This window comes from Scyliorhinus torazame, chromosome 15, assembly GCF_047496885.1.
Source record: "Scyliorhinus torazame isolate Kashiwa2021f chromosome 15, sScyTor2.1, whole genome shotgun sequence".
Lineage (NCBI taxonomy): Eukaryota > Metazoa > Chordata > Chondrichthyes > Carcharhiniformes > Scyliorhinidae > Scyliorhinus > Scyliorhinus torazame.
This window is the reverse complement of record NC_092721.1, coordinates 18916821-19855947: the sequence shown is the minus strand read 5'-3', so window position 1 is coordinate 19855947 and position 939127 is coordinate 18916821. Positions and strand designations below refer to the sequence as shown.

General features: G+C 48.0%; 1 protein-coding gene, 2 long non-coding RNA genes and 1 other non-coding gene across 8 annotated transcripts; 2 read left to right on the top strand and 2 right to left on the bottom strand.

The window, feature by feature from the left end:
• Window positions 1–41819: 41819 nt before the first annotated feature.
• trnaa-cgc (transfer RNA alanine (anticodon CGC)) lies at window positions 41820–41893 on the bottom strand. The gene has a single exon. It is a non-coding gene; the product is annotated as a tRNA-Ala (tRNA).
• A 15092-nt stretch (window positions 41894–56985) lies between these two features.
• On the top strand, window positions 56986–722605 carry dachc (dachshund c). 5 transcript variants are annotated; one of them, XM_072476123.1, is made up of 13 exons: window positions 56988–58062; window positions 329841–329956; window positions 393965–394129; window positions 553367–553444; window positions 575739–575894; window positions 581720–581892; window positions 592419–592554; window positions 594443–594577; window positions 675453–675598; window positions 678430–678577; window positions 678675–678818; window positions 679133–679201; window positions 719331–722605. In XM_072476123.1, the coding sequence occupies exons 1-13, from the start codon at window positions 57518–57520 to the stop codon at window positions 719366–719368; spliced, it is 2049 nt and encodes a 682-aa protein (XP_072332224.1). In that variant the 5' UTR covers window positions 56988–57517; the 3' UTR covers window positions 719369–722605. The 5 variants fall into 5 exon arrangements, with proteins under 5 accessions (XP_072332226.1, XP_072332224.1, XP_072332228.1 ...); XM_072476125.1 differs by lacking the exon at window positions 594443–594577 and having other exon boundaries at window positions 56986–58062; XM_072476124.1 differs by lacking the exon at window positions 553367–553444 and having other exon boundaries at window positions 56990–58062.
• LOC140391539 (uncharacterized) lies at window positions 663388–665580 on the bottom strand. The gene is made up of 2 exons (XR_011935105.1): window positions 665526–665580; window positions 663388–664204 (listed from the first exon to the last, which is right to left on the bottom strand). It is a non-coding gene; the product is annotated as an uncharacterized lncRNA (long non-coding RNA).
• A 66600-nt stretch (window positions 722606–789205) lies between the features above and the next one.
• On the top strand, window positions 789206–793796 carry LOC140391368 (uncharacterized). Its single transcript, XR_011935012.1, has 2 exons — window positions 789206–789342; window positions 793134–793796. It is a non-coding gene; the product is annotated as an uncharacterized lncRNA (long non-coding RNA).
• The last annotated feature ends 145331 nt before the right edge of the window (window positions 793797–939127 follow it).

Here is a 939127-nt window from a genome sequence, read left to right as displayed (position 1 = left end):
CCAGTAACTCCTGAGAGGGCTTTCGGAACCAACTTTAACAGAATGTTAAAGTCTAAACAGCTCCCAGTGTTCCATATATAAATGTGTAAGCGTGTGTTTTATTGGTCGTTGGCAACCTTTCCTCTGATCTTCTGGGAACTGACAAGATTGACCACATCTCTGACCTAACGTGGAGAATATCTTTGTCGAGTGGTCCACTTTTCCATAGAGCAAAATGATTTTTTTTTAAAAAATCTTTTTATTCAACATTTTAATATGTTTACACCAACAGCACCCGACATCCATCACCCTCGCCCCCGCCCTACATTACCCTGCGGCTGCAACGAGGTCTCCAACATGTAAATTGAACAACCTGGAAACACTCATCCGCCCGCTCAGAGCAAACTCCACCTTTTCCAAGGACAGAAACGCTAACAGATCCTCCAGCCCTGCCGAGGCACTGGGGCGGGTGGGGGGGTGGGGGGAAGTGATGCTGACCTCCACCCTTACAAGTCCTGCCTGCGAGCAATCAACGAGATGAAGGCTAAAACGTCTGCCCCCAGTCCCGTCTGCAACTCTGGCAGGTCTCACACCCCGAATATGGCCTCTAAATGGCCTGGCTCCAATTGCGTATGCATTACCTCGGACACGGTGCTGAAGAATGACCCCCAATATTTCACCAACTTCAGTCAGGACCAGAACATACGGACATGGCTGGATGGGCCCCTCCCACACCGCTCGCAACTATCCTCCATCCCCTCAAACAGCCGGGTCATCCTTGCCCTCGGTAAGTGTGCCCTATACATCACTTTTAGTTGAATCAACCCTGGCCTCGTACACGTGGTCGAGGCATTGTCCCTTTGCAGCATTTCACACCATAATCCTTCTTCCAGACCCATCCCCAACTCTTCCTCCCACTTGGCCTTAATCCCTTCTGTAGAATCCTTGTCCTCCTCCATAATCCAACTATAGATCGCTGAGACGACCCCACCCTCCAAACCCCTCCCCCCTCCTCCCCATGGCAACAACACCTCCTCCAACAACAAGGAGGACGGTGCCACTGGAAAACATGGGAAAGTGTAGCCACCTAAAGTGGCCAACTCCCGATTTTAAATGGCGAACGGCAAAGGCTGATGGGAAAGTCAGCCAGCAAGACAGAAACCAGCGGCTGCAGGTTTGCTGTGTATTCACCTCTGCAAAAGCCAGACAACATCGATACCAGCGGCCATCAGCATAACAAAGTAGCAGCCATCTGCATACTGATGAGCAATCCCCGGGAACAATAAGTAACATTTTGGACACACAAAGCAAAGCCAGACTCCTCGGCGCCAGCAGGAGCCAACACAAAGGAGGTGAACGAGCACCTCAAGACTGTCCATCGATCAGGGAACCGTTCCAGTATTGGAGAAAATCAAACCAAGCGATTGGGACAAAGTCCAATCACTTGGGACCAGGTACAGGGTCCGCCCCGAAAGGCAGGAAGCCCCTGGGGACTATAAGAGTTAAGCTCCAAGTTCAAATCGCGCTCTTCAGTAGCTCTCTTCACCTCTCTTCTTCCTGCCCGGGTCACCCAGCAATACGAATAAACATTGACCGTGACCAGTGCAGTGACTCCAGTGATCATCAAAATCGTAAGTCTTAATTCAACGCTCGCTACGAGATAGGCGCTCCTAGCTACCAATCCGTACCAACTTCGAATCCCGCAGGCTCAGAACCCGAACGAAAGGCCATTTGTTCCCCTGACCTGGTGGGCCAGTCCAAAGTTAAGTATAGGCCTGTTAGTTGTAGAAGTAGCTTAGACGTAGAATTTGTGCATGAGTAGCGATTACTGTGTATAATAAATGTGCTTTGATTTAAATCTCACTAATCGGTGTATTGGGTTATTGATCATTACTCGGACTTGAACCTCGTGCCGATATCATAAAGATACCTGGCGACTCGAGAGCAAAGGTTATAAAACAGAGCAATTGAACCAAGGAGAAAATCAGCAACATTATTTGGCGACATCCTGACGGGACCCGATCTAGAAGTGGAAAACCACTCCGGGAGAACCCAGAATTTGAATTAGAGATCCAATTGGAAACAGAAAACCACAAGTGTTCAAGCAGTTCTGATCAATACTCATAATTCGGAAGTGTGTGTATGCATGCGTAACTAACAGGGCGATAAGATAAAACTGATAGATTTTTTGTTGCGACAAAACTGTCGGAAGTTTGTATATCGGGAAGTAGCGAAAGCCGTACCCGTATTTACAGTACCGCCTTAATACCCCTGTCCCAAATTTGAAGAGCAGCATTCGGATTAATACCCCTGTCCCAAATTCGGATAGGAAAGATGGCAATGCAGGCAATGCAGTGCCGAATGAACCCAGAGGAATTTGCGGTCGCAGCGACCAGCAGCAGCAGAGTGGGACAATGTGCTTTGATTATAATCTTACTAATCGGTGTATTGGGTTATTGATCATTACTCGGACTTGAACCTCGTGGCGGTATCATAAAGATACCTGGCGACTCGAGAGCAAAGGTCATAAAACAGAGCAATTGAACCAAGGAGAAAATCAGCAACAAAAGCTTTCATGCAAAATTCTGGTGCAAAGTGAATTTGATGAGTGGGAATCATGAAATCATAGAATGCTTACGGCGGAGAAGTTGGCATTCTGTCTGTCATGTCCATTCTGGCTCTCTGCAAGGTCAACTCAGCTCGTTCCACTCCTCTGCCTTTTCCCTGTAAGCCTGAAAATGTTTTCTCTTCAGAAAATTGTCCAGCTAGAGAGCCACTTTTGCTTCATCTTGTTCTCTATCTCTTTTGTTACCCAGGGAACTCTGGCTTTATTTTCCTACCTATCCACTTTGTGGGAATGTACCTCAGCTAGGTAAGGTGAAGGGCTACCTCAGCTATACCTTTAAAGACAACCCGTTGTTCCGTTACAGTTTTACGTGCCAATCTTTTTCAAAAAGTCGTACTTGCATGAATCAGGTTCACTCATGGAAATGTGAATTAACCTGTCCCTGCATCCATTTTAAAGTTTGAGGGACAGAAAGTCCTAAATTCTCTACATTGTGAAACATGCATTTTAACCACTTATTTTATTGGGGGTGCGCTGCTCCATTTTCCAAGAATGTTTTGCTAAACCACATTCACTTCAGTCTTTCCCCTGGTTTTGTCTATTATAATAACAATTATGCTTCAAGAAATACCGCATTGGCTGTAAAATGCTTTGGGATGAGGTTGTGCAAGATGATATATAAATACACATCTCTTCCCCCTTTCTTTCTTTCCTTGTCTTGTTTGGATTATCCAGGCCTGTCGTGGGGGATACGGCGGACTAGCCACAAGTCTGTCAACTTTCAGCGGGGACCAGAAGATCCCGGTGGAGGGCGTGGCCAAAATATCCCCGCCTCTCTTATCGGCGGCACGGTAGCAGAGTGGTTAGCACTGTTGCTTCACAGCACCAGGTTCCCAGGTTCGATTCCCGCTTGGGTCACTTTCTGTGTGGAGTCTGCACCGTGTCGGCGTGGGTTTCCTCCGGGTGCTCCGGTTTCCTCCCACAGTCCAAAGACGTGCAGGTTAGGTGGATTGGCCATGATAAAATTGCCCTCAACGTCCAGAAAAGTGGGGTTACTGGGTTACGGGAATAGGGTGGAGGTGTAAGCTTGGGTAGGGTGTCATTTCCAAGGGCCGGTGCAGACTCGATGGGCCGAATGGCCTCCTTCTGCACTGTAAATTCTATGATTGTCTCTTCTTCCTTTCTCAACAGTGACTTTCCTATCACTCACATTTCTTAGATTAACACTGGCTTCTGTGGAGAGTAACCTGGGAAGATGTCGACCACAAATGTATCTGAATGCTGAAGAGCAGTGTTTTTCAAATTTCCTGGAACCCACTTTTACCAACCGGCCGACCTTCGCGACTCATGCCGGCCAACTTTCACGACACATCAGCCTACCTTTAATGGGACAGGTGTTACATTCAATGTTACATTTCTGCAAAGGACTTCAGCTGATGATTTACTCCCATCCCCGGCACTCCCATCCCCAGCACTCCCATCCCCGGCACCCCCAGCACCGACATTCCCATCCCCGGCACCCCCACCCCCGGCACTCCCATCCCCGGCACACCCACCCCCAGCATCCCGATCCCCGGCACCCCCATCCACAGCACCCCCACCCGCGGCACTCCCATCCCCTGCACCCCCATCCCCGGCACCCCCATCCCCGGCACCCCCATCTCAGACACCGCCATCCCCGGCACCCCCATCGCCGGCACCCCTACTCCGGCACTCTCATCCCCGGCACTCCCATCCCCAGCACACCCATCCCAGGCACCACCATCCCCGGCACCCCCATCCCCGGCACCCCCATCCCCGGCACCCCTACCCTGGTACTCTCATCCCCGGCACCCCCATCCCCGGCACCCCCATCCCCGGCACCCCCACCCAGGCACACCTATCCCCGGCACTCCCATCCCAGGTATTCTCATCCCCGGCACTCCCATCCCCGGTACTCCCATCCCCGGTACTCCCATCCCCGGCACTCCCATCCCCGGTACTCCCATTCCCGGCACTCCCATCCACACACTCCCATCCCCAGCACTCCCATCCCAGGTACTCCCATCCCCGGCACCCCTATCCCCGGCACACCCATCCCAGGCACCACCATCCCCAGCACCCCCATCCCCGGCACCCCTACCCCGGCACTCTCATCCCCGGCACCCCCATCCCCGGCACCCCCATCCCCGGCACCCACAGCCCGGCACTCTCATCCCCGGCACCCCCGCCCCCGGCACTCCCATTGCCCGCACCCACACCCCCGGCACACCCATCCCCGGCACTCCCATCCCAGGTACTCTCATCCCCGGCACTCCCATCCCCGGTACTCCCATCCCCGGTACTCCCATCCCCAGCACTCCCATCCACAGCACTCCCATCCCCGGCACTCCCTTCCTCGGTACTCCCATTCCCGGCACTCCCATCCCCGGCAATCCCATTCCCGGCACTCCCATCCCCAGCACTCCCATCCCCTGCACTCCCATCCCAGGTATTCTCACCCCCCGGCACTCCCATCCCCGGCACTCCCATTCCCGGCACTCCCATCCCCAGCACTCACATCCCAGGCACCCCCACCCCTGGCACTCCCATCCCCGGCACTCCCATCCCCGGCACTCCAATCCCCGGCACTCCCAATCACCCGCACCCCCACCCCCGGCACACCCATCCCCGGCACTCCCATCCAAGGTACTCTCATCCCCGGCACTTCGATCCCTGGTACTCCCATTCCCGGCACTCCCATCCCCAGCACTCCCATCCCCAGCACTCCCATCCCCAGCACTCCCATCCCAGGTACTCTCATCCCCAGCACTCACAGCCCCGGCACTCCCATCCCAGGTACACTCATCCCCAGCACTCCCATCCCCGGCACTCCTATTCCCGGCACTCCCATCACCGGAACTCCCATCCTCGGTACTCCCATTCCCGGCACTCCCATCCCCGGCACTCCCATCCTCGGTACTCCCATTCCCGGCACTCCCATCCCCAGCACTCCCATCCCCGGCACTCCCATCCCCGGCACTCCCATTCCCGGCACACCCATCCCCAGCACTCCCATTACCGGCACCCCCACCACCGGCTCCCCCATCCCCAGTACTCCCATCCCCTGCACTCCCATCCCAGGTACTCTCACCCACCGGCACTCCCATCCACGGCACTCCCATCCCCGGCACCCACAGCCCGGCACTCTCATCCCCGGCACACCCACCCCCGGCACTCCCATCCCCCGCACCCCCACCCCCCGGCACACCCATCCCCGGCACTCCCATCCCAGGTACTCTCATCCCCGGCACTCCCATCCCCGGTACTCCCATCCCCAGCACTCCCATCCACAGCACTCACATCCCCGGCACTCCCTTCCTCGGTACTCCCATTCCCGGCACTCCCATCCCCAGCACTCCCATCCCCGGCACCCCCATCCCCGGCACCCCCATCCCCGGCACCCACAGCCCGGCACTCTCATCCCCGGCACCCCCACCCCCGGCACTCCCATCCCCCGCACCCCGAGATCCGGCACACCCATCCCCGGCACTCCCATCCCAGGTACTCTCATCCCCGGCACTCCCATCCCCGGTACTCCCATCCCCGGTACTCCCATCCCCAGCACTCCCATCCACAGCACTCCCATCCCCGGCTCTCCCTTCCTCGGTACTCCCATTCCCGGCACTCCCATCCCCAGCACTCCCATCCCCGGCACCCCCATCCCCGGCAATCCCATTCCCGGCACTCCCCTCCCCAGCACTCACATCCCAGGCACCCCCACCCCTGGCACCCCCATCCCCGGCACACCCATCCCCGGCACTCCCATCCAAGGTACTCTCATCCCCGGCACTCCGATCCCCGGTACTCCCATTCCCGGCACTGCCATCCCCAGCACTCCCATCCCCAGCACTCCCATCCCCAGCACCCCCATCCCCGGGACTCCCATTCCCCCGCACAACGACCCCCGGCACACCCATCCCCGGCACTCCCATCCAAGGTACTCTCATCCCCGGCACTCCGATCCCCGGTACTCCCATTCCCGGCACTCCCATCCCCAGCACTCCCATCCCCAGCACTCCCATCCCCAGCACTCCCATCCCAGGTACTCTCATCCCCAGCACTCCCATTCCCGGCACTCCCATACCAGGTACACTCATCCCCGGCACTCCCATCCCCGGCACTCCTATTCCCGGCACTCCCATCCCCAGCACTCCCATCACCGGCACCCCAACCCCCGGCTCTCCCATCCCCAGCACTCCAATCCCCTGCACTCCCATCCCAGGTACTCTCACCCCCTGGCACTCCCATCCCCGGCACCCCCATCCCTGGCACTCCCATCCGCGGCACCTCCGATCCCCAGCACTCCCATCCCCAGCACTCCCATCCACGGCACTCCCATCCACAGCACTTCCATCCCCAGCACTCTCATCCCCGGCACTCCCATCCCCGGCATTCCCCTCCCCGGCACACCCGATCCCATACCTGGCACTCCCATCCCAGGCATTCCCATCCCCGCCACCCCGATCCCCTACCCGGCACTCACATCCCCGGCATTCCCATCCCCGGCTCTCCCATCCCAGACAACTGCATCCCCAGCATTCCCAACCCCGGCACTCCCCTCCCCGGCACCGTCGATCCCCTACCCGGCACTCCATCCCTAGCATTCCCACCGCCGGCTCTCCCAACACCGGCACCCCCACCTCTGGCAAACCCATCCCCGGCACCCACATCCCCAGCACCCCCACCCCCGGCACTCCCATCCCCGGATCCCCCACCCCCGGCATTCTCATCCACGGCACCCCCACCCCCGGCACTCCTATCCGCGGCACCCCCACCCCAGGCACCCCCGTCCCCGGCACTCACATCCCAGGTACTCTCATCCCCGGCACTCCCATCCCCGGCACTCCTATTCCCAGCACTCCCATCCCTGCACTCCCATCCCCGGCACCCCCGTCCCCGGCACTCCAATCCCAGGTACTCCCATCCCCGGCACTCCCATTCCCGGCACTCCCATTCCCAGCACTCCCATCCCTGGCACTACCATCCCTGGCACTCCCATCCACGGCACCCTCATCCCAGGCATTCCCATCCCAGGCACCCCCGATCCGCCACCCGGCACTCCCATCCCCGGCATTCCCATCCACGGTGCTCTCATCCCAGGCAACCGCATCCCCGGCATTCACATGCCCGGCACTCCCCTCCCCGGCACCCCCGATCCCCTACCTGGCACTCCCATCCCCAGCATTCCCACCCCCGGCACCCCTATCCCCGGCATTCCCATCCTCGGCACTCCCAACCCCGGCATTCCCATCCCCAGCACTACCATCCCCGGCACCCCCACCGCCGGCACTCCCATCCCCGGCACCCGCACCCCCGTCACTCTCATCCCCGGAACCCCCACCCCCGGCACTCCCATTCCCGCCACCCCCACCCCGGGCACCCCCGTCCCTGGCACTCACATCCCAGGTACTCCCATCCCCGGCACTCCCATCCCCGGCACTCCCAACCCCGGCACTCCCATCCCCGGCACTCCGAACCCAGGTACTCTCATCCCCGGCAACGCCATCCCCGGCACTCCCATCCCCGGCACTCCAATCCCAGGTACTCTCATCCCCGGCACTCCCACCCCCGGCACCCCCATCCCCAGGACCTCCATTCCCGGCACCCATCCCCGACACTCCCATCCCCGGCACTCCCATCCCAGATACTCTCATCCCCGGCACCCCCACCCCCGGCACCACCATCCCCGGCACTCCCATCTGAGGTACTCTCATCCCCGGCACTCCCATTACCGGTTCTACCATCCCCAGCACTCCCATCCCCGGCACCCCCTCCCCCGGCACCCCCATCCCCAGCAGTCCCATCCACGGCACTCCCATCCCCGGCACTCCCATCCCCAGCTCCCCCAACCCCAGCACCCCCATCCCCTCTCCAGCACTCCCATCTCCAGCACTCCCATCCCTGCACTCCCATCCCCGGCACTCCCATCCCCGGCACACTCATCCCAGGTACTCTCATCCCCGGCACCCCCGCCCCCGGCACCCCCATCCCCAGCACTCCCATCCCCGGCACCCCCATCCCAGGTACTCTCATCCCCGGCACTCCCATCCACGCCATTCCCATTCCCGGCACTCCCATCCTCAGCACTCCCAGCCCCGGCAACCCCACCCCCGGTACTCCTAACCCCAGCACTCCCATTCCCAGCAGTCCCAACCACGGCACTCCCATCGCCGGCACTCCCATCCCCAGCACCCCCATCCCCAGCACCCCCATCCCCTCCCCAGCACTCCCATCCCCAGCACACCCATCCCGGCACTCCCATCCACGGCACTCCAATCCACTGCACCCCCATCCACGGCCTTCCCATCCACGGCAATCCCCTCCCCGGCACTCCCCTCCCCGGCACCCCCGATCCCCTAGCCGGCACTCCCATCCCCGGCATTCCCATCCCCGGCACTCACATTCTCGGCACTCCCATCCTCGGCACACCCATCCCCGGCACTCCCATCCCCGGCACTCCCATCCCCGGCACTCCCATCCCCAGCACTCCCATCCCCAGCACTCCCATCCCCAGCACTCACATCCCAGGCACCCCCACCCCTGGCACTCCCATCCCCGGCACTCCCATCCCCGGGCACTCCCATTCCCCCGCACCCCGACCCCCGGCACACCCATCCCCGGAACTCCCATCCAAGGTACTCTCATCCCAGGCACTCCGATCCCCGGTACTCCCATTCCCGGCACTCCCATCCCCAGCACTCCCATCCCCAGGACTCCCATCCCCAGCACTCCCATCCCAGGTACTCTCATCCCCAGCACTCCCATCCCCGGCACTCCCATCCCAGGTACACTCATCCCAGGCACTCCCATCCCCGGCACTCCTATTCCCAGCACTCCCACCCCGGAACTCCCATCCTTGCAACACCCATTCCCGGCACTCCCATCCCCGGCACTCCCATCCCCGGCACTCCCATTCCCGGCACTCCCACCCCCAGCACTCCCATTACCAGCACCTCCACCCCCGGCTCCCCCATCCCAAGCACTCTCATCCCCTGCACTCCCATCCCAGGTACTCTCACCCCGGGCACTCTGATCCCCCGCACTCCCATCCCCGGCACTCCCATTCCCGCCACTCCCATCCCCAGCACTCCCATTACCGGCACCCCCACCCCCGGCTCCCCCATCCCCAGCACTCCCATCCCCGGCATTCCCATCACCAGCACTCCCATCCCAGCACTCCCATCCCCGGAACCCCCATCCCCGGCACCCCCATCCCCGGCACCCACAGCCCGGCACTCTCATCCCCGGCACCCCCACCCCCGGCACTCCCATTGCCCGCACCCACACCCCCGGCACACCCATCCCCGGCACTCCCATCCCAGGTACTCTCATCCCCGGCACTCCCATCCCCGGTACTCCCATCCCCGGTACTCCCATCCCCAGCACTCCCATCTACAGCACTCCCATCCCCGGCACTCCCTTCCTCGGTACTCCCATTCCCGGCACTCCCATCCCCAGCTCTCCCATCCCCGGCACTCCCATCCCCGGCAATCCCATTCCCGGCACTCCCATCCCCAGCACTCCCATCCCCTGCACTCCCATCCCAGGTATTCTCACCCCCCAGCACTCCCATCCCCGGCAATCCCATTCCCGGCACTCCCATCCCCAGCATTCACATCCCAGGCACCCCCACCCCTGGCACTCCCATCCCCGGCACTCCCATCCCCGGCACTCCAATCCCCGGCACTCCCAATCCCCCGCACCCCCACCCCCGGCACACCCATCCCCGGCACTCCCATCCAAGGTACTCTCATCCCCGGCACTTCGATCCCTGGTACTCCCATTCCCGGCACTCCCATCCCCAGCACTCCCATCCCCAGCACTCCCATCCCAGGTACTCTCATCCCCAGCACTCACAGCCCCGGCACTCCCATCCCAGGTACACTCATCCCCAGCACTCCCATCCCCGGCACTCCTATTACCAGCACTCCCATCACCGGAACTCCCATCCTCGGTACTCCCATTCCCGGCACTCCCATCCCCGGCACTCCCATCCTCGGTACTCCCATTCCCGGCACTCCCATCCCCAGCACTCCCATTACCGGCACCCCCACCACCGGCTCCCCCATCCCCAGTACTCCCATCCCCTGCACTCCCATCCCAGGTACTCTCACCCACCGGCACTCCCATCCACGGCACACCCATCCCCGGAACCCACAGCCCGGCACTCTCATCCCCGGCACACCCACCCCCGGCACTCCAATCCCCCGCACCCCCACCCCCCGGCACACCCATCCCCGGCACTCCCATCCCAGGTACTCTCATCCCCGGCACTCCCATCACCGGTACTCCCATCCCCGGTACTCCCATCCCCAGCACTCCCATCCACAGCACTCACATCCCCGGCACTCCCTTCCTCGGTACTCCCATTCCCGGCACTCCCATCCCCAGCACTCCCATCCCCGGCACTCCCATCCCAGGTACTCTCATCCCCGGCACCCCCATCCCCGGCACCCACAGCCCGGCACTCTCATCCCCGGCACCCCCACCTCCGGCACTCCCATCCCCCGCACCCCCAGCCCCGGCACACCCATCCCCGGCACTCCCATCCCAGGTACTGTCATCCCCGGCACTCCCATCCCCGGTACTCCCATCCCCGGTACTCCCATCCCCAGTACTCCCTTCCACAGCACTCCCATCCCCGGCACTCCCTTCCTAGGTACTCCCATTCCTGGCACTCCCATCCCCAGCACTCCCATCCCCGGCACCCCCATCCCCGGCAATCCCATTCCCGGCACTCCCATCCCCAGCACTCACATCCCAGGCACCCCCACCCCTGGCACTCCCATCCCTGGCACTCCCATCCCCGGCACTCCCATCCCCGGCACTCCAAATCCCTCGCACCCCCATCCCCGGCACACCCATCCCCGGCACTCTCATCCAAGGTACTCTCATCCCCGGCACTCCGATCCTCGGTACTCCCATTCCCGGCACTGCCATCCCCAGCACTCCCATCCCCAGCACTCCCATCCCCAGCACTCCCATCCCCGGGACTCCCATTCCCCCGCACAACGACCCCCGGCACACCCATCCCCGGCACTCTCATCCAAGGTACTCTCATCCCCGGCACTCCGATCCCCGGTACTCCCATTCCCGGCACTCCCATCCCCAGCACTCCCATCCCCAACACTCCCATCCCCAGCACTCCCATCCCAGGTACTCTCATCCCCAGCACTCCCATCCCCGGCACTCCCATCCCAGGTACACTCATCCCCGGCACTCCCATCCCCGGCACTCCTATTCCCGGCACTCCCATCCCCAGCACTCCCATCACCGGCACCCCAACCCCCGGCTCTCCCATCCCCAGCACTCCCATCCCCTGCACTCCCATCCCAGGTACTCTCACCCCCTGGCACTCCCATCCCCGGCACCCCCATCCCTGGCACTCCCATCCGCGGCACCTCCGATCCCCAGCACTCCCATCCCCAGCACTCCCATCCACGGCACTCCCATCCACAGCACTCCCATCCCCAGCACTCCCATCCCCGGCACTCCCATCCCCGGCACTCTCATCCCCGGCACTCCCATCCCCAGCACCCCTGATCCCCTACCCGGCACTCCCATCCCCGGCACTCCCCTCCCCGGCACACCCGATCCCATACCTGGCACTCCCATCCCAGGCATTCCCATCCCCGCCACCCCGATCCCCTACCCGGCACTCACATCCCCGGCATTCCCATCCCCGGCTCTCCCATCCCAGACAACTGCATCCCCAGCATTCCCAACCCCGGCACTCCCCTCCCCGGCACCGTTGATCCCCTACCCGGCACTCCATCCCTAGCATTCCCACCGCCGGCTCTCCCAACACCAGCACCCCCACCTCCGGCACCCCCATCCCCGGCACCCACATCCCCAGCACCCCCACCCCCGGCACTCCCATCCCCGGATACCCCACCCCCGGCATTCTCATCCACGGCACCCCCACCCCCGGCACTCCTATCCGCGGCACCCCCACCCCAGGCACCCCCGTCCCCGGCACTCACATCCCAGGTACTCTCATCCCCGGCACTCCCATCCCCGGCACTCCTATTCCCAGCACTCCCATCCCTGCACTCCCATCCCCGGCACCCCCGTCCCCGGCACTCCAATCCCAGGTATTCCCATCCCCGGCACTCCCATTCCCGGCACTCCCATTCCCAGCACTCCCATCCCCAGCACTACCATCCCTGGCACTCCCATCCACGGCACCCTCATCCCAGGCATTCCCATCCCAGGCACCCCCGATCCGCCACCCGGCACTCCCATCCACGGCATTCCCATCCCCGGTGCTCTCATCCCAGGCAACCGCATCCCCGGCATTCACATGCCCGGCACTCCCCTCCCCGGCACCCCCGATCCCCTACCTGGCACTCCCATCCCCAGCATTCCCACCCCCGGCACCCCCATCCCCGGCATTCCCATCCTCGGCACTCCCAACCCCGGCATTCCCATCCCCAGCACTACCATCCCCGGCACCCCCACCGCCGGCACTCCCATCCCCGGCACCCCCACCCCCGTCACTCTCATCCCCGGAACCCCCACCCCCGGCACTCCCATTCCCGCCACCCCCACCCCGGGCACCACCGTCCCTGGCACTCACATCCCAGGTACTCCCATCCCCGGCACTCCCATCACCGGCACTCCCATCCCCGGCACTCCCATCCCCGGCACTCCGAACCCAGGTACTCTCATCCCCGGCAACGCCATCCCCGGCACTCCCATCCCCGGCACTCCAATCCCAGGTACTCTCATCCCCGGCACTCCCACCTCCGGCACCCCCATCCCCAGGACCTCCTTTCCCGGCACCCATCCCCGACACTCCCATCCCCGGCACTCCCATCCCAGATACTCTCATCCCCGGCACCCCCACCCCCGGCACCACCATCCCCGGCACTCCCATCTGAGGTACTCTCATCCCCGGCACTCCCATTACCGGTTCTACCATCCCCAGCACTCCCATCCCCGGCACCCCCTCCCCCGGCACCCCCATCCCCAGCAGTCCCATCCACGGCACTCCCATCCCCGGCACTCCCATCCCCAGCTCCCCCACCCCCAGCACCCCCATCCCCTCTCCAGCACTCCCATCTCCAGCACTCCCACCCCTGCACTCCCATCCCCGGCACTCCCATCCCTGGCACACCCATCCCAGGTACTCTCATCCCCGGCACCCCCGCCCCCGGCACCCCCATCCCCAGCACTCCCATCCCCGGCACCCCCATCCCAGGTACTCTCATCCCCGGCACTCCCATCCACGCCACTCCCATTCCCGGCACTCCCATCCCCAGCACTCCCAGCCCCGGCAACCCCACCCCCGGTACTCCTAACCCCAGCACTCCCATCCCCAGCAGTCCCAACCACGGCACTCCCATCGCCGGCACTCCCGTCCCCAGCACCCCCACCCCCAGCACCCCCATCCCCTCCCCAGCACTCCCATCCCCAGCACTCCCATCCCGGCACTCCCATCCACGGCACTCCAATCCCCTGCACCCCCATCCACGGCCTTCCCATCCACGGCAATCCCCTCCCCGGCACTCCCCTCCCCGGCACCCCCGATCCCCTAGCCGGCACTCCCATCCCCGGCATTCCCATCCCCGGCACTCACATTCTCGCCACTCCCATCCTCGGCACACCCATCCCCGGCACTCCAATCCCCGGCACTCCCATCCCCAGCACTCCCATCCCCAGCACTCCCATCCCCAGCACTCACATCCCAGGCACCCCCACCTCTGGCACTCCCATCCCCGGCACTCCCATCCCCGGGCACTCCCATTCCCCCGCACCCCAACCCCCGGCACACCCATCCCCGGCACTCCCATCCAAGGTACTCTCATCCCCGGCACTCCGATCCCCGGTACTCCCATTCCCGGCACTCCCATCCCCAGCACTCCCATCCCCAGGACTCCCATCCCCAGCACTCCCATCCCAGGTACTCTCATCCCCAGCACTCCCATCCCCGGCACTCCCATCCCAGGTACACTCATCCCCGGCACTCCCATCCCCGGCACTCCTATTCCCAGCACTCCCACCCCGGAACTCCCATCCTTGGAACACCCATTCCCGGCACTCCTATCCCCGGCACTCCCATCCCCGGCACTCCCATTCCCGGCACTCCCACCCCCAGCACTCCCATTACCAGCACCCCCACCCCCGGCTCCCCCATCCCCAGCAGTCTCATCCCCTGCACTCCCATCCCAGGTACTCTCACCCCGGGCACTCTCATCCCCGGCACTCCCATCCCCGGCACCCCGATCCCCTACCCGGCACTCCCATCCCCGGCACTCCCCTCCCCGGCACACCCGATCCCATACCTGGCACTCCCATCCCAGGCATTCCCATCCCCGCCATCCCGATCCCCTACCCGGCACTCCCATCCCCGGCATTCCCATTCCCAGCACTCCCATCCGCGGCACTCCCATCCCCGGAACTCCCATTCCCGGCACTCCCATCCCCAGCACTCCCATTACCGGCACCCCCACCCCCGGCTCCCCCATCCCCAGCACTCCCATCCCCGGCATTCCCATCACCAGCACTCCCATCCCAGCACTCCCATCCCCGGCACTCCCATTCCTGGCACTCCCATCCCCAGCACTCCCATTACCGGCACCTCCACCCCCGGCTCTCCCATCCCCAGCACTCCCATCCCCTGCACTCCCATTCCAGGTACTCTCACCCACCGGCACTCTCATCCCCGGCACTCCCATCCCCAGCACCCCTGATCCCCTACCCGGCACTCCCATCCCCGGCACTCCCCTCCCCGGCACACCCGATCCCATACCTGGCACTCCCATCCCAGGCATTCCCATCCCCGCCACCCCGATCCCCTACCCGGCACTCACATCCCCGGCATTCCCATCCCCGGCTCTCCCATCCCAGACAACTGCATCCCCAGCATTCCCAACCCCGGCACTCCCCTCCCCGGCACCGTTGATCCCCTACCCGGCACTCCATCCCTAGCATTCCCACCGCCGGCTCTCCCAACACCAGCACCCCCACCTCCGGCACCCCCATCCCCGGCACCCACATCCCCAGCACCCCCACCCCCGGCACTCCCATCCCCGGATACCCCACCCCCGGCATTCTCATCCACGGCACCCCCACCCCCGGCACTCCTATCCGCGGCACCCCCACCCCAGGCACCCCCGTCCCCGGCACTCACATCCCAGGTACTCTCATCCCCGGCACTCCCATCCCCGGCACTCCTATTCCCAGCACTCCCATCCCTGCACTCCCATCCCCGGCACCCCCGTCCCCGGCACTCCAATCCCAGGTATTCCCATCCCCGGCACTCCCATTCCCGGCACTCCCATTCCCAGCACTCCCATCCCCGGCACTACCATCCCTGGCACTCCCATCCACGGCACCCTCATCCCAGGCATTCCCATCCCAGGCACCCCCGATCCGCCACCCGGCACTCCCATCCACGGCATTCCCATCCCCGGTGCTCTCATCCCAGGCAACCGCATCCCCGGCATTCACATGCCCGGCACTCCCCTCCCCGGCACCCCCGATCCCCTACCTGGCACTCCCATCCCCAGCATTCCCACCCCCGGCACCCCCATCCCCGGCATTCCCATCCTCGGCACTCCCAACCCCGGCATTCCCATCCCCAGCACTACCATCCCCGGCACCCCCACCGCCGGCACTCCCATCCCCGGCACCCCCACCCCCGTCACTCTCATCCCCGGAACCCCCACCCCCGGCACTCCCATTCCCGCCACCCCCACCCCGGGCACCACCGTCCCTGGCACTCACATCCCAGGTACTCCCATCCCCGGCACTCCCATCACCGGCACTCCCATCCCCGGCACTCCCATCCCCGGCACTCCGAACCCAGGTACTCTCATCCCCGGCAACGCCATCCCCGGCACTCCCATCCCCGGCACTCCAATCCCAGGTACTCTCATCCCCGGCACTCCCACCTCCGGCACCCCCATCCCCAGGACCTCCTTTCCCGGCACCCATCCCCGACACTCCCATCCCCGGCACTCCCATCCCAGATACTCTCATCCCCGGCACCCCCACCCCCGGCACCACCATCCCCGGCACTCCCATCTGAGGTACTCTCATCCCCGGCACTCCCATTACCGGTTCTACCATCCCCAGCACTCCCATCCCCGGCACCCCCTCCCCCGGCACCCCCATCCCCAGCAGTCCCATCCACGGCACTCCCATCCCCGGCACTCCCATCCCCAGCTCCCCCACCCCCAGCACCCCCATCCCCTCTCCAGCACTCCCATCTCCAGCACTCCCACCCCTGCACTCCCATCCCCGGCACTCCCATCCCTGGCACACCCATCCCAGGTACTCTCATCCCCGGCACCCCCGCCCCCGGCACCCCCATCCCCAGCACTCCCATCCCCGGCACCCCCATCCCAGGTACTCTCATCCCCGGCACTCCCATCCACGCCACTCCCATTCCCGGCACTCCCATCCCCAGCACTCCCAGCCCCGGCAACCCCACCCCCGGTACTCCTAACCCCAGCACTCCCATCCCCAGCAGTCCCAACCACGGCACTCCCATCGCCGGCACTCCCGTCCCCAGCACCCCCACCCCCAGCACCCCCATCCCCTCCCCAGCACTCCCATCCCCAGCACTCCCATCCCGGCACTCCCATCCACGGCACTCCAATCCCCTGCACCCCCATCCACGGCCTTCCCATCCACGGCAATCCCCTCCCCGGCACTCCCCTCCCCGGCACCCCCGATCCCCTAGCCGGCACTCCCATCCCCGGCATTCCCATCCCCGGCACTCACATTCTCGCCACTCCCATCCTCGGCACACCCATCCCCGGCACTCCAATCCCCGGCACTCCCATCCCCAGCACTCCCATCCCCAGCACTCCCATCCCCAGCACTCACATCCCAGGCACCCCCACCTCTGGCACTCCCATCCCCGGCACTCCCATCCCCGGGCACTCCCATTCCCCCGCACCCCAACCCCCGGCACACCCATCCCCGGCACTCCCATCCAAGGTACTCTCATCCCCGGCACTCCGATCCCCGGTACTCCCATTCCCGGCACTCCCATCCCCAGCACTCCCATCCCCAGGACTCCCATCCCCAGCACTCCCATCCCAGGTACTCTCATCCCCAGCACTCCCATCCCCGGCACTCCCATCCCAGGTACACTCATCCCCGGCACTCCCATCCCCGGCACTCCTATTCCCAGCACTCCCACCCCGGAACTCCCATCCTTGGAACACCCATTCCCGGCACTCCCATCCCCGGCACTCCCATCCCCGGCACTCCCATTCCCGGCACTCCCACCCCCAGCACTCCCATTACCAGCACCCCCACCCCCGGCTCCCCCATCCCCAGCAGTCTCATCCCCTGCACTCCCATCCCAGGTACTCTCACCCCGGGCACTCTCATCCCCGGCACTCCCATCCCCGGCACCCCGATCCCCTACCCGGCACTCCCATCCCCGGCACTCCCCTCCCCGGCACACCCGATCCCATACCTGGCACTCCCATCCCAGGCATTCCCATCCCCGCCATCCCGATCCCCTACCCGGCACTCCCATCCCCGGCATTCCCATTCCCAGCACTCCCATCCGCGGCACTCCCATCCCCGGAACTCCCATTCCCGGCACTCCCATCCCCAGCACTCCCATTACCGGCACCCCCACCCCCGGCTCCCCCATCCCCAGCACTCCCATCCCCGGCATTCCCATCACCAGCACTCCCATCCCAGCACTCCCATCCCCGGCACTCCCATTCCTGGCACTCCCATCCCCAGCACTCCCATTACCGGCACCTCCACCCCCGGCTCTCCCATCCCCAGCACTCCCATCCCCTGCACTCCCATTCCAGGTACTCTAACCCACCGGCACACCCATTCCCGGCACTCCCATTCCCGGCACTCCCATTCCCAGCACTCACATCCCAGGCACCTCCACACCTGGCACTCCCATCCCTGGCACTCCCATCCCCGGCACTCCCATCCCAAGCAATCACATCCCAGGCACCCCCACCCCTGGCACTCCCATCCCCGGCACTCCCATCCCCAGCACTCCCATTCCCCCGCACCCCCACCCCCAGCACACCCATCCCCGGCACTCCCATCCAAGGTACTCTCATCCCCAGCACTCCGATCCCCGGTACTCCCATTCCCGGCACTCCCATCCCCAGCACTCCCATCCCCAGCACTCCCATCCCCAGCACTCCCATCCCAGGTCCTCTCATCCCCAGCACTCCCATCCCCGGCACTCCGATCCCAGGTACACTCATCCCCGGCACTCCCATCCCCGGCACTCCTATTCCCAGGCACTCCCATCCCCAGCACTCCCATCACCGGCAACCCCACCCCCGGCTCTCCCATCCCCAGCTCTCCCATCCCCTGCACTCCCATCCCAGGTACTCTCACCCCCTGGCACTCCCATCACCGGCACCCCCATCCCCGGCACTCCCATCCGCGGCACCTCCGATCCCCAGCACTCCCATCCCCGGCACTCCCATCCACGGCACTCCCATCCCCGGCACTCCCATCTCCGGCACTCTCATCCCCGGCACTCCCATCCCCGGCACCCCTGATCTCCTACCCGGCACTCCCATCCCCGGCACTCCCCTCCCCGGCACACCCGATCCCATACCTGGCACTCCCATCCCAGGCATTCCCATCCCCGCCATCCCGATCCCCTACCCGGCATTCCCATCCCTGGCATTCCCATCCCCGGCACTCCCATCCCCGGCATTCCCATCACCAGCACTCCCATCCCAGCACTCCCATCCCCGGCACTCCCATCCCCGGCACTCCCATCCCAGGTACTCTCATCCACGGCACCCCCGCTCCCAGCACCCCCATCCCCAGCACTCCCATTCCCAGCACTCCCATCCGCGGCACCCCCACCCCCGTCACTCTCATCCCCGGAACCCCCACCCCCGGCACTCCCATTCCCGCCACCCCCACCCCGGGCACCCCCGTCCCTGGCACTCACATCCCAGGTACTCCCATCCCCGGCACTCCCATCCCCGGCACTCCCATCCCCGGCACTCCCATCCCCGGCACTCCGAACCCAGGTACTCTCATCCCCGGCAACGCCATCCCCGGCACTCCCATCCCCGGCACTCCAATCCCAGTTACTCTCATCCCCGGCACTCCCACCCCCGGCACCCCCATCCCCAGGACCTCCATTCCCGGCACCCATCCCCGACACTCCCATCTCCGGCACTCCCATCCCAGATACTCTCATCCCCGGCACCCCCACCCCTGGGACCACCATCCCCGGCACTCCCATCTGAGGTACTCTCATCCCCGGCACTCCCATTACCGGTTCTACCATCCCCAGCACTCCCATCCCCGGCACCCCCTCCCCCGGCACCCCCATCCCCAGCAGTCCCATCCATGGCACTCCCATCCCCGGCACTCCCATCCCCAGCTCCCCCACCCCCAGCACCCCCATCCCCTCTCCAGCACTCCCATCTCCAGCACTCCCATCCCTGCACTCCCATCCCCGGCACTCCCGTCTCCGGCACACCCATCCCAGGTACTCTCATCCCCGGCACCCCCGCCCCCGGCACCCCCATCCCCAGCACTCCCATCCCCGGCACCCCCATCCCAGGTACTCTCATCCCCGGCACTCCCATCCACGCCACTCCCATTCCCGGCACTCCCATTCCCAGCACTCCCAGCCCCGGCAACCCCACCCCCGGTACTCCTAACCCCAGCACTCCCATCCCCAGCAGTCCCAACCACGGCACTCCCATCGCCGGCACTCCCATCCCCAGCACCCCCACCCCCAGCACCCCCATCCCCTCCCCAGCACTCCCATCCCCGGCACTCCCATCCCCGGCACTCCAATCCCCGGCACTCCCAATCCCCTGCACCCCCACCCCCGGCACACCCATCCCCGGCACTCCCATCCAAGGTACTCTCATCCCCGGCACTTCGATCCCTGGTACTCCCATTCCCGGCACTCCCATCCCCAGCACTCCCATCCCCAGCACTCCCATCCCAGGTACTCTCATCCCCAGCACTCACAGCCCCGGCACTCCCATCCCAGGTACACTCATCCCCAGCACTCCCATCCCCGGCACTCCTATTACCAGCACTCCCATCACCGGAACTCCCATCTTCGGTACTCCCATTCCCGGCACTCCCATCCCCGGCACTCCCATCCTCGGTACTCCCATTCCCGGCACTCCCATCCCCAGCACTCCCATCCCCGGCACTCCCATCCCCGGCACTCCCATTCCCGGCACTCCCATCCCCAGCACTCCCATTACCGGCACCCCCACCACCGGCTACCCCATCCCCAGTACTCCCATCCCCTGCACTCCCATCCCAGGTACTCTCACCCACCGGCACTCCCATCCACGGCACTCCCATCCCCGGCACCCACAGCCCGGCACTCTCATCCCCGGCACACCCACCCCCGGCACTCCAATCCACCGCACCCCCACCCCCCGGCACACCCATCCCCGGCACTCCCATCCCAGGTACTCTCATCCCCGGCACTCCCATCACCGGTACTCCCATCCCCGGTACTCCCATCCCCAGCACTCCCATCCACAGCACTCACATCCCCGGCACTCCCTTCCTCGGTACTCCCATTCCCGGCACTCCCATCCCTAGCACTCCCATCCCCGGCACTCCCATCCCAGGTACTCTCATCCCCGGCACCCCCATCCCCGGCACCCACAGCCCGGCACTCTCATCCCCGGCACCCCCACCTCCGGCACTCCCATCCCCCGCACCCCCAGCCCCGGCACACCCATCCCCGGCACTCCCATCCCAGGTACTGTCATCCCCGGCACTCCCATCCCCGGTACTCCCATCCCCGGTACTCCCATCCCCAGTACACCCTTCCACAGCACTCCCATCCCCGGCACTCCCTTCCTAGGTACTCCCATTCCTGGCACTCCCATCCCCAGCACTCCCATCTCCGGCACCCCCATCCCCGGCAATCCCATTCCCGGCACTCCCATCCCCAGCACTCACATCCCAGGCACCCCCACCCCTGGCACTCCCATCCCTGGCACTCCCATCCCCGGCACTCCCATCCCCGGCACTCCAAATCCCTCGCACCCCCATCCCCGGCACACCCATCCCCGGCACTCTCATCCAAGGTACTCTCATCCCCGGCACTCCGATCCTCGGTACTCCCATTCCCGGCACTGCCATCCCCAGCACTCCCATCCCCGGCACACCCATCCCCGGCACTCTCATCCAAGGTACTCTCATCCCCGGCACTCCGATCCTCGGTACTCCCATTCCCGGCACTGCCATCCCCAGCACTCCCATCCCCAGCACTCCCATCCCCGGGACTCCCATTCCCCCGCACTCCCATCCCCAGCACTCCCATCCCAGGTACTCTCATCCCCAGCACTCCCATCCCCGGCACTCCTATTCCCGGCACTCCCATCCCCAGCACTCCCATCACCGGCACCCCAACCCCCGGCTCTCCCATCCCCAGCACTCCCATCCCCTGCACTCCCATCCCAGGTACTCTCACCCCCTGGCACTCCCATCCCCGGCACCCCCATCCCTGGCACCCCCACCCCCGTCACTCTCATCCCCGGAACCCCCACCCCCGGCACTCCCATTCCCGCCACCCCCACCCCGGGCACCCCCGTCCCTGGCACTCACATCCCAGGTACTCCCATCCCCGGCACTCCCATCCCCGGCACTCCCATCCCCGGCACTCCCATCCCCGGCACTCCGAACCCAGGTACTCTCATCCCCGGCAACGCCATCCCCGGCACTCCCATCCCCGGCACTCCAATCCCAGTTACTCTCATCCCCGGCACTCCCACCCCCGGCACCCCCATCCCCAGGACCTCCATTCCCGGCACCCATCCCCGACACTCCCATCTCCGGCACTCCCATCCCAGATACTCTCATCCCCGGCACCCCCACCCCTGGGACCACCATCCCCGGCACTCCCATCTGAGGTACTCTCATCCCCGGCACTCCCATTACCGGTTCTACCATCCCCAGCACTCCCATCCCCGGCACCCCCTCCCCCGGCACCCCCATCCCCAGCAGTCCCATCCATGGCACTCCCATCCCCGGCACTCCCATCCCCAGCTCCCCCACCCCCAGCACCCCCATCCCCTCTCCAGCACTCCCATCTCCAGCACTCCCATCCCTGCACTCCCATCCCCGGCACTCCCGTCTCCGGCACACCCATCCCAGGTACTCTCATCCCCGGCACCCCCGCCCCCGGCACCCCCATCCCCAGCACTCCCATCCCCGGCACCCCCATCCCAGGTACTCTCATCCCCGGCACTCCCATCCACGCCACTCCCATTCCCGGCACTCCCATTCCCAGCACTCCCAGCCCCGGCAACCCCACCCCCGGTACTCCTAACCCCAGCACTCCCATCCCCAGCAGTCCCAACCACGGCACTCCCATCGCCGGCACTCCCATCCCCAGCACCCCCACCCCCAGCACCCCCATCCCCTCCCCAGCACTCCCATCCCCGGCACTCCCATCCCCGGCACTCCAATCCCCGGCACTCCCAATCCCCTGCACCCCCACCCCCGGCACACCCATCCCCGGCACTCCCATCCAAGGTACTCTCATCCCCGGCACTTCGATCCCTGGTACTCCCATTCCCGGCACTCCCATCCCCAGCACTCCCATCCCCAGCACTCCCATCCCAGGTACTCTCATCCCCAGCACTCACAGCCCCGGCACTCCCATCCCAGGTACACTCATCCCCAGCACTCCCATCCCCGGCACTCCTATTACCAGCACTCCCATCACCGGAACTCCCATCCTCGGTACTCCCATTCCCGGCACTCCCATCCCCGGCACTCCCATCCTCGGTACTCCCATTCCCGGCACTCCCATCCCCAGCACTCCCATCCCCGGCACTCCCATCCCCGGCACTCCCATTCCCGGCACTCCCATCCCCAGCACTCCCATTACCGGCACCCCCACCACCGGCTACCCCATCCCCAGTACTCCCATCCCCTGCACTCCCATCCCAGGTACTCTCACCCACCGGCACTCCCATCCACGGCACTCCCATCCCCGGCACCCACAGCCCGGCACTCTCATCCCCGGCACACCCACCCCCGGCACTCCAATCCACCGCACCCCCACCCCCCGGCACACCCATCCCCGGCACTCCCATCCCAGGTACTCTCATCCCCGGCACTCCCATCACCGGTACTCCCATCCCCGGTACTCCCATCCCCAGCACTCCCATCCACAGCACTCACATCCCCGGCACTCCCTTCCTCGGTACTCCCATTCCCGGCACTCCCATCCCTAGCACTCCCATCCCCGGCACTCCCATCCCAGGTACTCTCATCCCCGGCACCCCCATCCCCGGCACCCACAGCCCGGCACTCTCATCCCCGGCACCCCCACCTCCGGCACTCCCATCCCCCGCACCCCCAGCCCCGGCACACCCATCCCCGGCACTCCCATCCCAGGTACTGTCATCCCCGGCACTCCCATCCCCGGTACTCCCATCCCCGGTACTCCCATCCCCAGTACACCCTTCCACAGCACTCCCATCCCCGGCACTCCCTTCCTAGGTACTCCCATTCCTGGCACTCCCATCCCCAGCACTCCCATCTCCGGCACCCCCATCCCCGGCAATCCCATTCCCGGCACTCCCATCCCCAGCACTCACATCCCAGGCACCCCCACCCCTGGCACTCCCATCCCTGGCACTCCCATCCCCGGCACTCCCATCCCCGGCACTCCAAATCCCTCGCACCCCCATCCCCGGCACACCCATCCCCGGCACTCTCATCCAAGGTACTCTCATCCCCGGCACTCCGATCCTCGGTACTCCCATTCCCGGCACTGCCATCCCCAGCACTCCCATCCCCGGCACACCCATCCCCGGCACTCTCATCCAAGGTACTCTCATCCCCGGCACTCCGATCCTCGGTACTCCCATTCCCGGCACTGCCATCCCCAGCACTCCCATCCCCAGCACTCCCATCCCCGGGACTCCCATTCCCCCGCACTCCCATCCCCAGCACTCCCATCCCAGGTACTCTCATCCCCAGCACTCCCATCCCCGGCACTCCTATTCCCGGCACTCCCATCCCCAGCACTCCCATCACCGGCACCCCAACCCCCGGCTCTCCCATCCCCAGCACTCCCATCCCCTGCACTCCCATCCCAGGTACTCTCACCCCCTGGCACTCCCATCCCCGGCACCCCCATCCCTGGCACTCCCATCCGCGGCACCTCCGATCCCCAGCACTCCCATCCCCAGCACTCCCATCCACGGCACTCCCATCCACAGCACTCCCATCCCCAGCACTCCCTTCCCCGGCACTCCCATCCCCGGCACTCTCATCCCCGGCACTCCCATCCCCAGCACCCCTGATCCCCTACCCGGCACTCCCATCCCCGGCACTCCCCTCCCCGGCACACCCGATCCCATACCTGGCACTCCCATCCCAGGCATTCCCATCCCCGCCACCCCGATCCCCTACCCGGCACTCACATCCCCGGCATTCCCATCCCCGGCTCTCCCATCCCAGACAACTGCATCCCCAGCATTCCCAACCCCGGCACTCCCCTCCCCGGCACCGTCGATCCCCTACCCGGCACTCCATCCCTAGCATTCCCACCGCCGGCTCTCCCAACACCGGCACCCCCACCTCCGGCACCCCCATCCCCGGCACCCACATCCCCAGCACCCCCACCCCCGGCACTCCCATCCCCGGATACCCCACCCCCGGCATTCTCATCCACGGCACCCCCACCCCCGGCACTCCTATCCGCGGCACCCCCACCCCAGGCACCCCCGTCCCCGGCACTCACATCCCAGGTACTCTCATCCCCGGCACTCCCATCCCCGGCACTCCTATTCCCAGCACTCCCATCCCTGCACTCCCATCCCCGGCACCCCCGTCCCCGGCACTCCAATCCCAGGTACTCCCATCCCCGGCACTCCCATTCCCGGCACTCCCATTCCCAGCACTCCCATCCCCGGCACTACCATCCCTGGCACTCCCATCCACGGCACCCTCATCCCAGGCATTCCTATCCCAGGCACCCCCGATCCGCCACCCGGCACTCCCATCCACGGCATTCCCATCCCCGGTGCTCTCATCCCAGGCAACCGCATCCCCGGCATTCACATGCCCGGCACTCCCCTCCCCGGCACCCCCGATCCCCTACCTGGCACTCCCATCCCCAGCATTCCCACCCCCGGCACCCCCATCCCCGGCATTCCCATCCTCGGCACTCCCAACCCCGGCATTCCCATCCCCACCACTACCATCCCCGGCACCCCCACCGCCGGCACTCCCATCCCCGGCACCCCCACCCCCGTCACTCTCATCCCCGGAACCCCCACCCCCGGCACTCCCATTCCTGCCACCCCCACCCCGGGCACCCCCGTCCCTGGCACTCACATCCCAGGTACTCCCATCCCCGGCACTCCCATCACCGGCACTCCCATCCCCGGCACTCCCATCCCCGGCACTCCGAACCCAGGTACTCTCATCCCCGGCAACGCCATCCCCGGCACTCCCATCCCCGGCACTCCAATCCCAGGTACTCTCATCCCCGGCACTCCCACCTCCGGCACCCCCATCCCCAGGACCTCCTTTCCCGGCACCCATCCCCGACACTCCCATCCCCGGCACTCCCATCCCAGATACTCTCATCCCCGGCACCCCCACCCCCGGCACCACCATCCCCGGCATTCCCATCTGAGGTACTCTCATCCCCGGCACTCCCATTACCGGTTCTACCATCCCCAGCACTCCCATCCCCGGCACCCCCTCCCCCGGCACCCCCATCCCCAGCAGTCCCATCCACGGCACTCCCATCCCCGGCACTCCCATCCCCAGCTCCCCCACCCCCAGCACCCCCATCCCCTCTCCAGCACTCCCATCTCCAGCACTCCCACCCCGGCACTCTCATCCCCGGCACTCCCATCCCCGGCACCCCGATCCCCTACCCGGCACTCCCATCCCCGGCACTCCCCTCCCCGGCACACCCGATCCCATACCTGGCACTCCAATCCCAGGCATTCCCATCCCCGCCATCCCGATCCCCTACCCGGCACTCCCATCCCCGGCATTCCCATTCCCAGCACTCCCATCCGCGGCACTCCCATCCCCGGCACTCCCATTCCCGGCACTCCCATCCCCAGCACTCCCATTACCGGCACCCCCACCCCGGCTCCCCCATCCCCAGCACTCCCATCCCCGGCATTCCCATCACCAGCACTCCCATTCCAGGTACTCTCACCCACCGGCACACCCATTCCCGGCACTCCCATTCCCGGCACTCCCATTCCCAGCACTCACATCCCAGGCACCTCCACACCTGGCACTCCCATCCCTGGCACTCCCATCCCCGGCACTCCCATCCCAAGCAATCACATCCCAGGCACCCCCACCCCTGGCACTCCCATCCCCGGCACTCCCATCCCCGGCACTCCCATTCCCCCGCACCCCCACCCCCAGCACACCCATCCCCGGCACTCCCATCCAAGGTACTCTCATCCCCGGCACTCCGATCCCCGGTACTCCCATTCCCGGCACTCCCATCCCCAGCACTCCCATCCCCAGCACTCCCATCCCCAGCACTCCCATCCCAGGTCCTCTCATCCCCAGCACTCCCATCCCCGGCACTCCGATCCCAGGTACACTCATCCCCGGCACTCCCATCCCCGGCACTCCTATTCCCGGCACTCCCATCCCCAGCACTCCCATCACCGGCAACCCCACCCCCGGCTCTCCCATCCCCAGCACTCCCATCCCCTGCACTCCCATCCCAGGTACTCTCACCCCCTGGCACTCCCATCACCGGCACCCCTATCCCCGGCACTCCCATCCGCGGCACCTCCGATCCCCAGCACTCCCATCCCCGGCACTCCCATCCACGGCACTCCCATCCCCGGCACTCCCATCTCCGGCACTCTCATCCCCGGCACTCCCATCCCCGGCACCCCTGATCTCCTACCCGGCACTCCCATCCCCGGCACTCCCCTCCCCGGCACACCCGATCCCATACCTGGCACTCCCATCCCAGGCATTCCCATCCCCGCCATCCCGATCCCCTACCCGTCATTCCCATCCCTGGCATTCCCATCCCCGGCACTCCCATCCCCGGCATTCCCATCACCAGCACTCCCATCCCAGCACTCCCATCCCCGGCACTCCCATCCCCGGCACTCCCATCCCAGGTACTCTCATCCACGGCACCCCCGCTCCCAGCACCCCCATCCCCAGCACTCCCATTCCCAGCACTCCCATCCGCGGCACCCCCACCCCCGTTACTCTCATCCCCGGAACCCCCACCCCCGGCACTCCCATTCCCGCCACCCCCACCCCGGGCACCCCCGTCCCTGGCACTCACATCCCAGGTACTCCCATCCCCGGCACTCCCATCCCCGGCACTCCCATCCCCGGCACTCCCATCCCCGGCACTCCGAACCCAGGTACTCTCATCCCCGGCAACGCCATCCCCGGCACTCCCATCCCCGGCACTCCAATCCAAGTTACTCTCATCCCCGGCACTCCCACCCCCGGCACCCCCATCCCCAGGACCTCCATTCCCGGCACCCATCCCCGACACTCCCATCTCCGGCACTCCCATCCCAGATACTCTCATCCCCGGCACCCCCACCCCCGGGACCACCATCCCCGGCACTCCCATCTGAGGTACTCTCATCCCCGGCACTCCCATTACCGGTTCTACCATCCCCAGCACTCCCATCCCCGGCAGCCCTCCCCCGGCACCCCCATCCCCAGCAGTCCCATCCATGGCACTCCCATCCCCGGCACTCCCATCCCCAGCTCCCCCACCCCCAGCACCCCCATCCCCTCTCCAGCACTCCCATCTCCAGCACTCCCATCCCTGCACTCCAATCCCCGGCACTCCCATCTCCGGCACACCCATCCCAGGTACTCTCATCCCCGGCACCCCCGCCCCCGGCACCCCCATCCCCAGCACTCCCATCCCCGGCACCCCCATCCCAGGTACTCTCATCCCCGGCACTCCCATCCACGCCACTCCCATTCCCGGCACTCCCATTCCCAGCACTCCCAGCCCCGGCAACCCCACCCCCGGTACTCCTAACCCCAGCACTCCCATCCCCAGCAGTCCCAACCACGGCACTCCCATCGCCGGCACTCCCATCCCCAGCACCCCCACCCCCAGCACCCCCATCCCCTCCCCAGCACTCCCATCCCCAGCACTCCCATCCCGCACTCCCATCCACGGCACTCCAATCCCCTGCACCCCCATCCACGGCCTTCCCATCCACGGCAATCCCCTCCCCGGCACTCCCCTCCCCGGCACCCCCGATCCACTAGCCGGCACTCCCATCCCCAGCATTCCCATCCCCGGCACTCACATTCTCGGCACTCCCATCCTCGGCACACCCATCCCCGGCACTCCAATCCCCGGCACTCCCAGCCCCAGCACTCCCATCCCCAGCACTCCCATCCCCAGCACTCACATCCCAGGCACCCCCACCCCTGGCACTCCCATCCCCGGCACTCCCATCCCCGGGCACTCCCATTCCCCCGCACCCCGACCCCCGGCACACCCATCCCCGGCACTCCCATCCAAGGTACTCTCATCCCCGGCACTCCGATCCCCGGTACTCCCATTCCCGGCACTCCCATCCCCAGCACTCCCATCCCCAGGACTCCCATCCCCAGCACTCCCATCCCAGGTACTCTCATCCCCAGCACTCCCATCCCCGGCACTCCCATCCCAGGTACACTCATCCCCGGCACTCCCATCCCCGGCACTCCTATTCCCAGCACTCCCACCCCGGAACTCCCATCCTTGGAACACCCATTCCCGGCACTCCCATCCCCGGCACTCCCATCCCCGGCACTCCCATTCCCGGCACTCCCACCCCCAGCACTCCCATTACCAGCACCCCCACCCCCGGCTCCCCGATCCCCAGCACTCTCATCCCCTGCACTCCCATCCCAGGTACTCTCACCCCGGGCACTCTGATCCCCGGCACTCCCATCCCCGGCACCCCTGATCCCCTACCCGGCACTCCCATCCCCGGCACTCCCCTCCCCGGCACACCCGATCCCATACCTGGCACTCCCATCCCAGGCATTCCCATCCCCGCCATCCCGATCCCCTACCCGGCACTCCCATCCCCGGCATTCCCATTGCCAGCACTCCCATCTGCGGCACTCCCATCCCCGGCACTCCCATTCCCGGCACTCCCATCCCCAGCACTCCCATTACCGGCACCCCCACCCCCGGCTCCCCCATCCCCAGCACTCCCATCCCCGGCATTCCCATCACCAGCACTCCCATCCCCGGCACTCCCATTCCCGGCACTCCCATCCCCAGCACTCCCATTACCGGCACCTCCACCCCCGGCTCCCCCATCCCCAGCACTCCCATCCCCTGCACTCCCATCCCAGGTACTCTCACCCACCGGCACTCCCATTCCCGGCACTCCCATTCCCGGCACTCCCATCACCAGCACTCACATCCCAGGCACCCCCACACCTGGCACTCCCATCCCTGGCACTACCATCCCCGGCACTCCCATCCCAAGCACTCACATCCCAGGCACCCCCACCCCTGGCACTCCCATCCCCGGCACTCCCATCCCCGGCACTCCCATTCCCCCGCACCCCCACCCCCAGCACACCCATCCCCGGCACTCCCATCCAAGGTACTCTCATCCCCGGCACTCCGATCCCCGGTACTCCCATTCCCGGCACTCCCATCCCCAGCACTCCCATCCCCAGGACTCCCATCCCCAGCACTCCCATCCCAGGTCCTCTCATCCCCAGCACTCCCATCCCCGGTACTCCCATCCCAGGTACACTCATCCCGGGCACTCCCATCCCCGGCACTCCTATTCCCGGCACTCCCATCCCCAGCACTCCCATCACCGGCAACCCCACCCCCGGCTCTCCCATCCCCAGCACTCCCATCCCCTGCACTCCCATCCCAGGTACTCTGACCCCCTGGCACTCCCATCACCGGCACCCCCATCCCCGGCACTCCCATCCGCGGCACCTCCGATCCCCAGCACTCCCATCCACGGCACTCCCATCCACAGCACTCCCATCCCCAGCACTCCCATCCCCGGCACTCCCATCTCCGGCACTCTCATCCCCGGATCTCCCATCCCCGGCACCCCTGATCTCCTACCCGGCACTCCCATCCCCGGCACTCCCATCCCCGCCATCCCGATCCCCTACCCGGCATTCCCATCCCTGGCATTCCCATCCCCGGCACTCCCATCCCCGGCATTCCCATCACCAGCACTCCCATCCCAGCACTCCCATCCCCGGCACTCCCATCCCCGGCACTCCCATCCCAGGTACTCTCATCCACGGCACCCCCGCTCCCGACACCCCCATCCCCAGCACTCCCATTCCCAGCACTCCCATCCGCGGCACTCCCATCCCCGGCACTCCCATTCCCGGCACTCCCATCCCCAGCACTCACATCCCAGGCACCCCCACACCTGGCACTCCCATCCCCGGCACACCCATCCCCGGCACTCCCATCCAAGGCACTCTCATCCCCGGCACTCCGATCCCCGGTACTCCCATTCCCGGCACTCCCATCCCCAGCACTCCCATCCCCAGCACTCCCATCCCCAGCACTCCCATCCCAGGTCCTCTCATCCCCAGCACTCCCATCCCCAGTACTCCGATCCCAGGTACACTCATCCCCGGCACTCCCATCCCCGGCACTCCTATTCCCGGCACTCCCATCCCCAGCACTCCCATCACCGGCAACCCCACCCCCGGCTCTCCCATCCCCAGCACTCCCATCCCCTGCTCTCCCATCCCAGGTACTCTCACCCCCTGGCACTCCCATCACCGGCACCCCCATCCCCGGCACTCCCATCCGCGGCACTTCCGATCCCCAGCACTCCCATCCCCGGCACTCCCATCCACGGCACTCCCATCCACAGCACTCCCATCCCCAGCACTCCCATCCCCGGCACTCCCATCTCCGGCACTCTCATCCCCGGCACTCCCATCCCCGGCACCCCTGATCTCCTACCCGGCACTCCCATCCCCGGCACTCCCCTCCCCGGCACACCCGATCCCATACCTGGCACTCCCATCCCAGGCATTCCCATCCCCGCCATCCCGATCCCCTACCCGGCATTCCCATCCCTGGCATTCCCATCCCCGGCACTCCCATCCCCGGCATTCCCATCACCAGCACTCCCATCCCAGCACTCCCATCCCCGGCACTCCCATCCCCGGCACTCCCATCCCAGGTACTCTCATCCACGGCACACCCGCTCCCAGCACCCCCATCCCCAGCACTCCCATTCCCAGCACTCCCATCCGCGGCACCCCCACCCCCGTCACTCTCATCCCCGGAACCCCCACCCCCGGCACTCCCATTCCCGCCACCCCCACCCCGGGCACCCCCGTCCCTGGCACTCACATCCCAGGTACTCCCATCCCCGGCACTCCCATCCCCGGCACTCCCATCCCCGGTACTCCCATCCCTGGCACTCCGAACCCAGGTACTCTCATCCCCGGCAACGCCATCCCCGGCACTCCCATCCCCGGCACTCCAATCCCAGGTACTCTCATCCCCGGCACTCCCACCCCCGGCACCCCCATCCCCAGGACCTCCATTCCCGGCACCCATCCCCGACATTCCCATCTCCGGCACTCCCATCCCAGATACTCTCATCCCCGGCACCCCCACCCCCGGGACCACCATCCCCGGCACTCCCATCTGAGGTACTCTCATCCCCGGCTCTCCCATTACCGGTTCTACCATCCCAAGCACTCCCATCCCCGGCACCCACTCCCCCGGCCCCCCCATCCCCAGCAGTCCCATCCACGGCACTCCCATCCCCAGCACTCCCATCCCCAGCTCCCCCACCCCCAGCACCCCCATCCCCTCTCCAGCACTCCCATCCCCGGCACACCCATCCCAGGTACTCTCATCCCCGGCAGCCCCGCCCCCGGCACCCCCATCCCCAGCACTCCCATCCCCGGCACCCCCATCCCAGGTACTCTCATCCCCGGCACTCCCATCCACGCCACTCCCATTCCCGGCACTCCCATCCCCAGCACTCCCAGCCCCGGCAACCCCACCCCCGGTACTCCTAACCCCAGCACTCCCATCCCCAGCAGTCCCAACCACGGCACTCCCATCGCCGGCACTCCCATCCCCAGCACCCCCACCCCCAGCACCCCCATCCCCTCCCCAGCACTCCCATCCCCAGCACTCCCATCCCGGCACTCCCATCCACGGCACTCCAATCCCCTGCACCCCCATCCACGGCCTTCCCATCCACGGCAATCCCCTCCCCGGCACTCCCCTCCCCGGCACCCCTGATCCCCTAGCCGGCACTCCCATCCCCGGCATTCCCAGCCCCGGCACTCACATTCTCGGCACTCCCATCCTCGGCACACCCATCCCCGGCACTCCAATCCCCGGCACTCCCAGCCCCAGCACTCCCATCCCCAGCACTCCCATCCCCAGCACTCACATCCCAGGCACCCCCACCCCTGGCACTCCCATCCCCGGCACTCCCATCCCCGGGCACTCCCATTCCCCCGCACCCCGACCCCCGGCACACCCATCCCCGGCACTCCCATCCAAGGTACTCTCATCCCAGGCACTCCGATCCCCGGTACTCCCATTCCCGGCACTCCCATCCCCAGCACTCCCATCCCCAGGACTCCCATCCCCAGCACTCCCATCCCAGGTACTCTCATCCCCAGCACTCCCATCGCCGGCACTCCCATCCCAGGTACACTCATCCCCGGCACTCCCATCCCCGGCACTCCTATTCCCAGCACTCCCACCCCGGAACTCCCATCCTTGGAACACCCATTCCTGGCACTCCCATCCCCGGCACTCCCATCCCCGGCACTCCCATTCCCGGCACTCCCACCCCAGCACTCCCATTACCAGCACCCCCACCCCCGGCTCCCCCATCCCCAGCACTCTCATCCCCTGCACTCCCATCCCAGGTACTCTCACCCCGGGCACTCTGATCCCCGGCACTCCCATCCCCGGCACCCCTGATCCCCTACCCGGCACTCCCATCCCCGGCACTCCCCTCCCCGGCACACCCGATCCCATACCTGGCACTCCCATCCCAGGCATTCCCATCCCCGCCATCCCGATCCCCTACCCGGCACTCCCATCCCCAGCATTCCCATTCCCAGCACTCCCATCCGCGGCACTCCCATCCCCGGCACTCCCATTCCCGGAACTCCCATCCCCAGCACTCCCATTACCGGCACCCCCACCCCCGGCTCCCCCACCCCCAGCACCCCCATCCCCTCCCCAGCACTCCCATCCCCAGCACTCCCATCCCGGCACTCCCATCCACGGCACTCCAATCCCCTGCACCCCCATCCAAGGCCTTCCCATCCACGGCAATCCCCTCCCCGGCACTCCCCTCCCCGGCACCCCCGATCCCCTAGCCGGCACTCCCATCCCCGGCATTCCCATCCCCGGCACTCACATTCTCGGCACTCCCATCCTCGGCACACCCATCCCCGGCACTCCAATCCCCGGCACTCCCAGCCCCAGCACTCCCATCCCCAGCACTCCCATCCCCAGCACTCACATCCCAGGCACCCCCACCCCTGGCACTCCCATCCCCGGCACTCCCATCCCCGGGCACTCCCATTCCCCCGCACCCCGACCCGCGGCACACCCATCCCCGGCACTCCCATCCAAGGTACTCTAATCCCAGGCACTCCGATCCCCGGTACTCCCATTCCCGGCACTCCCATCCCCAGCACTCCCATCCCCAGGACTCCCATCCCCAGCACTCCCATCCCAGGTACTCTCATCCCCAGCACTCCCATCGCCGGCACTCCCATCCCAGGTACACTCATCCCCGGCACTCCCATCCCCGGCACTCCTATTCCCAGCACTCCCACCCCGGTACTCCCATCCTTGGAACACCCATTCCTGGCACTCCCATCCCCGGCACTCCCATCCCCGGCACTCCCATTCCCGGCACTCCCACCCCCAGCACTCCCATTACCAGCACCCCCACCCCCGGCTCCCCCATCCCCAGCACTCTCATCCCCTGCACTCCCATCCCAGGTACTCTCACCCCGGGCACTCTGATCCCCGGCACTCCCATCCCCGGCACCCCTGATCCCCTACCCGGCACTCCCATCCCCGGCACTCCCCTCCCCGGCACACCCGATCCCATACCTGGCACTCCCATCCCAGGCATTCCCATCCCCGCCATCCCGATCCCCTACCCGGCACTCCCATCCCCAGCATTCCCATTCCCAGCACTCCCATCCGCGGCACTCCCATCCCCGGCACTCCCATTCCCGGCACTCCCATCCCCAGCACTCCCATTACCGGCATTCCCATCACCAGCACTCCCATCCCAGCACTCCCATCCCCAGCACTCCCATTCCCGGCACTCCCATCCCCAGCACTCCCATTACCGGCACCTCCACCCCCGGCTCCCCCATCCCCAGCACTCCCATCCCCTGCACTCCCATCCCAGGTACTCTCACCCACCGGCACTCCCATCCCCGGCACTCCCATCCCCGGCACTCCCATTCCCCCGCACCCCCACCCCCAGCACACCCATCCCCGGCACTCCCATCCAAGGTACTCTCAACCCCGGCACTCCGATCCCCGGTACTCCCATTCCCGAAACTCCCATCCCCAGCACTCCCATCCCCAGCACTCCCATCCCCAGCACTCCCAGCCCAGGACCTCTCATCCCCAGCACTCCCATCCCCGGCACTCCCATCCCCGGCACTCCCATCCCCGGCTCTCCCATACCCCCGCACCCCCACCTTCGGCACACCCATCCCCGGCACTCCCATCCAAGGTACTCTCATCCCCGGCACTCCGATCCCCGGTGCTCCCATTCCCGGCACTCCCATCCCCAGCACTCCCATCCCCAGCACTCCCATCCCCAGAACTCCCATCCCAGGTACACTCATCCCCGGCACTCCCAACCCGGCACTCCTATTCTCGGCACTCCCATCCCCAGCACTCCCATCACCGGCACCCCCACCCCCGGCTCTCCCATCCCCGGCACTCCCATCCGCGGCACCTCCGATCCCCAGCACTCCCATCCCCGGCACTCCCATCCACGGCACTCCCATCCACAGCACTCCCATCCCCGGCACTCCCATCCCCGGCACTCCCATCCCCGGCACTCTCATCCCCGGCACTCCCATCCCCGGCACCCCTGATCCCCTACCCGGCACTCCCATCCCCGGCACTCCCCTCCCCGGCACACCCGATCCCATACCTGGCACTCCCATCCCAGGCATTCCCATCCCCACCATCCCGATCCCCTACCCGGCACTCCCATCCCCGGCATTTCCGTCCCCGGCACTCCCATCCCAGACAACCGCATCCCCAGCATTCCCATGCCCGGCACTCCCCTCCCCGGCACCGTCGATCCACTACCCGGTACTCCATCCCTAGCATTCCCACCCCCGGCACTCCCAACCCCGGCACCCCCACCTCCAGCACCCCCATCCCCGGCACCCACATCCCCACTACCCCCACCCCCCGGCACTCCCATCCCCGGATCCCCCACCCCCGGCATTCTCATCCCCGGCACCCCCACCCCCGGCACTCCTATCCCCGGCACCCCCACCCCAGGCACCCCCGTCCCCGGCACTCCCATCCCAGGTACTCTCATCCCCGGCACTCCCATCCCCGGCACTCCTATTCCCAGCACTCCCATCGTTGCACTCCCATCCCCGGCACCCCCGTCCCCGGCACTCCCATCCCAGGTACTCCCATCCCTGGCACTCCCATTCCCGGCACTCCCATCCCCAGCACTCCCATCCCCGGCACTACCATCCCTGGCACTCTCATCCACGGCACCCCCATCCCAGGCATTCCCATCTCAGGCACCCCCGATCCCCTACATGGCACTCCCATCCCCGGCATTCCCATCCCCGGTGCTCTCATCCCAGGGAACCGCATCCCCGGCATTCACATGCCCGGCACTCCCCTCCCCAGCACCCCCGATCCCTTACCTAGCACTCCCATCCCCAGCATTCCCACCCCCGGCACCCCCATCCCCGGCATTCCCATCCCCGGCACTCCCAACCCCGGCATTCCCATCCCCAGCACTACCATCCCCGGCACCCCCACCGCCGGCACTCCCAACGCCGGCACCCCCACCCCCGGCACCCCCATCGTCGGCACCCACATCCCCAGCAGCCCGACCCCGGCACTCCCATCCCCGGCACCCCCACCCCCGGCACTCTCGTCCACGGCACCCCCACCCCGGCACTCCCATCCCCGGCACCCCCACCCCCGGCACTCCCATTCCCGGCACCCGCACCCCGGGTACCCCCGTCCCCGACATTCACATCCCCGGTACTCTCATACCCGGCACTCCCATCCCCGGCACTCCCAACCCCGGCACTCCCATCCCCGGCACTCCCATCCCCGGCACTCCGATCCCAGGTACTCTCATCCCCGGCACTCCCACCCCCAGCACCCCCATCCCCAGCACTCCCATTCCCGGCACCCATCCCCGACACTCCCATCCCCGGCACTCCCATCCCAGATACTCTCATCCCCGGCACCCCACCACCGGCACCACCATCCCCGGCACTCCCATCTGAGATACTCTCATCCCCGGCACTCCCAGTCCCGGCACTCCCATCCCCAGCACTCCCATCCCCGGCACCCCCTCCCCGGTCACCCCCATCCCAGCAGTCCCATCCACGGCACTCCCATCCCCGGCACTCCCATCCCCAGCTCCCCCAACCCCAGCACCCCCATCCCCTCCCCAGCTCTCCCATCTCCAGCACTCCCATCCCTGCACTCCCATCCCCGGCACTCCCAACCCCGGCACTCCCATCCCAGGTACTCTCAACCCCGGCACCCCCGCTCCCGGCACCCCCATCCCCAGCACTCCCATTCCCGGCACTCCCAAACCCAGCACTCCCATCCCCGGCACCCCCTCCCCCGGCACCCCCATCCCCAGCACTCCCATCCCCAGCACTCCCATCCCAGGTACTCTCATCCCCGGCACTCCCATCCCCGCCACTCCCACTCCCGGCACTCCCATCCCCAGCACTCCCATCCCCGGCAAACCCCACCCCCGGTACTCCTAACCCCGGCACTCCCATCCCCAGCACCCCCACCCCCAGCACCCCCATCCCCTCCCCAGCACTCCCATCCCCAGAACTCCCATCCCGGCACTCCCATCCATGGCACTCCTATCCCCTGCACCCCCATCCACGGCATTCCCATCCACGGCAATCCCCTCCCCGGCACTCCCCTCCCCAGCACCCCGATCCCCTAGACGGCACTCCCATCCACGGCACTCCCATCCCCAGCACTCCCATCCCCAGCACAGCCACCCTCGGCACCCCCATCCCCAGCACTCCCATCCCCGGCACTCCCATCCACGGCTCTCCTATCCCCTGCACCCCCACCCCCGGCACCCCCATCCACGGCATTCCCATCCACGGCAATCCCCTCCACGGCACTCCCACCCCTGGCATCCGGACCCCCGGCACCCCCATCCCCAGCAATCCCCTCCCCGGCACTCCCATCCACGGCACTCCCATCCCTGGCACTCCTATCCCCTGCACCCCCATTCACGGCATTCCCATCCACGGCAATCCCCTCCCCGGCACTCCCCTCCCCAGCACCCCGATCCCCTATACGGCATTCCCATCCCCGGCATTCCCATCCCCGGCACCCACATTCACGTCACTCCCATCCTCGGCACTCCCATTCCCAGCACTCCCAGCCCAAGCACTACCACCCGGGGCACTCCCATCCCCGCCACTCCCATCCCCTGCACCCCCACCCCCGGCACCCGCATCCTCGGCATTCCCATCCACGGCAATCCCCTCCCCGGCACTCCCATCCCTGGCACTCCCATTCCCGGCACTCCCATCCCCAGCACTCCCATCCCCAGCACAGCCACCCTCGGCACCCCCATCCCCAGCACTCCCATCCCCGGCACTCCCATCCACGGCTCTCCTATCCCCTGCACCCCCACCCCCGGCACCCCCATCCACGGCATTCCCATCCACGGCAATCCCCTCCACGGCACTCCCACCCCTGGCATCCGGACCCCCGGCACCCCCATCCCCAGCAATCCCCTCCCCGGCACTCCCATCCACGGCACTCCCATCCCTGGCACTCCCATCCCCGGCACTCCCATCCCTGGCACTCCCATTCCCGGCACTCCCATCCCCGACACTCCCATCCCCAGCACTCCCATCCCCGGCACACCCACCCCCGGCACCCCCATCCCCAGCACTCCCATCCCAGGTACTCTCATCCCCGGCACTCCCATCCCCGGCACTCTCATTCCCGGCACTCCCATCCCCGGTACTCCCATCCCCAGCACTCCCATCCCCGGCACCCCCATCCCCGGCACTCCCATCCCAGGTACTCTCATCCCCGGCACTCCCATCCCCAGCACTCCCAACCCCGGCACCCCCATCCCCGGCACTCCCATCCCAGGTACTCTCATCCCCGGCACCCCCATCCCCGGCACTCCCATCCCAGGTACTCTCATCCCCGGCACTCCCATCCCCGGCACTCCCATCCCCGGCACTCCCATCCCCAGCACTCCCATCCCCAGCACTCCCATCCCCGGCACCCCCATCCCCGGCACTCCCATCCCAGGTACTCTCATCCCCGGCACTCCCATCCCCGGCACTCACATTCCCGGCACTCCCATCCCCGGCGCTCCCATCCCCAGAACTCCCATCCACGGCACTCCCATCCCCGGCACTCCCATCCCCAGCACTCCCATCCACCGCTCTCCCATCCACGGCACTCCCATCCCCAGCACCCCCACTCCCAGCACCCCCATCCCCTCCCCAGCACTCCCATGCCGGCACTCCCATCCACGGCACTCCCATTCCCGGTACTCCCATCCCCAGCACTCCCATCCCCAGCACCCCCACCCTCGGCACCCCCATCCCCAGCACTCCCATCCCCGGCACTCCCATCCCAGGTACACTCATCCCCGGCACTCCCACCCCCGGCCGTATCATTCCCAGCACTCCCATCCCCGGCACTCCCATCCCCAGAACTCCCATCCCCGGCACTCTCATTCCCGGCACTCCCATCCCGGCACTCCCATCCCCAGAACTCCCATCCACGGCACTCCCATCCCCGGCACTCCCATCCCCAGTACCCCCACTCCCAGCACCCCCATCCCCACCCCAGCACTCCCATCCCCAGCACTCCCATCCCTTGCACCCGCACCCCCGGCACCCCCATCCCCGGCAATCCCCTCCCCGGCACTCCCCTTCCCGGCACTCCCATCCCCGTCACTCCCATCCCTGGCACTCCCATCCCCGGCACTCCCACCCTCGGCACCCCAATCCCCTCCACGGCACTCCCACCCCCGGCACCCCCATCCCCTCCACGGCACTCCCATCCCCGGCACTCCCATCCCAGGCACTCCCATCCCCGTCACTCCCCTCCCCGTCACTCCCATCCCCGGCACTCCCATCCCCGGCACTCCCACCCCCCGCACCCCATCCCCTCCCTGGCATCCCCATCCACGGCACTCCCATCCCCGGAACACCCATCCCTGGCACCCACAGTCCACTCCCCAGCATCCCCATCCCCGGCACCCCTGATCCCCACCCCGGCACTCCCATCCCCGGCACCTCCATCCACGGCACGCCCATTTCCGGCACCACTAAACCCCTCCCCGGGACACCCATCCCCGGCACCCCATCCCCGGCACTCCCATCCCCGGAACTCCCATCCCCGCCCCCCTCCCCGGCACTCCCATTCCCAGCACCCCTGACCCCCTCCCCGGCACTCCCATCCCCGGCACTCCCATCCCGGCACGCCCATCCCTGGCACTCCCATCCAGGCACTCCCATCCCTGGTACCCCCGATCCCCTACCTGGTACTCCCACCTCCGGCACTCCCATCCCCGGCAGTCCCATCCGTGGCACTCCCATCCAGGCACTCCCATCCCTGGCACCCCCGATCCCCTACCTGGCACTCCCATCCCCGGCACTCCCATCCCCGGCATCCCCAATCCTCACCCCAATCCCAACACCCCCCACTCATGGCACCGACCTCGATCATCGGCACGCCCCCCGGCCCTGGGGAGCATCCTCCACCAGCACCCGCAACCTCCCCCCCCTCCGCAGCCATGGACTTGCCGTCTCCTCCCGGCGGCTGCCCACGCCGACCCCTAACTCCTCGCTTGCCGGTGTCAGGCAGCACGGCTTGTTGACGCCATTTAAAACCTACTTTGATTTATGCCAGCATGACCTGTGGTCACGTCGGCGGGACTTCGGCCCATCCTGTCAGAGATTTGCAGCAGCGCAGGTTTTAGACGTTTAGCTGCTGTTGTGTAGAGTCAAAGATACTGCTCCTTTTTACGAACACCTTTATTTCACTTTAACAGACACTGCACAAAACTCTATCTTCACATCACCTGACACAAAGGCCACCTGAAGTCATTTTACATATCAGTGTTAATTATTGGATACTTAACATAAATGAGACAACTAATTGGAATGTCTCTTAACCCATTTCTTAACACCGGGGACCATCACGTCACGCCGATTCTTGCCATTCTGCAAGGCGCGCGGCGCAATTCCCGTCGGCGGGCTTTTTCGCGGGCCGGAGAATACGGCAGCTGGCGTCGGAGCGGGGGGCGGGATTCGCGCCGCCCCCTGGGGATTCTCCGACCCAGTGGGGGGGTGGAGAATCCCGCCTCTGATGTTAGGAGGGAGCATATGGGATGTCCTGCCTTTTCCTAAGATTCAACTTCGATGTGCCTTTGGATTGGATTTGTTTATTGTCACGTGTACCGAGGTAGAGTGAAAAGTATTTTTCTGTGAGCAGCTCAACAGATCATTAAGTACATGGGAAGAAAAGGGAATAAAAGAAAATACATAATAGGGCAACACAACATATACAATGTATCTACATAAGCACTGGCATCGGATGAAGCATACAGGGTGTATTGTTAATGAGGTCAGTCCATAAGAGGGTCATTTAGGAGTCTGGTGACAGTGGGGAAGAAGCTGTTTTTGAGTCTGTTCGTGCGTGTTCTCAGACTTCTGTATCTCCTGCCCGATGGAAGAAGTTGGAAGAGTGAGTAAGCCAGGTGGGAGGGATCTTTGATTATGCTGCTCGCTTTCCCCAGGCAGCGGGAGGTGTAGATGGAGTCAATGGATGGGAGGCAGGTTCGTGTGATGGACTGGGTGGTGTTCACGACTCTCTGAGGTTTCTTGCGGTCCTGGGCCGAGCAGTTGCCATACCAGGCTGTGATGCAGCCCGATAGGATGCGTTCGATGGTGCATCTGTAAAAGTTGGTAAGGGTTAATGTGGACAGGTAAGGGTTAATGTGGACAGTAAGGGTTAATGTGGACAAATCTGTGGAGACGCCGGGGATTGAACCCGGGACCTCATCCATGCGAAGCATGCGCTCTACCACTGAGCTGCATCCCTCCTGTAAAGAAGGCTTGGAAAGCAATGCATTGGTTTTCGTTGGGGTGTTTCCTGTTACAATTAACAAATAGGGAGGCATGGTAGCACAGTGGTTAGCACAGTTGCTCCACAGCTCCAGGATCCCAGGTTCGATTCCCGGCTTGGGTCACTGTCTGTGTGGAGTCTGCACATTCTCCCCGTGTCTGCGTGGGTTTCGCCCGGGTGCCCCGGTTTCCTCCCACAATCCAAAGATGTGCACGTTAGGTGGATTGGCCCTGCTAAATTGCCCTTAGGTTAAGTGGGGTTACTGGGTTACAGGGATAGGGTGGAGGTGTGGGCTTAAATGAGGTGCTCTTTCCAAGAGCCGGTGCTCTTGGGCCGAATGTCCTCCTTCTGCACTGTAAATTCTATGAATTCTATGATCTACATTTCTTTGTTGCCGCAAAGAAAAGAGGTATGGAGGTACCCACGCTTTGGATTCTTGTACAACAGCATGAGAGGTTTATTAAGAATGTCCAAAGTCCACACAAACACTCTGCTGACGTCCCTACACGATCACGTGACGCAAGAATGTATTCCCAGTTTCATAATGCATCCTAAGGGCGTCCCTCCATCTACACAGTTTGAAACTCTCCTCGTACAAACCGTTCGGGATGTATCCATCAGAGGACGTTTGATATGAACTGTAAATGCACATCGTGAATATAAACCTGCGATTGTGAGTGTCTCAGAGTGTCATATACGGTACCAAAAGAAATTCTGCACTTTATGTAAGATTGAATTTGAACCGTTAAGTTATAAATTTGATGAATAAAGTATACTTTTTGAAATAATGAAAGTATAAGAAGTGCCCAAAGATCAAATGGAGTTGTATTGGGTTAACTGTTCATTCAGAATGGTGCAAAATAGCCCACTGATGTGTTTTCACACCACATGCCTTCAGCATGCTTGCCAGTCATAGTTGAACCTGATTCCAGGCTGACAGCACTGTTTACATAATGATGTGCAAACCAGCTGCTTTGCATTGACAAGAAATGATCAGTGTAATTTTGCATTCTGTAGTTCCGTAAAATAGTGATGTCCATCGAAGCGGTGTTTTGCTACCACCTGAACAAGAACAAATTGTCAAACTGACTGACTAAAACTTAGATGAAGAGATCAAAACATGTAACAATGGTATTTCTTACCATTTGTTTTGAGGTATAGTCCATCGTGGGTGTTTTGATAACACAACAGCTTCTCTTGGACATCATTTATTCATTTGTGCAGCCTGGGACTAATTGTCTACAGTCTGTAGAACTGCCTCAGTTAATGCACTGCAAAGAGTATATTTTAATAATGAGCCAGTATTATATTTTCTCAGTGACTTATAATTAAAAAATAGATTTTAAACTTTGCAACACAAGGAACTTAAGTGTAATTAATAGCTAGATGTTTCCCTGCTTACCAAGATTGAAAAATGAAAATATATATAACCTGAAATAGCAATTGACACAGTTTTTTAAATACTTTTGCATTGGCGCTACAAGTGATAAAAAAGTGATGACATAACTTTGAATGCTGAATGCTGGGGTGAGACCCAGAGAGAAAGGCTGAATTAAATTCATTTGGGCTTGAAACCATATAAAATTTAACTCGAGTTGCGAGACCAAACTAGATTTACCAAATTGTTTAGCTGTTCGGTTGTACCTCCTGGGCAATCTGTCAATTTAAGCAGGGTCTATTTTTGAATAATAAAGTTACTTGAAACCAAATTTTCCTGCTTGCACTCTCTATACTTTCTGGCTGGTGAATGGGAGCTTTGCACATTCCCACGTAAAGGTCTATTTTGATGGCCATGGGCGGGATTCTCCATTGCCCGACGGCAAAATCGGGAACGGCGGATTGGGCGGAGAATGGCTCCCGACGCTGAAATCGCGGCAGGCGGCGGTTTGACGCTGGGTAGTGATGCTCCAAATCAGTGTCATTGAGGCGCGCGATGCGCTCAGTCGCAACCCCATTGGAATGTCATTAGCGGGCCCACCCGCGATGCTCCGCCTCTGATGGGCTGAGTTCACGACGGCGCGGGCCACGTGTGGTCTCAGCGGCCGTGAGCCTGGCGCGGCAGCAGCAGAGAGAGAGCGTGCGGAAAGTGTCCCGCACCCCCACACTCGGCTGAGATCCATGCCGCTGGCCGGGGGGGGGGGGCTCCTACGAAGGCTGGGGGGAGTGGTGGAGGGTGGCCAGGAGGTGGGTTATGGGGTCGGGGTGGGCAGGTACGTGGTCCACCACAACCGACGTCACCTTTTCTGCCGCGATTGGTGCGTGTGTGGGGGGTGTAGGTGTACGCGTGGCTTCAGCTTGTCAGCCCTGCGCATGCCCAGCACGGACCCGCCGATTCGCCAACCATTTTCAGCATGTTCCGCAGGTGTTTCACATGGTGACAGTGCTAGCCACTCACCGGTAGCAGAATTGGTGTGGGTTTTGCGCCGATTTTCCCGACATGAAACCCCACGGATCCTCCGTTGACTTTGTCACTTAGCCTCAGAAACGGAGAATCCAACCATAGAGACCTAGTCATGAGTTGCCCTCTGTATAGAGGGACCTCTGAGTGGTCAGCTCAAGGTCAGCAACAAGGTGAAGAAGCTAGAAATGTTAACTTACTCTGAAAGAAGGTCTTAAACTGTAAGCTGTTGCCAGTAATTATTTTAACCGCAGCTGACATAATGTCAAGATGGACAAATGCCCTGTAAATGGTTCAACCACTTCAAGTGGAAAGTATTAATACAATTTCTGTGTTTACAATAGCCTACACAATGTTCGTACCTAAATAAGGTTGTCAGCGTAGCTCGGATGCATTTCTGGAGCCTCAAACTGCCCCGCACCCCTGAAATTGGTCCATCTACGAGGGAGCCTGCCTTCCCACACCAATTGGAAAGTAAACAGATTATTTGATATCTCACTGGCTTCTTCTTGACGGTCAATCAAACAGCCGTTTTGTACACCTCTACAATATTTTTACAATTAACCATTGAAATTGTTCAAAGAAAATGAGGGAAACACTTTTTTAAATGTCCTGATGATGTTTCCCCTGAATATGCTCACGATTGTGACGGAGAGATCATGTGAGCCCTACCAACACTTTTGAGGATGAAATGGGACTTTTTTTTTCATCAATGCCTGAAACCAAAGAAAAACATTTTAAGCCTTAGGCAAAGCACCTTCTGGAACGTTGTGGAAATGCTCTTAACAAAATTTAAGCTTCAAGGCTTACAATATTGGCAACAGATTTGGACCAGAAATTCAGGAACCTGGTCGTTGATTCACAAGGTATCAAACTTTGCAAATACTGATCTGGGTGTAAATGCTGCTGCCATGTTAACAACATATGCTGTCCTGATATAATATTTAAATCGCATTAAAAGAGTCCCTTGCTAAATGTCTTTTGTCAAAGTTCTGCTTGAGCCTCATTCGAATGAGGCTCTTTGGAGCAAAGTCAAACGAAGATCAGGAATTTACTGGGGATCACAAAAAAAAACACCAGACCATAAGACATGGGAGCAGAAGTCGGCCATTCAGCCCATTGAGTCTGCTCCACCTTTCAATGAGATCATGACTGATCTGATGTGATGATCCTCAACTCTTTCTTGTCTTATCCCCATAACCTTTGATTCCCTCACTGCTTAAAAGTCTGTCCATTTCAAACTTGAACATATTTAACGACCCAGCCTCTTTCGCCCTCTGCGGTAAAATAACATCTGAATATTAATTGACTGCTAAACTCTTTAAGGCAGGTGCAATGACTCATGCAATGACGCGTGTTGTGGCCTGTCTTGGTTTACACCAAGGGTTCTTTGAGGTTCGGACACAATGTAATTAAGAGAACAATGACAGACGTTCAGCGACTCTACTTTATTGATAAGAATAATAGGATATAAGAATATAATATAAAAAGAATAATATGAGATAAGAGTACAACACAAGAATCTCTCACCTATCAGATCGTCGGGGACCCCAGTGTCGACGGTGGCTTGGAGATTCGGCTCCTGGCACCTGCCGTGATTCAAGTCCGAGGTGAAGTCCAATGAACGAGCAGAAGGGTCTCCTAATTACACAGTGGAGTAAAAGAGTCTTCTAGATAAGATAAGCAGTTGGGAAAGTCAGCAATGTACATGAGAATGCCTGAGTCTGGACACCTGGCACTTTATTCCCAGTCAACATCCTGGCCCTGGAAGGCTGCCAAGTATCCTCAAAGTGGACAGAATTAACCCGTCCCTTACACAGTCACATCTGTTACTACCCAAGGAATGGCTGTAATGGACTCCTTCACATCTACCTGAACACTTCAGAGCAGATCCATTTGTGTCGCCTTGACTTCTTAAGAGGCACATTTGCAGCATCTACTGTACACTGATATTCAGGCAAAATCTCAATCCCTCCTGTACAATTGTGTATTAACGTCATCTCATCCTATGAAGTAAGGAAATGTGAATCACATCAGACAATCTGCAGCTCACACGTGCATTAATTAAATAACAACACTTTATTTGTGAGGGGTAGTTTTTTTCTTTTTTTTTTAGGAAGTAAGGCATAAGTTGGACAGACTCCCCAGATTTCACAGGGTTCTCTTCATTGAAAAGAGTCACATATGGTAGCCATGTGGGTATTGAGTCTCTTGATTTTAAATTCCAAAGTTGTCATGAACAGAAATATCTTGCAGTCAATTAATGTTCAGATGCTATCTGACCACAGAAATATAATTGTACACAGAAGTGGCCATTATCCTGGGACAACCATAATGATTCTTGTGCAGGGATGATAGATTGGGAAGAAGGGATTTGAGAAAGAAGTTGAATCAGAGGCAGCAATCTGGATATATAAAAGGTGTTAGATATAAAAGTCAGAACAGTGAGGGATAAAATCCAATGAGGACAAATGTTTATTTCTTCTTTCACAAGTTGTGGGCTTCGCTGGATAGGCCAACATTTATTACTCATCCCTAATTGCCCTTGAGAAGGTGGTGCCTACTTGAACCTCTGCAGTCCCTGTGGTGTAGGTACATCTACAGTGCTTTTAGGGAGGGAGTTCAGGATTTTGCCCCAATGATAGTGAGGGAACGGCTATATATTTCCAAGCCAGGATAGTGTGTGACTTGAAGGGGGACTTGCAGGCAGTGGTGTTGCCTTGTGTCTGCTGCCTTGTCCTTCGAAGTGGCAGAGTGGGTTTGGAAGATGCTGTTGAAAGAGCTTTGGTGAGTTGCTGCAGTGCGTCTTGTAGATGGTGCACCCTGCTTACACTGCAAGTGTAAAATATTAGACATTGGAAGGAAATAGCGTAATGAAACCGAGAGTATGGATAGTGAAGAAATAACTGAGAAATTAGAAATTGGTTGATTTTTTTTCGGAAGCGTCTAAGGCGGTCTACTGTTATGTTTGCAAATTATTCTCTAACCCTAATAAAGGGAAACAAACATTTGTGGGCGGGTACTCTAGCTGGGGAAATGTTGGAAATGATATTGCTAATCATGAAACTTCCAAAGCTCATATTAAAGCCATGTGCGTGTTCGTTCAAAGATGTAAATTATCTGGAAGAATTGATTCTGCGTTATCAACGAAGTTTGAAATTTAGTTTTCGTATTGGAGGAAAGTTGCTGAGATGCGTTGTTGCCACAGTCAACCTGCTGTCTTCTTTGGGACTACCTCTAAGGGGATACAATGAGTCATCAGTGTCAACTCAAAAAGGTAATTTATTAGCTTGCCTTGAATTTGATTAGCTTCTCAAAGAGCATTCGAAAAGTTATCAATACTGTGGCTCAGGAAAGGCCAACGTATTAATGCAGAGAACCTACGATGTCTTCATCACTATAATGGCAGAGCGACTCAGAAACCAATTCACTACTGAAGTGAAAGATGCCAAATACTATTCCATGATAGTTGATTCAACACCAGGTGGGAGTCATGTGGACCAATTAAAATTAATTTTAAGATTTGAGACCAGCGATGGTGAAGTTGTAGAGTGATTTATTTGCTTTGTCCAGTTACAATCCTACACTTCTGAGTGTCTGGAATCATTTGTTTTGGAAATCATTGAAAATTTAGGTTTGGGCATCAAAAATTGTCGTGGGCAGACATTCAATAATTCCACAAAGGTGGCAGGAAAATATTCAGGTCTACAGGCAAGACTGAACAATACAAATCCCTATGCATTATTCATCCCATGTTCCAGGCACTTTTTGAACTTAATCTGCAACGATAAGTTGAAAAGATAAATTTCCATCCTCCATGCTTCTTCCTCTATGCAAAGATTATCTTTAGTGTTTGTAAATTGGGTAAAAGCCTCATTCAGGAGCTTGTAATGTGAAGCTGAATCCTGTGAGGGATCTGTACATTTTTTTGACTTTGTTCAAAATGTGTACGCCTTTTTTTCAGTTTCCATGCATCAGTGGAATATGTTGCAATTGTGCATGGAGCAGGCAAATGGAAAACATTTGACAGTCAAAAGAATTTGTGGCACCAGGTGCTCTGCTCATGCAGATGCTGTTTTGGCTTTGAAAATTAAATTTGCTTTTTTAAAGGAAACCATATTAGACATAGCCACATCAATTTCAGTAAAAATGTGTGTAAAAACTGAAGCAAAATTCTTGGGAGAGAAGCTTGACAAGCACAATATTGCTGTTTTTACTCTTTTACGGAACCAATTACTTCAAAGAATTAATGCTGTCAACAAATCGATGTAAAATCTTGATACCAATATATTATATGCTGCCCAATTGTTAGCCTCAGTTAAAGGTTTTTTCATGGAAGTTTGAAATGACGGTAGCTTGGTGGAAGCAGAGGCACTAACATTAACAGTAAATATAGGTTCCTCTGGTATATCTGATGTGAAATGAACACGGTGCAGGAAGTTATTTTTTAATGAAACTAGGGACAATTAAATCAATTTTAAAGGGGAAGAGAAGATCATCATTCAGACTGTCAATGTTATTTGTGACAAAATAATAGTGCAATTGCAGAGTAGAAACGAATTTGTGAAGATCACTACTGATTCTTCTTGTGTGCTTTTTGGCAGGGCTACGGACAAAAATGCTAAAAGGCCACTGCAGTAAGAAATTAAGTGAATTCCACTGGGAGGTCATAGACATAAATCTTTTTGAAGATGAAGTGAAACTATTCATTCATGTTATTGATAGCGATAAGCTTTGTGCTTTGAGATCACCAGTTGATTTGTGCAGACTTATGCATGTTATTTTGCAGACAACTTTTACAAATGTGGAAAGCATTCTGAAAATATTTTAACTCTTTCTGTCACAAATGCTTCTGGTGAAAGTTAGTTCTCCGAATTGAAAAGAAAAGAGTTCAAAATTATTTGCGAAGTACGATGAGTCAGACACATTTGACAATTTCAGCAATATTGACGATTGAAAGTGCATTTTTGCAAGATGTTACCTACAATGATGTCATTGTTGATCTTGTACAAAGTACAGACAAAAAGCTATCCAACTTGCCATGCCAAGAGGGTTGAAGCAATAAAACCTTAAACATTTGTCCCTATTCCATATTCACTTGATGAAATGCAGTTTTTCATAATTGACCATTGCTGGTCTGATATAAGGTTAGCAGCTAGCCACGTGCTGGTAGTATTCCACCACCATCGCTCTCAAGACTGGAATTCAGAGAGTCCATCGGACAAAGAATGGAACCCTCAGACAGAGCCACTGACATTAGACTTGGACCCACTGGGCACAGCACTCATGTGTATTTATGACAATAACTTCTTAGGTTTTGTGAGAGAAAGTTAACTTTTATTATTGAAACTGAATGAGGCTCTGTGAAATATACTGAATGACAGCATATGCATCTTGTCGATTGGACTATTTGCTCCTGCATTGGCTCATGCTGAAGAAATCGTGATGCATGATACTTTTTAAATCAAGAGTTGCTGGGCAATGTTTTACAAGCTGTACAGTCCTCTGCTGCAATGATGCCAATGCTTGATTTTTCCATCTCGTTGCTCATCAGCAAGATCCATGTTTGCTCGTCTCAAGACTCACACGTCGCAATATTGACCATCTTTACCGTCATTCTGACAGGAGGTAAGCTTGGATTTCAGCAAGGCAATTATTCACACAGGCATGTTTTCACAAGTGAAAATGGAGTGGTCAATTTGTGTATTTTTGTGGCTTCTGTCTTTGCGTTCTGTGGAGGTGAGGGTGGGTAGGGGGTGCCCAGAAATGAAGCTGACCACATGACCCCACTAACCTTAAATCTGGTTCTGGCCTGCAGCGGTTCAAGAAGGCAGCTCACCATCACCTTCTCAACAAATGCTGGCCTCGGCATGCATAGATTTTTTCTTTAAATGAGCACCTTAAAGGAGATGGGAGAATTAGAAAGATGGAGATGCTTAGGGAGGGAATTTCAGAGCTGAGGGCCCAGGCAGCTGAAAGTCCTGTTACCAATAATAATCTTTATTGTCACAAATAGGCTAATATTAACACTGCAATGAAGTTACTGTGAAAAGCCACATTCCGCCGCCTGTTCGGGTACACTGAGGGAAAATTCAGAATGTCCAAATGACCAAACAGCAAGGCTTTCGGGACATGCGAGAGGAAACCGGATCATCCGGTTGAAACCCACGCAGATACGGGGAGAACGGGCAGACTCCGCACAGACAGTGACCCAATTCGGGAATTGAACCTGAGACCCTGGTGCTGTGAAGCAACAGTGCTAACCGCTGTGCTACCATGCCGCTCAATGGTGGAGGAAAGACAATTGGGGATGCCCAAGAGGCCATAATTGGATGAATAGGGAGTCAGATGAGGAAGTGGAGCTGATGAAGACCATTACAGGGTTGGGGGGTGAGGGGGCAGAGATCGGGGGAGGGGAGAGTCATGCACTGATTGAAAAGTAAAGATGAAAATGTAAAAACTGCTGCTTTGATAGTCTGTCAATCAAAGATTGACACAGTGGTTAGCACTGCTGCCTCACAGCGCCAGGGACCCGGGTTCAATTCCGGCCTTTGGTAACTGTCTGTGTGGAGTTCTCCCCGTGTCTGCTCCAGTTTCTTCTGGATGCTCCGGTTTCCTCCCGCAGTCCAAAGATGTGTAGGTTAGGTGGGTCGGCCATAATAAAATTGCCCTTAGTGTCCAAGTATGTGCTGGTTAGATGGGGTTACGGGGATAGGGCAGGGGAATGGGCCAAGGTAGGGTGCTCTTTCAGAGGGTCGGTGCAGACTCGATGGGCTGAATGGCCTCCTTCTGCACTGTCCAGATTCTATTAAAGAGCCCCACGGATGATGGGTGAACAGAATTTGGATTAGCAGTTACACACAGGTTAGTTGGGATCGAGATGATCAGAGGTCAGCTAACTCCAGGGTACTATATCAAGATAAAGTAGAAAAGGGGCAGCACGGTGGCGCAGTGGTTAGTGCGGCTGCCTCACGGCGCCGAGGTCCCAGGTTCGATCCCGGCCCTAGGTCACTGTCTGTGTGGAGTTTGCACATTCTCCCCGTATCTGCGTGGGTTTCACCCCCACAACCCAAATATGTGCAGGTTAGGTGGATTGGCCACGCTAAATTGCCCCTAAATTAGGAAAAATTAATTGGGTACTCTAAATTTATTTTTCAAAAAGATAAAGCAAAAAAAAAAGTTAAAATCGATTTATTTTTAGGCTAGGTCATTTTAGGGACTGTTTCTTTCCTCGCAGAGTCCTGTACTTTTGAGAAAGGTCTTTGTGGTTGGAGAGGGCAGATGAAAATCTTGGATTTAATTTTTACACGGGTTGATGAGGAATCTGTGCGGTTTTTCTTTTGTTGAACAAATAATCGAGTTTGCCCTGTGTGTGTGACATTTTAATCAAAATCTTAAACAGCCCTCTAAATTACAAGAGAATTCAAGTACACCGAGCGAGACTGTCGAGGAAAAAAAGGGTGCTATCAACCAAATCTATTTTAGGTAATTTTCTCTTTGGTGTTTTTTTTGCTAATTTAACTTGCATGAATTTTGACCAAATAAAACGGAATATTCCGGCCTTCTGAAAAGATTTGACTTTTTTAATAGGCGCAAAGGGAACAGTTATTAACTTTGTCCTATAGAGGTCGCTTTTATCTCATCATTTTGCTACAACCCCTCTTGCAGAAAATTACACCTTGTAAGATACATTGATACTCGTTCCAAAAGTATCATTGTTTGAACATTTTCTGTGAAAAGCAATGCGTGAAAAGGTAACAAAGGGGTAAAAAGAGGCAAAAAAGCAACGTTATCTTCCATTTAACAAGCAGCCCTTTTAATTAATTATCAACCCAGCAATTGAGGACACTAAAGTTTGACACCAACTGATTGCTTTCGTGTCAAAAATAATGTTTGAGATGCAGTAACGGGCAAATGTTCTTCAGCATACTTACCTGCTGACAAAGCGACAGTTTTGCCTGCTTTAAACTGGAAAGAGATGCATCAATTGTCTTAACAGAGAGTGGAAGGACTTTTCGAATAAATACCGGCTGGCGAACGGTGCAAATTCTTTAAAAATCGGGTTTGGGACGATGGGGAGGGAAGGGGTCCTGTCGAAAGACTGTGAAAGGTGATTTCTAATTCAGCAGCGCCTCCGTTTAGTGTGATTAATTCTCCAGAAAGGTCGCTTTGTTGCAAAGCGATAAAAGGGAAGCGAAATCGATAAATTCCCTCATGTTTGTTTACTGTTTTAATGCATTTGATGGTGTCTGTAAGCGTTTCACTTTTTCTTTCAAGGAGCTCTTTGAAGGCTGCGAAAGCGACACTCCCCCTACTAATGTGTGTGTGCACTTTTTAATTACTACAGCTTCACAGTGTCCATGTCACTTGCACAATTGTCCCTGCAAGTATGCACATTTTGCTCGTTGCACAAGGAACGAGTCAGCATTAATTCGCCTGCTCTCTGCTGTACAGCTTTATAACTCCCAGATATGCTGACCTTGATTTTTATTGCCTGGTGTTGGCCAATAAAGGAACAACTCAATAATGCGCTCACCAAAGGTCATTCCTATCCCATGCCACTTAAAATTAGACTGATTAGGAGGGGTTTCCAAAGCTAATTTCTTGCTGACTTGCAACCCGTAAAGCCCACGAATCATAAAATAAACACCTTGCATGGGAAGTGGTCGGTTTCAAATCGACGCATCGCCACCCTCGAATGTTCCCGCGAAAGGGGAAGCAATAAAACCCCCCCAAAATACACCCACTTTACTCTCAAAGAAATGTTTTGATTTTCAAACCGAAAACCTGCTTGGCTTGGAAAGTTCCGCACGATGGGCTCTAGTTAGCTGCCCCGTTTGTCAGCACCCCCCCCCCCACCCCTCCCCTCCAAACCCCACTGTTGGATCAGTCAGCGTCCAGGAAATTGATTCTTGAAACTGACTCTTGAAATTACATCGAAAGCGATGCCATCATGAGAGACACAAAGCAAACGGGAGGCACAATCACCCTGGACAATCAGCTCAAAACAGGCAATTGGAAATTGGAGGAAGGTTAAATAAAAAGGTAGAGGAAGAGGAAGCGTTGCCCCCCACCGGGGGGGGGGGGGGGGGGGTCCCTTATCAGCCTGTGTGTCAGGTATGAATGTTAGCCGTTCAGGGGAGTTGTGGTGAATGCTCTCAGCCGCTGCAAGCTGATGAAACGGACAAACAGCGACCCAAATCCCTTCGGGGGACACGCCGGGAGAAGATGGGACCAGTGCATCAAATGTATCGTTTCATCTATCTGCCTGCTGACAATTCCGGAGATGCAAAATGGACACGTTCTTTTCATAGCTTTGCAGAAAACACTTTTATTTTAAGAAATCATTATTATCTATCATGGATATTGGTTATCTGCAGCTTGCAGTGTTCCCGTGAATCAGTAATCAATTTGACAATATATATGTATTATTGCGTTTAACATACAGCCATTAACTCGCGGTGTGGCTGATTCATGTTGGTTGTCCCTTACATGCAAAATATCCTGATTGCTATGGTTACAAAGATTCTTAACAAACGTACTGGTCAACAGTTCGTCAATGTACTTTTGACTAAATGAATGATTAAAATATTTATTTGCGTGGCCAATAGATAACGGTGATTGCGTTAATGAATGAACAATGGAATATGCCGATTGACAGGAGATCCTGGCGGAGCTGGTCTGAAAGTGCTGAAGATTGAATAGGAAATGTGTTTCGCTGGTTTAAGAAAAAAAATGTCCTTTCCGCTTCAGGGATAAAAGTGCGATAGAACCTCCATTAGGAGGAGTTTGTCACTTAACGTTGCCCCAGTGTGAATCGGAGCTTGCCGAGTGAGCGTCAAGCCGGACCCGAGAATACTCTAGGTGTCAGTGGCCACTTCAGGAAGAGAGTGTCTAACCAACCATTTAACTTCCTTTCGCTGACTTGACCTCCTTCCTGAGTTCCTGTCACAGAGTCAGCGTTAAAACGCGCGCAGCCCAATGGTGCGTGGGGGTGTTTTTATTTTGGGTTCGGTGACGACCCAACCCAATAACTCTTGTTGAATTTGCGACCAGCTCATTACAGTGAGATAAGTGTGTGTGTGTGTGTGTGGGTGAGAGGTAGGGAGCGATAGACGATACAGTGGCACAAGGATGCGATGCACAATCTTGTCTGACTGGAGAAGTGTGTGTGTGTGTGTGTTGGCGGGATAACTTCAACACAAGTCTCATCCTTCAGTGTTGGGCTCTCTCGCAAAAGGCGGCGCATTTCCGATTTCTGCCTGCTGTTATTGTTCCATTTCTCTGCTGAACAATTTGCAATGGGAACCAGCCCGCGAATTGGGAAGGCAATGGTCTGCGCGGCTGAAGTGCAAAGCCTTGTCTGCGCCCTGCTTGTGCGCGGGGTGACCCATATTTCTTTGTCCCCCCCCCCCCCCCGCCCCCCACATTTACTCATTCTCCAGATGGTGGGATGCCGCCTCGTTTTGTCAAACCCACCTCGGTTCTCATCTGCATATCTGCGGTCAAAAGCAGCTTTTATTATATATATATAATATCCCTTCCGCATGAATTGAAATGCAAGTTCTTGGAAGTGCCCTGGCTTCAATTAAAAGCAAACACAATTACAGCAGGGCGTGCTCGGAATACGAGCTCGACACTTGCATCTATTAATCATGAGATCTTCCTGGACGCTATTTAAATGAACTTTCCAGTTTGACTGTCAGCTGCACTGGGAGCTTTGAGCCATGTTTATTCACAGCTCCTGATCTCACAATATGCAGGTCCTGTTGTCTAAACACAATCGCTTTGGCGGGAGGGCAAATATAAACACGCCGTCCCTCTCCCCTTTTCCAATCCAATAATATTGAAACAAAAAGAAAGCAGAAGGGACATTTGTGCAAAGGGTTGGGTGGACAGGAGGAAAGACTTGTTGGGGAAAAGAGGGGGACTGCGTGCATTTTCTGCCACAACGGTCAAATTAGAAGCATCAGACATGTGGTGGTGTCTAATTCTGGGAGTTTCGTTTACACCATTCGTTTACAAGACTGCCGCACTTAACCAACCCTTGCAGCAGTCTGAATACCCTACATTGTGAGGGTATTGCAAAAGAGCATAACCTCGGGGCGAGTGGGAACTACGCCCCCCCCCCCCCCCCCCCAAACCCACCACCCAAAAAAAATGCTGTTTGTGCAGAGCTGGCGTTTTTTTACGGGCTACCCCCATGGAGATTAGAAACTGTGATTAGACTTTGGGATTTGTAAAGGACAATCACAAAAGGACAAATTGATGCCGTTGTCTCGGAGTCTCTGAATTTTAAATGATCTTATTGATCTGTTTTGCATCACAATCCGCCGCTTCCGCACTTAAAAGGCTGGCAATTATTTATGTTGAAATGACATATGTGGCCACGTTTTTGTTATGGTGAAAAACATTAAAACGTTGGGGGTGTGGCGGGGGGTGGGGGGGGGGGGGGATAATCGTCTCTAATGTTGACTGCAAATTACATTTGACTTGACTTGTTTTTTCTTGCGGGAGGAAGGATCACCCCCCCCCCCCCCCCACACACACACATACACAAACCGCACAGTGAAAACCAGCACTTTGGGGGTCAGTTTTACCGTTTCATTTGAGAGAGAGAAAGACATAAAATGACAAGCAGGCCACTGCTGCCGATGTGGCCTTCAGCAAACAACCCGCCTTGCGTCCGTCTCAAACTTTCCCCTGAACTCCGTCTTTGGCCAGCAAGGTGGATTTCACACAATATTTGCATTCTTAATTACAGGTCACTGGGGGATCAAAGAACGGGTCTGCACAAGGGGATAGAAAAGAATGGTCCACATTCTATTGTGCTGATGCTGGCCGTATTAATGCCATTTGATTCCTGTTCTGTATAGAATATCTGCAGATTCGGCAATCGATCCTGTGCAGTTATTTGCTTGATTTGAGTGTGTGTGTGTTAATCGTTAATACAATCCCTTGGCTAAGGTATAATTTTCGCCCGAAAGGCTGACCTATTTGTTCTGTCCTGGTGTGTTTTTAATAACGTTGTTATTTATTTATAGAATGATGTGGGGGGGGGGGGGTCAATTGTTAATTTTCTAGATCTGAATGGAGATTGTTCCAACTGACGATGCACTTCATAGAATGGTCAAATCCCTACAGTGCAGAAGGGGGCCATTCAGCCCACCGAGTCTGCACCCACCCTGATCCGAGAGCACCCAGGCCCACTCCCCTGCCCTCCCACCCCCCCAACCCCACCTAACCAATAACCAATAAAGTTGTGTTCCCCTCTCTTATTATGGGAAACTTCGATATGCACCGGAATGAGGGCAAATGATCCGGTTGCTTTTATTGGTGATGTTAGAGCGAGTTGTCAGAATCGCTAAGATTTGGGTGAACACACATATAGCTACCCCCCCCCCCTCACTCACCTCCCCCAGCCCCGTTGCTGTGTGTGTGTGTGTGGGGGGGGGGGGGTGGGGTCACACTATGTAAGGAACCCAATGCAGCTAAGAAGTCGATTTGCTCGATTGTTGAAAAGAATGCTGTTATTGGAGAAAGGAACTGCTTGAATTTATTGGAGATTGGTGTGGGCGGGGGGCTGGAGGGGGGGGGGGGGCGGTCAGTCTGATTGGAGAATGCCTTTTTTCGGTGGGGTGAAGGTTAACATTTGGGAATCTGGGATCTCTTGTGATCATGTTAGGTCGGGGGAGTTCCTGATTCTCGAGCTGGGCAGATTGGTCTCTCTCTCTCTCTCTCTCTGCGTCCCCCGTTAGATTGCAGTTAACAGATGGGAAAAGCGATTTGTTGTAAACTTGCCCCGTTTGGGCTCTCTAACCCGCTGTTCCCTCCCTCCCTCTCTCTCTGTCTCGGTGTGAGTGGGAAGGGTGCTATTTGATATATTCCTGGCTGGAAAGTTAATCGCTCCGCCCCCGGAATACCGTGTGACATGTCATTTCTCCTTTTGATGTTTATGTGTGTGTTATGTGTGTGTTTGTCCCACAGTGTTACTCCTTCTCTCCGCTTGCCTGCAAGAAAATAACAATAATAACTTCGACTGCTCAGATCAGAGGGCAACTTTGACTGAACCACAGGACCACCTTGAACGTTATTTTTTTGTGTGTGTGCAAATGCACGGGGTGTTGATTTTGTAAAGAGGAGGAGGACACAGTGGGGGATTTCTCTCTCTCTCTCTTGTCAATTTCTCTATGTAGCAGCCAGCATGGCCGTTCCGGTTGCCCTGATCCCCCCAGCCCCGTTGAATCAGCCTCCAATCTCGGCCCCTGCGTCCTCCTCCTCCTCTTCCTCCTCCTCCTCATCTTCCTCTTCATCCTCCCCTGCCATCTCTTCCATCTCGGCTCCCGCAGGGGCGGCAGGAGCGGCGTTGTTCCGGGCGGAGGGCGGCGGCGGCAACAGCGGCAGCAACAAGCCGGTGTATTCCACCCCCTCGCCGGTGGAGAACACCCCGCAGAACAACGAGTGCAAGATGGTCGAGCTGCGAGGGGCCAAGGTGGCCTCGTTCACCGTGGACGGACACGAGCTGATCTGCCTGCCGCAGGCTTTCGACCTGTTCCTCAAGCACCTGGTCGGCGGGCTGCACACTGTCTACACAAAGTTGAAGAGGCTGGATATAACGCCCGTGGTTTGCAACGTGGAGCAGGTTCGCATCCTGAGGGGGCTGGGAGCCATCCAGCCCGGGGTCAACCGTTGCAAACTCATCTCCAGGAAGGACTTTGAGATCCTCTACAACGATTGCACCAACGCCAGGTAAGCGGGGCGGCAGAGCCCCGGGAGGGAGGGGGTTGCAGTAAGGACTAAGCAAGGATTGGGCATTCAGAGTAGAGAGAGAGGGGGGTAGAGCAGACTGGACATTGACTGGAAACAGTGGCATTAATCTACACTTTATCAACTCGCCCCTTTAGCTGCCTCCGCTGTCAACTATCCCACATTCCCACCGCAAACCAGCAGCAATATTAAAGTTCAGAAAGTTTTATTTGAAAAGCCTCTGATACGTTGAGGGTGCCCCCTCCTCTCTCTGTACTGCTTGAAATAACACAGCCTTGCTGTGTTGCCAATACCAACAATTGTGAGAATATTGTAGCATGAGAAGTTACAACGGTTGAAGTTTGGTGGCAGATAGCTTTCAACTCACTCCCTATCCCTCCCCCCCACCCCCTCTCTAAGGTTTTAGTCTGAAGGCGTGAGTTTGTTTCCAAAGGGGAGCTTTAAGTTCTCTCTCCCCCTGTGCCTGGCGATTTCACTGCTCTGGGTAAAATCTCTGGCAGCGAGCCCTGAAGGGTTCTCTCTGAAATGATTCAGACTGGCTCCGGGTTTGCACTAACTGTAACGCGCCTGTTCGGTGTACCCCCTGTCCCTCACTGAGCCCCCTCACCAGTAACCATTCCTGATCCCACTAACGTATCATTCCAGTTTTATATATGAGACGCGTTCCTGGGGTTTAGTTGCTCCAGCTTGTCGAGTACCTCCGCGGGAGGCTGCCGATCTCACCCACACCACCTGCTGATCGTATCAGGGAGCCCAAAATGAGGTGATGTTGCCAGTTCCACCAGGCAATAACCCCCCCCCCCCTCCCCCAGCTCTGATTTAAAAAAAGGGCGGCGTATTCTAGTCACCCAGTGACCTATTTTTAGATGGGATCCACCTGAGTGGCTTCACCGTGACCGAAAACTGCGGTGTTGAAAGATTAAAGTTTGCTCAGAGATATTCTTCCGACCCAGTTTGTTTAAACCCCCGCTGTTGCACGTGGGGCCAGCTCAGAATACTGTCCCGAAACCTTGCAATAGCCGAATGCTCTTTTTAAAGAAAAACTAATTTGTATCAAGTTTAAAGCAGAGTCAATCCTAAATGATAACTTTTGCCCCCGTGTGTGTGTGTTTGTGGGTGTATAAGTTTTGTCCTTCAAAGAAAACTTTCAGCTAAATTTGATGTATGGCTAAACAGGTGATCCTAACTTATTTTACTGAGCATTTCTAAATGATGCAGCTATTCGTCTGTAGCGCCGATTCATATTATCTCACACACATGTAACTTGGAACAAGAAAGTGTGCCATAAAATTCCTTGGAAGGGGCCTCTTCCTCCCACTTTTATTCAGGCAAGCCTAACTTTAATGTGAATACCTGTTACAAGAAATCCAGAATGGCATTCAGGATACATTCCATAGTAATACGCCTTGGAACCTTTCGCAGAATAATATTGTCTCTGCTCTTTTTCTGTCATCTCAATTCAGTCCTCCCAAGGTTTAATCTTAGGAAAGGGTTCAGGTTGCTACTTAGCCCTTGGGTAATTATTAGTCAAATCAGATTAACGAGGGATAAGGTGCAACTGACCAAAAACAAAAACCCTAGCTTTATTTTCTCTGCTGCTAAATAAGAAGTTGTCGTGAATAAATATTTAAACAAATCTAAAAAAGACATTGAGTGTACCCTCACATACGTAGTGTGTTCTAAAATAACAAGCTGTCCCAGATGGCTGCCAACAAATGTGCTTTTACACCACCCATTAATAGTTTCACTTTGATCTTTTTATGCTTTAGAATATATGGCACATCACTGAGTTCTTACATGTACATTGTACTGTGCTCTTTAATGATCCATATCAATTTGAAAGAGAGTCTTGCTGTATCACATGTTACAAGGGCAACATTCACAACACCCACATTGATATCTCATTCTTTGCCCTCATCAGGTTTCTGTTGATTTAAAGTAATCGAACCAGCTTCCGTGTTTTTTTTCTCTGTAAGCTAATTTTGCAATAACAGGTTGAATTCATATTTTAAAGGGATATTAGAGTTAAAATAATATTTTTATTTCGGTTACCTACTGTCACTTAACTTGATTTTTTTTGTTCATCTGAAGGATCCATTAGTGAATTAGAAGTGTTGGTATCTTCTCTCGCACAATGTAGTCCAGTATTCAGAAGCATGATCTCACCACAAGAAAGAGTTACTTTAAAATATGTTGCCTTGACAACACCCTTATTGAAAGCTATCATAGCTTTGTTATATGTAAGGTTAAATAAAATGATTTTCAACTTATCTTACTGAAAATTTCACAGTGATATGGAACTACTGTAATGTGGTTCGACTGGTTTCAAAATGAGGGTTCAAAGTAAGGTTCTTTGTTTTTGGAAATAAAATAAACACAATTTTATAAGCAATCAAATCATAAAAAGCTTTATATGCATCAGAAAAGGTTACAACACCCTGTTTAGCCACCTCTGTTGTTTAATGCTCATTGATGCATGACAAGTACAGAGTCAATTTACCCTTCAGATGGTCAAAATAGTTAAGGCAGTGGAATTATTAAAATGACTTTGTACTATGCAGTAGACCAGTGGCTGGCTGTTTTAAACATCACAACTTTACCCGACCTCCTGTTTGCAACAGTTTTTTGTCGTAAGCAAGTTTGTGGTTTATTTTGATCCCGTGATGGAGCATGAAATACTGAATGGATGGGGGAACTTTATACACCATGAGTGCCACATGCATTGCTTTACACAAGGATAGGCTTTCCCTCAATGCAGTAATATGGGATGTGACATACATGGTTAGGTGTCAGCATATACACAACTGAGTGCTGAAAGTCTGAAAATAGTTTTTTTCAACTTATTGCTGTAAATGTTTGTGAAAAGATTTGATTATCACTGACTGCAGTTTTATATCTCAATCATCATTACATCTTTGGCTCTGCAATTTTAAACTAGTGTTGTTACACATGGACCCTTACATGGAATTAGTCTGTTTAATATTTTAATACAGGCCATTGTTGGCTGATTCATTATTAAGGTACAAGAATCACATTTTAATCTGGGTTTATTTTTAACATCAGAGGTGTAACACTTAGCATGGAACATTCTTTACAATGATGAGAATATTGTTCTATAGCAAAACATTTTAGCCTTGTTCAGATCCAATATTCTGCACACATTACTTGAATAGATGAATGCATTATCAGAAATATTGATATTCTTGGATCATGTACGCAAGCTTGGACAGAATGCATCATATTGGTATTATATTGTTGAAGTGAGCTGTACATTACTTATTGATTGGACCCAGAAATTATACTTTCTTTAAAGTGAATACTGTATATACTGTGCAAGTTTCCTATCATTAGTAAATTGATTCCGTAGGTAATTATACATTTTGATATTAGTTCTTGACTTCAATACTGCACATTTCTATTAAAATATTTCATTGAGATCTATTTTTCTTTTTGTTTACAATTATACCTCTTATGTATGTAGTAAATTCAAAGGAAGCAAAATAATATCTTTTCCTAATTTCCACCCTGATACTGTCAGAATATTTTTAAGCCCTTCACATGGATTATTTGTATAATTTCACGTTTATGAAGATGACGTCCGAGACTCTGTAATGTCTCATATTACTGAGTAAATTAAGAATCAATGTGCAGATCAGTAGACACTTTTAATGTTCAGGAACTGTCCATATAGACTAACAAGTGAAAATGTGTTCCACATCATATTTTGCTATTAAGTAAATGTTACTGTTATCCATTATCGCATCCCACATTATCAGCAGAGGCATTCTATATCCCTTACGTGCAAACATTGTGTTGCACTATGATTTGAACAATGAGGTACAAATTCCGCTACTTATCAAAAGTGTATATTTTTGCTTCTTAAAATTAGTTTCCAATGGTCTATTTTGTTTAAAAGGAAGATGAATAATTTTAAGGAAAATCAAATTGGTTCAATCGCAACAACAAAACTTCCTGTTTGGAGACCATGAAGTCCAAGTAGGCACCAGAGCAGGAATTCCCCATTAAAGATTTTGATGGCGTGAGCTGAATTTCCACGAGAATTTCATTATATTAAGTGGCAGACTGAAAAGGGAAGAGTTTCCATACGTCTCTCGAATCATTTAGTGATCTTACTGTGTGTGATCTAGTGTGTTGTTTAGATTAGTATTTGTACAATGCAGAAGTATATTCTACCAACTGATACTTATAAATACGTCTTAAAGTGTGTAACTCTTTCAAGCCTGCTAACCACATAGAGTCTAGCTTATTATAAAGGTGAGTGATGCCAATAGACTAAAATAGGGAGTAATTATAAGATGCAACAATTGCTTTTGCTGATAATGTGACCACATGCTCTATAGGTTCCCTGCGCTCAATTCAGTGCCTCACAGTGAGATGAAGGATAAGAAGGACATCGTTGTGAGATCAATGGCAGCATGATTGAAATGAGATGCTATATTTTATGTTGTCATTTGAACGTGACACAAATTGACATATTATTGTAAAACAGATATTGGAAAAGGAGCTGAGTTTGTGAGTAAAGAAAACGCAACTGACACTGGGAAGCAATTAAGTCATAAGTTTGAGTTACTGCTTGATGCCACATGCTGGAGTCTTATCTGATTGACAGCAACACAGTTTGATGCAGGAACAAAGAATATTTTGAAGGGAAAATGAAAGTTTGGAAAATTTAGAACTTCTGAATTTAAAAAAAACATGCTGCCTCTCAACTCTGAATCAGTGGAGCACACTGAGCATATGAACAGCCCATGATTTGTTAATCAGGACGATGATGCTCTACTGATACAAAGCATGTCATGCCAACAAACCTTTGAGCAGATTGAAGGTCTGCCTTGCACAGTAAGATCCTCTTTTATAACGTTTACTGGAATCGGCCTGAACCTATTATCTGTGATTTCTGAAATAATCCACTTCAGTGTTCCGTTATTGTGTGCGAAGGAAGGAGTTGTTTCCAGAACGCGTAACAGAAACATACCTTATGTCAAAGGATTTGCTTCAGTCCTTTGGAACAACCAAAGGCATCACTACATTCTATTTCAATTAAATGAGCTCCATGATAACATGCTTTGAGAGCTATTGCGCCAAGTATAGGAAAAGTGCAATGAGGAGCAGTGAGAGTGAAGGGTTTCTCAGGCCCTGTCCAATAAGCTAAAGTGTCAGGAAGTTGTTACCTGATTTTTTACTGATGTTGAGTGAGAACTAAGTCCCCTAACAGTTAATTTCATGGTCTGATTTCAGATTGTAGAACAAACATTTGTCTTATACGCCCTAATAAAGGCTATCTGTTGTCACCAAAACAATGGAGTCTTAAGGGCTCAATTAGATTAGTTAAAAATAATAAGCATCCACAATTTTATATACATACTTCCAAAGTCTGATCATTTCAAAGTGAAGAACATTTAGATTAGAATCTGTGCTGGAACAATAATGAGGTATTGTGCAATAGGGAACTGTAATTCTGACTTAATACCAGCAATAAAACTCTGCCTGTGTGTATGTGGGGGTGGGACGGCCCATCTTTAAGGCAATGATACATGGGGGTTTAATGACAGTAAGGTGCTTGGTTAACACAGGAACACACAAGCCTATAATTACCTTACAAAGCACCTGGTAGCGGTTGGATCAGGTTGAAATCTATCACTTTTACAATCACTCTGACCTATTTCAGGAACCATTGCATCACTGCTCAAAATGCAGGCGGCCACATAATCGCAATTAAGGACTCCTTCAGTCAGACAGTGAATAGTTTTGGATCCTCGCACGTGCAACATCCTTTAGGTAGGCATTCCTCTTTCAGAGGGCTGTCCACTCATTTGTTGCATCAGAGATATGCCACTGTCATCTGGAAGTGCCATCAAAAGGTCATGGCTTTTAAGTGGCGTTTCAGACCAAATCCCTCTTTTTTTATTTTTAAAATTTTTTTTTAAATATAAATTTAGAGTACCCAATGCATTTTTTCCAATTAAGGGGCAATTTAGCGTGTTCAATCCACCTACCCAGCACATCTTTGGGTTGTGGGGGTGAAACCCACGCAAACATGGGGAAGAACGTGCAAGCTCCACACGGACAGTGACCCAGAGCAGGGATCGAACCTGGGACTTTGGCACCGTGAGACTGCAGTGCTAACCCACTGTGCCACCTTTCTGCCCTCAGACCAAATCACTCTTAAGATGAAAGGGACGACATCCCTTTTTCTGGTAATAAGGCGGTATTCCCAACGACCAACATCCAAACAGTGATGGCATTATCCTGTGTAAATTATCTCACGTAAGGATTCAAAGAGAAGTCATATTTCACTCCAAACATCAACTCTGTCCCTCTCCCTCCCGAGATGCTGCCAGGCCGCTGAGATTTTCCAGCATTTTATCTTGTTTTAATTTGGGATTTTTTCAATGCAGTCAGGGAAAATCAGAGAACTTACAAGACATGTGGCTTAAAATGTCCACACCCACATTTTGGAAACGGAGACTTCAAAACTTGGAAATGTTTTTTTAAAATATTTAAGAAGAAATAGATAGATTTCTGGACTCTAGTGATGTCAAGGGGAATGGGGAATATGGCGTTGAGATAGGGGAACCACCATCATCATGTTGAATAATTGATTAATAAGGGGATCGAGGGTTATGGGGAGAAGGCAGGAGAATGAGGATGAGAAAATATCAACCATGATTGAATGACGGGGTAGACTCGATGGGCCGATTGGCCTAATTCTGCTCCTATGTCTTATGGTCTTATGGAATGGTGCGAGAAGAGTCGAATGGCTGCATCCTAGTTTCTATGTTTCAGGGGCTTGCAATGTTAAATCCAGTAAATTATACTTAAATAAATAAAGAATGGTCCCATTGCTGTCCGTCAAGGCCACCCCATGACTAAATCGAGATTCTGCCCCCCACCACCCATCTATTAATGAAAATTCTGATAAATCGACTAGAATTAGGAATTTGTGTTCCCCGCCTGAATGTAGTTATACAAGCTCCGTGTTCACGAGCTTCACGTTGGCTGCCTTACTTTATGTGAAGCTGCAACTTTCCCTATTTGCGCTAATACTGCGGAGAGGTCGGTGTGCACAGAGGGAGGGGGTTCACGATTGTTTGAGACAAATAATGTATTTTGTGATCATTTGATGTCGTTGCATTGAACTGATTCTGTTCTTCCCGCAATCTAGCAACATGCGGGGTTTAATGAGGCTGCTGGTAGTCTGACAGGTACAGCGAGGTAGCTTCATGGAGAAGGCACTTGTGCGGTGTGTATGTCACATGGACAGTGCTGTGTGGCAGCGGGTGTCGGTGTGGGAGAAAGAACCACAAAGGGTACAAATTCAAAGATAACTCTCCCCCTCCCCTCTCCCCCCCCCACCCCACCCCTGCCTGATCCATGAAAATGTGTATTTTATGAAGGGGATGTGAGTGTGTCTGTTGTGTGAGTGTTTTGAGTGTGTTTGTCTATGGGGGTGTGTGTGTCTGTGTGTTTGATTGTGAGTGCTTGTGACTGTGCGTGTTTCAGTGTTATGCCTGTGTGTTTGATTGTGAATGTTTGCATCTGTGTGTTTTGTTTGGTTGTGGGTGTTTGTATCTGTCTGTGTTTGATTGTCTGTGTTTGTGTGTGAGTGTTGATTGTGGGTTGGATTGTGTGTGTTTGATTGTGAGTGTTTGATTGTGTGTGTTTGATTGTGGGTGTTTGATTGTGGGTGTTTGATTGTGTGTGTTTGATTGTGTGTGTTTGATTGTGTGTTTGATTGTGGGTGTTTGATTGTGTGTGTTTGATTGTGTGTGTTTGATTGTGTGTGTTTGATTGTGTGTTTGATTGTGGGTGTTTGATTGTGTGTTTTTGATTGTGTGTTTGATTGTGGGTGTTTGATTGTGTGTTTGATTGTGTGTGTTTGATTGTGTGTGTTTGATTGTGGGTGTTTGATTGTGTGTGTTTGATTGTGTGTGTTTGATTGTGTGTTTGATTGTGGGTGTTTGATTGTGTGTTTGATTGTGTGTGTTTGATTGTGTGTGTTTGATTGTGTGTGTTTGATTGTGGGTGTTTGATTGTGTGTGTTTGATTGTGGGTGTTTGATTGTGTGTGTTTGATTGTGTGTGTTTGATTGTGTGTTTGATTGTGGGTGTTTGATTGTGTGTTTGATTGTGTGTGTTTGATTGTGTGTGTTTGATTGTGTGTGTTTGATTGTGTGTTTGGTTGTGGGTGTTTGATTGTGGGTGTTAGATTGTGTGTTTGATTGTGTGTGTTTGATTGTGTGTTTGATTGTGTGTTTGATTGTGTGTGTTTGATTGTGTGTTTGATTGAGCGTGTTTGATTGTGTGTGTTTGATTGTGTGTGTTTGGCTGTGGGTGTTTGATTGTGGGTGTTTGATAATGAGTGTTTGATTGTGTGTGTTTGATTGTGGGTGTTTGATTGTGTGTGTTTGATTGTGGGTGTTAGATTGTGTGTGTTTGATTGTGGGTGTTTGATTGTGTGTGTTAGATTGTGTGTGTTTGATTGTGTGTGTTTGGTTGTGGGTGTTAGATTGTGTGTGTTTGATTGTGTGTTATGGTTGTGGGTGTTTGATTGTGGGTGTCTGATTGTGAGTGTGTGTGGCTGTGTATTTGTTTGATTGTGGGTGTTTGATTGTGTGTGTTTGATTGTGTGTGTTTGATTGTGTGTGTTTGATTGTGTGTGTTTGATTGTGGGTGTTTGATTGTGGGTGTTTGATTGTGTGTGTTAGATTGTGTGTGTTTGATTGTGGGTTATGGTTGTGGGTGTTTGATTGTGGGTGTCTGATTGTGGGTGTTAGATTGTGTGTGTTTGATTGTGGGTGTTTGATTGTGGGTGTTAGATTGTGAGTGTTTGATTGTGAGTGTTTGTGGATGTGTGTTTGATTGTGAGTGTTTGTGGCTGTGTGGTTGATTGTGCGTGTTTGATAGTGAGTGTTTGATTGTGTGTGTTTGATACTGAGTGTTTGATTGTGGGTTTGATTGAGAGTGTTTGATTGTGGGTTCGATTGTCTGTGTTTGATTGTGAGTGTTTGATTGAGTGTGTTTGATAGTGAGTGTTTGATTGTGTGTTTGACTGTGTGTGTTTGATTGTGAGTGTTTGTTGTGTGTGTTTGATTGTGAGTGTGTGTGGCTGTGTATTTGTTTGATTGTGTGTGTTTGATTGTGAGTGTGTGTGGCTGTGTACTTGTTTGATTGTGAGTGTTTGATTGTATGTGTATGATTATGTGTTTGTTTGATTGTGTGTGTTTGATTGTGAGTGTTTGTCTGTGTGTGTTTGATTGTAGGTGTTAGATTGTGTGTGTTTGATAGTGAGTGTTTGATCGTGCGTTTGATTGTGTGTGTTTGATAGTGAGTGTTTGATTGTGTGTGTTTGATCGTGAGTGTTTGATTGTGGGTTTGATTGTGGGTTTGATTGTGTGTGTTTGATTGTGAGTGTTTGATTGAGTGTGTTTGATTGAGTGTGTTTGATAGTGAGTGTTTGATTGTGTGTTTCATTGTGTGTGTTTGATTGTGAGTGTTTGTTGTGTGTGTTTGATTGGGTGTGTATGATTGTGTGTGTTTGATTGTGGGTGTTTTATTGTGTATGTTTGATTGGGAGTGTTTGATTGTGTGCGTATGATTGTGTTTGTTTGATTGTGTGTGTTTGATTGTGTGTGTTTGATTGTGAGTGTTTGATTGTGTGTGTTTGATTGTGTGTGTATGATTCGGTTTGTTTGATTGTGTGTGTTTGATTGTGTGTGTTTGATTGTGTGTGTTTGATTGTATGTGTTTGATTATGTCTTTGTTTGATTGCGTGCGTTTCATCGTGTGCATTTGATTGTGAGTGTTTGATTGTGCCTTTGTGTGTGATTGATTGTGTGTGTTTGATTGTGTGTGTGTGGCTGTGTATTTGTTTGTGGGTGTTTGATTGTGTGTTTGATTGTGTGTGTGTGTGTGGCTGTGTATTTGGTTGTGTGTGTTAATTGTGAATGTGTGTGGCTGTGTATTTGTTTGATTTTGGGTGTTTGATTGTGTGTGTTTTATGTGAGTGTGTGTGGCTGTGTATTTGTTTGATTGTGTGTGTTTGTGTGTTTTTGATTGTGTGTGTTTGATTGTGTTTGATTGTGTGTGTTTGTGTGTGTGTGGCTCTGTGTTTGTGAGTGTATGTCTGTATGTGTTTCTGTGTTTATGTTTGATTGTGAGTGTTTGTGGCTGTGTGTTTGTTTGTTTGTGTGTGTTTGTGTGTCTTTGATTGTGAGTGTTTGTGGCTGTGTGTGTGCTGGATTGTGGGTGTTTGTGTGGGGTTGATGGTGTGTGTGGGTTTGATTGTGTTTTTGATTCACCGCAGGGCAAGAGTTATAGCTGGGGGAAGGGCAATTTTGATGCCATTAGATGTGACTTGGGGGGGATAGGTTGGAGAAGTAGACTGCAAGTGTTGGGCACACTGGATAAGTGGAGCTTGTTCAAGGATCAGCTACTGCGTGTTCTTGATAAGTACGTACCGGTCAGTCAGGGAGGAAGGCTTAGAGCGAGGGAACCGTGGTTTACCAAAGAAGTGGAATCTCTTGTTAAGAGGAAGAAGGAAGCCTATGTGAAGATGAGGTGTGAAGTTTCAGTTGGGGCGATGGATAGTTACAAGGGAGCGAGGAAGGATCTAAAGAGAGAGCTAAGACGAGCAAGGAGGGGACATGAGAAGTATTTGGCAGGTAGGATCAAGGAAAACCCAAAAGCTTTCTATAGGTATGTCAGGAATAAGCGAATGACTAGGGTAAGAGTAGGACCAGTCAAGGACAGGGATGGGAAGTTGTGTGTAGAGTCTGAAGAGATAGGCGAGATACTAAATGAATATTTTTCGTCAGTATTCACTCAGGAAAAAGATAATGTTGTGGAGGAGAATGCTGAGACCCAGGCTATTAGACTAGATGGCATTGAGGTACGTAGGGAAGAGGTGTTGGCAATTCTGGACAGGCTGAAGATAGATAAGTCCCCGGGGCCTGATGGGATTTATCTTAGGATTCTCTGGGAAGCCAGGGAAGAGATTGCTGGACCTTTGGCTTTGATTTTTATGTCATCATTGGCTACAGGAATAGTGCCAGAGGACTGGAGGATAGCAAATGTGGTCCCGTTGTTCAAAAAGGGGAGCAGAGACAACCCCGGCAACTATAGACCGGTGAGCCTCACGTCTGTAGTGGGTAAAGTCTTGGAGGGGATTATAAGAGACAAGATTTATAATCATCTAGATAGGAATAATATGATCAGGGATAGTCAGCATGGCTTTGTAAAGGGTAGGTCATGCCTCACAAACCTTATCGAGTTATTTGAGAAGGTGACTGAACAGGTAGATGAGGGTAGAGCAGTTGATGTGGTGTATATGGATTTCAGTAAAGCGTTTGATAAGGTTCCCCACGGTAGGCTATTGCAGAAAATACGGAGGCTGGGGATTGAGGGTGATTTAGAGATATGGATCAGAAATTGGCGAGCTGAAAGAAGACAGAGGGTGGTGGTTGATGGGAAATGTTCAGAATGGAGTTCAGTTACAAGTGGCGTACCACAAGGATCTGTTCTGGGGCCGTTGCTGTTTGTCATTTTTATCAATGACCTAGAGGAAGGCGCAGAAGGGTGGGTGAGTAAATTTGCAGACGACACTAAAATTGGTGGTGTTGTCGACAGTGAGGAAGAATGTAGCAGGTTACAGAGGGACATAGATAAGCTGCAGAGCTGGGCTGAGAGGTGGCAAATGGAGTTTAATGTAGAGAAGTGTGAGGTGATTCACTTTGGAAGGAATAACAGGAATGCAGAATATTTGGCTAATGGTAAAGTTCTTGGAAGTGTGGATGAGCAGAGGAATCTAGGTGTCCATGTACATAGATCCCTGAAAGTTGCCACCCAGGTTGATAGGGTTGTGAAGAAGGCCTATGGAGTGTTGGCCTTTATTGGTAGAGGGATTGAGTTCCGGAGTCAGGAGGTCATGTTGCAGCTGTACAAAACTCTGGTACGGCCGCATTTGGAGTATTGCGTACAGTTCTAGTCACCGCATTATAGGAAGGATGTGGAGGCTTTGGAGCGGGTGCAGAGGAGATTTACCAGGATGTTGCCTGGCATGGAGGGAAAATCTTATGAGGAAAGGCTGTTGGACTTGAGGTTGTTTTCTTTGGAGAGAAGTTTAAGAGGAGACTTAATAGAGGCATACAAAATGATCAGGGGGTTAGATAAGGTGGACAGTGAGAGCCTTCTCCCCCGGATGGAAATGGCTGGCACGAGGGGACATAGCTTTAAACTGAGGGGTAACAGATATAGGACAGAGGTCAGAGGTAGGTTCTTTACGCAAATAGTGGTGAGGCCGTGGAATGCCCTACCGGCAACAGTAGTGAACTCGCCAACATTGAGGGCATTTAAAAGTTTATTGGATAAACATATGGATGATAATGGCATAGTGTAGGTTAGATGGCTTTTGTTTCGGTGCAACATCGAGGGCCGAAGGGCCTGTACTGCGCTGTATCGTTCTATGTTCTATGATTGTGAGTGTTTGTGAGTCTTTGATTGCGAGTGATTGACTGTGAGTGTTTGATTGTGTGCTTGATTATGAGTGTTTGATTGTGTGTTTGTTTGATTATGGGTGTTTGTGTGTGTTTGATTGTGTGGGTTTGTTTGTGAGTGTTTGTGACTGTGTGTGTGTTTGTGTGTTTGATTGTGTGTCTTTGTTTGTGTGTGTTTGATTGTGAGTGTTTTATTGTGAGTGTTTGACTGTGAGTGTTTGACTGTGAGTGTTTGATTGTGAGTGTTTGATTGTGAGTGTTTGATAGAGTGCGTTTGATAGTGAGTGTTTGATTGTGTGTATTTGATTGTGAGTGTTTGTTGTGTGTGTTTGATTGTGGGTGTTTGATTGTGTGTGTTTGATTGTGAGTGTTTGTGGCTGTGTATTTGTTTGATTGTGTGTGTATGATTGTGAGTGTGTGTGGCTGTGTACTTGTTTGATTGTGAGTGTTTGATTGTATGTGTTTGATTATCTGGTTGTTTGTCTGTGTGTTTGATTGTGGCGTGTTAGATTGTGTGTGACTGATTGTGTGTGTTTGATTGTGAGTGTTTGATTCTGTGTGTTTGATTGTGGGCTTGATTGTGAGTGTCTGATTGTGTGTGTTTGATTGTGAGTGTTTGAGGCCGTGTGTTTGATTGTGAGTGATTGATTGTGTATGTTTGATTGTGAGTGTTTGTGGCTGTGTGTTTGATTGTGTGTGTTTGAATGTGAGTGTTTGATTGTGTGTGTTTGATTGTGTGTGTTTGATTGTGAGTGTTTGTGGCTGTGTGTTTGATTGTGCGTGTTTGATTGTGAGTGTTTGATTGTGTGTGTTTGACAGTGAGTGTTTGATTGTGTGTGTTTGATTGTGAGTGTTTGATTGTGAGTGTTTGATTGTGAGTGTTTGTGGCTGTGTGTTTGATTGTGTGTATTTGATTGTGAGTGTTTGATTGTGTGTGTTTGATTGTGGGTTTGATTGTGTGTGTTTGACAGTGAGTGTTTGATTGTGTGTGTTTGATCGTGAGTGTTTGATTGTGGGTTTGATTGTGTGTGTTTGATAGTGAGTGTTTGTGGTTGTGTATTTGTTTGATTGTGTGTTTGATTGTGAGTGTGTGTGGCTGTGTACGTGTTTGATTGTATGTGTTTGATTATCTGTTTGTTTGTCTGTGTGTTAGATTGTGTGTGTTTGATTGTGTGTGATTGATTGTATGTGTTTGATTGTGAGTGTTTGATTCTGTGTGTTTGATTGTGTGTTTGATTGTGGGTTTGATGGTGGGTTTGATTGTGTGTGTTTGATTGTGTTTGTGGGTTTGATTGTGAGTGTTTGATTGTGGGTTTGATTGTGAGTGTCTGATTGTGTGTGTTTGATTGTGAGTGTTTGTGGCTGTGTGTTTGATTGTGAGTATTTGTGGCTGTGTGTTTGATTGTGAGTGATTGATTGTGTATGTTTGATTGTGAGTGTTTGTGGCTGTGTGTTTGATTGTGTGTGTTTGAATGTGAGTGTTTGATTGTGTGTGTTTGATTGTGTGTGTTTGATTGTGAGTGTTTGTGGCTGTGTGTTTGATTGTGAGTTTTTGATTGAGTGTGTTTGATAGTGCGTGTTTGATTGTGAGTGTTTGATTGTGGGTTTGATTGTGTGTGTTTGACAGTGAGTGTTTGATTGTGTGTGTTTGATTGTGAGTGTTTGTGGCTGTGTGTTTAATTGTGTGTATTTGATTGTGAGTGTTTGATTGTGGGTTTGATTGTGTGTGTTTGACAGTGAGTGTTTGATTGTGTGTGTTTGATCGTGAGTGTTTGATTGTGGGTTTGATTGTGTGTGTTTGATAGTGAATGTTTGTGGCTGTGTGTTTGATTGTGAGTTTTTGATTGAGTGTGTTTGATAGTGAGTGTTTGGTTGGGTGTGTATGATTGTGTGTGTTTGATTGTGGGTGTTTTATTGTGTGTGTTTTATTGTGTGTGTTAGATTGTGAGTGTTTGATTGTGTGTTTGATTGTGAGTGTTTGATTGTGTGTGTTTGGTTGGGTTTGTTTGATTGTGTGTGTTTGATTATGTCTTTGTTTGATTGTGTGTTTGATTGTGAGTGTTTGATTGTGTGTGTATGATTGGGTTTGTTTGATTGTGTGTGTTTGATTGTGTGTGTTTGATTGTATGTGTTTGATTGTGTGTGTTTGATTGTATGTGTTTGATTATGTCTTTGTTTGATTGTGTGCATTTGATTGTGTGCATTTGATTGTGAGTGTATGATTGTGTCTTTGTGTGTGATTGATTGTGTGTTTGATTGTGTGTGTGTGTGGCTGTGTCTTTGTTTGTGGGTGTTTGATGGTGTGTTTGATTGTGTGTTTGTGTGGCTGTGTATTTGTTTGATTGTGTGTGTTTGATTGTGTGTTTGATTGTGTGTTTTTGATTGTGTGTGTTTGATTGTGTTTGATTGTGTGTGTTTGATTGTGAGTGTTTGATTGTGTGTGGCTGTGTGTTTGTGAGTGTATGTTTGTATGTGTTTGTGCTGGATTGTGAGTGTTTGTGGCTGTGTGTGTTTGATTGTGAGTGTTTGTGGCTGTGTGTGTGGTGGATTGTGGGTGTTTGTGTGGGGTTGATTGTGTGTGTGGGTTTGATTGTGTTTTTGATTGTGGGTGTTTGTGTGTGTTTGATTGTGTGGGTTTGTTTGTGAGTGTTTGTGACTGTGTGTGTGTTTGATTGTGTGTTTGATTGTGAGTGTTCGACTGTGAGTGTTTGACTGTGAGTGTTTGATTGTGAGTGTTTGATTGTTTGTGTTTGATTGTGAGCGTTTGATTGTGTGTTTGCTTGTGTGTGTTTGATTGAGTGTTTATGGCTGTGTGTTTGATTGTGAGTGTTTGATTATGTGTGTTTTATTGTGTGTTTTATTGTGTGTGTTTGACTGTGTGTTTGATTGCATGTTAATTTGTGCATTTGATTGTGTGTATTTGATTGTGTGTGTTTGATTGTGAGTGTTTGTGGCTGTGTGTTTGATTGTGTGTGTTTGAATGTGAGTGTTTGATTGTGTGTGTTTGATTGTGAGTGTTTATGGCTGTGTGTTTGATTGTGCGTGTTTGATTGTGGGTGTTTGATTGTGGGTTTGATTGTGTGTGTTTGACAGTGAGTGTTTGTGGCTGTGTGTTTGATTGTGAGTGTTTGATTGTGTGTGTTTGAATGTGAGTGTTTGATTGTGTGTGTTTGATTGTGTGTATTTGATTGTGAGTGTTTGTGGCTGTGTGTTTGATTGTGTGTGTTTGATTGTGAGTGTTTGATTGTGGGTTTGATTGTGTGTGTTTGACAGTGAGTGTTTGATTGTGTGTGTTTGATTGTGAGTGTTTGATTGTGGGTTTGATTGTGGTTTTGATTATGTGTGTTTGATAGTGAGTGTTTATGGCTGTGTGTTTGATTGTGAGTTTTTGATTGTGTGTGTTTGATTGTGTGTATTTGATTGTGAGTGTTTGTGGCTGTGTGTTTGATTGTGTGTGTTTGATTGTATGTGTTTGATAGTGTTTGGTTGGGTGTGTTTGATTGTGGGTGTTTTATTGTGTGTGTTAGATTGTGAGTGATTGATTGTGTGTGTATGATTGGGTTTGTTTGATTGTGTGTGTTTAATTGTATGTGTTTGATTATGTCTTTGTTTGATTGTGTGCATTTGATTGTGTGCATTTGATTGTGAGTGTTTGATTGTGTCTTTGGGTGTGATTGATTGTGTGTGTTTGATTGTGTGTGTGTCTGGCTGTGTATTTGTTTGTGGGTGTTTGATTGTGTGTTTGATTGTGTGTGTGTGTGGCTGTATTTATTTGATTTTGGGCATTTGATTGTGTGTGTTTTATGTGAGTGTGTGTGGCTGTGTATTTGTTTGATTGTGTGTGTTTGATTGTGAGTGTTTGATTGTGGGTTTGATTGTGTGTGTTTGACAGTGAGTGTTTGATTGTGTGTGTTTGATCGTCAGTGTTTGATTGTTTGTTTGATTGAGGGCTTGATTGTGTGTGTTTGATAGTGAATGTTTGTGGCTGTGTGTTTGATTGTGAGTTTTTGGTTGGGTGTGTATGACTGTGTGTGTTTGATTGTGGGTGTTTTATTGTGTGTGTTAGATTGTGAGTGTTTGATTGTGTTTTTGATTGTGAGTGCTTGATTGTGTGTGTTTGATTGTGTGTGTTTGATTGTATGTGTTTGATTATGTCTTTGTTTGATTGTGTGCATTTGATTGTGTGCATTTGATTGTGAGTGTTTGATTGTGTCTTTGTGTGTGATTGATTGTGTGTGTTTGATTGTGTGTTTGATTGTGTGTGTGTGGCTGTGTATTTGTTTGTGGGTGTTCGATTGTGTGTGTGTGTGGCTGTGTATTTGTTTGTGTGTGTTAATTGTGAGTGTGTGTGGCTGTGTATTTGTTTGATTGTGTGTGTTTGATTGTGTGTGTTTGATTGTGTGTTTTTGATTGTGTGTGTTTGATTGTTTGTGTTTGAGTGTGTGTGTTTGATTGTGAGTGTTTGATTGTGTGTGGCTGTGTGTTTGTGAGTGTATGGCTGTATGTGTTTGTGCTTGATTGTGAGTGTTTGTGGCTGTGTGTGTTTGATTATGAGTGTTTGTGGCTGTGTGTGCTGGATTGTGGGTGTTTGTGTGGGGTTGATTGTGTGTGTGGGTTTGATTGTGTTTTTGATTGTGAGTGTTTGTGAGTGTTTGATTGTGAGTGTTTGATTGTGTGTTTGATTGTGTGTGCTTGATTGTGAGTGTTTGATTGTGGGTGTTTGTGTGTGTTTGATTGTGTGGGTTTGTTTGAGTGTTTGTGACTGTGTGTGTTTGTGTGTTTGATTGTGTGTGTTTGATTGTTTGTGTTTGATTGTGTGTGTTTGATTGTGAGTGTTTGATTGTGTGTGGCTGTGTGTTTGTGAGTGTATGGTTGTATGTGTTTGTGTTTGATTGTGAGTGTTTGTGGCTGTGTGTGTTTGATTGTGAGTGTTTGTGGCTGTGTGTGCTGGATTGTGGGTGTTTGTGTGGGGTTGATTGTGTGTGTGGGTTTGATTGTGTTTTTGATTGTGAGTGTTTGTGAGTGTTTGATTGTGTGTTTGATTGTGTGTGCTTGATTGTGAGTGTTTGATTGTGGGTGTTTGTGTGTGTTTGATTGTGTGGGTTTGTTTGAGTGTTTGTGACTGTGTGTGTGTTTGATTGTGTGTGTTTGATTGTGAGTGTTTGACTGTGAGTGTTTGATTGTGAGTGTTTGATTGTGAGCGTTTGATTGTGTGTTTGCTTGTGTGTGTTTGATTGAGTGTTTATGGCTGTGTGTTTGATTGTGAGTGTTTGATTATGTGTGTTTGATTGTGTGTTTTATTGTGTGTGTTTGATTGAGTGTTAATTTGTGTATTTGATTGTGTGTGTTTGATTGTGTATGTTTCATGTGGGTGTGTGTGGCTGCGTATTTGTTTGATTGTGTGTCTGATTGTGTGTTTGATGATGTGTTTTTGATTGTGTGTGTTTGATTGTTTGTGTTTGATTGTGGGTGTTTGTGTGAGTTTGATTTTGTGGGTTTGTTTGTGAGTGCTTGTGCGTGTTGTGTGCGTTTGTGTGTGTGTTTGATTGTGTGTGTTTGATTGTGTCTGTTTGATTGTGAGTGTTTGATTGTGTGTTTGATTGTGTGTGATTGTGTGTTTGACTGTTTGTTTGATTGTGAATGTTTGATTGTGAGTGTTTGTGTGTTTGGTTGTGTGTGTTTGATTGTGAGTGTTTGATTGTGTGTGTTTGATTGTGAGTGTTTTATTGTCAGTGATTGATTGTGTGTTTGATTGTGTGTGTTTGATTGTGTTTATGGCTGTGTTTGATTGTGAGTGTTTGATTGTGTGTGTTTGATTGTGTGTTTGATTGTGTGTGTTTGAGTGTTTATGGGTGTGTTTGATTGTGTGTTGGATTGTGTGTTTGATTGTGTGTTTGATTGTGTGTGTTTGATTGAGTGTTTATGGCTGTGTGTTTGATTGTGTGTGCTTGATTGTGTCTATTTGATTGTGTGTGTTTGATTGAGTGTTTATGGCTGTGTGTTGGATTGTGAGTGTTTGATTGTGTGTGTTTGATTGTGTACGTTTGTGAGTGTGACTGATTATCGGTGTTTGTGTGGGTTTGATTGTGTGTGTGGGTTTGATTGTGTGGGTTTGATTGTGAGTGTTTTGCTGTGTGTGTTAATGGGTTTGACTGTGTATTTGTGCCTGTGTGTGTGTTTGTATGTGTTTGAGTGTATGTCTATGTGTATCTAGGTGTGTTTCAGTGTGTATATGTGTGTGTGTTGGAGTGTATGTCTGTGAGTGTCTGAGTGTGTCTATGTGTGTGTGTGTCTGAGTGTGTGGCTATGTGTGTGTGTGTCTGAGTGTGTGGCTATGTGTGTGTGTGAGTGTGTCTATGTGTGTGTGTGTGTATATATCTGTTTGTGCCCATGTCGCCCATGGGAATGGTTGGATCAGGTTCAGATCATTTCGAGTGGAACTGGATGCTAAGATACCAGTCACCCAGCAACCGCATCCAAGCGGGCATTGGGATAATAATAACTTCAAAAAGGAACGGCAGAAGGCTGATCAGGGTGGGAACCAAACTGCAGGGAAAATGAGACAGTGCAAGTGTCCTTAATGCCAATTAAGGCAAAATGGCGCAGCCTGAGCCAGTAGAATATTTTTCAAAAAATAATGTCCTAGTTTTGAGCTGGACCTCTTAGCAGATGCACAAATCTCCGTGGAGCTTTTTAACACGCTCCCTTCTGTTCCTGTGCACGGCACGCGGACGTCTGCAGCTTTGGGAAATAAGAGGCGGACACCAGCGATCTCTGCAAACACAAGCTTTGCCTTTCTCAGGGCGTGAGTTCCAAAGTGGCTGGAACCGAAGCCGCTCCAGCGTGCAACTTTATTCTTTTCGAGTGCACCGCATTACTTGTTTTTTTTTTAAAGCGTCAAGCTGCGGCGCCCAATCCCAGGCGGCTGTTAAAGATGCGAATACTTACCTCCCTGGAGTTTACTGGCTCACTTCAACCCCCGTATCCCAAGTGAAACACAAAAAGATATTGGGCACCTTTAAAAGGGACAGGACACCCCAACCTCCTTGTCCCCCTTTCTTCCCAATCTGTTTTGGGTTCACGCCCACCCCAATACTCCAGACTGCAGCATCTTCTTATGCAACGACCTTCTCAGAATGTCCAAATGCACTGTCCTTTACCATTCAGTTGGCGTGAGCGGATGGGGAGGGGGGGGGGACTGCTAATTGCATTATAATTTTACTCTCATGTTTCCCCCCCCCCTCCTCTCTCAATGTATTACTGTTGGAGACTGAATTAGCGAATAATCAATTACAATGGCTGAAGGCACATTCTGCTGGTAGATCAAGGCTGTTGAGATGAGGAGGCACAATAAAATGTGTCCATATATGTAGAACAGATTGACAGTTGTGTCTCCCCTTGTCCACCACAACCCCAACCTACATGGTGCTCCCGATCACTCCTCTATCGGGAGTGCTTCCCCCTCCTGACACCGAAAAGACTTGAAGGAGGGAGAGGCTTCGGGTCTCGGGTAGACTTATGTTTAATATGATCACGTACGGAAATTGATTTTCTGCAGAAATTAATTAATTTTTCATATCGCCCTAAGCTGCAGTTAAAAAGAATGCACACTTGCCTGTTTTTTTTGTTGCAGAAATATTGCCTAATCATATTAATACGATTGCCCCCAAGGATGGGAAGATAATTGTACAAACGCATTTGGAAATATGTATCACTGAGTATTTATCATTAAATTATGCAAATCGCCCATCTCCCGTCCTTTCCAGCTCCGCATTCTCTAATTAGGATTGATATGCTGAGTGGATGTTGCACAATCTGGATACAAGCATGACCAAAAAGCATTAAATTGGAAACGACAGGGTTGGAATTTAAGAAAGTATCTCCCCCCCCCGCCCCCTGATCTTTGCAAACTTGACTGGTGTGCAGGCTAGCGACAAGCAGGAAGTCCCCACGACAGTGCTGCAGCCATTGTTAGCAGTGGGCCGTCAAGTCATTTACTAACTCCTGCTCCCCATCTGCGGTTTGATGAATTGCTGTGTTTAATACATTTAAGCTTTTGTATCGGCTGCCTTTTCTGGGGAGAATAGACAGGCTCCGTCACGAGTTACAGTGGCGATTACAGACGCAGCTCCTATCTCTGCCTCTATCACACACACACACGCATGTAACACGCCTGGCAAGATGCAACCTCGTCCCACGGCTGATTGGCGACGCCCCCTGGATGTTCAACCCCTTGGTGCTGGAAAGGGGATGGACCTTGTCAGCTCCAATACATGTGGTCACTTACATCGCCCATTGCTTCGACCTTACTGCCCTCCTCACCGCTCAATAAGGTCTCCTCCAACCGCAGTCCCTTTAGAAGTTTAAAAAAAAGGGGGGGGGGGGGAGTGCTGCACACAGATAAAACTTGGCTCATCTCGCTGACAGTATTCAAAACTCCCACTTATCCTATCACCAACTTTACTCGGGGATTGTCAAAGATAACACAAATTGCCAAATGTCTTAACTCCCCTCGCTTTGAACCCTGTTACATCCTTCTTTGCAGACCCCACTCCCCGTGTGTATGTGAGGGGAGGCTTCCTTCAAAGGCGCTACCTCTTCAGTTAGCACCCAGGAGCTTCGAAACTCTCTAAACTTCGCTCCACTCCAAGGCGAATGGCCCGACTATGAAAGGGAGACAGTGTCTGCTTGCACAGGGATTACTGGATTTTTGCAAACTACAATTCCATGGCCCCAATTCTGCGGATGATTATTGGGGTTCACTGTCACATTAACAGACAAATAGCCCTAGAGCCGGGCCTCAACTCTCTGAAACGCTGCCTCCTGTCTTCCCGCTCCACAGGAGCTGCCAGACCTACCGACAATGTGTCCAGCATTTTCTGTTTTTGTTTCAGATCTTCGGCACACGCAGTTTTTTCCCGCTTTTATTAAAATAATTGAATTGGAGATGTGATGTACTAATATTGACTCGTTTAAACACATGAAGGAAGCCGCTAGCTAATTGTCCGGCTGTTTTACTCGTGTACATTAGAATAGCTACCACGTTATCCATTACCAATTACTTGCTAATGAGCAGCCCTGCTTGTATAATAATGAGAATAGCACCAATAGATAATAGGTACATTTAACTGTAAAGAGAATGGACACTGCAGTCACTGCTCACAATCAGCTCCAAAACATTGTGGTGCATTTATTAATGAAGTCCTGGGTATTTGTGTATTAATGAAATCCTAAGCATTTGTGTATTGATGAAGTCCTGGTTATTTGTGTATTAACGAAGTCCTGGGTATTTGTGCATGAATGAAGCCCTGGATATTTGTGTATCAATGAAGTCCTGGGTATTTGTGTATTAATGAAGTCTTGGGTATTTGTGTATTAATGAAGTCCTGGGTATTGTGCAATAATGAAGCCCTGGGTGTTTGTGTATTAATGAAGTCCTGGGTATTTGTGTATTAATGAAGTCCTGGGTATTTGTGTATTAATGATGTCCTGGGTATTTGTGTATCGATGAAGTCCTGGGTATTTGTGTATCAATGAAGTCCTGGGTATTTGTGTATTAATGAAGTCCTGGGTATTTGTGTATCAATGAAGTCCTGGGAATGTGTGAATTAATGAAGTCCTGGGTATTTGTGTATGCATGAAGTCCTGGGTATTTGTGTATTAATGAAGACCAGGTTATTCGTGTATTGATGATGTCCTGGGTATTTGTGTATGAATGAAGACCTGGATATTTGTGCATTAATGAAGTCCTGGGTATGTGTGTATTGATGAAGTCCTGGGTATTTGTGTATTGATGAAGTCCAGGTATTTGTGTATTAACAAAGTCATGGGTATTTGTGTATTGATGAAGTCCTGGGTATTTGTGTATTAATGATGTCCTGGGTATGCGTGTATTGATGAAGTCCCGGGTATTTGTGTATTAATGAAGTCCCGGGTAACTATTAGTGAAGTCCCGGGTATTTGTGTATTAATGAAGGCCTAGGTATTGGCGTATTGGGGGGGGGGGGGGGGGGAGATCTAAAGGGTTTAGTTTGGTCCAGTTTTGAATGGGTATTTGTATATTAATGGAATCCTGGGTATTTGTGTATTTATGAAGTCCTGCGTATTGTACATTAATGAAGCCCTGGGTATTTGTGTATTGATTAATTCCTGGGTATTTGTGTATTAATGATGTCCTGGGTATTTGTATATTGATGAAGTCCTGGGTATTTGTGTATTAATGAAGTCCTGGGTATTTGTGCATTAATGAAGCACTGGGTATGTGTGTATTAATGAAGTCCTCGGTATTTGTGTATTAACAAAGTCCTGGATATTTGTGTATTAATGAAGTCCTGGGTATTTGTGTATTGATGAAGTCTTGGGTATTTGCGTATTAATGAAGTCCTGGGTATTTGTGTATTAATGAAGTCCTTGGTATTGTGCATTAATGAAGCCCTGGATATTTGTGTATTAATGAAGTCCTGGGTATTTGTGTATTAATGAAGTCCTGGGTATTTGTGTATTGATGAAGTCCTGTGTAGTTGTGTATTAATGAGGGCCTGGGTATTTGTATATTGATGAAGTCCTGGGTATTTGTGTATTGATGAAGTCCTGGGTATTTGTGTATTGATGAAGTCCTGGGTATTTGTGTATTAATGATGACCTGGGTATGTGTGTATTGATGAAGTCCCGGGTATTTGTGTATTAATGAAGTCCCGGGTAACTATTAATGAAGTCCCGGGTATTTGTGTATTAATGAAGTCCTAGGTATTTGCGTATTCGGGGGGGGGGGGGGCGGAGATCTAAATGGTTTAGTTTGGTCCAGTTTTGAATGGGTATTTGTATATTATTGAAATCCTGGGTATTTGTGTATTAATGAAGTCCTGGGTATTTGTGGATTGATGAAGTCCTGGGTATTTGTGTATTGATGAAGACCTGGGTATTTGTGTATTAATGAAGTCCTGGGTATGTATGTATTAATGAAGTCCTGGGTATTTGTGTATTAATAAAGTCCTGGGTATTTGTGTATTAACAAATTCCTGGGTATGTGTGTGTTAATGAAGTCCTGGGTATTTGTGTATTAACAAAGTCCTGGATATTTGATGTATTAATGAAGTCCTGGGTATTTGTGTATTGATGAAGTCTTGGGTATTTGTGTATTAATGAAGTCCTGGGTATTTGTGTATTAATGAAGTCCTTGGTATTGTGCATTAATGAAGCCCTGGATATTTGTGTATTAATGAAGTCCTGGGTATTTGTGTATTAATGAAGTCCTGGGTATTTGTGTGTCAATGAAGTCCTGGGTATTTGTGTATCAATGATGTCCTGGGTATTTGTGTATCAATGAAGTCCTGGGAATGAGTGAATTAATGAAGTCCTGGGTATTTGTGTATGAATGAAGTCCTGGGTATTTGTGTATTAATGAATCCTGGTTATTTGTGTATTGATGATGTCCTGGGTATTTGTGTATTAATGAAGTCCTGGATATTTGTGTATTAATGAAGTCCTGGGTATTTGTGTATTAATGAATTCTTGGGTATGTGTGTATAAATGAAGTCCTGGGTATCTGTGTATTGATGAAGTCCTGGGTATGTGTGTTTTGTTGAAGTCCTGGGTATTTGTGTATTGATGAAGTCCTGGATATTTGTGTATTGATGAAGTGCTTGGCATTTGTGTATTAATGAAGTCCTGGGTAACTGTATATTAATGAAGCCCTGGGTATTTATGTATTAATGAAGTCCTGGGTATTTGTGTATTAATAAAGTCCTGGATTTTTGTGTATTAACGAATTCATGGGTATTTGTGTATTAATGAAGTCCTGGGTATTTGTGTATTAATGAAGTCCTGGGTATGCGTGTATTAATGAAGTCCTGGGTATTTGTGTATTAATGAAGTCCTGGGTATTTGTGTATTAATGAAGTCCTGGGTATTTTTGTATTAATGAAGTCCTTGGTATGTGTGAATTAATGAAGTCCAGAGTATTTGTGTATGAATGAAGTCCTGGGTATTTGTGTATTAATGAAGTCCTGGGTATTTGTATATTAATGAAGTCCTGGGTATGTGTGTATTGATGACGTCCCGGGTATTTGTGTATTAATGAAGTCTTGGGTATTTGTATGCTGATGAAGTCCCGGGTATCTGTGTATTAATGAATTCCCGGGTATTTGTGTATTGGCGGGGTGGGATCTAAAGGGTTTAGTTTGGTCCAGTTTTGAATGGGTATTTGTATATTAATGAAATCCTGGGTATTTGTGTATTAACGAATTCATGGGTATTTGTGTATTAATGAAGTCCTGGGTATTTGTGTATTAATGATGTCCTGGGTATTTGTGTATTGATGAAGTCCTGGATATTTGTGTATCAATGATGTCCTGGGTCTTTGTGTATTGATGAAATCCTGGGTATTTGTGTATTAATGAAGTCCTGGATATTTGTGTATTAATGAAGTCCTGGGTATTTGCGTATTAATGAAGCCCTGGGTATGTGTGAATTAATGAAGTCCTGGGTATTTGTGTATGCATGAAGTCCTGGGTATTTGTGTATTAATGAAGTCCTGGATATTTGTGTATTAATGAAGTCCTGGGTATGTGTGTATTGATGAAGTCCCGGGTATTTGTGTATTAATGATGTCCTGGGTATTTGTGTATTAATGAAGTCTTGGGTATTTGTATACTGATGAAGTCCCGGGTATCTGTGTATTAATGAATTCCCGGGTATTTGTGTATTAATGAAGTCCTGGGTATTTGTGTATTGATGAAGTCCTGGGTATGTGTGTATTGATGAAGTCCTGGGTATGTGTGTATTAATGATGTCCTGGGTATTTGTGTATTGATGACGTCCTGGGTATTTGTGTATTAATGAAGTCCTGGGTATGTGTGTATTAATGAATTCCCGGGTGTTTGTGTATTGATGACGTCCTGGTATTTGTGTATTGATGAAGTCCTGGATATTTGTGTATTGATGACGTCCTGGGTATTTGTGTATTAATGATGTCCTGGGTATTAGTGAAGCTGGTGTGGTTAATCAATAGGTTTGCTGAAACTTGCAAACTTGTAATGATGACCTTGGGGGGGGGGGGGGGGGGGGGGTGGCGGAGGAGAAAGGCGATCTCATATTTTAACAACATTAATAATCGTAATGGGAGAAACAGGACGAGGTTGTTTAATGACATGACAGACGGCCCTGGACAGTTCTTTTTTTCTTTTTAAACACTCAGCAAAGTTAGAGGCCAAAACCTGACATCAAATCGTTTAATATGTCAAAAGGAATGTGAATCGAATAAAAAATGCTTAAGCAACCTTTTGGAAAGTTGCAAGTGGGAATAGCCAAAATAAAACATGATAAATTTAAAAAAACAAGGTCTCCGAGTCATTATTTCCCCAGCGCTCGAGGAAGAAGCTGCTTAGAGGGACTTTATTGCAAAGCTTTTATACTGTTTCATTGGAGATCTGAATACCGGCCTGGTAAACACAACGTGAAATCGCATGGCTGGGAAATCAACAGCAGAAGTTTTAAAAAGGTTCACATGATCTTTCAAGGCCAACATTTAGTCGAGTGATTTATCTCGTGTCGTCCGCGGATTGCACACCGCGGATTGGTTGTTCTGAATGGAGAGTGAATTAAATTGAGCTGACATGGTCTGCCAATAAGCATTGTTTCATTATTGAAGCGGAATTCATTTTTTGTTTTGGAGCCGAATGATTTATTGCATGATTTGCAATTATGAGCAGATGACCTAGTTCTTTACAGGAAAACACAAACCATTTTCATGTGGCTCCCAACGTTTTTTCTTTGGAGACCTTTTGAGACCTTTTCTTTGCCGGGGGGCGGGGAGGGAAGATCTAAAGGGTTTAGTTTGGTCCAGTTTTGAAGGGACACATTAGGATGGGGGTGAGGGGGCTGTGGGACCACATTAATTCCAACGGGGTCGTAAATGAAAGCATTGCATTGAAAGTTTAATATCATTATAGATTCGTAGAATTTACAGTGCAGAAGGAGGCCATTCGGCCCATTGAGCCTGCACCGGCCCTTGGAAAGAGCACCTTACCTCAGCCCGCACATCCACCCTGTCCCAGTAACCCCACCTAACTTTTTTGAACACATAAGAGCAATTTATCATGGCCAATCCGCCTAACCTGCACATCTTTGGACTGTCGGAGGAAGCCCCTGCAACATTGCTTCGCCAAATGTTCTACAAAACGACGATTGAATGAGAATGGAACATAGAAAAAAATGTAGACTCCCTGCATAGGCTGGTTTATTATGGGGAATCAGTTGTGGTGTGCGCACTTGAAGATATGAGGCAAGAGTAACCACCAGCGGCAGGGCATGGGCACCAAGGGATTTATTTAATGTCCCACTTTTATCATCGTCGGATGTCTTCATAGAATCATAGAATTTACAGGCCATTCGGCCCATCGAGTCTGCACTGACCCTTGGAAAGAGCACCCCACTTAAGCCCACATCTCCACCCTATCCCCGTAACCCAGTAACCCCACCTAACCTTTTTGGACACGAAAGGCAATTTATCATGGCCAATCCACCTAACCTGCACATCTTTGGACTGTGGGAGGAAACCGGAGCATCAGTGGAGTGGGCAGCACGGTAGCATGGTGGTTAGCACAATTGCTTCACAGCTCCAGGGTCCCAGGTTCGATTCCCGGCTTCGGTCTCTGTCTGTGCGGAGTCTGCACGTTCTCCCCGTGTGTGCGTGGGTTTCCTCCTGGTGCTCCGGTTTCCTCCCACAATCCAAAGATGTGCAGGCTAGGTGGATTGGCCAAGCTAAATTGCCCTTAGTGTCCAAAATTGCCCTTAGTGTTGGGTGGGGTTACTGGGTTATGGGGATAGGGTGGAGGTGTGGTCTTGGGTAGAGTGCTCTTTCAAAGAGCCGGTGCAGACTCGATGGGCCAAATGGCCTCCTTCTGCACTGTAAATTCTATGATCTGGAGGAACCACATGCAGACACAGGAACCCTGGAGTTGTGAAGCAACTGTGCTAACCACTGTGCTACCGTGATGCCCACACGTCTTAATGTGTGAAAGGTCGCCTTGGTGCTATGTCAGTCTCCACATCATAGGTTGTCAAGGTGAAAGTGTTGAAAAGCAATCCAATGAGGTCAGTTTCTGGATGTTGGGTTGAGCTCAAAAAGGCCATGGATCATCTTAACAGTTTTTCAGATTGTTCAGTCATAGAACTAAATAATAAAGATTATTATTATTATAAATATAACAGTCAGCCTGACATATGAAATTCTCTTGACAGGAAAACGCAGAATTCCGATCCTTTGTATCTATTTTAATGTTAATTTTTACAGTTTGGTGTTGAAGCAATTAAACAATCGTCACCAGCCTTCTAATTTTGATCTCGGAATTGGAAAGGAGGCCTCACTTTCTCAAAGGCCTCAAAAAGCTTTAGAGATCAAAGGGGACTTATTACAGAGTAAAGAGGATTTTGGAGTCAGGCTTAAAGAGAGTTGTCGGTCTTTCTTTGTTTTTGTGTCAGCTGAAGATAGTTTGTGGTATAAGGTTTCTCAAAATAGTACTTTAGATAGTGAAAGGAAGATTGAGATTGCAGAACACGTTTCAGAAGTTGCCATATAAGAAATGTGGCAACCAACTTTACGTACAGCAAGTTCCCACAAACAGTAATGTGTTAATTGACATGCGAGAGTGCCTTTAAGAACTGGATGTTTAAGCAATGTACCTTTAAGAAAACAATGATGTCTTAGAGTGGGTGGTGTTCAGCTTAGGTCAGCCATTTTGCAGGTTTTTAGTTGCAATTTTAAAAAGCAGTGTGTGTCTGTGTTTTTCCAGAGAGCTGCAAGTTTTGCAGTTTAGTTTTGCAGTTGGAGAAAGCAGGTTGTGTGTGTCTGTGTGTTCCCAGAGAGCTGCAGGAAAAAAACAAGGTGCTGGAGCTGAAATCAATCAAGCTAATATATCTCTGCCATTCTACAGAAAAAATATATATCCTTTAACCTGATGGGATACTGTTTAAAGGTGTTAAGTCTCTTGGAAGTTTGAAGGAACTTTTTAAGGAGTTATTTACTGTTGCAATATTTTCTGAGTTATATTTGAAGTAAGGGGTGTTAAGAGATCCAATGTTTATTTACGATGTTAAGTTGAGTTCATGGAATAAACAGTGTTTTGTGATTAAAAACCCACGTGTCCATAATTGTAATCCCACACGTAGGGAAAAAAGCCGTGTCCTCGGAAAAGCAACAAATCCACTAAAGGGAGAGGTTGGTTGAACTCCATGATACATTTTGGGGTTCTGAAAACGCCTCCCCATAACATAATGATCAGTTAATCTGTCTCCATGATAATGATAATAATAATCTTTCTTGGTGTCACAAGTAGGCTTACATTAACACTGCAATGAAGTTACTGAAAATCCCCCTAGTCGCCACACTCCGGCGCCTGTTCGGGTACACTGAGGGAGAATTCAGAATGCCCAATTCACCTAACAAGCACGTCTTTCGGGACTTGTGGAGCACCCGGAGGAAACTCACGCAGATACAGGGAGAACTCGGCACAGACAGTGACCCAAGCGGGAATTGAACCCGGGACCCTGGCGCTGTGAAGCAACAGTACTAACTAATTGAAGGGTAAATATTGGACCATGAATAACTCCCCAGCTTGGCTAGAAAACTGTGCCACATGGCCTGTCACACCCACCCAAGAGGGTAAAACAGGGCCTCAAACGTTGTCGTCTTATCTCAAAGAGGGCACCTACTAATAGTGCGGCACTCTCCTCAGTACAGAACTGGAGTGTCAGCTGATTTTTGTGCTCAAATCCTGGAGTGGGGCTTGAACACACAACCTCGTGACTCTCCGAGGCAAGAACGCGACCAATTAAACCAAAGCTGCCTATTGTGATCCCAGACCAGACCCCAATAGTGACTAGGACATTGGACCAAACCCCCAATATTTTAATTTATTTTGCAAGACTGTGCAGAATGAATGATTCGCTCCAGAAGTGATTGGATGAAAAACAGGGCTTTGGTATTTTAAAACGTTATTTTGAATACAATATTAAAATCTAACTTCACACCCAAAACGAACAGCTTACAATTACCCCTTAATACTACTAATCAATTCCCCATTAAATGACAAGAAAGGAAACATACAGCTCTCAATCCAGCTTAACACCAGAATGTCATAAAGTAATGCTTGCTTTACAGAACAGATTTGGGCCTCAGTTAGAACCCCTTCAGTCTCTGGCTGAATTTCTTCAAATAACTGCTTCAACTGGGTTGTTTAAGCCTCTTCCTAAACTTCAGACAAGACTGCTCTGCTTTAAAATATTATGACTATTTTTTTTAACTATCTTGCTGGGAGAGAATTGTCTTCACTTGTGGACAAACAAGGGTTGCCAGTTAAGACTTCAACTCTTCACTCCAAAAGCTTTTTCAAAATGCCACTCTCTCCCTTAACTCCACCCAGCACTGACATCATTAAATAAATTAACTTTCCAGGGACTGAAAGCATATTAACTCCCCAGAGACTGTCCCCAGTCATTAGCCCAGATTGAAAAACACATTCCTCTGGCAATTTCACGTTCTGGCTCCCTAAAAGCTCACAGGACCTGCAAAACAGAATCCTTTAAAAGAAAACAGGACCACTGCAGTCAATCGCACTCTAACCCTCGGTTTTTAACCCTTAAACTGCCCAATACATTTATAATCCAATTTTCCGAAAATCCTCCATTCGTCACATGGCACACATGATGGTTGAAATAAATTCTGCTGGAGCAGTCATTTCCCAAAGCCTCTCTTCCCCTTCAAAATTCTAAACTAACTTCTTCCCCAAGTTTTGAGTTAGCTCCACTACTCTGTTATAACTGCATGGTGTCTGGTCCATCATTGTAACTGCTTTGGGACACTTACTATGTTAAAGGCCATGGAATCCTTACAGTACAGAAGGAGGCCAGGTGGTCCATTGGGTCTGTACTGACCTCCAAAAGAGTACCTTACCTAGTACCACTCACCCGCCCTATCTCTAAAACACCATAACTCCACCTAACCTGCATATCTTTGGACACTAAGGGGCAATTTAACTTTGACAATCCACCTAACCGCACATCTTTGGACTGTGGAAGTAAACGGGAGCACCCGGAGGAAACCCACGCAGACACGCGGAGAATGTGCACAGGCAGTGACCCAAGTAAGGAATCAAATCCGGGTCCTTGGCACTGTGAAGCAACAGAGCTAACCACTGTGCTACCGTGCCGTCCATGGGAGTTTAAAAAAAAAATTTAGAGTACCCAATTCTTTTTTTCCAATTAGGGGCAATTTAGCGTGGCCAATTCAACTACCCTGCACATCTTCGGGTTTTGGGGGTGAGACCCAGGCAGACCTGGCGAGCATGTGCAAACTCCACTTGGCCAGTGACCCGGAGCCGGGATCGAACCTGGGTCCTCAGCACCGTGAGGCAGCAGTACTAACACTGCGCCAGCGTGCTGCCCTCCTATATTGTCCGTCGCAGACAGTATGCATGCCTGGTCAAAAATTCATTTCCATTTCTCTGCTTGTGTTATGAGGATGACCAAACAAATATGGCATTTGATTTCTGTTACATGCACTGCGCAACTTTTAATTGGCGTTCAAAAAACTTGAATATTACATCCTGTCAGGGCAAGTTTTGTATGAAATGAATTACCCAGTCTAAGACTATCTATAGATGAATGCTTGCTCAACAGGCATTACTAATTTCCCAAAACATTAACAACGTGTTACATTAAAAAAGAGTTGTTTAACTGCCCTTAAATGGAAATCCATAGCAGACAGTCATTCAAGGAATACACTTGTTTCCTTGTGACAGTATTGCTCATTTGACGTGGGAAGACTAGCAAATTAATTTCTGTTGGATGTGCGCATTAGAAAATGGAAAAAATGGAAAAGCAGTTACTTTTCATTATTCCTAAGAAACTGGCTGACTAATTGTACAGGCAGAGTGGAAACAAGCACAGCTCTGTCCCCCCCCGCCCCCCCTCCCCCGCCCCCCCCCCCCCCCGCACCCCCCGCACCCCCCCGACCCATCTCCAAAACAAAGTCATTTTAATTAACAGAATGGTACAAAGTTGGGCAGAGATTTTTCTCTGTTGGATGGTGCTAAGTACTTTGAGAAAACATCATCCATTGTTTGTACCCAATTATTTTTTTTTCCAATTAAGGGGCAATTGAGCGTGGCCAATCCATCTAACCAGCACATCTTTTGGGTTGTGGGGGTGAAACCCACGCAGACACGGGGAGAATGTGCAAACTCCACACGGACAGTGACCCAGGGCCGGGATTCGAACCCGGGTCCTCAGCGCCGCAATCCCAGAGCTACCCACTGCGCCACATAGACATAGAAGTTACAGTGCAGAAGAAGGCCATTCGGCCCATCGAGTCTGCACCGGCTCTTGGAAAGAGCACCCTACCAAAGCCCACACCTCCACCCTATCCCCATAAACCCATAACCCAGTAACCCCACCCAACACTAAGGGCAATTTTGGACACTAAGGGCAATTTCGCATGGCCAATCCACCTAACCTGCACATCTTTGGATTGTGGGAGGAAACCGGAGAACTGGGAGGAAATCCACGCAGACACGGGGAGAACATGCAGACTCCGCACAGACAGTGACTCCAGCCGGGAATCGAACCTGGGACCCTGGAGCTGTGAAGCAATTGTGCTAACCACTATGCTACCGTGCTGCCCTCATGCCGCCCTTAATGTCATCCATTGTTAACTGTAACCATTGAACGCTGGGAAAGTTTCAGAAGACTCCACAGAAATGCTCTAAAATCTCACAACGGGTACAGAATAATTTTGGTGGAGCAGGAGCAACGTCTGCTTAGGGAACATGACAATCTGAACCAAAGTGTGCTCTTGAATACTCTTAATATTGTTTGCCTTGTCAAACATCCACTCGCCGCTTTCTGGCTTCATTTCAGCTCCTCTCGCACAAACATTTTTTTTTGCAGTAGAAAATCTTTTCACCCGGCTTCTAAATTGCAATAATAATAGGCTTCGCTGTCTCATTGTAAGTTAGTACTAAGGCTGCCTACCGCAAGGATAAAGACAACTTCATAAATACTTAGACAGTGAACTAAGTGCATTAAGTGCCCTTGGCCTTTGCCAAGAGCAGGTCCTTTACTAACCCCAGAAGACATGCCCCATGAGTAGCTCGGACCGTGGAATGTGCACTCTGTCAATGAGTCTTCACTTCCCAAGTCACCTCAATGTTTGTTGGACAGTTTATGAATTTTCCACGTAGAACCGGGAGGTATGTAGTTGTGTGAAGAAGACCTTCACTTGAACCCCACGATTACTGTTTGTGCTGACATTTAAACCTCTTAATGCGGAGAGAACTCAGCTCTGCAACATACCTTGAAGACGGAGGGCAAGGGCTTCTAAGTGCTGCCATAAAATTATAGTTGCTGGAGTTGCTGAATATACTGCCAGCTGCTTTGAAAATTTGCCATCACTTAACCTTTCTTAATGGCTGGTTTCAGACACTCAGAGTGGGGTAGGGCTAAAATTACAGTGTATTTACTTGGATATTGGGTAAGTGTGCTTTTAAAGCTGCAGTGGAAGCTCACTGCTCCCTTTGACTCTGCGATAATTGCATTAATGCAAGTGATTGTAAATCTTCACACTTTTTTCGTCTACGAGTTCAAAGCCTCGCATTGCGTCGCATTTGGATAAGGGAACTAATCTTGATTCCATTTTTAGGTGGCCCAAGTACCTCAGACATTTACCCATGACATCTAATATCATTATTTTGGCATAGGAGCGAATGGTAAAGTGATATATTAAACACTTGCACCATCTTAAGAGGGAAAAGAAACACTTATTCACGCCTTTAGTCGCTAAGTCATACTCTTGTCTTTGAGCTAGCAAGTTGTGGCTTCAAGCCTGATCTCTGAGTTTGATCTTATAATCTCTCTGATACAGTAATGCAGTATCAAGAGTATGTTGCGTTATCAGAGGTGATGTGTTGTAGATGTTCTGTTGAATTGAGGTCACATCTGTCTCTTAGGGTGGTTCAGGAGGGCATTAAGCGTCTAAATCACTATTTTCTTTGCAAAAAAAAACAGGCCTGTAGGCCAATGTTTCTCCTGTGACTAGCATTCCCAAGAGGGAAAAAATATATGAATTCATTGGATTTTGAGGGATTTCAAGGTTCAGAATGGCTGCTGTGTTCATCCATACAATAGCACATCAAAAGGAATTAATTGCTTGAAGCGCTTTGAAAAGTTTGATCTGATGAGACCCTAAATAAAATCAAATATTGTTATTTTTTGCCTGGCGTGTTTTGACTGACCAGTTTTGAGTTTATTCAAAATTTCTTGGAATTGCAATGATCACTTCTATCTTATAGGCTAACCTAAATTTCTGTTTGATTTACTTAGCTTTCTGAAATGGATCACATCGGAATGGTTCCTACATATTAATCTCTAGATGATTATAAAAATCCATAAGGTTTTGAAACAGGTAAAGCATGTGATGTTTATTTTGGTAAAAAGGTGGCATGATCACATGACAATTTGACTAACTGATATGTTGTTGATAGCTCAGCTTAATGAACTGGCAGGTTTAATAAGACATGAGCTAGCCTGTTTTAAAAGGAAATACCCAAGGCACAACTGATCCAAATGTTTTAATTCCGAGGATATAAAGCTAGACTATTATTTCCAAGAAAGTGCATCATAGGTCCCATATTTCCAGTGCCAATGATTTGCAAAGAAGGACAAATTGAGAAAGTTTAATAGGCTGTTTAACGTAACACAATAAACAATGGCACATTTGTATTGACTTTGTTTCCATATTAGTATCCAATTCTTGATCAAAGGAGACAAGATTTAAAATTAGTCAGTGATTATAAGTATACAGAACTAGTTCTTGTTTTTCTCTTAACTTCCATTGCGTAAATACTTGATTGCCAAATCATGTAGTGGAGGAAACAATGTTAAATTAATTAACCCACATAAATGGAAAAGAGGTAGGGCATTGGGATAACAGACCTTTCTTAAAGCTTGCGTATAGTTATTGTCTGAAAGCAAAAGTGCATGATGAGCAAATTTATTGTCTTGCAGTTAATCTGAATCATGAACGTTTTGAAGAGTTAAAAAGTTTATCAAATCTTTCAACTCTCGTAATTGTGCAGCAGTTAACACAGACCCTTGCTTTAGGCGGGTCGAAGTGCCTACTATAGTGGTACAAGATTGGTGCTGTGCTAATTTACGGTTTCCCCTTTCCTCCTCTGCAGACTCAATGACATTGCCGCTTAGCTGTGAGGGCTGATGAACCTCACTAGATTATCTTCACTTACTTGTCTTATTTCACCAATGATAAAGCCACATGCGACTCGAGAGACAACATTTAGATTGATCTAAACTTGTGTGGGTTGGTTGAAATTTGCCATTGTAGCAAGCACTTTGCTGGGTTAGAACTCCTGACAATGTTCTGATTTATTTTTCAAGAATAAGATGAAAACCTGGATCTGTGCCAAGCTTTCACTTTGCCATTGAGTGAGGGAATATTAATTTAATGGTCTGATTTTGATTCAAATTGGGCATTATCCTGGAGAATGTCACTCAGTCTTCTGTGCCGGGTAATTCACTCATACTGATTTTGGACATAATAATAAGGAATAAGACAAAAAAACTCCCTTCCTGTTGGTTGAAGTTCCAAAGTGAAATGATTGCAGACATTAACAATCAATTTTCTGCTAGCTATGAATCCAGGCAGTATGGTAGTGCAATTGTTAATACTGTTGCCTCATGGCGCCAAGGACCCGGGTTTGATCCTGGCCTCGGGTCACTGTCCGTCACCCTGTGTCTGCGTGGGTCTCACCGTCACAACCCAAAGATGTGCAGGGCAGGTGAATTTGCCATGCTAAATTCCCCTTAATTGGAAACATTTCTAAAAATCAACCAATCTGATAGCTATGAATCCACAATAACACATACCAATGTATGATTCGACATTGATTCAATTGGGCACCTCCAGTTAGAGAAAAAGATTATGATAGATGGGGCGTGAAAATATTGCACCAGTGTGGTGTGGATATTTTTACGAGGTTGGGAGCTAAGGCATTTTTGGATGTGTTGCATCTGCATCTAGTGGCATTAGCTGATTGAAGAAGTGAAAATTGAAAATGTTTCAATTCCTGATGCTGTCATCTCTCACTTTAAATATCACTGAGCTAGAATATCACATTATCTTGAGAAGGGGAAGGGAACTGAAATAGTCATTTTGGTATGAGATAAATCAGCCATTTCCAGAATGTTGATTCTCAATAACTGCAGAACGAAAGTAAATTTCCACACAAGGGGTATTACCACAATGGATCATTTACCCTGCCAATGTTAATTTCTCTCAGCGTGGAGCCCATACGTATTTGGAGATGAACTTTGTAATCTTGCGTCCATCATAAATACTTTTTCCTCAAAGTCCAATCCATTTTAACGCTCCACTTTATTTTCGAAAACAATAGAATAAACTAGGATAGGCATTCTCTGAAATGACTGTTTATCAGCTCTGTTCTGCTTAGTTGTCATTTTCTGTTGGCTAATGGGAATCTCATATAATTGTCTTTCTATTTTCGTGTTGAGTTAAAATTCAGTTGGACTAACATAAGAGCAATTCATGTAGATAATGTGGTGTGTCAGAAATGCTTGTGTGATGACAGACATCCCACAGTGTTGTCACAGCAGGAAGGCATCAGTTAAAGTAACAGATATGGCCCTTATATAAAGTGTGGTCAGCAGCATGGACAGAGTTTCACGAGATTATAAATCACCCCAGGGTCGCTTCTTTCCCACAAGAAGGACTGGGCTGTTGTTTTATTATTGTAATCTAATAAGTGAAGCAAGCAGGGGACAAAACGAGCTCACTGCCCTGACCTTCATTTGGTTTTCTTTGGAAGTAAAGTGTATAGTTACCTTTCCTCTGATGTTGTGTGGGTTTATGTGCAAAGGGGATGCTTTGATGGCAATTGCTCTCGGTGTCAAAAGGAGGACTCCATAACCTTTCCATTTGTGGTATAAGGAGAGATGCTTGGGAAGAAAAAAGATAAATACTATCATACAATCCCACATGAGATTACAAACTTTCAGCCAAAATGGAAGCAGCTCCTTGGGCGCAACTTGGGAAAAATGGTATCGAGCAAGCTTGAACAAGAAGTGGAATGCACAGACGTAATGGTTACAGGAGATTTTTTAATGGATATGTTTTCTAAAATTGTTAACCTGGCATTAAAATATGTATGAATTTTGTTTCAAGAGCTCTGCTATCTAATGCTGTGGGCTGCAGTATAATTATAAGTGATTATGCAGGAAAAGTAATTGGTTGGAGGCTATGGATAAATATAGTCTTCAGCAATCTTTAATTGTATTGACCAAACAAAGTATTTTTTGCTTCAAAATATAAACTCAAGAACTACTTTACCACATGACGCTCCTTTGCGCATGGAAAGATTATGACAGAATCCTGTGTCCTTGCTTAGTATTCCCAGGATATTACATATTTAAAAATAATTTTAGTCAACAGTACAATTCCTCACAGAAAATATTTGTCCAAATAATAAGGCCCATAAACTCTTGACTCCAGTTTCAATCATGCAGAGTGACAGGGTAGACTATTTATTTTTTTCCCTGTGAAACGGCTTTTTGGAAAAAGCAAGGGGTTGAGTAAAATAATGGTCTGTCGTTAGTTTTTCTCAGCGTATTAAAATTTCAAGCCTTATCTGTTCAGCTTTGACTGTTATGTTGGGAGTAAAACTGACCCCTGCAGATAAACTCTGTCAGATATTAGGGTGATTTATTAAATTCAGATTTGTGCAAAGCACTTTAACGTTGAGAGAATGAAAATACATTGCAGGTGGCTGACAGCTCGAGGCAAAATTTGTGCTAAATTGCTAACTCCAAAGGCAAATGAGACAAAAAGCAAGGAAGAAAACACTGTTAGATTTCAGCACTTTGTTGTGGGATGGAGGTGAAAATCGCTTGATCTAAAAATTGGCACATTTCATGAACAGATTTTATAAAAATAGCATTCCCTCTATTTATTCAGAGCCCTTTAAAGAGGTGGCAGGTTTTTCTTTAACAGAATGTCGCTGTTTCTTTCCTTTTGATGTTACTATCTGTACACCTTTCCAACAATTCACAGGAGACTGGTTTAGCTTTATAAGAGCTTCAATGCTGACATCCAAACTCAACTGGCTTAGTTTTGCACACCTCTACTGGGCCACAAGATGGAGCAGCGCATGATAAAGGAGGGCTTCACCAAGCAAGGGAGAAGGACACACTCATTCTGGTCATGGGCCACAGGCCTACTCGCTCCAGTGAACGCCAAGAGTTGTTGAAGAGAGATATAGCACATAAATCAGCTTGTAGTTAACCGTGCGGGAAAGTTACTATGATGCTGAAAGTGCAGTCTTCAAAAAGTTACTGACGTAGCGATTACTCCTTGTTTCGGAGCCTGGTTTTGAATTCATAGCATGCTCGCCGGAATAATCCATTACGATGTCCAACATGTGGCGTTACATGACAGTGATGCTGAGATTTTTTATACAAAGCCATTTCATTATTAAATATATATATCGGGACAATATCTAAAAAATATTAAACCAAATGGGATATAAGGAAAGCGCCCTGAACATTTTCATCCATTAAAATTTTAGCCTATCTTTTATTAAAAGATGTAATATCTTTAATATTAATTTCCCTAAATTGGCTCTGTAGTCCCCAAGCTTGAGTTCCAATATTCTAGCTACGAGTTTCATATTATCTTAGCGAAGGAAGTTTTAAAGATGAGCACTGAACATCATGAATAGTTTTTTAAATGTTTTTTTTCAATTTAGTATACCCAATTACATTTTTTCCAATTAAGGGGCAATTTAGCCTGGCCAATCCACTTAGCCTGCACATCTTTGGGTTGTGGGGGCGAAACCCACGCAAACACTGGGAGAATGTGCAAACTCCACACGGACAGTGACCCAGAGCCGGGATCGAACCTGGGACCGCGGCGCCGTGAGGCTGCAGGGCTAACCCACTGTGCCACCGTGCTGCCCTGTTTTTTAAATGTTAGCATGTGAAAGCTGTTTAAATGTGCAGAAAAGTACAGGGAGGCACAAATATCCCAAAGAAGCATTTTCTCTGCACCCTCCATGGCTAAGTGACTTCATCCAGTGAGCAGCGGAACCATCTCGGGCAAGAAGACCTCAGATATGACCCCTGGGCAAGTGCGCTGTCTTGATGTGATAGACCAATCATCATCCAGCCACTGCACTGGTAAAATACTGGAGGGGTTGTGAGCTTGAATTGAAAGTGTGGTCATTACTTGAACTCCATTTTCTTTCAACAGGCTGGAGATGGAGCAGTAGCCAGGAGTGGAAGAAAAGTGATAAGGATGTGTTAAAAAAAAAAGGGAGTGGGATTAGGAGAGCAAGTGCTTACTTTTTGTTTTCTATCATTCTCTCCATTCCTGCAAGAGTTGATTCCTTTGCTGTGTATGGCTCCAGAAAGTCTTATCCAACAGGTGATTCTTTGTTTGCGAGGGTGGGTAGAAAGGGTTGGTAGATTTATTTTCATTTGTGCAGAGATTGGGTACTGACATCATGTCTGAGCCCGACCTTGACCCTTGCCAACATCCACAGATGTACCCTTCCAGGAACAGTTGCTGGATTCCAGTGCCCTCTCATGGACAGAAGAATTCCATAGCCAACCGGCATCCGTGTTACCATCATAACTGAGATTAGCTAATTCAGGGATCTAATTTGGGACTATCATGGCCTCGATGGTTGAGCTGTTCACTGGACAAGCTCACTGAGCCATTGAGGGAGCAGTGCGAAGGCTTCTTTCAGGATATTAATGACCTTGTTCTGTCATTGCCAAGAAAGAAACATTTCAATAGTTTCTCTAAAATAGAGCGCTGGAGAAGCATTCATTCAATATTTGCCAGGATGCAAAAAAGGGGCAATATTTACATTGAACTTCATCCTCATTTTGCATTGGAAGAATATGATAGCATGTTACTGGGCTAGTAAACAGCAAGCAGGGGCTAATAATTTGGAGATGAGAGTTGAAATTTCACCGTGGGAATTTACTGATCAGGAAGCTTGGGCCAGATTTTCGCTACTGTGTGGGGGGGGGGGGGTTAGCTTGAATTAGTAATTCTCCCGACTCAACAGACCCACCTTATTTAATGCACCCTGGTCCATGCACAATTTCTGCTCAGGTGGGGCTTGTGGGCAGAGAGGTTGGTTGCGGAATGGAGTGGGACCCGTTTACCCAGGAAGCAGATCCTTGGTGGTGATGGGGGCAGGTGGGTTCCATGGTCAGCTGGTTGGGGGGCCTGCCTCAGTTCTCAGGGGCTTCTTCCCAGATGTAATAAAACCAGGTAGGCCTACTGCCTCCCAACCATTACAACCCCTCACCCACTCACTATGGCCCCTCATCTCCTACGTGCCAACTCAATGCCAATACATCAATGCATACCCCTTCCATGACCATTCACCCAGTGTGCACTATGCACATGTCATGTGAGAGTACCTTTAAGAAATGAGTGTTTATAAAAATAGCTGTAGTGGATGTGCCTTTAAGAAATGGATGTTTATCAGTGATGTCAGAGTGTGGTTGGAGCTGAGCTGCCTGCCTGTTTTTACCTTCGCTTTAGGCTTTTTGCTACAGGGTGTGTTTAGTTTGGTTTTAGATTTGGAGAAGCTGCAGTCACAGCAGGATGTGTGTGAATCTCTGCAGGCTGGGGAATGTTCATTTGGTGATTTCAAAGTGGTAACTGCTCTCAGTAGAGAAGTTAAACCTGATGTATTTCTGTAAAAGGGGTTCTTTTTGTCTTATGGATGTTGCAAGGAAAAATTAAGAGTTACTTAGAGTACTGTATTCTTTGGGGATTTATTGGTGTTGATAGTTGTTAAGATGTTTACTGTGGGTTTATAAAGTGTTAACTGGTTTCATAAATAAACATTGTTTTAATTTAAAAGTACTGTGGATTTCTGTTGCATCACACCTGCAGAGTAAGCCCGTGTGTTCCCCATAACCACAATCTATTCAAAGTTGTGGATCAGGTGAACTCCATGATACACTTTGGGGTTCTCTAAACCCTGGCCCATAACACACACAACATAAGGACAATATAATAACAGCAGCGGGAGTGGACACACTGAGAGAAATGAAAAACTTCAATTCAGAGAAGCCTTTGGGAAAAAAACAACAAAAAGTGTCAATTAGACAAACCATTTACAATATCAATGACAGAGGCTTCCAACGAGTCACACCTTTTAATCTTGTCCAAATAAACATGGAGACATTTACAAAAGAGATCACGAAAAGAAGAACTCATTTTAACCACTTACAGATGTCAGTGAAGCTAAATCAACAATTCACTTCACTTGTCCAACCAGATTTGCTGCTGAGAAAATGGCACTTTTAGTCTAGGCTCTCAACCAAGCATGAATAATGAGGACACGAGGAGTGGGTGGGTCAGGTGTTAGCATTGAGCTGGCATGGAAGGTATGAGGGCCATGGAGTTGGCGCATGGCTGAGAGCATTTTAACTCAGCTATCAAAAGGTTCCTGAATTCAGACTACAGTTTGTTCACAAGCTTGAGTCATGGAGAAGCTGCCCCACTCCCTGAAAGTTGTGGTGGGCTGGGAGAAGCCTTCATCTGCAATGGAGCCGGTCAGGTCAGGGTGCAAAAATTCCAAGCTCTGGGAAAAGGAATCCCAGACTCTGGTCCCATCCGCCATTTTTAAATAGCTCTGGAGTCTTTTTTACTCCAGATATCCAGCCTTTAATACCAGTAATGGAGACCATAGAACTGTATGATTGTTGTAAAAAGCCAGGTTCTCTCATGGCATTCATGGAATGGAACATACTTTCCATACACAACCTGGCCTATATGTGCACCTCTGCCCACAGTAAAGTAGTTGACTTTAACTTTTTTTCCTTTATTCGTTCATGGGATGTGCGTGTTGCTGGCTGGGCCAGCATTTATTGTCCATCCCTGAGGGCATTTCAGAGTCAACCACATTGCTGTGGCTCTGGAGTCACATGTAGGCCAGACCCATGTAAGGACAGCAGATTTCCTTCCCTAAAGGACACTAGTGAACCAGATGGGCTTTGACGACAATCGACAATGGTTTCATGGTCATTATTAGACTTCTCCAGATTTTTATTGAATTCAAATTCCACCAATTTCCCTGGTGGGATTCGAATCTTAATAAATTAAGATTTATCTCTCTCACGCTGGTTACTGAAAATCCCCCTCATCACTGGGCCATTTACTAGGTCACAGTCGAAACCAAAGAATATCTAATTTGTGGGATGCTGTGACTCAACAGAGCTTACCCTGGGCCTCTGGATTACTAGTCCAGTGGACAATACCACTACGCCGCTGCTCTCCTGAATGGTCTTGCAAACGAGTAAGACAGCTCACTGTGAACATCTCAAGGGCAACTGGGTATTCATAATAAATGTTGGCCTTTTGGCTAAGGTCAAGCTTCAGATGAAACCCAAGATCAGGTGCAAAGACGTCTCTTGCCAGCTTGGATCTTCTCTCTTCTCTCATGGGGACCATGAATTTGGATTCAATTTGAGTTTGAATTGTTTTTTGGATCAAGCAAGGAGATGGATTAAGGGCTTGCCCTGTCCACTCTGTGCATTGTTTTTTTAAACTTAAAGAAACAAATAAAATTTTAATTTAATTTAAAAAAAGATCACAATAAATGTTGGCCTTTCCAGTGATGCTCACATTTCCTGAACAAGTAAATAGCCTGTAGCTGTCGAATGGAATTCTTATTGTCTTTGGCTGGTCATGAATACTTCAGGACTGCATTTGTATGTCTGTACTGCAGCAAAAACATAAACCCCTTTACTGAACGACATATTCAGGAATATCCTATGGCTCTCCAGTTTCCTCCTGCTTTGTAACTGGATTGGAAATGTAGAGGAAGTTATTTAGGATGTTATGACAGAAAACATCCCATGTGTTGAGAGCTGCCATTTGGGCATCCAGCACCCCAAGGATGACAAGACTGTTTCCCCCTCTCTCGCTGAGAAAAACCTCACAAGCGAATTCTTGCTGGTTGCTGTCTGTATCGGTGCCATTAGGTGAGACTGCTGTGTCCTTTGTAAGATTCCCCACATGCCATGATAGATCTCGTGAGGCAGATCTGTCTGCTCACCAAGTTCTCCGAAAGGATCTTGCATAGGTTTCGCTGCTCGACTCACATTCATATTGTCACGTTGAAGTGAATGTTCTGGATGATAAAACAATGTTTAGAGGTGAACAAGCTACTCATTTGCAAGGAATCACCAACACCCCATTTCATAAACATAATAATAACCTCCTCATAATAACATTGAAGAATTCACACCTGCTGTTTAACTTAGTCATGACTAGCAGCAGCATGATGCCTCAACGCAAGGAGAAAAGCCCAAAGTGACACCATTTGAACAATGAAATGAATTTGATACTGGCGATCATTTTAAACTGATTTAAATTGATCGGAATTAGATTTATCCACACAGTGCTGGACCCAGGGCAGATAGGGATTTAGATCAATCTGCTTTAAGCCTCAACTCAAAACCAGCTGTTACATGGAACTTGAATTGATCTTAAAAATGCTGATGTGCAGACACAGCACTGCAGAATATGATTACTGTATGAAGCTGAAGATCACCTCACAGCAGCTGAGGCCAGATACGGACCTGAGTATTGAGCAGTTTGCTTTTTTTTCCCTCCCAGCAAGACAATGGCAAGATTCGTGAATTCATACGGAAATTATTGCCGCGCTGGAGCTGAAATTGTCAGTTAGCAAAGAAAGCAAATCTGGCTCGCTCGTGGTGGTCAGGCATCAAAATTAAATAACACACCATTTTGAGCACGCAAAAAAAATAAGCACTTTTATTGCATGCAAATTTGTACCAGCCACACTGATAAATATTACATCAGTTCAAATGTAAGCCAAAAGCATTAAAGTTAAAATCAAATTGATACTAAATAAATGAACAACAGGTTGAATCTCATGCAAATAGTAATCTCTGTTCATGATATACCGGTTTGCTTTTTATCTGAAGCTAAACATTGGGTGGAATTTTACGATATCTTTTCGAAGAGGAAACCAGGGAGAATTCCGCTGCTGCCAATGGGCAGCACGGTAGCACAAGTGGCTAGCACTGTGGCGTCACAGCGCCAAGGTCCCAGGTTCGATTCCCCGCTGGGTCACTGTCTGTGCGGAGTCTGCACGTTCTCCCCGTGTCTGCGTGGGTTTCCTCCGGGATCTCCGGTTTCCTCCCACAGTCCAAAGATGTGCAGGTTAAGTGGATTGGCCATGATAAATTGCCCTTAGTGACCAACAAGGTCAGGAGGGGTTATTGAGTTATTGGGTTACGGGTGGATTGGCCATGATTAAATTGCCCTTAGTGCCCAAAAGGTTGGGAGGGGTTGTTGGTTATGGGGATCGGGTGGAAGTGAGGGCTTAAGTGGGTCGGTGCAGACTCGATGTTCTGTGCTGTATGTTCTATGTTCTAAATGACGGGAAAATTCCCCCTTTATTTAACAATTTTCTTTCCATGTGTTTCACACCCCACTCGTGGCGAGTTTCTTCTGATTCGCTCGCCCTAGGAAAACTTAATCTCTGCAATCAATGGGTTGCTCTTTTTAAATACCTCCCCCAGCACTTGTTCCAAATCCAGTTTCACAGCGGGCGCCTTCACCAAACATCTGGGTGGTGTCGAGCAGAGGCCTGACATCCTCTACCCGCGATCGGCCAGACGTCCAGCAAGTAAGGTCACCAGTCCTGCCTGGGAGGCTGTGGGCACGACTGTGAGTGCCAGCCCGCTGCACAAGAGGATGGGGACACAGTGCCGAAAGATGATGAATGGCCTTCTTTGTGCAGCCAGGGTAACTCTGCCTCATCATAGCTTCTGCTGGACTCCTTCACACTCCCATCACACCTCCACGGTGATCTCTCTCCCATCCATCTCACGGGGTCCAAACACTTGCCATGCCTCTTTCCTCTCCCCCTCATCCCCACCCCGCTCCCCATGCTCCCCCCAGGAGGTAATCTGCCCCTCACATCCCCGTTCCCACTCACGTCCCACGCATTCAGGACTTTGTCACTGTAGCGCACAAAGACTCCATGAGACGAAAAGAGTGAAGTCGATGAGGCTTTATTAAGCGTGTCTGTTCCCCAGCAGCCCGATAGTAAACTGGCCTGCGGGGGAAGGCACCGGCTTCTTATACTTCGCCTTCAGGGTGGAGTATGAGGTCAACGGCCAACCAGGACCCGGGATCTGTCAGCCAATGACATTAGGGCTTCCAGTCCCACATGACCCCCAATACATACTACCACATTCACCCCTTGTCAAAAATGAACCCGGCGGGGTGATGCTTCGTATGGTGGTAAGGGTTTACAGGGCTGGTCCTGGGAGGATAGAACAGTTACATGGTAGTACAGTATTGGACAGTATCGTCCTGTTACAACTATTTACAGAGGGTATAGGAAAAACAAAATGTTCATTGAACAGTCCATCTTTGCTTTACATCGACGCCACGAGTCGGTCGGGCGGTCTGGTCGTCCGTGTCGATCGCCTCGGCCCCGGCGGTGGTGGTGGTGCTTGTACCAGCGTTGTCGCCTCCGGGAGCCGCACGGTTTCAGCTGTCGGTGCAAAGGGGAGGGGGACTGATCCTCCTGGGAAGGGGGCGGTCGCGGGGTGCGGCGGCGGCAGGAAGGGGGGCGGTTGGGTTGATGGTGTCGGAGGGGTGTGCGTGGTGCCGGCGGGCGCCAGATCCCGCAGGGAGACCGTGTCTTGTCGGCCGTCGGGGTACTCCACGTAGGCGTACTGGGGGTTTGCGTGGAGGAGGTGAACCCTTTCGACCAACGGGTCCGCCTTATGTGCCCGCACATGCTTTCGGAGCAGGATGGGTCCTGGGGCCGCCAGCCAGGTTGGCAGTGACGTTCCAGAGGAGGACCTCCTAGGGAAGACAAGGAGACGCTCGTGCGGCGTTTGATTAGTGCTTGTACATAATAACGACCGGATGGAGTGGAGAGCGTCCGGGAGGACCTCCTGCCACCGTGAAACTGGGAGATCCCTGGACCGCAGGGCCAGTAGGACGGCCTTCCAGACCGTGCCGTTCTCCCTTTCTACTTGCCCGTTCCCCCGGGGGTTGTAGCTGGTCGTCCTGCTTGAGGCTATGCCCTTGCTGAGCAGGAACTGGCGCAGCTCGTCACTCATGAAAGAGGACCCCCTGTCGCTGTGGACGTATGCGGGGTAACCGAACAGCGTGAAGATGCTGTTCAGGGCTTTAATGACTGTGGCCGCGGTCATGTCGGAGCAGGGAATGGCAAAAGGGAAGCGGGAGTATTCGTCCACTACATGAAGGAAATATGCGTTGCGGTCGGTGGAGGGGAGGGGCCCTTTGAAATCCAGACTGAGGCGTTCAAAGGGGCGGGAAGCCTTTATCAGGTGCGCTCCATCTGGCCTGAAAAAATGCGGCTTGCATTCCGCGCAGATGTGGCAGTCCCTTGTGACTGTACGGACCTCTTCTAAAGAGTATGGGAGATTGCCGGACTTGATGAAGTGGTAAAACCGAGTGACCCCCGGGTGGCAGAGGTCCTCGTGGAGGGTTTGGAGGCGGTTAGTTTGTGCGTTGGCACATGTGCCGCGGGATAGGGCATCGGACGGCTCGTTCAGCTTTCCGGGCCGGTACAAGATCTCATAGTTAAAGGTGGAGAGCTCGATCCTCCACCTTAAGATCTTGTCATTTTTAATCTTGCCCCGCTGTGCATTATCGAACATGAAGGCTACCGACCATTGGTCAGTGAGGAGAGTGAATCTCCTGCCGGCCAGGTAATGCCTCCAATGTGGCACAGCTTCCACTATGGCTTGGGCTTCCTTTTCCACTGAGGAGTGGCGGATTTCTGAGGCGTGGAGGGTTCGGGAGAAAAAGGCCACGGGTCTGCCCGCTTGGTTGAGGGTGGCCGCTAGAGCTACGTCGGAGGCGTCGCTCTCGACCTGGAAGGGGAGGGACTTGTCGATGGCGCGCATCGTGGCCTTTGCGATGTCCGCTTTGATGCGGCTGAAGGCCTGGCAAGCCTCTGTCGACAGAGGGAAGGTCGTGGTCTGTATTAGGGGGCGGGCCTTGTCTGCGTACTGGGGGACCCACTGAGCGTAGTACGAAAAGAACCCCAGGCAGCGTTTCAGGGCTTTTGGGCAGTGCGGGAGGGGAAATTCCATGAGTACGCGCATACGTTCGGGGTCGGGGCCTATTATCCCATTGCGCACTATGTAGCCCAGAATGGCTAGCCGACCGGTGCTAAAAACGCACTTGTCCTCGTTGTACGTGAGGTTCAAGGCTTTGGCAGTCTGGAGGAATTTTTGGAGGTTGGCGCCGTGGTCCTGCTGATCGTGGCCGCAGATGGTTACATTGTCGAGGTAAGGGAACGTGGCCCGTAACCCATGTTGATCAACCATTCGGTCCATCTCCCGTTGGAAGACCGAGACCCCGTTTGTGACGCCAAAAGGGACCCGTAGGAAATGGTATAATCGCCCGTCTGCCTCGAAGTTTGTGTACTTGCGGTCACTTGGGCGGATGGGGAGCTGATGGTAGGCGGACTTGAGGTCCACGGTGGAGAAGACTTTATACTGGGCAATCCGATTGACCATGTCGGATATGCGGGGGAGAGGGTACGCGTCTAGTTGTGTGTACCTGTAGATGGTCTGGTTATAGTCAATGACCATCCTTTTTTTCTCCCCTGTCTTCACTACTACCACCTGCGCTCTCCAGGGACTATTGCTGGCCTGGATTATGCCCTCCCTTAGTAGCCGCTGGACTTCGGACCGAATGAAGGTCCCGTCCTGGGCGCTGTACCGTCTGCTCCTAGTGGCGACGGGTTTGCAATCCGGGGTGAGGTTCGCAAACAAGGACGGGGGTTGCACCTTGAGGGTAGCGAGGCCGCAGATAGTGAGTGGGGGTATGGGGCCGCCGAATTTAAACGTAAGGCTCTGTAGGTTACATTGGAAGTCTAAGCCCAGCAAGGTGGGGGCACAGAGTTGGGGAAGGACGTTAAGTTTGTAGTTTTTGAATTCCCTCCCCTGTACCGTTAGGGTGACTATGCAGAATCCCTGGATCTGTACGGAGTGGGATCCTGCAGCTAGGCAAATCTTTTGTGCGCTGGGGTAGGTAGTTAAGGAACAGCGTCTTACCGTGTCGGGGTGTATAAAACTTTCCGTGCTCCCGGAGTCGACTAGGCATGGCGTCTCCTGGCCGTTAATTAGGACCGTTGTCGTCGTCGTCTGGAGAGTCCGGGGCCGAGCCTGATCGAGCGTAACCGAAGCGAGCCGTGGTTGTAGTAGTGGGGTGTGGTCCGTTGTTGCCGTCCAAGATGGCGTCGGGGATGAACAAAATGGCCACCCCCATACATCATACGTGGCTGAGGGGTCACAAGATGGCGTCGGGGGTGGACAAAATGGCCGCCCCCATGCGTCGTACAGGTCGGGGGCGGTCCAAGATGGCGGCGCCCTTCCTCCCCTCGTGGTGGTTGGGACCCAAAATGGCGGCGTCTGCGGGTCGCACATGGTGTGCTGGGGGTCTGGGGAGCGCTAGGACCGCGCGGAGTTCCTTCACTGCGAGCGCCAGGGCCGCGGGCGCTAGGACCACGCGGAGCTCCCTCTCTGCGAGCGCCAGGGCCGTGGGCGCTAGGACCGCGCGGAGCTCCCTCTCCGCGAGCGCCAGGGCCGCGGGCGCTAGGACCGCGCGGAGCTCCCTCTCTGCGAGCGCCAGGGCCACGGGCGCTAGGACCGCGCGGAGCTCCCTCGCCGGGGACAGCGGTGGTCGGGGCCCAGGTAAGTTGCGCCGGCGGGTCAGGCGTGGGGCGCGGGACGGAGGTGAGGGCCCAGGTCGGCGGCGCCGGCGGGACAGGCGTGGGGCGCGGGACGGGGGTGAGGTCCCAGGTCGGCGGCGCCGGCGGGTCAGGCGTGGGGCGCGGGAGGGGGGTGAGGGCCCAGGTCGGCGGAGCCGGCGGGTCAGGCGTGGGGCGCGGGAGGGGGGTGAGGGTGGCGTTCGGGACGCGAAAGACCCATTCCTCTCCGTGGAGAGTGTTGGCCGGCACCCAAATCGGGAGCGCCGGCAGCGGGTCGTACATGGACTGCGGGGAGGGGGGTTGTGGAGCGTAGGCGGCGTGCAGGGCTCCCAGTTCTCCTGGGGCCGCGGTGGTCGGGACCCAGAGCGGCTGTGCCTGCCGGTCGCACATGGCGTGCTGGGGGGGTTGGGAGGCATAGACTGCCTGTAGGGCTCCCTGTGCTCCCGGGACGGCGGCGACCTCGCGGGATCGGCACACCACCGCATCGTGGCCCTTTTTCCCGCAGCTTTTGCAGATGGCTGCGTGGGCCGGACAGCGTTGTCGGGGGTGGTTCGCCTGGCCGCAGAAATAACAGCGGGCGCCCCCGGTGCGACTCGGCGTTTGGGCCGCGCAAGTTGTGGGGTGTCCGGGTGGGGGGGGGGTTTGCCGCGACGGGTACGTACGGGGCCCAATGGCCTGCCGCGCGGTCGGGGCCGTCCGCGCGGGTAGCGCGGCGTAGAACTCGTCCATCGATTCTTCGGGAGCTTGCCGTCTCGTCGCGAGCTGGTAGCGAGCGTAGATTTGGTTAACTGGGCGGACATAGAGACGTTTCAGTGCTGCGAACGCCGTCTGGATATCGTCAGTGTCTTCAATGAGGGTGAAAATCTCCGTGCTCACCCTCGAGTGCAGGACCTGCAGTTTTTGTTCGTCTGAGATCCGGCCAGTGGTCGGTCTGAGGTAGGCCTCGAAGCAAGTCTGCCAGTGTTTGAAGGCTGCTGCCGCATTCACTGCGTGGGGGCTGATCCTCAGGCATTCTGGAATGATCCTGAGCTCCATAGTCCTTTTTAGGCACGCTTAATAAATTGTAGCGCACAAAGACTCCATGAGACGAAAAGAGTGAAGTCGATGAGGCTTTATTAAGCGTGTCTGTTCCCCAGCAGCCCGATAGTAAACTGGCCTGCGGGGGAAGGCACCGGCTTCTTCTCCTTCGCCTTCAGGGCGGAGTATGAGGTCAACGGCCAACCAGGACCCGGGATCTGTCAGCCAATGACATTAGGGCTTCCAGTCCCACATGACCCCCAATACATACTACCACAGTCACCATCTGACCTGGCTGAAATATCACCGACACCCTCCACGCCTATTTCAATGCAGGACAAACTTAAGCACAATCGGCTTGAGTGGGCACAGCCTGTTGGAGTCACACCCGAGATGAGAACCCTAACTCCCTTTGAAGAGTGCGCCCTTCAACTGACCGGCAAAGAGCAGGAACCTCGCCGGCAGCATGCTAGCACAGCGGTTAGCACAGTTGCTTCACAGCTCCAGAGCCCCAGGTTCGATTCCCGGCTTGGGTCACTGGCTGTGCGGAGTCTGCACGTTCTCCCCTTGTCTGCGTGGGTTTCCTCCGGGTGCTCCGCTTTCCTCCCACAAGTCCAAAGATGTGCTGATTAGGTGGTTTTGGCCATGATAAATTGCCCTTCGTGTCCAAAAAGGTTAGGTGGGGTTACGGGGATAGGGTGGAGGTGTGGGCTTAAGTGTGGTGCTCTTTCCAAGGGCCGCTGCAGACTCGATGGGCCGAATGGCACTGTAAATTCTATGGTTCTATGACCCCACAAGGTGGGGGGCAAGAGACAAACGTGGGAGCCCTCGACACGCGCAGCCATGGTGCAAGCCTCACGTGAGTTAACTTCCTCCATCAGCCTGCCCCGTGATGCACTAATGGCATCTCCCTTCCCTTACTGAATCAGTTGCCCGAACTTTCCTCGTGCCCTCTGGAGATCACAGGCGCGAGCAACTCCAAGGGAGATATCTCAGAGTCAAGCATCGAGGAGGTGTCACAGCTATCACTTGCACCCTCCATCAGCGCAGATACTCACACCTCGATTAACTAGTAGCCAGACTTCAGGGTCACTCACTGGTGAGCACCTCACGCCTGAAGATGCACAACAGGTAGAGGCAGGGGCGTCACAGAGTGAATTCTAGAGATTCAGGCCAGGAAAATTGATGGGGCAAAGAAAATCCAGAGATGCTCAAAGAGGCCAGAATTAGAAGAGGTCAAGCTGTGAGACCTAAGAGGCTGTCTTTCCCTGGTTTTCCAGACCTGTATCTACCCTCCATGCATTCCACAACATAAACCTTGGAGGAACAAGACAAGGGTTAGAGCTGCTGATTGAGAGAGGAACTTGGAAGCTTTGATTTATAATCTCTGACATCAGCATGCTCCACGCTGCCCGCTCAGAAACAAAATTAAACTCATCTGCACCGAAGGACAATGATGTAAACATCAGTTTGATTATTAGCAACAAACCATTAAATTCTGATGCATGTCCCATTAAAACCGCAGGCTTCAATCACAGGGCTGCATTTTCAGAGGACAAATGTAGCTCGTGAGGTAACGGATGAACAGTTCGCAGATAGGTATCCCTGACAAGGTGTCATTGAAGAGACTGTTTGCTAGCTTATGCAGACAGTATTTCATAGTTATTAAAAATGAGACCTGAGGAGCACCCTCAAGTATGTACGTGTCTCTGGGCCGGTCTTAAAACTATTGCTCTTTTAAGAAGTTTATAGGGCTGTTGATTAATTATTCTCTGTTTACTTTATATCACCTTTTTCAAGAAATTGTTGGAGGCACACTTGCTTGCATGTGTGCATGTGCTCGTGTGCATCCATGTTTGTGCACGTGCCTGCGTACATAGCTTGTATGTCAGCGCACATGGCTTCTGCGTCTGCAAGCGGCACAGGTTAGCACTGCTGCTTTCCTGGCGGCAGGTACCCGGATTCTATTCTGGCCTTGGGTGACTCTCTGTGTGGAGTTTGCACTTTCTCCCCGTGTCTGCATGGGTTTCCTCTGGATGCTCCGGTTTCCTCCCACAGTCCAAAGGTGGTTCGGTGGATTGGCCATGACAAGTTGCCCCTTAGTGTCCAAAGATGCTCAGGTTCGGTGGGGTTACAGGGGTGGGGTGAGGGGAGTGGGTCTGGTTGGGGTTCTCTTTGGGGGCATCGGTACAGCCTCATTGGGCTGAATTGCCTCCTTCTGCACTGTAGGGATTCTATGAGTGTGTGCATGAGTAGGATTACATGTGCGTTTGTGTGTGCGGGTGAGTGTGTGTTCACATGCCTGCATGCATGTGAAGGAGCATGTATGTGTGTGTGTGCATTCGCGCATGCATGTGTGTGTGTATGTTTGCATATTATTGTCAGCGCATGAGGCTGAATTTCATTTTGCAAGCATTCAGTACTGTGAAGGTTATCCCAGCATATTCCAATACAGGGCTTTGTATCAACATTTTCTGGGAGAATTTCCAATGAAGAAAAAATGTCGAAGCCCAATTTACTGTGTACAAGCCAGCATGGGCCAAGAAAGAAAATGTGCTCACAACCAGAAATTACACATACACCTCACAGCAACTTACATCACATCGAAATTTCCCACCTTTGATTTTTGCATGGTGATAAATGTTCCATAAAATGTGCAGCACAGAAACAGGCCATTCGACCCATCTGGTCCATGCTTGTGCTTCACAAAAGCCTCTGTCCATCCATCTGCATCTAACCCTATCAGCGTAACCTTCTGATTTTTAACCAATTCATTTTGACCTGTTCATTCATGTATGGCAGTCCATCAGACCAGGGGCTGAGATCTACTGGTCACCATATTATTTTGTTCACGGGTTGCAAACTTAGATTCTTGATAATAATAGTAATCGCTTATTGTCACAAGTAGGCTTCATTGAAGTTACTGTGAAAAGCCCCTAGTCTCCACATTCCGGCGCCTGTTCGGGGAGGCTGGTACGGGAATTGAACCTGCGCTGCTGGCATTGTTCTGCATTACTAGCCAGCTGTTTAACCCACTATGCTAAACCCGCCCCTTATATATAAAAGAAGCCATCCCCATAATTGAGATTCCGGAGTCTGCAGCTTGTTCAAATTGGGTTAATGTCATAATGGGGCACCAGGTTAATTGGGAGGAGGTGGGGCGAGGCCATTGTGGGGTCGGGAGTGTGTGGATGGCAGAGGTAGGGATTCTCCTGGGACATTCCTGTTAAAAGTTTTAAGTATTCGAACTTGGAGAGTGTCAGGGCCCCGAATAGTGGTGTCAGCCACAATGGCTCTCGTCATAAGTTGCCAAAAATAAGAATCAACAGAAGGGATGTGCTTACACAAGTAGGTTTCAAAAGCATGAGAAGCCCTGAAGTGATTTTTCAAAATTAGTTTATGAAAATGCTGCCTCCTTCGCATTAACAGTTCCACGCTCTTTGATTAAAACACTTTGAGAAGATTAGTAAAATGAAAGGAAACGGTGGCACGTTTGATTTTCAAATGCTTTATTAGTGCGAAGGCTTGCAGGAGGAAGTTTCAATGATGGTTTGCAGGAAATTGCTGAAAGAAATCGTTTGATATTTTTAAGCTGACATAACAGTAGAAGTTGATTTCTTATGGACTTTTTACGCCCCTGCAATATTGCACTCAGATGATTCACAAAATCTGTTATTCAGGATACACTTGTAAAAGTTCCATGCATGATGTTATGATCCTTGGCCAGACCTCAAGGTTTTTGGTAAGATCTTGTTAGGGACCGATATCGTTTTGCCTAAAGTAGACAATGTTTGAGATTGAAGTCACATGGTCAGTGAAGAAAGCCACAAGATTCCACAGGTTTTGCTATACAAGCTCAGAAAGATAAAAACAATTTACAATGCCTGTCTTGTACTGTAACATTCATGGTCAATATGAGGTACACGTGAATTGATAGGCCACTTATGGTTGAGCACACCGTACTACACAAAAATGACAGATGCAACTAAGATAGAGTCCATGGATTTCTTTAAAAAAAAAAATTTAGAGTGCCCAATTCATTTTTTCCAATTAAGGGGCAATTTAGCGTGGCCAATCCATCTAGCCTGCACATTTTTGAGTTGTGCGGGCTGAACCCACGCAAACACGGGGAGAATGTGCAAACTCCACACGGACAGTGACCCAGAGCCGGGATCGAACCTGGGACCTCGGCGCCGTGAGGCCGCAGTGCTAACCCACTGCGCCACCGTGCTGCCCCCATCCATGGATTTCTTAACAACTCGTCTGGATATCAGCAACATTTGAGAGACTCAGTCAATCTCTCTGAAATTCTGTTTTTCTTACGAGTGATACCACTCTTCATCTTCCAAGTCCAAACCTGCAAATTCTCTCCAAACATCGCTCCAATTCAGACGGCATCAACGTTGGCCCACCTCACCGGGTTTCAATCTTGTCTCCCGGGATTCTGTACCCCTGGATTCCTCAGTCTACGGCCAAGCGACACATCACAAGCACAATTTCAGATCTTTAGCCAGGCCGAATAGAGCACCATTGCTCCAAAAGGGTACCTTTCCCCCAGTGGCCTGCAGCATGAAGTCACCAACCTTCAAATGTCTTCTTGGATCTTCAGGGCTTGTCCCGAGACCTCTTTACTTAAAGTCTGCTCCCTTCACCCCTTTCTCTAATTTGGAGCCTGTTTCTCTGCTCCTCTCTTTCTAACTGACTGTAACTGGGATCTTTCCCTGTCCCCTGCCTGTGACACCTGCTCCTGATGGCAATCCGCTCCTGGTCACCTGACCTGGTTTTCATGTGGTTTTCTTATGTGCAAACACACACTGGGCCGAAAAATAAGTAAAAATACTGATGTGCACATGTGCTGCCCTCCCCCAGTCTGTGCGATCTTGAAACTTCTGAGGCCCATCGGGAGTTGAAGTTCCCGATGCCTGCCCTCTCCAATGAGGTAAGTTTGGGTTTCATAATAACAGCTTGAATGCTTGGAATAAGCATGTATTTGAACAAAACATAAGAAATACGAGCTGGAGAAGGCCATTTTGCCCTTCGAGCCTGCTCCAACATTCAAGAAGATCATGCTTATTTTTTTTCCCTCAACTCCACCTACCCCTATTATACCTCAGTTTCATTAATCTCCTCATCACCCAAAAAATTTGTCATCCTCTGACCTGAAGTCACTCAATAACCGAGTATCCAAAGCTCCCTTGGGCTTTGGTAAAATTGGCGAGCAGGCCCCACTGTCGGTAAATGCGGACTTGGGCCTTGCATTTTTACTGCAATCACTGGGTCTGTGGTAAAATTCACACCACTTTAATCTTTGTCTCTCTCCGAAGATGCTGCATGGACTGCTGTGTAATTCTGGCATTATCTGTTTCTGATTCAGGTTTCCAGTATCTGCAATATTTTATTTGAGCAAATAATTTAATAGATGATGGATAGGTTCTGTACAGTTCTGATTTTTTAATCTCCTAAATGCATTCCTGATGATTAGTATTTTTTTCATAAACTTAAGAGTACCCAATTCATTTTTTCCAATTAAGGGGCAATTTAGCGTGGCCAATCCACCTACCTTGCACACCTTTGGGTTGTGGGGGTGAGACCCATGCAGGCACAAGGAGAATGTGCAAACTCCACATGGACAGTGACCCAGAATCGAATCCGGGTCCTCGGCACCGCGAGGCAGCAGTGCTAACCACTGCACCACCGTGCCGTGTGTGAGTTTTCCATTGTGTCGAAGGCTTATACATTGGAATTATATGACCTGGATATCTATTTTAATTGAAGGGACATTTTTGGTGTGCATTACAAAACAAAGGTAGAGTTTTAGTTGCTTTACATCTAGAAGCAAATTTAGGCCAAAATTAAATTGATCCTTTTGACACAAGACACTTCTCAAGATTGCAAAACTGAATGAATGATGATGGCAAGCAAATACTGACAGAGTTCACGTAACCGCGACACTCACTTCATTTGGCCTTAAGTCTACTGGGCATCTAAGGGCCCAGTAGGATTTGGATTAGGGATTTATCTGAGTTGTTGTGGCTTCTTGTATTCGTTTAGAACCTGAGCAGTGATAAGCATGATATGGACAGATTTGCCGTTGCTGATCTGGTTTTGTCCGTGCTCTTCGCCGGAGATGTCCGTCCAGTGTCTCATTTGACAGGAGCTTTTGCTGCTTGACTGGCCTTGTGAAACTGTATGGAGATTCTGAGATGTATCTTTGTGCAGGAAGGCTAAATAAAAGGAGATTAGGCTAATTAAACTGACGCCAGTCAAAAGGCTCTGACAGAAACTACTTTGGCTTGTGATCCATTTGATAGCTTGCATTGTTATATTCTGTTTCTAATAGCAGAAAAATAATTTATTTCAGTGATTTATTTATCGTCTTTAAGATATGCAAGACTGAGAGTTTCCACTTTGGATACAGTCGGTGAACTGGACACAAACTGAGCTCAAAATTGTGCTGGACTTTCAGGCTGAATTTTTGATCAAGTGTCTACTCAAATCCAGTGTTCTATCATCCACTGTTCAATTTTCCATGAATCAGCACAATCATGTGGCATTTTATAGAAATCTTTTTACGTTCGACAGCATTTCTTGATATTTGGTCCCGGGTTCAATTCCGGCCTCAGGGGACTGTCTGTGTGGAGTTTGCACGTTCTCTCCGAGTCTGCATGTGTTTCCTCCGGGTGCTCCGCTTTCCTCCCACCATCCAAAAATGTGCAGGTTAGGTAAATTGGCTATGGTAAATTGCCCCTTAATGTCCCGGGAAATGCATGTTTGGTTATGGGATTACGGGGATAGGTAGGTGTGGACACTTGTAAATGGGCACGGTGCTCAATCGAAGGGTGGGTGCAGACCCGATGGGTCGAATGGCCTCCTTCTGCATTGTAGGAATTCTATGGAGTTCCACAATAGTGAAGACCCCGTGTTGAAAATGGTTTATCGCCAAAGAACAACCATTTTAATCAGAATGTCAGTGAAACAATGAACCTATAAAACTGAAAATGAGTTAAAAATTCCAAATGAGCATTTACATAGGTGGACAGTAGTAAGTGTAAGGAGGTCTTGTGGCGCAGTGGGTAGCTTCCCTGCCTCAAAGCCAGAAGCACTGGGTTCGAGTCCCACTCCAGGACTTGCTGGCCAAGGAAGGTGCGTTCATAACGCGGCCAAACAGGTTGAGTGTGTTGATCTGCAAATCCTGCTGACACACCAATGGCTGGCGGTAAAAGTGGGAGAGACTCCTGGTCAGCCAGGCTTGACCTGGAGTGGCACCCCTCCAACTATTAGCTTCTTATGGACAAACTAGCAACCTGTTCTGGGAATTATTGACTATGGAAACAGACAAAAGTCTACCTCAGTGCATACTAGATATGGGAAGAGAACTGGAACAGTAATCAGTATCTAAGTAAATTAAAACAACATCAAATGTCAAAGCTTTCACAAGGTGCCTATTCAACCTGAAGATAAAGCTTAATTTTAGGAAACATTTCAAAGAGCCACAAGCGGACGTAAATAGTGGAAATTCACAATAGGGCCCCAGTTTGCGGATTGGGTCCGCGCACGGCTGGCGCTATGTTGCACAGCGCAGCCGCTGCAGGTCGTCAGTCGTGCGCATGGGTGGCCCAACCTGCCCACCATTTTTGGCGTGGGAGGCAGGGCTTTTGGACGTAGCCGGTGCTAGCTCCTCGCCGTTACCAGATTCGGTGAGGGGTTTGCACCGATTTCTTTACACGTAGACCTCCCGCAGATTTTTCGTTCGAGTCGGCACTTAGCCGCAGGAACGGAGAATCCCGCCCTGTATGTTTTCAAGAAGGAGTTAAATATAGTTCTTGGGGCTAAAGCGATCAAAGGATATGGGGGAAAGGGGAACGGGTTACTGAGTTGGATGATCAGCCATGAAAGGCGAAGAAGGCTCATAGGGCCTAATGCCCTCCTCCAGCTTCTATTTCCTATGTTTCCATAGCACTATGTCCAGGTCTGCCATTTAACTGTTTAAGTACAAAATCACCTTTGGAAAGAAAACTAGATTTCTTCTTACGTGATTATTCCAAACAAAAGTGGAGTCCAAAATGACTTGATGTCATGGGTAAAATTGCTCTATCAACAAAAAAAAAAAACAATTCTGCGGCAATCAGTGAGTTTTAAAATCTCAGGAGTTTGCAGCATTGAGATGTACAATCTCTGAGAATGTGACTGTTAACAGGCCACTAATTGTGACCAAGAAGAATTTCCCCTTTTTATTGTAAAGAGGAACCACAGTCTCCTGTCGAGTGGTGCATTCATAATGCAACCTATCTCACAAAGTGTTTCACTCTGTCTTGATTCATACAACTTAATTGCTCTTACAGGATGCAACTGCCTCTCATAGATTTTGCCTTTAGGGACAATCTTATTTGGTCAATAGCAAAGCAACTTCAGTGGTCACATTAATACCTGCAGCTCGAACTAGCTATGCTCCCTGCTGAACACATGCGAGTAGGAGTAAATGTAAAATCTTATGAAAGGGTTTGATAGGAAAGATGTTTGTGCACTTGTGAGGGAGACCAAAACTAGATGATATAAACTTAAAATAGTCATGAATAAATTGAATAGTGAATTCAGAAGAATTTAAAAAAAATGTTATTTGATGGTGTATTGGTGTGGCTGGCAGATGGGTATTTGTTACCCATCCCTAATTGCCCTTGAGAAAGTGGTGGAGAGTCGCCTTCTTGAACCTCAGCAGCCCATCTGGTGTGGGTGCACTCTCAAAGCTGCTCGGAAGGGATTTTGATCCAGTGACAGTGAAGGAGCGTCGATATACTTCCAAGTCAGGATGGCGTAGTGTTGGGAGGGAGACTTTGGAGGGAACACTTGGTGGTGTTCAGATATGCATCTGCCGCCTTTGTTCTGTCAGGTAGTAGAGATCGTGGGTTTGGAGGGTGGTGCTGAAGGAGACTTGTTGCGTTGCTGCAATCTATCTTGTATATGGTAAACACTGCAGCCCCTGTGCATCAGTGGTGGAGGGAGTGACTGTTTAGGTTGGTGGATTAAGTGCCGGTCAAGCAGGCTGCTTTGTCCTGGATGGTGGCGAGCTTCCACCATGCTTTTAAAGCGGCATTCATCCTGGCAAGTTGAGAGTATTCCACCATGCTCCTGGCTTATGGCTTGTAGATGGTGGACAGGCTTTGGAGAGTCAGGAGGAGAGTTGCTTGCTGACCTGCTCTTCGAACCACTGTACTTATATGGTTGGCTCAGCTCAGTTTCTGGTCAATAGTAACCCCTGTGTTTTATCCAGAGATGGGTTAGAATGTGGAAGTCACTACCACAAGGAATAGTTGCGGTGAATAATATTGATGCATTTAAGGGGAAGCTAGATAAACGCAGAATGGAGAAAGGACTAGTGGTTTTGCTGATAGGGTTTATGTGTTACAGTGGGAGATGAATTAGGTACAGCATAAACACTCGCTTAGATTTGTTAGGATGGATGGTCTTTTCCTGTGCTGTAAATGCCATGTAATTTTGTGTATTAAGCTCCAAAAGAAAATAAGTTGTATAGAATTATAAAAATGTTTTTAATATCTCTGAAAAAAGACATGTCGAAACCTCTGACTCACGGTCATCAGGACATACGTGAAAATAAACACATAGGGAACAACAATTTATATTTCACGAGAAAAGAGTGCTGATTGGCTGCCAAGTGGAATCTGATAGTTAGAGATGATGCCATGGAGAATGCATTGGTTAACTGAGTGACAGTTAACTGCCTAGCTTTGTTTAAATTCAAACCAGGCAGGTTCGCTTTGATCGGTCAAGGCAGTGCCCTTGGGGAATGAACCAGTGAATGGCTGTCACCTATTTTCTTGAGTTGAAACAAGTGCAATAATCAAACCAGGATGAAGGTAAACACTTTTTTAATTTTCAAAGTTCATCAGCAAGCTTGGCTAATTACCAAAGAACATTCTGACTATGTTTAAAATGTAAACTATTTAGCCCTTCATGCAGTTTGACATATTTGTTTACAAGCAGAATGAAAACACAGTGAAGTGAATCCAAGTGTTTTTAAAAAATCAGAACCAGGGTATAGTTCTGTCACTTTGATGTTCGTATGATTGACTGAAACCGGAGAGTTAGACAAACATCTAGAGCTACTGGTAGACTTTGGCTATTGAGCTGGGTAGCTCGAGTTGAAAAATTGAAAATCAATCCTACTCATCACACTCCCTGAAATATGGGTTTAAAAGTTGTTAGGTCCCCTAGTCCCCACCCTTCACACCCATTCACCTCTTCCCTCCCCCCATGACCCATCATACACTCCATGTCACCTCCATTGTCACTCACCCAGTATCCATGGGCAGGCCTCTGGAGACATTTGTAGAAGAGACAAGTAAACTTCGAACAATCTAATATATCTCTCACTCCCACACAATAGATAGTGGGGAAATAAATCTCCCATTCCAAAAACTCTTTCAAATTCTTTTAGATCTCCTCGAGTGGTTAATCTCTGGTGAAAACAAACAGGTGTCTCATGATAGTGAGCTAATCTTTTAATGACCCCTTTAAACTCTCAAACAAATTGTGAAGTCAGAACCCTCTGTTGCAATAATAAAAGTTTTTGAAATTCAGCCAATCATTCATTTATTTCATCAATCAAAACAATGGATCTGTCAGAAAAGGAGGTGGGACTTTCACATTTGAGTCATTTTCCCCTCAACCGTAAAGATATACCAAGTATTTTCAACGCTGCGAAAATCTGACATGCTTCTCTTATATGTATACGTACTTTACACATCATCATGTATAGGTTTATAAACATTTTAAGAAGATTAAGTTATGAAAGAATGCAATGGAGTAGATGGAAGCATGCTGTTCTCAGTAGTTTTGGGGTTTTGCAGGAAGAGACATGGATACAAGATCAGAACCAAGCAAAAGAAACATCATTGCATCGGTAATTGGTATAGATCTATCTTGGAAATTGAGAATTAGTGATTGTTTCGGCTTCAATATCACTATTCCAGCTTCGATTAGATAGGTAGATAAAAGGAATGGAGATCTAGGCACAAGGCAGGCAAGTATGGTTAGGACCACATGCATGCAGAATGAATGCCAACTTGGACATGTTGGGCTGAATGGTCTGTCTCCATGTTATAACTTCACAAAGTCACATAGAAAGACACAGATGTTCTACATCAATGACACCATTAATAGAATAGTGGGAAGGGAGCAGAGCTTGTAAATGTATCAGCCACTAATGTTTGCTTCCAGACTGCCTTTAGCTGGTATTCTGAAAGTATTAAGCAGGGTTACAAGACGTGACAGGGAGGCACCATGACAGCACATGAGCCATTTTAATAATTCTTCGGACTATGGCACAATTGGGTAGCCTGCGCTTCCCCTTTAACTGATAATAAAGTGATTGACAAGTTGTCTAAAAATAGCCATCTGTTTGGTCAGTATCAGATAAAGAGTTCTTCACAGATAAGCAGATTTTCTTTCTATCTCTTCCTTCGGTGGTGAAATGTGAATACAGAAAGTATTTTGGCTAGATTGTATTCAACTGGGCATTATGTGATAAATTTCTAAACAGTAGCACAGACACTTTATAAAAAGGGACAGGTTAGTAATTTAGTCACATATCCTTGAGGACACATACTTTTTAATCAGTATTTGCTGGACCTGAATGCTTAATGTGGGGAAAGTGATATTTGCATTGTACAAAAACTGCAGCGATGTCCTTATTAGATATGAGGAGCATTTTGAATTCCAGCACAACTGACACAGTGATGGCTTGTACCTGACAACATTGCTATGACAATGATGCACAACCCCGATGATTCATCCCCCCCTCTTTTAAAGATAATCACAAAGACTTTGCTTTGATATTACATTAACTGATAGCACAAAAGAAATTGAGCAGTGAAAAGCTCAGATAATCATTTGGGAAAGTAGGTGTGACCTTATTATTTCTGCCCTTCTGTTGCATCAAGAGTGATGATGAAATCACTTCTAATGAGATGTGATAATAAATAATATGAGCTATTAGGTGTAGTCTTACCCATTTTCGACTGTTTTATGATATTGGTTGGCCAATTGCAGCCTCGTTATTCTCGTGCCTAACTCATCGTTGTATCTTGCATTCGTGAAATACAGTACGATTACCACGGTCTAATCCTCCACCATCAACATTCTGGGGGTCGCCATTGACCAGGAATTTAACTGGGCCAGCCACTCAAATACTGTGGCAACAAATGCAGTTGGGAGGCTGGGATCTCTCTGGCTTGTGTGACTCGCCTCATGAGTCCCCTAAGCCTTTCCACCTTCTACAAGGCGCAAGTCAGGAGTGTGAAGCCTGAGTGAAATTCCAACAACAGTCAAGAAATGGGACGCCATCAAGGGTAAAGCTGAAGGTTTAATTGGTACCCCATCCACCGACTTCAAAATTCCTTCCTTCCACCACTGGCGTACAGTGGCTGCGGTATATAACATCTAAAAATGCAGCTGCGTCAACTTGTCAAGGCTTCTTCGACAAAGGAACCCGCAACCTCCACCACGTAGAAGGACAAGGGCAACGTGGAAACATCAGCATCTGTAAGCCCCCCTCCAAATCAAACACCACCCTGACTTGGAAATGTATATTCAATTATTCATCATCCTTGGATTAAAACCCTGGAACCAAGCTTTGACAGTGATGGTCACATCTTCTGGCACGGTAGCACAGTGGTTAGCACTGTTGCTTTACAGCGCCAGGGACCCGGGTTTGAGTCCTGGCTTGGATCACTGTCTGTGCGGAGTCTGCACATTCTCCCTGTGTCTGCGTGGGCTTCCTCCGGGTGCTCCGGTTTCCTTCCACAGGTCCCGAAAGACATGCTTGTTAAATGAATTGGACATTCTGAATTCTCCCTCAGTGCACCCGAACAGGCGCCAGAGTGTGGCGACTAGGGGATTTTCACAGTAACTTCATTGCAGTGTGAATGACCCTGCAATTTCTATCTACTTCCCTTTGGAAAGCCACAACTGAATCTGCCTCCACTACACTCAGGCCACGTCATCCAGACCCTAACCACTCACTGATGTAAAACAAAGCTTGTCCTCATGTCTCATTTGGTTCTTATTCGCCTTAAATCTGTGTCCTCTGATTCCTGACTCTTTCACAAATAGGAGCCGTTTTTCCCCATCTGCTCTGTCCAGGCCCCACGTGATTTTGAACACCTCGATCAAAGCTCCTCCCAACCTTCTCTTCTCAAACCCCCAGCTTCTTCTCCAATCCATTTGTGTAACTGAAATGCCTCGTCTTTGGAACCATTCTTGGTAATCGTTCCTGCGTGCTCTCTAAAGTCTTCACGCCCTTCACACCGCAGTGTGGTGCCCAGAATTTGGCACAATACTCCAGTGGAGGCTGAACTGATGTTTTCAAAAGGTTCACCATGACCACCTTGCTTTTGTGCTTGGTGCCTTTATTTAAAAGGTTCGAGATCCTGTCTGCCCGATTAACCAATTCCTCAAACTGCCCTGCCACCTCCAATGTGCATGCCCAGATTCCTCTGCTCTTTTTAGGATTGTATTGCCCCACTCATTCTTACCTCTGTCCATCACAGCATTAAATTTAATCAGCCACGTGTCCACCCATTCCTGCTGTGTGCCTATCCTGCCATAGTTTTCAATATCTCCTAGTTTTGTGTCAAGAGCAAATTTCAAAGTTGTGCCCTGTACAGCCAAGCCTTGAACATTAATAATAATCAAGAAAAGAGCACCGGCTCTCAGGGAATCCCACAGCATATCTGCCTCCGTTCCAAAATGCAACTGTTCACCACTACTCTCTCCTTATGCTCTTATGGTCTCTCAGTCTCCTGTCACTCAACCAACTTTGTACCCATGCTGCCATTATCCTATTTCTTCCATGGGCTTTGACTTTGCTAATGAGTCTGTTCATTAAGTTCTATCAAACTTTTTTTTGGAAGCCCATGGACATCACGTCAACTGAACGATAATTATCAACTCTTACTGTTATCTTTATTAAAAGGCTCTCTCTCTTAGACAGTCCTTCAGGATCGAGGGTGACATGCTTCCAATCTGGTTCGATGGGTCCTGAGATGGCTGCTAAGTCCAATGCCACACCGTAGAGCAGGTGGTGCAGTAAGAGTTGGGTAGGCAGGTTATTTGGAGGCTTGTGTGCCCCAATTCCTCAACCTCCTCTTTGCGTGTGCCCAAACGGGCCTTCTCCATTTTGGTTGGTCACAAGCCAGGGTCTCCCATGAGTCAGTGGGGAGCTTTGGCTCTTTGGGGAAACATTTGAGGACATCCTTAAAGCGTTTCCGGTGTCCTCCTGTGACCAAGTTCCAAGTAGAACAGTTGCTTTGGGAGCCCGGTGTCAGGCATACAAATGCCATGTCCTGCTCAGCGTAGCTGGTTGAGCACAGGGTCACCTAGGAGGAGACGTCCCTCCACAGGTCATTGGCAGGCCAGTCACGGTTTGCCTGGTGGCAAGGTCACATGGCATGCCTTCCACACCAGCACAGGTTGAGGCCCTTAGTTTGCTTCCAGCTGGGAAACTCATCCTCAACCCCTCCCACCCTGGACCACATTGGAGGTATTTGTCAACGTGATGGACTCTCCTCCCTTGCACCTTCTCACCCATTAAATGGCCTCCCAGACTTTTCTGGGAGTGAGGTGGGGGGTGCATTAAAAGGCATTAAATTCCGCTCAACATTTCCAAGACTGGCCTGTAGCTGCTGGGTTTCTCCTTGTACTCTTTTAATGAGCAAGGGTGTAACATTTGCAATTTATTAGTTCCTCTGACACAGTCGCTGTATCTAGGAGGGATTGGAAGATTATTCCTAGGGCTTCTGCAATTTCAACCTTTTCTTCCCTCTGTATTTTCTGATACAGTTCATCCAGTCCTGGGGACTTTCAACTTTTAAGTCCAGCCAGCCCTCCTGACACCTTCACCATTGTATCTCACGACAGCTTGGGCAGCTTCCCTTCCTTGGTAAATTAGTACCTTGGCAATGTCTTCCATGCACAAATTCCATTTTTGGTCCACAATTGACCCCATGTCTCCGTTAGTACCCTTTTACTTATTAAATGTTGATGGAAGACCTCAAACTGTCTCTTTGCATCCCTCACTTCCTCGCTGAACTTCCTCCATTCAGCCTGCTTCTCACTTCTATTATCTTCTTGTCAGACTGATCCTTTTTCTTTTGCTTTATTTTACTCTCCTTTCTCTTTTGTTATCGAGGGAACTCTGGCTTTGCTTGTCCCTCCCATTTCCTGTCTTGGGTAAGCACCGCCTCTTTAAAGAAAACCCATTGCTCCGTTACATATTTTAGTGCCAATCTTTGATTCAAGACAAAGGGACAAAAAAAGGAAAGTGTTTTTGGCCCGTACAATGTCCAAAAACATCTCAAATAAAAGCAAACTACTGCCGATGATCGAAATCCAAGAAAAAGCAGAAAATTCTGGGTAAACTCAGTAGGCCTGGCAGCATCCGTGGAGAGTTGAGGTTTTGAATCCGCCTGACTCTTCTATGGATGGCCAGAATTCTCTGGCCGTTTGCTGTTGGCAGGATTCTCTGTTCCCGCCGGCGGTGCACCGCCACCTGTGCGGATTTCCTGGCGGCGTGGGGCGACATCAATGGGAATTCCCATTGACCACGACGGCAGCAAAGAATCTCACCACCACCGAATGTCTTATCGCCGCCCGGCGTCGAGAAACACGCGGCTGGGAGGCCACAGAATCCCGCCCATGGACTCTAAACGCCAACTTTGTTTCTCTCTCCACAGATGCTGCCAGACCTGCCGAGTCTATCTGGCATTTTATGTCTTTAATCCAAAAATATCCAATGTCCCTGCAGTGATTTCCCATCTACGAAAAACAACTGCCTCTGTCCAACATCATTTGACTTGTGCGAGATGTCAACTTTGTACTCTCGCTGCTGATCTCCCTGTTGCTTCTGATCTCTCCACCTCAAGAACAAATGGTTTGACAAACCTTTTGTTCACTCGAGGCAGTGACCTTTTAATGGACTTTGAACTAGAAATGTCAAGGGGTATAATCACACATTTATAATACTTTGATTCGCCCCACCTCCATTGTTCACACCAATGTGAGATTATTCCTTTCTTCCCTATGGTGTCATCATCTAGTGCATGTCCTTGAAAAGCTGATATGTGAACATTCAGGAGTGGTGTTCTCTTTCCCTTTCTACTGCTCGCTGTGGAAACAGATTTGCATTGACCTACATTGAGGGATGGTGTAACTTAAGCTGTTCCTGCACCCTTGCGACCCAGGGCAATGCAAAAAACATGTTTATTAAAGAACCAAACAGGAGGCCTGCTCAGGCAGGCCTAATGTGCCCATCTTCCCGGATTCGCCTCCTGCTCGACCTCCTTTGTCTCCTCAACACGCCCCCCCCCCCCCCACCCCCAATTTCTTTTTGAGATTATTTTTCCCTCTTCAACATTCAGCATCTACAATCTGATTCTAAAAATACAAATGAGCAAAATGCTTTCGACTCTGGGGACTGCAGAGCTTCTTTCACATGCAAAATCGTGTTTTCATTTCCAATGGGACTACAAACAATTGAAATAATTCTAAATGACGGAATCAGTCCTTCTTCTACAATTAGAATAGCTCTTAACCTGGTACGGGCTAGGTGCCAAAGCCTACTACCATCCTACTGAAGATAGAGGCAAGGACTAGATTTAAAGGCAATTCAACACTCGCTCTGGTTGTGGCAAGAAGTATATCAAAGCTGCAGTTCACGTACCTGCTGCCTTTGTATAAATGATTTGGCTCAATTGACAGCATTTCCACCGCTGAGTTAAGTCCCATGATAGAGCGTCGAGCACAATATCAGTGTTGAAGGGCAGCATGATGGCGCAGTGGTTAGCACTGCTGCCTCACGGTGCCGAGGATCCGGGTTCGATCCCGGACCGGGATCACTCTCCGTTTAGAGTTTGCACATTCTCCCAGTATCTACGTGGGTCTCACCCCCACAACCCAAAAAGATGTGCAGGGTAGGTGAATTGGCCACGCTAAATTGCCCCTTAATTGCACTGAGTACTTAAATTTAAAAAAAACAATATTTGTGTTGACACCCAGTTGCAGTAAGGTAAGGTAAAATCGGGAAAGTCGCCATACTCCCAGATGACCACAGACTGCTTTCCACTTTGAGGGGCGGGAATGGTGGTGATTTAATCTGAGGATCACCACACCTCAGGCAAGCGACAAGCTTGAGAAGGTGGGGCCTTTATGAATAACAGTACTGGGGGAAGGCTGCACTTTATTTTCTATAAATATGGCAGCACGGTGGCTAGCACTGCTGCCTCACAGTGTTAGGGACCCCGGTTCAATTCCAACCTTGGCTGGCTGTCTGTGTGGAGTTTGTAGCCGTATCTGCATGGGTTTCCTGTGGGTGCTCCAGTTTCCTCCCACAGTCCAAAGATGTGCAGGTTAGTTGGGGTTATGGGGAGAGAGTGGAGGAGTGGGCCGAGATGGGGTGCACTTTCAGAGGGTCACTGCAGACTCGATGGGCTGAATAGCCTCCTTCCGCACTGTAGATATTCGGTCAGCATTTATCACCATTCCATGGTTGCCCTGGTGAGTGGCGTGGCTCGGTAAGGCATTTAAGATTCAACCACACTATTGGGCCTGGAGTCACATATAGGCCTCACCAGGATGGCAGCTTTCATTCCCTACAGGGCATTGCGTGAACCAGATGGGGTTTTACAACAATCTACAACAGTTCCAATGCCATCATTCGGCTTTTAATGAATTCAAATTTCACCATCTGCCATGGTGGGATTTGAGCCCAGAGTTGCCAGTGATAATGCCACTGTGCCACTCCCTCCCGGTGCTATATTCTGGATGTTGGGTAGGTGTAAAAGATCCCTTGGCACTGTTTTAAAAAAGAGAGCTCTTCCTGATCGTGGTTAATTCATTATCTGTTTATGGAATCTTGCTGTGCACAAATTGAGCCTTTCCTACATTGCAACAGTGACGACGCTTTGAAAATACTTCATTGGCTGCAAAGCATCTTGGGGCATTCGTCATGAAAGGGGCTACATGAATGAAAGTTTTTCTTGTTGTAGTTTTTTGCACCCTGTTCAATCTTCAAAACTGTGCCCATTTTCTTCGCTGGCTGTGATAGTGAAGACCTGGGATGACTGTTGAAGAGACAGCTCCCTTGGTGTTGGCCACAACCTACAAACAAGTATAAATCAAACCTGATCAATATTCACTTTTACTTTAACTGTCATAAAGTTTTAAAAAATAAATTTAGAGTACCCAAATCATTTTTTCCAATTAAGGGGCAATTTAGCGTAGCCAATCCGCCTACCCTGCACATCTTTGGGGGGCGAAACCCACGCAAGCATGGGGAGAATGAACTGTCATAAAGTTCAAGGCATTTTAATTATATCCAGTCGAGATGACAGTTGTACTGCTGAAATCAGCTCTCATCTTTATTTATAGTTCGATAAACATTATCATGTAGCAATCAAACTAATTTGCTTTTCAAAGTGCAATGCGGGCCTGAGCACTGGTGAGGGGGAGGGAGCAGAACATGGTACAATGCAAAAAAGGTTTAATCTTTAATAACGTATTTCGTCGAATCTCAAAAAGCTAGATGATCAGGAAACGGTCCTTTACATCGAAAGCTTGCTCCCTGGTGTTGTGGTCGATACAACGTCCACACGATGACGTACGTACCATGCAGTAACCTAACCCTGCGCTGTCACAAAACATCTCACTGTGAAGCTTTGCGTTACAGCACCCGCTTCTACATCCATCCCCATAAATTAATAATTAGCCTTACATACACTGGCACTTTTAACCAGCTGCATTGAGATGAATGTGAGGCATGTGACAGCTTACTTGTGGCAAAGCAGGACATCTGGCTTGTCAAAATAGTTTAAAAGGAATCTGTTTAAAAATAGAGATTGAACTAAAAACACTTTCTTATTTACAAATGAGAGGATAAGTTATTTTGAGTTCTGTGCCGGGAGAAGAGCAGAGAGGCAGAATATATTTACTTTAAAAAGCAGACAGTGCGAGGAGATTAAAAGGCTCTCTCATCAGATAGAAATGGCTTGGCCACTTGATTAGGGTTGATTTCCACCATCTGGTGATACTTAGGGAGGAGCTACCCTTGCTCATTGAACACAGTGGCTGTTTAATATGTGCAGTTCCTACATTTAAAGCTTTCTGCAAGCAAATTAACGGGGGGAGGGGTTTGGATAATAATGGACTGCTTCAGGTTTTGTTCGCACAGGCAGATGGATGGAGTGAGCTCATACTGAATTCAGCCTAATTGCATTGTGTCATTTAAAATGCTATCTGCGCTTGTGTGTTTTGTTTACAGGTTCTGCATCCAACATCCTTGGAAGTTTCAATGCAAAAGTGAGACAAAGCGCTCTGTAATTCTTTACGGCTAGGTACTCATTACCGTTGTTTGCCCCGAAGGGGAGAATGGTTGTGCGTGGAGCATTGCGCACGGAGACAGAATGCTCTCCACTCCACACCGTGTTGATTTAAATCAAATTAGCAGCTGGGAAAAGTGGTGGGGTGAGCTTAAAACCTGCTTGGTGGCACAGTTTTTGAAGAAGGTCGCTTGACAAAGCGATAGTATCCATTTTCACCATCTCTCTTTGGTTTCCAACTCCCCCCTCCCCCCCTCCCCTTCAAGACTACGCTTAACAAAAAGTAAAATAATTTTAGCTCATTTACCCAACTGAAATCAGTACGTACCGCATACCTCGCAAATTCAGAATGAGCCGCTGTGCAAAATTCTTTGCCCCCCCCCCCGTTGTTTCGAGGACAGATTGCACGCATGCCACAGAAATTTATTGCGCAGCTTCACCTTATTCCAGCAGCAGAGTGAGGTGCATGAAACTCCACCCCAAAACTCTTCATAATGCAGCGCACAATGCAACAAACCACAAAGATATGTTTGGCACCAACCCCACTTGTATATGCAATGTTGAAATGAAATTGCTTCACTTATACCAGGACTAATTAATACATTTTTTAAAAAATCAGACTGAACCTCATTGAGCAAAATGACACATATCCAGACTGATGTATTGACATTTTATAAAAGGGGCCACAAATATTTTGCCGAATTCCAGAAAGATCCATAGGATCTCTGCAGAAGGAGGCCATGCGGCCCATCGGCTTTTCATCGACCTTCCGAAAGAGCACTCTACCTAGGCCCACTCCCGTGCCCTATCCCCATCTAACCTGCACATCTTTGGACACGAAAAGGAAATTTATCATGGCCAATTGACCTAACCTGCACATCTTTGGACAGTGGGAGGAAACCCACGCAGACACGGCGCGAAGGTGCAAACTCTGCACAGTCACCCAATGCTGGGATCGAACCCGGGTCCCTGGTGCTCTGAGGCAACCGTGCTCACCACTGACGTCGTTCCGCCCCTGCACCTTCTAACTGACCCATGAAGCAGAAATCCGAAACACACGGCAAACACGGTAAAAAGGCAGCGCAAATAATAAAGCACCACCGTGCATGGGAAATGTTGATTTGTCGGACAGAAATGGTACATTATTGATAGGAATTAAAAAGTAATGTTCTGCAAATGAGACTGTAATCTGTGATTGAGTGAGCAGGTCGTGAGGTTCGTGAAAGCTCGCTGAGATTTATCATACGTCCCAGAGTACATTCTGGGCCTGCAGATTTGGATATGTTGTTAAAGATAGTGATAACGGGCTAAAGGTGCATTGTTTGAAGTGCTTTTACTTGACTTTTTTTTCTGGTGATGACAGAAAGCGAAGAACAGGCGTTGCTAAGGAGATTCAAACAACTAGGTTATTGATTTGTCATTTTCAAACGTTGAGTCCAGATGTCTTTTGCGTGACACAGTGCGATAAGCTGCCTTAAATTTGGGTAGCAACGTGTCAGAAAGCAATGCCATCTTCAAGAGTCTGTTTTGTTTCCTGTGTGATATGTTTGACAGGCCAACCTGCATGCAATGTCTTTACAAAACAGAAGAATTAACAGCAAGCCTTTCATTAAGCTGGTGCATTTGTTTCCTTGAAGGATTTCAGAGAGTGAAGCGATCAATTAACAGTGTACAAACAATCAGCAGAAACAAAACCTGAAACACAAGCCTGGCATTGCGGCTGATCTTTGTCTCCAGCTCCAAAGTCCCGGACAGGCAGCGTTTCATTAAAAACCCTAACTGCGAGCCTGCTTGTCTGCATTAATTAAAGACTGGACCAAAGTTACAGATATTCAGGGTCACGTGACCAGGGCACGCTGTAGCACTGGTCATGAAATAAGACATATTGGGTGGAATTCTACCAGAAAATGACGAAGGAGTGGATTCCCCATTCCCGACCCGGGTATTGGGATTCCCGATTGGACGGAGAATATCAAATCACCCGTAAAATGGGATTGACGCCAGGTGCCAAACCTGTTGCTATTCTCCCATCCTACCAGCGACGGCAGTGTGCTGTCCGCTCTGTGCCAGTGTGAACATGTAAATCAATGTTAAGCGTTGATATGCATGCGATTAATGTGTTTGAGGCCCGAAACTCATCCACCCCCCCCCCCCCACCCATCCCCCCAACTCCGCCATGATGCTCCTACACCCCCATCGGGAAATCCAACGGCGGGCTTTGATGCAAGGTTCGCCAAGCCCAGCCCTGACACGGAGGAGCCCAAGGGGTGTCAATACTGTCAGGGTGCTGATGATGTTCCCCTCTGCTGCTACCAGGCTGCAGGAGGGGGCCCCCAAGGGTCCTGGTGCTCACCTACCCAGGTGAGCGACACATCTTTATGGCATCACCAAATGCACCCCTCCCCCTCATGTTCCCCCTCCCCATTCCAGGCCACACCCCAGTTCAGGCCCCTCCTCTTTCAGGTGCCGCCCCTTTCCGGTTCCACCCCTTGGCATTGCCAACCTGGCACTTCCCTTGGCAGCTTGGTAGTACAAGCCTAGAAGTGGCAGGTTGGCATTGCCAGGGGGCAATGCCATGACACTGTCCTGCCATGTCCCTAACCACCCGGGGGCTCCAATGTCCTCAAAGCCCCCCAATGTGGTCACCACCTCTGGTCTCCAGTGGTGGAGGTCATAGCGCTTCCCGCCTGCTTCACGCAGTGCTGGTGGCAGGGAGAAAACCGGGAGCTGGGAGAACCCGGCTTTAAACTGTCCCGACATACTTAAATAATGATTTTAAATATGGTGATCTGGTTTACACTCAGCGAGGGCATGAAGCAGGTTACATCAGCTGTAGCGAGCCAGGAGCATCACTCACTGTTCGGTCATTGGAGGCTCTCCTGCTGTTCTGCTGATATAGCTGGAATTATGCCAGGTGCAAAGTGGACGGAGAATCTCCTCCATTTTTTTGTCATTGCAATGTGTACTTGGCAGCGATCCTTATTCCCAAAATTAGTTTCTGAGGGAAGAAGCAACATAAAAAATAAAACAATCCCGCATTAAGAGGCAGGAACATTTATTCGGGAGCAATACTTTGCACAGGGAGAGAGTGCAGAGGGAAGACAAGTGACATTCTTCTGTTGCAGGCAATTTCAGATGGACAAATTGCAGTCAGGAAAATTTCCTGACGCTGTAAAATGAGCAATGATGACATCTGTGGATGCAGGTCTGTTCATATCTTTGTGAAGCCTGTGGGGAAATAAATATCTCTGAACATTCGGTGAAATGAAGCTCGCTTAATAAATCAAACTGACACAATAACACTTCTGGCACATGACTCTCTCTCTACACCGCCCCCCCCCCCCCCCCCATCCCCCCAGCAGTGCCTACTGTCGCTATTCTCGCACCACCAAATTGTGCATCTCTACATGCGTCTGAATCAACAGAAATGTGGAGAGAAGCATTGAGAGCCGCTTCTCTGTTTGTGAGGGAGATCAGTTGTTAAACAGCCTGAGATTAAATTGACTTTTGACCCTTTAAGCACAGAGGAGGTTGATACTGGTCCTAGTCCCGGTTTGGTCAAGCGGTACTGCCACATCAGACTACTTTTTTAGGCAGTTTACTCTTCCACATGTTAAAGCAATAGTTTGAGGAAGTCAATTTTTGGCCTCCAACCAGCACATAACATTAACATGGACTATGGTTCTCCTGCATCTTCAGATCCACAAACACAGCAGAACAACAGTCTCCATTATGATATATTTTAATTGCTGGCATTTAATGAAGGTTGATGCATTTGTTTTTTTTCCAACCAAGTTCTGGACCTAATGGAAAACAATGGCATTGATATACAATGGTCGAACCTGTGAGCGGAACAGGCTTTGTGCAAACACTGCTTAACGTGTCTAATGTCATTATTGTTTCAGCCTCTTTAATAACTGACGTCCTCACGAAACAGAAATGGCTCTCAATGATTTCTCTCTGTGTTTCTGTGCTGATTCGATCCAGGCGCCTGCAGAGACACACATCCTAGCCGATTACACCCGGATGCTCCCAATATTTGTTTCTGTTTGCAGGGGAGCAAGGATGAGGTCTGGTTTGTGCTTTTCTCTGTGACTTAGTTAATGTGAGATACCCTGAAAACTGAGCTCTGCCGGGAGCCAAATTCTTGACTTTAATTTTGTTCTCTTAACCTTTTACTGGATTAGAAATCTTATATTCACTGGACGTTTCCCTAACCCTCCTCCATTTCCTTTAATACTGCTTTTGTAAATGGCAGCAAAGCTAGAAACATTAGAAACTAGCAGCGGGGGAGGGGGGGCTAGGCCATTCGGCCCTTCAAACCTGCCCCGCCATTCAATATGATCATGGCTGATCCTCTAGCTCAGTGACATACCCCTGCGCTCTCCCCATACCCCTTGACACCTTTAAGGTTTAGAAATCTTTCTATTTCATTCTTAAATACATACAGTGATTTGACCTCCACAGACTTCTGCGGGAGAGAATCCCACAGGTGCACCATCCTCTGAGTGAAGAAAGTTCTCCTCATCTCAGTTGAAGATGGCCGACCCTGCATCCTGAGACTATGACCACTTTGCACAGATGCAAATGGACTGCGGGCGGTTCACGAAGGCCTCTCGCCACCACCTTCTCAAGGGCAAATAGGGATGGGCAGCAAATGCTGGCCTTTCCATCGACAACCACGTGCAGTGAAAAAGTAAAAACAAACTGGGGATCGACTCTGCGGGTGGTGACTCTGGTCCCCTTTTCCATCCTGTCACCTCTGGGACCTAAGTTTGAGTGCCGAAAATGGTCACCGCACAAGGTACCCTCCCCAGAAAACACTGACATTGTAAAGCAAAGATCAACCAGGCTTTGGGATGTGTGCTTAAGCCACACTTTGCTTCTGCACTGGCACAGAATTTACTTGCACCTGTGCGGTTGTGAAAAGTCCAGCCACGTTATAATTGTGTTTGCTCAATTAATGTGTTTACAGTTCTAAGAAAGTAAGCAACTGTTGCTAAGAGTTCATGTTTAGTCAGATTTACAGCCCATTTACTCAGTCGAGGTTGGGGACATTTCTACATATTTGGTGCAGTCAGGCTGGCTATTTATCAGTGTTGGGAAAGGGGAGGGTTGTCAGTGATGACAAATGGAGCATTTTTGCATTATTCGGTACCTGGTATCAGTACTGAGCAGGTTAACTATAACAAGGGTTAGATCTAGATTCAGACAACCTCCCCTGTACCTTATTAATGGATGATCAATTGTTCCCATATTCCTCCAATACATCCTTGCAAAGAGCTTCAACAAAATAATTCATTTTCTAATCTTGTCATAGAAATTGGGAATTTTCGACGGCACCAATTTTAATCGTTCTAATACTGCTCTCAATCACGTGCATTTAAAGGACACACAATTAGTTGGTGCAAGGAACGGACGTTTTTTATAAACCGAAAAGTCTTTGAACTCCTTCGCTAAAATTGCATCCATCAAGTTAAGGGAATAAACTAACCATGTGATTTTGATAATGAGCCTGTGCGACAATTAGTTTATGATCTAAGAAAAAAATTGGTTTACGATGAAAATGTTGGCTTCTGTTGACCCACTGAACCATTGCGGTAGTTAATACATACATGAATCAATATTGAAAATTAGGTCAAAGTTAACTAAGTACGTTGTGGTATTGCTGGTAATCTGTAAATACATTAAAATAGATTTCCTTAAAGGGCCAATATAGTTTCACTGGGGAAACACAGTTCCTATGCTCTCAGACAGTGGTAATTACACCACATTGTCAATCAGGAACTTTCTCACAGTGGCAAGTAGTCCACTTGATGGAAAAATAAAAAAAATACTTGCATTTATACCGTGCCTTTCATGACATCAGGATATCCCCCAAAGCACTTTACCACAAATGAAGTACATTTGAAGTGTAGTCACTGTTGTAATGTGGGAAGCGAGGCAGCCAATATGCACACAGCAAGCTCCCACAAAGATCAATGTGGCAATAACTCAATAATCTATTCTTGTGTCTTTGGTTCAGGAATAATTTTTGGCCAAGGCATTGATGAAATCTCCCCTGCTGTCCTTCAGCACATCATAGAATCATACAGTGTAGAAGGATGCCATTCGTTCCATTGAGTCTGCACCGACCCTTGGAAAGAGCTCCCTATCCCCGTAACCCAGTAACCCTACGAAGGGGCAATTGATCATGGCCAATTCACATAACCTGCACATCTTTGGACTGTGGGAGGAATCCTGAGCGCCCGGAGGAAACCCACGCAGACACGGGGAGAACGTGCAAACTCCACACAGTGACCCGAGGCCAGAATTGAACCCGCGTCCCTGGAGCTGTGAGGCAGCAGTTCTAACCACTGTGACACCTTGCCACCCACGTGATTTTTGTATCTACCTGAGGAGGCAGAAAGGACTTCACTTTAATGTGTCATCTGAAAGGTGTCACCCTGGTGCTGCACTGGAGCGTCAACCTCGAATGTTTGTGCTCCGGAGCCTGAAGTGATACTTGAACACACAAAATAGGCAAGAGTGCTTCCAACTGAGACAAGGTCGACACAGATGCAATTATCAACTTCTTCAATATGGTTTTCACTTTGTTTAGTTTTAGTAAAAATACTTGGGCGGAATTCTCTGATAATGGGGCTATGTCCCCATGCCTGCGAGAAAACGGGCGCGAATCACTCTGGACTTTCCTGGAGAAAGTCCAGAGTGATTCTCCATTTTGAAGGTGGCTAGTAGGACCCGGGAGTAGTCCACCCAGCTCCGGCTGCCGATACGGGGCCCTGCACTTCCGGCCGCAGATCCGTGCATGCCCCCCAAGATCACGCACGCCCGCCGATCGGTGGCCCCCGATCGCGAGCCTGGCCGTCCTGGAGACCCCCCCCCCGATGGCAGCTGACACCCCCCCCCCCACCGGGCGGCCACGGAATGTGTCCGCAGCCACCACTCCGAGAGCCCGGCCGGGTGGAACCATGGGTGAATCACCCCGACGGGAACTCGGCCAGTTGTCGGCGGAGAATCGCTGTGGGGGCCTCTGTCAATGGCCCCCGACCGGCGCCGCGTCGACCGTGCACGCGCGATTGGCGGCGATTCTCCGGTCCCCAGAGATTCACGGGAAGGTGTTGGACCCGATCACGGGTCTGACGACCCATTCTCCGTCCCCGCGTGAGCGCGATTGCGGCGCGGAAGTTCGGAGAATCCAGGCCCTTGTTTCTCAACAAGCAGTTGTGATCCATGGCCTAATGTTTTGATGTGCAGTGAATTGTCACGTTGTCTTTTCCAATCCTTAGTGTTGGGTGGGGTTACTGGGTTATGGGAATAGGGTAGAGGTGTTTAAAAAAAATAAATGACCTTGGGTTGGGTGCTCTTTCCAAGAGCCGGTGCAGACTCGATGGGCCGAATGGCCTCCTTCTGCACTGTAAATTCTATGATAATCCTGCCACTATTTATTTACCGTATCTTTTAAGATAATTAGAGTGCAAGATTTATTTTTTTAAAAGGAGCCCTTGTCTTCAGAAAAAAGCACCATTTGGCAGATTTAAGTGGGAAGACGTGAATTGCGAATCATTTTTAGCACAATAGCCTAGCATGACAGTGTCACAAATGATGCCTTTCTGTGCAATTTACACCACTGTGTTGTGATGTTTTTCCTGGGCCGGTTTGCAACAGTGTGCAGGAGATTAATCTTTAATTCCTGGAGACTCCTGGACAATCATTAAGAGTTGGCAGCTTTACTGTGAACTAAAGGACTGTTGGCAGGGCATTGGGCAGCTCATCTTCAAATGGTGCCATGGGACCTCGAACGTTCACTTAAATCGCTGGAACCTAAGTTTAACATTCAGTCCAATGCACTTCTGACAACACAAGCATAGGAGTACCCTCGCAGTTTATTTGTCCAAGTCCTGGATGGGGGCTTCTACCTTTTCACTCAGAGGGGAAATTGCTCCCAGCTGAGAACAAATTATACTTTCAACTTTTCACTCATTTAGGCCTAGATAAAACAGGGAGCTAGAACAGTGCCAAGGATAATAAATCGTAATCCTTTCCGAATGAAAGAATGATGTGTTGCGGGTAACACAGGAAATGCTGTGATTCGTCTTTTGAGGTGCAGTAGAATTTGAGATTTAACAGAAACATCAATGGGTTAAATTTTCCAGCCATTCCTCCCGGCGTGATCGTCTGGTCCCGCCGATGATCCCCCATGGCGGGGTCCCCCGGCAATGGAGGGTGTGAGCTGTGCAAGATGTCATAGACATCGGCGGAACTGGAAGATCTCACCAGTGGCCGATGGCGGACCACTTCCTCCACCAGAAAAACACACTGCGGTGAGGGGGGGTTGGAAAATCCCACCCATTATTACCTATTTTCTCTACTTCTCATCATCTAGCACTATGTACATACTGGGCTGGATTCTCCATCTGCGGGATCTTCCGTTTCGCCGGCAGCGCACTCACGCCCGCGGATTTCCCGACGGTATCGGGGTGCCCTCAATGGGAAACCCCATTGGCCGGCTGCGGGACGTAGAATTCCACTGCCGGCGGTTATATGCCACACCCGAAATGGATACGGCGGGACGGAGAATCCGCCCACTATCTATATACGTAGCACATATACCATATGCCGTATAATTCACCCGCTGTCTGTGTTTAAATATTTTCATTATATGTATCCTCATGTATACATCGTATAAGACCATAAGACCATAAGACATAGGAGTGGAAGTAAGGCCATTCGGCCCATCGAGTCCACTCCACCATTCAATCATGGCTGATTTCAACTCCATTTACCCGCTCTCTCTCCATAGCCCTTAATTCCTCGAGAAATCAAGAATTTATCAACTTCTGTCTTAAAGACACTCAACGTCCCGGCCTCCACCGCCCTCTGTGGCAATGAATTCCACAGACCCACCACTCTCTGGCTGAAGAAATTTCTCCTCATCTCTGTTCTAAAGTGACTCCCTGTGGTAGTATGCATTAGGCGTGACTAAAGGACTATGGAGCTCAGGATCATCCCGGAATGCCTGAGGATCAGCCCCCACGCAGTGAACGCGGCAGCAGCTTTCAAGCACTGGCAGACTTGTTTCGAGGCCTACCTCAGAACGGCCACCGGCCGGGTCACAGAAGACCAAAAACTACAGGTCCTGCACTCGAGGTTAAGCACGGAGATTTTCTCTCTCATCGAAGACGCAGAGGATTTCCAGACCGCGTTCGCAGCACTAAAAAGTCTCTATGTCCACCCAGTAAACCAGATCTACGCTCGCTATCAACTCGCAATGAGACGGCAAAGTCCCGGAGAATCGATAGATGAATTCTATGCCGCGCTACTAATTTTGGGACGAGCCTGCAGCTGCCTGCCGGTGAACGCAAATGAACACACGGACATGTTAATGCGCGATGCTTTTGTGGCAGGTATGAACTCCTCCCAAATCCGCCAAAGACTTCTAGAAAAAGAGTCGCTAGGACTCTCAGAGGCACGGGCCCTAGCAGCCTCCCTAGACGTGGCCGCGCGAAATACCCGCGCCTACGACCCCGACCGCGCGGCAGCCCATTGGGCTCCGTACGCACCCGTCGCGACAAACCCACCCCCCCCCCCCCCGGATACCCCACAGGCTTGCGCGGTCCAAACGCCAAGTCGCACCGGGGGAGCCCGCTGCTATTTCTGCGGCCAGGCGAAACACCCCCGGCAGCGCTGCCTGGCCCGCGCAGCCATCTGTAAGAGCTGCAGGAAAAAGGGCCATTTCGCGGCTGTGTGCCGGTCCCGCGAGGTCGCCACTGTCCCGGGAGAACAGGGAGCCCTGCACGCCGCTTACGCTCCCCAACCCCCCCAGCACCCCATGTACGACCCGCAGGCGCAACCACTCTGGGTCCCGACCACCGCTCTCCCCGGAGAACAGGGAGCCCTGCACGCCGCTTACGCTCCCCAACCCCCCCAGCGCCCCATGTACGACCCGCAGGCGCAACCACTCTGGGTCCCGACCACCGCTCTCCCCGGAGAACAGGGAGCCCTGCACGCCGTTTACGCTCCCCACCCCCCCCCCCCCCCCCGCGCCCCATGTATGACCCGCCGGCGCTACCACTTTGGGTCCCGGCCACCGCTGTCCCCAGAGAAGAGGGAGTCCTGCGTGTTCCCAATGCTCCCCAACCCCCCCAGCGCCCCATGTGCGACCTGCAGGCGCCGCCATTTTGGGTCCCGGCCACCACGAGGGGAGGAAGGGCGCTGCCATCTTGGACCACCCCAGACCTGTGCGATGCGTGGGGGCGGCCATTTTGTCCACCCCCGATGCCATCTTGGACGGCAACAACGGACCCCAGTGTCGACGGCTCCACGGGGTTCGAAGAAGACACTCAACCACTACAACCACGTCTGGCTTCAATGACGCTGGACCAAGCTCGGCCCCGGACGCTTCAGACGACGACGACAACGGTGCTGATAAACGGGCACGAGACACCATGCCTAGTCGACTCCGGGAGCACGGAGAGCTTTATCCACCCCGACACGGTAAGACGCTGTTCCTTGACCATCCATCCCAGCGCACAAAAGATTTCCCTAGCTGCAGGATCCCACTCCGTACAGATCAAAGGCTTCTGCATAGTTACCCTAACGGTGCAAGGGAGGGAGTTCAAAAACTACAGGCTCTACGTCCTTCCCCAACTCTGCGCCCCCACATTACTGGGATTAGACTTCCAGTGCAATCTACAGAGCCTAACCTTCAAATTCGGCGGCCCAATACCCCCACTCACTATCTGCGGCCTCGCAACCCTCAAGGTGCAACCCCCATCCTTGTTTGCAAACCTCACCCCGGATTGCAAACCCGTCGCCACTAGGAGCAGACGGTACGGCGCCCAGGACCGGACCTTCATTCGGTCCGAAGTCCAGCGGCTACTAAAGGAAGGCATAATCCAGGCCAGCAATAGTCCCTGGAGAGCACAGGTGGTAGTAGTAAAGACAGGGGAGAAGCAAAGGATGGTCATAGACTATAGCCAGACCATCAACAGGTACACACAACTAGACGCGTACCCTCTCCCCCGCATATCCGACATGGTCAATCGGATTGCCCAATATAAGGTCTTCTCCACCGTGGACCTCAAGTCCGCCTACCATCAGCTCCCCATCCGCCCAAGTGACCGCAAGTACACAGCCTTCGAGGCAGACGGGCGATTATACCATTTCCTAAGGGTCCCATTTGGCGTCACAAACGGGGTCTCGGTCTTCCAACGAGAGATGGACCGAATGGTTGATCAACACGGGTTACGGGCCACGTTCCTGTATCTCGACAATGTGACCATCTGCGGCCACGATCAGCAGGACCACGACGCCAACCTCCAAAAATTCCTCCAGACCGCTAAAGCCTTGAACCTCACGTACAACAAGGACAAGTGCGTCTTTAGCACAAACCGGCTAGCCATCCTGGGCTACGTAGTGCGCAATGGGATAATAGGCCCCGACCCCAAACGTATGCGCGCCCTCATGGAATTTCCCCTCCAGCACTGCTCAAAAGCCCTAAAACGCTGCCTGGGGTTCTTTTCATACTACGCCCAGTGGGTCCCCCAGTACGCAGACAAGGCCCGCCCCCTAATACAGACCACGACCTTCCCTCTGTCAACAGAGGCTTGCCAGGCCTTCAGCCGCATCAAAGCGGATATCGCAAAGGCCACGATGCACGCCATCGACGAGTCCCTCCCCTTCCAGGTCGAGAGCGACGCCTCTGACGTAGCTCTAGCGGCCACCCTTAACCAAGCGGGCAGACCCGTGGCCTTTTTCTCCCGAACCCTCCACGCTTCAGAAATCCGCCACTCCTCAGTGGAAAAGGAAGCCCAAGCCATAGTGGAAGCTGTGCGACATTGGAGGCATTACCTGGCCGGCAAGAGATTCACTCTCCTCACGGACCAACGGTCGGTAGCCTTCATGTTCGATAATGCACAGCGGGGCAAAATAAAAAACGACAAGATCTTAAGGTGGAGGATCGAGCTCTCCACCTTCAACTACGAGATCGTGTATCGTCCCGGAAAGCTGAACGAGCCGTCCGATGCCCTATCCCGCGGCACATGTGCCAACGCACAAATTAACCGTCTCCAAACCCTCCACGAGGACCTCTGCCACCTGGGGGTCACTCGGTTCTACCACTTTATTAAGTCCCGCAACCTCCCATACTCTTTAGAGGAGGTCCGTATAGTCACAAGGGACTGCCACATCTGCGCAGAGTGCAAACCGCATTTTTTCAGGCCGGATGGTGCGCACCTGATTAAGGCTTCCCGCCCCTTTGAACGCCCTAGTCTGGATTTCAAAGGACCCCTCCCCTCCACCGACCGCAACATATACTTCCTTAATGTGGTGGACGAGTACTCCCGCTTCCCATTCGCCATCCCCTGCTCTGACATGACCGCGGCCACAGTCATTAAAGCCCTGAACACCATATTCACACTGTTCGGTTGCCCCGCATACGTCCACAGCGACAGGGGGTCCTCCTTCATGAGTGACGAGCTGCGCCAGTTCCTGCTCAGCAACGGTATAGCCTCGAGCAGGACGACCAGCTACAACCCCCGGGGGAACGGGCAAGTAGAGAGGGAGAACGGCACGGTCTAGAAGACCGTCCTACTGGCCCTACCGTCCAGGGACCTCCCAGTTTCACGGTGGCAGGAGGTCCTCCCGGACGCCCTCCACTCCATCCGGTCACTACTGTGCACTAGCACTTACCAAACGCCTCATGAGCGCCTCCTTGTCTTCCCCAGGAAGTCCTCCTCTGGAACGTCGCTGCCAACCTGGCTGGCGGCCACAGGACCCATCTTGCTCCGAAAACATGTGCGGGCGCACAAGTCGGACCCGTTGGTCGAAAGGGTTCACCTCCTTCACGCGAACCCGCAGTACGCTTACGTGGAGTACCCCGACGGCCGGCAACACACGGTCTCCCTGCATGAACTGGTGCCCGCCGGCAACACACACCCCCCCCCGACACCAATCACCCAACCCCCCCCCCCCTTCCTGCCACCGCCGCACCCCGCGACCGCCCCCTTCCCAGCAGGATCGGTCCTCCTCCCAGGCCCGACCAGGAATGAAGCCCAAGCTCAAACCGTAAGGCTCCCGGAGACGTCAACACCGGAACAAGTACCACCACCACCACCGGGGCCGAGGCGATCGACACGGACGACCAGACCGCCCGACTGACTCGTGGTGTCGATCTAACAGTACAATATGTGGACTTTTAATGAGAACAGTTTGTCTTTCCTGACGATTACTGTAAATAGTTTGAAACAAAAAAAAACCTTGTACATACTGTAATAACATGCGAAAGTTTTCCTCCCAGGACCAGCCTTGTAAACCCTTACCACCATGCGAAGCATCACCCCGCCGGGTTCATTTTTAACAAGGGGTGAATGTGGTAGTATGCATTAGGGGTCATGTGGGACTGTGAAGCCGTGATGTCATTGGCTGACAGATCCCGGGTCCTGGTTGGACGTTGACCTCTAGCTCCGCCCTGAAGGCGGAGTATAAGTACCTGGAGTCCTCCCCCGCAGGCAGTCTACTACTGAACTGCGGGGGAACAGTCACACTTAATAAAGCCTCATCGACTTCACTCTATTCGTCTCTCGGAGTCTTTGTGCGCTACACTCCCTTTTATTCTAAGGCTGTGCCCCCGGGTCCTAGTCTCCCCTGTTAATGGAAACAACTTCCCTACATCCACCCTATCTAAGCCATTCATTATCTTGTAAGTTTCTATTAGATCTCCCCTCAACCTCCTAAACTCCAATGAATATAATCCCAGGATCCTATGTTCTATGTTTTCATGTATGGAGCGATCTGCCTGGATTGTACACAGAACAATGCTTTTCGTGGTACCTCGGTACACGTGACATTAAATATAAATCTAATCAGGGCAGCACGGTGGTGCAGTGGTAGCACTGCAGTCTCACGGTGCCGAGGTCCCAGGTTCGATCCCGGCTCTGGGTCACTGTCCATGTGGAGTTTGCACATTCTCCCCGTGTTTGCGTGGGTTTTGCCCCCACAACCCAAAGATGTGCAAGGTAGGTGGATTGAACAAAATTGCCCTTTAATTGGAAAAAATGAATTGGGTACTCTAAAATATATATTTTTTAAAATATATAAATCTAATCACTCCTGAGTATGACCCCTCCGCCAGCTACCCCACTTACCCAAGTGGCCGGTATTTGTGTGGGAACGTTAACAGTGTGTTTGAGGTTGCCAACTGTCCAGGATTGGTCTGGAGACTCCAGGAACTGAAGATTTTTCTTCAGGATGCTGCTGTGAGCAAATCAAGTCATGTTTTTGTTTTCCATTTTTTGGGAACATTTATTAGTTTTATAAACACTGGAGATTGGGGAGGGCGGGGAATGCTGTTTGATCGGCCCTTTTCACTTTCCAATTGACTTGAGTAAGTGGTCTGGTGTGAGGGTGGGCATGGTGGACAATCGAGTATGCCGCTGGGGTGATCTGAGGCACAAGTCAATTGATGAGATTGCAGGAATATCGGCAACAAAGTTCAATCCCTGCTGTTTCAGTTATAGGATACAGAGGTACATATCCCGCATGACAGGAAGATACATTGTAGATTATATGGATAGATGCATAAAATTACCAAAGGATATTAATAGGTTCAGTGAATGGGCAAACATGTGGGAAAATGGAATTTATTGTGGGAAGTGAGCAGTTATCCACTTTGGATTGAAAAGAGTGGTGAAAAGTCAGAAACAATGCAGGTTCAAAGAGACTTGCAGCACCATGCAGAAGACATAGACCAATAGAATCTCTACAGTGCAGGTCGAGTGTGCACCGAATCTCCGAACGAACCTACCTAAGCCCACTGCTGCCCTCCCGCGCCACCCCATTGCCGCAACTATGGGGCAATTTAGCAAGGCCAATCATAAAATCCCTGCAGTACAGAAAGAGGCCATTCAGCCCATCAGGTCTGCACCAATCCTCTGAAAGAGCTTCCCCCGCCCTCTGCCCATAACCTCACCTATCCTTTAGGATACTAAGGGACAATTTAGTGTGGCCAATCCAGCTAACCTGCACATCTTTGGATGTGGGAGGAAACCGGAGTGTCCGGAGGAAACTCATGCAGACACGGGGAGAAAGTACAAACTCCTCACAGACAGTCGCTGAAGGCTGGAATTGAAGCGGGTCCCTGGCGCTGTGAGGCAGCAGTGCTAACCACTGTGCCACCATGTGGGCCCATAGACTGTTAGCATCTTGTCAATGTTATTGTTACTGTTTACTAATGTCATATCAATTATATCATTATGGTGTTGGGTATTAATTGACTTTGAGTATTAATTGTGAGCAATACACAAGGGGAAAGCTAGGACACTTGAGCAGAGGAGGAGAGCTGTGAGCCTGAACAAGTCAATAGATCTCTTGATAAAGAAAAGCTCTGCATCTTGGTTTTGGCTTCACCAATCAGCTTGGACCCTACTATCATAGACCTTTTAAAATGTCATGAACAGGTACAGAAAATAAACAAAAAGGCTAATAGCTTTCTAGCCTTTATATCTAGAAGACTAGAATACAAGAGAGTAAAAACTGTACAAAGCCCTGAATAAATCACACCGGAACAATGTGAACAGTTCAGGGCACCATTCTTCATGAAGTTGATATTGGCCTTGGAGTGAGCGCAGCAGTTATTTACTAGAATGATACATGGATTTTGAGGATGAAATTAAGGGGTGACGTTACACAAATTAGGGATGTTGTCTCTGGAATTTAGAAGGTTAGGGGGTGATTTGCTCAAGGTTTTCAAGATATTAAGGAGCATTGACAAGGTAGACAGCGAGGGAAGCTATTTCTGCTGTTTGGGGAGTCTTGAACTAGCTGGCATTGTCAAGGAATTAGAGCTGGATCCTTCAGGAGTGAAGTTAGGAAACGCTCCTATGCACAAAGGTTGACGGACGTTTGGAACTCTCTTCTGCAAATAAAAGTTGATGCTAGTTCAATTGTTAATTTTAATCTGAGTTCACTAGATTTTTGTTAAGCAAAGGTATTAAGGCGCATGCAACAATAGTCGATATGTGGGTAAGAACACATATCAGCCACGGCCTCACTGCATTGCGGAATAGGATACAAGGGCTGAATGGCCTCCTCCTGTTCCTAGATTCCAAAATTGTCCACATGGTTTCACTTGGAGTCTACTGGTAGCCAACAAATGGGAAGTCTGAGCTATCAGCCACCACTGTGTGTCGTTAATTGTGTGAAGTGTTGTGAGGTATTTCAACATCGTGATAAGGTTCTAGGGAAATGCATATGTCTTTTCTTCACTCTCTATCCAAGGAGACACAAATGGTCAAATGTCTACTCTCTCAATTTTGATGAAGTTGGAAATACAAAGTTCGTTGGAAAAGATACTCCATGTTGGGATGACTAATGGGGAGCTGGACTGCTAGCGCCAATCTCTCCCCCACCAACAACCCACACCCACCATGTGCTGACTTCGAATATTACTCCCACTGACCTGGATGAAATATTCCTGCCTTCTGTGGCTCAACTACTCACTGGTAAACTCAGTTTGTTGACCAGTTGCAGAGTGTCTTTTTGAGAAACAGTATATTGGGTCGGATTGTACTGGAAAAATAAACTACACATACTTTCAATAATACAGTAAGAAGTCTTACAACACCAGCTTAAAGTCCAACAGGTTTGTTTGGAATCACTAGCTTTCAGAGCGCATCTTCTTCATCAGGTGAGTGACTCATCTGTGAGCTGTGAATCTCCCGAACTTGCTGCTTGATTTACATTTTCCGTCCTTTGCCTCACACAATCTGCATCTTGCCCTCAACACACCTGTTATTTTTAAGAACTTGCTGAAATTATACATTAGTTGCTTGTTAAACACATTGCAGAAATCTGGCAATTATTAGCCTTTAACATGATAATTGTCAGTAACAATCAACATCACTGGCCCACAAAGTGAACAACTTAAATTGTGACATCTCGTTACTTCAGGTCGTAAATCGTGAATGGAGATTTTTTTTAAATGCCAAACTTAATTTTTTTTTTTCCTTTCTTTCTAATATCCATTCTTTCTTTCCCCCTTTTTTCTTTTTCTTTCTGTAACTAATTCAGCCATATTTCTTTCCCCTGTTTCTTTCTCAAACGACCAATCACCAGAATACTGCTGTGTGCAATTGTGGAGAAAAATCATTGGGACATTAAAAAATATTGTTTTGTTTTGTCATTTACTTGGAATGTTTCTCTTGAAAATGGGACAAAATGGTTGGCTGACAGTTAAGCAGCATCCACTTGCTTTCTAACTGGTGTAGGAAGGCAGTGCATCACAAAGATTGACTTGTTGCCCAACAAAGGGCGGGAGCATGGGGGATAGTCATGCGATGAAACGCCTAGGAAAATATTTATTAATTTTGAAAATAAATTTGGAGTATCCAGTTCATTTTTTTCCAATTAAAGGGCAATTTAGCGTGATAAAGCCACCTATCCTACACATCTGTGGGTTGTGGGGGTGAAACCCACGCAGGCACGGGGAGAATGTACAAACTCCACACGGGACAGTGACCCAGGGCCAGGATTCGAAACCGGGTCCTCAGTGCCGTAGGCAGCAATGCTAACCACTGTGCCACTGTCCTGCCCACAGTTGGCCACTCTTGGCCCAGATTTCTGCCCCTGGGTTAGGTGTGTGAAGACAAGAGAATTCCTAATTCTGTGAACCTGACTTGTAAAAATGATCAGCTGCAGGGCAGATTTTCATTCTGTGGGTGGGCTGGGGGGCACGGTTGGAAGTCAGGCCTGTCGTCCCTGGCACTAGTGCGGAAGCAACCGAGTGCAGGAAACGGCTGGGCACTGTGTTGAATTCAGTTTCGAAAACAAATAAAACAAGAAGCAGTCCAACACATTCCTGATGCCTCCTCTTGCGCCCGGCCAACCCTCTGGGCCCCTCATACCAAGCCAACCCATGCCCCTCTCTCCAATTATCATCCCCCATGACAACTGAGTGCCAATTCATTAAACCCATGCCACCCACTACCCTTTGCCCTTCCTCTTTCATGCCTACTCACCTAGTATTCTTTGACAGTTACTTGACAGTTTTATGATAGTTCCTCGACAACCGGCATACCGGAGGAGCAGGGAACTCAGATTGTAGTTTCCTGCTTTTTTTTTAACCTTTAACTGCATATGTGCAGTCACTGGACATTGCAGTGCGATTTTTGCACTTTAATGACGCTGAGTGGGAATAGGATGGGAATAGAGGGATACGGACCCAGGAAGTGTAGAAGATTGTAGTTTAGTCGGGCAGCACGGGCTTGGAGGGCCGAAGGGCCTGTTCCTGTGCTGTACATTTCTTTGTTCTTTGTTTGTTCTTTGAGTGCCGTTAGCCTCTCTGTTATTTTTAACCACAAATTCCAGGTCAATATAAATAAACCTAGCGGAGCGTGGACCTTCCTGGCAGTCTGGTGATTGGGAAACGACAAACAAAGTTACGGAAGACAAAGGGAAACGGGGAACAAACTGACAGACCCAATTGTCTGTGCTGCGTTTAGTAATTAGCTTTTAACAAGACACATGCAATCCTTGTTGCAGTTAATGAAGCACAGACGAGACACAGAATGTGAGCTACAGCTGGCATGATCAAACTTATTTGTTTTCCTGAGGTCCAGTGAAATTCCCATCTCAAAGCCTTGCGCACCATGCCCCTTAAGTCTGTTTGTTCGGTTGTTTGTGATGTTGCATACTGAAAGAATTTCAATCGCTTTTTCCACCATGAAATCATTTGTTACCCTTCATCAGCCGCATTTGCCTGCTGAATTGTGAAGTAGCCCAGCCTTATAGCCTCCACATGGAGTAGCTCATAAATTCTCTTAGATACGTCTGTTCAGTATGGAATAAATATATTGTTTGCCTTTTCTGCAAACATAGAAAGAAATGTCAAACTTTATGGCACCATAATTCCATACAGCGGCTGGTTTTTCGAGACTTTAGACTGTCAGACACCCTGAGAAACCCTTGCTTTTGGATCTCTTAATGGTTTTAAATAGGAGCTCAATAAAAAGAAAAGCCAGAGAATTTGATTGCATTGTTTATGTCTGTGCAATTGTCTAATTCAGTTGGAGTTTGTCGTGAGGAAGTACTATTTTCATGTTTCCCAGGCCTCTTGTGTAAGCAATAACTGATGTTCTTAACTCCACGTGGGGAAGAAGTTCAGGATCGGAAGTGAGAAGTGGTTGGGAGTCCACTGCTGTTTGATCTTGCACAACCGAAAAGGTTGCTAGTCCTTTCAAAAAATTGTGTGTGCTGTAAAGAAAACTAATTGAAAGAAAACTAATTGAAAACTAAATTAGTGAGGGCCGTGGGGTTTACTAACTGGGATTCCCGCCTCTGAATATTTGACATTTGGGAAGTAAATTTGAGGTTCTCTCTTTTGGTTTTGCGACCGTAGTTTATTTTTTAATACTGAGACCGTCAAGCGCCGAGGTTCCAGTTTCGATCCCGGCCCTGGGTCACTGTCTGTGTGGAGTTTGCACATTATCCCCATGTTTGCATGGGTTTCGCCCCCACAACCCAAAAGGTGTGCAGGATAGGTGGATTGGCCATGCTAAATTGCCCCTTAATTGGAAAAAATGAATTGGGTACTCTAAATTTATTACAAAATAAATACTGAGACCCTCATGCTGCTTGGGAACAGGAAAAGAAAATGCATTTCAACAGGTTACATGTACTGTTATGAACATGCAAAACTCACCATGGCAAGAGCATTGTGACAAAGATCTCTTCCTTCCCCAAAACCTAAATCCCACCCTCCCTCTCCGTCCTACCCCCATCCACCCTCCATCCCCAGCCTCCTCTCCGCTAAGCCTGCAACCTCCCTCTCTACCCTGTCCCTGCCTCCCTTTCCACCCTGATCCCTTTCCTCCCTCTCCACCAGCCCCCACCCTCCCTCTGCGCCCATCCTGCACTCACCCTCTCCACCTTGACCCCCAACCCACCCTCTCCGCCCTGACGCCCAGCCTCCCTCCGCCCTGACGCCCACCCTCCCTCTCCAACCTGCCCCTCATCTCACCTCGCAACCCCCATCCAACCTCTCCACCCCGCCTCCCTACGCTCCACCCTGCCCCGCACCCGCTCTCTCCATCTTGCCCCCTACCCATCCTCCCCAACCTGACCCGCAGCCACCCTCCTCACCCACGCTCTCCTTGAAATCTCATGGAAAGAGGCAAACAAAAAGAGAAATCTCAGGTCCAATTCGGGAAAACATGTGAAATTATTATTTTGAATTGTGCAACCTTTACTTTTTTTCTTTAATGAACAATGCAGAGGATATTTGCTGCATGCTGCAAAATACATATTTTCGTGGTCCAGCCCACGGGTGGCATTATTCTAACCGGGCAATAGTTATTTTCTTCAGGTACTGGCAGAGCAGTGCATACTGGGAGTTGCCCATTAAAACAAAGGGTGAACTGGGAGTTTGCAATTAAAGAAAGATATTGGCGGGATTCTCTGTCCCGCCAGACCCGTTTTCTGGCATGGCGCGCCCCCAACAGCAGTGGGATCCTCCGTCCCGGCAGCCGGACAATGGGGTTCCCATTGTGGCCACCCCTACGCTGTGGGGAAATCGGTGGGCGTAAGTGTACTGCCGGTGAAGTGGAGGAACCCGCCGACGGAGAATCCCGCCCATTACATTTACGTAGCACCCTTTTCGACTTCAGGGCACCACAAACCACTTGACAGCCAATTTAATCCTTTTGAATATATAGTCACTGTCGCAATATAGGGACAAGCGTCAATTAATGTAGGCGTTGCAACCGCCAATGAGATAAATGTTGGTTGAGGGACGAATGTTAGCTTGGAGATCTCCCATTCTCTTCTTTGGAAAATGCGATGGAGCCCTTTATGTCCATGTTGGTTCAATGTCGCAAATGCAACTTGGCACTTCCAACAGTACAGTGCCCCTTCAGTACCACCCTGAGGTTTCAAGCGATGATTATGTACTTCAAGTGGCGCTTGACCCCATGACCTCCTAACCCAAAGGCACAAGAGCTGTCACTGTCACATCAAACAATTCACACTTTGTACATAGCAGAGCAAAATATGCTCTTATGATACGATGAGCACTAAGCCTTTCAGTGAGGACATGTTAATTAGTGCGATTAGCGAGAAAATCAGAAGGGTCATATGTTGCTTGCAGCAACGACTGCCCACAGGTGAACAGAAGCTGATGTTGTTTTTGTTGCACAAGTGACATTGTCTAAAATGGCCCTGAATGGTTACATCTCGTGACGTAATCTTTCTGAGATGTTAGACAGACGTTAGTTTCACATTTACCAGCACAATTTGGTTTTCTGTCGATGCCTTGCCTTGTGGTATTCTGATATTTTTCTCTGCTAAGCCTTGCCTCGCTGCCTGACTTGCTTGTTGAAATGCTGTGGTCATAAATATTCTGAATCAATACTTTAAATGTTTTTCAAATATTGTTCCAGTGGATGTTGCTTAACTAAGCATGAAGTCATGCCATGTACTCAAATCTCAAATATTGCTTTTAAAATCATAAATTTTAAATCTTGCCTTTGATAGGAAGTTGCTTCCATTTAGTACGGATTACATAATCACTTCATTTGTAATTTTTCTCACTATGAAAATGTTTACAAAGAATTACAGAGAATGGCATAGAGGTGAGCCCCTTCCCACCCTTTTTCATCAAACACTGTCTTCCTTTACCTCTCATATGTTTACCTCGCTTCTCCTTAAAGCCATCGTACTTTTGCTTCAACCACTTTGGTTCCACAGTCTAAGCACCCTCTGGGCAAAGATGGCGTCGAAGACAGGGTACATTTTTATCCATCAATCTGATACACCCAACCTCCAGGTTACGATCCCCAATCCTTGAACTCACCCGGGAACTCTTCCATCACCTTTCTCCAGGGACCGGGCCCAGGGGTACACCCTACTCGGCCTCCTTCCCTCAAGCCCTTCAGGATGGACGACAAGCTGTGTAGCAGGGATCCCGACAGCACAAATTGGGCTCCCACCAGGGAAAGTGCACTTTCAACTACAAGAACCTCCGAGTGGGCTTCCATCACCTCCCTAAAAGTACCCCGCAACTCTTGGAAATGAACCCTGATGTCCTGCACCGCAGAGTTGAGATTTTCGGCAACGACAACAGGTGCAATCTAACCGAAATGTCAAGTATCATTTGTGGCGGGTGCTGTGTTGGGTGTTCTGGATCACAAACAGGTCACCAACACTGGAAGTGGTGCAACTCTATTTTATTATAAGGTTAACTATATTAACATACTTGAACTGTGGGTAAATGCAATACCAGCTTTAACTGTTGACACTTGCCTAGTCCTAACCAGGTGATGCACTCAGCATATGGTGAATGTCTGTGTTGCAGGCTGTGAGCTCTGGGCTCCGAGCTAGCTGCTACTAGAATGATCGGGAACTCTCGTGTCCCCTGTGTTTATAGTGCGTGTGCTCTCACTGGTGATTGGCTGCGGTGTTGTGTATGCTGATTGGTCCCACTGCATGTCCATCAGTGTGTGTGTGTGTGTCTGCACCATGATATACTGGTGTATATTATGACAGTGGGTTTTGCTGGGGGTTTCCCCCCGGCTCTGTCGGTGAGTTTCCCACCGCCACCTAATGACACTTAGTCACTTTTTGGGGCCCTGGGGAGTTTCTCACCAGTTTAGCCCACACTTCGAATTATTTTCATCACCGGGGAGCTGAACTCGCCGACCAGACCAGGTCCTCAGACATAGGGCCACCATTTGGAAATGTGCTTGACGGTCCCCCCACCCACCACTCATATGGGCACTACCCCACAGCACTCCAAGTGAGGACACACCGCAATAGAATTTTCATAGGATTTACAGTGCAGAAGGAGGCCATTCGGCCTATCGAGTCTGCACCGGCCCTTGGAAAGAACACCCTACCTAAGCCCACACCTCCACCCCATAACCAGTAACCTCACCTAACCTTTTTGGACATTAAGGGCAATTTCTCATGGCCAATCCATCTAGCATGCACATCTTTGGATTGTGGGAGGAACCCGGAGCACCCGGAGGAAACCCACCCAGACACGGGGAGAAAGTGCAAAACTCAGCACATCAGTGACCCAAGCCGGGAATCGAACCTGGGACCCTGGAGCTGTGAGGCAACTGTGCTAACCACTGTGCTACCATGCTATGAGATCCCTGAAGGCCCCCTCCCTTCATTCCCCCCCCCCCACACCTCCGTACAGACCCCCTCCCTTCAAGGACCCCCACCGTTCAGTCCCCCACCTCCTCCCAGAGGCCCATACTTATCTGCCCTGCACCACCCACCCTTCATACCCTCCCGCCACCCTCCCTTCATGGGCATGGCCCCCTCAGGTCCGGAGCCTTGGCACTGCCAACCTGGCAGTGCTCCTGGTGGCTTGGCAGTGCCACCTGGGCACATTGTCAGTGCCGGCATTTACCCATCGCACCACGCTCCTGTTCGAGCGCGATGCTGCCTGTAGAGCGCAACCAACATCTCCGTTGGCTGCTGTCATCCGAATGCACACAGCACCGCCAAGGCGGATGTCCGCGTAACAGCGGCTGTGTCGCTGGAAGCCGGGCCCCACCCCAGCACATTCCCGCCACCATGAACAAGCGACGATTTGAACGTTTTATCTCGGCTCTTTCCCGGGACATTGCACAAGCCATACAACCCATAAAAAGACAATAGTGAAATGTGCACTCGGATGAAAAGACGAATCAACAGATAAGCAGAGCCTGAGCTTGTGAAAAACAGCTTCACCCCACACTCACATCCCATCATGTGATCCCCCCCTTCCATAGCTTTCATTTCTGGTATTACCCTCATTAATCTTTTGGCACCTTTACTTATGTCCCTATATCCGTTTTACAATATAGAAACCCAAAACTATGCACAGTACTCCAAGTATGGTCGAACTAAGATTCTAGTTACTCTGCTTTTCAATTCTGTTCACCTTGAAAAAAAGACTGTGGAAATGGTGGTGTTAGTGGTAATGTGTCATTGGATCAGTAATCTAGAGGTTCAGGTTAATGCTTGAGGGAACATGGATTCAAATCCCACCAAGGCAGTTGTGGAACTTAAATTCAGTTAATAAAATTTGGAATTGAAAGCTAGTCTCAATGACAAGCGATCATTAATTGTTGCAAAACCCTATCTGGTTCACCATGTTCTTTAGGGAAGGAAATCTGCCATTCTTACGCAGTCTGGCCTACATGCGACTCCAGATCCACACTAATTTGGTAGGGTCTTAACTTCCCTCTGAAGTAGCCTAGTAAACTGGGCAGTTAGGGATGGGGCAATACATGCCAGACTGCCAATGTTGCCCATATCCCATGACAGAATAAGAAAAATGTTGCTTTGTTTTCTATTTAATGGCCTTGTCACTATATGGACTGCATTGCTATACGATTTGTGTATCTGTATCCCGAGAACCTCTGCTCCCCTGCACATTTAAATTCTTACGTTCAGAGGAGGATGCACTCTCCTTATTCTTCTTGCCAAAAAGACCCACCTTGCACTTATCTAAAATGAGGTTTACTTGCCAATTATGGTCTGGATTCTCCGCTTCGCGATACCAGAAATCCATTTTGCGCCTGACGCCAATTCCGATGCCATGCTCCGGCCCCTCGCTGGGGGTGATGTCGAGGTTTGCGCCCCACGCTGGTGTATTCATGCAAATCCATCATTTGCATGGTTTTAATCTCATTAATGGCTTGGATACTTCACGCTTCATCCCTCCACACCTCTTAGGCAGAGGTCTCGCTGGCACAAATTGGTGCAAGTATTCACAACTGGGGCCTCGGCTTTATGGCTGCGGAAGGGGAGCGGGCGGCCTGGGGCAGTAGCGGGGAACAACTTGGTTTCCAGGTTTGCGGACTCGAGATGTCCCCCTCGGGGTTGGGGTGGCCTGACTCAGACCATTATTGCTGCAGTATGTGTTTTAAACACACCCCTCTGGTGCTACATACGGGCTCCTGGTTGCTCACACTGCTGAGTGCTCCCTATGTCCTTTGAATGCTCAAAGAGCCTCAGGTCATCTGGGAGCCCACCCAAGCCGCCCTTCTGGACGCTCTCAGACCCCAGCTGTTTCATCTAGGTGATGGCCGTGGCCAAACTCAATCAGGAGGCTGCCAGGTGTTGGCACTCCTCTGAAGTGCTGCCCACTGCAGAGGAAGCAGGGGATTAGCAGAGCTCACCCCAACCAAAGGACACCTGCACTGTGGCCTTTGGAACCCTCGTCAGTGATCCCCACCCCTCAGGATCACCAGCTGTCTCCTCCTGGTGAGGCTGGCAGCAGTGACTGCTCCTGTTCAAAGGGCAAACTTGAGTCAGTGGCTCACCCGAGCAAAGAGGATATCTCCCCTCTCCTCACTGGCATGGAGCTGTGGGTCGACCTCGGACACCCGAACCCGGGGAGGGGGGGACAGGTCTTCTCTGAACTGTCTTCGTGGCTGCAGTAAGTAGAGCGTTGAAAAACAGCTCCAGCTGTCAGGCCTTTTGGCCTTAACTCCGGCCCCTGCGGGTACAATGCCCACTGGGCTGGGAATTGTTGCTGAGTGCGAACCTGATGATAGGCTCATTTAAATATTTCGACATGACATTCGCCCCCGGGAGTCAATGGCCGTGCCTGTGATGCCACAACTGGTGCTGATTAGCACTGATTTCCACAAACATTGACCAGGTGTGATGGCACCTCAGGAGGTCTTGGAAATCATTAGAGTCTCCCATGTGGTCGGTGGCAGGGCAGGGTAGTAAGCTGGCACTGCCCCAGCACTCGGGCATCTTATCAGTACTGACCTGACTCCCCTGGCCTTACCAACCTGGCACTGCCGGGGTGCCAAGCCGTCAATACCAAAGTGCCCAGGTGCCAGGTCGGAGCCTGGGGGGGGCCATGCCCATGAAAAGGAGGGAGGTTGAGGTGATTTGAGGGGGCTGCAGAAAATTTTTTTGGGGGTGGCGGCTGCTGGAGGGTTGGTCCTGAAAGGGGGAGTTGGGTGTAAAGATCGGGAACATATCTGTCAAAATGGCGTCCGACCTGCGAGGAGCCAATCCGGCTGGCGTGTTCAGTTCCCCAGTGCTGGAGACATTTCAAAGTGTGGCCTCGACTGTGAGAAACTCCCCCAGGCCCCCAAAAATGCTTTTGAATAGTGGTCTCAATCCCGGCGTGCAGCAGTTGCAAAAGAACATGCCAAACGCAGCCGAAACCGGGCTTTGGAATGTATCCGGTGTGTGGCTCCCTTCATCATCCAGAACAAATTAATCCCAGCCTGGATATCTAGGCCGGGATTCTCCGCCGCCGTGATTCTCCGTTATGCCGGCACCCGGGGGTTTCCCGACGGCGCAGGGCTGCCCCACAATGGGAAACCCTGTTGACCATCCGGCGTAACGGAGAATCCCGCCGGTCAGTCGGGGCAGAAATGTGGCGCAGCGGGGCGGAGAATCCCGCCCCTAATCTGCAACTTTATCAAATTTTCTTGTATCTTGCCAGAGTTCTCTTCTGCATTGACTTTAGGCCCAATTTGTCGTCATTTGCAACTTTTTGAAATAGCATTTCTGAATCCCGAGTCCAAGTAACTTATTCCAACAACAACTTGCATTTGCGGTGAATAATGGTGGTCCCAGAGCGAATCATTTTGGAACACCACGTCCCACCTTGATGGAGATTTTCGACTCCCATTTTAAGAAATACGTTCTACTAGAAACAGCATTTGCATAAAAAATTCAGAAGAAAGTGGGGGTGGGGTAAGGCTTGCGTATTAAGATCAGGTAGGATGCTATTGAGGGAAGGGAAGTGATACAGTGATAAATCAATGATAATATTGGGCGTGCGTTAGATATTCCCTAAGGTTGGTGTCAGTAGTTTCTCCCATAAATAGACCTGCATCGATTTGGCCAGGAGTTTTCTCTTCGTAAAATCAAGATGTACGATATAACCTGGGATTGTAACAATGAGACTTCCTTGTAATATCCTTTGCTAGGTAAACTGATGACAACTTACTGTGTTGCACTCTTAAATGAATCATTAGGCTGATTTACTTTATAGTCAGTAAAGGAACATATTGACTAATAATTGTAGGGACTTTTTTTACCATACTTCAGTTCCTCCTAAATAAGGGTCATTATTTAAACACTACGGCGTCAGAAAGAACTGTCTGAGAAACATTTTAGACAGCCGTATAACTGAATCAGATCGTCTTGCACTGAACCTTGGTGACTCCCTACTTTCTATACATTCATGTATATCTTGCGCATTCCTCTCCATAGGCTTTACCGATTGACCCTAAACGTGTGGGATTTTATTCCTTTTTGGCCTTTACCTTCGGAAATTTGGTAGTTTTATACCTGCCTCCCGCCAGGGGTTTGTGGCGTTATTTGTGTTGGTAAATTCAGGACGGCTGGCGTAGTGTTCACAAAGACCACAAAACAGCTTGAACTTGAACAAAGCTATACATTTATTAACACTACTAACTTGGATTCAACATGTACTCCTAAATAATACAGTTGATTATTAACATATAAACTACACTCATCTACAACTAATATCTAAACTGTTATAAACTATGATCTGCTCTTACTCACGATATCTTTACTTCAGTCTGTCTCTAGCTAACTCCTGCCCTACTCCCTCCCCACAAGGCTTAGCATCAATGCCTTATACACTTGTCACTGTAGCTCCCTCTAGTGGCTATTCTAGACATTTCATTTACCCTTGCAGGTCTTACATTTATGATAATACCACAGTAGTTAACCAACTAGGCTGCTATTTAGGTTGTATTCTGCCGCATAAAACTCAATATTAGACATTCCGATCCCTGAGGTGTGAGTATTTGCTGGGATGTCATTTTAAAACAAATCTCCATTGTATGAGGGCACCTGGGCAGACTCCTTGCCTGACCTCCGACCTACACCCCCAGCAGGCGGATCTGTTGCAACTCTAAAAGTTTGAGAACACATTTAATTATGAAGTACACTTTCTGTGCCAGAGTGGTTGAAAATTCCGGAATGTAACTTTTTTTGCCGCGGGAGGCAGGGGTAAGAAAGAGACCTTCAATTTGAGAAGAGGAAAAAAAATAAACAGCATGCAAGAGCCAAGCAGGATGTGCCAAATGACCTCCTTCTGTGTGGCGTGATTTCAAGCCAAGAGCTTTAAAAAAAAATCAGGGCTCTTCTTTCCCTCGGGGAAAACAATATTGTGGCATTCAGCACATCTCCCGTCTCCATAGTGTCATTGTCCTTTCAGAGATATTTCCTTTCATTTGCCAGACTCCAAGCTGACTTTTACGCGGGTCACAAAGGCAGCGCTGAGCACATCATCTATTCTTCGTCCCGTAACTGTACCTCTTTACATCAGCACCTACTGGGCCCACTCATTCACGTCGATAAAGCCACTGAAGGAGCAATGTGTGCTGTAAGTAGTAGCCTGTGTACTTTGCTGTTAACCCCAGCCGGGATGTAATGAACTGACGTCTCAATTCACCAAGTTGTTTCAAATGTTCAGTTCCTCCCACACGTGTGTGTTTACCTTTCCCTTCTGCTCAGGAACTTCACAATACATCATTTACGCTCTGCAAAATGCCAATATGGAATCTTTCATGAAATGATTTAAGTTGAGATGACATTTAGCAGGCCAGGGGGGGGTTGGTTGATTTAGACAGGTGCAGGTTTTCCCTGACTAGAATCATATGGGAATGTGGTAAGTGTCACCTTTGACAGAAATGAGCCTAATGGTAATTTGAAGGATAGCGAACCTGGTAGCAGCGATTGGTGTCAGCCGTGGCTCAGTTGGTAGCTCACTCACATCTGAATTGCGAGGGTCCAGGTTCAAATCCCACTCCAGGGCTTAAGCAGAATCAAGTACTGAGGGAGTGCTGCACTGCCAGAGGTGCTGTCTTTCATTTGAGACATTGAGCCAAGGCCCTGTGTGTCTCCTCGGGTAGATGTAAAAGGTCTCATGCCGCTAATTTGAAGAAAAGATGGGCAGCTATCCGTTGTGTCCGGGCCAATGTTTATTCCTCAGTCAATATCACGGAAGAACAGATCGTCTGGTCATTATCACACTGCTGTTTGTGGGAGTTTGTTGCGTACAAATTAGCTGCCGTGCTATAAACAATATACTTAAAAAACTAATGCATGGATTTCATAAAAACTTGGTACACAGATAGGGTTGTAGACCAAGGAAGAACTGGTTACAGCACTGACTACACTTCAAAAGTGATGATTGGATGCAAAGTGCATGGAGATGTCTGGTGGTTACGAAAAGTGTTATGTGAGTTTAAGTCTTTCTTTATTTTACCTGTCTTAAGTATCCCTGTGACTCATCATAGTCCAAGCTTGTGACATAATGGACCAGAAAAGTCCATTTCTGCTGTAACATGAGGAGGGAATTTATCTTCTGTTTGACAACACAGTTCCCACATTATCATTTACTAGGTGGCAACAGTATTGTGAAGAATATTTTATTTTCTTTCCTGCTGACAGATATCGGACGCGATTCAGCGGATTTGAAACTCTGTCAACTTTTGGGCATGTTTGCCGGGTGTTTCTGTTGCAGCGCCGAGATTCACCCCGCTATTCATCGGCACTTTGTGGGTGTTTTGGGCCTTGGGGAGTTTTGCCCCGCTGAGCGGACACTTTAGTTGATATCCTGCACTGGTGAGCGGAACATTCAGGTGCCCCCACCGCTTTCTGGGGCCCTTCCCTGCACCCCCCCCCCCCAACATTCCAGTGACCCCCGGGTCCATCCCTCATCCGCCCTTTAAATGGCAAGGCCCCCTCGAGCCCTACCCCTGACAGTGCCAACCTGGCACCCGGGCACCTTGGCACTGCCGACCTGGCACCCTGGCAGTGCCACCCAGGTGTATATTTGGCTGTTGATTATCGCCTGATCTAAAAATAGTGAATCTCGCATCATGTTACATTATCACACACAATGCTGAGTGGATTGATTGCTGAACATCCACCGTAACACCTTGAGTCAGAGAGGAAAGGAGTGAATACAATCCATTAAACAGTAATTTAACGTAGTCCTTTTGTGTTGTGCTGCATCTTTTGTGCCCTGAGGCCCCCCAATTCTCTTGACAGCAATGAGTTACTTTTGACGTGCAGTTACTGGCACAACAAATGAAACAAATAAAGAGAGCATTCAGTGGAGTGCATCCTTCCATCATGTTGTGATAGCTCAATCTTGTTGCATTTCCGCAGCTCCATTTGGAGACTTTTCCCTGCCTGGCTGATGCTCTGTAAATACAACACTGAAAAAAAGTACTTTTGTTCAGAGCTTCCACCTCACTGAGGCGGCTTCAGGCCAATCCACATCCAACAACCTGCTCTGAAAACGCTGCTCGCATTTTGACAGCTGTGACAAATTTTACGACAGCAGCTGAGACAAACAATAACATTCGAATTTGAACAACCATCAACATTCTTTTTAAAAAAAGAGTCAATTCACCTTGGGCGAAATTCTCCGTTATCGGCGGAAAGTCCGCCGATCGGCGCAAAACACGGCGCAAATCCCACTTGCGTCACGTCATAAAAATGGGACGATAGTCTCCGGCCCGAAATGGGCTAGCAGCGACGTAACGGGATCCGCGCTTGCGCAGTGGTTCACGCCGTGCAGCGTCATACGCGCTGCACAGCGTGACGGCTCATAAGGCCGCGCAGCTCCCCCCCACCCGACCGGAACAGCCGACCGCAACACCCGACTGGATGGCTGGCCGGCGCTCAGCCCCGAGGTTCGAGTCACGCGATGTGGAGGCGCTCCTGGACGCGGTGGAGCAGAGGAGGGACGCCCTGTATCCCGGGCACGGCCGCAGAGTTGCCCCACGCCACAGCCGGCGTCTGTGGAGGGAAGTGGCAGAGGCCGTCGTCGCTGTGGCCCTGACACCACGGACAGGCACCCAGTGCCACAAGAAGGTGAACGACCTCATCAGAGCAGGCAGGGTGAGCCTCCCCCATATCCCCCCTCCCACATATCCCCCATATCCCCCCCTCCCCCATATCCCCCCTCCCCCATATATCCCCCATATCCCCCCTCCCCCATATCTCCCCTCCCCCATATCCCCCCTCCCCCATATCCCCCCTCCCCATATCCCCCTCCCCCATATCCCCCATATCCCCCCTCCCCCATATCCCCCCTCCCCCAGTGGGGGGGAGCTGCGCGGCCTTATGAGCCGTCACGCTGTGCAGCGCATATGACCTCATCAGAGCAGGCAGGGTGAGCCTCCCCCATATCCCCCCTCCCACATATCCCCCATATCCCCCCTCCCCCATATCCCCCCTCCCCCATATCCCCCATATCCCCCCCTCCCCCATATCCCCCCTCCCCCATATCCCCCATATCCCCCCTCCCCCATATCTCCCCTCCCCCATATCCCCCCTCCCCATATCCCCCCTCCCCATATCCCCTCCCCCATATCCCCCATATCCCCCCTCCCCCATATCCCCCCCTCCCCCAGTGGGGGGAGCTGCGCGGCCTTATGAGCCGTCACGCTGTGCAGCGCGTATGACCTCATCAGAGCAGGCAGGGTGAGCCTCCCCATATCCCCCCTCCCACATATCCCCCCTCCCCCATATCCCCCCTCCCCCATATCCCCCCTCCCCCATATCTCCCCTCCCCCATATCCCCCCTCCCCCATATCCCCCCTCCCCATATCCCCCTCCCCCATATCCCCCCCTCCCCCATATCCCCCCCTCCCCCATATCCCCCATATCCCCCTCCCCCATATCCCCCTCCCCCATATCCCCCCTCCCCCATATCTCCCATATCCCCCATATCCCCCCTCCCCCATATCCCCCATATCCCCCCTCCCCCATATCCCCCCTCCCCCATATCCCCCCTCCCCCATATCCCCACTCCCCCATATCCCCCCTCCCCCATATCCCCCATATCCCCCCTCCCCCATATCCCCCATATCCCCCCTCCCCCATATCCCCCATATCCCCCCTCCCCCATATCCCCCATATCCCCAAGTGAATCCAGCCCTAACCTTAACCTCTGCAATGCACGCGCAACCGATGGCGTGCATTCATATACCTGCCTAACACTGTTGCCTTTTACCCCTGCCACCACCCCCCCCACAGGAGAAGCGCGCACACAACAATAGGGAGCATGTGAGGACTGGAGGAGGGCCCGCTGATGAGAGGCCACTGACCGTACACGAGGAAAGGGCCCTGGAACTGGCTGGCGGACCTGAGGACCGGGAGGTTGCTGATGCAGAGGTCGGGGGCCCACCAGCAAGTGAGCCACCGACAGCCCGTCCCCATATCCCCCCTCCCCTATATCCCCCTCCCCCGTATCACCTGATCACTGCCTGATGTCTAACCATGCATGCTTCATTGTGTATCGCAGGACCAAACGTCCAGGCACCCATCCCCGCAGATGCACACCGCCCGCAGGATGCCCCTCGGAGACCACGGGAGGCGGAGAGACCCGCACCCTCCAGCATGCGACGCCCGCAGGATGCCCCTCGCACACCACGGGAGACGGAGAGACCTGGAGCAACAGGGAGACGACACCCCCGTCACGTGCGGGAGCGACCCCCCAGCGATGAGGGGGGCAGCCACAGGCCCCCGTCACATCCGAGCCAGGACACCACTACCCAGGACACCACTACCCAGGACACCACTACCCAGGACACCCCTACCCGGGACAGCACTACCCAGGACATCCCTACCCGGGACAGCACTACCCAGGACACCCCTACCCGGGAGAGCACTACCCAGGACACCCCTACCCGGGAAGACGAAATACCGGACAGTGACTCAGAGTGGATGGGTGGAGACGAACCCCCACCCCAAAGTGCCATGGAGTCAGAGTGGGACGAAGGGCACGACACAACGCCACTGCTGTCACCAACACCCTCCACCATCGCAGAAACACTCACCACGGTTGGGCACTTTAGTGATGAGGCGTCTGGTACACTCACTGGTGCGCACAACACAGCCGTCCCGGTACAGCAGGTGGAGGTAGGAGCAGCAGAGGGACCAGGCGGTCGGAGGGCAGCCCAGGCCAAGCGAACATCTGCCACCCAGATGGATCCTGGGTTCCTGCAGTTACCACACCCACACATAGATCCGATGAAACCACCGACCCGGAGACGAGCGAAGAGGGTGACGGGCGGCTTGCGGCGGCTGCGGTCGCAGGTGGAGGAGTCCACCCGCGTCCAGGAGCTGGGAGTGGTCCCGGTCATGCGTGCCACCCAGGCTGACACCGCACGGGTGGCGTCCGCGGTGGAGGCAATGGTTGCGACGGTGTCAGACATGGGGAACGGTTTGCGAGGCCTGGTGCCTTCCTTGCAGGCGGCGTCTGTGGCCCAGGAAATGGCTGCCCTCTCACAGGAGGCCATGAGCCAGTGCCAGCGCCAGATGGCAGAGGCGCTCAACGCCATAGCCCAGTCTCTGCAGGCCATGGCCCAGTCTCAGCAGGCCATGGCCCAGTCTCTGCAGGCCATGGCCCAGTCTCAGCAGGCCATCGCTGAGGGCATCGGCGCCAGTGGCCATGTGCGAGCCGGCGTCGCACTGTCACAGACAGGGTTGGCCAACACCCTGGGCTCCATGGCTGCAAACCTGCAGACCCCTGTCGATACCAGCACGGGCCTCCAGGACTGGCAGCGCCAGATGTCGGGGGGGCGTCGGATGGCCAGTCCGTTCGCATCCCCCACCCATGTAGAGGCCTGGGGGCCATCGGGCACCCCGAGGGAGGAGGAGGTGGTGTGGTCCGTCCCGGCTCCCTCTGTAGGGGAGGTCCCGGTACACCGCGGACTCCCCCCCTTCCGTCCCAGGTGCATCGGGTGGGCAACGGGCAGGACAGGCTGGCAGCTCGCCATCTCAGTCGCCCGGGCCGCAGCCTGGCCCATCTAGGCCAGGATGCCCCAGGAAACGGCCGCCAAAGGGATCCAGTGTCAGAGGGCAGGAATCACAGGAGTCCACCTCCAGTTCTGCTGTACCGTCTGGGGAACCACGTAGACGTAGTCAAAGGGCCCGTAAGGCCAAACAATTAGACACTGAGTAAGTTGGCACGGGTGCAGGGCACAGATGAGTTTTAGGGGCCAGGGCATGTGCATGAACTCCTTTGGTTATTAAAGTCAATGTTACACCTACCGAAGCTGCCTTTGTGCTCTGTCCAAAGTGTGCGGGCGTGTCATGTACGTTGAGCGCAAGTGTGTGTGTGAGGGGTGGTCTTACCTCAGCCCCAGGTGAGTCTGCCCCCTTCCCCCTGGGCCGCCATCAACATCCCCCGGGCAGAGGACGGGACCGTGCGCTGCAGTGTCACAGCCGCATGCAGGGATGGTCCGGGTGGATGGTGGTACTGTGGCCATGGGTCAGACATAGTCCAACGATGTAGAGCCAGGAGCTCATCGCAGGGCGGGTTGTCATCATCCTCCATGGCCTGCGATAGACACGCGTCCACCCGCAACTGTGTGAGCCCGGCCCGTTGTGCCGCCGGTGGATCGGCAATGGGGGAGGGGGGTGGTGTGCATGCGGGTGGGGTGGGTGGGGTTGGGGAGGGGGGTGAGGGTGCTGGGTGGGTGGATGGGTGGGGGGTGTGGGTGGTCGGCTGTTGCCATGGTGTGCGGTCTGTGGCCATACTACCCGATTCCCACGCCCATCTAGTCAGTGAAGCGGGCGGCTATCAGTCTGTCCCGTGCCCGCTGGGCCAGCCGGTAACGGTGGACAGCCACCCGCCTGTGTCTACCCCGTCTGCCCTGACCATTGCCTCCATCCCCCTCATCTTGGGAGGACTGGGCCTCTTCCTGCTGCTCCTCCACTCCGCCCTCCTCTGCCTGCGGCACATCGCTCCTCTGCTGGGCTATGTTGTGCAGGACGCAGCACACCACAATGATGCGGCCGACCCTATCTGACCGATACTGGAGGGCGCCCCCAGAGAGGTCCAGGCACCTGAAACGCATCTTCAGCACGCCAAAGCACCTCTCGATCACTCCCCTTGTCGCTACATGGGCATCATTGTAGCGGTTCTCCGCCTCATTGCGTGGCCTCCGTATAGGCGTCATCAGCCACGATCGCAATGGGTAGCCCCTGTCGCCCAGCAACCAGCCCCTCAGCCGGGGATGGCGTCCCTCGTACATGCCGGGGATGGATGACCGCGACAACACGAATGAGTCGTGTACACTGCCTGGGTGACGGGCGCAGACGTGCAGGATCATCATGCGGTGGTCGCAGACCACCTGTACGTTCATCGAATAGGTCCCCTTCCTATTAGTGAACATGGCCCTGTTATCTGCAGGTGGCCGCACGGCGACGTGCATCCCATCGATCGTGCCCTGGACCATGGGGAACCCGGCCATGGCAGAGAAGCCCACGGCCCGGGCATCTTGGCTGGCCCGGTCCACGGGGAAGCGGATGTAGCAGTGCGCCCTGGCATAAAGGGCATCTGTCACTGCCCGGATGCACCGGTGCACCGATGTCTGCGATATGCCGGACAGGTCCCCACTCGGTGCCTGGAATGACCCCGTTGCATAAAAGATCAGGGCCACCGTAACCTTGACGGACACGGGGAGAGGGTGTCCCCCGCCAGTGCCACGCGGTGGCAGGTGTGCCAGCAGGTGGCAGATGTGTGCCACGGTTTCCCGGCTCATCCGGAGTCTCCTCCTGCATTCCCGGTCCGTGAGGTCCTGGTATGACTGCCGGGGCCGGTACACACAGGGCGCCCTTGGGTGCCTCCGTTGCCGTGGGGCCGCGACGTCCTCCTCCCCCTCCTCGTCCTGTCGGTCAGGTGTCCCTCCAGCCTGGGCGGCTGCCGCCTGCCCCTCTGCGGCAGCCTGCGCCGCCTGTCTGGCACGCTCCTCCTCCTCCTCCTCCTCCTCCTCCTCATCCAGGGCAACATAGACATGAGCGGCTGCCACCACGGCGGCCAACATCGCTGGATGATCTGAAAACATGACGGCCTGGTGGGGGGAGGGGAACGACGACATGTCATCATTGCCCATATCCCCTCCTCCCCCCAGCCAGGTGGCATGGACCGCATGGGTCCAACTGTTGGAGGCTGGCACCTGGCCAGGTGGACCAACTCATTTGCCCTCCCATCACCCTCCTCGGCACGGACCCCCTCCCCAACCTCCACCCCAGCACGGACCCCCCCCCCAACCCATAACCTCCACCCCAGCACGGACCCCCTCCCCAACCTCCACCCCAGCACGGACACCCCCCCAACCCCCAACCTCCACCCCGGCACGGACCCCCCCAACCCCCAACCTTCACCCCAGCACGGACCCCCTCCCCAACCTCCACCCCAGCACGGACCCCCTCCCCAACCTCCACCCCAGCACGGACCCCCTCCCCAACCTCCACCCCAGCACGGACCCCCTCCCCAAACTCCACCCCAACACGGACCCCCTCCCCAACCTCCACCCCAGCACGGACTCCCCCCAACCCCCAACCTCCACCCCAGCACGGACCCCCTCCCCAACCTCCACCCCAGCACGGACCCCCTCCCCAACCTCCACCCCAGCACGGACCCCCTCCCCAACCTCCACCCCAGCACGGACCCCCTCCCCAACCTCCACCCCAGCACGGACCCCCCCCAACCCCCAACCTCCACCCCAGCACGGACCCAACCCCCAACCTCCACCCCAGCACGGACCCCCCCCCAACCTCCACCCCGGCATGGACCCCCCCCAACCCCCAACCTCCACCCCAGCACGGACCCCCTCCCCAACCTCCACCCCAGCACGGACCCCCTCCCCAACCTCCACCCCAGCACGGACCCCCTCCCCAACCTCCACCCCAGCACGGACCCGCTCCCCAACCTCCACCCCAGCACGGACCCCCTCCCCAACCTCCACCCCAGCACGGACCCCCTCCCCAACCTCCACCCCAGCATGGACCCCCTCCCCAACCTCCACCCCGGCACGGACCCCCTCCCGGCACTCCCCCGGAGCCCAGCCTACTCTAACCACCCCCCCCCCCGCCCCCCCCCCCGCCGCACACACACACACACACAAGCCGAGACACACCTCTCCTCACGCAATCAGTCTGCGGCCACGCCATTTCCTGCCCAGAGCCAACCCCCCAGGCCGTCACTCACCTCCTCGCTGGTCGGCGTGAGCCTGGAGCACCGGGTCACGCCGATGAAAAGGAGGTTTGATTCACGTCGACGTGAACGGTCATCACGTCGACGGGACTTCGGCCCATCCGGGAGGGAGAATATCGGCAGGCCGAAAATCGGCTGCCTTGCGCAGACCCGTGATATTCTCCGCAGCAGCGGCGCCATTAACGCCCCGCCGACTTTTCTCCCTTCGGAGACTTCGGCGGGGGCGGGATTCACGGCGGCCAACGGCCATTCTCCGACCCTCTGGGGGGGCGGAGAATGACGCCCCTTATCTCCAAATATTAACAGATTATTAGAAAAAAATTCCAGGGTCTGGATCTGCAGCTTCGCCCAGAATTAACCAATTCTTTGTTGGTCAACAACCCTATCTGTGCACCAAGTTTTTATGAAATCCATCCATTAATTTTTTAAGTATATTGTTTATTGGCAAACAATTAATAAACAGCGGCAAAAACATTACCTCCCCCACATTGACTGACAAATGTAATGATGCAGCCAATGTTACACACAGCAAGATTCCAATGGGATAATGAGCAAATGGCATGATTCTGCTGATGGTGGAGGGAGAAACATTGGGCAAGGCAATGGGGGAGAACCAGACAATCTTCTTTGAAATGAAAACGTTTATGTCTACCTGCGAGCACAGTTGAGGCCTCGGTTTGAAGCCTCTAAAAGGTTGCATCTCTGACAGTGCTGCATTCTCGTTCCCCTGCACTGAAGTGTCGGCCTGGATTGCGTGCTCAGGTTTCCGGAATAAACCTTCAATTTTATGTCATGGAGTTGAGCGTGTTATCAACTGATTCATGGCTGACAGGTCAAAATGATGTTTAGAAACTGTTTGCTCCTGTGGCTGACATCGCTTGAATTCCTTGATGAGTTTTGCCGTGCAATCTATTATCCTCTGTGACAATAATGTGCCTGTTGACTATTGTTGAGTTGGCTCCCCCTGCAGTAATTGCTGCTTTGCCTCCACAACACTCAAACGGACCAAAGTTGATGTTTGTATTGATTCTGCTGGCGTGCAAAGATTCAGTTGTAATGATGTAGATTGTGGGGGGGAGGAAGAAAAATCATTCAATCTGTAAAGCTTGCACATGTCTCAGACCATACATAATCTGTCCGTTTAAGCATTCTGCTCAATCTGCCCAGCCTGCTTCTACAGATCAATGTCCATGAAGCCCGATGTAATTTGTTCCAACCCCTTACAAAGACAATTGAGAAAACTGCAGAATATTAATTCAATATATATTCGATATTCGGCAACCGATTGTACAAAATTAACTGGTTGCATTTGCATGGTTGTGGTGATTCAGGCATCACTGGATTTCAAAGTGGATTTGATCATCTTCATTTACCTTCAACTCGATTGTTCTTAATCCCATTTAAAAAAAATGCTTTTCATATTTTGTTTAAGCGGTTAATCAACGCCGTGTTAAACTTTTAACTTGGGGCTTCTTCCACGTAATTTTCAGGGAAGTCAATTTTAATCTCCACTTTCAATTCAAGTCCGTTATTGCTTTCGTGCCCTCTAGTTGTGCAATCGCACACTAAATTAGAAATCGTCACCTGGATTTTACGCACCATCACTGGGAACAAACTGGCAGGTGAGGGTTGATGAGAGGGGGATGAGTAAAGTCGGATCACAAGGGGTGTTGTGCCCTTCGCCTACTTGCTTTTCTGGTATTTTAGGAACAGGTGGCAGGTGACCCATTTTCTCTTGGACAAATTGAGGCCTTTACGTGGCCAATGTATTGCCATTTGAGGGCCTCTTCCCACCACTGCCGGTGTACCCTGAAGCCTGTTTACTAGCCCTGGAGAGCCTGCCCACGCACTTTAGCTTCAGGCCTTCAGCGCTGCTCCTGGTCTAGGGTCTGTCATGATATTCAGATAAACATCATGGTGCAAACACACATACACACTGATGGACAGATCAACGGACCAATCAACACGCACGCAACATCACAGCCAATCACAAGCAAGAGCACACGCACTATAAAACGGGGAACACCACAGTTCCCGCTCATTCCAGCAGGAGACAGCTCAGGGCACAGAGCTCACAGCAAGCCACTCAGACATACACCATGTGCTGAGTGCCTCTCCAAGATAGTGTAAGGGCTGGGTCCACAGGTTAAAGGGTAAAGAATGAACCACAGTCATAAGTTTACAGATGTTGTTATTGATAGTAATAAAACAGAGTTGTACCATCTGCAACCGTGTTGGTTCGTCTGTATAGCGGAACACCCAACACGACATAGTACCAGGTTTGGAACCTAGCAACTGATGGACCTACCTACACATCTTCAGGAATCCGCCATCCTGTGCCATGGACACCATCAGCCCGCCGCAGCCGCTCCAAATCACTGGAAACCTCGGCGCCGACTGGAAGCTGTTTAAACAGCGTGCCAGTTCTTCCTAGAAGCCACAGAAAGGGAGAATGCTTCGGACACCAAAGAAATCGCCCTCCTCCTCTCCACGGCAGGGAACACGGCATCGACATCTACAACTCCCTGGTGTTCGCAGACGGCGAGGACAAGACGAAGTACAAGACGGTCCTTCTTAAACTCGAGCAGCACTTCAGCGTCGAGGTGAACGAGAGCTTCGAGGGGTACCTCTTCCAGCAGCGCCTGCTGGGTGAGCCTTTTCAATTTTTCCTGACACACCTCCGTATCCTTGCGCAGTCTTGTGGTTATGAGGCCACCTCCGATACCATGATTCGGGACCAGATAGTTTTTGGGGTCACCTCGGGCACCCTACCCCAGCAGCTCCTCAAATTTAAGAGCCTCACCTTAGCCACAACCATTGAAGCCTGCATCCTCCATGAAAATGCGACCAGCCGGTACTCCCAATTCCAGGCAGCCGAATCGGCATGGCAGGGTTCCCACGAGGCTGAGCGGGTCCAGTCGATTGAGTTCCTCCCGGCCCGCGGCTCGGACGAGGGCGGCCATTTTGCGCGCTTTTCGCAGCCTCCCGCACTTGTACGCGCCAAAAGAGACATCGACGCAGAGGGATGCAACGTGCTCTACGCAGGACCAAACTGCGCATGCGCAATGGCGCAACGAACGGCATGACATCACGACGTGTGGCAACTGTGGATCCGCACATTTAAAGCGGCAATGTCCAGCAAAGAATCGACAATGCCTCCGCTGTGGCAAGATGGGCCACTACGCTGCCTGCTGTCGAGCAGTTCAACCTGCCAACGCTCCCCAATTCCGCCAGCTTCACAGGGACGTGCGGGCTATTCAGCCTCCATAGACCGAGTCATACGCTGACGATGTACAGACCAGTGATACCGATGACCGGGAAGCCTTCCGCGTCGCAGTCATTGACAGGAACCGGATGTCCCCAAGCAGGACCCACCAGCCGATGCCAGTGAACAGCATTAATCCGGGTGATGAATGGTGTGCCACCCTAACGGTCAACCCAAATTCGTTGCCCACCTACTAGGCTGGACTTATGAGCCTGTTTGAACATTGGACTCACTAAATTGTTATGCCACAATGTTAATATGTTTCTCTTTTTGTCGTTACAGGAGTTCGTTTTTGATGTTTGATGATTACACTTGTTTTGTTTATGGTACAACCTCATTGCTATGTTTAACCTGACACCTTTCTATGTATGTCGTTTAGCCTCATGTACATGTTGTAGATATTGCACACACACATTCAGCTGCACTCAGTACACATCTATATTTATTACCACATAGGCACATATTCTTGTAAAAAAAGGGGGGATGTCATGATAGTCAGATAAACATCATGGTGCAAACACACATACACACTGATGGACAGATCAACGGACCAATCAACACACACGCAACATCACAGCCAATCACAAGCAAGAGCACACGCACTATAAAATGGTGAACACCACAGTTCCCGCTCATTCCAGCAGGATACAGCTTAGGGCACAGAGCTCACAACAAGCCACTCAGACATTCACCATGTGCTGAGTGCCTCTCCAAGATAGTGTTAGGGCTGAGTCCACAGGTTAGAGGGTAAAGAATGAACCACAGTCATAAGTTACAGATGTTGTTATTGATAGTAATAAAACAGAGTTGTACCATCTGCAACCGTGTTGGTTCGTCTGTATAGCGGAACACCCAACACGACAGGGTCCACTGCAGTTTTAAAAAAAACATTTCTTCATGGAATGTGGGCATCACTGACTGGGCCGCGTTTGTTGCCTCTCCCTGAGGGAATTTTAACAGCCAACCACATTGCTGTGGGTCTGGAGTCACATGTAGACCAGACCAGGTAAGGACAACAGATTTCCTTCCCTGAGGGACATTAGTGAACCAGATTGGTTTTTACAATAATCGACAATTGTTTCATGGTCATCATTTGACTTTTAATTCCGTTTTCACCCTCTGTCATGGTGGGATCCGAACCCAGTGTGGTAAACACCACTGGTAACACATTATATGTATTACGGTACTGCCACTGCATTACAGGTACCACAGTAAATCCCAGCCTGCTGGCTCCTCCCAGCAGGCGGCGTATAAAAGTGTCTGCTCTCCTGCACTGCTCCCATTCTGGTTCCAGCTGCAGGAGGCTCAACATCTTGTGCAATAAAGCCTCAATTGTTTCACCATTCTCGTCTCGTGGTCATTGACGGTACATCAATTTATTGCTCAGAGATTACCGTGGGTCTCTGATTACTAGTCCAGCGACAATACCACTACACCACAGCCTCCACCAAGGGCCATCACTCCCGGGCCTGAAGCGCTGCTGGACATCTGACTGGCTGACAGCTCTGAGAGGTGGGATGTCTTGCTTCACAGGGGCAGAATCAATGACTTCAGGCAAATAATTGCTTGAGTCTCGTAAAATACAGCCAAGGTTTCCAGGCACCTAGCCGTGAGCGTATCCCTGACTTTCTAGCTGGTGAGCAGGACACCACCTGAATGTTAAACCCTAGTCCACATCTACAAATTCTGATTGCTTTTCTGGTTTGAATTATCCATCAACGGTTACAAGCAGTGATATGATAGGGGACTGGATTCTCCGGTCCCCCAGCCGCGTGTTTCTCAGGGAAGCCACCCCACGTGCCAGGAAACCCATGGGCGGGGGTGTGCTGCCAGTGGGACCAGAAAATTGCAACAGATGAAAATTCCGGCCAGGATCTGTCAATTCCTGGATAACTTAGAAATTCAGCATTTATTGAGCCTTTGTGGTTGAATATTATGCAGAATATCCTAACTATGGTTTTACCAATGAGTTACAAAAGACGGAAACATAATTGCTCTCAGATGGGAAGCAGCAGTGAGAGGCAAGGTCCATTTGAATGTCTGGGCCACATTAACATCAAACTGGTCAGCTAGCCGACTGAAAGGGATGTCCCGAGGTACAGCTGCTGGATCGAACGGCTTTGGAGCATCTCGGTGGGCAATCAGGTAAGTCGCAAGGAGGATGGGGTGGGCGCCTGGGATGATAGCATCCCACACTTTCTTGATGAGGTGTGGTGAAGCTATCCTGCGACTTTGGACCCCACAAAGACACGCTTTGTACTTGCCTTACTGGTGCCCAGCAGGCAGTTCAGTGGTTACATAGAATTCACAGCCCTTCAGCCCAACCAATTCACTGTTCATGCTCCAGACAAACGTCCGCCCACCGTACATTGTCTAACTGTTATGCACAGAACCTTCATTTTCTGTCTCCCTCATGTACTCCGGTTATCTTCTCCTTCAATGTATCTATACTATTGGTTTTGGCCACTCCATGCGATATGATCGGGCAAGATTTGATTATATCAAAGACGCTCTTGTCCAGGTCAGGCCGAAACCAAACTCGGTCCGGAAAACAATGTGTTAAAATAGCCAAGGAGTGAGAAATAAGTGGGAAGTTACATTTTAACTCGAGTTTCACCTGCTTTCTCCTGGGTGAAGTAAGCTAAAATTCCCCCTCAATAATGAAAATAAAGTTGTGCATCACAGTACATGGTTAATACTTTTGATTAAAACATCAAATTGAATGAGTAATCATAATGGCCATCGCATTACCTTTTTCCTTAAAATGTACAAGTTCTGGCTTTTAAAAATTTGTTTCACGGGATGTGGCCGTCGCTAGCTGGCCCAGCATTTGATGCCCATCCCTAATTGCTCTTGAACTGAGAGGTTTGCTGGGCCCATTTCAGAGATGGCAGCTAAGAGTCAACCACATTGCTGTGGGTCTGGAGTCACATGTAGGCCAGACCAGGCAAGGGTGGCAGATTTCCTTCCCTCAAGGGATACTAGTGAATCAGATGGGGTTTTACAGCAATCAGTGAATGTTGCCATGCTCCCCATTACTGAAACCAGCTTCACATTCCACATTTATTAATTGAATTTAAATTCCACCAGCTGCCTTGGTGAGATTTAAATCCACGTAGCACAGTGGTTAGCATTATTGCTTCGCAGCTCCAGGGTCGCAGGTTCGATTCCCGGCTTGGGGCACGGTGTGTGCGGAGACTGCACGTTCTCCCCGTGTCTGCGTGGGTTTCCTCCGGGTGCTCCGGTTTCCTCCCACCAGTCCCGAAAGACGTGCTGTTAGGTGAATTGGACATTCTGAATTCTCCCTCTGTGTGCCCGAACAGGCGCCGGAGTGTGGCGACTAGGGGCTTTTCACAGTAACTTCATTGCAGTGTTAATGTAAGCCTACTTGTGACAATAACGATTATTATAAAAGCCTGGGTCTCTGTACTACTCATCCACGAAAATAACTACTATGCTACATGTTTCCTTATTTAGGGCTTATAAGTTTATATTAAAAAAACATCTTCTAGAGGATTCAAAGGAATTTATTCAGAGTTTGGCTGAATCTGTAAGCACCTCCCCAAGCGTATGTTATTAATTAGCACACATCTCAGATGCAAGAACATTTCAAGTCAAATTCTCCCCTTGTTACTTTTAAAGATTTCCTTCTTTGTTTTAGACCTCCCACCTGCCTATCCGAAAGGTCAGGCATGACCTGGAATTAACTGCTGCATTGAGGAAATTGATCATTTTAAAAGAAGAAATGTCTGAAAGATCCGAATTTGCCTCCAGTTCATGTAGTCTGATAAATATTGGTACTTAGTGGATACGCAATAATAACGACTCACATCGGGATGGACCTTTGTATTTCTGAGCAAACATTGCCCATGTACTGGTTGACCCAGATCGGTTTCTAGTATGTCAGCACCTCAATTAAAATTCTCACCCCTGTTTTCAAATGCATCCATTGCCGCATCCCCCTCCCTGTCCGTGTAGCCTCCTCTAGCCCCACAATGCTCTGTATTCCTCCAATTCCCCATATTAATTGCCTGTGTTTTGGGCCTGATCCTCTGGCGTTTTTAACCACTCCACCTCTCTCTTCCCTTTTATTTTGCTCCATAAAGCCTGTCTCTTTTACAAGGTTTTGCTCAGACTCAGCTCGGTGGCACATTGGTTAGCACCGTTGCCTCACAGCGCCAGGGACCTGGGTTCAATTCTGGCCTTGATTGACTATCTGCGTGCAGTTTGCACGTTCTCCCCGTGTCTGGGTGTGTTTCCTCCGGGTGCTCCGGTTTCCTCCCACACTCCAAAGATGTGCGGGTTAGGTGGATTGCCCATGTTAAATTGCCCCTCAGTATCCAGGGATGTGCAGGTTAGGTGGGGTTATGGGGGTAGGCCGGGAGAGTAGGGTGTTCTTTCAAGGAAAAGAAAATTGGGCAGCACGGTGGCACTGCTGCCTCACAGCGCCAGGGACCCGGGTTCGATTCCGACCTCAGGTGACTGTCTGCGTGGAGTTTGCACGGTCTCCCCGCGTGTGCGTGGGTTTCCTCCGGGTGCTCCTGTTTCCTTCCACAGTCCAAAGATGTGCAGGTTAGGTGGACTGGCCACAATAACATATCTCTTAATGTCCAAACTCCCATGAAACTGTAAAGATGCTATGGAAATGCAAGTTGTTGTTGTTCCTTATAGCTGTTCAGATACTTTCCCACAGCTTTCCTCAACAATTGACAAAAACAAAATATTTCAGATCCTTGAAACCTGAATGGAAAGTAGAGAATGCTGGAAAGACTTGGCAGAGCGGACAATATCTGTGGAGATGAAGTTGACAGTGGGATTTAAAATCAACAACAACTTACATTCATTTCAATATTCAAAGCCATCCCATCGTGTTTCACAGAGGCGCAACTAGACAGAAAAGGGCACGACATGAAAGTCATGAGACATCTTTCAATTCGTGAATGATGTCTACTCAGGGTCATGGGTACTCGTGTGACTTAACGGTTCGATGACGTTGTCAACAGCTTCTCAACCATGAATCTACAGTGACAGCTGCAGACTATCCTCGACCATCGTTGGAAGGACTTCACCAAAATAGGAGGTATTAAGAGATGGGGTTGATGGAGCATCCTGAAGGTTCAGAGAGAGATGGAGAGGCAGAGAGGCGTGGGGAGAAAAGTCACAAAGCAACGGCCCAACTGGCTGAAGATTTGGACCCTTCATCGTAAACAGTCTATGAACCTACTCCACACTCGGGAACTTCTTCTCTAAACTCCTTCACCTCTCTCTCCCACCTTCTCACAATCCCGTCAAAACCAACAGTGCTTCTCCTAACTATTACGCAGCATCTGTTTTCTTTCAGTCTGAAGGGCCTGGCAATTTTAAAACTATAATTAGAAACAAAAGTTGTTTTCATTGCCCTAGCTTTCTAACTTCCTCCAGCCTTACTCGCCTTTGCGACCTCCGAAACTCCTCCAATTTGTGCACATCCACAATTTTAATCGCTCTGCCACTCACGGCTATGCCTTCAACCACCTAGATCCAAACCTCTGGAAAGCTTTCCCTGCACTCTCCTCCTTCTCTTCTCCCTCAAAATGCTTGTTAAAACCAACCCCTCTGACCTATTCTAACACCACTTTCTATGGATAATCATTCCTGTGAATTGCCTTGAATTGTTTTACTATACTATAAAGGTGAAATAAATGAAAGTTGATGCTAAAAATAATGCACACTTGGCTGACCTCGCCCCTCCCAAGTCTCGAAGCAAGGTGCTATGTTGGCGAACTAGTTAACAATAACTAATTTCTGTCTTAAATCTCCCCACTTGAAAGAGCAAGTTGGTGAGATTGCAGCAAAAGCAATTAACGAGCTATTCGACAATGTTTTCATTGGCCTCCTGAGAAAATGTGAATACTAAGATCCTAAAGTCAGCCATCCTTGACAAAAGAACTGTTGACACTTGAAACTAAGATATGTGATGTATATTTGTTTGAAAAAGGTAATCAAATGTATCACCAACACAAAGAACAAAATTGTCTTCCGATTGTCTTATTTCAGCCAACATTGTTGGCAAGTTCTCTGGAGTGAAATCACGTTAACTTGCTAAAGTTGTATCAGTTTGTGAAACTGAGTGGCGAGACTTTACGGCTGTCCATGCTGACCGGATCTTCAGGCCCCACCGACGGCGCACTCCCACCGCGCATTTCCCGGTGGCGTGCGATGGATTCAATGGGAAATTCAGAAGGCGGCTTTCCGCTGCCGGGAAAAACCACCGCGCCGGGGGGGGGGGGGGGGGGGGGGAGGTGGTCAGAGAATCTCGGCCCAGTTTTCTAACTTTTTACAGGTTTTTACGCGTTTATTTTAAGCAGGAATCTATGATGAGAAACATGCAGGAGTGTTTGTTTTTTCTTACAGGGGAAAAAGTGGAGTTTTTACGTCCAACCTTTGACAATGATGTTGTCTCTGTTAATGCGTTTGAACTTTAGAAACTGTTTTGAGCGCAGCCATGAGATGTGATGCGGATTTGATCATCCTCATTTTTGTGGATATAGTTTAAAGGGTTATGGGTCTAGCTTCATTTGAGGCCCCAGAAATCATTACTTCTTCTATTTGCACATGCTCCTTCTTCCATCTTTTGAACTTGTCGTATTTTGTTTATTTCTGCTTTTTTATTTACCTCATAACCCCATTCCTAACAAAGGCTGTGTCTGGATATTGAATCGTTGTACTTGTCTGGTCAGCATGTCAGCACTTCATGGAAATGGCCATTCTTCCTCCGTGAGGATCATGGCGACAACTACCTGACTGACCACACTGCACACCCACTAAACCTGAGTCCGTCTTCACTTTGTGTCCAAAACCGTGTCCAATCTGGAGGGCTAATCTGGAGCAAAACTGCTCTAATTTATCAACCCCTTAATCCACGGGGAGTGCAGTCAATTGTAGGACTCTTATCACCAGCACTGAGACAACCTACCGCAGCACTATCCAAGAACTGAACCATCGACCTTCTCTCTACTGCATAGTGGGAAACTATGTAGAAGGCTATTATCCACTCAACGTTTGAGGAGCTTTGTGGTTGAGATTTTTCTATTAATGTACTCCCTTTTCCTGCTACCTTCCTGGACTTTTTCATTCCTTGCTGGGGAAACCATTCCGAGGAAATCATTTGCCTTCTGTACTTTGTCTAAGTGGCCATTCTTTAAGTGTGATTCTAGACACGAACTGGATTTTCCGTCGGCGGGATCCTCTGCTTCGCTGGCAGCTCACTCATGCCCGCGGATTTCCCGACGTCGTGGGGTGCCCACAATGGGAAGACCCATTGACCGGCTGGCGGGATGGAGGATCCCGCTGCCGGCAGGGGCGCGCCGCACCAGAAAACGGGTGCAATGGGACGGAGAGTCCCGCCCTAAATATTTCACAGCTAAGAATGAACCGGCCCTCATGATCACAAACACACACATTCCAACAGGATTCACAGGATGGTGATCAGCTTAGGATCTGCCTCCTGTATTTCTTATTCCACCTTCCCAATTAGGACACAATGGACAGTGACCATACTGCTACCTTGCCTGTGATCCATTACCTCAACACAGAATTGTCTCCTGATCTCTATTTTTCACCTGAGCCATTTGGCCATTATATCTTAATTTGGGACTGGGAAGAGTTTGCTTTTAATATGGACAATTATTTGAAAATCCTCTTTGGTATTGCTTCATTGCTGTGCGGTCAATCAAGTAGACATATGCCTCCGCTCCTTGATATCCACAAGATTAATGCTTTTAATATAATCTCACCTCAACAACAACTTGCATTTAAACAGCAACTTCTTATATGGTAAAACATCCCAAGATCCCGCACAAGAAGCACTGACAAACAATGTTCGATCACAGAGCCACGTAAGGAAATATCAGGACAGAGGGCAAGTAGCAGAGGTAGGCATTGGGGAATGTTTTGAAAAGAAGAGAGGGAGGTAAAAAGACACGGATGTTTAGGAAGGGAATTAGGCTTAGCTTAGGTTCCGAGGACCTGACAGCGAAGGAATACGAAGAGGATCGGGAAACCCAAGAGTTCAGCTAGAATACGAGGTGTGCGGGAGTTCCTGGAGGTTTTGAGGGCTGGGGCTGATAACAGAGATAGGGAAGGGCCACCGATTCAATTTATGATCAATCTTGCTTTCGCAGGCAGGCTTATTAAGCTCCAACCCTTGCTGGTGGAAAGGCACAATTAGCAGGCTCTTCAGATTGAAGCATTTCCTTCATTCAGCATTATGGTCGACTGAAACTCTAAGTGTGTGTTGCTATTGCAGTGGTGGGCTCCCCTGCAGTTGGGGAAAATCTTTTAATCAGTCCCATGATTTTAATATTTAAAATGCTTTTGGGTGCGTACAATAACTGAGGAGCTTCCTCGCATATAAAACACTGCTCCCAACAGGAGAAAAAAAATCAGACATTTAAATCCTGCTGTGATGATAATGCTCACACTAACATTTAGGGCTTATAGACTCAATTATAGTAACATTGCTGGCCAAATACCTGTAATTAAATTCAAGAGTCTACACTTTCCTTCAGGAATACAGAAATGTAAGTCATCCTGAATTTCTTTCAATGGCTGGCTGAGTTAGTAGCATGCAAAGGATTAGATACAATATTATTTGAAGGGGAACTTTGGTGTAATAAAAATATTAACAAATGCCTACTGACTTGTGGCTGCTTTTGTTCCCTATATGTCGCTTTGGTTCCCATAGTGACGCAAAACAAAGTCCTTCAGATTTGTGAGTTTAATGACCTGTTGCAGCTGGTTTATTGTTACAATATAGTTCCTTATTTAATGTTTAATACATTGAAGTCCTCTTTTCTTTTACACCTCAAACTCAACTGAGGTCAGCATTAAAATGTGATCTTCCCTTCACTTCAACCTCTGTCAGTGCAGTATCATGTTGGGATACAGCCTGAATATAATGATTGTTCCCAATGTGGACCTTTGCTTGGTGGGAGAGGAAATCGAATCATCCAGGCACAGAGATCAACGTGGTTGATTTGCTATTTCCACTTGTCTTATTTTTTAAATACTCATACTCAGAAAATCAGAGGGTTGGCAAACTGGCTGTACTGGCCTTCACGTTTGATTGCTTCATCTGCCCTCTCAAGTTAATTCTTGTAATGCTAATTCATTAAATTCACCCTGTCATTTCATGACAGAAAGAGCACTCCAGTGCCCGATGCAAGTAGGTACATAGTTATGGGGCGCAATTCTCCCATCGGGAGACTAAGTCCCGACGCCAGAGTGAAAACCGGAGTGTTTCACTCCGGCGTCGGAGGCCGTTCCCAGCCCCCTATTCTCCCGCCCCCGGGGGACTAGGAGCGGCGCCGCGTCATTTACGCGCCTTGGCGCCGTGTAAAAGCGCCGCCGCGTAAATGAAGCGACCGGCGCAGCGTAAATGATGTCACACGCGCATTCGCGGATTGGCCGTCCTCCCCGCGGCCGCCCCGCAAGAAGATGGTGGATCGATCTTGCGGGGCAGCGGAGGAAAGGAGGTCCTCCTTCAGAGAGGCCGGCCCGCCGATCGGTGGGCACCGATCGTGGGCCAGACCATTTTTGAGCCCCCCCCCCGGTGCAGGAACCCCCCTTGCCCCATCGCAGGCCGCCCCCCCCAGCGTTCCCGCGCTGTTCCCGCCAGCAGCGACCAGGTGTGGATGGCGCCGGTGGGAACCTGTCGTGTTGGGCAGGCCGCTCGGCCCATCCGGGCCGGAGAATCGCCGCTCACCCATTACCAACGGCCAGCCGTGATTTGCGCCGCGTCGGTTTGGGGGGGGGGCGTGGGAGAATCGCGTGCGGGCGTTGGGACGGCGTGGCGGGACACGCGCGGCGCTCGGGCGATTCTCCCATCAGGCGTGGGCGGGAAGAATTCCGCACATGGTGTTGGTCGGGATTTTGATTTTGGGAGACATTGCAGAGAAACCCCACCTAGCTTATCTCACTTTGCATCCACTTTGTATCCACTTCAGCGTAAGGATAAAGTCGCCATAGTCCCAGGTGACCATTGACTGCTTTCCCCTTTGAGGGGGAGAGCTGACTGGCAGTTTAATCTGAGGTTCACCTCACCTCCGGCGAGAGGCAAGGTTGAGAAGTTGTACCTTGCATCTTAGGGCCAAAGTAACACCTGGGAAATAACCCCCTCCAGTCCGAGGACATAAGCATTGACTTCTGTAATTTGAATGGCTCATTAACTTCACACACACTGTCACGGCACCGAAGACCCGGGTTCGATTCCAGCTCTGGGTTCTGTCCATGTGAAGTTTGCACATTCTCCCCGTGCCTGCGTGGGGCTCATCCCCACAAGCCAAAGATGTACAGGGTAGGTGGATTGGCCACGCTAAACTTCCCCTTAATTTGAAATTTAAAAAAATCTCTTCATACTCTCCGAGCCAACCAGAAAGCAATTCTGCAGGGTTCTCGGTCGGCGGGATCCTCCGCTTCACCGGAAGCGTACCCATGCCCACGGGTTTCCCGACGGAGTGGGGGTGGCCACAATGGGAAATCCCATTGGCTGGCTGCGGGAAAGAGATTCCCGCTCCCGGCAGAGGCGCTCGGTGCCGGAAAATGGGGCTGGTGGGACGGAGAATCCCGCCCATTATTTTTGAGATAGCATTAAGAAATTAGGAAAATTTTGTAAAACCTTGTGTTGCAATGTGGGGGTTTTCATTCCCAGCTGAGCAGATCACAACCCACTCATTCCTGCATTTTTATAGATTCACAATGAAATAGAGCAAAGAGCATCTTCTGAAACCCAGCTCGTTAAAATGGTTGAACTTTTCAAAAAACTTAATTCAAGACAGAGTGGACATTGCCCAATGTCAGTGGGGAAAACATGGATCTGGAGGTGACAATGATGTGGATTAAGTGAGTGAGCAGCGTGTGTGTGGAGTCAGTTGCCGTTATAGAAGTGGAAGTAAGTGGGCTTTGTGCTTGAAAGATTTGCTTGTCCCAACAGAAAATATTTTGATTAATGCATCAGAAGAGAGATGGTAGCATGGGGCAGCATGGTAGCACAGTGGGTAGCATTGTTGCTTCACAGCTCCAGGGTCCCTGGTTTAATTCCCGGCTTGGGTCACTGTTTGTGTGGAGTCTGCACGTTCTCCCCTTGTCAGCCTGGGTTTCCTCCGCGTGCTCCGGTTTCCGCCCACTAGACCCGGAAGACGTGCTGTTAGATAATTTGGACATTCTGGATTCTCCCTCTGTGTATCCGAACAGGCACAGGAGTGTGGCGGCTAGGGGCTTTTCACAGTAACTTTATTGCAGTGTTAATGTAAGCCTACTTGTGTCAATAAAGATTATTATTATAGATTCCAGATTCCTCTTATTGAAGAAAGCACAACACTCTAACAAAATGATTCAAAATATGTTACAAGCAGGGCATCTAAGAATCTACCTCCAAGTCTCGTGTTGTGCTATCAGTCAGCCAATTGAATGTTTCATTTGCCTGCCTTAACATGGTCATACCCTTTTAATTGGGTAAAAGTGGCTCAATTGGAAGTCAGACTTCAGGCACCATTCACTTTTATTTGCATCTTTCATTTTATTTGCATCATCAATTTGATGCTGAGTACCTCATACCTCTGCGTGTTTGGCCACTCATTCAATATTTTTCATATTTGACCCTTCACCTCATAGTTTCCAATTCTCTCAATTTTTTCCAAACAGATCAAAAGTTTTCCAGTGGAAATTTTGTATTAATGCCACTGAAATACCGATGTATTTATGCATTTTCTATATTATGCACGTGTTTAAAATCTTCATCCATGCCCTTGTTGCCTCTAGACATGACTATTCCAGTGCACTCTTACTCGGTCTCCCCAGTCTAGCCTCCACAAACTTGAGGTCATTCAAAGCTGCTGTCCTCATCCCACATCTCACCAAGTCCCACTCAGCCATCTTCCCTGCTCGTTGACCTATATTACATTGTGTAACCAACACCTTAATTTTAAAATTTTTGGCCTTGTTTTCAAATCCCTTCATGTCTTCACCACTCCCTACCTCTGTAATCTCCTCAAGCCATATAGCTCCCCAAGATCCCTGGCCTCCTCCCCTCCCTAAATCTCTCTGCCTTTACCCCTCCTTTAAGATACTCTTCAAAACATATCAATTCGCCCAAACATTTGGCGAACTGACCTCATATATCCTCTTTTGGTTCCGTGTCAATTTTTTTTTGGCTAATGCTTTAAAACACCTTGGGACATTTTATTTTATTAAAGGTGCTATATCAACAGAAGGAGCGAGATCTTCCAGCTTTTCACGTCAGCCCCACTGATTGGTGGTGCACCCCCACCACCGGCCAATGGCAGGCTGCCTCCCGTCACGCCACAGGGAGGGAATAAAATCACACCCATAATTTGGGGAAGACAGAGGTCCAAGCTATTGCTGTGTAGACATAAGTTTGAATACCAGCATGATAACTGGTGGAATAAAAGTTCAATTAATTAAAAAATCTGGGATTGGAAGCTATTATTGATTGTTGTTAAAAACCCATCTGATTCACTAATGTCCTTTCGGGAAGGAAATCTGCCATTCTTTTTTTTAATATAAATTTAGAGTACCCAATTATTTTTTTTTAAATTAAGGGGCAATTTAGCGTGGCCAATCCACCAACACTGCACACCTTTGGGTTGTGGGAGTGAAACTCATGTAGACATGGGGAGAATGTGCAAACTCCACATGGACAGTGACCCAGGGCCGGGATTCGAACCCGGATCCTCAGCGCCGCAGTGCAAGTGCTAACCACTGCACCCCATGCCACAGTATGGTAGCACAGTGGCTACCACTATGGCTTCACAGCACCAGGGTCCCAGGTTCAATTCCCCCGCTGGGTCACTGGCTGTGCGGAGTCTGCACGTTCTCCCCGTGTCTGTGTGGGTTTCCTCCGGGTGCTCCGATTTCCTCCCACATTTGCAGGTTATGTGGATTGGCCATGCTAAATCGCCCTTAGTGTCCCAAAAGGTTAGGAGGGGTTATTGGGATTCAGGGATAGGGTGGGATAATGAGGGCTTAAGTGGGTCGGTGCAGACTCAATGGGCAGAATTATCTCCTTCTGCACTGTATGTTCTTTGCCAGCACGGAAATCTGCCATTCTTAACTTGTCTGGCCTACAAGTAACTCCAGATCCACAGCAATGGGGTTGACTCTTAACTGCCCTCTGAAATGGCCCAAGACACTTGGTTCCAGGGCAACTAGGGAATGGTAACAAACATGGGCCTTGTTGGCAATGCCCATACCCCAAGAAAAAATTAAAAAATGCAAATTGTTCTTTGCACTTACAATAAATAACCTTTAACTAAAATTTCCATTGTGTTTTTTCTGCATTAAAGAGGCCAACAGCATTGTCATTTTCCATGCGATACAATCATTATCCGTGTTATAGTTTGCATGTTTGGTTGACGTTTAAGGATAATTCTCCTATTCGCACATTAGCACTGCTGAGTTTGGCTGGAATAATGTCAACATGCTCACAGGGACTGCTCACTTGATCAGGGAAATGAAAAATTAGCATCTCATTGTTTTCTTATTCAGAGAGAGGTTGTCACCTAAACTGAAGAATTCTTTGGCAGACTATGTTCCAAGAAAAACCTGCAGTCTGTTATGTTGGCTGATGAGAAAGTTCATGCTGTGAAAAATAATGTATTAAATCGAAATGTGGATTATTTTCCACGGGCTTAGTCTTGGAATCTTTTCTTAAAATTAATCTATTTTAGTAGCGGTAAAATAAAATGCTGCATATGTTGGAGATCTGAAGTAAAAATAGAAAATGTTGGAAGCGCAAAGTATTTGTGCAGAGAGATAAAGAGCTAGCGGCTGGAAGAAGTATTTGGCCATCGAGGCTTCTTCATCGTTCTTGGTTGATCACCTGCCTCAGCTCTAATAATAATAATCGTTATTATTGCCGCAAGTAGGCTTGCATTAACACTGCAATGAAGTTACTGTGAAAATCCCCTACTCGCCACACTCTGGCGCTTGCTCGGGTACATGGAGGGAGAATTCAGAATGTCCAATTCACCTAACAAGCACGTCTTTCGGGACTTGTGGGAGGAAACCGGATCACCCGGAGGAAACCCACGCAGACATGGGGAGAACGTGCTGAGTCTGCACAGGCAGTGATCCAAGCGGAAATCGAACCTGGAACCCTGGCACTGTGAAGCAACAGTGCTAACCACTGTGCTACCGTGCTGCCCACACTGTCTTCCCACACTGTCCTTAAATTCCTTCAGTACCCAGAAATCCTATCGCCTTCTGCCTTGACTTCAGTGACTGAATATCCAGAGTTGTCTATGATTGTGTATCTTGAATTTCATGATGTTCTGTGAGATTTCTCCTCACCTCAGTCCTAAATGGCCAACCCACTATTCTGAAACTGTGACCCCCTGTTCTAGATTTCTTAGCCAGGGGAAGCCACCTCTCAGTGCCGAATGTGTCAAGTCCCTTAAGGACTTTATATGATTTAATTGTCCCATTCTTCTAAACTTGAGTGAATATGGACCTGGTCTTCTCATAGGCCAATCCTCCCGTACCACGAACCCGCCTTGTGACCCTCTTGTCACACTCTGTCTAAGACAAGTATGTCCTTCCTGAGGAAGGAAGACCAAAAGTGTGCACAATAATCCATGTGTGACCTCACCAATGTCCTGCATAGCTGAGTTAAGACTTTTTACTCTTGCACTCCAATTCCTCTGTAATAAAACGTTATCATACCATTTGCCTTCCTAATTGTTTGTTGTATCTGCAGGTTGTTTCTATGTGATTTATGCAAACCAGTACCCAGGTCTCTCTGAATATAAAACATTTCCCATTCTCTCACCAATCAAAAAGTATTATTTTATATTTTTCCTGCCAAAATGGAGAACCTCATACTTTGTTTACGTCTCTGCCCTTTACCTACTGCCCTTGACATCAAGGCAGCGTTTGACCGAGCATGGCATCAAGGAGCCCGAGCAAACCTGGAATCGAAGGGAATTGGGGGTAAACTCACTGCTAGTTGGAGTCACACGTGGCACAAAGGAAGATGGTGTGCTTGTTGGAGGATGGTCATCTCAGTCCTGGGACATTACTGTAGGTGTTCCTCAGGGTAGTGTCCTTGGCCCAACCAGCTTCAGCTGCTTCATCAATGACCCGCCTTCCATCATAATGTCAGAGTCTAATGATTGCAAAATGTTCAGCACTATTTGTGCCTCCTCAGATATTGAAGTAGTCCATGTCCAAATGCAGCAGGACCTGGACAATAATTCCGGGCTTAGACTTACAAGTAGCAAGTATCATTCATGCCACACATATTCCAGGCAATGACCAAGTCCAACAACAGAGAATCTAACCATCACTCCTTGACATTCAAGCGTATCACCATCACTGAATCCCCCACTATCAATATCCTGGGGATAACCATTGACCAGAAGCTGAACTGGGACTGTGGCTACAAGAGCAGGTCACTGAGGCTAGAAATCCTGTGACGAGTAACTCACCCCCTGACTCGCCAAAGCCTGTCCACAATTTACAAGACACAAGTCAGCAGCGTGATGGAATTTTCTCCACTTGCCTTGATGAGTGTCCAACAACACTCAGGCAGCTTTACACCATCCAGGAAAAAGCAGTCTGCTTGATTGGCACCCCATTTACAAACATTCACCCCCTCCATCACTGACACACAGCAGCAGCCGTGTGCACCATCTACACGATGCACTGCAGCAACTCACCAAGGCTCCTTTGACATCACCCTCCAAACCCATGACCACTATCATCTAGAAGGACGAGGGCAGCAGACGCATGGGAACACCACCGCCTGGAAGTTCCCCTCCAAGCCACACACCATCCTGACGTGGAAATATATTGCTGTTTCTTCACTGTCGCTGGGTCAAAATACTGGAACTCCCTCCCTAACAGCACTGTGGGTGTACCTACACCACATAAACCACGGCCATTCTTCTCAAGGACGATTAGGGATGGCCAACAAATACTGGTCGAGCCAGTGGATGCGCACATCCAGTAATGAAATTTTTAAAAATCTTTCAGTTATCTATTTATTTTAGTTCTCAAAATGGGTAAGAAGGGTTTGTGTCACCAATAGAGCCAACGGGCGTATATGATTGGGATTTACTGAAGCGGATCAGAAATGTTTTAACTCGTACGGTGCTCCTTGTCAGAGATTTGAGCTGAAAATGCAGTATGAAAGTCAATGACTCAAATTTGCTATCATTTCTGACCTGCAGACGGGCGAGGCCATGGGTGAGCTATCAGGCCCTGTGCTGATGGAAAAATTATACCATTTATCAAAACTATCATTTGCTAGCATTTGTTTGCAAAATCAATTCTGACAGCACCGTGCACAGCACGCAGGTATAGTTCCATCCTGTGTGTGTGTGGCTCAATAAAAATTGTCTCCCCCACAGATTAGATGCTATTGGGGAGGGCATTCTGTTTTCTATTTGTAGTGAGATTATCTTCCCATAGTTAATGAAACAGCGGGAGCCATCCCCCGTTGAGACTTCCAGGGACAATTGTTTTAGGCTGTGCTCCAAGTGGAAAGGGATGCTGGTCGGAGGGTGAGGTGGAAAAGTCAGTGAGGATTACCATACCACCAGGATTACCCTGGAGTGTCCGGGGGTCTAATTTCCTGGACACGGTGAGCAACACCTTGGAGAAAAATCAAAGTGGCAATTTCTTTTTATAAATTGCGTTCCGAAAAAGTAAATTTTATTTGAATACTGTTCACTGGTATTGGAATTGGAGAGAAAGGTTGTTTCACTGAAAATCAAGAACCATCTATTCGGGGAATGAAGTGTCTGTTTTGCTGTCCAATTAGTGGAAAGGCGGAGCATCACTAATATTGGATGGCCAATGGTAGGAGTGTGGAGGCGGGAAGGTCTGGGGGTAGGAGGATGCGTGATGACACCTCAAGGAATATAGTCCAATCAGAACTGGGAGCACAATAGTGCTCCTGATTCATGGCACTCATGTTTTGTCCAGTGACTTGATATGAATAATCTTCATTAATGTCACAAATAGGCTTACATTAACACAGCAGTGAAGTTACTGTGTAAAACCCCTAGTCGCCACACTCCGGCGCCTGTTCGGCTACACAGAGGGAGAATTCAGAATGTCCAGTTCACCTAACAAGCACTTCTTTCGGGACGAAACCGGGGCACTCGGAGGAAACCCACGCAGACACGAAGAGAACGTGCAGACTCCGCACAGACAGTGACCCAAGCTGGGAATCGAACTTGGGTCCCTGGTGCTGCGAATCAACAATGCTAACCACTGTGCTACCATGCCACCCAGGGTAAAGGCCGAAGTGATGACCACCCTGAATGTATGAAATTGGGATAATGCTCACCACAGCAGCGTCACATTTTGCCATTCCCAAACTGATTAGCACACTTGGAACCACCCAAGACTATAATGATACAACAGTGGTTCCAGGCTAGTGCTGAAGCAGTTGTGGCAGACACATTAAAATGGTAAAGAAAATAATACCGCACAAGGGGCTGGTTTAGCACGGCGGGCTAAATAGCTGGCTTGTAAAGCAGACCAAGGCCAGCAGCGTGGGTTCAATTCCTGTACCAGCCTCCCCGAACAGGCACCGGAATGTGGCGACTAGGGGCTTTTCACACTAACTTCATTTGAAGCCTGCTTGTGACAATAAGCGATTTTCATTTTTTCATTTCAGAAGCATATTGCACTTAAATCTGCATCAGGGTGATCTTTCTCCATTATAGTGCAGATTTTTATTTTCAATCTAGCACATTAGTAGCTTGATGATTTGGTAAATGTGGAGAATTATTAGTAAAATATATCCACGGTGCATTTTTCCCCCTGACATGAGGTATTCTCTCTTCATCGTCTTTCAATAATTACTTGGTCAGATAAACAAAGTATTTTTGTTTCATTTATCCATGAAGACAATAAATATATATTAGCACCGTCATAGCATGTTAAAATGTCTCCAAGTCTTTCACATGAGCAGTAGCAAACAAAACCTGAGAGCAGGCCAAGAAATTTAAGTACAAGTGACAAAAGACTTGGCCATGAGCTAGGTTATAAGGAGAGGGAAGTGGAGTGGGGGAGGAGTTTAGGGATGGAACTCCAGAGCTTGGGAACTAGGTAGCTGTAAGCATGGTTGTCAATGTTGGAGCGATGAAACTCTGGGATGTGCAAGAGGCCCCAATTGTGGGAACAGGGAGTTCCTGAAAGGATGTAGGGTGGAGGAGATTACCGAGATAGGGATCGACAAGGCCATGGAGGGAATTGGGAAATAAAAATGAGGATTTTAAAGTTGAAGCATTGTTGCCTCTGAGAGAAAATAGCTAGATAGGCGTGATAGATGAATAGGACCCACTGAGAAGCACGCGGCTGGGAGGCCGAGAATCCCGCCCAATATGTTGCAAAATATAACTAGAAAGTTTGGATAGAATCCAGCAACTGTTAACCTCATAGCGAGGGAAACAGAAATCACTTTCAAAAAGGGCAGCATGGTGGCACAGTGGTTAGCACATTTGCTTCACAGCGCCAGGGTCCCAGGTTCGATTCCCTGCTAGGTCACTGTCTGTGCGGAGTCTGCACTTCCTCCCTGTGTCTGCGTGGGTTTCCTCCGGGTGCTCCGGTTTCCTCCACAGTCCAAGGATGTGCAGGTTAGGTGGATTGGCCAAGCTAAATTGCCCTTCGTGTCCAAAAAAGTTGGGTGAGGTTACGGAGATAGGGTGGAGGGGTGGGCTTGGACAGGGTGCTCTTTCCAAGGATCGGTGCAAACTCGATGGGTCGAATGGCCTCCTTCTGCACTGTAAATTCTATGAAAAGGTCTTTACTATTGGAACAAATCAGTGACAACTGATGAGAGAAGATTTGTCAAACAGGTGGTATAAATGTCACAAGATGTGTCATTTTGACCTCTTCCTGTCTGTGAAAGCAACAATCCCAGTTAAACAGCCAACGGTTCATTTTTTTTTTCTATTCACCAAAAATAAGCGTTCACGAGATACCGGTGATAGGTAACCCGAATTGCTAAACTGTACTTGGTAACAGCAACATCAATCATTTCAATTGTAGCATCTCTTTAATGACACTTGCAACGAGCTAGCAGTCTCTCCCTCTTTGCCCTTACTGTTCGTCACAGCTACCTCAATTCAACAATCGATCATAGAACCAGACAGCACAGAAGGGGGCTCTTCGGCCCATCCTACGAATGTCAGGACCTTGACCTGCGGAAAGAGGACATATGAAGTCGGGGGTCAAATGAAAAATTGCACAATGTACCCAAGAAGCGTGGGATCTGGCTGGCTAGGCAACTCACTTTGGGATAGGCCAATGGGAGGTCAAAATACTGAATCAGATTTCCACCTAGTTTCTGAAAGTAATCTCCCAAGCTTGGGTATTTTATCTCCGCAGCCTGTTTATGTACAACATTTAATATTTACATTTGAGATAAGAGTTATTAAACAAGCTAGAGCTAAGTTTCCTTAAACCATGCCTTTTCCAATCTCTGCTGAGGTTACACTGCGAGCTCTACAGGCTGCCTAATCTTGCTGGCCAGAGCAACCTCTGGACAAACAGATGCGACAATCAATGGTGAAAATCGTCACTCGACCTATCTTGCTGCAAGCTTGACGTGCCTTTCATTTTCTCCTGTTTGCACTGCGTGAAAACACGAATGCATGTCATAAATTTGAATATTTTGACAAACAAGGTTTGAGCAGTTCCAGAAGTGACAATGCAATGGCTCCCCTCAACAAGCCCCCCCCCCCCCCCCCCCCCACATCCAGCCCTTTCTTCTTTTACACCCCTGTGGGAGCTTTAATTGCATTTGCTTTTTTTTCCTTCACAGTGACTGGCTAAGGGGTATCTTACCTCCCTGCTGATGCTTCAGTTTTTCAGCTGTATTAATCCGTGAAGGAGAATTCCACCCCACCCCCACCAACCCTCTCACCTCCCCTTTAGGGATCAGCACTCGCAATAAAAGAGCCGGAGTAAGTATTGTCTGTGACTACGCCTCACAGTCACAGTCAGAGCTTCGAGCGAGGAAATGCGTGACTAACTGCAAGACCAGTGACATGGCTTCAGCCAGCTCGCTGGAAGAGGTCACGCTGGTTAGTGTTATTTGTGGTGATCATGAATGGCGCAGGGGAAGGAAATCGAGCATATACCCTGTGACAGAAAGCAGGGGGGGGGGGAGGGGGGTATCAAAAAAGTTCTTAAGATTTAAAGATATAAATGTTTGATAAATACAAATAAATATTATACAGTTTTGTTAGCAAGAGTGTTATTTCCCTGTCACCTGAACATGTAGGCCCAAATTGATTTTTTTTTTGTTTAATTAAGTTTTTTTTTGATGTGTAGAATTTCTAATTATAATGCATAAATCTGACATGCAACTTATAGAATTAATCTCTCAGGTCCAGTGAAGCTGTTCAGAAATATTTTATATACTTAGTAGGCCGATAAAAGCCTAGTTACACCTTATTCAACAAGTTGCAACTTTTCAGAGGTTTTTACAGTGACATTAGAACTTAAGAGTAGGTGTTCTGGTCTGTTCAGTGATTTCTAATTGATTGCAGCTTGTGGGGGGTCCTCTGGGGAGGAGTATCGTCTCACTGACAGCAACTTCCCTATTTCCACATTCAAATTGTTCCTCGCAGAGTGCAGAAATTGCTGAGAGTTTCAAGGAGGACTGACAATGGATGCTGATGGCTTTACCATCATTACCACCATGAAATCAAGGCCAATATAATTTTGGACCGACTTCATAATATAAAGCTCCCTCGCTCGGAGTGACAGTGTTGGGACAATTCTCAGATTTAATGGTGGAATTATGGAACAATACAAACGGCAGTCAAACTAACTGGACATTTCTCAAAAGTTGCATGTTACTGAACTACACATCTGCATATATTTACTAGTATAATAGAAAATCTTATCACTGGGTGCACTTCTAGTAAGCATCACACGCACTTCCTGTAACACTTTCCTGATATACTTTGACACATCATTGCTATTGACATGAAGACGCACATACTCTATGTAGCAAATACTCTAAGTGAATTGAATACTGTGTTTCATCAGTGAATTAATGCATTGTGACATTGATCATAGTGAGTGGCTAAGCTATCGGGGAGGTGCAGTTGGTTTTCAGCTATTTAAGAGGTCAACGACAATAATTTAGGGAATGGCCAGTTGTTCAGGGTGTTGCTTAATTGGAGCCGAGGAGGGAACGGTGAAGGACTAGGAAGTCACAGTGAGCAGCAAAGGAGAGCAGTGTATGTTGTTCGCGGTCAGGAATTAGTGAAATTGGCACAACGCTTGAAATGCGCTAGTGTTGGACGGGAGAACTTGCTTGGTGGTTAGAGTGAGTAGGGAGGTGGCGAGGGAGTAGCAGCATTTAGGGTAAGAGCTCAATACGTGTGACAATGAATAATTCGAAGTGTGGAGACTGCTAGAAAGATGCTGAAACTAAGGCGCAGCAAAATGTCAGGAGCAAACAGGAAAACCTTGGAGACTCCAAAAAGATTCAAGAGACAATAGCATGACGTGGCGAAAGGCTGAAATGGCTCACAACAAACATCGAGTAAATATAAATTTGAATGAAAACAAATCGTTGCAATTAAAAAAATACATCGTAGCTGCACGGAAATTATTTATCAAAAAGGGTGGGTGGATATGCGTTCTCTCTCCGCAGTGGCATTAACGTTAAGAGACCTGGACATTCATATTGAAGATTCAAAGACTAGGGCTACTGAAAATTGGTAAACCATCTGCTCCAGGTGGAATTTATCCCAGGTTACTGAAAACTGCACAGGTAGAAATAGTGGAGAAATTGGCCAGAAGCTTCAAATTCTTATTGAATGCAGGAGCAGGGCTAGAGGATTGGAGATTCACTAACATTTAAAAAAAGGGAGGAGAGTAATACAGCAGGAATCTGCAGCCTAATATTGGTAATTGGGGATGTTCATGGAAACCCCTGATGGACAAAGCCCTGGGCAGCATGGTAGTACAGTGGTTAGCACTGTTGCTTCACAACGCCAGGGACCTGGGTTTGATTTCCGCTTGGGTCACTGTCTGCGCGGAGTCTGGACGTTCTCCCTGTGTCTGCGTGGGTTTGCTCCGGTTTCCTCCCACAAGTCCCGAAAGACGTGCTTGTCAGGTGATTTGGACATTCTGGATTCTCCCTCTGTGAACCCGAACAGGCGCCGGAGTGTGGCGACTAGTGGCTTTCCACAGTAACTTCATTGCAGTGTTAATGCAAGCCTACTTGTGACAGTAAAGATTTTTGAAAAAGGTATGTTGTAATCAAGGATTTAGGAAAGACAAACTGTTTGAATAAATTGATTCAGTTCTTTGAGGTGACAAAAAAGGATGATGGGCTAAATGGCTTCCTTTTTTGTACATTTGTATGAATCAGAGCACTTTCAGTGACTTGTTGCAGGAAGCGTCACAAGGTCAAGATGTTAACTTAACATTGGAAATCCTATTGGAGTGCCACCTACTGGCATTACAGGGAAAGACACAAGCATGACTCGTGGACATTTTTACACAGTTCTCTGCGGAAATATTTACGTAGGATTTTGCAAGGATCCATGCAGTTATATTTTTAAAAATAACATGATCACAAACATTTGCTTTTCCCCCCCTCACGTTAAAGACATGTATCGCCATGTTGCAGAGAGATCATTAAAGCATATTTGCACATATCGCACGCAGCAACTAATGCTTTCGTAGCACAATGGGTAGCACTATTGTTTCACAGCGCCATAGACCCGGGTTTGCGCCGTTGTGAAACGCGACGGTGCAAACAGGGCCCGGACACGACCTATTCTGACCCCCATAGGGGGCCAGCACGGCGCTGGAGCAGTTCACGCCGCTCCAGCATCCTTACGTGGCGCCAAATGGGAGCCGCGCCAACCCGCGCATGCGCAGTTGGGGCAGCCCAATTCTGCGCATGTGCAGTTGGGCTGCACCATCTTGCGGATGCACGGGGAACGTCTTACGCACGCCGGCCCTTCACCAACATGGAGCCGGTGTTCTGGGGCCATGCGCGGAAGGAGGTAGGCCCGGGGGGGGGGGGGGGGGGGGGGGGGGAGAGGCTGGCCCGCCGATCGGTGGGCCCCGATTGTGGGTCAGACCCCATCGGAGGCCACCCCGGTGAAGGAGCCCCCCCCCACAGGCCGCCCCCCCCCCCCCCCCCCCCCCAGTGTTCCCACCGGCAGCGACCAGGGGTGGATGGCGCCGTGTCGTAGCAGCCGCTCGGCCCATCCGGCCGGAGAATCGCCGCCCACCAGTTCTCCGAGCGGCCCGGTGCGAATCGCGCGCCGCTGGTTTCCGGGGGGGTGGGAGAATCACGTGCGGAGGTCGGGCGGCGTGGCACGAATCGCGCGGTGCCCCGGCGATTCTCCCACCCAGCGTGGGGGGGGGGGGGAGAATAGCGCCCAGTATGTTTAATACTATAATTCGAGGTCTCCAACGAAATTTCTGCCCTCCATGTTCGAATGAATAACGTTTTTGATGATTAAGCAACATAAATAACATTTTTTCAGGTGGATTATTAAGCACACTTAGACTCCACAAAAACAGTTTTGTCTCAAAGCTATCATAGCACGCTCTGGGAGGTTGTAGCCATTGGAGGAATCAGCCCTATTTGCACCATTGGTTGCTTCAGATTTGGGAATACCGTCTGCTGTTTAGGTAGCAGACCGGAACCCCCCATTTCTTTCTCTTGATTCTGTACAATCGAAGAAGCTGCGAGATTTTAGAAAGCTGACTCACTCCATGCTACAGTTCAATCTTCAGTGGGGTGCTGAAGAAATGCCTGACCAGAAAAGTAACAATCTCTTGATGAACAGAATTCTGCTCACTGTGTGCAAATTGACTGGTCCAGGCCTTACGTGACTGCTCTTCAGAAGCATTTAATTGGTTGTGTGCTGTGGAACCTCTTGAGGCCATGAGAGGCACTATATAAATGCAAGTTCTTTCTTTCTTTGTACCCCTGTACAATTTCCTCAAGTCTTTTTTAATTCTCAACACCTACCAGCTTCATTCGATGTGTGACTTATCCCTGATAGGGGCGTTTTGTAGGAGGCCTCTGGTTTCAGCGACAAAGAGGTTAAGAAGTCCCCCCTCCCTCTCTCCCCATACACACACACACCCTTGAATCCCATTTTAGCTCACCAACCCTGAGATTGGCAGGGACTTTTGTATCTGTCTTGTAACCTGTGACAAAGTGACACGCAGGAAGGACAGGGGAAAGATGTTTAAGTTTATTAAGAAATCGACTGGAGACACTGTGGCTGACAGGGGTGTGCTGATGGAGCTTTCACACAGGCTCCAACCCAGCTGAGAATCTGGCATCTGCATTGTGTGGAACAAAAGTGGCCAGGCAGCCCCAACCCCCGCCTCCCCGCTCCCCACCCCGTCTCGGCTTCATCACAGCTGCCTCTCCATTCACCCACCTCTGCCCTACAGATAACCTTTTTGATCCAGAGAAAGGAGCAGCTGAGCAGAGAAGCAGCAGTCATTCAGAGTGTGTGCAAAGTGTATCGGAAATCTCAGATGATTGTGGCTGGGTAAAAGTGCGCCTTACAGCGCTGGCATACATATATATTTATATATTGCGGGGGGATTTTATTTACATGTTTACAAAGAGATCATCTGCACAAAACTGTATTTCTCACATCTATTCCTTTTAAGAATAGCAAATATTTGATGGGAAACTGTTCCAGTACATGTCACTCCTTAACTGCCCAAATGAGAATCTCCAATAATGTTGCATTTCTCCGAAAGTGTCAATTCGGCAAGTCAACAATTTAAAAGGTTTTCCCATATTTTATTAAAATCGCATTTGTTTGCTCCCTTGGTGTCTCAATGAGCTGAAACTGTGTGTAAGCTGAGCTTAGTGTGACACAGTCTCTACGTCAGCCTACATTAGTTAGTCTGGATCAAGTAAGAATGTTATAGTTAACTCCACTTTGCTCCATCTCAGCTCATTTGCTGCTAAAGAGATGAGGGCAGCACGGTAGCACAGTGGTTCCACAGATCCAGGGTCCCAGGTTCGAGTCCCAACTTGGGTTACTGTCTCTGCGGAGCCTGCACGTTCTCCCCGTGTGTGCATGGGTTTCCTCCGGGTGCTCCGGTTTCCTCCCACAGTCCAAAGATGTGCAGGTTAGGTGGATTGGCCAGGCTAAATTGTCCTTAGTGACCAAAAAGGTTAGGAGGGGTTATTGGGTTACGGGGTAGGGTGGAAGTGAAGGCTTAAGTGGGTCGGTGCAGACTCGATGGGCCGAATGGCCTCCTTCTGCACTGTATGTTCTAAAAAAAAAGTTCTCATTCATGCGTTCGTTATTTCTAGACTTGACTATTCTAATCCTGGCTGGTCTCCTGCAGTAAACCTGAGGCCATTCACACGTCTGCTGCCTATTTCTTCAATCCTGCCCAGAGGCCAAGTGTGCATTTAACTGGCTAATTAAGGACCCCTCAGCAGTGGGTAGACCTCCGTCATGTTGGGAGACACCTTGTTCCATCTCAATATGTCCCCTCGCTCCCGTGGTGGCAACAACCACTCCCGTGCAGAAAACCCTCCCACCCACTGCTCTCAACACCCCCAGCAGCCCTCCATACTCCAGACCAGGGCTTACCTGACTTGCCCTGGTGACACCAGATCCCATTTACCGAGCTGCAAGGGCTTACTCCAATGCTGTGCCCTTTTGGTTGGGTGCAGATGGTGGAGCTACTCAGACTGAAGAGCCACGGGCTCTCTTTTAAAGGGACAGGAGGGCTGAGGGCAACTAATTAGAATCATGGAATCCCTACAGTACAGAAGGAGTTTGTTCAGCCCATAGAATCTGCACTGACCCTCTATTTCTTAAATCCTGCCCAGCAGTGGGTAGACCTCCGCCATGTTGGGAGACACCTTGTTCCATCTCAATGTGTCCCCTTGCTCCCGTGGCGGCAACAACCACTCCCGTGCAGAAAACCCTCCCACCCACTGACCCTCGGCACACCCTCCCTAAACCTGCAACCACATCCAACTTTACATCTTTGGACACTAAGGGGCAATTTAGCACGGTCAATCCACCTAACATGCACATCTTTGAACTGTGGAAGGAAACCGGAGCACCCGGAGGAAACCCACGCAGACACGGGGAGAAAGTGCAATCTCCACACAGACAGTCACCCGAGGCCAGAATTGAACCCCGGGTTCCTGGTGCTGTGAGGCAGCAGTGCTAACCATTGTGCCACCGTGCCAGATGAGCTTAAAATGTCCCCAGGGGATCGATATGGTAACATCAGTCATTGCTCCAAATTTAAGAAAATTCCAAACTCTTGTCTGGTTTCCAAATCCTAAATACAATTTTTTGTTATGGAATCTATTTAACATAAAAACTTCCCCATGTGGCTTTAAAGGCATCAGCATTCAGAAACAGATGTAGTTTGTGATTTTGCTTCGCTAATTGGTTTGTGACAGATTGATTTTGTTACATCTTTACCGGCAGTCAATGCTACGTTTCCTCTGTTTCCTGTCTTGTTATAACCTTTGATGGTGCTTTCGTGATTAAAATTAACACAGAAATGAATTTCATTTGGTCTTCAATTACTGTTCCAGTATATCTGAGGGAAACACTGAGATCCAGAGTTTTGGCAGCTTCAAAATTCAAACGTCCACTTTAAATGTGGATGAGAACTACCTACAGCTTCCTTGAATTATAATGCTCAGATGTGGTACTTAACAGCAAATGAAGTGCTTCAGAATTTCAGGTAACTTGGGCTTTCTGTCTTGTTGATTATCTCTCTTTTAAAAAAAATAAATTTAGAGGACCCAATTCATTTTTTCCAATTAAGGGGCAATTTTAGCGTGGCCAATCCACCTACCCTGCACATCTTTGGGTTGTGGGGCCGAAACCCACGCAAACATGGGGGGGAATGTGCAAACTTCACACGGACAGTGACCCAGAGCCGGGATAGAACCTGGGACCGCGGCGTTGTGAGGCAACAGTGCTCACTGCTGCGCCACCTTATTGGTTATGTCTTATTGATAAATCATACTTTTGCTTTCTCACTGCAGAGAGGCATTGCCGATACGTGCTCGTGAGTAGGGGGAGTCTGAAGTTCAGAGAAGGGGAAAACCATTGCCACTGGGGGATCTGAAGGGGGCCGTGAGGTGACTGGGCGTTTGCCCATGTTCAAGAGAATTTCAGACGTTTGATATAAGAGTATTCAGTCAGCGATTTTCCTTGTTGTTCACAATGGCGGGAAACACCTTGACACTTCCATTTGTACAACGCGGACACTGGAGTGAATTTGAATCAATTTGACCCCACAGATGAGCTCTCCATCAGTCTACTTGAAGTCGATTAATAGTAAATGCCTTCAGCTGGGGGCCAAATGTGGCGGGCTTTGTAAATCCCTTGTCTAGCTCTGAGCAACGTATTGCACACACTATTCCAATTTCGCCTGACTGGTTGGATGATGAGTTTCTTTTCTGGGGTTTAATTTACTCTGGCAGCTCACTGGTTAAGAACTTTGAGGAAAATTCCTTTGCGTGCTATTTTAACATCAAAGTAAACTATTTAATGGCTGCATTAAAATAGTGCACAAAGGAATTTAACATAGATGTGTTAACCGGAGCATAACATGCTACTGGAGGAAATTAAAACCGTCCCTGGTGTCTTCTGAGTTTAAACTGTAAACCTCATTCTGCTCACGGATTATTGCCAATGTTATTTTACATTGAAAACTATCCTGTAAAGACCGGATTTAATGTCGCAGTGAGACCAGGGCAGCGGAGAGCCTCATTGGCACACAGATGGAGACACTTGAACCATGCTGCAATTTTGACACTTGGCGCGCACAACGCTGGCCTTGTCAGAAACCGTGGGTGCCAACTGAGGAGCACACAGCTCAGAATTAGGCTGAGCAGGTGAATTATTTTAATTTCCTAAGGTTTCCCACGGCTTGGAAGAGAAACATTGTGCTCCTCCAACTCCTTGGATCTTTCCCCATCTGCCCCATCCCCAACCCCCCTGACCGTGATCACATCCATACCCTGACCTCCCCAAACCACTCGCCTGACAATCCAGTTGCCCCTGTTGGTAGCCACCACCCGTCGTGTTCACCCCACTCCTGCCCACTTGGTTTCATGACCGTTGGGTCTGTGCTACGGTGGTGGTGATGTTCTTGTCGGATGGCCTGATTTATATTACAAGAACACTTGTAGCTAGAGCTATAAACAATTTATTAACATTAACTGTGGGTCAACTATATACAAAACAACAGATGAATAACAGTATGAACATGCACAACTATCTCTCTCCCATCTCCCTAGTCAGTCTGAGGTCACCTGACTCTAACAGTCTATATGTACTAATGGGACTCCTAGTGGTCAGTCGGTGAATTACAACACAACAATGATATCACTACAGTAGTGAGGCCTAGGAGTTAAAATGACTCAGGCCTCACATATAGTCCTGGAGCTGGAGCTCGCTCATTTGTACGTTCTGAGAGACACACATTTCACCCCATTGTTGGTCACCATCGTTAGATATATATTTATTTGTTATGAGTTCAAACTGCTGTTCAACCTTACAAACCTCTGAATGTCCAACTGAACAAGCCCTTCAACACTTTACAGAACCCCTTCACTGGACTGATGGGCAGCCCAGAATGTTCAGTGAGGCACTGAATTCTAGTGACCATCGATTATGTTTCTTCCGGTCTCTCCATTAACCTGCTGGATATTATTTTCAAATTGTGGTAAATTTAGTCGAGCAGATTGTGAGAGGTTTACTCTATCCGCCCATAGTCTATCTGATTGTGCGATTGATCCCAGCCTTACAGGACAAAAACAAGGAAATATTTTACTCCTCCATCTGACAGCCTTTATCTGGTAATTTGGGAAGCAGAAAATTCCCTCGCACTCACAAGAGAGTAAGGATTGGATGCTAAAAACCGTTATGAAAACCTCCAGAAACAGCTGCAAATAAAAAAATGCAAGGCACCGAGAGCTCTAGACCTGGAACTATGCACTGCAAGAACTCAGCTGACTTATTCCTGGACCAATCGTGGTTTCGAGATAGACCATTCTGAGTTCATTTCCTTGCCAAGTAGTAAAGTAAAATAAATTGAATTCAGTTGCTTGAGCTCCCCAGTGTGTACAGAAACTGGTTCATTGTTGAGTGGAGTTATTTTAAACCGTTTGTTTCCTCCTGCCTTCGCTTGACTCGTTCTTAGGGAAATGCCATGTGTAACACCAACTCCAAGTGAGAGGAATGAGTTTGAGAAAGGTGGAATGGGTTCTTCTGTGCTAAGGGTAGGAAGGCCAGCAAAACAGCTTGAAAGGGGGATTGCTGCAGTTTCAGAAGAGTCAAAGGAGACTCAGATTGCTTGGTATCATTTTTTTGCTGCTTACCACACTCTAAAAAACAAATTCTGCTTTTTTTGTCAGTCACATCGTACAGTATTTATAGTTATCAAAATAACATGCATAGAATGATACAGTCATAGAGTTTTACAGCACCAAAAGAGGCCCCTCCGCCAACACCTCTATGCTGGCCGTCAAGCACCAACCTATTCTAATCCCATTTTCTAGCACTTGGTCCTTAGCCTTGCACGCTGCAGTGTTTCAAATGTTCATCTAAATCCTTCCTAAATGTTGTGAGAGTTCCTGCCTCTGCCACCCTTTCAGGCAGTGAGTTCCAGATGCACTTCAAATTTTTTTTTAGAGCATCCAATTGTTTTTTTTTCCAATTAAGGGGCAATTTAGCGTGGCCAATCCACCCACTCTGCACATCTTTGGGTTGTGGGGGTGAGACCCACGCAGACACAGGGGAAACGAGTAAACTCCACACGGACAGTGACCCAGGGCCAGGATCGAACCTGGGACCTGCTAACCACTGTGCCACCGTGCCACCCTGAGTTTCAGAGACTCACCACCCTCTGGGTGAAAAGGTTTATCCTCAAATCACCTCTAACTCCCCTGCCCCTTACATTAAATCTATGCACCCTGGTTACTGACCCCTCTACTAAGGGGAAAAGCTCCTTCCTATTTATACCCCTTATCATTTTGTACACCTCAACCAGGTCCCTGTTCTGCCATTTCTCTCTCAGAAGAACAACCTCAGCCTAACCAGCCTCCCTTCACAGCTGAAACGCTCCAGCCCAGGCACAATCCTGCTGAATCGCCACTGCACCCTTTCGAGGGCAATCACATCCATCCGATAGTGTGGTGACCAGAATTGTGTCGACCCCTTTATTGCCATTACCGTGTCTGCAGCTGGAGCACTCATGCACACACCACCGTGGCATGATTTTCGGGTTTTATTTCTATTTCAGCATTCAGAAAGTAGTTGAGCAGCCGTTGCTGTGTCACTGAAAACTTCAACGAGTTTACAGGCTTGCCATGTCTCCCAGCTTTCCATCATTCCTTCGTTGACTTAGCTGGATGACTATGAAATGCCACTTTAACGCTGCTCGTGAGGGAAAATGGGGAGCTGAAGAGTAACAAGGTCTTGCGTGAGTTGTAAAGGTTGTTCTTCAGTATGTGATTAAAAAAATGAGCTCTTGAAGATTCAATTCCGAGAACATAAAATCACAATTTTTATTTTTTTCCCGACTTTGTTACCAGCGATAAAACATCTCCAGACGTCCCCTGAAGGCATGTGACTAGTTTTTAAAAAGAAAATGTACAATTTCTTCACTGTCAAGATCTATTCTTTCTACGTGGTTTATGCAAAACCTTACTAGTGTTAAAAACTGAATTACCATATAATTTACATCAAGCTCTGTGCAAAGTAAAATAATAATCAACTATTAATTTCTGAGCCATCAATATGTACAGTCAGGGTACAAATTACACTGATATTCTTTTTTATTTATTTTTATGGGATGTGTTTGATGGCTGGCTCAGCATTTGTTGCCCATCTCTAATTGCCCTTGAGAAGGTGGTGGTGAGCTGCCTTCGTGATCCGTTGCAGTCCATGTGGTGGAGGTACATCCACTGTGCTAGTAGAGAGGGTGTTCCAGAATTGTGACCCAGCGACGGTGACGGAACGGCAATACATTTCCAAGTCAGGATGGTGAGTGACTTGGAGGAGAACTTCCAGTTTGTGTTGCCATTTATCTGCTGCTCTTGACCGTCTAGATGGTAGTGGTCGTGGGTTTGGAAGGTGCTGCCTAAGGAACCTTGGTGGGTTACTGCAGTGCATCTTGTAGAAGGTACACATGGCTGCCACTGTCCAGCGGTGGTGGAGGGACTGCATGTTTGTGGAAGGAAAAGCAATCAAGTGGGCTGCTTTGTCCTGGATGGTTTAAGCTTTTTGAATGTTGTTGGAGCTGCATTCATCCAGGCAAGTGGGGGACATTCCATCGCACTCCTGACTTTTGCCTTGTAGGTGGTGGACAGGCTTTGGGGAGTCAGGGGGTGAGTTACTTGCCACAGGATTCCTAGCCTCTGACCTGCTCTTGTCGCCACAGTTATTTATGTGGCAAGTCCAGTTCAGTTTCTGGTCAACAGTAACCCCCAGGATGTTAATAGTGGGGGATTCAGTGATGGCAATGCCATTGAAAGTCAGGGGTGATGGTTTGATTCTCTCTCATTGGAGATGGTCATTGTCTGGCACTTGCATGGCATGAATGTTATTTACCACTTGGTGGTAAATTGTCCAGGGCTTGCTGCATTTGCACGTGGACTGCTTCAGTGTCTGAGGAGTCGTGAATTGTGCTGAACATTGTGCAGTCATCAGCGAACATCCCCACTTCGCTTTTAAAAAAAAAAAGTTTGTGTACCCAATTAATTTTTTCCAAGTAAGGGCGAATTTAGTGTGGCCAATCCATCTAGCCTGCACATCTTTGGGTTGTAGGGGCGAAACCCACGCAAACACGGGGAGAATGTGCAAACTCCACACGGACAGTGACCCAGAGCCAGGATCGAATCTGGGACCTCGGCGCCGTGAGGCTGTAGGGCTAACCCACTGCACCACCGAGCTGCCCGAACATCCCCACTTCTGACTTTATGTTCGAACGAAGGTAATTGATGAAGCAGCTGAAGGTGGTTGGGCCTAGGGCACTACCCTGAGGAACTCCTGGAGTGATGTCGCGAGACTGAGATGACTGACTTCCAGCAAGCACAACCATCTTCCCATTGTGCCAGATATGACTTCAACCAGTGGAGAGTTTTCCCATTGACTCCAGTTTTGCTCGGGCTCCTGATATCCTGATGATAATAACAGCATCTTCTGTCTGCTGTAAAGGCACTGTTAAAGTAGGCTTACATTAACACTGCAATGAAGTTACTGTGAAAAGCCCCGAGTCGCCACATTCCGGCGCCTGTTCGGTTACACAGAGGGAAAATTCAGAATGTCCAGATTACCAAACAGCATGTCTTTCGAGTATCGGATATCGAGTATAAAAGCTTGAACATTATGTTACAGTTATATAGAATGTCAGTTAGGCCACATTTGGAATACCGTGTCCAATTCTGGTCACCGCACTACCAGAAAGACGTGATGGCTTTGGAGAGAGTAAATAAAAGGTTTACCAGGATGTTACCTGGTATGGGGGGGTATTAGCTGTGAGGAGAGTTTGAATAAACTGGGACTGCTCTCCCTAGAGAGACGGAGGCTGAGGGGCGACCTGATAGAAGTTTATGAAATTATTAGGGGTATAGATAGGGTGAACAGTTGGAGGCTTTTTCCCAGGGCGGAAATGACAATTACAAGAGGGGCAAAGTTCAAGGTGAGGGGGGAAAGGTTCAGTGGAGATGTGCGGGGGACGGTTTTTACACAAAGGGTGGTGGAGGCCTGGAAGGCACGGCCGAGTGAGGTGGTTGAGGCAGATACGTTAGCGACCTTTAAGACTTATTGGATAGGCACATGAGCAGACGGGGTATAGAAGGATACAGGCGGTTGGTCTAGATAGGACACATGATTGGCGCAGACATGGAGGGCCGAAGGGCCTGTTCCTATGCTGTATTGCCCTTTGTTCCTTGTTCTAACCTTGTAGCTAAAATCCCTCAACCGTGGAACCATTTTGGTAAATCTCCTTTGCACCCTATTAAAGGCCCTTACATCCTTCCTAAAGTATGGCGACAGGAGCTGAACGTAATACTCTAATGTAGCCTAAGCAGAGCTTTATAAAGATATAGTACAACTTCCATGCTTTTGCATTCAATACCTCTTATTATGTAGCTCAAGCTTCAATCTGCTTTGCTAACTGCTCCCCAATATGTCCTGTCACCTTCAAAGATCTTTGCACATGAACGCAGGTCCCTCTGCCCTTGCAAGCTGTTTAGAACTATGCCATTAGATACACATTACCTCTCCATTTGCCCTTCTGCATCACCTCTCACTTCTCTGTCTTGAACGTATTGCCTGTCCCTTGTCTGCCCATTCTGCCATCCTATCCGTGTCCTGTTGCAGTCAATTGCTATCATCCTCATGGTTTGCTGCATCCTCAAGTTTGATATCTTTGGCAAATGTTGACATTTTTCCTGATATTTCCAACATGCGTGTGACGTTCCCACATTCACATCAGTTTGAAGGCTTGACCTAAAAGAAGCATCTCCGCCAGTGCATAGGAATTTCAACCTAGATTTTATTTGCAAGTCCTTGGGTGAGACTTGAACCTGTGACCTTCTGCGTCCGAGGAAAAGGGTGGTATCAAGTGGGCTACAGGTGATACTGAGGAAGGAAAGAAGAGAAGGATGGAAAGAAAGCACCATTCACAACCTCAAGATGTCCCAAAGTGGTACACAGACAACGCTGTACACCCGAGACACCCGAGAGTAAAGGCCTGTCTGCTTGCATATCCTCCTATCTATCATTAATGCAGAGAAAGAAAATAAAGCACAGGACAGGAAGAAACATGGGAGTGCCTTTTTAATGAAGCACAGGAATATTTGTGAGTTACTGGCCTCAGGATTAATCCCAGGGTTCTCTCTGACACACTGAATAGGTTTATTTTTATATCATTTCAGATTAAGCAACAATCAAAGTGTTCCGTGAGTATGTGAAAGTTTGACATCTCTAAATAAGTGATGCTGATACTTGTTCGTGTGAATAGCTCCAGACGTAGACGCTGTCTTTGATTGATGCCCCGTCTCCTTTGCAACTTGGGAGTACTGTGATTCCCTCCGACTTTTTTACATGGAGTGAGGAGGACAGACAAACCAAATTAATGGATGCTTCCGACTCGGAGTTAACCCATACAAACTGCTGTTGTCCACACCGGAAAACGGTTGTGGAAACTGATTTGGTGTGCCTTGACACTTGGTATCAGTTCTTGTATATTTCTGTATTTACCTTGGTGTCGAATGATTTACTTTCCAAGTGTGACAATGGCGCATATATAAAGTGACAAAGGCTGAGAAAGTGATGGCGTCCGAACAATAACAAATCCTGAATCAGAACACATCAGTTAACTGAACTCTTGGCAACAAGCAATTTTTGAGGTGCGCGCAAAAATGAATGGCTTTATTTTATTTTATAGGACGATGGACTACTATCACTGAAATAGATTTCTGTTTTGACCTAACTGGTTTGGCAACTTGCTTGGTAAACAAGGAGGAGTAAATAAACCTTGAGTTATGGCCCCCGAAGCTAGGCCGCAAAACCTGCAAAAGATTTATTGTGAGCAATCTGAAGAATATACCTGGATTTTTCTCTGGCTCATTATAAAGAAAGCTGTTTGAAAGAGCGCTGGCATCATATCTGACTTCAGGCATTGAGCGTGCAGCCCCCAAAGTAATTTCAAACAGTACAGGCAGCCTTGCACTCGCTGCCAGTACCTCCTAAAATACAATGCCTGAACAGGCTCCCTCAAAGTACTCTCTCTGCCTTTCTCTCTCTGCTTGCAGCTACTCCTGCCAGGAGATTTGCCGCCAAGGTGTATCACTCTCACCTGTCTTGCGCCATGCTCACACATCTACTGTAACACATCTGCTACCGCTCTGTGATGTCCATCATCCAACTTCGCCTCGGTCGACCCCCTTTCCGTGGCCCTCCAATTTGTCCTTCAGGAGAGATCTATGTAGCTTTTGAGCTCTGATCAAATGGCCGAAATACTGATTTTTTTTTTCTGAAGGGCTCTTTATGGCGATCTTGTAGTTCTTGCAATTTCAAGCACCTCTTAATTTGCCTTGCTTTCCGTGTTTGGAATTTAACCACACCTCTTCGTATTTCCACTTCAAAGGCTCTATTTTCTTCCAGGTTGTTTACTTATTGTCCAAGTTTCTGAAGCATACGGGAAAATGGACAGAATATACCAGATAGGGGGTATAAGCATGGATAAAGGACTGGTTAGCTAACTGGAATAAATGGGCCCTCTTTTGGGTTAACAGGCTGTAACTAGTGGAGTGCCACAGGAATCAGTGCTGGAGCCTCAACTGTTTTCAATCTACATCAAGAACTTGGATGAAGGCACCAAACATCATGGGGTGGGATTTACTGGCCGCGTCTAGTGAGATCTTTCGAGACGTCGCGATCTGGATCCCACATGCAATGGGCGGGATCTAAACTTGCATAGTTAAGCGAGCTTAACAGTTCATTTAACTATGCCGATGCCTGATCTAACCGGCACCCGGGATCGACCGGCATCACCGAGGAGACCCTAGCAAGGTGCCGTTCAGCGCGGGTCCCCACAAACGGGGACCAGGCGGAACGGCGCCGGGGGGGGGCTGGTCTCCCAGCAATCCGAGGCCCCGAGTTGGTTGACCTCTGGGCAGAGTAGAACCCTGGCACTGCTGATGTCACCTGGGCACCATGGCTCAGAGAAGAGTCACTGAACTCATCCCTGAGAAGAAGGGCTTCTTTTATGAAGAAAACTTCAACAGGTTGGGCCTATGCTCATTGGTGTTCAGAGGACTGGGACATGATCTTATTGAAACATGCTGACTTGTTTGAATGGACATTGGGAGGATGTTTTCTCTTTTGCGGGAGACTAGAACTAGGGAGCAGAGTTGAAGAACAAGAGCTTTTCCTTTTGAGATGGAGGTGAGGATTTTCTTTCAGGGTTGTTAATCTGTGGAATTCTATTCCCAGAAAACAGTGGAGGCTGGATCATTGAATCTATTCAAGAACATAAGAACTAGGAGCAGGAGTAGGCCATCTGGCCCCTCGAGCCTGATCCGCCATTCAATGAGATCATGGCTAATCGTTTGTGGACTCAGCTCCACTTTCCGGCCTGAACACCATAACCCTTAATCCCTTTATTCTTCAAAAAACTATCTATCTTTATCTTAAAAGCATTTAATGAAGGAACCTCGACTGCTTCACTGGGCAAGGAATTCCATAGATTCACAACCCTTTGGGTGAAAACGTTCCTCCTACACTCAGTCCTAAATCTACTTCCCCTTATTTTGAGGCTATGCCCCCTAATTCTGCTTTCACCCGCCAGTGGAAACAACCTGCCCACATCTATCCTATCTATTCCCTTCATAATTTTATATGTTTCTATAAGATCCCCCCTCATCCTTCTAAATTCCAACATGTACAGACCCAGTCTACTCAACCTCTCCTCGTAATTCAACCCCTTCAGCTCTGGGATTAACCTAGTGAATCTCCTCTGCACACCCTCCAGTGCCAGTACGTTCTTTCTCAAGCAAGGAGACCAAAACTGAACACAATACTCCAGGTGTGGCCTCACTAACACCTTATACAATTGCAGCATAACCTCCCTAGTCTTAAACTCCATCCCTCTAGCAATGAAGGACAACATTTCATTCGCCTTCTTAATCACTTGTTGCACCTGTAAACCAACTTTTTGTGACTCATGCACTAGCACACCCAGATCTTTCTGCACAGCAGCATGTTTTAATATTTTATCATTTAAATAATAATCCCTTTTGCTGTTCTTCCTACCAAAATGGATAACCTCACATTTGTCAACATTGTATTCCATCTGCCAGACCCTAGCCCATTCACTTAGCCTATCCAAATCCCTCTGCAGACTTCCAGTATCCTCTGCACTTTTTGCTTTACCACTCATCTTAGTGTCGTCTGCAAACTTGGACACATTGCCCTTGGTCCCCAACTCCAAATCATCTATGTAAATTGTGAACAATTGTGGGCCCAACACTGATCCCTGAGGGACACCACTAGCTACTGATTGCCAACCAGAGAAACACCCATTAATCTCCACTCTTTGCTTTCTATTAATTAATCAATCCTCTATCCATGCTACTACTTTCCCCTTAATGCTATGCATCTTTATCTAATGCAGCAACCTTTTGTGTGGCACCTTGTCAAAGGCTTTCTGGAAATCCAGATATACCACATCCATTGGCTCCCCATTATCTACCGCACTGGTAATGTCCTCAAAAAATTCCACTAAATTAGTTAGGGACGACCTGCCCTTTATGAACCCATGTTGCGTCTGCCCAACGGGACAATTTCCATCCAGATGCCTCGCTATTTATTCCTTGATGATAGGTTCCAGCATCTTCCCTACTACCGAAGTTAAGCTCACTGGCCTATAATTACCCGCTTTCTGCCTACCTCCTTTTTTAAACAGTGGTGTCACGTTTGCTAATTTCCAATCCGCCGGGACCATCCCAGAGTCTAGTGAATTTTGGTAAATTATCACGAGTGCACTTGCAATTTCCCTAGCCATCTCTTTTAGCACTCTGGGATGCATTCCATCAGGGCCAGGAGACTTGTCTATCGTTAGCCCCATTAGCTTGCCCATCACTGCCTCCTTAGTGATAACAATCCTCTCAAGGTCTTCACCTGTCATAGCCTCATTTCCATCAGTCACTGGCATGTTATTTGTGTCTTCCACTGTGAAGACCGACCCAAAAAACCTGTTCAGTTCCTCAGCCATTTCCTCATCTCCCATTATTAAATCTCCCTTCTCATCCTCTAAAGGACCAATATTTACCTTAGCCACTCTTTTTTGTTTTATATATTTGTAGAAACTTTTACTATCTGTTTTTATATTCTGAGCAAGTTTACTCTCATAATCTATCTTACTCTTCTTTATAGCTTTTTTAGTAGCTTTCTGTTGCCCCCTAAAGATTTCCCAGTCCTCTAGTCTCTCACTAATGTTTGCCACTTTGTATGCGTTTTCCTTCAATTTGATACTCTCCCTTATTTCCTTAAGAGACCATTAGATAGGTTTTTGATTGACAAGGCAGTCAAGGGTTATGGGGGCAGAGACAGGGATGTGGGACTGAGACCACAAACAGATCAGCCTTGATCTTATTGAATGGCAGAACAGGCTCGAAGGACCAAATGAACTAATCCTGCTCCTAAATTAGATATTTCTACGTTCCTAATGCAGCACCTTGTGAGTTTTGTCCTTGTGACAAGCTTGCGTTTTCTTGTTGTTAACCCATCCTTCATCTTCACTAGATTACCTCTGGTTATCTCCACCCTTCTATCTTCTGCATCACATCTGCCATGGTCTGGATGTGTGTTATATATGCACAAATGTATGAATGTAGGTGGTCATGAAATATTTACTGTTTTTAACCAATGACTGAATTATTCTATGCGATATTGGAAGTGAAGTTAAAGACAAATCTCCGCTTTTTCATGGACATAAAGCTCTATTCTATTCTATCCGCTATTTTAATTTATCACTAATAGAAAAACCTATCGACTTGATCCTCAAAGTACAAGTGCAGGTAAATAAATTATAGAAAGGCCAACAGTAAAAAGTGAACTTTATAAATGGAGACACAGAGTATAAGCATTAAGAAGTAATAATGCACTGTACAAAGCTTTTGGGTGTAGCTGGTGTGATGTTTTGGGCACGACATTAGAAAAAGTGTATTGAAGCTGCAGAGTGCATTCAGCCAGAACTCACCAGTAGGCACCAGGGACCTGGGTTCAATCCCGGCCTTGGGTGACTCTCTGTGCGGAGTCTGCACGTTCTCCCCGTGTCTGCGTGGGTTTCCTCCGGGTGCTCCGGTTTCCTCCCACAGTCCAAAGATGTGCAGGTTAGGTGGATTGGCCATGCTAAATTGTCCCTTAGTGTCCTCAAGGTCAGGTGGGCTTATGGAGATGGGGTGGCGGGTTGGCCTCGATAGGGCACTCTTCCCAAGGGTCGTTGCAGACTCGATGGGCTGAATGGCCTCCTTCTGCACTGTAGGGATTCTATGATTCTAAGTAAGATGGCAGGGCTGGGAAACTATGGTCACAGGGAGAGATTTGAGGTATCAGAACCAGTTCTACTGATTCGGAGAGGGGTCAGAGATTTAATAGAGGTTATTTTAAATTATGAAGGGTTTGGATGGTGTGAATGTGGAAAGATTATTTTCTTTTGTTGGAGAGCCGCCAAACAGGGGTCACCAATCTGATATTGTCACTCAGAAGGCAGAGAGAGGTTAAGATGCGCTTCTTTATTCAATGGGGATGTTCGGGCATGGAGTCGCCGACCACAAAGATATTTAAGGCTCAGACTATTGTATGTGAGGAAATTAGACGTTTCTTTGCAGTAGGTGAAGATTGAGGGCTAGAGGGGCGAAAGCAGGCCATCGGGATTAAATCTGCATTTTCCTGATAAAGAGCCTTCGCAGAGGCACCATGAGCTTATTCGTCCTGTTCTGACTGTAAGGTCCTATTGGTCTGTGGAGAATGGGAGTTTTTGAGCCGGTCTTGCTCCTACTAGGGTATCTATATTTATAAATCGAAGGACTGGAGCCTCAGCTGATAACCAGTGACTCATGCAGTACAGTGGTTGGGCAGCACGGTAGCATGGTGGTTAGCACAATTGCTTCACAGCTCCAGGGTCCCAGGTTCGATTCCGGCTTGGGTCACTGTCTGTGCGGAGTCTGCACATCCTCCCTGTGTGTGCGTGGGTTTCCTCCGGGTGCTCCGGTTTCCTCCCACAGTCCAAAGATGTGCAGGTTAGGTGGATTGGCCATGATAAATTGCCCTTAGTGTCCAAAATTGCCCTTAGTGTTGGGTGGGGTTACTGGGTTATGGGGATAGGGTGGAGGTGTTGACCTTGGGTAGGGTGCTCTTTCCAAGAGCCGGTGTGGACTCGATGGGCCGAATGGCCTCCTTCTGCACTGTAAATTCTATGATAATCTATGAGTGCTTTGCAAAGTGTGAATATTATATCGAGCAGAGCAGATCCTGGCATCTGCAGGTACAGGACTAAGGTCCACAAGAAGTCTTGAAATTGACGTTAGTTTTTGAAGCGCTATCAGTACGACAAATGATGTCTCTGGCTCGTTAAAAGCTACAAATTTGTACATCCATAAATATTCTTGCACCGTGTGTGGAAACTTCATGGTGACAAAGTGTAAATAAATGCAAAGTTTGCGAGTCGCCGGGGTTCCTTTACAAAACCCATTCAGAAGAATGTAATTATTTTTGCTGTTCAAAGATGCTTCCAAAAAAGTTCTCAGAAACATCATTGAAATTGCACTCAAACCAAATTTATTTTTATTATAAATTTAGAGTACCCAATTATTTTTTCCGTTTAAGGGCAATTTAACGTGGCCAATCCACCTATCCTGCACATCTTTGGGTTGTGGAGGCGAAACCCACACAGACACGGGGAAAATGTGCAAACTCCTCGCGGGCACTATTCCAGAGCTGGGATTCGAACCTGGGTCCTCAGCGCCGTGAGGCTGCAGGGTTAACCCACTGCGCCACCGTGCTGCTCCACTCAAACCAAACTTGAGACTGCTTTTTAAAAAAAATTGCCTTGAAAGAAATTATGATCCAGGTAAAGGAATACTCTCACTTGAAGATCAGGGCAAAAGCATTTTGATTTCAAATGTTCAAAAGGCAGTAAGTAATGATTAAAATAGCAATGTGAAATACTGTGAGATTAAAGTGATGCTAATGATAACTGAAAGAAGAAAAGGGCAAGCTATATTTTAATCCCTAAGAGAATGGTTAATGACTTCTATTGCTTGAGATTAAACTAAACCTGTCTCATCAGCTCTTTCTACTGGCAAAAAAGCTTTCTGCACTTCAATGTATTAAAGACTGTTCTAAGGTTTGAAGTTAGACATAAATACCCTTAAGAGGCTACACAAAATACATTGGTCAGGTTTCTTGAGCGATGTGCTTCTTTTGTGTGCTAGAGGCCTGTTCCTGGTTTCATAAAGTATTTATCCAGCTAGCTAACAAAAATAATTAGAAATATGAATGATTAAAGCAAAAAGCCTTTTTCCAGTTTGGAACATTTTGCCTGCACAAAGGTATCAGTGAAGACGGAGAATCAATTAGATTTACTCACGTACCCTGAAGAGATTTTTTAAATTTAGAGTATCCAATTCTTTTTCTGAAATTAAGGAGCAATTTGGCATGGCCAATCCACCTACCCGCCTCATCATTTTGGGTTATGGGGGTGAGACCCACACAAACATGGGGAGAATGTGCAAACTCCATACGGACAGTGACCCAGGGCCGGGATTGAACCCGAATCCTCGGTGCCATGAGGCAGCAGTGCTAACCACTGCACCACCGTGCCGCACAGATTTGTTTTAAATATTAGAGGTGCCTGCACTATTTAAAGCAACTAGTTTGCATTTAATGCCTTACTTCCAGCTTCAGAACATCCCAATACTTGACTGTTGGTTAAACACACTTTCAGTTCCATTGAAAGGTTTTCCTTTGATCTCCATGGAAAATCTTTCATTTTACCCCCCAAATGCGTTAATAATTAAAACTGAAAAAGTATGTTAAGGTGCATTGCGGACCAATGGTAATGATAATTTCTGTGTGGTTTACCCTCATATGTTACTGCCGAGCAATGGAAAGTGACTAGGAAGAAAACGGCAGATATTCAAAGTATATATATATATTTAAAAACATGTGTTTGTTTTAAACATACGGCTACTACATTGAAATCTGACAGGACATTTACATTGCTTTATTTGGAGAAGAATGTTGATTTGTTATGTTGTAGGTGTAACAAAAGCGGCTTCCTTGTGGTGCACTTGACAAAGGAAGATTCAGATGTGGAGATAACTTCAACACGTTTATTAAACTATTTACACTTCTATTACTCGGGTTTGACACTACTGCTAATCCTACTATAGCTACCCAGACTGACTAACCAGTTGCTGCAATCCACGTGGTGGGAGTGATATTGAATCAACCCTGTGTCTGTACTCACTGACTGTCTCCACTGGAAAGAGGCAGATCATGTGTGTGGTGTCCTTTATATATGGGTAGGTGTAATGCCCCCTGTGGTCGTGTCACCTCCTTGTGTATCGTAAATATCTATTGGTCATGTCCTATCTACTTGATCTATTGGTTGAGTGTCTGTGTGTGATGTTTCTAGTGCTCCCTCTAGTGTCTAGCTAGCCTACATGCATTTACATTGATGCACATCACCACAAATGTTATGTTACAAAGTTGAGCACAGTGATTTGTCAATGTTGCAACGCACTTAATGCTCGCTGTCTCAGCAAACAAAAGCAATTGGCTGCATTAATTTGTTTGCTACTGAAAATTCAGTGAACAGTGTCATTTTTGCTGTCTGATATTTGGTAATAACACACAACATGAGGAGGGTGAAGGATATCTCGCTCTGCTTGTAAAGGTAAAAGAAAACTTAATTGGTGAGGCCATTATTAATTTAAAATGGCAATTCCTCTTCAGAGCAAGTCCCTGATCATTATGAAAATGCAACCCATGGTCAGCAGCATCCAATGGACTGAGCAACATGTTGAAGATTTCTGATGAGTTTTGAAAAGTTTGCTTTGCAATAGTGGGGGGAAGGATTCCTGAGCAGATTATCAGCCCATTGAACCACGCTGAATGTTCCTTCCGTGACCAACAAGCTCTGGCATTGGACTCGAAACTGGAGCTTCCCATCCAGCAGTAGGGACGCTACAACTGCGCCACAACACCTCCTAATAGATCACCCATCATTGTATTAAATGGCGGAGCAGGCTGGATGGACCATGTGACCTATTCCTGCTCCCAATTTGCATGTTCGTATGTATATATAAAATGATCAGAAATTAAAGTCGCATTCCTTTCAACACACTTCAAGTGAGGGGCGGCATGGTGGCGCAGTGGTTGGCACTGCTGCCTATAGCGCTGAGGACCCGGGTTAAATCCCAGCCTTGGGTCACTGTCCGTGTGGAGTTTGCACATTCTCTCTCTGTTTGCGTGGGTCTCACCCCCACAACCCAAAGATGTGCAGGGTAGATGTATTGGTCACGCTAAATTGCCCCTTAATTGGAAAATAATAATTGGGTACTCTAAATTTTATTGAACAAAAACACACTTCAAGTGATGTTTATTGTAATTTGCTTGCAAGCCTTTCAAACATGTCATTTTTCACAAGCTGCAGGCTAGCATGGTGCTGAAAAGTATCAGAAAACCTTTTCTTGAAAATCAAACGCCGGTGAAGAATTATTATAGACTATGCATGCTTTTGATCGATGGGAAAAGAGGGGGTCACAGTGCAGGTAGGAAAGTTCCTGAGTGGACTGAACATCGAACATACAGTGCAGAAGGAGGCCATTCGGCCCATCGAGTCTGCACCAACCCACTTAAGCCCTCACTTCCACCCTATCCCCATAACCAACAACCTTTTGGGCACTAAGGGCAATTTTATCATGGCCAATCCACCTAACCTGCACGTCTTTGGACTGTGGGAGGAAACCAGAGCACCCGGAGGAAACCCACGCAGACACGGGGAGAAAGTGCAGACTCCGCACAGACAGTGACCCAAGCCGGGAATCAAACCTGGGACCCTGGAGCTATGAAGCAATTGTGCTATCCACAATGCTACCGTGCTGCCCATGTCCTTACCTGGCTTGCACGTGGTGTGTCTGTATTTCTGCCTTGCCCTATGAAACGTTCTTCAGCTGGCAAGAAGATGGGCAAACGTTGGCTTTGTCAGTGATGCCGACATCCTGTGGAATGAATAAAGTTCATAAAAACACAGATGAATTGTGAACGAAGTAGGAACAAGATTAGGCCATGCCCCCTCTTGAGCCTGTCCTGTCCCTCGATAAGATCGTACATGATCTGTTTGTGCTTCAAGTTCCCCATACGTCAACTACCCCTGATAACCATTGATTCCCTGGCCTAACAAGAGTCTTAGCTTCAAAAGTATTCAGTGACCCCGCCTCCACTGCCTTCTGAGGCAGAGAGTTGCAAAGTCGCACAGCCCTCTCACCTCTCTCCTAAAAGGGTGAACCCTAATTTTAAAGCAGTACCCCCGCGGTCTGGACTCACCCACACGAGGAAACATCCTTTCCACATCCACCTTGTCAATACCGTTCAGGATCTTCTATACTTCGAATGCGTCACCCCTCACTCTTCTAAACTCCAGTGGAAACAAGCCCAGTCTGATTAGCGTTTCCCCATGAGACAACCTGTCCATTCCAGGTATCAATCGAGCTCACCACCTCTGAAAAGCCTCCAACATATTTATATCCTTCCTTAAATAAGGAGGGCCAAACTGCATACGATATTTGAGATGTGGTCTCGCCAATGCTCTGTATAAATGAAGCAAATCCTCCTCAGTTTTATCTTCAATTCCTCCCGAAATAAAGGATAACATTCAGTTAGCCTTCTTAATTACTTGTTGAACCCTAACTTTTTGTGACTGATACAGGAGGACACTTCGATCCCTCAGCGGCTCGGACTTCTGCAACCGTTCTTCATTTATAGTAATAATAATCACTTATTGTCACAAGTAGGCTTCAATGAAGTTACTGTGAAGAGCCCCTACTCGCGACATTCTGGCGCTTGTTCGGTGAGGCTGGTACAGGAATTGAACCTGCGCTGCTGACCTTGTTCGGCATTGCAAGCCAGCTGTTTAGCCCACTGTGCTAAACCAGCCCCTGCATTAAATAACACCCTGCGCTTCTATCCTGTTATATTCTTCCTGACTGGAGAAAAGAAAATTACTGACGACGCTAAAAGAACACTGAATGCAGACCCAATGCTTCACAGTGCCAATTCAGCTACATTTTGGTTGGGTTGTCACATAAGGTTCCAGGATTTTTATAAAAGCAAATTACTGTGAATGCTGGAATCTGAAACAAAACAGAAAATGCTGGAGAATCTCAGCAGGTCTGGCAGCATCTGAAGGGAGAGAAAAGAGCTAACGTTGCGAGTCCGATGACTCTTTGTCAAAGCTAACAGACAGAGAAAGTGGGAAATATTTATACTGTGGAGTGATAATGAAAGATGAGTCATAGCCACAGAAACTCAGGGAAACCGGGTGCTAACGGCCACAGAAACCAAAGAGTGCTAATGGCAGTCCCCAGAGAGAACAAACAATGTGAAAGGTCAAACAGCAGAGAAACTAACATCAGAGGATGAACTGTAGATGTGGGGGGAGGGGAAGGGGGAGCAAAGAGGAGAAAGGTGAAGGAAAGGTGGATAAGATTTGGAGGGGGGGGGGGAATTAAATATATATTAAGAAAGGAAGAAATGGGAAAAGACAGTTAAAATGAAATGAAAACAAATAGGTCGAGGTGGGGTAGAGCTGATCATCTGAAGTTGTTGAATTTGATGTTGAGACCGGAAGGCTGTAGCGTGCCTAACCGGAAGATGAGATGTTGTTCCTCCAGTTTGCGTTAAACTTCACTGGAACATTGCAGCAGGCCAAGAACAGACATGTGGGCATGGGAGCAGGGTCTTTTGTTAAAATGGCAAGCAACGGGAAGTTCAGGGTCCTGAATGCGCACAGACCGAAGATGCTCAGCAAAGCGATCACCCAGTCTGCGTTTGGTCTCTCCGCTATAGAGGAGACCACATTGAGAGCAGCGAATGCAACAGACCAGGGGCGAAATTCTCTGGAAACGGCGCGATGTCCGCCGACTGGCGCCCAAAACGGTGCAAATCAGTCGGGCATCGCGCCGCCCCAAAGGTGCGGAATGCTCCGCATCTTTGGGGGCCGAGCCCCAACCTTAAGGGGCTAGGCCCACGCCAGATGAATTTCCGCCCCGCCAGCTGGCGGAAAAGGCCTTTGGTGCCCCGCCAACTGATGCGGAAATGACATCTCCGGGCGGCGCATGCGCGGGAGCATTAGCGGCCACTGACGGCATTCCCGCGCATGCGCAGTGGAGTGAGTCTCTTCCGCCTTCGCCATGGTGGGGACCGTGGCGAAGGCGGAAGGGAAAGAGTGCCCCCATGGCACAGGCCCGCCCGCGGATCGGTGGGCCCCGATCGCGGGCCAGGCCACCGTGGGGGCACCCCCCGGGGCCAGATCTCCCCGCGCCCCCCCCAGGACCCCGGAACCCGCCCGCGCCGCCTTGTCCCGCCGGTAAGGTAGGTGGTTTAATCTACGCCGGCGGGACAGGCATTTTAGCGGCGGGATTTCAGCCCATCCGGGCCGGAGAATCGCGGGGGGGGGGGCGCCAACCAGCGCGGCGCGATTCCCACCCCTGCCGAATATCCGGTGGTGGAGAATTCGGCAACCAGCGGGGGCGGGATTCACGCCAGCCCCCGGCGATTCTCCGACCCGGCAGGGGGTCGGAGAATCTCGCCCCAGATTGGAAGAGATGCAAGTGAAACGCTGCTTAATCTGGAATGAGCATTTTGGGCCTGGGATGTTAAGCATGGAAGAGGTAAAGGGGCAGGTGTTACACCTTCTGCGATTGCATGGGAAGGTGCCATGGGTGATGGGAGAGGTACTGGGTGTAGTGGAGGAGTGGACTAGATTGTCTCGGAGGGAACGGTCTCTGCGGAATGCCGACAGAGGGAGTGAAGGGAAGATGTGTTTGGTGGTGGCATCACGCTGGAGTTGCCGAAAATGGCGGAGGATTATGCTTTGCAAACGGAGGCTGGTGGGATGAAATGTGAGAACCAGGGGGACTCTATCCTCGTTCTGGGAGGGAGTGGAGGGGGTGAGGGTAGTGGTGCGGGAGATGGACCGTACACTGTTGAGGGCCCTGTCCACAACTGTAGGTGGGAAATCACGGTTGAGGAAGAAGGAACACTTTTTCGAAGCACCATTTTGGAAATTGGCATCATCGGAACAAATGAGATGGAGGTGAAGGAGTTGAGAGAAAGGGATGGAGTCCTTACACGGTGTAGGGTGCGAAGAGCTGTAGTCCAGATAGCTGTGGGAGTCAGTGGGCTTGTAGTGGATATTAGTGGATAGTCTACTGCCGGAAATGGAGACAGAAAGATCAAGGAAGGGAAGGGAAGTGTCTGAGATGGACCAGGTGAAAGTGATGGAGGAGTGGAAACTGGAAGCGAAGTTGATTAATTTTTCCAGGTCCGGGCGAGAGCATGACGCGGCACCAAAATAGTCATCAATGTATCGGTAAAGGAGTTGTGGTAGGGGTCCCGGATAGGCCTGGAACAAGGAATATTCCACATACCCATAAAAAGGCAAGCGTAGCTAGGACCCTTGCGGGCATCCATTGCTACATCTTTGATTTGGAGAAAGTGAGATGAGTTAAAGGAGAAGTTGTTGAGAGATACAACGAGTTCAGCCAGGCAGAGGAGAGTGGTGGTGGATGGGAATTGTCCGGGCCTCTTTTCGAGAAGAAGCGAAGAGCTCTCAGGCCATCCTGGTGTGGGATGGAGGTGTAGAGGGATTGCACATCCATGGTGAATAGAATGCGGTTAGGGCCCGCGAACAGGAAGCTGGCAATATGACTCAGTGCATCAGAGGAATCCCGGATGTAGGTGGGGAGGGAATGGACCAGAGGAGGGAGGATGGAGTCAAGATAAGAGGAAATAAGTTCGGTAATAAAAGATATATTTTTTACAGTGAAGAATTTTGAAAAACTGGCGAGATGGTGCAATACTGAAAACTGTTTTTTGGAATTTGGTCCATTTCCAGTCTTTTGGAGCCTAGTGCTCCTTTGGTTTGGATGGCTTACAGATAACTACAATATCACAAAAAAAATTTGCTGCAAGTTATAAATAATTATATCATTAGAATTTAATGTTGTGTAAGCACGCCACAATATAACTCCACGTTTATGAAATATTGCTGATTAATGCAATAATATAGATTAATGGACTGTAGTTTACCTTCATTTGAAGCTATTGAAATAAATTTTTATATTTTTATTCCAATTTTCAGCATTTTACATTTTACAAAAAAACCCACACCCAACATATAAAAACCCAATATGAACCCACCCCTCCCCCGCTTAACAGTTGACGGTAACTAACTCTCCAAAACACAGAGTAAACAAACCCCAACTATTGTGAGAACCCATCATTCGCCCCCCCCCCCCCCCACCCCCCCCCCCCCCCCCCCCCCCCCCCACCCCCGCTTAGGACAAATTTCACCTTCTCCGGGCCGAAGAACATCAATAGGTCCGCCACACTGAGGCACAGGACGGAGAAGCTGACCTCCACCCCAACAGGACCGGCCTGCGAGCAATTCAGCGAGGTGAATGCTAAAACACTTGCCCCTGCAGCCGTCGCCAGCTTTGGCCAGGCTGACACCCCGAATATGGCCTCCAGGTGACTGGGTTCCTCATCTATGTACAAAACTGGCGAGATGGTGCTGAAAACTGACCTTTCCAACTTTGGGCAGGACCACAACATATGCAGGACCCCCCGCACACCACTCACAGATGTCCTCTACCACCTCAAACAGCTGGCTCATCCTTGACTTTGTCCGGTGTGCCCTATGCACCACCTCAGCTGCAGCATAGATATGTCAACTTTTCTTTTTAGCACAAGTAACGTTGTTATGAGACATTTTAATAATAATCTGCTTTCTTAGTTCCTTGTCTTGGAAGACGTCTCAAACCACTATACATCAAAGGATCAAAAGTATATTTACAGCCCCACTCGGGCAGTTAGTTGAGCTTATGATGTACTTGTGATGCATAACTGTTTCACCAAGATCAGCATGGGAGACTACAGAGGGCACAGCAGTGGAAATTTGCTCTATGGTTGACTGATGTAACCTCCAGACATGTGGACACCACCTAAAAAACAATAGAGATCATTGACATGCGTACAATTAGGTGAACAATTAAATGACAAGAAGTCAATGGAAGTGAAAAAATAAGAACAAAGGAAAATAGTAATTTGGCAGCATTGAACTTAAGAACTGCTGAAGAACCACATGTCGAAGCTTTATGCCTTACATTCATCAAGACTCACAAGAACATAAAATGTAAAGGGAACAACAATTTATACTTCACGAGGAGAGAGTGTTGATTGATAAGTGGACTATGATTGGTAGAGGTATTAGCATGGAGAATACACCAGTTGGATTGGATTGGTTTATTGTCACGTGTACCTAGGTACAGTGAAAAGTATTTTTCCGTGAGAAGCTCAACAGATCATTAAGTACATGAAAAGAAAGAAAATAAAAATAAAATACATAATAGGGCAACACAAGGTACACAATGTAACTACATAAACACCGGTATCGGGTGAAGCATACAGGGGTGTAGTGTTAATGAGGTCAGTCCATAAGAGGGTCATTTAGGAGTCTGGTGACAGTTGGGAAGAAGCTGTTTTTGAGTATCTTCATGCGTGTTCTCAGATTTTATGTATCTCCTGCCCGATGGAAGAAGTTGGAAGAGTGAGTAAGCCGGGTGGGAGGGATCTTTGATTATGCTGCCCGCTTTCCCCAGGCAGCGGGAGGTGTAGATGGAGCCAATGGATGGGAGGCACGTTCGTGTGATGGACTGGGCGGTGTTCACAACTCTCTGAAGTTTCTTGCGTTCTTGGGCCGAGCAGATGCCATACCAGGCTGTGATGCATCTGTAAAAGTTGGTAAGAGTGAATGTGTACATTCTGAATTTCCTAAGTTTCCTGAGGAAGATTTGGGGCTGCTGAGCTTTCTTGGTGGTAGCCTCGGCGTGGGTTGACCAGGACATATTGTTGAGGGTGTGTACCCCGAGGAATTTGAAGCTGCTAACCATCTCCACTTCGCCCAGTTAATGCAGTTAGGGGTGTGTACAGTACTTTGCAGTTAATGTGCTAGGAATTATGCTGACAACATATTTTGGATTATCAGTCAAGCTTACAGTATGGCAGACTTACACATGCTGGAAGCTGCATATATTTATACACGGAATCTTTTTCTTTGTAAGACCTAGGGCAATGCCGTGACCAATCAGAGTCAACCTGCCTGTTTGAACTTAAAAAAAGATTGACAGTTAACTGTCAATCATCAGCTGACTGATGCTTTCTCCATGCCAATACCTGTACCAATCAGACTCTACTTGCCCACCAATCAGCATTCTTTTCTCATGAAGTATAAATTATTGTTCCCTTTACATTTGGCATTCCTATGAATGCCCTGATGAGTGCAAGACAAAAAGCTTCAACAGCATGTCTTTTTTCTAGAAATGGAAATATTTTTTTTTTGTAATTATTTCTAACCATTCCAATTGTGAATAGAATTTTAATTCTGGGATACTTGTGAGACAGTATTGATTTAAAACTCACAAGGCACAGAGAAAATTGTTTGTCTCCCATTCAAACTGCAGGCAATGTTGATCGTGTCACATTCAAGTTACAGGCAGAGTTGCTCATCTCCCATTCCAACGACAGGTAAAGTTGTTGTTTCTCTCTCATCCCAGATTACAGGCAACATACCTTGTCTTCTACTTAAGCTGCTTCAACAGAATTGCAATTCATGGTGGCTTATACACAGGTATATACTGCCTTTAGTGCATCTATTTTGCTCTTGGCTCTTCTGATTAGCAGGAGGCCAGATGGATGTCAATGATGGCAATGGATGAAGCCTGAAATGCTCATCACAATGTCTGTTGTGAGATTGAGAATACCTTTGGAACAAAGGAAATTTAACAGATCCGTACTTCCTACATACACATTGGAGAATTGTGACTGAGACAACAGTGAGCTTCTGTAACTAAAAAGGATAACAAGTTGTAGTGAGGTATTCTTTCCTCTGTCTTGAATCGATGCCCATTAACACGGAGGATACAAAGTTTAAAGGATTTGCACTTTTTACATCTATTGTTAGCTATGAGCAATCCCAGGTCAGAGTTTATGCAGAGTAAAGCCCTTTATTCTAAAACAAAATTCCACAGATGCTGGAAATCTGAAATAAAAAGAGATACTGTAGGAAATGCCCAGCCGGTCAAGCAGCAGCTGGGGAGAGAGAAACATTTCAAGGCAATGGTCTTTCATCAGAACCGAAAATCTGAAATACTGCTCTTTCTCCACAGATGCTGCCAGACCGGCTTAGTATTTCCAGTATTTTTATTTCTCTCTTTAGGTTAAGTCAGGTTAGGTGGATTGGCCATGCTAAATTACCCCTTAATGGCCAAAGATGTGCAGGTTAGGTGGGGTTACGGGGTTACGGGAATAGGCCGGGGGAGTGGACATAGTTGCAGCGTTCTTTCGGAGGGTCAGTGCAAACTCCAATGAGGCTAACGGCCTCCTTCTGCACTGTAGGGATTCTATGGATTCAATGCATTTATTCAACGTTGATCACGAGGGACCATCGATAATCAGGGGATAAATTAGTTTATGATTTTTCACATATACCACATAACAAATTATCCTCCTCCATCCCTCTTCCTGTCCATCGTGTGCATCAATCCCAACCACCACCCCCCCCTCCTATTTTTCCCAATGAAACATTTATTTTTTGTAAACCAGCATGCAGGAAACCTCTTTGAGCTCAATTCAAATAAACCAAATTAATATGTATTTGTAGGTTGTCTTCTGCCATGCCCTCTACTGAGAACGTTACAGTATTTTGCAGCTCTTGTGAAACCTCACTTTAAATTGTTATGCTCAGTCCATTCTCTGACTAGGCCGGAAGAGTATGATAGAAAGATGACTTGACACTTTTTCGTACAGTGATTTTGCTTTATTTTTACATATTCTCAGTGCAAACTGTGAGTGTGTGGGCTAGTCCAGGAGTCCTGCGTGAGTGATGATCGCTGTTATTGAGGGTGGAATCCAGGACATTTTAGCGATGCTGTTTCATTATTCACTTTGTGCTGAGAGTAACAGAGACCTGGGTATACTGTCCTCTCGCCATTAAAGCCAACGAATCATGGCGCTGAGGACTCGGGTTCGACCCCGGCCCCGGGTCACCGTCCGTGTGGAGTTTGCACATTCTCCCTGTGTCTGCGTGGGTCTCACCCCCTCAACCCAAAGATGTGCAGGGTAGGTGGATTGGCCACGCTAAATTGTCCCTTAATTGGAAACTTTTTTTAAAAATTAAAAAAATTAAAACCAACGAAGAAGTTAGGGCAAGCAAAAAATGGGCAACCATGTCATTTTGTACTTGCATTGTCGGCCTCTTCTCTGTGGCCTGAGAAAACGGCATGTGCAGCCAGCAAATAGGCTCTCATCTGGCGAACTCTCTTGCTATCTGTCAGGCTAGTAATGACGTGAGTGTCTTCACTTCTTGATTCAAATTTAGACTTGCTCAAAACACTCTCCACACTCCAAGTACTTGCGTTGCAGGTGACAGAATTAGAATTGCAATGCAGGGGCAGCACGTGGCATAGTGGCTAGCACTGGGACTACGGCGCTGAGGACCCGGGTTCGAATCCCGGCTCTGGATCACTGTCTGTGTGGAGTTTACACATTCTCCCTGTGTCTGCGTGGGTTTCAACCCAAAGATGTACAGGGTCGGTGGATTGGCCACGCTAAATTGCCCCTTAAATGGAAAAAAAAAATTGGGTGCTCTAAAATTATTTTTAAAAATGAATTGCAATGCAGCTTGTACCTGGTGACAACACCTTGCATGAACATTGTGCCTCTAACGTCCCAAAGCACTTTGGGAGCAATGATGAAACAAACTTTGACACCGTGTCACGTGAAGAGATATTTGGGTGGGGGAACAATAACCCGGCCTAAAGGGCGGCACGGTGGTGCAGTGGTTAGCACTGCTGCCTACGGCGCTGAGGACCCTGGGCGAGATTCTCCGACCCCCCGCTGGCGTGAATCCCGCCCCCCCGGTTGCCGAATTCTCCGGCACCGGATATTCGGCGGGGGCGGGAATCGCGCCGCGCCAGTTGGCGGGCCCTCCCCGCGATTCTCCGGCCCGTTTGGGCCGAAGTCCCGCCGCCAAAATTCCTGTCCCGCCGGCGTAAATTAAACCACCTATCTTACCGGCGGGACAAGGTGGCGCGGTCGGGCTCCGGGGTCCTGGGGGGGGGGGGGGCGATCTGGCCCCGTGGGGTGCCCCCACGATGGCCTGGCCCGCGATCGGGGCCCACCGATCCGCGGGCAGGCCTGTGCCGTGGGGGCACTCTTTCCCTTCCGCCTTCGCCACGGTCTCCACCATGGCGGAGGCGGACGAGACTCCCTCCACTGCGCATGCGCGGGAATGCCGTCAGCGGCCTCTAATGCTCCTGCGCATGCGCCGCCCGGAGATGTCATTTCCACGCCAGCTGGCGGGGCACCAAAGGCCTTTTCCGCCAGCTGGCAGGGCGGAAATTCATCCGGCGCGGGCCTAGCCCCTTAAGGTTGGGGCTCGGCCCCCCCAAGATGCGGAGGATTCCGCACTTTTGGGGCGGCGCGATGCCCGACTGATTTGCGCCGTTTTGGGAGCCAGTCGGCGGACATCGCGCCGATACCGGAGAATTTCGCCCCTGGTTCGCTCCCGGTCCTGGGTCACTGTCCGTGTGAAGTTTGCACATTCTCCCCGTGTCTTCGTGGGTTTCACCCCCACAACCCAAAAATGTGCAGGTTAGGCGGATTGGCCACGTTAAATTGCCCCTTAATTAGAAAAACAATAATTGGGTACTCTAAATATATATTTAAAAAAATAACCCGGCCAAAGTGATAGGTTTTAAGCAGCGTTTTGAAATGGCAGTCCCGCAGCAGAGTTGAGGATGTAAACTCTCCAATGCACCAAGTCAAAATCTCCATTGAGCCAACAGCCGCATCCTACATGAACAGCCATATTAAGTATTTTAAGCATGACATTTGAGAAGAAACTTTTCAATATTTTATGTTACAAGGAGGCAGATCAGTTAATTCTGAATGAGTCCAGAATAATGCAAGAATTCCCATGTGTGAATTATGAACCCGCCTTCAATTGTTTAACGATTGGATGCACGGGGTCTCTTTAAGGAATTCATATCTTTAGTTTCTTTTTGCACCTTTATGTAGTTTTCGTTGTAATAATGGAGCAAACAGGTTGTGTGATGGTCACAATATTTTTGCTTGAGTGTGTCCCTGATTCAAGTATGTTGTGAAAGTTATGCTGCTGTGATAAACCACAGCCCTCCATTCACCGGCCTGTCAGAGTGGTGCGACTACTGGAAGGCGAGGAGCCTCCTGGGACATTGTGTTATTTTTGCATTGCTGACGCAAATGGCGTGTGCTGTGTAAATGAACGAATGCTACTTAACTGTTTTGTGAAGGTTGGCTGCCTGATGCCAGTGCAACTCTGTGATTCATAGCACAGTGGTTGGCACTGCTGCCTACAGCGCTGAGGTCCCGGGTTCAATCCCGTCCCCAGGTCACTGTCTTTGTGGAGTTTTCACCCTCTCCCCGTGTCTGCGTGGGTTCACCTCCACAACCCAAAGATGTGCTGGGTAGGTGGATTGGCCACGCTAAATTGACCCTTAATTGGAAAAAATATAATTGGGTGCACAAAATTTATTTTTAAAAAATTAAAATAAAGAATCATAGAATTTACAGTGCAGAAGAAGGCCATTCAGCCCATCAGCTGTGCACTGGCCCTTGTAAAGAGTACCCTACGCCTCCACTCTATCCCCATAACCCCACCTAACCTTTTGGAAACTAAGGGGACGTATAGAAAGGCCAATCCACCGAACCTGCACATCTTTTGGCTGTGAGAGGAAACCGGAGCACCCGGAGGAAACCCACGCAGACACGGGGAGATCATGCAGACTCCAGACAGCCAGTCACCCGAGGCCGGAATTGAACCTTGGACCCTGGAGCTGTGAGGCAGCAGTGCTAACCACTGTGCCACCTTGCCAAATCTGAATAATGTTGGACCCATTTGAGTGCAGAGCATGCTGGATGCTGAAGTCTGCCCTGTAATTTAGAATACACTCAAAATGATATATTCATTGAAACAGGTCTGTTTCTGTCCTACTGGGGAGTATCCTGGAAAAGCTCTGCGTTAAACCAGCCAGCTCACATGGAAGGCAGCATGCATTAAACATTCCCCAAATTAGCACTTTCACAAAAAAGTTAACACCTGGTCAGCAACTGAGGTGAGCAAACTCCTTTGTACCTAATAGGGACGGCACAGAGGCACAGTGACTAGCACTGCTGCCTCACTGCTCCAGTGACCTGGGTTCAATTCCGGCCTCAGGTGACTGTCTGAGTGGAGTTTGCACTTACTCCCTGTTTCTGCGTGGGTTTCCTCCGGGTGCTCTGGTTTGCTCCCACAGTCCAAAGATGTGCAGGTTAGGTGGATTGGTCGTGCTAAATCGCCCTTTAGTGACCAAAAGGTTAGGTGGAGTTACTGGGTTACGGGGATAATATTAATCTTTATTAGTGTCACAATTAACGCTGCAATGAAGTTACTGTGAAAACCCCCTGGTTGCCACACTACGGCGCCTGTTCAGGTACACTGAGGGAGAATTCAGAATATCGAATTCACCTAACAAGTACATCTTTCAGGTCTTGTGGGAGGAAACCGGAGAGCCCGGAGGATAGAGTGGATGCGTGGGCATAAGTAGGGTGCTCTTTCCAAGGGATGGTGCAGACTCGATGGATCGAATGGCCTCTTTCTATACTGTAAATTCTATGACTCTATGATAAATTGCACTGGGATTTCACCAGTTTAACTTGGGAGCAGGGTTTTGTAGAGAAGGTGCGTAGGATTCTCCGGTCGCTGCCTCCAAAATCACGTTCGGCGATCGGCATCTGTGCTGAAATCGGGGGCGACGCCACTTTTTCGATGCTCCGCCCCCTTGAAAACATGTACTTGAAGAGTACGCCCCATGCCGTCGGGATGGCCTCAGGACGTTACCTGAGACACTCCCCCGATGCCCCGCCCCCGATGGGCCGAGTTCCCGACGGCGTGGAACACAAATTCTTTTTGGTTTTCATGAACCCCGTGTGGCGGCTGTGGACTGGGTCCAGCGCCACCACAGTCGGGGGTGGGGGGGGGGGGTGGGGGGGGGTTGGCAGGGGATGGGGGCACTGGTGTGGGATGATCCGGGGTGGTGAGGGGGGCTACTGGGGGACAGTATGTGGCAGGTTGGGTGCGCGCGTGGCCGGCACGGCGCGGCCGCTGCAGGCCGCCGCCCTGCGCATGCCCGGCCACAGAACCGGCAATTCTCCGGCCTTATCCGCAGATACATCCGGAGGGCTTTACGCTGTGTAGCTGCGAGCCCCCCCAACAGACGGAGGATCAGTGCAGCTTTTGCGCCGTTTTTTGTGGCGTAAAACGCCACTCTTCCCACGCTGGCATCAGCACTTAGCCTTCAAATCGGCAAACCCAGCCCGGTGTGCCAGATGGCGGTGATTGGGGGGGGCGGGGGGGGCGGAATTGTAGCAGTAAAGCTATAAAGTAATTTGTGAGGGAGATTATCAGGAAGGGGAGGAGGAGATGGGGTCTGGGACAGTAGCACAGATAGTGCCAACCGTTGAGAAAAAAAATTGCCCATTAGAATAGGGACAGTAGTAGGAAGTATGCTTCCTAATCAGAAGCCAAAAGGATCACAGACTATTTTGCTGTTTACAACCACTGTACCATTTGGTTCAGGCTTCTAAAGCCAGTGATTGCAAACCTGGCAAAAGTAATCTCTCCGTTATGCTTTAATATATATCTTGATGACTTATATGTACAAGGGAGACCCTCAAGCTCTTCATTATTACCATCTCACCGGTGTGAACAGCAGGCATAAGCCCCATCTTTACTTTGTGGTCACATATGTTGCCCCTAAGCTTACGCAGTTAAGATGCATTTACAGGGGCTGTGGAGCCTGAAGTGCTTTGAGGTGCTGGCAGCGACATGATTGGTTAAGGTCGCCATAGAAACCGATTAGCTTTCATTTCTGTGACAGTGTCAAGTGTATTGTACTAGAGCCATAAATTGTACTTTAGGAAAGGTTCTGACAAAACAGTGCAATGGGGCCAGGGAGCCTTCGAAAGCTGAACAGAAGACGCCTTTGCAAACTGCAAAATATGAGATAACAAGCATCAATGTAAAACAGCCTCAATGGCAATTGTTTGAAGACAACAAATGATGCATCAATAACACTTGAAAGGTTAGCAGAGAACACATGGGGTCTTTTGACAATGTATGTTTGTCACTTTGTCACATGCAGAATGCAAAACAATATGTAATAATCGACAATGCGTCGCTAGGGCAACGATAACGCACGGCATAATTTTTCTCTTTGCAATGGAAGGGCCTGTCCTGATTTTAAAGGACAGTGCCAGACTTAATGGTCACAAATACCTGACACATAGACGCTAGTTGGTGCAATGTAGATAATGGAAACAGTAATGTCCAGATAATGAAGAATAGAAAACGTTTCCAAAGAATGCTGAACAGTGCAACCAACACAGGAAATAAACCTCCCCCAAGACAGCCCCACAGTGAGTGGTCCAAAAACGCACTAAAAATACCGGCAGTCGTTTAAGGCCACAATTTGATGTCCCAAACTATCTCCTGTTTGAAGGCCGTGATTTTGAACTTGGGAGTCAGACATGCCTGAGACCTCCCCCCTCCCCATGCACCTGAGAAAAAGAGGAGAAAATAGTTTGAGCTGCAGAGGAGAAAAGGATCTTTCACTCCGTACACAGTAGGCAAAGTGTTAAAAGGCCTAGAAAAACATTATTTTGTCATGTCTGTTCCATTAGAATTCACTTGGGTGGCTGAGAAAATGGTTTATGGATCCAAGAGGGGAATACAAGTTCAAACATTCCATGCTTTCATGTGTGATAAATTTCCCAAACTCATTTCTCACGTATCTGGGCTATAAATAACAAATATGTTTTTTTTATTTGGGCAGGGATGGGGGTGTTCAGAGATTATCATAGATTATCATTGAATTTACAGTGCGGAAGGAGGCCATTCGGCCCATCGGTGTTGTGAAGAAGCCATGCCACGGGTTTTGTCTGTGAACCACTTTTTTTGTACTGTGAACTACTTAAATGTTGACTATTATTTACACCTTGATGCTCGAGAGCATGTATTGAGCTCCACCTGAAAAGAGTGCCTTTTGCAAACGCAGTGTTGACAGCGTTGTAGACAGTTGGTTGAGATTAAATCAACCTTTTCTGTCAGTAAGCAACGAGGGAGGATGGAAATACAATACAAGGTAAAGGCACAGAAAGTGCGCTGCGCATCGATGCCCTGGCTCCTTAATCCTTGATGGGCACCATCAAAATGCTTTGTTCAATGAATAAGGCAGAGGCAGTGACGTAACGGTCTTGTCACTGGACCAGTAATCCAGGGACCCTGAAAATTGCTCTGGGGACCCATGTTCGAAACCCACCAAGGCAGATGGTAAATTCAACAAAATCTGGAAATAAAAGTCGAATGATGGCCACAAATCCCTTGTCGATTGTTGTAAAAACCCATCTGTTTCACTAATGCCCGAGAGGGAAGGAAATCGTCCATCCTTACCTGGTCTCGCCTACATGTAACTCCAGATCCACAGCAATGCGGTTGACTCTTAAATGGCCTTTGCTCAAGGGGCAGTTAAGGATGGACAATAAATACTGGCTCAGCTCGCGGTGCCCACATCCAATGAATAAAAAGAATAGAAATGTTTTATAATCTTGGCGCTGACTTGTGGAATAGCACTCTGTTATAACCCGCACGGGTCCCACGGAGTAGGGCTGATCCACTACCCGTGGAGCTGGCAGAATATTAGCTCCCCCGATAAGGGGGTGGCGAACCCTTAACGCAGTTCGAGTGCCTTTGGATAAACAGAGTTGGCCATTCAGGCACCAGCTAGAGGAGACCCAGTAGGGAACTACTGGAGCTGTACATAATAGTTAATGTGCTAAATGGAATAAACTTTGTTTTTCTCTATAACCCGATGTGGACTCCTTCCATTGCCCCAGACAAAAAACTTTAAAATGGACAGGATGTGTGACATGTATTTTAAAAGCATTAAAGAGCATTTGGCAATGTGCTCGAGATATTGGACAAATGCAGAGTGGTTCATTTTGGGTGTGATGCCGAACTCAGATTTGCGAGAGAGCACCTCTCCATTGGGTGAACGGATTGCAATCCTTCGGCAACCAAAATGGCACAGACCCTGATTTTTGTCCCCCCAGAGTGTTGCCACCTTTTCAGGATTGTTCTCTAGTCAGCCGGCATTAAAGGTAATCTTCAGGACATTGCTGTGAGTAATCAGGGAGGAAAATAGGAGGGTATTTCTTATTAAAACAAAGATCGTGTTTTTTTCATAATTTCCTTTGACCACTAAGAATTGTGGAGATGGGAGCAAAGGCAGGTTAACTAGGGGGCATGATTGACAGACCAAGGTTACATCCTGAAATCTCCAGGAACATGGTCACCCACAATTGATCAGCCTACCCCATGCCCACATGAACATGACTATTCTACTTGGAGTAGTATTCAAACTGAACTGTTTGGGATTAGCTAACACGCCCAGGGCTTTTCTTGTTCAAGTTTGGAGGAAAGGCCTGAGCTCGTGGAGCAGTTTACATAATCAGCCTATTTCATAGAATATACAGAATTTACAGCGCAGATGGAGGCCATTCAGCCCATCGAGTCTGCACCGGCCCTTGGAAAGAGCACCCCACTCAAGCAGACACCTCCTCCACCCCATCCCCTTAAACCAGTAACCCTAATTAACCTTTTTGGACACTAAGGGCAATTTAGCATAGCCAACCCACCTAACCCGCATATCTTTGGACTGCTGGAGGAAACCGGAGCACCCGGAGGAAACCCACGCACGCACGGGGAGAACGTGCAGTGACCCAAGCCGGAATCGAACCTGGGAGCCTGGAGCTGTGAAGCAACTGTGCTAACCAGCATGCTGCCCCCTGGTACTTCGAGCTGGAAGTGGCGTGGTTCCCTGGTGGATAAAGACATTGGTCTCCATAAACTGGAAAGAAAAAATGAAAGACTCGCATTTGCACAGCGCCTATCACAACTTTCTCAGATGCCTCAAAGCACTCCACCTGCATTGGATTACTATGCCAAAATCTCGATAAGTTAATAAGAATTATTTGTTCATGAACTTATGTTGTGACCTCGGGTTGAGGGGGGCTGGTATTGACCGCGCGCACGCTCAAGGGTGTCGGGACAGTACATCGAGGAACATGGCAAAGCAGTTGGTGATCTGCACCACGTTCAGGCTCATCAATGGAGTGAGATCACCCCTGCTCCATTGCCTTGTTCGCCGTCTGTTACTGGCAGTGAAGATCAGTACATGGGTGGGTATTAGTGCCAACTTTGTGTGAAGAAAACATTCTGCGAGGACTGGCAGCTACGAGTGGGGCCGTAAGAGGAAAAATTAAAGAATTGCATTACACTTTTAATAACTCCTGGACACATCTAAGTGCTGTACATCCAATGAAGTGCTTTTGGAGGTGTCGCGATTCTTGTATTATAAGAAATGCAGCAGCCAATTGGCTCTCAGCAAACTCCCACAAACAGAAACGTGATTGTGACCAGATCGTCCGGTTTTTTTTTGTGATGATGATTGATGAATGCATTTTATACAGGATAAAAACGCCCATCGGCTTCTCTGAAATAGTGCCAGGTGATCTTTTAGATCCAACAGGTCAGGCAGAAGGAACACCAGTTTACCACATCATGCAAAACAATACCGTACTTCGACAGTACAGTACTCTCTCAGTACCGCACTGGAATGTCAGGCTAGATTTTTGTGCTCAAACCCAGGGGCGGGACTTGAACCCAGAACCTTATAGTTCAGAGTTAAGTGTGGTACCAGCTGAGGCAAGGCTGACAAGCAGAATAGGGAGTTGGGGGGGGGAGGGCGTCAGGCAATGGTGAAGAAGCAACATGCAAAATGAAATGCTTAATTTTCTGTATTAATTTTCTGAAATAAAAACCCAGGGGCGGGATTTTCCAGCGGGGTGCGGCGTGATTCCCGCCCCGCCGCTCTGGCGCCGGTTTTCGGGCGGGGATCGCACCGCGCTGGTCGGGGGCCATTGGCAGTGCCGCCCCCCCCCGGAAATTCTCTGATGGGCTGAGCGGCCACCCGCTTTCTGCCAGTCCCGCCGGCATAAAATGGACATGGTCCATCCCGGCGGGACCAGGCTTGGAGGGCGGCTAGCGGGGTCCTCAGGGGGGCGCTGGGGGATCCGGCAGCCTGACCCGTGATCGGGGCTCACCAATCTGCGGGCGGGCTTGTGTCGTGGGGGCTCTCCTTCCGTCCGCACCGGCCTCTGTAGGGCTCCGCCATGGCCGGCGAGGAGAGGAAACCCCCTGCGCATGCGCAGGAGACACGACGGCGATTCTGCGCATGCGCCTGTTGGCGCGGCGCCAACCCTGCCGGCGCCGGCCTAGCCCCCGGACATGCGGAGGATTCCGCAACTTCCAGGCGGACCGACGCCAGAATGGTTTGCGCCGCTCTTGGCGCCGGCGTCGGGCCGTCCCACCAATTGTGGGAGAATCCCGGCCCAGAGATCAGGGGCGTCATTCTCCGACCCCCCGCCGGGTCGGAGAATGGCCGTTGGCCGCCGTGAATCCCGCCCCCGCCCCCGCCGAAGTCTCCGCTCCCGGAGATTGGGCGGGGGCAGGAATCCGGCCGCGCCGGTTGGCGGGACCCCCCGCTGGATTCTCCGGCCCGGATGGGCCGAAGTCCCGCCCAGGAATTGCCTGTCCCGCCGGCGTAAATCAAACCTGGTATTTACCGGCGGGACCAGGCGGCGTGGGCGGGCTCCGGGGTCCTGGGGGGGGGGCGCGGGGCGATCTGACCCTGGGGGGTGCCCCCGCAGTGGCCTGGCCCGCGATCGGGGCCCACCGATCCGCGGGCGGGCCTGTGCCGTGGGGGCACTCTTTCCCTTCCGCCTCCGCCACGGTCTCCACCATGGCGGAGGCGGAAGTGACTCTCCCCACTGCGCATGCGCGGGAAACTGACAGCGGCCGCTGACGCTCCCGCGCATGCGCTGGGAAACTGACAGCGGCCGCTGACGCTCCCGCGCATGCGCCGCATTTCCGCGCCAGCTGGCGGGGCAACAAACGCCATTTCCGCCAGCTGGCGGGGCGGAAATCCCTCCGGCGTCGGCCTAGCCCCTCAATGTTGGGGCTAGGCCGCCAAAGATGCGGAGACTTCCGCACCTTTTTGCCGGCGCGATGCCCGTCTGATTTGCGCCGGCTTTGGCGCCAGTCGGCGGGCATCCCGCCGTTGGGGGAGAATTTCGCCCCTGAGAAATGTTAAAAAGAAAGATCAATTAAAGCTCGGAATAAATTTGGGTGATATGTTTTGACTGAACTGGAGCTACATTGGTTTGTAGTTTTTAAATCAACATAATGTGAATATAGAGAAATAAACTGAGCAAGATTAGATTCCCAAAAGTGTCCAGGTAACCATATATGGGAGGCCATTCTAACTAAGAATGAGACCAAAAAGGTGTTTTTAAGGGAAGAGTATAAACGTTTCACACCCTTCTCTTTGAGGAACATCTCTCGTGAGTGCACACTTGTTTGTACCTCTTAATATCCCTCTTGCTTTATCTCATTGGTGTGAAAAGCACTCACCAACCCTTCTTGGAGAGTGCACGTGTGTGGACAAGGGGTAATTTTTCACAGTCCAACATATTGACACTTACATCATTCTTGTTAACTTCTGTCACCCTGCCTTTCATGTCGCATGTCTTCCAACACTATTGACTCAGGTGGATACTAAAGATCCCATAATACTATTGGAAGAATAATTTGGAATTCACCCAGAGTTCTGGACATCATTCCTTCACTAACTTGCACCTCCAAGAGCTGATTAACTGGATGTTGACCGCATTGCTTTTTGTAGGAGCTTGCTCTGTGCCTAATGGCTGCTGTGTGTGCCAGCCTGACACTTCCAAGGTGCCCAGGTGGTACTGCACACTGGCAGGGGCACTGCCAGGTTGGCACTACCCAGGTACCAAGCTGTTATTTTTCTTACAGTGTGGATCAAGCCCAGTGGTGCCCTTGTGGTTATGTGGGGGGGGGCAGTTACAGATAGGCCTGAGGACCCCTTTATGGGTGAGTTGGGACTTTGGTGGGGAGTTTAAGGTTTTAATCTCCTCAGTGTAGAAAATGGGACTAAGTCCGGCCATGTTGGGGCGTTTCCCCGCTGAGGCTCCTGTTGCTAATTGTGTTTCTCTTAATTTGGCTCTGAAGATGGCGGCCAATATGGTCGCCTTCCTTAATTCTAATTACGTTTGCTCGAGAGTCACCAGGTATCTTTCGATACCTCCACAAGGTTCAAAACCGAATACTGATCAAAGACTCGATACACCAGTTAGTAAGTTCGAACTCAATGCTCATTTATTTACACACAGTCAAATATACTCATGCATAAAACTCTACAAACTAAACTATCACTACTGCTAAAGCCTATACTTAGCTTCAGGCGCCCACTCAGTCAGAGAACAATGGCTGTTGTTCGGTTCTGAGACTGCTGGGGTGAATTGGTACAGAATAAAGCTAGGAGCGTCTGTCTGGTAGTGTGCGTTGACCTTGGATTTACTTGTTCTGATGTTGCTGTTGGGCAGGTCTCTCCTTGGTGAGAGCCGGGGCCGCAAGAGAACGATTCTCCCTTGGGGGATCCTTCTTATACCCAAAAGGGGCTTCGCGCGCCTTTGGGCGGGCCTTGAACTTAGCCCCAATTAATTGGGCCATTTCACAATTGTTCCTATCAATTTCCTCCAATAGAGATGTGGGTGCCCTGATGGCTGGGCGTGTCCTAGGTGGCCGTTGGCCTGCTTTGTTCTGGTCTCCTCTGGTGCCGGGGTGTCCGTCTTGGTATTGTTTACTTAAATGTTACTCTTTTGTCCCCGGGGATGGCTCATTAGTATGGTAATGGTTTTGCAGTATCAGTCTTGTCTGTGAGCTGCGGCTCCAATCAACAGACAAACCCTGCACCTGCTTGCTTTCTCAGTATTGTCCATTTTCCCTGCAATCTTTGCAAAGTGTCCATTTTGTAATCGGGAAGTGGCCATCGCAGATGGCTGCATTCCTTATCTACCTGAATGGGAGTTCAATAGTGTGGCACAGGTGGCATCTCCCCAGAAACTACATCGGCATGCAGGCTGCCAAATTTGGTGCCCGCCCCCCGTGTTATGGGGTAAGCTTGAGGTTAGACAGGAAGGTGGTGGGATGGGCATCCACCCCATTTTACGTGCTCCGCCACCCACGGGCAACATGCCCGCTGCGAGCATGTCAAATTCTGCTCATTAAACTCAGTTGCTCTCTCCACAGGTGCTCGCGGATTTTGCCGCAATTTCTGTTTTTATTTTTTCTTCACTTCAAACACAATAGTCGTTGTGGTCAAGTTCAGGAGAAAATGCAGCTGGGTAGAAATCACCTTGGAGGTCATGGTCTTTATTCTTTTCTCTTGTTGGTGAACAAATGAATCGAGGTGGCATCGCTGATGGTTGCCTGGTGAACAGTTGCCAGCTTAAAGGCTTCACATACCGCCTCTTGCACTGTGAGGCTCCTTCCTAATGTGGGAGTATTAGTTGGCTTGATTATGACAGCGACTAAACTGCTGACGACATGTTATGAAAAGGAAAATTGCAGAAGAAATTTATGGCCAGCGCAATGAGAAAGAGAGGAGGGGGGTGGGGGGGGGGGGGGGGGGGGGTGGTGGGGGGGGGGGGGGGGAGGGAGAGCACCAGAGATATAACTCCTGATTCAAATCTTCATTGCCTTTCCAAGTGGTGTGAGAAGCAAAGTGGGAGTTGACAGGATATGTAACATTTAATCCATCTGGCTGCACAGTCCCATTCTGAATAGAGTTAGGCTGAAAAGTAAGTAATGACCAGAATATATTTTCTGAATGGGTATGCTGTTGGATGCCTCCTCAATAGTCCAGTGCCATTTAAAAAGAAAACCATTGTGGCTAATAGCTTCCATTTTTTTGCTCAAACGCCAACAGTATCTTCTTACTGCATGGCAAAGCTCAGTCTTGTCTATGTGTTAAATCACTGCTGTATAATGAAAGGGATGCTGTGTTCCGACATCCTCTTTCAATCACGTCGATAACTCCTAAACCTAGCCACGCATTTTTAGGGAAATTGTGGAGCAGAGTTAACATACAATCCAATGCAGGACGAAGGAGGAAAATAAATCTGTCCTCGTAGCAAACAATCAAGAGATATCAGGAAAAGGTCATCTGTCCACTCTCAAGTCGTGAGGAAAGGGAGACCAATGAAATAAATACTTTAAAAAAGCATTGGGAGATCTGGGACGGGATTCTCCGACCCGCCGCCGGGTCGGAGAATCGCAGGGGGCTGGCGTGAATCCTGCCCCCGCCGGTTGCCGAATTCTCCGGCACCGGATATTCGGTGGGGGTGGGAATCGCACCGTGCCGGTTGGCGGCCCCCCCCCCCCCCCCGGCGATTCTCCGGCCCGTGATGGGCCGAAGTCCCGCTGCTGGAATGCCTGTCCCGCCGGCGAGAATCAAATCACGTCTCTTACCGGCGGCGCGGGCGGGCTCCAGGGTCCTGGGGGGGGGGGGGCGATCTGACTCCGGGGGGTGCCCCCATGGTGGCCTGGCCCGCGATCGGGGCCCACCGATCCGCGGGCGGGACTGTGCCGTGGGGGCACTCTTTTCCTTCCGCCTTCGCCATGGTCTCCACTATGGCGGAGGCGGAAGAGACCCCCTCCACTGCGCATGCGCGGGGATGCCGTGAGCGGCCGCTGATGCTCCCACGCATGCGCCGCACGGCAAAGTCATTTCCGCGCTAGCTGGCGGGGCACCAAAGGCCTTTCCCATCAGCTAGCAGGGCAGAAATCAGTCCGGCGCGGGCCTAGCCCCTCAAGGTGAGGGCTCGGCCCCTCAAAATGCGGAGAATTCCACAACTTTGGGACGGCGCGATGCCGGACTGATTCGCGCCGTTTTTGGCGCCGGTCGGCGGACATCGCGCCGGTTGCAGAGAATCTCGCCCCTGTTTTCTGTAAACCTCCAGCTGCGAGTTGTTCCAGCGTAGGTGGCACATTGGCACAGTGGTTAGCACTGTCGCTCCACAATGCCAGTGTCCCAGGTTCGATTCCCGGCTTGGGTCACTGTGCACAGTCTCCACGTTCTCCCCATGTCTGCGTGGGTTTCCGCCGGTGTACTCCCATAAGTCCCGAAAGAGGCGCTGTTTGGTAATTCGGACATTCTGAATTCTCCCTCAGTGTACCCGAACAGGCGCCGGAGTGTGGTGACTTGGGGCTTTTCACGGTAACTTCATTGCAGTGTTAATGTAAACCTACTTGTGACAATTAAGATTATTATTAATTATTATTATTTTTTTAAATAAGGACTTCATTAAATCAACCATTTGTGCCACGCCATGAGATTATACAGCAGTGCAAATCTTAGATTTGAATTTGCGATTTGTTTTCCAACAGATGCCCAAGTGCAATAGGTTTCTGGGTTTTTTTTTTGTTGCATTTGAGCACTGTGGAAAACCAGCCTAGTTTCTGTATTCTGCCACTTTCAATATGGACCTGGCACCTCCACTGGCATGTTTGTGCTCACTTCATTGCCCCTGGACTCTGCCATGTGGTGACCGGGCACAGATGCCCTGTCCCATCGCAAAGTGGCTTTGGGAAGTCGAGGGATGGAGGAGGGGGGGAAGGGGTGGTGGGAGGCGGTTGTTGGGAGAGGGGCAGAGGAGATAGGAGGGAGGGAGAAGGGAGCAAGGGGAGGAGGGAGAGAAGGAAAAATTGGAGGGCAAGTCAATAGGCGGGATCATACTCTTGTTCACCTCGAATTGAACAACTGCCTGTCTAGCCATGAGGTAATAATCCGCATCATTTGGTGTCCAAAGAATCAAGAAAAATGGAAACCAAATAGGAGCAGATTGAGCAACAATTGTACAGCTAGCGGAAGAAACATTCAGGAATAGAAATTTCAAGAACTGGAAACATTACACCCTAAACTATCGGTCTCTCTGAACAAAGTTAAGGATTATCCTTTGGGGGAGAAACAAAATGTTGAATATCCCCACCAAAAATGAAGCAGTTTGGACTTCACAGAACTTTACCTGTGCTCTTTAGAAAAAGGAAATAAGCAAAATTGTATCACCAGATTATCTCCTTTTAGTGTCTCTTTGTATCACCCACAGTCTGGGAAATGTATAATTCAGGCTAACTGTGCATAAAGCTGTTAATTTCACTCTTGATTAGGAATCTGTTGTGGCATCTCATGGGTTTAGCATATCTATAGCCTCTCCTTCCTTCTGTTTTTTATCCGCCCTTCTTGCTTTTTAAAGAAGTCGGCCACTTCCTCACACATTTCGCCCTTGACAAATGGGCGAAGGAGAGGAAATCTGAAGTGATTAATGGTCAAGGAACGCCGAGTGTCTTCTATCGTTTTTGCCCTCTTGCGTTTTATTTTAAGTTGATGACGCATTTTTAGCAAACCACTGTCGTACCTCTGGTTAATGAAGAAAACACAACACTGCCCACTTTCCTTTGCAAAGTCAAAGTTGAACGGCGACAAAAGATGACAGAGCTGTAATCTTTTTATTCCCCTTCCACTGGCCCCCTTCCCTAATCTTTAACTTTCTCTTCTACTCCCCCTTTAAACGCCCCCCCCCCCCCCCCCCCGACCCCCGCTTCATTAGGTCGGCAGTATGTTTATTTTAAATTGTGATGAAATATTTACTTTATATTGCAGTAAGGATTAGCAGAGATAATTGACTAAAGTCTGCTTCAAAATTTTGGTTATAATAGGGCCCCTCATGTTTGAATACAGGCTCAGTGTGGCGGGGCAGTGAGTGTGTATGTGTGTGCGTTATGTGCGTTTTCTGCCTGTCAGTTGCTCTCCACATGTTGCCTTCTCTTCTGGAGATAAGTGGGCCTAACGCTGAACAAATAGTGGAAATGAAAATCCACTGAGAATCATTCACTTCTCGTTTTCCCATGGCAGATTGATAGGCGCCCAGTCACAAACCAACTCCACCTCCCCCCACCCCCCCACCCCCACTCCACCCCACCCCACCCCCCACCCCAACCCCCTTTAGTAGAATTATTTTGTCACTGAGAGCAAATCTAATTGAACAGTCCCCCGGACGGTAAGGAACACCAGTTGTCACAATCAGCAAATGTAATGAAAGGGACCGAGAGGAATAAATTGGCATCAGGTGCAGCACTCTGTGTATGATAGGCTGCCGCATTGTGTCTGCCAGACATTCAGCGGTTTCAAATATAATGAGAGAAATTAATGCAAATGAGGGGACGGAATTGAAATGTATTTTAATGCAGATTCGCGGGGGCCTGGTGAATGCTTGATAACAACTTGCTCCAGGAAAAAGACTACATTGTGCCGGGTCATTTTTCCCCCCCCCCCATTTCTTGTCACTTATGCCTTATAAGGGCCCATTGTTCTCTTAAGTAAACTCTTTTAAACTATTGACATTACTCATTTGTTTGAATTTCGAATGGTTTTATTCCCCCCCCTCCCTCTCTTTTCTGCTGACACTGTTGCCACAGGAGATCTGGGAAAACATTAATAGCAGAACAGGGAGTCTGTCTGCAACATAAGATGAAATCATTAAGTGTAATGTTGCTGCTGTCTGTGCCTCATTATAGACCACATTCCAGGCAATAAACTGTACATTTTCACTCGTAGATTCCTGACTAAATGAATTACTCTGGGCCTGGGACAGTTCAATGCGACATGGTGCGTTATATTGACAGAGAAGAATGGACCCGTTACAAAAACGTCGTTCCATTTATCAGCACTTCATTAGTTGCCCACTCTTCATCCCTTAGCTTGCCTGACCTCTTGCTGTCCTGCGGTCTTTTCCTTTAATTTATTGTGAAGGGTTTGCACACACTGTCCTATCTTTGGGAGCAGAAAATTCTGACAAGCGCAGGGCTCAGTCCTTGCGACTGCGTCGTCACCGCTCGCGTGCTATTGTCATGTTGACGTGTGCCAGAGCACGCCTGTGTCATAGTGCCCATGTGTCATGGCTGCGAGATGGGTCAGTCTAAACTATCTGGCAAGTGGAAAATAAATTTTCCTTGAACCCTGCAATAAAGAATTATTTCTGACAATTTCATTCAAACAGAGGATGTGTACTGCATAATAAACAAGTGAGTCCATCTGCCTGTTGGGGTAAATATTGCATCTAGTGGGAATCTGGCAGCACATTTTCAACTCAAAACATAATAAAACAATGTCTTATAAACACTGGGCTTACTGACTCGTTGATTTGATGCATAATCAAGTCACAAAGTCTCAATTATTACAAGAAAACCTGGGCGGAATTCTGCCCCCCCACGCCGGGTGGGAGAATCGCTGGGGCGCCGTGCGAGTCGCGCCACACCGCCCCGGCACCCGCACGCGATTCTCCCACCCCCCCCAAACCGGCGCGGCGAGAATCACGGATGGCCGTTGGGAGAATCGCCACTCGCCGTTTCTAACGGGCGAGCGGCGATTCTCCGGCCCGGATGGGCCGAGCGGCCTGTCCAACACGACGGCTTCCCACCAGCGCCGTCCACATCTGGTCGCTGCTGGTGGGAACAGCGTGGGAACACTGGGGGCGGCCTGTGAGGGGGGGGGGGGTGGGGAAGGGGGATTCCTGCACCGGGGCGGCCTCAAAAGGGGTCTGGCCCGCGTTCGGTGCCCATCGATCGGCGGGCCGGCCTCTCTGAATGAGGACCTCCTTTCCTCCGCCGCCCCGCAAGATCCATCCAACATCATCCTGCGGGGCGGCGCGGGGAGGACGGCAACCGGGCATGCGCGGGTTAGCGCCGGCCAACCCACGCATGCGTGGTTGACGTCATTTACGCAGCGCGGGCGCGTCATTTACGCGGCGCCGCTTTTACGCGGCGCCAAGGCCCGGCGCGCATAAATGACGCGACGCTGCTACTAGCCCCCCGGGGGCGGGAGAATAGGGGGCTGGGAGCGGCCTCCGACGCCGGAGTGAAACACTCCGGTTTTCACTCCAGCGTCGGGACTTAGTCTCCCGATGGGAGAATTGCGCCCCCTATATCTACTGACCAAGAGTTGAAGGATGTCATCTATGTTCAGACGCAAATTTAATTTTTTGATGAAGAGCCTGCTTTTTTCATTTTGGCACACAATGGTAGGCATTTAGTTTTCTTCCTGGACAAACTATTGCACATTTGAATAGGCTGCCTGTTACAAATCAACCCTGGTTTCTATTTCCCCTGAAACCAATGGGTATGGAAATTGGGCAGTTTCTGTAGTGTGCTGTCGACCTGGACAGCAAGTTGAAAGCCCACCCCATAAACCCTTGTGGAGGTTGCAGAACAGCTTCATGTTGCACCTTCACTGTCCCTGGATCAGAGTTGAGGTAACCTCCCCTAGGCCTCTCCTAATGCCACGTGGCAATTGGAGGTACATGGGAATAATTTTGCCCTTCTCCCCACACCCCTCCATGCAATCTCGCCACAATGTGGCCAGTGTGACCTTCTGCCACAATCTTGCCACCTCCCTATTCTGACTACAAGGTGAGTATCGCTGTTGGCAGGTCATCCTTCAGCCTTCAGTGGCTCCTCAAAAGGCGACACTAGGATCGGGTACTCAATACTTGAGAAGTACAGTCACCAAGCATTGTGCTGTTACACCTTGGCACAGCGTGCCAGTGTGTTCTGCCAGCCATTACACTTTCATAGCAAACAGCTACGGTCGAGGAAAAAAATTGTGTGTTGAATGTAGAAATTGCTAAAAGTTATATTTCATATTTGTGGCAGGAATGTTGTAAAAAAACTGTGGTTTAAAATACACACAAGTAGTGTGCATCTACTAAAGATGTAATTAAAGAATCATAAAAGATGAGGTATTTATTGACTTTAACTATTTACCTGTTTATAGAGAGATGGCTAATGGAGCAATGGGCGAAATTCTCCCCCAACGGCGCGATGTCCGCCGACTGGCGCCAAAAACTGCGCCAATCAGACGGGCATCACGCCGGCCCAAAGGTGCGGAATGCTCCGCATCTTTGGGGGCCGAGCCCCAACATTGAGGGGCTAGGCCGGCGCTGGTGGGATTTCCGCCCCACCAGCTGGCGGAAATTGCGTTTGGTGCCCCGCCAGCTGGCACGGAAATGCGGCGCATGCGTGGGAGCGTCAGCGGCTGCCGACAGTTTCCTGCGCATGCGCAGTGGGGAGAGTCTCTTCCGCCTCCACCATGGTGGAGGCCGTGGCGGAGGCAGAAGGGAAAGAGTGCCCCCATGGCACAGGCCCGCCCGCGGATCGGTGGGCCCCGATCGCGGTCCAGGCCACCGTGGGGGCACCCCCCGGGGTCAGATCGCCCCGCGCCCCCCCCAGGACCCCGGAGCCCGCCCACGCCGCCTGGTCCCGCCGGTAAATACCCGCTTTGATTTACGCCGGCGGGACAGGCAATTTCTGGGCGGGACTTCGGCCCATCCGGGCCGGAGAATTGAGCGGGGGGTCCCGCCAACCGGCGCGGCCCGATTCCCACCCCCGCCCAATCTCCGGTACCGGAGACTTCGGCGGGGGCGGGATTCACGGCGGCCAACGGCCATTCTCCGACCCGGCGAGGGGTCGGAGAATGACGCCCCTCGTTTTAGTTGCAGGAGATTCCCTGGGGTGTAGATAATTTATGAGGGAGTGGTGTGTAGTCCTATCTAACCAGGTCATAGGACATCTTAGTGGGATACAGAAGGTGAAATTAATGGGAGGAGCCAGGTCTGTCAAGTAGTTTTCTAATCTGCTATACGATTTGAAATTGAATATCAGTTTGCCATAGGATTTGAGTCTGACAAGACAGAAGGATTTTCAGGTTGTTCCTGAAAAGAAACTCTCTCTCCAAAGGTCAGCACAGATAAGCAAGTAATGCTGATTGTTAACTTTATTTATGAGTTGCATTTAGAACTACATTGGGTTGCTTAATTGGAATATAGTGGCAGGTGTAAATAAGTAGAGAATAAGTTAAAGTTTTTCCTTTTTATTTAAGAATTGCTTAACTGTTAATTGTAAAGCTATTTCTTTGATGCTAATGTGGCTAATTCTCTGTTCAAATTAAAGCTTATTTAAACATAAAAGAAACCTATCGGTCAGAATCATCACTCCTTACATTTTAATAAATTGAAAATTGTTTGGGGTTTGTTGCCCAGCATCCTAACAAAAGCTGGGGTTTGCTCCGGTATCATAGAATCATAGAATTTACATGGCAGAAGGAGGCCATTCAGCCCATTGAGTCTACACTGACCCCTGAAAGAACACCCTACCTAAGCCCGTACCTCCACCCTACCCCCGTAACCCAGCAACCCCACCTAACGTTTAGACACTACGGAGCAATTTAGCGTGACCTATCCACCTTACCCGCACATCTTTGGACAGTGGGAGGAAACCGGAGCACCCAGAGGAAAACCCACGCAGACACGGGGAGAACGTGTAGACTCTGCACAGAAGTGACCCAAACCGGCAATCAAACCCGGGTCCCTGGTGCTGTAAAGCAACAGTGCTAACCACTGTGCTACCATATCCAAACAATAGTTATGATTTCAAAACGAATGTATGAGCATCGATCATTCAGCCCCTGGGGCCTGTTGCACCATTCAGTTACATCACTGATGCTGCCCAAACATGGTGGAATATCTTAAAACCTTTGTCAAATGCCCAGCACCTGGTTATGGCGCACCAGAGGAAAACAAGCGGTGGGTTCCGAACAGGCAGAATGTGACCCTACTACACTGTTGAGTTTCAGACCAAGCACCAGAGAGAAGGGGAAGGCCTGATTACCTGCACCTTTCAAATGAGGATGTTTTGTGTTACAGCAAAGGGTTTGGCAGTCTAAAGGTGAGGCAATGAGGCTGTGTAAATGGCAGAAGAACCCGTCAGTCAGTAAACCGACGGAAGCAAAGACAGGCACTCAAGTTGCTGAAGGAAGGGCTAGGCGTTGTCACGGGAATATTAACACCCATCGATTTGGCAAAGTAAAATGTTGGAATCGAGTGAACCAAAGCATCAGCTTCATCCAAAGTGATCGAATCAAAGACCAAAGGATGGCTGGATGTTGCTATTCTGCAGTCCAAAGCTTTGTGAGTTGGGATGTGCCAGAACTGGTGGTCCACATCGGTTGGTGCTACCCCTCAAACAAGCAGCTCAGTTTTACAGAGAGTGATTTTTCTGTTAAGTGAGTGATAGGAATGTGTGTGGACGTGATTCACGGCTGTGTTAACATAAACACAGCAGCCTGTTTGCCTTTACTCAAATCTTGGGCGTCATTCTCCGACCCCCCGCCGGGTCGGAGAATGGCCGTTGGCCGCCGTGAATCCCGCCCCCGCCGAAGTCTCCGGTACCGGAGATTGGGCGGGGGCGGGAATCGGGCCGCGCCGGTTGGCGGGACCCCCCGCTAAATTCTCCGGCCCGGATGGGCCGATGTCCCGCCCAGAAATTGCCTGTCCCGCCGGCGTAAATTAAACCTGGTATTTACCGGCGGGACCAGGCGGCGTGGGTGGGCTCCGGGGTCCTGGGGGGGGCGCGGGGCGGTCTGACCCCGGGGGGTGCCCCCACGGTGGCCTGGCCCGCAATCGGGGCCCACCGATCCGCGGGCGGGCCTGTGCCGTGGGGGCACTCTTTCCCTTCCGCCTCCGCCACGGCCTCCACCATGGCGGAGGAGGAAGAGACTCTCCCCACTGCGCATGTGCGGGAAACTGTCGGCGGCCGCTGACGCTCCCGCGCATGCGCCGCATTTCCGCGCCAGCTGTCGGGCCAACAAAAGCCATTTCCGCCAGCTGGCGGGGCGGAAATCCCTCCGGCGTCGGCCTAGCCCCTCAATATTGGGGCTCGGCCCCCACAGATGCGGAGCATTCCGCACCTTTGGGCCAGCGCGATGCCCGTCTGATTGGCGCCGTTTGTGGCGCCAGTCGGCGGACATCACGCCGTCGGGGGAGAATTTCGCCCCAGGTCTCTACATGCCTGTCATGGTTATCTTAAGAGTGAAAGTAAGTACGTTACAGGCTCTGCGTTTTGCCGGGGACGGTCCAGAGGGAAAATTGTACATTTTGCCAGAGTTGTGGAAAATAATCTGTAGAAAAGGGTAATAAAGTTGAAGCCAGTTCAAAGTGTTGGTAAACAGGGGACTTTGGTGCCCCGCTAGCTGGCACGGAAATTACATTGCCGGGCGGCCCATGCACGGGAGCGTCAGCGGCCGCTCACGGCATCCCCGCGCATGCACAGTGGAGGGGGTCTCTTCCGCCTCCGCGATGGTGGAGACCGTGGCGAAGGCGGAAGGAAAAGAGTGCCCCCATGGCACAGGCCTGCCCATGGATCGGTGGGCCCCGATCGCGGGCCAGGCCACCGTGGGGGCACCCCCGGGGCCAGATCGCCCCATGCCCCCTCCATCCAGGACCCCGGAGCCCGCCCGCGCCGCTTTGTCCCGCCGGTAAGAGAGGTGGTGTAACCCACGCCGGCGGGACAGGCATTCTAGCAGCGGGACTTCGGCCCATCCGGGACGGAGAATCACCGGGGGGGGGGGCCCGCCAACCGGCGCGGCGCGATTCCCGCCCCCGCCGAATATCCGGTGCCGGAGAATTCGGCAAACGGAGGGGGCGGGATTCACGCCAGCCCCCGGCGATTCTCCGACCCGGCGGGGGGGTCGGAGAATCCCGCCCAGGATTCTGGATGTTCGTAAACCCAGGACATTTGTGAAATCTGAGTTCTATCAATATGCATTGGAAATATACCCTTCTATCGAAATGAGTGGTTAAGCGGAATTCCTGTCTCTCCCCATCCGGGTGAATGTAAAGTAGCCCATTGCAGCTGCTTTTAATAAAAGCTGGGATGTTCTTCCTGGTGGCCTGGGGCCCAATAATTAACCCTCAACCAAAATCACAAAATACAGATTTAATGTTGAATGTTACATTGTGCTTTATGGGGGCTTCCTGTGTGCAAATTGCTGGCTGCTGCATTTCATACATCAGTGACTGGACTTCAAGGAGATATTGTGAAGCAGTTTGGGGGTGTTGTACAAATGCTTGTTCTTTCTTTGTTCTGAAAAGCCTCCAAACCTTCACCTTTCCCCATTCCTGAAATCAACCTCCACCCCTTCAAATTTCTGTGCTCCTCCAATTCTGGCCTTTTGCGCACCCCCCATTTTCTTTGCTCCACCATTGGTGACCATGTCTTCAGCTGACTGGGCTCGAAACTATGGAATTCCCCTTCCTTAACCCTCCTTTTCTCTGTTGTGCTCTCCTCTGTTGCTCCCTAAAATGTACCTTTGAGCAAGTTGAGCAGGTACGTTAAGCAGTTGGCAATGCAAAAGTCATGTTGGCACTCCGGTGAGTGATGAAGGAGCTGCGATCCGAAAGCTAGTGATTCCAAACAAACCTGTTGGACTTTAAACTGGTGTCGCAAGACTTCTTACTGTGCCCACCCCTGTCCATCGCCGGCATCTCCACATTAAGAAATGATCGGCATGCCATCGAGGGAGTGCAGCAAAGGTTCACCAGACTGATTCCTGGGATGGCAGGATTGTCGCATGAGGAGAGATTGGGTCAAATGGGCCTGTGTTCACTGGAGTTTAGAAGAATCATAGAATTTACAGTGCAGAAGGAGGCCATTCAGCCCATCGTGTCTGCACCGGCCCTTGGAAAGAGCACCCGTCTTAGGCCCCACGCCGCCACCCTATCCCCTTTATCCCGGTAATCCAGTAACCCCACCTAACCATTTTGGGCACTAAGGGGAATTTAGCGTGGCCAATCCACCTAACCTGCTCATCTTTGGACTGTGGGAGGAAACCGGAGCACCCGGAGGAAACACACGCACACACGGGGGGAATGTGCAGACTCCGCACAGACAGTGGCCCAAACCGGGAATCGAACCTGGGACCCTGGAGCTGGGATGATATTGGTGCTATGGAGGACAAGGTTAAATCAGTTTGGGTGGAAATCAGGAATAGTAAGGCGAAAAGGTCACTGATAGGAGTAGTCTATAGGCCACCAAATAGTAACAGGATGGTTCGGCAGGCAATAAGCAAAGAAATAACGGATGCATGTAGAAATGGTACGGCGGTTATCATGGGAGATTTTAATCTGCCTATCGATTGGTTTAACCAGGTTGGTAAAGGCAGCCTTGAGGAGGAGTTTATAGAATGTGCCCGGGATAATTTCCTGGAACAGTATGTAATGGAACCTACAAGGGAAAAAGCGGTCCTAGATCTGGTCCTGTGTAATGAGGCAGGATTGATTAATGATCTCATAGTTCGGGATCCTCTTGGAAGGAGCGACCACAATATGGTGGAATTTAAAATACAGTTGGAGGATGACAAGGTAAAATCAAACACTAGTGTTTTGTGCTTAAACAAAGGCGAATACAATGGGATGAGAGAAGAACTAGCTAAGGTAGACTGGGAGCAAAGACTTTATAGTGAAGCAGTTGAGGAACAGTGGAGAACCTTCCGAGCGATCTTTCACAGTGTTCAGGAAAGGTTCATACCGACAAAAAAGAAAGACGGTAGAAAGGGGAAAAATCGACCGTGGATATCTAAGGAGGTGAGGGAGAGTATCAAATTGAAGGAAAAAACATACAAAGTGGCAAAAATTAGTGGGAGACTAGAGGACTGGGAAGTCTTTAGGGCACAACAGAAAGCTACTAAAAAAGCCATAAAGAAGAGTAAGGTAGACTATGAAAGTAAACTGGCTCAGAACATAAAAGCAGATAGTAAAAGCTTCTACAAATATACAAGACAAAAAAGAGTGGTTAAGGTAAATATTGGTCCTTTGGAAGATGAGAAGGGAGATTTAATAATAGGAGACGGGGAAATGGCTGAGGAGCTGAACAGGTTTTTTGGGTCAGTCTTCACAGTGGAGGACACAAATAACATGCCAGTGACTGATGGAAATAAGGATATGATAGGTGAGGACCTTGAGATGATTGTAATCACTAAGGAGGCAGTATTGGGCAAGCTAATGGGGCTAAAGGTAGACAAGTCTCCTGGCCCTGATGGGATGCATCCCAGAGTGTTAAAAGAGATGGCTAGGGAAATTGTAAACGCACTAGTGATAATTTATCAAAATTCACTAGACTCTGGGGTGGTCCCAGAGGATTGGAAAGTAGCAAACGTGACACCACTGTTTAAAAAAGGAGGTCGGCAGAAAGCGGGTAATTATAGGCCGGTAAGCTTAACTTTGGTTGTAGGGAAAATGCTGGAATCTATCATTAAGGAGGAAATAGCGGGGCACTTGGAGGGAAATTGTCCCATTGGGCAGACGCAGCATGGGTTCACAAAGGGTAGGTCATGTCTGACTAATTTGGTAGAATTATTTGAGGACGTTACCAGTGCAGTAGATAACTTTTGACAAGGTGCCACACAAAAGGTTGCTGCATAAACTAAAGATGCATGGCATTGAGGGTAAAGTGGTAGCATGGGTAGAGGATTGGTTAACTAACAGAAAGCAGAGAGTGGGGTTAATGGGTGTTTCTCTGGTTGGCAATCTGTAACTAGTGGGGTCCCTCAAGGATCAGTGTTGGGCCCGCAGTTGTTCACAATTTACATAGACGATTTGGAGTTGGGGACCAAGTGCAATGTGTCAAAGTTTGCAGACGACACTAAGATGAGTGGTAAAGCAAAAAGTGCAGGGGATACCGGACGTCTGCAGAAGGATTTGGATAGGTTAGGTGAATGGGCTAGGGTCTGGCAGATGGAATTCAATGTTGCCAAGTGTGAGGCTATCCATTTTGGGAGGAATAACAGCAGAATGGATTATTATTTAAACGGTAAGATGTTAAAACATGCTGCTGTGCAGAGGGACCTGGGTGTGCTGGTGCACGAGTCGCAAAAAGTTGGTGTGCAGGTGCAACAGGTGATTAAGAAGGCTAATCGAGTTTTGCCTTTCATTGCTAGAGGGATGGAGTTCAAGACTAGTGAGGTTATGCTGCAATTGTATAGGGTGTTGGTGAGGCCGCATCTGGAGTATTGTGTTCAGTTTTGGTCTCCTTACCTGAGAAAGGACATATTGGCACTGGAGGGAGTGCAGAGGAGATTCACTAGGTTGATCCCAGAGTTGAGGGGATTAGATTATGACGAGAGGTTGAGTAGACTGGGACTGTACTCATTGGAGTTTAGAAGGATGCGGGTGGATCTTATTGAGACATATAAAATTATGAAGGGGATAGATAGGATAGATGCGGGCACGTTGTTTCCACTGGTCGGGGAAAGCAGAACTAGGGGGCATAGCCTCAAAATAAGGGGAGGTAGATTTAGGACGGAGTGTAGGAGGAACTTCTTCACCCAAAGGGTTGTGAATCTCTGGAATTCCTTGGCCAGTGAAACAGTTGAGGCTCCTTCTTTAAACGTTTTTAAGAAAAAGATAGATGCCTTTCTAAAGAATAAAGGGATTCGGGGATATGGTGTAAGGGCCGGAGAGTGGAGCTGAGTACACAAAGATCAGCCATGATCTCATTAAATGGCAGAGCAGGCTCGAGGGGCCAGATGGCCTACTCCTGTTCCTAGTTCTTATGTTCTTATGAAGCAACTGGGCTAACCACTGTGCTACCATGCTGACAAATGAAAAGGGGTCAAATTGAAACATATAAGGTTCTGACGGGGCTGGACAGACTGGATGCCGGGATGTTGTTTCCTCTGGCTGGGCGGGGTGTGGGTGGGGATACAGGGGACGGGGGCGATCAAGAACAATGGTCACAGTCTCAGGATACAGGGTTGGCCATTTAGGAAATGTCTTCACTCAGAGGGTGCTGAACCTGTGGAACTCTCTACGAAGGACGATTATGGAGGCCAAGTCACTGAATATTTTGAAGAAGGAAATCAATAGATTTCTAAAGGAGGTCTAAAGGTGCCAAGAGCTATGGGAAGAGTGCTGAAGTAACGTGTTGGGACAGAGGAACATCCATGATCATGTTAAATGGTGGAACAGACCCAAAGGGTTGAATGGCCTCCTCTTGCTCTTTTTAAAAAATGTTTTGTTACCTGTCAAAATATCTCCGGATGTGGTCCGCTTGAAAGAGTCCTTTCTGTCTATTTCCTTTGTTCCAAATATTGATCCGCGAATCAAATAATTGGGATGTGCCTTTAAGTAGAGAGAAGAAAGCAGAAGACTCAAAGTTTAAAACAACCTGCTTTCCAGGATACTGTATTCTCAGACTTTGTGATTGGGAGAAGGAGGAGCCAGACTCTGGCACCAAGTAGATGGGAGGAACCGGTTTTGGAGGGAATCAGTTTGATTGGTTAACTGGTAACTAATGCTTCCTGCGTCTGTGTGGGTCTCACCCCCACAACCCAAAGATGTGCAGGGTAGGTAGATTGGCCATGCTAAATTGCCCCTTAATTGAAAAAAAATGAATTGCGTACTCTAAATTTATTTATTTTTGAAACGGCAACTAATGCGTTGGCCAAGAACAGAGTTCTGCCTGGCAACAGTCAGTCATTGGTTCCTGATGGGTGATGTTTCTGAGAGAACCTTCTGGAAGTGATCAGAACTCAGAAGTGAAGGGAGCTGCTTTCTCTCTTTGCTGCCTGCTGTCTGTATGTGGAGGCTGAAGATCTTTTAAGTGTATCAAAACCAGCAGCTTGTTGTGCTTCAGGGGCTATTGTTTTGAAAGTAATGAGCGTCCGGCATATATTTTGCTGTGAACCAGAAATGATGACAAACCTGCTGGAAAAGATCACATCAAGCCTGGAAGAACATAGGAACATAGGAATTGGGAGTAGAAGCAGGCAATTAACCCCTTCGAGTCTGCTCCTCCATTCAATCAGATCATGGCTGATCTCTTCCTGGTCTCAAATCCACCCCCCCCCACCTGTTCCCCACACCCCTTTAACCCACTTTTAAAAATCAGAACCATTTAATCATTCAGATTCCACCGCACAATGGTGTTCCACAAATTCACCACCCTGTGCGAGAAGTAGTTCTTCCTTATCTCAGTTTTAAACCTACCCCCACTCAACCTATGGGTGCGATTTAACAGAAAGGTTTTAAACCATTTGTAGCGGGTTTTGCTGGGAATTTCCTACCTGCTCTGCTAGCGAGTTCCGCACCGCTATCTCACAACACTTAATCATTTCTTTGGGCCCTGGGGAGTTTCTTACTGCTTGAGCCCACATTTCGGGTGGGATTCATCGGCTGTTCACGCCAGCAGGATGTTCCGGTCCCACGCCAGCGTACGGGTTTCCCGCTGACGAAGGGTGCAGTCAACGGGAAGTCCTGTTAACAACGGTGGGACCGCTAGGTCCCGCTGCTGGGCGGCCTACGCTGCCAAAAAACAGACAGTGGTTTGGTGGGTAAATCCTGCCCATAAAATGTTTTTCATCACTGGGGAACTGAACTCAGGCCACCAATTTGAAAGGGTGGCCCGTCTTTAAGTGAGCTTGTAGGTCCCCCACCCAAGGGCAATGTCAACCAGCCACACACATGGCATTATCCCACACCATCCAAGTGAGGACACCCCATTATGAGGTCCCCGGGCCCCCCTCTTCAACTCCCCTGCACAGGCCTCCTCTTACTGGACCCCTACCTGTCACCCCCCAACCTCTCAGAGGCCCCCCCAGCTTACCTGACCTGCACTCCCTTCATATCCCCCTCCACCCTACTTTCATGGGCATGTTCTCCATAGCCCCTGATCCTTGGCAGTGCCACCCTGGCACCCAGGCAACCTTGCACTGCCACTCTGTCACCCTGGCAGTGTTCCTGTCAGCCTGGCAGTGCCACCCGTGCACCTTGGAAGTGCTATGCTGGCAGCGCCAAGGTTCCAGTGGGAGGGTCAGGGAGCCACCCTGGCCTCCCAGTGGCCGCCGATGGCTTGGGAGACCCCCCAGTTGCCATTCCACCTGGTCCACATTTGTGTGGAGCAGTATTGAAGGGTGCCCGGATGGTGACTCCCTAGGGAGGCCGCTAGGTGCCGGGAGGCCAGTTGAGACTGGGTAAGTAGGCCTTAAGTAGGTTTAAGGCCTATTTATGTGAGCGCAGCTTGGTCCTGCCCATAATGGGCTGGTTCCTCATCCTGATGCCTCGTGGGATGTGGGTAGATCCTGTGAGACAGCGTGGCTGTTGGGAAGCCTGCTGGAGGCTTCGCCCAGGATCTACCAGCCACACCGCGCTCCCACTGGACCGCGACAAGGCCGGTAGATTGCACCCTATATCTGTGACCTCTCGTTCTAGATTTTCCCACAAGGTAGAACATTTGGTGCGGGATTTAACTAAATGAGACCAAAGTCCCATAGCGAGCGCATTTAGCTGCGTGCTTCCCAGCGATGGCAGCGTTGAGTAACACAATGCTATAAAACGTAACCCCGGTTAGATAGGGGGCCTTAATGGGGAACGGGTAGCCGAGGCTGCACACGGCCCCGTTTTGTACGCTGAAGCGCTCTGCTTGCCAGAACTCCCCCGTGCAGCGTGAGATCAGCATGCAATTTGTAAATATCATCCCGATCTTTGGAGCCCCTAAGTGATCCCCGACCCCACCCAAACCCCACCCTACTATGGGAATGTAGGTAGCCAGCTACATTCTCTGCCTGTTTACAGAATCATAGAATCATAGAATTTACAGTGCAGAAGGAGGCCATTCGGCCCATCGACTCTGCACCGGCCCTTACAAAGAGCACCCTACTCAGGCCCACGTCTCTACCCTATCCCTGTAACCTAGTTACCCCCACTTAACCTTTTTGGACCCTAAGGGCAATTTAGCATGGCCAGTCCATCTAACCCGCACGTCTATGGACTGTGGGAGGAAACCGGAGCACCCGGAGGAAACCCACGCAGACACGGGGAGAACATGCCGACTCTGCACAGACAGTGACCGAAGCCGGGAATCGAACCTGGGACCCTGGAGCTGTGAAGCAACTGTGCTAACCACTTTGCTACCGTGCTGCCCCTCAAGATATTGTTCATAATAAAAAGTAACTTTGTGTTTTCACAAACCTGGTGACTCTGGTCCATTGGACTCAACCCAAGGTCTGAGGTGTTTCGATAAATTAACTTCACTGGCGTTGTGACTCCGGGTCAAGAGGGGCCGGAATTGTCTGCGCACTTGCCCAGGATGCTACAACACGCTTAGGACATTCGACGACCATCAAAGGTGCTGTACGAGTGCAAGTCATTGTTGTTGTAAGAGATATACACAGCGCCAGCGAAACCTATGAGGATCAAACACGTGGAAGCAGTCCTGAATGAGTGCATTCACAATATAGGCAAAGTGAATACAGATACACGGCTGAGCCAGTAGTTTCCGCGGCGGGGGGGGGGGGGGGGGGGGGGATACAGGCAGAAAGTGGGAGAAAAAAAGCTGTAACAGATTTGCTGTTGTCTGAAAGTTACAGACTGTTGATTAATGTGTGAGATAATGGACTTGGGAAATGAGCAGACACTCCTGTGCTCCCTGCTTTGTGCTTGAATGATTTGATGACAAGGGCAGAGCAAGGTGAGAATTTAGCAGGACTGCAGGAAAAGCAGGATTGGGTGAAGCATGACTGAGCAGAGCAACAACATTATCTGAGTGGGAAGCTTTAACTTAATAGAAGAAAAAGTGGAAGTTTTAGAACATGTATAATTAAAATAGCTCAGGGGAATGCATCGTGATTTCTCTTGTAAGTCTATGCAGATTTAATTTGGAGCTTTAAAGCATCTTGCAGACTACCCAGAATGATACCAGTTTAAAAGACTGTAGGGAACAATCTCAAGTTTCAATTACTTCATCGCACTTTTAGCAGTTCAAATATATTTTAGGTGTTTAATAGATAAGAGCCCATGCCAGTTTTTGTTTTAATTTACTCCTTTATGCCCTGTGGTACCCTCAATAACGACACTTAGAGTGCAAACAGTAAAGAAGGCTTTAATAAACTAAGAACTAGGCTAGAGCCGAGACGTGTGCTAACTGCTGCACTGCCCACAAGGCGGCCCCTTATATACGGCTCACAGATGGGCGGAGCCAGAGGCGGAGTTCCCCAAGGTTCAAAGCCCGGACTTAAAGGGGACATCACCTTACATGATGACAAGGGTACAGTGTTACAGTAACCGTTCATCACATGCCCGTTCAATGAATTGTAACCTGCTTAGGTACAGGAAGTGGGGATGCATTTGGAGTAATGTATAGGGCCTTGGTGAGACAGGAATATACACCTGGAACACTGTGTATACTTTTGGTCTCATTATCCAAGGAAGGATATACTGGCCAGAGAGAGAGTGCAATGGTGGTTCACCAGACTAATCCCTGGGATATGTCAGGATTGAGGAGAGTTTGAGGAAGCTGGGACTACATTCTTGCGAGTTTGGAAAAATGAGAAGTAATTTCATAATTGAATCTTACAAAATTCCTACAGGGCGTGACAACTCGAGTAGATGTTGGAAAGATGTTTCCCCGTGACTGGTGAGTCTTACAATAAGGCCACTTAAGGCTTGAGGAGACATTGCTTCACTCAGAGGGGGGGGTGAATTCTCTACCCCAGAGGGTTGTGGAAGCTCAATCATTGAGCATGTTCAAGGGAGAAATCGATAGATATTTGGATACTAACGATATCAAGGGGATAGTGAGGAAAGTAGCATTGAGGTAGATAATCAGACTGGTTTGAATGGTGGAGCAGGCTTGAATGGCCTACTCCTGTTCCTGTGTTCCTGTTCGTTCTTTCAGCCCCTTAAAGAATAAAACTTGAACATTTGGAAGGGCAATAAGAATGAGGTTAAGTGTACAGTCACTGTTGTGAGTTTTTGTGAAGTAAGTGTGAAGTTCTACCTCTTGGTACGTATTCAATGCAAATAGCTCCAGTGGGTCTTAGAAATGTGCCTTCAATTTACATATATAATGCCCTGTATATCCCAACATGCTTTACAATGGGAAACAATGAGCAGGATAAAGGCAAGCAAAGATAGATGTCTGAAGGCATGCTTGAAGAGATATATATATACAACCATTATATTACCTTGCTTCCTTCTGGATATTTACTTTTTTTAAAATCCCATTGTGTGGAACTCAGAGTCCTGGATTCAGAGAGCTTGTAAAGAAATCCACCGCATATATCTTTGGAAAAAGGGACGTTTTTTTCAATATGTCTGTGTGTGTGTTTTTTTAAATATTGCATGATTTCCATAATTAACCAAAATGTTGGCAGTGATTTACCCAGCACAGCCCATTATGTGAAGCTCTCCAGTTTCCTCATAGGTGCATTTCTGATTGCCTGCAAATTGCATCTCTTTTCGGCTCACTCATGGGAGTACGCACCAAGAAACTTTTCCCGACAACAAATGCAAATTAGCGCACTTTATCTGCCGGAGTATTTTGTGCTCACCAGTCTCTAATCAAACACCAGCAAGTTTGTCGCAGAAGGAAAAAGCAATTCTTTTAATAGCATTAAATGAACCACGAGGATTCACTCCTTAATGGCTTCTTTACCAGTTGCAGCTGTGCTTGCGTAGCTGTTGTGCTGAGGCGCACATATGTTTTCCGAGGAGATAGGCACAGATTCCAAATTCTTTGGCTATTTCTGTGATCCTTACATGCACTCAAGCTGAGGCTCAGAATGTAGTGAAGAAAATGGATTTCTTAGTTTGGCGCGTGTTTCCCAATGTACATCAATAAAATGTAGTGTCCTTCATACCCTCTCATTTAAATTTGTTTATTTTTATGAAGGACCATTAGTTGCATTTATCTGGCGATTGAACTGTGGGTTAAGCAATGCCCCATATTAAACGGGAACAAATTTGTTTTTGCAAACAGTACGCAATTTTTTCCGCTGTTGAATCCATCAAAATTTTGGTTAATCTTCATCTTTAAGTCTCACTGAGTCCCAAGGACAATAGTGTACATTTATACAGCACCTTTAATGTAAGGAAATATGCCAAGGCACCACACGTGGGTTTATCTTTGTTGCTTTCTTACTCTAGAAGAGATCTTGCGTGAGGCAATGGTCTTTTGTTTACATGTTAACTATTAACAAAGGTTAAATGTGACCAAGACAAAGATGGAGCTACTCTCTGAGATGCTTCGCACTCATCTCCTTTTAGTGAGTGATATCACTGTTTTGTAGACCACAAACGATGTGGACTGGGTAGATTTAAGAAAACTTTGTTGATTAACGCACACTAATATTTACAATATACACCAGATATGCACCGGGTCTGAACTGTCGGTACCATACCTGGCCAACTTTATACAAACTATGGATGATTTAGTGTTCCCCGCCCCTTTAGGGGAGGAGCTTGTATTTGGCGAGACTCATGGGGAGGTTAATTGCTCCAACCCGTAGGTTTCATGCGGGTTATACACACTGTGGCATAGCTCCTTTTGCACATATACTTTAAAAAAAAATGTTGAGTGTCCAATTAAATTTTTCCAATTAAGGGGCAATTTAGCGTGGCCCACCCACCTACCCTACACATCTTTGGGTTGTGGGGGCGAAACCCACGCAAACACGGGTAGAATGTGCAAACTCCACACGGACAGTGACCCAGAGCCGGGATCGAACCTGGGACCTTGGCGCTGTAAGGCAGCAATGCTAACCACTGTGCCACCGTGCTGCCCTGCACATACACAGTAGCTAGATGAGAGTTACCCCATCACTCTATACACGGGAGTTTTCCTTTTAAATTAAATAAGTCGCATAAGGAGATATTGGGACAGGTGATCAAGCATGGCCAAAGAGGTGGTATTAATGCAGTGTCTTAAAGGAAGAAAGTGAGTTGGAAAGACAGGGGAGTATGGGAGGGGCTTGAGGCCTAGGCAACTGAAGGCACAGCCACCAATGGCGGGGCGGTGACTAAGATCAGAATTTGCTGAGTGCTGATATTTCACAGGGCTGCGGGGCAGAAGGTGAATACCGAGATAGAGAGGGACAAGGCCGTAAGGGAGTTTGAAATCAGGGATTGACTTTGAAAACTGAGATCTTTCTTGACCTATTGCCAATGCAGATTAGTGAATACAGACAAAAGCACTTGGTGTGGTTGAGGACATGGGGAACAGAGTTTTGGATAACCTCAAATTTACAATGTAAGAGTGGGAGATGGGTTTCAGGGCAGTTGGAGTATGGGAGATGGGGACTTTTGTCAGAGCGAGGGATAGTAGGAGAGAGGGCATCTTCGACTGGAAGATAGGAGAATTGGATCTTCTAGGAAATTGGACCTTCTGGTTGGTTTCTTTGAGTGTATCCCATGGTGTTGCATGCTGTCACAGGCCAAACCAGTGTGCAGTTGTTATGATGGCTTTAGGTACCTCATTTGCATACCCAAAGAGCCCGGTGCCTGTTTTAGATGACGATAAATGATGTTCCTTATTTTTCCTTACCTAATCTGGCAGGCAGTAAGTACACTTCAGGCTATAGTTCAGGTTGTAATCTGATTTATTGAACAACTCTTTCCAAGAGGCCTTGTCACACTGGATGGACTTTGCACCGGATGCAATATAATATAAGCCTGAGGTGGCATCTTCAGTCTGCCAGACATTTACAATTGTGATTTCATAGAATCATAGACGGAGGCGGCAAAAGCAGGGAGAAGGCACAGAGGCGGCACAGTGAAGAAAAATGTTGATGGTGAGCAAAAGAACGTCCGTAAGGAAAACAGCTGAAGGTCCGTCGGGGAGTGGAAAGGTCACCGCGGGGTGACCAAGGAAAATGGAGGCTGGAGCACCAGGTGAGGCCGCATTGCTTACGGTTGAAGAAATAACTAAGGTGATGGCTGCGGAATTCGAAAGGCAGTTTACAAAATACATGGAGACAATGAGGAAGGAGAGGAGAGAGGTTTTGAGTGTGCTGGTGGAGGAGGCGATTTCCCCGGTGACGAAGGCGGTTGCGAGCGCAGTGGCGGAGGTGCGAGAGCAAAGGGAGGCGCTGAAGGAAGTGGAGGAGACGGTATTGCAGCACGGTGATCAACTTGCCTCGATGGGGAAGGAGATGCGGAAGGTGATGGACATTAACAAGGATCTGCGAGGAAAAATTGAAGACCTGGAAAACAGATCCAGGCGACAGAATTTGAGGATTGTGGGGCTGCCTGAAGGCGTTGAAGGACCGAGGCCAACTGAGTATTTTGCCGCGATGCTGGCGAAACTATTGGGGGAGGGGAGGATCCCTCCCAATATGAACTGGATTGGGCTCATCGGTCGTGGAGCCCTGTACCAAAGGTGAGTGAGCCGCCAAGGGCAGTGACTCTGTGCTTCCGTAGGTACAGTGTGAAGGAGAAGGTCCTGAGCTGGGCCAAGCAGAAGCGGGTGGTGCAGTGGGCTGGAGCTGGTATACGTGTATACCAGGACTTTACAGTGGAGCTGGCAAGGAGGCGGGCTGCCTTCAACCGGGTGAAGTGGGCACTGTACATTAGCAAGGTGCAGTGCGGCATTGTATATCCAGCAAAGCTGAGGGTGACTTACAAGCTCAGGGACTTTTATTTTGGAACGACGGAAGCAGCGGAGGAGTTTGCGAAGGCAGAAGGACTGTGGCAGAACTGACAAATTGAGGAATGGCCATGTGCCGATGTAACCTCATGACTGTATTTTCTTATTTTTTTGTTTCACTGCGTGCGGGTGTATGGGCTAAAGGAGCCAATGTTGTATATATTTGGACAAGGGAAGTGATGGGACTTGCACTCGAAATGAGGGCTCTTTGGGGTGTCGGTGGATATGCAGGGTTTGTGTGCTAAAAGGGGATTTCTGGGCTTTCCGAGGGCCGGGCAAGGGGGAAAGGGACCCGGGCGGGGGTCTCCACCGGCCAGTGAACGGGAGTGAGGTGGGGGGAGGGGCTGCGGCCATCGGAGCCTGGCAGAACAGGGTTCGTGTGGTCTAGCCGGGGTAGAAAGTTGGGGGGAAGGAACCGAGGTTGGGAGGAGGAGTTTTACAAGAGGCAGTGGACGGGAGGAGTTGGAGACTGGGGGGGGTGGGGGGGGGGGGGGGGGTGGGGGGGGGGGGGGTACAACTCTTGGGTTTCATGTACAGTACTCTTTCAGAGGTTGGACGGCGCTGAGTGTAGAGGGGGGAGGGGGAGTGGACTCTATAGGTCAATGATGACCATGGGCAGTCGTGGACTCCTTTCTCTTTTTCTCCTTCGTTTTTTTGTTGCCACCGTGTGAGGGTTTGTTTTATTGGACGCATATATTGACAGGTGGGCCGTTGTTTGGGGTGGTGTGAGGAGGGGATCATTGGTATTGTTAAGGGGATTGATTTTGTATTTGTTACCGTTTACTGTTTGTGGGCGGGGTGTAAATTCCGAAGGAAAATGTGAAAATGGAGAATAAAAACATATTTTACAAAAATGCAACGGCAAGTCCAGGAAGGAAGAAAGAAGGAACAAAATTATTTTTATATTCTGTTGCAGCACATCTCCCAAACATTATAAATCAGCTCACATACAATGTCACTGTTATGTTGGCAACACTGCCATTCATATTGTGCATAAGCGGAAGTCCATAAATAGAAATGAACTGAATGAACTGGTTTAAGCGTTTTTTAAGGAATGCTGGCCAAAACACTGCTAGAATTACCTGTCCCTTTCTGAAATAGAGGCATGAGAGCCGGTGTTTACTTCAGACGCAGGCAGTTTTTATTATTCTTTCAGGGCATGCGGATGTCACTGGCAAGAGTAACATTTGTCACCCCTCCCTAATTTCCCCTTTAGCTGACTGAATTTGCTGGGCCATTTCAGAGGGCAATTAAGAGTCATAGAACAGGGAACAGTGCAGAGGAGGCCATTCGGCCCATCGAGTCTGCACCGACTCGCCCAAGCCCTCACTTCCACCCTATAACCCCTCCGAACCTTTTTGGTCACTACGGGCAATTTATCATGGCCAATCCACCTAACTTGCACGTCTTTGGACTGTGGGAGGAAACCGGAGCACCCGGAGGAAACCCACGCAGACACGGGGAGAACGTGCAGACTCCGCACAGACAGTGACCCAGCGGGGAATCGAACCTGGGACCCTGGAGCTGTGAAGCCACAGTGCTAGCCACATGTGCTACCATGCTGCCCCACATTGCTGTGGGTCTGGAGTCACATGTAGACCAGACGAGGTAAGGACGGCCGATTTCCTTCTGTGAGGGACATTAGTGAACCAGATGGGTTTCTATTGCAATCAACAGTAATTCTGTGATCACCATTACTGAGACTAGGGATTTTTCGGTCATCGGGATTCACCTTTCCCACCGGCAGCCCACTCCCGCATGTGGGTTTCCCGGCGTCGTGGGGTGGCTCCAATGGGGAATACCATTGACAAGCGGCGGGAAGACAGAATCCCATCACCAGCGAACGGCACCAGGCCGAGAAACACGCACGGCAGGGGCACCGGAGAATCCAGGCCTAGCTTTAAATTCTAGATTTTAAAAATGTTGTATTTAAATTCCTCCAGCTGCCGAGGTGGGATTTGAACTCTTGTCCCCAGAGCATTAGCCTGGGCCCCTGGATTGCAAGTCCAGTGACATTCCCGTTCTGTCACTTTGCCGACTATGGCGGGAACTGCGGACTGGTTACTCAATACATCCGAACCTAATTTTCTATTCCATCGAAATCACTGGGAGGCAATTTTGGCCAGAGCACAGAGGGGGTCTGTCTAAAACCTACTTGTGCCGAAAGTTCAAATTGTCCGTCTTTGCATCTTTTATCTGTACAGTCAGTTTAGTGTCTCTTCAAAGACCCTCTTTCCTAATTGCTTGTATCAGATGCAAAAACTAATAAGTTGGCAATTATGGTTGCATGTGTACACTGGGTAATTAACGAGCAGGCAAGCCTAGATTTACCACAGCAGTAATTGTTCTCAATAAGCACAGCAGGACATTTGCAACACTGTGATAACCAGTCACAGCATTGATGTCAACTATTATCCAGTGTAGTACTTGTAAGTACAAAGCTAAACCACAATCGCACTCTGCCGCTAAGGACATAACGACCTGATACCCAAACCTTTTTCTTTTCCCATCTTTTCTCTGGCGGTAGCTTGATAGCTGGAACACTGAAACAGAAAATGCTGGGAATACTGGTCAGGTCAGGCAACGTCTGTGGAGAGAAAAACAAGAGTTGGCATTTCAGGACATTCCGTTGAACGACCATTGTTCCGAAATGTTGGGCGGAATTCTCCGAGCCCCCGGGCCGGAATCGCGCTTGGCGTGGGGGCGGAGAATGGGGCGTCAGACCCGCGATCGGGTCCAACACCTTCCCGCGATTCTCCACGGACCGGAGAATCCGCGTGGGGACACAGCTCCATTTTCAGGGAATTCCGTCTGTTAACTCTGACTTCTCTTTCCACCGATGCTGTCGGTCCTGTTGAGTATTTAGAGCATTTTCTGTTTCCCATCCCTTCTGAAGGTTATTTCTTTCACTAATTTTCACTGTGGGGTTTAATACAAGTCACAATATTCGTGAGTTTATTTAAATGCCTCATTATGGTGGGGGAAAAGAATGGTGGGCAGTAACCACACAGAAAAGTGATGCACGACACAGCATGGTGTTTCCATCTCTTCTACTTTCAATCCTACCTCATGCTGAGGAAGTCCAGTGAGTATTCTGCTGCCAGCCTGAGCTATTTGGGAAATTGTTCTCCCTAACACATCCACTGAGCATCCACTACAGCCATTTGAGCGCCCTATGTGTACAGAGGGTTTAATTTTGGCTTGCAGAGATCTTTTCAAGCAAGGCACCCTGCCCCAATTGTGCAAAGTTGCGTGCCTTCCCACAATGGTCATTCACCCTCATCTGAAGGAAATGAGGACGGCACGGTGGCACGGTGGTTAGCACTGCTGCCTCACGGCGCCGAGGTCCCCGGTTCGATCCCGGCTCCTGGTCACTGTCCGTGGGGAGTTTGCACATTCTCTCCGTGTCTGCATGGGTATCACCCCCACGACCCAAAGATGTGCAGGTTAGGTAGATTGGCCACGCTAAATTGCCCCTTAATTGGGGGGAAAAAAAAGAATTGGGTACTCTAAATTTATCTTTTAAAAATCTGAAGGAAATGAAAAGCCTTGTAGAATTATCAGACCTGCAGATGGTCAACAACATCAGTCCCATGACTGTGACAATCAGTGCACCTGAAAACATGACTGGAAACAATTGGTCTTTAAAATGAATTCCAAAGCAAAAAGAGGCGAGGGTGAAAAGCACAACAAGAATTGTTTTCCTTTTTAGCCTATTACCATTGTGGTGAAAAACAACATTTTACTTTTGTCCCCACACTCAGCTGAGAAAATGGGCAGGGGTCCTGCTGTTGGCTCCTTCGATTCTCCGTTGACTTGGAGATGGTAATTGAGAAAACTGTTGGCAGATTGAACCACCCTTTCCCCCACTTCAGCGTCTTTGTGAACCAGTGGCTGTGTTTTACTCTGCCACCTGTGTGACATAACCTTTGGCATGAGTCTGCCTCCAGGTATTGTTGGAACTGTACCCAGTTTGGCACTCTCACCCAAACCACATAACCCAAGCTGACTCTCCATTTCAGTACTGAGGGAGAGCTGCACTGTCGGAGTGCTGTTATCTTAAAAACAAGGCGGACGGTTAAACCAAGGTTCCGAATTCCCTGCTGGATGTATGACCTGCGTGGGATGTCAAGGACCGACAGATGCCCAGCCAACATTTATTCCACACCTCAGAACAATCAAACAAATTATCTGGTCATCTGCCCTTTGTGCAGATTCTGAGATGTTGCTGTGTGTTGCCTCATGACAACAGAGTCTATGGGCGGAATCTCCCAGTCTCACCAACAGCAGGGAGCTTGTTGGGTGGTGGGAGCTTAATTCGGCGTGATGCCAAAACTCAGTTTCCTGATGGCGGAATGAACTTTAGTAATTATCTTCTGGGGGCTTTAAAGGAGGATCCAGCTTCCCGACGCACAATGTCAGGAAGCCCTTTTGCATGCATTAGCAAACCATGCATGCTCATTGGACGGCCACCTCGACGGAATTAATTTTCCTTGCCAAATCGAGTGCCCGGCCTGACAAGAAATTAGAACATTCATATTTACGACTGTCCTTATGTGGTGTGCGCCTGACGAGGTCAACGTCTTCCATGGTTAACGATGAATTGCCGCTGGATTGTCCCCTTTGGGGAGTGTCTGTAAATGCCGGCCTGAGTTTGAGACCAAGTGGTGGCAGTGTAAGTTGTGTGGAGGATGACTAAGGAAGGGTTAGTATAATTTTTAAAAAAAGGAAGGGTTAGTGGTAAGGGTGGGGCAGTGGTCGGGCAAAGGTGAAAGGTAATTATAATCTTTATTAGTATCACAATTAGGCTTACGTTAACACTGCAATGAAGTTACTGTGAACAGCCCCTAGACGCCACACTCCGGCGCCTGTCCGGCACAGAGAGAGAATTCAGAATGTCCATTTCACCTAACAAGCACGTCTTTCAGGACTTGCGCAAAGAAACCGGAGCATCCAGAGGAAACCCACGCAGATATGAGGAGAACGTGCAGTCTCCGCACAGACAGTGACCCAACCTGGGATTTGAACCCGGGTCCCTGGCGCTGTGAAGCAATAGTGCTAACCACTGTGCTACCGCACCGCCCTCTCCGGGTGCCCGTTGAATATGGAGCCTGGACCTTTGACCCCGTGAGGTAATAGCCAGGACAGCAAATTCCTGCCCACCCCCGCAGCAACAATGGGTGAACTCCTTGCGGATGCATTTTTAATGAGTTGACCAACACTAGGTTGCTCTTGGTCAACAGTCTCCCTCCCCCCCGCCCCCCCCCCCTTCCCCGTCAAGCAGGAATCATTTCCACCTCTGCGCCCACTGCTAAACGTAGACACCAGAATGGGCGATACCGGCCTGTAGTTCAAAAGTAATTCTTTGGCTGGGAAAGGTCAAGTAATACATTATATGAATGCATATACTTCTTTTTCTGATTAAATGATAACTCCAATGATGGAGAGTTTAATTCTCCACTGTACCCCTCCCGTGCATTGTTGTGAATCTGTGCAAGAAACAATCTAATTAACATCGCAATCGGGAACAACACGATTGTGACAAAATGATTTAAGGGGTAGATTCGGAATTGTGACCCTTTGTGGTTTGCATTTTAACAAGAGACACATTTGTTGGCCTAATTTGAAAAGCGTGTTGTCAGCTGGAGGATTAAAGTAAACGAGAGATCGACCATTAGTCATTTGTAAGTTCCAGTAGCTCAGTAACAGGAGTTCAAAAATCTGAAAAATGGAAGGTCTTCGAGTGTAACTTGTGCGATTCTTCCAATAGTTTAACTCCTCATATTTGTTTTTACTTCATTCAAGGGAAAACAAAAGAGTAGCTTTGTCCCAACGAAACTCCCAAGTTGATGGAAACACCGGGCGGGATTCTCCACTCCCACGCCGAAGTGGCCGCGCCGTCGTGAACGCCGTCGAGGTTCACGACGGCGCAGAATGGCCCCGGTCCCGACCGATTCAGGCCCTGACAATGGGTCAGTATCGGGGCCGCGTCATCTACATGCGCCAGGCCTTGTCAGCCGCGTAAAAGCGGCGCCGCATAGATGACGTGGCTGGCGTCGCATAACGGACGTCATCCGCGCATGCGTGGTTGCCGTCCTCTCTAAATCCGCCCCGCAAGAAGATGGCGGACAGATCTTGCGGGGCCGCGGAAGGAAGGAGGTCCTCCTTCAGAGAGGACGGCCCGACGATCGGTGGGCACCGATCGCGGGCCACCCCACATTCCAGGTGAAGCCCGGTGCAGGATCCCCCCTTGCCCGCCCCCCCTCAGCGTTCACGCACCGCCCACGACTGCAGCGACCAGGTGTGGACGGCGCCGGGGGGAACCCGCTGTTTTGGCCTGGCCGCTCGGCCCATCCGGGCCTCAGAATAGCGGGGGTGCCGGAGAATCGCCATTTTCGGTGTCTCCGGCGATTCCCCGGCCTGCGGCCCTCGAAACCTGACCGGGCCGTTCCCGCCGCTTGGGAGAATCGCGAGAGGGCGTCGGACCGGCGTCCCCGGAAATTTTGGCGGCCCTGGCGATTCTCCCAACCGGCGCGGGAGTGGAGAATCGCGCCCACCATGTTACTTTGACCACTGTCACTTTGTAATGCTGCTCTCTATGATGATTGTGTACTTAATACGAAACAGGATCACAAGTGCTCTGGGGGATTGTTCTCGGACTTTTCTTTGAATTTTTTTTATTTTTTAAAAATTTAGAGTACCCAATCCATTTTCTTTCAATTAAGGGGCAATTTTAGCGTGGCCAATCCGGCTACCCTGCACATCTTTGGGTTGTGGGGGTGAAACCCATGCAGGATGTGCAGACTCCACACAGACAGTGAGCCAGAGCCGGGATCGAACCTGGGACCTTGGCGCCGTGAGGCAGCAATGCTAACCACTGCGCCACCGTGCTGCCCGATTGTCCTCTGACTTGATCAAGTCTTCTACCGCCGCAATGCCCCTGCAGCCACATCTGAATAATAATAATAAAGAAAATGTTGTAGTTTCTCATGAGCAGCACAACGCCATGGTGCTGTACCCCTGCCGATGGTGGTCTGCTCTCTGTCTGGCATTTACAAAATCCATTGCTCTTAAAGTAAAAACCCAAGTGCTCACCTTTTCTTATGTTTCACCCTTCAGGTTAAGTCCTTTTCCCCTCTCTGCAGAAACCATCTAAATGTTTTCCTCCATTTCCCTGGTGCGTAACAGAATTAAAAGCTTGTTGGTCAAGGGAAGAATACATTTGTCCTCATGCTTGTTCTTAGTTTTTCAGACTTTCCAACCGCACATGGGAAAACATTTACACCGACGATCGGAGACGTGCTTTGCTTAGAAATTCAATATTTCCTTTGCAGTGGGGCCACGTGTTCTCAATACAAATCTACAAATGGCCTCTTGGACTTAATGGTTCGACAGGTAATGCCCCCCCTCCCTTCCCCATCCCCCCCTTCCTCAAAGAATGTCAATTCATTCACAAATAAAGCTCTTGGTATGCATGACCTTAGCGATGACATCCTGACCGAAACTTGCCCCCTGGCAGTGCTGTTTTGCCCTTTACTGCAGGTTGCACCTTCAATCGCCAGCACCGCCCTGACCGTATTGCCAAATTGCACCCTCCTCTCCTTCCCCCAACTCTTTGGTACATTCTCCGCTCGTGAGCATCGCACCTTCTTCTATCCCATTGGCTCCCCGCCCCCACCTCCATTCCCCCCCCCCTCCCCACACACATATCCATACCCTCTCGACCACTCCATGCACAGCTTTTGAGTTTCTCCACCCCCCGACCTTTTTGCCGCTGAATTCCCGATCGGGGAAGGAGAAAAATGGCAGTGGAAACAAAATGGGGTATCCACAGTATCCAAGCTTGAGGACCCTGCCGTGGTGGTCTTTGTGAATCTTTTATCAGGATGGATGTCGTAGTGTTCACAAAGACCACAGAAGTTAAGTTCATTAACAAAGCTAACATTTATTTACACTACTTAAATTAAGCTCGACCACTGACTCATATAGTAAACAATAAATATAGTAATCTACACTCTACTTACACCAGACTCTACACTCTAACTCTAACTGTACGTTATCCTCTCTAGTTCTCTCCTATGCACTCTACTCCAGCCTTTACTCTCTCTCCCAGAAGTCTGAGAGTCAGTGCTTTATATAGTAGTGCATCTAGTGTCATGTGAATATCCCTTTAAGAAAGGTGTGCTTTATCAACTGGCTGCAGCGATGTCATTGTGTGGGTGGAGCTGAAAGCTGTTTTTGGCTCTGTTTTGCTTTCAGTTGGAGAGCTGCATTCAAACCGAGGAGGTGTGTGTATTGATCTCTCTCGCTGCAATCTAAAGAATGTCTCCAGATCAATTGATGATTTCAAAGTAGTACCTGTTTCTGTAAGGAATTCAAACCTACTGTCCTTGTTAAAAGGGTTTTCTGACTTATGGATGTTGTTTGGAAAGTTATTAAGGGTTATCTGTAGAGTACTGTATCTTTTGGGGGGGAGGGTTATCAGGTTTGGTAGTTGATGAGATGTTTACTGTGTGTTTATAAAATGAGCTTTGACAAAGAGTCATCGGACTCGAAACGTTAGCTCTTTTCTCTCCCTACAGATGCTGCCAGACTTGCTGAGATTTTCCAGCATTTTCTCTTTCGTTTATAAAATATTAACTGGATTCATAGAATAAACGTTGTTTTTGTTTAAAAATACTTTAGCTCTCTGTTGCATCACACTTGTAAAGTGGGCCCTTGTGCTCTCCATAACCAAAATCTATTAAAAGTTGTGGGTCAGGTGAAATCCATAATATACTTTGATGTTCTCTAAACACTGGCCCATTATAGGAGTCTGCACGTTCTCCCCGTGTCTGCGTGGGTTTCCTCCGCGTGCTCCGGTTTCTTCCCACAGCCCAAAGATGTGCAGTTTAGGTGGATTGTCCATGCTAAATTTCCCTTAGTGTCCAAAAAGGTTAGGTTTGGGTTACTGGGTTATGGCGAAAGTGTGAAGGTGTGGGCTTAAGAAGGGTGCCCTTTCCACGGGCCGGTGCAAACCCGATGGGCTCCTTCTGCACTGTAAATTCTATGATCTATGATCTAAGAGGTTGTGACGAGGTAGACGAGGAGAGGTTGTTTCCGCTGGCTGAAGAGTCTGGGTGAGATGTTTGGAATCTGAAGGAATCGGGTGATATAGCGATTGAACAGAAAAGTGGAGTTGAGTTTGATGATAAGCGGTGATGTTACTGAACGGCAGAACAGTCCCCAGGAGCCATGTGGCCAAAACTCCCTGCTCCTAGATCTTTCTTTCTTCTGCTGTACCATTGTCGCGGTGGGTCACCGGCTCATAGGTCCGCTCATCATTTCCTCACAGTATGGATCCTGCTCTTCCCACATCCGCAGGAAACTACAAAAGGTCGTGAATGTAGCCCAGTCCTTCACGCAAACCAGCCTCCCATCCATTGACTCTGTCTATAATTCCCACTGCCATGGAAAGGCAACCAGCATAATTAAGGACCCCACGCGCCCCGGACATACTCTCTTCCACCTTCTTCCGTCAGGAAAAAGATACCAAAGTTTGAGGTCAGGTACCAACCGACCCAAGAACAGCTTCTTCCCTACTGCCATCAGACTTTTGAATGGACCTACCTCGTATTAATTTGATCTTTTCTCTACACCTTGCTATAACTGTAACATTATATTCTGCAGTCTCTCCTTCCTTCCCTATGTACGGTGCATTGTTTGTACAGCATGCAAGAAACAATACTTTTCACTGTGTACTAATACATGTGACAATAATAAATCAAATCAAATCAAAACATTAACTACACCTTTAGAGGAAGATCCCAACGAGAAGCTGTAAGGAGAAGTATTTGGAGGGAATGTCACTAACTCCTTACAGGCAATTTTAGAGGAATGTTTGGTAGGATCATGCTGAAGTAAATTTTGCCTCAACCAGAAATTTCAAATCCCCTTTATTCATTTTATGTTCCCCTCTCAGATTTGCACGCCAGCAGAGTAAACAAATGTGTGCCTTTGTATACCAGGAAAGGCTTTGGGGAGAGTCGATCATTTGAGCAGACACGCCTGAAATATTAGACCCCCCAGGCTGCCACTTCCCAGGTTGTGAGCCAGCTTTGGATATTTTTATAATATCATCAAACAAAACCTCAATTACACGTTTCAGAATGTCTGTATTCTGAATGTTTTATTAAACCAGAAGCGGCCGTGTTCCTCTTGGCTAAGTTATCGATGCTGAGTTTGTTTATGATTACGAACTTGCTCCCAAGTTGATAAAAATGCATTCCTACAGCAGAGCAGTTAAAGCAAATTCATTTAATGAATCCAACCACTTCAGCTCTGAGTTACCATGGAAGGCTGATACCTATTGATTAGCACCAATCAATTTTATATTCACATTGTCTGAACAATAAATTTATCCACAGCAATGCGAACACATTACTTTCAATGCCATACAAATTAATGTGTTTTTTTCCCCCTCAAGATTACAGCCCTGAAATGTCGCCATGGGAACATGTTGACCCATTTATTTAAAGTGTGTTAGTACCTTTGTTAACATAATAGAGTTCATTTCAAATGGCCAGGTTAGACATTTGTTTGGAGACCCAATTTCAAGGCCGGTGTTGCATTTTCATACAAAGCAAAGGTAAAATGTTTTTTAAAAAATCCAGAGAAACATTTAAATGCAAATAAAGTTGCTTCTGAAAATACAGATCAAGTAGGCCCAGTGAAAATGAATTAATTGTTGAAATTGGCATCAACTGGCCATTAGAATGGTCTGATGCAGCAATCTGTGGTGACTATTTGGATTACAGTAATGTGTTTAATTTGAATAGAAAGGAAATTCTTGTTAAAATTAAAACGTACAACAACAATAACCAGTGGAAAATTTCAGGAAGGCAAAATCTGTTTGAGAGAAACCATTGATTAAAGTCTGGCTCATTAGGAAGACCTCACTGTGCCAACCTCATTAGAGCTGATCCATCACTGATATGCACTGGAAATAGATTGTTCGACACTGATGAGAAAGCTACCACATAACCATCAGAAACATTTTCTCAGCCCTCCATGCCAAAGGTAATCTTTGTGCTCCTAACATGGTGGCCATTGTCTGTTGCATGTTGGTTATTCCAATGTCAACAATCAATAATCCGGGAATATTATTGTCCGCATATTGATAACCACGCACAGACACTGTATTGCTCAATTACCAATGGTGTTGAAAAAGATGTGGGGTTAAACAATATTATCATGATGACGTAACAGGAACACAGGAGCATGGGCTGGCCATTTAGCCCATGTATCATAGAACCTTTACATTGCAGAAGGAGGCTATTCGGCTCATTGAGTCCGCACTGACCCTCAGAAAGAGCATCCTATTTAGGTCCATTCCCCCAGCCACAGTGCCCTATCCCCGTAACCTAACCTGCACATCCCTGGACACTAAGGGGCAATTTAACATGACCAATTCACCTAACTTGCAAATCTTTGGACTATGGGAGGAAACCAGAGCACCCGGAGGAAACCCACACAGACACGGGGAGAACATGTAAACTGCACACAGTCACCCAAGGTTGGATTCGAACCCAGCTGCCTGGCGCGGTGAGGCAGCAGTGCTAACCACTGTACCACCATGCTGCCCATGGGCCTGTTCCATCATTCAATTAAATTATGGCTGACCTGTAACCTCTCTCCATAAATCTACTTTTGACCCATATCTCTCAATACGTTGGGTTAACAGAAGTCTATCAAGATCAGATATAAATAATGAGCACTGAGCACCACTCTTTGTACGTGGATATATTTCCTAACTTCACACTGAATGGCCTCAATCTAACATTTAGGCTGTGCCCACTTGTCCCACACTCCCCAATCAGCAGTATTGAATTGAATTGAATAATTTAAGGAGAGGAATAGAGAAGGCCAAGCTAAATTATTACTTCAGTTCAGCATGAGTGGAGCACACCTCATTGGTAATGCACCACGCTGAGAAACCTTTATTTTTGATACTGTGGGGAAATATTGATCAACTAAAATTGTGCATATTGGAATTATCTATCGTGGCATCCAATACACTGTCATTTCTCTAGCATTTCTTAGTGCCCAGTATAGGCATAAAGATATCACAAATTTTAAAGTTAGATTTTAAAAAAATGTACAGCAAAAGCTGTTTCAGCGGGGTGTAGAATATTGTATGACTTGGTAGTGCTTGGTTTCAGACAGAGCTGAAACTCAAGTTAACTCAGAGCTGAAACCTACTTAAATGATGGACAATCACAGCCACTGGTGAACTTCACACATCCCTTTTGTTAAGGATGGACTATCAATGGGAAGGACCATTATAGACCAGCCGTCTTACCGTCCTGTTTCACCATGGACAGTAGAGACATCGAAACTCAACGGGTGTTAGACAAATATGAAATGGATCTCACCAACCTTTCATCATATTCTGAAGACACCTCATTCCAATGGCCTTAGCTGTCTAAAACTCTAGAAGTGTTAAAGGCCACAGATTTGGATGTTTACCAGCTAACACCACACCTTATTTGGAAAAGGACATTGGACTTGTAACAGGTCACATGGATACGTTTGGTACCTGCTTTTAAAAATAAAAGAGGATATTCTGGAACAGATACCATCAGTAAGATCAGCTAAAAAGCCGTCAAACCAGCTGCAGGACAAATACACAGCCAAGGCAATATACAGCCATAACTTGAAAGTGAGAGAAGGGCTCTCCTTTTCATTTTTTCATTTTTCCTCCCAACCACTTCCAACTTGAAGTTCACCTGAGAGCCAACTTCCTGGCAATTCAGCTACTGGAGGCTTCCTGGCTTACTGGGAATCCTCTGTTTTTACAAGACCTCCACTCTAACTAAATTTTCAATTCATCTAAGAAACTATTGGCCTGCTATAAAAAGAGACTAAAATAATTCCAGGCTGTAATCGTATTGTTTGCCCCTTCATCTGTATTCAATCTTTGAGTATATGATAATGCACATGACATGTCGCGTTTAAACCTTTGGGGCAAATGTATCATAATTAATCATTTTGTTTATTTTTTAATTCACAAAACCTTGCTGCTGGAATCATTCATATTGAGACTAACCACTTTGGAAGAAAACAGACTAACTTCATGCATTAAAGCACTTTGATAATGATAAAACACACAAATTCAGTCAGTGACACTGGAATGTGATGTGAAGGTGTGCATTACCATATGTTCAAATGCTTTAAACTTGCGATATTTTGTGGATTTGTTTCCTCAGAAAAGAAGTTGCACCAGTGCAATTAAAGATACTGAGATGGTTCAGCGTGGTGTGCAACTCAAATCTTGGAATGTACGGTTGTTTTTTGCAATTGCTGACATTGGTACAGTGGCTATTACTTATTGAGAGCCATTTCTAGTCATATAAAAATAAGTTACTGAAAAAATGATTCCTGCTGTTTTTCTGCTCATGTTGTGCTCCCTATTCCCTCCTGATTTCCACCAAATTTGCTGCACCCATACATTTCTTTGTAACCGATATGCTGTGACAGCGACATCCTCTCAGGATTGTGCCCATCTCGCTCTTTAAGTGGGCTCATTGGAAGTACATTAAACCAGCAAGGAGCTGGCTTTTTTTTCTCTGTTACTCCCCTCTGATCTGTGGTGATATGCTTCACCTTTTGAAAACGGGTCATTTCAGTGTCTAATGGATATACAGGACAGGACAAGAGGTCTGATGGATATACCTAGCAGCGCAAATTGGGTGCACTTGCTCATTCTTCACAGAGCAGAATGCTTCAGTGCAAAACTGGATTAGACAGAGGTGAGGTGTACCACCTGGCCAACTGAGTATAGGAATGAGATAGAGAATCTGGTGAAGTGGTGCGACGACAATAATCTCTCCCTCAGTGAAAACGAAACAAAGGAGATTATCATCGACTTCAGGAAGCGTAGTGGAGAACATGCCCCTGTCTACATCAATGGGAACGAAGTAGAAAGGGTCGAGAGCTTCATGTTTTTAGGTGTACAGATCACCAACAGCCTGTCCTGATCCCCCCATGCCGACACTATAGTTAGGAAAGCCCATTAACGACTCTACTTTCTCAGACGACTAAGGAAATTTGGCATGTCAGCTACGACCCTCACCAACTTCCTTCTGGTTGTATCACAGCTTGGTATGGAGCCTGCTCTGCCCAAGACCGCAGGAAACTACAAAAGGTCGTGAATGTAGCCCAGTCCATCACGCAAACCAGCCTCCCATCCATTGGCTCTATCTATAATTCCCGCTGCCTCAAAAAGGCAGCCAGCATAATTAAGGACCCCACGCACCCCGGACATACACTCTTCCACCTTCTTCCGTCAGGAAAAATATACCAAAGTTTCAGGTCACGTACCAACCGACTCAAGAACAGCTTCTTCCCTACTGCCATCAGACTTTTGAATGGACCTACCTCGTATTACTTTGATCTTTTCTCTACACCTTGCTATAACTGTAACATTATATTCTGCAGTCTCTCCTTCCTTCCCTATGTACGGTGCATTGTTTGTACAGCATGCAAGAAACAATACTTTTCACTGTATACTGATACATGTGACAATAATAAATCAAATCAAATCAAACCAAAACTATTGTGCTTCACAATTTAACCCCAAAGCTGCTGCTTCATAATTACCCCTTTCTTACAAGAAGAAAGGAACGATCCCAAGATTGCTTTTGCTGGTGGCTTTACACAGAGCTGAATCTTAGGACGTAGGACAGCAGAACCTGAGCAATCGGATGGACAATTAACCATAAAATATCACACAGTCGGATTGCAGAAACATTCATCAGGAGCATGTTCAGGGATTGAACTGGACTGACCTGATCGAGGGACGGCATGACAAGGTTGCTGAAGGTCGGAACGATTTTTACCAGGAAATAAATTCTTCCTTTACTCTTTATCTTAACAGATGACTGGGGAATAAAAAAGGCTCATTATAAGCAATGGCTTTCAATCCTTGTGGTCGAAATGGCTTCCTTTCAAGTCAAAATGAAGGGGAAACTTCTCTTCCTTTTGGAGAGCAGCTGATCGCTGAGAGCAGTTCAATTCTGATGAAGCGATGTGACTAATTTTGTCCCCTAAATGCATTTAGGTGCTGTCAGGCAGGCTGGGTTTTTTTTTGCAAGTGAAAATGCAACATGATGGTATTGTAGTAAACAGCACTTAAACACAGCTGGCAGAATTGATCAGGGCCACATTAGAGCGAATTTCAGCAGATGACTGGAGCAGCAGAAACAATAACTGAATATGCAAACAGTTTTCAACAGCAAATACTCGGGGGATCTGGCACCATTATTTCCGACTTTGAAGAGGGAAAAGAGTGCAAATTTTTAACCTTCTTCCATACAAAAAGGTTCTGGGTATTGTGTCGGTATCTGCCTGTGATTATACTGTCATAGTTAGAAATTCTAAACTGTTAACTCCATTGACTTTATTTACAATTCATTAATTATTAAAAAGGAAAGAATATAAACATGAGATAATTTTTGTTTATAAAGACATGCCTGAGAATCACAAGGCCTCAAACCAATCAATATTAATCAGAAAGGATTTCCTGTTGAACTTAAATGTAAAGGCTCCATTACTTGTCTCTATTTCGAAAATCTGTTTTCTTTCTATTTCCTGTGAGTGTTAGCTGATTACACGGTTGAACATAAAGAGATTTTTTTGCTTTAGTTAAAATAAGTCTGAAGGGGAACTGGAACAAATCTCAGTTTAAAATATAGTGATTTGGATCGTTTGAGTTCCTGATTATCCGACCTGATTGTAAATTAGTGCAAAGTATTCTTGCGCACTGAAAATATCATTTACGCTAATTGCATGCAATTGTGTGGTCAAAGCAAAGCCTGGGGGCACAGATTTGGCACTATGGGCCGGTGGGTCCCCCGCCCAATATTACGACTATTAAAGTTAATGAACAGAAATGTGTGGGGAACCTAAAACTCTTATGTGTGAGGAAAAGGTTGGTGGAAATTTTCGGTCCTTTCCATAGGTAGGATCCTCCAATGGTGACCCCCCACTTCCCCCTCCCCCCCTCCAGGACAGGATCGTCAGTGGTGGAGGATGCGAGTCACGCAAAACACCATAGACATCAGTGGGACTGGAAAGTCCCGCCCTTGGCCAATGGTGGAGCACCGCTGGAAAACATGTCCTCTTCAGTGAAGAATTTCCAATTTTTAAAAAAGAATTTACGGTATCAAATTCTTTTTTTTTTCAATTAAGGGGCAATTTAGCGTGGCCAATCCACCTACCCTGCACATCTTTGCGTTGTGGGGGTGAGACTCACGCAAACACGGGGAGAATGTGCAAACTCCACACAGACCGAATCAGCAAATTTGATTCAGTGACAAAACTGGATATACGTTTTGGATTGTGCTGTTGGTGGCATGCAAATATTTACGGTTAGGAATTCTTACGTTTGCAACTGAAATAGTGTTGATTTTAAATAAAGCCAATTTTGATGATAGGTCACAGATCTGAAACGTCAGTCTGTTTTTCTCTTAATAGATGCTGCCCGACCTGCTGAGTATTTTTGTTTCTTGTTTCAGCTTTTCAGCTTCTGTACGCTTCTGTATTAGTGTTGTTCAGATTTTGTATGAATTTTAATGTGTCATTTAATTTAATTCATATCATGGAAGCTTGATTTCTTACAGAAACATTGATGCGCTATAAATAGCTTAGGCGATCCTGCGAGAGAGAGACATGGGGCGGGATTCTCCTTTCCGGGGACTAAGTCCCCACGCCGGCAGGAGAACTGGCGCCAACCACTCCGACATCAACAGCCCCCGAAAGTTCGGGCTAGCAGTTTATATGTTAATAATCGACTGTGTATTCTTTAGGAGTACATGTCGAATCCAAGTTAGTAGTGTTAATAAATTTATAGCTTTGTTCAAGTTCAAGCTAGTTTGTGGTCTTTGTGAACACTATGCCAACCATCCTGAATATAGCAACACAAAGAACACCACAGCATGGTGATGCGGTGGTTAGCATTGCTGCCTCATGGCTGGTTCGATCCCAGCTCTGGTCACTGTCCATGTGGCATTTGCACATTCTCCCCGTGTCTGCGTGGGCCTCACCCTCATAACCCAAAGGTGTGCAGCGTAGGTGGATTGGTCACGCTACATTGCCCTTTTCATTGGAAAAAAAAGAATTGGGTACTTTAAATTGAAAAAAATATTTCTCATCTCTAATTGCCTCTGAGCTGAATGGCATGCTAGGCCATTTCAGAGGGCAGGTAAGATTGTATGAATCTAGACTTACGTGTCGGCCAGATTTCCTTCGCTAAAGGGCATTAGTGAACGAGATGGGCTTTCACAACATTCCATGATAGACTCACTTTTAATTCCAGATTTGTTTTTAAATGAACATCCATAGATCCATAGTATACCTGCAGTGCAGAAGGAGGCCATTCGGCTCATCGAGCCTGCACCGACCCTCTGAAAGGGAACCCTATCCAGGGTCACTCCACCACCTTATGTCCGCAGCCCCCACCTAACCTACTCATCTTTGAGCACTAAGGGGCAATTTTAGCAAGGCCAATCCACCTAACCTGTGCATCTTTGGGTACTAAAGGGCAGCACGGTGGCGCAGTGGTTAGCACTGCGGCCTCACGGCGCCGAGGTCCCTGGTTCGATCCCGGCTCTGGGTCACTGTCCGTGTGGAGTTTACACATTCTCCCCGTGTTTGCGAGAGTTTCGCCCCCACAACCCAAAGATGTGCAGGGTAGATGGATTGGCCACGCTAAACTGCCCCTTAATTGGAAAAAATTAATTGGGTACTCTAAATTAAAAAAAAAAAAATCTTTGGGCACTTAGGGGCAATTTTAGCAAGTCCAATCCACCTAACCTGGGCATCTTTGGTCACGTTGGGATTTAAATCCACGTTGCCAGAGCATTAGTCCGGGCGTCCGGATAACTACTCCACTGCATCACAATCTCCCCCAGTAGATGATTGCAACAATTTACACATCAGGAGAAAAGGATGCTGATTGGTTGACAAGTTGGGTCTGATTAGCCGATGGATTGCCAGTCAGATATTTGACATTCTTACATTTGTGCAGGATGAAAAACCTCAGCAAGGTGACTCTCATTTCCGGGCTTTTCAAGCTCTGTCCTACCAAGTAACAAACTAAGTAACGCTAAAGTTCATCGATAGAGACAGCACAAAATGTGACACAAATCAAAACCTTTATGTTCAGCCACAACATGAATGAAACTGAATTTTGGATGATGGGACGCAGTGTGTAACCAGTGGGATACCACATCAAAATCCCTCACTGCACGTTATGGAACAATGGTGAACAGTACTGTGTGGTTACGCCATCACTCATGCGATATTATTGGGCTTTGCGAAGTTCTTTATTTCAGCTTGTCATTGATATAATATGGAGAACACTTCTGCACACAGGCCTGGGCTTTCCAGCTGCTGCACTTTTCAACAAAACAGCTGGCAGCATGACACACAATGTCGATATGCATTCCTACCCTGATTAACTTTTCTGACCCAAACACTGAAATGCCATCCTTTGTTCAGCAGTCAAGTCTTGCCTCATGTTGGGGTTAATGTGGAGTTTTAGATGAAAAAAAAGTTCCTCATTCACTTTATACAGCAAGGGTGCTTGATGTTTTCACATACTTTCAGATGCACCCCCCGCCCCCAGCAGATTCCTTACCACATAAGCACTTCGAAATTCTTACACAAATCAGCAAAAGATCAGCAATGCAAATCCTCGTCCCTGACAGGTCAGGGGGAGATTTTTTTCAATAAATAAGTGCACCCTTTTGCAATTGAAGAACATCCCGGGGATTTGGACATGGATGCCAATGCTTGCCACACAATGTGCGGGATTTTCCTGACATTTCCGCCAGCGGGACTTCTGGCCCCATCAAAGATGCCCCCCCCCCCCACCGTGGCAGGTTCCCCGTCGGCGGAAAGGGCGAGCCACCGAAAACACCTTAGACATCCCGGCGGGACCAGAAGATCCACCTCCGCGAGTCACCTCCATTGCCGGAAAACACACCGTCGGGGGGGGGGGGGGGGGGGGGTGCGCGGTTTGTGTGCGTGTGTGTGAGGGAAAAGCCCACCCGGCTGACAGTTTGGAGACAATTGTGCAAGATGCAACTTGCCCCGTGCTTCAGAGGAAAGGAGGCTGAGGGGTTAACGTAACCTTAAAATTCTGTAAGGTCTTGAGAAAGCGGAGAGACGATTCTCACTTGTGGGGACGAGCTTAACTAGAGGTCACCGATGTGAGACAGTCACCATGAAATCCAGCAGCAAATTCCGAAGACTTTTCGTCACCAACGGAGTGGAGAGAATGTGCACCACACGGAGTGGCTGAAGCAAATGGTACAGATACAATTAAGAGCTAGGCAAGCGTATGAGGGAGAAGGGAACAATGGATTACGATGATAGATTTATGTGAGGAAAGATGGGAGGAGACTAGAATGGAGCATCAACACTGGCAGGGACTGGTTGGGCCAAATGACCTAATTCAGTGTCAATATCCTGTGTAAAAATTGGCAATATCCTTTCCCTTTGCACAATGGGGCAATATGGAGCACAGTGGTTAGCACTGTTGCTTCACAGCGCCAGGGTCCCAGGTTCGATTCCCGGCTTGGATCACTGTCTGTGCGGAGTCTGCAAGGTTCTCTCCGTGTCTGGGTTTCCTCCGGGTGCTCCAGTTTCCTCCCACAAGTCCCAAAAGACGTGCTGTTAGGTGAATTGGACATTTTGAATTCCCCCTCGGTGTACCCAAACAGGCGCTGGAATGAGGCGACTAGGGGCTTTCTACAGTAACTTCACTGCAGTGTTAATGTAAGCCTACTTGTGGTAATAAAGATTATTATTAATACCGTACATTAGGAATTTTGAGCCCAGGATTTTTCAAATTATATCCTACTTTTCTCTGCATAAAGTTTGCCAGGTTAGCTGGCCTCCACTAAGATTCGATCTTAATGACATTTTAAACTGGCGGTTGCCAGTCGGCCCAAGGCCGGTGCGTTTTGTAGCTCCAAAACTTGGCTCCAAACTTGGCGAAACCTTCATCTGAGTCAATGGTCTCCCCCAGTGCTGTTCCAGTGCAGTCAGTTTTTGTTAATCCTTTTCAATGTTGTAAGTTGAGGCCACCTATCGCTACCTCAGCTGAGCTGAGGTACTGTTCGGAAACAGTAATTTTGTACGTTTCGTCCTGTTGCGACCAAAGCTTTGGGTGATGACAGTAAGATTAAATGCATCGACGAGCATCATATCTGAAGCTGAGTTGTGCAATGGGCTACTGCTGTCTTTTTTCAGCCCCTTGAACATTGGGACATTTGCAGAAACTGCAATATCAAGAACCTCCCACCCCAATTTTATTGACCTCCAAGTGGTTTGGAGCAAACGCTGTGGTAGTTTGTCGCTATAACAGCTGCAGATTTATTTTCTTCCACTTGGATCTGGAGCGCTTATTTCTGCTAACTAGTAACAGATAATTAAAAGCCTCAGCTTTCAGGTCCAAAATACCCAAGCAGAAAACTGGATTTGTGATTCGGTTGAATAGATTGGATGGGTTGGTCCATCAGATGACCAATAATAAGTCAAGCTGTTTGTTTGATCGAGGTGTCGATTTATATATCACCTTTTGCAATCACAGGCAATCCCAATGTGCTTTTCAGCCAATGAAATACTGTTGTAAAGTCGGGCAAATGGCTTTTAATTTTCACACGACCAACTCCCACAAGCGGCAACGTGTTAAGGGCCAGTCAATCTGCTTTCTAATGATGTTGAGTGAGGGGTAATGATTGGCCGGGACACCCATGCTTTTCTTTCCAATGATCTGATGGAATCTTTCGCATCGACCTGAAAAGTCCGATGGACTTCGGGTTACCGTCCCATTTGAAAGCACGCCCTCAGTCCGGCCCTGGAACATCAGTTTTGTTTCTTTGCACCCGAGTCCTGGAGTGGAACTTGAACCCACAACCTTCTGCCTCCGAGAAGCCTTCTGCGAAAGGAACTTGCGCCAGTTTTAAGAAAATGGCCAAAATACAAGGGAATAAAAGGGATGTTCAGAAGTTGAAAATGACCCTTATTGCCTTGTTGAATCATTTATCTTACTTATCAGCAAACAAGCAATCCATGGAAAATACAGGCCGCAGAACAGTTGCCAATTAGCTCAGATTTTCTTGGCAGAAGAACCAATGACATTTGGACTGTGGGTAGCTGTGTTGGATAAACCTCCTTATTTCACCAGCTGTTGCTGTTCCCAAGCAGGGATCAGTCCTGTGCATCTTCTCGTTACAGGCAGCTCTCAGGCTCCACAGTCAGGGCGAATAAAGAACACTGCAGCTCGCTTTCAATCACTACTTTTCATCAAACGCTTCAGAATCGGCCCAGCATCTTGTTTCACCATTCTCAGGATCGTGCTGTTCAGGAGAACAGGTGGCACACATCGCTGGAAATAATGTGCCTTTTTTTTATGAGCAGGAAAATTCTTTTGCCATTGCAACGCCACTTGGGCACATTCTAATAGACAGCTCATGCTAGGAAGCATGACAACTAAAAATCTGCCCACGTGCAGAGGGGAAAGAAATGCTGAAAATAAGTTTCAGTAATCTTTTACGAACAAAACGCTCTGATTTATTGGAGGTTGTTAATGTCGAGTGAGGCACTGAGAGAGAGGAATTTTGCTTCTAGTTCGAAAGTTCCATTTAATAATGAGTATAAATGATTATATTGTTCTGGTTATATTTACAGCTGAAGGATTATAGGGTGGGATTCTCCGTGAATCTGAGCGATGGCCCGAACCCGGCACCAAAAACGGCGCGAATCACTCCGGCGTTGGGCCCCCCGAAACGTTGCAAATTCTCCAGCCAGGAATGTGCTAGTAGTGGTGTGCGCCATTCACAACAGTGACACCTGTCCCGGACGCGCGCATCGCCATTGACACCACGCGGCGTCACTGCACAAAAGATGCCCCACCCCCAGGAGACCCGGCAAAATGGCCACCTGCTGCACAGCGCCAAGTGAGACCCCCCACTGCCTGCCCCCCTTTCCCCCTTACCCCATCCCCCTTCCCTCATATCTCCCCTTACCCCAATTCCCCCTTCCCCCATATCCCCTTCCCCATATCTCCCCTTCCCACATATACCCCTTCCCTCATATCCCCCCTTCCCCATATCCCCCTTCCCCCATATCCTGCTTCCCCCATATCCCCTTCCCCCATATCCCCCCTTCCCCCATATTCCCCCTTCCCTCATATCCCCTTCCCCCATATACTCCCTTCCCCCATATCCCCCTTCCCCTATTTCCCCCATTCCCCCTTATCCCCCATATCCCCCCTTCCCCCATATTCCCCCATTCCTCCATATCACCACTTCCCCCGTATCCCCCCATATCCCCCTTCCCCCATATCCCCATCCCCCATATTGCCCCTTCCCCATATCCCCCCTTCTCCCATATCCCCCTTTCCCCCATATCCCCCCTTCCCCCATATCCCCCCTTCCCCCATATCCCCTTCCCCCTATCCCCCCTTCCCCCTTATCCTCCCTTCCCCCATATCCCCCTTCCCCTATATACCCCTTCCGCCATATCCCCCCATATGCAGGAGCAGGAGCAGGTAGTGGTGCTGGTCATGCGTGCCTCCCAGGCTGACACCGCACGGGTGGCGACGGTGCGATGGTGTCAGATATGGGTCGCAGTATGCAAGGTGCGGGGCTTTCCATGCAGGCAGCGTCCATGGCCCAGGACATGGCTGCCCTCTCACAGGCAGCCATGAGCCAGAGCCAGCAGCAGATCGCAGAGGCGTTCAACGCCGTGGCCCAGTCTCAGCAGGCAATGGCCCAGTCTCTGCAGGCCATCGCTGAGGGCATCGGCACTATTGCCCAGGTGCTGGCCGGCGTCGCCCAGACACAGACAGGGATGGCCAACTCCCTGTGCTCCATGGCTGCAAACTTGCAGACCCTTGTTGATACCAGGGCGTGCCTCCACGACTGGAGTGCCAGGTGTCGGGGGGGGCGTAGGGTGCTCGGTCCGTTCGCATCCCCGACCCATGTAGAGGCCCGGAAGCCATCGGGCACCCCGAGGGAGGAGAGGATGTTGGGGCCGGTTCCGGGTCCCCCTGTAAAGGACGTCCCGGCACACAGTGATTCCCCGGAACACCATGACACCCCAGACTCACCCCCCTTCCGTCCCAGGTGCATCTGGTGGGCAATGGGCAGAACATGCTGGCAGCTTGCCACCCCAGTCGCCCGAACCGCAGCCTGGCCCACCTTGGCCGAGCCGCCCCAGGAAACGGCCGCCAAAGGGGTCCCTAGTCACAGGGCAGGAATCAGAGGAGTCCACCTCCAGTTCTGCTGTACCGTCTGGGGAACCACCTAGATTTAGTCTTAGATACTGAGTAAGTTGGCACGGGTGCAGGGCACAGATTAGTTCTGGGGCTAGGGCACGTGTATGAACTGTTTATTATTAAAATCACTTTCACACCTACACAAGCTGCCTTTGTGCTCTGTCTGATGCGTGCGGGGGTGTGGTGTAAGGTGGGAGCCAGTGTGTGTGTGAGGGGTGATAGAACATCAGCCTCAGGTGAGTGTGCCCCCCCTCCCCCCGGGTCGCCCTCGCCATCCCCCCGGGCAGACGACGGGTCCGTGCGCTGCAGTGTCACGGCCGCATGCAGGGACGGTCCGGGTGGAGGGTGGTACTGTGGCCATGAGTCAGACATTGTCTAACGATGTAGAGCCTGGAGCAATTGCGTCACAGCTCCAGGGTCCCAGGTTCGATTCCCGGCTTGGGTCACTGTCTGTGCGGAGTCTGCATGTTCTCCCCGTGTGTGCGTGGGTTTCCTCCGGGTGCTCCGGTTTCCTCCCATAGTCCAAAGATGTGCAGGTTAGGTGGATTGGCCATGCTAAATTGCCCTTAGTGTCCAAAATTGCCCTTAGTGTTGGGTGGGGTTACTGGGTTATGGGGGTAGGGTGGAAGTGTGGACCTTGGATAGGGTGCTCTTTCCAAGAGCCGGTGCAGACTCGATGGGCCGAATGGCCTCCTTCTGCACTGTAAATTCCAAGATTCTATGAATTCTATGATTCATCGCAGAGCAGGTTGTCATCAACCTCCATGGCCTCCAATAGACACGCTTCCACCCGCAACTGTGTGAGCCCGGACCGTTATGCTGCAGGTGGATGTGCAATGGAGGGGTGGTGTGCTTGCGGGTGGGGTGAGGGTGGTTGGTGTTGAGTGGGTGGGGTGAGGGTGGTAGGTGGTAGTGTACAGTCTGTGCCCAGACTCGGCGATTCCCATGCCCCCCCTAGCCCATGAACCGGGCGGCTATCAGCCTGTCCCGTGCCCGCTGGCCCAGCCGGTAACGGTGGGCAGCCTCCCGTCCATGTCCAGCCCGTCTGTCCTGACCATTGCCCGCATCCTCCACATCTGGGGAGGCCTGCGCCTTGCCTTGCTGCTCCTCCCCTTCCCCCTCCTCTGCCCACAGCACATCGCCCCTCTGCTGGGATATGTTGTGCAGGACGCAGCAGACCACAACGATGTGGCCGACCCTATCTGACGCGTACTGGAGGGGCCCTCCAGAGCGGTCCAGGCACCTGAAGTGCATCTTCAGCAGCTCAAAGCACCTCTCTATCACATGCCTGGTCGCTGCATGGGCATCGTTGTAGCGGTTCTCCGCGTCAGTCTGTGATCCTTATAGGCCTCATCAGCCACGACTGCAATGGGTAACCCCTGTCGCCCAGCAACCAGCCCCTCAGCCGGGGTGGGTGAGGGGGGAGGGCGCGTCCCTCGAACATGGTGGGGATGAAAGATTGCGCCAATACGGATGAGTCATGTACACTGCTCGGGTACCGGGCGCAGACATGCAGGATCCTCAGGCGGTGGTCACAGATCACCTGCACGCTCCTGGAATAGGCCCCTTTCCTATTCGTGAACACGGCCCTGTTATCCACTAGTGGCCGCACAGTGACGTGCATCCCATCGATCGCCCCCTGGACCATGGGCATCCTGGCCACGGCAGCGAAGTCCGCTGCCTGGGCATCCTGGCTGGCCCGGTCCACAGGGAACTGGATGTAGCGGTCCGCGATGGTCCATCACTGCACAGATGCACCGGTGCACCAACGCTTGCGAGATGCTGGACAGGTCCCCACTCGGGGCCTGGAATGACCCCATGGCATAAAGGTTCAGGGTCACCGTAACCTTGATGGCCACGGGGAGAGGGTGTCCTCCCCCAGTGCCACGTGGTGCCAGGTGTGCCATCAGGTGGCAGATATGGGCGACGGTTTCCCGGCTCATCCGGAGTCCCCTCCTGCATGCCCGGTCCGTGAGGTACCGGTACGACGAGCGGGTCTGGTACACACGGGGCCTCATCGGGCGTCTCTGTTGCCGTGGCACCACCACCACCTCCTCCTCCTCCTCGTCCTGTCGTGCGGGGCGGCCCTCCAGCCTGGGCAGCTGCCACCTGCATCCCTGCGGCACGCTCCTCTGTGGCAGCCTCCGCCGCCTCCCTGGCACGCTCCTGCTCCAGCTCCCCCAGGGCAACATGTAGAAGTGCGGCTCCCGCTACGGCGGCCAACATCGCTGGGTTGTGACCAAACATAACGGCCTGCAGTGGGTGGGGTAGACAATATGTCATCATTGCCCATTCCCCCGACGCAGCCAGGTGCCATGGGCTGTATGGTCACGACTGTTGCCAGCTGGCACATGGCCAGGCGGACACCCACCCCCCTCCCCGGCACACACTCTCCCCAACCCCCAACCCCTCTCCTCCCCGGCATGTACCCTCTTCATCGTGCACCCTCCCCAAACCCCCCCCACACCTCCCCAGCCCCTCCTCCCAGCCCCTCCCCTCTCCCCCCAGCCCCTCCCCTCTCCCCCAGCCCCTACCCCCACCCCCAGCCCTTCCCCCCACCCCCAGCTCCTCCCCCCTCTCCCGCCGCCCCCGGTACGCACACTCCAATGGCTCCTGCGTCCCCCCCCACCACCTGCGGCCGTGCCGTCACCTCTCTGGTGGCCGCCCCACGCCGACCACTGCCTCCGTGCTGGCTGGCGTCAACCAGCACGACTGGTTGTCGCTGTTAAATAGGTGGTTTGATTTACGTCACGTCGGCGAGACTTCGGCCCATCAGGCCCGGAGAATCAGGGTTGCCGCGGGGCCCATTACGTCGCGCCGGTCCTCGACATTCTCCGAGGCGCGCGGCGCGATTCACTTCGATGGGATTTTTTGGGGGCCGGAGAATATCGCGGGGCGGCCGGGCAGGATTTACGTCGCCCCCCCCGGCGATTCTCTGACCCGCCGGGGGGTCGGAGAATCCCGCCCATTGTCTCCCAGAGCAGCATGCAGTGGTCATAACTTTGTATTTTTCTCCTGAATTGTTTTGTCCTGTTTGCTGCCACTGTGTGGATACTAGTACAACCTGTCCCCCATTCGCTGGCGATGATCACACCTACCAATGGAAAACAAGGGATGCTATTAATACGGAAGGAAGAATGAGTCTGATGAGCAGCAATATGTTAAACACTTGCCACAAAGATATCCTTTGCTTAATTCCAAGCAAAACCAGAAAGCTGTGCAAAATTAAGCGTTGTTCGACTTTGTAGGGTTATCAGTCGGGGGCAGATCAGCACAAAAATGTGTTTGTGATATTGATGCATTCAAGGCAGATAAACTGTTCCCCACGTAATGGTAACTAGCTCACTGCTGGGGGACGTCAGATTTATTCTAGACGATTTGCATTGGAATTCACCTGGAATTATTTTACTGCAGGGCACGGTCGTCGAGATGAAGCGTTTTGGATAGCTATTTGTTGATGGTCAGCAGTTGGCAACCACAGGTCTAACCCAAACTACTTGTGGCTAAGAACCAAGGTGCAGCTTTTTATTGCATGCGCCACCAACTAAAGCATGCACACAGCAGAGTCCTCTCCATGGTGTGCTGACGGCCTGTCATATTGAGTAAGAATTCCTCATGAAGAGTATTGTATGAAACTGAAGGATAGAAACTAATTGTGCACACCCCTCCTTTCCTAAGTTTCAAATTTAAATGTATTTGTAAAGTGTGCACTGAAATCCCTCTTCATTTCCTTTCTGTTCACAAGGACATCTTGGTTAACATTGACCAGAAACTGAACTAGACTGGCCATATAAATACTGTGGCGGGATTCACTGCAATCGGCGAATTGGCCCGACGCCGGTGCCAAGAACGGCCCGAACCATTCAGGCGTCGGGCCAACTGGAAGTTGTGGAATTCTCCGCACTTCCGGGGGCTAGGCCGGTGCCAGAGGGGTTGGTGGCGTGTCAACCGGCGCTGGAGGGACTGCGCGAGTTAGCGCATGAGCAGAACCGCCGCCATGGTTTAGCGCATGCGCAGACCGGTTGATGTATTCTGGCGCATGCGCAGGGGGGGGTGTCTTCATCATGTTGGCCATGGCGGAGCCCTACAGGGGCCAGCGCTGAAGGAAGGAGTGCCCCCACGGCACAGGCCCGCTCGCAGATCGGTGGGCCCCGATCATGGGCCAGGCCACCGTGGGGGCCCCCCGGGGCCGGATCCCCCCGCGACCCCCGAGGACCGCACCAGCCAGCCTACCAGCCAGGTCCCGCCGTGTGGGACCATGTCCAATCCACGGGATTGTCCAGAAACCGACGGCCGCTCGGCCCATCGGGGCCCGGAGAATTGCCAGGGGGGCTGCTGCCAACGGCCCGCGACCGCGTGGCGTGATCCCCGCCCCCGCCTGAAAACCGGCGCCGGAGAATACGGCAGCCGGCGTCGGAGCGCGGGGCGGGATTCGCGCCACCCCCGTGGATTCTCCAACACGGCGGGGGGTTGGAGAATCCCGCCTTGTGGCTTCCAGAGCAGGTCAAAAGGTAAGAATCCTGCGGCCAGTAACTCACCAAAGCCTGCCCACCATTTACAAGGCACATTGAACCTTGGATAACGAGAGATATTGTAGGCCTCGTCAAAAAGAAAAAGGAGGCATTTGTCAGGGCTAAAAGGCTGGGAACAGACGAAGCATGCGTGGAATATAAGGAAAGTAGGAAGGAACTTAAGCAAGGAGTCAGGAGGGCTAGAAGGGGTCACGAAAAGTCATTGGCAAATAGGGTTAAGGAAAATCCCAAGGCTTTTTACACGTACATAAAAAGCAAGAGGGTAGCCAGTGAAAGGGTTGGCCCACTGAAGGATAGGCAAGGGAATCTATGTGTGGAGCCAGAGGAAATGGGCGAGATACTAAATTACTACTTTGCATCAGTATTCACCAAAGAGAAGAAATTGGTGGATGTTGAGTCTGGAGAAGGGTGTGTAGATAGCCTGGGTCACATTGAGATCCAAAAAGATGAGGTGTTGGGTGTCTTAAAAAATATTAAGGTAGATAAGTCCCCAGGGCCTGATGGGATCTACCCCAGAATACTGAAGGAGGCTGGAGAGGAAATTGCTGAGGCCTTGACAGAAATCTTTGGAACCTCACTGTCTTCAGGGGATGTCCCAGAGGACTGGAGAATAGCCAGTGTTGTTCCTCTGTTTAAGAAGGGTAGCAAGGATAATCCAGGGAACTACAGGCCGGTGAGCCTTACTTCAGTGGTAGGGAAATTACTGGAGAGAATTCTTTGAGACAGGATCTACTCCCATTTGGAAGCAAATGGACGTATTAATGAGAGGCTGCATGGTTTTGTGAAGGGGAAGTCGTGTCTCACTAACTTGATAGAGTTTTTCGAGGAGGTCACTAAGATGATTGATGCAGGTAGGGCAGTGGATGTTGTCTGTATGGACTTCAGTAAGGCCTTTGACAAGGTCCCTCATGGTAGACTGGTACAAAAGGTGAAGTCACACGGGATCAGGGGTGAGCTGGCAAGGTGGATACAGAACTGGCTAGGTCATAGAAGGCAGAGAGTAGCAATGGAAGGATGCTTTTCTAATTGGAGGGCTGTGACCAGTGGTGTTCCACAGGGATCAGTGCTGGGACCTTTGCTCTTTGTAGTATATATAAATGATTTGGAGGAAAATGTAACTGGTCTGATTAGTAAGTTTGCAGACGACACAAAGGTTGGTGGAATTGCGGATAGCGATGAGGACTGTCAGAGGATACAGCAGGATTTAGATTGTTTGGAGACTTGGGCGGAGAGATGGCAGATGGAGTTTAATCCGGACAAATGTGAGGTCATGCATTTTGGAAGGTCTATTGCAGGTAGGGAATATACAGTGAATGGTAGAACCCTCAAGAGTATTGAAAGTCAAAGAGATCTAGGAGTACAGGTCCACAGGTCATTGAAAGGGGCAACACAGGTGGAGAAGGTAGTCAAGAAGGCATACGGCATGCTTGCCTTCATTGGCCGGGGCATTGAGTATAAGAATTGGCAAGTCATGTTGCAGCTGTAAAGAACCTTAGTTAGGCCACACTTGCAGTATAGTGTTCAATTCTGGTCGCCACACTACCAGAAGGATGTGGGGGCTTTAGAGAGGGTGCAGAAGAGATTTACCAGAATGTTGCCTGGTATGGAGGGCATTAGCTCTGAGGAGCGGTTGAATAAACTCGGTTTGTTCTCACTGGAACGAAGGAGGTTGAGGGGAGACCTGATAGAGGTCTACAAAATTATGAGGGGCATAGACAGAGTGGATAGTCAGAGGCTTTTCCCCAGGGTAGAGGGGTCAAAAACTAGAGGGCACAGGTTTAAGGTGAGAGGGGCAAGGTTTAGATTCGCTACCGGAGGAGGTGGTGGAAGCAGGGACGATAGTGACATTTAAGGGGCATCTTGACAAATACATGAATAGGATGGGAATAGAGGGATACGGACCCAGGAAGTGCAGAAGATTGTAGTTTAGTCGGGCAGCATGGTCGGCTCGGGCTTGGAGGGCCGAAGGGCCTGTTCCTGTGCTGTACATTTCTTTGTTCTTTGTTCTTTGTTAAGTCAGGAGTGTAATGGAATATTCTCCACTTGCCTGGATGACGGCAGCTCCATCAACACTCAAGAAGCTCATCACTATCCAGGACAAAGTAGCCAGCTTGATTGCTACCCCTTGCACAAATATTCACTCCTTCCACCACTGCCAAACAGTGGCAGCAGTGCATACCATCTACAAAATGCACTGCAGGAGCTCAGCAAGGTTCCTTCTGCACTACCTTCCAAACCAATGACCACTACCATCTAGAAGGACAAGGGTAGCATATACTTGGCAACATCACCACCCCCTGGAGGTTCCCCTCCAAGTCACTCACCATCCTGACTTGGAAATATATCGCCGTTCCTTCACTATCGCTGGATCAATATCCTGGTATCCCTTCCTAACAGCACAGTGGGTGTACCTATACCTCAGGGTCTGCAGCGGTTCAAGAAGGCAACCCAGCACCACCTTCTGAAGGGCACCTAGGGATGGGCAATAAATACTGGCGTAACCAGTGACGGCCACATCCCATAAACAGATTTAAAACACTATTAATTAAAAAATAACTTTTTGGCCTTATTCTATGTCAGTGGTAAGTTAGTCCTTGTAAAGAGGTGAGCAGATATTTTAAATCGTAAAAAAAAACACACATCCATTATTTAACATATGGAACATCATGAGCAGTGACTCTAATTCTTATCAGTTGTGAATATTGGTCCAAATGTCAAGCCAGAATTTGTGCTTTTAGGTAGACCTATTCCTGCACTGTTCAACGTGAATGTAATTTTTGCCATAACTGTCTGGAAGTACGAAATTATATTGGCACAGCAAAGGTATTTGGGACTTTGAATTAAGGGTTAACCAAAGCGATTTTATGATTGAGAAAAGAAAATAGAGTAATGACTGAGTTGTCATAGGATGATGAATTAGAGTTAAATCAGGTAAAGAAAGAGAAATAAAGTGAGGGAAAGAGAGACCGATTAAGAGACAAATGGAAAGCAAGAAAAAAAAGACTAAAATTAAACATTCCACATTTTTGAACTTGTAAATCTCTAAGAAAAATGTTCTGCATGTGGGAATGGGACGCAAAAGTTTAAACTGTTCATTTCCTGGCCAGAGAGATTAGTTGGCATTGCATTCAGAATTATCACACCACAAAAAAGGTACTTATTCTGTTACGTATGGGCCCTAACCTTCTACAGCGAGTTCAATGGGCAATTCATGTGCAAAGCCAACAAGCCCTTGAAAATAACTCTGAGTTTTTGCCTCGGCAATTTATCGGAGGATTTTGGAAGAGGATAATGTGTCCATGGAGGAGGTTAAGGTTAAGTGGGAGGAAGAGGAGGGAGCGGCATTGGAGCAGGGATTGTGGTGTGAGCTGCTGCGGAAGGGGAATGCCTCAACTTTGTGGGCGTGTCTGCAGCTGATCTAGCTGAAGGTGATGTATAGTGCACACCTGACAAAGTCAAAAATGAGCCGGTTGTTAGAGGGGGTGGAGGATGTTTGTGAGCGATGTGGGAGAGGTCCTCCGAATTATTTGCACATGTTTTGGTCCTACCCGAAGCTGGAAAGGTACTGGAGGGCGATTTTCTGCACCATCTCGGGGGTTTTGCATGTTGATGTGGAGCCCCCTGGAAACCATATTTGGGGTGTAGAACTGGCCGGGGCTGCAGACAGATGAGTGGGCAGATGTCTTAGCCTTTGCCTCGCTGATCGCTCGCTGGTGGGACTTGTTGGGGTGGAGGTCACCCTCTCCACCTTGTGCCTCGTGAGGCGGGGGGGGGGGACCTGCTGGCGTTCTTAGCCCTGGAGTAGGTGAAATTTGCTCTAAGTTGGCTAAGGGTGCGGTTGGGGGAGGGAGGCAAGGGGGACATGGCTGGGATGGCGTTTAATGTGTCGGGTGGGGGTCTATTATTGTTGTAAAATGTGAACAGTTGAAAATGTAGAATAAAAATACTTTAAAAAAACTAAGGACGAGATACCAATCTTGCTAAGTAAATCTACTACCAGCTCTGGGGATTTGCAACTCATTTTGTGTATTTTAATGCCTTGAATTTGCTGGCTGATTTTTACATTGTAGTCATGCAGTTGCTTTTTGCAGCAATATTTATCCAGTTGGATCGAAAGTGATTAAATGTGATATTCATCCTACTTTTAATGTCGCTGGTATACATTTATCTCCTCCTGATTGCTTTAATTTATGGAACAAACATCATATTCCATGACTTTTTACACAGAGCTGATATTATCTGAATGCAAAGGGTGGTGGAAGCACATTTAGTTATAACTTGGTAAAAGGAATTGTGTAGGTGCTTAAAAAGAGAGAAAAAAAATGCCTCCAAGTTCAGGGTTATGGCCTTGTCCAGTCGAAGCAGAGATCTTGAAAATATTGTTAATGAGCATGGAAGAACAGTGGGGAGTGGGTTTAATTAGAGAGTTCTTTCACGGAGCTGCCGCGAGCAGCATGGGCCGAATGGCCTCCTTCTGTGTCTTTTCATTCGATAATTCTCGAAACTTTCCATACGTTTTTTTCCGTGATGAGTGACCATTAAGATTATGTCATAACTGACTTAAAATATTCTGAAAGCTTTTGAGTTCCCAGGCTGAATTGTAATTATTGAGAGATGCATTATTGTCAAAGGGGGAGTTTAGTCTGCATTAGCAATTCAGAGAAGAATGTTATACGCGTGAGCTGTTTAACTATCCGCATCACTAGATATTTGCTGATTATTTTATTCGTGCTTGGATGCCACACAGTGGTTTCACTGGTTCGATTCAGTCTAAAAAGGAGACAGGTGCCCATGTACTGACAGATCCATTGCCATATGTACCAGGAATGAGGAAGAATCTGATTCCAAGATGGATTCGAGGCAGTCGCTGTTGAAGGGGGAGGTTTCACAATTGTGGTCCAGGCCATAAGTAATCTTGGACCACAGGCCCTGAACTTCATTGGGAGTTTCTGCTGTTGTAGCTTTGCTGGAAAGACAGTGGAGATATCATTCACACGCTTCTTCCATTAAATGTACTCAGATGCTCGTTTGGCAGAACTCTGAACAAGCAGGACCCCCCAAAAATGTTGATTTTCTTTGTGAGACACCATTTAATAATAATAATAATAATAATCTTTATTGTCACAAGTAGGCTTACATTTACACAGCAATGAAGTTACTGTGAAAAGCCCCTAGTCGCCACATTCCGGCACCTGTTCGGATATACAGAGGGAGAATTCAGAATGTCCAATTCACTTAACAAGCATGTCTTTGGGGACTTGTGGGAGGAAACCGGAGCACCTGGAGGAAACCCACGCAGACACGGGGCGAACGTGCAGACTCCGCACAGACAGTGACCCAAGCCGGGAATTGAACCTGGCACCCTGGCGCTGTGAAGCAACAGTGCTAACCACTCTGCTACCGTGCAGTGATCGACTGTCTTTAACTAAAACTGAGCTTTTGAACGGTGGGAGTGGAGTCAAGGTTGCTTCCGTCCATGCCCAAGATCCACGTCCATACATTTTCGAGAAAAAAAGAACCCTAAGGGTTTTTGCCTTCTTTAAGCCAGGGCAGTGGGGTCACTTGTAGAGATACTACCATGTTCCAGCTAAGATCAACTTAGTGGGCATTCACTGGGGATGATCAAACCTCTGGATATATGACTTATCAGAAAGTTTGTCTCACAACTGAGCAACGAAAGATTGTGCCTAAAATAATTTCGTCCACTTTAGGGAATTAGATGCAAAATATGCCATGCATTTTAGTGCATGTTCGAACAGGTAATGGATTTTGGTAAATTAGATTTCCATGTTTGGTTTTAAAATTCAGAGAGGACACCCAGTTATAATTAATGCAACATTTAAGATATATATCACATATTGCTCCAAAACTCCAAAGCAAGACTGCTGAGACGAAACATGGGAAGACGCTGTTACATTTTGATATGGAGAGCATACAGACCGAAGCTTAGAGCACTTTGCTTGTCAAAGGTTTGTAATGAAGGGATAAAGATTACAACGAGCTAACAGGAGACGTTCGGAGGAAAGTTTCTAAGAGCGTGTGACAGCCTATGCTCTCTCTCTCTCTCTCTTTCCCTCATTTCAAATGTTGGCAGAGCAGCAGTCAGCTCCAAGGGAAATGTGGTGCTTTCATACTTGAGTAATTGATGAATTGTATGCAATATGCAAATGAGAATACATAAATCTTATGAATGACAGCTTAATTTATGTGAGCCTTAATGAATGCAGGATTAGATTTTAATTAAATATCCTCAAAGGCACCCTGACTTGGAAGTTTTTTTTTCCTGGCCTTCTTTTTGAAGACTTGTTCCACATTTAATGGATTTTGTGAAAAGTAAAGGAGGAGATCAGTCAAAACAGGTTTTTCAGAATTGCTTTTTGCTTTAATGAGATTCAGTGTTGCCTGTTGTTTGAGTAGACAAGCATTTAATATCTATCAAAAATCAGATCTCCATAAAAGAAAGCACTTTCTTATTTTTCTGCCAGATTCCTGATGAACCTTGCTACATCAAAGAAACAGCATGTGAACATTATTGCAAAAGTACTATATTTCTTTCACTCCAGTAGGAGTCACATCTTGAACACAGTGCAAATGGATTTGCTTCCAAAGGCCGTAAAAGGCATATGGAATTGTGTGGGAATTTTGCCAATTAAGGTTATCTGTAGGGTATTTTTGCAAAGGAACAATCTGACCACGTTTTGCTTTTTGAATGTATGAGTTCACAAGTGCAATGTTTCATTCTCGTGGCTCCACTCTCAATATGCTGTCGGATATCAGTCTGTTTAATGTTGATTCACCCTGGTGTGACAGCGAGCCCAGTGGAATAGTCATCTGCTAGATTGCACACAAACACCTGAGCCCTATTTTAAAGGACCTCCATTCAGCGAGGATGGCATGCTAACCTACATCTGCAAAATGATACACATGCCTGCAAAAGGATGGAAACAATAATGACATGCAGGGAGAGGAATAGTGCAGGTTATTAGAGCACCAGGGGTAAACGGGGATACTTTTGACTTACATCTTGCTGCTATTGCTTGTTCCAGCTGAAACAGCTGAACGCTGGTGATGGGATTATGAATTATCGCTAAATTTAAAAAAAAAATTTAGAGTACCCAATTCATTTTTTCTAATTAAGGGGCAATTTTAGCGTGGCCAATCCACCTACCCTGTACATCTTTGGGTTGTGGGGCCGAAACCCACGCAAACATGGGGAGAATGTGCAAACTCCACACGGACTTTGACCCAGAGCAGGGATCGAACCTGGGACCTCAGCACCACGAGGCAGCTGTGCTAACCACTGCGCCGCCGTGCTGCCCCGAATTATCGCTGAACTTGATTGTGGCCAGAAGTAGGCGGCTTGGGGGCGGGCTTACTAGTTCCTCCCCCTCTCCCTCCCCTACCCCCCCTCCCTCCCCTACCCCCCCTACCCCCCCCTATCCCCCCTACCCCCCCCCCCCCCACCCCGCCCGTGTCTCTGTGTCTTTTGCAAGTGTTGCAAGTTAGCAGGAGACGGTGGCAGATCCACAGGCAATCCAGGTAGAAGCAGCTGTCTTTTTCCTGTTTTTAAAAAAGTTGAATATTTTTCAATTGATGTCTCCAGCTCCCCTTAAAAGAACAAATTCTCACTGCAAGGGGAAAAAAAAGGGAAATCTCTTTGAGCAGTGGTAAAGATCATTTCTTCAAACATAGGCCGATCTGATAATCCAGCCTTGATTCTGCGGATTTCCCTGCACCCTGACAGTTGTGAGAGATGGATGATTGATAATGTGTTCCTTTCTGCTGTACGTGAATCAACAGTTTGATAGGGCTGTCACAGCATGTGCCGATGAACACACACTACATTACATAACATCTTGCTCAAAGAGACAGTATTCCTTTAAACCTGCCCTGGCAGCGATAATAGTTCAGTTCATTCAAATCTGTAATCTACATAATATAACCTTTTAAAACACTTCATCCTTCTTTAAGAATTCAATGCATAGCCTTCTTGATTTCGAACCTAGTTTTACTGCTGTTTGTTAGACAGTAAATGAGCATAAACACAAGGTTATGTAGTAACCAGTCTTATTGCTGGTGTTTATTTCCAACCTATTGACATGCAATAGGATTGAATTCTGCATGTGATAGTTTTAAGTCTGTTCATGTTTTGATAATCATCAGTGCCTGAAATGGAACACTGCCTAATTTTATCTCCTATTGCCGTCACTTTTGTCGGCTGATCAAAACTGTACCTTGCACTAACTAGTGTAAAGTGATCTCTGGTGTCTAATATTAAATTCTTATCAGCTGCCTGAAGAGGGGTTTAAGTCTTTGGAATGATTATGTCGCCCTTTTCCAGTGGGAGTGCCGGCACAATTTGAGAACAAGACTGAGTGACTATGCTGGAGTGGACGCGAGCCCTTGAATGAATTGTCAAATCAGAGTAAGCGTCTCTTTTTCTGATGGCTTGTGCAGCAGCGGTCCTCGAATTAGATCCTGTAGATCTCTAGGGGTTTGCAAGAGACATTCCAAAGGGTCTGCAAGCTGTTGGGGAGATGCTTATTGAACAGGGCTGGTGTTAATGGTGGGGAACATGAGCAGCAAGAGGTGGGTTTGGTGTGAGCTGGGAGTGCAGCCGTCACGTGAAGGGGGAGTGCGTGAAGGAGCGTTGAGAGTGGCCTAAAGATCGGCATTACGTAGAATCATAGAATAATAGAATTTACAGTGCAGAAGGAGGCCATTCGGCCCATCAAATCTCCACGGGCTCTTTGGAAGAGCACCCTACTTAATCCAGAAGTAAATATCCACCATATTAAAAGCATTACTGAAACACTCCTACCGTGCCGAGTCACAATGTTCTGAAGCACAGAATGAGGCCGTTCGGCCCATCACGTCTGCACCAGCCATCAAGCATCTATCTATTCTTATCCCATTTTCCAGCACTTGGCCCGTAGCCTTGTCTGCTCCGGCATTTCAAGAGCTCATCTAAATGCTTCTTAAATGTTGTGGGGGTTCCCGCCTCTACCACCCTTTCAGGCAGCGAGTTCCAGATTCCCACCACCCTCAGGATGAAAAGATTTTTCCTCAAATCCCTTCTAAATCTCCTGATGTTACCTTAAATCTATCCCCCTGGTAATTGACTTCTCTACTAAGAGAAAAGCCCCTTCCAATCTACCCTATCTATGCCCTTCATCATTTTGTACACCTCAATCAGATCCCCCATCAGCCTTCTCTGTTCTAAGAGAAACAATCCCAGTCTAACCAGCCTTTTTCAGTACTTTCATATTGTGAGTATTATAATTTAGATGTGGGGGGGTGTTGTCGATGGGTCTGTGATTACCAGTCCATTTCAAAGGGGGTCCTTCGAGCAAAATACTTTGGTGTTCGCGGATTGAGTTTTTTATTTATTCTTTCATGGGATGAGGATTTTGCTGGTACGGTAAGCAGTTGTTGCCCGTCCCTTTTAAAAAAAATTTAGAGTGCCCAATTAATTTTTTTTCCAGTTAAGGGGCAATTTAGCATGCCCAATCCACCTACCCTGCACATCTTTTGCTTTGTGAGGGTGACACCCACAGGGAGAATGTGCAAACTCCACACGGACAGTGACCGAGGCTGGGACCGAACCCGGGTCCTCGGTGCCGTGAGGCAGCAGTGCTAACCACTGCGCCACCATGCCGCCTATGTTGTTGCCCATCCCTAGTTGCCCTTGTGAAGGTGGTGGTGAGTCACTTTCTTGAGCCGCTGCAGACAACCTGGTGGCAGCACTAATAGGAACTGGGCAACGGCATGCATAGCATCGCTGCAGGAAGGCAAGGAATGGAGGCTAGGCGTGAGATTTTTACTGACTCAAAATCCACCTACTCATACGGTGTTAAAATTGGACCCTGAGTGTTGCCCTGTAAGACCTTAAAGGTGGGCGAGTGACAACCGTGCTCCACCCCCCCCCGCCTCCTAGTGGCCAGTTTCAGAGAGATTTCCGTGGAGGGCCATGAACAGGGCCTCTGAACTGAGCTTCAGGCAACTCAAGGCGATGGTGAGGACAGAGGAGGAGGAGGGAACTCTCGGAGAAGTACACTCCGAGTGCTGTCTGAATTATTGCTGATGAGAAATTGCACAGAGGCATTGATGTCATTTTGAAGGCAAGGGTTGTACAAATTCCGCACTGCCAATCAAACACTAAAGTCTTTCGGTTTTAAGATATTCCCTATTCCTGCGTGAGAGCATAATCACGTACACGCATTGTGAGGACCGAGATTGATTCTGCAGTGCCTCTTCACTCAATCACAGAGGTGAGAGCTAGTTATAGATTTAATAACATATTTCACATGTGACCCCTCACTTTTACTGCTCCAGACACGAGCACATTATTTGTTTTGTAAATTTTAAACCATTTATTGCTCGCCTGACGAGGCCACTTTTGAAAACCATACCCCTGATTCCTCTAAAATTTCAGTTTGCACGAACCGATGTTGAATTGAGCAACCTAGATCGGAAAGATTGCCAATTCAGAGCCCCCATCTCTACTGAAACAGCTGGGGCGGGATTATGCGGTCCCCCATCCGTGTGGTTCTCAGTGGCACACCGTTTGCTAGCGGCGGGATTCTCTCTTTGCATCGCTTGTCTGTGGGATTTCCCACTGAAGCCATCCCATGGCGCCGGGGAACCCACGGGTTGGGGTGCGTTGCCAGTAAGGACAAAGAATCCCAACGGCCAGAGACATCCGGTCCTGATTTTGATAGGGCGGCAGCGAGCGCTTGACAATTGGTCTTCATGTTCCTTTGCCGCTGTCAAAACGCGTGTGGGCGGCAGGTGAGGCAGATCAGGATCAAGCTGAGCTGTGAGGGTCTCGGGCTGTGGCTGGGGTGAATATTCCGAGCCAGCGGGACCTTTGCTGCTTCACTGGTTAAGGCAGGTGGACCAGAAGAAATGGAATGCTTGTACAATTTTGGACTCTGGCGTCAGTTGCATTTGCAAAAGAAAAACAAAACGGACAAAAGTTTAATTAATATGGTCAGTTTGATGTTAATCTGCTCTTGTCAAACTTCAGAGTGTTGCACAAAACTTGCACCCTGCACTTATCCTGCCCATAAATAATCGGTGTCAAAGGTAATTCATGTGTGACTTTGCAAAAAGAAAATTCTTCAAGATGTAATGTTTGAAATTAGATTGCTGCAACCAAAATTATGGAGATGGATTTAGCATTTGTTGGAACTCAATCCAGGGTGTTTTTTTGGGGGTTGGGGAATGTCAGCCGAAGGTCAAATGAAGGGATACCAGGCACCTACACTTGCACCAGGTCCATGCACACTATTATCTTTGGCGCATGTCAATCCAGGCACTTAGAAACATAAACAGGAGGAGGCCATTTGGCCCTTCAAACCTGCTCCGCCATTCATTATGATCATGGCTGATCATCAAGTTCAATACCCTGATCCCGCCTTCCCCATATCCCTTGATCCCTTTAGCCCCAAGAGCTAAATCTTGAAATGACATGATGTTTTGGCATCAACTACTTTCTGTGGTGGCGAATTTCACAGATTCACCACTCTCTGGGTGAAGAGATTTCTCCTCACCTCAGTCCTAAAAGGTTTACCCCTTATCCTCAAACTATGACCCCTAGTTCTGGACTCCCCCACCATCAGGAACATTCTTTCTGAATCTACCCTGTCGAATCCTGTTAGAATTTTGTAAGTTTCTATGAGATCACCTCTCACTTAAACTTCAATGAATATAGTCTGAACCAATTTACTCTCTCCAAAAATATGACAGTCACGTCATCCTGGGAATCAGCCTGGTAAACCATCACTGAACTCCCTCCATAGCAAAAACATCCTTCCTCAAATAAGGACACCAAAACTGCACACAATACTTGAGATGTGGCCTCACCAACACCCTATACAATCGCAGTAAAATATCTCTATTCCTTAACGCAAATCCTCTCGCTATGAAGGCCAACATACCATTTGCCTTCTTTGCAACCTGCTGTACCTGCACGCTTACTTTCAGCGACTGATGCAGGAGGACACTAAGGTTTCACTGAGTATCCACCTCTCTCAATTTACACCCATTCAAATAATAATCTGCCTTCCTATTTTTGCGACTGAAGCAGATAACCTCACATTTAGCCACATTACACTGCATCTGCCATGCATGTGCCCACTCCCTCAGCCTGTCCAAATCCCACTGAAGCATCTCTGCATCCTCCTCATAGCTCACCCTCCCACCCAACTTTGTTCCATCTGCAAATTTGAAGGTAATACATTTAGTTCCCTCGTCCAAATCATGAATCATTAATATGAACAGTTGGGGTCCCTGTGGTACACCACTAGCCACTGCCTGCCAATCAGAAAAAGACCCATTTATTCCAACTTTTTGCTTCCTGCCTGCTAACCAGCTTTCTATCCATCTCAAGACACTATCCATAATCCCATGCACTTTAACTTTACATATTAATCTGCTACGTGAGACCTTGTTGAAAGCCTTCTGAAAGTCTAAATGGACGACATCTACAGATTCTCCTTGGCCAATTCTACTAGTTACATCTTCAAAGAATTCTAGTAGATTTTTCATGCATGGTTTTCCTTTCATAAATCCATTATAGCTAGTGTCTTCTTCAGAAAACTATCTTCAATATTGCTGAGAGTCATCTCCCCAAAACTGTCTTCGCAGGCTAAATGACGCACCAGGGAGGTGGTACAAAGTTACACCACCTGCTGAAGATGAATCTACAGGCCACCTTAACGATACAAATGGCACCAGCAATTGCTGTCCGTGTCACCGTTATCCTCATCTTTTTTTAATAATCTTCATTAGTGTCACAAGTAGGCTTACAGTATTGAGTCCTTCTAGACTAACACACAAGAGGTATCTGCAACATTAGTCAGATGGCAGTGCAGAGATGAACCTAGCAAGTGCTTTGTTTAGGAAGGCAAACATCCATATTACTTTTCCCGAGGAAAAAGCAACATCAGAATGGTTGGATTTTCCCCAAGTCCAAGACATTATTGATGGCACATAATAATAATCTTTTATTGTCACAAGTATGAAGTTACTGTGAAAAGCCCCTAGTCGCCACTGTTCAGGTAAGCTGGTAGGGGAATTGAACCTGCGCTGCTGGCCTTGTTCTGCATTACAAACCAGCTATATAGCCCACTGAGCTAAACCAGCCCTTATGTAGTCATCTGGAAGTTACATGTAATAGCGTGGCATTCATGAACTACCAGTGCTCTCAATGCGTAAGATGCCAGTGACTAGCTGCACAGACCATATGATTAATAGATAATTCCCAGGCAGTAGCCTAGATTAAAAAAAAAAATTGAAGCAGTCTTCTGCGACTGGATTGCTTGAAGAAGGCAAGACAGAAAACCACCAAGTGCCATCTTGTCTGAATCCCTGCGCTTTGCTGCTGAACAAGGGATACGAATAGGTCCTCTAACCAGCTGCTTCCTGCTCCTCTGCTGGCTCCATCTCATTCATGCGCCACTGTACGTGGCCTTCCCTCCTTCACTGTACTGTTTGGTGGTCATCTACACCTCGGACTAAGACCCTTGTGGGTGCGAGCCCCCACGACCGGGACTTAAGTACAAAATCTAAGCTGAATGTTCAGTGCAGTGCCGAATGAATGCTGCACTGTCAGAGGTCCCCTCTTTCAGATGCAACATTAAATCAGCATCTGTCTGTTCAGATTAAATGGAATGAAATGAAATGAAAATCACTTATTGTCACAAGTAGGCTTCAATGAAGTTACTGTGAAAAGCCCTTAGTCGCCACATTCCAGCGCCTGTTCAGGGAGGCTGTTACGGGAATTGAACTGTGTTGCTGGCCTGCCTTGGTCTGCTTTCAAAGCCAGCGATTTAGCCCTGTGCAATATCCCAGCAGAGAGATCGATTGATAAGTTGAAGCCGGAATTTGTGCCTTTATGCTGCATATTGACACAATAGTTAGTCAAAGGAGTGCAAAGTGGTCTGGATGCTTTACACACAGTGGCAATTATTTTGAAATAAGGTGTGAGGAAACAGGTGTCGCGGGCCTTTCCATTCTTGTCTGCTCTGAGATCGGAAATTCCCACCCGAGATCAACTGACCTCTGAATGATCCGTCAAATTGTCCCTCCCGCCCGCGATGAATGACCCCTGATGTCACGCAAACGTTACCCATCCTAATTTGGTGCCAGGTGACGGAGGCTGCACTAATGTGTTGTATCACTTCTGACCAGGTATTTGTGACCACTCCAAGGAGAGCCACTCCCTCTGCCTCCTGCATGTTTTAACAGCCGCTGCGTCCAAGGCCATGGTCAATAATAGAATGTAGAATTAAATATCAGAATTGTTTCCTCGCAGAGAAAGATCCTTCTCTTGACCAGGAGCTTTCAATAGCTGTATTGGCGCCACTGATCCTGGTCCTGGACCCATGTGTCCCGATGACAGGTGAACAACAGATTTAAACATTTTGCATCTCAAAAGATTTTTTAAGATTGGTCATTCACTTCCTGGCTACATATAAAGCCTGCACTGGCAACATTTTGTTCCACCCCAGACCATCTGAGACAAATCCATTTTTTTGCTGTGGAGGCACAAAGGAGAGCAGAGTACACCAGTTTCCAGAGGAGGAATGAAGAAAATTGTCATTTGTGCCACTAAGAAGGAAGGAACCATATCGCTATTAGTAGAAAATCGGTTCACCCGCATTGCTTCAGCAAAACATGTCCTTTCAGCCGTGCGCATGTTAACATAGCAGCTTTGCTCTTTACGTGTTGTAGGGTATTTCAACCTTCAAACCATTTCCAGAAGTTTATTTTGCTGTCTCAACTCACAATTGAAGTGACGGTCCTCAATTAGAGGAGAATCAAACTGAAGAATACATACGGAGGAATTAGTGTTAACCAAACCCGCTGGGCAGGATTCCCACAGGGCCAGGTTGATCATTGTGCCCAGCATCGCTGCTCTGATTTCAGTGGGAAATAAATGTGGGTGGGATGCACCCAATATCATTGATGCACGATCAAAAACCTCAGAGACGAGATTGGAGACAATTGAAGGCTTTAATACGCTAGATGTTTCCCCCAGCAGCGCAGGTGCAGAAGAAGGCTGCTGGGACGGCACGGGCTCTTATACCCCGCCTTGCAGGGCGGAGCTAACATACAAGCTTTTCCAATGGGAACAAGTACATTCTCCACCAATGGTATTCCGGCATTACGAGGTACCGTAATCCTCCAAACACAGACTACCACAATCATCCATTTTCGAGTGGGCGGTTGAAGTTAAAATTCCTTCAGCAGAAGCTGGCTATCTCTGCCATTGCGTAAGCAATGGGCTGAAGGCACTAGATAGAGCAAAGGATATAGACTCTGGGCTATTTCCCAATACTGAAGATTTGTGCTCCAAAACGAGCCACACCGCTAGCAGAGCTGTTCCAATACAGTTACAACATGGGCAACTGCCCAACAAAGTCAAACCCTTGTCCTGCTCACAAAAAGCAGGACAAATCTCATCTGCCCAATTATTGTCCCATCATCATCAAAGTGATAGGGATGTGTCGTCAACTGTGCGATAACAGGGCAGCATGGTGGGGCAGTGGTAAGCACTGCTGCCAACGGTGCTGAGGACCCGGTTCGATCCGGAGAGATTAAACTGCATAGCGTTTGAGGGTAAGTATCAGGGTAAGTGCCATGTATCTGCCCCAAGTCTCTGACCCTCAGTTTAAGGTTGTGGACATCTGCGGAGGGTTCCGGGGCAATGCAAATCATACCAGCAGGAGTTTAAATTGCCCTGGCAATTACAATGCTTGTGAGAGCTGCAGGACTTTCCTGGGTGGCCGATGCACAATACAGACCAGACATGGGATGCTCTGGACATGAATTAGGTGATCACTGTGGGCTAAACATCCACGTGCAATGCACATCCACTCTTTCTCCTTGTACACTTGTGCCATGAAGCAGTTACTGTTAATATACACATCGCCCATGGTTTGATATTGGGCCCATAACATGTATGGTGGAGGAGCATGGGCAGTTAGCTCAATTGGCTAGACAGCTAGCTTGTAGACCTGATTAACACCAATAGCATTGGATTTGATTCCTGTTCGAACTGCATGGTAGCACAATGGTTAGTGCTATGGCTTCACAGTGCCAGGCACCTGAGTTCAATTCCCAGCTTGGGTCACTGTCTGTGCGGAGTCTGCACGTTCTTCCCGTGTCTGCGTGGGTTTCCTCCGGGTGCTCCGGTTTCCTCCCACAAGTTCCGAAAGACGTGCTAATAGGTAATTTGGACATTCTGAATTCTCCCTCTGTATACCCGAACAGGCGCCGGAATGTGGAGACTAGGGGCTTTTCACAGTAACTTCATTGCAATGTTAATGTACGCCTACTTGTGACAATAAAGATTATTATTACAACTGAGGCAGTCTTGGGGCCTGTCTCCTTGCACTACCCATCTTAAAAAAATCACTGCACTTTGCTGTGGTTCGATGAATCATCGCCAAGGGCCTGCCTTCAGCCTGAGAACTCAAGAAGAAGAATATGTCGGCATAGATTTTCAAAGGCTACTTTCGAACTCAAATTGTTTAAGTTTCCCTCTGCGTGTGCTGTTTTCAATTTGTCATTGCTTTTCTTTTTCTCTCGTATGTCCTCATCTAACCTAAGTTGCTCATCTGTGACATCGTAATTTATCCACGGCGAAGCTTCGGGGTAAAAATGAAAAATTGAATTCAGTCTTTTCTGACAAAGTACAGCCAATTATTCTTAAACAATTTTGGTTGCTGACCTGCACAGTGTGGTTGATACCCATCCAAGAGGGTGCCTCAAGAGTTTACTATACCCTTATTGACCCTTTCGGCAAGGTGCAGGCATTCCTGAAAGAAGCATGAAGCATGAGGTGACAATAATCCGATTAGTGTCCAGTTCTGCTTCAGAACGTATTGTAGACTGACCACAGCACTTTGGATTGACAAAGAGTTTGTTTCGAACTTCTAAGATGTCCTTGAAGCACAGGACTCAGAAAGGAATCAGTTAATTTTTGAAACTACAGAATGCTAAATTTTTCTCTCAGTAAAATTCTAATTTGCCCACTCACGACCTCAATTTTGGATCTACATTTGAACCAAATGCCTTTAATCGTAGAATCATAGAATTTTCAGTGCAGAAGGAGGCCATTCAGCCCATCGAGTCTGCACCGGCCCTTGGAAAGAGCACCCTACTTAAGCCCACACCTCCACCCTATCCCCGTAGCCCAGTAACCCCACCTAACCTTTTTGGACACTAAGGGCAATTTAGCCTGGCCAATCCACCTAACCTGCATATCTTTCGATTGTGGGAGGAAACCGGAGCACCCGGAGGAAACCCACACAGACACGGGGAGAACGTGCAGACTCCACACAGACAGTGACCCAGCTGGGAATCGAACCTGGTACCCTGAAGCTGTGAAGCAACAGTGCGAACCACTGTGCTACCGTGTCGCCCCTCGCTGCTGAAAATGTAAGGAAAGTTGACGTATTTGGGGAAGGTGCATTTTGCTGTCTGATGATCTAGGTTTATATGTTGTTCCTCTCTTAATCCTACATGGAGATTTTCTTTGAAAGACAATTTGATTGAATTAAATGTGTTGAGGTCATTATGATCAATCAGCAACATCAGATCTCAAGGTATCTCTACATTGGAGTTTTACTGTACCACTCACTATTTTAGCTGTTCAGAAATAATGAAGATCATAGATCATAGTATCATACAGCACAGGACAAGGCCATTTAACCCGTCTTTAATTTTGCTGGCTCTTTGAAATTATTTTTGTTCTTCTCCAGTACCATCACTAAATATTGACCAACAGCATCAAAACTGGTTATTTATATCAGCTCTACCTGTTGACAAGTTGACTCTCATTTTTGCCGACATAGCCATTGTGTCTTGCCTTAAAAAGGAAACTCATTGCCGATGAAATACGTTGGCATATCGCAAGGATGTTGAAAGCACAATGTCAATAATTACATAATTCTATAATTTCTGAAGCAAATTCCATCCTTCGTACCTCCCAAATCGTGTTCTCTTGGAGTCTACTGCTTGCTGAGGGACCACTAAATTTGGCAGCACAGTGTTTTCTGTAAGATGTCTTCTGTGTTTACTGTTAAGATATTGAATTGCCTCTCCTCGGGTTCAGAGATGCCAGATGTCTAAATATAGATCAAGTGATGTGTGAAAGAAACAGTTACTTTGTTTTGATTCATAGAAAAGCTCTTCTTGAAACACAGGGAACCCTTGTAAGTGCAGAATGTTTAACTTGGTTATCACCTTGCAATTTTATCGGTTTAGGAATATTTTGCTGAAGTTCTCAACATATATTGGAGCCAGCAGGTTAACCCTTTGTTCTTATAGTTGTAGGGCAGTGATTTGTAAATGAACAGGGTTTCGAATTTCCTCGAGTTTCAAGTTAATAATAATCTTTATTGTCACAAGTAAGCTTGTGCAATAAAGTTGCACAATAAACACTGCAATGAAGTTACAGTGAAAAGTTCCTAGTCGCCACACTCAGGCGACTGTTCGGGTAAACTGAGGGAGGATTCAGAATGTCCAAATTACCTAACAGCACGTCTTTCGGGATTTTAGGGAGGAAACCGGAGCACCTGGAGGAAACCCACGCAGACACGGGGAGAACGTGCAGACTCCACACAGACAGTGACCCAGCGGGGAATGGAACCTAGGACCCTGGTGTTGTGAAGCAACAGTGCTAACCACTGTGTTACCGTGCCACCACGGGTTATGGGTTATTGCTTTATTCTTTAGAATATAATTCTACGCGTGAGATTCTGACTAAATCCAAATTCTGGGCTATTATTTTCAGCAGTGAGATAGCATATGGTGCCATTAGGTTTGTATTGCAGAGGTAAGAAGTTCAAATACTATCTTTGAATTCAGTAATTCTGGTAACTTGTGAGATAGCACCAGAAAAACCCATTCAAATCTGCTGCAGTAATTTGTTGCAGAAACTCAATTGCCCTCAATTGCACAATAAATACTGCTTTGCCAGTGTGCCCCATTGCCCAGTAACAAAGTCATTCTGTTTTAAACTTTCCGTTTACCTGTTTTAATCCACTTCCTCACACCTACAAGGCCCTCTCCATTTGGGAGGATGCAGGAGACCCAGCGTTTAAATAATGTTGTCGTCACTTCAGAGCAAATCACTGGGAGATGAGACTTTTCTTTTCAATTGACAAACTGAGGTGAAAGATCAAGGAAGAACGCAACCCCCAAATCAGAAAAGGCGGAAGAGAAAGCCGGGAAATTGTTTTTCGTGACATCTTAGATTTAAAATGTCCGATGGATAGAGGATGGCAAGACCCTACAGAATATAATTTGCCGAGACAGGCAAGTTGAGTGAGTGGGCAACAGGATGGAGTTCAATGTGGGGAATTGTGTGGTCATTCATTTTGATAGTAAGAAGGTTATCCTGCTGATAATTTTCACCTTGCACTTGTCACAACAGCCACAAGAATTTCAATCAACCGCAACAATTTATACTGTAGCTTTGGCTTGCCGACTAATCAGCCAATCAACACCCTTTTCTCCTGTGGTACAAATTGTTGTGATTGTTTAAAAATTGGCATTTTTTTTGTTTCTCCAGATAAATGCCAGAAAAAAAAAGCTTCAGCAATTTGTCTCTTTTAGCAAGATTCAAGTTCTGTACTACCATGCAACTGTTTAATAGAAGGAATAGAAAAGCAGAATATTTTTAAAAAGACTTCTAAATATCAATGTTCAGCGGGATTGTTTTGTATGTACTCATATGAAGAGCACAGGAAACGAGCACACAGGTACAGCAAGCGATTAGGAAAGCAAAGGGATCAGGGATTACGGGGAGAAGGCAGGAGAATGGGGATGAGAAACGTATCAGCCATGATTGAAAGGCGGAGCAGACTTGATGGGCTGAATGGCCTAATTCTGCTTCTATGTTTTATGGTCTTATAGTCAAATGAAATGCTGGCGATCATGCTGGGATTGGAGGACAAGAATAAGGAAGTCTTGCTGCTGTCATGTAGGGCTTTGGCGAGACCACATCTGGAGCATTTTTGGTCTCAGCTTTTTTGGTCTCCACACTTAATGAAGCATATACTTGCCTTGGAGGCTACACAGCAAGGGTCCACTAGTTTGGTTCTCAGAATGAGAGGGTTGTCCTGTGAGGAGAAGCTTAGTAAATTGGGGCTATACTCTCTGGGGTTTATCAGAATTAGGCAGGATCGCAGTGAAACAAAAAAGATTTGGGATTAGCTTGATGGGGTAGCACTGAGAAGTTGGTTTTTCTGGCTGAGGAACGTCGAACTTGAGGATGCATTCTCGGGGTAAGGGTTTGATCATTTAGAACTGAGATGGGGAGAAATTTCTTTCACTAAGAGGGCTGTGATTCTTTGGAATTGTCTACCCCAGAGAGTTGCTAATTCCCCATCGTTGAGTATTTTTAAGGCTGTGATAGACAAATTTTGATCTCTCAGGAAATCAAAGGATATGGGGGAGTGAGCGGAAAAGTGGAGGGCGCGATCTAACGGCCGCATCGAGCCCAACTCAGGATGTGACACGGCTGGTAAATCCCGTTAGAGGCCACTCGTGAGATTTACCCAGCTCGCAACGCCCACGTGATCTTGCAATCTGGATCCCACCCACAATGGACGGGACTTAAATTTGCTTATTTAAGTGTGCGGTTAGACGCACTTAAATATGTCTCCACCAGAGCTAACCAGCCTCTGGGGTTTAGTGGACTCGCCGAGGAGACCGCAGCTATTTAGCTCATAGGAACATAGGAATTAGGAGCAGAAGTTAGCAATTCAGCCCCTCGAGCCTGATCTGCCATTCAATCAGGTCATAGCTGATCACTTCCTGGTCTCAAATCCACCTCCCACCTGTTGCCCATATCCCTTTAACCCATTTTTAAAATCAGAAATCTATACATCTTCTTCTTGAAACAATTTAATACTCCGATTCCACCGTACTATTGGGCAGCGAGTTCCACAAATTCACCACGCTCTGCGTGAAGTAGTTCCTCCTCATCTCAGTTCTAATTCTACCATCTCGTAACCTATATCTGTGACCTCTCATTCTGGATTGCTGTGCAAGGGGGAACATTTAGTCTACATTTATTTTATCAATCCCTTATATTCCTCGTTCAGATCCCCTCTCATCCTCCTTGTCTCCACAAACAGGGACCAGGCAGAATAACACTGGGGGGGGAGGGTCTCCCAGGCGATCGGATATCCCTCGTGGTTGGCTTCTGGGCAGGGTGGCACTCTGGCATCTTGGCAGTACTACCCAGGCAACCTGGCAGTGCCAAATGGGTGCCAGCCAAGCTGACAGTGCCAAGGTGCCAAGGTGGCATTTTGCCCTTGCCAGGAATCGGGCCCGGGGGTGCCCTGTATTTATGTGGGTGGGGGGGGGGGTTGCAAGGGGCTCAAGGACACCCCCAACTGACAAGTTGGGGCATCGGGGTGCGGGGGGGGGGGGGGGGGGGGAAAGAGTCCGGAATCCAGGTGAAGGGATCGAGAGAGTTTGAACACATTGGAGGGAGATTTCCATTTGTTTCTGTTGGTTTTGCGTCCACATTCTAAGCCTATGTTTTTCGCTATCTTTCACGCTGGTAAAGATTCAATTCCTCTGAATCAGGCCTCACCCACAAAACTGACCACATGCCCATTCAAGGTTGTGTGAATGTGAGATTCCGCTGGTTGCCTGGTTACTTAAGGCTCTTCGAATTGCATTATGTTTCTTTCACGCAGAGCCATGCGTACAGCACATTTAAAAAGTTTTTAAAATATATATTAAGAAGTATTTAATTTACTAAGAAACAGACCAGCATACACCAAGAAGATTTAAATGGTTTAGTGCAATTTCTTTTTAAAAAGTCATTTACAGTGTTTTTAAAAATCAAGTTACCCAAAATGGATGATTGAGTCTTATTATAAATACTTATTTTTGCTGATAAACCCATTTTTTGCTGCATTAATAGAACTGAACCAAGGAATAAACATTTTAATGGGAAAACAATAATTCCGTTCTATTGACCTGCCCAATTGCGTGTTTCATGGCAGATTTTACATCTGTGATTTTGCAAATGGATTCTTGCAGAAATCTGAAGCTTGGCATAACCATCAGAATCTCAGATGCATTTTGGGTGCAAATTCCTGATTGTGCCCAAAGTGAAACTTTATCTCACTATTCCTATTTTCTCAGATTTCCCAAAGTTTGTTCTTTTCCCTGCGATGATCCGATTCTTCCCAAACAGTCGCTGATCCCCTGAACAGTTCACCGGCGGCCTTTGTTGGCTCCTTTTTAAGAAGGCTTCAACTTTATTGAAGAATGCCTTCCCAATTTAATTCTTGGATCCTTGTGTTAAAAGATAACTGATTTGAACTGTACCTTGGCATGGTTTAATCAAAACAAACTTGCCCTACATGACACAAGGCTGTCAGTATCCAAGGAACAGAATTCTGCACACACAATGCTTAATAGGTTTTATCGTGTGTGTATCTTTCTGTATGTGTATGAGTATGTGTGCATGTGTGAGTGTGTGTGTGCATCGGTGTGTCTGTGTGCGAGTATGTACATATATATATGTGTGTGTGCATGTGTGAGTGTGTGCATGTGTGTATGTATATATGCGTCTGTGTCTGTATGTGTGTTTGTGTTGTATATGTGTATGTGTACATGCGCGTGTGTGTCTATATGTGTGTGTTATATGTATGTATGTGGGTGTGTATGTATGTAACTGTGTGTGTTTGTAAATATGCGTGTGTGTCTATGTGTTTGTGTTGTTTATGTGTATATGCACATGCATGTCTGTGTACATGTATGAATCAGTGTATATGTACGTATCTGTGAGGGGCTGCACACAGCACAGTGGTTAGCACTAGGACTGTGGCGCTGAGCACCCCGGTTCGAATCCCGGCCCTGGGTCACTGTCCGTGTGGAGTTTGCACATTCTCCCCGTGTCTGCGTGGGTTTCACCCCCACAACCCAAAGATGTGCCGGGTCGGTGGATTGGCTACGCTAAATTGCCCCTCAATTGAAAAATAAAATTGGGTACTCTAAATTTATGAACATAAAAATGTATGTTTCTGTGTGTGTATGTGGATATGTGTGTGTCTGTTTATATGCATTTTTGTGTGTGTGCTTTTTCTCTGGGTTATGACAATAATTGGCTTCCATTTCTAATCAGATTTTCAACAAACTAATCAACAATGTATGAACTGTTATCTGTTGTAAAAGAGACGAAAAATAAACAGGAGATAATGCTTCAGCTGAAAGGTTATGCTGCATGACAAAAAGGTGGTTTGTAAATTTATTTGCTCACTGGTAGTGAGATAACAGAGAACAATGAGGGAATATTTGTGGAAGATTTGCCAAGGTAATGGTTAGTCCTGTTAGATGGGAACATTTCCTTTTGCAGCTGTGCGAATAATTCTGAGGAGAGTATTCACAACGTAAATACATTGAAGGTGAATGTAGCATTGTTTGGTGAGCCATTTTGAAACATGATAATAGTCTACCTTCTTGTTTGTGCCACCAAAATGGATAACCTCGCATTTATCAAATTATACTGCATCTGCCATTCATTTGCCCACTCGCTCAACTTGTCCAAATCACACTGAAGGACCTCTGCATGCTCCTCACAGCTCACCCTCCCACCCAACGTGGTGCCATCTGCAAATTTGGAGATATACATTTTGTTCCCTCATCTAAATCATTAATGTACATTGTTTATGTAACTGCCGACAATATTCTGCTCAAAGCAGCAACTCACTCCCAGTACAGTCCTCGATGGGATTGTACTGGGATTGCCTGATTGGGATTGAGTCCCGATCAGGCAACCCCGCTGGCTATTGCCAGGATTCCCGGCTCCACTGGGGGCCATTTTACCAACTAACCTCTTGATGTAGGATGAATGTCCTGCCACCAAGGCCCACCAGCCTACAACTGAGGGAATGTGAGAATGACAAGCTCTGCCTGAACTCCGCTGGGGCCAACTGGAAGGATAATTGCCGAAACAAGGTGAGTGGGGTGGGATTGCAGGGGCCAGTCAAGATGGCCTTGGAAAGGGAAAGAGGAAAAGTGGCTGTTGTCAGGGGCAGGGGATGATTTCCTGAGGTTACCATCATTGGGCTCATGGTGCCTGAGAAGGAGGGATCCTGTTCTGAGCGAGGTGTTTTCAGAACCCCAAAATGTATCATGGAGTTCAACCAACCTCTCCCTTTAATGGATTGTTGCTTTTGAAGCACACGGCTTGTGCCCCAGGTGTGATATTACAATTATGGACACATGGGGCGAGATTCTCTAAACCCCGCCGGGTCGGAGAATCGCCGGGGGCTGGCGTGAATCCCGCCCCCGCCGGTTGCCAAATTCTCCGGCACCGGATATTCGGCGGGGGTGGGAATCGAATGGGCCGAAGTCCCGCCGCTAAAATGCCTGTCCCGCCGGCGTAGATTAAACCACCTACCTTACCGGCGGGACAAGGCGGCATGCGCGGGCTCGGGGGTCCTGGGGGGGGGCGCGGGGCGATCTGGCCCCGGGGGGTGCCCCCACAGTGGCCTGGCCCGCGATCGGGGCCCACCGATCCGCGGGAGGGCCTGTGCTGTGGGGGCACTCTTTCCCTTCCGCCTTCGCCACGGTCTCCACCATGGCGGAGGCGGAAGAGACTCCCTCCAATGCGCATGCGCGGGAATGCCGCTAACACTCCCGCGCATGCGCCGCCCTAGATGTCATTTCCGCGCCAGCTGGCGGGGCACCAAAGGCCTTTCCCACCAGCTGGCGGGGCGGAAATTCGTCCGGCGCCGACCTAGCCCCTTAAGGTTGGGGCTCGGCCCCCAAAGATGCGGAGCATTCTGCACCTTTGGGGCGGCGCGATGCCCGACTGATTTGCGCCGTTTTGGGCGCCAGTCGGCGGACATCGCGCCGTTTCTGGAGAATTTCGCCCGTGGTTTTAACACAAAACAATGTTTGTTCCATGAATTCAACTTAACCTGTTAAATAAACATTGGATCCCTTAACACCCCTTACTTCAAAGATAACCCCGAAAATAATACAACACTAAATAATCCCTCAAAATGTTCCTTCAAACATCCAAAAGGCTTCAAACCTTCAAAACAGTAACACATAGGTTCACAGAATCTGTTTGATGGCAGAGATATATCAGCTTGGTTGACTTCAGCTCCAGCACCTTGCTTTTCTTCCTGCAGCTCTCTGGAAACACACAGACACACACAAGCTGCTTTTTAAAACTGAAACCAAAAGCAGAAGTGTGCTCAGCTCAGCTCCTCCACCCTCTGACATCACTTCAGCAATATGAGCAGCTCCATTTGTTAAAGGTACATTGCTTAAACATCCATTTCTTAAAGGTACTCTCACATGACACCTCCCCCCAAGAAAAAAAAATGAACCATCAACTTCAAGATGGTTTAATTTTTCACTTTTGCACCATCCACAAAGAAATGTACACAGTAAATATTCCATTTCGTTTTTTAAAAAAACCACACGCAAACAGTTGTCGTTGATTTTTTTATTACTGGATTGATCTTTTGTTTATTTTTAACCTGTCCAATTACCATCTCCTTTAGACTTGCACCCTTTTGTCATTTGATCTCTTCACACCCCTACTGTTTTGCTCTCACTTCCACTGCCTCTGTACTCGCTTAAAACACCTACAACCTCCTCCAGTTCTGACAAAACTCACAGGCGGCGTGAAACGTTCGCTCTGCTTCACTCGCCACAGATGCTGCCTTACCCGACGGGATATTTCCAGAATTTTCTGATTTTATTTCAGGTTTCCAGAATCCACAATCTTTGGCTTTTGTTTAAAAAATTTTTTTTTTTAAGAGTACCCAATTATATATATTTTTCCAATTAAGGGGCAATTTAGCATGGCCAATTCACCTACCCTGCACATCTTTGGGTTGTGGGGGTGAAACCCACGCAGACACGGGGATAATGTGCAAACTCCACACGGACAGTGACCGGGGGCCGGGATCGAATCCTCAGTGCCGTAGGCAGCAGTGCTAACAACTGCGCCGCCGTGCCGCCCATCTTTGGCTTCTCTAATTGAAAGTCAGACTTGGCTGCACTGATCAGCTCTTTGGGTGCATGCTTCAGGATCTTTCAAATCCACATGGATTTAGCGCTTTACTTTCAGCTCATGCAAAATGGCACGTGCTATAAGTTAGCACCAGGAAATAATCCTGCAATTTCGACAAAGTACTTACCATTCACACTGTCTGTTTATACATGCTAAACCTGAAGTAAATCCAGCTTTAGGCTTAGTTTAAATAGTGCACTTAAGACCAGCAGTGCAGAGTGACTAAATTAACTCTGTGCAAATAGGACCTTGAAGAATTCCACTATATTTCTTAATGAATGAAAGCTACATGGTGATAGAAATCCCTTCACAGGGATGTGATGCTTCTTGCGCAATTACACAGTTGTCTTGTTATATGAATATTAGGATGCCAATTTTCAAAGCTTTTTTTGTGAGGGAAACTGTACAGGGGTTGAAGCTTCTGTGACAGTTCCAAAGAGAGACTGGACGAGTTTGTAAGGGATGAGTGTTCCAGCGCATTTTACCTCAGGGATGTTGTTTTAAATATAACTAGGACACACAATATGAAGATATCATTTGAACACTTTAGACAGTGCTTTACTGATCTGGGAATTCTTAAGGCACTGTGGTAGGAGCTTTACCCTATATCTATCCTGTTCTATGTTTTGCTTGCAATAATGATGTGTGGAGAGAGTATTAATACATATTGACATAGTTACATTTGGTTTGACAGTGTGAGGGAAGCTCTGAATTGTACCTGATGTCTACTATCGTGAATCGGGTAGTATGTGATGGCCTGTGAGCTCAATGTTATATACTTGCTCAATAGTGAACATAAGAACATAAGAACTAAAAGCAGGAGTAGGCCATCTGGCCCTTTGAGCCTGCTCCGCCATTCAATGAGATCATGACTGATCTTTTGTGGTCTCAGCTCCACTTTCTGGCCTGAACATCATAACCCTTTATTCCTTTATTCTTCAAAAAACTATCTATCTTTATCTTGAAAATATTTAATGAAGGAGCCTCAACTGCTTCACTGGGCAGGGAATTCTATAGATTCACAATCCTTTGGGTAAAGAAGTTCCTCCTAAGCTCAGTCCTAAATCTACTTCCCCTTATTTTGAGGCTATGCCTCCCAGTCCTGCTTTCACCCACCAGTGGAAACAACCTCCCCGCGTCCTTCTAAATTCCAACGAGTACAGTCCCAGTCTACTCACCCTCTCCTCGTATTCCAACCTCCTCAACTCTGGGATTAACCGAGTGAATCTCCTCTGCACACCCTCCAGCGCCAGTACGTCCTTTCTCAGGTGTTAGTGAGGCCACACATGGAGTATTGTGTTCAGTTTTGATCGCAGGTAAGGAGACCAACACTGAACACAATACTGCAGGTGTGGCCTCACTAACACCTTATACAGATGTAGCATAACCTCCCTAGTCTTAAACTCTATCCCTCTAGCAATGAAGGACAAAACTCAAGAATATTGGACACAAGAATATTTGACAGAGAACAGAGTGAACTCCAAACCATATATAAGGTGAGGTACTTTGGACCTGGGAATGGTTGGCGAAAATGTCCAATTCTTTGGCAGTGCCAGTATTAATTTTGTGGGCACAAACTCTAGCCTGGAATACAGTTGAAAGTCAACCACAGTAAGATTGGATGTACTGCCTCTAATGGAAGAATGTGAGGCAGCAGGTAGACAGGAAGCAACAATTGTATTGCCGCATGGCTATTTTCACATCGGGATTGTTGGACCAACATGCCACCCTAGCATAGGGCTGGCATCACAGATCAGCAGTTATAGAAACCCGACTGTTTCCATTCCCAGAGGAATCAATGGAAATGAAACATGTGCTGTTTCTAGAATGGACGGCCCGTCTGAAATGCCAGCTTCACGTCTTAATGCCAAGGGAAATCCGACCCTCCTTGTTTCGAATGCTCCAAATGTCTCACGTTCACGCATAGTAGCAGAGGAGGGGCCATTTAAAGTGTATGATTCTATTTAAACTAAGGGGGAAATGTCTTGTCTTAACTCCCAGCAACTTTATCCACTTAACCTGTAGGTAAGGCAATTTAGTAGATCGACTGGTCTTGCTGGGAATTGTCAGCAGATTATTGAGTTGGCTTTGCTGGATGATCTGTCTTATGGTTAGCCTGGTTTACAGTTATTACATTTATGAAAAAAAAATCTCTCTTAATTATAATCCAAAGGAAAATAATTAACCCATACAGCGTCTTCCTCAATCTCATGATGTTCCAAGGCACTGGACCGTCAATGAAGTACTTTGGGAGTGGCACTGGATGGTCTGCCATCCCCTTCAATATAGTGCTGCGTGAGGGGCGGCAGGTGGCACAGTGGTTAGCACTGCTGCCTACGGCACTGAGGACCCGGGTTCGAATCCCGGCCCTGGGTCACTGTCCGTGTGGAGTTTGCACATTCTCCCCGTGTCTGCGTGGGTTTCACCCCCACAACACAAACATGTGCAGGTTGGGTGGATTGGCCACGCTAAAGTGCCCCTGAATTGGAAAACTAATAATTGGGTACTCTAAATTAAAAAAGAATTAGTGCTGTGTGATCTATTACATCCACGTGAGAGGGCAGATGAGATCCCAGTCCATCTTATCTGAAAGACAGCACTCCTGACAGTGTGGGGCTCCTTCAAACATCCCAGGAGTGCCAGTCTAGATGGGTGCAAGACTCCGGAGGGGAACTCAAACCCATAAATATTTTGACCTGGAGGTAAAAGTGCCACCAAGGATGCTGTTGACTCATCTCTTTTGGGAATGAAGGTTAGCAAGGGCTCTTCAGTGTTGGGGTGACACATGTCACAATGAAATACAACCCATGTTAAGTATTTGTGATAACTTGATTGGCCACCTAGTCCTGAAGTACTGATGTCCACTCTTCTTGATTAAAACTTGGTATTGAGGCTTGGATTCTTCCCACTCGACTGCTGACAACCCTGGGACCCTCACATTGGCCAATCCTAGCTAGGAAAGCAATGGGAGTCTTGTCATTGATCTGGATTCGTAAACTGTATTTCCAAGTTAAACACCTGCAGTACCCCCCTACTCTATACCTCAGTACCTCAACTCGCACTACATACCTGTCTAGAAAGAAGAGGTGATTTTCACTTTCATGGGTGCGAGAAAACTGGCTGTACTGGATCTATATTAAACCTTTAAAGTACCCTTTTGAAGTCATTGCAAAGTGAAAATTACCGACAGAGACTACACTTTGCAAATGACAAATTCTATAGGAGTGAATTTCTCAGTGGTTTAGTCTGGGGATTCTTAAGCATGGAGATGTGTTTCCTCCATACATGTCAGACAAGGCAACATTGTTCTAAAAGATTGATTGATTATTACCCCTGGGGCACATGAGTATATCATATTGGGTTATAACCTAGCTATAATTAGTCTCCATCAGCCTTTCCTGTATTTTAAGTTTTCGAAATGACCATAATAGGTCACAATAACTTCCTTGTTGGTAACACAGGCTGGATTTTCTATCACCTGATGGGGCGAGGTCAGGAGTGTACTCACATTGAAAATCATGCTCAGGTGGACCTCAGACCTTGAGACATATAGGATTGTCAGGGGGCTTCTCAGGGTAGAGGCCGAGAGGTTGCTTACCTTTGTAGGAGAGTCCAGGATCAGAGGGCATAGTCTCAGAATAAGGGGTCGCCCATTTAAGGCAGAGATGAAGAGGAATTTTTTCTCTCAGAGTGTAGTGAAACTGCAGAATTCTTTACCACATAGCACTGTAGAGGTTGGGTCGTTAGGTATTTTCCAGGTTGAGACAGCCAGATTAATAATCATTAAGGGAATCAAGGGAGTCAGGAGTCAGGAGGTCATGTTGCAGCTGTAAAAAACTCTGGTGCGGCCGCATTTGGAGTATTGCGTACAGTTCTGGTCACCGCATTATAGTAAGGACGTGGAGGCTTTGGAGCGGGTGCAGAGGAGATTTACCCAGGATGTTGCCTGGTATGGAGGGAAAATCTTATGAGGAAAGGCTGATGGACTTGAGGTTGTTTTCGTTGGAGAGAAGAAGGTTAAGAGGAGACTTTATAGAGGCATACAAAATGATCAGGGGGTTAGATAGGGTGGACAGTGAGAGCCTTCTCCCGCGGATGGAAATGGCTGGCACGAGGGGACATAGCTTTAAACTGAGGGCCATGATGTGGAGATGCCGGCGTTGGACTGGGGTGAGCACAGTACGAAGTCTTACAACACCAGGTTAAAGTCCAACAGGTTTGTTTCGATGTCACTAGCTTTCGGAGCGCTGCTCCTTCCTCAGGTGAAGCCTACCCTGAGAAGCCCCCTGACAATCCTATATGTCTCAAGGTCTGAGGTCCACCTGAGCATGATTTTCAATGTGAGTACACTCCTGACCTCGCCCCATCAGGTGATAGAAAATCCAGCCTGTGTTACCAACAAGGAAGTTATTGTGACCTATTATGGTCATTTCGGAAACTTAAAATACAGGAAAGGCTGATGGAGACTAATTATAGCTAGGTTATAACCCAATATGATATACTCATGTGCCCCAGAGGTAATACCTCTTCATTCACCTGAGGAAGGAGCAGCGCTCCGAAAGCTAGTGACATCGAAACAAACCTGTTGGACTTTAACCTGGTGTTGTAAGACTTCGTACTATTAAGCTGAGGGGTAATAGATATAGGACAGAGGTCAGAGGTAGGTTCTTTACGCAAAGAGTGGTGAGGCCGTGGAATGTCCTACCTGCAACAGTAGTGAACTCGCCAACATTGAGGGCATTTAAAAGGTTATTGGATAAGCATATGGATGATAATGGCATAGTGTATGTTAGATGGCTTTTGTTTCGGTGCAACATCGTGGGCCGAAGGGCCTGTACTGCGCTGTATCGTTCTATGTTCTATGTTCTATGATATGAGGAAAAGGCGGGAAAGTGGAGTTGAGGATTATCATTTCAGATCAGTCATGATCTCAATGAATGGTTGGGTAGACTCGACGGGACGAATGGCTTACTTCTGCTCCTATGTCTTATGGCTTCTGGTCATATGGCGTGTCAATCTTCTGACAGCTCTGTGACATGCTGGAATTTTCAAAGGCAAGTCGGGAGAGTCAATCTGCAGACATCCAATTAACCTAAGTTAAGCTAATTCATGAATTTGTTAACCAACCGGAGAGGGACAGAATCAAATTTTCAAAGTTAATAACAGGAAGTGCAAATGGTCTGGGACATGTTATGTGCAGTTGTCAGGTGCACAGCGCTGCTCCATTCCTCCAGCAATGACAAGCCTAGTAATGACCGACGTTTGCCTTTTAAAATCACCTTCCAAAACTAATCCATGTCTTTGCCCCATGTCTACCAACCCTAATTGGATGCTGATCTCACCTCCTTGCTAAGTAGGAACGTTGAACGAGACTGATGCTGAGGCGCAGCAGTGTCGAGCCTCGGAAATAGTCCAGATACCGGGTTCCCCATCCTGGACTGAGGATTTAGGCCCATGTATTGTTGGAAGAGCGGCCACAATTTTTCTTTTTGAAATAAAAAATAAATAAATTTAGAATACCCAATTCTTTTTTTTTCCAATTAAGGGGCAGTTTAGCGTGGCCAATAAACCTACCCTGCACATCCTTGGGTTGTGTGGGGGGAGCGATGAAACCCACGCAGACACAAGGAGAATGTGCAAACTTCACACGGACAGTGACCCGGGGCCGGGATTGAACCCGGGACCTCGGCGCCGCGAGGCAGCAGTGCTAACGACTGCGCCACCGTGCCATCGCCCACAAATTTTCTTCACGGTAAGGATTGGGATAGTCTGAGGCTGTAGCAGTATGATGAACTGACTGAATGCAATACCTTATTTTCTTTGTAGAGACAGAGAGGAAAGGAAATTGTGTGTTCCTCATTCCTGCACTTTCAGTAATGGTTGAATAATTTATCAACATGGAGAGTTCTAATTATGACTTTTTGCTGGTTCCTTTGGATGACATAATTATGATTTGAACCTACAGTATGTTCTGGTAGTTCAAAGCCTGTGTGCATAACTCTCTTTCATTGATCATTCCACCTAATTGTAGTGCCCTTTTAGAAAGAATTTCAAAAAAACACATTGCGAAAAAAATTGCGAGTGATTAATTGATGCAGTCTATCTTTCTCTAATGACAATGACTTTGTTGTGTTGAAATTAGGAATGTAATTGAGTGTTGTTGCTCTTTAATCTGATTGCTTTACCAGTAGTTTGTGTGATGGTATCAGGTTTTAGCCTGTATCGCTGGGTCAACATGGACCCAGTCCATTAAAGGAGCAAGGTTCAGCGAAAGTTCGCACTCTATTGTTTCACCATGGTTACAAAACAAGAAAGGAGGAATCATGAGTTTATAACATACTGTTGCAATGGGCCCTGGAGGTACCGAACCTTGTTATTGTTCAAAAATTAAAACCAGAAATGTAAACCTCACAGCTATCTTCTGAGTAAACAGAATAATATCACTCACTTGCTGTATAAGCAGTGTAGGATGTTCTGAGTTGAATCTAATGTCAATGAGCTAAATAATCTTAGCCACCTTTAATAATGTTTAAATGGTAGACAGCCTGGAAGGGCAGCACGGTAGCATAGTGGTTAGCACAGTTACTTCACAGCTCCAGGGTCCTAGGTTTGATTCCCAGCTGGGTCACTGTCTGTGTGGAGTCTGCACGTCCTCCCCGTGTGTACGTGGGTTTCCTCCGGGCGCTCCGGTTTCCTCCCACAGTCCAAAGCTGTGCGGGTTAGGTGGACTGGCCATGCCAAATTGCCCTTAGTGTCCAAAAAGGTTAAGTGTGGTGAGTGGGCTACAGGGATAGGGTGGAGGAGTGGGCTTGGGTAGGGTGCTTTTTCCAAGAGACAGTGCAGACTCGATGGGCCGAATGGCCTCCTTCTGCACTGTAAATTCTATAATTCTATGGTCAGTTGCAGGTTAGCATAACACCGTTTAATAACACTCCAATGTTTTCTTAAGTATACTTGTATAAAACTTCAATCAAGTTACTTGCAGGACCAAAACATTACAGTGGCTGGAATCTTCAAGCTCTTCTGCCGGTGGGATCGTCTGGTCTCATCGAAGGTGACTCCCTGCGTGGGTTCCCTGGCAACGGGACAGGCAAGCCATGGCAAATGGCATAGGGACTGGAAGACCAATGACGGGTCACATGCACCGCTGGAGATCACGTCGCCGTGGGGGAGCGGGGCAAAGGCAGTGTGAGGCAGAAAACCCCGTTCAATGTCTTTCGGCTGTTCTTGCAGGCAGTTTTTAATGCCATGCTACTTCATTGCAACATGCCGCAATATCTTTGATATTTCACAAATATACATCAACATCAATATTTCCACAGAGATCAATACACATATAAACCCGATGCATCACTTGCATGAAAGCTGATGGCAAGTATAGACCTCTTGCCTGAAGTTCTTGGGGCAGAAAGTTAAGTACAGACATAAGAAATAGGAGCACCTGTGGTCACAGGTGGCCTTTCAGCTCCTCGAGTCTGCTCGTCAGATCGTTTGATCGTGGCTGTCTTGATTGGCCTTAACTCCACTTTCCTGGCTGTTCCACATAACCCTTGACCCCCTTGTCAATCAAACATTTGTCAAACAAAATTTATACATTCAGCCAGAGACATTTAGACTTAGAACAGCACAAGCCTTTAAACATTGATCCTTTATTATTTCTTCTTCGCTGACTCTCTCAGCTGGTACCTATTTATGTGTATGATAGCCTCAAGTGGACTATGCAATTTTCACGTGTCGTCACAGTTTTATATTAGAATATTTGTAGGGTACTGTTCTAAAAGGCAGGGTTTTCTTTTGTGTTCTGGGATGGGAGCGTGGGGGAAATGTGTTGTCTTGGAAAGATGTTAACCCAGAGGTGTGCTCTGAGAACCAAAATCTTACTTCTCCGGCCTCCCTGCCGCGAGTTTCTTGGGTCTTCCCATTGCAGCCACCCATGCCGCCTGGACACCCGGCAAGCGAGAATACCGCCGTCAGCGAACGGCCAGAGAATTCCGGCTGTTGTCCCGTTGACGGGCCGGGCGGTGCTTTGAATGGACTGATGTACGTTTTTGAAAGAGTGAAAAGGCCCCCTCCAATGGAACAGTTGACAATTCTACAAGACAGTGAACAGCCCCTGTGTGGATTCTAACTATCTTAAAAAGGAGGAATTTATTTATGGACATCTTTCTCATACATGCAAAGGTCATAAAGGTCATTTCGATGTTTGAATCTACTAAAGCCACATTTTTGTGACTAGATTCCGTGACCAGGCAATATTTGTTGACTGAAGTAAATCTCAAAATAACCATTGATTGAATGATATAAACTGTATCATGTGATTGGCTTTCAGTGATGTCATGCTCTCCTGTGGTCAGTCGTTGGGTGAATTATTTTCCATGTAACAATTTCTCATGAATATACTCTTCACTTATCAGTGTCCTTTCCTGCACCGTAAATGCTCATGACAAGAAGGCTCAATATGTCAGCATTCATAGCGTGGGAACGTTCTAGATTAAAGTGGGGAAATAAGAAAAGGGGAAATTGTTGAAAAGAGAGACAGGTTGCCAAGGTTTTTATCATACACTCAAATGCAAGAATGCCAAATTTCATATGATCCCAATTTATACCACAGGAGGAAAGGGATGCTGATTGGCTGGCACGTTCACAGAATTCCGACAGTGCAGAAGGAGGCCATTCGGCCCATCCAGTCTGCACCTACCCTCTGAAAGAGTACCTTAACTCGCCCACTCCCCTACCCTATCTCTGAAACACAACCTAACCGTTGGGTACTAAGGGGTAAATAAGCATAGCCGATCCACCTAACCTGCACACCTTTGGACTGCGGGAGGAAGCCGGAGCACCCGGAGGAAACCAACACAGGCACTGGGAGAACGTGCAGACTCCACACCGACAGCCACCAAAAGTTGAAATTGAACCCGGGACCCTGGCGCTGCGAGGCAGCAGTGCTACGCAATGTGCCACCATGCAATTGTGATCCTGATTGGCTGAGGTTGTTGCCTTGGGAAAATGAAAATGGAAGGTGAGTCAACAGAGAAGTGGATTGTTTCATTGCAAAAAATATCTTGCCTTGCTTGCCTAGTGGTTGCAGTGTAACTTAGTTTGGTACCTTGAGATAAGGTCCCTCCAATTGCGTGCCCAGTTGATGCTGAGAGGCCTGCAGAAGTGCTGAATCACGAAAACAGTATGGATTTATGGTCAGACTGGATGAACAGTCAGACCAGATTGCAGTATTTTCTTTCCACATAGTAAATAAATTATGAAAAGTGGTTAACAATTCAAGACTTAGATATTTTGTAAGATGAAACCGAAAGCCTCTCCAACATCACCTTGAATTGGTATCGGGTTGGATCCTCCGTTTCGCCAGCCGCGTGTTTCTCAGTGGCGTGCCATTTGCTGGCGGCGGGATCTTATACTCCTAACCCTTGTCAATGGGATTTTCCATTGAAGCCACCCAACGCCTCCGGGAAACCTATGCGGGGGTGCATTGCCAGCGGGAAAAGAGAACCCCAACGGCCGGAGAACTTGACCATGAAGGGGATACCCAGTCAGGGAGAATATAATGATGGGCTTACAGAGGCTTCTTAGTGAACAACAAAGGAGTTCTTTATAAGGAGCTACAAGAGCAGCAGCATGTCTGCAGCTAGTTCTGGAATGCCTCTGCCCAAGAGAACTTTTCCCCCACTCTGAGTCCCGATTGGTCAGCCGGGCCAGATGACCCTTACTCTGCTGTGTTGCCCTTAAAGGAGCAATCACCACAGGGAGGTAGGTTTAAAGTGGGTGTCTTGAAGGAGGAGGGAGAGGCAGAGAGGTTTAGAGAAAGAATTCTAGGACCTCGACCGCTGAAGACTTAGTGGGTGAATAGATGGCTTTGAGTGGCATTAGTCATTTTGATCAAGAAAATGCTCATTGTGTCTGTTGACCTAAACTAAGGTGAGGATTGAGATTCTGGAATATGTCTCCGTGCCACTGAATTGAAGAGTGGAAGAAGAACAGGCAGACTTTCCATTCCCCATCCCCAGTTAATGATTCCTGCTGGAGCAAAGGTCATCATTATGTGAGGACATGCTCGGATATCTCTAGAGAAACCTCATGGTCACCATCCAGTGTCACACGTGAAGAATGGTTGGGATTTTGGAGGTTTTCCAATGCCTCTGCGGAATCACATTCCAGTGCTCTGACACTTATGGGGAAGGGAACGACCGGGAACGAGGAAATAGAGGCAACGTGGATTCAGCGGGACCTTGTTTTCACTTTTTCCTTTTGCTTCCTGTCCCAGAATGGCAGCCAGATTAACAGGACGACCGGTTGCCAGGCAGGAAGATCAACAATAAAGGCTGTAGTTGGAGAGTCCTTGGGGATGGCAGCCGGGACCCAGGAAAGAGAAGGGATGGGTGAGGTGCTATGTTCCAGCAATCGGAAGGGAGGAGAAACCGGGAGACATGACAGGTTGGTGGGAGTGGAGAGGGGCAGCTGGTTGATGTGTGGCAGGCAATTTGCATGAGGAGCTGGGTCGAGGCTGATGGGATGGGGGAGATTTTTATTCTCCTTTTTCACATTTTCTGTCAAATTTACACCCACCAACAACAAACAATAATCAGTCACAAATATGTCAATCCCCATATCAATAACAACGATCCCATCCTCCCACCAAACCCCAAACATTAACTTGCATGTCCACATAAACAAATGACAAAAAGGAATCAGGAATCACCCATAGTCACCATCAACACACGCCACCCCCCTCCACCCACCCCGCCCACAACTAATGTTCGATGAATAATGCCCATGAATTGTAGAACTCCTCCATCCTTCCCCTCAGTTCAAACTTAACCTTCTCAAGAGTTAAGAATTCCAGCAGGTCCCCCCGCCACGCCAGGGCACAGGGTGGAGAGGTTGCTCTCCATCCCATCAGGATCCGCCTTCGGGCGATCAACGAGGCGAAGGCTACAACATCTGCCTCCGCACCCGTTTCCAACTCCGGCTGGTCTGACACACCGAATATGGGGGCCCTGGTCCAGTTTCACGTGCACCACTTTAGAAATTACCCATAAAACCTCCTTCCAGTAATCCTCTAGCTTTGGACAGGACCAAAACATATGAACGTGATTAGCGTTCCCCCCCCCCCAGCCTCCCCCCCAAACGTTCACACACATCTTCTACTCCTTCAAAGAATCGGCTCATCCTCGCCTGGGGGAGATTTTATGGATTCTAAACACTCCTGCTCTTCTTGCCACGGAATGCTATAGAGACTGCTGCGTCCAGCTGCTCCCCACCTCCTTTCAGCTGTTGGGATTCACAAATCCTTGGAAAACAGGCCATCGAGGCTCATCTTCAAACAGCTGCCCCAAGATACCAGGAAGGGTGCCTCATTTACTATATAATGCAGCAGGGCCTGTCTCTCCAGAATAGGCTTTTCAGAAAGCAGCACATGTAAACTGGAAATTGGACCATTAGCACCAGACTGGGACCAGGAATCGGAAAATTGCCAATTTAATTGCCCCTCCTCCAAACCCACTCCCTCCCATCATCGGTGGATGGGGAGGGGGTGGGATTAAAATTGATCCCCCAGCAGTCTGTGCTGCCTAGAGTGAAGGGATAAACCCCATTTGGCAAAAGTAGGGTCACATTTTGAAAAACGCTTCAAAGTAGTAATTTTGCCAACAGGCATGCATTTCGGCAAGGACATGCACTGGCTACTTAGAGGCTAGATATTTCCATTGCTGAGTTTTTCTTGTGTCATCCAATAAGAAAATGGTGCCTTGTTTGTTTTGGCTTCTCCCTTTCGTCAGTCATTTGAAATGGTCAATCACTTCTGCAGGTGCTCGAAGAAAGGAAATGCGTGCGTTTTTATGACAATAACGATGGAAAATCAGTGCTCCGTGCATTATATCATCAGCAGAGAGGTCAGGTGCAGACATCAGAAGGGAACAAAGTGTATTGTTTGTCCATTACTGTCTGAGTATAATGGGAATTCCAACAATAGCCATTGTGTAAATTTTCACTGCCTACAGTTCCTTTAATCTTTAATTACCCTTACAATCAGACTACCTATGCAGCAGGACAATGCACAAGTTATAAATTACCTTAAATTTATGTTTTTCTGACATTTTATGGACCACTGTAGTTTAGCTGTAAAAATAAACTCTGACCGTGGAGCTTTCACAGCTGTATTGCTGAGCAATCCTCGACACTGGTGGCAAAATAAGCTGCATTTAAGAATTAAATTCGCCGATCTGCTTCTTTCCCTTGAAGACGTTGACTCCTACAGCCACTCACTGCATAAATCTACTGAATTATCAGGGGACATAGGGGTTGTGATTTAGTGATTCCTGCGAGTGTTTAACGCAACACAATCACACATTGTGGGCTGAGTTTTCTGGGGCGCCCTGGTCCCCAGACCCTCCCTCCCCCAGCTAAGTGTTGACTGTTGGCAGTGGGGGGGGGAAGGAGGGGGGGATGAGTGGAGGATGGGTGCAACCTGCCCAAAGTCCTGATTGCTGCCCCATAATTATCATAATACTGCGAGCAGCTAATTGCTTTAAAGTGAGACTTTCACTCTTTTCTCGGGAGTACGACCTACCTTACAGGGTTGCAAGCCAGTCAGATTGGTTGGCAACTCTGTAGTCCCAGCAGTGCCACTGGGAGCGGTGGCCACTTCTGATACTACAGGCAGTCGCACAATGCAGAGAAGGCCAGCTAAGTCCGAGGAGGGGGGAATCGCAGTGTGCAACATGATGGGGGAGGGGGACCAAGTTCAGGAGCCCTGTGGAGAATGACCTTGTGGGGTTGGATGCCATTGTTGGGCCTAAGAGACCCACAAAGGATGGCGTGGGGGTGGCCATAATGGGAAACACCATTGGTCACCTGCTGGGATGGAGGATCCCGCTGCTGGCGGGACACACCATGCCAGAAAACGGGTCTAGAGGGACAGATTCCCGCCCACCGTCTTTCAGAGAAGTCATTAAACCAAGGCCTGTCTTCCCATTTCAGTGAGGTGTGAAGAACTCCAGAGCACTGTTTTAAAGAAAAACAAGGAAGTTATCATCAGTGTCTTCGCCGATATTTATCCCTCAATCACCGTCAGAAAAATGGATTATGGGCAGCACGGTGGCGCAGTAGGTTAGCCCTGTTGCCTCATGGTGCTGAGGTCCCAGGTTCGATCCCGGTTCTGGGTCACTGTCCGTGTGGAGTTTGCACATTCTCCCTGTGTTTGCATGTGTTTCACCCCCACAGCCCAAAGATGTGCAGGCTAGGTGGATTGGCCACGCTAAATTGCCCCTTAATTGGAAAAAATTAATTGGGTACTCTAAATTTTTTTTTAATGGATTATCTGGTCATTATCACATTGTTTTTGATGGGAGATGCTGTGTAAAAACTGGTTGCCTGTTTCCTACATTACATCATTAAAACATTCCTTCATTGGCTATAAAGCACTTTAGTATGTCCAGTGTGAGAGGCACTACGTAAATGCAATTATTTCATAAAGTTGTGCACAGATGTTTTGTTACCAGTAGTATCCAAGAAGGATGTGCTAACAGCTATTTGATTAAGAAGTCTGGTTTTGTGCTTGCAACTAGGCGTTGTCTTGCCGTGAATAATAGTAAACTCTTCAGTGCAGGTGCAATGAATAGCATTGCTATTTAGGAACCACTTGGAGAGTCAGGGTTCGGCGGGGATTACTAAGGGGCATTAATTGGCTGGTGAATCAACCATTCTGATTGGCTGGCAGCTTTGTCATCCCAGTACCAACCGAGGCAGCAGTGGACAAGACTGGGACGACAAGCACTAACCCGATTTGAAGTCCTGGACCCCTGGATGGATAGGTGAGGGACGGGCTTCTTGGCGGGGACAGGAGGTAAGGCCTGTGGGGTGGGTGGGAGATGAGGTGAGGGCATGGGCATCTTGATGGAGAGACTGGAGAGGAGGGAGCACCTCATGGGGAGCAGACACTGGGTGGAGGCTCCCTATCTGGAAACGTGGGCCATAGTGTCCCACTTCAAACCCATGTCCAAGCAGGGTGACCTGCCAGGCTTCTTCCTGCCCCTGAACTGCTTCCATTAGCCTTGTATTGAGGCCAGGTAGGCAGTGGTACTTAGATGGTTACCCTGCGCGAAATTCTCCTGTATCGGCGCGATGTCCGCCGACCGGCGCCCAAAACGGCGCAAATCAGTCGGGCATTGCGCCGCCCCAAAGGTACGGAATGCTCCGCATCTTGGGGGGCTGAGCCCCAACCTTAAGGGGCTAGGCCCATGCCGAACTAATTTCCACCCCGCCAGCTGGCGGAAAAGGCCTTTGGTGCCCCGCCAGCTGGCGCGGAAATGACATCTCCGGGCGGCGCATGTGCGGGAGCGTTAGCCGCTGCTCACGGCATCCCGCGCATGCGCTGTTGAGGGAGTCTCTTTCGCCTCCGCCATGGTGGAGACCGTGGAGAAGGCGGAAGGAAAAGAGTGCCCCCATGGCACAGGCCCGCCTGCGGATCGGTGGGCCCCGATCGCGGGCCAGGCAACCGTGGGGGCACGACCAGGGGCCAGATCGCCCCGCGCCCCCCCCAGGACCCCGGAGCCCGCCCGCACCGCCTTGTCCCGCCGGTAAGGTAGGTGGTTTAATCTACGCCGGTGGGACAGGCATCCTAGCAGCAGGACTTCAGCCCATCCGGGCCGTAGAATCACGGGGGGGGGGGGCTGCCAACCGGCGCGGCGTGATTCCCGCCCCCACCGAATATCCGGTGCCATAGAATTCGGCAAACGGCGGGGGCGGGATTCACGCCAGCCCCCGGCGATTCTCCGACCCGACGGGGGGTCGGAGAATCTCGCCCCCTATGTCTCATCTGCCCCTCGTAAAATACCTTTCACATGAAATGTTTGAGGCTCCACGTCAACGCAAAAGCAAAATACTACGGGTTGCTGAAAATCTGAAATGAAAATTACTGGGCTGACAGCATCTGTGGAGAGGGAAACTAAGTTATGTTTCAGGTTGATAATTATTCATTAGAAGTGAAAAGGTGTAACAGGTTTTAAGCAAGTCCAGAGGCAGGGAAAGAGTGGAACAGGGAGGATCAAGAGGGAAGATCTGTGTGGAAAACAGGAAAGATTATAACAAACGGGATGATGGCGCAAAGCTAAAGAGGATATAATGAAACAAGTGAAGAAACATAATTGAGCATAGGCTGCTTTCCCCTTTAAGACTGACTGGCGGTGAGTTAACCTGAAGATCGCCGCATCTCAGGCGAGGGGCAGGGCTGAGAAGGGTGAACCAGTACAGGAATTGGACCCATGCTGCTGCGTGCAAATTGACTGCCACCCCTCCTACAACAGTGAATATGAACACACGCACAAACACACAAATTAGGTATAAGAGTAAACCACAGCACTTCAGAAAGTACATCGTTAACTGTAAAACGTTTCGGGCACCTTGAGGTCAAATGAGGTACTACAGGGGGCAGCACGGTGGCACAGTGGTTAGCACTGCTGCCCCACGGCTCCGAGGTCCCAGGTTCGACCCCGGCCCTGGGTCACTGTCCGTGTTTTTGCACATTCTCCCCGTGTTTGTGTGGGTCTCACCCCCACAACCCAAAGATGTGCAGGCTAGGTGGATTGGCTACGCCAAATTGTCCCTTAATTGGAAAAAATGAATTGGGTACTCTAAATTTTTTTTAAAAGTTCTTTAAATGAGGTACGACAGAAACACAGTTCTTTCTTTCATCTCGGATAATTAACTTTATTGTTTAATCTTTTCCTGAATAACAACTTGTTTGATCCTGAGCCTTGAGAGTGGCGAGGAGCTTTCCTCCGAGTTTGACTTGTCTAGAAATCTTAACTTTAAGTATGAAGAACTCGGTTGTGAGTTTGCTACATGCTGTGGCTTTAAAGGTTCCTCCATCATGATACTAAAAAGCTGAAGACTATGAGCGGCCATGATGGCAGCAACTGAAAAGAAAACAGCAACCAGGACAGGGTGGAAATCGATCATGGAAAGGTGGTCATCACAGAGTATATCAATCTTGATAATAAGTGGTTGCTGAAGGTTTGTTACAGGAGATGGCTCAATTGTCAAGGGCTTAAGGACCGTATCAACCACACTGAGAGAAACGTGGAACAGCTTTAACATGCTAGCGGATCATTATGCACTCTTAGACCAACCTGTTTACTTCTCTTGCGGCCTGAGATTTAAAAAAAAGAATGTTTCACATCAAAGCTGATGAAAATGTTAAATTAGTACTGAATATGCAAGTCTTTTCCTTGATAAGATAATCGTACTCCCCTGGGATTTGACAAGTTTTTTTCCCTACACAGGCAACGATCAGCAGGGCATTCTCTGTCCTCCTCTCAAACAATGCATCTTCTAAATGCATCATTAATCTTGCCCAGCCAGCTCCTTACCTTGCTACTTTTTGGGTGAATGGCCTCTGATGCCTGTGTGAAGTGAATGTGTGGAGTATAACACATGGCCCCCCCAACTCCACACCAAAAAGGTGTTCTGCTTCCGCTGTCGCGTGAGCCAGTCTCCAATTGATATCATGATTTATAATACACTTTAAATGCTGATCATCCACTGGAAGCCGTAGCACTTAGACTTACAATGGAAACGATACTATGAGCATATTCAGAAATGTGTAAAGTGATATTGCAGTGCTTCAGGTTGTGGCACATTTGGGTCAATAAAATATTCATAGTGCAAACTTGTCTTCATGACCTTTATTAGAATTACTGTAAAACAGGATACTTGCAGAGATGGACAGTTTTACTTTGTGTTGAGGCGTTTTTTGTTGTTTATTCAAGGCTGGAGGGTCAGGAAATCTCCGTAATTTTTTTCCATGCATTTATTCAATAACTGTGAATGACAACAAAAAATTTCAGGAACAAAAAAATATATTTGACTGGGAAGATAATGTGTGACTTCTCTGATTTAGCACAGGGCTAAAGAGCTGGCTTTTGAAGCAGACCAAGACAGGCCAGCAGCATGGTTCAATTCCCGAAACAGGCGCCGGAATGTGGCAACTAGGGGCTTTTCACAGTAACTTCATTTGAAGCCGACTTGTGACAATAAGCGATTTTCATTTCATTTAATTTCATTGTCATTTCTCTGTTTTACAAACTGACATTAAAGAATAGGCAATTGTAACTTGAATGATGTTGTTTTCAGTTGTTCGTCACAGTGCAGGTTTCTATCTGTTGTTTAAAAATAAATCAGGATAGAGGGACATTTGGAAAAATCTTCTGCGGGATTCTCTGTCGGCGGGATCCTCTGCCACACCGGTAGCGCACCCGCGCCCGCACGTTTCCTGACGTTGTGGGGTGGCCCACAATGGGAAACCCCATTGGCCGGCTGTGGGAACGGAGAATCCCGCTGCCGGCAAGGGTGTGCCGCACCGCGCTGGAAATCGGGGCTGGCGGGATGGAGAATCTCAGCCCTTAATTTTCTTCAAGTCAAACCTGCTAGCTTTGATTCATATCATAACATTGTGAAAAATCTGTCGCAGCTTTTAACTGATTTGCCTTCCACTGAAACATGGGAAATGTTTGATAATTCATGATGCATATTGGATGTTGATAATGACAGTCTGACAACTATGGCATTAATATGCCTTTGCGCTCTGGTCTGATCAGTCACAGCCTCAGGTCTGACACTGCTTTGGCTAAATGGATACAGAACTGACTAGATCATAGAAGGCAGAGAGTAGCAATGGAAGGGTGCTTTTCTGATTGGAGGGCTGTGACTAGTGGTGTTCCGCAGGGATCAGTGCTGGGACTTTTGCTGTTCATAGTATATATAAATGATTTGGAGGAAAATGTAACTGGTCTGATTAGTAAGTTTGCGGACGACACAAAGGTTTGTGAAATTGCGGAAAACGATGAGGACTGTCAGAGGATACAACAGGATTTAGACCATTTGGAGACTTGGGTGGAGAGATGGTAGATGGAGTTTAATCTGGACAAATGTGAGATAATGCATTTTGGAAGGTCTAATACAGGTAGGGAATATACAGTGAATGGTAGAACACTCAAGAGTATTGACAGTCAGAGAGATCTAGGTGTACAGGTCCACAGGTCACTGAAAGGGGCAACGCAGGTGGAGATGGTAGTCAAGAAGGCATACGGCATGCTTGCCTTCATTGGCCGGGGCATTGAGTATAAAAATTGGCAAGTCATGTTGCAGCTGTATAGAACCTTAGTTAGGTCACACCTGGAGTATAGTGTTCAATTCTGGTCGCCACACTACCAGAAGGATGTGGAGGCTTTAGAGAGGGTGCAGAAGAGATTTACCAGGATGTTGTCTGGTATGGAGGGTATTAGCTATGCTGAGAGGCTGAATAAACTTGGTTTGTTCTCACTGGAACGACGGAGGTTGAGGGGCGACCTGATAGAGGTCTACAAAATTATGAGGGGCATAGACAGAGTGGATAGTCAGAAGCTTTTCCCCAGGGTAGAGGGGTCAATTACGAGGGGGCATAGGTTTAAGGTGCGAGGGGCAAGGTTTAGAGGCGATGTCCGAAGCAAGTTTTTTACTCAGAGGGTAGTGGGTGCCTGAAACCCGCTGCCAGAGGAGGTGGTGGAAGCAGGGACGATAGTGACGTTTGAGGGGCATCTTGACAAATACATGAATAGGATGGGAATAGAGGGATACGGACCCCGGAAGTGTAGAAGATTTTAGTTTAGACAGGCAGCATGGTCGGTGCAGGCTTGGAGGGCCGAAGGGCCTGTTCCTGTGCTGTACTTTTCTTTGTTCTTTGTTCTAAATATTTTTTAAAAAAATTTATCTTGTCATCACTGGTTATAAGAGTATTTTTTCATGTGATGTGGGTATTGCTGGCAAAGCCAGCATTTGTCACCCATCCCTAATTGCCCTTGAATATCATTGCCATATCATTTAAGAGGCCAGTTAACAGTGAACCACATTGCTGTGCGCCGAGAGTCATATGTAGGCCAGGTAAGGATGGCAGATTTCCTTCTCTAAAGGGCGTTAGTGAACCAGATGAGTTTTTACAGAAATCAATGATAATTTTCACTGCCATAATTACTGAGATGAGCTTACATCGCAGATTTAATTATTGAATTTAGATTCCACTAGCAGTCTTGGCTGGATTTGAACCTGTGTTCACAGAGGATTAGCCTGGACCTCTGGATTACTAGTCCAAGACATTATCATACACCACCACCTACCCTATTTCTGTGATGCTCCCTCGAAGACATGACATTATTGTTTTCTCTTGACTCCTAAAATTGTGTTCATTGGAGTCGAGAGCTCCCAAGCAAAATTATTTTGGTAAAAACAAGAGTGGCCGGCCTAAGGTCAGGTCCTTTGCTCTTTTCTCCATTCCTCGTGGACCTGGACTTTCTCATGGGAGCCTCGCTTTGTCAATTTCAAGTTACCTGACGTTATCATTCTCTTTCTCCCTCTTGGTTACATCCCTTCAATCTTCCTTCCATCACCTCCTTCAGCCAGTTCTCATGCCTCAGATGATTGGCCATCTTCATGTTGTCTCTTCTTCATGATATTCATGAACAGTCTTTCCTCCTCCTCATCCTGAGAACTTGCCCATTGCCCTCATCTTCTCTCCAAATAGCCAGCTCCATCCTCCTCCAGTGTCATGTTTCACAACCTTCGAGTCTTTGGGTGGCCGCTTTTCTCAAGGTCCACTTTTCGGCCCTGTCGGACGAGACGCTCCAAAACAGACTTGGTAATTCTTTTCTCAAGGTCTCCTCTGTTATACTGAGCAATTCTTTACGTTTGAAGAGTGCATTCTTTGCCATTGCTATTCTAGCTCTGATTTTTTGTATGGCAATAATCATCTTCTGACAAGATGCTTCCCAGCTACTTAAACTGTGATACAACCAGAAAATGCTGGAAAGACTCAGCAGGGCAGGCAGCATCTGTGGAGAGAGAAACAAAGTTAACATTTTGAGTCCATATGACCCTTCTACAGAACTGAAGAGGGTTAGAAATGTACTGAATTATATAGTTGGAGAAGGTGGCAGATTAGAAGTTATGGATAAATTGGAGCAAAGGAGGGATTGACAAAGGCGTTATGGACATAAGACAATGGGAGGGGGGTATTAATGGTGCCATTAGGACTGAAGAATGCTAATAGTGGCAAAATGTAAGGTGGCGGAATGTGTTAATAGGTGAACAAAGTGCTCAGTGGGAGCAAAACAGAACAACAAGGAACAGGTGGCCATGTGCAGGAGGAATGAAGCTGTGTTGGGGCAAGGCAAACTTATATTATGATACCTGTTCTCGTTGTTGACCATATATCCACTTACCCACCGTTATTTCTTCCGATAGTCAAAGTAAAAGGTTAATTGGTGAAGGCAGAGAGATTTGCTGACAGCCAAGTCTTAGTGACTAGCGCCGCGTATTAATAGACAGAATGAATGAATTGGTAAAAGCTTCGGGAGTAAAAAGTTTATGTAAAAGGAATGATTACATTTGAGGACTAATGGTCGAGATTGGCGGCTAGAGTTTTAAAAAAAATGCGGCACAGGAGAAAACAACACTGTGACTGGCAGAGATTGTAAACATGTTCTACTTTTGTGTATTTATGATATTATTATGTAATTGTAGTTCTTCTGCGCTGTTTTATCTTTGGCCCAGGATTTGGTTATAATCTGGTTTCACCAGGGCAGTGAGTAGCGCCAGCCGGATGTCTGTCCGGTTATACACCCCGCCCGATTCCCTTCCTCCCTTTGAATCAATGTTTGTCGCCCAGCGAGAATGGTTTAAACCCGACCTCTTAAAAGATGACATCGGTACCATATTCCCAGGAAATGTTAATGTGTACCGATGCCAGCAAAATATACACACAAATATATTGAATTGCTTTCCACCCAAAAGCATTGCTTAATGATAGTGGCTTTTGGTCACTTACAACAATCCGTTACCATATGGTCAGCAGGCCAGAGGGTTTTAGCCAGGAGGGCAGCAATAACTGTTGGAAAAGCTGATCATGGCCAGTTGACACCACCTTCCATCCTCTCCTTCATTCATTTCCTTCCCCTGCCTCGCTAATTGTCGGATTAGAAAACGGGGACAAATCTCCTAGAGCTGACATTGCCTTTTAATTTCCCGCAGAATCCTAAAATAGCATTCATTTAAACTACTACACACATTTGGCTTTTAAAAATCCCATAAATCAATATCAAGCTAACTGCAGTAATTATTACAAGTTAGAGCATAATTTTCAAGCTGAAAGCTCCATGTCGAATTTTAGCATATGCAAACTAGGCAATTCTAACATGTATAGATATTAATATTGAGAATCAGGTAACGAGATACGAGGTATGAATAATGCATTAACAGTGGCTGATCTTTATGAAAGAAATGAATTCAGCATGTAATCTAATTAGTAAAGGCAGTCTATTACATCTAGCAAAAAAGCAATCGTCCTTGAAATAAGTTTATTTACAATCTCTCCCTGCACTTTCAACAACTTCAAAAATGTTGCAACTGATGTGGGATGCACACTGAATTGAGATGTGTTTTTTTTTTCAATTTTGCTCTTTTTCTCTCCAGTTCCAGGCCAGGAAGACCTCCCAAACGATCCCAGAGTGTCACATCGCCCGAGAACTCCCACATCGTGCCACACACTGTCCCTGGACTAATGTCTCCAGGAATGATCCCACCTACAGGTAACTGGATTGTCAAGAGAATAATCTTCGGCTTGGTTGCTTGGTTGCCTCAGATTGAGCGCGAGTGCTCGGATTAGAGAAGAAGAGTTTACCTGAGGTCGGCATGAAAATAAATAATGCAGATGTTCTCTTTTGTTGTGTCACATGGATACCTTCCATGACCCCTGTCAGTAATGATAAATAGAATTTCATTAATTGCTTACACTGTATGCTATCTTTCCCCTGCTAGCACGGGGCATTCTAAAAATAAATGCCTCCCCCCACCTCTGTTCCTCCCATTTGTTAAAATGTCCGATTGGAGATGCTTTTCTGAATTCTCAGTTTTGGAACTGAGGCAATAGAAACAGGAAAATCACAGGCCTGGGTCCAGTTTTATGACGGGTTAAATGGTCTCAGTCCAAGTAGCGCTATAACTCACTTCAGTGTTCCTGTGCTCCATGGGGAATGTGGCAATAAACTGCCTGGCTTCTTAGTCCTGATCAATGTCCCACTGGGCAGAAAGTGAAGTAACAGTTTGAGACTCAGCTGTGTATAATCTGACGACTCTGAATATCTCCATCCACACACATGAAGAATGATCAGCTGGGCAAGGCAATAGCAGTTGTATCAGCCGTGACTCAGCTGGCTGCATTCCTGTCTCTGTGTTGGAAGGTTATGAGTTCAAATATCACTCCAGGACCAAAGAGCAGGAAATCTAGGTGGACAGTCAAATGTGGTACTGAGAGAGTGCTAGGCTGTTGCAGATTGCAGCTGGGATTTTCCGTGCCTTCTCGCCTGCGGGATTTTCAACGGCAACACCCTGCTGCGGGATATGCAGTGGAGGGTGCGACCAATGGGAAACCCCCCCTGACAGTGGCGGAACTGGAAGATCCCGGCTAATGGAGGGCTGCCTTCGCCGCCACAATACATGCCACAGGCTGATGGAAAATCCTGCCCCCTGTCTTTTGGATGATGTGTTAAACTGAGGCTCCGTTTGTTCCCTCAAGTGGATGCGAAAGATCCCATGGCACAATTTTAAACAAGAGTGGGGGAGTTATTCCTGGTGCCGTGGCCAATAGTTACCTCTCAATCAGCATGGCAAAAACAAATTATCTTGTCACCTCACCTTGCCTGTTTGTGGGAGCTTGCTGTGCATAAATTGTCGCATTTCCTGCATTGCAACAGCACTTTAAATTGGGTGGACAGTGCTTTGAGACAGCTTTTAGCTATTATGGCTCGAGATCACTTGCAAGTTTGAATAGAGTAACTTATACTTCTCTTGCTGTGTTTATGAAATAATGTCCGATGTCGGTGCTGATTTCAATTGATTTTGGATTTGAAGAGTCAACCATATCATTGAATACGCTTGTGAAAAGCAATCATTAAACAGATTTTGAGTTTTACAGTGAGAAGAATGGGAAAGAAGGGGCAGACGTTGATGCCCCCCCCCCCCCCCCGAGGTGCATTTGGAAGCGAGGGGTCCATTTAATGAGGCACATGGGCCTGATGTGGGGACACTACTGCCTTCCCACCTCTGTCTGATTAAGTCTGGAGCAGAAAGGCTCATGAACAGTTTCCTGCCCAAATGCCAAATGCGGCTCTTTATTGGGTAATTAATGCCCAGTGAAGGGCCACACCCTCCCACCGTGTTCACCCAGCTGCGGGTGGGAGAGTCACCATCCAGGGAGCCTTAGCTCTGTCAGCCTTGCTTGAGGGCTCCCAGGAGGGTTTCCTCATTCAGCCCTGAGAGACTGTTTGAGGGAACCAGGTGTTAGGAAGTCACTGGAAGTCATCCCCTGCCCTTGCCTCCCCCATCCACCCGCAACACGAGTGGGTTCAAGGCCCAGAATTCATCCGGGTGTCAGGGTCCCACGACCATGTTGAAAATCCAGCCCCTGAGTTCAACCAAATATGGGTGGAGGGGGAAGGATGAGTTTATATTATCATAGAATTTACAGCGCAGAAGAAGGCCATTCGGCCCATCGAGTCTGCACCGGCTCTTGGAAAGTGCACCCTACCCAAGGTCAACACATCCACCCTATCCTCATAACCCAGTAACCCCACCCAACACTAAGGGTAATGTTGGACACTAAGGGCAATTTATCATGGCCAATCCACCTAACCTGCACATCTTTGGACTGTGGGAGGAAACCGGAGCACCCGGAGGAAACCCACGCACACACGGGGAGGATGAAAATTGCAGAGCCGTTGGCAATGATCTTTTCGTCCTCACTGTCAACAGGGGTGGTACCAGGGGATTGGAGAGTGGCGAATGTCGTGCCCCTGTTCAAAAAAGGGACTAGGGATAACCCTGGGAATTACAGGCCAGTTAGTCTTACTTCGGTGGTAGGTAAAGTAATGGAAAGGGTACTGAAGGATAGGATTTCTCAGCATCTGGAAAGACACTGCTTGATTAGGGATAGTCAGCACGGATTTGTGAGGGGTAGGTTTTGCCTTACAAGTCTTATTGAATTCTTTGAGGAGGTGACCAAGCATGTGGATGAAGGTAAAGCAGTGGATGTAGTGTACATGGATTTTAGTCAGGCATTTGATAAGGTTCCCCATGGTAGGCTTCTGCAGAAAGTAAGGAGGCATGGGATAGTGGGAAATTTGGCCAGTTGGATAACGAACTGGCTAACCGATAGAAGTCAGAGAGTGGTGGTGGATGGTAAATATTCAGCCTGGATCCCAGTTACCAGTGGCGTACCGCAGGGATCAGTTCCGGGTCCTCTGCTGTTTGTGATTTTCATTAATGACTTGGATGAGGGAGTTGAAGGGTGGGTCAGTAAATTTGCAGACGATACGAAGATTGGTGGAGTTGTGGATAGTAAGGAGGGCTGTTGTCGGCTGCAAAGAGACATAGATAGGATGCAGAGCTGGGCTGAGAAGTGGCAGATGGAGTTTAACCCTGAAAAGTGTGAGGTAGTCCATTTTGGAAGGACAAATATGAATGCGGAATACAGGGTTAACGGTAGAGTTCTTGGCAATGTGGAGGAACAGAGAGATCTTGGGGTCTATGTTCATACATCTTTGAAAGTTGCCACTCAAGTGGATAGAGCTGTGAAGAAGGCCTACGGTGTGCTCGCGTTCATTAACAGAGGGATTGAATTTAAGAGCCGTGAGGTGATGATGCAGCTGTACAAAACTTTGGTAAGGCCACATTTGGAGTACTGTGTACAGTTCTGGTCGCCTCATTTTAGGAAGGATGTGGAAGCTTTGGAAAAGGTGCAAAGAAGATTTACCAGGATGTTGCCTGGAATGGAGAGTAGGTCTTACGAGGAAAGGTTGAGGGTGCTAGGCCTTTTCTCATTAGAACGGAGAAGGATGAGCGGCGACTTGATCGAGGTTTATAAGATGATCAGGGGAGTAGATAGAGTAGACAGTCAGAGATTTTTTCCCCAGTGGAACAAACCATTACAAGGGGACATAAATTTAAGGTGAAAGGTGGAAGATATAGGAGGGATATCAAAGGTAGGTTCTTTACCCAGAGTGTAGTGGGGGCATGGAATGCACTGCCTGTGGAAGTAGTTGAGTCGGAAACATTAGGGACCTTCAAGCAGCTATTGGATAGGTACATGGATTACGGTAAAATGATATAGTGTAGATTTATTTGTTCTTAAGAGCAGCACGGTAGCATTGTGGATAGCACAATTGCTTCATATCTCCAGGGTCCCAGGTTCGATTCCGGCTTGGGTCACTGTCTGTGCGGTGTCTGCACGTCCTCCCCGTGTCTGCGTGGGTTTCCTCCGGGTGCTCCGGTTTCCTCCCACAGTCCAAAGATGTGCAGGTTGGGTGGATTGGCCATGATAAATTGCCCTTAGTGTCCAAAATTGTCCTTGGTGTTGGGTGGAGGTATTGAGTTTGGGTAGGGTGCTCTTTCCAAGAGCCGGTGCAGACTCAAAGGGCCGAATGGCCTCCTTCTGCACTGTAAATTCAATGATAATCTATGATTAATCTAGGACAAAGGTTTGGCACAACATCGTGGGCCGAAGGGCCTGTTCTGTGCTGTATTTTCTATGTTCTATGTTTTCTATGATGTGCAGACTCTGCACAGACAGTGACCCAGCCGGAATCGAACCTGGGATCCCGGAGCTGTGAAGCAATTGTGCTATCCACACGCTATGATAGATGTGGTGGCACAAGACATACACTGGAAGCTTTCAGTAATAAACAAACAAGTTTATGTTTGAAAGGCAAGGGCAGTTAGATAACAGGCACAGGACACTATGCAACGTGGGTGGGATTCTCTGATCGTCGACACCAAACTTGCGTTCGGCGATTGGCCAGCGAATACCCGATTTCGGCCAAATCGGGGGTTGCGCCGCCTTCGCGATGCTCCGCCCCCTCCAAAGCGGCGTACTCACTGTGAACATCAGGCGGCTGCTGAATGTAATAATGTCCCCCTCCAAGGAGAGAACACCAGAGGTGATTGTCTCCCTGAACGCAGAAAAGGCCTTCGACAGAGTGGAATGGAAGAACCTCATTGAGGTACTGGAACGGTTTGGGCTGGGAGCAGGATTCACCGCCTGGGTGAGACTTCCAAGGCGAGCTTTCAAACTAACACCACCAGCTCTGAATACTTCCAGCTACAAAGGTAGATTGGCCTCTTCTCCTATGTAGGCCACTGGAGTTTTGGCTGTTCCAAGGATCTTCAAAATCTCTCCGGTGTATGGCGAAAGCTTGACTGTAGTACTCTTTAAGATTATAGACTCTGTTCCTGCATGTAGATATTGAAGGTCTGATCGCTCACTATGGTGGGCTCTGGTGTTGACTTCTATTTTAAGGGATCCATCGTTTACCCGTAAATCAATTTCAGTCGGAGCCATCTTATTCAGTTGGGCTGCCCTCAGCTGATGCAGAAATTATCTTCTTCAGAGCTCTTCTCCACTATGTTCAGCGATGCTGCGGACAGCTGCTGCTGCTTCTTTCAGTAGTGCTTTGCCTCCTGTGGCAAGCGCGTGAATGTGCCTCCTTTAGCTGCAACGGAAGCACACAAACTCCCAAATATGGCATGTCTCCTGGAGGTGGACCCCCTGCAACAACAGCAGTCGACCTCGGATTCGGTTTGTTGCCCCAATTCCTTCCTGCTCCTTTTGTGGGGGGGCGGGTGGGGGGGGGGGGGGGGGGGGGGGCGTGGGATTCCGGTCCTGTCCCGAGTGACCATGCCTGACTCTGAGCCGTGACTTTTGATCCCACCGCAGACCTTGCAGCCGTCCCGCCCTATACTCGGTTAACCTCCCCTTCAGCCGCGCTTTGATACTCAGTGTGCCTTTTTCGGCGCACTCTCTCACCTGAGCTATCTCGATCACTTTTTCCAACGTAATTGTGGTCTCTGCGGACCCAAACGCACAGTGCTTAGCAAGCTGGCAGAGCCAGGCTATGAAGACTGAGACAGAGTCTTCATGGTCCCTCACTGCAGAGTTCAACTTGTAATGTTAGAGGATAATCAAGGGGCTGTAGTTTTCTTGTTCTTTAACCAATTTCACGATCTGGTCAAGGCTCTTTTTATCAGGTGCCTCGGGAGATGCGAAGTTCCTAATCAAACTTTAGGTCGGGGGGCCTGCAAACTGCCAGAATTATCACCTTCTGCTTGTCCTCGCCTGTGATCTCGTTCGGTGTAAAGAAGAACTGGAGGCTTTCCATGTACTGACTCCAGGTCTCAACTCCTTGGTCAAATGGGTCTAGTTTCACAATGATGGGCATTCTCACTCATGGTATAAATGATTTTGACTCTTGCTGGAGTTCCTCTACTTTCTGAACTGTTCCTTCCTTCCCCCCCTCAATTCACGTCGACGGTCAGCTGCGATCGAAAATGTTTATCTCGTCGCCAGTACAGTGGCTCAAGACAGCCACTGGAGGTTCCAGTCGCAAACAAAGGGGTTTATTGATGCAAGGCAAAGGCAATTAGATAACAGGCACAGAACACTACACAACACGTCTTTGCTCTTCAGCTCCCTGGTCCACACTGCCCGGGGTCCTGCCCCCAGGGCCCCACGCAAACTCCCCATTGGCCAGGGTGCACACACTCCCGCGTGGTTGGACCCTAGATGGTCACGTGGTCAGTGGAGCTCATCCCCTTAAAGGGGCCCAGCTACCACAGTAAAATAGCAATAATTTCTGCAATAACCTGTGTTTTAATAAGCCACCTAGCAAATTTACAAAACATTAAAATTACCAAATCCCGGGGAAGAAAAGAAGATGTGGCTCTGACAGCTAAATATGTTTGTCAGTGTGTAGAAGATGAAATAATTGGTTTAATTTCCAAATTATGAACTGAGGGAATAAAACATCAATCAATGTCCAAGGACAATATAATTTTAGGTGCTTTTTTTTGTGCAAAATGTTTTCGGAATTATTATTTTTATTCCCTCATGTTCCAAGGAGATGATGAAAGGCATTAGTCGAGACACACGTTTGAAAAAGAATACTCAGCCAGGATTCCATGATCACTGAGCTTTATGTGAGTGGAATGGCCAGCGGGAACCTGAGTGATAGATATACCAAGGCCGAGAGAGAGGGGAGGGAGGTTTCAAACCTGTGTGCCGTACCATTTGCTATTTTGAAAACTCGAGTACACCACAGAGACAATCTATTGAGTAGCCGATTCCCAAATAACACACTCACTAAAATCATGCGCTTGACTCCAGCAAATCGTTCATTCCTTTTCCCTTGAGCAATGTTACTACCTCGTTGAGAGACACCATTGATATTTGTTGCTCAATTGCTGCAAAATTTGTTTGTACATTACAATCAATTGTATGGCCCTGAGAAGGGCTTTTCCATAAACCCTTTCTTATAGAAATGCCGGGGGTTGGCGACGATCAATGTACAATCGCCCGTGGAGAAGGGATTTGATTTTGTAGACAATGGAAGTTGCACATGATGTCAAGGGCTGGGATTTCCCTGCCCGCTCCCCCACCCCCACTCCCTTGCATCGGACTGCGTGAGCCATTGGTCGCCTACGGGATCTTCCAGTCCTGCCAAACTCTTTGTTTTTACACGTTCGCCAGCCCCATTGCTGGTGAACCGGCTGCAGGGGGTCACCATCAGCGGAAGATCTCACCGGTGAAAAGGTCCGGAATGTCATGTCCAAGAAGGGGATTTTGCACCGATGTTCGTTGCGAGCGCAAATGGCGACGTGGGCGCAAAATACCGCGAGAATTTGAAAATTATGTTTTCCCCAAACCCCACCATTGACACAAAGAGGTTCCCACCCAGAGATGTCGGGACGTAATTTCAATAAATTAATATCTCCTGAAAGGGCTTCCACAAGATATGGTTCCCACAATAGAAATTCCCCGTGGCAAGGTTCATAAAAATGTGAACCAAAAAATAAAAAAAATAAAAACGTGAACCAGGCAAAGGAAACCCCCAGGAACGCACGGGTAAGTATAACCCCCAGGGAGGGAAGGACATGCATGGTAGTATCCTGGTACCGCTCCCTGGTATCCTGACACTCCGACACTGCCCCCCTCCCCAGCCCTGCCCTAATAGCGCGACGGCGTGGATCACCTTTTTTTGGGCCTCGACGAGGAACTCCCTGTCGAAGCCACTCTTTCAGTCATTCCTTGAACTGCGAGCTCAGCTTACCAGAGCAGGAAGACTTCTCGCAGATTAGGCGGCCATTTCTAAATGTGGCCCCGATCTTTCGATCGACCCTCAGCGCCCGCAGGGCAGCCTCAGGAACCTCCACTTCACCCCAGTTACCTCTTCACGGGTCCTGAAGTCCACACTCACTCCACGTCTTATGGGCAAGACCCCCTCCCCCCCACCCACACAGGCATGACCCCTGGCACTGGCAACCTGGCCAGGGTTAAATGACATTGGTTGGGGCATCGCTGGGGAGGTCGGTGAATTCTGGGTCCTAGGTGATTTGAGCGTGCACGTATTTTAATCAGCCGAATGGAATGGTTCATTTAAATATGCGTGCGGTGGGCGAGATCCACACCGCGAAATTCCATACAATATTGCGAGACGTTTCAAGCATCGTAAATCTCGTGAGAGACTCTCGCAAGATTCAACGGGCAAATCAATTTGAGCGTGACGGGACAGCTGAATCGCGCACCACGGCCAGGGTTCTCCGAGCCCGCGTCGGGGGGGCGCAAGAATCCCGTCACGCAGCTCCGACGCCGGCCCGCCGATTCTTCGGTGAATGGAGAATGGGCGGCAAATGCACTCACAGCCCCCGCGGCGGTTCTCCGCGCTCGACGGGCCGAGTGCCCGCCGAGTCCCGCTGGTGTGGTTCACATATGGTCCCACACGGCGGGACCTCAGCGTTCTGGCTGCGGGGGCTGTCCTGGTGGGGGGGCAGGGGGATCCAACTCCGGTGGGGGCCTACACGGTGGCCAGGCCCGCGATCGGGGGCTACCGATCGGTAGGCGCGCGCATTCCAGGAGGGGGGCTACGTTCCTCCACGCCGGGCCCCTGTAGTGCTCCGCCACATTGTGCGGGGGGCGGCGCAGAGACAGCAACCACGCGCATGCGCCTGCATGGAGACAGCCGTCTCACGCATGCGTGGACCAGCGCGGTCCGTTGCCCACAAGCGCGGACCCACGCGGGCCGTGCAGCGCCGGCTTTTGGCGTCGGAGCAGTGCACAGCACTCCAGCGCCGTTCTAGCCCCCTGAAATCCGGAGAATAACTGGGCCAGGAGGCTTGTTGACACCGGCGTACACCATCCCAGTGCTACCGCCGCCGTCAACAGTTGGCCGGGATTTCGGAGAATCCAGGCCCATATCTATGTTGGCATGAAATAAAGAGAAAATACTGGGAATATTTAGCAATCCACAAAGCTAACGAATGAAGACATTGACATTTTGGGCCAGACTCCAATAGAAATTTTAAAATTTTATCAACCAGAATTCCCCCGAAGCTTTGTCCACAACAGTGACATAAAGCAAAGATTTGTCATCCGGCATGATTTTCTGAGTCACAAGGTTCTGGGTTCAAGTCCGATCCCAGGGCCTGGGATTTCCATGTCCTGCCCTGATGGGTTACCCCATGACTGATGCCTTGAGCTATTCAAACGCCTGTCGTCTTCGCTGGGACCGGAGGTCCTGCCGGCGGGACGGGTCAGGAAAGGTCAAAACCGATACACCTTTCGGAAGAAAGGTTAAACTGAGGCCTCGTCTGCCTGTTCGGATGGCTGTAACAGATCCCATGGTAGTATTTCAGAGCAGGGGAATTATTCCCAGTGTCCTGGCCAATATTTATCCTTCAATCTACATCACAAAAGCAGATTAGCTGGCTATTATCAAATTGCTGCTTCTGGAAGTTTCCGGAGCGCAAATTGGCTGCCACGATTCGGACTGCGGGGAAGGTCGGGGATCATTCTGGGGGTCTCCGAGATCGGGATGTCATTTTTAAATGGCATCCCGATCTCTCGCTACACTGGGGAGTTCCGGCGAGCACAGCTCTCCACTGTACAAAACGGGGCTATGTGCGGCCTGGTCCGCGAGTTCCCCGTTTACACCCCTTAAACAACACGAGTCGCGTTGAATCGTCATGTATTTCTCAGTACTGCAAGCACCGGGAAACACGTGGCTAAACACGCTCGCTTGGGGACTTTGTTTTCTTTTGGGAGAATCGCGCCCTGGGTTCTGCAATTTTGCATATGCTCTCATGTGAAGCTCTCACAGCGACACTAATTTGTAAAATTCAGGTTCCAAAATGGTATTTTTTGCAGGAGGGCGGTTGGGGAAGTTTTAACCACACAGTGGGTGCGGTAGGTGTGGCAGTGGTTAAAATTCCCAAGGATACAATGCCTGACTCTATCCCATTCACTTCCATATTACCGTGGCTGAAATGGCAGGTAAATAACAGAACATACAGTGCAGAAGGAGGCCATTCGGCCTATCGAGTCTGCACCGACCCACTTAAGCCCTCACTTCCACCCTATCCCCGTAACCCAATAACCCCATCTAACCTTTTTGGTCACTAAGGGCAATTTGTCATGGCCAATTCACCTAACCTGCACGTCTTTGGACTGTGGGAGGAAACCGGAGAACCCGGAGGAAACCCACGCAGACACGGGGAGAATGTGCAGACTCCCACACAGACAGTGGCACAGGAGGGAATCAAACCTGGAACCCTGGCGCTGTGAAGCCACAGTGCTAACCACTGTGCTACCGTGCTGCCCAAAAAGTGGGTCCATATTAATTAAATGTTTTAGTGAGATTTGGTTGCCTCAGTTTTGACCAGAATTCCACTTTTAATGCCCGCACCTGTGTTTCACAAGGTTCAGGAAATGCATAAACTAAGGTAGGCAAGAACGGCTCGATTTATAGAGTAAGTTACTTTCCAGCAGTTCTTGTGGAAGAGCAGAAGGGGTGTTTTACCACAATCTGATCTCTCCAAAGTAATTTACTTCCCTCCCCACGACGGTGCAACCAAACTGACCCAAAATCTCCTCAAGGCTTATTGTGTCCAATTTCTGCCCTTTGGAGTAAGTGTCTCGGAACCCTGTAGAAAGGCTAATGGAACATAAAAAATAGCAGTGTTGCCGATTAGCTGCTGTCAGAGGGGATGGAGGAATTAAGGCACCTGATTATATGTTTTTGTTACATTTTGTGTCGGCTTAAATCTCATTTACGCTCAGAGACCCAGTTAATGACTATACATCGTTTCAGTGAAACTGCTCGTGGTATAAATGCAGCCGCATTGTGCAGGGAGTCCGGTGAACCATGCCCATATGTTTTGGGCATGCCCGGCGCTTAAAGGATTCTGGCAGGGGTTTGCGAGAGTTTTGGATGCTTGGTTGAAGGCGAGCCCAGCAGTAGCGATATTTGGGGTGGCGGAGGATCCGGGAGTGCAGGAAGTGAAAGAGGCCGAGGTACTGGCCTTTGCCTCCCTGGTAGCCTGGAGACGGATTTTGTTAATGTGGAGGGAATCGAAGCCCCCGGGTGTGGAGACCTGGGTTAGCGACATGGCGGGGTTCCTCAGCCTGGAGCGAATAAAGTTCGCCTTGAGAGGGTCCTTGATGGGGTTCTCCTGGCGGTGGCAAACTGTCCTTGACTTTCGAGGGGAGCAGTAAGTGTCAGCAGCAGCAGCATCCTGGGGGGGGGGGAGGGGGGAAGGGGGGGGGGGGAGAGGGGGGTTCAGGTGGGGGGGGGGGGGGGGTACTGTTGATATAATGTGAGTTGGGCATGGAGACAAAACCCACCTTGTTCTGTTTAAAAATTTTTTTTTCTGTTTTGTAATTAGTTTTATTGAAGCTTTGGGCTATGCTTATCGTCATTTTTTATTACCATCTGTATTTCTATTTTTGTTATGTAAAAATGATGATTGGAAAAACTTTAATAAAACATTTGTTAAAAAAAAAATGCAGCCGAATATATAATTGGCACTAGAAATGAGAGGCGGGATTCTCCGACCCCACGCTGGGTCGGAGAATCGCCGGGGGCTGGCGTGAATCCCGCCCCCGCCGTGTCCCGAAGTCTCCGCCACCAGAGATTCGGCGGGGGGCGGGAATCGCGCGTGCCAGTCGGCGGGGGCGGGAATCGCGCCGCGCCGGTCGGCGGGCCCACCCCCGCCGATTCTCCCGCCTGCGATGGGCTGAAGTCCCGCTGCTGGAATGCCTGTCCCGCCAGCGTGGATGAAACCACCTTTTGAACGGCGGGACAAGGCGGCGCGGGCAGGCTCCGGGGTCCTGGGGGGGGGCGCGGGGCGATCTGGCTCCGGGGGGGTGCCCCCACAGTGGCCTGGCCCGCGATCGGGGCCCACCGATCCGCGGGCGGGCCGGTGCCGTGGGGGCACTCTTTTTCTTCCGCCTTCGCCATGGTCTTCACTGTGGCAGAGGCGGAAGAGACCCCCTCCCCTGCGCATGCACGGGGATGACCTCAGCAGCCGCTGACGCTCCCGCTCATGCTTCGCCCGGCGAAGACCTTTCGGCCCCGGCTGGTGTGGCGCCAAAGGCCTTTCCTGCCAGGTGGCGGAGCGCAAACCACTCCCGCGCGGGCCTAGCCCCTCAAGGTGAGGGCTTGGCCCCTAAAGGTGCGGAGACGCCGGAGTGGTTCCCGACACTCCATTATGCCAGAACCCCCCGCCCCGCCAGGTAGGGGAGAATCCCGCCAAAGATTACTGTGGCTTTGAATAGCAAACAAATGTTTTGGCTTCTGCTTTCCCTTTCATGCCTTTAAAATTTTCGCACACTGAGGCTAACGTCACCGCAGCTGGAGGATCATCAACCCGGTGAAAGATGCTCTTTGGTCTGTCCGAAACCTGTTGGTCTTGCAGGGTGAACCATGACCCGAGTGCTGCGGACTGGCACATCTCAAGGTCCAGGGCGATTATGTGATGAGGGATTGACTAAAGCGGGGGGCACCCGCCACAGAGACGCAAAGGGGATCGGTCGCTGTCTAAGGCATTTCAGCCAAAGCGCACCTGGTGGCTGGAAATTGGATAGAAGCTCCCAGGCTGTATGATTCGCATTGAATGCATACAGTAAATATTGTGTGTGCATCAGAAATGTGTGGGAAAGGATACATATTACATGCTGTGAATGTATTAATGTGTATGTTGTAACCACAAACTAATAGGTGGTGATCCCACTCAGTGCCAACTAAATGGCTGATGTGGGAGAATATAATTTTCCTATTGGCATTGTAGGATGTACTTGCCTTGAAGTTTGGTTGACAAGCCTTGAGGGAAGTTTAACGTCGTATTTGCCTTGTGCTACGCCTGATACCACTCTGAGACATGGTAGCACTTTGTGAACTAAAAGGATTCCATTCCAACATTGACTATAATCGCATCAAATCTAGAAATAATTTCCATGCAAAAGGATTATCTGCTGTTGAAAATTAATTTGAAAGAGATCACTTGAGCATTATGTTGTGGGGAGAATTCACTATTGAAGGTGGTTATGCAGTTTGCTCTTGTTTGCATTCACAATGTTGGAACGGGAGAATTAATGGGAATGTTGCACCGGCTCGGGACATAACGCAGGAACAAACAAGGCCAAAGTTGCAGGTCACTCTGAACCTTTGTGCAGTTTGCAATGGGTCCACACCTCACGCCAAGACATTTGTTTGCGCATTTTATAGTCAGAACCTCCTTTACGTCTTTAATTGCCAGAATGATGCAACAGTCATTAAATTGTCTATAGAACATGATATACTTTAATTATAAAGAGGCTGCACGTAGAGTGCTAATCACAGTATTTGTCATGCTAATGTATAGAGCTTCAGTTTATTCAACAGACTGCAGAACTTGTCGACATTGGTTAATATAATCTGTCCAGGAAAATTTGAAAGTTCATCTATGATTTTTGTTTTTGCCTTACATTTTTTAATTGCTAACTCTTTGCTCTAAATATTGTCATCTTCTATTAAAGAGCTACATCACAAATTAGAGCAGCAAAATTACCCGAGGCACATTGCCGTCTTCATGCAACAATCACATGCCCAATCAAGCACTTCCTCTCAAGAAGCCTCAGAGCTGTCCAGCCGCAATTTGTACATAGAAAAAGAGTCTTCTCCCGAGTGGCTAATATTCCAGGGGTGAAGCACCCCTTGCAAATATTCAGGCCGCAAGTGCGCTTGTTTAATTTTGAAGAGAATCAGGGTCCAGGTCCGTTAAGATCATTCTATGAGAAGCAATATGCCACCTTATCTGTTCTGTGACCTTACTGTTCTCAGTTCTGTGGAGATAAAGTAGAATTTTGATAATGGAGGATTGAAAGTAATTTGTGCTGTTAATGTTTGAGATCCTATCGGGATTTGGGCATTGGCTAATTGTTTTGTAGAGCAGTAATTCCATTTGCAGTTGACAAAACAAACATTGTGACCGGTGCTTTGTGTCTTTGCAGCCTGTGCTTGTTGAATTTGGTTGACCGATAAACAAAATTTCCTTTGATCTCGTTTGCCAAATATGTCTGAGCTCCTTGAGCTATTGGTTCTATTGATATTCAAAAGAGGTCACTGGAAAAAGGCGACCTGAGGACGTTGTTCTCAAATGTCCAGTTTTGTGCCACGTTCTGAAGGTAATGGACATTCTTAAGATTGGGGGAAATCTCAGGCCTCCCCCGTGGCGGGTTTGGTGGCATGGAGGGGCATTGGTTATTGTTCGGCCAATAATTAGGCCTTAAGATTGACTTCCACAAATTCTAATTACATTCAATCCCCTGAAAGAACCATATAAATACCAGTTATTGTTATTGCTTTGTGCTTTCATGCTCAGAAAGCTAATTGTTTCTCAACCATACTGAATTGTACGGGTCTGATCTAGTTTTTATTGGGTTTGCCTTGCATGTTTTCCATGATTCAAAAGCCTGGGCAGCACGATGGCGCAGTGGGTTAGCCCTGCTGCCTCACGCCGCTGAGGTCCCAGGTTCGATCCCGGCTCTGGGTCACTGTCCGTGTGGGGTTTGCACATTCTCCCCGTGGCTTTCGCCCCCTCAACCCAAAGATGTGCAGGGTAGGCGGACTGGCCACGCTAAATTGCCCCTTAATTAGAAAAAATGAATTGGGTACACTAAATTTAAAAAGGAAAAAAAAAATGATTGAAAAGCCTACTGATGACAAGTATCCCACATAAAGATGACCCCTTGGCTGAGGTATTGAAAAGTGGTTCACATTTGTGGAAGTGCACAATGGTCCACTCCAGTCCGACAGATATTGTTGGATCTCCTTGAGTACCTAACTCATGATGTGGAGATGCCGGCGTTGGACTGGGGTGAGCACAGTACGAAGTCTTACAACACCAGGTTAAAGTCCAACAGGTTTGTTTCGATGTCACTAGCTTTCGGAGCGCTGCTCCTTCCTCAGGTGAATGAAGAGGTCTGTTCCAGAAACACATATATAGACAAATTCAAAGATGCCAAACAAGGCATCTTTATGCGAGCTAATGCGAGCATTAGCAGGTGATTAAATCTTTACAGATCCAGAGATGGGGTAACCCCAGGTTAAAGAGGTGTGAATTGTCTCAAGCCAGGACATGTAATGTAATGTGACATGAATCCCCCACATGAGTGCGGCCTCAACTGGGACCTGGGATTCATGTCACATTACATTCATCCCCCACCATCTGGCCTGCAAAATCCTACCAACTGTCCTGGCTTGAGACAATTCACACCTCTTTAACCTGGGGTTACCCCATCTCTGGATCTGTAAAGATTTAATCACCTGCTAATGCTCGCATTCCTAGCATTGTTTGGCATCTTTGAATTTGTCCGTACCTAACTCAGGCAGAGGACGAGGTGGGGATCATCGAGGTGAGAGCCCATCGTGTCTATGCTGTCCGTCGAACACCTCTCTATTCTAATCACATTTTTCAGCAATTGGTCCGTAACCTTGTATGCTCGTGGCGTTTCACATGCTCTTCTAAATGCTTCTTAAATGTTGTGAGGGTTTCCATCTCTCCCACCCTTCCAGGCAGAGTTCCCATCACCCTCTGGGTAAAAAGGTTTTCCTTCAAATCCCCTCTAAATTTCATGCCCGATACCTTAAATATATATCCCCTGGTTATTGACTTCTCAACTAAGGGGAAAAGTTTCTTCCGATCTTTGTCCTTCATGATTTTTTCTGTACACCTCAAACAGGCCTCACCTTAACCTTCTCCGCTCTCAGAACAACCTCAGCCTAACCAGCCTCTCGCCATAGCTGAAACGCTCCAGCCCAGGCAACACCCTGGTGAATCTCCTCTGTTCCCTTTCTGGTGCAATTGCATCCTTCCGAATGTGTGGCGACCAGAACTATACAATAACAATCTAGCTGTGGCCGAACAAGCGTTTTATACAGCTCCATCATAACCCTCTTGCTCTCATATTCTATGTCTGGGCTGATAAGGCAAGTATCTCATATGCATTCCAAGCCACCTTATCCACACGTTCTGCTGCCCTCAGGGATCTATAGACAAGCACCCAAGATCTCTCTGGTCCTTTGCACTTCCTTGCATCCAACCGTTCATTGTGTATTCCCTTAACTGGTGGTGATGTGACCTGAGGATCACCCCATCTCAGGCGAGGGGCAAGATTGAGAATTAATAACCTGAGTCGATACAGGGCTGTTGGCCCTGCTCTGCATCACAGTTGTCCAGCCATCTGAGCTAAACCGGCCCCCACATAGCTATCCACTATATTAAGGTAAATCTTTATTCTCTTATTTTGTATCTTACTTGTGGCAGTGATAGGTTGCAATTCTAGCAGCACTGTTCCCAATGAATGAACAGGAATTCCTTTGTAGTTGACACAATGAACATTGTGACCAGAGGTTGGTGGCTTTGTAGCATGTACTCTTTGAATTTGGTTGAGCTATAAAGCAAATTTGTTTTAATTCCATTTGCCAAATACATCCTTGCCACTAGAGTTATAGATTTCATTGACAATGAGCTGAGCAAAAAGCCAAAATTATCCTTATCTCAGACCACCACCAACCTTTGCAGAGTTGACAATGTGAGTTCAGTAAGACCCGAGACGGCTGGTTATTTAGGATACTCTCCTATTATGGGAATAGTTGATTGGAGATTCGGTCTGTGACTGTGTAAAACAGGGCGGTGAAGATATTGCGAATGGGAATGGACCGCACAAAAAAAGCAGTTCCTGACCAAGTGCCAAGATCAGATTGGCGCTAATGACCGGTGGCTATGCTGCTGCCATGGTCACCACTTGGGGAGCCAATGACATATTGGCATATGAAATTCTGCACCGCCGCCATATTAAGGTGGAACTGGTTTGATCCATGTCGCTGTGGGTTAATCTGTTGTTTCCTGTTTGGTTGAGCACTGGGGTCAAAAACAACAACCATAACCTTCTACATAGCACCAAAACGTCCCAAGGCACTTCAAAGGGAGGGTATTATACACAACTTGACGCAGCCCAAAAGAGCTTTGTGCCCAATGAACAGAATGAAGAAAGGAGATTGCGACTTGGAGTTATTAATTTTGGTGATTCTCAGTTTGGTTTAATATGGCTGCATTGAGGAGCAAGGTTTAAATTTGGTATCGAACTATAGTGGAGTTTCGCAGGGAGGGGTGAGTGTTCATGGAAGACCCATGCCGAGACCCGAGCCGGGTGCCAATTAGCATCGGTCCCCAAAAATGGGGACCAGGCAGACTGGCGTTTGGGAGAGGGTGGATGAGATCTCCCAGGTGATCAGATGCCCCTGGCGTTGTCGGCTTCTGATGAGACCGGCACCCTGAAACTGCTGATGCCACCCAGGCACCATGGCACTGTCGCCATTACACCCTGGCAATGCCACTTGGGTGCCAGCATAACCCTGCCAGGGTGCCCAGGTGGCACTGACAGGTTGGCAGTAGCATTGCCATGATGCCAAGCTGGCATTTTTCCCACGCTGAGGATCGGGCCTGGGGATGCCCTTCCGATATTCCGGATGGGATGTGGTGGTGGGCGGGGGAGCTTGAAGACGTCCCAACAGGTGAGTTGAGGTGTTGGGGGCAGTCCGGGAGTCACATCGGCGGGTGGTCGGAGGGGGGGGGGGGGGGGCGGTCGGAAGACCGGGGCGCCGTTTAAAAATGGCAGCCTGAACACTTCCTGCAATGCGGAGATCCACTCGTCGGAGTGCAGGATATGTGGCTAAGCGCAGCCTCGGCGGGGCGTTTCCCAGAGTCGGAAAAAAAACAGAGTAACACCGGGAACAATCCTTCGATTCCCACCCACAACAGACTCTGTTAGTTTTTAGTTAAATCATGCAGCAGGTGTTAAGGCATGTTGGAAAAGTAATGCAGTGTGGAGATTACAGGCTTATAGTTTGAGATGATAAGAATGTATTTGGATTTAATCGGAGTCACAGGACGCAATCTGCGTCCCTCCAGAATCCAGACGCTTCATGGCCGGCAGATCCCAGGAGAGGATCTTCCAGGATCTACCCAGGTTGCCACGCCTCGCGAGATCTTAGGGTCTGGATCCATGGGCGAAATTCTCCCCCGACGGCGCGATGTCCGCCGACTGGCGCCCAAAGCGGCGCCAATCAGACGGGTATCGCGCCGCCCCAAAGGTGCGGAATGCTCCGCATCTTTGGGGGCCGAGCCCCAACATTGAGGGGCTAGGCCGACGCCGGAGGGATTTCCGCCCCGCCAGCTGGTGAAAATGGCGTTTGTTGCCCCGCCAGCTGGCGCGGAAATGACATCCCCGGGCGGCGCATGCGCGGGAGCGTCAGCGGCCGCTGACAGTTTCCCGCGCATGCGCAGTGGGGAGAGTCACTTCCGTCTCCACCATGGTGGAGGCCGTTGCGGAGGCGGAAGGGAAAGAGTGCACGATCGCCCCGCGCCCCCCCCAGGACCCCGGAGCCCGCCCACGCCGCCTTGTCCCGCCGGTAAATACCTACTTTAATTTACGCCGGCGGGACAGGCAATTTCTTGGCGGGACTTCGGCACATCCGGGCCGGAGAATTGAGCGGGGGGGCCCGCCAACCGGCACGGCCCGATTCCCGCCCCCGCCGAATATCCGGTACTGGAGACTTCGGCGGGGGCGGGATTCACGGCGGCCAACGGCCATTCTCCGACCCGGCGGGGGGTTGGAGAATGACGCCCCATATTTGGGAAATCTGCATATTAAAGTTAGCAGCTAGTCCCACTTCAGTACGCAGTCGCCTGATCTACCCAAGCCGCTGGGATCAAATCCCTTTGCCTCGGAGACCCCAAGCGAGTGTCGGTTAGTACTGGTCTCCACAAATGTGGACCTGGTGTACCGGCATTAGGGGAGGGTCTCCCAAGGAATTGGGGGCACCCGGGTGGCCGGGCTGTAGACATGGTAATACCCTGGCACCACTGATGACACCTGGAAGCCCTGGCACTGCCAGCCTGGTACCTGGCAATGCCACCCTGTGTTACCCTGGCACTGCCAAGTTGTCCAGGTTGCACTGTCAGACTGGCAGGGGCACTGCCAGGGTGCCAGGCTGACAGTGCGAAGGTGCCTGGGTGGTATTTTGCCCATGCCAGGGATCGGGCCCACGGGTGAACTGCCCTTATGATTTGTGAAATGTGACAACTCAATGACCCCCTTATAGGTGAGTGGGGGGGAGGGGTCCAGGGGTCACATTGGGGGATGGCGTCCTGATAATTTACTGCATTGGTGAGCCAAGCTCCTCGGTGCAGGAAAGGAGACTAAGTGAGATCTTGGCGGTGCGTTCCCACCAAGGCCCCCAAATAATATAGAGCCCCGTTAGATAGCGGGGTCTTTCTCGCCGCTGCAAGCGCTGGGAAACATCCGGTTAAAAACACTCGACACGGGACTCTGTTTCGTTCCCGTTAAATCACTGCCAGAGATTCATAATGGCACAGAAGGAGGCCAATCAACCCAATGGGACCATGTCAGCTGCCTAGAGTAATATATATAAGGTGCCTTTCATGACCTCAGGACCAACCAAAGGTCTTTGAGGAGGCACAGCGGCCAATGTGTACAGTTTTTTAAATTTAGAGTACCCAATTATTTTTTTTTCGAATTAAGGGGCAATTTAGCGTGGCCAATCCATCTAACCTGCACATCTTTGGATTGTTGGCGTGAAACCCACGCAGACACGGGGAGAATGTGCAAACTCCACACGGACAGTGACCCAGGGCTGGGATTCGAATCCGGGTCCTCAGCGCCACAGTCACAGTGCTAACCACTGTGCCACATGCCGTCCATGGCCAATGTGTACATGACCAGGTCCCATAGACCTGGGTCAGACCAGATGATTGCGCAGTTAGAGCTGAGATGTGGGAAATGGAAAATAGGGAGATTACATGGATAGATTTAGAGAGAGAGAGAGAGAGAGAGAGAGACAGCATGGAATGGAAAAAACAAACAAATCCATTGAAGAGGTCTCTTAATAAACATGGTTCTCAGGGCATTGGTTTGCACACAATAGATTATTCCAAGTTTACTCGGTTTCAATGGGCACCTGCAAAGAAGTTGCCCTTTTGTAAAATGACATGATTTTGTAAAATGGTTTGACACGGATAATCTTTCTGTCTCAAAGTATTGCAATTTTGAGTATTCCCGGAATGATTTTAGATTGTTCAGTGAGCCAAATGATGTTTAAATTGTTCATTCTATATTACGGAAAATGCAATTGGCTTTTGTTTGCCCTATTTGAATAAGTAGAATGACTCTCTGGAGTTTGTATGATGCAAAAAATTCTTTGTGGTTTTGCCTGCAGGATTGAACTAATTGCTGTTATCTCTGCTGTGTTTGCTAAGAATCCAAAATGTATTCCACGATGTTAAAACAAAAGTACAATATTGTCGATACTTGACATTTGAAATAAAAACAGACAATACTGAAAATACTCAGCATGTTGGGCACTATTGCGAATATATTAAAGGCTAGATTTTCCTGTTTTGGATTGCGATCCTGACATCAGCCTCGATTCCGGGTCGGACCCCGGAGGTGGCCATGGCGGGATATTGCTTGCGAATCTCCCCGAGGCGGCCATTTGAGAAGCACTTCCAGAAGCTCAATCCAATTAAGGATGGTGGGTGGACTAGGAAAGCAGAAGGCCCAATCAAATGGCCCGTGGTGGTGTACCAAGAAAGGTGGTCACTGCCGAGGAAGGCAGGAGACTGCGAGGGTGCCTCAAGATCTGGAGGCAGCATTGCAAAAACTGATGCATGGCTACAATTCTCAGGCCGTTGTTGTGGAAACTCATAACCTGCAGCTGTGACTGTGGCCGATGCATCCCAACGTGTCCTTGGAGTGGTGATGGCGAGGCGATGGAGAGGTGACATCAATGGTCCCTGGGGGGTTGCAACCGGTTCAATCCCAGATGGGGGAGTTCGTCCAGCATCGGTAAAATCCTGTTGGTGACATCATCTTGCCTAATTTGCTCGTTAAGGAGCCGAATTGGTTACCTGTTGTTGACGGCTGGTAGCCTCTGCTACCTTAACCTTGCATTGCGTGGCCAGCCGAACGTGCTATACCCTCACGTTGCTTCTCACTTTGTCTTCTAACCTGCCTCAGTAAAATTCAAGCCAACGGTTAATGAGCTTTCACCATACCTGTATATAGCCATTGTGAAGAGTGCTTTAAATTGGCACACACAAAGAAATAAAAAGCAGAAGGAAAAAAGATTAATATTACCACAAACAAACTGAAATTGGCTCCTGATTGCTTTGCAGCTTGATGTTGTTGCCGAGCTCCATCGATCAGGCCAGTCCCCAGGTCTGCGTAGAATTAGTGCTGCATGACTGGCTTAATGACTGTGTACGGGCACCACAATTGACCAAAGAGTGCCTGGGTCAGAGAGGGGAAAGTGGGCCAGAGTTCCTACTCCTAATTGTGTGCATGCATCAATCTTGCCCTGCAGTTGAATGGTCCGCCAACACTTGGAGCCAAGGATTGCATGTGAATAATGGCCACCACTGGGTAAGGAGTGCCTCCAAAACTCCAAAGCAAGAACATGAGGAGGAGGAGGGGCAAACCAGTGAGGGGAAATGAATAATAATAATCTTCATTATTGTCACAAGTAGGCTGACATTAACATGCAATGAAGTTACTGTGAGAAGCCCCGAGTCGCCACACTCCCGCCGCCTGTTTGGTTACAGAGAGGGAGAATTCAGAACGTCCAATCCACGTAACAGCACGTCTTTCGGGACTTGTGGGAGGAAACCGGAACGCCCGGAGGAAACCCACGCACACGCGGGGAGAACGTGCAGGCTCCGCACAGACAGTGACCCAAGGCGGGAATCGAACCAGGAACCCCGGCGCTGTGAAGCAACAGTGCTAACCACTGTGCGACTGTGCCACCCTTCACTCACAACACTCCTCCCACGGCGGGGAGGTGGGGGTTGGGGGGGGGGGGAAGGGCGGTTGGACAGGATAAATCGTCAGGGGGAGATTAACCTTCTGAGCTCTTTCTCAATGTGCCTCGAGAGTAAAAGCTGAGCAGAGGGTTGCCTCATTATGTTCCGAGTCAGCTGGTACAGTGCACGGCAAAGTGAAGCAGGATGTGGAGGGGAAGGAATTAGGTTTCAGCTTCCCGCCATCTCGCTCCTCCAGGAAAACAAACGTGACCAACATGAGCACAGTCAAAATGCTGAACTACTTTGACAATTTTTCGCAGCAGTTGACAAAGGCCCGATTATTTCAGCACTCAACTGAACACCTTGGGCGCGATTCTCCCAGCCCCGCGCCGGGCCAGAGAATCGCCGCAACCGCGCCACGCCACCCCGACACCGGCACGCGATTCTCAGAGGTGCGGAGAATCGGTGCCATTTGCGCCGGCGCGTTTGGCGCAGCACCGGTCGCGGGCCACTGTAAGAGGCCGGGCCACCGATTCTCCGGCCCGGATGGGCCGAGCGGAAAAAGCAGAGTCCCGCCGGCGCGGTCCACACCTGGTCGCTGCCGGCGGGAACTCTGTGTGAAGGGTCGGGGGCAGCCTGTGGGGGTGGGGAGGGGGGCTCCGTCCCCGGGGGGGCCTCCGTTCGGGTCTAGCCTGCGATCTCCCCCCCCCGGGCCTACTTCGTCGCGCGTCTGGCCCCAGAACCCCCGCGCCATGTTGCGCCGGGAGCGGCACGTTCTGTAAAGCCACCGCGCATGTGCGGGTTGGCGCCGCCCCCAGTGCGCGCCAGAAAGTGAGGCAGGAGCGGCGTGAACCGCTCCAGCGCCGTGCTAGTCCCCTGTCTGGGCGAGAAACGCGAGTGCCCGCGCCCGTTTCGCGCCGTCGTGAAACGCGACGGCGGTCACGACGGTGCAGACACGCTGTCCCGCGATCGGAGAATCGCGCCCCTTGTTTCTGTGTGAACAAAGGATGCTCTGCCTGGCTGTTAGGATATAGTTTGCTTGATGGATAAATAACCCTTTTAATGTTATTTTCCGTTTTGAGTGGTCCTAGTTTTATTTAAGTGGCAGAAATATAATTTTGTGCTTACACCCACAGACCTATGCTCACAGCCGCACAGACATTGACACACTCCTGGCAACACTTCTTACTACACAGTTTAAGCAGGTGCATTAATCCTGTCCATTCTGTGGGATTTAACTCCACCCCATCAATCCATCCTGACAAGGCTTATTAAAACCACAAATTTTGCCTTTCTGTTACTCCTCAACTCCCCATAGTTTGTGGCAATGGATACCAACGATGTTAAACATTTGATGATGCTTCGGTTTGTAGGGAAATGCATTTCCCAAACTGAGACACAAACATTGGGAGTCTTTTGGGCCCATTTAACAGCTCCACGGTTCGTTCGATTTGCACCTTTTGTCCTCCGAGGTTTCCGCAATATTTGTTCACTGAATCCATCTTTCAGTGAAACATTCTGCAGGTAATTTAGTTCAGGGAGTTTTCTTGCTGGGGATTTCCAGGCCAAAGTGTCTGGTTTTGGCAATCGGTGTTAACGTTGGAATTTTTAGCTCGAGCTGCAAGTTTGGCCTTCAATGAATATTGTCAACATGTATTGTTGCTCAACAAGATGGAACTCATTTGAATAGAGTTTGCACTGACCACCAGGGCACTAAATTAATCAATATAATTACAGAGATTATAACAGATCATGTCAGGAGCTCCTGTTGTGATGTGCTAGAGGAGGCAAACAAGTAAAATGCGGCCTAAGCATCTGAGCTCCACAGAAGATAATCAAACAGTGAAAATTGATTGAAAAGTAGGGGATAATTCACCCAGTATGTGTATGAGCGTGGGTGTGGGTGTCATTTGCTGGCAGCTCTTGGGGTGCCGGGGGGTGGGGGTGGGGGGGCGGTGAGCGGGAAGGGAGGGTAGGGGAGTGGGAAGGTGGGATGGGAAGGGGGGAGGGATGAGTGTGAGGGGGGGGGGGTATTTCCGCACAGGCATACTAAAAGTTAAGTGGCGGAGAGGCACTTAAAGAGGCAATGCTGAGCTCTCTGGTGGCTGAGAATTCCGTTGCCCCCATTAAACTTTACCCTGAAATGATAAATTCAAGCAGGTTAGATGTCTGTTTTAAGGTGTTTTGCATTTCACCTACCGACAGGACCCCAGCTGACTGGATTTTGGGATGTAAATTTGAGCCCAAAGATTCCATTGCACTTCCACTGAACCTATGATGATGGAATGGGAGAAACTCGCAACAAAATTCATCATGCAGTTTCTGTCCTGCATTGAAAATGCCCTTCACTAAAAAACTATAATAGATTTCTACCTCAATCACTCCGTGTATAAACACACCAGAGGACTGCTGTCTGCAGAAAGAGATTTCTCCTAAGCCCTCTCCTCACTTTCTCAGTGTTTATTGTGCGTTGAGTCTCCTGGGCACTGCCTTCCAAAGCGAAGGAAATAGCGGAATGGTGGTCCTTGTGCTCTCATCAAAATGCTTCAGAATTATTAAATCCTCTATTAAACTTCTATGTTGTCTCTTCTGTTCCATTGAAAATGACCCTGGAAGTGTGTCTGAAGTGTGTCTTTATAGCTGTACGTTCCTGTCCCCGGCGTCGAGCTTTATAACCCACACTCCGTGCTCTGTCAACGTCTGTACACTGACAGCCTTTCTGTATCAGAGAAAAAGGTTTTCAGAGAATTTCCTCATGAGATTACATTTGTTCAATGAGATCGTCTGATGAGTCGAACTGCACAAGGCTTTTGGAAAGATTTGAGTTTGATAGGCCTAATACATTTTCCTGTTCTGTCTTATCCTTTCTTACTGTCTACCCCCATCAACGACAGTAATTATTGTGCTTCAGTCACAAAACAAGCTATACATAAATAAATATTATTTTGAAAAGCTTACACAAAAATGTCACTTTTGGCAAGGCACCTTGAAACAAGCGACAGGCACGCTTACCATATCCAAGATGTATTGCAGAAACTCTGGTTATTTCTACACCTCATCCAATTATCTGACTCCCTTTAAGTGTGACTTACGTTTCAAACTTAAAGCCTGCAAGGTTTGGCAGTGCTGTATAAATATGGAGCCGCAAGTGTAGCAACAAACTGACTCTGAATTCAAGGTTGAAAACACTCCATTTGGGAAGTGCATCTGACGCACAGCAATAAACCGCTTTATCAATTTGGTGACGAGAGAGGGAAAGGCTAGTGTTATACATTGTTGTATTATCTGGAAATAGCTGGCAACTACTTCGCGAGGAACTAATTTGTTTTGTGTAGATATTTCAGTGGGGCACATTTCACGCCTGCACTGGGGACTCATTGCGAATTATAATAGAATCGGTTCACCTGGCTCGTCTCCTGAATCAGCCAGCATGACAAAAAGTGCGATTTAACGGAAACATTTCTAAGTGTCATTTTGGGCATGATTGGCAGGGTGTTTCTTGACTGCCACATTGGCGAGATCGTGGCCCGTATTTAACGGCACTTACTGCCGGATATGAGCCCCCACAGGCTTCTCGCCATTACTGGCTGTCTCGCTGTCTGATTCGCCAGACTTGCGCCTCAGCGTCTAACCGCTAACAAGGGGGAGCTGCTTTTAACGCTCCCTCACCACTCACTTCCAGTCAACACGCAAACATGGCAGCCTGCAGACCTGCTCCTTGCTTTGGGGATGCCGACCTTGCCAGGCTTCGCGAAACCATTGATGCGAGACGGGACACCCTGTTCCCCAGAGGGAGTCAGAGGGCCAGCAGCAGCGTCACCAATACCACCTGGGAGGCTGTGACAGTGGCTGTCAGTGAGAGCAGCATGACCAGGGGGACCGCCGTCCAATGCAGGAAGAAGACCACCGATCTCCACTGAGCTGCAAGGGTAAGTTACCATCTCACTCCTGGCATCAGTTCCGCCTGCCACCCCTCAAATTCCACCCCCCCTTCAAAAATTATTGGTTGACTCTCGCACCCTCTCCACATCCGATCTTCGTGCTTCCTGCTCAGAACCCATTGGCATCCACCAGCACAACCCCTACATGTCCGGGGTGCTGTGCCCACACATGCCACCTTCTTTAGATCCCCCCCTCGACCCATCACGTGTGCAGCTCGCAATGCCCTATCTTAGGGCCCCGCAGGAGAAGATATCCCATAATAAGTGCGAAAGGGTCAAGATGGGGAGCGGAGTACCAGTGGTACGAGTCCTCACCCCCGATGAGGAATGGGCCCTAGGAATCACAGTGTTTTCTGGACTTGAACTTCGATTTGGCCTTTCCCGCAATTTAGTTGGCACGCCCAGATCTGCGCCGGGCGCAACGCGTGGTTAAATCACGGCCAAAGCGTTTCTGATTTTTCCCAGATTAAAGTGTGATTATTAACAACATCTGTGAACAAATGACCACAAGAAACATAGCATGGTGGCAGCGAGTGACTGAGTAAACCTACAGCATTTTAAAATTAATTTAGTGCTCTGCAATTGGGTCACACTGCTCCGCAGGATGCTCTGCTGAAGTCCCCTCTGTCTGCAATCAAGTAGAAATTGCTGAACTGACAAGAACCTGCCCCTTTTTTCCTCTTACTCTTACCGTAAAAACACTTGGAAAAGGTTACACCTCGTTGGGATGAGGTGTAACGTAGGGCAGGATTGTTGGGTCCCGTCAGTTGAGGGCATCATTGTGGCAGGAAGGGAAAATTTGGAGAGCGGCTGAAGGTCAACTGACGTTGAGGGCTCAAATGGGTCGGTGCAGACTCGATGGGCCGAATGGCCTCCTTCTGCACTGTATGTTCTATGTTTGGCCCATCTCCAAATTTTTCCGTCCCACCCACAATGAAGCTCACTGCTGGCGGGACCTGGCAATCCAAGTCAGGCTTTTAAAAAATAAATAAATTTAGAGTACCCAATTCATTTTCTCCAATTAAAGGGACAATTTAGCGTGTTCAATCCACCTACCTTGCACAACTTTGGGTTGTGGGGGCGAAACCCACGCAAAAACGGGGAGAATGTGCAAACTTCACACGGACAGTGCCCCAGAGCCGGGATCGAACCTGGGACCTCGCCGCCGTGAGACTGCAGTGCTAACCCACTGCGCCACCGTGCTGCCCCAAGTCAGACATTTTAATGACGCACTAATTTCATAATTATTGATGAACAACCTCTTTGGCCCTGAAACATTAAGTTCATATGTGTGGCGTGTCAAATTTCTCCATTATAATGAAGCAAATCATATCTTATTTAAAAATACTGTTCCATAAAAAAGGTTTCATTATGATTATTAAGTTTCTACTTGAAGTCCACGTGGTCTGCCATGGTCATTATTCTTGCGCTCATCAAGGTGAGGCCTATTTGCGCAAGGGTTGTTTCTCTTTTGACATATCCTCCATCAGCATCACAGACAGTACAGCCTAATACTCCCTCTGTGCTTTGCTGACAATATTGCTCGACCATGAACGGCAAAGGTGCGCCAGTGTGCCGATGTTTTCCAATCCGGTGAATGCGCTGATTGGGTATGCCAAATGAGGGAGCGATTCCATGTGGCTAGATCTATGTCCGTCAAAAACCATCAATTTGGACCAATCATGCACATGACGTTGTCCAATATGTGAATTAACACTGGTCACTGTCTGACAAGTGAAAAATCTGCAGGAATAAAATTTAATCTTGCAGATGGGAGGGTGGGGGGGGGGGGGGGCGGTGGGGGGGGGGGGGGGGTGGCAGGGAGGGGGGTGAGGGGGGGCGGGAGGCTGCTGGTGTAGAAGAGAAGAGAGGAGTCCAAAGTGGACTGACTGCCCACTGTGCAGTCTCTTTAAAGGCAACATTAAATAATATTGGGCAGGTGCATGGAGAAAGCATTTCAACCACCAATGCGCAAAGAGAGCCATTTCCACAGTTGAATTTAACCTGCTGCACTCGTATTCCTGAAAATTCCTGTATGAAATTACTTGCGACCCGGCCATGTATTTTTTGTATTCATTGATATTGAGTTTCATTTTTTGCTGTTACCTGCACGAACCTAAAAATAAGGCGGATGGAACCTGCATTTGATTTCCAGTGATATTGTTGATTTGCACCAGAGAGAACAAAACATGCCTTGATGTTCATTCAGTAAATGCCCAAAGCATCCTTCTTGAGCAGTTATATCCCGTCTGTCTGACTGCGACCCTCCTTAACATTGAGCAGGTGACTCAATTAAACATAAATCAGGCATAAAATGCCCTACATGGGACAGAGCATTAAATCAAGCAAATGATAAAATGGCAAAACTGATTTTGTGCTTTGGGGCAATGGGAACTGCCAGCACTTATACATCAAAACTTCACTCAGTGTAAGATTGATCTTATTTTGTTTTGTTTATTTTAATTCCCTACAGCAAGCTGCATTTATGAACTGAAAATCTGTCAGCATTGCTAGAGAACTTGGGAATGATTCCCCCTCCCCCCCCCCCCTGATGCGGAGGAAAATCGGGCGGCTGCACGACTAACGGCGAATGATCTGTTTTGCAACCCCCAGAGTCGTCACCCCAATCTCTCGCTTGAGAATCATGGGAGCGAATTTTGCAGTACCGGAGTGGGCACGTGACGGACTTGGGGCGGGATTCTCCGCAATCGGCGCGATGTCCGCCGACCGGCGCCAAAAACGGGGCGAATCAGTCCGGCATCGCACTGCCCCAAAGGTGCGGAATTCTCCGCATCTTGAGGGGCCGAGCCCTCACCTTGAGGGGCTAGGCCCGCGCCGGAGTGATTTCCCCCCCGCCGGATGGCGGGATAGGCCTTTGGCACCCCGCCAGCTGGCGGCGAAAGGATGTCAGTGGCCGCTCACGGCATCCCCACGCATGCGCAGTGGAGGGGGTCTCTTCTGCCTCCGCCATAGTGAAGACCATGGCGAAGGCGGAAGGAAAAGAGTGCCCCCACGGCACAGGCCCGCCCGCGGATTTGTGGGCCCCGATCGCGGGCCAGGCCACCGTGGGGGCACCCCCCGTGGCCAGATCACCCCGCGCCCCCCCCAGGACCCCGGAGCATGCCCGCGCCGCCTTGTCCCGCCGTTCGAAAGGTGGTTCAATCCACGCCGGCTGGCGTGGGGATGCCCTGAGGTAACAACAGTGTTTATCGTCTTGCACCGCGATGAAATTTGCTGGAGTGGCGGTCGGCATCGCCACCGGGGGTAGCAGCATGGTTGGGTGACCTGTACGACTTCCTGCGGTTATAGAAGTTAAGGGGCTCAGCAGGAGAGTTTGAGAAAAGGTGGGGGATGTTTGTGACCGTGTTTGAGGAGCTGTTCGTCGCAGGGGGGTGGGGGGGGGGGGGTGGGGGGGTGGGGGGTGGGGGGGGGTTGGGGGGGGGTGGAGGGTGATGGGAAGGGGGGGTGAAAAAGGAGAAAAATCTGTACAAACTGTATAGTTGATTGTTGGGAAGAATGTTTCCCGGGGTGTTTATTTGCTGTAACCTACTTTGATGCAAGTCTGAATAAAATGCATTAAAAAAAAAAGTAGTGTTTATCGCCTCCCTCTAATGCGCTATGGGGGTTAAGTGTGGAATTGGAGTTGTCCATGGCGTTTTCCGGCCTATCACTATAGACTCCACCAGCCTCTCAATCCTGCAAGATCACTGTGCTCCTCCGACTTTCACCTCTTGTCCAGCTGAATTTTAGTCACACCGCCATTGGCAGTTAGTCTTTCTCTGCTTCGCACAAGTGAGATTTTGAACTGTTTTGCATCTGTCTGCGTGATGGGATCATACCTCTTTCTTTGATGTAGCTTGTAACCTGACATTTAATTTAATTTCACAATTCAGCATGCATTGAAACTTCTTGCTGGATTTTCCTTACTGAGGTAATTCTAGTCAGGAAATTTCCCAACTCACCGGACCCTCCTCAGAAAAGGGTACCCCTGTACATGTCATTTTCATTCTGGGGATATGGGGGAGGGGGGCGGTTATTAGTGTATGTGAGGTGGGTGCAAGATGGAGTCATAGGATCATAAAATCATAGAATTTTCAGTGCAGAAGGAGGCCATTTGGCCCATCGAGTCTGCACCGGCCCTTGGAAAGAGCACCCTCCCCCTGTAACCCAGTAACCCCACCCAACTATTTGGACATTAAGGGCAATTTAGCATGGCCAATCGACCTAACCTGCAGTTATCTTTGAACTGTGGGAGGAAACCGGAGCACCCGGAGGAAACCCACGCAGTCACGGGGAGACCGTGCAGACTCCGCACGAACAGTAACCCAAGCAAGTAATCGAACCTGGGACCCTAGATCTGTGAAGCAACTGTGGTAACCACTGCGCTACCGTGCTGCCAAGGTTAGGCCACCAACCCCACAAGTGGAGCCTACGCAGCGCGTCATGAGGTGGACAAGTGCCAAAGTGGTTCGAAGGCCCATTTTGGTTCCTTGACATTTATACAGATCTACACTTCAAGAGCGTTTACATCTCCTGCATAAATTTGTGACTCTCACATTGCTGGTTGAGGCCTTTGCAACACCCAGAATAGAGTATGTTTCATCTCTGAACAAATTTTAAAATGAGCTGCCCAGATTCATGGTGATCCTGTGCGAATCACATTCCACACCTTTTGCTCTTCAGGCGAGAATGGTTTCGGCCAGAAACGGAGGAGGGACATCCAAATCTGAGATAAGTCTGTTTGCACAGTGCAAAATATTTACGCTCGGGGAAGACAAGACAATACTGAATAATTCGATTTGAGCTTTGCATTCAGGGGGGAGCCATATGATCTCTGCAGATGAAAGAATGAAGCAAAAGACAACATAGTTAAGTGTACTATTACTTGTGAATTACCGTTGATTGCATTGCAGCTGACTGCTGCACAGTGTTATGACTAATTAGTATTTTAAAGATGGCTCTTCTGTAAAAGTAGCAAATGGTTAGACTGCCTGGCAGTTTTTTACAACAATAAAAAAACATTTTAAAAATTCATTTAGAGTACCCAATTCAGTTTTTCCAATTAAGGGGCAATTTAGCGTGGCCATTCCACCTAGCCTGCACATCTTTTGGGTTGTGGGGGCGAAGCCTCTGCAAACACGGGGAGAAGGTGCAAACTCCATACAGACAGTGACCCAGAGCCGGGATCGAACCTGTGAGGCAACAGGGCTAACCCACTCTGCCACCGTGCTGCCCTTCTTTACAACAATAAATGGCAGAAGATGCAAGGAACAATAGTTGAACAAGATCAACGATATCATTCACTGTTCAGCCACCGGAGGAGAAAGACTTAAATCAGTAAGAAATTGCCATTGTTATAACACAGTGATTAAAATCCATAGATAGAGATGACGCTTAAATCTCCCAGCACCTGTTCCGTGGTATTGGATCACTGCCTCACTTATGCGTAGCATGTCAGAACACAAGGATGTATATGTATGCAAAAAAAATTATTTCTGTTCCAACAGCATACATAGCCCAGTAATCCTTAGGAAATGTGCATAGATGGCCTACTGGAAAATTATTGTCTAGCCCGTAAAAAGCCAGCAGGAAGATCCCTTTGGGACCAGCAGAAAGATGATTCAATACCATCACCATGAATTGTGGCACTTCTTGCAACCTGTAGATCAGTTTAGCTGTAGGGAAAAGGAACTGTCATTTTCCCATTCTTAATGTCACTAATATTCATTTCAGCATTCAGCTCGCAGGCCTCAATCCGGGAGTTTCGAATATCAGAGACTGGTTAGTTGTCGCCCGTCATTTGTGACAGTCAGTTGCCTGCAGATAAATGGAATAGCAGGAAAGGCTCAGAATTAGTAACAGTGCCTATTACGTCGCTGACTCTAGCTGGACATATTCTCGGCGGCTTTGTCACATGGCCTTCTGCCTGTCACCCCTGCAGTCTCGCCATTGGTTGCCAACATGTCCCCATCTCACGTTGTCCTGCCTTCCCACACTCGCCAGGAAGCAAATGGAGACTTTATACCTCAATTAGATGAATGTTGGGTGTCAGTCAAACAGCATTCCCCTCCCCTCCACCCCACGTCTGTTTTTCTTTTAATAACTAACCAACAGAAGCGCTCAAAGAAAATGTTAAAACACGCACAATTTTGTAATGGCACGATGACTTGTCTCCTCGTAGAAGTGTCCTCGAGATTGATCTTAAGTTCCTAGGGACTCCAAGGTACTGTTAGTCCAAGGCTGCAATAATATTGCACACATATATATATATATAAAATCATGTGTGTATATTCAGTACTCAATCCCAACACTTTATTGTTCATGCTGAAATTCTGAAACAGAATATATTTTACAGTTGAACATGAACAGACAATGTAAGCCAAGCAAAGGAAAACAACAAAGGAATTGCTCAAAGGAAGGCTTTGCTTGCCTGCTTAAAACAAGTGGATGCAAATGCAGTTTGGTTTCCCATTACAAATCAGTGCAATAAGCCTGAACAAATGGCTGTTGAAGGCAAGTGATTACTTAATCCTGGTTCCAGTTAAATCTTTGCAGGTGTTGAAACGTGCCTCTGGTAAGCCGTGCGCTGCCTCACAATGCACTTTAGAGCATTTTGTTGCTCTTTTAAGTATTTAGTCATTTTGCAAGTCCCTCCGCGGAAAAGGAGCAGGCTGTTATTTGATCATCATCCTGCAAAAACTCCTTGTCTCCTTTGATTTAATGGTGGAAGATCAGGGAAGTTTAATTTTAAATCAGTGTAGACGGCTTACTCTGGATTGACTGATGCAGCCAGTGGCGAGTGCACCTCCGTGGGTCTCAATAACAAGTTGCAGTTATGTGGTGCCTTCGATTGCGTAAAACATGCCAACAAAATTTCGCACCGAGACAGATGCTCGAATGCTTGGTCAATTTGGGGGATTGGCGGATTTGCGGCAAAAATGGAAAATGCTGGTCAATCTCAGCAGGCCCTACAACATCTGTGAAGGGAGAACGGAGCTAATGCTTCAAGTCTGGATGACTCTTTGTCAAAGTTCACACTCAGGCTTTGGCTCTGATAAAGAGTCATCCAGACTCGTAAGGTAAGCTCCCTTCTCGCTCCACAGATGCTGTCACACCTGCTGAGATTGTCCAGTATTTTCTGTTTATGTTTCAGATTCCAGCATCCGCAGTAATGGTAGATTTGAGTCTTAATGGGGGAGAGTGAGGCGGAGAGGCTTAGGGAGGGAATTCTCATAGAGTAGAACAGAATCGAATCACCACCGTGCAGGAGGCCATTCAGCCCAAGGAGTTTACACCGACCGTCCGAAAGAGCAGCCTAACCTTGGCCCACTCCCCCTGCCTCTGTCGAGCCTAGATATTTGAAAGCACAGATACCAATGACTAAACAGTGTGTGTGGTGTTGGGGCGGAAAAAGGTTGGTGCACAAGATGCCAGAATTGGAAAAACTCAAATATGTCACAGCAGGGCTGGAACCTACTGAGTTCTGCTGATAGGAAGGAAGTTGAAAAGAAGAATGGGAGTTTTAAAAGCAGGGCCTTGTTCAACTGGGCCCCGAATTAGATCAGAGAGCACAGGCATGATGAATGAACAGGATCTGGCATGAGTTAGGATGCGAGCAGCAAAGGTTTGGCTGATTTTGATGGACAGAGTATTTGATCTTTTTGTTCTCTCCAGTACATCAGTCAATAACAAACAATGGTTTTTGGTGCTTCAGAAGCAGCTTGTGCATGTCCTTGGCCTTTACATTTCTTGGCTAAAACTTTGATGCCAGAGTTTTCTTCCTTAAAAATAATGAGGTGGCTTTTATTCATTGAAGACAATCTGCATTTAAAATCCCAGGAGCTTCAATAGGTCTGATGCCATCAAAACAAGTGGAATGTTGTTCCTATTAGTCTGGGAGGCAGACTCCCACTGATTTTAATAAGACCAGACGAGACAGGGGAGAAGATTAGCTTTAAAAACAAATAATGCCCCAACAAAATTATTCTGATATTTGCAGAGCTGCACTTTAGAGTTAATGAATTATGATGCGTACAATAATGGATGCCAAGCAGTGATTACTGGAGGGTGATCTCATGAAAGGGTTTAACTGAGGTAATAAGCCCCAAAACACTGGGCAATTAGCCCAGCTATAATATTCTTAATTTTATGAGGAGGATTACTCAGTTTTGCTTTGTTATGTTGACCATTTTGTACCAGTGCTGAGTTCTCTCCACAAACCAAAACAACTGCCTGAACAAAGAAAAGGGTAAAGTTTAGGAAGAAAAAATTAAAATGTGGGAAATGCACAGCAAGACTTCCAGACTTAGCCAATTCTATGTTCTTTGACTGATGAAGGTCTTCAAGAGCATGACTGGAATTTAAGGGCGAGACATTTGCCCCGCCCCTCTTGGCTGTAAAGTCAGGGGTGTGCCCACCTTCGTGTGGCTTAGCATCCATGATTATACAGTCGTCAGGCCGTTAGTTGGCTCGGACTGAGATTTCCGTCTCCATCTGGGAGCTGCCAGAGTCGGAGGGTGCCACAATGGCTGTTCGCCAATCCCAGCAATGCCACCGAGGGTGGTGAGACAGCTGCCGGTCCCCAGTGGCAATTTTCGCAAAGTGACTGGGATGGGGTTTCCACTAGGCTAGTCGACAGGCCCTCAGTGAGGGGAATTTGGGGAACCATCATTGGGATGGTACGGGGGGTAGAAGTTTGCATGGGTGCGGACTGCTGTTGGGCACCTGCCGTGCAAAGACGAGTGCACCCCCATCCCACCTTCCGAGCATGGAGCCCTGGCCTCCTCCCATGGCATTACCACCCGCACAACCATTGGTAAAATACCATCAGCACTAGCCAGAGGCCCTTAATTGACCACATAGGGGCCTCAATCAGCCCACGGGTGGATACACTGCTCAAAGACGTCTTCTGTTGGTAAAATGCCAGTGGAGGTGTGGAGGTAATGGGCATCGCACCCTCACCATGTCCCTCTATTTTATGCCCCCTCCCTGCCTATGAACCCGATCCATGAAATAGTTTTATCGACTTGGAGAATATGTTTGCACTTGAGGGTGAGAGCAGAAGTTAGGGCGATAAATATAACATTAAACAGTAATAAATCAATTATAAAATTCAGGAAAACGTCTTTATCCAGAGATGATTAAATGTGACACTGGGTGTCCTGGTGCATGAGTCGCAAAAAGTTGGTTTACAGGTGCAACAGGTGATTAAGAAGGCAAATGGAGTTTTGTCTTTCGTTGCTAGAAGGATGGAGTTTAAGACTAGGGAGGTTATGGTGCAACACAATAAGGTGTTAGTGAGGCCACACCTGGAGTATTGTGTTCAGTTTTGGTCTCCTTACCTGAGAAAGGACGTACTGGCGCTGGAGAGTGTGCAGAGGAGATTCACTTGGTTAATCCCAGAGCTGAAGGGGTTGGATCACGAGGACAGGTTGAGTAGACTGGGACTGTACTTGTTGGAATTTAGAAGAATGCGGGTGGGGGGAATCTAATAGAAACATATAGAATTATGAAGGGAATAGATAGGATAAATGCGGGGAGCTTGTTTCCACTGGCGGGTGAAAGCAGAATTAGGGGGCATAGCCTCAAAATAAGGGGAAGAGATTTAGGACTGAGCTTAGAAGGAACTTCTTCACCAAAGGGTTGTAAATCTATGGAATTCCCTGCCCAATGAAGCAGTTGAGGCTCCTTAAATGTTTTCAAGATAAAGATAATAATAATATAAATAATTGTCACAAGTAGGCTTCAATGAGGTTACTGTGAAAAGCCCCTAGTTGCCACATTCCGGCGCCTATTCGGGGAGGCTGGTACGGGAATTGAACCCGCGCTGCTGCCATGTTCTGCATTCCAAGCCAGCTATTTAGCCCAGTGTGCTAAACCAGCCCAGATAGATAGTTTTGAAGAATAAAGGGATTAAGGGTTATGGTGTTCGGGCCGGAAAGTGGAGCTGAGTCCACAAAAGATCAGCCATGATCTCATTGAATGGTGGAGCAGGCTCGAGGGGCTAGATGACCTACTCCTGCTCCTAGTTCTTATGTTCTTATGTTTTTATTAATTGAGCTGGATGACAAATGGGATAAACACATAGGGGAAAAGGATTGGAAGGATATGTTGATGGGTTTGAAAGAGGAAGCTCGTATGGCGCACGAGAACAGTATGGATCTACTGGGTCAGGTGGCTCGTTCCTTTACTGTAAATACTTTGCAATATTCTGTAAGATCTCATTCCATAACTTTGTCACTGTGGACGGGGTCAGTCCAGGATAGGGATGGGTCAGACCGGAAGAGGAAGTTCTGTCCGGGAGAGGAAGAGGTCGGACTGGGGAGGGGGAAGAGTTCAGTCTAGGATGGGAACACAGTCTGAGAGGGGATGGGGGTTGGAAAGGTGGGATGGGGGTGGGAGGAAATCAGTCCGAGAAGGGGAGTTTGTCCAGTAGGGGAAAGGGGGTCGAATGGGAGGGGAGGGGGGTGCTCAGTCCGGGAGTGGTGGGGGGGAGGGCAGTCTGGGGGAAGTGGGAGTGTCAGTCTGTGAGATCGGGGAGGGGGGACAGTCCAGGAGGTGGCGTTGTCCATCTCCGAGGGTGGGGGGTGCATTCCAGGAAGAGTGGTTGCTAGTCCCGGGAGGGGGGTGGAGGGGAATGGAGGGGGTCAGTCTGCGAGGGGTGGGGCGTCAGTCCGGCAAGGGAAGTCAGTCCGGGACATCATTCATTTGAACCTACCAAAAATGTGGTACATAAACTGATGGCACATGTTTTAGTAGAATCGAACTGATCTGCATATGTTCACACTCTCTCTCTTGGAAGAATGGTGTGAAGTGTTGGGAGGCTGAACAACAGCCTGGTGAACTATCTCATGAACGTCCATTCCTTGGCCATCCAGCCCTAGAATGAGACTGGAATTTAGGCCTTCTCGCTCAGAGGCACCAGTGCTTCCAACTGAGCCACAAGGGCGCTCACATGACTGGGACCTGCTGATTCAGCACAAGCCATCAACTTGAACGTTTTAGGCTTTAAGACTTACTTTACAACTAATCCATCCACACCTGACTGAGGAACCACCTTTATATAAAAATATACCATTTAAAGTTGATTTAAAATGTTTTTTTCTGATTGAACATGGATTTAATTGCCCCTTTTCTTTCAACAGTTATTCTGTATTGAAGTCTGACAGGTGATTTGTGCAGGTGGTGAAATGAAATGGAAATGAAAATGAAATGAAAATCGCTTGTCACAAGTAGGCTTCAATGAAGTTACTGTGAAAAGCCCCTAGTCGCCACATTCCGGCGCCTGTTCGGGGAGGCTGTTACGGGAATTGAACCGTGCTGCTGGCCTGCTTTGGTCGGTATTCAAAGCCAGCGATTTAGCCCTGTGCTAAACAGCCCCAGTAAATTTTAAAATTAATTTATGCACACAGAATTGTTATCGCTCAGAACGAGGCCATTTGGCCCATTGTGAGCGGGATTCTCCGTTCTCCGACGCCAATTTCGTAATCGCTGATCGAGCGGAAAATCTCTTTTGCCGCAGAAGTCGGGGGCGGCACGTATTTGACGCAGGTTTCCCATGGGCTCTGCCCCCTTCGAAACGGCATCACCGCGGCGCACGCCGCAGGGGTGGCCTCAGCGCGTCACCTGAAGGCCCTTCCCCGATGCTCCAACCCGATGGGCTGAGTTCACGATGGCGCGGTTCATTTCTGATCCCAGCCGTGCGGGAACCCTGCGTGGCCCCTGCGGGCTGTGTCCAGCGCCGCCACAGTCGAGGGGGAGCTGTGCTGCTGGGCAGGGGGCTTCTGTGAGGGTTGGGGGGACTGGTGGGGGGCGGCAAGGGGGTGCCCAGGGGGGGGCACTATCTGGCAGGTCGGGTCCTCGCACGGCCGGCGCCATGTTTTATGGCGCGACCGCTGCAGGTCGGCGCCGTGCACATGCGCGGCCACAGACCCGGCCATTCTCCGGCCGTTTATTTAGTTGAATCCGGGAGTTTTATGCGGCACGGCTGCTGGTCCTTCACTGGTCGCAGCATCGGTGAGGGGGCGGCCCCGATTCTTTCCATGTAAAACGCCACAGATCCTCCGCACTTAACCTCAGAATCAGAGAATTTGGCCCCTTATCTCTGAATGACAAATTCACCCAGTGTCATTCCCCTGTCTTCTCCCAATAACCCTACATATTCTCCCCTTTCAGATTGCGGTCTTTTGAAGCTTCAATCGCACCTGCCTCCATCATGCTCTCAGACACTGCATTCCAAATCCCAACCACTCACGGAAGAAAAAGGCTTTCTCCTCATGTCACCTTTGCTTCTTCTTCCAATTGCTTCAAATCTGTTCCCTGTGGTTCTCGATCCTTTCACGAGTGGGAATAGTTTCTCCCTATCAAATCTTGCCAGAACCCCCTGGTTTTGAATACGTATATCAAATTGCCCCTCAAACTTTTCTTCCCCAGACAAAACAGTCGTAACTTCTGCAATAATAACAAGGGAAAGTGCTGGAAAAACCTCACGAGTCTGGCAGCATCTGTGGAGGGAGAAAGAGAGTTAATGTTTCGAGTCCAAGGGGACGCTGCTTCAGAACGGCAACTAACTTCTCCAAACAATTTGCACGTCTGAAGTTTCCCATCCCTGGAAGCATTCTCATGATTCCTTTCTTCAACTTGCAAGTAACGTGCGGCACTAAATTCGTGTTCAGGGGAGGCGAAGCTTGGGGACCTGATGCAATTGGGCGCGGAGGATAAACTGTGTTAAGAGCTTTGAACAAGTGCACCTAAAGAGTAGCAGGGCTTACAGCTGTCTTTTCACCCAGTTTGCCTGATCATGCCCCTGAATGAATCTGACAATGGATTACTGAAACTGGAGATCTGAGTGATTTACTGAGCGCAGCACACATCAAATGCTAACAGCAGAGCCACAATTCATTTGTACTGGCTGCTATACAAATGTGTGGGAAATCAAAGTACCACGACTTGGCAAAAGGATCTCACTTTTTCAATAAGTTTGATGTAGCTTGATTCAACCAACAGGTGTGGTGTCAAATAACAGTTCAGTTTCGCTCCTGCTATCTTTGCAGTGTTCATAGTTATTTGTGGTAATGGCATTGCAACTGTGAATATGGCACGGACATAATTGCATGCCATTTAGGCAGTGCATTTGTTGCTTAAGGGTATGCTTAGCTGGAAGCACTCTTCCCTCTGAGTCACAAGGTTCTGATTCAAGTCCCATTCTTGGACTTCAGCACAAAATATCCAGGCTGATACTCCTGTGCAGTACTGAGGTGGTGCTGCCCCGTGGAATATTTGGGTGGAACATTAAACGGAGACCCCAGAACGTCTGACCAGGTGAGTGTAAAAGATCCCGTGGCACTACTTAAAAAAAAGAAGCACAAAAGAAGAGGGGGCACATCCCAAACTGTTCACTTCCATCCCTTGGAGTTCCTGTACTCCCTTCTCTGCACTTTCTCTTGAAAGAGGAATTTCTATGTCCTTCTTAAGGTCTAACAGTGGCTCAGCCAGTAACTTCTGTTGGGTCTCCATACTGTTCATGCCACAAACCAATTAGTCCCGTAGCATCTCGGGAAGGGAAGGGCCATAATCACAAAATCCAGCTAGTTTCCTGAAGCGCATTCAGCTAGTTTCCTGAAGCGCATTAAGAACTCGGTAACTGTAAAGTCTCAGGCAAGCGACCACTTGGAACCGATGACTGTGGAAACGTTTAGATTTATTGTCCTTATAATTTACACCTCCTATTCTGCGTAGGTTCTCCCATGCCCGGCCGACACCCGGGCCAGGGTATTTATGTCCCATCAGTCCTAGGAAAGTGTGTGTGTGTGTGTGTGTGGGGGGGGGGGGGGGGTTGCCTCGCACCACTCAACTGAGTCAATTGTGGTCAGGTGAGGCTACTGGGGCTCTGAGATTGTTACTAGTGCTACAAGCTCCTAGAATGCCTTGGAGTCCAGGGCTGTGGGGCATGTGAGGGTTTTTATTACGCTGTGGGAGGAGGCTCTACAGGCAGTCAAAGGTATCACTGTCTGTCGCTCATCACCGCTAATAGCATAAACCCTGAAAAAGTAGCACGTACACTCTGCGTATTGACGTATTGCATCCGATCTTCCACGCTGGCATTCAACACATCGAGCCTCCCAAAGAGCGGCATTTTGAAAACAGTGCAAATCTCATTCTGGTAGTGCGATAGGACGATAGGAGGTGACTGTTCTTCTAACAGTTAACAGCGCCAACTGTTGTTCCACTTTTACTCTCGTCTCCAATTTAGTGGCCACGGAGGAATCCGAAACGAGAGGCGGAAAGAAACTTATTTTATTGCAAAGCAAACTATGTACACAGTACACTCCAGATCCCAGTCGGGACTACTCTGCTCTGCTCCCATCTGGGACGGCTTTTATGACGGAGTCCATTATTCCGCCTATGACACATCGCCCCTCAGCCGGGACGTTCGTATTCTACGAGGCTCACCATGAGGCAAATTGGTCAATCCCTGTAGGTCTCGTGCGAGATATAACACTGGCCCATTATTAATCCCTCCGGCAAATTCACAAAGGAACAAATTGTGTTTGTGGGAGTTTGCTGTGTACAACATGGCTGCTGTGTTTCTTACATTACAACAGTGACTACATTTGACAAGTAGTTCATTGGCTGTAAAGCACTTTGGGTGAGCAAACATACCCCATCAATTCAACGTTGTATCACATAAAGTGACTGAGTTCGTTATCAAACCACTGACTAGGAATCATTGGAAAATCTACCCATATTGTGGTAAATTATCAGTGACGACATTGGGCGCCATTCTCCGACCCCCCACCGGGTCGGAGAATCGCCGGTGGCTGGCGTGAATCCCGCTCCCGCCGTGTCCCGAATTCTCCGCCACCAGAGATTCGGCGGGGGCGGGAATCGCGCCACACCGGTCGGGGAGCCCACCCCCGGCGATTCTCCGGCCCGCGATGGGCCGAAGTCCCGTCGCTGTCAACCCTGTTCCACCGGCGTGGATTAAACCACCTTTTGAACGGCGGGACAAGGGGGCGCGGGCAATCTCCGTGTTCCTGGGGGGGGCGCGGGGCGATCTGGCCCCGGGGGGTGCCCCCACGGTGGCCTGGCCCGCGATCGGGGCCCACCGATCTGTGGGCGGGCCTGTGCCATGATGGCACTCTTTTTCTTCCGCCTTCGCCATGGTCTTCACTATGGCAGAGGCGGAAGAGACCCCCTCCCCTGCGCATGCGCAGGGATGACGCCAGCAGCCGTTGACGCTCCCGCGCATGTGTCGCCCGGCGAAGAACTTTTGGCGTCGGCTGGCGTGGCGCCAAAGACCTTTCCCGCCAACCGGTGGAGCGGAAACTACTCCGGCGTGGGCCTAGCCCCTCAAGGTGAGGGCTTCGCCCCTAAAGGGAGGTTCCTGCACCGTGGGCGGCCTCAAAAGTGGTCTGGCCCGCGATCGCTGCCCACCGATCGGCGGGCCGGCCTCTCTGAAGGAGGACCCCCTTGCCTTCGCCGCCACGCAAGATCCATCTGACATCTTCTTGCGGGGCACCCTTGGGAGGACGGCAACTGCGCATGCGCGGGTGACGTCATTTACATGGCGCCGCTTTTACGCGGCGCCAAGGCCCGGCGCGTTTAAATGACGCAACGCCGCTCCTAGCCTCCCGGGGACGGGAGAATAGGGGGCTGGGAGCGGCCTCCGACGCTGGAGTGAAATACTCCGGTTTTCACTCCGGTGTCGGGACTTAGTCTCCCGATGGGAGAATTGCGCCCCATCTTCCAATTTTGCTTTGCCACCTGTTTAACTCAAAAACTAAACAGAACAGAACAGTTTTACCAATTCCATGTTCTAGAATAAAGTTACAGGCATTCTGGGGTCTACTGTAATAATCTAATCGTGAAAACAGATAATGAATCTGAAGCATTTAACGTTTTAATTATTCATTCATGGGATGTGGGCATTCCTGGTTACACGATAATTTATTGCCCATCCCTAATTGCACTGGCGAAGATGCTGTCTTTAACCTCTGCAGTCCATGTGGTGTAGGTACTATGCTGTCAGGGAGGGAGTTCCAGGATTTTGATACAGTGACAGTGAAGGAACAGCAAAATATTTCCAAGTCAGGCTAGTGAGTGACTTGATAGTATCGGTCAGGGGTTTGGAAGGGGCTGTCAAAGGAGCCTTGGTGGGTTACTGCACTGCATCTTGTACATGGTATGCAGGGCTGCGATTGTGCGTTGGCAGTGGAGGGAGTGTATGTTTGTGGAAGGGGCGCCAATCAAGGGGACTGCTTTGTCCTAGATGAGTGTTGTTGGAGCTGTGCTCAGGCAATTGGAGAGTATTCCAACACACTCCTGACTTGTGCCTTGTAGATGGTGGGCAGGTTTTGGAGAGTCAGGAGGGGAGTTGGTTGCCACAGGATTCCTAGCCTCTGACCTGATCTTATAGCCAGGAGTGTAATTCAGGGGCTGCTGAGAATCACCTCGCTGTTCAACAGCACTTTGCCATTCTTTTTGGCCGATGGGAGGTCCACTGAGGACACATTTAGAGGGATTTCCTGCTGGACGTTCGCCAGCACTTCCTGCCTGCAACCTTGGCAGTGCCAGGCTGGCAAGGTGCCCGGATGTCAGGTAGAGAGTCACAGTACCACCCTGCCCTGTCCCTGATCACTGGGGGCTCTCCAATGGCCTGGGAGACCCCCCCACGACCCCCCCCCCCGACCCTCCCCCCCCCGAACCCCCCCCCCCCCCCCCCCCGACACCCCCCCCCCCCCCCCCCCCCCCCCCCGGTGCCGTTACGTCTGGTCCATGTTTGTGTGGACCAGAACTAAACAGCATCCTGGTCAGGTGTCCCAGGCATGGCCGTCGAGTCCCGGGCAGCGGTGAACCCGGTAAACATATATTTAAATGAGCCATAAATATACTGATTTGGATTGTGCCCAGTGAGGGCAAGATCCCGATCGTGACATTTCACGACATTCCGTTGAATCTCACGAGATGTTTCGAGCATCGCAAAAGATTCAATGGCCTCATCCTAACAAGTCGGATGGGAAGAAGCCGCTGACCTGTTTTTCTATGGCTAGTCCCGTTCAGTTTCTAGTCAATGGTAATCCACAGGATCGGGATAGTGGGGGAATTCATCGTTGGTAATGCCATTGAATGTCAAGGGGTGATGGCTAGATTCTTTCTTGTTGGAGATGGTCATTGTCTGGCACTTGTGTGGTGTGAACATTATTTGCCGCGGTCAGCCCAAGCCTGGATATTGTCCAGGTCTTGATGCATTTGTACATGGTGCGGTCAATATCTAGGGAGTTCCAATCGATGCTGAACATTGTCCAATCATCAATATGGATTTCCACTTCTCACCTTGTGATGAAAGGCAGGTCACTGAAGTACCTGACGATGGTTGGGCCTAGGACACTTCCCTGAGGAACTCTTGCAGCGATGTCCTGGAGCTGAGATGATTGGACTCTTTCTTTTGTGCCAGGTATGACTCCCGCTAGTGGAGAGTTTTCCCTTTGCTTCCCATTGAGTCCGCTTTTGCTTGGGTTCATTGATGCCATACCCGGTCAAATGCTGCCTTGATGTCCAAGGGCAGTCACTCTCACCTCACCTCTGGAATTCACCTCTCTTGTCCATGTTAGAACTGAGGCTTTATTTTATTTTATTTGATTTGATTTATTGTCACATGTACCGAAGTGCAGTGAAAAGTATTTTTCTGCGGCCGAGGGAACGTACACAGTACGTACATAGTAGACAAAAAGAATAATCAACAAAGTCCATTGATAAATGGTGCATCGACTAACAGTGCGGAACAAGGGGCCAAGCAAAGCAAATACATGAGGCTGTAATGAGATCAGGAGCTGAATGATCCTGGCGTAACCCAAACTGGGCTTCCGTGAGCAGGTTATTGCTGGGTAAATGCCGCTTGATTACGCTATTGTTGACTCCTACCATCACTTTACTCATGATCAAGAGAAGAGTGATGGAGCTGTAATTAGAACATAGAACATTACAGCACAGTACAGGCCCTTCGGCCCTCGATGTTGCGCCGACCTGTGAAACCACTCTAAAGCCCATCTACACTATTCCCTTATCATCCATATGTTTATCCAATGACAATTTAAATTTTCTTAATGTTGGCGAGTCCACTACTGTCGCAGGCAGGGCATTCCACGCCCTTACTACTCTCTGAGTAAAGAATCTACCTCTGACATCTGTCTTATATCTATCTCCCCTCAACTTAAAGCTATGTCCCCTCATGCTAGACATCACCATCCAAGGAAGAAGGCTCTCACTGTCCACCCTATCCAATCCTCTGATCATCTTGTATGCCTCAATTGAGTCACCCCTTAACCTTCTTCTCTCTAACGAAAACAGCCTCAAGTCCCTCAGCCTTTCCTCATAAGATCTTCCCTCCATACCAGGCAACATCCTGGTAAATCTCCTCTGCACCCTTTCCAATGCTTCCACATCCTTCCTATAATGCGGTGACCAGAACTGCACGCAATACTCCAAATGCGGCCGCACCCAGTAATTGGCTGGGTTGGATTTGTCCTGCTTTTTGTGTACAGGACACGCCTGAGCTTATGAACTCATCTGAGCAGCTTTTGCTGAATTTCTCTCTTGGAAATCTTCCTGGACATTCATTCAAATTCGCTGGCACAATGTCTAATGGAAAACTGGGCAAATTCTCTGATTCGTCCAATTTTCTGACGTTTGCTGCATCCGGTCGAATCCTGTATCCCCCCTCTCAATTTACCACTTTCAGGTAATTCGTAAAAACATGTCCAGCAAACGTGAAAAAATATTCAGGAATAACAACAGAAAACGGTGGAAATTCTCAGCAATCAGGTAGCAGCTTTATAGCTTTATAGAACATACAGTGCAGAAGGAGGCCATTCGGCCCATCGAGTCTGCACCGACCCTCCTAAGTCCTCTCTTCCACCCTATGGAGGGAGAAACAAGTGTGAAGGTTTCAAGTTGATGACCTTTGATCAGACCGGGGAAAAGTTAGAGAGGTTTTAGGGTTTGAGCAAGAGGTGGGTGGGACAAGGGTGAAAGGAAGCCCTGTGATAAGCTGGAAGGTAGAACAGGGACAAAGGGAATGGAGATTAGGGAAGAAAAGAGACAACAAAAAACTAAAGATGTGCCAGGAACAGGCGTGCTGCTGACTGAAAACGAAAATATGAGAAAAGACAAAAAATGCAAAGAAGAAAAAATAAAAAGGGGGATGGTGTTGTACCCTTTAAACCTCCGATATGTTTGACCAGTTTACTTACTCAAACGTTTCACCCGGGTGTCCTTATTTGTGAGATGAACTAAGGACAAAACAGGTTCACAGTTTAACGCAGTTCTATTCACAATTCTATTACTCAAGGAAATATGACTCTGACTCACAGTTGAGCTTTGGGTTTTACCCACACTTAGTAAAGGAGGCTGGCAGGCTTCAATCACTCGATGTGGATGTCTTCTCTGGGTTTGAAATTCAGGGTCCTTTCTTCTTGCGATGGTTGTTCCTGGGGAACTCCCAGGTTATCGCTCAAGATCTGTTCCATGTTCCTTTCTTTATACTGGGAAGCTTGGATTGAGTTATAGGTATACGCCCACCACTGGCCATTGTCCTAGCCAGACTCCAACTTGTTAGCGGGAAAGACAGGATACTCCTGTTTATCCATGGTGGTTCAATCAAGGCCCATTGCCCTCTGAAACTCCTCTTGTATGACCAGCCATCAGCTCATTATGAAGTCTTTTGTCTGTTCTTCGTCCTGCTGTAAAGTTGATCACCTGTGTATGGAGCTTTGTTATATTCATAGTTTTTGGAGTGGGTCATCGCAAAGTCCATATGGCAATATCAGGTTTATGCCTTGACTTGAGTGCATTTGCAGATGGCCAGCATCGTTGCCAGCCAGGGCCTCATGAGACAGTTGCTGTTCCTGGCCTATGTGTATCTTCTCAACCTGTTTTCAGTACCACACCCTTTATGGCCTGAACATTGGAGAGGCTGCAAAGTGCCGCATCGTGCTGTTCCTGAAGCTGATGTTGGGCTTCACTGGAGTGGAGAAGCTGACCAAGGACAGAGATGTCAGCGCGAGAGCAAGGTGGCAAATTAAAGTGAGAGGTCGCTGGAGGCGGAGTCATGGCTTGCAGACTGAATGGCGGTGTTCTGCAAAGTGGTCCACCTTTCTGTTTGTGGCCTAGCCAGTGTCGAGATCGCGTTGTGAGAAGTGCAGACAGTAGAATAAACTGTAAATCTTCTGATCAGTATGGCTTTTATCCCATACTAAGCTATTGAAAACTGCATTGCTTTCCATAATTTATGGAAGTATTCATCTTCAAACAAAGCCAAGTAGCTTTCATGCTTTCATTGCTTAAATAGGAAGTTTCTTTCAAACAAAACTGTCATGTAAACCTAATATATCAGAGATGGAGATGTCACATGTGCCAACTTCTTCCAACTCAGGGAAGCTGACAAACAGCTTCAAAATAGCTGACACAGCTCTTAAGAAGGTGACAGCTCAAAGATAAAACATGTGAGTGAAAAACAGCCCTGCCATGTCCAAGGTCATTGCTTCAAGGTGACTGAATAAGTCAAATTCCCCTTCATTTCATTGGGCTTCACTGATTTCAATCAGTGCTTTGGCATCACACTTCCACAGATCTGTTTCTTTTTCCGCGAAAACGATCTGAAGGAAAAGCGCAGCAGGCGCAAGGGAATACCACCACCGCAACATCGCCCTCCAAGACGGTCAGCTCCCTGGCCTTGTAATGTACCACCATTCCTTCACTGTGAGCGGGACGGTGGGTGAGGTGCATCATACCTGCTGAGTTGTACAGGTGTGCAGCCATGCAGTAGCCGGAAGGGACTGAACAAGCCATATTTCACGATTTAAAACACGTTTGTTTAAAGGAACAGGTGCCTGAAAAAAAATACAACAAATACATTTTGAAGGATACCTTTGATGGGCTGGTAAATGGGATGCTTGTTTACTATTACCAAAGCCTCATCTTAGCCCACATCCCATAACCTTCTGAAACGCTTTGAGCGTGATCTACCCGAATGGGGACAGAGTCCCGCAGCGCAATTAGCCAGGTATATCCCGGAACCTGGGGCGAAATTCTCCGGTATCGGCGCGATGTCCGCAGACCGGCGCCAAAAACGATGCAAATCAGTCGGGCATCGCGCCGCCCCAAAGGTGCGGAATCCTCCGCATCTTGGGTGGCTGAGCCCCAACCTTGAGGGGCTAGGCCCGCGCCGGACTAATTTCCGCCCGCCAGCTGGTGGGAAAGGCCTTTGGTGCAGCTGGCGCGGAAATGACATTGCCGGGCGGCGCATGCGCGGGAGCGTTAGCGGCCGCTCAAGGCATCCCCGCGCATGCGCTGTGGAGGGAGTCTCTTCCGCCTCCACCATGGTGGAGACCGTGGCGAAGGCGGAAGGAAAAGAGTGCCCCCACAGCACAGGCCCGCCCGCGGATCGGTGGGCCCCGATCGCGGTTCAGGCCACCGTGGGGGCATCCCCCAGGGCCAGATCGCCCCGCGCCCCCCCCAGGACCCCGGAGCCCGCCCGCACCGCCTTGTCCCGCCGGTCAGGTAGGTGGTTTAATCCACGCCGGCGGGACTGGCATTCTAGCAGCGGGACTTCGGCCCATCTGGGCAGGAGAATCACGGGGGGGGGGGGCCCGCCAACCAGCGCGGCGCGATTCCCGCCCCCCCGAATCTCCGGTGCCGGAGAATTCGGCAACTGGCGGGGGCGGGATTCACGCCAACCCCGCCGATTCTCCGACCCCCCCCCCCCTCCTCCCCCCCTCCCCCTCACCCAAACCCCAACTCACCTATAAGGAGATCCTCAGCCCTCCCTGCACCCGCCCCCTGCAACCATGCAGGGCAACCCCAGGCCCAATCCATGTCACCTGGAAAATGCCAGCTTGGCACTTTGGCAGTGCCAGCCTGGCAGCCTCCCTACTAGGGTGGCAGCCAGGTGGCAGTGCCAGAGGGCACCAGCCAGGGTGTCACCCATCCAAGAGAGCAAGCACCTTCTACAGCCTCCAATCCCCTGGGAGACACCCACGAGTGCCGTTTCCTCTAGTTCTGTTTGTGGATACCAGCACTGAACAGTGCTCTACAAGGCAGGGGATATAGATCCCATGTCTTGGTTAGATCTCTGGAATGTATATTAGAGTGAGACTAGCTGTCCCCCTCTAATATGCAGATTTGCCAGAAAGTGATCCCGCCCACAATGGACAGGATTTGCATCGCGAGATCACATTAGATCCCGCGAGGCATAGCGAGCTGGGTAAATCCTGGAAGATTGACCACCCCGCATCTACCGGCCGCGCTGTGCTGCTTTTTGGGTGCAATGCTGCCGGTAGATCTCGCTCTTAGATACAAAAGGAATCCTATAAGACAAGGTAGCACAGTTGCCTCACAGCTCCAGGGTCCCAGGTTCGATACCTGGCTTGGGGCACAGACTGCGTGGAATCTGCACGTTCTCCCCGTGTCTACGTGGGTTTCCTCCGGGGGCTCCGGTTTCCTCCCACATGTACCCAAAGACGTGCTGTGAGGTGAATTGGACACTCTGAATTCTCCCTCTGTGTACCCGAACAGGTGCCGGAATGTGACGACTAGGGGCTTTTCGCAGTAACTTCATTGTTAATGTAAGCCTACTTGTGACAATAAAGATTATTATTATTATTTCCATGTGTTACCCTGAAAGCCATAAACTTTCCAGGAAACTCGATGATCTGTAACTTTGCTGCCGAGGCAGATAGTTTGAGTGAAGAAATTTCCCCACATGGCAGACCCCATTATGACCAATTTTGGCTTTGGGGAGTCAGGGGATCGACTCTTGCCAGAAGGTCCCGGAAGTGGAGTGTAGGTGGCTCCCTAGTGTGGGCGAGTGCCAAGGCAAGCTGGTTAGAAGGGTTTTATGGAGAGGGTGTAAATGCTCTTGAAGGGTAGAATTAAGATGCATTTAAGTGTCATTTTCTGGAGCAACTTTAATCCCCAGCCCTCTAAAAATCAGTAAAAAGCAGGTTGCAGCTTTCAGAGTACAAAAGCAGGCACCCACTGCTTTGGGGTTAACTTTCAAAAATAGGGGAACCTGTCACCAGGATGGATTCTAAGTCCTGATCCCCCATCTGAACTGCGTCGTTTTAAGAAAGCTATTTTTTAATGGAAATGCCTTAATTGGGCAGGAGATGAGTTTTGCAATGAGAGATGCCTCCAGGAGCTGGAGCTGCCAGCCTGGTGCCAATGGCAGCCATGTTGGAGTCTGTTGCTGCCTTGCTGACTGGAGTAGGCTGCTTACTGGAAGCAGAGTAGCCACGGAAGCAAACTAAAGGTGCTGCGCTCGGCCCAGGTGACAGGTGGGCCACCAAATTTCAATTTCCCACAATTCCGGCCCCGCCCGCCGACGGGAATCGGCATGGGTGGGACGGAAAGTCTAATGGACCAACAAAAGTGCCGTTGGCTTCAGGCAGGAATTTTCGGTCGCGTGGCAGCCGGAAAAAGAACATCCCGCCCAAACCTTCTGATGTCCCTGCAATGAATACCGGAGTCGGGTACTAACTGGACGCTTTGTCCTTTGAAAATACTGCCTTCCCTCGCCGCCAACCAGCTCCTAAAGGAGCTTAAAGGACTGCTAATCGGTGGCGAGTGGGTTTCGTGTTCACTTCACCCGTCCCCCTGCTCCCGAGCTCACTTTGAAAATTGCAGAAGATCCTGGGGGCGTGTTGACCTCCAGGACTGTGATTTTGGAATCGCACCTGCACTGGGTCCCAGCTCCCCCAGCATTCGAAAATCCGACGCCTGGACTCAGATTATGCTGGCTTCACTGGGCGGAGGAGCCATCAATTGCAATGACACTGGGAATGACAATCACATTATCGGGCATCGATCTACCAATGATTAACGCAGGATCCTGTCAGTTTTAGGTGGGTCTTGTTTCTCCTGCTCTGGAGTCCAGGTAAAAATACAAGATTGCGGGACTGAAGTGGGACCTTACATCGGATCGGCCAGGGGTTGGAATTCCTCTGTGTATTTTATTGTTCCCATGGGTAAAATGAAATGGATTCATGTCTCTTCCTGTGTGCCATTGTAATTAACAGAGGACATTTTTCCCTTTGATGTACTCCCCCACCCAAACTGTCATTGTTTCTTTATTTCCTCTTATTGTGAGAGTTAGCAAAAACAGAGGAGTGAGGTGCAGACCGTGACTGAGATCCAAAGAGATAAAACGTGGTCTGTGTACTATTTGTCGAAAGCTGCTTCGTGCATTCGGGTAAAATTTCTGGGTGCCCGCCTTTGGTAGGAGCAATGCTGAAATTTCACCCAAGCGCGTTAAGCAAGGAAGACTTGCATTTTGTGCCACCTTATATGACCTCAGCGGATGTCAAAAGTGTTTTCAACCAATGAAGTACTTTTGAAGTGTCCCCAATTGGCTCACAAACAGCACTGATAATGACCGAGTAACCTGCCTAATTAGTTGAGGGATAAATGTTGGCTAGGACATCACCACTTGTCTTCTTCAGTGCCCATCTGATCGGGAAGACGGGACCTACTTTTAATGTATCATTTGAAACATGGCACCTCCAGATGTGCGGCACACCCTCGGTGCTGCGCCAGGCGTGTTAGCCTTAGATGTTGTGTTCACATCTCTGAGGTGGGGTTTAAATTCATAACTTCCTGGCTCCTTAAGATTGCAGCAGCTGGCAATTGAGTTAACGAGTGGCAGAGGCATGCTCTGTACATAGGGCACCAGGTGTATAAGCCAGTGTACCTTGACTCGGTATCCATTCTTGGCTGACTGGGGATGCTTTCCTAACTGCTCTTCATCATCTTAGAGCAAGTTGTTCTTGTGGGTGTGCTAACAGTAGGAAACAGGCCGCTTGTTGACATTTTATCGGGAAAAGGTGATTTGCAGTCTTATGGTATTGTACAAATATTTGATCGATATGAGCACAACTCAAATCACTGTGCAAGTTAAGGGGCAAATTTGACTACAGACGACACTGGGCAAGCTGTGAGCCGGATGTCCACATTGGGAGGACCAGTCTAACTGAAAAATATCTGTTCACCTGCTTGCAAACGAGTGGCCATGGACCTTTAGAAATAGTGAGTAGAATCCAATTTTTGGATTCCCACCCCAGTGACTGGCACCCCTAATTTTTATTCTTTGTTTATTAATTCATGGTGCTGCCAACCTGGCAGTCTGGCACCCTGACACTACCAATCTGGTACCCTGGCACTTGAAACGTAAATTAAGAAGATCTTACTAATGTCCCCATGCCAACCTCTGCTCCAGCCCCCCTCCCCCAATGGCCTCGCATACCCTCCACACAAATCTGTTTCCCCTCCACCAACCCTGAATGGCCACTTTTACTCTCCATGCCAATGTTTGCCCTTCGGTGCCCATTTACCCGGTATACACTCTGTTACTCCAGGGTTCATATGTGCTATTTAAAGTCATTCATTCATAACTTTAATACAAAAAACTACTTTTATTACGGTTCTCTAAAAGTGTCAATCAACCGGCCCTGTAAAGTATCAATAGCAGGAACTGCAAGCAATTGACACCTTTTTATCTTGTGTAATGGGCACTCAGCCAAGAATGTATAAGATCCAGTGTCTTCAGGTCATTAGTCCAGGCCTCTAAGTTACTAGTTCAGTAACATCACCATTAAGCTACCATTCCCATACTTGCAAACCAACATAGACGCTTAAATGTATCGAACGTTTTCACGGCAGACCCAAAAAAAAATGAAGCGTGTGATATCCAACATTGCATGCTGCAAATGGTTAGACTGATCATTTCTGCATGTGCATGCCTTTAATATTTCCAAGTAGGTGTAACTTATTGAATTTGGTGAGAAGATTGTTGCTCATAGATGTGAGAAATCGTTACCGAATCGAAAAGGACATTTGCACCTATTGAGTTTCTTTCCAACTGAATGACTATCCCCATGTTTAAGGTGGTCCCCCAATTGATCCAGGAGTCTGCATTGCTCCATACAAAATAAGGAACCAATCAATCTTTTGTCTTTTCCTTGCCTGGAGTTTGAGATGGAATGCAATTTCAGTTTTCAGAGTTGAAAAAGGGCGCCATTGAAGACTGCTTTTCTCAACAACAGTTGAAAGAAGCCTTCAGTGTAAGTGTATTAACTGGTCCAGAGCCTCCCTGAATAATAATGCATTTACCATCAGTCTCTTGGCTGTTTTCCTTCTCCCTTTGGGGCATAAGATGATCTTGTAAGGTAATAGTTACTGAAACAAAACCTTTGACCCCTTTCCGAGCTGGTGCTCCATTAATACGTTTGGTAAGACAATTGTGTGGCACTGTGCTTGACCTGAGGTTGGAAAGTAAGTGAATAATCCAGGTGGCTAGCTGCAGGTTTAAAGCAAACCATTGTTTCCCTGAGCATTTGAGAAAAACTGACTGAGTAATTTGGAAAAGAAAATAAACTGCACTTAAATGTATTAGTTCAGCGAGATGTAGTTAAATCATCAAATGGTGAACATTCATTCTGTACAGTTTTTAGCAAGGGCACCCACACACCTTTAATCTTCTCCGCGGATTTTGTGAAGGGTGCTTGTATCCTGCAATGACTTTTCCTACTCGTGCATGGACTGAAATCTAACACGAGTTATTACTATTTTTTGGGCTGCCTAACTATGCTTTGCCAGGTGGTTGGGATGGGTGTGTGTGTATGTGTGTGTGTGTGCACATGTGTGCATCTTTGTGTGTGCACACATGTGTACGTGCATCCTTGTGTGTTTCGGTGTGTGTGTGTGACATTTTTAAAATTCTAAAAGATTAACTGCCTGTAAAACAAGATGCTACAATCAGTGAGCTGAGCATTCTGCTCGTTTCCCATGAGACCTAAAGGGTGGAGGAATGTGCTTTGTCCTTTAACAATAGAGTCAAGGTATATGGATTGTTACTGTCTGCATGATTTAACTTTTAATCCCCTGAAATGTAAACCTTTTAGGATTGTAATAGTCAGACATGCTATATCTTCCACGTGGAACAAAACTGATCTCTGTTCTTTACACATTGCCTTGTGTTTACAATTTCCGACAATAAGCTGAATTTTTTTTTTTTTGAGGGCCTGTCATCCATGACCCAATTGGTTTTCTACCCCCAGCACCTCTACCCCCCCAACACTTCCTCTGCATTGATTCCTCCAGATCGAACACCTCCGACAGTTAAGACATTGAGTGCATGCAAAGCGCCTGGATTGTGAGCTAGATCCTGTATAGTCTGTCAACAGGCATCCAATGGTATTGTGATGATATAGCAACACCCTTTGCCCTCTGATCAAACCTCCACCAGCCTCCTCTCTCTTCCCTCCCCTCCTGGGCGAATATATCCTTCGAGCATTGGAGTAAGTGCACAGCAGGTTTGCTAGAATGATACCTGAACTCCAGGGGCTAAGCTACAAGGAGAGGTTATATGAACTAGAGTTTGGAAGGTTAGGGGGTGATTTGATCAAAACATTCAAGACATTCAAGAAACAGACAAGATAAATTGGGGGAAGCTATTTGTTAGCCAGGGAGTCTAGGGTTGGGGGCATAGTCTAAATATTAAAGCCAAACCTTTCAAGATAAATGAAATTAGGGAAAACGTCTTCACACAACAGGGGTTAGAAATTTGGGACTCTCTCCAGATCGATTTCTGTTATCAAAGGTATTCGGAATATCAGGATAAAGACAGGAATGTGGAGTTAGGTCACAGATCAGCCATGATCATATTTAATGGCAGGACAGGTTTGAGGGGCCAATGGCTTCCTCTTGTTCCTATGTTACACACACCCAATACTCACACTTACACAAACACACACACATGCACACACACAGGTGCATACATACACACATACACAAACACACACGCAATCATGCCCATCAGCAACTCACTACACTGAAACTTCTATTCCACCACCAGACAGTGGGGAGAGGGGTGCATTGTCAATGTTGCTCTGTCTGACACAAAGAAAGTCGTGGCCTGGAATTTCTTCAGATTTCACTGCTTTTTAGTTGATCCCTTAAAGAAATACACCAGTGGGTGTAACAAACAGGCTTCTTGGATCTGCTTATTTGCATTCCCCTTGGATCATGGTGGGTCGGTCAACCCCTCAGTTTTTATTTGCCATTGAATTAGATCACGGTTGACCTGTAACTTAAATCAAACTACCCGCGTAAGTTCAATAATGCTTGATACCTTTGCCCAACAACATTCTCAGTTCTGAAATTTTCAGTTGCCCCCCGCCCCAACCTCAGCAGAAATTCGGGGGGGAGTACGACAGGTTTTCACTTTGAGTGACGAGGTACCTCTTGGCATCAACCCTCAATGATCCGGTTCTAATTTGTTCTCGACCCCCAATCTGAGGAAATCATTTCTACTCATCTACCTGCCAATTCATGAAACGCCTCAATTATATCACCCCTTACTCATCCACACTTGAGGGATTGCAAGCCTACTCCATGTAACGTGGCCTCCTACTTTAACCTTTTCAGCCCAATTTATCATTCTGGCACACCTCCTCTGAGGCCCGAATCAGGGGCACTCCGATCAGTACTCCAGTCACTGGCTATCCAGAACTTTCTATATCTGCAGCATGATGTCCGTTCATCTGTATTCTGCTGGTGTAGGCATTACTGTCTACAATTGTTTCAATTGATGGAGTAAACAGCTGACCAACTCAGTGGGTCAGTTTCCTCAGGCCTTCTCCTCTTCTGGTTCCAAACCTTTGTTCATTTAAGGGCTGGATTAAGTCTATTGGAGGCCTGTTTACTGAATGTGTTTGTCGTTGAAGTTGGGTGTTTAGTGTTTCGGGCCTTTCATGTACATTGAACAATAGATGTATTGGGCGCGATCAACCGGCCGTGTCTCACCGGAATCGTGGCGGGATGTGAGCAGTAAATGCCGGGAGAGTCCTCCTCCAGGCTTCCTGACGGCCGTTATGCCTCGGGAGATCTGTTTGTGGCCTCCTCTGGCAAATCAGGTCTCATGCGATGTCCCGCCCTATGGGCGGGACCCAGTTTCGCACGGTTGAGTGGGTTTCACCATGCTGAAGCCGGATCTAACCAACCCCCGGCATCTTTCAGCCTCCCCAAGGAGATCCCAGATGGGCGCCGATTAGTACTGGTCGATGCAAATGTAGACCTGGTAGGGCGGCAACTTGGGATCTACCAGGCCATTGAAGGCCCCTGGGTGGTCAAGGGCAGGGCAGGGTGGTACTCTGGCTCTCCCCTAGCACCTTGGCACTGCCACTCTGTCACTGCCAAGGTGCCCGGATGCTGCTGGCAGGAGAACTGCCAGGGTGCCCGGGTGGCACTGCCAAGGGTCAGGGCCTGGGGGGGGGGGGGGCATGCTCATTAAAGGAGGGATGAAGAGGACATAAAGAGTGGGGGGAGTTGAAGGGCGGGTATGAAGGGGCCTCCAGAAGGTTGGGGGGGTGGTGTGGAGGTCCTGAAAGGGCGGGGGGTGCAAAATAAGGCATGGGAAGGCCTGAAAAAAGGGCCTTCAGTGACCCCAAAGCAGGGTGTCCTCACTTGGGGTGTTTGGGGTAATGCCCATGTGGGTGGTGGGGTGAGATCGGGGCCGGCTTCATCACAATAAATCTTCCCAACTTCAGTCCAGATTGATTAGCTGGTTGATGGGCGTGAGCAGGAATTTGCCAGAGGAGGCCACAAACAGTGACCCATAGGAAACACTCCTCCGCCATCTGACCCTTGAGGAGTCTAAAGAGAAGATAGATTTTAGCACTTACTTTGGACTCTTCTGGTCCACCCTGTCGCGTTTCTGATGCCAACTGAACGCAAACAGCACTATTGCCCCTGCACCTTAAATAAATCCACTTTTTAAAAATAAATATTTTTATTGAACTTTTAACATTTTATATAAATCACAGTAACACATGTAATAACAATAAAAAAACAAAGCAAGGAAGAACAATGCCCATCCCCCAACCCAACAGTGAACGATGGCCAGTTCCTTCCCGTGCAATGTGAACGGCCGTCATTTCCAATAGAACGTCTTAACTGCATGTAGCTTACTCACAGAAAACTAAAACTGCCACAGTGCATGCCTAGCATTGTGAGGAGTTCGGCGTTTTAGCGAGATACCAGTATTTTTATTCCAGGAGAAATTCTAATTTAATTTAATTTTTAAAATCTGTTTGTGAATTAGCTCATCAAAAGATTTGCAGACACTGGCTGATTTAAACCAGGCTGGTAGCAGCCGTTTTTGCTTCTCCCACAGTGCCCTGGGATTTCACCCTCGCCCACCAGTGGGTTTGAAGTTGCAGGGACACATTAAATCCACCAGGTGGCCTTCCCACTGCCTCCTCACCCGCCCTCAATATGTCTGAAATCTAGCTGGGCTGTGGGAAATGTCAGGTAGCCTAGTGAGGATGAATTAACGGTCATTGGAAAGGCCACAATCTGCCCCCGACGATATTTTACCTGCAGTGTTTGGAAGTTCATGCCATGTGAATTCGTATTGGGCAAGAGGGTGGGAGTCCTTTGAGGCCTCTGGACCATTGGAGGCTTTCCCCACCACACCCCACACCCCACCCCACTCTCCGACCAAGATCATCCCCGCTTTCTACCTTCCTCCCAGCCACCTGAACCTCACCCACTTTTCTGAGATGCTGAACCCCTGACTTACCTCGGCTCCTCAGCATGGTGGCACTGCCTATAATCCCAGCTGTGGACACTGCGCCCACCTGGCTCTGCTGGGGCGATAGAGCTGCTGGTCAATCCAATCGGGAGAAGTGTTAATTGCTTTAAATCGTTTGGCTGGCAGTTCTCGTCGGTGGGACTTAGATCTCAAGATAGTGGCGGACGTCTCGCCTTGAAGAAATTAACACTGTCCCCAGCACTAAATTGCTGCAGGATGGATGCCAGGATAGTGGGCGGGCTCCCCCCTTGACCTTTTAGCTGGGTGGGGGGGGTTAGGGTTAGGGTTAGGGTTAGGGGGGAGGAATGGTGGAGTGGGGAGGTGGTGACAGGGAAGTGTGCGGAATACAGCGACCCAGAAAATCCAACCCATGGCTTCATCATTTTTTTTTTTACAGATGCCAATGCCAGCTTCTTTTCACACTGTTGCAATGTGGAGCCTATTGTACTTTCAACTATATTTAAATCATTGTGGATGGCAGTGTCTAGGCTGACGGTGGAAAAGCATCACAGAAAGTTGTTTTTTTCCCTCACAGAATGGCTGAGCTAAATTGTAAATTACACAGGTGGTTATTGCTTTGCGAGCACAGCTGAAGTTGATGTTTAGTGCTGGCATAATGGCTATCAATTGATGATTTGAGAGGTTATTTTAGCGGCATGTCCTAATTCACACAGGTGATGGCAAAGAAATGGAGCAACATCCAACCTTAAACTCTCTGAATTACAGACCCTCCAGTCGGAAACAACACATTTCTGGTTTCTTTTCCACCAAAGCTGTGGCCAGGATTTAATAGCCCTACCTGCCGCAGGACAGGAAATTCCCGAACAAAGTCACGGCGGATTTTCCCGCCCATGCTCGCCATGGGCGGGATCAGAAAATCAGGCAGTAGATGAGGGTAGTGCTGTGGATGTTGTATATTTGGACTTTCAGAAAGCATTTGATACAGTGCCACATGGTAGGTTGGTTAGCAAATGAGAAAGTTTGGGATTGGTGGGTCCTTGGCAGCAGGAATTAGAGGTTGGCTAAGAGATAGGAAACAGTGGGTAGGTATAAATGGGCATTTCTCAGATTGGAGATGAGTTGACAGTGATGTTCCCCAGAGCTCAGTGCAGTGACCATTGCTTTTTATGATTTATATATAAATGACTTAGAGATGGGTGTTGAGGGCAAAATCTCTAAATTTGCAGATGATACTAAATTAGGGAGAATAGTGAATTGTGAGGATGACGCTGAGTCACTTTAGAGGGACATTGACAAGTTGGCCACATAAGCAGATGCCTGGCTGATGAACTTCAATGCAGTGAAATGTGAGGTAATACATTTTGGTAGAAGAAACATGGGGAGACAATACAGGCTCAATGGAACAACTTTCAGGGGAGTACAGGAGCATGGGGACCTCAAGGTTCAAGTGCATAATTCTCTGAAGGAGGCCGGGCAAGTTGAAACAGTTGTTAAAAAGGCTTAGAGCATCCTTGTGTTTATAAATAGAGGCATAGAGTATAAAAGCAAGGAAGTGATGCAACACCTCTACAAATCATTGGTCAGACCAGATTTGGAGTATAGTGTTAAATTCCAGGCACCATTTAAGGAAGGATTTTAAAGTCCTAGACAGAGTGCAAAGTAGGTTTATTAGAATGATATCTGGAATGAGGAATTTTAGATACAGGAAAAGATTGGAGCAATTGGGCTTGTTCTCCTTGGAGCAGAGAAGATTAAGAGACGGTCTTATTGAGGTGTTCAAAATTGTAACAATTTTGACAGGGTAAAGAAGGATAATCTGTTTCCACTAGTTGGTATGTGTGCCAGTGACTAGGGGTCATATTTTCAAGATGGTCAGCAGAGAGCTAGGAGTGAGATGAAGAGAAACTTCTTTACTCAGAGAGTCGTTGGGATATTGAATACATTTCCTGGGAGACTGGTGGAAGTGGATTCCATAGGAGGTTTCAAAAGAGAGCTGTATATATATTTGAAAGTGATGAATTTGGAGGGCTATGGAGATAGGGCTGGAGAATGGAACTAGCTGGGTAGCTCTTTCAGGAGCTGGTGCAGAAATGACGGGCCGAATGGCCTCCTTCTGTGCTGTAAAAGTCTATATGTCCCCCTGTCATTCGATGACAAGGTGGAACACTATATGAATGATGTTCTGCAACTGAGTAGTAATAATTTGTGTTTAAATGGTGTTTTAGGAGTGTTTTCAAGGATAGAGAGAGATGGGGAGTTCGAGAGATTTCAGAAGAGAATACCAAAATGAAGGGAATTGGGAACGTCAGAGAGTCCAGAATTGGAGGAGCATGAGAGATCTCAATGATCTGCAGAGACAGGGAGTGGAGAGCCAGGGAAGGTCAAGGAGCACTGGGATAATGGACTGGACTAATGGAAAGCTGGGATACAGACAGCAGAGTTTCGGATAAGCTCAAATTGAGGGAGGATACCACTGTGGAAAAGAAAAGACATCCATTTCCAGTGAACCTTTCATTAACTAAGCTACCGTAATTATAACGGTTGGGTCACATGCCTCTTAACTGTGTGGCTGCCCATGAAACTTAAGAGGACCGTGTTTGGCTCCCTGAGAGAGCGATGCCCCCATCCTCAGCACGATGGCTCCTGGAGAAGGTTAGGCTTCAATCAGAGACTCGGAACACAGGCGGGGTTGTGGGTGCGGGTGCCTAACATTAGAGCTGGGTTGTGCTTCAGGTTGAGTCTTGAAAAGCGTCTTCGCACAAGGACCAGGATTTTATGGGCCCCTCTCCCGCCTGATGGGATATTACGCCCCTGCCAAAGTAAACGCAAATTTAAGTGTCGCGCCACCTCTGCTGGTGGGGGTTGGGGAAGGGGGTGTTGTGGGGTGGTGGAGATCATAAAACCCTGGCCAAGGGATGGTGGAAATCGGCAAAAGTATGAAGGATACGAATTTGGGATCTCGATTTGGCTCGCAGATCCAGGACCAGTTCTGGTCCGTAGGCACGTCCGACTCCACAAGGCGGACCCATTGGTGGAGAGGGTGCAATTGCTCCATGCAAACCCCCAGTATGCCTACGTGGTGTACCCCGGTGGCCGCCAGGATGCTGTCTCCCTTAGGGGCCTGGAACCAGCAGGTTCCAAACACAAACACCCCTCTGGCCCGACACTCCACCCTCCCCTCCCCTCCCCCGGCGCTCCCAGCATCAACCTCACCAGGGCCATCCGTCCTTCCTGCCCATGCCCGAGGATGAAGAGGATTTTGACACGCTCCAGGAGTCACCGAACATCAGGCCAGCATCGACATCGCCGCCACCGTTACGTCGCTCCCAGCGGAACATCAAGGCCCCGGACCGGTTAAACCTCTAACTGGTCCACTGGACTTCAAAAGACACTTTTTTTGTTCTCAAATATTGTAAATATAAATTCATTGCTGTATATAGTTCTCCACCACCCCCGCCGGACTCAATTTTAACAGGGGGTAAATGTGGTAAACCACTGTTACACCTTTATTAGGTGATGTATGGTAGGACCTGTACTACAGGTTCGCCGGTAGTCCCTGCCTGCTGGCTCCGCTCAGTAGGCGGAGTATAAATATGTGTGTCCTCCATGCAGCAGCCATTTCGCCAGCTGCTGTGGGAGGCCACACATCTTAGAGCAATAAAGCCTCAGTTGTATCCAACTCTAGTCTTTGTTCAATTGATCGTGCATCAAACGGGAGTCAAAACGCCAGACGTTCTCCAATAAATAGTTTCTTAGAAGACCATTCTAGACTTTTGTCAGATGTCATTTGATAAGGGCAATCTGCCTCTCTGTCCTCATCCTTGCTCTCTTTTTTTACCTTGTTTGCACAGCCTGACATGCCTGAGACTCTGGGTTAGCTCATTTAAAGGCATAGAGCCCTGGAATTACCCCATAAATTCCACACGCACGCACCCTCACCTAAGTGTGTTTTGGAAATAAAAGTGTTTTGTTCACTTGTTTGCTAATCATTGGATTTCAAGATTGGTCAATTTACAGCACTGTCACATGATTACCACACAGGTGAGCTGAGAATTGGCACCAAGAACATTCAAGAAAATGAGTTCAACTGTAGCACAGAAACAGGCAACTCGGCCCATCTTGTCTATGCTGGTACTTATGCCCCACACAGGCATCTTTCCACCCCTTTTTTCCGAAACCCATCAGCATGACCATCTATTCTTTTCCTCCCCCTGTATTTACCTAACATCACTTGCTACATGCCTGTGACATGGCACTGAGTATCCTACTGATTACATCTGCAGTTATTGATCAAAGATAAACTTTTTTCCATGGATATCATATGCTAAAATTACCCATAAACAGTTTAAACTACACTCCTGTTCGAATTAATTTCCTCCCTAGCTCAATGTGCACAAGTGTTCAAAAAGGTGTACGATGAAGACTGAAATCTGATTGGACATACACCTTGAGGCATCATCACATGATGTCATGCATCCAAATGCCCCACCCCATAGGAACAGCTTCTTCCCCACAGCTACAAGATTCCTCAACGACTCCCCCTCAGACTGATCTGTTCCCTGTGAGAACACTATTCATGACACGCTATGCTGCTCTTGCTCATGTGTTGCTTGTTTGGCCCCTTGTTCCGCACTGTAACCAATCACTATTTGTTGATGTACCATTTGTCAATGTACTCTGTCGATTATTCTGTGTTTGTCTACTATATACGTACTGTGTACGTTCCCTTGGCCGCAGAAAAATACTTTTCATTGTACTTCGGTACATGTGACAATATCAATCAATCAATCAATCTACCCTATCATTGATTGACCACCATGTCTGTGCTCATGGCGGGAGGCCCTCCCAACCAATTGAAAAGTTCATCACCTGATTGATTGACTGACAGGTCAATAGTTCTCCAACCTGCTTTTTGTCTGCGACTGATATTTTCATAACCCATAAACAAAAGACATTTTTCTCAGAGCGGTGTCACTCATTTTTAATTCCTGGAGATTTCTGCGGGGCTGACGACCTTATAACGACCTGCCCCAGTTATGCTGGAGAACATTTTTGCACTTTTGTCCTTCGTTTAGCATCAGCCGTTGCAACAGCATTTACCATGCCCACCATGTTGTAACCTCTGCTTTGATAACCAAAGGACTGTGCCCTTAAGACACTGGCTCTACCCTTCAACCGTGACCTTTGGCCCCTCGATCACATTAGAGATCGCGGTGGAAAGGGAAAGTCCCAGGCCTTGAAACTTTAATTCTGTAAGTAGCCTTTTCATACTAAATTAAATATGTTCGAACCTGAACATTTTGTTGAAAGCCAAATGTGAAACTTGCATATTTTAGAAAAGGCTATCTCTGGTAGCTTGAGGACATTGCTAATAAGAAATGTTTGGAGGCATTCATATTAATTTCCATCCTTCATCAATGAATTTATTTATTTATGCAACGAGTGGTGACTAATGCTATCAGTTAAGTATTGTAGTAGTGGCGTATCGCAAATGCATTTGATTCGAGATTGGTGAGGTAGACTATTCATGGCTGCCAACACTCCAGGTTTGTCTTGGTCAATCTCAGGAGAAAAATCACTGAGGGGTTCAGAAGTGTTTTTTCCACTTTCTTATTTGTTAACGATAAAAATGTCAGAGATGAGGGTGAGGGAAATGGCTGTTCAACTGGGCAGCTGACAGTGCGAGTTTACGTGATAAAACTAGGAATGTGTCAACCCAAAGTTGACAACAGCTGAAGCAGATTGTGCTGTGTAGTTTACAAATTTTTACAGGCAGTAGTTGAGCTGTGGATTCCAGGGTGATCTCCAGGCTATCTAAACTGTGTTCATGGATCCCAGCCAGGATAGTGGTAATAAAGGAGCTACAATTAGGCCTCAAGATATAAACCTTGCTCCCGATCACCTGCTGGTGATCCTTTCTGGAAGTGTAACGTCAAAAGCTGACAAGACTGGTCTTGTTTTAGAGCCACTACAGTCTTCATCCACTCATCATAATGTTGAATGAGCTGCTGGAAATCTTTTTTCTTTGCAAAAATATACTTTATTCATAAAATATCTGAAACAGCATTACAAACATTTCAAAATGGCCATCACAGAGAGTGCAATAATATTCACCTTTTCTACTTAGATCAAGTTGCACTCTGAGGTGCTTCGATGACCTTCTGGAAATCATTCACAAGGCATAACATGTAAAGAAGGGCCAATTGGCACTGGAGATTGGGACCTTTAATCCAAAAAGGACTGCATAGCATCATGAGATTGGGGGAGTTTGAAAGGGGAAAACAAGTGCAAATGTCTGATTAACAGTGGTATTCGGAGTCATGTTCTATCCTATGTGGACATAGGGGATTAAATTTTGCTTGTGACACGATCATCCCTAAGGTGGTATCAGAGTTTGGAAATGTACTGTTAATAGTCCTGGTAAGTATAATGCAGCAAGATGTAAATTCAGATAGGCATTCTGGCTTGGGCATGACTTATGAACCATGCAGCAAGTAATTTTGCAGAATCTTTCCTCAGTAGATGATCTGGGAGGAAGGTGGATGATGCATCTTCTTCCGAAGAATCGTGAACCAAACGCCCCTGACTCATTACATTGTGATGATTAGCCCCAAGTCAGATAATGGAGGTGTACATATCACAGTTTCCACTGGTTCATCTTACCATCCCTGATGTTCGTGCTCAAATGAGATCCATTAATCGTTATATTATCACCAACAATATATTATTTAAGAAAGAAAAATATTGTGCACCTTTGTATGTTTCAGAGTTTTTATAAAGCTCTTGGTAGCTCGCATGGTTTGCTTATAGGGCAATCTTCTAATCGGGCATTCTTCTAACTTCTAATTTGGTTTAGCTCAGTTGGCTGGACAGCTGGTTTGTGATGCAGAGTGAGGCCAGGTTTGTTTGGAATCACTAGCTTTCGGAGCACAGCTCCTTCCTCAGCTGAGTGACTCACCTGATGAAGGAGCTAAGCTCCGAAAGCTAGTGATTCCAAACAAACCTGTTGGACTTTAACCTGGTGTTGTAAGACTTCTTACTGTGCCCACCCCAGTCCAACGCCGGCATCTCCACATCAGACCTAATCATAGTAGTAATACTCAGCTCTTGCACTACAAGGAGGTTCTCCATTGGCTGCCTGGTGCAGTCTTCGATTTACTTGGCAAGAGACGAATTGTATCTGTTGTTCAGCTTGATCTGAACTTCCAACTTCACAGCCAGGGTCAAGCAAATGAGACGGCCACAGAGTGGAGCATTCATATGTAAAACGCAGATAGACCAGTAAACTCCAAAAATATTTACTCCATATTTACACACATCCTTCAGTTCAGATACAGATTCGTGAGGAGCATCCAAGTAGGGCTTCACTGATGAAAGGATGTCCAATGTAAGCCCATTGATTGGTTGGGGTGGGATCCTGGGACAGATTTCTGATGCTCTTTTCTCCCCAAGCAGCTGAAGGCATGGCTGGATGGAGCAATTATTATCGGGCATTCTCCAGAGGCCAGAATTAGAGGAACTCAGAAATCTTGGAAAGTTCTGGGGTTGGAGGAAATTAGAGAGATATGGATGAGCAAAAGCCAAGGAGGAATTTGAAAACAAAGGTGAGAATGTTAAATCCGAGGCCTTGTGGGTCTAGGAGCCAACCTAGGTCTGAGAACACAGGGGTGATGAGTGAACAAGTTAGGGTACAGTTGGCAGATATTTGGATGAGCTGAAGTTTAGGAAGTTTACGCCGTCATAGTCTAACCTTAGACATGTTTGCCTATCTCACATCTCTCCTTGTCTCATCTTCTTTTATTCAGGTCTCACAGCAGCAGCGGCCGCCGCTGCAGCAGCTGCTACCAATGCCGCCATAGCAGAGGCCATGAAGGCAAAGAAGATCAAACTGGAGGCCATGAACAGTTTCCATGGTAACAGCAACCAGCACGGCACCGAGTCTGAAAATGGTGACATGAACTCCAGTATCGGTGAGCTTCCGCAAAAATTAAGCTTCAAATTAAGAGTCCCACATGTGTTAACGTCAGACATAAAATGTAATCAGACACAAAAAGAAATCAATCTAGATTTTTGTGAATATTGCGATGCTCCAATTTCACATAGGCCTTGCTGAACACTGTTTGAGTTGCCATTCGGCCCATCTGAAAGGACTGGTACGTTGTGCATGATGGCTCAGATTTCCTGGAAGTAAGTTCCTGCAGGTTTGAGAGTAACTAGGGCAACAGAGCAAAGTCGTTCCACTTTTCTTTCCCATGGAAATTTGCAGACAAATGTTTTACGTCGGTTCTCCGCCAGCTATGCACAATTACCTCAGTCATTTTGCTTTGTTGCCCAGTTTAATTCGCTGAAACTACACTTGGCTTATGAACAGCTCTGCTCACATGCAAAAGCTCAAGGTTGGGATTATCCAGTCCCGCCATTGGCTGTTACCATTAATTGACTTTTGGCTACTCTCCAAATCTTCTCGTCCCGTCGTGCCGACGGCAGGGCTGGGAAGTTCCAGCTGGAGATTGTGAGTTCCCTGCTCACATTCTGAACTTATGTAAATTGATGGCCAACTTTTTTGCTGATCATTAATGATGCTTTTTGGCAGTTTCTTTATTTCTCCTTACGCAGAGCCGTACTGAACTTTACATATCCTCAAATTATTTTTTTAAATTACATCAGTACGTATTCAGTTAAAAAGAGATAAGCTTGCAACTGCGTTTTCCTGAGCATTCTGCACTCGACGTGCATAAATGACAGTTTGGAATTGCTTCAAACTTTAACTTTCACAACCCGATTGCTTCTTTCTGTTGATTTTCGTTTGGCCTCAGCTTGTTTTTACATCTTGCCGAATGCTGATGCTGGTCAGGAAACCTGGGTGTAAGATTGCCGTTCGAAACCGTGTATTATTTCCATGTCAGCACATTCCAGGAAATTCCAGGTTAAATGTGGAATCGTTAACAAATGTAAGACTACCGAGATTCTTTAAGCTTGTCTTCTCATTCTCCATTAGCAATGCAAGGCTCACTGCTCAAACAGTGATTCCCACCTTCCTTTCTTTCTCTGCTATCTTATTCTAGCCCACTCAATGCCAGGCACTGGACTTCAAATCAGATAACTTTGAAGATTCTAGGCACTGTCATCCCGCAAAAAGATTATTGTCGGATGAGATGGGGAATACCTTTGTTAATGATTTTGATAACCCTATTGCCCAGTGTCAAAAATTGGCATTAATGGAGCCTTATAGGAAAGTTCACCAGCCCTGGTAATGGTTTTGCTGCTGTAAAACATGCTCATTACAGTATTATCTCGATGTCTTGGAGAATTGAGGGGATAAGGGAAGAGTTTTCTTTATATTTTTCTGTACAATTTTGTTTCTGCCCCCTCGATTTTGTGACGATGTTGACATTCAATTGCAAGTATATTAGCTTCCTTCTGGTACATCATCTAAGCAACCATTATCAAATGCCATTCTTCGTAAGATATTGCACGTGCAGGACCTCACATCTCAGCCCAGGTCAATTTAAGTATGTGTATTTCCAGCAGATGTCACTCTTAACAAGGGCTAGGGAAGGACTTGGATGGTCAAGAGAGTTGAGATGCTCTTCACCCACAAAAAATTCCATATGGTCAGTACTTCAGGCAGCCTCTCAGAATCCTGTTGCCTGGCTTCGCCTGTTGATCCCTGTGGAGAACTGTGGGCAGATGTGTGAAGGCAAGTGCCTGATGTCTCAAAACCAGGCAGCTCCAGGCAGGTAGGGTTCGTGCCCCTTGGTTTATAGCCAGTGGCGGATTTACCATTTGTGGAGCCCCGCGCTCACCTTCACTTCTGCCTCCCCACCTCAACATCAAGCCGCTCCCGATCCCACCCACCTTTGACACACAAAATGCAAAGGCGGAAGCCATAAAAATACACAAATTGCTCAATGCTTTTTAGCTTGTAAAAACACACCTGTATGAATAATTTCGGAATTAAAATCCAAGCTTACCTCTTGTCCCAATAATGGTAAAGATGGTCAATATTGCGATGTGTGAGGCTGGAAGTGAGCAAACATGGCCTTGCTGACGAGCCACGAGAGTGCAAAATGATCTGATGACATCACTGCAGTGCAGGCCAGCGCTGGAGCAAATATTCCAATCAACAGGATGCGTACGCTGCTATTTCGTATTTTACATAGAGTCTCACCCAGTTTCAGAAATAAAAATTAACTTCCTCATATCCTCTCACAAAATCAGAGTAGACGTTTGGAAGGCCAATATTGAAAGAGATGGTGACCAGCCCTTCTGCATGACCAGCAAAAGTCCATTTTCGAACACAGAATTTAAAAAACAGAATATGAAAAAGGGACACATTTGTCAAATTTTCTTGCTTCATCCCTGGTTGGCATGGTAATTTAGATAGCTTTTTTTCTACCCGTTTTCTTCACAAAATCATCAATTATATCATCATAGCTATAATTTTGTAAAGATGCACTTTCAATTGTCAAATTGATGAACGTGTCAAATGTTCCTGACTCATTGCACTTTGCAAATAATTTTTAACTCTTTTCAATACAGAAAAAGAATGTTCATCAGAAGCATTTGTGACAGGTAGTGTTAAAAATATTTTCTGAATGGTTTCCACATTTGGAAAGGTTGCCTGAAAGCCATCACATACAAGTCAGAACGAATCACCTGGTCAATGATGATCTTCCTTTTGTCTTTTAAAGTGGCTTAATTGTCTCTAGTTTAATCAAACAATAACTTCCTGTGTCTTGTACACTTCTCAACATCAGAGGGACTTATATTTTTTGTTAATGTTAGTGCCTCTGCTTCCACTGAGCAATAGTCATTTTAAACTCGCAGAACAAAACTTTTAACTGAACATAAGAATATAAGAACCAGGAGCAGGAGTAGGCCATCTGGCCCCTCGAGCCTGCTCCACCATTCAATGAGATCATGGCTGATCTTTTGGGGACTCAGCTCCACTTTCCGGCCTGAACACCATAACCCATAATCCCTTTATTTTTCAAAAAACTATCTATCTTTATCTTAAAAACATTTAATGAAGGAGCCTCTACTGCTTCTACTGAGCCTCTACTGAGGCTAACAATTGTGCAGCATTCAATAAAGTTGGATCAACATTTTGCAGCAATTTGCTGACAGCATAAATTCTTTGAAGTAAACTGTTCCACAAAAGAGTAAAAACAGCAACATTGTTCTTTTCAAACTTCTTTGCTCAGGATTGTGCTTCGGTTTTCAAATATGGGCTGGGGTTCTCCAATCCTGTGACCAAGTTCTGACGCCGGCGTGAAAAGCGACGCCAACCACACCGGCGTCAACGGTCCCCGACAATGAGGAATGCTCCCCTTCCGAAGGGGCTAGGTCGGCGCCGGAGTGGTCACCGCAGCCAGCGCGGAGCGGCTGGTGCGAGTTCGCGCATGCACGCTATGTGTGCCGTGATTCCGCGCATGTGCGGAATGGCCGCCATGATTCCGCGCACACACGTGGGTTCCCATCTTCCCGCCGGCCCCAGGGCAATACTGTGGAGCCCTACAGGGGCCCGGCGCGGAGGAACATAGGCCACCACGGAACCAGCCCGCCTGCCGATCGGTAGGCCCCGATCGCGGGCCAGGCCACCGTGGAGGCTCCCCTCAGGGTCGGATGGCCCCCCGCAGACACACCTCCCAGGTCCCGCCGTGTGGGAACTGAGTAACCCACGGCGACGGGACTCCGCTGAACTCGGCGGCCACTCGGCCCGTGGGCCCGGAGAATCGCCGGGGGGGGGGCGCTGTCAACGCCCCTGGCCGGCGTGGTGGCGATCCGCGGGCAACCGAGCATCGGCGCCGGAGAATCGGTAAGCCGGTGTCTGGGCAGTGGTGCCAGATTTTCGGGTTCCTCCCGGAATTCTTCGACCTGGCGCGGGGTCGGAGTATCCCAGACATGGTTTTTCTGAATTTGCTGCAGATACATTTAATAGGATTTCCATTATATCAGTAAAGTCCATTTTCACAGCCAGAACAGCATCTGCATGAGCGGACTACCTGGCCTTACAAATTATTTTGACTGTCAAATATCTTCAATTTGTCTGCTCCAAGCGTGATTGCAACATATTCAACTGATGCATGGAAACGGAAAAAGAGGCACACGCATTTTGAACAAATTCAAGAAAATGTACGGCTACCTCACAGGATTCAGCTGCAGCATTGCAGATTAAATTCAAGGAGTGACTGGAACATGGAAAGAATAATGCATCAGGGCTTGCATTGTTCGGTCTTGCTTGTAGACATGAATATTTTCCTTCGATATTTGTAGTATTATCGAAGCACTGTCCATGACAATTTTTGATGTCCAAACCTAAAGTTGTAATGATTTCCGAAACAGTTGTCTCCAGGCACTCCGAAGAGTGGGATTGTTGCTGGACAAAGCAAAGAAATCGCTCCATAACTTCACCATTGCTGGTCACGAATCTTAAAATTAATGTGAATTGGTCCACATGACTCGCATCTGGTGTTGAATCAACTATTACGGAATAGTATTTGCCACCTTTTACTTCATTAGTGTTTCTGAGTCGTTTTGTCTTCATAGTGATGAAGTCACCGTGTATAGAACATAGAACATAGGGCCCTCGATGTTGCGCCAACCTGTGAAACCACTCTAAAGCCCATCTACACTATTCCCTTATCGTCCATATGTCCATCCAATGACCATTTGAATGCCCTTAGTGTTGGCGAGTCCGCTAGTGTTGCATTCCACGCCCTTACTACTCTCTGAGTAAAGAACCTACCTCTGACATCTGTCTTATATCTATCTCCCCTCAATTTAAAGCTATGTCCCCTCGTTCTAGACATCACCATCCGAGGAAGAAGGCTCTCACTGTCCACCCTATCCAATCCTCTGATCATCTTGTATGCCTCAATTATGTCACCTCTTAACCTTCTTCTCTCTAATGAAAACAGCCTCAAGTCCCTCAGCCTTTCCTCATAAGATCTTCCCTCCATAACAGGCAACATTCTGGTAAATCTCCTCTGCACCCTTTCCAATGCTTCCACATCCTTCCTATAATGCGGCGACCAGAATTGCACGCAATACTCCAAATGCGGCCGCACCAGAGTTTTGTACAGCTGCAACATGACCTCATGGCTCCGAAACTCAATCCCTCTATCAATAAAAGCTAACACACCGTACGCCTTCTTAACAACCCTCTCAACCTGGGTGGCAACTTTCAGGGATCTATGTACATGGACACCGAGACCTCTCTGCTCATCCACACTGCCAAGAATCTTACCATTAGCCCAGTACTCTGTCTTCCTGTTATTCCTTCCAAAATGAATCACCTCACACTTTTCTGCATTAAACTCCATTTGCCACCTCTCAGCCCAGCGCTGCAGCTTATCTATGTCCCTCTGTAACTTGTAACATCCTTCCGCACTGTCCACAATTCCACCAACTTTAGTGTCATCTGCAAATTTTCTCACCCATCCTTCTACACCTTCCTCCAGGTAATTTATAAAAATAACAAACAGCAGTGGCCCCAAAACAGATCCTTGTGGTACACCACTAGTAACTGGACTCCAGTCGGAATATTTCCCACCAACCACCACCCTCTGTCTTCTTCCAGCTAGCCAATTTCTGATCCAAACTGCTAAATCACCTTGAATCCCATGCCTACGTATTTTCTGCAATAGCCTACCGTGGGGAACCTTATCAAACGCTTTACTGAAATCCATATACACCATATCAACTGCTTTACCCTCATCCACCTGTTTGGTCACCTTCTCAAAGAACTCAATAAGGTTTGTGAGGCATGACCTACCCTTCACAAAACCGTGTTGACTATCTCTAATCAAATTATTCCTTTCCTGATGATTATACATCCTATCTCTTATAAAACTTTCCAAGATTTTGCCTACAACAGAAGTAAAGCTCACTGGTCTATAGTAGGTTTAGTGCGTTAAATAGTTGGTCTTCCATGAGTCACAATATTGGTAACTTTTCAAATACTCTTTTTGAGAAGCTCATCAAGTTCACTGAGATATTCAAGGAAGGCTAATAAATTACCTCTTTGGTTTGACAACGTTGACTCATCATGTCCTCTCCGAGATACTCCCAAAAAAGACAGCAACACGCCCTCAACACTCTCCTTCAACAAGAAACAACAAGTGCCGTAGATTCCATGGTACTCTATAGGCAAATGGGGTTAGTTTAGATGGGCTTTTGGCTGGCATGGACCAGTTTGGGCCGAAGGGCCTGTCTCCATGCCGTAGATTCGATGATAAGAACGCACCTTTTCAAACTGAGCCGTTAACGCAGAATCAATTCTTCGAGACAATTTACATCTTTGAACAAACACACACACGGCTTTAATATGAGCTTTGGAAGTTTCATGATCAGCAATATCTCTTCCAACAATGGACGGTGTCCTGGAGTCAGCACTGCAGTGGAACAGTCTGAGAATAGTGTAAGTCAGAACGAGCATAATAAAGTGGCAAGTAATTACAATAGGCAATACGAGGATAAGTAGGTTGGTTGAATTAGAATAGGAGATTAATTTAAGGTAAGAGGAGTATCTTTTAAGACAATTTGTAATTTGAAAAGTGATGAAATAAGATAAATGAAATTTAAGTTTGAGACATGTCAGATGAGGACAGCTAAGTGGAATGTGTGGCCAGGCATATACGGGAAGTCATGGACCAGACCAGTATACCAGATGACCACATGTACAGGAAGTGCTCCCAACTGCAGGAACTTGAGCTCCGGGTTTCAGAGCTCAAACGGCTGCCGGATACACTGTGGCGCATCCCCGAGGCTGAGAGTTATGTGGATAGCACATTTAGAGAGATGGTCACACCGCAGCTCAAGGGACTCGCGGAAAGAAGGGCGACCACTAGGCAGTCCAAGAGAAACAGGCAGGTAGTGCAGAAGTCCCCTGGAGTCCCGCTCTCAAATTAGTTTTACATTGTGGAAGCTGATGAGGGTGTTGATTCCTCAAGGGAGTGCAGTCAGAGCCTAGCTTCTTGCACCACAAGTGGCTTGACTGTACAGGAGAGGAGGAAGAAGGAAGGAAGGGAGACAGATAACGATTGGAGATTCATCAGTTAGGGGAACAACCAGGTGTTTCTGTGCCTGTAGAGTGACTCCAGAATGGTGTGTTGCCTCTCTGGGGCCAATGTAAGGGGTATCACTGAATGGCTCCAGGGCATCCTAAAGCGAGAGGGTGATGAGTCAGAGGTTGTGGTACACGCGGGTACCAATGATATAGATAGAGTGAAGGCTGAGGTTTTGCATCAAGAATTCAGGGAGCGAGACAGCAGATTAAAAAGCAGGAATTCAAAGGTTGTAACCTCTAGGTTACTCCCAGTGCCACGTGCCAGCGAGTACAGAAACACGATAATAGGGCAGATGAATGCGTGGCTCAAGAGTTGATGCAGGAGGGAGGGTTTTACATTCCTGGGACCATTTCTGCAGAAGGTGGGACATGTACAAGAGGGACCGGGCACCTGAACCAGAATGGGATCAAGATCCTCACGGGTGGATTTGAGAGTGCTGTTGGGAAGAGTTCAAACCAGTTTGGCAGCGGGAGGGGACACAGAACATTCGTACAATAGGGACACAGCCTACAGTAAAGGAACCGAGACAGAGGGAGTTCAGCCATGTTGAGTTCCAATGGAGTAAGGTGAGGTTGAATGGTCTCTACTTTAATGCCAGGAGCATTTTAGGTAAAACTGATAAGTTAAGGGTGTGGATTGACACGTAGATTTGGGAAATTGTTGCCATCACAGAGATATGGCTGAGGGAGGAGCAGGACTGGCGACTCAACATCCCGCGGTATAGGATCTTCAGGAGAGACGGGGAGGGTGTAAACGAGGAGTTGGCATCGCATTATTAATTAAGGAGTCAGTTACTGCTGTAAGGAGGGACAATATCTTGGAAGGGTCTTCAATCAAGGCTTTTGGGGTACAGCTTAGGAATAACAAGGTGACATTCATATTGATGAGACCCCAAAATGTCAGGGGGTAACAATAGAGTAGATATGTAGACAATTCATTGAGGTGTTTAAAAATAATAATTGAGTAATTATAACAGGGAACTTCATCTTCCCCAACGTTAATTGGGATAGTCATAGTGTAAAGGGTTTAGAGTGGATGGATTTCTAGAAATGTATTCAGGAGAGCTTTTTATGTCAATATGTAGAAGGCCCAACAAGTGACGTGCAGTGCTGGATCTAATTCTGGGGAACGAAGCCAGACAGATGTTCATGGTGGCAGTGAGGGAGCATTTTAGTGATAGCGACCACAACACAGTACGATTTAAGTTTGTTATGGAGAAGGAAGAAAATGGTTTGCAAAATACGGTTTTGGATTGGGAGACGGCAGATTTCATTAGAATGAGGCAGGATCTCACCAACGTAGGTTGGGAATGGCTTCTTGTAGGGAAACCTACAGCAGAGCAGTGGTGGATGTTCAAAAAGGAAACGGGGAGGTAGAGGCCCAACATGTGCACTTTAGGGTGAAATGTAGGAGCAACAAGTCCACAGAATCCTGTCAAGAAATTTCCGGGACTGGATAAAAAAGAAAAGAGAGGCTTTTACCAGGTACAAAGGGGAGCAAATCAGCGGAGGCCTTAGTGGAGTAGAGAAAGTGCAGGGGGAACTTAAGAAAGCAGACTCAATGAGCCAAAGGGCTTCTTCTGTACCCTATTCTATCTCTATGACTATGACATTTCTCCAGTTCGAGTACCCGTCAATGAAGGCTTGTTTCGCTTTATGACGATCAGGGAATAATTTGCAAACATAACAGTAGATCGCCCTAGAGGTTTCCGAAAAAGTCAACCAATTCCTAATTTCCGTCATCTCATTTCTGTTCACCCTCAGAAAATGGGACTTTTGAGGATTTCTAACCTGTTTTCAGCCTCCAACTTCAAATTTTCTCAAATTTTCCATATTATCTACGATTTCTTGTTTATTTAGTACAAAATATTGTATCGCATCCAGTAGAATAGATTTTGGCCACAAGACAATGTCTTCAGGGTTAGTTTCTTCACTCACTGCAACATGCGTTTCAGCAATATCTTGTAGTTCCGTTGTCATTTCGGAGTCCACTTCTTGTTCCACCTTTTCAGACAACGTGACACCTCTGGAAATCGGCAAGTCTAACCCATTAGGAAATTCACCCATACTTTTGGATGAGGATGAATGTGCAGTTTGTACACTGTTCAATCCTTCAAATTTTAAGAAGTAAAATGGCAAACTGTCTTTTTGCCCAGCTTCGTCCTCTTGCCTCACCTTCGATTTTCTGCATTTTCGCCTGCCAGATTGATAGCGTTGCTTCATATTGCTAAAGAAACTGATCTTGATTTTAGACAGCTCATCAAGTGCCTGGAAGAGCAGGTGTTTTTTTACACCGTCGATCCCATGTTGTTATCAGGTTCAAGCTCTGCAAAAATTGGATTAATCTTTTAACTGTGATGATGGATTTCAAACAACACTCACTCCAGTCTTCTCCCGCCCAATCCCCTCACAAACTCATTCTCCCTCTGTAATGCAACGCAAGCCGCTCACACACTCTTCCCCACCCCAAAACCCTCACATTCTCCACCCCCCCAACTCGTCACACTCCCCCGTTTTCACAATATCACTCACCTCACTTGCCTCGGTCTTCAAGGCAGCCAACCTCACTTGTTGTGGACGCCGCGCCTTTCCCTCACCTCAGGGCGTAGTTGCGTGCCATTTGCTCGCCTGGACCCCCTGCTCGACAGCTGATCTCGTGGCTTGATTGAGCGGTCACCCCTCGCCCACCCTTTGCTGGCTGATGTGTTGGGTGTTATGGATCACAAGCAGGTCACCAACACTGGAAGTGGTGCAACTCTATTTTATTATATGGTTAACTATATTAACATACTGGAGCTGTGGGTAAATGCAATACCAGCTTTAACTGTTGACCCTTGCCTAGTCCTAACCAGGTGATGCACTCAGCACATGGTGAATGTCTGTGTGCAAGCTGTGAGCTCTGTGCTCCGAGCTGGCTGCTGCTAGAATGAGCGGGAACTCTCCTGTCCCCTGTCTTTATAGTGCTTGTGCTCTCACTGGTGATTGGCTGTGGTGTTGTGTATGCTGATTGGTCCCACTGCATGTCCATCAGTGTGTGTGTGTGTATCTGCACCATAATGTACTGGTGTATATTATGACACTGGCTATGGGCCCGCTAATGCCGACGCCCGGTGCGAACCTGCTCAGCTCCTCGTGGCTTGATTCGCAAACATCAGCAGTCTGTCCCTCGCCTCTCGGCATCGTCTCACGTGCCTCAAATTAACCATTCGTTACAAGTTCGCAGACTCACCAATCAAGAGTCTAATTTGGCTCCACATTTGCTGCTAGTAGGCTCAATGAGCCATTCATCATGGAATGCAGAGTAATCAGCCCGCAATTAGATGCCCAGTGTACCCGCGCGGGGCTCCCCGTTGGCCCTGTGCCTGCACACGATGTGTTTCATTGTAAATCCACATCTGTTGGCAGCCTTACCAATGAGAAAGAACACTTATTCTTATTTATTTATTTTTAAAATTTAAAGTGCACATTTCATTTATTTTTACAATTAAGGGCAATTTACAATTAAGGCCAATCCACCTACCCTGCACATCTCTGGGTTGTGGGGGTGAAAGCCACGCAAACACGGGGAGAATGTGCAAACTCCACACGGACAGTGACCCAGAGCCGGGATTCGAACCCGGGTCCTCGGCGCCGTGAGGCAGCACTGCTAATCAATGTGCCACCTTGCCGCCAGAAACTCTGATTTTAGACCCCTGGCTGTTGGTTGAAGCAGTCTTCATCAGCTGACAGCGCAGGAAAAGACAGACGGTGAAATGGATTGGGTGACACTGTGAAAGGGCAAGTGAAGCTCTCCGCCTTATTTAGCAGCTCATCCAGGAGCAGGTCAGCTCCAAACTTAAAACCTGCATTCTTTCAGCCGCTGCACTCATGACACGTGTCGCACCCGTGCAGCGTTAGTTGCCTCGGATGAGGGGGAGGTGCTCTGCAAAAAAAATAATAAATTCCACCCACTTGAGTACACATAACAGGCAGGTTGTTCAGCAAATCAAACCAACCAGCTCCCGGCTAGCAGAAATGAGAACCCTGACTGATTTCCCCTCCCTTATCCAGGCACTAAGAGCAATCCTGGTATCCTGATCGTATTGAGTCACCAACAAATCAAATGGCTGGATCTGTGGCCTACTGGGTCATCATGGTTCAACTGCTCATCAGTTAAAGTTGATGAACCATTGGGATTGATGATTCCGGCCAGACGAAAGGAAAAGATGACTATTTTTAAGATCTGGTTGACTGGTTTATCAATAACCTTTTTTAATAATCTTTATTGTCACAAGTAGGCTTACATTAACACTGCAATGAAGTTACTGTGAAAAGCCCCTCGTCGCCACACTCCGGCACCTGGTCGGGTACACGGAGGGAGAATTCAAAATGGCCAAATGACCTAACAGCACGTCTTTTGGGACTTGTGGGAGGAAACCGGAGCACCCAGAGGAAACCCACGCAGACACGGGGAGAACGTGCAGACTCCGCACAGACAGTGACCCAAGCCGGGAATCGAACCTGAGACCCAGGCACTGTGAAGCAACAGTGCTAACCACTGTGCTACCGTGCTGCCCAAAATGAGAGGAGATAGAATACTGAGTCACTGTTAGTCAAGATCAAGGGCAATCCAATGTCGGAAAGAGGTGCAAACACAACTCCTTTTAACTCAAAACACATTCTTCTTTCTTTATATCACAATGAACTTGGTGGCAGCAAGTTAATGAAATGCACTGCCCATGAAATTAATGCCATTTATTTTGGTAAGAATGTGATGCCGTTCACATAGTCTTATAAGCTTAGACCTGGTCAAGGAAGTCACTCTGTTTACATGTTTGATAAACATTGACAAGTAAGCCATGCCAGACACAATTTTGTGTTGTTTATTTTTTGTTTATTTGTTCGTGTGATGTGGGCTTCGCTGGCTAGGCCAACATTTACTGTCCATCCCTAATTGTCCTTGAGAAAGTGGTGATAAATCATCTTCTAGAACATCTTGGTAATTTGGACGTTCTGAATTCTCCCTCTGTGTACCCGAACAGGCGCCGGAATGTGGCAACTAGGGGCTTTTCATAGTAACTTCATTGCAGTGTTAATGCAAGCCGACTTATGACAATAAAGATTATTATTATTATTACAGCCCATATGGTGTAGGTACACGCACTGTACTGTAAGAAAGGGAGTTCCAGTATTTTAACCCAGCGACAGTGAAGGAATGACGGTATAGTTCCAAGTCAGGATGGTGAGTGCCTTGGTGGGGAACTTGCAGGTGGTGTTGTTCCCATGAATCTGCTGCCTTTGTCCCTCTACGTGGTAAAGTTCATGGATTCGGAAGGTGTGCTCCAAGGAGCCTTGCTGAGTGCATTGTGTAGATGGTTCTGACAGTCTTCCACCGACCCAATCATATTGGAGCCACAATGCCAGTCTAGGCGCTGACTGCTTCATTGCTCCTTGCACCTGTCACGTTTACCTATCAGTAAATGGTCTGCCCACCCTTGACCTAAAACAAAGAAAAATTGGGCAGGGTTTATGATGGGCTATTTATCTGCTTTCACCAGCATTTCCACCTACCTGAAGTTTAAATGTACCTGAAGATCTCTTGCAAACGCCCCTCTCACATTGCCTGTGAATCACAAGGTTCCAGGTTCAAGTCCCTGTCCAGGGCTCGAGTACAAAAACCGAGGCTGTCATTCCAGTGCAGTACTGAGGGAGCATTGCAATGTTGGGTGTTCTGTCTTTCAGATGAGATATCAAACTGAGGTCCCAGCTCCCTGCGCAGGTGATTGTCAAGGATCCCAGGGCCCTAATTCAAAGTAGAGAGGCGGGGGGAGGAGGTTATCCCAGGTGTCCTGGTCAATAGTTATCCCTCAATCAACATCACAAAAAAACAGACTACCCCGTCACTATCACATAGCTGTTGGTGGGAGTTCGCTCAGTGCAAATTAGGTGCTGTGTTTACTTCATTACAAAGAAGAAAGAAAAAATGCAGCACAGGAACAGGCCCTTTGGCCCTCCAAGCCTGCGCCGATCCAGATCCTCTATCTAAAACTGTCGCCTATTTTCTAAGGATCTGTATCCCTCTGCTCCCTGCCCATTCATGTATCTGTCTAGATACATCTTAAATGACACTATCGTGCCCGCCTCTACCACCTCCGCCAGCAATGCGTTCCAGGCACCCACCACCCTCTGCGTAAAGAACTTTCCATGCATATCTCCCTTAAACTTTTCCCCTCTCACCTTGAACTCGTGACCCCTAGTAATTGAGTCCCCCACCCTGGGAAAAAGCTTCTTGCTATCCACCCTATCTATACCTCTCATGATTTTGTACACCTCAATGAGGTCCCCCCTCAACTTCATGGTTAATCGGCTGTAAGGCACCTTGACACACCCAGTGACTGCCAAAAGTGCCATATAAATTCAAGTTTTCCTTTCACCCCGTTAGCTGTTCTGTCCTCTTGAAAGTAACCCCAACTGATCTTTTAAAAATATTTCTATTTTTCCACACCTGCAGAGGGAGATAGTTGAAGCCATCGGTTCAGTTTGCAACAGCAATAAAGAGATCAAACAGCCATCTTGGATTGTACAGGAAGATAAATAGAGCACTGCTGTCAACAAGTAATTTCAAAGCTTGTGAATCTGCCCCCGCCTGGACAACTGCGTACGATTCCGATCAGTATTTTAGGGGACAGATATCCAAACATTGACAAGGACACAGCAGTGGTAAACCACGTTGATAGCTAGGATTAGGCACTTGAGGTGTAAGGAGAGGCTGCAGGAACGTTTACACTGGAGGGGGAGAAGGATCAAGTCTGATTTTAAAATGAAGCATTTAAGATATTAAGGAATAAAGAGGAGATAAATATTTAACTTTTTCACACATTCTACAACAAAATTACACAGCCTCAATATTAGAAGTGAGGAGGCAAAAAGAACAATTTAGATTTAATTATTTTATGTCAAGGGTGAAGAAAAGGGGAATTGCTGACAAGGGACGAGAGATTGTACCAGCAACTGCTAAGAGAATTGAATTTATTGCCCAATGAAAAATATTGGATGTGGAGGTATGATAGGTGCTTTGGGATATAGTTCCAAGATACTGGAAGTTGTCTGACGGTTCTGTGCAGTCCTACATTTTTCTGTTCTCATCGTAGAAACATACGTTGCTCAATCTCCACCTAAAGACTTGTCAAGTCTCGCACTTGGTTGAACACCCCATTCAAACGTTGGCACCTCCAGCTGTGCAGCATTCCCTTGGTGTCGGCCTAGATTTTGTGTGCAAGTCTATGGTAGGGATTTGAACCCACAAACTTCTGACTTAAATGACGCTATCGTGCCCGCCTCTACCACCTCCTAGTGCCGCTAGCGAAAAATGGCGGTTGTTTGCTTATGGACCAAAAAGCCAAGCTTCGGCATTGTGTAAACTAACAAGGGCAATTAGGGATGGACAAGAAATGTTGGCCTAGCCAGGGAAGCCCACATCCCAGGAACAAATAAAACAGCCAACACATGAGTGGTGGTGAATGGCCTCCTCTTTGCAGTAATATTCCATTATCCTACGATGTAACTTCACTAATGACAGAACAGTCATTTTACATCCCATGTTCCTGAGTTTTTGATAGACCTCTCATGCATGAAAAGTTGAAAATTTGATGTCTGCCAAAACTTTCAGCGGCTGTGGAGGGGCTAGAACCGGTGCCATGTGGAACACATTTGCAATGAAAATTGGTGTGGGATTCACCGGGCCCGTGATTGACACTCGGGAGGCTGACAAGCTGCAGCCGCATACACACATTAAAATCCCTATACACACTCATCGCAGCCAACAATGTGGCACTGGTTGCGCTGGAGCGCACCCATCCGCTGATGGGTCGGCTGGGGCAAGAGGGTACATAGGGGGGTGCCCTGGGGGGGCACCCAAATAACCTGTGGCCCTAAGTTCACAAGGGGCAATCAGCGGCGTGTGCAGCTGCATGGCTGTCCGGCTGGCCTCGGCAATGGTGCTCCATGCTCGTCCACCCCATCCCCACAGCCCACCTCCTGGCCACCCCTCGCTACTTCCCCCAGCCCTGACAGAAGCTCCTTGGCCATCAGCACAACTGTCAGCAAACTATGGCGATGTTGGGGCACTTTCCATATCCCCTCTCCCTCATCGGCCAAGACACCGGATTCACGATTTTTAAAAGCACAAGTTAACTTCGGCGTAGGGAATCACGGAGGCTAATGATATGCCAATGGCGTTTACTGTACATGCATTCTGGAACGCATTGACGGCGCCGACGAGGCACCGGAGAATTGCGATTTGGTGTGAAATCGGCACCCGCGTGATTTTGCAGTTAGAACCAATTCAAGTCTCCGCCCAGTCGATTTCCCGAATCTGAGGTCGGCTGACGGAGAATCCTGCCCTATATATTACTTTCACATTTGTACAGAGTACGTTGAATAACAGGTGCTGAAAGTGGACAAATTGCATTTCTGAGACACATTATCCAATATTAAGTAATGGTAAGTGAGACGAATTGCACAGCTTTAGTGTTTGACACTATCTCTAGAGAGTATCCATATCAGGAAAATGCCATTGCTTAAACTGTAGTAGTTCCAGTCCATCCAGGCAGCATTGCTGTGGTATGTCACTGGGACAGTCGCGAGCTCCAGTTAGGTGCATTCTTGGAGTTTGATGGCATCAGCAGTGCGTCTGAAACTCCCTCCCTCTTCATAACCAGATTCCTGCCACCAGTCACCTGACATGTAGAACCATCGAAACCCGATAGTGCAGAAGGAGGCCATTCGGCCCATTGAGCCTGCACTAACCCTCTGAAAAAGCACCCTTTCTGGGCCCACCCGCTCATCCGATCCCTGTAACCCCATCTAACCTGCACATCTTTGAACTGTGGGAGGAAAACTGGGGCATCTGGAGGAAATCCATGTGGAAACGGCGAGAAAGTACAAACTGCAAAGGTCACTTTGTTCATTTCTTATACTCATGTGAAAAAAACTCCTTCTATATTCAAAACAGTTTCTGATTTTTAATCTCCCACTTATGGTAAACAGTAATTACTTATAAATGGAGGGCAGATGATCAGACAATGTTTAATAGATTGAATTGGCTGGGCTTCCCAACACAGAATCTTTTGCCCAGCATCTGTCGTTACAGTTTAATGGCCACAAATTCTGTTAACGTCCATTACAGGAATGTAATAAAGTGCATTGTTTTGGTTCGGGATTGCACCTTTATCGTGTGCAATGGTCAGACGTGCTTAGCTCTCAGTTCAGTGGTGATTCTTCGGCAGTTTGTCGGGAATGAAGGAATCGAGCAGACATTAGTCAGTTATCAAGTAAAGGCTGAAGAATCCATTGTCACATTCCTTGTTTTGACTCAAGCCTCAACATTCCTCTTTTCACTTCAGTGTCATTTGATTGAATGCCTACCTTCTATCTGATCTGGAACAGTGTGACTGGAGTGAGATGCAGGACAAGAGGCTTGTCACAAGGCCTCGTCTTTTTTCAACATTCAGATCGCTACGTTGGAATGCCTCACACCCGGACCACAGTATCACATAGAATTATGCTGAATTGACTGCACAGGAACAGACCATTTGGCCCAACAAGTCTATACTGGTGTTTAGACTTCACACAAACCTCCTCCAACCCTACATTCAATATGAATGAATGTGCGTGGCAAAGTCTGATAAATGGATATCTTCAATTCCCCAACTTAATGATTAACTCAGGAGAACAGAGTGGAAACGCCACCTTATGTTACAATTATATTCCTTTCTATATGAAAATGTAAAACACAATCGTCTGCATGTGTTGTCCTATATAGATGTGCTGGATGGCTGCAGATTAGTTGTATGTATTCTCTATACTGTGAGTGCATTTTGTTATCCAGATTGTCATGGTGCATCAAAATAATTGGACAATAAACGTTAGTTGGGCTTTTTTTGAATAATCTTTTTATTGTCACAAGTAGGCTTACATTAACACTGCAATGAAGTTATTGTGAAAAGCCCCTTGGGTTGAATAATCATGTTAAAATAGTTGCAGACTTCGAAAGGTTTTGCTAAAAAAGGTGGCTCATTAAATTCAAGGGATTAACCCACTGTCTTTCATCTTTAGTTAGATAGGTGGCAGTTAACCCTCACCAGTTAGTGGCTGTGATTTAAGCTCAAACCATTTACATGTGGGTTTGATTCCACTGTACAGGCCTATCCACTATTTTTCCTCACTCATTTATGGTATGTGCGCGTCGCTGGCTAGGTCAGCATTTATTGCCTATTGCCAATTGCCTTTGAGACGATGGTGCAGAGCCACCTTCTTGTACCGCTGTGGTCCACGGGGGGACGGCGAGGTGGCCTGGGGTCACAGGCTTGCTGGGTAATAGGGATTAATCTCTGATTGGGATAACGGAAGAAGTCTCCAGACCACCCGTGACTGCGCTGACACAAACTGGCTCAGAAGTGAAAAATAAAGCAGTATCAACTCGCTTCTCACTTACAAAGGAATTAATCTAGTGAGGGTTCCTTTCGTTGGCAGTGTTATACATGCAGTATGTAATAACAAGAATGGATCTCATCACTGTCGAAATGTGCCACGGGGGAGGGGGTTTGTCCCACACCATGAAGCGTTGTTTGATGGTGGTAAGAAGAGCCAACATCATCATTACTGCATCCCTCTCATGCATTAAGACACTGCTTAAAACCTTACCTCTTTTACAGAGCTTTTGGTCACCTATAGCTCTAAATCGGAGTTGGAAAAGCCACTATATCGATGCAATTGCCGTTTTGTTAGACTCTCACAGCACCTTAAAAATGTGAAACAAAATAACAGCTGTAGATTTCATAGATTGGCGGAGATAGCCAGTGGGCTACAGGGTGGCGACAGGGGCCAATTGTCAATTCCTTTACTGACACTAAAGACTGAAAATGGAAATAGCTTGCTGACATCTGTGTTTTTCGTTAATGCAATTTGAGTTTCAGCAGCCCCCTGAAACCTCCTAAAGTAATTATTCTTCATGTGATGCTGAGCAGGACTCAGTTTGCAGCACTTTTATATCTCGAGTCAGAGGGGTTATGGAATGAATTGCCACTCGGCACAGCAGTCCTGGCCGGCAATGGAAGGGAGCACTGAGCGAGTGCTGCACTTTTGGAGGTGCCATCTTTCAAATTAAACCGAGACCCCATTTGCCCTCTCGGGTGGGCGTGGTAGATCTCATGGCATTAGGATGGCAGAGTTCTCCCCAGTGTCTTATCAATATCAATGAAAAACAGATTCTCTGGTTGTTGTCACAACGCTGCTTGGGGAGAGTTTGCTGCGCAAACATTAGCTGCCACATTACTTACAACAGTGACTACGCTTCAAAAGCACTTCATTTGGTACTTTGCGATGTCCTGAGGGTTGTGAAGGTGGCTATATAAATGCACGTTTATCTTTCTCTGAACAGTCATACGGTCAGGATGTTTTTTTATTGTCAAGCCTTCACAGTCTGAAAACCTAACCCGACATCCATATACGAATGTAGGAGTAGTTAACTGGGATTCATTTCTGTTCCCCTATCCCAATTGAAGACAATTTTATCGGCCCTACTGCTCAGACTCAGCAAACCAGCACAGGATGTCAAGTCTGAAACATGCCTGCTTCGTTTGACTCAGTATTCCAATGGGAATGGTGGTGGAGAGGAGTTTTAATTGAAAACGCAAGAACTCCTGGCCAGCCTTGCCAGGAGTACCTGCATTCAATCCTCTAAAAACATCTGGGCTGGGATTCTCCCCTACCCGGCGGGGCAGGGGGTCCTGGCGGGATGAAGTGGCGGGAACCACTCTGGCGTCGGGCCACCCCAAAGGTGCGGATTTCTCCGCACTTTTAGGGGCCAAGCCCTCACCTTGAGGGGCTAGGCCCGCGCCGGAGTGGTTGGCGCGCCGCTGGCTGGCGGGAAAGGCCTTTGGCGCCACGCCAGCCGAGGCCGAATGGACTTTGCCGGCCGGTGGAAGTCCGCGCATGCGCGGGAGCGTCAGCGGCTGCTGACGTCATCCCCTCGCATGCATGGGGGGGGTCACTTCCGCATCGGCCATGGTGAAGGCTGTGGCCGAGGCGGAAGGAAAAGAGTGCCCCCACGGCACAGGCTAGCCCGTGGATCGGTGGGCCCCGATCGCGGGCCAGGCCACCTTGGGGGCACCCCGCGGGCTCAGATCGCCCCGCGCCGACCCCAGGACCCCGGAGCCCGCCCGGTCCGCCAGTCCCGCCAGTAAGGTAGGTGGTTTGATTCACGCCAGCGGGACTGGCATGACAGCAGCGGGACTTTGGCCCATCACGGGCTGGAGAATCGCCAGGGGGAGGGCCCGCCGACCGGCGCGATTCCCACCCCCGCATTCGGTGCCGGAGAATTTGGGGGCGGGATTCACGCCGCCACCCAGTGATTCTCCAACCCGGCGGGGGGGGTCGGAGTATCCCGCCCCAGGTCACCCTAAACTCTGTCCATGTCCTAATTCTGTTCACCCATCACCTTTGTTTTCACATGGGATTCCACTTAAATAGCGCCTCAATTTTCAAACTTCTCATTTCTTTCTTTGCAAGACTCTCCACGGACTAATCCCTCCCTATCTCTGTGATCCACTGCAGCCCCCATAGGTATCCGAGCTCTTTCACCTCTGGCCACATGGGCATTCCTAGTTTTAGTTGCTCTACCAGCCGTTTTCTGACAAGGCCCTGAATCCTGTAATGGCACCTTTCTTGTCCCCCTTTAAGACGTTCCTTAAAACCTCTCTGGCTAAACTTCTGATCATCTTCCCTGACATCTCTCTTGTGTGACTTGGTGCAAGATGCTATTTGGTAATGTAGGTAAGTGGCGCCTTGGATGTTGTGAGCTTTGACAGTAAATGTATTCCTCGAAAGCTGCAATTGCTCCCGGATGGATGCAGTTGTTGAGATGTAGTTATGTGGAAGGATTTCTACATTAGTCCTGGCGGTTTGTGGATCAGGTCGAAATTTCATTTGACATCATGGGCGAAATTCTCCGTTATCGGCGGAAACTCCGCCGATCGGCGCAAAAAACGGCGCAAATCCCACTTGCGTCACGTCATAAAAATGGGCCGATAGTCTGCGGCCCGAAATGGGCTAGCAGCGACGTAACGGGATCCGCGCTTGCGCAGTGGTTCACGCCGTGCAGCGTCATACGCGCTGCACGGCGTGACGGCTCATAAGGCCGCGCAGCTCCCCCCCCACCCGACCGGAACAGCCGACCGCAACACCCGACTTGATGGCTGGCCGTCGCTCAGCCCCGAGGTTCGAGTCACGCGATGTGGAGGCGCTCCTGGATGCGGTGGAGCAGAGGAGGGACGCCCTGTATCCCGGGCACGGCCGCAGAGTTGCCCCACGCCACAGCCGGCGTCTGTGGAGGGAGGTGGCAGAGGCCGTCACCGCTGTGGCCCTGACACCACGGACAGGCACCCAGTGCCACAAGAAGGTGAACGACCTCGTCAGAGCAGGCAGGGTGAGCGTCCCCCATATCCCCCATATCCCCTCTCCCCCAAATCCCCCCCTCCCCCATATCCCCCATATCCCCCCTCCCCCATATCCCCCATATTCCCCCCTCCCCCATATCCCCCCCTCCCCCATATCCCCCATATTCCCCCCTCCCCCATATCCCCATATCCCCCCTCCCCCATATCCCCCCTCCCCCATATCCCCCCCTCCCACATATCCCCCCTCCCCCATATCCCCCCTCCCCCATATCCCCCATATCCCCCCTCCCCCATATCCCCCATATCCCCCCTCCCCCATATCCCCCATATCCCCCCTCCCCCATATCCCCCCTCCCCCATATCCCCCATATCCCCAAGTGAATCCAGCCCTAACCTTAACCTCTGCAATGCACGCGCAACCGATGGCGTGCATTCATATACCTGCCTAACACTGTTGCCTTTTACCCCTGCCACCACCCCCCCCCCCCCCCCCCCCAGGAGAAGCGCGCACACAACAATAGGGAGCATGTGAGGACTGGAGGAGGGCCCGCTGATGAGAGGCCACTGACCGTACACGAGGAAAGGGCCCTGGAACTGGCTGGCGGACCTGACGACCGGGAGGTTGCTGATGCAGAGGTCGGGGCCCCACGAGCAAGTGAGCCACCAACAGCCCGTCCCCATATCCCCCCTCCCCTATATCCCCCTCTCCCGTATCACCTGATCACTGCCTGATGTCTAACCATGCATGCTTCATTGTGTATCGCAGGACCAAACGTCCAGGCACCCATCCCCGCAGATGCAGACCGCCCGCAGGATGCCCCTCGGAGACCACGGGAGACGGAGAGACCCGAACCCTCCAGCATGCGACGCCCGCAGGATGCCCCTCGGAGACCACGGGAGACGGAGAGACCCGAACCCTCCAGCATGCGACGCCCGCAGGATGCCCCTCGGAGACCACGGGAGACGGAGAGACCCGAACCCTCCAGCATGCGACGCCCGCAGGATGCCCCTCGGAGACCACGGGAGACGGAGAGACCTGGAGCAACAGGGAGACGACACCCCCGTCACGTGCGGGAGCGACCACCCAGCGATGAGGGGGGCAGCCACAGGCCCCCGTCACATCCGAGCCAGGACACCACTACCCAGGACACCACTATCCAGGACACCCCTACCCGGGACACCACTACCCAGGACACCCCTACCCGGGACAGCACTACCCGGGACAGCACTACCCAGGACACCCCTACCCGGGAAGACGAAATACCGGACAGTGACTCAGAGTGGATGGGTGGAGACGAACCCCCACCCCAAAGTGCCATGGACTCAGAGTGGGACGAAGAGCACGACACAACGCCACTGCTGTCACCAACACCCTCCACCATCGCAGAAACACTCACCACGGTTGGGCACTTTAGTGATGAGGCGTCTGGTACACTCACTGGTGCGCACAACACAGCCGTCCCGGTACAGCAGGTGGAGGTAGGAGCAGCAGAGGGACCGGGCGGTCGGAGGGCAGCCCAGGCCAAGCGAACATCTGCCGCCCAGATGGATCCCGGGTTCCTGCAGTTACCACACCCACACATAGATCCGATGCAACCACCGACACGGAGACGAGCGAATAGGGTGACGGGTGGCTTGCGGCGGCTGCGGTCGCAGGTGGAGGAGTCCACCCGCGTCCAGGAGCTGGGAGTGGTCCCGGTCATGCGTGCCACCCAGGCTGACACCGCACGGGTGGCGTCCGCGGTGGAGGCAATGGGTGCGACGGTGTCAGACATGGGGAACGGTTTGCGAGGCCTGGGGCCTTCCGTGCAGGCGGCGTCTGTGGCCCAGGAAATGGCTGCCCTCTCACAGGAGGCCATGAGCCAGTGCCAGCGCCAGATGGCAGAGGCGCTCAACGCCATAGCCCAGTCTCAGCAGGCCATGGCCCAGTCTCAGCAGGCCATAGCCCAGTCTCTGCAGGCCATGGCCCAGTCTCTGCAGGCCATGGCCCAGTCTCAGCAGGCCATCGCTGAGGGCATCGGCGCCAGTGGCCATGTGCGAGCTGGCGTCGCACTGTCGCAGACAGGGTTCGACAACCCCCTGGGCTCCATGGCTGCAAACCTGCAGACCCCTGTCGATACCAGCACGGGCCTCCAGGACTGGCAGCGCCAGATGTCGGGGGCGCGTCGGATGGCCAGTCCGTTCGCATCCCCCACCCATGTAGAGGCCTGGGGGCCATCGGGCACCCCGAGGGAGGAGGAGGTGGTGTGGTCCATCCCGGCTCCCTCTGTAGGGGAGGTCCCGGTACACCGCGACACCTCGGACTCCCCCCCTTCCGTCCCAGGTGCATCGGGTGGGCAACGGGCAGGACAGGCTGGCAGCTCGCCATCCCAGTCGCCCGGGCCGCAGCCTGGCCCATCTAGGCCAGGACGCCCCAGGAAACGGCCGCCAAAGGGATCCAGTGTCAGAGGGCAGGAATCACAGGAGTCCACCTCCAGTTCTGCTGTACCGTCTGGGGAACCACGTAGACGTAGTCAAAGGGCCCGTAAGGCCAAACAATTAGACACTGAGTAAGTTGGCACGGGTGCAGGGCACAGATGAGTTTTAGGCGCTAGGGCACGTGCATGAACTCCTTTGGTTATTAAAGTCAATGTTACACCTACCGAAGCTGCCTTTATGCTCTGTCCAAAGTGTGCGGGGGTGTCATGTACGTTGAGCGCAAGTGTGTGTGTGAGGGGTGGTCTTACCTCAGCCCCAGGTGAGTCTGCCCCCTTCCCCCTGGGCCGCCATCAACATCCCCCGGGCAGAGGACGGGACCGTGCGCTGCAGTATCACAGCCGCATGCAGGGATGGTCCGGGTGGATGGTGGTACTGTGGCCATGGGTCAGACATAGTCCAACGATGTAGAGCCAGGAGCTCATCGGAGGCGGGCTGTCATCATTCTCCATGGCCTGCGATAGACACGCGTCCACCCGCAACTGGGTGAGCCCGGCCCGTTGTGCCGCCGGTGGATCGGCAATTGGGAGTGGGGGGGTGGTGTGCATGCGGGTGGGGTGTGTGGGGTTGGGGAGGGGGGTGATGGTGCTGGGTGGATGGATGGGTGGGGGGTGTGGGTGGTCGGCTGTTGTCATGGTGTGCGGTCTGTGGCCATACTACCCGATTCCCACGCCCATCTAGTCAGTGAAGCGGGCGTCTATCAGTCTGTCCCGTGCCCGCTGGGCCAGCCGGTAACGGTGGACAGCCACCCGTCTGTGTCTACCCCGTCTGCCCTGACCATTGCCCCCATCCCCCTCATCTGGGGAGGACTGGGCCTCTTCCTGCTGCTCCTCCACTCCGCCCTCCTCTGCCTGCGGCACATCGCCCCTCTGCTGGGCTATGTTGTGCAGGACGCAGCACACCACAATGATGCGGCCGACCCTATCTGACCGATACTGGAGGGCGCCCCCAGAGAGGTCCAGGCACCTGAAACGCATCTTCAGCACGCCAAAGCACCTCTCGATCACTCCCCTTGTCGCTACATGGGCATCATTGTAGCGGTTCTCCGCCTCATTGCGTGGCCTCCGTATAGGCGTCATCAGCCACGATCGCAATGGGTAGCCCCTGTCGCCCAGCAACCAGCCCCTCAGCCGGGGATGGCGTCCCTCGTACATGCCGGGGATGGATGACCGCGACAACACGAATGAGTCGTGTACACTGCCTGGGTAACGGGCGCAGACGTGCAGGATCATCATGCGGTGGTCGCAGACCACCTGTACGTTCATCGAATAGGTCCCCTTCCTATTAGTGAACACGGCCCTGTTATCTGCAGGTGGCCGCACGGCGACGTGCATCCCATCGATCGCGCCCTGGACCATGGGGAACCCGGCAATGGCAGAGAAGCCCACGGCCCGGGCATCTTGGCTGGCCCGGTCCACGGGGAAGCGGATGTAGCGGTGCGCCATGGCATAAAGGGCATCTGTCACTGCCCGGATGCACCGATGCACCGATGTCTGCGATATGCCGGACAGGTCCCCACTCGGTGCCTGGAATGACCCCGTTGCATAAAAGTTCAGGGCCACCGTAACCTTGACGGACACGGGGAGAGGGTGTCCCCCGCCAGTGCCACGCGGTGACAGGTGTGCCAGCAGGTGGCAGATGTGTGCCACGGTTTCCCGGCTCATCCGGAGTCTCCTCCTGCATTCCCGGTCCGTGAGGTCCTGGTATGACTGCCGGGGCCGGTACACACGGGGCGCCCTCGGGTGCCTCCGTTGCCGTGGGGCCGCGACGTCCTCCTCCCCCTCCTCGTCCTGTCGGTCAGGTGTCCCTCCAGCCTGGGCGGCTGCCGCCTGCCCCTCTGCGGCAGCCTGCGCCGCCTCTCTGGCACGCTCCTCCTCCTCCTCCTCCTCCTCCTCCTCCTCATCCAGGGCAACATAGACATGAGCGGCTGCCACCACGGCGGCCAACATCGCTGGATGATCTGAAAACATGACGACCTGGTGGGGGGGAGGGGAACGACGACATGTCATCATTGCCCATATCCCCTCCTCCCCCCAGCCAGGTGGCATGGACCGCATGGGTCCAACTGTTGGAGGCTGGCACCTGGCCAGGTGGACCAACTCATTTGCCCTCCCATCACCCACCCCGGCACGGACCCCCCCCCGCCCCAACCTCCACCCCAGCACGGACCCCCCCCCAACCTCCACCCCGGCACGGACCCCCTCCCCAACCCCCAACCTCCACCCCAGCACGGACCCCCCCCCCCCAACCTCCACCCCGGCACGGACCCCCTCCACAACCCCCAACCTCCACCCCGGCACGGACCCCCTCCACAACCTCCACCCCGGCACGGACCCCCTCCACAACCCCCAACCTCCACCCCAGCACGGACCCCCCCCCCCCAACCTCCACCCCGGCACGGACCCCCTCCACAACCCCCAACCTCCACCCCGGCACGGACCCCCTCCACAACCCCCAACCTCCACCCCGGCACGGACCCCCTCCACAACCTCCACCCCGGCACGGACCCCCTCCACAACCCCCAACCTCCACCCCAGCACGGACCCCCCCCCCCCCAACCTCCACCCCGGCACGGACCCCCTCCACAACCCCCAACCTCCACCCCGGCACGGACCCCCTCCACAACCCCCAACCTCCACCCCGGCACGGACCCCCTCCACAACCCCCAACCTCCACCCCGGCACGGACCCCCTCCCCAACCCCCAACCTCCACCCCAGCACGGACCCCCCCCCCCCAACCTCCACCCCGGCACGGACCCCCTCCACAACCCCCAACCTCCACCCCGGCACGGACCCCCTCCACAACCTCCACCCCGGCACGGACCCCCTCCCGGCACTCCCCCGGAGCCCAGCCTACTCTAACCACCCCCCCCCCCCCCCCGCCGCACACACACACAAGCCGAGACACACCTCTTCTCAGGCAATCAGTCTGCGGCCACGCCATTTCCTGCCCAGAGCCAACCCCCCAGGCCGTCACTCACCTCCTCGCTGGTCGGCGTGAGCCTGGAGCACCGGGTCACGCCGATGAAAAGGAGGTTTGATTGACGTCGACGTGAACGGTCATCACGTCGACGGGACTTCGGCCCATCCGGAAGGGAGAATATCGGCAGGCCGAAAATCGGCTGCCTTGCGCAGGCCCGTGACATTCTCCGCGGCAGCGGCGCCATTAACGCCCCGCCGACTTTTCTCCCTTCGGAGACTTCGGCGGGGGCGGGGGCGGGATTCACGGCGGCCAACGGCCATTCTCCGACCCGGCGGGGGGTCGGAGAATGACGCCCATCATAAGTTGAACATCGTCAAGTCACCGAGAATTCGCTACAAAGTTTTCATTATTTGCCCAGTGAGCTCATCAATTTATAACTGTTATCCAGTAACTTGCATGTCAAACAATAAAAGCATCTTGCTCATCTGGGGAAAATGGAAGTGGACAGAAAGTTTAAGGTTGAGGCAAAATAACAAAAATAACACAGTACAAATGGGTGGGATGACAGCTCTGGAGAGGCCACAGTAGCGGCAGCACAGCATAGAATCGTAGAATTTACAGTGCAGAAGGAGGCCATTCGGCCCATCGAGTCTGCACCGGCCCGTGGAAATAGTCCACACCTTCACCCTATTCCTGTAACCCAGTAACCCTACTTAACCTTTTTGGACACGAAGGGCAATTTAGCATGGTGAATCCACTTAACCGGCACATCTTTGGACTGTGGGAGGAAACCGGAGCACCCGGAGGAAACCCGAGCACCCGGAGGAAACTCACGCCGACACGGGGAGAACATGCAGACTCCGCACAAGCAGTGACCCAAGCCGGGAATCGAACCTGGGACTCTGGAGCTGCGAAGTGATAGTGCTAACCACTGTGCTACCGTACCGCTCATAGAACAGTTCATAAGATATAGGAGCAGAATTAGGCCATTTGGCCCATCGAGTCTGCTCCACCGTTCGATCATAGCTGATCTCACACTGGCCTTAACTCTGCCGCCCCGCCTGTTCTCCAATCCCTTCAACCCATTACCAATTAAATATCTGTCTAGCTCCTCCTTAAATTTACTCACTGTCCCAGCATCCACCGCACGCTGAGGTAGCAAATTCCACAGATTCACGACCCTTTGTCTCAGCTCTGTTTTATATTTGCTACATCTTATCCTGGGACTATGCTGCCCACAAGACGAAGGATCCACTCCATGTCTACTTTATCCATCCCTTTTTATCATCTTGTACACCTCAATTTGATCTCACTGGTGGCCCAATGCCTGTAGATTGCGGAAATTAGAGTCGCAAAGCTGAGAGACTCCGTCACTGTCCCCGGGTCACAATCCTGGAACTCCCTCCCTGACAGCACTCTGGGTGTACCTACACCACATGGACTGCAGCGGTTCAAGAAGGCAGCTCACCACCAGCTTCTCAGGGGCAATTGAGGAGGGGCAACAAATGCTGGCCTAGCCAGCGATGCCCACCTCGTACGAATGGAGAAAAAAAGGGGAAAGGGGAAGAATCACCAGAAACGATAACAATGGAGAAAATGTGAATCGGTCCCCAGAGTGACACCTCACGATAGACTGGTGTTAGTCCAGCTTGTGTCCCAATGAACTGCCGCTAGTTTCTGTGAGTTCTGCTCAAACCATCACGTCTAATCTTTTTCAATTGAAATCTGGCACCGAGACCTTACTTGAGTTCCATTGTGACCAATATCGCACCACTCATAAGCCCTTGGGTGTGCTAGCAATTAAACAGAGCGATACGTGCAGCCTGGAAATATGCCTGGCGGAGGCTTTTGGTGGAAAATTTGTTAAGGAAATCTGGACAGAGAAGCTGTTACTGCAGATAAGCGAGCAGATAGGGTCAGACTAATCGGCTGAGCTGAGATCTGCTGATTAACAGAGTGCGGTCATGCCAATGAAGCTAATAGGAAACTGTTTTATCTCTTTCCCTTTCATGCCGTAACCTTGAGCCACTGTCTTCAAGCAGCATTATAATTCTAGTAAATGAGCCGCAGAAAGCACGGGGAGCGAGGCATTAGCACTTTAGGTAAAATATATGGCCGCGGCGCCTTCTCTCTTCCATCCACAATCAATTGGGCTATTCTACTTTAATATTTACTTGCTGGGATGAGATGCTCGTCTGCATGATGAAGAATGGTTTGCCTGTGGCGTTTGAAGGTGACCTGTCAGTCGGAATGGACAAATCTCCCGCTTCGTGAAATGTACAAAATAAATCAATAAAGCAGGCAGCTCGCGTGGTCCCGGATTTAAATCACCTCAGATTTATTATTGGAATTAATGCTTGCTTCGGCCATTGGAATGGAGGGTGAGAAAAATGATGCGGACTGGAGGGGCCTCAATACTTGAGCTGTCCTACCATTGATCACCAGCAATGTCTGGGTGATCTCTTGTTTATACCAAGGGCTGCCTTCCGACGGATTTGCTGATCTGAACTAATGACTTCCAGATAGATAAGGTGCAAGAGATGCATTCTGTGTCACGGTCGACTGGGCCTGACAGCAGTACAAAGGACATTGGAGTGTACACCTTAGAACTTTGAAAGCAGAATCTACAAGGTTCAGGACTTTTCAATGCGTTCACACCGCAAAGTCGATTTTGTTTTGTTTTTAAAAACAGCAACGCACTGAATCAACATCAAAAGGCAAACAGGTTCTGAGAAGATAAAATACAAAACAGAAGTGCTGTTCTATTTCACGGTGCCTCAACTGCCTAACCAAACATGAGGATATGTGCTAATGTAGCTGATCAATTTAGATCTCTCAGCCACAGTCCTCTTGAGGCAATAAGGAACAGGCTGTCTGACGCAGTGTTTCAGATGAAAGCTCGCCTCTGTGCTTTTACTCGCTGAACAGCCAACAAAGAAACACTTAGAAACCTTCCTTTAGGGTTTTTTTTCTGAGTTCTGTTGCCTTTACTAAGCATTTGATTAAACGGAGCTAGGACGACCCCGCGTAACAGCTGACGTTCGTGGTCTATTCTCAGGCAGGAAAAGTGGTCATTCAGGTGAGGTCTGGAAGATGTTATTATAAGGTTCGGAAAGGAGTCCACACGGAGCCGAATGGGTTGGATCAACAGGAAAAAGGTTTAATGCAACAGAACAAGTGTACAGAACAGTTCTTCTACTACAGGGAGCCACTCAGGTCATGGCCCTCCTGTTTTGGGGTCTGGTTTAGCACAGCGGGCTAAACAGCTGGCTTGTAATGCAGAACAACGCCAGCAGCGCGGGTTCAATTCCCGTACCGGCCTCCCCAAACAGGCGCCGGAATGTGGCGACTAGCAGCTTTTCACAGCAACTTCATTGAAGCCTAATTGTGACAAGCGATTATTATTATTGTTATACAGGATGTAGAAGGGGGCACCCCGCCCCTCAGTGGGGGAATGTGGGGGATATCAATCCCTCAGTCTCGTAAGTGTCCCATGAGTTGCTGACGGTTTCATTCGGGTCCCATGACCTGTTATGACAGGTGCGATTGCTGATCACCATTGGTGGCTGTTCCTTCAACTTTCTAGGCCCTACATTTCCTTCCTACACCTTTACGTCTCCCTACCCCTTGAGACACTCCTCAAAAATTACCTCTTTGACCAAGCTTTTGGTCATCTGGCTTAATATCTCCTTATGTGACTCAGTGCCAATTTGTTTTGATAATGCACCGTCCTGTTGTCTTTGAAGCTCCTTGGGATGATTTATTACAATAAAGGTGCAATATAAATGTAAGTTGCTGGGATTGGCAGTACTTCAAAGAGGAAACCAGAAAATCGTGGGTTTCCTTAACTGCACACTGCTTGTCCATTATCATTAATAGCACCAGTTTGGTCAACTATTATGTGGCTGGAGAGCTTTTGGTACTTGGGGATACAAGTGGCCAGGAACTGGGATGCCTTGCACAGGCTCAACTTAACCCGGCTCGTGGAGCAGATACAGGGAGAATTTAAAAGGTGGGATATGCTCCTGCTTTCCCTGGCGGGCGGGTGCAGATTGTGAAGATGACGGTTCTCCCCAGGTTCCTCTTCGTCTTTCAGTGCCTCCCCATTTTCATCCCCAAGTCCTTTTTTAAGCGGGTGACTAGGATTGTTGCGGGATTTGTGTGGGGGAATAAAACCCCGCGAGTTAAAAGGGCATTCTTGGAGTATAGCCGGGGGTGGGGTGGGGGAGGACTGGCTCTGCCGAACTTCTGCAGCTATTATTGGGCGGCCAATGTAGCCATGATTAGGAAGTGGATGATGGAGCTGGGGACAGCTGGAGGCGGCGTCATGCAAAGGCACCAGCCTCGGGGCACTAGACACGGCTCCGCTGCCGTTCTCACCGGCGCGATACACCACACGTCCGGTGGTGGCGGCGGCACTGAGGATTTGGGGGCAGTGGAGGAAATGAAAAGTTGAAAAAATGAAAATTGCTTATTGTCACAAGTAGGCTTCAAATGAAGTTATTGTGAAAAGCCCCGAGTCGCCACATTCCGGCACCTATTCGGGGAGGCTGGTACGGGAATTGAACCGTCCTGCTGGCCTGCCTTGGTCTGCTTTAAAAGCCAGCGATTTAGCCATATGCTAAACCAGCCCCACAAGGAGACACAGGCAGGAGGAGGCCCCACATAAGATTTAAGAATAACCATAGATTTGCTCCGGGTAGGATGGATGGGGGAGTTCCAAGGCTGGTATAGGGCAGGTATTAGGAGGATGGGGGACCTGTTTATAGACGGGACTTTGCCTAGCATGCAGGCGCTGGAGGAGAAGTTCGGCCTGCCCCCGGGGAATGCGTTCAGGTACCTCCAGGTTCGGGACTTTCTTAGAAAACAGGTGGGGACATTTCCGTTGCTGCCCCCGCGTAGGATAAAGGACAGGGTGGTGTCTGGTATCTGGGTAGGGGAGGGGAAGGTGTTGGACATTTATCAGGAGCTGCAGGAGGTGGAGGAAGCCTCAGTGGAGGAGTTGAAGGGCAAGTGGGAGGAGGAGCTGAGTGAGGAGCTGGATGAGGGCCTGTGAGCCGATGCCCTGGGCAGGGTGAACTCCTCCTCATCATGTGCCAGGCTCAACTTAATTCAGTTTAAGGTGGTGCATCGGGCGCACATAACGGCGGCAAGAATGAGTAAGTTATTTTGGGTGGAGGATAGGTGCCCGGATGTGCAGGGAGTCCGGCGAACCATGCCCATATGTTTTGGGCATGCCCGGCGCTTAAAGAATTCTGGCAGGGGTTTGCGAGGATGATGTCTAGGATTTTGGACACTCGGGTGAAGGCGAGTCTAACAGTAGCGATATTTGGGGTGTCGGAGGATCCGGGAGTGCAGGAAGCGAAAGAGGCCGAGGTCCTGGCCTTTGCCTCCCTGGTAGCCCGGAGATGGATTTTGTTAATGTGGAGGGACTCGAATCCCCCGGGTGTGGAGACCTGGGTTAGCAATATGGCGGGGTTCCTCAGCCTGGAGCGAATAAAGTTCGCCTTGAGAGGGTCCTTGATGGGGTTCTCCCGGCGGTGGCAACCTTTCCTTGACTTTCTAGGGGAGCAGTAAGTGTCAGCAGCAGCATCCTGGGGGGGCGGGGAAGGGGGGGGGGGGTAATGGGGGAGGGAACGGGGGGGGCGGGGGTACTGTTGATATAATGTAAGTTTTATATGAAGACAACACCCACCTTGTTTTGTTTAATAATTCTTGTTTATTTTTTATTATTTGTAATTCTATCTTTGTAAAAACGTTGGTTGGAAAAGCATTAATAAAACATTTATTAAAAAAAACTATTATGTGGCAATGTTACCTGCTTGAATTAAAGGGAGCTTTAAGGTCACGGAATAGGTCAAAGGGGCAGCACTGTAGCACAGTGGGTAGCACTGTTGCTTCACACTTTTTAAAAAGATATTTTTATACGAGGCATTTTCAGTTATGTACAGAAAAAGAGAAAAATGGCACTTTAATAATCAGCCTTCACAAACCGTATTCCAAGTACCCAGCCCCTTCCGTTCCCTCTGCCCTGTTTTCTAACTGTAGTAGCAGAAGAAGCCCCCCCAGAAGAACCCCCCATACAAACCCCCCTCGCTGATGTTTTCCCACTCTTTAAAGAAGTCGATGAACAGCCTCCACCTCGAGAAGAGCTCCTCACCTGCGCTTCTAATAGCAAACTTTGCCAAGTCATTCACTCACACCGTCGCTTTCGGTGGCTCCGGGCCCCAACGCCCTAACAGTATCCGCCTCCGGGCTGTCAGAGAGGCAAATGCCAACACGGTTCTTCCGAAACTCCATATACTGCCTCCCAGAGCCACCTTCACCCCCAGAACCTTTGGCATAGTTCCCGCAAAGACCTCCCCCCACTCCTCCAATGTGGAGCGTACCCAAAACATGTGGACATGATTCGGCGCACTGTGTCCGCCCATATCTATCCACTACTCTTGGAAAGAACCGACTTATCCTGGACACCGTCATGTGTGCCCTACGCTCCACTTTGAACTGGATGAGACTCTGTCTCACCCACGAGGAGGATAAGTTTACCCATCGCAGGGCCTCACTTCGTTTCCTGGCATCTAAGGTCCCCCCCACCCCGCCGCCGGCCCCCCCCCCAACTCCTCTTCCCATTTACGTTTTTTACCTCCACTGAAAACCTCTCCCTCTCCATCAACTCCCCATCTATGTCCAAGATCTTTCCCTCCCCTAGCTTGTCCTTGGACACAATCTTGCAGCTCCAGGGGTGGTAATTTCGGGGATGTAGCCAACTCCTTCCTGACAAAGTGTCTGGCTTGCAGATATCGAAACTCATTCCCCCTCGGAGTTGGAACTCCGCCTCTAGCACTCCCAACTTTCCAAACCCCTCCGGCCCCCGCCCTTCCCGGCGAACAGAACCATAAAGCACCGTATCCGTAGCCCCACCCACTTCCGCATCCCAAACGTGGAATCTAGACCTGCCAGAATAAACCTGTGATTGCCACAGATTGGCGCGCACAGTGACATACTTTCCATTTGAAAGTGCTGCCGGCGTTGATTCCACACCCTCAACGCTGATACCACTACTGGGCTTGTGGAGTACCTGGTCGATGAGGATGGAAGAGGTGCCCATAACAGTGCCCTCAAACTCCTCCCTCTACATGAGGCTTCCTCCATCTCACCCCACTCCTACCTCTCCTCCACTGCCCATTTCCTGACCTTCTCCACCTTCGTCGGTCAGTAATAATTCTGCAGGCTCGGCAGTGCCACTCCCCCCCCCCCCCCCTCCATCTGGCTCTCTCCAAAAACACCCTCCTAATCCGGGGTACCTTACCCGCCCATATAAACTCTGAGATGATCCTACTGACCCTACCAAAAAAGGATTTTGGCCAAAAAAATCCAGAGATTCTGGAAGACGAACAGAAACATCAGCAGCACCGTCATTTTAACTGTCTGGACCCTTGCAGTCAATGACAGAGGCAAAAAATCCCACCACCAGATTCGCCAAATTCAGCTTGTGCAACTCAGCCCAACTATATTCCACTTATACCCACGTACCGGAAACCCACCCCGATCAGCCGAAACGCTTCCCCTGCACCCGCGCATTGACCAGGAATACCTCGCTCTTCCCCATGTTGAGCTGATGCCCCGAGAACAAGCCAAACTCCACCAGTATCCTCGTGACACTATCAAAGCTCTCCGCCAAGTTTGTAACACACAAGAGGTTGTCTATATACAGGAAAACCCGATGCTCCAACGCCCTCCTCACAATGCCCCCCCACCCTGCCAAGGCCCTCAGTGCCATTGCCAGAGGCACGATTGCCAAGGCAAAAAGAAACGGAGACAGAGGACACCCCTGCCTCGTTCCCCGGTGCAGACCAAACTACCCCAAACTAACATTGTTCGTATGAACACTCGCCGTGGGGGCCAAACACAACAACCTAACCCAACCTACGAACCCCTGACCAAACCAAAACCATCCGAATACCTCAAACAAATACACCCACTCAACCCAGTCAAACGCTTTCTCTAGACACTATCACCTCCGGTTCCTGGCACTCCGGAGGCATCATGATCACATTCAACAGCCTTCTAATCTTAGCCCACACGTGCAGTTCTTTTATAAACCCTGTTTGTTCCTCACCAATCATCCCTGGCGCACAGTCCTCTGTATGCGTCGCGTATTAACAGCTTCGCGGCCACATTTGGCAGCGATATCAGGAGGTACGATCCACATTACTCTGGGTCCTTATTCTTCTTCAAAATGAGTGAATTTGAAGCCTGAGATAGTATGGGCAGGAGCTCCCCCTTACCGACCGACCGGCTCATTATACATCTCCACTAATAGGGATCCCAATTCCGTACCAAACATTTTGTAAAACTCTGCCACAAATGTAGGGCCATCCTGGATTGCATCAAATGTACGCACCCCATTACTTTTCTCAGCCCGATTGGGACACCCAACCCCTGCACCTTCCCCTTCTCAACCGCCGGGAAATCCAGTCAATCCAAAAACCATCTCATGCCTTCATCCCTCACCGGAGGCCCCGATCTGTACAGTCTGCGCTCAAGGACCTCAAATACCGCATTTACCTCAACCGCCGAAGTGAACACCTTACACCCCCCAAATCTTTTATCCGACTAATCTCCATCGTCTCTGCCGCCTGCCCAACCATCCCCCGCCCATCGCAAACAAACAAAACCATCTCAATCCAAACACTCCCAAACACCCCACTTCACTTCCGCCCAACAAAACGTCCTTCTGCCCCTCTGCCCCACCCAACCTTCGTGCCCTCCCAAACATCTTCATCTACCTCACGCTGCCCACCAATACACCCAGATTTTAATCTACATCCAACACTGCGCCCAACGCTGTGAGGATAAGAAGGTACAATTCGGCCTTAACACAGGTAACTAATTGAACGCAGTAGGTAATATAATCAAAGCCAATCATAATAACCCGGCACAAACATACACAGTTCCCCTCCCTGGGTACAGCAGCTCCAGTCCATTTTACAGGTGAACCCACCCAAGTTCTGTTGTTCTCAAAGTCCCCCAGTCCATGGTCTCTGAGGAACGTACTTGCCTCCTCCGGCGTATCAATACAGTGTTCCTGTCCCTCATACGTGACCCACAAATGACCAGGATACAGCACCCCAAACCTCACTTTATTCCTAAATGAAGCCACCTTGACCCTATTGAACCCGACCCACCGCTTGGCCAGCTCCGTTTCAAGTCCTGATAGATGCGAACCGCGTCCTCTTCCAAGGTACACTCTCTTGTCTCCTTCACCCACCATAGGATCTTCTCCTTATCCAGATAGCGATGTAGCAGGACAATGATCGCTCTCGGCAGCTCTACCGCTTTCGGCTTCCTCCTTGGCGAACTGTGCGCCCAATCCACTTCAGGAGGTTGGTCAAAGACCCCCACCCCCACCAACGTCTCCATCATCCTAGTCACATACTTCGTAGCCTGCGTTCCCTTGATCCATTTAGGCAGCCCTGAGATTTTGCCTCCTCGAGCGGTTCTCCAGGGTGTCCACCTTTTCCCTCAATGCCTTCTGGCCCTCCGCATCAACAGCATTTCTACCACCAACGAGGCCAACTGATTCTCATGGTTGGTCACTGACTCCTCCACCTTCTGGAGCAACGCATTCTGCGCCTCCAGCCTCTGTTCCACTCACTCTAGGGAGCCCGAATCGGCTCTGCCCCCTTAGCCAACTCTCCTGAGGCCGCCTTCCTCTGCTGCTGGAATTCAGCCATCAAAAACTCCACTAGTTGCTCCGTTCACTATTGTGTGGGCAACGACACCACAGATCTCCCCGCCATCTTTTCCTCTGTAGCACTTTGAGAGCCCTCCTGGTCTGACTGCTGCCCTTTGTTTGTTGCACTCCTCGTTTGGTTGGACTCAGACATTCCCCACTAAAGGAGAATCACTAATTCCCAATGTTCCCACCTGTTTTCTACCTGTGTAACGCCCCACAAATAAAGTTAAAAGGACCAAGGACTCCATGGCTGCCACCGGAAGTCCATTTTTGATAGTTCCAATAGGCTTGACAACGAATTAGTTTATGCAGTTTTTCTGCACATTCATGCCTACTTTTAAAGATCCCAAGGGGCACTTTACCTCTTCCAAATGGCACCTGATCTCCCCCAAAGATGTCCTGGGACCAAAAGGGTACCTCACCACTCAAAAAAACTCCACTAAGTTCAGTCCTGCTCCTACCAGGTGTAAACTCTGCATGTCACGTTTCAAACACCTGGGTCACAGAATTAGACATGAGTGGAAACATCTGCTGATTTATATGGGCAGCTGTTTCCGCCAAATGCACATTTGCATAATGTGACCCACCCCTGTTCGGGTTCGAGACTTTTGCCCTTGGGCCTCTTCTGCCATTTTCACACTGAGAGAGGCTCTCCGTCATTGCACAAATCTAGGCCTGAGTTGGTGGGAATTGCTAAACTGAGGTGACGGCGCTACCTCTGGCAGGAGGGTGTAATTACAGTGTGACAATTTGACACAGGCCTCCATTATTAAAAATGGTGATCTAAGGACTTCAAATCAAATAAGTCAATAGGAACCTCAAGATGCTTTACTAAACATGCTATATTGAAGTTTACTCAAGATATAGGAGTGCATTTTATGAATGAATGTTCCCACTGCAGATTTCCTTTGTGATGGGAAAAGGTATTGGCAATTCAATTGATATGGGTAAGAGACACTGCACAATTATCCGTCCTCTAAATTTAATGATTTGCAGTCCTTGCAGGACACACTGAACCCTGATATGAACTTCCACAGTGCAAATCTTTGTACTGGGAGTAGAATTTGGTAAAGTTGATCCCATAGAGATGTGTGAAAAATCGTAGAATCCCGACAGTGCAGAAGGAGGCTATTCAGCCCATCGGGTCTGCACCGGCCTATTGGAAGAGCCCCATACCTGGGCCCAATCCCCACCCTATCCCCGTAAACCCACTTGACCTTTAGATACTAAGGGGCAATTTAGCATGGCCAATCCACCTAACCTGCACATCTTTGGAAACCAGAGCACCCGGAGGAAACCCATCCAGTCACGGGGAGAATGCGCAAACTCCACACAGACAGTCACCCGAGGTTAGAATCGAACCTGGGTCCCTGGTGCTGTGAGAAACAGTGCTAAGCACTGTGCCACCGTGCTGCCCCCTGCCAATAAAATTATTGGCAGTGTATTTGAAAAATGTATTTTGTACATATATATTACATGCCATACTAATGGTTATAAATGGATGAGGGAATTACAATTGTTAGGCAATATTGAACTTGTTGAGATATTCTGCAATCCCGCGTATTTAATAATATTCAGAAAGAGGTATTTGCAGGACTTTTTCAGCTCATACACTACGTGGGAAAACACGCACTTGGAATGTTGCAAAGTCACTGGGGGTGGTTCTTCCCCTGTGTTGCACGTCGCTACTACCGGAGAAGAGTGAGGGAACCCCTAAACCGGGATCGCGCCGGACATGAGAGTCCGACCGCCAGCACACCCTCGCCGCAGGTTTCCCGACGGCAGGGAGTGGCTTTCAATGGGAATTTCCATTGACAGCGGTGGGACCCAAGAATCCTGCCACCAGCGAATGGCACGCTGTCTCCCGCTGCCGAAAAGCACGCGGCTGCGAGGCTGGAGAATCCCGCCCTTTATTTTGACCCGTGCCAAAAAATGCGATATCTCTACCGTAATTATCACAACTCTTTACTTTCCAGAAGAATCCCCTGGAATGCCTGCTCATTTACCTGTTGCACAAAATAATGCCTCAGCGTGCGATTTACTGACAGAAAGTGGAGAATTTTACGAGAGAATTTGGAGGAAATGTAGGTTTTTTTGCTGATCTTCATTAAAAGCAACTTGCATTTATATAGTGCTTCTTGTGTCCTCAGGAAATTCCAAAGAGCTTAACAGCCGATGAAGTATTCTCAAAGTGTAATCACTGTTAGAATGTAGGAAATTAATTATCAGGGAGACAGTGGTGCAGTGATAATATTACTAGTCCAGTAATCCGGAGGTTTAGATTAATGCTCTAAGGGCATGGGTTCACATCCCACCCCAGCAGCTCTTGGAATTTAAATTCAATTAATAAATCTGGAATGTAAAGCTATTCTCAGTAATGGTGGCCAGGAAACTGTCGTCAATGATTGTAGAACTCCATCGGGTTCCCTCCGCAGGGAGGGAAATCTGCCAACTTCAGCTGGTCTGGCACATTTTTGACTCCAGACCCAATTTGCTTGACTTTTAACCGCTCTCTGAAACGGCCGAGCAAGGGCAATTAGGGTTGGGCAACAAATACTGACCTTGCCATCCCACGAAAGAATTAAAGAAAAATCTTATTGACACTTCTTTCAATAAACCAAACATAATGGTTTGCATTCTGCTGGAGCAGAATCGCTCCTGGTCTCCGCGTATACCCAGAGAGGCGGCCAGCAGCGAATCCCTCTCCTTGTCCATGCAAATTTATGCATGGAAGCGAGCTGGCGGGAGGCCCAATATTGGGATCCCGCGGCTGGCCCCACTTTCCCCTAAAATTGTAAATCCTGCCCCCCATCGCTGAAAAGTAGGGGCATTCTCTCTCCCCCCTCTCCTCCCACCACCACCACACGAGTAACGGGTCACTCCCCACAGCACATACACATGAGGCTGACACAATCTCCCCATCAAAGGCCCATCAGAATCCACCATCAGACCCCCGAATAAGAGAATATCAATAGGGACCCCTCCATAAGAACCACCCCCCCCAGCACCCCGCATCAGTGACCCAGAGCCGGGATCGACCCTGGGACCTCAGCGCCGTGAGGCAGCAGTGCTAACCATTGGGCCGCTGTGCTCCCCTTCTTTAGCCTGTGATTGACAGTTTTATTATTCCAGAGATAGCTGCTTGGTGGATTGTTTATTGATCATTCTTTCACCCGTGAATGCATCTCCATTACCCTGCTTTGATGTTAACTCCAACATTTCTCAACACTTTTGCTTGATTGACTATCCTCACCACATCAAATGCAGCTAAGTGCTTCCTGCTGGAAAAAGAGGAAGTGAAATCACTTAGCTGCTTTTGATGTGCTGGCGGCTGTGTGTGTGTGTGTGGGGGGTTCTGATGGGGCGGTCTGATGAGAGTGGCTGGGGGTGGGGGTCTGATGGTGCATTCTGATGGGGGGGAATGTGGGTGGTTGGGAGGGCTGTAGGGCAGGGGGCAGATTTGCATTGTGTGGGGGAGGGGTGGCCTTCCCATGGAATTTAGGCGCACCTCCATTATACATTGACTTCCTTGACTCACTGCAGCGTCGCCAGCATCATAACCACGTTTGAAAATACCTGCACCAATCCACACCTGCGTTACGGAGCCTGGAGATTCGTGTTTCCAGTCTGGCGCGGGAGCGTGTTGCTCGTTGCCGCTGTCGGTGCGGCCCGGGCATAGGAACCGGACGCGGTTCCTGTTTCTAGGCCGATGCTCGAATCTCTTCCAGATCAGGAAAATCGCTAACGGCGGCAGGTGGCAGAGAATCCACCCTGATGTGTGGTGTGGAAAGTGCATTTGTGGTGACCTCAACAGAAAGCTATTGTCGAGCGTGGCCATTTTCTTTTTAACAACGCCTGACTGCCGTTTCTAAGAGAATTAACCTAATATTACAAGGGGGAGAAAAAATGGGCCTCCCAGAAAAAGAAGCAGCACAATTTCAGGCCATGGAACAAGATTTGGCACTTTCACACTTAATTCCCTGCCTCGCCGATGTTAATGAACCTCAAATCCTCACCGTAATTAGATGTGGGAATTGATTATATTTTCAAGCAGATGATGCTGCTATAATGAAGCGAGTGACAGGGAATTTAAGTCCGTCCACCGCACTCATTTAGTTTCTGTTATAAAGACCGATGAGAAGTTTTCGGAAATCGATTTGGCTTTCCGTAAAAGGAGCTCGGTTAAGCCCTGTGAGAGGAGGCAGCGAATGAGTAAGTGACACGTGTCACGCTACGTCGCAATTAGGAACTAACTGCATGCAGATGGAAGCCACAGAGGATGCTGGGAAATGATGGGGGGGGGGGGGGGCGGGATTGGTTGACGTCTTCGTTCTGCCTGCCCTGTTGCCTGCGAAGGCCAAGGCTCCAGAGAAGGATCCCGATTGAGTGCACAGCTGTAACTGCTGATGAGCTAATTGCTCCTGATCTCTCAGTCTCATTCATCTTCATTTTTTACCAATTACTGGGAATTATCAGTGTCCTCAGATGGATCTGAGAGTGAATCCTTTTGCCTTTTTGGTTCAACTCACAGTTTGCATCAACGGATTTCTTTAGCAGGCATATGGGGGTGAATAGACAGAGTGTAGCCCCACTTCATACACTTGCACAACTCAATATTATGGTTTGATCAGACCTTCCGCAGGCTTTACTTACTTAAAATTATTTACTTAATTTTTTTCTAAGAGTGTTCTACTCCTCCTTCCCCCGTCAAATGCTCATGTGAACTCTGTTTCTGTCTAATGGGTCTTTCAAGTGACAGCTGCTGAGACGATGCCCTGTCCATGAACGACACTGAAGCTGCTCTGCTTATCGTTGGGAGTCAGATGGGGGGGGGGTCACCTCCAGTTGGCTTTGCCAACTGCCCCGACCTTGCTGCCTCGTGGCACTCCATCTGGTGGTCTGTTTGAGAACTGACAGAACTCACCCACCTGAGGCAGGTGAATGATGAGCAGTGTGTCGGCCTTGGAGTTGACCGTCAAAAGTCAAGTCCTCGACCGAGCGAGTCAGAAGCCTGGCTGAGCTATTTATTTGTGGGGTTTGCATCATTCCCGTGAGTCAGTCCAGCTGCACCAAAGATTTATTTTTTAGAAAAATATTTTTATTGGAAACGTTCATTTATTCCAAATAGGACATCAATATTAATATCATCGTCGATGTTACACAGTGTAATGTAACGTCAAATGCACACAGAAAAAAACACGACTGATACAACTTGTCATATAATTGTTTCACTACACTACTAACTACCCCCCTTAACAGCTAATGATGACTAACTCATTAAAGCAGGAAATGAATGGCTGCTGCACAGGTAGAATCCCTCCTCCATCCTCTAACGGTGTACTTAACCTTTTCCAGATAGAGAAACTCCATAACGTCACCTGACCAGGTCAAGGCACTGAGTGGAATAGAGGATCTCCATCCCAGCTGAACTTACCTATGGGCTACCAGCAAGGCAAAGGCCGAAATGTCCGATTTCACCCTGGTCTATAGCCCCATCGAGTCCAACACCCCAAAAATAGCCATCAATGGACAAGGCTTCAGATCCATATTGAGAATCACTGGCGTGGTGTTAAAGAAGGCAACCCGAAAGCGTATCATCCTCGGGCATGGCCAGAACGTGTGGGTGCGGTGAGTGGGCCCTTGGGAGCAGCCCCCACATTTGTCATCTGCTCCCGCGAAGAACCCACTCTTCCTTGCCCAGGTTAGGTGAGCTCCATGCACCAGCTCGAGCTGAATAAGGCTAGGCCTCACACAGGAGGGAGTGGAGCTCACCCTGGGCCTCACCTCTTCATCCAAAGCTCTCAAGGCCCTCCCCCCTACAGGACTCAAATGTCACATCCAGACTCGGCGGCACAGACGAATGCTTGCCACAGATGGGGACCAATAGTGACATGGTGTTCAGTTTGTAGTGCTTCTTGAACTGCCTCCATATCCTTAAAGTAGAGATCACTATTGGGGTTCTTGGAATACGTCCCTGGGGAAAACGGGAGCGAGGTCATCACCAAAGCCCGCAAACCCAAGCCCCCCTTCCTCTATCTGACCCCATATGGAATTCGGTCCCCCAACCACACCAGCATCTTTTCAATAATGGCTGCCCAATAATAAAAGAGCAAGTTGGGTAATGCCAAACCCCTCCGACTGTCGGTCCTTCAGAAGAAACACCCTCCGGTTTCTTGGTGACATACCCGCCAAATAACATAGGTCAGTAACCCGTTAATCCTGGTAAAAAAGGTTTGGGGGGTAAACAGAGAGGCATTGAAATAAAAACTAAAGCCTTGGGATACTGTTCATCTTAACGGGCTGGATTCTGCCCGCCAGGAACGACGGAAGATTATCCCACTTTTGCAGATCTGACTTCACTCCACTCACCACACTTGTACAACTTAACCCACGAAGCGTAGGCCAATCATGGGCCACTCGAATACCCAGATAACAAAAGCTACCTCTTGGCAAGACGAAAAGGCAATACCCCAGATTGGCTCCCCTTCCCGGGGGATTAACCGGAAACTATTCACTCTTCTCCAGCTTCAGTTTGTATCCTAAAAAAAGACCCAAAGTCCCTTAGTAGCTTCATTTTCATTTTGTAGCGGAGACTGGGTCCGTACCATATGTCGTCAGCATACAAAGGCAGCATATGTTCCCTTCCCCCCTACCCCCACCATTCCCCTCCATTCCCCTGAAGACCTCCACGCAATGGCCGAGGATTCAATCACTAGTATAAACAGGAGTTGTGTACAATGGGTACCATTGCCTCATGCCTCTCTTCAAGAGAAAGTACCCCGAGCTCATCGTGTTAGTGCATACACTTGCCTTGGGTGATCTGTGCATTAGAGGAACCCATGAAATAAAGTTCTGCCCAAGTCCAAACCTACTATGCACCTCAAAGAGGTATTTCTCGCATCCACCGTATATTGGCAGATAATTGTCGTCCCTTGACAAAACTTGTCTGGTCAGCTGCAACACATCTCTGGGACACATGCCTCCAATCTCAGTGCCAGCACCTCCAACAGTAGCTTGCTGTCCACGTTCAAAAGGGAAATGGGCCTATATGATCCACGTTCCTTTGGGTCTTTATCCTTTTTTAAAATGAGGGAGATGGAGCCTGCAATAGTGCATCGGGTAATGTCCCCCCGAGCTAAAGAATCATTTAACATGTCTACTATCAGTGGTACAAGTTGACCCGCAAATGTCTTGTAAGATTGAATGGGAAACCCATCAGGACCAGGGGCTTTCCCTGACTGCATCAGCCCAATGTTCTTCAACGCCTCCTCAGAGTTTAGCTGAGCCTCCAATTTCTCCCTTCTTTCTCTCTCCGCCGCTGGGATGGACAACCCACCGAGGAACTGTGATATGCTCAACCCATTCCCTGAGGACTCTGTCCTGTAAAGATCCATATAAAATATCTCACATGCTGCATTGGTCTCTCTTGGGCTGGAGAACAAACTGGGGTGGAGAACAAACTGCCTCTCGAGTCTCTGATCTGAACAATCGCCCGGGAAGCCGCATGCCGCCTAGGCTGGTGAGCGGGAAGATGGCCTGCCTTCTCCCCCTGCTCATAAACTATTGCCCTTGCACGCCGCAGCTGGCCCACTGCCTTCCCTGTGGACACCAGTTCGAACCACTTTTGCAGCTGCTTCCTAGTCGCTAGCAACTCAGGGGTTGGGTTATCTGAATAATGGTGATTCACCTCCAAAATCACACCCACCAATCACTGCCGCTCTGTCCTCGCCGTTCTGTCCAGATGAGCCTTTGAGGAGATTATCTCCTCTTATATCACTGGCTTAAGGACTTCCCACAATGTCGAGGGAGAGATGGAGTCGTTCCTATTAAGCTTGATATACTCCTCAATAGTCATAGTCATCTGATTACAAAACCCCTTCTCCGCTAATAGCGCCTCACCTAACCTCCATGGCGGGGCTCAATGGGATCCATCTCCAAGACCAAATCCACAAAGTTGTAGAGCACGGTCAGTCAGAAATTATTATTGCCGAATATTCCGCTCTTTTTACCCAAGGGAGCAGGGACTTACCCATCAGAAAGAAATCCATTCTGGAGTATACTCATGTACATGTGAAAAGAACGAGAGCTCCTTCTCCCTTGGTTTCAGAAATCTCCATGGATCTGCCCCCTCTTCTGCTCTATAAAGTCCTGAAGCACCTTCGCCTCCCTCGACAGAGCCAATGATTTAGGTCTGGACTGGTCCATTTTAGGATCCAGTGCACAATTGAAGTCTCCTCCCAGAATCAATTGATGCTTATCCAAATCCGGGATGGTTCCCAACAGATCTTTTACAAATGCCACATCAACCCAATTCGGGGCATAGATACTCACCAGCACCACCAATGTCCCCATCGATCACCCACTGGCCACCTCATATCTCCCACTAGTGTCCACAATGATCGTAGTGACAAATAGAAGGACCCGTTTATTGATCAGAAGTGCAACTCCTCGAGCCCTTCCATCAAAGTCCGAGTGAGACACCTGGCTCGTGCATCCCCTCTGCAGTCTGGTCTGATCTCTGGCCCGCAGAAGTGAGTCTTCTGCAAGAGCACCACATCAGCATTTAGAATCTTCAAGTGAGCAAAAGCTCTCAACCTCTTCACTGGGCCACCCAATCCTCTTGTGTTCCAGGTGATCAAACGAACCGGGGGGGGGGGGCTCCGACCCCTTCCCCCCCCCACCTCCCCTCATCACGGAGCTAACCATTTCCACCTCAAGAGTCTACACAGTAAATAATTTAAAAAACACAGGCCAAGGGCCCACCCAAGATGGCCACCACGTACACCCTCAGAGTAAAACATAAACAGTTCTATAATCATCAACAGCAAACTAACCCCGCTCCTCCCATTACCCACCAACGCCCCACCCATATATACAAATTGAAACCAAACCCAAGATCCAAAGTCCCTTCCCCCCAAGCTCCAACTCAGTCTCTAAGCACGTCGACCAGTCAAAACTGGTTCAACGGCTGCATCTCCCCCCCCCCCCCCCCCCCCCCAATCTCACTCCCATTTACCAGCTTTATTTATTGCTGGGAGGGGGAGGGGGGAAGCCCATCTCGGGGGAAAAAGGAACAAAAATGACCATATTGCCCACCTCGAGGATAAAACATATTTCAGAATGCAGTCCCCTACCAGACTAAATTTCCAACAACGGGGGCTATATGTGCTCCAAATAAAAGTTGTTGAACTGAACCGTGAATGGCAGGTTTGCTGGGTACACTATCCCGAATCAGACTCTTTTCTTACAGGGAGCAGCCTGAACCTTATTGAAGGCCGCTCGCTTCCTCAGCACCTCGACTCCTACCATTTGATAAATCCTTACGAGGTTACCCTCCCTTTTCAACTCACGGTTTGCTTTCGCCCACTTCGGAACCCTCTGCTTCTTCTCCCCAAAGCTGTGAAAGTGAACAATGAATGATCGAGGTGGCTCGTTCGGTCGAGGACTGTGCTGTCGTGTTTGATGGGTCCTGTCCAGCTCCAGAGAGGACGCAGATCCGACCTCGCCCATCATCTTGCGAAACATGTGCGACAGGTATTCAGTGGGATTCGGGCACTGCACTCCCTCCGTCAACCCCACGATTCGAAGGTTCCGCCTCCTCTACCCAACTTTCTAGGTCGTCGTCCTTAGCCTTCAATTGTTTGCTTAGATAGGCCATCACCGCCATCTCAGCCTCCAGCAACGCGTGGTCAGAGCCTTCTCCACCCCCTCAAGCACCTCACTATGTTTCCTTACTACTTTGGCGGTTTTGCCAAGTTTCTTCTGAATGGGGCCCAGTGCCTCCTCAAACGATTGCAGCAGCATCTCTGACACCACCTTCCAATATCTTTCAAAGTGCTTCTCGAACTCCCTTTCTAACAACCCCAAAAGCATATTTGCCGTTATTGGGATGGCCGTCGTCAACGAAGCTGCCTCCACCATTTTGTTTGTCGATGGGCTGCATGAGGCCTCCGAGTCCGTCGACCATTGTATTCTGTGGTCTTTTTCCCTCCTTTTTTCTCCCTTTAATCTATGCTGGAATCCTATACCAACAATCAGAAGCGTTTTCTGGAAAATCGATCAAAAGGACATGGAAAAGTTTGGTTTCTGACCGGCACTACCTGGTGTGCGACCTCCTCTCACATGTCGCCAGAGACAGCTACATCAAAGATTTATTTCGCTCGAGAAAGGCCATTGTCCTCCATTTTATACAATGTCTCAATGAACTGGCTGGGAACTTTGAAAATTTTCGAGACTGGAGGTTCTGATTTTTGGGAAGTTAAGCTTAAATTTTACACGGTGAGAATCCAAATGGGAAAAGGGGCTGATTTGATTACATGGGAAGGAAAGGCAATCATTAGTAGTGTAGTAGCTTCATGTAATACATGAAGTACTGCAGCCATTGACTAAGAGCGTGACAGACTCTCCACTTACCTGGATGAGGGCAGGTCCAACAACAGTCAAGAAGCTTAAGACCACCGAGAACACAGTAGTTCACTTGATTGGCACTTCATCGACCACCTCCAACATTCACTCCATTCATCACTGTCACACAGTGGCAGCAGTGTGCATTCCATAAGATCATAAGACCATAAGACATGGGAGCAGAATTAGGCCACTCGGCCCATCGAGTCTGCTCCACCATTCAATCATGGCTGATATTTTCTCATCCCCATTCTCCTGCCTTCTCCCCATAACCCCGATCCCCCTTATTAATCAAGAACCTATCTAACTCTGTCTTAAAGACACTCAATGATTTGGCCTCCACAGCCTTCTGCAGTAAAGAGTTCCACAGATTCACCACCCTCTGGCTGAAGAAATTCCTCCTCATCTCAGTTTTAAACAATCGTCCCTCCTCTGCAAGATGCATCGCAGCAAATCACCAAGACTCCTTTCGAACCCGTGGCCTCAATCGTCCTGAAGGACAAGTGCAGCAGATACACGGGGAACACCACCACCTGAAAGTTCCCCTTCAAGCCACACGCCACCTTTACTCTGAACTATATCACAACTCCTTCACTGTCCCTGAGTAAAAAACCTGGACCCTCCATTCTAAAAGCACTGTGGGTGTACCCACACTAGACGGACTACAGCGGTTGAAGAAGGCGGCTCACTCCCAGCTTCTCAAGGACAATTAGGGATGAGCAACAAACATGGGCTTTGCCCGTATTGGCCACATCCTCACGATGAAATACTGAAAGAAAAAGGCGGGCAAGTCAGCGAGACTGAAAGATTTGCGTACATTAGTTATTCAGTAGCTCATTCCCTATGGTTTCTGGAGGATGTGGTACCATTTAGCTCACAATGATATAAAACAAGGCTGCCCTTCCTATCATTTGTTCCGACCTAAATTGAAACAGTGACTGTTTCCAATGATACTCATGCTCCGTCCCCCAGCCTATGAAGATTTGCAAATAAACGCTGCAGAATGAGTAATTGCAATCCCTATTAATTGTGAGTCTTGGTGTCAAACCATTACTACTGATGCTGAGTAAAATACTCAGGGAAACTGCTGATGGGAATTAATTGCAGAGATTAATCCTTTGACGCTGTTGGACTGGGATCTAAATGGTGAGCCCTTACAGCTTGAGTCCATTTAAAAATAGTAACTCAGTGAAACAATTGACTGCAGTTCCCACCAGCCCCACTTTAATTCCAGTTAGTATTCCAGAGGAGGAGTTGGAAACTTTGCACATTGCTGCACAAATAAATGGGACATTTTATCGAGGCATTTCCCTCTCCTTCCTGTCAGGAAGTGGCAGAAGCAAATATGATCATATAGCCTGCCTGCCTGCAAAATATACAATTTGATTGGCCGCCCCGCCTTGGTTGATCTGCAAGGGTCTTGCTATCGAGCAGGTCGGGGGTGGGGGGGTGGGTGGGGGGGGGGGGGGGGGTGTATGTCCGATCACCCTCCGCCTGGCCCCAAGTGGGCAACATTCATGTCTCCTCTGCGTCCCCAATATTTTCTTTCACTTTTTCTTCTGGTGCCACTTCCCATTCAGGCCGATGATTTAAAATTGTAGGAGAAAGATCATGCAGGTGCCGGAAGTCTGAAATAAAAGCAGAAAATGGGCGCAATAGTCAGCAGGTCAGGCAGCATCTGTGGAGAGAGAAACAGAGGCCAGGACCTTCCGGTACTGCCAATGCGGCGAGCAAGCCAGAAGTCCATCATCATCTTTGGGGCGCCCGGAAATCCCACCAGCAGGCGGGACTGAAAATGTTCTTTTAAAAAAATTTAGCGTATCCAATTCTTTTTTTTTCCAATTAAGGGGCAATTTAGCAAGGCCAATTCACCTACGCTGCACATCTTTTGGGTTGTGAGACCCACGCAGACACCGGGAGAATGTGAGAACTCCACACGGACAGTGACCCGGGTCCTCGGCGTCGTGAAGCAGCAGTATTAATAGCTTCAAATACCTTGAAACCATTATCTCTAATGATGGTTCACTTGATAATGAAATATCAGTTAGAATCAGCAAAGCAAACGAGCCGCCCAGAAGGCTTTGCACCAGAGTGGTAAATAACCACAGCACTGGACTGCCCACAAAGTACAACTCTCTCATTCCCTAGAAATTTCATAGAAGCCCGACAGTGCAGTCTCATCATTAATCCCTCCCTCAGTGACTGGCAGTCCTCGACTTGACAATGCAAACAGATAAGGCAGTTGGAACAATTTCACATGCATACTCTTCGCTCCATCCTCGGCATTTGTTGGTGAGACCGGATTATAAACTTCAAAAGAGCTCGAAGAAGTTTGGAGGTGATACTCCTGAGAGTCCAATTGCATTGGGTAGCATGTCATTAAAATGGAGGATCAGCGCCTTCCAAGACACATGTTGTATGGAGAGCTAGCGTCTGGCAAAGGAACCAAGATTGGCCGCGTAAGCACTTAGAAAGACATGCTTAAGGGAAATCTTAAATGGTGCGGCATCAACCTAATGAGCTGAAAGAATCAGCAGGAGAATGAACTGGCCGGGGAGGCCCTGACCCGTAGGTCTTCTGTCACTTTGTAAAAGGATCACCATCATTGTCTTATTATAGCCTGTGAACAACATCATTGAGGCGCGTTGTCCATGTCATGACATATGAGCTTCAATGCATCAATTGTTTCTGACTCTGGCTTTACAGACTGGGACTACATAATAACCATCTTTGTGTTTATTGTCAATGGGTCTGCACCTCCATTGTCTTCTTTGAACCCGAAGGAAAACCATTATCATCATCTGTAAACCGTTTATACTACATTTTCCATCAATTGCCAGAGACAGCTCCCAGTGCCTTTTAGGGCAAGTCAGTAACCTGGTTTATTTCAACTGCCTACTCATTTAGTTTTCACAGAGTGGGCAAGCTTACAGTCACACCCCAGGTTATTTATTAATACATTGCAAGAATACCTTAAACTGGCTTGTGAACGTTAGGCTCCCAGAGGAGGAACCAAGCTAACTTTAAAGCAACATAGATAGTGTAAATTGTTCGGTTAAGCGCATGACAATTTCTTTGAATCGAGTAATCAGTATTGAAAAACGAAAGCACGCCAAGTTGGTGAAAGCTCATTCTAAGCAGCTAGGTTCTGTTCATCAAGTTGAGTTATTGAAGATAATCAAATTGATTGGAACCTTCACAGGAAAAGTAAACTAATTAACATCCACAGCCAGAGAAGATAGATTGTGAGGGAGCAAAGAACTACATTTATAAAAAGTTCTCTGTAAAAGAAAGGCTCATTATTAGATTGTGACTCAATATTTTTGCTATTTGAGGAGTTAGTGAAGACCCTTTGTGGCAGCCCTTCAAGTTGAGGATTTTTCTTCACAGATGGTCGGGTTTAAGTGAAATATCAGTGTAGGCTGTGGCTTCGTGAATGGATTATCAACCCTACCTTAACCTAACAGACTTTCACACCGTGAAGAGATTAGTTGTTGACTGGAAGATGTGATGGCGAATTGTTGGCTCAAGCCTTCTCTTACAGTCTCTCGTGCCATTCTCTGTCAGTGGCTGCTATTGTTGGCTGGATGTTGTTGACATAATCTTTGATGAGAGATTGCCATTTTGGTCATGATTGGGCATCTGCATCTGGAATGTTGGTGTTAATAGAGACTTTGAGATTTTGTTTGAATGTTTCCTTCAGCTCCTGCGTGGCCGGGCACCCTGGTGTTGCTTTGCACATAGCACTCGTTTGGGTCGTTTTGAGTTGGGCAGTCTTGAGTTAGCTGATCTGTGCTATCCATCTCCCACAATGGGGCTGGTTTAGCACAGGGCTAAAGAGCTGGCTTTTAAAGCAGACCAAGGCAGGCCAGCAGGACGGTTCAATTCCCGTACCAGCCTCCCCGAACAGGTGCCGGAATGTGGCAACTCGGGGCTTTTCACAGTAACTTCATTTAGACAATAAGTGATTTTCATTTCATTTTTTTCATTTTCAACGTGAGATGATCACAGCCTCTATTCCAAAACATATCAAATCCAACAGAGATTCATGGTGAGGTTTTGGAAAATGTCCCTCGCTTCCCCAAAATGCTGACATTAATGAAAAGGTCAAATCCAATGTACTCTCACAACTAATGTTAAATTACGTATTTGAGTTGTCAAGAGTAGTGAGATCAGACCTGATACAAAATGTCAGCTTGGCACCTTGACACTTCCATCCTGGCACCCTGGCAGTTCCCCTAACAGCTGGCAGTGCCAGGCTGGGACCCAGGTGGCAGCGCCAGGGTGACACCCTGCCCAGAGGGCAAGCACCTTGGGGTCTCCAATCCCCTGGGGGACCCCCACGAATGCTATTCCATCTGGCCCCCATTTGTGGAGACCCGCATCGAACAGTGCTCGCCCGAGGTCGCCAAGGCGAAGGGGTTAGATCCCAATGCCTTAGTTAGATAACGGGAATGCATATTAGAGTGAGACTAGCTGTCTTGCTCCAAATTGCAGATTTGCTGAAAAGTGATCCGCCCACAATGGGCGGGATTCACATTCCGATATCTCGCGGGATCGAATCACATCTCGTGAGGCGTGGAGAGCCGGGTAGATCCCGGAAGAGGGATCTCCTGGCATCGAACAACCGCGCCACACTGCCTTTCGGGCATAACGCAACCAGTAGGTTGTGACCAAAGCCTATTGGCTAATTTTTTGTCCCACAATTCTCTACGGGACTGAAGCTTGGACAATTTATTGACATCGTATCAAAGCCCTAGTTCAACATCATCATTGCTGTCTTAGAAGAAACTTGTGAATCATGTGGCTGGATAAAAGAACAAATACGATCATCCTCCAAGCCACAGGTATGCCAAGCCTAAAGCCCATGGTAATCCCACTATAAATGTAAAAATCTATTATGTTACCAACTGGCCAGTCTTCAATGATTAATGGAGACATAAGATAGCCCAGTCCCAATGGTAATTTTTAAACAGGGCATGTTGTTTGTTTCCCATGAATTATTGAAAGCCTATCTCAAACTCAAACAAGGACAGATATTTTTGAACATAACATCTTTGGACTGAAAGTTGAGACTCCTGCATGAGAATGATCTAGGATTTAAGAGCCAAAAACCTCTTGAGTCATAACATTTAAATTTATCTAATCATATGACAGTGATCCTGCCAGACATGTCCCTGTCACTTTTCTTGCATTCAACCCACCTAAAGTTCTGAAATAATCCTTAGTTATAATTCTATCAGATATATTTATGTTTTAATAGTGTCAGATCTGATGTATATTTCTTGTCCACAAGCCTTTCAATTAAGCTTCTCTGTGCCCATTTGCAATGTAGAATGGAACTTGATAAAATAACTTAATAATAGGAGTTTCCTATGTCAACACTTGGCTGTCACAGTGTAGATGGCAGCTGTTTTCCATGACTCTGGTTGGCTCCTTCAGACAAGGCTCAATTTGAAACAAGCCTCAGGCCTTTGTTTTCAGGCATGCGCCACTGGTGCACTGTTCGGTTCACATTGGCGGTCGGCATGAGACCATTGTTCTGGAATGGGGGCATCACCGCCTGTAAAAGAGGTGGGAGATTGGTTACTGGTCAGATTTACAGGGCCCCAGCAGGCAAAGCAGAGATTGTTTTTACTCATATGTGCAATGATTCAGAAGATCCACAAGTCTTGTGAAAAAAATCATCAATCCTCAAGCCTCCTGACTGCATTGATATTTATTATAGGCCCCTTGGCGATGGTTTCAGAATCCTATACAAAGCTTTGGTATTTACGTGAGATATTAGACAAGAGGAGCTGGGGGTGTTCTCCTTAGAGCAGAGAAGGTTAAGGAGAGATTTAATTAGAAGTGTTCAAAATATTGAATGTTTTGATGGAGTAAATAAGGAATAACTGTTTCCACCGGCAGAAAGGTCAATAACTCGAGAATACAGATTTAAGGTATTTAACAAAAGAACCAGAAGCGACATGAGTAGAATCTCTTTTAATGCAGTGAATTGTTGGGATCTCAAAATGCACCGCCTGTAAGGGCATTAGAAGCAGATGCAATAACTTTCAATGGGGAATTGGATTAATACTTGAAGGTGACGGTTTTCTAGGGCTACGGGGAAAGGGGAGGGAATTGGGAGTAGACCCCCTCCCCATGAGCTAGCACAGTCACCATGGGCCGAATGCCACCTTCTGTCCTGTATCTTTCTACAGTGAGAGTTAATGTTACACCACGTTTACCAGCCACCAATCCCAGGTCCCATTAGGGATTCTGTCTCTTTAACAAAGGACGGGTCTGTCAGTTAATGGATCAGTGGCACTGTCGGGCGTTCAGTGCTGTTCGCTTTACTCCTGTGTCCTAGCACAATCAGCAAAGGCTACTGATTTTTTTTTAAAAAAGGATCCCTGCTGTTGAAAGGTAATGAGGTTATTAACAGTTTTATTGCCAGGCAAATAACATTCCTTTTAAATGTCTTTTCTGTTGAACCGAAAGATTGCAGATACAAAGAGAAAGACTTTCGTTATTTTTTAATCAATTCTCCTTCAGAAATTATACAGTATTATTTAATGCCTCTGCAGCAAGCCTGAAACAACATTATGAAGAATGGATTGAAAGTGAAGTGCTTCCTCCGTGCCGATATGGATCTGCTCGCTCACAGGCAGTAACAGCTGTCACCTTAGCCACACTGCTGTGATTTAATTAGGCTGTTTATGTCCTTTCTAATAATAATTCCGTCTCTGTAAAAGGGCAAATGTGTGGCAAGGATTTTATTTTCCCGTTGGTGTTGCATACTGAGAACCTGGCCTACATCTGATACACAGAGAGCAAGGCCATAATGCGGAGTGGAATCACTATTCCAGTCACTTCAAATGGCTGATGGATTATGTAGAGGTAGAGGGTGCTTAATTCCTCAGGGGTTATGCAGCGGCCAGGGTTTGTGATCTAGATTGGCTTGTAAGAAGGAGAAGTGCTAATACCTATGTTCTGTGAAACCTTTTTTTAAAAATGCTGTTAGACCGTCTTTATGCTGTTCACAAGCATTCAATAAAGTGAAGCTAGTTCAACTGGGTTTTTTGACATAAATATATCGGCTCATATCTTGCTGGAACAGTAATGGCGAGCTAATGGTACGGGCGGTTATTAACGTGTAAATCGACGCAAAGTTGCACTGTGAGTTGCCAATCCCGCTTGATTTGCATTGTTCCGTTGTTTGTTTTGCACAGACAATGGCGCGAGATTCTCTGGCCTCCCCACGGCGTGTTTCTCGCCGGCGGGAGCTGGCCCGCCATTGGCCGGTGGTGGGATCTTCTGGATTTCCCATTGAATCCACCCCGTGCCACCGGCGGGACTGGAAGATCCCATTGGCGGGAACAGCCGTAAGATCTCGCCCAATATCTCTTCCTGAGCACTCTGCTTCATTTTCAGAGCTTGTTGTGTTAAACTTGAACAAAAATGTCTGCAGAACAATACTTAACGGTGTAAGTAATTATTTTCACTGGTGACAGATGTCACTGTAATGCCAATCAACTTCTTTGCATCAGAAAGAGAGCAATTTAAACTTGTGTTGTATTCCTGACGGTGGTCAATTCTTAATTTATTTACAACATTTTTAACTTTTCTTTCTTTTCATTTTCTCTCTCCCTCTCTTAATCCAACCTTTCTTTCCATCTTTTTATTTATTTTTTCTCATAGAATCCCGACAATGCAGAAGGAGTCTGCACCGTCTCTTCAAAAGAGCTTTCCACCTAAGTCCACCCATCCCGCCTTATCCCTGTAACCCTATAATCTAACCTACACATTCCCGGACACTCAGGGGCAATTTAGCATGGCCAATCCACCGAATCTGCATATCCTTGGACTGTGGGAGGAAACTGGAGCACCCGGAGGAAACCCACGCAGTCACGGGAGAATGTGCAAACTACACACGGACAGTCACCCGAGGCCGGAATCGATCCTGAGTCCCTGGCGCTGTGAGGCCGCAGTGCTAACCACTGTACCACCTTGTCGCTTCTAGACCTGATTTTACCATCCCTTCCACCTTTTCCAAAATATTACATTTCTGGAAAGATGTTGGCCCACATTTTGTTTAAAAATACACCATCTTTACTTGATTATACTCATTTCTCACTCCTTAAATCTCCTTGGTTAAGGAGATAGAGTGTTGGTGTCTGTCATTCACTAAGATCCCCAATGCCCCATTATCAGCTTGCACTTCCAGTGAGTTACGGGGCAAAAGGATTAAGTAGAAGGGTGCAGGAATTTGTCTGGCAGTGTGGAGTTTGCACAGTGCCTCATTCTAGCATGATTTGGGCCAATTGTGATGTGTATATCTTACTATTTAAAATCTTGCGTTGTCTTTCCTGTAAGTGTTACATTTGTTCCCTTAGCAGTTTTGTCTTCACACTATTTCTATTTTTACTGTTCATTTTTCTTGCTTGTAAAGACTGCTGGTCACACTTAAAAACATAGCTATTTATCTGTCATTGGATCTTCAGAGCACCGTCCTCCAGAGGGGTAGCATTTTTAAAAATAAATTTTGAATACCTAATTTTTTCCCAATTAAGAGGCAATTTAGCGTGGCCAATCCACCTACCCTGCACGTCTTTGGGTTGTGGGGGGTGAGACCCACGCAGACATGGGGAGAATGTGCAAACTCCACACGGACAGTGACCCGGGGCCGGGATTGAACCCGGGTCCTCGTCGCTGTGAGACAGCTGTTTCTGACCACTGCGCCACTGTGCCGTCCCCAACAGGGATAGTATTGTTACCCACTGAACCATATTACATCATGCGGCCTCTGATTTGCCCGCTTTACCTTCCCACAGCCGCTTCTCAACCTACGCTGAGCACCAATACCTTGTCCCAGTATTGTACGCAGGCAGTCCCAAACTCAACTGTTGCTTCTTTTCCTCTTTGATTTCCGACTCTGTTTTTCTCTAGGCCTGTCTCAGCTGTGATTGCTTCCGCATCATTTATTTTATTCAGACATTCTGATCGGTGCTGTTTAAGGGAAGAGCTTGGTGAGAGTTTTATGTGCTAGAAAATCTATGTAGTGCTTCAGAAAAGAAAGACTTGCATTTACGTAGTGCCTTTCATCACCTCAGACATCAAAAGTGCCGTATAGCCAATGCAGTGTAGTCACTGTAATGGAGGAAACATCGCAGACGTTTTTGTGCACAGCATGCTCTCCCGTAACGTGGCTATCGATATGTCCTAATTTGACCTGGACTGAGGGATAAATATTGGCTCAAACTCTGAGGGAAAATCCCCTTCTCTTTACAAAAGCAGTGCTGAGAGATCTTTTGGGTCACCTCAGAGATAGGGACGCTCAGTTTAAACATTATCTGAAAGGCAGCACCTATGACAGTGTGGAATTCCTTCAGTCCTGCAGTAAAAATGTCCACCTAGAGTTTGCACTCAAGTCTCAGGGAGTGGGACTTGAAACAACAGCTTTCCGACGCAGACAAGAATACTGGCAAGTGAGCCACAGCTGACACTAATTTTGCTCACGGCCATTCTCATTAACTGAGAAAGATCAACTAACATTTGTGATGTTCCTTCCATTCTAAATAGGTGAAGGTTAAAATTGAGGCAGGAGTAAAGAAGCAACAGGAACAGTCATAGCATTTTGGGGTTTGGCATGTGCGGCCTGACCGGTGTTGTGTTCTGCTGCTTTGGATAACACAGGCTGCTACTTGATGCAGTCTTAACTAAAGGATGCTCCAGACTCTGAAATGGGTTCAACGTGTTTATTGAACTATTAACACAGTTCTCAAATGAGTTCGACTCTCTGCTAATCTAACTGTAGTAACTCAGTCAAACTGTATCAGCTTGCTCTAAGCCACGTGCTGGGGTGTGGTGCTGCTGATCAACCCTGTCTAACTCTCTCGATGTCTGTCTGTGGGAAGAGGCAGGGTGTGAGTGCCTCACCCCTTTTATAGTGTTTATGTCATGCCCCCTTGTGGTGATGCCACCTCTGAGTGTCCTGACTGCCCATTGGTTGTGTCCTATTCTGAGTGTCCATTGGTTGCATGTTTGCATATCATGACATCTCCACCTTTTTTTTTGTAGATGTATATACATGTGAATGTGTCTGTCAAATGTGGAATGAGGAATTCAGAACAGAACAAACAAACCAAATGCTCATAAGTCCAGTCTCTGAGGCTTGCGTCTGATCCTCGTCGACCGCCGGAGAGGTGGTGGAGGGGATGGCGGTGTCTTGACAGGCGAGTGGGAGGCACGACTGGTGGCCTCGTGGTTCGAGGTGTCTGGAGGTGGAAATTCGACATGTGGAAATGGAGGGGAAAGTGGTTGTGGGCAAGCAACCTTTCGCAGTGCCCTTCGATTCCTTCGCACAATGAAGCGTGGAATAGGTCAATGCCAAGCTTGGACCACGGAGAGGCCTCTAGGTCATGTGGTTGGAGCGTCTCCTTGCTGTGCGTTGGGTGGTACCTCTGGCAGGTTTCGCAGTTCAGGACCATGTCCGTGATGTCCTGGTTGATGCCGGGCCAGTAGACAGCTTGCCGGGCCCAGTGTCTGCACTTTTCTACGCCCAGGTGTCCCTCATGAATCTGTCGCAGCACCATGCTCTGGAGACGTAGCGGGATGACTATCCTGTCCAGCTTGAGCAGGATGTCGTCAATCAGCATCAGGTCATCCTTGACATTGTAGAATTGAGGGCATTGCCCTTTCTGACAGCCATTGCTGAGGTTGTGGATGACTCACTGCAACAGGGGGTCTTTGGCCATCTCTTCTTGGATGAGAATGATCTTCTCATCTGTTGCCAGGAGAGTGCTTGCACACATTGTACCTGCAATTCAATGTGCTGGATGATCTCCAGTGTTTCACTGGGTGAGTTGACGGAGTGGGACAATGCATTGGCGATGATGAGCTCCTTGCCAGGTGTGTACACCAAATTGAAATCATACCTCCTGTGTCTGAGCAGAATTCTCTGCAAACGAGGCGTCATGTCGTTCAAGTCCTTTTGGATGATGTGGACAAGAGGCCTATGATCCGTCTCAACAGTAAATGTCGGCAAGCCGTAGACATAATCATGAAATTTGAGGATGCGGGTGAGAAGACCTAAACACTCCTTCTCAATCTACGCATATCTGGTCTCAGTGGGTATCATTGTCCATGACGCGTATGCTACTGGTACCCAGGATGACGTGTCGTCTCTTTGAAGCAACACTGCCCCAATGCCATCGTGACTCGCATCTATGGCTATCTTGGTCTCTCGGTCTGGATCAAAGAATGCAAGGACGGGTGCAGTGGTGAGCTTGGCTTTCAGCTCCAGTCACTCTGTTCGGTGCTCCGCCTTCCACTCAAAGGCGGTTGATTTTTTCACCAGGTTGCATAAGGCCGTGGTGGGTGTGGCCAAATTCGGGATGAACTTGCCAAGGAAATTGACCATTCCCAGGAAGCGCAGTACTGCCTTCTTGTCCTCGGGGACTTTCATTGCCTCGATAGCTTGTATTTTGTCTGTGTCCGGGCACACACCGTGTTGCGAAATCTGATCACCCAGGAACTTCAATGTGGATGTCCCAAAACAGCATTTGGATCTGTTTAGCTTGAGTTGCGACACATGTTCCTCTGGGGTTGTGGACCAGATTATGATATCGTCAACGGAGACACAAACCCCTCCTATTCCCTCCGCATCCATGATGCGATGGAAAATCTCAGATGCCGAGATGATGCCAAATGACGTTCGGTTGTAGCAGAATCTGCCAAAAGGCGTGTTGAAGGTGCAGAGCCTTCTGCTGGATTCTTCAAGTTGGATTTGCCAAAATCCTTGGGCTGTGTCCAATTTTGTGAAGAAGCGCGCGCGTGCCATCACATTAGTGATTTCTTCCCTCTTTGGGATGGGGTAATGTTCCCGCATAATGTTTTTGTTAAGATCCTTGGGGCCAATGCAGATGCGTAGGTCCCCCGAAGGCTTCTTTATGCACACCATCGAGCTGACCCAGGCGGTTGGTTCAGTGATCTTGGAGATGATGCCTTTTTGTTGTAGACTCGAGAGCTCTGCCTTCAGGCGCTCTCTCAGTGGAGCAGGGACACGTCGTGGTGCGTGGACCACTGGCTTGGCATCAGGCCGCAGTAGAACCTTGTACTCGTACGGCAGCATGCCCATCCCGCTAAATATATCTGGGTACTGGGTTAGGATATCGTCGATGCTGACTTGAAGATCCGAATGGGACGGCGTTGTGGTGTAGACCCTTTGAGTGAGGTTCAGTTGCTTGCAGGCGTGCGCACCTAGCAGGGATGCCCTGTCTGGTTTAACAATCTCGAAGCGTAAGCTTGCTTGTGTGTGTCGGCTGGACACCTGCAGATGGCAGGACCCCTGTGCCTTGATTGCGTTTCCATTGTAGTCCAGGCGTTTTCAGGCAGCTGGAAGGATTGTGGGGGGGCTTCTTGATTCTCTTGAAGTCCACCTGCGAAATCAGGTTGGCGGAGGCACCTGTGTCCAGTTTGAACTGGATGGGGCAGTGATTGACCTTCATCACTGCATGCCATTCGTCCTCGGAATCCACGGCCAGGATTGATTGCACTCGCGATGTGTCCGGTGTGGCGTATTCGCACTTCGTAATAATGCCCACTCAGTAAGCGTTGTCCAGGTATTCATCATCTGGATCCGTCGCACTGCCTGGATCAGAGTCATGCATTCGGTGTTGCACACTTCTGTTGCTCCGCTGTTGGAATTGGGAGCGCTGGCTCCTGACTGGTGGTGCAGATCTGCAAAGGGCTGCATAGTGGTTTGGTTTCCCGCAGTTTCTGGGAAGCTAGAAAAGAGCCCTCCCACTAAGAGGTGAATTGAACAACTTACGTGGCTAATTAAGAGCCTTCTATCACTGCCACCAGTTTCTTAACAGTGATTGCTGAGTCCTCTGCCATATGGTCAGACTGCCCAATGATAGGTGGCTTCAAGTTGGAGAAGCCCCTCCCAAACTGAGGCACTTTGGGCCATGGAGGGGGTACCTTGGCTGAAAGGGCCCACCTCAAGGCAACACAACCCCCACCCTTCTCAGGGCATGCCTGACTGGCGCCCACAGATGTCACTCACCTGGCAAAAAAAGTGTCCAGGAAGAAATCTCACAGCACCAGGTTAAAGTCCAACAGGTTTGTTTCAAATCACTAGCTTTCGGAGCACTGCTCCTTCCTCAGGTGAATAAACTGAGGAAAGAGCAGTGCTCCGAAAGCTAGTGATTTGAAACAAACCTTTGGACTTTAACCTGGTGTTGTAAGACTTCTTACTGTGCTCACCCCAGCCCAACGCTAGAATTTCCACATCAACAAAAAGTCCAATGGTGACCATGATGAACCCATCTGGCTCACTAATGGTCCTTCAGGGAAGGGAATCTGCCATCTTCACCTGGTCTGGCCTACATGTGACTCCAGATCCACAGAAATGCGGTTGACTCTTAAATATCCTCTGACATGGCCTAGCCCAGTTCAAGGGCAATTAAGGATGGGCAACAAAAGCTGGTCCAGCAGCGATGCCCACACCCCATGGTCAAATAAATAAATATCCATTCCTGCTTTCTCCCACCTGGGCACAATGCCGGTAGTGACCCTGCGATTTCTTAAACTTTTCAAGTATATATCCATTTCCCTTTTGAAAGTTGCCAATGTATGTTTCCAGACAATATTCAGGCACCAAATCATAACCACTCTCTGTGTGAAATAAACATCATCGCTCCGCTGTTTCCTTTGCTAATTTGCTTCAACCTGTGCCCTCTGGTTACCGACCCAGCTGCCAGTGGGATTGTACCCTCTATGTACCTTGTCAATACCCTGCACACCAGCATTAAATCTCACCAATAAATTTAACATGATAAACCGACTCATTTGGGCGGCATGGTGGCACAGTGGTTAGCATTGCTGCTTCACAGCGCCAGAGACTTGGGTTAAATTCTGGCCTCGGGTGACTGTGTGGAGTTTGCATTTTATCCCCGTGTCTGCGTGGGTTTCCTCCGGGTGCTCCGGTTTCCTCCCACAGTCTGAAGATGAGCAGGTTTGGTGGATTGGCCATTCTGAAATTGATCTTTTGTGTCTAAAAGGTTAGGTAGCGTTACGGGGATAGGGTGGTTGTGTGGGCCGAGGTCGGGTGCTCTTTTGGAGGGTTGATGCAGACTTGATGGGCCGAATGGCCTCCTTCTGCACTGTCGTGATTCTATAATTCTATTCTATGCTTCTATGACTAAGCCAAGACTTAGAGAAGAGTATAAAACAAACCTAGAACTGTCTTCTTTCAGCTATAAAGGCAAGCAAAGAAGAGATCATGGTTTAGTTGGATTCAGTCCGAGTAAAGAGATTTGTTACTGTTTACATGCGTAATGTAGTTAAATCTAATCGAGAATGCATTCGATGAAAACGTTCAGTGCAGTTTCTGCCATCCGTGTTGGCATGAGATGCAGCACAAAGTACAAAACAGAGAGCTCAAGGACATTTCTGCTTCAGGTTCCCATGACACTTGCAGCTGTATTGTGAATGTTATCAGGAAGCACTTCATGTCCCGCGATACATATGGGAAAGCTGTAAACAGCTGTCAGAAAGCAGGCTTCTCTGCCATGTCCATTTAAAGCCAGAAATACCTCTAATCCAGCCCTAGTTATCATTCTTCCCTTAAATGCAGCAACGCGGTTGCAAACTAATGGGCTTCGCAAAGAATGGATCACTTTGCACCTGAACGGTAGGCGTTTGCTGCATTTGCACCAGATTAACAGAAATAAGAACCACGCACACATAAAGACTTGCAATTACTACTGGTAGAAGCATCCACCTTGTAGCATAGATACTTGCTTTTTCCAAGAGAAAATGCTAATACATTGAATCACTGCAGAGGCAAGTATGCAAATATCTAATAAATTGTTTATTCCAGATCAAATTTCCAACAGGCATCGTGTTATGTTAATTTCATCGGCAGAGGGCAAGAGCATTGTATTTTCAGAAAGGGTGGCGCTTGAATTGTTGCACGAATAAACAAAAGTTGTTCGGCAAGACTTTATATACCTACTCCAAGTACCTCAGAGAACAACCCTTCTAACCTAATGACCTATCTTTGTCCGATGAAACATTACAGAAATTGAACTCCCATCCAATTGTCTTCAAACTCTAATTCATCCTGATTTTGCATCTGCCAAGGGCATTCATCTTTGCATTACAAGGTAATATAATGTGTTGTGGTAAATTATGCCATTTTAAGTTTTAATTAGGTTGCTCATATTCAGAATAATGGCATGTTGTTGGTCCAAGATAACCAGGACACTGAATGTGATTAAGAAACATCCCAAGTTTAATTCTTCAATCTTCCTGACACATATTAATAAGAGTAGTATAAGATATATTATGATCAAGGTAAAAAGAAATGCATTTCGCACAAGTAATGCTATGTGAGTTAAAAGAGCTTCAGGTTAAAAAGGAATGGAAAAGTTACTCCCTACTTGACCGTAGGGCAGTGGACTTTGGATGTTGCACTTTTTCATTGGAATTTTCTCTGATTTTTTTCAGAAACGTTTCTGCAAGCATTCCTTTTTTTATAAATGTTTTTTATTGAGTTTTTGAACAAAGTATATTTGCCATTATGTACACAGGATATGATATATATATAGAAGAAGAGAAGGGCACACACACACAAATCACAAAGAGAAAGAAAACAAAAAGAAAAAAAGCTAACAACACGAGAGAAATACAAAATCAATTCTTACCACACATAAGTAGGCATCTGTTTGGGGGGAGGGGCGGAGATTGGGGAGTGGGTGGGGGAGTATATATACATTTGGGTGACGGAGAGACAATTCCGGAGGGCAATACTCGAATGGGTCTGGTGCTGGTGTTGTCCCTCGCTTCTCCCGGACGGATTTCGCTGCCAGGTAGAAAGCCCAAACTTCACACAGTCACCCGAGGCTGGAATTGGACCTGGGACCCTGGAGCTGTGAGGCAGCAGCACTAACCACTATGCCACCGTGCATCCCCTACTGTGCTGAGGTGCTGGGGAAGGGGTTGGGGTGGGTAGGGTGTTTCGGGGTTGGGGGAAGTAAGATGTAGTGATGTGATCATAAGAAACTGTTGGGACCTCTACCCTCACGTTTTCACGGCAAAAGTAAAATGATACATACAGTAATATGAATTTCCTGTCACCCTCTCAAGAAAGCAGCAGCTTTTATTAAAATACCCAGAAGATGATGGCTTCATACCTGTGATCCATGGATTTTTCTTTTTCATTAGACGCCTTTCACGTGAAACATTGACAACAACTTTTTATCATCCAGGTCAGCCTTGATAGGGACCATCAATCTTGAACAAGTCGAAAATTAAGTATTATAATGAAGTTTTAAAAAAAAAGACACCGCCACATACGAGGCAATAAATCAAAGGTTCATAAATGACTCAAACTTTGTTCATCAACATTATAAAGAATCATTCAGTACCTGCCTTACGTTTCATTCTGTGTGGTTATTATCATTCTGTATTGAAATAATGACACGTCATTGGGATACAACACAGGTTTTCAGATCGACATCCTCTGCAAATGGAACAGGTGACGCGTCGAGGCACTTTTATGAGATATGGTTGGTGCTTAAAATTTCCCATTCTAATGCTTTGCTAGCAAATAAGGACTTCAAATGACCAATGCAGAGAGTGAGATTACTCAATGTGTCAGATTAGTTTTCACACAACAGTGCGCAAAAAATGAAGTGGAAGCACAGCATTTTCTATTGCTCAACTTTATTTGCAACACTGCAAAGTCATACATCATTTTGCAGAGGTCTTCAGGTCAGCTATGGCCCTTCAATTTCTGACAGCACCTGGATGATAAATGTTCTGTCCGACTCTGCGGTGAAATAGACAATATCGCAATGACTGCAGGTATTGAAAATTCTTATTAGCTGTCCAATCTTATTCAGGGAAATTTCCTATTTATTTTGGAAAGAAGAACATGCATTCACACCTCAGTTCCCAAGACCTTGCACATAGGCAGCATTCTACCAAGTGGTTGTGGTGATTGCCCCTTTAAGGGCAATACAGCAGAGTAAAGATCACCTGACCTGAGTGACCAATCGGGACTCAGAGTGTGGAATCACCTCACGCCTAAGCTGAGGCATTTTGGGAGGCCGCTGTACAATTCTTATTAATAAATACCTTTTGTGCTCACTAATTTGTTGTCTGAAAGTGCATCATTACAGTGATCCAGAGGAATTTGAGTAAAATTGATGTCAATAATAATCAGTGGGAAGCTCTCCACTGGCTAGAGACGGTTCTGACATTAAACAAAACGATTATGGTTGTTGGAGGCCAGCCTCCGCTCCAGGACATTACTGCACAGGTTCCTCAGTCCCACGTCCTGAGCCCACCTGCCCTCATCCAATTCTGGCATCATAAGGCATGAAAAGCAACATTGAACTGTTGATTGCGCACTGTTCTCCATTCATAATTTGCCAGCAGTTTACAGCATCAAAATCAGGCTTAGGATGATCAATGTCAAGGAACAGTCACGCCACACAAGTTCCAGATAATGACCCTATCCACCAAGAGCCCATCCACCTCTGCATGACCTTCAATGACAGTGCCACCACTGAGTCATCAGAATGAACATTCTGGTGTCACCACTGACCAGAAACTCAGCTGTGTAAATTCTGTGACTAGGACAACTGATAAAAGGTCAAGTAATCTATTAGATTTAGATTTATTGTCACATGTACCGAGGTACAGTGAAACATTTTGTTCTGCATATAGTCCAGGCAGACTGTCCAGGCAATCCAGGTAGACTGCACACAGTCCAGGCATGTTGAACATCAAAGCCTTTCACAATCCATAGGTATGTCGGCAATGTGATGGAATTCTCTCTACTCACCTAGACTGGTGCAGCTGTAACACAACTCACGAAGCTCAGCGCAATCCAGAACCTAAAATATTTACATCTTCCACCAATCATGGCTGTACTGTGCACTATCATAGACTATGTTTGGAATCCATGGAAGAGACCAGTGGGTGGTATCTTCTTGAGTATGAGGCCTGGTGCACAGCAGATCCTGCACTGTGTTGGTGGGGCATTAACTGGTTTCAATGATCAGGCAAGACCTTATGATTGAGGACAATGCCCTACTGCAACATTTTGCCTGCCTTCACAGCCATCAATCAGCCAATCAACCAGGTTTTTGTTGTGGATGGACTTTGTGAATGGTGGCCCCTGTTCACCATGCCATTTATGATGGCGTTGAATAATTTAGAGGCACTACCCTCTAACTCACCTCACCTTACACACCTGATGTCAATGACTGCTTGTTCATCAAGATGGATCCTGCTTATCTTGCAGTCAGCCTCCCTATCTGGAGGTTGTCCTGGCTGTCCACCACTTGCCGATGCTGTTGGTATATCTGCTCACCCCAACATAGTTTATATGCAACCCAAAAACAGGTCATTCGATCCTCCTAACCCATGCTGCTCTAGTCAAGCTTGCAGGATGCACCACAGCAAGAATTCATGGGAAGCACCTTGAGAAGGAGCTGCCTTCAACATGTTTCCTCAGTTGAAGACTTTTCTGACACCGTCTGTGTCACTTGTAATCCCTTTAAAGTGGCTGAGCAATCTTGCCTTGAAATACTTCACCCATTGTGTATCTCTAATGTGATGAGAATTGAATACAAAGGTAGGGGAGTTATGCGTCGGTTGTACAGGGCATTGGTAAGACCACATCTGGAGTAATGTTTCATCTTGTTGGAGAATCTGGAACAAGGGCCACTGTTTAAAAATAAGGAGTCACCCATTTAGGACACAGGTTTGGGGGAGAAATTATTTCTCTGAGAGGGTAGTGAGTCTTTGGAACTCTTTTGCTGAAAAGGTGGTGGAAGTGACGAATGTGATATAAAATAGTTACTTTAGAGATATTAGTTAATGTAATGTAGAAATAAGCCACTTTGATTCTGGCAAGTAGAGACAAAGGATTTTAGACCGCATGGAAAAAAGCAGGAAGAGGTGTGTCTATGAGAGTGATGCTGAATTGATAGGGGCCGGAGAAAGGGATTGGAAGTGAGCCAATCAGAATAGATCAAACAAGTCAGGAGGGACATAGGATGACCTATGGGTGTCGAGTATGTGAAACTTGATGCCATTTGAATGTATCAGTACTGATCTCTTTGTCTGGGACATTCACTTAGTTCCCGGGGCTGCAGAGAGCAACATGTTATCTGTATCACTGTGGACTAGGTAGCTTGCAAGCTGAATAAAATAACTAATGTTATACTTGCAAATCCATCTCGACTTTTATTGAGGCCAGACTGACGGATAAAGAAATTTGGGATTCAACAGAAGCAGAGTCTCTGAATATTTTAGATCAATTCTTGATAAGCAACAGGGTGAAACATTATTCGGGGTAGGAGGGGATTTGGAGTTGCGGTTAAAATCAGATCAGCTGTGATCTTATTGATTGGTGGAGCAGGCTTGAAGGATCAAATGGCCTACTCCTGCTTTTAATTCATATGTTTGCATGTTTGTAAATATTGACCAGGGTTTTCCAGTCTTGCCCATGGCAGGTCCCATCGCAGGTGGGGCGGAAAATCTGGTGGTTCAGCAAAAAGTCCATTTGCCTTTGGCGGGCATTTCCTGTCCCATCCAGCCATGAAGTCTGCTTGGCAACTTTTCTTGATCCTTGGAGTCCAATTCATTTTGTGGCTTTGGCGTTTGAAACCGTTGATTCCATCAGACTATATTTAGAAGCATGTGCAAAACCTGCAGAATGCTTTCACTTTGAGCTAATGTACATATAGTCCTTAATTAGTATAAAAGAAGCTCAGTGGCATATTATATTGCTGTATCACCAAAAGGATAGGGCACAAAGTTATGGGATAAAGCTTGCAGCATTTTCTATCCGTAAAGCTCCTAATATTAACTGGAACAGTAATGGTAGGGGAATGCTAACGGACTGGACAAACGTATTTGGAAATCTGCAGCCTGCATATTTCACTGTGACTGACTCCAGAGCAGGTCTGGAGAAGGCTACCTAATCCCTCCATCTTCGATTGAGAGGGTGCAGTGGGCAGGGAGGTCTAAATACAGGAAATAAAGAAACTAAAATAAGGATTAAGCGAAAAGGAAGAAGGCTATCTGGGAGGAAGAAAGCTGCTTTTCTAGAGCTGAATTTAAATTCAGAGAGTTCAAGGGCTGTGTCTGGGATTAGTGTTGCAAACAGCTGTTTCCGTGGGGTATGTTCTGTGTGTGTGTGTGTCTTTTGTCTGGTATAACAATCCTTTTTTAAAAATTTGAATGCGCCGCTCATGATCAATTTTCAATGCTTTAGTGCAATGTAATCGCTGGCCGACCAGAATTTGTAAATTGATCACTTGGTTTTTGCTGCTTGTTCTCAGGTCTTGAAATCGTAAATCATCATGAGATCAATACCACAGAAGCCTTAGCCTATATTATTGTGCAAACATCATCCATAATGGAATTGGAAATTCTTACCATTAAAGATCGTTGCATTCTTCATTCCAAATACTTCAATCTGAGGTCTCTATGCAGGAGTTCTTGGAGAACCAGCGAACAGCTCGTACTCGCATAGCTCCCTGAACATAGAAAAGCGTCCCACAGCTGCTCCTCGCTTAGATGTTTGGAAGAGGAGGAGGGATTGTGCGATAAGACCAAAATCCTGGCCAAAGACTGGGGGGATTAAGTGGGATCTTGAAGGAGGCGAACAGGCAAACGGAGTGAATCCAGGAGAATAGGACAGGGGTGACAGAAGATACGGCCAGCACTGATGGGACAAATGTCAGGAGGGATGCACGTGCTCCAATCAGTGTGGATGAAGACACTGCAACGCTGGAGGCAGCTTCAGAGATAGTAAGGGCCGAGTCCATGAAAGGCCTTAAATGCCATGATCAGAATGATAACTGCTGGAGACTGAGAACAAAAGTATGTCAGGGAAGATGACAACAACGGCTAAACAGGACTAAGCATTGTACTCGTGGAGTTTGGAGGGATTGGGGTGTTGGAGATACGATGACAGAAAGTGAGCAAAGAGGAGTTCAAGCTTATTTACTGAGGAGGAGGCATGATGGTGGCCACCAAGGGCAAACAAATATGCCCGAGGAGAGGATGGGTAGGTTGGTAATCAAGACTTTAATGGGAATATGATTGAGTGATGAGGAGATGGGTCTCATGGGCAGGATTAGTTTAGCATGGAGTGAGGTGGGGCAGAAACTATAAAGAGACAAGTGTGGTTAGACTAAGAATGCTTGGTTTCCTGGGCAGAGGGAAGGGGGAAGCAGAAGAGGGAGTTGAATGGATGTTTTCTATCTTGAAGATGAAGACATCCATTAGCTCCATTCACTTTGCATAAATGAAGGTAAAGCGGGGAGGGTTTCTGGGGAGTCAATTGGTTGTAGTGAAAAAGGAGTCTGGCCTGACCTTTGCTCTCTGGAATGATGCGAGAATAGTGAGCTAGGTTTGGAGAGAGGGCGGAGAGTCCTGATAGAGGTTCATTTGGTCAAAGTAGATATGGCGATGGATGGTGAAGCTAATTGTGTGTCACGTTTGTGTCCCTTGGATTTGAGTGAACAAACATAGTCAGTCAGAGAAACATTTGGACCAAAACCTCTGACCCGAATGAAACTTTGACATACTCAATAGTTGTCATTTTACTTTGAGCAATGGGGATTATAGCTGAATTACATTTATTTATCTGGAATGTGTTATTTTTACAGGCAAGTGTGCTTCATCATGAGGTTATCGGGCTGAATTTGTCCCATAGTTGCAGTTGAGGAATAATTGTCTGGATCACCATTGACGAAAAGAGATACTGGTATTCATATAGTCTTTGTATGTTCTTCCAAGTGCAAAAAAAAAGCATGATAATGTTTGAAGCATTGTAACTATTACATAGGCAAACAAAGAGGCTATTCTGCACACGACATAGCAGTGAGCTGAATGATCTGTTGATCTGTTTTTGATTTGTATTGTTTGAGAGAAGAATGCTGACTAGAACATCAGGACAATTTCCTGCTGCTCTTCAAATAGTAATCTGTTTAACACTTAACGGGTCAACGGGATTGATGTGTTGGGTGTTCTGGATCACATACAGGTCACCAACACTTAAAATAGTGCAACATTATATTATTGAATCAGTAACTGTTGAAACATACTCAGACTGTGGGTGAATACGATACTAGCTTGAACTAAAGACCTTTGCCTTGTCCTAACCAGTCGATGCACTCAGCACATGGTGAATGTCTGTTGCAGGCTGTGAGCTCTGTGCTCCTAGCTAGCTGCTACTCGAATGAGCGGGAACTCTGATGCCCCCTGTCTTTATAGTGCATGTGCTCTCACTGGTGATTGGCTGCGGTGTTGTGTGTGTTGATTGGTCCCACTGTGTGTCCATCAGTGTGTGTCTGCACCATGATATACTGGTGTATATTATGACATCCCCCCTTTTATAAAAAATGTACCTGCGAGGCAATAAATAGTATATGGTGAATGTTCCTGACTACATGTGTGCAAAATATTTACAGGACTATGTACATGAAAACTAAGCTATTTACATGGAAAGGTGCCTGGTGCAGAAAAAGTGTGTCACAAGAATACCGAGATGAACACTATACACAAACCACTTGAACGATTAAATGGAAGAACAGAACAATTCAGAAAGTCTATAAGTCCACAAAGTTCACAAATTAAGTCTCTGAGGTGGGCGACGAATTCTGGTTGACCGCCTCAAGGGTGGGTCGGGAGCCGCCGGCTGAGGAGCGGGCTGGACGGCGTCAGAGTGAGGAGGATGCAGAGTGACGGGGATCTCTGCATAGTCCAGGTCAGGGACAACAGGAGGGCGTGGCAATGGTGGAGGATCACGTAGCGAGCGCGGAATGAGAAGAAGGGCACGTCGATTGCGGCGCAGAATGGAACCATCCGGTAGACGAACCAGGATCGAGCGGGGAGCCACCTGCCGAAGAACCACAGCGGTTGCAGACCAGCCACCATCCGGAAGATGGAGGCGGACAAAGAACAAAAGAACAAAGAAAAGTACAGCACAGGAACAGGCCCTTCGGCCCTCCAAGCCCGCGCCGACCATGCTTCCCGACTAAACTACAAACTTCTACACTTCCTGGGTCCGTATCCCTCTATTCCCATCCTATTCATGTATTTGTCAAGATGCCCCTTAAATGTCCCTATCGTCCCTGCTTCCACCACCTCCTCCGGTAACGAGTTCCAGGCACCCACTACCCTCTGTGTAAAAAACTTGCCTCGTACATCTCCTCTAAACCTTGCCCCTCGCACCTTAAACATATGCCCCCTAGTAATTGACCCCTCTACCCTGGGGAAAAGCCTCTGACTATCCACTCTGTCTATGTCCCTCATAATTTTGTAGCCCTCTATCAGGTCGCCCCTCAACCTCCGTCGTTCCAGTGAGAACAAACCGAGTTTATTCAACCGTTCCTCATAGCTAATGCCCTCCATACCAGGCAACATTCTGGTAAATCTCTTCTGCACCCTCTCTAAAGCCTCCACATCCTTCTGGTAGTGTGGCGACCAGAATTGAACACTATACTCCAAGTGTGGCCTAACTAAGATTCTGTACAGCTGCAGCATGACTTGCCAATTCTTATACTCAATGCCCCGGCCAATGAAGGCAAGCATGCCATATGCCTTCTTGACTACCTTCTCCACCTGTGTTGCCCCTTTCAGTGACCTGTGGACCTGTACACCTAGATCTCTCTGACTTTCAATACTCTTGAGGGTTCTACCATTCACTGTATATTCCTTACCTGCATTAGACCTTCCAAAATGCTTGACCTCACATTTGTCCGGATTAAACTCCATCTGCCATCTCTCCGCCCAAGTCTCCAAACAATCTAAATCCTGCTGTATCCTCTGACAGTCCTCATCGCTATCCGCAATTCCACCAACCTTTGTGTCGTCTGCAAACTTACTAATCAGACCAGTTACATTTTCCTTCAAATCATTTATAGATACTACAAACAGCAAAGGTCCCAGCACTGATCCCTGTGAAACACCACTAGTCACAGCCCTCCAATTAGAAAAGCATCCTTCTATTGCTACTCTCTGCCTTCTATGACCTAGCCAGTTCTGTATCCACCTTGCCAGCTCCCCCCTGATCCCGTGTGACTTCACCTTTTGTACTAGTCTACCATGAGGGACCTTGTCAAAGGCCTTACTGAAGTCCACATAGACAACATCCACTGCCCTACCTGCATCAATCATCTTTGTGACCTCCCCGAAAAACCCTATCAAGTTAGTGAGACACGACCTCCCCTTCACAAAACCATGCTGCCTCTCACTAGTACATCCATTTGCTTCCAAATGGGAGTAGATCCTGTCTCGAAGAATTCTCTCCAGTAATTTCTCTACCACTGACGTAAGGCTCACCTGCCTGTAGTTCCTTGGATTATCCTTGCTACCCTTCTTAAACAGAGGAACAACATTGGCTATTCTCCAGTCCTCCGGGACATCACCTGAAGACAGTGAGGATCCAAAGATTTCTGTCAAGGCCTCAGCAATTTCCTCTCTAGGCTCCTTCAGTATTCTGGGGTAGATCCCATCAGGCCCTGGGGACTTATCTACTGTAATATTTTTCAAGACGCCCAACACCTTGTCTTTTTGGATCTCAATGTGACCCAGGCTATTTACACACCCTTCTCCAGACTCAACATCTACCAATTCCTTCTCTTTGGTGAATACTGATGCAAAGTATTCATTTAGTACCTCGCCCATTTCCTCTGGCGCCACACATAGATTCCCTTGCCTATCCTTCAGTGGGCCAACCCTTTCCCTGGCTACCCTCTTGCTTTTTATGTACATGTAAAAAGCCTTGGGATTTTCCTTAACCCTATTTGCCAATGACTTTTCATGACCCCTTCTAGCCCTCCTGACTCCTTGCTTAAGTTCCTTCTTACTTTGCTATATTCCACACAGGCTTCGTCTGTTCCCAGCCTTTTAGCCCTGACAAATGCCTCCTTTTTCTTTTTGACGAGGCCTACAATATCTCTCGTTATCCAAGGTTCCCGAAAATTGCCGTATTTATCCTTCTTCCTCACAGGAACATGCCGGTCCTGAATTCCTTTCAACTGACACTTGAAAGCCTCCCACATGTCAGATGTTGATTTACCCTCAAACATCCGCCCCCAATCTAAGTTCTTCAGTTCCCGCCTAATATTGTTATAATTAGCCTTCCCCCAATTTAGCACATTCACCCTAGGACCACTCTTATCCTTGTCCACCAGCACTTTAAAACTTACTGAATTGTGGTCACTGTTCCCAAAATGCTCCCCTACTGCAACTTCTACCACCTGGCCGGGCTCATTCCCCAATATCAGGTCCAGTACAGCCCCTTCCCTAGTTGGACTGTCTACATATTGTTTTAAGAAGCCCTCCTGGATGCTCCTTACAAACTCTTCCCCGTCTAAGCCCCTGGCACTAAGTGAGTCCCAGTCAATGTTGGGGAAGTTGAAGTCTCCCATCACCACAACCCTGTTGTTTTTACTCTTTTCCAAAATCTGTCTACCTATCTGCTCCTCTATCTCCCGCTGGCTGTTGGGAGGCCTGTAGTAAACCCCCAACATTGTGACTGCACCCTTCTTATTCCTGATCTCTACCCATATAGCCTCACTGCCCTCTGAGGTGTCCTCCCGTAGTACAGCTGTGATATTCTCCCTATCCAGTAGCGCAGCTCCGCCACCCCTTTTACATCCCCCTCTATCCCACCTGAAACGTTTGAATCCTGGAACGTTTAGCTGCCAATCCTGCCCTTCCCTCAACCAGATCTCTGTAATGGCAACAACATCATAGTTCCAAGTACTAATCCAAGCTCTAGGTTCATCTGCCTTACCCGTAATACTTCTTGCATTAAAACATATGCACTTCATGCCACCAGACCCGCTGTGTTCAGCAACTTCACCCTGTCTGCTCTGCCTCAGAGCCATACTGTCCCTATTCCCTAGTTCTCCCTCGATGCTCTCACCTTCTGACCTATTGCTCCCATACCCAACCCTCTGCCATGCTAGTTTAAACCCTCCCGTGTGACACTAGCAAACCTCGCGGCCATCTGGAGCCAGAGCAGGGAGGTCAACTGCACGGGAGTCATGAGCTGCTTTGTGCTGTGCACGAGACAGCTGCATTCTTTGAAGGACCGGAACGTGGTCGAGGTCTGGGACATGAATGGATGGCACTGTCGTCCTCAGCGTGCGACCCATGAGCAGCTGGGCTGACAGGCCAGTGGACAGTGGGGCCGAGCAATAGGCCAGCAAGGCGAGGTAGAAATTGGACCCAGCATCGGCAGCCTTGCAGAGGAGCCGTTTGACTATGTGGACGCCCTTCTCCGCTTTGCCGTTGGACTGGGGGTACAAGGGACTGGATGTCACATGCACAAAGTTGTACCTCCTGGCAACGTTGGACCATTCCTGGCTTGCGAAACAGGGGCCATTGTCCGACATCACAGTGAGTGGGATGCCGTGTCGAGTAAAGGTGTCCTTACAGGCACGGATGACTGCAGATGATATGATGTCGTGTAAACGTACCACCTCCGGGTAGTTTGAAAAGTAGTCTACAATCAGGAAATAGTCCCTGCCCAGCGCGTGGAACAGGTCGATGCCCACCTTGGTCCAAGGGGACGTAACCAACTCATGGGGCTGTAGGGTCTCACGTGGTTGGGCCAGCAGGAAGCGCTGACAAGTGGGGCAGTTGAGCACTGTGTTGGCTATGTTGTCATTGATGCTGGGCCAGTACACTGCCTCTCGGGCCCGTCGGCAGCACTTTTCCATGCCATGATGGCCCTCGTGTAGCTGTTCCAAGACGAGCTGGCGCATGCTATGCGGGATGACAATGCGGTCCAGTTTCAGGAGAACACCATCTACTACCGCCAGATCATCTCTGACATTATAGAACTGCGGGCATTGGCCCTTGAACCACCCGTCTGTTAGGTGGCGCATGACACGTTGTAGCAAAGGGTCAGCCGCGGTGAATTTGGACGAGGCGTTCATCCGTGGCAGGTAGATTGGAGGCCACGAAGGCCACATGGGCGTCAACCTGGCAGACAAATCCTGCTGGGTTACACGGTGGGGCAGTGGTTAGCACTGCTGCCTGACGGCGATGAGGACCCGAGTAGATGAATTGGCCATGCTAAATTGCTCCTTCGTTGGAAAAAAAGGAATTGGGTAATCTAAATTTATTTTTTAAATAAATAAATAAAAAATAAGTAATGGGCCCTGCAACTGTATTCCATCTGGATACTTAAGGTCTTGCAACTGGATATCATTCTTGTGAGTCTACTTTGGGGCATACAAAGTCTACACATTACCCAGAACATGAGGAGACCAACTTTGGACAAGGCAATGGAAGTCAGGCCTAACAAAGTCTTGTGCAAGACCAACCTTGCCAAGGTAATGTTACGCACTCTAACCAAGCCTGGTGTTAAGGGTAAGATCCTGGCATGGATAGAGGATTGGCTGACTGACTCTACCAGGGGGTCGGTCTTATGGCTCCGAACGTGTTTTCGGAGGAGGACTGGACCCGGCGTCATCAGCCAGGGTGGAAGCGAGGCCCCTGAGGTAGCTCCCCTAGGAAAAGCAAACAAGCGGTCATGAGGAGTCTGGTTTGTGGCCATGCAAAGGAGGGACCTAATAGAGTGGAGCGCTTCGGGGAGAACCTCCTGCCACCGAGAAACTGGGAGATTCCTGGACCGTAGGGTCAGTAGGACGGTGTTCCAGACTGTCGCGTTCTCCCTCTCCACCTGCCCGTTTCCCCTGGGGTTATAACTGGCAGTCCTGCTCGAGGCGATGCCCTTACGGAGCAGGTACTGACGCAGTTCGTTGCTCATGAAGGACGAGCCCCTGTCGCTGTGGACATAACTGGGGAAACCAAACAGAGCGAAGACACTATGCAGAGCTTTAATGACAGTGGGGGTGGTCACATCGGGGCAGGGGATGGCAAACGGGAAGCGGGGGAACACGTCTATGATGTCAAGGAAGTACGTGTTGCGGTTATTGGAGGGGAGGGGCCCCTTGAAATCAATACTGAGGCATTCAAAGGGCCAGGATGCCTTTACCAGGTGGGCCTTATCTGGTCGATAGAAGTGCGGTTTACACTCCGCACAGATTTGGCAGTCTCTGGTTATAGCTCTGACCTCCTCGGTGGAGTAGGGCAGGTTGCGGACCTTGATGTAATGGGCGAGCCGGGTGACCCCCAGGTGGCAGAGGTCATTGTGGATCGCCCGTAGTCGGCCATCTTGCGTGCTGGCGCATGTGCCGCGGGACAGGGCATCTGGGGGCTTGTTGAGCTTCCCAGGACGATATACTATGTCGAAGTTATAGGTGGAGAGTTTGATCCTCCACCTCAAGATCTTATCATTCTTGATCTTGCCCCGCTGCGTATTGTCAAACATGAAGGCAACCGATCGTTGGTCGGTGACGAGGGTAAACCTCCTACCAGCGAGGTAGTGCCTCCAGTGCCGTACGGCTTCCACGATGGCTTGGGCTTCTTTTTCAACCGAGGAGTGTCGAATTTCAGAGGTGGTGAGGGTGCATGAAAAGAACCCTACCGGTCTGCCTGCTTGGTTGAGGGTGGCGGCGAGAACGACCTCTGAGGCGTCGCTCTACACCTGGAAGGGGACGGACTCGTCCACCACGCGCATCGCGGCTTTGGTGATGTCCGCCTTGATGCAGTTGAAGGCCAGGTGGGCCTCGGCTACCAGTGCAAAGAGGGTGGCCTTAAATTGTGGGCGGGCTTTGTCCGCATACTGGGGGAGACACTGGGCGTAATAGGAGAAAAATCCAAGGCACCTCTTCAGGGCCTTGGGACAGTGAGGGAGAGGGAGTTGTAGGAGGGGGCGCATACGGTCAGGGTCGGGCCCTAGGACCCCGTTTTCCACGACGTAGCCGAGGATGGCTAGCCTGGTTGTGCGGAAAACGCATTTCTCTTTGTTGTAGGTGAGGTTGAGTTTTTTGGGCGGTTTGGAGAAATCGGTGGAGGTTGGCGTCGTGGTCCTGCTGATCATGGCCGCAGATGGTGACATTGTCCAAGGACGGAAACGTCCTTGGACAATGTCACCATCTGCGGCCATGATCAGCAGGACCACGACGCCAACCTCCACCGATTTCTCCAAACCGCCCAAAAACTCAACCTCACCTACAACAAAGTTCTTAGACCTGGCCAGGCAGACCTTGGCGAAGTGTCCTTTTCGTCCGCAGCTGCTGCAGTTCACGTTGCGGGTTGGGCAGTGCTGTCGGGGGTGTTGGGACTGGCCGCAAAAATAGCAGGGTAGCCCCCCATGATGATGGGCGAGCGGCCGCGCGGCACAGACCTGGGGTAGCCTCTGGTCGGGGGCTCACGAGGGTGTTGCATGGTCGGTCAGGAACGCAGTAAGGCTCTGAAAAGCGACCTCCAGAGAGGTAGCCAGTTTTACCCGTGTCGTCCGGGCCCTGGGCCCCTTTTTGGAGCAGGCGCTGTCTCACATGGTTCGATCGGACCCCCACCACGTAAACGTCTTGGACGGCGAGCTCCATGTGCTGAGTGGCCGTAACGGCCTGGTAGTTACAGTTGCACGCGAGGGCTTTGAGGTCACGTAGGTAATCATCTAGCGACTCCCCGGGGCACTGGCGGCGAGTGGTCAAGACGTGTCGTGGTAGACCTCGTTCACAGGCTGCACGTAGAGGCATTCGAGTAGTGCGAGGGCCTCTGTATAGGAAGCGGCTTCGTCGAGCTGGACAGAAATGCGATGGCTCACCGGTGCGTGGAGGAGGCTCAGCTTCTGTTCATCAGTGACGGATGGCGTTGATGATGCGGCGAGATAGGCCTTGAAGCATCGAAGCCAATGTGAAAAAATGTCTTTCCCCTCCGTGGCCTGTGGATCGAGTTCCAGTCTGTCAGGTTTGAGGGCTGATTCCATAGTAGTATTTTAAGCTGATTAAATTGATGCGACCATCAATTCACTCGAAGACACGTGGAGAAGTAAACCGTGGTTTTAATCAGCTTAGAACTGTGCCTGCCTGCGACCGGTACAACACTGAAGGCGGCCCCGCAGGTCAGCTGCTCTTATACTTCCGCTAAAGGGGTGGAGCCATGGGTGGAGCCCGTACATGCCCCAACATATCCCCCTGTGGGTGAAGCCACACAATGGCCTATAGGTGGAGCCCACAGGGTTAATAACATAATATAACATAATACAGTGCACTGGTGAATTATCAGTAATTATACATTCACCACAATCACGTTTAATTTTTAAATTCCCAAAGCGTGCCAAACCTCTCTAAATGGTGTCCGGGCAATTATCTCACCGCTCCAAAGGGATACCTATCTATTCAAATGAATCCACCAAGTTCTCTCACCTGTTCTGATCAACCCTTTTTCACAACCCTGGCCCACCAAAATTCCATTTACTAGAGGCAGCTGGTCGTTTAAATGGCCAGCTGCGTCCGCTGAACATAAGGGGAATGCCAGGTGTGGAAGCGGGACTTATAACTGTTGGTCATTTTGGGGGTTTCCGCCACCATGGAGAGGCACTACGGAGTCTGCACGTTCTTCCCGTGTCTGCGTGGGTTTCCTCCGGGTGCTCTGGTTTCCTCCCACAGTCCAAAGATGTGCAGGTTAGGTGGATTGGCCATGATAAATTGTCCCTTCGTGTCCAAAAAGGTTAGGTGGGGTTACTGGGTTATGGGGCTGGGGTGGAGGCATGGGGCTTAAGTAGGGTGCTCTTTCCAAGGACCAGTGCAGTGCCGATGGGCCGAATGGCCTCCTTCTGCACTGTAAATTCAATTATTCTATGAATTAAGGTTCCTCAAAACCATTTCACTTACGGTCATTGTAGTTGTTTTCAAATCCACCCATGACCTTGCCCCTATGTGTGTAGAATCTCTTCCAGCCCCACAACCGTCCAGGATATTTCCAATCTTTCCAATTTGGGCCTCTTATGTATCCCTGATTTTCTTTGCTCCACCATTGGTAGCCGAGTACCTTAACCTTGGCCTAAACCTCTGGGATTCCCTTCCTAAACCTCTCTGCCTCTCTACCTCTCTCATTCTTTAAGACCTGTTCAAACCTACCTCTTTGACCATGCTTCTGTTTTACCTCCTTGTGTGTCTCGGGGTTAAACGTGATTTGATAATTGCTCCTAAGAAGTGCCTTGGTAAACTGGTAAACCAGAGACCCAGAGTAATGCTCTGGGGACCCGAGTTCGAATCCCGCTACCACAGATGGTGAAATTTGAATTCAATATAAATCTGGGACTAACATGAAAACATTGTTGATTGTCGTAGAAACCCATCTGGTCTTTTAGTGAAGAAAATCTACCACCTTTACCTGGTCTGGCCTACATGAGACCCCCGAACCATAGCAACATGGTTGACTCTTAAATGCCCCTCAAGGATGGGCAATAAATGCTGGCCCAGCCTGCGTCGGCCACGTCCAATGAACGAATTTTTAAAAAATTAGCAGTTTGCAGTTGTCAACTTAAATTGCCAAGATGTATTTCGTAACAATTCATCACAATTTTCAAAGGAAACTTTCCAGAAAACAGCTTCAACATGTTCAGAATTAGTCAGATCTAATTTCTGATAGAGCGCAGTCTGGTAATGTGATCAGTTACGGTATGAACTTATCTCATGACGATGTCTGATTAGCGGAGTGCAATTCTATCAGTTCAAATTAAATGCTTCCTGAGCAAAATAATTCGCCATTTAGGAATAATCTGTTTGTTATCATCAAAACTGACCCCATTAGATCAAAAGCATACAATAATTTTAGAATATAGCTAACAAGTGGCTGTTGGAACAAAGTACAATGCAAAGGCAGCATCAAAGGTTGTCTTTCTGCTTTACATCTGATAAGTACTCCACTTGAGCTGATGGTCAGTTTTTTAATTTGACAGTGGTCACAGGGTCATTGAGAGCCAGGATGTCAGAGACATGTAAGGACACGGCCGCTTTTGGACTCTCCCTTTAAAGATAATTGCAACTGGATTGTGAGCACCTGGACAGCTGCCTGGAAACGGCCTCAGCCAGGTGAGGGTAAAAGGGGCACTCCTGGAACAGTAGTGGAGATTTAGCTCAAAGAGGCTGGGAGCTGCACAACTGAAAGGCATACTGTGCATTTTCTTAGGCTAGGATTGGAGGCAGGTGGGAGCTAAAAGTATCTGCTGCTCTTAACGTACCTGTTTCTGAGTCCACCCTGCCTCTGGGAAATTTCTTTTGGCGGTGCGAAGGTCGGTCGGCCTCCTTTCCTACATGTGGTGATTAGCTGTCCCAGCTCATCAAGAGACTCACTGAGGATGCTGAAAAGATGTTGATTGTCGGTGGAGGGAGCCAGTTTAGGTGCCTGTTGGTAGCTACTCAGTGGCAAGCTGGGGCATCAGTACTCCAGGAAAGGCTAGAGGCCCACCTGGATAGAAGAGAAGTCATAGGCAGGCCCTGTAAAGGGTTGTTCCCCACCCTCCCATCCTTATCCACAAAATGGTGGCCTGGCTGCAAAATCCAGCCATTTTTTAAAAAGTTGGAGACGAGGTACCTCCATTTTGAAGAGGTTGCACTCTCTTACTTGCCTCCTTTGTGGCCTGCTGCTTCTATTAAGCTGCAAGGCCTCTGATTGACCTGCCAGCTCAAGAGCCTGTTCTCTTCAATTGGACGCTGAGCCCGTCTCCATGCCGCTGTAAAAATCCCAATGGGTGACCGTTTCCTGATGGGAAGATTCAGCACTTACAAACAGTCCCAACCTCTTTCAAACCCCCAGAGGAAAAACCTTGCCCAGAGGATCTGGTACGGGAAACAGTTATCTTTCAAATCACGCGACACCCTGTCAGAAGACAATCTTCTTTTCTTCACTCCAGTTGGAAGATGCAGGCCAGTAAGACTTTCTTGTCTGGAGCAGTAAAGTTCCCATTGATGGTTTCCCCTGACCTGAAAATATTTGTATGATTAAGAGCTGAAGGTTAAGGTACTAAAGCAACCGATGAATACAAACTGTATTTCGAAACACTCCAGTCATCTTTGTAAAAGCTGATCAGACTTTGCTGCAGTAGTGAATCAATCTGATCATTTGCAAAGGAGGATTCGAAGATTGCAGAATAATTTTCCCCTGGTTGACCTGTGACTTGAGCAATGATACACTGATCGAGCGGGCGCTCGCCCAACCTGGAAGCAGGTGAAATTGAGTGGGAAGACACCGGCCGTGCATACCTACATCATTGCCCTCGCATGCGAAGTTGTGGTCACCTGGTGTACGCAGAAGTCTGAAATGCACCCGCTGACAATGGAGAGGGCAATTAAGCCCATTAACTGGGCAATTTGTGGCCATATTGTGGGGCTCGTCCACATTTATGGTCGGTGGGCGGGCCAGGTAGCCTTCATATTTTTGCAACCAACAAATTTCGAGGCGGGATAAAACGTCCTCGATGCAATCGAACAAAAGAAGACATTTGAGGGCTGAGATCCTTTGTGGGCGACTGTCAGGTGCTTGAATTTGCAGTATTGACAGAGTTCGCGGCATTTCCTTGAGCCCATTCCATTTTTACACTGCGCACAGCTGCCTGGAACTTTGCTGGAAATACCCACCCTCGCTCTCACTTTGCTTGAAACCCGTTTCTTATCCCCCCCCCCACACCCCCTCTTCACCAGCAGCACTGCTGGTGCTGCTGGGACCCGCTAATGGTCGGAAGCGCAGGTCACTTGCGCCCGAAAAGCGCTAGATTCAGATCGTTGTCTTCAATGCCAAAAGCTCTGTACCCAGGCCCGTATTGCAGTGGGGAAACTATTCTGAAATTTTGTGTGTCTCTGGAGTGTCTCATTGAGTTACTCTCCATTTTTCTTTTCAAGTGGTTGCTATTTTGCCCATAAAGTGACAATTTTGAGCATTATTTCCTGGGGCTAGTTCCATTTCTTAAGGTAAAACAATTGGCTGCGAATATGGAATCTCGAGAATTAGCGTTGGTTGCAGCTGAATACACTGATTTAAACATTTACTGAGAACTGCCCTGCCAGCTTAGTGTATAGTTCAATAGTGCGATTGAAAAGCAGAATCTTCCAACTCACTTCAGCTCCAGCTCTAGCCCAGGTCTCCTGCATTGACCGATATCTGCCGGAGAGGTGCTAAGGATCTTAGGTTCTACCTGAAGGCGTACGTCATTGACCAAGCTTTTGGTCACCTGTCCTAATATCTTCTTGAGTGACTTTGGGGTCAAATTGAGCCTGAAAACACTGTTTGCTCTGTTGAAGGTGCCATTTTAATGTAAGTTCATAGATCATAGAATTTGCAGTGTAGAAGGAGGCCATTCGGCCCATCGAGTCTGCACCGGCTCTTGGAAAGAGCACTCTACCCAAGGTCCACACCACCACCCTATCCCCATAACTCAGTAACCCCACCCAACACTAAGGGCAATTTTGGACACTATGGACAATTTAGCATGACCAATCCACCTAACTTGCACATCTTTGGACTGTGGGAGGAAACCGGAGCACCCGGAGGAAACCCACGCACACACGGGGAGAATGTGCAGACTCCGCACAGACAGTGACCCAAGCTGGGAATCGAACCTGGGACCCTGGAGCTGTGAAGGAATTGTGCTATCCACAATGCTACCGTGCTGCCCTTGGGTTGTTGATGTTGATGTTGCTCGGGACAGAGGCTTCCAAATAAGAAAAATATATAGCCGTACAGTATTTAATGAAGATAATGACCTGGATTTTGTTTTAAAAGTATTGGTGAGGCTAACAGTGTTCCAAAGACTATGGTGTTACAGAACCTTGCCGTTAGATTTGGTACTGAAATACAAGCAACAGCCGGAATTGAGGGAATTACTAGTTGTCCATTAAATGCCTTCGAAATGTTTAGGCTTGGAATGGTGCATTGAGGAGCAAATTAATTTTTAATTGCCTGATAAGTGATTATTACTTCCAAACAACCACAAAGCCCTGAAATTTTAATTGTTCAGGTATAGAGTCACTCTCCTTCAGAGCTTAATTGTTGTTTGAGATTTTTTAACTTGCCAGCTTTTCTCTATCTCTTAATCCTATCTGTGCGTGATTTAAAACTAATTTATGCTGACTTCTTAAACTTTCCTTATTTAGACATGGCTCGGCTGACTGAGGATTCTTTTTATTTTATTATTTAAAAATGTTTTCAATGAAGGGGACAATTTAGCGTGGCCACTCCACCGACATTGCATATCTTTGGGTTGTGGGGGTGAGACCCACGCAGACACCGGGAGAATGTGCAAACTCCACACGGACAGTGACACAGGGCCGGGATCGAACCCGGGTCCTCGGCACCGTGACTGAATGAGGATTCAGGGACGAGATTCTCCGACCCCCCGCCGGGTCGGAGAATCGCCGGGGGCTGGCGTGAATCCCGCCCCCGCCGGTTGCCGAATTCTCCGGCACCGGATATTCGGCGGGGGAGGGAATCGCGCCGCGCCAGTTGGCGGGCCCCCCCCGCGATTCTCCGGCCCGGATGGGCCGAAGTCCCGCTGCTAAAATGCCTGTCCCGCTGGCGTAGATTAAACCACCTACCTTACCGGCGGGTCAAGGCGGCGCGGGCGGGCTCCAAGGTCCTGGGGGGGCGCAGGGTGATCTGGCTCCGGGGGGTGCCCCCACGGTGGCCTGGCCCCTGATCGGGGCCCACCGATCCGCAGGCGGGCCTGTGCCGTGGGGGCAATCTTTTACTTCCGCCTTCGCCACGGTCTCCACCATGGCGGAGGCGGAAGAGACTCCCTCCACTGCGCATGCGCGGGAATGCCGTCAGCGGCCGCTAACGCTCCCGCGCATGCGCCTCCCGGAGGTGTCATTTCCGCGCCAGCTGGCGGGGCACCAAAGGCCTTTTCCGCCAGCTAGCGGGGTGGAAATTGGTCCGGCGCGGGCCTAGCCCCTTAAGGTTGAGGCTTGGCCCCCCAAGATGGGGAGCATTCCGCACCTTTGGGGCGGCGCAATGCCCGACTGATTTGCACCATTTTGGGCGCCAGTCGGCGGACATCGCGCCGATACCGGAGAATTTAGCCCCTGTTTGAGGAGCCTCACTCTCTCGCATCCGTCTTACAGTTATCACATTGGATTAACCGCCAGGTTAGAGCAAGCACAAATCTTTGCCCAACGCCCCAAAAAACATTGCGGGCTGCATTGTGAGCTGAACGACGAGGGCTGTTTCTTCACTGCCAAACTCAAAACTGGTCTATTGTGTTTTTTGGCTGAATAAGGATGTTACTCTTTTGAACTTATATCTAAGCTAATTGAGCGATGCAACTGGTGATTTTGCTAGCTTTAATGTTATGTTTGCTGCTACAACAGATACACGAACGTAGGTTTTGTGGAACCCTGAATTGCCGACAGAGTCTGGCTCGTTGTGATCACGGATGGAGTGTTAGACTCTGACCTTTATGCTCAACTTGCAGGTCTTCCAATTTGCCAATTACTAACTATTGACTGGATGATTAGGTGCCCCACAAATTTGAAGAACTGGTCTTCAAGACTAATTATCCATTCCACGTGGATTTGTTCAAATTCACCCTGCAAATTAATTCTCTTGTGGTTTCCTTGTTTCTGACAGTGAGAAGCTGCAAGCAAATAGGGAGATTTTTGGAAACTTTCCCGCTGGGTCACTGTCTGTGCGGAGTCTGCACGTTCTCCCCGTGTCTGCGTGGGTTTCCTCCGGGTGCTCCAGTTTCCTCCCACAGTCCAAAGACATGCAGGTTAGGTGGATTGGCCATGATAAATTGCCCTTAGTGAACAAAAATGGTGAGGAGGGGTTATTGGTTACAGGGATAGGGTGGAAGTGAGGGCTTAAGTGGGTCGGTGCAGACTCGATGGGCCAGATGGCCTCCTTCTGCACTGTATGTTCTATGTACTTGCTTCAGCTTTTTGATTCCACAACATTTGTCATTCCTAAACTCTTCATTCGATCTGAAGTATCAGTCGACATAGAATTATGGAATCCATTACAGTGCAGAAAAGTCTGCACCGACCCTCTGAAAGAGCATTCTACTTAGGCCCCCCCCACCCTATCCCCGCAACCTCACCTACCCTTGGGCACGAAGAAATAATTTAGCATGGCCAATCCACCTAACCTGCACATCTTTGAACCATGGGAGGAAATTGGTGCACCCAGAGGAAGCCCATGCAGACATGGGAAGAACATGCAAACTCCACAGAGGCAGTCACCCAAGGCCGGAATCGAACCCAGGCTCGTTGCGCTGTGAGGCAGCAGTGCTAACCACCGTGCTGACATGTTGGCTGACGATCCTGTTAGTAAATTGTTGTAGGTCTGGTGGACTTTGCATTATCATGGCCATATTGTCAAACCTGAAGAATGAATAACTAACTTGTTTAATTCATTAATGACTGAATAATTGATAATAATTAGATTTTAAAAAGGCAAACAAATGGAATTTAACGCAATGCTGTTTATCGTTAGGTTTGCATCTTGGAATAGGCATGACCTCATTTGCAATGCAAAGAAGCAAATGTGATATCAAAGTGGAAACTCAGAGTTAATTTAACACCATATTAATTGATTAGTGTTGTGAACAAAAGCAACAAACTATTTTTAAAATGTTCTGGCACAACACTTCAGAGCCACAAAATAACAGTAAAGGCCTTGAGAGCATATTTATTTTTTAATAGATGTCCAATTCAGTGATGGTACTTTTTACAATTGGTCGAAGGGTATATTTTATGGTCCTCGTGCTGAGATGGTGGAACAGCAACACTCTAATCTTTCCTCTTGCAAGATTTAGGATGTGTTGCTCCAGCAGCCTCTGATCTTTCAAGGTCCGGTTTGGTCAGCCCTTAATACAATAGTCCTGCAAATGGGTTGCAAAGATTATCATAGAATATCATAGAATTTACAGTGCAGAAGGAGTCCATTCAGCCCATCGAGTCTGCACCGGCTCTTGGAAAGAGCTCCCTACCCAAGGTCAACACCTCCACCCTATCCCCATAACCCAGTAACTCCACCCCTAATGGCAATTATGGACACTAAGGGCAATTTATCATGGCCAATCCACCTAACCTGCACATCTTTGGACTGTGGGAGGAAACTGGAGCACCCGGAGGAAACCCACGCACACACGGGGAGGATGTGCAGACTCCGCACAGACAGTGACCCAAGCCGGAATCGAACCTGGGACCCTGGAGCTGTGAAGCAATTGTGCTATCCACAATGCTACCGTGCTGCCCACAAGATGGGCAAGTAATAGAGTGGAATTTAACCCCCCAAATTTCCAAGTATCATTTTGGGCGTGCTTGGCGGGACGTTTCTTGTCAGCTGTTGGGTGAGATTCCCATCGCTGTTCAACCACACTGAGGTTGCGATTTAATGGAATGAAACAGAGCCCCGTGTCGAGTGCGTTCAGACAGGTGCTTCCCGGCACTGGCAGCACCGAGAATGACCCCGCTATCAAACGGGACAACGCTTCATTTCATCGGACCCATTTTAACCAACGTTTGCAGATGTAGCTGTCTTCAGCTATTTTTAGAACTTCAGTCAGGACCTAGAGGTATTGTTGGGGGCTTAATGACGTCTGCTTTCATTCCCTATCTTGCTTTCTGTCATCTCGTACTTATTGTAGCCATAAAATATTGCATTTTGCGTGCTTTAAAGCAAACACGTTTTATTAATTTATAATTCACTTGGCAAACACCTTGACACATTGCAGATGACTTTCTGTTCCCAAAGCTCTTGTGACAGTCTATTTTATAGGAACCTCTTCTTGATTTTAGCTTTTTCCATTCCCACTGATATCATTGTAAACAGTTTTATTGGAGGTCACTTTGCAAATGCTCAGCTCTTTGTTAGCTTCAAATTAGTTCCAAAAATAATTCCTATATTTCATTTGAAAAAAAAAGAATAAATATTGAAACATGAAACAAAAATAAAGAACAAAACTCCGCACTAAATAGGTACTGAAAAAAAATTAATTAAGGAACTTTAAGGGCTCCAGGAGCTTCCTTTTATACCCATCCCAGATAGACATGGAGAGCAGATAATCCTGACCTAAATGGATTGGAAATCATCATCGTTAACGACTTGTAATTTGATGTATTGGACTATTGAATGTAAATATTGTGGCTACAAGAATAGGCTGGAAATTCTGCAGTGATTCACCTCCTCCCAAATCCTTTCTAATAATAATCATCTTTATTCGTGTCACAAGTAAGCTTACTGCAATGAATTTATTGCGAAAATCCCCTTGTTGCCTCACTCCAGCACCTGTTCGGGTGCACAGAGGATGAATTCAGAATATCCAATTCACCTGACAAGCACGTCTTTCGCGATTTGTGCGAGGAAGCCGGAGAACCCGGAGGAAAAGCCACGCAGACATGGGGAGAACGTGCAGACTCTGCACAGACGGTGACCCAAACCGGGAATCGAACCTGGGACCCTGGCGCTGTGAAGCAACAGTGCTAACCACTGTGCTACCGCTGTCATCTAAAAGGCAGCTCTAACAACATACAAGAAGCTTGACACCAGGGCAAAGTAGCCTGCATGATCAGCACCCCATTCATCACCTCTATATCCGGTCCCCTCACAGTTAGTATAAAATGACTGGTGTCTGTCCCACCAGCAAGATGCATTGCAGTAACTGGCCAAGGTTCCTTCGGCAGCGCCTTCCAAACATGCATATCTCGACCGTCTGGAAGGCCAAGGACTGCCGATGTATGGGAACACTACCACCTGCAAGCTCCCCACCATGCCATCCTGGATTGGAAATATATCAGCCGTTCCTTCACTGTCGCTGGGTCACAATCCTGGAACTCCCTCCCTGACAGCGCTGTGAGTGTGCCTCCACCACAGGGATGGCAGCTATTCAAGAAAGATGCTCACCACCACCTTCTCAAGGGCAACAACTGCTGACGGTGCTCGCATCCGGTGAAAGAATAAAAAATAAAATTGCCTCCCTTCAGAATCTCGAGCGAAGAGAAATTGAGGTGCTGTAAAGACGTTTACTCCTGTCTAAATTGATGGTTACAACCATTACCCCATTCAATCATGGAATAAATAACAGTTTTCTTTGTCATTCTGCCCCCAACATTATCAATAGTTACTGCTCGGATGTGGAAACAAATAACTGAGCAACGGGGCTTGTTAAGTAAATTGGTTTCTAACAATATTATTTTGAAATTGTGGAATAAATAAAAGACCTTTATACTGAACCTATAAATAAAGATGATGGCTGCTTCCTCCTGTGCTGCTGTTGATGAATTTGACTGATTTATTTACAATACCATGACCACTATGGCTAGACCTGGATCAGTGAAAGACAGTGATATATAGGGACCTTGATTCTTGCAGTATAAAAATTTGTATAGGTCAATGAAGAGGGAAATTGTCTTTTTAATCAATCAGACCAAACTGTAACTGTTGCGTTCCATTGATTGTTGAGTCTAGTAATTTGTTGTCTCTCGCTCTGTCAGCATGCCTTTTAAGGGGTACAGAGAGATGCAGGTGATGCACTTTGCACTCTGACCTTTCACTTGGGTCTAAGTTACCCTGGACAGTGGCCGCCGGGGATCTCCTGTTCTCCTCATCAAACACCTTACTGATCTTGAATTAGTTAAACGTGGCTCTTCTCATTTGTGAGGTGGGAAACAATGGGAGTCATTTTCATTTTGAGTGATTGACTCCCACGAACATGAACAGCGGGAGGGGTGTATACTGAACAGTCAGCCCAATTCTGCTTGCTTTGTACTAATAATGACTGACGTCGTGTGGCTTAATTGCCCCAAACGCGTTGCAATCTTTCTCTGGGAGGATGGAAGGATTGAGTGTTGAGAATGTGAATGCGATGAGTTAAAGGCAGGGGCAGTAGAGGAGGTGATTTATCCTGTATTTGACCTGTGTGATTCCCAGGTTCAATGGAAAAAATTGGCTGTATTTTTTTGTGGCCTATAAATTCCATTAAAATGGACTATTTTCTTCATCTCTGCAGAATCTACCTAATCCCAAGCTTTGAAATGAAATTTAAAAGCAAAAGAATTGCAAGAAGTGGGCTTTTGGAGATAAGATTACAAGTTTGAGCCAGGAATACTACACTGCAAATGATTGCTAAATAAAAACGGTTCCTTACCATGAGCTTTGCATGTTTATAGATGCTCAGTTATTGTGTTTTTCTTCATAAACTGCTAGAGGCTGTATTCAACGTAAGGTTTGAAGTTTATTACTTAATTATTTTACTTTATTGCTTCCTTGTTATATCTAATATATCTGGCTTTATTAGTGCAAGATGTATCATAGAAAGAATATTGAATTAAAATGTTACATGCATAAATACATTTTAAAAATGTTTTATATTCGACTGGATTAACCTGCATGAGGCCCGCATAGAAACAGCAGTCGGTCATTCAGCCCCTCCGTCCTATTCCTCTATTCAATTAGAGTGTGACGAATCTGTACCTGAACACAATTTGGTTCTGTAACCCTTAAGATGCTTGTCTAATGAAAGTCTATCCTTCTCAGTTGATCCACCCCCTCCCTCCACCTCACCATTTTTGGAGAGGGTTGCAGATTTCTTTTACCCACTTAAGGGTGAAGATGACTTGATAGATTTTTGCAGTCCGGTATTTTATATGTCGTTTGTTGATTCGCTGCAAATTTTGAATTAATATGAAGCCAAGCCGGTTGTGAACTGACGGAAAGTGGGTCAGTTTAATGCCTTGTGAAAGTGTGGATAGCTAATAAAAGTCCCAAATGCTTGCATTATCACCTCCTTGAGCCTTTGTAAAGGAAAATGTATGCTTATCTGATCCTTATTTGACAATGAATTTGGATGTGAACACCTCCAGGCTTATCACAGATTTCATAAAAATTCCCGTAAGAATTTGCTGACATTTTTGACTGATTTCTCATGCCTGGTAATAACCTGCCTCACTGCCTCAGTTCTATCACTGATAGAAAGTGGCTAATGCTAAGGCGACCATCTTCTCTCACCTTGACGATCAAGCAGCGTACCAAATGTGTCAGTGAAAAAACTTAGCTGTTGAATGCGGGTGTTAAGGGATTCATATTAAAGAAGGTAAGCTATCATTTGCTGCACAGTTAAACCTGTATTTAACCATCACTTTCAGGCTTCGAACAAGCTGACTAGATTCCAACAGTATGACAGCCTTTCAACATTACTCTTTTATTAATAAAGGCACTGTGAAGACTTCATCTTCAATACTGTCCCAAAATGATACTCCATACCCGTGCAACAACAACAGCTTGCATTTATGGAGCGCCTTCAGTGTTGTAAAGCACGCCAAGGAACTCCACAGGAGGGTTAGTCCTGCGTTAAAATGCTCTCTTTCCAATTTGACCATGAGAGCATTGCGAAGCACTGACTTTGACTATAAGCTGATTTCCAGTGGCGCAATGCAGGAGGAAGAGGTGACAAAGACACTCCTGTTTCGGTACTTACGTTTTGTCGTTTTCGATGAGTTTCAGGAGTTATTGTCTTTTGAAAACCCATATAATTAATCGGATGAGGATCTTATATTAGTGAAATGTCCAGAAAAGATCAGAATCCTCAGCACCTTCAAGGAATAGGCCCTGGAGGTTACGATGGTGGCCTAGTACACAGCGGCCACCAATGCGGAGGTCGGTGCATGGCGCAAAGGTGAGGATCCACCGGGCCCCACCCAGAGGGTCTGTCACACGTGAGTTTTTATTGCCATACTGAATGACCCATCCCTCCCACTGACCAGAGGCGGGATTCTCCCTTCTGGGGACTAAGCCCACACGCCGGCGGGAAAGCTGGCGCCAACCACTCTGCCGTCAACAGCCCCTGAAAGTGCGGAATTCTCCAAGTGTTCGGGGACTAGTTTGACGCCGGAGGGGTTGGCACCATTCCAGCCAGCGGTGAAGGGCCGGCACAGGTTCGCGCAGGCGTGGAACGGCTGTCGTGGTCTCGTGCATGTGCGGACCGGCCGGCTTATTTCCGCACAAGCGCAGACCGGCCGGTGTATTTCCACGCATGCGCGGGGGTTCTCTACTCCGCCCCGGCCCCCGGACAATATGACGGAGCCCTACAGGGACCCGACGCGGAGGCAAGAAGGCCCCCACGGAAACAGCCCGCCCGCAGAATCGGTAGGCCCCGATCGCGGGCCAGGCCACCGTGGGGGCACCCCCTCGGGGTTGGATCCCCCCACGCCCCCCCCCCCCCCCCCCCCCCAGGACCGTCTCCGCACACTTATCTGCTGGCGGCACACTTAATTAACGCTGGCGGGACTGGCCAAACTGGACGTCTACTCAGCCCATTGGGGCCCGGAGAATCGCCAGGGGGCCCGCTGTCAACGGCCCCTGACCGGCGGGGCAGGAATCCCGATGGCCCCCAAAAAACGGCGCCAGAGAATAGGGCAGCTGGCTTCGGGGCGGGATTCGCGCCTCCCCCGGGGATTCTCTGACCCGGCAGGGGGGTCGGAGAATCCCGGCCCACATGTCCATGCTCCCAGAAGACCTCCAGCTGTCAGCACTGGCCAATCCGGGGTTGTCCCCCACCGGCTCCCAGAAGAACACCTCAGATGAGAGCTTCGAGGATGACACCGTAGATGTGTTACACCTGTCATTCCCACCTTCCACCGGTGCGGAGACACGCATCTCAGTGGGAAACGTGAGTGGTCAGGCTTCTGGGGCACATTCTGGTGAGCACCACACACTTGCAGATGCACATCAAGTGGAGGCAGTAACACCTAGGTGACACAGCAGTCAGAGGGCCGCTGTATCCCTGGACCCAGCTGGGTCCCAGTCAGGTGTTGAGCCTCTTGAACAGGTTTATCCGGAGCTAATGCAGATGTTAGGGTGCAGCCATGACATTCAGAAGGGGATGTCAGCGACACCCCAGCAGGATAAAGCTGATTGGAGGAGTCCCAAAGGCTATAGGCATGGGAGATGGCGCTGGCAATGCGTGGCATCGAGGCAAACACTGCTCCCGCACTGGGAGCCTGGTACACGACATCAGCAGCATCAGTGGAGGTGTCCAAGGCATGGCGCAATCTGTGCACGGCCATAGCTGAGGGCGTCGGTAGAATGTCCGACTTGCTGGAGGCTGTGATCCAGTACCAGGCAGACTTTGATGAGGCACTACGGGACATGTCCCAATCTGACATGTGAATAGCTGAGGTGCTGCGGAGCCTGTCCCATCGCAGATGGAGGTTGGAGGGCAGCGTTGACGGACTAGGCCACATCCTATGTGAAGCGGGCGAGTCCCCTGGGCTTGCTGAGCCTCGCTGCTGCCACCTGTCCTGCAGCTCCCGGCTGGTCCTCCAGTTCCTGTCTGGGATCGTCCTCCAGCCCCTGCTAGTCCAGCACCTCCTCCTTGTCCTCCTCCTCCTCGGTGGCCACATGTTTCTTATCCTCCACCTCCAGCACATCACCTCCTGCTGTGCCAGGTTGTGGAGGACACAGCAGATGACCACAAAGCGGGCGACCATCCGAGGGATGTACTGCACCGCAGTGGTCAAGGCATCTGAACCGCATTTTGAGTCCAATGCCCCGCTCAATGACAGCCTGGGTTGTCATGTTCTGGTGCTACGGCCGATAAGAATGATGCACAATAGAACATCTAAATCTCGACTAGTTAAAGTATTTTATTATATCATAAATGCGTGGTAAAGATAAGAAATATATTACAAACTACTAGTATTGATAAATTATCCCAGAGCTGCTGCAAGTATGGCTATCCACTAACACGACTAATTCCCAACTCCTTGGGTTATAGAGTCACATGGTAGATTTATACTGCCACCTGCTGGTCGGAGGTCGTGTACATCATTATATCCATGATTGCTGATGCATATCATCACATGGGTGGCCACATGGGCCTCGTTGCATTGGATCGCCGCATCGGTCTCCGGCCTCTGTACTGGCATCATTAGCCAGGTCCTAAGTGGATACCCCGTACTCCCCAAGAGCCAGCCGGCTAACCTGGGGTGGTCCTCGAAGGCCGGGCCGGAGAATCCCCGCGACCGGGCCATGCCGCCCTGACGCTGGCACGCGATTCTCTGCAGAGCACCCCTGTATGCGAATGTCCTGCTTCTCTATATTGCGGACTCAGTTCCCTCTATGGATGAGCTGCTTAGGAGTTTCGGCTCCTTCTCTGGGTACTAGTTGAAAATAGACAAGAGTGATTGCTCCCCAGTCAATCCCCAGGGAGGAAAGCCAACTGGGGACGTTACCTTTCCGACTTGCCAAGACTAACCTTCATTATTTGGGGACCTGGGTGGCCCACACTTGGGCCTTGCTTCAAAAATGTAATTCCACTAATCTGGTTGACAGTGTCAAGTCAGACTTACAGAGGTGGGATAACCTCCCCTTGTCCTTGGCAGGCAGGGTTCAAATTATTAAAATAAACGTACTCCTGGGATATCTATTTCTTTACAACGTCTCTCCGTTTTTCTCCCCAAGTCCTTTTTTGTCAAAGTCATAAATTAATGTCCTACTTTATTTGGGCGGGTAAGACTCCAAGGATCCGCAGGGCTTTGCTCCAAAGAGATAGGCCGTCAGGGGGCTTGGCACTACCTAATTTACTATTGAGCAGCCAGTATTCAGAAGATATTGGGTGGGATTCTCTACGAACTGGCAGGGCGGGTCACTCCGGCGCCGAGGAGTGGCGTGAATCACTCCGGCATCGGGCCGCCCCGAAGGTGCGGAATCCTCCGCACCTTCAGGGGCTAGGCCGGTGCCGGAGTGTTTGGCACCGCGCCAGCCAGCCCAGAAGGGCTTGGCGCCACGCCAACCGGCGCTGAAGGGCCTCCACCGGCCGGCACGAATTGGCGCATGCACGGGAGCGCCAACGTGTGCTGGCGTCATCCCAGCCCATGCGCACGGGGGTTCTTCTCCGCACCGGCCATGGTGGAGGTTGATAGCGGAGGGAAAGAGTGCCCCCATGGCACAGGCCCGCCTGCGGATCGGTGGGTCCCGATCGCTGGGCAGGCCACAGTGGGGGCACCCCCCAGGGCCTGATCCCCCGCCCCCCCCCCCCCCCCCCCCCCCCCCCCCGAGGACTCTGCAGGCCGCCCGTGGAGCCAGGTCCCGCCGGTAAGGACCTGTGGTGATTTACAGCGGCGGGACCGGCCGCAAACAGGCAGCCACTCGGCCCATCGCGGGCCGGAGAATCGCTGGAGTGGGGGGGGGGGGCGCTGCCAATGGCCCCCGACCGGCACAACGCAGTTCCCTCCCCCGCCAAAACCCTGGCGCCGGAGAATTCGGCAGCCGGCGGGGCCGGGATTCACACCACCCCCTGGCGATTCTCCGACCCAGCGGGGGGGTCGGAAAATCCCACCCATTGTTGTTATTCAGTGATCCTGATTCCATATGGGAACAAATGGAAGCGTGCTCCTGCACGGTTTCTAGCCTTGGTGCAATAATAACTACATCCTTGCCATTCTCTTTGGTAAGGCTTTCCCCGAACATAATGGTGGTGTCCACCTTGAGAATTTGGAAGCAGTTCAGGCACCATTTTAACTCTGTTCCCTGTCTTCGCTAGCCCCCATCTGCAACAAGTACATTTTCCTGGTCACGGGTTTGGACTCGACGCTTAAGTCATTGGGAGGGGAAGGTTTTGGAGAGGTTTGGTGACCTGTGCATGGAAGGTTAGTTCTGCCAGTTTTAAGGAGTTGGCGGAGAGGTTCCAACTGCTTGGTTCCAGTCTTTTCAGGTATTTTCAGATTCGTGATTTTCCGCGCTATGTTTTACCATCCTTTTCCTTGGCTCTTCTCTGTTGTAGAGGATTCTATCTTTGGCCGGATCTGATTGGGGGTATTTTGGGCGTCTATGGCTTTATATTTCTCAGCGGAGTCGGCACCGTTGAGTGAGGTGAGGGCGAAATGGGAGGTTGAGCTGGGTCCCATTCTGGATGATGAGGTATGGAGTGAGGCCCTTCACAGGGTCAACTCCACATCTTCATGTGCTCAGCTAAGTTTGATCCAGTGCAAAGTGGTGCATAGGGCGCATCTGACTAAAACAAGAATGAGTGGATTTTTCACTGGGGTGGAGGACAAATGTGAACATTGCTCTCAGGGGCCGGCTAACCATACACATATATTCTGGCCTTGTCCCAAGTTGGTAAGCTTTTGGGCTTCTTTCTTGAACACCATGTCGGAGATACTCAATGTTAATTTGGATCCATGTCTGCTGAGGGCCATTTTGGGGGTATCAGCACCGCCCATGGTTCTGACGGGGGTGAAGGCAGATGTCCTTGCCTTCGCCTCGTTGATAGCCTGAAGACCTGGGTGGAGGTCTCCTACTCCACCCAGTGCCTCAGCTTGGTTGGGTGACCTCATGACTTTTTGAAATTTGGAGATGATTGAATCCACCATTAGAGGGTTGGTAGAAAGGTTCTACCTCAGGTGGCAGCCATTCATTTCCTTTTTTTGAGGAGCTAGTCACCGTCAGCTTTTAGGGAGTTGTGTTTGTTTTTTTGCGAGAAAGTTAATATGTGCTTTTGCTCAGAAAAATCTGAATAAAAATGTTCTAAAAAGACTTTGACGATGAGCTTATCATTTCATTCGGGCCTCGGTAGCACCAGTAGCTGGATAATTGGCAATAGCCCACGTTGGCAGACAGCTGCGTAATCTTGGTGCTAGTTATGTTTAATTGTGGGAGACATTCGTTCATTCAGAAGATAATTGGCTGCTTAATCAGGTTGACCACGAGGATCGGTCAAAGCTTCAATCATTACACCTTGATTGTTGAGTCAAACAAAGGCAATGTTTATCGTACATAAAGTTCCCCTGGAAGACATCAACAGGGACTTCAGCAACAGTTCACTATTCCACAGAAGTTGAGCAGCCATTATACTAGGCATGACAACTTTTTTATTTTTCCGCTGTGTGAAAAAGCCTTTCAATGTTTAACAGCTTCTTAATAATTAAAGCAATGTTATTTATGCATCCCTATTTATACTGTGTGTCAATATTTTCACCCGTTATATAAAAGGATACACAGTGGGTGTTCGTTGGAATGAAAGCATTTGCAGTCTGATTGTGAGTCACAGATTATAACATTTTGTTTAGCTTCCGAATAAATTGCTTCTCTCAGCGGTTTCCACTGTATGAATTGTATTTATGAGCCATAGCTGCAATGCCCTGAATTAATGTGCAGTATTATGCTGGGAAGTTTACTGGTGTTCTATAATTGATGTTGACAGCAGAGTTGTTAATATTGTGATTCTACTTCCAAACAATCTGACAATTAAAATGTATAATAATTTAGATCGTATTGCTTGTTGGTCTCTTGTGGCACAGTTCACAGACAAAATAAAATAAAACTTGTCTTTCCCTCATCCTGTAATGGCTTGCTTCATTCTCTCTGATTCATTGTCTGACTTTGTCCTGCTATTTGTCTTCTTTGGTCTCTGCTCCTTTCTCTCTCTCTCTCGCGTGTGTTGTATATTTTGTGATCTGTGTGGAGCTGGCACTGGCTTCTGTGTGTGACAGTTTTTATTCAGTGTTTTAAAATGTCTGTTCCATGCTGGCTTCCAGATCTTTCCACAGCTGTGTTTACTTTTCTCTGAGTAACACCCAGACTTAGCCAATCAAACACAGTTATAGTCAATAGTAGAGACTCACATGGTCAAACACAGAACAATTGAACACTGCACGATACTGTGGTAGCACTTTTGCTTCTGAGCCACTAGATACTGGTTTAAATTCCTACTCGGGGTCTTTCGCACAAAGATCAAGGCTGACACTCCACTGCAGTACCGAGGGAGTGCTGCACTGTTGGAGGTGCCCTCTCTTTGATGAACATTAAACTGAGGGCCTATCTGCCAGTGCACATGAGATATTAAGACAGGTGACAAAAAGCTTAGTTGAGGAGCATTTTTAAAGGAGGGGAGATAAATAGATGTTCTTTTGGTTTAAAAGTCATCAGAAGGTCATGATTTTCATTATGATCAGCCCATTCTACATTGGGAAATTAGTCTTAAAGGTGTGTTTATCGAGGAAAGCATTCTTTAAACAGAGGTTTTCATTTGAATTTAATTAAATGGTAGACGCAGTTAAAATTACCCTTCTGGAAGAAGTCAAAAATCACAACAATTTTAGCAGAAGGAACCCATTGAACCCCATGTCCCTCAGTTTGGTCTTGGGGCTGTTTAGCACAGGGCTAAATCGCTGGCTTTGAAAGCAGACCAAGGCAGGCCAGCAGCACGGTTCGATTCCCGTAACAGCCTCCCCGAACAGGCGCCGGAATGTGGCGACTAGGGGCTTTGCACAGTAACTTCATTTGAAGCCTACTTGTGACAATAAGCGATTTTCATTTCTTCAACTTGGTCTTCAACTCATGCTGTCAATTTGAACCCCAGTTCTCCTTCTCTCTTCCTGTATCCGTTTTTTAATATATTCATCCCTTTTCAAACAGTTACGCTTCTTCTTTAGTATTTCTTCATGTAGCCTCAACCTAGCAGGAAAAGCTATAAAAATCCAACAATTACATTGGATTATATGGCATTATCCAGTTAAATGTTAATTTTGACAAATCTGGATTTAAAAAAAATAGATATTTTGATTGGCAAGGGCATCAAAGTGCGGTGGGGGTGGGAAGGAAGCAGGAGGTGGGGAAGGAAGTGGGAGGTTAAGGCCTGTGATGAACGGTTACTGCCTTATCATCATGTAAGGTGATGTCCCCTTTAAGACCGGGCTTGGAACCCTGGGGACTCCGCCTCTGGCTCCGCCCATCTGGGAGCCATACATAAAGGGCTGCCTCATGGTCTGTAACAGTCAGCTCTCGTCTCTAGCTCTAGCATAGTTATTAGTCTAATAAAGCCTTCTTTACAGTTTAATCTCTAAGCGTCATTATTGAGGGTACCTCAATTTATTAGAATAAACTAGATTCAGGATGGACACAGGCCTAAAACCAGAGAAGCTCAATCTGGAAGCACGAACGCCGGAGGCGAAGGAAATTTTTAAATACTGGCTGCGGTGCTTCGAGGCCTACCTGGACTCCGCAGAGACTCCCATCCTGGGGCCACGCAAGCTGCGTCTACTCCACGCCCGGGTGAGTTACAGAATCTCTGCCACGCTCGAAAAGGCGACGACTTATGAGGAAGCGATCGAGTTACTCCGCAAGCGGTTTGTCAAACCCATCAATGAGGTGCATGCCCGTCATCTGCTCTCTACCTGCCGGCCGTGCCCGGGGGAATCGATCGACGAGTTTGTTGAAAAACCCACCGCGCTTGCCTGGGACTGTGACAATCAGGATGTGACAGGGGAAGTCCATATGAACCTGCACATCAGGGACGCTTTCGTGTTCGGCATCAGCTCGACATACATCCGGCAGCAGCTGCTCGAAAACGGGGCAAACGACCTCCAGGAGACGCTAACGCACGCCTCCTCGCTAGAGGTGGCCCGACATAACTTGGGTACGTACCCCGCGGACTCTGCCAGCTCCCCCCCGGACTTCCTCAGACTCAACCGTATTACAAGCCTGCGCCACGCGGCGACCCGCTCACCATGGGGGCACACCATGCTACTTCTGCGGGTAGGGCCAGCACCCACGCCCACGCTGCCCAGCCCGCTCCGCGATCTGCAGCGACTGCGGGAAGAAAGGGCACTTTGCGAGGGTCTGCCTGGCCAGACCCAGGGGCCAGAAAAACAAAGAACAGCCGGCCCGAAAATCAGGCTCTCGGGCCCGCAGGCCTCGCAATGCTGCTGCGCACTGACCCAACACGCCCTCTTCTGACGCTTCATCAGGCTCGTGTGAATCATGGGAGCGGCCATCTTGTCGGCGGCCAACTTCTCGACCCGACATGCGCAGCCGGCGGTGGCGGCCATTTTACGAGTCCGACTCGGCTGACGACTCTGACTTCCCGTGACTGGGTGCGATCACCCTCGATCAAACTCGGCCAAAACACCTGCAGAACTCCATGATGCAGGTCCAGGTCAACGGGCACGACACTGCATGCCTCTTCGACTCCGGGAGCACGGAGAGCTTTATCCACCCTGAAACGATAAGGCGCTGCTCCATACGCACCCATCCCGCATCCCAAACCATAGCCCTCGCACCTGGGTCCCACTCGGTACAAATCACAGGGTACTGTATTGTGGATCTCTCGATCCAGGGTGCCAAATACACCCGTTTCAAATTTTATATCCTCCCTCACCTCTGTGAGCTCGGACTGGATTTCCAGTGCAGCCACCGAAGCCTGACACTGAAGTTCGGCGGACCCTTGCCCCCCCCTCACGGTGTGCTGCCTTGCGACACTGAAAGTCGCACCCCCCTCGCTATTCGCTAACCTCACTCCTGACTGTAAGCCCGTCGCCACCAGGAGCTGGCGCTACAGTGCCCAAGATATGACTTTTATCAAGTCAGAGGTCCAGCGTTTACTGGGATAGGGGGTCATCGAGGCTAGCAACAGCCCTTGGAGAGCGCAAGTGGTGGTACTCCGGTCCGGGGAGAAGAAACGGATGGTCGTGGATTATAGCCAGACCATAAACCGATTCACGCAGCTTGATGCGTACCCCCTTCCTCGCATCGCGGAAATGGTAAATCGGATCGCCCAATACCGAGTCTTTTCCACGGTCGACCTCAAATCCGCCTACCACCAGCTCCCCATCCGACCAAAAGACCGCCCCTATACTGCCTTCGAAGCAGCCGGCCGGCTCTTCCACTTGCTCAGGGTCTGCTTTGGTGTCACAAATGGGGTCTCCGCCTTTCAAAGAGCGATGGACCAAATGGTGGACCAGTACGGTTTGCGGGCTACATACCTGTACTTGGACAATGTCACCATCTGCGGCCATGTTCAGCAGGACCATGACGCTAACCTCAAAAAGTTCCTCCAGACCGCCCGAGCCCTTAACCTGACCTATAACGAGGGCAAATGAGTTTTCCACACCACCCGGCTGGCCATCCTCGGCTATGTCGTGGAAGACGGGGTCCTAGGTCCCGACCCCGACCTCATGCGCCCCCTTAAGGAACTCCCTCTCTCCCGCAGCCTCAAGGCCCTCAAATGGTGCTTGGGGCTTTTCTCCTATTACGCCCAGTGTGTCCCCAAGTATGCGGACAAAGCCCGCCCACTCCTAAAGACCACCACTTTTCCCCTCTCGGCTGAGGCTCAATTGGCCTTCAACCGCATTAAGGCCGACATCATCAAGGCCGCTATGCACGCGGTGGACGAAACCATCCCTTTCCAGGTAGAGAGCAATGCATCAGACATCGTCCTGACTGCTAGCCTCAATCAAGGAGGCAGACCAGTAGCGTTCTTCTCCCGAACCCTCACCGCCTCCGGGGTTCGACACTCTGCAGTCGAAAAGGAGGCACAAGCCATTGTGGAGGCTGTACGGCGCTGGAGACACTACCTAGCCGGTAGGAGGTTTACCCTCGTCATCGACCCACGGTCAGTTGCCTATATGTTCGATAACACGCAACGGAGCAAAATAAAAAACGATAAAATTTTGAGGTGGAGGATCGAATTCTCCACCTACTCGTACGATACCAAGTATCGTCCAGGGGAGCTCAACGAGCCCCCAGATGCCCTGTCCCGCGGCACATGCGCCAACGCGCAGGAGGACCGCCTGCAAGCCATCCACAATGACCTCTGCCACCCGGGGGTTACCCGGCTCGTCCATTTTATCAAGTCCCGCAACCTACCTTACTCAACCAAGGAGGTCAAGGCCATGGTCAGGGCCTGCCAAGTCTGTGCGGAGTGCAAACCGCACTTCTACCGGCCAGACATGGTTCGGCTTGTGAAGGCCTCGGGCCCCTTTGAGCGACTGAGCGTGGACTTCAAGGGGCCCCTCCCGTCCACCAACCGTTATGCCTATTTCCTCACCGTGATCGATGAGTTCTCCCGTTTCCCATTCGCCATTCCCTGCCCCGACATGACCTCAGCCACGGTGATTAAGGCACTGCACGGCATCTTCACCCAGTTCGGTTTCCCCGCTTATATCCACAGCGACCGGGGTACATCATTCATGAGCGATGAACTGCGTCAGTATCTGCTCAGCAAAGGCATCGCCTCGAGCAGAACGACCAGTTATAACCCGCGGGGAAACGGGCAGGTGGAGAGGGAGAACGCGATAGTGTGGAAGGCTGTCCTTCTGGCCCTGCGGTCGAGAAATCTCCCAACCACCCGCTGGCAGGAGGTCCTACCCGATGCCCTACACTCCATTAGGTCACTCCTCTGCACGGCCACGAATGAGACCCCTCACAACCGATTGTTTGTCTTCCCCAGGACGTCTACCTCCGGGGTCTCGCTTCCACCTTGGCTTATGGCTCCAGGACCTGTTCTTCTCCGGAGGCACGCGAGGAGCCATAAAACGGACCCCCTAGTTGAAAAGGTCCGACTGCTCCACGCCAACCCCAGTTACGCGTACGTGGAGTACTCCGACGGCAGGCAAGATATGGTTTCCCTCCGGGATCTGGCACCCGCTGGATCCTCCACCACAGACGCCCCTTCCCGTGCCGCTCCCCTGCAGGACCCGTCGCCCCCTACAACACCCCCCCTTCCGGCCCTACCACCCGTTGGTGAGCCCCTACCGTGCGTGGGCCCCCCTTTACACACCCCGCCGGCGGCGGCGGCTCCGCTACCTCCGGCCCTGCCTAGTTCCCCTGCCCCGACCCGGACCAAAGCTCCGACCGCTGTGCTCCGGTTTGTGCCCTCAACTGGGACGTCCGTGCCCACCGCACCACCGCCCGAATTGAGGAGGTCGAGGAGGACGATCCGGCCACAGAGACGGATGGACCTATGATGGCACTTCACCCCCGCCGCACTCCTTTTTAAACAGGGGGTGAATATGATGACCGGTTACTGCCTTATCATCATGTAAGGTGATGTCCCCTTTAAGACCGGGCTTGGAACCCTGGGGACTCTGCCTCTGGCTCCGCCCATCTGGGAGCCATACATAAAGGGCTGCCTCATGGTCTGTAACAGTCAGCTCTCGTCTCTAACTCTAGCATAGTTATTAGTCTAATAAAGCCTTCTTTACAGTTTAATCTCTAAGCGTCATTATTGAGGATACCTCAAGGCCACAATCAGATGACCCATGATCTTATTGAATGTCAGAACAGGCTTAATGGGCGGAATGGCCTACTTTAGCTCCTAGGTCTTCTGATTTTATTCAATTAATATTTAAGACTCCCTGAATAATAAGAAGAATCTTTATTATTGTCTCAAATAGGCTTACATTAGCACTGCAATGAAGTTACTGTAGAAAACCCTCCAGTCGCCACACTCCGGCGCTTGTTCGGGTACAATGAGGGAGCATTCAGAATGTCCAAATCAACTTACGAGCACATCTTTCGGGACTTGTGGGAGGAAACCGGAGCACACGGAGGAAACCCACGCAGACACGGGGAGAACGTGCACACTCCGCACAGACAGTGACCCAAGCTGGGAATCGAACCTGGGACCCTGGAGCTGTGAAGCAACAGTGCTAACCACTGTGCTATCGTGCCGCCCATGCCATGGGAACATCTATGTGGTTTATGCTGTTACTTATTTATTCCTTCAGTTACAGGAAAGCTTTGGTGAGTGGAATATTGCATTGCAGTCTGTCATAATGTCCACTCATGTATATAATGAGATGCAGACAGGCAGTGATTGACACACGGGATAACCAATGAACACACACGACACATAACAACCAATCACCAGACAGGACACCACCACTATAAAGCACACAGGGCATTAAGACTATCCCTCTCTCTACAGGACACAGTTACTGGGATAGTAAGAGTGCACAAGCCAGTGAGCACTATCACCATGAGGTAGAGAGTTAGTCTGGTCAAGCCAGTAGGAGGTTCTCAGTTAGATTGATAGAGTGTCAACTCACAGCAGACTATGTACAGCAATCAGGAAGTTCAATAAAACAGTGTTGGACCATCTCCAGTGTCAGAAGCCTGTTTCTAGTTTCACTGCATCCAGTTGCAGTCAACGTTGAACCAACTTACTCAACACATCACAGTCTTCACAGCAAAAGTGTTCAAAAACAAGTCTTTTGTCTGTTATTTTTGATTGAGATATCAACCCATTATATTTTAAACAGATTAATGACATTATTAAAATAGCAGGACAGAGGAATTTGACAAAACTGTGTAAATGCATTCAGTGCGAATACAGCAGAATGCAATCTCCTCTAGAAAGGATAGATTGATCTCTCAACAATACTCTTGTAGAGCTGGAGTTCATGGTAATCATCCATAGGCAATTCTACGGAATTGAACCATTTTATTCTGAGTTGCCTCAAATCTCCCTCTTGACAGGCTGACAAGTGCTAACATTGGTCTTTTCAATGAAGGTAAATTGTGGTACTTCATGGGAAGTCATGAAATACTGCTAACATTCCCCCGAGTGAGGATGATCCAGTTACTCAAAAGTGAGCTCCCGTGTAAAGTGGGGGCTCCTGAGCAGGAATAACCTGGGGATATTATGGTTTTTAGCACAAGGAATCCTACCTCTACCCTGTAAAATATCGCTCATGTAAAATGGTGTTGCAAGCTTGCTTTAGTAAGAGAGCTACTAAAAGTGTGCGAAAGCTGCCTCTATGGTGAGCATACTAATAAGAATTCGCAATAAATTGTCCCATACCGAGTTATTTTTGTTGGGAAAAGATCATGGGTTTCATTATAGAAATTACACTTTCTGTATGAACAAAAGACAGGTGCTGTCACAGACAGTTATGGGAAAACGCGAATTGATGATGAGATCTTGAGTGAAGTATGGTTTTCTCACAATTTCAGCACCCCCCACCCCCGACGAATGCAGGGCCATTTAAATTGTTGTTTACTTCGGCGGGTCCCTAATATCCTGTCAGGTGGAGGGGACCATAAAATCCTGGCCCAGATATTGCAAAAGTACAGAACAGTACTGTGCTTCGAATATCCAATGTAGTTTTTCAACGAGCAGAGTTGTTTCTGAAAGTAGAACAGGTTTCTAATGTCACTTTGTTTTCTGTTTCTCCATGCGCCTGTGGAAATAAGAGGGTAATTATTCCCTCTTTGGGCATCTGACTGGCGCCTGCTCATCCTACCACTGGGCCTACGGTTTAGTTTGAGGGGCAGGCGTTTAACATAAGGACAGCAGGAAGTAAGCACCCAGAGGCAACCTGCTTGTGCAGGTTAGATGGATTGGCCATGATCAATTAGTGTCCAAAATGTTGGGTCTGGTTGCGGGGATATGGTGGGGGTGTGGGCCTGGATGGAGTGCTCGTTTGGAGGGTCGGTGAAGAATGGATGGGCGAATTACCTCCTCCTGCACTGTGGAATTATATCGACAAACAATGTTATGTGCAACCCACGGAAAAAAAACAAGGGAACATTAAAAACATTGTTTTCTAAAAACTGTTTTGAATAAATGTTAGTTGTGAGTGGGGAGGAGCTGTCGAGTATCATCCAATTGGGTAATTTGCTTTCCAATTGGCATCGGAAGCCAATATGTCAAATATACAGATGTGTTGGCTGGCGAATGAGCATGGGGCAAACCATCAGATGAAACCTCCAGAATACATTTTACCTTGGTACCGAGGGTCTCCTGCTATGGTTGTGATCCAGGTTGCTTGCGCAACCTTTGAGTTTCTTCTTGGCCGGGCCATTAGCTCAGACAGTGTGGAGCACGAGTCCTAAGATGACATTCGAGGTTCTAGTTATCTCACAGGACACCAATTTGAATGTTGAAGGGGCTAGCGCCTGGCTCAGGTAGACTCCAGTTACCCAGCAATAGGTCCTTTGAACATTAGCCTGCAACCTGTTTCTGCAGGAGTGATTGCACCCCACCATTTTGGGGACATTGCCATCCTGTTTCCCCAATTTCAACTGTGTGAATGTTACCGAGACCCTGCTCTGCTGAACACAGCTTGTTTCTGAACAAGCGCGAGTTTAATCCATGTCCAAACTGCTTTATTGTGAGTTTAGTTGGCGCTGTGGCGAAGGCTGGAACATTTGTCTACTTGGTGTTTAAACAGTGCCAGCATCAATCACGAGAATAAGCATTATCAGAAATAGATTGAAGGACCTTTCACTCTGCCTAAATAATGCATGTACTGCAGCTAATCTGAGGCATATTTCTGTCACTGGAGCTTTCCAGCTCCTATGTGGTCTAGCCTGCATTCATCAGCAAATTAAAGGTTCTGCCTCATTGTATAGTATCTTAAAAGTTAAAGATGTTCTTGGGCATCAATGTGTTTGAAAAAACCCATCAACCTTCTCAGCCGTGTTCGCACGTGGGGCAATTATAACATGCATCAATTTTCACAGATTCTCTGACATCCAATGAGAGATGGCAAAAAGGTTGAGATTAAACACTTTGCTTTGGTGCTGACACTGAATATCTGGCGCTGGCCGATGAATAATTAGCCTTTGATGTTTTTATAAAGCTAAAATATTGACCCTATGCAGCAAACAATCAGATTAAATATAGCCAATGCATTTGGAAGACTTTCCCCCCGCACTGATATTGAAATACTGTTGAGCTATGCTGGTGTTCTTAAGCAATAATGAATGATGAGGCATGAAGAATTAGTTTAGTTTTAACCAAGGCACTGATTAGTTTGGCACGGAAAGGCTCCGAAGCACAAACAAATTGCTGGTTAGCTTAGAAAAAATGCAAATGTACGGATGCCTTGTCATTCATTATTGCCATTAGATTAGTAAATTGGAAATGTCGTCATTACAAGAACATAATGCAAGGAATAATGATTTACATTGAAAAATTACACACCTTACTTATTTTCAGGAAGCAGTAATTAGAATTCAAAGAAACCAGGGTTCTTTTTTTAAAAATAAATATTTTATTGAAAATTTTTGGTCAACCAACACAGTACATTGTGCATCCCTTACACAATATTGTAACAACACAAATAACAATGACCTATTTTATAAACAAAAAATGAATAAATAATAAATAACAAAAATGAAAACTAACCCTAATTGGCAACTGCCTTATCACAAGTAACACTCTCCAAAAATATAATTTAACAGTCCAATATATAATTATCTGTCGCAACGACCTATACATATTATACAGTATATATTAACAACCCTGAGAGTCCTTCTGGATACCATATCCCATCTCTTGAAATCCTCCTCCATTTGTTCCACCAACCGCGTTAAATTTAACCTATGCAATGTGCCCCAATTCTTGGCTATCTGGATCCCCAGGTAACGAAAGTCCCTTGTTACCTTCCTCAACGGTAGGTCCTCTATTTCTCTACTCTGCTCCCCTGGATGCACCACAAACAACTCACTTTTCCCCATGTTCAATTTATACCCTGAAAAATTCCCAAACTCCCCAAGTATCCGCATTATTTCTGGCGTCCCCTCCGCCGGGTCTGCCACGTATAGTAACAAATCGTCCGCATACAAAGATACCCGGTGTTCTTCTCCTCCTCTAAGTACTCCCCTCCACTTCTTGGAACCCCTCAACGCTATCCCCAGGGGCTCAATCGCCAGTGCAAACAATAATGGGGACAGAGGGCATCCCTGCCTTGTCCCTCAATGGAGCCGAAAATATGCAGATCCCCGTCCATTCGTGACCACGCTCGCCATCGGGGCCTTATACAACAGCTGCACCCATCTAACATACCCCTCTCCAAAACCAAATCTCCTCAACACCTCCCACAAATAATCCCACTCCACTCTATCAAATGCTTTCTCGGCATCCATCGCCACTACTATCTCCGTTTCCCCCTCTGGTGGGGGCATCATCATTACCCCTAACAGCCTCTGTATATTCGTGTTCAGCTGTCTCCCCTTCACAAACCCAGTTTGGTCCTCGTGGACCACCCCCGGGACACATTCCTCTATTCTCATTGCCATTACCTTGGTCAGGATCTTGGCATCTTCATTTAGGAGGGAAATAGGTCTATAGGACCCGCATTGTAGCGGGTCCTTTTCCTTCTTTAAGAGAAGCGATATCGTTGCTTCAGACATAGTCGGGGGCAGTTGTCCCCTTTCCTTTGCCTCATTAAAGGTCCTCGTCAATACCGGGGCGAGCAAGTCCACATATTTTCTATAGAATTCGACTGGGAATCCATCCGGTCCCGGGGCCTTTCCCGCCTGCATGCTCCTAATTCCTTTCACCACTTCTTCTACCTCGATCTGTGCTCCCAGTCCCACCCTTTCCTGCTCTTCCACCTTGGGAAATTCCAGCCGATCCAAGAAGCCCATCATTCTCTCCCTCCCATCCGGGGGTTGAGCTTCATATAATTTTTTATAAAATGTCTTGAACACTCCATTCACTCTCTCCACTCCCCGCTCCATCTCTCCTTCCTCATCCCTCACTCCCCCTATTTCCCTCGCTGCTCCCCTTTTCCTCAATTGGCGTGCCAGCAACCTGCTCGCCTTCTCCCCATATTCATACTGTACACCCTGTGCCTTCCTCCATTGTGCCTCTGCAGTGCCCGTAGTCAGCAAGTCAAATTCTACATGTAGCCTTTGCCTTTCCCTGTACAGTCCCTCCTCCGGTGCTTCCGCATATTGTCTGTCCACCCTCAAAAGTTCTTGCAGCAACCGCTCCCGTTCCTTACTCTCCTGCTTCCCTTTATGTGCCCTTATTGATATCAGCTCCCCTCTAACCACTGCCTTCAGCGCCTCCCAGACCACTCCCACCTGGACCCCCCCATTATCATTGAGTTCCAAGTACTTTTCAATGCACCCCCTCACCCTTAGACACACCCCCTCATCTGCCATTAGTCCCATGTCCATTCTCCAGGGTGGGCGCCGTCCTGTTTCCTCCCCTATCTCCAAGTCTACCCAGTGTGGAGCGTGATCCGAAATGGCTATAGCCGTATACTCCGTTCCCCTCACCTTCGGGATCAACGCCCTTCCCAGCACAAAAAAGTCTATTCGCGAGTAGACTTTATGGACATAGGAGAAAAACGAGAACTCCTTACTCCTAGGTCTGCTAAATCTCCACGGGTCTACACCTCCCATCTGCTCCATAAAATCTTTAAGTACCTTGGCTGCTGCCGGCCTCCTTCCAGTCCTGGACTTCGACCTATCCAGCCCTGGTTCCAACACCGTATTAAAATCTCCCCCCATTATCAGCTTTCCCATCTCTAGGTCCGGAATGCATCCTAGCATCCGCCTCATAAAATTGGCATCATCCCAGTTCGGGGCATATACGTTTACCAAAACCACCGTCTCCCCCTGTAGTTTGCCACTCACCATCACGTATCTGCCCCCGTTATCCGCCACTATAGTCTTTGCCTCGAACATTACCCGCTTCCCCACTAATATAGCCACCCCCCTGTTTTTCGCATCTCGCCCCGAATGGAACACCTGCCCCACCCATCCTTTGTGTAGCCTAACCTGGTCTATCAGTTTCAGGTGCGTTTCCTGTAACATAACCACATCTGCCTTAAGTTTCTTAAGGTGTGCGAGTACCCGTGCCCTCTTTATCGGCCCGTTCAGCCCTCTCACGTTCCACGTGATCAGCCGGGTTGGGGGGCTTCCTACCCCCCCCCCCCCTTGTCGATTAGCCATCCCCTTTTTCCAGCTCCTCACCCGGTTCCCACGCTGTATCTCCCCCAGGCGGTGCCCCCCCGCCCATCCCCTCCCATACCAGCTCCCCCCTCTCCCCAGCAGCAGCAACCCAGTAATTCCCCCCTCCCACCCCCCCCCGCTAGATTCCACGCTAGCGTAATTACTCCCCCCATGTTGCTCCCAGAAGTCAGCAAACTCTGGCCGACCTCGGCTTCCCCCCGTGACCTCGGCTCGCACCGTGCGACGCCCCCTCCTTCCTGCTTCTCTATTCCCGCCATGATTATCATAGCGCGGGAACCAAGCCCGCGCTTCTCCCTTGGCCCCGCCCCCAATGGCCAACGCCCCATCTCCTCCACCTCCCCTCCTCCCCCCCATCACCACCTGTGGAAGAGAGAAAAGTTACCACATGGCAGGATTAGTACATAAAACTCCTCTTACCCCCCTTTTTAACCCCCCTCTTCGCCCCCCACATTCGCCCCACCACTTTGTTCAAACGTTCTTTTTAATAACCCGCTCATTCCAGTTTTTCTTCCACAATAAAAGTCCACGCTCCATCCGCCGTCTCAAAGTAGTGGTGCCTCCCTCGATATGTGACCCACAGTCTTGCCGGTTGCAGCATTCCAAATTTTATCTTCTTTTTATGAAGCACCGCCTTGGCCCGATTAAAGCTCGCCTTCCTTCTCGCCACCTCCGCACTCCAGTCTTGATAAACGCGGATCACCGCGTTCTCCCATTTACTGCTCCGAGTTTTCTTTGCCCATCTAAGGACCATTTCTCTATCCTTAAAACGGAGGAATCTCACCACTATGGCTCTGGGAATTTCTCCTGCTCTCGGTCCTCGCGCCATCACTCGGTATGCTCCCTCCACCTCCAACGGACCCGCCGGGGCCTCCGCTCCCATTAACGAGTGCAGCATCGTGCTCACATATGCCCCGACGTCCGCTCCCTCCGCACCTTCAGGAAGACCAAGAATCCTCAGGTTGTTCCTCCTTGCGTTGTTCTCCAGTGCCTCCAACCTTTCCACACATCGTTTCTGATGTGCCTCATGCGTCTCCGTCTTCACCACCGGGCCCTGTATGTCGTCCTCATTCTCGGCTGCCTTTGCCTTCACGACCCGAAGCTCCCGCTCCTGGGTCTTTTGTTCCTCCTTTAGCCCTTCGATCGCCTGTAGTATCGGGGCCAACAGCTCTTTCTTCATTTCCTTTTTGAGCTCTTCCACACAGCATTTCAAGAACTCTTGTTGTTCAGGGCCCCATGTTAAACTGCCACCTTCCGACGCCATCTTGGTTTTTGCTTGCCTTCCTTGCCGCTGTTCTAAAGGATCCACTGCAATCCGGCCACTTTCTCCTCCTTTTTTCATCCGTATCCAGGGGGGATTCCCTTCTGGTTTACCGCACAGTGTTTTTAGCCGTCAAAATTGCCGTTGGGGCTCCTATCAAGAGCCCAAAAGTCCGTTTCACCGGGAGCTGCCGAAACGTGCGACTCAGCTGGTCATCGCCGCACCCGGAAGTCCAGAAACCAGGGTTCTTAATAAGTGTATATGTAATGGCTTTCATAACACGGTTTGGTGATGTGCGATGATCTATTGGTTTCAATGCTAGTTCTTCACCTCCATTTTTGGTAACAATCAGATTGTGGCCTACTTTGCACATTCTGTGACAAATACATCGGTGTTTGTTGGTGTGATGTTTATCACCAATTGTTCTTTTTCATCAACTTCACTAACGGCTTCCAATTGTTTTAGTCATAGATACATTATTTTCCAACCTCTGTGCATTCAGATGACCATATTAGGTGGATTGGCCATGTTAAAATTGCCCCTTAGTGCCCAAAAGATGTGCAGGTTAGGTGGGGTTGCAGGGCTAGGCGGGGAATGAGCCTGGGTGCGGTGCCCATTCAGAGGGTCAATGCAGACTCGATGTAGTGATTCTGTGGGTACACATTTTTGATACATTCCGATGGCCATATACTTTTTTGCCTGGTTAACAATTGGCCCTGGTGTGAGGAATGAAAGATCAGCTCTGCTCAAAACTGTTCCTTTACTCCAAATCAAATTTTTTTACTGATTGATTTAAGTGCGAGGCACTAAACTCTTCTAAATTCAAGCATCAAAGTGATCATATCAATAAACCAAGTCACATAAAGCCAGCCCGATACAGAATAAAGATCCTTCTGCACTTCCGCTCCTAAACTTCAAAGACCAGCGCCAATGCACCAGAACGGCATTCTTTTTCCATTTGCACGAGCGTCTGCCATTCTCTCTAATAAGGTGAGATAATGAGTTGCCATTTAGGCGGACAGTTCTTGAGTTGTTTGCTAGCAACTGTGTGGAGATTTCCAAAACTCATTTGAGATGGGATCCTAACAACTAGTAGAACAATGAGACTTTCACATCCTTTTATATTTGCTGGATTTGAAGTCCGACCATAAAGATGAAAGGTCGGGTACCTGCTCCTTTCCTGGTTTTCCCACGGTTCTCAATTCTTGCTCATGTGCAATGATCCGTGCTATGAATTATCTGTGCATTCGTACATTGACTGAGGTTTGGAGCAGTGCTCGCAATTGTGGACTCGGCTAAATGGCCTGCAACATTGGCTGTTCCGACTAGCTTTTGGCAAACACCCATTTGAACTCCGTATTGGAGAGTCCCATTTGGTCAGGTGCAAATATCTTTTTGGTTCATGTTAGCAACACCTCCGGTAAGTGGATCCCACATGCTTTTACATGCCAGAGTGAATTTGCACTGCCCGATCTACCTCTACAAGCTATGGGCTTAACAACGGTACTCAGTTGTGATCCAAATTCATGCTTTTACAGATTGTCCATGTATCATAGGTGGAACTTGAACATACCTCTTGAGATGCAAATTTGGCCCGAGCGCACAGTTTAAATACAATAATAACAGAGATATGAAAACTGCTGTTCTTTTCCCACGAATAAAGAATATTTGAATTTAGGGGATTTTATCTGAAGTTGACATTGTTGAAATTTCCCCAAAATACTGGGGAAGTCTTAGTGTCCTGTCAGCCATCTTGAAGTTGAGCCAAATGGGCTTTTTGAGACCCGATCCGTTTGTTGGTTTTTCTGCTGACTGAGCTTGTGAATTGATCGTTTGACGTAGCCTCAAAAGGCCAGAAAGATTCCAGCTACAGCAGTCCATGTTTGCTGAGGTAATCCTTGCTGTTATAGCTTTCAGCAGCTGAGCTCAAAACATCCAGGTGAGAGCCTGTAGGTTGGGGAATCAAGCAGTCTGGATTCCTATCTTATTATCCAATGAGTTCTGCCAGATGATGGATGTCAGTTTTGACTGTGATGCCCCATAGTCTGTGAACAAAATGTTATGGGCCAGGGTTTAGAGAACCCCAAAGTGTATCATGGAATTCACCTGACCCACAACTTTTAATAGATTGTGCTATGGGGAGCACACGGCCCATTCTACAGGTGTGGTACAGCAGAAATGGAAAAGTATTTTTTAAAGCAAAACAATGTTTATTCTATGAACTCAAGTTAACCTTTTTAAAACATACAGTGAACATCTTAGCAACCATTAATTCAAATACAACCCCCAAAGAATGCAACACTAAGTAATCCTTTAAGTTTTCCTTTTAACATCAAAAAAGACTTAAGAAACACCTTTTAACAGAAGCACATTAGGTTTACATTCACTACTGAGAACATTTATAATTCTGAATTCCCCAAATGATCAAGAGATAGTCTTTTGATGGCAGAAAGATCAACAGTACAGCTGCTCTGTCTGGCTTCAGCTCCCACACGGAAAACAAAACTAAAACACACCCTGCAGCAAACAGCCTAAAACGAAAGTAAAAAGCTGACAGACAGCCCAGCTCCACCCACACTCTGACATCACTGCAGTAATATGAGCAGCCAAACATTTCTTAAAGCGACATTCTCATGACAAAAGACTGTTCCTGAGTCGCACCTGACTACTGACTCTGTAGGTGAAGCACTGACCAGTTGTCCTTTCTAACTGTATCTCCACTCGCATGAGGAAGGAACTGGGGGGGGGGGGGAAAGAAATAGTTTTCCTTCAAATTACACGTTCCTTTTATTTATCAGAATTAGCTTTCAGCAAGCACAATCTGATTACTTTGCTTCCGGTTAATTAAAATTTCAAGTCAATAACTGTGCATGATCAATCATCAGTTAATCAACTCATCATTATATCCAAGGTGTAATGGACTCATTGCAGCTCGGTTTAATTTGTAACACATCACTAGATTTACAAGCCTCTGTGATGTGGAGTCAACCAGTTTATATTCACTCAGAATCTTAAACAAAAGTAAGCCCAATAATTCAATCCATGCAAATGCCCCACTTAACAATTAACTAAGTGACTAGTACTTGTTTAACTGGGTCTGATTGATCCCAAACCATTTCAACTTTCGATTAAATCTCATTACCATTTCCTCAATATCACCATACTCTTGAAGCGTGCACATATGCAGTTCAAAAGCAATGTAATCAACACACGGATGTACTTAAGAGTATTTGCATTTTTCAGCAAACATCCTTTTTGTACAGCTTATTATTCATGCTTATGTAACTCATCTAATGGAGTTTCCGGCTTGTCGCCTGAAAATCTGCTTCCTTTTTCGTGGGATCTCACCCACACTGGGCGGAATGTTAACCGTGCCACGCTGTTCCTAGAACTTTAATTGGGCGTCACACCTACTCCCATTTTTGCTGGTTCTCACGCAGTCACAACTAAAATTTAAAGTGCCGATGGCGTGCACTGGAGACACGGGCCGCCACGTGGCAGGGGAAGGTCGTCAGTGGTGAAACGTGCCATCAGCCGACAATGCAGCAGGTACAGGTGCCCGGCTGAATGAACACAGAGAGACTTTTCATCGCGGCCACAGGATTCCTGCCATTGACATTAGACTTGAGAGCACATAGAGTGTGTGTACCTTTCAAAATTCAATTTCACTTGTAAATATTTCACATTACATCTGTTTCACTTAATTCATGGGTGCATCATTGTCATTTGTTGAGGCCAGCTTATTAAGAGAAATAAGTGTGCACCTCATGGTTGGCACCTATTGAGGGTTACAGGGGAGTTGGGGGCTATTTCCTTTATTGTGGAAGAAACAATGTTGTGTTTTTGCATTCACTCTCTGGAAAATGTTCATGTTAGGGTGGCATAATGGTTAGCTCTGCTGCCTTACAGCGCCAGGAACCCGGGTTCAATTCTCACACTTCCGCACCTTGTCTGCGTGGGTTTCCTCCGTCTGCTCCGGTTACCGCTGACAGTCCAAAGATGTGCAGGCTAGGTGGATTGGCCCTCAGTGACCAAAGATGTGCAGGTTAAGTGGAGTATGGGGTTACGGGGAATAGGGCGGGGAGTGGGCCTAGGTATGTTGCTCTTCCAGAGGTTCAGTGCAGACTCAATGGGCCGAATGGTGTCCTTCTGTACTGTAGGACTTCTATGGTGTCCAGACTCACCAGTTTGTTGCGCATTGAGGGACTTATAGGTTCTACCGGCCCTCCCTTCTCTACATTATACAGGATATTGGCCGCGATCACTCTGCGTGAATAATTTAGGTGAGCGCAAAGCCCTGTAAGGACTCTGCCAGCACACTTAGATGGACCATTATGTGTACCATACAGGCATTCCCCAATAGACCCCTCATTTTTGTACCTTGACTGATTGCTTCCAGGACTCCAGGCCCTATGCATTTCATTCCTCCATACTCCCGCCGCCATCACACCCCCACCTCACCCTACTCAGTCCGAGCCTCCAGGCACACTGCTGTTGTCCTGCTCCCCTCCCTTGTCCTGCGGAGTTCAACAAGAAAGACCATGGCCCTCAGACACAACTGCGCAAAGCCAACTGTTACACACAACTGCGCAAAGCCAACTGTTACACATCATCTTTAAATCAATGTGAACTGGGTGCCAAAAGATTCCCGTGTGTCTCTGACTTTAGTATGAAGCCATGATGGAATTGCAAAAGATTTGTCGGGTAGCACGGTGGAGTGGTGGTTTGCACTGCTGCCTCACGGTGCCGAGGATCCAGGTTCGATCCCGGCCCCGGGTCACCGTCCATGTGGAGTTTGTACATTCTCCCCTTTTGCGTGGCTGTCACCCCCACAATCCAAAAGCATGTGCAGGGCAGGTGAAATGGCCATGATAAAACTGCCTTTTTATATGGAAAAATAATCGGGTACTCTAAATTCTTTTTTAAAAGGGCCGGGATTCTCCGCCGGCGGGATTCGCCGTATTGCCGGTGCACGGGGGTTTCCCGACGGCGTGGGGCTGCCCCACAATGGAGAACCCCACTGACCTGCCGGCGTAACGGAGAATCCTGCCCGGCGGGCCGGGGCTGAAATATGGTGCGCGAGGCAGAGAACCCGCCCAAGGAATTTCAGAAGATTTTAATACAATGAATATTCGTGGGATATATTGTAGGTAGGAATCCAATGCAGGATGTTGTGGGGTCTGACCCACCCCAAACATGCCACTGACTAAATCTCTAAACCTGAACCCGCAGTCAGGAAATTCACCAGTCCTGCCATATTTCCTGCTCTTGTGAATCCCTTTGTGAACATTTATTCCCTCCCTCCATCCTCCCCCCCCCCCGCTGTAGATTGCCATAAAATACAGTTTCAGAGTAGAGTTTCCATGTGTTATGTCAACACAATCCAAATAGAATCAGCTCACAATTGCAAAAACAATTTGAATGCTAAAACGTGCGAGTTGTGCCTAAAAGCAGTTTTCTCCCTGCTGTCCACCATCATTGGCAGCACGGTAGCATTGTGGATAGCACAATTGCCTCACAGTTCCAGGATCCCAGGTTCGATTCCGGCTTGGGTCACTGTCTGTGCGGAGTCTGCACATCCTCCCCGTGTGTGCGTGGGTTTCCTCCGGGTGCTCCGGTTTCCTCCCACAGTCCAAAGATGTGCAGGTTAGGTGGATTGGCCATGATAAATTGCCCTTAGTGTCCAAAATTGCCCTTAGTGTTGGGTGGTGTTACTGGGTTATGGGGATAGGGTGGAGGTGTTGACCTTGGGCAGGGTGCTCTTTCCAAGAGCCGGTGCAGACTCGATGGGCCGAATGGCCTCCTTCGGCACTGTAAATTCTAAATATTATGATTTACACTCGTGCAAGATTCAATTTGTCTGGGTCTGATCCTACGCACAAAGCTGGCCACCTCTCAAAGCTACCAGATTTTGTCCATTTTACTGGTTTGGGAGTTTCTTCAAAATTGCACTCAATATCCAAGGCACAAAGGTGTTCGTCGGCAGGTTTTTAAATCTCTTTGTTGTACGTTGTGTATTCAGTATTCGCTAAGAGGTTTTGAGTCTTGCTGAGTGTGTTTCGGTGGCACACAATTATGTACCCATATACAGGGTATAGCCCAAGCTATGAGCTTGCCTCTAAACAGCTCTCTGTCTTGTCCACAAATGACTCTCGGCTCCGGTCATGTGTACTTCTATGTCACGCTCTGGCAATACTGTTTCCCAGTCCCACCTTAACCCTTGCAATGTCAGAGATCCGTACGCCACAATTTACTTGGTGTATCCCAAAGAAGCTATTAAATGGTTCAGCAAAGTTTTTAAAAGACATTTTCAGTGATTTTAAATCCGGTTACTCACAGGTGGATGATTGGACACCACTTAAGCATGATTATTTTTGCTGATCAACCCATTTTTAGCTGTGTCAGTACAACTGTCTGGTTACCGCTTTTAAATCCCCCAGCAATACTTTTTAATGGAAGGAATCACATAATCTTTACAGTGCAGAAGGAGGCCAGTCAGCCCATCAAGTGTGCACTGGTTCTCTGAAAGAGCATTCTATCTAATGCCACTCCCCGACCTTATCCCCATAACCTTGCAGCCTCTTATTTAATAGAACTGCTGGAAATCACGAGAGAAGCCAGCAATTCCTCATCTCTCTCTCTCATAGAATTCCTGCAGTGCAGAAGGAGGCCATTTGGCCCATCGACTCTGCACCACCCCTCTGAAAGTGCACCTTACTTTGGCCTAATCCCTGTCCTATCCCCGTGACCTCACCTAACCTGCACATCGTTGGAGACAAAAATATGCAGCTACTCGATCAGGAATTCTTGGAAGATTTTAGTTTGAAGCCTGAAGTTTAACTTTAATTGGTGTAATTTGGATGCAATTTTCTGATTCTCTGCCCAGAGTAGAAGCTCCACCCTGATATCTCAACACAGATTAAAGCAATCATCAACTGAAGCGAAACCAGCTAGAAAAATAAATTAACTAAAGGAAATCTCGACAACCAATATTTTGAAGTTGAGGACAGAGACAGTGTTCAATTAATGGAATACTTTCACAGAGAATTAAAAGGCCCCCTAGTAACAAGCCGAGCATCTGTGTTCTTTCATTTTTGTACAATTAACTTTTTTGCAAATAAACTATCAATTAGATCAAAGTTTAATCAGATGCAGCATGCAGAAGAGGGAGATAAACCTGCTGATTTTGTCTCCCTTTGTAATCAAATGTTTGGAGATTTTTTACTATGCCCCTGACAGTGTCTGGGTTTGTAAGGCTTTGATTGGAATGTACAAAGATGCGACTGGTTGCCTTTAGTTTTTACTCTTGTTTGATTTGCTTGAAGCAGGGAGGGAGAGAGATTTCTGCCCTGTTCTGCGGATGAAGGGAACACAAGTCTTGTCAAAGATATACTTAAATCAAGTGACACTATATACATACTTAAAACACGGCTGGAGGTGAAAGAAAGTTGCACTTTAATAAAGTACAGCGTATGGCATTGAGGAGGGATGTAAATTCTACCGACTCCACATTTTGCACCTGAATTGTGTGAGCAAGTAGCAAATTGGAAGACGCACAAACGGCACAGATTTGTGGGTAACCCAAGCATAGCGTAGCCTAATCCAATTCTCCTCAAAACGGTGGCTTTATTGCTGATGCTTCAATGACTGAAATATCAACTCCACCATTTCAACCAACTTAAAGTGGAATCAGAAATTATACAAGTTTCAACTGGCCAGAATTTCCTTTTTGGTTAGTGCCTGAGACATGCTCTAGGCAACTATGGGGTATCAAATATGACAGTGCCCTGTGCCTTGGCGCGGCGGGGTACCTGCTGGAGTGCCTAACGCTCGGGAAAGTAAAGTTTGAGTTGAGGGGAGGATGGAAGGGTTCTACAACTCCTGTGCCTTGTTCATCATGCATTTTCATGAATTGGATGACATCGAACATTGTGGGGGGCGGGGTTTGGGATGTTTAAATTAACGATGATTCATTTTCATTGGTGTTTTGTATTTGAAATGTTCGGCATTGTTTGAGGGTGGGTGGGATGAGGGGATTGTTGGCTAGGGGATTGCCATTGTATTTGTTGTTATTGTTAATTATTTGTTGTAAATATGATGAAAATGTGAAAAAGGAGAATAAAAATATTTTTTAAAATATGTGATAGTCACCAATACAGTAAATGTGGGATCTCTTGTGTTCAGCTGTCACCAAATCTGTTGAGGGTCTCAATGTAATCCACAAGGGGTTTGTCTCTATGCTAAGATATTGAGAATGACAAGGGGCAGGATTTTCCGCCCCCCCCCCCCCCCCCCCCCCACCGGGCCGGGGTCGGAGCATCGCCGGGGGGGGGGGGCGTGAATCTCGCCTCCGCCGGCTGCCGAATTCTCCGGCGCCGGAAATTTGGCGGGGGCGGGAATCGCGCCGCGCTGGTCGGCGGCCACTGGCAGTGGCCCCCCTGGCGATTCTCCGGCCCGCCGACCGGCGGGGTGCAAACCACTCCGCAGCCGGTCTCCGCACCTTTGCGGCGGCCCGATGCCGGAGTGGTTCACGCCACTCCTACCCACCGGAGTCGCCCGCCCCGCCGATTACGGCAGAATTCCGCCCAAGGATTCTGGTTAAATTCAATGAAATGAAGTGTATTACTCGCAGCGGCTATATCCAATCTGCTCAGGCCTTGGTCTAGCCTGGATCTAAACAGTTATATCAGTTGATTACTTGACTATACACCTGACTCTTTTAAGGTGGACATGAAGTCGTACTGTTAGCACCGAGGTAAGCAGCCACGCATAAGCCTTAACCTAGAGCACAAAGAGATTTATTATTACTAACAATCAAATCACTACCGCTCCCTGGAGGGTCTCCATCCCCGACCTGCACCCTAGAGGGTCCATGCTTGTTAAGGGGAAGCTCCGCCACGTTGCCGTGGAGGTTCATAATCCCCGGAGGGCACGAGAAACCTGATGGTTCCTATCACGTGACCTTGGCTGGGGTTATAACACCTACCAATACAGAGTCACAGACAGTAGTGAACACATGGATCACAAGAAAGAGGACATCCATCATGGAGGCTATACCTTTTATGATCGAGCCTTACACATGGTGACATCATTGTAGCATCAGTGTGCAGCTACATAAATGTACATGTCATTAGTGCATGTCATTGTCTGCATTGGCATGCGGACAACACCACAAAAGGAGCTACTGCAAAGGCAGTGGGTTACAGAGCACCAGGATATATATTTGCTGGGTGATTTTTCATTCTAAAGGTCTTCAGGAATGGCTTTTCTAGATGAAGGGGCTGCTGTATCTCATTACCATATCCCATAGACTGTTCATTGAGCATTAATGACCGCACATCCATTCAATGATCATGAAATTCTAATAAAGTCGGTTGAACCACATGCCCCGAACTCCATGGCTGAGCGATGGTTGTCAGTGACGTCAGCCTCTAAATGTTTCACGTACTCTTTTTGCAAACAGTCAAGCGTACGATCTTCGATCTGAAATAATCAGATCAATATTAATCAGATATTGATCCAATATTAATCCAATCCATAGCAATAATTTACCAACACGATCAATATATATCAAACATTGATCAGAGAGTAATAATTGATTAATAGAATCTGACATCTGATTAATATTGATCTGATTAATCAATAATTTCTATCAATTGGATTAATATCAATCTGATTAATGCTACGCCCTCCTTTTGCTTTAAGACAAAAATGAGGAAACTGAAAAAAATGAATATCTAAACATAAATAAAGCCCAGAAGATTGAATGCTTCAATAAAAATGATGTGATTAATTAGCGGGGGATGCATTTTCTTCGATTACCAACCAGGTAGAAAGTTTGTAAATTATCCCCATTATCTTGTGCACAAAAGTTCTTGGCTAATCGGCTGTATATTTATTAACTTCAGTGGTGCTCAACACCTTAATGTCTGATATATTTAGCAATATTTTGTCTTAACCTTACATTTCAAATATATTTTATTGTAGTTTCTTTCTCGGCCTATTTAAACGCAGGTAGAAAACTGTTCCTTACCTTTTCGTAAAGAAATTATTTCCAACAGAGTTGCTTAATTTCTTGTTCTTTTTGGTTTGAGTGCTGAATTGCTTCTGCGTGAAGGTCATTTGGTCAGTTGAGAACACCTATCACTGGAAACACAAGTCTACACTGTCCAATTGGTGCTATTTTGGCGCCAGTAGGAATCCGTTTTGCAAGTGTTCAAATACGTTTGATCAAAAAAACTAGACTATGTCGAAACTACTGCTCTCATTACAACCCAATAAAATGGCTCTTGCGATCTTCTTTGCCTTCTCTTTTCCCCCTTTTGATCTACAATGATTGAATTTGATGGGTTTGGGTGATGCAGGGTGCCAGGGAGTGACTGACTTAAACTGCAGCTTTGTTAACTTCAAAATCTTGCTCTGGATGTTCATGACAGTGAACTGGAGACCAACAAGCTGAATCCCAACTCTTGGACAACTTGGGGAATTCTTGGGTGGGATTCTCCGAGCCCTCGCGCCGAAATTGCGCTTGGCACGGGGTCAGAGAATGGGCGTCAAACCCGAGATCGGGTCCGACCCCGCTCCTGCGATTCTCCGGTCCCCGGACGCAGCGCTGGTCGGGGGCCATTGAAAGAGGCCCCCGAGGCGATTCACCGAGTGCAGCTGGCCGAGTTCCCGCCGGCGTGGTTCTCTCATGGGTTCCACCCGTTTGGAACTCGGCGTGGTGGATCAGGACTCAGTCCGCGGCCGTCCTGGTGGGGGGGGGGGGGGGGGGGGCGGGGGGATCATTCATGGGGGGGGGGGGGGGTTGGGGCCGCCAGGGCGGCCAGGCTACCAATCGGGTGCCACCGATCAGCAGGCACGCGCGATCTGCGGGGGGCGGGGGGCTATGCTTTGGGTGCCGGTCCACGGTGTGGGTCGGCCATGTCGCGCGGGGCGGCTGCCAAAGGCCGCCGCCGTGCGCCTGCGCGGACCCTCGGCCAGTGCAGGGCCCCATATCGGCAGCCAGAGCTGTGAGGAGCACTCCGGGGCTCTGCTAGCCCCCTGCAAATCGGAGAATCACCCTGGACTTTCTCCAGGTAAGTCCAGAGTGATTTGCGTGCGCTTTTTTGCAGCTGTGGGGACATAGTCCCATTATTGTCCCATTATTGGAGAATCCCGCTGCTTATTCCTATTAACTGAACGTATATGGTGGGCGTTTCCGTGTAACCCACCACATGTTTAGCAATGGCGGAGGTATCCCGCCATTGGCTGGTGGCGGGGTCTTCTGGTCCCGTCATTGTCGATGGAGTTTCCCATTGAATACACCCCAAGCTGCATAAACGGACGGGAAATTACGGTCATAACGTGGATACAAGGGTGAATATTATTTTGCACCGAATATACTTAATTTAAACTAGGCTATACTATGACTGAATTAATTATTAATAATCTACAAAAGGAAAATGTGGTAGGATGTAAAGTGATATTGCAATGCCCACTGAATCAGTCACCTGTTCGACATGACCACCCCTAATTTTAATCATCTTTTAAAAAATATTTTAAAGGTGTTTGGCCGGGGATTTCCCGACAGCATGGGGCTGCTCCCAATGGGGAAACCCCATTGGCCGGCTGATGGGATGGAGAATCCCGCTGCTGGCGGGGGCGCGCCACACCAGAAAACTGGTGCGACGGGGCAGAGAATACCACCCATTGCCTTTGGTATCGGAGTCAGAAGGTTCTCGGCTCAAGTCCCAGTCTGGAGAATTTAAATTGACAATCCAAATATTACCGAGCGAGTGCTGCACTGTTGAAAGTTCTCTGCCTGGTTATAGTGGGTCCTCAGTCATTTAATTCGTGGTCCTTAGAGGGACACTGAAGAAAGCTCAGATAAAGGGAAGAAGAAGGAAATTTTATAGCGCCTATCACAACCATTGGATCTCTCAAAGTGCTTTACAGACAATGAAGTACTTTTGAAGTCTAGTCACTGTTGTCATGTAGAAAACGTGACAGCCAAGTTGTGCACAGCAAGCTCCCACAAAAATCAATGCAATAATGAACAGGTGAGCAGTTTTAGGATGACAGAATCATAGAGATCCGACAGTGCAGCATGGGGTGATTCAGCCCATCAAGTCTGCATCGACCCTCCGAAAGACCACCCCACCCGCACTCACTCCACTGCCCTATTCCCGCAACCTCGTGTATTGATCATGGCTAACCCACCTAACCTGAACATCCCCAACACCAAGGGGCAATTTAGCGTGGCTAATCCACCTTATGCTGATTAAGAAATAAATACTGACTTGGATACAAGAGAGAACTCCACTGCACTTCATTGAAATAGGACCATGGGATGTTTTACATCTACCTGAGGGGGCGTATAGAACCTCAGTTAAATGTTTCACCTGAAAGATAGCACTTCCAACATTGCAGCACCCCTCAGTACTGCACTGGGCGTACAAACTTAGATCATGCTGGAGTGAAACTTGAGCACTCACCTTTCAGTATCAGAAGTGGGTATGCTACCAACTAAGGCACAATGGATATCCAAGGGTCTAATAATTTGACATTTTTACTTTTCTGGGCCCAGGAAAGGCTGGAGTTAAAGGAGGTGCATGGTCCACCACTGTAGAAGGGACTTTAGTTGGCGGATTAGTTGCCTTAATACTCTGTATTCATTTTAACCAGCTGCTTGCCTATATTTCATGGAAATAGGCACTTGGCAAAGCATGATGGATATTTAGCCTTATTTCAGTCAATAAGTTCTGTATGAAATAGTCAGAAGGTCATACAATGTAAACAGCATATTGTTTTGCTGACAGCAGACAATTATTATTTTTCTTAGGCAAGGAACCCAAGGTCTCTTATTAAAATCTAACTCCGGCCTGCTCATTTTTCTGTCTCTTGCTAATCTAAAGAATGCTTTCTGTCCTAGATATTGCTTACTGTATCATATAAATTGCCTGCCTTTACCTCTGTAAAACGGGGACAATTGGAATGACTGTGGTCTCTCTCCCCCCCCCCCCCCCCCCACCCCAGAGAACTTTGTATTTAATTAAAGGACCTTTGGTGGAAACTCAAAGTGCTGACTTATAATTTCTTCGACAACCACCACCCATCACCCGGAGCTAAAGTCTTCGGGTTCCTGTCAACCTGGGACATACAATTTGGAGGAACTAGGAATGGAAGCCACATTGGTTGCTAAGACAGTGACAATTCCTTTCTTAAACTAACAGACCCGCTAACTTCGAAAAGTGCAGCTCAGAAAAGCATACTTGATTTGTCAACATGTTCAATGTGGCATGTTTTGTTCTCTATGTTGCATGGGGCCAATATGAGATAAATTAAAATTTACTCTAAATGGTGTTCCTGTGCAATCATATATTATTGGTGATTACAATTAGCCTGTTGTCACGTAGTATACATTAGTCTATATTTCAGAGGATGGGAGAATTGCATGCAAAGACACATGCAGAATTAAAGCATCCAGTTCACATAGCTAGGACTTTCATTGTCATGACCCATGGGTCATGCTATCATATGACTAGATATTGGGCAATAAAGGTAAGTCCTTATCATCGGCGACTTGGGATTCACTTACAGGAGAGATCAATGGTACTAAATCTAAGTGGATAACTAGTGGAGACCTGAAATTTGTAATACTTCCTTTGGGAGAACAGTGGCTAGTTCTGATGTTGCTAGCTTTGTGAATATGTGGTTGAATTTCAGCTGCCTTTTATCCATCCTTTTGCCCTTTAGACAAGTGTTCTTTTCCTCTTATTTTTGTTCCTCATCCGCCACCTTAAACCTTCACACCCCTGCATCACGGGTTCAGTGTGTGCCACCTACAAGATGCAATGCAGCAACTCACTCAGGCTCCTTTGACAGCACCTCTCAAAACTTCAGCCACCACCATCTGCAAGGACAAAGCCATCAGTGCCAAATCACACACCATCCGCACATGGACATGTATGGACATTCATCTATTGTCGCTGTATTAAAATCCTGGCACTCTTTTGCTCGTAGCATTGTGGAAGCACCTTCAATAAGCAGATGGCAAAGGTTCAAGAAGGTTGCTCACCACCACCACCTCAAAAGCAACAAAGGAAGGGCAATCAATGTTGCCCTTGTCTGTGTAAGGCCAGATAGTGAGACACAATAAATACTTTGAGGGCACTAATTCCTACCAGGGTACAGGATTTGTGAATACTAAACACACTTGCTGAAGTGGCCATTCTTACCGACCAAGGCAATCAGTTGCTGGGACCTTGAACTAGAATGTGCTGCAGCAATATTTGTGAATTTGAATGAGTTCCATGTTTGCTGTATTTCAGCAAGCTGGCTGGACGTACATATCAGAGATGGAATAGGCAGGGCACATTGGATAAAATGTTTATTCCGGGTGTACAATCAATAACCGACAGTTGCGAATAGTCAAATTACAGGGATAGGACGAAATTCATAATTGCATGAATAGAAGAATTGTTTCGGAATGTGATGGCCCATGACCCTCTGTCTTGTTTCAGATGTTAATTGAAGGTTTATGGTTAATGCTTTTCTTTATTAACACAAGATATTGGGCGTGAATTAATGAAAACAAAGGAATTGTGTTGTGGGCAGGTTTAGCGGGGTGTTTCCCAATGCTCGTAGTGCTGGAAATGACGCGCTATCGAACGGGACATATTTTTTCGAGGCCGCTCTTATCTTCCTTTCCTACACTGAGTAGCTCCGCCTGTCAGTGCAGTGGCGCCCCGATTGCCTGATCACACAACGCCGCCTCTGGACCTCGCCAACGCCCCAGCTTGCCTGTTGAATAGGGAATTTGGGGGGCTCCCACACTCCACCTCAAAAGGGCAGGACAACCCAGGCCCGATCCCCAATGCGGGCAAAATGCCTCCTTGTCACCTTGGCACTGTCAGCCTGGCAGTGCCAAGCTGACAAGCAGGTGGCACTTCCAAATCGCCCAGGCGGCATTAGCAGTGCCACGGTGCCACCCTGCCCTGAGGCCAACCACCCAGGGACCTCCAATTGCCTCGAAGCCCGCCCCCCCCCACCAAGTTCCTTTCTGCCTGGTCCCTGTTTGTGGGGCCCAGTGTTAAACGGCGCCCGGCTTTGGTCTCCTTGGTGAGGCCATTAGATTCCAGGAATTGGTTCAGTCATGCGATGACATATTTAAGTGAGCCGAAATGCACACCAATATGCAAATTTCGGTTCCACCCATTGTGGGCGGGATCCCAATTGTGACGTCTCGCGAGATCCCGTTAGACCTTGTGAGGTATGGCGAGCCGGATAAATTTTGTGAGAGGCCGCTCGCAAAATTTACCGGCCATGTCGCTTCCCGAGTCGGACCCGACACGATCGCGAGATTGCGCCCATTGTGTTGCTTTTATTGATGACCAAATGTATTTCGATGTGAAAAACAATACCTCAGATTTCACTAAATTTCTCTCCATTCTGTGAACCCAACTCAACTGCACTTATTGATGGGCCTTCATAGATTTCCTCTGATTTCCACTGCCATGAACACTGTGACTTGTGATCTACAACATTACTCAATGTACAAGGAGTAAAATTGTGAACTGCCTTAACCTGCCTTTATCAGGACCTTTCTTTCACTTTGTTTTGGGGATGTGGCAAGGCCAGGATTTACTTCCCAGCCCTAGTTGCCCCTGAAGAGGTAGTGGTGAGCTGCCTTCTTGAACCGCTGCAGTACATGTGGTGTAGGTACACCCGCAGTGTTGTTAGGAAGGGAGCTGCAGCATTTTGACCCAGCGACAGTGGAGGAATGACCGATAGAGTTCCAAGTTAGGATGGTGTGTGACTTGGAGGAGAACCTGCAGGTGTCGGTGTTCCTGTACATCTGCAACCCTTATCCTTCGATATGGTAGATGCCGTGGTTCAAAGGTTGTGTTGAAGGAGCCTTGGTGAGCTGCTGCAGTGCATCCTGTGGATGGTACTGTTAGGAATCCGGACTAGACCCCAGCATTTGTGCGATCACCAAACTGTGAGGAAAGGATACTTCACTTCAGGAATGATGACTGACCAATAGGTATATTTTATGTGAAAATAAAATTTAATTTAGACACAGAATTAATCACATTAACATCAAAGGAAATAGCTTTACAATTATCAGTTAATTAGTTCTTAAACAAAAGAAAAAACATAAACTTAACATCTACACCTGCTGCTAAGTCCAATTAAGCAACCCAATGCAGTTCAAATGACTCGTATAAATAACATTAACAAAACGGGTTTACTAGCTCAGCTGCGTAGAGACTTTTGGAGAGAGTTCCTTTCAAGAGCAGATTCAGTACACTTCTCCTCAACCTTACAGCATTTGGAAACACTGCTGTTCAATTTAAAATCCTTCTGTCTTGTCAGACTCCAAAGCTATGGCAAGCTGCAAACTACTGACAGACCTGACACCTCCCATTAATTATTTCATCTGTATCCCACTTAGATGTCACATTGCCTGCTTAGCTAGAACTTAATACAACCCCTCATAAATGATCTACTTTCCAGGCCATCTCCAGCGATCACAATATCCCCTTTAACCCTTTATCTGTAACCAAGTAAGGGTTGGAATCACCTTTTACAACTCCTTAATTACAGCCTAGACACACAGTCTGGATACCTTAACCTAGATTAATAATATCACTGCAACAAATATATACCTCGCCTCAGGCTTTTAATAACAGTACTAACACACACAAAAAAATAGAATGTAGAAACAATTTATCCATTCATCACAGCACACACTAGTGCCCAATGGTCATGGAGGGAGTGAATGGTTTAAGGCGATGGATGGTGTGTTGCAAAAGCGGGCTGCAATGCCTTGGATGGTGTCAAGCACTGAGTGTTGGTGTTGCACTGATCCAGACAAGTGAAGAGTGTTCCCTCAAACTCCTGACTTGCCCTTTGTGTCTGGTGGTCAGGCTTTGGAGGGTCAGGAGGTGGATTACTCTTTTCTTCCTAACAGAATTATGAATGAAGCTGCTATTGTAATTTGGGTTCCACAGTTTTTAAAATCCATATAACAACAGCGGTTGAGTATCAAAGCCTCATAGATTGAATTATTGGTTGGAATTGAGGGGTTCAGATGATTAGAAGAATAAAACAGTTGTTTTTTGACTGACCTGGTGAAGCTGTTGACTTCTCTTCATTTACCTTCATGAGCATCAGCTTTGGGCACAGACTATGTGAGTCTCAGTAAGATATTTAACCATGGAATTGTCTTATTCACCTATGCACACTTTGCATCAGGGGTCAATCAGTGGCAATCAAAAGCCAGATGTGAAATGTCTTTTGAATTTGTTTTTTCTCCTTCTTGAGCTAATGACATTTTTAGTGTCCTTGTAACATTTCTTTGTTGCTGCAAACAGAAAAGGTACTGAGATGCCCACACTCTGGATTTTTGTAAACCACGATGAGATGTTTTTTAAGGATGTTGCTCATACAGGCAAGATGGTGACCTGTTCAAAGCCCGCGCAAACATTCTGCTGAGGTCCCTACACATCACATGACACAGAACCAGCACGAATGTATTCCCGGGTACATCACACCCCTCCCTTCATTAGTGAACAACAACAATTAACGTTTGTACAACAGATCCCTGGGAATGTCATTTCTACACATGTATACAATTCACCAAGACAGTCTCTGTGGTGGACGTCCATTCGTTTTTGGTAGAATTTTGCGTTCTCGAACTCGGCTACTTGCAACCTCAGAAGTATCCTCATTCCTTTCTGTAGACTGTACTTCCTGAGTAGTTATTTAATATCTGTCACTGTGAGCATTGGAAAGTCCTCGGAAATAGAATCTGAACTTGTCACTGTCTCTTGTCTCCATTCCAAAGTCTAGCTCTCTAGATCTTCTAAAGATAGAACTGTGGTGATGTGCATCAATGTAAATGCATGTAGGCTAGCTAGACACTAGAGGGAGCACTAGAAACTTCACACACACACACTCAACCAATAGATGAGTTAGATAGGATGCGGCCATTGGGCAGTCACGATACACACAGAGGTGACACGACCACAGGGGGGCATTACACCAACCCATATATAAAAGGACACCACACACATGATCTGCCTCTTTCCAGTGGAGACAGTCAGTGAGTACAGAGACAGCGTTGATTCAATATTACACCCACCACATGGATTGCAGCAACTGGTTAGTCAGTCTGGGTAGCTATAGTAGGATTAGCAGTAGTGTCGAACCCGAGTAATAGAAGTGTAAATAGTTTAATAAACGTGTTGAAGTTATCTCCATGTCTGAACCTTCCTTTGTCAAGTGCACCACAAGGAAGCCCCTTATGTTTCCCCTACAACATAACAAATCAAGAACCTCTTCAGAAGGTTCTGAAAACTCACTTTGTGCAGCAAGTAACTGCTCAGCATGAGGTCACCAAACTCTTTCACCGTCTGTCTGTACGGTTTATGATATTGGACCTGTCTTTGCTAAGATTAGAGGTGATACCCATTTCTTGTTGGTGGTATAATTCCTAGCTAACACTCTCTTCTTGCTTAAATACTCAACTTTTGGAGATTTTCCCCCTCTGAGCAATTTGCTGTCATTTGACAATCTCTGAAGTATCAGGTGGAGTTAACAAATCAAACGGTGTTCGTAGTTTTCTCTTGAACAATAGCATTGACGGTGAACTTTTCATGGGAGCATGTACAGTATTCTGACAAGATATTAGAAAGTTGTTTCCTCTTCTTGATAACGTTCCCTGGTCCTTCGATGTTTTGATAGAATGCTTTAATGATTGCACAAATCTTTTAGCCAATCCATTCGTTGCTGTATGATTTGGAACTGACTTGATATGGAGTACGGCGTTACTTTTCAACACCATTGAAGTAAATATCACTGATATATTGTCGAGTTTCTCAGTGGACCGCTAAATCGTCATTTACTTCATTATCGCGACTTCTGGCCATTTCAAGTGCAAGTCCACATTGCACAATGATTTTTTTTTTCAACGTTCACATCGGTGGCAGTGCTTCACCTGACGTCTGTGTGTTTGTGAACCCAGTCCCGAGAATCTTACATTGTTCCCGATGCTGTCCCACAATTAGTTGACAAAAATCCTCTTTCCAGCGGTTTTTCCTGGCACAATCCTCCGCGCCAGTTTTCTCTCCTGTTATGTTTCTTTGTTGCCGCAAAGAGAAAAGGCAAGGAGGTGTCCACGCTCTGGAATCACGTAAAACATGATGAGAGGCTTAGTAAGGGCGTTGCTCAATACAGTCAAGGTGATGATCTGTTCAAAGCACACGCAAACAACCTGCTGACGTCACTATGCATCACGTGATGTAGAACCAGCAAGAATGTATTCCCAGATGCGTAACAGTCCTGAATGAGAATAATTACTGCAACTCACACTTGGAAACATACCAGAACTGTCCCTACCTTTTAATTGGTCAATTCCAGATTTGCTGCCCTATTAAGGATGATGGACGCCCGATGTCATAGGCCCAATCAGAAGTCACTGGGAGTGGTGGATACTGCCGGGACAGGCAGATGAGCATGAGGGCACCTCAACATGGAGTTGCCTGCAATGAAGTTATAAATTAAAAGGCCTGAATATACATCGAGTTGGAGGCCTATTCAAGATTTGGGCATTTGCCTTTAAGCCCTGTGGCCCCTTCACTAGGGGCATTGCGCCTCCAGCTCCAATGATCCCCTGGCCTGCGCACCACGTTAAATTAGTCTGCAGCTACCATACTTGGGGGGGGGGGGGGGAAGAGGGAGAGGGAGAGAGAGACAGGGAGAGAGGAACGGAGGGTGGCTTTGATTTTGGTGAAGTAAAAATGCCACCACAAAATGCCCTGTACTTGGGGCCTTTTGTGAACTACTTCATTTGAAAATACCCCAGAGGTAGGAATGTCCCAATCCAATCTCCACAGGGCCGGGTAAATTGAAGCCCTTTGACTCAGTAGCAAACCACAAACTTTTATTTACTTATTGATCCATAAGGGAATCATCTGGAGCTCTTTTCACAACTGCAATCTGTGGGTTACATTGCCATTTTGAAATCGCTACATGGCTCTAGTATTTTCCTAACATGTAGGGTGTACTTTATATTGGTGTATTCCTGTTCTGGTAATCACTCTGACTATCAGACCATCAATCCGTGTCAATGCTTGAGAACACTGATTGAGATTAAACAATTTGCAGTTTTCCACCAAGAAATTGTTCTGATCAAGTGAAGTAAAAGCCTCCATTTTAAGAAAAGTAGCAACATATATTTAAGTTGCAAAATCAAGTATAGGTTACAAACCAAGTAGACAACAAGGCACAGACTGGGCAGTATTGTTGACAAGCAGATTGTATATTGCATTGAGGAATATTGCTTGTGCTGCCTGAGTAGGAATATTTTTGGAAGGGATGTTAATGACAGAGGACGGGATTTTCCGTTGCGAGTCCGCCTTGCTCATTCTGCCAGCGAGAACGGAGAATTTAGTGCTTAGTCAAACCTCCATTCACTGCAGGGGGCATGGAGAATCCAGCCATTGTGAAGGAACGGAGCATGAAAGTCATTGGCTTCGATTCTCCGCCGGCAGGATTCTCCATTTTGTCGGCGCCCGGGGGTTTTCCCGACGGCGTGGGGCTGCCCCACAATGGGAAGCCCCATTGACCGGCCGGCGTAACGGAGAATCCCGGCCGGCGGGTCGGGGCAGGAATGTGACGTGGCGGGGCAGAGAATCCCACCCAGAGTGTGAGAAAACTGGGGCAGTGAGTAACATTTTTCACCACACACCTCCCATTCGATTGGAGTGTTGAACCCTCTTCAAACCCAATATGTTGTCTGGATAGAGGTTAAAAAAGACTGAAAACCACAAGGCTTTTAAGGAGCTCACTCTGAGTCCCTTGGCAAGGGGTGCTAACACTATCTGAAATCAATAATATCATTTATCAGTGTCACAAGTAGGCTTACATTAACACTGCAATGAAGTTACTGTGAAAAGCCCCGAGTCGCCACATTCCGGCGCCTGTTCGGGTACACAGAGGGAGAATTCAGAATGTCCAATTCACCTAACATGCACGTCTTTTGGAACTTGTGGGAGGAAACCGGAGCACCCGGAGGAAACCCACACAGACACGGGGAGAACGTGCAGACTCCGCACAGACAGTGACCCAAGACGGGAATGGAATCTGGGTCCCTGGTGCTGTGAAGCAACCGTGCTAACCAGTGTGCTACCCTGTGGCACCCAATGCACTCTTTGTGAATCAGAACTTGGGTCTCAGGCATGTGCTATATTCTCAACATTCATTGCAGTTGGCAACTGAACAGATACTCATTTGCAAAGATGCATGTTTAGTTTTGTGCTCAGTTGTACCAATAGGTACAATAGGTGGGCAGCACGGTAGCATAGTGGTTAGCACTATAGCTTCACAGCACCAGGTTCCCAGGTTCAATTCCCAGCTTGGGTCATTGTCTGTGTGGAGTCTGCACATTCTCCGGGTCTGCATGTGTTTCCTCCGGGTTCTCCGGTTTCCTCCCACAAGTCCCAAAGGACGTGCTGTTAGGTAATTTGGACATTCCGAATTCTCCCTCCGTGTACCCGAACAGGCGCCGGAATGTGGCGACTAGGGGGCTTTTCACAGTAACTTCATTGCAGTGTTAATGTAAGTCTATTTGTGACAATAAAGATAATTTTTTAAAAAAGGTTGGTCCCACGGTACAGGCCCCCCAGCGACCCCCGAGGACTTCAGTAGCCGGCCTACAAGCCAGGTCCCGCCGTGATGGACCATGTCCATTTCACGCCGGCGGGACTGGCCAGGAACCAACAGCCGCTCAGCCCATCGGGGCCCGGAGAATTACCAGGGGGGCCGCTGCCAACGGCCCCCGACTGGCGCGGCGTGATCCCCGCCCCCGCCCAAATACCGAATACGGCAGCCGGCGTCGGAGCGCGGGGCGGGATTCACGCCGGCTCCACGGGGGCCGGGTTGGAGAATCCCGCCCGAGGGTTCAGGTTAAGAAGCTTTTATCAAATGCTTTGCTCTGAGAAGTAGGAAATAAGCTAGTTTACCTTAACTAGCCTTCCGGATATAACCAGTGTTGCATGCTGAGAGGGGAGTGACCTCAGTGTGCGGAAACTTGACGCATGTGTGAAAAAGAGAATATTTATGTGGAGAGGAAGCAACAGCTAGAGGATATAAATATCCGGAGCTAAGAAAGTAATTCTGCTGCAATGGTGGCGCTGAAAAGAAACAGTTTAGATCTGGAAGTGCTTCATTAGCCACTTGTATAGAAGACAAAGGAGCTCAATCATGTGGTTCGAAATCATCTTGGGACTAATTTTCCACAACATAAACCCGATGTATCCTTTATTTCCTGTTAAATGTAGGTTGAAAGGATGGGCTTGTCTTGCATTTTGAGCAATATGTAAACTATTCCACATTACAGACTTGGCTCCCACAGCAGCACAGTCTTGAGTTGAAGGAAACAATGAGAAAACTTGATTTAACATTGATTTTAGATTCCACCTTCTCCAAAGTAACAGCACGGACAAAACGTCCAGGAGAGAGAGAAGTTTTGGTCTTCTTTTTTAAAATAAGTTTAGAGTATCCAATTCATTTTTTCCAATTAAGGGGCAATTTAGCGTGGCCAATCCACCTACCCTGCACATCTTTGGGTTGTGCGGGCGAAACCCATGCCGACACGGGGAGAATGTGCAAACTCCACACGGACAGTGACCCAGAGCCAGGATCGAACCTGGGACCTCGGCACCGTGAGGCAGCAGAGCTAACCCACTGTGCCACCGTGCTGCCGTGTTGTGGTCTTCTTACCTAAGGAAGGATATACTTGCTTAGGACAGAGTAATTCTTAGATTTTTTCCTGGGAGGAAAGGATTGTTAAGTAGACTAGACCGATAGAATCATAAAATTTACAGTGCAGAAGGAGGCCATTCAGCCCATCAATCTGCACCGGCCCTTAGAAAGAGCTCCCTATCCCCATAACCCAGTCACCCCACCTGACATTTTTGAATACTAAGGGCAATTTAACGTGGTCAATCCACCTAACCTGCACATCTTTAGATGGTGGGAGGAAACCGGAGAACCCAGAGGAAACCCACGCAGACACGGGGAGAACGTGCAGACTCTGCACAGACAGTGACCCAAGCCGGGAATCGAACATGGGACCCTGGAGGTGTGAAGTAACAGGGCTAACCACTGTGCTACCGTGCCACCCGATATTCGCTCGGGTTTAGGAAGATGAGAGGTGATTTCATTGAAACATCGAGAATTCTTAAGGAGCCCGTTAAGGACGACGCTGGGAGGTGCTTTCCTCTGCCTGGGAGGTCTAGAACTCGGAGGTCACAGTCTCAGAATAATGGGTCGACCACTAGAACTGAACTGGGGAGAAATTTGATCACTTTAAGGGTTGAGTACCTTTGACGAGATGTGACTGAGCCATTGAGTGTGAAAATTGAGATCAACAGATTTCTTTTGGATACCATTAAGCAAAACCAAGGATTATGAGGATGGCGTGGAAAATAGCTGAGTTAAAGGGACCATGATCGTATTGAATGGCAGAGTAGATTCTAAAATTGAAGTGACCTACTCCAGCTCCTATTCCTGTGAAAACGTAAATGAGAAGAGAAAATACCAGAAGTTCATATTTGGTATGCACATGAAATGCTATCCTGTTCTTTATTTTAAAACACATAGCTTGCTGTATATTTACAGTATTTTCTGCTGCAGAACCGCTTTTTGAAAGCCGTTGAAATTATAGGCCAACTCCATGGTGTGATGGAGTCTCATTGAAGAATAGGATTTCTTGTGCAACTCCTGGACAAGCGAAGATTCCATTCCAGGAGTGGAGGCCAACTGAAATTTTCCTCCAGAACCTATCTACATCTGGGAAATAAACCCATCTCTAACAGCTGGCTGCATTATCCCATTTCCTTCTCTTCATCACCTCACCCTCCTTTCGCAACTTGCTAGAGACATTTTCAAAGTTTGAAAGATCAAAGCTCACACCATCTGAGTGAAAATATACTTTGTGAGGGAATATGGTGCCCGTTTGTATTGACTAACTCCTGCATGTTTGTTGAATCCTGCACCAGAGATTGAAAACTCAATTGATTCTCATTTCCCTTTTTGGTGATGGTTGTGTTTTGGGGGTTAGGGGTGGGGTGGGAGGGGTTCGCGGAGGGGTGGAGGGTGGGTTAGGTGTGCGGGGACTGTAGGCGTACGCGTTTTGTAATTGGGAGCTCCCAATACAGAGAAAATCTTTAGAAAAGTCCCTTTATGGGTTAGCAGTGGTCATCTGACATGAAAGTCGCAATAAGCATGCCTTGAACAGTTTATGAGTCTTAAGTGTGCTGTAAAGCTCAGAATCGTAGAATCTTGCAACGCTGAAGGTTATTAGGCTCACCACGCTAACCTCAAAGGTTCCCTCCTATGTTCTGAGTTAGATGGTGGTAGTGCTCCTGAGGCTGTGAGTGGGGTAATGAGCGAGGTTCCCAATGCCTCCTCGAGAGGTATGCATGTGTGAACATGGAGTGAGGATAGAATTGGGCTGCATTCACTTCAGTGGGGATGTAGTCTACTGATTCCATTTCCAGGGTCCACTTGAGGTATTAAACAACTTACCCTGGTCCCTTAGTGCCTCAGACTGTCATCATCCTTAAGTTTAAATCCTTCTGTGCTCTAACCTCATTCACCACAGCGGCCACCCACTCCCCGACATCTGCCTTTCTGACTCCAGCCTCTTGTGTCGCCCACCAACAACAACTTACATTTATGTAGAACACTTAAAATTGCATTCCAAGACACTTAGCAAGAGCGAAATGAATAAAGCCATATTTTTGATGATTGTTTGGACACCGAGCCGCAGAAGGAACAATCAGGAAAGATGACCACAAATTTGATCAAAGTGTCGACGGGGGTGAAGCGGTTTAGGGAGGGAATTCCAGGACTTCGGAGCGGGGCAGCCGAAAGCACGAGTGCCACGCTATTGTGGTGATCAATACACACCTCAGCAGAGAGTGGGATAACTTGTGGGTTCGTTGAACAAAACAAAATTCTGACTAGACCTAGTCCGTCATTTATTCCAGCAAGGCAGCTTGAGGTGGAGTTGCAAAGTAGACAGTTTTATACAATTTTCAGAGTGGAAGAAACCTCTCAAGTTACAAATGGAAATTGAAACGTGACAGTCCCATGCAATGACCATATCCACCATAAGACATGGGAACATTGGCCCATCGAAGCTGCTCTGCCATCCAATGAGATTTTTCATTCAATGTGAATTTTGGATTTGATTGGCTTTGGATTTGTTTATTGTCACGTGTACTGAGATACAGTGAAATGTACTTTTCTGCAAGCAGCTCAACAGATCATTAAGTACATGATTGGAAAAGGAAATAAATGAAAATACATAATAGGGCAACACAACATGTACAATGTAACCACATAAGCATCGGCATCGGATGAAGCATACAGGGGTGTAGTGTTAATGAGGTCAGTCCATGAGAGGGTCGCTTAGGAGTCTGGTAACAGCGGGGAAGAAGCTGTTTTTGAGTCTGTTTGTGCGTGTTCTCAGACTTCTGTATCTCCTGCCCGATGGAAGAAGTTGGAAGGGTGAGTAAGCCCGGTGTAAGGAATTTCCCCTGGGCAAGAGGTCACCCTGGGCAAGAACCCACTATAAGCAGAATGTGACTGAGATATGTCCTCTACATAAATCTGTGATAAGTACACATGTCAACTGAACTGCAAAGGATTCTGATACATCCCAATCATGTTGCGCTTTTGCTCCAAGTTGCGTCTTTTACCTGGAAAGAATCTTTCATGTCCTGCACAGGCAGCTCGGAGGTGGAACAATGAAGAAATTCCGAGTTATGCTGCAGTTCAATGCCTGATGTTTTCCTGCCTCCAAGCAACCTTGTCAGAGGCATGTTCTCAACAACAGTGGTGTAGTCAATTATGGCCGCTTGAGGGTCTAATTGTGTCCAAATGCCTGGATATTCTGCACATTGAGCGGTCTCCCCGCTAATGTGGAAGCCAAACGGGTGCTTTGAGGCGGACTCCCCGTGACAGGCTAAAGAGCTAGTGATACCTCTACCCTTCTCTGAGCCTCAGGAATCGGAGGGTTGCTGCCACAGCCATAAGTGGTCCTGTGGAGCCACAAGCTGGAAGCTGTTCTTCATTTTTCAGTTCCCATCCAGCTCCAAAGAGCGCTCCTGATTCAGCAGTGTCCTCCTCGCCCAGTGGGGCTGTCAGCCAGCAACACCGTCCGACCTTCTGATTCGGTCTCCCGGCTTGCGGAGCCCTCCCTCCATCCTCAAGGGCAGATGTGGCCTCTTAATTGGCTGCCTCCGGGAGGATCGCACAGTCAGGTGGAACGCAGAAACTATCCGGCGTCAAGATTCGGATATTGTCCTTCCGTGAATCGAAGGCTCCGCCCAGCATTTCAGATCGCTGACCTTTCATCAAACTTAAAAAACACCGGGTTTTAAATGAGTACAGAGGCCATGGAAGACTGGAGGGGAGGGAAAGAACAAAAGGAAAGGTGTGAGGAGAAACTCAACCGATACTGTCCGTAACCTGCTGAGTATTTCCAGCACTTCCTGTTTTTATTTCCGGTACCCGCAGTGTTTTGCTTTCACCCGAGAAGAGTTAAGATACACTTCACTGACAAATTCTGAACTTGAGTTATTTAACTTTTATATGGTCAGCCCAGGATTCACTGGGGAATGACTGATAAATGGGTTTTACGCTGAAGGACTTGATTTGGGAGCTTTCTGCTTGAAACAGCACAATGTTCAATAACCTTGGTACAGTGCAAATTGATTTCTTCAATCATTCTGATACCTGCAATTTCCCTGGTACGGTTGAGATCAAGGCCTTCAAGTTAGTTCGATATCTTCCCCGAGTACACATCTCACATATTCTTCAAACATCCCACCGCCTTTTATTTACTGGAACAGCACAAATTGTCTATCTTGTCACTGTGAGATTACAGTCACTGCCCCTGGGAGTCAATATTTTCCTGGTCATTTCAAAGTTGCAGCTTGGGCCCAAACAAGCAGCAGCGGCAAACTCCTAATCTGCTGTCAGCGCTGACACGTGCTATAGCCTCCTCACTCTGTCAGGCCTGACTCTTCTCAATTGAATTTTGAAGATACAGCATTGAGCAAATACACCGTGATTTAATTATGGACACTCTGCAAAATGGAGCAGCCATTGCTCACGGTGCAGAGGGGGACAGAATTTTTCACTGTCAGTAGAGAGTTCATTTCATTCCCTGTAATACAATCATTGTCCACAGAGAGTGTAGACAGTTAGCTGGAGAACACAGCTATGCTACACTCCCTGGCAACATAGTAGTGGTTAGTTACCGATTACTGTTCACTTACACAAAAACAGGAGGAAGGCTATTCGCCCCCCTCCCCCGCCCCGCCCCCCATCACCCTCCTCCCAGCCTGTCCCACCATAAAATGAGACCACAGCTGTCATAATAGACACCAGCATATCATGGTGCAGACACACACTGATGGACACACAGTGGGACCAATCAACATACACAACACCGCAGCCAATCACCAGTGAGAGCACACGCACTATAAAGACAGGGAGCATCAGAGTTCCCGCTCATTCGAGTTGCAGCTAGCTAGGAGCACAGAGCTCACAGCCTGCAACACAGACATTCACCATGTGCTGAGTGCATCGACTGGTTAGGACAAGGCAGAGGTCTTTAGTTAAAGGTAGTATCGTATTTACCCACAGTCTAAGTATGTTTAAACAGTTAATGATTCAATAAAATAGTGTTGCACTATTTCAAGTGTTGGTGACCTGTATGTGATCCAGAACACCCGACACATCATGATACCAGGAGTGGTAGGATACTAGCACTTCTTAGACCTACCTGCAAGTGATCTGCTTTCCGCCAGCATTCCGTCATCCTGCAACATGGACAACATCAGCCCGCCTCCGGCGCTCCGCATTGCCGGCAACCTCGGGGCCAACTGGAAGATTTTCAAACAGCGCTTCCAGCTCTTCCTCGAGGCCACGGACAGGCAGGGCGCCTCGGATGCCAGAAAGATTGCTCTTCTCCTCTCCACGGCCGGGGTCCATGCCATCCACATTGTCAACTCTCTCACCTTCGCAGATGATGAAGATAAGACGAAGTTCAAGACGGTCCTCCTCAAGTTTGACACTCACTGCAGCGCAGAGGTGAATGAAATTTTTGAACGCTACGTGTTCAAGCAGCGTTTGCAATCTTGCAGCTACGGGCCCACCTCCGACTCCATGATACACGACCAGATCATTTACAGTGTTCAGTCGGACCCCCTACGTCAGCAGCTCCTCAAAGTAAAGCAACTCACCCTCGCGACCGTCATCGAGACCTGTGTCTTACATGAAAACGCCACGAGTCGGTATTCCCATATAAAAGCGACTGAAACGGCGCAGCAAGGCCCCCACGCGGCGGAACGGGTCCAAGTGATTGAGCACCTCCAGGGCCTCAGCCTGGATGAGGGTGGCCATTTTGCGCGCTTTTCACGGACTCCTGCGCTTGTACGCACCAAACGAGGGACGGCGACGTTGAGGAACGTAATGCGCAGGCAGGCACCACGCACGACCGCACTGCGCATGCGTGGTGGGGCAGCGAACGTGTGCGGCAACTGTGGCTCCGCCTATTTAAAGCGGCAATACCCCGCAAAACCTCGACAATGTCTACGATGTGGAAGACTTGGCCACTATGCTGCCTGCTGTCGAGCAGCTCAACCTGCCAACTCCCATCGCTTCAGCCAGCCTCGCAGGAATGTTCGGGCAATTCAACCCACGGTCACCTCCCACACAGCAGTGACACCGAGGAACCGAAGGCGCCCTTTCGAGTCGGTGTCGTAACGAAAAACAGGCTGTCCCCGAAGCCAAAGACGCCAGTCGCTGTCGGTATACAGCATCGATCCAGACGATGAGTGGTGTGCCACCCTGACGGTCAACCAGAATTCGTCGCCCACCTCAGAGACTTAATTTGTAAACTTTGTGGACTTATGGACTTTCTGATTTGTTCTGTTCTTCCGTTTAATCGCTCAAGTGGTTTGTATATAGTGTTCATCTCATTATTCCTGTGACACACTGTTTTTCTGCACCAGGCACCTTTGCATGTAAATAGCTTAGTTTTTATGGAGATAGTTCTGTAAATATTTCGCACACGTAGTCAGGAACATTCACTATACACTATTTATTGCCACGCAGTTACATTTTTTATAAAAGGGGGGATGTCATAATATACACCAGTATATCATGGTGCAGACACACACACTGATGGACACACAGTGGGACCAATCAACATACACAACACCGCAGCCAATCACCAGGTGAGAGCATATGCACTATAAAGACAGGGAGCATCAGAGTTCCCGCTCATTCGAGTTGCAGCTAGCTAGGAGCACAGAGCTCACAGCCTGCAACACAGACATTCACCATGTGCTGTGCATCGACTGGTTAGGACAAGGCAGAGATCTTTAGTTAAAGCTAGTATCGTATTTACCCACAGTCGAAGTATGTTTAAACAGTTAATGATTCAATAAAATAGTGTTGCACTATTTCAAGTGTTGGTGACCTGTATGTGATCCAGAACACCCAACACATCAACAGCTACTCTGTATTCTGGTTTAGCACAGTGAGCTAAATCGCTGGCTTATAATGCAGAGCAAGGCCAGCAGCGTGGGTTCAATTCCCGTACCAGCCTCCCTGAACAGTCGCCAGAATGTGGCGACTAGGGGCTTTTCACAGTAACTTCAATAAAGCCTACTTGTGACAATAAACAATTATTTTATTATTATTATCCTAACTCTATCCACCCACCTTGGTTCCATATCCTTTAGTACGATTTACTAGTGAAAGTCGATCACATATTTAAAATTATTGGGTCAGTTAGCATCATAGGTTTTATGTGGGAGAGAGTTGGACACTCCTAGCATCCTTTGCATGAAGAAATGTTTCCTCGCTGGTCGAGCTCTGATATTAAGGATGTTTCCCTGTTTGTATCCTTGGGTGGAAGTAAATGATCCCATTGTACTATTTCAAAGAAGAGCAGGCGGATTCTCCCTGATGTCCTGGCAATGTTTATCCATCAACTGACGGTACAAAAACATATCATCCATCATGATCACGTTGCTTTCCATGGGAGCTTGCCGAGTGTGAATTGACATCCACACTTCCTATATTATCAGAGTAACTGCACTTGCAAAGTACTTGATTGGCTGCAAAGCAATTTGGGATGTCCTGGAATTGTGAAAGATGTGATATAAATGCAAGTTATTTCTCCCCCTCTTTACATTTGTGGCGCTGTCTCCCGGGATTGCCCTGATTAGGTCAGAATACCTATTCAGGAAGTCTAACGTAACAGCTGCTGTGCCTTTTTAAAATCATAACATGCTCATTTTTAATTAGCTCCACACCTTACCAAAAGCAATTCTGTTCCCCAAGTAGAAGAGCTTCACAATCGAACCACATAAATGATGAGGGAAACAGAAGGTAGGATATGTGTCTGGGGAAGGCAGGTTAAGGAGAAAAGAAGGTTGATGCTTTGTCTCAAAACTAATGACATTAAAGTAATCATAGGAGTGTATTTTTCATGTCTCGGCACTGACTTTTTTGCTGTTTGCTCGTGTCAGAATTGTTTTTGAATGACCAATTTCTGGGATATATTTTTGAAACCTGCAATGTTTGCGTCAAGGTTTTTTTTCATACAAAGTTGGATTTTTGTTATAAATTTAGAGTACCCAATTCATTTTTCCCAATTAAGGGGCAATTTAGCGTGGCCAATCCACCTACCCTGCACATCTTTGGGTTGTGGGGGCAAAACCCATGCAGACACGGGGAGAATGTGCAAACTCCACACGGACAGTGACCCAGAGCTGGCAACAGGGCTAACCCACTGCACCACCGTGCTGCCCCCATTGGATTATTGTTCTAACTAATCATGTTTCATAACAGATTCTGGCTCCGTGATTGTGGCTGTCATTTTAGTTTGCACCAGAGGCAAGGCCTCTTACTTTTTCGTAAGAGGCAGTTATTACACTTTAAAAGTAGTTTTTTCCCCCACGACGTTATTTTACTCTATATATCACCTATCATGCAAACATTATAATCTTTGAAAAGGATGGAAAAGGAAGAACGCATATTAGAGTTGAAATTCGGAAAGGGGGATTTTCTGCTTAAAAACAATTTCCTTCAATATAAAAATCCCGATCCAAAATGTTTTGCTTTGTTCTCCTCAACTTTTTGTTGAAAAATCTTTCAAGGACATCATTAGGGGAACTGATTTGGAGGAGAAGATCACGACAGAGAGAATGAGCTCAATTAACATTAGTGGAGAATACTCATTAAACCAAGATTGTTTCAATAATGGTCTCATTTCAAATATCTGCGCATTTATGTGCATACGTGTGTGCATGAATTGCCTGCCCTTGACTGTCAACTTTATCAACTCCTTAAAGTCAATTCCCTCACTATAAAAGTGAATTGAGTTTCAGTGACGCACTGTTGGCTTAATCATGGACAGGTTTGCGTTTGCTATGTTGTTCCAACGTACTTGTTATGCTTTTGGAAGGCAGACCACTTCCATCTACAGGACATATCAATTTGCTGAACGGTCAGCAGAGAATTGTTATGATTATAAGGATAAAGTTGGAGATGTTCACTGATCTTCACAATGCTTAGCACCATTTGAGATTTCTCAGTCCATGTCCATAGGTAGCAAGACCTGGACAAAATTCAGACTTGGGTAAGTGGCAACTAACAGTTGCTGCGACACAAGTGGCAGGCAATGACCACCTCCAGCAAGAAAGAATCTAACCATCACCACTTGATATTCAATGGCATTACCTTTGCTGAATTCTCCACTAGCTACAACCTGAGAGTTACCATCAACTAGAAACTGAACTGGATCAGCCATATAAATACAATGGGCTGGATTCTCCATTGGCGGGATTCTCTGTTGCGCCGGCAGCGCACCCACACCCGGATTTCTTCACGGCAGTGGGGTGCCCAGACTGGGAAACGGCATTGGCTGGCTGGCGAGATGGTGAATCCCGCTGCCGGCGGGGGTGCGCCGCACCAGAAGACTGGTGCAGCAGGATGGAGAATCCTGCCCAATGTCTTAAAGAGCAGGTCATAGATTGGGAGGCAACGGTATACCACTTCAATCTCGCGAATGAGATTAAAATGGACGCTCGTGAGTTCTGATTAGGTTTTCACGTTTCTGGGCGAGGGCCTGGTCTCGCCAGGGCAAGCGGGCCGGGAGACTTGTGATGGGTCTGACGCTCGGCGAGAATACCGTTTTGGGCCTCACGCCTGATTGACCAGGCCAGCGGGAATCCCAGCAAGGGATAACGGCCCCAGAAAAGCTCCGGCCATGCTCGGCAAGGGAATCCAAGATTATCAGGGATAGCGGGAAAGCAGGGCTCAAAACACAAACAGATTATTGAATGGTGGAGAAGGCTTGACGGGCTGATCGGTCTACTTCTGCTCCTATTTTGTATGTTTGTAACTTAAACACCTTGATTAAATCATCGCTTAATCTTCAATACTTAAGGGACTAGCATATGAAACCTGTCCTCATAATCTAACACTCTGAGCTGCAATGTTATTCTGGCTGCACTGTGCCGCTCCCAAGGATAATATGCAGTCAGACAAGGCCTCAAACCTCAGGTTGTGTAAAATGCATAAGTGACTTCACATCAGCTGTGCAAAGAACATTATAGACTTTAGGTTGAAGAGGCAGGCAGGCATCATGCTTATTGCTGAACTGATCACCATGGAGGAAGCTCATGGGGGAACCCGGGTTGGGGAGGGAACCCAGCTTATAAGGGGAGCTTTTGTTGTGTTATGTACTCTGGGATTCAAAGGCTGCAACTCGATGCAGCTTTGACCAAAAGATACTCCAGACTTTGAACCATTTATTGAACCATTAGCACAGGTCTCTATGAGTTCGACTCTCCTGCTAATCTTGCTATAGTAACTCAATCTAACTAACCAGTCTGCTCTAAGCCACGTGGTGGGTGTGATGCTTATGATCTGCCCCTGTCCTACTCTCTAAGTGTCACCTGCGGAAAGAGACAGAGCATGTGTGCCCTGTCCTTATATATGGGTTGTGTAATGCCCCTTGTGGTAGTGTCACCTCTGAGTGTCTTGACTGCCCATTGGTCGTGTCCTATTCTATGTATTCATTAGCTGGATGTCTGCATGTCATGATGTCTCTGGTGCTCCCTCTAGTGTTTACTTAGTCGTAGTGTTAACCCCTTGTGTATTTACAGTGATGCATATCACCACACTTTTTCTTTCATCTCGGCTTTGTGCGCCATTCACAATTCAGCTTAGAGTACGAGTGTGCAGCAAGGGTGGAGAAAAACAGCACAAACTGGAAAATAAGGATACAGGTCTGAACTGACCATGCGTGCCTTAAAATGGAACATCAGTAAAAACTGGGAAGCAGGAATACTGGTCCGAACTGTGTTTTATTTTCCATTGGGAGGCCAGGTAAGCATGAATATTCTTCCTGCCTTCCAGGAAAGGTAAATAGCCATGATTGGCAGCTTCATTAGACGGCCAGAGATAATCAGCCCTGTACTTTGTTGGTTAAATGGTCGGTTTTTATTGCAGGACACCTGCTGACTCCCCACCCCCTGGTCAATTATAGCTGACATCGGTGTCTATTGTGAGCCTCTCCTGGTTATAACAGGAGAGTAAAGCTGCCACGGCGCAGAGAATGCAATTTCCCTCCTTCTCTTTCCCCTCTGCGTTCAGACTGCAAACTATAAATCATCCTCCCGAAGAGATAATGAAGCAGCAAACGGATGCGACTTTAATTCTTGTCAGGGGAAATCTTCAATATTTGCAGAAGTAATGTGATGGGAGAAGGCCAAAGGTTCCGGGTTAGAAAAACTGCCCTGATTGGAGGCTTCATTGTGGAGAGGATGATGGATGGGCCACTGAGTTGTTTGAAGAGGAGGAGCGGGAAGGAGGGGGGGGGGCAGTGGGGAGGAAAAACAGAAATAAAGTAGAAGAAATGTAATTGATTTGTTTCTGGAGAACAGGAGGGAGCTCTGTTTGCTCAGCATTGTTTGAGGTCTGGTGGCTCTGTTGGTTAATTCAGTGTGGGTTGCAGGCTTGCTTACCTACCAGATAGAAGGCCAAACAGAGAGCTGTTTGCTCCGAAGATTGCTCAGTGACACAGTTAGCATTATGCTCCGGTTGGAAATTAAGGATGTGTCAGCGAGCAAAAGCAGGTTGTTGCAGAGAGGTGGAAGGCACTGAAAATTTTTCCTTGAAGATACCTCGCAGGGCCTGATCTCGGGCCATATAGTTGAAATCTAGGGCAATACGGTAGCACAAGTGGATAGCACTGTGGCTTCACAGCCAGGCTCAACTCCCCGCTGGGTCACCGTGTGTTTCCTCCGGGTGCTCTGGTTTCCTCTCACAGTCCAAAGACATGCAGCTTAGGTGGATTGTCCATGATAAATTACCCTTAGTGAACAAAAATATTAGGAGGGGTTATTGGGTTACGGGGATAGGGTGAAAGTGAGGGCTTAACTGGGTCGGTGCAGCCTCGATGGGCCGAATGGTCTCCTTCTGCACTCTATGTTCTCTGTTCAAATTGAGCTTATGGCTTATGTAACTAAGTGTTTGAGAGGATCACAAAATACTAACAGTTGCCTGGCTTCAGTTATTTCATGACACAAGCAGTTCAGTTCATCCATCGTCATACTGTTCGCTTTAAGCTTTTGTTTTTGGTCCGCCATTTAAAGATCAGCACTGGGAGTTTCCTCTTTGGCTGCAGTCTGTCAGTCAGGCACAAATCACTCTTGTTTGATGAAGTGTCATCCTTCCCTCCAGTTTCCCACTTAATAATTTGCATATCGACGAATGCAAAACCTTCCAAGCGGGCAGCGTTTCGGATTGTAATTTTTAAAAAATGGCAGCATAAAAATCATTCTTCCATAAACGTACGGCGATGCCTGGCTGAAGTTGAATTAGTGCAGCTGAAAATGAGTCTGTCACAAAAATCAAGCATTGTTTTGATGACTGCCTGATGCATCTTCGCTGAGTAACTCCATTGTAAATAATTGGAAAAGACTTTAACAAAAGTAACAGAGAAATTTTCTAATTTCATCGGTGTAGTCACCAATTTCTTACTACATTTTAAAAACATATGTTCAAAAGTTTTCAAATGGTCCCGAGTAGTGTCCTTGTATCTTTATTAAAAAAAACAATTTAATGCTTGGAGCATGCACATTGGTGCAATTGCTGAATTGCCCAGTGGTGATGAATTTGGTCAGGGGCTGGAGCAACGTTTTTCATAGAATTTACAGTGCATAAGGAGGCCATTCAGCCCATCGAGTCTGCACCAACCCTTGGAACGAGCACCCTATTTAAGTCCACAGCCTCCACCTTATCCCCACAATTCACTAACCCCACCTAACCTTTTGGACACTCAGGAGCAATTTAGCATTGCCAATCCACCTAACCTGCACATCTTTGGACAGTGGGAGGAAACCGGAGCACCTGGAGGAAACACACGCAGACACGGGGAGGATGTGCAGACTCCGCACAGACAGTCACCCGAGGCCAGAATTAAACCCGGGTCCCTGGAACTGTGAGGCAGCAGTGCTGATCACTCCATCTATTTTGTTGGTTTGGTTAATGTCAAGCACAATGGGAAAAGCAGTTCAACTGCACAGAAACCCCAGATTCTAATCTATAAATCATTACAGTAATTGTGACCATCTTTTATTTTTCCAACCTCTATTTGTGTTGTGGTTTTAAACCGTGTTTTCTTTTCCCCTGCAAACCTTTTTGACAGAGAATTAAATGCAATGAAAGCAGAAGGGTTCACATTGCAAAATCAACGCAGCAGATGAGGAGTTCCCAATCAGCAGGTGTCGGCCACTGCTGGGGTTACGCGACGATCTTTTGGGGTGGCATGCTCTGCGGCAGCAATGGTGACTGTTGAGGGTAGACTCTGGCCATTCGGTTCAGTGCTTTTGATTGGTAATTCGGGGACATCCACACATGCGCTAAGAATGGAGGAGGTACTTTAATTGCACACTGAGAGGTACTTCTAATGCGCATTGTGTTTAATGGCAGCACAGTCCTGGAATCGGAGCGGGCAGACTCTTAGTTCGGAGGATGCGCACACCCCCCCCCCCCCCCCCCCCATGAGCATCCTATCGGGCTGCATCACAGTCTGGTATGGCAACTGCTCGGCCCAGGACCGCAAGAAACTTCAGCGAGTCGTGAACACCGCCCAGTCCATCACACGAACCTGCCTCCCATCCATTGACTCCATCTACACCTCCCGCTGCCTGGGGAAAGCGGGCAGCATAATCAAAGATCCCTCCCACCCGGCTTACTCACTCTTCCAACTTCTTCCATCGGGCAGGAGATACAGAAGTCTGAGAACATGCACGAACAGACTCAAAAACAGCTTCTTCCCCGCTGTTACCAGACTCCTAAATGACCCTCTTATGGACTGATTTCATTAACACTACACCCTGTATGCTTCATCCGATGCCAGTGCTTTTGTAGTTACATTGTATATGTTGTGTTGCCCTATTATGTATTTTCTTTTATTCCCTTTTCTTCCCATGTACTTTATGATCTGTTGAGCTGCTCGCAGAAAAATACTTTTCACTGTACCTCGGTACACGTGACAATAAACAAATCCAATACAATCCAATCCCCCCCACCGCCCATGAGTCTTCAAATAGGCCACATACAAGACCATTGGGTTCGAACTGAAGCACAATAATGACACTAGACACACAAATAAACTCATGGATGTTACAAGAGGCCACCTGTCCCAAACAGTCCATTGCGGCATTTACCTTTGCATGAGCAGTAAACCTAATCACATTTACCCAGCCATTTCCAAGTCCCTTTCCACCATCTCCGCAATTTAAAGCTGAATGTTGGCGTGGTTTCTGTTTCACTCGCTGATCTTGGCGGTGAAATCTGCACATTTATGATTACAAAAATGTTTAGCACACTAGGCTAAATCGCTGTCTTTAAAAGCAGACCAAGGCAGGCCAGCAGCATGGTTCAATTCCCGTACCAGCCTCCCCGAACAGGCGCCGGAATATGGCGACTGGGGGCTTTTCGCAGTAACTTCATTGAAGCCTACTTGTGACAATAAGTGATTTTCATTTCATTCATTTCAAGTAAAGCATATGAAGCAATTTTAGAAACTTCAGTAATACAATAACATGGTGATAGATATCCCTTTAAGTTTATAATTCAGAGTGACTTCTGCTCAATAGCTTAAAGAGAAGTGGTGCAGGCAATCACTATAATATCTCACGATGATTAACATCATTGCCTGAAGGGTGCGATAAGAGACTCTCGCTGAAGTCTTGCGTGCCACACTCTGTGATCTTTTACTGCTGCTAACATACAGCCGAATGCTTGCACCCATTCTCACTCTTTCAAAATTGACTTACAACCTCTCCTCGGTGCACTTTCGACATCCCATAAAAATCTCCTCATGCCGACGTGTAAACGTTGAAGGCCGAAGTGCACCCAGCCAAGCTGTCACTTTTTTTTGCGCGCGTGCGATCGGCCGGTGGGGGTTCTGCGTCGCTTCGGGGGCTTTGGAGATCGGGCCACCATTTAAAAATGGGGTTCTGATCACTCGCTACACTGCAGAGTTCCAGCGAGCGGAGCTCCCCGTGTACAAAACGGGGCTATATGCAGCCTCGGTCACCGTGAGTCTCATTGTATAGCCATGTGTTCCTCGGCACTGAAAGTACCCCTAAATATGCGGCTACATGCGCTCGCTATGGGGCTTTGTTCCCAGTTAGTTGAATCGGGACCCCTGTACGATTGTAGCAAGACTTCCTTATTCCTGTACTCCAATCCCTTGCAATGAAGGCCAACTTGCAATTTGCATTCCTGATATTATTATTGCTTGCTGCACCTTTCTGCATCCTTTGTAGAAGCACTCCCTTGTCTCTTTGAAAGTCAATGCTTACAAGTTTCACACCTTTGAAATAAATTAATTTCTATTCTTACCACCATGGTGGCTGACTTTTATACTCCAGTTCTAGGTGTGATAGCAGCGGCAAAGTGGAAGCCTAGGACTGTGAATATGGATTTTTACAAGTGATTACAAAGGAACAGGAGAAGGAGTGACCACAGAATGACTGTTAGAAACCTGGCTTTGATGTGGAATGAATACTTGATCTCTGGTGTAATTAAATAGGGAATAATGAATGTTTTCAGGTCGTGGAGAGCAAATTAATAGGTTCAGATAATAGCGCAATCTCAAAGAATTACGTGTGAGTAGCCAAACGCTGGCATCTAAACCCAGACATAAGATCCAATGGTACAGTCTCCGCTTTACTTCCATAAAGTTTGCACACACGGCTACATTCTTGGAGCTGGTTTAATTCACCTTGGGTGCAGATATTTGTTGCTGCGATTGATGTTAGTGACTAACATACTGTGAAGACAGTCACAAAGAAAGATTGTTTCATAACCTCCACAAGGATAAATCAGCATTGGATTAGCAGAAAATAACAGGGATAGCCGACATTAAAATAATTTTGTGCCATATTTACCTCAGCATGTTTGTATGGCTCGTTTCTCAGGCTCTCTGTGCGACAGGATTATTCCAAAATTTAATTAGAATCACGTTGAATCTCGAGCATAGAACATTCGGCCCATCCAGGCCATGTCGGTGTTTGTGCTCCACATGAGCCTCCTCCTGTTTTTCTTCATCTGACTATCATCGTAATCCTCTATTCCCTCCTCGGTGCTCATCTAGCCTCCCCTTTATAATAATAATAATCTTTATTATTGTCGCAAGTAGGCTTACATTAACACTGCAATGAAGTTACTGTGAAAATCCCCTAGTCGTAACACTCCGGCGCCTGTTTGGGTACACTGAGGGAGAAATCAGAATGTCCAATTCACCTAACAAGCACATCTTTCGAGACTTGTCGGAGGAAATCGGAGCACCCGGAGGAAACCCACACAGACACGGGGAGTTGTTGCTGACTTGCTGTTGTCTCTTAATTTGGCTCTGTTTAATTACGTTCGCTCAAGAGTCGCCAGGTATCTTTCGACACCGCCACAAGGTTCAGAACCGAATACTGATCAATGACTCGATACACCAGTTAGTAAGTTCAAAAGCAATGCTCATTTATTTACACACAGTCAAATATACTCATGCATAAAACTCTACAACCTAAACTATCACTATTACTAAAAGCCTATACTTAGCTTTGGATACCCACTCAGTCAGAGGAACAATGGCCGTTGCTCAGTTCTGAGGCTGCTGGGTTGAGCTGTTTACAGGGTAGCAACTAGGAGCATCTATCTCGTAGTGTGCGTTGACTTGGAACTTACTTGCTCCGGGGCAGCTTTGGCGGGTCTCTCCTCGCTGAGAGCCAAGGCCAAGAGAGAGATCCTCTCTTGGGAGTCCTTTTTATACCCCAAAAGGGCTTTGCGCGCTTTTGGGCGGGCCTTGAACTTGGCCCCAATTAATTGGGCCATTTCCCAATTGTCCTTATCGATTTTCCTCCAATAGAGGGGTGGGTTCCCTGGTTGCTGGGCGTGTCCTAGGTGGCCGTTGGTTTGCTTTGTTTTGGTCTCTTCTGGCGCTGGGATGTCTGTCTTAGCATTGTTTACCTGAATGTTGCCTTTTGTTCCCATGGATGGCTCATTAGTATGTAGATGGTTCTGCAGTGCCGATCCTGTCTGAGAGCTACAGCTCTAATCAACAGACAGACCTTGCACCTGCTTGCTTTTTCGGTATTGTCCAATTTTCCCTGCATCCTTTGCAAAGTGTCCATTTTGTAATCGGGACGTGGCCATCCCAGATGGCTACAGAGTACGTGCAGACTCCGCACAGACAGTGACCCAAGCTGGGAATCGAACCTGGGACCCTGGCGCCGTGAAGCAACAGTGCTAACCACTGTGCTACCGTGCCACCTGCCCATTAACTTAAGTGATAAAGATGCCATTTAATTGTGGAATATAACAGAATAATTTAAACAGACGCGTTAGAACAAGATGCTCTGGTGCTTGGCTACATCAAGTAATTAGTGCTTCTTGATCACATACAAATCTTGTACCTACTCTATTCCAAATTATCACTTCTATAATTATATTATAGAGAAAGTTAGCAAGTCTGTCTGTGCACAATTGCTCCCATACCATCACCACTCTCTGGGTGAAGGAGTTTTTTCTGAATTCCCTATTTGATTTTTGTACTATAATGATGGCCTCTAGTTTGTTCTTCCAAAAGTCCTCTTTGCGTTGACTGCTGAAACCTTTTTCAGACAATTGAAGACCTCTATTAAGCCACCCTTCAGTCTTTTCTTTTTCAAATAAGCGACACTAACTTCTCATCCCAGGGCATCTCAGACCTTTTCCCACTGTGCGCCCATTTTGAGGCTTTAAATATGTCTTAAGCCCTCACCAGGGGTGCTGGGGGTTGGGGATGGGGAAGATGTGGAGAGAACTCTGAAGGGTAAGGGGGGGGGCAGAGCTTTTAGTCATGCAAGTTTTTCAAAACTTACCTTGTTTGGAGCAGGAACCAGCCCTCAAGCGTCGGCCATTTCGGCCATGTCCACCAGTTTTCTAACAGAGCCAGGATTTAAAGGGGCCTTGCAGCTTTTAACATTCAGTTGGACCTCCGCGGCAGTGGGAGTTCATGAATCCAGAATTTGGTCCCGCAGTTTGAGAAACTCTGGCTCAATCCTTCCTGATATGCACACTCTGCACCTCGGGTATCACCTTTATAAATCTTTTCTGCACCCTCTCCAGTGCATCTGTATCTGTTTTTATAATGTGGAAACAACAATTGCACGTGGTACTCCAGATGTGGTCTAACCATGTTTGGCATAACCTTTCAAATATGGATACAATGCATTGGCTTAAACTTTGCATTGTAAGAGTTATTAGATGTTACAGCAGGCTATCAATTGATTTGCACTGATAGTGAAAATTAGGTGTAGGAGAAATGAAAAATTGGGAATGTGGTACATATCCATGCTTTTGCATCCATGCAATTCAGTGGGTGGACTGGAAAATCTCACCCCAAAGACTGCAAGGAGTGATTTGAAGTATCACTACAAAAGCTGGCATTCTTTACCCGCTCATAGCACCGAATCATACAGCACAGAATGAGGTCATTCAGCCCATCATCCCTCTGCCAGCTCCATGGAAGTGCTGCCTCATTCGTCCCACGTTCCTGCTTCTCTGCAATAGCCCTGCATTTTTTAAATTCTCATATACAATTGGATTTCATAGGTTCATCTGGACTATAGCAGGGTCAACAATGCAGACTTTGAATAGAAACAGATATTGAATGGAATGGAAGTATATCAAGACACAATGTTCACAATGTACGTGTGGTAATCATTAGCATATTAATAAGACCATGAGAAGTAAGACCAAAGATCTTTTTACAAAAACCTACCTCAGCCAGCCTGTTGATTCATTAAAGGTAATTCTAATAGCCTAGAAAGCACCCTGTGGAGTATTGTAATCAGAATGCATTTTTCTTCTGTCCACTAGCTGAACAGAGGCATTCAGCTATTTTGGATTAAAACCTCTTGATAAAATAGTTAACAAAGGAATTTCAAATTAATGCATTCGAAGCTTGTTCAATAATATTGCAGTGTAATTTTTAGGTTGATGCTCCTAGCTGAGTAGAAATTCACCAAGCTCCATTGAATTATGTTATTTTACGGTGTTTGCCTGTGAGGTTTAACAGTTTTGAAGGTGCTATATAACAAGTTGTTGTTTTGTTATTGAGCAAGAACAAATGAAGAATTCATGGAGCCCGAAAGAAATGCAAACTCAACTCTGAATAAGGGAATCAAGCAGGTGAAAAAAACTATGGTGGCAAATTGATTAAAACAACAGGTGCTCAGAGTGAAGATTTTCATACTTCATTTCCGAGCAACTTTTCACAATGTCAGGGCATCCCCCATGTGGTGATGCGCATGTACACATCAACGCATATAGTTGTCCATCAGTGCACATAGTTATCGGTATGACCTCCCGACCAGCAGGTGGCGGTAGAGATCTTTCACGTGACTCGGGACACCCGCCAGTTGGTAGGAAGCCGTACAAGAAGATAGTCACACTTAAGAGTAGCTCCAGGAGAATTCACTGAATTCATTTAGTAGCCATCACCTGTATTATAGTTCATTAGTTATCTTTTCCACGTGCTTGTTAATAAACCATCTTTATAGTTAACCAACTATATGTTCTGTGTACATCATTACAACGGTTATATCACAGAACACATTTTCAGTCGCTGAATTACTTTTCAAAATGTAGTCACCGTTGTCCCTACATGATAAGAGTGAATCTATTACAGATAATCTTGTCTTCTCTCATGGGATCCTGCACATTTGAATGCTTAGGTCACAGTTAACAGAACATACACGAGCACAAGATTGGAATCTGGACAGGCATGGATGTTGGAGGAATATCTAAAGGTGACATTGAAAGGGGTCAAGGGCGTAAATAAACTTCAGATAATTGATAATCATTACGGTGTTGCAAAACAAAAGGAAAGTTCAAAGTATAGGGAGTAGGTTTTGTGCGGCTGGTTCTGGCAAAAAAAAAGGATCTCAGTTGATGGTAGAGTGGATAACGTTGGATCGAGAGATCATCATGGACAAGTCACCATTTAGACATTGAGAGATACTGCTTGCTCTGCCAAAAACTCTGCAGGTAAATGTGACAGAGGTTGTTTTAGAAGGGGTTCACTAGAAGAGTGTTGAGGAGAGGAATCTGGGCCAGTTGAGTTTGCCACCATCTCCAGCTACTGTTGCTCCCATAACCTGATTTTCTTTTTTACTTAAAAATTGCAGGGTCGCTTCTGTCTCCAGATCAGCAAGAGCTGCATCTCCACAGGAGAGCTACAAGAACCCCCCGCCCCGCCCCCACCCTGCAACTTAGCCACAAGTTAAAATGCCACCTGGTCACTTTACCTCCGAAAACCTCAATAAGCATTATTCAACTATAGGATAAAGTCAGAATGTTGCTTTATGAGTGGGCAAGTAGTCTGTTTGTTTTAACTTCTCAGTTGCTTTCCGCTGGGTGGGTCGGGTCAAGATGATCCCATCGCATATCTGTGCATTTGCAATGTTGGAGGATTGCAAAATCCTCTAGTGTCTCTTTGACTAATCTGATCACGGAACAAGAGGATTACTGTTCCAGTAATCAGTCATATTCCAAGAGTTTTAATCCATTAGATACCAGAGAGGCTGATCATACAACTAATTACCCATGCATCAGATAATTGTCCAATCCCAGCGTTATTCATGTCATATTATTTCTGATTGGTTCAGTCACCAAAAGCATTTTGTATAAAAATGTTCCTTCTGTAGTTACTGTGATCCAGCCCATTATACATGCTGCTCATGGCCAAACATTCACCAAATCCCATTCAACGATCACCCCTGTGTTTGACGTATGTTGACTCCCATTAAGCAATGTCTTGATTTGAAAATTCTCACCCTAGTTTTCAATGCCCTCCATGGCCTTTCTATAGTCGCCTCCAAACTCACAGCCCTCCAAGGTATCTGCGTTCCTCTAATTCTGGCCTTTTGAGCATTCCCAATTTTAACTGCTTCACCATTGGTTGGGTGCCTTTAGTTGTCTATGTTGGAAGCCCTAGAATATCCTCCCTGACCCTCACCGTCTCGTTCATCCTTTCAGACATTTAAAACCCAGCTCCTTGACCAAGCTTTTGGTCAACTGAACTCCTTATGTGGGTCAGTGTCATATTCTGCTTTACTGATGTACCTTGGAAAAATGTATTGTATTAAAAGTGCGATATGAACATAAGTTATTGTTTAAAAATACTTCCCCTGCACTCCAAAGGAGCGTCCAATCCAGTTTCACCTTACTTCAATGTGGGAGTAGGGGGGTCCTGCAGAATAGAATTAGTGCCCCAGGTCACCAATACACTTGCAGTTTATTGCACTGAATGCGTGGTGTAGCTTAAAGTTGAATTAATCTCACATAAAAATGATTCTCCTTCATTTCATCTGCAATCAATAGAGGTGATTAAACTGACATTTACTTTCTTTTTCAATACATTGAAAACAAAATCAAAAAGCCACACACAACAAAGAGTGATAGGCTGGAATTTTTGGCCGCGGCCGCTGCAGGATTGCCACGGACGGGACGGGGACCATTTAAAGGCCCGTTCACCTCGGGCGGGATTTCTGGTCGCCGGGCGGGGTCACTCCGTCACCCCCGCCCCCAATACCACGTTCGCATGAGGGTGTCCTGACCCCCTTCCCCCAGCCCTCACATCCCTCCCATCAGCCACCCACAACAGCACCCCCAATTAGCTGCCCCCCCCAACCCCCATCAGCCACGTACATCAATCCCCCCAGAGGGCCCTTCATTCTGCCACCCACCTTCAATCCCTGCCCCCTGAGATTGCCAATGGTGCACTACACCCTTGTAGTGAAACCCGCACCTGGTTCAGTGGACCTCAAGAGAGGTCAAGGTGGTGAGGGCACTGATTGTGTGTCCCTCTGATGCTGTCAGGCTGCAGAGGTGCGGTAGTGGGGGCGGTCTCCCAGGTGTCCTGGGAGCTGGGTGGGCTCAGACTGTGGGTGAGGGGTTGACCCCGGGACCTGAAGTGGTTTTATTTTGCTTTTTCTCGCAACAGAAAACACTTAGCTCCTTTGATGTGGTGAGGAGCTCTCAATTATAGCAAGAGTGTTTATAAACATTTGTGGTTCGCATCAAAGCAGGGTACTTGAGATGCATTCAAGTGTGAAGGGAAAAGTAAATAAACAATTCACCAACTAGCTGTGCCTGACCCATTAAATTGCCAATCACAGGCTAATGAAAGGTATTTCGCTGTGAAATTGAATGGAAGTTTTGCATTTCAAAGTGTCTCCGGAGATTTGAAGCCTTTTCAAGTGTTGTGGGATTCTGAGGAAGCCTACAACGTTTGTAACAGCTGTTGATTTAAAGGTTTTTTTTCTGAGGGAGCAAGTGTTAGCAAAGGGCAAGTATTTCTGCTCAGATTCCTGACTGGACGGCCTGGACACCTCCTCAGTTGTCAGGCAGCGCAGGTTAAGGCAGAGAATGCCACAGAAGAATTTAAAACCTCAGACCAGGAGGATACTGTTCAGCATGAACACCATGCCAAGGGTGATCTTCAAATTGCCCACGGCTGGAAGGAGGAGACCAAATATGGGACCCCCATCCCAAAGAGATAGGAGGGGTGGGGTCCCAGGATCAGCCTCTCACCCACAGCCCTCACTCACAGAACTCCGTGGACCCTTAGGGGACCCGCCGTCTGCAGTCTGGTAGTGGCAGAGTAGCACATTATCACTGCCCTGGCCCCCTTGACATCCCATGGCTCCGCCATGGCAGGGCTGCGTTTGGCCAACCTCACACCAAAGGCCACCCAATTGATTTCCCACATCACGGTGGGGTGGCGCGGGTGGGGAGGGGGGGGAGGGGGCGGGGGGGGGGGAACAGAATCGGGCTTGCAGCCCGGTTTTACATGCATGTGCCTGCTTGTCCTGAATTTGCATTTCATGCTGGTGTGGGGCGAGTAGCATGCTACGGCTAGTGGCGGGGGAGCTGAGAATGACAACGGGTCTGGCGCCGGGCTTCGAACACATTTTTCGGGAGTTGCTACATCCTCCGCACGATCCGGATTCCCGAAAAGCAGCGGTGGGAGAGCGGTGAATCACAGCCAACTTTTTTTTAACCAAGCCTTTGGTCATCTGACATTTGGCTCAGTGACACATCTTGTTTTATAATTCTCCTCTGAAGCATCTTGCAATGTTTTGTGGCGTTAAATGTGCCTCTTGAACAAAAGTTGTTTCTTAAAAACACTTTTCCTGCCCTCTTAACAGTGGAAGCAATGCAAAGTGTCCAATCCAGTTTCAGCTTACTTGAATGGGGTGTGGGATGGGGGTCTTGCTGAACAGAGTAAGTGCCCCAGGCCATCAATACACTGGCAGTGTATTGGATAGAGTGCATGGTGTAGCTTTACATTTTACCAATCTCTTCACATTGTTGTGTAGGTGTATCGCATAAAAAGGTCTCTCTTTCATTGGATCTGCATGATAGAGGCAAAACTGATTTTCATTTTCTTTTTCAATACATTGAAAACAATGTTAAAGCTTCACGTAAAAAAAAATAATGTGACATATTTTCATAATACTGCAGCCATTTCATTCGTAATTGTAATAAAGAATGCCTTCCCACCACGTCACTATTCTACTGCGGGGGATAAAACCCTTGCTTTCTTTTATATTCCAATGATAAATATCTAAACAAAACTGACTGGTGTTGTTCGGTTAATGTTTTTCTTTTGCTTAGATGCCCTAAGTTTAATTTGGCAAGACAAAAGCATGGGATCCAATGAATGGACCGCCACTGGGACATTTAATGTGCACTTTCAAATTAGAGTTGACAATTGCAAATACGCACCAACCAACACAGTAATAAAATCAATACACATTTTTCCCCGAGGAGCCACTATTTACTGTTAGCAATGCCATTTTCTTAAATGGATGGCATTTATGCCTGAAGAAAGCTTGTAAGCACTACTCACCATGCTTTAACTAAACAACCTATTGTTGGATCTACACTGGAGAAAATCCCTTTGTTTTATTTGCAGGCCTATCAGAGCTGTGGGATCTGTAAAAGTCTTTAGTAATGGATTTCAGGTTTGTCTGATTTAGAGGTCTTTTTCTTCAGAAAAAAATACAATCCTTTTCAAGTATTTTGCCCGGGGTAGCGGCTTTAGTGGCATCTGTCAGTTTATTTCAAGATCTGGTTTTGTCTCGAGGTAATGTTTGTGAACTCACCTTGGACAGGTACTGGGGTTTGTCAGAATATTGAGGGTGGGTCGTAGAGGTATTTGACAGCGAATGTTTGGTCAATGTAAGGTCAGGAATGGGGATATTCACTGACAATTGTGCACCTTTTGGTAATATCCACAACTCCTCAGACACTGAAGCAGTCTGTGGCCATATTCAGCAAGGCCTGGACACCATTCAGGCTTGGGCTGTTAAGTGGTAAGTAACATTTGCGCCACACAAGTGCCGAGCAATGGCCATTTGCAACAAGAATCAAGCATTGCCATAGAACATAATTACCATTACTTATTCTCCCACCGTCAACATCCTGGGGTAACCATTGATGAGAGACTCTAACTGACCTCCAGACTTGCCAAAGCCTGTCCACAATCTACAAGCACAAGTCTGGAGTGTGATGGTGTCCTCTGCGGTTGCCTGGATGAGTATAGCTCCAATGAGACTTAGGAAGCTTGGCACCACCCAGGACAATGCATCCCATTGGATTAGCACCCCATCCACCACCTTAACCATTCACTCCCTCTACTACTGGCACTTAATGGCAGCAGTGCTTACCATCAAAAGATGCACTGAAGTAACTTGCCATGGCTCCGTTGACAGCACCTTCAAAGCTGTGACATCTTCCAGCTCCAAGGGCAAGGGCAGCAGAGGCATTGGAACACTGCCAACTGCAAGTTCGCCTCTATGTCATGTACAATCCTGACATCACAGCCACTGGGCCAAATATCAGGAACTCCCTCCTTTACCTGCACTGTGGCTGTACCTAGGCCACATGGACTGCAGAGGTACAAGAAGGAAGCTCACCACCACCTTCTCAAGGGTAACTAGGAATGGAGTGAATGGTTCCCCGGTGATGGGAAGTGCATAAAAAACAAAAATTCCATTGACAGCGGTGGGACCAGAATATCCCACCACTGGCCAATGCCGGGATTCCTCCGCCGGTACGAAACACACCACGGGGGGGCATTGAAAACCCCATTCTTTGGTTCTGCCTCAAATCCCATTCTGGACACAAGTAGTTGCCATAATTTTAAGAGTGTGTCATATCCCTGAGGCAATTAGGCACAGCCTGCCATGCTAAACTGGTGTACTTTGCACCTCTTTTATGCTTAGAAAGCCAGTGTCACACATTGCAAATTTCAACCTCAGAATGAATTAAGGTGAAGTTCCGCAACCCTGCTTCATATTAAAGAAGTTTGCCAAAACAATCCTTGTGTTGACGTGGCACATTCTTCATCAAGAAAATATGTGGCAATTTTTATTTAATTAATTATTCGCTCCTGTGGGCAGCACGGTAGAATAGTAGTTAGCACAAATGCTTCACAGCTCTAGGATCCCAGGTTCGATTCCCGGCTTGGTCGCTGTCTGTGCGGAGTCTGCACGTTCTCCCCGTGTCTGCGTGGGTTTCTTCCGGGTGCTCCGGTTTCCTCCCACAGTCCAAAGATGTGCAGGTTAGGTGGATTGGCCATGCTAAATTGTCCAAAATTGCCCTTCGTGTTAGGTAGGGTTACTGGGTTATGGGGATAGGGTGGAGGTGTGGGCTTGGGTAGGGTGCTCTTTCAAAGAGCTGGTGCAGACTCGATGGGCCGAATGGCCTCCGTCCGCACTGTGAATTCTATGAATTCCTCAACCACACAGACATGTTGGCAAATGAACAATTTGTATCTAAATGCATCAGTGCGTCGCAAATCCGTGGCGGTGTGTTTGCACATCATGCTATGATCTCTGGAACAGCCAGCAGCTATTCAGGTGCTTTTGCTACAGAGGCGGAAAGACATTACTTCTTGGAAGGAGTTGAACCAAACGGGTTGATTTTTAGGCTTTTCTAAGTTTGCAGAACAATAAACTCCACCCGCAAGCCCTTCTGTCCATGCATTGAACGATATAAAATTTCAGAAACTCAATATTTTACAGTCGACTGCTCTCTCAAAAGAGTCTTGTATTTACATAGCATACAACCTTCGGATAATTCAAACTGCTACACCGCCCATGAAGTTGTTTTGAAGTATAGTCATTATTGTAATGCAGGAATTGGGGCAGCCAGTTTGCACATAGCAAGTAGCCACAAGCAACACAGTGAAAAGGAACAGAAATTCTGTTTTTAGCTGTACTTTTAGAAACGTAGAAAGTATGGCCATTCGGCCCTGCTCCGTCATCCATTATGATCATGGCTGATCATTTGAGGGTTACATATTCACCAGGACACCAGGAAGAGTTCCTTCTTTTTATTTGAGCTTCTGGGATATTTTACATCCACTTGAGAGGCCTTGGGTTTAAGGTCACATCCTCTGACAGTGCGTCACTCCCTCTGTACTGCATAGATCATGACCTCTAGTCGCTGCAGTGAGACTTGAACCTTCTGCTTCAGAGGTAAGACTCCTGTCACACAACACATACTAAATAGCTGGCATCTAATTGTGTAGCAGCTTGGTTAGACAGCTTCTGGAGTACTCTGTGCAGTTTTGGTCCCCTTATCTGAGAAAGGATATTATTGCCATAGAGGGAATGCAACAAAACTTCACCAGACTTGTTCAGGAGATGGCGCGACTGCCTCATGAAGTGAAATTGGGTGAACTGGGTCTGTATTCTCTAGAGTTTCAAAGAATGAGAGGTGATCACATTGAAACCTACAAAATACTTGAAGGGAATAGACAGGGTAGGTGCAAGTAAGAGTCTAAAACCGTCTAGAGTCTAGAAGAGTCCAGAATCTGGGGAGTCTAGAACCAGGAGGCACAATTTAAAATAAGGGAGATGCCACTTAGGACGGAGATGAGGAGAAATTCATTTGCACAGAGTGTTGTGAATCTTTTGAATCCTCTACCCCAAAGAGCTATGGAAGCTCAGTCATTGAGTATGTTTAAAGCAGATATTGTTAGATTTCTAACGAACAATAATGTAAAGGGTTATGGAGATAGTGGGTGTGAAAGATATTGAAGAGTCCAATCAGCCATGCTCGTATTAAATTGTGGAGCACATTCGATGGGCTAAATGGCCGACTCCTGTTCCTATATTGTATGTTCCTATCCTCTACTCCATATGGCATAGGAGTAGCTACAGCAGTGTGGTTATTGCACCATCTGGATAAAGCTAAGAATAGGATACCTCCAAAACTAAGGAACCAAAAGTGAGATAAAAGTGCTTAAATGACATTAAAGGTTTGGAATTTAACAGCTTGTAGATAGTTAGATAGCATTAGGAATCTACTGGGCGGCACGATAGCACAGTGGCTAGCACGGTTGTTTCACAGTGCCAGGGACCGGGGTTCGGTTCCCGACTTGGATCACGGGCTGTGCGAGTCTGAACATTCTCCCCGCGTCTGCGTGGGTTTCCGTCGGGCGCTCCAGTTTCCTCCCACAAGTACCGAAAGACATGCTTGTCAGGTGAATTGGACATTCTGAATTCTCCCTCCGTGTACCCGAACAGGCGCCGGAATGTGGCGACTAGGGGCTTTCCACTGTAACTTCATTGCAGTGTTAATGTAAGCTGACTTGTGACAATAATAAAGATTATTATTATTACTGAGAGCGATCAGAAGTTCCACATTTCTGCGGACTTGTGTAGGACATTCAATTCAACAGAATTGAGTCCCAGGGAAGAGAAATATTGGGCAGATTTGGAACATTGAAGGACGAGAGAAGAAAGTAGCAGAGCAACAGCACAGGAAACGAGGACTAAGCTATTCAGCCCCACAAACCTGTTCTGACATTAGATGGTAGCCAATTTCTACCTCACCCCTGTGCCCCCTAATTAACACCCTCGCCGAACAAAAATCCACCGATCAGTTCCCAAAACTGATCCCCAACTTCAACATGATTTTTAGGGAAGAGTGTTCCAGATTTTTAATACCCTTGTCCACACTTTACACAATAAAAATTAGGCAGAACTGCCCAACAGTTAAGGTTTCCATTTTGTTCCCCTCTTGTTTCAGGTTATGGTGCTTGTCATCCCCTTGTATAAAATGCAACATTTGCTTTCTTTTGGTTGCTTTATATTCCGACAGTCAACAAGTTACGCGTGGAGTATGTGTTCTATTGATATATAATATAAAGCTGGGCGCATCACATGAGGGACCGTTCCTCTTCGCATACATGTCCACGCATTAGCAATAGCTGCTTGATGATCACAAACTGCTTATCCCCCCCCCCCCCCCCCCCCACCCGAGCCGGAATCAATTGCAGATCCTCTCCTTGTGCCCCATCCACCATCGGCTGACAATTTAATTGCAAGGAAAATCAGATTGGAATCTGTGAAGAAGTTTTATTTTATCATTTCCATTCAAATCAGAGCGCCTTTGTGCTTTTCTGAAAGGGAGGATATCATACAGCTCTGCTTTTGTGGAGCTTTGAAAATTGAATTTGAGCAAGAACGACTTGCTGGATTTGCTCCTTGCAGAATATTGCCTATTTCACGTTTGTGCGACCTGTTATGCGAGCTTTTAATTGAGCCGAACTGAGTGAGCTGTAATTGATACAGAATCACGATTCGTCAAGAGCTACAATAACAAGGTAATGCCGTTTCTTTTTAATCTCCTTGGACTCCCTCCTCTGATGTTTTCTCCGCAAAATTAATTCTGTTGTAGGTTGGTAAGGTAGCTTTCTTATGGAAATGAATCATTTTTCAGGCTTTTACTTTCAAGCTTTAATACCTACCTATAAATCAATGGCATGTAATGGAAGGCTTTTGATTTTTGTGTTCAAGGTTTTACAAAAGCAAACTCAAAGAATCTCCAAAGAGGTGCTCTAATTGCACAGAAAGCAATGCCAAACATCAAAAAATGTAAGGGGATGTTTTTTGATCCGTTCAGGTTTTACACTGGTTTTCAATGTCTAAAGTTGATACTCTGTGTGCGTCTGGTCCTCTTTTTAATATGTCCCTCAGGCTGGGTTAACCTTTGAGTGAGCCAGGAACATTGAATAGCATGTAATAATTCAGTGGCATTTTTTCTTTCGATATAGGTGTTCACTATACAAATAGCACAGTTGAAGCCTAGTGCACTGCGTAATTCGCATAAAGGCAACTGGTTTGCCTTGTAGGAACATAGGAACAGGAGTGGTCCATTCAGCCCCTTGAGCCTCCCCTGCCTATTCAAGTAGAACATGGCTTATCTGTATCTTACAGGTGCCCCCAATCATGGTGTGTTTTTTTGGGAGAAGGGATTTCTAGATGTCCACAATCCGTTGTCTGAAGAAGTACTTTGTGATATCCTCCATGAACATCCTAGATCTAATTTGCAGGTTTTATGTGGTAGCATGGCCCCTTTAAGGGGGCGGGCTCATGGAACCCTGTGACGGGGTCTGAGCCCAATTGCACGGAGGTGTGCGAACCCCGGCCAATAGCGCGCCAGCGTGGGGCCGGGTAGCGGAGTTAACGGGCAGAGTAGACCCTGGAGTTAGGGAGCGAACACTTCTACATTGGCATTCCGTGCCAATATTGTGCTTGCCTTTTATCTTCTTTAATTTACTCTTTTGGTTTACACCATACGCCTCCAGCGTGTATATCTCGAGCCACCATATTGGTGATGAGGTAAAAACTTCGTCCGCAGCGAAATGCTGCAGAATTGAGGGGAGGGGGGGGGGAAGGAAAGGGCCCCAGGAAGGGAGAAGAATCGGGTTACTTATTTGAAAAGTCAGGAGCCAGCAATTCACCAAAACAAAGTGAGTCAAAATGTCAATCAGTAAATTGCAACAGTTTGACCAGAGGGCTGAAGATTGGAGTCGGCAGAGAACAACTCTGTTACTTCTTCACTGCAAATGGTGAAGATAAACAGAAAGTGATCCTTCTGACAGTCTGTGGGCTTCAAACCTACAACTTGACAAGGAATCTAATGTCCGTGAGGCAGCGGACCCCAAGTCCTTCGACCAGTTGGTCAAACTGGTGAAGGAGCGTTTTGACCCAAGGCCCTCAATAATTTTTCAGTGTTACAAATTTAACTCAGTGGTCTGGGACCCTGAGGAGTCCATCTCGGTCTTCACCGCCAGACTTCGACAACTTGCTGAGCACTGCGTGTTTGAAACCACACTACGTGACATGCTTCGCGACCGATTGGTTTGTGGGATACAGAATCTCAATATACAAAAGGAGTTTGTTGCCAAGGCTATGGTAGCACTGGAGATGACTATTAAGATCGCATAGGTGTGGTGGAGTGTGCTGAAAAGGGCGCCAGCAAACTCCACAATGTGGCTGAAGGGGAAGTAAATTTAGTTTGGGGCAGTATGGCCGTGAGACGAGTGGCAGGATCATCGGGAATGGCGGGAAACCAGACCCAGTCCTGGGCACAGGAACACAATCAGAGGATAGGGAATCGGTTCGGTAGTTAACCCCAAGTTAAAGAGGACTGCGGAGGAGAGTTCCAGGAGAATTGCCCCTGCTGGAAGTTCATGTGTTTTAGATTCAGCCGGCAAGACCACACCCAAGCATGCTGCCGGACAAAAAAGGGCGCGGTCATGCAAGAAAAGAGGGAGCAGCCACAGCAGCAGTCCATGCAGCAACTTTACAAAGTTGAGAGCAGCTCTAAGGAAAAGGGCATCATCTGGGTCCTACAGCTAAATAGCCCCAGGTTATTTACTGTCCTACAACACCATCCCCCATTCAACGACGGACATGACACCTACTCAACCCCTGATGAGTCGTCGTCTTCAGACCAGCATTAATTGGAGGTTTCCAAATTTGGCAAGGAGGGTGGAGGCATGCCAGGCATCCCAGATGGACCACCGTCCAGCTAGGAAAGGAGACAGGTTGCTCCAGGTAGGGCACGTAGTTTTGGGCCGGAATTATACCTCGAGGTCACGGTGGTTAGCTGGGTTCATCGAGGCCCATTCATCAACTGTTTTGTATATTGTTAAAGTGGCTGGTTGGACACTTAAAAAGGATGTGGATCACTTAAGGAGTCAGAGGTTGGCGACCTCTATTCCAGAGAGAGGGGTCCTAATGTTGTCGTTGGGGGACCTGTGGATGTCCCTGTACAAGAGGAGTCAAGGGTTCAGGAGAATGCCTTGCCTGTGGTACCTACATCGAATGGTGAACTTGCTGGTCTGGTTGCTGCTGCTGAGGCTGGGATACTGTTACCTGATTCAGCGGTCTTTACTGTTCCTGGGAGTGAAAGACTGGCTGTGGTTTTGAGGAGATCCAGTAGGATCAGGAGGTCCCTGCAAGGATTGACTCTTGAATGGAACGACCCTCTTCCCTTAAGTTGTAAGTTGATAATGTGTTATATTTGTTATTATCTGCCTGCTTACCACTGGCTGGGGACTAATGACAATCCCACAATCCTTAGGGAGTATAAGCTTCCCTAATGAGGGGGGGTGGAGAAACCATTAGCAGGTCCCTGCATAAATAAAACTGGCCAGTATGGAACCAGCTAGAGAGGAGTGAGCAGCAAGGGAGTTACTGCTGCTGTTGTATATATATATATATATGTTATTGTAAATAAAGTTTTCTTTCAGCTCTACAAACACGTGCTGGATTCTTCGTGGCCCTCACAAAACTGGCGACGAGGGTTAAAGTGGATAGCTGTTTACACTGCTGAAGCCACCACCCTGGATTTTTGTTGGATACAGGTTGGAAGTTGTTTTTCTGTTCCACCATGCCTCTTTATGGACGTTTGGATGTCTTTGATGCTGCGCTGGAGAGTTCCGACAGAAACTGGGGCCAGCCCAGGGACCGTACCTTCCATTTGGATGAACCTGCGGAGACCAGTCCCGAGGACGTGGAGACAGAGGACGACTGCCTGCAGCTGCATTGTGTGGCAGCTCCCCGTGTGACCCCCATTAAGGTGGCAGTAAGGGTCAATGGTCACCCGCTTGAGATGGATTTAGACAGTGACACAGCGGTCGCAGTGATCGCCCAGAGGACATTCGACCGCATCAAGCAGGGTATACAGACCCTTGCATTAACCGACACACAGGCCAGGTTGGCCACCTGCATGGGGGAACCATTGGACATTGCAAGAACTATGATGACTCCTGTTGTTTATGGATGCCAGGAGGGGATCCATAAACAACTAATGGCAATCCCACAATCCTTAGGGAGTATGAGCTTCCCCAATGAGAGGGGCAGAGAAATCATTAACAGGGCCCTGCATAAATAAAGCTGGCCAGTATGGAACCAGCTAGAGAGGAGTGAGCAGCAAGGGAGATACTGCTGCTGTTGTGTATATATATATATATATGTTTTTGTAAATAAAGTTTTCTTTCTGTTCCACAAACTCGTGCTGGATTCTTCGTGGCCCCCACAAAAATATTGTAAATCGTTATCATGTTGTTAAGTGAGGGACTTAAGGGGAGAGGGATATGGTGGCTCAGCCTCTCTAAGGGGACAAACGTGCGCGCCCATGTGATGAACTCTGAGCCAATCGCGTGGAAATGACAAAACCCCGGCCAATAGCACGCCAGCACGGGCCAGGGAACGGAGGGCAGAGTAATCCCTGGAGCTGGAGAGTGAACACCAGTACAGAGTTACTCTGTGTCACTTCTGCGTTTGCCTTTTATCTTTCTTAATGAACCCCTTTTGGTTTACACCATACGCCTCCAGCATGCATGTCCCAAGCCATCACGTTTTTATGCTACCCGACCCAAAAAATGTTTTTTTCTCTATCAAGATCAGGCTATGCAATCCCTCCCCTTAATCATTTACCCTAACTGCTGTACGGCCTTGGTCACCTTTGAGTTTCAATTGCAACCGTTATATAATGTTTAATGGATTAACATTTTAATGTCACACTTTTGATACCTGCTGTAGATAGACCTTGTGGTGACTTGAAAGATTGGCAATCTCCATTTGTCTTGTTCAGAGGTTCAGAGACTGGACAATAACATTCAGACAATAAGACACTGATGTGCTGGCTTTAGGGCAGTTTATTAAGCAACAAAAGTTACAGTTCAGAGAAGGAAGCAGGAACCCTAGTTCAAGTGGTTCTTACTTTCAACTGACTCCAGTGGCTACAAATGGCAGGTGACTTCTGTTCTTCTTTCTCTCTGTACATCTTCTTCAAATCCTAAACGTAAAGAACATCTCCAAGTTCATTCTGGTTAATGCCTGCAGCCAGGGGCTCCTCCTGTTCTGACCTTGTTTCATAGAATTTCAGTGCAGAAACCTTGTTATCTGTCTGCCAATGCATACATTAACTGGCAATTCTGATCATGACCCATGGTCACAACTCTTGGTAGTCACAACCCAAGCAGCATATCCTTAACATGTAAACAACCAATCCATACATGAGGTTCTAATTAACTCAAGCCATGCAGACAGTACCCGCACATTTACATCAGCCCTTCTTTTATCAGGAACTCATTCAAAGTACACACAAAAAATAATGCATCAAAAAGTATAAAGACTCAAAAAACATTAAAAAGGTTCACATTTCCGACAATGCCAACCCCTGAAGTTCAATTCCCCTCTGCCACCAATTACCATGGAATAATTGGAATCCATTTTGTTCAGCCCAATGCTGTTTCAGATTTGAATGAAGGAGAAAATAACTTGAGATAGAATCATAGGGCGGGATTTTCCACACCCCGCGGCGTGTTTTATGGCGACAGAAGCGACCCGACGTCAGCTGGCGGGGGGGATTTTTCGGTCCTGCCGATGTCGAAGGCTTTCTCCGTGGCTTGCATCTTCCGCAGCTGGGGAACCCGCCACGGGGTTGGACGGGGGTTGCCATCGGTGGGACCAGAATTTCCCGCCGGCGAGATAGGCCGGAAAGTTCTGGCCAGAATGGTTGCAGCAGAGAAGGAGGACATTCAGCCTGTCAAGCCCATGCTGGTTCCCTGCACGATGAAACTCACCTACTTTCTCTCCCCAGCCTTTTCCTCGATGCCCTTCAACGTATTGCCGTCCAAGTCCTCAGCAATTGTTCAAGTTCTAAAGGAGTAGAGTGTTAGCAGGTTATTGATGACTATGTACACAGCGTTGGAATGTTTTTTTTAAATTTTGTGCCATGAGTGACTCAAAATCAAATAAATCATAATCTTATTACCCAGTTCCCCAATTTATTGTGGTTTATATATTCTTAAGTCCCCAAAAGAGATCACTGCAAATTTGACCAGATTTACTTCTAATGAAGCTGTAATTGGAATAAAGCTAGAAATACAGAAAGGTGAACTGTTTGAACTCCAATGATTTATGGCTGAAGTATTAACTTTGTAAAAGATAATTTAATCCTTGATTTATAATGAGTCAAAGAGTAATGAATAATTAAACCATCGGTCTGCACGTCATCGATGCAACATATATTGAGATTTGTTAGGCATGTCGGGCTAATTCTTGAGCAACTTTATTTTCATCTTAGACATGCCATACTTAGTCCCGTTTACTGCACTGGGGAGCGCCGTTCACCGTGCACCATCAGTAGCTAGGGACAGTGGGGGTGACAATTGTTGATCATGAAGACACGTTACACCCAAGACGTGTGAAGCCTCTATCCCATTATTCGGCGCTACGGGCTGATCTTCATCCCCCAGTTGCATTCCACCCCCTGGGCACGGTGGTGCTGGATCTGCTCCCCCCCGCACCCCCCAGATCTGCCCGCCCCCCCCCCCCCCCCCCCCCCGAGGCACACCAAGTGCAGGTGATGGGTATGAGCACGCTGTCAGCAGATAGACAGGAGTCAGGCGATGGCATAGATTGAGGAGCACGAGAGCTCAGCTCTCAGTGGGTTATCATCACCCTCCTGCCTTGTCTATTGACCCACTGACAATGCCGACACAGGTCCATCACCCTGAGGTGACGTAACACAGACCTTAGGATGGTGGTACAGGGAGATTGGCGGGGGGCGGAAGGGAGGGGTGGAATGGATGTGTGTGTGGGGGAATGGTTGCGGGGGCAGGAGGGGGGGAGAGGCAGATCAGTTGGGGGATGGGTGGGGAGGTGGTGGATGGGAAGGGGAGAGGAGGGGTTGAGATGACGGATGAGGCCATGTCCTATGAGAAGCGGGCGAGGATGAAGGCCTCACTGGCCCTCCGGGCATGCCGGATCCTCGCTTCGCCTGTCCTCCATCATCCAGATGCTCCCGCGTGTTCTCCCAGGGGCCGTCCTCCAGCCCCTCCTGGTTCGGCACTGCCTCCTCTGACGAGACAGCATGTTCCTCCTCCTCCACCTCCACCCCGCTGCTGTTCCAGGTTGTGAAAGACACACGACAAAGTGCATCACCAGATCGGAACCGCAGTTTGAGCAGTCCAATGTATCGCTCAATGTCAGCCCGGGTGGCCACATGGGCATCGTTGTACCGGGTCTCCACATTGGTCTCCGGCCTCCGTACTGGCGTCATTAGCCTGGACCTAAGCGGGTACCCCTTATCCCCCAAGAACAAATTGGTCATTTTGGAGTGCCCCCTGAAGAGACCGGGGATATCCGACTGCCCCAGGATGCAACTGCCGTGCACACTCTTCGGGAAGCATGCATACACGTGCAGCACACGCACCCCCAGCCCCAGGGGGCCCCTGAGCACTGGACCTCAGACTCCGGACCCCAAACCCGTGCCGGGAATATTTCTTGGACCGGGCGCAGGTCACCTCCCTGTCCACGCGGGGATGTCCGCAGTGCTGAAGCCCAGCTCTTGGATGTTTGATTGTTGGCTGCTGCTTCTGTGGTGTTGAAACCTCCAGTGTTCAGGCCTCATGATCTAATTAGGGTGCCAGGCAGTAACACTCGCCTGCGACCTGGCACATCTACCTACGGGAATCCACATGGGAGCTGTGAAGTGCTCACATTATTAACATTAGTGATAGCCTTCAGCTGTGCAGCCAGAGGTGGCTATGGTCAGTGGGAGTTAAAGTGACCTTCACCATATTACCACGGACGGGGCTCTGCCTTGAAGGTGTTCAGTGGGATGGACAGGCAGCAGCTGAAGTTGCTCATGATATGGGTGTACATGATCCAGAGGATGGCTGTTAGGAACCGTGCTGAGCCCCTCACCACCGCCGCCCCCCCCCCCCCCCCCCCCCCCGCCCAGGGGCAATCCCCCACCGAATGTAACCGGTCCGCCCCGACCAGGCCCGTTCCGCACTGGGATCTCCCCCACCCAGCCTGAGCTGATTGCCTGGTTTCCAAGATGGCTACTCACCTTCTCTGATCCCCCAGCTGCCATTGCGCTACCTCCATATTTAAATAGGTGTGCTAGAGGGCGCCGGCCTGATCGCTCGCTGGGGACCTGGTTAGATCACGGAGGCTGTTAGATAGGGTCCCTCCCATTAATGGGACGGAGATTGGTGATTATTGGTTTCTCGCCACGCCGCGGTGGGATCCTGATATCGCCAATGGGAGTGGGTCGGTTTGATCGGAAACTGATCAGCGCCCAGCGCGGTTCCCAATTGCGGCCTCTCCCGCAATCTAACCGGCTTGGCTAAGATTCACGCCCGCGCAATGCGGCCGATAGATCTCGCCCATGATAGAAGTGGGAACTAGGATTCTCTGGCCGCTGCGATTCTCTTTTCCCGCCAGCAGTGCACCCCCACCCATTGGTTTCCCGCTGGGGTGGCTTCAATGGGAAATCGCATTGGCTCATGGCGGGGAGACAGAATGCCATCACCAATGAACGGCGTTGCGGAGAAACATGCGGCTGTTGACCGGAGAATCCAGCCCCTGATTTCATCAGAAATATCTAAAAGCAATTAAACATGACCTGGAAGAGAACTAATTTGCAGGGTTATGATTCGGGGCTAATCTGGACGGAAAGAACTGGCGCAGGTACAATGTGTCGAAGGGCCTCTCTCCATGATGTTGAGCTTTTATTCTGTCGATCGAATTGTCACATGATGACCTGATGAAGCAGCTACCTAAAGGGTCGCGTGACAGAAGAGTGGGCGTTCCTCACGGAGTGTCTGCAGAGCACAAGAACATATAGCTGCTCAGGCCATTGAACAAAACTCTTGTTCGAAGACCTTGGTCACCAGTCATTGGAACCCAGCATTTTGACATATTCTATGATTCATATTTTCATCACCTGTTCAGCCTTCTGCCATTTTCTGGTAGAGTCATGCTCCCATAGGTTCTGCTGTTCTTAGTAATCCTGCCCATTACTCTTGTTCCTTCTAACCATTGCCTCTCCTCCGTAGTCTGAAAGCATTGCAGGAGAAATTGATCCCTGTTGCATCAATTATCTGGGCAACAAATTCTGAGCAAGAAGAGTACTTGAAGTATCCCTGATATCATGTTGTTCATGGATAATTTTCTGGCATCACAGGGCAGCCACCTTAAGCTGGTGTTGTGCCCCTTGTACTTTTTATGAGGCAACTAATACTTGTTTAGAGATACCTGGGGCTGGACTCCCCGCAGCCCCATGGCAAAATCGCTCCCAACCGGCCGAGTTCTCGACGGCGTGGTTCTAACCATCCATCGCCGTTCGAGAAGCTCGCTTGTCGGCTGCGGACTCAGTCCGCGGCCACGCCGGCGGGAGCGGGGGAGGGGGGGGGGGGGCGTCTGGGGACAGATCGGGCTGGTCGGATCTTCGGGTGCGCGGCGATCGGGGGGGGGGGGGGGGGCCTATATTTTGCAGCTGCCTCCGTGGTCCGAGTCCGCCATGGCGCTCGGCGCGGCCGCTGGAGGCCACCGCCATGTGCATGCGCGGATTCGAAAGCGGACTTGCGGGGGCCTGTATCCGCAGCTAAAGCTGCGTGAAGCACTCTGGGTCCCTGCTGGCCCCCTGCAGGTGACTAAATTGGATGATCTTTTTTATCGGAAACTCGGGAGTGAAATGCTAGAGTTTTTCTCCGGCGTGGGGACATAGTCCCATTTTGGAAGAATCCAGCACAGTACCTTCATGCGCATGGACACGATGGGACAAATAGCATTCTGCTGCCCTGTATGGATCCTTGGACTTTGTTCCAAGCAGTGATATCTTCATGAATGAGGCTAGAAACTGTGTATAAGCAATTGATTCAGAAAGGGGAAGAGATGAGGAATTAAAACGCCCAACATCTGCATCCTTGCACCTATCCTTGAAGATTCCACTGGATGGAGATCAGGAGCTCCTAAATTCCAAGCCACGCGATCAATTATAACAGTCCCAACTTAGAACAGGACATATAGCACAGATTAAGACCCAACACTTTTCAATTTATATGCTGCAACTAATCTGTGATCTTACTAATTAATGACCTTCCAAGTGTAACTCTGTACACTAAGTACAGTTAAGGCTTTATTACCTGGCACGCATGGGAAATGGGTGGTGCCATGTAATCAAAATGTCGGTTAACAGAGTTCCATTTAGCAATAGAATACAGTGCAATACCTGTCACATGAACTAATATGCAAATACTTAGGAAATAGAGAAGAGTATTATTTTAATTTCCTGTCTTTAAGAGTACATTAAAACATAAAATAAATTATAATACATTATAATACAGAGTACAAGTATGGGTTCCAGATAACTTTGTACTTCCTGAATTCAGGTTGGGAAAGTGATGAGTTGCATTCGGGAAACATCAGAAATTCCGGTTGAATGACACAAAGTTTACTGTAGTCAGAGACTAATTGACTGAGCAGGGGTAACACGTTCTTGCAAAAGCAACGGATGGAGTCTTCCATTCTCGGCGGGTGTCTTATTCGCTGCCTGAAAATACAATGAGCCATCCATTCCTCCTGAGGAGGATTGCCCGCCATATCTTCTAGCCATCAGGCAATTAAGTAGATAGCAGTGGGTCTTCCACCAGACTGAGGACCCTGGAAGATGACCTTTCACCCACTAAGAGCCTCTGGCCAATCAAGCCGAGCAGCTCTTGCACTGGGGTGGCCATGGTGGAGGCCATGTCTGCTGACAGAACAATGCTTCCTGTAGTCCCAGGACCACTGAGCAACCCAGGAAAAGGGTAAGTGCTGTTTGGAGAGTGGTGCTTTCACAGGGTGGGTGTCATGGGGAGTGGGGGACATAGGAGTTGACAGTAGGGCAGGGGGGAGGCTGTTAGCAGCCACCCATTGGGCCCATGTCCATGGCCATCAACTGTGCACATTTAGGGACATATTGAGGGACTCCACCTCCTCACCTGTCCAGCTGGCATACACAATTTTATCAGTAGAACTGGGAAGATTGCAGCAGCAGTGGGAAGAGGCCCTTAAGCTTCATTAAAGGGACTCCGGTAGTTATGGGGCTTCTTGCCCAGAACTTACTTCAAGTGGAGGCAGGAAAGTGTTGGGTAACAGTCCTGACACCGACCCGTCAAATATTTAAGCCCACCTACATCTTTCCACGGCTCCTGTGGGGGACCAATGTTGCCAACCCTCTAGGATTGGCCTGGAGTCCCCAACAATTGAAGGTCTGTCTCCAGGACACTGCTGTGTGAAATCCTGGAGAAAAATCGTCGGAGCATCAAAGTCACTCTTTCAGTTTCTTTGAACATATCTCTTTCCCAGTTACAAAAATATCAAACATTTGATTAAAAATAAGGCTCTTTGGCTGGCAGTCAAGCTTCATCCGATTGGGCAATGGGTCTTTTTGTTTTCCAGTTTGGTGTAGTCAGGCAGTGCATCACAATAATGGATGTGGTGGGTGACTACCATAGCCAGAGTGTGGGGGCAAATCATGTATTGAAACTTCCAGGAATACATAATCATGGTTGGCAAACCTAGTGGGGTTCCAGTCAAGATCCAGTATTTATATAGCAGCTTAAATATATTAATATGCCCCAAAGTGGCTTCACAGTCACTCAATCAAACAGTATATGACACAGAGTCACCTATGGTGATATTAAGATAAGTGAGTCAGTCAAAGAGCTAAGTTTGAAGTCTTGTCTAGAAGGAGAGGGAGGCAATGAGGCAGAGACATTTGGAAGAGACTTTCAGGAATGGTAACCATGAAACTATCACCAACTATTGGAAAAACCCATCTGGTTCACGACTGACCTATCGGGAAGGAAATCTGCCATCCTTCCCTGGTCTGGCCCACACACGACTCCAATCCCACTATTTCAAAATAAAAGTATGAGCCATGATTAATGCTCCTGGTCACTATCTAGTAACTCCCTTGCTGTGATATGCAGAACTGAGGATGCCAAATCAGGCTCACTGGCAACTCCTCAAATTGTTGGAACAGTTTTCCAAAATGCACTTTGCCTCTTCGCAAGAAGATTGACTGGACGGCAGAGGTGTCAAGCTTCAGCCTGTATCTATGGAAGGATTTTTCAACACCCGCAGAGCAGTACGGTAGCATAGTGGTTAGCACTATGGCTTCACAGCGCCAGGGTCCCAGGTTCGATTTCCGGCTTGGGTCACTGTCTGTGCGGAGTCTGCACGTTCTCCCCCTGCCTTAGTGGGTTTCCTCCGGCTGCTCCGGTTTCCTCCCACAAATACTGAAAGATGTGCTTGTTAGGTAAATTGGACATTCTGAATTCTCCCTCCATCTACCCGAACAGGCGCCGGAGTGTGGCGACTAGCGGCTTTTCACAGCAACTTCATTGCAGTGTTAATGTAAGCCTACTTGTGACAATAAAAGATTATTATTTTAAAAAATTGGAGGCGAAGAGTTAAAAAGAAAAATTGTCTTCCAACACAAGTCTAGATGAGACATGCCACGTGACTCAAGGGTTTGGCCAGTGGGCAACAAATCCGATTCCCAAGAAATTTGACAAAGCGAAACGCTGAACTTCCACCATTTAGCATTTTTGAAGGAAATATGAAGCTGTTCAGTCAGGCTAAGACCGTCTCCATTTATCACCTTGGTTACATAACATTGGTAACATTCTCCCTTAGAAAACCAAATTAGTCACACATCTTTTCCAAGCACATTAAGTCTTAAGTGTTGCTTTGCGTTGCACTTTATAGAAAGCAGTCTTAATCAACGTGCCCAGTTAAAAAGGTAAAAGCACATTGAAAAGGCAGATCTATGGGTTTCAAATGCACTTTGGACAGTTTCCCTCGAAGCTCAAAAGATTCATTCAGAGCCGGGCTAAACAAATTAAAATGTAATCCTGCAATTTTTTAATAAACTATTTTAATAGCAGTGAGTAAATAAAAATGGCAGGATTATTTAAAGCTCCTCTTAGATCACAATCTATCACAGTGTGGGGGGTGAAGGAAGGGGGTCTGCGTTTAAGAAACCAATTAAAATATGTGATGCCTTGTAATTATATAAATTCTACATTAATTACAATTTAATGAATAAGTTTGGTGGCTACTTTTTATATATTATTCAAATGCATATACTCCAGGGGTATCAATAATTCATCGCTCATAAAGGCCAAACTAATTTATTTATTCAGAAAATAAAATTAGGATTCGTGCTTTTCTTTCGAACAATGAAGATTCAGCATAAATAGAGCTTCTTAGGATACAGCTGGCCTCGCTTCCCGGTGAGAGACACTTTGAATGTTCATCTGATGTATATGAAGATTGACACTTAAACAAACGTGCAAACACGAAACTTGGGAAACATCAATGTCACTGGAATAACATCAAGACATGGCATAAGCAAGTCTCAAGCAAATGCCTGACCTTCCATCTATCCCTTTGTTGGTCGAATATTTAATTGTTGATCTGAAGCCAGTCAGTGTGAGCATGAAAACAAAATCTTGTTCATATTTTTAAAAGTATTTTCAGCTTCTGCATTGATCGAACACCACACAACACCAGGGTGGGGAGGGGAGTGTGCCCAAGTCAGCAGGGGTCTTGATGGACGTGCCCCACTATAGCCCCAGAAGCTGACTGGAAAACACACTGGTGTGCGTGGACTTCCTCTGTTTAACAACTCTAATGGTGAGGCTGTGTTTATATTAAACGTTAGATTTTGGGTGGCACCATGATTGGGAAGTAATTGGAGATCCCGAGAGGACCAGTCTAGAATTCTGTGCAGTCTGACTGGAGAGGACCTTCACAAGACTCTTCACAGGTAAGCGGTGCTTAAGTGTAATTGGAGTGTGGGCATTCGCTCTGAAAGGTCTTGAGATATTTGAAACAGAGCAGCTGCTGGGAGTGGAGCTTTGTGCAAACATATAAGCGCATGTGAACAGTGTTCACTCTTGAACAACAGCCAGGGGGTTGAAACAAAATACTATCTCATCCCTGTAAAATATCATGGGCGGGATTCTCCGAAAATGGGGCTATGACCCCACGCCGGCGGGAAATCTGGCGCCAACCACTCTGGCGTCAACAGTCCCCGAAAGTGAGGAATTCTCCAATTTCTCGGGGGCTAGGTTGACGCTGGAGTGGTTGGCACTGCTCCAGCCGGTGTTGAAGGGCCATTGTGAGGCCGCAAATACGCTGAACAGCCAGCGAGATCTCATGCATGCGCGGACCGGCCGGCGTATTTCCACACATGCGCAGACCGGTCGGCATATTTCCGCATATGCGCGGGGGTTCCCTTCTCCACGCTGGCCCCCGGGCAATATGGCGGAGCCCTAAGGGGGTCCGGCATGGAGGAAAGAAGGCCCCCCATGGAACCAGCCCGCCCGCGCCAGGCCACCGTGGGGCACCCACCCCCCCTGAGGTCGGATCCCCCCGCCCCCTCCCAGGACCACCCCCGCACACTTACCTGCTAAGTCCCACCATGCGTAATTCACGCCGGCGGGACTGGCCAACACCTTACGGCCACGCGACCCATCGGGGCTCGGAGAATCGCCGGGGGTGCCGTTGTCAACGGCCCCCAACCGGTGTGGTGGGAATCCTGCTAGCCCCCGAAAAACGGTGGCAGAGAATAGGGCAGCCGGCGTCAGGCCGGCGGGGTGGGATTCCCGCCTCCTCCCGGGGATTCTCTGACCCGGCACAGGGTCGGAGAATCCCGACACTTATTTTTCCAAAATTACGCTCCCGGGTAGTCTAACCTGTGGTCGGTTATAACTTTGTTTTTATAAATTTAGAGTATCCAATTCTTTTTTTCCAATTAAGGGGCTATTTAGCATGTCAATCCACCTACACTGCACATCTTTGGGTTGTGGGGGCGAAACCCAAGCAAACACTGGGAGAATGTGCAAACTCCACACAGACAGTGACCCAGAGCCGGGACGAACCTGGGACCTCGGCGCTGTTAGGCAGCAGCGCTAACAACTGCGTCACCATTGTCAAACTGCTGGCTGTGATTTCTCAGTATGCACTTGTGATGCACATGGTTCCTCACCAGGAGAATGACTCAGATATGAAACACCCTGCCCAGGATTATACACTCCCACCTGGTGGGTTTAGAGGCGGGTCGGGAGTATGTAGGGGAGCATGAAATCGCATGGATGGGATTCCCACTGGGATCCCGCCTGCCCCTGATTAGAAATAATTTCATGGTGGAGTGGGCAGGGTTTTGGGGGGCAAAGGGGGGAGGGGCGCTGAGCCACCCCTGTCCCAATTAAAGTCCGAAGTGGCGACCCAACATTTCCCACCTGTCCTCAATGTTTAGGCTGGCTGGTGAACGACAGATCAGGGTCGGGGGGGGGGAAAGAGAAATATAAGCAAACCTACACCTCGGACAGGATATAGTGGGGATGGGGGGGGCATCTCCATCAGAAGCGTTTTTCTGACTGGGCAGCCTCCCCTCCCTGGGACCCTGCCAATTATGTTCTCGCCGGCCCCCTGCACTTTGTTCCTGGCACATTGCCGCAGTACCTTTTCCGGCCACTGCATTGCTGTGCCTGGAGAGCCTGCTGATTGACCTCCAAGGCAGGACCTTCCCATCCCCCCCCCAAGTGAAGACAGAAGACGCCACCTGCCAATTAACGCTTGTCGGAGTTGGCGGGATTGTGTTCCCTGTCGACTCTCCAGATGGCGGGGTCTGATCCCCACCATCAGAAAAATGCAGGCCTCTGTGTGTGTGATTGTATTGTAGGCTCTTCAAGAAGGATTTTAATAATGGAAACCAGTATTTAATTTTCATAGCAGTCTCCCTCATTAATCCTTTGATTTGGAATTGCAACCCACAAGGATAAAGAATTGTTGCTACAGTTATACAGGGTTTTGGTGAGACCACATCTTGAGTCAACCGGACTTATATTCTCTGGAGTTTAGAAGAATGAGAGACGTTCTCAATGAAACCTTCAAAATTCTGAAGGGTGAGTGCTGAGATATTGGCCGGAGTTCTCTGACTTGTAGTATTATTATAACTGTAAGAACTGCAAGGGTTAATGAAGTGTCTTGAGTAGCCACTAGAGGGAGCTACAGTTACAAGTATATAAAGCAGTGCTGCTTTTAGATGTGCGAGAGTGGGTGCAGGAGTTAGCTAGAGAGAGTCAGAAGTACAGATTGGGTGAGTGAGAGCAGTTCATAGTTTATATCAGTATAAAGATTAGTTGTAGATAAGTGTGGTTTAAATGTTAATAATCAACTGTGTATTCTTTAGGAGTACACGTTGAATCCAAATTAGTAGTGTCAATAAATGTATAGCTTTGTTTAAGTTAAAGCTGTTTTGTGGTCTTTGTGAACACTACGCCAGCCATCCTGAATTTACCAACACGAAGAACACCACACGACTGTTGCGATTTCCTTCTCCCACCAGCAGCGCAACCCCGCCCGTGGATTTCCTGGCAGCATGGGGTGGTTCCAATGGGAACTCCCACTGAGAAGAAGCGGGAAGACAGAATCCTGCTGCCAGCGAACAGCGCGCCACCGAGAAGCACTCGGCTGGGGGACCGGAGAACACAGCCCATTGTTTCCGCTGGTCGGGCAATCTAAAACATGGGAACCTGAGGCGGGATTCTCCGCCGGCCGGATGCTCCGTTTTGCCGGCGCCCGGGGGTTTTCCCGACGGCGTGGGGCTGCCCCACAATGGGAAACCCCGTGGACCGGCCGGAGTAACGGAGAATCCCGCCGGCGTTCCGGGGCAAAAATGTGGCGCGGCGGGGCGGGGAATCGCGCCCATGGTCTCAGTGAACCGATCATTTAGGGCTGAGGTGAGGAGAGGTTACAGAACTCAAAGGGCTGTGAAGTTTTGGAATTCGCTACCCCAGACAGTTGTGGTTGCTCCATTATTAAATACATTTAAGGCTGGGGTGGACAGATTTGTGGTCTCTCAGGGAATTGAGGAACATGGGGATATGGAGTTGAAACCCAAGATCAGTCATGATCATATTAAATGGTGGAGCAGACTCAATGGGCCATCCGGTCCACTCCTGCTCCTATTCCTTATGTTCTTGTGTTCTTGTGCAGGCTTAGAGGAAAGTCGATTCCATCTAAAATAACATTTCTTTTGTGTGCTATAATGTTGGTGTTTTAATACCAGTGAATAGAAAAGTAAGTACGGTTGCGCGTACGTTGACACATTTTAATTCAAAATGCCAGTGAGATGGGTTGACTCCGTTTTTGATCTCTCCACTGTAGCTTTCTGTTTTTACAGATGTAGCAGTTTTGTTTGTCAATGTGAGGGCATTGAGACTAGAAAGCAGCAAAGGAGCAACTCCAAACCAACCAAGTGTGCATCCAGTGAATAAGGGCGGTTCAGCTTTCTGTATTTTAAGATGCGTGACGGATAATGAATATCTGGTGTGAGTCGGTTGAAATGAAGCCATAATTTATTTGAGAGTGGGAGGGGGGGGGTCAGGTTTCACATTTAATAAAATCATGAAAGCAGTTTATAATCCTTGAACCTTGAGATTAATTTTAACTCTCAGAAAGGTTTCATTGCACTGCCTTTGTTTCGAATGGATCTATTCCACAACAATGTGGAGGCCTCAAAAAATTTACAGGTGCTTTTTCTTTTAAAGAACGCACATGGGGACGTATGTTGGGAAACACCCAAGTGCAAGGTACAGGCTGTTGTGATGTCTTTATGTAGTTGGCCTTGATCTTGCACAGAGCCCAAATTTAACAGCAGTTCATAGACCCTGGCAAAACAACATTTATCACTGATCACATCAACATATTTAATGATATCAACCAGAGTGCAGAAATATACTTTATAAAATTGTCATTGAGTAAAAAGTTTGGAAATTCTGGCCTGTTGTCAGGTGAAATTGTCATAATCTGTGTTAGAATTTGGAATTGAAACTGTTTGGCCATTTGTCCTCCCTTCCTATCCTCAGAATGTTTAACTGGGGGTGGGAGTGGACAAGGGGCTGGCCTCTACTTTGCACTTCTTTTACCCCAACATGTCTGTGGTAGCGTGGTCCCTTTGTGGGCCACGTGACAGGCCCTGAGTCCATGGGGAGGGAAGGAGCGAACGTTAGACGAGCAGGTGGGTGATTGCCTCAGATAATGGTACTGCCTTCACAGCCGAAGAGTTTCAACTCTTTGTTACGTCCAATGATACCCAGCATGTAAGGACAGCCCCCTACCATGAAAAGGGCTGGGCAAAAGCACTGCCCAAACTTTCAAAGCATCAATGAAAAAACAAGCTAATCAGTCACATTCGCTTCATTTGGCGGACTTCTTGCTCTCGCTCGATTCTCGTTCACGTACCACGACTGGGGTCAACCCGGCTTGACCTCATTTTTGCAAACTTGCCAGGGAGGGTGGAGGCTAAGCAAGCCTCACAGAAAGGCCACCACGAAACAGCCAAGAAGGACAGGTCGTTCTAAACAGAAGGTTTAGTTTACATGCAAAACCTTTTTTGGAGGCCTGGATTGGTTACCTGGAAAAGTGGTTGCCAGGACGGGGCCTATGTCACAGGCCTACAGAGCCATGAAGCTAGAAAACATTTTGATCATTTGAGACGGAGAGAAACTGTCGTCCCCGCAAAGGGGCGGGTAGAAGCAATCTCAGCTACCAGTATCCCACTTGCTGAGTCGGTGGTGTTGGAACCGAGACCTTCTCAAGGTGACTCATCAGGGACCACAGAAGCAGTTGAAGAGATCGTCAGTCCTGCCCCTGCTTTGGACTCTACTGAATAGCCTGCCCTTGCTGTATCCAGTTGCCAAGTTGAGACACCCGCCAAGTGTTCTGAAGTCACCAGATAGACTTAACTTATGAGCTTTGTTTTGAGCTCCCTTACCGTAACTCTCTTTGTCTGTATATGACTGTAAATAAGTGTTTTTCTGTCTTTGTAATTCGGGGATCTGTAAGGGAACTTAAGGGGAGAGGAATGTGGTAGCTTGGCCCCTTTAAGGCGCGATACTTCGCAGGCTATGTGACGGGCCCTGAGTCCATGGGGACAGAGCACATGGACGTTAGCCTATCAGGTGATCTGACTGTTGAGGTTTGGTCAGAGTTAGCCTGGGAGTCATGGGAACAAGATGTGTAGTAGTTGTGCTGTTCCGTGTATATAGTTCTTCTTAGTTGTGATCAAACACAGCCTCGTCGCCTGCCTCGCAATACAGCAATTGCCATGCCTTCAACTGCTTTGACCCCAGTCTCTGGAATTCCATCCTAAACCTCTCCACCTTATAACTTCTCCCTCTTGTTTCAGACCCTCCTTAGGTCCAATTGGCTTAACCGAGTCTTTGCTCACCTGTCCTAATGACTCTTTTTTCACTCAAGTGCCACACTTTGCCCGATAACATTGCTGTGATTCGCCTTGGGACATTTGTGATGTTAAAAGTGCTACGTTCATACTTGAATATCGCTTAAAAAAAGAGACATACTGTTGAAGATTTTTGCCTTGCACTTATCAGGACAGACACAAGAATGCCAAATTTCGAAGGAAGCAACAATTATGAGAATGATAACCAGTTGGGCTCATCATGTGGCTCATTTATGCTTGCTAGAAGGTACATGTACTCATGAAGAGGGATCTGTCCTTTGCAGGATAAAGGAACCTGTCCAGGGGTTGCACTTTTTTGAATGAAAACCTGGGAGAATAATGGTTCCCTGGTGCATTCTCTATGCTAACGTCGCAAACAGTCAGAGTCAACTTGCTAACCAATCAGCACCATTTTCTCGTGCGGTGTAAATGATTGCCCCCCTTTGAAATTTGGCATTCTTGCATCTGGCTGGATGGGTGCAAGGTGACAGGAAGTCTTCGGTAATGTAAAAATGCTACCTAAGCTCCAGTTGTAAGCGATGTGAGCACCCACCCTAGGACGCAAAGAGCCACCCCCCACCCCAGGTTGGCTCACGGTAGACAAGTAGGGAGAAGATCGGCTCCACCTCACTTCCGACATCAGAGCAGGATCCAAAATGTCTACACTTAAAATGTCCACTTAATTAAGAACACATAAACAAGAGGCGAGTTTGTGCTGGATTGAGCCGCTGCCTTACGAACATGCAAAGGTTTGTGTTTTTCTACAACCTGTTCCAGCCCTATCATTGTTAATTTATGGGTTTCTGTCTGTAACTTGGAATGTTAGATATGCTGTATAATAATGAGCATAATCTCTATTCTAAATTAATCTATAGCCTATTCATTTTTAAAGCAGGTTATCACAGAGCAGTTCATAGTTAATATTCATTAAGGCTCCCAACATACTTTATACAGACTGGTTTTATCTGTATTAAGTCTTAATTCATATTAAATCTAAATTAATAGGTTTTGTGTCGCTGGAACTCGTAGGCAATTTGGTTTCATTAAAAAGCCAGTAAAATAGACATATACTGTTGATGTGGATTTAAGCCGATCTGCTGTACAGATGCAATTTAGGCAGTAGACTTGAACAAAACTGGAAATTAGCACATTTAGTATTCTCAAGACATAAATACACATCGTTTTGTATGAAGTGTCTACCTTGCTGGAATGTTAATGCTGATTAATAAATGGCAGGGCCAAGTTTTTGCTTCAGTGGAGGCAAACTCCGGAAAATCAGGGGAGAAATTGGACTCATTTTCTGTGCAGAAGATGGATTGGGTGGGGTGGGGGGGGCGGAATCAACTGGGTGGGGGCAATGTCCCACAAACTTAAATTTCTCTGGTGTCATATTGGTCTGGGGTGATGTTCAGATTTAAATATTAAATCTCTTATGTACTTAATGAGGGGGCGGAATGCCTGCTCAAGGGCTGCTTCCAAAATGTAGCTAGCACCGAGCGAACTGGACCCTGCTGGGGAGAAAACAAGAAAGCTCTTTCTAACACCAGCCTTAGCCAGATCAGCAGGTTTACCTTGCGGTTGTCGCATACTGCGCACATCAGGAGCCATCAGCACTAATGCTGTATCTAATTCAACATAAAGGCTGCCAAAGAACCAGTTGGGAGCTAGAAATGGGCGAGGTTAAAATTACAGTGGCTCATTCTCTGCAAAAGTGTCCTATGAACGCCAATATAATCGCTGCCAGCGCTAGCTGAGGTGATGAAAGTGTTAAGTAGGACATACGTTCCTCAACCTCATTTGGATCAGTAAAATGATATCACCGACAATTACAAAATAAGTAAGATAATAAGAATGCTGTGATTTACCTCCTGAAACTCTCAGCATTTTATTGTCCTGTAAATGCAGTGGATAAATGGCAACAGTTATCCAAATTGTGCATTTGGCAGGCACAAAAGAAAAAACAAGCGCACGTATTTTCGGTCGAAGGAGTGGCGGCTCAAGATCGCTTCTTTTTTAAACTATGTTTGGTGATTAAGCAGCCAGTGGTGGATGATTTTTTAAAAAACATGATAGTTTTTGGTTGAAAATGAGTCCTGATAACGTTACTAGGATTATCGGTTAGGGGGCAGTTATGAGTCCCATGGGTTATCATTCCCAGCAATTTTGTTAACCCTGTAGTTCAGTTGTGCCCGTGTGCACACTTACTCATGTTCAGTTGTGTTTCTTATGCCTTGCGCCTCACAATGTGAGGCTCATGCGACTCTCAGTCAAGGTGTCACCACCATCCGCTGTTCAATCGAAAAAAAGTCACCAGCATCAGCAGAAGGAGGGAAGTAAACAAAGGCAAGGAGCGTAAACTCTTGAGTTGTTTGATGATCAGGTAGGGGGCTCTGCACGTGACAAAGAGGGTAAATATTTTTCCTGTGGGGTAAACCAGCAGAGTGGGTCACCTCCCTGTTATCACATACACACACATTCTTTACCCAGAGCATGGTTGGAATATGGAACTCACTGTAAGGCAAAGGATGAAATCATAGCTGCATTTACAGAGAAGAAAGATAAACAAATAAGGGAGAAAGGAGTAGGAGGTTATGCTGATAGTTAGCTGAAGTAAGGTGGTAGGAGGCTCATGGGGAGCATATGCAACAGCATGGGGCAGGTGGGTCAAGTGTCCTGGGGACTTTTTTGCTGTAAATGTTATGCAATTCTATGTGTAGAAATTTGTCCCAGTAAAATCAATGAGATAGCGATAAACAGGTTCTGACCACACAAGATCGCTCCTTCCACCATCATGCTGCCCCCTTCCCCCACGCCCCACCAACAAGTCTTCTGACTCCATCTGCAGCCACCAGGCCTCAGATCCCTGCCAACAGACCACCAAATCCATCACCTCAGTCTTGCCAACTTCTCCCCGCAACCCCCCCCCCCTCCTCCCCCTCCCCCACCCAACCACCGCTGGGTCTCCAACCTCCCCCCACTGGCCCTCCAACCTCCCCCCACTGGCTAAAGCTTCCGATGCCTACTGCCTGGCACCTGCGATTCCCCCGACTCCACTTCGGGCTTCAATTACAGGCCTCAGAGACTCACCCTCACTAGCTATGCAATAGTGTACCCCTGCTTTCCTCCACCTACCCCTCCCCAAGCCTCCAAGAACTGACCGGACCCCGAGCTGTTCACTCATGATTCTACAATCTGATTGGTTAAGGAGCGAGTTTGTTACATCACCTATTCACACAGGCTCTCTCATACCATGTAAAGGACTCAGCACTCTTTGGATGCCTGGTTGACAGGAACGTACCTTGCCAATGTGAAAAAATGCCAGGGTAGCGATCGATTGGCAACATTTCTTTTCGGGCTCAGTGCCAAAGCTAGCTGAACTTGAGCTGGTCTGCACATAAATGGTGAAGAATAAGAGTTGATGCTATGAGAATTTTGGTTCCCGTTACTGGTAGAAACATTTGATTCTGTACAAGATGCCCTGGTGTCCATTTCTGTTTGATCACATCTGCAGTGGTCCAGGAAGGTGTCATTCTGAATATTCTGCAAAAAAGGTTTTTGCGTCTTATGGGGAAGGGAGAATGGAGGGGAAACATTGCTCAACTTGCTGTTGTAGGGGCTGTGGCAGAAGCTGCTGAGCCTTCCCTCTGTTCAATCCTGGGGAAGGATGGTGGGCGTTCAGCAGCTGATGTCAATAAGGAAATTGGGGTGGAGGGCAAAGGACAGAATGCTGATGAAGGCCAACTCACTCACAATGTGTTCTCTTTCCTATCCTAGGTAGCAGCGATGGCTCCTGGGATAAGGAGAAACTGCAGTCTCCCACGGCCCCATCCACACTGGGCTCTCTTTGTCATCCTCCCCTCTCTGGCCAGCACAACCTCGCAATAAACCACTCCCTCAACTCCCTCCAGCAGAACCACTTATTACCTAATGGTGAGGACAACTTTATGTGTCAACAGGTGCCCTTGTGTATGCCATTTATATTTTTTAACCAGACCTATGTTGGATAAGAATGGTGATCAGGCAGCAAATTAACGGCATGTTGCGGACCACTTTGTATCTTGCATAAGTCAAACGTTGCCAGTGATTACTTCCTCACATTCCAGAGATGTAAGTCAACACCATCAGGGGAATATTCGTCACACAAATAAAAATCAGAAACCAAATCGTACTTCAAAAAAGCAAGTTTCAAATAGGTGAAAATACTTGTTGCATAAAGCAAGGCTGCACCTACACCCTTCAATTAACGCTGATCCAATATTTCAGCATCACAGTGCACACTTTCAGCATTGACTTGTAAGAATGGAGGAGCCAACAAGAGGATTGCAGCTTTGGTCTCTATCCACTATCTATAATTAGTTTACAGTCTTTCCCAAAGCAGTTTAAAAAAAAAAAAATTCAGAGTACCCAATTCGTTTTTTTTCCAATATAAGGGGCAACTTTAGCGTGGCCAATCCACCTACACTGAACATCTTTGGGTTTGTGGGGGTGAGCCCCACGCAGACACGGGGGGAATGTGCAAACTCCACACGGACAGTGAGCCGGTGCCAGGATCGAATCTGGGTCCTCGGCACCGTGAGGCAGCAGTGCTAACCACTGTACCTCTCCTACCTCGGTTTTTTTTGAAGAAGTATCCAGTTTCAGTATATTTACATGGCTGGAAATTGCAGGGGTGAATATTTTTGTTTGAAAGTTGAGCCTTTTGTTTAATTGACGAAACCAATTTCTCAACTCAAGGGGTCAGAGGCTGGGAATTCCACAGCAGGTAATTCACCTCCTACCTCCCCAATGCTTGTCCATTATCTACAAAGCACAATTCAGGAGTGCGATGGAATACTCTCCACCTGCCTGGATGGGTGCAGCCCCAATAAAACTCAAAAAGCTTGATGCCATCCAGATCAAAACATCCAATCCACCACCTCAAACATTCCCTACTCCATCACAGCATAGTGGCAGCAGTGAGTACCATAAACAAGATGCACTGCAGCAACACATCAAGTCTCCTTCAGTAGCACTTTCCAAACCCATGACCTCTATCACCTAGATGGTCATGGGCGACAGATGCATGGGATCACTACGACCACTCTAAGCCACACACCATTCTGAATTGGAACTGCATCGCCGTTCCTTCGCTGTCACTGGATCAAAATCGTGGAACTCACTCCCTAAAAGCACTGTGGCTGTACCTACACCAGATGGACTGCAGCAGTTCAAAAAAGCGGCTCACCACCTTCTCACGTAGGGATGGGCTACAAATACATTAACGGGAAGGGAGGCGCTAAAGTGAATGTCGGTCCCTTGGAAAATGAAAGCAGAGAGTTAATAGTGGGGAGCACAGAAACGGCAAAGATGCTAAGTCAATACTTTGCCTCAGTTTTCACGGTGGAGGACACTAGTACCATTCCTATAGGAACGGGTCACTCAGAGGTGATAGAAAGGGAGGCACATAGAACAATCAACATTAATTGAGAAACGGTACTCAACAAAGTATTGGGATTGAGGGCAGACAAGTCCCTCGGGACTGATGGCCTATATCCTAGAGTGTTGAAGTAAGCGGCAGAGGAGATAGTGGATCCATTGGTTACAAAATTCCCAAATTCCCTGGACATGGGAAAGGTTCTAGTGGATTGGAAAAACGCTAACGTAACACCGTTATTCAAAAAGGGAGGGAGGCAGAAAATGGGAAATTACAGACCAGTTAATTTAATGTCTGTTGTTTGGAAATTGTTAGAATCAATTATCAGGGAAGTAATATCAGGTCATTTAGAAAGTCAAAGCGCGATCCATGAGTCAGCATGGTTTTATGGAGGGCAAATCATGTGTGACTAATTTTCTGGAGTTCTTCGAGGATGTAAAGTGGATAATGTGGATCCTGTAGATGTGGTATACCTGGACTTCTGGAAGGCATTTGATAAGGAACCGCACAGAAGGTTAAATCACAAGGTTAGATCACATGGGTTTAGGGTTAATTTACTAGCTTGGATAGAAGACGGGCAAAAGATAGAGAGTTGGGTAAATGGGTCTTTTTCTGGATGGCAAGATGTAACTAGTGGGGTGCTACAAGGTTCAGTCCTTGGACCCCAGCTACTTACAATCTATATAAAATACCCGGATACAGGGATAGAAGATTCTATAGCCAGATTTGCAGACGACACCAAGATAGGTGGGATAGTAATTCGCAATGCGGAAATAAGAACCTTACAAATGGATATAGAAAGGTTAGGAGAGGGGGCCAAAAAGTAGCAGTTGGAGTTTAACGTAGCACAGTGTGAGGTCACGCATTTTGGTCGGAAAAATGGGAAGGCAACTTATTATCTAAATGGGGAGAGACTTCAAGGTGTAGCCTGGGGCTATGAATAGTGATGGCAGACGCATCAGCATCACTTGGCTGACCAGGTATCTCTCCTGCTCTTACAGTTTGTCATTGTCTCATGTTGGACGGACTTTCAGGCTGGTGTGGGACTCAAACCCACGGTTTCCGACTCATAGGCACTGGTTTTGCTTCTGAGCCATTACTCATAAACCATACGATGTTTCAATTGTATCTATACATTGAAATGTGCTGAGAAAAATTCAGGACATTGGCAAGAACGCCAAATGCAATGGGATCAACAATTTATACTTCATGAGAAGAGAGCACTGATTGGTTGGGTGATCGGATGATCCATTAAGTGATGCATTCTGCATGGCAACACCTATACCAATCAGAGTCCACTTGCCAACCAATCAGCACCTTCTTCTCAAGAAGTGTAAATTGTTGTTCCCTTCACACTTGGCATGCCTACGCATTTTCCTGATGAGTGTAACACAAAAAGCTTCAGCATGTCTTTTTTTTTAGGAAGGCTCAAATTCTGTACTATGAAACAACTAATTATAATAGATGTGTCAACATCCAAATATTTACTACAGTAACAAACATTTTTAATTATTAAACACTTTGGTCCCGGAGTCTGGATTCACCTGTTTATCGCTGTCTCTGTGTTCCTGTATTTAGTTGACGAGCTTGTTCCTTCAGCCTTTCCCTCTACTGATTTGTAGCAGCATCAGGAACGCTCAGAGTAAGTAGGTCAAACTGTTCTTAATCAGTGAAGAATATTATGCCGCCAGTCGGGTTTGGCAACTAAAGTATGATTTAATATGCAAGAACATAACTTGCTTCTAAGCTTATTTACAATGGCCCTTGAATGAATTTAAGGACAGCAGGTTGGTCTTCCCGCACCAATTTTATGGATGTAAAACACAGTCGAAAGTGACTCCATATTGACAAGATGCCCACGTCTGGGGTGACCCCTGTAAACTAGGTGTCAGGCAGCTTCCATAAGCAAATAATGGTGCTAAAGCCTGTCTTAGGACTCTTCTCAGCAAGTGGGCATTTTGTTCATGGCCTTTCTTTGCTATTCCTCTTTTCTTCACTCTCTTCCTCCTTTCACGGACCTGTCAGCTTGGTTATAGTTGTTGGAATGTTCCACAGAAGTGAGGGCAGGGGTGCATTGCTAGAGTTAGCAACTGTGATTAAAGGCATTCCCTGAGGTTTCGTCCTGCTCCAGCCATTGGTTGCCTAACACACCCATCCTTTTAACACACTGACTTACTACTCAATTTGGAAAGCATAAATAGTAATTGCCCAATTGACGATGCTAGACTATCAGCCAAACAGGCCCCCCAACCCCCTACCCGTGTTCAATATTTTATACTTTTATATCTGGTAAAGAGAAATGTTCAAAGAAAATGGGATAAAAAAACCAACCTTTTTTAATGTCCTGATGATATTTCTCCAGGATTGCACGCAGCTGTGTCCTGGAGGTTGACCTTCAACCCCTGGAGACTCCAGGCCAATCCTGGAGGGTTGGCAACGCTATGCCCAAGTGGCGAGTGTCCACATGTGAAACTGGTTGGTGGGTTTTGGAACCAGGAACCAAAGCTCCTTGGTGCAAATTGAGGGTTAAATACATCTTCGATGGGGTGTACAATGGGTGTGAGCGGGTTGGCAACCAGGTCACACATCCAAGAATGTTGAATTTAACCCCCTTGGTGCTTTTTAACTTATCAATGATTTACTGTTAAGAATTACTACGTAATATATTGACAATGGTTTTGGGGCTTTGCCGTTGAAACATAGCGCGTATTATAGCGAGCCAATTTCACCAGATCAGTAAGGATGTTACCAGGAAATAATTTGTGCGTGAAGTTTGAATATTCAGTTTGTTTGAAACATCAGGACTAATTAGCACAGAAGCAAAGTAGTTTGGATGCTGGAAATCTCAAATAAAATCAGGAAAATGCTGGACATACCCAGCAGGGCATGTAGCATTTGTAGATTCCAGGGTGGATAACCTTTCAGGATCAGGTTTTGATGATCTCACAAACTGAGATTGACATTCACACGGTGGTCATGGATCTCATTACCTTGACAGGGCCTCTGATGCACTCTCAAATTGTGTTTATTTCTATGATGGCTACACACACTTAAGCTTTCTGGATTTGCACGATGGCCTTCAAATCTTCCATCATTGCTGACAGTACATGTGCAAGGTTTTCTGAGCTGCTTTGTGCTGGTTAAGCTGAGACACCAGGCAAACCCACAAGTTCCCAAATAATATAAAGTAAAGGACACAACTCTAAAATGAGTGCAGAAACAGAATGTCATGATGTGTATGTGCATAAGTTGTTGAAGTTGGCAGGGCAGGTTGAAAGCGCGGTTGAATAAAGACTGCAATATCCTGGGCTTTATTATTACGAGGAATGGAGTACAAGAGCAAAGAGGTTGTCTCAAACCTCTCCAAGACACGAGTTCAGCATTGGCTGGAGTACTGTGTCGCCTTCTGGGCAACGCACTTGAGGAAGCATGTGAAGGGACTGGAGGGAATGCCGTAAGATTCACAAAGAAGCTTCAAGGGATGAGAAACTTCAGCTGTGAAGATAGAGTGGAGAAGTTGGGACTAGTCCCCTTGGAAAAAAAAGGCTGAGAGGGGATTTGATTGGGCTATTCAGAATCATGGGGGTTGTGGGGGGAGGGGCGCGGTCGGGGAAGAGTAGGTAGATAGAAACTTCCCACTCACAAAAAGATGAAAAATGAGAGGGCGCAGCTTTAAGGCAATTTGCAAAAAGAGCAAAGCCAATATGGGAAAGAACTTTTTCGCGCAGCAACTGGTGAGGGTCTGGAATGCACTACCCGAGAGGGTGGTCGAGGCAGGTTCAATCGAGGCATTCAAAAGGAAATTGGATTGTTATTTCGAAAGGAACAATGTTCAGGATTATGGAGAGGAGGCAGGCGAATGCAAACTGCTCATTTGGTGAGTGTGGCAGCGATGCTGGGTTGAATGGCCTCACTCTGCACTGTGAACATTCTGTGATTCTGTGAAAGGTAGAAGGTATTGAAATGAAATGAAAATCGCTTTTTGTCACAAGTAGGCTTCAAATGAAGTTGCTGTGAAAAGCCCCTAGTCTTCACATTCCGGTGCCTGTTCGGGGAGGCTGGTACAGGAATTAAACCCACGCTGCTGGCCTGCTTTGGTCTGCTTTAAAAGCCAGCTATTTAGCCCTGTGCTAAACCAGCTCCTATTTTATATCATAAACAGGCAGATGGGTCTGCATGAGGATGGGTCACAGCAACAAAGTCAAAAGCGAAATATGAATATTTAACCTCAACTGCTGCATACGGAAGACCCTCTGAAGTATCTTTGCTAACCTACTTTGGACCTAGAATCAGCTATGCGAACCATCCTTGAATTCACTGAAATGACTTTTGTCTCTTTCAGGTCTGGAGCTCCCATTCATGATGATGCCCCATCCACTCATTCCTGTCAGCCTACCTCCAGCATCAGTTACCATGGCTATGAGCCAGATGAACCACCTTACCACTATCGCTAATATGGCAGCTGCAGCCCAAGTACAAAGTCCTCTTTCCAGGATGGAAACCTCAGTAATTAAGGTACGTGCACTGTAGTTACAAATGTGGCAATTGACCCATCAAGTCGATTATTGCTGAACAAAGCAATGCTGTCAAAACTTTTCATCTTGCACTCATCAGGACAGGTCTGCAAGTAATGAGCTCCAGTAGCGCAATCGGTTAGCGCATGGTACATATACAGGTCTGCATGTACACCAATTGTAAATGGAACAACAGTTTATCCCGCATGAGAAAGGATTGCTGATCGGTTGGCAAGAGGACTCTGATTGTTTGAGGCATTGCCACAGAGAATGCACCAGGGATCAGTTAACTGCCGAGCTTTTGTTTAAATTCAATGGTTTAGCACAAGGCTTTGAAAGCAGACCAAGGCAGGCCAGAAGCACGGTTCAATTCCCGTACCAGCCTCCCCGAATAGGGCCTGGAATGTGGCGACTAGGGGCCTTTCACAGTAACTTCATTTGAAGACTACTTGTGACAATAAGCGATTTTCATTTCATTTCAACTGGGCAGGCCGACTCTGGTCAAGGCATTGTCACCCGGAATGAACCAGGGAATGGCTGTTCCCCCAGGTATTTTGCAGTTGAAAATGGTGCTTTTCAGACTGAAGTAGCATGTATTGCACCTTTTTCCACTAAACAGACGCTTGGGGGACAGTCATTCCCTGGTTCATTGCCCATGGTAATGCCTTGACCAATCAGACTTGACCTGTCCATTTTGAATTTAATCAAAATCTTGACAGTTAACAGTTCTTGGTACATTCTCCATCTCAATGCTTCTACCAATCAGATTGTACTTGCCAACCAATCAGCACTTTCTTCTCATGCAGTATAATTGTTGTTTCCTTTACCAATGGCATTCTTGAAAATCTGACCTGATGAGTGTAAGACAAAAAGCTTTCACAGCATATATTTTTCAGCAATACTCAAATTCTGCACTATCAAATGTCTGATCCCCTAAATGGTGCCAATGTTCTGTATTGAAAGATATCTTGGAATATACTAAGATGTTATAAGAGCAGTATCAAAGCCAATTAAAATAATGAGAGTTCCATAATTTGTATATATTGCTGCCTTGCCCCTGATTTCAAGGGTGAGGGATATTGGCTTCGTTGGATATGAAAGTCTGCGAGCATTGAACGAGGACATGATCCTGTCAGAACTCATGACGTAAAATTCTACTGGAATGCTGCTCATCTCCTGCCTTATCTTCACTGGGAGACAGTGAACACTCCAGAAAAGCATCACAAACAGTTGAAAACCATTCACCTCGTTATCTCGTCAATCTTCACAGGGGGACGGTATCATTTTGATGGAATTTCTGGAGTGGAGGGACGGGAATCAACAATAAAAGGAAACCTAAATCTGCCGAACATACATAAATAGCCGAACGAATGATACAGGCATACATAAAAGATACTTCTTGTTTGTCCTAACTAAAAATTATGGATAATACACTTACTAACTGCCATTTTATGACCTTCTGAAGTTATGTTCTTCTTGAACAAATTTGTGCAAGGGAGTCCAATTTATTCCCTGGTCCATACTCGAATCGAATAGCTATTGTAGAACTTCATCATCCTGATGGAAGCTTTATCCTCTTCAGGTTAGATTTCTGAAGATGAATCCCATTGTCAGATTTTGCTGGTGCCCCATTACTTGCCACCTGTTCAAAGTTGGACATTTATTTAGTAGCCACTTTATGATATTTAAAATTAGCTTGTGAATAAAAGATCGGATCCATTTTGACAGCTGTGTTCCAGTGCTGTGTATTGATTCATACGAGCAGAGAACAGGACACGGAAGTCACCTGGCCTGATTCACAGTAGTCCGGATTAAACTGGGCTCGCGGTAAATTGGGCACGCAGCTCTAAAATGTCTGATCCACGTTCTGATTAGAGGAGGCTCCATGTTCAATGTTGGTATGCAAGATGTGTCTTCAATTGTGAAGGAGTCCCCACTAAAGTCACGCTGCAACGCTTCTCGTAATGGGCATGCAGAATGGGAGCTTAGAATTACGAATGTGCAGCATTGTGCAACATATAAAAACACGGTGCTAATAATGGGCTGTTCCACAACTGAATAAGATCTTCCTATCTCATATGAGTTTGTCACTTATGATTAATGACGCCTTTATTACTTGCAGAATAAGCTGTGTTAATTCACTGCAACACAGGAATGTCGTGGAGCTACTTTGCTCGGGGCTTTATTAAAATATGACAAGGATTGGTCCAAAAGCAATGGGATTGATTTTAACCAAAGCTATCTGGTGTAAATATGGGGAAGGGGCATAGGCAGTTTAAATCAAATGGGTGACTCACCAGCCAATGTCCCACCTTAGCCGATTCCTTTGGACAAACAGTAAAGGCACCAAGCCGGGGATTTGCCATGTCTTACTTTACATGTACAGATTGAGGTCCTATGGCATCATGGTGATTCTACCACCAGCTGGAAGTTCCCCTCCAAGCCACGCATCATTTCGGTGCCCCAAGTTCAGCTAGATTTTCAGTTTGGGGCCAGGACTCCATGTCGGGTTCAAATATGGGTCCCGACCTGGCACCAGGTCATAAATAGTGATGCATCATGGTTTCTGATGAGTTGCCCAACTGGTGGCCATAAGCCGGGCTCACTATCCAATTAAGACAGTCTCCTAAGACTGAAGGGCCAATGGGGGGCACAATGACACAGAGGGGCTCACTGAAGACCAGTTTAAAAAAAATGATTTTAACCCTGGCCACAGCTGTCAGGCCTTGATAATGGAAGGCCAACCCTCCTCAAGACAGCCACCAGCCCGACAGCCTGGGAGGGTACGGGGATGCATCAGTGAGATGAAGCAGTGCCCCACTTCACCTGCCACCTGGAACTCCTCTCAGTGGATGTATTTTGCCCACCTGCTGACGAGGAAATTCTAGTCTGTGAAGGAATGGGTCCAATCGCCACTAATTAGCGACAGTTCCACCGCTGACCCAGTCCTCTCTGTGCAAAATGAATATGTTTTCTCTGGAAAATCCCCCACATGTTGGAACTATGCTTCTGACACAGCGGTACCTTGTTTTAGGTGACAGGTCTCCTATCCCACAAGTGAAACCCAAATAGTAATTTTAAGAGACATGGTCAGAGCGTTAATTTCCACCTCCCAAAAGCCCTTCCCACAAATGTCCCCCTCCTGCTAATTTATTCTCCTCTCCTGACCATGTTGATTACTTGTTGGAGTTTGTTTATGCGGGATCAGCCATGCTCCAGTGTTTCATCATTATTAACATGTGACGTTAAGTCTGTGGGGGTTGATTTGAACCCCCAATGTTTCAGATTGGTGGGGAACAGGATGAGTGCACAATACCCTCCCAGGCCCAAATGGCAGGCTGCAGGTACATTAGCTTCCTGGCCTCATAAATATGCCACTCATCAGTGAACTGGAGCCCAAGTTCAGGCTGGTGACCAACATCAAAGGGAATATCAATGGTGAGCTATAAAGTTGAGGAGGTCTTGGTCTTCAGGATAAGGATGGCTTTAATTTTCCTTGTTTCACCCGAATGGTACTCCTGCTTCTTTATGACCACGAACAGGAAAGGTTTCCACTTAACATTGGAAGGGCCTCCCAATAGCACTGGTGGCTTCCATATTTCGGCCCATGATCAAGTCTGGTTGGGAGTATTCCTGAGGTATTCATCAAATCATCTTCTACCTCCATATGTAGCACCCAGTTCAGCAGATTATTTTTGTCCAACTCCCAAAATATTTCAACCTGACAAGCGATAAAGAAAATCACATCCAATCTCTTTTAAATCCCCAATGCTTTTTCTTGCTGGTTACTGATATCAGTATTCCGTAAGTCCATTCGTAATTCCTTGAGAGGCCAGGACAACGCAGAAGAATGGCAAACATTAAATGGAACCAGGATTTGTCTACATTTATGAAGCTTCTTCCTACTTCTTTATCGCATTGAAAATGGTGGCCGGCAGGAAGTTTGGTTGAAATCCTGAACCCATCCTCCATTAAAAAAAAAATTTAGAGTACCCAATTCATTTTTTCCAATTAAGGGGCAATTTAGCATGTTCAATCCACCTACCTTGCACATCTTTGGGTTGTGGGGGCGAAACCCATGCAAACACGGGGAGAACGTGCAAACTCCACACGGACAGTGACCCAGAGCCGGGATCGAACCTGGGACCTCAGCGCCGTGAGACTGCAGTGCTACCACTGCGCCATCGTGCTGCCCACCCATCCTCCATTTTAATGAACCTCCTGGGTTTCTCCCAATGGGTGGTGAAGTGTTCAAATGTTCTGTTTTCGATTATGTGAGCCTGGCAACTGAGCTACACTCACTGCACTTGATTGGTTAAGCCTATGTGTGGACTCTCAGCAAAGTAAACAGAGATCGCAGAAGCCATTTGAAGCTGAGCTGTAAGCATGAGTACAGGCATTTTTTGTGATTGCAGAGAAATTTTAAAACTGCTGTAAAACCTGTTGCGCACTTAGAAACCAGTGAGGTCTCTGCGTTGCTCTGAGCTATATAAATTATCCAACAATCAGGATGTGCTGGAATACTCCTGCTCCTAGCTATTCATAATGATGGAGAGCATACTTCAGTCTTCTAACAACGTTTGGACCAAATGTCAATCAGCCATTGGACACAGGAACGTTGAGCGCAATCAGCAACCTGGGCCCACATTTCTCTCAAAGCCACACTAGTTTCTCACAGTTGAAATTATGGTTCGCGTTCCTGTCCAAACCTACTTGCACAATCAAAAAAGAAAATCTTCCATAAGCCATGGGATGAGCAGCATATTAAAATACAATTCACTTTTTTTTCTTGCATTAAAAAATATTCCTTGATGTATTTTGAAGTGATAGTCTAGTGCTGTTTCATTAATATAGCAGGGATTGGGTACATCATAAAATATCAAGATTCTTAACAAGAATGTATAGTCTACCACCAATATGTAATCTGATTTTAACTCACCAAAGATGACTTTAAAATACTATACTGAGCCATTTACTTGTTAGATATAAAGTAATCAGTTCTTTTGCACATTAAATAATGAATATTTAAAAGTTTTTATAAGGTGATTCTTGGTGCCCTTGTGTCTTATTTTAGTGGAATTAGCTACATTTATTAAAAACTTGTATCAGTAACGCATTCCCTCTGGGGAATGACCAGTTTGTGGGCAGGGCCAGTGTCTGATGCAATGTTTTAAACCAGCATTATTTATCATGGGAACTCGAATGGCATTTATAATACCCCAATCTTTTATACAGCTTTGAACAATTTTCAGGCACATTACTTAATGGAAACTCCAAAATTCGTCACAGGCAGAGTACCGTTCACATTCAACCAGCCCACATTTGCAAAGAAACCAAGACAAAACCTCTGTTGTTACCTGTGATTCTCCATTTGGACAGCACTTTCTGAACAATCCTGAATGCATTAATAGTTGCACTAACAATCAATTCAAGATCATTAGTCGATCTTGTAACGTGTCTCATTTACACTTTCTGGAAGCAACGCACATTCACATGGAGAGGCACATTTTCTGCAAACAAAAGGAATATGTTCAAGCCTTATGCTCTTTGTGAAATACAAGGAGCTTGGGGAGCCTATAGTTCCCCATTGCTTTTTCCATGGCAATGCCCTTACCACCCAGAGTCAAATAGTCAATCAATCTGCACCCTTTTCTCCTGCGGTAAAAATTGTTGCAATCGTTTCAAATTTCTTGTGTTTGTCCTGATGAGCGTAAGACGAAAAACTTCAGCAGCATGCCACTCTTTTCAGATGGTGACAACCATGACTTATAAACAGACTTTGCATGCTTTGCCTCTCGACACCTGTCTGCTGCAGTCAGGCGTGCTAACGATATGGGACACTAGGACGTGCTGGCATCAAAGACTTTCGATGCAATTCTAAACTATCCCACCCCGCCTCCGCATTAGCACTAGTAATGGCAGGAGAGGGGAGAAGGTAAAACTTTGGTGCAAACTGACCGGAACCATGTGCCAGCCCCTATTTTTACAGTGCAGGTTGTCTGCTGTGTGAGTGTACAGGTCTCACAATAGGTGATAGTATAATGCTCAAATCTGATGTTCACAGTGTAGATTGGAGAATTATTTTAATTTAACAGCTGTGGGGTGGGTTTCTCAAGATTTATGAGATTCCATACTGAAAGAGAAGTGTGATCAGTTGAGAACTTTTCTTAACCATTGTTTGTGGGCTAACTCTTGTGGGCCAAGAGTAGCAGGAGTGCCTTCCTCCAACAAACCATTAACCATCCCCAACATCTCCCATTATCAACATTCTGAAGCATACCATTGACCAAAAACTGAACTGGGCTCGCTTGGTGATAGTAGCAAATATTCATCCGAGAACTTAGGTGGTGGTGGCGGCACAGTGGTATTGTCACTGGACTAGTGATCCAGAGACCCAGAGCAATGTTCTGGTGACTATAGTTCGTATCCCATCTTGGCGGTGAGTTCCCCACCGCTATCCAATGACACTTAGTGACTTTTTGGGGACGTCAAGAACTAGGGGTCACAGCCTAAGAATAAGGGGTAAGCCATTCAGGACTGAGACGAGGAAGACCCTCTTCTCTCAAAGAGTTGAGTAATTCTCTACCACAGAAAGCTGTTGGGGCCAGTTCATTGGATACATTCAAGAGGGCGCTGGATGTGGCCCTAGCGGCTAAAGGGATCAAGGGATATAGAGAGAAAATGAGAGTGGAATACTGAATTTGCATGATCAGCCACGATCATATCGAATGGGGGTACAGACTCAAATGGCCAAGTGGCCTACTCCTGCACCTATTTTCTATAAATGCTGTGACAAGGGCAGGTCAGACGCTAGGAATCCTAATGTGAGTAACTCACCTCCTGGCTCCCCAAAACCTGTCCACCATCAACAAGGCGTAAGTCAGAATTGTGATGGAATATTCTCCACTTGCCTGGATAAGTACAACTCCAACAACACTCAAGAAGCTTGACACAATCCAGGACAAAGCAGCCCTCTTGATCAGCACCCACCACAAACATTCAATCTCTCCATTTCAGACGCACAATCGAGCAGTGAGTACCATCTACAAAATACACTTCAAGAACTCACCATGGCTCCGTAATCAGCACCTTCCAAACGCACGACCACTCCCATCTAGAAGGACAAGTGCAGCAGACACATAGGAACATCACCAGCTTGGAAGTTCTCCAAACCACACACCATCCTTGGACTTGGAAATATATCTCTGTTCCTTCACTGTTGGTGTCAAAATCCTGGAACTCCCTCCCTGGCAGCACTGTGGGTGTACCTACACCACCTGGACTGCAGTGGTTCAAGAAAACAACTCATCACCAGCTCCTCAAGGGCAATTAGGAATGAACAATAAATGTTGGCCAAGTCAGCGATGCACACATCCCTTGAATGAATAAAAAAAGATCCTTGGCTGAAAACTTCTGCGGACTTTCCTGCTGGCTGAGGGGAAATGGAGTATACAAATTGTGAAGGGATTCTTCTGTACTGCGTTGGGGCTTGGGTGGGGTCAGAGGTTGCTTTGGAGGCCTTGGTGATTGGGGCATCATTTAAAATGGCGTCCTGATCGCTCGCTACACTGAGGAATTCTGGCGAGTGGAGATCCTCAGTGCAGGAAACAGAGCTCTTTGTGACCTGGGCCACGTGTTCCCCGTTGAGGCATCTTATCAAATGGGAGACTTATTTTATAGCCTTGTGTTCCTCAGCACTGCGAGCGCTGGGAAACACGTGGCTAGACGCCCTCGCTATGGGACTTTGTTCCCTTAGTTAAATCGCTAACTTCCTTAATTCCTCTCACAAAATCAAATAAGTTATTGCCATAAATTCACATGAGTGGCATGCCCACTGAACCCATGTCAAATATCAGTGGTTCTGTCTGCAGGACTCCGTTCTTTGTCCTGGAGACTTTCTGGAGGCCAATCTTGAGAGTGATGGTGCTGAGGACTACCAGCACGTGACCAGCATGTGACCAGCGGCAGCCATTATATCAGGCCAGCAATGGTCCATTTTGAAAAACAGAATTGAAACAAGATAATCTGAAGGACAGATAGATTTTTAGTATCTTCTTGCATCATCCCTTGTTGGCATGGCAATTTAGATAACTTTTTTCCCATATTTGTTCTTGAGAAAATCATCAATTACATCATCGTAGGTAAAATCTTGTAAAGATGCACTTTCATTTGTCAATATTGCTGAACTTTCAAAGGTTTGTGACTCATCATAATTGACAAATAATTTAAAATTCTTCACTACAGAAAAAGAACATTCACCAGAAGCATTTGTGACAGGTATTGTTCAAAAATCTCTTCAGAATGGTTTCCACATTTAGAAATGTTGCCTGAAAACCACCATGTACAAGTCTGTACAAATCAGCTGGTGATCTCGAAGCACAGAGCTCATCATTAATGCTGACATGAATGAATTGTTTCACTTCATCTTCAAAAAATTTGTCTTAACGACCTCCCAGTAGAATTCACTTAATTTCTTACTGCAGTGACTTTTAGCATTCTCATCCAAAATGCTATTGAAAAGTACACAAAATTAATCACCAGTTTTCTTCAGAGATTCACTTCTACTCTGCAATTGCACCATTATGATGTCACACGTAACATTGACAATCTTAACGATGATCTTCTCTTTCCCGTTTAATGTGATTTAATTGTACCTAGTTTCATCGAAAAATAATTTCCTGCATCTTGTAGGCTTCTCATCATCAGAGGGATCTTTCTTTTTGTTAATGTTAGTGCCTCTGCTGCCACTGAGCTATAGTCATTTCAAACTTCCATGTCAAAACTTTTAATTGAGACTAACAATTGTGCAGAATTCAATAAACCTGTATGAACATTTTACAGTGATTTGCTGATGGCAATGATTCTTTGAAGTAATGGTTCCACAAAAGAGTAAAAACAGCAATATTGTACTTTTCATGATCAGCAATAACTCTTCCAACATTTCTCCAGTTTGAGTACATGTTGATGAATGCTTGTTTCCTTTGACTAGGGTCAGGGAATAATTTGCAAGCATAACAGTAGACTTCTTTCGAAGTTTACAAAATAATAAACCAATTTCTAATTTCCGTCATCCCATTTCTCTTCACCCTCAGAAAATGAGACTTATGAAGACTTCTTACTTGCTTTTGGCCTGTTAATAGGTGCTGGTCAGTTCCGAGGCCCCGTCCTCACAGAAGCTACCGATGGACGAAACCGAGGTGGAACTCATGGTCACTGACAAATAAGTAGCCAGTTTGTTTCCTGGCTGCCTGTGTCCCGGCCCTGGGCCTGGCAGGAAGATCTGGCTTCATGTCTCCAAACGTTAGATTATGCAGAGAGATTATGTCAATTCAGCTCTGTTACCTGAGTAAGAAGTTAAGGGGTGATTTGCTTGTTGCTTTTAACATTGTGAAACAAATTGATAGAGTGGGTCGAGATGTTTTTCTGCTGATGGGAGGCCAAGAGGACATACTAAAATCTGAGCCAAGCCACTCAGGAGAGGAGCTATTGAAACCTTTTTCATGCAATGTCTGGTAGAAGTGTGGAACTCACCCACAAAAGAGCTGTCGTTGTGAGCTCAATTAATCATTTTAAATCTGAAGTTGGTTGATTTTCCTTTTGCTAGGTATGGGTACAAAAGGGTAGGGAGACAAGGAAGGTGGAATAAATTAAGATACACTTCATCCATAATACAGAATGGCAGAATTAGTTTGAGGGGTTGAATGCTCTACTCTTGTTACTTTGCGGGGAATGGGATGGAGAGGGCAAGATAGAACGAATGAGGAGAAACTTGCACTTTCTACAGATGGCGAGATAAACCTGATGCTATTTTATGTTTACATCACTTGTCGTATAGCTGTATCTGATACAAAATAGCTCTTTGTGGTAATGACAAATTGAATAGTGTTTGGACTCCAGTGCACAGTAGTGCACAGTAGCTTAGTGATTAGCACTGTTGCTTCACTAAGACCAGAGGCCTGGGTTCGATTCCCGGCTTGGGTCACTGTCTGTGCAGAATCTGCATGTTCTCCCTGTGTCTGCGTGGGTTTCCTCCGGGCGCTCTGGTTTCCTCCCACAAGTCCCAAAAGGCGTGCTTGTTAGGTGAATTGGACATTCTGAATTCTCCCTGAGTGTACCCGAACAGGCGCCAGAGTGTGGCGACTAAGGGGTTTTCACAGTAACTTCATTGCAGTGTTAACGTAAGCCTACTTCTGACACGAATAAAGATTATTATAATTAGATCTACCAGTTGCAAAGTCTTCTACTTTCTCTGTCCAGTGTGATACAGAAACACTGGTATTTAATCTGCAATTTTATGATGATAACATTGTTAAATTGTTAAAACTAACCGTTGAAACTACATTCACAAAATGCTTCAGAGTTGATGTCATTTGAACCCTGTGTTCCTTGCGTTGGATCCTATTATTTATCGATTTCATTATTCTTGCATCAGCCTCTCCCCTTTCAGACCTCGGGTTTGCTCGTTCTGACGGAGTGACTATCATTCGCCTCGTATTCGTTTCATTCTTTTGATGTTGTTGTTTGTAGGAACGTGTTCCCGACAGCCCGTCACCAGCTCCGTCCCTGGAAGATGGCCGCCGGCCAGGGAGTCACGCTTCTTCCCACCGGAGCAGCAGCGTGTCGAGTTCACCAGCTCGGACTGAGAGCTCCTTTGATAGAATCCGTGAGTTCCTTCGACCGAGACTTTGATCACTAAATGTTTCATCTGGCTAATACACTAAAGAATATTTCAAATTCAGCATGTGGGTTTAAAGGAATAAAGGAAGATTAAAAAATGAATGAGAATGCATATTCTCGAGCAACAGATAAAAATGCAAATGTCCTGGAAAGGATTACAGCACATTGTAGTCAAATGTTGAAAGTCATGTTTTTTTCCCAAATTTTCTACTTTAAACGTCTCCTGAATCATTGATTGTTATTGGAATGTGGTTCCATTATCCTTCCCTTAGTCCTGTTGTGACCTTACACATAAAGGGGTGTATTTTGGTGTTGCCCCAGTTCTCCTAAGAACACAAGAAGTAGGTATTGTAGTCGCCCACTTGATGGCTTCATTTAGCCATGATACAATCATGGCTAAACTGATCATGGTCTTACCTCCACTACCTACCAATCCCCAGAACCCTTGACTCAATTGTCAATTGCAAATCTATCTAACTCCACTTTGAAGAATGACCCAGCCTCCATGGCTCCCTGTGAGATAGAATTCCAAATGTTGTTGACCTTTTCAGAGAAGAAATTCCTCCTCCTGTCCAGTGCACATGGAAGAAGTTGGTCTACCCCGTTTCAGGGTTTCCCCATGAGGGCAAGTATTATCTCAGAATCTGTTCTGCCAAGCCCCCTCAGAATGCTGCATAGGAACGGCGCAGCTGCACTCCCCAGGGGGGTCAAAGGTCAGGAGAATCAACCCTCCGAAATGTCAACATGACCATTTGACACTTAAGAATGAAAGCAGAGCTTGGTCCTCTCCTTATCTGATAGACTTGTGGATTTTCCAGGAGGATGTATTGGTTAAATACATGGGACAGGGACCCTGCCTGATTCATTTCCTCCCTAACCGAGAGCTACTGAGCCAACTATAGCTCCCGAACTGTGGCTCCAGCTGAGAAATGATGATCAAACATAGAACCTTACAATGGCAGTACCCACCATTGGCCATTGGGAAAGATTGCCACTGATTTAATTATGACGGACAGTCTGTCCATGAACAATTAAATCTTGAAGTTCTTTTCCAGAAGTAGATGACTAAGAATGTTAGGGGTAAGGCTTCCCCATGATGGCATGTGGGTATTGTAACATTATGCTATGGAACCAGCTGTACGCGAATACAGCCTTTCAATTAGGAGACCTTTGATAACACATACAAAGAATACAATATATAACGTTAATGTTACCTTTCTTCCCCCATTTCTGTTCAGCTGTTTTATGAATACTAATTTGTGAAAAGTGGGTCCTGATGACCCCATTGGGCAATTGGATTGACCAGGATACTGAGCACATGAAACAAAATGATTGCTGACTATTTACTTTGTTATCAATATCAACCCAGCCTTTGTTACTATAAAAGCTCAGGAGGCCCGAGAAGGTAAATTAGACAGCATTTAATAAGCCAACGTAAAGTAAAGGCCGCAACGCGACTTACGGCTCAAAGGTCCCAACCGGGTCTCGAGAACACGCCGGTCCCAGTTTGGGCCGGCTTTTCTGAGGTGAATTCACGAGCCCCAGCTGGCGGGCCTCTGCCCACTAGCAGGGAGCTTGTGTTCCATGAGTCCCACGGGGAGATCAATCGAAGTGTCCCCGTGGGGCTCGGGAGTGTTACTATGGTTACGCTACATGCCAACAATGCCATCAGCGCCCGCAGTTTGTACAACACTGAAAACTGGCACAAATAATCCTACCATCGTGTTTTTAAAATTAAAATCTCAAGTGCAACCACTCGTTGGTATTGACTGATTCGAAGCAAATAAGGTCTTGGAATGAAAGTCTATTACTGAAACTCCCTTGTTTTATCCTGCATGGTTACTGAAAAGTACGTTGTTTACTTTAACTGATAGCTGTCCATCAGAATGGATTGTCAATTAACCAGGCCCTCCTGGGGCTGTCTCCCACTATCCTACCTGGGCCCAAGGAAGGAGATCTTGCTTGTCACGATGGAGGACATGAAGCGAAAAGGATGCACACTGAAAAAGGTAAAATATCTGATGTGTGTTTCAGCGCTCACTGCAATAATTACTCAAGCAGGTCCCTCTCCTGGTGATCGGTGAAAAATGACTTATTTTCAACTTGTCACAACATTAATCTCTGCTTCGTTCTCAACCCCAGGGACAATTTTTATTGAACTGCATCCTTTTTCCTGCACCCTTCAGCTTGAAGGGTTCTTGCGCTGCTAATTGGCAACCTTAACTTCCTGCGGCCAGTTCAATGGACAATTAGGGTGTAAATCCAGCAGGTTCCTGAATGGAGTAAGGTAGAGTTATCGACCAGCAAGTTCTGGAGATCTGTAATTCTCTGTCATCCCCTGAACTTGCTTGCTGATTATTTGTGCTTTAACACGCCATTATTTTTCTGGCTAACTTCAGACCCACTGCAATCTGTGATCTCCCTCTACATAATTCTCTTTCATAGGATAAAGCAACTCATTTAATATTCCGGGTATGTAATGCTTTCTGCAAATGTACTTGTTTAGGGTAGGTAGACGGGGAGTCTGGAGACTGGACACTGTCATTGTACCCAGTCCAAGGAACAGAAACTGCATGGAGTCAGTGTAATAAATACAGGTCTAAATATTCTGGTCCCGCATACCATGGGAATCACCACAGGTCGGATGGATAATTTGACAGACACGCAAAAGGTTCGTGGACCTTGGGTGGGAATATCCATCCTCTGGGCAGGTGGGACCTGAAAATCCCACCCATAGAGCTTTTTTCTTAGTTGCAATGAATTTAATCATCTTAATGTGGAGATGCTAGCGTTGGACTGGGGTGAGCACATTAAGAAGTCTTACAACACTTTAGTCCAACAGGTTTGGTTCGAATCACTAGCTTTCGGAGCACAGCTCCTTCCTCAGGTGAATGAAGAGGTGGGTTCCAGAAACATATATATAGACAAAGTCAATGATGCAAGACGATACTTTGAATGCGAGTCTTTGCAGGTAATTAAGTCGTGGCCGAGTCGCACGAGTATGTACCACGTACTGGATGGGTGGTGTTCTCATGTGTAATGGTGGTACCCATGACGATGATCTGGTACATCTTACAGAGATTGCCATGGCAGGGTTGTGTGGTGTCGCTGTTCTGAAGGCTGGGTAGTTTGCTGCAAACAATGGTCTGGTCTGTTTGAGGTTGCGCGGTTGTTTGAAGACAAGTAGTGGAATTGTGAGGTTGACCTTGGCAAGATGTTCATTTTTGTTTAAGGCTGCAAAAAAGATGTCGTAGTTTCTCCACTCCGGGGAAGTACTGGACGACGAAGGGTATTCTGTCGGTTGTGTTCTGTGTTTGTCTTCTGAGGAGGTCGGTGTGGTTTTTTGCTGTGGTACGTTGGAACTGTCGATCGATGAGTCGAGCGCCATATCCCGTTCGTACGAGGGCATCTTTCAGCGTCTGTAGATGTCTGTTTTCTCTTCCTTGTCTGAGCAGATCCTGTGTATACGGAGGGCTTGTCCATAGAGGATGGCTTCTTTAATGTGTTTAGGGTGGAAGCTGCTCCACTTCTCCAGCTTCCACGGAGCATAGAATCCCACCGTCAGCGAACGGCGTGTCACCTCCCGCTGCCGTAAACGCAAAAATACTTCAATGGCTTTAAAGTGCTTTGGGACATCCTGGGCAGGCTTCTCCATTTCTGAGACTAAGGGCGGGATTCTCCGATTGCCGACGCCAAAATCGCATTCGGTGATCGGCCGGAGAATCCATGTTTACAGTGAAATCGGGGGCAGCGCTGTTTCTTTTGATGCTCCGTCCCCTTACAAATGGCGTACTCGAGAAGCACGTCGCACACCTTTGGGACGGCCTCAAGGATGTCAAGTGAGCCCCTCCCCCGATGCTCCACGCCCGATGGGCCAACTTCCCTGTACGGCGTGGTACACGTGTCCTCTCAACTTTCGTAAACCTGGCGTGGTGGCTGTGGACTGTGTCTAGCGACGTCACAGTCGGCGAGGGGGGGGGGGGGAAGCAGTTCCGCTGGCAGTGGGGGGGGGGGGGGAATTCAGCAGGTGCTGGGTGGTCTGATGTCCGGGAGGGGGGGCGAGTGGGGTTACAGGGGAGAAGTTTTTGTAAGGCTGGGTCCACACGCGGCTGGAGATATGTTGTCCGGCGCGGCCGCCACAGGCCGCCGCCTTGCGCATGCGCAGCCATGGACCCGCCCATTGTGCGTCCATATCGGTAGGTTATGTGGCACAACTGCTAGCTCCCCCACCGAATGGAGCATCGGTGCGGGCGTGGGGCGACGTTTTGGTCAGCAGACCTGACGCATTGTCCAGATATAGCCGCAGAATTGGAGAACCCAGCCCTAAGTGTTGATGCTGGCGCAGAATTCGTGGACGTTTGCAACAGCAGAACTGGTGCTGAACCTGGATCGATTCAGCAACTGTGGCGGGACTAGCCCCACGTGGAACACACTCGATTCCAATGAAAAACAGTGTGGGATTCTCCGGGTCCGTGATTGACAATCCGGACGCTGACAAGTTGCAGCCGCATTGCCATGTGAGAGTACCTTTAAGAAATGGATGTTTAAGCAATGTACCTTTAAGAAATGGAGCTGATCATATTACTGAAGTGATGTCAGAGGGTGGGGGGAGCTGAGCTCGCTTCTGCTTTTGGTTTCAGTTTGAGGAGAAAGCTGGGAGTGTCTGTGTGTTTTGCTGAGAGCTGCAGGAAGAAACAGAGCTGGTCTGTGGATGTCTGCAAATCCAAAGACTATAAATATATTGAATGTAACCTCATGTCTGTTTTTGAAGGTGAAGTCTTTTGGATGTTTAAAGGAACAGTTTGAAGGATTATTTAGTGTTGTAGTCTTTTGGGGTTATCTTTGAAGTAATGGGTGTTAAGATATTAAATGTTTGTTTTTAAAAGGTTAAATTGAGTTCATAGAATAAACATTGTTTTGTTTTAAAAACCATTGTCCATAATTGCTGTATCACACCTGGAGAATACGCCGTGTGCTTCCCACACCACAATCTATTAAAAGTTGTGGATCGGTTGAACTCCATGAAACACTTTGGGGTTCTGTGAACCCGGACCCATAACAGCATATACACATTACAACCCCCACACACACTCATGATGGGTCAGCTGGGGCCAGAGGGCACTTAGGGGGTGGCCTAGAGGGGCACCTATATGACCCGTGGCGCTAAGTTCACACTGGGCTGTCAGGGGCTTACTCCCTGACCCCATAGCCCACCTTCTAGCCACCTTCCGCCACTCCTCCCAGTCCTGGCAGAAGCCTCCAAGCCATCGTCACAACTGTCAGCGATGTTGGGCACTTTCCCTACCCCCTCTCTTTCCCTCAGCCGCCATGACGCCAGTTTCACAATTTTTGCAAGCACAAGTGAACAGCGCTGTCAGGAACTTGGCCGATTGGAGGCGGAGAATCACAGTTCCCCGGACAATACCGGGCCGGGTCCGCTAATGATAAGCAAACGGTGTTTACTGTACATGCATTCTGGACTGCATTGCCGCCGAGGTGAGGGAGAATTGCGATTTGCCGTCACATCGTGATTTTAGAGTCGAAAGCTATTCTCCGCCTGATGGCGTTTTGCGATTTCGGCATCAGCCAACAGCGAATCCAGCCCCATATTTTGAAATAAATTTAGAGTACCCAATTCTTTTTTTTTTCCAATTAAGGGGCAGTTTAGCGTGGTCAATGCACCCACCCTCCACATATTTGGGTTGTGGGGGTGAGACCCACACAGGCACGGGGAGAAGCTTTGGGACATCCTGAGGCCATGAAAGGCTTCCACCCCCAGTCTCCAAACCACACTCACCTCACCATAGGTCAGTGGAAAGACGAAAGTCACCCTCAGGATCTTTCAGTGGCAAACGAATGGAAGAAATGAAATCATTTGCCATCCTCTGAAAAGTAACAATATTTTTCGGCTGCCCATTGCAGCGATAGTTCAAGCAGATGAACACCAATACTAAAACCTTGTGAGAATAAGCACTGGGCATGTAGCATCCGAGTTCAATAAAATAGTCATTTTCTCCCACACACTGTGGAGGAACATCAATGCAACAATATATAAGTCATTTTTATTGAATGTTCGTGCAGAGTATCTGAAGTGAATATAAAGTCATACATGAACGCTTAACCATAATAGTGATGCACATGATTACCAATTAGGATTCTGTTCCTAAAAAAAGTAATTAATTCTCAACCAGTTGAAACCTTTAAAGAAAAAGGTAATTACAGGTTACATGAGAAAATAAGAAGTAAAATCCGGAGTGGATCATTCGTCCCCTCGGGACTGCTTCAGGACAATCACGGCTGATCTTCTTTCCTGATCCCTATATCCCTTGATTATCTGAGAGATCAGAACCTGTGACCTGAATTGCCTGCGTGTGGGAGTGCTCAGCACCTGAGAGTCAGCGGGGTGGACGCTGACAGGCCCGTTGCCATTTCACGTTCAATTGAGCGTTGATTGGTAACAGGTTGGGCTTCCATCTGCCCTTGGACAGTAGTCCCCACATTCGAAACTGCCAGTGGGGAGGGTAGGGAAGGGGGGGTGGGGGGGTGGTGGGTGGTGTTGTAAAATTCTGTCTACTCAGTCTTGAATATACTCACCAATGGAACATGAACAATTCTTTCGGCTGGACCATTCCAAATATTCAAAATCCTCTGAATGAAGAAATTTCTCCTCCTCTCTGTCCTAATTCTGTCCTGAGATTCCGTTCCTGTGTTCCAGAATTCCCAGGCAGGGGAAATAACCTCTCATGCAGCGTCTGCTCTCGGCGTCACAAACATCACCTCTCATTCTTCGAAATTCCAGGGAATATAGGCCCACTTTTACTCAGTTTCTCATGATAGGTCAGCCCTCTCATCCCAGGTACCAATCAAGTGAACCTTCATTGCATTGTCTCATCAGGAAGTATATTCTTCCTTAGATTTGGAGACCAAAACAGAACACATCATTCCATGGCGTGGTCTCACCAAAACCCGGTATATTTGTTGCAGACATTCCTTTATTCTTGTACTCCAACCCTTCGCAAAAAAGGCCAGCATGTCAATTGCCTTTCCAATTCTCTGTTCCTTCTACAGCTCCATACAATTTAATCTGAACATGAAAAATTTTAAGTTTTGCATGGCTAAAAAAAATATTATTTTTTCCTGTTCTTTCTGCTAAAGTGAACAACCTCAAACTTCCCCACATTATACTCCTTCTGCCACTTTGTCACCCACTCATTTAATCTGACGATACTGGTTTGCAGTCACTTGCTATCCTACATTTCCACCTTACTCTGCATGATAAGCAAACCTAGATACCATGCTTTCAGTCTCTTTTTCTATGTCACTAATACAGGTTGTAAATAGCTGAGGCGCCAGCACCGATCCTTGAGGCACTCCACTAGTCACAGCCTGCCACCGTAATTATCCCCCATTTATCCCTACTCTTTGCTTCCTGTCCTTTAACCAATCTGTCTCCATGCCGCTATATGATCCCCAACTCCATGGGCCCTTATCTTGCATATTGAACTTTTGAGTGACACCATATCATGATGGAGGTAATAATAGATATGTTTCATCCATGTGTGACAAAGCAAGTCCTTGACTCGCTTATTAAAATGCTTTTCAGCTGAAATCTTACTCCGAGTATGAAACTTCATCCAGCTATGAGTTATCATAAATATCTCCACTTAAAATCCTAGCCATAGCTCATGACGTTTTATCTAGTCAGTCTCACTTGTGGAGATACTTATTAAATAACATTGGAATACCAAGGACGTTACATTCCAGTGTTTGAATGAAAGGAAGCACAATGCATTCTAGGTGTGTTTTCCCATGTGCAAAACACCTTCGGATAAATTAGCTCCAGTGCTTGCAGGTTCGAAAAACAAAATGTGTTTTCACTAGTATAATCTTATTTCATTAGCTTGGGTATTTGCCCAAATGGTTTGCTGCCAAAGACAATGAAACCTAAGTTATTGCTCAGCCCGTGTGATCTTCCTGGCTGCACTTCTAAAGGGTAATTTTGAGAGGTGAGAGTCCTGGCTTACATTATTGCTAGATGGAGGCATGGGTCCCATGATAGACCCTAGAGTGTTATCACTGACCCACACACCCATCGTGTGAGAAGACATGCCAGGAAGAGAGACTTGCAAAGTGAAATCTCCAGGACTCGCATCAATCTCCATCGGTATAAAGGTTACGCACACCAGCTTATGTCTTAACCATTGGAAATTTGAAATCTGCTCCAATCTCTCGATCACAAAAATCACTCACTATTTACACATTTTATTTTAACATATCAGTATGCACCACACTGTGGATATAGTCAAAGATAGAGTCAAACTAATCTAAGATTCCAACACTCAACAGTTTATGTCTCCTGGGCTCACTCAGGTGATAAGGAATGTTCTTTGCCTAAAGCACCCCATTTGGTGGTGTAGGAATGCATGACAGAATGAATTCTAATGCTTTGCTCTTACCTGATGCTTGGTAAAGTGTGGAGATAGCGGTTTAACTCCTAGCTCCAAGCTAATGTCAGGAACACGGTAGGCTCCCTTAAACCATTATTCCCCCTGCAACTTGTTGTCTAGCAATAAAACCATGAGAAAAAAGATTGTTATCGGCTGGAAGACAAACGTATACCAATACATGAAATACTACCTTCGGTTACCTTAGAGATTGAGTCTTTTAGCAATAGAAAGAGTATTTGCTGTGAAATTTGGCGTATTAGGGGGAACAAATCTAAATCTGCAAGACACCAGAACACTGACCCAAAAGAATATAATGCTCTTTTTTATTGTTCTAATATGTCTCTCACCCTGAGGTCCACTTGCCCACATACCTGGCTGATGGAACAAACTCATAGGGCTGGATCTGACATTATGGTAGATAGGGAGCGAATCGCTCTCATCACTGCACGCCACCCCCCCCCCCCCCCCCCCCCCCTCCCCCTGCACACCTCCATTGTAAGGTTTGGTCAGCAGCTGGTGCACACGAAAGAAGCCGGCCCACAGGCATAATGCACTGTTGGCTGGTTAAAATCAGCACAGAGAGTGTATATTGCCCCTCAGTGGGAAGCCATCCCACCCTAGAGAACTGTCAGTTTCAGCCGCCCAAGCAAAGCAGGAACTCAGCATGATAGCGGGTGCTTCTGGGCTGGAAGCAGACCCTTGATGAAGAGATCCTGGAGAGGCGTATGTTGGAGTTATTGGACAGGGAGGGAATGGGAAGCCCAGGAAGGGGGCGTTAGCGCTGTGTGGAGCCAGGGAAGGGCCGGGAGGGCCTGGGAGTCGGGAGGTGGAGGGGGGGGATTGCAGGCCAGGCAAAAATGGAGGGGTATCATAGTGAGGGGATACAAGCAATGCACAGTGGGCACACCCTTCCTACCTTTTAAGCAGTTCCCTTTAAATGCTGCCTGCTCACTCCCACGTGCCAAACATTTTAGGGCACGGACAGTATTAGTCCATTCAATTGACCTGGGAAGAAGCTCAATTGATTCAATTTATATAAAAATGGAAGGTGGGCTCCTGCTTAAACATGCCTGGCAGCGGTAGGGTTGTTGTAAAACTCAGTCCTTAGTGGAATCACAAACAGAGCCAACTTCCCAGGCATGAATTCCCCATTCTGATTTTTCTTATACTTTTTGCCTCTTCTTTAGAGCAAGAGTTAGCACTTACAATTGTGCCTTGAATCTGTTGCCTTGACTCACTCAGTGCATGAACCAATATTTGAACCTTGCTCCAAATCTGGACCCTAACCCTAACCCTACACCACTGGAAGAAATAGCGGTTGGCAAATTGGCATCAGCGGCACAACTCTTTTTACACCCTTTGCCGTCAAGGCCTTGGAAACTTGCCCGAATGTAAAATAGGTGGTTAAAAAACCACTGTCACCTTTTCCTGCCCAATAACAATAGTTCAAAACAACACCAATTAATTGTGTCAACCCAAATATCCTGGGTAAGAGAAAGAAGCAACCCTGCCGCTTGTTTTTCGGTGTCGGAGGTGGCCGGCCAGTGGGATCTACCGACCCCGCCATTGTCAACAGGATTTCCCGGTGACTGCACTCCTCGTAGCCGGGAAACCCATGCACGAGTGTGGGACTTGGATATCCCGCCGGCGTGAACAGCCGGCAAATCCCGTCCATAGGGTGCTGTTTCCTGGCTACATCCCACTGGAATTGGGATGGGAAGCAGCTGGTACATCCCGGGAGAGGCCTCGTTGGGGATTTACCCAGCACGCCACACCTTGCAAGATCTAGCGGGATATCGCGAGGCACCACAATCTGGATCCCACCAACCCAGATCCGACTAATCTGCATATTAAAGTGCTGCAGTAAGGCACACTTTAATATGCACTCGCTGGAGTTACCCAAGGCACGGGATCTAACCCCTGTGCCTTTGGAGACCTCAAGCGAGCTCCAGTTAGCACAGGCCTGCTCAAATGGGGACCAGGCGTACCAGCGCTTGAGAGGTGTCTCCCAGGGGATTAGGAGCCCCTGGGTGGCTGGGCTCTAGGCAGGATGATACTCTGGCATGCCTGATGCCACCTGGGCACTCTGGCAGTGCCACCTTTGCATCCTGGCAGTGCCACCTGGGCACCCTGGCATATGGTGCCAGGCTGGCAGTACCAAGGTGCCCGAGTGGCATTTTGCCCATGCTGGGGATCGGGCGCTGACCTTCTTAGGTCTGTTGTCGGAGCTTGATGACCCCTTATAGGTAAGTTGGGGCATTGGTGGTGTCCGGGAGTTGCATTGGGGGGTCTCGCGATCAGGGTGAAGACTAAGTGCAGCCTCGGCGGGGCGTTCCCCGCTGAGGCCCCAAAATAAAACAGAGTCCCATTAGATAGCGGGGTCCTTCTCAGCGCTGCGAGCGTCGGGAAACACCCGACTAAACGCACTCGACACGGGACTCTGTTTCATGTCGTTAGATCGTGCCCATTAGAAGTTTCCCTCTTCACATAATCTTTAATGCTCATTCTTCCCAAGCTCTCCTCTACATTTTTGTGATTTTTATAGACTGGTTACAGAACCAAAGGAAGCTTTTTGACCCAATGTGTATCTGTCGGCTTTGGTAAGAGCAACTCCAATATTCCCACCATCCTGCCTTTTTCTAGTTCTATATATTTTTTTCTCATCAGATAATGAGGCAATTCCCTTTGAAAATCACAATTTAATCTGCCGCTACCGCAATGCATTCCTGATCCTAACCACTCACTGCATAAAGAAGCCTTTCCTCATACCGCCTCTCATTCTTTTGCTGATCACCTTAAATCTGCATCTTGTGATTCTTGACCCTTCCAGCAATGGAAATTGTTCCTCCCCATTTACTCCATCAAGGCCACTCATGATTTTGATCACCTCTGTCACATTTGCTCTCAACCTTCTCTCAGGAGAACAATATCAACTTTGCCTATCTATCCACATAGCAGACTTCTCTCATCCCCAGCAGAATTCTTCTAAATCTTTCCTAAAGCCTTCAAGTCCTTCCTAAAATGTGATGTCCAGAATTGGACATAATGCTCGAGTTGAGGAGCAACTTCCTCGCTTTTCTAACTTCAGCGATAAAGTAATTATTTTTAGTAGTTCATGAAGACTTAGGGTGGGATTCTCCCGCAATTGGCGGGATGCCAAAGAGTGGAATGCGGAATCCTCCGTACTTCTGGGGGCTAGGCCGGCGCTAGGCCGGCGCTGGAGTGGTTGGCGCTGTGCCAACCGGCGCCGAAGGGCCTCCGCCGGCTGGCGTGAGTTGACGCATGCACAGGAGCGCCAGCATGTTCTGGCGCATGCGCAGAACCGCTGGCGTGATTCCTGTGCTTGTGCCGGGGGTTTCTTCTCTGCGCCAGCCATCGCGAAGCCTTATACAGGACGGCGTGGAGGGAAAGAGTGACAGCCCCCATGGCACAGGCCCGGCCGCAGATCGGCGGGCCCCGATCGCGGGCCAGGCCACCGTGGGGGGCCCCCCCAGGGTCGGATACCACCATGCCCCCCCGAAGACTCCACAAGCCACCCTCTAAGCCAAGTCCCACCGGTATGGACCTTGTCTAATCCACGCCGGCGGGACTGGCCGAAAACAGGCGGCCGCTCAGCCCATCGGGGCCTGGAGAATCACCAGGGGGACCACTGCCAACGGCCCCCTACTGGGGCTGTGCGTTCTCCGCCCAAAAACCGCGCCGGAGAATTTGGCAGCCGGCGTCAGAGTGACGAGGCGGGATTCACGCCGCCCACCCCCCCAGCGATTCTCTGACCCGGCGGGGAGTCGGTGAATCCCACCCTAAAAGTTCACCCCCAAGTCTGTGCAGAGTTAGAGGATATCAGTTCAAGCAATATGGAGGGACGATAATTGAGCATAGCACCCTTGGCAGATTGGCGCACAAATCCATCATCAATACTTGGTATCCCGGGTGGAGAGTGCTCAGCATCAGTTGAGGATAATTTGAGACTCACTAAAGCAGTTTCCAATGATCATTGCCAAGGCTGTACAAGAGTTGTACATTGAGTGTAGTGCCTAATGTTCTGCTGACATCCCTAGAACAAGACCCTTTCATCAGTCAGGGAAGAGGAGGCCAGTTAAAAAGGAAGAACATTCAGGGAGAAAACGAAAAACGTAAAGGGCCAGAATTTTCGGAAAAATTCTTCATGGGTAAATTTTCCAGCAGAGTGTGAATTGTTAATGACCACAACTTGCTGGCGGATTTGCACAGTGCCGCCTTTAACTTGGAAAAAACACAATCTTGCACTAAACCTCCCCATGGGTTTCTTGAGGTGGCTTTATTTGCACATGAATTTTCCAATGAACTCACCACAGGAAGTTAAGTCCAGTAATTAACAGCTAAGTACCTTTTAATCAGGTGGAAATTGTTAATGGCTGAAAATCAACCTCTCTTGACTGAGCAGGTGACCAATTAAAAATGTGGCATATCATTCATGCAGATAGTGAATTATTGTTGGAGTTTCTCAATCTGTTAGATTTGGGGGAAAAGAAAAACTCTTCCATTTCCTTTTTATCTTTATTCAATCTGCCTTTCTCTCTCTCTTAATTTTCTTTCTGTAAATGATTTGACAGGGAATAAATCCACTCTAATTTAGTCTCATTGACAGTCTTTCTTCTGTTTATTTGTAAATCTTTATATCTCCCTCATCAAGGAGACAAACCATTAGTTCCATTATTTACTGAGGTCTCGGATGTCTTGTTGTCCTTGTTACACTGTTACCAGCTTGTACTTCCAACAACCTGCAGAACAAAAATTCTTTGAGATGAAAAGTGTTGAAAAAAAGTCGAACAAGACTTATGTCCAAGTCCATCAAAATCTGGATCATTCTAATTTTCTACTGCTCAACAGTTATGGGGAATCTATCAAGGGCTCCCTGTTTTCCATCCATACACTCTTGACTGCTCTGAACATTAGTTACTGTGTAACCTAATTATAAAAATGGATATGGTTTGCAGAATTTAGTCAGTGTAAGGTAATTGAAGTAATTCCCTAAGTCAACATCACATGACTCAAAACATTCTTGCGGGATTTCATTATTTTCCTTCTGCCTCTCAAACAAATTATTATCCAGACATTTTCTTGTTGGTAATAGTGCCAAGCATGTTTATAATTTAGAATAATTGAAACTTCTTCAGAATAAGCGGAAGAGTGTCCCTTTAAAAAGAAAACACATTTTTGCTTTTGTTTTTTTAAAAAGATTAATTCATTAATGCAGAGGACAGCAAGTAAATTGCTTCACAATTTGCTGAGGATGAATTAATGAACAGATCTTCCTCCAGCTCCCAGAGTTGCAATTTTCATAATAACCTCAGACCTCTCTTTTGGCAGGTTGTTTAGGTTTTTTTCCTTTGGTTTGAAGGTTTTCATTAGTCTAATGAGTACTGTGGAAGGGCAAGCAGTTAGGACAACTTACAGTGGATTGCTATCATAACAAATGAGGCAATTTGAATAACATGTATGGGTTTATGCAAAAGGTTGTAAAACAGGATCTGCAGTTGACTAATACATCAGACCAACTAATAAATAAAGTAATCCCGATAAGAGGATGTTGTTTGGTGGATAAAATTAATAATTTATCCAACTGTAAAGAGATGATACATTGTTGTTCAGTCCAAGGCAGCAGAGAGCATTTTCTCGATATGAGTCCCACTGACCTTTCGTCCATTCATCCTCGTAGATTTAAACTAATACTGGATACCTAACTAGATTAAGATGCCAGATTATGGGCTGCCAGGTGAGTGTGATAGGTTAACCATTCATACTTTCCTTGGTAATTTTATCAAAACGTTTCTGGTGTTTTTCCAAATGCCCTTCGAGTTTACTGCCAAGATCATCATAATTAAACATTCTCAAAATGTTTTGAGTTAGGAACTGGGGGTAAATGCATGTGATGGAAGCAGTAGAAGGTTCCAAAGTTTTTATCTTTGCAAAGGTTATAAAGGGAAATAGACCAGAAGTTTGTCAGTTTTGTGCTGGGTTAACTCATCAGAGTCTGTTTTGGCAAGGGCCTTTCAATTGGCCCGAAGGCCATCTCAACCAGTAATAGAGGGGGAGAGGAGGGGAGGGGAATTGACTCAGATGCCCACACCTGACCATTACCCTGCAACCTCTGCTGAAACGCATGTGTAATAATGACAGGTAAGCCTGCTCATGTATCTAGGCTAACACATAAATTATGGTAAGAAGTCTTACAACACCAGGTTAAAGTCCAACAGGTTTGTTTCAAACACGAGCTTTCGGAGCGCAGCTCCTTCCTTCCATTCACCTGAGGAAGGAGCAGTGCTCCGAAAGCTAGTGTTTGAAACAAACCTGTTGGACTTTAACCTGGTGTTGTAAGGCTTCTTACTGTGCTCACCCCAGGCCAACTCCGGCATCGCCACAACATAAATTATGGTCATTTGGAGAAAGGGGGTTTTGGGGTGGTGGGGAGCTACAACTGGGTCGTCAATTCTTGTGGAGCAGTTGTCCCGTCAGGAACTGAAAACATCAGCAGAGGAAGGAATGGAGATCTCATGGGGAATATTAATGAGAACCAAAACTTGAGAATAAATATTGCTGGAAATATGTGATCTGTCAGGGAACTTAGAATACCTGTACTGAGTCAGTCTGACTGGGGAAAGATAAGGGAAATATACTGTTTACTAATGGTGAGCAGAGCCTGATGTCAGACATGATGGAATTTGGATTTTGTGCATCAGTGTTCCAGGATCCAAGCTGGTTGGGAAGTCGGAACCAAGACACATAACCAACCATTTCATAGTTTATTGACTTTGTGCAGTCTCACAACTCTCCTCTCACACACTGAGTGCAATACAATGGCCTCACCGCGCCCACCTTGGTGAAGTGATGAGGCTGTTGAATCTCGCAGGGGGGTTCTCGTGAGATTCACGACGCTTTAAACGGCTCGCGAGATTTAATGAGATCTTGTGAGATGTCGCGATCTGGATCTCGCCCTCACTGTCTGAGATCCAGATTAACATTTTTCAGTGAGCGTTGGCTCATTTAAATATGGCTCCACCATACTTCTGGTCCCGCTGGCCGGAGGGGGCGGAAAATCACTGCCTCAGTCTTTTGTGAGCTAGTACCTGGGAATGATGGTGGAAGCTGTCGGGCTGTCATTAAAATAACAAATGGTTAACTAATGTCCTTCAGGAATGGGATACTTCCACCCCTGACCTACACTTTACTCCATTCACACATTGCATGGTTGGCTTCACAAAAGAACTGGGAAACCAGTAGCAAGTGTTCAGAAAAATCCTTAGCATTTGCCAGGCTGCTCGAGTCGAAACGGCCTGTGGTAAACCACAAGTCTCATTCTCAGTGAAGAGTCTACATTCTATGGGATGACTAGCCATGAACCATCTGTCTGTTATGATTATCAGAGGTGAATCTTGCCCTTGTCCTATAATATGCAAAGTGAAGTGGGCAGAAGTAACACTTGTTAGTTGGCCAGGTATATGACACCTATTCAATTGGTAAATATTTTATGACAGTGTTAATCTTTGGTTGGTGGGCTGTTAACTCATGCTAGTTTCTCCAGAACTACTTCTTCTTAAACCTGGTGAAGCAGGACAATCCTGCACATTCATACTCAGAAAGCAGAAAAGAATTAAAGGACAAAAAGAATAGGTTGTATGTTTATTTAAATCCACGGAAGCCATTCCATGACAACATTCACTGACAGTCTGGGGAATGCTTTCTTCTCATTTTGTGCAGGGAATTGCAAATTAGGCTGTCATAAAAATGGACTTCTGCTCTCCAGTAGCTTATCCTTCGGAGACTTGAACCCTTGAGATGAACGTGTTTCATTGCACTTTATTACATTATTTTTAGTGCATTTGATTGCCAGAAAACAGAACCTAATTAAGATTTTGAGAACCGCTTGGACCAAAACTACTTTTGCATTATATATAATTACAGGATTTGTTAGTTCTGCAAAATAAAATATTTTATCATTGTTCAGTGCAATGAAAATATTTCTACTTAAATGTCATCAAATGACTAGCCATACGATAATTGATTATATTTGTAGCATTTATACAGTCACGGAAGCTGTAACTTGCTTTCTTTCTGGAAGCAAATCAAATTGTGGACAACAGGCTGAAGCTCATTTCCGTCCGCAAAATCACCAATTTCTCCTATTTCAAGGTTGTGTCATAATTTATAACTCAGCCCCTTTTTTAAAGACCAGACCCACGCTCCTTTTGCTCTTGGGCATTTGAGAGATCGAGGTTCAATGTGTGCTGTCAAGTGGAGGCAAACATTCTCCGTGTGGTAACTCCACTGTGTTTTTTTCCTGGGATGACATTTCTGGGAAGAATTCTTGGAAACTTGGTCTGGAGATTGGGTGTCGTGGCTGGATTTTCTTTTTCTTTTTTTCTTTCTTTTTCATTTACTCTCTAAGTTCTCCCCTTCTTTCCTCTGTTGAAGGCAGCCTTGTTTGCTGTGCTGTGGGGTGACTTGCCCAGGGGCAAATAATCATTCATCCATCAGCCCAAATCATGTTTCAGAAGACTACTTGATTATGGAGAGATTAACAGTTGAGCCTTTACATTTGCCCGGAGAAGTTGATAACCATGAACTTGGGAGGTATATGTGTGTTGACAGAGGTCCTGTAGAATCTGACACGGTAAATGGAGGCAATTTAACCCATAGTGCTTAGCCCAGCATGCTGAAAGATCCCATTTCCTTTTTCGTTTCCCCATACCCAACACAATCGTACACCTGGCAATGCTATTTCTGTACAGAGTGATATTTCAGTATTCCGCAGTTGGGAGTAGAATGGACAAAGACTGTAGACATCAAGCCAAGATATCAAGATATCATATTGACTAGCTGGTTTAAGATAATTTACCAGCAATATTCTAAGAGTAGCAAAAACACATGGGGGAGATAACACTCAATCCTTGATAGGGGCGCAGACCTGGCAATAGCCCTCGGGCTGCCTGTTAAACACACTGCTCAATTGTCCTTTTCGTTACCAAAGTGCTGCAGTCAGACTTCTACCTCATCTTGTAACCTCTGCGCACATTGGATTTTTCTGCTATACGATCAACATTAGATCACAGAGGTATTGGCAGAAAAATAAACGTTTTACCGTGCCAACTCGTGTGACAGACGTTTCTTTTCCATCTTAGCCTGCAGTGGAGTTTAACAGTTCTGCAGCTGAGGTGGCATACACGTAGCAGACCCTGTTGCACAGAAGTAAATTGAGTCAAGCAGCAGACCGAGAGGAAAGATCGATTGCATCCATGTGAGAGGAGATGCGAAGCATATTTCTTTATGTTCGTTTAATAATTTGTGACAAGGGTCAGAAGTTGTGTTTACAAAGGTAAAATTGAATCACGTCACATGACCAAGTGTTCCTAGTTGGCATTAACGCTTCTGGGTTGAGTTCCTGATTCGATAGTTTTAATCTCAAGCAGTCATCGGCAATGTTTCCAGGATTCTTTTTTTGTTACCTACGCTGGGCATCTGGTTTGCAGAAATGGCAACTTAGAAATTTCACATTACAGCTATGGGTCAGTTACATCTTGAGTTCAGTTTACAGTAGAGCAAATTCTTTAAAGCTGCTTTGCCTTTGAGTGTGACCTCATTTCAGGAACTTGCATCTCGATAACAGTTTCAACATTGGAATGTGGCAGTCTCTCGGTGAATAATGTCGTCAAGTGATAAGATGTGGATGAAAAAGGGGAAGAGGGTGGGGAGGGCTGGATAGGTTTGGGGGGTCCACGAATAGATTCAATACTGTGTGGGGTTTTGCTGCATTTGTAAAAGGTTTAATGAATTGCACACTAGGTGTAGGTCGGAATCTTACCAGTCTGGCTCAGACTGAAAACCGGCTCCACTGACCAGCTTTGAGCCTCCTTGCCAAAGAAAACTGAGTGGGCATGGTTCACACCATCATTCTGGTGGGGCCGGGCCTCATAGAGCCGGATACCAGCTCCAAAAAGATGCGGGCGCCATCTTTAAAGAGCGCCCCGACCAGCTCTGCAGTCAAACTGCCCCCGGCACACAGCACGGAGATGTTGGGGGCTCTCTTGCCCCCCCTCCCCCACACCTGCATTCGACATTCATCGCTGGCATACCCTCCCCCCCCCCCCCCCCCACCCCTACCACATTCATCGCTGGCATCCCCTTCCTCCCGCTTTCGACGTTCACCACTGACATCCCAACCCCCACCCCCCAATCCCTGCTCTCTCCCCTCACCCACCACACATCAAGGCATCCTCTCATGCGTCTCCCAAAAGGGTCGACCCCTGGAGCTACCCCCTGGCATAGATTGGCACTGCCAGGTTGGCAGTGACAATGGACATGTTCCTCTACCCCCCTCCCCCCGGGGGCCATACTTAGCTCTGAGCCTCCGGAGGGATCCCGTCGACTGCCTCAAACCTGGCCAAACCTGTTGCAAACCTCAGCGAGGTATGAATATTTAGCGAGGGGAGCTCATTTGGCTGGGGAGGCCACTAATAATGTTAAAACTCCTTCAAATTTGTTAAAATTAGGTTCACGCCCTCGTGAACCCCATGATGTCACCGGTGGGAATTTGGAAACGCGATGTCTCGGCAAGAATCACGTTCCCCGATTCTCACAAGATTTTCCATCCTCGCCGCCCATCCTGCGGAAGGCGAGTGCAGGCTCAAGGTTCCGCCCACAGTTAATTTTGTTTTTGTGCTGGAGGGGGAAGATTTTGGAAAAGGTCCAGGGCCAGTAGATGGAAGCACATACCATCATCCTCTGGATACCTGTGATCTTGCAGATTAATCCAAATACATAAATGAGACATACATAAATGATTCTACGATTCTATTTTACTCTCTGAAAGCTCTTTGGGAGGCAAGGCAGCAGCTTTGTTACAGAGCTCACAATAATGATAGCATCAGACTCATTTCTTCCCTGAGTCGATTTGTAAATTATGTGCCAATTGCCATTCCAAAAGCTCTGCTACTCCATCAGTGTTGCAAAAATGTGTATTGTTAGGCATTATCGCAGCCATCAGGGTAATCAATGTGTGGACTCAACGTGACTCATTTATAACAAGTACTGTTGCCGGCTTTTTCAAGCATATGCCTCACTAGCTTTGCGGTGTCTTTGTATACTGCTTCCCACTCTATCAAACCTGAGGAAAAGCAACACGGCATACATATCCAACTGAAGTGGACTTGATTCTTATCAAAATGAAGTTTAAAGAAGGGTTGTGTTGGGAACTGAATTGCTCGATTGTTGAAGGGCAGGGGTGGAGTATAGGAGAATGTAATTTGGGATGTGAGGAGGTCTTGTGGCACAGTGGGAAGCATCCCTGCCTCTGAGTCATACACTCTGCGTTTAAGTCACCCAGGACTTGATGGGTCAAGGAAAGTGCATTCACAACATGGTCAAACGGTTTGTGTGTGTCAGTCTAGAAATCCTTCCGAACACATCCAATGGCTGACGGTAAGATCGGGAGAGACTCCTGATCAGCCACGTTTGATGGACAATGGACTAGTGACCCGTTCCAGGAATTACTAGCTATGGAAACAGACTAAAGTCTGCCTTAGTGCTTTATTAGGTGCAGGAAGAAAAGTGGAATGGAATTTGGGGATATAAGTCAGATACGCTAGGTGTAGATACGTTTGGGTGGCACAGTAGCACAGTGATTAGCATTGTTGCTTCACAGCACCAGGGTTCCAGGTTCGATTCCCGTTTGGGTCACTGTCTGTGTGGAGTCTGCACGTTCTCCCCTTGTCTGCATGGGTTTCCTCCAGGTGCTCCGGTTTCCTCCCACAAATCCCGAAAGACCGGTTTCCTCCCACAAATCCCGAAAGACGTGCCTGTTAGGTGAATTGGACGTTCTTAATTCTCCCTCCGTGTACCCGAACAGGCGCCGGAGTGTGGCGACTGGGGGATTTTCACAGTAACATCATTGCAGTGTTAATGTACGTCCACTTGTGACAATAATAAAGATGATTATAAATCGTGCTAAAATACACATTCAATCCAGGTGGATCTAGGTGCTAGCACTGACGAAAGCCTGATAGAAAAGTGAGGCAAGTTAGCTGAATGATTTGTTAAAGTAGGAAGTGGTTCAGTTCACAGTGGGCACGAGGCATAAACTACCAACTCATTAATATTCCAGCCAAGACCATTTTCACTTCCATGCCTTCCGCAAGTTTCTTTTAATCATGAAAACTACCAATGAGCAGATATCAAATTGGAAATGCACCGTCGCAAGTTATCATGGTTGCTGCTGCCCATCATCAAATGTGAACCTTGGACTGAGAAAGATGGAATATCCGTCAAAAGCTATGTACCACTTATTAACCAGATACATTTTCCCCCATAACTTACTGTTACCGATGGCTGCTGTACTGACTAATGCATATTTTAATCTTCTTTTGACAATGGAAAATGTACCTTATGTTAAGCTGATCGTTTTTGTCACATTAACATCCAAAAGCAAAATTCCAAGCCAAACTTAAGAAAATTCCATTGAGCACTATTGCTAGGTATATACTGGAGCAACAAAATGTAAGGAAAGAACAGTGAAACAGAGGTGAAATCTATTACCTTCTGTAGCCATTAATTGAGATTACTGTGAAACATTGGCTGCATATGTAGACATCTGCATAGTGACTAATGGTTCGACTATACCTATGTTAAGGTGCAACACTGAAATATCTGTGGCCAGTGCCCCTCATGTATTTTACAGATGTAAGCTTTTGTGATGGGATTGTTGGCTAAGTGAGGTATATAACTCAATACAGGGTCATTTCCTGTCTTAATTTCTGAGAGGGATGAAGCAACGAGAGATTTATTTTCTGAAAATCCGCACTATCAGCACCAGAATGGAACTGTACCCACCACTGAGGGTTCTGTGGCTGAAGAGGGAAAATTAATTCACATGTCCCAAAGATTTTGCTTAAAACATTCCTGCGATTTGTTACTGTGTGCATATGCTTCGATTACTGTGAGTGAGCAGTTAATATTTAGCAGGTGACACAGTGACTTTGTTGACAGCATACTTGCATTCCTTACACAAGATATATGATGATTTCTGATAAAAGAAATGATTGGAATTGTTGTTTAATGGGCCAATGAGTTGATCAAAATGCAGGAGTACAGTATCTTTATTTGAATCTCGCAAGAACACAATCTGGTTTCCTGTACTACAGTAAAACAACTCACTGGGTTCAAATTTGTAGCAATCTGCCACATTATGTGAATTCTTGGTATATGTAATATTGGACATAACCAAAATACTGTGGATGTTGGAAATCTGAAATATAAACAGAAAATGAAATGTAAACAGGAAATATGCAGCAAGTGAGGCAGCAACCGTGGAGAGAGAAAAATAGACAACGAAACGGGCAAAATCTTCCACTCAGAAGTCTAAGTTCGGTGGCAGGAATGGAATGGGAGTGTTTCCATGTCCAGCCTGCGTCAGGGAAGTGATTGTCGGCTCCATGTTAAATTAGTTTCCCCGGTCTGCCAAGCTTCCCACTACTGGTGCCCGAAGATTTCAGGTCGCTGACCATTTGATCTAATTGCAGAGTTATTTGAACTTTAAGTTGTACAGTATGTCCAGAACCAAATCTTGTTTTTCTAATTATTTTCCATCTTATTCAACGTATTAATCAACAAGGTATTTAATCATGAACAGGGGTCTCAGAAATGAGGGGCGCGATTCTCCCATCGGGCGGCTAAGTGCCGACGTCAGCGTAAAAACGGGAGTGTTTTACTCCGGCATTGGTGCCCGTTCTGAGACCCAATTCTCCGGGCCACAGTGGGGTAGCCACAGCGGCCCAAGCCGCTCCAGCTGCCGATCCTGGCGCCGTGGGGTCTGCGCACACGCAGTTGGGCCGGCGCCAACTAGCGCATGTGCAGTGGCCTTCTTCCCCGCGTCGGCCCCGACTCCAAATGGCGCAGGGCTACAGGAGCCAGCACAGAGGAAAGGAGTCCCACCGATTGGTGGGCCCCGATCGCAGGCAGGGCCACTACAGAGGCCCCCCCCGGGGTCGGACCCCCCCCCCCCCCCTCCCTCACCCCACAGTCCGCCCCCGGACCCTTCAACGCCGAGGTCACGCCGGCTCAGAGGATGTTAGAATGGCGCCGGCGGGACTCGGCCTTTTGTTGATGGCCACTCGGCCCACCCGGGCCGGTGAGTCGCCGCATACCCCGACCGGCGCTGCGCAGACCACGCCGGCCCCAGTGGCGCCTCTTCTCCGCTCTACAGAGAATTGCGTCCCAGCATCGGGGTGGCATGGCGCGATTCGCGCGGCCCGGCGGGGGGTCGGAGAATTCCGGCCCAGGTATTTCTCAAAATATCTTTCCCTCATTTTGTTCCGAATGTTTTGCCATTCCTGTGAGCAGGAGAATGGCGGAAATGTGCTTGCACATTTTAATGTGGAGCTAGTTGCTTACCATTCCGCTCACAAGGAATGCTTGGTACCTGCTGACCAGCTAGTGAAGATTGAAGGCCACACTTCTCAAACTGGCTGATTCCCAGTTCATGGACGCCCTCCTCAGGGGAAATGTAAAGAATGTCTCTTTGAGATGAAGGAAACAACAAGGTGATAACTTGGCGATAGGAAATTAAAATTCCTCCAGGTAGCCGGCAAAGCTTAATGAGTATGATGATACTGACTGAACAAATAGGCATGCCTGTCATTTGGTTAAGTCCTTTCTCAGGATGCTGAGTAACTGGTTCATGAAATCTCAATATCATTTCCTCCGTTGCCACAAATACGCCTCACAATTTCATTAAAGTAAGTTATTTTATTTATTGCTAAGGCGTTTGCAATTAAGTTCCGCCTTGGATTTACACCTGGAGATTTGACCAGGTTCTGTGGAAGAGGGAGTCAACCTAATGAGTATTAAGCAGACCCAGTTCATTGTGCCGAAATGTCAGCTGTGCATTTGGAAGCAAATCACAAGTATTGAAAGATTTTTCATCACATACATGGTTTGAATTTGACCTGCAGATTGTTTCATTGGCTTCTCGAAAGAATGGATGATGTTGTTAGATTGAACTACAGTCTCATCCAGATTGACCAGAGCCCTCTATGGAGATAGTGTTTGTTACCAATTGGATAATGTCAATTATTTTTTCACTGTTTCTGTCTGGTCAGCTCTCTCGCTTCCAGGCCGGGGTCTCTGTTATGGGGCAGAGGGGGTGGGGGGGGGGGGGGGGGGTCTCTATTATGGGTGTCTTTGGATGGGGTCTCTGTTATGGGGTCGCCAGTGGGGATCTCTGGTGGAGGTCTCTCTTATGGGGGTCTCTCTTATGGGAGTCTCTGTCAGTGGGGGTTTCTGTTATGTGTGTTTCTGATGGGATGTCTGGTGGGGTGGGGTGGGCAAGATTTACATTGTGGGGGGAGGGGCCCTCCGTTGAACTTTGAGGGCACTTATCTCAAGATTTACCTCCCTGGCCCACCGTGAGGTCCACTGTGCCAGGACCACACTGATAAATACCTGCGCCAATCCACGCCCACATGAATCCTGGCTCAGAGGACCAGAGAATTGTGCAGGCATGGAGAATCCAGTGTCCAACCCGTTAATAGGTTGCAAATGGGTCAATTTGACCTTCTTGCATCCTCGCACTGGCACGGGGCACAAACTTTGATGCCGCTGCCAGAAGTGGAATTGTGCATCGGGCACCCATTTTTTTCACGACACTCGATTCTCCGCCCGATCGCGGATCTTGCCGGCGCTGGGCTACGAAGATTCCAGCCGCTTATTTCTAATGTTTACCAATACATCCCTTAAAATTACCTTTGTTTTCCTAACAAGTGTATGAGAAGTCATTGGGGCTGGGTGGAGGGATGTGGACTTGCCTGTGTCAGCGAGGATGGGGAATGGGAAATGGGTGGTGGTGGGGGCTGGGGATTGTGAGGGGATATTTTTTTTTTGAAATTTGGAGTACCCAATTCATTTTTTCCAATTCAGGGGCAATTTAACGTGGCCAATCCATCTACCTTGCACATCTTTGGGTTGTGGGGGCGAAACCCATGCAAACACAGGGTGAATGTGGAAACTCCACACGGACAGTGACCCAGAGCCGGGACCGAACCTGGGACCTCGGCGCCGTGAGGCAGCAGGGCTAACCCACTGCACCACCGGGCTGCCCTCTTGTGAGGGGATATGAGAGGTGAGGGTTAAAGGGCCTAATGTTAAACAACACAACTGGGGTGAAGTCCAGAGTACCTCGGCAGACGTGTTCTCCAGGCCGTGCCAGCACTCGGCAGCCCCGTGGCTGTTTCCGGGAGCCCTACTCCAGTATACAACCCACCCTGCATCCCCACTCTAGGGCAAAGATCCTGCAATCCTGAACACCTTTCCCTGAGGTGGGTTCGATGAGCCGGAAAATTTCACAGATATGCGCACCCGTCTCAAGTGTGAAAGTCCAGACCCCTTTGTCCACTACTCTTCCAAAATGTTTCATAATGTTGAAGGCCTCTGTTGATCACCCCTTACTCTTCTCTTGAACATCCATTCCTCATTTCACTATCACGAGGGCTATTGGTTTGCAGGAAGTGTACAGAACATTCTTCTACTCGCTTTTCCTCCTCCACTTTTCCAGATTATGTTGGGTATTAGGGGAATATTTCTCTATGTCTTTTGTAGGCAGTTACTTTAAAGAATGATTGATGTTGCACAGACAATACACTGGGTTGGTTGGCATGGATGGTGTAAGGGCAAAGGGTGGTGGGTGGAGGCATGGGTTGACTTGAGTTGGCACTAAGTTGATATAAGGTCTATAAGGTGTCATGGGGATGAGTGAGGGCGGGGGGGGGTCGTGAGTTGGTATGAGTTAGCACTGTTGCTGTAGGGGCTATAAGGAGCCATGCATTTGAGTTGGGGTCATGGGTTGCCATGGAGGATATGAGGGGCGATTGGTGGAGGAGCTGGAGCATAGGTTGGCATGGAGGGTATGACGGGCTATTGAGGGTGGGTGGTTCAGCTGTCATAGTATTAGCGCATTTTCTTAACATCCACTTGGATTATAGAAACAGGCAGCTATTACCTCAAATCCAAAGCCTATTACATCCAGCAGTGCAGCAAACCCGTAGAACTGGACTTATGTGCGAACCTTAGGTTTGTCATTCTTCCTAACCCTGGAGTGGGATTTGAATGGACAAACTTGTTGAATCAACAGAGAATGTTATCAACTGTATCAAGTCAGCACCCTGAGACTGAGTCCTCGGTTTCAAATCCAGAGTCACTTATGGTGTGCAAGTCTGTAATGCTTGCTGGCTGTATGTGAAGTGAACTGAACAATTCTTGCTGCAATGACTGGTTTGCATGAGCTCACAGCACCAAACTGCTCCCAATTTTCCTCCCAAGTCTTTTCACAATCTCGGCTGAGAGGATGTGTCGGAATTTCTGTGCGAAAAGTGGAGGAAAAATGCCAGACTAGTTCAGCTGGGGTTAGCTTTGGGGTTGGATGCAGTCGATGGTTTATCCTACATCTAAAAGTATATATGCACTCCAAAAGTTTGGTTTCTTTGCGATGATTCCGTCATGTCTTTAACCCTGTCAGAAGAAAAGAATAGACCCATTCAGGGCTGGGCTGGGTATCAATACTCGAGTCATATTCTGCAGTACTGATGACCGAAACACTCTTTCATGCCATTGTAATGGAAGATTTCATTTGCTCTCCTGGACTTGCAAAGTTCTGACAAATGTACACCTGTAAGCAGGCGTTCTAGATTTTCACGAATAGCCTCCAGCACTTTACTATATTTAATATTCCCAAAGATAAAATACATTTTATTAAATAGTGCATAGAATTGCATTTTTCATTAGCACACTATTGCAAGAGTACAAAATGTTTCTAAGTATAGCAATCTTCAATAGTTGTCAGTGTTAATTAATTGTACTTCTCACTTTGACTAACACAATGGTTTGAAGAGGTTAAGCGTGGGATAACTCAACCGCTGTAATTTAGAATTGATAGATCCTCAATTAATATCTGTTTAGTTCCTTTTTGTAGAAGTACCAGACGCCTGTGGAAAACACGTGAAGCATTATTTCAACTTTAAATTTTATGAAATAACTGGTAGCTTGGAATGAAATTCTCACTTAAACTGATTGAGTAAACCGAGGATTATGGATTTCTGAGTCAAACACAGTGAAGGCATTCAGATTACACGCTGAACAGTGAGAACAAGGGTCGAGGAGTGTATGACAAATCTACAGATCCTCAAATTGACACCTTATATATCCTGCCTTAAAATCAAGTGCCGTTTCTATTGCCTGTCATATCCTGTATAAAATTAACATTGCTTTTAGATCAGATCATAGAATCCCTACAGTGCAGAAGGAGGCCATTCGGCCCACGAAGTCTGCACTGACCCTCTGAAAAAACACCCTACCTATTTCCCATCTGATCCCTGTAAACCAGTAATCCCTTGGACACGAAGGGGCAACTTAACACGGCCAATTCACCTAACCTGCACATCTTTGGACTTTCTTGTTTTAATTCTAATTCTATGCTGACAGTAGATAACATTGCTGATGCCAATTGCAAATGAGCTCAAGAACAAAATTGAGTTACGATTACTGGATGATTCAGGGTGGGATTTTCCGGTCACGCATGCCCCGACATTTCCCGCGGTAGTCTGTTTCGGACAATCTTTTTTTCCCATGTGACTGGTTTTCTGTTTTTGAATCCATAAAGTCCCTAAGTGCAGAAGGGGACCAATGGGCCCATCGAGTGTGCACCGACCCTCCAAAAGAGCACGCTACCCAGGTCCACTCCCTCGGCGAATCCCTGTAACCCCACGCATTGATCACGGATAATCCACCTAACCTACACATGAGTGAACTGTGGGAGGAAAACAAAGCACCTGGAGGAAACCCTCACAGACACGGGGAGAACGCGCAAGTTTCACACAGTCACCCAAGGCCAAAATTGATCAGTCGCTGGCGCTGTGAGGGAGCAGTGCTAACCACCGTGGCCATGGTGTTGACTTTCCAGTTCCTCATTCTAACAATTAATGCTTCAACATTTTCAGTTTTAAATTATGGCGTTCATTTCCCACTAACCTTTCTAAGCAATTGGTATTTCTTAATGCTAGATTACGTGCATTTTCTTTATGACAAAATTACCTAATAACTTTGTGGGCAAATGCATTCCGCTGTGATGGAACTGGGTTATATAGGCACTTGTTACATGTTTCAATTTATGGCAGGCTAACTGACTGATGCACGATCAATTGCACAGAGATGAGAGTTGAATACAACTGAGGCTTTATTACTCTAAGATGTGTGGCCTCCTACAGCAGCTGGCGAAATGGCTGCTGTATAGGGAGCACACATATTTATACTCCACCTACTGGGCGGAGCCAGCAGGCAGGGACAACCCCCGTACATGTAGTACAGGGCCTTACCACACATCTCCTAATATATACAACAGTGGTGATTGTGGTGATGTGCATCAATGTAAATGCATGTAGGCTAGCTAGACACTAGAGGGAGCACCAGTGACATCACACACACACACTCAACCAGTAGATCAAGTAGATAGGACACGACCAATAGACATTCACGATACACAAGGAGGTGACACGACCACAGGGAGGCATGACACCAACCCATATACAAAAGGACACCACACACATGATCTGCCTCTTTCCAGTGGAGACAGTCAGTGAGTACAGACACAGGGTTGATTCAAAATTACACCCACCACGTGGATTGCAGCAACTGGTTAGTCAGTCTGGGTAGCTATAGTAGGATTAGCAGTAGTGTCAAACCGAGTAATAGAAGTGTAAATAGTTTAATAAACGTGTTGAAGTTATCTCCACGTCTGAACCTTCCTTTGTCAAATGCACCACAAGGAAGCCGCTTATGTTACACCTACAACATAACAAATCAGTGATTACCACACTGACTCTGGCTGGGGTTAGTCATGACATTCTGCTTAATGCCCTTCCTCCTTTGTGACTATTTGCAACCTTGGATAGTTGTGTGTGTGTGTGTGTTCTCAGAAGGCAATGGCAACTACTTGACAGTTCATGTCTATTTCTTTTGTCAGCACACGCAACAACTAATTCATTTTGAAGCTTTTACAGAAGAATACTTTATGAGGAAATACATTTAGTCGGCTCCGCTGGGAAGTGATGCTTCCCCATACAGCTAATGAAGATGCTGATCCCTCGTGAGGAAAATGCTTTTACAACACATAAGTGAATTTGGGAATAAAATGTATTGAAGAGTCACTTTGAATTCAGAAAAAAAATGTGAACGAAGAAAGGTCTTTGTTGATGGCAAAATTTTTGAATTGAAATGTGCAGAACATCAAATTAGTTGTGAGGATCCTCCAATGGTGTGTAATAGTGTAGCTGGGGAGGCAGTTGATAAACTCATTAATACATTGATCCGAGCACTCTGTGGCTGCATCGCAAGGCAATGGACATTTGAAGAAATGTCAGATTGAATTTGTGGTATAAGTACACTGAAGTAGGATCTGTGCTGGAAACCATTGCCATGTTTACAGATATGAGAGATGTTAATAAGAAGCCAGGCACAGCTTTGCTTTTATCAAATGAGCAACGACAGTGGTGTTGCCCCTTGCATTTTTGCAGGCTCAAAAATAGAGTTGCACAATTTATGTGAACAATTGGTATTTGTATTCTGCTGGTTTTGGTTTTTTATTAACTTGAATTATGCAGAAGCAATTTGTCACTTGTCGAATTTGGGGAATAATAATGCCGAGACAGCAGTTGATCAGATTTCTTCAATGAAAATTGGTGACGTAAGAAGGAGAGTCCATTGGATTAAGCAGATTTTAGTTGTGGCCGACATTGTAGACAAAATCATAACTTTTACAGTGAGTAGAGCAGATGTCAGTAAATTATACTGCTCGTCAAAGAACGTGGCAGAACCATTGTCCATTCGAAAGTGTTCCAAACATCAACAGCATAAGGCAGAGCAGAGGGGTGATCTGTTTCTCATGTTATTTTTAAGCTAGTTGAGAAAGCTTTCCTGTAAATAGGATGAGTTAAGGGTTATTTTGTTTAATAGAAGCTGACATACCTTTCAAGTCAATGTATCTAATCCAATTCAATGTCATTTTGTTGCTGCCCCAATTAGTTTGGCCAGTAAAGATACTGTGTGATGACGATCCCAAGTCCAATTTCTGCTCCGTGCCGAGTGAGTTGACCTCAGCCAAGGCGATGTAAGAAATACGGCAATTGGCTTCAACATCTCAGGGGTAGGGAGGAGGAATATCATCCGGACTTCCTGCTCCTAATTTCTCCCTGTTGATTCCATCTGGGAAGTTTACATGTGTGGCTGAGAATGTATTTGGGCATGGTTGAAATATCCCCAGTGGTCAGGGTTACTGATGAAGAATGCTGCCTTGGTTATGGATGGGAAGGACTGCTGGCATCCAAGTACGATGGAGTTTATACCTTCAGGGCAAATGAGAAAATAGACCAAAATAATTATTGCTATGAAGGGAGAAAGGATCCCATTGACAGGGCACCTTTTATGATCTTGGGACATCCCGTGCATTTCACAGCCAATGAATTACTTTTGAAATGCAGTCCCTGTTGTAATGTCGAAGGCGCAATGGCCATTTCGTACACAGCAAGATCCCACAGGCAGTAATGTGTAAATGACCAGCACGTCTGTTTCTGTGATCTTTATCGAGGTATAAATATTGGCCAGGGCACCAGGGATAACTCCCCTGCACTTCTTTCAAATGGTTCTATGGGGGCTTTTACATCGACCTGAGAAGGAAGACATTGGCTGAGATTTTCTGACCACCCCCACAGTGGCGGGTTTGACAGTGGCGGAGGTGGTCTACCTTTGGCCGCTGTCTGGATCTTCTCGTCCTGCAGAAGCCAATGGCCCTTTGAGTTGCTCACCAGCCGTGCTGCCGGGGTAATCCTCAGCTGGGGGTCACCTTCACTGGGAGCTCCCTCCGCCGGGAAGGGCAAGAAAATCCCGCCCATTGCGCATATCCCAAATCTGACATTGCCATTAACTGAATAACCATAGCCGGGATTTTCCAGCCTTGTCAGCGGTGGGCATCGTCAATTAACCTTTTGCCGCTCTCCAAATATTTCTGTGCCTCCCATGACGATGTCTGCCGCTAGTGGGGCTGGAATCCTCCATCCTTGTTTCCTTTTTAATTTAAGAGACATAGCCGCTCAATTTAGAACAAATACCAAGGTGGAAAATAGTCATAGAGAAGGCAAGAAATTGTGCATAGCTGAAGCCAAACCTGCTTCCTTATTGGATTATACTGGGTTGAATGTTCTGGAAACTAAAATTCATGTTGAAAGCCAGTGGGAGATAGTTAATCATGGAAGGCAAGTGAAATGAAGTTATTTATTTTGGATTAAGCAAATCTAAACAGACTCCTGTTATCCTGGAGAAACAGAGCTTAAGAATGCTTAATTATCTTTGGCAGCTTACAGCATATGAACAAGTTTTCCAGCACATACCATATTCAAGAATGATTGGACGTAATGTGAGTGAAGCTGAAGTGCGTAGATCTCCTCAGCTGAACAACTGATTTCCTTTTATTTTTCCACTATTTGGGGACACATGGAAAATAAATAGATGGGTGGCATGATAACTCATTTGTTTAAGGGGGGATTTAATTTTTTAAAATATTTAGAATAATTATTTTCTTGTGCCAATTTTACACTGCCTCTTACTCCTTGTAGAATCTTAGAATCTACAGTGCAGAAGGAGGCCGATTGGCCCAGTCTGCACCGGCCCTTGGAAAGAGCACCCTACCTGAGCCCACACCTCCACCCATCCGCGTAACCCAGTCTAACCTTATTTTTTGGACACTAAGGGCAATTTAGCATGGTCAATCCACCTAACCTGCACATCTTTGGACTGTGGAGGAAACCGGAGCACCCGGAGGAAACCCACGCAGACACGGGGAGAACGTGCAGACTCCGCACCGACAGTGACCCAAGCCGGGAATCGAACCTGGGATCCTGGAGCTGTGGAGCAACAGTGTTAACCACTGTGCTGCTGTGCCGCCCACTCCTGACGAAGTTAACCCTTTGTTCATCAATTGCTCCACTGGCAGTAATTGGCAAAACGCGCATTGAGCGTGTGTTCACTTTGACAGTGAATTATGATAGGTCGCTTTGGAGTGCGGGAAAGACGCTTTCCTTAGCTGGTGTCGGTCGCATGTACTTTTCCAAGAAAGTTTCGGGATGGCAATCAGGAGTGCGAAGGCACGGCAATTGTTCTCATTGTAAATGTAAAATTGTTGAGTGTGCCTCCAGCTCACCTTCGGCCAGGGAATGAACACATGCCTTTTAAATTTGCATGGCTCAGCTTCTCGCTGGATAAACCTGCAGAGCCATAGGATGAGCCCTTTGGATGAGCTTTAACCGCATGAGAGAGTAGAAAGGCTTTTAATATTGACGCACCAACACTGGTACTCCGGAATACATGACGTCTGCCCACCTTTTCCCCCCTTTTGCCCAAACTAGTCAAAAATGGAGCGTGCCAAACCTCCGATCCCACTGACTGATGGAACCACCATTCAATGGGACGTGGTGCACTTTTGTGCCTTGCTCAGTGGACATGTGGGAATGTAGTTATACATGTTACGAAGGGTTGTACAGCTCACCACATGACTTGTCGGAACACCTAATAGCTGTCCACTTCGAGGTACTCAAGCCTCCGCTTGTCAGTTGCTTGATACCAATTAATGCTTTCCTTCTTGCGATTGAGGGGTAAGGGGTAGCAGGTGAGCAAGGTCTATTTTGGGGTCTGATTTGCTCTAAGCTGTGTGCCCGGGACTGGTCTACTTCCAGTGCGGACTTCACAATCCAATTCCTGGGAGGCAGTCCCAGGCTACTAGCCACAATTGAACAGGCAGCAAGGTCAGATAGAAGAAGCAGAGAAACATCAAAACTAGCGACAAAAATAGGCCGTTCAGCCCTTTGAGCATGCTTCACCATTCAATATGATCATGACTGAACCTCTGTGCCACATTCCCGCTTTCTACTTGATGCCATAAAAATCTAAAAACATTATCTATCTCTTTCTTGAATACATTCAGTGACTTGGCCTCCATAGCCTTCTGTGGTAGAGAATTCCATAGGTTCACCACCCTCTGAATGAAGAAATACTTCCTCACGTTAGTCCAAAACGGGTGACCCCATATCCTGAGACTGTGTCCCCTGGTTCTAGACTGACCCATCAGGGAAAACATGTAGTCTGCATGTAGTCTGTCTAGCCCTTAAAATTTTATACGTTTCAATCAGATCTTCTCTTTCTTCTAAACGCTAGTGAATACAGGCCCATGTCGGTCCAATCTCCCCTCATAGGACAAAACCCTGGTATCAGCCTAATGAACCTCCACTGTACTCCCTCAATGGCAAGTCTATCAAATTTTAGGCGGGGAAACCAAAGTGCACACAATGGACGCAATTCTTCCAAAGAATTATGAAGTGTAATTTTGGGTAGTTTATGGGGTGATTCCCACCGAGTGCTTGGGCACGATCGAGATATATATTCATCCGCACTTCATCATTTTTTTTGAGCTTGGGGCGTTTCTCACTGCAAAATCCCAGACCTAAAAGCAGGATTCTTCGCAATCGGCGTGATGGCCTGCCGCTAGCGTATTCTGGCGCATGCGCAGGGGGGTGTCTTCTCTGCGCCGGCCATGGCGGAGCCCTACAGGAGGCAGTGCGGAAGGAAGAAGTGCCCCCATGGCACAGGCCCGCCTGCAGATCGGTGGGCCCCGATCGCGGGTCAGGCCACTGTGGGGGACCCCCCCCCCCCCCCCGGGTCGGATCCCCCCGCAGCCCACCCCCCCCGCCTGCCCCCTGAGGACCACACCAGCCAACTTACCTGCCAGGTCCCGCCGTGTGGGACCATGTCTAATCCACGCCGGCGGGACTGGCCGTAAACCGACGGCCGCTCGGCCCATCGGGGCCCGGAGAATTGCCGGGGGTGCCGCTCAACGGCCCCCAACCGGTGTGACATGAGCCCTACCCGAAAACTGGCACCGGAGAATACGGCAGCCGGCGGCGGGGCGAGATTCGCGCTGCCCCCTGGGGATTCTCTGACCCGACGGGGGGTCGGAGAATTCCGCCTGAGATTTTGTTTCTGCAGTGGGGAACTGAAGACGCTGGCAAACCGGCTCCTCAGAGACCGGGCACCTTTTTTAGAGGCTGCCAAGATCTCAAAGGGAGGTTGAGGGTCCCCCTTTCCCCTCACCCACAGACATCGCGACTCCCCTGCAGGCATGGGCAATATCCCCAACCCCCTACCCCGGAGGAGTTACCCCCCCATCGCTAAATGTCCACGTCACCCCTCCCCACCACACCACCCAGGCTTGAGGGTGACCCAGCCCAATGCCCACCCATCCTTGTAGAATTCAGGGCAACAACACCCCCCTAAGTGAGCATAACCTGCTATGGGGTCGTTGAGGGCTCCCCACCTTTAAGGGTCCCCTTTCATTCTCCCCTTTCAGGCACACCACCCCCGCACCCATTAAAGCCCCCCCCCCCTTTAACTCCTCTACTCTTCATACCCCCTTCACCCGCCCTTTCATGTGCATGGGCCATCTCAGACCCTGCCCCTTGGAAATGCCAAACTGGCAGCTGGGCACTGCCACAGCCTCCTGGCAGTGAACCAGGCACACTTGCAGGGCACTGCTCTGGCCTGTCCCCGACCACCCAGGTGCTCCAATGGCTTCCGAGAGCCCCGGCATGTCCATCACTTCTGTTCTCCATTTTTGGCGCCTGGCCGGTAGGGCCAGTGACTGCCGGGAGCCAAAAGAATGTGGCCTCAAACAAGTTTTCCATACTTAAATGAGCCTAATGACTCATTGAAATATGCTTATCACTGGGCATGATCCAGATTGCATCGGACTTGGTGGGCCAGGTTGAACGTATGCTGCTTGGTGCCCAGTGCGAAACCCATTTAAAAAAAAAAAACTTTTTATTGGTATTTTCAAAAATTGTATACATTGCCATTCATGTTCATTTACTGTATAATACAGAAAGGTTGGTCCTTTTCTTCCCTTGAATTTTTCTATATTGAGTCTGCCGTCATGTGACTCGGCGTGCAGTGTCTTCCCAGCCCCCCAGCACGCCTCTCCCTGCCCCCCTGCCGCCCATCCCTCCTTGTGCCCTCTCTAGTCGGTGCGGGGGGTGTTCCCCCATTCTTCTCCCCTCCCTCCCATTTCTATTCCCCCAAATTTAGAGTACCCATTTCATTTCTTCCGACTAAGGGGGAATTTGGCGTGGCCAATCCACTTACCCTGCACATCTTTTTGGGTTGTGGGGGCGAAACTCACGCAGTCACTGGGAGAATGTGCAAACTCCACACGGACAGTGACCCAGAGCCGGGATCGAACCTGGGACCTCGGCGCCAGGTAGCAGGGCTAACCCACTGCACCACTGTGCTGCCCTGCGAAACCCATTTTTGACCTCACCTGTTGTTCACCATGTGATGGGATCGCTGCCGGTACAACGCGGTGGGAAAATTACGCCCAGTATTCCGGGTGTGGTCTCGCCAAGGCTGACCCTCTTTCTCAATGCCATATTCCCGCTTTCTACTTGATGCCATTAAAATCTAAAAAATGATCTCGCCAATGCCCTGCAAACTGCAGTAAGACACTTGTAATTCTGAATTCAAAAGAAGATATCTCGTAAGTAGGTTGGCCCTTGCTGACAAAGCAACATTCATTCTGGCAGGCTGTCTTCACCAATTAAATATTGGCTATACTCCTGTGCACTTAAGGACCATTAATTATGGCCATTATGCCACCCCATGCCGACACTACTTGGAGTTTGGTAAATGCAGTATGTTCCAATGGAAGGAGAATGTACAGTCCATTGGAAAGGATTTCTACTATTCAGAAATAGATGAACAAAGAAAATGTTTAATTTTTTGAACATTGGAAATGTTTATATAAATTGGGCAAACAGAACAGCTAGGTGAATTGATCTAGTAATTTTGGTTCAAAACTCTTGACTAAATTTTAAAATATCCTTACACGTCAGATGTCATGTTGATCAAAGGAAAAGGTTTGCTTGCGCACTGTTGTTTCTGCATGAGATCAGTAGTAAACCCAGTGGAATTTACTTCAAAAATATTTTCTTTTGGTTGCATTCAAATATCTATTCAAATATTGTCATTATAAATATTGTTTCTATCTTTTTACCTGAAATTCTTTACTCTCTGTTTGGTCCATCTTTCCCTCTTGTAAAGCACCATGACATGGTGTTCAATATGAGAGTGTTGTATCATGGTATCAGGCCCACTATGGATTAGGAAGGGTACTGTGCATGAGGAACTTGCAGTTGATACCACCACCGGTTACATTATTAGTCTCCAAACTGCAAATTATTGGCCTGGGATTTATGATGAGAGCAATGGTTAGGCTACTAGTGCCCACATTTCTAATGAAGAAAATTTGACAGAAACCTCTAGGGCATGAACCTTTGTAGTTAAATGCAGAAATTGCTGTCAGAAATGCCCCGCTCTTCCACAAGGTGTGCTGTTGCGCCCTCACTGATATACTCTACCTAAAATGACTGCAGGGGTGCGAACATGATGTAATTGTCCAAACATTTCATTGAAAAAGTTATGGCAGATGCATTCAGGAGGAAGTCAGTTTTTAATCGTGTAATAAGTGATAATTAGTGCTGAACACCTCTCTGGGCCCGAAAAGAATAAGTTTACAAGTCTAGCGTCTCATATCCTCAGAAGAAAATATGAGTGCTGCATTTAATTTGTTTTACTTTCTCTTTCTGTCCTTTTTTTTAAATCTCTCTCTTTTGTCGCATCTGTATTTCACTTTCTGTCCATCATTTAAATATAAATGTATATTTACTGCTTTATCCTTCCTGGTTTGGACTCGGTAAAGATATTTCTATCCAATTCCTTGTAGAACCCTGCAGTCGCTTACCCTGAGTGCGATAGTGAGAGTTTGGTGACCGAGGGAGTATAAGGCTTCATTTTTATCTAAAGTTTAGTCTTTCTTTTATTTAGTTAATTAACTTAAAAGTTGCTGTTTGGTTTAGAAGAAGGTGAATTTTCAATAAGCTGTAAACCGGCTTCTACTTGTAGGCACTTGCAGCTGGAGCTTGTTAATTAGTTAATTGGATTAGGCCAGTTTTCAGAGGCTAGATTCACAGTATAAAAGTGATCCCCTACAGTGCAGACTTTGTTTGCACTGAGTGCTGAATTTGGTGCATTTGAGTGCGATAGTGAGAGTTTGGTGACCGAGGGAGTGCTGAATTTGGTGCATTTGAGTGCGATAGTGAGAGTTTGGTGACCGAGGGAGTTAGGTGAGGAGGGAGTAAGGCGCTCCTTTCATTTTGTTTCCGACATTTCCGCAAAGAGTGCGAAGAGAGCCAGGAGTTTACAGAAAGTGTAGCTGACTGGGAGCAGGGTCGGAGGGCGGAGATCTAGTTAGTCTACAGGGCAGCTATATTCTGTCAGGTAAGAGGGGATGGAGGCTAGGCCAGTTACATGCTCCTCCTGTAGGATGTGGGTGGTGAGGGATACCACCGGTGTCCCCACTGACTATACCTGCGGGAAGTGCACCCAACTTCAGCTCCTCAAAGACCGTGTTAGGGAACTGGAGCTGAAGCTGGATGAACTTCGGATCATCCGGGAGGCAGAGGGGGTGATTGAGAAGAGTTACAAGGAGGTAACCACACCCAAAGTACAGGACAAGAATAGCTGGGTTACAGTTAGGGGGAAAACAACAAACAGGCAGAAAGTGCAGGGATCCCTCGTGGCCGTTCCCCTTCAAAACAAGTATACCGTTTTGGATGCTGTTGGGGGGGATGACCTACCGGGGGAAGGCCCTAGCGGCCAGGTCTCTGGCACTGAATCTGGCTCTGGGGCTCAGAAGGGAAGGGGGGAGAATAGGTGTAATGAGGCAGTGGGGAAGGGAACACTGACAAAGGAGAGTACTTACAGGCACGGAGAGGGGTTGAAGTGTGTATACTTCAACGCAAGAAGCATCAGGAATAAGGTGGGTGAACTTAAGGCATGGATCGGTACTTGGGACTACGATGTGGTGGCCATCACGGAAACTTGGATAGAAGAGGGGCAGAAATGGTTGTTGGAGGTCCCTGGTTATAGATGTTTCAATAAGATTAGGGAGGGTGGTAAAAGGGTGGCATTATTAATTAGAGATAGTATAACAGCTGCAGAAAGGCAGTTCGAGGAGTATCAGCCTACTGAGGTAGTATGGGTTGAAGTCAGAAATAGGAAAGGAGCAGTCACCTTGTTAGGAGTTTTCTATTGGCCCCCCAATAGTAGCAGAGATGTGGAGGAACAGATTGGGAAACAGATTTTGGAAAGGTGCAGAAGTCATAGGGTAGTAGTCATGGGCGACTTTAACTTCCCAAATATTGAGTGGAAACTCTTTAGATCAAATAGTTTGGATGGGGTGGTGTTTGTGCAGTGTGTCCAGGAAGCTTTTCTAACGCAGTATGTAGATTGTCCGACCAGAGGAGGGGCAATATTGGATTTAGTACTGGGTAATGAGCCAGGGCAAGTGATAGATTTGTTAGTGGGTGAGCATTTTGGAGATAGTGACCACAATTCTGTGACTTTCACTTTCGTAATGGAGAGGGATAGGTACGTGCAACAGGGCAAGGTTTGCAATTGGGGAAGGGTAAATACGATGTTGTCAGACAAGAATTGAAGTGCATAAGTTGGGAACATAGGCTGGCAGGGAAGGACACAAGTGAAATGTGGAACTTGTTCAAGGAACAGGTGCTACGTATCCTTGATATGTATGTCCCTGTCAGGCAGGGAAGAGATGGTCGAGTGAGGGAACCATGGTTGACAAGAGAGGTTGAATGTCTTGTTAAGAGGAAAAAGGTGACTTATGTAAGGCTGAGGAAACAAGGTTCAGACAGGGCATTGGAGGGATACAAGATAGCCAGGAGGGAACTGAAGAAAGGGATTAGGAGAGCTAAGAGAGGGCATGAACAATCTTTGGCGGGTAGGATCAAGGAAAACCCCAAGGCCTTTTACACATATGTGAGAAATATGAGAATAACTAGAGCGAGGGTAGGTCCGATCAAGGACAGTAGCGGGAGATTGTGTATTGAGTCTGAAGAGATAGGAGAGGTCTTGAACGAGTAGTTTTCTTCTGTATTTACAAATGAGAGGGGCGATATTGTTGGAGAGGACAGTGTGAAACAGATTGGTAAGCTCGAGGAAATACTTGTTAGGAAGGAAGATGTGTTGGGCATTTTGAAAAACTTGAGGATAGACAAGTCCCCCGGGCCTGACGGGATATATCCAAGGATTCTATGGGAAGCAAGAGATGAAATTGCAGAGCCGTTGGCAATGATCTTTTCGTCCTCACTGTCAACAGGGGTGGTACCAGGGGATTGGAGAGTGGCGAATGTCGTGCCCCTGTTCAAAAAAGGGACTAGGGATAACCCTGGGAATTACAGGCCAGTTAGTCTTACTTCGGTGGTAGGCAAAGTAATGGAAAGGGTACTGAAGGATAGGATTTCTGAGCATCTGGAAAGACACTGCTTGATTAGGGATAGTCAGCACGGATTTGTGAGGGGTAGGTCTTGCCTTACAAATCTTATTGAATTCTTTGAGGAGGTGACCAAGCATGTGGATGAAGGTAAAGCAGTGGATGTAGTGTACATGGATTTTAGTAAGGCATTTGATAAAGTTCCCCATGGTAGGCTTATGCAGAAAGTAAGGAGGCATGGGATAGTGGGAAATTTGGCCAGTTGGATAACGAACTGGCTAACCGATAGAAGTCAGAGAGTGGTGGTGGATGGCAAATATTCAGCCTGGATCCCAGTTACCAGTGGCGTACCGCAGGGATCAGTTCTGGGTCCTCTGCTGTTTGTGATTTTCATTAATGACTTGGATGAGGGAGTTGAAGGGTGGGTCAGTAAATTTGCAGACGATACGAAGATTGGTGGAGTTGTGGACAGTAAGGAGGGCTGTTGTCGGCTGCAAAGAGACATAGATAGGATGCAGAGCTGGGCTGAGAAGTGGCAGATGGAGTTTAACCCTGAAAAGTGTGAGGTTGTCCATTTTGGAAGGACAAATATGAATGCGGAATACAGGGTTAACGGTAGAGTTCTTGGCAATGTGGAGGAGCAGAGAGATCTTGGGGTCTATGTTCATACATCTTTGAAAGTTGCCACTCAAGTGGATAGAGCTGTGAAGAAGGCCTATGGTGTACTCGCGTTCATTAACAGAGGGATTGAATTTAAGAGCCGTGAGGTGATGATGCAGCTGTACAAAACTTTGGTAAGGCCACATTTGGAGTACTGTGTACAGTTCTGGTCGCCTCATTTTAGGAAGGATGTGGAAGCTTTGGAAAAGGTGCAAAGAAGATTTACCAGGATGTTGCCTGGAATGGAGAGTAGGTCTTATGAGGAAAGGTTGAGGGTGCTAGGCCTTTTCTCATTAGAATGGAGAAGGATGAGGGGCGACTTGATAGAGGTTTTTAAGATGACCAGGGGAATAGATAGAGTAGACAGTCAGAGACTTTTTCCCCGGGTGGAACAAACCATTACAAGGTGACATAAATTTAAGGTGAAAGGTGGAAGATATAGGAGGGATATCAGAGGTAGGTTCTTTACCCAGAGAGTAGTGGGGGCATGGAATGCACTGCCTGTGGAAGTAGTTGAGTCGGAAACATTAGGGACCTTCAAGCAGCTATTGGATAGGTACATGGATTACGGTTAAATGATATAGTGTAGATTTATTTGTTCTCAAGGGCAGTACGGTAGCATTGTGGATAGCACAATTGCTTCACAGCTCCAGGGTCCCAGGTTCGATTCCGGCTTGGGTCACTGTCTGTGCGGAGTCTGCACGTCCTCCCCGTGTCTGCGTGGGTTTCCTCTGGGTGCTCCGGTTTCCTCCCACAATCCAAAGATGTGCGGGTTAGGTGAATTGGCCAATGATAAATTGCCCTTAATGTCCAAATTGCCCTTGGTGTTGGGTGGAGGTGTTGAGTTTGGGTAGGGTGCTCTTTCCAAGAGCCGGTGCAGACTCAAAGGGCCGAATGGCCTCCTTCTGCACTGTAAATTCAATGATAATCTATGATTAATCTAGGACAAAGGTTCGGCACAACATCGTGGGCCGAAGGGCCTGTTCTGTGCTGTATTTTCGATGTTCTATGTTCTGGTCACACTTGCCACAGATCCCCCATCAAAGCCACAGAGAACAAAAAGCTGTCGGGTCAGAAAACAATATCAGCTGACAAGCCCATGAAGTATCTGCGTATAGGTGGCAGCGAGCGATTGCCGGCTGATAGTTCCTTACCATAAAAGTAAAATCTGGGCTAATATGTCAAAATCCAAAGTGCGTGCAAACCCACACCAATTAGATTTGTTGCAAATTCTGTGCTGTGGGGCTGGATCTACCAGGAATTAAGTTAAAGTTACCCAACTTCATTCCACATTATATTACATTTTTGAATTCAATAAGAGCCTGTAAAAATGGGTAATGTGCCTTCTAAGATCAGCAGTGCAGGATACGATCCAATATGCAGAAACATAGCAAATCGCTTTTGTAGTTCAAATTATATTCCCTGAACAAACCATTCACATTGGAACCTCCTGAATTGTACATAGAACATACAGTGCAGACGGAGGCCATTTGGCCCATCGAGCCTGCACCGACCCACTTAAGCCCTCACTTCCACCCTATCCCTGTAACCCAATAACCCCTCCTAACCTTTTTGGTCACTAAGGGCAATTTAGCATGGCCAATCCACCTAACCTGCACGTCTTTGGACTGTGGGAGGAAACCGGAGAACCCGGAGGAAACCCACGCAGACACGGAGAGAACGTGCAGACTCCACAAAGACAGTGACCCAGCGAGGAATCGAACCTGGGACCCTGGCGCTGTTCACTTGTGCTACTGTGCTGTCCCCACTTGTGCTACCATGCTGCCCATGGTAGCCTGGTGACATTTGCTCTTCATGACCTGCCAGTGTTGATTGGCTCTTCTTGACCTGATAATGTAAAATTTAAATAAAATAAGACAACAGCAAAAACTGCTTGGCCTTCACAACGTGAGGCCTTGATCTTCTGTTAGCTTTCGAGAAAATACAGTTCGAGGTAGTAAAACAGGTGCAGGATATTTGATACCCTTACTTACGCTGAACAAATTACACGCTCTCTCTTTCTCTTTTTGGGCCTCATGGTGTTTCCGGAATTTTCTTAGAAATTTCAGTAACCATGTAATGAGGAAATAAAAAGCAGAAAATACTTGATCTGCCTGTTAGGTAGGACCACAGGAACAGCACATGAGAAGAGTATTGAGTAAACTGAGACATACATGGGTATGGGCAATAAATGTTACTCAGTGACCCCTGGGGATTCAGCAGAGGGTTTTTTCTGACACATTGCAGCAAGTTATTGGATTGGAAATCCTTTTTAATCATAAGTTGTACTCTCCTGCGATATTACTGGAGTCTGACTAAGCCTTGTTAAGTCTCAGTCTCATTCACTAGCTCCAACTATCATGCAAAGTTTCAAAGATACCAATGTTTTCAAAGACTTTCTTGTTCTCTTCTATTTCAAAGATAATACTTTCAATTTCCTGACGGGTCAGTTGGAGTTTCGTGTAGCCTTAATAAGTTCTGTTGAACCACAGGCAGAATATATGGTTCGGGTTACTTATATATCGGGCAGCACGGTAGCACAATGGTTACCACTGTTGCTTGACAGCGCCAGGGTCCCAGGTTCGATTTCCGGCTTGGGTCACTGTCTGTGCGGAGTCTGCACGTTCTCCCCGTGTCTGCATGGGTTTCCTCCGGGTGCTGCGGTTTCCTCCCACAAGTGACGAATGACGTGCTTGTTAGATGAATGCGGACATTCTGAATTCTCCCTCTGTGTACCCGAACAGGTGCCGGAATGTGGCGACTAGGGGTTTTTCACTGTAATGTCATTGCAGTGTTAATGTAAGCCTACTTGTGACAATAAATATTATTATATGTGAAAGAACGTGTAAGACCTTTAATGGCGTCAGGTTCAAATATATCTTGGGCAGGATTTTCCACATTCTGGATTCTTACAAACACAATGAGGGATTTTATTAGGAACATTGCTCATACAATCAAAGATGGAAATATGAAGCCTACATGAACACTCTCTGCCAACGTCATTACGGATCTTGATGGTTGACCAATGCTGACTGGCTTGCTGTTGGGACATTGAGAGGTTGACAGGAAAATAGAGGGCATTATTAATGCTCAGGCAAACCTGCAGGTCGATGCCCAAAGTGGGGTGAGGGTGCCAGACAATAAGCAGTGCAAGGTCGAATTGTGTTTTGCCCTGGTAAACTACTTTGGTTTTGTTGAACTCTTACTGTGCTCTCCTGCAAACTGGAGGGCCCAGACCCTATTTCAGTCTTCTGCTGAAGATTCATTGATCTTCCGTATATCCTCATGGACAGAGGGTGCATCCAAAATTGGAGAAACATAAATGCTACTCATATGATAGTGAGTACTGTGGCTCAGAGAGGGTTAAACAAATTAAAATTGGTTTCTATGCACCTGTTGCATCAAAACAAAATTACAATCTTGCTTTAAGTTAAAAGGAAAACATTAGCTTTGCTTGGCAGTAGGTAAAACATTATATCAAGGGAACATTCCTGTCTTGTAAATGATGTTTTATTTTGAATTACCAGTTTAGGAACTGAAGGATAATTATCTTTATCATGATGACATAATTGCAACATCAATCATATTTGCAACTGCATTTCATTTCTCATTTAATTTTCAGACATGGTTTTAAAGAAATCTAACTTCCTAAGGTTGCTCTGGTGATCAACATATCTGACCAGCAGCAGGGTTTATGGAGCGTACTGTTCCTGGCTGTTACAGAATTTGCCTGAAACCTTCCCAACTGAGGCCGCAAGACCCCATTTAATAGATGACTGAACTCTGCTGCTTAAGTACCACACACATAAGGTTCTTGCACACATAAGCAAATTACCTTCCCATTGAACACAATAACATGGAGAAGTTGCAGCTTTTCTTAGGTGTGTCTGCCTTTTTCACTAGTTGCTCTGCATAGTATTATGAACAGAAATGTCAGTGACGACAAAAACATCTCTCAATTCAAATGCCGAGGTGTAGCACCTTGAACAATTCCTGATAGTGCAACTTTAAAAAAAAGTAATATTAAAGTGCCCAATTCATTTTAATTCCCAATTCATGGGTAATTTAGCGTGGCCAAACCACCCACCCTGCACATCTTTTTGTGTTGTGAGGGTGAGACCCAGGCGGGCAAGGGGAGAATGGGCAAACTCCACATGGGCAGTAACCTGGGGCCGGGATCAAACCCGGGACCTCGGCGCCGTGAGGCAGCAGTGCTAACCACTGTGCCACCGTGCTGCCCAGTATGTGCATGGTAATACCTTTCTGAGTTGCAACTATTGAAGGAAGGCTGCACCTTCGCTAAAAAGGGTTTGTCAATTTTTTTATTCATTTGTTTATGTATACGTCAAAACTATGAAGTAAATCTAACATTCTGTCACGGGGAACTGAGGAAAGGAGAATTGAGGTCAGTGTAATAAAAATAATACATGACACTTTCTGGGTCTTATGCATGAAGGCAGCACTGCTTGAATACTTTATTGTTCAATAAAACAATTATCGACAGTGATAATCCCATTCATTCCTCAGTTTGTGCAGTACCCCTCTTCTGCCCTGAATTTACACGCTTTCCAGAGAGAACTCATTGGCTCATGGCTTCTGTTGAAATTTAAGTGTCATGTCAGTGGAAAGTAATTCAAAATGACTGTATGATTAAACAGCTTTGATTTTCATTTCAACAGGAAGAACAGGGCAAAGGACCTCCCATATTACAAAGTCGGCGCTCCACTCATATGCTACATTCATTTCTCATGCTACTGAATGTGATGTAATCTTTTGCTATCAATGCCTTTATATTCTTGGGTGCAACCCATCTTTTAAACTCTGTTCATTACACATTTTCTTTCTCCTTGCTCATATTTTCAGTGCAATCAGCCATTTGCTATTCATTATTATGTAAAGTGTGTCCCTTCTTTACATAATATATCCCGGTACCTACAGAGAATGTGGTGTGTTCAGCAGTTTATCATATGCCATTTGCAATATGGCTTTAAAATTTCTGGAGTATTTCAGACACACATCATTGCTGGGGCGGTCTCTCGTCAGCACTTTAACATCACATATTTCACGAGACTACAACATTTAATTTAACTGTTGGGTTGCTTGAATTTCAGAACTAGGAAAACAATTTTCCTTTCATATTAGATTTTGAAATGCGTAAATCACAATTGTTGCTACAGTCCATGTTGCTTTCTGATAATTTCCAGTAAAATCGCAGGGATCTTTTCACAGTTACTAATCACTGAAATATTCCCACAATTTGCTGATTTTTACAGTGAATGACAGGTTCATGGAGGACTAAAAGGCACTAAAGTAAAAAATTTGGGACATCATCTGAAATGTCTGATCAGTCCAATGTATCATTTGTTATTGTGTAATCATTTCACGATGCCCCAAGATATCCATTAATTATGCTCTAATCAAGGTTAGTTATCTATTCTTCTGCAATCATTCTCACGGCCCATTATTCCTTCTATAATTATTCTTGGATGTCTATTTGTTTTTGTAATTCCCCCTAGCTATTCATCATTCACTCCCAGGTATTATCAATTATTCTCCAAGTACTCTTATGTTTCCATCATTCTCCCCCTAATCACTCTCATTTGCAGTTCCTGTATTACTCCCAGGTATGTTGGCTACTCCATAATCATTCACAGGCAATTACTCTCTCCATTGTGAAACTCAACTTTTGATGATATTTGCGGCACGGTAGCAAAGTGGTTGGCACTATTGCGTCTCAGCTCCAGGGTCCCAGGTTCGATTCCCGGCTTGGGTCACTGTCTGTGTGGAGTCTGCACGTTCTCTCCGTGTCTGCGTGGGTTTCCTCCGTGTGCTCCGGGTTTCCTCCCTCAATCCCGAAAGACGTTCTGTTAGGTAATTTGGGCGTTCTGAATTCTTCTTCAGGCACTCTAAATTCTACCTAAAAATAAAGCATCTACTAAATTGCCCAGGGAGCTGTTCCCTAACAGGCGCCGTAATGTGGCGACGAGGGGCTTTTGACAGTAACTTCATTGCAGTGTTAATGTAAGCCTACTTGTGACATTAAAGATTATTATTATTATTATTAGGTGTCCAGTGAATAAAGAAAATCTCTCCCTCGGAGTACTGGCTCTATTGATTGCTTCATTGCCATGTGCAAAGGTGAAAGCACCAAAGAGGACCATTGTAATCCCCAACAACTTTCCTTGACAGTCCCGCCTGAGTCATGTTCCTGTCCATCATAAGGCCCCTGCTTCAGCCTTTACTTAATCAGTGGGTGGGATTGTCAAGTCGTGCCAGCCAGGGGGCCGGACATTCCGAACCAAAGCGAACGGACCTTTGGCTTGTCTGTCATATTTACCATGCCGCCTGTGATGATTCCCTTGGCGAGCGGACGGGACTGGAAGATTTAGGACAGCGCTGTGCTTCATTCTCCACATCTGGCTCACGTCTACAGGATTTCACCCTCTTCTAATTATGAGAAAATGATCTTAACTCACTAACACCAGGACAAAGAATAATTTTACGTATTGGGAAAGTGGAATCCTAATGAGGATTTATGGATATAACTTTTGGACAGTGCAGTAATTGCTTAAACGATATGGGCTAATAATGCCTGCTGCTGATAATTGTTATTAATTTAATCAGTCTAAAACTAGGGGTCATAAATGTAAGATAGTCATTAATAAATCCAATTGAGAATTCAGGGGAAACTTCTTTGCTCGGAGAGTGATGCGAATGCCTAATTCGCTATCACAAGGAGTCGTTGATGCATTTAAGGGGAAGTTTGATAAACGTAAAGGAGAAAAGAACAGAAACATATGCCGATCGGGCGCGATCAAGTTGCCAGGGAGGAGGCTCGTGGGAAGCCGAGACAGCAGCATGGAACAGCTGGGCCGTATGGCCTATTTGTCTACTGCGATTCTGTGTTACATATCAGCTGATAAAAGCCGAATAGTTTCGTGGTTGGTAATATCACCAAGGCTTTGCTGCTACACTTTGAATTCTCCAATGTTTGCCGTTCTGTTTCACTTTCAAAGAAAACTGCAGTGTTTAGAGTTTGCGATCCATTTCACTTAGCTGTACATACTATGAACTTATTTACCGGCACAATTCTGCTAGCCCAAGGGAGCAGGGAAGATGAGCTCATGCCAGAATTCCAATGCACAAGGCCATAAGTAGAGCAGCATCATTAAACCACCTTCATTATCTGTCAGCGCAATAACAAGGGAGGACTAAATTTGCCCATTTACTTTTTTATAGGTAACATTTTTTTATCGAAGTTCTTCACTGGCTGTCAAGTGCTTGAGGTTGTGAAAGGTGCTATATAAGTGCAAGCTGTTTTTTTCTGATCCAGCACAGTGGTTAGCACTGTTGCTTCACAGCGCCAGGGTCCTGGGTTCGATTCCCGGCTTGGGTCACTGTCTGTGCAGTGTCTGCACGTTCACCCCGTGTCGACATGGGTTTCCTCCGGGTGCTCCGGTTTCCTCCCACAAGTTCCAAAAGACGTGCTTGATTGGGAAAGGAAAGGTAATCCTCTTCCACACACAAATGTATGTCACTTCAGTCAGACTTGGCGAAATGTTGACAGTTCCCCTTTCCCTCATGAATATTAAACCCGTCCCAAGATTCTGGTGCCTCCGAGTTCAAAGGGAAAATTATGTCAAAGGAGAGAAATCTGTTGATGAGTTTTGAAGACGTAGGGCAGCAGGGAGGCACAGTGGCTAGCACTGCTTCCTCATAGGTCCAGGGACCCAGCTTCAGTTCTGGCCGCGGCTAACTGTCTGTGTGCAGTTTGCTCTTTCTCCCCGTGTCTGTGAGGATTTCCTCCGGGTGCTCTGGTTTCCTCCTGCAGTCTAAAGATGTGCAAGTTAGATGGATTGCCTTTGCTAAATTGCCCCTTAGTGTCCTAAAAGTTAGGTGAGGTTATTGGGTTATGGAGATAGGGTTGAGGCGTGGACTTAAGTAGGGTGCTCTTTTGAACTCAATGTGCCGAATGGCCTCATTCTGCCCTGTAAATTCTATGATTCTATAAGTTACTTAAAAGGTGAAATGAGTGATTTGCATTGTCATGAGAATGTCGCTTTAAGAAATGTTTGGCTGCTCATGTTACTGCAGTGATGTCAGAGTGTGGGTGGAGCTGAGTTCTGGCTCTGCCTTTTAGTTTCACTTTGAGAAAAGCTTGAGTGTGTCTGTGTCTTTTTGGTTTCGTTTTCAGTGTTGGAGCTGAAGCCAGACAAAGCAAGTGTACTGTTGATCTATCTGCCAAGAAAAGACTATCTCTTGATCATTTGGTGAATTCAGAATTATAAATGTTCTCAGTAGTGAATGTAAACCTGATGGGCTTCTGTTAAAAGGTGTTTCTTTTGTCTTCTGGATGTTGTTTGGGAAGTTATTAAGGAATACTTAGTGTTGTATTCTTTGGGGGTTGTATTTGAATTGATGGTTGCTCAAATGTTCAATGTATGTTTTAAAAAGGTTAACTTGAGTTCATAGAATAAACATTGTTTTGCTTTAAAAAATATTTTTCCATTTCTGCTGTACCACACCTGTAGAGTGGGCCGTTGGCTCCCCATACCACAATCTATTAAAAGTTGTGGGTCAGGTGAACTCCATGATACACTTTGGGTTCTCTAAACCCTGGCCCATAACAAATTGGGGGCTCGTCCGGGATAAAAGTCTACCTATTGGATTGGCTTAGTGAACTTAAAGACAGTGAGGGGTGAGCATATTGTGGTTGCTTTTCAGGTGTGGTATTCTAGTTTAAGTAGGGTGTACGTTGTGGACAATGGCACTTTCAAAGGCTCAGAAGTTTTTCGGGTGGAGACGGTCACACGCAGTGCCTTACGGACAGAGACTAAAAACAGACTGTTAGATTTGGCAAAAACATTGCAGTTAACATTACCTGACAAAATGCGAAAAGATGAGGTAATTATGGCAGTGGCTAAGCATTTAAAGTTGCCTGAGATACAGTTTGACTCAGTGGAAATGGCAAAATTCAGTTACAAATTAAACAAATGGAACATGAGAAAGAATTAAAGCAGCTTGAATACGAAAGAGATAGAGAGGAAAAAGAAAAAGAGAGAGAGGAAAAAGAAAGAAAAAGGAGATACAGGTCAGGGAAAAAGATAAAGAGAGAGTGTTTGAACTTCAGAAAATGGCCATGAAACATGACAGTCAGTTAAAATTGGCAGGCATAAAGGGAAACGTACAGTTGGATGATAGTGATGAGGATAGTGAGAAAGAGCGTCATAGTTGAAGGGTTGGTGGGGATCTATTTAAATATGTCCAAGTATTGCCAATGTTTGATGAGAATGAGGGAGAGGGCTTTTTCATTTCATTTGAAAAGGTAGCTAAACAAATGAAATGGCCACAGGACGTGTGGATATTACTGATTCAAACAAAGCTGGTAGGTAGGGCTAGTGAAGTGTTTGCATCACTACCGGAGGAGGTACCTTGGGATGTATGAGGAGGTGAAAAAATCCATCTTGGGTGCATATGAACGAGTGCCTGAAGCCTACAGACAAAGCTTTAGAAATTTAAGGAAAGAAACTGTTCAAACATACATGGGGTTTGAAAGGATCAAACAGAGTAATTTTGATAGGTGGATAAGAGCTTTGAAAATAGACCAAACGTATGAAGCTCTCTGAGAAATTATACTTTTGGAGGAGTTTAAAAATTCAATTCCTGATGTAGTGAGAATTCATGTGGAAGAGCAGAGGGTTAAAACTGCGAGATTAGCAGCAGAAATGGCAGATGATTATGAATTAGTTCATAAATCAAAGCTTGGTTTCCGACATCAGTTTCAGCCTGTGAGGGATAGAAACTGGTGACATGAGAAATACTCAAGTGGTAAAGGTAAAGGTGATCTGATGGGAGATAATAAGGAGAGCGTACCTCAGATTAAAAAAGAAATCCAGGAGGGTGGAAAAGAAATGAAAAGTTTCAAATGTTTTCACTGTAATAAACTAGGCCATGTAACGTCACAGTGTTGGTGGTTGAAGAAAAGCACTGGGAAGGCTGATGTGGTAAAACAGGATAAGATTGTGGGGTTTGTTAAAGTGGTAAAGGAAAGCCCAAATGAAGCAAAGGAGGTGCAAAAGATCGTGCAGCCTGATCAAGACATGATTGATAAGAAGGTGCCAGATCTCTTTGAGGAATTTACTTGTGTGGGTAAAGTTTACTCATGTGTATCAGGAGGAGCAGATAAAGAAGTCACAATTTTTAGAGAGACGGGAGCTAGTCAACCTATAATGGTAAGAGATGAGGAGTTATGTAGTTTGGGAAGAATGTTGCCAGAAAATGTGGTAATATGTGGAATTCAGGGTGAGAGGACTAGTGTTCCATTATATAAGGTAAGGTTGGAAAGCCCAGTGAAGAGTGGTGAAGTGGTAATAGGAGTAATAGAGCAACTATCTTGTCCAGGAATAGTTTATCGTGGGTAATGATATAACTGGATCGCAGGTGGGAGTGATGCCTACTGTCGTTGATAAGCCAGTGCAAAATCAGACAACTGAAGTGTTGAAGGACGAATATCCTGGGATTTTTCCGGATTGTGTAGTAACAAGGTCACAAAATCACAGGTTAAGACAAGAGGAGAATTCAGAGAGTGAAGATAAATGTGAAGTGCAATTATCAGAAACGATTTTTGATCAGATGGTTCGAAAAGAACAGATGGAGAATGAGGCGGATATTTTTAGTTCAGGAAAATTGGCAGAGTTACAACAGAAAGATGTAGAAATAAAACGAATGTATCAGAAAGCATACACGGAAGAGGAATCTGAGTGTATACCAGAGTGTTATTACCATATAAGTGATGTCTTGATGAGGAAATGGAGACCTTTACATATGCAGGCGGATGAAAAGTGGGCAGAAGTTCATCAAGTTGTATTGCCGGTAGGGTATAGAAAGGAGGTGTTGCGAGTTACACATGAGGTACCAGTGGGAGGTCATTTGGGAATAAGGAGAACTCAAGCTAAAATACAAAAACATTTTTATTGGCCTGAACTACATAAAGATGTGGTTAAATTTTGACAATCATGTCACACATGTCAAGTGATAGGGAAACCTCAAGCAGTGATAAAACCAGCGCCCTTAATACCCATTCCAGCATTTGAAGAACCTTTTACAAGGGCCCTAATTGATTGAGTAGGACCGCTTCCTAAAATGAAGAGTGGAAATCAGTATCTTTTGACGATAATGGGTGTGTCTACTAGGTTTCCCGAGGCCATTCCAGTACGTAATATTACAGCTAAAAAGATTGTGGAGGAATTACTTAAATTCTTTACTAGATATGGACTACCCACAGAAATACAGTCGGATCAAGGATCAAATTTTACCTCAAGGTTATTCAAAGAAGTTATGGATAGCTTAGGAATAAAGCAATTTAAGTCAACTGCATACCATACAGAATCGCAGGGAGCATTAGAAAGGTGGCATCAGACATTAAAGACAATGTTGAGGGCTTATTGTCAAGATTATCCAGAGGATTGGGATCAAGGAATTCCATACTATTTGCAATTAGGGATGCACCAAATGAGTCAACCAAATACACTCCTTTATAACTAATTTTTGGTCATGAGGTAAGAGGACAACTTAAATTGATTAAGAAAAAATTGATGAGTGAGAAATCGGAAATTATATTATTGGATCACGTGTCAAATTTTATGGAGCGATTAAATAGAGCACGTGAATTGGCTAGACAATATTTAAAAGTTGCACAAAATGTGATGAAACAGGTAGCGGACAAGAAATCCAAAGTTTGTAGTTTTGCCAGTGGAGATAAAGTTTTAATAGTGAGCCTTTAAATGACAGCTTTTGTGGACCTTATCAGATTGAAAGGAAATTAAGTGAGGTGAATTATGTGGTAAAAACAACAGATAGAAGGAAGACTCACCGAGTGTGTCATGTGAATATGCTTAAAAGGTACTTTGAAAGGGAAGGAGAGAAAAAGGAGGCGGTTTTAATGATTCTAACTCAAAGTGACAAACCAAATCCAGATGACTGTGAATTTGACATACCTCAAATTAAATTGGAAAATGAGGATGTTCTTAAAAATTGGGAAAAATTGTTGAGTTACCTTCCAGAGGAAAAACAAACTGACCTGAAAGAGTTATTGATATCACTTGGGCAAGTTTGTAGAGATAAATTGGGAAGTACTAAAATGGCTATACATGATGTAGATGTGGGAAATGCTGTTAGAATCAAGCAACATCCATACAGACTTAACCCTTTAAAATTGGCACAGGTTAACAAAGAGATTGAGAGCATGCTTAAAAACGGCATCATTGAAGTGGGTTGCAGCCAATGGAGCTCACCCATAGTGATGGTACCAAAACCAGATGTACCCAATGGTTGTGAGTGGACTATAGAAAGGTGAATGCAGTTACAAGAATGGACTCTTATCCTATCCCACGTTTGGAGGATTGCACTGAGAAAGTGGGACAATCAGCTTTTATTTCCAAACTGGATTTACTTAAAGGTTACTGGCAGGTACCTTTATCAGAAGGCGCGAAGGAGATTTCAGCTTTTGTGACTCCAGATGGTATATACCAATTCAAAGTTATGCCATTTGGCATGAAAAACGTCCCAGCCACATTTCAACGGTTAACTAACAAAGTCATTTCCGGATTACCCAATTGTGCGCTATACATCGACAATCTGGTAATTTTCAGCCTGACATGGAAAGAACATTTACAACATCTGATGGAGTTATTCAATCGACTTCAGGAGGCGGGTTTGGTGAAAAACCTAGCCAAAAGTGAATTTGCAAAAGCCCAAGTCACTTTCCTTGGCCATACAAACGGACAGGGTCGAATGGTCACAAGGGATGTGAAACCAACAGTTATTGAGGAGTTTCCGATACCCTCAAGATGAAGGGAAATAATGCGATTTCTTGGCATGAGTGGAATTTATCGAACATTGGTGAAAAACCTTTGTAGCGTGATTGCACCACTGATGGACTTGCTGAAGAAATGTCAGAAATTTCAGTGGACAGCGGACTTTCAGCAGACATTTGACTGTCTGAAAGCTGTGATAACCAATGCTCATGTGTTGGAGAATTACAAGGGACTCTGTGATCAGATTGAACTAAAGTATCTGACTATAAAGAGACATGCTGAGGCGTAGAGAAATGGATGGATCGTGCAGAGAACTTCTTGTCCAAAGAGACTGTCAATCGAGAAGGATTCCAGTTGGAGGAAGAACAAAACAAAAATGGACTATATTATTATACCTGTTTGCGTGTGTTTTTTTGAAACAAAAAAGTATACTCACTGTGTGCATTTCTTAAAGGATAGTGGAAAGGTGAAAAATGAAACCATCTTGAAGTTGATGGGTTTTATTTTCGGAGGGAGGTGTCATGTGAATGTCACTTTAAGAAATGTTTGGCTGCTCATGTTACTGCAGTGATGTCAGAGTGTGGATGGAGCTGAGTTCTGGCTCTGCTTTTTAGTTTCACTTTGTGAAAAGCTTGTGTTTGTGTCTTTTTGGTTTTGTTTTCAGTGTTGGAGCTGAAGCCAGACAAAGCAGGTGTACTGTTGATCTCTCTGCCATGAAAAAAGACCATCTCTTGATCATTTGGTGAATTCAGAATTATAAAAGTTCTCAGTAGTGAATGTAAACCTAATGCGCTTCTGTTAAAAGGTGTTTCTTTTGTCTTCTGTATGTTGTTTGGGAAGTTATTAAGGATTACTTAGTGTTGTATTCTTTGGGGGGGTGTTTAAATTGATGTTTGCTAAGATATTCACTGTATGTTTTAAAAAGGTTAACTTCAGTTCATAGAATAAACATTGTTTTGCTTATAAAAAAAATACTTTTCCAGTTCTGCTGTACCACACCTGTAGAGTGGGTCATGTGCTCCCCATACCACAATCTATTAAAAGTTGTGGGTCAGGTGAACTCCATGATACACTTTGGGGTTCTCTAAACCCTGGCCCATAACAGCGTTTATTTATGATTTTTCACAACGTTGAACTCCAAAGAACTTCTGCAGTTTTCAAGACCATATTTTCAATAGGAACAGTGTGATTGTTTGCTTGAGTGTGATTTGTAAAACTGACAGTGAAAAAAAACCTCACAGTTATATTGCCGATTGTTTTCTGTTTCACATATTATCCATTGTATTTGTTAGTATGCCTATCCATCTATGGTCCGTTAATGTAGTAGGCCAAAAAGGCCCCACAGGATACAAATGGGCCAACACGATAAAATAAAGACAAAGTAACAGCTACTTCTGTTAAAGATTATGATTTTAAAAAAGGTAAATTTCCTCAGGCTCTCCCTTCGCTCCAGACATTTTGCATTCAGAGGAATTTGTTGTTTTTCCTCTGGTCGAGGTTTTTGTCAGAATGACTGTAGCTGTTCAAAAACTGAATGTGCTGAATTGGGAGTGAGTTACCGTTGGAACACAGGCAACATTTAACCATCATCCACTTGTAACTATTCCTGCTCTTTGCAAAGCGCAAACCACCCAGAGCAGGGAAATGAATGATGATAACTGTAACGGTCTTAAGTGGATTGAAAGCACAACAATAACACCAGAAAAACTCCCTGTAGCTTTCAATGTTAAGGTTGCTGGCAGTGCGTGATGGGGGTTGGAGGAAGCTTGTGCAGGACAGACGTGGGGCAGGTTTAACATCAGCTCTGTTTATAAATATGGGAAATGCCAATAAAAAGATTTATTTTAAAAAAGGTTTAACACCAGCACAAGTCAGCTTGGAAACATATAGGAAGTAAGATAAATTAACCATTTAAAAGAGGCAAAATGCGGGGCTGTGTAATTCGACACCTGCTTTGGAAAGTACCAAGCAAAAATAATCCTTTTGATTATTTACATATGTGCGGTGCAAGTCAACAGTGTCTAAATAACAAATCTGCTGAACGTGATTCTTGGCTCTTTCTGCGATTTTTCATTAGTGCTTACAAAATCCATTTTAACGGTTTTCTCCCCCACCCACCTTCCCCCCCTCAGGCCCATCCCCAAACCAAATTTCACAGCCCAGCCTCTGCAGCTTTTGAAATGGAAAAATGGTTTCAAATCACTGGCGGAGCTTAATGACTTCGGACTGCTGAGAAATGTTAATTTAAGCCAGACCAAATGTTCCTCAGCTGCAAATATTTGGTGTGGTTCACTGGGAACTGGGAAGATTTACGAGAGCCCTGTGGCAAAGACTCTACACTCACATGCTTTACATTGCAATTGTTTCACATATTAGTGGATAAAAGGCAGTTGGAGAGGGGAGTGGGGGGGGGGGGGTCCTTTCAACAAAAAGCAACGCAGCCTAAAAGGAATAGGGATCAGAGAAAGGCAGCTGTGAGCGACGCATTTTATAGTTTGCATCTTCCTGCTGCTGCAGATTCTCAGTGCAGTGCAGAATAAATAGGCTATTTATTTGCCAATTCATATATTATTTGTCTCCATACAGTGAGCGCACAGGCTCGAGACGTGTCTGAAAGGCCCGTTCTGTTGATTGGAATGCTGATAATTCTCTGACGGATGCGGCAGCACTGAACGACAATCTCATTTTCACCACTGGTTTTGTTTTCTCCTGCACAAATGCAACACAGCGCTTTTTTTTGCCTTGCTCAACACCAGATCCTTGATAACCTCTTGCAAACTATTTGCTCCTGTTTTCTGACGTCCGGACAAAGGTTGAGCGCTTGTTGGCTTATGATTCCTCTCATTTAGGCAGTGGCTCACATCATGCAAGTGATCCTCTTTTATTCGGTGTGAGTATTAACCTCCTCTTTCACCACAAGCAGCATCGCAGGCCAGCCCAATGCAGTACTCAGCAATCATCCTCCGACAAGCATTTTTTAGCCTGGATCAGTGCCTGCGATTGGAAGCAGCAATCCGGACTGATTTCCACCACTCCCTCACCCCATTGATTGAGGATAGCTGAAGCACATAAAGCCATTGTCGTCCAATGTCAGAAACTCTTACCCATACGTATCAGGGACTTTCTTTATTGATGCTTTAACTTCAGGAAAATGCCATTACGGAGCACTTAGCCTTTCTGGTGACCACAGCACAGGTCTGGATATTGCAGGTGGCAGGATGGTGAGCTGGATTTCTATTCCCAAGCCGGGTAGCTGGGGTTGGGAAATTCAGGAGTAAAAAGTCGCCAAATGGCATGATTTTCATCTCTGCGGGGGCGGGGCGGGGGGGGGGGGAGGGTTGGTCTGCTGCGATTGCAAGATGAAGTCAAGGCAATGCTCTGAGATGCAGCACAGATGTGGCCACAGCGGCTGCCGAATGTTGAGGCGGTCTGTTTAAAAGGCCTGACTTGCTTCTCTAGCACTTCATCCCAGTTCTTCAATGAAATATTAGGCCCTCTTAGCCCTGACCCCTCACTCTTCCACCTATTGTCCCTTATATGCCTGTTGCAAACTCATATATGCACATATCTGTACAGGTCCAGTAAACCCAATGGCACGTGTGGAACTGCTATAAAAAAACACTGATTCTTTACTTTCTTTAATATATGCTGTTACAACAACCTGAATCAATCAGACTTTTAATATATCAATAACAGAAACGATAAATACAATGGACACCTCTTTATCTTGAATAAATAACCACTGAGCCACAGTACTTTTCTTATGCTCCATTTCGGTGCACCTGTGTCAAGGTTTTAAGTGGATTAAATGGTTGAGGATGTAAAAAGGTCAAAAGGGAAGGCCTGTGATAGGGCAGAAGACTACTGACATAAAATGACAAAAGAATTGATCGGGCAGAGCTACAGGGCGTGGTAATGGGGCAAGTAAAGAATCAAATGTTACTTCCAGAGGAGGTGTGATGGCGGAATAATGAACTGCTCCATCCAAGGGAAAATTCAGGAGCGAGATTAAGGCAGACACAAACGCAGAAAAGAAAACTAAATGGGAACAGAAACTACCGCCCAAAATTGTTGAACTGAATGTTGAATCTGGAAGGTTGTAAAGGTCTAAGTGAAAGATGAGATGCTGTGCCTTGAAATAGCATTGAGGAACATCAGGCTGAGAATGGAGATGTCAGGGTGAAAGCAATGTGGAAAATGATATTGGCAGGCCACCACGAGCTTGGGGTCATGATTGCGGTCATCTTGGTCTCCCCAGTATGGAGCAGACTGCATTGTGAGCAGCTATTACAGTACACTACACTGAAAGATGTTTTACCTGGAAGGAGTGTTTGTGGCCTCGGACAGTGAAGAGGAAGAAAATAAAAAGGTAGGTATTGCATCTCTTGAACTTGTATGGAAAGGTGCCAAGGGAAGGGCTCAGGATGTTAATGATGATTAAGGAATGGACTATGGTGTTGCAGAGGGAATAATCCCTTCAGAATCCTGAAAGGGGATGAGAGGCAAAGTTGTATATATGGTGGTGGCATCATCTGTGATGGCATAGATGGCGGAGGTTGATCTGCCGAATACAGAGGCTGCTGAGTGGATGGTGAGGGGAAGGGGACTCTTCACATGATTATGGGAGGGAGAGGAAGGGATGAGAGCAGAAGAGGAGGAAATTGGTCGAGGGCCCTGCGAACTGTGGTCCGGTTGGAATACTAGGTTGAGGAAAAAAGACTTACAGAAGCATTCGTGTGGAAGATTGTATCATTAGGATCGATGCAATGGAGTCAGAGAAACTTGGAGAATGGAATGCAATCTTTCAGGAAGTAGGGTTTCCTGATATCAGGCAATATGCAAAACTAAATTCATTTGAAGGGACAGGTGACCAGTGTTAGTGTCTGTGAGCTGGAACGTCGAAGGTCCACCAATGCTGCTTTAAAGCTTCTGGAGATGCAGAAGAATTATCCGAGGTGAATTCACCCTCTGGCTTCTTCTCCCTGTCCCTAAGGAAGCTTTCACCCTGTCGTTCTGCATCGTTACCTGCATGCTAGCTTGTCCATTTTGTTATGTCCATCATTTACAGGCAAGGCTGATCAATGAGTAGACATGGGTGCTGACAAGACTTCAAGATCTTCACCTCTGCAGTTTTCCGTGAGTCCTAGTAATGCGGAGCCCTACGTTGGTGATGGTGCAATCCAACCTGCTGGCAAGCATGGGCTCCCACAATAATTCTTTATTTCTTTAAAAAAAGAGCTCAGCATCGCCTCGGAAAGGAGTGAAATTCTGGCAGGTTTCTCCCACTCATTTACGGTACCTTTGGCGGGCGAGGCATGGAAATCCTCGAAAGAAACATTGGGTGGAAATTTCCAGCCCATCCCACCGGCAGATTCTCCAGTCCCACTGAAGTCGATGAGTTTCTGAATGACTCACTGCATTTTCCAGACTCGCCCCCACCACCATGACAGGGCCGTAAAATCAGCCCACTTTTTAAGGAGAGCAAGTGACTCCACAGATCTTCACTCCGAATCTTGTAGTCATTAGAACCAGTTGTAATAATTCACTGAAGATAATTACTTTGAGTTAACCATGACGCACAAATATAAAAAAGGTCAAAATTGGTGATGTTGTTAACATTGGGCAGGATTTTCCTCCCCCATCGCGGCATCTTTTGTAACGACAGAGAGTGGCTCGCAGGTGGCTGATAGCAGGATCTTCTTGTCCCGCATGATCAGGAACACACCCCTCCCTGTCACAAAGCCCATGCCGGGGGTGAGCCATCAGCAGGACCGTAAGATCCTGCCAACGTGAGCGGCCAGAAAACCTCGCCTAATGAGTTTGTCCATGGAGTGGATGGGAGAAGAAACTATTTTGGGATTAGTACACAGAGACTCCTCTGCTTCCAACTGTCACTTATCCAGTGCCAATCGCACAATGAAAAATATCACAACAGAATTGAGTGCAGTGGATTCCAGTCAGTATACCACCTCAGGTCTCTGAAAAACTCTTCCACAGAGTAATCTGCCCAGTCCCCCTCTCAGGAGCTTACCTGTAACCCTGGCTTCACTTTGGACATTGTACCCTCTGACTTTGGTCGCTGCTTGAAATTAGTTACCATCCGCACAGTATCTGCCCTTTCAATATGTACAGCTGGCAGGTTTAATTTGGAGACAAAGGGTTACAGCAAAAACCTCGTCTCCACCTTGGGAAGGATTCATAACCTTTTATCATTTCAAGGTTAAAGGCAGAAGTTAATTAATAGCCGTCCGGTTAATGGGAAAGTTCATTTAAAGGGAACATTTGCTTAAGCCTCATTGAATTCCCAGTAAATGCCACACTGTTTACTTAACAGGGCTGATTGAGTAAAAGGAATATTTTGTTAATGTAGGAAATTAGCATTGCTTTTAAATTTAGAGAAACGCCTTTTTTTTTTGATGACCCTTGCTGGCCACTTGGTCCATGCAAAGTCAAAACATTCAGTTTTCGGGAGGCATGAATGGACAGCAGTGATTTAAGTGGCCTTTACAGGCCTGTCCAGTGTGAGCTGGAAATATTTCAGGAGGCACCACTGTATGATTCTATGATTTATATCATCGGAGATCTCAATGGAATTTGTGAGCTAGTTACGTTTGGTGAGGATTTCTGACACAGTTTGGTTCAAGATTGTGAAGGGTTTTTTGGGAGGACAAAGGATTTTGAAGATTATTTTCAGGCACTGGGGACAAATTGTGTTAACTGCACGATATCTACCTGAAGCGATCCCTGAAAGCTGAAATTGTGTAGGTTTGTCTGGGTGAAAATTTTCTGATAAGTCAACATGGTAAATGGTAACATCTCAGTGAAGCTCTCAGAGGGAGATTTTCTGATTTGAACAGAATAGGGCAGCAGGGTAGCACAGTAGTTAGCACTGTTGCTTCACAGCTCCAGGGTCCCTGGTTCAATTCCTGGCCTGTGTCATTGTCTGTGCGGAGTCTGCACGTTCTCCCCATGACTGCGTGTGTTTCCTCCGGGTGCTCCGGTTTCCTCCCACTGGTCCCGAAAGACGTGCTGTTAGGTAACTTGGACATTCTGAATTCTCCCTCAGTGTACCCGAACAGGCAGAGGAATGTGGCGACTAGGGGTTTCTCACAGTTACTTCATTGCAGTGTTAATGTAAGCCTATTTGTGACAATAAAGATTATTATTATATTATAACTGTATGGGGCAGGAAATTCCACTTCAAGGGAAAACCTAGCAGAATATTTTCCATTGCTGGGTTTCTTCCATGTCACACAACCTCAACAGATTGAGGGACAGGAAGAAAAAAACAAATACCGCACAGTCACTCTTTTAATTATTCATTTATTCCAATTTAAATACGAATGGTGTTTTCTCATTTCAGTATATCAACACAAGACATTCCATTCCTCTGATTCTGGAATGTTGTCATCTCCCAACCCATCCGTTCCACCATCAAAGACCATTCTTTCTATCTATCATGATGTCACTGTCCTTTGGAATTCTGTTATAAATCTCTCCCTCTCTCTCTTCAAACTCTTTAAACTCCGTCTTTCAATTACTTCAGCAATGGTCTCCACCCTTTATTTATTTACTTTTCTTCATTCTCCTGTCCTCTTTTTTGCCACTTCATGGAGATTTTTCTTTCCATGAATAATATTATCTTGTCGTGGCATGGCAGATAGTAGGTGCTAAGCTGCCCGTTCGCAAAAGGATACTTAAAACAGCTACCACAACGGTTTTGCATTCAATGATATAAAAGGTATATAGCAGGAAGCAGTGGTGGTCATGGTATTGTCTTCGGGACTAGCAATCCAGAGATCCAAAGTAATGCCCTGGGTCCCGGGTTTGAATCCCACTATGGCAGATGGAGAAATGTGAATCCAATAAAAATCTGGAATACTGACCATGAAAGCCATTGGACATGAATGTTGTGAAATCTCATTCGGTTCGCAGATGTCCTTTCGGGAAGGAAATCTACTGTCTGTGACTTTCCATCAGAACTAACCCGAAACGGACTTCCGGGTGCGGCTATGCAGAGCTAGCTCCCGCTTGGAATGGACATTTGGTCTATTTTACAGGGCCCCCACGGCATTTGTTTGACATTTCCCGGTGTGGGAAGAAGACTGTAACATTCCCCTGACAGTGTCCCCCAGGAATGTTATGTCCTTTGGTTACCAGACCCGGCAGAAACGGTAAAAGATTTGTCTGTAACTGCAGGGGAGAGAGGAGCCTCTTCCAGCATGCAGGCGGGGAAAGGACAAGCTTAAAGCTGCAACCTGACTTGAGGGCCTCTAATAAAGGTGAATTCTAGTAGCAGAGGGAACAACTGTGAAGAGATCTACCAAGGCCATTGAAGAAGCGGGCACGAGGCTTCCAGTGGCGGCCATGGAGGAGTAGGTTGCGCATTCGGCGGCTCCCTTCTGGAACTTACTCTCAGACATTTTTCAGGAGTTTTCACAGACTTTTTGGGGCAGATTGGTGAAGCGAACACTGCCAAACGGATTCCCTCTCGAGACTTCCGGTGCGGCTATGTGGAGCCAAGTTGCACATTCGGCAGCTCCCGCAAAAATTGACTTTTGGGCTCTTTTCGGGGCCCCCAAGGGCACTTTTTCGACGTTTCCCGGTGTGGGAAGGTGTTAATAAAAGCTCCCCGTCAGTATATGGCTTTAACTAGTAGCGGGGCGACAAAAAAGGTGTTGGTGGAACAGAAGAAGGGAGGGAAGAAGGACAAAATGGCGGCGGGCGGAGACCAGGCAGCGTGGAGGCAGTGAGCGGAGGAGCAACAGGAGGGTATCCAGCGCTGCCTCAGAGAGATTAAAACGGACCTGCTAGAGCCGATGAAGGCTTCTATTGATAAGCTGCTAGAGACACAGACGGCCCAGGGGGTGGCGATCCGAGAGGCTCGACAAAAGATCTCTGACAATGAGGACGAGATCTTAGGCCTGGCGGTAAAGGTGGAGGCGCACGAGGCGCTCCACAAGAAATGGCAGAAGCGGTTCGAGGAGATGGAGAATCGGTCGAGGTGGAAGAATCTGCGGATTCTGGGCCTCCCGGAGGGGCTGGAGGGGCCGGACGTGGGGGCCTATGTGGTCACCATGTTGAACTCGCTGATGGGAGCGGGGTCCTTCCAGGGGCCCCTGGAGCTGGAACGGGCCCATAGAGTGTTGGCGAGGAGGCCCAAGGTTAACGGACCTCCGCGGGCGGTGCTGGTGCGGTTCCAATGGTGCGTCGATCGGGAGTGTGTGCTCAGGTGGGCCAAGAAGGAGAGGAGCAGCAGGTGGGAGAACGCGGAGGTTCGGATACATCAGGACTGGAGTGCGGAGGTGGCGAAGAGGAGGGCCGGGTACAATCGAGCGAAGGCGGTGCTGCACAGGAAGGGGGTGAAATTTGGCATGTTTCAGCCGGCGCGACTGTGGGTTACCTCCAAGGACCGGCACCATTATTTTGAGTCTCCGGAGGAGGAGTGGGCCTTTGTTCAGGCCGAGAAGCTGGACACAGACTGAGTGTCGGGATGGGCGATTGGGGATTGCGGTGGATAAGTTATGCCTATTTTTGGTTCGCGGGGGTGGGGGCCTTTGCATTGTTTTGGGTTTCTTTTTCTCTGTGTTTTTCTCTTTCAATTTGGGGATGGTGGATGGGGCGGGTTGGGCACTGTTTTGGTTGGTGGAGGGGCCTGGTAGGTGGAGAGCGAGGGCTTTTTTCCCACGCCGAAGACTGGGGGGGCGGGGAAGTGAGGATTGTTTCCCGTGCTTAGAACGGAGGGCGGAGGGGAAGAGCCTGTCGATGTGGAGCGGGAGAGGAGGGTGTGCCACACAATGGGAGGAGTCGAAGGGGAGGCGGGAGTGGCCGGGGTCAGCAGGAGTCAGCTGACTTGCGGAAGTGCAATGGGGGGGAGTAAACCAGCTAGGATGGGTCCTAGCCCGGGGGGGGGGAATCGAGTTGCTGCTGCTAAGGTCAAGGAGGAGCTGGAGCGAGTGGGGGGGGGGGGTCGAGACAGGGGTATGCGGCTGTGGGGAACGGGCCGCGTGTGGGATGCGGGCGCATGGCTGGACGAGGAGGGGTCATGGCTAGTCGGGGGGAAGGGGGGTGGGTAGCCTCCTGATCCGGCTGATACCCTGGAATGTAAGGGAACTGAATGGGCCGGTTAAGCGGGCCTGCGTGTTCGCGCACCTGAAGGAGCTTAAGGCGGATGTGGTTATGGTCCAGGAGACACACCTGAAGGTGGCAGACCAGGTAAGACTGAGGAAAGGGTGGGTAGGTCAGGTGTTTCACTCGGGGCTAGATGCCAAAAATCGAGGGGTGGCGATCTTGGTGGGAAAGAAGGTGTCATTCGAGGCGTCGAGCATTGTGGCAGATAACGGCGGTAGGTACATAATGAATGGTAAGTGGTAAGCTGCAGGGAGAGAGGGTGGTACTGGTCAATGTGTATGCTCCGAACTGGGACGATGCGGGTTTTATGCGGCGTATGTTGGGTCGGATCCCAGACTTGGAAGTGGGGGGCCTGATAATGGGGGGAGACTTTAACACGGTGTTGGATCCTGCACTGGATTGCTCCAGGTCTAGGACGGGTAGGAAGCCAGCGGCGGCTAGAGTGTTGAGGGAATTTATGGACCAAATGGGAGGGGTGGACCCTTGGAGATTTGCAAGGCTGGGGCTAGGGAATTTTCATTCTTCTCACATGTCCATAAGGCTTATTCTCGAATCGACTTTTTCATTTTGAGTAGGGCGCTGATAGCGAGAGTAGAGGATACCGAGTATTCGGCAATAGTCATTTTGGACCACGACCCACATTGGGTGGACTTGGAGATGGGGGAGGAGAGGGACCAGCGCCCGCTGTGGCGCTTGGAGGTGGGGCTGTTGGCGGACGAGGAGGTGAGCGAGCGGGTCCGAGGAAGTATAGAGAGGTACTTGGAGACCAACGACAACGGGGAGGTCCGAGTGGGGATGGTATGGGAGGCACTGAAGGCGGTTGTGAGGGGAGAGCTGATCTCCATTAGGGCCCACAAGGAGCGGAGGGAGCGGGGGTAGAGGGAGAGGCTGGTGGGGGAGATGGTGAGGGTAGACAGGAGGTATGCGGAAGAGCCTGAGGAAGGATTGTTGAGGAAGAGGTGCAGCCTCCAGGCCAAATTCGACCTGGTGACCACCAGGAAGGCGGAGGTGCAGTGGAGGAAGGCCCAGGGGGCGGTCTACGAGTATGGGGAAAAGGCAAGCCGGATGCTGGAGCATCAGCTTCGGAAGCGGGACGCAGCTAGGGAGATTGGGGGAGTTAAGGACAGGGGAGGGAACGTGGTGCGGAGTGGGGTTGGCATCAATGGGGTCTTCAGGGACTTCTACGAGGAATTGTACCGATCCGAGCCCCCACGGGAGGAGGGAGGGATGGGCCGTTTCCTGGACCAATTGAGGTTTCCAAAGGTGGAAGAGGGGCTGGTGGCGGGACTGGGGGCCCCGATTGGGCTGGAGGAGCTGATCAAAGGGATAGGAAGCATGCAGGCGGGGAAGGCACCGGGGCCGGACGGTTTCCAGGTCGAATTTTATAAAAAATATATGGACCTGTTGGGCCCGCTGTTAGTTAGGACCTTTAATGAGGCAAGGGACGGGGGGGGCTTTACCCCCGACGATGTCCCGGGCACTGATCTCCTTGATCCTGAAGCGGGACAAGAATCCCCTGCAATGTGGGTGTTACAGACCAATTTCCTTCCAAATGTAGATGCCAAGGTGCTGGCGAAGGTCTTAGCCACGAGGATTGAGGATTGTGTGCCGCAGATCATCCATGAAGACCAGACGGGGTTTGTGAAGGGGAGACAGTTGAACGTGAATGTGCGGAGGCTTTTGAACGTTATCATGATGCCGGCGAGGGAGGGGGAGGCGGAGATAGTGGTGGCGATGGACGCTGAGAAAGCCTTCGATAGGGTAGAGTGGGGGTACCTGGGGGAGATGCTGAAGAGGTTCGTGTTTGGGGAGGGGTTTGTCAGGTGGGTTAGGCTGTTGTATGAGGTCCCGATGGCGAGTGTGGCCACAAATAGGAGGAGGTCCGAGTACTTTCGGTTGCACCGAGGGACGAGACAGGGGTGTCCCCTGTCCCCCCTGCTCTTCGCACTGGCGATTGAACCCCTGGCTATGGCACTGAGAGTCGAGGAACTGGAGGGGGTTGGTGCGGGGTGGGGAGGAGCATAGGGTGTCGCTTTATGCGGACGACCTGCTGCTGTATGTGGCGGCCCGGTGGGAGGAATGCCAGAGGTAATGAGGATCCTTTGGGAATTTGGGGACTTTTCGGGGTACAAGCTCAATACGGGGAAGAGCGAGCTGTTCGTAGTTCAGCTAGGGGACCAGGAGAGGGGAATTGGCGAGCTCCCAATATAAAGGGCGGAGAGGAGCTTCGGATATTTGGGGGTCCAGGTGGCCAGGAGCTGGGGGGCCCTGCATAGGCTTAACTTTACAAGGCTGGTGGAGCAAATGGAGGAGGAGTTCAAGAGGTGGGGCGCGTTGCCGCTGTCCTTGGCGAGTAGGGTGCAGTCAATCAAAATGACGGTGCTCCCAAGGTTTTTGTTCCTGTTCCAGTGCCTCCCCGTGTTTATCCCGAAGGCTTTTTTTCAGGCGGGTTAACAGGAATATAATGGGGTTTGTGTGGGCGCGAGGGACTCCGAGAGTGAGAAGGGTGTTCCTGGAGCAGAGTAGAGATAGGGGGGGGCTGGCGCTGCCAACCTCTGTGGGTACTACTGGGCCGCCAATGCGACGATGTTGCGCAAGTGGGTGATGGAGGGGGAGGGGGCTGCATGGAAGAGGCTGGAGACGGCGTCCTGTGTGGGTACGAGTCTGGGGGCGCTGGCAACGGCGCCGCTGCCCCTCCCTCCAAGGAGGTATACCACGAGCCCGATGGTGGTGGCAGCCCTCAAAATTTGGGGGCAGTGGAGGCGGCATAGGGGGGAAGTTGGGGCCTCGGCGTGGACCCCATTACGGGGGAACCATCGGTTTGCCCCAGGAAGAACAGGTGAAGGGTTTTCGGGGTGGCACAGGGCAGGGATATGAAAGTTGGGGGACCTGTTTGTGGACGGGAAGTTCGTGGGCTTGGGTGAGCTGGAGGAGAAGTACGGGCTCCCCCCGGGGAACACCTTCAGGTACTTGCAGGTAAGGGCGTTTGCGAGACGGCAGGTGGTGGAATTCCCGCGGCTACTGCCACACAGTACAGGACAGGGTGCTTTCGGGGGGGGGTGGGTGGGAGTGGGGAAGATCTCGGAAACTTACCAGGTGATGCAGGAGGAGGAGGAGGCCTCGGTGGTGGAGTTGAAAGATAAGTGGGAGGAGGAGTTGGGAGAGGAGATCGAAGAGGGGAGGTGGGCAGATGCCCGAGGGAGGGTGAATTCTTCCTCTTCGTGTGCGAGGCTCAGCCTCATACAGTTTCAGGTGCTGCACAGGGCACACATGACCGGGACAAGGATGAGCCGGTTCTTTGGGGGTGAGGACAGGTGTGTTAGGTGCTCAGGGAGCTCAGCAAATCACACCCATATGTTCTGGGCATGCCCAGCGCTGGAGGAATTTTGGAAGGGCGTAGCGAGGACGGTGTCGAGGGTGGTAGGATCCAGGGTCAGACCGGGCTGGGGGCTCGCAATATTTGGGGTGGCAGAGGAGCCGGGAGTGTAGGATGCGAAAGAGGCCGGAATTCTGGCCTTTGCGTCCCTGGTAGCCCGGCGAAGGATTCTCCTTCAATGTAAAGATGCGAGGCCCCCAAGCGTGGAATCCTGGATCAGCGATATGGCAGGGTTCATTAAATTGGAGAGGGTGAAATTCGCCTTGAGAGGGTCGGTACAAGGGTTCTTTAGGCGGTGGCAACCGTTCTTAGACTTTCTGGCAGAACGCTAGACATTGGTCAATGGCAGCAGCAGGTCGGGGTGGGGGGGTTTACATTATTTTTGTTTATGTTATTTACACTGGAGGGTCTGAGGGGGTGTATACACCTGTTGTGTTAAGTCGGGGTGTTAATGTTAATTTATTATTTATGTACGGGGGGAGGGGTTTGGAGGGTTGCTTTTTTAGATTGTGTTTTGTACTTAACCCTGTTGGGTTCTTTTTTCTTTCTCATTTTGTTATTGATATTTTATGAAAACCTTTAATTAAAATTATTTTTTTAAAAAAGAACTAACCCGAAACATTGGGCGGGGTTCTGCAATCTCGCAGCAGAGTGCCCAGGGGGCCAGCACGGCACAGGAGCGGTTCATGCCGCTCCAGCTGCAGATCCCGACGCGAACTGTGTGCCGCGGGACCCGCGCATGCGCAGTTGTGCCGGTGCCAACGAGGACATGCACAGTGGCACCAGCGCCAACGCGCACATGCGCAGTGGCCTCCTTCAACGCGCCGGCCCCGACGCATCATGGCGCAGGACTACAGGGGCCAGCGCGTAGGAAATGAGGCCTCCAGCTACAGAGCCCGGCCCGCCGATCGGTGGGCCCCGATCGCGGGCCAGGCCACATTGGAGGCCCCCCCAGGGTCAGACCCCCCCTCCCCCCCCCCCCCAAAGGCCGCCACCCGACCCTTACACGCCGAGGTCCCGCCAACCGAGAGCATGTTAGAACGTCGCCGGCGGGACTCGGCTCTTTTCTTACGGCCGCTCGGCCCATCCGGGCCGGAGAATCGGTGGGCCGTCCGCGTAGAGCAGCCGGCGGCGCGCCAACCATGCCGGTGCCGCTCTGCGGAGAATCGCGGGCCAACGTCAGGGCGGAGTGGCGCGATTCGCGCAGCCCGCCGGCGATTCTCCGACCCGGCGCGGGTTCAGAGAATCCTGCCCAGGATTTCTCTCACCACAGATGCTGTCAGACCAGTTGAGGATTTTCCAGCATTATTCGTTTTTATGACAATAAATCTGGTGACGGATGGAGGAGTATGATTAGCAAAAAATAATCCCTCTCTCTTCCTCGCGGTAGATTACAGCTCTGCCTCTGGAGCAAGTCTTGTAACATAACGGAGTGCCATTGACAACAGGTCCGTGATACTCCATAATATAAATTTCTGGATCTAGATGGTACTGATTCAAGATTAGATGGTACTGAAGATGCGTATTTTTGCAGAGTTGTGAGTTTATGCTGGCATTTTGGATTACCAAACAGATTTTGTAGATGTGTGAATTGCGGTTAGAAAATAAACGTGGGCGATCTGTGCATATAGGTGAGCCAAAAATAGGAGGTCCCAAAAACGTGCCTTTGTCGTAGTTGTATAAGGTCGTTCCTCCCTCGAAGAAATTTGGCAACATGTGAGAAACTGCCTCTATAATCCTGATTGGAATCATCCCTATCCACGCCCCCTTATAATGTTTGTAGAAAGATGTACAATTAAATTGAGAGAAAGGTTCTGATAAATTGGAAGGACTGCAAATTGGCGGTCCTGTCCTCCACAACTGATATCCTAACCTTCTCTTCCGTCAATGGATTATGTGTCAACAACTCTTAAAGTTTACATTGACATATACCTTTGGCTTACTGGTTCTTTGCAGAGTCTGTCATAGTTGGTGAGTTCACCAGTTTGCTTCAGATACACTCTGGGGCAATTATAACTCGAGTGGTGGTGGTGGCGGGGAAGGCTCCTGAAGGTTTGCAGGAGGCAGAAACAGTGGGCAGAAGGGAACCGACCTCCCGAGCTCATTATAAGGCCTGAGCCATTTTAACTCCTGCTCCTCTGTTGAACAAAGCAGAACAGTCTCTAGGGGTGATGTCAGTTTTAGCAGTGGAGCAGAACGAAAGTAGAGACGTCACCAGGGATCCAGGGAGCAGTCCCCATTATGAACTCAGCATTGAGATGGGGAGTTGGCAGCAAGGAAGGATAAATGAAGCCAGGCTTAGAAAGGGTTAATAGCCCCCTACAAGTTTTAGGCGGTGAAGGTGGTGGTGGTGGTGGGTGGGTGCGGAGGGGGGGGGGGGGGGGGGGGGGGGGGGGCGGGGGGAGGGGGGGGGCTACATGTACTATCCCCCTCCTGACCCACACAGATTCCGCAAAAGAGTTACACTTTTTAACTTGCCTCATCTGACCATTCCACAATTCCTGTTGTGGTACAATATTCCAGTTGGGCCTTTTGCTGGCCTCTAAAATCTGGAATGTAAAAGGCCACTGCAGTGGTGTTGTGAAAGCGGGCAGCATAATAAAAGACCCCTCCCACCCGGCTTACTCACTCTTCCAACTTCTTCCATTGGGCAGGAGATACAAAAGTCTGAGAACACGCACAAACCGACTCAAAAACAGCTTCTTCCCCACTGTTACCAGACGTCTAAACGACCCTCTTATGGACTGAGCTCATTAACACTACACCCCTGTATGCTTCACCCGATGCCAGTGTTTATGTAGTTACATTGTATACCCTGTGCTGCCCTATTATGTGTTTTCTTTATTTCCTTTTCTTTTCATGTACTTGATGATCTGTTGAGCTGCTCGCAGAAAAATACTTTTCACTGTACCTCGGTACATGTGCCAATAAACAAAATCCAAATCACAATCCAAATGCCAATGACATAATTGGATTGGGTTGCAACTTTCCAATGCAAGAAAGCCCCCCACCCATCTGCCAGGTTGGGGTGGTCCCATTGCATGTTATGAGGTGAGTTAAGATTATTGAGGTGGGGGGCTTAAATGAGTGTATGACACTATGTGCCCCTTTGACAACTTAGCTTTTCACACCTTCCCAATTCTTTTTGAGAGGGATTCAAAATCTAACCCACTGAGTTATTTTAGCCACAATAGGGTCTGAAATTACATTAAGTTCACTCACTGTAAATCCATAGCAGGTTACATTCACTGGTCATCGTTAGCCACATTATAATGCTATTGAAGGAATTGTTGGGGTCATGTCTGACGATCTTGATAATATTTCCATAGAAACTACCATGTAGTAACAGGCCTTTTGGCCCACCTGGGCAATGCCAGCGCTAATGCGGGGCAAGGCAACTGAGGAACTGAGAAGCAAGGATGAGAATTCTGAAATCAATAACAGAGAGCTAATGTAGCTCAGAGAGTAGAGGGGTGATGGGCAAATAGCACCTGACACGAGCTGTACTTCAAATCTGGCTAATTTAGTGGTCAGTAGCAGCCACAGTATATTTAGAGTTTCTGCTGTGCAGTGAGTAGTGAGGTAAACCTCTAATATATAGGGCTGCCAAAACAAGCACAGAGGCCAGTTGGGTGAAAGGGCTGCTTCAGTGCACATGAACTTTGTCAAAGATTTTTAAGAAAGTATGAAAACAAAACATAACACGAGCCATCACCCACCACAACCCCCCACACACTCCCCATGTCCCGTCCATGCCAACTCATGCCCCCTTCCCACCCCATAGCTCCTCAGAATCTCCATTCCAATATATGCACCTCTACCCATCCCTCATAACCCTTCATATCCTGCATGCCAACCTATACCCACCCCCATAATCAGTCATACCTTCCATACCTACCTATGTATCTCTACCCATCCTGCATGGTCCTTTATAATCTCTGTGCCAACTTTGTGCCAACCCATGCCTCTACCGACCGTCCTTTGCCCTTACACTCGCCACACTCTCCATGCCAACTGAACCAGTATGGACCATAGGCAGACCTCAGGAGTCATGCTAATGTAAAAATCGTTCTAAGTATCTCTTGCAGACTTTCTTTTATAAAATACACTCTCCTTGGTTAAAAACCCATTTACTCTATTTGCATTCCTTCAACTGCATTAGTCTGCATAAGAACACAGTTTTCATTCAATTTCATAATCCCTTATAAGAACAAGCTGTGGAATTTATAAACCCACTCAAAAAATTCATGACCACTTAGAGCTGTCAGTAAAACTATGAAATTGAAGGCGCATTACTTTGATAATGGAATATTGTGAAATTAGTCATACAGCACAAATCCAGCAACGATGACCCTCATGTTTATGACAACAGACAGAATGAAATAGCAAGCAATGATTATTTTTAACACTCCACACTTTCTTCAAAGTTTTAAAGGGCAGGAGTTTTGAAAACTCCTTGATAAGTTATTTGATACTTTCTGCCAGTTTTGTCAGTTTCTCTTGATAGTTCCAAATAGTTCATGGACTTTTTACGTACATTCATGCCCATTTTTAACAATTCCAAAGGACACCATTCCTATCCCAAAGGGCAACTCACTTCTCCCAAAGGTGCCCTGGGACCATATCCAGAGGTGTACTTACCTCCATGAAAGGAGACACCACCTCTCCAAGGGACTCTGCAAAGGTTAGGCCTGTTCCTACCTGATGATTTGCACATGTCACACTTCCTGCTTCGAGCAAATCACAATCAAACATGACTGGAGTCAGCTGTTGTCCACAAAATGTGCATGCGCAAATCCCAAACTGGGCCCATTCCTGCCCCAGTGAAAAAGGTAGGTGCTTTATTTGGGGCTGGACTTCTGGATTTTGGCCTCTTCGTCATTTTTGCAACTGAAAATCCAGGTCAAAGACACACAACCCACACCGTAGGTTAATGAAAATTGGACACTTCTTTAATGGTCAGCATGGACATAATTAAAAAGGTCTCTGGGCCTAAAATGCGCTCCTTACTTTCATCCTGTAACATTTTGGCAGATAATGGCTGCCAATTTATACGTTTACTCTGGACTGCAAAGAAACCAAAATTAAATCTCAAAAAATTACAACGTAGTAAAACAAAAAGATGGAATGAACTATCATCTTACTCATTACAACTGAAGCTGTCAAGTAGGCCAGGTTTAGAATGGTTCTTATCCACTTCAAATGTGAAGTGGTTGAATACAGAAATTAATGTTGCTGGTCATTAGCACCCATCATTGGTTTTCTTCAGCAAAGTTGTCATTTCAGAAACCACCATCAAAATAATTTGATTTGAGTCCTTAAAATGTAGGATTTGAACAGGTAAATCGGCATTCTGCTTAATTTTTTTCAAACCTTTTTATTTCCGCCCGGTGTCTGGAGATCCACACCCCAAGGTTGAGATTCAGATTTATCGACTGATCTACTGATGATTCATTGATAGTGGTGGAAGTTAGAGGGACCAGTCCTCTACATTGCAGGGAGCATAAGAGCAGAAAAAGACAGAGATACAGAGCTGAGTTAACCATGATTGATAGTGAAAGTCGAGCTTAGTGAGGGGAAATTTCATTCATCTTCAAGCCCAGAGCTGGTCAGAATCAAAATATTGAAGCGAATTACACCCATTAATAGGGGTGTTGTAGCTTCCAGTATTTTTCTTACTTCTCGGAGGACTTGTTTCAATCAAGGTGACATTTAATTGCACATCTCACTCCAGATTTACTTGCTGTCTGTAAAATAAAGCAGATGTTAATCTAATAAAGCTTTGACCCACTAAATATCATAATTTTCTTTCATAAGCAAAAAAGTGTACATGAAGGCACAAGCAAAAGGCGCAACATCCAATTCAGGTTACACATAGTCAAAACCAATCGCACTATTGTATGATTTGATACTGGACAGTGTGGGTACACTCCAGAGTGTTAGATGGTCAGGCCACTTCACAACTGACCAATTATTGTTGCACCTGAAAATATATCTAAGACAGATTTGAAACTTCTCACAGACAGACTCCACTCTGCATTTGATTTGTGCTGTGCTTATCTGCAAGTGCTTGATGCTGACACTTGGTGTATGAGGTGAGAAAGCATTTCATACGAACATATGAATGAGCAGCAGGATTAGACCACTCGATCCTTCGAACTTACTCTGCTACTCGATGAGACCTTGATCGATCTGGTTGTGACCGCAACTCCACATACCTACCTTTGGCCAATAGCCTTCCACCCCCTTGCTTATCAACAGTTAATCTATCCCTGTCTTAAAAATATTCAAAGGGCAGAATTCTCCAGTCCCACTGTCAGGGTCTTCAGCTCCCGCCAAAGCCGATCACCGCCATGGGTTCCCTGACGGCCATCAATTTAGGCCGGACTGGAAGATGCTGCCTGGCATCTGGTGGCACTACTGCCACACGGAGATTCGTCGGGTGGGGGGGGGGGGGGAGATGGGGGGGGATGCTGGGCGGTGGGACAGCAAAGTGGAGTGATTCCTGCTGTATAGGCCATTGGGAAAACATGCCAAATCTGCCAGCCCGCTATTAATTTGCAACTGGATGTTTTGCACAATATTCCGCGGCGGCGCAGGCATGATAGTCTGTCATCGCACCTGGTCACCGCCCCCCAATTGATGAACGAAAATGAACCTCCTGAAAATGAAGATGGATCTCCAGGAACGTTCTGAGGCTGGTAGGTGGAGCCCCTCCAGGACAACAAATCTGGAAGGTCCACCTGTAGATGCTCTCCGTCGCCAATGTCCCAGGGTTGCGGGCGGCCTCCATCCCGAACCACAGAGATGGCTCCAGGCGTAGTTCAGGGGTACTCGACATCTTCAAACCACGTTGTTCTAAATGTGTTTCGCGCAGGTGTGTTTTCGACCAGAGAATCGGGCATATTTGGAAGATTCTGCTCGGGCCTTCACATTTCCCGGCATCTTCCGGTGGGATACCCCCCCCCCTCGCCCTCTGGGCGGGCACCAGCGGAAGATCCGGCGGGAAATTCTCGCCGGAGTGAGGCCGATTTCTGAGATCCCGCCATATTCTGCCCACAGACCTACCATCGATCCCATTGGCTGGAGCTCGGGAGAATTCCACCCTCTGATTCCATTGTGTTTTGAGGAAGAAAGTTACGTAGACTCACAAGCCTGTGAAAGAAAAGTCACTATATCAATTCGAAATGGACAACCTCTTATTTTTAAATAGTGACCCCCTAGCACTAGATTCTGCTACTTCCTTTCTAGATCGACTTTGTGAAGATCTTACAGGACCTTATATGTGGCGGGGTTTCCCTCCCCCTCCGCAGCATGTTTTGCAACAGCGAAGGGGGGCTCGCCGGTGGTGGGGTCTGCTGGTTGAGTAGTGATCAACGGGGCTTCCTGTTGAACGCACCTCTTGCCTCGGCAGGGTGCTCCATCAGCGGGACCATAAGATCCCGCCAGTGGGAATGGACAGAAAACCCCACCCGTGTTTCAATCAAGCCACCTCTGACTTTTCCAAACAACCTCACCTGTCTAACCCTTCCTCATAACAATAGCAGCCCAATCCAGGCATTAGTTTAATAAACCTTATCTGAACTGCATGGAACGCATTTACATCCTTCCTTAAATAAGGAGACCAGTACTGTACACAATACTCCAGATGTGGTCTCAACAATGCCCCCTATAACAGGAGCATTTTTCATTCCAGAGCGTGGACATCCTCTCTCCCTCAGCAGCAGATTCATCTTGCTCCGCCAAAGATAAACATTTGAAGCTTTTACAAGCGCCCCTAAATGATACCAGACACCAGACAAAACAATGGACGGCATGCTTGTCTTCTTCGGCAACAAAATGATCATTATCCCCTTGGCAGGAAGAGAAATGTTTGTGTGCTACTCCCCTGCCTTTTCACAGATCGATCCTTGCAACAACATGCCTGCCTTGTGAGGAACAGTGGTTGATTGTCTACAGAGAGAAGCCTTGTGTGTAGATCAATATCATTACCAATGTTCATTGCACTTAATGATGCAAATTTAAATCAGTGATTTATTGATGGGGCCCATGCAATTTTATTTCGAATGACAGTGCTCGGTAGATCAGGTGACACATACAACTAGCAAATTGAATGGACTACCGTCCACAAGCTGATCCTATGAAACATAGGGGTCTTAGGGGAGTGGGGGAGGGGGGCGGGGGCGAGCATCTTTGAGTTGATTCGACTGAAACTTTCCACAGGCGCTGTCAAAGGCAGTAAATAGGCCTTTTTTTTCCGGTTAATGACAGCACACTGCTACAGCTGGGATTGTTTAATATTTTACGAGTCTTACTTTGTTTGGCTCCGAATGATCTCGGGCAGTCAAGGATTTATGAAACATGTTTTTCTTTTTTTGCAGCCCATCTGTGATTTCCTATCTTTTGTGGCCTTGAGAATATGTTTAAATTTATTAAAGAGAAGCAAAGGCTCATTATTTCAAAGTAGCGCCATAGTGACACCGTGAATTGGTTATTAATGGGAAGGTACTGCCATAGGGCGGTTGGAATTTAATGATATCCTCCAAGAAAATATGAGAGTGTCACTTTCTGAAAAGTCATGCTAAATGTCAGCTTTTAAAGTCACGTTGCTAATTTTCTCCTGTGGCACGGTAATGTTTTCGATAGCATTTAAGAAACATGGACCATTGCATTTTGCCGATTATCCCCTCACCTTCTCGAGCGCTGTAAATGTGCTTGAGTAGCCTGCCATTTAATCTCTAAATGTACTGAATGGAAAAATAACAAGTCTCTCTCACACCCAGCTGAGAAGGTTCGTAAGCTCCCACTTCCCTCCCCTGCCCCATCCCCACTCAAGTGCTTTGCCTGTCCGCATGCAAATATACCAGTCAAATGTTTTCTGCTAGACGTAGTGGACACTCAATAGTGACTTGATTTTTTTTTTAAATAGTGTTATCTGTCTTCTGTGCTCAGTTTAAACCTAGCATTGCTACTGCCTCAGAGGAAAGGTCAATCTATTCAATGCTTATTTATTCTGCTGATTCTTTTAGTATTCGCCTTGTTGAGCGATAGCAGTGCTAGGGACTGAAACATTTTCATTTTGTTTGAGAGAGGAAGGACCAAGGGGTGGCATGGAGGCGCAGTGGTTAGCGTGGCCATTTCACCTACCCCTGCACATCTTTTTGGGTTGTGGGGGTGAGACCCACACAGAGACGGTGAGAATGTGTAACCGCCACACGGACTCGGCGCCCAGGACCCAGGTTCGATCCTGGCCCCAGGTCACTCTCTGTGTGGAGTTTGCACATTCTCCCCGTGACTGCATGGATCTCACCCCCACAACCCAAAAAGATGTGCAGGGTAGGTGGACTGGCCATGCTAAATTGCCCATTAATTGGGAAAAAAAAGAATTGGGTACTCGAAGTTTGTTAAAAAACAGCGAGGACAGACCAGGTAAGCTTGTTAAAGGACAGTGTGGGCTGAGGTTAAGGCTATTTCAGAGAAGTGTTCGATATCATGTTTCAGACAGAGTGAATCTTTTTGCACCGGCAGAAGGGTCGAAAACCAGAGGGACACCGATTTAAGGTGATTGGTGCAATATCAAGCATCGGAACCAGTGAAAGCTTTTTACCACGTGTGGGGTTGGAATCTGAAGTGCACTGCCTGAGATTGTGGTGGATTCAGATCCAATCATGGCATTTAGAAGGGAATTAGAGAAGGTAGAGAAAAAGTATTTCAGGGCTACGGGCTAAGGGCAGGGGAGGGGACTTTCAGAGTTGTGTTTGCAGAGGGCCAGCACAGGAAGGAGGGGCTGAGTGGCCTCCTTCCATGCTGTAACCATTTTATGATTCTACCACTTCATAATTTTTATTTGCCGACTGCAATTGGAGGAATCACTAAGAAAGGTATTATTGTCATTTTGCGCGGATTGATGTATCTTGTAAATTCCGATTGTGTAAGTTAGTGAAGCGGACTTAATTCTCTTCGCTGCCATTTGAAATGATCAGTTACACAAAATGCACACTGAAGAATGCATTAAGTCAAAAAGCCTCCACTTGAAAATGAAGCTATAAATTTTTAACTCACTTTGTGAAGCATCGGAAGAGGAAGCAGCAATAAAATTTAGACTTTGCTTTCTCTTCACAATTTGAGGATAGTATGAGAAAGGCGATGCCTTGGCACTGTCATGTTATGCAAGGCTGATTCTGCAAATACTCTGAAGTAACAAGTGGGCTGACGCAGGAGCCAGCAGAGGGACGATCCACATTGCCCGCTTTTCAGCAACATGCTTTATTCTTCATGGTCCTGTACCATGTGTGCTACAGCATCCACCAAGTGTTGGGCCAGTTCTTTTTCAATGCAGAAGGCCACAGATCTACACTCTGCACTCCATTCCCCTGACCATTGGACCGTACCATATTTCATTACACCGTGAACTGCAGAAAATGGTGACTATAGATTTCTGTTCAATTGGGGGATGGTTTGTGGCAACGTGACGGTCTCAGGAAGCAAAACATGGGGACTTTAAAAAAAGAACCACTTGACGGTTCTGCAGGACCAGCAAGTGACACCCTGGAGCAAAAAGGGTTGCGTGCGTATGCTGAGAATGACTCAATTAAAGGGTTAACAGCAGCTCAAAAAATACCATAGTTGATTGCGTCCACTAACAATCCAGAAATACGATAATTGAGAGCTACACAGTATATGAGAATCGTGACACATCGTGCTTTGACATTTGAATCCCAGAGCCATCCAGTTCAAAGATAGATACCACAATATTGAGACAGGGATATTTGCAGTCCCCCACAATGGTTTACTATGTGTTAGCAGTGACAGATTTTTCATTATCATTTGCCAAAGTTTACACATTGAGTCAGTCTTTCTTTGACTGGTCCTTTTAACAGTAAAACATCACAATGAGAGTGGAGACAATTAATCGGAAGGTTATTTATCAATGCCAAGAACTGTCAGGGTTCCCTCTTGTTGTCAATGAAAAGCAATTTTACATTATGCCATTTCATTCTGAATATATTGTATTTGCAGATCTGCATTGCTTTTTGCTGCCTATTATCTGGTGAAAGAGTTGCGGGTGAGATTTTGTTTGTGACACAGGTGACCTGTTAGGATTTGATAAGTATTTACTACAGAGCAACCAAAGGGTTGTCACATCTGTTGTTGGAAGAAGTGATGGGAAAAAAAATAACCTGGAAATGAGGCGTTTGATTTTTCTGGTTCCTACACTCGAGCATCTGTTGCTATAATTAAGTGGCGCTCAATGATTGCGAACTGATGGTCAAATAAACATACACACAACTCTCTGAATTACCAGCGTAGAATCTTCTGTTCTTAAAGCAATGAGGGGAACAAATAAGCTCACTTCAGCCGGAACAGAAGGACAACTTTTTTTTCTGATGGCAGCTGCTTGACTTTAATAATTAACTTTCCCAGAAGATTGAACTCTTTGTATAATTAATCACTAACTTCGATTGGTGGGAGAGAAGTTGGCACAGCCTAACAATGGGACAACTGTCAATTCAAGACAGCTCAGTTTCATTTTAACCACGATTTTAAACAGTAAACCATTGCAGGCCTGCTTAAACTGTCCACCGATTAAACAACTCGGCCTTGATTGAAAATGTGTAAAGATCAAGAGGTGGAAAGGAAATGGATGCTTAAAGCAGACATCAGCTATTTACCAGGCATTCCATTGGTGAAAATTGCAGTCCACTTTATAGATTTCTATCGAAGAAGTTATATACTGAATCTTCAAGTGAGATAAAATTACGCGTTCATTAACTGTGAAAGCTGTGTACACACGCACGCACAGGAAAATAATCCCACCACGTAAATGATTCCTGTTTAGTATTCAGCGTTGTCTACGGTGATAAGATGGATGAGAATGGAAAAATAATTACAATCAAAGCCCTCATTATTCTGCACAAATGGATGTACAACAAGTGAATCTGTTTTTTTTAAACAATTGTCAGGTAAATAGAGTACCTCTCCCTACATGCCCAAGACTGACAGGCTAATCAGTAATTTCACATTGAAGCTATGCCAGTCACAATAGCTGGGATGTGGCGGCTTTTTTGCGAAGACCCCAAGACTGCTGGCCTCACAAAATCTGTTAACCTGAAGTACGGCATCACTGGTAAAGGAGGAAATGCAATTCAGATACTCCTTCAGTTAATAAAACTAACCAAACATCATTGGAACAGTCTGTGATGCTTTAATGTGATGGAAATATCAAATATATATAATACAAACTAATTCAAATAATATCTTACATGTAACATTTACATATGTATATTTATGTACACCAAAAATATAGATAATGGAGTTTTGACATTTTAAAAAATACCCATGTATACAAATCAAACCACAAAGAAGGGAATCCTGACTTTGTTTTAATAATTTCAATGGCACACTCTTGCTTTCAGCTCTTAAAGGGGCGCAGTTCTCCACTTGTTAAATCCCATATTAGTAAATGAGTGATATTCTAGGGCTGGTAACTAAATGCTTACAGTCGATGTGCAGATGCTGGATTATCTCCAGTGTTTTCACTCAATCTGCTGTAGAAATACACGGAATAAATAGTATAAACTAATTAACATGGCACCAGCTGTTGCCACTGTTTGGCATGCATCTGCAGATCGCGAGCCGCAGCGTTTTCTTCAATGTAATTTGGTACACAGCACAAGTGGGATCCCAATGCTTTCGAATGTAACTTAAGAATCCGTTGACTTTGTGCAGACTGTTACCTTGTGGATGGTTATATGTGCGTGTGAGTGTGTAAGCAGTTATTACTGCAGATGGAACAGATGGCAGATGTACCACAGTGAAAATTGATAGATGGGATATGATGTCATTATTTAGTCTTACCGGAGGAAAGGATTTTTCTTGGGGGGGGGGGGGGGGGGGGGGGGGGCGTGCAGTGAGCGGGAGGTATCTGACCTCTGAATTTTGGCCCACACTCATCTTAATTTTTAATTCGGAACCTCTTTGACACGTTGTTCATGATTTAAAATGTACCGCTTGTATCCTTTTGTGTCACAGCTTAACCTCTGTGGAGCGAGGATTTTTTTTTATTGAAAGAATTGCTTATAAGGCAAATTGGCAGAGATTCTACCCCTGACACTCAATAAATATTATGCTGTATTTTGCTTCTTCGAATTCAATGATATTTGCAATTCAACCGATTGTCTTGATTCAATTACTGTAAAGCTAAAAATAATCATTTGTATGAAGCTTGTCGTATCTCTTAACCTGACACAGGACCGAGAAAAGATATGGGTGCATCGATTAGAATGTATTCATTAGAAATCTAAACTGAGAGGTAAAGTTTCCTTTGTGAAACTGGGCAATTCTTTACAGGATCTAACCGGTGTTTCCGTACAAGAGACAATATCAAAAATCAATTCATTTCTCTTCATTCTTGGGAGTTCTGATTGTTGAAAGAGTCATTAAAGGCACTGCCAGTTTCAGATTGGGTGGAGAGCTTGCCATAAAATTTATACTTTTTGAAAAAATAAACAAAAGGCAGTCATGTACAAAGGAAAGAGAAAAAAATGCAACAACCTTGAGCATTCAGAAAACAGCAGCAACATTTTCTCCGAGCCATCTGACGGTTAAGGATGGATGTTTACTGTTCCGGACTTGAAATCCAGCTTCAGAACTTGTGGCGTACTGTGTAGAGAGGATAAAATATTACTACAAGGTAATTGAGTGCTTGCTAAGCTGACCATGCCATATGGCCCTGGTATTGGAAGCAGGATGCTGGCCAACCTCAGCTTACCATATGGAGTGGGTGGATAAGAGGGGGGGGGGGTGGTGGTGCGGTGCATAGCTTGGACCAAGCTGAGCTTACCATATGGGCTGGGTGGAGTCACCTGTGAGGTGGCTGCCGCAAACACGTTGATGCATCCCAAACAGAATGTGCACAAACATGTATAAATAACAGGAGACCGTAAAAATTAATAAAGGGAAGATAGCTTGATGGTTCAGATTAAAGTAGGTGAGCTCTGCTTTTCATCGCTCCTTTCCAGAACTGATGACGCCCACATAAAAGATGAATAATCAAAGTGAGCTGGAGTCGATTAAAGGGTAACATCAATCATTTATAGTACTGACATTTTTGCATTGTATTTAACATATGGTATACAAGAAGACTTTACAATAGTATGTGAAACATAGACAAAATAACTTGTTTCATTAGTTATTTTACATAACAAGTATTAATAATATATTGTCAATTTTGTACCAAAATACAGTTTTGCTTTGAGCTGATATATACCTTATTTATGCCATTTATTATGGATGAGCACAGTGCTCATTCCTCCCTCTCTGCGCTCAGTTAATTTATGTATTTTTTTGAAGGGAAAGAGTTGAAGGGTGCACATTGTTCTCCTTCCAGCTTTAAAAGGAAACAATTCCTACTTGTACAATAGAAACTATAGGATATTTACAAAACTGCAAATCAACAATAAGAACCAACAACCAACGTGCTTCTGTAACAAACATTACTTTTCTGCTGAGTTCCATGGTTGTTTCGTAGAATCGTAGAATTTATGGTGCAGAAGGAGGCCATTCGGCCCATCGAGTCCACCCTGGCCCTGAAAGAGCACCCCACCCAAGCCCACGCCTCCACCCCAACCCCGCAACCTCACCTAACCTTTGGACACTGCCGGGCAATTTAGCGTGACCAATCTACCTAACCCGCACATCTTTGGACTGTGGTAGGAAACCGGAGCACCCGAAGGAAACCCACGCAGACACGGAGGGAATGTGCAGACCACGTACAGGCAGTGACCCAAGCTGGGAATCGAACCCGGGAACCTGGCCGTTTACGTGCCGCCCACCGTTTGCGAGGCTTCCAAGAAAATACTTTGAAAGGATACATGATCCTGATTGACCGCCACCATTCTTATGGGGTTACGCCCAGAGCAGACATAGTAAGCATATTAGGAGCATGGCTAAAATTAGAACCAGGTCATACGTACATTAGTTGTTGGCCTGCCAGCAAACCTCCAGGAATAGTTCCAAAGAAGAGCCATGTTGGACAAGAAACGTGAGCTCCATATCTCCCTCCACTGATGCTGCCAGACCTGCTGAGCTTTTCCAGCACTTTCTGTTTATATTTCAGATATCCGGCATCCGCAGAATTTTGCTCTTATTATACTGGAAAAGCCCAGTCGGTGTGAAGCTGAGTTATAAGGTTGGCTGGTGGGCCAGGGCTGGGATTGGTCTCCCTACAATTAGGCACCCCTATATTCTCAATGCTCAAGCAATTCAGTGTGCACTCTGTACTGTTATATCTGTTGAGACGAGGCATACCGGCAGATCGAGTAAGCAGTGGATAAGAGGGCCACATAGAGGTTCAGAGTGGAATCAGGGCGTGTGCTGCCTTGAATATTTGCCGTCAATTTTTTAAACAATGTTTAAAGTTACCGCATTCGTAAAGAAAGTGAAAGTAATCCTTATTTCTGAGGAGCCTTGACAACCCTACTTTAAAAGCTCCCCTGTTGATTACTGTAACCTCCCCGCCCCCCTCCCCTCCCACTGGACTCATCTCAAGTTGAGCTTTGGACCAAACATAGGGAAGGACGTGGAACACAGGAATCACAAGTTACAATAGATGAGTCCAGATTGGTCCCTTTTATGTTCCTTTGGATCACCAGTATTGCAGCATTTTTAAAATCATCCTTGAGATGTAAGCATTGCTGACAAGGCCCACATTTGTTGCCCTTGGGGAGGTGGTGATGAGCTTTCTTGAGCCATTGTTGGCCAGATTACGTAGGTTACACCCCACAGTGCATTTCCCAGTACTGATACAACTGGGCTTGCTGGGCCATTTCAGAGGGTAGCTAAGAGTCAACCACATTTCGTGAAAAGTTGGGTAGAAGCAGGAAATCTGCTTTCATGGATTTAGCTACTTTTACTTTCAAGTAAAAGTTAATATTGTTTCCAAAGCTCTGGCCAAGAACAAACAATGCTATAATGCAGTGATGTTTTCATGGCAGCTAAGATTGACAGATGAACTAATTGACCTCCACCTTACGCATTCTTTTATCAATAGAACGATCAAGCCAATCTCTCCTCCCGCCTCTTAAGAGCATCCTTCAACTAAAGGTTTTGGGAATTTTCTATAAGTAAAGGTCATTCGATTCCATTCTTGCATTCCAGTATTGGCAGTCACATATAAGTTGTCTTCTGTTGCTTTCATATTGATTGGTGTAAAATTCTTTCATCTCAGGGGGGTCCCATTTAGCTATTTAGTTTCTACTGCTTCTGTTGTGTTTAATTAGTGACTATTGGATTCTGGGGTAGTACAAACCTCTTTGAAAGCTGAAAATTGCTGTCAGCGATGTTGCCATAGAAACGTTTAAAACATTTGAGCCAAAATCCTCTTTCTGCTATTTTAATGGCGGATTTAAGCCATCTATATTAAATGAGCTGCCGGCCACATTATGATAGCACAGAGAAGTTTGACATGAGCATATCAGTGTTCATACAATAACATCAGCAACAGCAATCCCAGCTTTGGGAATCCACTTTCCTGCAGTCGACAAAAAGAAAATTCAATCCCGTGCATGTGATTCTTTTACACTGGAGCTAGAGCTGTGGAATCTACCCACAAATTTAAGCGAGCTGAATTCTACGGTATCCAATATTACAGAATTGTGCGACGAAGACAGGGCTTATTTTTCCATAACGGTGTCAAGGATAATTAGTCAACACAGCCTGAGCCGCAGGTAAATGAAATGGAGTAATGAGGAATTATCCAATATTGCAGTGGACCCTAAACCAAAGAAACCAACATTTTGCATATAACCAGAGTTAAAGGCCTGATTTTAACTTGCACAAAAACCATTTATCTCCACCGTTGAACGCAGTACCAGTGTACCCCACACAATGGCCAACAAAATAGATTTATGTCAAAAACAAATGACCAGATTGGCTTCGGAAATTGTTGGAAAGTTAACAAAATGGACAACCGTTTCGTATTTTTGTTGTGCACAGATGAGATCCTGATCTCCACTCCAACCACAAGGGAGTGTTTTGAGAAGCTTTCCCTGGCTGGCCAGCATCTACCTCCAGGTTTCCCAACTCCTCTACTCTTCCCGGATGGACTTTCCTCCATAGAAACTCTTCTGACGAATATCCAGGTAAGAATATCCACGAATATGCACGGCTGCAGATACATTCTGTGTAGCTGTTGCCAGCAACCAACTTGATGTACGCGCACTCAACTGGAAAGGAAAATAGGCACGGGTGCCGAGTGGGAATAGCTATGCCAGAAATGCTTTAAAACAAGTATTTCGCAAAGCAAGACCAGTTGGTCAGATTATCTTCAAGGGATGGTTGGGTAATCCATGAATGTGTAGATATGTTTTCATGCTTTCAAGTTTAGGAGTTCTGTTTACCAGTTTCGTACAAGAGGAGGCTATTCGGCCCATCATAGCTAGTTGGCTCTTGGAGCTATCCCTTTAGTCCTACTCCTTACCTTTCCCTAAATCTGTCCAATTCCCTTTTCAAGGATTTTTTAATTTTTATTTTAAATTTAGAATATCCAATTCATTTCTTCCAATTAAGGGGCAATTTAGCGTGGCCAATCCACCTCGCCTGCAAATCTTTGGGTCGTGGGGGGCGAAACCCACGCAAACACGGGAGAACGTGCAAACTCCACACGGACAGTGACCCAGAGCCAGGATCGAACCTGGGACCTTGGCGCCGTGAGGCAGCAGGGCTAACCCACTGCGCCACCGTGCTGCCACCCCTTTTGAAGGATTAATTGATTCCCATCGAAAGATACTGTTGAATCTGCTTCCACCACCCTTTCAGGCAATGCACTCCAGATCACAGTAACTCACATTAAAAAAAATAATGCTCCCCCTCTCTCCTCTTGTTCTTTGTCAGCTATTTTGAATCTATGTTCCTCGGTTGATGACCTTTCAGCCATTGGGAACAGTTTCTCCCCACCGACCCCATCAAAATCTGCCATAATTTTAATACCGCCATTAAAATCTCCCATTAACCTTCTCTGCAGGCCATTATTGCTTTGTTACTTACAACATCTGTACCGCAAACTTTGTTCGCCGGAATGTTTTTTTTTCTCTGCCGTAGAAAGCAATTTCTAACTTTGCCGCAACGGCAGCTGGTCAGTGTTTGTGTAAAATCGGTTCAGAGTTGCGTTACCTGATGGGAAAAGGTGTTGTTATTATTATTTGACATAGACAGAATTAATTTAATGTGATGCAAGTGCCACCTACTGGAAGTGATGAGTGACACTGATTGGAACTGTATAAGTTACCAGTTTACTTGAAATATGGTTACTCTAAATGAAATTTCAAAAATGCTGACCAAAAATATCAGCCCATATATTGCAGCCTCTGAAAAATGCATTTGGTGCTTTGCTAGAATTGTGCTTCACCAAGCTCGGTGACTCAGAGTACAAATGTGTTATGGGGTAATGGATATGTGCTATTCCTAGATCTGATTCATAAATATAACTCAATGATGCAGTTTTCTACCTGTCTTCTCTGTAAGCTGAATATTTTGAAAGAATCGCAATATTACTTTAATATGCGGAATGTGGAGGATGACAAGCCTCCCATTAATTCCCCATTGCTCGTAGTGCTGAGGATTAATGCAGGGCCTTCTTCTCGAAGCCCTGTTGTCCAGTGGTGTCTCCCACCATAGTGTTGGGTAACAAACTCCAGGATATTTGCCCAGTGCTGATGAAAGAATAGATGCATATGTGTCCAAGTCAGGATAGTTTGGAACTTGCGGGACAACTTAAGAATTGACGGATGGTGCTCCACTCAGCAAAATATGGTCTGGTGCGTAAATGCCATGTCAAAAATGGCACTGAGTATTATCAGTCAAGTTGATGCCCAATTCAGTTTGTGGCCTGTCGTGGGCTGAGCTTATCCCTTTGCCGTCTATGGTGGCGGAGAATGGGTTTTGGGGGAGATACAATTAACTTAATTGTCTTCTGAAGAATAAAAGCGAGAAATGAAGTAACTATCATTGATCACCAGTCCACGGCAGCATGGTAGCACAAGTGGATAGCACTGTGGCTTCACAGCGCCAGGGTCCCAGGTTCAATTCCCCACTGGGTCACTATCTGCGGAGTCTGCACTTTCTCCCCGTGTCTGCGTGGGTTTCTTCCGGGTGCTCCGGTTTCCTCCCACAGTCCAAAGACGTGCAGGTTAGATGGATTGGCCCTTAGTGACCAAAAAGGTTAGGAGAGATTATTGGGTTACGGGGATAGGGTGGAAGTGAGAGCTTAAGTGGGTCGGTGTTGACTCGATGGGCCGAATGGCCTCCTTCTGCACTGTATGTTCTATGTTCTATGATCACAATCTGGGAGACAAGGAATGTGCTTCGAAATGTTGTGAGCAGAAGACTGGGTTTAACAGAGAGGTTAATATCATATGATGTTCAATAAAGCCCATTCTTCAGCTTCACACATGAAGATTGGCTAAGAAGTGAGCTACTGGAAATTGCGGAACTGCATCAGCACCAAGCGGACAGGCAGATTAAAAAAGGGGAGGATGTTGGGGACATTTACTTTGATATGATGCAATAAACTGGATACTTTTGCCTGTTAGAACCAGGTGTTGTGAATACACTACCAATCAGGAAATGAATTAAAATACCGATAAATAGCAAGCAGATTAACCGAACATTCAATGTTGCAAAACTGGGAATAACTTTATTATTAAAAAGTGTACCCTTTCATGAATTAATTTGTATTATTTTAAAAACAAGACAGGCAAACTGGCACTGAATTTAATTCAATTTTCCAAGAGTTAGGGGAAGCAGAGTAAAGCCGCCAGGACAAATTCCTCTTGACGCTCCGAAAAGCTGTCAGTGCAGGAAGATGTTCATTCAAACTTCTTGCAATGGTCTCAAACCTAGGTCTCCGGCACAGGCATGTTGAATGATTTGCTAACGCCGTTCTGTTGTTCTCTGATTTGCTTGGTGTGAACAGGGGCTGCTGAAGGTTGCCATAGACAATGCCAGGGCCCAGGAGAAGCAGGTGCAACATGAAAAGACAGAGTTAAAGATGGAACTGTTCAGGGAGCGCGAGATGAGGGAGAGCTTGGAGAAGCAGTTAGCCGTGGAGCAGAAAAACAGAGGTGAGTGAAAAAGAAAAGAGAGTGAGAAGCCACACAAGGTGAAACAACATGGCCTCCCTACACAAAACTTGACGCCATCCTGTGTCCCTCTTCCCAGCAATAATTCAGAAACGATTAAAGAAAGAAAAGAAGGCAAAGAGGAAATTACAGGAAGCACTTGAATTCGAAACCAAGCGACGAGAACAAGCAGAGCAGGCGTTAAAACAAGCTGCCTCTGCAGACAATCTTCGGGTCCTGAACGGTAAGAGCATGTAAATGACCTGAGATTGAATCTCATGAAACGATGTGAGGCTCTTGTCACTTATCAATGCACAATAAACTTTGACAGAAGCTCTAGTCACTTTGTATTCAGATTGCGGAGCAGGCTGATTAAAGCTTTGATAGCAGGAGAAACAAAACGGTATGAATCATTGAGATTTAAAAAAAATAAAATAAAGTAATGACAATAATTGCTTGGTCCCATGTGCCAAGGTGAAATAAATGACGAGAACATATTTTGAACCAAGTATCCAATTTGAAAAGTCAACTCAGAATTGTGATCATTCCCATTGTTAGATTCGGTGACCCAGGAGATGGAAGCTGACCGCAGCACTGGACGAACAGATGCTGAAAGAACAATACAAGGTACTTGACAGCAGCGGGTATAAATCTGGCTCATGTGCTATACATTTTGCGGAGCTTCAGCTTGTTATTCAAGCATGCAGGTTTCCAGCTGGGCCACATTAAAATTAGCTTTGGCAAGGTCGATCTCAGTCTGAATGTTTACACATAGTCTGTGCATTGATCCAGACCTAAAAAAAACCTTTTCTTTAAAAGTCACTGGACTCTGTTGATTTTTTCCCGAATTAATGATGCACTAATGTTAATTATGATCCACATAAAGCCTTACCTGTTTCGTGAAATTAGATCACAGAATCCATGCAATAAGGCAAACTCAGTAAAGTGCCTGTATAATTGTTAATTTGGTAACTTTGGCCTCAAGGAATTTGGGGTGGGAATTCTCCGGTCCCCCAGCCGTGTGTTTCTCGGCGGTGGGATTCTCTCTTCCTGCCGCTTGTCAATGGGGTGTCCCACTGAAGCCACCCCACGCCGCTGGGAAACCCATGGGCAGGGGTGCGCAGCCTATGGGGAAAAAGAATCCCAACGGCTGGAGAATTCCAAGGGCTTTATCTTCCCTTGTCTGCATGATCGCCTCTGATTATCTCACGGTTTGATGCTTGGCCCTCGCCTCATTATTTACGAGCCATTCCTTGCTCGAGGAACATAGAGCAGTTGTCACATGTAAACAGAAGACGTTCTGGAAAAGTGGGTACACTGTAATGTGGATTTGCTTCTCTTCTCAAACCGAATGGTGCACAAGGCAAACGTTCATCTGTTTACACCGCTGGACTTCTTTTTCCAAGAGCAGCCGCTAGTCTGTGGCCAGAGGCTTATAGTTTGCGGGGCTCCACTGTGCATCAGGTGTTTTTTAATGTAAATTTAGTGTACTCAATTATTGTTTTCCAATTAAGGGGCAATTTAGCATGGCTAATCCACCTACCCTACACATCTTTTGGGCTGTGGGGGTGAGACCCACGCAGACACAGGGAGAATGTGCAAACTCCACACAGACAGTGACCCGGGGCCGGGATCGAACCCGGGTCCTCGGCGCTGTGGGGCAGCAGTGCTAACCTGTGCATCAGGTATGACTGACCGGCAATCTCCGCTGATCTTACTGCCTTCCATTGGTGAATGTTGGAAGGATTTTGTAGGTTGATACCAAACTCGCTTGGCTGTGTTATGAATGGACCTTTCTTGGCCTCAAGTCCTGGGGTAGGTCTCAAACCCAGACCTTCTGGCTCAGAGGCAGGGATAGGACCCAATGGAGTGCCACTTCCGTCAGATTCTCCTACTTCTCAGTGCCTGTTGAGTGACAGAAAAGTGATGAGCAGACCCCATTACTACACAAGTCTTTGGAAATGGAGAGGACCCTTGCCTCAGGCCAGCTGAGACCCAGGTGGCATCAGCTACTGTTTGCATCTCATCTGCTGTTGCCAAGACATCAAGCCCCACAGGCGTACATTGCTTGTGTTAATCTCACACGACTGTCCTTAACTTGTCTGGTGCATGGCACAAGAAGCAGTCAGATTTCCATCTTGATGCCACCTTTCTGCTCAGTTCCCTTGGCTCAGCAGCTCTTTAATCGGAAGGTGGCAGATACAAACACAACCCCAGGGGCCTGAGCACATATCACAGAGTGGCACTACTCAAGGAGAGGTGCTGTTTTTTCTTCAGTTGAGTTTGAGGCCCTGTACACTTTCTCAGGCCGGTTTAAAAGGTGCTACAGCAGTACCCAAAGAAGAAGAATGAAGAACACTCCCTGGTAATAATAATAGCTTATTGTCACAAGTAGGCTTCAATGAAGTTACTGTGAAAAGCCCCTAGTCGCCACATTCTGCAGCCTGTTTGGGGAGGCCGTTACGGGAATTGAACCCGTGCTGCTGCCTTGTTCTGCGTTACAAGCCAGCTATTTAGCCCAGTGTGCTACGCCAGTACCCTGCCCAATATCTATCTATCTATCAACATACATTGCTAAAATAGTGAGATATCAATGCTGTTTGTGAGACCTTGCTGTCCATAGATTGCATGTAGAGTAGCTAAGCTACAAAAGTATTTTATTGGCTTAGGAACACCCTGAGAATGTTAAATGTACATTTCTCTCAGCTTAAACTATCCTTAAACTTCCCTGGTCCAGCTTTTCTCTTATTCTTTCATGCGATGTGGTATCACTGCCCATTCCTAATACCCATGAGATGGTGGCAGTGAGCTGCCATCTTGAACCACTGCTCTGGTGACCCATTATCCTGTCAACGTGGGCCCATCATTTGCCAATGATGCAAAATGGAATTTTCAAGGCTGAATCAGTACATTTTTGTTAGGTACAGGTATCGAGGGAAATGAAACAAAGGAAAGGAAGAAGGACGCCCCGTTTTATACTGATTTCCTCCCCCCCCCACCTGCGACATGTCTTCCGCCGGAAGCGGTGGGATCTTCCAGTCCCATCCATGTCGGCAAGGCTTTGCATCCCTCACCCACCACGCTGCCGCAGAGCCAACTGCGAGGGATCACCTTCGCAATGTCATTAATGATCGGATCGTCTGTTTTTGTGATGTTGTTTGAGGGATAAATATTGACCAGGATACTGAGGATGACTCCCCTGCTTTTCTTTGAAAGAGTGCCATGGGATCCACCAGAGAAAAGCAGGTGTGCCGCATAGGGCCTGAGGGGGGAACAGAGTTGGTGAACGGGGGGGTGGGGATGGGGTGGGCGGGAGGGGGGGTAACCGTAGGATTCAGCACCTGTTCAAGCTCCACCCAGTTCCTGATGCGGGCCGAGCTGGGAAAAGGCCAAACCATTTTTCGCTGGAGTACAGAGTACTCTGGAGCAAAGGTGCCACAGTGGTTAGCACTGCTGACTCACGCCAGAGACCCGGGTTCAATTCCGGCCGCGGGTGACTGTCTGTGCGGAGTTTGCACTTTCTTCCCGTGTCTGCGTGGGTTTCCTCCCACCGTCCAAAGACATGCAGGTTGGGTGGATTGGCCGTGCTTAATTGCCCCTAAGTGATCAAAAGGTGAGGTGGGGGAGTGGGCATAGGTGGGCTGCTCTTTCGGAGGGTTGGTACAGACTCAATGGGCCAAATGGCCTCCTTCTACACTGTAGGGATTCCATGATTTCAAGAGAGAGCAGACAGGGCCTCGGTCAATGCTTCATCCAAAGGTTGGCCCCACTGACCATCCAGTATTGGAATGTCCACCTATAGTTTTGTGTTCAAGTCCTGGAGTGGGGCTTGAAATTGGAACTTTGTAACCTGGAGTTATGAGTACCAGCGACTGAGCCACAGCTGATTAAGAGAAGGCGAATGAAGCTGAGGTGCACTTCCTGATATCTGATTAACAAAAAAGACATGAGAGGCTTGGTGGCCTACTCCAGAGAAAGGAGTTCCTCAGTCTTCATTATTGATACTCCTCGTGGTGAAGAGCTCACCCACCTCGTTAATGCCCTACACTGAGGGCGGGATTCTCCGACCCCCCGCTGAGTTGGAGAATCGCCGGGGGGCGGCGTGAATCCCGTCCCGCCGCCGGCTGGCAAATTCTGCAGTGCCGAGGTTTTGGCGGGGGCAGGAATCGCGCCGCGCCGGTCGGCGGACGCTGGCACCAACACCCCCCCGGCGATTCTCTGCCCCGTGATGGGCTGAGCGGCCACCCGTTTTCGGCCAGTCCCGCAGGCGTAAATCAAACCAGGTCCGTACTGGCGGCATTCTCCCCTACCCGGCGGGGCGGGTGGTACTGGCACCGAGGTGCGGCATGAACCACTCCAGCATCGGGCCGCCCGGAAGGTGTGGAATCCTCCACACTTTCAGGGGCTAGGCCGACGCCGGCGGGGTTGGCGCCGTGCCAGCTTACGCGGAAGGGCCTCCACCGGCCGGCATGAGTTGCCGCATGCGCGGGAGCGCCAGTCTGTGCTGCCGTCATCCCAGCGCATGCGCCGGGAGGTTCTTCTCTGCGCCGGCCATGGCGGAGGTTGACAGCAGCCGGTGCGGAGGGAAAAAGTGTACCCAAAGCATTTGCCCACCCGCGATCGGTGGGCCCCGATCACGGGCCAGGCCACCGTTGGGACACCCCCCCGGGGCCAGATCCCCCCCGTGCCGCCCCCCCCTCCCCCCGAGGACTCTGCAGGCCACCCGTGGAGCCAGGTCCCGCCGGTACGGACCTGGTTTGAATTACGCCGGCGGAACCGGCCGACAACGGGCGGCCGCTCGGCCCATCGCGGGCCGGAGAATCGCCAGGGGGGCCGCTGCCAACAGCCCCCAACCGGCGCGGCGCGATTCGGGGTGAATCCCGCCAGAACCCCGGCGCCGGAGAATTTGGCAGCCGGTGACGGGGCGGCAGGCGGGATTCACACCGCCCCACGGCGATTCCCCGACCCAGCGGGGGGTCGGAGGATCCCGCCCGTGCATATCTCTGATTTTTTAGATTCCGGTGGCTGTGATCGTGCTGTAAGCACTGGATTAGGCAGAGTGCCATTCTCGGGCCTGCACTGTTTCTCCAGCAGGCAGCCTTCTGGCGAGATTTCGTGAGTCAGAAGGAATGGTTTGAAAAGATTAGCCGGCACCACCTTAATTCTGCAGCAATACAAAATATTTACCTCCAAGTGCCGCGACAAAAGCTCCATTGCCCTGCTTTGCATGACAAAAAACATTCACCTGATTGTCAGAATTAAACATTTTAACCACTTCAGCTTGAAGACAATTCACCGCCTGACGCTCCCCGCTTACTCCAACTCACCTCACAACCCCCGTCCCTGCAAACAACCCCTCTCTTGACCATCGTCACTTGATTTCATTCCCAGGATAACATTATCACAAATGTATTCCTTTAATGTCATCCAAGCTCCACTTAATCTGACACCTTTGATCCATTTGTTACCCATCATTCACTTTCATGGGGGAGAGAATCTCCGTATTATAATGTCACCTTTCAAGGGAAGGTGAGATCAGTATGGTAATGAGCTGGAACTGATGCCAAGAGCCAAGAAAGGGAAGTGCAGGTGCAAAGTGTTTTATACACCACCCCCGGGGTATATATAAATCAAAGCTGAGGTGGAAATGCTTTGTTGCAGGCTGACAATGATGTCACTTTTTATGACCATTGCATCCACAGTGGCTGGCTTCGAGGCGGCCAGCAGTTGGGCTAGTTTTTTCTTTTACTTCTGATTAGCAAAGATGTTTGAAGAGCCAGTGCAATTTGATATACACCATTTACCTCAACTAATTCAGGCACAATCAAAGAAAGGTGCGACCATTTTAAATTGTGTCGAAGGATGGATTTACAATTGGACCAAATCTCCCCCCCACCCTACCCTCAGGCAGCACATTTTAGCTTCCAATTATCTATCTATCTATCTATCTATCTATCTATCTATCGTACTGCGTTGCAATGTTATTTTCTTTCTTTCTTTCTTTCTTCTCAAACCTATTTTCCACGTGTCATTTTCTATGGGTGGCATGGTAGCACAGTGGTTAGCATTGTTGCTTCACAGCACCAAGGTCCCAGGTTCGATTCCCGGCTTGGTCGGAGTCTGCACGTTCTCCCCTTGTCTGCGTGGGTTTCCTCCGGGTGCTCCGCTTTCCTCCCACAAGTCCCGAAAGAAGTGCTGTTGGGTAATTTGGACATTCTGAATTCTCCCTCTGTATCCCCGGCCAGGTGCCGGAATGTGGCGACTAAGGGATTTTCACAGTAACTTCATTGCAGTGTTAATGTAAGCCTACTTGTGACAATAAAGATTATTATTATTATCAGGTCATCATCACATTGCTGTTTGTGGGAGCTTGCTGTGCACAAATTTTCTCCCACATTTCCTACATTAAACAGTGGCTACACTTCTGAGGTATTTCACTCTCTGTGAAGCGCTTTGGGGTATATTTAGGGCACGGCAGCCGCTATATAAATGCAAATCTTTCTTCTCTTTGGCCTGTATTCTATCTCACACCAAATCCCATTTACCATCATCACTGTGCTTGCTAACTTACAAGAGCTGCTGGTCTGGCAACACCTTCATTTTCTCAGCATTCTCATCCTTCTTTTCAAATCCCTTTGTGGCCTTATCTTTCAAAAACAGTCACGTCCTCCAAAACCTCCTCCCCCTCACAGTAACCTCCACGTCCCTACCTTTCACAGTAAACTCCGCCACTCCTATATTCAATCGGATTGCATAACCATTGCCTGCCCACTCATCCCACCCACCCATTTCTGCCCCGCCTCAATTTTACCAGTGGGATTTACCAGCAGCAAGAAACTCCACACTAAGTTGGCAGCCTGGCCAGTTTCTCTTCGCGGGTTGGTGGCAGTAGGGGTAGGGTGGTCTTTCCTTACCTGCCCTCCGTAAGCCAAGTGGAAGGACTCCGTGAGGTGTGACTCATGCATCCCTTCATCCAGGTTACCCTCCCTGCATGATCTTTCAACCCACCACATTATCCCCCCCCCCCCCCCCCCCCCCCCCCACCCCAACCATGAAGCATGCCAGCTTGGCACCCAGTGATACGATCGAGTTCAGTTCACCTCCTCATGGCAGGAATGCAGTACCAACTGTGGCCAATGCATCCGGTGGCACTGCTAGTACTGGAGAGCTGCTGGCATCTGGGCCAGGATTCTCCGAGCCGTAATCGCGCTCGGCGCCGTGGCGGAGAATGGGGTCTCAGACCCGCGACCGGCGCCTCCTTACCCACCCACCCGATGTTGAGCCCCTCAATCAGGCAGTGAGTGCTTTCGATCCAGCGACCACCCCCTACCCCTCGGAGGAAGCAAACCTACTCTATAATTTTGCTGGCCTTGCACCCACATGGTGACAGGCCTGCCACTGGGTTAATTTCAGCAACGATAGGATGAGTCTCTTAAGTGGTCATTAATTGACCGCTTAAAAGCCTCAGTCAGTGGTGGGGCAGGAAGATCGGTCATGGGCCTTCCCACTCAGAGCTTTAATTTTGGTGGAGGTGGGAGGGCATTGAGATTCCGCTATGCCACCATTCCGCCTAATTACATGATCTTCCCGCCTCTAAGTCTGCCCGCAGCGAGAGGACAACATTCTGCCCCTTGTTTCAGACAGGCAATCTGCCCTTGTGTGTCCTTAAGCGTCTAGAACGGGATTGAACCCCACAGCCGTCTGACTCAGGAGGCAAGAGTGCACTTGCGCCAAGGCTGACACAAGTGTCCACTGCCTTTTAATGGTGTTTGAGGCATTGTGTCCATACACTGCTGGCAAGTCCGTTGCTTCTAATGAAAGATAAATCCACCTTCTGACTTAGAGCCAGTCCAGCAATTGACTGCATAATCCAGACTGGCGCTCCCGAAGCAGCACTGAAGGAGTACCGTCAAATGAGCCATCTAGCTTCTCAGGTAGACGTCAAGGTTTTCCTGACAATTCAAAGCAAAGCAGAGCTGGAGGTTCCACTTGGTATCTTTCTTGACAAATGTTTATCCCTCAATCAAATTCACTGAAACAGAACACCAAGTCATGATCGCGTTTGTGTTTGCGGGAGCTTGCCGCCCCACGTTTCCTCCATGACAAAAGTGACTGCACACCAAAGATTATGTCGCCGGTTTGCAAAGTGCTTTGAGGCGCCCTGAGGCTGTGAAAGCTGCTATGTAAATGAAAGTGCTCTCTTTCAAAAAATAAAAATTCTCGCCAGGCTAATGCAATAAACAGTCTTTGGAATCGGGAAAACCATTTTGATCTCTGGGCTGACAAGATTTCACTCAGTGCTGGGGATTCGGAGCAAATAATCTCACACCGCTCCCACATGAGAATTTTGGTTGAAGTCCAAGTGTAAATTGATAGCAAACACAAATTTACAGCTGTGGTTTTAATATGGTTTCCAAAGCAAGTGTGACACTTGACAACACACACTTCAAAAAAAAAGTAGCAATCTGAAGATGTAAGTTTTTTTTGAGATAGCTTACTACTGATGGGCTTGCTCAGAAACTTACAGGAACCTGTGGAATAAAATGGAATCACGCAAACCCCTCTTATGGGAGTCGACGGGGCAAACAGTAACTCCTCTTAGATTTTTATTCCTCTCTTTTGTTTTGCTTGACAGTAGTAACATCAAATTCATATCAGGCAACAGGGTTTTTGATATTGCAGTTAATTAAAGCTACATTGTGCACAGTTAATATATGGCCTAAGGCTTCGAAGCTGCTGCTTCCTTGTGCCCGGTACTCCAAAAGGCCTCCTGCATAAAATAAGCCACGTAAATATGCCTGGATTGAAACTGAGCCCAATAAACCTCCCTTTGTTTTCTTTTAATGAAGTGTTCAAGCCCTCCTTCACAGATTACCACACAGCACACGGGAACCAAACATCATACACTCATTGCCCTTTCCCCCTTTTCTTCCTTGTCGCTGCCATTTTGTTGCTTGACAGTTCGTCAGACTGTGTCATCGATTGACGGCAGGTCTGGACGAACAGAAACAAAAGGTGCAATTTATCGTAGGCGTTAGCAGAAAGGATAAAAAGAAAACGGCAACATTCAACGGTTTAAAGGTTGCCGTCAGATAAGGATTTACATCTGTGCTTTGCATGTTAGTTGCTGAGCATTGTCCCATTGTAAGGGGCCTGGGCTGCAGGCAGTTTCACAAACTCTATACAGCAGTGACCTAGAACCTTTGGAAATGTATTAAAAATATGACACCGCCAACAAGAACTCTTAATTTAGACGTGTACCACTTCATCACGGTCACTGTGACAGGGGACAGAACGTAGACCCAGTGCAATAATGTTTTTGCACTGTTAAAACTGCATTAATGAGAACATCATTTTGGGGAACTAATTATTTCTATTTGTCTTGTGTCATGCTTTATAATTCCACTATATTAGCACAGGCAAAGCAAATTAATTGCTTTTGCAGAAGTTGAATCATTTCCAAGAATGAGTGCAAATTCACTTCCAGGCTCTTAATTACTGGCAGTACATTGTGTCAGAAAATTCTGTTGATCTTCCCCACAGCACCTGGAATAGATCTATATTTTATAAATGTATGTGCATTCGGATTATTTTAACAGAACAAATTCCTTTTTTTTTGAACATCTGTGTGAGGAATACTCTCCTCGCGTTGAACACATATACAATCAAAGAACTCATCACTTAAGGGTTAAACTGTAGAGGGGAAAAAAAGAACAAATCTCATCGAAGCAAAAAGGCAGTAATTAATGCCTCCCTTAATTGTCTTCATAAAATATTTGCATGTGTCTAATTTGCATAATGTGCATGTATTAATTAATCTTTCAAAGGTATTTTATGCTGAAAGAGGCCAAAACCATTTTTTTTTTTGTTTTATTCAACACCTAATTGAATATTTATTCTTTCTTTAAAGAATATTTACAGCATTCAAAGGCCTTGGATCTGTTCTTTTCTTCTCGCCAATAGCACTGAGAACAGCAAAATCCTAAATTATTTTATTAAACTGGATATTGCACATGTGTGTGTCCTCCCCCCCCCCCCCCCCCCCCCCGCCCCCCCCCCCCCCATACATTTGCGAAGGACGTCTAATAGACCACAAAGCATTGTATTTCCCTCTCTCCCTCTGCCTATTCCAAATTGTTTCTAAATTTACTCAAGCCCCAGTAAATTCCTCCCCTGTTGCATAACACACAGCTTGAACTTTATTATGAAACATTGGTGGGAAAGGTAAGGGAGACCAACTGCAGCTCGGAGCTGGGTTTGACTAATTAAATGGCGTTACAATTCATATTACAAATAATTAATTTTTTTTTAAAACGTAGAACGCGGCAAGTATCCTCTTTAATTGGCCTCCGAAGACTATTTTAAGCTATTGAAAGTGTATTAAGCTCTTCCATGAAGGAGGTCTATACAATGATTCAAGCAGTGACTTTTCTTCACCCTTTTGACAATACCAACCTTGTGGAAGATGTGACATTTACAAATGAGTGGATTCTGCTTTTCTGGGATGCAGGAGGATTTTTGATGCTGATCATTTTCTTTCTTTCAAGCAAATACAAGGAGCAGTGGGAAACGCTTAATGTATGTTAATGATTTGCTGCAGTGTTAGCATTGGGGAGCGATACTGCTTCAGCACCTTTCTCCAGCATTGACTTCCATTCTCCATTTTGAGAAAATGATACTAACCTACATTCCTCTTTGGACTGCTATTGTGCAATTCTTATACACTTTCCCCCTTTTCCTGTGGGCCGTGAAAAGACTATCTGCAAATTATGATATTTTTCAATCAATTTATTCCATGGAACAAAAGTGGCAACTAGACAACCATGGGCATTTAATGCCTTAATAAATATTGTTGCGTGACAATGCTAGGAAAGTGAATCAATTAGGTCTATTTTCGTGCACATTATTTGTTAGGTTCGTCCTGGTCTTTCTTGGTGTAGCTTTCTCTCACCAGAGAATAGCAATAACCTGCATTAATGTAGCTTCTTTAAGAAATAAAGCTTCCCACGGCACTTCACAGGAGCTCTATAAAACAAATTTGACATTGAGGCACATGAAGAGACATTAGTAAAGAAGACCAAAATCATGATCGAGTAGGTGGGTCTTAAGAAGCGTTCCTTAATGGAGAAAAGAGAGAGGAAGGGAGGGGGGATTTGAAAACAATGATCAAGATTTTAAAACCGAGGTATTGTTTAACCGAGAGTCAATGTAAGTCAACGAGCAAAGGAGCGGTTGGGGAACAGGACTAGATGTGCGTCAGGGCAGGGGCAGCAAAGTGTTGGATGACCTCAAGTTTGTAGAGTTTAGAATTTGAGAGGAAAAGATCATTTTTCCTGGTTTCAGGCTGTTCCTGACTAACCAATGCATGGTACCAATCATTTAGCCTGTGCTTGACTCCCCGATGTTCCTCCTTCTGCCCTTTACATTTCTATAGCTTTCTTAATGTCCTGAGGCATTTCATGGAAGTATCGTCAGATCATTTGACACTGAGCCATACAGGGAGATATTTGAACATATGACCAGAACCTTCATCATAGAGTTTTAAAGGGTGTCTTAAATGAGGAAAGATTTTGTGTTGAGATTTAGGGAAGAGAATTTCTGAATTTTAATGCCTCGGTAGCTGAAGGCATCACAACCAATGGTGGAGCGAAGAAGATGAGTCGTCAAAGAGGCCAAAATTGGAGGAACATAGAGGTTCGGGGCTGCTGGAGGTTATGGAGGCAGGGAGCAATTCATTGTCATCTGTCCTTCTTCCATTCTACCTCCTCGAACATGGCCTGTACAACGCCTGCATTTAAAATAACCACAATGTTTATCAGTGTCCTCACAATTAGCGCTATGGCTAGTTTCAGGAATTTCCCGAAGCAAGATTTCCAGACAAACAAATGAGAATACACTAATACTCAAAACACAGTTTTAATCTGTAAAACGACAATGATAGATCAACAAAACAACCCATAGTTAATTTTAAAAATTACTGTCAGTAACAGGAGCAATGCTAAATATATTGGCACAACATTCAACTGTCAGTATTTTAACATACTGTCAGTAACAGGAGCAATGCTAAATATATTGGCACAACATTCAACTGTCAGTATTTTAACAGGAATAGTTGTTTAAAGAACAGAAAACTCAAATCGACAAAGAATTCAGCTGTTATTTTTAACATAATTAATTTCTGCCTTTAGATAAATTCAGCTCCATGGGTACATTTTCAATAATTCCACCTCACATAATTCATGAAAAGCGATGCAAAAAAGATTCCGATGAACTTGGATTGCATCTTTCACAATATTTTAGCAAAATTAAAACGTGTAAGAGTGATCCCAGATTTCAATATAAATCCCGACCATAATAATTCCCAACCATAGGTTCGGGGAAATTAGCCCCAAATGTTAAGGTGGTCGGATTCTAATGTCCTGACTCTTAAATCTATGATACGGCAGATGCAATGTGATTATTAATAAGTTTATAAGAATGTATGGCACTATCAAAATCAGAGCATGACTCTAATAGGGGGAATTATACATTTTTAATTACACCACTGTAATGTCCTCTCTATCATCTTCATCGGGGAGTAGAGCACCGTGATCTTTACTTCAAATTACCAAACAATTAACACTTTCATTCTGGGTATTTGAACCTGAAAATCTAATCTGGTCTGCTGACATGATATTTAAAACCCATGTTGGTGGTCAAAGTTTCTTTTTAACTCCACTTTATCTCACATTTTATGAACAGCGAATAAAGGTGACAAGCGAGGAAGAGAGAACTATAAATCGTGGGAATAATTTTAGTATTTTGCTCTTCCTTTGTGCTGGAGTAATGGAGCTCTTTTTCCCCCCACTAAGGACAGAGAGGCCTGGACTTTCTGGGATGCAAATCAGTTTCATGCCGGTCTCCAGTGGATTTCCCAATCCCCCATGGTGGGCACCAGCGGAAAATCCCACCGGAAATTCACTCTGGCGTAAAACCAATTTTTGGGCATCCTACTGAATTCCCCCCTCCCCTCCCCGGTCCGCCACTGAACCTGCCAGCAGGGGCCATGGGAGAGACTTGCCTCAGGGGTGTAAAGTTGCTTTGTAGATGTACACGAGCAGGTTTCAGTACACCATTTCCAATCCACTATGATTTACACCTTTACACCTGTCATAATATACACCAGCATATCATGGTGCAGACACACACTGATGGACACACAGTGGGACCAATCAACAAACACAACACCGCAGCCAATCATTAGTGAGAGCACACGCACTATAAAGACAGGGGACATCAGAGTTCCCGTTCATTCGAGTAGCAGCTAGCTAGGAGCACAGAGCTCAAAACCTGCAACACAGACATTCACCATGTGCTGAGTGCATCAACTGGTTAGGACAAGGCAAAGGTCTTTAGTTAAAGCTGGTATCGTATTTACCCACAGTTCAAGTATGTTTAAAGAGTTAACCTTTTAATAAAATCGTGTTGCACTACTTCAAGTGTTGGTGACCTGTATGTGATCCAGAACACCCAACACATCATGATACCAGGAGTGGTTGCATACTAGCACTTCTTAGACCTACCTGCAAGTGATCTGCCTTACGCCAGCATTCCGTCATTCTACAACATGGACAACATCAGCCCGCCGCCGCCGCTCTGCATCGCCGGCAACCTCGGGGCCAACTGGAAGATTTTCAAATAGCACTTCCAGCTCTACCTCGAAGCCACGGACAGGGAGGGTGCCTCGGACACCAGAAAGATTGCTCTTCTCCTCTCCACGGCCGTGGACCATGCCGTCCATATTTTCAACTCTCTCACCTTTGCAGATGACGAAGACAAGACGAAGTTCAAGACGGTTCTCCTCAAATTCGACACTCACAGCAGCGTAGAGGTGAATGAAAGTTTCGAACGCTACGTGTTCCAGTAGCGTTTGCAGGGTAAGGATGAACCTTTCCAATCCTTTTTAATGCACCTCCGCATCTTTGCGCAATCTTGCAGCTACGGGCCCCACCTCCGACTCCATGAAACGCGACCAGATCGTTTTTTGGTGTTCAGTCGGACCCCCTACGTCAGCAGCTCCTCAAAGTAAAGCAACTCACCCTAGTGACCGCCATCGAGACCTATGTCCTACATGAAAATGCCACCAGTCGGTACTCCCATATACAAGCGGCTGAAACGGCACGGCAAGGTTCTCATGAGGCGGAACGGGTCCAAGTGATTGAGCACCTCCAGGGCCTCAGCCTGGATGAGGACAACCATTTTGCACGCTTTGCGCAGACTCCCGCGCTTGTACGCACCAAACGAGGGGACGGGGACATGGAGGAACGTAATGCGCAGGCGCGCACCACGCAGGACAACACCGCGCATGCGAGGTGGCGTAGCGAACGTGCTGACATCACGACGTGCGGCAACTGTAGCTCCGCCCATTTAAAGCGGCAATGCCCCGCAAAATCTCGACAATGCCTACGATGTGGAAGACTTGGCCACTATGCTGCCTGCTGTCGAGCAGCTCAGCCTTCCAATTCATATCGCTTCAGCCAGCCTCGCAGGAATGTTCGGGCAATTCAACCCACGGTCACCGAGTCCGATTCCGACCTCCCACACAGCAGTGACACCGAGGACCCGAAGGCGCCTTTTCGAATCGGTGTTGTACCGAAAAACAGGCTGTCCCCGAAGCAAAGACACCAGCCGCTGTTGGTAGACAGCATCGATCCAGACGATGAGTGGTGTGCCACCCTGACGGTCAACCGGTCCCAAATACGATTCCGCCTGGACACTGGTGCCTCCGCCAATCTCATGGCGTGGTCTGCTTTCCAAAGCCTTCGTGTCAAACCAGCCATCCTTCCATCAGCCTGCCAGCTATTGGATTATAATGGCAACATCATTCCTGCTACCGGCTCATGCCAACTCGAAGTGACGCACAAGTCACAAAAAGCCATCCTTCCTTTCGAGATCGTGGGCTCTTCGAAGGACTCTCTGCTTGGCGCACAGGCGTACAAATTGCTAAACCTCATTCAAAGAGTTCACTCTCTCTCTCCTGATGACACGTCTGCCTTCCTGGATGCTGACTTCAGGGCGCAACTCAACGCCATCATCGACCAGCACCGCGACGTTTTTGAAGGCATGGGCACGCTCCCATATACGTATGCACCTCACAGAGTCCCAGCACCCCTCAAGGACCGCCTCAAGCAGCAGCTGCAGGACCACCAAGACCAAGGAGTGATCTCCAGAGTTACGGAACCAACCGACTGGGTCAGTTCCATGGTGTGCGTAAAGAAGCCTTCCGGCGAGCTCAGAATCTGCATTGATCCAAAGGATCTGAATCGCAACATAATGAGGGAGCATTACCCAATCCCCACGCGCGAAGAGATCACATGCGAGATGGCTCGGGCCAAGCTCTCCACCAAACTTGACGCCTCGAAAAGATTCTGGCAAATTCAACTAGACAGATCCAGCAGGAAACTGTGTACCTTTAACACCCCTTTTGGCAGATATTGTTACAACAGGATGCCGTTTGGGATCATATCGGCGTCAGAAGTATTCCACAGGATCATGGAGCAAATGATGGAGGGCATTGAAGGTGTTCGTGTCTATGTTGACGACATAATCATTTGGTCCACCACCCCGCAGGAGCATATCAGTCGCCTCCAGGGCGTGTTCAAACGCATACGGGAGCAGGGCCTATGCCTCAACAGAGCCAAATGCTCCTTCGGCCAGACGGAACTCAAGTTCCTAGAGGACCACATCTCCCAGTTGGGTGTGCAGCTGGATGCGGACAAGGTGGCTGCCGTCACAGCCATGAAAAAGCCAGAGGACAAGAAGGCGGCCCTCCGATTTCTGGGCATGGTCAACTTCCTAGGGAAGTTCATCCCTAACATCGCCTCTCATACCACAGCTCTCAGGAACCTGGTCAGGAAGACGACAGACTTCCAATGGCCACCTGCCCACGAGAGCGAATGGACAGAACTTAAAACCAAACTTACCACGGCCCCAGTATTGGCCTTTTTTGATCCAGCGAAAGAGACAAAAATTTCGACCGATGCCAGCTAACCTGGCATTGGGGCAGTGCTCCTGCAACGCGATGAGGCCTCATCATGGGCCCCGTTGCATATGCGTCATGCGCCATGACCCCCACGGAACAGCGCTACGCGCAGATAGAAAAGGAGTGCCTGGACCTGTTGACCGGTGTCGTCAAATTTCATTATTATGTGTACGACCTTCCCCAATTCACCGTCGAGACCGACCATTGCCCGCTGGTCAATATAATACAAAAAGACTTGAACGACATGACGCCTCGCCTCCAGCGCATTGTGCTCAAACTCCGGCGATACGACTTTCAGCTCGTACACACCCCGGGCAAAGACCTGATGATAGCCGACACTCTTTTCAGGGCAGTCAACACCCCGTGTGATCCATCCTTAGATATGGGGCCCAAAACCGCTCATAATACGCCAATTGGGTCTGACCAGAGCCTCACATAGCCTCAGAAGTACATCCGTGGTCTTGTATTCTAGCCCTCTCAACATGAATGCAAACATTGCATTTGTCTTCCAAACTGTTGAACCTGCACATTAACCTTAAGAGGATTGCGAACAAGGACTCCCAAGACCCTTTGTGCTTCTGATTTCGAAGCATTTCCCCATTTAGAAAATAGTCTATGCCTCCATTCCTCCTTCCAAAGTGCATAACCGCACATTTTTCCACATTGTATTCCATCTGCCACTTCTTTGCCCTCGCTCCTAGCCTGTCGAAGTCCTTCTGAAGCCCCCCCTGCTACCTCAATACTACCTGTCCCTCTGCAGATCTTTGTATCATCTGCAAACTAAGCAACAGTGCCTTCAATTCCTTCTTCCAGATCGTTAGGGATGGAGTTCAAGACTAGGGAGGTTATGCTGCAATTGTATAAGGTGTTGGTGAGGCCACATCTGGGGTATTGTGTTCAGTTTTGGTCTCCTTACCTGAGAAAGGACATATTGGCACTGGAGGGAGTGCAGAGGAGATTCACTAGGTTGATCCCAGAGTTGAGGGGATTAGATTATGACGAGAGGTTGAGTAGACTGGGACTGTACTCATTGGAGTTTAGAAGGATGCGGGGGGGATCTTATTGAAATATATAAAATTATGAAGGGAGTAGATAGGATAGATGCGGACAGGTTGTTTCCACTGGTCGGGGAAGGCAAAACTAGGGGGCATAGCCTCAAAATAAGGGGGAGTAGATTTAGGACCGAGTTTAGGAGGAACCTCTTCACCCCAAAGGGTTGTGAATCTCTGGAATTCCTTGCCCAGTGAAGCAGTTGAGGCTCCTTCCTTAAACGTTTTTAAGAAAAAGATAGATACCTTTCTAAAGAATAAAGGGATTCGGGGATATGGTGTTCGGGCCGGAGAGTGGAGCTGAGTCACAAAGATCAGCCGTGATCTCATTAAATGGCGGAGCAGGCTCGAGGGGCCAGGTGGCCTACTCCTGTTCCTAGTTCTTATGTTCTTATGTTAATGTATATTGTGAAAAGTTGTGGTCCCAGTACAGACCCCTGAGGCACACCACTAGTCACCGGCTGCCACCCTGAAAAAGGCCCCTTTATCCCCACTCTCTTCCTTCTGCCAGTCAGCCAATCCTCTATCCATGCCAGGATCTTACCCTTAACACCATGGGCTCTTAACTTATTTACCAGTATCCTATGCGGCATCTTGTCAAAGGCCTTGTGGAAATCTAATTAAATCATGTCCACTGGTTCTCCTTTGTCTAACTTCCTTGTTACCTCCTGATAAAACTCCAACTTGTGCTGTATAATGAACAGTTTTGTAATGAGGTGGGGAGGGGGTGTGCATGTTGATTTGGATTGGACTGAGGCTGCCTAAAGTCATTTTACAGCCATCAAGACAGAAGGATTTTGACTCAGCAGCCTTTGCTCAATCAAAACCTATTTTGTTTGGTGTGAAAAGACAGCATTGAAACCCTGACATGTCATTCCTGATTTGGGGTCATGGATTTGTTAAGTGGTAGATTTTTCTCCATTTAATCACTGTTTTCCCACTTGTGTCCATGACAGTGGGCGTCATTCTCCGACCCCCCGCCGGGTCGGAGAATGGCCGTTGGCCGCCGTGAATCCCGCCCCCGCCCCCGCCGAAGTCTCCGAAGGGAGAAAAGTCGGCGGGGCGTTAATGGCGCCGCTGCCGCGGAGAATGTCACGGGTCTGCGCAAGGCAGCCGATTTTCGGCCTGCCGATATTCTCCCTTCCGGATGGGCCGAAGTCCCGTCGACGTGATGACCGTTCACGTCGACGTCAATCAAACCTCCTTTTCATCGGCGTGACCCGGTGCTCCAGGGCTCACGCCGACCAGCGAGGAGGTGAGTGACGGCCTGGGGGGTTGGCTCTGGGCAGGAAATGGCGTGGCCGCAGACTGATTGCCTGAGGAGAGGTGTGTCTCGGCTTGTGTGTGTGTGCGGCGGGGGGGGGTGGTTAGAGTAGGCTGGGCTCCGGGGGAGTGCCGGGAGGGGGTCCGTGCCGGGGTGGAGGTTGGGGGTTGTGGAGGGGGTCCGTGCTGGGGTGGAGGTTGGGGAGGGGGTCCGTGCCGGGGTGGAGGTTGGGGGGGGTCCGTGCCGGGGTGGAGGTTGGGGGGGGTCCGTGCTGGGGTGGAGGTTGGGTGTTGGAGAGGGGGTCCGTGCCGGGGTGGAGGTTGGGGGGGGGGGGCCGTGGAGGTTGGGGGTTGGGGAGGGGTTCCGTGCCGGGGTGGAGGTTGGGGGGGGTCCGTGCCGGGGTGGAGGTTGGGGGGGGGTCCGTGCTGGGGTGGAGGTTGGGTGTTGGAGAGGGGGGTCCGTGCCGGGGTGGAGGTTGGGGGAGGGGGTCCGTGCCGGGGTGGAGGTTGGGGAGGGGGTCCGTGCCGGGGTGGAGGTTGGGGGTTGTGGAGGGGGTCCGTGCCGGGGTGGAGGTTGGGGGGGGGGCCGTGCCGGGGTGGAGGTTGGGGGTTGGGGAGGGGTTCCGTGCCGGGGTGGAGGTTGGGGGGGGTCCGTGCCGGGGTGGAGGTTGGGGGGGGGGTCCGTGCTGGGGTGGAGGTTGGGTGTTGGAGAGGGGGTCCGTGCCGGGGTGGAGGTTGGGGAGGGGGTCCGTGCCGGGGTGGAGGTTGGGGAGGGGGTCCGTGCCGGGGGTGGAGGTTGGGGGTTGTGGAGGGGGTCCGTGCCGGGGTGGAGGTTGGGGGGGGGGGGCCGTGCCGGGGTGGAGTTTGGGGGTTGGGGAGGGGTTCCGTGCCGGGGTGGAGGTTGGGGGGGGTCCGTGCTGGGGGTGGAGGTTGGGGGGGTCCGTGCCGGGGTGGAGGTTGGGGGTTGTGGAGGGGGTCCGTGCCGGGGTGGAGGTTGGGGAGGGGGTCCGTGCCGGGGTGGAGGTTGGGGGTGCGGGTCTCTCCGTCTCCTGTGGTCTCCGAGGGGCATCCTGCGGGCGTCGCATGCTGGAGGGTGCGGGTCTCTCCGTCTCCTGTGGTCTCCGAGGGGCATCCTGCGGGCGTCGCATGCTGGAGGGTCCGGGTCTCTCCGTCTCCCGTGGTCTCGGAGGGGCATCCTGCGGGCGTCGCATGCTGGAGGGTGCGGGTCTCTCCGTCTCCCGTGGTCTCCGAGGGGCATCCTGCGGGCGTCGCATGCTGGAGGGTGCGGGTCTCTCCGTCTCCCGTGGTCTCCGAGGGGCATCCTGCGGGTGGTCTGCATCTGCGGGGATGGGTGCCTGGACGTTTGGTCCTGCGATACACAATGAAGCATGCATGGTTAGACATCAGGCAGTGATCAGGTGATACGGGAGAGGGGGATATAGGGGAGGGGTGATATGGGGACGGGCTGTTGGTGGCTCACTTGCTCGTGGGGCCCCGACCTCTGCATCAGCAACCTCCCGGTCCTCAGGTCCGCCAGCCAGTTCCAGGGCCCTTTCCTCGTGTACGGTCAGTGGCCTCTCATCAGCGGGCCCTCCTCCAGTCCTCACATGCTCCCTATTGTTGTGTGCGCGCTTCTCCTGGGGGGGGGGGGGGTGGTGGCAGGGGTAAAAGGCAACAGTGATAGGCAGGTATATGAATGCACGCCATCGGTTGCGCGTGCTTTGCAGAGGTTAAGGTTAGGGCTGGATTCACTTGGGGATATGGGGGATATGGGGAGGGGGGAATATGGGGGATATGGTGGAGGGGGGATATGGGGGAGGGGGGGATATGGGGAATATGGGGGGGGGGGGATATGGGGGAGGGGGGGATATGGGGGATATGGGGGAGGGGGGATATGGGGGAGGGGGGATATGGGGGAGGGGGGGATATGGGGGAGGGGGGGATATGGGGGATATGGGGGAGGGGGTAATATGGGGGAGGGGGGATATGGGGGATATGGGGGAGGGGGGGATATGGGGGAGGGGGGGATATGGGGGATATGGGGGAGGGGGGATATGGGGGAGGGGGGATATGGGGGATATGGGGGAGGGGGGATATGGGGGATATGGGGGAGGGGGGATATGGGGGAGGGGGGATATGGGGGATATGGGGGAGGGGGGAATATGGGGGATATGGGGAGGGGGGATATGGGGAGGGGGGGATATGGGGGAGGGGGGGATATGGGGGAGGGGGGAATATGGGGGATATGGGGAGGGGGGATATGGGGGAGGGGGGGATATGGGGGAGGGGGGGATATGGGGGATATGGGGGAGGGGGGATATGGGGGAGGGGGGATATGGGGGAGGGGGGATATGGGGGATATGGGGGAGGGGGGATATGGGGGATATGGGGGAGGGGGGGATATGGGGGAGGGGGGGATATGGGGGATATGGGGGAGGGGGGGATATGGGGGAGGGGGGATATGGGGGAGGGGGGGATATGGGGGAGGGGGGGATATGGGGGATATGGGGGATATGGGGGAGGGGGGATATGGGGGAGGGGGGATATGGGGGAGGGGGGATATGGGGGAGGGGGGATATGGGGGATATGGGGGAGGGGGATATGGGGGATATGGGGGAGGGGGGATATGGGGGATATGGGGGAGGGGGGATATGGGGGAGGGGGGATATGGGGGATATGGGGGAGGGGGGAATATGGGGGGATATGGGGGAGGGGGGGATATGGGGGATATGGGGGAGGGGGGGGATATGGGGGAGGGGGGATATGGGGGATATGGGGGAGGGGGGGATATGGGGGAGGGGGGATATGGGGGATATGGGGGATATGGGGGACGCTCACCCTGCCTGCTCTGACGAGGTCGTTCACCTTCTTGTGGCACTGGGTGCCTGTCCGTGGTGTTAGGGCCACAGCGGTGACGGCCTCTGCCACCTCCCTCCACAGACGCCGGCTGTGGCGTGGGGCAACTCTGCGGCCGTGCCCGGGATACAGGGCGTCCCTCCTCTGCTCCACCGCATCCAGGAGCGCCTCCACATCGCGTGACTCGAACCTCGGGGCTGAGCGACGGCCAGCCATCAAGTCGGGTGTTGCGGTCGGCTGTTCCGGTCGGGTGGGGGGGAGCTGCGCGGCCTTATGAGCCGTCACGCCGTGCAGCGCGTATGACGCTGCACGGCGTGAACCACTGCGCAAGCGCGGATCCCGTTACGTCGCTGCTAGCCCATTTCGGGCCGCAGACTATCGGCCCATTTTTATGACGTGACGCAAGTGGGATTTGCGCCGTTTTTTGCGCCGATCGGCGGAGTTTCCGCCGATAACGGAGAATTTCGCCCAGTATCTCTGACACTTGGAATAGCAGGCACTATTAGAATAATGGGCACTGTTAGAATAATAGACACTGTTAGAACAGGCACTGTTAGAGCACCAGGCACTGTTATAACTTGGAAAGACCAGTGCAGCCAAGTGGACAATAGAAAGACCCATGATGAGGTATGGATGGACACAAGAGGCGAGATTCTCCGGCCTCCCAGCTGCATGTATCTTGGTGGCGTGCTGCTTGTTGGCGGTGAGTTTCTCTGCCCCACCGCTGTCAGTGCAATTTCCCATTGAAGCCATCTCACACTGACAGGAAACCCGTGGGGGGGGGGGGGGGGGGGGGGGGGGGGGGGTGCCTGCCAATGGGACCAGGGAATCACGGCAGCACGAACGGCTAGAGAATTCCGGCCAGGTTTGAATTCACCGATTCCTTGCTGAGAATAGGGAGATATCCGACGGATTGGAGAGCGGTTTCCATTTGGATTAACCTTTGCGACTGTGACAGAATGTTATTTTGCAACACAGCATGATTTGAAATAATGGTGAGAATGAACCTTGGCAAAGAGAATGACTGATGAGGGAAGGTCTTGTATCGGTCGTGTCACAGGGTGGGACTTTCCAGTCCCGCCGATGACAAACCCTTCCCCCCCACCCCCTCCCGCAGTGCGTTCTCCAGCAGTGTGAAGGGCGAGCAACGTAACGATGCTGTAGGCGTCAATGGGACTAGAAGATCCCAATGGCAAGTTGCCCCCGCCTCCTGAAAGTACACCATGTGGCTCCCTCACCAAACCTTGCTTTGTTTCCTCTGCGCTACGCAGTGTAGTAATCTTGATAGTGCTCAGCTCTCAGCCGACCCAAGACTTCCCCCCACCCCCCCAGACCCCAGACGCCCCCCCCCCCCCCACCCCCGCTCCCCCTGGTGGCTGGCTGGCTGGGTTTTGTGGTCACCACTTAAGCCTGCAACCCTCGTCACTGTTCTGCTTGGTGAATTTTCAGCCCTCCTTCCTGCCCACAAAAGACACATCAGTAACAGAAAATTGTGAAATGCTGTGCCACACATGGCAGGACAATGAGCTACAGGGCTACAATACAGCAGCGCAGGAACAATGACAAGCTCAAGTATCACAGGTTCTGGCCTGCAGGTGCTTTGCAATAGGAGGACAAGTGTGTCATGAAAGCTACCTTTGGTTTGCAAAAGTATCTATTGTGGATTGAGTCCATTGAACAGCTTACATTGTTTCTGAAATGACAGCCTCATTTTTATGTTGCATAAGTGAGGGCCTATTTCCATTAATCACTAATGACTCAATTATAAGAGTTGCAGCAGTCTGTAAGGCTAATTCATCTTTCAGAAAATTTGGATCAAGTTAATTAAAAGCAATACACGTATTTTGCATTTTATTGAACAGAGCATAACTTCGATGCGCACCATCCACTTGTATGCCACACACGATAAGAGTCTGAAAGTTTACTGAATAAAATGCGGTCTGGATATTGAGCGAAATTTTCAGTATGGGAGACTATGGGCTGGAATTGGACCGTGGCGGGTAGATCCAGGGAGAGGCTTTTCCCTGGGATTCCCAACAGCGAATACGCTTGGCAAGATTTACCCAGGTCTTGCGAGGCGTTGGCCCTCGGAAGGACTTTGGAAGCAACTCCCCTGAGGCGTTTTCCCTTAGCCCACCACGAGGTGCACCACGCCAAGGCCTCGCTGGTAGTGACCACAAGTGATCTGAACCCACTTGATTCCCGGCCCAGGGCCGGAGCAGAAGGTGCCGGACCCGCTAAATGAATGTAAATGGCTCAGTAAGACACATCTGCATTTATTTACATCCCCCTCCGCTTGCAATCGTGGACCTCATTCCCGCCGCCAGCAGGGAATCGGAGCATGGGCTTCGATCCCGATTTTTCCCCAACACCCGATTCCCCGCTTCATCGGGAATTGCGATCCGGGCGAACCGCGAACAGAATCCAGCCCTAAGTGTGGTTCAGTCGCGTGGGGATCTCGCCGACAGAGCCATGCAGAAACTCCCAGCAAAACCCACCACAACTGTCACTTAGAAACCTTTCTGTTAGATCGGTTAGATCCCTAACCCTAACCCTGTGTTCTCCCGCTGGAAGCGCAAATCAGCAAACGATTCTCAATCCCTAGCCATGCAAATTTATGCATGGCGAGGGTTGCGAGAGATTCCCAAGGGAATCCCGCTTTCGGGCCGTCATTTTGAATGCACGGCCCAAAAGCGAGGTCCCACAGCTGCCCACCCCTCCGTCATCGCAGTTAAGTTCCCCATCCTGGATTTTCCAGATCCCCCCCCCCCCCCACCCAAGGTACCGGGGTGACCCAACCCGCACTCTTCCCAGTGTCGCCCTGAATAAAGAGTGGTCACCAGGGATCCCTTGAATAAAGAGATCCCCCCCCCACACAGAAATCCCCTGGAAAGAGACCCATGTCAGGAAGCAACCCCCCCACCCCCACCCCAGAAAAGTGACCCCTGTCACGAAGTGCCCCAGAAGAGATACCCCTGTCTGGAAGTGAGAGAGCAGTCGCGACCAAGGCAGAAAATGTCACCCACTGTAACTGTGAAATAATCTCACTGTCATACATTGTAATGGAAACATGGTGGACTTCAGTTATAAAATGCTATGCTGAGAGCTAATTAATGGACTGAGTAGTTCGTCAACTAGAACTGGGCCTGAATTTTTAGGATGCTGGGGATATCCCCACCGATTCCTACACCCTCCCTGCTATTTCATGCTCTTAACGAGTGTTGGCTGGCATAAGGCAGGAGTTGGGTCTCCCTCCCGGGAGGAAGACCTACCTTGGGCCGGCCAGAAGAGGCCCTGCACAAAACCTTCTGGCTGGTTTAGCACAGTGGGCTAGACAGCTGGCTTGTGATGCAGAACAAGGCCAGCAGCGCGGGTTCAATTCCCGTACCGGCTGAGAATTCTGAATTCTCCCGCTGTGTACCCGAAGGCGCCAGAATGTGGCGACTGGGGGCTTTTCACAGTAACTTCATTGATGCCTACTTGTGACAATAAAAGATTATTATTATTATTATTACCTCCTGCCTGAGAGCTCGCCCTCTTCCAGCTTTCCCCCCTGTGCTGCCATCCACCTGCCAGCCTACAAATTAAGGCTGGGTGGGAGATGGCTATTAAGTAACCATCATGGCCTATAAGTAGGGCAAGGGCGGCCTTTCCAAACAAGGGACGGGATTCTCCGATCCCGAGCCGGTTCGGAGGAGGGGTGGGAGGGGCGGGATTCACGCGACGCCGGTCCGCCGATTGTCCGGTCACCGGAGAATCGGCGCCATTGGCGCCGGTGCAGCCAGCGCGACGCCAGTTGGGGGCCGTTGAAAGTGGCGATTCGCCCAGTGCAATGGGCTCAGTGCCCGCCGAGTTAGGCCGAGTCCCGCTGGCGCCATTCTCGTATGATCCTACCCGGCGAGATCTCGCCGTTCATGCTGTGGGGGGCGGCCTGGGGGGAGGGGGGGGGGAGATCTGACACCAGGGAGGGCGTCCACGGCGGCCTGGCCCGTGATCGGGGTCTACCAATCGGCGGGTGGGCTTATCCTGGTGGGGGCCTATGTTCCTCCGCCGGGCCCCTGTAGCTCTCCGCCATGTTGTGCGTCGGGGCCGGCGTAGAGAAGGCAACCCACGCGCAGGCGCGGACCCGCGACGCCCATTCTGACGCCCGGATCGGCAGCTGGAGCAGCGCGTGGCTCTCCAGTGCCATGCTGGCCCCCTGTGCGGCGCTGGATCGCTGCTCCTGGGGGCCTGTTTGCGCCGTCGTAAAACGCTCCGGTGTTTACGACGGCATCAACATTTAGCCCCAGGATCAGAGAATCCCGCCCAAGGCCTTGCCCGCCGCAATGTAAAATCATTGCAAGGTTGGGGCAGACTTTTACAGGCAAAATGGCAGAACCTCTGTTCCCAGGGTGGAGGTTTGTTTGATGAAGGAACAAGAATAAGTAATCAGTGTGGATTGAGGAATTACTCTCCAGTCCATACTCTCATCAAATAAGACTCCACGCCAAGAGCAGAATCTGTGATGATGTACCCTGGTGTCTCTAATTGAATCAGAATAGTCCCAACTATTAAATTATTTGGTCAAAAGATGAGGAACTGGCCACTCCTCAGGGCAGAGCTAAATATCCTGTTCAGTTTCAATTTCAAGTTCTTCTGTGTGTTGATTTCAGATTATTTTCACCATTTAGGCTAAATTCTGACCTCATGGTTATTCAATGTCACTCCCATCTGTCTGCAGCAGAAGACAAAAGTCCTGCCAAAGATTTATGCGTGTGCTTCATGTTTGAGTGCTACTCTTTTTGGGGCCTTTCTCAGATAACGGAGGGTTCTTTGAAGTTTACTCTACTCAGGAAAACAATTTTGTTCTAAAACTTGGACGGTGCAATCAATTAACAAACGGATCCTTTTATACCCAATTTCATGTTTGCTCCCCAGCCCTATTGCAAAGTAACACAAATTTTGGAATGCAAACCTCAATGCATCCCGGCTATCGTCCGCAATTTGATTCTGCCACTGTAAAACAATGGTCTCCATGATCAGCAGAAGAGTGGTTCACGTGGCACCACATTATTGCTCAAGTGCGCGGTGAGATTCATTGGGTCTCACCCCATTTTATTTTTGAAAGAATTATCTCACCCTTTAATGAATTTTGCACAGCATCTCTGTACTGGTGCTGGAATAAAAATCGCAAGAATGCAATGCCTTGGAGGTGTATGACAAACTGCTTTAATTAGACCTGCTGCTGTCTTTTCCTGGAATTGCTTAGATTCTGTTGACACAAGACGCAACAACAGTAGCCAAGTCCAGTAAGGTAGGAGAAAATATTCATTAAAAAATAAACTGGGCCAATTGTTCACTGTGCAGCAAAATGTCCGTTTAGTGTCTATTTATAAGCTCGCGACATACGTTTAGAGTCAAATGTGATCTTGATGGAGACTTTAAATAAGATGTGGTTCCCGTTTATGACAAAATTCTTAAACTTTTTCCCATGCCAAAAGTTAAACCCCCAATCGCCATGTTTCCTCCGCGAATCCAGAGCACTCCTTTGCACCTTCCTGTCTTATATCTCTATCGAAAATTCCTACTGGCTTAAAAGCAAACACAAAATTTGTTTTTACAATCCTGCTCATCTCTAATTAACCACTTCCTGTTTTCAGAAATGTAAAGAGAAGGGATTAGGAATTTGTAACAGATGTTCCCCGATGTTTGTTTGCTTTTCACTTTTGACTTCTCTCGGCTGTGTTATCAGCTCCTGAAGGAACATTACCACTTGTTTATCATAACTTCTTTTGTCCTTAAAATGATTAACGCATCAGGCTGTAGCACGACTGTGAAATGAGTTAGGCTTTTGTCTTCTTAGCTAGGGCACAGTAGCATTTTAACAATATACCGCAGCTTTCAGACACATTAAAATGAGTCACGCTAGGCCTAATAGATGCTGCAAATGGCTGTAGGAGAAACGGGGTCTTACACGTCCAGACCAGCACGTAGACATGGTAGCGCAGTGGCTTCACAGCTCCAGGGTCCCAGGTTTGATTCCCGGCTTGGGTCACGGTCTGTATGGAGTCTGCACGTTCTCCCCGTGTCTGCGTGGGTTTCCTCCGGGTGCTCTGGTTTCCTCCCACAAGTCCCGAACAGACGTGCTGTTAGGTAATTTGGACATTCTGAATTCTCCCTCTGTGCGCCGGAATGTGGCAACTAGGGTCTTTTCACAATAACTTCATTGCAATGTAAGCCTACTTGTGACGATAAAGATTATTATTTATTATAGACCTGGCCTTTCAAATTGTTCCATTCCAGGTTAGCCAAAGACTCTAGTTAACCTGGGTCTCTTGCATAACCTCCCCACCCCAAGGCAATTTCTATGGCACCACTATTGTTGAGCGTGTGTTCAGCTGCTTGGGCTGTCATCTTTGGTGTTCTCTCCCTAAAGTTCTCTCACCTCCTCTCTCTTTTCTTCTTACATGCCTCTTGAAGCCTCCCTTTTTTTCTTTGGCCACCTGTCTGAATATCTCTTTACGTGCTCTGTGTCGAACTTTGTCAGTCGTCCTGTGAAGAACTTTGTGATGCTTTGCTGTTGTGGAAAGAAAAAAGGAGCTCACGGAAAGAGTCCATTGGTTTAAAAGCTGGAAATCCGGCTTATCAAGTCAGTTTTTTCCCCCCAGTGAGTGCAGCTTTTATTTTAAGTTGGATGTCTGTAAAGTCTGATATGACTGAAATTCTAATGTAAAAAGCTAAGGGGCCTTATCTGTTCTAGCCGTGGCAGGTGGGATATATTTTACACTTGACGCCTGAAAGTCAAGGTACATTCATCCAATTGTTAGGAGCATTATGCAAACATGCTGATAGAGGGTACATTACAGGACCCAGTGACAGCAGATTAAACCTCTCTATTCTGAAATGGAGTGTCTTACAAATCTATCAGCTAATGCATTTCTGCAGTAGTCCCCTAAATATTCACATTCTGTAAGACAAAGCAGTTTATTCTGCGCTTGAACAATGAAATAATAACACTGACTGAGAATAACTGATTGATGTGGCATCAAATGAAGTTCAGAAACAAATAAGGGCTGGGATTCTCCAAAACCCGGCTAACTGTTGACGCCGGCGTAAACACCGGAGTATTTCACATTGGCATCAACGGGCCTCTTGGCCCAGCGATTCAGTGGCTCACAGGGGGCCAGCACAGTGCCGGAGTGCTCCACGCAGCTCGGGCACTGATACACGGCCCTGCACTGCCGGCGCGGGTCCGTGCATGCGCGCGGCGGCCGTTTCCGTGCCGGTGCATGCGCGTGGTGGCCATTTCTGCGCCGACGGCGTGCAACATGGCGTAGCGACACAGCGGACCCGCGCGAACGAAGGTAGCCCCCCCCCCCCCCAGAGCGCGCACGCCCACTGATCGGTAGCCCCCGATCGCGGGCCTGGCCGTCGTGGAGGCCACCCCCGGAGTCTGATAACCCGGCCCCCACCAGGATGGCCACCATAGCCACGGGTCCTTGCTCCGGCTGGGTGGTACCAGGTTGGAACCACGCTGGCAGAACTCGGCCGGTCGACCGCGGAGAATCGCCGCGGGGGCCTCTTTCAACGGCCCCAAACCGGCACTGTGTCGACCGCGTGCGCGCGACTGGCGCCAATTCTCCGGTCGCCGGAAAATCGCGTCCCGGCGTCGGAGTGGTGTGGCTTTCGCCGCCAACGGCAATTCTCCGACCTGGTGCGGGCTCGGAGAATCCCGGTCAAGGTGTCCTGATATCCCAGAAACCACAATAGTGATTTAATTGTCGGCAGAACCTTTTTTTCAGTTACACTTCAGAAGAGAAAGGAAATTACCGAGCTATGGGGAAAGGGCCGGGGAGTTGGACGAATCCGGTGGTCATTCGGGGAGCTGGCATGGGTGTGATGGGCCGATATGCCTCATCCTGTGCCCTCGCCTGTATTATTTTACAAATCTTAAGGAGAGTTACCATCGATCTTGTTTTTGCTGTTGAGAATTTGAAGGAATGTCCGTTAATTTTGTCCCTGCCTATTGTGGGGTGTTTCACCTTTGTACTGCGCAAGACACCACCACTCATTTTATTTTCAGAACACAGTGTGGTTTTAAATATCTTCCCTGAAACAACAGGTTGTGCTCAGTGGTGGAGAGGAAGCTCTTTTAGTTTGCAGTAATAATAATAATAATTTGTGTGGTGCCAGCTTTCAAGGTCCGTTTCCTCACTAACCATCATTCTCCCATAGACCTGGGGCAGGATTCTCCACAATCGGCGCGATGTCCGCCGACCGGCGCCAAAAACGGCGCAAATCAGTCCGGCATCGCGCCGCCCCAAAGGTGCGGAATCCTCCGCATCATGAGGGGCCGGGCGCTCACCTTGAGGGGCTCGGCCCGCGCCGGACTGATTTCCGCCCCGGCCAGCTGGCGGGAAATGCCTTTGGTGCCCTGCCAGCTGGCGCGGAAATGACTTTGCCGTGCGGCGCATGCGCGGGAGCGTTAGTGACCGCTTACGGCATCCCCGCGCATGCGCAGTGGAGGGGGTCTCTTTCGCCTCTGCCATAGTGTGGACCATGGCGAAGGCGGAAGGAAAAGAGTGCCCCCCCGGCACAGGCCCGCCCGCGGATCGGTGGGCCAGATCACCCCGCGCCCCCCCCAGGATCCCGGAGCCCGCCCGCGCCGTCTGCTCCCGCTGGTACGGTAGGTGGTTCAATCCACGCCGGCTGGCGTGGGTTGACAGCGGCGGGACTTCGGCCCATCGCGGACCGGAGAACCGCCGGGGGACTCCCGCCGACTGGCGCGGCGCAATTCCCGCCCCCGCCGAATATCCGGTGGCGGAGAATTCGCGACACTGCAGGGGTGGGATTCACGCCGGCCCCCGGCGATTCTCCGACCCAGTGGGGGGTCGGAGAATCGCGCACCTGATATAGAGTCAACTTTAGTTAAACCTGTCAGATAGGCTCCACTTTCCATAGTCAGACCAAGGATGAAGCGGACACCTCTCCTTCTCGCGTGCTATTTTCCTATCTTGATCTCTGCCATCTAGCGTTAAGCTGTAATATGATCCTGTTTGCAGTTTCTATTTTTTCCTCTTCCCTCCCCCCACCATCGCCCCCTCTCCCCTGCCGTTCCAAATTTTTCCTTCATTGAATACATTGATTTACTCTGGGATGGAGTTCCACAGATACCAGATCCGAACAGCTAATCGACTCTTTTTCATGCCTGTGAGTTTTGCCAGATTGCTTGGCCATGCAATTATGATCCAGACATCACAGCTAAGCTCAAATGTGCCTTCACTTGAAGGTTAGCACTGTTGCTTCACAGCGCCAGGGTCCCAGCTTCGATTCCCGGCTTGGGTCACTGTGTGTGCGGAGTCTGCACGTTCTCCCCGTGTCTACGTGGGTCTCCTCCGGGTGCTCCGGTTTCCTCCAGAAGTCCCGAAAGACGTGCTGTTAAGTGAATTGGACATTCTGAATTCTCCGGCTGTGTACCCGATCAGGCGACTAGGGGATTTTCACAGTAACATCACTGCAGCATTAATGTAAGCCTGCTTGTGACACTAATAAAGATTATTATTTTTATTATTAGTATTAGGATGAATACACTTCCCTGTCCAGCTCATTGATAGTGATCCGGAGCAGGAATCTGACTGAATTTAATTCTCTCTGGCCCAGTGGGGCTGATTTTAAACCATTCAAAACCCACTCACTCGCCCATTGTTGCTGATACAATTGTGTCATGTTGAGCACACTGAGGTAACACGGGCTGCAACTGGATGCAGCTATAACTGAAATAGACTCCAGACCTTGAAGTTAGTTCAATTTGATTTATTGAACCTGTCACACAGTTAGCACAGTTCTCTGTGAGTTCGACTCTCTGCTAACCTAAGTGTGATCTCTCTGTCTGACTGAACCAGACTAGCTCTTAGCCACGTGCTGTATGTGTTACGTGATATATACACCGGACTCACTCTGTAGATGACCCTAGTGGAAAGAGGCGGAGTGTGAGTGCCTCGTGTCTTTTATAGGGGGAAACCACCCCCAAGTGTTCTGCCTGTTGATTGGTTGTGTCCTGTTTTCTGTGCTCATTAGCTGCCTGTCTGTATCTCATTTTGTGCATGTCTGCATATCATGACATCTCTCCTTTTGAAATGTTTTTCTGCAGCCTATGTGAGAGTATTTACATGTGTAGGCCGAAAAACTAATGTATTTACATGAGACGGCAGATGGGAACATATGTATGTATGAAAACAGGTGTCTAGTGTGCGAAAACAGAACATAGCAAACAAAAGAAATGTTCATAAGTCCAGTCTCTGGGGCTTGTGTCTGATCCTCATCGACCGCCGGAGAGGTGGTGGTGGGGACGACGGCTCCTTGATAGGCAGGATTGAAGCCTGACTGGTGGCCTCGTGGTTTGAGGTGTCAGGAGGTGGCACAATAACAGATGGAAACAACGAAGAATGTGGTTGCGGGCGGGCAACAGTGCGCAGTGCCCGTCTGTTTCGCCGCACAACAGAGCCATCAGCCATACGCACAACGTACGATCGAGGAGCAGCCTGTCGGACAACAACCGCTGGAGCTGACCAGCCTCCATCAGGTAGCTTGTTCCAAACAGCATCCTCCGGGAGTAGCACAGGCAAATCGGTGGCATGAGCATCATAGCCCTGCTTTTGCCGGTCCCTGAGTTTCTGCACCTTCTGCAGCACCGGGAGGTGATCCAGGTCAGGCAAGTGTGTGGCTGGAAGAGTCGTCCACAGGTCCCTGTTCATCAGGAGTTGAGCCGGTGACATGCCGGGAGACAGAGGGGTTGCCCTGTAAGCAACCAGCGCAAGGTTGACGTCAGAAGCAGAATCCGCAGCCTTGCAGATGAGCTGCTTCACTACGTGCACCCCTTTCTCAACCTTCCCGTTGGACTGCGGGTAATGTGGGCTGGAAGTGACGTGATGAAACTGATATAACTGGGCAAATCTTGACTACTTGGCTGCTGAATCAAGGACCGTTGTCACTCATGAGAGTGAGTGGAATACCATGCCTGGAGAACGTCTCCTCACAGGCCTTGATGACGGTCTTGGATGTGAAGTCCGAGAGCTTCACAACCTCTGGGTAGTTGGAAAAATAATCGATGATGAGCACATAATCACGACCATTGGTGTGAAAGAGGTCGATGCTCACCTTGGACCATGGGGAGGTCATGATTTCATGCTGCTGAAGCGTCTCCCTGCTCTGTGTTGGCTGGAAGCGTTGACAGGTCGGACAGTTGAGAACCATATTTGAGATATCCTGACTAATCCCAGGTCAGTAGACAGCCTGCCTGGCTCTGTGCCTGCACCTCTCGACACCCAGATGCCCCTCGTGGATTTGCCGGAGCACCAAGTTCTGGAGACTGCGTGGAATGACAATGCGTTCCAGCTTGAGGAGGATACCATCAACCACCGTCAGGTCGTCCTTCACCTTGAAGAATTGAGGACACTGCCCTTTTTGCCAGCCATTGGTAAGGTGGTGCATGACACGCTGCAGAAGAGGGTCTTTGGCCGTCTCATCGCGAATGCGAATCGCCTTTTCATCCGACGCCGGGAGGTTGCTGGCCCACAGCTGCACCTGTGATTCGGTCTGTTGGATGAATGCCGGCGGGTCAGCAGGCAAGGTTATGGAGCGGGACAAGGCATCCGCAATAATGAGCTCCTTGTCAGGCGTGTACACGAGCTCAAGGTCATACTGTCTGAGCCTGAGGAGAATGCGATGCAGCCGGGGTGTCGTGCCGTTCAGGTCCTTGTGGATAATGTGGACCAGAGGCCTGTGGTCCGTCTCGACGGTGAACGTCGGCAGGCCGTAGACATAATCGTGGAACTTGGGAATTCCAGTGAGAAGGCCCAGGCATTCCTTTTGAATTTGGGCGCACCGCTGCTCGGTGGGTGTCAATGCCCGTGATGCGTAGGCAACCGGTGCCCAGGATGAGGTGTCATCGTGCTGGAGCAACACCACGCTGATGCCGTCCTGGCTCGCACCTGTCGAGATTTTCATTTCCCTGTCAGGGTCAAAAAATGCCAATACAGGTGCAGTGGTGAGCTTGGCTTTCAGCTCCAACCACTCTGCTTGATGAACTGCCTGCCACTCAAAGGCAGTAGACTTTTTCACCAGGTGTCTAGGGCCATGGTGTGTGACGCCAGGTTTGGGATAAACTTGCCCAAGACGTTCACCATTCCTAGGAAGTGCAGCACCTCCTTCTTGTTTTCAGAGGTCTTCATGGCTTTGATGGCCTTGACCTTATCTGTGTCCGGGCGCACACCCTGCTGAGATATCTGGTCACCTCAGAACTTCAGTGTCGGCATGCCAAAGCAACACTTTGCCCTGTTCAGCTTGAGGCCATTGGCATGGACACGGCGGGATACCTGCTGGAGACGAGAGATGTGCTCTTCGGAGGTTGTGGACCAAATGATAACGTCGTCCACATACCCACAAACCCCTTCAATGCCCTCCATCATCTGCTCCATGATTCTATGGAAGATCTCCGAGGCCGAAACAATGCCGAACGGCATACGATTATAGCAGTACCTGCCAAACGGTGTGGACTCATCAAGCTGGATTTGCCAGAACCCATGTGATGCATCTAGCTTTGTGAAAAACCGGGCGTGTGCCATCTCACTTGCGAGTTCCTCCCGCTTCGGGATGGGGTAGTGTTCCCGCAATATATTCTGGTTGAGATCCTTGGGATCAATACAGATGCGCAGCTCCCCCAAAGGCTTTTTTACACAGACCATCGAGCTGACCAGGTCAGTTGGTTCTGTGACTTTGGAGATGATGCCCTGGACCTGAAGATCCTTCAACTGCGCCTTCAGGCGCTCCATCAGTGGAGCCGGGACCCGGTGTGGTGCGTGGACCACAGGCGTGGCATCAGGCCGTAGCAGGATCTTGTACCGATATGGCAGAGTGCCCATCCCGTCAAACATGTCCGGATACCAAGCGAGGATGTCGTCAATGCCGGCTTGAAGAACCACGTTGGGGGAGGTCATTGTGTAGACCCGCTGCACAAAGTTTAGCTGCTTGCATGCATGTGCGCCGAGCAGGGAGGCCCTGTCTGGCTTGACTATCTCAAACCGTAGCCTTGCGTGATTGCTCTTGTTGGAGACGAGCAGATGGCAGGATCCCAGTGCTGTGATGGCATTGCCGTTATAGTCCAGGAGCTGGCAGGCTGCTGGAAGGAGCTTGGGTGACTTCTTGATGCGGTTGAAATCTGCTTGTGAAAGGAGATTGGTAGAAGCACTTGTGTCCAGCTTGAACTGGATAGAGCATTGATTTACTTGCATCACCACATGCCATTCGTCCGCAGAATCCACAGTGAGGATGGGCAGGCTCCATGATGATGTTGGTGAGGCATGTTCATGTGTGGTGATGATGCCGACATGGTAGGGGGACTCCAGGCAATCGTCCTCTGGACCCGTAATGCTGCCAGGATCAGAATCCTGTAAACCTTGCTGTACACTCCGAACGCGCCTGCGTTGGAATTGGGAGCGCTGGCCCCTGACTGGTGGTGCAGACCTGCACACGGCTGCATAGTGTCCAGGCTTCCCGCAATTTAAACATCACCTGCCTCTTGCAGGGCAGTGTTTCTTTAAGTGGGAGGTGCCACAGTTCAGGCACGTCATGATGTCGTTACGCTCTGTGCGTCGTCGCACATGCGCAGTGTGGTCGGCGGACGTTCTCACCTGCGCAGTGTGGTGATCGGCCGCTTCGTTATCCCATTCGCATGGCGCATGCCTGGGGCTCCGGGAAGAGCGCGCAAAATGGCCGCTTTCATCAAGGCTGAGGCGCTGCATCTGGGCAATGGCCTGCACACTCTCTGCCTCGTGGGAGGCAGGTTTTTCAGTTTCAGCCGATTTATATTGGGAATACCGGTTTTTGGCGTGCTCATGCACTGTCCACGTTTCAATCGTGACTGGCAGGGTCATATTCTTGATTTTTAAAAGCTGCTCTCTCAGAGGATCAGAGTGAATGCCAAAAACAATTTGGTCCCTGATCATGGAGTCAGCAATATTACCAAAGTTGCAGGACAGCGCTAGTAGAGGGAGATTAGTGAGGAAGGAGTTGAAAGATTTGTCTTTACCTTGTAGGCGTTGTCCAAATATATAGCGCTCGAAGATTTCATTGATGTCCACTTCACAGTGACTATCAAACTTGTCCAGGATGGTCTGAAACTTTGTCTTGTCCTGGCCTTCGGTGAAGTTAAACGAGTTAAAGAGTTGGATGGCTTGATCCCCCGCAGTTGAGAGGAGAATCGTGATCTTTCTTGTATCAGACGCACCCTCGAGGTCTGAGGCTTCGATGTACAGCAGAAACCTTTGCTTGAAAGTCCGCCACTTGGCACTGAGATTGCCGGAGGTCCGCAGCAGTTGAGGAGGCTGGATCTTCTCCATGGTGCCGGGATGCCTTTGCTGGTCGTCATGGAACAGATTGAGGTAAACCACCTAAGGATAGCAGTCTACTGGTGCCATGTCGTGTTAAGCACGCTGAGATAACACGGGCTGCAACTGGATGCAGCTATAACTGAAATAGACTCCAGACCTTGAAGTTAGTTCAATTTGATTTATTGAACCTGTCACACAGTTAGCACGGTTCTCTGTGAGTTCGACTCTCTGCTAACCTAAGTGTGATTACTCTGTCTGACTGAACCAGACTAGCTCTTAGCCACGTGCTGTATGCGTTACGTGATATATACACCGGACTCACTCTGTAGATGTCCCTAGTGGAAGGAGGTGGAGTGTGAGTGCTTTGTGCCTTTTATAGTGGGAAACCACCCCCAAGTGTTCTGCCTGCTGATTGGTTATGTCTTGTTCTCTGTGTTCATTAGCTGCCTGTCTGTATCTCATAATGTGCATGTCTGCATAACATGACACATTGAATCCTCTCCAGTATCACCATTGTGCAGGCAAGTGTATAAGTGAAGTCTAAAGAACCTGATGCGACCATCAATTCACACAAGACGGAGAGTTGAAGTGAACAGTGGATTTAATCAGCTAGAACTGTGCCTGTCTGCGACTGCTCTGTACTGAGTGCCACCTACAGGCTGCAGATCTATATACCTCCCCCGAGGGGGCGGAGCCCACAAGGGCACCAACATGATACAATGTAATGTAATGTAATCCAATGGTGGGCCACAGGCGGAGCCCATAAGGGCATCAACATAATACAATGTAATGTAATGTAATACAATGGTGAATGGTAGCAGTAATACATTCACCACATTCACCCCCTGTTAAAAATTGAAGTCCAGCAAGGGTGAAGTGGGCTCACAGGTTGAGTCTGTCCAGCGCCTTGATTGTTCGCTGCGATTGCTTGAGCTCTGGTTTCGCTGCGGGCACGGGTGTTGAACTCGTCGCTGCGGGCACGGGTGTTGAACTCATCGCTGCGGGCACGGGTGTTGAACTCGTCGCTGCAGGCACCGGTGTTAAACTCGTCGCTGCAGGCACGGGTGTTGAACTCGTCGCTGCGGGCACAGGTGTTGACTCTGGGAGTGTGTCTTCTGGAGTTTCATCCCTGTAGATTGGCGATGGGTGGAGGGGGGTGTAGGCCATGTAGGGACGGGGGCGGTATTCGGTGTAGGGTGGGAGAGTAGATGATGGTCGCTGGGGAACCGGCGGGTGCCCGGTCCCGGAGGGAGACTGTATCTTGTTGGCCATCGTGGTGTACCACGTAGGCATACTGGGGGTTGGCATGAAGGAGCTGGACCCTCTTGACCAGGGGGTCGGACTTATGGCTCCTCACGTGCTTTCGGAGGAGGACAGGCCCCGGTGTCATCAGCCAGGCTGGAAGCGAGACCCCGGAGGTGGATTTCCTAGGGAAAAGAAATAGGCAGTCATGAGGGGTCTCGTTCGTGGCTGTGCAAATGAGTCACCTAATGGAGTGGAGCACGTCGGGGAGGACCGCCTGCCAGCGGAAAACTGGGAGACTCCTAGACCGTAGGGCCAGGATGGCCTTCCATACCATTGCGTTCTCCCTCTCCACCTGTCCATTTCCCCGGGGGTTGTAACTGGTAGTCCTGCTAGAGGCGATGCCCTTACCGAGCAGGTACTGACGCAGTTCGTCGCTCATAAACGAGGAGCCCCGATCACTGTGGACGTAAGTGGGGAAACCGAACAGGTTGAAGATGCTATGCAGGGCCTTAATCACAGTGGCCGCGGTCATGTCGGGGCATGGGATGGCAAAGGGGAAACGGGAGTACTCGTCAACAACGTTAAGAAAATACGCGTTGCGGTCAGTGGAGGGGAGGGGCCCTTTGAAATCGATGCTGAGGTGCTCAAAGGGCCAGGGTGCCTTTACCAGGTAGGCCTTATCTGGTCGATAGAAGTGCGGCTTACACTCCGTGCAGATTTGGCAGTCCCCATTCATGGGCCTGGCCTCCTCGGTGGAGTAGGGCAGATTGCGGGCCTTGATGAAGTGGAGAAGCCGGGTGACACCCGGGTGACAGAGGTCATTGTGGATGCCCGGAGTGGGTCATCTTGTGCGCTGGCGCATGTGCCGCGGGACAGGGCATCTGGGGGCTCGATGAGCTTCCCTGGACGATATACAATATCGTAGTTATAGGTGGAGAGTTCGATCCTCTACCTCAAGATTTTATCATTCTTGATCTTGCCCCGCTGTGTATTGTTGAACATGAAGGCTACCGACCGTTGGTCGGTGACGAGGGTGAACCTCCTACCAGCCAGGTAGTGCCTCCAATGACGCACAGCTTCCACAATGGCTTGAGCTTCTTTTTCGACTGAGGACTGTCGAATTCCGGAGGCATTGAGGGTACAGGAAAAAAAGGCTACGGGCCTGTCTGCCTGGTTAAGGGTAGCGGCGAGGGCAACCTCTGACGCGTCGCTCTCCAGCTGGAAGGGGGTGGACTCATCCACCGCGTGCATTGCGGCTTTGGTAATATCTGCCTTGATGCGGCTGAAGGCTTGGCGGGTCTCAGTCGTCAGGGGGAAGATGGTGACTTTGATAAGTGGGCGGGCTTTGTCTGCAGAGTTGGGGACCCACTGGGCATAATACGAAAAGAACCCGAGGCATCCTTTCAGTGCCTTGGGGCAGTGGGGGAGGCGGAGTTTCAGGAGGGAGCGCATGCGGTCGGAGTCAGGCGCTGGGACTCCGATTTCCACGACATAGCCAAGGATGGCCAGTCGGGTTGTGCGGAAAATGCATTTCTCCTTGTTATAGGTGAGATTGAGGACTTGGGCGGTTTGGAGAAACTTCTGAAGGTTGGCGTCGTGGTCCTGCTGATCATGGCCGCAGACGGTGACGTTGTCCAAGTACGAAAATGTGGCCCGCAGCCCGTACTGGTCCACCATTCGGTCCATCGTTCTTTGGAAGACCGAGACCCCCATTGGTGACGCCGAAGGGGACCCAGAGGAAGTGGAAGAGGCGGCCGTCTGCCTCAAAGGCCGTGTAGTGGCGATCTTCCGGGCGGATTGGAAGCTGGTGGTATGCGGACTTCAGATCTACCGTGGAGAACACTCGGTAGTGTGCAATCTGATTCACCATGTCCGCTATCCGGGGAAGGGGGTACGCATCGAGTTGCGTGTACCGGTTTATGGTTTGGCTGTAGTCTACAACCATCCGGTTCTTTTCCCCGGTCCTGATGACCACCACCTGAGCTCTCCAGGGGTTATTACTGGCCTCGATGATCCCCTCCCTCAAGAGCCGCTGGACTTCTGACTTGATAAAAGTCCTGTCCTGGGCACTATACCGCCTGCTCCTGGTGGCGACGGGTTTACAGTCAGCGGTGAGGTTCGCGTAGAGCGGGGGAGGAGCGACTTTAAGAGTCGCGAGGCTACATACGGTGAGAGGGGGTAGGGGCCCGCCGACCTTCAGGGTCAGGCTCCTGAGGTTGCACTGGAAGTCCAGTCCCAACAGGAGAGGAGCGCAGAGGTTGGGGAGGACATATAGTTTGAAATTGGCATACTCGGCACCCTGTATCGCGAGGTTCGCGACACAGTCCCCTCGGATCTGCACCGAATGTGATCCGGAAGCAAGGGAGATTGTTTGGAATGCGGGGGAAATTTGGAGAGAACAGCACCTTACCGTGTCTGGTTGTACAAAACTCTCCGTGCTCCCAGAGTCAAACAGGCAGGGCATTTTGTGCCCATTGACCCGGAAGGTCATCATTGAGTTCCTGAGGTGCTTGGGCCGTGACTGGTCGATGATGACAGCGCCGAGCTGCAGGTAGCCAGCGTGGTCGGAGGTGTTGGGGTGGTCCCAAGATGGCGGCCCCCATGAGTCGCACGTGTTGGGTAGGGTTAACGATGGCTGCCCCCACAGATTGCATGAGGCTGATGGCACGTCTGAAGGGGGCGGTACCGGCAGGCACGCAGCCACGCTACGGGGTCTGTGGGCCTGTGAGTCTGAAAGTCGGGCCTGTGATTTAGAAGATTTGGATCTGGCCAAACTATGGCCAGGCAGACTTTGGCAAAGTGTCCTTTCTTGCCGCAGTCACTACAGGTCGCGATCCGAGCCGGGCAACGCTGCCTGATGTGCTGGTTCTGGCCGCAGAAATAGCAGGGCAACCCCCCGGGTTGGGCGGGCAGCCGTGCAGCACAAGCCTGGGGCACCCTCGGGTCGGGTGTCCACGAGGGGATCGCGTGGTCGGAGGGGAAAGCATTGAGGCTCTGAAACGCAACTTCTATGGAGGTGGATAGTTTTACCATCTCTTCTAGGTTGAGGGCACCCTTTTCAAGCAAGCGCTGTCTGACATAGTTGGACTGGACTCCAGCCACATAGGTGTCCCGGATGGCGAGTTCCATATGCTGCGAGGCCGTGATGCCCTTATAATTGCAGTTTCGAGCGAGTACCTTCAGGTCGCGTAGGTATTCCTCCAGCGATTCCCTGGGGCGATGAGGAGATGCCCGTTCACTGGCCTCACGTACTGCCTTTTCAGGAGCACGACCGCGTCTGCGTACGTGGTCGTTTCCTCGATCTGCACGGAGATTCTGTGGCTCACCCGGGCGTGGAGGAGACTCAGTTTCCGTTCCTCGGTGATGGTGGGCGAGGAGGAGGCGGCGAGGAGGAGGCGGCGAGGTAGGCCTCAAAACAGCAGAGCCAGTGCGAAAAGATTCCTTCGGCTTTTCTGCTGCCTGAGGGTCGAGTTCCAGTCGATTAGGTTTGAGGGCTGCTTCCACAGCGATATTGTAGCTGATTAAATTGATGCGAACATCAATTCACACGAGACGGAGAGTTGAAGTGAACAGTGGTTTTAATCAGCTAGAACTGTGCCTGCCTGCGACTGCTCTGTACTGAGTACAGCCTGCAGGCTGCAGATCTATATACCTCTCGCGAGGGGGCAGAGCCATAGGCGGAGCCCACAAGGGCACCAACATAATACAATAATGTAATGTAATACAGTGGTGAATGGTAGCAGTAATACATTCACCACAGAACCTATCCCAAATAAGTGAAGATTAGGAAACCCCGCTTGTCTTTGTTAGCAGGTGTATTCAAAAGGGTAAAGGTCACTTATGGAGATCCTGCCCCATTTGTTGAACTACCTAGTGTAACACTTTGTAATCTCTGAAACCTGGCCCATGTTTTCGCAATTAAATTTACGTCACCGGTTTGTGTTCTTTTGTTTCAGATGGAAGGATGTATCTGAAGTCATCTGTCATGTACTGAGATAACGGCACTCGCACGCCACATGACACAAAAAGACAATTAGGAATACGAAAGAAACAATGTAAAAAAAAAAGACAAAATACTGTCCTCTACGAACAAGCGGGTTAACTGCGCTTTCGAGACAGCTTCACCCAGTCTGCATAACTATGTTACTGTGTCACCCACAAAATGTTTGATATACTACGACGGGAGTCCTCTTACAGCAACTGACTTCGACGGAAGAACTCTCTGAAGCCGGTGCGGCTGCTGTACTAGAAACGACCAAACTCAAGTAGTGACCAAGTTCTGGAGGTCACTGCTGGCAGGCACACATGAGTAAATGGCTCAAACGGGAGCTTTGTGTTTTTTTTCTTTTGGACTAAAGTATGACCAGTGCTGACAAGTACAATGTTAAGCACGTCACGCAAAAAAAAAAAATGCTCACCGGTAGTCAAAAAGAAGCGAACAAACTTTTATTTTTAACGTCTACTGTTCCCCCACCCTCTCTCTTTTTATTCTTATCATTGCTACATTTCGACCCTGCAAGAAAGCTTCCGGACTCTTCTTTCCTGTATTCAATGGAATTTAACTAATAGAACTGAGAGTCTATTCGAAAATCAGACACTACATCAATGTTGTGCAGATGCGTGTTTCGACTGGGGAAAAGAGAGGAATCAACATTGGGTATTCAGGCAAGGCTTATAGAAGAGCGACCCCAGCATTGAGATTTCTCTGCTTCGGTTAAAAAGGAAAATACACTATAAACAAAAGTGAATGTAAGTTGTTTTAAAAATCATAATTTGTGCACTCCACCCTGACATATATTTGTGAATACGGTTTGCTTCTTTCGATCAAACTACTGGTCATGTGTATATATGTCACAGGGAGTATTGTGTCTGCAGTAGATTGCTAGAGAATAAATCTACACAGTACTTTTGAAATTTAGATGCTGATACATTTTGTCACTCTATTTGTTCCGGAAACTGCAATTTTCTTTTGTGATGAAGCTCATTAACAAAGCATGCAGGCATGTAAATATTTGTTCTCAAGTCACAGTATTACTGATCGGAATCCTTGGCGTCTGCTGTGCGCCTCTGCAAAAATCAGCATGGTGGGTCGAAAGTTCCTCCCTGCCTGCCACTCATGTGAGGAGAACTTGTCTCTAACTCTCTGATACAGAACTGATGATATTAATTAAGATTTGTGGCGGTTGCGGTGAGTTGGATCGGAATGTCACAGAAATGTTTTTCGTTTTTTTTTAATTATTATTTTTTACGTCACTTTGAGGCGTTACTCTTCAAAACAAAATAGGAACTTTGCAACACTTGATGTAACAGTTGAAAAAAAAAACCTAGCTGAGTGGTGAGTTAAAAGTCTGTATTCTCCCTGTGTAAGAGGGAAGGATGGTTATGTGTAATTATCACTGTCTTTGATAAACTGTATGTTCACCTTTGTGTAAATACTTGGAAGTAAACTCCATCACAGTGCTAATTTGCTAGTGTAGCTTTTTCTCTTCATTTTGCCTTTGTTCACTGCCATGGTAACCCTTTAAAGACTGTCCTTGCAAAGAAAAAGAAATCGGTCACCGTTGGCCAAAGTTCAAAGAGAACAAGTCAAACAGTACCTTATTGTACCGTGTCATTTTTCTTGGTCATTGGTGCACTTTGAACCATTAGACCAGATGAGCTGATGGGTGTCACGGAGCCCTCAGAATTCACAGCTTGATAAAAAACTTACCCTTGCCAAGGGATCTATCTGATTGGCCAAATCTGGTTGTATCCATCACTCAATGTTTTAAAAAACAAGCGCCTAAGAATAAGAAGAGATGTACTGGACTTGAAATCACAACTCAGAAACATAGCGGTACTTGAAAGAGAAGGAAAAAATGGCCAAGATTTGTTGCAGACCTGTGTGGATCCAACAGTTTGGTTTCCACATGAAAACAAGACATCTAGATTTTTGAGATGGTGGTTCTGTATTAGCCAGATGCCGGAATCCGGAATCTGGAAGCAAGACATCTTTTGAATATACAAAGGAGCTGGCATGAGGCTTCATGTGGTGATGATGACATGACCGATATCTGGAAGGAAAAAAATGCAGTGCAAACATTGCACCCATGTCATAACCGAAGGCATTATCAGGCAGTTGAAGGGGTGCCAATTTCCCCTTGCTCTCCCAATACTCTACTCTGCAGGCACAGCACCTCAAGAGTTGCGAAAGGGAGAGTGATAAAGGGAGTTCCTTGTTTTTCTAGCAGCGATGGTCTTGAAAGGGTTAACAGCTGACTTGACGTGCATTCTGGTAAGGAGAGCAAACTTAATTGTCCATGCGATCTTTATTTTTAAGACGAGAGAAAAAAATATATAAAAACTCTTACCGAGCATTTGTTGTTCCTCAGCTCCTTGCATAGAGTCTTTACTTTAGTGTAGATCATCCTGGGACAATTACCAAACAGCAACGTGCCCCATTCCTTCATAGATTTAGTGTAATTTTGATGACTCGCATCTCAACAGTTAACATGCAACTGTCAAGACATTAGACAAACCATATTCTGCCAATCTAAATCAGACATTCCCACATTCCAGTTGGCACATGACACGAGTGGCCAGCACTTCGATGGTTAATGGCCGATCACCTTTTGTTGAGCTGTTTAAGACGCCAAATACTTTTGTATTGGTTTTGAAAACAGAAGTTAAAAAGGTAAAATGATACTTACAGGGGCCCAATTGCTGGAGGGGGGGGGGGGTTTCAAAAGAAAGAATATTTTAGAATATTATTGCAAGTTTTCAAGGAAAAAAAGTCATAGGAAGGTTGTGCTGTAGGTTTTTTTTTTAAATTACCCCAGTTCTATTGTTTATTAAACTCTGTTCATTGACTCTCAATACAATACATCTCCCGTTATTGTTTATTTGCGTTTTACCTTGAGCATTTTAATGTTTAGCTATCCTGTATTATAACCACATTTGTGCTCTATGCAAGCCCTTGGAACAGAACACTCATCTTCAACTAAGACATATGAAAATTGTCTATTTTTATCTATATATTTAAAGTTTTCTAAAAAAAAAAGGTTATTACGAATTTTGTTGTACAAAATCTGTACAAAAAAAATCTGTTTTTACATCATAATGCAAGAAATCGAGATTTTTCTATGGTAGCTTAGTTATTTGAGCCTAGTTTAAATGTGAGAACCACGTTTACTGTATTGTATTTAATTTTCTTTCTTTTCAACAATCTGCTAATAAAATTGTCTGAAATCTCTTTATGACGTCCACAAACTTATTGTTTTCTTCCACCGAGCCCTCGGACAGCTTTTCCAGTACATTTTAATGATTTGCCCTGGCTGATCTTTTCCAGTAAGTCAGATGTTACTCAAACACAAATGTTGTATCCTGGGTTATGGGGAGAGAGCAGATGAATGGGACTAATTTCATCGAGCCAGTACAAATATCACAAGCTGAACAACCTCCTCCTGTGCTCTATGATTCTATGATGTTAAAGAGCGGCAGGTTCGCCACCAAGCTTCGCTTTAAGAGTAGAGTTGTTAAACTGCGGCCACTTGAGTTATACTGCTGGCTGTGCCCTTTTCTCTTACGCATGCACGGAGCTCTCTCTGGTGACCAGGTGCCTGTGAAGCCTTTAATGTTGGAGAAAAAACTGGTTGAACACATTGCTCAATTGCTAACACTGAAATGATTTACAACGACATTGTTAAAGCAGGATTTCTTTGAGGTGCCCTTAGATTTTCTTTTTGCAACTTTGAGGCGCAATCAGTTTTTCTAATGTCTTCACAGGACGTTGAGTTGCATTTAAAATGGAAATACCACCAGGCTCAGTTAGGATTTTGGGTTGCCCAACATCCCTCTGGTTAAAGGACAGTACGTCATTCTCTGTTATTTTGGGGTTCCGCCCCTCCAGTTCAGTCACAAACCCTGCCCCCAACTCATGTTGGATTGCACAGGGGGACTATTTCGGAACATAAGAGCAGGCCATTCAGCTTCCTAAAGTCCACTGCACCATTCAACGAGATCATGGCTGATCTTCTGCCTCCGGGCCACAAACTACCCCCCACCCCCACATCCATTGATATCTTTAATATCTGAAAGTCTTTTGATCTCTGCCTTGAACTTTCTTAAAGATTGAGCCATCACAGCCCTCTGGGGTTGAGGATTCCAAATGTTCACCATCCTCTGAGAGAAGAAATTACTCCTCATCTCAGTCCCAAATGGCCTGCTACTTTCTGCTTTTAGACACCCTCCAAACCAGGAGCCAACATCCTTACTGATCTACCTTGTCAAGCAGTGTAAGAACTTTGTATGTTTCATGAAATCAATCATCTCTGGGCAGCACGATAGCACGGTGGTTAGGACTGTTGCTTCACAGCGCCAGGGTCCCAGTTTCGATTCCCGGCTTGGGTCACTGACTGTGTGGAGTCTGTACGTTCTCCCCGTGTCTGCGTGGGTTTCCTCCAGGTGCTCCGGTTTCCTCCCACAGTCCAAAGACGTGCAGGTTAGGTGGATTGACTAAGCTAAATTGTCGCTCGTGTCCAATGAAGGTTAGGTGCGGTTACGGGGATAGAATAAGGGTGTGGGCTTAGGTAGGGTGCTCTTTCTAAGGGCTGGTGCAGACTCGGGCTGAATGGCCTCCTTCTGCACTGTAAATTCTATGATTCTATGATCTTTCATTCCTCTAAACCCCAGAGGATAAAGGCTCAGTCTTCTCAGTCTCTCCTCATAGGACAATCACGGCATCCTAGGAATCAGACTGGTGAACCTTTGTTGTATTCGCTCTATGGTAAGTACATCTTTCCTTTGATAAGGAGGCTAAAACTGTGTACAAGACTCCAGGTTGGGTAATACCCCAAGGCGCTCTACAACTGCAGCAATTTATTATGTCTCACTTTCACTCACATTTAATCTTTTTAATGAACACACAGAATGAGGAATCTGTTGGTTGTAAATAGCTAAACGGTTCGGGTAATTTATTTTATGTTGGTATGCTGATATCTGTGGTGGTTTGCTTGTGTTACTTGTTGAGTAGGCTGTGTGCTTAAACGCTCAGTCGCTGAAAGGAGCATCTTGCACAACAGTCTGAAGGCAAGCTCTTCCTGCATAGCTATTGATTAATATAGAACTTGGGTATTCCTGGAAAAAGAGACATGCTGTCATAGTTATTCATCTTACGCTCATCAGGTCAGCTTGGCAAGAAATACCAACAATAAATGGAACAACAACTTGCACTGCACGCGAAGAGAGTGTTGCCAAGTGGACTCTGATTGGTAGAGGCATTACCATGAAGAACGTAGCAGGGAAAAGTTAACTTCCAAGCTTTTGTTCAAATTCAAATCAGGCGTGTTATCTCTGGTCAAGGCATTGCTAGGGGACAGCCATACCCTGGGTTAGTCCCCACGGCACTGCCGTGAAACCAGGTTTGATGTGTCTTAAAAGGGAAGAGAGTGAGGTGGGGAGGCAGAGTGGTTTAAGGAGTGAATTCCACTGGCTAGGGTTGAAGCAGCTGGAGCAGCAGTCACTAATAATGGAATGACTAAAATCTGGGATGCTCACGAGGCCAAAATTAGAGGAGCATGGATATCTCGGAGGGTTGTGGCTCAGGAGGTGGCGGTGATAAGGGAGGGTGTGGCCATGGAGAGATTTGAACACGAGGATGAGAATTTTAAAATTGAGGTGCTGCTCAACCAGGCGCCAAGGTTGGTCAGCAGGCACAGGGCTCATGGATGAACGTGACTTGCCATGAGTTAGGACAAATGAACTGGGGGTTTATGGATAGCCTGGAATTGTCAAGTCTAAATGGTAACAAAGGAACTGAGTGATATTACGAAAGTGATGTGGTCAGAAGCCCATATTGGGAACAGACAACATAATGATGCATTATATTTCCCACTTACACATTACATTTGTGTGAAGCGCTCTTTCAGTCCTCAGAATTCTTCCCTTTGTCACTGGTGGCAAAATGAGGCGCATGCTTTTTACAACATGCTTACAGCTCAGTGACAAACAGTGAGCAGGAGAATTCTCCCCATCTAGTTTTACGAAGTATTAATGAGGGTGAAATTTGTCATTGTCTCTTAGCGTGAAGAGGCTGATGATGAATCCAGAGGTGGTTTTACACAGGCCACGTGATGACAAATCAGCTGGCGTGCATGAGGTGGCTATTGAAAGTGCAGATAAATTAGGAATAAGAACGACAAAACGCAGGAGACCCTCAGTAGGCCAGGTAGCAACAGTTCAAAGAAAAATAGTCAATGACCTTTTCGTTTTTATTTCTGATTTCCAACATCTGCAGTATTTTTAAAGTTTATTCTTCCATGGGATGTGCTTATCAGTAGCTGAAGCCAACTTTCGTTATCCATCCTTTGAGCTGAATGGCTTGCCAGGCCAAAGCGATGGGGGGTCTGAAGTCTCGTGTAGGCCAGACCAGATAGAGACAGCAGGTTTGCTTTCCTGAAGCACATTAGTGAACCAAATGGAATTTTGCAAAAATTGATAGTTTGACAGTCTCCTTTACTGAAACTAAATTTTGAATTCCAGATTTTATTAATTGAACTGCATTGCAATCAGCTACTTGCGTGATTTGAACCCCTGTTGCCAGAGAATTAGCTTGAGGTCTCTGGGTTGCTATTCCAGTGAAATTATATGACGCTACCATCTCCCCTAGCATGGGTTGGTGGTTATATGACAGTGTGGGAGAGTCAGGGTAGAATTAGGAGATGTTTTAGAAAGAAAGTGGTCTTGACTGAGATGGATGTTAAGAGGAGGGAGTAGTGAACCTGAAGGAGTACGTGACCGACAAGCCATTGGCCTCAACTGTGAACACGAAGAAGTGCGATTATTCAACAGTTAATGCCACAAGTGAAGTTGGAGAATGCGGTGAAAGAAGATTGGGTTGCCTTGCTGGATTTACAGGAGAAGTGATTGTTTAGAGTGCATGTTTCTACTGTCTGAAGCTGTCCAAGTGGGTTTCCTGATGTTTTGTGTTCTATAGTTTAAGATGAGTCTACATAGATGGTTTTTGTATTAGGGCAAATGAGGTGGGTTGGAGGACGGTGTGAGTTCTTGTGGTTATGAAGACCACAAGACTAGAAGACGTAGGAGCAAACGAAGGCAATTTGGCCCATCGAGTCTTCTCAGCCATTCAATGAGATTTGACTGATCTGATGGGATAATCCTCAACTTCACTTTCCCGCCTTATCCCCATAGCCCTTGATTCCCTGACTGAATAAAACTCTGTCTATCTCAGCCTTGAACACACTTAACGACCCAGCCTCTACAGCCCTGTGTGGTAAAGAACTCCACAGATCCAACACCCTCTGAGAGAAGAAATTCCTCCTCATCTCTGTCTTAAATCTTATTCTGAGATTATGCCCTCTGGTCCTAGACCTTGCCACAATTGGAAACAACCTCTGAACACCTAACCTGCCAAGCTCCCTGAGGATCCTACATGTCTCAATAAGGTTGCCTCTCGTTCTTCTAAACTCCAATGAGTACAGGCGCAAACTACTCAACTTCTCCTCATAAGAAAACCCATACCGGGAATCAACCTAGCGAACCTTCTCCAGATTGGAAACAAATGCCAGAAGTTAGAATGAAGTTAACACAGTTATGGAGTAGATCGCCGGTGTTGGCACTGAACCAGAGGAGGGGCAATTAGGGGTTGTGGCATTTCTGAGAAAGCCAAGAGAGATTTCTTATCTTCTAAAGGGCTGAAAGTTCAAGTGGGGAGAACACGGTTCTGTCAGTGTTTGAGACTGTGAACATTCATGTAAAGTCAACGGTTTGCCCATGGTTTATGGTGGGCGGTGTTTTCGTGGTGCGGAAGGTGAAGAGATGTGATGAGGACATTAAACTCAGAAGAGGCAGGGAAAGGTCACTTTAGCTTCAGGTTTAAACCGCAAGAGGTATGTCGTCAATGTGCAAAGAGCGCGAGTGAGAAGAGAAGAAGTAAATCAGAAATGAAAGAGCTTGTCAGATGGGAGGTCATAAACAATGAGGATTTTGAAGCAGAGGCAATAAGGAATAATGCTGCTGAGTAAAGAGATAGGTCAAAATTACACCCAAAGGGTTGGATTATCTGATGGGAATTAGAATCCCAATCTTATGCCTATATGTGTGATTCGAGCCTGCCCATGTTGTCAATGTGCCCTCCAGAGTAACCTATTGCGAGGGTTCCCCCCACGCCCCAGTTGGTTGTTTCTGCCCTCGCAGTCCCTAAGAGGCTCCCGATGCAGCAGGGCCCGATCAGAGGGCTTGCAGTGATGTAAGGCTGGCAACCCACCAGGTTGAGGTGGGAACAGCCAAGGCAGGCGACCATAAAGTCACCTCCACATGGAGGCACCCTCCACTTCCAGCGTCAAAGTTAAAAGTAAAACTGCCTGAAGCTGATTACATCTTTGGGGTGGAAGGGAAACCACTTCACAGATGGAGGTGAGGTCTTTCATCGCTGGGCTCTGTTGTAGGGGCCTGGAGCCTCTGGTTCCCTCAGTACCACTGTCCTCCCAGAAGGAAAAAGACAGTTTGGACCAGTCTTCCCCGTTTTACTGTTTTCCCCTTCGGGGCCTCCACCGGAACGCTATCTCGACATCCAGTGAGGAGCTGTTCTGTTGTCGACTGGCATGGGCTTTTACTGTGGCCTTCAGTTGGACTAATTGGCTGCCGATCTCGGTGGAGCAGCAGCTGAAATGATCTGGTTCCAGTCCATCCCTGAGAGCTGTTCCAATGTAGCTCCACCCATTTTCCCAGCCCCCCGTAAAACACACACCCAAGCTACCGAGGCTGGGATTTTCCAAATTCCGCTGCTGCGATCGGGAATCCACAACAGCCGGAGAATGCATCGTCAGCTGAAAAACGGGATCGCTGAACGGCAGATGTGCCCTCAGTCTTCACTCCCACTCCACGCAGGCGGGAACGTGCAAAGTGCTGATTTCATGCATCAGCATTTAATTAACGGGCTGGAAACCTGATTCCACACCCCCCCCCCCCCCCAACACCCCCCCGCATGTTGCTCTGACCCCCACAGTGGTAAATCTACCGGGCGGGCTTTGGTATAAGTATGGCCAAGTGCAGCCCTGGCATGGTGGACATGGCCATCCCATTGCTAATGCACCCCTCTGCCACTGCCAGGCTGCATGAGGCGGGGCGGGGCGGGGAGGGGGGGGGGGGTGGGGGGTCCCCAAGTGTCCTGTGGATTGGGTGGGTGATGGCTGTGGGTAAGGACTTGACCCCAGATCCACCCCCGGGATGGGGTTCCCATGTCTGGACTGCCCCTTGCAGCCCTGGGCAATGTGATCTTCGGGTCACCCTTGGCACAGTGATCTCAGGCCTCCCTCTGCTCACCGGCAGTCTCCTGACCTGACCCTTTACACTCTGAAATGGCCTCCTCACCGTGGACTGCTCTGCCTGACACGTGAACTGCTCTGCCTGACAGCTGATGAGCAATCCACTCAGTTCTGTGAAGAATCAATGCAGGAACACTTTCACTTTCCTTACAGCTGCTCCCTCAGCCACGTGGCTTTAAAACTGCAGCTTTTTGAAGAACCAGAGTCCACCTAGAAATCCCTCAACACTTGAAAAGACTTCAAATCTCCTGAAATCCTTTGAAATGCTCAGCATCCATTCAATTAGATGGAATAATACCTTTCACTAGCCTGTGATTCATAGCTTAATGGTTAAGACACAGCTGCCAGGGGGGTTGTCCATTTGTCTTTCCCTTCATGGTTGAATGCATCTGAAGTACCCTCCATTGATCCTAGTCACAATGCTTATAAACACTCTTGTTATGATTGACAGCTCCTGACCACTTCAAAGCTGCTAAGTTGTTTCACTTCCTCTTCTGTAACTGCAGAAAATGGTTCACCTCGAGGAACGGGCCCTGGAGGTGACTGGGGTGGCCGAGAACAGAGGAGTCACGAGCTCCCACCCTCTGATGAGGCCATGTCGCACAGCCAGCGCACTGGACAGGGTGGCAGGGCTGTGCATGTGCTGCGGACAAGTGCGCGGGGCCCTCTGGCCCCAGAGCCCCCAGAGGACATCCGCCAGGGGCATCGAAAGCCGTGGATCATGGTATGAAGCTGGCTGCCTCCACCTCTGATGTGCATTCTGGGGTATACCTGGACATAGCGGTAGAGCTAGGAGGGCCAAGCACATTGAGGATCACTAAGGGCACCGGGGGAGGAGGGACGGGTGAGGGGTAGGTGGGGATGGGGGGGAGGTGTGGGCGGTACCAGGGGAGAATGGGGAATTGTGACACACAATAAACACCTTTGTGCTCAACCAGTACGATGCCTCTGTCACTTCCTTCCACAACGCGGGCCAACCTCCGAACCCTTAACCCATCTCTCCAGGCATGTCCCACTCCCCATGGCACCCACCCACCCTCTGGCCGTGGACATATCCCTGGAGCTTTGACCCATCTCCTGGGTGTTCGGATGTTGGCTGCTGCGTATATGGTATTGCACCCCCCCCCCCCCACCCCCGCAGTATTCAAACACAGTGTCCATGCATCAAGCTGTGATTAGGATGCGAGGCAATGACTCTTACATGCTACATGGCCCGCCCACCCATGGGAATGCACTTGGGTTGCGTGAAGTGCTCACTTAACCACGATTGCTAATTCCCGATTAGGAATAGCCTTCAACTGCACGGCCAGAGCCCTGAGCAGTCGGTGGGGTTTATGGGTGGTCGATGGGGCAGGGACAAGGGGTACACACGATCCAGGGGTTGGCATGATGGTGCCACGCGCGGTCCCCCCCAGTGCCTCCCCCCAGTTGGTGTCCCCCAACCCCCGCCATACACTGGGGTGGCATGCCCAGCGCCCCCGGGCTCTTTGCTTGTGAGCAAAGGTGTCTACTCACCTCCTCGGCTCCCCACAGAAGCCCTTCCATCAGGTTCATGTTTTTCCACTGTACTGGGAAAATCCAGCACAGTCCAAATTCAGGAAGAATATATTGTCCTCGGAGTGCAGTGCTGAGTCACCTGAATACTATTGAGACTAAAAGGGCTGAACAATGAGGATCGAGACACACACTTGTTCAGGTGTTTAAAATAATAGAAGTATTTTACAGGGCAAACAAAGAACAAGGAGCAATCCAGGAGTTCAGGCCTTTCAGGCATGTTTTCACACGGTGAGATGGATATCTGGAACTCTCTGGAATGATGCTGGATTAATTGAAGCTTACATGACTTGAGATTGAAAATTTGTTTCTTAGGTCAAGGTACCAAAGGTATGGATCAAAGTAGCTTTTTGTTTTTCATTCGTTGGATGTGGGCATTGCTGACTAGGTGAGTGTTTATTGCCCATCTCTAATTTCCCTTTCAGAAAGTAGTGGTGAAATGCTGTCTTGAATTGTTGCAGCCCATGTGGTGTAGGTACACCTACAGTGCAGTCAGGGAGAGAATTCCATGATGTTGGCCCAGCTACAGTGAAGAAACGGCGATAAGATTGCAAGTCAGGATGGTGTGTGGCTTAAGGGGGGAATTTCCACGTGGTGGTGTTCCCACGTATCTGCTGCCCTTGTCCTTCGAGATGGCGGCAGTTGTGGATTTCAAAGGATCTGCCTAAGGGGCCTCACTGAGTCCCTGCGGGGAAGATGGAGTAGAGTTCCCGATCAACCATCATATAATTGAATGACAGAATAACCTTGAGGGGTTGAATGGCCTACCTCTATTCCTATGTTCAGTGGTCTGTGTCGGGGCCCAGATCAGGAGCAGGGTTTAAACTTAATTTAAACTTAAGTGGCATTGTAATAGCGCCAATGGACGAGGATACCAGAGGCTCGGGTTTATGCTCTTGAATAACAGTGCAAAATCACACCGTGACAACGGATGGAATTTAAATTTTATTAAAATAATGGGGGATTCAAACCTGGTCAGTAATGGTAACCATGCAATCATTATTAATTGTTGTGAGAACCCACTTGGCTCGCTAATGCCCTTTAGGGAAGGAAATCTGCCATCCTTATCTGGTCTGGCCTACATGTAATTCCAGACCCGGAGCAATGTGGTTGACTCTTCACATCTCCCAAGGGCAATTAGGGATGGGCAAAAAAATGCCAGCCTTGAGAGCGACAGCCACATCACATGAACCAAAAAAAAGAATGGGTTGTGAATGAGATGTAGCCCGAAAAGGCACTTTCAATGAACACAGAGCTCTATCAGTGAGCTGGATTTGAACTCAGTTTGAACAAGTGAACATTCAGTCCAGGACAGATCAAGACTTTTGAATGGACCTACCCCGTATTAAGTTGATCTTTTCTATTTTTTTCTTTTCTCTACACCCTAGCTATGACTGTAACATTACATTCTGCAGTCCCTCCTTTCTTCCCTATGTACGGTATGCCTTGTCTGTATAGCATGCAAGAAACAACACTTTTCACGATATATAATACATGTGACAATAATAAATCAAATCAAATCAAAGCAAAGAACCTGGGATAATGACTCACGAGAGTTCAGCCGGGAAAAGAGTCATGGATGAGATATCAACATGAACATATTGCGGTGGGTCAGGAAGAAGGTTAGGAATCCACAAGCGACGGGACGAAGGGTGGAGGTGAGTTCAAAAAGCATGTCGCGAAGGCTGAAGGATGGAGAGGCTGAGGCGTTTGAATTTGAGGCAGGAACTTGGTGCGTGGAACCAATGGTTGCAATAGGTGAAGGGAGTTGAGGAATTGTTTGCTTGGTACTTCAAGGGATGGTCTTGCAGAGCAACGATGATGATGAAAAGGGATGCTGTGAGGCTCTTAACACTGGGTGACTATATTACAAAGCTCTACAATCCACAATTTAAGCAGTATGTCTTTTGGAATGGAAACAGGGGAATTTTATTTTGGAATGCTGCCGTTTCCAATTCCTCCTGTTCACTCTGTTGCCCTGTGGCTCTCTGAGCAATTTGCATCCTTCAGTTCCTTAGTGTTATATTGTTTGTTTAAGTACATAGTCACAGAAGATTTCCTCTGTGCATTGTCTATGGTGAAATCATAAATCCATTCTTTACAAGAAAGGTTACAATTTCACTGCAGCAAGGAAGGCTCCCTATATATTTTGCAATGCTGCCTATTGCTAATATTTTCCTCTGCATATTAGTTTAACAAATGTATAATGGCATTTGCAAACATCATTAAAATTAATGGGTGAAATATTGAGATATGTTCACGAATGTCGTATCACAGTGAAACATGACATTCAATCCGACTTGTTCGGAGCTTGTTGGAAATGATCTGAATCACCACTTAAAGTGCTCTATTTTCCTTTCATCGCAAAGATCTCAGTTCTGAAAAATGTTTGCAAAATTAATTCGCAAGCAAGATGCTGAATTAACAATGATTCATTTGTGCACACTGGACTCCGTTTTCCAAATGAAATGCTGATGCTAAGCAATGTTAACCACTGTGGATAAATTAATGCTTACCTTTTGAATTAGGACCCAGGGGTGTTAATTTAAGGGAGGATACTTTAAAAAAAATAAACAACACAACATACGATAAATCACGCGAGCAGGGAAATTATTGTTGCTAATGATCTTTAAAATCACCTTCACAAACAAACAAAACCTCATCGAAGACACAGCACAACGTACTGAGTGAAACTGGGAGTTCCACATCTTTTGTTCGCAATTTATTTTATTGCCAATCCCAGAAAGTGTTCTTCACAACTCCAGGGAACAATTGTCCAATAAATTAACCGTGAGCTTTCGCAACCGAAAGCCTTTTAGCACATGTTTTTCCAAATGAGACTAATAACCGCAGAAAGTCTATCCTTTGTGATCCAATTTACTGCAGACTTGCACGTTGCATCTTTTCTTTTTAAAAACCTAAGCATTTCCTTCCCTCTCATTATTTTTTTTTCCACTCGTCCTCAAATTAGTCAAGGCTACTGGCCATTTAGCGACACTTCACCAATTAACCGTTCTTGGTGAGCCTGCTGGATGCCAGGTAACTGCCCTACTGGGGATGGTCCTCCTTATCAATCGCGCTCCTCGCTCACTTTCCACCGGGACTCCCTCAGTAGAGAACCAAAACCATTTTCGGGCAATAGGGGATTCGAGGGACACGGAGATAGGGAGAGAAAATGGGGTTGATGTTAAAGTTCAGTCATGACCTTATAGAGCCTTTTGGAGCAGGCTCAAGAAACGGCAGTCTTCTGCTCCTAATTCTTATGTTCTAACCTGGCTTTATTTCCTCCTTGCCCACCTTATTAATGCTTATTAGTTTCAATGTTTATTTTTGATAGGTCACTTGAATATTAAATAAATGTTTTTTATCTACCCCCCTCCATTACATCCCCCCCCCCCCCAACACACTACACCTTAAAGATATATTGGCTTAAGACTGATAGGAATCTAAAGAAGGCAGAGATGTTTGAGATTGGTTCACAATGGGTTAAGTCTGAGGCAGTTTTCACAATACCATAAGATTGGAAGGATATTTAGTTACTGTAGGAGGCTTAAAATAACAGAAGTCAGCTATTTGCAATGGCAGAATAATGCACTCAGGATTTGTGTACATTCAAATGCTATTTTCTTGAGATGAATTACAGTAGGGCAAAACAGCATAAAAGCATACTCGATAGTTCTTGTTAAACAAGCGCATTTTCCATAATTGTGCTGCCAGTTAAGCAAACTGCGTGCATTTAGGTGATTTATTTATGTGCATTTCTGTATTTATGATGCTGTTATTCGTGTTTTTATTTCTGTTTTCCATTCACGAGACAAGTGAATTCACCTCTCAATTAGATGCCTGATCTCGGCTAAGACAAAAGGATTTTGGATGAGTCCCTTCCCTTTGCAAAATAATTTCAGCATTAAGAAGGATCAAGGCAAATATTAGCTGAAGCCTATTTACATTCTAATTTCCAATATATTTGTATTGAGCAACAGGAGTAAAATAGAAATAGCTGTATGAAATGGTACATTTTTTCGGCATGTTAAAAGATTTTACCTGCTTTTATATTTTACCTCACATATACCAACCCAATAAAACCTTTACAAAAGCTCCGATGATATGATAAAGTAACTCTTTTATTCGAGCCACAAAGTCTGCAGTTGATCTGTAACAGGTACCTCATTACAAACCAGCATGGAAAAAAAATAGAATCAATGTTGAAACAAAAATTTGTCTTGTAAGCAATCTGGAGTGAAATGTGTTGACACAGCAGACATAGCATTCTATAAAGCCATTTCTGCATGCTTTTCAAACATAACCACCTCATGCTGGAAGAGATGAATAATTGACTGATTACTGCATAATTCAACACACTGTTGTAAAAATTCAAGGTCTGGCAAATTTGAAGCTTTTTTTTATTGAGACTGAGGTTAAAGTTTCAATCAACCTTGAAGTAAAGCTCTTCAAAAAAAAGGCAAGGATTAATTATTTATTCTAGATTTATTTATTTCTGCAATATAAAGGTTTTTTCCCCCCATGTTTTTAAAAACTTTATGGCAGACCGTTACCCCCCCCCCCCCCCCCCGGCCACGCCCACACACACATACAAACATCATCACGGTTCCCTTGCCTTGTTGGATTCCTGTCTCCAGGTAGTAGAAACTGTTGGCTCATATGTCAAACTGTGTCAGAATTTAAAATGGTAGAACTGGCATTCAACAGCAATTGGCTTTTCAATCAATAATGCAATCAATATATTTCACACATATTTTCCCATATATAAATTACTCCGCCTCAATGATGTACACTGAGTGAGTGTTTTTAGAATTCAATAGAGTGCACTGCCAGAGGACGTTTGATATCATTGTTGTTCTACTTCAAGGTGCTCTGCCGCTTGGGTTGCTTGCCGTGTATTTAAAAGATCAGCGAATATTGATGTATTTTGGAAAATGCAGCCATCTCACCTTTGCTTTCTCTGCCATTTTAAAATCGCCCCACGATGACATCTCCTTACCCACATTAATTCATTCAGCAGTGATAGGAGAACGAGTTTGTTGTCCATACCTTAAACACCCATCTCCATCCACAGTTAAACATTAGGGAGAAGTCCACGTGAAGACAAGAGGGTGCCTGTTCTCCCTACAGATGCATTAGACCATCACCACCAAATTTCCACTTTCTCTCCCCTGCAATCCGTCCCACACACTGGAACAAAGTCAATAATCTACTTGCAGCCCAGTCGATAAAGCCTTCAGTCGGTACTATGACCAATCTATTGAATGTGGAACACAGCCATTACAGCAATGGGCTGCACAATAGCTTAGACTACTTAACAACATTTGTGGCAACCTCTTTTTAAACACGTAGACTGATAAAATTAGCAAATCATAGTCAATTGCTTTACTCGACTCTTTTACCTCTTGTTCCATCATTCTGAGCATTGAATGGTGTACCAAAACCACTTGTATATAAATATTTGCAATGAACTCTCGAAATACCACGGTATGTGACACCCTTTAAGCAGCAGTGTGTTTCTTTTGTTGGTGTTTCAGAATGTATATTACAATGGACTGAAACCAGTTCGTCAGCCAATATGTCAGTTTTGTTACAAGTACAGCATAAGTAATATTTTCTTTTGCATGAAGGAGAAATGCCACCGTCATACGTGTAAATTTGCTTTTCTGTTTGAACAGTCAAGAGGATTGCTTTCTGCATTTTGTGCATTTCAGGCAGTTTTCTACATATTTGTGCATGCAGAGAATTGTTGAATATGATTATTTTTGCAACTCAGGAATTCCTCAGTTATTAGCATAACCAGCCACTTGGGCCATCTTGAGTTGTTTTTGCAGATTATGTGCATGCTACAATGAAAATCTGTTTGAACCAAAGTTTAACCGTGTGCGTGCTGTAAAAAAATGATCAGGCGTACTGTCACACAGACCTGAAGGAAAAATGTGCCCGAACATCACTTCCTTGAGACAGAACATACCAGCCTTGAATACAGATCCACTTAATGATTGCAAGATGTTGATCTAAGTTGCATTTGGAACATACATGTCGGAATTTCCCAGGGCCGTCCGCCAGCCTGCTGAATCCCTGGCGGGCCAAAATCGGGATTCGTACCGGGCATCAAACCGGTAGTGAGTCTCCCTACCCGCCCCGCTGGCCAGTGCGGATTTATCAACATCCCAGCCCTGACCTGGCGGGACATCTCATGGATAGGCAGGACCCCCGATTCACTTGCCAGCTGCCCTCCGCACCCCCCCCACCCCCACCGCCCGCCCGCCACCACCAACCAGGAGTCCTGCTGGCGTGAATTGGTGCAAGTATTGAGGAACGTGGACCTGGCGGCTTGCAGTCCATGGGGTAGCAATGTGGTAAGTACCCTCCCAACAACTTCCTCCTGGGTGCTGATGAGGGTGGGGGTTCCTTCATGGGAAGTGGGGACTAGGGTTGCTTGTGCTGGGCTGGAGGGGCTCAGATTGGGGATCTTTCCTAGGATGGGGCTCATTTGGCTGCTCTACCCTCTGTAGCCATCAGTCGGTATTTAAAAATTAAGGTTTTCTCATAATAAAGTGAAAGTTATCCCATCTGTACCCCTAAACCCTTTACAAAGTATGTCTCAGAAATAGAAATTATCCAACTAAGGATCCTTTAATTCCACAATAAAATACAAGACAACTGTGCGAATGAGTATATGTCAATTTGTTTTGAAGTGGATGGAAAATAATGCTTTGCTATGGTAAAGAGCTATAACAAGTGGATAAATGTTGAGCCTCTGCCCAATACCACAAGTGCCAAAACCTTTGAGATCTTGAGAATTGCAATTTATGGGCTGCTAGAGGCACTGGTGTCATACAATGGTCCACAGGTTACATCAAAAAACTTTGAAATACGTCTGAGTCGGAATGGAGTCAAACACACGCTCATGCCACCATATCATCCATCATCAAATTGTGCTGCAGAAAGAAGTATGCAGATTGGGAAGAGGCCTTTGCCAAAGTATTTTCCTGGTGACGAGCTAGGCAGAGATTTCCAAACCCCTCAGTCTGCAGCAGGTTGTTCACCTGATGAGTTAGCGCGTAAGCACACACCTAGGACAAGGTGAAGCCAACAGAAAAGTAAGAGAACAGTGTGATGACCCAAGTGCTGGGAAAGGCCTGTGTCTTTCTTTATGTGTCATGCCCCCTTTAAGACCAAGATGGACTGGGGAGTATTTTGAAAGAGGGCTCATTGGTTTCCTGATTAAGACATCATTAGGTTCAAAGAAATGTTCATGCGACTTGGGTTTGCAGGGAAAAAGCAAAGTGTAAATAGAAGGTTAATTGCAGCGGGGTTAGTTCTCAGTCTGTGCTTTCTGCTTGGTACTTCAGAACACACTGAGAATTTGGGCGAGGGAAAATAAGCAAGGTTCTGTGTGAAAGGAACAGTTTTCTACTTGGCTGTTTTTGAATAGATCCTGGGTTCTGAGAATAGAACAGGGACTATGTTACCATGTGTGTATTACAATTGGACAGGGCAGGGAGCAGAAGACAGGAAGGGCAAAGGATTGTGAATGGGAAAAGACCCACTTGTCCTATTTCAGTGTTGCCAGAACCCTCCTGACCATTTCAAGGAATCAGATGAGGAAGGCTCCAGAGATTTCAATTTGAACCGCTGTGACCCGGATGAGAGAAAGTTAGTAGATTTCATAGAATTTTTTTAACAGTGCAGAAGGAGGCCATTCGGCCAATCGGGTCTGCACCAGCTCTTGGTAAGAGCACCCTACTCAAGCCCATACCCCCACCCTATTCCCATAACCCAGTAACCCCACCCAACACTAAGGACAATTTTGGACACTCAGGGCAATTTATCATGGCCAATCCACCTAACCTGCGCATCTTTGGATTGTGGGAGGAAACCGGAGCACCCGGAGGAAACCTACACAGACACGGGGAGAACGTGCAGACTCCGCACAGACAGTGACCCAAGCCGGGAATCGAACCTGGGACCCTGGAGCTGTGAAGCAATTGTGCTAACCACTATGCTACCGTGCTGCCCCTAGATGTGTGCCTTGTTAGGGTTAACTGTGTCCAGGAATGTTTAATGGATGACAACTGTTGGTGAAAGCAAGTCAAGAGACAAAATGATTGCATGGGAAATGAGAAATTCCTACATTGAGAAAGCCATGTGGGAAAGAGTGTGAGATTGAATGCGGTGCCACATTTGTGCAGGAGGTAATACAAGTGCTTCTAACTTCTTGAGGCAAATGTTGATTATATCTACGATTTAAAGTGAAATATATCTTCTTATTTGAAATATCCTTTGCCTGTAATTTAATGCGTGAATTACGTTTATTTTAGTTGGTTTGTTACATTCAACCTTTTAAAAGTGAAATTCTGTCCAGCAGCTTTCTTTTCATCGGCATAGTGGGGATTCCTCTTTTTTTTAAGGTTATCGGTCTCTACAGGAATCATAACACGAGACAAAGTGAAGATCAATCATGCTACTGAAGGCATGAAACATAGAGTTCAGTGCTGGGCAGAAGGTCATGGGGAAAAACCACAGAGCTGATAAGGAGAAGTATGTGATTGGTGTCGTTGTCAAGAGACTCAGCGCAGTAACCTATCTATAAAGACTGGAGAGAGACTCCATCAGGGTCGCGTAGATGATTTGCTTGGGAAAGGACATCAGAAAAAGAGCATGAGCCAACTCTTATCATCCAAATTCCCCCTCCAACCCAAAGTGAAAGTCAGAGAGAAAGTTAAGTCAAAAAGACACAGAATGCTTGCCAGTGTTACAGAATCCATTGGCAGAGCAAAGTGATTAAGACAAAAACAAAGGGCAAACGAATAACTAGGAGAGAGTAGGGCCTCTTAAGGATCTACAAGGTCATCTATGTGCGGATGCACAAGAGATGGGTGAGATCCTAAATGAATATTTCTTATCGGTATTTACTGTTGAGAAAGGCATGGATGTTAGGGAACTTGGGGAAATAAATAGTGACATCTTGAGGAGTGTACATAGTACAGAGGAAGAGATTCTGGAGGTATTAAAGCACATCAAGGTAGATAAATCCCCAGGACCTGATGAAATGTATCCCAGGATGTTGTGGGAGGCAGAGATATTTGAATCATCGACAGCCAAAGGTGAAGTGCCTGAAGATTGGAGGGTAGCAAATGTTGTGCCTTTGTTTCGGAAGTGCTGCAGGGAAAAGCCTGGGAACTGCAGACGAGTGAGCCTAACGTTTGTGTGGGTAAGTTGTCAGAAGGTATTCTGAGAGACAGAATCTACAGGTGTTTAGAGATCTTGGACTGATTAGGGACAGTCAGAATGGCTTTGTGAGTGGAAAATCGTGTTTCACAAATTTGATTGAGTTTTTTGAAGGGGTAACCAAGAAGGCCGATGAAGGTAGTGCAGCCAACGTTGTCTACATGGACTTTAGCAAGGACTTTGACAAGGTAGTCAAAAGTCTAGGTCGGTTGTTGCATAGGGTAAATCTCACGGGATCCGGGGTGAGGTAGCCAATTGGATACAAAATTGATTTGACAACAGAAGACAAAAAGTGGTTGTAGAGGGTTATTTTGCAAATAGGAGACCTGTGACCAGTGGTGCGCCTCAGCAATCAGTGCTGGGTGCACTCTTATTTGTTATTTATATTAATGATTTGGATCAGAATTTATGAGGCATGGTTAGTAAGTTTTCAGATGACACCAAGATTAGTGGCATAGTGGACAGTGAAGAAGATTATCTGGGATTGCAATGGGATCTTGATCAATTTGGGCAGTGGGCCGATGAATGGCAGACGGAGTTTAATTTAGATAAATGTGAGGTGATGCATTCGAATCGGGGCAGGACCTACTCAGTTAATGGTCGGTTGTTGGGGAGAGTTTCGAACAAAGAGATCTAGGAGTACAGGTTCATGGCTCCTTGAAAGTGGAGTCACAGGTGGACAGGTGAAGAAGGTGTTCGGCATGCTTGGTTTCATTGGTCTGAACATTGAATACAGGTGTTGGGACACCTTGTTGAAGTTGTACAAGACATTAGTAAGACCACATTTGGTACACTATGTACAGTTCTGGTCACCATATTATAGAAAGGATATTATTAAACTAGAAAGAGGGCAGAAAAGATTTACTAGGATGCTACCTGGATTTGATGGTTTGAGTTATAAGGAGAGGTTGGATAGACTGGGAATTTTTAGCTTGGAGCGTATGAAGCTTAGGGGTGATCTTATAGAGACCTGTAAAATAAACAGTGTTAAGCATGGCCAATCCACCTAACCTGCACGTGTGGGGAGAAACCGGAACACCCAGAGGAAACCCACACAGACACGGGCAGAACGTACAAACTCTACACAGGCAGTGACCCAAGGCCGGAATTGAACCCCTGTCCCTGGCGCTGTGAGGTAGCAGTGCTAACCACTGTGCCACCATGTCTCCCTTCCTCTGCACCTCCAGGGAGTATAGTGTATTTACAAGGTCTGAGCATTTTAGTACCTTGTCTTCTCTGCTGCCCTCTCTGTTGAAGGGGTGTAAATAAGGTTATTTTAATAATAGTTGCTTGACGTGAGTCCACATTTTAATCTTTTTTAAGTGCAATACACCACAGATTGGATAGTTTCATATGGTGCACTTTTGCTGATGGCGGAGGACACCAATACATGAGAGGCAAGTTCTGACACCGGTTCTGTGTATGAAGTTGCTATCAGGTGTTGTTCGAGGTTGTTGTTTTAGATGTTGGTGCCAAGTCCCTGGAACCACTTGATGGTGCTTGCCGGTCTTAGGGGATGTTGTCATTTTCCTCTACCATCAGCTAGTGTCTCCTGAATCAATGTTTAGGGCCTCCATGTCAAGCTTGCAAGCATCCTTGAAGCAAAGCATTGGGCACCCTACTGGCCGTCTGCCTCCAGTTACCTCCCCAGATAAAAAAATCTTTAGGAGCATGAATATCTTTCATTCTGCAAATGTGCCCCGGCCCGCAAAGTTATCTCTTCTTGATGAGTGCCAACATACTTGGGAGCTTTGCCTTTGAGATAAGTGGTGACTTTGTGATTTTGCCCTTCCATGATATGCCTCGAATGCACTGCAAACAATGAAGATGAATGTTGTTGGGCCTCCTTTCTTGATAGTCATGTGGACAGAATTCCGCCTGAGGAAAGGTCATATGGACTCGAAATGTTAACTCTGTTTTACTCTCCACAGATGCTGCCAGACCTGCTGAGCTTATCCAGCATTTCCTGTTTTTATTTCAGATTTCCAGCATTGGCAATGTTTTGCTTTATAAACTTGAGAACTTGCTTTTATGCAGCATCCTTAACATAGAAGGAGTCCCAAGGTGCTTCACGGACTGACCCGGGAACATAAGGGTTGAAATTCTCCGGTATCGGCCGATGTCCGCCGACCGGCGCTAAAAACGGCGCAAATCAGCCGGGCATCGCGCCGCCCCAAAGGTGCGGAATCCTCCGCATCTTGGGGGGCCGAGCCCCAACCTTGAGGGGCTAGGCCCGCGCCGGACTAATTTCCGCCCCGCCAGCTGGCGCGGAAATGACATTGCCGGGTGGCGCATGCGCGGGAGCGTTAGCGGCCGCTCATGGCATTCCCGCACATGCGCAGTGGAGGGAGTGTCTTCCGCCTCCGCCATGGTGGAGGCCGTGGCGAAGGCGGAAGTAAAAGAGTGCCCCCACGGCACAGGCCCGCCCGCGGATCGGTGGGCCTCGATCGCGGGCCAGGCCACCGTGGGGGCATCCCCCGGGGCCAGATCGCCCCGCGCCCCCCCCCCAGGACCCCGGAGCCCGCCCGCACCGCCTTGTCCCGCCGGTAAGAGAGGTGGTTTCATCCACGCCGGCGGGTCAGGCATCCTAGCAGCGGGACTTTTCCCCATCCACGCCGGAGAATCGTGGGGGGGGGGCCCGCCAACCGGCGTGGCACGATTCCCGCCCCCGCCGAATCTCCGGTGCCGGAGAATTCGGCAACCGGCGGGGACGGGATTCACGCCAGCCCCCGGCGATTCTCCGACCTGGCGGGGGGGTCGGAGAATCTCGCCCAAGATTATGTTACATGGGCAAGCAGGGATCCAGCCATACTTTTGAGGGTGAAGCTGTTATGGAGGAAAAATATAAATCGAGAAATGGGCAGCGAATATAATTAACATTTGTTTATCAGAGTGCAATGAGATATAGAAGTTTGATAAAGGAATCAATCTCATATTGCAATCCCAGACCAGACCCCAACAGTGGCTAGTATAATGGTCAGAAACCCCAATATTTTATTTTAGTTTTATAAGACTGTGAGGAAAGGATACTTCATCACAGGAGTGACTGTCTGAAGAATAGGGGATATGTTATATTAAAACAAACTTTACTGCTGATACAGTATTGAAATTGTTAACATCACACCAGAAACTAGCTTACAATTACCCCTTAGACAATACTACTCAATACAGTGAATGCAATTTCATTAATTGCTATCTTTATTCCCAATTAAACAAAAAGATATCTCAGCACTCAATCCACCTTAAATACCCATGGCACAGAACGGCACGGTGGCCAACGACTCAGATTCGATCCCGGTCCCGAGTCCCCAGCCCTTGTGGAGTTGGCACATTCATCCCCGTGTCTGCGTGGGTCTCACCCCTACAACCCAAAGACATGCAGGATAGGTGGATTGGCCACACTAAATTGCCCCTTAATTGGAAAATAAATGGCACGGAGGAATACTTGCTTTACAGAGACATTCTTTGAGAAAGAGATCTTTTGACACTGCTTTACAGAAAAGATCTGACTCCTGTCAGACCCATGCAGAAACTCTGGCTGTATGTCTTCAAACGCTGTTTCAACTGATTTGTTTCAGCTCCCTCTTGTCCTCAGACAAGTCTGCACTGCTTTAAGGATTGCTAATCTCTTTTAAACTAATCTGCAGAGAGCAAAACCTGACTTGTGGTCCCAACTTCATCCAGAACAGAACTGAATTGAAAATGTCTTAGCTCCTACCAGCAGTGACATCATCTCACCAAGCTGAAAACTGGTTAGCTCCCTCGGGTATCCCCTTAATCAAAACAAAATTGCATTCGCCAAAGCTTTTTACAATGGTTAATTGCACCTCTGGCTCCCAAAAGCTTTGTTGTCTTTCAATATGATTTCAGCAGTCAAACACATTCTAACCCAGGTTTTTAACCTTTACTTCACCAAATACTTATAATATCACGGGCTGCATTCTCCGATTTGGAGACTATGCCCCACGCCGGTGTGGGAGCGGTGGATAAACTGGTGCAAAATGGCCACCGATTCCACGTTTTGCTGGGTGATAGCAGGAAGGCAGTGTAGAGTACCCGGCTCAAGCTGCCAATACGGCCTGGAGAATTGCCGGGTCCATGACTGCGCATGCGCACGGCAGCGGCCTGCAGTGTCTGTGCCGTGCTTCATGCCGGATGCCGCTCGCAGACACGGCCCACGAAATAGTCCCCCCCCCTTTGGCCAGCTCATGCGCCCCTGACCGCCCCACCACAGTGGCCCCAGCCCCATTATGTCTCCCCTGCCCGTGGCCCTCCCTGACTGTGGTGGCACTGGACTGAGTTCGCAGCCGCCACGCCGAGGTCCCGATGCGTGAGACCACACGTGTCCCACGCCGTCGGGAACTCGGCCTTTGGGGGGCAGAGCATCGGGGGCCGAGCCTCAGGCAATGGCCTGAAGGCTATGGATATGTGGCGCGACCTACTCTGCGAGTACACTGCTTTGGAGAGGGCAGAGCATTGCGAAAGTGGCGGCGCCCGCGATTCTGAGGGGAATTTGGATTCTCCGGCCTGTCGCCGAAAGTGATTTTGGCATCGGCAACCTGAGAATCCAGCCCAATGTATCTGAAATTTAAACATTCATCACACTCAAAATCTGATTGTAGGCAGGATTTTCCTCCCCCTCCATGGCGTGCTCTGGAGCAGTGGAGAGCGGCTCACCAGTGGCCAGTGGCGGGATCTTTCTGTCCTGCCATTTTCAATGGGGTTTCCCATTGAATACACCACTCGCCACTGCGAAACCCGTGGTGTGAATGCGCCATCGACGAAACCTTTGTTATATCACGTTTTAACTTTCAAATTAAGTCAATATTGAAAAGAAAGTCCTCCACACTTCAGCTGGCTGAGACGATGAGTAACTGAGTGGCTCTGCAAAGCAGCAACGTCCACAGTTTCATCTCCTGCACTCTGCTGACTAGTTTCCGCTCCAGTGGCATTAGTCTTGTTGTAATTGGCCTCCATGTCTTGGGTTAGTAAGGGGGAGGGCAGGAATCAACTCTTTCTTTATTGTCACAAGTAGGCTTACATTAACACGGCAATGAAGTTACTGTGAAAAGCCCCTCGTCGCCACATTCCGGCACCTGTTCGGGTACACCGAGGGAGAATTTGGAACGTCCAAATTACCCAACAGCTCACCTTTTGGGACTTGTGGGAGGAAACAGGAGCACCCGGAGCAGACACGGGAAGAACGTGCAGACTCCGCACAGACAGTGACCCAAGTCGGGAATCGAACCCGGGTCCGTGGCACTGTGAAGCCAGTGTGCCACCGTGCCGCCCAACCTGGGTTCACCTTTCTGTCAGCTGCCTTAATAACTTTTCCTTGTGCATGTGAGGGCATCGGGTAAGAACAGGATTGGTCAGAGCTGTAGCACACTCCATTGCCTGGGGCAAATTTCACATTTCCCTCCAGTGGAGTTGCATGTGTGTTTTGTTGTTTGCCGGCACTGATCCTTGAGGATTTAAGCCGCGGTTATTGTAGTTAATTTAATACCCCGAGATCCAATATTTAGCAATCAGACACTGAACGCTCCTTCGAAACGATTGACCATTTAAGCTTTCACCTTTCCTTCCCTTTTACAGTAAGACACTAGGCAGCTTATTCCCAGAAGTGTGGATCAAGCATATTGGAATCAGTCAGATGTTAACGTGAAGGATGGAAATGTTGATGGTAACCCTATAGGTTTCAATGGATGACTGGATTTCAATTTTTCATGACGGATGGGTTTTAATAGAAAATGAATTTAAAAAATAATTTATACTAAAATTGGTTAGACACAGCTGCTACAGATTGGATAGCTTTGGCAGTAGTTGATTAGTTCGCTGACCGGGAAGTATGAGTTTCTGTCCTGATAAAGCAGCATTTATGGCTTGTCGTGACAAGTAAAGAACACATTACAGGAAATGGTGCTTCATCTTTTTTATGGCTTTAGCTACCTAACCAAAAAAAAGTGTTCAGCTTGCAGCACGAGACGAAGCAGCCTCCTCTCAGTGCCTTGCTGCTATGGAGTTTAATTGATTTCAAAAAAAATCTATCAAGAAGTTAATCATTTGCCCTACTTAACTCAATTATTTCTAATTGAAAGTGCACATTCAGTCACATTTTCCACCGAGGCCAGCTTAACCCTTAATTTCCTCTGCGCATTCTTTGCTTTGTTCCTACAGAAAGAGAGAGCGGGATGCATTAAATCCTAGAGTGTCCAAGTGGAGAAAGGAAAACCTGGAAAGCTTACTACAACCTGCCATTGATTCGGTCATAAAATGCTCGTTATTTCTGCTGTCCAGGAATTGACTTTTTCTAACTCTTTGGGAAAGTTAAACCCTCAGCTCAGGCTTGCACCCTTGCATCTGAGTCACACGGTTGTGTTTTTTTTTATCCCTATTCCAGACACTTGAGTTCATAGCGTCGGCATGTTTTTCAGTGCCGTACTGGGGACATGCTGAATTGTTGAGGTGCAGCCTTTGGCTGAGCTGCACAATACGTTTTGAGAGTATGTGAAAGATCACAAGGTACCTTTTAAAGGAGATTTGCGGATGGGCCTGAGCCAAAGCCTGGGTTGGATTCTCCATTATTGGGACTATGTCCCCACGCCGGAGTCAAGACGGTGGAGTTTCACGCCAGAAAAACTGGCATTAAAGGACCACTAATTTGCAGCCCTGGAGGGGGCTAACAGGGACCAGGAGTAAATCTCGCAGCTTTTGCTGCAGATACAGGCCCCCGCACGTACGGGTCGGTGGCCGTGCATGCGCGGACCGCGGCCTGCAGCGGCCGCGCCGTGCTCCATGGGAGACTCGAACCGCGGAAGTGGATCCAAAAAAGAACCCCTCTCCCCCATCGGCCGCGTGCCCGACCCTCAACACCCGCACAAGCATTTCCGGGCTGCTTATAAGGCCCCCCTGGCCTCCGATCGGCTTGCCCCCGACCAGGTCGGCCGCGGACTGAGTCTGCAGCCGCCACGCGACTATTCCGATCGGCTAGACCACATTAGCTCCACGCCGTCGGGACTTCGGCCGGTCGGGGGCGGAGAATGGCGGAGCGTGCCTCCAGCAACGGCCCCAGTTAGGTGCTAGGCCGTGCGGCGTGCTCCCCCAGTCCGCCGCTTTTCGGGGCCCGCAGAACGGGGGAAACGGTGCCAGACCCGATTTATTGCGGGAAAATGGATTCTCCACCCCCGCGCCGGCCGCAATTCGGCATTGGGGTGCGGAGAATCCAGCCCCCTATCTCCCCACCGACATCACTAAGACCACTTAATTGGTCATCAAGTGATCACATTTTCAAAAGCACTTCATTGCCTGTGAAGCACATTGATACTTCTTGAAGGCAGTGGGGGAATTTTTCAACCGTTCTCACCAGCGGAATATTCCGGTCCCAGCGATGGTGAACCCCTGTCATGGGTTTCCCAGCGATGGGGGTGTCGATAAAATTGAGACCAGAATATCCCACCACCGGCCAACAGCAGGCAACCGTAATACACGCTCTGGATAGGGGGGAGAGGGTGCGGAAAATTCCCCCCAATAAACCAGTTCTTTCTTCAATTAGTATAATGAGTTCTTAGTATAAAAGACTCATGAACAGGACCCAATTGGCATGGTAGCGCAGTGTTTAGCACGGTTGGTCCACAGCCCCAGGGTCCCAGGTCCCAGGTTCGATTCCCGGGTTGGGTCTGTCCGGAGTCTGCACGTTCTCCCTGTGTCTGTGTGGGTTTCCTCCCACTAGTCCCGAAAGACGTGTTGTTAGGTAAATTGGACATTCTGAGTTTTCCCCCTGTGTACCCGAACAGACGACTAAGGGATTTTCACAGTAGCCTTTTTGCAGTGTTAATGTAAGCCTACTTGTGACAATAAAGATTATTATTATCTTATTATAAGTGAGCTGTTTTTCAAAAAGGACAGCAGCTGAGCAACTGCTCGGTCCAAGATCGCAAGAAACTGCAGAGTGTGGTGAACTCAGCCCAACGCATCACACAAACTTGCCATCCTCCCATTGATTCTGTCTACACCTCCCGCTGCCTCAGGAAGGCAGACAGCATTATCAGAGACCCCTCCCACTCAGGCATTGCCTTCTTCCAGATCCTTCCATCAGACAGAAGGTACAGAAGTCTGAAGACCCGTACATCCAGACATAGGAACAGCTTCTTCCCCACGGCTACAAGACTCCTCAACGACTCCCCTTCGGACTGATCTGTTCTCTGTAAGAACACTATTCACGATACACTATGCTGCTCTATGGTTTGTTTGCTTTGTTTGGCCCCTTGTTCCGCACTGTAACCAATCATTGTTTTGTCCCTGTTGATTATTCTTGTGTCTACTATGTACGTACTGTGTACGTTCCTCGGCTGTAGAAAAATACTTTTCACTGTACTTCGGTACATGTGACAATAAATCAAATCAAATCAAATCAAAATCAAATGTGTGTGGGCTTTTAAAATGGGTATATTTTAAATAGTTTCAAGTTAAAAATGATAAAGGACAGGAATGTTCTTGAGAGCTTGTTACTTTGATCCGAATTATATACTGAGAGAAAAATCTTCTGATGACGATAGAACAGTAAATTTAAAATATGATGTAACCTAAATTGACTGGTCCTTAGTAACTAGCACTACGCCTTCATTCAGAAAGTTGGGAGTTGAATTTGTACTTCACTTGACAGTACTGGCCGTTCCTCCAATGGATGAATGATGCTGTTTGAGAAGGTGCCAGATGGAGCACTTTATCTCTGGGGGAAAAAAAGAGTAAAATAAAAACTGGTTAAATAACCAATTCCTCTGAAGGGAATCGTGGAACAATTAAGCTCCATTATCCTAGCCAAAATAAGACTGTACAGAAACGCGGAGGAAACAAAGGGAAAATATCGAAACCAATTTATTTATAAAGTGATCAGCATTGTAGGTTAGTTAACACAGCAAAAAAAATAAAAGCAGGGGTAGACAGACATGTCTATTGTTTCCAAAATGAATTGGAAACACTGAAGGTTCAGTCACTTTGTGATTGATAAATGTCTTGAATTTCAGCATTAGATTGATATCTTAAATTCTCAGACAAATATTGCTTATGATGCATGTTTATTGTAATGCCTAAAAGCCGTTAGAGACTTCTTAATCGGTCCGCTGTGTTGTGCTTCACAATTTGCAGCTTCTGTTACACAGAGGTCCAACATCCTATAGGACAAAGAGAATTTTGGATTTTGGTGATGGATTTGAAGGCACTTGATAAAATCTTTAGTCATTTTAACAGCGCATTGAAGGCAAATTTTGTTTATCTGGGAAATGTGAATGTGCAACTGCAGAGAGAATATTTTGAAGAGAAAAATGGTTCAGCTGTATAGATTTAGCTTGCAATACATCAATAAACATGACTGCGAATGGACATTAAATGGAATTGATCAGTTTGATTACATTCTAAATCATAGCGAAGAATAAGCCTATTTTGAAGAAAGCATAGATAAAACAGAATCAACTTCTGGGCAGCCATTTGTAATCTGTAACATTGTCATTCATTCTCAGAGTTTTACCCACCCATCTCTTGTCATCTTTTATGAGACGCGTGCCTCATGTCAGCCATAGCTCAGTTGACAGCACTCTGAATTAGTAGGAATCAATAGAAAAAAAACAGTGCAGACCAGTAATTTTATTTTCCAGCAATCTGTACTGGTGTTCCACTTTAAGGTATACAAGACCTGTTCGGACCAGTACTCTTTCTTCCTTCTGGGAGTTGTCTGTTGAAGTCCAACTGCATAATAGACGGCACTGGTAGCACAGTGGGTAACACTGTTGCTTCACAGCGGCAGCATCCCAGGTTCAATTCCCGGCTTGGGTCACTGTTTGCACGTACTTCTTGTGTCTGCGTGGGTTTCCTCAGGGTGCTCCGGTTTCCTCCCACAAGTCCCGAAAGACGTGCTGTTAGGTAATTTGGACATTCTGTATTCTCCCTCTGTGTACCCGAACAGGCGCCGGAATGTGGCGACGAGAGGCTTTTCACATTAACTTCATTGCAGTGTTAATGTAAGCCTACTTGCGACAATAAAGATTATATTATAATTTGAGCACAGAAATCTGCACTGACTCTCCAGTGCTGTAGTGAGCGAATGCTGCACTGTCGGAAGTGCCGTCTTTTGGATGATGTGTTAAAAATAGGCCCTGTACGTTTCTCAGGTGGATATCCCGTGGCATGATATCAATAAAAAGCAAGGGATAGACACACCCCCAGCCTCCCCCGCCGGTTTCCTGGCCAACATTTATCCTTCAATCAGCAATACAAAAATAATTATCTGATGGTTATCTAGTTGCTGTTTGTGGAGACTTATGTGCAAATTGTTTGTTGCTTTTCCAATTGTAACAGTAACTGCAGTCCAAATCGAAAGATCTTTGGACATCCCAACGTCATAACAAAACACTAATTGGATGCAAATCTTTTATTAAGGCAACACTCATTTAAGTGTGATTTACTTGCATAGGGTCTCCATCTGAAAGCAATAACAAGGACCCTGAGCTCACTCTTACAACCCGATCATCAAATTCAACATCAGCGATTCTAAAATCAACCAACAAATCCCAGGCACGAGTAGGTCAGGGTGGAGGTTGACCCAGAGGCACGTAAAGGAATCTTCAGACCCGTGCATCTACGTCATACCTGCTTTGTGATGTAATGTGAAGCACTTCTCCTCCACAGCTCTCGCACCCGCCCCGCCCTCACCCCGCCCTTCACCCCCTCACCCCATCCCTTCCCCCATTTCTGGTTCAAAGACACCCTCAAAAGACGGCACAGATATCAGTTGTGTATGAGATGTGAATGTCTTGATTCAACAGATAAAGATAATGCTGCTTAATCAGAACAAACCATTATATATTAGCGAAACTGCAGAAACAGGATCACACAACACGAGGGCAAGCTACATTATTTAAATTAACATTTTGCAAGCATGAACATGAAGGGAGAGTGAGAGGAGGTGGTGGTGGTTGGGGGGGGGGGGGGGCGCGGTGGGGGGATCAGAGCTAAGAAGATGGTCTGCATTTATTCAACCTGAAGTAATTATTAATTTATGCTTGTCTACAGCCTTAATGAGAGCTGAGAGGAATGAATGGGAAGAGATAATGTGCCATGAAATTGTGTTTCAACATGAACAGGAGTTACCTTTTCGTTCCCCATTCTCTTCCCTTTGGAAAAGGGAGACCACGAACCTGGGAGAATTGTTTTGGCTTCCCATTTATCCAAACCTGGGGAATGGAGGGACAAGTGAGTGAGCGAGAGGCGAGGATGAAATTAAAAAAAATAAAAACACAGGCATGGTATGAACCGGAATCTTGAGGATTTTTCTTTCTCTTTGTTTAATGGCTGTGTCATAGCCGGCGAGCGAATGTTGCTGTGCAAAAAAGCATGTCAGCTATTAACCTTTCCCCAGCCCATCAACTTTACTTTGCAATTTTGCCTCTGAACCATTAGAATACCCTGAAGAAATGACTTTCCAATTAATGCGGATCTTTGAGAACAGCGCCTTTTTTTTTATCTCTGACTCCTAGTGTTCTTTATTCCAATAATTTAAATTGGAATTGATTTTTCAATTTGGGCCTCATATACAACAGATACGCATCCAGGAAAGGCCGAATCGAGGTGCGGGGCTGAAATATGTGGCACGGTGATATGCAGCCCATAAATTCACAGGGTCCTGACTCTTTAATGCATTTCTGCTGCTTCCCGAGACAACAGATTTTCAGGGCTCTGCAGACATGCTGTGAGCGAACACCTGCTGGAGCCTTCAGACCCTGTGCTTACTTCCACGTGACATGGGTGATTTTTATTTTGTAGGCTTGTTTTCTTCTGAAGTGAAGAAGAAAGCAATTATGTTCAAGCCATCATTACCACAGCTAGGAGTCAATAAAATGTTTGGCTAATGTTTATTTTGTAAGGAGTGTAAAATTCTGTGGACATTTTATATTCCTTTGGCTAGATGTTCTTTGGCGCCATCCCAGTTTGCAAGCCACAAAACAGGTGTCTCAGCATCCAACAAGGTTGGCAGACTTGGCCAGCACATTCCATGTCCAAAGTGTGCCTTGTCCCCGGGATATTGGTAAAGATCCCAGTATAGGAGCCCAGGGGCCCAGATCAGAAACAGGCTTTCGCGAATGCCTGAACTGATAATGACCATATGTCTCTAAAGGCTTTGTTATTTTCTTGTGCAGAGGCAATTACTGAGTCGGCGTACTAAAGAACATCTAGTTCAAGACTAGTTCATTTTATTATAGTATAATAAACTGTGAGGAGGAAACTAATGCTATAAAACTGGAACTAATCCAAACCCGACTGACCACGATGGTTTCGCCTCAGGACTCCCCCCCCCCCCCCCCCCCGCCCCCAGACTACAATGTCACGTGTTACTACGTGCCAGACACCTACTGGTCGGAGGCTACACATATTTGCACATACACTTGTTAATGCATATCACTGCAGGCTTCAGAAGCAGTCCTCAACGAGATGGTTGGAGCCCCTGCCAATAAGGTAAATGGAGTGTTCCATCCTGACTCCATCTAAGTTTGAAAAAATAGTTGCAAGCAACTGCTGGCTCCCTCTACTTTTACTGCAGCTGTGGCCTTGTTGACACCACATATGGGATGCTGTGCACAACTTCGGTCTCTTTATTTGAAAAAAGGATAGAATTGCATTAGAAATAGTTCAGAGAAGGTTCACTCGACACATTCCTGGGATGAAAGGATTATGTTGTGAAGAAAATTTGAACAAGTTTGCCCGATACCCATTGGAGTTTCGAAGAAAGGGAGATTGTCTTATTGATACATTTCTGAGGGGACTCCTAAGTGTGGATGCCAAGTGACACTTCCTCTTGTGGGAGAAACTTAAAGCTTAAGATTAAAGTCTTCCTTTTAAGGTGGAGATATGGACAATTTTCTTCTCTCAGGGTCTAATTGACTATTTTCTTCTCCAGAAAGCAATGCAGGCTGGGTAATTGAATTTGTTCATGACTGAGTTGGACAGATTTTTGATTGGCAAGGGAATCGAGTGGTATTTGGGACAGGTGGGAAAGTGGAAATGAAGCCACAACCCGATCAACCATGATCTTATTGAATGGTGGAGCATGCTCGAGGGGCAAAATGGCCTCCTCCTGCTCCATGGTTCCCCTTACTTTGAATGCCCCTTTTCGATTGCTAGCTTCTTTTCTTATGATTGCCTCCACCTTGGGTTCCTGAGAGGTGAGCCAGCCCAACATCACCCCTATGGATTGGCTAACCAGCTCTGGAGGCTTAATTGGCAACTGCAGCTTATTTGAAATACGCTGACGATGTTTCGGACCTCTGGCTTCTGGAGGACAATGTCTATGTCAGGCCTGAAAATGGACCAAGACAAATTTCCACCTCCTTTAACTTATTCCCCCTCTGCGGTTCCTTCCTTCCCTGAAGTTGCTGGAGTTTGGTTGCATACTTACTGGCAACTATTTAATACTTGGCTCAAGTGCCAATTCTCAACATTTCTATGTTGATAATTGGTAAGGGAAGATTATTCGATGCGAGTGGCATTACAAATGGGCTTGTCCCTACCTGTCGTATGTTGTGAATTGTTAACCATTGTTTCAACAGAAACAATCCTGGGCGGGATTCTTCGTTGCCTGACGGCGAAATCAGGTAGAGAATAAGTTCCAACGCCAAAACAGAGGAGGCCGCTGATTTGACGTCAAATCGCAATTCTCCGTCACCTCGACAGCAGCGTCATTGCGGTCCAGAACGCAAGTACAGTAAACATCATTTGCATATCATTAGTGGGCCTGATCCAGTATTCCCTGGGGCCTCTGCGATTCTCCGCCTCCGATGGGCCGAGTTCCCGATGGCGCGGTTCACTTAATAATAAGAATTCTTTTATTGTCACAAGTAGGCTCACATTAAACTGCAATGAAGTTACTGTCATAATATACATCTATGTATACAATGGAGTGCAGATTGACACACAGGATGACCAGTAAGCACACAGAACAGAGCAGCCAATCACCAGACAGGACACGACCACGATAAAGCCAGAGGGCACCAGTTTTCCCACTCTCTCGGGTCCCAGCCTCTGAGACAGTCAGAGTTAGTGAGCTGGCCAGTGCAAACACCAGGTGGTAGCTAGTAAGTCTGGTTAGGCTAGTATCAGGTCTCCAGTCAAGTCAGCATAGTGTCAACCCACAGTTGAACATGTATAATAGTTTAGATGATAAATAAAATTGTGTTGCATCTTATCAAGTGGTGGAGGTCTGTCTCTCGCTACACTGCATCAAGTGCAGTCCACATCGACCCAGCCTACCCAACACATCAGTTACTGTGAAAAGCCTGACATTCCGGCACCTGTTCGGGTACATGGAGGGGGAATTCAGAATTCTCAGCTGGTACGGGAATTGAACCCGCGCCGCTGGCCTTGTTCTGCATCACAAACCAGCTGTCTAGCCCACTGAGCTAAACCAGCCTCCCTTGTGGGCAGCACGGTAGCACAGTGGGTAGCACTGTTGCTTAACAACTCCAGGGTCCCAGATTCGATTCCCGGCTTTGGTCACTGTCTGTGCAGAGCCTGCACATTCTCCCCGTGTCTGCGTGGGTTTCCTCCGGGTGCTCCGGTTTCCTCCCACAAGTCCCGAAAGACGTGCTTGTTAGGTGAATTGGACATTCTGAATTCTCCCTCTGTGTACCCGAACAGGTGCCGGAGTGTGGCGACTAGGGGCTTTTCACAGTAACTTCATTGAAGCCTACTTGTGACAATAAAGATTATTATTATTTATTATTTATTTAAAAACCGTGAATCCGGCGCCGTGGCTGTTGAGGGAGAGAGAGAGTGGGTACGAAAGTGTCCAACATTGCCTCAGTTTGCTGATAATTGTGCTGCTGTCTAGGGGGCTTCTGCCAGGGCCGGAAGGAGTAGCGGGACGTGGCTAGGAGGTGGGCGGTGGGGTCAGGGTGGACGGGCAAGGAACATCATTGGCACAGCCGAAAAGGCAGCTATGCACACCACTGACAGCTCACTGTAAACTTAGGGCCACAGGCTGTATAGGTGTTCCCCTAGGTGTCCTCTGACCCCAGAGGCTGTATGGGGGCACTCCAGCATAACCAGTGCCATCTTGTTGGCTGGGATGGATGTATGTGGGGAGTGAAGTGTGTATATGCGGCTGCTGTTTGTCAGCCACTCTAGAGTCAATTACAGACCTGGCGAATCCCGCACCATTTTTCATTGGAATCGATTTATGTTCCACGTGGCGCCGGTGCCAGCCCCTCCACAGTCACTGAATCGCTCCACGTTTGGCGGCAGTTTTGCTGTCGTGAAAGCCCATGAATTCACACATAGGAACGGAGAATCCAGCCCCCTATCGTTTAATGCAGTGGGCTGGATTCTCCGTTACTGCAGCTAAGCACCGACGTCGGCATGGGAACTGTGGCATTTTACAACGTCAAAATTGCCGCCAAACCCTCACCGATTCCTGTTCCGGTGAGGGGCTAGCAGAGGCGCTGGGGAAAACTCCCTGCTCCCGCGCCACAAAATGGCCGGAGAATGGCTGGGTCCGTGGCCACGCATGCGCACGGCAATGACCTACAGCAGTCGCGCTGTACAGCATGATGCCGGCTGTGCGTGCATCCAACCTGCCAAGTACGGCCCAACAGGACAACCCCTGGCCACCCCCTCGCTACCCTCCACGAGACCCCCAGCTGTCGCGGAAGTCCCCCCGGCCAGCAGCATAGCTCCCAGCCGACTGGGCAGCACTGCACATAGTCTGCAGGCGCCACGCCCGGTTCCTGACCACTCAGATCACATATCAACCGCGCGGTCGAGAACTCGGTCTATCGCAGGTGGAGCATCGGGGGAGGGCCTTCCAATTACGCGCCAACACCGTTCCAACAGCATGTGACATGCGACGCGATGATGCCATTTTGGAGGGGGCGGAGACTTGAAAACTGGCGCTAAACCGGCGACGCCCCGATTTGGTTGTTGGAAGGAATTCTCCGCCCGATCGTCGATTACGGTATCGGCGTCGGTCAACGGGGAATCCTGCCGAGTGTCTTTTTCAACCTTTGAGAAAAAACACATCTAGCCAAGAGGTGGAACATGAGACAAATAATAACTGGTTACCCAACTACACTTGTGTTGAAGAGCCCTTCCAAATCCACAACCTCTATCACCAAGAAAAAGCACGGGCAGCAGACGTATAGGAACACCACCATCTGCAAGATCCCCCTCCCAAGTCACTCAGCATCCTGATTTGGAACTATATTGTCTTTCCTTCACTATCACTAGGTCAGAATCCTGCACGAAACTCCCTCTCTAAGAGCACTGTAGGTGTGCTGAAACCACATGGACTGTAGCAGTTCAAGAAGCAGCTCCCCCGCATCCCTCACCTTCTCAAGGGCAATCAGGAATGGACAATGAATCCTTGCGGCCCACCTCCTGTGAATAAACAAAGAAAAGAAGAAAAAAAAATCCTGTCCTTTGTGAATAGAGTAGGTGCAAACAAACAGTATTTTATTTTGAAATAATAAAACTGGGGAGGGAAGTCAAGATTTTAAACAAGAGAATTTCTAGGAAAAACTGATGTCCACTGAATAAGATAGGGGTCTGATTCTCTGGTCCCCCAGCCGCGTGTTTCTTGGTGGTGGGAGGCACCACGCAGTTCGCTAGCAGCGGGATTCTCTGTTCCCACCGCTGGCAATGTGATTTCCCATTGAAGACACTCCATGCCACCGGGAAATGCACGGGTGGGGGTACACTGCTGGAGGGAACTGAGAATCCTGCAGTCAGCAAGCACCCGAGAATTCTGCCTGGATTTCAATAAAGTATCTATTTCTGTGGCACCGTAATGCACATAAATGCACAGGTAGCACGCAGGAGTATATACTTCGCCTAATTGTCCTCCACCCCTCCCTATCCAAGGATGCTGGGGCTATTCGTTGAAGCTGACTGGGGCATTGGTTGAGATCTTCGCATCATCTGAGAATTGAACCAATTATCTGCCAAGTCTGTATGAGTCACAGGTTGGACCAGCCACCATTCTAACCTACTCAGAAAAGATGGCCAAAGTCTTGGAAGTCTAAGTGAAATGTTTGTGATGTTATTGTGGCTATATATTTTGCACTTGCAGCATCATCCGAAACAAGTCACTTGAATCATAAGTTTATTTGGGGATGCCGATGGTTCCATTTTTTTTTTCTATAAATTTAGAGTGCTCAATTATTTTTTCCAATTAAGGGGCAATTTAGTTTGGCCAATCCACCTATCCTGCACATCTGTTGGGTTGTGGGGGCGAAACCCACGCAGACACGGGGAGAATGTGCAAACTCCACACGGACAGTGACCCAGGGCCGGGATTCGAACCCGGGTCCTCAGCGCCATAGGCAACAATGCTAACCACTGTGCCACCGCGCTGCCCACCGATGGTTCCATGATGGTTCCAACGCAAAATCCCCGAGCAGATTATAGCCAAGATCAGCACACATGAATACGGCCTCAACCGGGACCTTGGATTCATGTCGCATTACATTAATCCCCCACCATCTGGCCTGAGCTTGCGAAATCCTACCAACTAGGTTTCATGGACTAGTAAGATCCCTAGGTGAAATCTGAGTTGGTATATCCTAAAAAAAATTTGAAACCTTGGAGGACCATTTCTGAACAAATTCAAAGGAGTCTGCTGAGGAACTTTTGGTGCAAAGAACAGTCCTGTCTTGAGACAATTCACACCTCTTTAACCTGGGGTTACCCTCATCTCTGGATCTGTAAAGACTTAATTACCTGCAAATGTTTGCATTCAAAGCATTGTCTTGCATCTTTGACTTTGTCTATATATTTGTTTCTGGAACATACCTCTTCATTCACCTGAGGAAGGAGCTGCGCTCCGAAAGCTAGTGATTTGAAACAAACCTGTTGGACTTTAACCTGGTGTTGTAAGACTTCTTACTGTGCTCACCCCAGTCCAACGCCGGCATCTCCACATTAAAGAATAGAGGTCATGCAGCCTCACTACTCTAAAGCATTTACAAAATATTCCTCCTTCTCCATGGAAGATCTTTATCTCTTCTGTCCTTCTGTTTAAGAGTTGCAGGGATTCCATTCTCGAGATTTATATTCTTGGTGGTACAGCCTTCAATGCAAGATCACAACATTTCTGGCATGGAAACGTGTTAATGTCGAAGTAAAATGAAAATCGAAAACGTGCGGAAACAAATGGCTTCATCTTCAAAACCAAATGTGGTCCATTCCAGTTTTGAGAAGTAAATTGTGCTTTGAGTGTATGTAAACATGTTTGTGCAGTAGTGGTATGGTCATTTTGAATAACAAACTTCATAAAGTTGCATGTTAGTAGACATGTCTTAACAATGACAACTTTTATTTATATTGTGCCTTTAACATAATAAATCTTCTCAAAGCACTTCACAGGGGGGTTATAAAACCGACTAAGACACCAAGTGGTGGAAGTGGATATCAGGGCAGATTATCAAAATCTTGGTCAAAGAAGTAGGCTACGAGAAGTGCCTTAATCTCTCTAACTCTCTTTTTGTCCTTCAAGAGGGGGCATTCCAGAGCTGGGGATCAACCAATTGAAGGCACACCCTGGCACAATGGAGGAGCGATTAAAATCAGGGGTGCTCAAGAGGCCAGAATTAGAGAGAGGAGTGCAGATATCTTGTGGGGCCGGATGAGATTACAGAGACAGGGAGGGTCGAAGCCACTAGAGATTTGAAAACAAGGATCGGAATTTTAAAATCAAGGAATTGCTCATCTGATAATCAGTGCAGGTTAGTGAGCACGGGAGTAATAGCTTAACGTGATTTGGTGCGCACAGGGTCATGGGCAGCAGAGTATTCGTTGACCACCAGTTTAGAGAGCGCATACGGTGGGAAGTCAGCCAAGTGTGCATGGAGTACTTGAGCCTGAAGGCAACTAAGACGTGGAAGAGGGTTCCAGATAAGCTGAGGTGGGATGGAATTAGTAAATGTTGCAGAGGGGTAGTTTTGGTGATGGCATAGATATATGGTTGAAGGCTCTTCTCAAGGTCATATACTATGCAACTAAGTACACTAAACAATGAAAAATTGGTTAAAATATGCAAAGCTCATAAGACCCTAAGACCATAAGACATAGGAGTGGAAGTAAGGCCATTCGGCCCATCGAGTCCACTCCACCATTCAATCATGGCTGATTTCAACTCCATTTACCCGCTCTCTCTCCATAGCCCTTAATTTCTCGAGAAATCAAGAATTTATCAACTTCTGTCTTAAAGACACTCAACGTCCTGGCCTCCATCGCCCTCTGTGGCAATGAATTCCACAGACCCACCACTCTCTGGCTGAAGAAATTTCTCCTCATCTCTGTTCTAAAGTGACTCCCTTTTATTCTAAGGCTGTGCCCCCGGGTCCTAATCTCCCCTACTAATGGAAACAACTTCCCTACATCCACCCTATCTAAGCCATTCATTATCTTGTAAGTTTCTATTAGATCTCCCCTCAACCTCCTAAATGCCAATGAATATAATCCCAGGATCCTCAGACGTTCATCGTATGTTAGGCCTACCATTCCTGGGATCTTCTGTGTGAATCTCCGCTGGACCCGCTCCAGTGCCAGTATGTCCTTCCTGAGGTGTGGGGCCCAAAATTGCTCATGTACCGCAACTGGAAAACCAGACGTTGTTAAAGCTGAGAAATATGGCTATCAAGGAATATTAAGGGACTTTAAAGGCAGATTAAATGATAAACTCAATGTGTCAGAAGAACCAGCCATTGAGGCTTTGGAATATGTGCGAGGAGCATGCTTGCAGGAAGAATGGGGGCTTTTCTGGTGCCTGTGAAAAAGGCATTTGAGTGGATATTCCTTTGCCCGCTGCCAGTATCGGGTTGGAAGTCGGTGCATAGCATCCAATTGCCGGGCTGGAAGCCCAATTATCCAGCCGCCCGTAATGCTCTAGACCTCTCAGCCGGGATTCAGGCAGGCGTGTATTGGTTCAAGTATTTTCAAGTGTGGCCCTGACATGGTGGAACCCACGTTGGGCTAAGGGGATCATTGCACGATGGAGGTCCATCGGAAGGCCCCCCCCACAATGCAAATCCTGCCCTTTCCGCAAGACTGCGCCCCCCCCGACCAGCCCAGCCTCACCCCCCCCACCCCACCCCCCCCTGCCAACAGACTCCCCAACAGATACCCCATCAGTGATCCCTGCCTGAAACCTAAAGGGAAGCCAAGGCAATGTGGGGTGAACATTGCTTTTTCACTTACCCTTCCCTATCATCTGCTGCCTCAGGCTAAAGTGTTTAATGCAGTAGCAGAGGCTTCCTCCAAAGCCAAGTGCACTTCAAAGGGCTTCAAATTCCTTGACAGCCTTTGAAATGCAAATATTTCATTCGATTTCACACAGCAATACATTATTTCATTAGCCAGTGATTTACAGTTTTGCTACTCCAGAGCCAGCGGATTGGGACATTCCAATTACGTCACCCCACGCCGCTGGGAAACCCACTGGCACACTGGTGCAGGACGAGAGAATCTCGCCACCAACAAAAGGACAGAGAATTCCGGCCATACAGTTCCTAAAATGTTTCTGCAGATTTTGATGGGACTTACGTTACTACATTTTGTATAGAGATTGGACTTGGTTTAAAAGATACGTTAACTCCACCATGTAAAAAGTTCCTGTATTTTGAGTTATGTGTCAGTACACAATCTGATTCTTCATCACTTTAAATTGTTGCTGAAACAGCAACAATCGCTGTCTTCAAAAACATTTCAACCGTGAAGTACTTTGAAACATTTTGATTGATTCCACTTGGATCATTTGGCCGGAATTCTCGGGCTGTTCAATGGTGGCAGGATTCTCTGGTCCTCCCAGCAGCGTAACCCCCCCTCCACCTACGGATTTCCTGGTGGTGTGGGGTGGCTTCAATCAGAATGCCCATTGAGAGCAGCGGGAGCAGATAATTGTGCCGCCAGTGAGAGGCGCGCTCCCTCACGCCCCTGGGAAACACGTGGCTAGGAAGCTGGATGATCCCGCGTCTATTGCTGATGTATCCTTAGAAATGTTGGTTACAGAAGAGGATGCTGCAAAGGAAATAATTCTGATATATGACACAAAGCAATTGCCATTCTCATTGATTTAGCTTAATGCGCTGTTGCTTCATCAGCTTTTCATTTCTCTTTCTCAAAATGCCAGTCAGGGAAATGAGACTGTTTCTCGAGAATTTAAAGCTTCTTAAAGAGAATGTGATTTCTACTCAGACATTGCCTGTTGAAAGAAAGCCTCGTTATAAACGCATGCATCGTTGCAAATAACGTTCACTTTGCTCTGACTGGGGTAAAAAAGGAAAGCTGTCCTCTTTAAATGTAATGAGCCAAGGTGAATGCAAGCCAGATGTTTCTCTGGTTTCCAAAGCTAATCTGTTCTCGCTGATTTTTGACTGCCATTGATATAACGAGCAGTTATTGTTTCCTTCATGCAGGGAACATGTTCACAAATCAGATTCTCGGCAATTTGTGGAATGGTCTCTGTCTATTTTATTGAGGAACGTTTTGAGATGCTTGAAAGCATCGCTTGGCTCTGGTTGCATTGTCTGTGGCTGTCATGTTAACAAGGAAATTATTGTGCAGTGATTGCTGTTTGCTTTGGTGCGGGTCCATGCTCTTTAGTTCAGTATGCATACTAGCACTATATCCAGAAGATTAATGAAGAGTACATCGCTGTGGTAGTTTTAAGCAGAAAGGGGACCGAGTAGACCACTGTCATCTGTGCATCCAACTAAATCCAACAGTACCTTAAAAGATCAATAACAAAGAAACATTAATTTCTGACACAGAGATAGAAATTGATCTTGGGACAATTAAGTCTTGATGGAAAACTTTGTTTCCCGCACCAGGTTTAATTGTTCCAAATGAATTTATACGACTGTCGTTTATGTGAGGCAATCATTGCTTCTTGTCACCTAATGGTGGCCTTTAGTCCCCAGCTTCCAGACTTGTAGGTTCTTCTAGCCATTTGACATTCATCACCAGGCCCTAAAGCTTCTTCGTGACAATCTACAGATTGATAGTCACTCTGAATCTTTCATGAATGTCACCTTGGCTAAGGGACTCATGGGAAGAATTTCCGACTCTCAAACGCCTACTTTTCCCTAAAGAAAAAGGAGAAAGACATCGACAGAAGCTGGGAACAGATGATAGAGAAATGGTTGGGAACGAAAGTATATCATTGCCAATATTCGGTCGCTCAATGATGCATCAGGCCGCAATGCAAGTTATAATGGGGTGGGTGGAGTGGTAGTGATGGCGACGGTGGGATAGGTCAGTGATAAAACAAGAGGTGCAGCATGTTGATTTCTGACTTTCCATCTACAACTACTCTGGTTCTCTCCTTGTACTTCTACACAGACATGCGGGGGGGGGGGGGGGGGGGATCTACCAGCCGTGAGGGAGAAAGGGATAGCCGGTTATGCTGAGGGAATAACATGAAGTAAAGTGATCATGAAATGATGTGAGAGGATGCTGGTTGTCGTGTTATGTAGTCTGGAATAACACCGGCTGCAACTGGATGCAACTTTAACCAAAAGATATTCCAGACCTTGAAGTTAGTTCAATCTGATTTATTGAACCAGTAGCACAGTTAGCACAGTTCTCTATGAGTTCGCCTCTCTGATAACCTAAGTGTGGTTACTCTGTCTGACTGAATCAGACTAGCTCTTAGCTACGTGCTGGAGGTGTGATACTGTAAATACACCCTGACTCACTCTGTAGATGTTCATTAGTAGAAAGAGGCAGAGTGTGAGTGCCTCGTGCCTTTTATAGTGAGATACCACCCCTGAGTGTCCTACCTGCTCATTGGGCATGTCCTGTTCTCTGTGTTCATTAGCTGCCTGTCTGTGCCTGTATGTATATCATTATCTGCATGTCTGCATATCATGACACTGGTGTAGTGCATCAAAACTGGTGGGGACCAGATGACCCAAATGGCTTGGTTCTGTGTTGTATCTTTGATGTAATCTTATATAGAGAATGTTTTCCCGACCATCCTCTCCTCGTCATTGTGTGAAAGTCTATCTTGCAAGAGGAAAGGTCACGTGCTATGTCGTTTTGTGCTGGAGAGCTGTGAATTGGGTTCAGATCCCACCATGGCAACTGGTAAGATTTACATTCAATTAATAAAGATTGAGAATATGAAACCAATCTCAGTAATGGTGATCATGAAACTGGCATTGTAACCCACCTGGTTCACTGGTGTCCTTCAGAGAAAGAAATCTGCCATCCTTACCCGGATTGACCCGCATGTGACTCCAGACCCACAGCAATGTGGTTGACTCTTAACTACCCCTCTGGAATGGCCGAGCGAGCCATTCGGTCCAAGGGTAATTAAGAACGGACACCAAATACTGACCTTTCCAGCAACACCCACATCTAATGAAAGAATTAAAAACCATTTTCTTAAGGTTGTTTTTAAAGGCAAATGCTAATAGAACATAGAACACAGAAAAATACAGCACAGAACAGGCCCTTCGCCCACGTTGTTGTGCCGAACCTTTTTCCTAGATTAATCATATATTATCATTGCATTTACAGTGCAGAAGGAGGCCATTCGGCCCATTGAGTCTGCACCGGCTCTTGGAAAGAGCACCCTACCCAAAGTCAACACCTCCACCCAACACTAAGGGCAATTTTGGACACTAAGGGCAATTTATCATGGCCAATCCACCTAACCTGCACATCATTGGACATCTTGGGAGGAAACCGGAGCACCCGGAGGAAACCCACGCAGACACGGGGAGGATGTGCAGACTCCGCACAGACAGTGACCCAAGCCGGAATCGAACCTGGGACCCTGGAGCTGTGAAGCAATTGTGCTATCCACAATGCTACCGTGCTGCCCTTAAGAACAAATAAATCTACACTATATAATTTTACCGTCATCCATGTACCTATCCAATAGCTGCTTGAAGGTCCCTAATGTTTCCGACTCAACTACTTCCACAGGCAGTGCATTCCATGCCCCCACTACTCTCTGGGTAAAGAACCTACCTCTGACATCCCCCCTATATCTTCCACCATTCACCTTAAATTTATGTCCCCTTGTAATGGTTTGTTCCACCCGGGGAAAAATTCTCTTACTGTCTACTCTATCTATTCCCCTGATCATCTTATAAACCTCTATCAAGTCGCCCCTCATCCTTCTCCGTTCTAATGAGAAAAGGCCAAGTACCCTCAACCTTTCCTCGTAAGTCCTACTCTCCATTCCAGGCAACATCCTGGTAAATCTTCTTTGCACCTTTTCCAAAGCTTCCACATCCTTCCTAAAACGAGGCGACCAGAACTGTACACAGTACTCCAAATGTGGCCTTACCAAAGTTTTGTACAGCTGCATCATCACCTCACGGCTCTTAAATTCAATCCCTCTGTTCATGAACGCTAGCACACCATAGGCCTTCTTCACAGCTCTATCCACTTGAGTGGCAACTTTCAAAGAAGTATGAACATAGACCCCAAGATCTCTCTGCTCCTCCACATTGCCAAGAACTCTACCGTTAACTCTGTATTCCGCATTCATATTTGTCCTTCCAAAATGGACAACCTCACACTTTTCAGGGTTAAACTCCATCTGCCACTTCTCAGCCCAGCTCTGCATCCTATCTATGTCTCTTTGCAGCCGACAACAGCCCTCCTCACTATCCACAACGCCACCAATCTTCGTATCATCTGCAAATTTACTGACCCACCCTTCAACTCCCTCATCCAAGTCATTAATGAAAATCACAAACAGGACCCAGAACTGATCCCTGTGGTACGCCACTGGTAACTGGGATCCAGGCTGAATATTTGCCATCCACCACCACTCTCTGACTTCTATCGGTTAGCCAGTTCGTTATCCAACTGGCCAAATTTCCCACTATCCCATGCCTCCTTACTTTCTGCAGAAGCCTACCATGGGGAACCTTATCAAATGCCTTACTAAAATCCATGTACACGACATCCACTGCTTTACCTTCATCCACATGCTTGGTCACCTCCTCAAAGAATTCAATAAGACTTGTAAGGCAAGACCTACCCCTCACAAATCCGTGCTGACTATCCCTAATCAAGCAGTGTCTTTCCAGATGTTCAGAAATCCTATCCTTCAGTAACCTTTCCATGACTTTGCCTACCACTGATGCAAGACTAACTGGCCTGTAATTCCCAGGATTATCCCTATTCCCTTTTTTGAACAGGGGCACGACATTCGCCACTCTCCAATCCCCTGGTACCACCCCTGTTGACAGTGAGGACGAAAAGATCATTGCCAACGGCTCTGCAATTTCATCTCTTGCTTCCCATAGAATCCTTGGATATATCCCGTCAGGCCCGGGGGACTTGTCTATCCTTAAGATTTTCAAAATGCCCAACACATCTTCCTTCCTAACAAGTATTTCTTCGAGCTTACCAGTCTGTTTCACACTGTCCTCTCCAATAATATGGCCCCTCTCATTTGTAAATACAGAAGAAAAGTACTCGTTCAAGACTTCTCCTATCTCTTCAGACTCAATACACAATCTCCCGCTACTGTCCTTGATCGGACCTACCCTCGGTCTAGTCATTCTCATATTTCTCACATATGTGTAAAAGGCCTTGGGGTTTTCCTTGATCCTACCCGCCAAAGATTGTTCATGCCCTCTCTTAGCTCTCCTAATCCCTTTCTTCAGTTCCCTCCTGGCTATCTTGTATCCCTCCAACGCCCTGTCTGAACCTTGTTTCCTCAGGCTTACATAAGTCTCCTTTTTCCTCTTAACAAGACATTCAACCTCTCTTGTCAACCATGGTTCCCTCACTCGACCATGTCTTCCCTGCCTGACAGGGACATGGACACGTAGTACCTGTTCCTTGAACAAGTTCCACATTTCACTTGTGTCCTTCCCTGACAGCCTATGTTCCCAACTTATGCACTTAAATTCTTGTCTGACAACATCGTATTTACCCTTCCCCCAATTGTAAACCTTGCCCTGTTGCACGAACCTATCCCTCTCCATTACTAAAGTGAAAGTCACAGAATTGTGGTCACTATCTCCAAAATGCTCCCCCACTAACAAATCTATCACTTGCCCTGGTTCATTATCAAGTACTAAATCTAATATTGCCCCTCCTATGGTCAGACAATCTACATACTGGGTTAGAAAAGCTTCCTGGACACACTGCACAAACACCACCCCATCCAAACTATTTGATCTAAAGAGTTTCCACTCAATGTTTGGGAAGTTAAAGTCACCCATGACTACTACCCTGTGACTTCTGCACCTTTCCAAAATCTGTTTCCCAATCTGTTCCTCCACATCTCTGCTACTATTGGGGGGCCTATAGAAAACTCCTAACAAGGTGACTGCTCCTTTCCTATTTCTGACTTCAACCCATACTACCTCAGTAGGCTGATACTCCTCAAACTGCCTTTCTGCAGCTGTTATACTATCTCTAATTAATAATGCCACCCCCCACCTCTTTTACCACCCTCCCTAATCTTATTGAAACATCTATAACCAGGGACCTCCAACAACCATTTTTGCCCCTCTTCTATCCACGTTTCCGTGATGGCCACCACATCGTAGTCCCAAGTACCGGTCCATGCCTTAAGTTCACCCACCTTATTCCTGATGCTTCTTGCGTTGAAGTATACACACTTCAACCCATCTCCGTGCCTGCAAGTACTCTCCTTTGTCAGTGTTTCCTTCCCCACTGCCTCACTACACGCTTTGATGTCCTGAACATTGGCTACCTTAGTTGCTGGACTACACATCCGGTTCCCATTCCCCTGCCAAATTAGTTTAAACCCTCCCGGAGAGTACTAGAAAATCTCTCTCCCAGGATATTAGTGCCCCTCTGGTTCAGATGCAACCCGTCCTGCTTGTACAGGTCCCACCTTCCCCAGAATACGCTCCAATTATCCAAATACCTGAAGCCCTCCCTCCTATACCATTCCTGCAGCCACGTGTTCAGCTGCACTCTCTTCCCTATTCCTAGCCTCGCTATCACGTGGCACCGGCAACAAACCAGAGAAGACAACTCTGTCTGTCCTGGCTTTTAACTTCCAGCCTAACTCCTTAAACTCATTTATTATCTCCACACCCCTTTTCCTACCTACGTCGTTGGTACCAATGTGCACCACGACTTCTGGCTGCTCCCCCTCCCCCTTAAGGATCCTGAAGACACAATCTGAGACATCCCTGGCCCTGGCACCCGGGAGGCAACATACCTTCCGGGGGTCTCGCTCGCGACCACAGAATCTCCTATCTATTCCCCTAACCATTGACTCTCCTACAACTATTGCTTTTCTATTCTCCCCCCTTCTCTTCTGTGCCCCAGAGCCAGACTCAGTGCCAGAGACCTGGCCGCTAGGGCCTTCCCCCGGTAGGTCATCCCCCCCAACAGCATCCAAAATGGTATACTTGTTTTGAAGGGGAACGGCCACGAGGGATCCCTGCACTGTATGCCTGTTTGTTTTTTTCCCCTGACTGTAACCCAGCTATTCTTGTCCTCTACCTTGGGTGTGGTTACCTCCCTGTAACTCTTCTCTATCACCCCCTCTGCCTCCCGGATGATCCGAAGTTCATCCAGCTTCAGCTCCAGTTCCCTAACACGGTCTTTGAGGAGCTGGAGTTGGGTGCACTTCTCGCAGGTATAGTCAGTGGGGACACCGGTGGTATCCCTCACCACCCACATCCTACAGGAGGAACATGCAACTGGCCTAGCCTCCATCCCCTCTTACCTTACAGAATATAGCTGCCCTGTAGACCAACTGGATCTCCACCCTCCGACTCTGCTCCCAGTCAGCTGTACTATTTCTAAACCCCTGGCTCTCTTCTCACTCTTTGCGGAAATGTAGGAAACAAAATGAAAGGAGCACCTTACTCACTCCTCACCTAACTCCCTCAGTCACCAAACTCTCACTATAGCACTCAAATGCACCAAATTCAGCACTCCCTCAGTCGCCAAACTCTCACTATAGCACTCAAATACACCAAATTCAGCACTCCCTCAGTCACCAAACTCTCACTATAGCACTCAAATGCACCAAATTCAGCACTCAGTGCAAACAAAGTATGCACTGTAGGGGATCACTTTTATACTGTGAATCTAGCCTCTGAAAACTGGCCTAATCCAATTAACTAATTAAGAAGCTCCAGCTGCAAGTGCCTACAAGTAGAAGCTTTGTTTAAAGCTGATTGAAAATTCACCTTCTTCTAAACCAAACAGCAACTTTTAAGTTAATTAACTAAATAAAAGAAAGACTAGACTTTAGATAAAAATGAAGCCTTATACTCCCTCAGTCACCAAACTCTCACTATAGCACTCAAATGCACCAAATTCAGCACTCAGTGCAAACCTGAGTAAATTGTATATAAGAAATTTAGAGTTGTTCACCTTTTTCAAGCCAGTGTAATTCTGGCACTATCCATTTCTGTATAACACATTTGGACAGCAAAGATTGAAGATAAGAATAGTTATATAGCAATATTAAATATCAGTATTCCCCATTCTCTTCCTGCATCTAGTGATGAACTAAGGCCGACTTTCAGCTGTTTCCATAGCTAGTAATTCCCGGAATAGGTCATTAGTGTGTCACTCCACATCAAGCGTGACCGTCCAAGAGTTACTCCCGCTCATACCGCCAGACATTGGCAGGTTTGGAAGAATTTGCACTCAACCTGTTTGGCCGCTTTATGAACACACCTTCATTGGCCACCAAGTCCTGGAGTGGGACTCAAACCCGGAACATCTGGCTTAGAGGCAGGGACAGTACCCACTGTACCACAAGACCTCTGAATGATTAGATTACAAATAAATATAATCAATACAAGTATTGCTGAAGAAAGAAATGCTGTCAAAGCTTTCAGTTTTGCACTCATCAGGGTAGATTCTCAAGCATACAAACCTCAAAAGTAACAACGTGGTGTTGATTAGTTGGCAAGTGCACTCTGTTTGTTAGAGTCATTGCGATGGATAATGCACCAGGGTACAGTTAATTGCCAAGCTTCTGTCCAATATCAGTGAACATAAAGCAGGGAATAGGATATTCCATTAAACTGATTTCTTCCTCAAACTGCTGTTGCTGCTTGTAGCTACTCCTGCCAGGAGATCTGCAGTATGGTGTATACCACTGGTCTGTCTTGTGCCATCCCCACACATCTGCAACTGCTCTGCGACATCCATCATCCAACTAATCCGAGGTCAACCATTCTTTTTGCTGCCCTCGACTTTGCCCTCTCGAAGGGATCTGTGTAATTCTTTAGTTCTGATGAAATACTGAAATTCTCTTTTCTAGATGTCACTTTTGGATGTTCCAGCATAAGTTCTTCAAAATTGTCTTATAATCTGTATGTGGAATTTCTAACTTTGCATTCACATTTCAAAGGTATTTATTTTCTTCAACAGATCTTTATTTACTGTCCAGGTTTCTGAGGGAAACAGGAAAGTGGAGGGAATGTAGCATTTTTTGAACTTTTTCTTTGTTACGAGCTTGAGTTTTCTTGCTAACGTGTCCTTCATCGTCAACAAACAATCCTTTCTAAAACTATCAAGTTGCAAATATGTAGATTGATTCAGCCAAAAGTTCAGAAGTGATTGCTTTTCACAATATCAAAAAGTTGATGTTTCATCAAGGTCAGCTTGGTTCACCGATTTAAATTGCAAATGGCTACAATTGCAGGGCTCCTTGTGATCAGAACAAGGTAAGTTATTGATCACTGTGAATGTCAGGAAATACTTGCAAAGTGTGTTAGGCTTCAGGGCTGGAAATGAATGTTTCTGATTAGGTGATGGGTCTCTTCTCTCACTGCCCACTTGCTCACCCTCATCAACATTTCACGGGATTGTTGTATATTTTTGAAGAATTCCTTTGTGTACTCAAAAGGTATCCACAAACGGCACCCTGCTAATCAGGGAGCATGGCCAGGATGGGTGGGTGGGGGTGGGGGTATGAAATCTCTGGAGTGGCACCGAATGCCCGTGTTGGGTGATCCAAACTATAGTTTGCATTGGGCCCCCATCTAAATGCTGAATGTACCAATCCGCTTCACGTTTGCCACGTAGGAGGATGAGAAATTAGTCATATTTTCCAAGCTACCAGCATGGTAGTACAGTGGTTAGCACAGTTGCTTCACAGCTCCAGGGTCCCAGTTTCGATTCCCGGCTTGGGTCACTGTCTGTGTGGAGTCTGCACGTTCTCCCCGTGTGTGCGTGGGTTTCCTCCGGTGCTCCAGTTTCCCCCCACAGTCCAAAGATGTGCGGGTTAGGTGGATTGGCCATGCTAAATTGCCCTTCGTGTCCAGAAAGGTTAATTGGGGTTACTGGGTTAAGGGGATGGCGGGGGGGGGGGGGGGGGGGGGGGAAGGTGTGTGCTTGAGTGGGGTGGTCTTTCCAAGGGCCGGTGCAGACTCGATGGGTCGAATGGCCTCCTTCTCCACTGTAAATTCTATGATATCTGGGATTGAGTGGGTTCGTTAATTTGGCCTGGGAAAGGGGAAGTGGGGAGGGCAGTGTGGGGGGGGGGGGGGGGGGAGAATCGATGCTAAGTGATGTCACAACACCCTGGGCTAGTGCGTGGTCAATTCCAGCCCCACTTGACCCAGAGTCTCAACACAAGTGAAATTAGATGTTATGTTAAAATACCTGAGGACCTTGGCTGAGCCCAATAAACTGCAGTCACCTGGTTTGTAAATGTAACACAAATAGCCTTTTATTATTTAACAGTAATATAATTGAACTGAAAAAAAATGTAACTGCCTACCTAATACCCCTTACCCAACCCCCCTCCCCTTCTAACTCGTCTCACTCTATACACACACACACCATAGAGGGAAAGAGTGGTGAAGTTGGAAGAAAAATGATAGTGAAGTAAAAACGTTTAAAGGAGCTCCAATGGGATGGTTTCCAGTTGAAGTCTTTCAGGAATCCAAGATTTCAGTTTGACGCTTCTTCCTTCTAAGCTTGAGCGAGTTTTATCTGGCAAGGCATATCCACTTACTTTGTAAATTCAAGGTCATTTCAACTTTACAGCAAAATTGTGCCAGGCACTCGGGTTTTTGAACAATGAAGCAGTCCTTTATTTCAGCAGCGAGAAAGAGAGAGTTCCTACTTCATTCAAGGTCTAATCATTTCTCCCCAGCTCTCTCAGAAGCATCCCGCAGGAACATACAGACAGAACACTATCACTGGCCAACCCATAGGTTGTCAGCCAGCCAATCGAACCAAAGTCTTCCAAAACTCGTTCTTAAGATTTCCTCAGTGCCGAAGAGCCTATATTCTCCTCGCCAAAAAAAACCAAATCCTGAAACGTACTGTCCTGACTAGCAGGCTGCCTCAGCTTAAGGAAATGTGCCACCACCAGGAGGCCATTGATCACAACCATATTGCCAGATGGCATTCCAACATCCCAAACATGGAGGGAAAGATAGGCTGGAGGGTCATCACTAGTTGCTTAAAGGCACATTTTGATGAAGAAATGAAAATCGCTTATTGTCACAAGTAGGCTTCAAATGAAGTTACTGTGAAAAGCCCCTAGTCGCCACATTCCGGCGCCTGTTCAGGGAGGCTGTTACGGGAATTGAACCGTGCTGCTGGCCTGCCTTGGTCTGCTTTCAAAGCCAGCGATTTAGCCCAGTGTGCTAAACAGCCCCTCATTATGGGCGCACGGGCCAAAAATAATAAAATGAAACAAAAGAAATGGGAACAAAGAGAAGCCAAAAGGAACTCTTCCAGGGATCTCAGATGGGTTATAAGTGGAGCAACGTTTATTCATCGACCCATGGGGCCCACAAAAATGACCCATGAAAAATATCTTCAGCTTATTTTTGAACCATTAGTTAGGTCTACCAAGGACTAGTATAAATGGATGGATCTAGTTCCACACTTCTGTACCTGAAAGTTACATCCAGGGTCATTGTGGCTTTTAGTTAGTGTCATCGAGAAATATTTAAGAGACCAACGATGAAGACTATTGTTTGATGTCTCAGCTAACAAGCCTCAAAGAAAAATATTGGCAACTTCACAATAGCTGAACCCATGTGTGCAGCCAACCAATTCAAAGCCCTCTGTTATTTATGTGTGTTTCACAAATTCCTGTGGGATGTTCTGTGCCTGGATTAACATGAGTGGCAAGCAGGAGTGGATCCTTATTACCGCATAAATCAACAGAGTAGGTGAGGCTGGATTTTTTTTATGGTGTCGGGAAAACATGGTGGCATGGAGGGGTGAGGGAGTACGAGGGGTAAGAGCTGGAAGCCCCATAACAACTTTTATGAAGTCCCTGAAGACAAAGATGGGCCTTCAGCCCAGGCCGCCTTTGCAATCACCGACCCCTGTGACCACCTCCGGTCTCTTTCCGGGGTCGGTGGGCCCATCTGAATCCTGCTGCTGCCTCCCTTTAAACTGAGGCAGTTCTGCCAAGTCAGGCGATTTCCTCATTCGAGCTATTCATTTTGGTTAGAAAGATCTTGCTCCCAGTATCAATTAACTGCATTTACTTGCTTTTATTCAACACACATGTTTATAAGTGTATCAGGAATCACTTAGCATCATGTGTTATCACATGCATATTTTAGTGCATGATCTCGGAGAAAGGTAACATTTTTAACGGATGCAAAATCTTGATTTTCACCAGCTTCCTTCCTGTCTATTTCCATACTGTTGGGACACTGGTGGAGGCGACAGGTATAATGAACAGCAACATGCAATTGTGCAAAAGCAAGTCACCTGCATACAAATTCACTATTCTTCCACGTGGTTTGTAAATCGTTACCGAAATGTGAATGCGCTTCCGGCACAGTGGTTAGCACTGCTGCCTCTCGACGACAGCGACCCAGGTTCAATTGCAGCCTTGGCTGAGTGTCTGTGTGGAGTTTGCACGTCCTCTTTGTGTCTGCGAGGGTTTCCCTCCTGGTGCTCCGGCTTCCTCCCACAGTCCAGAGATGTGCAGGTGAATTCGACATGCGAAATTGCCCCTTGGTGTCCAAACGTTTAGGTAGGGTTACGGGGATAGCATGGGGATGTGGGCCTCGGTACGGTGCTCTTTGAGAGGGTCGGTGCAGACCCAACGGGTCGAATGACCTCCTTCTGCACTGTAGGGTTTCTATGATTGTATGATTTGAAAGGGGTGGTATCTTCATGGAATAAGGGGCAAAATTCTCCTGTATTGGCGCGATGTCCGCCGACTGGCGCCCAAAACAGTGCAAATCAGTTGGGCATCGCGCCGCCCCAAAGGTGCGGAATGCTCCGCATCTTGGGGGGGCCGAGCCCCAACCTTAAGGGGCTAGCCCCGCGCCGGACTAATTTCCGCCCCGCCGGCTGGCGGAAAAGGCCTTTGCCGCGGAAATGACATCTCCGGGCGGCGCATGCGCGGGAGCGTTAGCAGCCGCTGACGGCATTCCCGCGCATGACAGTGGAGGGGGTTTCTTTCGCCTCTGCCATGGTGGAGACCGTGGCGAAGGCGGAAGGAAAAGAGTGCCCCCACGGCACAGGCCCGCCCACCGATTGGTGGGACCCGATCGCGGGCCAGGCCACCGTGGGGGCACTCCCCGGGGCCAGATCGCCCGGTGCCCTCCCCCAGGACCCCTGAGCCCGCCCGCGCCGCCTTGTCCCGCCGGTAAGGTAGGTGGTTTAATCTACGCCGGTGGGACAGGCATTTTAGCAGCGGGACGGCGGCCCATCCGGGCCGGAGAATCGCATGGGGGGGCCCGCCAACCGGCGCGATTCCCGCCCCCGCCGAATCTCCGGTGCTGGAGAATTCGGAAACCGGCGGGGGCGGGATTCACGCCAGCCCCCGGCGATTCTCCAACCCGGCGGGGGCGTCGGAGAATCTCGCCCAAGGTCTGTAACCTGGTGCTGGGCAGGACAAGACAGGCCATGATTTAACTTCTGGGTAATTTAAGCAACCCCCCCCCCCCCCCCCCACCCCCCCCCCCCCCCCCCCCCCGCCCCCCACACACACACCCACTCAGAATTTATGCATTTTCAAATGGTTAAAAGAAATTATAATTTGTCAAAGCACTAGTTTTGGTGAGGTAAGTGCTCCTTTAAGAAATATCTGCACGATTTCAATTAGATGCGTGTAGCACAACTGTATGTCATTATCTGGGTTGTTTTACACGCTTCTTTATCCCTCTCCCCACAATGATGCTTCAACACAGGAATCCACACACTTGGTTTCTGTGATGATTCTCAAATGTGCATTGGAGCCAGATCCATCAAATTCACACAAGCTTTCCAACAATGAGCCAACGCATTTGGCCGTGGTTCCAACAAGAATGAGACATGCTGCTGTGCAAGATGGAGAAAACATATCTTGTTCAAGATATGTCGGATAATGATGAGAGATTCCGCGATTATGATGTATATGTGCAGTACCATAAAAGGCACATTGGACTCAATTTTACCGGACACGGGGCACTGGTGGTGCGGTGCAAAAACACAGGTGGCTGACCAGGTCAGGAAATCAGACAGACTGTCCATCATAAGGAGAGAGACAGCTAACTTACGTATGTAGAGGGTCTATTGAGTACCATTTTACCACGTCATCAGCATTTTCTCAGAGGTGGATTGACCCTCCCCGCCATCAGCTAAACTGAGGCGGCCTCCAAGTGGCAGCCAGGGGAGCAGGGAGGGGGTATCATGGACAGGAATGGGGTCAGGATTTCTTCCAGCAAAGAGGTGGCCATAGGCAGGGAAAGCAGCAGCTGCACCCATCGCAATATCTCCAAAAAGGCCCCCCCCCCCTATTGCTTTGCCCTGAATTTTTAATTAAGGAACATTTTCTTGCCAATGTCTGGGGGCTGCAAGGCCGCTTCCTGCTTCAGCGGTGACCACAGCTTCTGGGGGTGATGCTGCTGCGCAGCTAGCCCTGTGATTGGGCTAGCAGCTCTCGGTGGCAAGCTGTTGCACTCTGCCACTTAATTGGCTGCAACTGGTAAAATTCAGGGGAAGGTCTGACCGGCTCCCCGTGCTAACGGCACATATATCCCACGGGTGGTGGGACATCCACCCTGTAAATTCAGCTCATTGAATAAGAGGAAATTGGGTTGGAGAGATATGAATAAAACACTTGTCACATTCACCTGGCACAATGGTTTGGAAAGTCCACAAGAATTAGCTTGACATTGTCCGTAATGGCTATTGACAGTTCAATTGGCAGCCAGTGTACTTGTGTAATGATTTGGTAAGAGTTTGATTAAGGCCCAGCTATTTGTGTGATCAATTTTACTTAAGATAACCTTTTGTGTTGCTTTCAGGAACATAGGACGCAATGTACTCAAATGGGAATAGAATCCTGACCGAGCGTGTTTCGGAGCGTGATTCCCAGTGCTCGGACTGCCAAGAAACATCACACTATCGGAAGGTCATTCAGGTAGATTGGGGGCCTCAGCAGGGAACACGCAGCCGAGGCCACTGTTTCCTGCGCTGAGGAGCTCCGCTCGCCAGAACTCCTCAGTCCCCCCAAGCTGCAACTCATCTATAAGGGGTTCCTGAGGCCTCCCAGACCTGCGAAGGTTTTCGTTAGACCTTCAAATCTCTGTCAATGGTTGTTTATGGCCTGAATCTCCATCAACTCTTCTTTTTTTTTTCTGGCTCCAAATATTCATCGATAGTTTTCTCTGGGCCAAATCCTTGTCGATAGTTTTCCCTGGGCCAAATCCTTGTCGATAGTTTTCCCTGGGCCAAATCCTTGTCGATAGTTTTCCCTGGGCCAAATCCTTGTTGATAGTTTTCCCTGGGCCAAATCCTTGTCGATAGTTTTCCCTGGGCCAAATCCTTGTCGATAGTTTTCCCTGGACCAAATCCTTGTTGAAAGTTTTCCCTGGGCCAAATCCTTGCCAGTTTTCTCTTCTGTTATATATTTATTGTTGCTGCAAAGAGAAAACCAAGTAGAGGTGCCACACTTTACGTTTGTAAAAACATAGTGCAGGTTTTATTAGGAGATATTGCTTCGACAGGGTAAGATGGTGTGATGAATGTTGAAATTGTTATATATTATATTTTATATTCTGTGGCAGGAATATTATTAAAAACCCTGGTTTAAAATACATACAGGCAGTGTGTCTACTAAAGCTGTAAATAAAGTGTCGTAAAAGGTGAGGTAATCATTCATTCCAACCACTTGCTTGGCTACAGATAAAGGGCTAATGGAATCATGTTTTGATTGCTGGAGGTTCCTTGGAGTACAGGTAATTTATAAGGGATTATATTCTGTCCTTGCTAAGCAGGTCATGGAACTTAGTAGCGTATATATTAAATAATTAATGGAAGGAGCAGGTCTGTCTGTTGAATAGGATTGCTAAATGCTGTTAGATTGAGCAGGAGTGTACTGGATCTGCTCTTGAAAGGAACTCTCTCCCTAAGGTCTGCACAGCTAAGCAAGTAAACCTGTTTTATTAACTTTATTTATAAATGCATTTGAACAAAGAACAAATAGCATCATGGTACAGGAACAGGCCCTTCAGCCCACCAAACCTGCGCCGATCCAGATTCCTTATTTGAACTTTATTGGGTTGCTTCATTGGAATTCGTGGCAGGTGTTGGTAGCACATTCACATTTTTCCTTTTATTTAAAAACTGTTTAACTGATAATTGTAAAGCTATTTCTTTGATGTTAATGTGGTTAATTCTGTGTTAAAGTTAAAGTTTGTTTTAACATAAAAGATACCTATTGGTCATAGTATCTTTCTCTCACAGGTTTACAAATTGAAAAATTGTTTGGGGTTCTTGTTCAGTATCGGAACAAAGGCTGGAGTCTGGTTCAGTATCCTAACAATGATGAAATCCTCAAAAGTCCACGAAATGTTCCGCTGGTATCACTGCATATCAAAGAGTTAATGACAAAGAGTCAATGACAAAGAGTTAATGGCAATATTGGAAGGACATTTCTCTCCCCCTCCTCTGCTGATAGCTGAAAGATTCCGTGGCACGGTGGCACAGTGCTTAGCAGTGCTGCCTCACAGCTCCAGGGACCTGGTTTCAATTCCGACCTGGGGGGACAGTGTGGAGTTTGCACTTTCTCTCCGTGTCTGCGTGGGTTTCCTCTGGGGGCTCTGGTTTCCTCCCACACTCCAAAGATGTGCAGGTTTAGGAGGATTGGCCACGCTAAATTGCCTCTTGGTGCCAAACCGTTGAGGTGATGTTACTGGGTTGCGGGGACGCAGTTGAGGCATGGGCTTTGGTAGGGTGCACTTTGCAGGTGCTGGTGAAGACTCAATGGGCAGAATGGCCTCCTTCTGTACTGTAGGGATTCTGTGATTCTGTGATTTCACCAGCCAATACTGTTACTTGAATAAATATATCCTCCTGTTTCCCCATATAACGCAATCTATAATGTCAGTGAAACACGCTTTACAAATTGGATGCCAAGCATGTTATCAAATTTTCTTAAACTTCACACTGAATTAACAAACATGTCACCATTTATATTGGTTAAATGTATTCTTAACCTCTTGAGAAGTATTTAAAGGATTATTATTCCAGATACAACATCCCTTTCTACTCCGTTAGTGAAAGAACAAAATTGTGTGCACCAACATTTTCATTGAGTCTAATTTATTATGAATTCCTTTGTACATAAAAAAATAAGAGCCAAGAACAGGAGTAGGCAATTCAGCCCCTCGAGCCCGCTCAATCACTCAACTTTCAAAAAGTTTCTTTCCATTTAGATTATAAGTTGCCTTTCCATTGTTCCGACCAAAATGGATAATCTCACAATTATCCATATTAAACTCCATCTGCCATAATTTGGCCCACGCACCTAACCTATCTATATCTATTTGTAAATTTCTTATTTTCTCATTGCAACTTACTATCCCACCTATTTTAGTGTTATCTATAAATTTGGCTATTGTACGTTTTATCCCAAAACCCAAGTCATTGATAATTGTAAATAGTTGGGGCCCGTGGACCGAACCCTGTAGAACCCCACTAGTTACATCTTGCCAACCAGAAAAAGACCCATTTAAACTCGACTCTCTGCCTTCAGTTGGTTAGCCAGTCTTCATGAAAGCTAATAAATTACTCCGAATCCCATGTGATCCTACCTTGTGTACTAACCTTTTGTGCGACACCTTATCATATGCCTTCTGGAAGTCCAGATATACTACATCGACTGGGAGCCCATTATCCACTTGGCTCGTTAAGTCGTTGAACAACACTAGAAAATTAGCCAAACATGATTTACCCTTCGTAAAACCCTGCTGACTGATGGATTGCGCTTTGACATTCTAAATGTTCTGTTAATACCTCCTTAATAATGGATTGGAACAATTTCCCAATGACAGATGTTAAACTAACTGGTCTATAGTTTCCTACTTCCTGCCTTCCTCCCCTTTTGAATCAGAATTAGCATTTTTCCTATCTATTGGAACCTTTCCATCCAGGGAATTTTGGAATATCATAAATAATGGATCAACTATCTCTGCTGCCATTTCGTTTAATACCCTAGAATGTAGGCCATCAGGCCCTCGGGACCCGTCTTCCTTCAATCCCAATAGATTGTTTTATACTTTTTCCCTATTGATAATGATTGTCTGAATGTCTCCCTTTCTGTTATCTGTCACTTTTGGGGTGGTACTAATGTACTCCACCATGAAAGCTGTGGGAAAAATATTGATTTAACGTCTGCGCCATTTCTGTGTTCCCCACTACTAAATCCCCAGTCACATCCTCCAAGGGACCAACATTCATGTTAGCTACTCTCTTCTCTTTTCGATACTTATAGAAACTTTTGCAATCTTTTTTTATATTTTCCTCTAGTTTTCTTTCTTAGTCAACTTTTCTCTTTTTATTACATTTTGAGTAAACCTTTGTTGATCTTTAAATATTTCCCAATCTTCCATCCTGCCACTGGTCTTTGTAATATGGTATGTCTTAGTTTTTGTCTTTATGTCATCTTTAACTTTCTTGCTTAGCCATGAATGTTTTTTCCCCCTCTCACAACCTTCTTTCCTCTCTGGAATATATTTTAGTTGGGAGGAACTGAATATCTCCTTAAATAGCTGCCGCTGCTCATTAACTGTCCTACCTTTCAGCCTTCCTTACCAGTCCATTAGGATCAAATCTGTCCTCATACCTGCGTAATTACCTTTGTTTAACCCCAGGATGTGAGTGTGGGTCCCCAGTTTCTCACCCCCAAACTGAATTTGAAATTCTATCATTCTATGGTCACTCTTCTCTTGAGGATCTTTAACTATGCGATCATTAATTAATCCTTCCTCATTACACAATGCCAGATCCAGAATAGCCGGCTCCCTGGTTGGTTCCAGAACATATTGCTCCAAGAAACAATCTCTAACACATTCAATGAACTCTCCCTGGAGGCTATCCTTGCCAACTTGATTAATCCACTCTATATGCATGTTAAAATCACCCATGATTATTGTCGTACCTTTCTTACAAGCCTCCAATATTTCCTGGTTTATACTGTGCCGCACTGCGGAACTACTGTTTGGGAATCTATTAATTACTCCCACCGGGGACTTCTTTCCTTTGCTATTTCCTTTTTCTACCCAGACTGATTCCACGTCTTGGTCTCCATTGCCTATATCATTTTTCACTACAGCACTGATCCCTTCCTTTCCCAGCAAAGATACTCAACCCGCTTTTCCTTGCTGTCTATCGTTCTGTAATACTGAGTACCCTTGGATATTCAACACCCTTTGTGGAGAAAAGCTTTGGGAAGATTTAAAATAAAAAAAAACACATGTTTACAAGGGAATTTTCGTCAGTGTCTCCAGCTGTATGGGCCATTAATGTAGAATATAGAATAGACCCAGAGAGACACTGCATTCAGAAATAGGTGATGTCAAACCTGAAAAGGTGGAGTCTTTGGAAGCAAACCTGTCTGGGAGAAATATAGATTGTTAGTCTGTTTACTGCCTTCAAACAGAGCTTTCCCATTACAAAGGCTTGGCCTGGCCTCATTGAACTGGTGCTAATCCAATTGGCTTGTTTCTCTGCTTTCAAATCACTCCGGAGTCCACTTGCTCCAATACATTACACAACAGAATCAGGTAAGCAATACCAGGAATACCAGTTTTGGTAGTGAATAATGATCTTTGATGAGCTTGTTTTCCGTGACTTATTGCTGGTTTAAATTCTTAATTGGCATTGGTTAAAGAGAAAAATATTATTTCTTTCGCTTTGGATGATTATTCTTGACGTTCCGGCAGTAACAACCATGGATAATTATTAAACACTCGGTGATGGACAGGGATTATTACCATTTCCCAGTAATCATTCATGGATTCAGCTGAAGCTGGGCTGTGTGATGATACATTAAATTGATTGGCCTATTAGCTGCCGACGTACAAAGGTAAAAGATACAAGCCTGGAAATTATGCGGTGTCGTGTTATTGAACGCATGTTTACCATGTTCTTTTCAAATCCCTTCATCTGTTATTTTAACAGAGGTGTTTTCAATTAAATTGAAGAGGTTAACAGGTCCATTAACGCAGCAGACAAAAGTACTCGCAATGCGCACATTTAGCTTGAGCAGAATAATGCACAGTGTGATCTTCGCGTTCTTCATATTTACCTAGCTAACTGTAGTGAGCAACATTGCAAGTAGGTAATGTGAATAAATATTGTTAGAATTGGTTAGTCATCTTACCTATGTAATAAAAATGATTGTAACAGTAGCATCAAATTGTGAATGGGTACCAAAAAATGTGTTTTGAGGATGTTGTTAGCTGTTTGTCCTGAAATATCCTTTCAGGTGCACACCCAAAGGAGTACATATAGTGTGGCTGCATCATATGATTTGGTTGGGTAAGTTGTGTCCATCCTCCATTATCTGGTTTAAGTGTTGAGATTTTTTAAATAAAAGGCAAAATCATTATGCCACTATGCAATCTCCATTTCAATGGTTGGTATATTGTCCTAAATGGGACAAAAACGGCAACTGTTTGATATCTCTTGACAACATATAAGGAATCTGGTTCAAATTGCATTAACTCTTGCACAAACGTCCACCATGTGGAAACGGTGCCCCACAATTATCCCCGCCCGACCCACAGTCCCCGGTCACCAGGGTCTTATTGCCTGGCCCCAGTGCCTTCCCCAGAACCTCCTTCAAGTGTGCCTCAGCATCAAGGTGCCTTCATCTGGGAGTTGCAACACCAACACTGGCCACCATTAGTGGTGGCGCTATTGAGATGCTGGCTCTCTGAATGTGCCAGTGGCTCTAGGGGGACAAGTGCCCTACTCAATTGAACAATGGTCGGTTACTTGGCCACCACCAACAAATGCACCCAGAGTTCCCACAGCCCTCTGGCATGGGGTCGCCTCCCAGCTTTGAGGACTTCCAGATAAGCTGAAAATTTTAACCATGCTCCCTTAATGTCAGGACCAGAAACTGTCTAGGTGCAGAAAGTGGCTAAATAATCTTTGCAGTAAGTTCTAATGTACGGCAAGCTATAACTTTCTCCCAAACACCTGTATAACTAACTGTACAGTGGAAAAAAGACACATTTGCAACCAGATAATGCTTTGACTAAATGCATAAATAATTGCAGTGTTGGGCACATGCAGGTCATCTCTATCCCTTGCCTGGAAAGAGAGGTCATTAAGTTAAATTAAATTTGATTTAGATGAGGGGACAAGAACATCCACTCATTCAGTTGCTGCTTAGTTTACTTCGCACAGGATCAGGTGTATGTATCCAACCTAAGATGAAGACCATAAGAAAACAAGAAGGTTTTCATTGTTACAATGCATTTGGCTGCTATCTTGGATATAAATGGGGAAAAGTGGTTTATACTCATTAAAGGCTATTCAGACTGTGAAAGATCAATCAATAGCACCCTTCTGCAGAACAACATGAGGCAGAAGTTATGTGGGGGAGAACGATGGTCGGTGGTCAGAGGTATGGCAAATGGGAAAATAAATGCCATCTCAGAACATGTATTCATTCAGTGAGTGAGAACATTTTCGGACCACCATGGATTTGACAGAATATGATCATGTAAAATAAAAACTGACCTCATTGCTACAATTTTACAGAATGATAACGATTTAACCACCTCCACAGTTTTTGTTTGTTTTTACTATCAGCTGAAAAACGTTTTAAAAAATGATGAAATTCCAAAACTTCCGATACTTTTCAGCAATGTTTGAATTTCAAAATTTCCATAGATGTTGTCATTCCACCTTTTTCCAATCCAAACCCATCCACATTACTGAACCATTTGAACAACCATTGTGCGCAGATTTGATCATTGGTATGGACTCTTAAAACATCAAGTATTGCTGTTTATTTCTAAAATATATTCACATTGAATAAAGATTGTGTGATTGTAAAGCGAAACAGAATAGATAATATTAAATAGAGCTCCACACAACACAAGGCAGAGGACCAGCTACATCATCCTTCAAAACATTGCCACCATTAGGATGACATCAGGAAAACTATCGCTCTCTTATGTAGCTGAAAATGTTTTAGCTCTTTTGATGTTGTAAAATTCCTTGTGCGATTTAATACCACATCAACATGCATTAAAGTTCTGAATGGAAATATTGTTAAATTCTAGAGTACTGCTATTTATATTTAAGGAAACCTCCTTGATCTCTGGATATAATTTAGGGCCATAACTTCCAACTAGCACAAGAAACAGATGGCCCACAGGAATTGGGAGAAATAAATACATTCTTACATGCCCTCGACAATTAAGCTGATTCGTCCAATCGCCAGTGATGCTTGGGGCCTGCTTCAGGAGGCTCCGCGGAGGCACCAGTGCAGTCCAGTTCTGACCGATTAAAGAAAGCCACGATTTATTTTTTACATGCACTACCATCAAGCAGGCATGTTTAAAGAACGCAGTGAAATGGACAAGCCAGGAAGAGGGTCAATGCCGAAGGGACGTTGATAGGATTTGGATGGTCAGGGGTCAGAGGTGAGAGAGGAGGGGTCAGAGGTCGTGGGCTCAGGTGTCGGCATGGGGTTCAAAGGTTGAGGGGTCAGAGGGTGGGGAGGTCTTGGGGTGGGGAGACTGGAAGTCAGGTGTGGGTTGTAGGGATTCAGAGTATGGGGCAGGGTGTGCGTTGGTGGGGGGTGAGAACAGTGGGCCCCGGTTGAGTTTGGCTCACGTCCGGTTGGGCTCATTGGCCAAGCCTTCAAGTTAGGTGGGGGGAAGGTCGAGTCAGGTCCACCGGCTGCATGGGGTTCAGATTCATGGGCAGGTAGGGTCAGGTCGGGTCTGGGCGGGGGGGGGGGGGGGGGGGGGGGGGGGGTTGGGTCAAGCTGATAGGGGAGATCAGATGTCATGGCGGCGTGGGTGGTGACTCAAGAAGGATGGGGAATCCTTGAGGAGGTCGGGGTGGTGGGGAATACAATGGGGGAATGGGCAGTCGCGAGTGTGAGGGGAGTCCGATGCTTATTGGCCTAGATGCTCACAATGGTCATCCAGAAGTTAGAAGAGATTTCAGTTCTTCTAACATTTCTGGCTATCTATTAGTATAATCCTGGAGCACTTGCTTTTTAAAATATAAATTTAGAGTACCCAATATTTTTCCAATTAAGGGGAAATTTAGTATGGCCAATGCACCTAGCCTGCACATCTTTGGGTTGTGGGGGTGAAACCCATGCAAACACGTGGAAAATGTGCAAACCCCACACGGACAGTGACCCAGAGGGAGTTCGCATTCCTGGACAATTTCCATGGAGATCCTTACCTGCGAATTTCCAAGAGGGATTCCCCAGCACACCTCCTGCTGTAACCTCCAAACCCAACGCTGGGAAGCTCAGAGGCTATGACCCAAATCAGCTCCATTGAGAGAAATGTGCAACTTTCTGAATGAACTAAATGATCAGGTCATTGTGAGGAATGGTGGGATCCTCCACAACGAATCGAAGCGGAGAAATTTGAAGTTAATTTGGCCCTTGTGGCCAATATACTTTTCACCATTAAAACAAAAATTGAGAGGAGCGTAAAATGAGTTGTCATCACTAATACCTCCATTAGGCCATTACAAAAAAGTCAACGTCTACCCTCAGGTCCCCAGAAAATACAAGGTAAATGTGTTTTTTTTAACTACAAAGAATATTCATATCCTAAGTACCATTTAAAATAAATACAATTATCCAATTGAAAAATATTTTTCATCTTTTAAATTAATACTTTTGGTAAGCTTAATCTGAAATATATTTTAACATCGTTCACTAAATAAGCATATTAACGACAGAACAATGAATAAATCATTTCTAATGACAATAGCAGATGAATGTTTTATAATATTTCTCTATCTGTTATTTTAACCAGCAGCCTTAAACCATTTATTCTACCATAAAGACTGGGTTAACTTATACTATCATGGGGGTAAAACGTCTGAATTGAAAGGTTTATCATAACAAAGTATTCACCACCCACAGCATACTTGACAGATGGTTGTATTTTTGAGTTCGCAATTGCAATCTACCACTTTTTCTTGGCTTTAGATGCCTCTGAATGTTCATTTAGAATTTTCTGTCGAAGTAATTGAGAAATGACAGTGCATTTCAAAGTATTTTGGCAGATATAGCAAAAGGTAGGTGCTTACCATAAGTATTTGAGTATTTTCAAGTTTCCTTTTGTGTCCATTAATGTCCTAAGTCATGACCGTTTGTGGTAAATGTCCACTTGGATAATAATGATCTGATTGGGCATATGATCTATGATCGGGAAATCATGTTTGAGGAACCTGTTGAGTTTTTTTCAGGATGCTACTGACAGAATTGATAAAAGGGAGTTGTTGGGTGTAGTATACTTCGAATTTCAGAAGGCTTTTGATAAAGTTCCCCACAGGAGGTCAGTTATCAAATTTAAAGCACATGGGATAGGAGGTAATATACTGGTGTAAAAGCAAAATACTGAGGATGCTGGAAATATGAAACAAAAAAAGAAAATGCTGGAAAAGTTCAGCAGGTTTGGCAGCATGTGTGGAGCGAGACACAGAGTTAACGTTTCGAGTCCTCATGACTCTTCTTCAGAACTGAAGAGAGGGGGAATTGTGATGGTAACATACTGGCATGGATTAAGGATTGGTTAACAGACAGAATGGGAATAAAGAGATAATTCTTGCGTTGGCAGGTTGTGACTAGAACATAGAACATACAGTGCAGAAGGAGGCCATTCGGCCCATTGAGTCTGCACCGACCCACTTGAGTCCTCACTTCCACCCTATCCCCGTAACCCAATAACCCCTCCGAACCATTTTTGGTCACTAAGGGCAATTTATCATGGCCAATCCACCTAACCTGCATGTCTTTGGACTGTGGGGGGAAACCGGAGCGCTCGGAGGAAACCCACGCAGACACGGGGAGAACGTGCAGACTCCGCACAGACAGTGACCCAGCGGGGAATTGAACCTGGGACCCTGGCGCTGTGAAGCCACAGTGCTAATCACTTGTGCTACCGTGCGGCCCACAAAGGTACTACTTGGGGCCCCAGCTGTTTGCAATATATATCACTAAGTTGGAAATAGGGACCAAATGTAATATTTCCAAGTTTGCAAATTACACAAAACTAGGTGGGAATTTGTGTGGGGAGGAAGATGCAAAGCAACTTCGAGAGGATTTGGACAGGCCTATTGAGTGGAGAAGAACATGGCAGATGTAATATAATGTGGAAAATGTGAGGTTATTCACTTTGATAAGAGGAACAGATGTAGACAGTATTTCTTAAATGGTATGAGATTAGAAAGTGTAGATGTACTACGAGACCTCAATAAGTCACTGAAAGGTAACATGCAGTTGCAGCAAGCTATTAGGAAGGCTAATGGAAATCAGTGCAAGAGGATTTGAGTACATGAGTTCAAAATCTTGCTTCAATTGTGTAGCACCTTGGTTAGACAGCACCTGGGGTACTGTGTGACTTTTGGTTCCCTTAGCTTAAGAAGGATATTATTGCTACAGATGGGACGGGATTCTCCGCCGTCGGGATACTCCATTTTGCCAGCAGCCCAGGGGTTTCCCAACGGCATGGGGCTGCCCCACAATGGGAAACCCCATTGACCAGCTGGCGTAACGGAGCATCCCACCGGCTGGGTAAAACATAAATGTGGCGCAGCGGGACGGAGGACCCAGCCCATGGAGTGCAACAAAGGATCACCAGACTTTTTCTTGGGATGGTGGGACTGTCATATAAAGAGAGATTGGGGAAACTGGTCCTGTATTGCAAAGAATTTCTATTTGGGAAGGGATCACATTAAAACCTACAAAATAATTCAAGGGAGATACACGGTGGGTGTAGGTAAGGTGTTTCCTCTGGTTGAATTCTTTATCCCAGAGGGCTGTGGAAGCTCAGTCATTGAGTATGTTTAAAGCAGAGATTGACAGATTTCTAAATACCAATAACACAAAGAGATATGGGGATAGTGCGGATAAAGGGTATTGAAGTGGCAATCAGCCATGATTGTATTGAATGACGGAGCAAACTCAATGGGCTGAATGGCCGACTCCTGCTCTTATGAAAAGGAAGACTAGTTTCAAATCACATGCCTCCCTGTGACTCCATGTATGTCACCACCCCATGGAGTATCAAATCAATTCATGACCTGCAACTAAAGCATTTGTGTAAAGTTAACCATCAGGCTTGGAGATCTGGACGTGATCGCAACTGAAATGTGTCAAATCGCAAATTCTAGTGCTTGTTGTCGGGTGGCAATGGAAAGTATTTGGCGGAAGACTCGAAGGTATCGCCATGGAGAAAGGTATGACAATCATTCGAGGTGGGAAGGCAAGATGCGGCTTGCAAAACGTTCACACATACAAAGCATGATGATCATCAGAGACATCAAAGATATGCAGCATATCAGGGGTTATTGTGCTTTATCGGTGAATGTTCAGATTTTAAACACTTTCTTGTACCATACACACAACACAGCTGTTACATCATGTTCCAACAAATATAAACATTGGGATTTAATTAATTTGTCAACATTTGACAGTTTATAAATTTTGGGCTGGATTCTCCCACAATGGGGCTATATTCCCACGCCGGTGTAAAAACGCAGGTGTTGTACTCCTGAGTTTCCTGAACAAAATACAAGCTGATTCAGTTACCTGCAGGGGGCTAGCAAGGACCCAGAGTGCTTCACGCAGCTTTGGCTGTGGATACGGGTCCCCGCACTTCCGGTTCCAGCGGCCACGCTGAACGCCACGGCGGACTCGGACTGCAGAGGCATCTGGAAGATGTAGTCCCCCCAGATCGGCCGCGCACCCGAAGATCCGTCCGGCCCGATCTCTTCCCCCGGCCGCCCATAAGGCCCCCCTCAGTGCCTGACCCCCTGCCCCCCACCAGGGCAGCCGCAAACTGAGTCCGCAGCCACCACGCGAAAATCCAGACCAGCCAGGCCATGTTAGTTCCACGCCGTTGGGAACTCGGCCAGTCGGGGGTGGAGTATCGCTGGACGGACCTCTGGCAATGGCCCCTCAGCCACGGGGAGTAATTCGCGAACGAGCGGATATTCGGGGCCCGGAGAATCGCCAGACGGGCGCCGGGCCAAATTTCGTCGGGAAAGTTGGTTCTCCGCCCCCATGCCAAACACGATTTCAGCACGGGTTTGTGGAGAATCCATCCCTTTATCTTAATAAATCTCGCGAGAACACCTCACGAGATTTACCGATATCTCATGAGAGGTCGCAATCTGGATCTTGCATTTGCTGGGCGAGATCCAGATTAGTATATTTAAATTAGGCTCACTTAAATATGTCTGCGCCCAATTCTCCCAGGGCCCGGGAACTAACGGCCTCGCCTGGGAGATCTCGCCATTGCGCTGTTTAGCAGTGGTCCACACAAAACCGGTCTGATCATAATCACATTGCTGTTTGAGGGAGCTTGCTGTCCGCACATTGGCTGCTGTATTTCCTACAATGCAACAGTGACTACGCTTCTAAAATAATTCATTCATTCACTGCAAAGCACCTTGGGATATCTTGAAGTTGTGAAATATGTTACGTATAAATGCACATCTTTTTGCTGATAAGTTGACTCAGTCAAGCGGGAATTTAACTAAGATCACTCTTTTACTCCTGGATACATTTCTGTTGGATGTCTGCTGAGGTGGGGCAATGAAGTTTTTGCTTGAGAATTGGCTACGCACTATCAGCGGATTCTCCATCGGTGGAACCTCCGGTCCCCCGGCAGCACACCCATGCCAGAGTGTTTCCCGACAACGTAAGGTAGCCACAATGGAAAACCTTGCCCTTGGGAAGTTGGTGGTGAGCTGCCTTCTTGAGCCGCTGCAGTGCATGTGGTGTAGGTACACCCACAGTGTTGCTCGAGTGGGAGTGCCAGGATTTTGACCAAGCAACAGTGAAGGAACGGTTGATATATTTCTAAGTCAGGATGGTGAGTGGCTTGGAGGAGAACTTCCAGGTGGTGGTGTTCCCATGTGTTTGATTTATGAGCCTCATTGTGTCTCCATGTGTATGCAATATTTCGAGCTTAGCTCCCTAGTTCATGAAGCGAGTGTTCTACTGTGCAGAATATTTATTGAGAAAATAAAGCAGTTCTTGAGACATTTTCTAAAATGTACCCTTCAGTGTGCACTTTAATGTTTCACAAAATAACAAATGATGACCATAGGGGTGAAATTCATCTGCTAACATAAACATCAGGATTCCTACCTTTCTCCATACTTAGTGACCAGTTGAGAAAATGGTAGGGACACGGATGTTAGAAGCATAATAACGGAATCATTTGAAACACAACAAAATATTTGCCATTTTGATTTCTTGGTTGAATGAAAAAAAACGAAATTAGAGTTGGCTCTTTAAAACAAGTCACATTCGCTGATCTTGCTAGTTTTCTCATTATCAGTGACCTTCATTTCCTTAATGTTCTCCTCATTCATAGTACACCTATGTGTTTCTCACAAGCAGTTGGTTAGTTAATCTCCGTAGACACGCCTTTATGTGCAAGCTCAATATGTACTGATCTTTTCCTTCTGGTCAGTCACACGTTTAAAAATAATGTGATTTCCATTGTTCCTTGAAGCCCTTCCCCCAGAATATTTTAAACCTTAAAACGACTCATAATTGTTATGGACTCCATATTGGAAAGCAGTCAAGCTATAAAATAGATGAAGAAGGCTTTTTAATTGCAGCTTGTCCTTGTCATATCTTCTTTCATACTGGTTTTGCGCATTTGTTGCAAACGTGCACGTGAGAATAAAATAAAACAATGTCTGGTACATTTTGGTGCAGCATTGATTTTATAAAGGTGAAAAAGAAATGTTAACATTTTCAGCCACTGACCGATGCGCAGGAAATGAAAGCAAATGTTGTGCATGTGCCTTATACTCACTGTGCAAGCATTTTGATATCTCTGATTGCAAAACTGATCCATCATGCAGGCAATATAATTGTGTCAACAGTTTACAAAAGGCACATTTCCTTATTACAATTCTGATTCAACCTTCCATTGAAATTAACTATATACTCTGCTAAGTGTTCCAGTAAATAGAATATAAACCAAAGAGAAATGGGGTGTATTAAGCACTGTGCAGTTGAGTTATAGCCATAAATTGTTCTCCCTCACCCTTTACCATGAATTCTCACCAATATTAGTGCCTTTTATCCATTTTATCTCTGCTGCATATTAATAACATGCAGTTGCAATGACCTCCACAGCATAAACTGTTTTTTATTCATTAACTGTGCTCTCAAGTGAAGCACAATCAAAGGACTCATCCTTCCTCAACAGCTTGGATCAATATGCCAAAGGCCAAGGGAAATATCTGCAACAAATGGATATATCCATCGATGGAAGTGAAAAAAGGCAAAATAAGCCTTCCCATCAATTAAAATGAAAGAGCTCGACCGAACAATCCTTCTCGTGACAAATTTCAAAAATGAAGCGTGCAGTGTTTCAGGAAGATTGGTCAGGTGTGTTAAAAAATTGGAATTCCTATCCCCCCTTTCCCTGATTAGGAAATTAATTTATGCAACGATTGTATTAAAATTTGGCATGCTCCTGCAGTTTGTTGAAACTGCCGCAATCAATAAAAAATTCACGCGTAGAAAATTCATGTAGTCTGTCAGAAATAACAGTTCAACAATGGTTATATTTTAACTGCTGAAACCCGTAACTTTCAGCTTTTGCAAAAAATGAATTTAGAATATTATTTAAGACTAAAATAACTGCTACCAACTTTGGGTTGTTTTATGGTTCCTATGAAAGTCTTGTTGCCTGAAACCTTAAAACAGCTCAACTATGCAACTATAGTAAATAAACCTAGTTTTCTCTCCACCTTCGCTGAAATTACTATAAAATGATGATAGATTCATACTTGCAATGACTCCTAGAGGAACTCCATCTACTGGTGCTCAAGATGAATTTGCAGCAATGAAAAGAAGCATTGTTAGCCTTGGGGCATAGCCACAGTCTAATTCCTATGTAATTTTAATAGTTTACCCGAGACTTTGATGGCGCAGGTAAGATTCCTATCATGGACGGCGATAGAATAACTGGCACTGCTCCTTTCATATTGTAAAATTATCTCTGTGATTATTGACTCGGTTACAAGTCACATTGCCCAATCAACATTGATGAGATATTATCGATGTGAGAATACGGTGATCAAAATGGCAGTGAATATATTTTATGTGTAATCTCAAATCAGAAGCAAATTGCTTTCATTAAGAATTGCATGTTCTTTTTTTAAATGTGATCAACAGAACTCAAATATCGTTGCCAAAAACACTTTAAAAATAAGGGGTCGCCCATTAAAAACAGAGATGGAGCAATGTTTTTTTCTCTCAGTGGGTCTTTGCAACTGTCTTCCTGAAAGGCCTTGGAAGCAGAGTCTTGTAATATTTAATAAGGCTGAGGTGGATAGATTCTTGAGGTGTGAGGGGGGAGGGGGGTGATAGGCTACTCGGGTAGTTGATTTACAGATTTGAGGTTTCTATCAGATCAACTGATATCTTATTAAATGGGAAGCAGTTATGAGGAGATGAATGGGCCACTCCTGCTCCTTGTCCATAGATTAGTATGTATGTTTGTAATATTTATGGCTTGACATAGGCCCCAGTTTCAAAGTTGAGGAAACACTGGTTGGAAATTGCTCTGTGTAATATTGGTCCAGATTTTGCCGGGTGAGTTGGCTGGCAGTGAAGGGCTAGTTCAAATTTTTCCCTCAATCTTTTTGCTGCAAGCTGCTGGATGCAGACACTGATAGTGATGCAGAGAGAGAAACCCAGCCCCTGAGTTTGTCCAACATACTAACTGTCCCGCACCTTTACCAATAAGGTTCAAAGATTGAGAAAGGGACAAAAGAAGGATTGGAAAGGAAATAGGGTGAAGTATGGTCAGATCATGTGCAAAAAGAAAAATATTGGGTAAGATTTTAACTCATTCAAAAACACTGCCCCTTGCACAGGTTAAAATCCAATCCGTGGAGTGGAAAATAAAGATTGGATTAAGAGAGGGAAAAAAAGAGAAAAGAAAAGCCAGACTTTTCAACTATAGGAATCTCTTAATGCCCCACAATTTTTGTTGTTCCTTTTCTGGGCCGCAGAGGTTGCATGCAACTGTAATTAAAGATACTTACGATGTAAGTAGATGCCTTAACTTTGGTGTTGGATGTAATTAGTAATTATCGAACAAATGCATCAATTATTTGAAACTCATAGGGAAGTTGAGAGCAAGTTGCTCTGTTCATGTTAACACATTTTGATGATTTGCAATTCAATGCAGTCATCAGCAAAGGTATTCAAATATTTTAGTGATGAACATATAATTTTCCAAGGAGTGGGAATGATTGTTGCTCTGCCTCTATATTTTTTGCACAAGCTTGAGGATCTCCACATATCTGGACAGGATTTCTGATCTCAGCTTCTTCAGAAATGCAAAGCGTTCCTGAAATGGCCATGCTTATTCTTAGTGTTCGATTATTTGGGGTAAAACAGGCTGAAGTTATCACTGAGTGTGAAAAAACATCTCTCCTGGACTTCTTCAATTGACAGGCCATCTAGTGTGGATTAGAAAATAACATTTTTAACTGCAGGACCAGATGCTACTGAGTTCTGTGTTGACATTTCCCCAAAGCCATTTAATGCGTCATTATGAATGCTTGGCTGAGTTTCAATAACTACAAAACCTCAGCAGAGGTTTCTGAGTTCACAGTTTGACAGTTTTAGGAGGCTGTTAAAACATTAGTCATCTTTGGGTTTGAATAGAAGTGTTAAGTTTTCATAAGAGATGAATCTCTTGAGACTTAAAAGCTTTCAATTGATTTAATGGGTGGGAGTTTTTTAATCATCAAGCATGTACAAGTAAGATCAGTATTAGAGCATTCGAAATTGATGTTTTTTTAAATTTCCAAATGCCCCTGAGGTCTACCCATGGTCAAAACTGGGTTAGTGACTACCGAGATATGAGAGGAGCATGGGCAGTGGGTGGGGTCATCAGTTGACATGGGGCTATGAAGGGGCTTGGAGGTGGGTGGGGATGAGGGATACGGAGCCTCACAGTTTCTAAAACAACTGGGACTAAGTACCAGAGCACCGAGGCTGGCCTTCTAACCAACATGATTTGGCATGAAGCAGAATATAATCATAGCCCTTTCTTCTTCAGGACATTTCTGATCAGACATAGTCTCCACATCTTCATTCTCACTTAACTTTGAGAAGGGCACACCTCACAGACACTTAAATGGGTCTGGATAACTTATCTAACTCTTCCAGAAGATAAGGAACCAGGAGCATCTTACCATCCTCCATATAACTTTTATAACACATTTTAGGTAGATTATAACAACACAGATATTGTGTGGGCCCAGCTATATCTCCTCAACAATGTACCTCTCCATTGATGAATGTCGGGAGATTCTTGAGTTTGGACACACAAGACCAAATGAGACGATATATTTTTTAAATGATGTAAAAGTTTATTAAAGAACTGAACTTGCAATTCACATTTGATGGCATGTCACTTGTAACATTGATAATTCGAGGAAAAGAAAGTATAATCTTGTTTTGATTAGAGAATCTACGTTTACATAATGCCACATTTAATAATGTTATATTTGAGATATCCATCAATAGTTAAAGTAGTATTTACCCTAAATCCCCAATTAGAAAGCAACCAAGTCTGGTAAGATACCTGTATCCCATTAAGGGTTAGGGTTGGGGTTACAACAATGGTATCTTTATCTTGATGATGCTGGAATGAATCTAAATATCCTACTGTGTGGTTCTAATGGTTATACCATAAGAGAGTTGAATTGGTAGGAAGCATGTTGATCACACATGCTGGACAAAATCCTTTGTTTTAGTCAACATTCTTCAAGCAATCGGGATAGATATTAAGAGGTACAGATGGTCGTCACTTTCTTGCTACTGAGTTTCCAGTATTCGGTTGGCAAATGATTTAAGAGCACCCTTAAGGTTAGCCATTGTTAGGTTGTGGTATGTTACAATTTATCAACGCCTCACTGAGGTGATGTCATGGCCAATTCCTGTTTTCTTTCAGGAACTGCCTTGTATTAGAGGTTATACCATTTGCTGTGCCACAGAATGTTGGTGCCCTTGAACACGCCCAGGCATGTTTCTAAATTTCCGAACCATTGTCCAGCAGATGATGAACTCTGTATTTAATTATTAATCCCTACTTCATAAGAAAATCATTGTTTTTAATCTTATAATTCCGTATTTATATCTGGATTTCTCCACAGGCACTCAGAAACTCATCACACCTCCAAAAGGGAACAGCAAAATCTCATGAGAATATTTTTTGAAATCTTAAAATATCAACAGGTTATTTAATGCATTGAACCCAACTCTCCTAATAAACCATCAAGAATCTGCACCGTAACAGACTTCCAACACATTTGATCTCTTAAAGGAAGAATAACTACGACTGAAACTTTTGAAAACACACTAACGCAAAAGTTAAATTAATGAAAATGTCCTCATATATGCTATTTATATATTCAGAAATCTTGTTCAGTTTACGGGGTGATGAGAATCTTTCATACACCAATAATTTAATGCTTTAATATTCCTTTAGGATTCTGTGAAAAAAAGATTATTTGCAAATCAATGTTACCAGACTGAATGTAACTGAATAATCACGACATTGTCAGAGGCAACAGTTTTAAAAAGCTTATAATAAAATGCTCTACGTGTAGAATGTTATACCTGAATAGAATTTTCCATTAATGACTATGGAAATTTATTGCTTTGCATTTATTCATATCTAAAATTGGCCTCAAATCCTTGTTAATGATTAAATAGAATTTACAATGCCGTTGTGCTTTAAAGGATGTCAAAAATTTGAAACCAATAGAATTACAAATGGTGTATTGGCGTTTCTTTTTGAACTTTCCTGCTACAAATCCTTTTGTGTCCATTTATTATGGCGGCTGTCGATGTAAACTTTCTCCTGCTTCTTCAAGTGTTGCAATATTGGAGGAAAGGTGTAATTATTGCATGAAAGGCAAGGTAGACAATTTCCTGTATGATGGTTGCCACAGGGATGTTTTGTGGAAATATAAACATTTGTGCAGAATATGTGCTTGTGTGTGTGAAATAAGGACTGCATTAAGTATTCATACCCTGACCCAATGTTTCCTTGCTTTCTAAGCCCAATTTACTTCAAGGCTGCACCTAGATTGGGATACCCCCCTGCACCGAGGGTGGGATCCCCCCACCCCACCATCCCCTACAAGGTGGTTTGCAGTGGCGGAGACGTTCCATCATTGGTTGGCGGCGGGACCTTCCCGTCCTGGCGATGCCAAAGGCTTTTTCCGTGCTTCGGTACCTCCGCCGCTGGGGAGCCTGCCATGGGGATCACCATCGGTGGGACTGGAAGATCGCATCAGTGGGATGGGCTGGAAAATGTTCACCTTGGTTTTAACCTCCGCTCAACAGCAACTTACGTTTGTTGTACAATATTAAAATGTCCTAAACTCCTCCACCCAGCCACATTAGGTGATATTGGGGCAGGCGCTGAGAAGTTTGGCCAAAGAGGTCGGTTTTGGGGAGAGTCTCACAGGAAGAAATTGAAGTAGAGCCCGGGGGGCTGAGGGAGGAAATTCCAGAAATGAGGTCCGATGCTGCCGAAGGCACGGGTGGGAAAAGTGGATCAATTAAAATCGAGAATGCTCGAGAGTCCAGAATTAGATGAATGCAGGTATCTGGAAGAACTGTTCGGCCGAGGTGATTGCAGAGATAGGGAGGGACAAGGCCATGGAGGGATTTTAGAACTGTTTTTCCTCTGTGTAATGCCATGGTAGGTCAATATTAATTGATCTCCTACGGCATTGACTTTGGGCAATTTTAACTTAACCCACACACTGGAAAACTGAAGGGATCAGCTAAAACCACTAGTTTTAAACACTGATTTTACTCCTTATAGATGCGAGAAGTGTAAAACTAGCATATCACCCAGTCCTGTGGGTTTCCCACCCAACATGTTGGGTTAAAATTAGTAGATCAGAGAATATTGCTACTTTCTTTCTTCTCTCTTAATGTTGCCTTCCTCTTCCTCTTCCCTCTCTCTATTTCTTGCTCTCTGTTGCTTCTTCCCTGTTTTTTGGAATTGTTCCCCCTCTTTTCTTTGAATTAACTCTCTATTCTTTCCTTTTGTGAAGGAGATTGATAATGTTTTAGTGGGAGGAGAGAGAGAGCAGTGTTTGGCATGCGAGCTGTGGTGTACGTGGCATACTATATCTAGTTTGCCATATCGGCCATGATCGGTCATCCGCTACCTCCTTGCTAGCATTGACGGCCTCACCTCTTCACCTTTCTCCAATCTCCCATCACAACTGTTAAATCTTACCTCCACAACCTACCTCCTATGTCCTCCCTTCTCCTTGATATACGGCCACTCATCCGACCCTTAAGCATTCAACCACTCCCGCTTATTCGCCGCATAGGTAGATGATCAGAGAGGTCTCAGGCCCTTTTCACCCTAAACCAGTTTCGAAATCATCCCCTTTCTCCCTTTCTGTTCGAAGGGTCTTGAGATTTTAGGCACTGTCTGCAGCTCAGAAGCCTCAGTGAGGGCTGAGAAACTCTTGACTCTTGAGCCTAATTTACCAAGTCCTTGTTAAATCTGGCAGGGAGAAGCAGGAGGGAGCAAAGTGGTGGGTGGGAGGAGCGACCCATCAGGGCTAAAGAGCGCTCAGATCTTTTACAATCCTAATATTGTTCTTACTGTGTTACCTGGACATTCCCTGAACATTGTCATCTCACCTTGATTTCATTATCTTTAACGGAGATGTGCCCTTATGGCTTTTCCCAGTTCTCCCTGTCACCTGCACATAAGAGTAACTTAAGATCGGAACGGTTGGGAAGTTAATGGGGTCAGCCTACTTAACAACCACCTCTAATTAATCTCCCCGCCCATTAGGCTGACAGGGTTAAAATTGCCGCCTTTCCTTGTTTTCCAAACCTAAATTGCAATTTCATTCACATAATAAAATTCGAGTGAGGAAAATAAACAGCCTGTCTGCGTTTCCCCCCCCATTTGTCTTTGTCCCACTGTTTCTGTCTCAGAAATGTTGGAAAATAGAAATTTCTGTCTAACAGGTGTAAGTAATTAGAATTGATCTTGTGTAACTGTGAAGAAAGGCACAGATGAGATCATTACTTGGTTTCAGCATTCAACTGTTCCCTTTTGAGGATTGAAGGAACATTGAATGGACAAAGCCCTTTCTCCCTCTGTCTTCCTAACCAACCACCACTCCTCTGCGGCCCCACTGTGTGCATTGCTTCCTCTCTCCCACAACTCTGCTTAATACACTTTCCCAAATTCAGAAAACAGAAACCAGAGCTATGGTAATCAGAATATAATGATTTCTTTATCTCGCTGTCATTCTCTCTCCCTCTCTCCCTCTCTCTCTACCTGTTCTTTATTTCTCTAAATTTCTCTCTAAATGTGTGCAATGCAATGGAAAATATCTAAGTGTCATTTTTGAGTGTGTTTGGCAGGGTGTTTCTTGACGGCTACATTGGCAAGATCATGGCCCATATTCAACTGCACTTAGTGTCAAAAATAAGCCCCCATGAGATTCCCGCCATTACTGGCTATCTCGCTGTCTGATTTGACCGACTCACGCCTCAGCTTCTCGCTGGTAACCGGCGGAAGCTGCTTTTAAACGCTCCCTCACCACTCACTCCCACTCAACACGCAAGCAGCGCGCAGGTCTCTTCCTCATTTTTAGCAGTGCCAGTCTGGCCAAGCTACTTGACACCATCGATGAGAGATGGACCACCCCGTTCCCCCAAGGGGTCAGAGGACCAGAAGTAGGGTCAGCGATGCTGTCTGAGGGCAGTGACAGTGGCTGTCAGTGTGGGCATCGTGCCCAGGAGGACCGGCATCCAATGTGGGAAGAAGACCAATGACCTCCAACTAGCTACAGGGATAAGTTACCACCTCTCTCCTGGCATCAGTTTCGCTTGCCATCCCTCAAATTCCCAATCAGGTCCCCCGACACAAATCACTGGCTGACATCTCGCACCCTCCCCACATCCAATCTTTGCGCTTGTTCCTCAGCACCCCCTGAAACCCAGCAACACAACTCCTTCATGTTGAGGTGCGGTGCCCACACAGCCACCTGCTATAGACCCTCCCTGACCCATCAAGTGTGTGGCTCACTCTTTGTCCCTGCAGGAGAAGATAGCCCATAATAAATGTGAAAAGACGAGGGGCGGGATGCAAGAGATATGATTCCTCACGCCCCTATGAGAAACGGGCGCTGGAAATTGCGGTGTTGTCCGAGGAGAGAGCAGTCACTGACAGAGCGGTTGGCCTGTGCCATTGAGATGAGGATCCACTGCCTCTTCAGGTGAGGATCCCCTGCCTCTTCACCCAGATGACTTGTCTCAAATGTATTGTTCATGTCAGACAAACTGATCCTTCCCTCTCACTGACTGGGGACGGGATTCTCTGATCCATTGACGCCGTCGTAAATGCCGTTGCGTTTCATGACGGCATCAACAGGCCCTCAGGAGCAGCGATTCCGAGTCCCTCAGTAGACCAACACAGCACTGAAGGGACCCACGATGCGACCGGCGCGAATGTGCACATGCATACTGCAACCGGCGCGGTTACGCCCTCCTCCGCGGTGGCTCCCTTCTCCGTGCCGGCCCCGACCGCAACATGGCGTGGGGCTACAGGGGCCGGCGCCGAGCAAACGAGGCCTCAGCCCTAGAGGCCGGCCCGCCGATCGGTAGGCCCCGGTCGCGGGCCAGGTTACAACGGAGGCCCCCCCCCTGGGGTTGCACCCCCCTCCTCCCCCACCAGGCTGCCCCCGGATGAATGCACGCCAAGGCCCCGGCGGGTAAGACCACACGTGGACGGCGGCGGCGGGACTTGGATTTCTTTTGCGGCCTCTTGGCCCATCCCGGGCGGAGAATCGGCGGATCGGCGTCGGGGCGGAGTCGCGCTACTCGCGTCCGGCCCGGCGATTCTCCGGGCGGAGAGAATACCGCCCCATGTGTCCATTATCTCACAGGATCTCCATCTGATGAGGCTGAGCCATCTGAAATCGCATCCCCCCCCCCCACCACCCAAGAGACCACAGCAGAGGAGAGCTCTGAGGAGACCACCATCGAGGTGTCACAGCTTTCACTCCCACCTTCCACCCACGCAGAGACACACAGGCGAGATGAGTGGACAGGCTTCTGGGGTACAATCTGATGAGCACCACACAGTTGCTGACACACATCAGGTGGAGGCAGAAACATCCATGAGAGACAGCAGTCGGAGGTCCGTTGGATCCCAGGAACTCTGCTGGATTTCCAATCAGATGCCGAGCTTCTGGACAAGGTTCTCCCTGAGCTGATGCAGATGATAGGACAGAGCCGCGAGATTCAGGGGATGATGCCAGTGACATTCCAGTGACGGCATAGCTGATCGGAGGAGCCAAAGGTTTTGGGTGCAGGGTATGGTGCTGACAATGTATGGCACTGAGGCTAACACCGCTAGGTTGGCGACTGCAGTGGAAAGCCTGGAGAAAGACGAATGCGTCTTGAGTGGTGGTGACCAAGATATGCTCAGTCCATGACGACCATGGCTGAGGGCCTCGATATCATGACCCAGTCACTGAGGGGGACATGTCCCAGATACAGGTGAACATTGCTGAGGCACTAACGAGCATGTCACAATCACTGATGACCATTGCTGAGGGCATCGACACAATGATGCAGACTATGGAGAGCCACAAGAGCTGGCAGTGCCAGATGATTCAGAGGCCTCTGAAGCTCACTCAAGCTGCCCCTCCATCCCATGGGGACCCCAGGACCCTAGGGGCACCGTCAGGGAGGAGGAAGCACTGGAGGCCAACCCGGAGCCGGTCACCAAGGAGTCGACGGCGGTTTCCAGTTCTTCCGAATCCCCCTCTCTGACACCTGCGCAGCTCAAGGGCAGCTGGCAGAACAGGGTGGCATGGCGACACCTTTGACACCAGTAAGTTGTTCGCCAAGGGCATCAAAAGCCACAGAGTGTGGAAGGCACCTGGACGTAGCACAAGACCACAAAAGATTTAAAAGATTGAGGAACACTGAATGGGCAATGGTGGGGTTCACTATCTGTAGCTAGGGGGAATGGGAATGTAAAATGTTCATTATTAAAGCCTGGTATATGTGAAATGAGGGGCGGTTGAGCTGGTGGGCACAACCCTGACCTATCGGAATCTGAAGACGATGAGGTCCTCCCTGGTTCTCTGGGCATGTTGGACCTTTGCTGCCGCCTGCCTTCAATCCTCTGGCTCCTCCTCGGACCCGTCCTTCAGCCTGTCCTGGTCTGCCTCCTCCTCCAGTGATGACAAGGCCACACGTCTCTCCTCCTCCTCCAGCATGTCGGCCCGCTGCTGTGCCAGGTTGTGGAGGGCACAGCAGACCACCACAAATCGTCAATCCTCTGGGGGGTGTAATGCAGGGCACCACCAGAGCGGCCCAGGCATCGGAACCACATTTTTAGCAGTCCTATGCACCGCTTGATGGCAGCACGGGTGCCAACATGGTCCTCATTATAACGCGTCTCCACATCAGTCTCAGGCCTCCGCACTGGCGTCATCAGCCATTACCTCAGCGGGTATTGTTTGTCATACAAGAGCCAACCAATCATTCTGGGAACCCTTGCACTGCCACTCTGGCACCTGGGAAGTGTTCCTGCTAGCTTGGCACTACCACCTGGGCACCTTGGCAGTGCCACAGTGGCCATGCCAAAGTGCCAGCTGGGCAGTGCCAAGGTGCTCATGTTCCAGGGGGAGAGCCAGGGAGCCACCCTGCACTGACCGTGACCACCCAAGGGTCTCCGATGGCCCAGGAGACCACCTTGGTGCCATCCTGCCAAATGTGGACCAGTGTTGAACGGCACCCGGCTGTGGCCTCCCTGGGGAGGCCGGTGGATCCAGGGTGAGCTTGCCGAAGTCGGTTTAAAACCGGCTTCGGGGAGTGTCGTTCCGTCACGCCCTGGTAGATGTGTTTCTGACTCGGATGCCTCGCGGGACTTGGGATCCAGCGAGACATACAGACTGCTGGGAAACCCACGAAAGGCCACTCCCGGCATTCACCGGCCGCACCGTGCTCGAGAGAGAGAGCGCAACGCTGCCGGTGGATTGTGTCCTTAGTGTCTAAAGGTCAGGTGGGGTTACTAGGATAGAGCGGGGGAGGGGACCTAAGTGGGGTACACTTTCAGAAGGCCGGTGCAGATTCGATGGGCCGAATGGCCTCCACCTGCAAAAAAAACCTATGAAAAGTCACGTTTTAGCTAGAATAGCCCTGATTAGATGACACACCTGGAGTACTGTGAGCAGTATTGGGCACTGCACCTTAGGGGTGATAGCCTTTTGGAAGGAATGCAATATCGACTTACCAGAACGATAGCTGGACTCGAGGGTTAAGAAATCGGGAAAAATTACACAAACGTGGGCTGTATTTCCAGAATTTAGATAGTTAAGGTCTGATTTGATTGACATTTTAAAGATATTAAGAGAACCTGTTCGGGTAAATGGGGAGAAACTTCCTCCGAGTTAGGGAGTCTGGGACCAACATACAGACTGCCGGGAAACCCGGGAAAGGCCATTCCCAGCGTTCACTGGCTGCACCGCGCTTGAGAGAGAGCGCAACGCGGCCGGTGGATCGCACCCTTAGTGTATAAAGGTTAGGTGGGGTTACTAGGCTCGAGATAAAAATTAGAGACAGATGTTTCAAGAGGGAAACTAGGAAACATGTCAGGACACAACGTTGGAACTATGGTTGCAGATCAGTCATAGAATCGCTACAGTGCAGAAGAAGGCCATGCTGCCCATTGAGCCTGCACCAACCTTTCGAAAGAGCATCCGACCTAGGCGCACAATGCCACCCTATCCCTGTAACCCCACCCAACCTTTGAACACTAAGGGGCAATTTAACATGGCCAATCCACCTAACCTGCACATCTTTGGACTGTGGGAGGAAACCGGGGCTCCCGGAGGAAACCCACGCAGACACGGGGAGAACGTGCAAACTCCGCACAGACAGCCACCCGAGGCCGAAATTGAAGCCAGGTCTCTGGCGCTGTGAGGCAGCAGTGCTGACCACTGTGCCACCATGCTGCCATAATGACACTGAATCCCTAACCAGCAATCAGCAGAGCCCTGTATTCTGTGCTGCCATGAGAACAGCAATGAGAATAGGTGGCTGCTTTTCATCTGATCAGGAGTTACAAAACTGAGATTGAAAACACAACCTATTGTGAAGTCTTACATTTCAAAAAGTGAAACATCATGCATCAGGCATTTGAAATGGTTAGCTGTAACAGAATAACTCCCTTCTATCTTGTACTTTGTGTGTAAAAGGTGTGGTTATTGGCCAGTTCCGGTTGACTGTGGCTTTTTTCTAAACCAATTTCTTGGCATTGTATGCAGCAACCAGACATGGTTCTGTTCAGGACCATGCCATTAATGCAGATGTCCTTTCAAATGTTAATAATTATTTCAAAGCAATGAATCATTTCCCTTCTTTCCACAGGTTGTATCTGTTTCCCTTTGCTGTATGTCTCATTTTCGATCATGATTGCCTCTTATTCAAATTCCAAAAAATGATGCTCACCTTATACTGAAGAATCTGAGGAAATGAATATTGAACACTCATCAAAGAGGTAAGAACAAATGGTATTAATTGACTTTGGACCTGTCAGGAACTGCAAGTGTTTCTATGATTAAGCATTTTATAGACAATGAAGTTGAACTTAATGATGGTTAGGGGCTGGTTTAGCACAGGGCTAAATAGCTGGCTTTGAAAGCAGGCCAAGGCAGGCCAGCAGCGCGGTTCAATTCCCGTAACAGCCTCCCCGAACAGGCGCCGGAATGTGGCGACTTGGGGCTTTTCACAGTAACTTCATTTGAAGCCTACTTGTGACAATAAGCGATTTTCATTTTTTGATGATCATGAACAAAAGTACTTGTTGAGCTTCAGAAGTTTTATTAGCGTGGATATGCATTTATTAGCAGTTATGAATATTTATATGATTTCTCAATTATCGGTGATTTTAAAAGATAGTAGTATCTGAAACTTCAAAACACATATTGGGTTAAATTTTCCAAAAATAATGGCTAAGTGACAGGTTCCGACTAAAAATTGGTGTGTTTCTCTACATAATCACAGCCAGATCTTCCATCCAGATGTTCTGACATTATGTCAGAAAGAAAATGAGGAGGGCACAGTTTGCGCTGGCAATCTAGCGGGGGCCTGACAAGCTGGCAAGCCCGGCTATACAGAGATGTGTGTGTGTGTGTGTGTGCGTGTGTGTGTGTGTGTGGGGGGTGCAATCTTCAAAAGGCACCCCGATCAACAAGAAGATTGAACGCCCTCCCAACCCTTCATGGCTACGGAGTAGTGCCCTACAAGCTTCGGGGCGACCCACACACCTTCACCACAGAGATAGTGGGGGTCACTCACTCTCCCCCCTCTCCTCCACCCCACAACACATAAGGGGAACCCTCCCCTCTCAGCCAGTAGCTAAAGGTAGGCCCCCAGTAATGCACCCTGGCGGTGCCCACATCACAGCCCACATCAGTGCCCCCGGCACTGCCCCCCAGCACTGCAGTGTCACCAATCTCACACTGAAATCTCGCTGGTGCAAATCCCTTTATGGCCCTCTCGCGATATCGCCATGATGGAGTTTGCGCCCCTGCCAAATGGACCTGAAAATCCATGTCCAGTGCCTTTTAATGGAGAGTACCACCAAGATTTGTATTAATCTTTTCCATCGTGTTGAACGTGTAAATATGGGAGGGCATTTCGCTACCTTTCCTTTCCTATGATCTTTTTAGGTGCCATCCTGATCAAAATCTATTCACATGATTATTCTTTTCCATGACATTTGCATCACACAACAGTTTTGAAACAAATTACTGCGGATGCTGGAATCTGAAACAAAAACAGGAAATGCTGGACAATCCCAGCAGGTCTGACAGCATCTGTGGAGAGAAAAGGGAGCTCACCTTTCGGGTCTGGATGACTCTTTGTCAGCCTTCCGGACGTAACATTGAGTCAAACAACTTCAGGCTGTGAACTCTCTCTTCCACCTTCACCCCATTTTTGTTTCATTCAAATTATTTTCATTTCTTCCATCGATCTGTTTTTCCCTCACCATTGTCTTCCCTCCCCACCTCACCCCATGAGAGCCATCTCCTGTTCCAAGTTGTCCTTTGACACACTGCTTACCTTTGACTGCCATTATAATAATAACCTTTATTAGTGTCACAGGTAGGCTTACATTAACACTGCAATGACTTTACTGTGAAAATCGCCTAGCTGCCACAAACTGGGCGCATGTTCGGGTACACAGAGGGAGAATTCAGAATGTCCAAATTACCGAATTTGTCTTTCGGGTCTTGTGGGAGGAAACCGAAGCACCCGGAGGAAACCCACGCAGACATGGGGAGAACGTGCAAACTCCGCACAGTGACCAATGCAGAAATCGAACCTGGGACCCTGGTGCTGTGAACCAACAGTGCTAGCCACTGTGCTACCGTGCCGCCAACACATTCTGAACTCTTAATGTGCCTCTATCAGCACCCTTCTGAGACATAATCATTATCACATACATTCCCTTTGTCATTCTCTCTACAACAACTTTGTCAATCTCCATCTATCGCTGGCCCTCCCTCCAGCCCCATTGCTTCTCTTCCCCCCACACCTCTCCACAACTGTATGAATCTGATCCTATTTCCAGTTCTCTCTAGCTTTGACAAAGAGTTATCCGGACTCGAAACGTTAGCTCCATTCTCTCTCCACAGATGTTGTCAGACCTGCTGAGATTATCAAGCATTTTCTGTTCTTATTTTGAAACACGTTGATTTCAATGACGATCGTGACTCTGGTCTTTTGACACTAGTCTCTTGTTTAATTTGATCTTGGGGTGTGATTATTGTTGGCAAAGTGATGTTTATTTCCCATTCTTGGTCTCTCTGCCAAGATGCTGATGGTCTTTGCTGTCCTTCAGGTTGGTGACGATGCCCCCACAATGTTGCTTGGCAAGTAATTCCAAGATGCTTACCCAGCAAAATGAAGGAATGGCAGCTTTGGTCTTGGTGCCATGAAATCTTTCTTACATAACTTTTGGATGAGAACTGAGATCCTAGTCTGCTGAGCGGATGTGAAAGATGGTTATTTCAAAAAAGTGCCCTGATCAATATTTATCCCTCCGAAAAACCTAAGAAAAAAATCTGTTCATCATCTCAGTGTTGTCTGATGTACCTTTCTCTGTGTAAATTGGTTGACAGATTTCTGTCTTCCTTTAACATTGTTAAACATACACAGAACATACACTGTACAGCACCGTACAGGCCCTTCGGCCCACAATGTTGTGCTGACCATTTATCCTAATCTAAGATCAACCTAGCCTACACCCTTTCAATTTACTGCTGTCCATGTGCCTGTCCAAGAGTCACTTAAATGTCCCTAATGACTCTAATGCCACCACCTCTGCTGGCAGTGCATTCCACACACCCACCACTCTCTGTGTAAAGAACCGACCTCTGACATCTCTCCTATACCTTCCACCAATCACCTTCAAATTATGTCCCCCGTGACAGCCATTTCCGCCCTGGGGAAAAGTCCCTGGCTATCTACGTCGTGAGTTTCAAAGTAAAATAACCAAAGCTCATGCACGTATGCTGAGCAGTTGATTTATAGTTTCGGAGCAGATCATTTGAGTATTTTTAATTAATATCCCATTGTGTTGCTTAAGTAAACACTGAAATCCATTATGAACCAGCCCAGGTTCACTGCGGAATATATTTTGGATATGGGTAGTAGTCATGGCATTTAGCATTTAACAAGAGAGCAAACTCCTACAACCCTTTTAAAGCAACGCAAACAAGTCCCATGGTTATTCACAGTGGGGAGCAAAACCACACCAGAAGGATTATATCCAACATGCAGTCATATTCAAGGGAGTAGGGTGGCACTTTTAATTATTATCTCCTTTTAGTGTTATTTTTTCAACATTTGTGACTCACTTGCAATAACAATCAAAGTAGAACACTTTAAAAACATCTTTATTCGTGAAGTTAGTATAGTTTTGATATAATAACAGTTGTACTTTTGTTACCATCTGCTTAGTTCTTTACTTCTTTTCACTTCTACTGGTAAGTTGGTGACAAGATATTTACATTTTCACTATTATAGTAATTGCTTCTATTGTTAATGCGCCAATGAATGTTTGTTCAGAAGGTTAGAACTGAATAGCTCCACGCTGCCTTTTGTTGCATTGCGATGATGATCTTATCACATTGTAACTCAAAGGAGAAGATAGAAATGGAAAAGATTAGCTGAATGAGTTTGAATACACAAACCAAAGCAAGTTGTTCTTTCATCATGTGTGGCCATCACTGTCTAGGCCAGCATTTGTTGTCCATCTCTACTTGCCTTTGAGAAACATAGAAACATAGCAAATAGAACCAGGAGGAGGCCATTCGGCCCTTTGATCCTGCTCCACCATTCATTATGATCATTGCTGATAATCAAGTTCAACACCCTGATCCTGCCTTCCCCCTATATCCCTTGATCCCTTTAGCCCCAAGAGTTATATCTAATTCCTTCTTGAAATTGCGGAACATTTTGGCCTCAACTACTGTTGTGTTATGCTTCTTCATGTCGCATAAGCTGCTTCCTTGATGTATGCTCTGACAAAGGAAGGTTCAGACTTGGAGATAGATTTAACACATTTATTGAACAGTTAACAATTCTCCTACTTGAGTTCGACTCTCCTGCTAATCTTGCTATAGTAACTCAGTCTTACTAACCAGTCTGCTCTATGCCATGCGGTGGGTGTGATGCTCCTGATCTGCCCCTGTCCTTCTCTCTTGAGTGCCACCTGTGGAAAGAGATCGAGCATGTGTGCCCTGTCATTTTATATGGGTTGTGTCAATGCCCTCTTGTGGTAGTGTCACCTCTGGATATCTTGACTTCCCATTGGTCGTGACCTATCTTACTGACCTATTGGTTGAATGTCTGTGTGTCATGATGTCTCTGGTGCTCCCTCTAGTGTTTACTTAGTTGTAGTGTATTTACATTAACCTCTTGTGTATTTAAAGTGATGCATATCACCACAACTACTTTCTGTGATGGCGAATTCCACAGATTCATCACTCTCTGGGTGAAGAGATTTTCCCTCATCTCAGTTTACCCCTTATCCTCAAACTATGTCCCCTAGTTCTGGACTCCCCCACCATCGGGAACCTTCTTTCTGAGAGTGGTGGTGAGCCGCTGCATTGGATCACTGAAGCCCATCTGGTGCAGATACACCCACAGTGCTGTTAGGGAGGAAGTTCCAAGATTTTGATCCAGCGACAGTGACGGAATGACGCTTCCATTCAGCACTTTCTCGTTACAAATGATCTTTTGCACTGATGTGCTTGGCTCCCCCCATCATTGAAGATGGTGACATTTGAGGAGACTGCACATTTAATCATTAACTGTCCAACACCATTTATGACTAGAAGCTGGCAGGACTGCAGAGCTTTGATCTGATCCGTTGGTTGTGGCATTGCTTTGCTCCGCTGATTGTAGGCGGCTTCTGCTGTCTGACATGCAAGTAGTCCCTGTAGCTTCACCAGCAGCACGGTAGCATGGTGGTTAGCACAATTGCTTCACAGCTCCAGAGTCCCAGGTTCGATTCCCCCTGGGTCACTGTCTGTGCGGAGTTTGCACGTTCTCCCTGTGTGTGCGTGGGTTTCCTCCGGGTGCTCCGGTTTCCTCCCACAGTCCAAAGATGTGCAGGTTAGGTGGATTGGCCATGATAAATTGCCCTTAGTGCTGGGTGGGGTTACTGGGTTATGGGGATCGGGTGGAGGAATGGACTTGGGTAGGGTGCTCTTTTTAAGAGCCGGTGCAGACTCGATGGGCCGAATGGCCTCCTTCTGCACTTTAAATTCTATGTAATGTGCTTGTTAGATGAATTGGACATTCTGAATTCTCCCTCTGTGTACCCGAACTGGCGCCCGGATTGTGGCAGCTAGGGGATTTTCACAGTAACTTCATTGCAGTGTTAACATAAGCCTACTTGTGACAATAATAAAGATTCTAAATTATATTACAGATTCACACCTCATTTTTATGTACGTCTGATGCTGCTCTTGGCGTGCTCTCTTCATCGAACCAGGGTTCACCTTTCATTCTAAAAACAAGCCAGAGATGGGGCATTATCAATTTAAATATTTTAAATTTATTATTAAATAATTGGCCCTGGAGACGATCTAAAGGTTTGTGTATGATTATTCTTTCTGGTTAGCAAGATGTTTTGGACATCTTAGTAAGAAGTCTTACAACACCAGGTTAAAGTCCAACAGGTTTGTTTCAAATCACTAGCATTCAGAACACTGCTCCTTCCCCAGGTGAATGAACTGAGGAAGAAGCAGCGCTCCGAAAGCTAGTGATTTGAAACAAACCTGTTGGACTTTAGCCTGGTGTTGTGAGACTTCTTACTGTGCTCACCCCAGTCCAACGCCGGCATCTCCACATCTTGGACATCTTAAGAACAGGAGAATACGATTCAGTCGTAGAACCATAGTAACCCTACAGTGCAGAAGGAGGCCATTCAGCCCATCGGGTCTGCACCGATCCTCTGAAAGAGCACCCTGCCTAGGCCCACTCCCCTGCAATACTGTAACCCCACCTAATGTTTGGGCTCTACGGGGTAATTTTAGCATGGCCAGTCCACCTCACCTGCACATCTTTAGACTCATTCCATTGCTGAATTACTCATTCTTCGCTGCTATCCAATGAGAATACAGCTGATCTGTATCCTAGCTGTGCTTTCCCACTTTGGCTCCATCCTCTTGCAAGCAAAAATAAAATCTCAGGAAGCTTGGATCCCCTATGTACACTTTATCTCTTTGAACAGTCTGTCACAGGTCTGCAGTTCCAGTTTTTACTCTACAAAATCTAATTCCTTTGTTGGAATTGGACCTAAGATTCCACAAGCAGCACAGTAGCATTGTGGATAGCACAATTGCTTCACAGCTCCAGGGTCCCAGGTTCGATTCCGGCTTGGGTCACTGTCTGTGCGGAGTCTGCACATCCTCCCCATGTCTGCGTGGGTTTCCTCCAGGTGCTCCGGTTTCCTCCCACAGTCCAAAGATGTGCGGGTTAGGTGGATTGGCCATGCTAAATTGCCCTTAGTGTCCAACATTGGCCTTCGTGTTTGGTGGGGTTACTGCGTTATGGGGATAGGGTGGAGGTGTTGACCTTGGGTAGGGTTCTCTTTCCAAGAGCCGGTGCAGACTCGATGGGCTGAATGGCCTCCTTCTGCACTGTAAATTCTATGATAATCTATGATGAACTTGTCAAATCATCAAGGGAAATAGAAGAGAAATTCTCAATGCAGAAGTAAAATATTTCAGGTGCGGGAACTTTGCAATAAGGACAGAAAATTGTGGAAATACGCAGCAAGCTGGCATCACAGCGCTAACGGTCAGACATCTGTGCAGAGATGGCTCCCAACATCTCACACCTCAGTGTGAGCAAGGGCATCTCTGCAAGACCCGTAAGTCTGGCACGGATTTTGCCAGTTTTGGGCTATTAATTGGCTCCGCCTGTGGGTCCTCTGCCCAGATCCGGGAGGATTTCACACTTTCGAGCACTGCCAGCCAATTAGATGGCTGCAAATGCTCCAATTCCAGCAGCGCCACTTGCAGAGGTGGCCACCGCTGGTACTGCAGCCTGTCTCCCACTAGAATTGTCTCTGGAGGCCAGACACAGATGTAAGTGGAGCGATTTCACTGATTCAGATGTGGGTAGGTGGATGGGTATGCCTATGATGAGATGGCTTGGACAGCATTTGGAAAATTGCAGAAGCTGGGATGACCATAGGATGTGGTTTGCCGTTGGGCACAGTGTGGCACTAGACTCCACCCCAGCCTGCAGACAGGCCATGGGCAACTCCCGCCGCTGGATGTTCCTCCATTATAGACTACCACAGACTGCATCCCACTCCGCTGACTCAAATCACATCGCACATTTATTTTTCACTAAATAATATTCAACATTTACCCTTATTACATTGGCTCAATTTGCATTTGTTATTTGCTTGTCCTGTCCACCAAAGCAGCAGAAGCCAAGGACTAGATGGCAATGTTGGTTAAACTCACGCATAGCACGGGTGTCTCTGGAAATGCATATCAATATTTCTATTTCAGGACAGTTTTGTGGTGAACTATAGAATCCCTACAATGCATAAAGAGGTTATTCAGCCCATCAAGTCTGCACCAACCCTCTGAAAGAGGATTCTACCTAGGCCCCCGCCCCCGCCTTATCCCCATAACCCCGCATGTTGATCTGGGCTAATCCACCTAACCTGCATGTCTTTGGAGACCAAGGGGCAATTTAGTATGGCCAATCCACCTCACTTGTATTTTTTTGGACTGTGGTAGGAAACCAGAGTACCCGGAGGAAACCAACACAGAAAGGGGGAGAACATGCAAACTCGACACAGTCACCCAAGGCCAGAATCAAACCGTAGCACTGTGAGGCAACAGTGCTAACCATTTGTCAATTAGCATCTGCTGCAGGCAAATTAGAAACAAGTTTTCTTCCGTTGTGATTCAGAATTAAGTTGAGAACCCCCCCCCCCCCCAGTGTTATGACACCTTGGGCTAGTCCGTGGTCAATTCCAGCCTCATAAGCCCCAGAGTCACAACACAAGTCAATTAATCAACTATTCTTATAAAAATACCGGAAGTCTTTGGCCCTTGGCTGCCCAATAATCACAATCACCAGGTTTGTAAATGTAAACATGATTATTGTTTATTTATAACAAGAACTATCATGAAATATGCAGTAAATATAACTGGTAAACAATAAGCTAATACCTGATATCAACATTAATCTGCCCCCCCCCCCCCCCCATCCTCTACTCACACACAAGACAGACAAACGCAGAGGGGTGGAAAGGAATACAAATTACAAGCGGAGGGAAGGAAGAGTCTTTGTTCCAGATGAGGTTTTAGCACACTTTTCTTCCCAGCAAGTTTGCAGATTAAAGTCTTGGGTTTTCAGCCTGGAATGGTCTTCTTTGTAGATTCATTCATTCAGCTACTCTGTGGTTTAAAAAATGCAGTATTCACAACTTTCCTGGAGAGGCCCCTTACTTCACATCAAATCTTTCTTTCAGTTTGTAGTTTGTCTTCAGATCTCTGTAGTTCCAGGAAAATAGCACCCAGAGACTTTCTGGAGAGAAACAGAGTGGAAAGGATAGCAGGACCACTTCATAAGCCCTCAGCCAAATCAATCAAACTGAGCCCCAACCATCTCTCTGTCACTGATGCCAGCAAGTCTGCAACTTCTGTTAAATCCAACACAGCCATCCGGATTCTTCCTGCTTGAATTAAAGATACTGTTATGGGCCAGGGTTTAGAAAAGTTCAAAGTATATCATGGAGTTCACCTGACCTACAACTGTTATTGATTTTGGTTATGATGAGCACAAGTGCCTGACTTCCAGGTGTTATTCAACAGTGTGCTTAGATGCTTTTAATCCAAAAACAAACTTTATTCTACGAATTTAGTTAACATTTGTATAAATGCATATTAGGAATTCTTATCAACTACAAACATAAATACCCCATGCAGCTACAGTACTCCATGTATAACCCTTAGGAAATTCCCCCTTTAACTGTTCCAATTTAATAACAAGATCCCTCAACCAAAAACCCATTTTTACCAAAAATAGCAGGTAACTATAGTCATTGGGTTTCTTCCTTGGTTATAACTCTTTAAAATTGAAAACAGAGATACAGGCCAAGATACTTCTCTGTCTGAGTACAGCAGCCAAAATGTGAAAATGAAAGTAAAAACTCAGAGTCACAAACCAGCTCCAAATCAAAGCGAAAGTAAAACCAACTCCCAGTGCCACAGCCCAGTTTCACCCACACAATGACATCACTGAAGCCATGTGATACGACAGAAACATTTCTTAAAAGGGACACTCACATGACAATACAATCTGCTTGCCTTAAAGTGGCATGCCCATTAATCATCCAGGATCAAAAATGTAACGCAAAAATAAAAGAAAGGGGAAATAAGGAAATAAACAGGGAATAAACAGGAAGGACCCAATCACAGCTTCCAATAGGGCCCAAGAAAATCAGAAGATGGAGTGGTCCAGGAGCCTAGGGGTTAGGAATCTCCTGTCCTATCTATCTGGGGTGTATTCAGAACTAGCTTCCATTAGGGAAAGGGCCTTGCACAATGTAACCCCTGAGTTTGTGGTAACCCGATACAATATAGTGCCTCTGTGTATTCCCTCTGACCGGTGTATTGAGGATCACGTGAAAACTTCAACTTTGATATGCTCAGGGATGTTTTGAAGAGCTGATGGGCGAATTGTGCAAATCTTTATTTTATCCCAATTTTCTTTGTCAGCCAGAATTAAATCTACATTCAGTTCCGATGTCAACAGCCTCCTAATGATGAAACAAAGTTTGTCCAGTGAATCTTTTTAAATAGCTTTGAAAACTCTATGGCTAAAAGCTTGAAGACTGGAGATATCAGTTAAAGTTGAATGGGGGAGGAATAAGTTCTGAATGGGTCAGTATCAGGCTTAGCAGTGCAGTTGTCTGCTCAGTTACTGGGAGGTTTTGGGAAATCTGCCTATTTAAAATAATCCCCTCTACTGAAGTGACATTAGCATTGCACTTTCCAACACAATTGTTAAACCCCAGCTCAATGTTCCATGTTTATAATTTGTTTGTCTGGGAAGTTGGCAAGCGTTCATGTTTAATTTAAATGTCTTTAAGCAAGGGTTGCTTTGTTACAAGTTGCAAACCCAGAATTATACTAGGTGATCCAATAGTGGGAGAGCAGCCTTATGCTATCAGGGCACGCACAAAGCTTCTATGTTGCTCATAAATGTAGCTGTGTATCAATCCATTCTGATGTTTCTGGACATGATTTTGTAAATTTGTATATGTCCTTTCCATGTTTTAAAGCTGATCCAAATGAAGTCTTGTCATTAATAGGCTAGAGAGACAAGGATTTCAATGTAAGCATAGGAATCAAATAGAAAAGCAAGAATACTTTGTTTTTATGTCATCCAGATGTCACCGTATCACTGATTAAGCACAATTTATCTGAATTTGAGCCACTGTCGCAATATTGGAAATGCGGCGGCCAATTTTCAAATGGCAAAGTTCTGTAAAGAGTGGTGTTGTAATGACCAAATGACCTATTTTAGTGATGCTGCTGAGGGAGGTATGTTGATCAGGATACAAGGGAACTTCCCTACTTTTCCTTTAATGGTGCCAAGGGTCCACTGTAGAAGTCAGACCAGGGGTGGGATTCTCCCCTACCCGGCGGGGCGGGGGGGTTCCAGCATAATGAAGTAGCGGGAACCACTCCGGCGTCGGGCCGCCCGAAAGGTGTGGATGTCTCCTCACATTTAGGGACCAAGCCCTTACACTGAGGGGCTAGGCCCGCGCCGGAGTGGTTTCCGCTCCGCCGGCTGGCGGGAAAGGCCTTTGGCGCCACGCTGCTGATGTCATCCCCGCACATGCGCAGGGGAGGAGGTCTCTTACGCCTCCGCCATAGTGAAGACCATGGCGAAGGCGGAAGAAAAAGAGTGCCCCCATGGCACAGGCCCGCCCACGGATCGGTGGGCCCCGATCGTGGGCCAGGCCACCGTGGGGGAATCCCCCGGGGCCAGATCAGCCCGCACCCCCCACCCAAGGACCCCGGAGCCTGCCGGCGCCACCTTGTCCCGCCGTTCAAAAGGAGGTTTAATCCACGTCGGCGGGAGAGGGTTAACAGCGTCGGGACTTCGCCCCATCGCGGGCCGGAGAATCGCCGGGGGTGGGCCCGCCGACCGGAGCGATGCGACTCCCACCCCGCCGACTGGCGCGGCACGATTTCCACACCCGACGAATCCCTGGTGGTGGAGAATTCGGGACACGGCGGGGGCGGGATTCACGCCAGCCCCCGGTGATTCTACGACCCGGTGGGGGCTCGGAGAATCGCTCCCCAGATTTCGGTTCAACATTTCGGGCGAAATTCTCCGGTATCGGCGCGATGTCCGCCGACTGGCACCCAAAACGGCGCAAATCAGTCGGGCATCGCGCCGCCCCAAAGGTGCGGAATGCGCTGCATCTTTGGGGGCCGAGCCTCAACCTTAAGGGGCTAGGCCAGCGCCGGACGAATTTCCGCCCCGCCAGCTGGCGGAAAAGGCCTTTGGTGCCCCGCCAGCTGGCACAGAAATGGCATCTCCGGGCAACGCATGCACGGGAGCGTCAGCGGCCGCTGACGGCATTCCCGCGCATGTGCAGTGGAGGGAGTCTCTTCCGCCTCCACCATGGTGGAGACCGTGGCGAAGGCGGAAGGGAAAGAGAGCCCCCACGGCACAGGCCCGCCCGCGGACCGGTGGGCCCCGATCGCAGGTCAGGCCACCGTGGGCCACCCCCCGGGGCCAGATCGCCCCACGCCCCCCCCCCCAGGACCCCGGAGCCCGCCCGCGCCGCCTTGTCTCGCCGGTAAGGTAGGTGGTTTAATCTACGCCGGCGGGACAGGCATTTTGGCGGCAGGACTTCGGCCCATTTGGGCCGGAGAATCGTGGGGGGGCCCCCCCCCAACCGACGCGGCGCGATTCCCGCCCCCGCCGAATATCCGGTGCCGGAGAATTCGGCAACCGGTGGGGGCGAAATTCACGCCAGCCCCCGGCGATTCTCCGACTCGGCGGGGGGGTCGGAGAATCTCGCCCCTCATCCAAACTTTAACGTCAGTAAGAAGTCTTACAACACCAGGTTAAAGTCCAACAGGTTTGTTTCAACTCACTAGCTTTAGGAGCACTGCTTCTTTCTCAGGTGAAATCTTAACAATGCAGCATTTTCTTTCATTCATTCATAGAATGTGACTTTGCTGGCTATAGGCCGGTAATTATTGCCCAACCCTACTGTCCTGAGAAGGTGCTGATGTGCTGCTCTCTTGAAGCGCCTCAGTCCAGTGCTGGCAGGAAGGGAGTTCCAGGGCTTTGACCCAGTGATAGTGAAGGAACGATGATGTATTTCCAAGTTGGGATGGTGTGCGACTTGGAGGGGAACTTGCAGGCGGAGTGTTGCCATGCAACTGCTGCCCTTGTGCTTTGGGTGACCTGGGCTGTACTGAACTTCATGTGGGAGTGGTGGGGTGATCTGTACAAACTGCCCTGTGAGAGTTGTTCGAGCCGTATGTTTGAACTGTTCATAGAATCATAGAATTTACAGTGCAGATGGAGGCTATTCGGCCCATCGGGTCTGCACCAGCCCTTGGAAAGAGCACTCTACTTAAGCCCGCTCCTCCACCCTATCCCCGCAACCCAGTAACCCCACCTAACCTTTTTCAACACTAAGGGCAATTTAACATGACCAATCTGCCGAACCTGCACATCTTTGGACTGTGGGACGAAACCGGAGCACCCGGAGGATACCCAGGCAGCCACGGGGAGAATGTGCAGATTCCGCACAGACAGTGACCCAAGCTGGGAATCGAACTTGGGACCCTGGAGCTGCGAAGCAGCTATGCTAACGACTGTGCTACCGTGCTGCCCTGTTCTTAAGATGTCGCGTCCGAAATCTTTTATTCACAGCAGTCCTGAATTCTACACCAAAGAAATGTAGAATTGCCCTTGTTCACATTTATTTATTCATATTTTTCATTCACTTATGTGGGCAGGTTTCAGGGACGAGGCTAGTATTTCATTGCTTGGAAAAGTAAGTGGGGACCTGACTTCGGTGTGATGCCAGGAATCAATTCTTTAGGCAAAGGACATCTCACCTCTGATCCTCCATAAGGCTTTGAGGCTGGAGGTCAAACAAACATTTCAAAACTGAGATTGGTAATTTTTTGTTCGGCAATGAGAGAAGGGTTGTAAAACCAAATGGATAGGTGGAGTTACAATGGAGATCAGCTATAAAATACTTGAATGGTGGAACAGGAGCAAGGGGTGGAATGGTGTAGTCTTGTTCCTATATTTCTTAGTGGAACAGTGAAATTGATGGCACCTGAACTTTGATATTTTTGCATTATTTGTTGAATTTCAGGGCTTACAGGATAACATGGGGAATGATAACTGAACTTCCAACACTTTCCAGGAACCTGCATTATTTGAGTTTTAGGTGCAAAGTGAAATCCCGTAAAATACTCTGGGTTTGTTCATGAGTCACATCAATTAATAACAGGATGACAGTTGTATGATTGTTATTTTTTCCTTACAAGGTATTGGCACTTCAATAGGATGGCACGGCAGCACAGTGGTTAGCACTGCTGCCTCACAGCGCCGGGGACCCGGGTTCGATTCCGGCCTCGAGTGACTGTCTGCGCGGAGTCTGCACATCCTCCCCGTGTCTGTTTAGGTTTCCTCCAGATGATCCGGTTTCCTCCCACAGTCCATAGATGTGCAGGTTAAGTGGATTGGCCATGATAAATTACCCTTAGTGTCCATACGGTCAGGTAGGGTTACGGGTATAGGGCGGATATGGGGGCCGAGGTAGGGTGCTCTTTCGGATGGTCGGTGCAGGCACGATGGGTAAAATAGCCTCCTTCTGCACTGTAAGGGTTCTATGATTCTATGGAAAATATTTATTATTTTAATTGTTTCCTCACCTATTATAATTCCAATCTAGGAATAGTCTCTCATCGGCTGGCCTGAATAATGGTGTTTAGAGCACTTTTTAAAAACATTTTGGGATATGTATTTCAGTAAGTGATGGAGTGAAAAGGAATAATTTTCTGACTTTGTATTCCCTGAGAGAGCCATGTTCTCTATCTTGGAAATGTAGGCTGGCATTGACATTCCTGTTTAGAAAATGACTCCTGAAATGTATTTTCTTTGTCACACACAAGGGCCAAAATAAATTTAATTTCTGCAAACTCAAGTTAAATATGAATGGTGCAATCCACGCTGCACAGTAGTCTAGAATATGGCATCATTTGTGACTGGCCTTTCTCACAGAGGCCTGGATGACTGATCTATGTTCAGAAAATGTCCTAATTATGGAACAAAGTTGGGGGTAGAGTACCTTCTTTGAGGAAAAGTTGAGGGAGCTTCCAGTCTCCGACCTCCAAAGCTTGTATCTGCCGCCACGTCTCAAACTCGGAGAAGCGTCCTCTTATTTTACCATTCATTTACAGGATGTGGCTATCGCTAGCTAGGCCAGCACTTACTGTCCATCCCGAACTGCCCTTGAGAAGGTGGTAGTGAGCTGCCTTCTTGAACTGCCGCAGCCCTGCTCCTCCAATGCCAGCCCTCACTTTGATGAACCCAATCTAATCTCGTAGATAGTCCAGTTCATTAGCTGTCACAGAAATTATGCAGTGATATTTAAGTGAAGGGTCATTGTTGCAATAGGACCTGTGAGCAGAACACAGCATGCACAGCTCTGCTGCTGATACCATCAAGCTTTCTATCCTTGTGTATCTGTGCCTGTTTTAAATAAATGAACCCACAATGTGTTTACCCAACTCTTATGAGTGATGGGTGAATTTATACCATTATAAAAACACAACAATAATTCCTATTCCTCGTCCTTCCTGAACAGGAAATGACTTTCTTTAAATGCAGTTAATGTGATTTCTAATAACTGGTATGTGTATTCATTTTGTTCACCCAAATCAAAGTTACACAGAAAGTTTGATGTTCGGATTTGAACTCTGATTTGACGATGCATCTTATTTGTTTTCATAACAAGAGAGCCATTCTACTTCAAAGCCCTTTGATTTACTTTACTGTCTGGCTTTAATTGTTTTAAATATTTCAGGGATTTGAGCTCTTGCGGTGTCTCTATTTGCCTTTTTCATACGGCAGTTCTGAATAAAATAAATAGGGCTTCCCTTCAATATTTTTGAGAATTACAACAGTATTCTTTTAGATGTTGTTTTACAACGCACTTTTGAAATTTGGGGTTTTATCTTTTGAGGTGAATGAACAAGATAATACATAAATAATAAGTACAGCCACTTCTTTTTCTAATACTGTCGAACATATGTCCATTCTATTATAATTTTCTTTTAATCAGTGTTATTTTTCATTCTATAAGGGTGGCACAGTGGTTAGCACTGCTGCCTCACAGCGTCGAGGACCGGGGTTCGACGCCGGCCCCTGGGTCACTGTCCGTGTGGAGTTTGCACATTGTCCCCGAGTCTGCGTGGGTCTCACCCCCACAAACGTGCAGGGTAGGTGGATTGGCCACGCTAAATTGCCCCTTAATTGGAAAAATTAAAACAAAAATATTCATTATATAATCAAAATACGCAACAACTTCACAATATGTGTTCGTGGATGCAAACACTTGGAAATAGAAATTAACAAAAAAAAAGCTGTTGCCTTTTGCAACTTGGTGCCAATTGTGGTTGCCACAATTTCAAAAAATATCCAAGTACATTTGGAATAGATCCTTTATAACTTTGAAAATGCTTTTGATTATTTTTATAAGTTTAGCAGCCAAATAGCCCAGGGCTCCAAAATATTAGTCAGGGGACTGTCAAAATTTCAAACATTAATAACTCAGCTGCCCGCACCCCCCACCCCCTGCCCCCCCACCCTGCCCACCCCCCCCCCCCCCACACCTTACACCGCCTCCCCCAGCTGTTACTGTGAGCTGTTCTGTCTTGTTCCTGACAGTGGAGTGCTTTCTCCAGTTTTATCTTGCATGAATTGGAATGAGTTAATCCTCGTAGAAATTAAGCGTAGATGCGTGCATGGTAAACATATACTGAAATATAGACAGGTTCCAACAAAGTCCAACTTATTCCTTTATCAATACATGTGCATTATTCAGTACAGACCCCCTGCTGTCTCAGGCACCATCTCTTTCACACATGAGCCAACATATCCCATTGACAATTTCTCCATGTCATTTTCTATTGGATTCTCAAAATACTCTTTGTTTAAAGCTAGTATAAATATATGTGTGTATTCACATATTTTCTGAAGCATTAGATTCATACACATATCTATATTTTCTAAGGTTGTGGACATATAAGCACTAATTGTGAGCACAAAATAAGAAGCACTAAAAGCTAAGGAAATCACTGGCAGGATTCTCCGTTCCCCGACGGCGATTTCATAATCGGCGAAGCGGCGGAGAATCCCTTTTGCCGCCGAACTCGGAGGCGGCACCTGTTTGACACAGGTTTTGCATGCTCCGTCCCCACCGAAACGGTGTCATCGTGCCGCGCGCTGCATACCGTTGCAACGGCCTTAGCACGTCATCTGAAGGCTCTCCCCACATGCTGCGCCTCGGATGGGCCGAGTTCCAGACCGCGCGGTTGATGTGTGGTCTCAGGGGTCTGGAAACCGGCGTGGCGGCTGCCGACTGTGCCCAGCGCTGCCACAGTTGGGTGGGAGCCATGCTGCTGGTTGGGGCGTGCTTCCGTGATGGCTGGGGGGACTGGTGGGGGATGGCCAGGGGGTGGCCAGGGAGTAGCCAGGGGTGGCACTATCTGGCACGTCAGGTCCGCGCACTGCGGGCGCCATGTTTTACGCACGACCGCTGCAGGTCGTCGCCGTGCACATGCGCAGCCATGGACACGGCCATTCTCCAACCATTTATATCGTGGGAGTCGGGAGTTTTATGTGGCGTGGCTGCGAGCCCCTCACATGTCCTCACCGGCTGCAGGATCGGTGAGGACATGGCGCTGATTTTTTTCACGTAAAATGCCACAGATCCTCTGCACTTAGGCTCAAAGTTGGAGAATCCAGCCCCATATATTTTATGAGGTCAGTTTATACTTGAATGTACAAACACATTTGCACATATCTTAAGTGAGTGTGAACAATCCATGTAACTCCTGACTGCCGGCCCAGCTGCTCACCGCATGCAGCATGTAACATGTAAATACGACATGTGCCAAGAAGCAATAAGTGGTAGCACTGCTGCCTCATGGCGTCAAGGTCCCAGGTTCGATCCCGGCTCTAGGTCACTGTCCGTGTGGAGTTTGCACATTCTCCCCGTGTTTGCGTTGGTTTCGCCCCCACAACACAAAGATGTGCAGGGTTGGTGGATTGAACACGCTAAATTTCCCCTTCATTGGAAAAAATGAATTGGGTGCTCTAAATGAATATTGGGGATTCTGTCTAATATCTTACTCACTGTTGGGATCTGGGGCGTCATTTTCCGACCCCCCGCCGGGTCGGAGAATGGCCGTTGGCCGCCGTGAATCCCGCCCCCGCCCCCGCCGAAGTCTCCGGTACCGGAGATTGGGCGGGGGCGGGAATCGGGCCGCGCCGGTTGGCGGGACCCCCCGTTCAATTCTCCGGCCCGAATGGGCCGAAGTCCCGCCCAGAAATTGCCTGTCCCGCCGGCGTAAATCAAAGCTGGTATTTACCGGCAGGACCAGGCGGCGTGGGCATGCTCCGGGGTCCTGAGGGGTGCGCTGGGCGATCTGACCCCGGGGGGGTGCCCCCACGGTGGCCTGGCCCGCGATCGGGGCCCACCGATCCGCGGGCGGGCCTGTGCCGTGGGGGCACTCTTTCCCTTCCGCCTCCGCCACGGCCTCCACCATGGCGGAGGCGGAAGAGACTCTCCCCACTGCGCATGCGCGGGAAACTGTCGGCGGCCGCTGATGCTCCCGCACATGTGCCGCATTTCCGCGCCAGCTGGCGGGGCACCAAACGCCATTTCCGCCAGCTGGCGGGGCAACAAACGCCATTTCCGCCAGCTGGCGGGGCGGAAATCCCTCCGGCGCCGGCCTAGCCCCTCAATGTTGGGGCTCGGCCCCCAAAGATGCGGAGTATTCCGCACCTTTGGGCCGGCGCGATGCCCGTCTGATTGGCGCCGTTTTTGGAGCCAGTCGGCAGACATCGCGCCGTTGGGGGAGAATTTCGCCCCTGACCTGGGATTGGAATAATATGTATCAGTTGACCGCCAAGAAGCATCTTACAAGAAGGAAGGCTGCCACCACTATAATCCAGAATAGGAAACAGATGAACTATGTTGATCAGAAAAGGATGGAAACATTGTCGCCGAATCCACAGTTGCAGGAATCCAAATAAATTAGAACAGAGGTTGGTTTGCTCTGTTACAAATTGGAATCGAACACAGAAGCAGTTGCATGTGTGATAGGTGAAAAGTTGTAATCAAAACTTCGTCATCAGTGTTTATCTCGCAATGTGCTGGGAATGGTTTCGAATTGTCGGATCCCTTTTATTCGCAGTGTTAGAATCATGACGCTGGATTCTCTGTTCTCTAGCGGCAGGATTCTATATTCCCGCAGCTGGACACTGGGATTTTCCATTGAAATTACCCCACGCTGCCAGGACACCAGCGGGTGGGGGTGTGCTGCTGGAAGGAAAAAGAATCGCAATGGCCGGCATATGTTTCAAGACTGAACTTTTTTATTTGCGGCACGGAGGGACGTGGTGTGATTTGTACATTTGGGATTTTCTTCAAGAAGGTCACAAATTCAGCTTGGAGTGGTCAGCAAGTAAGCCTCTTCCCAGGAGTCACCTGGCCTTTCTAGTGCTTGAGGAGGATCTGGCTGGTTGATTTGAACGGCCTTCACTTTAATTGATGGGAGAGAATTTTTTAAAAAATACATGCTGGAATACACATAAGAGAGAGAGAGAACTCAAGCTGTAAACCTGCTGGTTTTGAAGTTAGTCTTGTTGGAGGTCTTGTGACGCAACGGGTAGCATCCCTGCCTCCGAGCCAGAAGCTCTGGGTTTGAGTTCCGCCCCAGGACTCGATTGCCAAGGAAGGTCCGTCCGTAACACGGTCAACAGGTTGAGGGTGACAACCTGCAAATCCTTCCAACGTACCAATGGTTGGTGGAAAAAGCGAGAAAGGCTCCTGGTCAGCCCCGTTTGATGTGGAATGGTGCCCCTCAAACTATAAGCCCCTGGTGACAGACGAGTGAACTGTTCTGGGAATTACTAACTATGGCGCTGGAAGAGAATTGGAATTGGGGTTTTTGGGGAACAAACTGAGGAGAGAAGTTTACTCCATCTGGGTCTCTCACTCCTTTCTATCTTCCCTAAAATTGTGTGTGTCTATCAACTTATAGCCGGAGAACTTTCATCTGAGTGTAACTCGTCTGCATTTGGACCTGCAAAGCTGAGTCCGGTGGCTGGGAACTCCCAGATGTCCTCCGGGACCAGCAGTCCATCTTCACACAGGGAACGGTGCGGCATGGTAGCACAGTGGTAAACACTGTAGCTTCACAGCGCGAGGGTCCCTGGTTCGATTCCCAGCTTGGGTCACTGTGTGTGCGGAGTCTGCACGTTCTCCCCGTGTCTGCATGGGTTTCCTCCGGGTGCTCCGGTTTCCTCCCACAAGTCCCGAAAGACGTGCTGTTAGGTAATTTGGACATTTCTGAATTCTCCCTCTGTCCCCGAACTGGCACCAGAATGTGGCGACGAGGCGTTTTTCACAGTAACTTCATTGCAGTGTTAATGTAAGCCTACTTGTGACACTGATAAAGATTATTATTATAATACATCCAGGTTGACACTGTGGAGATTCAGCAAACTTTATCCCCTTACCTTACTGAATTGTGAGTTCAGCACAACGTTGAACTCTTCTTCTGCTGTCTTCGCCTCCATGCTCACTTCTTTGGGCAAGAGTCCTCTCCCTGCTCAATGGGCCCTTTCACCCACCTCCAGTACTCCCCTTTTGCCCCTCCCCCTGGACTCTTGGGAACTATCAATGTGATATCAGCCATCTTAATCCCTTTGCCCTCGCATTCACTCTAAACTGTCTCCCTCTCATGTTGCTGCATTCCCTTCTCTCAGGCCCAATCCTGACGTTGTTATCAAACAGAATTCTGATTATGAGTCACATTGGACTGGAAACATTAACTCGGAGTCTCTCTCCACAGATGCTGCTGGGCCTGTTGGATTTTTCCAGCATTTTCTGTTTTTGTTTTGCAGTTTAGTATAATTATTCTTAAAGTTGGGGGTTTTGAGCCGCATTGCAAGATCCCTAAATCCAATGGAGCAATCTTATTAAGTATCCGTAGATTGCATTCAATTATCCTTCCTTGCTTGCTCAGTGTGTGAATCAAAGAACGTAGATGGTTTCTTAATTGAGTAGCTGTTTGCCTTTTACAATGTGCTCGTGTTAATGAGACCTTACGTTGCGAAGCAAGAACATGGTTACACACACAAGCAGTGCAGAAGGTGCTTTTCTGAGTGGCCCCCCCTAATGCCCTCAAATCACCGAGGAAATAAGGTTTATCATGAAGCATTGCAGTGAACTCAAAGACAAGTGTTGGTAAAAATCAGCTATAGATGAGAGGTTTTGTGTGAGGATAATGGGTGCCACTTTTGCCCTGTGGGCAGCATGTAGAATTGACCTTGATTGCAGCCTTGCATGCAACGGCAAGTGAAAATGAAAAAAATGAAATGAAAATCGCTTATTGTCGCAAGTAGGCTTCAAATGAAGTTACTGTGAAAAACCCCAAGTCGCCACATTCCGGCGCCTGTTCGGGGAGACTGGTACGGGAATTGAACCGTGCTGCTGGCCTGCCTTGGTCTGCTTTTAAAAGCCAGTGATTTAGCCCAGTGTGCTAAACCAGCCCCTGTGTCCGTCCCACATGCTAATGCCAGCACCAACCAGGCTTTGCAAAAGGTGTCAGTCAGAAGCCGCTGTTGAAGTTGTATATCTCTTGGCTCAAGAACTGAACAAATTCCTGAAGAATCTGGTAGATATTCAACAGATAGCAATCAGATGGAAGTCATGAGAATGAGACGGCTAAAGTAACGCACCTTTCAGGCAGACTTTACACCTGCTTCTTCAATTGGAAACACATGGGAAAGTAACTCACAGAGCATAGATCTCATAGCCATTACTTAGACTCGTGGAATAACACAGAACTGAAAAAAATCCAATCTGCCAATTGACCATTCCACTTAGTCCCGTCCCCCCCCACCCCCCACACACACACACCTCCATCCTTTCCCTCATTCCTCCAATGTTTTCTCCTCTAGGAATTTATCTAATTCTCTTTTAAAGACTGCTTATGAATCCGTTTTCACGACTCCATCAAGCAGTGCATTCCAGATCCTAACCAATCATCGCACGAAAAGTGTTTCCTCATGACATTTCTGGTTCTTTTGCCAATCGCCTTAAACTTATGCCCCCTGGTTATTAACCCTTCAGCCATTAGAAGCAGTTTCTCTTTAAGAAGATGGGAACATAGGAGCAGGAATAGGTAATTCAGCCCATCAATAAAATCATGGCTGACCATCCACTTCAATGCATTTTCCCCACACAACCCTGATGTCTGTAAGTTATTGGGCGTTTCGACCAGCTTATTGTTAAAACATTTTACTCAGCTGCCTTTAATTGCAAGATGAACAAAGGACAAACACAGGTTCATGATTCAACCAAAATTTATTCACAAACACAATCCTCCCTAATAATCCCAACTCTAGTTTGCCCAAGATTCTAATGCTAGCTGTGCCCATGAACTTGATCGAGCTGCGGGTCCAATCCTCTGAGTCTCAGTCGCCTCAGGGCCCTCATCTGCAAAGGTGGGTCTCGCATCCCTCTTCCATCTGTTCCCTGGCCCACTGTCGAGTCTTCTCTGTTGCCTCTGCATCAAGTCTTTGCTGGGGAGGGTCTCTGGATGCCTCTTTCTTACCCCCTCTTCACACTCTTCCAGAAGCTTCTCTGGCCCTCAGCCAATGAGGTTACTGGGCGGGGTTCGCAACACCCAATGGGGTTGCCGCCTGCAACTTCGCAGGATGCCAGGAACTCCCCCCCCCCCCCTGCTTCATGGGTCAATCCATATCCCACAGAAGGTAAGGACGGGAAATCTGGGTGCCAGAAAGTCTGGTTTCACCTGGGCGATTCACACCAACGATCCACTTGTATGGGTCCAATTATCTCCCGATCTCCTATTAACAGGGCAAGCCAGACTTGCCCCACCGGGCAGCTGTCTGTCTCTGCTCAGTATATTCGAGTTTGGCTGTTTGACTTCCCATTAGGCCTGCCTGTGGTTCTGTCTGTGGCTTTAACATAAAGTGTCCAATTCTTAATTTAAAATGTTCAATTCTATATCGGGCCTAACATTCAGGCTGTTGGCCATTTTACCACAATCTCCAGACCGCTTTTTTCATTTGCATTTAGAAATCTGTCAATCTCTACTTTAAAAATGCTCATTTACTGAGCTTCTACAGCCCTCCGGGGTAGAGAATTCTAAAGATTCTCAACCCTCTCGAATATAAAAAAGAAATTCTCCTCATTTCGATCCTAAGTGGCTTCGCCCTTATTTTGAAATTGTGTCCCCTGGTTCTAGACTCCTCCACTCGGGGATATATCTTACCTGCATCTACTCTGTCCATTCTTTTCAGTCATTCTTTGAAAAGGCTAGAGAATACATGCCCAGTTAGCCCGATCTCTCTTCATAGGACAGTCACCCCCTCCCAGGGACAAATCTGGTGAAGTTTTGTTGAACTTGCTCGATGACAATAATATCCTTCCTGAGGTAAGCGGACAAAAGCTACACACAATACTCCAGGTGCATTTACCCAAAGTGCTGTGCAATTTATTTATTCATTATTTACTTATTTATAGAGGGAAACCATGGCATATTGATAATCTCACTGAGGTTATATTCCAGAGGCCGAGGCTATTACTCTGTGAGCACAGGTTCAAATCCCATTACGGCACCTGGCGGAATTTAAATTCAATTCATAAAATTCTGGAATTCAAACAAATAGCTGGCCTCAGTAACAGTGACCATCAAACCTCACATAAAAACCCACGTGGTTCACTAATGACCTTCAGGGAAGGAAATCTCTCATCCTTACCTGGTGTGGTCTGGTCTACTTGTTAGTCCCCCAATTCTGCGAGGGTTTCCTCTGGGTGCTCCAGTTTCCTCCCACAAATCCCAAAAGGCGTGCTTGTTGGGTGAATTGGACATTCTGAATTCTCCCTCAGTGTAGCCGAACAGACGCCAGAGTGTGGCGACTAGGGGCTTTTCACAGTAACTTCATTGCAGTGTTAATGGAAGCCTACTTGTGACACAAATAAAGGTGATGATTATTATTATTATCCAGGCAGTGTGCTTTTCTCTTAATTGCCCTCTGTGATGGCATAGAAAGCCAATTGGTCCAAAGACAATTCAGAATGGACAACAAACGTTTGTTTTCCGAGGGGAAAAAAAATCTGCCTCAACTCTTCAAGATTTTAAACACCTCAATCAAACCTCCTTTTGGCCTTCTATCGGTAAAATAACCCTAGCTTCTCCAGTCTGGTTATCACTGTAGTCTCTCAACCCTGGAACCATTCAAATAATTTCTTCTGTATCCTCTCCAGAGCCTTCATTTTCTTCCTGAAGTGTGGGGGCCTGAATTGGACATAACTGAATTGGACATAACACTCCAACTAGTGTTAAATCCATTCTTTCGATAGATTTGCCTCTATTTAGAAACCCAAGGATCCCAATTAACTGCTTTGCTCATCTGTCCTGTCACCTTGGAAGTCTTGCGTACCAGCATGCCCATGTCTCTCTCTCCCTGCACCATTAAAATTATGTCACTTAGCTTATATCATCTCTCCCCATTCTTCCTATTAAAAGATCTCACCTTCACTTTTTTTCTGCATTTAATTCCATCTGCTGTTTGCCTACCTATTTCGCCAGCCTGTCATAGCCTTCTCGAACTCAATTATCACCTTTCTCATCATACACTATGCTGACAAGTTCACGTTATTGGCAACATTTCAAACAGCGCCTTGTCCCTCCAAGTCCAGGAAAAAAAAACAGTTGTCCCAACACTGAAGCTTGGGAATCTCCAGAGTATACCTCCCTCCAATCTGACATCTAGCCATTCACTATAACTGTTTTTTATCCCTTAGCCAATGTTATAGCCATGCTTCTCCTGCCTCTTCTCTCACATAGGCTTCACTTCCATGAACAAGGCTGTTGTGTGGCACTTCAATAAATGTCTTTTTGATGTCAATATTCGCAACGTCATCTGCATGGCCTCATCCCTCCTCTTTGTTGTTGCCTCTTCAAAGAATTCAGGAGAGCTAGCGAAAGTAAATTTTCCCTTCACAAATCTGTTTCTCTTTCGTCAGTTTGTGCTTATCCAAATGCCTGTTAAATTTCTCCTGGATCATTGCTTCTAATAGCTTTCCCACCAATGGGTCAAACATACTGACCTGTAATTGTCAGGTTTTTCCTTCATCCTTTCTTTGAACAAGTGTGTAACATTGACAATGCTCCAGCCCTCTGGTAGCCTCCATCTATCTGTAAAATCATGGTCAGCATTTGCTTGGGCAAAGATTGTTTCCTCGGTAAACACTGATGCAAAGATTCATTTATTATCTCAGCCATAATTTCTGCCTCCAGCAATAGACCTCCACTTTAGTCCCTAATTGGCCCCTATTTCTCCTCTATGATATAATTAAGCACTATTTCCCCTTGTATTATCAACTTGACTTCTGTCGATATTTTCTCCCTCATTCTCCTCTCTAACTCTTCAATCATACAGGTATCTCTGGCTTGGATTGTCCTCCCTTTCCTTGTTGTAGTAATGGACTGAGACCAGACCTAAACAAACTCTTTGTTAAAGGCTATCCATTATTTCACGATAGTTCTGATTAGCAGTCCTACTCCAATTTACCCAACAGATCCCTCCTCAATTTGCTGAAATTGGACATCCTCCAGTTGAGTATTTTTAATCCAAACTTCGACTTGTCCTTCTCCCTAACTGACCTAAACTTTCGGAAACTATGATCACTGTTGGCGAGGTGCTCCCCGACTGGGACATTCTTCACTTGAACCATTTCATTCCTCAGTGCTGGATCCAGCAATGCGTCCTTCCTCATTAAGCAGGAAGCATACTGATCAAGGAAATTCTCCAGAACACACCTCAGAAACTCTGGGCTGGAATCTCCATTCGGGAAGTTTTCCCATCAGAGTAGAATCACTCCCGGTTTGCATTGGTACTAGGAGTAGCGTCCAGGAGCCATTCACTCTCTCTTACCATGCAAAATTATGCAGGATGGGGATTCTGCAGGATTCCATTGAAAACCCCTTATTGGGGTGCCATTTTGAGTGGGCGGCCTGATACTGAGGTCCAGCGGCTGCACCCCTCTCCCTTACAATGCAAATCCTGCCCCCGACCTCCACTGACAAGTAGTAACATCTTCCCCTTCAGCACCACGGGAATTACCGTGTCACCCCTCCAAAGCACACATGCATGAGGGTGACCCAATCCACCCCCATGATCACCCATCAGGCCCCCCAGACCCCATCAGACCCCCCATTAGACCCCTAACAGAGAACCCCAAGCAGACCCCCAAAACAACCCCCCAACAGAGGCCAAGCAGAGATTCAAACCTCCACTTCCCCGCCATTAGGCACCCCCATCAGAGACCCCACGTGAAAGCTGAGGAGCAGCGGTCTAGGCAGTATGTTGAAAAATCACTACATTTTGACTTACCCTTTCCTAATATCTGCTGCCTCAGACAGAAATGTTCAAAGAAGCAGCGGTTGCAAGTGTCAGAGCCTTCCTGGAAAGCCAGGTACACTTCAAAGAGCTTAAAATCCCTTGATAGCCTTTGAAATGCAGATCTTCCATTCAATTTCACACAGCAATACATTGCATCAGCCAGTGATCAACAGTTTTATTAGTCCAGAGACAGCTGCTTGGTGGATTGGTCATTGATATTTCCTTTCACGCTTGAATGCATCTCCATTAGCCTGCTGTGGTGCCAACTACAATGTTTATAAACACTCTTGCTATGATTGACAGTCCATCGTCACATCAAAAGTAGCTAAATGCTTTGACATCCTCTTTTTCCAGCAGGAAGCACTTAATTGTTGTTGGTTACCACTTATATATAGACGATTCTTCTATATTAGATATGCAGAGACATAAGACAAGGTTGTACAAATAAGGTAGGAAGCAATTTTAATCTAATTGTTGTGTGGAAAACGATGGACTGAAATGCCAAAAGTGATGAAGTTATGATGAATCTTCTCAACTGGAGTATTGGGTCCAGTTCTGGTACTGGACTTTCGGAACTTTGTGAAAGCATTGGAGAAAGGTGCAGAAAGAAAGATTGACAAGAATGTTCCGGGGATGAGGAGCTTCAATGATGTGGACAGATTGGAGAAGCATTGTATAGGGTGTTGGTGAGGACGCATCTGGAGTATTGTGTTCAGTTTTGGTCTCCTTTCCTGAGAAAGGACATATTGGCACTGGAGGGAGTGCAGAGGAGATTCACTAGGTTGATCCCAGAGTTGAGGGGATTAGATTGTGATGAGAGGTTGAGTAGACTGTGACTGTACTCATTAGAGTTTAGAAGGATGCGGGGGGATCTTATTGAGACATATAAAATAATGAAGGGAATAGATAGGATAGATGCGGGCAGGTTGTTTCCACTGGTCGGGGAAAGCAGAACTAGGGCATAGCCTCAAAATAAGGGGAGGTAGATTTAGGACGGAGTGTAGGAGGAACTTCTTCACCCAAAGGGTTGTGAATCTCTGGAATTCCTTGCCCAGTGAAGCAGTTGAGGCTCCTTCTTTAAACGTTTTTAAGAAAAAGATAGATGCCTTTCTGAAGAATAAAGGGATTCGGGGATATGGTGTACGGGCCGGAGAGTGGAGCTGAGTCCACAAAGATCAGCCATGATCTCATTAAATGGCGGAGCAGGCTCGAGGGGCCAGATGGCCTACTCCTGTTCCTAGTTCTTATGTTCTTATGTTCTAAGCTGGGCTGTTCTCCTTCAAGAAGCCAAGATTAAGGGGGATAGCCATGTTTAAAATCACCAGGAGTCTAGACAGAGTAGATGAGGAGAAACTGCTCTCAAAGGTGACACAAGGAAAATATATTTTAGGTGGCAAATGGTTTGTATCTGCAAGCACTGCCTGAGAGTCTGGTGGAGGCAGATTCAATCATGGTTTTCAAAAGATAATTGGCTAATCATCTGAGGACAAGAGGGATTGCAAGGCTGTAGCGGAATGGAGGGGTAGTTAGATGCTGTAGTTGCCCTTGCAGAGAACTGGCCTGGACACAGCTGATTGGTCTCCTTTCGTGCTTTAACCATTCCATAATTGCCACTATTTCTCAATGGCATTGAGCACATGTGCAAAAAAAATTAAAGATACACGTTGCCACCTTAAAAATATATATCTGACATCATTTCAAATGCGCACAGGATCAGTGGCAAACACCCTGGTCGTGACCCAATTTTCTTCACGACCAATATTCTTAGCTACATATTATAAACAGATAGCATTTGGGTACTAAGGACAAGATTTTCCAGTCCTTCCCTCCAGCAGGATTTTCCAGTCCGACTAAAGGCGACGTCCCACGGTGCGTTCACCGGCTACAGGATGGGCGAGCCATGAAAACACCATGCACATCGGCAGGATCGGAAGATCATGCCCTTAGGTGTAGCGGCCATTCCAAACACCACCATGAGAAGATGCTCCCTGCTCAGCATTTCCAATCAGATTAGAAACCATGGGCGTCATTCTCCGCCGGCGGGAGTCTCCGTTTTGCCGGCGCCCTGGGGTTTCCCGACGGCGTGGGGCTGCCCCACAATGGGAAACCCCATTGACCGGCCGGTGTTACGGAGAATCCCGCCAGCCGGTCGGGTCAGTAATGTGGTGGGGCGGGTAGGAGAATTTCGCTCCATTTCTTTTTTGAAATATTTATTAGGGAAAGCCTTCATTCTATGCCTTCAGCTGCCCAAGCCTCAAGCCTTGACATTTCCTTCTTACACCCCTCGGTCTCTCTATTCGTCACTTGTCCTCCTATCTCTCTTTGTGACTCAGTGTGGATAGCACTCCTGTGAAGTGCCTCGGGATGCATTGCATACAATTAAGAATGCCGTATAAACGCAAATTGTTGTTGCATTTATCAATTATTGGACATTTAGTGATGCAAAGATATTATGTAAATAGCGTCCTCTATATTACCAGATCTGGCTGTGCATTTCACCCTTATTCACTGATCTCCCATCGGTGTTGATGGTTGGATACAAAATAAACCACAGCTGAGTTTAATGTTTGAGTTTCGCTTTATTTTGCGCTGCTAAGGAAGCGGCAAAAAATTATTTGTTAACACAAATTTTATTTTATAATAGGGCCATGTTACTAGACATCACCACTGGCACTGCAACTGGTGGAAGATGGTGTGCCTCCTCCCGTAACCTTTGGCCATGTTTATGTTCCCTTTTCCTGCAATGTCATCCCTGAAATTTCCCTGGATGCCCCACTTTGTTTTTTATTTGTATTTGCTCCATTGGATGTTGGGATGGGAATATTGTTAATCCGAGTAGCTCACTCATAACCTTGCCTTAAGCAGCTGCACGGCGGAGCATTATGGAACGGCCGGTACACATTTTAAGGACGCCACAATGCATGATTTAGGGATAGATATCACCAAAACAAAATGCAGCATCCTTTCTTGCCTGTGTGGGTTGAACATTCCTTATCTGCAATGCTTGCGGCCGAGTGTGTATAGGATTTCAAAACTTTCGAATTTCGGAATATACTGTGCATGTGCGGAACTGCGCCTGTGTGGTGCGCGTTGGGAATAGCGCATGTGCTGAATATTGGGAACTGCGCATGTGCGGCACGCTCGAAAAAAAGTGCGGATTTCGGAATGTTGGGGATTTCGGAATTTCTCATAAGGGATGCTCAACCTGTGCACTAGGGTAGTCAAAGCCTTTTGGTTTACAATTTGTTCTTTTGGCAGCTTTTATGGCCTGTCTTTGGAAGAAAGAACCTGGAGGATACGGTGATATAGACAGCGCCGGCAGCTGAGTCACATCACTCGAGGACGATGGGACCTCCTTATTCCCACTGTGCGAAAGGATTAATGAGATAGCTCGCTGTCCAGGCTTAACTCTGATCAGTGGACAGATGGATACCGACCAATGCAGCAGCCCCTGAACAATAATGCAGAGAACGCCTGCACTTATAATTCCTAACTAATTAGAGCAGTCATGTGGGTTTAATCTCATCTGGACTTTAGCACTATCATTCTACTGTGCCTCATATTGGAAAATAATTAGAGCCCCTACCTGGATAGAAATGACAGTTATTTTGCCTGCATACTCGTATTTTGCACAGTGGAGTTTAATATTTTGGTATCAGTGTCAAAGTGACAGTTCAAGGTCACTGGATAAATATGCTGCAAGACTAAATGATTTCTCTTCAATCCATTATGGCTTTGCAAGCCATATTATCCTCATTGGACTGCGTTTAATGTGGTTTTGTTTATTTAAAGTTACTGGTTGACTTAGTCTACGAAATAAGAACGGCAAATAAGCCCAATGTGAGTGAAACAAATAATAATTATCACAAGAAACAAAAGCACATCAGTAACTGGATGCACTTGGTTGCAATGGGACAGTTCCTCCACTCAAAATATCGTTGATCTTTTTTGAACTCTTTCATTTCCTTTTGGATGGAATCACATATACCCTGGGAATGTTGTTAGAATTGTAGCTGTGCATATATATTATTGAAGAAAGGAATAAGGATTAAACATCAAGGGGATTTGAGCACGGATCCGAGTTCCCATGGACTTTATCGGTTTAAATACTAGACTGGACTGGGTGGATTGGTTTAACTGAAACCTTCCTAATCCCTTTATGTTGCAAGAGACCATTAACCACTAAAAGCAGCAGTGAAAATGAAGGACTTACTTTACTTTGGAATGGGAACTAATTGAGGTACATTAATCATTCCAGCATATAGTATCACAATGTTCACAATTGGCTCATTCAAAATTTGACGGAGCCACCAAAGGAAACTCTTGAGTGTTCGTTGTTAATGACTCCTTACAGAACTTCAAATCATCGGGAACATGTCTTCTGTTGCGCTTCAGGTGAACCAGGAAAAATGCAAAATTCACAAATGAAAATGTCACCATCTGGCTTCCAATGCAAATTAACAAACGTTTCTCGGAGAATCATTTGCCCTTGAGAAAGACTGCTTATTTTAGGGAATGAAGTGGGGTATGACGTGATAAAACAAAAACAAAAAGTTCCTGTAATTAACTACAGATCAATTTCTCAGAAATCTTGAGCACCAACGTCGCAGCTCTCGGTGCAGGTGAGTGATCATCAGTGATATGGATCCCATTGACGACTGGCGTTCTGCAGTGGGCTCAGAACTGATTTCAAATTGAATAGGTGCACCACGTAAAGTCAAAACCCAAATTGCAACACCAGGGGCGAGATTCTCCGTTATCGGCGCGATGTCCGCTGACCGGCGCCCAAAACGGCGCAAATCCGACCTGCATCGCGCCGCCCCAAACGTCGCAAAGTCTCCGGCCCGGAATGGGCTAGCAGCGACGTGACGCTATCCGCGCTGGCTCACGTGGTTCACGCCGCACGGCGTGACGGCTTATAAGACGCGCTACTCCCCCCACCCGACCAGAAGACCCAACCGGATGGCTGCCCGCCGCTCAGCCCCGAGGTTCCAGTCCCGCGACATTGAGGCACTCCTGGACACAGTGGAGCAGAGGAGGGAGGCCCTGTATCACGGACACGGCCGCAGAGTTGCCCCACGCCACAGCCGGCGTCTGTGGAGGGAGGTGGCAGAGGCCGTCACCGCTGTGGCCCTGACACCACGGACAGGCACCCAGTGCCACAAGAAGGTGAACGACCTCGTCAGGGCAGCCAGGGTAAGCCCCCCCCCCGGATATCCATATCCCCCATATCCCCCCCTCCCCCATATCCCCCCTCCCCCATATCCCCCATATCCCCCCTCCCCCATATCCCCCCTCCCCATATCCCCCATAACGCCCTCCCCATATCCCCCTCCCACATATCCCCCCTCCCCCATATTGCCCCTCCCCATATCCCCCATATCCCCCCTCCCACATAGCCCCCATATCCCCCCTCCCCCATATCTCCCCTCCCCCATATCCCCCCTCCTCCATATCCCCAAGTGAATCAAGCCCTAACCTTAACCTCTGCAATACACGCGCAACCGATGGCGTGCATTCATATACCTGTCTAACTCTGTTGCCTTTTACCCCTGCCACCACCCCCCACAGGAGAAGTGTGCACACAACACCAGGGAGCATGTGAGGACTGGAGGAGGCCCCGCTGATGAGAGGCCACTGACCGTACACGAGGAAAGGGCCCTGGAACTGGCTGGCGGACCTGAGGCCCGGGAGGTTGCTGATGCAGAGGTCGGGGGCCCACCAGCAAGTGAGCCACCGACAGCCCGTCCCCATATCCCCCCTCCCCATATCCCCCTCCCCCATATCCCCCCTCCCCATATCCCCCCTCCCGCATATCCACCCTCCCCCATATCCCCCCTCCCCCATATCCCCCCTCCCCCATATCACCTGATCACTGCCTGAGTGTCTAACCATGCTTCATTGTGTATCGCAGGAGCAAACGTCGAGGCACACATCCCCGCAGATGCAGACCGCCCGCACAATGCCACTCGGAGACCACGGGAGACGGAGAGACCCGGACCCACTGGCATGTGACGCCCACACGATGACCCTCGGAGACCACAGGAGAAGGAGAGTCCCGGACCCTCTGGAATGCGACGCCCGCATGATGCCCCTCTGAGAACACGGGATACGGAGAGACCTGGACCCTCTGGCATGCGACGCCCGCACGATGCCCCTCGGAGACCACAGGAGACGGAGAGACCTGGAGCAACAGGGAGACGGCGCCCCCGTCACGTGCGGGTGCGGCGAAGCAGGCGTGTGCCACCCAGCGACGAGGGGGGCAGCCACAGGCCCCCGTCACAGCCAAGCCACGAAACCACAACCCAGGACACCCCTACCCAGGACACCCCTACCCAGGACACCCCTACTCATGACACCACTACCCAGGACACCCCTACCCATGACACCACGACCCTGGAAACTGAAATACAGGACAGTGACTCAGAGTGGATGGGTGGAGACGAACCCCCACCCCAAAGTGCCATGGACTCAGAGTCGGACGATGCGCACCTCACAACGCCACTGCTGTCACCAACACCCTCCACTATCGCAGAGACGCTCACCTCGGTTGGGCACTTTAGTGATGAGGCGTCTGGTATACTCACTGGTGCGCACAACACAGCCGTCCCAGTACAGCAGGTGGAGGTAGGAGCAGCAGAGGGGCCGGGTAGTCGGAGGGCAGCCCAGCCCAAGCGAACATCTGCGGCCCAGATGGATCCCGGGTTCCTGGAGTTACCACACCCACCCATAGGTCCGATGCAACCACCGAATCTGGGACGAGCGAAGAGGGTGACGACCAGCTTGCGGCGGCTGCAGTTGCAGGTGGAGGAGTCCACCCGCGTCCAGGAGCTGGAAGTGGTGCCGGTCATGCGTGCCACCCAGGCCGACACCGCACGGGTGTCGTCCACGGTGGAGGCAATGGGTGCGATGGTGTCAGACATGGGGAGCGGCTTGCGAGGCCTGGGGCTTTCCGTGCAGGCGGCGTCTGTGGCCCAGGACATGGCTGCCCTCTTACAGGAGGCCATGAGCCAGCGCCAGTGCCAGATGGCAGAGGGGCTCAACTCTGTGGCACAGTCTCTGAAGGCCATGGCCCAGTCTCAGCAGGCCATGGCCCAGTCTCTGCAGGCCATAGCCCAGTCTCAGCAGTCCATAGCCCAGTCTCAGCAGGCCATGGCCCAGTCTCTGCAGGCCATGGCCCAATCTCAGCAGGCCATCGATGAGGGCATCGGCGCCATTGCCCATGTGCGAGCTGGCATCGCACAGTCACAGACAGGGATTGCCAACCCCTGAGCCCCATGGCTGCAAACCTGCAGACCCCTGTCGATACCAGCACGGGCCTCCAGGACTGGCGGGGGCCAGTCCGTTCACATCCCCCACCCATGTAGAGGCCTGGGGGCCATCGGGCACCCTGAGGGAGGAGGCGCTGGGGCCCGTTCCGGGTCCCATTGTAGGGTAGGTCCCGGAACACGTCAACACCTCGGGCTCCCCCCTTCCGTCCCAGGTGCATTGGGTGGGCAACGGGCAGGACAGGCTGGCAGCTCGCCATCCCAGTCGCCCGGGCCGCAGCCCGGCCCATCTAGGCCAGGACGCCCCAGGAAACGGCCGCCAAAGGGATCCTGTGTCAGAGGGCAGGAGTCCACCTCGAGTTCTGCTGTACCGTCTGGGGAACCACCTAGGTGTAGTCAAAGGACCCGTAAGGCCAAACAATTAGACACTGAGTAAGTTGGCACGGGTGCAGGGCACAGATGAGTTTTAGGGACTAGGGCACGTGCATGAACTCCTTTTGTTATTAAAGTCAATGTTACACCTACAGAAGCTGCCTTTGTGCTCTGTCCAAAGCGTGCGGGGGTGTCATGTACGTTGAGCGCAAGTGTGTGTGTGAGGGGTGGTCTTACCTCAGCCCCATGTGAGTCTGCCCCCTTCCCCCTGGCCCGCCATCAACATCCCCCCGGGCAGAGGACAGGACCGTGCGCTGCAGTGTCACAGCCGCATGCAGGGATGGTCCGGGTGGATGGTGGTACTGTAGCCATGGGTCAGACATCGTCCAACGATGTGGAGCCAGGAGCTCATCGCAGAGCGGGTTGTCATCATCCTCCATGGCCTGCAATAGACATGCATCCACCGGCAACTGTGTGAGCCCGACCGTTGTGCCGCAGGTGGATCGGCAATGGGGGGGGTGGTGTGCATGCGGGTGGGGTGGGGGGGTTGGGGAGAGGGGTGAGGGTGCCAGGTGGGTGGATGGGTGGGGGGTGTGGGTGGTCGGGTGTTGCCATGGTGTGCGGTCTGTGGCCATACTACCCGATTCCCACGCCCATCTAGTCAGTGAAGCGGGCGTCTATCAGCCTGTCCCGTGCCCGCTGGCCCAGCCGGTAACAGTGGACAGCCACCCGCCCATGTCTCGCCTGTCTGCCATGACCATTGCCACCATCCCCCATATCTGGGGAGGACTGCGCCTCTTCCTGCTGCTCCTCCACTCCGCCGTCCTCTGCCTGCGGCACATCGCCCCTCTGCTGGGCTATATTGTGCAGGACGCAGCACACTACAATGATGCGGCCGACCCTATCTGACCGATACTGGAGGGCGCCCCCAGAGAGGTCCAGGCACCTGAAATGCATCTTCAGCACGCCAAAGCACCTCTCTATCACTCCCATTGTCGCTACATGGGCATCATTGTAGCGGTTCTCCGCCTCATTGCGTGGCCTCCGTATTGGCGTCATTAGCCACGATCGCAATGGGTAGCCCCTGTTGCCCAGCAACCAGCCCCTCAGCCGGGGATGGCATCCCTCGTACATGCCGGGGATGGATGACCGCGACAACACGTATGAGTCATGTACACTGCCCAGGTAACGGACGCTAGCGTGCAGGATCATCATGCAGTCGTCGCAGACCACCTGTATGTTCATCGAATAGGTCCCCTTCCTATTGGTGAACACGGCCCTGTTATCTGCAGGTGGCCGCAAAGCGACGTGCATCCCATCAATCGCGCCCTGGACCATGGGGAACCCGGCCACGGCAGAGAAGTCCACGGCCCGGGCATCTTGGCTGGCCCGGTCCACAGGGAAGCGGATGTAGTGGTGCGCAATGGCATATAGGGCGTCTGTCACTGCCCGGATGCACCGGTGCAACGATGTCTGCGATATGCCGGACAGTTCCCCACTCGGTGCCTGGAATGACCCCGTTGCATAAAAGTTCAGGGCCACCGTAACCTTGACGACATGGGGAGAGGGTATCCCCCGCCAGTGCCACGCGGTGACAGGTGCGCCAGCAGGTGGCAGATGTGTGCCACGGTTTCCCGGCTCATCCGGAGTCTCCTCCTGAATTCCCGGTCCGTGAGGTCCTGGTACGACAGCCGGGGCCGGTACACACGGGGCGTCCTCGGGTGCCTCCGTTGCCGTCGGGCCGCGACGTCCTCCTCCCCCTCCTCCCCCTGTCGGTCAGGTGTCCCTCCAGCCTGGTCGGTTGCCGCGCCGTCTCTCTGGCACGCTCCTCCTCCTCCTCCTCATCCAGGGCAACATGGACATTAGCGGCTGCCGCCACAGCGGCCAACATCGCTGGCTGACCGGAAAACATGACGGCCTGTGCGGGGGGGGGGGGGGGGGGGGGGGGGGGAAACGACGACATGTCATCATTGCCCATACCCCCTCCTCCCCCCAGCCAGGTGGCATGGACCGCATGGGTCCGACTGTTGGAGCCTGGCACCTGGCCAGGTGGACCAACTCACTTGCCCTCGCAACCCCCTCCCCGGCACGGAACCCCCCCCGCCCCGGCACGTACCCCCCCCCGTCCCCCGTCCCCCTCCCTGGCATGGACCCCCCCGTCCCTCTCCCCGGCACGCACCTCCCTGCCCCCCTCCCCGGCACGCCCCCGCCCCCGTCCTCCTCCCCGGCACCGACCCCCCGGCACTCACCTCCCTGTCCCCATCCCCGGCATGGAACCCCTCCCCCCCGCCCCCCCCCCCTCCCCCTCCCCGGCAGTCATCCTCCCGTCCCCGGCACTCACCCCCCTCCCGGCACTCCCCCGGAGCCCAGCCCACTCTAACCACCCCCCCCCCCCCGCCGCACACACACACACACAACCCTTCACACACCTCTCCCCCACACATACAGACTGCGGCCACGCCATCGCCTCTCCAGCGGCCAACCCCCCAGGCCGTCACCCACCTCCACACTGGTCGGCGTCAACCATGAGCACTGGTTGACGCCAATTAATAGGTGGTTTGATTTACGCCGACGTGACCCGTGATCACGTCGGCGGGACTTCGGCCCATCCTGACGGGAGAATATCGGCAGCCCCGAAATCCATTGCCTTGCGCCCGCCCGTGCCATTCTCCGAGGTGTGCGGCGCGAATGACGCCCCACCGACTTTTCTCCCTTCGACGAATTTGGCGGGCGGCGGGGGCGGGATTCACGACGGGCCACGGCGATTCTCCGACCCGGTGGGTGGTCGGAGAATCTCGCCCCAGAAATGCACCATATTGGGCTGGATTATCCGACTCTTCCAGCGGATTCATCCGGAAGGCACCCCCCCAGATTTGCATTGTGGGGGGAGAGTGGCCCTCTGATGGACTTTGGGGGCATCTCGCTAGAAGAGTTAGTCCCTTGGCCCACCGCAAGGTCAACCGCACCAGGGCCGCGCTGGGAAATAGCTGCACCAATTCTCGTCCACCGGAATCCAGGCCCAGAGGATTGAAGATTCAGATAGGCTTGGAGCAACCCGTGCCCAGCCCATTAATCGGATGCAAATGGATCAATTTGACCCCTTCGCATCGTCCTGCTGGCATGGGGCGTGAACCTCAATGTCGTCGGCAGCAGGGGATCAGAGCATCAGAACGGGCATCAATCACGTTTTCTGGCCAACGCTGGATTCTCAGCTGCGTCGGGAACCCTGTTCTTGGTGGCAAGTGGCGGAGAATCCATCCCAATGGCTCCCTGTTGGGAGGGCTTGGCAGGCTGAGGAATACACCGCAGTGTACATGCATTCAAATCTATTCCTTTGCTGAAAACAATTGCTGAATGTACAATACAATGAGGAGGATTTGGCATTTTTCTTTTTGAGGTGTCAGTGCCCATTACTGGCGGGACTTTCTGGCCGTCCACGGGCTGGAGGGACCTTACAGTCCCGCTGATGGGGCACCTCCGCTGTGCGTTTTGCGGCAGCGAGGGGTACGGTCATCGGGAAACCCCAACGACAACGGTGGGGCCAGAAGATCCCGCCGCTGGCCACTGGCGAGTCACCCTCCCCCTCTGCAGAACCCGCCGCGGAGGGGGAAGAATATCCCGCCCGCTGTCTCGTTAATGGGGGAGCACCTGTTGACCGAGGGGGGGAGGGAGACGGTGTACAACCCGCTTTCACTAAAGGTCCAGAATGCCTGGACAATTGGAGCTTTGAAGACTGAGGTAAGTTGATTTCTGTTGGGTCAGGGTTTCAAGGAATCTGGAGCAAAGGAGGAAGACGGTGCCGTAATGCTCATGACACCGGACTAGTTAATCCAGAGGTCCAGGCTAATTCTCTCAGGGGACACGGGTTCAAATCCCACCACAGCAGATGGTGGAATTTAAATTCCACTAATAAAATCGGCAATTGAAAGCTAGCGACCATGAAACCATCATCGATTGTCACAAAAGCCCATCCGGCCAACTGATGTCCTTTAGGGATGGATGTGTGCCATCCTAATATAAAAGCAAAAGAAAAACTGCGGATGCTGGAAATCTGCAACAAAATCGGAAAATGCTGGGAAAACTCAGCAGGTCTGGCAGCATTTGTGGAGAGAGAAACCGAGTTAATGCTTTGAGCCCATCTTCTTCAGGACCTGCTGCAGCAAGTGGGCTAAATCGCTGGCTTGCAAAGCAGACCAAGGCCAGCAGTGCGGGTTTAATTCCCGTAACAGCCTCCCCGAACAGGCGCCGGAATGTGGTGACTAGGGGCTTTTCACAGTCACTTCATTTGAAGCCTACTGGTGACAATAAGCGATTTTCATTTCAGTTCATTTCCACCTGGCCTGACTTGCCACATGTGACTGCAGGTCCACAGCAATGAGGTTGACTCTTAACTGCCCTGTGAAATTACCTTGCAAGCCAATCAGTTCGAGGACAGTTAGGGAAGAGCAAAAATGCTGGTCTTGTCGGTGACGTTTAATTCCCCCTGAAAGAAGGGCAGTGGGTTAGCACTGCTGCCTCACGGTGCTGATGTCCCAGGTTCGATCCCGGCTCTGGGTCACTGTCCGTGTGGAGTTTGCGCATTCTCCCAGTGTTGCGTGGGTTTCATCCCCACAACCCAAAGATGTGCAGGCTAGGTGGATTGGCCACGCTGAATTGCCCCTTAATTGGAAAAAATGAATTGGGTACTCTAAAATTAGAAAAGAAAAATATCCCTTGAAAGATTTAACTGGAGTTGAGATGCAGACCAGTGATGATCTGACTAATGGCTGGACGGGGTCGAGGTGTGCTGAATGGCCCTACTCCTGTTCCTTACTTCCCAGTGATCAGTCTGAACCCTCATAGTGTTAAATACTTTCATCGGAATAGCCCTGTACAAAGACCTCCAGGTGCCAGAAAATGGATGGTAGCATAAACGCTGATGAAAAACATCACTTCAGTACAACAACAATTATTTTAAACAACTCTAATTTCAGTGGCATTTTGGTGAAGGGAGTGATCATGATTAAGGATCGGTGCTAATTCTATTGTTCCACTTTAGATTGCGCACGGCTTAAGTTGTCTTTCTTCAAATCTAAAGAAAATGGTGTTCACACGGGAGTGATTGCCGTATTTTAACCTAATTGGAGGAGGACAGTTGATATCTTAGACTGCACATGTTAGCCTTGAGCAGTTTATAATATTACCTGAGCTTGAAGATCAAATTACTGCTTTGAAATATTCCAAGTACCTGTTATTGTTCTGATATATTCCGCGAATTTCTAAGGTGATTTTAATCAGTTTTTGTCTCAGTAACATTTCCCATTGTAGTGTTCCACATAAAAGCTGAATTGGCGGCTGCTTCCAGTAACTCTGAAGTGAATTGTCTGCTTGCCTCATCCGTTTACACGCAGCAACCAGTTTATTGACTAAACTTAAGTTGAGAACAACTCAGTAACTAATCTTGAGTTAATACTCAATTGATGTGTAATTATACTGGTGTTGAATGATTAACTATTGTAATTAACTCAAATGTGTTTGAGGCAATTTATCAGCAATTGCATTGTTTTGAAGGGTAGGAAATCTGAATAATTATTGTATGTTATATTATTAATCTGCCTCGTTTCAACTTACATATTCACCTAATTTCCCATTCTCTTTTTTTTAACATCCTCTGCTAAGATTCTTTGGTTGTCGCATTTGCTGAATAAGTGTAAAAGTTTCAATTGTTTTCCAGGGCAAATTCTGTGCTTATATAAATAAGTTATTAAAAAGATGACAAAGAATAAAAGCGACACTTTGTTCCCACTGTAATCATTTTAATGGCACATCTGTCACGTAGATGTCAGGACTCCCAGTGATATGACATTTACATTACACAAAATGGATCTGTTAGAAACCTGCCAAAGTAAAAGTCACAAACACCTTCTCGTAATGATTCCGATAAATCACAGAAACCCAGGCTCAGTGAGTATGGGTCGGGAGAGCGAATATATAAATTGTATGTTTCTGGGATTGACCTTTGCTCTAAAAATGCAAATAGTCATTGCAGGGGCGAGGACGAGAAAGCAGCTTTATTTTGACATATGGGCTTCTTGCACTCCCATCTGTACGTCAGGAGAGACTCCAGCTTTAAATCAAGAGCTTTGTGAAAATCCATTGAATTTATATTGGCTTTTTGTTAAGAGCACTGTTCAGACTAAAAATGAAATTCTTTGTGTCTTACAGCAAGACAATTTTATTGCCAGTCATTTAAATACAAGCTGCACAGCACTCAATATTGATAACATCAAGACAAATCTTTTGCTTGCAATTTGCAATTCTCTGTCAGTTCCATGGGCCTTAATCCGTTGAGCTCCAAACTGTACTTTGTGAGATTTTTTTTTGTGCTATAGTTTGAGTTTCTGGTTCTGGAACACCACAGAGAATTTAATATATGCTGTGCGTGCTTATATATATGTGTGTGCATGTTTGTGTATCTTTGTCAGTTCATGTGAGTGTGTGCAATTGTGCATCTGTATCGGTACCCATATGAGTGCATGCATTTGTGTTCTTTTTATCTTGTACACTGGTATTTGTGAGTGTATACTTGTGAACCTGCGTGCATTTTTGTGTCTGTGTATTTGTCTGCATACATGTGTGCATTTGTGTCTACGTTGTTTTTGTGTATTGGTTTATGTATGTATGCATGTGTTTGTGTATGTTGCTGTGTGTGCATTGCAGTGTTAAACCTACTTGTGACCATAATAACGATTATTATTATTATGTGTGTATTTGTGTATGTTGCCTTGTGTGTATTTGTGTATTTCTTTGTGTGTGTGTATTTGTGTGTGTCTGTATGTGTGTGTGCATTTTGTGTGTCTCCGTGTGTGTATGTGTGAATTTCTGCGTGCATTTGTGTGTGTATAAGTGTATTTTGTGTGTGTGTGTGTGTGCGCATTTTTGTCTGCCTATTTCTGTGAATCTATATAAAAGTGTGTTTGAATCAGAGAAAAGCGCCATCTACTGTCCACATTATGCTACTGAACGTGTAAGATTTCTGATTCAGAAACTTTAAATCTGAAGCTGCCTCTCGCTGCAGTTATATTGCTCAACCCTGTAATATCTCCCACAGGGCTTACGGGGTGGGAATGATGATCTTCCCCGTGGGCCCTGCGAAGTACGAGTGCTCCCACCAGGGGCGGGGAGGGGTCTCTAATAACCATTGTATTAAAGGTCGGCCAGTAAGGCATTGACTAGAGGGGAGCACAGTAGGGGTCTATGGGCTGTGTATATATCGTATTATAAATAAAAGAAAGTTCTTTCCCTTACTCAGTGTGGACTCCCCGCGTCCTTACTAAAGTGGCGACGAGGAATAAACTGGTTTGTTGTCGACGCTGCGACCTACGTGCTGAGCCACCTCCCCGTTTTCTGGACCCAGGTTGGATCCATTTATTTTGCCATGCAGTTTGGGTGATAAGATGCATTTGACACCGGTGTTGAAGACTGGAACCAGTACACAGAAAGGATGCATTACTTCTTCCGGGCCAACAACATCACGGCAAAGGAGCGCCAGGTAGTCATACCATTAACGGTCTGCGGATCACGCACGTTCGGGGTGATCCAGAGTCTCACCTACCAGGTGGTGCCGGATACACAAACATTCAACTATTTAGTGAAACTTGTGGCACACCATTTAACCTGACCCTGTCAGTAATCATTCAAAGGTATTGGTTTAATATGTCGGAGAGAGCCACCCGTGAATACGCCACGGAGTTTGTATCACAGCTGCGGGAGATAGCCGAGCTTTGTGAGTATGGAACCTCTTTATCAGATGCACTCCGTGATTGTTTGATCTGTGGTATAACTGAGATGGAAACACAGAAAAAAGGTTCTGGGCGCAATCTTCCTGACCTTTTAGCAGGCACCGCAGGTCTTCTTGTCCCAAGAAAGCGCACAACACGGCATCCAAGAGATAGGAGGAATGGAAGTGAACGTTTTAGGGCGTCGCACCCCCCAAGTGGTAACCCCACGGCTCGAACCGACCACTGCAGCGACTCCGGCCTCTGGGCGAAGAGTTCGCCGCTGAGACACGGGATGTCCCCAACTCGGCTGAAGGTGAGTCCAGCCGGTGTGCGACATGCGGGCGCCGGTCTGGGCGTATTCACCGGCAGTAGGAGGGCCAGTCCTCCAGGCATCCCGGTCCAGATAGGCATCAGCCCCGAGGCCGGGCCTTGGATCTGGATGACCCAGAAGAGGCTTAGGGTGAGGCTGAGATGCAGCTAAACTGTTTGGGAAGCACCCTGTGTGGCCCCTATTCGTGTTCCGATACAGGCGGATGGCCATATGCTGAAAATGGAGCTAGATTCGGGAACTGTCATTTCTATGGTGGCACAGAGCATCTTTGATATTACATGTGCATACTTTGAATGTGGCTCGTTTGGCCACTTATATGGGGGAACAACTGAATATTGTGGGGTCCACCCGTAATCCAGTAGTTTATGGGCGCCAATCAGTTTGCCTTCCCCTCATTGCTGTACAAGGAAGTGGCCTCAACCTGTTAGGACACGATCGGCTGTACCAGCTGCAGTTGGATTGGCAACATATCCTCCAAGTGGGACCTGGCGGAGTTCTGTGCACGGTACTGAGAAAATTCCACAAGGTTTTCCAGTCTGGCCGTGGGTACAATTAAAGGAGCCGTGGCTAAGATCCAGGTGGACCCAGAGGCCCAGCCCAATATTTTGTTGCTGCCCAGCTCTCTATCCTTTAGTGGAGAAGGTCGAGATCAAACTTAGTTGGTTATAGAGTTTGGGCATCAATAGGAGTGTGCACATCGCTGATTGGGCGGCACCAGTGATCCCTGTAATGAAGCTGGATAAGACAGTCCGCCTCTGCAGAAATTATAAATTGACGGTGAGCACAGCTTTGAGGTTATCCTTTATCGCGCATCGGGAATTTATATGCAACATTGGCCGGTGGCTGTACATTCACCTAATTGGACATGAGCAACACTCATCTACAGCTGGGGCTCGATGAATCATCATGGCAGTACGTCGCGGTCAAACCGCGCAAGGTTCTCCTTGAGTACACCTGGCTTCTATTCAGATTTTCCTTGGTGCGCACAGTCTTCCAGCGTGTCACGGAGAGCATCCTGCGTGGATTGCTGCACATTGCCCTTTACTTAGACAACGTGCTGGTTCGAGGGACCAAGAACATTTTCAGAACCTCAAGGCGGTGTTGAAGCATTTTGCAGAGTAAGGGGTCCACCTGCGCCACACAAAGTACATGTTTCATGGGGAATAAGTCGTATATTTGGGATATCAGGTGGACCAAGATGGCTTACACCACCTCAGTCGCTGAGAAAGTCAGAGCCATCAAAATGGCCCCTGCCCCATGAGACGCCACAGCGCCTCGCTCTTTCCATGAACTGGCTAATTACTATGACAGTTCATTACGAATTTGGTGACCGTCCTGGCCCGCCTTCACTTTCTCCTCAAGGAACACCAGCCTTGGGAATGAAGCAAGGCCCAGGATGAGGCCTTTAAGAAGGTGAAACAGCAGTACAGGGATAGTTTCATCCAGTCACTCTCTTCAGGAGAGTTGACGCATTTCGACCCTTTGAAATCATTGTACGTCACGTGCGATGCAATGGTGTATGGGATTGGGGAAGTCTGTCTCATCGGATGAGCGATGTGCGTGAACATCCAATTGCCTTTGTATCCCGGAGGCTGGATGTGGCTGAGAGAAAATGTGCCCAGGTTAAAAACAAAGGTTTGGCGATTGCATTTTGTGTAAAGCGGTTTCATCAGTACGTCTATGGCCGCCATTTCTTTATGTCACGGATCACAAGCCGTTGCGGGGCCTCTTCTGTGAAGACAAGATGATCCCAAAAATTGTGTCCATGAGGATTCAGCACTGGGCCTTGTTATTGGCCACTTATGGGTACTCTTCCGAGCACCGCCCAGGAACCCACATTGTGCATGCTGATGCGTTGAGCCATCTTCCCCTGCAGATCGAGTTCGCAAACCCCCCACGGAGGTTGAAGTGGTTGCTGTCCTAAATTCTGTGGACTCCTTGCCCATCACTGAATTGAGTACACGTGACTGGATGAAATCCATCCCTGTACTTGCCAAGGTGCAGCATCCAGTGCTGTGTGGTGGGCAGCATCGACAGCTACCAGGGGAGTTGAAGGCTTTCTCCTCAAAGTTCTCGGAGCTGACCGTGGATGATAGTATCCTCCTGTGAGGCACTAGGGTTGTTGTTCCGGCAAAGGGTCAGGATATCGTTGAAGGGCCTTCACAATGGGCATCCTAGATTGTCCAAGTTGACGATGCTGGTGAGAAGCTATGTCTGGTGGCCGGGCTGGGACATTGATATCGAAGCGTTGGCCCAACACTGCTCCATCTGTCAAGAGCACCAGAAGCTCCCCGAGGCGGCACCCCTACACCATTGGGATTGGCCAGTGGCCTTGAGCATACATACACACCAAATTCGCTGGGAAATAGCTGAAAAAGCCATTCCGTTCAAGCGCAACTTGGGATGGGGCAACAAATGCAGGCCCAGCCAGCAACACCCAGAGATAAAGAAAAGAACTTTCAGCACAATTTCTCGGAGGACAAAGAAACTTCAACTTGGACAATAAGGGATGGGGATGGGGTAGATAAGTGGAGCTGAGCTAGAAAGTTAGCCCTGATCTTATTGAATGACAAAGCAGGCATGTTGAGTTGAATGGTCTCCCTCAGCTCCTATTTCTGATTCATTTCCTCACGTAATTGTTTCCAAGTTGCAGAAAACATGTCCCTGGAACAGAAGTGGCCTTCTAACCGATGTCATAGATTAACATAGAATTTACAGTGCAGAAGGAGGCTATTCGGCCCATCGAGACTGCACCGGCTCTTGGAAAGAGCACCCTACACAAGGTCAACACATCCACCCGATCCCCATAACCCAGTAACCCCACCCAACACTGAGGGCAATTTTGGACACGAAGGCCAATCCACCTAACCTGCACATCTTTGGACTGTGGGAGGAAACCGGAGCACCCGGAGGAAACCCACGCCGACACGGGGAGGACGTGCAGACTCCGCACAGACAGTGACCCAAGCCGGAATCGAACCTGAGGCCCTGGAGCTGTGAAGCAATTGTGCTATCCACAATGATACCGTGCTGCCTGGTAGCTGCAGAATGATACACCTTGCATTATTGTGTACAAAGCATCGCATCCCGGCTCTGATTCATGAGCATCTTCACGGGGAATCTGTCTTTGTTTCTGACCAGTTTGTGTACGATGATTGGGTCTTAACTGCCCTGAAGCGGCAATCACAGTTGGGTTGCCACTCTGCACCTCACTGAAATTCAGCCCCATCTTTCTCACCTGACCTTTCCACGTGGGCCAGGTGTGGTACAACAGTGCAATGGATGCCCAAGGACTTGTGTGGAGGGCGGCTAAGTCAGCAGTAAGGAAGTTACCCCCTTTTTTACAGTATCAGTGGTGTAGTAAAGCAGATAGATTTAAAGATCCAGATACGTTGGGAAGCCAGGGTGAAGGTAAGTAGTCGGTAGGTAGGATTTGGAGATGGGTTTGGCGGGGGGGGTGGGGGTTTGAAGGGCAGGATGATCAGGGGTTGGGATGGTTAGTGAGAAATCAGATGTTATTTTCAGGTTTTGCCATTGGAGGCTGAGGTGGTCATTATGGACAGTGGCAGTGAGTTGGGTGGCCAGTGGTGGGGATGGTCAGTGGGAGGGGCGAGGCGGGGGGGGGGGGGGGTGGTAGTCAAGGATTGCAGGAGTTAGTTCGGAGGACAGGGGGGGAGAGTCATGGAGTAGGGGCCAGTCAGCGATGTGGGGGCTAGTTGGAGGGGTGGGCAAGGTGATCAGGGTGGTGTGGCAGGAGTAGCCAGCTGAGGGGTGCGAGTCTGGGTCTGGGCTGCATAGGTGGGCAATCCATGAGGTCTTCCGGAGGTTAGAGGTTGCCCAGCACAATCTTGGGGTACCTCCCTGGGCATGATGCCCCCGATCGCAGAAGTTATGAGCTGAAATATAGAAGACTTCAATTAATCTCACATATCAATAGAGAAATATCAGTTCTTTAACTATTACTATTGTTCACTCTTCACCATCAAGATAGCTTAGGTATATATTAACACCACAAAGAGAGTCATTCATTGGGCGGTTACCAATCAGTCATAGCTCGCAGACAACAAAGAGAAATGCGTTTCTTTTTTGTATTGTTTTTACATAATTGCCATTCAGTTGGAATGAGCTGAGGATCTGCTGAACAGCTTCACTGGTGCACTTTGTCTGATTACAATAAAATGAATACAGTGTGTAATGCTATTCTCAAATGTGACAGCAGAGAGATGGGCCATTATCCCTTGCACGACTGCGAAGACGATGAGAAAGTCAGGGCAGAAATGAAGAGAAACATCTTCAACGTTTTCTGAAACATTGGAATTCTTTGTCCAGAGACCTGTGGATGTTGAGTCGTTGAGTGTATTAAAGACCAGGGTCGACAGGTTTTTCGATGGTCGTTGTATTAGGAAATATGGGGGTAATGTGGGAAGTCGGAGTTGAAGTTATGGGTCAGCCATGATTTTCTTGACTGGCAGAGCATTCTTGAAAGGCCAAATGACCCATGATGCCATTCTTGAGATCTTCATTTTTAAAACAAATCCCGCCCTTGCTTTCGACGTTGATATTGGACAGTCATTCTTTTTCTTTCGCACTGTCTGACTCCCATGGCCATCTCTTTTCCCACACACGCTCCATCATTTTCTTCTCACTTCTTGGCCATTTTTTCTATTCATTCACGGGCTGTGGGTATCGCTGGCAAGACCAGCATTTATTGCCCATCCCTAATTGCCCTCGAGAAGGTGGTGGGCTGCCCTCCTGCCGACAATTGAATGGTTTCTTAGGCCATTTCAGAGACCGAATAAGGGTCAAACTTTTTGGGTCCAGAGATATGGACAAGTCAGACAGGGTAAGACGCTTCCCGAAAGACCAAATGTTTTTTTTTCAACAACCTAATATTTTACAATAATAATAATCTTTATTGTCACACTTAGGCTAACATTAACACTGCAGTGAAGTTACTGTGAAAAGCCCCTAGATACCACATTCTGGCGCCTGTTCGGATACACAGAGGGAGAATTCAGAATGTCCAATTCACCGAACAAGGACTTCTTTCGGGACTTGTGGGAGGAAACCGGAGCACCCGGAGGAAACCCACGCAGGCAGGGGGAGAACGCGCAGACTCCGCACAGATAGTGACCCAAGCCGAGAATCGAACCTGGGACCCTGGCATGTGAAGCAACAGTACTAACAGTGCTGCCGTATTTTAATCGTCACCATTATTAACATTAGATTTTCGATTTCAGATTCATTTAATTAACCAAATTTAAATTGAAGACTCTTCTACTCTTTCAACATGATAATCAGCAAAAGGCTGATTTTCCTCTTCCTTGGATTGGGGAATACTCCAGAATAAACAGAAACAGGGATGTGGGGCAAACCTGTGTGGCAGGACTCTGCTTCTACCACACAATCCTGGGACTTCCAGGGCTTCTCCGAGTGAAGAGGATGACCCTTGTCGCAGCATGCCATCTCATGCCGTTCAATGATCGTTAAACTTGATCTTGCACCCCTCAGCTCAAATATAATTTGCATTGCCCATTTGCCGCAAGTTTGAGAAGTGACAGCAAACGAGCGCCGGGGACCTTAGGCTGTGGGTCACATTGTTTACCAATGAGGTTTAAGAATTGAGAAAGAAACAGCAGAGCAATGGAAAAGGAAACGCGTGAATCAGAGTCGGGGCAGGTCAGAAAGAGAAATAACGAAAGAGGAAGGGATAAGTGAGTAAGAGAGAGAGAGAGGAAGACAAAAGAGACAGAATGGAAGAAAGAACAGTAATTTTTAAAATCACTAGGCATTTACCAGCAACAGATTTGAGACTCAACAATATAAATTCTATCCTTTTTGGGCCAGATTAGCATTGTATACACATTTACCACAATGCTAAAAGCGACTTACACTGTTAATAATGAGCCCTAATCTTCCACAGCGTGTTCAATGGACAATTAATTTTCAAAATTCTTAAAAGGGGGTTGACGACGAGACGCTGTTTGTGCAAAGCATTGTCAATCGACTAGCAAGTTCTGGAGATTTACACCTTTTGGTGTCAATTTTAATCCCCGGAGTAGCGTCCCTATTTGCATTGTTTGCATGCCGTTTTTCATGCAGGGAGCTTTGATTGATGTAATTGCCCCAGCCCCGGGAATAGGGCCAGTATAAGTGCTAAAATGGGGTTGAGTAGAGGTCTCTCCAGCAGCGGCAGCAGAAGACACAGATATCGGTGGTCAGGTGCAAACAGCAACACATTTCCCCCAACTTGCAACACTGTCCATTCGGATAAGTTATGATCCTCTCAACTTAAAGCTACAACTTCCACCTTATTGAACAAAGAACAAAGAAAAGTACAGCACAGGAACAGGCCCTTCGGCCCTCCAAGCCTGTGCCGACCATGCTGCCCGTGTAAACTAAAATCTTCTGCAATTCCGGGGTCTGTATCCCTCTATTCCCATCCTATTCATGTATTTGTCAAGATGCCCCTTAAAGGTCAATATTGTCCTTGCTTCCACCACCCCCTCCGGCAGCAGGTTCCAGGCACCCACTACCCTCTGTGTAAAAAACCTGCCTCGTGCATCTCCTCTAAACCTTGCCCCTCGCACCTTAAACCTATGCCCCCTAGTAATTGACCCCTCTACCCTGGGAAAAAGCCTCTGGCTATCCACTCTGTCTATGCCCCTCATAATTTTGTAGACCTCTATCAGGTCGCCACTCAACCTCCGTCGTTCCTGTGAGAACAAACCGAGTTTATTCTACTGCACCTCATAGCTAATGCCCTCCATACCAGGCAACATTCTGGTAAATCTCTTCTGCACCCTCTCTAAAGCCTCCACATCCTTCTGGTTGTGTGGCGACCAGAATTGAACACTGTACTCCCAAGTGTGGCCTAACTAAGGTTCTATACAGCTGCAACATGACTTGCCAATTTTTATACACAATGCCCCGGCTAATGAAGGCAAGCATGCCGTATGCCTTCTTGACTACCTTCTCCACCTGTGTTGCTCCTTTCAGTGACCTGTGGACCTGTACACCTAGATCTCTCTGACTGTCAATACTCTTGAGGGTTCTACCATTCACTGTATATTCCCTACCTGCATTAGACCTTCCAAAATGCATTACCTCACATTTGTCCACATTAAACTCCATCTGCCATCTCTCCACCCAAGTCTCCAAACGATCTAAATCCTGCTTTATCCTCTGACAGTCCTCATCGCTATCCGCAATTCCACCAACCTTTGTGTCGTCTGCAAACTTACTAATCAGACCAGTTACATTTTCCTCCAAATCATTTATATATACTACAAACAGCAAAGGTCCCAGCACTGATACCTGCAGAACACCACTAGTCACAGCCCTCCAATCAGAAAAGAACCCTTCCATTGCTACTCTCTGCCTTCTGTGACCTAGTCAGTTCTGTATCCATCTTGCCAGCTCACCCCTGATCCCGTGTGACTTCACCTTTTGTACCAGTCTGCCATGAGGGACCTTGTCAAAGGCCTTACTGAAGTCCATATGGACAACATCCACTGCCCTACCTGCATCAATCATCTTTGTGACCTCCTCGAAAAACTCTATCAAGTTAGTGAGACACGACCTCCCCTTCACAAAACCGTGCTGCCTCTCGCTAATACGTCCATTTGCTTCCAAATGGGAGGAGATCCTGTCTCGAAGAATTCTCTCCAATAATTTCCCTACCACAGACGTAAGGCTCACCAGCCTGTAGTTCCCTAGATTATCCTTACTACCCTTCTTAAACAAAGGAACAATATTGGCTATTCTCCAGTCCTCCGGGGCATCACCTGAAGACAGTGAGGATCCAAAGATTTCTGTCACGGCCTCAGCAATTTCCTCTTTAGCCTCCTTCAAGGCCTCAGTAATTTCGTCTCTAGCCTCCTTCAATATTCTGGGGTAGATCCCATCAGGCCCTGGGGACTAACTCTGCTGGGCCACCCATATGCTTAGGGTGTCAGGGTCCTTACTGCCAAAGCAGATCTTCTGCACACAGTTTAAGGAAACACCGTAAACAAGAAGAGGACAAAGGAAGGTCTTCAAAGACACCTTGAAAGCTTACCTCAAGAAATGCAAATAGACATCAATACCTGGGAGACATCTGCATAGAAGAGACCTACTTGGAGTTACCTCCTGATTAAAGGGAAACAATTCATCGAGAACATCTGACGGTAAGAGGAGGCCGGAAAAGGGACCTGGGAAAGGAATACACGTGACTTAGCATCAAAGGACCAATCCCACCTTTTGGAAACCCCTGCCAAGTGAGTGATTGAACATGCGGCTCTGGGATCGGGCACATCAGCCACGCAAGGACCACAGAAGCCGGGACGAGTAACACGGACTATCTTCGGTGGACAATCATACTCACTAGTGAATGATCACCGCATTCTATCCATTATAGTCCTTTAATAGGACAATATCCTCATGACACCAAAGTTAAAAATAATCTTTCTTTCACTTTCTGTGACTCCAAGCTCACTTTCTACAGTAAAGTACCTTTCTAATGGAATAAACAGCCTCATGACAAGCCAAAGTTTAAAAAAAATTGAAATATATATTCCTTTCATTTTACTTGCATTTGAAACATATTTACAAATGCTAAGCACTAATAATATAAAACATTAACACACCAAAAACAATCGGATCCTGATGTCTCCCGCGCTCGCCGGACCGAGAAATATTAGTAAAAATAAGAAGATTAAAAAACTTACCTAACATCGGGACAAGTTGACCAAGTAATCGCTGCCACTTTGATTTGAATTCATCTGGTACAGCGCAGCGCTTCCAGCGCGCATGCCCCTGCATCGTCCGCACTTCCAGGTCATCGTGTTGCGCATGTGTGGCGGACCAGCGACTTAAGTTGGGCATCCGAAGGAAAGTTACGGGCCATTACTTTAATCTGAGGAGTATTATCATTCTCCAGGCCGGCCTGGCGTGCATCATAACGTTTTTTTAAATCAACATTAAACATCACAGAGACTCAATTTATGCTCGATGTGATGCGTTTAAAATTCCTTGCCCTTTGATGCTGGTTTGGTTGACTTCAGGCGAATTAACTAACAGAAGCTTGAGGCTAGTGATATGTATATACGTGATATATATATATTTTTAAGTCCTTCTCTCCTCAAAAATGTGTACCTGCTACAAATGGAAAACCTGACTTTCAGCCCAAACATCCTTTGTCGTCTCATGTAGTGATGACTTTGGCTTCCATGTGAAACCTGCACAGGGCAAATTGCACAGCAAATACATTGTGCAGTGAGGGGATAATCAATTGTGGGAAGTCAAGGAAGAAATAGACCAGAGCAGATCACTGCGAAGAAGAAAGTCTGCTGTCAGTTCTAGTTAAATGAATGCATTAGCACTTTTGACCACAACAGAATTTTTGTCTGATCTGTTCTTTGTACAAAACATCTCAGATAGCTGGAGCTGAAGTCAATGTAGTAGTAATTTGGGGAAGGTGGGGAGGGGTGGGTGGTGGTTGCAGAGTGGGGGAAATCATCTTGCTGTTCTAAATACATGTCACATTCTTTATTCACTTAAGTAAGGATTAGATTGGCAGTCTTATTACACGGAAATAACAGTAAAGCTATTACCTTCAACTTCTAATGGGTAACTGTGTACATCTCCTCTTTCAGTACCAATAGAATGACAGCTGATCTTGCATAAATCCGCAGTATACTGTTACCAACAGTCTGATAGTCAGCTTCAGGCTGGCTTCAAATACTCAAAGTTAAACAGCCAGCAATCTCTCTCCCTCTCTCGCCCTCTGTACAAATGCCAATTGACATAAAAAAGGATTCAACATTTAGCCAGTAGAAATTGTGAGAAAGGAACTCCGAGAGTAACACAGAAAAATTCAATTATCATTTTTAAAATTGCCATCATCAGGAATTAGCAGCAGAGATGAAAACCGGTGAGAGTTTTTCATTAACATTTTGTTTTAAATCTAGAAACTCGGTGGAGGAACAAATCTAAATTGAGACGAAATGATTATGTTCTTATCCTTCATTAAATCTAGAACAAAGTCACACCATCACTTTGTTCTTTCCACAGTGTTTCCCTATTAACAGCATGTCTTATTCGAGCAAGCAGGATGGATGGAATCACTAATTACAACACCATTCAATATCATAAATATTGTTATTCTTTAACTGCTGCTTTTAAATATTTTGGAAAATGGCGCACAATTAAAGTGCTTCCATTCTGTTGTACGTGAATGAAAATCGCTTATCGTCACAAGTAGGCTTCAAATGAAGTTATTGTAAAAAGCCCCTAGTCACCTGTTCGGGGAGGCTGCTACGGGAATTAAACCCGCGCTGCTGGCCTTGTGCTGCTTTACAAGCCAGCTGTTTAGCCCACCGTGCTAAACCAGCCAAAGAAAATGTGTGGCCGTGGAGTTAAAATTCCTGTTTCAGCCAACACCTTCTGGCCACTTGGAAGGGAAGAACGGGCTGCGTGCGGAAGGTTAAATTCTTCTCGGTCCCAAACTAACATTATTGAATTTCTGACAATGGTAACAGAAGATTTGCAAGCTTGTTTCTCAGAGGGCAAAAGAGCTGCTGCATTATTTATATGCACAAATGGCGTTGCATTGCTTTCTGCGAGAAACCTCAAAAGTACTGTTGTGTGTTTATGCCATAAAAGGGAACCCTTTCGGTTCTGACCCTCCTTAGCTGTGTGGTAACATATGTGATTCGTTTCACTCCTGACAAAAATCTATTTTTTAAACTTCACTTTTTCTGTCCCCTATTTTATTCTTTAACAATTCAAACATTTTATTGACAATACCACCATAAAAAAGACATGTAGTGAAATTGATTTCAAAACATCAGCAGACAAAATGAAACCATTTTAGTGGTTAGGTTCATTGGAAGATGACAGCAATCCTGAAGATGTTACATGCATTTCGTATCATGCCTCAAGACTGGCTGACTCTCTCCACCAATATTGAATTTAGCAGTAGAGATGTAGGAGAAAACATGCCATCAAAGTGATCCTTTGTAGCAATTTGTTAGACAGTTTTTAAGCAACGCATTAAAAAAAACCAGGTATGTTTCCCTGCAGATGCAAAAGTCCACTGCATTGACTTCTTTGATTCAAGAAGCCCAGGAAGTTTGGATGCTGGAGCGTGACTAAAACTTGTTCTCTATCTATTCAGTCCTTCCATAATTCCTCTGCTGCAAATGTGTGGAGAACAATAGCATGGAGTGCATTTGTCAAGTCATTCCAAACAATGTTCCCATGTATCAAGTGCAGCGGAGTGATGCTCCAATTATATGGATGTAATGGGATACACCAGGTGGATATTGATGCAGATAAATGTAAGCTAATATATGTTGAAACTTAAAACATCAAGGGCAGGATTTTCTAATCCTGAAGCTAATTGTTGATGCTGTCGTAAACGGCGTTGCATTTTACGACGGCTTCAACAGGCCCCTTGGATCAGCGATCCTGTGCCCCACAGGGGGCCAGCATGGCATTGGAGCGCCTCATGCAGCTCCAGCTGCCAAAACCGGCGTCAGAACAGGCGACGTGGGTCTGCACATGCTCGCTGCAGCCAGCGCGAATTCGTGCATTCGCATGGGTTTCCTTCTCCGCGCAGGCCCCGACGCAACATGGCGGAGAGCTACAGGGGCCCGGCGCGGAGGAACATAGGCCCCCACCAGGACAAGCCCGCCAGCCGATCGGTAGGCTCGATCGCAGGCCAGACCACTGTGGTGGCCACCCCCCCCACAGGGTCGGATCAACCTTCCCCTCCACCGCGCCGCGCCCCGCAGGATGGATGCCGAGGTCCCGTCGGAGGCCCCCCCCCCGGTGAAGGATCACTTTTCCCCGCCCCACAGGCCATCCTCCCCCCCGAACCTTTGCGCAGAGTTCCCGCCGGCAGCGACCAGGGGTGAACGGCGTCGGCGGGACTCTGTCGTATCCGCATGACCGCTCAGCCCATCCAGGCCGGAGAATCGGCGGCCCCGCTGATTCCAGTGGCCCGCGACTGGCGCCGCGTCACACGCGCCGGCGCAAATGGCGCTGATTCTCCGCCCCTCGGAGAATCGCGTGTCGGCGTCGGGGCGCGGTTGCGGCGATTCTCTGGCCCGTCGCGGACTCGGAGAATCGCCCCCTCTGTGTTCACTGTCAAACGTAGAAATGGGAAAGGAAATGGAAGTGATTGCTGAGCATTCACTGAAAGTAATTAGTGTACTTAGTTAGAACGCAGCTATAATGCAAAATATATTATTTCACACTTCCATAGATCAATGGCAATATTGCATTTCAAATACTGTGTAATAGTTTAGCCTGAAAAAAAAACATTGCTACCTTGGAGGATGTGTTGCTCAATGGCTTAATTATTTTGGGTTTGATTATTCTCGTCTAACAACTGATCCTTGCACGCTTGCTTAATTGCTTAAACCTACTGGGCGGGCAATTGAGTTAAGAAAACTGTGAATGTTCCAGAAAGTATCTGGGACTCGCTTAAAAAAACATGTGTGTGTTGGAAATCCTGCAAGTTCTGAGATGTTTTAAATTTCTTCAAATAAACTGTTTTTTATAACTAGAACCATCTCTACATTGTTCTGAATTAAACCAAATTTATAGCAACGCAGTGAAATATTGGCAACGTGGATGGTCGAAAGACAATTAACTACCAGCTCCAGAACCATTTCCTTAATTGCCTAGAAATCGTCCTGTGTCATAGGAGTAATGAATTTCATTGATCATGACTTACTTTCTTGCTAAGTCCAGATGTAGAAGCGATTGAGAAGAAATTGATACTTGCGCATTGACTCTGAGCAGAAGGCCAGTGAGTATTTGGGCACCTCACAGAAGATATAACTATGTTTGATTCAGCAGCAAATACTCTCAATAAATACTTCGGGCGAAAGAAAAGTGTGATGATCGATCAAAGTACATTCTGCCCATCAAACAATATATGGCAGCATTGTGGCAACTACCCTCTATGTGTAAGTTTGGTACAACAACCAATGAACCAATTTGTGATGAATTAATTGAAAATACTTCACTTCCGCAAATTAAGAAATGTCGCTTCATGGAGGGATGATGATTTGACTTGGAAAAAGCCACAACCTTGGATGTCCAATTTGAATCTGTCATATCAGACTCAAAGTGGTTACTTGGGAATACACTCAGGGTTGCAACCACAACCTTCCCAACCAGCTTAGGTACAAACCTTATGGACAAGGAGACCTCAGCAACCACATCAACACGTGCCCCATCCCGATCAGAGACTTTCAAATCGGCCCTCATGCTCACCAAGTCACAACTGTTTAGCACAGGGCTAAATCACTGGCTTTGAAAGCAGACCAAGGCAGGCCAGCAGCACGGTTCAATTCCCATAACTGCTTCTCCGAACAGGCGCCGGAATGTGGCGACTAGGGGCTTTTCACAGTAACTTCATTTGAAGCCTACTTGTGACAATAAGCGATTTTCATTTTTCATTTCATTTCAACACTATGTCTAGTGTCAGGAAAATGAGGGATTATAATATTTTTGTTTTGGTAATACCACTGCCATTCACGTACTGGAACACAGGCTGGGTGTGATTGTTGCAGTTGGATTAAGAGACAGAGTGGCTGCAAGGAACCAAAAACAATAGTAAGAAGTGGTTTTGATGTGTTGAAGAACTTCAATGGAAGTTATCTGAAGCAATAAAATAAGTTGTTTGAAGTGCATTGTTTTAGTTAAAGGGGGGAATATACAGCTCGTAGAATTGTAAGTAAGTGAAGCAAAGATAGGGTAAGTTTACTTTTTAAACTATAAAATATGAAGCAAAGGAAGAAATTTGTTCAGATCTTGGAAAAGCGCACTTCTGAACGATTGCATAATACAATAAGAAATTGAGAGATCGAAGGCAAAGGAACCTATTTAAGAAAACATTGAAGCCTATGTGAGGCGAGTAGCTGCTTAGATCTCCCAAAAACCCCAGTGTGGCCAAGGCCAGATCTGGAGGACCAGTTGCACTCAGCCTCAGAGGACACCCCAAAAGCAAAAAACACTGCCTAATAAAATTACTGGAATTCTTTAGATTTGAAAATCTTTAAGGATTGTTGCCAAGCATAAAACTGAAGGTTAATTCTGTGTGCAGTTTAAGTTCAGGGGCGAGATTCTCCGTTTCCCGACACCGATTTTGTAATCGGCGATCGGGCGGAGAGTCCCTCTTTACGACAGAATGGGGGGCGGCGTTTGCTTGACACAGGTTTTGCATGCTCTGCCCCCTCCAAAACAGCGTCATCGCGGCGCGCGCGATGGGACGGCCTCAGGACGTCACCTGAAGGCCCTCCCCCAATGCTCCGCCCCAGATGGGCCGAGTTCACGGCAGCGCGGGGGACGTGTGGTCCCAGTCATGCGGGAACCCGGTGTGGCGGCAGACTGTATCCAGCGCCGCCGCAGTCGGGCGGAAGTCGTGCTGCTGGCCGGGGGCGGCGGGGGGGGGGGGGGGGGTGCTTCCATGAGGGCTGGTGGGAGGTGGCCAGGGGGTGGTGAGGGAGGCACTATCTGGCAGATCGGGTCCGCGCACGGCTGGCCGGTGCGACCGCTGCAGGTTGTCTCCATGCGCATGCCCCGCCATGGACCCGGAATTTCTCCGGCCATTTATTTTGTGGAGGCCGGGCATTTTACATGGCGTGGCTGTTGGCCCCTCACCAGTCACTGCATCGGTGAGGGGCCGGCAGCGATTTTTTTTCCACGTAAAACGCCACTGATCCTCCGCACTCAGCCTCAGAATCGGAGAATTTGGCCCAAGGTCTTTGGGACTGTTTTAAAGTATTGTAAATGTGTGAATGGGGTGGAGGGGGGGGGGGGGTGCGGCGGGGGGTTAGTAAATGGGGGGGGGGGGGGTGTTAAGTTCTGCCCCAAATCTTTAGTTAAAAGCGAAAAGTTAGTGTTCAATGGCTTAATTGTTCTGAGTTTGATTATGTTAGTCTGATAACTAATCCTTGCACATTTATTTGATTGTATAAATCAGAGAGTGGAGCTAGTGAGTGACAAAGAACATGGGCTAGATTCTCCGTCCTGCCGCGCCTCATTTGTTTCACCCTGCCGGCGGGATGCCGGCCGGTCAATGGGGTTTCCCGTTGTGGGGCTGCCCCACGCCATCGGGAAATCCCCGGGCTGCCGGCAAAATGGAGAATCCCGCAGCCGGCGGAGAATCCCGCCCCATGCGCGTCGGAACTCCTGTAAGTTCTGAGATGTTATAAAGTTCTGCAATTAGAATCATCTCTGCATTTTTCTGAGATAAAGAGGACACACCGTAATCCAATGAACGCAGAACAGAGAAGATTCAGAGAAGAATGACAAGTTTGATACCAGGAATTAAGGCTTCGTATTATGAAATTAAATTCAGATCTGAACTTCTTTCATTGGGGAAAAGAAGATAGAGGAGCCATGACTGAGGAATAGATGTCACAGAGGGACATAAAATGTTCGCCTTAGACTGCGAAGATAGAACGAGAAGACACACATTCCAAATTACAGGCACCGGCTAAGTCTCCAGATCAGGAGGATAATTCTTCTGAAGTATTCCATGTGTGGAGCAAACTGCCAGTAAAAACAAATCCCACTGAGCTAATTAAAATCTTCGAAACAAGTTAAAATAAGAAAGGGATAAAAGGTTACAGGGACGATTAAAGACCACGATGGGTAAAAGTTCACATTGCTGGTGTTATTGTGAGGGAGACGGTTGAAGTCAAATTGCTGAGATGCCGGAACGAATATTCTGAAAGTTACCGATTACTGTTGGAAGTCAGAAAGAACATTCCTACGGGATTTCAAGTAACCTGAGGAGAGTCACTGACAGTGCAAGTTTTGTCTGCTGTGTTGGGAGAAGGAAATTTGAATGTCTAATGGCCATGTTTTGATCCCATGCTTTCACATTTCTCTGATATTCAATTTATAGACAGAGAACGTCTATCACGTTGCACCTCTGTCTTGTTTAGTGCTTGCTCAGTAGTTATTCGGAAATCTTTATGCAGGATTGTGGTAATGGGGAAGGGATGTGCTGCGTATGAATGTAACTTAATTCTCCCTTAGGAAGCTTCTGTTAATAACTCTTATCAGATGATTCATGTACTGGTTTCTACAATTTAAATTAATCGATGAAGTATAATTTGTACTCCTGTGTATGATGGCATTATTAATGACCAGGACAGACTAAATATACTAACTCCTCAGTTTAACGGAGGCCATGTTCGTATTATTAAACCAAACGTGTTGTGACATGCTTTGGAGTACCTCAATCCGAAGTTGAAAAGCAGGTTGAGTTTGACATCATTAGGGCCTCGAAAGTATTGTTTATACTACATTATGAAGCTCTTAACATCACCCTTCATATTGAGCTATCAAGCAGTCCAGGAACAGGCAATTCCATTTTCACACAAAGATTTGAGAGAACCAACTATCCATCAAGTACCACTTGGGAATTGAAGAATAAAAGTTATAAACAGGCCTGGTTCACATGGGGCTTTGCTGATTGACATGAACTACCACTACCCATTCTCCAGCCCAACCACTTAGCTTTAGGCAGCAGATCCCCCCCCCCCCCCCCCCAGCCACTGAGAATGCCACCTACCCCCTCCACCACATTCACTCTCTCTCCCCACCCCCACCAACCTCGCCCTCACAAGTGGCTCTTGATCTTCCCACTTTCCTATCGGTCCCTGTGGTATGGGTCCACAATTCTTCCTCCATTTTGTTTTTTTCTTGGGCTCTTCCTAGTGTACTCTTCATAGTCGAGTCAGATCTGGCTATCCATGCGCAGGCTGAAAATGGATGCTCAGGATTGTCTAGGTCATTGTCCATGAAATACAAGTGATTGATGCACAATTTCCATTGAATTCTGAAAAATTGGCTGATTAACTGCATTGATCAGGTTGCATCGAAAATGGTATCGTAAATTGATTCACGGCTTTGCAAATCATACAGAACACTAACCTATGCATTTTAGTGTATTTAAAAGGACAAGAGGTCAATACACTGGCAGCCCAGGGACCAGCTTAACTGAATATGTGTTTATTTATTTATTAGCAATGGTGGGAATTGGATGGGGTGCATGGATCCTCATTAGAATTGGATGGGGCGCATGGATCCCCATGTTCCAGTGTTATTGTGCCATTCATACCAGGTAGGAGACCTCAAGAATGCCCACTACCTCTCTGAGGAATTCAGCTAAATCCTCCTTTGTCTGTATATGTAGTTTGGCTGATCAAGGTGGATTGTTGCAATTCTCTGTTGATGTAACCTGGTGCGCTTGACAATTGTTCATCTCCCTATGTAATTTTTTTTGAGATAACAGAAAGAGATCTTCATAACGCCCAAAAAAAGTAGATTGGTAGCAAGCAAATGACGATCCAGAATTCACCCCACAACCCTTCTTCTGTCCCAGAGCTGACCCAGGAGAAAATGGCTGCATTGCATGACATCACAATTCCCAGCTGGAACAGAAATAATTGGATAATGCCTGCACCAATCACAGCTGGAGATCGACACTGCTTAAAGTGAAGGGGATTGATTTTCCACTGAAAATTTATAAAATGTACCTATGATCCATTCATTGCATTTTGCTGGAGAAATATTCAATTTTCATGATGTAACTATTCTCCACTCACTGCATTGCACTGGAGAAATACTTCTGCTTTTCTTGGGAGATTACGTTGTATTTTTGCACACAAGTCCTGTTTACTGCAGTTCATAAAAGGATTTTGTTAAATGGACTGTATTTGCTGATCAAGTAGATTGCACTGTTGAAATAAACTTGTCTGATGCTGTGTGTTGTTTAAATAGACTCTGTTTGCTGTTTGATGAAGTGTGTTGTTCAAATAGATTCAGTTTGCTGTTTGCTATAGTGTGCATTTGAATAGAGCCTGTTGCAGTACTTTTTTTTTATAAATAGGCTCTGTTTGCTGTACTGCTGTGTTGAAATATATTCTGTTTGTTTTAATTTGTTGCTAAATAGATTCTGTCTGTCGCAGTATTCTGTTTAAATACTTTGCTGAGTAAATTAACTCTGTTGTAAAATAGATTGCTTGCTACGAGTTCTACTATAAACACTGCCCTGTCTCCAACTCATTGGCGAACACAATGGTGCCAATTAATACACTGAGGAAGCAATAAAACATCTCCAAAACAATTGAAAGTAAGTCTGAAAGATTTACCACACAATTACAGGTTGTTATTTTAAATAAGTTTGTATTCGAAGGCATAGCCTAGAAATATGCAACAGACAATTGCTATGGGCGAAATAGTCTTGGAATGCGATCCCCTTACATCAGTTCTGTTATATTAACATATTGAAGCAAATCCTCTGGAACAGGATGTAAAACACCTCCCCTTCCTACCCAAGAAGTCTTGGCATGGTGATTGTGGAAGGAGAATAGTTAGTAACCTTCGTGTTTGGTTAAAAATGAATTGTACCCGTTTATGGATACAACCTCACCTGAAAATTATTCTTCAAGTCCCTGAATTTAATTTCTCGTACAATCAATTCTACTACACACTATGGTATCTGTGCGTTATCCTAAATATCTTAACTAACATCAATTGGGAAATTATTGCAGGAAATCACTCAAAAGAACATTCACAGATGGAGAAATCTCCACCTTGGTACATTTACCATGCAAAATAAAAACATTAAAAATTGTTGTTCTTACACCTGCGTGTATGGTCACACAGAACTTGGTAAAAATAATCTTTGTTCGCTTTGTTTCTCTTCCATTTGATGATTCCTGGTGATGCGTGGTTTTCACTATACTGCCTGTCGTTTAACTTTCTTTCCCTCACTTCATTATCGTTTCAAGCCTCATTATAGACAAAATGAGAGTTCATCTACAAAATGCCATCTGAAGTTTAAATTTTATTATATGTCACAGTCGGGTTCGCTTCCAGTCAGAATGAAAATGACATTTCTGACATCAGTGTGTGTGGTAGTCACCACTGATGTATATATTGTATATATAGGATGTTGATATAGGTGCTTTACGGTAAGGCTCCAGTACTACAGGTACTGGGGTAGATCCCTGCCTGCTGGCTCCGCCCAGTAGGCAGAGTATAAATATGTGTGCTCCCAGTACAGCAGCCATTTCGTCAGCTGCTGTAGGAGGCCATACATCTCATCCTACTCTCGTCTTCCTCTCATTGACCGTGCATCAATTTATTACACTGAATTTTTCAGAAGATGGACCTCCACATCAAGCCAGATCGCCTGCAGCTGCATCCGCAAGCAAACAAAGCCAAAAAGGACTTTGAACATTGGCTAGCATGTTTTGAAGCGTACATCGGGTCTGCGGCAGACAAAATTCCAGAAGCTCAGAAGCTCCCGATCCTTTACACGCGGCTGAGCTCCAACGTCTCTCCATTTGTCCAGGACACGGCGAGCTGTAGGAGGCCACACATCTCAGTGTAATAAAGCCTCGATTACATCCTACTCTCGTCTTTGTGTAATTGTTCGTGCATCAGTGTGTTAATTCCAGGACTTGAACCAGAAATTACAGAAGGAGTTTTCCTGGGCTAGTGGTGATGGGATTAGAGTTGGAATGGGGTTGGAATTAAATGATGCCATTAGGCACTAACAGCACTGGGGGGGTGCCAACACCACATGGACTGCAGCGGTTCAAGATGGTTCAAGCTGGCAGCTCACCACCACATTCTCAAGGGAAGTTAGGGATGGGAAATGAATGCTGGCCCAGCCAGCGAAGCCCACCTCCCTTGAATGAATAATAAAAAAGAATGTCTGGTACCCTGATATGCTTCCGCCTCCTTCCACCATTCTCAGGGGTAGGTAGCAAATGAAGTTGGGAACTTTCGCAACTGAGACGGAACGGAGAATGCTGGGAAAGTCACAGTGCGGGGTTTGGCACTAGTGTTAACCCACCCAGCTGTCATGCCCTCCTGAGGTCCTGGATCACCTTGGTGCAATACCACTCGCTGGGTGCTAGCGTCCTTGTCCGCTTCCATCCCCGACTTAGTTGGAGAGCTCACACTCTTATTTTATTTTTGGGTGAGCTCGCAACTCTACAATTGCTCAGCTCCTGCACCAAGTGCTCCAATTAAGAGTGAGAGAGTGGGGGTGGGGGGGGGGGGGGGGTGCTCGGGGGAAGGTGCAGCTTTCCCAGCTGTCTACACTATTCCTGTGAGTTCTGCAGGCTAAGGAAACATAAATACTGCTTAATTTCTCTGTATTATGCCATAGTTTCTTGAAACAGAAATCCTTCAACTGACAAAATGGCCGCCTGCCCTACCTAATTGGCCAAGGAGCCTGGAGACAGGCCTTAATTGATTGCCTTCGGAAAGAGCAACCGGATTACCTGCTGTTGCTACAATTGGATTTCCGACCAAAAAATGGTCCATGTGGGGTGAATACTCCGCCAGCGGGCTTCTCCATTCCGCCGGCAGTGCATCCCCACCTGCTGGTTTCCCGGCAGCGTGGGGTGGCTACAATCAGAATCCTGCTGCTCGTGATGGTGCACTGCCGAGAACGGCGAGGCGGGGGCGACGGAGAATTCACTCCTGTTCTCGTAAAATGAAGGCACTGAGATTCCACTCACCATTCCTGTACCAGCCTCCCCAAACAGGCGCCGGAATGTGGCGACTAGGGGCTTTTCACAGTAACTTCATTTGAAGCCTACTTGTGACAATAAGCGATTTTCATTTCATTTCATTTCATTTCATTTTCATGTCTGCAGCATTTTGCAAGCTTGTAGCATTCATCAGGTTTGTCAATGGTTTTATCCCATAACCAAAAAGACTTTGATGATGTATTCAGTAAGACTAGGTTTTCTAGTTTGCGTGCAGTGATCCTAGAAGCAACAAAAACAATAATAACTTGGGTTTATAGAGTGCCTTTCACATAATAAAATGGCTCAAGTTCTCTCAAAAACACATTACAAAACAAATTATGACAGAGCCACATCAGGAGATATTTAGATAGGGGGCTAAAGTCTGGCCAGATGATTCAAGGAGTTTCTTAAAACAGAAAATGAGGTAGAGATATTTAGGGAGGGAATTCCAGAGGTTAGGTTCCAGGCAACTGAAGGTACAACCAATAACGTTGGACCAATTAGAATTGGGGGGGTGATTCTCCAATATTGGGCCCAAGTGTTCGCGCCGTCGTGAACGCCGTCGCGTTTCACGATGGCGCGAACCGGGCCCAGGCATGACGGATTCTGGCCCCCAGCCTCCTTGCGCGGTGCCAAATGGGCGCCGTGCCAACCCGCGCATGCGCAGTTGGGCCGCGCCAACCTGCGCATGCGCGGGGAACTTTTTACGCGCACCGGCCCCGACCCAACATGGGATCGGTGTTCAGGGGCCGGCCGCGCCGGAAAGTAGGCCCGGGGGGGAGAGGCCGGCCCGCCGGTTGGTGGGCCCCAATCACGGGCCAGACCCCATCGGAGGCCCCCCCACGGTGAAGGAGATGCCCTCCCCCCATACAGGCCTCCCCACCCCGACCATTCCCGCAGAGTTCCTGCCGGCAGCGACCGGGGTGAACGGCGCCGGCAGGACTCTGTCGCATCAGCGCGGCCGCTCGGCCCATCCGGGCTGGAGAATCGGTGGCCCGGCCAATTCCAGCGGCCCGTGGCCGGAGCCGCGCCAAACGCACCGCCGCAAATGCCGCCGATTCTCTGCACCTTGGAGAATCGCGCGCCGGCGTCGGGGCGTCGTGGCACGGTTGTGGTAATTCTCCGGCCCGGCTCGGAGCTCGGAGAATCGCCCCCGGGAATGCTCAAAAGACCAGTTAACCCAGAGATTTGTGGGGCTGGAGGTGATTACAGCGGAGAGAGGCTATGGAGGGATTTTCAAACAAGGGTAAAAACATTCAAATCAAGGCATTGCTTAACCAGGAGCCAGTGTGGGTCACCAAGCACAAAGTTGATGAATGAACGGGACTTGCCGTGAATTAGGACATGGGCAATAGAGTTTTGGATGGTCTCAAGTCTTCAGAGAATATGCGAAGACGGCCATGATAACATCAGAATAGTCAAGTCTAGAGGTAACAAAGGCATGGATGAAGATTTCAGCAGCAGATGAGCTGAGGCAGGGGTGAATTTGGACAACGAGATTTAAGGAAATATTTTTTTCACATATAGGGTAGTGAAAATCTGGATTCACTGCCTGAAAGGGTGGTAGAGGCGGGAACCCTCACAATATTTATGGGCCGATTCTTTGGCCGCGTTGTGTCTTGCGCTGACCCTGCTATGACAGGATTCGCGGCGGGCACCAAACATTTTGCCATTGTCACGACCGCTCCAGCTGGCGTAATCAGGGAGGGTGAGAACCTGATCACACCTCATTTCCATTCATTTTCAGGTCATTTGCGCGAGTAAAGTAGATTGTAGCCACCTCCCAGGAGTCACCCACCTCCATCTTGACAGCTGAAGGCTCTCCCAAAGAAGGGATTGGCCTTGCTGGTTTGTTAGTTGTGTTAGCAGTTGACAGTCCCTGAGCTCTGAAGTGCCTCCTCGACAGAGCAGGTGCCCTGTCTGAGAGATATTTCTCTGGACTGGATGTCCTGCAAACCTTGATGCCTGAACAACGTGCCTGCACAGTAGGTGCATCAGCACCGTAAAGACAGCTGGCAACACTCATGCATTAAGAGCAGGGGTTCACCACTGAGAACCCTCTCACGGCCAAAGAGTAACGATCTGAATGAGCAGAGGGGGGCTGAGTACGATCTTCCTAATGTTACAGGCAGTGGCCTGGGATCTCGGGCTCCTGATCTTGGTGGGAGTAAGTGTGCCGAACGAAGATTGCCAGCACAAGTGGCTCGCTGGATGGCATTCTGAGAGAAGGCGGGACAAACATGTTAAGGGCGGAGGAAGGTTGCAGTATGGGCTCCCATCTGGCATAAAAGCACAGGGCCAGCTCTGGCTGCCCAGATATATTGAGTGTAATGGCAAGACAGCAATAAGATCTTGGGTTGTTCAAGGCTGGGTATCGACTGTGCATAGTTGTATCTCCCCTCGTTGACTCTGTTAGATCTTGTGACCTCTCACAGTCCAGCGAATCAGACCACTACAACCACTTGGTCATCACCATTATGCCTCAGCACTCCCAGCTGCGTCACTCTCCAGGTTTGGGTCAGGGGAAGACTCCATCAATGATGAGGGCTGAGGGTCGTGGGCCAGGCAACCTGTGTGGTGGCTGGGGGCACATAGCACTGTGATGGGTGATCAGCTTCTAGGGTCATGAGGACACGTGGTTGTGGGGAGGACTGGGCGATTTGAGGGCCCGGGATGGATTACCTGACTGACTGTCGGTCTCTCTCCTTCTCCTCCAGGTAACATGTTAATTTTGGGATCGATCCAGCTGAGGTGACTATCATCCTGCCAGTGGGAGCCAAGGTGGGCTGACACTACCTCCTGCATCAAGGCCAATGCAGGCTGGAGCCTACACCACAGTGACAGGGGGTCCCTCTCAGGCTCAAGACCAGGCTGAGCAGGGGGCCAGAAGGGGACACCGAAGATGAGCTTGGGTGTACAGGATTCAATGGTCCTTCAATGAGCTGATGACATCATGTGCCACAGAAGACTATGTCTCACCAGGGACAGTGCAGTACCTGTGCTACATTCTAGCACAGGTATCTAGCATTCCGTGGAGGAGGAGGACACCTGGGGCGGGATTCTCTGACCGTGAGGCTAAGTGTTGACGCCAGGAGGAGAAAGGTGGTAACTTACCCTTGCAGCTCGTAGGAGGTCATTCATTTGCTTCTTACGCTGGACACCAGTCCTCCTTGCCATGCTGCTGGCACTAGCTGCAGTGGACACTGCTTCTCAAGTGGGATTTGCCACATTGCTCTGGGATCTCCAAATCCCTCGTGAGTATAGGGTGCCCCACCTATCCTCCACATTGTCCAGGAGCCTGGCCAGGTAGTGCTGCCATCCCGGGAATTAGTCTGGTGCACCTTCGCGGCACACCCTCAATAGCAAGAATGTCCTTCCTCAAACTAGCAGACCAAAACTGCACACAATACTCAAGGTGTGGCCTCACCAAGGCCCTGTATAACTGCAGCAAGACATCCCTGCTCCTACACTCAAATCCTCTCGCTATGAAGGCCAGCATGCCGTGAGCTTCCATCACCGCCTACTGTACCTGCATGCCAACCTTCAGCGACTGTTCCACCGTAATATAGAATTTACAGTGCAGAAGGAGGCCATTTTACCCATCGAGTCTGCACCGACTATTGGAAAGACTCCCACTTAAGGCGACACTTTCACCCTATCCCCGTAACACAGTAATCCCTCCTAACCTTTTTTTTGGGATGATGTGGAGATGTCGGCGTTGGACTGGGGTGAGTTCAGTAAGACGTCTGTTAAAGCCCAACAGGTTTGTTTCAAATCACTAGCTTTTGGAGCACTGCTCCTTCCTCAGGTGAATGAAGCGGTAAGTTTTTTTTTGGACACTAAGGGCAATTTATCATGGCCAATCCACCTCACCTGCACATCTTTGGACTGTGGGAGGAAACCGGAGCACCCGGAGGAAACTCGCGCAGACACGGGGAGAACATGCAGACTCCCCACAGACCGTGATCCAAGCTGGAAATCGAACCCGGGACCCTGGTGCTGTGAAGGCATAGTGCTAACCACTATGCTACCTTGCTGCCCATAAACTCAGGTCTCGTTCCATTTCACCTTTTCCTAAACTGCCGCCATTCAGATAATAGTCTGCCTTCCTGTTTTGGGGACCAAAGTGGATAACCTCACATTTACCCACATTATATTGCATTATCCAAGTATTTGCCCACTCAGCCAGCTTGTCCAAGTCACCCTGCATCCTCCTCACAGCATACGCTGCCACCTGCTCATTTGGAGATATTGCATGCAATTCCTTCGTCCAAATCATTCATGTTTATTCTGAACAGCTGGGGTCCCAGCATTGAACCCTGCAGTACCCCACTCGTCACTGCCTGAAAACGACCCGTTAATTCCCACTCTCTGCTTCCTGTCTGTCAACCAGTTCTCTATCCACGTCAATACATTACCCCCAATACCATGAGCTTTAATTTTGCCCACTAATCTCTTGTGGGGGTCCTTGTCAAAAGCCTTTTGAGAGTTGCGGACGTCAGCGGAATGGGAAGATCCCGATGGCAGCCAATGGCGAGTTGTCTCCACCGCTGTGGGTGGGTGGGGGGGGGGGGGGCATCTAGCCCAGTACATTAAGTCAAAGGAGGAGAAAATTGCTGTTTCAGATGGAGTTTAAAGTTTGAATTACGGAAAAATCAGACTGTACTTTTGAACACAAGATCAAATTGTTTTCCTCCCTCGGTTTAATTAACAATATTCTCCTTTAATCAATAGAAACTGACTTGTTCCTTTGTGAAGATTTGTTTGTTTGTCACAGATGTGCAGAGTTAACGTGCCTAAAGAATTAAACAGAGGCGACTCGCTGACATTCGTTTCATTGCGGTGAACACTATCACAATATAACTTGGACATTCTGCTGCATAATTGTAAAGGTAAATTGGACACATCAAAGCCACAAAGTAGGAGCTTGCCTCTGGCGTTTTGCTTCTGAAGGAGTTGATACATGTTTGTTTTGATATCTAAGAGGTCTTAAGGAGTGAATGTGAAACAGTGTAGGAGTTTTCAAAGGAATTGTTTGAACTTATTGGAAGTTCTGGAAGGAACCAGTGGAGAGGATTAAAAGGATGTTTTCCTTTGCTGCATGCAAGAATATTTAACATTATCTAGCAGAGAGTCATGACTTCAATCAGAAAGCAACCGTATCAAGTGTTACTGATCTATCATAGATTACGGACTTCTTGAGCAGCTTGCATTGGTGGATTGAGGCATGGTAGACAACTGTGTGAAGAAGGGATACCCACAGTCCAGGTCACAGGAACAGAGGGTTTAGGGGAAATTGTAGAAATTAAGAGCAGAATTCACCAAGCCAGGTAGAGGCAAGCACTCGTGCCTCTGGAGTAGAAAAGTCGTTGGGTCAGGATCTCAACATCATTTGGCTTTCTCCTGGAGTGGATTGAAGGCAAGTGGGGAAATCACTTGGATCTATTAGTGAGTCATTAGGAAGTGGTTAAGGGAGCTAAGAAGGCAATCAAAGCCTATTTTAACGATGAATATTGGATCTTCCAGCAGGGAGACCCGTTCACTGAAATGTCAGAAACTCACCAGAAACATTGAGGTCAGTGCACAGCAGGGAGAGCTTCTTCAGTGAAACTGACAGGCTGGGAAGGCTTTGATTAGTTAAACTGAAGAGCTGGCTATTGAGAGACTCCTGTTCAAAGCACTTCTTCCATCAGCCAGTACGTTCACTGCATGATGGGTGTTGGGAACTTCTTGGAAGGTACTTCTCCTTCCTAGCACTTTACTCAACTTCAGCTGCACTACCCTGCTGCCAGCCTTCGATACTACATGTGAATAGATTTCACAGCAGCACCTTCCATTCTGACTGCTCTAAAATCAGCAGGAGCAACACCACTTGTAGCGCCAGTCACCTCCTCCTCAGCCACATGCTGCCGTTCCAGATGGCAGACGTGATGGATCCCGAGTGCCGGCTGGAAGGCGGCGAGCCCGCAACACAATATCTACAGACTGGGAATCAGCTGTTTCGATATGTCGGAGCACCAGAGCCTCAGGAAGATGAGCTTGTCAGAGCAGGTTCCTGCTAATGTCTGTATCCTCATGATGCTGAAGCATCTTACTGAGGGATTAGGTGGGCACGCATTGCCAGTGGCTGACAAACATAGAAACACAGAAAATAGGAGCAGGATTAGGCCATTCGGCCCTTCGAACCTGCTCCGCCATTCATTCTAATCACAGCTGATCATCCAACTCAGTAATCTGTTTCCACTTTCACCTGCCCTATGATCGCCTTCGCGCCAAGGGCTATATCTAACTCCTTCTTGAAAACATACAGGGGGCGATTCTCCCAAATGGAGCCCAAGTGTTCGCGCTGTCGTGAACGCCGTTGCGTTTCACGACGGCAGGAAACGGGCACGGGGACGACCGATTCTGGCCCCCATAGGGGCCAGCACGGCACTGGAGCGGTTCACGCCGCTCCAGCCTCCCTTCCCAGCGCCAAATGGGCGCCGCGCCAACCTGCTCATGCGCGGGGGACTTCTTACACGTGCCGGCTCCGACTCAACGTGACGCCGGTGTTCAGGGGCCGGCCGCGCAGGAAAGTAGGGCCCCGGTTGGTGGGCCCCGATCGCGGGCCAGACCCCATTGGAGGCCCCCCCCGGGACGGAGCACCCCTCCCCCCCCACAGGCCGCCCCCCCCCCCCCCCGACCCTTCGCGCAGAGTTCCCGCCGCCAGCGACCAGGGGTGAATGACACCGGCGGGACTCTGTCGTATCCGCGCGGCCGCTCGGCCCATCCAGGCCGGAGATTCCAGCGGCCTGCAGCCGGCGCCACGTCAAACGCGCCGGTGCAAAAAGTGCCGATTCTCCGCACCTCGGAGAATCGCGCGCCAGCATCGGGGCGTCGTGGTGCGGTTGCGGCGATTCTCCCGCCCGGCACGGGGCTCAGAGAATCGCTCCCACAATGTTTGGGACTCAACTAATTCCTGTGGTGGTGAATTGCACCGGCTCACCACTCTCTGGCTGGAGAAATCTCCCCTCATCTCAGCCCTAAATGGTTTACCCCATATCCTTAGACTGTGACCCCTGGTTTTGGGCTCCCCTGCCATCGGGAACATCCTTCCTGCAGCTACCCTGCCTAGCCCTGTTAGAATTTTATAGCTTTCAATGAGGTTGCTCCTCATTCTTCTAAACTCCAGCCAATATAAACCTAACCAACTCAGTCTCTCCTCATACCTCAGTCCAGATATAAATCTAGTAAACCTTTGCTGCATTCCCTCGACAGCAAGAACATCCTTCCTGGTTGGGATTGCCCAATCCCGTGGCAGAGTGTCCACGCCGTTGTAAATGCCGTCGCATTTTACGACGGCGTGAAGGGGCCGCTCCCACGACTAATTCTGGTCCCTACAGTTCTGGCGTGAACTGTGCGCCGTGGGATCTGCGCTTGCGCAGTTGCGCCGGTGCCAATGAGGACATGCTCAGTGGCCTCCTTCAACCCGCCGGCCCCGACGCAACATGGCACAGGGCTACAGGGGCCGGCGCGTAGGAAAGGAGGCCTCCAGCCACAGAGGCCGGCCCGCCGATCGGTGGGTCCCAATCGCGGGCCAGGCCACATCGGAGGCCCCCCCTGGGGTCGGACCCCCACTCCCCCCCCGCAAAGGCCACCACCCGACCCTTACACGCCGAGGTCCCGCCGGCTCAGAGCAGTTTAAAACGGCGCCGGCGGGACTCAGCTCTTTTCTTACGGCCGCTCGGCCCATCCGGCCAGAGAATCTGTGGGCCTGCCTGTAGAGCGACCCGCAGCCGGCGCCGCGCCAACCACGCCAACGCCAATGGTGCCGATTCTCCGCTCTGCGGAGATTCGCGTGCCAGCGTCAGGGCGGCGTGGATCGTTCGCGGAGATTCTCCGGCCCGGCCCAGGGCTGGGAGAATCCCCGCCCAAGGAGACCAAAACTGCATACAATATTCCAGGTGTGGTCTCACCAGGATCCTGTATAAATGCATCAAGACATCCCTGCTCCTGTACTCGAATCCTCTCACTATGAAGGCTAACATACCATTTGCCTTCTGTACCACCTGCTGCACCTGCATGCTGACTGGTGTACAAGGACACCCAGATCTCACCTCACATTCCCCTCCCTCAATCTATAGCCATTCACATGGTACCTGTCGCTGGAAGAATAATACAGCATAGAAAGCCTATTCAGACCATCAAGTCTATGCCAGCTCTTTTGTAGAGCAGTCGGGTTAGTCACAGTTTCTCATACATTGCCCATTATTGTTGCAAGATGTTTTCTTTCAATTATTAATCCAAATCCCCTTTTAAGGCTACAATTGAATCTGCATCCACCACACTGTCAGGGAGTGAATCCCAAACCCTAACCATGCGTTAGGGTGGCACAGTGCAGGCACTGTGATTAGCACTGCTGCCTCAAAGTGCCAGGGAACCGGATTTAATTCTGACCTTGGGTCACTGTCTGTATGGAGTTTGTACGTTACCCTCGTATCTCCGTGGGTTTCCTCTGGGTGCTCCGGTTTCCTCCCACAATCCAAAGATGTGTGGATTAGGTGGATTGCCCCTTAGTGCCTCAGGATGTGCAGGTTATGTTCTGGGTAATGGGCAGCACAGTGGCACGGTGGTTAGCACCGCTGCTTCATGGCGTTGATGCCCCGGGTTCGACCCCAGTCCTGGGTCACTGTCCGTGTGGAGTTTGCACATTCTCCCCATGTCTGCGTGGGTCTCGCCCCCACAACCCAAAATAAAAATGTGCAGGGTAGGTGAATTGGCCACACGAAATTGCCCCTTAATTGGACAAAAAGAATCGGGTACTCTAAATTTATTTTTAAAAAGTTTAGGTTATGGGTTACGGGGATGGGGCGGGGTGGAGGGGGGGTGGGCATGGGTAGAGCGGCGGCGAAGACTCGATGGGTCGAATGGCCTCATTCTGCACTGTAGCGAATCTCTGACAGTTTGAAAGCTTTTCCTCATGTTATCTGTGCTTCTTCGGGCCAAGGACCCGAAATATCTATCCTCTGGTTATCAACAATTGGAAGGAGATTTTCTTTAGCTACTCTATCTGAACATTTTATTATTTCAAATGCCCCAACCAAACCTTTCCCTAAATATTTCTCAGGTCTCCCCATGTAACTGTAATCACTCATCCCTGGATGATTTCTTTTTAATCAGCACGATGAGATTGATTTGGCGTGGGGTTTAATGAGCATATTGGGCAGATGAAGGCAAAGCGAGTTGCTTGTGATAGCAACTTTATACTTCCAGCATGCACACAACACAGTTATTCTTTTCAAATGGCAGCAAAGGCAGACAATTGTGTGCAATTATACAGCAGTGGCGAAAGATTACACACAGAAAAAAACTAGGAAAGGTGATAACAGCAGAGTGTAAGATGTTTAAAAACAAACCTCAAAAGATTGCACGAGGAAATAGCCTTCACTTTGGCAATTTGGTAATTATAAAATAATGTTTAGAACTGAACATTTTAAAATCCGGAACAACGCCAGAACTTCAAAACCTGCAACAGATGAAAGGGCTTTTGTTTTGCCCCACAGAAGAATGCCATAAACAATACTTGTATTCTATTCCAGCTCCAATCGGCACAGCGTACTGAAGAAAGGACAAATCTTTCATCAAACAACCTGACATCATGCCCTCAGAGTTATGAATTCTAATAATAGCTCCTTTTTCAAATCAAATACATCTTCGGTGGAGGGGGAAAGAAAGGTTAAGAACCTTGAACGTTGGGAGGTTCTTGTTTCTGTACGAAATAAATTCAGGCAGTGTGTCAGAACAACTTTAATCAACTTTCTTCCCGAATGCAAACAAATGAAAACAGCAGAGAGAATCCAATCAGCATTCTGATAGCTCCATTCCTTCATATGCCTTTCTACAGCTGGTGGGAAGAGCTGACAGACTTGTGGGTTAATCCGCCGCTTTCTGTAGGTTGCTGTAATTTTATTTCCGATAAAATGAGGTTGTCCTGTCAAGATTTTAATTAAACACTTTAACCAGGGTGTGGCGTTGATATTTCTCTGCGTTGTTAGTGCATGACTTTATTGCGAGTTAACTCGCAATGTTGAACACAGCTATCATACATTGTTCATAATATCAATATCTGCTCATTTGCATTCCGTGCATGTGCAAGGTATTGAACTTTGTCGCAATCTGCTTTGATGTTAGGGAACACTTATACCGGACTCTGATTGACGAAACAATATTTCCCCGTTAGTTGCGAATGGGCGACTAATTAAGAAGCAATTCAAGAATCAGGTTGAGATCAACCGGGATTGAATTTGTAAAAAGGTAGACGTGGGACAAGAACTACTTGTTAGGTCAAGAGTAAAGTCCTTCCGTAAGATTGATGTTGGGCAGTGATAACAACATCAGAGAAAAATAATTTTAATTTTCCTTTTTTTTTAAATCAATGTGTGACCACAGGATACATTACAAAAAACTGAGAGACGCTCACTGAACAAACTGAACTTCGTAGCATAGTATCATGTTGTTATTTCATACTGTGCAGGCTAGGTGGATTGGCCACGCTAAATTGCTCCATAATTGGGGAAAAAAAGAATTGGGTACTCTAACTTAAAAAGAAATCAAAAAAAGACATCCACATCATTCGCTGAAAAATGGGAGTCAACTATACTGAGTATAGATCTGGTTGTAAGATGCCTTTAAGGGATATCAGCATGACATCACTGGAAGGGAAATGCGTCATGTGATCCAGTCTTAGTTACGTTTTTACTTTGAACAGAGCGCACACAAGGCAGGAGGTGGGTCAGTTGAAAAGTGGGTCGTTCGGAAGGTGGGTAGGGTAGCATGTGTTCAGATTGAGTGAAAGATTAGGAACAGGGGCGGGATTCATCATCACAGCAGTGGTCGCGAGGCGGACTCGCAACGGAGAATCACGGCTCAAGTTCCAAATTCTTTTCTAATTTGTAACTGATTTCAAATTCATTTTTTTTAAATTTGGGAGTACACGCAGGATTGCAAAGAGAACTAGAATAATTCAGTCTGAGTCATAGAATCATAGAAGTTTACAGCATGGAAACAGGCCCTTCAGCCCAACCAGTCCATGCCGCCCAGTTTTTACCATTAAGCTCGTCCCAGTTGTCTGCACTTTGCCCATAACCCTCTATACCCAACTTACCCATGTAACTATCTAAATGCTTTTTAAAAGACACAATTGTACCCGCCTCTACTACTACCTCTGGCAGCACATTCCAGACCCTCACTACCCTCTGAGTGAAGAAATTGCCCCTCTGGGCCCTTCTGAATCTCTCCCCTCTCACCTTAAACCTATGCCCTCTAGTTTTAGACTCCCCTACCTTTGGGAAAAGATGTTGACTATCTACCTTATCTATGCCCCTCATTATTTTATAGACCTCTATAAGATCACCCCGAAGCCTCCTACGCTCCAGGGAAAAAAGTCCCAGTCTATCCAGCCTCTCCTTATAACTCAAACCATCAAGTCCCGGTAACATCCTAGTAAATCTTTTCTGCACTCTTTCTAGTTTAATAATATCCTTTCTATAATAGGGTGACCAGAACTGCACACAGTATTCCAAGTGTGGCCGTACCAATGTCTTGTACAACTTCAACAAGACGTCCCAACAGGGATGTTGTAAAAGCAGACACTAAAGAAAACAAAAACATTTGAAGTCATAAAAAAAGGCAGTTCTATCCAATTCCATCTGTTTCTCAGCTCAGTAACTAAACCAGGCTTGTCCAAACTTTTCACTTGGGGACTTTGTTTCTCACTCAAGGGGCCGATGAGCAAATTTTGGGATGAAAAGGTTTGGCACAACATTAAATACGAATTTCAAAAAAGTTGTCATCTGAAAAAAATGCAGAAGAGTCAAAGCAATAAATTGCTACGTTGAAAAAAAGATGAATAAAAATGAGCAGAGTGTGAGAAGATCAGAGTGTGTGTGTGCCAGGCTCACGCCCTGTCTCAGGGTGCTCATTCACCCACCCCTCACCCTGAATGGGTGTGAGCATGTGTTGGAAAGTGGTAGTGTGTATGCCATTAAACCCCTGACTTGTGCCTTGTAGAAGGTGGATAGGCTTTGCGGTGGTCAAGAGATGAGTTACTCGCCTCGCGAACGTAACTTGCCACCCATCGGCCTGAGCCTGGATATTGTCCGGGTCTTGCTGGATTTGGACATGTACAGCTTCATTATCTGAGGAGTTGCGAATGGTGCTGAACATTGGGCAGTCATCTGTGCGAACAACCCACTTCTGACCTTATGATGGAAGGAAGGTCATTGATGAAGCAGCTGAAGATGTTGGGCCTAGGACACTACCCTGAGGAACTCCTGCAGTGATGTCCTAGAGCTGAGATGACTGACCTCCAACCACCACAATCATCTTCCTTTGTGCCAAGTATGACTCCAACCAACGGAGTGTTTCTCCCGTGATTCCCATTGACTCCAGTTTTGCTCGGGCTCCTTGATGCCACATTAGGTCAAATGCTGCCTTGATGTCAAGGGCAGTCACTCTTACCTCACTGTTCACAGTAATCCAGGTATGGTCCAACTGGTGTCTTGAGTTGGTCAAGGCGTTTCTAAATTGATCAAATTCCGGATACTCATTTTGTTTGACTCGACCTTTCTCCGTGTGACTGTGCCATCTAACAGAAAAATCATTTAAAACAGAAAATTAAATCGGTAAACTCAGAATGAACAATGTACGAATTCACAAATCAATTATTTAACATGTTCCATTCCCAGCAAAAAAAAGAGATTGCAAGTAATTTAATCAGCAATTTAAGAGAATGGGGGACAATAAGGAGATTGCATTGCATTTCCTTAAACAGCTTGCATTTATTTAATGTCTTCAAAGGGCAACCCATCTGCAGCAGGTCAGAATTGCTACTCTAATTACCATCCTTTGGAATTTCCCAGCTGTCTTTAGTTTGAGACCAGTGAAGACAGGACTTGACGCAGCCATTGTTTGAAACAAGGTGGAACATTTCTTTTCGAGAAGAATGAAACGTCAGCTTGTATGGGACTGTCACTGTGAGAAGTGTCTGTCTCGGGTCAGAGGAACATAATAGGCCATTCGACCAGTCTGCCCTGCTCCACTAATCAATTCGATCACGGTTTATAGAACATAGAACATAGAAAAATACAGCACAGAACAGGCCCTTCGGCCCACGATGTTGTGCTGAACCTTTGTCCTAGATTAATCATAGATTATCATTGAATTTACAGTGCAGAAGGAGGCCATTCGGCCCATTGAGTCTGCACCAGCTCTTGGAAAGAGCACCCTACCCAAAGTCAACACCTCCACCCAACACACAGGGCAATTTTGGACACTAAGGGCAATTTATCATGGCCAATCCACCTAACCTGCACATCTTTGGACCGTGGGAGGAAACCGGAGCACCCGGAGGAAACCCATGCAGACACGGGGAGGACGTGCAGACTCCGCACAGACAGTGACCCAAGCCGGAATCGAACCTGAGACCCTGGAGCTGTGAAGCAATTGTGCTATCCACAATGCTACCGTGCTGCCCTTAAGAACAAATCAATCTACACTATATCATTTTACCGTCATCCATGTATCTATCCAATAGCTGTTTGAAGGTCCCTAATGTTTCCGACTCAACTACTTCCACAGGCAGTGCATTCCATGCCCCCACTACTCTCTGGGTAAAGAACCTACCTCTGACATCCCCCCTATATCTTCCACCATTCACCTTAAATTTATGTCCCCTTGTAACGGTTTGTTCCACCTGGGGAAAAAGTCTCTGACTGTCTACTCTATCTATTCCCCTGATCATCTTATAAACCTCTATCAAATCGCCCCTCATCCTTCTCCGTTCTAATGAGAAAAGGCCAAGTACCCTCAACCTTTCCTCGTAAGACCTACTCTCCATTCCAGGCAACATCCTGGTAAATCTCCTTTGCACCTTTTCCAAAGCTTCCACATCCTTCCTAAAACGAGGCGACCAGAACTGTACACAGTACTCCAAATGTGGCCTTACCAAAGTTTGGTACAGCTGCATCATCACCTCATGGCTCTTAAATTCAATCCCTCTGTTAATGAACACTAGCACACCATAGGCCTTCTTCACAGCTCTATCCACTTGAGTGGCAACTTTCAAAGATGTATGAACATAGACCCCAAGGTCTCTCTGCTCGTCCACATTGCCAAGAATTCTACCGTTAACCCTGTATTCCGCATTCATATTTGTCCTTCCAAAATGGACAACCTCACACTTTTCAGGGTTAAACTCCATCTGCCACTTCTCAGCCCAGCTCTGCATCCTATCAATGTCTCTTTGCAGCCGACAACAGCCCTCCTCACTATCCACAACTCCACCAATCTTTGTATCATCTGCAAATTTACTGACCCACCCTTCAACTCCCTCATCCAAGTCATTAATGAAAATCACAAACAGCAGAGGACCCAGAACTGATTCCTGCGGTACGCCTCTGGTAACTGGGATCCAGGCTGAATATTTGCCATCCACCACCACTCTCTGACTTCTATCGGTTAGCCAGTTCGTTATCCAACTGGCCAAATTTCCCACTATCCCATGCCTCCTTACTTTCTGCAGAAGCCTACCATGGTGAAACTTATCAAATGCCTTACTAAAATCCATGTACACTACATCCACTGCTTTACCTTCATCCACATGCTTGGTCACCTCCTCAAAGAATTCAATAAGACTTGTAAGGCAAGACCTACCCCTCACAAATCTGTGCTGACTATCCCGAATCAAGCAGTGTCTTTCCAGATGTTCAGAAATCCTATCCTTCAGTACCCTTTCCATGACTTTGCCTACCACCGAAGTAAGACTAACTGGCCTGTAATTCCCAGGGTTATCCCTAGTCCCTTTTTTGAACAGGGGCACGACATTTGCCACTCTCCAATCCCCTGGTACCACCCCTGTTGACAGTGAGGACGAAAAGATCATTGACAACGGCTCTGCAATTTCATCTCTTGCTTCCCATAGAATCCTTGGATATATCCCGTCAGGCCCGGGGGACTTGGCTATCCTCAAATTTTTCAAAATGCCCAACACATCGTCCTTCCTAACAAGTATTTCCTCGAGCTTACCAGTCCGTTTACACTGTCCTCTCCAACAATATGGCCCCTCTCATTTGTAAATACTGAAGAAAAGTACTCGTTCAAGACCTCTCCTATCTCTTCAGACTCAATACACAATCTCCTGCTACTGTCCTTGATCGGACCTACCCTCGTTCTAGTCATTCTCATAGTTCGCACATACGTGTAAAAGGCCTTGGGGTTTTCCTTGATCCTACCTGCCAAAGATTGTTCATGCCCTCTCTTAGCTCTCCTAATCCCTTTCTTCAGTTCCCTCCTAGCTATCTTGTATCCCTCCAACGCCCTGTCTGAACCTTGTTTCCTCAGCCTTACATAAGTCTCCTTTTTCCTCTTAACAAGACATTCAACCTCGCTTGTCAACCATGGTTCCCTCACTCGACCATCTCTTCCCTGCCTGACAGGGACATACATATCAAGGACACGTAGTACCTGTTCCTTGAACAAGTTCCACATTTCACTTTTGTCCTTCCCTGACAGCCTATGTTCCCAACTTATGCACTTAAATTCTTGTCTGACAACATCGTATTTACCCTTGCCCCAATTGTAAACCTTGCCCTGTTGCACGCACCTATCCCTCTCCATCACTAAAGTGAAAGTCACAGAATTGTGGTCACTATCTCCAAAATGCTCCCCCACTAACAAATCTATCACTTGCCCTGGTTCATTACCAAGTACTAAATCCAATATTGCCCCTCCTCTGGTCGGACAATCTACATAATGTGTTAGAAAAGCTTCCTGGACACACTGCACAAACAGCACCCATCCAAACTATTTGATCTAAAGAGTTTCCACTCAATGTTTGGGAAGTTAAAGTCACCCATGACTACTACCCTGTGACTTCTGCACCTTTCCAAAATCTGTTTCCCAATCTGTTCCTCCAAGTCTCTGCTACTATTGGGGGGCCTATAGAAAACTCCTAACAAGGTGACTGCTGCTTTCCTATTTCTGACTTCAACCCATACTACCTCAGTAGGCTGATACTCCTCGAACTGCCTTTCTGCAGCTGTTATACTATCTCTAATTAACAATGCCACCCCCCCCCCCACCTCTTTTACCACCCTCCCTAATCTTAATGAAACATCTATAACCAGGGACCTCCAACAACCATTTCTGCCCCTCTTCTATCCAAGTTTCCGTGATGGCCACCACATCGTAGTCCCAAGTACCGATCCATGCCTTAAGTTCACCCACCTTATTCCTGATGCTTCTTGCGTTGAAGTATACACACTTCAACCCATCTCCGTGCCTGCAAGTACTCTCCTTTGTCAGTGTTCCCTTCCCCACTGCCTCATTACATGCTTTGGCGTCCTGAATATCGGCTACCTTAGTTGCTGGACTACAAATCTGGTTCACATTCCCCTGCCAAATTAGTTTAAACCCTCTCGAAGAGTACTAGAAAACCTCCCTCCCAGGATATTGGTGCCCCTCTGGTTCAGATGCAACTCGTCCTGCTTGTACAGGTCCCACCTTCCCCAGAATGTGCTCCAATTATCCAAATACCTGAAGCCCTCCCTCCTACACCATTCCTGCAGTCACGTGTTCAGCTGCACTCTCTCCCTATTCCTAGCCTCACTATCACGTGGCACCGGCAACAAACCAGAGATGACAACTCTGTCTGTCCTGGCTTTTAACTTCCAGCCTAACTCCCTAAACTCGTTTATTACCTCCACACCCCTTTTCCTACCTACGTCGTTGGTACCAATGTGCACCACAACTTCTGGCTGCTCCCCATCCCCCTTAAGGATCCTGAAGACACGATCCGAGACATCCCTGGCCCTGGCACCCGGGAGGCAACATACCTTCCGGGAGTCTCACTCGCGACCACAGAATCTCCTATCTATTCCCCTAACCATTAAATCTGCTACAGCTATTGCTTTTCTATTCTCCCCCCTTCCCTTCTGAGCCCCAGTGCGAGACTCAGTGCCAGAGACCTGGCCGCTAGGGCCTTCCCCCGGTAGGCCATCCCCCACAACAGCATCCAAAACGGTATACTTGTTTTGAAGGGGAACGGCCACGAGGGATCCCTGCACTGTCTGCCTGGTTTTTTTTTTCTCCTGACTGTAACTCAGCTATTCTTGTCCTGTACCTTGGATGTGGTTCCCTCCCTGTAACTCTTCTCTATCACCCCCTCTGCCTCCCGGATGATCCGAAGTTCATCCAGCTTCAGCTCCAGTTCCCTAACATGGTCTTTGAGGAGCTGGAGTTGGGTGCACTTCCCGCAGGTATAGTCTGCGGGGACACCGGTGGTATCCCTCACCACCCACATCCTACAGGAGGAGCATGCAACTGGCCTAGCCTCCATCCCCTCTTACCTTACAGAATATAGCTGCCCTGTGGACCAACTGGATCTCCGCCCTGCGACTCTGCTCCCAGTCAGCTGCACTCTCTGTAAACTCCTGGCTCTCTTCTCACTCTTTGCGGAAATGTAGGAAACAAAATGAAAGGAGCACCTTACTCACTCCTCACCTAACTCCCTCGGTCACCAAACTCTCACTATAGCACTCAAATGCACCAAATTCAGCACTCCCTCAGTCACCAAACTCTCACTATAGCACTCAAATGCACCAAATTCAGCACTCCCTCAGTCACCAAACTCTCACTGTAGCACTCACATGCACCAAATTCAGCACTCAGTGCAAACAAAGTCTGCACTGTAGGGGATCACTTTTATACTGTGAATCTAGCTTCTGAAAACTGGCCCAATCCAATTCACTAATTAACAAGCTCCAGCTGCAAGTACCTACAAGTAGAAGCTTTGTCTAAAGCTGATTGAAAATTCACCTTCTTCTAAACCAAACAGCAACTTTTAAGCTAATTAACTAAATAAAAGAAAGACTAGACTTCAGATAAAAATGAAGCCTTATACTCCCTCAGTCACCAAACTCTCACTGTAGCACTCAAATGCACCAAATTCAGTACTCAGTGCAAACAAAGTCTGCACTGTAGGGGATCACTGTTCCTTTGCTGTTGCTGTGTCAAAATCCTGGAATGTCCTCAATAACAGCATGGTGGGTGCAGCTACACCATGTGGACCACAGTGGTTCAAGATGGTGCCACCACCGTCTTCTCAGGGGCAATTAGGGTTGGTCAATAAATGCTCACATACGAAGAATAGAGAAAAATGTTTGCTGTGTTTCAAAACTAAACCAAAGTTATAAAGCACTTTGCTTTGCTCTAACAATGGTACCTGCATCAATTGAAATTCATTCTTACTTTGTTCAATAAATCTACTTCCTAGTTAAAGTCTAATATCAGGTGAGAGTTATGATGTTCTGCCACTTTTTGGAGATCTGTAAACAATCCATTACCCAATGCAATTTTAAACAGTTTTGCTGCCCATTATCCTGGGAACACAACCAGGTCCAGCTTGATATTATTCTAGCAAAGAGCCTTTCGGAGTTAAGAATCTGGGATGAAGTTTTTGCCCCCCCCCACCCCTCTGTTCCCAGCCTTGGCAATGGCTGTTCCCAGCATTGGTAATTCAGGCCAAGGTGTGTTTGAGGTCGGCAAGGCTCATTAGGAGCCCTGTTAAGGGGAAGTAATGAAGACAGGCGGGAATTTTCCAGCCCCCCATTTCCCCGATGCGAAGGGGGCAGTTTAACTTCCCGGAGGGTTCCACTGTCCCAGGTAGGCCCACAGGCCCTCCTTCCTGCCCTGGGAGTGGGGGGGGGGGGGGGGGCGGGGGGGGTGTTGTAGCCATTAGTTATCACGACAAAGGGATTTGTGGACTGCCTTCAGAAAAATGGCATACAGCATATAAAAACTGCACCTTTATCATCCTTCTACAAACGGTTTGACGGAGAGGTGGTACAGTCATTGAAGAATGCCATTAAAGCATCATAGCATGAAGGACCATTAGCTAAGCGAGTAAACAAGTTTCTCATTTCCTATAGAAACATCGACAACCCAAAATCCACTGACAATATTGTTTTTAAAACAGAAGTTGAGAACCAAGTTTGATTTGCTCTTACCGCCCGACACGTCCACCATTGTAGACCGACAACAACAAAACCAAGTTACTCGCCATGAACAGGCATCGAAATCCAGACGTTTTGAGGAAGGAGGATGAGTTTTAACAGGAAACTACTTTTTAAGTGAGAAGTGGTACCTGCCTGAACGTTCAAAAATCTTTCTTATATGGTCGAAACCGATGACAAGAGAGTTTGGAGGCGACACACCGATCAAATCCTCGTTTCGAAAAGATAAGTTTCAGAGTCGGTATCTGAAAGGCCAACATCGGACACTCACGGTTTCGAAATCCCTGAACCGATGGTCACGGCTGAGTTGAATTCAGATTCCACAACAGTTGAACCAAGAGCATCTGTAGAATCTGAAGAAGAACTAACTTTATTAGATGATGTGCCTGAGCCGAGTGTGGAACGGACTGTCGAGATGTGAAAACAAAGGCTCCTGAACGATGGATTTCTGCATAAGCGGAACCGACGTCCACCTAAAAGACTCTCATACTGATGTGTATATAATTGTATAACGATAATCATTGAATCGTAGAATTTACAGTGCAGAAGGAGGCCATTCAGCCCATCAAGTCTGCACTGACCCCTGGAAAGAGCACCCTACCCAAGCCCACACCTCCACCTTATCCCTGTAACCCAGTAACTCCACCCAAACATTTTGGACACATGGGGCAATTTATTATGGACAATCCACCTATCCTGCCCATCTTTGGACTGTGGGAGAAAACTGGAGCACTGGAGGAAACCCACGCAGACACGGGGAGAACGTGCAGACTCCGCACAGACAGTGACCCAGGCCGGGAATTAAACCAGGGACCCTGGCGCTGTGAAGCAACTGTGCTAACCACTGTACTTGGCTGAATAATCACTGTTCACCATGAGCAACAGTTGAAGTTAATATTTGTTGTCGAGCTACAGGAGGAAAGTGGGGGGTTGTTATGTATTCTAACCAATGCCCTTCTGTATAGCGTGTCACATGATTATGTGGTGACACCATCAGAGGCATTTGGGAGATATTCCCTCGCTTCCAGTTTAGACTGTGATTGAGCAACCCCTCTGCAATAAACTCTGAAAACTGGTTAAATAACCTGCGGTGTGACAACCTGGTTATCCTTTGTTTATACTGCGAGTAAAAGTACAACCCCTGAAAACATAACACTGTATTACTACTTGGTCGAAATATGTGTGATAATCTTTAAAATTACATGAAATTAAATGTTTAAGTTTCAACTTTTTAGTGCAGTTTGCAGTAGTGCAACTCAAGTTTTTTTGATCTTTTGCACGAGTTTTAATTACATTGTAGTGGAAACTGTTCCTGCCCACAAGACTGTCTACATCCCCAAGGTGAATTAACCATCACTGTGAGTTTACCAGCCTTGTCAAAATGTCTGGTGTTGGGAGTAATATCCTGGTGGGTACCATTGATCAGAAACTGAACTGGACTCGTCATATTAATATTGTGGCTACCAGAGCTGGTCAAAGGTTCGAAATCCTCCAGCGAATAACTCACCTCCTGATCCCCCAAAGCCTGTCCACAAGGCACAAGTCAGGAGTGTGATGGAATACTCGCCACTTGCCTGGATGAGTGCAGCTCCAACAACACTCAAGAAGCTCAACACCATCCAGGATAAAGCAGCCCGTTTGATTGCTCCCCCTTCCAAAAACATTCAATCCCTCGACCACTGACAAACAGTGGCAGCCGTGTGTATAATCTGCAAGATGCACTGTAGTAACTTGCCAACTTTCCTTAGCCAGCACGTTCCAAACCCACAACTACTACCATATAGAGGGCCAAGAGCAGCTGATACCTGAGAACCCCACCACCTGGAGATTCCCCTCCAAGTCACTCACCATCCTGACTTGGAAATAAATCGCCGTTCCCGCACTGTCGATGGGTCAAAATCCTGGAACTCCCGCCCTAATGGCACTCTGGGTGTACCTACACGGCACGGACTGCTGCGGTTCAAGAAGGCAGCTCACCACCACCTTCTGAAGAGCAACTAGGGAAGGGCAATAAATGCTGCCCTAGCCAGCGACGCCCAAGGCCCGTAAATGGATTTTTAAAAACTGGCATGCTGTCTGACGCAGGTGTACTTGGTCCCATCCATTTCAGTCCCTGCACTCAGTGGGGTCAGAGGATTTAACCCCTTGCTGCCCACTGGCAATGCGTGCCCACCTGCTCAATGGGAGGGAGGTCTTGATCCAGGAGGTTGCAGATGTCACTTGTCACCTTCAATGAAAGCCTCCTGTGACACTGTTGCTCAGACATGTTGAGAGAGCTGATCCACTCTGCCTGTACCCCCTGTGTTGGAGCTGTCCTCTCCTTCAAACTAGGTCTCAGCGTCCATCCCACCTGCTCTGGGGAGCGGCAGCATGTAGCTGAGAAGAAGGCTGCTGGTGCTGTTGCTGGTGCTTCTGCTGGAGGTGTAGCTCCTGCTGGAGCTGTTGGCACTGCCGTGGCCTCTGCTTTTTGGGCATTGGAGTTGTATAAGCTGCTCCCGTGATGAGTTGAAGTCCAACAGCAGGGAAGTTGAGAGAAGTGCTATTCAGGGGAAGTGCTTCCCAATAAATTGCCAATTATCTGTCAAACAATGGTGGAACTCACTGAGAGATGAACTGATGAACAGTAGTGTCTCAATGGCCATAGCTGGAGCTCTTCACCTTAGCTGACTGAAGACTTCCCAGCCTGTTGGTTTCACTGAAGAAGCCCTTCCCTCTGTTCACTTGCCTTGGTGGTCCCTGCAAGTTACTGACAGGTCCTCGGGCTGGGAGATCCAGCATTCAGGGTTGAAGCAGACCTTAATTGAACTTTTTCACAACCTCAATTATTTCTCAATGACCTACCCAACCGATCCAAGGGAGTTCCCCACTCACTTTCCCAGGGCAGGATGTGGACCTGATGTCAGTTTCCTACCTGGTGTGGACTGGAGTGATACTCCACCTGACTGAGAAAATTCAGCCTGCTAATGGACAGTAAGAATCTCAGAATCAGGGCTCGCAGACGAACCAATATGAAAATACCTCACATAATCTGTTCAGTAGTCTAAATTGTTCATCCCTGTTGAACCTGAGAGGTGGTGGTGAGCCTTGGTCTTCTATTACTGAACCTAATGTGTTGAAGGTACTCTCGCGAACAACGTTAGGCCGGGAATTCTCGGAATTGGTCCAGTGACAATGAAGAAACGACTTCCTGAATTTTATGCTGTGCTGTTCGAGGAATCTGAGCAAAGCTGAGGACTCTACACCCTTTAACCAGCTGTCTGGTAACTATACAGCCATTAAAACGTCAACAATTCTCCTTATTAATCCTGATGAAATTCTATTATGTTGACTGAAGGCCATTAGAAGGTATTTCTTCTTCTGTTCTCTGTCTTATTAACACAATACACACTTAATGAAAAATAGATTAATAGTTCCAACTTCCAGCACATTGCAAGTGTTCCAAATTATTAATTGCTTAGCTAACTACCTCGTAATTTGGTGATCGCTAAAATTTAGCTGCCTAAAGGTCATACATATATCTCCAAATACTCTTCTGAGCTGTCTACTTTAATGTGATGTTACTTGTTTAGCTTTCTGGTTGTCAGAATGAAGAAATATGAAGCCAGTGTACAGGAAAGCTAAAAGTGCTGCATGAATATTGAAGATTTTCTTTTCAGGAAAACAGGTATGTACTTGCGGTTAAACCATCAGTGAGATTGTTGTGCCTGCTTATAATTTGGTGCACTTTCTTAAATGTCTTAAAATGTCTCCTCACTTGATCAGGGCTGGGCTCACCTGGTGCCCACTGCCAGCCCGATAACTGTGGGTCGACCCTGGTGATCAAATGCCTTTCTCAGTTCTTTTCCATGTGCGATTTTCACGAACATGATACAACCAGCCTACCCTGCCCTGTACATGTGGCGACCGTACCCTGCTCCTGCGCCAAGCCCACCTCCAGCCATCATTCAGTTGCATTTTCCAGACCAAAATGTCCTGGGTAAGTGCTGATACATCATTTCACCAACCTCCGGGAAAGTCTCCACAGATACTTCAGGTTGTGTGGACTTCAGTTCGAGAGCCACGTCATCGAGAGGCACACTCAACAATGAGCCTATCCCACTTATAACTGTGACCCGTCCACATCATGGCAGAGACTTGAAATAATGGTATCTAAAGTACATTCAATCGAAAGACTTGGAATGATTCCATAAAGAGACTTTCGAAGCAATTTGTCACATTTAGAGATTGGATTTGCTTGTGAATAGCTTAAAAAAACACAGCTGGTGACGTACGTGGTGCAAGTGACAGGATTGTGAGTCATTACCCCCCCCCAAAAAAAACTGGATGAGAAAATCATTGTCGTTCAGCGTCTTTATGGTATTCCACAATTTCAAAAGTGAAATTTCTAACCATGTCCTTGACATGACCCTTGTGAACCAAACTGCAGGACTTGATAGTTTGGCTCAACACTTAAGTGACACAAAACACAGCATTCAAAACCGCAGAAAACATTGACTTTATTTTCTCAGTGTGAATTTTGAATAGTAATTTTCACTTAAAAAAAGATCCATCCAAAATATAGTTTGACCTCTGAACTCACTTTGAAGTCAAGTTTCCATGATTGTGAAACACAGTTAGCATAGTCTATGGCTGTTATAATCCTACTCCGTGAATTTATATTAGTTTATTGACAGTTCCTTTGTACAAAAACCCCAACACAATTACAAAATGATTACATAAAACAGTAAACAGGCAACAATGCATTAAAATCACCAACATTCCTGCTTACAAAGGAGACAGACCAAATCACAGAACAATGACATGAACCAAAAAATACAGGCAACACTACAATGAAGGTACCTACATCCAAATCAATCCGTGCTGCCTCCCTTCCCTGCAGCTCCTGACAGCAAACTCGTATCAGTGGAAAGTTACTGAGGGTGACAAAACGATGCACTGTAAAGTCACAATGGGTGGAGTGCAGCAAAGTGCAAGGTTATTCCCACTCCGAGGGTGAAGACATGGATAAAGGGGCTGCAGCTGATAAGCACACAGCCTCCAAATAGCAACAGTGGACAATTAATAATGGAATAAGGATACCAGCATCTAAATCAACCCGCCACTCCCTCCCCCTCCCGCAGCACCCAGCTGCACTGCACGGCAGAAGAGCAAGGGAGCACCCCATTCCGGGAGCCAAGCACAGACAAAGGGGGCAGCAGCTGACAAATACATGGCCTCCAGACATCGAGGAATACACAATCGACAGTACAAAGACTCTCCCTCCCACAGCCCCAGCAGTAAACCCGCATCAGTGGCTAAACCAATCCACTGGAAAAATCACACCAACACAGAACATGGCGGAAGAGAAATAGAGGAGCTCCCCCTCTCCAGCACTGGTAGTGGATCCAGAAACTCCAGGCCATCAGAAGCAAGAGGGGCCACAGCAGACAAGGCCACAGCCTCTAGGCAGTCAACAGTAAACAACAACATTGCAATAACAAGCATACAACTTCCAAACACAAACTCAAAACAGGCAACAATGCAAGATGTTATATTGTATACAGCTGCCAAAACGGGAACAGTAAATAGTCACCAGCACAACAGAGTCGGCATTAGTCCACACAGTATTTCAACAGGCCGGCCAAAACTTCCCCTTGCCTCACTCCAGGTAAAAGAAGCAGAAGGGGCAACAGCAAACAGACCCACAGGCTCCTGGTAGCTGCAGTATCATCCAAGGCACTATTCCTCACCCTCTTCCTCTGACTCTGAGAAAGCATATCTCTCCTGTCTTCAGTCCAATAGCAGGCCAGCCAATACCTTCCCATTGTCTGGCCTCACTCCAGGTCAATGAAGCAGCCACTTGGAGAATGGGGATTGGGGAACCTTTATGGTCAGAGATAGTCAGAGGCTTTTCCCCAGGGTAGAGGGGTCAATTACTAGGGGGCATAGGTTTAAGGTGCGAGAGGCAAGGTTTAGAGTAGATGTCCAAGGCAAGTTTTTTACACAGAGGGTAGTGGGTGCCTGGAACTCGCTGCTGGAGGAGGTGATGGAAGCAGGGACGATAGTGACATTTAAGGGGCATCTTGACAAATACACGAATAGGATGGGAATAGAGGGATACGGACACAGGAAGTGTAGAAGATTGTAGTTTAGTAGGGCAGCATGGTCGGCACGGGCTTGGAGGGCCGAAGGGCCTGTTCCTGTGCTGTACTTTTCTTTGTTCTTGTTCTTTGTTAATGAAATTCATGTGCCTTTGTATAAATAGAGTCGGCCAGTCAGGTACTGAGTAGAGAAGACTCCGTAGGGAACTACTGGAGCTGTATTTAATAGTGAACATGTTAAATAAAATAAGTTTTGTTTTTCTCTGCAACTCGATGCGGACTCCTTTTGTTGCCCCTTATAAAAATGGCAGACTTTTCTTTATGCCTCTACACACTTGAAATACCTATTTCCTCCCGTTAATCTGCTACATACTGCTGAAGAGGGAACGGAGGTGGGAAGGAGGCAGTGGGCAGCCTTTTGTGCCCGAGCAGCTGCTTGTTAATGGACAACCTTAACCAGGCTGCTTGGCACAATTTGCATTTGCCGTTGAGAAATCTTAAATTCTTTACCCGTCACTCTGGCCTCAATAAAACTCGAGATGGATTTGCAGGCATAGCATTAGTTATTTTTATTTGACTTGCAAGTCTGACTCGTTTCACACAAACACAGAACGCAAGCTGCCTCCGGAGTCTCCCGAAGCGAGTGATTCTGTAGAACAAAGAATTCTCTACCAACACATTCAAATGGCATCAAGTTTCACATACACGATTCCCATAGGTCATCCTATACCCCTCCTGACCTGGCCATACATCCTAATTGGCTCACTTCTCATCCCTTCCCCTGGCCTCCTATTACCCAGCATCCTTTTCTCCTCCTCCACTGGACACCCCTCCCCCTTCCTTGCCATGCGTTCTGAAATCCTTTGTCTGTGAACTAACAGAATTAGACTGCCTATATCTACGTTACAGTAACTAATATCTTTAAAGTAACTATTTTATATCACATTCGTCACCGTGATGCCATGACCACTTGGCATAAAGCCAACCACCGGCTGCTGCTCATTCGCCTCCATACTCCCCCCTGACCATGGTATCCCGGGTAAACTGGCTCATGTTATTCTGCAGACCCGTTGGAAACTCTGCACTCTGAACCCCAGTTTGAGAACTGCACCTTTAGAAGATATTAATAAATCCAAATACATGGGCGAGGAGCTTCCATTTTTTCTTTTCAGCTCAAATCACGTCCAGCACAATTGCGATTCCGCCATTTTTAGGGCAGTTTGGGGGATGATGTGTCCGTCACCTCAGACTTTTGTCAGTGGTGGGATGGTCATCACATGGGTATCAGTTGGAGGGGGTGGAATTCGGGTGGTCAGTATTTTGTGGTTGGTCATGGGTCCGGTGATCAGGATGGGGTTGTCAGATGGGCAGTCACGGAGTCGGGTGATCTTTTGGGTGCACCAGGTGGGCAGTGTGGAGGGGTGCTGGTCGGCCAGTGGCCCAGTGATCAGTGTGGAGGGGTTTCCAACGGTTGGTGGCAGGAGGGGTGGCTTGGGTGGTCAGCTGCAGGTCCGCTAAGCTGCGTTGCAGATTGTTGTGTGGTCAATGGGGGGGGGTTGCTGGATGGTCAATATGGGGGCATTCAGTCAGGTGGTAGAGAGGTCAGTTGGATTGTGGAGGAGGGGTGGTCAGTGGAGTGGTGAGGGGGCGTGGTGGGTCAGGTGACTGAGGGGGCCCTGAGTGGAGATTTGGGAGGTGGGCGGGCTCCCATTTGTGCTCAGGGTGTAGGCGAGGGGTGGGGGGGGGGGTGGGGGGGGGAAGGGGGGGGGGTGAGGGCAGCGGTTTGTTGGCCAGTCAGGATTATAGTTACCCATAAGTTAGAAGCGGTTGCAATTCTTTTAACCTTTCCTGAGTAACTATTACCATAACAGTCAGAACCATCTGAAATTTGTTATTTAAATCACACTTTTAGAAAGTTCCGATTGCAGGGTAATTGCCCAATCGAAGTTTGAACCTAACCTTGAAACCTTCAGGGGTCAGAGAGGATGTGAGGGTAAATTATTGGCGGGGGGGCGGGAGTGGGGGGTGGATGTGGTGGGGGTATGGATAACCAAAGGGTAGGATAAACACCTCCTGTGTGTTGTAACCAACAGAAAAATCCATTTCAACTTCTGTTAACCCATTTAGACCTTTCAGGCCAAACTATGATGAAGCAGGATCTCCAGCTAAGGAAAGAAGTTCAGTTAATTAACCATTGTTCAAACAGGACCATAAGCCTCTCTCTCCACTAGAGTGAAACAATTGGTTATGTATTTGAAGCATAGCATCGCTACAGAGGATTCCATTCGGTCCATCGGGTCTGCGCCAACCCTCTGAAAGAGCACCCTACCTCAGCGCACTCCTCCACCCTATCCCCGTAACCCCACCTAACCTGCACACCTTTGGACGCGAAAGGGCAATTTTAGCACGGTCAATCCAACTAACCTGCATGTCTTAGGGCTGCTTAAGAGGCACCACTCTTCCTGCGCGGGGCAGTGTGAGGTGGTAGGCCTCCATGTGACAACACTCTGAGGCTTTACATGCTTGCTGATTGGAGATAAATTGTGCTTGTGTATTTTGTTCTTATGTTCTGGGTTATGTACCATCAGCGTGAATGGTGAACGTTGTGATGATTCAGCCAGTGATCACTCCCCATGATTACTTTCTTGCGATAGAGCTCGGAAATTTACATCAAGCTGAACAGTATTGCTGTCCTGGTCCGTGTTCTCACCATACCAAATCCATCAGTGAAATGACCATTTCTGCCTGAGTGTTAGCACAGTTTTTGCTCATTTTCTCTATAAGGGGGTCAAAATTATTTTTCGTACACATGCTGCTAAGTGGGAAACTGTGGCAATCGCAGCTCTGGGTCTGTTGCATATGGTTCAAAACCATTTGCTAAATTTGACGAGAAATTGCAAAATTATTTGCATTTAACAACAGAAAAACAGTTTTAGGTTTCTGTTACTTCGAATGTTACCACTGTGCTCACCAAATTAGGAGTGCTATTAGCAGTGCAATATTTTTCACAAAGATGTAAATTTAAGGAGTCAAATGTTAATGTGGTGAAATGTGAATCTGTTGAACAACTCAAGAATGACTTATTAGTTTGGGAGGGAATGAAACAGTAACAGTTTAGATCTGAGCAAAAATAATTCAGAACCTTTCTCTCTTTGTATCAAGCAATATTTATCTTTATCACTGGACGGTAGCACAGTGATTAGCACTGTTGCTTCACAGCACCAGGGTCTCAGGTTCGCTTCCCGGCTTGGGTCACTGTCTGTGCGGAGTCTGCACATTTTCCCCATGTCTGCATGGGTTTCCTCCGGGTGCTCCGGTTTCCTCAAACACGCCCTGTTAGGTGAATTGGATATTCTGAATTCTCCCTCTGTGTTGTACCTGAACGAGTGTGGCGACAAGGGGATTTTCACAGTAACTTCATTGCAATGTTAATGTAAGCCTACTTGTGACAATAATAAAGATTGCTGTTGTTGGACAAAGTCCAGTTTTTCCCCGGGGTGGGAGTTTCTGTGCACCCCTCCCCAACCCCCGCCAGCGTTTCCAGTGGGTAGCGGCAGTTCACCATTGCTGTGATCGGCCGGTCCTGCTGACATCAATGGTATTTTGCATTGTTTGCCAGATGCGCCACTGGAGAGCCCGTTGCGGTTGGGTCGCCATCTGTAGGTCTGGAAGATCCCGCCGGCTGAAATGGCCGGAAAATTCAGTTCCTCGTTTATCAATGGCTCATGTAGCTCTGAGTAGAAAACGCAGAGCCGTTCCTAACACAGGCCTATCTTTATCAAAGTACTTTGAATGACAAAGAAAGCCTCGAAAATTGTGATAGGACTGTCACCACATGGTTTAGATTCCTGTTTTTAAAAAAAAACTATCCCAAACACTTCAGGGAATGGATATTGCAGATGAGCGGCAGAAACAATTCGGCCTGTGCTTTCCACAGAAAACCAAGATACCTCAGTGATTTATAGTTTGTAAATTGGAAGAATATGCTTTGCCTTTTGAGTGTATTAGGAACTGTTTTGTTATGCTCTTGACATAGCATAAGCTGCTTCCTTGATGTGCACTCTGACAAAGGAAGGTTCAGACTTGGAGATAGCTTTAACACGTTTATTAAACTATTAACAATTCTCCTACTTGGATTCAACGCTACTGTTAATCCTGCTATAGCTACTCAGACTGACGAACCAGTCTGCTACAATCCACGTGGTGGGTGTGATGTTCAATCAACCCTGTGTCTGTACTCACTGAGTGTCTCCACTGGAAAGAGACTGAGCATGTGTGATGTGTCCTTTTATATGGGTTGGTGTAATGCCCTCCTGTGGTAGTGTCACCTCTATGTGTATCGTGAAAGCCCATTGGTCGTGTCCTATCTTACTGACCTATTGGTTGACTGTCTGTGTGTCATGTCTCTGGTGCTCCCTCTAGTGTCTAGCTAGGTGTAGTGTATGTACATTAATCCTTTGTGTACTTACAGTGATGTATATCACCACAGGAACAATGCAGTTTTAAAAATCTTCTGTTCCAGTTCCAAAGAGAAACGGCTTTAATGCTGCGTACCGGAGGTGATCACAAACGGACACCTGTCCCACTGAAACGAGAATGTATCTCACAGTCCAGATGCGATTAAGCACATGTTCTTGAGACCACTTGAGTGTTTTTATTTGCCTTCTAGATTTTGTCTTGTTCCAATGGGTAAAGTGTAATTCATGCCCTGAAGGGGAAATCCAAATTGTTTCTCAACCAGAACTGAACAAACTTTGAGCGTGGCCGAAAATCATCAGGAACCAGAGTCGGATTAGCTCAGGTTTTTCCGTCACCCCAGACGTGTGCTCATTCCTACAGCGCGGCTAATCTCACACGCTGGGCATTCTGGCTTTGCTTTGGCACGACACAGACTGCGAAACAAATGCCAGTTTCTGAAAGCAGTCCCAATCGCAGGCCTGCCGACTCCAAAGGAGTAACTCAAATTATTTACCCCGTTAAAAAAATGACAGCGCAGCAAAGACAGAAAGCGAGTCACTAAAAACGACCCACGCGCTATTTCTGAAAGGGTGACTCACTTCTCCAAAAAGGAAACCTTTCCCTGGCGAAATGGCACAGCTTCATTCACATTCTTTGGCTCGCTTCATGTTAGATTTAGTCCAGCTTGAATAATTGCCCTGTTGTTATCTGAACATTCTTCAGATATGCACTAATCTGTTTTCTTTCCTGTTTCCTTCCTAATAAACACTTACTGCAGTTAACAAAATGAGAGCACAATGCAGTTCTGCTTGTCTTCCAAGATCCATTATAATGAATCACAATGCACACTTATTGATTTTCGCCCATTAGAGCGCCATGATTGGCTGCATAATGTTTGATGGGAACTAATTAAGTAGCAGATGCAGGTCCCCGGCCCCCCCCCCCCCACCCCCCCCCCCCACCAACCCCCTTTTGCAGATTAAGCTTTTTTTTGTATGAAATATTTTTTGCGATATTTCATCTCCTAACTTATTTCCTGAAACTGCAATTCAAAAGATCTTTCGGGCTGCAAAGATGGTAGATAAGTTGGAAGAAGCATTAAACGTACTGAATTCTTTTCTTTCTGATTGTTGAATGACTACAGACTTACAAAGTGGGAATGAATAATTGTCTTCAGCATTCTTCTCCTGGGCCGTGATAACTGGAGAATGCTTGTAATGCTGTCTGACGTATTCTGTCCTGCCACATTTTCGATGCTCAGTGAAAGCAAAGTAATCAATTCACAAACGAATAAAATTAATTCCTACCTAGCCTGCCTGTCACCCATTTTCCACCTGGAATACTTAATTTGTTTTGCCTGAGATTTGTGAAATGATTTCACTGCAGCAGCCACTCAACAACATGGTAACATTTCATGAGGATTTGGGACCAATTCTACTCATGCACTGTCAATGTTTCTGCTACTTGCTTTAACTCCATTGACGTGAATTTATTTGCCAATGGTGAGAACAAATATCATAATTTCAGTTGTTTAAGTTTTGTGCTACTTTTGAACCTTGACGTATTGACAGTTCCCAACGCCAACCTGTAAAGGTGCTAGTTTCAGCTACTCAAAATAATAATAATAATCTTTATTGGCACAAGTAGGCTGAAATTAACACTGCAGTGAAGTTACTGTGAAAAGCCCTTAGTCGCCATATTCCGGCACCTATCTGGGTACATGGAGAGAGAATTCAAAATGTCCAAATTACGTAACAGCTCGTCTTTTGGGACTTGTGGGAGGAAACTGGAGCACCCGAAGGAAACCCACGCAGACACAGGGGGAACATGCAGACTCCACACAGACAGTGACCCAAGCCGGGAATCGAACCTGGGACCCTGAAGCTGTGAAGCAATAGTGCTAGCCACTGTGATACCATGCCACCCACCGGCGTGAAACAGGATGTGTGACTCACCAAAGAACATTGTCAAGTCCCTTAAAGGACAATCAATGCATATTGGAAGATGTGACTCCTTTGTCATCTGTAACTGATACAACGAGGATCGGTTATCTTGGGCAGGATTCTCCGACCCCGCCGGGTGGGAGAATCGCCGGGGGTCGGCGTGAATCCCGCCCCCCGCCCCCCGCCATCCTCCCAATTCTCCCGCCCCCCAAAAACCGACCCGGCGTGAGTCACGCCGGACCTCGCCATTCCCCGAGGCGCCGGGGCCGCCCGAATTCTCCAGCCCGCAATGGGCCTAAGACCCGCCCTCCACTAGCCGGTCCTGCTGGCAGAAATCAGAGTAGGTCCCGTACCAGCGGGACCTGGCGGCGCAGGCGGGCTCCGGGGTTCCTGGGGGGTTACGGGGGCATCTGACCCCGGGAGGTGCCCCCACGGTGGCCTGGCCCGCGGTCGGGGCGCACGATCCGCGGGCGGGCCTGTGCCGTGGGGGCACTCTACTACTCCACATCGGCCGTTGTGGAACTCCGCGTGGCCGATGCGGAGACGAACACTCCCGCGCATTCGCGGGGATGACCCCAGCACGCGCTGGCTCTCCCGTGCATGCGGCGACTTGCGCCAGCTGGTGAAGGCCCTTCGGCGCCAGTTTGCGTGGCGCCAAGCCCCTATCTGGGGCGGGCCTAGAAGATTCCGCACCTTTGGAGCGGCCCGACGCCGGAATGGTTCACGCCACTCCATCCCTCCGGGACCACCCGCCCCACCGTGTACGGGAGAATCCCGCCCCTTATTCCTGGTCCACAAACCTGGGTGATCCTTGGTGGTTATGCAACCCTTCACATCATCTCAGGTGACCAAGTACACTCATACTCATTGTGGTGAGAACAATTCCAGTTGTGTTGCCATGGCTTGAGATATCTGCAGGAAACATGCCAAAAGAAGAGGGGTTAAATTGACGAGCCCACTGGTAAATGCTTGCTTGGGACGGTGTCTCATACTTCCGAGTGTACACATTTAATAGACTAGGGAAGGAGGGGGCAGTCGGAATTTTAACAACGAAATGCAAAACACAGTTCTTTGTCAGGGGAAGTGAAGAATGCAGGAAATAGGGCCAGATTTAGTGGTCTGTGGTGAGGGAATAGGGACAGCCATTTGTTATAGTTGAACTTGTGGATGTCAGAAAATGGACTTTTGCACCTGTCAGCCAAATATCATTCTACAGTTCGCCTGAGGTCCACTTGTATTGGGTAAGCAACCGAAGCCTATATTTTCACCACAATGGAGAGACTGTCTGTCATAGCAAAAACCCAGGAAATGGATCTATTTTCTAAGCCCCCATTCCCAAAATCAGCGTTTCCCATCTTTGCAGGAGCGGGACTGGATTCAGGCTGGGCTTTCCACCTGCGCGATTCGCAGAGGCAGCTGGACATTCACACCACCACCTGCCTCCACTGACTTCCAATTTTAGAACCCTAGCTTTGTAAATCCTGAAGTGCGCAGAGCAGACCCAGGTGAGAGGAAGTCTGAACCTGACGGATTCTTTGGGTATCTTGGGTGCCCCTTTGAAGATGTATGATATATGATACCCCCTTGGAAAGGGATGCGGGGCACCATTGGGAGAGCATCCTCAGGGAGAGGTAAGACATCCTTTGGTATTGTTAGATGTAAACATCATTAATGACTTTTTACACACAAATTCATTGAAGCTATCAAGCTTTCCAAGAAGTGTCAATCTGTCAAGGAAGTGTCAAGCTGCCCAGGAAGTGTTAAGCTGTCAAAGTTGTCCATGGAGTGTCAACGCATACTAGGTGAGTTGACATTGAGGAGATAAGGGAAAAGGATGGTGGATTGATGGTATAGGTTGTCATATGTTGGTATGGATGGCATAGGAAGTGTTTGGGGTTTTGGGATGAGGGGGGATGAGGGCAAGAGGAATGTTTTATGTTTATTTATTTAAGTACAGTGTCGGAGAACAGAGGCAGGCCTTGTGCTCAGCCACCTCCATACCTGGCAACCTCAGAACTTATTCCGGGGTCGCCTGCCCCAACCTCTAATTCAGGCCACCACCACTTCTTCCCCCATAACCAAAACCTGACCTGCAGACAGACATTTGTAAAGGGAATCTCCCGACCCTGTGAACCCAACCAGAGGACGAAGATCTAGGCCTGAGTATATCCTCACCCAATCATATCAACAGTAGACAGCTTAGATTCCAAACCGGGAAATGTTAGTTACAATGTTGAATTCAATGTCAAATCAAACACAGAAAATAAAATGAAAGTGAAGGTTTGGATTATTTTTATTTTTAAAATTTTTTTAATACACATTTAGCATACCCAATTCATTTTTGCCAATTAAGGGGCAATTTAGTGTGGCCAACCTCTGGGTTGTAGGGGCGAAACCCACACAAACACGGGGAGAATGTGCAAACTCCACACAGACAGTGACCTAGAGCCGGGATCGAATCAGGGACCTCAGCGCCGTGAGGCAGCAGTGCTAACCACTGCACCACCGTGCTGCCCTGGAAGGTTTGGATTATTGCGGGGGACGAAAAGAGACAGGCAGAAACAGTAATAATAAATCTTTAAATCTCCAACAAGAATCAAAATTTGAAGGAATGAGCTTTCATGTTTGTGAAAGTTCTTTTTTGTGCCAGAGAGATTGTTTGGCAATAGTTGAGTGAAACAATGTCATTACATAGATATTTACATGGGAAAAGATAAGTCCTAGCTTTGCCGGTTTGGTTTAGTACATGTATATCAGGTACAGCAGCTTCACATCCTTACATGTCTTTGAATGGTGAGCCTCTTGTTGAAATTCCATCTCATGCATCTTTTGGGGGAGCAAGTTATTTTGGACAGCAACTTCCTTATTTTTGCATTTAGTGGCATATATTCAGTTACTGGATGTTGCAGTCTAATTTATGCTTTAAAAGTACAAAAACATTACTAAAGTGCAAAATCTGGCCAATGTCTTGGTGGCCAGCAAAGTAGCAATTGAGAACAAGTTGGAAAAGAATTGAGAGGGTGGGTTGTATGGACGTGTGAGAGAATGGCGTAAGATAGTGAGGTTGAGGAGGGAAGTTGTCCATCAGCATTTTGGTTGAACAGCACTTTTAAGTAAAAGACAGAAATAGAAAAATTAAAAAGGTTAATTATTCTGTTGCAAAGTTTCTGGAAAAGTGGGAACACCCTGGGCGGGATTCACCGATTGCGGGATTAAGTGTCCGCGCCGTCGTGAACACCGTCGCGTTTCACGACGGCGGGAAACGGGTGTGGGCAGTAGGGATTCTGGCCCCCACAGGGGGCCAGGACGCACTGGAGTGGTTCACGCTGCTCCAGCCTTACATCCTGGTGCGGACTGGGGGCGGTGCCAACCCGCGCATGCGCAGTGGTGAAGCGCCAACTGACACATGCGCGGTAGACCCACGGAACTCTCCGGCCCGACGCAACATGGTGCGGGGGTTCTGAGGCTGGAAGCGGATGTGGGAGAGGCCGGCTCGCCGATCAGTGAGCCCCGATTGCGGGCCAGACCCCATTGGAGGCCCCCCCCCCCCCCCCCCCCCGGTGAAGGTGCACTTTTCCCCACCCCACAAGCCGCCCCCCCCCGACCCTTTGCGCAGTGTTCGCGCCGGCAGCGACCAGCGGTGAACGGCGCCGGCGGGACTCTGCCGTTTCAGCACGGCCGCTCGGCCCACCCAGGCCGGAGAATCGACAGCCCGGCCACGGACAGTGGCCCGCGACCAGCGACGCGCCAAACGCGCCGCCGCAAATGCCAGCGATTCTCCGCTCCTCGGAGAATCGCGTGCCGGCGTTGGGGCGGCGTGGCACGGTTGCGGCAATTCTCCGGCACGACATGGGCTGGGAGAATCGCACCCCATGAATATAGCTCGTGGAAATCTATCCCTAATCCAGCGAGGCACTACTGTGAAATTGACTTTCCAATTTTTCAAGTTTCCTGTTTGACTATCCCCACTTATGCCTCGGTGTTCCTAAGTTAAATCTTCCCAGTGGTCATGAGAAACCAGGGGCGGGAGTCTCCGTTGGCTGACGCCAAAATCGGTTAACGCGATTGGGCGGAGAATAAGTTCTGCGGCAAATCGCAATACTCCGTCACCTCGACAACGGCGTCAATGCGGTCCGGAACGCATGTACAGTAAACACCGTTTGCATATTGTTAGCGGGCCTGACCGGTATTCTCCGGGGCCTCCGCGATTCTCCGATGGGCCGAGTTCCTGATGGCGCGGTTTACTTGTGCTTTTAAAACTTGTGAACCCGGCATTGTGACTGCTGAGGGAGAGAGAGGGTGTACGGAAAGTGTCCAACATCACCAGAGTTTGCTGACAGTTGTGTCGCTGAACGTGGGGCTTCTGTCAGAGCTGGGGGGAGTAGCGGGGGGTGGCCAGCAGGTGGGCTGTGGTGTCGGGGTGGATGGGCATTGAACACCATTGCCGCAGCTGGAAAGGCAGCCATACAGCTGCGCATGCCGCTGACAGCGCACTGTGAGCTTAGGGCCACGGGTCATCTATCTATACCCCCGGCCACCCCTTAGGTGCCCTCTGGCCCTAACCAACCCATCAGCTGTAATGGGCACGCTGCAGCACAACCAGTGCCATATTGTTGGCTGGGATGAGTGTGTTTGGGTAGCGAAGTGTGTACATGCTTTTCCGTTCAAATAATATTTTGCCTTCCTATTTTTGCTGGCGAAGTAGATATCCTCACATTTATCCATATTATACTGCAGCTGCCATGCATATGGCCACTCACTCAGCCTCTCCCAATCCCCCTGAAACATCTCTTTATCCTCCTCACAGCTCAACCTCACACCCAACTTTGTATCATCTGCAAATTTGGAGACAATACATTTAGCTCCCTTTTCCAAATCATTATTATGTAATGTGAACAGTTGGGGTCCTAGCACAGATCCCTGCGGTACCCTACTAGTCACTGCCTGCCAATCAGAAAAAGCGCCATTTATTATAATTCTTTGCTTCCTGTCTGCTAACCAGCTTGCTATCCATCCCAAGTGCTTTAATTTTACATAGCAATCTGCTATGTGAGACCTTATTGAAAGCCTTCTGAAAGTCTAAATAAACCACATCAACTGGTTCTCCCTGGTCAACTCTACTAGTTACACCTTCAAAGAATTCCGGTAGATTTGTAAAGCATGATTTCCCTTTCATAAATCCATACTGACTTTGTCAGATTATATCACTGCTTTCCAAATGCTGTGCTATGAAATCCTTGATAATAGACTCTAGCAACTTCATTACTACCTACATTAGGCTTGCTAGTCTATAGTTCCCTATTTTCTCCCTACCTCCATTTTATAATAGCGAGCTTATAATAGCTACCCTCCAATCTGCAGGAACCATTCTCGAGTGCAAAGTATTTTGGAAAATGACCACCAATGGATCTACTATTTCTCAGGCCACACCCTTAAATACTCTGGGATGAAGACTTTCAGGCCTTGGAGATTTATCCGCCTTCAATCCCATTAATTTCCTCAAAATCATTTATCTGCTAATACTGATTTCCTTCAGCTCCTCACTAAAACTTGTGTTTCTCAGAACTTCTGGTACATTATTCATGTCTTCCTTTGTGAAGACAGACGCAAAGTATGAATTTAGTTCCTCAGCTATTTATTTGTTTCCCGTTATGAATTCCTTTGTTTCCGGCTGTAAAAGGCCGATATTAGTTTTTATCAATTTTATTATCTTTGCATACCTATAGAAACTTTTACAGTCAATTTTTATGTTTCCCATTAGTTTACTTTCATGTTGTATTTCCCCCTTCTTAATCAATCCATGGGCAGCACGGTAGCACAAGTGGTTAGCACAGTTGCTTCACAGCGTCAGTGTCCCAGGTTCGATTCCCCGCTGGGTCACTGTCTGTGTGGAGTTTGCACGTTCTCCCTGTGTCTGAGTGGGTTTCCTCCGGGTGCTCTGGTTTCTTCCCACAGTCCAAAGACGTGCAGGTTAGCTGGATTGGCCATGATAAATTGCCTTTAGAGACCAAAAAATGTTAGGAGGGTTATTGGTTACAGGGATGGGGTGGACGTAAGGGCCTAAATGGGTCGGTGCAGACTCGATGGGCCGATTGGCCTTCTTCTGCACTGCATGTTCTATGTTCAATCCCTTGGTCCGCCTTTGCTGAATTTGAAACTGTTCCCATTCTCAGGTCTATTGCATTTTCTTGCAAATTTTTAATCCTCTTCTTTGAATCTAATACTATCTCCAATTTCCCTTGTAAGCCATGGTTTGGCCACAGTTCCCTTTCCTCTCTTGAGCCAAGTAGGAATAAGCAACTTTTGGAGTTTACCTATTCGTTCCTTGAATACCTGACATTGCCTGTCCACTGTCCTTCCTTTCAGTAATATTTCCCAGTCCGTCATAGCCAACCCATGCCTCATACCATCATAATTACCTTTATTGAGGTTCAGGACCCTGGCCTCAGAAACAACTACCTCAGTATCACCTTGATAAAGAATTGTATCATATTATGGTCACTCATCCGCAAAGGTTCTCTCACAACTAGATTGCCAACTAATCCTTCCTCATTGCACAATACCCAGTCCAAGATGGCCTGTTCCCTTGTTGGTTCTTCAACATATTGGTCCAGAAAATCATCCCGTACACCCTCCAGAAATGCCTCCTGTATTGTACTGTGATTAATTTGATTCACCCAATCTATATGCAGATTAAAGTCACTCATAATCACCGATGTTTCGTTATCGTATGCATCTGTGATTTCCTGTCTCATGCTTTTCCTTTCAGTCTGTCCTTCATAAAAACTGAATAACCCAGAATAGCTGTTTAATGTACTATACCCACACACTTATTGGGATGAACCTTGCTGGAAAAAGACACATTATTGTTAATGTATACATTAACCAGCAAATTCAGGGGATTAAGATACATCCATGAGCTGAAAATGCACAACGCCTACAGGTTGATTTATACTGCTTTACGATTTTCCTCAAACAAATGGTACATTGCAAACAAATGGTACCATTCTCTGCTCTTCATGTTTTCAGGGTGGCACGGTGGCACAGTGTTTAGCACTGCTGCCGCACAGACGCAGGGGCCCAGGTTCGATCCCGACCTCAGATGTCTGTGTGGAGTTTGCACGTTCTCCCTGGATCTGCGTGGGTTTCCTCCAGAATATCTGGTTTCCCCACAGTCCAAAGATATGCAGGTGAGGTGGATTGGCCATGCTTATTTATTACTCCCTTAGTGTCCAAAAGATTAGGTGGGGTTATGGGAATAGGGTGGGGGGTTGGGCCTCCTTCGGAGGGTCGGTGCATACTCAATTAGGCCAAATGGCCTCCTTCTGCACTTTCGGGGTTCAATGATTCTATGAATGCCTTTAGTCTCCTTTTTTTTAACATTGGTTTTTCACATAAATTACCCACTAAACTTGTCAGAGGAACTTAAGTTCGGTAATTAGCTGTGTCAGGATATTTTTAACAATGTGGTAAATATCAATGCAATTCCAATCAACCTCACTGGCCTGGAAATGGACCATTTTATTCTAATCAATCTAATTTCTGTATGTAACAACTTGTTGATAGAGATTTTTAATATATAAGATTTTAAAACTTTATTGATATTTTTAATTGTTGTTGCTTTTGTTCTCTCGTTATCCAATCTTTCTTTCACTCTCTTTATTTCTCTTTCTGTACCTGATTTCATTCAAATTCACCCTATTTCCTTCTTCATTGTTTGTCTGCTTTTTTCGCATTCCAGAAATTTGATGGCGAAGGAAATAAATGATTGGTTGCAGTGTGCTCTGAGGTCCCTTTGTTCGTACCACTGTGTTATTAGCTGGCATTCCTCACAAGATATGAAATGAATTCAAGCTGAACAATGTATGAAAAGCCAACAACATGGCTGTGGAATACCTCAATTCAACATTTTGAATGCATTGATGGCCATGGACAGATTCAGAGCTCAGTCTGCATTCTGCAAACAAGCCTCTTTCCCAATGCGGTCTGGGACCTGCAATATTGAACTCCGAAAAATGCCGTAAAGGCCTGCCAACTGGAATAATGTGCAAAATAATACTGCAAACCTGCTATTCCTAAAAAAGGTAAACTTTTTGTGCAACAAACCAAAGAATGATGTTAAACACAAAAGGACTCCTTGTTGGCCATTCTTGATAGCATTCTGAGCGACAATGCTGTGAGGTAATTTGGAGAGAAGGAAAATTTTCCCAGGATGTAGATTGAGTCGCGAGTTCATGGACTTTGATATTAAGTCCTTGAAATAATGAATCTCTTTGAATTGAGTGATATAGTCATTGAAGCTAAAGAGTCTTAATGAGACAGATTGAAATTCCAGATTTAATTTACTTCAGTACTCAATTAATGTCCCTATGCACTGGCTCAGCTGATAAACCTTGGAGTTGTTAAGTGAATCTACCACTTGATATAATTTGTACTGAATAACTTCAAGCTGTCAACTGCAAGGGCATTAAGAAGTCGCCTCTGCTGGCCAGTAACTTATTTTTGCATTGTTATCAGCCTAAAGCTGTCAATTGAATTGGTCAGCATATAGGTAGGTGACTCACCTCTCAACATAACCCAATGGAGGACAGCAAAGTTAAAACCAACTTGCCACCAGCAGCAACCACAATGCCTCCCAGCAAGGGGGAGCCTTTCCTCCGGTGTGTCGGCTGGCCGGGCTGGGAGAAGGGGGTTGGGAGAGAGGGAGGGGCGATGAATGAACTAGCTGCTTTCTGGCAAGCGGCTTAGAATGGTTGTTTAGGTTTGACTGAGAACCCCCCTCGGGCGGGTGATTACACACGTTTCCGGGTGGTTTTTCGTGTTTAGTGGGTGTTTTTGACATGATACTGTTTTTTGTTGTTTTTGACTGTACTATTCTTTTTGTTGATGAATTGTTTCTGTGTTGTAAGACTATGTTGGTTTATAATTGCTGGTTTTGACCGTGTTGTTGGACTGCTCAGCTTACCAATGGCCCCTAGCCGGTTGAGTAGGTTTCCACGGTTCCCTGAAGGAAGGTCCCTCTCTCCTCTACCACGCCCGGATGTCTCTTTCCGGTGGTCTGTGTTCCTTGTGGAGGGAGCCTTTCCTCCGATGTGTTGGCTAACGGGCTGGAGGGGGGCGGAGGGGAGATAGGGGTGAGCGAAGTAGCCTCTTGCTGGTTTTCTCTGGCTAGCGGCTTGGGACTGTTGTTTGCGTTGAACTGGGGACCCCTTCGGGGGGGAGACGAATAGGGGGAGATTGAGTATGGACATGGGCGGTTCTCCGTATTTAGTAGCTGTTTTTGTTTTTGATGGGCTGTTGTTTCTGGTTACACTGTCTTTGTATGTTGATGAATTTCTGGCGTTGTTATTATATCCTGTAACTGTTTTTTGCCATATAGTTGTTGAAGTGTGTCACGGCTTTGTGCCCTGTGATTGACTTTATCCTGTAAATTTTTTAAAGGGGCATTGCTGCCTTGTGATTGTTTTTGGTACGTCACTGTTAAAACATGTATTGAGGCCCTGTGCCTTGCAACTGTTTTTTATCACTGAGTTGTGAGTATAATAAAATATAGCAATCACAATGCAAACTTAAATAGCAGTGGGGATGTTTTCTTGATTGAGCTACGCTTAATGATAGAAAACCTACTGGCAACTTTTACTGATCCAATTCTGATAAAAGGTCAGTTGACTTGAAGTGCTAACTCGATTTCTCCCCACAAATGTCGACTGACCCGCTGAGTTTTTCCAGCAGCTTTTTTGTTGCTAATCCTGGACATGGCTGGTTCGTTTTCGCCCTTTTTCAGAACCCCTCCAGGATTTAAATGCTTTCCTTGAAACTTGACCTGTTTTTGGTTCGTACATTAATTGCAACAACCAAGTGAGAAACTCAACACCGTTACAACAAAGACCCTGTCCTGTTCTATAAATAGACAATCTCAGCAGGAAAATCGTGAATTACTGTGTAGGGCTCAATAGTGAAAACAAAAGGGTGGCACAATGGTTAGCACTGCTGCCTCACAGTGCCGAGGTCCCGGGTTTGATCCCAGCCTCGGGTCACTGTCTGTGTGTAGTTTGCACATTCTCCCCGTGTCTGCGTGGGTCTCACCCTCACAAGCCAAAGATGTGGAGGGTAGGTGGATTGGCCACGCTAAATTACCCCTGAATTGAAAAAACAATAAAAATAGAGAAAATAAACCATGTACCGGATCTCCCATGTCATTTACCCCTAGTTATTCAGGAAAGTATGAATTCAATCTTTCTAAGCTTAAATATTTTGCACTTGTAGCTACTTCAGAGTGTCCTTAATCTTTACACTGGTTTGCAATTCCTATCATGGAACACAGTCCCCAACTCTAGAGCTGGGCACAACTTCACTGAATGGCGCCTTTCAGCTGCGTTCATCACACCACGGCCAAAGTAACGGCGCTTATGGTGACATAGGATGGTGAATCTTTGGAGTTTTTTACCCCATAAGGCTGTTGGTGCTCAGTCACTGAGCAGGCTCAAAACCAAAATCGATAGATTCCTGCATCCTCAAGACAACGAGGGATGTGGGGATAGTGGGGGGAAATGGCGTAGAGGTAGATGATCAGCCGTGATCTGTTTTAATGGTGGACTGGATTCGATGGGCCGAATGGCCTACTCCTGCTCCTATTTTCCTACCAATCCAGTGTTAATCGCCTGCAGTGACCCAAGTTGTTTTCTCTGCTGCTGCCATTACACAACATTATTTGAAATTCAGTCGGGCAGCACGGTGCGTCCTCACGGCGCTGAGGTCCCAGGTTCGATCCTGGCTCTGGGTCACTGTCTGTGTGGAGTTTGCACATTCTCCCCGTGTTTGCGTGGGTTTCACCCCCACAACCCAAAGATGTGCAGTGTGCATGGATTGGCCACGCTAAATTGTCCCTTAATTGGAAAAAATGATTGGGTACTCTAAAAAAAATTTTTTTTAAAGAAATTCAGTATAAATTCTGTCAATTTACAGCAGAGCAGGGCACTCCTTTATGGCTTCAGTTGACTCTCATGGCCTGTTTACCAAGAGTAGATAAAGGCAGTCATTTGAAACCAATTTAAAAGTGAGACCAGCCAGTTTAGAAATAGCTTATTTCCTGGCAGTTTCACTCTATTTTTTTTTGTGTTGCTTGAGTATTCTCTGCTCCAGTCACACATCGATTATGATTGATCATGCCGCTCAGTTGCAAAGATCTGTGGGGGACCCGAAGTTCAGGATTAATCTAACGGGTCTTTGATGGAGATTTCAGCGTAGCTTCGCCTCAGCAAGACTGTTGCCATGTTCAATGCACTCTGGGTGCATTTTGCCAATTTGGCCCCTTGGCAAAAGTCAGCCCAAATTTCGGGTATCTTTCTTAATAGTTTAATCCTCTGTGTCATTTAAAAAAAATTTAAAAATCATTCAGTATTAGTGTTTCTCGACGATCACAAGCTGTCGGCAAAAATTCATGGCATTAGGAAACTCGATAATAGTACTTCCCTGCCCAGCATGCTCATTTTAGCTGTTACTACACATACAGGACTTCATAAGGCACACACTGACTGCCTCTTCAGGGAGCTCTTTTCATTTCTAAATTGCTTTCATTATGGGACGATCTTGTTTAAGTAATACACTCCTGATTCAGCAAGGTTGTGTGGAATCACTGATGTAAAGGGTGTAGTTGCCGAAAGCAGAGGAGGTGTTCCTGTTCGCTCATTTATTATCCCTGCGGGTTTGGACACTGAAAAGGCTAGAAATTGCCTTTTGTGTCCTCGTGAACATACTTCGCTGATTGAATCATTGTTGGGGAGTCTGCTAAGCATTTCTGTCATCTTTAGTTCCCTGATAATTTTTTCCGCCGTTCAACAGACAGAATGGATTGTCGCATGTGCATTTACATTCCCCGAGGAGGAATGAGCAGCAATAATGGTGATCGCACAGAGAGCAACATCCAAATTTATCATCACATGCGAAAGCTTTGGCTCTACTGTGAGGAGCAGCCACAAAGGCTCCACCATCATTTGTTAAGAAGCTATCTTGTTCTTTACAGTTCTGCATGCTGTTCCGCAGTGCACATCCATCTGTTCTCTACAGGGCTAGTGGACTACCTCGGACAGGCAAAGGCTGCGTTGGATCCTTTTATTCCCTTTGCCGTAAATTTGTTGGGCCCACTGCCGGACAGGATACGCAGAACCACAGAAACCATATGGAGCAACAGTAAAGGCAAAATCCATAACACTGAGCCTGCAGCATTCTGCTTCAGCAAGGTGAAGAACTGCCGCTTCTCCAAATTTATAATACATCAATAAGATCTGCCTTATTATCACTTTTTCTTATCCAGGAAAGCAATGTCAATTGTCAGGAAAGCTGATAAGGACGTTACAGCCTGGATTGAAACCACGTTGCTCACTGTTTTGCCTTGTTGACTGATCTGGCGGATGGCGAGTACGTTTGACTCAAACCTACCTGAAACTGTGAGCGCGTGTGCCAAACGTGAAGAGCAAGAGGTGCCACACTAGACACCCCCCCCCCCCCCAGTTTGCATCATCAATGGGCGGCCAGTGTGCTGGTGATTGGCAGTGCGTCGCACATGAAGACAGTGGATATCAGCTGGCCGCAATGCTAGCGTTGGATGTACCCCTGAATCTGAGGTGGGGGCGGGGGAAGGGGGGGGGGGGGGGCGGTGAGATTATTGGCAGAGGGTTGAGGGAGGTGTAGGGGGAGAGTCCTGCACCTTCTGGCTCCACATTCAGATAAAACAAAAGATGTATTTTACTCTTTTGTGATAACCACCTTGTCCTGGAGTCGGGAGGCCACAAAGGGAAGCCCCTCTGCTATGGATGCTGCTCATTTGAGAAAACGACTGGCAGTCTCGTTGCAGTCAGTTGGGAACGGATTTGCGAAGGGGTCTGTAGTCCACAGTGGGCCCTGATCTGCTTTGGCAAAGGGCTTAACGCCTGATTCAGCCAAGCAGCACAACCAATGCGGCGTGTATCATATCCCGAACACAGATGGAATGACAAACCCATGCACCTCCTGCCACATTGAATGTTTCAGCCCCTGTTCTTTGTTGGACATTCTGGTCTTCCTGTTTCGTGCCAGAACGCTTTCAAACGGGAAGTTCCTGATTAAATAACAGGGTAAAGTTCCCCCTTCACCATCTGGTCAGTACTCCAGTGGGTCAGGCCACTCCACTATTGTAGAAACTGAAGAGGTAGGAGTGAAATTGATTGGTTCGATGATGGCCAGGCGATTGCCTTCACCAGATGACTGCTGGTGAAAGGTTGTTGCTTTAAAACATGAACTCTGGGCGCGATTTAATGGTCTTGTTGTGTCCAACTTGAGGCCATGAGCGAGACTCGAAATGTCTTGTGCGATTATGTTGAATCTCACGAGATATTGCGATCTGGATCTTGCCACCTGAAATGAAAAATGAAATGAAATTAAAATCGCTTATTGTTACAAGTAGGCTTCAAATGAAGTTACTGTGAAAAGCCCCTAGTCGCCACATTCCGGTGCCTGGGCTAGTACGGGAATTGAACCGTGCTGTTGGCACCTCAGGGCGGAATCCAGATTAGCATATTTAAGTGAGCCATTCGGGTCCTTTAAATATGTCTACGCTGTATTCTCCCTCCTTCCAGGCCATTCGAGTCCCACTTAGGCCATTAGAGTGCCCCGGGTGGCTGGGAATTGGGCAGAGTGGTACCCTAGCATTCCTCCTGGCACATGGGCTGTATCAGCCTGACATCTTGGCACTGTCAGGTTGCCTGGATGGAATTGCCAGGCTGTCAGTGGCGTTGCCAGGTTGGTGGTGGCAAGGTGCCCAGCTGCCCGATTGCCCATGCCAATGGTCAGGCCTGTGTTGCCTTGCCTATAAGAGGTGGGGTAAGTGGAGGAGGGGGGCTTGAGGACCCCCTAAAAGATAGGTTGGGGGGGGGGGCAACGTTGGGTGTGGGGGGGGGGGGGGCAAGCAGAGGTCACTATGTGGTGGCTGAGGGGGGGTCGAAAGTTCGGGGTGGCATTAAAAACTGGAGCCCCAATCCGCAGGTCGTCTTCCTGCACTGATGAGCTGAGCTCATCAACACAGGAAATGATGTAAGTGCCACCTCGATGGGGCATTTCCCACCAAGGCCCAAAAGACGGCAAAGTGTCTTTGAGTAGCGGTGTCTTTCTCGGCGCAGCAGGCACCGAGAAACGCCCCGGCAAACCCCCCTGAAACGGGTCCTTATGCCCCCTCCCCAGTTAGCTGTCAAGGCTTTGAAGGTTAACATTTGTCCCATCCAGGTTATATTTATTTGTCTTTCTGTTCTGTGTGATGCCACCATAAACAGTGGGTTGGAATGTTCATCCTCGAGATGGATAGGATGGGGGGTAAAATTCCCGGCTTGGCCTGCCCGCCTCAGGAGAAAGTGGCAAGGAATAATGGAATTTTTGTTCTGGAGGCAGGGCCAGTACAGTCTGTCACCTGGCCAGTGAACCTGGGAAACAATTGGGCGCGGCTACAGAGGCTGCTTGGTGCTGAAGTGGGCATTTTTGAAGGCCCACCTTGGCGCTTTGGAATGTCATCCCAGTTATAAGGCCCACTAGCGCTCCCCCTAATGTGCACTCGTCCCGTACACACTCTCCATGCCTTAACCATGACGCTTTATACCCCCCACCTACCGCTATGACACCTCAAGCCTCCATGACATTCCCTTCACCCACCGTGTCATGCCTCCCACGCCATGGCATAACCTCCACCCGCCCCTGTGGTCCTTCATACGCTCCATACCAAGGTATACTCTCTGACCCATCCATGCCATATGGCCCCTCATGCGCCCCCCCATTCCAAGCTAATCTAATGGATTCCTGGGATCTCAACCAAGAATGCATAAGGTGCCTTGACTGAGAGTCAGGAAATCCATTAGACTGTTGAAACAACCATGGGAACATTTTGTTTGGTTGACCGTCTGGCTGCATGATCTTTTCTGTCAATTTCACAATGTTTATTTATACCCAATAAATAGGTTTCAAGTGGTTGGAGTTTCTGCTATTAATACTTAAGGGTCAAGTTTTTTTTTAATGTAAGCAGAAAGTTATCAATGAATAAATGTTTTTTTAGACATACCATAACTGTTGGATTAATTGGTTCTATACAGCGTGTAGTGATTGAGCATGGAAGTACCGTAGCTTGGCATAGGGGGATGGGGAGGACCTCTTGAACATACATTTCACAAGTTCTCTTCTGCAGGCGATGGTTCATCATACCACCTGAGGTTCTGTGAACCAAACTCTAACCCATGTTCAGGAAAACTGCTGGGAATTAAGCCATGTCGGACCCCGCAATAGAGCAAGCCAGATCAGGCGTGTCGGGTGGGGGCGCACAACCCGAACCATCTTGCACCTTAAAAGGCTGTGCTGAAAGTCGGAAACCCCAGAAATCGGGTGGCCAATCCTGATTGTGTCGTGGCCACCATTTTCACCCTTCTCACTCACTCCCCAAAAATTCATCCCAATGGGTCTGAACCAGTATCCGAGCAAGGATCAGTTTTGATGTTTTGGATGGAGAGTGCATCGTCTCATGTGGCGATCATTGAACAGAATTGAGATGCAAAGTGGAAGAATGGACCTATTAGTGAAAGATAATCAACTTGAGAACTATTTCAAGACACAACATTTTGTTTTAAATGTAGACAATTATCTTCGATCTACATATGCTTAAAATGAATTGTGAAATTAATGAATCACGTGCTTTGGTGAGCTGGATGCAACCAGGTATTGATATTTTCTATTTGTGTCTCTTATTCTCAAAAGCATACTCTGCATAATCAGACATCTCAGCATGATCCCTGTGCCAGGAGACATCCTCGGAAAATTAAGACTTTTCATATTGAAATATGGAGCCGTTCGCATTTCGTGCAAATCTCGTTATGGACGATAAATCTCGCGAGAGGGTCAAAACGGGATTTGCACCATGAGATCTCATTTTGAACCAGATTTTCATGAATTTGAATACAGTTTAAATGTCTTTATGTCATAGTGTCCCCACAACGTATAGTCCCCCCCAACCCCCGGCGGCATGATGTAAAGCCAGCGCGAATCAAGACTGGTTTTCAAAAGCATAAACCAGTCGTGATGACCATACCAGGGGGGAAGAGGTGCTTAAAGGCCCTGGGGATTGAGGGTCAGGGCTGGGATTTTCTCCCAGCACCCTGGCATTGCCCACTGGCTGTATCGGGGGAAGATCCAAGAAGGCAGTGCCAGGTGGGCAGTATCCAGTGGACACGTGAAGGAGGCAGTGCCAAATAGTCTCTGGTGGTGGGGGTCGGACCCTCCTCCGGTGGGGGCTTCCCATTATGTGTGGTTGGTGGGGGGGGTTGGGGGAGGGGGATAACGTCATGACAGCACAGTGAGGGGGGCGCGAAGAGGGAGGAGCCTCTATGTTGGCGTTGTGGTAAGGGGGGTGGGGGGAAGGGGTGGCACAATGCTTGAGAAAGATGGAGGGGCTCCCGATCCTGGAAGGGGTTCCCGATCTTTATGCGGGGGGTCCTTAGATGTTACTTTGGGATCGGGGCATCCTTTAAATCTCAAGCCCTTCCCCCAGCTGGCTGTGTGCTCATCGCCCGCACATTGATATTGCACAGAGTGCTGTGTAATCAGACGAGAAAAGGTGCCTGTGACGCTGATGAGTTTTCCACAGCTTTTCTTGGCTGATCCTGCACTCGGGTGCAATTTTGGGAAAATTCCACCTATTTAACCTTTGGTAACAGGGGAATCTTTGACCCTATTCCAAACTCATCTCCCTCGAGGCGGGAAAGGGGGAGGTTCAGTACTAATGCATTGTGAACAAGGCACATCAGCGAAAATGGAAATAGCCTACTCCATTGTTTCTCAAATTATCTGGAATTTTTAATGCGAGATACGGGCAATTAAGAACTGATTTGTATCTTTAAAATGTGGCATTCCACTTTGTGGATTTTAATTAATCTATGGTGGGCGTTTTGACATTTCAAGTGAATGATCCTCTGTTAATTTGCCAATTTAAAGGTGTCCACCTTTAATTTATATGTGGCATATGTGCGATTATATTTGTAGTTCTGATTCTTCAAAGATCCTGCTATTTAGAGCTGGGGATAAAGTATTCAGCTTTATGTTCACTTTGTTAACTTTTGTGTTCTGATTCAGGCCCACTCAATGGAACAAAGAAAAAGGAATGCTCCGCATCTTTGGGGGCCGAGCCCCAACATTGAGGGGCTAGGCCGGCGGCGGAGGGATTTCCGCCCCGCCAGCTGGCGGAAACGGCCTTTGTTGCCACGCCAGCTGGCGCGGAAATGACATGTCGGGGCGGCACATGCGCGGGAGCGTCAGCGGCCGCTGACAGTTTCCCGCGCATGCGTAGTGGGGAGAGTCTCTTCCGCCTCCGCCATGGTGGAGACCGTTGCGGAAGGGAAAGAGTGCCCCCACGGCACAGGCCCGCCCGCGGATCGGTGGGCCCCGATCGTCGGCCAGGCGACCGTGGGGGCACCCCCCGGGGTCAGATCGCCCCGCCCCCCCCCCCCCCCCCCCCCAGGACCCCGGAGCCCGCCCATGCCGCCTTGCCCCACCGGTAAATAGGTACTCTAATTTACGCCGGCAGGACTTCGGCCCATCCGGGCCGGAGAATCGAGCGGGGGGGGGGGGGCCGCCAACCGGCGCGGCCCGATTCCTGCCCCCGCCGAATATCCGGTACAGGAGACTTCGGCAACCGGCGGGGGCGGGATTCACGGCGGCCAACGGCCATTCTCCGACCCACTGGGGGGTCGGAGAATGACTCCCCAGGGTTCGATTCCGGCCTTTCGTGACTGTGTGGAGTTTTCACATTCTCCCCGTGTCTGCGTGGGTTTCCTCCCACTGTCCAAAGATCTGCAAGTTAGGTGAATTGTCCATGCTAAATTGCTCCTCAGTGTCCAAATGTTAGATTAAGTTAGAGGGATAGGGCAGGCGATTGGTCCTAGGTGGGGTGCTCTTTCAGAGGATCGGTGCAGATTCAATGGGCCGAGTGGCCTTCTTTTGCACCATAAGAATTCTATAGAACTGTGACCCTGGATGAGTCACCTTTGTCAGCACCGGTGAGATAGGATGAGGAAATTGGGTAAATAAGACCAATTCTAAATCCATTCTATATTTCTGACTTCCATATCAGAAAAATCAGTGCTAAGCATTGAAGAAGGTAAGTCAGAACATATTGCCAAATTTGCAGTTTATGAAGTAGTCTTCAAAGATTTAACTCTCTTGAATAATTCTCTGCTTGTTATATTTTGGGCATAAAATTTATATTTTGGGCATAAAATTTACTTTCGAGGATTAAACAGAAGTAATTTGAACGGCTTTGTGTGGTGACGTGATTAATTTATGGTGCTGCTGATTCTTGATTGTGCTTTGCTTTGCATTTGAGAGCCAATTATATTGGATATTTTCACTTTCACACTGACAAGAATTGCAGTATTAACGTTTTTCTTTGATTGCCGGCCAGCAAGCAAATTTAAGCTATCTTGACCTGCAAATAGGAGAGGCGTTAAATTAATATTTTTCGTCAGTCTTCACACAATGTTGTCAAGGAGAATACTGAGAAACAGGCTACTAGACTAGATGGGATTGAGGTTCATAAGGAGGAGGTGTTAGCAATTCTGGAAAGTGTGAAAATAGGTAAGTCCCCTGGGCCGGATGGGATTTATCCTAGGATTCTCTGGGAAGCGGGAGGAGATTGCAGAGCCTTTGGCTTTGATCTTTATGTCGTCATTGTCTACAGGAGTAGTGCCAGAAGACTGGAAGATAACAAATGTTGTCCCCTTGTTCAAGAAGGGGAGTAGAGACAACCTCGGTAACTATAGACCAGTGAGCCTTACTTCTGTTGTGGGCAAAGTCTTGGAAAGGATCATAAGAGATAGGATTTATCATCATCTAGAAACAAATAATTTGATTAGGGATAGTCAACATGGTTTTGTGAAGGGTAGGTCGTGCCTCACAAACCTTATTGAGTTCTTTGAGAAGGTGACCAAACAGGTGGACAAGGGTAAAGTGGTTGATGTGGTGTATATGGATTTCAGTAAAGTGTTTGATAAGGTTCCCCATGGTAGGCTACTGCAGAAAGTACAGTGGCATGGGATTCAGGGTGATTTAGCAGTTTGGATCAGAAATTGGCTAGCTGTAAGAAGACAGAGGGTGGTGGTTGATGGGACATGTTCAGCCTGGAGTTCTGTTACTAGTGGTGTACCACAAGGATCTGTTATGGGGCTACTGCTGTTTGTTATTTTTTAAAATGACCTGGAGGAGTGCGTAGAAGGATGGGTGAGTAAATTTGCGGATGCCAATAAAGTCGGAGTTGTGGACAGTGCGGAAGGATGTTGCAGGTTACAGAGGGACATAGATAAGCTGGAGAGCTGGGCTGAGAAGTGGCAAATGGAGTTTAATGCAGAAAAGTGTGAGGTGATTCATTTTGGAATGAGGAACAGGAAGACAGAGTACTGGGCTAATGGTAAGATTCTTGGTAGTGTGGATGAGCAGAGTGATCTCGGTGTCCATGTACATAGATCCATGAAAGTTGCCACCCAGGTTGCTAGGGTTGTTAAGAAGGCGTACGGTGTGTTAGCTTTTATTGGTAGAGGGATTGAGTTTCGGAGCCATGAGGTCATGTTGCAGCTGTACAAAACTCTGGTGTGGCCGCATTTGGAGTATTGCGTGCAGTTCTGGTCGCCGCATTATAGAAAGGGTGCAGAGGAGATTTACCAGAATGTTGCCTCGTATGGAGGGAAGATCTTATGAGGAAAGACTGAGGGACTTGAGGCTGTTTTCGTTAGAGAGAAGAAGGTTAAGAGGTGACTTAATAGAGACATACAAGATGATCAGAGGATTAGATAGGGTGGACAGTGAGAGCCATTTTCCTCAGATGGTGATGGCTAGCACGAGGGGACATAGCTTTAAATTGAGGGGAGATAGAAATAGGACAGATGTCAGAGGTAGGTTCTTTACTCCGAGAGTAGTAAGGGCGTGGAATGCCCTGCCTGCAACAGTAGTGGACTCGCCAACATTAAGGGCATTTAAATGGTCATTGGATAAACATATGGATGATAATGGAATAGTGTAGATGGGCTTTAGATCGGTTTCACAGGTCGGCGCAACATCAAGGGCCGAAGGGCCTGTACTGCGCTGTAATGTTCTATTCCATTCTATACTGAGGCGACCCCTTCACTAGATGGCAAACCTAAACAGAAGTCGGCTTGAATGAATCTTTTTTTGCCAGAGAAATTATTATCGAACAGCGCTGAGGCTTCATGTCATGAAGACTACGTAAGTTTTGTAGTATTTGTTTGCTTGTGATTCAAAATGTTTCTTTAGGTACTGACACCACTGTGATCTACACTTAGTGACTTAGGAAGTACTCTACACATTTGAGTGGTCTGGCTGACTGTATCTCTTTAACAGTGAATAGTAAGTAACAGGTAAAGTTGTCATAGTCCCAGGTGACCATTGGCTGCTTCCCCCTTTGAGGGGGAGTGCTGACTGGTGGTGGTTTGACCGGAGGATCACCACGCCTCAGGCACTGGACAAGTTTATTGTCAGGTGTACTGAGGTACAGTGAAAAGTATTGTTCTACGTACAGTTCAGATAGATCATTCCGTACATGAAAAGAAAATACATACAGGCAATCATAAAATGGCACAATGTAAATACATAAACACAGATATTGGGTGAAGCATACAGGAGTGCAGTACTACTCCGAAGGGAAAATGTGTGAAGAGATCAGGTCAGTCCATAATAGGGTCGTTTAGGAGTCTTGCAACAGCGGGGAAGAAGCAGTTTTTGAATCTGTTAGTGCGTGTTCTCAGACTTTTGTATCTCCTGCCCGATGGAAGAAGCTGGAAGAGTGAACAAGGTTGAGAGTGCGGGGCCTCCCTGAATCACCTCAGCCGGGATGGTAATTGAATCTACGCTTCTGGCCTTGCTCTGTATCATAAACCATCTGTCCAGCCAACTAAGCTAAACGAGCCCCCTAGTAAATAGCAAGATAACTCCATATTCTGCTTTAAGTCTAGGTTTGACACTTTGTTATTTGATTAAATGCGTATCCACTGCTCACAGATGTATAATTGCATATTATACATATTATTTATAGATGCCAATATATAAAATGTAAATGTATTTCTTGGTCGGGATTTTGTGACCACCCCCCCACCCCAACATTGCCCTACGGCGTGTTTTCTGGCGGCAGAGGCATTGGCCACAAGCGGGATCTTCCAGCTGCACTGCCAGAGAACCCACCGCAGGGACTTGCCTCTGTCAGGATCGGAAGATCCCGGCAGAAGAAAGGGCTGTAAAATCTCTGCCCTTGTTTTTAAGGGTACACTCAAAATCAAAAATATAACTGACAGCTTTCAAAACGAATTGCTTGATGTATAAAAATGTATAGGTCGGTCGTCCATACATGCTACAGTAATGTCAGCAGCAGGTTGATGGTCCATTCTTGTTCGAGTACATACTTATCTTTGCACTGCTCAGTGAGTTGAACGACACATTTATTCACCATCTACAGGTGTACCACCAACACTGTTCTCTAAGTACATTGGGCAGGATTCTCCGCCAGCCGGCCAATGGGGTTTGCCATTGTGGACAGCCCCACCCCATCAGGAAATCCCCGGGAGTGGGTACGCTGTCGGTGCAACGGAGAATCCCGCCAAAGGAGAATCCAGCCCATTAATCTTTACACAGTATCTAAAACTCCACAATATCCTTTGACGCCACGGTATCACCAATCTGTTAGTAGTGGGAACAGGATATAAGGCAAGTGGCCCATTAGCCTTTATTGCAAAGGGATTTAGTGCAGGGATATAGAAGTCTTGCTACAGCCGAGCCTTGGTGAGACCACACCTGGAGTACTGTGAGTTTTGATCTCCATATTTAAGCTATGCCTATTACTAAGGTGATGTGGAATTTGTGAAGAAATGGCAGTTTTTCTGTTGTGTCTCTGTGATGTGGTAGTTCACTCAGGAATGTGGTAACATCTGTTTTTACATGTATGTTGTAATCTGGAGCTATGGGTGAGGCTCCAACTCTCTTTCAATGATATGGCTGACTAGAAATCTCTTCCCCTCTGCTATGCATTAGAAGGATTTGCATGTTGGTACACAACCTGTTTGGCCAAGGTCCTGGGATGGGATTCAAACCCAGAAGTTCTGGCTTAGAGACCGGCATTCGCTGCCACTGTGCCACAAGATCGCCTTTCATTTCCATTAATGTCAGGGAGTATAAAACAAAATGGGACAAAATAAAATTTATCAGCAGATTCCTCAGAATGAAACAGACAATTAATTCCAGTTGTTTTGCCCTTTAATTTGTTCAATGCCATAAACCGGGGGAGGTTTAGCTCAAATGGCTGGACAATTGGTTCATGATGTATAGCGAGACCAACAGTGTGGGTTCTATTCCTGTACCAGTTGAGGTTATTCATGAAGGCCTCAACCTTGCCGGAGGTGTGAGGATCCTGAAATTAAATCACCAGCAGTCAGCTCTCCCCCTCGAAGGAGAAGGGAACCATATGGTCATTTGGGACTATGGCGGAGCTATTCTACCTTAAATAGGATGAGCTACGATGTTACCAACATTCTGGATCAATCTCTAACATCACACTGAATCTTTTACAATTCCTCCATTTGTTCTTCAATCAATCTTGTTGCATGTTTTAGTTGCACAAAACTCCTGGTTTTTGGAATCTGAAAAATGAAAATCGCTTATTGTCACAAGTAGGCTTCAAATAAAGTTACTGTGAAAAGCCCCTAGTCGCCACATTCTGGCGCCTGTTCGGGGAGGCTGATACGGGAATCTGCTTCCCTTTGTATACTATTCCATGTGTTAATATAAACTGTTCACCATAGCTCTGATCAATAATGTTGATTTGTTATACTGAACAAATATACACTGCAACCCACAACAGTGCCCTTCAAATATTCTGATACATACAGTCATACACATAACAATAAGTCCAGCAACAAAATCCGAAAACAACGTTTATTTTCTGTCATGCCAAAGCAGTTTTACTCTTGCCCTTAGTTTTCCTTTCTTTAATTAGATCCTTTGACAGACTCCCAAAGTACTAATGGATTTGCTTCATTCAAGTGAAAAGCAAGGCAAATTAATTCTTCACTGCTCTCGCCAAATATGCCCTTGCATATGTCTCCCCTTTGCATTTACTGGTAACAGACTGATAAAATCTTTGCAGGGAACATACTATTAATATTTGTCGATAATTACAGTGCCTAAAATGTTTTTGTGATGATCCCATGCTGTTTGATCTATTGTTATGATGTGGAGATGCTGGCGTTGGACTGGGGTGATCACAGTAAGATGTTTTACAACACCAGGTTAAAGTCCAACAGGTTTGTTTCGATGTCACTAGCTTTCGGAGCGCTGCTCCTTCCTCAGGTGAATCTGAGGAAGGAGCTGCGGTCCAAAAGCTAGTGACATCGAAACAAACCTGTTGGACTTTAACCTGGTGTTGTAAAACTTCTTACTGTGATCTATTGTTGGTCAAGGTACCGGGCAATTCGTATTAGTTAAGTTGCTGAGGAAACAAACAATTCCGGTTTCTCAAAGGACATTATAAAGTCATTTTTACTGGAAAACCACAGCGAATGCTTTCGGAGGAACTTCAAAAGGGAACATGCATAATGCCATCATTCTTCGCTCATCTTCACAAACAAAAATAGACTCTAAGAATTCAGGCGTTTGACTTCTAAACGATTCTGAATACTGTGACATTTTCAAAACTTGGGTAATATTTTTCAGATGCATAATGGTGATGAAGGGCTTGCATCAGGTTGAAGAACGATGTGTAATGTGTTTGCCTCCAGGAGAAAAGTCACTTTTATCGAAGGAAGGGAGCTATAAAAAGAACAAGCTTACGGAAGAACATGGCCTTTATTTTGTGTTTGCGGTTCAAGAAATCTGATATCTTTCATCTAATGCTACAGCGGGCAACAATTCATGGCTCTGATTTTCTTTAAACATATTCAGATTTTTTTTGGCCAATGATCTGCAAGCTAGAGCATGCACAAAAGCATGGGTAGAAATGTATTAAATCTGACAAATAATCTCCCATGTGGAATAGAGGAAATAAAGATTCATTCAATGTGTTTGTGGGATCATTTTGATGAAGGAAAGGTGAATTGAGCATGACGTATTCTGAATCAAATTCAAATCAGCATTTTTACATGAAGACTCATCATATTTTTACCTGGAGCATCGATTGAAGAGGGGTCTCAGATGGGGTATTCTAATCCTATGCATTATTAATGCCTGCAGAGCATGCACCATGGATCTCACTTCCTTGGTTAGTTGTTAACTGGACAAGAGCCCCTGCACAAAGTAGGTGCAAATTCACATTTATTATCTATTGGCAACTGAGGTGAAGTGATGCTTCTAGTATGAACAGTGAAAAACGGCTCTAATCTGATTTCCGAGAAATAGCTTTGAATGTCTGGCTGATTCAAGCAGGTTGCTCGTCGGAGTATTCACTTAGTAAACTCATTGAGTGGAGAACCCTAGTCGACTGTCCTCCTCTTGATCTGCGACAAAGATCATCAGTCTGAGTTGGTCGTTGCGTGCCATCAAACCACATGGACTGCGTTGGGCCAGGACAGAGAGCGAAAGAGCTGCCAAAGTGCATTCAGTTCAAATCACTCTGACCCAATAACATGGTGCAAATTAAGAATGAATCTTACTTATGTGTAGATGGTCCACATTATGCCCAGGGCACACCTCTCGGAGTGAGGAATTGCGTTTTTAAGCCTTATGGAACAAATATACCATGTTTAAAAGCCATGACCATATTTGTATAAAGCAAATTCATGGCATTGCAGCTGTTTCAACTATTCGAGGGTCATGTTTATCACCATTGTTTTAATAACTTGAACAAACCCAAAACAAAACCAAGTTGAAGTATTCAATGTGATTGAAGATGTCAGGGGAATCAAGTTGCTCTCCTTATTTTTCTACCCTGGCAATGTAACTTACGAGTCACTTTACAGCACTGAATCCATTACTTTGATAAAAGGCTGTACCTTCAGCCTGTGAATATTGAAATAGTTCACAAGTGACTGTGTGGAATCCAGCTATGTGGTGCGTAAACACATGACAGACTTTACATAACAAATAATCCACTGTATGGCAGCAAGACCGTAAAACAAATTTATATTCTTGCAAATCAGATATCAAAGGTTGCTCACAATTTACATATTTCTCCAAATTTTTATGTTACATCGAAAGAGACATCAAAATTGAATATTTGATTCATTGATTTCTGTGTCTGTAATTTGTTGTGATATTAGTATAGTCAGTGATGCATTTCCTCCGCGGTCCACCATTACAGCTGGGAGAAGAGAGCGAGAATGACTCTGCTTTCTTTCCCTCAGTTGAGGGCCGGTTTAGCTCAGTGGGCTAGACAGCTGGTTTGTGATGCAGAACAAGGCCAGCTGCACGGGTTCAATTCCTGTACCGGCTGAGAATTCTGAATTCACTCTCCGTGTACCCGAACAGGCGCCGGAATGTGGCAACTAGGGGCTTTTCACAGTAATTTCATTGCACTGTTAATGTAAACCTACTTGTGACAATAAATTATTTATTTGTTGAATGTAATGGGTGTTTTAAAAGGAATCATATGATGATTTGGTGCGCATTTAACAGCTTAAATGCTGTAACAGTAAAAGACTCACAGACAGGTTTCATTCGTGGAGAAAATAATTTTTTGTTCTTCACTCTTGATCGATTTAAAAAAAAAAAAAAAAAAAATAATAGAAACGATCCAACTCATACATGCATTCAAGAGGCGCTCACACACACACAGAAGTAAACTGTAAAGAGGGAAGGTAGTTCAAATTATTTAAGAGTACCAAAAGAAAGTTAATCGTGTATGGATCCTGTCGATCAAATACCTCGATGGCTTCAGGCTGGGTGAGGTAATGATTCTGAATTCTGCATTGAGGTGATTTAAAATGTTGACACACGATCTCTGTCTTATCCTCCAGCATCAGCAGCTGTTTAGTTGTGTTAAAGATGCTGCCTGAGGCATTTGACTGGTCAAATGCAGGCAGGGCACATGCTTCAGAATGGCTGGAAGGAGAGCGGGATTGTGAATTTGCTCTCAACGTTATCAACTCAAGGCCTTTCTGCATTCTGACCCTGGAAATCACTGTCTTGCTACACAAATGGCTAGGTTGCTATTGCATAACCCTCCTTCACAACAAGTTCATCCCAAGTCATTGTTTGAAATGATTTGGTTAAAATATCCAAAGCGATTGAGTTTAACAGCTCCGTCCTCATCCACATGAATATTTAGATTCTCCATAGAATCCCATCAGTGCAGAAGGAGGCCATTCAGCCCATCAAGTCTGCTCCGACCCTCTGAAAGAGCACCTGACCTAGTCCCACCACTGTGCCCCGTCCCCGCAACTCCACCCAACCTGCACATCTTTGGGACACCATGGGGTAATTTAGCGTGGCCAATCCACCTAACCTGCACATCTTTGGACTGTGGGAGGAAACCGGAGCACCCAGAGGAAACCCACGCAGACACGGGGAGAATGTGCAAAGGCCACCCAGAGAGTCAACCAAGGCTGCATTCGAACCTGATTTGCTGGCACTGTGAGGCAGCAGTGCTAACTACTGTGCCATTGTGTCTGATTGCCTTTGGGAAGTTCAGGAGCTGGTAATTCACATTAATTTAAGCCTTCTGCTTAACTATGTGCGGACAGTCTGACTCCCTTCTGATACAGTGATCGTCACCAATTGTTATGATCACTTAAGTTTTTTGTAACTCATTCTGTGGCTTACATGCTTTAAGTTTCACAGCTCTTGTAAAGGCACGATGACACAGCCTTATTTTTGCAGCTGTGATGTTTGTTGCGTGGCCTCTATTCCGTTTTTGGATGAAAGGATTTCAAAATCAGAGGGCAGTTTTGATCACATGACTATTGAGACCTTATGCAGCAATGTACAAGAGACTATCACTTTAGGTCAACAGAAACCAAGGGATTAGTTTAAGAGGGCCTTGTGGGAATTCTTTGCATCTTTTCACGGTAGCCACATCTACGTGCATGTTCCTGGCCAACCACGAGGCAACCTATAGCGGGGTACTGTACGAGAAGAGAAGTGTGAGAATCTGATTTACCGGGTAATGAATCATCTGCCTATCCAAGCCAGAACCATCGGAGGAGGGAAGAAGAGGCTGGCAGAGGATAGGAGCATGGGCATTGATGTGCTACTGAGGATACAAGTAACATCCCAGAATTGGCTGGGAATCAAGAATTGGATGGGAGGGCGGAACGCAAGAAAATTTCCTCCACTTCTAGGCGAATTTTCAGAGGTGGTCAAAAAAATTGTACTTTTTATTCTTATCTGGGAGGTGGGCATCGCTGGCAAGGCCAGTATTTGTTGCCCGCCCCTTATTCCCCTTGAACTAAGTGGCTATTGCAGAGGGAAGATAGTCAACCACATTCCTGTGGGTAACAAGTCATGTGTAGGCCACCCTAGGTAAGAACGTTAGATTTCCTTCTCTGAAGGGCATCAGCTAACCAAATACATTTTTAAAACAATTGGCACTGACTTTATATCCCAAATTTATAAAATCAATTTAAATTGCACCAGCTGCCATGGATGGTCTTGCACCGGTATCCCCGGAGAATTAGCCAGGGTCTCTGGATTACAGTCCAGTGATATCACTACTATACCACTGTCCACCCTAGTGCTGGGGCTTGGCAGACAGCTGCCAGCCATTGAGGTAAAACCCCTTCAGTGGTGTAGGGGCCTTACCAGGGGCCCCCTCATTTGACCACGGAGCCTCGACGTGTGATGATATTCCCATTCCCAGGAAGCAGCTGGGAGGCCACCTCCCTACAGCCAGAGGCCTCCCCACATGGCGGGGGAGTCACTTTGTGGCCAGCGAAAAGTCAATGACTGAGAATGATGGCCCTCCATTGGGCTTTTAATTACATTTTAAAAGTGCCCCAGGGTTTTTTACTGCAACTGTCCTTGTAACATCTGATATGTTTTTGATTTGTGTTTATAGAATCACTGCAGCGCAGATGAAAGCCATTCGGCCCATCAAGTCTGCACCGATTCTCCGAAAGAGCCCCCTACCCAGGTCTACGCCCCCGTTCTATCCCAGTAACCCCACCTGACGTTTCGAGACTAGCAAGCCCAATCCACCTAACCTGCACATTACCTATCAGGATGAACCCATGCCCAATGATCAGACCATTCTCATTCACCAGCCTAGGTTTCCGTCATTATAATGCTGGCATTAACTTTATAAATAACTGAATCCGAATAGGCTTCAAAGCAGTAGTCAAACCTGAAGTGAATTTCTGCCAAAAAATATTGTCCTTACGAATGACATCCTGAACCTCAGTAGATTCCTGGAAGCTGTCAACAGAGATGAACAAGTTATCTTTTGCACCAAGTGATACCATTTTTACTCATAAATGTATATGGTTAAAATAACATTGAAAGGACTGTTGAAAGACTGTCAAAATAGCAGTTCAAGGACTTTGGTCCGTAATGCCTGGCTCACGGGCATTGAGGGCAGACTAACTGCAGATTTATATTGAAGCCAACAGGCAACATGTTTAACAAGTGTTTTAAAGGTATGTAGCAGTTTTTCAACAGTTTTATTTTGCGCGATCTTTTATCCGGGCATTGCTGTTGTTATTGGGTCTTTTGAAGTAATTTTAATTTTTTTTAATGATTAATGGTGATTATTTCAAAGTTATCACAGGTTTGGTCATTTGTTTTAAATCTACAAAACTCTTTAAATCTGCACTACATTAAATAGCTTTACATGTGGAATGCTTAAGTGTTTGTATGTTTTCATTCAGATGATGGCCATAAGATTTTAAAAGTGCCCCAGGGTTTTTTACTGCAACTGTCCTTGTAACATCTGATATGTTTTTGATTTGTGTTTATAGAATCACTGCAGTGCAGATGAAAGCCATTCGGCCCATCGAGTCTGCACCGATTCTCCGAAAGAGCCCCCTACCCAGGTCTACGCCCCCGTTCTATCCCAGTAACCCCACCTGACGTTTGGAGACTAGCAAGCCCAATCCACCTAACCTGCACATCTTTGGACTGTTGGAGGAACCAAAGCACTCCGAGGAAACAGCGGCGGCACGGTGACACAGTGGTTTGCACTGCTGCTCACAGCGCCAGGGTCCGTGTTCAATTCCGGCCTCGGGTGAATGCCTGTGTGGGTTTCCTCCAGACGCTCTGGTTTCCTACCACAGTCCAAAGATGTGCCGGTAGGTGGAATGGTCATGCTAAATTGCCCCTGAGTGTTCAGGGATGTACAAGTTAGGTTTCGGGGATAGAACGGGGACTGGGCCGAGGTAGGGTGCTCTTTCAGAGGGTGAGTGCAGACTCGGTGGGCCGAAGGCCTCTTTCTGCGCTGCAAGAATTCTATGGTTCCAGGAATCACATGCAGACATAGGGATAATGTGCAAACGCCACACAGTCACCCAAGCTCCGAATTGAACATGGATCCTGTCATGATATTCAGGTAAACATCATAGCACATACATGCTGATGGACAGATCAACGGACCAATCAACACACACACAACATCACAGGCAAGAGCATACACAGTACAAAACAGGGAACACAACACTTCCTGAGCATTCCAGCAGGAGACAGCTCAGGGCACAGAGCTCATAGCAAGCCACTCAGACAGCCACCATGTGCTGAATGCCACTACAAGACAGTATTAGGAATAGGTCCACAGATTATAGGGTTATGATCGAACCTCAGTAACTGAAGTGTTGGGTACTCTGATACACAGACGAACCAACACGGTTGCGAATGGTACAACGCAGTTTTATTTCAATGAACTATTAACATATTAAACTCTGGTATTCAGCACCCGGTGAACCTCTGAGTGGATGGCAATGAGGTCTGTGCCCTGAGCGCTCTCCTGCTCGAGTGCCCAAGAAGTGTCGTGTTCCCTGCTTTGTACTGTGTATGCCCTTGTCCGTGATTGGCTGTCGTGTTTTGTGTGTTGATTGGTCCGTTGATCTGTCCATCATTATGTGTGTATGTATGTGCTGTGATGTTTACCTGAATATCATGACATCCCCCCCCCCCTTTTTTTACAGGATTATGTGCCTACATGTTTATAAATAGAGATGTGTACTGTGTAGCTAAATGTGTGTGTGTGTAATATTTACAGCATGTACATGGGGCCCCGATATACAAGGGGCGATGTCGGGTGTGACATAACAATGAGGTTGTACCATAACAAAGAACGGGAAAATGTTGAAAGATAAAACAAATTCCTGTAACGATAAGAACATAGTGGTTGCATGAGTTCAATGTATAAACAGTCTCATAAGTCCAGTCTAGTAGGTGGGCGACAAATTCGGGTTGACCGCCTCAAGGGTGGGTCGAGAACCACCGGCTGAGGAACGGGCCTGGCCACGGGCGACGACGGAAGGGGCATGGTAGCAGGCAGCTCCACAAAGTCAAAATCAGGAACAACAGGAGGGCACGGTGTCGGTGTAAGGTCTCGTAACGAGCGTGGAAGCAGGCGAAGAGCCCGGCGATTGTGCCTACGAATGGATCCATCAGGCATGCGAACCAGGAACGAGCGGGGAGCCACGCGTCGGAGAACTTCGGCAAGTGCTGACTAGCCACCTTCTGGTAGGTGGATGCGGACTTCGTCTCCAGGGGCCAGGGCGGGAAGATCAGTTGCCCGTGCGTCATATGATCTCTTCTGGCGACCGCGCTGCAGTTGCATCCTGTGCAGTACCGGAGCATGGTCGATCGTGGGCGCCAGAATGGAAGGCACAGTAGTCCTGAGGGCGCGACCCATCAACAGCTGGGCTGGTGAGAGACCAGTGGCTAGTGGGGTCGAGCGATAGGCCAGCAGGGCGAGGCAGAAATCCGATCCGGCAGCAGAGGAGCCACTTGACAATGTGAACGCCCGTCTCCGCCTTTCCGTTGGACTGGGGGTGCAGAGGGCTAGACGTCACGTGTGTGAAGCCATACGAGGCAGCAAACAATGACCATTCCTGGCTGGCGAAACAGGGCCCATTGTCCGACATGACCGTCATCAGAATGCCGTGGCGAGCGAAGGTGTCTTTGCAGGCCCTTATGATGGCAGACGACCTCTGGGTAGTTGGAGAAGTAGTCAACGACGATGACATAGTCCCTGCCGAGCGCGTGAAAGAGATCCATACCCACCTTCGCCCAGGGGAACGTCACCAGCTCATGGGGCAGAAGCATTTCAGGAGGTTGCGCCGGCTGAAACCTTTGGCAGGTTGGGCAGTTGAGCACCATATTGGCAATATCATCACTGATGCCCGGCCAGTAGACCGCCTCTCGGGCCCTCCTTCTGCACTTCTCGACCCCCAGGTGGCCTTCGTGTAGTTGGTCGAGAACCAGCTTGTGCATGCTGTGCGGAATCACAATCCGGTCCAGCTTCAGAAGGACACCATCAATGACGGCCAAGTCGACTCGGACATTGTAGAACTGCGGGCACTGCCCTTTGAACCACCATCGCGTCATGTGGTGCATCACACGTTGTAGAAGGGGGTCGGCCGCAGTCTCTCGGCGAATACGGGCCAAACTGGAGTCGTCAGCTGGCAGATTTGCCGATGTGAAGGCCACCTGCGCCATGACCTGACATACGAACCCATCCGAATCTGGCGGCGTGCTCACGGCTCTCGATAGGGCATCCGCAATGATAAGGTCCTTCCCTGGGGTGTAGACCAGTTGGAAGTCCTACCTCCTGAGTTTAAGTAGGATGCGCTGGAGGCGAGCGATCATCTCGTTCAGGTCCTTGTTTATGATTCTGACCAGGTGGCGGTGGTCAGTTTCAACAGTTAACCGGGGCAGACCATACACATAATCATGGAACTTGTCTAAACCGGTTAGCAAGCCCAGGCACTCCTTTTCGATCTGCGCGTAGCGCTGCTCTGTGGGGGTCATGGCCCATGAGGCATAGGCGACCGGGGCCCATGACACAGTGTCATCCCGCTGCAGGAGCACTGCCTCAATGCCGGACTGGCTGGCATCAGTCGAGATTTTCGTGGCACGAGACGTGTCGAAAAACGCCAGTACCGGTGCAGTGGTGAGCTTGAGCTTGAGTTTGAGCTCCTCCCATTCCTGCTGGTGCCACTGGAACTCCGTGGACTTTTTGACGAGGTGGCGCAGAGCTGTCGTGTGGGAGGCAAGGTTGGGAATGAACTTCCCCAGGAAGTTGACCATGCCTGGGAAGCGTAGTACTGCTTTCTTGTCTGCCGGCTGCGGCATGGCTGTGATGGCGCTCACCTTGTCTGCATCCGGACGGACCCCTGACCGGGAGATGTGGTCCCCCAGGAACTTCAGCTCGGTTTGGCCGAAAGAACACTTGGCTCGGTTGAGGCGCAGGCCGTTTTCCCGTATGCGGGCAAAGACGCGTTAGAGACGATAGATGTGCTCCTGTGGTATGGTGGACCAGATGATGACGTCGTCCACGTAGACGCGCACCCCTTCGATGCCTTCCATCATCTGCTCCATGATCCTATAAAAGACCTCGGATGCTGAGATGATGCCAAATGGCATTCGGTTGTAGCAGAACCTGCCGAAAGGGGTGTTGAAAGTGCACAGCTTTCGGCTGGACGGATCCAGTTAGATCTGCCAAAAGCCTTTAGAGGCATCCAGTTTGGTAAATATTTTCGCCTGGGCTATTTCACTCGTGATCTCTTCCCCTTTGGGTATGGGGTAATGTTCCCTCATAATATTGTTATTGAGGTCTTTCTGATCAATACAGATCCGGAGCTCGCCGGAGGGCTTCTTGACACACACCATGGAGCTGTCCCACGGCGTGGGCTCCATGACCCTGGATAGGACCCCGTGGTCCTGGAGATCCTGCAGCTGCTGCCTGAGGCGGTCTTTGAGTGGCGCAGGGACCCTTCGAGGTGCATGAATGACCGGGGTGGCGTCTGGTTTGAGCCAAATTCTATAGGTGTATGGCAGTGTTCCCATGCCCTCGAATGCTTCCTGGTTGTGGGCGAGGAGCGATTGGAGCTGTGCGGTAAACTCTGCATCCGGGAAGTCAGACGTGCCGTCTGGAGAGAGAGAGGGGATTCGTCGCACGAGGTGGAGATCCTTGCATGCCTGTGCGCCCAGCAGGGTGTCCTTCGGTGAGCCGACTATCTCGAACGAGAGTGTGGCCGTGTGTGTGTTGTGTGTCACCTGGAGCTGGCAGGATCCCATAGCCGGGATAAAGTTGCCGTTGTAGTCGACCATCCTGCACTGGGACGGCCAAATTGGTGGTCTGACCTTCATGGTGTAGAAGGCTGACCATGCTATGAGGTTGGTGGAGGTGCCAGTGTCCAGGCAGAAAGTTATCGGCGATCGGTTGACCGTCAGGGTGGCACACCATTCATCACCCGGATTGATCGTGTTAACTCGGTTCCCATCAATGACCGCAACACGGAAGGCGTCTCGGTCATCTGTATCACCGGTCTGGATGTCGTCTGGGCAAGATTTGTAATGGGGAGGCTGAATGGTCCACACGTCCCTGCGAGGTTGTCGGAGTTGTGGAAGATTGACAGGTTGAGCTGCTCGACAGTAAGCAGCGTAGTGGCCCACCTTGCCACAGCGTAGGCATTGTCGGGTTCTTGCGGGACATTGCCGCTTTAAATGTGCAGCTCCACAGTTGCTGCATGTCATGACGTCATGACATTCGTTGCGCCACTGCGCATGCGCAGTTCGGTCTTGCGTTGGGCACGCCTGTGCATCACAATGTCCCTCAGTGTTGCCGTAGGTTCTGGCGCGCACAAGCGAGGGAGGCCCCGAAAAGCACGCGAAATGGCCGACGTCGTCCGGGCCGCGGGCCGGGAGGAACTCGATTGCCTGGACCCGTTCAGCCTCGTGGGGCACCTGGCTCGCCGATCCGGCCGCGTAGGACCCGCGCCGCGCCGATTCGGCCGCCTGAAATTGTGCATAGCGGCTAGTCGCGTTTTCGTGCAGGACACAGGCTTCGATTGCGGAGGCTAAGGTGATGCCTTTTATTTTTAAAAGCTGCTGGCGTAGGGTGCCCGAGGTGACCCCAAAAACGATCTGGTCCTGAATCATGGCGTCTGAGGTGGTGTCGTAACCGCAGGACTGCGCGAGGATGCGGAGATGGGTAAGGATTGACTGAAAGAGCTCATCCTTACCTTGCAGGCGCTGCTGGAAGACATATCTCTCGAAGCTTTTGTCGACCTCGACGTTGAAGTGTTGGTCGAGCTTGAGAAGGACCGTCTCGTATTTGGATTTGTCCTCGCCTTCCGCGAACACCAGGGAGTTGTAGACATGGATGGCGTGCTGCCCTGCGGTGGTGAGGAGGATGGCGATCTTTCTGGTGTCCGAGGCGCTCTCTCTTTCATTGGCTTCCAGAAAGAGCTGGAAGCGCTGCTTGAACAGCTTCCAATTGACGCCGAGGTTTCCAGCGACTTTCAGCGGCTGCGGTGTGCTGATGGTGTCCATGGCGCAGGATGGCAGATTTGTGGGTAGGTGTCAAATCACCCCTGGTATCATGAAGTGTTGGGTACTCTGATACACAGTCAAACCAACACGGTTGCGAATGGTACAACACAGTTTTATTTCAATGAACTATTAACATATTAAACTCTGGTATTCAGCACATGGTGAACCCTGAGCCCTCTCCTGCTCGAGTGCCCAGGAAGTGTTGTGTTCCCTGCTTTGTACTGTGTATGCTCTTGTCCGTGATTGGCTGTCATATTTTGTGTGTTGATTGGTCCGTTGATCTGTCCATCATTATGTGTGTATGTATGTGCTGTGATGTTCACCTGAATATCATGATAGTAACCAGTTTACCACTGTAAATAAATGTTAGCAATAAAACTGAGTTGTACCATTCGCAACCGTGTTGGTTCTGTGTAGCAGAGACCCAACACATCATGAAATGAAATGAAATGAAAATCGCTTATTGTCACAAGTAGGCTTCAAATGACGTTACTGTGAAAAGCCCCTAGTCGCCACATTCCGGCGCCTGTTCAGGGAGGCTGGTGCGGGAATCGAACCGTGCTGCTGGCCTGCCTTGGTCTGCTTTCAAAGCCAGTTCTTTAGCCTTGTGCTAAACCAGCCTAAATCATAGTATCAGGAGTAACTGTGGGACCTACCTACGGATCCTCTGGAATCTGCCATCCTGCGCCACGGACACCGTCAGCACACCGCAGCCGCTACAAGTCGCTGGAAACCTCGGCGTTAATTGGAAGCTGTTCAAACAGCGCTTCCAGCTCTTCCTGGAAGCCAACGAAAAGGAGAGCGCTTCGGACACCAGAAAGATCGCCATCCTCCTCTCCACGGCAGGGCAACACGCCATCCATGTCTACAACTCCCTGGTGTTCGCGGAAGGTGAGGACAAGACCAAGTACAAGACGGTCCTTCTCAAACTCGACCAACACTTCAACGTCGAGATCAACGAGAGTTTCGAGAGGTATCTCTTCCAGCAGCGCCTGCAGGGTAAGGATGAGCCCTTTCAATCCTTCCTTACACACCTCCGTATCCTCATCGCAGTCCTGCGGTTACGACACTACCTCCGATTTCATGATTCGGGACCAGATCGTTTTTGGGGTCACCTCGGGCACCCTACGCCAGCAGCTCTTCAAAATAAAAGGCCTTACCCTAGCCTCTGCAATCGAAGCCTGTGTACTGCATGAAAATGCGACCAGCCGCTACTCCCAATTTCAGGCGGCCGAATCGGCGTGGCAGGGGTCCTACGCGGCCGGATCGGCGAGGCAGGCATCCTACGAGGCCGAACGGGTCCAGGCGATCGAGTTCCTCCTGGCCCGCGGCCCAGGCGAGGGCGGCCTCCCGCGTTTGTACGCGCCAAAAATGACGTTGACACAGAGGGCCGCTCGACGCAAGACCGAACTGCGCATGCGTGGTGGCGCAACGAACGCCATGACGTCACGACGTGCGGCAACTGCGGAGCCGCACATTTAAAGCGGCAGTGTCCTGCAAGAAACAGACAATGCCTCCGCTGTGGCAGGATGGGCAACTACGCTGCCTGCTGTCGAGCAGCTCAACCTGCCAATGCTCCCCAATTCCAACAACCTCGCAGGGACGTGCGGACCATTCAGTCTCCTTACTACGAGTCGTGCCCAGAAGATATCCAGACCAGTGACACAGACGACCGGGACGCCTTCCGTGCTGTGGTCATTGATGGGAACCGGATGTCTCCAGCCAGGACCCACCAGCCGTTGCAAGTGACTACTGTCAATGCGGGTGATGAATGGTGTGCCACCCTAACGGTCAACCGATCACCGATAACATTCCGTCTGGACACTGGCGCCTCGCCAACCTCATAGCAAGGTCAGCCTTCTACACCGTGAAGGTCAGACCACCAATTCGGCCATCCTGTTGCAAGATGGTCGACTACAATGGGAACATTATCCCGGCTATGGGATCCTGCCAGCTCCAGGTGACACACAACACACACACAGCCACACTCTCATTCAAGATAGTCGGATCATCAAAGGACTCCCTGCTAGGTGCACAGGCATGCAAGGTTCTCCACCTCGTGCAACAAGTCCACGCTCTGTCTCCAGAAGGCACATCTGCCTTCCCGGATGCAGAATTCAGGACACAGCTTCAATCGCTCCTTGGCACAACCAGGAGACATTCGAGGGCATGGGAACACTGCCCTACACCTACAGAATTCGGCTCAAACCGGACGCCACCCCGGTCATTCACGCACCGCGCCGGGTCCCAGCGCCACTCAAAGACCGCCTCAAGCAGCAGCTGCAGGATCTCCAGGACCAAGGGGTGCTATCCCGGGTCACGGAGCCCACGCCATGGGTCAGCTCCATGGTGTGTGTTAAGCCCTGCGGTGAGCTCCAGATCTGCATTGATCCAAAAGACCTCAACAACATAATGAGGGAACACTACCCCATACCCAAACGGGAAGAGATTACGAGCGAAATGGCCCGGGCTAAAACCTTCACAAAACTGGATGCCTCTAAGGGTTTCTGGCAGATCCAACTGGATCAGTCCAGCTGAAAGCTGTGCTCCTTCAACACCCCTTTCGGCAGGTTCTGCTATAACAGAATGCCATTTGGCATCATCTCGGCATCCGAGGTCTTTCACAGGATCATGGAGCAGATGATGGAGGGCAACGAAGGGGTGCGTGACTACGTGGATGACGTCATCATTTGGTCCACCACATCACAGGAGCACATCAATCGTCTCCAGCGCGTCTTTGCGCGCATACGTGAAAACGGCCTGCGCCTCAACCGAGCCAAGTGTTCTTTCGGCCAAACCGAGCTGAAGTTCCTGGGGGACCACATTTCCCGGTCAGGGGTCCGTCCGGATGCAGACAAGGTCAGCGCCATTACAGCCATGCCGCAGCCGGCAGACAAGAAGGCAGTGCTGCGCTTCCTAGGCATGGTCAACTTCCTGGGGAAGTTCATTCCCAACCTTGCCACACGCCGGCTCTGCACCACCTCGTCAAGAAGTCCACGGAGTTCCAGTGGCTGCCCACACACCAGAAGGAATGGGAGGAGCTCAAAATTTAGCTCACCACAGCCCCGGTATTGGCGTTTTTCGACACATCTCGTGACACTAAAATTTCGACTGATGCCAGCCTGTCCGGCATTGGGGCGGTACTCCTACAGCGGGATGACACTGCGTCATGGACTCCGGTCGCCTATGCCTCACGGGCCATGACCCCCACAGAACAGCGCGACGCGCAGATCGAAAAGGAGTGCCTGGGTTTTTTGACCGGAATAGACAAGTTCCATGACTACGTGTATGATCTCCCCCAGTTTACCATTGAGACTGACCATCGCCCCCTGGTCAGCATCATAAATAAGGACCTGAACGAGATGACCCCTCGCCTCCAGCGCATCCTACTTAAACTCGGGAGGTATGACTTCCAACTGGTCTACACACTGGGAAAGGACCTTATCATTGCGGATGCCCTATCGAGAGCAGTTAGCACACCGCCCGAGTCGGAGGAGTTCGTCTGTCAGGTCGAAGCGCAGGTGGCCTTCACATCGGCAAATCTGCCAGCTGACGACTCCAGTCTGGCCCGTATTCGCCGGGAAACTGCGGCTGACCCCCTTCTACAACGGGTGATGCGTCACATGACGGGTGGGTGGCTCAAAGGACAGTGCCCGCAGTTGTACAATGTCCGAGACGACTTGGCCATCATTGATGATGTCCTTCTAAAGCTGGACCGGATTGTGATTCCGCACAGCATGCACAAGTTGCTCCTCGACCAACTACACGAAGGCCACCTGGGGGTCGAGAAGTGCAGACTGAGGGCCTGAGAGGCGGTATACTGGTCGGGCATCAGTGATGACATTGCCAATATGGTGCTTAACTGCCCCACCTGCCAAATGTTTCAACCGGCGCAACCTCCTGAGACGCTTCAGCCCCATGAGCTGGTGACGTCCCCCTGGGCGAAGGTGAGTGTGGACCTTTTTCACTCGCTTGGCAGGGACTATGTAATCGTCATTGATTACTTTTCCAACTATCCAGAGGTCATACGCCTGCACGATTTAACATCGTTCGCTGTCATAAGGGCCTGCAAAGACATCTTCGCTCGCCACGGCATTCTGATTACTGTCATGTCGGACAACGGGCCCTGTTTTGCCAGCCAGGAATGGTCGTCCTTTGCTGCTTTGTATGGCTTCACACACGTGACGTCCAGCCCTCTGCATCCCCAGTCCAATGGAAAGGCAGAGAAGGGCGTTCACATTGTCGAGCGGCTCCTCTGCAAGGCTGCTGCTGCCGGATCGGATTTTGCCTAGCCCTGCTGGCCTATCGCTCGGCCCCACTAGCCACTGACCTCTCACCAGCCCAGCTGTTGATGGGTCGCGCCCTCAGGACCACTGTGCCATCCATTCTTGTACCCACAACCAACCATGCTCCGGTACTACACAGAATGCAACAGCAGCGCGTTCGCCAGAAGATGGCATATGACACACGAGCAACTGATCTTCCCGCCTTGGCGCCTGGAGACGACGTCCGCATTCACCTACCAGAAGGTGGCTGGTCAGCATCTGCCGCAGTTCTCTGACGCGTGGCTCCCCGCTCGTTCCTGGTTCGCATGCCTGATGGCTCCATTCGTAGGTGCAATTGCCGGGCTCTTCGCACTCAGTATACATCTCTATTTATAACCACATAGGCACATGTTCTTGTACAAAAGGAGGGATGTCATGATATTCAGGTAAACATCATAGCACATACATACTGATGGACAGATCAACGGACCAATCAACACACACACAACACCACAGACAAGAGCAGACACAGTACAAAACAGGGAACACGACACTTCCTGAGCATTCCAGCAGAAGACAGCTCAGGGCACAGAGCTCATAGCAAGCCACTCAGACATGCACCATGTGCTGAGTGCAACTACAATATAGTATTAGGAATAGGTCCACAGATTCTAGGGTTATGATCGTACCTCAGTAACCAGTTTACCACTGCAAATAAATGTTAGCAATAAAACTGAGTTGTACCATTCGCAACCGTTTTGGTTCGTCTGTGTAGCAGAGCACCCAACACATCAGATCCCTGGTGTTGTGAGGTAGCGGTGTTAACCAGTGTGCCACCATGTTACACATGTTATTATGTTTCTGCCTTGTTTACTTCAATTATCTTATTCATTTATGATTATATATTGTGTTTTGACGTTTCAGTAAGATATTTGTAGAATCTCGTAAAGTTTAATGGAAAACATTTATTCACAAAAATAATTTTATAAGTACCACACTTCGAAACCAGTTAACATTTAACTTATTGTTTAACTTAATCAGCTGAAAAATGACATTTTGTGTCATTAGCTCAACTTTTACATTTTTCGTGCAATAAAATCTATTTTCTCAATTCAACGCAATGATCAATAAAATATAATTTTCCATTTGTTAAAAGGAGGGGAGGAAAGGGGGGAGGGGAGGGAGGGAGGGAGAGAGGGAGAGGAGGAGAGAAGGGGGAAGGGGAGAAAGGGAGGGAGTGAGATGAGGAGGGAGAGAGGTGTCAGGTATATCAATTGTTAATTTTACAAGCTCAAAGTCCGAAAGCAGCAGCTGCTGAAGTGCAGTGTCCATGCACACATCCCACTGACAATACTTTGGGATGTCCTTTGCCTGTACACTCTTAGGGGTGGATAATTGATTTGCTCCCTAGTCAGGCGGAGATGTAGCTTAACTCTTCTCTCAAGATGCCTGCGGCGAAGCCTCAACAGAAGTTCAAGGAGTTTAAGAAACCAAGATATCAGTGTGAGAATCCAGGGTAGGTGAAGCATGACTACAGATTTTGAATTTGCACTAGATTCTGGAATACCTGTTTGGGAGATAGTTTACATTAGCTTACATACGTCAACTAAGGCTTTAAACTTTGTTGAATCATTTGAAGTAATCACTGTGACTTATAAGGATGAACATTAGGTCAGGGAGACTCTGAAACAATGCAGCTTAAAATAAATTGCAAAATCCAAATGTACTTTAGCCCTGAATCAGCTGGGAGGACAGGCGTGCTGACATTAGCATCCTTGAAGGAGTATCGAGGCCATGATCATCCAAAACCAAATCCACTGCCCACCCATATGCTGAGGATGTCAGAATCCCGACTGCAAAAGCAAATCTTCTTCACCCAGCTCAAGGGAGGATCCCGAACAAGAGAAGGACAAAGGAAGCTCTTCAAAGACACCCTGAAGGCGTACTTCAAGAAATGGAAGATAGATGTCAATTCCGGGGAGACCTTACCTCAGAAGAGACCGACTTGGAGAAACCTCCTGATTGAAAGGTCGCAATTCTTCGAGGAGGCCCAGAAAAACAACCTGCGAAAGGAATACCAGCGACTTAGCATCCGAAGACCGATCCCACCTTTTGGAAATCCCAGCCAAATGAGTGATTGAAGGTGCGGCTCTAGGATCGGGCTCATCAGCCATGGAAGGACCCACAGAACCCGTGACCAGTAACACAGAGTGTCTTAGGTTGACAATCATATTCGTTAGCGAGTGATCACGGCATTCTATCCATTAAAGTTCCTTTAATGGTATAACATCCTCGTCGCAAATCAAAGTTTAAAAAAATCTTTGTTTCACTTCCTGTGACTCCAAACTCACTTTATACAGTACGAAATGAAATGAAAATCGCTTATTGTCACAAGTAGGCTTCAAATGAAGTTACTGTGAAAAGCCCCTAGTCACCACATTCCAGCGCCTGTTCGGGGTGGCTGGTACGGGAATTGAACCGTGCTGCTGGCCTGCCTTGGTCTGCTTTCAAAGCCAGCGATTTAGCCCTGTGCTAAACAGCCACTAAAGTACCTTTTAATGGAATTAACAGCCTCATGACAAACCAAAGTTTAAAAAAAAATTAAAATATATCTTCCTTTCACTTCATTTGCATTTTAAACATATTTATAAACGCTAAACACGAATAATATAAAACATTAACCCCCCAAACAAATGGCTCCCGATGTATCTGGCCTCAGCTCGATAATCCTAGACCGAGAAATAAAAGTGGCAACAAAAAGGTGCAAAAATGTACCCGACATCGGGACAAGTTGACCAAGTTAAACGCTGTCCCTGGATTGTTGATTCAGTAGGTCCAGACCAGTGCTTCACTCAATCTGTCAACAAAAAAGCAACCAGGAGTTTAAACGTCACGCACTTCCCGGGTGTCGTGCCGCATACTTGCGGTGGTCCAGCGACTTAAGTCCGGGATCGAAGAGGAAGTGACAAGCCATTATTTCCATTGACGTTGCCAATATCTCTTGTATGTCCTTCAGACAAAATTCCCCCTCATTGTAAGTGCAACACAGAAAACCGATTGGCTTTTAATGCTTTTACTTAACTGAGAAAAAAATTGCACAGAATTAGATTTGTCATGTTGAAAATGAATAATGAATGGCAAAGAATCATATTTTCATAATGGGGCAATCAATTTCAATTATTTGCAAAAAGAATTAACGAAGGAGACTTGCAATTAGTAACTCCTAAAAGAAAGAAATTGTTGCAAAGAGCATTAATTTTCATCTATCCTTTTGTTTGGTCCTGCACAATTTTGACTTTTATCCCCCAATATTTTTCCCTCTGAACCAATTGATGTGCTGGTATGTCTCAAAGAATTATTGAAGTCATTGGTGGATGGAGTGTAATTATTGTGATCATGGACATAAAAACCGGAATGATTTAATGAAATGTTAATCCAACTTCTCACCCTATTTGACCCAATAACTCTTCCAAACTCAGATCCTCTAATAATATCAGCAGGACTCACTTTTCAAACAGATTCAAAAATGAAGAGAGGAATCAAGAAGATGTTCCAATTCTCCTCATTCCCTGCTCCTGGAGATGCCAAGTTCGTTATTGTATCCCGCACCTTCCTTCCGGCTATCATTTCCCTGCCCCCCGCCCCCCCCCCACCTCCCTGTCTCTTCCCACCCCACCTCCCTGTCTCTTGCCCTCCCCCCCCTCCTGTGGTTCGCCTTTCTTTCCTCTTAGGTTTAATTGTCACCCCCCCCTCATCTCCCGGTCTATCCCTCCCTCCCTCATGCTTTGGCTACAAAGACGGGAGGAACGGCAGAAGCGGAGATGAGCGTGAGACGGCAGCGAGATCCGTCCGGGAGAAGCGACAACAACACCAAACCCATTCGAGTATTGCCCACTGTAATTGTATCTCTCCGGCACCCAAATGTATATTTACCTCCCCAGTCTCCATCCACACCCCCCTCCCTCCACCCCACAAACAGTCGCCTACTTATGTGTTGTAAATAATTTTGCCCGTTGTACAGAGTTGCTGCTGCTGAGCTGGGGCACAATATCCTACCAGTTATTCGATTTTATTTTTGATTGTATTTTTATTATTATTTATTATTTTCTTTTCTTTGGTACGTTTGGGTGTGCCCTTCTCTTTGTATTATATATATATATATGTTTCTTATCCTGTGTACACAACGGTAAATGTACTTTGTTCAAGAACCCAATAAAAAACATTTATAAAAAAAAAAGATGTTACAATTTGCAATAGAGAAATGGGGATTACCATCAGTTGTCATCATGTCAAGAATTAACTTGTTTGCAGCAGGTTCTTTGCTCTTTTATTGAACAGAAACATTCCCTCTTCATCGCTGAGGGAGATGCTGAAAAAGTAGCATCATTAATTATTGATATTGTAAATAGGTGAGTTAAAAAATTCAGCTTTGTGGCATTGCTGGTGATACCCTGAACCTCAGAGATCATGGCTGGGCTACCTCAGGACTCTCCTGACATGGCCCCTGCAAGTGCACCATGTAAGGGGGCAGGTGTGGATGTGGTATGCATACATGGAAAGCATGTGTTCAGTTGCATGAGGCATTGGATTTCACCACTTCACCATGGGCATCAGCAGTTTGGTTTGAAAGAAAAACAAAGTGCTGGATAAACTCAGCAAGTCTGGCAGCATCTGTGGAGAGAGAAACCGAGTTAACATTTCAGATTTAAATGATTCTTCTACAGAAGGCGTGGGGTTCTTTGCATTGCTAAATTCAGGATGGTTGATGCAGTGTTCACAAAGATCACAAAATATATAAATTTATTAACACCACTAAATTGGATTCGGCATTTACTCCTATATAATACACAGTTGATAATTAACATATAATCTGCACTCATCTACTACTAATCTCTACACTATTGTATTAACTATGATCTGCTCTCACTCACAACATCTTTCCTTCAGTCTACTCTCGCTAACTCCTTCACTTCTCTCCCCACAGGCTTAGCATCAATGTATCATGGGGGCGATTCTCCGAGCCCCGTGCCGGGCCGAAGGATTGGAGCAACCGCGCCACGACGCCCCGACACCGGCGCGCGATTCTTCGAGGTGCGGAGAATCGGCGTCATTTGCTGCGGCACGTTTGGCGCAGCGCCAGCGGCTGGAATCAGTGGGGCCACCGATTGATGAGCCGAATGGCCCGTCTGACTCGACAGAGTCCTGCCTGCGACGTTCACCCCTGGTCGCT

Excerpts from the sequence above, each read along its gene's own strand:
- dachc (XM_072476123.1), top strand. The coding sequence starts at position 57,518 with ATGGCCGTTCCGGTTGCCCTGATCCCCCCAGCCCCGTTGAATCAGCCT. Across the intron at positions 58,063-329,840 it reads AACGATTGCACCAACGCCAG|TTCCAGGCCAGGAAGACCTC; the intron begins GTAAGCGGGGCG and ends TTTTCTCTCCAG. Across the intron at positions 594,578-675,452 it reads AAGGATGCACACTGAAAAAG|ATGAGATCCTGATCTCCACT; the intron begins GTAAAATATCTG and ends TGTTGTGCACAG.